Source organism: Vidua chalybeata, chromosome 7, assembly GCF_026979565.1.
Source record: "Vidua chalybeata isolate OUT-0048 chromosome 7, bVidCha1 merged haplotype, whole genome shotgun sequence".
NCBI lineage: Eukaryota > Metazoa > Chordata > Aves > Passeriformes > Viduidae > Vidua > Vidua chalybeata.
In genome coordinates, this window is record NC_071536.1 from 33,888,637 (window position 1) to 35,042,069 (window position 1,153,433).

At 38.7% G+C, this 1,153,433-nt stretch overlaps 3 protein-coding genes and 1 long non-coding RNA gene across 7 annotated transcripts in view; 3 read left to right on the forward strand and 1 right to left on the reverse strand.

Moving 5' to 3' along the window:
• Positions 1–121,614: 121,614 nt before the first annotated feature.
• On the reverse strand, positions 121,615–754,439 carry LRP1B (LDL receptor related protein 1B). Its single transcript, XM_053947419.1, has 91 exons — positions 754,261–754,439; positions 592,317–592,442; positions 492,067–492,204; positions 417,673–417,792; positions 415,942–416,070; positions 409,077–409,334; positions 388,674–388,836; positions 352,596–352,818; positions 349,567–349,738; positions 347,354–347,497; positions 345,328–345,564; positions 340,766–340,946; positions 337,815–338,034; positions 336,067–336,256; positions 331,086–331,208; positions 328,904–329,044; positions 325,545–325,670; positions 323,682–323,798; positions 320,274–320,354; positions 318,861–319,028; positions 316,976–317,158; positions 311,221–311,421; positions 309,489–309,734; positions 303,338–303,535; positions 302,461–302,665; positions 300,012–300,176; positions 299,235–299,479; positions 292,932–293,063; positions 291,531–291,758; positions 288,667–288,841; positions 288,277–288,371; positions 284,480–284,629; positions 277,335–277,475; positions 276,485–276,610; positions 275,239–275,370; positions 271,279–271,413; positions 270,343–270,472; positions 267,854–267,980; positions 267,548–267,699; positions 267,136–267,260; positions 263,695–264,066; positions 252,811–253,000; positions 250,711–250,915; positions 245,336–245,528; positions 244,052–244,177; positions 241,932–242,060; positions 240,471–240,590; positions 238,844–238,957; positions 238,505–238,654; positions 235,903–236,025; positions 234,046–234,165; positions 231,235–231,363; positions 230,250–230,372; positions 229,270–229,410; positions 228,002–228,189; positions 226,387–226,570; positions 225,101–225,186; positions 221,493–221,615; positions 217,608–217,789; positions 215,094–215,293; positions 203,050–203,238; positions 202,191–202,339; positions 198,353–198,446; positions 197,141–197,257; positions 196,851–196,970; positions 194,409–194,528; positions 188,875–188,991; positions 183,717–183,823; positions 182,931–183,060; positions 181,831–181,937; positions 181,366–181,498; positions 178,006–178,128; positions 177,427–177,549; positions 177,041–177,178; positions 176,385–176,519; positions 175,578–175,697; positions 174,176–174,417; positions 168,289–168,512; positions 167,976–168,082; positions 166,172–166,288; positions 164,333–164,506; positions 163,697–163,822; positions 156,272–156,436; positions 147,660–147,821; positions 143,461–143,635; positions 142,730–142,834; positions 131,343–131,419; positions 129,218–129,308; positions 126,775–126,919; positions 125,658–125,756; positions 121,615–123,301 (listed from the first exon to the last, which is right to left on the reverse strand). The coding sequence occupies exons 1-91, from the start codon at positions 754,340–754,342 to the stop codon at positions 123,161–123,163; spliced, it is 13,800 nt and encodes a 4,599-aa protein (XP_053803394.1). The 5' UTR covers positions 754,343–754,439; the 3' UTR covers positions 121,615–123,160.
• Positions 754,440–754,716: 277 nt separating this feature from the next.
• Positions 754,717–780,185, forward strand: LOC128790846 (uncharacterized). Of its 2 annotated transcripts, XR_008431888.1 has the most exons (5): positions 754,717–755,023; positions 766,708–766,796; positions 767,718–767,907; positions 772,052–772,226; positions 780,110–780,185. It is a non-coding gene; the product is annotated as an uncharacterized LOC128790846 (long non-coding RNA). The 2 variants fall into 2 exon arrangements; XR_008431889.1 differs by lacking the exon at positions 766,708–766,796.
• Positions 780,186–976,922: 196,737 nt separating this feature from the next.
• Positions 976,923–1,038,111, forward strand: KYNU (kynureninase). Of its 3 annotated transcripts, none has more exons than XM_053948318.1 (14): positions 976,923–976,940; positions 984,645–984,834; positions 989,787–989,907; positions 996,566–996,648; positions 1,002,293–1,002,354; positions 1,003,696–1,003,767; positions 1,005,270–1,005,344; positions 1,006,671–1,006,817; positions 1,013,437–1,013,535; positions 1,014,324–1,014,397; positions 1,031,080–1,031,132; positions 1,032,620–1,032,705; positions 1,036,339–1,036,569; positions 1,037,786–1,038,111. In XM_053948318.1, exons 2-14 carry the CDS (start codon positions 984,666–984,668, stop codon positions 1,037,936–1,037,938), a joined length of 1,425 nt encoding a protein of 474 aa, XP_053804293.1. In that variant the 5' UTR covers positions 976,923–976,940; positions 984,645–984,665; the 3' UTR covers positions 1,037,939–1,038,111. The 3 variants fall into 3 exon arrangements, with proteins under 3 accessions (XP_053804293.1, XP_053804291.1, XP_053804292.1); XM_053948316.1 differs by lacking the exon at positions 976,923–976,940 and adding an exon at positions 980,218–980,301; XM_053948317.1 differs by lacking the exon at positions 976,923–976,940 and adding an exon at positions 980,272–980,290.
• A 13,926-nt stretch (positions 1,038,112–1,052,037) lies between these two features.
• Positions 1,052,038–1,153,433, forward strand: part of ARHGAP15 (Rho GTPase activating protein 15) — a 320,977-nt gene continuing 219,581 nt past the window's right edge. The window contains exons 1-6 of the mRNA XM_053948319.1: positions 1,052,038–1,052,077; positions 1,068,679–1,068,858; positions 1,098,758–1,098,832; positions 1,101,983–1,102,044; positions 1,103,299–1,103,386; positions 1,109,827–1,109,916. Coding sequence (XP_053804294.1) covers positions 1,052,054–1,052,077; positions 1,068,679–1,068,858; positions 1,098,758–1,098,832; positions 1,101,983–1,102,044; positions 1,103,299–1,103,386; positions 1,109,827–1,109,916 — 519 coding nt within the window. The 5' untranslated portion in view covers positions 1,052,038–1,052,053. The remainder of the gene's footprint in view (positions 1,052,078–1,068,678; positions 1,068,859–1,098,757; positions 1,098,833–1,101,982; positions 1,102,045–1,103,298; positions 1,103,387–1,109,826; positions 1,109,917–1,153,433) is intronic.

Consider the following 1,153,433-nt stretch of genomic DNA (forward strand, 5'->3'; position numbering starts at 1 on the left):
GCTGCAGGAGATGGGCTGGCTCTGCTGGGAGGATGGAGCAGCCCGGGGGACCAGCAGAGGGGGAGGAAGGCTGGAGGAAGAGTATTAAGAGCAACAACCTTTGCCTTTTTCTTCAGACGCAGGACTGAGTGTCAGGATGGAACTGAATGATAACACAATTATAAAAATGCAAATACATTTTGCCAAATGGCCAAAGATGTGGCTATTTGACACTTTGCTCCAAGTGCGAAATGCTCAGGCTCCAGAGTCAATGTAGGAGGTTTGAGTGGCCCACAGAAGACCTGGGTTACAGAGGAATGTTGAGAGATGAATCCCATCCCTCACATATTTTTTTAAATCCTATCCCTCACATATTTTCCCATCTCACATATTTTCTGAAGGTCAGGTAGAAGCATCCTTCCCCTTGGGTACCTCCAGGAAGGAAAGGCGAGGGGTGTTTCATGTTCTGCTTCTCAAAATGTGTGGCTAGCAGTTTCCTTTTACACTCGAGCCAGCAGGGAGCTGTACAATCCTTTATTTCCTTCTGCTTCCTATGAGGAATACCCTTAACATGAGGCTGTCCCCTGGGGTGGCTTTCTAGGCAGAGAAGAGATTTGTTATTCACAGGTGACATAGAGAGCATGACCCTGCCTGAACACACACTTTCCTAGTAGGACAGTGTCCTTCAGAGGGAAAAGATGTCTTCACTATAAAGGTGGTTTTTTTTTTTTGTTTTTTTTTTTTTTTTTGTTTTTTTTTTTTTGTTTTGCAAGTCTGAATTTACTTGATAAAACCCTCCTCTGTCCATTTTTGTTTGCTTTTTTTTTTTTCATCTGACTGAAAATACCTGCCAAGTGCAGTGACAAGAAATAAACTCTCTGTGCCCCCAGGGCAGTCCCCTCTCTGTTGGTATGGGCTGGCTGTGTCCTGTGATTCTTCCAGTCCTTTCTGCAGCCCCTGAGCAAGAGGAAAGTTTGGCACAATGGGTTTTGATTGAGTCCCAGCACCCCTCCCACCAAAGGATTTTCCTGACAAGGATGAGAAGAAGATCAGTTTTGGGATTCTCTCTCCCTATTTTTTTTTAGTCTCCTTTGTCCATATATTTTAGAGAGATGCCAAAAATCTTAGGATCACCAAAGTGCAGTACTCAAACCTCTTATTAGCCCAAAAAACTTCTCCTTTTCTCTTACTGTAGGACTGCACAGATGACATGGAATGGGAAGAAATTCATCTCAGCTTATGTCCACTTTGGGGAAATACACAGAGGGCATACAGTGATTAGATCTTGTGTTTTCTTCTGTTTTGTGTTCTTGTGTATGGAAGAGAGCATTGCTGGTTGTTCAGAAAACAATGCAAGCACTGTGTGTAATTTAGAGGACCAAGCTCTGCATTTAAGTGAGAACTAGTTGTGATTTTTAGGGTAATAATTCATTACTCATAAGCATATCCTGCTTTTCAGAGCTCTGGGATTGTAGAGAATGATTTCTACCTTAGATCATTTGGTGTGTTTATCTTTCAGCTCCTAATTCCTTTGGGAGAGGACGAACTCTTTTAGAGAATCACTCCTCATTAGCCAGTGAAGGAAAATACAGGACTTCAAACTCTAAAGCAGAGACAAAATGAAGGAACCTCACGATCATCTCCAGTTTTTTTCAGGGTAGCAAGAGCATGGGTGCCTGGGCTCTGAGACAGCATAAGTGCACCTATTATAGGCAATAAATCAGGTCCTTGTAACTGCAGTGCCCCATGGCATGGATCAAGGCAGGGTGTGCCCCCTGACCTGAGCTGGAGCCCTCCCAGCTCTGGCAGAGCAGGGGCAGGAGTCTCTGCTTCTTTCTCCTCACCGTTTTGCTGCTCTGCCCAGCTGAACTTTAGCTGGGCACAGGGTGCCCTTATTGAATCTGCAGAGTGTCCCCTCAGTGCCCTTCTTAGATGGCACCACTGCCAGGTGCCAGGGCACAACCAGGACTGATGTGTGAATTATTCATATCAGCTCCTTATTTAATGGAAAACCCCAAATTGTTGCAGAGATGTCAAAATAAATCACATTGCAATATGCCTCTGCTCCAGAGTGCCCCAAGACATGTCTGAGAATGGTTGTTGTTGCTCAGCTGCTCAAACCCAAAAATGATTATTCTAAGTGAAGAGATTGGCAATTACCAAATATTTGTAAAGAGGACACTCATGTATAAGCTATGTATATTGGAACTGGCTGGTGATTTCCCATCAGAATCCATTTTCAGAAAAGCACATGATTTCCACTAAATCTGTATGAAAGAGAAATCTTTCATTTTTTAGAAATCTTTTTCTTTTTCTTCCTCCTAGATCAGCTCAGTATTTATTTCACTTTTGTGAACTGCTCTGGCTGTCTGAATTCCTTCTACCAGGGACTGCTTCAGCCTCTGCAAACATCATTTATTGTGCAACTTAAGTGAAATGGTTACATGATTAAATAACCAAACAAACTACATTTTGATCCTTCTTCTGCAAAATTAATATTAATGACTATGGAAGTGTTATTGAAACACTTTGCCTCTCCTCCCTAAGTCTTGCCTTATTTTGTCTCAATAGTGAAAAAAAGAGTAAGAGAAATGGCTTCTCACAGCCTTCATGCAGTTATCATTGCTCAGGAAATTTTCTGACTGAATTTTCCCACTGAGTGAACTTTCCATATAGGAATGGATTTCCTTTGAAAAGGCAGCAGAAAGACATTCCACAGGAGGTTTTCATCAGTATTTGCAGTGGAAAGGCATGAAGTGGAAAGGTGTTGCCCATCCCTTGAACCATTTCATTCATCCTTTTCTTTTTTGAAGAAATCAAAACTCTCAAGGGCAATCCCCTCCTAGGTGTTCCAGCCAGGGGTAATAATGAGAGTGAGAGCAGAACCACCAGCTTGGACTGAAAACAGACTAGAACCAGCCCTGGGACTGGCTGTCCACATATCTGTCATCTCTTCTCTCATCATCCTTTCCCACCCTGGCTGCTACAATTTGATGTTTTAGGAGAGGCTGTGTAAGCAGATGTTGTGTTCAGAGAGAGCTCAGTTCCTGCTCCTGGCCTGGGCAGGGCTCCTCTGGGGCAGGCCTGGAGGTTGCTGCCACTTCTTCCGCACAGATGTTGCCTCTTCCAAGCTTTCAAACAGGCCAGGGATGCCAGGAGTAAATAAAAAACCATCAGAGCTGTACCAAAAATATTATATAAATGGTTTGAGATGTAAAATATGGTAAAGCTATTGGGTGAATGAAAGCAAGTGGCAGAGAAATGTGAGTATTGCAGTGGAGATCACTCCCCTAATTTGATTCAATTGCCTTTCCACATTCATTCAAGACAGAAAAATGCTGCAAATATAATTTCTTTTCAGAGCTGATGGGTTAATATAAGTATTAATGGGAGTATTCATCACCATCAGATTAACTCTAAAGCCCTAGGAGACAGGCATCCCAGCAGATTTAGGAGCACAGTCAGGCTCCTCCATAGGATGCTCACCATAATTTATTTTTTCAGGATCCCTGAGAAATCCCCCGGAGAATCCTCAACTGCATCACTGTAAAGGAAACCAAGGCATCAAAGTGTGTTCTTAAAACTCCTCCTCTTCTTCCAGTCTGTGTCATACAAATAGGAAATGAGGTTTAACAATTTTGTTAAAACATTTGCAATTACAAATAAGAATTTTATGTCAAGCTCCCAGTGACATATGTTTCACTCTACAGCCTTATCACGGAGTAGATTGCTTTGGAAAAGACAGAGATTTATTCTGAAACATTTTTCTTTCATCTCTTTATAGTTCTTTTGATGATTTTAAATGTTTGTGCTATTGGTACTTACATACAGTAAATGATAAATGATATATTATAACAACAACTCCACGAAGCTGCATTGCTTTTTAAACTGAATTTAGTGAATTTACTGCCTTGAAAGGTAACAGATTGATAGCACTAGTGAATTAAATCCTCTCTTTATCCCCAGAACAAGAATAATATGGGCATTGCAAATATTTTCCAGGCCTATAAATCAGCCATGGCACCTCAACTCTCATCCACAGGGACCTGCTGCTCCCTGCTTTTATTTTGCTTTTTTCCTAAAGCTTCTTTAGGGATTTTACAGAATACATCGATTTTGAGAAGAAAAGGGTGGTGGAATACCTCATAAGCCTCTGGTTTATGTATGAAACAAAAATCATTAAATTATAAATGATTAGAATTGTTAGGAATACGTGGTTTGGTGGTTAGTGCTGCCTTGGAAGGTGGAACAGGAGCTGCTGAAATAAACACCTCACCCAGCCATGGGTGAGAGACTCTCCTCCACCTCTCACAGACACTGTTTTCAAAATCTCCACTCTTTTACTGCTGATACTGTCATAAACCTCCAAGTGGCCACCTTGGAAACACCAGAAACCATAGAAATGTTGGAAATACAGTGCTGTATTCTCTCAGATATATTTACTTCATTGCTCTCAGTGAAGTTAATCTGATTTATACACATCACCCCACAGGAAAAGCAAGTTTCCAACAGAGCTCAGAAAGACCTCATGGGAGCTAAGGGTCAATTTCCAGCCAGCCCAATAATTTATTTTCCACAAGGCTTCCTCTGTTCAGTATTCTCCACCACACATTTTGCAAAATCTAGATTTTCATCTTTTGAGACAGGTAAAAATCAATTCATTACCGAATTTTTCTGAAGAAAATTGTGTGCAGGGAAAAAGCAGGTGTTAAATAAAAACTGAGGCACTCCAAACACATTATTGCAGCTCTTATAAATAACAGTTGTCTCTTAAATTCATCTCTTGTAAAGAGATCTCATCTAATTCACCTGCCTTTGAAAACCCAGTAATATAAAACTAATGGAATAATATTTATTGTTATAGACCAGTAGCATTTTAGAGGCAATGATGGGGCTAGAATAGGTTTTATTTGATGTGGGTTTTTTTCACCAAGGTAAGTATTCATTTCAAATATCACATAAATTGGAATCATAACTCTGTGTTACAAACCTGTGTGGCTTTTTGGGCAGTAGATAATGGGCTGCTCTTAAATAATTGCCTTCCTGTCTCCCACTGCACACAGACCTCCCTCGGGCTAGTTTTTCAATGATTCCTTTCTTTCTGCCCAACTTTTTTTTGTTGTTGTCCATTTTGACATTTTTATGACCTCATTTTGGATTAGCTGTTTCAGCCACCTTTTTAAGGGACATTTCACCTTCAGTGCGATGGCCCTTAGCTTCTAATATTCATAAAATTCAAATCTTGCCTTCAGCCAGTTATTCCTGTTGTTTCCTTCTCCAGCTGCTTTTCTGTCGTTTCAGTTTGATTGGCAACATGAGATTTGCTATGAACCACCCAAAAATTCTGCAGTTGCTGCTTCTGAAGGTCCATGAAAACAATGCAAGTGCAGCAGAGATAATTTCTCTGTTTTCAGCTTCAGTTTTTATTTATTTGTGGCTCAAACCAGCACAATCAGGGACATGAAATTAGTGGTGTATCAGAGCAAATCTTATGAAAGCATTCTGGTGTTTATTTATATAAACCCAAGAAAAAACATTTTTACTTTATTAGGGGCTTTAATAACATTTACCTGTTTGGATTTTACAGTCTGAGTGTCATGTGATGGGTTTTACACATCTGAGTGCTTGTTAATTGAATACTCCAATTCAGCCTCTAATTCTGCCTTTTAATGGTTGAAAGGCCATTAAAGCAGTGATTTCTCTAATAGCTGTGTAGGAAAGGTGATTTTTTTTGGTTTCATCCCAACCCACTCTCTCCTTCACCGTTGGCTGAGTGCTCTGAAGGGGCTGACCCGACCCTTTTGGTTCAAGCTTGGTGGCAGAGCAGCTCAAAGCTCATTTTTAGAATTATCTCACAATGCAAATAAGACAGACCTGCTCTGTGTGTGTTTTCCACAATAAAACCCTCCGATCAGCGTTTCCTGTTAGCACATATTAATTTTATTTATATAATATATATTATAATAGATATTATTATATATAATATATAAAATATATAATATAGCGTATATTATATATAATATATTTATTACACAATAAATATCATATATTATCTATAATATGTTATATATTATCTATTATATGTATTATATATTATATATTATATATCATGTATCATATATGTTATATATGATATGATATATGATATATGATATATGATATGTTATATATGATATATGATATATGATATATGATATATGATATATTATATATTATATATTATATATTATATATTATATATTATATATTATATATATTTTTTTAAAATTTCATTAGCCTAAAACAATGGTCTGCAGAACTCCTTTCAAAAATTCAGCCAAACCCTTTTTTCCAGCTAGAGAACATGGATGAAACTAAATAAGTCCTCAGAAAATTGCACAGGAGGAAGGAAAGTTTGCTTTTTTTTATTTCCCCAGCACACCCAGAGCTTCATAAAATTCTAGTCCAAGCTGAAGCACACTGGGTTACAGGACACTTCTCTGCAGCTATAAAAAAAGGAGCAGATGTTTGCACCTGCCAGATTTGCTTCTGACTCCCATGCTGTGAACGTGTAATCACTGCAGGTAATGGCATCTTGCTAAGAGCTAACTTAATAAGTTGCATTTAGGGACATGGAGCTTATGATTCATTCTGTTACTGCATTTTGTTACACACTTAGTAGGATTGACTCAATACCAATGGCTAAATTATGACTAAATACCATTGGCTAACTTATCAAGGTATCTGATTTTATAACTCCATCTTAATGTGCTTTGCTCTGTTTTGGGGCTTGCTAATGTATTGCAAATTGTCAATTCTTTAAAATATTCTAGAAAATGTCAACTCACATCGTTGCTTGGCCTAAAGTCAAATGTAACAAATGCTTTGTTAAATAATTGGTGTAAGACTAGAGAACAAAGTCATCCATCATCGAGTCACAGGTTTTGTTTTGTTTCCAGTAAGTTCTTTCAGTGCAATTTCCTTTGGTAATAAATCTTAGATCTGTGATATTTAATAGCATTACACAACACTGAATTTTCTCTGTGTGTTTAACACTGAATTTTCTCTGTGTGTAGGCTAAACACCAATATGAAAACCAAGAGCTTACACAGACCTTTCACAGCATTTTTGAGTGTATAGTGGACATAAAATATTTAAGATATGAGCCAACTACTGCTCAGCTGAAGAGGAAACTTCTGTTATTCCCCCAGTGCTCATTATCAAGTTTGCTGAACTTTCCTCAGGAGCAGCTGGTGCTGGGCAATGCCTGATGAAATGAACAGTCTGGCTTGTCACATCACAAATGCTTCCTCGAGTTTGGAGTGGGTCACAGAGCAGAAATTGGCTGTTTCGTGGAGCAGGAACTGTTGCATCAGCCACATTTTCAGCTTTTGGACAAAGCCCACCTCAGTGCCCCTGAGTGAGGATGCCCCTGGCCCTGCAGGGCTTGGCACTGGAGATGAGGATGTGGGGAATGAGGCACTTCAGTGGTGCAAAGGAATCTCAACAGCCAGTTTTTGGAAATGCATGCTTCCTTTTCTAGTGTGAATCAGTAAATCTGATAATCTAATTCCCATTATATAATTCCCATTCTCTGTTGTTGTGTTTTGGTTTTGATTTATTTAAATTGTTTGGAAGGCAAATCAATTAGTAAAAGATTTAGTTGCACAAGCTCACAGAGAGATGAGGGTCTAAGTGGTTCGTTAAATCAAAGAATAAATGGAAATATTTTTGATAAGTTCTGGCTTTCTCTGTGTTTTAGGATCTGAGTCAAAATGGTACCAAAACACAATACAATTTGGTCCATTTTTTTGGCTGAAATTACTGAGAATTTCAATGATTCTGTAAGATTTTCAGGTGAATTCTGAAGACCCTTTTATCACCAGTTTCTCTGAGACTGTCTTACCAAAACTGACTCCAGGTTTAGCTGGAAAAAAACTTGCAATTTTTCCCCCTAAAATAGCAGTATGTCATTTTCTGTTGGCCAAGATTGCACTACCTGCTCTACCAGGAGTTGCTAAAGCAGAGATTAAACTCCAGGGAAACACCTGACCACCAGACCCATGGATCTGGACTCTACAGGCAGCTTCCAGATTCTCATGAGGTTTATTGTTATTTTTTTGTAAGGTGAAGACAAGATATAGGTGGTATTTTAACATTGGCACAAGGGCAGTGGATGAAAGCATTGGCATCTCCAAAAGACTTCCTGGAATTTCTGGAATACCTGCAGCATTTCAGCAGTGCCTACAAATTGCTAATGTCATTTGGTGACAGACTGCAAATGATTTAAAATGGCTAAATATGATGCTTGTAGATGGGCTTGTTGAAAGCTTTGATCGCAGAGAGAAAGGGATTCTTTTAAAAACCCACTGCTAACAGTAGGTAAAAAGTTAATGAGAAACATGTAAATAATTAATTCTTCCTCTAGAGCCAGAAAAGATTTGTTGTTGCTGTTAATGGACTCACAATATATGTTGTATTGTCTTTTCTGAAGTAAGCACCGAGTTACTTGATCTCCATACAAAAGAAAATAATTTATTGCACCAATAGTTTTAATACTGTTTTCCCAGAAAACAGTGTTTTCCTGGGTTAACTACAGCAGCATGCCTTGATGATAACACATGGCTCAGCTAAAGTGACACTTCAAAAATAAACAGGATGCTTTAAATCAAGAGAAACTGGAGAAGGAAAATATGGGAAAAAATTCTGGCACTTGATATTTGCAAAAAAGCAATTGCAAAGCACACAGAACTGTCTCAGATGACCCAGCTGTAATACTGCAGTTAAATATATTTCCTTCCTCCACTTGATGTTCTCTGAAGCAGTTGCTCCAGGAGAAGCAGTAAAGTCAGGACTTTATTTACAAATATAATAAGCAGAGTCTGAAGGTCATAGCCTGAAGGTCATTCAGGTCAAAAATACTCACAGGATTGTTCAGATGTGGTCATTCCACAGCTGAAGTGAAAATATCCTCTCCCCACTTTATTTGGTAAGCATTTTGGCAACATTACAATAATCTCTCCCATAATTTGACATTGTGATATTAAGTAATGTGACTGCTCTTAGCTGGCTTAAAGAAAATAATTCCTTGATAATTGCGATGAACTTTTAATTTTAATTCAACCTTTCTGACCACATTCTCTGCATTGTTTTAGAAACTGGGCTGGAGCAGGTGCAGCTCATGTAGTGATACCTTGTCATGAACCAGAGGATAACTGGGGGATAGGTACTGGGTGTAAAAAAAACGCATAAAAAATTGTCAGCCAGGTCCCTTCTGGAAAAGATAGTCAGCTCATGGTACAGCCTCATCCATGTGTGACAGACACCCTGGTATTTAATCATTATAAATGCACAGGACCTACTGCTGCTCCTGCTCCTGATGGAAAAGCTGCACCTTGGCTATCTGATTCTATTACTTTTCATTTATAAGTAAATGTAAGTGAATAAATATAGTGGAAGGATTTATTTTTATTTTTTTATGTTTATTTTATTTTTATTTTTATTTTTATTTGTATTTTTTTTTCATTTCTGTAGCACCCAGCAGGAGTTTCAGGATATTGAATTACTTCATCCTGTTTTTCTTTTTCCCCATGGGCATCTGAAATAGCTGGAGGTGTCACAGCTTTTATAACTTTGTGAAAATCAACGGGCTGATGGAGTGGGGGTAGGTCTTGTGTAACTCCAGCAACTCTTCCTCTGCAGAAATGGGAAATCTCCCTGACTTTTCACACGAGGGCTGTCACTCATCCTCACTGAGGGACCCCAGCAGATTGGCACATGCTTGAGCCTTTTTTCCTGGTTCCTGTGAAAGCTTTTCTCCACGGATCCAACTGTTAGCAAGTCTTTGGTCATTTGGTAGGTGGGGAAAAGCTTCACACAATCCCAGGCACGTCATCCCTGTTGGTGCCTTAGGCTACAGAAGATGATGAGCCTTGCCCACGTTAGCTGAGCTGGCAGCCTCGTGGCTTCTCGGCTCTTGGCTGCTGAATGCCACCTCAGTGTCACAGGGGCCCTACGTCCTCCCTGGAAAATACTTATGTCAGAAATGAGGCTACAGAAAGTCTGACACACCCAGCAGCAAGTGATCCTGCTGCACTGATAATTCCTGCAAGAATCATTCCTGGGTCTTGGTGACGTGCTGTTCCCCACATCTGGCCGTGGCAAGCATCTCACCCTGTCAGTGGACGTTGCTATTTCTGGGTTTCTGCTTCCCAGGCTGGATGTGAGCAGCTGCATGTGACCTAGCAACAGATCTGGGAGAGCAAATGATATCAGTCCTGACGGGAATTAAAATCATGTATCTTTTACAGGGCACAGCTGCTCTAGGGGTGCTGCTCCCCACACAGAAATGCTGTGAAAAACGTTCCCCAACTCCCTCCTCATGTCAGGCAAGGCAGACATGTTTTGTTACGTATCTGTTTAGCTAAGCCTTACACAGCAAGCAGCCTGGGAAAGCATCAGTCGGTATCAGTAATAGAAATAATTAAGAATTACGTGATGAGGGCTTGCCAGGCATGTTCTAGTGTGTACCAGAGGAGCTGTCACACACACTCATCTCCCAAGGAGCTCTCCACTCCCTGAATTACCCAGCTGCCCAGCAGATGGTGGTATTATTTCAACTACTCTGCTCTGAGCTCCCTGGGAAGCAGCCAGGCTGTACGGAACAGCATCGGAAAAGTCAGTTCAGGATTTCACAGCTCTCACTATTGCATTTACAGGTTATTTCCTGCAGCATCCTGATATTCCTTCTTGTAGAAATAAATGTTACTGATATATATCAGCTGCCTGGTAGCCAAAGGGGACTTACAAGAAGGTTGAAGAGGGAATTTTTTCGAGGGCAGAGAGTGACAGGACAAGGGGGAATGGCTTCAGACTGACAGAGGGCAGGGTTAGATTGGATATTAGGAAGAAATTCTTCCCTGTGAGGAGGTGAGGCCCTGGCACAGGTTGCTCAGAAAAGCTGTGGCTGCCCCATCCCTGGAAGTGTTCAAGGCCAGGTTGGATGAGCAACCTGGTCTAGAGGAAAGTGTCCCTGCCCATGGCAGAGGGATTGGAACAAGGTTCTCTGATCTATTAAGCTAACTATTCTTACAGTTGTCTTGCATAAAATGCTGGCGACATGAGGGAGATCCCCTTCTCACTATCAGGAAGAAATAATTCTTTGAAAGAGCTCTTTTCCAGAAATTTCAATCGGCTACAAGCAGCTTTTGAGCCATGGCCTTGTGGTGTCATTACCTCTTGGGAGTTCCAGCCTTTTCCACAGCTTATGTGGGATAACCCAATTACTCATCATCTTTACCAGCAATAAGCTGTTTCTTTCTTTTTCAGCTCTTGTAACATTTTATTCTGCTCTGTTTTCCCCCCTCCTAAGCAGACACTTTATTAGATTTGCTGACTCTCTCCCATCCCCTTTTTGCAGTCTGTGTTTTGTCCTTTTCCCTCTGAGCTGCTGGCACATCTACAGACATCAGCTCCTCTCCTGGCTGTTTGGCTGCCATGGAGCAAGACTCCCCAAGGGAGAAGCAATCACAGATCTGATGGTGTTTGTGCCTTTGGGTGGGAGCTAGAGAGGGCAAATAGCATTTTTAGGGTGAAACCTCTCTCTACTCTCTTTAAGTTGTACTTAATCTTTTGCTTACTTTATTATAAGCCATTGAAGCCTGACATGGTCAGTCACCAGCTGGGAATGATCACCCAAAGGCAGCTGGAAAAATCTGTTTGCTGAATAATACTCAATAATTGATAATATTGATAATATTCAATAAGTTGTGACCTGACACAATATCTGGAGGCTTTCCAGAGGAGTGAGGAATGACATGTTTCAGTGCAGACTTCATGAGCTGCTGCACATATTTATTTAGCTGCTGTAGATCTTCATGAATACTTTATATGAACCCAAAGTCTGGAACATGATGCAGGTAATTTTCCTGATGCCAGAAATTTGTCATACCTATTTAGGTCTTGTGACTCTATATATTAGAGTGCTAAGAAAACAATAACCAATTATGAATATTGAATATTATGTAAAAAATATTTAGGACCAAACTTTTTTTTTTTTTTTTTTTTTTAATATTGTTCACCTGCAGCTCTATCACTTAACCTGCAGCCAGGTTGCACAGAGCTAGCAAAATATTCCAGCCTCTGGAATTCTGGCCCTGGTGGGAACTCTGAGAAAAATCAGAACTTTGTGGCACCCACAGTGCAAATACAGCTGAAATTTGAGGGTGGGACCCAAAATTCTGTTTCAAGTGTGTTTCCTCAAACAGCACAGGCCACGCCTGACCAAGGTTGGTATTGCAGAGCTGTAGCCTGGGTTGTAGTTATCCCACCCACTCAGCCATGCACAGTAAGGTACCAAAATGTGGGAGACGTGAGAAGGAGACTGCTCATGAGAACTACAGAGTATAATTTTTGTAATATGAGGCAATTTATATGTAAAATGTCTGCAATCTGAAAAAAGTGCCTTAAATGCAATATTCAAAATTCAGCAATAAAAATCCTGTATCTGACAATGATAAAACATTGTATTAAAAACATGTCACTCAGAGAGGAGGTGTTCTTTGTGGGGGAAACAAGGTTTGTAATGTGGAGTTAAAATAGCGGTGACAGGAGCAGGATCAGTCATGCACAGCTGATCCCTGTCCCCCAGCAGGGCCAGGATGGGAGCTTGGAGGTGCAGAAATACTTCACACTTCATAATTTTGCTGTGGGCACCAGGACTCTCCACTGGGGCTGCTGCCAGGACTGTGGGTTTGTAGAATCGGACCCTACAGTAATAGGAACTAGTTGCTGGTCAAGCGATAAATTCTTCTATATTGGCTCAAATAGGAATAGTCTAGCAATTTCTTTCTTTGTGTTCCAGGCCCCAAAGCACTTAATTTTCAAACAGTTAAAAATAATTAATAAACTAATCAAGTCTTACCTAACCATCCTGATTATGAATATTATGAGTATTGCCTTTGAATCTTACATTCCCCTGGTCTTTTCACTGCACTTGATCTCTACACAGATGATCCGAAGAAGATTTCCTTGTAACCCAAAGATAAATAAATTAAGGAGATCTCTCAAAGTAGAAAATAGAAGCTGTTCTCTTACTTACAAAAGAAGCAGCCAAAAAAATTCACTAAAGAGAGTGGAATAATGCATACCCTACATCCTTGAAATGAACTTTAGACAGCTGCAGAGGAACTGGGACATTTCAGTTGTACAGTACCAAGAACGGGGTCACAAGCTAGCTTTCATGGGAATTAGATCTTTATCTATCTTGTCTGTGCTTGATTAGAGCAGTGGGATGAAATGCAAGAAGTTTTCCAGTATGTTCTCTTCTCTCTCTCTCTCTTTTTTTTTTTTTTTTTCCCAGTTTAATCTATTTCCAAAGTAGTAAGATGGAAGATTTAGATGCTGAAAAGCAGCAATGGCATCAAGCAGCCTCAGTCACAGAAGACATAAACATGTAATACAGTGTGCAATTTAACTGGATTATCAGAAAATATTACCCAAGATTTTCTTCTACTAAATGTTCACCCATCCTTTGTCAAGTATTTCTAATTACCAGGATTTTAATGGTAATGTTTAACAGCCCCAGAACTCCAGGGTCTTTTAATATCTGCCACAACTGAGTTTTCAATTAACATAATTCTGTCCTTAATTTCCATCATCATAATTATCCTTCATTACAGCAACATTCTTAAAACGGACTCATCAAAGCAAAATCTTTCCTTGTTTAATTTGACTTGCAACTCAGACTGGGATTCAACCTCAAATTGTCATTTCACCCTATAGTTTCAATAAGTGGAAAAAAACACCAACCCACTTTGGTTTTCCCCATGCAGCAGTTGTTTCAGTGTCGGGGACGCACCATGATTTTTGTCAAAACTAAGAGGCAAGGGTTGAATGTTTATACAATTCTTGTAATAATAGCAGGAACAGTGCAAGATAGAACTGTGTGATATTTGCAACAGTCACTCACATCACAGCATGGCTGACCTTCAGAAAACCCAGCACGTAACAAAAGAGTATTTGTAGTAGATAAGAGCCATCTCTCTGATAATTCACCTATCTTAGAGGAGCAATCCATTTGATATGCTATTAATTACTTTAAAAAATGCTGGGCTACCAGTAAGCTACAGCTCTTAATTTATTTAAATTTCTCATATGCAATTCATTTCCAAAGTGCCTCAATGTTTGCATTTGGAAAATGTGATCAGCCTACAAAGGAATTTCGATGTTCTCAGTGTCAGATCTTGCAGCCTGCACCAGCTGTGGGTGACCTCAGTGTGATGGCAAAGCAGGATGGAGTCTGTCTGCCTCCAGAAGTGGCTTTCAAGCCCACTGAAGCAGGTCACTGGAACCAGTGGTGCACTGCTGCATGGAGTCATTCCCAGCCTCACCCTGAGCTCATTGAAGTCAATTTTATTGCTGATTTTGTGGGAACAGACTCCAGCTCTCCATCCCTTTGTCAGTGTGCTTTCAAAATCCCTTCTGCAGTGCTTCATCCAAGAAGTCAATTTCACAAATTCAGATCAGGAGGACTGCAAAACAAATGTAGCTGTGACAAGCAGGTCATGATAAAGGGTTGGGTGCTGCTTATTACTTTGAGTACTTTTGTGGTATTTCCTCTCTTAAGCCTGTGTAGCAGCCTCAGCTTAAAAGGTTTCTAAATTAAAACTAAAATCTAAGAAATACTACATCATAGAAAAATAACTGGCAATCTCACTTTATTTGATGGAGAAAAATAGCTGGCAATCTCATTATCCTCTTCTGCCATTGCCCTGTGGGATGCTGTGTGGTGCAAGGAGATTGTGGGTGTAAGCCAGCCCTGGTACCCAGCTGAGCCTGGGAGTGGCTCTAGAATTTTGGACCCTTCTTCCCTTTCATTCAAGCAAACTGGAAAATTAGAGGCAACACAGACCCAGAGTAAAAAATGGACATTGCTTATAGCAGTGTTTTCTAGAAAGGTGAATTGCAAAGCATAATTTTGGAACAGCAGCTTTGTTCAGGACTGTAATAATGTGTGTGCTACATGCAAGCAGCAATTCTATATATACAGAGTGCAATATAAATTTATGAGATTTATAGATGCCTGTCTTTGCTTTTTCGGCTGTGTGCTATGCACTAAAGAGATCTTCTTGCAGCTGCCTAAAATCTATAGATAATAAAAGTGTAGTCCATACTCAATTGCTAATTAATCTAGATCTTCTCTTTACATTTTATTAATTTTAATGTGGCTGATTAGCAGGCAAAAGACATGATTTATATAAAGGCTGCACTTAGCTCATTGCAAGAGGCTTAAGCTCTCAGCCGTAACACGAGAAGGAAGGAGCCTGGAAACATTTTCTTTTTCTCTCTTCTGTATCCTTGGTCTCTGCAATCCAGTGCTGAGAGCACAGTCTGGCCAGGAGGACACTGAATCATTCCTTTTCTTGGATATACCTGATCTTGGTGATCATCCTGCACATTCCTGTTATTTATATCCTGCTCCATCCAGGCTGGAGTAGATGACCTCCAGATGTTCCTCCAACAGACATTTCTGGGTTCCCTTGGTCCTGCTGCTCCGGGGTACAAAATCAGCCTGGATGGCATCATCTGTGAGCAGGGGACACTGCAGGGCCTGAGGTGCCTTACTGAACTGTTTAGGAGGTTATCTTGGGAACCTTGAAATCCTCAAGAGTTCATTTTGATTCATGTCTTCCTGGGAACTCTCCTGGGGGTGCAAATCTGGATCTGGGTCTTACTTTTACACCCCCTAAGTGCCTTTGATCCCAAATCTGCAACTGATGTAAATGGGAGATGGTAGAAGATGCTTATTTAAAAAACACAACCCTTTCCCCCCCAAAAAAAAAAAACCCAAACAAACAAAACTCAAAAAAAACCCCACAAAACAAAGAAAAAAAGGACACCATAAAATATATTTTCCAGCTAAGATGATAGTTGACTTCTTAACAAAATTTTCTGTTTCACATAACAGTTCCTGAGCTGCCGACAATTCCAGAGTAGCAACCTGAGAGCGGTTTTGTTCTTCCTTTCTGATAAAACTCCTCCTGTTGTCAGCAGTAGGATAATACTAGCACTGAAATCTACCTGTGTTGGATCAACATGGTTTGATTTATAGTCTGTATGTAGCTACTTAATTCATAGCTATATAAATAAATATTTTTAAAAATCGAGTACAGCAAATAAATATGTCAGAGTGGGAATAACTAAGATATTTTATGAAAATATCAATAATGCCATGAGTATGTGTGTGACACCAAAGAAATAAGCAATTACAAGGCATGGCTTGAATACTACTACTGTAGTAGGAAAGCAGTTTGAAGCAAGGATGAGGATTTTTATTTCCTGATGGGATTTTGAGAGCCAGCCCCCCGTACAAGCTGGTCATCCTTAACTTAATGCTGTTAAGAACTGTCAAGATTAAAGCAAATTTGTGCACATGAAAGGGTAAGTAAATGCATGTGCTTGATCTTACCTGTTTGTTTTCATGCAGTCCCAGTGTAACTGCTCTTTACATCCATAAATTTAATCAACATCATGACTGATAAACTCCTCCTGTTGTGGCCCATTAAAAATCTTTAGAAATTATTGGCTGGCTAAAATAATGAAAGGATGAAATAGCGTTTGTTTCTAGCTGGTCTTTGGACTGGCTTTGTGCTGCAACACTTGCAATGTACAGGAATGTATAATTTAAAATTATCTACTATGTTTTAAAAATATTCACTGAAAATACTTTTACTCACACAATATTGCCTATTCCTCTTCAATTTGGGTTTCTAGTGAAAACAAGTTGAATTTCTGGGGTGATCAAGAGAGGCAGCAGAAAGCATTGTCCCAAGCTCAAGTAAATTCATAAACAAGTTTTATGTCCTGGATGAATTCTAGCCCTTGCTAAGCACTGCAACACACTGCTCTGGGTATGGCCCATCTGCCACTTCAGCACATCCTACCCAAACTCTTCTGTAAGGTGGAAGCAAAAAAAAAAAAAGAAAAAATAAAGTCATTCCTTGCTTAACCTCTACTTGAAGGAGAATCTGTGTCTCCTAGAATGTTGGGCCCTGGGTGGGGAAAGTATCCGAGCTCACTCCGAGTCAGCTGTGCTGGGAGCTGGCTGCACTGCAGGAGTCCTTCACAGCTGGAATTCCCATTTCATCTGCTGGGACTGAATTCACTGCACTTCATCCAAGCAGCAATCCAAGCCCCCAGAAGAGGCAGGCAGGCAAATTCTACCAGAAAATCAAAATTTGGCTGCGTGTGGAGTGTTGACTCTGGCTTGAGTTACCTTTATGAACACAAGTGCATATTTCAAACGCTGCAAGCACATATGGTAATGGCTGGCAATTAGGCATCCCCTGACAAGGATATTTGTCTTCAAAGTCAACAAATACAGTATGACCACCCTTTGTCTAGGTAAAGAACAAAAAAATTACAGTTCCTTATTTAAAATTATTTACTTTATCATTCATAAAAGTCTAATCGCACCATCATTTAATAAAATTTTATTGAAAGAACCAGCAAGGTCTCAGCAAGAAATTTTATCTGTCCTTTGATTGCAATAACTTACAGGCTAAGCAGAAAACCACTAAAGAAAATGGAAAACATTCATCCTGTTCACTTTTCTATTAGCACAGGATTGTTTTGCCTTTTGTTTCACCAGTGTCTTGTCTAGTCTGGTCTCCAGTGTTCCTATGAGACTTCTGAAATAAGTTAGCAATAAAAAAGATAGTGCTGTTAAAATTTTCTCTTTGATATGTATTGGCATTTGTCAGACATTTCACTCTGATTAAGAAAAAGTGGCTAAATGTAAACCTTAACCAATCTTTTTTTTGCAGGGCTATTTTTTATTAAATGCAATGAAAACAAAGATTTTTTTTTTTAAGTCATACTAAAATTAGGATTTGGTTATGATCATGATTGATAAAATTTAACAAGTTGCATTTACAACCTCTGAGTTAATGTCCTGTCTAATGAATCATATTTTTGTGTCCTTTTTATTACATTTCTGTCATTGATAAGAAGAAGCTGCCCTATAATGCTTGTGTTATATCTGTTATTCATAGGTGTGTTTTCAGATAAAGCTGTAATAAAGAAATATTTTCAATGGAGCTTTCTTTAACAAAATATTAAATGCATTTTTGCAAATTAAATCAAATATGAAGGAAAACATGATAAAGGCAAATATGTCAACCAACACAGGCTATGCAGTCCTGCCCTTGACTGACTGAGTGAAAGCTTTTCTGCTTTGGTAAATATTAAGAGTAGAATATGAAAAACACTAATTAATGTGCACAGCCCCTATTGACTCTCAGAAAGACATGACTTTTCAAGGTCACTTATCCATTTTCAATTATTCCATCTTTAGGCTTTCACAGAAGACTCACATCACCATGGTGTTCAAGAAAAAATGGTGTGTCATGTATTAGGAGCTAGTCTAACATGTGAAAAATCTAAATCCATTTTACTTAACTATTTAAAACCTTCCATGAGAGAAGCCTTGCCTGGAGTTTGGACAGGGGATCCAAAAATTCCTAGGATGGTGGGGAGGAAAAAGTGTAGTAATTTCCTCTGCTAATGAATGCAGAACAGCCAATCTTCCTCTGACTCCAAAACGCTTTTACCTGGGCTCAAAGTGAGCTGTCATCGGAAAAAAAAATCATAAATAAATTATGATTTATATATATACAGCAAATAACAAATGCAATGCTTTAACAGCAAGAGCAGACTGAATCACTGCTTGTAGAGGAGAAGAGCTGTTGTTACGACCAACGTCAGATTAAAAATGAGTGTTCCAGAATGGATTCCTTATTGGATGTAAAAACCACTACCTGTCCTTCCCTGAGGAACTGGAGGTTGGTTGTTTCTTTTTAAGGGAAAAAAACAAAAGACTATAAAGGCAATAAAGAGGAATCATACAATCTGCCAGCAAGGCAAACAGAGAAATCTGGATATGTACATCCCATTTTGCCTTGTTTGCTGACAACTGATACTGAGAAATAGCAGTAGCCCATACCTCTGTCCTCCCACTGCTCATCCTAATCTTACCTAAAAAATAAAAAATAAATAAATATGGAGTGTAGTTATAAGAATACAGAGATTCCTGTCCTGAAGTAGTGGGGAGCCAGCAATGAAGGGAAACAGTGAGATAGAAGTAGGATTTCATGAACAAGGAATATTTATATTATAATTAGCCCAAGAAGAAAAATGGGTTATGTGAGGAGCAGGAGGCATATTTTGTCCTGTGATCCCAAAATTTCAATTCACCTCTGTGATGGAGGCTTACAAAATCCTGAGGTGGAAACGTGTTAAAACAAACTGTTCCATTTCCAGCTCTGCCACCAGCACCACACAGGGTGAGCCACCCACTTCTCCTCTGTCTCAGCTTCCAGCTCTGAAAAACAGGTTAATAACACCTATCTCACAGAGAAGTCGTGAGCTTGCATTTTTCAGCCAGATTGGAGACAGCCAGAAAACATGCTGAGGTAATTGACTGGTAGTTGCAAAGCACTTTGAATGTAAATATCCAGTAGCCTGACTTTATTCAGGATTTCTTATCTTTAATTTCCCATTTACAAACATGTGGCACGCTTTTTAGCTGCAAAAAGCATTTTTTAAGGGAGCTTACAAGCGGTAGCATATCAGAAGATCTGAACAGGGTGGATTTGTTGTGCTTCTTTCAGGTTAACTGTTTGCAGATTTTACCAGTTTCAAAAGTGCAAGAAAACAAAGCTAAAGGTCTGTTTAGCTTTAAAAGCATTTGGAAGATTAATAGCATGATGGTTTTATTCCCATCATCTTGGTGATTTTTCTTCTTTCCATTTCTGTCTTAATCTTGTGCTTTTATCCTTTTTAGGTTTTTTTTTACCTGGTGTTTGATTTCTTCCCAGGCACCTCCAGAAAGGGCGAAAGGTGGGATCCAGAAAATCTGCTGGCACCATCTGCAACTCCTGCCACATGGAAATGCTCCCAGGGAACATCTGTTCTTCCTCATGGATTTGCAGAGGTGGGTTCCTCCTCTTCTTCCTCCTTTTCCTGTAATCAAATGCTGATCCATGTGCTGTTTCTCCTGGATAGGCATCACACAGCCGTGATTATATATTATTATTATTATTATTATTATTATTATTATAGTTATACAAGACCAAAACTTGTGGATCAAAACCATTTCCTTACTAGAGGCTGCTGTGTTTTTTGAAGGATGAAACAGTCCCTTTGGATGATCTAGCACAAACTTTTAGGGGTTTAATTAAGAGACCAGGAAGGCTTTAATTGGTTCACACATGTAAGGAAAGACCAATCAGCTGTAATAATATTCACTGAATACACACTCAATACACACTGAAGTGTACTGAGTCCTCATCAAAACTCCCATTTTCCACTGTGTTTCCAAACTCCCAAAATCTGAAGTTCTGCCAACTGGCAGCACAAGTATTCAGCCCTAGATTTCAAATTGTGATGTTGCTTTTGCTAAATAGGAGTGCTTTTGAGACAATTGTGTTCCTGCTCCAATAATCTCTGTAGCTGCTTGTTTCCATCAAACCCTTCCTCTGTGCTGGAGTGATTGCAGTTTCTTCCAGTTCAGGAGCACTGTTAGAGGCAGACTGGTCACAACTAGCTCTGGCATGCCTGAAATTCTGACTCCTGCTTCTGCATGTCACTTTTCATCTTATTTGGGCTTTAAGATGAGGGATCATTGTGCAGTGTTGTTCCAGAAGGCTTCAAAGTCATTGATCAAGAAATATGAATCCATCACTGTGTGTAATTGGGTGTGAACTGTCTTCATCCCACAACTGGCACTTTGGCAGCATCAGAAGGGATGCACTTTTACTGAAATAGTCATCATAGCAGGATCCTGTGTCTTGCTCATGCAGCTTTTACTAACTGAGAATGCAGAAGATAATTTGACATTGCTGCTCAAAGCAGCTGGGGGCAAACCTTGAGCCTGCTGCACAGGCTCTCATGGGCAAGTCTCCTCTGGCATTAAAATAAATGAATTTATGGTCCTAGAGTTGGGTAGCCAAGTTCTCCCCAAATCAAAATCACTGCACAGCAGTATCCAGAGCTGTCAACAGGAGAGTTTTCGAAGGGGGTCTCAGTGAATCTGTTGTCAGTCCCATCACAGTGTGTGAATAAATATTGGAGCTGGACAACTGCTGGGAGGGAGAGAGGCTGCTCTGACAGGAACATTAGGTAGGAATTTGAAGTGGCTTCTTAAACAGGAAATGATCCTGGTTTTCTGAGAAGTCCAGATACACTCTTTTTTTCTGCTGTACAAATTTTAATCCATTGTTTGACCCTCTTAGACACCCACTAGAAGCTGAGATGCTTGTCTCACACTTAACTCCCTCTTATGAGCTCTGTTCTGCTGGGCTGTCTGCAGAGAATGAGGGTAACCAGTGTGTAAACCCATTCCCACTCTTTATTCCCTTTTTTATCCCTCTTTGCCTGTGAGAGTTGAGGAGGGATTGTATTTCTGAACTGTGCAGAGATCATCACACTTTTAGGTAGGGCTACCAAAAAAATTAAAGAGAGTAAAAATGGAACAGAGATTGTTTTCAAAACACCTCATCATACTCCACTGGCTCCCATCGGTCAACAAGGACGTGCATGAGGAAATCCTGCACACAGACAACATCAGAAACAGGAACATACTTTTGCTTTCTAACCCAAGAGCTCTTATCAGTATTTGATGTTACTTTCACTTGGACTGTGTCTTTTTAAATGTACTTTACAATCTTTTGTAATGTGAATTCAGTCAAATAAGTGTAGAGACTGCTTCTTTCTCTGTAATTCTCGTTATTGCTTTGGACAAAGTATTTCCAAAAAAGCTCTGGAAGTGCATGGCAGGCTTCACAGAATAGAGGCTTGCAATGGATTTGCTGACAGGCTCTTAGTTGGTGCAGCACTAGCCACCAGAGCTATGATAAAGAGCTTTATCTAGGATTAAAGCTTCTGGAATTACTCATTAATTGGATTAATGAACTGTAATTCATCATGCATGTCAATCCTACTCTGCTCTAACTTCTTCTTTCACCCTCCTTGTAACATTCATCCAAAGGAAGACCTCTGTTCTGGGAAAGTTCAAGAACAATGTTAAGACTTCAATGATTCATTTTAAATCCCTAATGTGTATTTCTTCCTGGAGTACCTCTATAACTTTTAGTTATGTCATACTTAGAGCATTTCTTTAAAACCCCTCATTTCAGAGCTTAGGTCTGTTTGAGAAGTTTCTTTTAAGCTTTCAAGGCTGAAGAAGCATCTTCACTGTTGTTTTTTAGTTTTTTTCTTTTAAGAAATTAAATTACTTTAAGTGCTTACCTTAGATTTGTGTGTGTGTATGTGTTGTAATGCATTCTATTAAAATATTTACTCAAGTAGAGCCAGAAAGAAACACAGGATGAAACTTCCAGTTGATTGTGGTTAAAAAATCTTTGGAAAATATACTCTACCTTTTTTTCCCTCACATTTTTTTCCTATGTGCTGATAAATGATCTAAAATTTTAGCATGTGTTTTTTGGCTTTTTGTCTCAGATAAGCTGTTTCATTTGCACTCTCAGAGGACACTTCATTGAATATACAGAATATATATTGCTCTACACTCTGAAACAGTAACATTAGCCCTGCTCAGCTGTCAAAAGCTGAAAAACAGATTCTGCAGACATCACTCCTCCAGAGCTGTTAATATATTGCCTCAGAGTCTGCTTACAGAAGAATATGTGCATGGCAGGAAGTCAGAATTTGACACGAAAATGTTTCTGAAGTTTGGAAGTTACCTAATCACACATCTTCCCGTTTGCTCTGTGAGTGTCGAAGCCCCTTGGCCTGAACCTCAGAAGGGTAAGGAGCTCTCAGCTTTCACATCTTGCTGTGGAGAAAGGGATGTTTCATCTGCATATCCCAGCCACTCTCAGTTTTCAGCAGCCAGCTCCTGAGGGATAGGAGCTATCTAATCCCATTTATTTGCAGAGGGGAAGTCAAACATGGTCACAGGAGAGGTTTAATGTACATGTGCTTTCTGTACAGAGCATTTGCAGTAAAACGGCAGCACTTGCCCTGCCCAGCAGAAGCCAGAACAGACTGAGGAGTGGAGTAAAAAGAGATTCTGCTCTCTCATGTCAAGGAGATCTTTCTCTGCTCCTGTGCTGGGGGAAGGATGCTTTGATGGGAACCTGCACCTCAGTGAGGTGGAAAGCAAAGCCCCTGTGCAGGAGGAGAGTGTTGCTATTGGACACAAATTGAGTACACAGAAGCTTGGTGAGTTCAAGAGAGAAAAAGCTAATTTTATTTCTGACTTCATAATATATAGAATTCCAAAAGTGGCAGTGGATTGGAGGATAAAATTGCCACCTCTCCAACCACACTGGTCAAACCAACAGTCCATCAATTCTCTCCTCCCACAAAGAAGAATGCAAACCAATCATTATTTACATGAACAGTGCGTGAGAACTCCAGTAGAAATATGTAAACATTGTCAGAAGGCTAAAGAAGTTTTATGAGAACTTTAAAACTTTCAAAAGAACTATAAAAGAAAACACTTAAACATCAGGGTACCAGGAGAGCAGAGATGAAGCAGCGCTGGCGAGAGCTCCCCAGCTCCACCTCGGAATGTGACTCGCTCCTTCAGAGCAGGGCCAGGACCCCCAGAGAGGCCAGCCTTGGCACACAGAGCAGAAATCAGTCAGGCTGATTGCACCCAAAAATTACCATATTCCCTGGCACCAAAGCAAGGACCTAGCCCAGCCAAGGAAGAAGAGTGGGGGAAGTGATATCCGAGTGACATTTTCCCATGTGCCCTCCTCTTAGTCTGGGGGAACTGAGCTAATGAAATACCAACAGTGTTTCTGTGAGTGAACGCATTACTTAACATTATAGGAGAAATATCTTTTATGAGGAAAGGTAATATCCCTTATTAAACCAACTAATATAATTAGAAACCAGAGAGACTTTCAAGCCAGAGTTGCTTTGTTAGTCTGACAAGAAGAACAGAATTCAGCTTAATGTAGGCCAGACACAAGAGCTCATAATTCAAGCTAATTGTGTTAATCACTTTGTGGTGGAGAAGGGAGCTGGCACATCAGTGCAGGGAGGGCTGATATCAGGGGAAAAGGGACCATGACTTAGTTTGGGAGTAATATGAAGGTGCTCAGTGTTGCAGAGTGGGTAAGAGGAAGATTGTAATGTACTGTGAAATCAGAGCTTTTATGGATTTTTATTAACCAGTCACCTTCTAAGATTTAGTTCCTGGCTTGACTTTTGAAGGTATTTTTCTGGTATTTTCCTTTCCTGAGGATCAAATCTGAGAAATTAAAGATGGAGCACGTGCTTGGAGGAAATGCTCTTCCACTGGCAGAACAGAATTAAGATTCATATGGCATCTCTGCTTTCTAACAGGACCGTTCACTGTCTTTTTAACCCCAGAAATTTCCCTTGTTTTGTACACAGACTCAGGGTGGGATTTACATCACTGAAATTTAGCGATTTTGTATAGGAGAGACATCACCCAATCAGTTATGGGAAAAAACACTCCTCCAGAGAAAAATTCACGTCACCCACCTTCAGGAGAGGTTGCTACTGGATTAGCATAATGCATTTGACAGAAAACCCTGGTAATTCAATAGCTGTCATGTCACCAACAGCATCCTACAAAGGGTAATGACTGATGGACCCCCCCAGGGATGGAAACCTTCGAGGTTATCCATCCTAAGCTGCTCCTGATGTTTCAGATGTATTTTTAAGATGGGTTGGATCAGCCTTTCAAAGTGGTGAAACAGAGAGCACCAAGGTAAGAAGCTTTAACCATCTGCCTTCCCAATGCAGCCACCCCAAGTTTAATTATTTCACTGTTTGAAAATAGAGCTTACCAAAATATTGTTGATCCCGGGAATTCACAGAGGCTGCACAAGACAGAAGCAGTTTTCTTCAAAGAGATGAGCTTGTTATTTGAATCTGGCCCTTGCTGCTAATAGTAGGATATGGAAGATTAAATCTAAAGATAAGTAGGCGTGGAAGATGTTTGCAATAAAAATTATGTACTTTAAAAAAAAACTTAGAATAATTAAAATGAATTGGGTTGAGAGGCCAGTTGATTCTTCTGCTTTCAGGACACCTGGAAAACTTAGCACTGCTCTGAGTCTTCTCAGCATGGGTTGAAGACAGGAATTAACTCAGCCAGTGGGATCTCTTAAATATAAAAGATTTCTCCATTAGTTTTAAGTAGGGAGATTTTTTTCTTCACTGCAGATGCACACTGGGATGGTGACAGGTGACACTCCTGTGTCATGGACAATGAAGGTGAAAGAGAGAGCCCAGGGCTCTCTCCTGCCATGGGAAAACCAGCCTCCTGCCATGAAGGTTTCCTGAAGTCGGGAATTCCTCCACCCATGCCAGCAGTGACCTTGTTTGTGTCCATGGAGCTGCTGTCTCGAGGCTTCAGTCGCTCAAGGCAAAACCTTCTCCCTCAACCTCAAATCTGGAGCAATTTGCACAAAGTTTAACAGACATTGTTCAGGCCCTGGAACACAACAACAAACAAGCACTGTGTAGAGATGGCACTGCACAGATTAACAATCCAGAGGAACATGATGCTGAATGGAAATTGCATTTCTGGCTTTAATTTCCTTAGGTGAGTAACAGGGCTGTAAACTCCATGTCTTGAACCACAATGCTGGCACATCTCCATCCCACCTGGAAGCGTCCCCTCCACTGAAACCCTCATACAGTGTCAGTGACACCCTGTCTATATTGAAATAATCTCTACAGATTGTCTTTTTCTTGATTCAGAGCAGACTATGAGGTTGTTTTACACAATGTACTCTGAAGGGAGGTTGTAGACAGGTGGGGGTCGGTCTCTTCCACGGGGCAGCAGCTGACAGAACAAGGGGACACAGTCTCAAGCTACGTCAGGGAAGGTACAGGTTGGATATTAGGCAAAAACTTTTCACTGAAAGAATAATAGAGTACTGCAATTGTCTTCCCAGGGAGGTGGAAGAATCACCATCTCTGGATGTGTTTAAAAAAAGACTGGACATGGCACTTGGTGCTATAGTCTAGTTGAGGTGTCAGGGCACAGGATGGACTTCGTGATCTTAGAGGTCTCTTCCAACCTCATGATTCTGTGATTCTGTATCTTGTGATCAATCCCCGTGGTTTTGCTCTCCAAAGCATTGATCTCACCCTGCTCCTGGATCACTCACTACTCACTCTACTCTACGTGCTTCACAGAGCCATGATTCCCATTGCCAGGCACTGCTCCAAGCAAATGATAACTCTTGTATTTTAGGATGTAGATTGAGGCAAAAGGCTGTTTTTCTGAAAAAACCCACATCTTCCACCATTATGGAGCTTTTCTTCAACAAAGCTGACACCGCTTCAAACCGAACATTTTTAGATAGCTGTCACAAAAAACATCAGACTCTTCTGTTGAGTGTAACAGTCGATGCCTGAACCCCAGGAAACATTGCTCAAATTATCATTTCAAATGTCAGCACTGGCTATAATGAAAACTGAATTTCTAACCACTCCAAAACCACACTTAAAAAGAGATTTTTCTGGAGCTTTCATAATTCTGTGGTGTACAAGAGAAAAAAAAATGTTATATGCATATAAATTAATTTCCAGAAGCACAGATTATGTTGCATTATTATTTTATTAACACTTAATGACTGGGTCACCTTACCAGGAAGATGACACTTTCTGCAGAACTACAAAGAATACGTAAGCCTAGCAAATAGAATCTAATACAGCACAAAATAAATTATGATATGTAGTTTTACCAAAACATGAATGCCACAATATTAAAGAAAAAGTTTATTACAGATAATTGCTTGCTCTGTTTATGCTGTTTCTGTAGAACTTGGATAAGCAATTTAAGTTACAGAGATTTATAACTATTTCCCTGAAGATGTATGAAATAAAAAAAATTGCAAGCCTTTTTAATCCACCTATAAATCATTTTATACATTTAATTTCTTCTGTATACATTTCATGGGTTCATATATAAAATACAACTGAAAACTGCTACATGCTTTCAGATGAACCAGGTTTTCCACTTCTTTTCACCTCTTTATCATTACTTTATGTGTTCACTTCAAGTAGAATATATCAAAATTCCCACCAGTTACTTAATATTAAATATTTAACGGACGTACAATTCCACATTTAAAAATATTTTTGTGTGGATGTCAGTGGTGAGTATTGCATATGTTTCTCCTCAATAAGACTCGGGATGCGTTGAATAATTTGGAAACCTGAGTACTGAGGAGGGAGCCCCAGACTTGGCAAGGCTGGCTGCAAGGCAAGTGCCAAACACTGGAGAAGGCTCTGGGGAGACCAGAGAGACCCTTCCAGTGCCTCGAAGGGCTCCAGGAGAGCTGGAGAGGGACTTTCAACAAGGACATGGAGTGACAGGAGAAGGGGGAATAGCCTTAGGCTGCAGGAGGGCAGGGTTGGATGGGATGTTAGGAAGAATTCATCCCTGTGAGGATGGTGAGGGCAGCACAGGCTGCCCACAGAAGCTGTGCCTGCTCCATCTCTAAAAGCATTCAGTGCCAGTTTGAACAGGGCAGTCTGAGGTGTCCCTGCCCATGGCAGCGTGGATAATTATAACTGCATAATTATGGTCCCTTCCAACACAAAGCATTCTGTGATTCCATGATCCAAGGGGAAACCCCAGCTGGACCCAACACTCTTGAATGAAGCCAAAATCTTCTACGTTGTCCCACCTCTGATTCCTGCCCCCAAGGCAAGCCCTGGGGAGATGGGCTCACCACCCAAAGACTCTCTCTCCTTTTCCAATCCATTTCCCCTCTTCACAAGGTGCAGCAAAATCCCTCATTTGCTATCAAGAATCAATGCATTTAACAGAAAAAAGTGGCAGCACCAAGGCTCTGACTCCTCCCTGCCCTTGGTAGCTCAATCTGAGATGTATCCTCCCGTTTCCTTGTTTAAAATTTTAGAAACTGAATTTTAAAAATGGTTTTGGAGAAGAATCCTCCAAACTTTGCATTTAGGTATCTGGGACATATATTTTGATGATATGCAACTACTATCTACTATGATATGCAACTATAATGTGCTGCTACACATATTTTAAACACAACAGAGCTTCAGTTATAGATTATTTACTGTTTTTTTAAATGGTAGTTGAGAAGTTCAAAGCCATTTTATTACTACTGAGAAATTTATCTGTGGGGACATTAGAATAAAAAGTACTTATTTCTTCGTGACTGAAATTGCACTATTGTGGGGTATCAGTTTGCATTTTAAAGCTGTAAATTCATGAAATTGCATTATGTTTATAGTTGTCATCAAAATATGAAAAGGAACATTAATCTTTTCAAATTTAATTTTCCCTGGATTTTAATTTCATTGCTTATTATCAGAGGGATTTATAGATTTTTTTCTTCTTAATATCTCTGACTTAACAAAATTTATGTTTGAAAAAAATATATAGGCCACAGTACTAAAGAGATTTTTCTAGATAATTATTTTTCCATTTCTTTTCATAGGCAAATATTTTATTGAGCAGATGGGACTCTGGTACTCCAGTATCAGAGAACATATGTAAAATATAATATCCCTGGCTGCCTTGTTCACACTGGTATGAGAGAAGCCTATTTTGTCCTGCAGTTTTGAAGCCTTGACTGAGATGCAAGATGAGAAATGTGTGTAGCATGGTAGATGTACATTTATTTGTCTCATAGCTAAAGGTGAGGCAGCTGAAGTAAGAAGATGCTACAACAAAATGAACTAGATCTCAAAGTGCTTTTGTTTAAGAGTTTAGGCTTGTTCTGTTTCTTAAGAAAATGAACAGAATAGACTGAGAAATGGTGAAAAATTACCTGCACTGCTTGTTTCCTGCTCTGTGTCACTGGAGGATCCCCCGTGAGATTCACTGCCCATTTAGGGTGAATTTCTCATGGTGGAAATGTCCACCAAAATCCAAATTCAGGAAGAAATCTCTCTTTTACCTCTAAGTCAGGCACTTTTCATCACTGCCTATCCTACTCTTTTGTTGCTTGAATTTTTATGGGCTGTATTTTATCTCTGCCAAGAGAACAGCAGCTCCTGAACTACGAAACATTTTCACACAGGGCAGCTTAGCCCTTCGTGTATTTCCTGGTGGATTTTGCTTCTTTCCATTTCGTTGTACAAAAGCAGGCAGCAGACCCAGTTTCCCATAGGAATGGTTTGCTGTGTTTACTAACCTTGAGAGAGGGAAACAGTTAATTTGGATGTGCTCATTTAGATGATCTTTTTACCAGTCCTTGTGGGAAGACAGAGAATTACTTGCAGATATTAAAATCTCAAAAATGCGACTGAGGTGCTACCTTAATAGAAGTCAGACCTTATAAATATTCCATGTGCCTGGGATTGTATATTACATTTCTGCAATTTTCTTTCTGCTATTATCTATTTTTATTATGAGCTTTATTCCATCAGCAACTCTGATAACTTCAGTAAAAAGTTTATTTAGAAAAACAAATCCAGAAAGGTTTTCATTGTAGACTGCTAGGGAATTTTTGGACTGCCAGTCATTCTTCTTTCCAGTTGGGATTTATTGCCTGTTTGTCACTTACAGTCTACAGATTATCAATAAACAAAGACTTGTTTTTTTTATTACAGCTTATGCATGTCAAGGATGATTTTTTATTCACCTGCATCATCAGACAAGTTAATTTCTGAATATCCAACACCTCTAGTTTGTCAGCTCATGGCATTACATGACACCCCTGCTGCCATCCTTGAGGGGTTTTTATATGAAGTATAAATTAGTGTCACACTCATGGATCTGTGCCTGAAGGTGCAAATGTGAACAAACTGTGAAGGATGGGTTGGTTCTCACAAATTCCTTAGGATTAACATGGTTTGGAGTCCAACTTAAAATGAATAAAAATGTGGTTGATGTCAGAGTTTCAAGAGTTCTTTTTCCTTGATCAGTCTGCTAGACTCTGCTCCAGGGAGGGAAGCTAAATAGAGAAATAATTTACCTCTTGTAAAAGCTGATCCAGGACCTTTCTGCTTACCTGCCTGCGTGGGTTAGAGCAGTCACGCAGCAAGGAGGAGGCATTTGCACAGGGCCACATCCTCCATTTGGGTTCAGAGACACTAAATAAATAATACATCCCTTCCTAATGTCTCAGCAGGATGATCTTTCACCCTCTGGCTCTGGTCTCCGGGAAGCCATTGTAGTTCCAGTTACAGTCATGCACTTCTAATTTTTGAAAAGGTTAACACAGTTTTATCTTTAATAGCTGCTTGATCATTGCAGAAGCTAACAAGTCATGTTGGAAACATTAGTCAGGGAGACAGGGGAATATATCTGGATGTCTCACACAATTATAAGGAGGGTTATTCTCCTGCTGTTATCACTGCACTACCATGGCTGGTATTGAAATGACATATTTATTAGGGAAGAGTACATGGGGTTCAAGAAGCTTTGGGTGCTTGCCAGCAGTGGAGTGTTTGCCTCTCCTCTCCTCCATCTGGTCATCTGCTTCTCCAAACCGTCTTGTGAAAATAGTCAGGCTATTGCTGCTCCTCTTATGTTCTAGGATTTCACGCTGGCATTTTCACTGAAGGGCATCACCATGTTCTCTGCCACAGTAATTTGATTAAATGGCAGAGTGCTGTGTTAGGAAGAGAGAGTCAAATAAAACAGCTTATTTTTTTTTTTAATGTTCTTAATTAAGCATATGCAACTTTGTGTAAATTGTCTTTGAAAAATGAATTATAATACAAATTTATTGTTCATTTAAAAAATCTTGTGATTTTCCCTACATCTTCTCTCTGACCAGATCCAGCCAAGCTCTCTGTTTGCCAGGAATTAGAAAATCCCTGAATCTCTCCAGCTTTGGTACTCCATCATGGGAGAGATTAATATCAGGAACTGGAGTGCCATGAAAACTGGAGTCATGGGACAGGTCAAGGAGCATAAGCAAAATCAGTGGCTTCTCCTGTGGTTTCAGCCACAAATCCACTCTTTCCAACAATTCAGACTAAGAAATGTTATCATTCTTCCTGTGATTTAAGTAACTACTGTGCTCTGGGAAAAAGGTAGGTGGATGCAAATTTGTTTAAGTTTCTTTTTCATTAGAAAATAAAAACTGTATTGACTTGGGGATCAGCACACAGATATAATGTCATTTGGCAGTCATCCATGATTGTGGCTTATTTCTAGTGATGTATTTCTGTGTTTGCTTTAGTTCATAAAATACTTTGCAAAGATGGACTACAAACAAAACTGTATTTATTTTAATTGAAAAATATATTATTATACTTTTTTGTATATAACATGTGAATACATAAATAATAATATATCTCTATATTACTAAATACATAATAATATCTATGTATTATTAAATATGTAATAATAATATATCTATAATAATATATTTATATATAATGATTATCTATATGTATCTGTATCAATATCTACATTTGTAGAGAGAAACAGATGTGGACATTGATATCATTATAGATATAAATATCCATATGGAAATTCCCAAAACCATTTTGTGTTTAAGGAATGAGTAGTCTAAGTCAAATATAACTAGCAACATCTGCAGCTGTTAACAAGGTTGCGCAGGTAAGTTTTAATAAAGAAGTAACAAAAATTGTAAAATTCATTGGTTTAGAGAAAGCACACATTGCAAGTAGGGGATGAAGAAATGCTCAGTTCAAGAAGATTGACATTTATCCAAAATAAGTGCACTTTAGCTGAATATAGGTTAATATCACAGCACCTTTCGTAACAATTTTCACTAAAAGCAGTATTTTAGTGGCAATATTTGCTGCTGATTTCACACTGACCCACTATCAGATTGCATTTAGGCTGTTTTAAAATTTAAAGTTGTGGCTGCCCCATCGCTGGGAGTGTCCAAGGCCAGGTTGGATGGGGTTTGGAGCAACCTGGGACAGTGGAAGGTGTCCCTGCCCATGGCAGGGAAGTCGGAAGGAGATGAGCTTTAAGTTCACTTCCACCCCAAACCATTCTATGATTCCATGTTTTCAGTGGCTCAGTGTTACTGCTTGAAGGCTAATTATTTGCTGTGATTGCCTAAAAATTCCGTATTGCCTTTAAGTGGGGAAAAGAAAAACTAATGAAGTTGTACAATTAGAGTAATCATAGCTAATAATTAAATAAGGCTGGAAATTGCACCTACGGAGCTGTTCTGCTTTTTTTTTTTTTTAATGTCCTAATTTTAATGACTTTGCTGAGTCTTAAGAGCAGAGGCTTAAGAGAAATTGAATGTTCCCCATCTAGAGCTGGTGACCAGAGATCGTGCAACATCCCAAAATAATTAAAATTCTAGCTGAAAGCCCAGCCCACATTCATTGTAATGTAATAACATTTTGATGCAGTTACTGCAATAACATTTTGATTTTTACATGTATCATGTGAAAGTATTTTGGAATTAGAAAAAGCAAAAGGGGCAGAAATATTCTTTTGGCTTGCACAGTTTCAGGAGAGGTCTCTGACTTGTGGATGTGCAAACCCTGACATCCTTTCTTGTGGCCACCTTCTGGTGAGCAGGGAGTGTATTGGGACATCTAGAGCAGTGAAGAGGGAAGAAATATCTTAACTAAAGCTTGTTACATCACCACCACAAGCTGGGAGGAAAATGCTTTGGCTGATAACTGGAGGCAAGTCTGTAATGATTGTGGGCAGCAGAGCACCAGTTTGGCCACACCAAATTCCAGAGAAAAGAAGATAGAATGGATTTTCTTATCATTTTGAGCTAAAGAATTATTTTTATGAGTTTTTTTTTTTTGTTTTCCTAGCTAGAGCATTCTCTCAATTTTCTTTATTTAGACTGTTTGCACACACATATTTTCTAGTGTTGGAATTCTCTGCTGCTTAATGTAAACACTGGGCAACATCTCAGTTATTTTATCAGGAGTGTTGCACTAAACATGAATGTGTCAACACATGAATAAACCTAGAAAAATTCAAAATAATTGGACAAGTAGCTTCTACTGCAGCCTTCAGTTGACTAAACTAATAGCAAATGAGAATGCCATGATGGACATATTGAGACATGCAGTGCAGAAAACACATGAAATGCTAAATGAATAATGGAAACCCTGACATCAAATTACAACAGTGAAGCAAAACCTGACTCCAGGAGAAGGAAAATGGAACTGAAACTCCTGCTAAAATTGTGACAAGCTTTGACTATAATCCACCATCTAAATCCATGTGTCTGTCCCCTGAGTTTAACCTCAGTGTCACAAAAAAAAAAACCAAAAAAAAACAAAAAAAACCCCCAAAACCACCAAGAACCACCAAAAACCAAACCAAACCAAAACAAAACAAAACAAAAAAAAAACAAAAACAAAAACAAAAACACCAAAAAAAAAACCAACCAAAAAAACCCTAACAAACCACCCAGCCTGCAAAATACAGAACTGGTGTAAATTAAATAAGTGTCTGCTTCTGCTTTTCCCCACAGGAAAAGATGCTGCTGGTACCAAAGCTCTGGAGTCACCTGGAACTTCTACCAAAGAACGAAACCTGTGTGGAGCAGCTCACAGTCTGGGAAGAGCATCTCAAAAACTCTCTGAGCCTTGCAAAACTGTCATTTAAAGGCTCCTTCAACCTGGGAAGTTAAAAAAAAAAAAAAAAAATCTGAAAAAAACCCAAACCAACTAAACAGAAGATGGGAACAAACTTCCAACAGATGTAGCTGTCATTTAAAATTAATGCAAAAAGCTGTGGTACAAATCCTTATGATGTGTGCAATCACCCTTGTTTCTAGCAAAGCAAAAGCAGCAATGTCTCCCAAAATATATCCATTAAAAAGAAAGAAACAAAATGCACCAACAGTAATTAAATCAAGGCAGTGAGTAGAAGAGCTCCACAATCTGTCCACACATGCATCCTATAGGCACCTCAAAGCCCCGTGCTCAAGGACCAATAATCCCTCCAAGAAGTGATTTACTTTCCTTGCCACAAAACATGCTGAAACACGAAGCCACGAATTCTCCTGCTGAAAAGAGGAAAACATTCCTGTCCTAAAAGTGGGAGGAACAGGGAAGAGAAGTGGTTAACAAAACCCACAGCATTGTGCCTTGAGCGTGGGCAGGGGAGCGCTGCTGGAGGCCTTGGCTTGGGGTCAAGTGCCGATGAAAGAAGCAGGGAAGATGGTTGTTTTAGGAAAAAAGACCCATTTCAAATAAGACAGCCATCATATCTAACACAAATTAGTGGTGCTTCCAAAAAAAAAAAAAAAACAAACAAAAAAACCCCTGCTAACCTGGAAATAAAGAAATCGTCCCAAACTCATCTGTGCCGTGTCCAAACAGCACTCGTGTCCCCTCAGCCAGAGGTGTGGATGGGAGAAGACACCTCATGTCTCCAGAGCCTTTTTCAGCTTCTGGGATCAGAGAGGATTGGGGGAATAGGTGATTGCATACTCAAAGTGGGAATAATTGCTTTCAGGTGAAAGAAGTTTACAGTCATAGCCAAAATCCACTTTTACTCAAGTAGCAGCAAGCTGTCTACGTATATGAAAAAAGAAAAAAAGGCATAGTGGAAATATGTCTAAATTCCAGTGTATTTTACTTAACTAATAAAGAAAAAAAAATTTGGTCACGTTTTTATTTCTGAAATTATGCCTTTCCCATTCTACATAGATGTCTTTAAACCATCCTTCTGTGTTGTTTCACCTAATACCTTAACACTTGCATACAAGGAAGCATCATTTTCAGATTACTGCTTCTGCCACACACATTAGAATTACTTCCCAAGGGAATGAACTCCTAATTTTTAACAGCCAATACAATTATTTGCATTTTAAATATCATCTTGATTAATCACTGACAAGCTGCTCGGTACGAGACACCAGTCAAATGAATATATTTTAAAAGTACTATATAATCAAGCCATTTAACCAAGCATTTTATATGTCTCAGGACAAAACAAACCTCTGTCAATAAAATTACAAGGCATATCACAATCTACAACAGATGCTTTATTGAATTCTTTAAATATATTACTCCATTAGCTTCAGTTCATGTCAGTGTGGCACGTCAGGTGAAAGCTTCTTAAATGAACACCAGATAAAGGATGAACCTGTTGCAGCAATAGATTTACTGTTATGGATTTAAGAGGCCTCTGCTGTATTCCCATTACTTTATTACCATTTAGCACATTCTAATTAAAAATAAAAAGACTTCTTCCCTTCGCCTCCTTCCCTTGTGCATTGAGAAGTGATTTAATTCTACGGAGAAAGAGCAAACGACAGATCAAAAGAAAATGTTAGACTATAAATTACCTGCTTCTCTGGACATATGGACTATTCATTAAGTATGAGGTTGAATGTTAGTTAAATTGCTTGGCTGTCAGATATGCTAATTCAACCGAGCCATTTTCTACATCGTGTACGACATTCCCTCGCTGTGATTTAGGGAATTGCTTCTCAACTGGAAGCTCTGGTTCCCAGAGACTCTCCAGCCACATCTTTGCTGGTGTGACAAGGACTGGCACTGCCCATGAGGCCAGGCAGGTGTCTGCTCCACCACTACCCCCCAAAACCTGATATTCGCTTAATTAACCTGAGAAGGTAGGCAATCTCAGTGGATGAATGGCTAGGGAAAAAAAAGTGCAAGGAATAGAAATGACAGCAGTGCAGATTTGTCCTTCTCTGGGAAAAGCTCGAGTTTCCTTTATGGAAATGAAATGCTGGGCTCCCTGTATTTCAAAGTGTCCACATCTCTAACGACAGCCTGTGAACAGCAGGGCAAGGCAGGCAAATTGCACTCACAACAGAAATGGAGTTGCAGAAAAAAGCTACGCTGTTGACAGCCTAGAAGTATGGTAATGGGAGAGTGGGTAGCTCATGCCTTTTGCTGCACTTGGAGGGGGTTGTGTAAAGGACCTACATTAGCACTACATTTTATTATTCAATTAAAACCTCCCACAGACTTTTTTTTATTTATGCAAATTTTTGAGAGTGGAAAAATTGTTGTTATTATGAATGAAAATCCTGAATCCTCATTGTTGGATTTTTATTTTAAATGCTGATGGCTCTTAACATTCATAAAAATAGTAATAAGAAAATTTGCACTGGATAGATCCTGGCAAAACCCTGCCAGAACCAGCTTAGCCTTAGCAGAGCTGAGTGAATGCAATTTAGCATTCTCCAGCAGCCCTTTGCTCTTCCCAGGCTTCCTTTCATCAGAGACTTGCCAAAGTATTTTGAACTGCTTGGTTATTTCTGACTTAGATAAACACCCTGTAGGAAATTACATTAATACTAGTTCACACTGGGAAACCCTTATGACCCTGTTTCATTATTACCACTCCTATCATCATTCACATCATGAATAAAGATGTGGGGCATTGCTCCTGGAAATACATTCTATTGCTAAAAGGCTGCATTTTTTAAGTTACCTTTGCCTTGCTGGAAGGGAAGAGGTGGTGTCAAGACAGGTTGTCTGGAAGAGCTTCACATTTGCCCAAGTGAGCTGATACACTGAACCTCCAAAAAGCAAGGCTGAGAAACATTAGATACTTCTTTAGACTAGGGATTTGTTTTCTTTAGGATCATTTAAAGTTTACCTAGTCTCAGGTTAAAACTTTTCCCAGCTGTTGGATAGGCACAGATTAAGAAAGCTGAAGTTTAACCACAGGCTGGCACTGCACTTCAAAATGGTTTTTGCTGGATGAGTTTCCAACTCGAAGAGCACATGGTTAAAATTTATTAGGGACATTTTCCTACACAGTAAATTTACCAAAAGGAAATTCAGTTCTGTGAGATGACTGTGTATGTCAAACTATTTGAATCATTTGGGCTATAATGAAGAACATGTTATCCAGCTTTAACTGGATATTCACGCCAGGGAGAAGATTGCACCTACTTAGAAGGAATTTGGTTATAGTAATCAGTCATTTCTCTGAAAAAGCACTGCTGATTAATCCTGTTGTGGCAGGAGTTACCAGGCAATTTTGTTAACAACAGCCTTAAAGTTGTTTTATTTGGAGAGAAGGCAAATCAGATTTTTTCTCTAGGAAAGCATAGTATTGTTCTCTGTTCTCCTAAAGAGTGGCCCTTTGAGAGAAGTTGTCAGATAGTGGAGAACTTGTTTTTGCATTTCATTATCTATCTTTCAAGGAAATTTCTAGGACAGAGCAGCTTTCTGGGAACTGAACTGTGCTTCATGGACTGAAGTTTTCAGAAGACTGGGTTGTGGTTTCCCTGAATATGCCCTTTTCCTCTGGTGTGGATATGCACAAAGTAAGTTAAACTCAGACTGTAGTTAAACTGTAAGTTAAACCAGACTCTGCTTCAGTGGTTTCTTCCCCCTGAGCTATTCTCTAAGGGCAATGCTAAACATTTAAATGTACATAACTTTTTAGAATAACATTGAAAGTCTGGCCAATTGGAGAGAGTATAAATCTGAATTAAAATGCCCACTTTTGAGGATTTTTTGTTACTGACAGTGATTGCAATAGCTTTGCAATTATACCCCAAAAATGCAATTGTGCATGAGTGTTGGTAGGGTTTTATTTGCACATAATTAATATTTTGTCTCATTGGCAGTGGGTACAAAAGGTTTGCAGTGGTTGGAAAGATGGAGTGCTCAGAGCTGCTAAACTTAAAATTCAAGCTACATTTCCATAAACATAAAATATGAGGGTGAGAAGTGATTTAAATTTATGAATGGGGAATAAAATTCTCCTGCTCTAAAACTCTCTTACTATTTGCTAATGGTAGAATGGTAGATAATGATGGAATGGTTTGTGAATTTACTTTGTGACTAAACTACAGACTGAAGAAGTTCTGAGCTTTCAGAACATCGGAGTTAGATGACACACAGTACTATGTAATTGTCAAATATCGCACGATATCCATAAAGAAAAACTCATTAAACAGCAGTGAAATTGCAGATGATTTGAAAGGTATCTGAATGTTTCTAAATTTAGCTCAATTAAAATAATAGACCAGTGTGAAAAATAGTGCTTAAGAAGTCTGAGGGGAGAAAAAATGATTCTAGTGATCTAGTAGTATGTGCTCTGTATAAACAAAGCTCTAAAGATTCAGAAACAAGATGCTGTAATTGAAGTCCATTAAAATCAACAGAGGAATAAAAAGCAGAGGGAAACAGCACAGGAAGGAAACACATGCCAAGGGAGTTTCAGAGTACTGATTGTACCAAGGGAGGTTCAAAATATCGAGTGCTCACCTGGAATTTCCACTGAATTAACAAAAGCAATTGATGATCAAGGACTGAGGAAGCCTTGGGAGTCTCTCTGCTGGTAAATTTTGGCATGAAGCTTTAAGGACATTATTCTGCTGACCTCGCTCAGCCTGTGATTCCACCCCTGTCCCTCTGTTTTTCCTTTTTACAAGGTGTGGACTATAAAAAAATCATAATGCTGAATCACACCCTTTCTGCAGTGCAACATTCTCTGATCTGCTGCATTTGCTTCATCTGAAAGGGCAAAGAAAAGTATTTATGTCTGTCCTTGGGCTTGCCACGAATTACCCTGTCAGCACCCAGTATCTCTAAAAATATATCTGTCATGCAGAGAATTTTTCTTCCCACCCTGTCCTCTTCTTCCTCATGGCCATAAGGATCCTGAGGAGCCTCACCAGTTGTAGGAACTATGCACCAACAGTGACAACTTTCATGTTCTGACTTCATGAGCCCAGCTTCAGCAGCAAAAGATTTTACTTCTATTTGTGTTTTCCATCTGCTTTTTCATCTTCAACTGTCATTTTCATGACTTTCTTCCTATCTATGAAGACTGTCATTTTTCCCATTCAGGGAAATACAATTTTAAAGAATGTGATTGTCATTTTTCCCGTTCAGGGAAATACAGTTTTAAAAAATTGTGATTTTAAGTTTTGATGCTTTAGAAGAACATAAACTAGCATGAGATTTATAAGATATAATTGAATGAGATTTTGTTGGTTTACTTAGAGGAAATTTCCCCTTATTTTCCTGACTCTTCTCTCTATTAAAATAACACAAAAGCAAGGAAAAATCTACAGCATCCTCATACAGTCACTATTTGAATTTACTGTGCTTGGGTACCCAGCAGACCCATTAGTGAGTATCATTACATACAAAGAGTGCTTATTTCAGGAAGAGTATCATATTTGATTATAAACTGTGGAACACATATAATTTTAATATGCTGTATTGGCCAGATTAATTGGTCCTTGCTCTTACATTGTAAGTGGTCTCATTTATTTCAGTATAGCACAAAATTAAGTAAAGGAACAAATAAAAGCGACAATGGGTCAATTTAATAGTCAGGAGGTTGCACAGCCTGCACCACTTTTCTGCTTCCACTCCAGACAGGCTGTTGTGATAATTTTAACTCTGCCTGGTTAATGATGATGTGAAATGCTGGCCAAATATTGTACACCTTGCTCATGCCAGCAATCCCACTGAACCCCGGTGTTTATAGCAGTTTCTGTACTCCATCACCTGGATGCCATGAAATGAAGTAGGATAGTCCATTAATTTCTTTTAGTGCAGGACTGGCAAACTGAAGACTGCACCAATTGATGTGCTGAACAGGAGGCTGGGAGGTTGGAAATGTACCTGATGCTGCATCTTTGCACACAGCTCAAGTAAAAATAATCATTAATCAATAAACAGCAAAATGTATTTTTCAGAGGAATTTTTTTTCCAATGAGAAATCAGCTGCTGAAATGGCTGCCATAGGAAAGTTTTCCCATTTCAAGTGAGGTATTTGTGTAAACTGGCTGATAAACAAAAAAAACAAGATTATTTTGCAGCCACCCCTAAAAGAAATTTTAGGCCTATCAAGCAAAGAGATGATGTGTTCTGTGCCTATGAGTGCATCTTGCCTCAGAATTCCCTTTGCCTTCATTTGGTGGGCTAATTAATTCCCATTTATGTTTAAGTAAATGATTCTTCACAGCATTCACTGACTTAGTCCTTATTGGATAAACATAAACAAAATTTATGGATAACTCTAAGCCCAAGTCCTTGAACTGCTGAGAGGACTGCCTTGAGAATTCAGCCTTCAATTCCCAACTTCTTAGAAAGTCCACAGTAAGTAATGATGCTCAGTATATCAGCCTGATACTGCCTCTGCACATTAGCATTGCTTGGATGGTGTCCATAACTCTTGAAATGCTGAAGCCCACAGTAAAAACAAGTACCATCATGGGGCTGTTCTCCCTCAATAAAAATGTTTCTTTGCACGCAGACCTACAAGCCTGTATGAAAGCAACGTGTCTAACTAACTAGCCACTTGCTCGATGGATTTTGGGGAGCAGAAGGGAGTTGAAAGGCACAAGTTGCAGTGGGCTAAGCTGCTTGTCTGGCTTTATTTCCTCTGCCATCTTAAAGATGCTCAAAGGTGGATAAATTGATGTGGGAACTTGTATATTATTTTCTCAGCCTGGAGAAGTGAAGGTTCTGAGGAGAACACATTGAGGCTTTTCAGTACTTTGAGAGGGCTTATAAAAAAGGACAAGGACTTTTTATGTGGGCAGATGGGGCCAGGACAAGAGGGAATGATTTTAATCCAAAAGAGGAGAGATTTAGATTAGGTACTAGGAAGAAATTCGTGGCTATGAGGGTGGTGAGGCACAGGGTGCCCACAGAAGCTGGGGATGCTCCATTCCTGGAAGTGTCCAAGGCCAGGTTGGACGGGGCTTGGAGCAACCTGGTCTGGTGGAAGGTGTCCCTGCCCATGGCAAGGGTTGGAACTGGATGAGCTTTAGGGTTCCATTCCAACCCAAAACATTCCCCAATTCTCTGCCTGTGGAACAAAGCAATCTGGCATTTCATAAATATCAACAGGAGTGAAGTAACGTCCCTGTATGTAGTTCCTTTTAGATCTTCAGGAAGAGGCATAAAAAATAATATTTATAAAATAAAAATAATAATTTTAATTTTATCAAATAATTAGTGAATGATTTTATTAACAATTTTGCATTGGTGGTCTCTACTAATCCCATATTGCCATTGGTTAAATTTGGGCAAGAAAAGTGAGTGTGGATCTGACCCATGGACACTCTGCCAGCATAAGAAACAAAAGCAGGCAGGTATTTAAAAGAAAAAAGCAGACAAACAAAACTACATTTTCACTTAGAAAAGGAATTTTAAAGACAAAATGGGAAACAGGCACTGTAGAAGCAGATAGGCAGCATATTTAGAGAATATCCAGACTGCAAAGGCAGTAAAATTAAAATAAAAATGGAGCAACTCAATGAAAAGAACAAAAGATTCCAAGAGCACTGGAGTACATGTTTTACATAATGAAGAATTCAAAGGAAAAGAAGAAAAATAATGAATTTTAAATACTCTTTTCAGTAGTACCTACCTCTAAGTCTCTAATCAAAACCAGAAGCCTTTGCACAGAGCACAGCAATTATAGTAATCAAATACAGTGCAAGTTTATTTCTTTGGACTTTTTCTTGTTTCTTCTTTTTCCTTTTATTCTTTCTTTATTTCTCAGTTATTTCTTTTTCTCTCTTCCTTGCTTTCTTCTCCCTCACATGTGTACTCTATCCCCTTTTCATAATTTTTCAGTGCTTTTTCTTATTTTCATTAAGTTATTTCTAGAAAACCTTAAGATGACATAGTGAAAATGTGTGAAAGCCACTCCTGTTGATTTCTGTAATACAAAATTTCTAAAAGTGTGTTTGAGCTATGACTGTGAATAATTATATTTAGGTCTCAAGAATGTAACATGACCCCAGTGGAACAATATTGCTTGTTACCTGTTGAACTGTATTTTGTGAACACAAGGATGTCCCCCAGGGGGATTAGAAACCAAAGCCCTTTGGCATCAGAGTTCTGCCAACAAGATGAAATAGGAAATTAGGCAGGTGAAAATCAGTTATCTGTAGCTGGGTTTCCTTTGCTGAGACTGCAGACTCCAAAACAGAATTTACATTGGTATCACCCTCAACACCAATGGCATCAGACAGGAAATGTCTGATATTATAAACTAGCCCTTACTCAGCCCCTTCCCAGCAATGATCACACCAATCATTTCAACATCAAATACACAGTATGTAACCCTACAGCAAAAGTCTGAGTAGCTTTAAATCATTTTTATTTAGAGTGGTTTAGCTTGTTGCTCTCTCTCTCTCTCTCTGTCATTTATATAGCTCTCTCTTTTTTTTTTTTTTTTTAAGTCTTACATGATTTAGCATCAGAAACAGTTGGGAATGAAATTGTCTACATTAGAAAAAAAATTATAAAACAAATAAGGCAAGTAAAGCAGAAATCATTAGTTCACTTTATCTCTGAATCTTACCAAAACCATAAGAAAAAAGTACTTCAGAATCTCCATCTCTGCCCAATTTGGTTAAGCAAAACACAAGAAAACTGTGGCTAGAAGCAGAAAAGCTGCTGTTGAATAATTTGTAGTGTAAAGAAACACATGCACATCTCGCCTTTCTCACTTTTCCAACTGATGCCAAGCTTTGTGAAAGAACACATCTTGCCAGACACGGCTGAATGTCATCCCACCCCCAGGATTTTCTACAGAAGACAACCTAGAATGCTGCAACATTCATACATAAAATAGTTTTTGTTTTCTGCCATTATTAGGGCAGAGGAATGTTTTGATATACACAGACTAGTTCCTCACATCATCACTGATCTCGTAAACATAATAAATATCAATAAGGCAGTATGAAGCCTCCAAAATTACTGATGCCCATTGACAAAAATTTCCATTTCAAGAAAACCTTAAAGACATTTTAAGAGGCTGATACACAGAGCTTTTAAAAGGCACTGCTGAAGACTGATTGTCCTTTTATCATGTCTGCAGCTTCTAAGTCTTCCAAGCTGTTCATTTTCAGGGAGATTTACATTAGAAAATTAAAGGGTTTAGATTAAGCATGAAGATTTTTAGATTACAAATAATAAATCATACCTGAGTTCCTGAATAAACCAAATTATTGAGATTTTTCAGGCTCACCTACAAGACTATTTCTTCTATCACTAGTTCTTGCACTTCTGATCATTCCAGTTTTAACTGGAAAGAAAATAAATCCATTCCTTCAAAACAAAATTATTGTATAGCTAGTAAAAAACAGAATTTATTATTTGTTTTTCAGCAAGATACTTGATATGGTACATTTTAACTAGAAAAGAATAGCTCTGTCTTTCCTCCACTAGGGAAAGACTTAGGAAAAAAGTTAAATTATGTTGCTTTAGTATTTCCTTGGGAGACCTCCTCTTTTCCACTTCTTTTATTTCTGAAGTTCCCAAAAGAGATTGACTTATGACATAAAAGAGGAAGAAAATAGAAGCCATTTTCTTTCAGCTTCTGTGGACTACACTGTAAGCAGGAGTTGCCTCTTTTTCACCCAAGAATCATTTTCACTCAGTTATCAATACTGACAATTTTACCTGTTTAGGAAAAACATGATTGGTTTTGACAGGTCCTAGTGAAGGATGCACCCAATTGTGTGCAGCTCTCAGGCTCCCTGCTCTGATTCCTGTCCCAGAACATTAAATCTCTGTTTTCCAGCAGCTCAGGTGCCGTCCTCTTCTCTTGAGGAGATCAATTTCCTCACAGCCAGTAAATGAACGAATGAAGACGCTGCTGTTCCAAAAATCATTGCTGGGCACTGGTGGTTCACACTAACAAGAGGAGAGAAGCCAGTGAGTGATTCCTGCAGTTAACCTTCACACACACACACAGATGGGCCTGAGCAAGAGAAAATGCCACGGAGAGCAGAGCTGCAGAGGCTGATCAGAAAGACAAACGTTCCTGATGGAAAGTGATCTTTCACCATCAGCTCCTTGGTTCAAACCCTTTCAAAAGTTGTGAGATTAAGCAAGGTTAAAGGATTGAAGTTACTGAGAGCCCAAGGCTCCAAGAGTTTCCTTGTCCTCTCTGTGTACTTAAGTGGAAAATACGAATACACAGCAATACCTGCTAAAAATTTTAGTGAGATTTGAATGCCCTTTGAAAACTACAGAAAAATAGTTAAAACATTTCATGTATGCTCCTGCTTCTAATGGGAAACATGGCCACATTGTCCCAGAAATTAAAGGAGTTAAAAGTTGAGTGGGAAGATGAACACTGCTCATAATAACAACAAAATGTGGAAAGTGGTGGTAATGATAAATAAAAATAGATTTGTGATATCGATGCATGTTTCTGAAGCTAATTACCAAAAGTGAATAGATAGCTAAATGTAATGAAATAAAATAAAAATTGGTGATAGGAACATAATACATTATTATTTAAATTTCCCACAATAATATATACTGAAAGGTCACTCCCCAGAACATCAGTTGCACCTGACACTTCACACTCATCAAAATTTTTAACCCCCATTTGCACTTCAGCTGGAGAAGAGATGATTAACAGAGGTTTTCTATCAAAAATACTAGCCTAAGAAATATCAGCACCTTCCAGATATACCACTGAGCATACAGATGAAAAGCACCTGCACAAGTACCCTCTTAAAATGTTTTCCTTGCAGGAAATGCTAGAAAATTTAAATATGGACCCTTTCTCTTCCATTCTGTCAAAGTTTACATTATCTGAAATTTTCAAAATACCTTTACTTGTGGAGCAGGTAACAATATTGTCTTTTCAAGAGACTGGAATTGCTACATTTTTCTGTGACTGACTTTTAGTGAAATTATTACTGGATCACCTTTATTATCTCAGAGAAATTTTCAGTCTGTCCTTGACTCACATAACCTGGATAATGTGTGTGAACTGCCTCAGTGTGGGCAGTGCAGGTCATGGCAGAAGTAGGGAGTAAGGTCCCTGATTATAGTTAAATATCTGCATCTACATGACTGGCAAACAGGGATTGTACTGACCCCTATTTTGGTGCTTTTGGAAATTCTGCCTTTCATGGCATTTTTTATTGTTGCCACTTAACTGTTTGGGACAGGAATAAGAAAAATAAATTTCCCATGTCAGATGTTAGTAAATTGATTCATTCACTTCTGAAAGTCATGCAGTTGGTAGAAAATTAAGCTGATATAAGAACCTGCACATAACAATACTTCTTTAGCTCTTTTCCTAAAGTGTAATAATATGCACTCCCCACACGCAACAATCAATGTCACAATTCACCACATTGAAAAATATTTAATTTAGAATTCTTTTTGGCTTGGTCTTTTTTTTTTTTTTTTTTTTTTTTTTCCACTAGCATGAAGTTTTAATGTTGAATCCTGAGTTTTGATGCATGGCTTATTGGATAGATGACAAAACCCAGCATGGCAATTAGCACAGACAAGTGTGAGGGAGCAGAATCAAGTTTTTTTGGCAGCACAATGCGTGCTATGCCCTAATGGGTCCATTTTCTCCTTTGCTTGCAGAAACAACTGCACCATTTCCTCACGCTGAGTCTCAGTTAGAATTCAGGAGTAAATGGGGAGAAGTTGTTGACAAGCTTTTTCCAGCACAGAAAGTTAACTTAATTTGCTAGGAGATTGTTTTTTTTGTGCAAAACCACCGTGATATCTGACATGAGGAGCTTTCTTCTGAGACCTAAATTGTTTTCACCAATTCTTACACCACCATTTGCTTCACTCTCCTTAATGGTTCAGTTATCAAATGAGATGGAGGAAAATACTCTCATATCCCTTTAAAATTCCAGGAATAATTAACCTCTAAAATAAACTTTTGTTCTACTTTTGGAGGAATCATTAAGCAATAATGGAAACAATAGACTTTTTAATTAAACTTCACTGGAGAGGCAATTCTGGTATTTGCTGAGCTTGTCAGATGCTTTGATAGCATTTCCCAGTTTTGCTGGCATTTTGCTGCTTTTTCTCCCTGACCCTCCCTGAACTCTAGCTTTATTTAGGGAATCTTGATGTTGACAGAGATGTTCCCAGCAAACTGAGTTTTCATCTTGCTTGCAGACACTTTCTGGCTGGCAGTGTCACCTTGTGCACTCCCAGTGTGTGGTGCAGGCTGCCTTTCTGAGCTCACAGTGCCAGGTCAGCTTTCAGAGGAGGACAATCCATCCTTCAGACTTGGTCATTGGCTCTCTGCTCGTATTTTCTCATGAACCACCTGAAGTCCTGACTTCTCCAGGTGCAAGCCAGATTTCTGAAGGTGTTTCCACTCTGTTTAAAAGAGATTGTCCCTTGACATTTGAACTCTGCTACTGACCAACCCAATCTCTGTTGAGGACCTGCAGATGCTTCGAGGAAATTAACCTGTGAAGGTTCTTCTGGAGAAAGGGCAAGGAGAAGAAGCACCAATATGAGCAACTCTAGATTTTATCTCCTTTTGAATAGTCTGTACCAGAGCAGAGAAAAAACACAGAGTAAGAAGTGGGTGAAAGAGGCAGAGCAGTAAATTAAGATGTCAGAAGCAGAGGAGCATGATGAGTTTGGGATGTCTGTGTTAGACAAGAGTCATGCTTGAAATGTGTGACAGAAAGTTGCCAGACAAGGACACACACAGAAGAGTGGTCAGAGATGTTAGTAAATATGAGATGGGTCATATTTAGATCTATATTTAGATTTATTTTCATCTATATTTAGATGTTAGCGAGGGTGGTTAGACATTAATAGGTTTTCAAATCTCAGAGTAAAATGGGTATTGGGAGCTGCAATGAGAGCAGCTCATCCATACTCCCCAGGGGGAAAATAAAGAGAACTCAGCTTCCACAGCTCCTCTGGGTGCACCAGAAGGGAAATCTGCTGCCAAACCCTGTCATGTTCCAACCATCTGCAAACACAAAATGATGAAGGCACCAACACAAGTCTCTGTTAGTAGCACAGCTCTCCTAAAATGGGTTTTTTGAAATCTTGGGCAGACAAGTCCAGAGGTAAAGGCAGGAAGAAAGGAGACAGCTCAGACACAGTGCAACAATTAGACCTTCTCACCCAGTCAGGTAGCAGAATGTAAGGAAAAACCTTATAAGCTCCTTGTGGGGAAGTGGAAACCTGGGTTAGACAGGTATATTAAGGTGCTATAAAAAAGGATCTCAGGAAAGTACCAAAAATTGTGCTAGGAGATTATTGTGAAAAGGGAGTTATAAGTAATCAATAATTGTCTGGATGTGAAGAAAGCCTTGGCTGTGAAAAATCATCCAAAGGAAAAAACTATTTACTGTCTTATAAAAACTAGTAGTATTATAAAAACTAGTCCTTTAAGATCAATGTCTATTTTAGATCTCATAACTGCTATCTGCAGTTATCCAAAAATTACAGTTACAATTTGTCCATTGCAGCTATGGTAAAAATTAAAAATAAACTTTTTCTGTCCTCTTCCACTCCCTGTTTTAAAGAATGGCATTCAGTTTTCATATAAAAAATGCAAAATATATAAATAATATGTTTGATTTTTTAAAATTTCACTAAAGAGAAAATAATTTGTTACTTGAAAATTACAGTTTTCAAAGACCAGGAGCTTAATTTCTGACCAGGTGATTTTAATGGGAATGACATTGGATTACTGCCAGGCATTTAATGAAAAATACCCCCTTAAGTGTCTTCATTATAATTATGAAAACAGTGCAGTTCAGCTAAATCTAAAAAACTTACCCCTAAGTAATCGTGCCACGACTTTTCATTACGGTGCATTAGTTTAAAGCACACATTGAACCCAGGCCAAATCAATACTTGATTTAAAGAGGAAGAATGGAAAGTTTTGTAAAAGTCTGGAGGTGACAGCATCTGTACATCTCTTTTTCCCAATAAAAAATGCATTGCAATAACATTTTCTATCCGAGAAAACATTTGGTTGGCAGGTTCTAAACACACAAAACACAAACTTGACGCAGATGCTTTATATAAAGTCTGGAAATCCAGCTGAGACCCACAGCTGCAGGAGGGACATTTGAATAACAGAATAAATAGGGGGCCATTTTCTGACTGACCAGCTCATTTCTCAACTCCTGTAATTTGAGAAGTGCCGAGTTTTCCCTTCCAAATCCTCCATCATCCAGAGCACACCTAGCAGAGTCTGATCTAATCCTTCCAGGAGTTAATTTCCTTTGTGTTCAGCAAAATGTTCAAGACTCCCTATTTAATCTTTTGTCTGTTACGTGAGCTTTTAGAATGGGTTCAGAGGGTACAGCAGTTTTTACATTATGTGTTTTTACTGTTTATTCTGATCTATGTGAAATCTCAGTCAAATAATTTACTTATTTTTAAAATCCTATTTTTATGTCTATTCCAGTAACATTAGCAAATATTGTGTTAGTGCATAGCTAAAATATTAGCATTAAATACATGTTAAATACCTGGATGATTTCTAGTCTGAACGACACCTTCAGCTGTTGCTGTTTAACAGTCATCAATCCCTAGGAATTGGAGCAGAGTTCGATTTTTCTTCCTAATTTCTCCCTTACACATTTTCAGCTTTCAGACTCTGTGGCCTTTTGGGGGAATATTCTCCTTTCTGGATATGTGTGTTACAGTGCTGTGGCCATGGAAACTGGAGTCCCAAACAAGAAAGAAAAGCAGAACAGGAGTTTTTGCCTCCTCCAAGACCCAACACTGAGTCCCAAATCATCTTCTGCACTTCCCTTCTCTTCCAGATAATTGTTTGCTTCCAACTATTTCTTTTTCTCTTGAACTGGTTTAGTTTTCATCTTAGTTTTCAACTATTTTTAAAGGTATAAAGATTGATTACATTCTCTCCCTTTCTTTTTAGCTGCCATTTGTCACTGTTGTGAAAAACATCAGCATGAAGGCTACTTCTATTAAATGGGAAACACTATAATTCCCATGCAATTTGTCCTTGTATAAGGAACAAAAAAAAAAAAAAAAGGAAAAAAAAGAGAAGAAATAGCATTTCCTCCATGGCTAGATTTGATTTCCCCACATAAATCCACACCTTCACACATCCCACCCACACATCATTTCATACACGCTGCCGAGTTAGTGAAATGCCACAGACTGCAAGGAAATATCTTAGAAACAATTGCATTTATCTTGTGAATGGCACCCTCTGATTAGCTTCCTTATAATCAATCACACTGATATCTGATTCACAAAAGCCCAATTATGCCTCTGTAAGAGCAATTAGATGGAGACCTTAAAAGAACAGATTAAAAGGTTTGAATACTTGGAGAGAGTAATTTAAAAATATTTAAAGGAAATTACTTTTTAATTTTATGTATTCATCTATTTGTAAGTTAATGAAATTAATGAGGCAAGAAATGAAATGGAAATTCCACAACTTTGCATTTCTACAGTTAGTTTGTTTGCCCCGAGCAAGCACAGAAAACCATATTTACTACCATTCTGAAGCTAAAAATAATAAATAGTGTATAATTGCAAGAGTAATTCTATTACATATTTTGCCCCTTTTATCTCATAAAATCTACAAATATCCTAAATATCTCCATGAAGAAGTCTCTGTTGGCCAGCATGAGGCTGAAAAAATTCTACTGTAAATGTATATAAAGTGACCCTGGAAAAATCACGTATTTCTATTAAGATTGGTCTTTTCCCTTCTGCAAACAATATCTGCTCAGCTTTCCATGTCAACCTAACTTTGAAATGAATAATTTGTGGAACTGAAAGCTGTGGCCTAAGAACTGTGAAAAAAAGCAGTTTTCAGAAGATATGTGTGTACTTGAAATGTTTTCTTCCTGCATCAGATGGGGAGACATTTGCTCGTTCCCTTCACTTTAGCTTGGAAAAATCAACACAATCAAAATAAATATAAGAAATGGGCTGAAACTCAACCTGCAGCTCCTTTGCAATCACTGAACACCCATAAGTTTTGATCAAGCACCCAAGCTAAGGAAGAATTCCAATGATTGATTAGCTCAGGTACTCTAACGAGCTAGCTGGGCGGCATCTCCTCCTGCTGACATCTTCTATAGTTCACTCTTGGTGGGCTGCCATCCTGATTTCTTTTGCTTGTAAAAAAAAAATCATAATTCACTATCCCAATGCAAGGATGCACTAATATACACAAGGAATTAGGTTTTAGGGTCTTTGGTTGGGTTGTGTGGTTTATGGGTGGTTTTGCTGTAGGCAGGATCACACCTCTGGATTAGGATGGGCCATGGGAGGAGATGGGAGGCTCCTAACAGACAGTGACTGACATTTTCTTGTTGTTTAGGCCCAAAAATCTATCATCAGTGGTTGCAGACACAGAGCAAGAGAATAAAAACTGACAGTGTTGAAATGAGGCAGGAACCACTGCTCTTGAAAATTCTCCTCAGAAATGTTAGGAAGGTCATGAAATAAAGCCTTGCTCAGGGAGGTACTGATACTTGATAAAGTTCTGAACCTCAGGATCTGACATTATTGCTCATGAAATTGGTGGGAGCCACTTGGTTGAATGCTAAGCTCCTTTTGAGACTATCCTTAGAAGGATTAAAAAGGAGAACAAGCAGAGCATGAAAATCTGAATGATTACACCCAAAGTAAAAGGCAGTCAGTGCAAATATTCAAAGAAAATGACATCAGTAGCCTTTAGGTCTTGTGAGGAACAAAATGATAACTTTTGAGAAAAGTAAGAAAATGTACATCATCAAATCAGATGTCCCAAGCTAATATAACACCAACAGAACATATTTGACTTTTACTAGAAGCCATGAAGCACTTAATTAAGAAGATCAAGTTGGCAAGAAGCCTTTTTATTAGTTATATCTAATTGTAAGCAATTGCTGTAGTATTAAACCAGTAATATAGCAAAAGTGTCATTTATTATTATGAGATTCTGTGTAGTTTAAAGCTCTGTTTAATAATACCAACAACAGTGATAATAACATTAATGTACAAAGCCTTAGCAGGAAGCTTATGAGGTCATTGTCCCTCTTGTCCTGCTCAGAAGGAATGCTTCTGGCAGTTTTGGGTCTCTAATCAGACTTGCAGGATTGAAACAAATAGAAAATCTCTAAGCTTCAATATTTGGGTCTCAGCCCATCAAATGTGAATGCTTTCAGACTTGTCTATATCTCTTGCTCTTGATCCCTCATCTTGGAGACCAGGATGCAGCATGGCACCATCCCTAGCATCCGAGCAGGGGAACATTCTTTACATTGCTATCTTTTTTAAAGAGGATGGTTTAAACCAGGTGGTGGTTTGTTGTTGTTGTTGTTGTTGTTGTTGTTGTTGTTGTTGTTTTTTTGTTTTGGTTTTTTTTTTGGTTTTTTTTTTGTTTTTTTTTTTTAAAGATAGAATAACTCCTCTAAAATGAACGGCTGGACACACAGCACTACAAAAGCAGCAGACATTTGGCTTTAGATGCTCATTAGTTGTTCTTTGGCTAGGGTAACAAAGGCATCAATCTGGATTTGATAGGAAAATCCTGTAGGTATTTATTCTCCAAACTTTCCCCACTACCTTTACACATAGACCCTGACCCTACACTCCTTCCTGTACCCCATTTGTCTCCTGCCAAGAAGGAATCCAAAATCTCACCTGACCTAGGAGTTCCCTTCTTCTCTCACTCATGCCCCACTGCAATGTTGACCACAATGGTGATTATCTTTCAGGTCTGGTGGTGGTCCATGTGCCTGAATGGTCATCAAACTTTAACAACTTCCCATCATTTCTGGCCAAAATTATGCTACTGGAAAACTGCACAGAACTCAGATATATCAAAGCATCAAATTAAGGAACAATTTTAGACTTCCATCCAAAATTCATAAATTCAGCACAAACAGATTCCTGGAGCCGTCCCTGTTAAGTCAACTGTGAATATCTGTGGGTAAGTGTAATTGCTTATGTAAGTAAAATAAACAAATAAAGTAGCAGATGACATCACATATTTAGCAACAAAAATAAATCTTCAAAGTAGAAATAGGATTCAGTACATGTTTGTGGAAAGACAGAATCTTGCCTAAGATTTTAAAAAACATTTAAGTACATTAACAATGCCCAGCAGTGCAGTAGTTCCTCCCCCTGTTTAGCAGCCTACTGGACATACTGAAAATCTCAGGCCTTGCTATGCAAAAACTTGACTTGGAGCGGGTTTGGATCAAATGGAGTCAGCTGCATGAAAAAATTCTACTGAAAGAAACCTCTTATTGTATATTTGATTTTAGAGTTGAAGGACAAACTCTTTTAGAATTTAAATCTAGCCAAATTTTTACTTTATTTATGATCTTTATATTGTTTTTGCAGTGAGAGATTTTGACTTCAGAGCCTGTAAACAAACAAGATATCTTGATATTCTCACCTACACAAATTGTTATATGTAAAGACACGCTACCTCCTTTGATGCTTTCTCATTGAAATTGGCATCATTGATATATTGACATCTATGTGATCTTAGGTGCATCAGTGCATCCTTAGGTATTTATTATTTTTGTATTTCTCATTGCTATATTGTGTTTTTCTTGGCAGCAGCTTTCTCACCTCTGCTGACGCCATTGTCTGATACAATTAATCAGCAGGAAGTGCTGGTCTCTATCTACAGTCACTGACTCATAAATATCATAAACACTCCTTCATTGCATCCTGAAAACATAAAAATAATGATATCAAAGTGTATTTCTATGAGTCATGCAGCTAGTTCTATGGAACCAAAACGACATCTTTTTTTTCATGGAAAAAAAAAAAAAAAAAAGGATCTTTTTAGCAGAGTTTGATTTCCAGAGAAAGAATTCACCATATCTCTGTAATTCTGCTTATTCTTCATTTGCTTCATGGATGATTATATTCAGATTATGGATATTGTAATGACTGAATCTTTATTTCAATGACAGTTTGAGAATGGACTATCTGAATTTACTCAACAGAAAATAAATCCACAGTAAATAACAAAGTGTCTTTGTCTTACAAAGCAAACTAAATAATGAATTCAAACTTTCTTTCTTGAGAAGAAGTATGGAATGTTTTCAAAATGTTAATATACAAAATTGGATGCTGAATTTTTTTCCCTACATTTCAGGCTGATCTGCAAGAGATCTGCTGATCTCTTTCCATAGCAGGAAAGAGAAATAATAAAGTTTTCAGAAATACTTACAGTAAACCTAAGTAGTTTTTTTTTTACTTTGAAAATAATAATTAATAATGATATAAACCCATGTCAGTTCCTGCTTTTGTGTTTTTCTATATATTGGCAATTTTTGCAGTGTGATCTTAGCTCCACTGAAGTCCATAGTACAAAATAAAATCCCTCAGTGGGTAAACACAAGCACACTGTGAAAAAAAGTGGTACTCTGAAGACCTTGAAAACACAACACACATTTTCTTTCCTCCTGCTTTATCATTTTTACCTCTGTGAGCCCTCAGAAACCTTCAGGTTATTTTTCATGGAAATTATGAGCACCTTTCTCTCTCTTGTCTTTTAATCATCCACCAATGCAGAGGACAACTCTTCTCTTATTTGCAAAGCAGAGCTTTAGAGCTATTATTTCTCCCCCACAAAAGAGCATAATATAGGCAGCTGCAGATAACTGGTTTTGTGATCTTCACATTTTGCTCCAAAATACTGCAATCTTTAAAATAAATGCTGGAGCTGGAAAAGTCCTACATTCACAATCCTCTCAATAAGGCTAAGATTTCTTTAGTGGTCCCTGCCAATAAGACATGACATTTATTTGGGCCAGGATTCATATGTGTTGACAAGGGAATGAACAAAGTCCTAACCCACTTTACACAGGCCATGAAATATTCCCATCAAAGGGCTGCACTGCTAAACTAAGACTGATTTTAAGAGGTGAAGAATGCTGTATAAGCATGATTCCTTGGAGCAATTATAACCTTCAAAAGGCAACCGTGTAACAGGATTTAATCTAGAATAAGAAATAAAAGACCTACATTCTTGGGTCACATATGAGATAAAGCTCAAATTCTGCATTTTTAATTTTTCTCCCAAGAAATTATTTGAAGAACATCCACTTTATTCAACTGCCAGACCTAAAGCTTTCCAAGCTAATACACTGCTTCCTTTGATCCCACTTTGGCACAGGCACAATCTGCCTCATTGTAATCTGAATCCTCTCTTTTGTTTTCTGTTTAACATCAGACACTTTAAGAGAAGAATAAAAGTCCCTGTTCCATACAGGTCTCAAAAACCTCTTTGCATCATTTGGCTTTATCTCTGAAACTGGCAGGTCTCACAAGTGTAAAACTCCAGCTACGATTTCCCAGTGATTTCTGGAAGTTTCCCTGTCCTTTAAAATACCCTCTGTCCTTACTTTCTGGAAAACGAAATATATAGAAGTATTAAACACTTCCAGCTCTCCATCACATCAAGATGGTTCAGTTGAGGTTGTTGTTATGAACTCAGGCCCTCAGAATATTCACCCTGACACCCAAGAAGTCAAGCTTTGAATCTCAGCTTGCTATAGTTGACTACAGCTGGGATTTGTGGCTCAACTTATCTGTATCAAGGACTCATTACTGCCTTTCTGAGACAAGCTGGGCTTTGCAAAATCACCAGCATTGTCACATTTTCAAAAATGTTCATAGATTTGCTCCATAGAGTCATTAAATGTTGCCCAGGCTCTTGACCCACCGGTGACAGAGCAGAGTCGAGTTCTGCTCACGGAGCAATGTCACAGTGCCCAGCAAGGGCTGTTTCCAGAAAAGAAATCCCACTGCAAACAAGTCCATCCCTGCAAGTGACCACTTCAGATGGTGCAAGTTTTGTGATTATGAATCCTTGGGGCTGTCCCTCTGTTGCTACAGCAGAATCACAGAATAACAGAACAGTTTGGGTTGCAAAGGACCTTAAAAGTGATCTGGGTCCACCCCCAGCCATGGGCAGGTTGCTCAATGTGTCATCACATCTTTCACTGCATCTTGTCAGAAAAATCTGTGTATTGTTCCTCACTAAGGAGCAATACTCCTTTTAATTACTCTTTTAGGTATGATGGGCTCAGGTTTTCCTGACTACTTTGAAAGAAAACTCTACAGTTTTTAATTTGTTTTTGTTTACATTTCACTGACACAATTTCAAGGAATTTGGACATGTCTCTATTATGGAGAAATCCTTGTGTTGGAATTTTGGTTATTGAGAATTTTGGATTTTTTGTGTTGACAGGTATTGATTTTTAAGAGAATATTATATTTGATTTGAGGTTGTAGAGAGGTCTTTAAAATTGAATAATACATCTAAGATTATAGGTGTATAGTTTAAACAGAAGTGTGTAATATTATGTAGTAGAAAACCTAGAGTTTAAATTTTTAGAATATAGTAACATATATAAAGTAAAATAAAAGTTTTAAGGTAGAAAATAATCTCTTTTTTTAATTAATTTTTTAAAATTAATTTTAATTTTTTTTTTTGCATGACTGAGAATTTAACAATTTGCAATCCTCGCATGGCTGAGAATTTAACAATGTGACTGTGCAAACCAAACATTTTCTGAGTGCAAAAGCTCTGCACATTCTTGCCTCGCTTGCTCAGAGGAATATAAATGAGTGGGTCAGATGGGAATCTTTATTCTTTCGTTTTTAAATATCTACTAATGAAGCAATTGTCAGAAGGCTGAGTCATAATGTAAATGTGTTTCTGACCAAAGGTCTGGCTGCTCCAGCACACTTCAGAGTATCCGGAGGAGTACATCTAATCTGCATCCACTCTAGTTATTCATCAGACTCCTGCAATTATCTCAAGAGTGCTGGAAGGAAACAAGCAGACACAGGGAAATTCTTGGAGTAAATTTTGATCTAACTGAACTGAAGCTGCTACTTCTACTACAAGAAAGATTCTTTACAAAAGCCCAAAACAATTACAGCAAAATATGTTAGAGTTCATCCTGGCATCAGAAAGGTGGCTAACAAGTGTTTGGAATAATTTCTCCTGGAAGGAACATTTAGAGGTCACCTAGTCCTACCCCCTGCAATGAGAAGGGACATCTTCAATCAGATCAGGCTGTTCAGAGCCCTGTCTTCTAAAAGAATGCATAAATGCATCCTTTTTGATGCACAGGGGAGGGAAAAGAGCCACCAAAGGAGAGGGAAAAATAAAGAAAGAAGGAACAATGGCATTAATACAAAGAAGAACCAGCACATTTAGTTCAAATCCTTCAATATGATGTAAACTAACAGAAACCAAACTGCAAGTTATATTTGAAATTAATATCAAGTAAAATCATAATATATGGTGAGAGGATTTGGCATTGCTCACGTGAGAATAATGACACTGATCCTTCCCCTTGAGAGTATGGATCATTCATAATTATTACTCCAATTTAAAGGCTTCTGAACACTTTTCAAGCACCTTCCCTAGATGGTGGATATAAGAAGGTCAGACATTTTATAAGTATACATGAAAAGAAGGGACAGCTAGCAAACAGAAGGAGCAGAGAGCGAGAAAGAGATGTTAAACTGGTAAAAAGAGACTGGGATATTTGGTAGCTTCTCCTGCAAATTCTGGAATGGTTTGCAGAGGTAAAGACCTTCCCTGAGAGAGTTCTTTCAGAGCAAAGAAAAGCAAAGTTCTTTCCTATAGGTCTACACATCCTCACATCTTCCTTCCACTATTTCAAAAGATATTACCAAAATATGTAAACACAGGATTTATTTCCTTAATGTCAATTGTTGTCAAAGACCATGATCTGTTTTGACAGCCAGGGTACATTTCTATGCAGCCTCTCAGCTGGAAAGGAGCTGAAGCAGAAGGAAGGATTTTTCTGGACCAGCCTGCTAGGACACGAGATTTTGGCTGTACAAACAGGCTCTGACTCTCAAGTAGGTATGTGCATGTGCTTGCACAGTGTTTCAAATATTTTTAACTTTGGATTGCCACCAACTAGTAAACTTTCTGTGTGCCTGTGCACATTAATTCTTTTATTCACTCTAAACTTCCTCACCTTCAGGGAAGAAATGTCTTGAGATTATGTTAGGAAAAGAAACACACTTGGCCCTAGGTCTAGGTCAAACATTGACTTGAAGAAACAATAATTGTGTCCGTAAATTATTTCTGGCACAATATCTGTCACCTGTTTCAAAAGAGTTGAAGGCAAACATGCCCATTCCTCAGCTTAAACAAATCTGGCCTCCATGCTGCTGAGCTGGCAAGAGATGCTTATATTCCTTTTCTGCTTTTTTTTTTTTTAATCAAGTTTTAAAAGGTCCTTGTTGCCAGGCTTCTAAACAAGCCATTTCAAGCCAACTTCTGGTTTCTTCTTTGTTTTCTCAGGGGGAATTTGAGGGCTTCACTCTGAGGGAGTCAGACAGTCATTTTCCTGTGCTCGTGTCTCCCCTTCTGCTGAAGAGTCAGTGTCTGGGAAAGACTTAAAATTTGGGGAGTTGGTAGGGACTAGCAGTCAAAATACTCAATGAAAATATTTGTGTAAACTCAAGGAAATTAAAATCCTAGCTAATGTTAACATTATTGTAGAGGAGAATAACAATAGTGAATAGATGTAGCCACACACCTGCTCTGAGAGCTCATTTTGAATTGATTGTTCAGGTCTCACCAGGTGCAGCAACTTTTTCTGTTGATGCTTGTGCTAGTTTGAAGCTCAAGCGCAATGTTATTATTAGTTGCTTCTCAGTTGGTTTCTCAATTTACCCGTTTCTGAAGGATTTTAGGCCAATCTTGTTATTTTTCATACTAAATGAGGAAAACCAGATGGACAAGATGGATCACAGACAGCCTTGAAATTATGCTTGTTCTCCAAGGAAGGGATGAAATCCTGCAGTTATATCATTTATGAGTGGCTGTTTACTTTTACTGCCTCATAACCAGACCTTGGGATCCATTAATGACTAGAAATCACACACCCTGTAGCAACCATTTATGCAAACTTTAGTGAGCAAAAAGAAGAGTCATCCGTATCTTTCACGTTATGCTATAGGAGAATAATAATATCAAATAACCCAGAATATGCTGCAATGTAAAAGTATCAGCTGCAGGTCTGCATACAAAAAAGAAGACACATAAAACTTTATAGTTGATGTCTTTTTAATATTCTAAATTAATACATAAGTGTAAAAAACTACTTTGCCTGTGTCCTGTTAGCCAAGGAGGGCAGAGGTCTAATGTTTCATCTCATAAATTTATTTTAAGAAATAAGAAAACTTGCCTTTGAGAGGTATGTCAATGCAAAAATAATTATTGCATGCAAGCCCCTCAGCATAAAATGAAATTAGACAAGAAATAAAGGAAATGAAACAATACTATTTGAATGATTAAATCAATTTTGGCTGGGGTCATGTTGCATTAAGGGAAGACATTATACAGGCAGGACTATATTTTCCCTTCCTGTCAAGAGGACTGCAGTTCATCTGACTCCTGCACCTCAGCAGTACACGTGCCACACAGGAATGTTATCTCCCAATGCCATTTTAGTAGGAAACAAAAGCTGTTCCTCTTCAGTGCAAACCTTGTCACTGTGACCCAGGTATTGTTGAGTTTGGGTTGTTTGAAGAGGTTTTACAAGTAGTGACCTCAGCAAATTCAATTATCAAGGGCAATCATATCTCCCCCTCTCAATGTTTGAGCAGAAAAAAGTCTGATTTTGTAAACAAGTTCTCCTCTGAGATCCTTTATCCCTTCCTGTAGCAATTCTGGTCTGGATTCACCATATCTGAAGAGAGATAACAGTCAAGGTGTGCAGCAACTCACTTCAGAGTCGTATTCATTAAGACATATAAATACTTAATTATCTTCACTGGAAAGAGCCTGCAATTACAGCCCCTCAGAGAAGTTTGTAAGCAGCATGTAGCTGAATATGATATCTTATATTTTCTCAGGTGTCAAACTGTTGACTTCATCACCAGCTTCTCTACCTGAAGTAATAATTTTCCATCTTGCAACATATCAGATGTGCTGAAGCTCAACCCCCAAAATATTCACTTTTCATTTTCTTTTTTTTTTCCTCCTGAAACAAATTATGTCTAAAAAATCATGATGATATAGAGATAGTAAATTTATAGAGCATTTTGTTTTATTGCCTCGTCTGCATTCTTTTCATTCTGAGTGCAGATAGAGGTGAGCCCACTGTACAGCAGTGGTTTCACATCTTGCCTCAAACCTTTCTTTTCCTCCTTCTAGGAGTTGTAGAGGCTACATCAAAATATCTAGGCAGTGTTTGGGTGAAGTTTTGTATCGATAGATGATTTAAGAGGCTAAAGACTCTTAAGTTATTATTTTGGTTGGCATCAAACAATTGGGCCAAGGAAAGGCCTGCGCTTTGGACCATGCATCCGCAATTTGTTGAACTGATTGCTGTCAGGTGGTACCCAGGGAAGGAGTTCAGAAGGATTCAAATGAATGATGAGCCATGGGTGTGGATGGACAGGAGGCTGACTGAACATCAAATAAGGACACAATGAAGGGCTGTGAGGCTTTTGCTTCAGGCCATAACAAGAGCTGCAGTGCTTAGGAGGAAAACACTGCTGGGACTGGGTCTTTCCATCACCACCAGGATTATTGGATTTTCTTATTCTTATCAAACAGTGCCTAAAGAGCAAAGAATGCTGCAGTGGCTGGACCATAGGACAGTTGTGATATTCCAAGGAACAAACTCAGAAAATCAGCACTCATCAGTTTAAACATCTTAATCTATTCTATCATTTATTCTGCCTATGCTGTTTGTAAACGCCATTAAAGTGAATTAACAAACTATAATACTGAAGGCAGACAAGAAATCTAATTATCTTTTGTCTCAGAGCACCATATGCTTCTTTTAACTTCAAATAATAGGCTGAAAAACATTAGTATTTTAAATGAATCGTTGATGAAGTTGAACAAGAGAGAGGGAAAAAAAAAAGCTAACCAATCCCTTCCAGTTATATTGTTTTTTGCTACATGGGTTTACCTTTTTCATATGCTTGTTTTGCAGCATACCAAAGGGCAAATGAAAACAGGTGACAGGGTTAGTCACTTTTATGTCAGACATCATTTTGCTCCCAGCTGTGGCCCTGAGGAAGGTTTTGTTCATTGGTTTTTTTATTATTACTGTATTTTTGGCGTGCTCATCTAGCTGCAAAAGCACCAGATGTCTCCATTGACTTTTTGAATAAACAAGCAAACTAGAAAATTATAATAATTTTAAATCCCTTCATATGTTGCATGCATAAAGGAGAGCCTTGTTCTTTGGGATTTATTTTTTACTCCGAAATGTTACACCGCAAAAAATAAAAAGCAAACAACGCCCCAACCCACCAAAACAAAACAACCCCCTGGAGCAATACCTTCTCGTGGCTGATGGTAAGTGTGGATCCACTGGCCTGGAGAGCACTTTCTCAAAAGAAGTGAAAGGCAGGCATTGCCTCTCCATCCTGCTGGGTGTCTGTGTGCACCGAGGACAGCGAGGCTGTGTGGGTGCAGAACCGCCCCAAGCCATGACCTTCATCCAGGAATATTGGCTGTGTCCAATGAGGTGTCCATTTCTCCAGGGACATCTGTAAGGAGGAGAAACCTGTATGGAAAGATAGTTAAAAATATTTCTATTAAAAATATTTCTATTGCGTAGTGATGGCTTTTTCTTTTCCCCCTTCCTTGTTCACAGGTTTTATGTAAGAGTTTCTGAGGTAACTGGTTTATCTGTTCGGCTCTTTCTATCAGCAGCAGCTATCAGATTTTTTTTTTTAATGCATTATTAGTCTTCTATAGAATAATCCACAAATAAACTTAGGGGATAAAAAATGGCTGTTTACAATACTGATGACAGAAAGAAAAAATCTATTTTAGATACTTGGCAAGACTCCTTTTTGCTTTGTCTCCAGGCAGGAAGAGGACAGGAACTATTTGGTGTGTCTGTGCTGGTAATGAAGACATACACATGGACTACCACCAGCTCTGCTTCATGAAGCCACTCTGTGCTCTTCTGGTGATTAATAAAAGACTTTATGGTTGAGATTTAAGGAAGAGAAAGGTTTTCATACATTTGCTCTGGTTTTCTTTTAAAGGATTACTCACATTCTTTCCAAAAGAAGCTGGCAATACTTTTTCTCAGAAAGGAAATTAATTATAACAGCAACTTCTGGTTTCATTAAATATATTAGTACTTTAATATTTCATATTTGGTTAAGATCTGAAAAGAGAAATAAAAGCTGTTAAATCTTTAGCACATCACTTCAATTTCCTCAGAAAGTCTGAGGAAGCAATTCCATCTTTTCTATTCATTACATAAAGGAAAAGAGGATTATTTAAATGTATTCAGAAACCTTAACTATGCAATATCCTGGTGGAATTTGCATGTAATGATGATTTTAGACTAAATTCTTCTTTTGGATAAAGTCACAGTAGTATTTTTTTATTTCAGGACTGGTTCAAGTCAAATCAGATCTTGACCACATTGAGCTCTGGCAGGTTTTTGGGCAATGCCTCTTTCCCTGGTCAAAGAACTGCTCATATGGGTCAATCCTGCTCTGAGTGGAGTCTCAGGGGCCATCAGTCACCAGCAATATCCTCTGATTCTGAGTGCAAAGTGAAAGGATATGGAATTTAGATAAAGAATTGGTTAACCAAAGAATTTTACTCAAAGCAGTAATACACAAATAAAAATATGTTTAACTAACCGTAAGAATTCCCTTTTCCAGTTTCACCTGCAGGAGAGGTACAACTGGCTAATAAAAGTTCCAGACTGGAAAGAAATATTTTCCTCTCTAAGCATTTCATTTGGATCCTGACGGTTCTTTCACAATTCTTTGGGTTTTCATCTCTCCACTTCAAATATATTATTCCAGGTAATAACTACAATATTTACCGTTTTTATCTCCTCTCAGTGGTGTATTGAATACACAAAAAAGTACTTTTTGAAGGTCTAAAATGTTTCTTGCAGAGCATCTGAGGGACACTGCAGCCCCTGTCAGCTGGAAGTGGGTGCTCAAGACCTTTTTACCCTTTTATCAATGAGACTTTTGCATACTCATTTTAAAATTAGACCATCCATACCAGTCTTATTTGTGTTTCTTTATAAAGCGTCTCTGCTGCCTCCTCTGAGCAGTGATTCTTTTGCAGCTGGCCTTGCTTTTTTGGGCTGCATGTTCTATTTTCCTGGAATGAATCTCATATCACTTCTGAAATGTGGAACACTGTCAAAGGGAGGGATATTGACTGCATCCTCACATAAAACTGCTGAGAAAGACACAGAAAATGGATCTCACCCCTGGCTGAGGAGGACTTAGCCCCATCCCAAGACTACTAGACTAAACTCAGCCTACTAATAAAAAATGCCAAACCACCTCCCTTTTAGGAGCTCTACTCCACATTTAGCCAGGGATGCTGTTGTTACATGAGCCTACATCAGCTGTCCAAATGCAGGCAGGTGATGCCCCTCTTCATTCAGTCCTTTCAGGTGACATGCACCTGGATGTGGACAGGTCTAGGAAGCCTCAGGTGAGAAACCTGTGCTGCAGTGGGGACAGCATGCAAAGGACTTTCCTCTTTAATATCTTACACTTACTTATTTTAAATGGATGTGTCTTAAATTGTGCAGTTAAAGACCTTAATCATTGAGGGTGTCTCCTCACTGTACAGTTTTGTATCCCAGATACTTAAGAGATGGGCTAGAATGCAAAGAACTGAAATCCACGTTTTGAAAAAATTAGGGCTTGTTTTTTTTTTTTTTTTCTTTCAGTTGGATTACATTATTGTGGTAGATCTCTTCTAAGTTAAAATAATCTATTCTGTCCCTTTTATTGAGTTCAGTCTTAAGCAACAATTGCACTAGCAGCCCCTCATCCTGTCTTTGCCTATCTTTGGGTAACAGCCTCTTCACTGCTGAGTGATGCTCTGATCAACAGGGAAAAAACAGAGAAATGGACAATTTCCCCTAAGCCATCATAAATATTTCCTGCCAGGACCCCTGTGATAAGATGGAACTGCTGATTTCATATTGCAGCTGCATCCCAGAATGGCAAAAAGGAATTGCATGGTGTTGATGCTTAGGGAGTCTATAAAGTCCTAGTGAGATCTCTGTCCCCACATGCCCACGCCAAGGAATGGATATGATAAAGCTTGGACCTCATCCAAACCCTGCTTTCTGTCTCCAGCTTTCTGTTTGCAGCAGCCGAGCCTTTCAAATTCATGCTGGAATAATGTGACCTCGGGAGATCTTTATTTAAACAAATAGAATCAGGTTGTATAGCTATGTGGTTAATGACAGCTCCTGAAACACATTCAGCAGCAATTTGATGTTATTATTACAGCTAAGTAGTTTCCATAAGGTCTCAGTTAAATATTTCTCCACTAACTCACCAAGACAAAGAGTTGACCTCAGCTTTCTTTCGGAGTCCATCAATACAGCTCCTTGCGAAGCAGAGGGGCTGTTTAAAACAAAAATAAATCCAAGAACTTCCACCTCCTCCTGTTCCATATTAACTAAACACACTGAGCCGGCAGGGCTGCCCATCCCCTGATGGCCCATAAGAGCTGTTTTCGTTCTATTTTTAAGGGTAAAATTCTCTATAAAGGTGGGCTGCCTGCTGGACCCATGATGGATTTAAGATGTTGGTATTCAGATTAGGGCAGAAGCAGCTAAAAAGGAAGGAAAATATGTTCTAGTCTTGCTGTTGTGTTCAATGAAAGTCTAATCACATCAGGCATTTTTTTTTTTAAATTAGCATTATTTGTGTTTAGCCTTCATTAGCGCAGTTTAAATTCAACAGTTGGTTACAGTAAACCCTACAGAAACAGGGACATGCTTCAGCTTCTTTGCAAAGGGGCCTGGGGACTGCATATTTATAGAGATGCATGGAAAAGATTACAAATAAAAAAACACAGATGCTTTTGTTTGAATTCAATTCATATTAGTAATGTGAAGCTATCAACATGAAGGAAAAAGATTCTGTTAATAAAAGAGCATCTCTGCACTTGTCAGCATGACAGGAATGTTCTGTAGATGGGTGTTTTCTTTAGAATATGCACATTGTAAAGCTTACCCAGCCTGACATTGCCCCAGAGTCTGGGTTCACATTCAGGGGCAGATATAGATTGGTTTGGGCAGAAAGGAACCTTAAAGTTCATCTTTGCAAGTCTCTGCCATGGTCAGGGACAATTTCCACTATCCCAGGTTGCTCCAAGCCCTGTCCAACCTGGCCTTGAACACTTCCAGGGACTCAGGGGCAGCCACAGCTGCTCTGGGCACCCTGTGCCAGGGCCTCACCTCCTCACAGGGAAGGAATAGAAACACAGACTTTCATTTCCCTCAAAGCACAGCTACATGAGACCTGCATGAATTTTTGAGGTGTGAATACACATTTTTTGCTGCTTGGCCTCTCTGGTCTTGGAAAGCTCTCCTGGACCCAGGGAATGTTGTGGGCTGCCCGGCAGATCTGGTGCCCCAGAGGTGCCCAGCACTTCTCTCAGAAGGGTTACCTGAGAAAGAGCTACCTGAGCTTTGTCTACTGCCTGGAAAAGTTCTCATGCCCACCTGTGAAGTTGCCCTGTTATCCCAGATGTCCTTGTCCATGCCTTCTACTTGCCCTCTATACTTTTAAGCCTGAATTAATGTAAAATGACATCCTCCAAAACGTCAAGGCCCATTTCCTTCAACCTTCCCTTCATGAGCATTAACTCCTGAAGAGTTACATACAGTTTCCTGACTGGCACCTGACTCTCTTCCAATTCCAGCTGAATTAACAGCATGAGCTGCTCTTCCCTCTGTTCAAGGTTGTAGCTTAGCACCAAGCCCTTGATGTCTGGGGACTAAAAAGGTCATGGGATGTTGGAACTCTTGATGGTTCACCAGCAATGGGGCACCTCTGGAGGCAGTCCTGGCTGCTGGAGGCCCAAGGACAGCGCCAAAATCTGCCACAGCCCCGAGGGGTTCTGCCCACCCATCAGCAAGCAGAGGTGATGGCACTGCAGGAGGAGTGAACCCAGCTCTGGAGAAGCAGGACACCTCTGTGAGAGTCTCCACTTGTTCTCCGTGATTTAAAAAAGTAACTACAGGAAAATAAACAAGATTTTGCTTACAAATATGACTGAAACACCTCTGTGGAGGCTTTTACAGCAACCAAGGGAGCACGCTGTGAGTTTGTAATCAGGCCACGCTGTACTGTCAGAGACTGAGTCCTTTCAGCAGCCGTGGCAATGACGTGCATGTGTTGAAAAGTGAAAAAACAACTTTATGTTTTTCCCCGTGGGGGAAAACACTGAAAGCCTTTTTTCCTTTTTAATATACTAAGAGGTGTAAAAGATTTCATGCTATCTTCAGATGTCAGCGTTAGATTAGGATGTAATGACAGGGGACATAAGGTATTGCTGGACAGTAAAATGCCTCTGGCCACAAGCAAGCCTGTCCTCGTTAATTTTATCTCAACCTCATCTCTCTGATTTGTCACTGGCTCTGAATTCTTCAATCCCTTCTCTCCATAAAAATGTCTAGCTGTCTCTTAAATTCATTTATGTCATTGCCTTTTATGACCTTTCTTGATAACTTACTCTTTGTATTTTCTATCCTGAGTAAAAAGCTCTGCCTGAGTGAATTCTCTCATTGGTCTTAATTTCCTAATTTTTAGGGTTTGCTGTCTGTCCAAGTTATTAAATTCTGCACCAATAAGAGCATTATATTTATGGATATTTCGTTTTTTCACTAGTTAAAAAGCTTGGGAAGTGTTGTTCTTTTTTTTTTTTTTTTAATAGAAGTTCATTTACTGAAATACCCATGGGCAGCTTTTTTCATGTTTTTTGCCAGATGTAAGTTTGGAAAGAGTTTTAAAACTATACATATCTATACTGTACCTGGAGCAGGGACTTAAGCAGGGTTGGGTTTGACTCAAATTGCTGGTTTTGGCAAGTTCCTTCCCAACCTACTCTTCTCTTCCCCTATTCTATGGTTTGTGTGTTTTAAACCATCATCCACTACTCTGTCAACTATGAATGCAGCTTCTGCAAAAATGTTCCTCTTGACTGTCTTGATAATTTCTGCAGTACTTGGAGTATTAAAAAGCTTTGTGAAACAGTAATAAAAATACAATGTTCACAAGTATCTCTATTCATATGCATCTCTATTCTTTACACCTCAGCTTGGGCTATCTATGAAAGTCTCTCATATGCATTTTCTACTTCCAGACTTTGTGCTCCAGACCAGCTCAAAAGGCTTTATTATTAAAACTTTACCCATTTCATTTCTGTGCAGATTTCATTGTCCGTCATGGCCAATATATCTTCCCTTAATTTTCACAAAGTCCAGCCAGGTAGGTCATGACCAGGTTCTTCTATAATCTTTTTATATATTTAGACACTGTAATGAGATCATCATCCAGTGTGCTTTTTCATTCAGGCTAAATATGCTACACTTCCTGAGTCCCTTTCTCATCCACGGCATAAATTTAACTCCTTACCTTTACCACACTGCTGTAAAAACTGACTGAAGTGTCAAAGCTCTGGGAGGCTTTTCAATTTTTTGAGTTGGTACATGATTTTAAAATTTTATGGGTCCAGCTCCTTCCTTCCTTCCTTCCTTCCTTCCTTCCTTCCTTCCTTCCTTCCTTCCTTCCTTCCTTCCTTCCTTCCTTCCTTCCTTCCTTCCTTCCTTCCTTCCTTCCTTCCTTCCTTCCTTCCTTCCTTCCTTCCTTCCTTCCTTCCTTCCTTCCTTCCTTCCTTCCTTCCTTCCTTCCTTCCTTCCTTCCTTCCTTCCTTCCTTCCTTCCTTCCTTCCTTCCTTCCTTCCTTCCTTCCTTCCTTCCTTCCTTCCTTCCTTCCTTCCTTCCTTCCTTCCTTCCTTCCTTCCTTCCTTCCTTCCTTCCTTCCTTCCTTCCTTCCTTCCTTCCTTCCTTCCTTCCTTCCTTCCTTCCTTCCTTCCTTCCTTCCTTCCTTCCTTCCTTCCTTCCTTCCTTCCTTCCTTCCTTCCTTCCTTCCTTCCTTCCTTCCTTCCTTCCTTCCTTCCTTCCTTCCTTCCTTCCTTCCTTCCTTCCTTCCTCCCTCCCTCCCTCCCTCCCTCCCTCCCTCCCTCCCTCCCTCCCTCCCTTCCGTCCTCCCTTCTTTCTCCTTCTCCTTCCTTCCACAGAAAGAACTGCCTCCATGACACTGCTGAGTGTTGCAGAAGCTGCCATTTGGGAGCACTAGTCAAAAAAAAAAAAAAAAAAAAAAAATCCCCCCAAACCAAAAGCTGACTGCTGTTTCCCAAATGCTGGCTGTTCCGTGGTTTTTTCTTACCAGCATGCAGCCCTGGCTTGAAAAGAAGGATAAAGGCACAAGACTTTCTTGTTCCTGTATTATAAACCACACTGGTAACAGAGTTGGGTAGAGAATTGAGTAAATTCTCAGCAAAACAACTCAAGTTCTGCTCAGGAATGTGCATAATGCTCTCTTATAAAGGGAATTTTTTCTTCTGGACTTATTAATGAGAAGAAACTGAAATGCTGAACGCATGGATTGTTCTGCAGCACTAAATAATTACAGCAAGTTCTTCTAGTTCTGTCCGTGGGCTAGCAATGAAATGACTCTTTCCTTCCTCACAGTGTTCAGCAATATTAATTCCTGTGTCCCTGAGTTATTTGGCAAGAGTGAGCTGAAAATTCAGAGGAAACGCTGCATTTATTTTTTAGTACTGTCTTCAGTCTCATGGGGCCAGCATGGTTTGTACCAAGGAAAGACAATCATTTGTTCTGCTTACAAGGAAGGAAAAAAGTAATTGGGGGGTGATATTTACCATTGTTGTATAAATAAGACCATTTTGATGTTGAATTTGGAGCTAGATGTGATTGGAATTGTCAGACAGGTAAAAGAGTGCTGGTGGTGATACTCAGCAGCCAGGACAGGGAGCATCAGGGACAAAGGAAGTCCCACAAGTGCAGGAAGAATGGTGGGCTGATGCCTGTGTTGCTATCCCTTCCTGCATGACTGGCTCATAGACATGCACTGTGCATCACTTTAAAATATTTGTTTCCAGCTGCAATTCTGTGCATGCTGCTTTGCTTGGAGGCTGCATATCCTGCTCGGGTGTTTCCAAAAAGATGGGAATTTTTCTCAGCAGAAAAGGACCATGTAACAGATAAAGCACCACAAGCAAATATTTTTTAAAAAAAAATATTATCAGACTAGGACTAGATTAAAATTATAATTATCAAGAAAAAGAAATGCCATGATAGGCTTGATTTGCTCGAGTCTGATAATTTGAGCACAGAGCTACACTTCCTCCAAAGCATGCCTGAGATCTATTCCTGAAACTGGATCCAAGTGGTATTCATTAACAGCTCCACCATGCATATTTATTTGCTCTGCACATGATAATGTGTGAACAACAAAAGGGATAATGTCATTATGGAGGCACAAGTAGCAGCTCTGTACTTGTGAGCAGGTTTATGTTCTCATCCTCTCATTTTCTGCTCCAAAGATCTGTCTGCACGATGTCTTTGGTTAAAAGAGCACACAAAAAAAAAAAAAAAAAAAAAAAAAAAAAAAAAAAAAAAAAGCTCCAGGAAATTTAAATCCAGATTAAACACATTTCTATGCTGATTATTAAAACATCATTTAAGGATCATCTTATGCTGGGCTTTTCACACAGATCTCCCACACCGATGGAAATTGCCAGGGCAGGGATGGACTTACAGCCTCTCTTTGCCTCAGGAGCAAAAACAAGAGATGCAGTTTAGGCAGCCCACCCTGGAGATGGCAGCACTGGCCAGGTTTCCCAAGATTATGAGTGTTCTGTCCTCTCATGCTTTACTTGAGCAAAGCTTTGCCACAAACCCTGGTGCCAGGATTTATATCAGTAAGTGTGGAAAGCCCACAGGGCTCCACTGAGCTGCCTTTTGCAGCACTGTTCTGCTCATGAGCTCCATAGTTTCAGTAGCTCAAAACTGCATGAAGAAAGATGTGTTTGTTGAAGGAAATAAAAGTCACACCCAGGAAAAGAAGATCTAAAATAACCCTGAAAATATGAAGAGACAGAAAAATGTTAATATCTTAGCCCAGGATGGCTCTGAAACCGATTTTGAAGCAAACAAACAGCCAAAGAAAGTTATGGGGGAGTTTTAGAAAGGTATTTCTGTGACAAAGCAGGCTGCTGCTGTATTTGTTGCACATGAGAAGGATGCAGGAGCCTCGTGCATGTCCAGGCTCCTTTGGTCACAGCAGGACTTGTTCTGTCCTGCCTCGAGCAGAGCGACTGCTGTCACCCAGCCTCGAGTGCCAGCTGCACAAACAAACAAATGGGCTGGTACCCACCACACTCGGGAATTCCTTTGATGAATTGCCATCAGTGGAGAATAATTTATCATAGCTGAACCATTTTTGGTAGAAAACACTGTGTGAGCAATGAAATATGTCAGGAAGTACTTTTTAGCTGGAGGTTCTGTTCAGGATGAAAAATGCCTTCCTTGAAGGAAGCAGCACACTGATACCCAGGAGAGGAAACAGGGATGTACAAGGAAAGGTCCTTTATCCCTTTATCCAAACAATGGAATCCTAAAGCCTCTTTTCTGCACAACCTCATGGTGAAGGATGCTCTTGGAAGATAGAGAAATGGCAGCATGAGGACATGAGTGTGCATCCTACACTTCCAAACAGAAGATGTCATCTCTGCCCAGGAAAATTATTCAAATCTCAATACTTCCTAGGAAGGGAAATCTCTTCTCATGAGGGAAAAGTGTCCCTCTTAGGAAGGATGTGCTTGTTCTGAACAACAGCCAGCCAGCACTGCATTTCCACCTTTCACCACAAGTTCTCAGGAGCCATTGATTCTAATCACTTGTCTCTTGTGTCATATACATTTGTAGACTTTCCTCACTCTGAAATTAGTTTGTGGTGTCCTAGAAAACCTAGGCACCAGGAAAAAAAATACTTGCTTTTTGTTGGGGCTTTTTTTTTTTTTGAGATTTAGGAAGTATTACCATCTACCCTAGTGGTATAATACACAAAGCACCTATTGGAACAAATGGACAGTTTTCATTTTTGTCTCCTCTCTCTAGTAAATAACAGCTTATTTGAAAGAAGCAGGAATTAGCTGAAACTAAATGAAACAACTATCCATGATAAAGGTTTGTGACAACCAGGCAGGAAATAGTTTTCTGGTTTCACCCAAATTTTTTCAGTCTGGGACATTTGTGGCTGCCTGGAATGGGTGAGGGCCAAGATCTCACTCTCCATTACAAAGAGGACGTGAGGCTGGTGGTGTTCTCATGTTTCCACCAAAACTTTTATTTTTCTCAGGTTTCATTTCAGTTTTGATTTTCTTATGGTTACACTGCAGTAAGGGAGAGCAAAGTACCAAAACAGAACTCATTTCCAGCCTTCAGAAAGCATATAAGTGGGTTTAGAAAGGGTTGGGATGAAATTCTTCAATAACATGCAACTCTTCTCTCTGAAGAGTTTCACATCAATATCTTTGTGGAAACAAACATTTTCCTGATTTCAACAGGCCAGTGCTTCTCCTCAAAACACCTTTCAAGGCTCTCACCTAATTCAGAATGTTACACAGACACAACTTCAGAAATTCTATGACTTTCTTTAGGCTTTTTGAACTTTCCTTAAAACAAAGGCATGAGTTTCTGTTCCATTTTCTGCGACAGAAAGACCTACGGAAAATCATAATTGTTTAACATTCAGTGTAGTTTTGCAGCAAAGGATAAAACACAAACCTTTATTCTCAGGTTCTCCAAACCCCTCCACTTTACAGCTGGGGTCCAGAAGAGAGCACCTGACATTTCCTCAGTGTCCTCACCTGGCACTGCTGATGGGCACAGGCAAAAAGCTCCATGCAATTGGAATCATGCTTTGAAATCCATGACCCTTTTTGGGAAGCTGAACATATATTGTTCAAGCTCCACCAGCAGAAGGAGTGCAACCAGCTGCATCCTCATTTCCCTCCCAGTGCACTCCTAAGAATCCCAGTGGGTAACAGAAATTTTGCTTTATTACAGCCCTTCTCTGTATGGATTAATGCACTCACTGCAGCCTTCTAGCACTCCACTGCTCAAGTAATAGACTGTAATATCCCTGACATTCAGGAGGAAAAAAACAGAATACAATTAAAAACAGAATACATAATATTCACTGAAATAAAACAGATTTCCAATCAATTAAAACAGACTCTCCTTCCAATAGCACCAGACAAATAATACATTTACAAAACTAATCGGTTCTACACAAGCCGAGCTAATGAGTGTCATTTGGGTCACATCCTCAAATTGCAAATAAATGTTATCATTTATCAACCTAACACATTACTCAATAAATCTTCTGCACCACTGTTCATATTTATCAGCTGTGTCATTTAATATTCCTTTCTGGTTTAGAAAACTATTTCCTCTGGTTCCTGACCCTTTGTAATGAAAAACTCCTGAAAACAGACAGTAGCTAATTCAAGAATCATATAATTTGGAGCTAATCAGTGTTGTGGCTGGTGTTGAAATGCTCTAATATTAATTTCTCAATGGACCTCCTCCCAGGTTGGAAATACTATGAGCTGTTGAGATTAAATATTCATTTAAGGAAGGCCAGACTGTAGTCAATGCCATAAGAGGTTTTACAGCATATAAAAGCATGACAATTATTTTCTGCTTTTTTCATTTATGCAAGTGCAATTTGGACACTCCCAGTCTGAGGCATAAACCCTCTCCATCTCAGCTACCCAATGCACAACACACCACCTCATGTGCAGATTGGTGATTCTGGTGATTTCAGCATCCCCCAGTCCCTGCTGGGATGGAAATGAGAGAGGGAGAAGCTTCCAAACACTGCTGGCCAACATCCCTCCTTCCCCCCTGACAGCCATGGGGCAAACAGGTCTTGATACCCGGGGGGTCCTTTCCTTTGTCCCAGACTGCTTCCCCAGCAGTGGCATCCTGGCAGGGCTCACTGCAGGCTCACACAGAGAGGCCCCTTTGCCCAACACATCCATTCCAGAACTGAATTACTCAGATTCATCTTCTTCACTGCAAGCACATAAAGCACAGGCACACAGCCACTGGGACACCTCTGAGAGGGGCATCCTGTGAGTGCCCTTCTCCAGGAGCATGCTTGTGTGTCTCCAGAGCATGTTCTGAGTGACTGCTAAACACTAAAGGAGTCCTGAGCTGCAGTGTCCTCTTTGTACAGCTGTACAGTGTCCTCTTTACAGCCCACAGCACAGCTGGACACAATCCATGGCTCCACATTTCACCAGAAGGGCCCTCAGTGCTCAGGGTAGCAAATTATCTGTTTGATGAACATGGCTGAGCTGGGCATGCTGGTGGTCATCTGGCTCAGGTTGTTGTGTGGATCTAACTCCCCATTTTCAGTTCTCTTTTCCCTAGCTCCTTCTGTTTCCTGCTATTTCCCCCATCTCCTGCCCCACTGCTGCTCGAAGTGCCCTTGCATTGACTCCAGCCCCCCTTTAGCACCATCATCACTCCTATCCCATCATCTTAATGGCTCCTAATGCTCTCATCAGCTTCCTTACTTTTACTTTCAGCTCACATCCCACCCATTTCCATTTCCCAATGGACTACAGTCCATTTCCTATCACCTCCTTTGGTCCCTCTCCTTCATTTCCCTCCTTTTCATCCTCCTCTGTGCCTACCTTTCATCATTTGATTCAGATAGGTTTTGTGATCCCCTGCCTGCCTCTGGCACCTGCAGAGCTGAAAGCAAGGATGAGGCAGCATTTTGTTGTCAGCTCGAGCCTGGTTGTGACAGAAGCCCCCAGATGCAAAGAGATTTGACTGCTCCAGCAGCTGGAGGCCCAAAAAAAGTCACAGAATTGGAAGGGACCTTAAAGATCATCGAGTTCCAAACCCCTGCCATGGGCAGGGACACCTTCCACTAGAAATATGGGCAGGCTGTCACCCCTCAGTAGGAGCAGTGCAAGTATGGACCTTGCATGCCTCATGCAAAGCTCTGCAACAGCTCTCTGCAAAGCTGGGGACACACACAGAGGTTTGCAAAAATTTCCCCTTGAGGGAAGTTTTGACTGCAAAGTCAGCAAAAAGCACCTCTGGTACAGGAGGATCTGCTGACAAATAACAAGCTCTCATAGCAGGAGGTTAAATCAGAGTAATGTGGTTAAAATCATGTAGCCAGAAGCAAACATAAGTGTGAGTAGTTATAAACAACTGAAAATGAGAGGTTGATTGTGAGAACTGTTAGACAACTTTGGCTTAAACATAGAATTCTCACTATAGATATGGCTGCCATATTGTTTATAAACAGACTTAGATCTGCTGAAATGTCCCATCACAAGGAATTCTGCATCCATCAAAAACTGGCCACTTTGAAGTTCTACCTTATCTGGATTTCACTGAGAATGTATAGAAACAAGCAAATCTGCAATTCTGGATTTCCATATAAACAGAACTCAGATAAACATCCCAACACCTCGAGTGTTCCTTTCAGCTGTAGTTTTGATCTTACTGCTTTCAGTGAGAGCCCTGGAAACTTAACAGCACTGGAATATCCAAACTGGTTTCTGCTGTGCAGATCTGAGGGGGGGAATTTACACTTGAATGTTACATTTATTTTAATGTTTATTTATGTAATTTAATAAACACATCAGTACTGTAGATGGAATTTAGCAATGTGTAAATACCTCAAAAATAGTATGCATAACATTTATGGTACAGCGTAGTCATAACACATCAACCACTATTAAAAACACATTTACTTGAATTTTAGGGTTGCACTTCACACTGCTAAATGTCTTAGATAAGTTTATCCAGCCATTTCTAATGTAACATGCAACATTAAAATACTGGCATTTGCAGTGCCTGTTGACCACTTTAACCAATTTAATAAACCATGAATAATAAGGTACATGCACAGAAGTGTCAAATAAGTATCAGGTGAATCTTCATTTTTAAAATATTCATCTCCCCAACTAAAATAAACGCCTTTTCTTTGAGTGACAATGTGCTGAACTCCTGTGAGTTAAAGAGTCTCTGTGCTTTCAGTAAATATTTTCCTTTGTGAGCTCAGTCTGTGTGCATTGTGTGTGGGGGGGTGCTTCAGATGAGTATTTTCTGGCAGTATTTACATTTCTGTAATCACATCACCTGTAGTGACAATGAACAGTTGTTAAGCATCTTGTAGAGCTTTGTCTTGCTCAGAACTACTTCTTCCTCTTGTGCATAAAGAGAGTGCTGGTTCCATAACTGAGAATGTTTGCATTTAGAGCAAACTTCACATTTGTAATCTGGAAATGTCTCGACTGAGTCATGTTACTTCAGGCAGCTTTTAGGTAGCCTCACATGAGGTGGACATGCAGCCTGTTCCATGAGAGCATCTGTTTTCAGAGACACAGCAGGGAGACCTGAGAGCATCCACAAACCACATTCTGCTCTCTGTGCACATTGCTGCACAGAAGTAGCAAGTGGATTTTCACAGGGATGTGAACTTAATGCAAAGTCCTTGCCTCTTTATTCTGTGAAGATACATTCCATGCCTTTATTCCTTCGCTAAACAGTCCTTCATCTAACTACAACTTTGTGGCACATAAGCATTACACCCATGCACAAACTCCTGCCTCTGTGCTTTCCCTTTTTCATTCTCCCATTCAGCAGTGTGCAAAGCCCCAGCCTTTCTCTGCATTTATCATTCCTCTCCCTGCTGCAGCTCCTGCAGAACCTGGCTTGCGTGCTGAGGAACAGTCAGAAAAAAACACCACCCAACCATTTAACAAGACTTTGAGCTCCAGTCATCTGGATTTACTCTGTGGATCTTGCAGCTGGTATTGATCTCAAAGAATAATTCTGAAATAGTAAGTTCTCGGAAAGTAAATAGAAACAGCCACCAGGGTTTTTTTTACCCATGCTCCCAAGTATTGAATGCTCCATTATGAAAGCCATTCTGGTTATAATTCTTCCCTTATCCCAACTTCTTTCTGCTGCTTGCTATTTTCAGTAAAACCTAATAAATAGTTTCTCTAGGGTTTTGTTTTCAAGGATGCAGAATAATGGTTGTAACTTGCCTCAGGTGCCTGTTCACCATGGTTACCACATCGAGGTTGAGAGAGCTGTGGAACTTTGGACAGTGGGGATGTGGGCTGAGGGAGTGAGCCCCTGGCAGGACAGGGAAGCAGCCTAGAGACTCCTAAGGTGGCAGAATAAATTACAGATTAATTGCCACTGTCTAAACAGTGACAATCATAATTTGTTTTTCAACAAGAGATGACATCAGAAGTCTTAAAAAAAAACCCCACATCATTTTAAAGCCGGCAAATTAACACAGGTGTGTAATATATCTCATCCTATGGTTATTTATAATTGCAAAACTTTCTTGACCTTCCCCTGAGATGTCAAAATTTTTACTCTGAGCTCTGTCATTTCTTAGTTTTGCCCTTCTTCAACAGTATGCCTAGACTTTTAAAAGGTTTGTCCACAGCACTAAGCAGCAATCAAAGGATGAAGAATTTTAGACTTTGATTGCGTGTAAAGTAGAGAGACAACAATGCATCAATATGGTGCTGCTCTGAGCAATGGCTGAAGCCTGTTCTCTCACCAGCTTTATGGCTGTAGGAGTGACTCATAAGAAGGTATTTTATTTAGTTATTATATCACAGAGCAGGTTGTGCTCTGTATAGTCTGCTGACTGAGTCTTTAAGATTAGTAATTATTCTCCAAAGATGAGATTCAGAAAAGCATCACCTAATCAGTGTGCTGGCTTTATTGCACACGTTAGTTGACATTAGCAGTCTGTTTTACTCCAGGCTCTGCAGCATTTTGGACATCTTTTTGCTACTACTTCAATAAAGTTTTGGTAGAGAGCTCAGGGTGTTAAGCACATGTTCAACATTAACAATAATGGCAGTCATGCACATTTTGCTATCAGGACTTCATTTACTAATTACCTCCAAGGCTTTATATTCTAAACCAAATACATTAAGCGTAGCATTTGCCAGAACGCACTTGAGTTTCTTTCATTCATACTTCTGTTCCAGGCTCCAGACAGACCAAATATTCTGATTGTGTCACTCTTTAATGCTAAATTGGGTACAAATGTACTTGAGTAATTAATCACACTCAGTGTTTATTGTGCATCTTTCTTATTATTATGCAAGTAGATTTCTCACAGCTTGTAGCTCATTATCAGAGTGCATGAAAACAGCTGATTACCTTTCTTCTCATATAATTACATTAACAGCAAGGCCAACTTCCTTTTTTTCCATGTATCTTTGACCATGTGAAGTATTTGGGAAAGAATCATTGGGAGAAAAGAGCAATATTTCACAGGTTTCAACTACCACCAACAAACAGAAATAGCAGAAATACCCAGAATTCCCATCCCCATAGGAAAAACAAACAAACAAACAAAAAAATAAAACAAAACAAAACAACCCCCCCCCCAAAAAAAAAAAAAAAACACACACACAAAAACACAGGAGTGAAAAAAAAAGACTGAAGAATAAGTCTAGATTTAGGTAGATTTGGCTGAAGAAACATGTTTTTCATGGATCTGTGGTTTCATTGTTAAATGATTAAAAAAATTAAAAATTACCATGACCCAAGTTTTACCCTCTGCGTCACTGGAGCTGAGATTTTTTTACCTTAAGCAGGTATTGCTTTACTCTGTGTCTACAGTCCCAATAAAAAGATCTTTTGGGACCCTTCTTTGGAAATGGGTGCTCATTTTCCAGCCATCCCACTGCTCCCTCTGTTGTTTTGGCATTCCCACCTTGGGGACCTGCCCAGACCTCTCTGCATTCCCCTTGGCCACCTGCCTGTGTGTTCTGAATGAGATGTGGACATTCAGATCTGGAGCAGCTAAAAGAGAGGTGGATCCCATTTGGATTTAAGTTCAGCCTTTTAATGATGGCTAGCATCTAAACAGCTTCACCTAAACTTATGCTGCTGACGGATATTTTTAAAACAAAGTAAAAGTGTTATTTGATTAACGTAATTTTTATTTCTTCTTGAATGGATATGCATTTTTTTCATTAAATTACAAGAAAGTGCACAATGAAATTTTAGCTTTCAGTTTTCAGTTCCCATAGTAGATCTTTTGTTTTGTATTGAATCTGCATTGCATTATTATTCGTAATTGCCCCATTTTGTCTGATAAATTACAGGGAAATGAAGAAGAGTGACTTAAATTCTACAAGGGAAATAGGAAAGATTAACACCATATTGAGTCACCTTAGTGTTTTTTTAAAGGTGATTATTAGAGGAGAATTCATCACCTAAGCTTCCCCTTAATATCTCAAACCTCAGCCCATCTCTGATGTAGAAAAATACCACTCTTGCAAAAAGTCATGGTAAACATAAACCAGAGAAACCTTTGTTCAAGGTGCTCTAATTGGCCCCATCCATTGAAAACAAACACAGAGCTGCTGTGTCCCAGAACAGGGGATAAAATCAGCCTCGTTCTCCCCGTGCAGCTTTGGCAGAGTTGAACAAACAGGTGAGCAGATAGATTTTCCTCACTCAGCTCTTCCAAGGGGAAGGGCTGCCAGTCAAGGACCCATTTCCAGGAGATGGATGAAGGATGGTAAGGGCTGCTTGCAGCCAGGGCTTCTTGTGCTTGTAAGGAGACTCCTCACTCCAGTTCTGCCCCACAGTGCAATTACAAATCCTCATTTTGTACCATGTACCTTCTTTTGTTTGAAGAACAGAATGCTTGAGCAGTTACTGTGCTTATTTGCATATGGGCATTTTACAGCACATATCATCAACCCTGTTCCCTTATGTAATTACACCAGTCCAGCTTTTTCCTGGGGCTTTCTTCTCCTTCTCATTATGCCTTCACCAGCACTAAAATTCTCTGTGCCTGCCTCTAAATGATCTTCTGGACCCAATCAGAGTTCAGAGCTTTAATCAAACTGAATTTAGACTCTGCATCCTTTCTCTTTAGTTTGGCTACATTTTAAAAACTGTAGAGACAAATAGCAGTACTTCTGTTATGCTTTGGAATTATTTAATTTCTATTATGTTTTGGAATCACTTCTGGGATCAAATTATCTTTTACATCTGGATGAAGCTGTTGACTTCACTGGGATTGCATGTGCAGATATGAAAACAGAGTACAATGAGACCAATGGATGCTTAATAAATTAATACTTTCAGAAAATTAGCTCTCTTCTCTGATGGGATAAAGAGTGGCACAAAATAAACCATAAACAAGTACTTACAACACAGAGTCCTCAATTATTTTCCTAACATTTATTTTTATTGTCTGTAAATTTACCAGGAGGGTAATTCCCTCTGGTAGCCCTTATGAAATTTCATAAACCTGTTATTTTCTTATTAATGACTTTCCTCTAGAATTTAAGGGGAAAAAAGGGAGGAAAGGTAGGTCATGCACTGTACTGCTCTGGTGCCATATACATATTTAAATACTTACTGCTTACACATGTGGATCCCACTCCAACAGCAAGTAGGGAAGAGAAATTTTCAATCAGGTTCTACAGTTCCAGGGTTTCTCTCATCACTGCTTTTAGACTTTTATGCTAGAGGGACAAAAAACGATCTTCACTGTTAATTTCACATATTAAGTGGAGTAGCCTTTGAAATTTCTGGATGGTTCCTGTACATATTTCCTGTGAATATGTACCACATTTTCACTGCTAAAATATTGGAACTTTTTCAGGTGGCAAATTGTCCATGAGATTTATTCTTGCAAACAAGTGCATTATAAGTTCCTTCTTTCATTTATTTTCAAAAATTGCTATATGAAAAAAGAGAGAACTCTACCCTTAGATAATTATTCAAGTAAGCTGGTTTCATCTTGTTTCAAAAGCAATCCAATAATTATGGTGCAACAGGAGATGTAACCTAGCATAAATAAAAGGGAGTTTAATTACTCCTATGATTATATGAAATGAAGGCAAAATCACAGGTCTCTGATGGGCAAAAGCTGTATCTCATCTTGTCATTTGTGGAAATTCAGGATGTTTCTACTTATGCTGTTTGGGGTCACTGTTTTAGTTTTCAGTCTTCCCCCCACCCCCCCACCCCCCTTTGCCTCCACCCATTTTTTTTCCTATTTTACCAAGACCCCAAATTTAATTTCTTCAGAAGGCCAGGTCAGAGCAGCTCATCCTCTATGAGTGTTTGAGTTCATATGCTGTGGGGCACTTTGAAAACATGAAATTAAATACTGTTATTCTCTCCTGATATTCCCTGGGACTCAACACGCTCTGACAAATATGTTCTCAGACCCAAATTATCCTATTTGGATTAGCAGAGCTTGCTGCATCCCAGAAGGAATGGAGGCAGCACAGACCTGTCCTCCCCTTCTTCCTGTGTAAGAAATAAACCCTGAACCAAACATCCTCAGAATCACCACCCTTGTGAAAGAACAGCATATGGACAGCCACAATTTAGAATCTCTCTGGAATTCCACTGGAATACTTAGCAGCGTTTCTTTTGTTGTTGTTGTTGCTGCTGTTGATTTATGGAACAAAGCAAGATTAAAAAGTATTGTCTCACTGGAGAAACTGAAAATTGTAATGAGTTTTGTGGTCATCAGTGATCATATTAGCTTTCCTTAAAATAGGAGATATCCAAATTCTCATCTAATTACAGTTTCACAATGAAGTAGGGGAGAGAAAGGTCACAGCATTATAGCCAGCATATTTTGTTTTCCTCTGGAAAGAGTACAAGAATAGTTTCAATGGAAGCAGTTTGTGATTATGCTTGATAATTTGTAATTAACTCTCCAGGGTGCTGGTGAGGCCTAATTAATTACTTATTGGAAAGCATTTGGAGATCTTTGGATCAATGCTGTTATAATAATGCCAAGAATTGTTGTTGTTGTTATCATTAGGTATTTTCCATCCTCAAATGCAGTTAGGTGGAAAATGTACCTTTATTACTTTATGATGTCTTACAGGCAGGACTAATCTGCAGAGAAGCAGTATTTAAAAGCTGAGAATCATTTTCTCTGCAGTGTGAAACTAGAGATGTTTATTCTAAACCTGTGAGCATAATTTATGAGTAAGGCAAACACATAAATTGCGTTCAGGAGTTTCACAGTAATAACACACTTTATATTCTCCATCTGCAGATAAGCAGGTGCATCTATTTGTAGGATTTGTCTTAAGTTATGAAACTGTCTTCAGTGCTGTGAAACTAGCATATCATGAATGCCTGTGTGTGTTTAGCATCCAGCATTCATTCTCAGGCCTGTCAACAGGAACATGCCACCTCTGCAATTAACCCAATTTAATATAGAAATGGAGGGTTATGAAGAGATGAGGATCTCTGTCCAAGCCAGGATGATACCTTGCTGCAAAACATCAGGAAACCAGTCCATACAATATTTGTTTTTCATAGAACCTGGGTTTGCAGAGTGGGGCAGACTCACGTGTAAAATAGATGACAGATGCTGGCTTTTCTCCCAAAAGTCAGAGAAGAGAAGGACAGCTTCAAAAAACAGGACCTTGCAGGAGGCTTGAACTGGAGCAAGGAACTGACTTCTGCAGTCTCTGCTGTTCAGATGAGCTGTGGAGGAGGGAGGTGAGCAATAGAACAAAAGCTGTGTGCAAGGACTCAGGAGCCTTCCAGCGTCTCCAGACAGAACTCCAAAAATGTTCAGTCATGGTATAGAAACTGAGGAATCTGTAGAGAATTTTCTCAGAATTGTAGATATTTCCCCCCCCCCCCCATCTTATGTTTTATGGTAGGTAAATCTAAAGCAAACGGTTAAATTATGCTCTGTGACTCCTAATCACAGCTGCAGGTTTATCTTCAGTATCAAAACCCCTTGGAAATACCTGCAGTGAAAAAGTATCTAATTGTGTTACACTGAAGAGTCCAAGACATAGGAAATATTCCTGAGGTCTCCTCACTGTGCAGAGCTAGCAACCTGGGAGTCTAAAGCAGGATGCTTTGCTATACACTGCTCAAACAAAGAAAGGCTGAAGTCTGAAGATAGTGAGTGTCTTTCAAGTACAGATCAACCCTGGAGGAACCCTGCCAGTGCTGGAAAAATGTGGGTAAAAAGAGACACAAATATGCATATCATCTATGGAACTCATAATAATTACCCAGAGAAATATGGTTTACTTGTAGTAAGTATTCATGTTTCTTTCAGAAGAAGAAAGATCTCAAAATATATTGCTTTCAATATTTTGTCCCTTGCAGTAATGCATTCATGAATAAATCTCTAGATAACCATATACCACTCCTTTTTTTTTTTTTAATTTATTTTTTATGGTGTTGAATGTGTAGTTCCCTCAAGCATTAGCTGTCTCTAACAAGCAGGTTGTGGTGGCTCTCTGTTTACCTTGTCAACAGTACTCATTTCTGTTATCACTCTTCTGGAAGAACAAAGTTTCTAGATATGCCTCAAAGGTGAACATAATTACGCTGTTTACATTGTTATTCCTACAGGGATCATAAAACAGTACTTAGAATGATGTTTACAGTCATCAGCGAGGCAGAAATCACTCTGTACATTCTAGAAAGGCAGCAAACAATGTCCCATCACCAGCTAATTACAAATGGGACTGTGCTGTGCAAAGATCCCCTGCCTCACACGTGATCTAGGTGTGGGTACATCAGTAGCCTGAAGCATTCAGCAATTAATCTGTCCATCAAAACAAAATTTCTCTGAGGTGTTTTCATTGGGACCCTGCAGACAGCATGACTTGCCAGTTTCTAACCTGATACTCAAGGCAAAAAAAAAAAAAAAAAAAACAACAAAAAAAAACCAAAAAAACAACAAACCAATTATAATGATGTAAGCTTTAATGTACCAAAACCTCCACATCCTTCCTCTGTACCAAACTTTCCTGGTTTTCTGCTAGGCTCAGCAGCAAAGTAAAGTGAAGCCCACAGAATAATTTCCTTTAACTTCGGCGTGGTTTGGGTCAGAAGTTTGCAGAGGGGCTCATGAAAAACAGCAACGAAGTGGAAATTCTGCTGCAGGGGTGTTCACACCAAGGGAGCACAGCTGCTCCTCCTGCCTGTGAGCTGCCTGTGAGATCACAGACACAGCAACACTTTTTAAAGTTACTTCTCTAAAATATACAATAAATACTGATTTAAGACAGCTTAGCAATGATCATTCATGCTTTGCTTGAGACCAAAACTTCGATTTTCGCACAAAACCAGGTGTTTTCCTTATTTCCTGATTGCTAATCACCAAGCAAGCCTGTTCCATTGAACTGTGATGTTATTTGATATTCACAATCTTCCTGTTGTAATATGAAGTTTATCCTGGCTGACACTTTCCTTCCCTCGTTTGGTGGCTTGGTAGTCAAACATCATCGTTGCTGTTTGTGGAGGAAGAGCACGGGGGAGGCATCAGCTCCACTGCACATCCATGGCAATGTCAGCCACAGAAGCTCAAATTAATCAGCCAACATCATCAAATATCTATCATAAAAACCCAAAAGCTATCACTTTGGAGAGAAGAAAAATAATAAAAGAAGTACAGCATATGAAATGCAGCGAGGATGCAGCAAAACCAATTTTTGTGGGAATCCTTGGACCTTGTCGACACAGCTCTGTTGTTTATGGAGGCAATTATGCCAGTGTAAACACACTGCTGAGAGAAAAGTGCAGCTTTTGAAGTTAAACAGATGGAGGTTAAACCTTTGCCCTGGACAGGATAAGGTTTGGGACAGTCATGCTGTGCTGTTGGTCACCTCTGGGCTGCACTGGAAATTCAGCATTGTCCTGGGGTGCCAGTAAAAGCACACCAGGGCACCCTTGCTACACCTGGAGAACATAAACCACACAATCATGGGATGGGTTGGGCTGGAAGGGACCTTTCAAAGGCCATCCAGCCCAGCCCCCTGCCATGTGCAGGGATGTCTTCTGTGAGGCTGGCTTGCTCCCATACAGGCAGTCCTTGAATCCAGTAATGCTCTGGAAATTGCTGTCCAGAGACCAAAAAGGGTTTTGAGAGGTTTTCAGTAATTTGTCTTTTTTTTTTTTTTTTTTTTTTTTTTTCTCTTTTGATTCTGTGTAAGAGTGAGAGCTGGTGAAGTCTGAAGCTGAGCACATAACCATGGATGACAGCAAGGTCAGGGTTTCCACCAAGCTGTGAAGCTTGTTCTTAGCACAGCACTTCCAGCTGCAAAACACAGGCCAAACTCAGGGTTATTGCTGTCACATATATTTAAGAGGTGACAGTCATGAAAGGAAGGGCAGAGAGTCCACCAGAGGTACAGTTCGTACATTAGCAATTTCACAACCCATCTGTTAAATTCTTATCTCTTTAGATTTATTGCCAGCTTGACAAAATAAAGCTTTAAGAAGACAGAGGCATCTTCTAATCACTCAGAAAGCTGAAACAAAACATTTCCATATCATGGTTTGCTGTATCTTTTTTGTCATTTTTACAGCATGTTTCAGTCTCAGTTACTCATGGAGTGTTTAAACTATTTTAAGTGAAACTGGAGACAGCATTGTCTGCTTTTCTCTTGCAGAATTTCAAATTGAAGAACTTATAAGGTCTCAAAAAATTCAGAGTTCAATCTGGTCTCCTAATACAAGAAAGAGGAAGTTTTGGTGTTCTTTGGTCTTTCCAGAATACTATTAGTACTCTCCTCTGCAAATGGGGAGAAATTTAGAAACCTGCACCACTTCTAAAGCGTTGACAAAATTTCTGACATTTCTGGTTGACATGTATGTTTTTCTTAATTATTTTATATTTTATCATAGACCAAACCCTCCAAGTTCAACAGCCATTCATATATAAGGACTCTCATTGATTGTGATTAAATCCTTTCTGCATCTCAGTAATGATGGGTAAGTGCTCCAATTAATTATAGAATTAACCATTCTCAATACCATTATAGAAATACTTTTTAAAACTATCTACATTAACATGATTTAGCAGTTAAGATCAACATAATGAAAAAAAATTTAAAATTATACAAAATTGAGAGGATCTGCTCACAAACTCTCAGGCACATGAACAAAACACAACTGGAAGCTGAGGTGGTACAGATAGAAGGCTTCACCATGATGCTTTCACAACTCGTCTCCCTCTCTGAACAGCCATTCTGTTTAGAAAAAATGTTTTTTTTATGGCCCCAACCATATCTTCAAATTAAATTTGCTATTTCCATTGCTGGTTTAAATTCTGACTATTTTACTTTCTCAAGTAACACCCTGAATTTGTTTACTACAATAATCTTTTAATCTGTATGTGGATAAATTCATGCACAATTTCTTGGGTGGACCAGGAGGATGAGAATATATTTTAGTAATAACAATCAAGCCTGTCTCATTTCCTTGGGATTAATGATTAGCTGAGAGAGCTGATGGCCTCAAGTAGGAGACATTATTTTATCAGAGGTAATTATTTTGTTTTGTTTTTAATTAGGCAACAATTAGAAAAAAACCTGACTATGTAAGAGGAATGAAACCATTACAGGAGGAAAAAAATACAATCTCTCAGACAAGGGAAAAGGTCTCTTTAAAGTGTTTGATAACCTTTGGTAAGATAAGCAGGTTAATACTGCAACAAACCAGTATTTTCTCTGGGTTTCATCTGTTCTCTCAAGTGTTTGTGTTTCTCTGCTCCCAGTGGGGTTTTTTGTTGATGTTTTGAAAAATGAAGCATGTAGATTTTGAGAAATATTCATATATCTATTGTGCATGCTTGGAAAATGTTTTACAACATAATCTTTTATGATGAGTGGCTCTGTCTCACTTCAAGTCTGTCAGCTAAAATGCATCGCAAATGGGTGAGGAAAAGGAAAACTGGAAAATGTCAAAGACCTTTAAAATGTAAAAAACCCTGGGGAGATAAAAACCTAAACCCAACCAAGCCAAAGCACAAAAGAAGAGTCAGAGGTTTACAGACCAGTCAATTTAACCTCTCTTACCAAGAATAAAAAATTAGAACAAATAATTAAATTAAGTCTTTGCAAGTACCCAGAAGACATTAGGGAAATGGGTAACAACCAACACAAGTTCATCAATAACTGTGACATGATTGTGACAAATTTCTTCTCTGTCAGTTGTGTCAACGATTTTCCTGTATCACAGTAAAAGACTTGTGCTACTTTCATGTGCTTTTCTTACACTAACACAACTTAAATGAGCTTGTTAGGACAGAGAGTGAAAAACTGCCAGCAAACACACACTGAGAGGGAAGGCAGGAGGAGATGGAGTGTCAGAAGGTCAGACCTGAGACAGCTGCAGCATCCTCAGGTTCCTGTAAGGACAGGTTTTATCAGTGACCAGGGAAGGTCAGAGCACAGAGTTATAAAATTTACACCTAACCTGAAGCAGAAGGGAACTGCAAACACATTGGAATATGAAAACAATATGGAATATGAAACACATGATCTTGAGTGGTGGAGTTGATCCGTAAAGAAAAATAAAGGAGGTAAATATCAGCAGGAACTAATTTTGTGCTTAAATGGGAACAATTGTCTGCACAACTACAGAATGGTGGAAAGCACCCAGTTATTCTTTTGTAAATCAAAGAAGTAGTGGAGATCAACCAAAAGTGTCTGAGAAGTGCAGGAGTTTACACAATGTGCAGTTCACATGGGCACCCACATGCAGCTGCCATCCCTGATTTTGGGGAAAGAAGAGGCATGGTACTGTATGACAAGGTGATACAGGAATAAAGACAAGGGCAAAAATACTTGAGATCAGATGGATTCTGAAGACAAGTTTTTCTAACTATGCCTGACCACATTGCTCTTGGGTTCCTTGGCAGTTTTTTGCACTTCTCAAGAAATGTTGTCAAGAAAAGGGAAGAGAAGAAGCCTTCTTGGTGTGTCTGACAAGCAGGATCACACATCCTGAATAAGAAAAACTTGAACCCACTAGAAAAACTGGTGTGCAAAGTTCAGATCAATTTGACCTTCATTTTCCAAACAATTTATAAATTAGCTTCATCTTGCAGTTTTTCACTCTCCTTAAATGTGTTATTTATAACTCTAAGCGTTGTAGCTAAGGAGAACCAGTGCCCATGACAATGCTGTTTTCAGTTCAAGCACACTCTTGATGACTTTGTCTTTGTTAACTTATTTGTCTTTGCTTTGTGAAATTATCTGCCATTTGCTCATCATGTTCTGCAAATCCTCTGCAGTAATAACTACATGCAGCAGCCCTTCTGTCTAGTCAGCCGAGATTTGACAGCCTCTGTTTGTTAAGCGAATCACTTCACCGAGACTTTGGAACGCACTTTTCATCTCCCTCCATTCTCATTATCCAGCTAAGGTCCTTATAACATATGGTCCTATTTTCCTAATTGCGTCCTCCGTTCCACGTCAAACCAAGCTAATCTTTCAAACCGTCAGGCTAATCAGTACAAAATGCATGGCCACTGCTTGCACACATGCTGGTAACAAGAGGGGAACAGGACCTACACAAATCAGGAAATGCCACCGAGTCCCAGCTGCCTTGTTTATTCCTCCCTCATTTTCTAAGATTATCTGAAATGCATCTTCTTTCGCATTTACATTTTCCGAGTGATTTTCTCATCAGAGAACCATTAGCACTGGTGGCTGGTGTCCTACCCAGCCAGACCTCCACCATAAAGTACAGCTTTCACTAGTGGTTCCCCTGAGACAGATCTTCAGGTGAAGGAATAATGCTGTATAAAACGTTCCTATTATCCGCAAGAAAAGACAACATATTATTTAACCACCTTTAAGGCAGCAAAAAATGTAGTTTGTGTGGCAATTACCACTCAGTTGCAGGTTTCTTATTTGGTAAAAAATAAAAGGTAACATGTAGCTTGTAATCTACTTATAGTAACTTTGACATAATCTCAGCAAGCCTGATCATTCCTCTAAAGCAGGCTGGCTGGGCAGCTAATGCAGAGAGGGGCTGGAGAGATGCTGGTTTGTGCATTTAAGCACACAGCTATAGACTAAAAGAAACAAAGGCAAAGAAAAACTCCTTCCTTGCAGTTTAAATATATTTTTGGTATCTGGGCCAGCTGATACATCATAGACAATTCCATCAAAGTTGTATGAATTCAGTAGACCTGACCTAACTCCTAGTGCATCTTCTGATGCACTGAATTGTCTTTACTCTTGAATAAAGACTGAATTGTCTTTACTCGTGAATAAATGCCACAGAAACATGAAATCTGAGACAGTCCTGAATTAGGATTTTCATTCCTCAACATTCCTCATCATCCTACATGACACATTTGTGCCCTGGGCCCCTCACATATGTGTAGGGCTGAGCCTTTAACCACACACACAGACAAAACCCACCTATTTTCTGTGCTTGGTCTGCAAACACTTGTGCCTGTGGGGAGCATTTCTCACAGTGTTGTTCCACAATAGCACAGGAAAAACTAGGAGCATCTTCTCAGTGAGCAGCATAAGAGGTGTAAGCCCGCCTTAAATTAAAATGTGGGTGCCAAGGGACAATTGGTTTATATGATCAGAATATGGACTATCTTTAAGTATAAGCAAATGTTTTAAATATGATTACTACAAATCCTCATAAGCCTACCTTGAAAATTAGTTCCTGCAAGAGCAATTTAGGTGTCCCCATTCCTGCATCATGGACAATCCTGTCACTTGCTCCTGGTTACACAGATCCTGGTTTACCTGACCTTGCAACATCCAGGTCTGCTCCTAATCCATGATAATGAGCAGTGAATGAAGGAAAAGTCTGAAGTTTCTCATACAAAGGGAAAAAATACAGAATTCAAGGGTCCTGCTCTCGTTTCATTCACTCCTCATGTGTCTCGGATTTATCTGAAGCAGGAATTGTGGAACTGTCTCCTGTAAAAGACACCTAAGTACTGCTCCATGGAAATGCATGTATTCACACTGGGGCCCTATTTAGTGCCTTGGTTTGATCTCCAGTCTAAAGATACCTCTGAAGTAACATCAAAGCATGATTTTAGAACAGTTTTCCTTACATGTATTACACGGAGTTGACTTTATACAATTCAACTGATACAACTCAGACTAGAAACCAAGTAGGGAGGTATTAAATGTGAGACATATGGCAGTGCTAGGAGAGGCACACAGGAGAGGAAAAGGCTGCTGGATCTACGTAGATGTAGACACAGCCTCTGAGTAGGGAGAGATTAAATGGGCTGGTGTGCAATCTGTTTGGGAAAGAGATGGCTCAGGTGGGATGTCGCAGAGGAAAGTTATGAGCAACACAGAAAAAGTTAATAGGGAGTAATTATCCAACACAGAAGGGTTTGGGACAGTGCACTAAATTAATTTGTGTAATTTAAGAAGAGGCAAAGGGCAGCTTTTTTTTCAAGCATTCACGATTAAATTGTGGAACTGGTAATTATAGGGTGTTACAATCATAAAGAGGTTCAAAGGCAATTAAACTAATAGAGGGAAGAAACACACTTCTGGGGCCAATCTACAACGATGTGGATGCTGTGTGGGTGAGAGCAGAGGAGCCAGGCTGCAGGTGTGCTCTCCTTCCTCAGGCATTTGCTGACAGCCACTGCCAGAGATGAAACCCTGAAGGGGATGACTCCACAGCCTAGTCCATCACAGCCAGCTTTCTGGTTTATATTCTGAGTTTTCCCTGTACACAGAGGCCTCTCAGCAGGCAGTTCCAACCCTGGCTACTCCAGAGCCTCTGGTAGGAGAGGGCAGTCACATCCCACAGCAAAAATACCCCAGTGCTGGGCAGGCAGCAATGCCTGGCAGTAATTAACACAGGTCACATAAATATAAAATCATATGCTTCTAAACACATTACTAAAGTTCACCCAATGTCCAAAAGAAAACAAAATGTAATTAAGTAAATTATGTGCTTCTCTGTATTTTTGAGGCTTTCTTAAGAAGGGAGTTGGGGGGGGGGGGGGGGAAGGATGCTTAGGAACTTGAATTTTCAGTTCCAGATAATTAAGTTCTGCATTTGAGGCTTATTAAAATATATTGCCCAAGAGACCAGACAGAATGTGAGATGGCTGGGTACAAAACTTTCAGAGATAAAGAGAGCAAAGCTGCGAGGTCTAAATGACCTTTTATTATTCCTGAATACCTTATGATGTTGGGAAATGAAGACTGTGAAACAGATGGAGCTGTTAACGAGTTTAGGCAACAACAAGAAAGCTGCTGCAGCTCAGAAAGGCTGTAGCAAAAAAGCTTGAATTTCATATTAAAAACTGTGGGTCAGTTAAGATCAGTCAAACGTAGAAGGGGAAAAGATAGCAAAGACTCATAACTTGTTTTATTTTTAAAAGCCAGAAGATATAATGGCTTCTCTCCAAATGAGATGCCACTTTGGCTCAGCCAGATGATGCCCCAGCTGCCCCTGGTGGGCAGGATAGGCTGGGGATATCTCAGGGACCTGAAGCTGGTCTATACCAGAGCTACTGCTGTAGTTTATGCCTAAATAAGTGAATTGAATGATTCAGCAGAAATCAATCAGCAGAAAACTATGGATATTGCACCTGCAGACAATTGTTGCTTGAGAAAGCCAGAAGCACAGAGTTTTGTTTAAAACCTAAGGGCCTAGTAAGAGTTGAGATGAGGTCGTTTAGGGTCCTAGGACAGCCTGTGTCAATGCTTCTTGCACGTGTCTGAGCTGCTGAACGTGGTCTGTCTCACCAATCTGCACCTGACAGAAAGGTTAGATAAGCTTTCTGTTACATTTCGTACCCACCACACACAATATAGAAATGTTAATAATTTATTACCATTTGTCATTAATATTGCAAAGTCAAGCATTCATAAGCTGGGTTGTCTGGGCAACCTCCTTTTTTGCTCTCTTGTGCACTGTATTGATGAGTTCTGTAATTACAGCAGGACTTGCCATTATTTCTGCAGGACCCTCGACTCATTTGGTGCACGGATCAGCCACGGCTCCTCTAATGAGCACAGCTCGTCAATATTTTATTTCAGCCCCGCTGTTAATTGTGTGGCTGCATCACATTTACCAGCCCTGTTTAAACACGGTGCTGAGGACTGACCTGCCAGGCTCCCCACTGACTTCCAAATCACATTCATTATTCCCCTGCTTTTGTGCAGAGCAGCTGTTTGATCCCCACACTGACACCACAAGGACAGGGCAGGAACCTGCTCATTTCATTGTGGGAAACTGAAGTACTGAGAGATGAAGGTCAAAACTGTTTGCTAGTTTTGAATGTCCAGCCTGGGGCCTCTGGGAGGTGAAATTTTGAGTGTGCTCAGCATTATGTGACATGAGGTACGTGCAGTGCACCCCTCCTATTGCCATTAGCTGCATCTACAAGCACTCAAAATTTCTACACATCACACAGTCAAAAACAATGCCAAAATGAACTTGAAAACTCTGCAAGACTTGTCACATTAGGTTGAATTAAACAGTCTTTCTTTTTTTTCAAATTATGGTGTGTTTCTATCTTGTAGATATTTTACATTATTGGTGTGTTTCTATCTTGTAGATATTTTACATTATTTGGACTTTCCTCCTCTTGCTCCCACACAATCCCAAGCATTGATGTCCTGATGCTGCTTTTGTGGAATAGCAAACATTTCAATGGTTTGAACAGAGCCAGGCTTGGCCTGAAATGAACAATATCTAATGCTCTGTTCAATTTGGTCAATAATGTCTCCTCACAATACTGGAAACAAGGATGGACTGACCCATGCAGTGACCCGTGTCCTCCTCTCATTCCCCTGCCTTCCACCACACAGCTGAACAAATTAATACAACTTCAAGGCAACCAAGTTCAGAAAGAACAGTAAGTGGTGTGTTCTCTTCCAAACCCCCAAATAATCTACATTTGTTTTGGAGCACTACCATGAATCACTTTAATCTTTCCTTTCTTGAGATATTTTTTGATTTCTTTCTATGAATTCCATCCTTCCCCAGCTGAACATGTCTATTCTGGGTGCATTTGAAAACTCCTCAGATGAGGGTTTTTGTCATTTGCTTTTTGGTGAGTAATTGTGCTCATTTCCAGCCAGAAGGCAGTTAACCTTTTGAGACAGTCAATTGCCCTCTCTGTGTACCTACTGCTGCTCTTACGGGTGGTGGAAGGCTAAAACTTAATAACCTAGAAAAGATGAAGCATTAACTTCGCTCTGACAAAAAAACTCATTCTAAGTTTTAAGGCCAGAAATTTTCAAGAGAACCTGAAAGATTTGGTTCTCAGAGAACTGTTGTAGAGTTGGAAACCTGACTAACTTAGTACTAAATCACAGTCTGTATGACTCAGGCAGTATCTGTGACACTTTCTTGTATTTGATTGTGATAACTATGTGAGTTTGAAGGCTATTACTGAAAGATAATGTAAAATATAAGGAGTGCGCAGATGTATATATCCTTTTTATCAATTAGAAAATCTTGCTTTGCTTCAGAAAAAGAACCATATGCACTTAAATTAAATGATGGCAATCTTTAACAAACACACCAGGAGACTGTGATTACCCATGAGAACTTTAAACTGTGCATATCTTTGTAAAAATCCCATTTTAAAAGTGCCATATGCACTACATATGCAAAACAAATATTGCAACACGACACTCTTAGAATACTACATGTGCTAGCAGCCAAGTTATAGAAGATTGGGAAAACCCAGCAATAAATCTTTAACACTTTTTAAGTGAAATTCTACCCCACTTTTTGGAAGGGTTCACAGTTATGCAGGCAAGCCCCAGGTGGCCTTTAAAGATGAGGACAAGGGGGAAGGTTCTTTATCTGTGCCCTTGAAGGTGGGCTTTAAGCACCTACAATTCCTCCTTGTTCCTCCCTCTTTACCTTGGGGGGCCACCAGAACTGGGACAACTGGGACAGAAGGAGGCTGGGGGAGGTCAGAAGGTGATTAGACCCATCCAGCATTAGTGATAAAGTGAGGGAAAAGAGAGGGCAATAAAACCAGAAAGAGACAAAATCCTGGCTTGGGGAGCTACCCTCTGTCAGTCTGGGGGTCCCGAGACAGCATGGGCATAGTCAGAAATCCTGGGAGGCAGATTTGAGGGGGAGGAGGTGGGAGAAGATGATGTTGAGGAGACACACAGGTAGAGCTCCTCATCTGAAAGTCAAAGACAGAGAAATAACTAGTTGTGGCTTCGGGGACTGCTCTTTTTTGTTTTGCTTTTACTTTTACTTGATAGATGAAGAGGAAACAGGGAATTTCCATTGGGTTTGGATTTAAAATGGATCTGTAAAATCATTCTTCACTTGACAGACTTGGTCTCCTCAGTGGGAAACTTTCAGAAGATGGCTAAAAAAAAAAAAAAAAAACAACCAAAAAAAAACAACAAACCACCAAAACAACCCAAGCCAAAACCTGCTTAATATCCCCATGAGTATAAAATCCAAATAGATCTGTGTGAGAGATGCTCCTACCCCTGGCAGAGTAGGCTAATGATGATGTTGCTGTCTCAGAGAAGAGCAGATGTAAAGTTGTAGAGTGAAGGGAGTCTCTGATTCACACACTTCATTATTTCCCATATTTGCATCATGAAAAATCAGGCTCTATTTATGTCATGCAAAGCAGGTGTTGTTTCACAGCTCCTCATTACCCTGGTCTTATCTCAGTGTCTTCTCACCCCCAACTTTGCCACCAGGTGCTTTTCCTGCTCCAGCAGCAGGTCAGCAAACCCCAAACTGGCACATCCACAGCTCTTTCCTTATCCCTATTTGTAGGAAAACGTCTAATTTCTAGAAGCCTTTGTGTGGGCTTGAATAACTTAAATACAAATTAATTCTTTTTTGAAACATTCTAAATTCTTAATTCCTCAAATGCTAAGAACATTTGCTACTGAGAAATGTTTTATAGAAAAAGTTTCTTACTGCTAATACATCTGTCTGCTTAAAGGTGAAAAATCACATACATTTCTTAACAGACCCCAAATGATATGTTCTTCTGAGGTGCCTATTTTCAGGTATTTTGTATTTTTCTGCAATCAAAATCACAAAACTTTTTAAAATGATAACACAGAAAATTATATTTTTCTGTCTTTTTCATTTTCCATCAAATGACTACAAAGTCAAAATTCTTTAGGCAGTCATTATCTGGCAATTTTTAAGCAATTTCCTTGCCAAAACTAAAAAAGAAATATCCCTACAAAGATACTTAAAAAGAGACAATACCTGCTTTGGTGATCACTCCATGCAAAGCCTTTGTGAGAACTGAATTTAATCAGACATGCTTGGAGCTGGAAGTCTGCCTTTGTTGAAATAAGAATGAACTGACCTGAAACAGCATTTTGGCTCCTTTTCAACCCCTCAGAAACTTAAAGGTATAGCTCAAGGAATGTCCTGCATGAAAGAATAAAATGGAAACTTTTACAATGCTCACTAATTTCTGCCCATACAAAGGAGACGCAGCCATCGAGCTCAGGAAAAATTCTAATTCAACCTGCACATGTGGTGGCATATTAACTAGGGATGACCTGATCCTGCTGGCATGGCAATTCCATGGAAACGAAAAAAGTTAAAGGAATGAGGATTTTTAGCAGCCAGTGCCTGGCACAGGTGATGTGTCATGCTGTGTGCTACGTGGTGGTGCCAGGTGAGCACAAACACTTCTTCCAGGAACTCTTGTTTTCATTATTTTCATTGATCTGACAAGATTTAACTGAAAGTTCAGCTTTGACCAGTTCTAAACCAGATTATTTAAAATGGTTTAGCACATCAAGCATAGTTCCTGAATTTTTGCATGAAGTTCTTCTGCACCTTGATAAGCAAATCCAGTTTTCCTTGTGGCATCAGGATAAGATGATCTAGCACACAAGACATTTTGGCCTTATGTCCCTAAGGACACATCCCTGGTCCAGGGCAGATCCACCACTGGCCTGCTCTGCTTTTACAGCCTGGGCATGGAATTCTTCTTGATGAATCCATGTTCCAGGTGGAAAATTTAGTTGCTGTTTGGTACATCATCTGTCTTCGCAAACCAGTAAAAACACATGTATTATTTATTTATAAACACTTTCTGCTCTCTTAGATACTAAGCCAGGCTATGGCTTTCTATACTGCTCTTTTATTAAGAATGTTGTCACATTTTTTGTTGGCACCTGTTGGGTTTTTCCACCTATTTCTCCTGACCCAATGCCTGGAAATTCAAAAGACATGAAATATCCTGGTTTCTCCTAAAAAGCTTCAAGTATTTCTCCAAATTCCCAGCAAATCAGGCAAAAATTATTAAACACTTTTCACAAATCATAAACTATTCCAGAAAAGCTCCCTTCCTTAATACATCCATGATTTAAGAGAAGCAATTATCACTGCAAAGGCTTATTTTAGGGCTGCAGCTGTAACAGACTGAGAGCACTGTGATTTCATTAATAATCAATAAAAGAGGCAATAGAAGCCTTCCCTTTAAGCATCCTTTTCATCGTGAAGGAATCTTCTCGTTTGAAGCAAAAATGCAATGCAGATGGATGATGACAACATCACTGGAAATATCTTAAGGCATTTACATATTTTTCTGACTCCAAAACCCATTAGAGAAGTCAGGCACATTTTGCACTCACTTTTGAGCACTGTGAACACCAGGAATTTAATAACAAGAAACGTTCCAAGTCAGTGCTAGTGTAGTGTTAAATGCAACCTGTATTTCTCATCGTTTTTTCCCTAAGTGACAATCTTGACAAGTCTAGACAGGCTTTTTCTCCCACATGTTCACTAAATTCCTCCCATTTTGCCACTGAAAATTTCCAGCAGCCTCCACAGTACAGCAGTGCAGCCAAAACCAAACATAAAATGTTGTTACAAACCCTCGGTGGGGAGTGGTGGTTTTTTTTTTTTCTGCAGAACTAATATTCGTGACTTGAAAATCTTGGTTTTATGCATCCAAGTTAAAAAATCATAGTCCCTGATGGTATCAGGGAATGGTTTGCAGATGAATAGATGCTTACCTTTTCCTGCTGATGTTATGACAGTAGCATTGTAAGAACTGGAATATAAGAGAGATGAGGTTTTCAGGAAAGGAGGAAATACCTTTTATTAAAACATAGCTGGAAGAGTGATGAAAACATAGCTGGAAGAGTGATGAATCTCTGTCTGTGGTAAAAGTTTTGTATCTGAAAGTATCTATTGGGGTTTGGTGGTTTTCCCCCTCTACTGAGAGCAATTTTCTTCCTACAACCACTTATAACTCATTTACACCACCTCTGCCAGGGAATCCTCCAACCCTCACAATCTTTGACATTGCCAAAGACAGTAAAAATATTACTCTAAAGAGACACTCAGAGCTTCTTCATGGCCTTTGGGCTGAAAATTGTCCAAAAAACACGGGGAGAAAAACAGGACTGCAGTTCTGTGTCCTAGCTTACCTACCTCTGTAAGTGGGAGACACATAAAGAGGAATAGACAGAGAATCACAGAATATTCTGTGTTGGAAGAGACCCACGAGGATCCTTTGAGTCCAACTGCTGGCCCTGAACAGGGTAATCCTGAGAGCCACACACGTGCCATCAGCCCAGAGGATGGAGGAGGACGATGCCCTGTGCAGTCTCTGTGTCCATGTGCAGACCCAGCTGAGCTGAATGCAGCCAGGGCTTTGCACAGAGGAACCTCCAGCACCTCCTGGAGCCTCCCACCAGCCTTGTCCCCAGCAGACAGCGGGGAGCAGGGCTGGCATGGGACCAGCCATCCTGGCTCAGCTCCTGCAGAAACAGGCAGGGCAAGGAGGAGGGAACAGCACTCCAACCAACACAGCCTTCCCTAACAGGGAGGTCAGTGGGGAAAAAGACTAAGGGATCACTTTGGCTGTCAGAAGTGCCATCTTTTAATGAAAATGGCAAGCACAAAGTCACTTATTTTTCGTGTATTACATGGCAACACTTGTCTCGCAGTCAAGTATCGCAGGCATGCTTTCAGCAGGGCTTTTAATGAGGTGCTTGATCCTTATGTAAAATCAGCACCAGAGCCCTTATCCAGCAGGAACTAACAAGGAGCTATAAATGGCCCAATTACCAGCCTGAAATGTCATTCACACATTCGTTATCTCCCACACCAACAAGGAAAAATAACACGGAGACACAGTAGCTGAGGGCAAATTGAAATTGCTGTTGATTGAACTAGAACTTGTGAAGCTCTTCATGCAATTCAAAGCTTTAAAATTTAATGTGAACTATATTTAGTTTCAAACATTAGCTGGGTTCATTGATATTTTGTTTTAGCCTTGCCAAAAGTCACAATATCCTTATTAATAACATTAGCAGCTTTGAGTGTTGCCTACGTGACGACGTACTGAGCTCTCAAGAGAAGTTCCTTAGAGAAGTTACTTTGGGAGCAGCAGCCCTCAGCACAGAGGATTTCTGGGACATGTAGTCTTTGTGGTCAAATGCTCTTCCTTCAAGCCACTTTTGTGGACTTCACACATCACTTTTGTGTGAGGCTTGATACCTGAAGAAGGGATTTTGCATGTTTGATTTTTTAAACTGAATTTTTCATCTTAATCATTCTGTTGCTAAATCATACGGTGGTTAACTTTGCAGATGTTAATCCCATATTATGTAGGCCTTTAAGTTGGCAGTACTGTAATAGTAGAGCAACTAAATAATAAAATTATAGAATGGTTTGGATTGGGAGGGACCTTAAAGCTCATCTCCTTCTGACTGCCTGCCATGGACAGGGACACCTTCCACTAGACCAGGTTGCTCTGAGCTCCATCCAACCTGGTCTTGAACACTTCAAGGGATGGAGCATCCACCACTTCTGTGGGTGAACAGCACCAGAGCTTCACCACCCTCACAGTAAATAATAGTAAATAAAAATTTCCCTGAAAGAAAAAGAGAGCTGCTGATAACATCATTGTTTTTAATACTATACTATAATTTTAACAATATGAGCAGCTCTGTCAGGCAGTGGGAGTGACTTGGCCATAGCACAGCAACCCTCAGCTCCTCCCATCTTCCCCTGTTTCACAGGCACATCATCTAATCCAAGAAAAGCTCTGAAATAAAGGTTTTCCACTTCAAGTTAGCACAGGCAGCTCCCAGCAAGCAGACATCATCTAAATCCCTCACTGCTTTCTACAAAAATAAAGTTGTTTTTCCTCCTTCCTTTCATGTGAGCTGCGTTGTTGCTGTGGGACACCCGGATCCATGCCCTTGGGGGATGCTGTGATCCCCTATAAAGCACTTTGGATGAAACAAAGCTGAATGTCTCATTCTGAGGTGCTCAGGGAAGATACAGGGCATGTTTAGATCCCAGCACTGTCACGTTTCAAAAGCCTGTTTAAGAGAAAGGAAGAGTTTTGCATTCCTCCTCTTGGAGCTGTCAGTAAATTCACTAATTGGGGCTGTGAAATTGCTCATTTCTGGTGTTACCTGGAAGGCAAACAAAGGATGGGGATCAGGAGCTGGAGTGGAGGGTGCAGGTTTGAGACCCACTCAGTTCTAGACACACCTTACACAGGTGCATATCACACGTTTGCAATATATTTCTGTTGATTCCCAGCCAAGAATTTTCAAGCAGATTTAAATAAATGGGGTTAAATTTGCTTGCAGGAGCACGCCTATATTGCACTTTAAATAAAAACAAATTATGGTAATGTGTGTTGCTGAATGCAGAGAGCTCTAAGCACTAAAAAGAATAAACATGTCTTATCTTCTAGCCTTTGTAACTGATAATACTTCAGGCTTTTAATAGCGAAATAGCATTTTTTTTGTACCTTTGGCATGGCATATTCATCCATTAGATTTCACTGAAGTTCAGTGAAGTGGAAATAGTTTAATTTTCAGTAATTTTGGTTAATCTCAATTTACCATGTGTTTTACAGAAAATGCTGAGCACATCATGTTAGGGACTGATTTGAGTCACAAAAAAAGTGCGTTTTTTCCGATTTGATTTTTTTTAAAGATATTAGAAAAAAATTAAAAAGTCTGATTTTCAACACAACGATATACATCATGAGTATTTTTCATGAGAATATTGCTATAAACCATCAACATCTTAACACAATAAAAAAGGTCCCTTTTTAATGCAATTTCTTCAATTAATATTTAAAACACAAGGTGTTACTTACTTCTATTGAGTAGGTCTTTCCTTCCTCTCTTACATTTTTACTTCTGTTTTGTTCCTTTATGTGGTCTTTTGGAGACTTTTCAGGTGATTAGGGGGCGGTGTTGGGTTTGCCTTTTTTCTTCCCCTTACAACTATTAGGATGGAAGTGCAAGATAAATTACTTTTTCTACCCATCATTTTTCTCCTGGAGTATCCTTTGCATCAGCATTTCCCGCCAGCTAAACTCATGCTTCACCAGCTTTTTAAGCACAAGGAACAATCTCTGTGTTGCCATTTCGGAGCAGAGTCAGCCCAGCCTGCAGGAGAGGATGCTCCCTGTGCTCCCCACCCTGCACACACCACTCCCTTGGGAATATGTACTATTGTTTTAAATTTATTTTTATTTATATGGGAACATACAGCTTTTTTCTGCTGTTGAATGAGGGAAGATTTGGCCTTTGGGCCAAATGTCACTTGCAGTGCCCATTGGGACAGTGGTGTGTGTGGTGGATTTGCTGCAATACCCACTATATTATGGAAATTTTCCTTAGCAATACAGTGGTCAGTGGTCCCAGAAAATAACCTAATAAACCACAGATAGACACAGAAAAAGCCATTGGGGTGGGCAAAGCAACTTCACTTTATTACTTTTTAAAGATCACCTGGGTGAAGGTGCCTGGCTTTGGTTTGGGAGGGCTAGACACTGTGATCAAGGCAGATCCTCCTCTCAACCTCTCCTCTGATTGGCTTTTTTTTGTTTGCTTGTTCTTTGGTGGTTTTTGTGTATTTTGTTTGTTTGTTTGGTTTGGTCTTTTCTGTGTTTTTTTTTTTTTTGGATTTTTTTTTTTTTTTGTTGGTTGTGGTTGTTTTTGCTTTTTTAATATCATAGAATCATAGAATGGTTTGAGTTGGGCAGGACCTTAAAGATCCTCCTGTTCCACCCCCTGCCATGTGACACCTTCCAGTGGACCAGGTTGCTCCAGGTCCCATCCACCGTGGCTGTGGACACTGCCAGGGATGATGCTTCCACAAGGATTGTCACAAGTTTTGCCTCTACATTGTGAAAGCTTACACAGAATTTTAGTTATAAGCAAACAAGCAGGAGAGTTTAAAGTACATCCCTGCTTGAGTCAAACAAGAACTTAATCCCTGAGCAGCAGCAGTTCCTACACTACAGCCTGACTTGTAGATTAAATTTGCCACAGGACAAGAATTTTCAAAGGGAGTAGATAATCCTATGGACAGCCAAGGTATCCAGAGACATAATTAGCAGCTCCTGAAGAAGCTGGAAGGAAGTTCAAACATTTATATTTCAGATATTAGTGGGCTGCATTGCATTTTGTATCTTTGCATCCTGAATTTAGGGGAAGAGCTTACTTTTTATTCCTTTTCAGGCATCTCACCACTGACAGAGACAGATTGCTGAAATGTGTGGTCTTTAGGTCTCATTCAGTTCCTAATCACTGGATCCTGAGGTGCAGTCAGGCAGCATTTTTCTCTGCAATCACATTACAATTTGTAGGTGAAGTCAGTAATGCTTTCTAAACTTGTTTAATATTTCTAGTGCAGCTGTCAGCCGGCTTATGAAATGTTTACCTGTACTGTGGTTTTCATGTTCCTCTTGCTGAGTTTCTTCTTTGGAAATTAAAGCTGTCCATGATCTTGTGCAGAGATATTGCCATTGCTGCTGACCAGAAGGAGCACAGAGTTTCCTGAGGCCACTTTATAATTGCATTTTGGAATACAAATGAGTTTACCCTCTGAAGAAGATATTTCATTTGAATTCTTCCCAACTTAATTTCTTTTATAAAACTCCGTCATCCCAGTGTTTCTGCAGTCTACCCACAAATTAAACAATATTTTGTGACTGTGCAAATTAGCTCCTGTGTGGGATTCTGACATGTGATTTTGCCCCTGGTTTATAGCCTGCTCTCTGTGAGGCTGAAGGGCAGATGAAGCAAAGTGGGCACAACCAAAAGCCTGTGTGACATGCATCACTCTGCAGTGATACTGAAATTGCAAATCCAGATGCCCTGACTTGCACAGCTGTGCGTCAAATCAAAATAAAATAGGAGATAAATTGCAAGTGAATGCTCTCACAGACCACCCAGAGGCTCTGTGATGGAGCAGCGCTGAAATAACTCTGTCAGGTGGTGGCAATTGCTATTAGAGCTGCCCCACAGTGAGGATTTGGGTCAAAAGTCCCCTGAAATGTCAGAATGTTCTCCATTTCAGATTACTATTTTCTGATTTCAAAAGCTGTGCACACTAAACCCCTCAGAAGTTTGGAAGGGAGACTTCTATAACTCGATAAATGTCTTGCCAGAAAAAATGTTGCCACAAATAAGTGGTGATTCTGTCCTTCTTGTATTCATTCTTTTTCTCTAGCTTTTGTGGCATTTCCCACCTCTTAACTACTAAAACACACACTTTTGCACTAGGCAAGAGCTGCTGAAATCCTTTGGTCTGTCCCCCTGCACTGTGGTGTCCCAACCAACCCCAACTGGCCACCATAAATATCTAAAGAGGGATTTGCTACTTTGTGCTTACATTACCTGTGTCAGTCCTTCAGCAGAGTTTTAATGCTTTGAACCATTCCTCTACCCATTTTTGCATCCTTTAAGAATTTCTAATCATGGTTTTTCTGCCAGTCTAGACATTGATAGCTCATTTTATCTTTCCACACAGTGCGTGCTTTGCCGACCTGCGAACCATTTTTAGAGCTTTTCGCTAAACTCCTTCCAAATTAGTCAACATCTCCCTGCTAATGATGCATTCAGAGTTAACATAAAGGTGAAAAAGCATCACTAAATGAGCTCCTTTCTATGTTAGCAGTGCTTAAATGAAAGCAAGTTCAAGTGAAAAAGCTTATTTTTAATGGTAGTGGTGTCTGAGCGAAGTCTGCTGGATGTGGAGCACCAGGCAGATGAATGGCTGAGTGAATCTGAACAGGCCAAATTGCTAATGTGAGAATGCCAATAAACAGAACCATTTGGATGAATATTTGATGGATTCAGGAGAACTTCATAAAGATTTAAATTTTATCATAAAGGTATTGGAAATTAGAGAATGACTGAAACACGTTCCCTTCCTGCTGCTTAAAGGGAGTTTTGGTGGTTTTTTCCATCCAAAAATATTAAATTTTTTAAGAGAAGGAATAGTGAGCATGGAGTCTCTATAGCTGTAGACATGTCAGTCTTCAGGGACAGCCTGGAATATTGATTCAGTCTGCAGCAGGAGGGAGAGTTGGGGCAGGGGGCTTGATGTAGAGAAGGAAACTTTCCAGAGTATCAGTAGGGAAAGCACTGAGCTGGGATGAACCACAACCACATGCTGCTCCTCTGCATTCACAGGCCACATTACAGCTTCTTTGGTGTTACAAGTGAGTAGTAGAATGGACTTGTGTGGAATTACTCAGCTGATGCAAACTTGGTTGTACAGAAAGATGCCTTTTAAAGTTAAAATTGAATATTGTTCTGTACATGCCTTGAGTGTAGCACAGAGCAGAAATAGAAGAAATTAAGTCTTAAAAACATCCGCTCATGAAATATCTTTTCAACAGAAAAGAGAACGCTAAAAGTGGGAAAACATTAAATGCCAGCAGCTAGATCCACAAATGGTAAAGCAAATACTTAATATTTTGCACCTTAATTACATGAGTAAAGCCATGACAAAGAGTCTCTGGCAGGGCTAAGAAAAATACAAGTAAAGCAACTTAGATTCAACATCAAATCATGAGAAAACTTCTGATGCTTCCCACAATTAAGTTAGGTTAAGCTCAAAACATTTATGGAAATTCATAAGAAAATATAACTCTTAGTGAAAAGGAAAAAGATTCTTGTAAATTTTTAATATGAACTATGCAGACAATTACATTAATAAGATTTAATTATACCATGAAATATTTAGTGTTTCTCTCTATGCTAAATATTATTTTGAACACAGTTCTAGAAAGATTAGAAAGCTTAAGAGATACCAAGAAAGAAAACAAGAACAAGTGTTTAAAACAAATTAATTTTGAAAATGCATTAACTGTAAAGACCATTGTTTCAGTCTTTGCTTAAAACAAGGGAGCATTTTGGTCAGCTATTGCATATTAATCTCTTTATAAATACAGATATAAGAAATACTTTGTGTGCTATGTTTAATTAAGAGAAGAAACAGCTCAAGTCTTATAGGTCACATTTAACAAAATCTACAATTAACACCCAAATTTTGGCAGAAATGCACAACTATTTATTAGTGTCTACATTTACTTTTTACTATGGCAGAACTAACCAGTCATATATTTACTATCAACCACAACGTGACTGGCTAATTAACCAACTTGTGAAATACTGTTTCCTAAACTGTCTGCTGTTGCTGTCTTCATTCTATGGCTCTTTGGTCTAACACCACTTCATAATTAAGGGAAGCCAAGTTTCCTGCAGGAAGTGCACTGGATTCTGTCCATCCTCAGCCCTGGTTCTGCTTCAGTGTAGGCTGCATCCCTACTGACCCACAGGATGGGCTCCCATTCCCACCCAAATGCTTGCCCTGATGCCCACACACCTGGTGCTGGTGCTGGTAGTTCAAATTGTGATTTAAACTTATTGCCAAAAGCAACAGAATACCCCATGACAGCTGTAACTGGATATACAAGTTGTTATTCCTCAAAATGCACATTTCTAATGCCACAGTCTCCCCTATAGTACCTCAAGCACTGTACCACTCATCTGTGCCTCAGACCCACTGATTTCACTGAGGTTCATAAGGAATTAGGTGCCAGAACATCATCAAGTGAGGTTTTTCACCCTAAACATGAAAAAAATGCTTTATGCATCTAATAAGACTAATATTCAATAAGCAGAAAGGGATTCCAAGGGTTTACCTGACTTCCAGGTGAGCATAGGGCAGGCAGAGCATCCAGGGCAGTGTGCTGGAAACCTGGGCAGCCCAGAAAAACATGCAGGATAAGTCTCCTCCTGAATGAGAATGAGTGCTGTGGAGTTGGCCCTGAAAATATAAGCATCATTTTTTTGTAAATGTGATGTTTGTTTTTACATTTCATAGAGCCAGAGAGTCACAGAATGGTTTGGGTTAGAAGGGACCATAAAGATCCCTTTAACTAGTTAAGGGATCTTAACCTTTAGTTAAGGTTAAGGGATCTTAAACTAATCTCAACCACCCTTAAGCTAGTTCCAACCCCCATGCCATGGGCAAGGACACTTGAATGCAGTTAATTCATGTACTGACTCAAATCTATACACATTTTTTAATAAGGATACAATATATGACATATATTTACATATAGATGCAGAGCTGTCTATATGTACACACACACACAATCTGTATGGAAGAAAAGGCTGCAGCCTCTGCTCTGTCCTCCCCTCCCATCCCTGCCAGAAGTACAGATTAGCCTTATTTCTGCAGGGCATGGCAACAGTTTGAGGAAGAAAGAGGCAAGGAGCCTGTGCTGCTGCTGGCATGGAGCGTGTCCCTGTGAGGACAATCCCTGCTTCCCACAGCCAGGGCACTGACCATCCCTGCTTCCCACAGCCAGGGCACTGACCATCCCTGCTTCCCACAGCCAGGGCACTGCTTTAAGGGATGGGTCTGGAGCCTGTTCCCTCACCAATATCACTTGACATGTGGAACAGGGAAGTGGCACTCTGTATATCCAGCCCCAGCAACTCCTAATGTTTTATTTAATAATTTGGCACAGGAGGAGATGCTATGATTAATTTTGAATACAAAATGCTCACACTGCTTCAATATGGTGAGGTCTTTAAAGGATCTGCTCGCAGCAGACACCAGTTGTGATTTCCCACCCTACCTGGTCTCACATCAGCTGGGGCACCACAACTTCTAGAGGAGTCCTTGGTGGGTGGTGTCTCTGCCCATGGCAGGGGGTTAGAACTGCTTGTTCCATCCAACCCAAACCACTCCATACTCTATGATGTCATTCTATTCTGTTTTACATGTTTTCTGTGCCCTTCTCCACCACTTTCCCCTTTTTTAAACTTTTAATTCTCTCACTTTTGTCTCCTTTCTCTTTTGCCTAAAACACCTCGTTAGCTTTAACACACTATTTCAGTCTGCCTCCTCTGCCAGGGAGCAGCTTGGATTTGTTTGTTTTCCATTTTATTTGGAAGCCCATAAAGGAGGGAGAGGAGCAAGTGGCCCCAGGTGCACGGGGGCAGCCACCTGCCCCTTGTGCCACACGGTGTAGGGGCATGAAAAGCAAAGTTACAGGTGGGGAGCACGTAGCTCAAGGAGAGAGGCTGCAGGCAAGAGGAGGAGCCAACAGCCTGGGCTCAGAGGAGGTGAGAAAATGAACCTGCCCAGAGATGAGAGAGAGGAGGGCACAGTTTGCTGCAGCTCTGAAAGAGAATTAACCAAAGCAAATCCTGCAAGTCAGCACAGACCTGCAAGTGTGGCAGGGGAGACAGGAGGAGATGCACAGAAAACTCCTTTTTGCTGTTGTTCTGTCGCTGCTCAGCTCATTCCTTTGAAGGTTTGTTTGTTTTAGATGGCAAATATTAGGCAAAAGTGAAGTGAAAAAATATTTTTGTAGGCGTTTCTTCTTTTTTTTTTTTTTTTCTTTAAATTTAAAACACTGCTCCTTCTTGAGATCTCAAAGCCAAGAGGAGGAAAGTGCAGACTATTTCTGACTGGTTTGGGGTCCCATCACATCTGCCCTGGGAGACATAGACAGGAATGGACAGGGCTGGCTCCCTGCATAGCACTCCAGGCAGGAGAAGACATTAAATTTTGTAAGATCAGAAAATAATTTTAGATTTGTATTTGGTGGGTTTTTGTTGGGGTTTTTTTATGCCTATAAGGGTTAGGGATATCAATCCCTCAAACTTTCATGTGTTTAGGCACCTGCTGGGGCACTGTGTCACACCTTGTCTCTAGTGAAGATAGGATTTAGCTATAAACCAATCCTATTTCCACTTCCCCAAGCAGAAAACTGGCCATAATGGACCTCACCTTTTCTTTTTATGTGTAGGACAATCATCCATGCAGCTCTCCTCACTGGCATGCAGGAAGGTTGCCCACTCTGGACCAGCAGTCTGTGGGTAGAAAAAGAGGCCACTTGCTGTCACCTCAGCATCAGGCTTTGCAACAAATATCACCATGTTTGGCACCCCCAGGAACTGAATTTTCTCACCTCAGACACACTGCCATGCACATGGGCAGGAGGAAGGAGGGAGAAGAAGCCTCTGCAGTAGGCTAATCGTGGAGACCACTAGGTTAAAATTTATGCTTTCAGAATATATTGATTTCAAAATAAGTATCAATTTACCTTGCCACCCTACAAGCTTTTTCTAGGACACTAATTCATGAGCTTTACACACACACACACACAAAATAGTTGAGAAGGCAGAGATAAGACATGCTGGTTGAATTTAAAATTATTTCTGTCATTAAAAAACCCCAAAAAAACCTTTTTGGGGACAGATTCTCAGATAAATCTACGCAGCTCCTCTGAAGTGAACTGAGCCATGACGTTTTGTACTCCAGCTACAGAGTTTGTCCTTATCAGATTGATCCTGATGGACACAAAGTCAGCCATCAAATCCCTTGTATTTTCAGCAGGGAAGGATTGGTTCCGTTGTATAAACATCGTGGAGTTGCTGAAAAGATGAAGGAAGAAAAAGGCATCATAAAGTTCCTGGTTTCCTAAGCAGATGGGAGAAAGAAGGCAAATTATAGTGTAAAGCATCATTTCACCAAGAGAAGGGTCCATGCTGGAAGAGCTCTCAGCAGAGAGGATTTTGCTTTGCCATGTGTGGTCTCTGAGAAACAAAAGGAAGGGTGTGACTGAAATGAAGACAGGCAGAATGCAATATTTCCCTTTGATGTGTAAACAGATTTAATGCAACAAAAATCAATGAGGAAACTCTCCAAAGGAGAGTGTTTTAATGTGTTATCATATTTCACATAGATTTCATAAAAATTCAATTTCAATTATAGCACAGTTTACAAACAGAGGAAAGCGCTGTGCCTCCCTGGAAAACATATGGCCATCAAAACTTCAAACAAAATACTGCCAAAGTCACTCATAAAAAATAAATAGCCATAAGCCAGTGTGTTATTGTCCTTTTAATGTCTGCTGAATGCCCATAACTCTTCCTGTGCCCGCCTCGGCTGTCAGCTCCCTGACACTCCAGTCTCCCATCCTCACACCTCCCCTTGAGGAGCTCTCAGAGCAGGAGCTGCATTGTGAGCAGGGCTGGATGGTTCTGGGTGTTATCTGACATCTCCAGCTGGCTGCAGAAGGCTGCTGCAGGAAAAGCATCCAATAAAGAACCACAAAGAGCCCCAGCGTGGCGGTGGAGCAGCAGCAGGGAGAGGCTGAGCCCAGCCACGGGCCAGGGCTGCTGTGGCTGCTGCAGGAAGAGAAATGGGCTCTGTCCCAGGCAGCAGCAGAGATTTCCTGAGAGCTCTTGACTCCAGCCACCAGCTCCTGCCTTCCCAAATTAAAACCCCATTTGGTTTACCCAAGCTGGACAACAAGACTCAGTGTGGGGCTCATTTCTGGCTTTGCTGCAGGTGTCAGGAGGAGCCGGGCTCTGGTGCTGTGTGTACAAGTGGGGACCTACTTTTGCACTTTTATCAAGGGATTGGGATAGGAATGAGAGGAAATGTCCAGGCTGGAAGGCAGAGGTGGCTGTGAAACCCCATGCCCTCGGCAGATGTGCAGCTTTGACCTCAGCACAGCCTACACCCCAATGCCCATTGCTGGGATACATTTGTGTGAAAAAAACCCTTTTCCTGCCACTGGGATACAGCTAAAGCTTTCTGGAAAAGCAGTAATGCTTTTTCCCCACCTTTAACTGCTAGCAGGTTCACCATATCTCTCTCTGCACTTTCCAGCTGATGGAGAGATATGCTGTTTCCATTAACAACCAAACTGTTTCCCTTTTTCCCCAATATTTTGTCCTTTAAGAACTTCCTGCTGTTGGATGGAGACCAGCATGTGCAAGTGAAGGGATGCCTGGCTGGGGCAGGCATCCCTCTACAATGTTCTGCCCCTTTGCAGTACCCACAGAGGGGGAAAGGGAAGGCAGGGAGGGGGGATCTTCTCTTGAGGCAGGGCCAGGGGACAGCAGGGCAAAGGCAGCACTCAGGGAAGAGCAAATCTGCAGGGCAGCACTCCCCAGCCCCCTCACATCCCAATTTAATTTGGAAATACAGGAGGGACCTACTAGTTCTAAGAGTTTTGCTCAGGCTGGAGGGAGGTGAATCAGGAGCAAGAGCCAGGAATGAACAGAAGAAATGAAAACCAGAAATACATGGAAGAAGGAGGACATTATTGATGGCAATAGTGAAGTGTAAGTGTGGGGGAAGAAAGCATGATGTATGCTGGCAAGGGAGGGTGAGCTCACAAACCTGATGTATTTTATCTGAGGGAGAGAGAGGACAGGGCTCAGAGCTGACACTTTTCTCAGGGCACACCTGTCCAGCACAGACTGGGGGCTGTGGGTCTGGCTGCACCTCCACGAGCTCTTACAGATGGTACCTGCAAATTTGCTCAGGACAGACACCCTACATAAATATAAAGAATAAGAAAAATAATTTCTCCTTTCTTAATAGTAGCCTGCACCTAGGGTAGAGATTTTTTGTTTTTCCAGAAAGGCTATAAAATGTATCATCCCTACCCTCCCCCTGGCATTAAAGTCTTGCCTCAAAATATACCCAATCTTGACTTTAGGACGTGTGGCCCTTGGAGTAAGGCCAAATATCCACACATCTGCCATTAGGATTTTACAGGAAACCATTTAGTGGCAGGGTTTTCCCACAAGCAGTTCATCTCCTCACTAAATGAGCCATTTTGACAGCTTCTGGACCATCTTTCTCTGTGAGCTCTTTGGGGCAGTTTGGTTTTAAGGCTCCTGAGCACAACTCCTGCTGACAACTTGGTGGATTTGGTCACTTCTAGAACAATGAAGACAAAAAGGAAAGACTGATTTTTTCTTTTTGTTTGTTTGTTTTTCCTATTACAAACGATAGTATCTAAGTTCACAGTGGGTAGCACAGTAATATGAAAATAGATCACTCTCCAAAGGCCTGAGAAAATAGCAACAATTAAATGTTAAATATAAATGCATGACGCCTTCAAGGTAGTTCGAGCCAGCTTCATCAGTAAATAGCATTATAGAGAAAGATGAATCTCACAGCATCCCCCAAAAGAACTAAAAATGATGGGAAAACTTCAGGCACAGTCACAACAGCAATAGCATCAGGGTGCATAGGAATGCACATTTCTGCACACTAAATATTCTCCTTACAACTTTCCTTCTGGGTCTCTCCTGCGGGGGTAAATTTATTCCAATAATGTCCAATCCTCTGTTTAGAGATCTGTAATGGCAAGGCAGCCCAAAGCACAAATTCACAGAGACAAAAGCCCTGGAGAGCATTCACAGGTATGTGCCTCACCAAGGAGCACAAAAGCCCAGGATCTGCAGCAGTTTTGGGTCAGACATAAAGTATTTTTTTTAGTTTGTTGTTTCTTGTTTTTTGTTGGGTTTTTATTTTAGTTTTGTTGTGGGTTTGTTGTTGTTGTTGTTATTATTGTTTTGATTTGGTTTTTTGGGTTTTTTTTTGTTTTGTTTTGTTTTGTTTTGTTTTGTGTTTTCCTTTTATTTCCTCCTACCCTGTTAGCTGGGTGCCCTTCCTGAGGGTGGGCAGTGTGCTGGGGTGGGATGCTCAGGTGGGAGAGGGATGCTCATGTGGGAAGACAATACATATTTGGCAGTGATCTATAAAAAAGCCTCGGGCTGGTACCTAAATTCTCTTAAATATTTAACTAATAGCCATGAAGAGAAAAGTGGCCACCTTGTTTAACCTATGAAGAGCTGGGCAGTGTGAGCTGGCAAATAATAGTGTCTAAAAATGCCAAGAGGAAGGGGAAAATAAAGAAACACAAACACAGGAGTATTGGAGACATAAAAGCACCTCTGTCACTGGATAAGTTGGTAGCTTTGCTCTGCATGGGAGGTGGGACTGGAGCCTTCCAGGGATCGTGCTGTGGGTTTGAAGGGTGATGGTGTTTAGAGACCAAGCACTACCTGTCCCCAGGACAAGACTGGAGGGGAGGGGAGCAGCTCAGACATGTCACCTCCAGATTTCTAGCTGCTTCTAGAAGTTAAAGCAAAAGAGAAATATATCCCCTTCCCTTCCAAAAACTCTCCAAGGATCCACAACTGTAAAATTAGAAAGCTCTAACCTAATATTTATAAAGAAGGATATAAAAGAGGACTAAAAAAATATTGCACTGGTGGGTAAGCAGTTGGTTAAATCAGGCAGGAAAGCCAGGAAAATGCCATCCCATGTGATGAAGTGCAGCCAGGAGGACACAGCAGTGGGAGGGAGAAGTGTGGAGCTCTGTGAGGGAACACAGGCTGCTTGCCTGGGGTGCTGCAGCAGCCTGCAGGCTTGGGCAGTGCATCCATGCCTTGGGCACAGCATCCATGCCTTGGGCATGAGCAAAGGGAAGAGAGAAAGGAGTGAAGGACGTGGTTATGGATCTTCAGGCAGGGCAAAGAGGAAAAAATGGCAAGACCAAAAGAGTTTTGGAGAAATTTGCAACCTCTCAGGTGCGCTCAGGGCTGACACTGCACTGCTGCTGTGGGAATCACTGCTGGAACTCCCCAGCATGAGGTGACTTTCAGAGAGCTGCAGTAACCCCAGGAGAAGGTTGGGCCGGTGAAGATCAGCCTCGGGAGTGCCCTTCAGGAGAAGAGCAAATAAATTTGGGCCACAGCCTCCCCACTCTGCCCAAAGAGCTGGGAGAAGTCGCAGCATAGGAAAGTTGTGCTGGACTTTAATGGGGCTGCCTGCGGGCAAATGTGAAATGAATAAGAGACAGCTGATGGAAACTAATCACTGCCTAAAAGAGTTCAGTACAGATGTGTTCAAGGCACAGTTATGAAAGACAGGATTGAACATCTCCTCCAATAAAAGCTGCGTCAAATGACAGCCCAGGCCGACACAGTTAATTAAAGCACAGTGTTGAGACACTCGTGTATGGGAAGCAATAAACAGCTTTTGCAGTTGATTAAACAGTGAAGACTGGGGGTTTTAAATTGGCACAGGAGATATTTGCTGTAAGCACACCTCAGAGTCACAGGTATTAATGCTCCAAAAAGGATGGTTTGCTCAGTTTACCTTCCCCAGAGCAGGAGCAGCAAGTGCATGGACACAGGCAGATGAATTTCCTTCTCAGCAAAGGTGGCTTTGGTCATGAGGGAGGTTGGGGAGAGGCTGCTGTGTGGAGCAGAGACGAGCTGAGCCTCCAAAAGTGGGTAAAACGCTTGATAACAGACAGTAACTTTGTTGCAGTTTATCTTTTCCAGTTCACGAATGCCCCTGTTGGTTTTTAGACACACAAAAGCCCTTCCAGAGCTGAAAATTGCTCTCACTGTGAGAGCACCTGGCTCCTGCAGCTTGCAGCCATCCCCGGCAGCAGCAGCCTGACGTGCCTGTGACACTCAGGATACACACACAGCGGCCAAGTGCCTCACCCCAACTTATCTTTATAGACAAAGGAAGAACAATAGCAAAGCCAGAGGCACATTATATGAGTTTCACAATGCCCTGCCATCAAACACAGCCTCCTGCAGCCTTTACTGCTGAGCAAAGAGTTTCACAGAACAATTTACCAGAGCCACAGAGAGCCAAAGCTGGGAGTGAGTGAATATTTTGCTTTCCACGTCACTGGTTCATTAAGCACAATTAACCCTGCACTTGAGTGTGCCACCAGCTGTGCCTTCCCACTGCTCTGTCCTCTGCTATGCCACACCCACCAGTAGCCCAGAATTTTGGACATGGAGAGTCCCACACTTGCAGAATATTTGCGTGAATAGGGCAAACAGAGCCCAGAAGAAAAAGGGTAAGGTGGTGAGGCAAAATATTTGTTGTGAAATTCACTTTTCTGTTAAGTGGCAGCACCATGTTTCCCAGCTGTATTTACATGATAAACATTGTAGGGATTTCAATCAGAGGAATTCTACTTGAAATATCAGCTGAGGACTGTAAATAATGTAATTAATATAATATTGTAGTGCAATGTAATTCAATGCAAGGTGCATACAGCTGTCAGTTGACAGCAAAGAAAGAGAAGATGCTGGATACAGGGGCTAATTGACAGTGCTAATTATTTCTCATGAACGGATAACATATATAAAAAATTATAACTTGTATAGGATCCTGAATGCTGAAGGAAGATAAAGCCATCAGGTTATGCCAGGAGGAGAGAAGGGATGGGATGGATTCCAAGGAAGGGACACAGATCAGTGACCCTGTGCTGCTTTCAGCCCAAATTCTCCAGGCTTGGAAGCCAAGCAGGGCTCCCTGTCCATTCTGTACTGAACTTTAAAGTGCAGGGAAAAGCAGGAGCTCAAAATGAATTTCAGTAGTGAAGCTGCTCTTTACTTTTCATAGCAATGGATTTTTTAAAAGGTATGTCAAAGAGAATTGAATTTGGGTCCATGAATACAGCAGTAAGTGATGTAACTCAAGTTAATTACATTGTCTCTGTCTCCCAAGAACTGGATTTCTCCTTCTTCCAGCAGATAGACTCTGTATATTGTGGGCTTGGTTAAAATCTAAGTGTTCACTTTAGATCAAGGTGTTTTCCTAGTGAGATATACTGAATATATTTTGAATTTATAAAATACTCTTATGAGAAAGAACTATTGAGAATGAAGATGGGAAAGTAGGGAACATATAAAACAGTTTGTAAATATTTTCTGTGAAATTCTGGTGTATGTGTAGGAGTTCCCCTGTCCAAGCCCAGCCTGTGCTCCAGGGGTGGGACATTGACACCTCTTTCCCTTTGGCCAATACTTTCCTAGCAAAAAAAAAAAGCTCCATTAATGCATGAAAGAGCCCATGGGACCAGGAAATGGCCAAACTGTTACTGGCAGGGTTAAATCATGGAATGTCCTGAGGTGAACATTGGGAAAACAAGGTTTTCTCCAGGCTATGTGGAGAAGATGGTGCTGCTCTGACAGAGTGATGGTTCTTATTTCTTTTTGGCCTTTGGCATGTGACTATCATTTCACACCCTGATGCCCACCAGCAGTGTCCAAACAATGCTCATTGCAGTGACATTATTGTTATTGTTGTTGAAAAATGAAAGTAAACAAGGGGCTTGGACGTATCCACAGGGCAACAGGGTTTTACAAGCACTTTAAAATACACAATTTTTCAAATTTTTCACTTGAGTACTCTCAGTAGCAATACTGTGTGTTCTTACAAGGGTTTCAGCCTGCAGATTTATGCTCTAGTGTGAACTACATTGCTACCTTCAGCTGTTAACCTGGTACAGGAAAAAAATAAACTCATATGCCCAGACTGCACAGTGAACCTAAAAAAAATTCTTGTCATTAAGAAGCAGGTTTGCTACACAGAATTTTGAACAGCCTTTAATTTCCACTGTACATTCACACACACACGCTGGACGAACTGCAAGCTCTCACAGGAAACATCCAGAGAAGGGATTTTAAATTCTAGAGTATAAATAAACTGATTTAATCAGCTTAAAGCATGTTGATAAAATAGTTAAGTAGATTAGATTAAAATTCCACAGTTTCAATGCTTCATGAGTGAAGCTGTTTAGTCCCTATGAGAGTGGCACTTTTTTGCCATCATCTAAGGAAAGCAATGGACACTGAATACATGTCACATCACAAGAAATGCTCTGTTCCTGGCAAACTTGGAATTCAGAGCACTCTTAAAGAGCAGGTTATGCAAATATCCATTTCCTAGTAGAAATTTAATTATGTGATACCATGCTATGAAAATCAGAAATTCTCTTCCTGCCCATGTACCTGGACTTTAGAAGACATCCATGTGTTTCTGCAGCACAATAGTCTCAAATATTCTAAAATTCCTAAAAGTTCCTAAAACGCCCTAAAAATCAGTATCACCACATCTCACACTGACACAAAAAATACTTACAAAAGTGATTTTGACATTCTAATAGGAAGCTAACCAGCATCATGAGCAGAATCAAGTAAAGCAGATCCATCTCTGTGGTGGTTGCTGCCAAGTTCCCCACAGCTTAGCAAGCAGAGCAGGCACAGACAACGCTTAAAAGCCATCAAAACTGAAATTACAGGGGGAAAAAAATGTCTGATAATGGAGCACTTTGCTTTGCAAGGCTGCTCTAGCTTAGGTCAGGCAGAGTTTTCAATGGAAACAAAAAAATCTCTATGCAGTGACAGCAAAGAAAACTGAAGCAGGAGATGCCCTTATTATCATAAATGTCCATTTCCCTCTGTATCCTTTAGAATATAACTTTTCATGAACCTCACTACTGTGTAAGGTTGCCATGAGCCCTGAGGGAAGCGAGCCAGTCCAGCCAAGCTGGCTGAGGTGTCCATCCTCTGGAGGTCCTGAGTCTGCTGCCCAGAGCAGGTCAGCACAGAGTGGAGCTGAGAGAGAATTCAAGAGCCATCAGGAGGAGAAATGGCAAAATTTCAATTCCTCGGGGCCAGCGAGCCTGGTGGCAAGGGTGAGGAGTGAGAGGAGGGAGCTGGAGTGCAAGTTAAGGGTTGCTGAAACCAGCTGAGAGAAAAGGGGTGTGATCATTGCAATTGCACAGAGCAGAGCCAGTGCCTTAAACAACTACAGCCTTTGCTGAGAAGCATTTTACTGCTCTTTATGAATGAAATGTGGGATCAGGGCCTTCCTAGGATTGTTCTCTGGTGCTCACTTCTCTTGCCTTCTTTTCTGTTTTGTGAAAACCTCCCTTTAGCAGCTAATAATGCTGAAGGGGTAGGTAAGAGGAAACCAAAACAACAAAAAATCCCACCTCCTTAGAGCACCTGGCAACATGACAAGACACCAGGTATTGGAAATATCATCCTGGGGAAAGTCTCTTCTTCATTCTACCAGCATAGACCTTCCTCCAACCCAAAAAAACCTCAGAGGTTTCTCCAGCAGAAATGATTCAGAATATAGGCCCAGATCTTGCTCTTATAGGCATAATGAAATCAGCTGCATTGGCTACACTATCGTAGAATCATAGAACATCCAGGGTTCAAAGTAACCCACAGGCATTGAGTCCAACTTCTTAGATACATTAAATACTATCTGTGTGACTCTCTGACGCCCAGAATTTTGCAGAGGCATGGATGCAGCCTTGTTTGTTTGGAGTTTTTCTCTGCTGAAATATGAAGATATCTGCTCACAGTGCCAATTCAGTTTGGGAGTTAGCTCCTTAGAGATCGTGCCTGGCATCAGCAAGGGATCAATGCATGTCTTCACTTACAGAGCAAGATTTACAAGCAATGAAGTGGCAGTTCAGAGCTCTGTGGCCACTTGGACTGCAGTAAGGAGGAGACAGAGAGCAAAGAGTCTCCATGAGTCCCTTCCCCCTCAGATATCACACAGAGATCATGGGGTGCAGCAAAAGAGGACAACCAGACCCCTGTGGCCTTTGTGCTGCCCCACAGCCTGGCTGGAGGTGACATTCCAGCAGGTGACATTCCATGCTCGTGGGGTGTAGAGCGGGTCCCACCACAACAGGGTCATCTCTGCTTCATTTTAACTCCTCACTTTCTTAAGGGCTGTAAAAAGTAGGGTAGTTTGTCCATGATGGATGGGACAAGCATCTTTAAACTTCACCGGTGGAAACTGAGACATATGCATCAATTAAAAAAAAATATTAAAAAGTAAGGACAGCAAGTGCTGAAATTGGCTGTTTAAGGATATTGCTGTCACTTTGAAATTGGCTGTTTAGGGACACTGCTGTCACTCTTCAGAAATTCTGGAGAAATGCCTATGGAGGCTGCCTGAGCCATAGCTGATGCTGTTAAGGAAATGTGGAGAGGGCAAGAAGAACCCCAAGGTACTGTCAAGCCCTGTGATTCTGTTTTTTTTTATTCTTAATTAAGTAGTTCCCTCCCTCGGTGCTGTCCACAGGGTTTCTGTCATCTGTAATGAGTATGATTCTGTTTTTCTGTCATTCAGCTCTTCCAAAACACCACAAGTTTTTAAACTGCAATTCAAACTCTGAAATTGCAGGAAGTATAAATTAAAGGAACAGCTCTGTACAAAGAATTCAATTTCATATTATCTGTACCCATGGAAATCCAGTTAATTTCCCTGACTTTTTTCAACCTGCCAGGGAGTAGGAATTAAAAACACCTATGAAAACATTAAAGAAGTAGAATTGCATTTGAGTACTTTGGAATAGGAATAAGGAAGGGTTGAAAACAATTTAAGAAATAAGAGGCTTCCAGTAACTGAGTCCTACAGACTTCGGGTACACATAGTATCTATATTGTAACTCTGAAAACAAGAATTAAAAGGATCCTCTTGGATATATAAGGTGTTTTACTAGCTAGACTAATTTTCCATAACTTCCTGTGAGGAGTTATTATCCTGAACTTTGACATCCCTCAAAGTCCCCTCAGCCAGCTAAGGGAAAATTTAATTCTTCATAATATACACATTTAAAATAGACCACATAGCTTCAAATGAACACTCCTCACCAAAAACCACAAGTCTCTATTTCTCCTCTTTTTTTTTTTTTTAATTTTAGGTAACTTACATCTAGCTTTCCATGCACCTCTTGGAATCTTCATCATTTTGCTCCACACCTCTGGAGACAGTTCCCTCTCCCAGCACTGGTTCATGGAGCCAGGCAGATTTTGTGAGCTCCCCAAAGGCTCGTCCCAGATCTAATCTTGCTCTCTTGCCATTACAAGACAGTGTAGGTGTTTTTTTTTTTAATTAAGAAGGGCCTCATTTCCCTTCCTCTGAGACACAACTGTTGCTTTGTTAGGTCAAGGAACATCTCCTCTCCTGATGGACTAATGAAGTGCTCCTTGTCCCAGGGAAGGTAACGCTTCTGTCCCCTCCCTCCAGAGAGTCACCAAGCTTGTCTCAGGGTGAAGTGTCCTTTTCAATGAACTTTCATATTTTACATCAAGCTGTACAAATAAACACACTTGACCCAGCAGTGCAGTGGAGTTTCAATGTTCCCAGGTTATTGCCTGCTCCTGGCTGACATGGAAGCTATTAACCACCCTGGGATGACTGACCTCAGCATTTTTCTCTTTGGCGGACGGTAGCAGTTGTTCTGATATTAATGATGTCAATGAAAATAGGATGTGATGCAGTAATATGTGACAGGATCCAGGTTGTCATACTGTATTTATGGGATATGGCTATTTAAACAGACAATATGATTGCTGCTTTTCAATTTTCATTATGGTAATTGATTTGCTGTTTCATTTACTGCTAATGTGCTTGTTAACCTAAATTATTTTATTCCTTCATTAAAATGTTAATTTAACAAAGCATATTTCTGAAAGTCTACTTTTAAGAGATATGTGAGAAGAAAATTCCTTTAAGGTATTTTCAAATATTGAAATGTTAGCTACATTTTAAAACACTTACAGCAGTAGACACAAGTTGTAATGGATGTATGAACTTTTTACTGCAAAAAAGAGGTTTGCCCTGCTGATTATAGACCCTTAAAAGTAATTTAATATGATTTCTTTCAATTTTGATATTCCTTAAAGAAGGACACTGTTATCAAGTCAGATGTGCCTAATTAGGACTTTATCAGTGACAAGAAATGCTGTTCAATCCTTTAAGACTTATTAATTTTATATCAAAACGCATGAGAGCTGTCATGTAGTTTGCCAGATATTCTTAAATCTGGGTAGATAATATTTGGTTTGGGATTATGGACAACTGAAACTGTCCAGCATGACTCAGTCTGGGAAATAACCAGCTAAGAATTTTGTTGGGCTGAAGAAGTGGGGCCGAACCCAGTGGTGGTGCTGGTGGTGCTTCACCCCATGAGTCCTTCAGTGGGACACAAGGATGTGCAATCCCTATTTCCCTCCCAGTCCTTCCATGCCTGACATTCCTTTCCAGCTGCTGCCACGGCACTCGGGGATTACTCTCAGCTCTGTGTCCCCGTGCCCTTGCATATTTAATCATAATTGGAAGTCAAGTGACTTTTACGAGACATGAATGTTAATTACCTTTCAAATTGCTGGAGAGGGTACTTTGTCTGGAGTTCCTCTGATTGTGGTAATTAATTAGTTGTGTGAGGTCAGCCTCCTGCCTTGCACAGTTCATTGAACAGCGTCTTTTCAAATATTTATAAAGATGTTTTAGTACCTATCACTGAAAGCTGCATTAATGTTTTAATTTAAGCAGGAAAAAAGCACAACTTAATCCTGTCAGACACAACTGTGGTAATATATCTACATAGTAGCATTCTCAAATTAGGCATTATATTTTATTTTATTCATGTTCATTAAGAATAGGGGAGAAATATATCTGATTCTCCATTGTAGGAAACAAACTAGAAAAAAATGAACTAGAGCTAAAACTGTAGAAAAATTTACATTAAATTACTTTTCAAGGCAATGAACTACTAGGATTTCAGGAATTTCAAGATGATTAAAATAGCTGAATATATGCAGAAAATCATCACAAATCTTCCTCTAAAGCTTAACATTTTCTGAAATGTGTCAGATGAGACACATCAGGGCAGAGCAAGGTCTGAACCCAATCACGCACACAAATCCCAAAGAAGGTCTCTCTCTCTTTATGACAGACCAATTTTCCAACTGCCTGTTGAGCTACAGAGCCCTACAGGTTAGATAGGTTCTGTTTGTACCACCATAGCTCACCACAGCCAGTGGAAAGGGCACCAAAAGTCCATGGGATCTCCAGCCTGGGGGAGCAGGGGCTGCACACCAGCCTTGGGGAGCTCACACACTGCTTTTATTGCACAGTGACTCTGGTTCTGCTGTACAAAGAGCCCTGGTACACTCTTACTACATAAAAGAAGTTTCAATGACTGCCGGGCTCTAACTGGAATATTGGAACTCCTGAAGTAAGGACAGACATTGCTAGTCCAACAGGTCTGATCACTGGAGAATGCACTGGACACCTTTATCCACTTCTACTCCCCAGTGCACTCCTCCTGCTCTGAAAAGCAGCAGCAAAGACCTTTTGAAGTTGAATGCTTACAATTATACAGAAAAATGCAGGATATGCACATATTCCATTTGTGTGTCAGGTAGGAGAAAAGAGATGTCCAGAATTACAGACTTACCTGGAGCAGAGCAACCTTAACCTTACACATAAACTAGACCACTCATCCCATCTTGTTTTATTCTTCCTGAAGGACATCTCTCCTGATGTATTACTATAAGACATGGCAGACCACCTCCCAGTATGTGAGAATATTACTTGAACATTTCTTCCTTTTCTCTTTAAAAAGAAAAACTTTAGCTGCTATATTTACATTTCAGTCATCACTTCCTGATTTACCAAGTAGTTAATCTCATATTTCACCAAGGGTGCAGAATTTCTGTTGGGCAGCTCTGGGGACAGCTGGCCACTCTCTGAATGTGAAGAAAAGGCAGTGTGTGATGTCCACAGCACAGCATGAGGGCTGAGCTGGAAGGCAGAAAGCTCCTCCCGAGCTCCTTGCTGCAGTTTTGCTATCAGGTGTCACTGCTCTCATACCCAGCAACCTCGTGCTCTTCAGAGCTTCATTCCTGCTTTTCTATCAGACCAGGGCTCCACTTTGGGATACTCCAAAGCTCAGAGTCCTCAATGGAATTAAAACTTTGCCCTGACATTGGCTGCTGCTCTTTGGATGGAGCAAGTCCACCGTGGCTCCTGCCCTGGTTTAGGTGTTGGTTTGCCACAGAGCTCGGTGAGCTGCTCACACACACAGGGCACCAGATTTAAACACCATCAGGTGGAAACCCATTCCCCGAGGCTCAAATGCAATCCCCTTGAGCTGTTCAGGAGCTTCGACACTCACCTGTTGAGCAGGTCGTCTCTTCAGCAAGCACTCTCATGAATCTGCACACACTTACCTTATTCTCTTTATCACTATTGAATCATCAAACACCAACTCATGTGACAGAATGCTGCCTGTGCATTATAAACAGTGAGAAACTATTGGACTACATAGCTTGTTTCCTGAAATCTTCTGAAGTGCCAACTCTTGTAACATTCAAAATTGTTTCTTTAAGAAATATTTTAAGAAAAATGAGTGGCCAGTTTCTATAATCTTTTTTTTTTTCCCTCTCCAGCATGAACAGATACTTTAAAAGAGCTTTAGCAGTAATCCTAAATTAATATTTCACTTGAGCTTCCCTGGTAGTTTCAGCTCTTCCCTTCTATTCAACTGTGAAAATTATTTTTTACTCAAAGTAACTATAGATAAGTACTGATACTATACTATTCACTATATACATTTTGTATTTGTACACATCATGGTATTTTAAAGTTATTTTTTACCAAGAAATGGATCATTAGTAGGCTTAGTAGCAGTAGTGGAGGTCAGCAGTGTCATCATCTTCATTCCATGGAAAATTCATTGAACATCCTTTGAGGCCAGCAGACAATTCCCTCTATACAAGTTCAGCTTTGAACATCACTGTCAGAGGTCATGAGAGGCACAACACGTACCAAGTGACGTGCAGCTGGCCCAGGGAAGCAAAAAGATCCTTATGCCTTTTTCTTCCTCTTTGTCACCTTAAAATATGGGCACTGAATGAGAAACCCTTGCCTCCATGAGACCTGTATTTCACATGTGGAGATGGTAAGCACAGTAAATTAGTGACCTAGGATGATAATTATCCTTCCCTCCATCAGCCATCCTTCTGTCCAGCTAAGACTTGAAAAATTCCAAATGCCTCAGTACCTTTGCAGAGATGCCCAGGGCTGGACAGACAAGATTCATTGTTGGTCTGCTTGTTCCACATGAAAAATGTCTTCACTTTTAAGTCTGACAACCTTGAGGACCTTTTATCATCACTGACATTGCTTCCCTCTATCATCTTCTCATCCTCCAAAAAGGGGATGCATTGATTCTATTCTGATACATAACTTTGGTTATACATAACTGGTTCTATTGTGATGATAACTTTGACACATTTCCTGAAATTTTTACACAAAATTTAGTTAATATATGTGACTACACTGATTCTGACAAAAATAAAACAATTGCTGCTACATTAGGAGTTTCTCAGCAATCTCACTGCCAGGTAATAGACTGAAGTAGGAATTTTAAAGGCATTCCATTACAGAGCTTTCCTTCTGCAAACATCAAACACCATGACTGTCTTAGAAATGAGAAAGAAACAATTAGACTATGCACAGCAAAATAAATAATCTCAAAATAAATATTCTCAAATCTGCTTCCTAGTGTGTTCATTAACAGGACTGCACTGATGTTGCCAATCTCAATTATGTGGAGTGACTAATCAGAGTACCAGGATTATCACCCACCTCAATTTGTCATTTAGAATTTTGTCATCATTCAGAGTTTATGTAAACTCTTGTATAGACCAACAGGCCAATTACAAAGCAGAGACTCCACTGCACTATTATGTAAATAAACTAGAATAACTTCTGTGAGGAAATAAAAAATCAATTAGACAGAACTATAACATTTTCAACACATCCCTCTTTTTTTTTTCATGTTTTGCATAGAGATTCTCCATTCAGCAAAGAATTTTAGAACCTAGTTTGTGATGGAGCACATCACCTGTCCCCCTTTAAATTTAGACTTATTTCTGTTGTCTATTGAATGAAAACGTGGGTATTCCTTAGCCTAAGAGCACAAAGTCAATGAACAGTTCCATTTCTGTAAATAATTTTAACTCTTGCTATTTGTGGAACCCACAGAGAGCTTCCCATTGCCAAGCAAAATCATTAGTACTGTGGGAGAAAAAAATTATCCCGATGAATTCTGTGGAATAGTACAGAACTGGCATTTCACCTGAATGCCCACTGAATGCTTTCACAGGAAAACAACCAGGAAAAGCCTTGCAACTACGCTCTGAAGAGACAGATGCATCTATCTGTGATGTAGCCAAATTTTTTTTTTTTTTCACTTCTAAGCTTGTGTCAGCTTACAACAGGCATGATTCTGTGCTCTAAATAACAGCAAAAAGGCTGCGGGAATGTAAAAAGTTAAACATTTTTCTTGTCCCTTGTAAAATTGTATAGAATTTCCTGCCCAAAACCATTTTACTGAACTTATGAGGATGCACATATAAGTAATTGATCAGATCCTCAATTTTTCACCCTTCAGCTCCTTGTGTGTTCTGCCCACCTACAAAACCTGGGAATTCTGGGGCTGTGGAAGGATTGTGGAAAGAGCTGCTGTGGAGAACCTTGGTAAAGTGAAACAACAAACAAACAAAAACCATTGTGGATTGTTACAACTATGTGCAATTTAAAGATTATTAAGTATGGCAGTGGTAGAGCTCAGTATCTCCATCAAAATTCTGCCTACATATTTATGACCTCATTCTGATCTAATATCGAATATTTAATAGTTCCACTAACATCAACTGTGTATTCAGAAGGAAATAAATTACTATTTATAAAATAATTAACTCTCAAGCAGGTATAAAGTAAATAACATATCTCAGTGAAGGGAAACTGAGACATCACAATAAGTAAAATTCCTCAGGCCTGTGTAAGAATTCATGGTTTAAAACTCATGTTACTTTTATACCCACCAGATAAAATTTAGATCTACCCGAGTTTTAAAGATAAGAGATTCTTTGCCAGAAAATTAATGGTAAAGTTTCTGAATGTCCAACTATTTACGCCTTGTAACGACTGTAATTGTGGGGAAAAAAAAAATTAAAAGAGGCCCTAATCCATCTCTGATGATGTCAGCAGAACAAAGGCAGAACCTGTGGAATCGTAGCTGTGTGGTATGAAACTATTTAATACAGTATTTTTATAGAAAAAATAATAGCTTTAAAATTCTATTGACATTAATATACAGCTATACACCTAAGTCATCCGAACACGTGCAGAGCTGCAAAAACATTCAAATAGAATTTGTATAAAAAGCAAAAATTTTCATTAAGAAAATGGATTTAGCCATTTGTACAAAGTAATGTTCTTTTGCTTCAATTTGCTCTTTCTTTAGCTTTCATTTTATAAGTTAAATTTAAAAATTAGTCAACACACTGAATTAAGTATGTAGATTTTCATTTAAATAAATCAGTCAACAATTTTTTTATAAAGTATTTAACACTTCATTGTAGAAACATAGGCAAAATGACTATTATAACCAAAATGAAAAATACTGTTCAATTTAAAAAAATGTACTTAAACAAGAACCTGAAAAAGTTTATGATATGCATAACATTGTTCAAGCAAAATTGCACTAGTATTACATAAATCAAGAGTTTTATAAAGGCCCCAATATGGCAAAGTTTAGAAATAGGTAGTATGCATGCACAATAGTACAACAAAAATCTCTTATAAAACAGCAGTTATTTTTGTAATGCTTGTACAAAGGGAATAAAGAGCAACCACAAACATATTTAATCTGTTAGGTTAATATATTATGATAGCTAAAAGTCAGTCATGTCTAGCAGAGGAAGGAAGAGTCCTCCACAGTATATGTGTGAATACGTCTTTTGTGCCTTTAAAGTTATGTATAAAATATTTTGATTCAGTTCAAACCTGAAAGCAATTGTATTCTTTATTTCCATAAAAATTAAAAAAAAGGTGAGTTGGATTTTGCCTCTTAGCAACAACAGAAAACAGGCCAGGTCAGAGAAGTGCTGGAAACCGATAATGATGCTTTTCACTTTTGATACTCGGACTTTGATATTGAACCCAGACTACTGAAACTTGGGCTTTGCTAAGGTTTCACTAATATGCAGCTTGGCTCCTTTTACCTCCACAATTCCACAGTTTATCTTAATTTAAAGAAACTGCTGTGTTTTGAATCCTTTAATACCACTAAATGGGTGTGAGGGGTTTAATTTATGATTGTCAAAACCGAATGCTGTGATCATCTGAGTGTGCTTAAGGTTTGGGGTCCGGCTTTTTCCCTACTGCTGGGTGTGAGTTGAGGAGTTATTAATCCATAAGAACTGCGTGTGATTAAGTGAATAAACATGTAAAGCATGTGTAGGCAATGCCCTCTTGTGCTCTAGGGTGGCTACTGTCCTACAGGACTGTTGGAGTTTGTATGCTTTGTCCCACAGCAAGTAAGGTTTCAGCTTCCAAGATATATCATTGCTATGTTCTATAAGGTTTTAATAAATACAAAGCTTGTTTACATGGTATATATGTTTAGTATATCATGTACAGTCACTGAATTTCTGAAACATAATCATTGTGTTCATGCAGATCATTAGATGTTTCACTTCTATAGTCTTGTTTACTTCTTGGCAACCTAAAGCTAATTTAAAAGCAAGTTATGTTTGTTTGTGAAAAGTTATCTAGCTTCATCAGGATCTGAAGAGAAGTTCTAATGGGCACAAAGAAGAGAGTAGACCATTCAATCATTCTTTCACCATTTAAAATAAACAAAATTACACACTGTACTACAGCTTCCAGACTACATAATGAAAAAGTGCAGATACCATCTTCATCGATTAAGTAGAACCAAAAAAGTTCATAGAAAATAGATTGCTCATTTTCACGCTACAAACGAATAAGTTGTTTGCCATTTTAACAAATTTAAAGGTGTGTTATTTCAGCAGCATTGTTGTAAATTGTACCGTAGTGCAGTTTCTTTTTCATAAAAATACCTTACAAATGGTCAGTCAAAAGTCATCAGCAAAAGAAAAACCCAGAAAACAATCAACCAAACAAAAAACAGAGGTAATGCTGATGCCAAAACAATTATAATACTGTTGGTACATAGAAAAGTAATCCTTATATTTTATACATTTATACAGAGTATAAAAGGTAACAGCAGATTATGCCACAGTCTCCCTTATCCCAATATCTATTTTCTTTGGAAGAAGTTCTCTTCTTTCATCAACACTTGCTAAGGAGTTTCGACAGTTTTGTCCATCCACGTATAACTTTGCATATACTGGATTGGCGTAATTTGTTGGCTGCAGAGAAATTAAACAAACATTAGACCAGTCAGATTGAAACAAAATTAGCATTTATGGAAATGGAAATGGCTTGTTAAAGCAAGAACAAGTACACATAAAATACAACAGGACATATTTAATAGATACCTGGACATCTGCAAACCTGATGATGAGTTAATTATTTAGTCGAAAATTAAATTCATGATGAGACATGCTATTAAAGCAACCAATGACATGACATGCAGCATATTATGATATTAAAACCACAAAAACATTGACAAATATGAAATTAAAAACCTTGAAAAAATGTCTCTGAGGTTGACTTGTCCACCTTATTACACTGGAAGATTTCAGAATAGGTATGAAGGAGTTTATAGGGAAGGTGCACTGTGAGACCATGTGACAAGTTTAACAGTAGAAAACTGCAGCCAACAGTTTCCATATATTACCTGTTCTAAGACATCAGCATCCCATCAATAGCTGACCATGTTTTCGAATTCTGTGGCCCAAATACACAACATGATTTGACCAAAAAATTCAAGACTTTTGTCATGTAAATTAAACTTTAATAATAAACCAGCATAACTGCTAATATATCATAGTAGTTACAAATTGAGAAGTCATTTCTCAGCAATTTTGGTGGTTTGGATTGTAATAAAAAACATCTGTTGAAATGAGTGGCACTTCAGCATAGGACGAGTCCATTTTTAATGCTGCAAAGCCCTTCATTGTGTGAGAAATCCCCTGAGTCTCCACTACTTCCTTCATACTTTGTGCCTTTATTGTCTCTGGAACTTTGCTATCCAATAAGTGTTCAGCTTTTACCCACGAAAACAGGAAAGGCACCTTGTGTCAAAATCCTCCTCTTTTCATAACTAATTTATCAGCACTGCTTTGCTTCCACAGATACGGAGTGGAACACCAACAAGCTCTAAAAAAGGAAAATAATTTGCTTGGTGTAATATGAAGTGGCTAAACTTTGAATTGGCCAAACCAGAAATGAGTAGGTTTTCCTGACTTGAAAATATCCTGAGTACACCCTGGGAAACAAGAAATGAAAAAATGACTTTAAGTCTTAGTTCTTCCTTTCCTTGTTGCTCAACTCTGTTTCTGAGCCCAGGATTCAGATATTCCTCAGGCTGGATAGCTACAGCAGCTGCTCAGTTAGTGATTAAAAAGCTGCCCATTCCATCTATTACAGATGAAAAAGTGATTGCCTCGTGGTCCAGACTTTCCTGGAATGGAGGCAGAACAAGGTGAGCCACATTTATTTATTAAAAAAAAAAAAATTAAAAAAGGTACTTTAAGTTCTACCTGTCTGTCCCCATAGATCTTTACTTTTGTGGTCATGATTATAATCAGAAATTTAGTTTTATTTCAATTGTTAGGACTTTTTTACTTCATTGACTCCTATTATTAAGGATGATAACCACAACAGAACAGAGATCCTTTGCATCTTTGCAGTGCCTTATTGAGTTATTAAAATTATGCAAAATAGTAGGGTCTGCCTCATGATCCCTCTTTCAGTGGTACTGATGGCACAAGGCAGTACAGTGAGGTGCAGAAAGAAGCTGGAGTGACCAGAATTTAAGAGAAAAAGTTAAAGATGGGTGAATATTCTGGCTTTCATCATCCATGGTTCTGTGCTCTATCAGAAAAACCACACCCCATAAAAATTATTACATTTCCAAATACAACATGTTACAATCATGCAAGAACATGAATGGCACAAAAGATGGATATATATTGAGGCACATGAATATTAATGTTGTATTGATGTCTTTTTTGTATCTTAAATCTTTGTGTTTGCAAACCTCATACTAAGTTGTAGTAAAAAAGCCAGTGTTTTAGAAGGAGCTCTTTTATGATACAAATCCATTAAAATCTGAACAATTGTAACGTGCTTTGCAAATATTGAGGGAAATTGTTAATTTTAATGTGCATCAAATTCCTCTAAAATAAAAGCACTTGTTTCCATTATTTGGGACCATCTTTCAGTTTGATAAACTTCATTAAATGCCTGTAATTACATACAGATTTCAAATATATCAGGATACATGGCTGTGAAGACCATGCTAAACTTGTATAATGTTATGGCAAAGCATCACATCGCTTACTGGTTTTATTCCTTTCCAAAGACATTTGCAGTTTTAGATCATGTTATGATGATGGTACAGATGAAATTTTGTATGCAGAGGGGGACCCTTTATTTCAAATAGAAAATTTATTTTTTACTGTCATTCTTCATTCCATTAAAAGAAGAAAAACAAAATTAAAAACAAACAGAAAATGCCTCTACTCAAAAATGACAGACAAACTTTCTTTAGAAAGGGGCTGTGGTGGAATGGAATGGACTTGGATCATCATTTCTCACCCCTGTTGATAGTGGTCCTTTCAAGTCAGAGTTTAGGTAGATTGATGGAGCTGTGTGGGGAAGCTTGAATGCAGTGGACCCTCCCCCTATGTATCTGGCCTGTATAAACAGAAAATTTCAGTTTCTGGGCTAATAGAGCATTTTCCATGTGTACTTATCAACACTGTTAAATAAACAGTGCACCAACTAAAAGCATTATTTTAGAGTGATCTACATTTATTAAAGCCTCCTTCCAGGCAATCCTCAGCACGAAAAATTCTTACATTCAATACGAGAATAAAATCCAGCATTTTCCGACCATTTTCCACTAAAGGATTAGGGCCAGACTTCACAATAAGCATTGGCTCAGCCACTCTGCCTCCAGTGAGTAACTCCATTTCCAGCTTACCTCCTGCACTGAGCACACTGCCTGCGTGATGCAGTGATGACATTCCTAGAGCTATCAGTAATCCCGTTATTGCTTTGTCAGAAATGCCACAGAGTGATGGCTGCCCTTTGGTGTGTGTCTGATTACGGAGCTCCGGGAGAGATATCACGGCATTACCCCGCTCATCCCGTGTCACATCACTCAGGCACTTCAATCACTGGAGTGGTGCTGCAGGACTGACAGCATCTCTTACAAGGAAATGATAATACTTACTAGCTTTGTGCAAACATTTAATCTATCTGCCCCGTCAGGAATCCCAGTTCCTCGTGCCTTGGCAAGTTTTCACGCGTGAACTAAGTTAGTCTCGTATGTATGCATGCACTCTTTCATGCTTCAGACAGGGCTGGGCAATAATGTGTTTCCAATTCTAAATATTTGCCACTAGGTTGTGGTTTGCCAGCTCACAGACATGTCTGCCTTGACAAAAAAAAACCCAATCATTTTGTAGTTAATTTCTAACTCTATTTTGATAAAATACAGGCACCAGGAAAAATCACCATCAGACAGCATCAGACTACAAAACAGCTGTTAATATATATATGACATTTATTCTAATGAAATCTAACTTAGTTTTATATTCATTAACTAAATCTAAATGTCATTGTTCTACATTTCTATTCGTTACATTTAAAGACAAAACCTTTGCAAGACATAAAATGGCTTTGCCACTAGAAAGAGAAAAGAAATTACCTTTTCTGCATTTAGAGTAAAATCTGAGGCTAAAAGACCACCTTCACTGTGGTCATGGCCCACCTCATACATGTTATATGATGGATTGCCAATTTCTACATTGATTCCTCCATTAATCATGGGCTGTCTTCTGATAGTTTTTGTCCTGCAATGCATAAACATACAAAAAAAAAAAAAAAAGATAGTGAACTTTCAAGTAAGCTGTTGGGTATTTTGTTTCTCTTTAATCTCTAACATCAACAGGGTGAAAAAGCATTTCCTGCAGAGACAATCAGAGAAAATCCTTCCATTTTCCAAGCAAAGTAGCAATCTGAGTCTACGTATAGATCTCACAGAAGCTGGAAGCAGAATGTTGCTGTTTTTCTCAGTTTAGCTATAGTGGTATGGATCCATACAAAGTGCTAACTTGCTGGATACAACCCTGACTTCCTCCAGTTATTTCCAGATTTCCCTCACTTCCAAGGAAAGCCTTGCAAAGTCATTGCAGATTCCCCGCAGGAATGAAGACAGAGAGAACATGAGTCACGTCCCCTTGCTCATTCATTTCACTTCTATTTCCAACCAGCTGCCCAAAGTCAGCTGTAAGCTGAGGACAAGCAAATGGTTCCATCACGATGCATTAAAAATGTATGAACTTCTCATCATTCCAGTTTGTATTCCCTGCCAGTGGTGATTGGAACGCTGAAGTTCAACTTGAATTTTCTTTCAAGCTTTAAATAAAAGACAGAGCCATATTTTTAACCTTGAATTAGGTATCAATAAAGATAAGTGATTGAGTTGAATTGTTTCTGTTGCTGAATTCATTTCTTTAAGCTAAGGAGGTGATTTCAGCCCGAGCAATTGAAATAACCTCAAGAGGGTAATTTTTTCCCAGTGCAATATGTTCTCTAGAATTACAAGGGAATAATAGGGAGGTCACAGTCAGGATGATAACAGTCGAGTCCTCTTGTTGGCTGAGTAAGATGCAGTCAGTGTCTGAAATCCAATATACTAAATGATCCGTATTTTTCAGAAATGTCATTGAAAGAAATATTTCCTAAAATAGGCACTTAACAGTAGCATGCAAGTGTTGAACAGCTACACCTAGTTTAACACTTGACAATCTTCTCTGAAGAGATAAAATAACTCTAAAATACATTTTAAAATATAATTTTAAGAAGAAAGCCCTTTATTGAGGCTAGTTTTTATTTCTCCACTGAACATCTATTATTTAACAAGTGATTCTCAGTAACCTAAATAATTTACAGAGCAGCAACTGGTTTCAGTATTTGGCTATCACTAAACTTGGCATTTTAGGTGCAGCAGCACATAATGACATCCATGGAGTCTGGCAGGGTCAGCATTACTAACAGTATGGTCAGGAAATGTATTTATCTTATTGGCTTTACAAAAAAAGGTTTTAAAAATTGATGCTCACTAGTTTACACCAGAGTTTGCAGGGGAGAGAGATGCTGCATGTGATGCCAGATCACAGTAACTCAAAAGATTCTTTTAGCCTGGAGCACTGAAATAGCCTTGTAAATGTCCGCGTTTGCAGAAACAGCAGATTCATCACTTATTTCTAAAGGACTTAACAAAGAGACATTATCTTGGTTTCAGATGTGGGGTAACAAGCCCCAGGAGAAAGGAAGCCAGCTGGTCAAGGCCAGCAAGCAGGACAGCTACAGGCCTGAAGTGAATGGCTTGCTCTCTGATTCCCACTCTGCCTTCCCTAGTGGGCCATGTCCTTTTTACCAGGAATCTTCCCTTGCTAAATCTGCATCACCTTCAACATGATGCTCTTTGAACATGTGAAGGGTAGCAGCTCTCTCAGGTGTCTCGTACAGCAGAAACACTCCTGCCTCCCCTGGCCACCAAACGTGGCCTTGGAAGAAATGCCCAAAGTCAAAAAGCCAAACTTGAGCTCATTATCAGCTCTAAGGCAGCTAAATTCAAGAGAACAAAATATTCCCTGCTCAGTGCTGGATTTTTTCTTCCTGTACAAGATACTAAAGGACCACAGTAATGAGGAAAAGGTTTGGAACTCTACAGTAAATATTCTGAGTATTGTTTACATCTTCAATATAACTTGAAGATGTAAACAATACTCAAAATTTGAGTATGTGGTTTCAATGAAACACATTCATTCTCTTAAGTTCTCTAAGTCTCTGGATAAAGTTATTGTATTGTACAATAACTTTAGACTTATACAGGATTGAATAAAGTGGGTAAGAACTACAATTTTTTATCTACTGCATGAGGAACTTAAATATCAATAACAGATGTGGTTGTTCCAGCAAGAACCAAAATGTAACTGATTTGCTGCCTCCAGAAACAAGTCTTGGGTAATTTGCTGCATTTTTGTCCCTCACATAAAGTGATTTTTTTTGTATATTGGGAAGATGCAAATACTTGAGAGATTTTTTCATATTTTCACTTCATAAATCAATATCAAATTACTTACCTTCGTTTTCTTTTGCAAAGAAATAGTCCAATTACAAGAGTAGTGATCAAAGTCACCAGTAGAACAAGAGGAACAATGATTGCTATGCTTCCTAAAACAGAAGGAAATATCATTGAATAATCATGGCTTCACAGCTGTAAAACAGTTAAATTAATTAAAAGAGAATAATTTCCCACACCAACAATGCAATTTCACGTGGTGTGCTTCACTCATCAATTTGAGATTTTAATGCTGATCAATAAAAAAACCCAACTTCATTACAGTTAATAGTGTACACACAAGTACTTTTATGAACAAATCAGGAGTTTCCTCTTTTTGGATACCAATATAATTTGAATTAATTCCCTGCCCTCATTTGCAGCAAAAGTCCATGAAAGCCTGGAATTGCTGAACAATTTGGACTGGAGCGGCACAGCCAGGATCTTCAACAGTTTAGGTCATGTAATTATTAATTTAAAATATCCAGTAGGCTTAGCTCTGGTTGAAGAATTAATTAGTATTTATAGGTATCTATTATCTTTATTTGTGGGAAAATAAAAAGCAGCATCTTCATTTCTAGATGGTTGGTGCATTCCTGCATTTTGCTGCATTTTACTGCATTGTAGTCGAGAGCCAACAATTTTGCTTTGTTGATATAGGCAATCACAAAAACTACAATAATGTTTAATGCAGCAGAAAAACAGTGCACAGATCAGACAGCAATGCTAAAGGAAAGGAGGGAACAGGGAAGAACAAAATGGGCTTCACATTATTTTGGCAGATAATTTCACTGAAATGAGACCATCTGCAAAAATAAGGTCAGTAACTGTACCCTCATTTCTGAGCCTTACTTTAAGTGTCTGTTTCTAAAGTAATGCATGCAACAAGTAATTTTATGTTATAAATACAGGACTTATGAAAGCAGGAATCCAGGATAAAGCCAGTGTGGAGAGGCATGTATTTTCTTTAACACCACAATCCGTAACTGGTGGAAACCAAAAATATTGCTGGTTGTTTCACTGACAACATTTATTGATTTATTAAAAAAATAAGCTGCTGGCAGTGTCTGCTCTACATTAAGCACAGTCTAAATAAAGAATTGAAAACTGCTTTGAATTCTGCCTGAAGGCTTTCTGCTTGAAAGCCAAGTCAGGTTGTCAGAGACACGAAATGAAGTACTGAATAAAAACTTGAAGCATCCTGAGTTCACTTCAGTTTATGAGGATTCAGCATGTAAAGGATATTACAACAAGGCTCTTTTAAGAAAATATTTGATAAATGACTGTGTTAAGTTCTAGTTAGGTGACAAAAAAAAAAAAAAAAAAAAAAAAAAAAAGGTTAATTTTGTCTTGGCATGTAAACACTCAAAAAAAAAAAAAGCCCTGAAAAACATCCCACCAGGTGTGAGTTACCATTTGGTGGCCACGGTGCAGCCTGGGGTCTAAGAGAAGCCCCTTCCCCAAACTGCAGCTGTTATTCCCTCACAATGAAACAGTGACCCAAGTTCTGCCTGGGAAGGTTTCATCTGAGCACCAAGCTGACCTGAATAGCAGGCAGCTCCTTGTGCTGCTCCACTTGGGCTAAGTGTGAGCAGGGCAGGTACAGCAGGGCACCAGCAGCACACTCAGCACTCTGCAGGACAGTTTCAGCTGCCAATACTGCAGCAATGCCATCCTTTTATGCACTCAGACGTGTTCAAAAACATTCAGCAGGAGCTATTCTTACTTTCAGGGTGATTTTCACACTAGGCAAAACTCACCCCTCTGCAGATGGCCAACACCAAAGTTATGCACTACTTCCAGCTCTATTTTTGATGCTTTCAGTAGGATTTAAATGGTCAGAGGTCTCTCACTAGTTCCCTGCACAGGGCTGATATGGCCAAGTGCTTGTCACTGGATATTCTTTTCTTAGAAAAAGTGCAGCTAGCCCTTGGAGCAGGGAGTGCAAGGCCCAAGAACTGCCTCGTGCAACACCAAATGGCAATCTAAAGTCTAGAAATATCTACATTTTGGGTTTTTTTAAAAGAAAAAGATACCAGTAATGAGCATTTTCCATGACAGAAACTCCCATTTTAAGATATCACAAGGCTTAGATATCTAAAGTGAGCCAAATTTGACGAGTGACAGCAGTGATTGGAAGTACTTACTGGTACTGATGTTGTCAGACTTGCTGCTTTTGGGAGCTGGCCTCTCACACTGTGTGCCTGACCAGTTGGCTGAACATCTGAAAGGATCCAATTACGATGGGAAAGTTAATAAATGTCAGCTATTAACACAGCAACCCATGAAAGAGACCACCAGCATCTTCTCAAGAGCTACATGAACAACAGCAGTGCATCTAAAAAACCAACAAGAATCCTCATGGAAAGGAGTCAGCAGGACCCTGCCACAGCACTGACAACATTCAGAGTAAGGATTTAGTTTCAACCTGCACCTTTGTGTGTTTGATTCCTGTTATTATCACTGAAACCTCAATTCTAGAGTTCTTTTCTAATTTCTCAAATAATAAAACAAGTTTAATCAAAAGTATATTAGGATTTTAACTTTTGAGGCCTTGAACTTCATAACCAGATATTTATTTGCAGAAATACAGCCACATGTGTGTGTGTGTGTATAAGCAGGCATGACAGTCAAAGAATAAAGAGTTGTCCTAAAGGGACAGGAGCATCTCCTGGCCTCAGAAAGCCCTAAATACTATTTATATTCAGAATATGTGTTCCAGGAGCCAGGTGCCTGGATTCTTCTCTTCTGCTGTATTTCAGCTATTCTGCTATAATTTCCTTGTGTGAATATCAATATGCAAATAGTTCTTCAGCTGGGATTCAGAACACTCTCCAAGCATACAAGGAAACACAAGGAGTCCATGGAAGCAGACTCAGCAAATCCATCAAAAGCAGAAACAAATACTTGAATGAAATTCATTTGCTTATTCAACCTGCTGTAAATATGATTAAGTTTACTACAGACCCTCAAACTCTCCTTGTGGAAACGGCAGGAAGTAGTCACTTTTCATCTGTCTCTGCTGCATATTGTGCAATGAATCATGTTTTTTCTAAGTCTTTTTGAATTATTTATGAATTTCAGCATCAGTTATCTTTAGGGAGGTGCAATAGAGCATTACCCTCATACAGTTCCAAGAATTACTGCTATCTGATGCCTTCCTAAGGATTTAATAAATTGCAAAGTTTAGAGCTGGTTATGCTTAACAACTGGTCTTGTTCTATAATAAAAGAAGTTTTGGAAAGACACCAAATATTCTAGACAAAAACAATGCCATTCTCAGAGAGGAGCCCCAGGCAGTTTTGCTGGTGATACTTTGGGCTCTCTTTTGTCTTTGCAGAACACTGCAGAAGACTGGCTCGTTTCTCTCCTTGATCCTAAGCCTATTCCAGTACAACCTGACATTCAGATAAATCTCTTTACTGGGTTTCATTTTAAGCTAGAACTTCTTTTGGGAAGTTAATTTAATTTTTGGTAGGATACACTATGAAAGTGCTTAAGCTCTACAGAGGGTCTTTAGAAGCATTATTGATTTTTTAAAATAAATTGATTATTATTGCTAGTTGATTCATATATTGTCACACACTAGCTAAATTGCATTATAATTTAGAAGTACTTCATGTTCATTGAAATAAGTTTTTTTATTTAAATAAATATGGCAAATACACAGTTAGGTTTCCCCACTGCAAAGAACCCCCAATTCCTAATTACACACATGCTACACAATGTTATATTTTATAACTGAACCCAACTGACTTTTCCACCTGCTTACCATCACTTCAGCACACTGCAAGTCACAGGGAACGCAACTTTAATCTTTCAAAAGATGCATCTGTTCCTTTTTCTTTCCAGATCTCTTTTTTAGCAATTATGTAAGATAAAAATAAGCTTGCACTGACAGCTTACCTTGCTAAGATACTGTTCAAGGAATTTGCTTTTTAAAAATATCAATTTTCAACATACAGCTGCAAAATAAGTGTCTCCATTCTTGTAGAGAAGCACTATATATCTTTATACTTAGAATATTCTACTCAGCTCTGAGCTGTTGGCACATGACAAACATGAACCAGTCTTTCTATTTCTTACTGATATTCTGCATCATTCCTGCTCAGGATTCAGCTCATGTAATTAAAACTTGTGATGACAGGCAATTTGCATTTAATACTATACTACTGAAGGGGGAAAAATAATTTAGTGTTAGACAAATCTAACTTTGTAACTAAATTCTTATATTAAATGTTTCAAATGCTTTCACTGTATATAAAATCATTATGATAAATCTGTCATAAAAACACTTCAGAGAAGATAAGGCAGTGAAACTAGCAAAAGGATCACCATGAAGCATTCAAGTACAAGCTCATGAGAAACTTGTATAATGTACAATTACATTCTTCAAAACCTTTTAGCAGACATGATATTAAAACAGCTGGTGAAGAAAAAAATCCCACAGCTAGACATGCAGTAAACAGAGGAAAATATAAGGCAAACATATTAAAAATTCTTTACCTATCTTGTCAATCTAATTGCAAAAATCAGCAATATTGAAACACCTGAGGCATTTGCTAGAAGTCTCATAAAAACATTGTCAGTTGCCACTACGTTTTAATTTTTTTTTCCAAATGCTTGCTTTCTCTAACAAACTTTAAAGAGACTGAAGCTGGAAGGATGACAATCATTTCCTTCTGCACTTGGAGGTGAAATGAGTGCCCTTTGATGGTCCAGCAAGGTACTAAAGGCTTGTCTTGGGCAGACAGAGAAGGAAAAGGAATAAAGCCCAGGGGAAAGGGATGTTTCCTGCAGGGGAATTTGACACAGAAAATTAGCCATGAGCAGGCACATGGATAATGATGGGGCTGGGACATGGACAGCTGTTCATGCAGGAACATGGGAAATGAGCAGATCTTAGCCAGTTTTAATTGTCTGCAGAGAGAAATTGCTCTTAATAACAGCATTTTCTGGTGTCAGGACATTTAATTTCAGACTGTTCAGTTCCCAGCATGGGAACTGACTCCTGGTTGAGTTTGATGTGCAGTGGTTTGTCCTTTTCCAAGCTCTTTGGTACCAGGAGCTGTTGTCCTGTGCCATTTTCAGGGGCTGTATGGTCAGACAGGACATTTGCAGTACAAGCAAACAAAAAGTTATTAACGAAGCAGAACCACATAAAGCCACTTTGTTTCATCAAAGATGTTCACATCATCACAAACTCAGGAGAAAGAACAGTGGAAATGCCTGATTTGAGTCACTCCCAGACAAATACAGATGGAAACAGGTGGGGAAGCTGACAGTGAAGGACAGGCTGGAGTCAGTTGTGTGGGGCAAGGTGCTGCAGAGAACATCTCAGGTGCAAATCTCCAGCTCCCAGCAGAACCAGAGAAAGATCAAAGAGCAGCAGTACCACAGGGGATGCCCAGCTGAAAACTGAGAGTGAGTGTAATAAATAAAGGTTGCACACGTTCTGCTGCCAAGGTCATTAATAAAACTGCTACAGCTCTCTCTGTAACAATTCAGTTCCACATTTATAAAGAGATGAGAGCTTGGGAAGTGCCTCCTCAGGTACTGAATGCCTGTGCCATTGCAATTGTCTATTTTGAGGAAATAGCAATGGAAAGAGATGTTTTAAAAAACTTTCAGTTGAGGTTATGAAGGTGCAGCACTTGGAGTGAGGAATGTTTAGAAAGAAGATATTTACATTTCCAATCATGCTGTTGTTACAGAGTCCATTCATGACAAAATGTCTCTCTCCTTTATTTCTGTATAACCCTTACAGGTCAGTCTGATCAAACTTTCTAAACTCCATTATTCAGGTACTTGACCATTTGACTATGAAATAACTGAATAAATAGGAAAAAAAAAGTAAAAAAAGAGCTAATTTGGTGGCAATATGCAATTAAAAAAATAATTATCGTTTTTTCTCCCTCTTTGTGCCACAGGCATTGTCATAAAAATATAATACAGAAGGCATAAAATGCAGTTAAAAGTGCTTTTGTTTTCCAACTCAATATACCAGTGCAGATCCAAAAATGACAACATTGAAAGATTAGTCTAGACATGTAACAGAAACTGTGAAACAGTCCTTACAAAACAAAGGTGGAAGGGAAACTGAAAATGTTTCTTAGCTATAAATGATATTTCTTCATTATACAAAGTAATTTTTTTAACTTTGCTTTTCCTTTTGGTCATTATATAGCAATATATACTAAAACATCCTAATGAAAGTATCTAGCTTTGCTGTTTTAAGAGCACTTAACATTAAAATTTCACTGGAACTTGTCTTATCATTAATATTAAAACTATTTTTAAGACAAGAGAACATCTGGATTACAGTTATTTACTATCTACATTAAATTACATTGAAAGATAAAAATCAAAATTCCCTTTTTACCCAAAACTCTGTAGGATGCCAGAGGATGACAAAAGCCTTGCACTAAACCAATTAATTAAACTATTCCTTATAACAAATTTAGGAATACTTCTGCAGATATGTATTGTTCATACAGGGAGCTGATATAATAGAGTTAAACCCACTGATAAACTCTCTAAAGTTTCTAAACTCACTTTCATAACAAAGACCAAAATCCCAACCCAGGGATGATCAATAATTCCACATTCTGCAGCTTGCCCTCTATTGTAGGGTTTAATTATTTTCAAGTAATAACTTTTCCATGATCATTTTATACATGAATAAACTTGGAGCTGAGTAGTTTTGCCTAATGAGCATCCCTCAACATCATAAAAGGAAAATAATGTAGAAGCTAAGGGATACAAAATTTATACTGGTTACCTGAAAATGAAATACAAATTACCTTGCAGTCCAATACATTCAGAACAGGACAATTACATCATTCAAAAGCAGGTAAAACAACAAAAAAATTCTTTTCAGGAATGCAAAAAAAAAACCCCAAGTCAAAATATACTTGGAAAAAAAAAAGTGATTTGAAAAATGAATTTTAATTTGGGCATGAGATTACTATGTACAATTCATTATTCACAGCTGCATGACGTTCACTGTAAGGAACAACTTCCATGTGCAACTCAGCCTCATTCATCCCAAGGTAAGAAAAAGAAGGAACTGAGAGTCATTAACCACCGTGCAATTAACAATATGTTTACAGTACAGAGGCTATACAAGTACTAAAAATAATAACAGAAAAATATATAAAAGCATGTCCAGGTGACTACTACTGTAGCTGAAATTACACTGAGCAATAAAACAAAAGGAAAAGAGGTTGAAATGGTAAAACTATAAAGAAAAGATGAGAAAAGACTGGGTAAGTAGGTAGATAAAAACCCAAACATGTTTTTCCCAAGCAGTGATATACAGCAGCAAATATTATACAAGTTTTATCTGAACAATTTTAAACTCATGGACAAAGGTTATCTGCATTACAGCCTAGTCAGTAAATGCCCCATGAAAAAGATACATATTCCTCTTTTCCAAGATCTTAAAATTTCCTCCTCTGACAGCCACTCTTCAAACACCTGTTTTCATTTGGTTCTTGAACTACTACTAGTTTGTGGTACAAAGTGGGTAAAATATCTTTTATCATACAAAGGTATAACCTGTGGATTATATTCAATTTCAAGATATTTATAACAAAGATATTTTTAGTTGAAAAAGAAACCTCTCAAAGGACTGGCAGAATGCTGTGACATTCCTGTTGTAATTGCAATTGGGGAGCTCATTAAATATACCCTAGGAAATCATATGGAAAGCATTTATTGCAGGATACTTGATAAAATTTCCAGGTTTGTGCTGCTTCACAGGGTCACCAGGGCCTTCTCTTAGGCTTTTCAATCCTGTGACTGTTCTATATCACAGAGGCTTTTTCTACTCAGCCTCCAGAAAATGCCAGTCAGGGTCTGCAGGCTATGCTCCCTTATTTGTCCACACCTGGACCATGGATGTACCTGAACATTTTTTTTTGAGCAGAGGTTTGGTTTAGTGATGAGTTTATTTATTATAAACCTGCGTGTAAATGTAGCACTTGTACAGCTGCATGTGCACTTAAATAAAAACTGTTCATATTTGAAGATTTTTCAACAGGAAAGGAATGTCAGGAGGAAGGTACAACATCACAGGCACATGAGCTGTAGGAGAGCTCCTCCATAAAGAGGAATGCACTCTTTTATTCCTGAATTCTGGGACCTAAACACACACAGACACATCTGCACACACAGTGCTCACCCCCACGCTCTCCCCTCACACACTCTCTCTCCAGCCTCCTGGATACAAAGCTGGCAAGAACAACTTGGCAACACTGGGACAGGTTTCCCAGAAAAGCTGTGCATGCCCCATCCCTGGAAGGTCCAGGCCAGGCTGGGTGGGGCTCTGAACAGCCTGCTCCAGTGGAAGGTGTCCCTGCCCATGGCAGGGGGGCTGGAACAAGAGGAGCTTTAAGGCCCCTTCCAACCAAAAGCATCCTAGGATTCTGTAAGAACAGCTCTCCTGCTTGTTTCACTCCTGCAGGAGCTACTTTTCCTAATTTATGCAAGTCTGAAATTCCAGGTTCAAACTTTGTCATCAGTTTTAAGTAATTCCACAACTTGTTCTCTCCCCAGTTGTTCACGGTACTTAACCTGTTACTTGACTAAAATTCTCCATTAAGAAATGAAGTTATTTATTCTTTCTCCATCCTTCACTTTTCAGTTTCCTCTGTTACCAAATTCAGGCTTTCTCCAAGCTCCTGCATGGTTTGTGCCTTCTCATTAACTCTCCAGGATGAGTTGTTCTTCACTACAGAGGAACTGATGTTTGTTCTAATACTGAAATACAACACACACTAGAATCCCTCTGAACACTTAGCACATCCAGTCACAGGCAACTAATGTAATGCTGCACTTTGTCTTCTGCTTTTTATATTTCTAGAATGCCTTAGGGGTTGTGTAAGGGAGTTATGATTTGATCACATTTATTTTCAGATAATAATAATAGAACACATCCATGTGCAGGTACAAATACCAATAGTAATAAAAAAAAAAAAGATGGAGTTCTGGCAACATATAGTTATGATGAAGGTATAAAAGAAACAAAGCTGAGAGAGAGCAATATTCTGTGCTAAAGATTCTGTAATGAAAGCTCTGCCCATTCAACAACCAGTGCCACTCTTGAGTTCTTGAAAATTTCAATTCTTTCCAGTTCTCTTCACTGGTATCATACAAGGTGTAATCTCTCTCTAAACCTTGCTTCTCTTGCAGGAATGTATATACAGGTGGGTAGTTAGTGAGAAGGAAACAGAGACATAAATGAAGATATTTATTTAAAGACAGACTGATAGAACAGATGGAATGAACAGTTTGTGAAATACACAGAAAAAACATTTCTTGATTATTTCCCATATGAATCTGATCTCCTGATCATTCTTTTTTTCAACTGATTTGTAAATTTACTGGTGCAATTCAGGCATATCTCACCTGCTTCTTCTGTTATGCACATCACACACAGACCCCACCCATTAGTGAGCAGTACTAAAGAGGTCCTTGAAAACACAGTATGGGAATGACAGTAACTTATCCTACTTTAAGACACCCTAAGTGGAACACTTTTCAGAAAAGGTCATTACCCCAAATTTTAACATTCTGAAATTCTCTCACAACCTTTGTAACTGAGCAAGAACAATAATGTGTGTGTGGGGGGGGGGGGGAATAATAATCATCACATACCAAAAATAATGTGAAGAAATAATATTCTAGATTGCATACAAGTCCAAAGAGAAATCACAGCATATTCTGCATATTTAAAACCCTGACAAGAGCTTTCACTGAAACTGACAATAGCCTTCATAAAACATTCTTTTTTTTTGGTGGCTTATATGAAGTCTCAGTAAGGCCTTAATTCATTCCTAAAATGGTTGGGTGAAAACCACAACTCCTCCTTCCAGAGTGCAACTGATATTTAGGTCATTTAGTGCATTCAACATTAAAAAGACACCTTGAGACAGGAAGATAAAATAAAAATGTGTGCTAGCAGTACAGGCTGTTGAAAGGAGAGTCTGTTCTTACAGGCTTAGAGTTGCTCTATAATTATGGCTTTGGGATTGCCCTTTGGAACAGCTAAACCTTATTCTCTATTGTCTTTACTGAATGATAATAAGGGCATGATTAAGTGTAAAGTTTGCATTCTCAACTGATGCTGACTGTGAGAGAGAGCAGAGCTCCTGCTGAATGACAATAAACCCAGGCATCTCCTATTTCTTCTAAAAATCACCCACTTCCCAGTTAGAGACTGGTTTAGAAAAACATTAACCTGTGGACAAATGGCTCCTAGAGCATTTGAGAGAAAAAGCAGGAAAGGTACATCCAATATGTGACTTTATAGGCAGCAGTATGTTGTTCTTAGGGCTGCATGGTTCTGAAAGCACAGGCATGATACATGGAGATACAAAAAGTTCCAAGCACCCCTGTCCCACAAACTGCTGACCACTCCATACTCTTCCAAGTCCAAGAAGTGGTAGTTAGGACATTCATCTTGTTTCCAACTGATTTATGGTACCTCAAGCCAGAGAGTTTCATTGCATGAGAACATTGACAAAGCAACTGAGATCACGTTTAAAAAAAAAAAATTAGATTATTCACCTTAAGCAGTCACTGTCTTTGGTACCCACCAGACACCCACATTACATCCCCACAGCATTCTGTGTTTTCACAAGCCATTCACTGAGAGAAGTTTAAATCTATGTGAATTTCACATTTTCTCCCAAGTCTAGGTCTTTGGTTCATGATTTCATTACTGATTTTTGCATCACAACCACTGAGTGAAGCTGTGTTCATCTGACAGGTGTTTTGAATCTCTCTGTTCATCTGCCTTACAGGATTTTCAAAGACTAAGGTTGTTTTTTTTTCCTGATGAAGCTTAAAATTTTCTCTTTAAGAATTAGACCTAAAATCCTTCAGAGAAGTAGAGAATACAAATGTAATTTTCTTTTTTAACCAAAGAAGTCAATGTTATGATGTAGCTCACATACTTTTGTTTAACAGTTTCTGTTTTACAGCATTATTTCTATAAAATTAACAACAACACTTATAAATACAAATTTCATTCCTGAATTAGCACCTAAATAGCAGTTCTGTTCCTTTCCCTGTTCAGATAAGAAATAGGAAGTCAGACTACAGAACATGTGCAATATCACTGTTCACTAAACTTTATGCAATGTAGGATTAACTTGGTAAAATATCTCAAAACACGAGCAATAGAGGCCGAGAGGCATTTTCATTTTTTTTCCAATTTACTTAGTAAAAATAAAGCCTTTTATTTCTTCCTCTGATGATACACACACTCCAAATGTATTTATAAATATACTCATCAGTGCAACTCTCAAAGGGTAAGTGTGTATTATAGAAATGATCCCCCAGATTAAGTATATATTGTGAAATGTATGTGAATGTGCATGACTTGAACCAATGAACTGTGGCCTGGAATGATGTCACAGAATGTTCAGCATTAAGTGGAAGGTTAAACCTACTTGCATCTCGGTTCATTAAACGTGGTTAAAGTGCAAATTCCCTCATTCTGACAGTAGTAATCACAAGGGTTCACTTTCTGGTCACAGCGCTGACTTTTAAACCCCACAGAGCATCTGCAGAATTTCAGTAAAATAGACCTACATAAATATTCTGCCTCGTGCTGGAAAGATTTTAAACGCATTATATACAACCACGGCAAGACACACACACATACACGGGCACACACCCACAGAAGACAAAAATCAATATTTTCTTTTCATGGAAGGTCCATCTGACAACACTGAAAAGTCTGCTCGTGACTGATGATCAAATAGTTTTTAAAACAATGGGCCTATACTGCCTGAGGGATCTCACAGTATTGTCAGATGTACATTTCTATTGATTGATCCAGATTGCAATGGCCTTAAAAATGTTCATTACCATTTTCGTAGCATTGTTAGTGGTGTTGGTGTATGCTGCAGCATTCATGTATTGTAAATCCACACACAAATTAAAGCACAAAACCTTTTTTTTTTTTTCCTTGAGATGCTATGGTGCTCCATGTGAATTGAAAAAGAATATGAGAGTTTTATAAGAAAAAAATTAATGAAAAGTCACAAGCTTCCAAAATAGCCATTCTAGGTGTTTAAGCAAATGAATCACCAGGCTTAGTCAGCATATTTGGGCCTTACATATCATAGCTACAATACTCTCCTTTTGTCAGGATTTATCAGTCTCTGGTTCTCAACTAAAAACATTTAAGGAGGCATAAATAACAGGCAAAATGGTAAAAACAGGAAAAAATAATAATGAAAGAGAAAAATAAGCACCAAAAATATTTCCAAATGAATAAGGGCTACCATGCAAAACTAAATTACATTGTCTTCAGCCCCAAACCTGCAAACATACGTTGACAATTTTTCAGTGGTAGTGCCACTACAATTGTGTGTCCTTTTCCTCTTGCAGAAGTGCTTCATCTCTCACAGGGAGGAACCCTTGGCACATCTCCTCCACTGGTCAGACTAACAAAATCTAGGCATTTATGAAACTCCTTTGAGAGACTGAATAGAACTCTTTCAAGATCACCTGCATCAACAAAATTAAGGAATGGCTGTATCTTAATTCACAAAGTTGCGGTGCCAAATCCCTTTGGGAAACAATTTGCTTATATCACCCAGGAAATGAGACACTTATGTCCAATTCTGTCTTCCAACACGTCTCCCTTCCAGCCTGGAGGATGCTCTGAGCTCCAGGTGGTTTGGAGAACTGGAAGATTATTGTGAAATTAATATTTTAAGGAAACAAATAAAAAAAATGTAAAAAAAATGAAAAGAGTGTGACTACGTAGCTCAGAATAACTGAGAGCAGGAAAGAAATTAATTTCTTGCTACAGTGATTACTTCAGTGTTTTATATTGAGCAGCTGAAAAAGAAGATACACCATAGCTCTCAAGAAAGGAGTAGAATGTAGGCTTTTCTGCTTGCAACAGTACTTCTCTTCTATGCTACAAAATCAGAATTTCTTTGGCATTTTATGTCTGAGCTTAAGAAAAGCACCCTGAATTACTCTCAACCATGGCACAGGAGAGAGATCACAATCTCACCCCAGAACAGCCACAATACTCCGGGCAGTGGGAAGGTTAGGGCAGAAATGTGAAATACATGAGCATATCTCCATAGGGGAATAACACTGACATGACTTTACCTATTCTCCAGCCATCAGGAGGAGGGTTTTGCCTCCAAATCTGACCATCTCTGTAGGAAAAAAGACTTAATCCACCTCTGAGAAGCAGGACAGGCAATCTCGAGTTTCCATTCCAGATAAAAATGCCTGAATAGACCTAAAATTACTATAAGTTTCCAAAGATATATCTTTGTATCTATATGCATTCACAATAGAGCCCTTAGTTCTAAATTTCAACACACATTTTGCAAAAAGGTATGCAACGTATGAGGTTACACAAATAGCTAGAAAACAAATACTGTAAGCTGAAACTGCAACCAGCACATTATTCATCCTAGAGAGACCAAAAATGCAGACACATGCACAATAATTTCAATATTTGTCGTCACACAGACATTTTAATGATACTCACAGACAGACAGGTATATTTGTCTCTGGGTCCAGCTGACAGGTGCCACCATTGTAGCAGTAGCCATCACACAGCTGACAGGTAGAGGCAATCTTTCCATTAGTGCAACTGCCATGGTTTAAAAAAAGAAAAAAAAGCAAAGTGTTTCAGTAAATCTGAGCATTTCACTGTAAAATCAGTATTTTAATATATTATTATAAGATCTACTGATTGAAAGAATTCTAGGTTTCTGGTTTGAAAAGTTAGCACAGACAATGAAATTATTGCACAGTATATATTTAATCTTTCTTTTAATGAAAATAAACTATTATAATACAAAACAATCACTCAGCAACAGAGCAGCACATGTTACCTATGCGTCCAACAGTATTTAGTATGTCTCTATACTCTATCGCTGTCACAGATAATGCAGAATTTTGAACAGTGAAAAACAATCAAGAAATTTCAATGGTATAGAAGAACTCCATTGTTAACTTGATTAATTTCAACGTTTCCAAGTGAAAACCCTTCAGTTTCCTGCTATATTGTGCTTCCTCCAGTGAGGAGTGCTCCACAAGTTGGTGTTGAAAGCCAGGAGCCAGCTGGTTTTGCACGGGCAGGAGCCACACAGAGGAACTGACGTGACGTGACCGCTCCAGGGACAAGCTGTGGCGCGAGAGATGTAAAGCACAACGCAGCAGAGCTGCTGCGAAATGTAGGGCTTGGAACGAGACCTCTCCCCCAGACACACTCACTTGCACACCACGTCGCTGCTGTCCTTGTTTGTGATGCAGTGTCCCCCGTGGCAGCGGCTGCACTTGTCCACCTCGCACTTGGGGCCCTCGAACCGCGCGGGGCAGACGCATTCCACGCGGCCGTCGTCGGAAATCGTGCACGACTCGGAGTTCACGCAGTAGTGGTGGCAAACATCTGAAACAACACCAGGCCCAATTACTAAAAGGCATTAAGGAGGATTATAGAAATAAATAATGCATTGCTTTCATGTTTTAAAGGATACTGTAACAAAAACAAAATGGAAACTGAAGGCGGTGACTCACTGGCATCCACAGGAATCAAGAATACCCCATAAACAGATATATAATATATTAACAATGTAATCTTAGGAAGTGAAATGGAAGTATAAACTCATAAGAGGGTTTTTTTTTTCCCTTTCTAATTGTCTAACCATTTATGGCATCATTCCACATAATATAAAGACTCCTGATGAGAAAAGCAGAGCAATCTTAATGTATTTAATGGGACGTTGGCTGAATAAAAATCTTCTGATACATTCACATTACCATTAACAGCATTATGCTAAACTGAAATTGAAACAATATTTTGAAATAATTAAGTTTTATTTTCATTTATCCACATATTAAAATTTCATGGAGTTCTAATAATAATGTATAAAGACATAATCCATAAGTTCTACCAAGTACCACATACATGCATAAGCTTCACAGACTGTGCAAGACCCTATTATAATATTTAACTTTTTAAATGCCAGTAGGACTGAGATTTCAAGTACTGAAATCTTTAACTCTTCAGAACCACCAGTAAGTGTCTCGGTTTTCATCCCTTTTAAAAAATCAAATTGCCTAACTGAAGAAGCTTCCAAACGGCTACAAAATACTGGTAATCTTAACATTTGGGTTAATTTTTATTTATGTAGTAGTGACAAGTTTATTTTGTGGTTTGTTTTCATCTTTAAAGTCATCATTTAAGCTCCTTAATGGGCAGGGACACCTTCCACTATCCCAGGTTGCTCCAAGCCTCATCCTGGCCTTGAACACTTCCAGGGATGGGGCAGCCACAACTTCTCTGGGCAGCACTTATGGGGGTATCTCAAAGTCAGAAACACATTTAGCTAATGCTGCTCTCTGTGCTGCTTTTCCTCCTCTCCAAGGAGTGAGAACTGCTGGAAGAGTTTTGCTGAGGGGCAGAGCATGGCTGTTGGAGGAGTTATTTCTGTTTGAATATTCATTTTATGTCTGCACTGTCTGTGCAGGCTGTAGGCTCAGCTGCTTAAGGAATCAGCAACCAAGCAGCTTAAAAGATGCTAAATGAAGTTGTTCGTTGTTTCTTGTTCCCCAGTTCCAGGTATGGAATGGCATTTTGCAGCAGGGGGGCTGTTTTTGGAACAAAAACTACTGCAGTTTGAAAGCTAATACTGGAAGTGATTTTATGTAAGAACAGTGCAAGGGGCATATGTTTGCATGGACATTACAATAAAAAAAAACCCCACAAATATGTAGGAATAGGAAGGTCACATGTCAAAACAATTATTAGTTTTCAGGCTTGATTGCAGTCACAAGCACCTAGAGTCATCTGCAGTATCTAAAATGTTTATGCTACATTTGGGCTGAAATGACACAAAATTATTTCTTTTTCCTCCTAAAAAAGGGATTTCAGTTTCAAAGTCACAGCTTGTGGGATCACCATATCCACTTTGAATGATTGTAACTGCATGAAAATATTTCTTATTTTTTAGGTAGTTTGGGCCTTAAATGATACAAGAAATGAACTTTAGCTACTCTGTGTGTCTTTTTTCTGGAATTTAAAACAGGGAGCTACATTCAAATACATCAGATTTATGTGTATTTAATAACATGCACAGTGTTAGTAGAATTCTATGTAAATTCAGTCACTTAAATTTATTTCAGCCATGCCAGTGCCTTGACACGGAACACTCATTTAGGTTATTAGCCTTTATGTGAACTAATCACAGGAGAAACTCTGCATTGGGTAATTGGAGACAATAAGTGTGGGGGAAATGAGGTCTTTGCAAGCTGGTAATACTGCAAGCAAATGTCTTCTCCCTGCCATAAAACCCTACTAATAATATTTTAAGCTTGGAAGCAGGAGTAAAATACCTACACACATTCATGTGCCATCCTTTGCATATGAACTACCTTCAATCACAGCAAAGACAGACTGAAAAAGATATCTGGGAGGCAACCAATCTTTGCAATAATGCCATTTAATGTATTCCAACTGGCATACAAAGTGAGGGTAATTAATAAAGCAAAAGATCATGCACATGTGTGAATAAAGCAAAAAAATTACAGATATGGCTTTATATACACATTATTAACTGCAGATTGGTATAATATAACAAAACTTATTGGCCAGCAAAAAATACTCTAAAAGATTGCAAGATTTTCTTTTTCCCCCAAAAGACTTAAGTTTTAGATCAGCAAAATCTTAATTTTATTTTGTATTTCATAATGTCTTCGAGTCTCTGTGTTGTGGCAATTTCCCAGACAATCCAAATCTGATAATAAGCACTGTTTAAAAAGTACCCCTAAATTCCCAAATTTACATTTAAATTAATTCTCTTAAATAAATAAAAAAAAGAGGATGTTTGCAGAAGCATTCAACTAGAAACAATTTGTTTGGTTTTGGGTAAGCCTCAAGTAAATATTTTTCCTTAATCTGTGTGTCTGTCTGTGCATGATTTATGTGCTATACTATTTTCAAATACCCAATTGTGTTTGCAGATACTTATTTGTGGATTCATGCAGTTTGTTTAATACCAAGGGGGAGAGAATCACAATTACTGCTGGTTTTCCATTCAAAGGTTTCAATTTATTTCATAGTCTCCCAACTGGAAATATATTCAGTTTACTTCAGTACAAATCCTATTTAAGATACAAACTATCCCTTTCCTTGTCTGACAGACCTTTCTCTACAACTAAATACCTTTTTATATTGTAGATAATTCTAAACCAGACCTTTATAACAGCTAATTTCCCATCCCTTTTTTTGTCTTAAATCAAGCCTTCTTCAGCAAATTCACTGAAGGTATATAAGAGATGATGGCTTTCACATTTAATGTTCCATGACAAGCACTACGACAGTCTAACAAGGCTATGACAGTCCTTGCCTTTGGAATGTTACAATCAAAGAAAAGCAGGAGATGATTAAAAAACATCATTCAGATCTCATTAAAATAATTTGTTCTAACTTAAGGAAGGTTGCTTGTTAGTCATCATTTTTGAAAAGACATGGGGAAGACAAACTGCCATTTGTAACTGAGTGACCAAAAGAAGAAATTCAAGATTATGTTCAAATGTCTTGAGTTACTGAAAAGAGATAATGGTGAAAAAAACCCCAAAAGCATAGCAAGAAAATAAATATAAATGAAATAAGAGCAAAATGCCTATTGGTTGATAATCTACTTTTCTTACTCCTCTGTTAAATAAATGAAAAATTAGAGGATGTTGTAGAAAGTGAGAAGAGCCTTTCTAAGGGCATGGAAACCTTCAGAAAACAATCTCAATGAGAAGAGACTGATGGTCAGTGGAATGAAAAAAACGTGAGAAAATCAGATACAAAAGACAGAAGCTAAGTCCTGAGAATTAAACAAGAGTAACATTCAGAAATCCTTTACAATTCCAACACCACGATGGGGCAGAAACCATACTGAGGGTGATCATTGAGCAAGTGAGGGAATATAGCATTGTGAAACTCAAAGCTATCCTCAAAGTGCTGCTTGCTGAGGGAAGAAATCGAAAACAAAGGTAAAAGAGCAGTTTAAAAGACTTTTTTGTCTGCAAAGATTAGGGACACCAGAAGGTTCTTTAACCAAGTATGTCAATTCATTACCAGCATAACAAAACACATGACAAGTTGTAGTAGAAGATTTTTACACAATTATCTCACGGCTACTGACAAAGTCATCTGTCTTGTACTGCTCCACTCTATGGCTTATTCATGAAAATAACAATAAATCATTCTTAAGAAAGCTCTTTCTTCAGCCATGTAGAAGGGGAGAAATATGCTCAAAGATCACCTGAATACACCAGATGACATTGCCTCAGCAGCACAAATAATCTGGGGCTAAATTTAACTACGCCATAAAAAAAAAATACCCACGTGGGCTTTAAACTTCCATTGCGTGGAGCTTTTCCTACAAACCCAGATGGAATAATTTGTGGAGATTACTTACAGTACTGGCACCTGTCTCCTGTGTACTCGGGCAGGCAGGCACAGAAGGGCTGGTTGCCAGCAGTGACACTGCAGGTGCCCCCGTTCTGGCAGAAGCGCTCGCACACGGTCTGGTTGCAGCGCGGCCCCGTAAAACCCAGAGTGCAGCTGCAGGTCGGCCGGCCTGTCCAAAACAGAGAAAGCTATTTTATGATAAAAATAAATACAAAGTAATCAGCACTTCACACAGATTTATTGTAAGAGTAGGAAGTTTCAATGTTCTAGCCCAACTGTGTTTCCCTGGATGCTGAGGGAGTGTGCCTTTGCAAACATTTCTTGAATGCAGAACTTTTGAAAAACAAAAGAGTCTCTGGGAGATATGGGCACTCAAAAACTGCATCTCTGCATTTTTACACTTGTGCATGTGCAGTCATTGACTCTTTTATGAGAAAAAAGTCATTATTTAAAATGTGCAATCATTTCAAAGGTGGACCTAAGCAGGAATTTAAGATATGACTGAACTCTTCAAGTCATCCTGCCATGCTGGGTTCCTCCTGTTGCAAAGGATAACTGTGTGATCACCATTGCTGTCTCTTCAGGGTGCACTACATTATTCTGAAATCTACAAACCTTGATATATAATCACATGTAAAACAAATATTTACTAATGCACTAATAGCTACACTTTACAGAACAGTTTTTAATAAACCACAATTATCTGTGCCTGTTTTGTTGTGCCACCCCTCTCAGATAACGAAGACTGTTACACAAAAATTGCTGTCTGGCATCAGACCAAAGATACCTGTAACATCAATATTCAATGTCTGAAAAGCAGTTAACACTTGGGGATGAACATTTGCACACAATGAACTCCTAGTCTACAACTTCTTTTCAAAGGATTTAAAAATAGTCTTTAAAACCCAATGCATTTTTCTCCTATGATCATTCTCTGTTGTAGTTTTCCCATTTTTTTTCCTTATCTAAATCTCATGTCTAAAGGATTTATAGCTTTGTTACTATTCCACTGTTTTATTAAACCCTTCCACTTTCCTGTCTTATTTTCTTAAGGCTTATCTTCTTTAAAACAAACTTCTAGATCCCATTAATGTTTTTCCATCTCCTGACTTTGCTTTTTTATCTCCTTTATAATCGTCAGGTAAATGACCTGATGTGTCCAACCAGCCATCTCCCTTCTCACTTCCTAATAAACCATTCTCATTCTTGATTATCTCTTGCAATACATTATTTTTTCCCCCACCCTCCTCTTTGCTTTCATTCAGCTTCAAGGATTTTCCTAAATTTGTGGAGAACAAAGTTTAACAGTTTTATTTTTCCTGGCTTCCCAGGAAGGAAAGAGATGAAGATTAAGCAGGACCTGAGGACCCTTCTGAAATAAAAGGGCAGACAGGATGGGTTGGAATAAGATGAGCATTAAGGTTCCCTCCAACCCAAAACATTTCATGGTTTGGTGTTTATCAAGTTAACTGTGTCATGTACTGCATGTGTGATGCAGAATCACTGGACTGGAATTACAGGCATAAACAGGAGAAATAACCTCTCAGGTTTTACCACTGACCACCCAATGTATCCACACTTGCTTTCCCACTTGCCTCCTGATGTTCACCACAGCTGCATCTGAAACTCTGAGGTGTGCAACCCTGCTTACCTTGCTGGTCTTTCTTCTCCACTTAGCTGGCTGTGTTATTGAGTAATTAAGATTAAACTGTGTATTCCACAAACCCCACAATCTGGTTTTTCTTCTGGTCTGCCTTTGTTTTAATCCTGTGCAATCATTTAGTATCAAATTCTTTGGAGAATTTTTCAATGCAAGCGAACCGCCCTCATTTTGTCTTCTCTCTCTGACTCATGCAGAATGATTTATTCAATCATTTTCCTTCACTTCTTACCCTTCTAACACGACACACTTTATGTAATTCTTTTCTGTATTTTCTATTTTAAGCTATGCTAATTTAAAGTGTTTTGCAAATCATCCTAAGGGCCATGAGATCAGTTAGTCTCTTTCTCTAATGAGTACAGCAGGAACAAAACCATTGACCTAAAAATAGCTCCAACTCCTTTAATATGCATCAGCCTGGTTATTCATATCTGTCCCCTGTGATCTAAACATTAAATCAAAGATGTTGAACTCAGATGTTAGCACAGATTCCACTTGTTTTTCCCCATGTATACAGTTGTATTTAAATTTCTGCCCCCAAGACAGGAGGTTTCACATAATCCTTCATTTGAAGCAGTGTTTCAGTAAAAAAAACCCATAAAATAGTGATAGAACATAGATCTGGAGGTCTGAAATCAGTTTTCATTATAAATAGTCCTCTATCTGTTAAAAGGATGAGACAATGATATTTTTCTAGTTTGTAGAAAAGATTATTCTATTCTTTACTAAAGTAGACTTATAAATATGCCAAACTGCTGACAGCTAAATGAAAATTTAATACAGTATAGCCTAAAACCCATTTTTGTCACTCAATTTAACATGACTTTCAGTAATGCTAACAGTCCATTGCCTATTTATACACTGAGTGTTGACACCAGAAATAATACTAATAATGACATTTTCATTTGCCTTATTCCCATAAATTATTTCTGATACAAAAAAAAAAAAAAAAAAAATTGTTCCAGGGACAGTTTAACAAAACTGCAGCATTAAACAATGCCAAACAATTGCATAAGGTTTTGTATCATAGAATCAGAACATAGATTTATGTTTGCAAAGGAAACAGTCATGTAACCAAGATGCCACATAACCCAGATGGCAGAAACTGCAGGATGAGCTCATGCACAGAGAGCTCCAGCACCTTCTCTGGTCATGAAATCTCAGGATTAGAACTCCACAGACACAGAATTAAAACTCTCTCTGAATTCTTGACCCTCACCACCACAGAAAGATTCACAACACATTAGCATGTAGAAAAATATTCACATGGGAAGTGGTTCATGGAATAAATGCAGAACAGAATTTAGTAGAATAAAGGAGAATATATTCTGGTGACTCTAAGACAAGTTATTTTCGGCAGTAGGATATGAAAAAACAGATTAAATTCTTGACATAGAAATGAAATGTAGTTTCGCCCTTTCTCACAAAAAATAAATCATTCAAAAAGAAAAAAAAAAAGCAGGGATTAAAATCTTTCAATGTTCAATTAGGTTTGGATACAGAGGATGTAGTTACTCCTGGTTTGTCAACTTAATTTGGTATATAATAACTATTGTCTATATAATAACTTTTCAAATAAACTTCAAAAATTGCCAATAAATATCTTGGTTTACTTTCTCTGTAATATGTGGGTGACTTCTTTTGGGAATTCATTCATTATCTTAAGCTTATATTTATATATATTTTTCAAGGACTAGAATTCTAAGGAGATAAATTTTCACACATGATATTGCCTAAGCAACAGAGAAACACTGCATTTTCAATAACCAAATAAAGTTAAAAAAAAATTTAAAAATAATTAAAACCTAGGTCAATAGCATTATTTTTGTAAGCTTTCTGCAAGTTTTGAAAATGAGATCATCCAGACGAATGTCTTCACCAAAACCTACATTATTTATTTCTTCCAGTCACTGGTAAATTCACTATTAGCAATGTGTGTTTTGAAGTCATTATGTATGAATATGCACAATTAATTTCAATATTTAAGTTGCTGTCACTATTAAAGAAAAAGAGGTGATTCTACATTGAGCTTTCTGTAAGCAATATTTTGTCCTTTGGAGTTGTTATCAGCAGTCTGTGGGAATCACAATAATTCATTTCTGTGTGGTTGGTGAACCATAATTAGCTTTACTGAAACAATAGGAGTGGAGAGAAGCTGCATTATTGAAGATAATTAGTAGGTGAGCTGATTGGGATCTATCCCAACAGATAGAGAGTCTCTCTGTGTTATTGGAAAGGAGAAAAGAACAATTTCTAAATATCTCTGAGTAGTTTCAGGGACTGCTCTTTCCAAAGCTGGTGGTGGTGGTTCTGCTGGGACCTGGGATCAGCTCCAGGGAAACACCACCCTCGTGCTGCCCACAGTGCCTGTCCCGCTGACAGCACCAGGGAAACTCCTGGGACTGATGTGGCATCAGCAAAACAGGCTCTTCACTGCCAGTGTTTTCAGTAGGCACCAAATCACCTTGTTTTGCTCATAAAATAGAATACAAAATAACATCTGCTTCATACACAATGATTCTTTCAGATTATTTCATATATTTCCATTTAGAGGAAAGACAATTTTTTTTTCACTCATTTTGATACAAACATCACAATTCTGTATGATTAGACACACCTTTTGTATAGTACAAAGTGATTTCTCTGATTCTGTGAATGAGTTAAAATAATGTGTTTGAGACAATCAGCAAACTATTGCTGCAATATTTTTGCTTTAAATTACATGGAGAAACAAAGTGTGCTTTTATGGTAACAGTGACTTTTTTCACCGAAATTCCCATTAATTTGGCTTACTGGAAAGTGTTCATTATTACACCCAAACTTTTAATTACATGTCTCAGATGTGTACTTTTAATTAACTGATGACATTTTCTTTGTTCAATTATTGTAGTTCAATACAACTGTCGTAAACTTATAAATTTTAATTAAAGCTGCTCCAATCTCTGGCTATATAACATTCACACAGGAATTTGCCAAAAGGCTTAGCAGTAAGTAAGCCAACAGTGAATAATCCCTGAATTGCCAGTGGGATTTGTTTAACAAATTAACATTTGTGTGCAGATAATGAGGTTCTACAACTTAACACATCCAGCAAAGATTTAGCACAATCATGTTTTAAAAAATTAGCAATACTCTGCAATTTACTTAATTAGTTATCACATTACTATTCTGTATTAGGTGGGGAAAGAGAAGAGGACTTACACATCCACTAGAACACACACATTCACCAGAAGATTATTTTGTATGCTGCATCATTTTATTTGGATCAGAATATGATCAGTTCATTCCCAGGAAATCTCCTCATTTTTTTTTGAGCCAGAAATGATCAGTAAGGAAATTCCCTGACTCCTGAGGAAGCTTCCAGCTGCGGGGACACTTTGGAAGCATCATCTCATGAGGCTGAAATTGCTGGCAGCCCCTAAGCTCTCCAGAGGCCACGTGTACAAAATGACACTTGTGAGATTGACTGCATCAAAGCTGTTAGAATAACATGTCAGAATTGACAAGGGCAATTCAAGCCTCCAAGGAAGAGAGGGTCAAGCAAGCTGAAATGATCACAGGTCATTTGTATCTTGCAGATGGGTTTAGATTGGCACTGGCACATGTATGGCTTCTGCAACTTCCAGAGGAAAACTTGTCATCATTTTGAACAAAAATACACTTTAAGAAAAGGCAAGGTTGGGAAAACATGTAGAACTTGATTGCATGAGTTTAGCAGGTCAGTTTGATGAGTCAGATGTATAATGGATCAGAAGGATGACTGCTGCTTGTTGAGGAGGTGTTTGTGAGCACAGACAGCAACAGCACAGTAGATCAAAGTCAAACGATATGAGCTGACTTAATTTTAAAATAGTAATCTTACACTTCACAGAGATTGAGGGAGTTTACCAAAACCAGTTTGCAATATTCCTATTGAAACATGGGGATTTAAAGGATGTATCACTTGTAGGCCTGGTTTAGTGGGGCACCTGGCAGAGCTGGGTTAAGCTGGACTCAACCTCAGAGGTCTTTTCCAGTCTTAAAGATTCTATGATTCTATTGCTGTCAGACAGACCAACCTGATAGGACAAGCTACAGATCTAGACAAAATATAATGCTGAAGTTCTAAAACCATTAAGGAGAAACTGAGCAGTTCCTGGTAATAAAAAAAGTTTTCATTCCTATGTGTAGAAATGTACAAGAATAAAATAATGACAAACTAACGACTCCCACGTGAGCCTGGCACAGCAGATCAGCTCTGGCTGGGAGGCTGAGACGAGGAGAAGGCTGGTCTGGATTTTACACCCTCAGTCCAACTGCAAAGGGCTTGTCCATTCCCTGCAGCTAAAAGTGCCCTGCCCTATTCAAGGGCTGTGTATCCGACTGGAAAGATGAAATGGTTGCTGCAAAAATACTGGAGGAATTAAGCTATCTTGGTTTAATTGCATTTTTCAATGCTTTTGGGGAGTCCAGTGTAACTTCTCTCTGTAAAACATGGAACACACTTAGCACATCATGGGCTGGATTAAGCTGTGATAAGGGGCATCTCAATGGCATGCTAGTTTGTTTCAGTAACACACGATTTATGGACTGATAGAGATAAGAAATGCAGCCTGATAAGAAATAGAGATTTCCTCTTAATAGAATATTTACCAGGTCCAGGGGCTAGGCATGCAAGGAAGATGAGATGCACATCAACTTGAACATTTTTTTCTGGAATATTGGATGGAGTCACTGTGATTTAGAAAGATACAAGGTCTTTCTTCCACATTTCCAGCACATGAAAGTTATGGTGTGGGCTTCAAGGCATGGCTACCCTCATGAATTGGAAATGGCAGGTAGGACATCTGGTTAACTTGAAATATGGCTATTAAAAATTTGATGAAACTAAATGGAGCCAGCACAGCAGAAGAATAGTCCTATCAGTGGGTGTGCAGAGGTACAGCCATCAGACCCAACTCTGTGCTGGTGTCAGCTCTTAAAGGCTACAATGTGTGCTACAATAAACTCCAGCTGCTGTTAAAGATTCAGATTCCCCCAAATGAGGCAGCTGAACAATGAAATGTGGACTGTGGTGACACCCATGCTGGCTCTCCTGATGCATTTTAGTACAGATATGTCATTCCATTTGGGACCAAGCATCAGGCTGATTCCTGCCCTCCTTAAGCTGATTCCTTCATCCCCAGGCTGATTCCTGCCTCCTCTGACTGATTTCTGCCCTCCCCAGGCTGATTCCTGCCCTCCCCAGGCCCATGCTAAGAATTCAACGAGGTGTATTGTAGACCCTGCTCATATCTTGCCTAAACCCACTGGTGGCAAAACCACTAATTGTTTTAGCAAGGCTGGGAGATTTCAGAGGCTGGATTTAGCAGGAAAATGAAAATTAAAAATATCCATGCAGTAGCATAGCTGTGTGAGCACAGCAAGTGTGATCTGCCTGGGAAAGGGAAAACAAACTGCTGGAGGTGAGTGAGCCCTGTGGCTACTGCCAAAAAAAAAGGATTAAATAAATCCCTGGGGTCTCTGCAGGACTCACAACAGAGCTGAGTTCCAGGAGCCAAGTTATTAATTTTATTAAGCCTTTTAACCCCACAAAAGAATCAATTAGATGCCAGACATGTAAAAATGTGGGAATAAACATCCTCTCTTCAGATGATGAGGAAGCTCTGCACACCATTTAAACCATCACTTCCACTCACTTCCATGTCCTTACTTAGCATTTATTGATCTCAACACATTGATAAAAATCTCTGCTTATCACTTGTGCCAGTAGTTCCATCAGCTGTTAGGAGCAGTTTAAAGTCTAATTAATCAACTTCCAGTACAAGTAATTCTCATTTTCTGATATTTAGTCATTATTATGAACAACATTATTAACCCTCAACGACTCAGAACTGAAAGAATAAATTACTAGACTTGCATTCCCTGGGAATTTTGCCACCACACCTCAGTCAATGGGAGGAGGCTCCAGAGAAGCCAGCAAGTGGGGCTAAATTAGCAAATTACATAGGCTAATGTTAATTAGTAAGGAGCATCATGGAAATCTTTACAATCTAAGCCCTCTCTGCCATGGAAACTCAGATACAGAATTCTGCATTACAAGGAGGAAACTCTGATGAGCAGTCACAAACTTCTCAATGTCAGGTGCCTGGACTTTTTTCAGAGGGTGGTGGCCACTTCATCACACAGGAGAAAATGATTCACAGCATCTTAAGCGGATGAAAGTTTCTGAGAAGGAGGTAGCAAACTCTTCTCCAGCTCTTGTATTTTGAATCAAATATTTAAATATTCATTGAAGCAGAAAATAGAGTTCTACTTCTCCTTTCTCACAGAATTGCTACATTTTAGAGTACTTCTTTTTACACTTTTCCTCTCTAGCCCAAACATTACACAAGATACAAAAGCTTATGTGTTAGGAACAAAGATCAATTGTCAAATGCCTGCTTTTTAACAGGATAAACCCCCTGAACCCAGGAGATGCAATTTCAAGTTCCTTCAGGAAAATGAAGGAGATGAGTTCTCATCAACAAAGTCTTCCTGAGAATTAGGTGAGTAAAATTCCTATTTGGTGAACTCCAGTAAGACAAAGGTAAAGGATTGAGGTCAGGTATTTAAGCAAATATCTCTGTGTATGCACATATAAATTTAGGGGGTGAATTGATATAAATTGAGAGAAGAAGAAATCTGAACTTGCTGAAGATGTAGCTTGACTGGACATTTTGCTTTACAATTCCACTGCTACACCACAACACATGAGTCTTCACACTGAATATTTACTTATATTCTTTCTCCTTTTTCTGGTATACAGTTTAATTGTGCTGAAACTCCCAGATAAGTGTGTGTAATATGCTGATATTATTTTGCATATTGTTTAAGTACAGACAAAGCAAATAAAGAGAAAAAGAAAAAAAATTAAACGAACAAATTCAAGCATTTAATGCAGGTATAACAGCAAGATAGAACTGTTCAGAAATACTTACCAAGGAGAGAGGCCCCACAGGTTCCCCCATTCTGGCAGTAGTTGTAGCAGTGATTGGTTTCACACCTTTCACCAGAGTAGCTTGGCCAGCAGTGGCATCGGGCATCCCCCTTCTCATTTATAATGCACTTCCCTCCGTTCTCACAGGTTAATTTACAGCTGTCATCTGCAGCAAGAGCACACACAGCTTCAACAACCCCAGCCCCATGAAATGGCAAAACAGAACCTTGCCTCAAACACAGCCACGGATCTCTGTCAGCGAGGGGCAGAATATCACTCTTCACAATGGAGAAAGAAACTATGCCTGCTGTTTGCACAGTGACAGAAAAATCCCCACAACTGGGGACCATAAACCCTGGAAAGGCTCCCAGGAGCTGTAGAGCTGGTGGGAGCTCTTGCATGTCACAGGGAAGTTGGCCTCCCTAGGATCTAAGTGAGTAATGATAGTATGAATTCTTGTTTGAAATTATAATTCCAAGTTTGAGAATTGGGAAATTGAATGCTGGCTTCATCTAGGAGACCTCGGAAAACTTCTCAGTCATTTTCTTGTGACTTCAGCCCTTTTTAATTAGCCTTTTTTTGGATTTCTCTTCCACACTCTCTGCTAACTAACAGCCTTCTTAACTAAGCCCCGTCCAAAATATTTAAAAGGAAATTATTTAGCCTTTAAATCCTCTTCCAAAATTGGTATTTGCATACAAACCTGTTTCTCATAAGTCACATTTTCTGCTAATTTATTTTTTTTCTGTTCAGACTGTAAAATCCCTGAGAAGGGAAGCTGCCTGCTGCTCTGCAATCACATTTCTTATGGCAGTGCCACCCTCTTAGTGATGCAGTATAAGGGGACACAAACTCTGATCAGGCCAGACTCAATCCTCATGTAAAGCTCTTGTGTAATTAGAGTTGTGCCTCTCTTCAAAACACTGTGAACAGTAAACCTCTATTAATTTCAATGAACAAGGTACAAAATCACTCAATGATAACAACAGCAAATTAATTCTAGATGAGTACACATATAATGCTCAAACACACAAACAACTGTAATCCTAGAGAAGCAGAAAAGCACCTTTCCAGCCCAAATCATACTTTCAGCAACGGGACTTCATTTGTCACGTAGCAAAACAATTCTGTGAAGCCAGACTGCTTCCTAACTAATCCAGGAATTTAGCCAACATGGCTTTAAACAAAAGAGATGCCACAAGAACTTTTCAATAATGCATCCACCAGCTGCAGGAGTGTTGCTGAATTCATCTGCTTTAGTCAAACAATTCATGAAAAAGAGTCCAAGTTCCTATTTATCCCTTTGTGGTTGAGGTCTAACACTGGCACGGCACAGGCACAGCACCTCCTTTGAGGTTTAATGAAACACATTGTGTTGCAAGTGCAGAGCTTAGCAGTGTTGGATGTTCTCTACCTGGCCAGTTCTCTCCAGAAAGAACTCTGTAAAACCCAGGAACACAACTGTGCTTGTGCAGAGCCCTTTCTTTGATGCTGCCAAGTCTCTCTCTCTCCTGCCTGTGCGCACCCCTCCTCAGCAGGGTCTAAGACTCCTTTCACAGCCAGTGCTGAGATGGTGCAGACACAAAACCTGGGATCAAACCTATTTAAACAAAACTTCTGGAAACTGTCATCTTTCAGATAGTTGTAACCTTCTAAAATTAAGCTGCAACTAAATTTCCCATGATGGACTGACCAGCGCCTCATTATTTCCCGAGTTTTACAATAAAAATATGAAATCCTGTTTTCACTTGATTTTTTGGTATCCATCCTGTATAAATACAATTGCTGTAAGAAAGCTACTTTGTATTTGGGAGTTTGAGGATGCTTCAGTGTTTTATTAATTTGGGTGGTTCATTAAATCCTTTGATGTTCCATGAACCGTTCTTTGGTTACTCATTATAGAAGTTGTTTGAATGGATAATGTAGCATATCTTATTGGAGAGAAGGCCTATTTTTGTTTTGCTTAGCTTATCTGTTTTACTTATCATTACTCATGAGTTTATGGAGTAGAACTTGGCAAAAACAGAATAAATAACAGTGAAGTACAGACAACTGCTCATTTTTATGAACCTTTCTGATAGTGCATTAAAAGCATGTTCTATTTCTTTTTTTGAGCAATTCCACAAAATTAAGATATAAAATTTGGGGGGAAAAATGGAAATTATTACTGATTTTGTTCTCTATGAAACATTTTGAATTCAAGACTTTCAGTACAACTCTAATATGAAAAGAAAAAATCTAATACAGCAATTTTGGACTTTCAATAAGCTGAGAAAGAAGATTGAAAGATGCAATGGAAAAGGCAGTTTTAAAATAGTGTATTAGACTTGAAAAATATATGGGGTGTAATGCTGCTGCTTTGGTGTCTGGAGGTAAATACAAGAAACAAATTACACGGATTCACATCAGCTGAGCACAAAAGGGGATGACATGCCTGCCTTTGTGTGGGAGACACGAGCAGAACAGTTCCATAGGAGAAGACAGGAAGAAAAGGAATACAGGAGAAAAATACAGAAGAATTAGTAGAAAAAGTTGAATACAGTTAATTGGAATTACTGAATAAATACCTCAGAAAGAAGAAGTGGGAAGAGGTCTAGCAAGTGCCCACCCTTGGAACAAACTTGTTAAAAAGACAAAATCAGAAAAGTTTCTAACTCCAGTTTCAATGCTGCTCTGAGCTTACTAAACTCAGACTTAAAGACCTCTCAGCTGCTCCTTTCACTTCTGAAATGACAGAGGTATATAATTTCAATTGTTATCCTACCTCTAGTCTAGCTACTGAATCTCTCTAACATGAAAGAAAGAAAGGATTACAGATCACGTAATTTTATATATTCTCCCCTAATCTGGATATTTAGTCTTCTGCTGCCTTGTTTTGCTATTTCAATCTTAACATGTTTAATACAGAATCAAAGAATTTTGATTTGCCATTTCTCTTATGATTTTCTTCCCAGTAAAACTGACAGAAACATTAGTAGACTTTGTCTTATCAGCTTCATCTTTGACTCTTCCCTTTTACTGGAAGCAAAAGGAAAATCTTACAAAGAATAAACACTGATAAAACAGCAAACCAAAGCTTTGTGAACTCTACTGGTATTTTTTTCTTTCACTTGTTCAATTTTTTTGACATTCCATTCCTCTCCCCTATTTAGACAAGACACACCTTTTATTGACATTTCTATAACAACCCTATTCTTTCTTGAGAAAAATACATCTTTTTGCTATTTTCTCCTTTTTGAAGTATTCCCCATTTTCTGGACAAAACAAGTTAAATGGGGAGATGATGTTACAGAGCACAAGGCTCGGGACCTATGTCCTTTGGGACAAGAACAGTTTTCCCCACAGTGGGAAATACTCATCCCATGGGGCAGAAAGTTATTTGCTCTTGGCTCTCCCTTGGACAAAGATGTAGCTCATCCTTTACTGAGCAGAATGCACCTCATAAAGACAGAGAGCAGAGTTTTAATGTTGAGGTAAGGTTCTATAAATCTTCCTTCAGATGAGCGTCGTACTACACCTGCCAATTCGCCATATGCCGAAAAGTATCAGAACAAGTTGTTCTCCCCAAATTTTGTCTGAAGGCTGCAAGACAGATGCTCCTCTTTGTTTTTCCTTCACATTTTTTTTTCCTCTTAAGACATCTGTTTTCTTTACAATTTTAAAAGGAAAAGAATGGCTAAGAAAACAATGCAGAGTGAGAAAATCTAGCTGGCACCCATTTTCTTCTGAACTAGGAAACAATAACCCCTTTGTAAATACAGAAGAAATGCTGTAAACAGAAGATTTCTTTTCAAACCAGGAGCAGATTTCTTTGCAACCACTGTTTTTTGGTGGTTTTTGGTGGTTTTTTTTTTTTTTTTTTTTTTTTTTTTTTTTTTTAATCTAAGAAGTTTGGAAAACAGAAGAACCCCCAGGAAGATATCATGGACCAAACTGCAGTAGCTCCTCCTCCCTAAGGCAGACTTTGGGGTTGAAAAAGAAGGCACACAGGGATGAACCTCTCCAACCCCAGCCAAAGCACCTCCTCTGCCTGCAATCTCTGTATGCACTGGGCAAGTCCCCACAGAGACGTGCTGAGGGAAGCAACATGATAAATTAAATGTTTCATCTCTCTTCAGAAGCAACACCAGTTCTGAGTCTTTGGAATTTTTTCCTCAGGCTTTCCATTCAACCAAAAGAACAGAAATGCTCCCCTCTTAAGAGGAAAGTGATGAATGTGAGGCTCCAGAACAGGGAACTCTTGGAAGTTTTTATTACTCTTGCTCCTTCAGCTGTGGGACTCAACATCTTCCTCCAGTGCAAGTCTCTCTGTTTTCATCCTCTGGGTACATTTTTAGCTTCATTGTGCTACAGACAATTAGATACAAGAAACCCAATATATGCAAATCCAGGGGTCTCTCTTAGGAAAATGAGGTGGTACGCTGCTCTTTCCTCTGCTCTAACTAAAGGGTACTTTCTAAACTGAAAAAGTCCTGCCTGTTTCAGTCAATAAATAAACCCCAAAAGAACTCTGGTTTGTCAGTCACTCACAATGATCCAGGGAGAAATGGATCATTGTGGAGATGGAAGCTTATCTCAAAAACACTGGAACTTGTACTCACTTGGTTATAAAAAAACCTTCCCAGTGATGCAACACACCCATATGTTGCAATGACTCCAGCTTGAAAACTCCAAATCAAACCCAGAAGTTGTTTCTCCTCAGTTGCTTGAGGTGTCTGAGGCAATCTGGATTCAGTCCTACAGAAAGCCACTGAGGATTCAACATTTAAAATTCCTCATGTATGGCCGATGAGAAAAAAAAAAAACAAAACAATGGACCAAGCCAGGAGTAGCAGTATGCAGAATTTTAGGACTTAGCTAATTTTCTTCTGATTAAAAAAAAAAAAAAAAAAGGAAGAAACTGAACAATCTAAAGAACAAAAATCTGAGCCAGTTTTTGGGATGTAGCACAAGGAACAGAACAAGACTGAGATTACCTTGCAGTCACCAACCATTATGGTAGACAGACTAAGAGACATTGAATTGAAATGGAGAAGGCTGTCCCATTTTGGCTCTGCCAAGTCATGGAAATCTATCAGTAGTTTCCTTACTGCATTTAAAAAGACTTAAAAACCACTCAAAGACATTTAAAATATTATGAATAGTCAAGATCCTACTATTTTCTATTGTAACCTGAATTATATATTATTCAAAAAGTACAGTTCAACCCTACAAGTTCTTGATATCCACAATTGCTAGTAATTTCTAAGAGTAAAAGACTTCCTACATGACCTAAAATAGCTGTGTGCAAGCACAATAAAACCAGAACACCTCAAAAACCAGAAGGCCACCAAAATCAACAAGAATATTTTGACTGACTTTGAATCAGGACCTGATTGCACAATAACAGAAAAAAAAAAAAGTCTGTATAAGCTCCCTTTGGATTGTCAGGTCACCCTTAAACAGTACACAGTCAATTGAGGCAGGATTTTCTGTTTGGGTTTATTGACGTCCTTAACTGTGCCAAAAATGCTCTGAAGAGCTTTAAACAAGCTGAATGTGTGGGGTCTGGAATATTCACATACATTTTCTAGATCTTCATCAGAAAGGGAAAACTGCAGCTCCTAGTTTTTATTCCATATTTTATAACCTCCTAAAGGAAAAGAACCTGATTTATAAATTGATTTTTCGTTGGTTTGCAGGCTATTGGTGACCTAAGAATGGCAAGTGACTGTCAGTCAGCAGTTAATTATACATCTGTATCAGTTCAACATGCTGATCTTGGGGTCAACACTGATATTTTCAGAAATCTCTGCTGGTCCTTGGAAGATGAAGTGGAGTTTCAGCAAGAGACAAACATTTGACATCCACTTCCACTTAAAAAAAAAATCAAAATAGTGCAGAAAAATAGAGTATGCTGTAATACAGAAGTGTCAATTCATAATTTGTAATCTGTGATATTACAAAACTTGATGTCTACTATTACAAAAATAAAATAGATGAAAAAAAGTAAGAAAAAGCCTACATTAGGCATTACTTTAAACATAATTGTAAACAAAAAACTAAGGAAACACTTATTCAGCAGCCCTTTAAAAAGTCATAACAGATATTGCAGCCATGGGAAGGTACTGAAAATTATCAATATATTAAAAATGCTTCTCTAGGCATTTTCTGTCTACCCATAAAAATTTATAACAAGTCATTTAAAAACCTCTTCAGTTCTCTCTTTAATAAAAACACACATTCCTGAAAACATTACCACAGCATAATCCTTTGCCCACAAGTGAAAATGGAGCATTACTGAAATTATGAGTTCAAACTGGTACAAGTCAGCAGTGAAAACAAATTTATTTTATTTGTCCATTCTTCAGCACCTAAGAAGTAACTATAAGTAATTTGAAATAATTTTTGGCAGTGCTGTAACAGCAGAAATTCTTGACACGTGTCCACTTGAGATGGACAAAGAGCTGACCCTTGGGCAGGGAGGGTGTTTAGACTGATTTGTGTCCAGAGTTGGACAGTTTTATTCATACCACATCATGAACCTCTAAAACACAGTCTTGTTAATTCAATATTTAAAGCCTAGGCAGTATAGATCAATGAGATTTTCTTCAGAGAATTATGACATTTCAGGTAAATTAATTTAATGGCTAAATTGAGCACTTTAAGCACAGAGGATCTCACCAAAATATCCATCACTTGCACTTCTGAGCCTGGAATTAAACTTCAGAAAAACATCCTAATACACATAATACACACAAGAAATGCTATTCTGTGATTTCTGGAACATTTACAAATTCAAGCTGGCTAAGAAATCATTCAAGTAGTGTGACCAAGCTAGGTTTGGACTAAATTAAAGACATTTTAAAGTGCTTAATAATCTTCTATGGAAAAGATTCCCTCCCCATTCCTAAAACACAGCAAGAACTTAAAGGCTCTTTTCTCATGAATTCTGGTTTCCAGTGTCTCAGTATTAGTCATTACAGAGGTTCCCAGAATATATAACTTTAGATAAAAATGCTGCAGGGTTTTTTTCTTTCTTTGACTGTTACTTCAAAGTCATTATTATTTGCTATGTTGCTCTTGCTGCCTTTTCACCATTGCTGCAGTGTTTTTTTTTCTCCTGAATGACTCACATTTAATTTGGGATCCAAAACACCTCAGTGCTTTTCAAACTTCTCTTGGCCAGTATTTATACCCACTCACTTTTAAGTATCATCTTATATCACTTAAGCTGAAAGCTCATTTTTCATTTTGATGAATATTAGCAGGGGAGATATTTTTTTGAATCAGGGGTTTTGTTTCTCCACCTTTCAGTTTCAGCTAATTAATGTGTGTATTGAACAACATCACAAAACTCTGCACTCACAGCCAGCCTGGCTTTTTGCAATGACCAAAACTGACCAGCTGTTTATTTTCTGGTTTTCCTGCAGTGTTCAGTACCTACCTAGGAGGCTCTGATCAATGCATGTTCCATTCATCAACGCCTTTCCTTCTGGACAAGCACATGTTGCACCAGAAGGGTTGAGTAAACAAATGAATTCACACGTCAGGTCCAAGCAGGGGTTAGGCACTGTTTAAAAAGACAACATATTAGAAATATTGATTTTTAAAATTATTTAATAAATTCAGAGGTATGTTCTAAAGCTAAGAAAAGATAAATAATCAGATACAAAAATTCTGATACACTTCCACTTCCCAGGACATCAACAGCCTCAAGTCTGTGAACCCACTCCCCCAAAAAGCAATGCAAGACCCACAGAAGGACAGAATTAATTCCATTACCAAGAAATGTATTGGTAACATGGAGTAAGAAATTTCACCTGCTTCTGGATAGAGGGATTGTTATTCATCTCTCCTCTAATTTTTTTATATCTCAGTTACTGTGCAGGTACCAAGGGCATTTCTGTACAAATTTGTCCAGCATCCTTTCAAATGGGTGCAAACGCATCAAAATGATATAAAGAAATATGACTAAATCTATTTTCAGTGTGTACAATCAGGCTCTGGTTTATGTTTACACAACTTGGTTACTTTTTTTCCCCCCTGAGGTGATAAATTTAAAGTAATTATGCTTACTCACAGTCCGTTTGTTTGTAGCGGTGAAAAATCAAGGCACTTTTTGCTTTATCAACATCCACACTGAGATATTCCACAAGGCTCTTGCCAAATTTGTGCACTCTAAATGCACCATTTTTAGGGCCTGCTCCATATATGTAATCCTCAAAAATGTCAATTCTATGTGGATGCAGTAAACCTTGAGTAAAAATGGATAGCGAATACAAATATATATTCATATTCAAATAAACAACTATTTAAAATAAAAACGTCAGTTCATTACTGTGATTAACACCTAAGGACATTATCTTTCAGACAGCTTGTTTGGTCCTCACAAAAATTACCTTTAAAAAAGCAATCTTCCTCAAAGGAACTCTTCCCATTTTGCAGGCAACTTAAATGTCAAGATTTTTATCAGTTTTCCACAAAATTGAGCCTCAGAAACTGGCTGATCATTGAAAAAAAATAAAGGAACTCCATAGTAACAGCTCACTAATTAGAACAGACTTGTTCTACTTGCTGTACCTGAAGTACAACACTTTAACTAGATGTATGTGACAAAGAAGAAAGAGGTCATTTTGCTTCACATCAAAGAAATTATTCTGACAAAACATTTCTTCAGCTCCTTCCTAACATATTTGAAATGCTAGGTTTTCTCCTACACTTGGTTTAATTCATAATTTTAGTAAATTAATGCAAAAGAAATTGTTAACTCTACCAACTCCTCACTTTTTAAGAGCTCTGTGGGCCTATTAGGCCATCAGTTGGATTTCCTGTTTTATTTCCATTGTATTTACTTAATTTCATCAATCAGCCTTTATTTCTTCCTATTGTTCTTTCATGCTCTCAGTGTTTGGTACTCAGTATTTAATTTTCAAAAAAATATGTATGAATTCTTATTAATACCTTAAGGTTTATTTAATTCAATGGGTTGAAGGTTTTAGTCTCATTGCAAAGCAATTTCTAAACTCCCCCAATTTTCCTTTGGTAAGAGGAGGTTGTGGTCAGACCCCTACCCTCAAAGTGATCTCTCTTCAGATGATTATATTCATGGATATTGATACAAATTGTGGAATAAAATGCTTTTAAACCAAAATAAAAGTATTTCAAACTTGTCCTGCCCAATTAGGATTATGGGAGATTCCTCCTAGTATATTCCAGAATATCCTGGGGAATTCTGGGTTAAAACACTCAGGAGCACCAGGTATAACAACAGCCTGACAATTCTCCAGAACTAGCTGCCCACTAAGCAATCCTCTCAAAAAGGCTGCTTTCAAATCTTTTTTTTAATGTGTCCCTTTTATTTTCTACTCAAATTTCATAAATTTCTTACTTAACAAATTGTTAAAAAGCCATTGTGCAATTGAAAACAGTTTGCTTCACCAGAATCTCCTTTTTTATCAAAAGGAACTTTCTTCATTCACATTCTGCTAGCAGAATTCTGTGATTAGTCCCTGACCTGAAAGCCAAGCCCATTATTCTCCCAGAACTGATTCAGATCAACTGTTCTACAACCCCTGAAACTCCAATTCAATGCAGGCAGCTCTAATATAAGTCCAAATGAGATCAAGCCTAAATATTAATCACAATGTTACTCAATAGTACCTAAACTTGGAGAACTGCACACAGATCTTTGAATCTTTGTTCCCCTAAGGTAGTTTTATTAGATTATCTTAAAGCTGAAATTTTCTTTATCTTATCTAAAACACTTGCTTAGATAAGGTTTGAAGCATTGTCTAACAAAAGCACAAAATATTACTCAATAAGCACTGCTTTTTGCTTACATAGTTCCTCTGAATAGTGAAACTTCAGTCAAATAAAATAAAATAAAATAGGAATCATGTTATACCAAGGCTCTCCATACCTTGTTTTGTGCTCACAGACACAACTGAGTCGGACCCATCAAACAGAACACTGCCAATAACAGACAACTCAAAATCAGCCCAGAACAAGCGCTGGCTGAACTGATCAACTACGAGACCTACAAAGGAGATAAAGTTCAAATAGGAACATAAAACCTGAAAAAAATTAATATTTGTCTATAATTCTACATGTTTATGTCATTCATATTCTTATGTATACAAAATATTGCAGCAATGAAAAGATTTGACTGGAAAACAAAGCAAATAAAATATTACATCTCTCACTTAAACCTTCCCCTTGGGGCAACCATGGTTTTTTACTTTCTTTACCTTACTCTGGCCAAGGTCAGCACCTTTTCTAGCCCATTCTTCTCAGGGATAGAAATACCAGGTGGGAATTAAATATAGACTCAAATCCTCTAACCTGTTCTCCCAACCAAAATCTAATATGCCAATTGCACCAGTGTGATCCCATGTTAAAAACAAGGTATTCAGAATTCATGGAGTCTTTGCACCCTGCTTCCATACATATTTAATTCTGTTCTCATTTTTATCACCAATACTTCCCATGCAGTCTTGCAGAATTAAAAATCAGATTATTTTAACTACATTACTTCTGCAAAACTTAAACAGCAATATTGGCAGATATATAGCTATATATATATATTTATCTGTATATGAAAAGAAAACAAAAGAGAATAAAAGATCAATGACATTATAAATTGTTAAATCAAGTAGTCCATGCTTCATAGAGGAAGATTAAATGGTTAATATGCCATTTTAGGTCATGTTAAAAACTTCAGCCTGAAGAAAATATTGAAACCATAAAATAATTTAATTCTGAGCTTTTGAAGTTGCAGTGCATCTTTAATAAGAATGGGAAAAGGTATTTTTTCTTCCTATTTATGTAAGTAGGTAAGTCAGAAAAAAATGCATCAAAAGAAATTATACATAACAGTGAAAACACTCCTCTCAAGGTCATAAATTAATCAGCTACAGATAGATGAGAGGAAGTGGAGAAATTCTGACTCACAGACCAGTGAAATATATTTACATTTAAAACTCCATTAAAAAAAAACCAAAAAAACCCCAAAAACTCTTGTAAAGAAACACTGGTATTCAGGGATATGGCTAAAGAGAATAATTTCTGGCAAAAGGCAATCACCATGTGTCAGTTCTGTGTGATCCATGGGACCTGTAAGGGGAATGCTTTAGAAGCAGTCCCCACTCTCCAGATTTAATTTATTCTTTGCATTTTAATGAGAAGATTTAAATACAAATTAATACATAACTAGTATTCTCAAAGTATCTTTCATGGTATCAGAGATAAAAGAAGTACTTCTATTTGTTTTATACATATAACACTCCTGTGATAGTAATTTCTGTGTGAATCCTATGAAGTCAGGCCCAAATGCTCAAATTCTCACTCCCTCTTATTTGAAATAGGAAAGCCATATGTGGTAATAAATTTAAAAACATTGTAAACAAAATTAGTAAAGTCTCATTTGGGAGGAAATATTAAAGGCTTGAACTCTTTCTCCCTCTATATGGGCCTGTGTTAAATATCTGACAAAAACTTTAAAAACTCCATGAACATCTATTTCCTACCATGTAGTAAAGGAAGAAAACATAGAAGGATGTTACTAAATTATTTCCAGTCAGTAAATATAAGAAAATGCCCATTCCTTGGGTGTTTTTTTCAGGTTTTTTTGGTTGTTGTTGCTTTGTTTTGGTTTTTTTAACTGAGAGACTGAAATCCTCCTGATTTAGTGAGTACCAGATATTTGGGAAAAATAAGGTGTTTACCTGTAGGTCTTTGCAGGTTCTTTTGAACCAGTATCCTTCTCAGAGTACCATCCATAGATGATTCCTCTATGTGAGACCGATCCCCAATAACTGTCCAGTACATCATCCTGAAAGTGTTAAACACAAAAATTAACCTAAATGCTGGCACAGAGCCTCAAAACACTTCACTGATGCTCAATTGTTGAGAGCCTTTCAGCATTCCTGCAGAGTGGAGGTCTTGGTTTACATTTAGGTAAGCTGAGAAAGAAATTAAGTAAACAACTTGAAATTTTATTTGAATTACCAAATCAGAGAGGTGTTGAAGGATACATACCCCTTTTTAGGATTTACAGCAATTGCATATGGCTCTCCTGCAATGCTGGTGAGGAGCCTGGTGCAGTTGGGTCCCTTCAGCTGTCCCACATTGATGGAGTACCTGAGGCTGGTCCAGTGAGTCGTGTAGTAGCTGAACCAATGCATTCGGGAATGATCAGTCCAGTAAATATTCCCAGCCACCCAGTCCACAGCAATGCCCCTGGGCCTTTTGAACTCTGGACACTAAAAGGAACAGATGTTGCAGTCAGATTTGTGGAAATGGCCTTCCACAGCAGCTGCACAGCCACAGATTCCTGTCATTTTTTCAGAAACACTGCACTGGAAAGATTTAAACTGCACCTGCAGGAGTTCAGCTCTGAGGGATCTGCTGATCCTCTATTCCACGCAGAGGAACAAGTCAATGCTTCAAATCTGTTCTCTCAAGTTTAAGGCTACCCACATTAGGGAAAAGTCACTTTGACATCCACTACTTGAACTATTGATACTGAAGGAAATAAGTGTTTTGGACTGTAAATTGAAAGTGAAGGAAAAGGAAGATTTAAGAATATGCAGCTATTTTATTCCATGGTGTTCCATGCCAAAGCCCTCAGTGAAAACAGCATGAGCCCATCCTGAGGAGAGGGTAGAGAAAATCTGCATTAGAAAACTGCATAAAATTCCCTCTGTATTCATGAATATTCATCTTCACACATAAAAGATGCTTGACTGATTATAACATTAAATTTATCAACTGCAGGATCGCTATCATTTTTTTTTTTTCATCATGATTAAGGCTTAGCTCTGAAAGATGTTCCTAAGGACAGGAGTTCATATTGCAAATAGGAGAACTATATGAACAACTCTAAAGTTTACTGGAATTCCTGCAGAAATGAGGATTACCCAACTCTTTCTAACATGAATGCAGTGTATCATAAAAACCTCAAGACCAGCATAAGCTATAAATACACATACAGTTGTTTGCCTATTTACTTATAACTATATCAAATTAAATTATGAAAAAAACCCAGATATTCTTTAAAAAATGAAGGAATGAAATACTACCAAGACACATAACTGAAAACCAGGAAAGAAAATCCTAAAATAACTTATTTTCCTTAAGTGCCAGAGTTCCCTAATACCACAAGAATTTTTTAGACTATTTTCATCATAAAATAAAGGTCATTTCATTCTCTAGGTGAAATAATAGGACCACAAAGGTGAATTTAGAGAGTTCGTTGCTCATAAACTTTTAATTCTGCAAAAAGTTCATAGAAGGTATGCTTTATAGATATGTAGAACCTTGATTTTCTATTTAGAGGAATAGTAAAGCAGCAAAATCAATCACTGCATTTACAAAACAGTATTTCTTTAAAAACAGGGTCACAGTTTATTTTTAAAGTGAAATAAAATATTGTACCATAATTCTTTGGTATGAGATGATGACAGTGGTGGCATATGCTTCCACAAATAACAGAATTATTTTTTTAAGTGTAGCATTTGCATACAACAAACTTTTTTCTTCTTTACTATCCAAGCAACATTCACAGAAAGGACCAGATACCAAAAAAAGAGGTATTTCCAGGTAAGACTAATTGTCTTTTTAGTCCAAAATCCTTTTAGTTCTGGGCAATATTCAGGCACCTGACTCAAGAAACTTCTCATACCTGGAGATCTGTTTGGATACTACAAGGATGAATGGTTTACAATGCTGGAACAAAATATTCTTTTAAAAGGAAAGCATCTGCCATGGCCAGAAAAAAGCCTCTCAATTTTTTTTTTTTTTTTTTTTTTTACTGTTCAAACCCACAGTTTACGATAAGACTCTTTTTTGAGAGCCTGGAAAGACCCAGATGGGAGTTGCCAAGCAGACTGAGAGATGTTTCCCAAAAAAGGTGGTTCTAGAAGCAGATGAGACATCCTACAAAAACTGGAGAATGAGGATGGGGTTGTTGAGGAATACTGACCCTGTCTCCTCAACCAGACAGGAAAAGTAAAGCTCCAGTAATGCTGGGGGAATATTAAAGATCAAATGAAGAAGGAGATGAACAGAAGAAATGTCAAGGAGCCATGTGGTGTAAGAGATTTTAAAAAAAGAGGAAAAAACCCACTAGCTGATGCTGTGGCTGTGCAATTTCCAGTTGTGTTCATTAAGTTGCAGCTACATCATATTTGTGAGGTCTTCAGCATCTTCTCACACTGTCTAGCAAAATTGCTAACTGGAAATGAGCTCTTACCTAATAGCTTATTTGGATTATGTTAATTTTGATGAATAATTCTGCATACAAAATAAGGATGAAAATACAGGAAGAAAATCACATTAATGTTTTCTGCAGTGATTTTAGCCCACTTTGATGCTAATTATAATGTGCTACAACTTATTAGAAAAACTGGGGTTTGAAAGCTAATTGCCTTTCACAGTTTGGAAGTCTCTGCACAGCTACAGACCATGGCAGATCAATGACTTTTGATTGGAACTGCTGTCTTTTGTAAATTCTGTTTTCAAGGTAAAGAATTAATAACAAAAAACAAACCCAACAAATGAACAAACACAAAAAAAAAAAAGAAGCTGAAGTAACAACTTGGATCTGGAAACCTTTATCATATAATGGCAGATTACTGATGTTTAGCCCCTACAGCTGAGTTTGACTGAAGAAAATATGTTGCACATGCAATAGGAATGCATGCCTTTGCAATGTTTAACAGGAAGAATAAATCTAATTTGTATTATAAGCACATATGAAGCAGTATTTTATCTTATTTATTTTGCAGATATTTTGGGTATGGAATTGCTGTGGAACAAAGTAAAGGAATATTTTATTTTGCCTAAAATATCTTCATTAAAAATAATACATTATCTAATGTCATATTACTAGAACAGTAAAAAGAAATTAAAAACAACAAAATGTTTAGATTTTTGCCCACTGAAACACAACATTTTTGTTGATAGATGAGCATCCCAGTGGGTGCAGTAATTCACCAAACTACCACTTGTATTACATAAAGTAGGATCACTTATAAACCCAAACCAGCTGATTCCAGAAAGAGTCTTCTAAGTATATAAACTTCATCCAGACAGAGCTGTAGCTCTAAATAAACTCCTGCTGTTCAGAGAAAATGGGCTGGAAGCAGTTTGCATTCACAGGGGTGCACTGGGCCCAGGGGCAAGGGTTGGGAAACAGAGTGGACTCATCCCGAGGGTGGTTAAGGGTTCTTGTGAAGCTCTCAGAACTCTGGGGCTGGAGCAGGCTGCCCATAAACTGACTGGATACACTACAAAACCTGTGCTTTTCTTCCTGTTAGATGGTATCATCATTTTCATGTTTTTGTCCTCTTCCATAAAATAAAGCACTTGAGCTGAAGTGTGGGGTGGCTCCGTGTTCATTGTTCACCTCAGATAACTTCTGCAGCTCTCTCCAAGGATTAGGCAGCAAAAAGCTGCTCCAGTTATCACCAACTCACTCTGACTGCCTGCACTCGGCTGGGATGAAATCCTCTTCTGCATCTGTCAATAAACTCTGAAGAGCTGATATTTACTATTTCCTTTAATGCTTGAATTTGTACCAGTCTTAAACCCCTTTTCACAGAAAATCAGGAGAGCTACTTAAAGCTATTCTCTGAGGAAGGCTCTTGATATGCTAATTCTGTGGAGCAATTTCAGTTGAGATGGATTTTTGCATTAATGTAATTACCTGAAAATGCAGGTGACTTTGTTCAAGTTTACTGTCCTGATTTACATATCAAAGTCTAGATATAAAAGTTATAATTTAACCTTTGAAAATTTATCCATTAAAAAAAAAAAGAAAACTTGGGTTAAAATTAAGGAATTCTCAAGCTTTTTAAAGCCAAATTTCAGTGACAATATTAAAGCAACACTATAAAACCAATTAACCTATTGATCAGCTGCAAATAAGGCAACAATATTAGAATATTAATGAGATAACACTGGGAAAATAACTGAATAGTTAAGCACAATGAGAAGCAAATATTTCACAAATATAAACGAGAAGTGTCCAAGATCTATTCAAAGACAGTGTGCGCATTTTCCACATTCAGATTTGTAATCTGAATTCTTATGTTGGATCAAACATTGTCACAAGGACCTACGTGCACTGAAGAGACAGGGGAACATGGGGTATAAAGAAAAACATCATTTTTTCAATATCTTTGAATCAAAAAGGAAGTGACTAAAAGATCTTCTCAGATAACAGTGAAAAGGGATACAAAAAGTGAAAACTATTTCAGTATATTAGGGAAATACTAATTCTAACAATATTTTTTCTCTATTAGTTTAAACAGGGAGACAGTGACAAATGAGCTGTGAAAATTTCAGTCCCTGGACTATGAAGATGTCTGAAGGAAGCTTATGCTCCATTTCATGGATCTCTAAGAAAGTGTTAGATCTTTTAGAGAGGCTGCAGGTCAGCAAGCTGCTCTTGCTGCAGAATGCACCTGCAGATTGCCCCCAAAAAGAAAAAAAAAAAAAAAAAAAAATAACACCACCACCTTCTCAACACTAACTTTACAAGGTTTCACACTTTCATTATTTTCTAATGAATAACTCGATACAGAGATCTGCTAATCAGGAGTTTTCAAACAGAAATGTACACCACATTTAAATGAGAAAAACTCCATGGCAGAATTACTCCACATCTTCAATACAGGTATCCTTCTGCAAAATTCAAATGATAGCGCTGACCTGTTAGGGTTCCTAGGCATTATTTTGTACTTCAGATCTACATTCCATACACGTTCTCTGAACGAAATCTAGACACTTCTGCTGGGCAGGTGGGAGTGTTGGTTTGAAACCACTCTTATAAAGATGCAACAACAGATTCCAGATATCTTCAGGGCCCATTGGTGCCTACATCAGGAGGCTTTTTGCCCTGCTGGTGTCAAAGGTCAGGAATGTCATTCCTTTGGAGAGGAAATATCCTTGGGTGGAATGTACTCAGAAGTGGTTTCAGAAGTGCATGAATTATAGATGAAAGATTGGGCTACTGTTGCTACTCCTGTTTATTCTGGGTGCATAAAAGCAGGCATGTGATGGGAGGTCATCACTGTTACCTCTCCTAAGTTTAAGGAAACGTGAAACAGCCAGAGAGGTGTTTTTTCTAACTGGCCAAAAAAAAAAATTAAAAACTCTATTCTGCTATCAAATTCAATGAAGATTAAAAAAACCCAAATCTAAATTTACAGCATTATAGAAACAGCAATGCAAAGACCACATTGCTATCTTCAGTTCAGCAATATCACTTCCTAGAGAATTTTGTAGAAACATTTTAGGCAAAATGAGTAACAACCTGCATTTATTTTATTTTCAAGTAAAGACCACTTAAAATTACCCAAGCTTATGAAAATATACATTTCTGTTGCAAAGCCTAAACCTACATTTATGCTTATCCAAAATAAGATACTATGAAGTTCAACAAAAACAGGAGTAAATACCAATTGTTCTAACGTTTAAATGTATGTCATAACGTTGCCAATATTATTGTCTATATGATCTCTGTAGAAATTAAATTAAATTGTGTTTAATATTCATTTTCTGTCTTCCAAAGATTTGAAATTCATGGCTTTCTTCTTCTATATATTATATTCTTCCCTTTTCCCTGTTGAAATAAAAAATCTCACTGGTATACAGCCTTCTCAATGTACTAATATAGTGATTACTTCTCTGCAGGAAAGTTTTTCAAATCCTACAATTTCGTTGTCTTGGAGACTTTACCAAATCTGTCAGAGTCTTGAACAGAAAAGCTTTAGTAGCCATATATATCACTGAAATAAAATCATTCTCAGATAGACATTTTAATTTACTGAATCAGCCCATGCTATTATAGAAGAGTCAGAATAGAAAAAATAAATTGTATTAAATTTGTGTGATTTAATCTTTGATTTTGATCACTTACTATCAAGCCACTGTTACTCTGCCTTCTCTCTCTGTCGTGAAGTTTTCTGTAGAAAATCCCTCCTGGATTAAATTGAGTGCTCCAAACAATCATATCCCCTTGAAAATATGCATCCATTCCAGTTATCCTTGAATTGTGTTCAATATGTGATATTTGCTGATGAGCATCACTGTAGTTGAATGGATATGCAAAACCCAGGATGTCAGTGTCATTAGCAACATAGAGAACTTGATCTTCAGAGCCTAGGGATTATTATAATGAAACAAAAATAAGGTAAATGTCAACTAATGCAAAATCAGTGTGTTTTACTCAAGTAGCTTTTCGGCGCTCAGCTGATATAATTTCTGAGGTTAAAATTATTTTCTGGTTGTTGAAGACTGTAGAAGCACCTACACTCTGGGAAATAAATGCAACTCTTGATATTCTGATATCAACATATCAACTTCAGTGCTCACCAAGTACACAGTGAGACACCCAGGACTACATTTTAAGGTGTATGTAATATTAAAATTTGAATATTTTAAAGCAGTATACAAAAATACACGATATTATGCATTCAGCCCATATGAATCCCATATGAATCCCATATCCCATATATGCATGCTGTCTTAGAGGGTCCTAAATGTATACATTAAAGGAACAGAGAACTGTCAATAAACATGGTTTTAAATTGCTCAGTGGGAAATTAGGAGTGGAATGATTTTATCTTTAGTGAAGGCTGTTGACTGCAACAGAACCTGTGTCTTACATCTCCTCATTTCAGATAGCCAGATACCATCTTGATCCAGATGTTGTAAAGTATATTATTCATAAGAAAATGTTCTCTAATATCAATTAATTGTGTTTTGAGAAAGCGAAAATCTGCTTGATAATTTAGAATGTATTTGGATTATTTTTATTTCCCCATTCATATTGCAATTATCCATAGAGAATCAATTTAAAATGTCTGTCCAACACACTTCCTCCTTATGAGTATGAAATATCAAACATCATTTGTTCCCTTCCTCCTGATAAATGCAAGAACAAAGAGGAGGTTGGTTAAAGCAAATATCAGGGAGGAAAGAAGGAAGCATGAACTGTATTACAATGGAAATTAAGCTGGTGGACAATTCAGATTTAGGATAATGATTCCCAGATTTTTAAATTATAAGCCCCCAGAATTATGTCTGTGTTCCTATAATAACAAACCATTATCTTCAATTAGTAATCCTATTTGTTCCCATGTCATAATCTGATTTCTTTAGTAACAGGCAGTGATGCCAAACCCTGAGAGAGTCCATGTTATGTGTGAAATACTAATGACTCATTAATATGATCTTCCCATGGCAAATTTGCTTCAAAAAATATGGACAAGCTATATAACAAATGACAGCACTGTCTCTTTTGATTTTTACAGCCTTACCCTTTGCTATGCAACTGTTGTTCCTCTCCTTGTAATTTTTCTCACACGCACATCTGTAAGAGCCCTTTAAATTATGGCAGTGTTGGGAGCAGGTACCAAATACCATACATTCATTGATATCTATGGAGAAAAAATTGTAATTTATATACCTGTAGTTCAGTACACTACTATTTAACATGCTCATACAGCCATGGAACAAAGCAGATGAGCAAAGATGAACAAACAAACTCAAATATTTTCCTGCTCACCAGTGTGGCACCATACATATTAAGACTACATTTTTTAAGGAAATTCACTTTCTATCTGTTTACCTTGATTTCAGTTTTGTATTATGCATCTTCATTCTTTTAAGCATCTCAAAATATTCTCATATGCCAACCTCAATACCAATGTTAAATAATCTACTAGACATTAAAAAAATCCATTTAGCCCTTAAATTATTTAATAGCCTGACTTGAACCTCTTGACATTCTAACAACTTATGTTAAATCAGTTGTTCTTAACAACTAATGCTAAATCTTTGATAACCTCTCCAGGTAAAATGTATGAATCTACATTTTGTAAATACTTTCTGGTGGCTTTTTTGTTTTTGTTGTGTTGTTTTTTTTTTTTTTTTTTTTTTGTTTTGTTTTTTGTTTTTGTTTTTGTTTTTTCCTTTTCTTTTCTTAATCCCATAGCTATCAAACAGCTTTTACTCTGTGGAAAAAGAAAAACTCCAAACATGATACGTATCTTCTTCTCCAGCACAGAAAATTGACTACAGAATTTTAATACTTCACAACAAGGGAAGATGGAAAATATCTGTACCTTCACATTGTCTGTTCCTCCTGTTTCTCTGAAATCCAGGTTTACACTGACACAATAGGGATGATTTTGTTTGATTACAGAATGCATCATCTCCACAAGGATTCACATTATCTTCACATGTATATTCAGCGATGCCTAAACATAAACAAAATGTCTTAAAAAATCCCTGATTTCAACACTTTGTTCAAAGTGTTAAAAATTACATCTAATTTAACAACAACAACTATCAAATTCATCTTTCTGTTTAAAGAGCATCAGGTAAATTTTTAACAAATAAATGACATTATAGTGTTTATCTACAGCTGCATGATTTAATGTATTATATTTTATGCAATGACTGTATTTAGCTGAGATACATTTCCCATCAAGAATTTAATACTTAATTTTTTCTTGTTGCAAATATGAAACAATACAATCAACTTGTACTTAAATTTTGTAAAGAACTCGTAACTACACCAAAAAAGCTCTACAAATTGAATTGCTACCAAATTTGCCTTGCTCCTGTGCTACAGGATTTCATCCAATTTTAACTAAAAAAAGGAACTACGTTAAACTGAGTTCTGTATTGTTTAATAGGTCTTGCACAGATGAATGTCTTGGCTAATTGTTTATTTTCTGCTACAATCAAGAGAACAGATCTTGCCAGCCCAACTCACTTATTTTGCAGTCTTGCTCATCTGAGCCATCTCCACAGTCATCAAACCAGTCACACTGCAGCTCCATGGGAATGCACTTCTTGTCATTGCAAGCAAACTCATCTTTTTTACACGGTCTGGCTTTATACGTGATTTTGTCTACATAATTACAGGTCGATAAGAGAAAAAATAAATCAGTATTTAGGATTCTCAGGTTATTTTAGACACATACAAATGGGAATCACCGCCAAGCATTAGGCAACTGGAAATTAAATTCTTTTGGTTTCAAATTCTGATCTGCTAACCTGCAGTTCAGCTTTACTGAAGGACAAGCAGATCTGGGTAACAAAGTTTGCCTTCAAGGTGTTTTCTCTGCTCAGAATGCCTAGAAAGGCAATATCACCTACCACAGTGATCTTCATCTGAGTTATCTCCGCAGTCATCGACCTCGTTGCAAATCTGCTCAGGCCGCAGACAAACCCTGTTGTTTCTACATCTGTAGGGCCTTGTTGGAGGGCAGGGAAACTTTACTGCACAGCAAAGAGAAGAAGCAGCTGTTACCCAGCTGTTAGTCCTTTTTTATGACACCTCAAAGCCAGATGTGTGTTGGCATTCTAAGTACTTCGCTTAGAGGTTTTGTGTGATAAGGGTGATTTATACCTTTTTTTTTTGAGAACTAGTAAATATGGCAGAAAAATAGCAAAAGAAAGATGAAGTATAATGATGCTCAATATTACATCATACAAGTAACTTTTTGCTCCCTCTGTGGGTTTCCTACAGAAAAGTTTCATTTCTCAAAAACAGAAAATATCAAATATCTGAAATTACATGAAAAGCAATAACAAAAGAAAATTATATCCCCATATTTCAAGCTTATCTTCTAAAAGCAAAACAAAATTTAAGTCACATGTGCCTTTATATATCTGTGTCTTAAATGCTATTCTTGCTTTATTATACAAAAAACTCTGAAAAATATAATGCCATACCACACATTTCAGCAACTTCATCAGAGTTATCTCCACAGTCGTCCTCACCATCACAAACCCAAAAATGTAGTTTGCAGAGGGAATTGTTGCACAAAAATTCATCAGCTCTACATATATTTCCCCCTGGGAAGATGAAAAGAAAACAGAAAAAAAAAGGCAGGAAAACAAAAAGATGAAAGAATGTCAGTTTTTGATGAAACCACTACAACCACTTATCACACACTATTTGCAGAGAGTAACAGAGGTAACATAAGTAAATTTACAGATCCCAAAGGAACAGGCTGGAGAGGCAAAGGAATACTCATTCAAAAATCTCTTCCTTGACCAAACAGTCCCTGTCCCTGACTGCCGGCTGGGAATTACCAAACCAGTGACCAGCTGGGCATGTTCCATTTGCATTTAGCCAGGAGATGTTCAAACTCCCTGTCTGCAACTTCTCTTGGTGCTGCAGCCTCTCAGCAAAGGCCTGGCTGGTACATCAGGAATTTGGGCCATCAGAGAATGAGATAAACAGAAATAGGGCCAAATATGTGAAAAGCCACTTCACTCCTGGTTTATTTCACACCAATGTCTGATCCTTCACCTATTCCTACTCCACTCTCTGAGTCACACGTTGGAGACAAAGTGATTGCAGCCCATCAGCCATGAGGCAGCACCTTCTTCTTCTCCGGAGGAGCAACAGGCGTGGCCAGCTTTGTAAAACCCCCACCACCTCCAAATGCTGTATCTAGGAAAGGTCCAGCCGTGTGGGCACAGAACAGATAAAATTAAAGTGACCTCTGCCAGATCTTCCTTTCTGTAACTTCTGAAATGCCTCATTGGGATAGTTATTGAACACAGAAAGCAGCAAGAATAAAATCTTCCATGTGTTCTGACTCATCTAACAAAAGGGAACCTAGGGTAAAGGAAAATGGTGTAGGGCAGAGTGCTCTCAGGCTTTAAAAATTAGTTCAAGGTGGATTCAGTTCTAATGTATGTTGTGATAAGAAAGAATTTGTTTCCCAATTGTGACTAAATTTTATCACTACCAATCAACAAATTTATGGAAAGTTCTTGCAATTAATTTCCTATAAAACACATTTTTTTGGTAAATGGATTTTCAGTTTCCTGAGAGGAGTGGATTATAAAATAAATAAAGCTGTGTACCTGCAGAGAAGGAAACAATGAAATTTTATATGATAATGCCAAAACTCTTACTGTGGCTTACCTCAATGCATTACACCCACTCTAAGAGCTAGATCAGGCTTCAGTGGCTTTTTACTCACTCATTCAATGCCCTGTTCACACCTCATTAAAATCAACAGAAGGCTTTCTCTTGCTATAAAGGTTCAGAATGGCTGAACTTTTTCCCCCCAAAAAACTAATTTCCATGAAATGCCCATTGCATAAAAGGATATTCGAACTCTCACTCTGCTACCAGGTATTATTCATTCCCATGGCAAATATAACTTATGAACATTAACAGAAATATCCTGTATAATTATCCAAGGAAAATATATAAAATTCAAGTACTCTTCATGATGAAAGGCATGAATCCAAATAATAGTGTGTGCAATCATAATATAACCATCATTCTAGTTGTTTAATAAGATTGAAGAGAGTTATTTTTGTAAACATGCACAGTGGGCCACAGATAAATATTATGGATATTATTTTAGAATGCTGTAGAATAAAACTCCATTTGTGTTTGTTGTATTTCCAAAGATGGAAAAATTAGTTATCTGTGAGATAAACTGGAATTTCTTTCATGTGATTGCTCTGCCTGTCATAATTCCTTTATAAAATAGATTTCTGCAACAGAATCATAATTGTGACATAAATACAAAGTATGATAGCAATAACCAACTAGGAATAGGCTTCTTATTGTATTGTAAGCAATTTGCAGTTCACAGAAGCTCCATTACGCTACCCAAAGAATAACATGGACATCAGATAAAATAAGTGTGTTACTATCTACTTCCACTTCATTGGGTTTTAAAGAGATATAGTTGAGATATTTTAAAAGCACTTTTAAAATGGACTAGATGGCTGTTATTTATTTATTTATTTGACTTTGTTATCTGTCTTCTTGCACCTAAACACCTCTGGAATATTCTGCACATTCTCTGGATTTCCTGGTCTCTCTTTCAAACCTAACCATCCACACACAATGTCTTTTTTCCCCCCCTTTAGTCTTAAGTACTGTGTAAAAAACTTAAAACAAGGAAAGGACAATTTATTATGTTTGCTTTGTATCTGATTATTATCACATATAACTGTACTCCATTATGCTTTGAATTTATGCACAGAACATGTGACTGTAGGTGGCTAACCCACAGAACTATCCACTTTAAAGAAAAAGAAAGAAGAAAATCCAGGAAAAAAACCCAAAAGGATGACAAAATGCCAATTAAAATGATTCTTTAGGAAAAAAGTCCTTAAATTTGATTAAGAGGCTGGTGAGGAATGTGAGGCTCAAGGGCAGCCTGTGCTGCAGTGGCCATGGAATGGGGGAGTTCAAAACCCTTCAGGCTGCAAGGAGGGTGCAGAGCAAGATCCCTACACTGCTGGGCTCCAGGACAGCACAGCTGGGCTTCTCCAGGATGTGCTTGGGAAAGCCCTGGAGGGAAGAGGGGCCCAGGAGAGCCTGGCTGGTATCCAAGCATCACCTCTTCCAAGCCCAGGAGTGATGTGTCTCAACAAAGAGTAAGTCAGAGTGTGCCAGAGGACTCTGTGGATGAACAAGCTGCTCATCCAAAAGAGATGAGCATCTACATCATCTACAAAAAAGAAGGTAAAGCACTGGCACAGGTTGCTCAGAGAAGCTCTAGATGCCCATCCCTGGAAGTGTCCAAGGCCAGGTTGGATGGGGCTTGGATCAGCCTGGGACAGTGGAAGGCGTCCCTGCCCATGGCAGAGGGCTGGAACTGGATGAATTTTAAGGTCTCTTCCAATCCAAAGTGTTCTGTAATTTTCTGAAATTAAACAGAAACCTGGGTTCTTAAGATGACTTATTTAGCAAATGTTCATTATATTGCACAGCTGTGTGATTTATTGTGCATGGCTTTGTAATTTACTGTGTCCTATAAAAGCTTAAATTAACCAGATTTACTGCTGATTTCCTTGATGAAAAAGAATGTGCTTCCAGTAACAACATGACCTTTTCATCACTGGGGAGGGAAAGAGAAAGGAAGAACAAGTCATAAACAACCTAAGTTTTGCTTATTCCTATAGATCACTTGTTAAGCTGCTGTACTGTCTTCATCAGAAGAGGTTGCATAACTTTCCTTTCTCCACTCATAATGGCCAGGGTACCACTAACTTGCAATATGTGTGTTCATAAAAAAGCCCAATGAACATTTTTGGAGAAGTGTCTCTTGCCTTGGTCACAGTTTTCTTCATCACTGCCATCCACACAGTCATGGATCCCATCACAAAGCCATCGCACAGGGATACAGTATGCCTTGTTTCTGCACCGAAACTGATCTTCTTTACATTCTGTTACACAATCCATCTGTGGGAACACAGACATCAGCTATGGATTAATGACTGAGAGCAGCAACAACTTGTCCACACTGCCAGGATGGAGCAGACCCTGATGGAAACCGCCCCAGAACCACGCTTGGGGGTTGACTTTGAGAAAACACATTTCTGCACTTGTCAAGTGCACAGGCTGTCAAAACCTGTCCACAGAGCACAGAAACATACAATCATGGGGCTAAATTATCTCACAGCACTCAGAGGATGCAGGAAAACCCTATTTGCCCTTTCAATTATTTTGAGACCTAAAAAATTTATTTAAAAAATCAGGAAAAAGAAATAAATCACCAGAAATGTGTCAGGTACCTCATCAGAGCCATCAGCACAGTCCAACTCCCCGTTGCATTTCAAGGATGCTGAAATGCAGCCTCCACTTGCACACACGTACTCACTTGAAGAGCAGGTTGGAGATGCTGGTTACAAACACATATTTTGGCATTAAGAAAAATATAATTCATGAATAAATTGATTTTTAATTTGAAGTTTCCTTCTGGTTAATTGCAAGCCAACTTGTGTCTAAGCACTTTCCTAAACTACAATAAAATATTTGACAAATCTGAATTGTGGCATCCCAAATAAATTGTATAAGTATAGTGAAAAGGTATTTGTGTTTTTCATTTAGAAATTTAGTTTTATTATTTCCTTATGCTTGGTAACAAAGGCAACTACACAAATGCATATCTTCATAGAATGAGTATATTCAAAAAATTGCATTCCTTAAAATGGGCTTAGAGTTTAGCTAAATGTAGCTAATTTATAATTGAATAAACTAAATTTTTAGGAAACCATCTCATTGGAAAGTATACCTTATTACAATCAAAAACATAAATATTAAGCAGGATATTTTAATATAAAGGTGGATATTTTTTGTTGCACTGTAAATCAGGAGAGTTTTGTCATAGGCTTTTATCACTGACACCTAGCTTACAAAAAAAATTAGGAAAGTTCCTGATAAAATAAACAACTGTATTTTCCAAGAAAGCAAACATAAAATAAAATAAAAATAACAATAATTTAGTAGACAAAAATCTTTGCATAAAGACTATTAAACTTTGAATGAAGACCACAAAGCAAAACATCTCAGGACACACCAAGATTTACTGACATTTTCAGAGCAGAATTTTATATGTTGAGTATTTATTAACAAATTGCAATTCAAAAAAATTGAATTAAATACCTATGCCCCAACAAGCTTCACACTGCAGAGTTGTACATACGTGGGATTTTCAAAACACCAGTAAGAATACACAATGACGCAAAGTCAAAAGGTGAAGTATTTCAGGTTTTTTTGCACTCTCTCGCTGCTACTAGTGCTCAAGAAATCATGATTTGATGATTTATATTCTTCCTTCACTCTGATTCATTCCTGGCTTCATTTTATAATTCAGAATTATTTAAAACAATACCTGGTTCACAATTTTTCTCATCATCCCCAAGTTTGCAGTCCTCGTGGCCGTCACATTTCCATTTTGCCGAGATGCACTGGCCATTGGAGCACTGGAACTGATCCCTAGAACAGCCTGTTTCACAATACCTCTGGTACCAGAAACAACCAATAAACAAGATCAAGAATTTAATATAAACATTGGTAAATATGCAGCTGGTGACAGAAGCTACAGCCAATAATCCCACATGTTATGAAATATGTAGTAATTAAAGTCTTGTGAAAAGAAACATATTTGTGGAGATGATTCAAAATGGTGGCACACACCCTCTAAATAGCTGGGAAACACCTGAGGTCCAGCATTGACAGGAAAAGACAAGGGAAAAAAGGGGAAAAAAACCCCAGAAAACCAGCAAAGTATTATTCAGTGAGCTTCTGATGCACAGCAAACAGTCTTCATTGTTATTTCAAAAAAAATCTCTCAAACCAAGCCAATGCTGTGTGTAAAGAGAATGGTTTCTCAAGCAGGACACAAAGTCTTTATGTGATGGGAAGAGTTTCAGATCACTACTGAGACAAGAAAATGTAGAATACTCTTCAACTTTACTTGATTTATTTATATGTTCTCTTTTTAGAATAATTACATCAGGAGGTTTGGTTTTAATTTAGTAATTATATTTGCATACAGGGATTTATGTGTGGAGTTACTACTGTTGCTTTTCAGAAAATTTCTATGCAGGAATCCATTCTCCAACAATTTAAAGCTACTAATTCTCTAAAGAAATGTTTTATTCTGGAAGATCCCTACCTCATCTGAGCCATCTGCACAGTCATAGTCGCCATCACACCAGAATCTTGCGGAAACACAGTCTCCATTTGCACAAGGAAAATCTTTCAAAGTGCACGTTTGAGGCTCTGAAGAAAGAAAAGAAACAACCCTAGGTTTATTATAATTTCCTTTAAATATTTTACAAATAAACCCTCCCAATCAATCAATGAATAAATATGAAAAACTCAATTAGCTTGCAAATGATAAGAGGTGGTTTTCTGTGGGATTTTATTCCACATCTTTTAACTAAATTTCACTTACGTATAGTAAGACAGTAATGAAAATACTTTCATTACTATCATACATTTGGATTCTACCAAATTTTTTTGCAAAATAACATGACATTGAGTGTACATATTTTATTAATTTCCACACATGTAGGTCATTAGAGGGTTTGTGAGATATGCACCAGAGAGCAGAAATACATTTTGCATGTCAATATCCAGTGAAATTAGAACTAAGCAGATTTCTGACTTTCCATCACTCACTAGCACATCATTTATCACATATCTTTCAGAGTGTGTGTGCCAAGAGTCAGCTTCCCCCGTGCTCAGCATTCAGGGGAATGGTAAATGTAACACAAAATTTGGTGTTTCAAATAAAATAAAATTTTTCACTACTGCTGACACAGAAACATTGGCAAGGGGGACCTCTGGGGGAGAGTCCCACAGGAGAACATCATGTGCTTTCCTCCTGAGAATGAGGACCACTCCAAATGACATTTTTTGGATTCTGGAGCATTATACTAAACAAAGGTAGAAGGTATTGGGGATTTAGGAGAAGTTAAACAAGTCTCTATATGCAATTTAGATCTGCCAGTCAGAGGGCTTGGGGAAAAAAAGGACTTAAAAAGCAAAACAGGATTATTTGCGGGATTATTTCCACCACAGGAAACAAGGCATTGTGTAAATGATGTAAAATCAAGAATAAGGATTAATTAGTAAAATCTTTTCAGCAGAGAGACGGGAAACAACAAATGACAGTGACTGAATGAAAGGAAGAAGGATAAAAAAAAGAGAAGAGACAGAGCAGACAGCAGGAATGGGCATCAGGAATGGATAGCAATAAACTGAGAAATGCTGAAGGGTCCTTTAGTGAGTTATGGAAGGTGCAAGCCTGAATGCTTTTGAAAATGTACCGCAGTGATAAAGAAAAGCAAACACAATAGTAGAGGACTCAAACTGAGAAAAATTTGGTAAATACCAGCATGAGAATACACCACACACAAGTTACATGGATGAAAATAACTTGACTTCATGTTTTTTTTTTTTTGTTGTTGTTTTTTTTTTGTTTGTGTTTTTTTTGTTTGTTTTGTTTTTGGTTTTGGTTTTGGTTTTTTTTTTTTTTTGTTTTGTTTTGTTTTGTTTTGTTTTGGTTGGTTGGTATTTTCCCCCCAGGATTTATAAAAATCAAAAACTGTTCCAGGAAAGGAAGAGTTTTAATCAACTTTTCCACTGCCTTTTTCCACTCTTTACTTCATAAAAAGATTCAAAATAACACTGTTTGAAATTTTTTAAGAGACATTTCACTTTTTGGGTAGGAACAAGTTTTGAAGTTGTAGGAAAGTAATTTTAAAAGCTCATCTACAGCAATTGCATCAATTCTCCAGAAATGTTATATTTCAACAAATTAAAGGCTGGCATTGATGTGGACATAGATTATATGCACACTACCTCAAATTTTCTTTCAAAGTGTAAGCTTTAGTAAATCCCTGACATTTAATGCTTTTTGTTTTCATCAATCCAAGAAAGAGAATTTCATTATATGATAAAATATATACAGGAAATAATTTGTGGGAAAAGTAATTCGCAAGCAAACAAAACATTTGACATATTTCTATATTGATTGGAAAAATACAAGCAAATACTTTTGCTATACTGCTAATAAATTATTTATAAGCAGAGATTTGATACTGGAAAAAATGTACACAAAGAGCTAAGTACTCAAATCTCCATTTGCAAGAAATATTTCTTCTGCTGCTGGGTTCCAGCTCTGTGATTTACATATGAACACAGAAAAGTACTTTTCCATCAGTGCTCAGATTGTTAGAAAGGACTGAGTATTAATACAAAACAATATTAAAGGAATAAGCTTTAATGGACTTCTGTATAACCCACGAAGGACAACATTCCTTAGCTTCTGCTTTACCAAAACACTGAAACACCTTCCCAAGAAAAGCATTTGGGATATAAACTTATCCCAGGACAAAATTAACTCATTTGTTTTCTTGGCAACTTGTAGAAGCAACAAAAGAGCATTAGGAAGAACTTGTAGCAGCACAAATATTTTTACACTGATTGAATTCATGTCTTGCCACAACATTATTGTGTTAGCTTTGCTTCAATGGTTACAGTACCTTACATTTTCTTTAATCACATTAAAAAAAAAAAAAAATACTGGTGCCTCCTTTTTAGGTTAGATAGAATAAGATTCATTCCTATTGAATTTTCCTTTTTTGGAGTTTCCTGATAGAGGAAACTTCATTTTTGTGGTAATTTGTTTTTAAAAATCCAAATAAATGCTGAAAGCAAATTCTCCCTCCACATAGATATTACCTCAGAAGAATTTTAAAAATGTATCCTACATTTCTTATTGTGGACCCATTACGTACCAATATCCAAGCCAATAAGTCTTATTTCAAACCGTCCAAATATAGTTAAAAAACCAATAGACTGTAAGAAAAATAATGACAAAAGCTCTTATAAAGAGCTATGAAAAAATGCCTGACCTCCAATTGCTCAATAATCTGGTGAATTAAAAATAAATATTACAATTAGTTTACCTTTATCAGTGAGTTACGCATCGGATTTCTTACCTCTGAAAAAGAATCATAATCACTGTTCAGAACTAAAGTGCATTTGTTAACAAGGAATTTTGATCAAATACTACCTGCTCATTACATGTTAAAAAAAAAAAAACCTGAATGGGTGTGAAAAATTATTAGTGCTATATTATTGTGCCCATTGACACTTTGTTATGATATGATCAGATGAGTAAAGTTCTTGCATGTGAAGAAACTCTAGAGAAAAGTGTAAATGCTTGAGCTGAATTTCTATAATTCAGTGAATTCATTCCTCATTCCTGAGAAACAACTCATTTTCTGATATAGTTCCCTGACAGCCTTTTGTATATTATATTCATGGATGTCATGAACAATTTATCTCACTGTGCAATGTAACTTATTTTGTCAAATGCTTTTAAAGTTCTAATTTCATATGTATTTGTTTCATTGCACTTTATTCTGTAAGTGGCTTGATGGTCTATAAAAATTTTATACAACTATTTCAAAGAGCTGAACAGTATTAAGTAGTGTCCCAGTGCTTCCAAGATTTTGGATTTTAAAACTATGCAAGCCTGCTGTGTTTAATTTAAACAGTAGAATCCAAAGCTAGAATTTAAGTATGCATTTGAAAGCAAAAGTAAACTTTAAAAAACCCTAACACCTTTTTTACCTGGGTACTGTCAACTCACTAATTCCATCCATTACAATTAATTACAATTTTTTTTTTATCTTCAAGTCTAGAGAACAACCAAGAATTGAATGTATAACTTAGCTATTAATATGGACACAAAGTTGGCTAACAGCATCATTTTTTTTTTCTTAGAACCTTCAGATTATTTCTCTATTTGAATTTTCTCTATTTGAATTTTCTCTATATTCTCTATTTGAATTTTTTGATAGCACTTTGTAGTATGATGATCTGAACTTTAAGGAAGAGAATTATTACTGCTGGGTCATACACATGGCTAATTCCAAATATGATACTCAGATACTCAACACTTATTTTGCCAACGGCAACAACATGTTGTGAAAGTTTTTGTTTTTTCCTTTTTTTTTCCCAAATTTTCAAACTGCCCAGTCCTGTAGATTAACACCATCACAGCAAAACTATCACTCTCTATTTGATTTCTACATGAGAATAAAAACATAAAATGATTTCTTGCTACTTGTAGTACAGAAAACTGACACTAATAATCAATCCCCAAGTAAAATGTCCCACAAAGCTAAGAAAGCTTTTGTGTGCCAACCCCCCTGGGGCACAACAACAAAAGGCTCTGCGTGATTACTGAGCCACATTTTCCTTTTTTTTTTTTTGTAACACTTGCATATGAAAACCACAGCACTACTGCTTGCAGTAATAAAACTCACAATATTTTCAAGTGCAGGGAGTAATTACCAGGCAGACAAATCCACTTTAACCTCCCAAGCTGAATGAGACACTCTGTACCTAGGGACACCACATCCTGGACTGCAGAAAGGGGCAGCAGCATTCACTCAGCATTAGAATGCTGAATTTATTAATCTTTCTAGATCATCACCTTGAAGATACTAAATACACTCTCATGGTATACAATCAGGAATGAGTATTCATGATTATGTGCAAGAAAAAGATATTAACTTTGTGCATTTCTGAGTAAAAAGGAAAAAAAAACCCACAGCAATTGTCAAGAGAAGGGGCTTCAGAACTATATAGGGAATGTCCCTCTTGAAATATTTTATAAAGACAGTAATTATTAGATAAAAGCACTACAAATTTTTCATTTCTTCCTGAGACCCAGATGGAAATTAACTCCCTGAAAGTGGTATTACAGAGATTTATTAGGCCTTCAGGTTCCTCATGGGTAGGAGAGAACTGGTTAACTGAATTACTTTGAATAACCACATCTATTTCTCAATGCAATTAAATACTAAAGAAATTGACTTCTCAATATGAAACAAGGCAAATCATCTCAAGAATACAATGAATATAATGAGCAGGTAATGTTTGATCAAAATTCCTTGTTAACAAATGCTTATCACTTCACTTTTGAACAGTATTTATGATTATTTTTTAAATATAATAAATTTGAAATGTAACTAACTGATAAAGATAAACGAATTGTAAACCAATATTTATTTTTAATTCACCAGATTATTGAGCAGTTGGAGGTCAGGCATTTTTTCATAGCTGATACAGCTCTTTATAAGAATAAACAAAATTTGAGAATTACAGGAAGGGACATTTTCAATTGCGGTTAGCAGAGCAGAGGGTGTTGAATGAAAATTCACGTGTGTTTTATAAAAATCCCAAGGTTTTCTCTTGCACGTTGCCAACCTGACTCTGTTCTAACATGGACCAAGGGAAAAGTTACTTACTACAGTTTTCTTCATCAGAATTATCTCCACAATCATTCTGGCTGTCACATCTCCAGTGATCTGGAATGCAGTTGTTGTTTTTGCACTGGAACTCATGAGGTCCACAAGTTTTTTTATCTGTAATTAGGGTAAGTAATATTTACAGCATTGCAAACAAAGAGTCAAAATGAGAAAGACTCCCACTAAATGCATTATAAAGTTACTGGATCCATAAAATAATGAGCAACCATAATACTTGAAGTTTTACTTTCAGGAATAATTTATCTCTCATAACATTCTTTAAACTTCTATTTATACTTTTACACCTTAATCTGAAATTTGATGAAATTAAAATATGCAGTGCATAAACTATCATATAAAGTTAAAAAAATATGAAATTCAGAAGGGGTCACAAAAGAGGGTATTAGTACACTGAATCTCAAGAACTGAATTCACTTTTCCTTGAATTTATCTGTAGGACTGCCCTAAAAAAGATCAGGTCACTATAAACCACTAAAATATTGATTTGAAAAATGTACAAAATATGTATTTCTCAAAAGTTACTTTGACATATAATAATTTAGGACAGGAAATTTTGCACTTTGATTTAAATTTTTACCTACTGATGGATTGGATGTTACTCATATAAGGTAAAACATTACAAGGCCTATAGTGCTGAACTGAGGGAAATTTCCTTCAGGTTCTGTATTTTCAATGAACTTTTCTATTTACAGAGGAGCATTGGAAGCCTCTTAGAGATACATGAACACCCTGAACTCCTCCAGCAGGTAGGAGCTGCCTTTGTGTTTTCTGTGAGCAACTCTTGAATAATTTGTTCAGCTTCTAAGGACTGAGATGAAATGAAGTAAATTAAAAAGTTATCAGTGACATTTTCACTGGGGGAGGGGAAAAAAAAAAAAAAGCTTGCTTTGTAAAAGCCTCAATGACATATTTAAAATTACATGTCACTGTGATATTGCACTAGAAAATGTTTAAATTTCTGTTAGGAAAAGTCAAAACATGTCAGAGCAGCTTCACTCTGCTCTCATGGCAACCCCAGGGCTGCTAATGACTGACAAACAGCAGCTCCAATCAACTGATTCCTCTGCTGCTGAACCACAAATTAGAGGTGTTAATTTGATGCTAGGGGCCAAATGTTGCATTTTGTCTGTTGTTTTAGATGTGGCTCTGGAACCAGATTGATAAAACTACATTTGAGTACCAAGATTGGTGTTGCAGCTCAGTTGTGTGCACTCAAAAATCTGATCATTGCAATTCTGTCTTTTGGCAGAGAACAAGGAAAAAACACAATATCACAATTGCAAGAAGTTTTCTCCCAAAGTATGTTTTTCCCTATGATATTTTTTAATATTACAGTCTATGATACTTGCATCATAATATTTCAAATACTTGCACTGGCAAACAATTAAAAAGAATTAATATTACAAAATGTAAAAATATTCCTCCCAAACATATTACACTCTTGTATTTTCATTCCGTAGCTCAGCAAAGGATAAAGTTTCAAACCTGAAATCCATCCTATGTTTATTAAAACACTTCCAGTAAAGTCTGCAATCTTCCACTAGAGTATTTGCCCACAAAATTAATTGTAGCACTAATGACAGATAACATCACAGCAACATATAAATATTGTTTATCCCTCCACATTCAGTAGAAATACCAAGATCTAATCAGTAATACAGAGAGCCAGAGATGACACCCATTCATTTCACTTACCTGAATATGAAATATATCTTTTCTTACTCTTCATAAATAATTATTTAGTTCTGAAGCATACTAAATCCATTTTGTAGCATTTCCTTTCCTATACATTTGAAGAAAATCTAGATTTTTTAATTTATCCAACCTTAACCTCTGATTGCTACTTGAATGTTAATCTTTCTCTGCATACTTTACTCCTAGCAAACATAAAGGAATACAGTTTTTTAAAACGAAATATTTTGCATGTTTGTAAGGCTCTCCTTTCTTCACAAATCTGAAAACTTTATTTTTCCTCAGGGTTGAATGATCTCGTGTAGCAGCTTACGGCTGACAATGTCTTACAAACCAGATTTGCTTGTCTTGTATTTCTTTCTTCACATAAATGAGAACTGAGGGAAACACTGGATACCAGTGATAGGATATAACAAAGAAGAAAATTTGGGAAAGTTTTGTAACAATTATCTGATCTTTGAGAATGATGGATTCATTCACCTCAAAGGAAACAGTGCCAGACCTTCTTTATTGGGAATTGTGGAACCATGAAAAGCACACAGAGGCCCACACACATTTTGTCATCTCTGCCTCCACACTAAATTGCTTTCTCATTTTTCTTAAAATGAGACCCCCTTGAAGTGTGAAAGTTCAGATAGGAATGGTGCAAAGGCAAAGGAGCAAGCACTGATAACTCCATTTTCATATTGCTCTCTTCAAATTGTTATTAAGAGATTCACTGACCTGCTGTAACTGGCACAGCCCTTCCTTAGAAATTTGTGTGATCAGAGGGAGCTGCGGATGCTGCTGAACTGAACTAGGATTTTATTTTAGAAATATTTCTAAATGAGCATGAGGAAACCAGGATGGAGGCTTAAATGGAGAAATAAAACCAAAACAATGCAAAAAAGCCCATCTGTACCCTAAACACATTTTGATTCAAATATCAATCCCTGTGAATGAAACCACTAATTGTATGCATTGCTCTTCTTTGGGGATTTCAAATCCATACATTTTCACGTGTGTGCATTTGTGTGTGTGTGTGTGTCTGGGTGGGATAAAATCCAAAACTAAAAGGAATTTGCTTTTGATCCAGGATCAGCTGGCTGTCCTAGAGCTTGGCAGGCTGTCACCCATGCTGGGTACAGGAAATTATAAACCTGTTGAAGGAACTTTAAGATTATGAAATTCATCCTTCAAGTGCCTCAAAGAAAATATTCTTTATCATCAGGAAAAAAGCCTACTTTTTTACTTTCACAGCTAAAAAACAAAAATCAATATTTTAAAAAGTGAGAAGGAAGAAAGCAGTCATGCCAATGTTGACACATCAGGAAAATAAAGACCTGAAACACACAAAACCTTTAAAGACTATTATAAAATCACTTTCCAAGACCACATACAGCTTTCTTCAGATTCTAACTCAAACTAGAACATTTTAATGTAAAGTATCAAAGTTGTGAGCAAGGACTAGCATCATCTAATGGCTTTCTTTAATTGCCTGGACCGTTAGCACCAATGAACTCTATCTCTTGTTCTCCAAGAAACACCAGACACTCCTAAAGAAACCCACATTTCCTGATTCTACCTCGACTGTCTGAGTTGGAAAGAAACCACAGAAGAATAAATACATTTACACTGCTTCTAGAAATGTACTCAGTGTGACATCTCCAATAACACACAGCAGCAGAAGTTGACTAAGCAAAGTACATATGGCCATGAAGAACTCAAGCAAAAAGAGATTCTTTTACACAAGTTTTGAATTGCAGACATTTTAGAAATGAACTCCAAACAATAACAAATTAGTGTTACATCAACATATGTAGATCCTTTTTATACTCATTCATATACTTCATAGAATTTAATTCTATCAAACTTTGTACATAAAAATAACAATCTTTAACTTGAAAAAGAAAATGCAGAGGACCAAACTGTGTTGAAACTACTGCCATTGTAAGGTCATTTAACCATATTTCAAATGCTAAAAATATGGAAAACTTCAAAATATGATTAAACACACCCTGTTCTTGTCAAGGCTTAGCTGTTCCATGTGTACTCAACCGTGTTTGGCACAGAGATTGTGACTATGGATAAATTATTCTGTCTCCTCCAACACAAAAAACAAGAGCAGTGTATGCAGCCAGGAGATTAAAAATAAAGATGTGGGTGTTTTATCAGGGAAGTGTGTGGTTAAGCTGTGGGACACCTCGCTGCAGCATGTTGTGAAAACTTTACAAAGGCAAAAAGAGACTGAAATCTATGATGAATTATTGTTCACAGAGACCTATTTGACTGACAATATCTCTGATTCTCCAGTTGTTAGAGGATGGAAGGGTATCCCAGGGAAGTCTCAGTGTGGGCCAGGTTTGCTCACATTTTCCTGCCTAGAGAAAGGACAAAAGTCAAGCTGAGTCTCAGATATGAACCAACACCTCCAGCTGGATATGTTGTGATTTGAAGGACTTTTTGAGCTTGGGACTGCACACATTGCTTCTCTATATTTTTTAACCATTTGAGTAATTTTTATTCTATCTCTTGTAAAATAATGGCTCAGAGTGAAGTACTTATTCTAAACACATTTTTTCCAATTTGCTGTCAGTGTTATTTCTTTTTCTCTTTTTTAAAAAAATAAATTGTGACTTGAGCGTATTACTAGAGGAAATATTTTACGACCATTTGTGCCACATCAGTTGGGTGTGAACAGGTTGGCCAAAATGTGAATCCATGGTTTGGAAGTTTGGAATGCTGTCCCAGTTGGAAAGCCACAGCATGTTGGACATCCAGGTGATGTGGAATGGTGGAGGAGAAAGTAGCTGTGACGTAGATCAGAAAGTGAGCAGTGCAGGGCTGCTTCAATAACAGCCCAGGAGTGGAGATGGAGCTTCATCTCCTTTGCATTCACTGTTTCTTCAAGATAAATGATTCCTTGGACTGTAAACTTCTCACCACTCGACAGGAGTAATTATTTTCCCCATCCTGGCAATTCAAACGATGGTCTTGGATTTTCAGTGCTGAGAAAGTTCATTTTCCCAGGCATATTTGCCACCTTCAGCATATGCTCATGTGTCAATTATTTGAAACACATCCATGGAAAAGCAGCTCAGTGCTTTGTCCTTGACTGTAGCCTGTAGTTTTGTTACTCTGTTGTCCCAGAGATAAACCTGTCCAGACACAGGTGTTTCATCAAACCATTCACTGATGTGTGGATGAATGATGTTGAGAGCTTTAAATGTTCCATATTTGTCTTGTTCTCCTCCACCTCAGACCATTTTTCTGTGTTTTCCTTTATAGACCAGTCTTGGAACTTTCACAAGTGTTTCTGCACATGGTTAGTGTGTGTCTTGCATTGACATCCATACTCATAACTCCCTGGAGCTCACAGAGAGAAGTTGGCCATGTCAATTTAAAAACGGCTCTGAACCTTTCTATACCATCAGTCTTAACTACCAGGATTTGCAAATTGTTGTATTTTCACTATTTATGAACTTCAGCAGCAATTAAGTGCAGACTGAACTATAACTATATTTAAAAATGGATAACTATATTTAAAAATAAAGACTATCACCTTATCCTATGACAGCCACTACATTCTGTGCCACTTCCATGACTCTAAATGCCAAATGAGAGCCTCATTTGCAGCTCCTGCCAATAAAGAAGTTGCACAATAGGAATTTATCAACTACTCATACAAAGATTGCCGTTCAGTAAGAACTGGATGAGCCAGAGAGGTTCCAGATAGGTATTATCAAACACTGAAAGAGGATATAAAAAGTGGGAAGATGATTTCCTTTTGCTAAAAAAATGTCAAGCCACAGCAATAGATACAGGACCATTGGCATACTCACCACAATTTGCTTCATCTGACCCATCTGCACAGTCTGGGTCTTCATCACACACCCACAGCTTGGAAATGCAGTGTTTGGTTGTTTTACACTGGAAGTGGTCTGGAGAACAACTGTTTTCAGCTTTAAATAAAAAAATTCCAGATCAAAATTAGAAATATCTGCTAATATTTAAAATATGGGTATTAAAGAAAAAAATATTAAGGATTCAAGTATCAGAAACTGGGTATCTCTAGCATAATTTATATAATATCTGTAAGAAAAAAAACATTCAGGTTTATACTGTTTATAGTTTTGTCATTTTCGTATATATTATTTTATAGAAACATTAAGGTAAAAGAAATATAATGAGACAATATGAATATCACAATGAATATATTGTGATAGTCTTTTAACAGCAAATAGACTTACCATGGATAGAATCAAACCACTTTAGCAAAAATCAGTCAAGCTTTTTACCTTACCTTTCTAAAATGCCAATTATAAATTCTGAGAGTCAGTTTATAAGACTAAGGCAGCTCTGGATGCTTTGATCAAAAACAGAATTACAATTATGCATGATTTTTGTGAAAGTCTGTGTTCTGTTAATTTGGGCAAATGTTAAGAAAAGTTTGACAAATATTTCACTTAATCAGTTTAGAACAACAATTTTTGAATGAATCTTGCAGCAAGAAAAAGATGCAAAGATGCAGCTGAGCTTTCAGCCTATTCTTTAAGTATGGTCTAAGTTAGAGTTTAACTGCATTAACCTTAGAACAGTCATTTAAAAACAAAACAGAACCTCAGTGCACACGTGATTCTAGATGTTCTTTAGAGATGAGTATATGTACCCCAAATAATTTTAAACTGAACTGACCATAGGAGAAAACCAGGAAATGTTTGATAAGGTTTTCCCACATGAATGTACGTCCCACCTTTGACTAAGGAATTCTGTAGTGCCTTTAAAAACTTTCCTGCTCCTGTTGTTTCCACCCTGATATTACCATTCTTGTCTCAGGTTTGGCAAGATGAAAAATTTTAGGTTTGCTAAAAGTTGTTGTATTATTGCTTTCAGTGTCACATTTCCATAGACTTGGGTATGTTCCTAACTGTACCACAACAAATAATTCTGATCCTCAGCTAGGACACATCGCCAGGGATTTCAGAGTGCTTTACAAGAAACACCAGCACAGTGACCTTCACTGTACATTTGGAAAGCCTTCAGTATGAAATGTGACTTTGAAAAAATCACCTGGTAAGCAAAACAGAACAGTGGCAGACCTAAAAAAAAAAAAAAAAAAAAAAGGATTTTATGGATGCCAGACTGGTGACATTAGAGTGAGAGAATCTCACCTGTTACCTGTCTTGTGCCAGGAGCCCAAGTCAATATGAACTCACAGTCCCTGAGCTGTAGACTCTGCTGCTCTGATTTAACTTCTGCCAGCTACACCTCAAGGTTTTTGGGAGCCTTCCATGTACCATGTGCAGTTCTTTCCAGGGGAAAAAGTAATCTCCCTTATCTTTCACAAGAGCTTTCCTGATCCCTCTTAATCAGTTTTTAAAGAAACCCAACATGCAAACCAACACAAAATGCTTTCTGCAAAACTTGTATTTACATCTCTCACGAGCAGTTTGGAAGGCAGCCATCAAACATGACCATCCACAAAGCCTTTCTATCCTTAGCCTCCCCTTGCAGAAGGATTTGTTCTTCACAGAAATGCAACACATGCAAACCTTGAGAAAGCTGATCCAGAGCAAGCAGCTCAGATCAGCAGCAGATCTGAGCAGTGAAATCAGTAAAACACAGAGCTACATTTCAAGGCAGCCCCATGATCTTTGTTCCAAAATGATCAGACACAAACTTATTCAACAGATTTCCATTATAAATTAAAAATATTTTCTCCACTTATATCTAAGAAATGTAAAGTGAAAATAAATGTGTGAAAAGTAAATTGCACTAAAAGCTGAGCTGCACTAAATGGAAATCCAGTTACATAGATAAATGAATGAAATACCCAAAGAAAGGGGAACAGAAAAGGTAAAAATAATCAATGAAACTACAAGAATGTAAAGGAGCTTGTATCCACAGCTTTTCCAACAAAAGATTCTGAAAAACATCTTTTTCCATTGAAACATACTGCTGCAAGGCATAGCAGATGAAAGCTCAGGAATATGAGTCATTTGTGAGTTGGTTCAGAGTCAAATACGTGTTTCAACCTCAGTCAAAAACCCAATTAAATGCCTGAAATTGTTTATACCCCTCTCTTCTTTGCAATGACTTGAAATTTGGAGTTAATAAATTACATTTTAGTTTGCTCTTTTGTATATGAAGCATTGCACACCAGTCCTGTGAATTAACTGTTTGCACGTTCTCAAATTGTTTTATATAGAGGACATTGACAGTGTTTTACTCCAGTTCCCTGTTTAAAACCAGCTACAGAGGAAAATTCTCTAAGCATAACTTACGACAGTCTCTTTCATCTTCTTCATCACCACAGTCATCCTGGCCATTGCATCTCAGGTTTATTGGGATGCACTTCTGGTTCTTTGTGCACTTGAATTGCCCCGACAGACACACGTGTGTGTCTGTAAATTAAAAGAAAATTAAAAGAGCAAGTTAAAATGATTAAAAGTTGAAAAGATTCAAAACTTCAAAGGTAGATGAAGAAAAATGCTGTTTGTTGACAGTGTGTGAAACATGACATTTAAAGCAGTTTGGCCTGTTTCTGAAGCCTGCAGTGCATACAAGCACCTACCACAGTTCAGTTCATCAGAATTGTCCCCACAGTCGTTCTCTCCATCACAGATAAAGGCTGGAAGAGCACAAAGCCCAGTTCCACACTGGAAACGTCCTGGCTGACATCTGAATTCAGCTGGGAAAAGACAAAACCGCTTATGAATACACCAGAGCAATGGTTAAAGTCTCACTCTTGCTGTTCTTACCCCATGGACTAATCCAATACACCTATAAACTTGTATTTCCTTTATAATCTCAATCTCAGTATATATTTGTAATTAAAGGGTACACATATGATTGCAAGACTAATTTCAAAGTCTGATATCTTTAATTTGTATGGCTCTAGTTACAGCGCTAATGACACAGAGTGAAAATCCCCTGCAGGTTGAAGCTTACCAAAGGCTCAACAGAGACCTGCAATTTCAGATCAATACACTTGAGTTCAAGTCTGCTTTTAAGAAACTCCCTATCCCACTGTAATTTTATTTCCCAAGGAAGGAATAGTTCCTTCTCCAGCCACTGTCATTAGAAATAATGAGCAATTACATACCTCTATAGTAATATTATATATAAGTATAGAATAGCTTAAAATAAAAACCTATGTGGAATGATTGCAGATGGTAAAATTTGCTTCAGAGGCCTCTGTAGCAGGAGAAGAGAACTAATTATAAAATGGTTAAAATAGGGGTGAGGGATTTAAATTAAAAAAAAATCAAATTAACTGTTAATTAACCAGAAAATTGTGGAACACACCGATCATTTTTTTCAAATATAAGCTTAAGGAAGGGAAGCAAGGATCACAGGGAGAACATTTTTGTTGCTCAGAAAACAGCAGTGAAGAATAATGTGTATCTAAATGTCTACAATTGCAACAAAACACAAGGAAATGAGATTAGAATCCCACATTTTTACTACACTGAAAAAAAAAAAAAAAAACCAAATAAACCTGTCAGAAGTTTGTATCCATGCAAAGAATTCCACAACCTCAAAGCAACAGCTTCAAAATTAAAATCTTTAGTGAAAATGTAACCGAGACGAAGAAAAGGTTTGAAAGATGAAAAATATGCATGATTTTCCAAACACCTTAATAGACTCAGAGACCAAGGAGCATAAAGTTGTGCTGCAAACAGAAATGTCCACAAAAATCCTCTTCCTAAACTTATTTATGAAGTGTTCTATTTGGTTTGGGCCCTGCTGACAGAGGCAGAGCCCAGAGCTGGCGCGCACTCACGGCACTCGGCGGGCTCATCGGAGCCGTCCCCGCAGTCATCCACCGTGTCACACTTCCACCAGAACGGGATGCACTTGTCGGTTTTGCAGCGGAACTGAAAAGAGGAGAGGCCAGCAGGAATAAAAGATTTCATATTGACATTTTTCATTCATTTATTTATTTCTTTATAATCAGGAATAGTGCAGTTTATGAACATCAGCTCCACCGTGAGACAGGGGCTGGCTTCAAAATTTAACTCAAGGTAGAAACCAATTTTGGATTGAGCTGGAGTCTGCTGTTTAAACTTGTTTAGTCTGTTAACTTCTTGTGCTCGCAAAAGAGAAACAAAGAGCTTCTCTGCAAGGAAAACAAAGGTGATTCAAAGCTACTTAGAAAAGAATACAAGCGTCCAAGCTGAAGAGAGATTGAGAGGGGCTCCATCGACCTTGGGGCTAAAGCAGACAGAAAAACTGAATCTGGGTTACAAGCACCACATTACAGCTGCGTGACTGAAGAACTGTGCAGGCTCATAAAAATTGATAAGACAGTTTAATGTCTTTTATGCATGTCTTTTATGCATATGCAACAGGTTAGAGGGATAAAATAAACTCAGGAATTTTCGGAGATACACGTGTCCTTTAAAGGAAGCTATCCCACATGCGCCCAACGCTAAAATAAATAATACCGACTTTACAATTTCTACAAGTTGTGGAGTAGTTTTTTCAGCAAATCAGCTGCTTGAGGCATTGACGTATGAATAATTTTCTGGCTGTTAATTTTACAAAACTTGTGTTTTAAATTTTGGGGCTTTTTTATTTAGATATATTTGGCACTGGGTTTGCCAAAGTGATAAAAATCACTGTAGTTTCAATGACTGTGTTATGCTGGCGTACAATGCCCCAACACAAACTGCTCATTACATTTTGCTGCATTCTGTGATTTCAATCTTGAAGGTCTTATTCAAAGCAAACACTTCAATTCTCACTTTTTGCAGACTGTTGAAACAGACAACATCATTTTTCCAGATAAACACAAACACTCACAGTTGAAAAGACCCTTAATGTGTGGTGTTGTGTACAGTGTTGCTTACATTGTTTGAATTAAATGAAAAAATCAAATGTAAAGCCTTCCAGACTTTCAAAAGGATAAAACATCTGTAGAAAAAAATGAAAAATCTTCTGTAGGAAGGCTGTGCATTACCTCTCTACTCAGGTGAGCAGAGTACTTTGTTCTGACTGAAAGGGGAATGCAAACAAAAACGGTACAAACTGATGTCATTTTCTAGGGCTAAACGTAAAAACTGAGTACATTATGAGGATCATTTCAGGGACAAAAATCTGGGTAGATTATCAGTCAGCTTTTAAGAAATGTTGGTTTTCCTACCTTGTGTCTCTTTGAACACAGAAAGGAAGGAAACCAGAAGATTTAGAAAGGCAAGATATTTCATTTTCTGTCTCTGGGCAGCTTATTTTCACATTTTAAAAATCAATGATTATTCAATAAAACTGTATTTAAATGATATATGATATATTTGGTGCCTTAGCTCAGTTTCTTTTTTTTCTGCCAAGAAAAATTAGGATTTCAATGGCATTTATGATATAGAACCTATAGTTGGAGCTACATCATTCCCGTAGCACCTTGAGGGACCTGCTGTGTAACAGGCTGGGCTGAGGGGCAGCTGTTACTGCCCCACACAGATCTGCAGCTCAGAGGGGTCAGCAGGAGGCAAACAGAAACTCAGACAATTGCCATCCTTTGTCCTCTTCACTTGCTCTGCTCACCACAAGGGAGTTCAGGCTGCCAAAACGGCATCAGAAAGTTATTTCCAAGAAATAAGCACAAACTCTGAGATGTTGTTATGAAAATACTTGCATTCCTTTCCAAACTGAGGAGACAAAACCCTGCAAAATCAGGGATCAGGGTCATGTGGGTCTTAAATGGATGGATTTTTGGTGTTCAAGAGTCTAATGGGATTTGTATTAAAAAACTTCTCATGCCAGATGGGCCATCACAGGATGGTCTGGAGAGGCAAGGTCAGTTTATGGACCATCCAACTCCTTCCCATCAGAAACAGCCAAAGGTGGCTGTGCTGTCAAAAATGATGACATTGTAGGAGCAACTCTGATCTGACAGCATCATCTGAAAGTCTTAAGGAGAGACAAAATTTTGCCACTGATATCTGCATCTGATGCCATCAGACTGATGAGTTATCAAAGAGTAATCAGATTGCAAACCTGGAAAAAAATTATGAATAACCAATGCCAAGCTCTAACTTCCTGTCTGAAGCTGCCTCTTTCACATAATTCTGCTCTCCACTGTGGATTCCACAAGTGATAAAATATTGCTCCTCAAGTGTCCAAGATGTGATGCTATTTCTTCAATTCATACTACCACTGAATTAATTAGCCTGGAATGGAGCCATTCAGTCAACTGTTAGTATATAAATTCACTGTGGTATAAGCTTCTAGTGTCACTAGAAATTTTAAGTGTCTATTTTTTTTAAAGCTAAATTTGAGGAACTAAATATGGGGCAAAATTGTTAAGAAATTCCCAATTTTAGAAGTGATTTACATCTTAAGAAAACAGAGAAAGTCAAGTCTCTTAAATAAGATTATTATTTGAGTGAAACTGTACCTCTTTTATTAAGATGGACACTGTTCCCTAAAAATTAGGAGTAAAACGATTTTCCTTAATGCTGGAAATCATTATCATGCATCATGATATAGAACATTGTAAGAAGTCATTAGCATACCTCTATTAAAAAGGAACTATTAGAAAATCAGACTACTAAAAATATTTTAAAAGCCATATGTACTATAACAATCAACCATTTAATTGTCTGGTTAGAACAATCCAAAGGCTTTTATCAAAGTGGTTCTCTTATATGAAATCAGTATGTTCTACTTATTTACCTTACATTTTAAGAAAAAAAAAGTAATTAATGTTTCTTTTAAGTAATAGGGAATATAGTTTAGTGTTTTAATTGATGAATTTTTTTTCCATTTTACATATTTATTTTTAACACAAGTCTATCATTTTCCAATCTTTCTAACTAGACTGAGCTTGTCTTTTTTTAATGCAAAATTCATTCATGCATCCCAAATCACTGTTACACACACTCTGTATTTGATATTTCAGACAAATGTTTTTTCAAGGCTATTTTTACAAGTTTAGCAGCTGTATTTGTTCTGGTGACTGGCAGGAACACCAACATTTGAAAGTGAACAAGTCCTGTATTCTCTGGAGAAAAAGCCATTTGCAAGTGTTTCTCTCTAACAGCCTTGGAGACAAAACGCTCTGTGGAATCTCGTCCAACTGGGATTCCTGCTTCATCTAATTTATCATTTAGACGCATTTGCAGAGGGCTTTGGCCACAAACCATGGCAGGCAGGGCACTGAGGGGAGGGGACACCTGACCAGGCCATGATGGGAATTAGTAGTATGCTAATAGAACCATCCTATGTTTGGTCAAGTTTCCAGTTCTCCTTCTCCCTTGGTTCAGGACTTTTTTCTTATAAGGTCGTGTTCTGAGCTCACCCTCCTGACTGGACCTTGTCCCCCAATACCTGGCTGCGTTTGCCCTGCCTAAGGGGTTTTTGGAATCTAACTCTGTTCCCTGCACCCCATTTGTTATTTTCCTTATTAAACTTTTTATTTTCCAGGCTAGATCCATCGCTCCCGTTCCTCTTCAGCTCTTCCCGGCTTAGCCAGGCAGGGAGATCACTGTGAGCTCTCAAGCTCACAACGCTCCAAGTGCCCCTCTGAGTGTTGAGCTCCTTTTGATGCTCCCCCATGCTGGGTGAAGCCAGCATTCCCTGTTGCACAGCAGGGGCAGGGCAGTCAATCCCCAGGCAGGTACCTGGCTGGCGGTGCAGTTGGACAGGCACGTCCTGTTGTCCGCGGCCAGGTAGAAGTTGGTGGGGCAGGCACACGAGTGCAACTTGTCAGGGGCCAGCAGGCACAGGTGGCTGCAGCCGCCGTTGTTCAGCGTGCACACGTGTCTGGACACTGTGGACAGAAGAGGGGAGGTAGATCAGAGCCTCTTATCTTAGCACGCTTTGGGGTATCTGCTTTACGGAGGAAGAAAATTGTGTGCCATGTTCTGTCTTTGCAGTGCAATGTCTCGGATCAAAAACACAGAGGCAAACTCTTCCTGCTGCCTTTAAGCTATTCTCTGTTGTATGCAAAAATGAATTATTACCATGGTTGTAAGTTCAATACTGAAAGAATGAGAGGAATAAAAAATCTCTTTTTTTTTTATAATGTGATAAAAATTAGCTTATCTATGTCAATTGCCAAATAGCATTCAGTTATAGTGATATCAGCAGATAAGACAGAATCATACCACTCATATTCTCTGACATTCCCTCAGTCTAGCAGTATTCTTCTGCAATATTAACACTTTTCAAAGAACTGGGTTAAAAGTTTTCATAATACACTGTTCCCCACTTAAAAACTGGTAACTTGTACTGTAATGCAACTTAACAGTTCTTTACTTTCAGTCAGTATTTCGGTTAATTTTTAAGCACATAAATTATATCTCTACTGAGCAAGTTTTGTTAGATGATCATGTGAAAAATGATCATGTGAAAACTTCCACAATCTGAAGCAGAACAGAAACAATCATTGCAGATAAACGAGCATGCAGTACTTCAGCACATGGCTACTCAGTCAAATACCTCCATGTGCTGCTTGGAAAGCAGAGACAGGATAATTACCATCAGGCTGCCTGTAAGAATGATACACCTGGATGTCTGTGATGGTGTGCCACGAGTTAATCAGGGAGAGCCTGTCCGAGCCAGAGGTTTTGTGGGCACGGCTGAGGGATTTGGTTTTCCCGTCTGTCCAGTAGATGTAGTCTTCAAACAATGTCAGTGCAATCACCCCTGGGATGTCTTGATTAGGGACTGGAAGGAGAGATGCTCAGATTAATGTTCACTCTTGGGAAAGTGCCAGTTAAAATATTCCCCACTGCACAGGCTGGCAGAACAATTGCTATGGAATGTCCTGAGGATAATTATGGTGGCAACACACCAGCACCAGAGGGTCCTTTATTACCAGTTACAATGAAGGTGGATGGAGGACAAGCTCTACCTGCTTAGAATTTGTTGGTCCAGTCAGTGTTAAGGAAATGAAACTATTTCAGTTCAAAAAACAACCTCCAGATTTTAAACTAAAGGCACGTCAAACTTTAAAATTGTAAGCAACAAACATAACTTTCTCCACTCTTTGCATAAGCAATATAAATTGGCTCTTTTATTGGAATAAAAATTATTAGAAAACATTCAGAACATAACATATACATCTCCTGATGCTCTCTGTTTAATACTCTTTCTTACAATTAAGAGCATTTTATTTCATCAAAATATAATGACAAGAAAGACAGAAAAAAAAATGGTATTTAAAAAAAACATTGCAGTAAGAGGGAATATTGATAATTTCTAGCATCACCAACCACACAATATAAAAAAATAAGTCCATAGCTACAGTATCACAAAGTTATGAGCCAACATTATTTGGAAAAGGATGGAAGGACAAAAGGGAGAAAAAGTTTTGGAGCATTCTTTATCCTTCAATATACTCCTTAACCTGAAGTATTTGTTCTTGGTAAACAGTAACTGAATGCCACCTTTCTTTTTTCCTCCTTTAAACATCAATAGTAGTAATCATAGATGTCACAGGAGAATATCTGACCACAATAATTATTTGTAAATGATAATCTTTTGTTGCTGAATCACCTAATTACTGTTAGAGGTGAAAAGGCACAGCACAGCAGCTGACTGTCACGTTTAACCAGCACATCTTTAACACCTTTACCCTGTTTTCTGCATCTTTTTACCTGAAAACTGTTGACATAGAGTAGGCAAATCTCAAATTCCCGTTGGAACATTTTATAGCTCATTGAGATCTGATGACTGGTACTGAGTATATGGAACAACAACTTAGAAAATTCAATTTTCTATCCAGTAGTCCTCCCTCTACTGAACTCCAGTGCAGGGCATGTTGCCCTCTGGTCAAGGAGACCTTGCTGCTTAGGCCTGAAATTATTTTCCCTTCTTATATGTCTCCATGAACCACATCAATCACACTGAAATGAGAATATGATATTTTTGAAAGCGCTTCAGAGCATTTCCGAGAAATCAGTCAAAGTCCAAAGAAATCTTGGCAATTTTAATCTTAATCCTCTTTACAGAGGCAACTTTGCCACAGTTCCATACAGGGTACAGTACAAGAAGAGCTCTTATAACTTCTGTGATTTGTAGACTCCCACTGTGTAACGTTTCCAATGAGAAATACAAGCCAGGCTGACAGGACAAGCAGGATGGGACATCAGAAGCTGCTGCCCTGAATGAGGCCCCAAAACTTTCCATAACTCTAATTATTTTATTTTTGCTTCAGTTCTGAGACAGTATTGGTTCATATAAATTATGACCCTTGCTTCTACTTTTAGCACCAAATTAAAGATGTCAAAAGTCCCACTCCAGTCTCTCTAAAGACAAAAAATGTCCTATTTTATCTGTCAGTTTTCTCTTTTTCTGATCAAAGTTAAGATTAACATCAGAATAAGAGGGCATATAAAATCATTTGCATACATGAAGAGATTTACATAGAAAAATTATTTTGATTTCATCATCTTTATTATTCCCCACCAATGAAAAATACACCTAATAGTCATCCTTATTTTGGATATCCAGGACTCAAACCCCATAGCCTAAGCATAGCTATATGAATAAATGCTTATTCTTTTGTTTTGTGGATGTTTGTGGATGGCCAGACACTTTATCCTGCCTTCATTGGATTAGACATACATCAAAATCCAGATGAAACTTTATATTCATGAGCTAAAGAAGATTCAGGAGATTTCCATACACTGCCTGAACTGGCCCATCACACTGCATTAACAGGAAGCCAAGTGAAGTGTGTGGCACAAAATATTAAATGCTACAGTTAGAACACTGCACAGAAGAAAATTGTTCATTGACTCAAGTACAATTTTCTTTTATTTAAAATAAAAATAAATTCTGCAAGTACCAGGTTTAAAAGCTTAACTCTTTCAAACGTCTTAAAAATAAACACACCTTATCAGGAACAATGCATCAAATATTAGAGTCTCTTCTTTTTATGTTCTTTAAAAGAAGAAAGACAAAATATATTTGTTTCTAAAAACTGGGTTTCCTATTATTACCATTTATAGGTATAAAGTTGGAACTGTCAATGGCATAACACTCACAGATTCAGGTTGCAATTTGTCCTGTCCCTATTTTTATTTCTGAGCAACTCTGTAATTTTAATGGGCTTCTGCATTAACTTTTCATTAGGTCACAATCAACACAAACTTGCACCATTAAAAGCTGTAAGAGCTAAATGTATTCTGTTGTGAAACATAGGGAAAGTTATTAAAAAATCAATTAAGAAAAGCAATGAATAGTACACATATATGCAAATGAAAATCCATTTGAAGTAAAACAGAATATAGCTACAGAATGACTGGAAAATATTTCTTAGAAAAATTCTACACTGACCATAAAAAGATAAAATGCTTATAAAAGAAGAAATAATAATTACATAACAGAAAAACTTATAATATTTCTTTTAAGCTGCCCATAAAACTCATTATACTTTCTTGTAGAAAATAAACCTGTAAAGCCTGAGAGAGTTTTCTGAAAACAGGCATTGAGTGGCTACCAATTCTGATTTACTTTACTGTTTAAGGAATAGTTCTATTGGAAGGAATAGTTCTATTCTGTTAAGGAGTAGTTGTATTCATAGCTGAATACAATTTTTTTTTTTTTTTTGCCTTTTACTATGTTATAAGCATGGAAACATCAGAACTGTTGACATGTAAGAGGTTCTAGAATTTATAGTTCCCACCAACCAAACAAAAATGAACAGAAAACTGAGGTCATTTTATCATCTGATTATCTGATGGAGCAGTAAAATGCTCCATAATGCTCTTTATTCTTTGCCTTTGAGGATATTAGTGTTTCACACTTTCCAAAACTTCAGGCAGTGAATACTGATTTTTCTAGAAATGTATGGAGTAGTAGAAACACCCACATCCTTTTTTCACTCTTTCCTGCAACTCCAAAAAAGCCTTAGCTGATTGATCTCATCATAAGTGGCATACAGCACTAATACTATATGTCTAATACTAATTATTAACCCTATTTAATACTAATTATTAACACTACAGCAAGCTCTGTGGTGTGAATCAGTTTTAAACAGGAGAGGAAGACTCATTGCTCCTCTTTGGCAAGCACTCAAAACCAGATTATTTTGTATGAATTTAAAGTAAAGACAGGTTAGTGACAACAAAGCACCTCTGTTTCCTCTGCATCAGCTATTTGAAAACATTTTATCATATTGCAAACCCATTAGTAAGAAAGGAATATATTCTGTTAAAGCTAAAAAGTTTACTTTTGTGATTCCTTTCTCCACCACAACCTCCTCCTCTCAGAGCTGGGAAAGTTCCTTGCAATTCCTCCTCTTCTTACGAACCTGCTGCCAACTCTGATTCTCTGCTGGTGTTTCATTTTACCCATAAATCATGGATTTTCTGACACTGAATGCTAATCCCAAACAGTGCTTGACCAACCAGGTAGATGAGAAAAGGGACGAGAAAGAGGAGGCAGAAAGGAGAAGGAATGCACAGGCCTTTCAGAAAGCTGCAGAAAATAGGAAGAAAAAACTCAGGCGGGTAATAAAGGGAAAAACGAGGAGGCTTGTAACAGATCAGAAGTGGTGGGAAATAAAAATTATTAGATACTTGAAGACAAAAATGACAATATATAACATAAGGAAGAGAAAGTGCTGCATGAACTTATGAGAAGAGCCACAGGAGTTTATGTGACTTATGTGATTATGTTGACACATGAGAACCATGACAGACTTAAAATATATGTGTCTCTCTCTCCCCTACTTACAAATTTTGTATGAATTTTGATCCAAGAATATAAATTCATAGGCTGTAAGTCATATTTGTGATACAAATGTTTACTTTTCTCTGAGAAGTGAACTCTGCATCCCTTATATTTTCTGAGCACATTTACTTAAGCATAAAAAAATGGTCATTTATTTCAGGAATGAAAATCATTCCATCTAGGATTCCTGAGCTACAAAACCTGAAGGCATACAGAAGTGAAGCCCAGCTCCCTTGGCTCTTATTGAAACACAAGTTTTTCCAAAAGTCAAAACAAATACAATAACTCAAATAATAATAAAATAGGTCTCATTGGCAGGTGGTAAAATCGATGTACCAAGAAAAAGTGTCCTTTAAAGGACAAATGTTGACCCCTTCTAAGAGAAAAACAAAAGCAAAATTATCAGTGCCCTATCATGTCCAGAAGATGGTTGATCACTTCCAAGACAGAAAGGGATGTGTCCCTTCCCTTTCCAAAAACAAGGGACTGCAACCTTGCCCCGCCCTTGTGCAAAATCTACAGAAACAGAAGAGGTGAAAAATCCCTGTTAGGCTCCTGTTAGAATGCCAGTTCTGGGAAGCAATTGCTAAAAGCAATTAATTGTTGTTAAGCAACAATTTAAATTACTTTCTAGCTCCCTGTGGCATTACAGCAGTTTGTTTTAGAATTTTGGCATCCAAACACAGAAAATTTACATGGGTGACCAAACCTGAAAAAACAGGCTACGCTATTTTGAATTCCACTCCCTGAAAAACAAGTTCAGAAACTTGATTTTCTGAACTGCAATAAAAGAGAAATAAAAAGCCTACTGACATCTCGATCTAAATGGAAGCAGTGGTAATCTCCTAGGAAGGGTTACAAACCCTCCAAAGACAAATTGCATCAAGGAAGAACAACACTTAATAAGAAAATAGCAATTAAACCTACAAAACCAAATAAACTTGGAGATTGCTGATCTCTTCTGCAGCAATTCCTGGCCCCCACTGTCCTCTTGCCACGTGAACTCCCTTGTAGCTGTTTCTGTCTCATTTTACATTCAACTTGGAGCCTCTCTGAGACACAGTCAATACTTTTTTATTTCCTATACTACTTATTCCTGATGCTTGCTTCCTTTGATAAAGAATTTGAACTGCTTAGTCCATAAAATTAATAATGAATAATGACAATAAGATGATATCTATTAAGCTTGTGACAAAGTGAGTAGTTCTGACAGATATAATTAAATTTAAGTATATTACATCACATTATATATTGCATTAAAATACTGTATTTTAAAGATATTTTATAATCATTATTACATTTATGAAATTTACACTTGGTTTAGAAACCTAAACCTGTCAAACTCAATGAACAGAAAAAAGAAATATTAATGTAATATATAGATTAACTCTATATAAAAACTATATATATATAATATATATATAGTTTTTTATATATATAGTTATACATATATATAGTTTTAGGATGTTATTACTCATATCTTTAATAACATGTGCATGCATAAATATTTCTTTCTTCAAAATTAATATATTACCTCAAACATCCAGATTGGGTTAAGGATGGAAGATAAAAGTTCAGTGGTGGGATATTTTGCCAGTAAAAAAATGTAACTGAAGCAATGAAAACTGAGAATATTTCAGTACAACAAACTCACACAAAACTTGTTATACATCCCCAAACTGCTATCACTAAAGAAGCAGGAAATTTAGCCTTAAATCTAAACATCTTAAAGTACTAATGTGTTTGAGATATTAAAGTTCATGATTAGATATAACAATACCATGAGTATAGATGCATAAATTTTTCAAAACCTGCCTACAAAACCAATTGATAAAAACGAGGAATGAAATATTTTATTGTCCCACTTTAAAATGTTTTATTACCTTTTCTAATTCACTGTGAGCAGTTGTTTATATGCCAGTTACCCCACAGCAGTACAAAGCAGTAATAAATGACTCTCAAATATACACAAGTCACTATTTGAGTAGAACAACTGTGTGTGCTAGTGAATTTTAAAGGTTTTAAAATTATTTTTAACATTTACAGAGACCCATTGCTTCCCAGCCCCTCACCTTAGACTCCTGTCTTGCTGCTGGTTTTCATATCCATTCCCAGTGACCCCCAAGTTATTCCTTCTTTTATCTTTCCCTCTCCTGCCACCATCCAACTGTGAAGACATAAACCACTGAGCCACTTTGGTTTATCTCATTTGTCTTCTACTGAAACCATGGGAGCTGATCAACACTGCAACTCCCTTCATCAAAATCCTCCCCTTTTCCATTGTGTTGATTGGAACAGGGAGAAAACAGAAAATCTGTGGTTTATGTTCTTTGTCCTGATTACCCTCTGACAGGAACAGCTGCATGGGAAGTAATGCCCATCCCTTAAAATTTGTGATAGCACAAGTCCAGCTCATGGAGAAGTTTCAAGTATAGTGAACTATTTTCAGAAGTTTATAGTCTTAATTTGGGCGTATTTCACAAAGCCAGCAGAATATACAGAAACCAAACTGCTGGCAACCTTTGATGCCTCGGGTTTTAGCTTTTATATTTTTCAGGTTCTGTGCAACTGTAGAGTGTGGGTCTGGGCTTCATATTAGAGGACAATAAGCTCTCTTCACAGAGTAGGGAGACAAAACAATTCCTTCTCTAGCTGGGATCCAAGGACAAATGATCTAAATCTCAGACCCAAGAGCACAAACAACATGAAGAGAGAAAAACAAGAAGGATGAGACTTCATAACCTAAAGCTGTACGTGGAGAATTAACTCCAATATGCAAATGGACCAAAATATATAAAAATGAGAGACCCTGTGACAGGTTGTGCATTTTGTGACCATTTTGGTTCATCTTGGGTGCAGCCCTGGCTGGGCTCTTGTGCTGCCCAAAGTGCATCCATTGAGGCCTTCTAATAAATCCCTGCTTTATTCTTTAGCTCTGTCCAGTCTCTGTTCTGGGTCAGCCTTCACAAGGCATCACCCTCATAAACTGGTCTTCATAAATTGAAGACTGGGCAACCTTAGAGTAAAGTAACTGCCTTTAATACAGGTGAATCTGAACAGTTTCTCCTGGATATTATCCTTTAAAAGAGAAGGAACCCAATAACATAAAAGAATCAGATTTGGAAAGACATATGGATTGGAGAATTTTATAGGAACAATTATGAAAAGTGAATCCAGAAGTCAGTAACGGAGAGGAAGCAATTATCAGTTTGTGCCATCATATGTGGCTACAATTAATAATTCTATAGACTCTTCAAAGTTGGGAAAATGCTGCCAAATCAGAGCTACTTCTCATCTGCTCTGAGAAACAAACCCTCTTTCAGATGTCTCTAATTTTTGAGCTATGAGAACTTCCAGTATAAATCTAGAAGGAAATGGTTACTGTAATCTTTTAGATCACTTCTACATTAGGAGAATTTTTTAAACAATTGGACATATTCTCTTTTAAAACTCTGGTGGCAGAGTTCAGAATTAGACACAAATACTCATTTTCTACCTGCAAACTCCTTACAATGAGCAACTGTTGAAATCACAGGCACAAAAAATGAAAGTGGTTGTAATGTCCAACCCCCTTGTGCTCGTTACTTCAAAACTTGCATTCTCTCCAAGTCTGAGAATTGCAAACATTCAGGCAGAAGCTGTCTCAAGAACAGGGTTTTTTTTTCAAATTGAGTTACTCCAGGAAAGTTATTCTCTGTTGATTATATTACACTTAAAGAAGTAATTTAATAATAATAATTTATTTGAAGTGCAACATTTTCCCATCGCTAATTTCCATGCCTCTGTCAGATGAAGGAATAAAGTGCTCAACTTTTTGTTTTTACTGTATAAACCAACAGCTTGACACAGTTTAAGACCTAATCTCAGAGAAGTTTCTGTACTTCCTAAATTGGACTGTCAGATTTCCCTTTTATAGTTCCATTATATTGAAATGCTCATCTTCAAAGAGAAATGGGGGAATGCAGGCAGCTCTGGGATTTAGGAGCCCTGAAGGTTGGAAAACCTGCATGGAGAACCAGATACCCAGGGAACTGTGAAGCCTGCATCTCTTCTGGGTGGTGGGAACAGAGAGCAGTTAAGTCTGACAAATTCTTAAATTTTTTATTTATTTTTTTTTAAAGCTCACATATGTAAACCAGCTTAGTGCTTAGCCAGATTAGTGCTTCAATACTTGCTTAATCATTTACAGTGTATAACATTTGTGAATGCTGCAGTGCTCAATTGGCTAAGCTCTAAAGACAGTTTATATAACCAAGCATTAAACTTCAAACAGCTCAGCAAGGTCATTGCTGCCCCAGTGCCAAGAAGAGCTCCCAAGCACTCTAAGATTTCTGGCCTAGTTAGCATGTTTTCAAAATTCTTACTAGGAGTCTCTTGGCAATTATAAAAGACAATTTCTCTACTGAAATGCAGAGGAACTTTACAAGAGAAAAGCAGCAGATGTTCTGCTCAAAAAGGTTTAAGGTTCAGAAGAAACAACCCAATTTAAAAACCCCATACTTGTTGAAAAAATGTTAACACCAAGATCTAAATACACGTAAACTCCTATTGCATGTAATGAACACTTCCTGGTTTAGCAGACAGCATGTCAATAATTAGCCTAAGATTGATGTGTTTATCCTAAATTGTCTGATGTGGAGCACAGAACACTACACACTGTCTCATACCATCCCTTAATGATGTGAAATCCACTAATTCTCATAAGTTACTTATTTGCCGGGTCTTTTGAAATCTCTGTGCCATTTTCTGATACATTTTGTAATAGACAACTTAAAATCCAAAAATCACAGTCTCAGGAAAAAACCTCAGAGCAAGCCAGCCTTATCCTCAGAGGTCACAGAAACAGGTGAGAAAATGATTAGTTTGCCATTAGGAGCACTTCATTGCATCACTGACAGCATTCCTGTTCAGACTTTTCCCTCTCCTCCATGAAAATGTATGTTGTGGTCGCTGTATCTGTACCTTTATCCTTCTCCATTCGAAAACACAAAGGATAAGAGCAAACTCAACCATCTCCCCCTTAGTTAGCTTTGACAATAAAAAATGTCCAAAATGACAAAGGAAAACAGACCATGAAATCCATGCGAAAAACATGCCTTCAAGGAACACAATTATCACAAGAGAGAAAACCTAATCTTTCTCATTTAAGTGCTTATCAGTGTGGATTACAGATATCAGAAGGCCAAGGGGGATCACAGTTCTAAACACTGAACTTGAGCACTGAGTTTCCCCTATTAAAATAATTATTTTACAATGGTTAAATTTCATCGTCCAGAATATTTCTAGTCTTGTGCTGAATCACAAAGAAATTATTTTTTTTTTGTTGGTTGTTCCAGGAGACAGCTGGGAGAAAGGGAAAAGACTCTGATTAAAGGCAAATTGATCATTATCTGTGAACTCTGCAAAACTGTCAAAGCTCCCCTTGGAGCACCCACGGGGCTGTTTCATCTGTTTCAGACACCAAGAATTCTATCCCTGTTTTGTTAAACCCACAGAAACTTTTCTACAACTTCATTTTGATTTGTTAATGATGTTTTGAGTGAAACTTCTGACAGCAGAAAGCGACAAGAGGCGTTAGGTGTGGGCAGGCAGGAGAGGATCCAGACAAGGGCCACAAAGATGATCCAAGGCTTGGGAACCTGCCATGAGAGCATAGGCTGAGAGAATTGGCTTTGTTCACTCTTTAGAAGAGAAACCTCATCAACAGATTCCAGTCTTTAAAGAGGCTGCAAAGAAATGGAGACTCCCTTTTTACATGGAAAAGGTGAGGGGTGATGGGAACAGATTACTCTTGGGAAGATTCCAACTGGAGATAAGAGGAACAATTTTCACAATGAGAATATTGGAATATGTTCCCAAGGAAATAATGGATTGGATACTTCTAAGATGCAGCTGGACATGGCTGTGGGTCATCCAGACCATGCTTTTCCCAGAAAAGACTGGACTAAGTGATCCATGAGGTTGGACTAGGTGATCCGTGAGGTCCTTTCCAACCTCATCCTTTACGATGATTGACTAAGGAAAAAATCTGCTTTCACATCATTTAAATACCTCAGGATCTTTCTCCCAAAGCTCAATTCTGATGGCTTGAATATTTATACACCATCTGGACTTCAAAGAGACGTCCTCAAAAGCAGCACGATACCAGCTTTACACAAAGTCACTATTGCTTTTGGAGCTTGCCTCAGATACTTCACTGGTACCAAATCTGGATAAATTTGCTGTGACATTGTGACAAATTTCCTTCTTCTCCAGGATCAGGCATCCTCAGAAGAAGACATTAGCTCTGCAGATACAAAGAAGTTGAAACTGATTTTATCCAATTGTGCAGGAACCCCACAGGTTGGAGACCAAGACAATGGACACTGAAGATGGTCTGGCTGGAATTTTGCAGCTATCTCCCGAGTTTAGTGACAGAAGGACATTTCTGGGGAAAGAAAAATTCTGAAACTCTCAGGCTGAAAGGGAAGATTGCGAAAAGTTTGACCGCTGCAGTCAGTTTAGGGCTAAGAGAGACACACTGGCTACTATTTACTTCTTTCCTTTGAAAGATCCAGAAAGAAGAGTAAGAGGATAATTTTATGAGAACAAAAAGCAGGATAGCAGCACAGAGAATGACATCAAGAGGAGGAGGGAGCTTTGCTTCCTCTGTCAGAAGAGCAGACTGTCAGCGGGAATCCAGCTCAGGGCTATGTCTGAGCAAGGGCTGCTTAGGTGAGCAGGTTACAATTGACTGGTGTTCATCCCAAAAAAACATGGACATTATGCTGAGATTAATGGGAATGTTTACAGCTTTCGTAGCTACTGCTAGAATCTCTCCAATCTACCATCTCAGACAACTGCCATTGAATTATTCATGATGTATTTATAACCTACAATTCATGAATATAAGGGCTAGAAAACTTGGTTTTGCTTTCCTTTTTTTTTTTTTTTTTTTTTTTTTTTATTTCATAGTGAAGCTTTGATCTGAAAATAAAGTAGTTACTTCATCAATTGTGGTTTGGAGAAGACGAGAGGCACCCAGTACAGGATAAAAGCCTAAAAGAGCCCAAATCCATGAAGTTTTACCAGCAGTACAGCAGTGCTGAGGTTGGGTAAATCTTGAGGAAGGAGTTCAGGTAACAATTTCATCTCAAATAAAACCCCCCAAAAAACTCTGTAGACTAATACTATTTCATATATTTGAATTAAAATGAAAGATCTTTAATTATACAATTTGGAATATGAGAACAATTCATCATAGTGTAGAATTATTTTTTTTTTAATACTTTACAGATAAATGACACAAGCTTTTTAATTATCTGTCAGGTGAGAAGCAAAACACAGGATAAAGATTAGTTCATTACATAAGTATTTCAAAAGTTATTCTTTCACCCATCTACCAGGAAAGCCCCAAATTACATTTGAAATACTGGTCTCATGCTGAGCAGACTAATAGCTTTTCCAGGCTTTCTGAAGTGGGAGAAAAGGCTGATTTTATCCCCCTGTTCTGACACATGGCACAGAGGATCTCTCCCTTCTACTTTTACTCACTCTGTAACTTAATCAAGAACGTGTCTATATATGCCAGAGTATAAAATTGAAAGGCTGCCTCAGACTACTGCGTGTGTTCCTAGAGCTTCTTTTTCTATTTGACATTTTTCCCACAAACACATAGTACTGCACATTTAAAAGCTATTCATATCCATAACAGAGAACAAAAACGAAAAGCAGATTTTAAAATATTGATAAAAGGAAAAAAAAAATCTCAAAAAAGGTTGGAAAAAGGTTTTAAAGGACAGTTTTTACATAACATGGAAAGGATCAAAAAGAAAAAAAACACAACTGAAGTGTTGACCAACCTTTATGTCTGTGAGATCCATCCATGTCAGAAAACTCAATGTGATTCTCATCAGCCCAGTAGAGTCTGTGGTTGACGTAGTCTATGGTGAGAGCCATAGGTCTGGATATTTGTGTTTCTATAACCACAGCTTGCCTGGATCCATCCATCCCAACACGGCCAATGTGAGGGGACTCACAGCAATCGATCCAGTACAGGTATCTGTGAAACAAAACACAGCAGCTGAGTAACAATGATGCCTCGGGTTTTAGCTTTTCTATTTTTCAGGTTTTGTGTTACTGTAGTGTCTGGGTCTGGGCATAAGGGGATGGTGAGCTCTCTTCACAGAGCAGGGAGACAAAACAATTCCTTCTCTAGCTGGGATCCAAGGACAAATGATCCAAATCTCAGGCCCAAGATCATAAACAATGTGGACTGAAGAGAAAAAACCAAGAAGGATGCGACTTCATAAACTAAACTTCATAAACTAAACTTCATAAACTAAACTTCATAAACTAAAGCTATAACTGGACAATTAACTCCAAATGGACCAAAACATATAAACTCATGGCCGGTCGTCCACTTTGTGACCATTTTGGGTTCACCTTGGGTGTAGCCCTGGCTGGGTTCTTGTGCTGCCCAAAGTAGATCTATTGAAACCTCCTAAGAAATCCCTACTTTATTCTCTAGTTCCATCTAGTCTCTGTTCTAGGTCAGCCTTCACAAGGCATCAGCAGCAATAATTGACCAGAGAAGCTGTGGCTGCCCCATCCCTGGAAGTGTCCAAGACCAGGTTTGATGGGGCTTTGAGCAACCTGGGATAGTGAATGGCATCCCTGCTCATCTTGGGGGTTTGAAACTGGATGATCTTTAGGTCTCTTCTAAACCAAACCATTCTGTGATTCAATGCTTAATTTATTTAGCTGATCTCAAGAATAAATCAGTAATTACTCTACAAATTTCCACCTTCCAGATAAATCTTTTCATTTTTCTGGACCTGTCTGTAAATAGGTATGGTGAAAGTAAAGGGTTTGAATACGAATCTTCATGCTAAGTGTGATTTTATTAAATTGATTATGGACTAGCAAAATGTGAATTTAAATGGCTTAGTCTTGATACCTTAGAATTTGAAGCACCACCAAAACTGGGCTTTGTGAATCTCATATCCTATGTAAATGGCATCATTAATAAATTTATCAGAAATATGGCATTGCATCTACTTCTTTTTTTTTGACACATATTTCAAAACCTTTTTTGCTGTTATGCAACCACATAATTCAAATTTACTTGCTTCAAGAAGTACTAGCTCCAAAACATTAAAACAGTTTCTCGCACAGAGGGTTTAAAGATGGGTGAAACACTGAGAGAGGCTGTCGGAAAGCTGAGCAGCAATTTTCCCCTCACCATGCTATTTAACCACAATTCAGAGCATGTTTGCCATAAAGAAAGAAAAATCCCATTATTTAGTACATGGATGCATGTGGCTGCTGTTGTGTGCCATTACTCAGAACCTCAGGACAGATCTTTCCAGCTGGGAAGTTGATTCTGCTCTACAGGCTTTGGACAGGCCCTCCAAAACCCAGATGCAGCTCATATTCTTAATAACCACCTGGAACAGAGTTTGTGTGCAGGAGGAAATGGTGGCCCTAAGAGCAGTTACAGGTATGCTACAACACCCAGGTGCAATATGCTGGCACCCAGCCTGCTCCACAGAGAGAGGAAACTGCTCCACAGAGAGAGGAAACTTTCTCCACTCTCCAACAGAAAATGTTTTCTTTGGAAACAAACTGCATGGCAGCAGCAGGTTAATCCACTAAGCATTTCTCATTTGTGAGGAAAAAAAAAACCAAACCCAAGATACAAGTAACACCGTTTCAAATTATATCTGAATTTAAGGTTTTATTTCCAGTAAAATTCTGCATTAAAATAAATGAAGAAAAGCTTATATTTAGCGATAAAAAATTGTAAAAAACAGCCTTGGAAAGCTGTCTATACACATAAAAAAAGCCCCCCAGTAAGTTATTATGCCTATTCATTTATATATCTAAGCCTTCCTGAAAGACTGGCACTCTCTGTTCTAACTTTGTAGAGTGATTTTTGCATACTCAGGGATGCCCAGGCAACCACAGAAATATTCCATCTCTTGGAAACATTAAACAAAGGTCTGTATCCTCCCTTCCCAATTTTACAGGGAAGAAAGGGTACAGTTAAAAGAAAATTAAATTCTAGTTCTAAGAAATAGTAGAAAATAGCTTTTATCTTGAAAAAACTAGTAAAGTATATATATATATATATATATATATATATATATATATATATATATTAAAGTATATATATATTTATGCAAGGAAAAACACTGTGTTTCTTTGTTCAGGTAGAGTCCAGATCAACACAACTTTCTCCTGTCACGAATATTAGATAAAAAAAAAAAAAAACAAAAACAACAAAGTATTATTTCCTATTTTTTGAATAAAAATTATTTTAATATCACATCAGGATTAAGTAGGAAGAACTGAAAATTGAAGCTGCTTCTTACCCAGCTTGAGGATCTAAGGACAGATCTCTGGGAAACTTCACTCTCTTGCTCACAAGGACGGTTGGGTACAAGCCATTGAGTTTAGACACCTCAATAATTCTCTTTTCAGTATCAGACCAATAGAGATTCTTCCCAATCCAATCGACAGCCAGAGCATTGGGAACAGCTGTATTGTGAACTACCTGGAAAAGCAAAAATTATATTATTTATCTAAATAACTGGCGAAAGGAACAATAATCCGAGAGCTACTGGTGCCAGGATACTGAGAGACTGGATATTTCATACAGTGACATAAAGCATGTAAAAATTGGGTATTATTCACTGCTAAACACTGACACTTCTCAGGCAATGACACTTAGGTAGCTACAACAATGTGACACTTTCCTCCTAGTGAGGGAGAATGGAGCATGCTATGATATTGTAAAGAGGAAATTACCAACTTCTCTGCATTATGCATGAATTTTAAAAACTTTTGATCTTTCATTTTTCATCTTAAGTATCCAGTTTTCTCTTAATGTAAAAAGAAAAAAAAAATCAAACAAAACCAAACTTTTCTCCCTTTCACTATTCTATTTTTTGTTCCACAGAACAGAGTGGAGATGTGGCTGCTCTCCCCACAGCGTGCCCTTGAGCACATCTGCTTCTCATCTGCCCATTTCTCTCAGCAGTCCCCATCAGTGTCTCCTTCATTTTAATGTCACAGTAGTGCCATATGTCATCGTGACAGAGAGACCATGAGAGCACTCAGAGTTACTGGCTGGACAGGAAATACTGGGCTCTTATTTCCAACATTCATGTGGCAGAAGAATGAGGAACTTCCCAAGAATTAGTTAAATTTCAAAAGGATGACATTGTTAAGAGATAAAAGCAGTTTAGTCACCTACTGGAAAGCCTACAGACTACTGACAGGGATATGTTATTCCCAGGGGTTTTGATGACTTGGATAATTCTGGAACTTGAACAAATTCCTCTAGATATATGTGATTGCAAATCTCATCATGACAGCATGAGTCAGTCTGGCTTGTCTGGGAGTACTTCATGTCAAGTGTTCAGTAATATTTGAATATTCACAATCATTTGAGTCCAATTTCTCCTAGGCTTGAAAATTCTATTCCTGAGAAGATCTATGCTGACCTGATATCTACTCCTGATTAAATTCTGATTAGGTCTGTGCAGCTAGAACTTCAGGAAAAAAAAAAAACCCACAAATCAGAAAACAATACTTGAAAATTTATGAGATTTCTTAAGCACTGATAATGGGTTTATACTGATAATGGGTTTATTATTGTGGTGAACATTCTAATTTACTGTTATCTTCATCACCAACAGCATGTGCACCAGAGTATAAACTTCATGTATAAACCTGTATTATGTATAACTGAATGTGCTAGTTTTAAATTTATTTACCATCTGAAGACATGGAAAAGCCTTCAAGATAAAAAGGGATATGGTGAGATGCTTTAAATCAATTTTACAGTTATGAATATGTAAAAGCACCTTCTCAGGTTGTTACATAATTTATCACCTTATAAATTCTTTTTAAAAAGTTAAATTCCAGGATACATCGCCTTTTTAACGGGAATAAGAGGTTTTATTTTCTAAAGCCTCCACACTACCAGCTTCACCAGTTTATAAATGTGCAATTGCAGCACCTGCTGCACTGGCACAAGGGACATTTAATGCAGAAATAGATAACTCTGAAAATTTAGGTAGTGGTTTAGCTGTCTAAAGACTACACTAGAGCATCAACCAAACGAATGAGTCTCTCTTTCTGATGGCTTTTCCTTGGGAGAGTCACTTCAACCTGTCCCAGTCACTGAGATCACCAGTGTGGCACTTCATGTGCATGGTCCAGCTTTTGACTTCATTTCCCACTAACATTTGGGAACCTAAACTCTCCATAAAACACTGTGTTAACAGCTGAACACAGCCATGTGAAAAAGCTGTCATTTCAATTCTGTAAGTATCTCCTCCATGAGCAGAGGCAGAAGAAAAATGAGATGCCATCAGGCTTCCCAGAGCTGGTGTGCTGAAGAAATGCCATCTCCTGCAAGGGGAATCCGAGGCAATACATCAAATAGCATCACTTACACTGAGAGCAGATCTATTTATAGCAAAGAATAACACAACAAGTGGGAAGATATTAAAATGAGAGATTCATCAGGGGAAAAACCATAAAAACTCTCCCTTGTGACAAAACAACCCCATTAAAATATGTATACAGGTTTGCTAGATAACAAATAATAACCCCAGCATTTAAATAAGTAAATAAATAATTATAATAATTTCATTTGAAATAATTTTTAATTATGTCAGCTATTAAGTATATCCTATGGCAAGCTAATAAAAAAGTCAGAGTCACAAAAATTTGGCTGACAGCCTATTAGAGAGTTCTAGTATATAATTCTTGCTAATTTTTTTCACCTCTTTTTTTTAGCTTTCAGAGGCCAAATCTGGGCCAACTTTTTCAGAGAAAAACAGATTTTTGCATGAAAATTAAATGGATTTATTTTTATGATTATTGCTTTGAATACAGCATCGTATATGAGCAAAATTTTAATTGACATGATACTTGTGCAAATTGCAAATTGATGGAAAAATGAAATATCCTCATCCTAAACAAAATGTCCAGATCCTAATTTTCTTCTATGTGGTTGTTCAATTTTTGATGTATTTTCTTAAAAAATGAAATTATTAATGAATCAGTAGAAAGCAATTTTTTTTATAATCTTCTACCTGGTTATTAGAACACTTTTAACTGGGAAAAATTCCTTGTTCTTGAAATAGTGAAGATTAGAAATAAAGAGTCTGAGTAATCCCCAGCCCTTATATAATACTGAATCATCCAGAAGGGACAGAAGCTGAGGAGGATGCTTTGGAAACTGTTTAAAGACAATAAATATGATTCAAGTATTTAATGGATTTTGAACCCCACACTTGCCAGCCTTCTATTTTTTTCCCCACACAGGTAAAACTTCTGAATGCATGCTGGGTTTTACTTTTACCCCAATGCAATCAGATTGCCAGAAGCTGCTCATCCACTTGCTTTTTTTTGTTTTCTTTTCAAGAACAACTATTTTGGTGTGAAGGATGCAAACAAGGTTCACTGAAGCCAGTGAGTTTCAAACCCTAACTCACATAAGGAGCAAAGCTGATGTGCTCTGATGATGTGTCAGTCCATGCACCAAGCTGAGAAGGAAAAACACAAATCTTTTCTCTCTGCATGATTACTGGTGTGCAGAGAGGGAACAAAATTCATAGGATAGGTTCCTGCTCATTTAAGTCCCTGTTTCAGAAGGCCAGACATAATAGAATAAACAAATAATTCCTTACTGCTTATCACCAGTTCTGGGAAAATGTTCACAAAAGTCAACAAATGTGTTTAATAGTGGATTTGTGAACCTAATCCACTACAGAGACAGAACAGACAGACTGTGCAGAAATGGGAGTGCACTTTTACTGTTCACAGCAAGGACATTAAGTTATTTTAATTATCAGTGTAGTGGAGGTGAAACAAAAACAAACTGAAGATCACAGGAAATGTGATACAGGAAGAAATAATGCACCAGTGTATTTATACAGCTTACACCTAATTATAGCTCTTTTTTTTTTCTTTGGCATCCTGGAAGCCACATGGAACTGCCAATTCAGTAAACTGTCAGATAAGTCCTAAGGAATTTAGCTCCTAAATACAGTTCTCCTTGCCCCTATCTTTACTTCAAATAAGATACCAATGCAATTAAATTTTACTAGGACTTGCTAGCTCATGCTGCGTTTGTATTCATACACCAAAGCTTCACAATCTGGGTTAAATGTATGAAGGAGCATTTCCCAAAGCACTCAAAAAATTTAATTCTAGTAGTGACATTATTAATCCTCAATTACCTTGATGTCACTTCCATTTAAAGACATTCTGTTTATGCGACTGCCATTTGGTCTGCTGGAATCAATCCAATAAATGAACTCTTCTCTGTAGTCAAAGTCTATTGCAATCACATTGTTCAGCCCCTAAAAACAGGAAAAAACCTCAATTTATTCAAATGTTTGAACACAAAGTGCTGGATAGCATTCAGAATGCAAAACATATTTAATATTCCTAATGATTTATTTTACTGTCTGCACATTTGTGAAGCACTTCCCTCTCTTTTCCATACATTACTTGTAAACAAAGACAAAGACTGTAACAGAAATAAATTTGGTGACAAATTGAGTCATTTCAAAAAATGCAGATGAGACTTGAAACTAAGTGAGGCTCCTGTGTTTTTATATACTCTTATATAAATGAAGTTTAGCAGTGAATACTTCTAACTTTTGCTCAGTTTCACTCTTGATTACTACCTTTGGCCTTCCTTTGGCAAACTAGATGTGAGAATCAGAAACAGTATAATGTTTATGACATTTAAATAGTGAAAAAAAAATCCTTAGTAATATAAATAAATCAGGAATTCAAAATGGTGGTGGTGCAAAAAGGCATTATTGTTAATTCCTGAATGAGGAGGTTTTGATTTTTTTAGATGCTATATTATATAGGTACACTACATATATGTATTTATAGATGTGTGTGTGTGGATACACACAGACACAGAGGTGGTAGATACAAAAAGTGTGAAAGCTGGAGATCCAGCAGGCACCTGGGAATCTCCTGTGGCTCCAATTACAGAGCCAACACATTTTGAGAGAGAGTGGTGATTATATCTGAGGTAATCCAACACACTGGGAGGAGCAATCATACAATAATGGCCTTTCATCCCAAATGGCAGATAAGGAAGAAGGAGGTTGCATTCAGATGATGCCTCTTATTTCCTTATCTGCCCCATAACCTGCTGAATGTTCTGATATGTAGTGAAATCACAATTATTCTTAATATGCCAGTTGTTATCAATGAAATACGGAGCAGCAGTGAAAGGAACGGATGTGGTCTGTATTCCCTCTATAAATTCAAGGTCAGTTAATCAATTCCCTTATCAGCCCAATAGCATCCTGCTCTCAGGTAGATCAGCAGCCTCCCTGTTTAGTGTAACATTGCTGGGAAGGGCTGAACCACCCAGCTCCAAAGTAAACAACTAAGCACAACAACATTTAATCGTACGGAAACTGATACACGGCTTATCCGCCATCTACTGCCATGTAATTACTGTAAATCTACCTTTTGATCAAAATGTACAGGAAAAGAGTAGTTAGGCTGCACAAATCATCATGAAAAAAAGCCTGAAACGATCTAGGAAGACCACTCGTATTTTTCAAAAATATCATATACGTGCAGACACTTTTCACAAAACCAGCTGCCGCTCTGTCAGTCATAACTGGGCTGCAAAACACTGATCCTGTCTCTTTTCCCTTTTCCTCCTGTTAGTATAATTGCATCTACAGAGAAACCCCCACCAAAAATTCTTAACCAAGGAGACAACAGGTCAACAGACACAAAATATTATTTAATACAACTTCATAACATTCTATAAATCAAAGTCAGCAATTTGTAAAAAAAAAAAAAAAAAATGGCCTTATTGCTATATATTCCACAGCACTGTAAAAGTTTCCTAAGGATCAAAACTAATACAGAGAACTGACTGCCTGCACATCTTTGGTTTCAAGTGTTTTATTTTGGGTCAGTATAATTTCAATTTTTGCCAGAACATCAATTGCAGGTAAAGAATTCTATATGTCTGTAACAGAGTTTTCTGTCCAGACATAATTTCCTCTTTATCATATACATATCTCATTTAAGTCCTCCTAGCATTTTGTCATTTCACAAGAAATTTGCTTTTTAGAAAGAATAGGGAAGATTTCAAATGCCAACAGTAGCCTTAGTCTCTCATCATAAACCTGTGGATTTGTTTCTGTTACACACAGCACACAATATATCCTTGGCTGTGATTTGTGTTCCCTTGGTGCCCCACTTAAATACATGGAGATAAACATCACAAATAATGAGGAGGAAGATTATCTACTCTGCCTATTGAAACCCTGAGGATTTTGATGACTAGGAGTAAAGGAAATGGAAAGCAAAGACGATACATGACGCACAATTCAAACAGTTGTACTGTTTATGTGTATTTGGAAAAAAAAAAAAAAGAAAGAAAAAGAAAATAGAGGAAAAAGCTGGCACATAACTCAGAGAAGACTGAAGGAGCTCCTAATTTCAGCTCCTTTATTTGGAGTTTATATGAACAACTATTAGAATGGTAATCACAGACCAAATACACAGAGAGAAGGGTGGGTTTGCTCCTCTGCCAGAGCCACTCTGGTGTTTGCCATCACCTGGTAGATGTGCAGGAAAGAGCCAAATCCATCATGGCACTACAAGGACACAGGGATGTCCTTATGAGGGACACAGCCCCCCTGCTCTGCTGGTAAAGATCCCTCTTTGGCTTTCACATCAAATGCTGGCTTTGCAGGAGCAAACACCAGTGGGTTCAACAGCAGAGGTGTTTATCAGCCCAGTGAATGAATGGAACATGGAAAACATTTATTTTGTTCAATGGCTGGAGCTGCTTGGTCTCTAATGTCCATTGAATTCAGGACCATCTGTCAGCACCAACCACGAAGAAAATGTCCTGTGGCTCCCCTCTTTTCACAGGCATCTATGAACAGGTACACCAGCAAAAGAGGAGAGAGGCAGTGAGATGCAAATGAGAGGGAATCAGAAGGATTTCAGGAGAACAGACAGACTTTCACAATGTCTAAGCTTAAATAAAGGCAATGTTTCATTCAAGATGGTTAATTTCATAATTACTGTTGTGAAGACCTGAGCACCTCTCTTGTGACATTCAGGTGCACAGCATAGTCACACAAGAAGTTACAAATAGCCTAATGATATTGATGGGGAGTAGATAATTTCCTAGTCTTACTACAACTGATCCATTAGTATTCAAGGAAATCGATATTTTTATTAAAACATATTTTGGAAATCTAATCTGTGGCAAATAACTACACTTAGGTGAAGCACAGAAGGACAGCAGACTGCTAAAAATGGCAGCTCTGTATTTACTGGGTGACGTTCTATTTTTGCAGTTTTTCACTTTTTCTTTTCTCTGTTATTTTAGAGTAATTACTTTAAAAATTAGCTTTACACAAAGATAAGAGTTCACATTTTGTAATACCATAAATATTGGGACTGCCTGTCTGAAAATAGATTTAGATCATGACAGTAAGTGGCTCAAATAATACATGGCCAAATAAGTGGGAATTTTTGTTTGGTTTTTTTTTTTTAACTGAAATAGACAAATTGCACAAAACATATTGTGATGGAAGAGGATCACAAATAACATAATTTTAGTACATCAGAATGACTGACAAAACAACTGCCTGAGCTTTAATCATGTCAAATCCAGAAAAAAATAGTCAATTAGAGGTATTGTAATAACTCTGAAGGTAGTGCAGTTGTTCTGTGGTGCACACAATGCCAATTATAGGATGATGTTTCTGTCAGTTGCAAACTTTAGAAAAAAATAAAAGTATTGAGTTAAACTTAGAGCATGGTACTATGGTTATACCTGTTTCAACAAAGTGTAGTTGGATCCATCAGTGCTAATTTTTCTTATTTCATGATGATCAGCCAGAATTAAGAAAGGTTCCTCATCTAAACCCCGGGAGAAAGAATATATTAGACTAGCTTTTACGTTAATTTATGGAAAATCAGGAATACAATGCTGAAATACAGATGGCTTGAAAAATAAATGTTACATGCTCTGATCCATGTTATGGATGAAAGAAATATTTAAAACATTCAAATGCTCCAAGAAAGATCAATGATGCAGTATAAAAATGAACAAAGCAATCAATTAGTATATCTTTCAATGCAATTTAACTCTTTTGCCTTTGCAATATGGGAACCACACTGTATTTTATCCTAATTTAATGTAGAGATTAAATGGGAAATATATTTCATTCCATATGTTTTAATTTCAGCATTTCCTTTCAATTTAACACTGACTACTAATTATGGTTGCAAACCAAGCATGTTTTTGAGGTTTCATTAGTCTGAATGATACTTTGAGAAAGAAACAGCTACTCATAAAAACCTTGATTTTTTTGTAAGTTTGGACTGAAGCCAGATTTGACTTTGTGTAACCCTGGCTTTCTAGCTTATAAAAAATATTTACTTTCAGATACTCCGTCATGACATCACTGAAACATCTCTGACTGACACTGACATATATAATTCTAAAAATATTTTTTAAGGCTGTGTTTATTTTAGCTCTATTGAGAGACACCTCGACTAAAATTAAAAAAAAAAAAAAAGATCACCAGTGATAATTAAAAATGTATTAAAGGCTTTCTATCTACTGCTCTTGCACTCTAGAATGTAATGTGTTGTCCAGCCTATTCTGCTCCTGTACTGAACACATTTGCATGTTATAACAAAGTTTGTATTTTCTATTATTTTTTCCTGCTCCTCCTTTTCAATGAGGAAGTTTGATGTATATTCTAATATTCTAAAGGTGATGAAATCTTATTCTAACTGTGCTATTATCATCTGACTCAGAAGCAGAACTAAATGATGTATTTTAACTTTTCTAATAAAGTTAATTATTCACACTTTCATAAACCACTGTATCTATTTATTACAAATGAGCTGAGGAAAATACAGACTAAAAATATAACTTATTATTGCATTCAGACACAGTCACATTGCTATTTTATATTGAAAAAGTAGCAGATTCAAAGTAACTCTGTTTTTATCTTGCATATAAAGGCAACACAGACCTTGGGGCTAATTTTTTTTTCCACAAATTATTTGAATACAGCTGTGGATTATAAAAGCATTAAACAGTAATACCTGAAAGGGATTTGCAGCCATTTGGGTTATCAGGCTGTGTTTCATACCCTTCTGCACACAAGCATTTGTAGGTTCCATAAGTATTGATGCATTGCTGGCTACAGGGAAATCCAGATGAACATTCATCAATATCTACACACGTTTTGCCATCATCCTTCAGGAGGAATCCAGGCCAGCATTTGCACTAGGAAAGAAAACCAAATACATTCATTTTTAATTCTGTTTATCACCTGTGTGTACTTGCTTCTGAATATGTTAGCATCATAAACTTTTTATGCATCTCATTTTTTTTCAAGTAACATCTTAATTACTTTGCTGCTTGTATGGTTTACAGGAGGCATATCTAATTTTCTTTTCAAATATCCCTGATGTGATCCTACGCACCATTTCAAAAAAATCCAAACAAAACCCTGTAGAATGAGTAATTATTCTTTCTACTTTAACTGCAAAAAAAGTAAAGCACACCTTTTCAAAATTATAGAAAGGATTTTTTCTTGAAAATAATGATGAATGGACCTTTGGATGCCTTCATTTTCAATTATAGATCTGTTTTTTGGTGAGGATAGACAGTTTTTAACTATTTTCCCTGGAATCATTAATACCACCTAGCAATCTATGTAACCAACACAGGAATGTGAATGAGAACTCTTGAGGCCGATTAGGAGCTGGACGTGGACAATTCTTGTGGATCCCTTCTAACTCAGAATATTCTCTGATCCTGGCAAGTTTATCCCATGCAATGGGAAAGGTGCACAATACAACTGGGCAGAGGGGTTTTGAAAAAGAGGCATACATTTTATCTACTGAAGACTTCCTGTCATGTTCCCTCCTATATTCTCTATTTCTCTCTGCAGAGATCCAGGGCGTGCTTTCTCCACCACTTCAACAAGGTTTTTGCTGAACTCAACAGCTCTTGAGTCTCTGTCTCAACCCTCACACTTCCAGAGAGTTGAATACCTGCAGATCTAAGCCAAGCTGCACAGATTTTATTTAGTTCTCAGTGGGACAATATTCAGCTGAAAAGATGAAACTTTGGGAGTGCAGTTAGGGTTACTTCAGAGTTAAAACCCTGAAAAAAGTCTTTTTTCTATTTTTAGCTGCTATTTACAGGCTGCTGCAGGCCGTTCCTCTCTACTTGTCAAGGCCAAAGAGCAGATTCAAAAACCATCCTCACATGCAGACAATGAACAGTTTTATTCTGCTACTAAGGTGATATTACTTTATTTAAATATTTCTGTAAGAGTCTCTGTCTTGGGGAAAGAAAAAAAAAAAAAACAAAAAACTGGAGAAAACCACTATTTCTGCTGTTTGTTCCGATGTATTGTAAAATTTTTACTCATTGATTTTCAGTGCTCTGTATATACCAGTATGATTTGTGGTATTTAAAGCATTGAATGGTCTTTTCCATAGCTTTAAAAATATGTACATTTTTAAAATACAATTGGCAATTGTTTGCTTACAGGAAATGAAAATTTGAATGTTCTTATTTTGGCACTCAAGCTACTTCACTACAAAGAGATACCGCACAGTGGGGCTTTTTTATAATCATGCAATAGTTAAACACTTAAGAGCTAAAAACTCAAATTATATTAAACCATATTTTGCAATTATTCACCTTGTATCCAACAGGAAGGTCCTGACAATCTTGGGAACAGCCACTGACTTTCTTACTGAGGCACTCATTAATGTGGCAGCTTTTCTCATCAGACCCATCACTGCAATCTTCTTTGTTATCACAAACCTCACTTTGAGGAATGCACTTGCCATTTTTGCACATAAAAAAAGAGCTGTTACATGACTGCTCTGGAAAACAAAAAAGAACACACAACTTGGTGTCACCTCTTAGTATTTGGAATTAGTTTTCTCATGGATCAGATGCTGTGTGCATGCAAAAGGAAAAAATTGTGTAACAATTGAATGTTTATTATTTATTGATAGCTTTATAAAAACTTCTCACTTTTCAGTGTCTTTGAAGATTATTCCTCTACTGGAAAAATGAGTGAAGGCATCAACTTATTACTCCCTCCTACATATTTATTTTCCATTTATATAATGGAGAACCCTCTACATAATTGCTGCACAAAATACAGTTCTTGTTTCCAAAAGTTAAAAAAAAAAACCCATGAGTTCCACCCTCTATGGATGCTGAGGGGTTTAGGAACACAACTGGCCGAATTCCAATGTCTAATTCCTTTTCTAATGACCTACATTCAGCTCCTTCAAATAACAACTGGAACATTTAAATAAATATAAGGCAGGTGTGCTGCCTCACCTCACAGGAGATGAGTGTTTTCCATCAAAATTGGAATAAAGAACCAGGCTACAGTGCAATGAAATGCTAAGATCTAGACAGAAGAATTGGTCTTTCAGAAAGCCACAGAATAGAACAACAAATGTAGACCAGGACTAATTTCCCTCTCAAAAACCAGTCAGACCTCATCAAACTTATTAATGTAAGCAGAAATATCAATAAAATCAATAGCATTCCGTCAATAATTTACTAAAAAAATTAAGCAGTGTTTATTATTTATAGTGGGAGTAACTTTACATCTCTTTTTATATGAACTCCTTCTGTGTGATGAATATCTGAAACATAGTAACCGTTATAAGAGCAAACTTTGGAAATTACAATATTAATATTATCTTCTTTTAGTATCAACAGGAGTTATGCATTAAGGAAGTGTCTGCTATTTTATTCCATAGGAACTGGTGGCTTGGACTTTGTGAAGTTTAGGATGCTCAGAACACTTTCTCCTTGCAAGACATGAGCAAAATCACCATGAAGGCACTGGAAATTTAAGCTATGAGGTTTTTGCTGACTTAGAACTCTAAACCATCGCTCTCAAAAAAAGAAAGGTCACTCATGTTCAAAAAATTACAAACCTGAACTTTTGCACTTGGGGTTGATAGGTGCTTCATCAGAGTGGTCTGGGCAGTCAAAGTCCCCATCGCATTGCCACTGGGAATTCAGCAGGCAGCGCCCATCAGCACAGGTGAACTCCCCAGGACGACAGCGACGATACCCTAAAAAAACAGCAACCACTCACCTCATGTTTGCTCTCACAGCTTCAATAGAAAATTCTACATTATTGAAGCAACACAAAGAAAATTATTTTTTGCTCCGTTTTGGAGATGCAGAGTGTTGTGCTCATACACCAGCAAAAAGAGAAATCAAAATAAAGGAATCAGTAATATACAGATATTTTCTAGCTATTTGCTGTTATGTTTCTCATTTCTGGAGCAAACTTCAGAGTAAATAACCAATATAGATTGTAACAGCACAAAACCAGGCATGATAATCACCAAATTGTCATGTTGAAGGGGATATTTGCTCTGTATTTTCCATAAATATTATTTATATAGATTAATGTTTCTGAGTATGGCCCAGATACATTGAACAGACACTCAGAACATATAAGAAACCCTAAATTCATGTGAATGGTGAAAATTAAATATTCACATATGGTTATAGTTGATATAATTTAAATGCACTGATAATCATGACAGATGTGTTTGACTCTTTGATAGAAAAAAAAACATATATGGAGACAAAGACAAAAATACATATAATAAAGATAAACTTATTAAACAAGAAATTTTAGGACATACTTTTAAAATTCTCCCAAATATTATTAGCAATCAACTGTAAGACTCTACGGAAAATAATTTGTCACTCTAGTCCCAGATCCAAGTTAATTCCAAGCTGTATTAATTAATGCATAATTTAAAAGTAAGAATTAAAACAATTTTTAGAAAAGAAGAGCTTTCTTTTTCAATAATGCCTTAGAGAGGCAGACCCTGAAGAATACCTTACAGTTAGCAATGTGAAATTGTTTTATTTACTCTATTTTTGTTATACTTGCCACATTCCAGGGATTCATCTGATCCATCTCCACAGTCGTCATCGTGGTCACAAACAAACTGTTTGGGAATGCAGACTTTGTTATGGCACATGAAAGCATTCTCATCACAAGTGTTATTGGGAGCTAAAGAAAATGCAGCACATAAAAAAAAAAAAAGAAAGAAATTGTGAACAATCAGATAAACAGCCGATTTTCTTACACAAAGATGAAATGAGAAGTGAATTTCAGGGAATTCAATGGAAATAACCATAACTTCTTAGTCAGATAAGAAGCATCACACAATTCAATACCAGAAAAAAGCTACTCATCACAAAGAAAGCTACAGAAGTAAAGATAGCTAAAATCTTCTGTAATCCAAGAAAGAAAAGCTTCAGAAGTCGATGCTGTCTATGACTAAACTAAGGTCTGGCTCTGAAGAAAAGAATATTTGGGAAGAAGAGATGTCCTTAAATTGGTCTGCTCAAATGCTCTTTGAAGTCCACATTCAAAACACTCACAATATATAGAATATACTTATGTACAGTTTTTATATATTAATAAAAAAAAACCCTCCAATGAAACTATTACTGAACTCCTGACACTGTTCATGGAAATGTGTCTCAGGTAGTCTGGAAGTAACATCTTATAGGGCAAGAGATGTCAGGATCTGAACAATTAGCCAGAATAAACTGAAGACAGAACTTGCATCTCCCTTCTTGATGCACAACCTCCTTGACATGAGCAGCAGCATTTTCTTCAGGAAGAGCAATAAAACGTCAGAGTCACTGAAGTGCTGATTTTCACCAGTAAACACTGCAAAAAGCCTGTGTCGTGCCACACATCCTGATCTCCAGCTGGGCTGCCTCGGTGTGTGAGCCTGAGTAAAGCTGTGCAGGATCCTCTCCACGTGCTCACACGTGGGTCAGCACTCTTCACCAGCAAAGTGGACATGAAAATAACATGAAATAGCATGAGAATAATATTTTTTTTTGACATGCAAACCTACCACAGCCCGCTGTGGAGAGCTCATCACTTCCGTTGGGACAGTCGCGCTCCCCGTCACAGAGCCAGTGCTGGGGCACGCAGGCGTGGGAGCCCAAGCAGCTGAAGGTGTCTGCAGCACACGTCACTGAGCCTGGGGAGACAAAGCAAGGGAGCCCTCAGCACTGAACCATCCCAAATCCCCAGCTGGAATACCCTAGCCCATGTTTGTATGGTGACTGGTGATGATTAAAGGGATTTATTTTAACATCTCAGCAATTATTTCATTCTGCACATTATGATAAATCTACTGGCCAGGATCATTTTACAGTCAATTTTTCACAGAATTCACAGAATCACCGGGTTGGAAGAGACCTTCAAGATCATTGAGTCCAATCCAGCCCCAGCACCTCAACTAAACCCTGGCACCCAGTGCCACATCCAGTCTGTTTTAAACACAGCCAGGGATGGTGACTCCACCACCTCCCCGGGCAGCCATTCCAGAACTTTATCACTCTTTCCATAAAAAAACTTTTTCCTAATATCCAGCCTGTATTTCCCTTGGTGCAGCTTGAGACTGTGTCCTCTGGTTCTGTCAGTGCTGCCTGGGGAAAGAGCCCAACCCCACCTGAGCACAGCCACCTTTCAGGGAGTTCTAGAGTGATAAGGTCACTCTGAGTCTCCTTTTCTCCAGGCTAAACACCCCCATCTTTTGACCATCTGCTGTTTCTTCCATTCTTTTCATTCATTCAGTCTCTTAAATTTCTCATGCTTCATGGAAACTATCCAGCAGAATAACTTTTCCAACCAGTTTTGGTCAGTAACTTTGGCTGCATGTTTGGACTGACTGGACACAGGAACTGATCAAACCACGTGATCCCTGCATCACCAAACTCTGTGCCAGGAATCCAAAGGCACTCCAAACTTTTTTCCCACAGAGAAGAAAACAATGTGCACCAAGTACAACAGTAGTGGGAGTAAAAAATATCTGACAGCGCTGATCCAACTAACTCCACATATTATTTACCCAATTTTTTTTTTTGCTATTTTTTAGATAATATTATACCCTAGGGTTAAACTTCCTCAATTTGGAAGTAAATTTTTGTGCAATCCATCACTTTATGTATTCTCTTAGATAAGTTAAAAATTATTCACTAAAAAGGAGACAGTGCATTTTATACTAGTTTTAATTAGAATTTAATAAAATATTAATTTAAAAAATATTTTCTATCTTACTTATGCAAAAGAGGCAACTTCTGCTTAAACTCATTTGCCATTTTTTGATATTTCTGGAATTGAACTTCATGTTAAAAAAATACTGATTTTTCTAAGACTGAAAAATCTGAAGTCATTTTGATCTCTTTTCTCCTTTCAATTGAGATCTGACTACTGTTCCTAAGAAGAAATACAGCCTTAACTCTCCCTTCATCATACCCAGTGCAGATTTTTCCCTCTTTGAGAGAAGTTAAGTGTCCTAAATAATTAATATTTTGTCATATTTGAACAGTATAAGTTCTTCCTCCACCCCTTTCATTTGCTGGTATTTCTACATCTTTGATTAAGCAACTACTTCAACAAACCAGATTTTTTCTCTGTCTAACACTTCCAGTTATCAACAATATTTTTACTGTGATTACACACTGGCAATATGGAATAAATATTGTTTGTTGAATGGACTTTAAGTAAAAGGATTTTTGAAAAGGAACATATCTTTAAATGGTAAAAGCTGAAATTTTAAAAAGAAACTTAAAATACAGAGAACAACGGAACCGATGTATAAGTATCACCAAATTGCGACAGCATGATTTGACACAATGTGATTTTCTTTGGAAAAGAATTTAATAACACATTTCCAGTCCATTGAGCCCTAGAATAAACACAAAATTTTCAATTCCTTATGTACCTTGAAGAGTTTGGGAATTTGAGAGGAGTATCATCCAGTATATGCTTATGGCATAGAAAACTTTAGAGGGAATAAAAGAAAGAGCTAGGAAAAAAACATAAAAAAAAAAAAAAAAAAAAAAAAAACAACCTAAAACAAAAATACAATAACTTTAGGGTCTTTGAGCACCTGGCACTCAAATGTAAAACTCAAATGGGCTTTTATATCAAGGATAGGAAGTGGAGAACAGGCTGGCTGCCCTTTTACCCAGCTGGTTTGCCATTCATAACTTTACTGATAGTGATGCCTTAAGTTTCAGCTTTCATATTTTTCAGATTCTGTACTGCCTTAGTGTGTGACTCTGAACTTCATATAAAGTGTTAGTAAGTTCTCTTCACAGCTTAGTTAGACAAAATTATCCTTTTCCAGCCTGAGAACCAAGGACAGCATTGCAGCTTCAGGCCCCAAAAGTGTAAACACCAGCAAATTGAGGAGAGCAAACTGGGAGGATGGGACTGCATAACCTGCAGCTGTAATTGGACAATTGACCTCAATGTGCAAATGGACCAAATCTTATAAAAGTGTGACAACTCGTGACTGGTCATTCATTTTTGTGACCATTTTGGGTCCATCTTGGGCAGAGCCATGGCTGGGCTCTTGCACTGCCCAAGGTGTATCCTTTGAAGGCCTTTTAATAAATACCTACTTCATTCTTTTAACTCTGTCCAACCTCTGCTCCAGGTCAGCCTCTTTAGGCATCAAGAGAATTACATAAATCATACAGTTCCCATAAAAATTAACCTATCTGCTGGTTGGAGGGGGCTGAGGGAGGAGATCCCTCACAACCTTTGGAGACTCTGCTCTTGTTCCCTTCCCAGCCTCTGCTTTGGAACATGTGATCACCCTCATTAAGCATGATCTGACCCAACCCAGAACTGAAAAGATCCAACTCACCACAGATGGCATCGCTCTCATCTAAACCATCTCCGCAGTCGTCCTCACCGTCGCAGGTCCACTGCTTGGAGATGCACTTGTTTGCAGAGCAAGCAAACTGATTCCAGGAGCAGGACGAATCTGGGGATGACACCAGGCCCTGCATTTGTTAGGTTCACAACATCACTGCATTCCGTGCTGTTTCAAGCACAGTTTAAGGCTTTTTGCACTGCTCCTTTCTCTCCTCCCACTTGCCATGTATTAAAACACTCCAACTCTGTGCAATCCCAGTCTTGTTATTCATCATATTATCAGTTTGTCAAGGGTTTGCATTCACCAACACATTTTCAAAAATAAACAGTGACACATTCCAAAAGACATTCCAATATTTTCAAATATTTTGTAAGTGGGATGAGGATAAACACTTTTAAAAAACTGAAGCCTAGTTTGCTTATTTAACAGATGCTACAAGTACAGTGAACTGCTTTATTTGAGTAGTAGGACAGCGAGGTCACAGTTCAAATTTTCCAACCCAGCCTTCCTCCTATATTCTAGACATTAATATGATATTTTCTAAGGATGGAGTTCTTTTTTCTCACAAGAAAAAATTCTGTGTGTTTGCTTTATGCCATTTACACCTTTCTATACATTGAAAATAATAGCGTCTACATTTCAAAATCAGACTGCAAATTTGTCCTAAATCAACTCTATTCTTTCCTGAAAAATTCAGGTCTTGTATTTTTCCCAGGGTTCTTTCTTTAAGAATAAATCTTATTTTGTTGCAACTGATTTTGATGACAACAAATTTTAATATTAACATTAAAAAGAATTTTAGGTAAGAAATCTGAATTTAAAGGAGAGCATTGTAACAGGTATCTCAAAATGGGCAAGAGCAATTAATAGGGGAAGAAGCATTGACTTAAGCCCCTTCCCTTTTGCCCACAAAAATCAGCTAATTCAGTTTGCAGTATTGTACACAAGTGTATAACACCTGGAAATATAAACACCAAGTTAAGCTTGAGAAATGTGGCCAACAGAAAAGATTCTGATTGCTACAGTGCACAGCACTTCCTAATTTCAAAGTTATGAGATTAAAATATACAATGTAAACTGCAAATTAAATATGGAAGCATGTCAGTGGGAACTGGGTCATGAAGAGAGTAATTTAAAATGTTCAGTCATGGTAAGTAAAGAAAAAAAAAACACAAAAAAACCTGAAAAAAAAACCAAAATTCAGGTTTTATTTAAAAAGGGAATAGAAAAATTTGACACTGCTTTCTGGTACAATTTCAATACAAAAATAATCCATTCAGGTAATTCATGCAAATTGAAAAGACCAGCTCTCACTAGGAGTAAAACCAACCTGCTTTGTGTATCAATTAGTTAAAATTTAAGAATCTGAAAAGATCTGAGACACAACAGACCCTTAACCCACTACACAGTTCATGCTGTATTTTATTTACATCACTTTTGTCCTTACTTTAAACAATTATATCTGTATAGTCTCTGATGTAAAGCAATGCCTTCTTTGAGGTTTGGGTATTTCCTGCTGGGGTCCAGATACTGATTCAAATTCAGCATATCTGTAAAACTCTTCTAATTAGAAGTTGTGAAGAATTAGTGGAATTGTTAAATATTAAAGTAATAGAAAACCCTATATAAAAATATATCCTTAAGAGAAAAAAGAAAATTAAAGGGCTTTCATTCTGGCATGAAATAGAATTTAAGGTATTGGTAGTATGAAATATTACAGTTGAATCTTAAAACGCAGCATTAAAGACATTTTTATAGAATCTCTGAGATATGAATGCAGACTTCTTTGTTTCCAAAGTGCATTAGTGACTAGAGAAATAAATACAAATAAGACAAAATGCTCACCACAGTGCAATTCATCTACTCCGTCCTCACAGTCTTTCTGCCCATCACAAAGCCAGGTGGTCAGAATACATCTTCCACTAGGACAACCAAAATAATTTTCTTCACATGTGGGTTTGTTTTGAACTGTGATAAAATAAAGAATGTAATGTAAAATGGTCTCTACTAGTATGATTAGGAGCCTAATACATTTCTGCTAAATTTCTGAATACTGATGGACAAAGTGTTTATGTCTAAAAATGGAAAAAAAATAATTTGTGATCATAAAAAAAAAAGTGATAGATAAGTAGTTTAGTGAGCTGAAATACTTATTTTTTATATTTTTAGAGAAGAATCAGAGCACAGCTTCAAACTAAATCGAAAAGCCTAGAGAGGAAAGTAGTTCAGTTTACAGGTTTTGAGGTCAGGCAGGTCAGCATTCTTGTTGTTTTACACCAGCTGAAGAAATTGCCCTTCTGAACTTTCTGCTGTCATTTACAAGATAATCTAATTGTGACAGTATTTTTGTCACTGGGAGAAGCCACAGATCTCATGCATGCACTGACTAACAGGAGCTACACCAGTGATGCTGGAGCCAGAGGTTTAGATTTGGTCAGAAATTAAAAAGTTCTCCCCTGTCTTTTTAATTTTGTTGAGATAGAAAGTAATTTAAAATTTGACTTTTATGAATGATTAAGAACCCAGGTGTGAGGAAAGAAAACATGCCACATGTAGAGTTCCATGATGCAAGCAGAAATATTAGTCTAATAACAGCTTATTTTCAAAATCTTAAGCAAGGTCCTGGGAAAACCCAGGATGGAATTCCAAGCACTGGAGACCACTGAAACTCTCTGCCATGATTTTCATTATTCTCTCAGTGCACTGGATTTTTTTTCAGCCTCATCTCTTTTGAAAGGAAAGGTAAAGTAAACATTTATGGCTTCTACAGCTGTATGAATGAAAAAAAACCAAAATAACTAAAGAAAGAAGTGGAACATCTGTGATGACTTGGTAGATATTAAGGATTCCCTAAGCATAGCTACCTTCCATGAATATTTTGCTGTAATTTTCTGTAAGAACAGTGACACTGAACCAAACTGCTAATGGGAATTGCAATATTCATAACAGAAACAACACTCAAAAACTTAATGTGCCAGAGCTGGTCAGTTTTGAATGAAATGGCAAAGGAAATCACATGTAGGCTGAGTGGGAATGGTATTGCTTCCAAGTAAAGGGAGGAATGATCCAGGCAATTAGTCACACATTAAAATGATGGAACATTTTGGCACGCATTTGGAATTCAGAGAGAAGTAATACAAATAAATGGACAATGGAATAAAATGCACATTAGTGTACTTATGCAACATTAGTTTACAGAAGCTGTAGCACACTGCTCTCAACATTTTCCGTGGTATGGAAAAAAAACCCTTTCTTTGTCTAAAAATACAGCAAAAATTAAGCTATTTTGACCTTAAAGAAAATAAATTCTACATAATTAAGAGAAAATCTAGAGAATGTAGAGAATAGAATGGAAACTCTAAGTTAATATGCATCTATTTTATAGGATGGAAGTTCTTAATGACAGGTTGGCTGTCAGTACTGCTGAAGTCTCAGATTCCTCTGGATCCTGGTAATATTTTTGTCAATAAATTTGGCACAATAAATATGAGAATTCTAACAGAGCCTTTTGCTGACACAATAGGATTATCACATAGAAAAGATAACATTAAATGGAAAGAATAAGATTATGTCCACTACTATGCAAAAGTTTGATGGCATCGAATAACGTAAATTAGCAGTTTTAATTTTACAAATGAATAAAATTTATTATGTAGTTAATATTTACTTTTATTTAACACTAATTCTTAGAGGAAGGAGAGTTACTGGTCAACAGGAGGTTCATTTCCCTCTAGAATTAATTAATTATAAAAAGAAATAGAAATTTAAAAAGTTTTCATGTTGTACTTAGTATTATCAAACTCAAATGAGGGGTTCTGGATAAAAATGGAGCAAACACAGAAATGCCCTCCTTCATTAGTTAAGAATTTAATTTATGACTAATTCATTGGTTACATTAAATAGAACCCCAGTCCTGTGTCTGGGGCTCAAGTTGTCATGATCCCTTTCTCCTGGCTGCTATCACAAAAGCAATAACCCTGGATTCTACCCTTGCAGCCTATTCCAACAAATAAAAGAGAAAGTAAAACAAGTCAGCATGAAAAGAAATACCACCCACTAAAGCAGTAGCTAATAAAAGTTCCTGAGTGGTTATGTTGATGCTTGATGAGCTTGACATTTTAATGACTCATGTTTTACTCAAATAAAAATGATAAATGGCAGGCCTAACCTGGAGGAAACAGAAAGCTAGACATTACAGTTTGCTTCAGAAAAAAAAAGTCAGTATTCATTGTAATAATTTGCATAATCCCAGGAAACACAAAATAAAGGTGAATAAACTGCATTCAACATTGTAATAATCTCCATGGTAAATAAATCAGTATTGACCAAATAAACATTTTGCAACACCATGAGAAACTCTCCCTCCCCATACAGGACATTTTATCTTTGTTTAAGAGGTAAATTAATGTTTTGAGTTTGGTTTTTTAAATTTTTTTTTTACAGTTACCTGGGCATTTTAATTCATCTGTATAATCTCCGCAGTCATTAGACCCATCACAAATCCATTCTGGCAGTATACAGAGGGAAGTTGAATTACAGCTGATAAATCCTGAAGATTTTATCCCAAGTTTATAGAAGTAAGCACAGTTTGTATTATCTGGAAAGAGACAGAAAATTACCACACACCTAACAGAGCCTGAGAGCCTCAACATTTAATTTTCACGTTGGTCTCGAGGAGCCCATGCAGGTGTTGGAATCCCAAGCAGCAACACCCAGGAATGAACTGCTCCATAACAAGGGATAATCAGGGAGCAGCTGCTGGGAGGCAGCACAAACACAAACTCACTGCAGTTCTTTTCATCCGAGGCATCTGCACAGTCAATGATCTGGTTGCACTGCGCCGATTTCCCGACGCAAACCCCATCTGCGCAGCGGAATTCTGCCGGGGCGCACGCCGAGTCTGCAACATATGGTTATAAAGGATGTAAATTTGTGTGCTAAACACACTCTTCAGATGCACATCAGACACATGATGATGCTTAAGCCTTCTGCCTTTCAGAATGAGGCATTCAGAACACACTGTACCTTCCAGCAGACATATGATTTGGAGTTCATTACACCTTCTAAGTTGCTAATTTTTTTAATTTATTTTTTTCAGCCTAAGAGTGTCTCTAGGTAATTCAATTCATTTTGGGATTATCAATTGTCCTGGTTTTGCACAATTGCAGATTTCCCTTGGTGGCAGCCATTTGTGAAAAAATTGTGAGTGACAAGAGAACTGTTTTTTTTTTTCTTGTGGAGAAGTCTCCAGAATGTTAATAAGAGGGACTTCTTTCCCTAAGTGAACTGAAGAAAGACTTTTCTAGAAGTGGTAAACTTACTGAAATTTTAGGTTTTGTTTCTTTACATTGCCAGTGGGAAAGAAAAAGTTGTGGGGGGAGGAGAATTGCTCTAAAGGTTTTGTTCTGATTCTTATTACTCTTTTAGTTACCGTTAGTAAATTTTTCTTTATAACCTTTTAAAGTTTTGAGCCTGCTTTGCCTTTCTCCTAATCCTACCTCACAGCAGGAAGTGAATGCATTGGTGATTGGCCAGCACTGAACCCACCACACTCATTGGAAATCTCAAAATTGGCAAAATCTCAAATTAGGGAACCAAAACCACTACATGAAATTGGTGTTTCCTCCTGGTTTCGAACTGAAACTGCCACATCATCATTTGAGGGAGGAAGAAGCATTTTCAGGATCATCTGTGAATCTCTCTCTCTCAGATTTATTTCTTGTAAGACCAGTTTGGAGTTCTTGCCTATATGTTTTTCCCTCCACTTATATTTAGATAAATGATTAAAAATAATTTGGTGCCTTCAAAAAATGCTTGTTACTACAGCTATTCAGCTTTTAGTTATAAATCTCGTGGAATAATATCCCTGCCAACCTTTCTGAATTGTAACTAAGGATTTGTGTGGTCTGCTTGCTGGTCTATATGCATTGGCTGTTGCACAGATATAAATATTCATGTTAAAAGATATAAATCAAAAAACAATTCTGATATGAAGAGGAGAACAATTCTTGGAAGCTTTGCAAAGGCCACGGACACTGCCATGCATCTGAGAAGCAGAGAAATAGAGCATTTGCTGCTTCAGAGAAGAAGCACATGCAGAGAAATCACCATCTTTCAATCTGTCTGCAGTACAGTTACTCTCTCATTACTTCACAGAAGATACAGCACCTGTATTTTATATTTTATACATATAAAACATAAAATATTATATGCATAATGCACATGTATATGTTATATTTTATAGCCAAAACCACTCTCCTTCTAGAAGACTGTAGGTGCAAACCAAAATCAGCCTTTGCATCAATCCCATCATATGACTAAATCACACATTATTTTCCAGCTACTCCTATTTGCATAATGAGTATTTACAAAGCAATATTCCAAAATCGCCTTGGAAATAAAATGCCATTTACCTTTGCAGTCAAATTCATCAGAGTTGTCACCACAGTCATTGGCACCATCACAGACTTTGTCACTGGGAACACAGCGGCGATTGGAGCACGGCTTGAAGCCCTTCCGACAGCCTCTGTTTTCTGGGAAGTTAAATACAAGCTCATGATTGGATTGACACCTCACGAAAACAGCCTTACCCTCAATCCAAACAAATGTTCCAGAACAATATTTTAATTGATGATGCATTCCAAGCTACAAGAAAAAAAACTTCAGAAATTGTTCATCTATTCTGCAGCATAACTTGGACTGATAAAGGGATAAAGAGCAATAAATAAAAGCATGATGAGAAAGAATGACCAAAAAAAAGAAAAAAAGAAAAAGGGTGGCCTAATTCCCAGCTTTCATTACCTTGGTAAAAATGCCCATGTACCTAAAATGCACTTGTTTTGACACGCTTGTTTGGGGAGACTGTTTGCATGTGGCATCACAAAGAATGAAGTATACCAAATTTGGCCTAAACCAAAACAGGAATAAATGGAGAAAAAAACAATAACAAATATTAGCAGAGAGGTTTCTGGATTTATGAGCACCAATACCAACAGCGTTCTGCTCAAGAACATTATTGAAGACTGTATGAATTTTACATATAATGATATGTTTGAAAATTCAGGACTGATTTACTGAAGCCCTAATTATTGCAGAAGTCACAATAATAATGTTCACTGCATTAGTTAATCAAAATAATGAGTCCAGGACTCTGTTCTTTATCAGATTCAGAAAGCAACACCCTGTATATGACCTAGTGCATGAAAGGACTCCAGTTCTTTCAGGTTTTTTCTCCAATGTGTAGAAAAATATTTGGTACAGTTGATTTAAATGAGGCAAGGTGTTCACTGCCACACTGTGACCTTCATAAATTATGTGGCAAATACATGGAAAGACAAATTGTTGGTTCTCAGAATCACAGAAGCATGGAATGGGTTTGAAGGTACCTTAAAAATCATCTCCTTCCACCCCACTCCACACCTTTTACTATCCCAGGCTGCTCCAAGCCCTGTCCAATTTGGCTTTGGACACTTCTGGGGATGGGGCAGCCACAGCTGCTCTGGGTAACAAATGTTGTATTTATCAATCTATAAATTTAATAACTAGCACTTATATATTTTACATTACTGTACAATAAGGAATATTCCATCTTTAAAAAAGCAGTTAGCCATGTTTTTCTTTATTTTTGTTCTAGACAGAAACATGAGAACATTTGAGATGCTTTTTATTAAATATGTCAGTTGATACATGAAGTTTGGAAGAAAAAAATATTTTCAGGTAATTTTTTCCATGTCATGTCAAGGTTTTCTTAATGTGTGTTGGCATTTTCTTCCTGGCCATCTTGGCCGAGCAGTTGGTGTGAATAAGAGGAAGCAATCTAAGCATGTATAACACCAAAATGACAACAGGAAGGTGAAAGATCTGGAAATACTCACCACAGTAGAAAAGTTTCTCATCAGACTTGTCCTTACAGTGAGCAATGCCATCGCAGGTCAGCTGATAATCAATGCATTCACCGTTCCCACATTCAAACTCTGAATAGATGTTGCAAGTAGAATTTTTACCTAAAAATAAACCACATTAACATGTAATTTTTAAAAGCTTTTATAAGTACTGAAAATGAGAAAATATGCTGGCTGCATTTCAATTTTGACCTACATGAATTTTGAATTTACGGTTTTGAGTACAAAACAGTAAAACACACCATGGCATCAGAACTTAAAAGCTTCTACAAAGAGAACCTGTAAAAGAAAATACATTGACAAATATCCATGAAGGAACATGTAGTGGAACTATTCACAAGCACTCATTCTGATAAGAACTTTGGAACTACTTTGCTCAGCTTCCTTCTACTGACCCATGCCTTCCCAACCCCCAGCTTGAGTGATACAGCCTAAACCCCAAGGCACAAAAGCTGCTGCTTCCATTTTACTTTTTTTCTTTTATTCACAGAAACCCTCCCCTTCTCATCTAGTGGATGTTTTATGTATTATTTTAGAAGACAACCAGGTGCATGTTTAAAATTTTTCCTCTTTTACTTAAAAAACAAAAACATTTCACAAATTAGACACAACAATTTGGTCATGAACTTCAGGATAAGTCATACATCTGCTTCATGAGCATGGTTCTAAGAAAAATATCAATGTGAAAAGAAACAAGGAGCATTTAGGACAACTCAAGAAGAAGAAAATGGGGAAATTATATCCAATTGTTATGCTTCTTTCTTGTTTCCATTATAATCACTTCAGCACAAATTCAGGAAGAACCAATGTCTGCTATATGCAATAGCCAAGCCAATATAAATTGAAAATATTTCTTGATTTGATTGAAACATGAAGAAAAAGTGCTGAAAACAGATTCTGAACAAGGTGAGATCTGGTCTTGAATATGATTTATTTAGTCCTTTACATTTGAAGTATTTTTATCTATTTTCCCTCCATTCTCTAGCATTGTATTGAGAATAATTATCAATTACATTTGTAGTTCATCTAGTTCAGCATCTTAGACTGCAATCTTTAGAAAAAATGAAAATAATAAAAGTATATATAGTATAACCTGCCCTCAGTTTGAGTCTAACTGGACACCCTTGTAGAGATTGCTTCAAACTCCATCTTGCAGAAACAAAGAATTTTAAATGCCTTTCAAATGGTTTCTTTGATGGCATGTAAGTAGTCAGAGTAGTCATTACCCATATCATCATCACTCCCTCTTAGAATTTCACTGAAGCTTTGTCTCAAGACTCTTGACTGGCAGTAAGTTATACAGTCTAATTACACTGTGAAAGGACAGTTAATTCCTTTTCTCAGCTGGAATTGCTAACTTTCAATTTTATTGAGTATCACTTGCAATTCTGTTATGAAGAAAGGAACTTTTGATCTCAAAGCTAAACTCTAGTCTGTCTTGTCTCCATCCTTTATGTGCTACTCTACCCCATCATTTAATGTCTTTTTTTTTTTCCTGATAGCTGAGATCAACATTTCCTACAAACACTCTACAGAATAATTTAGAAGATTAAATCTTATTTCATGTCCTAGATGACAATTTAAACATGATTTTATGTAAGAGCAATTTTAAAAGTTGTGATGTATTTGGAAAATAGAAATGCCATATAATTATAAAATAAATTGTTAGGCATGTGAATTAATCTGCTGAACCTCTCTCACTTCCACTGCCAATCACAGGTTTGACAACACAGAGATAGGTGAGAAAGTGCTTTAATTAAGGTTCAACTTCAGTAGCTTATCCCACATAACTCTGGGGAAGGATACACACAGACATTTCTATATCAGCAGTAATTGTGATAAATACGTAAAAATCCTATTAATAAGAAACAGTATCCCACTACCATAATAGGAGTTTAAGGAGAGTATGAACACTTTTTAACCCCCCAAAGGACTTACAAGACAAAAGAGTTAAAAGCCTGGTTTGTGCTGAATTGCCAGATCAATTTTTACAGTATACCGAAGAAATTAAATTAATGGCTTGGGCCAACTGTCCTATGAAAGCCAAGTGCCTCACAGCACAGAAAAGCATTGTGTCAGCCATCATTACTTACTCACACATCTGTTATCATCTATCAGGACTCTGTCCCCTCTGCACGAGCAGTTCACTCGTCCATCAGGCGTCAGAAGGCACAAATCATGGCAGCCTCCATTCATTTGTGCACAGGGAGATAACTCACCTGGAAGACAAACAACAAGAGATGAACTCTTATTTTATTAAATTTGCTTCAATGGCCAATGTCTTTGAGAGAGCAGAAGTCACCATATCTCAAATTCATGGGCAATTGATTCAGGTTTTATCAGTCAGATGAAAATGTCAACATCCCTCAGATGCTGGCATGCTAAAGATAAACAAACACCTGAAAAATAATAATTTTAAAAACCTGCAACTTTCAAAACTGCAGAAATTTGACAGGAAAGTATTTAGCTGCTATCCACTGAGCTCTGCGCCCATAGCAGAACATTCTGAATAATGCTTATTTACTTGGTGCCCTGGGTTGTAAGATATGTGTGTATTCTATTTGACATCTGTCAGAGGTGGGGCAGTTATCTCCTGTTAGCTGGGCAGTTTTCTTTATCACTTCCACAAACCAATCCTCCCTCCAGGAGATCTCTTCTGTTCACGGGCCAGTGAGTGTCCCTGCATGAGGTGATAAAGTTCCATCATCCCATTGAGAGATGCTCTGCCCAGGGGGAGGAGCCAAACATTCCTACCTGGGTACAATCTGAGACTTTAAACAACAGAGACAGCCTTTTTCCACTGCATTCCCAGAGGAGCAGCTTTCTTTCACTGGATTCCCAGAGGAAGATCAGGCCCATCTCCACCACCACTGGACCTTCAGAGGAAAACTTTACCCTTCTCCAGGATCCCTGCTCCAACAGAGCCACAGCTGGCACTGCAGGAGAGCTGAGCCACCATTTCAATTGGACTGCTACCAACACCCTGACCCAAAGGGTGTCAGGTCATGTTTTGAATCTGTCAGTGTTTTTTTTTTTTTTTTTTTTTTTTTTTTTGTTTGTACTATTGCATTTGTATTTAAATTTTCCTATTAAAGAACTGTTATCCTATTCCCATATCTTTTCCTGAGAGCCCCTTAATTTCAAAATTATAGTAATTTGGAGGGAGGGGGTTTACATTTTCCATTTCAAGGAAGGCTCCTGCCTTCCTTAGCAGACACCTGTCTTTTCAAACAAAGACACATGGGAAAAGTTTATACCCCATCTTTTCTTAATGAAAGAATTTATGAAACACCATATAAACTTTTAACTCAGCTAAAACTAAGTAAAATCCCTGAAATGAATGATGTTGGCATTAAGAAAACTGCTTTGTAGCTTACAGCTGTTGGTGTCGTTGGCAACAGCGATGATTCCCATGGGCTGGTGCGGGATGTCAGAGCGCAGAACTTTGGTGTCTCCCCCCGTGTATTTGCTGGAACGCAGGATGGCTCTCCTCACTCCATCTGACCAGAAGATGTACTCGTCATACACAGCCAGGCTGAGGAAAGTGCCTGGGCCAGACTTGACAATGACCTAAAATGCAAAAGTGAAGAAAAGGAACAGGAGAGGAAGTGCTGTCACTGAATGAGAAGATTTTAAAGTGCAAACTGTGACTCCCATCACGTTAGGCAAAACACTTAATACTTTTATACCTTCAGCACCTGGGGAAATGAGATAACAGCACTTAAAATATGTTAAAAGGATGCCACAGGCATCCAAATTTCAGAAAACCAGGCATCTGTTCCTTAATTAAAAAAACCACAGTTTATCTAAATGTGCCTGTAAAAATACCTACTCAACACTTTACCTGCTTAATAGCTCCAAAAGAAGAGAGAGGAGGTTCTTTCAGCATGGCTGAAAGTCTAAAGATTCAGTCTTAGGAACCAAAGTTTTTCAGTCTTTAGGCAATGAAGTGCTTTAGAACTGAGAAACTTGACCCTAGACAATAAATGTTTCATGTTTCCCAAGTCAGAAAAAAAATCTCACCACAGTAATAACTAATTTAAAACCTAGAAGGAAAAATGAATTGAAGGTCACTATATAATAAAATAAAATTAAAAAAAAATCTAGAAATACAATGAATTTGATCCTAATCCAAACCACGCCTCCTGTAAAATATTTGTATATGTTCTTTCTTTCCATATATCAGAATTAAAAAATTCACATGAACAGTTTCCCTTCTGAAGAATCTGATGAATTTATACCAGAGTTTTAGTTGAAAGTTTAATTTCGGCTGAACAGAATTACTGGAAGGGGGTTAACATTTCTCCATTAGATAATGGACATAAAAAATACTCTTACTATTTTTATTGAATTGTTCTAGGTTTCTACGTGAAAAAATAGTAAGCTATGTATAAAGTGGGAACAGTTCTCACCCAGGTTATGAAAAAAAACAAAAAACAACACCCTAGTGTCTATGTGCTACTTATCATAGGGAAATTGGGATAAAACTAGAAAAATAATATCCCTCAACATATCTACTTAGATCACCATGGTTTTCCATCTGCTTTGTGTGCTTTATCCCCTTTCCCAGAGGGAGTTTATAACAACAATGAGATTTCATGGAAATCTCCATGAATCAGCAATCCTTTGTGCTTGCAAGGGGATGCTGTGTGACAGCTCTTTAAAAAAGGCTGGAATGAGAACGGAGTAGTAATAGTCAATCCCATATTTAATTATTAAAAAAATCATTGTGGGTGTGTAGGAAGTCTTTCTCTCCATATAACAAACGCACCTACTATACAGGACATCCAAATTTCATTTTGTGAAACAAAAGCTCCCAGTTTTGATATTGCAGCTATGCCTTGGAGACTAAGAAGGTGCCCCAGTTCTGCAGGATTCAATACCAAGGGATGCTCCAAGTTTCTTCCCACCTGTGCCATTTCAGGGTATCTCAACAACCTGCTAACCTAAATAATTCTTGTCCTGTGCACAGCAGCATTCCTGTCCATGTTTAAATTCACTGATACAGACAGAATGTCAAAATTGCTTACATTAATCAGATAATTATAACAAATTCTACTTCACTATGCACATCATGTATTGTTGCATATTTTAAAGAGAGTTGGACAGTAAATCATTTTACCCAGGAAAGATTTTTTTCCCCATGATAAGTATCCCAAAAAAACAACTTTTCTCTACCCAACATTTTTCCAGAATGAAAAGTATTAAAAGATAAACGGGAATAAATTAATGGGGAAAGATTTCTTCTCTAACTGTGCAAATTTCCAGTAAGACACTTTTTATAATACACTCTTAAAAGCTTGCAATATTTATATTCAGACATTTCAGGGGGGGAAAAAATAAAAATCATTAATGTTTCTAAAAGATCTTTATGAAATCTGGCCATGCAGATTTTGCAGCCCCATATTCTTCTCTGTGATAGTGTGATACTGTCCCAGTTGGAACAATTCTATTGTTAAAACCAGGACTAAAGCGCTGCCCTGCTCAGGTTTTTGTGCTGCGGAGCACTGTCCTAATTTATCTCAGATTCTAACAATGGAATGTAAATTCACCACAGAGCTGATCATTGCTGTTCGGCCTTGGGAGAGCTGAGGTCCAAATACAGTGTCACAAAACCAAATGGTTTTTTTCACTATTGCTCATTGTATTTCATTTCCTGGGGTCACTGTATTATGTCACAGCCCTATACAAGGACACTGGTTTTATTCAAGCAACCAAAATAAAGACTTCATATTTCTATCAGCTTTTGGCCACCTTTACAACCCTTTGAAATTCTAACTTATATAATAACACTGACAGTTGTGACAATTTTTTATTTCTATTTTTTAATTTCTATTTTTTTAAAGCTAAATTTATACTAAAACTTGCAACAACCCAAGTACAATTTTAAAACTTTAAGGAATCATGAAAAGACATCCCTACCATCCCTTCCATCTGCAAGAGTGGAAGTCAGACACATCCAAGAGCACATCCCATGTTTTAATAGTAAATGATATCAAAGCTCAGTTACAGAAGATATTTCAAGCCCTAAATAACAGATGAAAATTTTTCTCTGGTTTCTCTGGTTTTTCATAAATGCACAGCCAAACCTAAAGCTTGCACTTCTGCTGTGGACTGAAGCTATCTAATAAAATGTAATTGAATAAAACAGAAGTTGAACACCAACTGTGGAACTTCTTGAATTGCGTTAATACAGAAATTCAATAGAATAAAAACAAACACCCTAGAAACTGGAAGTTACAATTACTGGCAGGTTGCATTTACATGAAGGTTACAATTACCAGAAACACCTCTAAACTCATATTTATTTTAACAATCACGCCTATAGGTCTTCAAAATTATAACTGAGAGTACAAAAATTCCACTTGGATATTAAAAAAATAACTGTTTACAGGAAGTTATTGATGTTTCTAGTTTTTCACATGTAAAATATCACAAAATACTTAACACTGAAGAAGAAAAGGAAAAAGAAATCAAAGTAGCTCATGATTTATTAGAAAAATAAGTCCAAAACTTGAAATCAGCTTTATTTGCTGTTGGCTCTGTTTCTTTGTTCAAAAAAAAAAAAAAAAAAAGTTGTAATTAAAGCACTAAGCAGCTAAAACCAGGTGTGGCCATAATATAAAATCCAAGTAAAGGCAGGAGAAAAAATGGAAGAAAATGGGAAAGATTAATGGAAAAAAAAAAAAAGAAAAAAAAAAAAAACCCCACACTTCTATTCTTAAACTAAAAGATCTGACAGAATAGAACAAAAAATGTTAAAAATCCAACCCCATAAAAACTTTATATTTTCTAAGCAATAAGGAACAACAGTAACAAAAAATCTTCCAAACTTGAAAGAGTATTCTTGAAACCAAATACTGGTATTAAAATATCAGCTCAACAAAAAAATCAATAAACCCTTACAATCCACTTTAAAGAGTCAGTTCAATATTGCTAAATGATTTTCTCCTAATTCATTGTACTAGATTATTGTGGTGAGCAGAATGAAGAAAGAAGCTGCTATCTGGAAGGAAATTCATTACATTACCATTAGCCTTTCATGTTCTGCTACCCAATTTCTACCCTTGTTAACCTAACTGGAACCAGAGAGCAATGAAGCAGAGATACTGGGGATAGGGAAATTTGATTTTTGATGGGTGGTTCAGGACTGAACACCCCGAAGAATCTGAGAGAAGAGTGGACCAATCATAACCTGCATTGATGTCAGAGAAATCCAAGATCTCATCCAGACGGACAGCACATGGGCAAAGTAAAACAGCTGCTCTGGAAATATTTTTCACTAGGTTAATAATAGAGTTAACAGGCTGGATTCTGGCATTGCTTGTGCCAGTAAAAATGCATCTACAGCATGATCAGCCACTCTGCTGAAGTGCTGCTAGAGGCCAAGCAGCCTGCTGGGCTTTTCCTTCTGCCGTAACAATCCTCATCTAAGTAATGCAGGAAGAGTGAGAACCCAGATCAGTGCTTGTGACAACAGAATCAACTGATTATCCCACAACAGGTATTGGTGTAACACACAGAGCTCCCAAAAACCCTTCAGAAGAGAGTGCTGGACTCAGATTACTGTGTACATGAGGTTTTTTTTTTACTGCAATGGAGAAGAAGAGGTAAATTGTCAGAAAGCCAAACCAAGAGGCAAGGCATTCAGAAAAATTTGAAGTTTCAATGTTGAAAAATCACTGAGAAAACTCAATGATCATTTTCTTCTTGCTGCTGCAAAATGAAAGTCAAAGACCTGATCAATAAAGTAGTATTTCAGTAATGGTTTCTGTAACTAAGTGGCATCATGTCCTACTTCATGTCTGTGATGCCTATTGTGTGCCTTATGCAAAGATAAACTATTTAATCACAATCTACTAATTACTTTGTATTTCTGTTTTGTGTTAACAAGTATATAGTCAGAGAGTGAAAACTTCAGATTCCATTTGGTTTCTGATACAGTTACTGCATCTGAAAGCATTAGTGAGCTGTGGTCAATGTTTATAGAAGGAAAACAAAAGGAAAAAGGAAAAGCACATGCCTGTCCATGCTGACTGTATTTCAGTTCTGCTCTTACAAGCTTGGCTCTCTTATTTCATTATGAAAAAAAATATTTGCCTAAAAATAGTGTGTGGAACTTCTGGATAGGATTCCAAAAAGCCATATAATTTTCATTTAAGATGAAAAAATATTTCAAAGCTCATATATTGCATATGAAGCAGTTTTAAAAAGTTAATAGTTATCAAAGGGGGATGATGCACACTCTCTTGTAAAGCTGGGAATTGAATACAAGCCAGAACATGCCCTTCATTCATTATATCCTGAACTTTGGGAGGTACAAAATCCCTGAAATGAAGATTTCATGAAATATGAGAAATGTAGGGCTAAAGATGTAACAAATCCACAAGCACAGATCAACTGCCTTCAGCACATTCCTAGTAAACGATCTGTTTGAGCTGAACCTAAAAGAGTGTTCAAGGACCAAAGTATATAACGATGAAAGACTAATGGAGAGCAGTTCAATATCTGAAAATGTATAGTTAGAAAATATTAGAAATAAGATTTGAGTAACACTTAAACATTACACAAAAGAAATTCGGAGCAAATTGAGCATTATTTGTGTTTCAATAGAGTTAAAAGTCTAATATACAACTAACACTAGGAGAAAATTAGGCAATTATTAATCTTTCTGTAAAAATTTCACTTTGAAGATGTCAATGAATGTAAACAAACCTACAATGAGTATGCACAGGATTTTTGTTTTACTTACATATCTTTGTGATCCATCGTATTCACACCTCTCAATTTTTCCCAAGCTGCCATCTGAAAAGTAAAGTTTCTCTGCCCTGTGATCAATGGTGAGTCCATTTGGTGTCAGGATATCAGTGCTAATGATAACTTGGGCATTTTTGCCTGAGAGGGTGGATCTCATGATGCTCGGGAGCTGCTCATTCCAGTTAGTCCAAAACATTAAGCTGTATTAAAATCAAAATAACAAACAAAACCATAAGATACATTTTATAATTTAATTCTCTATGAAATGAGCAACAGAAAAAAAAAATCCAAATGCCTTCATAAACAACTCTGAATGACATCTATAAATAATTGTGATAATCAATAGTAAATAAGAAAATGCAACAGCCTATAAATAAATTATATATATAAATTATAGCAGTTTTGTAGTTCATTAATTTGTATAGGAGTACAATTTTCTTCTCTTACAGATCTGTTCAATCCTGATCTTGTCTCTATACTAATTTACCATTAGAGAGAGATACAAGCTGTGTAATGATATAAACTTAATTCAGCTAATGTGTGTATTAGTAATATTTAACAGTGAAATTAATCTGCAGCTTCTCCCATGTTAGAGCTGTAATAGAGACCCAAGGACTGATGTGCAGAGAGCTGATAATGGGAAGAAAAGGACCTTAATGTGCTCTACAGGAGGCTCAGTCAGCCCCTTGTTGCTGTTAACAATGACAGAAAATGTTATGGACCAGGCTGCTGATGGAATTCTAATCCATGGACTGACAGAACCTGCCCCTCCTCTCACTGCAATCTCCATCAGAGCTTTGGGGTTTATTGGTGGTACCTTGGTAATTGCATTTTACAGTGCAGCATAAACTCTTGATTGCATTAACGGGATATGAAATCACACATGGAAATATGCTCCAGTATTCATGCAGCTTTGTACACTCAGCTAACACAACTTAAAAATAGAATTTAATATGGCAGAAATGTTCCCCAACTTCCCCAAAAGACAGAGACAGTTACAAGAAGTAGAAAAAAGCAGGCTGTCTTTCTCCTAGAATTAATGGAGAAAATTTAAAGTACCTCAAATGTGTAAGACACTGAAGTAAAAATAAAAATCCTGTCACTAATACAGTACTTTTGAGAGTGGCAGGAAGGAACTAAATTAGACTTTGCATGATTTTGTCCATTGTTACATACAACACTGATTTCTGTGATAAACACATGGGCCTCTATGCTGCACACAAGAAACTCAGACTTCTTTTTGTAAGTGCTTAAATTAATTTTGGATTTTTTTTTTTTTAACTTAAGCAGTAAGAGTGATGATGCCTTGTGAAGGCTGACCTTGGCCTGACCTCAGCCTAGAAGGCTGAGCTAAAAAATAAACTAGGGATTTATTAGGAGGCCTCAAAGGATCCACTTTGGACAGCACAAGAGCCCAGCCAGGGCTACACCCAAGATGAACCAAAATGGTCACAAAATGGGCAACCAGTGACGGGGTCTCACACTTTTACAAGTTTTGGCCCATTTGTATATTGGAATTAATTGTCCAGTTCCAGCTTTAGCCCATGAAGTCCCATCCTTCTTGTTTTTCTCTCTTCAGTCTACGTTGTTTATGCTACTAGGCCTGAGATTTGGATCATTTGTCCTTGGTCCCCAGCTGGAGAAGGAATTGTTTTGTCTCCCTGCTCTGTGAAGAGAGCTCACCATCCCTTAAAACAAAGCTCAGAACTACACACTAAAGCAGCACAGAATCTGAAAAACATAAAAGCTAAAACCTGAGGCATCTGTGACACATCTGAGGAAATGACCACTCAATAATTTGTGTTTAGCTCACTCTTAAGAAAAGCAGCTTGAACTTTTTTTTTACATTCCATGAAAATGCAATGATTATTTGATCTGAAGCATAAGAACATATAAAATATTGAATCTTACTTCTGCAACTTCTTTATAAGAGCAAGACAACAAAAGATACCAACAATAAAACATGTTAACATTTGCCTCCTAAACGGAGAAATCTAATCAACCTTTGTAGGGTTCAGCAACATTGGCTGACTGAAAGAAATGTTGCTTGACACCAGGCAAGAATTAGGATTTGCAGGAGAGATGTAAGACCTACTTTTGGCACTCATCCAGGGCCAGCACGTGGGGATGGTCGTCCTCAGCCATGGTGATGACGGCCTCGCGGTTGAACGCCCCGCGGCGCCGCTGGTCCACGCTGTGCCTGGTGATGGAGGACGTGGTGGAGCTGGTCCAGTACAGAGTGTCCCAAGCTCTGTGATAAGCCAGGCCCTCCACCGACCCGACATCTGCAAGATACGGTGACAGAGCAAATCAAACTCCTGCTAACGGGCTTGTTTTGTTCTTCCTCAGAGCTTATCCTGAAGACTCACAGGGTTCAGTTATTTCAGCTGATTGTTATTTTTATCATTTCTTCTGTTTATTTTTATTGTAATCAAAATCTTATAATTATCATGAATTTAAATGAAAACAACATAGAGGGCAAGACCACTGTTAATAACACTTTACTATATTTATCAATTCTAACAATCATTAAACTGGTATTACCACTACAGAATCCCCAGATAACACTTCAGAAATAACAGACATTCATTCAAGACAATAATTATTTAGTCTCATCTTCAAATATCATTTAAACCAGGTCTTGGCATTTTTTCAATAGTTACTTGTATTATTTAGTGCCATCTCTCAATGTATTACAGCACTGACATGCTGTACTAATAGGGATCAAAGTACCCTGTTGTTAACAACAGTATTGGCTTTTGCTAAACACCTGAAAATTACTGGAAAAATACCAACTCTGAAGGCCTCAGCATCAATATGTAATTTTAATAAGCCATGATACCACACTCATTCATTCAACACAAAAAACTGTAAGCTAGGAAAAAAAATGTCCTGAAAAGATAAATTGTATTTAATCCCAATATATAAAAGTGACATACTGTGAGAAATAGGAATAATTATTTCCTTCCACTATTTGTGAATTACTACAGAAATATGTATGTTGATAACGTCACTTGTTATTTTGCCAGAAACAAATATTTTTAGACCAGAAGGTTCATGCAGCTTATTAATGAGCTGCAGAAGGCAAAAATCTAGAAATATCATTAGGATTATATTATGTTGGCTATTACAATTTAGCTGGCTGAAAGATGTAATTTTTACTGTGCAGTTCATATATACAGAACAAAAAGTCCCAACAAGAGGTTGATCACTTTAAAGGGTAAATACTGAATCTAAATTTCAAGGCAAATAAATCAAAACTATGAGGCCAATAATGATGTATCGGTTTTCTGTATTTTTGTTGTTAAAGCATTTGGCCATCTTCTGATGTCACATTTTGTGACATATCTGTGTAGAAGTAACAATGACTTGTATTCAAGAAGAAACAACAGAAAAATGAATGAGATGACACTCTTTAAAGGGAGGTGAATATGTGTAAAAAATTGTTTCCCCACTTATGAAACAGTATTTATGAAACAGTATTTATGAAACAAACCCCACCTTCAGTTCATCTACAAGTAACTCAAAATATTGAAATATAGTGAAGGTTTTAGAAATCATTCTACTGAAATTCAAAGATAATAAGTTCTTTCAAATATCGTAATAGAGATTTCCCTTAAAATTATATGCTGAATCCAAATTCAAAACTACATACAATTCCCTAAACTAAAACAAATGTTCTTAGATATATGATTTAACTATTAGGTTTCTCTGTGCAGAATCACAACTTGGTCTCAATGGTCCTTGTGGGTCCCTTCCGACTCGGATATTCTGTGATTCTATTAAAAAATGACAGAGGTATTGACATTTTCTGACCAATTCTACACTGCATTTGTAATGAACAAACCATCAAACAAAGCTATTTATTGCTCTTTGTTTGTAAGATGACCGAAAAATAAAAAATCATTTTCCTGGTGTAACCCCTTGAATTTCTATCAATTTTAGCTTTCTTTCCTGTCTGAGTCTGTCAAGAAATTTGAGAGCAAACTGGTTACAGAACACAGTCCAAAACTTTTCTGTAGCAGACAAAAAGTAATTATGTTGTTCCTGTCACAGCGAGATGTGATCAACTAAAACACAACTACAGAGATGAAAGTGCTCTTCAATACCAGATTTCTTGTTTTATGAGTAATTTCTGTACTAAAGAAGAAAAACTCAATTTTCCCACGGGTATCAGAAAGCCAAGTTCCCCCTTCTTACAACATGTCTAAGGCCTGTGAATAGTGACAGAAGGTGATTTCATTGCAAGTTACTGTTTATAATATGGTAATTTCTAAATCTTTAGACAATAACTACATGGAAGGTAATAGCATGTATGGAGACAAGCAAATATTTAGCACACATGAAAAATGTGTTAATAAATTATCTAAAATATGCAGTTTTGCAGAAAAACCTTTGTCATACAAATTGTTACATACATAATTGAAAAAGAAAAACTCAGAGTAAAAAAGTATGCTCTTACAAAAAAAGAAAAAATAATCAGAGGAATTCAATTGCTACAAGACAAGAAACAAAATAATTAAAAAGAAAACTAACTTCTTCAAACACACACCAAGTTCATTTTCTTAACTCCACCAAGAGCATTAATTCTGAAGGATTTACACCAGGCACACACTTTTATTTGCTAATAAACTTTTAGTTTTATCGTGTTCTGTACTTATGGAATTGACAACTCAACCAATATAGAAGTGACTCATTTAATAGCTTTAGAAATCTATAAATAAGGTGGTTTTAAAGTCAAGGGCAGAAGATTTAGAGAGTGATACAACTTTTAGATAAATTCTTACAATGGATAACACAAGTAACTTTGTTCTTGCTACCATGTGGTGTGTGCTGGATATGCCAGCAGTGCATTTTTTTGCCAATTTATATGTTTCTAGATTAAATGTGTTTGTTTATTGGGTTTTTGTTTGTTTTTGTTTCGGGTTTTGTTTGTTTGTTTAGCTGTCAACGACTCCCCAAATTCCTGTAAATCATTTTATCAGTGATAAACAGTTACCAAGGACAGATTTATCCTAGAAATGGTCCTTTAGGCTTTAGGCTGCTCCTTAAAACATTTCAGCAACTTTATATTTCTAAGGACAGGACACTGGAGAAGATTCTTAAGCAGTGTTATATCAGTACCGATTTGCATGGATATTATTTTATATTTACTGATTTCATACTCCTTTAAAGAATATTCTAGAGCACTTTTTTCCTTAAATTTAATTTATCATTATATACTCAGCTACTAGAAAATACATCAGAAATATGTACTCATTGTCTCTGATGCTACAGTTGGGGGATTTAGTCCCAAGGTTGAAAATTAGCATTTGTTTACCCTAAGCTTCATATTTCTGCAGCATCATGTAATATTCTGAATTGGTAAAGCATAAAGAAACTGGAAATGAAAAGAATCCCATTTGTTTCACTGACATATTGAATTAAAACACTGATGGCATTAGATGCCTATAGCACTGATTAAATTTATTCTAGCCGTGAAGCAACAGTTTATGATTTTCGCATGAATAGCATACTTAAATGAAAAGAACATTAATACAATATGATATTAATATACAAATACTCACATTATTCACCTGCCACTGACATTCCGAATTAAGTCAGTAATGGGGTGTATAACTGATTAAATATCTACACATGAGAATGCAACAGCCTATGATTTACAAAGGCAATGCCAGAGTGATCACATCATTACGTTGCCAAATGCCATCTATCACTTTTACTGAAGTTAACGAAGATAGATTGCATCCCACAGATGAGATGCAGCCTATAAATATTGCCATGCTGATCTTCATCTGACTTTCTCGGGGAACAGACAAGTAACAAATCAATAACTGAAGAACTCAGAATATGCTCCCGTATTAATACAACCAGAAAATAAAAATACAAAAGGGCAAAGTTTAAATTATCCAATAATAGTTGAGTTTGGTTATATATATATATATATATATATGTATATATACACACACACTAGTTCTCCATTTCCTAGATTTTTATCTCTTATCTTCTGTTTTGAAACCATCTAGAAAATGTACAGTCAAAACTTTTCCAGTTGCACCACTTCAATTACCTTGTTCCTTTAATTTCCTATTTCGACCAACTCCTTTTATTTAACAATGATGCCAAGCAAGAACAACTGTCAACACCATCAATTTTTTTAACACTGAAAAGCCATCAAAGTAATAAAAATGAGCATAAACAGCACTTTGCTATCAGAACATTGGCCACGGCTTTAACGATCAGTATTCATTCTCTGACTCAGTTTTGCAATTTCCTTTTCAGGATTCAGCCTGTGGATTGTTCCAGCAGGCTGGTCGCAGGAGGGGGCCGTGGTTTCTGTCACTCTGTTTGTGTAGGATTATGGTGACAGGTAACAGGTGGTCACTGTTTGATCTGGGGTGAAAGAAAAGCCTTGGGAGCAACAAGGCACCTGAAGGAAAGTGTTTATTTTCACATCTCTCACTGACTGCACAATCAGACCTTCACATAATTCTCACCCTCACTTTGCTCCTCGAGTACCAGAAAGCCTTTTGCTAAACAATAGTTCTAAAACAGAACTAAGTTTATTATAACTGCAATAACCAATTATGACATTCTTCTATTTAGCCTGAGAATATAATTTAGTTTCATAGTATATGTAAAGTTTGCTAAAATTATACCAAAAATGAGCAAATATCTGTACCATTTTTCTCTGTCCTTAAAAAATAAACCCATGCTATAGGCTATCCCATGTAAAAGATTTTTAAATGCAATAAGACAAATCGAACAAAGGCTTTGGGTTCTTCAAGGTAACAAGTAGCTCAAGTCCAAGACACCACAAACATCTCCATGGATGTGACCTTACTACTCCTTCACACTGCCTGAGACAATATTGGAAAGAATGAACATTTGTTGGGAATGGTATAAAGAAACATAAGACCATTCTAAAAGCAGAAAAATCCCTCACTCTTTTTGTTGTTTCTTGTTTGTTTGTTTGTGGAAAGTGTAATACTGAAATCTCATATCTAGCAAAACATTTGGTGTCTGCCAAAACAAATCAACAGATTTTTATGACTAAATCTATAGCTATCTCCAATTATTTTTTTCCAGACAATGGATATAGCCCTTCCACAAATGTTCCCTGATTATTTACCGAGGAAAACCACAAGAGAGATGTAAACCTGCAATACTCTGTGCTCTGTTATCTGAGATATAGCTTACTCCTTTACTAAATTTAGGGATTATCATAGGGTCAGCAGGAATAATGTAGCAAAGGACTAATGATACATCAAAAACTTAAGAAAATAGAGGGAACTCAACAATTTAGGAAGCCAATAGTATTTTATATAACTGGAACCCTCCCAAGATGTTTCAACAAATTATTACTAGTTAGCAAGTGCTATGATATCACAACTTCAATGTAGTTAAACATATCCATATAAAAGAAGGTTTAAAAGAAGAAAGAGATCTGGAATGGAAAGCTAACACAAAGATGGAAGTGTTTTACTAGATTATTAAAAATCTCAACAATTTTCATAGAAGAAATGTTTTCCTACTTACAGGAGCTTACATTCTAAAAAGACCCCAAAACTCTTCACCCTTACCACCTTCAGAACAATATCACAACTATCCTAATAAGCTTTCTAATAAATATGTATAATCACACACTTTTATTGTTGCTGTTGAAAAAGAGCTATTTGAGGCTTTAATGACAGAATAGCCTAGTAAAGCCTCATGATCTAATAATATTTGCTAGATCACATTACCCTTTAGAAAAAAAAAACCAATAAAATTAAAGGGATGTTCCTCTGTAGCTTTTTCCTGACAATTCACCAAAGTTTTACATGTTATGCAACTAAATCACATCTGCTGATAGAAAAAAATAGCAAATGTGTACATCAATATAAATTTAAGGGCAATGCTTAAAGTTGAATTAGTCACAAACATTGTTAATTCTTCATGAACAATCTCAAGTGCAATAGGCAGGAACTGTTTAAATGCAATAGGCATTACTTTCCTCAGTAATGAGAAATGCTCAGGACATACCAAACTAAAAGATCAGTGTGAGTCAGCTCCCACCATTAATATATTTCAGAGTTTCATACCAGGAACACCTAAACTAAGCATGAAAAGTGGAGGAATACACATTTCTAAAATAAAATTCAAAAATATTTAATATAAAATTAGTAAACTTTATCTACCTATAACAACAACCATGGATTTTACCCAATGGTCTTAGTCTAGTGGGAGATATCCCTGCCCTGGCAGGGTCTTGGAAGAGGATGATCTTAAAGGTCCCTTCCAGCTTGTCTGATTCTCTAATATGCAGCAACATACAAAAAAAAATATATTGACAAACCAGACGCATTTTTTTCTCTAACAATGTTTGCATTGTATTAATAAATGTTATTTTTTACTATTTAAATATCCTAGATTTAACAACAGCCTCTCACTTTCCCTCCTTTAAAAAGTGAAAAATCGCTGGACCTTGAGTCCAACACACACAGTTACCATTAATCCCATTCATTTATGAAATGAAAAACAGGAATATTCAAGTATTTATTTTTAACAGATTAAAAAGTTCTTTCCTGGAGAAGAAAGCTCAAAACTAAAGGGATCTCATACAATGTACAAAATGTAATGCTCTGTAAGAGAAATGGGAACATAAATGCCTTTTTGACAGTTAAATTGGACCCATTTAGTTGGGAAGAATAGCAGCACACATTGGAACATCTTTAAAAGATTCAGACTGTAAAAAGGCTTAAAATAAATCACAGGACCTGACACTTTACGTTAGCAGTGAAAAGATTTTTGCGTTCCTTGGGCATGAGCGCCTCAGGTTCAAAACAGGAGAGTTTTTTTCACAAAACATTTCCTTTTTGTGCTGTGAAAGACACTACACTGGCAAAATGTCTCAGTGCCATTGTTTACACAGGCAGGAGAAAAAACAGCTCACTGAGTGTATGTCATCTTAATACTTTTCCCTCTTTCTCATTTGATTTTTTTGCTTTTCCTTGCCTCCACCTTTTTTTCTGTAATTTTAACTTGTTTGTTGGTCTTCTGTCTACTGTTGTACCCCTGTATAAACCTACTGGAACACTGCACTGCTTTTCTGAAGGTATACTGAGGCAGGCTTTGGTTAGTGAATATATTACTTCAAACTTCTCCTTGTGATAAATAAATAAATTTAAAAAAAACACTAATAGACTAGAAACTGAAACATTAACTTCTAAAAAGGCTTCTTTGTATAAACATAAGCTTTGAAATAACATAGATCAGCCAAAAGAAAATTATTTGTGGGAAACCAGAGGCAAGAACAAGGTTCTTGCTTTTAAAAAGTGGGAATAAGAAAGGTTAACCTGATAAAGTTACTCAGGAAAAAAAAAAAAAAAAAAAAGAAAAACAAAAAAGAAAAACAAAGATAAAGCCACTGCTGATTGACCCAATGAGGTTAGAAATATGAAAGAATCTCCTCAAAAAAAACCCTACATTGCACCAATAATGCAATTGTTAGGGCATGGCACTGTGCACATCCTGGACTGGTTTATTGTTGTTGTTGTCATTGTTTCTTCCTGCTGAAGACGGGACCCCACCAGGTACAGGAATCTTTGTGAGTTTTGAATCTGTTTTTAGTGAACCGGAACAAGTTAGATAAAGTTGTTTATACGCTGTAAATCTACGTTCCCTGAGCCAAAAACCTGTTAGTTAATGGGTTGTTTATGAGTTGCAAATCTGTTCAGTGAGGTGAAAATTTGTCAGATAATGGCTTGTTTATGAATTCTAAATCAATATTCAGTGAGTCGGAACTCTGTTAGATAATAGCTTGTGTATGGGTTGTAAATCTGTTTTCAGTGAACTGGAAACATGTTAGATAATGGGTTGTTTCTGGGTAGTAAATCTGTTCTCAGTGAGCTAAAAACATGTTAGATAATGGGTTGCTCGTGAGTTGTAAATCTGTTTTTAGTGAACTGGAAACCTGTTTTACAAAGATCTCTACGAGTCTTAAGCGTTTTTAGAGTGCAGAAAAGTTCACGGATCTATTAGATTTGAGTGGCAGCTCTGATTTCAGGGAGGGAGAAATCCATCTGAAATCTCATCCTTTATGAGCAGATTTACATTCAGGGAATGCAAAATCTGGGACAACAGTGTCTTGGATATATCATACCCTATTTTCTCTATTAAAGTCAATTACTGACTAAAGGTTTGCACTATTTGTAGTCTTCAACTTAATGAAGCAGAAAAAGAGTGCAGAAGTGATATAACCACACTAGGTATTTCCAATGGGGTTTTGAATCTCTTTCTAATAAAGGAAGACTTCCTACAGATGCATTCCAGTAAATTCAGAGGAAAAAATAGCAAAATTACTGTCAAATATGTTATTTTTCAATCCTGAAATGAAAAAAATATTACTAAAATCTCTCAGCAGGATTCCATTTAATAATTTCTAGATCAGAGATTCTTAACGTGGAAATACGACAATTTTAGAATTTTTCATCTTCCAGTGAATGGAATTACTGGTGTCAACCAATCCTACCACTGCTCTTCTCCTTATAGGTGGAGGTTGAACAAATATCTCCACTATATCAAGCAGCTTCATGAACTGTCTGCTGTTTACAGTGAGAGAAAAATCACGCGCAGACTGTGGGATAGAAGGCTACAAAAATACCAGCTGAAAAAGAATGACTCAGACTGAAGAGGTTTAAAACACATGAAAGAGAGCAATAAACATATTCATGTATGTTATATCCCTTCTCACTTAGAAAGAAGCATTTCTACAGAAGTATTTCTACAAAAATGCCATAGTTCACGTGTACATCCCAAGCATGTACAGTGAAGGCTTTTACAAGGATACAAAATTTCATCTGACATTCAATTATTCAGAGAGCTGACTCTGCTAATGAAAAATGAAATCTGGCATATTAAGCTACAAGTAGAAACACTTCCTAACAATTTCTTAAAACTATAATTCCCAGCTGTACTTTATGGAATGTCTTTAGCTCTTGTAGAGCAACCTATTATGAAGTAATGAGGAATACTTTATTGTTCTTTTAAAAACCAATTTCTATCTGCATTAGTGCTTCACCAGTATTTATTTCTCCTCTTTGTCTGTTCTAAATGTTGAAAATTCCAGCGACTTTTCATATAATACATTTAATCTCTTCTTATAAAACAAGAGTTTAAATTGTGCTTCCATGTCATCACTGCACATTTCTGTCTCTCACGCAGCTAGGCTCAACTCTGAACCCCTTGGTGCTTTTCTGGGAGTAATGGGAACATCCTGACAACATTGCTTAGTTTATCTTTAACATATCACAATACAGATGTCATAAATTCCTCTAAGATATCCACACATAGGAAATAAATGGAAAAAAAACCTAAACACCTTGAATCATATATCATCACAGAATGGTTTGTGTTGGAAGAGACCTTAAAAGATCATCTGCTTCTGCCCCCTGCCAAGGGCAGAGGCACCTTCCAGTATCCCAGGCTGCTCCAAGCCCCCTCCAGCCTGGCCTTGGACGCTTCCAGGGATGGGGCAGCCACAGCTTCTCTGACCACCATGTGCCAGGGGTTACTACTCTCATAATAAAGAATTTCTTCCTTGTATCTCATCTAAATCTGCCCTCTTTCAATTTAAAAACATTTAAAATGCTTTTCCATGCATTAGTGCCAACTGTCTTCATAACCACAAATGACTCCACAGAACTTCAGTGCAGAGGTAGAACATACGACAACTATCCAATGTCACTTGTGGAATAATATTTTGTCAGTTTGCAGCTGTTTAACTTTTTATTTTCTAAAATATATTCCCATTAACATGCAACAGCAAAAGGTGATGCATCAAACAAACATCCATTTTTCCTCATCACTCTTTGGTCCTGTTATTGAATTGACCCAAGAAAATAGCTAAATTTAGGCAACATAGCATAAATAGAAATTCATATGAGATTTATCCACATCTTAAGGAACAAATCTACATAGCACACAGGACATTTTGGAAAACAATTACTGAAATTGCAGCCTTCAAAAAAAGACAGTACTGAAAAAAAGACAAGAGAACAAACAAATAAATTATCTTCATCTGTTAAGTGACTACAAATGAATGTGGTTTGTTGCATATCTTAGAAAAAACTAAGTAGAACAGAAATGAAAAAGAGCAGAAGTGTTTACAATTAACACTTTTGTTATGTATATTTATGATATTTAGCATTAAGGATGTATTCCTTATGTATTCATATTCAGATTTTCCTCAAATTCAGATTTTCCCATGACAAACCTGGTACCTTCCTACATACACCTCATATTACAGTTGTGTCAGACTTGGCTAATAAACATTTTGTTGCCAGATATTGAGATTTTATTGAGACCTCAGATGTAAAATATGGTTTGTCTAATCCTGAAGACTTTGGTGAAGATGCTGGCAGAAATTTCTTGATGATAGTGCTGAGCTTCAAGTCTCAAAGGCTAGAAAGGCTAGATTGGAATTTGCCTCTGATTATCAATGAGCACAAATCCCCTTCTTGGGCTGCACTTCAAGAAGGGTGAATCAACTGAACACGCTGACCAAGGTCTTAATATTTTATACTGGGAAATGGCTACAACAGAGACTTCACCCTCGCTAACTAGAAAAAGAAACAACCAAATAGTGTAATTTCCAAGCAATGCACAGTGAGGTTTTGTTTCAACAGTAAAGCTCCTAAAATCACAGTAATATAAATTAAGCATTGCCACCATCACTTCTGTTTTCTAGTAAAATGCTTCACATCTCATAAGCCCATTTTAAAACAAATTATTTTGAAGTGGTTAATGTTTAAATATATTTTACAGGGATAAAATATAAGAATTAATTATGGTAAAATTTCATTGACTTTTTTACTCTATAAAGCCAAGTGATCACCAACTTTTCACTCAATAAAGTTTATTGAAATAAAACAGGCATATTGGGAAATATGTTTTTTTTTGTTTTGTTTTGTTGTTTTTGTTTTTGTTTTTTACTTACTTTCAATTAGCACTTTTCTGCCTGCCCAGTTGTCTTTAATAACTTGGATGTTTCCATAGTGGGCATCACTGAAGAATATGCGATTGGTGCCCCTTCCCTTCAGGCTGTAGTCGAAGGCCAGCGCTATCACATTTTTGAAGTACTCTGGGTTTTCGTAGGGCCTCACTGGAGAATTCAGGTTGGTTTCATCTGAAAGGTGGATGCTTTTTAATATTGTCCTTCCTGAGTAGAGCAGGTAACCCTCGTGCCTGAGGCAGCTGATCCCATCCTCTGCCAGGTACCCGTGAGCGCAGGCACAAGTTCTCCGTGCGTTGCCGCGGTAAAGGCAGAGCTGGTGGCACCCGCCGTTGTTCTTGGCACAGACGTTGGTACCTGGGAAAAAGCATAATACATCCTATCTGTTATAAATAAAAATATACTTAGTTAACTTAAATAGAAATGAATTTTTATGTGTTCTGGGAACTCTCCTCTTAAAAAATTATTTGGGCTATGTTCACGAGGAAAACAAAAGGCCAAAAGAGTAAATAATGCAATTTTAACCACACCAAAACATAATTTTAAAGAATACAATTAATGAGCAAATACAATTATGAGGAAATACTGTTAATGTCCTTTTCAATTCACAACAGCACATATTTTATGAATGGAAAAAGATGGATTATTCCTCCAAAACCAGCTGAAAACTTAGAAAATGTTTCAAGTCCTTTGAGCTTTAATTTTTTTTAAAACACCTGTTACTGGCAAAAAGTCAAATTTAGCTACCACCAGAATACAGTACTGCTTTAAGGTATTTTCTAAATATGCATGTATTGACTGGTAAAAAACTGCGTGAATCCAGTTCCCTGTTTTTTAATGAAGATTTTTCCCAGCATTTTGTTCTAATTTAATTCAAAACCTGACTTCAAAAACTTACTCCCTGACAATTGCACACCATTAAGGAATCACTGTCAAATTAGTAAGCACACTTGTTGCAAGTATTATTTAAAATAACAATAATCATCAATAATTGGGAACTATTTGTCTTTCTTTTTTATTTTGGACTATCTATGAACTATTATTATAGTTAGTTGAGATAATTCAGTTTCTGTTTCTGACAGCCCTTTCCACCTAACTATTCAGCTTTTTTAGTATAGTAATTCTCCCATTTCTGAAAATTTTCTGCATAATGAAGGTGAATAAAACATTTTAATAGAATGTTTTGAGGTTCAAAACTGCAATTGTTGGGAAGATGTAGTATCTGAAAGTACTGTTGATTGAATTCTTTAACTGATACATTTCAAGCTGAAAATCCTTTTAAGAAAAAATCATGGCAAATGAGAGATAACATGTTCTTTTTAAAGTGGAAATATTTAATTTTGTTCTCCTAGGAAAAATTCCATGAGCTAGTCCTCTGGAGTTATGTAAAACATGTGGAGATTCAGCAATACACATTTTTACATTCCGTTTTCTTAAAAGGTACTTTAAAAATTTTATTAGGCTAGAAAAGTTAATATCTGTTTGGAAGGATGAGAGGTTGAGAAGAAAAAATGAAAATATATGAAACAGATCCTCAAGCTTCTGAAATCTCTTGGAAAACTTCAATGCTTCCATGGTTTGTCAGCTGTAAGCATCTTTAAAAATGGCCAATTCTGAAGCCAGGGTAGTCAGGGCATGTCCTTGCACACCTGTAAAATTGCACTGAAGGGTGGGAATCTTTGCAAGTCCCACTGCAGGACGGATTCATCAGAAAGGGTAAAACAGGTGTTTGAAAAAAAAGCATCAATCACAATCAGCACAGCTCGTCAGGGTGTTTGGGTTTTTTTGTTTGGTTGATTTTTTTTGTTTGAGGGTTGTTTTAATAGCAAAATTCAGGAAACTAATTACGTTGGGTTTTTTAAACACTTAACTACTTCTAGTCCAATGAACTTAAAAATATATATATATATATATATAATAGTGTGAGAGAGAAAAACATTCCAAAAACATTTTTCACCTGTTTTTTCCCTTTTGTCCTTCTGGCTCACTGACATCCCCTCCCAATGACATTAACCATTTGTACCCTAGTAAAATTTGAAAAATGTATTAAAAAATCATTCAGGTATGTTTTTAAAACTAACATCAGTAGATTTTTAGCCTCAGTAACCATTTCTCCTGTTCCTTATGTGATCAAGTCTATAAATCCATCAATCAAAATTACACATAAAGAAGCATTGTTTTATCCCACTGTTCTATTTTCCTCATTCTATAATATAAAGGCCTTCCAAGCCAGCAGACATTAACAATTTCTAGCCTAGTTAAAAGAAATGGATTTTGGTGTGCATTTATTTTTATCCACAAAATATGATGCTCTGAAATTGCATGCAGAAATTATTAGTAAGATTATTATGCATATATGTTTGCAAATTATTTTTTCTCAAAAATAATTAATTTTTTAAAGAGTTTTATTAATTCATAAATATGTTTCCTTTCAAAACGTAGATTTATTTAACATGTCATATTTAAGGCAGTTATTTGGAGAGATTGATGTAGAAGAAACATAATCCTTGGATATATAATGCTGCGATTAAAGAAAATTTTGAGTTCTACCAACATTAGAAATATATTTGTATTAAAAACTTTATATATAATCATCTTAACATTATTTTTTTTTCTCTCTTTTTGAGTAAATTTCTAGAAAATTTTGTCTGGATTACCTGGTAGCAGTTTTTTTCTGAGGAAATCATCATCATTTTCGGTAGATAACTAACCAATTTTCCTCAGTAAAGCAAGTTTTTCAAGGTCTTGTCAAAACCAGAATTTTAGAAGTAAAAAGACAGTTAAATAGCAAGATTATTCTTAGTCAGGTAGTGGAGAATAAAGTTTAACTAACAGTACCATAAATCACAGCGAGTTTATAATAACTTTTGTCTCTTGAGTTTGCTAAACTAATTGAATATAAAGGAAATCTGAGTATTTACAAGGTCTCTTTCTACAGAAGGAACCAAAAAAAATAAAAAAAGAAAAAGCAAGACTCAAACCCAAGTAATGTCAGCAAAAAAATATTGAGACACAGAGGATGGGAATTTCTAATATGAAAAAATTCTAGTTTGCTTTCCAATAGAAATCTGAAACTCCTGAAATTACTGCTCTGTAAAGCACAGGTCAAGGTCTCTCAATCCTAAGAGTTCAAAGTTTCTCAATGCTAAGACTCTCTTTTAAGAAAAACAAAACAAAAACCATCAAACCTGGAGTGATAGGAAGTGTTTTGGTTTTAGGTTTTCTCCTTGAAACACTGAAGAATTTTAGTAGGATTTGTACTATATGTTTTCTTTAGTACATTAACTTTAGTTTAAAAAAAAAGTACTTCAAGAGTAAAAAGTGGTGATAAAATAATTGATTACTTATTTTTTGGTATGCTTTAATATACAGAAAAAGTAGCAGGTGATATTAAAACAATCAATAGCATCCTTAAGAACAGCCAACCTTTCTCTCGTGCTCTATTAAAGACTTTCACTTCCTTCAGGTTTATTCCAAGGCCAGTCCTCATGGTCACAGCATCCGTGGCCTCATTCTTGTGGCCTCTTCTAATAGAGCCATTTGCATGTGCTCTGCCAAAAAAGTTGAAGATGTCTCATCAACAATCCTCAACTAATTCACACCAAACAAATGACTGAAGAGCAGTGGAGAGTTCACTTAACAGGGGATGGAGAAGCCTGTTCTTATCTACGGCACTGAGGCACTTTTCATCTTTCAGAACTCCCTCTCCTTGGAAACTGCGCGGGATTCCGCGATCCCGCCTGCGACCTTGCTAAGGAACGGCTAATCCTACAAAGGTGAGGCACCTGGCACCGAAACAACGTTTTGAGATTTAAAATACTTATGAAAAATAAATTACCTGTCAGACCAGTAGATGTAAGCTCCGAACACAGCAACTGAAAACATATCCACATTGCTCCCTGACAGCACAATCTCCCGACTCCCTCCACTCTCAAGGTCAATTCTTTCTATCTTGTCGGTACGAGCATCACACCAATACAATTTATTTTCCTAAAGATTAATTTCAAAGGAAACGTCAACAGGCTTGTCCAAGCATTTAATTAAGAGTTATTAAGATTACATCAAGGTGGAACACCAGTTGGCTTTAATGAAACATAACAAATACTGCATGTTTTAAGGTATGCTGGAAGACAGAGGAACCAACCTCATAATCGATGGAAATCCCATTAGGCCATGCAATCCCCAGGCTCACAAGGACGACCTTCTCAGAGCCATCCAAGTGTGCTCTGCCTATGCAAGGGCTCTGTCCCCACTCTGTCCAAAATAAATACCTAGAAGGTTGTAGAAATCACCAATTAAAATTGCAAACAAAATGCACTATTACCATTAAATGGATACCAAGAAAAAATATGGCGCTCGTGTCTCTAAATAATCTTAAGAAGTTAAACATATCATAATACTTGTTAATTGGACACTTTGTTAAGATATTGTTTACAAATGATATACATGAAGAAATTCTTAAAACTGTATTCCATGAGTCCATATGCAATTCTATTCCTTAAAGAATTCAGCTTTTTGCTTGGGGAAAAAAAAAAAAAAAAAGTTAAAAAAATAAATTCTAGAACAGAGGCTCTTGCATCTAATCGCTAACAAATGCTGGGATAATACAAGGAATACCTAATTTAAAAATGGTTTAGATATGAAGTAGTGAGAAACACTGCAAGAAATGGTAGAGAAATGGGACTTTATTTGAGAAGAAAATATCTTTCAAATTCTGCCAAATGCTTCATGGGAAAAATCTGAATCTTATCTAATCTCATGTTTCTGTATATTCACTGCCACAGTTGCATCATCAATTTGGGACAAGATGCTTTGTCAAACTTCTACCTTGATAAACTTCTCAGGCTGTTGCTTCAGGTATAACAAAATGAGGCCAAAAAATCTACACAGAGCACTTCCTTTATGAACAGTAACCTTAAAGACTACAAAATCTTCTGGGCACTACTGAACAGTTCTCCCCTGTGTCTGGTGACATCTTTACACCAGTCTGTGGTTAAGCAGCTGTATTTGACTAGATGACTACAGAAATGTCAAATAATGAGGGATAATAATGTGATAAGGGTGAAAAAAATATGAATCCTATAATTTCCTCATCAGGTTCAGCTTCTGAAGCAACCCACTTTGGCTCTCATTGTAGAGCTTCCTGGCTTCAGGAAAAATGAATCTGTTCTCATAGCTCTTGATATAAGAAATAATACCATTTATACCAATGATAAAATACATGCAGATTAGGAAACAGAACTGCAAACATGAGTTAAATTAAAAATGGAATGCCAAAATAGGCAGTATTAATCAGCTGAATTTTAACAATCACTACATAAGTTTAATGCAATTTTATCCCGATCATTAACAGCACCTCTAAACAGAACTGAAATTGCTTTCAAGCATCTGGTCAGAGGTCAGAGAGTTATTTGAGACTTTCTTCCTTAATATAGGATATGAACTAAATGTTGACCAAAGGAAAGCAGACATTATATACTCAAACATTCCTTAAACCAGCCCATAATTAGCAGATTAAATGAATCTAAAATCCTCCAAAGAAAATCATAAACAGCTGCCAAAAATATTATATGAATAAATATACCTGATGGGAGACAAAGACAACCTTTTGTAGGGCTACATGTTCCTCACTTTTTCCTCAGTGACAATAAATAATGTCACCAACCAGCTGAATGCTGCCTGCTTCCCATCTTGGCATAACTGGCAGATTCAACGAGCTCTAATAACTGCTATTTTCTTCTCTATTCTTACAGCTGTCAACTCCAGCTTCCAGACAAATGCAGAATGCGAAGTCAGGGCAAGGGGAGGGAAGAACACCTTTGAAAGTTTTACCTCAGAAAGGGGAAGAGATTTAACAATAATGCAAAGGGCAAAAAGACCTTAATCTTTGCACAGAAAAGCAGCCCTGTACTTCCCTAGCAAAACGCTGTGCTTCTCCTGCAGTAACTGAGCAGAGACATCTCAAGTTATCACAATATAATAAAACAAATTAGGATTTCCTTCCTTTGTAGAAAATACACTGTTCTACCAGACATGTAAAACAGTAGTCTGTGCTCCTCTAATTCTCCTTAAGTATCCTGAACAACCCCCATGCCATGGGCAGGGACACCTTCCCCAGGCCAGGTTACTCAGAGCCTCGTCCAGCCTGGCCTGGAACAACTCCAGGGAAGGGGATTCTACAAGGAGTTCTGGAGGTGGAAGGGGATGGATGGTACAATCCCTATTTCTGTCAATGCTGCAGGGTAGTCCTTGCCCTCAAAAATCATCTGGGTGAACACAGATGTCGCTCTTGCCAGCTGTTACTCTCCAATCAACAACCTTAATCTCACGTGACTTTCAGCTACCCTGGTCACTCTCCCTGGTTGTTGCACAGGGATGTTACACGATCCTGGAGTTTCTAACTACCAAGGATTACACTGCTCTGTGATTTCATCATGAAGTCCCTCATCAGCTGATGTGGCTTCCTTGGATTTGCTGGGCATTTCAGATCGAGGCATGCTTCCAAGCAACGCCTAAACTTCAGGTGAAATGGTTTCCTTAGAAAACAAAAACGGTTTTGCAGAGAACTTACAGAACGTTATGAATACAGAGAGCAGGGCAAAAGCTCTGTGTACATTAGGAATAACATGTTACCCTTTCTCTGGGTGTACCGCGATAGAGCGTGGCTGGTCCAGCCCCTGGGAGATCACCACGTAGCGGAACGAGCCGTTCAGCCGCGCCACCTCGATCAGGTTGAAGCCATGGTCTGTCCAGTATATGTTACCTGGAAAAAATACCCTGAAGTCACTGCAGGAAGGAGAGGCTACTTGAAAAGTGTTTCAGTCAGAACCAGAAACTAACTGCTATATTTTCATTTGCATAGGTGTTATATTTGTCATTTATAGTCCTAGGCAGCCTTTTTATAGCATAAACCGGTATTGAAACTGTTCATCTACGAAGTACCATCCTATATATATATATATTACTGTATTATATTGTATTGTATTATATGTAATTTCCAGACATTTACAATACTAGAAATTAGAGCTGAAAGGAATCAAAGTTATTTAACCTTGGACTGAAGAGGCAAGCCTGTACTCTAAGAAATGATGACAGGTGTTTCAGTAAGGTAGAAAAATCAGAGAAAGGCTTCATAAAATCAAGCCTGCTCTCCTGGAGTCAGTGGCTGGCCTTGTGAAAGCTAGCATTTTGCAAGTTCCCATGTGAAAGAAATTCTGTTGTGAGCAATTTGTTAGTATAACAATCTATTCCTGGGTAAAAAACAGCTTGCACCTGTACAAACTGTTTTTGCACCCCTAGATAGAAAAATGGAAACTATCTTTCACAAACAATTTCCCTGCAGGCATACACTGAGAGTTTGAGTGACCACTCAATACAGAATAACGACTTGTTACTAACCAATAAAACTGGCAAGAAAACTACTAACCAATTGGAGTCCCACACGAGGTCTGTAAAACTGTATAGAAAGGAGTTATGTGAATAAAGAGGCCTTTTTCTACCATGAAGAAAATGGAGTCCCGTGTGATTTATTCCCCATGCAGACCCATCCTGGAGCAGGCTCTGACCCACCTGCTATCCAGTCCACTGCAATGCCTTCAACTCGCCCCAGACCATTTGTGACAATGTCTTCTTTCCAGGTTTGGTCTCGCTTAGCTCTGCTGATCTTGTTGAAACCCATGTCTGTCCAATAGATTGTATCATTTCCTATAAAACACGTGCCAATGACTCTCAGGTTAATTCACTTCAGTCCGAGTTTCTCCATTAGCAACTGTAAATATTGCCACTTAATGCTTTAACATGTATTAAGCATCAAAATTATCAGCTTTAATTCTTCATTCCTTTGCCTTTTCTTCAATTTTGTTTAAAATAATTCTATCAGAATTCTAGGTTGTTTAGCACATATAGCACAATAGGGCTATGACAGGAAGCTACTGCCTCTGTTAAAAATCACAATAAATTATGTTTTCCCTAATGGAATAAATGCCTCAAAAACATACTATTTTGTTTGTCACCATTCCAAAACATTTAGGAGTCTGAAAAGCTACAGTGTAAAACTGCTTATACAGTCTTTTCCTTCAGTAATCAGCCACATTGAATTTTAACAGTGAAAGGAAAAAAATAACTAGGGAAATAAAAAATGACATTTGAGAGTGATATGCTGACAAAAGAATAAAAAAATATTCCATCCACAAGTCAGTTTTTATTTTAAATATCCTGACAAGCTTCCACTATTAGTCTTTTTGTTTGGTGTTTCAAGACATCTCAGCTGTCTTTCCAGCCTTTCTGCTGCAGTGATTGTCCATAAAGTGGAAAAAAGGGACAACTTGACCATTTAAACTCAAAAAAACAGATGGAGAACTTGATGTGGCCCAAGCACAGACACAAACTTCCCTCTGTGGCACAAAATAACCTCAAGAGGTGGGGCGAACAAAGTGAGAACGTCCCTTGAGCAGAATTGTCTCTATTTTCACTGATAGGGTTCTGTAAATAAGCTGCAACCAACATCCTGCTTGCAAAGTAATGAGCTGATGACCTCCTGAGTGAGATGTTTTGCAGAGAGATATTAAATAATGTTTCTTCCTTCATTATTTTTTTCATACTTTGTACATCTGTTTTTAATTCCATAATATTGTGTGTATTTATAGAATCTATATTTCCATATACAGCATAAAAATGTTACCTATATAAATAGATATAAATATTTCATACCTACATATATATACATGTATCTATATATATATGTATGTGTGTGTGAATATTTGTATAGATTGATAGATTTATTTATAAAATAAGGTAATTATTTGTGACCAAACAATATTGGTATGCTCAAGAATCTTACCCCACCACCAATTAAACAAATGACAATTCTGACTTCAAGTACTGACTTCAAAACAAATATGAGAGCCATGCATTTTGCTACTTATTTGCTAATTAGAATTTAGTTAGAGTATCAAAACACAGGGAGAAAAAAGGTGTATGCATCTTCTAGAGTGCTCATCTCCGCAAAAATTGTCATTAGACTTTTAATTGTGGTATGCTATTCTACTAGCATATGTAAATACATTTTATATATTTTGCATACCTAAGTTACTGAGATAACAACAAAATCTGGGAATCCTTCTCAATTAAGAGTGAAATGAAAGCACCACTCACTAAATGGAAAACAAAAAAACCAATATGAAATCTGAAACTACCTCCACTTGCTTTCTGAGTCATATTTGATATATGTAGGGTTTAGAAATGAATTTATACAATTGAATGTAAGGTACCAAAATGAGAAAACCAGATGTTTTTGAAGCTGAAATGTAGTTGAAACCTTTTTATAACACTATATCCCCTTGTGATAGAGTGCACACCATTTACATTTATCTTTGCAATGCATTTGTCACTGCCAATTCTAGTCATGTTCCCTGAGCTGTGACTTCATCAAGCCAAGTTGGAGAATCTCACTTAATTTCATCCAGCCTCAAATTTCATTTTTCCAAAAAGTCAAAAATCTCATTCTTCCAAAATATTAATTTGATACTTATTAGCTAAATCCGCATAAACTTCTCTAAAGCTAGCATATCTTACGACTATGATAAAAAAATTCTCAAACCAAAAAACATGAGATACAAAATAGCCAATAAAACCAATAAAAGTCAATAAAATATTGTTACTTTAAATTGAAAAGGCCAAATTTTAGTCTTCAGTGTTAGATGTAAGAATTTTGTAAAGTTTTCCATAATTTAAATTAAAAAAAAAATCTCTAGAAAACCTGATTGCATTGCCTTAGTAGTCTCTGTGATGAATATGTGTGGTCACTTCTCTCTTTTTCTGTCTTTTTATTTTTCTCTCTTTTTCTTTCTTGTCACCAAATGACACAAGCAAAAACGACGCACCACAGCCTTGGTCACGATGAAGAGACTAATTTATTTTTTCTGACTCCAATCTTTTATAGTTCTCAAAAGATGCCAGTGGATTGGAGGGTGAACGTGCCACCTCTCCAACGACACTGGACAAACTACCTGTACATCAAATTTCTCCGCCTCTATGAAAGAATGCAAAACAATAGGTTATTTACAGAAAGTTGTGTGAGAAAGTTCTCTACAAGAATGTAAACTCAGAAGGCTTTAGAAAACTCTTGATAACTAGGGCGACACTTTCTCTCTTTTTCTCTCTTTCTCTTTAATCTGTTCTTTCCAGGAACAGATTAAATCACTGTTACAGAGTCTTTCCCATCTCAGCTGTGTGCTCAAAGGCACTGGCTTTTTATGTCTCTGGAGACTATAACTGAACTATATCCATGATGTGAGAAATGCTCTGAACATCAGCTGCTACTGGTTTGAAAGCAAAATATGCAATTATGAGGGTGCTGTAAAATGTTGAGAGAGCCTGAAATTTTGCTAGGCAGAGATGCAAGAGCATCACTGAAGAAGGAGGTCAAAAAAAGTGAGGATCTAATGAATTTAACTTCCAACCTGATAAAAAATGTTTAGTGATATTTGTGTGATGAAGTAGTCCAACAAAGTCAACATAAATAGGTCTGATTTCAATACCAAGGCTATTAACATACAATTTAAAAATTAGGATCTCTCAATGCTGAATTCCCAGGCAGAATTTATGTCAAAATAAAAAACAGCAGAGTATGACAAAATAATTGTATGTTGCAAGAAGGTAATGTCTGTATTTATATAACATAGGTAACTTAAGATTTTATTTCTAGACTGACAGTTTGTAAACTTGATGGGTAACAAAATGAGTCTCGAAGGAAGGCTGATGGGTTCAAAATACAGAGACAGGATATTTTTCAGGTCACTACTTGGTCACAGATTATTTATTTTCCAAAAACTAATCAAAACTTGGTAACGTGTTTGAAGCTATCCAACCACCACTGGGCGAGGTATCCAATCAGTTTTAGAATCTGGTCTGCAATTTTTTCCCAGCTTTTTTCACATGTGTGCAAAGCTGAAACCTCCTAATTTCATAGGAAGTTTGTGAGGCTGTGTAAATTAAAAGCTATTTTTGTATATACAGTGGAATGGTATGTAGTGCACTCCAGGTGGAAATGCCTGCTCTTCAGGCAGTCAGAGCTTCTTCCAGAAGGAAGAGACACATCCAGACTTGGCTTGAGCCCTGCAGGAACGTGGCTGAGCTGGGCTGGACAGGGAGAAAACCATCCCACTCTGCTGTCAAAGCCACCTCTAGGTACAGCACCATCCAGGACTACGAAAATTCCATGGAAAAAATGTCATAGCAGGAACAAGCCTTTTTACACTTTCTCTAAAACCACCAGTTTCCTACTCAAGTTCTCAGCAATGACTCCACCAAAAGAGAGCAGCTGCTGCTGCCAGAACAATTGGCATGTGCACAATATTTCCTATGCACTGTAAATATTAAAGGTAGAGCTTAACTCTCTAACATGATGCATTTCCAATTCATTTAAACACAGCTGTAACTTAGAAGGTTTGAGAACAAGGGGTTATTTCATTTATGAGAAGAATTTTCAATTTTAACCATACGTACAACAAATTATAACATCATATTTACCTGCATGGAAGTCTATGCCCACAGCAAATGAAGCCCCAGATATAGGCATTAAAGCATCCATTTTATCATTTGGATCAAGAGGAATTCCTCTAATTCCCTCATGAACAGAGTACATGAGAAATGATTCAATACCTAAGGGAAAGATAAGGCAGTCAATGAGAGCAAAGTGGAAACTTTCCAAATAACCAAGATGAGAGGAGCTAACATACATCAGACATCATTTTCCACAAGTTTTCCAGAGTGACAACTTTAGCTCTTTGAAAAGATATCCGTAAGTCATTACAGTGCATTTCTAACTAAATTACAAATGTGGTCCTATCAAGAGAAGGGAATCACAGTCCATGTCAAACACCACCTTATAATCAGATAATTAGCAGAAATTAAAATTAAAATTTAAGAAAAAAATTGGTTCGAATTATGAGAAATTTAAGAATATTTTCAGTGCACACCTGTGATTTCTGAACATATTCAGCAAGAGACAATTTTAAAGAACTTGTGGAAAACATGAAAGTAAATTGTCTTTTGAGGTACAAGTTTCATCTTACTTCAGTTATGCACATTTCCTTTGCAGAGAGAGAGAATTACATAGTTTTAGTGATGTATTTTAAGTGTCTACTTTTCTGTTAGATTAATCAAATTCCAAATGCACCTATTTCTGTTAAGTAGGAATAAATTATACTGTGTAGTCTTCTTCTTACACAATAATTCTCATTAATTACTTAGTCCTAATTAATAGTTATAAATAACATTGAATTTATAAAACTATAAGACACCTTGACCATAAGGTTGTTTTTCATTATTCAGGCAAAGAGTAAGACTTTGGCTGTGAGCTATGTTCTGACTTCTGCCAACTTAAAAAAGAAAAAAAAATAAGGAAAAAAATAGATTTTATTTTATATAAAGAGCAGGATGAGATACCCAACCATTCAGATACTTGTAACCTGCAACTTAAAGATAAGTTATATGATCTTGAATATGAATGATGTTTCATTTGGTCTGCTTTTCTGTCCACATTAAAAAAAAAAAAAATAATCAGTTACCACAGAGATGTATTTATTCAAATAATTTAATGAAATGCTAAATTTAATTATGTCCTAAACACAACAGACATTTCTCTGTTACTGCTTCAATCAAGCGTATTAAGTATAGTTATTGAACTAAAAATGACTAAAGTAAGTTTATTTACTTATTGCAATGTTCCCCTGGAACTCAAGCTGGTTAAAATAAATGCTGAAAGCCATTTTACCTTTGCAGGCCATGCGGTTTTTTTGGAGGTTGTAGCCTACAGTGCACACACAAGTTCTCGTGGTTTCTGATGTTGGCAAACAAAGCTGGGAGCATCCCCCATTGTTTAACTGACAGGAATTGCTGCCTATGGCATGATAGGAGAAGAGACAAGAGAAACCAAAACTTGAGCAATGCAACCCTGGTTAAAAACTAAGTGTTGTCAATATATTAGTATTATTTCCTTTTTTTTTTTTCAGATAACCTATTCGAAAAATTGAGATATGCATAAAATATTTCATCAATTCATAGACCTTTCCATGCTTCACTCATGCATATTCATGTGGAATTTCAACCCCACATTTCCCCTCAGAATATAAATAATTCTGTTTTCTGAAAAATCGGCCAATTTTAAAGTAAAAGCATATGAAAAACCTGAACATTCTATGTTGTGTTAATGATGAAATCTCACTGACATTAGCGTATCCTAATCTAGACCATGAACAAATCATAGGTTATATCCTATTCATTCATCAAATATTATATTAGCCTTGTTATGAACAAGCCATTTTTAGTATATTTAAGACATAGTCCAAAGTGATCTCACAAATCCATGCTCCTAACTGCCTAATCATTACAATATTTAAGTAATAGATGAAGATATTTTAATAAGTTTTATAATAGACATTATACACAGTAAACTAAACACATCTCAGAAATTTGAAGCTTCATGAAGAAAAATTTAAATTCACTAAGATAGTCAAGGAATTAACTGATTACAAGTTATTATTTTCTTCACATTGGGAGAACCACATGAGAAAAGATACTGTGCACTCTAAAATTTGGTTAAACATCCTTCAAATGTGATTTACCTTGCTGTGCTGCTTTATCATACACTTTCATATGAACAACACCTGCAGTTTTGTTTCGCAGGACAGTTGGGTTTCTTCCATCTTTTTTATTACAGGTGCCAATCTGAGCCAAGTTCTGGTCTGCCCACCAAAGCTTTTTATCTGTAAAATTTAGTTTCAGAAATTAGGAGGATCACTATCAAACTGTATGTGGATGAGACCTAAGGTGGGAAAAAGCTTTTGAGGTTAATTCTGAGGTCAGTTTTAAGGGAAATAGCCTAAAGAGGTTATAGAGAAAATCTGAAGGAATTGTGTTATTAAGATTCTGCAGACATGAAAGCAGTTTTCACCAGTTTTACTTTTGCTGAGACAACTGCTGATTTAAGGCTACCTGCATAGAAAAATGCCTCATTTTTCATATATATGTGAAAACTCTAGTGTTACCCTAGGGAAGAAATTCATTTTCACAAGCAAACAAAATTGCTTGAAATATTAAACTAAGTCTTTTATTAAAAAAAGTTACAATCCATTACTAAGAAAGCCTGAAAAAATTGAAAAGCAGGCACTGCCTCCCAAAGTTTCAGAATTACACTTTTAACAGCTTTGATTTCAAGCTCAAACTTCAGTGAACTAATGGCTGAAGACTCTATCCAATCTTCTGATTATCCCTGTCATGAGTCCTCACTCCTTGAGCCCACACAGATGAATGATGAGATGGGCTCAGGGTTCTTCATCTCAGCCAGAAAAGATAATTACTGTAGAGGAACCAAAATAAACCCTTCAACTGAAAACCTTTAAACTTCAGGAACACTGCATTCCCAACAAATGTTTATCAACTTCAATTTGAGTTAATTCTCTTTTCAGTTAAAAGAATTTTTGCCTATCCTGCAGTTTTAATATTTAAGTAACAAATTTATAGAGCCACACAGTTGAGTGATTTGTGATAGAAAGTGCAGATCTAAAAAATAATTTCCACTGTGGTAACTGTAAAAAATTACAGCACAAAATAAAATATCCAGGAAAAACCCAAAACACACTCTCCACAAGTATATGATAAGACCAGAATCTGTGGAATGAAAAATATTTTAAATATCAAGATTTGGAGACACAAATGGAACTCTCTATTTAAATTTGGATAAGATTTAAAGAAATCCTATAATTTTATGCATTGACTAGTCAGTCTAAAATTGACTGATTCAAAACATCATTATGCAATAATGATCAATTAACAGCAGCTTGCATCTAAAGACACTTTTATCAGGAAATCCTTAGAACAAGAAGTGCCTGTGCTCAATTTTGATTATGTCAATTATAAAAAAAAGGCACATGAAAGCTAAAAATGGGAAGGTGACTGTGTGCTATAATCCATATATGAAATATTGGGAATTGGAGTTGGTTTTTTTCCTTAGATAATGACCCACAATCCTAAAGGTTAGGTGAATTTTTTCAATGAAATATTTGTATGTGAGGAAGAGTTTTTATTCTTCACATCCTCTATGTGACCACAAATCAGAAAAGGCCATTAAATAATTTTGGTTAATTTAATTAGATTAACCAAATTAAATGATTCTGTGTGATACACAGGTGTTCTGTGCATAGTAACATGAACTTACTGTTTTACATATCCAAACCCATTTACAAATAAATGAGTTGTTTTGTAAGACCGGGGTACAGGAAGAAAGCAAATTACATATGGTTTTGGTGTTTTCATCCTTTAGTTCAAGTAATCAAATGGTTTAACAATTTCTTTAATATTTTGTGCAAAATCTCAACTTTGGCTCCGATTTCAACAACCTCCCAAACCTGTCTTTGGCTTACCTGCCTGTCTCCTTAGGAAAACTCCAAATAACCAACTTGTTTTACCAAGACATGAACACATGGCACGTACTTAACCAAGAAGTTTAATTACCAGTGATAATCTACACCACAAATATTTTCATTTCTCCCTTTTGGTAATAAGTCCAGAGCCAAACCCACTTTTACACGAGCAGCTGAATGTTCCACCAGGTACCTCTTTTGTTTTCTGAGCTACTCAACGAGACCACATCTGCTTCCATGCACAGTTTAGAGTGTCTAAACAATTTCCATCAGTGGTGTCAGACACCTGAGATCCTGGAGTTGTTCTCTGGTGACAAAAGTAACACTTCATAAACTCATTACTAATCCTAATGTACTCGATTGTGACTGTAGAGGTTGAGGAGTTTCCTACATCCCCTACACCAATATAAAGGACAAATCACAACAATTCACAAGTGAAGTATCACAATACTCTTCAAAATGATTCTTTTACCTTCTGCTTTTGTTCTTGATAACGTGAAACCTGGATAAACCTTTCAATAAAAGTGTAACTTACAAAATCTAACTGAACTAGTATTTATTCTTCTCTCACGTGGAATGGCACACTATGATTTTTGGAAGGAGACAAATATATAGTTAGGAGGATTTAAATGAGGAAGGTCATACAAATCCTGACCTAGTATAGTTAAAAATAAAGGTAAAAACACAATAAAATCAAAAAACCCACTAATCTAAAAATCAAAATGCCTGAACAAAACAACACACAAATTCTGAAGTACAGACACATTGAGGTCAAACCTCTTATGACTACCTGGCCAAAAACTTGCCAGTTATGCCCTAAAACCTAAGAAATAAATGTTTCAATTCTTCAGAAACTGCTAGGTGACCAACAAACACCACTGCAGTTACAAAAAAAAAAAAAAAACAACAAAAAACAAAAAACAACAACAACAAAAAAAAAAAAAAACCAAAAAAAACCAAAACAAAAAAAACCAACAAAAACAATTACACATCTATTTTTGACCATAATTCTAAATTAAATTTGGACTATTTGTCTCTGCATTACTGATATTCTGTCAGTAGATAACTCATCTATGATGTCTAGTATTCAGGGTTAATTATTTCTATATTAATTTCAAAATATAGTAGATGATTTTACAAAAAAAAAAACACTTCAGCGTAAAGACAACTTGCTTTCACACACTAGGGAAGAAAAAATGCTGTTTTGGACATTTAAACATCAAACTGAAGTGATTTATTTGCTTGATTATGCTAACAAGAATGTTGCTTGATCGCTAATTACAATCTTGTAGCTGAAACAGGGTTATAATATAAATTAAAATTGTTGTACTTTTCCATTCTGTTAGGTAATTAGCATTAAGCTCTGCAACATATTGGGAAACAGCAACTTCAAATGCCAAAAATTGCTACCCTAGGTCTGTGGACAGTCCTTTGGAGACTTCAAGTAGTAAAGTAGTACTCTGAATGCAAATTTTGATGGGCCATTAGTTTTCATTAATGGTGGTTTGAGTATTTATGGAAGACAACTATGTACTGCACTTAGAACCGGGCAAATTGCCTAGATATATTTCATGTATTAATGCTAACGTAATGAATGGTGTTATGGCAATTAGGAGACTGATGACTTGGAAAATTAAGGTGTATGTGTTTGAAGTCCCCTGATCTGAGCAACCCCTTTCACTTTGCAAACAGATCCAGCAAAGTCACAGCATCTGAGCTACTAAGAAAGCATTCTGGTGTTTTTTCTAGTTTTGAAACTTTATTTAGGATGAAACAAAAATCAAATAACCAGTATATCATCTAATGCCTGATGAAAGTAAACAGGAGCATGAATATATTTTGGTAATATTAGCCTACATTTTCTGTCTAAATGAAATACTATAATTGTTACTTTCTGTTTTGATGGCTTGATAATACAACTTGATGGCTATATTTATATACAGTTTTTGTTCAAAAGACATTCTTCTAATATCTGCATGCCCATTGAAAAGCTATTATGTATATTTGATTTTGTTGTATTGCTGATTGAATTTTTTTTATTATGAACTTGAACAGAAATAGCACTTACACATAAAATCATTCACTATGTGGAGTTAGTCTATTTTATACTAAAAAAGACCAAATGCACAACAAATTATATCCTCATTATACAATCTACATTATATTCCTATTTTGTAGAGACATGAGCTGAATTTTGTGGTTTTGTGTAAATTGTATTTCTGTGAGGACCTGATACAAAATCCAACCAAATGCCTCCACCAAAACTGCTGACAGAAGCCTTCAGCATGCCTTTCTTCTCAGCTACAGACTCACAGCAACTAATCAATACTTTTCTGGTCTCTCATTCAGAGTCATTTGTCATTCAAGAAACAACACACCAGTTTGGAAACACGTCAGATATTGCTGCAAGCTCCTCTGCAACTCAGATCATGTGAAATAATGACTCCGCTCACCAATCCAGAAATACAGCTCTCACATCAAAGGAAAATTTCTAACAGTTTCAATACCAGTCAAGGAACCATTTTTACTAAGTAAGCTGAAAGGCAGGAAATGAGACTTTATGCAGAATTCCAAATATATCTTTATAATTTGATCCCACTCAAAACACTGGCTACCAGGAAAATGGCTAAAATCAGACATTGAATGGTAAATTAAACCTTTAGACAAATATAGAAAGTATTTTATTATTGTTGAAAAGAATTTTGCTGTACTGTATAAGACATTCAGAGTTTCTTTCACATGGAACATGCTAAATATCAGAACAGAGGACCTATTTGATATCAACTTATAAATTGCGCCAGCAGCAGATGTTGAAAATTATGTAGGGCACAGGGTGCTGTGAATCAGATAAAGTTCTAAATGACCAAGAAAACCAGCAGAGGTCTTTGAAGGAAATAAAATGTCAAGTTTACATAGTAACAGAAGAAAATTTCTATGACCAAATGCAAGACAACAACCAGTGGGAGGTACTAGATAAATCATTCATGGGGTTTTGACTGATAGATTAATTAAACATGGCTGATGTTGCACACACTGACATCTTGCGGAGTGAATATGGATTTGAAGAAAAAGTGGTAAGAGTAGGAAAGCATGTAGGACTTCATAGATTTACAGCATTTTTTTTTGTAATACAGAATGGCAACAGCAATTTTTTTTTTGTATGCTTAAAGGCATGGAAAAAAAAATAGCCATTTTGTACATATCAAATGGAATATTATTTTCATCCCATCTATATCATGCTCAAAAAGATTTAGCAAAAACAGGCACCAAAAGACTAGGAATTTTGCTCAGCATATTGAAAAAGAAAGATGACTGACACTGCTGAGTAGAAAACCAATAAATGAAAGACACAAAATTCAGAAAGATGTGAATTATATATTGTTCCCATTCCCCTCAAGGATAAACCTAACAGTTACCTTGGCACCAACTTGTTTGCTAACATTATTTTTTATGTCATATCATTGCCTTCTATAAGCTTCCACTAAAGAATGCAATAGTAGGAAAATGTTAAACAGAGCCTGGAAAGGACTAAACAACAGCAAACATCTGAAACAGAACTGGTAACTTCCAAATGGTTTCCAACAGCTAAACTGCAATGCTAAAATAGAGGAATTGAAAGCAATAAAAACAATGTGGAGATTGAGGGGTCATGCTAAAGGAGCAGCCTCACTGCTGGTGAAGCTCTGAACCACTCCATAAATTGTATTACAAAGCAAACCAAATACTGACTTCACTAGCTGTGTCTATTGAGTTCAAATCATAGAACACAACCATGGAGTGCCTAACTGCTTCTCTTTTCCAATACTGAAACTAACAGAATCAAAGATCAAGAAACTCAGGCTATCAGAACAGCACAGAGATTACTGAGGCAAACTAAAGAAGTCTTGGTTGGGCCAAGCCTCTCCCAGTTATTGACTTTTTTATAGCTCTGAAAAATCTTCTGGAGCGTGAAATGTAAGGTACAGCAAAAGCCACTGGGAGCTGTCAGATCTGTGAGTTTTCTGTGCAAAATTCTGTCCAGACATGGGATGGAAGGCATTAGCTCTTGACACAGGCTGTGGGATTCTCTTTGGGTGCCTCTGAGGTCACACTTTCTCACAAGGAGATAGATGGCTTGGGAAGATGCTTCCCAAACGGCTAAAGACATTTTCAAAATCAACAGCTTGAAGAGACATCACTGGTGTAGTAAATTTATTAGAAATTCAGGAATTTTTCTGAAGATCCTTTCTCCTCCAGTACACTTAGCCTTGGCAGGGAATGGGTGCAGGGCAACCAGGGCTGTCTCAGACCACATTACCCATGCCCTCAATCCACTGAGGTGCCCTCCACTGTTTCCTTGTTTCAGCTCCTCAGTCCAGTAAAGGTCCCAGTGATCAACAAGTGACCAGATCTGTGAGCTGGTGACACAACTGGACAAAGGGAGTTTCAAAATACCAAACTCCATCTCCTTTTTCTGCTCAGTGGAAACATAAACCAACAATATGACAAGATCATATAGTAAAAATATACCAACAAAGAAAGTTAGCTGTGCAAAACACGGCTTTTAGCTGGGAAGACACTAAATGCAAAAGACAGAATAATGCAAAAGAAAGTTGAAGATTACAGAACTCTCCACCACTGAGCAGAAATTAAATTCTACAAAACAGTTAAGGGTTTGGGCACAGGTATCATCTCTCTCTTCAGTCACTGATGAATTCAAATGGTACAAAAAAGATATCTCAGTATATTCACAGAGGAGAAATACTTCATCCTTGCTTTATTATGTTTACTGTGTTTTTAGATACAAGCTGTCAAGAAAATTTAGGAATAGGAGCAAAAATGATGCAGTAAACATTGCAATTACTGTGATTCACCTGCTAAAACCTCTGATTAAACTTGTAGACAAGCAGATCATCGGGGTAGTACATTTTCGTACACTATCACATTAAATCTTTCATTGGAACAAATTAGTCATTCTTCTTTACTTATATATTATTAGTTATGACCACTTATCAATTAGAATTCTATTATCTTGCTTCATATGGCATTGGATTTTCTGTTCTGACCCACTTTACATGCACAAAAGCCTCCTTGTAAGAAGCTGATGCACATCCACTCACTCTTCAGGAAAATAAAAGCCATTTATATTACCACAGTATGTTCCCCAATATGCAAGTCCACATTTAAAAATATCCTTGTAGTAGAGAGTGCAAACATGAACATAAAGAACTTTTCATAGACAACAGTCTGGCTTGTGAATGCACTGTATGTATTATTTACATAAAACCAACAATAACTTCCCTAAGCTTTTTATATTTCATTATTAATTAGCTTTGAATGACTAAAATAAATATTATCACTGGACTTACCCATAATGGTTAAAGCTGTGGCTTTTGTTAACTCTTCTTTCATTGATTCAATTATTTCAAGATTACCACCATCCAAATTGCATCTACTTATGGTTCCATTTCCTGAACTGATCCAGTAAAGCTTGTTCTCCCCATAATCTATTGATAAACCTGTAATTAATGCATTACACTTTAAATGTGGCTTTAATGGATGATATACATTTATTGTTAAGCTGTTTTCATTATGGAAGTGCACTTAAGAAATATATATATACACACACAATTATGTTATCTAGTCACTCATATACTTACACTAAAAAAAAAAAAAAAGAAAACCAAACTTAGTCATTTCCAACAAAAAAAAAAAAAAAAAACAAAACAAAAAAAAAAAAAACCAAAAAAAACAAAAAAAAAAAACAAAAAAAAAAAAAAAAAAACAAAACAAAAAAAAAAACCAAAAAAAAAAACAGGCTTTTGGAAAGATTAGTGCCTTTTATTTCTTTAAGCAGTTACCAAAATCAATGACTGACTGATGAAAGAGCATTATCTGGCAATGAAGAATTACTTGAATAAGCTGAGGTCCTAAGCAAGGTTATTAACAACTTGTAAATGCAAACCAGAAGCCATCATTTATATTTTAAAATTATGAATACACAGAGGCTTGGTAAACAAGGTACTTTTTGTGATTCAGAACTATAAAAAGTCTGTTCTCTCCCTGCTTATGATGATAAAATACCAAAATCTAATCCAAACTCCTGATAAATTTATAGTATTACTTTTCATTTTGATTCATAGTGAACTGACCTCATAATCAGTTCTTTGGAGCTTGAAGCAAGAAAACTGTCAACATAAAGATACTTGCAAAATAAGCTACTAAATGAATAAAGTAAAGAGTTTTCTTAAAGTAAGGGTAAAGAACTAGGAGATAATGCATTTCAGACTTCTGTAATCCTTTAAAAATGTTCAAGAAGTGGTAGCAGGAGATTTTCCACAGTAAAATATTCTTGGCATGGTAACAATACCCGCCATAACAATTTGTTTCGGTGCTCCAGCTTTCCCAGAACTCACACTAAGTACCCAGCAGCAAGTTGCCAAAAAATAGTGTATTTCACTGCATGGGTCAAGCTCTGGACACTGCACTGTAGTCTTTTTCAGCCTGTGGAAAGTTGTTTTGGAAACCCCGACAGGAGAGCGCAGTGCCATGAGCTGTAGCCCTTACAGCAGCCATCGTGTCACTATTTCTTCATGCACATTGGCCATGGCAGGCCAAAAGGTGTCTGCTTTCTGAGCTTCTAAAAAACACCTTCCCAGTCCCTCTGCAGGGCCTGATATTTCCTTCCACCTCTCTGCAAGGGTTTCACCCAGGAGGAAACATCACACGCTGGGGAGAGGATCTGGAGCAGGGCCTTCAGGAGGGACTCATCTCACAGTGCCACATCCTCATGTTTGTACAGCCAGCTTCCCTCCAAGCAGAGAGCACCAGGGATCCTGGAGACAGGCACAGCACAGGGACTTCCCAGCACAGGGAACTTCCCTGGGAATATCAGTGTGGGAATACACCAGCAGGAAGGGTTCCCTGCTCTGAGATGTGCAGCTTTTGGGACCTGCCACAGCTCCTACCCACAGATTGCACCTGGATGGGATCTGTTTGTGAGGCACTGCCAGTGCCAGCTGAGCAGCAATTACAGTCCTGTCCTGTCTGGTTTTATACTTCAGATACCCAGCTGGTGCTTCTTCACACAGGCATTCCAACTACACAGCAGCAACTGACATTAAAAACATTCCTGTCTCCTTCTACACAAGTCTAGCACGTTGTTCTCCCCCCAATACTTTCCATCTATTACCAACATTTGCAAAACCATGCTATTTCTAATGTAGGCAGAGCATATTTAATTAGATTTTTTTCAGGAATTGTCCTGCTTTACTAATGAAAACAAGTGGTTTATTGGCCATAAGCATCACAGACATTCATGATGAATTCAAGAGTAGGTGACTGGCTTAAACCTTATGAGATGCTAAAGTGAATCTGAGCATGAGGACTGGACAATATTGCTCTCAGGGAATTCAAATGAGCAAATGATTTGCCCAGCAAAGTACAAAATTAACCATGAATTCTGAATTCCTAAGATTGTTGGCACTCCAGTGGCCAGTTCTTTTATCAACAAATACGTATGTTAGCACTGGAGACTTTTAGAACTGCAGAATGGAGCAGCAAACCATAACTAGTTTGTACTAGTTAAGATGAAAATAAATTACACCATCTGTTTTCCTAAAAGTATCAGTTCCCAAAATTTCCAAAATAAAAATACTCTTGATAATAATAGAAAATACTGTAAATGAAAAATTGTCTCCTTGTTTTGATGGAACTCAAATAGGAAAAATAAATCCATCAGCTTAATTCAGGTCATAGATTGGAAAATTCCCTTATTTTTCAAATTCTGAAATTTTGCATCAAGAAAATTAAACATCCTATCAATTATCGGGATATCCAACTCTAATAAAACAGATATTTGCCTTTTTCAGCAATCTACCTGAGAACTCCCCAAACACTCAAAATTAACACTGCATGAACTAGAGCTTCACTTATAGAAGAAGTCAGTTTTCTCAGTGCACAAATGAAATATTAAATTAAGGTTTTACAACTGCTACTTTCTAAATCTTTAGAAGGGTTTTGTTGTTCTTAGCATCGGACTGTCTTATATTAATGGTAAAAAAAAAAACATTTAAACCATTGAAACTGGCATTTTGCATATATTTTAATTCAGTTTGATATTGGAAACCCTAAGCATTGCAATTTAGGACCTTGAGATCTCTGATCACAAAATATTCAGAGCAAAGTTTTGCACACAGCTGTCCTTAATATTGTTCTAATGGTCTTAAAAGTCCTTGTTCTTCACATTAAAATTAGTGGGTTTGCCACTCTTTTCTCTCTAGATAAAAAGGTAAAAAAGATAATTGTCTCTTCAAATGGATAGACAAATAATCTTATCAACAGTAAAACAGTTATCAAGTAATTTCCACAAAATTCATTGAATTTAGGGTGTAAAATGCATGTCATATTGCTCTTATGTCAATTTTATTGAATTCTTTAAATCACTTTCACTTCACTTGCTTGTATTCTGTTGTAAAAAAATAAATGTTTTAAAATCACTTTATTGGTGGTCCATTAACAAGGCAGCAACAATTGACATAACCACTTTAACTCTCTAAGGAATTAAATTATCTACCAAAAAAACTTGAGTAAAACTAAAAAAAAATACACATAGAAAGAGCTTTTTTCTTTTTTTTTCTTTTTTTTTAATGCCATAATTTATCATCAACTATGTGAATCCCCAAATGCTAAAACTGAGGCTAAGTCATAATATGAAATGCATGCTTCAACTGTGGCTTTTTTCTCTGTGTGAAAAAGTGAGGGCAGTTTATATTTTGATTATGCAGCTGAGATTCTGGTGAGGAAGGATCCACATTTGCACTCAAAGCATCCTCTCACATGTATCCATGACTTATTAAAACCCTGACCTCCACATTTTTGTAACCGTGATACAAAGATGCAGAAATAGGGATGGGTTCTCCTTCAGTCTACTGTAGTCCTAGAAGTCAAAAATACTCCACTAAATCTACAGTGGATTTCAGTTAGAATGGGCCAAAAATAGCTTAAATTGTGAAACACAACAGTAACATGAATGTTGTTCATTTCTTTATGCCTGTTCTTATCACTGCAGATGAAAAACCTCATTGTACATTTAAATAGGAATTCAAGATACTGTCCATAATGAATCATTGTCAGTTAAAAAAGAAACAGGAAAAAAGCTATTTACCAACAGGATCTTTTTGATTCTGAAAGAGTATTTTGCTGTTGCTGCCATCCATGTTTGCCATGTTGATTGTGTTGCCATCCGTCCAGTACAGCTTCCTGAAGAAGAGAATTTACATATTTACAATATTGCTTTGTGCACGCAGTGTTTCTAATGAGTCAGCAGTGAAAACATTCATCAGTTTAGGAGACAAAGTGCACAACTATTAGCTACATGATTTAATCAGCACCTTTCTAAAGGAAGCATTCAGTCAAGATATTTTCAGTAAAATCTTCAAAATTCATGCTTTTAGGTTTGAAAGAAAGCAGAATGGCCAAACTTAAAATATAAATGAAGAGCCACCTTCTGATGAGCTTTACTGCAGTTTATTTATCACAGCCATGGATACCTTACCCTTTTACTGGGTGAACTGCAAGACACTGGGGTTTGTCGATTCCGTGGATGATTGAGGTTTTCAAGGAACCATCCAAATGTGCCACGTTAATTTGTGTTTCATCAAATTCTGAACTAATCCAATACAAATTACGGGATATCCAATCCACTGCAAGACCTCTGATACTCTGAATATCTGCAAAAAGAGAAAGTAGGTTGTTTGATTTTCTTTGCGGATTGTTTTCAGTGTTAGGGATAAAAAAAAAATATTCTACAGTTTGTTAACAATACTGTTCAATATTCTATTCAGATAGATATATTAACAAGTTGCCAAGAATCAAAAATTTTAATTTTCCGTCCTGGGCCTGATATACTAACCATAAGAACACAAAAATCACACTGAATATTCACAGCATGAAACCTATTGTCCCAAAAAATTAATCAAAGATGCTGAACTTCTGCATTGTATTTTTCTACTTCAGAAAGCATTTGTTGCTCAGTGGCATTCTGAAACAATGCTATGCTAAAATGTAAAAGCCTCCTTCCTTCTTCAGGCTTTAAGTTACTCCCCTGCCTTTTTCGATACAGCAAAACATCTCTCCGCCAATGGGAAGCAGAAAATGCATTCTATATTTTGCTTTCCTACTGTTCACAGCTTTTACTTTTCATATTAAGTTGTTTTTTATAAGATACACAAGACTTTTCTCACTTTTACCCTTCTGATTCTCTTCTCCATGAAGGAGCAGCTGTGGGGGCTGAGGGTCACAGCACCAGAATTACCTGAGGCAGCAAAACAGGAGCATGATATGAGTGATTTGGTAACTTGGTGGTCTTCCTTAGCAAGGTATTTAAAGAAATGTCAATCTGTGTTAAAATCTGCCTGAAATACTGGGTGTAAAGTCACTGCTCCATCTCTAGGTCCCAGCACACCCCTCTGCCCTGAGTTAATACTTGTTGGCATCTTTGTGGAGAAGGAAGCAGGCCAAGGGTGATTCAATGATTCATTATAGTTCATCATTTATACACATCTCCTGTCAACTCAACATGGTAATTTGCCCTGACAGGATTATTGCCCTTGACAAACTGACATGGATGTGGCTGAGGACTGGTTTGCAGGTCCATAAGGCTGAGCAGAGATTGGGCATTAGGAAGATTGCCAGCCTCACAGAATGCAGTGAAGGACACCAAACACACAGTCCTTGACCCATTTTAAATTGCTCCCCTGCCCTTCTGAGTTTTTGTTTGTTTGTTTGTTTGTTTGTTTTTTTCGCTTGTAGGATCTAGAAAATAATAATTTTATACTCTTAAAAAGATTAAAGTATGACTCGGCATCTTTGTACACTGGCATAAGACTTCACCCAATGAGAATCCCACCAGGGCATTCTTACAAAGTTTCTTATGTTCTTATAAGAAGTATAAAAATATAACTGTAAGCAAATGAGATAGTTTACACATAAGAAATAGTCTTTACAATGTTTTGATGTGCCAAAACATTGTAATTTTCTCAAACTTATTATACAAAAGTTACCCCTGGAAAAAAAATCAAATCAAATCAAAACAAACCACAGAAAACTCTACCACAGAAGCTACCATAATAAAAGGAATATGAAATAATAGTATATTTCTTTTGGTTTCATTAAGTTCCTTGACAAGTTTGGTGTTTTTTCTATAAGAAACAACGTTTTTATTCTACTACTTTTTGAAAAAAAAAAAAACAAGCAACAAGACTCTCTGTTGGGCACCTAAATTCCTGATATAAAGATCTCTAGGAAGCATTCTAAATCTTGTTCTCATTACTGGGACTGAAAAACAGATCTGATTGTTAATAAAGTTGTCTCTGAAACAGCAGGGGAAAATAAAAAGTAGCCATACAACAATAAATGAATTCACAGTCTACAAAATGGGGAAATTGCCATATTTGTCCAAACATTTCCCCAAATGTGCTAACACAGGAGTAATTTCTTCTAAAGTCACACAAGGGGCAGAGCTTGAACTATTTATTTTCTAAAGTCCCCAGATATTCAAGTATACGGTTCATTTGTTCTCCAAGTCAGAAAAGGTCTGATCTTACAAAACTGAGCTATTTTCTCTTCTTCCCCACCAAACATTCCTTAACTCTTGGGGAACCAGATTTAGCAAAATTTGCTTTCACATAGTCAGTTTTTCCTATTTTCAAGCAGGTGGGTACATTACAAAGTAGAAGAGCAAGTGCTGCCAAGAGAGGAACTGACAGTGGTTGGAAACAAAAAACAAATGTTACCAAGGACAAAAAATGGTTTTCACTTCAGTACCAGGGCTACTTGAATTTGCTGTTGAAGCAAACAGATATAGACTTTTTATTCATTAAGTTTCTGTACTTATGTACATATTCTGTACAGAAAAAGAAAAAAAAAAAAAAATATTACACCAGTATCACCAAAATTACCAGGCGGCCATGGTGTGGTTTCACCGATGGTCCCAAAGCTGAGATTTACATGGACTGGAAAGAGAAAATAACCCTGACAGAGCCAATTTCATTGCTAGGTCAACATAGGTAGCCAAAGGACAGAGGTAATTCCTCAGTACAAAGCTGTGTCAGGATACTGTGCTCCTTCTGCTTTTCATCTTTATTCTTTCTACTTTCAAGACATTAATTTGCTTTTTTACTACACATTTCAATCTTGTTCAAAATCAATGCAAAATTACATCTCAATTTGTTTACATAAAATTGAATTATCAATCAATAAAGTGAACCAGTATCCTAAAGAAAATTCTACTTGCTTATTGTTTAGATCAATTATCCAATACCAGGGCAAGGTACACATATCAAGAACCTGCATGATCCTATTTTAGCATGCCCGTTGTCCTAGAAGGAATTATTTTTACTTCAATGCTGTGCTGTTTACCTCTTGAAATAATGGTTTCTAAGCCAGTTCCGTTGATGAAGGCACGTTTGATGGTCTGTGTTTTCACATCAGTCCAGTACAAACGCTCCTCAACAGCATCAAAATCTATGACTGTCACATCATCAATGTCAGGAACAGTGAAGGCTGTGATGAAGTTGAAATATGGGTTCTCTATATCCACCCCTCTTATTTCTGAACGCCTTGCATAAAGAAGAAACTTCTTTCTTTCTGTTAGAAAAAGGGAAAATGTCATTCTTCATCCTCTTCACAACATCTCTAACAGAAATCAAAAGTTATTCATTTGATAGCACTTTACAAATGTGTAGATGACATTTATATATGTGATTAAACATCTCCAGAAAACCTCCAGCCTAGTGACACTTGAGAAATAATATTACAGAGCATAAAAATCACAGAAAAAAATATAAGAATTCTGTATATTGGACATTGTTACCACAGCTCTAAATCAATATGGTCTTATAAGCATGAAGGAAAAAAATGTTGAAAATGTTATTTTAAACATTTCACCCTCTTTAGTCCACTCAAACAAATCCCGTTTCACCTGCCCATTGTAACAGATATTAACATTTGGTATCTCAGAGTATCAGATTCTCTGTAAAAGGGAAGTGTTGCAAACAGCAAAGGTGTGTGTGAAAAGCAAAGAGTTGGAACAAAAAGGGCAAATTGGTTATTCTAATTTAAACCCTTACTAGGGAAAAAGGATGATAAATTAAAGGCAATGCAGAGCTCTCTTTTTAATCTCAAAACTGAATAAATGGAGCAAGCACCTGCAAATGAACAGTAAAAGTAACTTTTACTGCAATATCCCTGACATGCCAAAATATTATTTTCTTTTCCATTTCTTGAATGTTATTAATCAACAGTAAAAAGGATAATTTAGTACAAGGTTTTATAGATAATACACACAATTATTTGACATTTCAAGGGCTTTTAGAGCTTAAAAGTGTGTATTGCATTTTTTTAAATAAAACTCCCCTGCAAGAATGCACTTCTAATATTTACTCTTTGTTTTTTAATCCTTGAAAATGAAACTAAGACAACTGTAGAGCAGGTAGGGATTTAAGCTATTAAGCATCTTTTTGTTATTCAGCTTACCTGACTCAGAATGTTGGGATGATTTCAATATAAAGCTTTCTGTTTTGCAGAGATAAATTTTATGAACACATCACACACACCCCAGCAGCACAAAGGAACAGCTGTGGCAGCAAATATCAAAGCACCACAGACCTCAACTATTAGAATAAGTCATCGATTCTCAAAAAGCAGCTTCTCCTTTAAAACACACCATTAAAAAGCACTGTAGAGATTTTATTTTTAACATTTATCTGTCCGTTGATTCTAAAATCAATGCAATTGCCAGGCTGTGGGAGGAAAACTTACCATAACATGTTTTTTTGTCTGAAGACAGTTTCATCAGGTGTGGACAGGCACAGGCAGCACTTCTGTTGTGATTGATCAGACACATGTGAGAGCAGGGACCCCTGCCCTCGTTAGCAGCACACGGGTTGGGAGCTAAAACAGAACCATTGAAACACACAACATGTAAAAACACTCGTTTGATCAAGGCTTGTCAAACAGCTGGCAGAAGGTAAAAATTGTGTCTGAAGACAAACCCAGTCTAAGTGATTAGCTCAGCTTGTTCTTTAATAATTTTTATAGGCTAATATTCAACTCTAGTGCAAGAAAAATATATATATACATATATACATATATTTAATATTTAATTTTTGTTTTGTTAATACAGCCACAGTTTATAATTGTAACTTTAAGAAGCCACTGGATATAATTTTCCCAGGGAAATATTAATTTTGCCGCCTTTTCATAAGATTTAAATCTTACATGCCTAATCAAGACACATGGGATTAAAAAAATGTCAATATGATGTGGACCTGAAAAACAGATTTAATTGTGTGAAAGCAATTGTCAAAGCCTAGATTATGAGGTGAACTATGGTAAATTCAATTTTCTTCTCAATTTAATTTCATTACTAGAATATTAGTTGGAAATCGAACACAGAAAGAGAATCTGAAAGGGAAAAAAAAAAAAAAAACCCAAAACCCAAAAAAACCACAGCAAAGTATTTCTGCTTTTCTCAAAGAAAAATTCTCCTAAGTGTTTTCAGAAGTTACGTCCTATAGCTCACTGACAGAATAAGATGTGCTAAAACTGCTTTAAGGAGCAGGAAGAAAGCTGACCAGAGAGGACCCCCTTAGTCTTACAAAACCTGGAAATGGTTCTTATCTTCATTCCTTGTGATAAACCCCAAATCTCCAGAGCACTGTTGAAGAGACATTTCAAGCATAAACAGAAAGTAGTATTGACTCTTCCTTTTTTAAGAAAAAAACCCTTTGAAAATTAACACTGATGAAAAGGGAAGTGGGATTGACTGACTCAAACTTATAATTAACAAAACCAATTAGTGTAGAATATATTTCTCTAACGTTGTGCTAGGCTGCAGTACAAATAATTAGATAACCACAGCAATCTAATGTATTAATTTCCGTAAAAAATAAAGTTAGCTCAAACTCAAGCACTAAAATTTGAAGACAGTTTTGCTTCATTGATCCTTGTTCTTTCCACCAGTACATGCTTCCTTAAATTTATCCAGGAGTTCCTGAATCCTTTAACTACTTACCTGTACTGTGGGAAGAAAGAAGCTTTCAAAATCTTGAAAAAACAGGATAATTACAATTGTAGCCATCAGTCTATTAAAACAAAACAAAAACCCAAAAAAAACAACCCAGGCTTTTAATATTTTCTATAAAATCATCCCATTTGCCCCTTTTAAGCACTGGCAGCCACTCAAGCCTTTCCCAGGAACTAAAAAAGACAAATGTTTATTTAACATCACTTTTCTTGTGTCAATAGAACACAGAGAAAATCTGGGGTGACCTCTTGTAATAAGTTCACAATTTCATGTGGAAGACAAAAAAAAAGTCAAGTTGAAGAAAAAACACTGAAGTTAACAAGGCTCAGGGAGCCTTTCCAATTATTAATAAACTATTAGTAAAGAGAATCATATATCCCTATGAAGTATATATCAGGAACAAAGCACAACTTAGAGTTTTGAAAATGTTGTGAAGGAGATCATAGAATCATTTATGTTGTAAGGGATATCAGGAGACCAGCTAGAGATTCAACCTCCTGCAATTTTTTGGCATTTTTTTCCACAGGTGCTGCAAGACTGTAAAAATCTGGTCCTGTGTTTTGCAGAGAAGCATTTCCTTTCATTTATTTGCTAATACAAAGCAGTAATTTCTGTGGAATTTCAACCTCTCTGACAAGGATTTACTTTGGGCCTAAGAATAATTAATCCCTGTATTGTCTTTCCAGGCAAATAATGCTTTATGGAATGGAATATATGGAATTTAAAAAGAGGAACAGACAGAAGAAAAAAATAGAAGGCATGTTGGTTAATGATTATTTTAAAGAGAGTGTTGTGGTTCAAGTGTGCTCCAAGCATCCACCAAGAAGTCAGTGCAATTTGTGTCCTGTTCACATCACAGCTCCCTCCATATTGCACAGAAGACAGAATTGGTGGGAAAAGAAATGTTATAAAGCAGATGTGTTTCTTTCCACATGAATGCACCACTCTAGGAGCAAAGCACCATGATCTAAATATTACTTCTAGCAGCACATATTTATATATTCCTTTCATATTCATACTGTTTTCACGGAATAACAGCTAAGCCTGCTCTTTATTTCCTAATAAAAACTAATTCTCCTGAGGGCACATTGTTATTGCTCCGACTCTCAAAAATTTGGCTTTTTTTATTTTCTTGTGCTCATTCTAACATTTCTCTTTCTATTGTGAATAACCTCATAAGCATTTGTTACTCACCATTTCTGTGCCATTTATGATTTCACAGACTGCCACCATACAGAAGCCTGTCTATAAATGGTATTTCCAGCAGCATCAGCCAACCTGTCCCCAGAGCAAAACCTGTCCCATACTCTTGATCAGCCTGTCAGGCTTTCTTGATGTGCTGTATATGATCTGTATACAGTATTCCAGCTGTGGGAGTGATATGGATTTATACAGCATCACAGTTCACTACCTGTGCTGCTTTATTCCTTTCCTAATCATTTCCACCAATCTATTTTCCCTTTGATCACAGCAAGCCACAGATCTGGCGTTTTCCCTGACTGGCCAGCCTTTTTCATTATTTGATTGATTTCCAGTGCTGATTGCTTGTCAATCTGTTTGTCTCACAGCGCTGTGCCCAGGTGTACACATGTCAGTGTTGTCACATTGCTTCTTGACTGCTCTCTAAAACTTCATTAAAAAAAAATGCTTATTTTTCTTGACCAGTAACCCTTAAAAACAACCCTCTCAGACATTCCATCACCAGCTGACAAACGAAAACTTACTCTGACAACCTCTCAATATGCATTTCCTATGGCCAGCTTATCCCCTCATTAACTTCACGCTGAGCTTGTCCCTTCGTGGCACCAGATTTTAGCGAGACAAAGTTTGATCTTACACTTTAACAGTGCACAAAATGTTTGAATTCTGCCTAAACCTTCAAATATCTGCACTACAGTCACATCAAAAGGTGCTTTCAAATTTCTGACAATCGATTCCCACTCATATTTAAAACCAGTTACAGATCAAATCCTCTGCTCACTGTCGATACTTCCAATAGAATTGCTTTTCCTAAGGCCAAAGTACTCAGCCAAGTTAAATCTTTATACTGCCTGATTATATCTGGTGATTTTAACACCAGTCTTTTAAATTTACAGATTAGGACTGATCAGATGTGCAAGTTCTAAAGTAAATATTTATTTCCTCTAATCACTCTGTTTCAGTTTTTAATCATTCATTTCAAAAATTACTAAGTTCATATTCACCACAAAACTAAATAAGGAGGAATACTCTTAGAACAAAGCACAATTCTTGAAAAAGCTCAGAAAAACATATGTTATTATATATATATATAAAATATATATACTATAAGTAAATAAAAGTAAATATATTTTGGTATATCTATTTTGCATTATTTATAATACATATACAAAACTTTCTGCTAATGTTGAAGTAAAAAGAACATATACAAGGTTGAGATAAGTTCTCAAAGTAATTTTTTTTTTTAGTTCTTCTCATCTTAAGCTACATTTCTGTAAGAGTTTATTATTTTAAACAGCTTGCAATCTGGGCCCCAATAGAATATTGTAACAAAACAGTGCCATGAAGTTAAATGTTCTTCATTTTATTAATTACAAAAGAGCCCAGTGGTACCAATATACTATGTTTATTATTGCACTGTTTGTCCTGATTTCAAAATAAAAAAATTAATCTACAGAAAGAAAAATAATATCATAGCCATGTTTGGTTTTTAATTTTAATTCAAATTAATACCTTGGAAAAATGAAAAAAAAAAAAAAGGGAAGTGTGAGAAATTCACAGCTTTGTGTTTTCAAGATGTGATCCTTCCAATGCTCCATATTAACCCCTCTTATCACCATCCTCAATAGTGCAGTGCTGCAACTTCTTGTGACTAAATAGACCTTGTTGTCTGCAGCAGGTGGATTTTTAAAAGACAATGATTGTTGAAAAAAAATTTAAAATCTTCCTAAAAACCCTGTTTGCCATCTTTACAGCACTCTGGACACACAGCTTTGATTCTGGGAAGACAAGTGGGGCTCAAGCTCACATTCCTGAGAATATTCTGCATTAGGGGAGAAGCTTCCCCAATCCCCTGTGGTTTGCTGACAGCTGAACTTATCATCCATACAAATATCTCACTTTAACTTCGCTACCTTAAATTAGCATCTGCCCTAGACTGACTCAAATAAAATGGCTTTAGGCTAGGAGAGTTTATTTAGCTCTGCTCTACTTCATTCAATCAAAACAATTTCCCTGATATATGTATTAAAAGCTAATAAACTTTCACCCACGTAGATGACCCAGATGGAGATGAAAATGCAAAGTGTTCATCCTGCAGTGCTCTACTCATACTGACAATTTGCAGTGTAAATCTACTCCTAATTTTATTTTAGGATTCTAACCTGCATACTGTCTTGTTCAGGTATTGCAAAATAGCTACAAATTCAAAGGAAAATTTTACAAGTAACCAGGCAGTATCATCATTTCTTTAGCTCAAGTAAAAAGGTACTGCAGGTTTGAAGAAATAAATTGCTCCTGCTGGAAGACAGTAATTTAGAGCAAACCCAGAATGCCAAACGTAAATCAGAATCCAGTGCTTTCTACATCATAAAATAAAAGCTGCAATTACACAACTTGATCCTTGAACTTCTTGATTTTGGAAAAAAACAACGGAAGAGTTTTCTGCAGCTTTTATTTGCCTGGGGGCTGAGATATCTGTGACTGTGGAATACTGCCTGATGTCTCCCTGGGCTACAGAATCCCTCTGAAGATGCTGTCTGGCCCCAGTCCAAACAGAAAGGAGTTGTTCTTTTTCTGAGAGCAAGAAAAGGCAAATACCAACTTTACTGCTGCTCTAGAAACATCAAATATGGAACACAGTTCCTCAAATTCCAAAGTTATGAGCCATTAAAAGAAAAATTGCCAAATTAAAGAAGTTAAAAGAAAATTGCCAAAAATCCCCAAACAAACAAAAGCACCCAAAAACCTGAAACAAAAGGAAAAAAAAAAAAAAAACAAGAAAAAAAACTTATTTGAAAGGTGGGGTGCAGTAAATATTCATCTCTGCACGCTATTTTCTGCCTGAGCACACATATTATCTTCAGCAGAAGTCAGACAGCTTTTAAGTACTCTGCCCCAAAAAGCAAATTCTGAAGAAAAAGGGGAAAAAGTGCCTTATTTCAGAAAGTGATGAAATCCAAGAGACTTGACATCCACTGAAAACCTGTAACATATCTTCAATATACATTAATTATTATTTTAAAATAAAAGCATCAGAAAAATGAATCCTGACAATTTATGTCACATATTGAGAGGTCACAGTTGCCACCACTCTTGGACACACTTCCCAGCAATGAGTGGTATTCATTGCTTTTCCTTTATTCCATGTGAGAACATTCCTCAAATCTTTTGCCTTCTAGTGTGCAGTAGAATTTTCCTTGCTGGTACTCATTTACATTAGAGCTTTAACCACAGTGTTCTAATGCAGAACTGGGCTCCAATACATTTACACAGCCATCCAAAATTGTCAGCATGTGAAGTTTTGAAGTGAATATTGCTCACAACCTACTAACATACAAGTCTAAATTCCTTACTGAGCACTACAAACCCTGGATGAGGAGAAAAACAAAATACCATTTCTCAGTATTAAAAAGAAAGAACCACAACAAGTATTAATGAGATAAATTCTAAAATAGTATTGTATTAACATCAACTTCTTGCCAGGAAAGGTGAGATTTATCCAGAGAACATGGAAGATTCTGTAACTAATTGGTGGTCATCATCCAGTGGTATTTTTCACTTTCCAATATTTATCTATAAAATACTGGCTGTCTTTTGTTATATCTCACAGCAAAAATCCACACTGTTTTTTTTTCAGCATTGCTATTTTGTAACCTATACAAATATATATATATATATTTGTACCCAATAAAAACTTCTGCCACATGGGTTGTGTACTTGTGACTTCATCTAGTGCTGAACACAACAGTTCAAGACAAAATAATACACAGACATTTATATATAAAAAGAATACTTATTATCCCTCCTCAGTAATAAATTATTCTATAAATATTCACCTTGTGGCTGACGACTTGGATGATAAATCTGGAGATCAAATGGCTGAGCACTTGTTTTTTGTATTACACTGACATTTTGGCCAGTCCATTTATTGGCTTTGGCGAGGGTATTGGTCCTCCAATCTGTCCAATAAACTTCACTCCCATACAAAGAAACAGCAAAAGGGTGAGAAAGGTATTCGTGACCCCGAATAATCTCTATCATGCTGGTTCCATCATACAGTGCAGAATAAATGGCATCCGATCTACAAGACAACCCCAAATTTAAGATTATGTAAAAATAAAATAAAAATCACACAACCATTATGACATTGGGCAAAATGTGTAAAAAACTTACTTTGTAAGAGTGGTAAGACCAAAGAATTTTTGCAGTGCAATCATTAACTTTATCGATTATTAAATTCATATTATTAATTAACTTAGACATATGAAATACTTGCTTGTATAATGCTTTAATTTACCTCAATGCTGTGAGAAATACAACAACAAATTCAGTTTCCTTTCAGATGAACTTTAAAAAACAATGAACTAACTTGGGCCTTGCATGGATGAGTGTCAGGAAGGACACAAGGAAAGGCACAGGGAGCCAGGACTATGGGTGATGCCACAGCTGGCAGGGCAATTAAATCAATGTCCATATTGTACACGTGCCTGCCCAGGGCTCTTCATGTCCATAATTAATGTCCATAACTACATTCCACTTAGACTGCAGCTCACATTTCTGCATGGAGGAATGAGGATTTCCCAGTGACAATAAGGATGCTGTGAGCACTTTACCTGGCATCTGTCCACACTATTCTTTTTTCAAAGTGATCCACAGTGAGGCCGTTGGGCCAGGCTCCAGTGTCCATGTCCTTGTAGATGATTTTCCTCTCTGCTCCACTCATGGAAGCAGACTCGATGCGAGGGAAATTTGCATCCCAGTCTGTCCAAAACAGAATTCTGGTGAGAGGAAAAGGAAAAGAAAGGGGGATAGAAGAAAATATTAAAGCATGAAGAAAAAATCTGAAATGGTTTATGAGACAACAGTTGGAAAAAAGGTTCAATCATTTACATACTTTAAATGAAAGGATTAAACATAGATCAATTTTTGTCTCTATATAAATTCCTTAGGGTAATGTGGAGGCAATATTTCATTATTAGTTAGAGCCATCATGAAAATAAAGAACTTTTTTAAAAAAAAAAAAAAAAGGTTTAGTAGCATTCCCTTTTCCATGTCCATTTATACAGTGGCAGCTTGCCTTGTCTTCCCTCTATAATTAGAAACCCAGCTCATTAACAGAAATTATAATGAGAGCCTTTGAAAGCAACCCAAGGATAAGAAGGATGGGGAGGGGAAGAAAGGTGATTTGAGGTAGCAGGGATCAAGGAACAGGCTAAACAAGAGATTTTCAGCTACTCTTAAGAGTGTTCTAATGAAGACCTGTGGATTTTGGTATGTCACTAATGAATTTTATACAGATTAAACAAAGAAAGCTTCAAAGATGGGTTTTATTGTTGTCTCTCTCAGTTTTGTACCATCTCTAATGTTTTTCTAATAAAGAGAACTTTCATTTTTATAACCAAAGAAGTGTCTTGTTAAATAACAGAAGCAGCATCACCAAGAAGACAGAAATAAACTCTTAACTGTTCTTAGATTACTGCATCTTCAACAACACACAGACTTATCAAAGGAAAATCATACTTTTGATAGGAAAACTTGTGGTTAGTTGTAAAAAGTTAATTGCAAAGAGCCAGACTGCAACAACACTTCTGACAAGTATTTCCCACTAAAAGACCTTCAACCTTAGCAGCCAGGGAGGTTCCCAGGGGACGTGTTTATCTGCAGATGTTTATTTTGCACACATCTGTATGAGTGTGGACTGAGAACACCTGCTCAGCCCCACTGCAGGCTGGAGTGCAGCTCTGCCTCCACTAGGACACAGGATTTGTGCACTCCTAACACAACCCTTTTCCTTGAATCACCAGTGTTTATTCATATTTATTTGTGAAAGGATTGAGGATTTATTCCTGTCTATGTTTAAAGATTTTTTTTCTTTCCTGACTTCTAACATAATGTAGCACCAATTGCTTCTAGCTCTTCAAAAGGCAGATTAAGCCTTCAGTTTCAAGAAGAGTGGTGATTTGATTTTTTTCCCATCCCAACCATTTAATTTGAGCAACTTCTCTGCCAATTTTTCTGCCAACAGGATGCCTCTTTTAAAAGATTTTTATAGATAAGCAATCCACTCTGTAAATAAGCTTTCTAACAGCTCAGTTGAGTGGGCAAAAGCCTTAATCACTAAGGCATGTACATCCTGAGTCACACTTTAGATCCCAGAATTTGGGACCTTTATCAATCTTTGTTTTTTCATTCACAGCTTTGCTTCCGAGAGAAATTTTCAGTGAAGACACATAACATACTGCAGCAAATTCCTATACAAAATTAAGTATCATGACTTTGAAAACAGGTCAGTTGTGTTCTATTTGGCCACATTTAATTTGTGGTTGGTGGCTTGTCACTTTTGTTGTGTTTTTCTGAATGTTTTTGTTTGTTTCAGATTTTGTCCCCTCTCTGAAAGAGCAATAATTTTGAAAAGAGGATGGAGCTATTGAATATACATAATATTCTTGTTTACAGCATACCCCTAATGAATAGGTAGAAAAAATACTGACAGGAACTGGCAAGCATTATCTCCACTTTAGAGATGAAAACCAAACACAAAAGGCGGCATTTACCTCACTCAGCCATTAGACTTCCAGTAACAGCTATACTGTATTTTTATAGTCCCACCAAAAAAAACCCGAAACAAACCCCCCCCCCCAAAAAAAAAACAACAACAACAAAAAATCCCCAAACAAATACAAAAAGTCAAAACAAAAAAACCCAAAACTGGTCTCTAAGTGAGAAGAATCACCTAAATCACACAGAAATGTTAGACCAAACATTCCAGTTATCATCCACATTGAAAAAAAAAGAAATGAAACAACAACGTGGCAAGGTAAGTAATTTGCCAACAAAAAGATCCCTGTGTCCTCTGACCTACAGTTTTTTAATTCTTTTCACTTAGAAAAAGCACACTAATAATGGACACTTTATCATTCCAAATAGACTTTCAAGAACTATCAAAGAGAAGTTAAAAGCTATAACTCACAACAAATAAGGAAATGAAACAAATATCACATTTAAACATTTTTAAAATACTTTGCAACAAGGAAAAATAGTGCTTTTGTAATTTATAATTACCCATATCTGGGATCCAAAGCAATAGCCCTTGGGTGCTCCATAGCTCCAGCTATTAACGTTGTCCTCAAAGTGCCATCGAGTTTTGCTACTTCAATTTGGTCCAAATTGCTGTCTATCCAGTAAATGTTTCCTGCTATCCAATCCACAGTCAGACCTTCAGGAGTGGCCAGGCCATGCTGCACCACAACCTCAATGGCACTAACACCTTGCAGAAAAAAGAAAAAAAATAAGAAACCAGAAAATAAAAGAGAGCAAAAGAGATTCTTAAAGAGCTGATGTAGAGACTGGCAGAATGAACATGGACATACAAGTTCATCAGATGTTCTTAAAGTGAATTCTGGTGTATATGGGGTTTGCCTTTTAGATGAAAGCACTGGAACATACACTTCAACAAAGAACATTTTGTAGCATCTCTTTTGCATATATCATGAGATTATATTGAGTTATAGACCATCATTATGTCACCAGAGCAAAGAAAAAGTCTTTCTGAATGCTATAAAATTTTGAAGCAGAATCTTTCACCTAGTGACAGGAGCTAATTTATCAGACATCCAATAAATTCTTACAATTTTTTAATAAGGTGAAGATAAACTGAAAAAAAAAATCAATATTGCATTCATTGAACCAGGGAGAAACACCAGTTCTTTGCATTTGCCATTTTCTTCCCCTTAGAGCAAACTGCAAAAGGAAACTTTGATAACAAAAGTCTTTTATCTGCCCGGAAATGAGGAACAACCTTGATATAGCCCTTGTGAAAGGCAGGATGCCATCATAAAATCTGTTTCTGTGAATGGCAGCTCAGTTACGACTGACCAGGTCTCACACCCTGTAGCTGCAGGTGTTCTAACTGTTAAAGAAATAAAGATTCAAGCCATACCTCCAGTATCAGAGAGCTTGCCTCTGTAAATTTTGTCCTCCACCACATCTGTCCAGTACAGTAAACTCTGACTGAAATGAAAATCCAGGGCTATTGTGTTTCTTAAACCAGGAACTAAGAGGCTGTAGTCACGCTTGTGAAGATCAATTTTTCTGATCTCGTGTCGAATAGAAAAAATTATGAAAGCCTCAAATGGATCTGGAAGACGAAGATTAAACATTTCAAAGCCATAATAAAAAAGATATTGCTACAAATTGATATAAATGACAAGTGGAAGGTGAACAACAGAATACTTTATCAGGAGAAAGAGATGATTAAAACAATTCATCTTTTGATAAGGAGTCTTTCAATTATTTTTTCAGTCCAACAGACTTCTTAATTCTCCCTTCTAGCATTATCTTTGATCCCAACTAGAGATATTAGACATTAAATTTGGGAATATCAGACTCAACTGTTGAACTGTATTTTGTAGCTCTAGCATTATGAGCCCAGAATTAGAGCTTTAAAAAGTCACATTATCAAATTTAAAATCTGCTTCTCAAAAGGTTCAGAAAAATGAAACCATTAAAATAGACATTGTTTCAAAAGCCAATCAGCTGAAACCGTGTACTAATACATAAAGTACCTTTTGAATATACAGTGTACCTTGTGTTTTCAATTGAAGTGCACAAAAAACCCTCATGCCAAACTAACAAGGAAGAAAATGAACATTTGATGTCATGTCATCACAACTCCAGCTGCCAATGACTTTCTCCTTCCTTTGTTAATGAATTAATGCTACATGATTTGTGCCAGTGAGTTGATATCAAAGTGCATAAAAATATCTGTAAACATGATAAGCATTGGCCAACCATACTATGAAACTGATCTTTTTATTATTATTCTTACATAGATTGGGAAAGCTTTTTCAAGCAAGTAGCTGTGTTAATAAAACAAACAAGGAAGACTAAAATTGATTCTATAAACTGTTGAATCAACTCAGTATATCCACTTTGATATTTTTTCACAGCAAGCCTTTTCTGTGGGGAAGCAGTTCCCCTCACAAGGTTCTGAGTTCCTTCTCCTCGAGTGAAACACAGATTATACTGGGACATTTGCTTTCAGTACAATTAAACTTATTTATGTAAAAGATTATTGGCAATTTATGGCAATAGGCAATATTTCTGCTTCTCAAGGCTCCTGAGAGTCTCTGAAAATACCCAGTTTATCTCTTCTCATTCACTTCATCACTTCCTCCAGCTCCCTCTTCTCCTGATGCCCATTGCACACACACATTAAATTATCTGTGATGATTTAGGTTAAACAAGCACCTCAGCAGAGCTGTGTTTCTGCTCTTGAAGCACTTGTCCACAGCCTGCTTTGAACTTTCCAAATGACCCTCCTATCTGTTAAAGCAATGAATGACTTTCTGCAAAGCAAATTTTTTCAAAGCTCTGCAGTGGTTAAATAATTTAGTGCAGAACAGGATCACTGACATTAGGAGCTGTTTCACAAGCACCAGTTATCTGAACTTGAGACACACTTTAATGGCACTTTCCAAATTCTGATAAATCGGCATCTGTTATGCAGGAATTTACTGATCTATGGGTTTTTTTGGCAGTTCCAACGCATGGGAACACAAGTCATAATCCTCACTAGCAGCTTTTTTTTTTTTTTTTTTTTGTATTTCTTAGTAATTAACACCACAATGGGAGAAAAAGAAACCTAATAGATCTGTGCTATGTTAGATTTTTTTTTAATTCAAAGTAGAAGAGGTACTGTTTAAGATAAATAACCTACAGTGCAAATTATGTTTATGGAAAGGATTAAAGTTCAATGGGATCTTGACAGGAATTACAATTGAAATAAACACAACAAAACCCTAAGCTTGGCTGACAACAGCCTGCAAAACTGTATCCTCCTCTGAGCACAGCTCTTGAAGAGTGTGAATCAGTACAGAAACACAGGAGGAAATGAGCAGGTGTTCCAAGAGGTCTAGAAATCATGGCCTGCGAGGGAAGAATGAACAATCTGGAACTGCTTAGTCTAAAAAAAATGGAATAAGAAGAAGCACATAAAATTCCTTTAAGTCATAAAAGGCTTATGAATTGAAAACAGGAAAAATCCTGTTTTCTGTATAAATAACAAGTAGGGCAAGGATTAAAGGCTTAAACTGGACCAGGAAGACTCAAAGACCAGAAAAAACAAAAGTCTTCAGGCGAGTGAGTCAACAAAACGTTTCACCCCTGGGAAACTTGGAGTGTAGCACTGAAGGTGTCCTGAAGGTCTTGGAAAGCAGATAAACAGCCACAGCATTAGCTGGGCTTTGATCTTCCTTCCAGCCTGATCATTCAATGGCTCTATAAAACCAGCTACATTACAGGGAATTGGGACTTTCAGGCTCAATCAAATAAATTTTAAAAAAGTATGCTTCTATCACCTGATAACCCCAAAATTTTATGTTATATTCCTGATTAATCTTCTAGAAATTGAGAGCAAAAACTTTTTATTATGCAAATTGATTAAAAGAATTTCTGTAAATCAATACAATGGTTATTGTATTGATTCTTGTATTGATTATTGTATTGATTTACATTCTTTAAAACTTTCAGGAAAACTAACTGTTATCAATTTGTTGAGAAAAATCATACATTTCTGCACTCCATGATTTCATAAATGCCTCAATTATTTTTATCACAAAGGTTAGGATATAAAACATATGAGGCAAACAAAGTATAAGCTACATGAAAAACTGTAAAAAAAAAAAAAAAAGTCTCTGGTAGAATAAAACTGCCCACACAGTGCCATCAAAAAAAAACTCTATTAAGAATAATGCCTCACATTTTTCAGTGGGTTAAATTTAAAATTCTTTCTTAGAAAAATTTCTGATTGTACCTAATTGTTTGATTGAAGCTCACTGTAACAATAACAGCTCAGCAAACAATCTACACTGTGCTTTTATGAAAATTACCTCAAAGAAAAACACTAACTTGATAAAGATTCTGAAAAGAAACCTTAATTAAAAGCTTGACTAAGCTCAGAGAGGATTGGACTATTCCCCTCTCCATTTTAATTTTGTTATAGTTTCCAGATACCTTTAAATACTAAGTTTCAAACCAGCCAAGACAGATCAAACAGACAGACACTTCATCCTCTATTTAAAAAGAAATAAATAAATGTATATATGTATATATAATAAATATTATTATTGCATTATTATTACATATAATATTATATAATATATGTATAATAAATATATATATGTATATTATATATATACATATATATATACACACACACACACACACATATATATATATATATATAAAGTGATATAACAGTTTCCACTGCTTAGGAAAGGCTGACAATCAATTTCAAACTAAGTGTTTCTGAGCTCATCTAACATTTATTACACCAAAGTCTGAAAGATTGAATATAAACATGAAATTTAAATATTTTTTAAGAACAGTTGTTTTTTTTTCCTGAATGCTTATTATCATTTAAAAGAGCAAGTGCAATATATCAGCACAACTTACTTTGAAATGTGTTTTAAGAGAAACCAGGAACACGAGTATGAAAACATATAATTTGTATTGACTTTCCATCTGAATAATGGAACTCTGTAACACACTCTTAGTTCAATCAATACAAATTTAAATCTAAAGGAAACATTTAAAGTTTGGGAAGTCAGTAATGTCACAATGCCAGAACAGCAACAAGCAAACGAGATGAAAACAAGAGACATGGAAAATACAGAAACTCTGGAGGAGAAAAAAGACAACATTTAAAACCCTCAAGAAATAACAGCATAAGCAGAACTAAGAAACTAAGATACAACAGAGGAAACTAAGTAAAGCTTGGAAAAAGAAACTGGGAAGAGAAGAACTGCTCAATTCAAGCATTTTAGTTTTAGATACTTATTAATCTGTAACTCATTATATTTCACTGGCAATTCATTAGATTTCTCTGACAAACACACTTTTTAATACCGAAATGCAATCAGGAAAAAAAGTTAGAATCACCTAATTCCTGCATTCTCAGCACTCATATTCCCCTTCTAATGGGCTCACAAATAAACCATTTTTACCATATTCTGAAAATGTGTTGCATACTAACTTTACATGTTATTGCTGTGTGCTTGTGAAATTTTTCTAATACATAGGAAAATGCTATTTCAGATAGAGGAAAAAAAAGGGTAAAGGGCAATGTTCTCATTTTCTTCTAAGTAATTTATTTTTTCTTCTGGAAAACAGATTACAAGTTACTATTCTAATAAAATACACACGTGGTTCAAGGCAGCTTAAATCACTATGGCTATTCTAAGAATTACTTCATAACAACTGAAATTGTTGAAATGGTAGTTTGGCATTTGGGGGACAGCTTGCCTTCATAAGGTCACTTTGAACTTTATTTGTAATAGTGTAATATAAAAGTTTTTTCTTCATTCTAAGTTCATTCAAGATCTCCTGCTCAGAGACTTAGATGATGGGGACATTTTGAGTTTCACAGATCCACAAAAGAAACTAAAATTATTCTCACTTTCCTAAAATGCCCTTCACACAGTCAGCAACTGAAGTGTCACAGGATCTGTCCTCCAGAGAACTTCCCATGCCTTTTGAATTAAATAAACTGAAAAGAGCCAAGATGATTTGTGCCTCTAAAAGCACATGCCATATTTAATATGGAATAGTTTTGTCACAGCTTTGATGGCATTAGGGTAGCATCATTACAGCTTGTAAAGAAAAGGATCATTTTTCTTTATATCAGCTGACATCACAGGTCTCAGATCATATATTTAGTATTACATTCTTTGGAAAAATCTGGAGAAATCAATTTGTAACTTCAGATTCTCACCAACACCAGTAAACATTAAGCAGAAATATCCCATGGGCTTAAGAAACCCAAGAAGCTGTAGTCTCACTTTTCTTATTTTATACCACAAGTGAGTATACTTCACTTTTTTCCCCATTTAGTTTCCAAATTTTAGTCATTTCTACCTGATTTAGTTTAAAGTTTGTTTCAAGTTTTCCTCATATGAGCTACTAACACTGTCTTAATTTCCTTTAATCCTCTCCTTTCTCTAACCAAATAAGAATGAACTTTTTTTCAGTTACTGGAATTGTCCACAATATAGCAAATCAGATTGATCAAAAATCATTGGGAACCAGACCAAAACACTGACAGAATGCAAGAACTTTAACAGCAATCACTGCAGAGTAAGAGTAAATAAAGCCTATACTAATCATATTTACTGAACTGCTAAATATCCAAGTAAGCAAAAGAGAATGTGGAAGATATTTCTGTTCAGAGTTGCTAAAACTCTATGAAAGAATAGAGAAAATATAGAATAAAATTATCAAAGAATCCTGAATCAAAGTAAACCGAATTATTAACATCTAGAAAGCAAACTCAAGACTATTTTTAAGTCCCTACCAGGGAGGTAAAGTTGTGATAACAGTTTATATTGCACATGCATGTTTCTGTTTTACACACAACACTGCACCTGAAAAACACACTCCTAACATAGTTTCCAAATGATGCCTCAGTACTTATTGAGAGTGACCAATGAGGGGAATACATTCCCCTCTCCTGTTTTGGCTCATGTTGGTTTTCACCTCGATTAATGAGCTAAGCAGGCTCTTAACTGCTGTCAAAAAACAAGTGCCAGAATGTCTAAGGGGAAAAAACATCTTAAATATTGAATACTAACAAGCAGCATATTCAAAATTAACCTTCTGAACCCTCAACCAATACTGATCAATACCATGATTGATCCATTTCTTAAAAATACATAGTAAATTCCCCATATAGAATGCAAAATTGTGTTGATACATATATGCCCATGCATATTAACTGTACATGAAAAACTGTATACAACTTCAACCAGTTTCAGAATTATATCATATTAATATTCCTAGAAACATCTGGTATTAGCATTCTTAGATTAGCAACAGCCTAATATTTCAATATCCCTTTGTACATCAAGAATAGGGACAGTTTTAATCCTTAATTTAATCCTTAGATTGCAATCAACCCCACATTTGGACAATCCCAGCCTGTATTTCATATATTAAAAAAAAAAAAAAAAAAAAAAGTGAAAGAAGCTCTCAGTAAATTGCTATCACAGCTATTAACATCCTGAATATTGAATATGCACCGAATTTCAACTTACCAGTACTCACACAACTCTCTCCATCCTTACTGAGCTTCCAGCCTTCATAACATGAGCACTTGACAGTATTTTTATGCTGTTCACAAACTTGGCTACACTTGAGGTGCTTGGTGCAGTAATCCATAATCTCACAAGTTTTGTTGTCTGTAGTAAGATTGAATCCTGCAGGGCAGGAGCACACAATTCTTCCTCCAGGAACCACAGAACACTGATGGCTACATCCACCATTGTTAAGTGAACATTCGTCTGAAATAACATGGAAAAACAATAATTAATGGCTGCAAAAGCTGTCAGGTTGTATATAGCAAAGTCAACTAAAACACCTACAAAAGCCTCCAAGGTGGGTAAGCAAAAATTTATATTGCTAAAACAAATTTCTATACTTGTTTATGAAGTTATCTGATGTGCAACCATTCATCTGGTAGCTTTACTGAACATTTCAAGGTTTTAGCCTAGCTCCATGTTCAAGTGGTGATCCCCAGGAGTCAGCGTTGGGATTGACACTGTTGAACACCTTTATCAGTGACATGGACAGTGGGATTGAGGGCACCCTCAGCAAGTTTCTGATCAGACAGAGCTGTGTGAGTGATTCAGCAGGGAAAAGATGCCATCCAGAAGGACCTTGCCAGGCTTGAAAGGTGGGGCCTGTGCCCCCTGAATGTTGATGTTCAACAAGGCCAAATACCAGGACCTGCACTGAGTCAGGGCTATCACAAGCACAAATACAGGCTGGGAAAATAATGGATTGAGAGCAGCCCTGAGGGGGAGGAAGTGGAGGTGTTAGTGGACAAGAAGCACAACATGACCTGGAAATGTGAGCCTGCAGCCCAGAAAGCCAAATGTGTCTTGGACTGCATCAAATAAAGCTGTACCTCAAAAGAAGCAGATTCTTCCCCTCTGTTCTTGTGAGAGGACTGAATCCCACCTGAAGGACTGAATCCAGCTCTGGGGCCCCCAACATGGGGAGGATGGGGACATTTTGGAACAAGCACAGGGAAAGCCATGAAAATGCTCTGAGGGCTGGAGCAGCTCTGCTCTGTAAACAGGCTGAGAGCTGGGAGTGTTCAGCCTGGAGAAGAGAAGGCTCCAGGGAGACCTTAGAGTCCTTTCCAGGGTTTAAAGGGACTCCAAGAGAGCTGGAGAGGGACTTTGGACAAGGGCCTGCAGTGACAGGACAAGGAGGAGTGGTTTCAAACTGACAGAGGACAAGTTAGATTTGTCATTGGGAAGAAATTTTTGACTTTGAGAGTGCTGAGGCTCTGGCACAGGGTGCCCAGAGAAGCTGTGGCTGCCCCATCCCTGGAAGTGTCCAAGGCCAGGTTGAAAGGGGCTTGGAGTAAGCTGGTCTAACAGAAGTATCCCTGCCTGAGCAGGAGGTTGGAACAAGATGACATTTAAGGTGCCTTCCAAGCCAAACCATTCTATGGTGTGAACTCAAGCTTCTGTAGTTGGAGAGAACTGCAAATGAGCTGAAGTCCTTTCCTACACATCGATGGCCTTTAAATTGTTTACCTCCAGCAATGTTTTAATGGGCTTGAAAACAAAAGACTTGTCTCCTTTGCCTTATTTGAAGAAAGCTAAAACTTCAAGCATAAACTCAGTATGACAAACTAAACTAAAATTCTCACAGAGGCTCCAGTGCTAAAATTTCAGTATGAGAACCTTTTTCCCAATAGGAGGCATCACAACAGACAGCATCATGAGCAATCAGAAAAAGGTGTCTAAAAAGTACCACAAAGATCGCCTTCATCAGATCCATCAGGACAATCTCTTCTCCCATTGCAGAGCTTCTCAGGCTGTAGGCAGATGGAGGTATCATTAGCACAAGGGTATTTTGGTGGTCCACACAAATAGCCCTCGCAATTATCCTCATCAGACTGATCCTCACAATCAATATCGCCATCACATAGCCACGCTTTGCTAATGCATCTCCCTTGGGGAAAAGAGACAATAAACACAGGAAATCAGACTGGAAGCAAACTTTAGGAGGGAAAAAAAAAAAAAAACCTTCAAAACAATGTACAGATTTCTCTTTTTTCATTATTATTCTTTTCTATTAATACTTTTTTCCACTTTGATGAGCAGAAAGAAACCAACTTGCACTTACACTCTGAAGCATCGTTCACAGCACTTTTGACAATCTAATTTTCCAAACAACACCAGCCCTACTTATTTGTGTGCTGCACAAAAGTGCATACAAGCAGAACAGAACCTCAATATCTGTTAAATACACCAAATGATACTAAAATTTTCTAATTATTTTTAATTTTTGCTTTTCTTCATCTCTCTTATCTTCTACTGCAACAGCCCTCTATGGAAGCAATGTTTCAATGTATGACTTTTAATTAGCATGGGTTTGCAAAGCAAAATCTTTCTAGAAATAGACACAACCCATTCCCCAGTGATGTCAGATAAATGATCAGCTTTTAGGCAACATAACTACAGCAGACAAAATTTCTTAAATTACTTCAGTTTTGTCAAATCAGTGTTCAGATTATGTCTCGAAAGGGAGAAAAGGAATTTGTGATGACCATCAATGTTAGAGAGGCAAGATAACCTCTTGATTAGAAAAAGGGTTTTAATCTTTAAAATCATGGAGGTATTAAATTAGAATCAACAAAAGGAGGGATTTAAATGAAAAGAGACAAGACTGTGAATGCTGACAGTTACAGGTGTGTGTGTGTGCTCCTGTCCCAATCTATTCTTCTACTCGCTACCTACAGCCAGGAGGGTTTAGCTGTAAATTTTGATAACACCAAGCCTGAACAGAAATGTTATGTACTTTAGTTTCCAACTAATAGACAGAGAACAGATAGAACCACAGGTAATGAAGCTGATCTAGAAATATTTTCTTTTCCCCCCCATGAATTAATTATGTAGAGAAAAATTCAATTGGAATGGGAAGGAAGATCCTGGGAATGTTTAATTCCATTAACAGCAATTCTGGTGGATGCCCAGGCACTGACTGGCAAAGCCTGAGACTTCTAAGTTCAAACCTACTCAGCATGAACTGACACAACTTTCTGCCCACTCTTCCCAGCTTATACAATGTCAGATTTCAGTTTTCTTAAAAGAACACATTTGTTGAAGATTGGTTTAATGCACTTGGTTTGACATTTTAGTCTTTCATGCAAAAAAAAAAAAAAGCTCATGTCCTCATAGAAAGTCAAGGGGATAAAAGACAGTGAAACAAGAAGAATGAAAAAAACCCCCGTGATTCTGCAGCACTCATGAGGAAAATGACAGACTGTTTTCACTTTTGGTGAAGAAAAGCAAGAAGTGAAACTTCAGGATCATACTACACTGAATGTGAGGTTTAAACAAGAGAACATCATTTTGCCAGTGCAAAATCAGCTTGAAAACAAACAGGGAGGGGTGGCAATTAGAATGAAAAGCTTGCACCATTTTCTTTAGTGGCCAAAGTCCCAAATATGAAAAGACAGAACTGCACAGACACGAGGAAACAAAATTGTATGCATGATACGTATGCAGCTTATCATTGCATGCAGTCACAAGTGTTTCAAAAAAGTGTCCCTATTCTTTATTATCCTGAATGATCATTGATTTTATATATTACTATAACACAGCAGTAGAATGCAAGCTAATGGAAAATACCAACATGAACCAAACCAACCATAACCCAAAGTAAATTGAAGTTGCTTCCAGTAGTGCTCCTAATCTGTTATTTTAATCTTTAATGCATTCAAATATTTACAGAGAAAATCAGTTTCCCTGCCTTTCTTGTGCCTTAGTGAAGATATGTTTTATAATGAAAGACTCATCTTTCATTATGATAGATATGGCATGTTCTTAAGTAGAATATACTTTCGAGGAATTAATCTTTGCCAAGATTCTTAAGAGATGGACTTAATGAAATATTATGACTGTCTTGAAATCATTACTTAAAATTCACTGAAATATTTTTCCTTTATTGCCCCTTAGTGAAACTCACACTTCTGGTTTCCAGAAACGTCTTTAGTGAAATTCCACCATAAATTAATTGCCTCAATAGCTGTATCTGCCCTTTTCCAAAGCTCTTTTGTGTAACACAATCAAACAGAAGGCCTGAGCAGCAGCTATGTGGGAAAGCCTGATCCAAATGCTTCTCCAATGTTTTTTATTTCCTACAAATATTATCAACAGAATTAACTACTTATACATCCCTTCAGTGTTCCTCAGGATACTGAACCCAGGAGGTTTTTTGTCTGAATATATCTTCAACCATAGGAAAACTACTTTGGTGAAGCATTAATTGCTCTGTTTCCTCTTACAGCTAATTCTTAATACCTAAAGCTGTAATGTAACACCTTCCTAAACTACAGCATGGACTCAATCTTGATCCCATCAACATTACAGAATGTTCCAACCTGACACATTTTACAAAATGTTGTGATGGTTAGTGATCTCATTTGTCCTGTAGAATACCTATGGGACTTAGACTGAATCACACTGCTTCAAAAATGTGGTCATTTCTCAATTTAAAGATTTTAGTACAAAACAGATGTTTATAAATGACTCCTGGATGAGATAGAAGGAAAAAAAAAAAGCCAAAAAACCCAGGCCTAAGGAAGAACAAGAGAGGTGATACCACAGAAAACAATGTGGCCATGAACTAAGAATAAAAATGCTACCAATTTCCTCATCATGTTTCTAGAAAACCTTTCCTTCCCAGTCTTCCTCAGCACCAGGTTCTTTGGTCACAAATCTAATCTGGACTCTGACAATCCCCATCCAGACAGCACCAGTGCTGCTTTTGTTATATTCTTCCAGCATCACTGTGATCTGCACCCACTGATTTGATTTCCTCTCTGTACATTCCTTATTTTCCATTCCAAACCAATACTGCTTCTTTCCTCAAAATCTTTTTCCTCTCTAATATATTATTACATGTAAGAGAGAAAAAAAAAAAATAAGGAAAGTATAAAAAAAATAGTCCACAGAGTAGCATCCAAAATGGTAGGATACCATCAACTGCTACTTGAAAAATAAAAAAGAACAGTATGATGAATAAGTGTTACAACTCAGATGTACTGCTTACTAAACTGAAGCATTCAAGGCTCTTTTGCATTTTTCTTCACAGAAGTACTTTATTATGATCACTAGAGTAATTAGATGACATTTTAAGTGAGATTGCACAGATTCTGCTCTTGGTGCAGCACTACTAGCTGAAAAGTAGCGAGATGGAATAAAAAGCATAGATTTATGTAGTACATAAAATTGAGCTGAAGTACATGCCTGTAATAATTTTTGGAGGACAGAATCAGAGTTTAAAATAGAAAGTTGGACCTTTGTACAATTTAAATTAATCTAGTCTACTTTAAAAGAAGCCTAATCTAATTTAAAACCAGAAGATAATTGGCTAGCAGCAGCCCAAGAGTAGTCAATCCCAGTCAGGTAATGACTGCTTCTCACATCCTACTGCTACACAACCTCCAGTATATTTTCCATCACACATCACTACAAAAAAACATGGGATGATTTTAAAAAAAAAATTAGAAAAACAATTCTGAAATCTGGTAGCTCAAGTACCCTGCAGCATTTTGGCTGACTTTGGACACAGCAGCTCAAGGACTGCCCAGGCTGGACAGTTCCAGCAAGACCAACCAAAATAATAGAGATGTAAAAACATAAAACAGAAATGGAAGATATGCAAGGAGAGAAGAAAAGTATTTGTTTTTTCAACAAATAACGCTTTTAGGGACCCATAAGCCATTCAATATCTAAAGGGAGTCAAATGACTTGTTAGGAATTTAATGTTAACTACTAAAGGCAAAAGACAAAAAGCCATCTATGTAAGTTTTAGAATACAGAATACACTCTGCATAGGTCCTTAACTGAATATTGGAAAAGGAGCTGGGTATGATGGGTTCTTGAGATCACCATCCCTGTAAGCAGAAAATTCCCTTTTGGCTGAATGCTGGCAAATCCTGGTTTTGTAGCTTGGCACTCATGCCTGTGGCATTGTGACACATCGACCAAAGCCACAAAAGCCACAGTAAGGAAAGACCCTGCAGCTACTATTTACAGACATAAAATGAAAAGAAATAAGCAAAAAATGGGCAGTACCATCTCACTATTACTCTTCTCACCAGCTGCCCCTTCCCTCCTGAAGAACTGGCTGTTTCAGCTCCCTCCACACACACAGAGCCATCACATTCTGTATCAGATGTCACCACCCAGCAGTCTCTGAGGGGACAATTAGCCAGTGCCTCCTCACCAGAACAGCTGCCATAAATGCACAAGCCAGACAGCATTATTTCTTTAGAATCATGCACAGAGAAAATTACACTTCTTCTGAAACATTCCAGTAACTATTTCTCATAAATTCATATTACTCCTTTGTCCAAACCACATGGAACAAATGGAAAAGTAGCTAAACAAAAATTTGCTTTTGCTGTTTTCTGCTACAGTGCATTACTACATGCCTCCTCCAGAACAGCAGTTTTGCCCCTTCAGGAGGAAGGAATATTGCAAAAGAGAAGATGATGACTGTCATAACTGATTTTTCCAGTAGTGTTTCCACACAACAAAAAAGCATGATTGCATTTTCCTTCAAATCAAAGCTGCATACCCTTGAATTTAGCAAATTTTTGATGAAAATTTTTAGTTTTGCTTTGTTTCTATGTGACTGCCAGAGAAGTCTCCTTTGACCCTGTAAACTGAGACAGTGCCCTCCTTTAACCTGACTACAAACCAAGAGAAGTATGTAGGATTGTGGGCTTTGAAATGGGGTTCTAGTTCTCTGTTGAAAAAAAAACCTCATTCAGACAATTATGCTGAATTTAACTCCTTGCTATTTCCTGTTATTATGGCAGCTGTAGTTGGGAAATCTTAGCTTGCTGTGAAAGTTGTTTTAACCCTAATATCACACAAAGTTTTCATAGAAATCACAAAAATATTAATACTGTGCTAATATATATTAACTTCTTCTTTAACTGGACTTTCCCTTTTAAAAAGTTCAATCTAAACATTATTGTTTATATCATTGCATATCCTCATGCAATGATTGCCACATTCTTATCCCATCATTTAGTGTAATATACTTAGAGAAAAAAAAAAAAATAAACACAATCAAAGAATGCATTTTTCTTCCAATACTGCACTTCAAATTTCCAGTGCTGTAGTTCTAATTCTTCACAGTATTCAAGGTACTTTATACCATTTAATTCAACTTATTTCTAGGGCCAGAAAAGGGAAATAAAAGAAAATACCTGAACTTTGGAGTACTATTAAATGCTTTATTTAAGTATTTGGTGTGATGTACTATCATAGAGAGTGGTTTCAGCTTTAAGTAATCTCAAAACTCATCCATTTCATATTGTAAATCAGAAAACAGGATGTGTAAATCAATATTATTTTCCTGGTAGGAATACAATGGGTAACCCCACCTCATTAGTATTAAGCATAATTTAAAGAGTAGATATGTGATGAAACAACACAAACTCACACAGACACACACAGAGTAAGTGAGAGGAAGATGCATTTACCTGTACTCCTGCAGGAGAACTTTGTTTTCTCATCACACACCCGCAGAGTTCCATTGCAGCCTTTCTCATCACTGCCATCCTCACAGTCCTTCTCTCCATCGCAGCGCCACAGCTCCGGAACGCAGCTCCCGTCAGGACTGCACTGAAATTCCCTCCCACTGCACCTTCCAGGAGAGGGAGTTTCTTAGAAAAATAAGAATTACATTGAAGAATTTGCTTGTGTGAAATTTTTTCCATTCCAAGTCTACACTGGCTTAGAATCCTCTTCCTAACCCAGCTCAAAATCAGAGTTCCCAAGCATAACACTCAAAATGCCCTGTTCCATGCTATAACTCATCACTCCAACACAAGCTTCAGACAAACTCTTTCTTATCCTCCTCACTTCCTTCACTCCCCCGCCTGCACATGCACAATACTGATTTTTATTTCCTTTTTTCACATCTGTTAGACAGGAAGGAGTTTGGAGGTATAAGGAGGAGGAACAAGGCCAGTGAAATTTCCCTGGTGTTGCATAAACCCTGTGCTTAATCCTCAAGCTGCTTTCCCTCATCCTTCCTCATTCTCCTTTTTTACCCAACAAGGTCCAGCTCCTAATGCACAGAACCTGAAAGGTCCCACCTGTGCTCTAGCAAGGCCCCCACATCTGCCTGGTTTGTGCTGCCACAGCACTGCAGGAGCAGCTGGAGCTGTTCCCAACTCCACAGCAAAGGGGCTTCACTCAGTGCAGCCCTGGAATCAGTGCTGACTGCTTCAAACAATAATTACTGGGAGATTTTAATTATTCATCACATACATAATTCTCTAAGCATTTTCTAGCTTATGGCCATTTCAATTTTATTCTTGCTTTTCTTTTCTCAAGCTATTACAACTGTATTTCTGTTATTTAATAAAGTACTAACAACAATAACATGAACTTTAAAGTAATGGCATACTTATACTTTCCTGCTTGTACCAAGAAGCATTATTTGAATCAATTCCTATAGCTACTTATAAATATACATTTTATTTTATTTAACATTACTTTGTTGGGTTTTTTTCTTACATAATCAGCATTCTTGTATTCTATTGTAAAAGGTTAGAGCAAGACTTTAAATTTAAAATGGAAATGACAGGGGTAAAAGTGGATTGTTCAGTTCCAGACTGATCATTTTGATAGAGATAGATAAAAATTACTTTTGTGAATATATAAAATTAATATGGCATTCTGATAATTCGTGTATTTGTATGAGGTATCCAACTAGATTTAAAATATAAAGTTATGAAAAGGGACGAATAACATTGTGTACAATTACTTTGTTGCAGAAAAAACATTAGGAAGAAAATATGAAAGATATTCCGTCATTCTGATCTGATTATTCTTTATCCTTTGCCATGAGCATCCTTCCTTTCTCTCCCCAGTCAAATAAATACAACGTATGGCATTTAAATAGGACTGTAGTTTGTTAAAATGCTTTTATGTTTAAAAACCCCACAAACTCAAAGACTTGCATCACACAAAAATGGGAGTATTACTGTTCCACTGCATGAAAAAACCAGAAAATATCAATAATAACTTAAAGAATGGTTCTTACTGTCTCTTAACCTAGACAGCACGCATCTCTGCAATAAGACAAACACCACATCTAGTATAATTCACTGAAGTAAAACTGTAAAACTTTTCTCTCTGTAATACCTCTCTGTTCTGTTTTTAAATGCATTCCTCTTCATGATACACTTCTGTATTATCACATTGCACTTGACATATTTCCCATTCCAGCCTTTACCAAGGTTAAAAGCATCTCCTCTTTGTGCATTGGCTGAAGGTCAGGTATTTAAAACAAATTATTCTCTGTGTTTATAAATATTAAAAACTTGGAAGAAAAAATAAAATAAAATAAAATCTAACCTTCCCTGCTGCAGTTTGTTTTGGTTTCATCACTGAAATCTCCACAGTCATTGTCACCATCACATGCCCAGTGCCCTGGGATACATCTGCCATTCTGACACCTGAACTGATCAGCAGAACACGAGTGAACACAGCCCAGCTCGTCACTGCCGTCACCACAGTCATCATCTGCAAACAACATTTTAAAATATTTTAAAATATAAAATTTCTGAACAAAATATGTAAGGAGGGAAAATCACTTTGAAAAAGGCAAGAGAAAAAAAAAATCCATTAAATAAAGTAGTATGATTTCTGCGCACAGGTATCAAATTATTTCGAATGCACGTAGTAACTTAAATCTTATTTACCAACAGCCCTCAACTCAGTAATTTTGGATAGTCTAACACCTTACTCAGTTATTCAATCAGAGACAGCAGCAAGCATAAAAAGCCTGTAGATTTTCTTAATTTCTTTAGCTGTGTGTGACTACACAGGCTTTCAAACACAGTTGGTTTACTTTATTCTCTGTGATAACCTAAGACAGTTAATCACAGACACAAACAGCTTCATATAAACCAAAATGAAAACCTAATAAATTTCAATATTATTAAACTTTGTTTCCATGTGTTTACAAGAGTGCAAAGTGGAAAAAGCACATAAATAATCATGGACTGCAGTGTCTCATTACTCTAATGTTGTAGTCATTACAGCAGTCTTAAGGCAATTCCCGTAAATTGATCGTGCTCATCAAGGGAGGAAGGAGATAAATATGTTAGGTACACTCTAAAGGGTCTCCATGCACAGAAATTCATCAGCACACTGTGACAATTTTGGGAATTTGTCCACTTACAGCTAAAAATTCCAGGCAGACAAATAAAATTATAGAAACACCAAATGCTTTGGACCAACCCAATGTTATTAGGACTGGAGCAACATCACTCCCACACCACAAGCTCTGAGAGGAGATTCATTTTAACATTTAAATATGTATTCTTCCAGCCAATAGAACTAAACACATTGTAAAGTTTTGCTGGCCTTCACTCCTCAGGGATGCTATTTATTTAAATGAACTTGTCCATAAAAAACAAAAAATCAGATATATTGGTCACCAAAATCATGTTGTTTTCTAAGAACAGAAAATACTTTCATAAGCAATAGCTTTGCTTTCCTTTTTTTTTTTTTTTTTTAGTAATGAATCATCATGCTTCATTCTACATAATATAATATTTGTACCTATTACGGTACCCAATGCCTCATTCCTTATCTGAACCTTCAGTGTTGCTGATTTCTAGGCCATATCAGTAATTCTGAAATACTTTATTTATTCTCTGGCCACTTACAAGTCAATATGAGTCTCAGAAAAAAAGAACATCAAAGCAATATTTATGTGATATCCCTCATATTCACTTCAGATACAGAGGACTTGATACTTGCCTGAATCACAGAGCCATTTGCTGCTAATGCATCTTCCATTTCTGCAGATAAACTGAGTTAGTGGCTCACATGTTGGGAATTCTGTGAAAGTGTTCAAAAAGAAATAAAAACTATTTAACATAACATCCTCTTCAGCAGCATTCTGTCACCTTCCTATATGCATAGAATACACAAGTGTGTGTAGCAATCATTTGCACCTTCCAGGTATTTAATCTGGAGTGGAGAAAAAGGTGAGACACCAAAAAGAAAAGATAAAATGGCTTCAAGCTGTAAATACTGTCCAAACCCTACTTTTCATCAACATGAAATTCATTCTTCTGTGATAAATGGTCTGGTCCTATAATCCCATCAGACCAAGGCTGCTTTTCCCACTATGACAATATTTAAGACTAACCATAGCTTGATGACTGATACAAACTCTATTTTCTATGTGCTTATTTACAGAGAGGATCTCCAATTGCAACAACACTGCCAGGAAGAGACAGGAAATGGAGCTCTATAAAATGGGAAGGTTAAGTACCAAGCTAAAGAACAGCCAAGAAATAAAGTTACTCTACACTGGCATAATAAAATACAAAATTAAAATGTCAGCCTTCACAAGCAATTCCTCCCAGCATTCCAGTAAAGCAGTAGAAATCTGAGAAATTATTACTCACAAAGAATTATCTGTATTGATCACACATATTTGTTTCTATAATTATCTAATATGCTTCTGAATAGAGTAACTAAATATAGTTTGAATTTTTTCAGACTTTTCTTCTAAATCCAATGACATAGGTAGACGTGTGTATTTATTATTAAATTGCTAAACACTCTGGGAAATACTGAAGAGTTTTCTAAATTTTTAAAACATGCCACATAAATATAAGACTTTCTTAGCATGAGTACTGAAACAACTTTGTTTTTTCTGAACCTCACAATGTTTTGGCTCAAAAAGAGTTGCACTCTGATGAAGCACTAAACCAAACCTGCTGAATCTAATAACAGATTTAAAATAAAATAATTTTTTTATTTAAAAATTACACAGAGAACACCAAGAACTTAATTGAACAGAGGTGACTATCCTGCTTCAAAAGTGAAACGGGTAAGAAAAAAAAGCTACCATTGAAGATAGTGCTTAGCCACAATATATGCCCCATGTGCTTCAAGCAAAGCTGGAAGCAACTTTTAATTTTGCTTTTTCAAGCAATTTTTCCACAAATTTAGCTCATTCATTAAATGTAATTTTCCTCTTTTCCATACATGAATGCCTCCATGACTTAATTTTCTTTATGTTCACGTGTACAAAGGGACAGAAACTGATTAAAATGAATTATGATTACCCTCACTACCACCAGCAGCAGCCAGCTCACGACCCCCCAGCCCAGCACAGCCTTTCCAAGAATGTTTTGTAGCATCTGCAGAGTTTTCCCCAGCCTTCATTAGCCACAGCTCCTGCTCACATCCCAGAGGACACCCAGCACTTCCCCTCATTGTCCCCATGGTCCTTTCCTACTTCACAGAACGAGATGCACATCCTGCAGCTCACCCACACCCAGCCCTGTCCTGAGTGCCCTGGAGACACAGAAATGAGGAAAGGTGACTCGAGCTCCCCGTGAGGTCTCTCCACAGTGTAGACACCTGTCCCCACTTGAAAGGCAAGATGTGTTCCATTTGCCATCTGTATGGCAGTTATCTTCTGTTAACTGGGCAATTTTTCCTTATCTCTTCCACAACCAATTTTCCCTCCAGGGAGACATCTGCTGATAATGGACTATTGAATGTCACTGCATGACTGATAAGAACTAGAACATTCCATTGTGAGATGCTCCACCCAGAGGGAGGAGCCAAGCATTCTTATTTATATAATCTGGGTTTTGGGGACACCAGACTCAGCGTTTTCTGCTGGATTTCCAGGAGGATTGCTGCCATTCCAATTTGGACTGCTACCAATACCCTGACCAAAAAGGGTGTCAGGTTGTATTCTGTCTCTGTCAGTGGTTTTTCTTTTCTATTATTGCATGTATTTTGTTTTCTTTTTCACTTTTCCTAATAAAATGTATTTCTGACTTGGAGTCTCTCACTGGTTTTGTTTTCAAACCAGAACACCAATCTCATTTCTCTCTTGTGTCCTTATGAATACAAGAATTTTAAACAGTTTAATAGAAGGAAATATGTCCCACTAAACAGAACACATAAGTAAATGCCATTAGCATGCCCATTAGTGATCAAATTATGGGGCAGGATGAAAAATGAAATATTTGACCATATTTGCACAGCCAGTGTTTGAGGATAATGAAACAACATGCTAAAACATGAAACAAGTTTGGCTACACAGAAAAACAGCCAGTGACATAAATCCTGGTTAAAAGATCTGAAGAAATATCCCAGGTCAGCTGAGAGGATACGGAACAAAGCTCACAGGAAGGGTTTCCAAAGGTGCCAGTAACATCTGTGTGTGGCTGATGTGCCTGCGAACATGAGGTAGAGGCAGAGAAACTTCTAGCACTGAGAGTCAATGCTGTGCCATTAAACTGAGAGTTAGAACTTTAGAGAATGAAAAATACAAATCTCCTGGTCACTCATCCTACCTCTGTATACAACTGAACTTACTTGATCTGAAGCAAGGCCATTAGAAGTCTACCTTACTAATATTATTATTTTTTTATTCATGTGAAGACTTTGTTTTTTTGCCTCATCCCTGCAAGTGCTCAATGCCAGTTTGGATGGAGCTCTGGCCTGGTGGGAAGTGTCCCTGCCCATGGCAAGGGGTTGGTAAAAAAAAATTATCTTTAAGGTTCTTTCCAACCCCAACCACCCTGTGATTCTACATCATGTTCTGTGATTCTGCATCTGCAGACAGCTCATTGACCCTTGTGCTCTCAGACTCACAGCAGTTACCAGTGCCCTGCAAAACAAGTGACTATTAAAATCCTTAATTGTTTGGAAGCAGCTGATTAGAGAGAGCACACCCCTCTCTGCAGTATCTCAGCAAAGCAGCAGTCAGCACAGCTGCTGATACTCTCATGATAGAACCAAGAATTTTTTTTTTTTTTCTGAAAAATACAAGATCAAATATACTTCTGTTGAGGCTTAAAACAAGCTGATTTTATTGACATCTAGAATATGCTGAGGAGGCCCATGTGGAGAGGTATGTGGCAGAGATAAAGAGCAATTTTTGAGGGTGACAGCATTTGATAATGGGCTGTAAATTAAAAAAGTCTTGATTGATCTGCATATTTGGTATTGTAGTTAAAAACTCATTAAATAGAAAATGCTGCATTTGCTTTGGGTTTATTTATCAACCAAACAAATTCTATTTGCCATTTCAGAAACTGTATTATCATTTCATTTGACAAGAGATCCCTACATGTTTTACGTGTTACAGAAGAATTTTTCCTTTCCCCCCCAAAACAAAATTCCACTTACCACAGGATGTCATTTCATCAGTTCCATCTCCACAGTCATCCTCCCTGTCACACAGCCACGACGTTGGAATACACCGTCCATTCCCACAAGAAAACTGATTAACCTGACAAGTTCTTGCTGTCAAGACAAAACACTCCAAAAATACAAGGGAAATGGACTAGATCCATTAGACCTCTTGGTGGGTGTCTGATTTTAGAAGCTGCAGGGCTGGAGGGCACCTCCTGGCCTGCTGCACCTTTCCCCTCCTCTGACTAAACATCATTCACCTCCTTTGATTTCAGAGAAAACTGAGGTCATCTGCAGGGCTGTGTTCTACCTCCGCTCTGTGGAATTCTTAGTGGTTTCTTCCTCATAAAATAACATGAAATTCTAGATATAATTGTGCAAAACCAGGTGGTAAGAAGAGAATTGATATGCACTAATGCTTGAAATAAACAAAGATCAGGTCATAAAAATGCCCACAATTTGGGATATTAACAACCTGTACTCCACACCATGAACAATGATCTTGTGAATTTTGTATTTACAAAGGAAAATGGGAATTAGCCTGTGTGTGATGGGCCTGGTCTCACTGTTCTTAGAATCCTTTGCAAACACTTGACTGCAATCATCCATTAAAGGAATCAATGCATGTCTTTCTCCTAAAGAAATAAGGATCACTAAAAGAATTTGTGCTATGTAATATGTAACTACAGAAATTACTTTGAAAGCTGATGAATTGTAAAATGTCACTAAAAAGCTAACATAGAAAACTGTCATTATGTATAATTTTATTTAAAATTTGAACCCATAACAATGCCAGAGATAGCAACATAGATTTTGATTCCAAATTTAAGCTTTTAGAGTTCATCTCCATGTTATTCTACACCTTAAAAAAAATGGCTGATATGTCAAAAACCCTAGTGGCTGAAACAATATTTCTTAATTTGTTATTTTCAACTACCATTTTCCTTTTTATTCAGAGACGTAGCTCAAAACACAAAAGAGGAATCTAAGTTTAAAATATTTCAAAGTAATTTTTTTAACATTAACTGTGTTTGCCACTGCAGGAACAAATGGAAAAACAAGAATACAAAATTCGATCCATTGCCAACTGACAGAGGATTTAAAAAATGGTCCTCAAATTAGACTCTCACCCTACAAGCAAACAGCTGGATATTAAAGAATATCAAGGCAGTAAGGCAACAGGGAATAGTTTAATACACAATGTGTGTGGTCTTGCACTGCACTTCAGTTCAAAACACTCATCAGCTTATTGATGGCTGGCATGTTGCATATTTGAGATTTAATGCTTGTTTAGAGTACTCTGACAGCAAGCACTAAACATCACTTCCACACAAGCAAAGGACAGATTTGGGAATTCCATGATTTACTACAGTGGAATCAGTAAACAATGCTCATCTTGCTATTTCCTTAAAAACCCACTCACCAGTTAATAATTCAGAAATGAAAAAAAAGTTCAAGGCATCAAGTGGAAACTGAATAACTAATTATGTATAAACTAAATCAGCATAAAATAAAATTTACTGGTGACGTGGCACCCATCACAGCACGTTAATAAAAAATGTTCTAACTGCCAAAAAAGATTTGTACCTCAGAGTTTGTACCTGAGCATTGCTTTGGCAGTCGACCCATATGGAGAGATTAAGAGCTGAATAACATTGGAAAGCACAGCCAAGCACATGGATTAAGTAAAATATAATTTGCATTCCAGCCTTGGTGGCATCAAAATCTGAATTCATTTAAAACATCAATAATCAGATTATAAGCACCAGCTTGATTCAGTTCAGTTCAAATCAGTCCTGAACTGTTCATGGAACTGAAGTTAGAGAACCTGTTTGCACAACCAAGTAAAATTTTTACCTGCACAAGTTTTATTTGATTCGTCTTCGTTATTACCACAATCATTAGCTCCATCACAAAGCCACCTCTTGGGAATGCAACGATTATTTTGGCACTTAAACTGATCATCAGGACAGCTGTGATTGACTGTGGAGAAAAAAACAGAGGTTTTTTTTTTCCCTAAGAAGATAACCTGAGAAAAACAGCTGTGAAATCTGTGAAAAAACCCATTAAATGCTGTTCCCTAGTGATGCAGTTAGTGTGGTTATCCTGTACGTATAGCTACCATGACATAAAGATTGTTCAGCAAACCAGTCAATTACAAACACTGCAGCACTTCAGTCATAAATTAAATAGTATCTAGTAAAGATGCCAATATGGGGATCCTCTTCTATTAGGTGATAGAAGATAGCAGCAGTTTATAGAGCTGTTTCCTTAAAGAAACATGTTCTTAATCACATTTGGGCAGTGTGATGAGGTTTGCAAACTAAAGTGCATATAAACAAAGGAAAACACCAAAGAGAACAGCTGCAAGCTGCTAAGTGCAGATCCAAAATATGATACCACAGTGAGCAGGGATTTGGGCAGGTCATAAAATGCTTCTAAAATGAGGCACATTACTGTCAATGGCCACATATAGATCTGCTGTTTACTCACCATGAAATTGTAGGTGTCAAAAAGTGAAATATGCAACACGGTGTAAAACTAACAAAAAAAAATCTGGTATTCAGGAGTGAGCAAGGTATCTCTCAAACATGTTTTTGCTGGCTACCAATTCTCATGGAAAGAATGAAGCTGAATGCACAGGATTTATGTAAATACTATTGGCCTGCTCTTACAACTGTAGTAAGTGTTTATGTTCTGCCTTCTTTCATGCTATTAACATCTATTATTAGCAGGTCTTGCTCATCTCAATCTAGACAAGAACAGTAAACTGCACATGGTTCCAAACGCTGCTTAAAAATAATCTCCAGCTATTTTTCACCTACTCAGCCATTCGCAGGCTCTTTTTTAAAGTTTAACATACATCTGGAAACAAAGGGTATCTAAAATGAAAAGATGTCTTGCAGGCTTATCCTTGACATTTCAGTAGCTTTTATCTTTGACCTTTCTGCCTATTCTTGCAATTGAGGATGACACAAAGCGAGGATGATATCAAAAACACATGAACCCTGGTTTGTGTGCAGGGTGCAGAAGCACAGGAAGCAGAGATTAATTAATAATCTGAGCAGAAAGGTGTCCCAAATCTCGTACTTCCAAAGTCTGCAATGTGACTGGAGAACAAAACTGGGAGCATCCAAGTAATAAAATCACAAGTTGAAGATTTTGTTTTTTTAATTTGACTTTAATACCTGACATAGATACTGCTTTAAATGGTCGTTAAGCTTTTGCTCATATATATTTAGTAATGTGTATTCTACTGATAATTGCAAATATTTCAAACTCATAAAGAACTATTGGAGTTACTATGGCAACTGCTGAGAAGAGATCAATGTTATCACACTGGCATGTAAACTATAGATCACATTCAGATTTAAGACCAGGTTATTATTACATTTATATTTGTATAAATCCTCAGAGAATTACAAGCTTTGATCAATGAACTGGTCTTTCTTACACTAATTTAAAAGACAATCAAGTCAAATCTGCTGAAAGATTTTCCTTCTCACTGTCTTTATTAGCTGAGCTCCTTATTTTAAGTGCAGGAAATGCTGGTTTCAAAACAAAATGAGAGTAAGCACTACAAGTCAGGACAAGAAAAATATTTTTAAAAAGATTACTGAAATCAGCAATGACTACCACATGGAGCAACCAAAATACATAAATGCTGTAAAAAAACCCACAATGAAACAAAACACATCCAAAAGTAGCAATTTAACAGCCACATGGCAAAAGGTCTAGGCATTACAGAGGATCACAAGATCCTTTGTATCAGCAGACTCAGGCCCATGTGAAGCAGGCAAGATTTACCCAAGGATGAATAAACAATCACCCTTCACAAACACATTCTTTCAGCCTAAGCAGCTTCACAAAAGCCTCAGCAGAAATACACACATCCAGTTTTGGACATCCAACCCCTAGAATCACTTCAGAAAAGAGCAATGAAATCCAAAAAACCTGCCATAATCAAAAAAAAAAAAAAAAAAAAAAAAAAAAAAAAACAAAAACAAACAAAAAACTAACAAAAACCCAGGACAGTTTAGAGTTGTTTGGTCTCAAAAAGATAAGAAAGAGAGACTATGAAAAGAGTTTTCAGACACATAGAACAATACTGCACAGCAGAAGAGTGTTCATGTCTACAACTGCTTGGGAGAAACATTGTACTTTCATTTCAGTAAAGGAGATTTGGTTTAGAGAAATGATCTAAGGACAGAAATAGAAAGCATTGCGACAAACAGAGTAAGGAAGAGAATTCTCAGTGCTGCGACACTAATTTTAAAGTAGGCAACTTAAGAACCTTCCAGAAATGACAGGGACATAATTGGTACATTTTCTATTATTTTTCATTTCAACAGTGGAACTCCTCTACAGCTAAAAAATATATATCTCTTGTAAAAGGGTAATTTTGAAGACAACGTACATTAATTTAATACTCCAAGTTGTGTAGGGATTTGTGTTTTGGTTTTGTTGCTGGTTTGGTTTTCTTGGGGAGTTTTGGGGAGTAGGTAGTTTATTCACTTTGTTGGTTTGATTACTTGTGGGGTTTTTTGGTTTTGTTTGATTTTTTTTTCCTTTTTTCCAGAGGATTTTTGGGTGTTTTTTTAAGAAATGCATTATACAAGCTCAGAAATTTTCATGGTTGGAAGGGACCTGCTAAAATCGCCTGGTGTAATCCCCTACTTGAGCAGGGCCAGATAGAACAGGTTTTTCAGGATCATGTCCATAGAAGTTTCAAGCATTTCCACAGACAGAAACAACACAACCAGTTTGTGCAATGTATTCCAGTGTCTGACAGTAAAAAAGTGTTATCTTTCAGATGTTTAGATAAAATTAATGCTTTTCAGTTTGTGCCCATTACCTTTTGTCCTGCTAGTGACACTACCAAGAAGAGCCTGGCTCCCTTTTTCCATTCTCTCCCATCGGCTTTTATTCTGTGACCCGTGTTAGAAATAGTGGAAAACAAAGCAAAAACCACCAATATTTAAAGAATCAGGAATGACAATGCCAACCCCAAAAGAGGACTGCTCTGGCACTGTGCTACGCAACGAGTGCACCAGCGAGATTTGAAAGGGCTGTCATTACTGCACGTAGGAAAAGAAGGAAATGAAAAATTTGCAGGAACGGCTGCAGGGTGATTGCTTGAGTTTAGCTGCATGGTTTAGTTTGCAATCCTTGAAGTCAAGCATGGATTGTGGGATAAAAGGAGAGTGCCTACGTACAGCAGATCTCCGAGTGCTCGTCGCTGCCGTCCAGGCAGTCGTCGTCGCCGTCACAGCGCCAGCGCTCCTGGATGCAGCGCTTGTTGCTGCACTGGAACTGCTCTGCCTTGCACAGCTGGGGCAGCACCTCTCCCTCTTTAACTGGGGAAAACAACCAACAAGAACATCTCTTTATCTGCTTGACACACCCAGAATGCAATACTGCCCATACATACATACACATCACAGAGTTCACAGAATTCACAGAATCACTGGTTTGGAAGAGACCTTCAAGATCATTGAGTCCAACCCAGCCCCAACACCTCAACTAAACCCTGGCACCCAGTGCCACATCCAGGCTTTTTTAAACACAGCCAGGGATGGTGACTCCACCACCTCCCCGGGCAGCCATTCCAGAACTTTATCACCCTTTCTGTGAAAAACTTTTTCCTAATATCCAAACCTGTATTTCCCTTGGTGCAGCTTGAGACTGTGTGCTCTGGTTCTGTCAGTGCTGCCTGGGGAAAGAGACCGACCCCACCTGAGCACAGCCACCTTTCAGGGAGTTCTAGAGAGTGGTAAGGTCACCCCTGAGTCTCCTTTTCTGCAGGCTAAACACCCCCAGCTCCCTCAGTGGTTCCTCACAGGGCTTGTGTTCCAAGCCCTTACCAGCCTTGTTGCCTCCTCTGGACACGCTGGAGCATCTCAACATCCTTCCCAAACTGAGGAAAATATCAATTCTTGTTCTCACACTTCAAAATGTCCTTACATAAACTCAGCGCATCTGAGGTAATTCCACCTGAAGCCTGTAGTGGCACACATATCTGAGTGTATGGTTGAAGGAATGAACTTTTAATAAATGTAAAAACTCTGAACAGAATAGCACTCAAACTGGTTTTTGAATTGGTGTTTCGATTACAGTGTAAAATACCAGTTTAAATATTGCAATACCTCATCAACAGCAAGCAGGAAATATTCTGACAGACATTGGCCAAATTCTGGAGCACATTTAGAGATAGGAAATGATTACTGAAAAGCTGATTCTTGTATCCAAGCAACAACTCAAACACCTGCATTATGCACTGGTACAGACTCGGCAGAGAAGAAAGGATAAAAATCTGCTGGGGTAGAGTTAAGTAGCAAGCTAGAAGCTTATTAATAAATCCAGGCAGATGTTCTCCTCAATATCAGGTTCAGAATGCTTCATGTGTAAATGCCATACATGAGTCCAGGACCCTCTGAGGAATACCAGAGTCCTTGGAAAGAGCCAGGCAGTGGTGTGTGTTGGGAAAAAAAAAAAACAGGAAACCTTCCCCATTCCAATCTCAAAGTCTCTAACCTCTCTTCCTAATGCCTACATTCCATCTTACCAATGAGGAGTTCCCGTTCCAGTTACTTCTGCTAAAAGGAAAATATAGCCTTTTTTAAAAACAAAAATGATGGCTCTGCCTGGTCACTGTAGGCTCCATAGTGTTCATCATGTTATGAAATAATCCTTATGCTTTACTTATCTCTACTGAGCTTATTCCTGGAGACTTACGTAAAATGTTACAATTAATTCAAAGAAATACATCAATGAGACTTAAAAAAAAACAGGGAAAATTTTTAGAAAGTTACAAACAACAAGTCTAAACATTTTAAAAAAGAGATATCTGTAGTACCTGGCAAGTTTGAACTTTAATTGAAATGCCCACCTTATATTAGAACAACTTTCATCATTGTTTCAATGAAGATATATAAAGAAAAGATGAAAGACAGCAATATTTGCACAGTCTGTGTCAGAACCTATCATACATAAATACATCTGCTTGATGTGTTTTATGAACAGCTTCGTCATGAACATTTCAATGTCAGATTTCCTCTTAAGATACTTAGTGGAATAATCTGAAAACTGTTCATATATATTTAATACAGTAATTTTATGGATCCATTTTTAATGATTTCAGTGAACTATTTAAGTACTTTATCATATCAGATATGCTGAAATATTTTCCAATGCATTTTATCCTAAATAGTGTACTTAATATTCTGTTTTCTTTGGAAAAGCTTTTTTATTCTGTAAACTGTAAACTAGAATATTTATCCAAGTAATATTTGTTTGTCTTATAGACCCTCTAGGAGGCCACACTTTCTGGTTTTATTTTCAGGTCTGACTTGATCCCTTAACAGCAGCATCAATTCAGACATTCTGTAAGAATCTTACTCAAGCAGGTTGTACTGTTTTCCTCCAAAAGCTGATTATCAGCACAGGCACAAACTCTGCCTCCAGGAATGGCCAAACAAAGAGTGCTGCAGCCTCCATTATTAACACGACAGGCATTATCACCTGGGAAAAGAAATAAAAAGCAACTTTAACAGCCACGCTAGGACTAAATAATGGGGATTTTAGTTGCCTTTTTTTTTTTTTTTTTTCTTTGGGAACATAAACAGATGAAGAATTTTTTTGCAATTACTTTCCTCTTGTGTTAGGAGCACATTACTCTCATATTTTGGTTATTGTAGGTTATGATATTTAAACATAATTAGTTACAGGTTGCAATACTCTATAATAATAATAATAATAAAATAGTAATACCACAAAAAGCTGCACCATCAGCTCACAGCATTTTATCTGCCTGTTTTATGAAGGGAACAAATACTGCAAAATATTTGGCACAGCTACATGCACGCAGAGGCTTCAAGGAATCAAACAGCAGATAAAGGAATGTTCTGAAGTTAATAGACATCTGTACACATTAAAACAATGTGGCTACAAATGCATATTAGGAAAAAAAGAGAGAGAAAACAAAAGTATAAAGAGATTCATGGCAGATAGACTACAGGCAAATATTCCACTACTCTTTTCTAAGCACATCTGCCATTGCTGTGCTTTGCTTTTCCGTGTTATTGTTCCTTCCCCAAGCTGTTCCCATGAAAACACTGACAGCTGTCAGGTGTTTTACCATCCACCAAGGGCTGCTGCATCCTCACCACCTCATTCCTGAGGCAACCAGGCTTCAGTCACTGAGAGTCCACAAATTTCTGTCCCAGTTTCTGTTTGTGTCACTTTGGTCATGCCCTGATTGCTCAGATCTGCACTGCTAGGGACAACCAGCTTCCCATGAGCAAAGCTCTGCTGATTTCAGCTGCTGGTGAGAAGTGATTATGATCAAGCAAGATACAAAACTTCATGTCTGCCTGACCCTTTAAATTAAAGCTACAGTTTTTACATCTTCCTGTTCTAGTAAAAAGCAGCTCCTCCTTTTAAAGGTGTAGAAAATGTTTATCAGCTTCCCTCTCCTCAAAGCTCCTCACTTCACTTTTCATAGAATATATAATATTCATTTCTCACAGAGCTATGAACATGGATATTAAACTGTCCCATCAGAGCCAGTCCTGCAGGTGCAGGGAAATCTCAAAATTATCAAATGAACATCAGACAATAAACAAATAATTTAAGATTTTGGAAATTTTTATATTTTAAGATGTACCTTAATATGTCTTATAATTTTGAGCAGTGCTTAATAACCTTTTTTTATACTTTTTCTGATCCACCATACACAATATTTCTTACAAGAAAATGTGTCAACAGTCCATTAAAGTCCCACTGAACTTTTAAATAAAATTGTGCAAAATGATTAATAGAGAATGATGTGAAAGGCCATTGTGGTACTTGTGCTTTCACTGGACAGGGTGTGAGTGAGATGACAAGAACACAGCTGTATAACCAGGGAAAATGGGAATTCTCTGAGAAGTCTGAGGGCTTGATCACAATTTTAGAAAGAGCTTAGACTGGACACTTAATACACATTATTAGGCCCTGACTTCAAGTCTGAGACTTTTACCTAAACCGCTAAAAAAATCAACTGTTACATCTATGCTCACCAAAACTGAAATATTATGAACAAAACATTAAAAATGTAAGAAATGTATTTGAGTCTAAATTTTGGAAAACCTCAGGTAAAGCAAAGCTTCAGAAAAAGTAGCCTTGAAAATTTCTCCATCTTTACAGGGCCATCATTGTAAAAATCAAAGGATGTCAGTAACACAAAGATTTAAAAAGGTTTCAGAAGCTGCCAAAATAAACAAACCAAAATACAATCTTCAAAAGTGACTCCAAAATTACATGGCACAAGTCAAAACATTTGCAGTGATTTAATTAAAAAGAAACTCACATACATGAGTTTGTCAGCTCACTAAAAGAGAATAAACTTACAGAATAAAGGACTATTTCAGCCAAATATAGAAAACACATGATGATTCTGAAGCCCAATGAAAGCTGAAAATAAATACTATCAAAAATTAAATCACTAGATCAAAGTCAAATGGTCCATCTTGAAGATGAAAAGTTCCTACTTAACCTCATAATTGGGATGACAAACTCTTGCACAGTGGGTTATGTGCTAAGCAAAGTGATAAAAGAGGGGATGATGACAAGGAAACTAGAAGTACCAAGAGTTAAAGCAAAAAGATCCAAGATAAAAAGGTTTATAAAGTGCAGTCTTCAACCTGAAGGTGCAATGAGACCTTCAGTCCCATCAGTCTTGCTGAAGAGACTCCTAGGCTTAAATGTCTCCCAAAACACAGTTCAAGTAGGTTAAGCCTCTTCATTGAACAAGGTAGAACCTGTAAAGCTATCAAGTATCTGGGGAATTAAATTTCCTTGACTACAGTTCCTAACAGCTATTTTATATGGTTATTCTTAAAGTAGTCCCAAGCTTTTAAAATACTTTCAAAGCTATTATCATAGTATTCATATTTTGACAGCTTTTAAAACAGTTGCTGCCCTGTTGATTGCATGTGAATAAATTAGGCCAATTCCATTTTAATTAGCTAAAAAATTAGTCCAGAACTAAACCATCAATGTAATTGCATTTCAGTCATTGTTCTCAGAAAAAAAAAAAAAAAAATTGAAACCATGCACATTTGTTTAATCTTTTCATCTAAGAGATACACTGAAGTATTTATTGCATTTGCAGCTTCTTATGAACCTAACCTCAAGTACTGTTAAATTGGGTAAGCCCACTCTTAGGATCATTCTCCACACATGAGGAACAGCAGCCTGGTGCACGAGCTCTTCTTTGCAATCTGGGGAGTTAAAACATTAGCTGATTTCAAAAGAGGCTACTTTAACTGCTGTAAATGCACTTTGTCCAGAATTATTTACATGGAAGTAGCAATCCAGCCTTTCAATGCAGTGGAAATACCTGCAGGGTCATATTCTGAGTGTAATCCAACTCCTATGATTAATATGCTTCACCTTCCCATATTTTATTATGCACAGAGACCCAAAGACTCAGCCTAAGAAAGTAAGGTGAGTTCTAAGCTCTGAAAGCAAGGGAAAAAATAAAAATAAAATTAAAAAAAAAATATTCCTCCTCTAGGGGATAATGCCTCATGAGAGAGAGAGACAATGAAAAACACCTCTCCTTGAGGAGATCCCAAAAGCTTCATGTCCCCACACAAAGCACAAAGCAAAGCAGGATTGGAACAGTATCCTGGAAAAGCCCTCCTGATAAAAATGCCAGTCTGAACTGAGCAATGCCCAAATGAAATGACATTTTCTGCTTGTGTGACAAGACCAGCTTGTGTGACAGCTTCTGCTTGTGTGACAATACCAGCAGCATCAAAGCAGTCACCTCAAAAGATCACAGCCAAAAGTTTCTGAGGGATGTGTGTGTAATCTTTAATACACAACTCATCTATAAAGTGGTTTCCTGTGGTTTTCTCTGTACAACTATTCAGCCTTGAGCTCTTTTACAAGGAAAACATGCACACACACACAAATAGTTTCTTTAAAAGAAATTTTTATGTTCCTTTGGGAGCAATGGCAAGATCAACCTCACTGAGCATGACAAAAAAGGAAGTTCCTAAAGGCTGCAGTTAGCTTACAAAATCCCAATTACAATTTCAAACAAAGAATATATTAACAAGCCAAATGCCCTCCCTTAAGAATTTAGCTCATTCAGCAAAACTGTCTAAGAGGCAATACTTTCTCTCTCTGGTGTCAGCTTATTTGGAAGCTAACAGCAACTGCATTAAATGTCGCTTTTTTCTGAAAAATAAAGGAATTTTCTGAGTACCAAATAAAGCAGCAGTCATATTGAAAGCAAACACTGCATCTTCTATTATCAGGCACAGCATTCTGAAATTTGGCCACCTTGAGGGTAGATTTGGGCCCAGATTTTGCCTTAAAAACACCAACCAAACAAAACCCACACTAAATACAAGAAAAACCCCAAACAAACTACACTTTTATATGTCTTTGAATGTCAGAGAGTCCCTGAAAAGCAGCTGTGAAAAGAGGATCACTGTTACAGCAACCCTGACTTAGCACAGTGCTACACAGACTAGCTTGGTTTAGGGAAAGGAAATTTAGATGCTACAGTATCAGAAAAGAGAAAATTTAACCAGTAAAAAAATCATCTTTTAAACAGTATTTTATCTATATTAATTCCTGATGCTCATTTTTATGTTTGGTGGCAGACTAAACAAACAATCTGGTAATTAGAAATATGTTTTAACTAAAGCAAGAAAATAAATAATCAACAACTCATAGGAACGCTGGATGTAGGAAATGGAATGCAAAGTTTTCTTCAGTAAAGCACATTTTTATCTTTATCTGTAGAGTAGCAATTTTATTTTCTAAATTCCATCCATGTAAACTTATGGCTTTTATCTCATTTCTCTACTGATACAAGTAGCAACAACTATGGATTTTTCCACTACTCACAAACTACTTTTATCCTGTGCACCATACAGTGTTGATTGGAGACCAAGATGGGGGAGCAAATTAAAAACAAACAAACAAACAAAAATACAGGCAGGATCTATGATCTCATTTAAGAAAAGGCAAATGTAATCATATATTTTATGTCTACGAGCCAATGCAGATATGTTTCCCTCTCTAATTGATACTTGCACAGCATCTCTTGGTCACACAAGGAAAAAGGGAAATAAAGGCAGTGTGAATGCACAGAAGGAATTCAGACAGGAATAATGCTGTGATTCACTTTTTAGTATTTATAAGAGAATCAATTTCTACTTAAACGGACTGAAAAACGGTTCCTCCAGAGAGGAACTTTCTCGTGCCACAACCCACATTTGTTTTTCTATTTTTGTTCATCCAGTCACCTCAAAATGCTTGGAGATTCTAAGGGAAAACGTCCTTTTATAACTGACCTCTGGAGAAACTGTATAAGTACCTTGCTGTTTGCGTGGATCATAAATCTGGAGCCCAAACAAAGGTGGCCTCTCACTTCTCAACAGTGTCACATTCCTTGTTACCAAATCCAACTGGAAAATTGACCCGTTCATGTAATCTGTCCAGTATATATAATTTCCATGATGTGACAGTCCAAAAGGATGATTCAAATCTTTTCCATTGTAGACTACCTGTAATTAATTAGTGGTAGGTCAGCATCAGCAAGGTTAAAAGAACCTTTAATTTTTCAGAGAAAGTAAAACAGGAAATAGGAAAATTGAGATCATTACTGTCCCAAATATAACAACCTATTGCAATGAAATGAAATGAAGAGTGCAAAGCCCTTCTGTGCAGCAGAACCAATATCTAACTTGAAAAAAAAAAACCCTTCATATAAATTCACTTTAAGTGGCCCCCATCAGAGAACACAGGAAGTGTTGCAGTCTCTAACCCTGGGAAGATTTGAAAGATGTAAAAGTGGGGTTTAGGGTCGTGTTTAGTGGTGAACTTGGCAGTGCTGGGTTAAGGGCTGGACTTGAAGATCTTAAGGACTTTTCCAACATAAACAATTCTATGATCCTGTGATTTTATCCCAGCAGATTCAGTTTGGAGTCATTGATCTCCTTCTTCTGGCTGGGATCCTTGCTTGAACCAAGAGGTTTTTTTCCTACCTTGCCTCTAGAGAGAAGGAAGCAGCTCCTCACATGCCCTACCTTGTCTATTTCTAGACACAAACCCAAGAGAACAGGGAGATAAAGACAACTAAAATATTCTTTTGAGGGGAGTGACAAACATCATCCCCTTTTGCCCTTTAAATTTTCTCTTTGGACTTGGAATTCTTATAGTCAAAGCTCCTCACCTCTAAACTGCTTTTGATCCAAATTAATCTATCAGTCAATAATTGGACAGCTATTAGTGGAATTAAGGACCTCCCTATCCCCCAAAATCTTTACTGTAATAAAGAATTATAGATGTGACTGATCCAGTTAAATTTTGACCAAAATAACCTATGAATAAATACAAATGGTTAAGCATCAAAAACATGTATCTTATAGTTACTTTCAGCTACATAAATTCAAGTAGTGATGCATTTTTTGTACATCTCAGGATTAAAGAATACTCACTTTCCAAAAAAAAAAAAAGACATGTGCTTCTTATTATTCTTATTATTCACCAGTCACTAATTTTATGAAGCAGATGGTAAAACTTCCCCAAATTATCAGACTCCATTTTGAGCCTTAACCTTTCTCAAAGTCTCTTATTCTGTGCTTGCTGCCTCTACAAACCCACCCAGAATGTCTGCACAGGCTTGTATCCAGCTAGTACAGGCATTAGGAACAGCTAAAGCAATCTCTCTCCATCTTTAACAGTATTTGCTGCGTGCTGCCCCTCTGAATATTACCACAAATGCTCAAAAGAGGCAGAGATTCAGAAAAACCCATCCAGTGAAGTTGAAGGAAAAGCCTGCCTTTGGCAAAGCCAGAAAAGCTGGCTATCAAAATAGAACTCATTGCCACGTGAGAAAAAATAGATTAAAAAAAAAAAGAAAATCAGGTTTGGTGACACTTAGGACAGAGGAGTACCCTAAGCTGTGTTCCAGTCTCTGCCACCATCGTTCCAGCGGAGGTGACGTGGGACACGCCGCGGGTTCCGCAGACTTTAAAATCCTTGGGAAGCATTTTTAATGTAACACAACAAAATCCAGAGACAGAACACGCCTGTGGCAAACCAGCAGCATTTCTCTTTTACCTTTCTGTCAGTCCCATTCAAATAGATCCTTTCAATGTGATCATAATAGGCATCACACCAGTACAGCACGTTGGCACGGTAGTCCAGAGTTAAACCATTTGGCCAGAGCATCTTTGATGTGACAAAAACCTGCCGGCTGTAGCCATCCATCCAGGCCTTCTCAATCCTCCCCACGCTGGCATCTATTTCATCTTCCTCCCAGTCTGTCCAATACATCCATCTAGGGAATTACAAAAATGAGCATTCACATCCCATTTTAATCAGGTGAATTGTACCTCAGGCTTTCAGCAGCAGCTCGTCCAAGCCAGAGCAATTCTGACTTTTTCATGTTTCTTTCCATTGCTGTTTCTGCAACTCAGTTTACTGTCCCTGACCACTGGATGCTGCTGAAGTGACACTTATGTTATTTTGCTCATATTGTGATAAATTACATGAATACCAGAGAACCAACAGACAAGAAAAGTGAAAGAATTAAGACCTTATTTATTCCCACCGGAATTATAGGGTTTCTTTTTTTTTTTTTTTTTTTTTAAATCTCCTTTTTATTACACCTAATCCTATCAAAGAAGTTGCAACACAATAATTATTTGCACTCTGGTTTTAGAGCTAAAGGATAACCTTGTTCTGTGAACTTCATGAAAGCAGCTAAATCACTCAGAAAACTGTAAGGTGCACTTTGTCCATCACAAAAATGTTTAGAAACAGTTGCTGTGAAAATCAGTTAAAAAAAAGCCAGTAGGCAATTTGAACATAGTTTTATGGCTTATAGTGCAGCAATATAGAGAAAAAAAAATAAAATTAAAATAAATTAACAAAGTCTGAAAGAAAGGCACCAATATTACTTTGGAAAAGTTAAAAAAATCTATTAACTCCTTTAAAATTATTGGCTCAGAGGAATTCTGAGGCCATCCTCTACTGGAAACTACAGAATAAACCTTTCCTTATTGAATTTTTCTGAATATCATATTCTATTCCAGAATATGCCTTTGAAAACAGTGATTTCAACCATTTAAAATACACAACTTGAACTTGTACAAAACCAGATAGCAAATATGCTAAGAAACACTACTTTTCTTTCTTCTTTTTTTTTCTAATCTGTTTTTCCCTAAGGAAATGAGTTATTGGGAAGAAATACTTAGAAGCCTGTAAGCACTCTGTGAATCATCTCAGATTGTATCACATACAGTCACATCAGTTCATAAATGAAAACATTTGCCAGACAGCAGATGTTTACTTTTAGTCAACCTAGGACTTCAATTAATAAGCATTAAAGAGAAAAAAAAAAATCATGCCAATCTTAAATCCTATTTGTTCATCATGATTTAATTGCTATTAATGTACCTCACCTTTTCTTTCACTAGATTTATGTTTCTGAAATAACTTCTGTGATCCTAACCCATTAACCACTTAATTGGCATATACTTTGAAGAGTAAAGTCCTGGAATTTAAATACTGAATTTAAAAAGGAATGATACACTGAAGTGAAAAATTATTTTATTATCACACCTGTCTGTGTAAATTATATCAAAATTACTGGTCAAAAATTTTATTCAAATGCATTTTTATGTATAAGCATAATTTGATATTTATGAGAAACTGGAAAAAAAAAGAAAAATTGCATTACACAATTTGCAGATATGCACATGCAGCTTTTTTGTTTATTTTTCATTTCTCTCAAATCACCCACTAGAAGGTTGTTTTCGGTTCTTTTAGTATTTTTGTAAATATGTGCAAAGAACATCAGTTTATTTTTGATCCCCAAGCCTTACAAACTCCATTGCATGTTAGACTCTAACAGCACTAGGTTTAATCACAGAATTATAACCCTGCACATGCCCTGAGGCTCAGGTCAATATAGCACTTATTTTATTGGGACACAAAATATGTTTTACAAATATTTACATGACTTCTCAACAGCAATTACTGGGCTTTTCCCCATTAACTTTTTGTCTGTCTTTATTCCATTTATCCTGTCATTAGCTAAAACCTGCTTACAGTGACAGGCATTTATGTCAATGTGCTTTAACTCTATCTCAAAATGCAGTTAATGCTCCAACACCGCTTAAATCAAGACTAAAATTTTGGAAACACAATTAAAAAGCCATAATAAATGCTATTCCTCAGGAAGAGCTTCCATGAGAAGTATAATCATGAAGGACACGCTATTTTATTAGAGAAGTGTTTTCTATAATGGCCCTTTTCAGGCAATACATCTTCATACACTGCTTCCTGTGCCGTGCATTTACTGAGCTGGAAAATTTAACAAAGTAATTGCAGGTGTGGTTATGGCTCCTGGTCTCATTTTATACCCTCACTATCTGACCTTAATGAATTTCCACAGCCACTTCCACCCCTCAAAGGACAGACTCAAAAGGGAAAACCTGAGAGTGTAAATATTTTCTGTAACAGGAAAACAGCAATCAATCCAGACACATGGAATGATGTACCTACCTACATCATTCTGCAGTGATTTTTTAAGTAAATGGCCATTATACCATAGTAATATAATGTTGTTTTCTTTATTATGCACCCTACTAAAATTAATTTAAGCTAATAAGTAATGGAAAGTACCTGTCTCAGTTTTGTAAACCAATGTGCACAAGGATATGGTCATAATTGGCTCCAGAAATTGAGATTACAGAGAGAGAAACACAGGAGAGCATCTTAAAATTCACTTGATATTAAAAATTCATACAGGACTTACACCTTCAATTTGTTTGAGAAAAAGGTGAGTCACATTCAGATTAACAGGACAGACATGCAACAGTGACAGGCATACAAATTATTCTGAAGGCTTCAGGGCAAGCATGCTGGGCAGGAATTAGAGATATTACAGGCTCCTGAAGGATTACAGATCACTACATGACTCTACAAACCTCATCCTGAGCAAACTGAATCCTGTATTTATGCCACAAAGACAACCATTACAGAAAAATCAGTTTGCTTCATACCCATTGACAGGATCGACAACAATTCCTCTGGGGTGGGACATGTCTCCCTCCAACAAGGTTTTCCTACTCTGAGCAGCTTTTTCCAGTCTGGCAACAGCAATGGTTTTCCTGTGGCCATCATTGGTCCAATAGAGATTATTTCCAATCCAGTCCACTGCTATGCCTTCCACATTATCAAGGTCTGTTGAGAGAGAGAGAACAGTAAAAGAGATTATATACTAATTATGTTCTATATGTACCTATGTTCACTGCTCTGTGATACCCATGCCATATTTTTAAGATTGCTATTTTCTCTTATCTACTGACGGTCCAAAGCAAATTGCAGATATTTGGTATCAACCAAAGTATCAACTAAGCCTTGCTCACTTAAGAAACTTAACTGAAATTTTGTAAATCAATCACAGGTGTAGAGGTGACAATATATCCTGTGAGACAAAATATGAGAAAGTTATTAAAAAAAATGGCATGAGCTGAGGAGTCTTGCAAAATGTGTTTTAACATTTTTATCTGTATTTCTGATACACCTGAACACCACTGCACTTTTGGGAACCTATTTTTCCTTGTGGTTTGAGAAGCTGGAGGGAAGCAAAGGTGTCAGAATGAGTTCTCTGGGACATGAAACAACAGAATGATGACATTTCTAACCCAGCAACCACCTGGTCTGACAAGAATCACCCAAAGCACAGAAGAACTGTGGCTCAGGCAGTGTCTGAGAGCAGTGCCAGCAGCTCAGCCACGTTCCCCAGGCTGATGGACACTGCCAGTTTTATTTTCATCTCTCAGTGCCTTTGCTATATTGTTTTGAAAAGACAATGTCAGAGGCAGCTGAAAGTTCCTGAAAGAGGAGAGTGGTCTTTGGTCTTGGAGTGGTCGAGGAGGTTGAGAAAAGTGCTAAGAATGGAAGGGAAAAGAAGAGAGAATTTAACCAAGGACCTGGAGCCCAAGGCCCAGGGAAAATAAAAAAACACAAAACTGCTGAACAGAATAGGCAACACAGAGAAACCTGAGCTGTGCAAGAAATGTCCTGCAGAGCTCTGAGGGGCCTCAGCAGATTTTGCTCGTCAAGAAACCACTGGCATGGGTAAAATCAAGCTTGAGGACAAGGAGTGATTTGTTCAAAACCCATTTTATTTTATCCTGTCTGACATAGGCAATTTGAGCTAAACACAGTTTTTATACTGATAAGCTCAGATTTTTATATTAATAATATCATATTTTTAAGAAAAATAATTTGCTGATTTTTTTTTTCTCTTTTGGGAGTCAAACCAGTCCAAATATGGGCTTGTATCAGCAGCAAAACTGTTAGATTAGAATGCTGGACACCTTGCTGGACACCTCCTAAAATTTACAAGACTTTTGCTCCACATCTATTCAGCTTCATATAATACTGTCTCTGAGCTACCTTGCCTTCTGCAGGAATTTTGGGGCAAATGTGATTCTAAACTAAATACAATCTAAGTCCAAAAAACCCCTCATGGTAACTAGATACTAAATACATCAGAAAGTTGGGGTTTTTTTAAGAAGAACTCTACAGCACGACCCCATAGAGATAACTTTAATTGGTTTTGTGGAGTTATAATTAAAAATTCACTTTTATTTCACTAAAAGACTTAAATACATTAATTACTCTTCAAATGGCTTTCACATCAAGTAGTAAACAGGAAGAAAACAATGGTCATTCTTTCTTGTCTTGATTTGACTACAGCAAAGCCCTTTCAGCATAAAAGGGATGAAGCAATAAAATACCCTTGTGATCATTCTCTACTTGCTAATTGAAAAGTTAACAGTTATAATTCTAGAATTTCCACCACAATTTGACTACTAACACAAATATGAGAGCTCCAAATATATTGAATGTAGATGGGAGGTTTTCAGAAACAGTTCTAGAGGCAGCAGTTTGCCACACTGCTTTTCAGTATGAAACAGAGAACAGGCATAACATGTAATTGGGTACAGAATGGCCAAGTTCACCAATGTCATGTGTAATAAATGGTGCCTCAAATGCTAGGTTAACATAAAACCTGGTGGGAAAATAATTCTGCTATATACCAACCATCTAAACAGCTTCCAAAGAGCTTTACAGACTTACTGTGGCCTTGTTTAAGCAACACGTTGACCATCTTGAATAATATTTACAAGTAAATGTTGTAAGAATTTTAGGGCCACAGCAACCCCCCAAAAAACATTAGAGGTAGAAAGACAAGTAAAAAACGCCTGAGCTTGTGTTCATGTTGCATTCACTGAGCAGTACTTAGATCCATTTAAAAATGTCAGTGGTTTTTAAAAACACAGACATTAAAATTGTCTGTAGTTTTTTTCCCAATTTTTAATGTAAAAGGCTGATTTTAAATGCAACTTTGAAAGGTTAATTATAATTCTTGTTACTGGTGGAAGTACAGTTCTACTGCAGCTGTGCCACCAGCTCTAAGCCAGGCTGTGGTGGGGGCTGTCAAATTGTTATCAATACTACCCAGCAGTTTGCTTCCTAAAGTGAAGAAACAGAAATCACAGCTGAAACTATATGGGAAATCAAACTCCAGCAGGGTGAGGTGCTCAGTGATCTCAATTCCCAGTCAACAGCTGTAGGATCAGGCTCTCATGTAGGCAAACTGTAATTATCTGAGCTGCAATGCTGCCTGAACAAGTGTATACATTCTCAAAAACCCTGATAGTCACCAAAAAAAGGCAAGTTGTAATCTGAGAAGTGGCACCTACCACAGCTAGAAGCCCTTAGCAACACGCTGTTCAGAGCAAATATTAAACCACCTCCTGACACACCTGATTTTCTGTAGTAGCCTTCCACCAAGGAATGATTTAATCTGTCCCTGCTGAGTTTGTGAGAGTTAACAAGAATAAGAGCTGAGGTGTTATGGCTGGAGGCCATATTAATTTTTTAAATCATGAAAAATACATTAACAAGTGTTCTTTAAATATACTTTAAAGTTATGAAACTACACCAAGTTAGAACTAACAATGTAAGCTCCTGGGGGAAAAGGAAGGGGAGAATGACAGTGACATATTTTTTGTCTTTGCAAATAGTAGAATCACCAATAATAAATCATCAGATAATCCACAGCTCTTTCAATATTGCATTAATATTTCTGCTATGTTGTACTTATAAAGAGTAAACACTGCACTTAAACATTGTTTACAGGAATATCACCAATTTTCTGGTTTGGCATACAAAGTTTATTCATGTTTGAGATGATCAATCCCAACCTGTCTGACCCCGACCTGTGTGACACCTTTCAGCCAGGATGCTCCTTGCTGCTCCTTTATAATGTTTTAATTTACATATTTCCTGCTCCTTCCTCTACTCCACATTTGAACTACTGAGTTGTCAAATGAAATGCACAGTTAGGAAAGGAAAGTCAGCAATGGAAGATGTGAGATGTACATTATCCATTCCCGTGCTGGAAGTGAAATGAGGAATTACCAGACTGACAGCTGAGTATTTGTTATTTTCTGAGACAAATGCCCTTTATTAACCATTCCCCAGAGCAGGGTAAAAAGCCTGTCACTATTCCTTGCAACTGCTGCTGAAAGGATCTTTGTGCAGACTCTGAGGAGAGACCTTACACTAAAAGAGCATCATATCACTGCACAGAGGAGGTGGCTCCTCAGAAGTGTGGATTAAAACATGCCTTATGAATGGCAGGGAGTGAACATCCCTCTGCTGAAACAATGGAATTTTAGAGACTTTCACTGTCCTGAGCTTTCATTCACAAGTAAAGATATTAAGCTCTCTGAAGGCTAAGATGAGTATTTATGCTTCTTCTTGGATTGAGGACCAGAAAAAATAATTACTGTAGAACGAATTTCAGCTGAGGCAGTTGCTACCTCCTGCTGAAGCAGTATTTCAGAGCAGGGTCCATAAAGGAAAACAAAATATTGATTGAGAAACTGGAAGTTTTTTTTCACCACAACAGCATTTGGTGTGATGAGATATGATTCTAGACCAGAGAGATTCAGTGCAGTGGGAGATGTGGAAACTAAAGACTTGCTGGCATTTTCTCTTATTGCTATAATAAATGTTACAAGCATCTTAATTAAGGTTCTAATAAATGTTTAGGTCTAACTGTTGCTTCCACATTCACAATGGAAAATGCATCAGGAAAGACAATGTTTTTTTCCTAATGAGTTTTCAAGCACTACAGACAGTCTCATTCTGCCAAACTACTTGAATAAGCTCCAGAATCCACAGTGTGATGCAGGCTGGAGCAAAAGAGTCTTAGAAAGTCTGCAAGGATTTGGGATGGCTCAACAAATATCCTGGAAGGAAAAAGTGGAGAAATAGGAATTACTCACCAGTGGTGAGCTTAAATGGACAAAGTAAGAATTCACAACAGAGTGACTCAACCAAACTTTACATTTCTGACCTCAGGGAAAAAAAAAAAATAAAACCAGGAAGCTGTAAAAAAGTATCTCCAATTCTGTTCAAGGTCAAATTTGTGTCCGTTTTCTATGGGAGATCCAAAAAACCTTTAAATTATCTGCAAATGTCAGTTCAACTTCTTGGTAGTGAGCATCTCTGAATGTCACCACCACTGAGCATCACCCACCGTCTTTGAGGATTGTTTCTCGCTCTGTGCCATCAATTTTCTGTCGTCCAATCAGGAAACTGGTGGTATCAGCAAAGTAAATGTAATTGCTTTCAGCGTGGAAGTCCAGAGCACGTGGATTGACCAGGTTCTCTATGGGGATCATGTACTCATCAGATATTTTGGTATTCAGGTCCATTCCCCGGATTATTCCCGGCCGTCCCTTCCCGTAAAAAAGAAACAATTCATTCTTTGGTCCTGCAAAAGAAAGATTACAAACATAAACAATTGATGCTGCTTAATCTTCTTCACAATGCATAATGCCCCTGTTTAATTAACTGGCATAATTAGTGGGGAGCAGGAGCCTTAATTGATACCAAAAATTAAACTTCTATATATTCTGAAGGTATCTAGATAAAAAAAACAAAAAAAAGCCCAAGAAAAAATAGCTAATTACATTACCTTATTCAAAATACAAGTTACTTCAGTGAGCTGCTTACATCTAATTATTTTTTTGTGCAAAAGTTCACACTGAAAAAGCAGTTGTCGATCACAGAATAACTTTGCATCTGCTGTGAAGTGGACATACATAGCTCTGTAGACATTTAATTTTACAATTCATTAGGATCTGTCAAGGTAATATAGACCATGATTTAAGTAATCTCAAAATCTAACAGCACCATGAATGCCAGCATATACAAAATGCTTTTTTTCAGCCTAAAGTTTCTCAGAATCAAACAACAAAAAAGATAAATTTCTTTAAGATTGAAAGGAATAAAACAAATCAACGTACTCTGTTCTTTCCAGCTGAGGTAGAAAACACAGATATAAAAAGTTCATATTTCTAAGATTTCTACAATTTAAATAATTAAGGTGATTACAAACAACTGAAGCTCAGCAAAGTGATTTCCTTTCCTTAAAGATACTTATCCTTAGAGCCTTAATGCTACCAATATACTTCTTGGAATTCTCTGTGTATTTTTCCTGCTGGCTCTCAGGGTATTTTGATGGAATTGTCAGTGAAAACTGCATCAGGTTTGACTGAGGTCAAATGAATCCACCTCCCAGCATCCATCAGAGCATCTAACTGCATGTCTTTTACCTGAACTAAATCAACACCGTTTGACTGAAAAACCAGGCAAAAACCAGGCATTCCCCAAAAGTCCTGCTGACTCTAGGTGACCTACAGATTGTGTACATGTAACATTAGGTATAACCACAGCTGCACAAATCATATTTGTTTTCACAAAGTATTCTGAGAAAAACCTTGCCTTGCTCACATGAATGTTCTGCTGTTGTGCTCCAAGTTGATTGTATGGGTGGAAATTGCACCAGCACCTGTGTGCTGTGGAAATCCCTGGCATAGAAATAAAGAGTGAGGCTGATTCATGTAAAACTTGTGATAATTCTAGTGTTCTTTGAGCATCCCAGGTTTAACCTGTCACTCCTGTGAACTAAGTCAAATCAAATAACTTCAAGGGAATGAAAGGAGTATGTGAAAAAAAGCATGAGGTACACATTAAAAGTGTGTAATATTATATAGTGGAAAACTTAGAGTTTAAGGTTTTAGAATATAGTAATAAAGGCAGATAGAAGTTTTAGGAAAGAAGTTAGGGTTTTTTTTTTGCCTTTTTAATGAGTTTAAGTAGTATTGTAATTAATAAATTGTAATTAAATTATAATAAAAATTACAATTAATAATTTTAATTAAATAAAAAGTCTCTATTATATGTTATAAATAATTATTTATTAGGTTAAAAGTAAAAACAATTTAAGTATTATTTTTAATTAAATAGTTTATAAAAAAACTTTATTAAAAAATAAAACTCTATTTTTAGTTTGTTAAAGTATTGTAAAATTCACAGTTTGTGAGACTATAATATAGATAAGATTTAATAAACATTTGAATTCAAACAAAAACTACTGTCTCCCACATTTAATTTTAAACAAACTTTACCCCAAAGCAGCCCATGTGATTTGCTAGAGAACACCCAGAACCATCCCCTGGATTATTCCTGGCTGGCAGACTGTGATGTCAAGCACATACTTTTGCATGACCTGCCATCACTCCCCAGGATGAAGCCAGTCCTGCAGCGACAGGTCCTTGCTTTGTGGCTGCTGCTGAGCAGGCAGATGTGGGAGCATCCCCCCGGCATTCCAGACGGGTCCGGCTCACACGCGTGGCTTCTGACTGCGGCCAGGGGAAAACAGCTCAGATCATTGAAAGCAAGACAATTACATCAGCGTGGAGAGAGGTCAGACAGAGGGAAAACATAAAGAAAGGGGATTTGTGTCACAAGGAATCTTTCCCCACAATATAACTGCTAAGGATGGTGTTTTTTAAAGATGATCTCCAAGCCAGGCCAATAATGCCCAGGGCTATGGAGCCGTGCCCGTGGCTGTGTGCAATCACCCCTTTGTGAACGAGCTCCTGCTCAGCATTTTTTGGGCAGTGCTTCCCTGGGGGAGCTGACACTTCTCCCCTTTTCCATTTGTTGCTTTGGTTCATGTGTTGGTTGGGGTTTTCTGAGGACAGAGTGCATCCCATGCCCATGCAGTCTGGCATTCCTTCTACTCCATTAGACAGCACCTTTCTGGGCAGACACATATGCTGAAACTAAGGAACAGAACAAGCCTTGTAGAATTCTTCCATATTTATAGAATCACACAATGGTTTGGGTGGGAAGGGGCCTTAGAGCCCATTTTATTCCAAACCCCTGCCATTGGCAGGGATGCCTCCCACTAAACCAGGATGTTCCAAGCCCCATCCAACCTTGCCTTGAACACTTCCCGGGATGGGGTGCAGATTTGTACAGTTGGGATATAAATCCAGCTGAAGAAGTCAAATAATTCCTTATCCTTGATTGCATATTTACAAATACATGGTTCTATATTAGCAGCCTAATTTTATTTTTTTTTTTTAACTGTTTAAGGCAGTATGCTGAGGAAACAAAATCTACCAGGCTATCTTACACTTTCTAAACTGGCTTAAACCAGAAAAGAAGAGTATTCTAGTTCAAAAAATGTTTTGTTCTTCCTACTTTACCTCAAGGTTTTCAGGTTTGTTTCTTTTAAAATAAAGCAATCAAGTGGTTTAGGGTCGATAAGGTTAAAGGTAATACAGAAACTCCACCAAGCTGAGACAGCTGTTGCAGAGAATCTTGACAAGGAACAAACATGTCCATTCAAAACTAAAGGAGTAGTGGAGTAATCACAGGATGTAATAAAAGATTACACTGTGCTCATGTCTCTCCTCTACTCAACCTCTCCGACTCCCTCAGGAGTACGAGAGGCATGATAATAGCAGAGAAAGAGTCTTTACAGCCTCCTTCAGACATTGACATCTGCAAATCAATGTCCTCAGCTCCAGGGTGAAAATTAGTTCACCCACTCTACATCAATTTAGAGTTTGTTCCCACTTTAGAAACTTCTTCAGAAGCAGCCATTCTGTTTAGAAACATCGACATTGAGAATTGATGTGTTGGCTTTTCTGTCTAAGCAGTCATGGCAATGATTTATTGTTATCAGTCATGCCAAAAACATTCTCATAAAGCATCATGGTAAATATTTTGGATCTTGCTATCTTTGCACTAAGCTCCCAGAACTGCCACTGATGTTCTGCATACAGAAGGGATGGGAACAGATTACAGTCATACAGGACTACAGACCTCAGAAATTGATGTTTTACCAAAAAATTCTGAGATAAAAAAGAGTTCAGTCATTCTAGATGAAAATGAAGATTTCTTTCACAGATGGCAAAGCTGATATTCACACAAAGCAAGGACACCCTGTCAGTATTTCTCTCTCTCACCAGGGCTGTGCTGGCAGCTCAGCTGCCCACACCTCTGTGCCTTTTTGGCAGCCCCAAAGACAGGAGCTCACCTGAGATGTGGGCTCTGTCTGAAAAGCAGGCCCAGAGATACCAGGAATCTCTGAGGTCTGAGACCCAAAGCATGTGGACAACACTGCACATCCAACAATCCTGAAGGTGTTAAGTTCTCAGAATGCTGAGTGTCAGAATGTGCAGAGCAGGGCTCTTGGGCAGTTCTCCAAACGGAATTCTCTGGAAAGGGTTGAGCTGGAGCTTAGAGACGTGGGAAAAGTGGAACAGCCACACAAAACTCAAGGAACAGAATGCTGCATCGCAAGTACAAATTTTAATTCCATCTTCAGATACTTTTTTCTGGTAGGACCTTTTGAACTGCACAACCACTTACTATCTAGTTTTGTGCTTTCTAGAGAGAGGAAATTTGATCTTACCTGCTGCTTGAGTTCTCTTCTGGTACACACGGATCTCTTTGGCATTGTCCAGCCTAGCAAGAGCCTGAACATCAGTACCATTGTATCTGTGTATTCGTAAAATGCTGAGGTTGTCTGAATTAATTGTATATAAATAGTTTTCAAACACTGCCAAACCACTAAGATGCCTAATCTGGAAAAGAAATAAATGGTATCATCATTTTAGCTCAATATTTTAGGCATATCTATGAGTTGTGAACATCAAACACTACTGTGGATTGTATGTGATAAACTGCACAAAAGGCTTTCTGAGTACTTGTAAATAATAATCACAAAATACACTAAAAATATAGTTCATATTCCTGTAGTCTGAAATTCATAATTAGAAAAGCTTTATACAAGAAAGGTAGAAAATTCAAATTATTTAGCAATCTAAATTCCTTTACTCTACAAATTACCCAGTTTCTCTGTTTTTTAAATTAAAATCTTCTACATTCTTGAAGTGCAACAGCTACATTAGTATTAACTAATGATCATTAACTAACAGTAACTAAGATAAATTAACTATTATTAACTAATTTATTATTAACTAATAAATACAGAAAACTAAGAAGTTTAAAACACAGTTCATAGGTGCAATTGATCCACTTTTTACAATTATTTTATTATCAAATCAGGGCAAATGGTGCAAGATATACCTGCTGAATATTTCCTTGAGAAAATATTTAATGAGAAATAAACAAATTCTCTCAGCTCTGCTGTGTTCCTTTTGTGTTGGTGTCTCTGAATATGGTGGTGGCCACTTGGTAGTGCTTGTTTATCAAAAAGTGAATTCTAAAATTGTGATAATCTCTGATGTGTCTCTGTACATTGATTAAAAATTACCTAATAGCTGGTAGTTAGACAATCACAGCTCAAACACAAAGTGTCAATAATTTAGAGGCTGTACTTGATTTATAGATTTAGAAAATATAAAAAATCTCACTGGTAATGTTGAAAACTGAACAAATTAAAGAATTTTTTTTTTGGCAGACATTCAGATATTCACAGGCTGAATATCTTATTACTTTAATCATTCAAATGCTCACCAAGAAGTATTTACTTATCTCATTCACTCCCAAATTCAGACATGCGTCAACCCAAACAAAAAAACCCTGTTGTGCATCAAGCATTTCAGTCATTCTGGAAATTATACCACAGTTGGCCAAGTCTTGCCATTGTATTTTGTCCTCACCCAGAAAAAAGAATAATAATTGACATCATTGCAAGCATTTGATTAAGACCCAATAGAAATTCAATGCAATTATAGTAAGATGGAAAAGAAAACAGCCTTGAAAATAAAGACACATCTGCAGCAAACTGCAGATTCTCCGCTGAATTACAATCCTTTTTTTTCTACTTCCATTTCCACTCAGTTTAAATCTTTATCATTTAAGTCCCATGAGAGACTTTCTTTATTAAAACTATTAAAGGTATGTGGCTCATTTTGCAATGCTTTTTATAATGATCTAATTATTTGGTTTTTTTTTTGTTTTTTTTTGGTTTTTTTTTTTTTTTAATTTGTTAGGTTTTCTACATCTCATGAAGCTTTCCAGCAATCCTGTGCATGACTGAAAACATTACTGGGTTTTCCTTTTAAAGTCACCCAGGCTGTCAATCACAGAATCTAGTTTTGTTTGGAAAGCACATATTTGACATGTTTGTACTTACACAATAAACTTTAGTCCCTAAATTTTTTTTGGGAACAGTTTTGTGGTCTGCTGTTTCCTTGGACTAATGAGGAGTAATTTGAAGAAAGTCATTCTAGGTCATGGCATATGCAGCACAAGACATACTGAAACTACCAATTCTTCATTTGAGTGGAAAGACAATCAGTGCCAATTGTGACAACAGTGAGAGGTCAAAATTTTTAATACCCTTCACCCATTTCAAAAACCAGAGGTCTCATTTCATAGCTAGTTAGGAGAAGAATCCCTCTGAACTTGATAAAGTATCCTCTTTTTCATCTACATTTCAGAAAGAAGAGGAAGAACAAGCATCTCTCCTATGATACAGGCACAGCTCAGTTAGGAGCCTGTAAAGGTATTTGTTAATGGCTTCTGAAAATGATTTTAGCTTTTTAAATATCTACTCCAAAATGGTACTTAAAAAAAAAACAAAAACAAAAAAACCCAAAGTTTTCAAGACCTCTTGTTCCAGAACTGGTTAAAGACAGGGGATAGGTTGGCAAAAATGGGAAGGTTTTTGCCAAACCACTGCTTAGACTGCTTTTAGTCACGTTTTCTGCCTATTTTTAGTCAACAGTCTAACAAGCTGCATCTTGCTAAGCACTGATTACTTGGAAGCAACGAATGACAGAAGAACAGGTAAAATGTTTATTCTGCTTGCACATTTTTACATCCCCTGTTTAACCTCAGGCAGAAATATATATACAAACTTGGTGCCCACCCCTGGCAGTTCAGGTATTGACCAGAACAGTTTGGTCTTTGCTGATTTTCCCTGGATTTACATAAGACTCACAATGCCAGACAACTCTTCCACTCTCCAGGCTAATGGACTGATGCTCCTCACAGTTTTAGAGTTTGTATTTATGACTCTGAACATTGGGATCAGCTGTGAAAAGCATCATTGCCACCAACAACAATAAGATTTAAGGGCATCCACAATAGTCGGAATGGGTGAACAGCTTTTGCTATTCTATTTCACATTATTGTGCATGTTAGTCTCCCCTTCCTGAGTGGGTAAGGACATCTTGTCATTAATGATTTATCTCCCTGCACCTTTCCACCTCAGATTTTCCCTCCTGAAGTCATTAACAACGCTGACTTACGGGGTGCATTGTTACTGAGACGCTGCATGGAAATATTCATAGGTTGCAAAATTGCTAAATTGCAGATAAACCAAAGCATGCAGATGGATCTTTTAAATTCTAACACATGAGAACTAAAAAGGTAAAAAAAAAAAAAGATGAAATTCCTGTAGCTGCTAGCACTATGTGCATTCATTTATTGATATCATTACTTTTTACTGATTTGCAAATAAATACCTACTTGTCTGCCTTTAGTTATTGTTTGCCTCCTTCTCCCCTGATAGTCAACAACTTCCACACTCTCCAGATATATGTCAAGCCAGTACACGTATTTATTGATGAGGTCTAGTGCCAGAGCAGTTGGCTGTTCAATTTTTGAGTCTACTATCCACGTCCTGTTCGTTCCATCCATGTCACATCTCTCCACCTTGGCAGCATTCCCGTAGTCTGTAAAGAAAAGCTTGCTGTTGAAAGAAAATAAGATGTTGTAAGTTTTAAAGGGCGTGAGCAGAGTGCAAAGCTCGTCCTGGCTCTGGAAAGAGGAAGTTTTCATTCTTTGTAATTTCAATTTCCTATATACCCCATATTGATAAGCACATAATTATTTTTTAAAATTCACCGTATCTTCTAACAGATTAACAATTACACAGGATTATCTTTCAAATGTAAAGCATAGAAGTTCTAAATGCATTTCCTTACAAAACAGATGCACCATGTAACACTCTAAAATGACAATCGTAAATTCATTTTTAAGCATTATTTGTAGAAAATTGTAGAATAGTTACAGGTAACTGTGACCAAAGCACAAAGCACTCAGGTTGTCAGGAGAACAGCTATTGCACACCAGCTATAACAAATACAGGGATCCCCACTGCCAGGTGTTGTTCTAACATCTATTTCTGAAGGAGTTGCTTTAGTCTGTAGTACATTTGTCTCCACCCTTGGAAAGGTGTTCAGGCTTCAAAATGCTTCCACAAATCCAGTGAGTCATTCCATTCAGGAATAATGGGAAACTATCAAAGACTGACAACTGCTGCTAAAGCTCCCTAACCCAATGCTTGATCAGCATCCACTGGGTTCAGCAAATCAATTTTGATTAACCTGACAATATTTTAACAGGATTACCTATTTGTGAGAACAAATTACACTTGCAGGCTGAAGACCACCTTGCCATGACTTTAACATGCTGTAAAGAATAATCTGATTCCAGGCTGAATGTTACTAAAACCACTTTGAGAACCAGGATTTCATTATCCAAATGAAGTGAATTATCTCCTATTTATTACCACTTATGGGAATAACTTTGGATCAATAGCATATAAAACTTCAGATATTTTATGTGACAGACAGAACAGTAATTTATAGTAGTAATTTATAGTAATTTATAACCTCTCATAAGAATCCAGTTTTAGGCTATTTGCTGAACAGCAGAATGAAACCCATATCCTTTATTTTCAGTCTTCAAATAAATAAGAATATATTTTAGAGGTAAAGTGTTTCAAGTGCAAAAATTAAAATTAAACTTAAAAAAAACCAACAACAACACAACAACTTTTTAAAAAAGTAAAGGCATTAGAATAATCTATAGTCTATGTGCAGGAGCTGTCAAATGCCAAAATGAATTGATCTCAGAATCATAAAATAGGGCTGGAGGAGGATTTGAAAGGTCATGTAGTCCATCACCAGGCCATAAGGCAGAATAAACTTTACCTATAACATTCCTGAGGGATAACTCCATTCCTGACAGGGATTTCTATTTATCAAAATAATTCTGAATTCCTGTCCTGTCCTTCATTGTCATTCTTTATCCCAGCTGTATTCTAAGAATATATTTAAAAACACAAACTTAACATTCAGGTCTATATAAATCAAAATGTCCATGGCACAGAATATTTGCAAAGCAAAAATCATGCCTTAAAAGCAAAAGTAATTTGGAATGAAAACAGAAAGAAAGAAAAAGTGTTTCTATAGCAGTATATACACTTATTTATGTATGTATTCATATAATCAGAAATAACAAGGCCAACACCTATATATATTGAAAATAAGTTGTTAAGATGTTACATGTACTCCAGACTACAATCTGTACTTCTGGGGATTTGATTTATGTTATTTATTGGAACTTTGTGCCTCAAGATTCAATAATTCAAATAAAGCTCATTTTGGAATCATAGAACCAACTGGGTTTGCTGTGATCAGGCACTCACATATAAATAAATATATAAACACACACATGCATGTAAATACACATCCAGACACAACACAGCAGTTACAAACACCTGAAGTCTGACTTCACACTGGCTCTACTACATGGTGTTTAGTTTTAATAATAATTTAACATTTCTACAGATTAAAATAAAAGTTAAAAAATAACTATTAGCCTTTTACAACGAGATTATCTTTTCAGATCAGAGAAGAAATAAAATGTCTGTATGTCAATAACAAATAGATCCAGTAAGGAATATCTAAGAATTAAGAATATTTAAGAATTTAAGAGGTTGCTCCAGCTTTGTGGAATAGGGAGTCATTTCTTTTTTTCCTCAATATCTGTCTTATAATAACATCACTGGTGTGAGTTATCACGACTTCATGTGCAAATGACACTCTTTTTACTCTAAAATTCATTATTCTCCTTGAGACTGACAACAATGAAACTTTATAATTAAAGGAAGAGGCAAAAGACAGAACAAGAAAGTGGCTCCCTAAGTGCTGTTGCATGATCTAAGTGCTCTGAAAATTAAATTAAGAAAATTAAATGTTTTATTGTGTAATCTTGAAATGCAATTCTGTATTTAAAGACTAATGCAGATTTTTAGAGCGAGGTTTAAACCAGAACTGCATTTCTAACACAGGAAGTTGACCCCAAATTACACTGTATTGCCTTTGCCTTGGAAGCTCTAAAGGATGCACTGTGCAGCATTTATTTCAGCTCAAGGCTAATTTTTGTGTTCACAAATGGTGCTGGGTTTGCCTCTCCATTTTCAGCAGAGGGCAATGAAATCTTTTGTCCATTCCCAGAGCAACTCTGGGAGGAAAACTGACCGAGGGCATGTCCCTGCAGAGCCCAGCTCAGGGCTGGGGCTGCCAGAGAGAGCTGAGTCCATTGCAGCCTTCATTTCCTGACACTGCCAACGAGGCTAATTGATTGCTAATTGAGGCTGCTGCAACAGTAAACATGTTGGCACTAAACTGAATTTTATTAAGTTTATCTTAATAAAAGGTTATCTTTTGAAGGCTTATCTTTCATGTGTGGAAATTCTGAATTCTACCTCAAGTTAAACAACAACAAAAAGGGGAATCTTCTTCATCAAGTCCTGGTGCTTTGCAGGCATTTAAACCCAATAGTGTTCAGTTGTTTTGACTCTTCCAAGATTATTTCACTGTGGTCCCAGCAGTTAAGAATCTACATCTAATAACTAATGGTGATATCTTCCAGGCTGAATTACACAGACTGATTTCTGCAGCAGCTTATTTGGCTTAAACAGCTATTTTCACCTGTCCTCCTCTCCAGAGCTATTTCTAGATGGAAATCAAATTCTTTCCCTCTGCCTAGCAGCTAGAGATAAGCAAGGCAAGGCAGACTTCCCCCTCCCATAAGACAGGCTCTTTCTGTTGCCCTCTTGTGCAGTTATTCCAATTTTAGGTCAGTGATTGAACAAGCATGACCAGCGCTGGGTTTGCTGCTCCAGAGTTCACTGGGGTCTGCACAACAGCCCAGCAACCTCCCTGCACCAGCTGGGGATTCAGCCACCCCTGGATGACATTTGCTATTTTCACAGCTCTATTACACTGCTGATATAAACTCATCCTCTCCCTCTATTACATGCACCCTCCTCGGTCTAACAACTGAGTCTTAAAAAGTTATGGCTGGAACTTATCCAGAGAGTTTGGTTCCAGCTAGGAATAAATACACAGGCACTATTCTGTCCGTATCTGAGCAGTGACCAGCCTTTTAAAATAATCCTCCCTGACAAACCCACTGACTAAAAATAGCAATAAATGTTGCCAAATAGAACTAATTCCAGATGAAAAGAATGATACCATGAGACAAAAGTGACAGCGAACTTCCCAGTCCCTGCTCTCACACCAGTGGTCACAGATTCATCTTTCCTTCATTATCAAGCCTCAAAAATGTGAAAGGAGGGCCTCAAAAGGGCTGTTTTTCTTTCCTTACAGAGACATCTGTAGGATAGTTACTGCCTTAACTCAGCTGCCAAACCCCTTATCACCACTGGTTTTGTCCAGAACCTTCTCTCTCCTCACTTCCTTTTGTTTTCCAAGCTTTCAGTCACCTCGTTCATAATCCACCTATTTAATTAGCTGAGAAAGAATTGTTTTCCCTGAAAAGCTACATTTGGGCACTTGCATAACTGAAAACTGCTAATTTCTAATGCACCTAGGATGCCAAACACTGTACAGCACAAACAGAGTTTAGGGGACAAAAATACACAATTCTGGAGCTGCTTGACAAAAGCCAATGAAATATAGAAAGAAAGTTAGTAAAGTATATCTAGAAAAAGAGGATGCTTTCTTAGGCAAAGTTACTGCTATGGACAAGACCTAACTAGAATAAAGTAAAATAATTCCTAGCACTCCTCAACAGGAGCTATGAGTAGAAAGGACAGGGTTTAATTTTCAGGAGGGTCATTTTCAAAACAGGAGGCAACTAAAGATGTTCAGTTTATCTTAGCAAAATGAGCAAGTCACAAAAGGTTAGAGACTTTTTACCAATTTGGGAGCAGGATTGTGCTGTGGGAAAGAAGTTTGAATTGGAATTAAGAGAAATGCTGTGCAATTTAATTGGTTTGAAGCATAATGAGAGCAGCATTGGCATTGAGTGGCACCAACCAGATTTACTGTAGGACAAATAAAATAACTAAAATTGTGGGGACTGTGGTGAACAAGGAACCTTCAGAGGAGGTGATCAAAACAGCTAATTAAAAGGACTGTGTGAAAACACCCCTGGGGCTCTGCTACAGCCTGTGCTATGAGGTGCTCCACTGACTGGATTCTCAGAAGGGGCTGCCACACAGTCCTGTATCTGATTTCTTTTACATTTTTAAAAAATTGAATGTGATTTGATTTAGTTTACATCACATTTAATTAATAATAAGCTTTATAGCATGGTCCAGGAACATTTTTTAACTGATGATGTTTAGGTTGGTTTCTGGGTTCAGCAGTTTGCTTTTTTATCCACATCTAAAGCAAAAGAAATTGGCCACCCTCAGACTTGGCCCATTTTTGGTAATAAATGATCCATGGCCCTCAGTGTCCCAGACAGATTTTAGGAACTTGAGCACTGTTTGCTAGAACACACACACACACACACACACACACATTGAAAGCAATTCTCAGGTTTGGGGCAAAGAGAAATTTTCTGCCAGAGGAGGAACTGAAATACCACTGGATTTGGGTATTCCTTCCTCTTCCTACTTTTTTCCAGCACAGTGCAGCATCCATCACCTGGAGGATCATTTCCCACACTACTTTGGGGGGTTAGAAACTCTTTGGCTCTCCAGCAAAGCGGTGTTTATTTTTTTTTTTTTTTTTTTTTTTTTTTTTTTTTTTTTTTTTGTAACTTATATGGGAAGGAAATATCAAGTGAATGTTTCTGTGCTGCATGGGAGCGAAATTCTATTAAAGTTCCTCTGTGATTTCTGCAGTGTAAAGGAGGACATATGTTCCAAATGTTCCTGGCATTTTGGAAATCTAGCTCTGAGTGCCTGTGAGTAACATAATAATGGTTTCTTCTCCTGGAGAGCTGCAGATTTAGTGCCAGGCAGGAAGCAGCACAGGGTCGAGCTGCAGATAAAAGTAAAACCCAGTCAGACAACTCATTTTCACCACGCAGAGCCCAGCTCCACTCACTGCTTGCTGCACAACAACAGGCAAAAATCAGCAAAACTCAGCCCCCAGGGGGGACATTTGTAATGAAATACACTTCTCTTTACAGGGAAGTCGCCAATTCAAACAAAAATTTTCTTATTTGAAGACACAGGGGTGGTAGCCTGAGCAGCAAATGGGGAAAGTAGCTGAGAATTTGGGGATGGATTAAAAACAGATCCAATCTGGTCCACTGCTAAAGAAGATGCAAGTTGTCATATTTGTTTGTTTGTTTGTTTGCATTTAAACTGTCCATCAACCATCTATAAAAACGTGGCTGTTAGAAAGCTAAATTGGTTTGCCATCAACAGGTCCCCCCAGCCCCCCATTTCCTTACAGACACAGAAATGTGAATTTTCAGGTGTCATAAAGTGAATGAAGTTTGCCAATTTAGGATGGTTGTTTATTATATCGTTATGACTGTACACCACAATTGTTTTAGCAATCCTGCATGTTATTCTTCAAGTTTGATCCCTTCCACTCCAGAGGGTATAAAAGCCTTTACTTCATTTGTCTTAGGGATGTCAATCAAATATACATAAAATTCATAATAATCCTTAAAAGTGTTTGCCCCTCCTTTTTCCACCCAAATATACTTTTTCTGCAGGGTGAGAGTGCAGATGCCTGTCCTGTGCACTCATCTACCACCTCTGGGTGCTGCAGGGATGATGCAGGACAGAAATATGTACACCTGAGTTTCTCTCTAATGATGTTTTGTCACAGTTGCAATTTTTTTCACACAAGCTCTGCACCATCCTATGCAGAGGAATATGTAAAATAAGTAAACATGCAATAAATCCATATCAATCCTACCATATTCTATTTCTTGCTCCATTTATGAGTAGTTGTGGCTGTACACGCTCAAAAAAGCACATCTGGGCTGTAACAGCAATAAATCAAACACACAGAGAAATGGAAGTTCAGCTCCTAGGTTTTGCTTGTGGATAAAATTGCACAGAAAGTTTGTCCTACACTCTCATCACAAGGGTTATCTGTTTGGTTTTTTTTTTTTCATATGAAGACTACAGCAATGGGATGTACTCTTGGAAAGGTGCATCCCTTAGAATATATCACATTTATGCTTGCTTAAACCTGCTTTCTGTCTACGTACAATTCAATGTCTTTTCATTAAAATCATCGAATTACCTTGAGTAATTTTGTGCACAAAGTAATTTTCTGAATACAAAGCATGTTCTGTGAATTTTCAAAATTTATTCCCAATATAAAATTTTAGTAAGTAAATCAAATATTGCCTTTACAGCCACATTTTTTTTCCATAACTACATGTGAAGTTTTAATAACTGTCAGTTTGAAATGAAAGCATTGCAGATGTATTCCTGGATTCATTAAGGGCCCTGAACATCAGTATTTATTTGTCAGATTATTGCCCTTTATCTGAAAATGTAAGGATTGAGACTTAAATCAGATGCAGAAAGTTGGAATTAAGAGTCCTTTCAGACTAAATGTTTTTCCCCATGTGTAACTACAAGCTCATCAATTAGAATATAAATGAAGAAATATTGATTATTCACATTTTATCACAAACCAGCTGTGCCAAATCAATGTGCTGATCCACTGAAAAAAATCATTTTATAAACAAAGTGCCATATTACATGGCTTTATATCAACATTTAAGTAGACTTCAAATGTGACATCTAAATAATTCCATGAAGTCTCCATCATATTTTTAAAAAGTAGATATAAAACCTCCCTAAAGTAAAGAAAATATTTAGCAGACTTTATATAGTTATAAAATATATGTTAACATTCAAACCACACAGTGATGCTAGAGATACTGAAATCTGGAACATGATGATGAATAGTTCTTGGATTATCCTGACTATTTATTTTTGAGGGTAAGATGGTTCATTTCCACTCCTTTACCAGGTGTACAAGATGCAGGGAAATAATTTTGCCATAGAAAATTAAAATTCTCTTTCCTCATTGGCAACTCAGGCTCTGATATAGTTGTTATATCCTTGAAACTCAACTTCAGATAGGTATTTTTAATGTGCAATTTTTGATTATTCTGCTTTGAATGATTTCTGGAACATCAAAATGGTGCCACGTGACCTTTTATACTCCTTACATGCACTCTTTTATGTACAGAGCAGAATACACACATTCATACACTGATTTTCAAAGATTTCCTTACTATTGTACCAAAGCTCTTTCACAGAAGAAATAAATGCAGCACTTTTCCTGAAGGTATTTAATTTTCACAAGATATTATTATGTGCAGTCAGACTCTATTGCTTCTTCCACTTAATAAATAACCTTTTCCCTTAGTTGAAAAGTGACAATATTAAAAATTACTTTGAAAATAGGATTTTTTAGGGATGGAGGGGGGAGGAAGAGGGAAAGTTTTCATTAATTGCTCCATGATTGTAGGGCAATAAAGGTAGAAATTAAGAAGATCCCTGAAATTGTGTTTGACTTGCAACCTGAGGAGCTTCAGGCTAAAGCAGTGTGGCGTTTGGAGGCTTTAACTTTTGTCCTAGAGCTAAGCTCAGGCTCAGGCAAATCAGGACAGCACCAGCAGCAAGTCCTTGTTTAAAAATGACTGTCTAGACACAGGAGGCCATCATTTCCCAAACACAGCTCACTTCTCCAGGGCCTTTTCCTTCCCAGAATTTGAGACATGGCCTTTTCAACCCAGCCTGAGAAATGATGGTTGCATGGAGCATTTGGCACTATGAAATGTGGAAAACGTGCCCACTCTGTTTGTCAGGGATTTAAAATCATGTTTTCCACACCACTAGCATCAATCACAACACAGGATGCTTTGTCTTCAACTATGCAATTTCTGTCAACCAACTTTTTCCCACTTAGTGACAAGCAATGAAAAAGGAAACATTTTTGCAATATTAATTTCTTTTAAATGTATTATTAATGAGAAAAAATAAATTAAAACAGTTCTTCCACCATGGTATTTGATGACCTATACCAGATTAAATGTCAGTAATAGCTGGCATTTGAGAACCTGTCTCATCCATCTTATGCAGAAAATGCTACAATAATCATCATTATGTAGGATTACAGTAAATTAATCAAAAGTCCACAGTTTGCCAGCTTTAGGAATCTCAGGGCTCCTTCCTAGGCAGACCTGCAGAAAGGCCAGGATTACATTGAGACTTTAGATCCCAAAGGCTTCAGACCCTGAAAACTGATGATTTTAAGTTGTGATGAGTTAGCAGTCAACAGAAGGGATGGGGATTCTTTTTTTTTTTTTTTTCTTTCCAGCAAATTCAAGGAAGGCTGTATCAGTGCCTGTTAAATGCAATGGTGTTTCAAACTCTGAAAATCCCAGCACTGCACACAGCTGGAAGCTGGCAGGTTTGCTGTGGGAGCTGCTGCTGGATGCTGGGTTATTCTTTCCTTCTCATCTAAGGTGTGTTTTGTTTTTTGGTTTTTTTTTTTTTGTTTTTTTTGTTTTTGTTTGTTTGTTTTTTTTGTTGTTTGTTTTTTTTTTTTTTCTTTGGTTTTGTTTTTTTTTTTTTTTTTTTTTTTTGTTTTGTTTTGTTTTGTTTTGTTTTGTTTTGTTTTAATTTTGTTTCTTTGTTGTTTTTGTTTGCTTGTTTTCTGTTTTTCTCTGCAAGCTGTGGGAAGCAACAGTGCTGGTACATCCCTCAGTGCCCCTGCTCTCAAAGCTCTCAGGTTAAATTGAAGTCATTAAATATCATCAATGTCATCAAAGCTGAAGATGATTGTGGATAAAGAAACAGGTAAAGCTGTAAAAAAACTATTCTGACAAAAAAAAAAATCTGAAATTTATATTTCAAATACATTATACAAATTCTAATTTGTATAAAAAATTACTTCATATTAAGTTTATGCAAGTTAATGATCTTACATTATGCTGAAGAGGAGCAAAATCACTTAATATTTGATCTCCACAAGCAAACACTCCTAACACAATAAATCCTTCAGGTGGTTTAAAATGTGCCAGTGGTTATTTATCACAGTGTAGAACAGAAAATGGACAGCCCGTGCTTGGCAGCAGTGGACAGAACTGATCTGTATCCTGGCTTTCCTTTGGGGTGATGCAGTAAACTTTGCAGAATTATTATGAATTAAATTATTCCAATTCAATTGATGCTTCCAGTGGTGAACAGCAATGAGAAATACTCAGGACTCACCAAGTAAAAAAAGTATCTAGCCAAATTATAACTGCACAAAATGAAATAAACCCAAGATTCTCATCCAGAACTTCAATGCTCCTGTTTAGGAATCTCTGTTCTTTAATGTTTGTGGGGTTTTTTTTGCAACGCAATAAGTTCTTAAGTGAATATTAGAATTTACATCTTGAATTTCTGATGTTTCAAATATTTTTCAATATTTGAAATATTTCAAATATTTTCTGCTGAAGAGGTTGGTTTGGATGCTGCTGCTCCACACCAGGCTCAGTGATAGCAAATCTCTGTGCAGGACTCAGACCTACAAATCTTCCCACTACAAATCCCTACATGGAGCATTATTTATTGTCAGCAACAAGTGAATTTCCTGATTCCATGTCTCATCCTGGCATTTGACAGTAAGTAAAAATAGGCAGCTTTGCTTCCTCAGTAACTACTGAGTAAATGAGTCATTTTCTCCCCAAAATTGTACTTGTAAATTAAAATTATTAAAACAAACAAACAAACAAACAAACAAACCCAAAAAAACCAAACAGAAGTCTTGTCTAAACCAAAGATCATAGGCAACAAATTAGCAAGCTAGTAGAAAAAAAACAAAGCAGGATTTTTACAGAACCATAATATTTGAAATTAAGTTGGAATTATTGTATTTGCATTATTTTATCTCTTCTGAGATCACACACTCCTTAAATCTTCATGATATCTTTTCTTAAGGCACTACAAAAGAGAACTCAATTTCAGTTCAGTGTCAACAAAATTGGTTTTATTCCACCACGGAGAAGGCTCTTGTGCTTTTGCTGTTGTTAATCTATTCTTGATCTGATAACCTTTAATTTACAGCAGCAAGGCCTAGTGGGAAGGCAGAATTATTTATGATACCACTAGTAATTAGTGCCTAATTACTAAAACTAATGTGATGCTGCTAGGAAGCTGTGCATATATTCAGGATTTAAAGTCAACGAGTGCTGATTTGTAACACAAATATATAAACAGCATAAATATTTCCATTTTGACTTCCAAAGGTTCCCCAACTGAAGCCCATCAATGATCTGCCACATTCTGCTTTGGCAAAAAAAGTTACACAAATAATTGTCAAAAGGAATTCCTGCTTTCAGCTCTGGCTAGGAAACATTTTTACAGACTTTTCCTGAAAGACTTACTGAGTGCCAAGAAGAATACAAAGACAAAAAAGATTCAATATGTGGTGCTATGTAATGATATGGACATAGTGACTGGAGTGTTACAGTAAATTGCTGGAGGTTCTGTATTTTGATGCTCAAAGTGATAAATATGCATATATTTATTTATTTCAGTCATTGGTTTGAAATTTCCCTTTTCATCAGAGCGGATCATTCTAATAATCCTTATTTACTGACCTATCTGCTGCTGCTTTCCACATGAAGTTGTGTCATTTGAAGAGCAGTGAAAACCTGTGCTAGCATGACAAAATACTTTATAGAAAAGCCATATGTGTAATACACTCGCTGTGCTTGTTACAGAGTTGTGAACATAAGTAATGAATTAAATAAGAGGCTGCAAGAAACAACGTGGGAATTGTGGGATTAAAGAGGCTGTCAGCTGATCCAGAGGCACAGCATCCACTTCTGCTCCAAACACACACACATATATATATATATATATATATATTTAAGCAGTTGGCAAAATGTGGTAGCAAAAAGTTATGCTTTGTTTACAAAAATGATGAAGGGATTAGCTGAAACCAAACAAACAAAGATAGAAATAAAATAAATTCCCTGCCTCCTCCCAGAGAATCTGCAAAACCATGGGGAAAACTGATCAAGATACTCAACAACAAAATAAATATTATTTCAGGGGATTATTGGGTTATCTAGCTATCTATTCATATCAATCAGACATTTTCTGCTAGGAGATTTTGACTCCTCCTTGTTCTCTGGGGATAAAAGCATGGAACGATATCATGTTCAGCATGGAAAGAATTCCAGAAAGTCACAAATCATAAATGATTTACAGAACAGAAAAATAAAGGACACTTTAGCACTTCACCTCCTGCCCTGCTCCACTCTGCCCTGGGCTGTCCATGATTCTGAGGAATGGGACACACAGGATCACCCCACCCCACATTTTCCTCTGCAACGTGCAACAAACCCATTCCTGGATTTCCTTATTCAGGGAAGGAATTTCACAAGCAATTTTGAAGCCAGCAAACAAATCTACTTCCTGATTACTCTTCTGCAACACCAGAAATGTAGAGATGTATTAGCAGCCCTGGCTCCAAGCAGAATGAGGAGAAAAAGGAGGGGATTTGTTCACCCCAGTGATGGCTGTACACACCATCTCTGTAATGTTTCAAACACCAACCCATCCCACACAGAATTAGTTAGGAAGACAATTTCTGAAAATTACTAAAATGGAAAAAAAATGAAGAAAGAATTGAAGGAAAAATAAAATAAAAATACTTTTCTGGTCTAGGACTAAATTAATGTGCAAAGCAGTTAGGCTATGCCAGCATGAACTGATAACCACACTACCTCACCGATTTTATTTTCAATTCTAAGACAATTTCAGAACTCAAAGAAATAAGTTATGGCTGATGTCATTAATACTAGATGAAAAATGGAATTCTAACATATTTATGATTCATGCCACTCAGTCTCACAGGCTTTTGGTCACATCAGTAAATCACTTTTTCCTTGCTCAAAGCAGCACTGCTCCCCAAGTCTCCAGGCCACCAGGCACACAGTGATGAGTACAGATGCATTTTAGAGCTGCTGAACTTATTTGTTTTATTAATTAACTAATTATCTCATTTTAGGAGAAGAAGAAACAATATCAACCCCAATACAAATGCTGAGTACCTGATATCTCATGTACTGAGTGACAGCAGGAAAGGAGGTGAAGCTGCACAAGGAAGGCAGCTGCACGTGCAGCCCAAGAGGCATTGATGGAAATACTTTTATTAAAACAGCTGATACAGTCTGAGGAGAAGATTCCCTCTGCAGCAGACAGCCTGAAAGCAGATCATGGTGTGCCTACCTGTCAGGAAGGCTTTACTTCTTTATTTTAAGACAAAACTGATATACACTGACATGAGTGAGAGTGGATCAGCAAACAGCCTGGTGGGATTTGGGGGAGAGCAGGGCACTGCCTATTTGCTTGCTTGATTACAGGATAAAAGCAATAATCTACGGGCACCACTAATGAAACATATTTTTTACATTATTTTTGTCTGATGCCAGAAATATAATTAATACCTACTTTGCATATTACCTGCAATAGAAGTGAATTTACTCTAATCAGCCTGAGGTGAAGGGAGCACAGATTAACTTGGGGCTTTCTTCCCCTCCCTTTGCTTCAACATAATTGTCCTCCTCTGACACATCCCCAGTGAATCATCTCACAACCTCCAGCACTTTATAATCACTCACATTCCTCACTGCCCTCTGGGAAGAGGCAGCAGATAGCTTGGGCTGGGACACACAGCCACCAGCTGCTGCAGAGCAGTCATTTCCTTTCTTACCTCATTAAAAGATCTGCTCCTGGTCTTTTCACATTTGATTCCAAAAGAGGGAAGACTGAAGAGCAGCAAGGATACTACTTTATATTCCTTAAGAGCTGTTCCTGTGTTCAGCAAGCAGTAATTGCTTGATTCAACCTGCTCTTGATGGTACCTGGCAAGGGAGGTGCTTACTTGTCAAAGCATAATGGGGAGACAGCAGCGGTGACAATCAGCACAGCAGATCAGATGGTGCCCAAATCCCTGTGAAACCTACACCAATGAAAAGGGTAAACCCCTGGGATTCAGTTCTTTTTGGAAATCTTAATTGCTTCCCAAGTCACTGAGATCCAGTCCCCATCCCTGTTAAGTCAGACAAGGTCTCACCACACAAGTGATGAACCCCAAGAACAGAAGCACCACTCAATTATAATTCAAAACTCCATCCTTTCTGCTATTATTTGGTTCTTTTTTTTTTTTTTTTCTTTTTTTTTTATTTTCTTCTTCTTAATTAAACTAGTAATTGAGGCTGTGCTATGAGCTGAACTCAATTAAATAAGTCAGGGTATGTTCAACACATGCTCCCAAAACTCTGCCACTCAATGCCCAGGCTGGAACATCTAATCTACAGCATCAGACAGCTGTAAAGAGGAAATAAATTGCCATCTGAGCATCGTGCTATTGAACATGTCTAGGAAAAGGCAGCACTCTCCTCAGTATCTAAATAACAGCTGAAAATCTAAGGACAATTCCAAAGGTGAGGAAAAATTCAATCAAAAAGAAGTATTTACTGGAGAGAGCGGGGCATTTCTTTGGTTTATTGGTTAATTACTCTGCATTAGGGATTTTGCTTTAATATTTTATCAAGCACAGTGATTTCAGCAGCTCATGAAGTTTTCTGGTGGGTGTACCAGAGTCCACCAGATACCCCAAGGGCTGGGAAAAATCTGTTGCTGACTTGATGAGTTCTTCAAATCTCCATGTACTTCTGCATCAGAGAACCTGGCCCAACATTTCTGAAACTTTTCTGTTACTATTTAAAAGAGAAGAGAGAACAAAGTCAATAAAACCAGGTATGAGCGAGACAAAAAAATTCTCTTCTCTAATGAAAATTATTTATTTACACAATGAAAAAGAGCTTCAAAAAGATAATATTTGGTGGCTAAACACCTGTCTGCTGTGTTGGAGCAGTGGAGATACTTGAATTTGAAAGCACCAGACATTACATGAGGATCTCCCGTGGCCGTGGTTTTCCCAAAATGTTTCCTTTTTCATGGCAACTGTGAAAGTTCGCAGGTTCACCTCAAAATAGAACAGAAAATCTTTTGCAGGACAGAAAAAGATCTTCCTATCACCTCAACTTCTGAACATTAAGAGATAACGATTATTCAGATTTCTTTGTAAACAAAGGAAAAGAAAATCCCAATCAATTTTGATGCTAGAAATCCCAGAAATCAGGTTATTCCTTGCAGAAAATGCTCTCTTCATACTTAGGAGTAGCCCAAACTGAAGGAAGCAGCTTAGAAGGGCAGTAGCTGCTGTGTTTATTTTGTGTCTTCCTAATCTGTTGAGGATATCCAGCTGTCCTTGTATCCAGAAACAGATAAGCTGCTTCAAATCAATGCTCAGAATGTTTTAAACTGCACACTGCCATCATATATTTGTGAAAACACCAGCTACTTATAGAAATAAATAATTGGACATGAAGCTCTTTTGTTGTCATAACAGATCACTGGACATCATGAGATGCTCATTAATCTTTGTTTCAGTTTGAATGGGAAATATTCTGTCTGAAGCACAGAAATGGAAGCCATAAGAGCAGAATACACATGTGCTGTTTTTCAAATGCATTCTCTAATGCCACATAACAAAGTCAGTGATCCAAGAGAGCTAAGAAATTCACAAGGTAAAAAGACTGAAAAGGATGATATTATTAAGCCTCTTTTCAGGTTTTCCTAATAGGAATCCCGTCACTAATCAGTCATTCGTAACAAATACTCATTAATTGTCATCCTTCTCAAAGCACTCAGCAACAGGACGGTATTTTAGAGGTGGGGAGGTTGAAATGTAGAGCAGTGAGCTCACAAAACTGACAGGTATAAAAACAGGAAGAAAAAACAGTGGGTTTTTTTTAGCTCTTACACCTGTGCCTTCCCCAGCTGTTTACAGCTGGGTCTTTACTGAGCACCGAGCAGGCAGCGTGCCCGGAGCTTAAACACACCACAGGAGACAGAGATGTATTGGCATCTCCTTGTTTGCCAGGTACAGCAAATATTTGCTTTCATTTCACAAGCCCTGCACTGACATCAAATAATTTATAACTCTATTGAGTATAAACCTCAAAATAAGCTCATTTGGCTCATGCAGAATTAAGCTGATGTGCTGCAGAAGATGAGGAGGACTTAGAAACACAAAGTGCTCAGTTCTGCCTTCTGCTAAACACATGTCTAGAAAACTTGATAAAAACTGAGTTGTGGTGAGGTTTTATGAAAGCCTCCTCTACATTTCTGGTCAATGTTTTAGGCCACAGGCAATAGCACAGAGCCACAGTGGCAGCTGCTGTATTTAAGGCAAGATGCTTGATTTTACCAAATCATTGATGCAGTTTCTTTGGTTTCACCTTTTCCCAGACACATTTCTGTACAAAGGATTCTCTCCAAGGGACTTAGACTTGACAACTGAACAGCCTTGTGCTCAGAAGTCCTTGTTTTAATTTTTGGTGAGATCCTGTTGGTTTTTGCATGCAGGAGGCAACGTTCAGTTTTCAAGAATGTGCACTTGCTATGAGAGAAAGATGTACGGGCTCTGTGGGTTCTCCCACAAAACACTGTTCCATCACTGCTTACAGTAAATATTCCAATCAAAATGTTAACATCCCAGTTTAAATACTAATAATAGGTGCAGCACAGTTTCCCAAGAGTGTTGAACAATTGTACAATAAAGTTAAAAACTGAGATTGTTCCACTTACACAAGGCTTCTTCTTAAAATATTGAAATTTCTTTATATTCTTTCTTCATGTCTGTGACCAGAATAAAAGAAGACCCATTCTGAATTCCCACCTTTTCTTCAAGTTTCTTTATCCATCTATTTTTCACACTACTACTTAGCTCTTTAACTAGATATTTATCCTCAGCTCCCTGTTTCAGAGCACTGCCCCTTGACTGGAAGCCACGAAGGCTGAGCAGTCTCAGATGTCCCCATCTGGGAAATAAAAGTTTTAATTCATCCATCTTGTTTTTGAGATCTTAGATTTTGGCAATAAAGAGTAATTGCATATTCTTGAAAAGAGCTCGTGGTGCACGTAGATAAATACACTGTATTTTAAGCACACAATGAATTTTAAAATGCATATAATGACTTGAAATATTTCTTCATTGCTGTCACAAAGCTGTTTAAATTTTTTTTTTCTTTAATCTTTCATGACTGTAGCTATAAATCCAATGATGGGAAATAAGCATTTTCATTTGATTAAGCATTTTGAAGCAGCATTGAGTTTGGGGAACACTCTCTTGAAGCACAAAATGAGAAATAAAATGACACCATGAAAGGTAAATGTCACCAATCTTTTGATTAGAAATACAATTAGGGAAGACTTAAAACTAATTCTGTGAATGATTTTTTTTTCCTTTTTTTTTTCTTTAAACTGTACCACATGTGCAAATATGCAACACAGACAAGTTCACCTGCAGAGGCCAGGCCATGGGCAGCCAGTGACCTCTGACAGGTGCCCTGCAAAACACTCCTGGTACCAACAGAGCTGTGGCATGACCTTGGCTTTATTTATTATGAGGGGGAATGGTGTTAGAAACTGAAAATAGGATTTAAAAATCACATAAATCAGAACTGGAACAACCTTCTAAGCCATGTCTAAACTCAGCAGCAACACAGGAAGGAAATTTTCACGGGTTTTTTAAAGGTTTTTTTGCTTGTTTGTTTGTTTTTGTTGTTGTTTTTTGTTTTCATTTGTGAATGAAATAATTTCAGTTGGCTAAGTTTTCATGAGACATTCTACTTAGGAAAATAATATATAGCCACAGACAAGATAAAATATGGATCTGCAGGAAATCAGAATGGTCAGTCAGATTCACTTCTCAGATAAAACTTCAGCATCTTTCCTTATTTACCCAATTTTATAGCAGAATTCCTGTCAAAGTACCTTCCACATGCACCAAGTTCTTCAGAGAACCTGAAATTTAAAGAACAGTTTGCCTGATAATCGGTTTAGGGAAAGGGGGGAAGCAGAAAATCCAGGCCATGGACATCCCCCAAAGCCTGAGGGTGAGCTCAGCATCCCCAGTGTGAGCCTGTTCAGCACTTGAGTGGCTTGGACCTGATGGTCCTGGGTTTAAATGATCATCTTTACTTTCACAGAGAGGTAAAAAAATATGGAAACCACCAGGCCAAGCTCAGCACTGCACAGAAAACACCACTAGGGCTGGACTTTAGCCAGCACCACCCTGGCTAAAGAGGCTGCTGAGCACCCTGAGAGCCAATTCACCTTCCCTTCTCTTCCAGAATTCACAGGGAATGGCACTTCCCTGCGTGCAGCTTCCCTGAAAATACCTGCTCCAGGATGGTGCTGGTTCCAGGAGTCAGGTGTATTGGTGTAAAAAGGGCTGGAGCAGCTCTCATCTTACTCATTTTGGTTGCAAACAAGCAGTGACTGAGAAGAGTTAAGTACAATTTCTTTCCTCCCCATCCCTCCCAGCCCAAATTGAAACATCTTTCCCCAGAGGTTTGGCACTGACAGTGACAGTCATTACTCCTAATACTGAAAAACAGTATCATCTCCAAAACCTGTAAGATCTCTGCTTAGAAAAGATAGATTCTGCAATCTTCATCTCAGGGTTTTCTTACCATTTGCAGAAATCCATACTACACTGCAGTGGCAAAAGCTTCCTATCAACACCTGTGGATTTCAATCTGCAAATTAGGAGCTCTATTTCTCTGCAGTATCACAACAGCAAAATAAAGCACCAGCAGGACACCAGATGTGAAATGGTAGAGTTTGTCTCGTCAAGGAAAAATTGGGTCCCATCCAAGAGTAAGGGAAAATCAAAGCTTCTACAATTTGTGTAATTCCGCTCTATGTGAACTGGCCCATTCATGGCTCCTATTTTCTCTTTACCTAAACAAAAGCAGGTTGCTTAAATTAAAATGTAATTCAGTCATAGACAGTTAACAAATGCAGATTTGTGTCACAGCACTAGCTAGAGCAGTTATTTTCCCACCACAAAAATATATTCTTTTCATTTTCCTTTGGCTGTTCGGATAGGTGCACATTTAGGAACATATAATCTGTCTGTGTGACTGTATGTAGGAAGACATTGAGTAAAAATGTCATTTAAATAGGATCAGAGCTGCTTTTGAGCTGCTTGGAAGACAGAAAATGTTACCTAGGATTATTTAATACATGCACATTTTGTAACTGCACATAATTACTTACCTGACAGAAAGACAGAGCCTACAACTTCATAAACATAGGAAAGCTGCTGTCATAGCTCTTCTATCTCCACTATTTCTCCTTCAGCAGATAGAAAATGGCTAAATTATCTTTCTCATCCATGGCAAACCTAATATGAGCTCTCAAACCCACCACATGCTGAGGAGAAAATACAGCTCAGGTGCCCCTGGTTATTATTAGCTGTCATATTTTTTATTCTAAGAGGTCTGTAAGACTTCATTATCTGATTTTACAGTGGTACTTTGCTGATAACGAGTAAAACCAAGTAAAGAAGCACAAAGAAATGGAATTGTGCACTCGGGGAGGTGCAGAGTGGCCATCCTGGCGAGGCTTCTCCAGAGCAGACAGCCGAGGTTCAAACTGCGGCCAACTCACCTTAACACCTGTAAATCAAAACCAAACCTGTGCCCTGGGAACCATCCACAGATTGCAGGAATTTATAGCAATGTGCAGGATCACAGCTTTTCTTTTTTCTAATGCCTCTGCCTGTCTGCAACAACCTAATGATGTTCTTCATGGCTGAGGCTTTCTTAGCTTTGTTCCTCCTTTCCTTTTTCTCTTCTTATTTTTTCCCAAATAAGTTTGTCCACTCTTGGCATACTTTTGCCCCCTCTCACCCAATTTGCTCCTTTTGCTCTTTGAATTGTATCTGCTTGTCTGACCTCAGATTATTTTTACTGCCCTTTCAACAACCTGGCATTTCATATTGTCTTTTCCATGTCTGTCCATACTCATTTTAAGCAGTAAAGTGTACTTTCCCTTCTACAGCTTTCCAATGTGATTCAAAATTGAAGAGAGAAGCAATAGCCTCAAGACATTCAAACCCATCTATTTAAACTTGATCACAGAGAAGGCTCTGTAACTGTGAAGTTCACATCTTTTTTTATGGTCTCTTTTCCCCTGGAACACCTATGCAGAGAAATATCATGGTAGAATAAAAAAACTCATCATTAAGCCCCAGCGTGTGTGAATATGGAGGCAAGCCAAAACATAAATAGATATTTGGCTTTTGGCAAGATAGTATTTGGCATTTAATACATCAAACAGTAATCTGCATTGTATTTATTCAGCTGAGCATTTAAGGTGCATTTGAATGTGAGAGTGATAAATAGGAAGGAGTTACACAAACAGCAATCAAACCGTGTGCTATTATAGGCCTCGGAATTACTAAAATGAAAATACAAAGAGAACAGTGTGGGGGTGTTTCTGTAAAGGGTGCTTTAGCTAATACCTCTAAGGGTTTATTTGTAGGTGCAATTCTTTTTCTCCCAGTGGAAAACTGCACCTCTGAGGCAGCTCTCCCAAAATCTCACCTATGTGTGGTACAATAGTCTATGTATGAGACTACTCTTCCCATTCAGCTTTTACAAACGCTCAAATGCAATCCAAAAATTTCCAAAGCTGGCTGGTAACAAGCCAGTTCAACCATCAGATCAGGCACTGACTCAGGCAAAATTTGTTGTGATTGTAGTTCATTTTTATTTTTGGAGTGTTCTACTGCCATTTATCTGCGGCCCTGCCCCAGTAACTGGATTGCAGCTTTGTGTCCCTCCCTGTGGCTCCAGGTGTATTAATTGCCAGATATTTCCATGTTGTTTGTCATGTGTTTATCTCATTACCATCAGGGGACAGATGCTGAACAGCGGCTGAGGTGGACAATCTTTTGTATTGTAAGCAAATTGAATTCTGCCTGGAATTTCAATCCTTATCTTTCTGCAATATAAAATTTGCCATTTATTATATTAGAGGATTGTTTACAAATACAAGTTTGTGCTACTTGGAACAATAAAATCCAGGAACTTTTTTTTCTACAACTTTCTCAATCAGTTGCAGGGGCTGAAAGCAGAATTTTTTTGAGATCTTTTGGCTTTCTCTAGCTTATTATGCATTGCAGTCAATCCCACAAACACTTTTCCATACATTTACTTGAATGAAAATGCCCAAACTTGTAAATTCAGCCCTGTCCACAAGACACTTCCACGGTCTCCACGGCAATGTTTGCCCCACAAGGCAACTGCCCTGGTGGCACTGGCTTCAATACAGCTGTGGTACTTTAGGCTGTGACTTCTTACACCTTCCTGCAGCCCTGTTACCTGGTGAGTGTGTTAGGGCTAAGTAATACATCTTAAACCAAACACCACAACATGTACCCACTCCATAGGAGCAGAGTTTACACAGAAATGAAGAAAAGCATATTTGAGAGCAGCACATTGTGAGAGATGATTGGAGCTTGCCTGTGAGTGCCTGCAGGAAGGACGTGATCCCTTTGCTGTTGTTATTTTTAATTGTATTCTTGCTATCCAGGAATGCAAGCAAAACTCTGCATTAAAATATTAACATTTCATCTGCAGCATCACCTGCTGCCTTCATCTGTTAATGCTGATGTCTTCAAGGTGATATAGCTCATTGGTCTTTGGGCAATAAAATACCCCAAAACATTCAGCATTAATGAAGGCCAAAGCACCATCTGGCAGAGCCCATAAAGTGCCATGGGGCACAGGAGGCACCCAGGGCCCTGCCTGGGGAGATCTGCACTGGCAGCAGGCACAGAGCACTCACTGCTCAGAAGTCCTTGTTTTAAGTTTTGGTGAGATCTTGTTGCATACAGGAGGCAAAATTCAGTTTTCAAGAATGTGCGCTTCCTATGAGAGCAAAATGCACAGGCTCTGTGGGTTCTCCCACAAAACACTGTCCCATCACTGCTTACAGTAAATATTCCAATCAAAATACTTCTATTACAGTTTAAATACTAATAATAGATGGAGCACAGTTTCTTAAGAATGTTGAACACTTGAACCATAAAGCTAAAGACTGAGATTGTCCCACTTGCACAAAGCTTCTTTTTTTAAATATTGAAATTTCTTTATATTCTTTCTTTATATCTGTGACCAGAATAAAAGAAGACTCATTCTACTGTTTTTTTTTTTTTTTTTGTCCCCTAAATTCCCACCTTTTCTTTAAGTCTCTTTATCCATCTATTTTTCACACTACTACTTAGCTCTTTAACTAGATATTTATCCTCAGCGCCCTGTTTCAGAGCACTGCCCCTTGACTGGAAGCCACGAAGGCTGAGCAGTCTCAGACGTCCCCATCTGGGAAATAAAAGGTTTAATTCATGCCCTGTAACTGGTCCATGATGTTAATTACAATTACATGTTCACTGCAGAACTTTATGGCTTGTATGGACAGATGAATAGAGACTTGATTAACAAGCTATGGACTAAATGGATGCATTTCTGAGACTGATGGTTCTCAAAACTAATAATGGGGTTTAGTAAAGTAATATTTCCTGTTATTAACTGGCAAGAGGGAAGGAGATCCTACACAGCCATACCTAAGGAGTACATGAGATTAAAGACATAAATATCATTATCCAGCTCTGTGGTTTGTGTGTGGGTATTTACAGAAATAAATTTCCTGTCAGAAAGCTTTTGCATTTGATCTCTCAGCATCTACTTCTTCTACAACAGTAGCAGAAGTCCTGTATGTGGGGTCTTTTTTTGTTTTTTTTTTCTTCCCTTCTTTACAGAAGGATCAAAAACCAGCTTACACATTATTGTGCTGAGAGGCAACTCCTGCCAAATTCACCCTCCTCTAAGTTGTGCAACATTGAGGTGATGACAGACAGGAGTTCACACTCCCACACTCTGGCAGCTGTGTCCCTCTCTACCTTCCAGGGTCACTTTAAAAAATGGAAGTAGAAACACAGCATAAATAATTTTCTGAAGTTCTGCTGGGCATCAGAAAACTATCTTTTAGAATAATGAACAATGTGCCCCAGAATAAAGAACACATCTTGCTTTGAACAGCACCTAAAAGTAAGGGATGGCAAAGGAATGTGGGGAAGGGAATTAGACATCCCACTGTCCCAGCTGAAATAGGGTGCACTTGAGTAAGATGTATAGGAAAAGCTGCTACCAGAAGCTGAACCATCCCAACAGCCTCCCCTGTGCAAAATCCCCCTTTTATAATCCCTCTTTATAATGATTAGTGACTCATCTGCACAGATACAAGACAGGGAGAACCTGGGTCCACAAGAGATCTAAAAGGTGAGGCAGTGACAGCTGGAAGGGCACAGAAAGAACAGAAGCAGAAAAACATGTAGCAGGAAGAGGAAAATCCAAATCATTAAATCACTTTTGCCAAGGTAATACCTGACCAGAATCTAGACCCACATCAGTTTTGTCACAGTGCCAAAGAAAAATCTCCAGAACAATATCAAGTATTACACTGTTTACAACAGGAAATAAACAAACTTCCCTACTTCCATCAGTTTTCCAGGAAAATGGAGACCAAACAGAGAGTATATAGAGTGCAGCAACTAAAAAAGTTCAAAGTTTAGATGAAGAAGGTGTTAATGGTGGAGAATATATTAAAAAAAATAAGTTGCAAGAAGTGAGTTTTCTTAGTCTAGATTAAAAGAAGTATCTGCTAGTTGTCCTGAAGTAGCTAAAAAGTCACTGCAAGAAGAGGCAAATAAACTGTTCTGCATGCCAGCTCACAGGATAATTAGAGACAATAATCTTAAATTGACAGAGGCAAAGATGTATAGTTCATGCAATCTCCTCTCTGAATATTGTGGATTATGAAATTTAAACAAAACCTGTTTGTAGAATGTCACAGGCTCATTTATTCTGCCTTCAAAGAATGTGATAAAATAAGCAACCTCTCAACCTCTTCCTCTAATCTCTACTCCTTTTCCATACAAACTGGACAAGGCAGAGCAGGTGTGGATCTATGTAACTTATCTCCAGGCTGTGAGATAAGTATGAACAAGACAAAAATAAAAATGCACATAAAAATGTTACAAGTACAAACCCAAGCATTACAATTCCTGTGTTCCCTTAAATTTTCCCGTGATATGAGCAATCAGAATTCTCTGATTACATCCATGCTGGTTATTATTTCGAAACACCCTCCTCATGCTCTGAGGAGTGACTGCTGCTTCCTTACATAAGTGCTGTCTCACACCCTTCCACAGAGATGCATTTTGTTCAGCTCCTGCTCAGAATGCAAAGCTGCTCATTCCCAAACAGGCATTTACCAGTGTTCACACCTCTGTCTCTGACTGCTTCCCAGACATTAATGAATTCTTCTTCACAAAATCCTCCCAAGCTTAAATGAAGTGAACCTTCCGCAGAATTTAAACCACAATTTCAAGCCTACCTGGTAATTATGACTGCTCAGCTCAAGCTTGATGCTGCAGAGCCTGATTCTGCCTGTGACACTGAGACATTATATTTCCAAAACCTCATTCCAAATCACAGGCAGTTCAACACAGCCAAAACTTCTGCCTGAGGACACAGGTGGCTCATCAAATATTATTTATATATATATGTGTAATTATATTAAAAATACATAATCAGAAGTGTCTTGTAGAATATCAGACAAAAATAATTCACCAGCAAAAGACAGTAATCCTCTCCGAAAGTCATGGAAATCATACACAGACACAATCTGTATTGTGTAAGCAGCCTCACTTCAGCTGTCTCAGCTGTTCCCTGAATTGGGTAAGACCTGTGGGCATTCAAACCTTTCAAAGTAAAGCTGCCAGCATATTGAAAGTTTAAGCACGCGTGCAAATTCCAATATTAAGATTTCACTTTTGAAAATGTTAGAATAGACATCGAGTTTTCTGAAGTGACAGCTGCATACAACAAAGTATTGTGATCTATGAAAGTATTACTGCTTTCAGAAAACTCTACGTGACAACTAACCCAACAGTAATTTAACAAAGAGATTCATACATAAAAACAAACAAACAAATAAATCCTTGAACTTGCAGAAGATGCAATGTTTTCACATCAGTAAACCATGTCAGACACTCAGGAATCCAAACAAGAGCTTGGCTTGGTGTAGTCAACCGAGTTCTGTTCCAATTTAAATATTTTGGTTAGAGGTCTGATTTTCTGTTGAAGGGAGTGTAATCCCTGTTGGGAATGCAGTTTGCTTTTTCTCCTCTCCTTCTGCTCAGCCCCAGGAGCTGTGCCAGCGGAAAGTACAGTGCATTTCTGTTCTGCTGGAGGAGAACAGCCAAGAGGTGGTGCTGTGCAATCCCTGGGTCTGGTGAAGCCTGACAGCAAAACCATGTATTTGTAAAACTTACAAAGCTCCCAGACTGCAAGCAGGGGTTTCTCAGCATGTAAAAAAGGCAGTGAGGTTCAAATACCCTAGTATTAATTGGGTATTTTATTTAATATCTGTTGAATAAAGATCCCTGAGTATTTTGGTTTGGGGTTTGTCGATTTGCTGTCAAACCCTAATGAATAAAAACGATCTAAACAAAACTGAAGCAGAGTCAATGAGATTATTTTTTAACTCAATGGCCTTTTCCTAGATTTCCCTGTGCTAAAGGTTTGCCTCCTCAGTGAGCTAATTACCCATTGATTCAAAGTAAACAAGTTTTCAAGTGCCAGCCTGGACACTGCCCAAACTCCTAAATTCTGCTCCTTGGAAACACCAAGACTGAGGCCAACTGCAAATTTGGACCAAGTTTTTTGTGTGCACATTAACATGTTTGTGAAAATGAACCAGCTAACTCAAGCTAACTGGTAATGAGCAAACTTCAAAAGGTTTAGAAGTTTCTAGCACAGAGCATATTAATTTCAGAACCAAGAGAGAGCCAGTGCTCCCACACTTTGAGGACTTTTGCTGGAGTTTTCAGGATTGTGAAGCAGAAATTGATTCTCCTTCCACTTGTAGGTTGACACAGTGGTGTTGAAATAGATAACTTTGGACAGCTTATTTAACAGCTCTGTGGCTGATCAAACCCAGCAAGGAAATTGTGTCAGCACCTCCAAAGAAAAGCTGCTCCTCACCCCCAGTGTCCCACAACCTTCTACTCAAGGCAGGAATTTGCCTTCTCAACCACCACGTGAGAAAGCTGCTCCTGCTGCTTTAGGAATACAAAACTAAACAATTAAACTTACAATTTAACCACTCAAATCAAGGCAATTCCTAAAAAGCAAGTCATGTGTTCCAGGATAAAGTTTTGGTATCAAAATCACTTTAAAAACCCAATTTTCAGTTTCATTTGCATCAAATCCCTGAAAAGAAAAAAAAAAACAAAACTTCCTAGAATTTATGTTTTGACCCATTTTCCTTACAATCCCTCAAATTCCTTCAAGTGGAGAGACAAAACAAAGGGTTACTTTGGTAATGATTCAGCCATACTTTTGAAATAGCAGCACTGAAACATTAGTAAATAGAATTATTGACTTTTATTCTTCTAGCACACCATTCTTTGACATTATAAGCTTACAGACCTGCACACACATACATCCTGATGTGAAATCCAAGGCTGAACCTTGAATCCCTTTCAGCCAGATAGTCCCAAGTGTCCCTAATGACAGAGACTCCAACTTCTACAGCAGTTAAATGCTAAGGTTGCCTCAGACTTGAATTTTTTCTTCTATTTACCTGTATCTGCTAATTAAAATTATTTTTTCCTGTATTCCTTCCTATAATTCCTCAAAAATAATTAAAATTTACCTTGCTATTCTACCAGTCTTTTATAGGAATAGTATGGATTTTCTCTTCTAGAATAAGTCACCACAGTTCCTGCAAGTTTTACACAGGGTATGAGGTTTTTACACTTTTTATTTCCTATTAATATGTCCAGATTTCCTCCAGCTTTTCTCTATCTTTCACCAAAAGGGGTCATGTTGCAGCTGAGCTCCAGCAAGGCATGTTCACACTACTGAGCACAGCAACGAGGCCACTGACATGCAAGAAAACTCAGGAAAAAAAAAATAAAACTGGAAAATCAATATATATTTAAAAAATAGCCGTCCATGTAATCAGCCCTGAGAAAACAGCAGTTCCATCAGGATGATGTCATCATACTGCTGATGAATTAACTGAATTGACTGAACTCATCATTTTTGTTACTCTGGGTGGTTCTGGTTAATCCTGAGCAAGAGTAATGGACTCAATGATCCTTTTGGGTCCCTTCCAACTCAGAATATTCTATGATTTAGTGGTTTTATGCTTCAAACATGGCATCTACACAGACAGTTATTTATCTTGTGGCAAGAAGGAAAAGAATGGCATGGCAAGAGCTTATTAGAAAATTCATGGTTTGCACAATTTTGCACTACTGCAATACCAAGACTCAGTTAAAAACCACAAGAAATATGTGAGCTGTGCTAGGAAAACAGATTTGGAAAACTTTATAACACAATAATACACTATCTGTGTTAAGCATGAGCTTTTTGTTCCTGTTTTCATTTTAGAGGAAAAAAAAATCTCTATCAATACCTATCCATATACACATGGATATTTTTTAATCTAGAATAAAACAAGTACATCTACAAAAAAAAAAAAGAGGTCCTGAGCACCTGCATTTTCAGTTCTGCTCTTCCACTCATGCAGTGTTCTAGTTCATATCAGAACCTGTCTTCAAAATAAATGACCTTACAGAAGCTGGTTAGATAATAAGACAATCGGGTAATAAAATTAAAAAAAAAAAATAAAAGGAGACTTCAAATGGACATGAACATAATGTCCATGCATTATGGAGCCTTAAACTCCCATTTATATTCTCATTCAGAAACAGAGTGGCCTCAATTCTCTCCAGCTTAATTGCTTTCAACTTGAAGAAAATCACTGATAGGGTGGCTTAAATCACGTAGCTTTTTCCTGGACATCTGAGTTATCAAAAAAAAAAAACCAAAAAAAAAAAACCAAAAACAAAACCTTCAAGACTTCTGTTCCAAGGAGAATAACATGTCCATTTCTGGGTCTCCTTGCCAAAAAAAATTAATTTTAAAAAAAATCGAATTCACAGATCTGTGGTAATTTCAGTGAAAGAAGAGCATTTTGAGCAGAAGCTTCACTGGTGAAGGGCTGAGGGTGCGAGGACAGGCAGCAGAGTAAGGACTCCAGTCCCCCAGGGAGGTGTGAAGCTCGGTGGGAGGAGGTGCTGGATCAGCTGGGGATGCCCCCAGGCTCAGTTTCATTTGTGCTGCTCATGTGCTCAGCCTGGTTTGCTGAGCCACTTCTGATCTTTGGGGCCGGAGAGCAGCGGGCAGAGCTGGTTTGGGTCATGAAGGTGCTGTGGTTTGACAGCTCAGCTCCCCAGGAGCACCTGAGCCCCTGAGAGAAGCACCACGCTGCCTTCGAGCTCCTCTGCACCGAACTCGGGAGAAGTGAAGAAAAGTTTTGCTGATTTACAAGCTATTTTTTCATTTTTTTAAATTTTTCTTTTTACAAGCCACAGCTGTCTTGTAATTCCACAAATGTTTTTGTATTCCCACTGATTTTTTTTTTTTTTTTTTCATACTTGCTGACACTACTCAAATGTTGTTCCTCTTAGTAGCAATAGATGAGAACCATTACTGGGCACATGCTGCATAAGAAAAACAGCTCACTTTAGTTCATGCTTCACCAGTATTACTCTAGTTAGCTTTTTATTCTCCAGGCAGTATTGTTATAATACCAAGTCTCAGAACATCACTTCTGAACTATTCTAATAACATTGCCAATGTTCACTGCCAGCTCTTTCACAAAGGATTATTATCAAAAAATACATCCTTTGTCACTGCTATCAGTATTTTTTTTTTTTTTTTTTTGTCTGAATGCAACTCAGTCTGGGCACCAAATACAGCCCACCTTCAGGGTACATACAGAAGACTGGATATTAATTATACTCATCCATCTTTATTTTCAGCAATGTTTGATTAATGAAAAAGTATGCACAATAGCAAACACACATCATTACTTGAGAGCATGCATGTACCAAATCTGTTCAGAGCTATTCTACTTTTATTGTTTTGGTTATATTTGTCACTTCAGTCCAGACCAATTACCTGACATTGTTCATGAGTTCCTTTTTAATGCAGTTAGGTCACATTCTTGGTATTTTAATTCCTTTAGATTTTTCAGTGACTCTGAGTCCTTTTCCACTGAATTAGCTGACTTTTTTAATACAACCTCGTATCTTTGCATGTTCAAAAATCAAATTTTATTTATTTATTTTATAATTTGCTGTTAAAAACAACCATAAGTTCTCCTATCTTCTGTTTGCACACGAATGCAGAATCATTGTATCACCCTATTTTGGGAAGGAGAGCAGATGTGACAATACCCCTTGCTTCTTTTTCTTACCAAGAGCAGCAGCCACAAGGCTTCCCAGTGAGCAGACCTGTGCTGCTGCACTGGAATTGAAGTTTCAAGGGAGAAAAGATCCAGGGGGAAATGCAAAGGTGAAAGAGTTTTCTGTCTCAGTCCCACTTTAGTTACAACAGTTAAAATTAAAAGATGGAATAGCACAGAACTGGAACTAGTTTTGTAAAACCTGAGATCAGACAAAAAAAAAAATTCATAATTTTCTAGCAAGCATTTGAGCTAAAGGAATAAAAAAAAGTAGAAATAATTTTAAAAAGGTGTATTTTGGGTTTTTTGGCCTGATTAGGTATCTTTGCTTCTCTCATCTTATTTTGGCTCCTCTATTATGCCATCTCCAACTGTTCACAGCCTGAAAGAGGTTGTGGAGGAGGAGGATGAGCAACAAAATATGAATTCTTAATGAAAACTTTCATATTATGATTAGTTACTACAACGTTTTTAATGTTTTTTCCTTTGAGGGTTTTTTTTTCCTTGTTTTTTTTTTTTTTTTTTTTGTTTTTTTTTTTTTTATTATTATTTTTTAAAGACTCCTTTTCAGGCCATTTTTAAAGTTTTTTTGAAGTGAGTGGGTCTTATATGTATCTTACAGTTCTTTGAAAATCTTTGTGACAAGAAAAGGAACTGAGCTCTTTTAATAATGTCATGTTATTAAACCAGTAATGATTTGGCTGTTTAAAAATGAGCTTTAATGATTATAACTCTCCTCTTTGATCAGCAGAAAATGGTGACTAATCTGATAGGGGAAAAAAAAAAAACAAACCACAAAGTTTTAAGACTCAGAGTCTCTCCTAAGCCTAGTGGCTGCTCTAAAAGCTCAAAGGCAAGAGAGTAAAAAGAGAATAAAACAGGCAGCAGACAATAAGTGCAGATGTTTTATTTTTACCCTGAAATACTCCCCTCTCTAAATAACAATGAAGGAAATCAAGAAAAAAAAATGTATACTTTGACCTTCCCTCCTTTTGAATTTCTACTCTGTCTCCACTGCAAGAATTTTCAGCTCCTCACTGATACCTCCAGGCAAATATGAGCTGAATGAAAACTCTGTTCATTGTGCCTAATACAAACTGCATTTGTGGGTTTTTTTTTTTTTTTTTTTTTTTTTTTTTTTTTTTTTTTTTTTTTAAGACATAGGTGCAGAAAGAGAAGAAAAACAAAATTGCTGTCAATAAATTTGTTTCAGAAAAGTCTCTCTCCATCCCTCACCAGCTGATTTGCTCTTTGCTGGCTGTTGTGGATTTACTGATGCAGGATTTCAGGGCTGGCTTTGGGTTCTGTCCCATGAAACATTCCATCAGAGACCTCACCCATCGTCTGTCCAAAATCCCACCATGTAGGACAGCTCTAACTGCCTTACTTGTCTACCCATGATGTCAAACAGGTTGAGTTGTCAGCCCAAAACTCTTTCTTTTTACACCTTCAATCCCTTTGACTCATTAAGGGCTGTTTTCCATCCTCTGGGATGGCTTTTCCATACCCCAGGCACCATCTCCTAAGCATTTTCTCTAATAAGGAAAACTTTTCATTCAGTGACGTGTAAAACTTCCCATTCCCTTTGATTTTTAGTGAAAAGTGCTCGGTGCACCTTGAATTGCATTGTGATCTGGCCAAGACAGCTCAAAAAAGAACATTTGCAACAGCATCTAAACACCCTGATCACAACAGGGCTCACATGACCAACCCCCAGTTTCCTCCTCTTACCTCTACCAGATTTCAGAGGTAGAATAAATTCAAAACTAAAACAACAAAACAAACAAACAAAAAGGCAGATTTAACTATTTCTTATGATTCTTCTTCCAGATCCCTCAAATATGATATTTTAAAGCTGCTGTTCAACTCTGTTCTTACACAGAAGGCTGATTTCAAAATATCTTCTTATCCCCTTGCTTCCTCCTGTCTTCTGAAATTTTAGACTGAGGCAAATTTCCCTACTCTGTCTCAGAAAATGACACTATGTATTTTTAATTACCATTATTATTTTCATACTGTGGCTTTGATTTGAGCCACAGAAGAAATCTTCAGAATCAGAGAGGAAGTTCACAGAATAATATTTTTATATTTTTTCCTCAGAAAAAGCTTCTGAGATGATGAAGCAGACAACTTCAGCTGTTAATTCTTCACTTGTTTCTCTTGTTCCCCTTTATTTGTTAATCCCAGAGGTATCAACTAATTGCTATGACAGACTTAAAATGCAACAGAGTTTTTTTTTTTTTTTGCTGTTGTGCATTTTGTTTTTTTTCCTGACTCACTAACATTACCAAGAAATGGTACATAACACCATAACACATTAATAGCTGTTGTTCTTCAATTATCATAATACAATCTCTTTTTTTGAATGCATTCACAAACGTTGTGTGGAAGAAATAAGCAGAGTCTGTGGGTTTTTTTTTTTTTTTTTTTTTGTATTTCTACACCATAGCAGAAAGAAAAGCCAATTAAAAGATTTATTCAAATATTTACATGACACACACTGTTGCAGTATTAAAATGTGAGCTTGCTCCTTTTACAAATCTCTTTAGAAGTCTTTTCTCCCTTTTGTTCCTAGTACAACTTTTAAATGGCAGTCACAATTTTCAATGACTCCAGCTCACTTGTTCATCCTCTCAGGTTCTTCTCTTCCCCCTCCTCCTCTTCTCCCCCTCAATCCACCACTGGCTGCATCATAGGAAGAGTGGACAGGTCAAGGTGAGACCCCACCTGAGGAGCTGCCTCCAGCCCTGGGATCCTCAACACAGGAAGGACACGGAGATGCTGGAGCAGCTCCTGGGGAGGCCACGAAGACGCTCCCAGGACTGGAGCCCCTCTGCTCTGGAGCCAGGCTGGGAGAGCTGGGGGTGTTCAGTGTGGAAGTGGGAAGGCTCTGGGAGACCTCAGAGCCCCTTCCAGAGCCTAAAGGGGCTCCAGGAGAGCTGGAGAGGGACTGGGGACAAGGGATGGAGGGACAGGACAAGGGAGAATGGCTTCAAACAGAAGGAAGGAAGGGTCAGATGGGATACGGGGAAGAGATTTGTTCCTGTGAGGAGGTGAGGCCCTGGCACAGGGTGCCCAGAGCAGCTGTGGCTGCCCCATCCTGGAAGTGTTCAAGGCCAGGTTGGACGGGGCTTGGACCAACCTGGGATAGCAAAGGTGTCCCTGCCATGGCAGGGGGTGGAACTGGCTGAGTTTAAGGTCTTTTCAACCCAAACTGTTCTGGAATTCTGTGATGATTCTATGGAGGCTCATGTAGGAGGTGTCTAAACCATTTCCTTACTCCCATTACTGCTCCACACTCTGTTCCACACGTCCTTCCACGCTCCAGCCTTGCTCTGCACATCCTTTCTGCAATGTCACCCCATGTAACCTCTAATCACACAGCTCCTTATGTTTGAACAGTTTTGTCAGTGGATGCTACATCAATACCCTCCACATTTCAAACCTCCTCCTTAAAGTTCATCTTTTTCCCATAAGCCTGGGAAATAAAGTAGAAAGTTATGGCTGGCATCCCAAAAGGCATCACAGCCATTGGTACAAGCTGCACAATTCTGGAACCAGGAGTAGCCCCAAGGTTCCAACCCCATCTGCTCTTCCTGTCCTTTCCCATTTTCTGGCATTCCCAAAGAAATCAGAAAATGGGTATGAGGAGGCATTAAGACACCCTGGTATTTCTATTATTCCATATATATCAGATGTCTGAGCAGTATGACCAGGACTGAAGTGTTGGGAGGGAACTGCAGCACATCCCCCTGCTCCAAAGCATTTTTGCTCTGTAAAATGGTGCAGTACATTCTGCATGGCCATTGTGGTGCAGTGGAAGGCAACGATTTACCTTGAACACTGGAGGCAACTAAGTAGACATATTTACATAAATATAATCAATAAATATGAATATATACACAGTTAGCATTCCACAATATTAATTCCTAATGTTTCTGAATGCATTCAAATATCACATAGCTTGAACAACAGTCATTTTATGCTTCTTAATAAATACAAAGAGATGCAGAGCCATAAACAGAATGAAATACTCTGTGTAGAGCCTTTCAGCTGGTTGTGGCAGAGCTGGGAGAGAACCTAAATCTGATCTATCCTCTTGTGAGTTTTAAATGTGTTACCTTCCCCATCATCAATGTCTGGTGATCAAAGTCTCATGAATATGCCAATGGAACACTGGCTGGGATACTTTGAAAAACCATTCCCCATGAGTGCAGCAGACCTGAACTGAGGATCTCAGCTAAACCCATTCTAACCCAGCTTGTATTTGTTTCATGTTGACAGTCAGCAGCACCATCATCAATTTTACACCAATTTCATGGACCAGCAAAAGTAATTGCTTCTGTTCCTTGACCACTGAAGAAAAGAAGTCCCGTATTAAAATTTATCAAAGCTATCAACTGCAGACATATGGAGCCAAACATCTTAGTTCAAAGGCATTTGATAGATAATATATTATTGTAAAACAATTTATTCTCCCTCTCTGTTGCCAATTGCCACTATATTTCCTCCTCTCCTTGTCCCAGCTTTTCCTTCAATCCATGTTTCACTGCTGTGTCTGGGCTCTGAAGTGCTCCCAGTGATCAGCAGGACACATTCCCTGTCCCTGGAAATGCTTTCCTCAACACGGGTCTGATACTTACACCGTGCTACTCTTAATTGATAATTAGTTAATGAAAGGGATGAGTACCAGCACTGCAAAACACCTAACTGGGTAAGTTACCAGCTCACTGGGGCAAGCAGGTATTTTTCTGGTGGTTGTGCATTAGATCTAGTCTGGAATAACCAAAACATCAAACACAGTTCAGATTGATAAAGTACTGAAATCCTACCAAAGTAACGTGCTTGGAAGAGAAACATAACAAACATGGCTCTTCAAGAGCTGTATGAATAGCAGAATTGTTTTTCTCTCCATTTCAAATTCAGTTTTATGAGAATAAGCTTCTATGAAAAGTTCTTTCACTCCCTGTGTGATGTGAGAGCAGCTTAGTAGCTCAAGTTCCATTGCAAGCTCATAGGAGAATATATCAAACCATCACCACTAAACATCTAACACAACTTGCAGGCACAGAGATGTAAAACTAACCACACTCAGAAAAGATATTCTTGAGTGCAGTGAAGGGAACCATTTGGAATGAGAAAATTTTCCACCATGACTTGGTTGTTTTATGGATAAAAGCAGAATTTCTGGTTCATGACATAGCTAAACTCCTAACACACGGATGTGAACGTGCAAGAATAACAGGGCTTGACCCTGTGCTACTACAGGAAGTTTATCACAGACATAAAGGCTTGGGGTCACACTCTGGATTTCCCAGCATTGGAAATGGTCCCCTCTGTGTGAGCAGCAGCTCATTCAGAGTTCAACTTGCACTATAGGTTTTAAGATGGATGCTTTTGTGATTTTTTAAATAAAATAAAACCACTGAGTTATCAAGACAGCAGTACCACCCTAAAACTCTGGCACCAAAATATTTCACAACTACGATCAGCATGAAAGGGTTAAAAGAAGAAAAGAAGGACAGACAACAAAAGACAAAAGAAAGGATCAAGAGGGTTTTTTTGTTTTTTTTTTTTAATAGCCAGAATGCTTTTTCATTATCAGTTTGCATTCTGGACCAAAACCCAGTCAAAAACTAACATAACTAATACATACATTGGGGTTTAGCAGTTAAAATGTATGTTAGGTATCCAATTAACAGGACAACATACATCAAATAATTAATAAAAACTAAAAAAAAAACCAAAAAAACAAAAAAAAAAAACCAAAAAAAACCCAGTAATGAAATAACTGTTGAACTGCATAACATGCACTCTGATAAAATTTCCCACACAGTGTTTTCACCACAAAATAGATGGAGATTGCTTAATAAGAATCAAGTGTAAAATATCATGGTCACCTGTGGCCTTTCCTACAGGCCAGCACTTCCCTCTCCCCACACCAGCCACTGTTCACCTTGCACATGGCACTGAAGAGCTGAAGAGCTGGCTCTGAGCAGGAATGGTTTGTAGCCAGCAGATAACAACTGAGGTCTCTCATTTTTCTGTCCCTCCTCACAAAACCAAAGGCTTGGGCACCATTCCTACATCCCTGACAGATAAGATTAGCTAATGGCAAGCTTTGGATTCATCCAGTAAATCCAGCAAAGAATATACAAGTAAAGGCATAGAAAAAAGGCTGCTGTCAGCAAATTTGAAAGCTTCAAGTTCTTTCAGATCAGAACTTGCAGAAAATCAATTTCTACATGAATTTTTATTTTTCTTTTAAAACAACTCTGCAGTCAGATCGAGTCAAGCTTACCATCTGCTGCAGAGAGAAGTACAGCTATGCTCAAGATCACATTATCAAACTTCTTTGTAAATTTTACATGCAAGCTGTTCCTGTCAGAATTGAAGTCATTGTGATAATGCTTCTTAATATTCATTCAGGCTTTAAATAAAGACTGACAAAAGTCCACATATGGATGACAAGCTGTTCCACTGTAAATATTTTTGTATTTGTTAAGAAGGGGCTTATGGCAGTTTAGGACATATTCCATCAGGGATTTTGGTCTGAACTACTTATCGACTGATAAAACCAAGATAAAATCCTTGTTCAAAACCCTTACCAAAATTTAGTTATAAATTAATTTGCTCCTATTCCTACTCCTATTTAGTTATGCTTTTACATCATTATTGCTTAAAAGCTTTTCCCATCCAGTAGATGTTATAAAATGGAAGACATTTAACTACTCTGTATTTTAAGCAAGGCTTAATTCCCAATTGGCACTGAAGGTAGCTATCTATGGAACAGAAAATGGTAATTTTACCATTAGAGCTGACCCTCTAAAGCACAGTAAAAATTCTTCCACTTTTTTTTTGTGTAAATAAACTTGGTAAACTCATTTCCAATATTCCTGTAAATGAAGGGATACAGTATAAAAATCCTTCAAAAATTCCTTTCCCACATTCTTTACTAAGAAACACAACTTCCAGAAAAGCAAACACAGAAGCAAATGTTGTGACAAGTAGGGATCAAATTGCTTTCTCAGTTTTGATTCCATTTTGAGAAGTCACAAGGCACACGCTGCAATAATTATTGCAATTAACACAGTTAACAATTTGCTCCAAGTTCATTACACGTTATTGCTTTAGTATGGCAACGATGCAAGTAACTCAATGCAGCAAAGGAAAACCAGTTTTTAAAACATCTGCATGACACAGATACATGATGTGCAGTCACAGACTCCTGTGAAATAAATCCTAGTGCAAAGAAAGAACCTTACCCTGATGTTGGATCAACAGCTATGGCCCTGGGGTTGCTCAGGTCCAGCTCGATGAGGGTCACACACACTGACCCATTCTGGCTGCAGACAAAGATCCTGTCACTGACGTGATCCACAAAGTAAAAATTCCCCGTGATCCAGTCCATTGCTATTTGCTGCACATCTGCCAAAAAAAAAAAAAAAAAAAAAAAAAGGAAAAAAGAAAGAAAAAGGAGCTCAGGAGTGCAGTTTTAATCCAAGTAAGCAATTGCTGGCTGCTCTGTCAGCAGATGCTTCACCCACTTAAAGAGCTCCAGCTCCTTTGCATTTATTATAGGGTTTCTAATAAGGAATCCAATTCTCAATACACAAATAGGGGTTGGGGAGAATTTTTTTCCTTTTTAGGTACAGACATCTGATTACAACCACAGTGGTTTGAAAGATACACATTTGTTTTGAGCTCTGTTAAATATTTTTAAGTCTGTCATTGTGATTTTTTTATGGTCTCCTCAGAAGCAGCACCACTGAACGATGGTGCACCTGTGGAGCAGCTGAAACACTGGTGGTACCAGGCTGCTGGGGGAAGGCAGCTCTGAAGCCATTCAGATTCTGGATTTAATGTTCTAGAATGTCTGCCAGACCCTGGGATGGGACATTGGTAAAAGTTAAAGGAGTTAGTTGGTTATTTTTAAAGGGGGCTAAAAGTAGACCAGAAATACTTAACAGAAATTAAAAAAATGTGATTTGCATGTCTAAAACCACCTTATCTATGCATTCATTTTAATTTAAAAACCTTTTTTCTTGTAGTTCTGGGGTATCTGGATGCTGCCAGATTTCTGATAGTTGCCACAATAAGTAGCATTGAAGTAAATTTTCTGTGATAATATAGGGACATTCACTAACAACCAAGTTTTCCTTCTCAGGACATTGTGTCAGCTTCACAGTGCCCTAACACAGCTGCTCACTCCGTTCTTTTCCTTGTGGGATCCTGGAACCACACTCTGTAAATGCCTTATAAATCCTCCATTTTTCTTAAAAATCAGCTGACCTGCTCATACACCATCTTACTGTCACAGTAAGCAAAAGTAGAGAGAAGTGCAAAGAACATAACTTTATCAATTTTATTTAACTAAGATTTCTTTTCTTCCTCTTCTTATTGACAGTATTGTATTGATACCACTCTGTAGGACAGAATTAGTTAATCTTTAATAAAGAATACTGCAATTAATAGAAACATATATCCTGTTAAATGTTTTCAATTATCAATCTCAATGATTTTTGATTTAAAAAGCTTAAATATGTTTATTATATTACAGTGCTTACAAAATAGTGCTAACGTAAGCTGAGATTGTGTCATGATGAGAGAACTCAGATGTGATAAAATAGCATTACTTAGAGAAGCTGTTGTTTTTTTGGTTTGTTTTTTTTTTTTTTTTAACTTCTAGTTTTTTGTATGCGTATAATCCTTCACACGGGGGATTTTTAGGTTTGCTTTCCACAATCCAAAAAATAATCCTGCCTCCATCACATCCACACTGCACTGGAGAGTAGTAAGTAAACTTGATTGAACAAAAATTGTATTCATTGAGTTTTTGATGATAACTCAGGGCTTATGAGCCTCTTACTTAAAACAGACATGGAAGCTCATTTATTGTCCTTCAAAGTGCAGGAAACTTAAATAAGATTTACTCAGTGAAATACCAGGAACACCAACTGTATCCCACCTCAGCCACCCCATTACACAGTTCACTGCTGTCTTCTGTCTCTCCCATTCCTGCCCTTCCACTACTCATTTCCCTTTGAATTAAAAGTGAATATTGTGCCTGATAGGTCCTATTACCAAGATCTGCTGAGCCAGAATAAAGAAATGCTCCATTTAGCCCAATATCCAAACTCCAGAGGAGGCCAATGTCACATGCACTGTGAGATATGTGAGCATTGATATATTTCAGACAATAGGAAGAAAACACTTTTTTTTTTTCTCCTCCCTTTTCCCAAGCAAAATATAGGACATGCTTTTAAAAATGCCAGAAGAAAACTCTGTGCCTCTGGAAATCAGTAACGGTTAAAGCATTTTCAATGTGCCTGCTTACCATTTTCTGAAGTTAGATTCATGGAATGAAAAATTTATGGTTTACTGATTCAGGAAAACTTTTGAAAATTGCAGATAAGCTTCTGTGTAACAGAAGCATTTCAGAAAATATTGTTTAAATGGGACAAAAGGTACAAAAGGGATCCAATTTCAAACATGTAGAAATAAAACTAGTAATTAAATTCCTGCAATGAGAGCTCTAGAAGATTGCTGTACATTGGGACCTGGATGAAAAGGAACAAGGTTAAGTAGCAACCTGTTGGAGGAGGGTTTTTTTTCTCCTATTGTGTGAAAAACGTACCTATTTTGAGATGAAAGTGATATATATGTGAAAGGCACATCACACACAGGTTATTGCATTTGTTAACATAACAGTACTTAATGTTATAAAACATTTGCTCTATTCTTTCCTTAGGTTTTTGGTAACATATCACAAGAAATTGCACCAAAGAGCTTATTTTTTTTTTTTTTTTATGGAAACCAAGAATAATTCATTCAAGGTCATAGTAGGGATGACCATTTGCATTAGGTAGTTAAAACTGAGCTCAGCATTCCAGGAAAAGCGAGACATCCAGAAGCAATACCACACCATAAACTTTGTGTCAAACAGCATTAGTAGCTGTTAACACTTATTTATCCAAGTTCCCTGCCCAGCAGGATTTGGGAAGGGCATGGAGCTCCCAGCAGCACAGGCTATTGGAGAGGTTTAGGCTCATTCCAACTGCATTCCTTGTACAGCTGCTCTTCCCAGAGCATGCCATGCTTCATGACTTTTATCACAGTTTCCAGAACAAGCTACACATTAATTCACAGTAATTTTCTTCAGAAGAACAGAGTGCCAGAGAGATATCCTGAATCAAGGGTTTAAAGAAACTGGAAGAGTTAAAAGTTTAGCTAGATTTACTTAGGGGCTGGAGGGGAAGAAACAATTAAGAGTATAGGAAGAAGAAATAATAAGGGATAGTTAAATATTAGCAGACAGAATAGTTAAGGCTAAGCTATAAATCATGTATCTGTCTTTACTGTGTTTAAAGAAGCAGGATGCTGATCTCATTGTGAAAAAGAAGAGGGCCATGGCTGCACTTGGGCCCTGAAACTTGACCTATAGCTAAGGGGTCCAAAGCCTGCCAACAAGGCAAAATTAAAGGGTCACTTTGACATCAGAAGAGCACCAACCCATTTCAGAACCCACTGACCCATTTCAAACCCACTGACCCATTTGAAGTGAAAGACTGCACAAGCATGAAGGAACTTTGGACTAATTTAAATACATTTCACTATGAAACAAGGGTAGGTGGGGTTAGGTGATGAATATGTATTAGGGGTTTTGGGAATTATATTAATATGTAAGACTTTTTTAGATAAATAGAGAGCCAGAGCCTGTGATTCTTTGCACACACCTTTGGAAATTATTCCACTTGTGCCTGGTGCTGTAATAAACACACCACTTTTCAGCTTTAAGTAGTTGAAGAGTCATCTGTCCATGCTTCAGTCCTGCTATGCAAAGAACACTTCCCTCCAAACCAGCCCATCACTGTCCTTGGCAATTCATGTGGGTGCTGAGCACATTTGGCATTTGTGTGTTGGAGGCACCATTGATCTGCTCTGGGATTTGTCTCTGTTCTGTGTCCCCTGTGTTGGACACATCCACCTTCTCCCAACAGAACTTTGTAAGGAATTGCCAAGGTCCACTCCCCCACCAAATTAAATTCGACATGAGAAATCCCCTCAGTTGGCAGATTATGGGTTTTCATCTCCATGGTTTGGTAGCAGCTCTGCATGAAGCTGCTGTGAATGGCTCCCCAGCTCCCCATGAGTTGCATGCACTGTAAACCACTGATGTAAGGCTCTGCTTGAACTGGGGACTTTTAAAATATAGATAAAAATGTTGTACTCAAGAAGTTATTGAATTCATTTCATGCCTATTTCTGGATTTATATATAAGCCCCACTATGTGCAGATGTTTGGTCCACTGGCATCTTTAAAGTAATTAATCTTTTTTTCTTTCATTTGCGCAGTTTCAGAAGCCTCTAAAAAGAAATGTTTCCCCTTGAAAACACACATATTTATTCTGAGCAATCCTCTCTATCGTTCTGAGGGCTTTTCCTATATTAATAGAAGTTTCCTTGGAGCATTTTTGCCAAATGTGATCATCTTTCCTTTATTACTTTCTAAAAACTAGGATTTCCTCTTAAGGGCTTCATAAAGAATAGTTAAGACAGCATATAGGTTAAATTCTGCTCTACTTAATGACATTATGTAGACTGGGCACAGCAAAAGTGTGTCTGGAAGTGAACTTTTCCTATGTCTTTTAAACACACAGACATTATTAGACCTTTAGATAATAATAATTTCATATAAGGGTGGTTAAATCTTCAAAGGGTCCAGGAAATACATGTCTTATAGCCAAACCATAGTTTATGGAAATCAGAGAAAAATAAAATGGCTCTCTTCTTTCACTTTGATTTTCCAACATTTATCTTGTATGAATTATTACATTTATTTCCATTTCAAATCAAGACTAGCACAAGACTTCAGATCTTCAGCAGAAGAGAGGGAAAAGCAGTGACATATTCTTGTATTTCTGTTACAAGAAAGGATTCTACCTAATACTATCTATTAAAATCAGTATTATATTAACAGATTTCATTATTCCCAGATGTAGAAACAAAAATTAGCAAGTTTTTTTCCTGTTAAAAGCTTCAGTATAAACATTCCTTGTTTTTAATGTATGAACTGATTGGAACAAACTACTCAGTGGAATTCTTGAGTTGTTGGACTGTTTTTGAGAAATTTTTGAGTGAAACTTTTCTCCATATATTTCTTGTCTATGATGAAAGAGATTGACCATTTCTCACTATTTTAAGGGAAAGAACTTAGCTTCTACTGCCTTATATAGCCAATTTTTCCTTAGTCTGGACATTACTGCAATGAAAACTTCCTCATATATGCAGATATAAATCAGTATTGAATTCATATTTAGATTTTCCCCATATTAATATATATTTTAAAAATATGTATTTGAAAGTGCTTAAAAAAATCTTTGTTTTTCACACGGAAATGCTGGGTTGTTTTTAGGTTTTTGTGGATTTTGTTTGCTTTGTTTTTTCCTTTATTTTGTTGTTGTTGTTTTTTTGGGTTTTTTTGCTTTTGTAAAAATTGATCTTAAAGGAAGAATTATTTTGATTATTTTAAATTACCAATTTTTCTTCTACAACCTCTATATCTCCTTTCTGAATGCAATGTCCAAACTGGCATGGCCAGATTTAGTTTAATTTATTATCTAGTTAGAAAGAAAAAAAGAGATAAAATTATGTATTTATCAGGAAACAAACAAACTTTATTGCAAAGATAAGCAGAAAGTCACTTGGGAATAGTTTTTGCCTCCACTGAGTAAAAAGACAATTTTGGAACAAGACAAGGAGCACCAAGTCTTTTTTTTTTTTTTTTTTCCCTCCAAAACCCAGTGATGGTGAGAGCAGGCAAGAAGTGTTAAAACACATAAATGACAAGCTATGAAACCCTGCAGCAGCACTGCCTTTGCTGTGCCACTCTTTCACTCTTTTGACATTAATGTTCCTAATTAGCAGCCCAGACAGCCTTGTACTGACACAGTGCCTTGGCAAAGTGCAGCTGGAATGGATTTTCTCTGTGCCTCTTCTACTACCAAAACTTTGCCATAATTCTGTCTGTAATGCCACTTAAAAATATGAGTTTTATTAAAGATGTCACCATTTAATAAGTCAGACACACTGTTGTCTCAACTTTTAACAGCCATGTCCAGAGTGGTTATTACATAAGTTGAAAAATGAAAAATCAAGTGAAGAATATCCATCCCTCTTTTTCAAATTACTCATCCTCAAATATCTGATTCCTCTGAATTAAATCAGCCTTCAGAGATACTCTTTATTAGAAGCACAATGCAGAACCTAAAATACCCTAAATTTAAATAAGCACTTTAAAGCATCTAGGCTTCAAGTTCCTCAAAAGAAGAGAAAGCTTTTCCTTTTCTTTGTGGAGTAAAAGTATTTCAATTTCAATCAGTTTGGTTACTGACAAAAATATCGTTGGCTTTCTTTCAACCCTGGAGCATAATATACTGCACTAAAAACCTAGAAATGTGAACACTGAGACAATAGCAGTTTCTCCAAGCTAAAGAATTTTCAAAAATACAAGAATAATCTAAATATTATGAATACTTAATGAAAGCATCCTGATGGCTCAGAAAGACACAAAGTCTCTCAGAGACGTGGTCAATTCAGGCACTCTGAGATTCAGGCATTCAGCTTCCCAGCAGGTACAGAAAAGAAAAAAAATCTGGCATTTGGTGAGGAGCTGGAACAGGTCGTGGCTGCCCCATCCCTGGAAGTGTCCAAGGCCAGGCTGGACGGGGCTTGGAACAACCTGGGACAGTGGAAGGTGGCCCTGCCCTTGGCAGGGGAGTGAGATGATCTTAGAGATCTCTTTCATCCCAAAGCATTCTGTGACTCCGTGATTCTACATTGGCTGAGGTGGAATATTGAGCAGGTACTGAGAGAGAAGCGTGAAAGTGTGGCTTTAATAAACTTCCTTCTTCTCCTTCTTCTACCAATATTAACAACAATGACAACAAGAATCACCAGCAATATCCTCCTCTAACAAATTCCTTTACACAGCACTCGGTGGAAATGTGATCATGCCCCAGATATGTTTGTGCCATTCCCAGGAATTTTACAGCAAGTTAGCAAAATCTGGTCCTAAATTCTTAAGCATTCTTAAGGATCTTTCTTCTCTTACTTTTGTTATAGAATGATTCTATCAGGAAATGCATTGAGCTTCTGAAACAAGTCAGATTAATGAAATTTCTGTTATTGGACCCTGCATCACAGAGCTGGCTGCGATGCCAACGGGTTAAAGGAGCAAGGAGAAAGTGTGAAACAATTAAATAAGGGCCTTGTGAGTGGCCCTATCTTTTAATCCTGACTGTTAAGATTTTTACGGAGGGTGAATTTTCTGACATCAATCTCATGTCAGAAATAAGTAAGAATAGCTGAAAACCATAACATTCCTACTTTCTGCATTGCTGAGTCTCAAACACATTGCCCAGTGATTGCAAACCTGTAATGGGGTCCCAGTGGCCCATGTACATGCTGAACAATAAAGACAGATTTATAGAGGCACATAGCTATAACAGTCTTATTTTTTTTCTTTTTAGCTGCACATTCAACAGCTTCTTATAAATCTAGTGAGACTGTAAATCAAACCCAGTTATTTACTTCAAAGCAGTTAAGTCACCCACTGTTAAAATTAAAGCATAATTCAGCTGCAACAGGCATCCCATCAAACACGTGGCCTCGGAGAGCTGCTGTGGGGACACGGCGTGGCTGCTCCAGGCTGTGACATTCCCTTCCTTCAACCACCTCCCACCTCCCTAGGACTGCCCCCTGCTTGGGTTATGAACCCCATAAACCTTCATCACACAACCATAAAGCCACTTAAAACGTTTTTCCACAGACAGGCTAAGCAGCAGGTGATTACAATGCAAAGAGATGCCAATAAATGTGTGGAGTTACTTCTACAATGCGAAGTATTTAAGGGAAATGACTTCCAGAGAAAGTTTGAACAGTTTAATAGTAGAGGTAAGCAACAGTGCCTTAAGAAATGCTTTTGGGGGAATAATTGAGAAGTGAATTATGGCTGACAACTCTTAAAAAATGGGTTAGGCAACTCAGGAAAGGAAACTCACTCTGTACTTTTTTTTTGTAGAAGGCAATATTTGTCTGAGAACACTCATTCACAGGATCCAGGTATGCTGCAGGTTCTTGCAGGCCATAATTTTGTAGGCTATGTTAATCTGGAGCCCACTCTAGTTGCTCTTAGCAATAAATGGTCTAGACAATATGAAATGCAGGACATGCCATGACCCACTGGTGTAAATCAATCCCAAAGGACATTATTATACTCAGATTTAATCAGAAGGTAATACTGACCACAGATTTAATTGACCATTTACTGTCCATATTTAATTTTGTTAAACAGATGCATTCACATTAGGCACAAAAGTCTTTGTCTTTCTCTCAAACATATTAGGGCAAAAGGAGAATAACAGTTGCAACAAAGAAACAAACAAAACACATCATCAAAAAAAAAACCAAACAAAAAACAACCAACCAAAAAAAAATCCCAACAACTTTAGTGCTAGAATAAATAGAACTTGCTTTTAATATAATTAAAGTCTGCATACGGAGCCCATTTTAAATCCAGCTTGAGAATTGCAACTTAGACAATCTAAAAATATTCTTAATATTAAAAAATATGACCTGCATGGTTAGCAAACATACACCTCGTTATTTTGGAAACAAAACCCTATCATGTACTTTACTAGATAAAAAGCCTTTATTTTTAGGGTTGCCAAGGAAAGAAAAAAAAAAAAAAGTTTCTTATATTAAGGACATTGATCTCTTATTGATCTCTTTTCTTAATCTTTTCCTCTCCCTCTAGCAGAGGGATCATCACACCATGCCATCAGCAGACTGGCACTCCTGAACCCACTGAAACCACTGCTCAGCACCTACAAAAATCATCTGAGAAAAACAAACAAATAAAACCCTTCCTGCCTACCAATGCTGCAACAGACAATAATAAATGCATCCCATGTAAACATTACCTCATCCTCCCTTTCTCCCTCTCTGTCCTTTTCTTTTTTTCACCCATTTATTACATATTTGAAATATCAAAATAGTAATCTTTGAGAAGAAGATTCATTATATGTGACTTGACCAACAAAACAGACAATTGCCCAGACTTAAAATATTGACATTGTTACTGCACTTAATAATAAAAATTCCTTGTTAACTCATTTCCAGTAATGCAAGAAATAAAAATAAAACATGGCTTCAGACTTATACATAAATTATTTTTCTATCCATTTTCAACCAGACATCAAGACACTGCTTTTTTCTTGTTGTTTATTTATTTCTCTCATCACCCCAATAGTGCTGCTATTGGGCTACCTGAGCATTATCCTAAGCCAGAATGGCACCATAGATCCCATTTAATGTCTCATAAATCACTCACACAGCCAGTGCTTCCAGAAATATGACTCCAACTCAATGTGCTTATATGTCAGAACCTGACCTTTGCTTTCAGAAGACTTCCAGCCCTTCCCTTCCCTTGCCCACCCTAGGAAGATGTGAGCCCATAATCCCACCTCTTCACAACCCCTCAAGTCCCAGGTACCTTGTGCCAACCACTCCCACCTTGTCTACCCCCTGTGGATATTCTCAGCTCAGTCAGAGAGAAAGAGAAAGGTTTTCTAACCAGGCAAGAGCCTGGGAACCAGTTGGGAAAGAATGTAAATAATTCTCTAATCTATCTTGTTATTCACATTGTTTATAGATATGTCCTGCCACTGTGCATCATGCACTGCACACCAATGGTGTGACATGTTTTTACTCTAAGACCACTGAAATTAGTTTGCACGATGTTCTCTATATATAGAGCGGTGCATTTGAAATAAATTGGAGTTCATTCTCTTTGCCTTCTAACGTGGAGTCTTCGTTCCCATCCTGCTCAACGGCGACATCCCCCCAGCATTTCAGGTTTTAAACTTCACAGTGTCTGTTATTCATAGAATTCACAGAATCACTGGGTTGGAAGAGACCTTCAAGATCATCGAGTCCAACCCAGCCCCAGCACCTCAACTAAACCCTGGCACCCAGTGCCACATCCAGGCTTTGTTTAAACACAGCCAGGGATGGTGACTCCACCACCTCCCTGGGCAGCCATTCCAGAACTTTATCACCCTTTCTGTGAAAAACTTTTTCCTAATATCCAACCTGTATTTCCCTTGACATATTCTACATGTAGAGGGGAAAAGACAAAGCACAGCATATTGCTTTTCTTCTTAAATCACTGCTCTTTTCATGTAAACAATAAAAACAAATTGTCCCAAACCCTGCAGAGAAGTGCAGAGGAGAGACACGAATCTGCACTGCACCCTCCTCCAGGTCCTCTTGTCTTCCTCCTAGCAATAATTTTTACCCATGAAATTTTTTCCTACCCTGATGTGAGCTCAGTTCTGGGCTGAGGGATCCCAAAAGCAGCAGAGGCTGTGCTGTGACACTGAGTGGAGCAGGGGCACAGCCCCAGGTGCTCCCCTCCAGCCTGCAGCAGCTCTGCTCTGCAGAATGTGGATCACAGAGCATTCACAGGCTGTTGTAAAATACATTTTCTATTACTTCATCTTACTTTTCTCAGTGGATTTGTTTCTGAAGGTAATGCAGGGGTTATGACTGTTTAAAACAAATCTGAATTCTGCAACCAGTTGTACAGACTCAGTGACAAAACAAGATCATCTCTGAAGAGCCTTAAAAGGAAAATATATATTTTCAGTATATGCACAACTAGAAGGGAAAAGGCACTAAGAGAAAAGGCACTAATATTTTTATAACACATTGTACTTATCTCCTTATATATCAATAGAAAAAAAACTGTCCCTGATTAAAAAATATGATAATGCATTTAAGTAAAAGAGCAATAAACAACATTCAAGCCAAGTCCAAAATTGCCAAAGAGTGAGGGTGCTCTGAACTGTCAGTTGTGGCACAGTCCCCACAAACTCCTCAATCAGCTCATTATTTTTGCTTACACAGTGTGACAGAAGTGTTATGGAATTACACATACACAGAGAACCCAAACTTTGTCCCCAGCTCAGAACTGTCACAGTGAATGCCTGGCCCAGCACATTGAGTGGCAGCTGCTGATAACAGTCAGGGAATCAATTTTATGCAAGCAAACTGGCCCTTTGCAGATCCTGTCCTTATCATTTCATTGCTTACAATGGTTTCAACACTTGCTTTTTTTCTTCCAGAACAAAGAAAATCAGATTTTGCCTTTAGCAAAAGTAATCTACTTCAGATAGAACATGTGTTGCATGTAATTTGCCAGTTTTAGAAATGTGCTTCACTCAACTATTAAAAATGTGCAAGTAAAAACAAGATTTTATTTAACTGAACTCAACCGACAAATTGTGAAAAGGACAAACTTTGTTGTTACATTTTATTTATTTCCATGATGCTGACACAATCCATAATGTTTTCAGCATTTCAAGTTCAACTCCAAAGCTGAAGTCACAAGAAAGTTCTAAATCAAATTTGCTTCATTCCAATTAGAAATCCACAATTTTATGTATTGAGAACAAAAACAATATTTCCATGATCTGGAGATATTACTTGTTGAGCCAGTCATTGCTTCTGCCAGTCAAAGAAGTTAAAGACTGAATAAAGCAATCCTATATTAAATCCCCACAATCAGATGATGGTTTTAATTTGTCATGTCCATCACAATCTAAATAATAACCACAACATTGCAAAATATGCAATTCATCTTTTTGTTAGGGCTCCTGATAAAGTGATAAGGAAAGAACATGTCCTTTATTTATTCTGACACACACACTTTTTGGGTTGTCTCTGCCAAAAACTCCAGTCCAGCACAGAAATACCCAGGCTGCTCTGAGTACAGAAAGCAGATTAGGCAAGAGCTCAAGGTGCTGTAGCAGCTGGTTTTAATTTCATCACATATGTAGCTTCTATTTCAGATTTCCTTCCATTAATGCAGTTCTTCATTGTTATTCCTTTCTGAAAAGTATGCTCTCTATTTACCCTTTTCCCTTCAGCAGAACAAAGCATCAGATCAAAACCTGAGTTTCAAAACAGCAATTTCCAGAGGCCATGAGTTTGATCAGGAGTGGCATACTTGTGATTTTAGTCTATGAATCTTTTCGTTGCATAAGATGTACAAACAGATTTTTCCTCTTTCATTTCTCTTTTCCTGCTGTTTCCCCAGGATTTACAGCAGGTGGAATGTGTGGTTCAGCTGTGCCATTCCCTGTGGGTCACTTCCCTGCAGACTCAGATCTCTGTGTAGCACAGAGAATTCCTAACCCTGCTCTGGCTCATTGCTAACAAAATGCTGTTCCCTCATGGCTTTAGCTACTGATAAATCTCTCCCTGGGATGGACTTTGGTCTGCAATTGCTCAAGTGCTTCCTTTTTATATCTAAACATGGTTCCAGTTATGATGCTGGATGTAAACAAACCATATTTTGGAGTTTATAGTTTTTATGTCCCCTTTGCTCCTATAAAGGCAAAAGTACTTTCAAAGAAGACACAGACTTTTTAAAGTTTCCTTTAATGTTGGTCAGGAAAAATCTTTAGGAGCCAGAAGAACTCATTTAATGACACAATCCAAAGTGCATTATAAAAAAAAAAAAAAAAAAAAAAGCCCAAAACCAAGAATCCTTGACTTCTTCACTTGACTTTAGTAGAGTGTTTTAGGACTTTAATGAAGTCTGAATTAAATATTTGCATAAATAAATAAATATATATCTGTGTGGCAAATTTGCTGTCAATTAGTCTAAATGAAGCAAACTTGGTTAGCAATGTATGTGAGTTGCATTTACAAAGATATTTTACCACTCAAGAAGACAACCACTGGCTAAATCATAAGAGATGTGAAATTTATAGACACAGTAGAAAAGCACCAGTAGAAAGCTAAAAAATTATGCATATGTAATTAGCATATTGAAGTATACTGAAATATTAATAATTTATTTTATTGCCACTAAGAAAGTTTCCAAGAGTGCATTTGAAACCTCAAGTCCATAAACAACTTTACTGAAATGGGCAGCTTACAAGTGTTTTTCTCTTATTTATCTCCTATATCTCTCCTCATTGGAAGAAAGGCAGAAGACAAGCTCCTGTGAACACTGAGGAAATGTGCAATAATTCCAAGAACAGTTCCAGTGGCTACTGAGTAAAGAACAAAATTAAGCCAACATGGTGTATGTGGATGTTAAAGTTTTATGAAAAAAATGTGAGTCTAATGCCATAAAACATGCAGTAGTTAATGCCACATTTCAGGAAAAATAAACTACTTGGTTTTTCTATTAAAACAAGTAATTTATTTAAACAAAAAATATGGTTTTTGTTTAACCAATACTTCACTACTGTCGTATATGAAGATATAAGTGCTTTTGTAAAATATTCACTACAAAACTGTGATTCACATTAGCAGAAACCTAGTTATCTACACACTACATCTCTATAGTCCCCACAATTATTTTATTCCACCTTAAAGACCCTGTTAACAAAATCAAAATGCTACTGTTTTACAAGAAGCATAATAATTCAATTTGATAGAGATGAAGAGTCCCTCAGAATTCTGACTGATAAATTTATGTGGTTGCTGCTACTTTGACAAAAAGTCCTTTTTTTTCTTTACAAAGCCCTTCTGCTGCTGTGGGAGTTTGCTTGCTTGCTCTTGTATTTCCTCCCTGGTGCAAGAGCTTTTCTACCCAGAATGGGTTGGGATGTAAGGAAGACATAAAATGATCCAGTCATGTCCCACTTTAGGATAACAACAAATCTGGAATTAAGAAGAAAGTCCAAAAATGGTGAGGTAAGAAATTGATAAAACAGGGAAAAGGGAATATGACAATTCAACACTGATAATTTTTGTCTCTTTGCAGAGAAAGCATTCAGGAGACTGATCCAGGCAGAGCCTTGGAGTTTAGGGAAGGGGAAAAAAATACAAAACAAAACAAAAGCAATCAAAAATTTGCACTGAGAAATGCCATTGAGATAAGGCTTTTTATTTCCTGTGCTCAGTCTGAGATGTAATGCCCAGGATATAACTACTGAAGAATAAATAAAGAACAGATATCATGTCAGCTTTGCTAGGAACAGAAGAAAGACACAGGGTTTTGACCAATGTCAACGCAAGATCAATTGTGGAAGGTGGATGAGTAACAAAGCTTGAAAAATAGTAACATCACATCTCTGAACAACTGAAAAAATCCATTTGTGGCAATTAACAGTCAGTTAATAAGTAGCTCTGGTGTCAAAAAGGATTAAGTGCAGATCACCTAGCTTTGGAGGGAAATGCCACCAAGTCAGGCTCTCTGCCATGGGAGCTTGTGCCTCAAAGTGACACAACACAATGTTATGGTGACATTACTCAAACCAGTAGAACAATTCCCAAGCCAGATGGAGAAGTCTGTACCCAAAAAATGCAGCAAAAGTAGATAGATCCTTCACAACTAATATTTAAAACCCCCTAAGAGAAGAAAGGCCCTCTTAGGGTTTCAGCTATACAGGTTATATCTTCACTTCTGTGCAAACACCATTGAGAATTGAGGTATAGACCCGATTATATGAATATTATTCATTTAAAAATTATATATAATAAATATGCAGTACACAGCACAAAGGATGATACCCAAGTGATTGTGCTTGCTGGAGCAGAAAGGTTGAATGAAGAGATATGGCCTATCCTTATCCTTCCACTTACACTGATAACCATCAAAAGGCTGTGCAGAACCAATAATCAGCAAAGACAAGGAGCTAAAGAGAGGAGCACTGGTCAAAGGAAGTTTCTGTACAGGCCTGATTCTCTAAAGGAGTCTTGGCATTACAGGGGACAGAAAAACTTGCTGAAAAAGAACAATTATCAGATAGCACCATTTCCTGCACTAAATAAAAGTCTGTACTGTGCTAGGAAAGCACCTTATTGAGGCTGTATCAAATCCTGGATCAGAAGTTCTGTCAGTTCAGGGACATCAGAATGAGGAATAAAACAGCTGCACAGAAAGCATTTCCCATATCATGGAGCATGAAGAAAAAAAAAATGGGCTTAAAATATCTGAAAGCACATGGAAATTAAAACAAAATGTAAACAGGGAAACACAAAAATCTCAACAGACGCTGAGGAAAACATGAGGAAGACTCGGGAAAGATGTAGCCTGACATATAGGACAGAGAGGGACCACGTATGGCCCAAGTGGATCAATCCTGATTCTCTGTGGAACATCACCAAGTTCCAGAGCAACAGCCTGTGCTGGAACCTGTGTGAGACAACATCCACGAGCCTCCTGGAAGATGACATGAATAACGAGGTGATGAGGTCCAATAAAAAATGAGATTTCCAGAACAGCAAAGAGAATGGTCTGTTTTGAAGAATTGCAGGACCTCAGGAGACTGACTGGCTGGACAGTGAAAGGAGATGGGAAATTATAGCTGAATAAACAGTTAATGAGAAAATTATCCTAGTTTTGTATATTTACTCATGGTTCTGTCTAGAGCACTTAAGAATGAGATGTTGACACTATTAAAAAAAAAATAATAATAATAAAAAAAAAACCTAAAGCCAAAAGCCAAGAAATCCCACCTTTGGACAAAGCAAGAAAGTCCATTATCCCAAAACCAGCATTTGACCAGTCTTCTCAGAAATGCAAGGACAGCAATGCAAGATCAGCCAGAGCTTGAGAAGTCCACACACAGGAAAATTATTCTGTGATACTCCCTTAGGACACTCTTCTCACCTCCCATTTGGGCCCCCATGACTCATTTAGGTGCTCTGAACACTACTAAGGAACCATGTGAGGTATAAATTACTTTTGAGATGAAACCTTCTCCTTCCTGTGCATCTTCAAGGCACATGGGCTGTCTATCACAGGAGGAAAAGCAAACCCACATTCTACAACTGTGTGACAGCTCTTAGTGCCTGTCTGGAGGCAAGTTTGGGGCAGACTATGTAGGAATAAACACTTTCCCCCAGATCTTCTCAGTTTTGCTCCTGCAGAGTAAGCCAAACTTTGCTCTGATTTTCCATGAATATTCATGGCAATTCACAGGAATTGCTGTCAGGAACATCATCTCCAGTGCTTGGTGTTTCCTTCAGTGACTGAGCCTCAGCAGTGCCAAGGGAAATTACTGCAGCTACTCTGAACACAGCAGTGTTTATGGATAATCACTGCTGAGAAGTGATGTAGGTCAGGAGGTGGAGGAGCCATTAGGGGGACCAAAATCAGGGAAGGAAACAGTAATGTACCCACACAGACACTCCTGGATCGTGATCAAATTCCCTGGGCTCGCTGCCTGATGTTCTTCACTGCCCTCACATCCAGAAAGTGGGAAATCCAAAAAGCCAGCCTGGATTGTGCCCAGCAGGTCAAGCAGAAGGTTCTGGGTCCCACAAACAGAGACTCCAGGCCCTCCATAACCACCCCCTGCTCCCAACCTTGGCAGGTAAAAACAATTACTACAGAGGAAACAAGTTGTTTCTTTTAATCCAGAGCAGTCCTGTCCAAACACAGCTGCCAAGAGAAAAGCCTGTGCCCCTTCCCAGGTGAGGTGTGATCAGCTGTGGGCACAAAGCACAGGTGGCAAAGCTGAACACAGGCACTGCAGCATTGCTTGTGGTGTGCTGAGATAACAGAGTGCCAAGAAAACCTGAATCAAACGTCAGCCAAGCAGAAATGATCATGCATCATCCCAGAAGAGATTTTGTTATATTCTGTAGAAGAATAGCAGCTAAAACCCAGGTGGTGCTGCCTGATGCTGGTTTGTAGAGCATGAAAGGTGCTTGGTGCTTGTAATGATGAAGACACAAAATGCCTCCTAAAATGAGGAAGAAGGAGATTCTTGTATCCAGAGGATGCTGCTCTGGCCACCTCTCAGCTCCCACACACAAAAGCATTCATGAAAGATTGCACATCATGGCTTTGAAAGGGCAGAAAATTGGGAGATTTTCCACATTCATGCCGTTAGAAAGAACTTTTGTTAGTTTGGGCCTAGAGATATCAGTTTAAATAAATGATTGTCCCTGGAAGTCTCACTGTACTCACTGAAGTGGGCTGTGAGGTGTCAAGGAGCATGCCTGTTACTATGGACAGAGGTTGCACAAGCCTCCCTTACAGGAGAATCACCTCTGAAAGCCCATGGGCTTAAAATATCGGAAAGCACATGGAAATTAAAACAAAATGTTTTGGCTCCAGAACTGTCTGCATAAATCTTTCCCAGGAGGAAAATTTCCAGCTTCTCTTCCAAAAATTTCTTGGTCTTAAAAAGACAAAGATGAAACAACATGACAATGCCTGGCCTTGTCTGAGACCAAAGTGCTTGTGCTGATACTGCTGTGCCTGCAGAAAGCTGTCCTCATGTGAGGGGATAAAACTACCAAACAAGCCCTGAAATAATAAATATTAAGAGTGAAATTAGCCTAACTACTAAGCACGAGGTGGTATCTCTGGAGCTGCACCCTGTTCTCTAGAGCAAAAACACCCAAGGGCAGGATCAGCCTCTGCTCAGCCTTTCTCCCTCTGCAGACTGAGACACTGACCAAGCTCCCCAGTGCTTCAAAGGATCTGATCCCATCCATCTGGGACTCGTCCTCTCCAAAGTGAAGTCACATTGGACTCTTCAGAGAATGAATGGTAGAAACTAAAGAACTATAATTTCCTTTCTTTTGTGAATCCAAAGCTTATGTTCAGTACCTGGAGCTGGTGCTGTGTGACCCATCATGAAAACTAAGTCATTTTCATAGTCTCTGCTTTCCTAGATGGAGACTTTCATCTTTAAAGATGATCTATATTCTTTGTTCCTACCTACAAGACTTACTTGCCTTCACTGAAGAAAACACTTTAAATAAATGTACTTCAAGCAGTCCAAATCACTTTGTATAACTCACTTTCTAGCACATTTTGTGTCAAATGCAGATTTATTTTTCCACTAACAAAATGATTAGAAGATTGGAATAAAAAAGACAAATTCCACAAACACTGCTAAGAAAACCTTTAATGTTTGTTTGTTTTATTTTTTCCCCTAGTACTTTTAGAAATAACCAATTTCACACAAACACAAAAGAAAGCTTCCTATGAAGAACAGAATGTACAATTTTTTTGCGAATCACCCCATGGCCCTGACCATTTATTTGGCTTGAGCTGGCAGAGAATGCAATTACACTGGAAAACATTTTCCTTGACAGAGTTACAAAATTAATTTGCCTCATCAGGTGTAGTGCTGTATGATGAAGAGAAACAGCAGAAATGACCTGACAGGTAACAGAAGGTGGAGCGAAGAAAAAGGAGAATTTAAAATTAAAACTCAATTTTGCAGCAGCTACAAGATTATCTGGCAAATATAGCAGGTAGAGCAACATGAGATTCCTGCCATGTCCTGGCAGGAATAACTCCAGGGTGTCTAGAAGATCCTAATTAGGTGGACAAAAGCAGGTTTCATGCTGCTTCTCCCTCTGAGGAGACATGCCCAGACCATGGGGATTGATGCAGCTCCACTGAGCAACACAACAGAAGTGTCTGTGGATGTGTGTGCTTGGGAAAAACACTCCCACAGCTACATCTGTGAGAGTGTGTCAGTCAGAGCTCCCAGAAAAGTTCTTTTATTGGAGTCCCTAAGCACTATTTCCCAAATCAAAATCAAAAAGTCAAAGCGAGTCTCTACAGTCACTTCATGTCCAAGGGAATTATTAGTCTTCATCTAATTAAGACTGAATGATTACCATGAAGTTAGGGTAGAATATTAGAGACCACAGGCCGGTGTGTGCTGGCATTATGAAAAATGAGCAGCTCATAAATTGCAGCACTGTATTAATTTTAAACCCATGCCAGGGCCTTGATTTTGCAAACAGATGCAGTGATGCATCTGGATCAGAAATTCTCTGCACATGCAGGGAACAGAGGGACAGGAACACAGGGGAAGGGGTGGAAGGCTCAGGTCCACTCTGATGGTGCAAACATCATGACAGAACACACACACAGAGTTCAAAACAAAGCACATTTCACCCAGGACTGTGGTTAATTCGATTTTTCTTGCTAAAAGGAAAACAAAATATCAATGGCTAAGTGAATTGAAAATGCACAATTAAATACTACCGCCATGATCTTTAGAGTACTTTGATATCTAAAGTATAAAAAAGTCCTCTAAAATACACTTAAAACCTCTCCTAAAAAAATGCAACTGAATAGAAGAAACAAGAAGAAGGAAAAAAAAAAACCCCTACAAATAAATATATTTATGCCTAGGATAAGAGTGTTCACTAAAAGTAGAATACTAACAATGAGTGGTGAATAAAAAGATCCCCAAAATCCGAACCCTATTTTTGGAGTGATTTTTTAAAATTCAATTTACTATTCTAGTACATGTAAAAGTTAAAAAAAAAACCCTTACCCTGCATCAATGAGCATACCTAAAACCAGCTATCTGTATAGTCTAAAGCACAATCTCAATGAAGAATTTATTACTTTTGCACCTCTAAGAGTTGCAATCAAATTTGTGGTTTAAATATTCCTGAAGTCATGGTCAGAGGGTTTGAAATCCTTTCAGAGATATTCTTTGATGCACATCTCACCTTAAAAGGATTTTCCCAAAGCTTAGATCAAATTTTAGACCATCTCTGTGAAAGAGGAAGAAAATATCTTTTTTTTTTTTTTTTTTTCCATTCCCTGCATGACATTTTGCAGTCTGTTCACATGTTAATGCTGATGCCTTGAGAGGCTCCCTGGAACAGAGGCTGGACAGAGTTAAAGGAATAAAATAGGGATTTATTAAAAGCCCTTCAAGGATACACCTTGGGCAGTGCAAGAGCCTGGCCAGGGCTACACCCAAGATGGACTCTGAGTCACGAGTTTTCACTCTTTTATAAGTTTTGACATATTGGGGTCAATTGTCCAATTACAGCTGCAGGTTATGAAGTCCCATCCTCCCGGCTTGCTCTCCTCAATCTGATGGTGTTTACACTTTTTGGACATTTTTTGCAATGCTGTCCTTGGTTCTCAGGCTGGAAAAGGATTGTTTTGTCTGACTAAGCTGTGAAGAGAACTTACTAACACTTTATATGAAGTTCAGAGTCATCTACTAATGCAGTACAGAATCTGGGTAATAGGAAAGCTGAAACTTTCAGCATCAGTGTGTGTGTGGATGAACACCTTCCTCATAAGTTAACTGTCCCACAAATTGAAAAGCTGACTGAGGAATAATGCTGTAATGCAAAGGCTAATTCAGTGTGATGACTTCAGGGATTTTAAAATTTATTTTCTTAATTTTAAAAAACAGAGGCAGCATTTTATTTCAAGTAAGTCAGGAAATATTTTGGTATTTTTAAGAACTAACATACCTATGATAGTTGGTGTGATAAATATGGTTCCATTTCATTGTTAGCATTGTCCCAGCAGCAAAGAATGAGCTTTATGTAGCACTATTTTGCCAGAGAAAAAGAAGCCTTTTACATTTCTTCTTCCATTGCACTGTTGGCTTCGTAACTCCCACACATTATAGTTAGTCTATAAAACCACACATCTTAAAAACCTTTGCATAGATACGAACACTGCAGCACAGGCTGAATATATGAGAGAAAAGCCATAAAATCGCTTCAGTGTGAGCTGCAATATTTAAAGCCTTGAGACTCTTTTCAGCTGCAAGCCCAAAAACACTTCTGCAGGCCCTCTTTTGTCAGGACAGACACAACTGTTGTGCCAAAACACTGCCAAATACTCACTGTGAAGGTTCTGGGCGATGCTCACTGTCCACTCCTCTGGTAAGGTCCCAGCTTTGGAGATCCTGGAGCACTTGAGCTGGCTGGAGAGCTCTCGGGACTCAACCCAGCACAGGGTGTCCTCTCTGTAGCTGTAGTCCAGGGTCACCACTGCAGATCCCTTCACAGGGCTCCAGGCAGACATTCTGCTGCCATTAAGGTATAAAACCTCAATCATTTCAGGGCTTGCAATCAGAAGAAGAGGAGGTCTATCAGCAGGCTCTGGAAAACAAAGTGAGGAGAGTTTAAAGGAATAATAGGCTGTATATTTCATATTTATCTTTTTGGTTTTAATGTAGTTTTTAATGTTCTTACCTGCTTGTTTTAAGATATGTAATAAATTGGTTTTGGTTTTATTTTCATAACTATCATATATTCCCAATTATTAGTCTATTTTATCCTGCTGTTCCAACGGTTCACATCATTAAAGAAAATTAATTACCCCAGCCCCACAGCCTCTGTTTAATTCCAAGTATCATTATTGCAACATTTTTCACACCTAAATCATAAAATGAAATACAACTTATGCAAATTATCTTATCCAGATTAGTGGCATTTCAAAAAAGAATTAGGGCCAGGAAAACCTGCAGAACTCATGAGGACACATGAAATTGTAAGATGCTTTTCATATAAGAGTCTATAAAATAGGACAAAATCTGAGGAGTGGGTGCTGCTCAAAGAAGTTATAACCAACCTGACAATAAATCCAGTGCAATGAAACCTTAAAGGATAGAAACCCTGCAGCTTCAGGCACACGTGAAAAAAAAATTGTGTTGCCACATCAGGAGCTCTCACCCCAATGTGATTTGCTTGTTTTCAAAGGAATACATCAATGTTTGAACACTGCTTTGACATGCAGCACTTTCTATCAATATTCCAACTAATGGAGTTCTCAAATTTTCACTAAGCAGTTCCAGATGTCTAAATGGTGAAAAAAATTGCATAAATAAAAGGATTTGACAAATGGTACTTCATCAGCTGGTCTGATTAACAGAAAAGAATATTTCAGTGAGTACAGTGTTCAGTGGTCTCACTCAAAGCCACAGCAATAGGTGTTCTGTTCTTTGGTAATATCTGCTTTATTTAAACATCTTGATGCTCTCTTTTTTTAAATTTATTTTTTTATGCAAAAAAAAAAAAAATTCTATAAAGCTTCAGTGTGTATTCTTTTGATTTTGGATTTCATTTACTCCTTGTTTATTCTTTCTTATTCCATAATGTATATTCTGTCTTGTTACACATTTTGTCCCTCCCCAGTAAATCCCACATGAACATTTGTAAATCCACACTTCTGCAGTGTTACTTTTGGAACTTACTGCCTGTCCTCATCATCCCCACATTCACTTCCACCCATCCATCAGTCAGATCCAAGCATTATTTCCTCTTTGAATTTCAGAAGACATCCAAGAACTGCAGGGATTGAATTTCTTTGCAAAGCAATCCCTTGTGGTGTAAACCACGAGTGAAGCTCTCGAGTCTTGTTTGTTTTTTCCTTTCCAAAAGATGAGGTGGTGGGGGGTTCTCAGTAAGTAATTTTTGTTTGAAATATGCCAGGTAGGTCCCTTTGCAGTCAGTGCCTGTAAATCTCTCTTTCCCCCTGTTCTTAGCAACTTTTGCTACCCTTGAGGAAAGGCAGATTTAGGAACTTCTGTCCCTATCACCCACTCACCCCAGACTGGTACAAAAGGAGAGTTTCCATCTGCATCCCGCTGAGTCTGGGGATTTATTTTTACATCCAACAGCTCTGTGCTCAGCTTCTCTCTCCCCACAAAATAACACCATTGCCTACTTCTGGATTCAATCACTCTTTCCTCAGCTACCAGCAGTGTGGTAAGACCTTTATTATGATTTTTGCTCTTATTCTGTGTGTTAAGCCGGATATTTCCACAGTCTGCAATATCTAAAGCCTCAAAGAGAAGGCAGCTCACAGGAGCTGTTTGCGGTTTCAAAGCCACCAGGTGGTTTAGGGCTGTGAGACAGAACCAGATCTTTTCTTTGAACCGACCTCTTGAAAACTGTAACGAGGATTTAATACCTCACTAAACTCCAGAGAAAGGCTGTATTTTGGTATTAGGCTCGAAGACATAAAGGAATTCTTAAAAGGAATTCGCTTCAAACCTCTTGAGCAGCTGCTGTAATCAAACCTGGCTGCAGACAAAGGTGTTGTAAGGACCTGTGGCATTGCCAAGAAGTTCTGCTCAACAGGCACCATTACACATTAAAAATACAGCAACTAGATTACTGGGCTTGGAATTGTATTTTTAAAGCATAAATACATGAAATAATTCAATGGATTAAAGCAGTTAATCATGGTTTTGCACAGCAGGGTAGATTATCTTTTTTCAGTGTTACTCAGATAAAGGCTGATTTCATAATTTGAAAAGTATAATATATTGATAATAAAACTCTACAAAATATCAAAATTTCATATGAAAATGTATAAATCAACTTACTGTATAGCATAATGCAGATGAAAAACAGGAGATACTAAAAAAATCATGTCCTCACTCTCACAAAAACTTCTTGTCCGTTCCTGGAGAACAGATTCTACACAGTTTAAAAGTTTTAGAGGACAGATTAGAGTGAGTTCCAGTGAACTGACAGCAGCTTTTCAAACAAATGGACTTCACACATGTTATTTTTTTCACAAGTTTTTCTTTTTTTTTTTTTTTTTTTTTCATTTTACAGGAAAGATAAGAAGTGAATAGCTCTTTAATCCAGGGAAGTTTTATGATTCATCATTCTTGACTAAAATGAAAGCATCCTCCTTTGAATTATGTTTAAGATAGAGTAGTGGAAAAGATGAAAGACTTGCATTTCCCTCCTACCTGATCTTGTCTAAAATACAGATCAATAAGTGATGCCACAACAAACCAGAAATGAAGGTGTTTTGCACTGCCAACAGACTTCTCATCTGAAAAAAAACCTCAGAAATGCCAGCATTTTCTATTTTTTCCACCATAATGATATGAAAGGCATAAACTCCAGAATTCAGTGTTTAAAAACAGCTTCAACCCCCTTTTCCTGGGGTATACATTGTAAATCTAAGGACTTTGCTGTCACCAATATATATTTTGTATAAAAACCTGAAAAAAACCTGAGAAGTTCAATTTTTTTTACATTATTTTTGATGCTTAACCATAATGTACCTCACAAATGTTTTATTTCCAAAGTCTGAAAACTTCATTTGGTGAGATTTTATAAGAAAATTGTGTTCTCAAAACAGTTAAACAGGGCTGATTTTTTTTTTTCCTAAAAGCTAGAATTAATTTTTTTCTTTAGTCATTATCAGTTCATCCCACTTTATCTACACGACAAATGTTTCTTACCACACAGCATTTCTGTCTAGATTGGCTTTGGACATATAAAACATATCAGGAATGTTTGTAAAACAGATGAATTTCTTTTCCTCATCCAGATATTCCCAATTCTGTAATTTTCTTTCCTTAAATAGTCTTCTCATCACATGAAGGCTTTACAATTTAGGCATAAAAACTTGGTAAACAAGTAAGTTCTTAAATTCAGTAAACCACAAAAAGTGTGTTTTGTTTCATTTTTAATTCAGAAGAAACCATTAACTGCCTCTTTATTCATAAAAGAAAATATGCTAAAAAAGTCTGGAAAAAGCCCACAGTGAGCCCCCAGCTGTTTTGTTACCTATTTTAACATCCTTCCCAAAGGGAATGTGCAGCTAAAAGCTTTCAGCTCCAGAGTTATTTAACTGTGCTGAGGAAGAAAATGCAGAATTTAATGAGGGCAAGACCTCACCACCTTCCCAGCTGAGTGCTTGGCTGCCTGAAGGGCAGCAAAGAGCAGATTTTGGGGAGTTCTCTGCTCATTGTGCCACCCCACACGTGCAGAGATGGTTGAGAGGGGACAGGCTCCGAGGCCACCCAGCAGCTGATGGACCTGTGGGGTCACCACGCTGTCCCCAGCCCTGGGCAGGGTTCCTGCAGGTACCAACAAGTGTCACCTGCTCAGCACCTCCTGCACCTCCCTGCTCCTTGTGGGGAAAACAGCAAAGGTAAGAAGATTTCTAGAAAGCTGTGGAAGTAGGTCTCAGAAACAGAAAGAGTAAAAAAACTCATAGCTAGCTGTAGTTGGAAAGTCTGAAAGTAGCAAACTTACAGTAGCACAGCAAGCAAGGACATGAAGCAATAGTTTGAGTTTCAGGCTTGGCTGGGATAGACCTCAAGACTACAGAAAAATATGCTTAGCAAGAGAGTAGAAGGTTTAAACCTTAATAATGGAGTATTGTGTGTTGTTAATAGAAGGCATAAAAGAAAGTATTGTGTGGAGCAGGTGCATATCTACTTTTAGGGACTGGCTAGAACAATGATCAGTAAGCTTTAGCAACATGCTATTGGCTAGAAAGTTTTTAAAATGCTCTGTAACAAAGAAATCTTTGTCTGCTGCTGGCCGTACGAGAGCTGCTCCCATCTTTCAATTGTCTCAACCACGTAATGAGGCTGAAGCCACAATAAAGCTCAAGGGATGTACCCCAAACCGTTTGTGCAAACCTCCAATGCACCCCTCAGCGTTCAGAAACCTCCCAGCTCATTCCCAGAGCCAGCTGGGGTGTTTGGTGTTCTGGGCTGTTGTAGGAATATAAAAAGGTAAAAGACTTTAGAAAGGAAAAGGCCTCAGGAAGTAGACATAAAGCTAAGAAAGGCTGGGAAATTTTAAAATCTTCTCATGGGAAGGTAGGAAGTTAAGAATCAAATGAATACATTTATATTTATCATGAGGAACAAAAAAGAACAAAAACTTATTGATAGTTCAAGATGTGAAAAGTCCTAGATATATGCTTTGCAAAGACAGAAAAGGTTTCCATCTTAAATAATGAATTATTGTGTATTGTTTGAGGTTCATAGAAGTCCTTTTGTTAATGTTAAACCCACGTGGGTCCTTTTCTAATTAGAGTATAATGACTTTACACCTTTTCTTTTACACTATTAGTTCAAAGAATATGTAGAAAAAGGCTTTGCATGGGCTGCCATCTAGTCTCTGATCTAGATTTGCATAGATGTTGTTATTTCCCTGTGTCTCTTGCTTTTTGCTTGCATGATAGAGACAGATAATAAATCCTAAGTCTACAACCAGTCAGGGTCCTGTCCCGTTTGTGAGACACGGACCCATCCAACAGAGGTTGTGTCATGCCCAGGATCTCAGCATGGGTGGAAATTCATATTCAGAGCAGATTGGCTGTTATTAATGTTGAAAGCTCCACAGAAAACCCAGCCTACACCTCTAGTGCTGCTTCTTATCTCTCACAGCTTTTACACACAGGGCTGAATGTTCCTCAGCTCCTCTTCTGCATCTGTTTGACAACTACTTTTGCCAAATGTAGGCAAAGCACAGAGGTTGCACAGAGGTTTTCCATCCTTATTTGCTTTAGGTTCTTTAAGGACAAAAACTAATAGGTTTTCTAAGTGCTGGGTTTTCTTTTATCCTTAGACACCTGCTTTTTTTTTTTTTTTTTTTTTTTTTTTTTTTTTTTTTTTTTTTTTCTTGGATTCTGTTCTTTTGATCCAAAGCTACCTTTAAAAAAAAAGTAAAAAAAAAAAAACAAAGAAATGGGGAACACTAATTTCTTTGCAGCACCATGACCCTGGTTTTGCATTGTCCTACAGGGATTTCTTTGATTAATGAGCAGTGATTCTATTCTGAGGAATACTAAAAATGTGAAAACGTCTGTCAAATAAACATGATAAAGTAGCAGAAAATACAGAGAAGTTCCTTATTAATGGGATTTGTTTCATCTTGACACCAACAGCTAACTACAACACTCAGTTTTCTGTGTCTAAAAAGGGAAACTAAAAGGGCCATCTCAAGCCCAGTACTGGCACCATGAGGATTTCCTGATCTAGAATTGCATTATTGATTTTCATGTAGTGGAGAAAGAAGAATAAGAAACTATTTTTTTCTTTGCATGGGCTTTCTTATCTCGCAAGACTTCAAGGTCTTTTTTTTTTTTAAATATCCGTGTATGGATCAAGAAAAAACAGTATAAGCAGGCAAACACTCTAACTCTTAGTGGTGATCAAGGAAGGACACATTTAGTAATGTTCTTTAGGTGAGGAAGCCTCAAAACCATCGCTACACCTTTCTATTTTCTGATGGCAAAATAGTTGCAAAAAGGAAGCCTTAAAAATATATACAATAAACATGACTTCATACTCAGCTGCCAATGCTTCAGTATTGTGGATGTTGAAGAATTCCTTAAGGAACTTTTTTTGTGTTTTAATATAAAAGCATCGTTAATTCATTATGCTGAATAAGAAAACACTGTGTACTATATTGCCTCATTAAGCACAATTGACTAATTTCCTCAAATACCCAATCCACTATAAGTAATGAAAACATGCACTAAGCAACAAAAAGCCTCATGTGGATATGTATACCAGGAAATTCACCTCTTGGGATGAGGCAAGGACAAAGCAATCTCATGTCTTTTTTCATCCTAAGGGTACAATTACCTCATGATCATTTCCCCTGTCTCCATTGTCTTCCCAGAGTAAACAGCCTTTTTTTGTTTGTGTGAGGAAAATCTTTGATTTATTTATGAACAGGGAAACTGGGAACTCTTCTAATCTTGGCTGATTTTTTTTTTCTTTAATTAATAATATCCAGATAATAACTTTTGATATTTCCCTTGGAGTATTGTCTTAATAAGTGAAAAGTTTTTTCCTAAGCTTGCTGTGCAGCTCTTTGTAGTGGAGTGAAGGAAAGTTCATCTCACCTGTGTTCATCTCTGTCTTTTCGCATGAATCCTCCAGGAGCGAACCACAAAATATTTTCAGGAAGGTAAAAAGATGTTAAAACTTACTATTTTTGGCCTTGCAGGACTTGTTATCAGGCTGAAGCACATAACCCTCCACACAGCTGCAAGTGTAGGATCCATCTGTATTTACACACATCTGGCTACAGCTTCCATACGTGTCACATTCATTCACATCTAAAGGGACATTAACAAGATCTAGTTTAGGGATTAGGAAAAAAAAAAAAGGAAATTCAATAAAACTTAGAATTCCAAGAGAGATGTTTAAGTCATGAATCATTTTGGTTGGAGGCTTGATATTTTCCCCTTCTCAAGCCATGAATTTATCAGGGATGTTGGCTGTTGAAATCACTCAAGTAGCCAGGAAGAAGGGTAGGAGTTTTAAAGCTCAATAGCTCTTAATTTTGAAAGATAAAACCTTCATTATTTCAAGTAGTCTCCAATGCCTACATCATGTTAGGGAGACATTCGGGTCCTTGTTAGCAATAGAGATCACTAGTTATCAGCATTGATGAATGGAGCAACATTTCAGGAGAGGAAGTAATTGATTACTCTTCTCGACCTATTTATGCTGGCAATGTCTTACAGTTCCTTAAATGAGCTGTCACCACTTCTCCATTAAACCACCATCCAACATCAAAAACCATACACTCCTCTAATAAATATAAAGAACATTTTTCTCAGCTAGGGTGTATAAGGATAATACCATAAAATCAGGATATGCTATTTAACAGTGGCTGAGGGTTTAGGTAATAAATTGACATTCAAAAAAACCCGCTGTTTAAATTATTTCCTGAGATATATTTTTAATCACAAAACATGACAATCATAGAGAGAAAGAATTTATAATAAATTATATTTATGAAGAATCTGGTTCAGTACTTTTAGTTGGAGAGAGGAGTGATTGGTAGTAGAGAACATCCATAGGGCCATAGAACTCCAAGATAATTATTAATAGAGAAAAAATAAAGCAAGAACCAAACACCTGGATAGAGAATGAAGAAGTCATATATTTCAAAAATAGAAGAGAACAGTCTACAATTTGTCTACGGTTTCAGTCTACAATTAATTACTCCAAAATAATGTTCCCAGCTAAGTAGTAGGACCTTGAGAGGGCTCATTTATCAAATTCTAATCTAGGTGTGACTTTATGGCCGTGAGGTGAAACAGTGCAAGTTTTAGAGGCTCTCCTGATGGGGGGGTGTGGAGAGGGAGCAGCTCACACAGCTGAGCTGCAGCTCCACAACTGCTCCAGTCCAGCTGAGCTGTGGGAAACTGTAAAGGTAAGATGATGCTTCAAGCAAACATTGTTTGAAGCAGGTAGACCTGTACTTTTAGTGATTGGCTAGAAAGTTTTTAATATACTCTGTAACAAAAGAAATCTTTGGCTGCTGGCAGTACGTGAGCTGTTACCATCTTCCAATTGTCTCAGTCACTTAACGAGGCCAATACTACAATAAAGCTCAAAGAACATATCCCAACAGTCCCGTCCTATTTGTGAAAAACCCCAACACACTGATCCTTCAGTAGCTTCAGGGGAGCTGCTGCTGGGGCACAGGAGCATTAGAGAGTCAGGAGGGAGGTCCTGACTCTCATTTTAGGGGCACTCTTTCCCATTCCCTGCCCCAAAAGCCCATGCTTGCCCCTGACCAATGCCTTTGAAGAAGGATGAGGAAGCGACAGCGCTGTGCTGGTTGTCCATCAGCTCCCTGCCCCTGAGAGCCAACAGGAACCATGGAGACACCTAGGTCATGATGTTACACTGAATTTCCTGTTTACCTGTGCAGCTTCTCCCATCACTGCTTGTTTCGTATCCATCCCCGCAGTAGCAGCGGGTGCCGTTCCTGGTGATGGCACATCTGTGCTGGCAATTCATCTGCTGGCACTTGGGGAGCAACTCTGGGAATGGTAACAGAGTAAGATGTTACTAAATATTTGTGTTATTCCTAAATCTCAAACTTCAGAAACATTGAAATATATCTAAGTGCATGTCTCAGGAAGGAAACACCACCACCATTTTCATTAGCTGGAAATATATCACACACACACACCCTGTAAAGAGCTTGTTATGAAAACTGTATGTCAGCAAGAAACATTAGAAATCAACATTTTAAACATTAGAAATCAACATTTTCTTTTTATCAAGAGTTGCTCACAAGTTTATTGCTGAGGTGTACTCTTGCTCTGCCTAAACATCGGTTTTTTGCATGTTAGCCATAACTATTGTTGGGAAAAAAAAACAAACCAAAACAAAAACAACCCTGAAATGGTAACAATTATAAAAAACTGAGATTATGAGATATGTTTCAACACCTATGTCTTCATTATTCCTCATATCAATTGATTTTCTAACTTTTAAAAGCTTGTTTTGGTTTAATGATGCACGCAAAACCTTCACACCAAACAATGGGGATACATTCTACCTCAATAATTTAACGTCGGACATGTAATGCTGGATAAACCCATGGAGATTATATATGTCATTACTACAGAAATCCTTCATAGAATCTGCTTAAATACACACCATCAGCAAAAGGCATGATGCAAACAGACTGTAGAAATCTTGTAACAATACAGACTGCAATGTTTTCCAGCCTGAAGCAGCACAAAACCAAACAAAAACTGCTCCAACCCTTCCCAGCCTCAAGCTGTGTGCAAAGTTTCAATAATTTTGCTGATCAAAAAAACCTCACTATTTTAATGAATAACACTTTTTTCCCTCCAGGAAAATGAAAACAAAGATTGAGAAACCCAGCTTAAGGAGGTGCTCTGAGGGCATTTTTCAAAACTATGCAGATGAGTCAGAAAATAACCTGCAAATGGACAGTGAAATTTCTGCTACAGGGCTGGCTTTAAGTAACTGGGTATGACCTAAGGAAAAAGAGGAATCTGTATCCTAATATGTGAACAGTTTTAATCCATCTGATCATTATTCATCGAGTTCTACTTGGGAGTAGAATGAATATGAAGAAGAGTCTCTATCAGCATCTGAGCCCTGGAGCTTCCATTCTGGAGCAACTGCCGCTGTCAAAATAAAGCTGAAATTTTGGGAGAAAAGTGGATGTGGCTGGCACACAAAGTTACTACTTATTCTAATGCAGCTATTCTAAAAAGAAAGTGGTTTCACACAATTTTCTCAGGGCATTCCCTAGAACTCTGTGGCACACCATCTACAGACTGCTCCATAAACCACACAATGTCTAAATCTGCCCATTTTCCCAGTGGTTTCTGGTATATTACTCTGCCTTCTGGGCCCCTGTGATAGATAATATATTTTTTGGCTGTAGCTGGCTTTGTTGGTTTCCTGTCCCTAGTCCAGTCCTTAAATCTGCTACACCTTTCCAAGAACAAGTCCCACATAGGTAAACTGGAGAACTCCCCTAAAATGGTTCTGCACACTGAGATGGGGAGCTGTTGATTTAATATGTCTATCTGAACAAAATCAACACATACACCTCATTTTCTAAGCAAATATGGATCAGCCATCCTTTACTACCTATAATTTTCTTCCTCCAATATTTGTCTGATGCTGCACAGCCAGGAGCTCCTACTGGATGAGAACTGTTTGACTCACAAACAGGTCTTGGTTTGTTTGCACTCTTTCCTTAATGGATGCAGACAGGCAGCAGCTTGAACCAGAACAGAGCTGCACACAGCCAGGAAAGCTGGAGAGCAGTGACAGTAAATTGGGAAGTGAGGTCCATTTGGGGAAAATTAAAAGCAAAACCAAAAACCCCTGGCTCCCCCCCCAAAAAAAAAAAAACCCAAGCAACAACAACAAAAGTCTAGCTGCTCTTTTTTTTCAGAAAAGTTGTATTTCATTAATTTTAGGTTATTGCTATATCATGTGAGTGGCTTTTAACAGAAAAATGGTTGCATTTTCCTTACAAAACCATTAAAGAATCACTGTTAGCTGCCATCTGTTTCTGACTTCAGACTGACATTTTCCCCTCCTTCTCTAAATTATACATCAGATCATTTCAAATACATTTTAGTTTTTTATTGTGACAGACACTTTTTGGCCCCAGAAATTTTTGCTCTGTTGCTGATCTGCTAACCCTGCCAGGGGAACCCACAAGTGAAAAAGCAAAGAAATACAGTAATAATTGAGGGAAAGAATAGATAGAATATAACAAAAGTAGGTCTCTTTTATTTGAAAGGGACCTACAATGAACATTTAGTCACACTGCCTGAGCCCTTCAGGACTGACCAAGAGTTAGGGCATGTTATTAATGCTTCTACCTGATGCCTTTAATAAATAAAACATTAAACACTAAAATAGCAAATGTATTTTCTACTTTACTAGCTGGTTTGCAATAGCTGTAATACTGATCCTGAAAACCTTTGGAAGAAAACAGCGTTTGACTGCCTCTGGCAATGTTTGAAATATTGAAGGACAAGCTATGGAAGACAGTGTATACATTTAAGGCTTGGTTAGATTTGTAACAGGTTTCTTGGGAAGTGAGGAGGCAAAGAAAAATCATGAAGCAGAACACTGATATTTTTAATGCTCCAGATAGGACATTTAAAGAGATAAAAGCCAGGGACTGTCATTTCTTGTCTTTTCTAAAATTCTGCACCCACTTTGATCTCCCTTTCTCAGCGAGAACTGGTTTACAAAGTACACGGGCAGTGAAGAATGAGCATCACTGAGCTTTCCACTTTCATCACAGCTACAGAAACTTCTGCATTTGTCAAAGCCTGGTATTTCTGCTGCAAGATTTAAAGGAAGGAGCTGCACTGAAGGAAACAACGGGAGAGAGCTTTACAGCTCTCTGGCAGAGCCACAGTTCAAGACAAGGGGCTGCAGAGCAAGCCGTGAGATTTGCAGAAACATGGGGTAGCAGAGGCAGCTGTGAGTGTCTTTAGGATGATCTACTTTCCCCAAACCCAGGGAGCAGTGACAATTCATCCAACTCTGATTTAGGTCATTTTGTTCAGTGTTTTCTTTCTTCCATGGGAGACATGAAGGGCAGCATTTTTTACTTCCCTACATCTCCATGAACTCTCTGAAGTTGTGATCCATGTATGCCACAAAAGCCACCCTGCTTTCTCAAAGATACCCATGCCAATCTCATGCTTCCTGACTTTCATGCTGCTCTAACTCCCAGGCATCTGGTCCCACAGGAGAGCATCAATCAGGCAAAGATGCTGCTGATCTCATCTCCCCTAAAGTGATACACCTTTGACAATGACTCAGAGGAGCTATAAGCTTCCCGGACAAACTGCTCCCACAGGAATTCACCATAATAAAATCCTGCCTTCATTTGTTCCTTCTGTGTTCAATGAAACACATTGCTTAACACAGTTCATTCAAGATGAATGCTATAAGGAACTAACTTCTTCTGAATGGCTTTTTAATGAAAGGTTTAAGCAATTGATCTGACTATCCTTTTTGTCAGTTCCTCCTGAGCTGACATGAGGTTCACAAAGGGTTCACATCAGGTTCTCATGCTCAGATGTTTCGGCTGTTTCTACAAAGGCGAAAAGAAGCTCAGCTTGTAGTTTCTTAATACTGAATTTATTTATTCGGGGACTATGGGGATTGTAAAAAAAAAAAAAAAAAAATCACAGATTTACTGATGTACCTGTTTGTTACAGCACATGCCACAGCTGAGATGGCCACAACACACAGAACATCACCATACAATTTCAGAAGTCTTCAACCCATCAGACCATTTCAGAAAGCTTCAAGCAGCTGCCTTTTCAGTTCTTTAGCCCTTATGGTTAATGCATTGCACCTGTGTGCCCTCTGTCCCCTTTGGTGATTGCTCAGTGCACCTCATCTCAGTGCCTTCAATGCTGCTTACCTGCTTCTCACAGCTGTACCCATTGGGGATGAGGCTGGGCCACAGCCCCGCTCCCAATTACCACAAAGTCTGCACCAACAGCCGTTAGCTTTGTCTTTCCTGGCAGGGGAAACAACCAAGGCCAGGTTGGATGGGGTCCTGAGCAGCCTCATCAGGTGGAAGGTGTCCCAGGACTTGGCAGGGTGGTGTGGGATGGAATGAGAGGTCTGTAAGGTCTCTTCCAACCCAAACCTTTCTGTGATTCTGTATGACCATATGAAAGCAGACTTGAGGCACACACAGAGAAAAATGTATTTAGCTGCCATTATTCCTGAACCTCCTGCATGACAATAAAGCATTTTGGCTGCAATGGGTTCCCAATTATGTTTCCTATGTACTTCTGTAATATATAAATCCTGTCCTGCTTTTTTTTGTAATGACAATATATACTGGGGAGTACTGACAACATTTAAGTACTCTGTGAATTAAAATTAACTGATCATGTAATGTTGATAAACATCACAAAATACAGAGCTGGTGCAAATAAAAGAAACTGGCTGAAGTTTACATGTTGAAAGTGCCAGACAATACACCAGGGGCATAAAAGCAGAGCTTCTGTTGTCAGTTCAGGACTTGCCAATTTGAAACAACAAAGGATCCTTGTCACATAGTTCATCAGAGAGTGACCAGGAGCTACCAGTGCAATGCTGCCTGGGAAAAGGGGAAATGCATCACTGAGAGCACTGGGAGAAGTGTTTCCCAGAGAGAAGTGTTGATGTCAAGGCCCAGGACGCTCCTGAGTGCTTCCCTTCCAGGAGGCAGCTGCTGGCAGCTGTGCACACCCCGATGGGCACGAGGAGAATAAACTCAGCTTTAAGCAGAATCACAGCCTGTGGGATTAGCAGGGGAATGGAGAGCTGCAATCTGATGGGGAGACTGTAAATTTTCATCTTGATTGGTGCCAGGGGATGAAAATGAAGAGGAATTAGGACTGCTGTCTATGAATATATCAGAGGATCAACAGCAGGGAAAGAGACAATTTAAACTAAAGGGCTATTGGCAGAAGTACAAATGAGTATAAATTGCCCATTAATAAATTCTGGCTGAAAATGAGAAGGTTCTTAGCTATTACCATAATCAGGCTCTGGAACTCCTCTTTGAGCGGGAAGAGCAGGGACAGAAAATAAGTGCTTGCTTTTGACATGGATCATGATAGACCACGGAAAACCAGCATATGGAAAGGGCCCTGAAACACCAGAAACCATTTATGTGACCCAGGAGGCTCCTTCACTGTGTTCCTCAAGCAACCTGCTAAAACACAAGTTTTCATTATGCAGCTAGGATTTTTTTTTCTTTTTGTCTTGTGTCTGAAATATACCCAAAGGAAAACTTACAGGAGTTTGGTACTCAACTATTTTTCTAATTGAACTCTGTGCATTCTTTTTCTTTTTTTTTTCCCCTCTTAAATATTCAAGTTCTTTTCAGTACCTTTGTGTTTCATAAATTTACTTGATCTTATCTCTGTTTTATTCAGTTTTTGTGATTCAATATTCATACTCTGATGTCTAGACTATTCTTATCACACATATGCCATAAGCCTTATTTTTCTTTTCTAGCTAATGTTTTGAGTTTTTGAACAACAACCCTTTCACAAATTAGTCTTTGTTGTAATCTACTGTAAGTTTTTTGGTTTTTTGTTATTGTTGATACTAGAAAGACAATATAAAGCTCCATGGATTGCTTCTCTGGCAGAAAAGGGTGGCTTGATTGATAGAATTCAACTGCTAGACTGAAACAACACAGCATGTTTTTATCTTATATTTGTTGGTCATGTTATTAGTTTTTAATATCTTACCATAAAAGAAAAAACACAACTGTAATGAACTTTGTCAGACACCTCATCCCATAACTCTGTTGTGGTAGATGTACCACAGAAAAAGAGACATGGAAATCAGAGATCATGACCTTACAGCCCTGCTGTGGGTGCTGCTGTCAAATTCAGCAGAAAAGCACAATGAGTCAAATTTTAAAATGTTGGGGTTTATTAGCTCCTAGGAAAAAAAAAATCCATTCAGAAAAATAAATTGGGATATATTAAAGACTCAGCCATTTGCAGTTGAAGTCTGTAGCCAGCCCAGCTGCCCTGCCCCAGGATCCATCAGGCAGTGCAGGATTTCTGTGCAATTCACAGACAGGGTAATCAGACCCCAGAATGACAAGTTAAAACTCTGCATCCTGAGCTCTGACAGCAAGCCAAAGCAAATTCTAAGTCCTGGGTATAACTGCAAGCCTTTTCCTTCACACTGCTGGGATGTCTAAGTTAGGACTGCTGATAGGTATTTCCATGTGCTCAAACTCCTGAGGGCAGAATCTCTTCCTAGGGCTGAAGTGTTACAATAATATTTTTAAGACAGAGGGAGAGAAATGATGCTTGAGGATGGTGCTTTGTCCTGGGTACCAGGCTGCTCCTAAATTTTCCACAAAATATTTACTGGATAAAATGTATTAACAGATTCCTGTATTTTCACCCTTTTTCATTACTATAATCATCAGGCAACTGAGCCTTTTCCAGCAGTATTAATTCAACCTGAAAACACTTGATGCAGCAACTGGTGCATCCTGTGGAGGAAAGGATGATGGGCTGTGATGTCTGAACACCCCTGAGGCACAGGAAACACCTGGGCACTCGTGGTTGCCCCCTCCTAACAACTGCTGTGTGGACAATGCTGTCATGTAAAGGCTCAGCACCTCATTTTGTCATGTTAGTTATAATTTATTTGTAAAAATGGCCTTAATACACTGTGTCAGAGCTCAGCCCCATCAGCAGGAGAACCTTGGCCTGCAGCAACAAGTGATGCAGGAAGTTTTACTTGGAAAAGGGCAGCTCAAGGCAAGCATGGTGCATTGTGCTTCACAATTTCACCTGATGTATCTCAACCCTCTGTTGTCTCTTTCCCCACATCACTGTCTATGTGTTGGCAATCAGTCGCTGAACAACTTAATTTGTTATTTTAAATAGACATTACAGTGTGTTTGTCTCTTTTATGATTACAGGAAAATTACATATCTTGTTTAATCTGCTTGTCAGTCTGCACACAACCAGAAGTGTCTCACTGTGATTATTGTTCAGTGAAAATGGGCATGTCTTGCTGAGTAAGTTCAGGCTGCTTCTGAGTAACAAGATATTACTTAGAAAAGACAGATTTTTTTTTTTTTCCTTTTTTTCCCCACTGTCATTTCCAACATATCAGAGAGAAGAAGGAATGTTGTGGGAAAAAAAAATATATATATTAAATAATATATTTCGATAACACTCAGCAGTTCTTTTCAGAGTATAACTATCTTAAAAATATTACTGAACAGTATCTCCCTACACAGTTCATGGATAAATTTATTTTTCAAGGATGTACTATTGAAATTTCTGCCTGCCTAAATCTTGACCTACAATATTTAGCTCAGCTTCAAAACAATTTGTTTTATGTAGTGCTCTTCAACCATAGCATCACACAACACTTTAAAAGATGAGATCAGCAGGTAGGAGGCATGTAGAGAAATATTGGCTTCACCCATGGAAATGGCTCATTATCCTGACCTTTTGCTGTTTTAGTTATACCTTGGCTGCCATACACAAGCATAAGCTAAAGCAAAGTTCACATGGGAAAAAAACAAACTGGGTAAATGATTTCACTGCTGAAGAAAGTAATTTATCAGTTTCTTAGCCTGGATACAAAATATAAATTTAAAAGAATAACTGTGAGAAGAATACACATTTATTTAAGTTTATATAAACCATTTACAGTTTTAGGCATATTCAATGCCAGTCAATTTACCAATTTTCATGGTATTGAGTACATGTTCTTTGAGGTACAGATAATAATCTTTATGGGTGAGATATGAAGCCTGACAATACTGCACGTGTTAAAAGGCCAAAGGTGAGAGCAGGGAGTGATGAAGTCAGTGAATGGCAGAATGGACAAACTACAGAGATGTTCAGAAGTCAGCAGGAGCAGATCACCTGGGCTTTTTAGTCTGGACTTAGTTGTATGAAATGCATTTCCAGAATTAGCTCACAATTTCTCAGCCTTGTAAGTAAATTGCAGTTCAGTGCCTGAGGAATGCTTGGACACCAGAGCAGCAATTTGCTGGCAGGAGCAGAGCAAGCTCTGCTGGGAAAAATGCTCAGGAATGATTTGTGGCAGTAAAGGATGTTAGGAAGCCTCTCAGGAGGAGCTCTGGAAATCTAGGTAATGTTGAGGAGACTGTCCCTGATTGTCTCTCCTGGGTTGTCCCCTCACCTAGGCACACAGTTCCACCCAGCTCATCTGGTCACTGGATGACAAGGACTTCTAAGTGGAGAAAGTGTGGTTTCCTGTGGTTTTATACATGTTTTCCAGCTTTATTTATGGGAAGCCAGCTCGCAGTACAGCATCATCAATGCTCAGTGTCTCTCAAAACAGTCTCTCACAGAGGACTGAACCATCTCACTCCCTCATGAGCATCAGCTCACCCAAAACCAGCGGTGTGTTTTCATTCGTGCATTTCTGGCCATGGCCCAGCCCAATGGCCCACAAGGATCAGCTGAAAATCTCTAAAGTGCCCTAAGTGAATACACCCCAGCACAGCCATGCCACGTTCCCTTCATGTGCCACACCAAGATGTCTCGGTCCTCTTCTAGAGCAACAATTTTTAGAGAGAAATAACAAGTTTAGACTCTCTTTGTTGTGTTGCCTCATCTAGTGCTACAGATATAATGGTGCAACAGAGCTGGGAAGGGTGTGGAACTTTTAAAACATTGCAGAGAGGCCAAAAAATTATTAATTTTCTTTTACTGATACTTGAGGGGGAAGGAGGTGAAGAAAAAGGGAAAAAAAAAGCTGGCAACTTTATTTACTTTGCTTGGTTCATTGTTATGTTGAAAAACATAATTAAATCATTCTGAAATCACAAAAGACACCTATAATAGCTTTTCCCAACGCCCAATTTCATGCTTCTTCATGGAAGTAGTACCTCAGAAATTGCTTCTCTTCATGAACACAACTACACTTGACAGATAAAATCCTCAAAAAATTGCCAAGCAGAAACCTCAGGCTCATGAGGCAGAGCCTTTCTGGAAACTCAGCCAAGGACTTGGAATCAATTACAAAAATAGCAGCAGGTTCCAGAGAACCAAACATGAGATTCAGTAAGTGAACATTGTTTATGTGCAAACAAAACCCAGTGAAGGATAACAGAAAGGACTTTAAGTTAGAAGAAAAACTAAAAACTGGTAGCAAGGAAAAATTATGCTAGAGAAAAAAAATTCTTATTCAGTTGTTGCCTGGTTTTATTCCAAGGAGACAGACATTTGTACTCCTGGACTCTGGCAGGGGCTACAAAAAGTGATGCACTCCCTCACAAGCAGATGTTCAGTCAGTTAAAGAGGGTGAATATTTAAATTTTTCCCTGCAGCAAGCAGGCTGGGATTCAAGTTGACTTTTGGAACATGTTTGTCCCATTGGAAGTGAACAATTCAAGACAAATTCTACTTTAAGTTGTATATTGCTGCTGGTGCCTGGAGCCACTCACAACTGCCAGTTCTCAAGGCACTGCTGGCAGTGTTGTCCCAAGCATTTTCACCCATGGGTGTCACCATCTCACAGAAGTGTGTCACTGTGCACAAATGCAGGTGTCCAGAGAGCCAGGAAATGGGAACCATCAAATCCCAACGCCTAGGAAATCACTGTGACTCAAACCTGCTGTCCCAGTGTTTGGGAGAGCACACACAATTCCCTCTTAGGTGATTTGATGTCATCTCACCTGACATGCAGCTGGGATTGCTCAGCAACAACTTTTTTGGAAGCACCAAACGTAGAGCACAAGCTGAAACACGATCAGCAGCACCACTGCAAACTATGGCAACATTTGCTGCCATTTGCCCATGACCCATCTCCTCTTGTTGCATTTCTTATATTTTAGCCAGCTGATGAGCCCTGAGCCTTGGCAATGTGTCACTGATTCAGTGGCACTGAGTTTGAAGGCAACAGAGGGCCAAGAACTGCTTTTCATTCATTTATTCATTCAGCTGCAAGTCAGACACCTACCCAGGGCATCCTTATTGCCCATGCATGTTATTGCCATAGCCACACATAATATATGCAGGAAACCTTAATTTCACTGAATATTTTGCATGGGATGACATCATTCTGTATTTTTTTCATTGTAAGTTCTCCAGCTGTTGTTTCAGGATTTTTTTTTTTTTTTTTTTTTTTTTTTTTTTTTTTTTTTTTTTTTTTGCAAAGCGTTTCAAGTCTCTAGAGCCCAAAATAAAACCCTTCCCTTTTTCCATCCTATAAATCAAAGAACTGGTGAACAGAAAACTCCACTGATTAATCATTTCAGCCACCTGTAGCTTTTATGATCAAGTACAGTTATATTTTTATGTAGCTGCATGTACCTTGCATGTAAAGGAATAGAAAAATGCAGTTTTTTCACAGGAGACATCATTAACACATTTTATTAGTAGCCATAACGTAAATAAAGGTAATCCCTGTAACCTGCCCCTTGCTTCATTCTCCGGGCCACAAGCAGAAAAGGCTGAGGAAAAAAGTTAATAAAACATGATGGTTCTCACTGCCAATGTCAGCATTCCAGAGCCTGAGATTATGGGAGGCACAGCCGCAAAGGATAACAATGAAAATGAGAGACTCAGGTGATGTGCTTTGGAGGCTGAAGGGCACCACAATGATCAGCCCTATTCCCAGCTCTGAGAATAACTATGGAATTGCCAAGGTATTTACACTGCTTCATGTGTTACTTCAACAGTCAGCTACTACATTCTGGCATGTAAAAAATTAACCTGGCTCTTCCCTGGCTTCGCAAGGGAGAAAAAAGAAAAGGAGAGGGAACAAATAAACACATGTTTCTATTTTTTTCTTTTTCACAGAACCTTTTTCTAAATCTTCTGATTATTTCAGAGAACAGTCCAACTGTGCCAAGGGCTTGGCTTAAGTCAATGAATGCAGTTTGGGTGTGGATCACTGCTTCTCTCAAATGTTATGTTGAGATATTCTCTCCATAAAGTAAAGAAAACTGCTAGCATAATGTAGCTTCTCACAATTTCTTCAACTAGAAACTCAGGAGATGGAAGTAACTCCAGTTGCTCTTGGCTCATTCCAGGTTTGGCAGAGAACTTCATTATTTCCTCCTTAAAGAACTATAAAGCTCCTCCCATGTAGGGTTCAGTAGGCAAAGCACCTACATCCAAATTACAAAGTCAATTAACAAATTCATCACCTTAGGTTTGATTTGTAGCTATTTTTTACATCTCAGATTGATTTTTTGAAAGATTAGAACTACTTGGAAATAAATTTTTTCAGTGTAACGGTGTACCATTAAGACTACTCCAACACTGTTATCTCTGTATTTTATGTTAGTAAAATCTAGATTTACAGTTAACAGTTCTAAATAACTATTTGTAATAATTTTTTCATACAAAAATATTGTCAAATACCTTTGATTATGTATATATCTTCATTATATTCTATTTATTAAATATTGAATAAATATTTGTCATATATTGTTAAAGGTATTTTTAAGTGACCTAAGTTAGAGGGCTCTCCTAACTTTTAACATCAGAAGATAAAGACCTTACTGCTTGGATAAATGAAGAAGAGATTAATTTACTCCTCTGTAAAAGCTTTTTACAGGAAACTGCTTTCAGCATGCTGTAAACTTTGTGTGCCATTTGAAGAACTTTCAAAAAGAGTTTTACCCTCATCAACCATGGGTTTGAAATTGGACAAAATGCCTCATTTTTATTTTCTCTGTGTAGTCTTGACCAGATCAAAGAACAAGAAGCAAAGGTTCCTCCTGAACCATGGCTGTGTGTTGGTGAGTTCCTGGTTATGCAGTCAGAGAATTCCAGAGCAGCTTTTATCACTGAATGACACAAAACTTTCCCTGGAAGAGCCCCCTGAATGCAGGAAGCCTTTTCCAGACGTGGAACATCTTTAGTCAGGATTAGATGTTCTCTTTTGCTTGACTTGCAAAGAGACTTTTTCTCCACTGAGAGAAGTACTCTCAGCATTTCTAGAAAAATCCATCACACTGGGAGTTGGAACAGCCATTACAAGAAATGCAGAGTTAAAAAATCACCCTTTTTCCCCCTGAAAAGTGATACTAAAACAAAATCAGGGTGCAAACATCTTGTCTCTGTCTAATATTTTGTATTATTGCTACTGGACTTGTGCCTGGAAGATGGTACTGCTTACATGGTTTTGATAGCTACATCCTCATGTGTGAAGACACACAACACATTTATGAAATATCACTGAAACAAATTTAGGGCTTAATTTTCTTCTTGTTATTCCAGTAAAAGCTTAAGCATACCCAAATTTAAAGATGAATTTGGAATAGCTGAGAGAACACAAAAAGAAAAGGAAAAAAAAAAAAAAAAAAAGGAGGATATAATTTATTTATTTACTGACTTTTAATAAAAGCCATTAAAAACCTCAATATCAGAATGATTTGTAAAGCAAAAAATCTGAATAGATGATTACTGTGAAATTAAAGGACCAGTTAAAGAGGAAATGAGTTAAAATGGTTATAGCATAATTAAATTCTTCATGAAGAAAACAGAAATTGTAATTTAAATTGGGAGAGAATTTGTAGAAACAGCAACATTTAAATGTGTGCACTTCACCTTCACTTTTTCTAACAACCAACATATAATAACTGTACTCAAATTTAGAAAAAAAAAATCTTGCTTTATTCTGCAAAGTCTATTAGTATTTATTTTTTAATTTATTTTTTTTTGCCCTGCTTGGGCATGTCTTTTTGATATCTCCCACGTTTTTAATTTTCCTCCATGCTCCTCATTGTCCCTCCCTCCACCACACTACCAAACATTCTCCATTCTGAACACATTCAATTATTCTCCAAAAAGCAGCATTTTCTAATTCTCCCAGACTTCTTCACTGCTCTCAGTCCAGCATACAGAATAAAGGACACCAGAAACAAAAAGCTTTTTCTTTCAACTGCCTCTAAAAGACAGGGCGTGTCCAACTAAAAGAAAAGTACACAATACTTGCATAACTGTGAAAAACAAGTCTACTACCACATTTAAAAGAGGAGAGGTTTCAGAAGGCAAAACAGCTATTTTGCAGCATTTTTCCTCTCTTGTTTCTTTTGATGAGGTTGTAGGGAAAGTGAGATTAGAAAATCCACTATTAAAACCTCCTCACTGTCACCTGAGTACACCTGTACAGTTAATCAAAACTAGTTAATATGCATTAAATCTGATGTATTTTTTTGTCTCATGCTTTAATGACTACTGTGAGTGAACTGCAGCCACACCTGCTGCTGGCCTCCCTGTGGCAGCTGTGGGACCACATCCCCTCTGGCCAGGTTACCACCAGACAGTTCCATCCTTCCATCTATGTGAAGCTTTGCAAATGCCACAGTTTTCATTAATTTAATCCGATTTTTTTTTTCTGTGTGTTTGTGCCAGTGGCATTTCAGCGATGAGGAGACAGCAATTCTCATTTCCTGCCACAGCTTTTTCACAGTCCTTCCACACATCTCTCCCCAGACTCAGAAGGAGAAGGACAAATCCAGCAGTCTTCAGTGGTTAAATGTCAGCTCACAAGCAGCTGTGGTGATTTATTTAGTGTAGTGCTAGTAGTTGTTGTACATGCATTTCTTTTAATATGAGACAGAAAATTGGTTCTGTGGTTGGGAAGAAAAAGTAACTGGTTTGCTCCTCCAGTTTTGGTGTTAACTTGCTTTTTCATCCCTGTCATGTTTCCCTTTCCTAAACTGATCCATTTTCAGAAGCATACAATGGGAACCACCTGGTAAGAGACCCTCATTTGCAGAGAATACAGGAGATCACAGGAGGAATCTGCATTAGGCACAAATCCACAGAGGGTTGTTTTCTTCTTTCTACAATTACCTCATTGTGGCACAGCACAGCTTTTATAGTTTTAATAGTACAACTTAAAGTAATACTTAAAATATCTGGAGAAAATCCTCCACCTCTGTCCCACAAAGCCACCCCCCTAAGGACCTGTTCCAAAGTGGTGCCATTATTTGCCCTCCTTTGTACCCCAGAGGGTAACTCCAGATCTGTGCTGCAACCCACGGTGTGGCTGTGCCCTGTGGAAGCAGCAGTTCCAACTTCAATGAGATGAATTTTGAGTTCACATAAATCCAGCCACACATATTTAACACACAGCTCCAGAACTCCTTCCCAAGCCTCAGTGTCTCATGCAAAGCCAGCCTGATGTAGCCTGCAACCTCCAAGGAATCCTAAGGCAGAGCACAACCCAGAAAAGTCTGTATCCTCACAGTCACATCCAGTTGCAAGTGATGTCCTTTAAGTGGCTGATGAATGGACATTATTATAAAGATGTCTACAAGACAAGTCTATTGGAGAATCCTGGATAAAATAAAGACTTCAAATACCATTAAAGTTAATGAATTAGGTCAAGGCAGGTAATTTATCACCTGTCTGAATTGGAATCCAATCTGTGGCATCCTTTAAAAAAAGACACATTCAAATGAGGTGGTGTTCCCAGGGAAGTTCATAGTGAAGATAATCATAATTTAAATGAGAAAATGCCTACATAGTTTTTTGCAAAGCCTGACAAAGGATTCTGTGCAAAAGCAGCATGGTAAGCAAAAGCAAATTTCCACAAATTAATTTGACCTTGATGAAAGGCACATATTTTTATCAATCAGACTTAACAAATATTGACTTTAGGCATTAACTGAAGACATACATAAACATTCAGTTTGTTGAAACAGTTGTCAAGTTCATTTTCCTTCTGAAATCACAGTTTGCTGCTGAAGATCAAACTGAACTTAACCTCTTGAGAAAACCTGCGGTGCCTCATAAAGCAAGAGTCATACGGATTGGTCTTCTCTGTCTATCAGCTGCTAAAAAAAGATGTGTCACCCAGGCAGACTGAAACCTGGAGCCAGAGTGCTGATGAGGATACACACAGATATGCCACTTGGTATAACTAGAGCCACACTGGGCCTGTGCCACGGCCAGTCCTCGTTCAGCAGCACCAGCTGGAGGCTGTGAGTTCACTTCTGCTTGTGAGTCCCCTTCACCATGGAGGTTTCACTTCCATGGGAGGGGCAGCAGAGCAGCTTGCTTCAAGGAGCATGATTTATGGGGCACCAAGCAGAGGACTTGCCTAAGAAAAGACTAGCACACAGTCACTGCTTAATTTTGCAAAAATCTGAAAGATGAAAAAAGCATTTTAACGGTACTGTGTATTCTCTGCTCTTCTTGGAGGAGGGAGGGGAGGAGAGCAGCTCGTGTACAATGGTGCTGTCTTCTTTCAAGTCGCTCTAACAGAATCTGAATGAAAAATCAACCCTCATCTTTGGAGAAACAAGATTCCCAAGACACCTCCAGAGCCCAGGCAGTCACTGAGCAGGTACAAGGTCTGTCCTGCCAGGCAGGGCACGAGCTCCAGGCTGAGGCTGGGAGTCCCTGCAGGAAACACTCCCTGCTCCAGAGCACCAACAGCTCCTCCCTCCTCTGAGCCCAAAACCTCTGAACTGTCAGGTTTCCTGGGAGAAGGCAAGAGCAGGAACCACAGCAGCAGCCAAGCATTTGCAAACATCCTGTAAGGTGAGCTCGAGACTGGACTTGAGTACAAAAAGGCTTTTTCTGCGCCACAGCATTCAGGCATCTACTTTGTGTCACATCCAACCTTCACCAACGAAACACCTTGAGGCATTTCATGGCTACGTTGACATTTCAATTATGCTGCATTTAAACAGATTTTGTTGTGCTGAGTCTTATGTCTTGCTAAAATATTTCCCCTTCTCAATATAGAGTTATAGAGTTATTTACTAAGGTAAATTCTGACAGGGAACATACCAAGGAAGCAGCAAAGCAGAAAGTCATAGTATTTGCCTCCCCTTTTTAAAAATTCTCTCTGTCTCTCCATTTTTCATCTGCTCCATGACTGGAGGCTGTGCACAGGGAGCACTGCAAAGACAGAAGCAGAGCTCCGTAAGGAATCTTCAGAACGGATTTCGCACGAGGAATAGCAAAATAAAGTTTATTTTCTCCTAGAACTGGCTGTAAAATGAGCTGGAGATCAGCCTACCTGCTGGAGTGGCCAAAAAGGGTCCAGGCCAACATAAGAAATCTGTGAACAGCCTGGGAATGAAAGGCTGTAAGTAACTCAGGGAGCCACTCAGCCAACCAAGTACGCCAATACTTTTCCCTCAAATACTCCTGAAGCTTATAGGAAGCAATAGAAGCAAAGAACTGACAGATAAAAATTGCCTCCATAATTTAGCAGCCTGTCTGTAATGACTGACTTCTCCACGAGCCCTGGAAATGTCAAAGCCTCTGCTGGCAGAGTTTGGAGAGCTCCCTTAAACGCTCATGCACAGCGAGCCCTCCGGAGCCTGCGGCTTCCTGAACCACGGAACAGCCTCACACTCTTTGAAGGAAGAAGAAAAACTAAGAGGCAGTTAAGTTTTATCACTGTCTACTCTTCCACCTATTCCTGGCTCAGGAAAAGTGACAGTTGGCTAATTCCAGACTAGCTAGGTACAAATGTTTTTTTTTTTTTTTTTCCCCAGCACAGGCTGTGACTCTCTGCTGCCTTTGCTGTTCTGCAAGTGATAAATGGTACAGAGCCTGAATATTTCCCCACATGTATATTTAAGATTTGTACTAACTGTTGTTTATCCAGAGAAAGTAATGGCTTTGAATCCTGATGAAAATTATAGCAGATTCAGGCCAAGTTTTTACTGAAACTGGTTTTATGAGAAAGAATAAAACAAGTGCGCAGAGCTCTTCAGCGAGTTATACTGCTCACTTTTTTTCATGTGCCCAGAAATATTTGAGGCAGTGTGAAGGTGATCTCTGGAGGATATATCCAATACCCACTGTTCCCCTTACAATCCCATGCTGAAACATCATTGCCAAAAATAGCCTCCTAAAGGTGACACTTCTATAAAAGATGTCACAAGTTACAGCAAGAGGCTCAGGAGTATATAAGTTATCTTTACAGTGCTACTGCACATGCATTTCATGCATTTTCCGTTTCTTATTTGATTTCCCTTCTCCTGTTTTACAGGAAGTTTTTAGGTTTGGAGCTTATTTCCAATACATGCAGTTATGCATGGGGTTTGCTTGAAAAACCTCATTATTATATGAATGTGAATACATCTGCAGAGCAGTGGGTTTGAGCCAAAAAAGGAATCTGGAAGCCAAAGAGCAAATGACCACTTTGTACATTTACAAGGCAAAGAAAAAAAAAAAAAAAAAAAGAATCCAAAACCAAAAAATGCAAACAAACATAACCAAAACCAAAAAAAAACCCATAATTTAATAAAGGAAGCAAAAATAAAACCATTCCCCACACAGCTTCAAAAGAAACAAGTAATGAACAGGTACTTGTGGAAAGATTTTCATCTGTGTGTTCACTTTTTAAAACTGTGTATTCACTTTTTAAAAGCATCGACATCATCACATGATTTATTTATTGTAATATTTCCCCAAAACTCACTTTTTTCTACAGTGACCACTTATTTTTGCATTGGCTTGTCCTTCTTAGCATGGCTGAGGCTCTAGACCTGATTCAGATTTTGAGGAATAATATCTGTCTACCAGTAAAATCCAATGGAATATTTACATAGAAAATGCTTATTATTATTCAGGCGACATAAAGGTTGTTGTGGGACCTAGAAGTGCTGCTAATTTTAGGTCATATTTCCAACTGCAGCGAGCAGCTTCTTTTATTTTATATTTTATTCCACTTTCACTTGCTCTACTTGTCACTGCAGTAGGTGATTCAGGTACAGGATGCAGATGAGCTGCAGGATATTAGCTGCTGGTATAAGAAATATTTCTACAGTTTTACTACAATGCTTCAGACTCATTTCGCATGCACAACCATTACAATAAAATATGAGGGGAAAAACAACCCTGAATGGTTAAATTAATAAAGAAGGAATTGTGTAAATGAGGTAGTGTGAGCATATCCCACCTCCTACCCTTTTTGCAGGGAGAGAAATACAATTTTTTGATAGCTTTTAGTACAACTAAAAGGAAAACTAACATTTTTTTAAGCTGGAAAAATTAGTCAAGAAATAGAAATTTTAACTTTCCTTCAAACACAATTTGCTCCATTATTCAAATAAAACTATGATCCTACTAGAAGTCCCCCTCAATCAAAATTGTTGTGTTTTTTTTTTTTTTTTTTGAGATAGAAAACATTTATTAAAAACAAAGAAAGGGACAACATCAAATGATGTAAGTTTGTTATATCAAATGATGTAACTACACTGATGTAAGTTTAGGGCGGTTAATAGAGGCTACCTTTGGGGAAAAAAACCCAAATTCACAACCTAAGGATGTGAATCCTACAAGTAGGATTCATACACATCCTCTTGATCCTGATAAATGAAATTAAAGATGATCAAGTGTTTTATTTTCTGGCATGGCTGGTTTGCAAACAAGATGTGCAGATTGTTCTGAGGGGATGCAGGCAGTGCAGTGACAAAGGGAAAACGTCCCACTGATTGTGCAAGTGGATATATCTTTGTACTCTGCTGGAATGCTACGGTATTGAAACCATGTCTGAGGTCAGACTGCCACAGTTCATGTGCTTTACAACCTGGGGCTGGATGTGATCACTTATCCCCTGTCCCAAAATGAACACAAGAGAGCTCTACCACTTTCCCTTCATCAGGATCCTGGAAGGACACGTAAGGTTTGGGCTCCCACAATGTTTTACTGAAAAGGCACAAATTCCTACAGTTCTCTCCTCTTGGCAGAGCAATTCTTGTCTTCAAATAGCACAGCAAGTCTCGTGACTGCTACACAGGCATGGACATAGAGGCTAAAGAATTACATGTTCTTTACTACTCCCTCTACTACTCCAAATACACCTACACTACATTGCTACTACCAGCTGTGACTGCACTGTTGTGATCCACCCAGTTGTAAGGAAGGAGAACTTGGCTGACCTCTGGGATTTACCCTAAAATATTTAAACAAATTGCTAATTTTCATAGTAATTTTAGCTCCTAGGAGTAAGGAAAAAAATGAAAAGGAAAGTAAATTTCCTTGCAAGAATCAGCTAAAGTATCAAGCAGAGATGTGCTAAAATTCACACTTCACCTTTTAAAAGCAAACCCAGGTCTTTATTCCAATACAAATGAGAAAAAAACTGGGATTATACTTGGATGAAAGGACTGGTAACAAGACTCCCAATTAAAATCATACCAGCAAAATCCAGCAATGCATCAACCAGTAAGAAATCCAATTGTTCTGCAGCCCCTGGCTGCCTACCAGGCTCAGCTGTAAGAAAAATACAACTACATCCAAAACTATTTCCAAAAATTCGTATGGAGAACTTCTAAGGGACCCATATTACTTTCCCTAACTTTTTACAATGTATCATGTTCTCTGAAGTGCCTTTATTAGTGCATTCAGGGTTTTAATAAATTGAGAGACTATCCAAGATCAGAGATCTACTTCCTTTCAAGCAGCACCTCCAAAAACCCTTCCAACATTCATAAGTTCAAACCGAATGCTGACTATCACAGTGTGCTCTTCCTGACCTGAATATTTCAAATTCGGTTTTCTAATGAAAATCTCCCATCAAACACTTTTTTTTTTTTTTATTGACAATGGTGCTCTCCTTGGAACAAAGAGAACGACACCTTGAGAATAAGAAATGTGTATCTGCAACCCCTCCATATTTTACCGGTGACAAAAGTTCTCTGACTTCATGCTTCCTCCATACAAAAAAAACCTACAGGGAAAGCTGTGCCATTAAAATCATAGGAGAATCAAGAGTGCACTAAGAGCCCATTATTGCTGCTAATGAGGCTGATACCGCTGCGTCGAGTTGTTCTTTGGCGGCTGCTGCTCCACAATTGAGGCAGCCTGATGGACTCAGAGCCGATTGTCAAACACCCAGAAGGCAGCACAGGGAGGTCACAGGTCTGTGTAGCATCAGACACGTGGGGAAAGCCAGGAGAAGGAAGATTGTTTGGAAAATGAGGAATATGCAAATGCCTTGTCTTTGTCGTAGCAGTCTGACAGAGGAAAGCTCTGCTATTAAACCCCAGGATGGCTCCTGTGCTCCACCCAGGTCTCTGCAGCCTATTCCAACCTCCCTCAGCCACTGCAGTGGAGCAGGAGGATGACTTAAAGGAGCTTTCAATGTGCCACCACTTCCCATGAAGATGCTGAGCTATGGCACACCCACACCCACCCAACCTGTGCAGCTCCCAGCTCGGCGTAAAACCGCGCGGTTTAAAACACCACAATCATAACTCCACATTTTCAGATGGCACCATTTGTTACAGGGTGGGTGTCTGCTGCCTGTTTTATCTTCTGCAGATGGAAAATCTATGGTCGCTCTTGAAAACGTTTCAGAGAAATTCAAGGAACTCGCTACCAACTTCCAGGGTGCGGCAGCTCCCATCAATTCCTGCGTGGGGACACAAGGACAGCGGTGCTCGGTGAGGGGAAGCGGGGCTCTCACAAGCAGCAGGTGACTGACTGCGCTCACAAACAGCACACACAAAGCAAATTAACCAGCAGAGGCATAGCCACGTGGGGAAGGCTACACTGAGCTCAGTTTTCTTGTTTGCACTGGAAGGGTGAGACAGGACAAGTATGGCTGTGTCAGGCAGGTCAATTGTTGATGTCTCAGGGTTCAGATACTCGAGGTCACCCCGAGATCGTAAAAAGTCTTTGCTTCCTAGCCCGACGCAGCCAAACAAGGAGTCTGGAATGCTTTGGATCGCGTTCTCAAGGTTGTTTATTTTTTCTTATCTATAACATTCTTTCTCTGACCTCTGGCTAGCAATGGCATTCTGCTCTGCCCTCTCAGGAGGTGTTTACCTTTTATATCAAAAGTTACGTACAGTCTGTTTACAATAACATGCCAATATCTGTCATTTATGTTGGACAGTGTGTCTCTACCTTAAACCAATAGAAAAGTGTCACCATCACACCAAGACATGGAGGACAAGAAGAAGGAGAAGAAGGCTAGGACACACCCAAATTCCTCCATCTTGTACCCCTGAATCACATTCTAAAAATCCCAAAATTCTAATTTTCACCCTATGTCAATTCACCTATTACACTACTCAAACCCTTTTGGCTTGTAATTCCTCATACAAAGTTGGCAGTTTTTTTCCATGAGCTAAAATCAAAGCCACAGGTGTTTTTAACTTCATGCCAAGGTCTCCAAGCCCCCTGCCAGGGTCTGGAGACAGCCAGGGCAGCCAGAGGGATGTCCTGGACTCCAACAGTCAATGAATTAATAAAATGGATTATTGGATCTTACATACTACAAAAAATACTGCTATTTATACCCAAAGCATGACTCAAAACTGGAAAAAAAGAAACCATAAATGTCTAAGTCCATATTAAAGATACTGATGCCTCCCATGATTCCACAAATCACTTCATCTCCGCTTTTATTTTCCACAATTAATGGACATATAGACATTGATAAGCAAGTATTTAATAGCAGCAATTACAATTTAATTCCATATTTAAATGAATTACCTTCAGATTAAATTATTTAATTTCATTCTTTGGAGACAGCAAATATAAAAGGTTGATGTTGATAACAATCTGCGGAAAAGCAACTGAAAACTGGAAAAAAAAAAACCTAGTAGAACAGCAAAAATCCCAAGTTAAGAGACCTGGTAAGGTGACAATTACAGCTGAAAAATAAAAAAGCTAATGTATTTCCATGATCTCCTATCTCTTGCAAGAATTACTGTATCCCTCGATACAATCTCTTTTTTTTCTTCCTTTAATAAAATGCCATTCAAAAGCCCTTCAAGAAGAACAGCTGGCAGCAGCTGCAATATTCTTTAGATTTTTAAAAAGAGATGAGATGCCCTGATTGAAAAATGCTGGTCAGTAACAATAGCTTTGTCCCATCTTTCTTTTTTTTTTTTTTTTTCCCTAAAGGAGAAAAGTGCTCCCTGACTGAGAAGAGTGGGCACAAAGTGTGTTCTCCTAATCACTCGGAGGTAACAGGTCCCAGCTGAGCTCTACCAGGCAACAAGCTTTCTATTTTCTTTCAAAGAAAGGGAGGTAGACCTCATTTAGAGAATTTAGAAGTTGGATGATTTTTTAATTCCCTCTTTTGAATAGAAATGGCTGCAAAATAGGCTGACTAATGCTGCAGTGGCTCTTCAGAGCCATACTGGGTTTACTGTGCAAAAAAGAAGAACTTGGTACCTCTTCTGCAGGAAACAAATGTGTGGACACCAGGGGCTCTTCTCAAATTGGTCAGTACTCCTAATTCTACAGTCAGTATTAATAAACCTGAATTTTGATTTGTTTAAAGTTGTTTCTAATGAATCATCACAGTTGTTTTTTGGTTTGTTTTTTTTTTTTTTTTTCAGAACAGATGAGAGATATAGTTCTATCCCTGTTTCAAATACTCTAATCTGTAAGGAAAAAAAAAAAAGCCAATGGATAATTTGGGCTGGTTTCCCTTGACCCTGACAAGGAATGGCACAGAACACAGAGCCTGGGGTTAATTTGGATTTCATAATTTAATGACTGGGCCTGTCAATCAGAGAGGAAATGTGTTAATAAAATCAACTCAAGTGCTAGGGGGATTAGGACTCCTTTCTCTGTGTGGGACTGTGGTGGCCAAAGGTTATCGTGGAGAATATTAAAAGCAAGAGATGCTGATAAACCAGCTTAGCATGTTCAGCAGCTGCTGCACAAACACAATAATCATTTCCACACTGAGCACAGAATCAATACAGAGAATTGCTTCCAAATACCTCCCAGTTTGTTCTCAATGTCACCAGGGAAGGTCTGTCAGAAATGCCAGAGTCACCATCCAGCACCTCTCCCACTCACTGCCCTCACTGACACCGTTTTCCATCTCTGACAACTCTGTTTGACATCCTGCTCTTCTTCAGCTGCACTTCTGCATCTGCCCTGGTCCATCCTCTCCATCCCACAGTTTGAACACAAGGGAGACCAGCAGAATTATTTAGTTCTCAGGCTTCTCCATCACAAAAAACAGAGACACAAATTTTGTCCAGAAGACTTTCAAAATAACTTAGTCAACCATCTTCTCTCACACACACACCTCCCTTAAAATTGTTAAAGAAAATTTGTGGCCAGTTTTTACTCCTCTCTCCAGCTGTGCAATTTTTTTTTTTTTTTTTTTTCTTTCAAAAGTTTTCTTTCCAGTAAATAATTTGATTGTTTTCTTAACTTTTTTAAGCTTCGGTACTTTGCACTTACTAACAAAACTTCTGAGTCTGCTTGTGATTTTGTCTGATAAGAACTCTTACAGCCCTCATTCCAAGCTGCTGCTGGTTTTTCTTCCCTGGTATTTCAGGAATACCAAATGCCAAGTCTGAGTCTCTTATTTTTGAGTCTCATTGACTACCATATCTTGTTATCTCTTAAAAAATTTATTTTATGTATTTTTATGCACTTTTTCAAATGAATACACTGCACTTAACAATTCTACAATTCTCAGTGTTCTGTGCATCCCAAAGCAAAGCATCAAGAGCCAACAAGTCAAGCAAATAAGAACAGCAATTACAGAATTAATCTACTTTTACTTTTGATTTGAAGTAAACTAAAGCAAAATTAATGTGGTAAAGAATTCCAACTGAGTGTTGGATGAGCAAATTCTACTTAAGTAAGTTAAAGAAATAAGAAAATGAGACATTAAAACAGAATGAGTAATTGAGTGGAAAACCACTGGATATGCACAAAAAGAAAATAAATGGAGAGGGTTCAAGTACCTGGGCAGGGATAATGTGCTTATATCTAGCACTTTGGTAGCAGAACTATTATAATCCATATTTCATCCTTAAGGAAAAAATAACACTAAAACCCTCACCCTTTCCATGCTATGCTACAATATTTAATTGTTAACTCTAAACTGTTTGCAACAACTTATTCCTTAAGATCAGGGGTAAAACAAACAAACAAAAAACAAAAAAAAAAAAAAAAAAAAAAAAAAAAAAAAAAAAAAAAAAAAAAAAAAAAAAAAAAAAAAAAAAAAAAACAAAAAAAAAAAAAACCCAAATCTATTATATCAGCTGGCATTATATAACATTTCTTTTTAAAAAATAATTATAAACCTCTTGTAAAAATCTTTAAGAATATTGAATAAGTATCTTAATATAACCATATTTTTAAACTTTTTCTAGATTTTTGCTCTACTACATCTGAATCATGCTGCAAACAATGCATGTGAAGTAAAGAACATCAGGAAAATATTAATTCCAGAAATCCAATGTGAAGAACAAGAGCAGCTGCAGAAATAATCTAAGTTCTGATGTTTAAGTTTCAATATCCTTTTAAAAGATGGAGAATATATTCACTTGCTTGAACATCATTTATTGAACTCTAAGATCACATTGTAAGAGCTACAAAGGATAGTAATTATTGTTGAAGATACAATAGTGGTCCTAAAATAGGAATAGAGATAGGGAGAGAGAGAGACTGCTCAGTCTGGGTAGATCTAGCACACAATGTGAGTTCTAGTGTGAAAACTCCTGTTTGGTGACTCCTCAACCAATCCTATGCAAACCAACTGTTAAAGCAACGTTTATTGTTGGCATAAATCTGCTTTTCCACACCTCTGTATGACTGAGTTTCTAAATTAGAGGCATAAGAAGTACAATTTCTCAGCCAGCAGCTTCCTTTGTTAGGAAGTGTGCAGGCTCCTGAACTTTCACTGATTTTGAGAGCTCTGCATGGCACAGGCTCACAAGTCAAGTCAGACTGCCTGGATTTTCAAAACAGCTATAATTTCAATATTATTTTAGGAGATCAAGATTTATATTTGAGCATGGTTTTGATTTTTTTTTCCCTCCCAGAACACCCTGTCCTTCATGGCTGGAATGGAAAAATGACATGGACCATCTAGCTGGAATATTCTTATAACCCTAAAAGATAAAGGGCTGGACAAGCCTATGGAAAGAGGCTGAGATAGAGGTGGGTTAGGACTGGAAAGAAAGGAGATTTAGAGGATAAAAAGGACAATTTTAATAGTCAGAAAAAAATGCAGCAGACAGAGGAGGCAGTTTATATACATACATGCAATCAGAGCCCTATGGTGTGCTGATACCAGCCCACGCCTCCTGATAACTTGGGCACATCATCAAGAATCCTCCCAGGAACCTCCATTCCTGGGATTTTGAAGTCTGGGACGGTGGCAGTGCTCTGTGTGACAGCTGTGATCCTCTGGGAGGGTCAACAAAGGTGCTGAGCTCACCTGGAAAGCCACAGGAGCTGCATCAAGCAAATTCCACCACACCCACATTCCTGCAGAATGGCTCTTTCTGTACCTCCCTGAGGATTGTCACTCCTGGTAAGAACTTTTACAGCCCTCATTCCAAGCTGCTGTTGTTTTGGTTTTTTTTTCCCCTGGTATTTCAGGAATACCAAATGCCAAGTCTTTTCCTGCCCCTAACAATATGTTTTTCTGCACATTTCTTTGTTTCTTCATTTGGCTTATGGTGCAACTGGCTCTAGCCTAGACTCAAGCCCTGTTTTTCTAACAACTTCTTTAGTTTTGATTTGTTTTACTGAAGAGTAAGATTTCCCTAAATATGAACATCCACATTTCACACAACATGAATTCTTGGAACAAGAATTGGATTCCTGGAATAAAAATACCTGTCCTACCCATGAAGACGAGATGAGATGGGTGCTGAGAGCCAGCTTTTACCAGGAAAAGCTGCTGCCTCTACAAGTTCCTCTTTGTCATGGGATTCCAACCCAAGAAGCCTAAATCACTAAATACTATTTTAAATTATTTTTAGTTAATATTTTATTTTGATAGCTTTATTGCAAATCTTTGTGTTTAATTGGTATCAAAGCTTAAAAAACTACACAGAAATATTCTTTAAAACACTAATAAATACTTCCAAAGGTTGGACTCGATAGTCTTATAGGTCTTCTCCAACCTTAGTGGTTTTACTATTCTATACCACATCACATTAGAATTGTTTTTACTATATATTTTGCTTATTTTTTCCTTGTAGTAAAATATTTTCCCAGCTGGTGTCACTAAAATAATTGTCATCTACTAAGGCAAGTGTCCTTTGTTCTGAGATGGTATTTTTGGGTTTAGTTTCAATATTTATGTTGGCCACAAGTTGAGATCCTAGCAATAAAAGCTCAGGTACTGTGGTGATTTGTGCAGGAGACTCACCAGCACAAAGTATATTTTCCCATAAAATAATATTATAACTTATTATCTACATTTCTGTAAATTTTAGTTTTTCTTTGGGCAAGGAACACTTTGAAAAAATTAATTCTGTGGAGTAAATATTTTTAAATGTGTAATATGCACTACCCTGTGGCTACTCAACATAGATATAAGCTTATTATACATTTTTTTTTTTTTTTTTGCCAGTAACTCAGGGCAGAAATCCTTTTTACTGTAATTTATCCATTTTCTTGTTGATGCATGAATAACTCAATTTCTCTTATGCTGACAATATAGTAGAGATGCACCTCTATTAAAAAAAGCAGCAGGTATTTTTTCTTGACTGTATTGAATGTAGGTAGGGGGCTGGTTTTACATATAATCAGAATCCTCTTTTACAGACTTGCATTTTATAACAGACTCCCTTTTGAAGTTGGTACTCTCTGATGAGGCATATTGGATCTACCAAAAATTGAAGTATGAAGTGTTAATTAACAGAAGTGATGCTAATGAAATATAAATATTCTAGCAGCGTAACGATAATGAAAATGACTTTCAGATAATTCTTGGATCATTCTTGCCAGTACCACATTAAATTGTGCTATACTTTAAAATTGCCCTTTTGCTTGCCTAGATGTCTGATAGCAGCTTAATTAGTGTCTTACACCCAGTGAAAAAAACATAATTTATTATCCTTTTCTTACTTCTAATTTGTGAAATGTTACTTGCATTAAAAGTTCCTTTCTAGTTTGGTGTTTGCAGCCTGGAAACTGAGAAGTTTGTCCCAAGCTCCAAATGGTTGGGACTGAAGATGAATGAGGAAAACAGGAAGAAGCACAACCAGAAGAAAAACTATCAGGAAAGGACACAAAGAGCAGATTTTTCCTCTTCTTTTTTCCATTCACACAAAAACCCGTTCTGACATTTAAAAAAAAATCATTGCAACAAAGCAAAGGGTTCTTGTTACTTCTGAGGTGTGAGCCTGTCTAAATTTGGGACAAATGAGCAAGTTGAAGGCATTTCAATTTCATTTCAAAAGGACTAAAGACACTCTTTAAAAAGGTCTTCTATTATTTGAAAAAAAATCCCTACTTTGCTAAAAAACATAAAAAATTATAAATAATTTTGGTTTTCACTGGGTACATAAGAAGCAGTGAAAAGTAAAGCCACTTCAGCAAGTTCACTTTTCCATCTGCTAGAATTTATGCCAGTATTTTACAATTTAAGGGAATTTTAAAATATACCATTAATGGCTATTTCATTTTCACATGGAAATGGTGGAAGACTCATCAAACTTACACTCCTGGGAGCAATCCTGAACTAAAACAGGGATGACCAGAAGATACAACATAGATATTTCAACTCTAATTTCTTAGAATAATTAATAAATACATCTATGAGTCGCTCACAGTAATTGTTAAGAGTTCTTTATAAATTAGCTCAGCAGCACCATGGCAATAATAAGCCAGTAAAAGAATTCTCTATCTTTAGATGAAAACCCAGAAATTAAGTTTTATGCTTAATAATAATTAGTGGGGAACTAAAGGATCTCACCCTGCTTGGTCAAAAATGGTCACTATCACTTTGAGTGAATAAATATATATTTACCTCTGTACTGGTCTCAGTAGATTACAAAATGAAGAAAAAAAAAAACAAAACAAAAACAAAAACAAAACAGAATATGTGATAATTTTCAGTTTTTAATTGAATATTCATTTTGCATTTTGTCCAACCCTTTGGCAGATATACTAAATCAAAATTCCTTCTGGAGTTCTACTGAGTGTGCTTAATTGATAACACCAGCTAATTAAATTTACAACTTCTATGCATATTAATTCTTCATTTTTATTTTGGCACTCTGAAATTCCATCAAGCTCCTGTTAATAAAGGATACAAACATGGCTATGTAGCTGTTTCTGTTGCTTAGTGTACATGTAGAGTTTCAAAGCACAGAATTTAGAGCCTTTAATAAAATGGACACCTTTGAACTCACTTGGAATATAAAAAACAACCTCAAAAAGCCAGACTTTTCTGAACCTGTAGTGATCAAAGCTGTAGTTTACTTAGGAAAGATAATTATTCAAATATCTTTTAGATCAAGATACATATTATCAAGTAGCAAAAGCCTCAGGGATATGTTTTCATGTACAATATCCACCTTAGAGTTTCCTTGCCCTACACAGTTCACAGAACATATATAATGGGTGCTGTCTAGATTGACCCAACTAAACTCACTCAAAACATTTTGTGACTTTGATTTTAAATCTTTGTATATCATGATTCAGAAAAACTTCCCAATCGGTGGATTTGTCCTTAGAATGGATTCACAGGTGGTTGAATTATTTTTTCCTTATTGATCTGAGGCTTCTTGTGCACAGAAGAATTCAATGAAGGCCACATCTGTATCGCTATAATTGTCACAATCACTCTCATTTTGCAGCCACAGCTCTGATTGCACAAGTTTCTGTTGGATAAAAATAAACCTTTTTTTTTTTTTCCTTCTTTCAAAAGCTCATGCCTATTTGATATCAGCATCATCTCACACCATCTTAAAGGAAAGGAACGTAACAAAGACCAGAAAGGACAAGGAACTCTTGGGTTCAAAGCAGCACCAGGACTCCCTCCCACTGGTGCTGTGCATTTGGCCACCCACCAGTATTCCAAATCTGGGATTATATTACTCACAGAAGAAACAGATATCTGACAGTAGCTGAGAAAGAAAAAAAAAAAAAAAAAAAAAAATCTAGGGTGAGTGGGAGATTCAATTTTCCTTGGAATATTTTCCTCTTTGATTTATTTTCCTATTTCAAAAGACATTTTCTGGGCATGAAAAAAAAAGTAGTATAACTACTACAGCATCCCAAAGCAAAGAGATGTTTTCAAAACTGATTTAGACCATTTAATTCAACGAACTACTTTATCTGAAGTCAGAGAAAAGTGGCTTTGACAACCAATAATAAAACTTGGATCTTTCAGTATGTTGTGCTAATAAGACTTGAACTTGATGGATGAATTTTGCTGACCTCACCGTAAACCTTTTACATTATGGGGATGTCATAAACAGCACTCAGCAAATGAGCTCATTGGAGAGAGGAATGAATGTGGATAGATTGGCTCCTATTGGCACATCATTGCTTTGTTAGATTTCACTTTTATTTTTGAAATCCTGATGCACTTCAGGTCACTGATAATAACCAGCAGTCGTTCCCAAAGGATTTCTCACAGTGTAACCCCAGTGAACTCATGCTGCTGTCTATTATCCACTCCAGATGTGTGCCACTAAATAAGCTGAGATTTATAGCCTTTGGGAGTAGTTAGTAAGTAGAAAGTAAAAACAAATAAACTGTATTGTTTTCTGTAAGATAAATTATATCTAATTGAAGGAAGACTTTCATTACGGCCAAGATTCTCAAAGAATATGGCAAAACATAAAACTGTTTGTCAAAAAAGCCATTTCCTTTCTTGGAAAGGATGAGGCCCAGCTCGTGTCAGCTCCTGAGTTAGGCAGCAGTACTACGTTGTAGTTCAAATCCTGCTGAGAGCTGCCAAAATTCACTCCTTCACCAGGGAAACCAAGTGACGACAAGGGAAAAGGACAAGGAAGAGCAGGAGGATGAGGAGGATTTTCCTCTTTCTCAGAGTGAGCTGCTGCCAGCTCCTCTAGGATTTCCAATAATCCTCCGTGAGCTGAGGGATGACACCAGAGCAGAGCTTGACCTCACTCCCCCAACTCCATCTGTGAGATGGTGCAGTCCCAAGCCTTAAACACAAAGCCTGATGAAGGCTGTGGATTCTGCAGCTGTGAGGAAGCGTAGGACATTTAGTGTGGATCTCTCCTGTGCCTGGCCTGGTTGGAATTATTGATTGAATTACTAATAGACAACAAACAGCACGGCCATGGTGTGGCCATGGAGGAAAAAGTTGTGGTTATGGAGATCATGGAGGAAAAACCATAAAATTTCTCAAAATGGATGAAAGAAGTTCATAAAATTAGGTGGAAAAATTAAATCCAGATGCAACACTGGGAGATGCTTATCTTCCCAAAACAAAGGGCACACACTCCTTGTCTCCCCACCAGCTCTTTTTCTAATATTTTCCCCAAACAATGACTCCTGGCTGCTGGCAGAGATTGGATCCTTGGCCAGCTGGACCTTTGCAGAGAAGTTATTTTGGGGTCAGAATTAAAAGGAAAAGTTTCTCCCATTGCCTTCTAATCCCCCTTACATTTACCTTTCTCGGTTACAGTACATAAAGCTATTGAATTAGCCAATAAAGGCCAAGTATTAAAGCTATTATTTCTGCTCTTCTGAAGTTACACTTGAGAATAGAAGGCTTGGAAGAAGTTCTCCTTGATCCTTAGGGGGAGAAAAGGCTTATTTATAAAAAGGAACAGATGTAGCTAGATGAAAAGAAGCCAACCATACCACTTAAAAAAAAAAAAAAAAAGAAAAGAAAAAGGGAGAGTAATCCTTCACTCAGCAAAAAAAATGGATACTTGCAATATGTGAAGATGCTATTAAAATGCTTCTTTTTATAGTATTCTATTATGCTTCTGAAATTTTCAACTTAAAAAATTATTTTGCTCATAAGTAAACTGAATTTTTTTTTTGGAAAAAAAAAATCCTAAAATCACTTGGACATGCTTTTTTTAGAGAATCATGAATGTAGAATACTTCCTCTAGTTTTATTGATAAATGCATCTTTTCTTCTTCTATTATAAATCTTATATTCATTAAATGAGCTTCAAATGTCTCAGTTTATATTCAAATTTGTTTATTCTGCACCTGATAATTTGCACTAGTAGGCCAAGATAGTGAATGGAATTCCCTGCTGTGCCCTTACAATGTATGCCTGAGAAGAATTTAGGCTAAATTCAAATGGTGAGGAAGACAACAGAGTGGCACATGGGTGACAAATGGTTGTCCCTCCTGCTCTCTGGGCACGTTTACAGCCTGATTTGGAACCACATTTCTTTTTGCACAAGGCTGTACAAGTACCATGGCATGGCAGCATGTTTCCTAACAAGAGCCTTGTGGCTTATAAACCTTAACATATGAGGTTATTTTAATTCTTTCATCTAAAAGCAATTCTCCCAGGTGGCTTCTAAAGACCCAGATAACTTATATTTGTGTGACAGAGAAGCGGAGAGGAAGAACAATATTTTATTGACGATTTGAAAAAGTCATCAGAAAGCTGCAATTTGTATTCTAACGAACGTGAACTGTGTTGTTGCCATCCCTTAAAATAACTTACCAACCAGCCAAAATTATCCTAACTCTGGTCTCTTAAATTCTACCACACATCCATAGTAAGTGGAGCTCAATGGGCCTCATCTAACACTATTTTTGCTAACAATTTAGTGAGCAGCATGGAATTAATTCACAGCAGTACCACCACAGACTGTGCTGGAGGAAATTCATGGTGCTAAGGATTAAAACCCAATGACAATAATTACTACAGGTATGGGGTTAGATTTTGCAAACTGCTTTTTGTGTTTATCTCCTTACAGGAATAATTAGGCTTGTTCTTGGAAAGACTGAATAAAAGCCAAAAAGGACATAAGCATAAATACATAAATAGCTGTGGGTTGGCATTAGGAGGAACAGAACAGCTATGTCACTTGAATTTTAATAAACAAAGCATGTTGTGTAGAAAAAATAGAAGAAATTTGAATGGCAGGACCAAAGGGTTGAGAAAAAAAACCTCTTCCATTGCTTGTTCCAGGATGCTCAGCTGCAGCAAATGTTACCTATGCTGCATTCAATTAAAGTAAAAATCCATTTCCCTACATTCAACACTAAAATGTCTTTCAGAAGTTGAGAGTTGATTTTTGGTGGGTTTTTTTTTTTTTTTGTTTGTTTGTTTGTTTTCTTTTTTTTTTTTTTTTTTTTTTTCTTTTTTTTTTTTTTTTTTTTGGTAATAAAACAGAAGAACATTTAGGACACTCGACTAGGACAGTAATGTCACTGTAAGTATCCAATAATAATCCTCTTCAAAAATAAACAACCAAAACCTTGGTTGAAGCCATAACCCTTCTGAGCCTTTTTAATCAGATGGCTCCATAGGGTATTATTAACACAAGCTTTACATGTTTTTGTGCAACAGATATGCAGAATTTCAAGTTTTTCTACTGTATATTTACAATTTAGAATTGATCTGGGTGTTGGAGGTTATTTTCCTCTCATCATACAACAATACAGTATCAACAGCTACACCCAAGGGAATAATTCCTTCAGCAGGAAAGCCCAGACTCATCCATTTTCTGTAAGAGCTGAATGGGAATGACTACTCAAAGTAATAAGTTTTAAAATGTTTTCTGAGATAAAGCAGCAGTACTCCAGCACTTTTGTTTTTTTTTCATTGTGATTCTGTTAGGAAACAGGTAGGCAACAACACATCAGTATGTAATTCCATTTACACACAGATCTGAATGTAGACTTGAGACTCCTTTGTGCAACTCAGGGCTCTGGAATTGTCACATTGGGTGTATCTCACTAAAGCCTTGTATTGCAGATTGCAAATGCAGAGCAGTTGTTGAGTTCCTATCCCTGGGGAAAGTGCAGGCACTGCAGATTTGGAGTGCTCTGTCTGCAGGTGAGAGAACAGCCAGAAGCTCTGTGCATCAGCTTTTCTCCTGGCCAAGGAAAAAAGTGACCTTGTTCCTGTCCTTCTTAGCAGGTCTGAAAGACACGCAGGAAACTGCATGAGCAGCAGGCAGCAGCAGAGGAGAGGAAGGGGATATCTCACCCCTTGGGGCTGCAACACAAATAAGACTGTAAATAAATGCGTGTCTACCTTTCACTACGCTTTTTTTACTCGTATTTTTTCATATTCACCTTCTCTCTCCTGCCTTTGCTCCCAGGCAGGCTGTTCCTGTCTATCACCCTGCCATGGGACCAGGTGGCACTGACACGTAGGAGAAAGCAGCAGCAGCAGCAGTGCTGATAAAGGAAGCAGGAGCCACAGGGATAATTTTGTGTGGTGCTGGAAGGAGGAGCAGCAGAACAACTGGCACCCAGCTCCTCTGTGCCCATCAGCAGGTGCAGCAAGAATCCATAGAACCAAACCCTGGAAATGCAAGGGCTGGCTTCAAAATAATCTGTCAATGGGCAGAAAGGCTGGGCAGACTTCAGCCTGCTTCTCTGCTCCGGTTGTGCTGCTCAGCTCACGTGGGACTGAGCTGGTGCATGCTCAAACACACACTGAAGTGCCCAGAGGGGTACTGTGAGGTTATGTTTTATATCTTGCACTGATCTCTGCTGGGTGTAAAGTCAGCCTTGCCTGCATCCACATGTTCAGGTCAAGCTCCTGTCCCTGAGTCCTGCAGAGGTGCTGCTGTCCTCTCTAATAACACAGCTCCCAGAGCAAATGCTGTGTGTGTCTCGTGAGCTCCAAAATCATGAGGCATTTAGAAAAATATGCAAGGGAAATGCTGGGATTTGACATGATAATCTTTCCATGGCAAAGCCACTGGACATTCATTTCTGTTCATGTATAATTCAGAGTGGGAATTCAACCTGAAAGGATCACATTGTGTGTGCAGTTAGGCACTCACAGTAATGAAGAATTTAGGAATAATGTTAAAAATGAGAAGAGTATTGCTCTTCAGAACACAGCTACACTTTTCAAGTGTGTTTTTCCACTTGAGCAGACAGTTTACAGCTCTTGAAGCTGTTGGACTATTTCAACTAAGCAAAAGGCTGACTTTTAAAGATATTATATTTTGACAAGATTTGTGCAAATCAAGAGCTTGGCATGTGAGAAACTTATTTCCTGCTTCCATTACCAGGGAAACTGTGAAAAACCTCTCTCCCTGGTTTGTCCCAGTGACTTTGGCAATCACCTCACACACTCTGCTGTGCCAATGAACCCCAGGGCAGTATTTTTGGGATACCTCACACAGGGCTGCCCACTGGGGTGAAGGGTGGGGGACAAGGGAGGGCTTGGGGGGCACTGCAGGGAGGCAGGGAGGGAGGGAGACTGTGGAGGGAAGGATGGCAGCAGACTCAGGAATATCTGAGTTAGCTTAGGAAGGGGAAAGGGACACTCATGGCTTTACAGCAACCTGGCTTTCCTGGAGGAAGGATGAAGATGCAAGACACTATTCAGTTTTTTTAATGTATTTTATGATTATGAAAGAACTCTTTTTTTTTTTTTCTTGGTGATTAAGGATCTTTTCACTTTATGATTCACTATTTCCTTGGTCTTTGCACTGTTTCCAGTAGTTGAATCTTTCTTTTCCCCCTTTCCAGAAGTCTGCTGCATTCTTGCCTTTGAAAACAGCAGCATCTCTTCTTACTGATTCCTGCCTTTAATCCCTCTAATCCTCCTACAGTGCCTTGATTCACATTTTATATTCCTCTCTCTGGTTTTCAGAGTTCTAGCCCCACATTCTCCTTCAATTCCTGTTCCTGGTGTTTTCCTATCTTGTGCAAAGACCAGACCCATAATTTCCCTGCCTCTTCCACTGTGTCTTATTCTCATTTCTGTCCTCTGCTCTGCAGCATGAAAGGCACAGAGCCCCTGCTCTCTTTGTGTAAAAGCAGTTTGCAGGCACCTCCAGGACTTTCCCTGCCATCAAACTTCCTGAACGGCCTGCAGCCGATTTTCAGCTGATTTTACAAACGGCTTGAGCTGTTAAAGTGAACACAATTCCCCTCAGCCTGAATGGCTTAGAATCAGATATTTCTCCTCTATACCAAAAGGCAAATGTGTATTTGATGTCTCTGACGGCTGCCTTTGTTCAGGGATCTATATGTCTGCTGCTAGACTGTTGTGGCATGATAAAAAACCTAAGAAGCATAAAAACATTACCTGGATTTCAGCTGACAGCACATATATCTCAGTATTAACCGTGAGCACATAAAGAATATCAGCTTGTTTTATGAACAGGCTCTGCTGCAATTGTAGTAATAGAGCTGGTGCTATTAAGGAGTGACAGTTTGTTGTGTTTGCATTACAACTGTCAGGTTCCAGCCTTGTACAGACCTCACTCGGCTGCCTCTGCAAGGATGAGCATGAGAAGCAGAGCAGAAAGATTAACTGCAAATCAAACTGGAGGAGCTACACAGGTGAGGCAAAGTTTGTAGGAGGGTAATGGCTCTGTGCTTCTCAGGAAGAGACAAGCTGTGAAGGGGAAAGTGTTGTTTCCCAGCCCCAGATGACATCAGGAATGTCAGAGATTTAGCACACAAGCTATTAAATTGCACATACTCCAGAGGGATGTGAGGAAGCTCAATTAATACTTGCAAAATGTTTGAAAATGAAATGCTAAGAATTAACCTTGCTATCATAAAAATCACTGACAATTATGGTAAAATCCTGTTTCTCAGCTGTTGATAATTTCTCCCATAGATTCTCTTTCAGAAAAGAGCTATAATCATATCTTGCTTGTGATAGTCTATTATTCAGCTACCAGCTCCCTTTTAAGAAAATCTTCTTACAAATGGTTCTGGTTTTCCCTATTTAAAGTTGTTAATTCTTATCCCTCTCTTATGTTGTATTGCACAAATCCAAACCCCAGTTAAAAGAAAAAAGTAATTGTGTTGACAGATTATTATCAGAATTTTTCAAGGAAAAAAAAAAAAAATCCTTAGAAATGACTACAAAGTACAAATATTGTTTACAATTAAAATGCAAATACTAGGCCTTTAAGCTGAAACTCAGAACATTAATTCTGTACAACAGAAGCTGGTCAAAACAATATTACATTTTGTTTATCACTTGACATAAACAGACAAGAAGGAATCTGGTAGTCAAGTCCTTCTCTCTCAGATGTATGAAGCTTTCTGCTGAGATCTGACACCCATCAGGACGCCCCAGGAAAACTCATTGTACTGCTAGGAATGATTTATGGTGCACTGTGAACATTGGTGTTTCGTGTGGTGAGGTCTTGTTAGAATGCTGATGTATTAAAAAAAAAAAGTATCATCACCTCTTAAACTCTGTGATAATGTATTAAACCTGTCTTGGTGGCCATCCAGCCTCAGCACTGCCAGCTGTAAAAACCAGCAGCTTTCCTCTCCGAGGAGCTTTTCAAAACACATCCCTTCCCTCAGAGCTGACAGTTTCTGATCAATCCTGAGCATCCAAAACCACATGAAGGAAAGACTTTTTATACTTCCATCACCAAACATAATAATCCCTCTGTCATTTAAACCAGCGTGCTTATTGTTAGTTCAATTCTTGTTTAAACATTTCTTCTTTTACTATTGCCAGTATTCTGGGTCCTTAAGCAATGAAGAATAACCAGTTCAGGTGTTGTGACTCTGCAGTGGTTTTTGGCTTGATAATTAATGTATTAATTAACTCACAGAGCCTTAAATGTGGGGCATGTAATTATGGCAGCTGAAACTACACAATGTAGCATTTTGACCAGCTTGTATTTCCATGATGGTTTTAACCATAAAGTAAGAAGATGAAACAGAGTAACATATTATAACAAAACATTCCAAATACTGATTGTGGTGCCCAACCAAATTTCCCCCTCCCAATTACCCACATCTCTGATATTTCATAAACAACTACAAACCAACATAAATCTCCCTCTGATGCATACAGGAAAATTACAGATTTCAGCCTCACTGCATAGCAGATATCAGAATGCAGATCAGCAGAAACTTGCTGAACTGAAGCAAGAAATGAGTTTTATTCCAAAGAGATGTTATATAGATGTTGAATGTAGGTCTGAATCTCTATCTAGCTGATGTACAGGCTTGCATCCAGCCATGGAAAGTGTCTGAAAAAGCTTACAGCAAAGAGAGAAATAGGAAAGCAGCCCAGGTTCTGCTCACTTTCATTAGTATGACAATCAAGGAATGGGATAAGAAGCTTTTTTGTTTTGTTTGAATTTAGCAATCAGACTGCTCCATGTTTGAGTGTATATTTAGCAAAATTACACACAGACTTGGTCATCAAGTAGCTGAGAGAGATCCTCTCATGCATCCAACGAGGCACAGAGGTTTCCACCCCAAGGAGGTCACGACAGGATCTGTGTGCACTGCAGGGAAAAACTGCTGCAGGGACAGACACCATGATCACCTGTGCCTGCAGGGCCAGCTGATCAAAGGAATGCCTAATTGATGGGGAAGGCTTTTGGCTAATTATGATTGGGTTGCTCAGATCTTACACATTTTTAGTTGGAGTAAACTTCTGCCTTGACAGAGGGACAGTAGCCTGGTGTCTCTGGAAGCTCAAAGGGTTGAATTTCTAATGGGGGTTACAGGAGTGAGGAAATAATGTTCCCATCTGCAGCATTAAGCATCCCAGATCTGATACAGAGCAGGGTCAAGAACATTTTTTATATGAATGAACTATTATTGGATGAACTATTGAGCAGTATTTTAAAAAACCCCATAATTTGATGAAAATGAGTTTGACTCTACTATTAAGGTAGCTGATGAAAATGCCTTAGTGCCAAAGTAAAGGAGGGAATAAAGATATCAAAATGGGATTGGTTGGAAGAAAGAAGAAAGAGGTTACAGGCAGTGGATTTTGCAGTCACAGTCATAGCTGAATATTTTTACTACTACTTTAACAAGCAGTATCTTACATACTGACTATTAAAACTGCTCTGTCATTAGAAAAAAAAAATCAGAGTAAGGTAGTTTTACATAAATAAAAAAGAAGTCCTGAGTAAGAGGGATCTTCTATTGGTTTTTTACTAGATTGTTAAAAATGGAACAAAATGGAGTGATTTTTTTTCTTCACTGGTTGGTAGAATGAAGTTCTCTTGAACACTGAGGAAAAAAAGTGAACCTTCCACTGGCTTTACCAGATGAGAAAGAGCTATGTGGTAACCATTTCCCTTTCTTGTTTAAGATCACCTCATCCAGGCAGCTTCAGTCTATCAGAGCTCCTTTGAAAGGCCTTGGCAGTACACTCACAAAATTCACCAAAGTCCCCTTTGCCCTTCCAGTTGCTTTCAGTGGCTCCTGTTGCGCAGGATTTGACCACTGACATGAAATTCGTGGGGAAGTTATCACACATTGCTCCCTAAGAACATCTGAAGCCCCAATTCCCAGCACTTTTGATGCTACAGTAACAGGGCAGTAACAGACAACAGTAGGAAAAGATGCTATGAAGCAGGAAGTTACATTGGGATTTCAATCCATTGTATTCACATTTTAATTGATCATTTTAACAAATGCTCAGATAGAACTGATTTTCCTAGCCAAGGGTATAGTCAGCCAAATTACACAAAGCTGAAGGAACTGTTGTCATTTTTAGTTCAACAAACATGTAACAAAAAGACCCTGTTCTAGGAGAAGCTATAGAAGGGAACGTGATCATTTGCTCTCTATTCTTACCTCCTGTAAAAAACTATTTGTATTAAAGAATAAAACTTAATGACAAGTGCTCCACACATCCAAATCCAATTATTTTATTCTCTGATGACTGGGTTTTTTTATGTATTTGTTAAAAGAAATGTGTGAGGTGAACTGTGATCTTTCTCAGATGCAGCAGGTTTGATTGCCGTGTTTCTACAAGGTGTAGCCAATACAGCATTAATTTAAGGCCACAGCAAATTAAATAATCTCATTATTGTCAGTCAACTTGGACTTGACACTAATTATAGCAGAGCTTTCATAGTAAGAAATGTCTTCTGATACATTTATCAAGAACAAAATAACAAATACTGTAATAAGAGAGTAACTTTAGGTCAAATTATATTAATTTACGTTCATCTAAATCAAGATTAATTCTTTGGATTTCTACCATAATAATGAAACAAAAAATGCTCTCCTGTTTTATATTTTGATGTTGTGCTTCCTGAATGAAGCTGTAAATGTCGAAGCCTTTTATGTGCCAGTTACATTTTTAAATACAATAGCAACCATTCCCACCTCAAAATAACCTGACCAAAAACGTTTCCACAAAACAATAGGGAAATCAAAGTCCTCATTGTTTGTTGTCAATGCTTCAAAATGCCTTTTGAGACTGGAATTTTTAAGCACAGCTTTTAGATGTGTAACAAAAATAACTTCTGCAATTGTTTGCAGCACTCAGATTTTTAGCTGAGCGTGCTCACAACAATCTGGCGTGGCTCAACCCCCGGCCAGAGCCCTCCTCATCAGATGTTCACCAGGTGTGCTGAGATCCAGCATTTGGGGCAGATGCCTTCCAGAGTGAACAATCTGATTCTTGACAGTGGCACAAGAGGTCTTTTAATTTCCTACATCTCCCAAGGCAAACATCAAAACCCCCGAAGTGACGTTCAAACGCACCCTAGAAATGTGGTGCCTGGGGGCAGTTCTCTAGACTAGAGAACTGAGCTAGCCTGTGCTGTTTGCACTACAATCTAAACAACCATGTTACAAACACAGAGACTTTGTTATTATTGCCATCAGTATGTTCAGGTTTGCTGAACACAGCTGTAGTGGGGGTAAAGGAGATCTGCTCTTCCTGTTGGCTCTACTTTGGGTGCAGCTCATGGGGCAGAAGGCCACTAGCCCCTGCTCCAAAACAAGGACTTTTTAAAAGCTGACTCCGCCCAGCTCTGAGGAGCCCTTCCAGCAGTGCAGAGGACAGCTGAATGTCTCTCTTCTAAGGTATTCTGAGGGCATGGCCAGCCCTCCCTCCTCACCTGTCTGTGGGATTAAACTGAAAAAGCACAACCCAAACACTGCACATTCCAGCAGTGCCTTTTTGGAAATATATATCTTAATCCCCATTTGAAATGAATATGTGGTTATTGTACAAACTGGAAATTGGAAAGAATTTCTGGAGATTTCTGAATTACTGTGGCTGTAATGGCCATTGAATTGAGCTGTAAAAGCTGAAGACAAGGAAAGCAATGAAAGAACATAAAGGAACCACACAGGTAACACTCCCCTATTGACTGCCACTTGTGAGGCATAGCTCAAAATATGAAAGACATGAGTTCACTAAAGTTAGGTTTTCAAAATTCTTTAAAACAGCACTAATTTGTTTCAATGAAAATTATACTAATGCAATAGGAAAGTAAATTTATCTGAGGCACTTCAAACCCTAGTTGTTGGTTGGGTTGGGTGTTTTTCCTATAGCACAGCACACAGATATCTGGTACTAGCTCAAAGCACAGGGACCTGAGAAGAAGGATGCCCCAAAATAAACTGAATTCTTATGCATGACTTTGGACTTGAGCTCCCATCTCATGTACCATTTGATTTTTCTGTAGAAGTGCACCTTTGCATGCCCTGTTACAGAGAATATTTCATCTAGTTTTATTTGAGTTTTCTTTCTTGGTGATACTTTGGAAAACTGGAAAGCCTCATATCAGTGGTACTTGGTCTATTTAGAGAGCAGACATTAATTCAGACAGTAAGTGTCTAATCTGCATTTTATTAAAACAGAAAAAGAGAAGAAAACCTCCACCAATTCAGTTCCTCCTTCTGCTCCCAACATTTCTATCCTCTCCTGCTGCCCTTCCAGACCTTTCCCAGCACCACTGGAATTAGTCCATCTGCATGCACACCTTTGACAGACATAATCAGAGGCTTTCCTCATTTGATTCTTAGAAACTCCACAGGAAAAAATGTAAATCCTCACCAAATCTCATTAGGGACCAACCAATTACACTCACTTGAACTCCCAAGAAGAGATGGATAAATAATTAAAAATTTACTAGATGATTTAAGATCTAATTTTTACTCATAAAAAGATTGCAGAGGGTTTTTTTTTTTTTTTTTTTTTTTTTTTTTGTCTTTGGAAACACCCTGTGAACTATTTCTGTAAATAATTCTTTGTGTGCAGTTTCTAGTTGTGTTTGAGTTTCTCTAGGGGATTTGTTACTCAGCACTCACAGGCTGAGATAATTGTCTGAAACCACAGATCCCATATTATGTTTCTATCATGTTTTTGCATAGCTGCAGTAACTATAAAACTATAATTATTTCCTGATGTGAATATTAAATTAGTGCATCTGAAGCAATTCTTCACTATTATTTTAAGAACTGAGTTTCTATAAGCATTCTTGTAGCTAAAACTCAAGATGGTCTGGTGAGCACCCCCATGTTCATCTGAACTACTGGAATTATGTGTGTGAGAGGGGTTTGCAATCTTTCTGCAATGTCATTGGAGAGCAAGATATGAAACAGATCCATCACTGAATTCACTGAGGGTTCCGTCTATTCTGGTGCTCTTCCAGCCTCAGGGGCAAGAGAGTCACACACCAGGCTCAGAGCTGGAGTCTGAATGAAAGAAGGAAGGGGAAAATCTCAATAGGCAAGAAGCCAGAGCTGGGATAGGTAGGGAAGAACAAGGAGCTGTGTTAAGGACAGGAAAAGATATGGAACTGACAAGGAATGAAAGCCAGCATCCCCTGATAACAATGTATGGAATATTTAATGGTTTAGTTCCAGACCTAAACAGCTCTCTCTATCAATAAAACATGCCCCTCTCTGTTGCAGACATTATTCTTCCTGCTTTTATATTTTTCACAAGTCTTTAGTCTGTCCAGAAACCATGGAAAACAAAAAGGAAATAAAGATATGGTTATTCAGGCATCTATAGGTTAGAAGGAATGAATATACATAAATTCAGAGCTCTCAAATTGTACAGCATGAACTGTCAATGAATGGCTTTAACCCATACTTAATTAACTCTACCTTTAATTATTAAATCAGTACAACTATAACAGTATGAAAAAATAGGTGCCCGGAAATCATCCTTTTTTCCAAACTGTGTAATTACAAATTCCACAATATTGGACTCATCCTAATACTACTAAAAAAATAGATTTATCTACTAACAGAACATGGTTTGAATATTTCTAGATAACTGAAATTGTGCAAAACTATTCACTCATCAAAAGAATTAGGAAGATTTTCACGTACATGGCTCCTGCTAAAGAAATGTGGAGGTGGAGTTTTTTCTTTCATGGGGAAAAATACCAAGAAATAAAAAGACGTTCTAACAGATCAAAGAAAAAAACAGTGAAATCCTTCTGGAGAATAAACAATAAGAAAGGAAAGCTGAGCAAATTTTTTGTTTGTTTCTTCTAAGACAAGAATTTATTTTTCCCTTATAGCTAAAATTAGAAGGGGGGGAAATAATCTGTTGTAAATATACATCAAGAATGAAACTCATTCAAAAAAAATATCTCTTCTTTTGAATCTTTCTCTCTAATTTCCTTGAAGAATTCCTTGTCTGCAGTCTGCTTCTAGTGGAGTTAAATGTCGAATAATCTAAAAGTGAACTGCTTTGGTTCTAAGATTTCTCTGCTCGGGTCCTTGAGTGCACAGTAGGTCTTAGAATTAGCTGTGAATTCATTAGAAATGCTGGTAAAAGCTGGAAAGTTCCTTTGTGGAACCAGGTAGCTGAAAATAATTTGAGATTTCCTTAAAACTCTGATAGCTGCTACTGTTCAGCTTGATAGGGCATGGATAGTAAGGAAAAAAAAAATCAGCCTCATAGGGCATGGACAGGACATTTGGGAACAGGAGTTTCACTGAGCATTATTTTGGGATTGTTTTGCTATTATTGAGAAAGAAGTAGAAAGAAAAACAAACTTACAGCATAATTTTTTAAAATTCCTACTGGAAAAAAAATTCTAAAGATCCTGGATCCAATTAACAACTTCAAAAAAAAAAAAAGGTGGAATGTCAATGTTGCAATGGAATTCAGTTTCCAAGGGAAGTAGCATGGAACTGGTCCTCCTGATGATCCATGATGGGACAAACAGTGCAGGTACTTTCATAGCTCGCAGATGTCTCAGAAAAAAATGAAAAATATGATTTAAAACAAAGGCTGGACACATAAAAATGAATTAAAGCTGTGTCTGAAAGGTTTCTAGAAAACAGCAGAGGGATGTCTTGCTTTTGGAGATGAAACATCTGTTAAAGTAACAACCAGACTGTCTAGACAGATTATGAAGTCCATTTGTCTCGCAATGGTAAGACAAATCAGGACAAAGTGACTAGTAATGCAATTACTACTGACAAAAATATTTTTCATTGTAAAAAGGTAGGGAAGGTAAAGGATACTCTTAATGGAAAAGAACTGCAGCAAGGACTTCAGCACCTGGGAGAGGGCTGAAAACACTGCAGAGAGACTATTTGGTAATATATGGAATATTGACAGAAAAAAATACAGCCCAACTCTAGTTCCAGCAACCAAAAGTGCCAAGAACTTAAAACTTCTCTCAGTTATGTTACTCATTAATCCCAGTTTAAAGCCTGGTCTTTTTACAAGGTTTCATTCCAGTTATTTGCCAGGGACAGGTAAGGCACAGTTGAAAGCTAAAGGAAGATATAAAGAAGAAACTCTATCCAGGCTGATAGAGGACCTTGGGAAAGTTGCCTCCTTGGCATAACAGATTAATTACTACTGGCACAAACCAGAAATGACCCGGTTTATAGCTCCTGTGAAATTTGTCATGGAACTTGCAGTGATAACCAGGAGAGGCAGAATCTAGCAGGGCAGGGAAAGAGCTTTTCCCAATAGTCCCCAATACATCCTGATGTCTAAGATGTCCAGAGGATAGAGGGTTCTCATCTGCTCCATGACATTCCTGAACAAATATCATCAGCTTGTAAAATAAGAAAAACAAAAAGTAGTGAAAAAACGGAGGAAAGTGGCTGGGGGAGATGTATGTAGTCCCATATTGGCACAGTCACAAAATCTATCAGGGCTGTGTCCTCTTCCTGAAAATTGCCAGGAGCAGATGCTTAGCAAAATATACTACCAACAAGACATGTTCAGAGTCATCTTTCCTCTGGTTTATCTTCCCAGTAGCTGACAGCCAGAGGCCAGTGAACATCTCCAAGTGATGGCTGTGCCAGGGGTACTAGCTACTGATCAACAGTACTACCAGGAATGTGACTAATCTTTTTTATTTTTTTTTTTCCTTTTTTTTTTTTTTCTTTAATTGTAGGAATAATTTAGCCATATCCTGAGTTAAAAAAAAAAAAAAAAAAATGAAGGGAATAGCCACAAAACCCCACGCACCATAACTATTAACAAATCCAGTTACACTGCAGATCCAGCACCAAATACAAAGCAAACATGAGCTGAAAGTGGCTTTCGTGTCGTGAGAACAAGAGGCAGCACAACTTGGAGGCAGGCAGCAGTTTGTAAGTGCTGTTTACCTCTGCACCTCTGTTTTCTTTGCTTACTGCAAAGTAATAATAATGTTAGTAATGCAATTATGTACAGGAATGGTAGATATTTGCTGAAATGTAATAGTTATCAGATCTGGCACGCTGGGACAGCCCAGGGGAGTATTAGCTGCTAAAGTTCCTGTGGATCTGGAGGAGAAATGTTGTACCTACCTATCACTGCCTGCTGAACATTTTAACTAGCAGAAAATGGTACAGAAGGAAACACTGGAGCAAGCCTGAAGGAGAAGCCTTTGAGATGGAAGAGAGTGCATGAAGGTGGAATTTCTCTAAAAATGAGCAAGTCTGCATTTCCAGTCTGGGACAGCCTTTGTACTCCACAACAATCAAAACTTAACTGGTCCTAGCCAAACAATGAAACTGGAAAAAAACACAGAAATATTTCTGTGAGACTCTGCTTAAGTGTCTAGTAAAGACAGAACAAATCTCTCAGGCTGATTGCTCATTTAACAAATGTGTGAGTGAGCCTTGGGTTTTAGAAGTTTTCACCCCAAACTAGAATCTCCCAAACTTCCCTCAATATACACTCCAAGAAAGCAGGCAATGCATGTTGATCTTAGTAATTTATGTGTCTGATATTTCTGACCTATAATTACTGATGTACAAAGGTGTCTAATCTTTATTTGGTACCCAAGTGATTAATTTCTATTTATGCCACTCAGTATCAATGCTGCCTGTATTTCTAACTTGCATAATTTCTTACACTTGCTTTATTCCCTGATCAACAATTTAAATAACCTTTGTGGGTTATCCAGTAACTTGTTTATATCAGCATTCCCACAGTTCGATCCACTTAGGTCAGGCAGGAAAAACTTCTAATTAATTACGTTCCTCAGGCATCTAAGTTGCTTTGCTTGAATTTCTGCAAAGTTGAAAACCTCAATAGGGTCAACAGCCTTTTAAAGGATTCTTAAGTCATGAACATCCTGGATGCAACAGCAAGTTCAACCATTTATTCCTCCCCACATTAAAGGACAGTATTGGCAGCTGGAAGTGGATCTGAAGGAGAGGGAGAGATTCTTGCAGAAAGAGACAAGGCCTTGTAATTTAAAGTCATGGCTTTTGAACCTGGCCACACTTAGCAGGCTAATGGTGGTGACAGTGCATGACCTGCCTCATCACTTTGTTTGTTATATTAGCCCATAGATTACTTTTCTATTGCATGCTAAAACCTTTGGAATGTCTGAAAGATGTGTGAATAATTTAGCAAAACCCTGAGCTACACTGTGAGCTGAAGCTGTGAGTGAGAATTCCCTCTCCATAAATGAAAACACAGCTGCTGTGGAACTGTCTGTGGCCAGACACCAGCTGCACAGGGGTGACTCTACTCTTAAAAACAACAACAAAGTTGTTAATTTATTGCTCTCTTGGTTCAGATAAAATATTCACTATATGCACTGAAAAAAAACCTGTATTTTAAAGTTTGCAAACTTTTGGCATTATGACAAAATCTGCCATGGAAATATATAAAGCTACTTTCAAAATCAGAACTCCCAGTGGAGCAAAGCACAACAAGAGTGCAAAATTTGGAAACTCCACAGTTAAGACAGATTCTCTAGATGTTTTTAAGTGAATGGTGAAGTCAACGGAATTATTTTAGCTGAGATCTGATTATTTTCTCCTAAATCTCATCAAATTTGAAGACCTGTTGTAAATTTACACTGGGAAGCAATGCTGCTAGTGGCACAACAAGCAAATTAGTTACTTTAACTATTTTCATGATTTATTCAGCAAGGTGATGAATTCCCAGCCTTTTTTCCCAAAAAGACCTTATTTGATATTTTTAAGAAATACACAGCAATGGCTGAGTGCACTGAAATTCCCAGCACTGCTAGAAGTGTGAGCAGTAAAAACCTGCCAAATCCAAACATGGTGAAAAGGTCAATTAAGAAAGGCTGGAATCTTAAAATAAAACAGGCAAAGGTGTTGTGTATTTGAAATGCAAATAAAAGGAGAAATTAAAAAAAAAAAAAATAGTGCAGATGAAAATTTCTTACTGGTAAACACAGATTTTTATTTTTTTTTCTCTTGGAGGACACAGTGGACCCTGCTAGAATTGAAAGCCAGTGAGCACTTGCAATGCATGTATAATTCAGCAGGTAAAGTGCTAACTGTTGAAAGCATTAAAATCTGATGGGTATGTTCCACTGGAATAAAGGGAATAAAATTCTTACCCTCATACACATCCACTCACAGAGTTTAACTGCATTTCCCCTAGAATATGTTTTTAATACAGAAAAACTCTCAAGAGAGCTCTGGTGACTAAATACTGCTTTGTAAAGAAGATCACATTTCATTTATATTGTGCACTCCTGAAAAATTATGGGCTCCTCATACACAACATAAAGGTCAAGTCATTAGCCTGGAAAATTTCTGCATTCAGAGGTGGAGAGAGGAGCTGTCTGAGGCCTCTTATTCTCTGCTCAAAGGTCTGGCTTGGTATTTCATCAGATACCTCAGAAATCTTCAGGATGGCAATACATTCTCTTCAGCTTCATCACACAGTGCTCTCTAGAATACAATATATTTGATTCTCATTTTGTCTGCCCTGAGATGTTTCAGGTTGAGCACAGTTTCTATTCCAGCATTATGAGCATGCCTTTCTGTATTGCTTCTATTGACAGATTATCTACATACAGTGATTTTAATGTCAAGGTGAATTATGTGCAGGGTCATTGATGGCTTGCACCCTTTTCTCCCCTTAAAAAACCATAACATTTTGACCTACCAACAAACTTTCCACTCTTATTTTCACTGAATTGCCTGAACAATATTAAAAAAAAAAAAAAAAAAAAAAAACCAAAAAAAAAACAAAAAAACACCCAAAAAACCAAAAAACAAAAAACAAAAAAACAAAAAAACAAACAAACAAACAAAAAAGCAAATAAACAAACAAACCCCAAAACAATAACGAAAAAAACACCACGAAACCAAAACCAAAACCAATTCTGGATGAACTGGTTCTGTCAGTTCTTTAAAATATTACATCACTATCACTATCTGAGGAGATTTATGTGTCACAGCAGATGGATGGGGACATATATCAACTGTGAGATCTATGATGCATGTGTGCCATGTATTGTGACAAAAAAAAAAATATGGGACAATAAAATATTAACAGGTGTGGTCACTGCACCTTGGTATTCAATTTTTTAGGTTAATTACTTCACAGAAATGACATGCATATATTTAAATAAAAAGGAAAAAGCCCTGACTTACTAGAGTTGTCTTCGGCTCTCTGTGCACAATAAACTGCGCATTCCTGGCCATTTTTACTAATTCTTAAAAAAATCCCACTTTGTATTTCCTGCAGTCATCCATAGGGATAAATAAATAGCTCATAGGAAAAAAAAATATCTCTGATATCTCTTCCTCCCTAGCTCATGCTTTGACAGAGTTTTTATTTTTATTTAGTTTATTTAGCACTGATAACTCAGCTCCTGCACTTTCATTTCCAGTCAAAACCTGAGCTGGGGTTGGTCCTCAGCCTGGGTTGATTCTAAAACTGAAGCTGAAACACTTCACCAGTAGCCTAAAAGCAGGAAGAAGCCAACACTCTTGGATCAAGGGGACATTTTTCGAGCAATCCTCTCAGGTTTTGGACTCTTTGTCTCAGTGTTTTAAATATCTGTGGTTGTTTTGTTTCTAGAGGAGTGTGGGGAAGAACAAAGAAGCCAACAAATCACTCAGGCTCACCAATTTGATGCTGCAGAATGCAGATATTTACATGATGACTTTGTACCCTTGCTGTAGTTCCATTCCTGTTTTATTTTCAGAATTAATTTGTACTGCATCTTGATTACATCTCTGTGTACTCCCTGAATCTTACTGTGTAATTTGGAACATTGAAGTTTCCTTTGAACTGGCTTCCCCCAACTGCTCAATGTCATTAGCAAACTTTATGATGTTGCTGCATTGTTCTCCTTGGAATTAAAATGCAGAAAAAAACCCTACATTGTCTGAAGGCACCCTTTTAGTCACTGACTTGCTTTAGAAAACCCATCTGTCATCAATATCTTTATCCACTGAAGTCCCTCCTGGTTCTACCCTTGATGCATTCACCAATTAGTGTTTTGCAATGCACTTTATCAAAGCTTTCCAAGACCATGTTTTGTGGTTGTTATTGTTTAAGTTCTTTTTCCATTTACATAAATGTTACTGCCTGAAAAAGACACTTCATGATGACCAGCTCACAGACCTCTTTAATATGTGCTGATTTCTAAGTTGTTAACAAGAGTCCTGTGTAATCCCCTCAGTAATTAATACAGCTACACACTCAGCAGAGGTGGGTTCCTGCTTGAATGAGTAAAAAGGAAGAATGTGGAATTGCTGAATTACAGTCCCAGTGTTCCAGGTTGGGATAACAACATTATAATGAGAAAATATGAAACAATCATCAAGTTCTGCACTAATTTAGTAAATAACAGAGTTATTGCAGGAAATAGAGAAAAAAAGAAAGAGAGTAAGACATAAATCAATCTACAAACTACTGCTGAGTACCGTGCTGGATTCATGTCTAGGAGCTTCCCTAATATCAGAACATTGGGACAACCAGTGGGAGCTGCTGGGGTGAGACTGGACATCCCACAGAGACATCCCACAGACTCTGAGCTGGTCCTAAACTACATCCCCTGAGCATGCTGAGCTCACACATCTGTGTGCAAATCACTCCATCCTCACCCTGGGAGCAGAGGAAGGCACACAGGGAGCTCCCTGCCCTTCTCACTCTCCTTCACAGCCCTGCAGAGAATCCGTAGGTAACTCTGTGCACGGGACATTGCTGCTCCTCCCTGGCTTAAGTTGAGCTGACTGATTCCCCAGGTTTGCTTTTGTGTTTGAATACAACTTACTGCACAACATAAAGCAGTCTATCACCATTAAAAATCACTGACCAGGCAGCCTAGCACATTTCAGATTTGTCATTCTCTCATTAAAAAGAATGCTTGATGAACATGAAGAATTTTATTACAATAGATTTTTTTTCTCTTTTTTTTTGGTATGTTTTTAATAAGTTAGCAAACACTGTGTTTCATCTTCTGGAATGTTTCAACAGCTGAGACTCAAAATGTCAAGCTTGTATGTATAATGGAAATGCTTACACACATTTATTGTTGCCTTGTTAGCCGAGCCAATATGATAAAAGCAACTTCACATGTCCTGTGATTTTGACCTGATTGTTTGTGTCAGCGAGCCTTGTAAGAGCAAGGGGGAGCACAGCGTGCTCTCCTGGTCTCTAAATGGCAACATGAATTGTGGTCATTAGAGCATTCATGACCTGTGTGCAAAACAAGGCATCAGTGTTAGCACAGGCTGCAGGATCCTGCGGGACACAGATAATTGCTCCTCCTGCTATGGATCAAACTGCAGCAGCGCCTTGGGGGCTTCAAAGCTGGGGGATCTCTTCACTCTGAGCTTCAGGACTCATACATGTTAGAGTCTATTTACCTTCTAGAAATGTAATTCATTGCTAATCCAAGGGAAAAATAAGCATAATAACAACAACTGAAAAAAACAAAGCAAAAAAATATTAAAAAAAAAAGAAGAGGAATTATAGCAGTTAAGAAAAGGCCTAGACCTGACCTCTCTTAAAAGGAAACACATCTCAAATTATGTATCTTTCTCCTGAACAATATGCCTTATTTATTCATGAATACTCATCTGCATGTGAAACCTATAAACCTGTATATACATTTAAATGAAGCAACTGTTACTGCATAACATTATTTCCATCACCAAATCCCCTGAGCAAACTGAAAACAAAGGAATAATAAAAATGTTGGGTCAGCCAAAAATGTGTATTCTCAGGTATTGATTTATTTATTTTTGGCAGAACCACCTTTTCTCCAGCTATTTTCTAGTTCAGAATTAATAAGGCATTTGGCCAGTGGTGGATCTGGGTTGGTTGCTGAGAGTGGCCCTGTGTGATGTCCAGGGAAGACCAAGATGAGGCTATGTGAATGACATTTCCCCTTAGCAGCCTCTCACACTCTAAATATATTCATGTCAGAGATTCTTCTGTATTTGCTGTATGTCCCATAACCTTCTGAGAATTCTTTTCCCATTCTTCATACCCAGTTTGTCCTTGCACCCATTAAAACGCCCATTTACAACATTATTTGGAGAGGAATTTTAAAGGCTCCTTATCCAATGTGTCAAAGAAATACTTGCAGTGATTGGTCCCCTGGCACCTATCAGCTTTCACTGATGCCCTGTAAATCCTGTCATTGAAAAGACACACAGCAACAGTCCCTATCCCTCTCACTCATGCTTTTACAGATCCCTGAAATATTCCAACATGGACAATCATTTCTGAGGATGAGGAGTCTTAGCTTGCTCCACTAATCCTAAAAACATGTAACTCCATCATCCTTGTTCAATAAAACTTGCTGCCCTACACTCATTTCTCCCCAGTTTTGCAAAGTGGGAGAAGCAATCTTTCATTCCCCAACTCCTTTGATTGGTATCCACTTTGAGGAAGATGAAAACAGAGATCCCACTTGTCTGACTTGGAATTGCATCTCACCAGGACAAGTCCTGGCTAGGATTTTCTACTTTACTAGTCAAATACATGTCTTACCCAAAAGATAAAAAGATAATTTCTCTAGAACTCGGTACTTATCCTCCAGAGATACAAACCTAGGCTCCAGTTTGTCACTGAAGGATATCTCATATTAAAGTAATTTAGGATAAATAGTACCAATGGAGATTGAGAGCTGCCTACGCAAAATACTTCCCAGAATGATGGTCTAGTCAGCTGTGTTAAGAAATTCAGGGAAAAGTTCATGCTGACTCAAGCAGAGGGAGTTTGAAAGAGTGTCTAATGGTTTCTGATGAAATTATTTTAACCCTTAAGTTAAAGAAGGGGGTCTTCTCCCAAAATTCTGTGCATCTCAGGACACCATGTTCTGAAAATGTGATTAAAATTCACCATCACTTTCAAATTACTAAGTAAAACCCGAAATTTTAGTTAAAAACCACCAAAACCACTCATTGAGTCCTAGTCTGTTACCAATCTCTGCTTTCCAGGAAAAATATACTATTTTTTTTTTTTTTTTTTAATTCAGATCAACACAGCAGACACATCCCTACAATGTTTTAGAGCTTTACAAACCCCAGGCACACGCAGCATTTCTCTCCACGCACAGGAACACGGTGTTCTCATCTCACTGCTACCCAGCGCAGATGCCAACAAACACTGCCACAATCTCTGATCAACACATCTCACCTGGTGCTCAGAAAAAAGAATGGCTTGCCAAAGTTGGGTTTGGAATAAGGTGTGACAAATGGAGGAGTGATCAGGATATGCAATCATTACTGAGGGATGAGTTAATTGACATAAGAAAATGAAGAAATGTCATCACCAGAAGAGATGGCATAAAATGGCTTTGCATGGACACAAATGTCCCCTGTTGCTTGGGTCTGGTTTTCCATTTTTCTCTTTTCCCCTAACTGGGTTAACAGCCCACAAGTGCCTCTTTATGGGGCAGAAGACACGTGTAGAAGTTTTAAGCTGTTTGTGGGTTTCCTGTTTCTGCTCATTTCCCTGTATCTATTCCATGTGGGTGCAAATGGATGCTGCGTGTCCCAGAGCTCAGGGGATGTTCCATGTTTGTCCAAAGGTACTCCCACCACCCCTGTAGTCAGTGAAGAGCTTCCCTGTGTGACACCTAGAAGATGACTTAGGAAAAATATCTAAACTGCATGAACTACTTCATTTTCTTCCTTCTCGTTCTGCAGGGAGGAGTATTTTTGCACTGATTTTGTAGCCATGAAGAAAAAAAAAAATAAAAAAACATTCAACAACATTTTATTTTGCTGCTCTTCCAAAAACATTTTGAAAATGTTAATTTGAATGTAAATTTATTTTTTAAATAAATTTTAAAATTTTAAAAAAATTAGTTCTAACAGCTTGTTTTACTGCAAGTACTTTCCAGAGATCAATAATGAGATCCACACAACTCATTCTTAGAAAGTCTCTGTCCTGCAATGTTTCAAATGTCAATGCACAAAACATGGAAGGATTAAGAATAGACATTGTGTCTATCATATCACTGGGGGGAGGTTAAGACTTTTATTATAAATAAGTGTACAAGTTGTACTATAAGCAATATTATTAAAAACCTATTTGGATAAGAAAAGAAGGGAAAATGTCATGGTTCAGGTCCATCTCTGTAAATGGGGTCCTCACCAGGGATTTAAGGGATTTGCCTTTAGCTGATGCATGTTCATAGGAATCTTTCCAAAAGGTACTATTAACTGTGCCAGTTCTGTAATCACACCTGCCTTCCTACAGGTAGATGTTTAACCCTAAAACATCACATGGCTATTATTCCTATGTGTTGTTACTATTATTAAGTCAAAAATAAGACTGCATGAATCAGTTATGTCAGTTCTGGAAGCTGCAGAGTGAAGGAAGACAAACAGAAATACCAAATGTCTGAGGCTGTCCCTAAGCAGAGTTTTGGAACACGCAGGTGTTTGTGCAGAGCCTCACAAGCAGGATGCTCCAAGGGACACCGCTGTCGTTATGGCAGAGGTCACCAGATGGCACTGTTAAACATGCCAAGATTCAACCGATAAAGATTCATTCCAATTTTTTTTTTTTTTTTTTTTTTTTTTTTTTTTTTTTTTTTTTTTTTTTTTTAAGATGAGCAATGTTTTAGCCTTAAAGAAAATGCTATTGTGTTGCTTTAGGGACACTGAAGGTAAATCTCTGACAATCAATTAATAAGTTTTCTGTTCATCTTGATTTGTCTATTTAGAGTCAATACCAGAGAAAGAGTGATCTGCAAGCTCTGGCTTAACTTCTGTGATGAGAGGCAACTCCATATGGGATGCTTCTGGCCTCTTTGTTTCCAAGACCAACACAAGCAGTGTAAAATATACTAATTACACGAACAGCACCAAGATCTAGATATGCAGAACCTTTTTTTTTTTTTTTTTCTTTTTTCTCCTCCATTTGGAAACAATCCACAAAGTTTTGATATCTGATAACATGTGTCAAGAAGGGGAAAACTACAATTCTCCATGGAAAGGGGAGATGGGGAGACCTCTATTCCTTAACAAAGATTTCCTTCCATTTTTGTTCATATGTACAAATCCAAAACACTTTTTCTGGAGTGTCCATGGAGTCTTTTGTAAAAAGAGGAGAAAATACTGTGACAGAAACTTCTTGGCAATGCTTTATATTAATTGATACTTCATCCAGCAGGGAAAACCATACTGATAATCCTAAATATTACTCTGTCCTCTTGGGAAATTCACAATCTTCCCAACAATGAAGACCACAGGAATTCCACCAACTTGTTAGCCTGAAATCTTTATTTTGTAGCAAGGGGAGATATATTGATCAGCACTCTTGCACAGGATACATCGATCATACCTGTCTACTTAGATCTAATAGCAGTGGGGAGGAGTGGGAATGTGTACAAACTTGCACATGAAATGATAAACAGCACAGTCGTGTCTGACACAAATTTTATCACCTGACTGGATGCTGAGGAGATTTATGGAGACAAGTTGTCTAACTGGCTGAAACGACACATAAAATCTCACTAGCTGATCACTTAGGCAGGGAAAGCTCTGAGGAATTTTGGCCCATGCTTTTATATTCAGTGAATTCTCTTGTCACTTAACACGTTCATATAAATAATATTGCATTTTTAAAATTTCAACCTCAGGAGTGTAAAACTGTCAGCCTGTATAAATTGCTGTAATAATATATGACAGCACAGTTTGGGCAAGTCAGCAAAACTGGGGTTAGAATTAACCCAGTGATTAATTTCATTGGCACCAATTGAAGAGAAAGTCAGCAAATACACTACTTTTACAGTGCCATAGTCACAAGGGAGAGGAAGGACCTTTAGGTGCTTTGAAATTTCAGTTCATTTCCCTGTGAAATAGCAGCCTTCATGAAAAAACACTAAAACTCTTTTTAGTTTAAAACTAAAAATCCAAATAAAAAGATTGTCTGATGCTCTTTCAGCTGTGGCTTGAAACTGTAGTCTGGCTATCATCTCTGTCCACCCAGTGCCGGTACCACTGAGAAGGATCCATTAAGCTTTTGGGTGTTTTAGAGTGTCACTATGTTTTTTGTTTTTTTTTTTTTTTTTTTTTTTTTTTTTTGCTGAGAGGAAAAACTGAGAGTCTCAAAGCCAAAACATAAAGCAAAAAACTTTTTGAAATCTCAGAAAGCATCCTTAGAATTTTAAAATGACCTTGTGCACTGTTGATGTCTCTAGACTATCCAATTAGTAAATAAATAGCATTATCTTAATAACTTTTGCATTGTGGAACCTGATTTCTCTTCTTTATTTTAAATGCAGACATGCTTTAGGGAAAAAAAGTGTATTTCCTTCTTCATAAACTTATATTTGCTTCAACAAGTAGTTCCACCTTCATTTCAAATTCTGTCACGAGTCTCAAGAAAAGTGGCAAATACAATCAACTGAATATTACAGTAATAAATACAGACCACATAATAAACCTCCAACTATGATCATCTCACTAAAATCCACTGATTTACACAAATTTTCCAAGAATTTTATTTAAAATCTGATCAAATTTTAAAATAATTGAGATTATTACAGATTTCATTTTTGTCCCATGGAGTTTTCCTCTGCATAATTTTTTTTTTAATCAATGCACAGCTAAACTATAAAGCCTAAGGAAAGGAAAGAAGACAGAATGTTATTTTAATCTATTAATTCAAAGGAAATGTTTTTATTATTTTTCTTTGCATCCTAATTAAGTTAAATGACATTAAAATAACTGAAATGCACAAATTTTTGACAAGGGAATACTTGGCAAAAGTGTATCATCTGTTAAAGCTGGGGAAATTAACTAAATTTAGTTTATATACTTATAATTGCCATTAAGGGGGAAAAAATCACACAAAAACCATACATACAAAACAAAAAATAAAGCCAAGAAAACCCAAAAACCCCCTAAGCTAAAACCTGAGAAGCTCAAACAGAATATTTTTATGTAGGATAATTATTTTTTGCTTACCGTCCTATGTAATATTTTTTTATTGCAGACCAACAGGAATGGAGATCAAATTTAAGTGAAGATTACGCTAGGTGTCTCAGCCTTTCATCCACAACCAAAGTTCACAAGCCCATTCTGATTTTAAATAGGAAATCTATGTTAAATACATATTTACCACCTTCCTTACATTAACTTACTGCTATTACTGGCTCTTGTCAGCTTCCATTAGAAATTTATTTTCACAGACAGAATTCCTGTGGGATTCTTGTAATACTAAGTGGTGCTGGGCAGTGCTGTGGAAAAAATCTAAAACCTCCCCTTAAAACTAGCTCTGTGTATAGGATTTACTTCTGAACATGCACAAATTCCTGGCTCAAGCAAGTCACTTCTGAAGAGGACAAGAAACAGATCAAAGGGATGGTCAGGAGACAGACTGGCATTTCCTTGTGATCTAAATAGGCAAATCTGCTTTGCAATCGACTGGAAAACATAAACCACGATGTTCTACAAAGCATTTTTCCTGGTGCAGAAATGTATTATTCACCAAGGTTTGGCAGTATGGCCAAGAAACTCCAAATGAGAATGACTGGACAGTTGGCACCCAGTAGGCACTGCCTGGAAGTGTGAAAGCAAAACCTGGATCATGTCCAGCTCAAGGCTAGAGGTCATGGACTGGAGAAACCTCCTCTTTTTATTAAACAAACTCCGCATAGACACTTTGGTCATAGTAGAGTTCTCTGTTCAAGAACACGGGCATGTTCCATGGAGTGCTCTTGATAGTGCACTTCAATCCTGGGCCCTTGCTCCCAGGAGTTTCCCTTAGCATGAGTAGCAGATTGCAAGTTTTTCCATGTAGAAGGAAAACTGAAACAGGTTTGCTTTCCCTTCTAGAGTTCCAGCTTTGTAGTAAAACCTGTCAGAACTTGGAAGAGAAAAGGCCCTGCAGCTTGGCCTTAAACAAAGCACATCTGATATGATGAGCAAGTGTCAGGGTGGGCACAAGGAAAAAGGAACATCATTAAAATGGATTCTAATTCTGTGCAGTATGGAATATCAGAGCAGCACATTCTCCACTTGTTCTCCCCTTTGTGCTGCAGGGGTCACCGCCAAGGTCACCCCTCCTGCTCAGGACAGACGGTGGCTTCCTGCTGGCTCCACTGCTCCACAGCCAACAGCACGACTGTGTTGGTCATTCAGGGGCAAAGAGTGTGAAATATGGAATTGTAAACTTCTTTTTATGGAAGCAAACAGTCAGGAAGATTGAAAAAAATCAACATGGAGATTCTCAGTTGGTTAACTGCTCTTCTTACAGCACATAAGTGTCTCTGGGAGACTCAAATGCTTTTCTGGGTTGTCATGTCACCTTAAAATTTGGTGACTTAAGCATCCCAAAATAATCAATCCCAAATCAAAATCAAAATCCAAAATCCCAATCCAAAATCAAAACAATCCCAAAATTCCAGCCGGAAATATTGAAGCAGCTACTGAATGTCTTTAGATATTCAGCACAATTTAGACTCCATGAAATATAGATTTTTCAGTACACCTTGTCCATGGCAATAATGCGCTGAAGTTTACAACAATACATTTAATAATTTGTGAGCACTGCTGAAAAAAAAAAGGAATAAAAATGTCAGGAAATCTGAATGTGGAGTGGATGGTGACTGTTTTCAATGCCTTGGCTGCTCTCTGCTACCTTTGTTACACAGCTCAACACAGTTCAAGATCAAGTCTGTTTCCACCTTTAGGTTGGGGCAGTTGGACTCTAGAAGGGTGCAGTTTCTTTAGGCAAGTATGTGAATTGTTATCACAAACTACAAATCCCTCTTTTGTGGATTACTGTTATTATTCTCCCCTAAATCCATACCAAGGAGTAGGTGGAGAATGCAGAAGGGACAAAAGCACAGACAGTGCAGTAATGAATAAAAAATTTATTTAAAAACTGTGTAAAAATGGCCTACTTTCATTTATTGTCTTCCTAATATGCACAGTTTGGCTTCTCTCCTATTTATGCACTTTTGCTGATATAAACTTCTTTCCATTGAAACTGTACACACCTTTGTTGTACTGCTTCTAATGTGCAATTTATTTTGGCTATAATAATCCTCAGCATTAGGCTAAGTCAGAAAACAAATAAAACCAACATAATGAAAGTAATTTCTTTTCTATTTGATTTCCATGCATACGATTTAAATGTGTTTTGGGAAAGTGCACGAGGACTGAAGAGACTGTTCAGAAACTATGGAAGGGAAGGTGCAGCAACCTGAGAGTCCTCTGTGCTGAGCCTTCCTCCCTCCTATGTGTGCCAAAGGCTGCCAGGAGGAGAACAGCAGCTCCTGTACCACACAAATCTTATGGCTGGGCACAGGAGCAATGCATCAGCCTCCTAAACATCAAAAGTTATGAGCAGCACATTAGGATTTCACAACTGTTTCCTAAAGCCACTTCATACTACAGCTCCTTGGTGTGGGAGGTTATGCTTTTTTATTCCTCAATTTTGCTTCAAAGTGCCAAGCAGTTGTATTAACACATAAGAAAAATATTCAGGTCAGTGCTGAACAGTAATAATCTTCCATGCAAAAGGATCATAAAGTAATTGTGAGTTATCTGAGAGTCATCCTCAAACTGAAATGCATCCATGTCCGGGATGGAAGGAAGGGAATTTGTTACAGCAGCCCTGGTTCTAGTAGTAGCAGGTCAGGATAAAGTAAATTAGGGCAGTTAATAACAGTTCAGGCTGTGCAGGCCTCACAGACTCTATAGCCAAGATAATGAAAGCAGCACACTGGGACTTTGGGAAAAAACACCACAGGAACCAAGTGCTTCCCTAACCTGAGCCTTGGAGCTCTGGTTCTGTTTTGGACACCTTTGGAGCCCCTGTGAGAGAGGCAGAGCAGGGCCAGGCCCAGCTCCTGGTTACTCCAAGGCCTGTGGCATGGCCATCCCTCTCCATTCCCCCTCTCCCTCCTGGCATCTCACCTTTAGCATCTCTCCCTTTAGCCCAGTGCCATTGAGGAACTTTTTGGTGCCCTTTCAACAACCAAGGCCATTGATGCCAGGTACCAAACTGCCCTCCATGCTGCACAGAGCACCCTGCACACAGCTTTTAGGAACCAAATTGTGTAACATGCACTGAAGCAGACTCAAGCTGCCACTGTATGAATAACTGAAGTGTTCCTAAACTACTTTTGGATTTGCTTGGGCACATCAGCATTCCTACTTCTGCAATTCCATGAATGAAATAAAGCAAAAACAAGCCCTGGAAAGAAGATAAAAGAGCTGTTAGAAGCAAACATTCCTCTTTCACTGTGCTGTTAATTTTCTCTTTAACAGATCACATTCCCAATGCCCCCTGAGCCAGGAGAGGGTCTCCGTGGTGGTGTATTTTGCAGAGCACTCAGCACAGCACACATAAAACCCTACCTATGTAGGACACAGCTGCTTGAAATTTCCATGCAGCCGCCAGATTTGTTTTTGTTTGGGAGGATCTCCCCGCAGTTGATGCACAGATGGAGAAGGCAGTTAACTAACAGTGATAATAATCATCCTCCATGGCAGGCCTGGAGCTGGATCCAGATCTGTAGTGAGCTTTGAAGGCATGGAGTCAATGCCCTGGCCATTAGTGAGGGCACAGCGTAGGAGAGGCACAACCCTCTGTTCCTTTGGGGATGGAGGCTCTCTTTAAGCCACTAAGCCCAGACAGAGCTGTCAGGCAGAACTATTTATTAACAGGTTATTATCCTGCTGCAGTGCAGGACACACACCAAAGAGAAGCCACTGTTTGAAACCACTATTAACCTTGGTGAACAGGTGAGTTCTCTAATCATAAAAATGTGTTATCTTGGAGGCATCAGGGCAGGGAAGGACAGTCTCTCTCATCTCCTCATCTCTCCTGTGATTCCAGTAGGAATGATACAAAATCCCTCATAGGTGAAAGGTTTTGATATTTCTTTTTTTTTTTGTTTTTTTTTTACTACACAGTCCCATTATCCCAAAGAAAAATTTTTAACACAAGTGTTGCATCCATTACCTTATTAATTGTCATTATTGTAATGTTAGTTGTGGGTAGAAGGACTGAATAGTTTAGGTACACATGATAATACATGAATGCTCAGGACATTTAATTTGCAGCTGAAGTGGAAGACCTCTGAGGCAGACTTTACAGTATGTCTGGATTCACAGAAGTGTAAAATATGAATAGTGGGTGAAAACTATATCAATGCACCAGAGTAACCATGAACTATTCAGAATATTGGAATCCAAACACTTTGAAGTGCATTAAATTCCTGCTTTCAAAATGTTACATCAGCTTTTCACTACGTAGTGGAAACTAGGGCATAAAAAGTTCTCCCTTACCCTATGAATAACTGTTCTATAGTATTAGTTTTGAAGTGCTCTAAAAAAAATGTTATCTTAAATTTTCAATCTGTAGCACCAAATGAGGAGAGGAAAGGTGTAGCAGACATTTTGCAGTTAAACAGAAGCCAATTCATTTTGCTGGGAGTAACTTCTGAGGCAATATTAGAAATATAAAAATATGCATATATACAACATATCTGGCTTAGCAGTTTTAAAACAATCCAGACTTCAACAGTCCCCAAACTGCAGTTTGGGTGAATTTATGATGGAGGAGATGCCTAGCTCACTGTGCTCCTTGCCTACCCAGACACCCTCCAGGTTGGATTGTCTCACTGTTTGGTCTTTTGCCAGCAGTTACAGTGCAACCACAGCAGAAAATCAGCTGAACCTAACTGGGATTTATGCTCCATGCAGCTCCACTGGAAAACAAAAGTTTTAATTCTGTCCAAATGGCATCAACCACCCTTACACTGCAATTGCACGAGCAGAGGACAAAGAAGGTCAGAGAGTAATGAAATTATAACTCAGTGACAAAATAACAAGCAACAAATGAATGCATTGGCAAATCAAGCCCAACGACAGAACATTAGTCAAACAACAACAAAATGATTAATAGATTTAAGTATTCCTGGTGATGATTAAAATACCTGAATCCTGTACTTATGGACTTGATCATTCCCTGGCTGTGAGGAACAAAAGCCACATGGTAATTGCCACCTTCTTAAAGCCACTGGTGCAGATTTAATGTGCTCAGACTGAAGTCCTTTGGCTTTAAAGCCATGAGGAATGATTGCAACCTTTCCTGGCACCTATCAATAAAAAATGGGTTTGCAGCGATATTAAAAGATGAAAATCACTTTATTTTACTTACTGACATCTCCTTTTTGAAGTTAAGTTTATGATTAAAACGAGAGCAGCGGCTTTTTGTCACCGCTGAAAGACGGATGGCTTAAAAGCACATATCACCACTGCAAAGAGGCTCCAGATCTTCATCAATATAAATCCACAAAGCATTTGACTGTGCCAGGGAAACATATTCTCAAATTTTCATTCCACCAAGAGATTATGGGGACTTAAAAGGCAAATAGCCATTGATTCTTACTACACAAACTGCTAAAGCAAGAAGAAAAAGCAAACATTTAAACCATTCTTTTAAATCTCTTCCTTTGCTTCTGCTTCTTCGCACTGAAGTGCTGAGCACTGTTGAAATTTTTGTGCAGTCTGTGCTATGTTTTCCCCCTTGAACTTTCTTTCATTTTGCAGATCAATCAAAACTCTTAGAAACGGTTTTGTTTTTCACTGAGGCACAGGAGGCAGCATTTTCCCTACTCTTGGTAGTGTATTTTGTCACTGAAGGGGCTGTTGAGTGTTCTGAGCAGCCAGGGTGTTTGTGTTCCACCCTAAGGTCTCTCACAGGCTCATTGATCCCAGCTCCATGGAACAACCACAGGTTTTCCCTTGTGCACACACTTCAGTGTGTGATAATTGTCTCTGGGGTGATTAGCCATAATTATTTTTATTGTAAGGTAATCGTTATTACCTCAGTACCCAGGAGTTCAAACTGCACAACCAGATCCCCTCTATCAAGTGAGGTATTCCTCTGTCACAGGAAACCTCCAATCCTTCAGCAGCCAGCTATACAGGTAATTAGGAAGGGAAATTAGGAAATTACAGCCAATACCATGGCCAGTACAAGAGGCAACTCCATCATGTGCCGAGGACTCTATTTCACTTTAGACCTTTCCATGTTTCCAGAACATCCCTGAGTTTAAAGGTATCAAGTATCCATAATTTTTAAAACAAACATAATTAAAAAAAAAAAAATTGACAAGAAATGTGAGTTAATATTATGAATTCTAAAAAAAATTCAAAAGCTTTATGCTGTAGGTTTTGGATTGATCATATTTTTTTTTTTTCTTGAAAACATCCATATTTAGATGACCCTCTGAGGAGACTAGAGAAGTTTTTGCACGATGTTCTGAAAGTAAATTACACTGCAGCTGGTGACACACATCTCTTTTTTTAAAAAGCATATATGGATTGAGGTAAAAACAGTTTTCATGCTGCTTTATAATGGCCTGGCTGTCTATTCCAGGCAACATTAGATGTGCTTTCAAAGCTTCTGACCAGCCCTACTCATCCACCAGCTCCAGGTTATTTTCTGCCTGCTGAAAATCTGTCCAGAGCATACAAGAGGAGAAAACATTCTGTATTTGAACTCTGCGATTTCAGAAAGCACAGTGCTCTCCTTCTCCCTTGGGCATTTTCCTGCCTGGATCAACAGGTCTCCTTCATCTCAGCACCACCTTCACCTCCTCCACATCCAGAAAGTTCTTGATCAACTGTTGTTTTCCCAATTTCATCAATTATCTGTGCTTTGCACAGAAGAGTGTCCATTATAATATCAGAGGGACAAGACAGCTCTCATCCAAATGCAGGGACTTTTCAAATTTTAAATTAAATTTTTAAAAAATGAAGTATTATTGTTCTTAATTTCCAGTAATTATTTTACATTTTTATCACGATCGATAAAATCTATTTTTTTCAAAATTCTAAACTCTAGTTTTATAATATATTGTCTGACCTTTCCTAAAGTAAACTCCTCTATATAGAGCATGGATTTAGTGCAGGTTTCTGCTCTTCTTAAAATACTTTGGCATGGGAACACAACAAAACCTATACTTATAATTAAATCAGACAGAGTCTGTGGTGTTTTGCTGAAGAGCTAATATCAAATTGTTTTTTAAATTCACCTTTGACTTTTTAATTTACAAATATTCTAGCCTTCTGTACACAACAAAATTAAAACCATCTAGATTAATTTGTATTAAAAACTCCACAACTCATTGTCTAAAGGCTATTAAGGAAAAAAAAAAAAAATAGTTGTCATGTTATATTTTTGCTACCACATTTTTCCCCCAAAAATGTCCTTTTTAACATCCAGATGCAAGTACAAGCAATGTTTAGCACTGTAATCAACATTTCCGAGCTACCTACTAGCAGAACTCACAGTGCTGAACATCAGCATTGTCAGCTCCTTCGAAGCCTCAGACATATTTTACATAGTCCAAACAAATTATGGTCTCCATTTATAATCCTTGCATGCAGGGAGGGGAGCTCCTGAGCAGAAATTCAGGCTAGAATGTGCTTTACAGCTGAAGATCACTGCACAGCAGGTTCTGTGCCCAGAATCAGCACGGGATGGCTGAGCTGAGCTCCCCTCTCCTTGAAGCAAATGCCAGGGGTGAGACAAGAAATAGCAAAAAAAAAAAAATCCAACCAAAACCAAAGGAACACCCAGTAATTTCTATTTGAATTAATGTTTTCAGATTTTACAGAGTCTCACTTACTCATCCAGACCCCATCAAATGAAGCAGGATATAAATTCTGGACAATGCAAAGATTTACTAAACTGCCACAGCTTTTCTGTGCTTCTATCTCCAGAAATGCCCTCAGCACAAGACAATAACGAATCTCTCTGAGAATTAGTCGCTAACAACAACTCTTTTTGAAGGCAGATAAACTATTCTGGAAGTCTAGAATCCCTAATCACACTCTTTGTCAAGCCCTAAATGCACAGCTGTGCCTTCATTAGGGGAAAAAGCCCTAAAAGTGTGAGCAGCACTTCTGCAGCTGAAGCCAGCAGCAAAGGCCTGCAGATGTACCCTTAACCACAGTTTCAGTATTTCACTCACAGTCCTTTTAGTTGGGGGATGATTCTAACACAGCAGCAATTCCTGTTGTTATTTACAGTCCATCTATGGAAAAGAGCTTCCCGGGTCCTTTGGTGAACACCAGGAGTAGTGCTGTAAGACCAGCAGAATGGTTTTCCATATGCCAGTACTGGAGGGATAAATCCTTTCAAAGCTCTCTGGTCCCTGTTTTGATGATGTACAGGGACGTTTTCAGAGCTGGGGTTCAGACCCAACCGATTCCTGTCCAGCTCTGTGTGCCTTTCCATCCTGCCCAGCTTCCCTCTCCAGCTGCCTGCTGGGAACTTGGTAGATTTGTGTACATCCTTAGGGATGTGTCATATGGAGTACATACATCCTTTAGATACAGCAAGGGCTCTTTCTGACTTTGTGGTGAGTCTTAGAAAACCTGAGGCATTCTCCAAATGGCTCTTCTCAGCTCTAGACACCTTTGGCATCAGAAAGAAAAAAAAAAAATCCTGGATTGGCAGAAAAAAAAAATATTACAAGTAATGAACGGACTTTTTAAGATGCATAAATAATGAGATTGCAAATTTCTGCATTTAACATGAAATTTATATCATAAAAACTTGACTGTTTCTTTGTTTTTTTTTTTCATTGGAATGATTCATGTCCTTGCTGCAGTTACCAGACAACATCAAGAAATTGGTGGACTTCAAAATAAAAAGTTTTCAAACAGCAGAAAGGCTGATTTTTATGGGGATCATGTGAGGGCATCTTTTTTGCCTTTCATCTGGTTCTCCTTTGGAGACCCAAACAGGACACGTGTGTAGGACCCAGTAACCTTTTCAGTCAGAGAGGGACCCTCCATGATCCCCATTTTCCTCCAGCTGAACTGTAACCCACACCATGTCACTAAAAGCCACACTGCTATTTAAAGCTGTTTTTTTTCCCCACCTCCATTAAGCTCAAGAGAGAGAAATTACAGTTTGAAGAGCAGAGTGTTTTATCCTTTAATAGCAGACATTGTGACCAACTTCACATTTGGTTTGGGTTTGTTTGGGTTATTTTTTCTCTTCACTAAAAATCAAAACATCCAGCTCCCATGGGAAGGGCAGGATGCATTCCCAGGTTGTCCTGAAGGGCTCACTTCACTTGTTTTTTGAACACAGGACATTCAAGTTTACCACAAAACAGAAGTATGGGCCTCAAACTGTGTCCTCTTAAATTTATAAGTAATTAATTGATAATTTTTTAACATAAATTGTGTCAGCTCATGTCAGGAAGCAGAACATTTGTGCCTCACAGATGAATTTTTAGTGTCCATGTATGTTAAATGTGAGTTCTCAGGATGTCTGAATAATTTTGTTTTAATGTAACTGTGCTCATTTTATGTAACATTTTGCAGAACAGACCTTGTTCCCATTCTTTTTTATCCTCCTGATGCCACTGTGTGCCATTAGTCTGCGAATGTAAAACTATTCTCATGTCTTTCCTGTAGAAACCTAAAAGTTACTTGCACATAAATATTTTGTGTAGTTCTGTTTCATTGTCTTTCAGTGGATTAAAAAAGCTCAACTTATTAAAAAACAACCAAATGTTCTTCTACTTCAGTATTGTGAACTTTCTTTTCCTTTTTTATTTGTAAGCTGGACTCATCTCTGCTAAAATTCCAGGAGATGCACATCATTAAGAGAGGGAAAAAGTCAATTAAACAAGTAGCAGGTCCTCCATCTGATGCATGGTTTTGAAAGAGGCTATGAAATATGCAAGACCATTAGAAAAAAGAAAAAAGTACCTTAGACAGCAACTAATTGTGCTGAATTGCCTGCTGCTAATTAAACAGGGCATTTGTTAAAAAGACCATATTTAGTTCTTAATGAGTGAGGATTTTGACCTTCTGTGTAGTTGGGCTAAAAAATATGTTTGGGGCTTGAACCACTATGAATGATTCTTTTATTGCAAACACAGACATTTTCTCCCTTACTGATCTTGCCCTGGGAATGTGACATCAGCTGTTGTGGAATCTCACTCACACGAGTGTGAAAACCAAGCTGAAAAGTCAGAAAAGTGTCACTGTGAGTGGGATGAACCTTTTGTTGGAATCATAATCTGGACTGCTGCTAATTTTTCCTCATTTTCAATCCTAGCGGCCAACACTTCCTTGGAGAAAGTGGGCACCAGTACTTTGTTCCAGTAATCCATCCCATGTACAAGATACCTTACCTTCCAAACTGCATTTCTGGTACTTTGCTGTGTGTTAATTGATTTTAAGAAGGACTAGATTGACAGAAAATATTTTAGAAAGATGCTAAATATAGTCTCAAAAAGTTTGATTCCATAGGATTTGTTTCACCAGGATATCCCACCCTTAGAAAGAGACACTTGGGGAGAAGCCAATGCAACTGCAGCAGCCTTTTTCAACAGCTGAGTGTCAGAAAATATTGAAATATTGTTGATTTCAAGAGAGTGGGTCTGGTCACATCTTGACCTTTAAATATGGCTTATTATTCCCCAGATGGAACAGTCACCTAGAGGTTTTTTTTGGTTTTTGCTTTTTTTTTTTTTTTTTTTTTTTTTTTTTTTTTTTTTTTTTTTTTTTTTTTTTTCTTCCACATGTAAATGCTTACAGAACCTGAATAAAAGGAAAAACAGAAAAAAGAAAGAAAACAAAACAAAACAAAACAAAACAAACAAACAAACAAAAAACATCCAGAAGCCTAAACCCAAGGAAATGCTGTCATTCATTCGAGTAGGACTCAGGTCTCATCATAACTAATTTTCTTTTTTTTTCCCTTCTTGTACACAATTCATATCCTGTCACTCATGCACAGCAACAATGCCTTCAACACCCTCATTTTCACAAGAGATAAAGTATTTTTAGGTAATGGAATCTCCTGGAAAACTCTTTATTTTCTTATCGGAGTCAATGCACTCAGAACGCATTCCTATTCTTTGATGGACATAGCTCCAGAGGATACTGATTTAAAGTATTCTGCTTGACAATCCCTTAAATAAAGTATTTTACTGAAACCTTTCTATTGACTGGGCTCTGTGTTCCCCCAGTTTTCTGTTTTCACTTGATTGCTTCCAGGTATTTTTTTCCCCTGTTGCCCACAATTTTTAACTTATTCCATTTCATCTCACAGTATTTTAATCTGTACATTTGTCATATAACTAAAATCATGAGCATTACTGCAGTGAGTTAAAGATTAAGTTACACTTTCATAGAATTTTGTGGAGAAAAGATGACTGGAGACTGAGAGGGTATAATGAATTCTGAAAATCAGTTTTTGTACGCTCTGTACATGTTCTTGCTTCTGAGTGGAAGAGCAAAAGTAATTTCTCAATGTGTCAAAGCAAACTTCACACCATTGAGTAGTATCAATCTCACTTAAAACTGCTGGTGACATCTTGACTTGTTTATCATAGTCTCGGCAATAATGGCAAATTTTAATTTTTAAACTATATTACACAGTCTGAGAATGACTTAGGCTTTTGGATTATACAGTTCCATGAGCTTAAAATTGAAAAACACAAGAAGTGGGGAACGGTAGGGAAGTAAAGCCCTTGTCTGGAAGAAAAAAATTACAGTTTCTCCTTATTTCAGCTCTGAATTGCAGTGTGTGAAAATGCAGAATCTGCTGTGCTCTGTGTACAGGTGGTCAGGCAGGTGGATGTTGTGCAGAGGCATCTGCATTCCAGGTAGGAATACTCCTACCCCAGCTCCCAGAATTTACTGCTTTGGTTAACGACACACAGCTAAGTGCTGAGATGGGAACAAGTGAGAGGCCAGACCTCACTCTGCAAATGCAAATGAACGCTCCTGCAGCTTCAAGTATTTGTACAATAAATGTTTAACTGTTTATGGCTCCTGGAAAAGAGCCCCAAGGAGCAAAAGTACCCCTTCACAGAACAGATGTAGTTTCCTTATTTGTTTATTCACCTTGGGAAGATCACGAGCTGGGAAGTCAAATCCCCCCAGGCAAGGAGTGGAAGAACTTGAAACCAAGTCTTATAATGTAGCTTGGCTGAGGGCTCCTGGGGCAGAAAACTGACAACTGCACTTCTGACAAATTATGTGATGCTAGCCCCAGAATTTGTTCTTTTCTTTCTTCTTCTCTGTCTCCAATTTGATACCATTCTGTAAATTTAGGCTGACATTATAAATTGCTCTAGGAGGACCAAAATCACGTTTTTCAGCACACATGCCTGTCACTTTTTTTTTTTTTTCTCACTTCAAACACCAGGTTGCCCAATTATTTTAACACTGTTGAATGAAGCAATGACTAGGCAAATAATGCCACTGGAAAAAGAGTACATGGAAATTTAATGACATGTTTTATTGATGGGCAGATGCCTCAGATGTGTTTTTGTTCAGCACATATAATTTTACTATTAGTTAATGTAAGAAATAGTAATTAAATTCTCATGCTAGAGGTCTAAATGCAATAGTTTATGTATATCCTGAGAAAAAAGAGGAAAAAATGCCCAAAAAGAAACTGAAAAAAAAAGCATTATCCCATCTAAATAAGATTTCAGGATGTCTAAGCTATCCCATCTCCTCAAATATAGGTGGTGATAGCTGAAGACAGACCCTGTGCTGTCGTTCTCCCTACGCCTCAAGGTTACCAGTGCTTCACAAGCATTTGGTGTCAGGTCCCAGTCTCTGCTGGGTGAAAAGCTGTCTCTGATGCCTGGATATTGAAAATACACTGAAGATTTACTCAGTGATGTGATCTAATGGCAGCCAGGCAGCAGCTACACAGCTACAATTCCTGCTCAAGGGCTGAGTTTAGGAGTGTCAGGGCTTTTTTGCCATGCAAATCGTTCTGGAACTCCTGATACAGAGATTATGTCCAGAGTATTTATCTTCATAAAAATCGTTTGAGATTTATTCATACAAAAAGCTTGTTGCATTTCTTACTCCTTAAGGAGTTTTCTTTGCTTATTTGTTTATTAACAGGGACAAATTAACAGGTAACTCTACACACTAATTAACAGAAAGGTAATAAAACATCTTGAGTACAACTGAAAAGGAGATGCTCGTGATATGAGTTTAAATATTTGTTTTCTCAAAAAAGGGCAGCCTCAAAACAGTAACAGCAGACAACAATAAATAGCATTTAACCTAAATCCCTGGCAAGTAGAATGAAGATTTCTCAGATCGTTCCCTCCCATCCTCTGAGTCACTGACTGTAGCTGCTTTCCTTGGGTTTCTGCAGCCCTGTCCATGAATGAGTTAACAACCACTAATTGTCCCTCTTAACCACGATAATCTCAGCTCAAATATGATAGATTAACATCTCTGCTACTCTTTGTGCATTTTATTGGGCAACAGGATCATAGGAAACCTGAAATATTTGAGTAATAATCTTTACTCCTCTTTTTCAGAATGTAGAACTCCATGGTTTAACCATCCAACACTGCATTTGCTATTGCAAGCAGGGTTTCTGTGCCCTGAAGAAAGCATGTGCATTTAAATGTGTGTGCTAAATAATCTGACCAAAATTTGTATTCAGGGAGGCCAGACCTGACCAACACTTGATTTCACCAGCAAGGAACAGTAGCCAACATTTTCTCTCAGGAAAATGGACACTGCAACTGAAATGGAAATCCTGGCTGGGAGCAGACAGGACATTGCTCCTGCAGTGGACGAGATCAGAACTCTCTACAAACCATGAACCAGTTAATGATCTGCTGTCACACATTATCATCATAAATGGCCAAACATTTAAGTCCTACACTTAATTTGCCACAGAGACAACGCTGATGCCTTCACAACAGCTTTCCTTTGTGAATTCTAGCCTAAAAACTCCTCAGCAGCAGCCCATCAAGGTAGGATGAAATCACATCACTCAAATGTCTTCCACTGCTCATTCCCCCACCAGCCTCCTCTAATTTGCTTTGCTGCAAAAGGATTTTCTGATGGAAAGTTATTAAATTACCAAGCCCATGACTTCTTTGTCTTGGCAGTAGAATAGACTAAATGACCTTGGCTAATTTGAATGAGCCACATCATGCTCTATTGAGGCAAAAATATAGGAAAGACAGTAATATACAAGAAATTGGATGTTTGGATGCTGAAATGAGAAGATATCATAATAATAAACTATGCAAATTGAGCTTTCAGCCAGACAAATAGAGTTCTTTACTAGCAACTCTGTTCCAAAGCAAAACCACACAGGGTTTTTTGGGTTTTTTTTGGTTTGTTTTTTTTTTTTTTTAATACCCCCACTTTTTTCTCTTTTCTACCTCGTAATCCAAATGGAAACCTTGATGCAGAATGCAGAGTGGTCACAGTGGGAAACATTCCAAATGTTACCCAATGGTTTCAGCAGCCCCACTGGTCCATCAGGAGCTCTGGGAGATTTCCTGGGGGGTCCAGGATTCAGTAACCTCATGTGAGGCTTTGTACATCACAGCCTTAAAGGATGATTTAAAACTTGTCAGAATAAATCAAATGAGTTCACAGGGAATTCTGATGCAGGTAAGCATTACTTCCAGAAAAACTCTCATGAGAAAATGGAGGGACATTTATAACTCCTGACTGTTTTAGGGGGGGTTTTGTTACCTTGTTACACAACTGCACTAGGGAAAAAAAAAAAAAAAAAAAAAGACTAGGATCTAAATGTAGGTCCATATCTTTCAGTTTTATAACTTTGCATCATTCTTGAAACGTCTGAATTTTCCTTAAAATTCTGAAATTTGTATTTTCCCTCTGGCAAACAATACTTAAAATTTCCCAGTGCTTCAGCTGTAGAAAGACCAGAACAAAATGATTGAGTAATAGCAGCATTTATCTTCCTCTTCTGATAACAATTCATTCAAAAAGCCTAAACAGAAAAACAATACTCTGATTATAGGCTGCTAAAACAGAACAACTTTTGGCCAAAACTTATCAATGAGTGTTCTGCAGTTTTTTAATACTAAATGATCCAGAGTTTGCCTTTGAATATTTTATTGATTAGAGACTTCAGAGATTATGATTCAGATCACAGTTAATAAAGATCTAAATAATCTGAAGACTTGGAAGGATTCTATTTGCACTGGTATTTTTTTGTAGTATTCTTTTAGCATTTTCTGGCTGGAAAACTAAAATATTAGCACAGATATTCCACGAGCTACTAAATAATAACTTAAGTTAGTTAATTAAAAAAGGAGATCTCCATACTCTGTACAAGTTTTCATTTCTTCCATCTCTAACTCAGCCCAAATCCCAATTTTGGCATGCCACTTTCAATTGTGTGCCATATACAGATATATAAAGCACTGATTTATAAAACTGTACATCTCCACAGCCTTATAAAATAACCCTCACCTTTACTAAGATTCATGGGATTGTGACTGGAATTCTCTAGAAATTATCTTAATAATTATATCTGATGCTTTACATTCTCAAGACCAGGTAACTCCAACTACCCTGTAACAGATATTTGCCTGAGTCATTCCTAAAACTTTCAGGAGGAAGGAAAAAACAAATAAGAAGAGGTATTTTAGCCTTCAAAGGACCTCAAAATCAGACTGGGACAAGCTGCAGCCACACGAGCCCAGCTTTAACTGACCAGAGCCACAGTCAGCCCCAGCCCCATACTGGGATGAGCCCTGTGAAGGAAAGACTTGGAACTAGAAAGTTCAGTTTGCAATAATTTGGCAGCTCCCTGGGGCAGGAGAGTTCTCAGCTCATTGCTCAGCTGAGCAGTAAAAGTGGCTGCAAATGCAGCTGAAATAAAGGCCTGGCTCTCCACAGAAGCCTGAAGAGGTGTGTCAAAGAAAGAAGCTTAATTGCCAAGAGCAGATCTGGAGCAGTCTTCAACTAGAACTACTCAAGCTTGGCTCTAGTTTTGGCACTGGTAAATTTTATCTGAGCCTTAACAACTCTCCCAGGAGCTGATGGGCTGAACTCCCCACTCAGGAGGGCTGGTTCATGATGGAATTATTGGAATTTTCAGAAAGCTGAACAGCCCAGGGATAAGCTTTATAGGAGGGGTTAATATATATTTTGATTTCTCCCTTATCCAACCTCTCTAAAGCATTCTTCAATTAGATAAAAAAAATGAAAAGGAATCCAAAATGACCAAATACAGATGTCTTATCACCATTATATGCTCTGAGGTTCAAATCCAGTGGATTATACACCCCTTTCTCCTCTGAAGGACATTGGAACACATAATGTGAAACAACCATGCATAATAAAACATTTTTTATTTCATATTTCCACAACCTCACCTGAATTTATGCATTACATTCGCCTGCAAAAATGCATATGTGCCTGAAATAAAAGATGATAATACAGGAATGTCATTGTATTTACTACTATTTCCTTGAAATTTCCCATACATTACCATTTCACACCGGAGCAATGACCATATTTCCCCTTGCCAGGGAAAGGTGCAGGCCTGAATACAACTCTAAAAGATCCTTAATAATGAATTAATGTGAGAATGTTAAATTTAGAGAAAGGAATTGGAATAATTTCACTTACTGGATGCTTATACTCCATTAGTTCTTAGAGATTTCACCCCTTTGGAGTTACCTGTGCCGTGAAATGGGCTTTGCCCTGGTGACACCCCCATATTTCAAACCATAAATGATTTTCCTGGTGCTTGGACTGTGACTTATTTACACAGCACTATCAGCGTCCCCAGCAAGAGATGATTTTAACCCAGCTCTGTGACCAGCTTGGCTCCTTGCAATTCAATATTGAAAATTGCTGTTGCCTTCCTCGATCACAAATTTCACATGACCACTGGGAATTACAGCACAATTGATAATGCCACTCTTGTGAGTAATAGAAAGGAAAAGCTAATGGGTTGGCTGGATTTCTGAAGTAACTTTGCAACTTTTGGTCAGATAAATGAGTTCAAAATATGATTGTGTGTTCAAGACTTAGAAAGTGTATATATATATATATATATATATATGTTTATCAGAAAAATGTTTGGGTTACTTTTGAGTCATTCCTCATTACATTCTGTATATATATATATATATATATATATATATATATATATATATATATATATACTATATATATATATATACTATATATACTATACTGTCTGTATATATATATATATATATATACACAGAGAGAGAGAGAGAGAGAATAATTACAACTATAAGGACCTCATACCAAATATTTGAAATATAGGAATGTAACATAATGACACTTTAGTTGCAGCTGTTTGTAACAAACTACAGGATCATAATGTAAAATTATGGCTTTCTATATTCTTTGGTTCTGTTGACAGAAATGTGCCCACTGATATTTTCAATTCTGCCCCTAATAAGCATGTAAAGATATGGAACTGCCACAAAAATCAATATTAATGAGTTGTTAACCATTTCCTAAACGAGGAGGCACTGTGACACTTCATTATGTAGTTGTTCTGTGTGGTCTAGCAGAAATATTTATTTAGAATGTTTTACCAAATTCTATGGTGATTTATTAAAGCAGACATTAATTTTTCCACTGGGAAGTTTTCATATTCATGTATGATAATAAAGAAAGGAGTGGGAATCAACATGAACCTTACAAAGTGTATTTGAGCATAAATTAAAAGGACGTGAATAGAGATTGGGTATTTTATGTGCTATCACATTCCAACATACAGGACAGATGTAGAATAGGAAAAGCAAACATATTTCATTGCCACTAACATGGGATTATACTTCTAGTCAATTTTCTTTTTTTTCTGATTTCACTAATCTTGTGATTTAAAGACTTAAAATACAATAAAAATATAAGACAGTTATAATAGAAAAATTATTCAGCACTGGAGATTTTTAATCTGTCTTTTAATCCTGCGTAATTTACAGAAAACCATGAAATATTGAGGAATGTAAATTTAAACAGAACTTAATGAATCAATACTTTTCTCTGAAAAACACTCACCTGCAACTTCAGGAAGTTTCAGTATAGGCCAAAAAGTGCTTTGGCCTGTTTAACTTCTGGGGTATTTTTTGGATGCTAGGCTCAATATGCTGACACAAATTTTGATTTTGTGTAATGCTCATTGAACAAGGACTATAAAACAGTTGAGTCTTCAAGAAAAGAAGTGATTCCTATCACTGTGAATAAGAATTTTCATATATTTTATGACAGTCTGTATCCTCACCTGGTTATATAAAAATAACTATTTGTAGTTTTGTGAAGTCAGCAGTATTGTACTGGCTTTTTTTTTTTTTTTCCTAATTTTAATTTATTTTTTCCATGTGGCTTATTTTTGGTGTGGGCTTAGATTTTACTCTGACAGCTCTGAAAATATGCCCACATGAAATTTTAAATTCTAATTTTACTTTCTGAACTCTACCATTAATTGTATCCTTCACTGTATATTGTCATTTTGCATTGCAGCAGAAGTCCCAGCACCTGTCTCTGAGCTTCTGGTTTAGAAGATGAGATCTGTTGAACATCATCAACAATCACTCATCTGGAAATATTCTTATTAAAAATAACTGATTCAAGGAATCCAAGATTTGGCCCTAAAGCTATCCCCAGTGCAGACCTCAAAAATTCATCTCAGTTGAGCTGAGATATTAAATACTTGACCTTCACCAATTTCTATTTAAGATTTCTCATTGTCAGAATTTGGTGACTACATTATTAAACAGTAGATTATTTGCATAAAACACTTCTGAAACAAAGCCCTCCATGTAAAATAATGCTCATAGAAAATTTAATATATTTTTCAGTGGTTTTCTTTGTCCTTTTTTATTTTTTTTAAAGCAGAAGTTATAAGGAAAAGAAAATTAATTGTGGCAAACATTGTTTGTGCTGCCCAACTTTTGCTCAGTAAAGTTTCCTCATCCTTCTTTTGATAGAAGAGTTTCCATCATAGCAACTAATGCAGGAAAAGTCTGAAAATCTCTGTGTGTTTTTTACTTGCATTTGGTTTTCACACAAAATATTTTTTTGAATTAACTTGAAACACGTTTCTATCAGTTCTCTTTTGGATGTTTTACATATATTCCCACACACATATATACCTATATGTATTCCCAAGGAGTAAATTCTGGTTCTCTTTGAACTCAAAGAAGAAAATGCAGTGGAAGAGTTGAGGGTAGAGCAATTTTCACTCACCCCTGCAATGAACTCCTTCGTCGTAGCCATCGGAGCAGTCGTAGACCCCGTTGCAGAGCTGGGACAAGTGGATGCATTTGTTGGTGCCAATGCAGCTGATGAAATTCGGGCTGCACTTGAAATCTGATTCCTCAGGACCTAAAGAACAGATGGGAAATTTCTTACATATTTCTTACATATGTTTTTACATCCACCACAAGGCAAAGAAAGTTCTGCACCTTGTTTCCTTTTTAAAGCTAAGGGTGACACTCTGTGTATTAGTTCATTTTGAAGAATTTGTTCATTTGGAAGATTTTAGGGCCTTGTTATCACACATAAATTCATCAAGAAATAATTAGTGTGATTACAAATCAATGGCTCAGAGGATTATTTCCTAAAATACATGTGTTTTGCAGTTGCTAAAATAAGCTTTGTAGACACTAAAAAGCATAATAAGATTTTCAATTGACCTGTGAATATCCTATCAAGAGTCATATCAAGAGTAACAGGTACCAGCATTTACTTCCACTGCTGTGCTATGCAGATAATTGTAGATATTTATGAAAATACATATAAATGTCACATCTTTGTGGCTGCATTAGATGAGAGAAACTGTTGCTCCAGCCCAGGAGACTGCCTCAGAAACTGCACAGTCCAGGATGGAAGGGGGAGGATAATGATGCTATGATTGCTCCCTTTGGGATACCACCCCAGCTGCAATCACTTCTCTCTGTCCCCTTCTCCCTGAAGTGTTTGGTTCAGGGAGTTTTGAGGGAGCTTAGGGACTCTTGAGAATCACTTTTGTTTATCTCTTAGAAATGGTTCTGACTGATAAATTTCCCCCCATAATTCCACACTGTAAAGACAGATTTTTAACACAGCAAAGAACATTTGGAGGTCTGAAGGGTTTGGCTCAGTTAGAGGTTGAACCATAATTTACACATTGTGTATCATTAGCTACTCACAGACCAAAGGGGTGAGAATTTTTTAGGAAAACAACTTGAACCTCATGGATTTCTTGTGTTGGAGCTTTGGGTCTGTGCTGAGCTCTGGCAGCTTGCAACAGTCCTTTAGGGAAATCTATCCTTGGATGCACAGTGCTCAAGTGCAAGATGCTTTCACCTCCCTCAAGGCACTAACTCCAGGAGGAAGGACAGAAATCACTGGCAGTAGCTGAAAGCTCTCTAATTAATAAGTTGGAAAATCTAATTTTTCTCAAGTCTTGTCTCTTGGAGTCAGCAGGACAAACCATTTGAGAGGAATCTACAACTTCTATAACAAATGTGCTGAGATGCCTCTCAGCACAGACCATTAAGTAAAAAATCTAATGTACAAAATTTGTCCCAATTAGAAAACCCCCAACAGCACAGGGCAGTGCTCTCCTTCCCCAAGCAAAGCAGGAGCTTCTAACAGGGCCCATCCCTTGTGCAGGAAAAAGGGATGCAGTGCTCTGCTCCCTCCTCTGACCTTCCAGCTCCACACCTGGTACCCCTGAGGGACACCAATGACATCCTTGAGGAATTCCTGATTACAGGGATTCCTGATTACAGCATGCTGGCTTTAGGGGTGGAAAGGCAGTGCTTGTGGGGATGAATGTACCCTGTCTCAAAGGATTTGTGTGCTCCCAGGATGAAACACAAACTATCCTCACCATGCTCCAGGTTGAATACATGCAATTCAAACATAGAGGGATTAAAATGTTTCACAAAGAAAATGTATTCCCTGCATTTTTCAGTAAAATACATGAAGAACTTAACAACAGAACATTGAAAGTTGATCAAAATTCATCCTAGATGTCAGGATTTGCTGACTATGGTAATGAGAAAGAGAGAACCAGACAGTTTAGGTTTTAGGCATTTTATTGTTCATTTTGTACCCTGGAGGCAGGACACTTCATGCCATGAAGCATCCCATGTACCTACAGTACCTACAAGCCCTGGCAGTGCCAAGCACTCCTCCAGGACTGGTTTGACTCTGCAGACCTTTGAAGGATGAGCATAAATAAAGCAGCCCAAAGCTCAGTGCCAGGTAGGTCATATAAAACCACAAGGTTTCACTTGATTCCCACCTCAGCTGCATCAGCACTTGAAGGCACTTGACACGTAAATAAAGCAAACTAATTCTCTGATTTGCCAGTAATAACTTGCTTATTCTTTGTGTTAGAGCATCTGTGATAGAATGTGAGGAGTGAAAAAGTATTTTCTTCTAATACAGAGAAAATTCTTTGGAAAAAAAAAAAATTAGATCTGTGAAGCATGTCAACCATGGTACCTGCTTATTACTATAAACTTGAGATCACTTGAAGGTTTTCATACTTTATCAAAGGGAAAATTTCAGATCTGTGACCAAAACTATAAAAACATATTTACATATATCCTACATTTAATGAGTGAAAGAAGGAATCTCTGATTAACATTTAAACCTTTAATAGACTAATCTGACACGTTCCTATCACATTTTTGATTTGATGCTACTTGCTTTTAAAATACAAGATTCCTCCACGACACAAACATTGCGCAATTCTATACATATTGTCTAACTCAAAATACTAATAGAAGAGCTTGCTAATAAAGATTTCTTTGACTGGGAACATGGGATGGGACACTGAAAAACACTCCAGGAAGTATTACTCAATTTGTTTTGGTTTTGAGAGAAACTTTGTGCACCACTTGTGAAAGGAGAAGATTGGAAGTGATTCCCTTATCCATGTGATAAATTCATTTGTACTTTGACTTGCTACAAGCATCATGCTTTGGAAGGCAACTTGACTTAAAAGTGAAGATGAGCTTCAGTCCTAAAAAGTCCTGTTTTATAGAAGTTTTGTGACTTATTTTGTCTGCAAAAAAACTCTAAATGGTAATAAGTCTCAACCATCAACACCAGTAGAATAGAACAGCAGGCCTCCCTGCCCACAATTTCTATGACCTCTATTGAAAAAACTAAAAAAAATTAAAAAGCCAAATCAAGCTGCATGTTGTGATGCCTTTGAAGCAACACTTGCTTCTCCCACTGAATCCTTCCCAGCTGCTGCACTTTCTGAAATGTCTAATGCAAATAAAGAAGAGTAGCTTTTTATCTTGTTTACACCTCTTCACTCTCCCTTTAACAGACAGCCACTTCTGGCAGTGTTATCAAGTGAACTTCGGGAAAAGGAATTTAAAAGTGTTCTTCTTCAAAATAATCTCGGTGTATTTTACATCAGTGCAAGAATGCTAAGAATATAAAAGACTGATGGTGTCTTTTCTTCCCTTCAAAAGACATAATAATTCCTAGGTTTGCCAGTTGGTGGAAAAATAGTCAAAACTACTGGCTGCAATTATGGTAATACAACATCTCGATGTTTCAAACATTCATCCTGGGACGCTGCTTGGAGGGCAAAGAGGATGCAAGCAGCTCAAGAGAGTCGGCTCAGGAAGCAGAATATCCAAGTGTTTCTGTGAGTAATTGTCTGGGAACAGATGGCTGAGGAATGGGGAAAGAGCTGAGCTGCAGAAGCTGAGCCAGTGCGATGGGGGAGCCCCCCAGGGCTGCAGGCAGGGCTGTCCCAGCCTCAGCGGAGGGTGTTTGGGCACTGGGTGCTTCCCTAGGGACAGGGGGTGATGGTCAGGTTTGGTGAGGGTGCCAAGGCCAGGCACATTCCATTCCAGGTGCACAGATTCTTGCTGCTTTCCCTGAATCTCCAGAAAACAACCTGTGCCCAGAGACAGGCTGGAAACGGGAGAGAGATTAATTTTGGGTCCAGATTTCATTGGCTATCAGATCACCTGGGAAAGCCATTTCTGATTTGGTCACTGGAGGAAAACTGGACAGAGTTTTGGCAATACCTGTGCAGGTCACAGGGAATCCAGCTCCAGCCCCTTCAGGGAAGGGGCCCTCAGGTCAGGAGGGTTGGGAAGAGGTCAGGGAGTCCTTGTGATGTCCTCCAAGAGGAGACAAGGGGAGGAGTCAATCACAAACTCTGGGTTCACACTAAAGAAGCATCACAAGAAAGTATTAAAGGCTTCTGTCAGAACCAGCAGAGACATTTCACCATGGACTCCTCATAGGGCATCTGTGAATTTGTGCTTAATGAAAACTCTGCCTGCCTCACCTCAGGCTCCTGCTCCACTACATTTCAAACTGGAAAATGCAACTAAGGCTCTACAAACTGGTTAGTTCCACTATTTTTATTACCATATATAGTACTGTTAATTAGCAAAAATTATGAATGAATTATGAAATTATTAATTATTATTAATTATTTCATTATGTACATTTCCTTCTTCTGAAGAAAAAAAATTATCTTAGAGAAACATTCTGTCTACTCTAACATAAATTTAGGTACAACTTCACGTACTAAATTTAGGGGGGTTGCAAAGTATGACAAAAGAATATTTGCAAATTTCCATCTGCACTTGGATGCACAACACAAATTCAAGGTTCACAGGAAGTTATTAGATTACAGTAAAACATACACATCCATTTATTGGAAATTCAATAAGTGATGCTTCTATTTGACAACTGTTACCAAAAAAAGCATCAAAGCTGCTACTTCTGTGTTTATTTTTTCACCTTTGTCTCTCTCAACTATGATTATACAAAGTGCTTTCTCCTTGAACAACTTAGGCAAGTAGTTGGAATTTTAAGCAAGAGACAAGGCAGCCAAATGTGGCACATCCTTTTACATCACTGCGTCCAATTTACCTCAAGACCAGCATTTTTTGAGCAGCTCTAATCCTGGGCTGTCCTCAGCCATGAGAACTAATTATACCAAACTGTGGGACATCTTCAAAATTCCTGTTGGTGTTGTACATCAGTGACTTGCACATCCTTCCTGCTCTCCTAAGTGTCTTGTTGGAGTGAATCTTCTCCACAGTGAGCAGTTATCCTGAACAAAACCTTATTCCATGGCCTTTGAATTAAATTCTATCTTAAAGAAGAAGAATCAACACCAATTTTGGGATCTCTCTGGATAAATATGGGTTTAAATGAAAGCACTATGGTAGATAAGAGTATGTGGCTTGTCAAACACAAATATAAAATTGTGAGGATTTTTTCTCTCTGTTAACTTTCTTGCAAAGCACTGCTGGTGAACCATTTCTACGGTGACTCAGAGTGTGGAATATGACATTTAAATTTGCAGATTTGATTTTAAAACTTTATTCTTTAAAATCACTCTTGGCAGCAAGAAACAACCTGCAACATGTGGCCCAAGTAACGTAAAATATCTGATACAATTTTAATTGTGAGTAGTCTTCTCACAGGTGGGGTTTTTGATTTATCTTCTGCCCAGTTCATTATCAAAAAACAGAAATTTCAAAAGTGGTCATCTTTTAGAAAACTTATAATCACAGCATCTTAAAGTCATGTCTCTGCCCTTGCCAAGACAAGACATATTGTTCCTTGATGAAGACATTGCTTTTATGGGAAAATTAGATGGTTTTGTATTGGGTTTTCTTTTCTTTTTTTTTTTTTTTTTTTTTTTAACTTAAATATTTGAACTCTCACAGAGGTTGAATACTAGGTATTAATTTCTGTATTTTTAAGTTCATCTAAGTGTAAACTAAGCACATAGGGTATCTAATGGTATGACAACTGCTTTATAAAGTCAGCTTTTACAGACTAGAGGCACATTTCTAATACCAAGACTTTGAAACACTGGGATAAATGTATGGAAATGATTTAAAATCCTCTGTGCCATCTTATATATATGCAAAGAAAGAATTTCATATTTAATAAGGATTTATGCTGCATAAGTAACCCCTTATCCATAGTTACTTTTATCCATATGCTTCATTCAACCATGCAGTCTGATAATTAATATAAATTTGAAGTCACCTTCAATCAAATCAGATATTCAGCTGCCCATGTAAGGAGAATAATAAACATTTACAATAGGATGTGGATAACTGAAAAAAAGAGCAAAGTAGAAGTATTGAGCTGTAACAGCACAAGAAGTGTAAACTCTGACCTCGCAGACACAGCATTTTATCTACAAAATAACACTTCAAAAAAACAATAAAATCAGTGGCAACCAGTGGCTTTGTGAGTTGGCAAGTGAGCAAATGCAGCTCCGGCACACAAAAGTCATGGCTTATGACCAAAGCTAAGAGAGGAGTTAAGACTGTAGAAACCAACACCAAAACAAACAGAAACAAAAGAGAAAATGAAGAACTTCAGAAATCAGAAGATGCCTTTGATCTGACCAGCAGTTATCTGTGCTGGCTCCACTTGTCACACGCCTGGTGACAAGTGTCTGCTCTTTACCTGGGGGATGTCAACAGCTTCTTCTGCTCTGCATAGGCAGCAGAAAAACAGCTAACCTGGTCAAATTCCCAAATTCCATCAGAACAGCTACCCCAGCCAAACATCCCAAATCCCATCAAAGCAGTTACCCCAGCCAAATATTCCCAAATTCCATCAGAACAGCTACCCCAGCCAGACATCCCAAATTCCATCAAAACAGCTACCCCAGCCAAACATTCCCAAATCCAACCAAGGACTTGCATTGACCATCTTAAGTCTCCTCTTGAATCCTGTGCTCAGTTTGTGCTCCTCATACACAGCAGACTTTGAGGGGCTGGAGCGTGTCCAGGGAAGGGAATGGAGCTGGGAAGGGTCTGGAGTACCAAGAGCAGCTGAGGGAGTTGGGAAATGGGCTCAGCCTGGAGAAAAGGAGACCCAGGGGGGATCCTGTGGCTCTGCACAACTCCCTGACAGGACAGGGCAGCCAGGTGGGCTCTGTCCCTTCTCCAAAGTAATAGGACAATAGGAAATGGAGTCAATTGGCACAAGGGGAGGTTTAGATTGGATATTGGGAAAAATTTCTTTCTCTAAAGGCACTGGGACAGGTTGCCCAGGGCAGTGGTGGGGTCACCATCCCTGGAGATATTTAAAAGACAATGTGGTCCTTGGAAACATGAGTTAGTGGTGAACACAGTGGTGCTGGACTCAATAATCTTAGCAGGCTTTTCAGACCTAAATTATTCTATGATATATAATTTGGTCAGTTAATAATAATAATAATAATAATAATAATAATAATAATAATAATAATAATTTTTAAAATCCACATGAAATTTCCCTTCCAAATGATGGTTCCCAATTCTGTGCATTACAGCAGACAAAACAGTTCAAGATGTTATCTGTCTGTAAAGCTTAACAAGGCTCACAGTGGCTCACAAAACTCCCATTCCTGGACTCCTGTGACACCCTCAGCACCAGAATTGTGCACAAATGAACTCGCAGGTGCAGCACACAGTGTATGGATATTGACTTTATGAGCATCACACTTTTAGAGTAATGCTCTACACTCCCCTTCTCCTCTGAGTGGGTTTGTACACACCAGACAAGCAAAAAGCAATACAGTCTAAATCTGTTACACAACAACTTTGATTTTTTAAATACTTCATTTCAAACCTGTTTGCACAGTGCCACGATAAGGGCTCTGTCAGCTCTGTTTGAGATGTCTTTTCAGCAAACACTTCCCCTCTGGCTCTGTTTCCTGCTCACTGCTTTCTGCGTGTCAGACACTTGCTCATCTTCACTGCACAGATGTAAATAATTAACAGGGCCACAGGACTCATCCTTTCTCCTGTAATGGAGCTGATGGCCACTGGAGACAGGGGGAACGCTGTGCTGAAGGTTGCACAAAAGCTGATGGAGAGGAAAAAAGAGGTGGAGGAAATCCTTCTGAAACAGCTCAGCACTGAATCATTATCCAAAAATCCCTCTGGGCAGTCTCAGGCTGGGGTGGGGCTGGAGGCAGAGCACAGCTCTTGAGGGGGTCAGGCCAAGAGCAGCCACCAGAACTGGAACCTGAATTAAGTGTGGTTTCCACCTAACATCACTGTTGCCACTAAAGCTATAAAAGCCGTGCAGGTATTCAGATTGATAATAGTAAAATCAACTCAATAACAGCAAAGTCCATCTCTATTCCTAAATGAAGTTGGATGTTTTGCATCCCTGAATTATCTCAAACTAGAAAATGCACCTAGCAAAGGGAGAAAAGCTCACCTCCTCAGCCAACCTCCATCTAATGCTACCATTCAACAAGAATGGGGTATTTCTTCACTGAACAGCTCTAAATGTAACCGTTTCTGGATTAAATACAGTGACAAAATGGTTTTTGTTTTGTCTTTTTTTTTTTTGTTTTTGAAACAACGTTCAGGGTGATCAGTGAAATCCATGGCCACAACTGAAACACCAAACCTTACCTCACTCCCACTGCTCTGCAGCCTGTCTGGTTACAGAAATAAACAAAGAACAAGTGATGGCAAAGAGAAGAGGAGAGGAAGCGAGACTAGTGTAGCCTGGGGAGTTCCAATATTCATTCCCTTGGTGTGAGGAGCTCAAAGTAATAAATTAATAAAGCTATAGTGTTCAAACACTGCAACACTGTACCAGAAAGAAAATTAAGATCAGGGGAGAGGGTAACACAAACACCTAACTTTACTTTATAGAGGAACTGACAAACACCTAAAGTACAAAATATGTTTGTGCTTGCATTTTTTTCTGATGTCAGTGAAAATTACACATTCAAAGAATTGATGAGGTTGGAATGTCTACTGTGATTGTCAGCAGGGTAGCACCTCTATGCAAAGCAACATTTTCATTCCTATGGAACACGTTAAAAAATGCAGTCTTTACTAAAGTCAAGATAAATATCCTAATTTTTGTCATTTTTCTTAAATCAAAGCCTTCTCTCTACTGCTTCATATGCACATATGACCTACTACCATGTTAATATGGTCCCTCACCTTTCCCATTCCCCCTTCTACAATAACCTGGAATTGTGAATATAGATATAAAAAACACGTCTTGCATAGTTTTTAGTCCTCTGATATGGCTTAAATATTCCTAAATTTCACCTTTCACCTTAGAATTTTCATTTCAAATTGCTGTAAATGAAAAGATGTAGACTTGCAATATTAGATAGTATGGAAGATAAAGCATTATCTCACACCAGCTATCAAAAAACCCCTCTGTGCAGTCAGGAAACACTAATCAAGATATTTATCTGTAGAGAAAACCGGTGGGGCTTTGAAGCAAGAATGAAGAACTGACAAGAGAACACATCTAGCATGATTTTTTCTTAAAAATCAAATCTCTGTCTAGTCTTACAAAGCTCAGTGTAGCAGTAGGTTTTTTTTATATTAAAAACAACAATAAAACAATTCTTGCCGTTACAATCTTCCATCACAATGGTCCAACATAACACAGTTATGCATCAATGTACTTTATATCTTGTTCAATGACCACAACTTCAGCTTGAGCAGTAAAACTTCCCAGAGATGAGAGAATTTGTGCTCTTTGTCACAGACCCTAAAAATTAAAAACCTAATCCAAACATTTACTAAGCTCTTGCATGTAGTATTTATCAGAATATAAAGAGAGGTCCTTGTATGTACCAACATCAGCAAAGTCATTGCTAGTTTATATTCCCTGGTTATTTTTAAGGAATGGCTTTACAAACATTTGCCAATGATAAGGAGAAAGAAAAAGAAAAAGCATGTTCTCAGGAAGCAAAAATAATTAATATTCTTTGTACTTGCAGGGATAAAAAAGCTTTGGTAATGGATTTTTTTGTGATTTACTACAACACACCACAGTAATAATTTATGATCAATGAAGTAAAAAATGAATATATTCTCATGTAGATGGTCACTCCTCATTAGTTATAAGGAACCTATTTTTAATTTGGAGATTTTGATTTAATTAGTGTCACACATCTCAAGGCTGCCTTGTGTCAACTGCTGTAATGACTCGATGTCTGTGTGTGGCACAGCAGTGGCTGCTGCTGGGGTCTCACTGAGAAAATGGCACGAGGTGAACTAAAGTGCTAATTACCTAAACAATTAAAGTACACAACACCAGCAAGATTGTAACATATCAGCTCTCATGTTATAGATGGTTACATAGCCAAAGTGTATAAATGTCACTTGGGAATGTTCTTGATAAAGCAGTGTAGATGTGCAATGGAACAGTTGGATGCAGCAGCCACCCAAAGCTCTGCAGCACCCCAAACAGACATTGCAAAAAGTCTATTTGACATTGTAACGTGTGTGTGACACATTTACACACATCATCCCTCTCTGTACAGACCTTTCCATCGAGTTCCAGCTCAGCTCTTCATCAGACACAGAAATTGCATCCAATAAAGATCCCCTTATAAGAAGATTTTGAGTGGATCATAGCAATACCAAGCTCTGATGGAAACCCAAGGCCTGCATCTTATGAGCAGTTATGCACTCCCACACAACCTCAGAAACGCCTATGGCCTGAGAAGGAATTTACCAAGCTCACTTTTCCATCAGCAGAACTGGAATTCAAACACACAAACAGTTCTCAAGCCCTAAATTGCACAAAATTTCCCATGGTTGGATGACATTCGTAACATAAGACATTTTTAAAAACAAGACAGGACTAGAACATGTGGTGATACTTTAACTCCTAACTTTAAATAGCAAAACACAAAGTTTTCATCTCATTTGCAATACTTTCAGATGTTTCAGCAGATGATGTTAGTATCAACATGCATGTTTTATTTACAATTTTGGGGTAAAAATTTACCATTGAAATGCTGTGTTCTATAATCACATGAAAAATTAACTTTGAGAGCCAACACTGCCTAAGTATTTGAGCTTAAAAAAAATCTGTATTACTTATTCATTTTAAAAATCATCTTATATGTTTAATTCAGCTTTAACACAGAAACTTAGAAATAGTTCTCATGCATTTTTAAACCAAGTTAGGCAGTTTCCAATCATAAACTTACTCATTTTTATTTTGTACACAGACATATAAATTTCATCCAATTAAAGTAAGTGTTTTACTTGTTTTTTCTTACATAGTCATGCACTGAAAAGATGAGAACCAATTTCAACTGCTCTAAGTACAAAATAAAACACTATAAAAGATTTTATCAGCTTTGTTGGAGTTTACAGTGTGTCAAAAAGATAAAAATGGCAGGGCTTTGTGTTGTGCAGACACTGAGGGTCCTGTTTGATTGAGTATTGGCCCATAACTATAAAATGACCTGGAATTTCTTTCATTTGGAAAAAAAAAATAACATATGTTGGTGTGTATATCACAGTAAAATTTCCATCTCTCACAACATCCATGTGTTTTCCCTTCCTTAGTGATGAAAATAAGAGAACAACACCTCAGATGGGCAAAAAAAGTAGAAAAGCTGGCAAAAGAATGCTGTATTGCTCACAGAAAATGTTGAATTAATAATTCTTAGAGACTTCTAAAAGGCTTTGTAGTGTTATAGGTACTACAACTCAGAGAGAAAAATAGCTTCACATGTTTACCAGCAAAAAATTAAACAGCCTTCCCTGCTCATTTTTGTGCTCTTAGAATAATTCTGAAGAGGCATTATTGAAGGTGATTCAGTCCTGGCCGCATCAGTTTCCCTACACAAAACCCAAAGTGCCTCCTGCTAACAGCAGACAAAGAGCCTGTGTCAGACACAGCTATGGTGTTTTTTAGCTCTTTCAAGGCAGATCTTCCCAAATTATTGAGCAAGTATTAATGAAATTCATGGGGAAACCTCCAGCTCATCCAGCTGCATTCCCTCTGAAACAGGATTCTGCTGAACTCAAGGCCAGGAGCAGGAGCACCTCTGGATGTGATCCTTACCCACCTGCCCAGCAGCTCCTGGAGCTTTCTGAAGGTGCAAATTGCAAAGAGCTGGACAGCTCAGGGTGTGTCTGAGCTTTAAAATGTCTTTTGCAGTTCAATTCTTGTGAAAAATGCATATTTGATGATTGGCTTTTCGCAGATATTAAACTGAATGTTATATGTATTATGTTATATTGATTAGAAGTGCTGTATTAATATTTTAATAGTATGGTAAATGTAGCTTTGTAGTTAAAATAGAAACTATGTATGTGTTTTTTTTTTTTTTTTTAATGAATGAGATACTCACTTTGAGAGAACAATCCCAAAACACCTAAATCTTCCAGAGAAGAAGAATTTATGGTTCTCTTATCAGAAGAAGCTAATTTCTTCAGGCCTTGCTCAGACTCAAAGACGCCGTGGGGATTAGAAGAAGGAGTTGACATATACCAGACAGAGTTTCTTATTTTAAATAGAATGTATGCATAACCATGAAGTATATATGAATATGCAACAATGCCTGGTTTTTAAGGGTTATTCCTTTGTTCATAAAACATGCTTGTTGTGGCTTAAGTGCCCGAGAGCATCCGGACGTCCGTAAGTCTTTGCTTTTTATTGTCTTGTAATTGTCCTCACTCTAAATTTTTATTACTCTAATTGTATTACTATTTTTATAACTATTTTATTATTATTAAACTTTTAAAATTTTAAAAACCAAATGATTGGTGTTTTTCACAATTCTGTATGATCATGTTTGAAAGAGAAATTGGTATTTCACCACTAACAGAACAGTCCAGAACACTGGAATTTCCAGGAAGCCATGCCTGGCTGGCAGCAGAATCTTCACCAAGTGAAGGGGACTGGGGCATTAAGTCTGAAGAAACAAGAGCAATTTCATGTGAAATACAGACAGAATGCATTGGGGCTAAAAGTGTTATTTGTCTGCTGAGTTCTGCTCACCAGACATTTCCCCCCTCATCACCAACAGCCCAGCTTCTCAGAGCTGAGCATGTAGATATTCACTGTTTGTTTGTTTGTTTACTGCTTGTAGATATTCACAGTTTATAGGATATTTCAAGCTTTCCATCATGTCCTAGAAGAGCTGAACACTTCAGAGGATTCAAGAGTAAAGGAAGTCCAGAAGTGCAGGGGCTTTGACAGAGACAAAGGGAAATTAATGAGAACAGCCAAAAAGCTGGAAGACAATAACCAAAACCATGTTCTACTTTCCATCTTTTACCATACCTGGCACCATCTTTTCTACAACTTATAATGCCAAAAAACTATTCTATGATCTCAATCTTCTGTCTCTCCTCTTCTCTCTTCAAAAAATAGTGCTGCTAAGCCATGAGATTCATCATTTCTGACTAAGGAAATCACTTCCATCATGGGGAGCTTCAGAGAGTGTTTACCAAGAAATCCAGCCTTTATTGGTACTCATCAAGATCTAGCAGAGATGTGTGTGTCACAGAACAAGCTTTAAATATTATACTCCAAGATGAGAAAACAACATCCTTTTGGTTTATTAAAAAAAATCTGTAAATGAATCCAAGACCTTATTAAAATCATATGTATAACTTAAATCACCATTAAAAACAAACAAAGAAAGAAACAAACAAGAATAAACAAAAAACAACAAAACTTGTTATGAAATTATGAAACAAAATCAAACCTCTTCCATATAAATCTATGAAATGGTAATTACAATGGTAATTATATTACTTAGTAAAATTACCAAACATAGACACAGAACAAACACAACATTTTTGTTCTACATACACTATTTTTAGAAAGCATTTTATGTACCTGAACTAGAAGTTTCTGGTAATAAACTAATTGTGAGGCAAAATTAGTGTGTTGAAGATAGAAATGAAAATATGCTTCTATTTTTAACAGGGATAAAACCATTTTATGGAAAGTATTTCCTCTCTTTCACAATAGGACTGGTGGTAGAAAGATTTCCAGATAATTGCAACAGAGTGTAGTGAGCTGGACTGATGATTGCTGTTAAGACTATTTCCTACAATATTGGGCTTTAACTGTCGAGACTCAAGATTTAAAACTATATTCAGGTGAAGAATTGCAATGTTTTCAAATATCAAAGCCAAGAAAGTGTCAAAATGGTTTATAAAGAAGATATATATTATTCTGGTTTTATATATAATAATCTAAACCTTAGAACATGCTACTTTGTCAAAATGAAAGTGGAGTTTCTGTCTAAAACTTTTTTTTTACTGTCTTGTGGTAACATGCGGTGACTCAACAGCTAAAGTTCAATATGGAAAAAAAAATTAGTCCTGGGTCTATATTTAGCAAATATTCTAAAGCTTTTATATAGATCTGTTAAAAAAAAAAAAAAAAAAACCACATATTTAGACAGAAAAAACATATAATTGTCCTTGTAATTGCATGATGGTTAAAAATAAATATAATCCTTTCTATTTTTGTTGAATATATAAGTGTTGAGTAGAGAGATAGTAACCTTCCCACTGATTTACCTGTAGCAAACAGACCTGGGCCATATTGGTCTGGAAATTTCTGGTATGAACTTGGTATTTTCAACTTCAACTTTGCAATGAATCTTCCTGTTCCAGCAAAGGGATGACATGAATGACATCAAACTGATTATTTTTCTATTTCATACATAAAAAAGCCCTACAAAAAAATTTAAGACATGGTTCCAAAATATTACCAGTGACTCAGTATTCAGTAATTCTTGCTGAGAATCAGCAGTGCCTAAAAAAAATGGACAGGCTCAGTGCAGCTGGGAATAAGTGCTGCAATTTAAGTATCTTTAGAGTAGGGACATTTATCGTTCACTTGAAATAGAAAGCAGAAATTTTTCAGGAAAGTGACAGTACATAACAGATATTGGTGGGGTATTGGTATTTTTTTTTTTTTTTTAAGTCTACAATGGTTGACTAAATAATGACAGAAATCCTATATTTGATAACTACAGAAGACACATGGGTGAGTCTGAGTGCTGCCAGAATCATTTCCACCCTTTACAGACAAGTTCTAGGAGAAGTAACTCATTTATGTGAATATAATTTCCAGAAATTCCTTTTGTGGTTAGTGAACCTATCTGCAGTGCTCTGGCATTTGGTGAAGCACAAGAGACACTTTTTTTCTGATGAGAGCAGCTCAGAAAGAAAAGACTGTAATATTCATATTTTACCTGAATACATTCCTAAGGACTTTTAGGGCACATATATTTAAAATATTCAGTTTAGAGCCTGCTACACTGACAATGTTGTCCTATTAATCTCCAGAGTTTGCCTTTGTGCTTTATACTTCTGGGCTAGAACCTAAAAAGGTAACAGAATTGTGTTCCTGTTCTTAGCACTGCTTAGTTTTCATCCATGCTCAACTCCTGTCAACCTCAGGCAGCTTCCACAAGAGCAGGATGTGATTTTAGTTATCATCCATTCACATTTCTAAACATTCAGCTTCTCACAAATAAATGTCTTTTATTTCTTTTCTAAGTAAAGCAGCCAATGGTGTCCATAGATATTTTGCTTAAAAAGAAATATTTTGCAAATATTTAATTTTCTGTCTGTTTATTACCTCTCAATTACCTCTCACACTTTCAGAAATTTCTGGGTGTAGATCCAGAGCTCATAAAGCACGTGGAGTGAAATCAGATGAAATTTGGACAACTAAATTCAGTGCGAAGACTGGAAAAGTCTCCTTAACTCAGTGAGTGAAATTCATTTTCAGTTCAAAGCACTGCTATGCAGAAGCACCTTGAAGAGTTGGAAAGGGAGATGTTTGCACAACACACAGGAGCATCGTGGAAGAGATGAGAATGCAGCTGCCACATACTAACTTCAAAATAATTAATTTTCCTTTTTCATTAATTCCAGCTGGGATCACCTGGGCTTTGAGGGCTGTATCTACATCAATGACGGCTCTTATTGCTCCAAGAGGAGACTCAATAGTGTTTGTTTTTTGCTGGGCAAAGACCTGAATTGCAGGTTAAGAAGGCTGGAGTGCAGTGTTTGTACTGTCCTTTTGTGTTTGCTGAAGATGGAGCAGTGCATTGCCACAGTCTCCTTTTCCAGACCTCTCCCATTGCTGCACAAACACCCTGCAGTGCTTCCCTCTGTGAAAATATCTCATCTTTAAGAACAAAGCCTGTAAGGATCCAGTGTTGTGCCCAAATATCCATTTTTACCTTGCTAATCTTGCTTAAAAAAAGTAATAATGTCAGGGCCTCTCTATAGTGAAACTTGCATTTGTCCTCTGACTAAAATCAGACACCAAAATCAATTGTGTTGGTTTTACTGTCATTAGTGATGGTGGAGTCACCCCTTCTGTCTGAGATTTTTCTGATGTCCTTCTAAGATCAGTAGCTGGGATAACATTTTATCCCCTTTTTGCTGGTTCAAAAATGATGTTTCATTCTAGTGCCATTGAAATTTGTTTCAATTTTAAAAGAATGTAGGAATTTTTCTTTATTTTTTCAACCTGATCTTTGACCCAGATGTCTCAATTATAAAGAGTTTAAGTAAATAATGGAGTTGGAGGGAAGTATTTTAAATACATCTTTCATTCATGCCCTTTCTCACAGATGCTTTTTTTTTTTCTTTTTTTTCCCATGCTAGAGATGATTAAAAAGGAGAAGTCTACACCATGAAGAATGGTCTCTGTCTAGGGACCTCTTAACTACAACAAATACATAAAAGGTGATGTTTCCCTTTCTCTCTGCTATTGTCCCTTGGATGCTCTTATGGAAAAAAATGTTTTATATATATATATATATATTCAATATGCTGTTTGGAGGACTTTCTCCCATATTTGTTATCTCTGCCTCCTGGTGGTCTTTGTTTTTTTGAGTTTTTATTTTGAAAAAAATCCACTTTTAAGAATTTCTTTAGTCCTGACTCATGTTCTGCTATTCACATGCCTTTGCCTGGCAGTCACAGGCTTTACCCTGGTGCATTTATTTTATACATTAAAAGGAAAGTATTGAAGCTGAGATCACAATATCAAAGAATTGGCCCTATTTTTCCTAGCAAATATATCGCCTGCTTTTCAGATCTGTTCCTTGGAATCTTATTCCTCAACTTTGCCTGTCTCAGGTTTGCTTCAAGGTAATACTCTCTTGTCAGAGGAACAATACTGAGTGACCCTCCCAGGCTAGGAGCCAGTATCCAAATCCATTTCAAGGCCTTTATTCTGCAGTTAAACAGAAATGCTTTTCCCACTTACTTTCATAACAATAGTTGTGAGGCCCCTTGCTCCAGGCAGGGGCTCATGTAAATATTAGTTTACAAAGTTTCTCCCCCTCACACTGCCTGCAGAACAGCTGCAGAATCCATCAGTCAGTACAGACATCAAGGAGAAAATAAAATGAAAAATGGTATTAGTACGAACATCTCTGAATAGACAAAGAAATACTGCAAGCATAACCCAGGATCAGAGACAGAGAAAAATCACAAAATGGTTTGGGTTGAAAGGGACCTTAAAGATTTAGTTCCAGCCCTCCTGCTGTGGGGAGGGATGCCACCAAGAGACAAGAAATTAGGCAACAGACACATGCAGCAAATGTGTGTGGGGGGGAAAGGCGGGGGGAAATATAAAAACAAAGCCAACCCTTCAAGATCTACATCTGCTATAACATTTTTGTGCACTTTTTTTTAATACCTACAAGCTTGCTGAAAGGCTTTGATTGATGAGTAGGAAAAAAGTTTCTTTTCTAGCTTAAATGAGTTGAAAAAAATAAGGTCTGACATATCTATATATTCAATGAATGTATTTGTATGTCCACAAATAGATAAATGGATCATTTATTCACTTCCATGAAGGCACCTTTATACGTTGGGAGATAAACAAGAGGGAGATTTGTAGAGCTCCATAGAAGTCCCAAAACCCTGTCAGCACTCACATTGTTTCCCTGTGTATTTACTGGTGTGCAGACACAACCAGCTGTTACCTGAAAGATTTTCAGTCAGAACTCTAAGTGAACTTCTTAAGTTCCCAGTTGAGCTTTTAGAGAAATTGCCATGGTTTCTGAGGAAAAAGAAAAAAAGTCCTAGACTTAAGTGCCTCAATGCAGAAACCCATTTTTAAGCTACTTGAAGTCTTGAGGCATTCTAAACCCATTTTTAAGCTACTTAAAGTCTTGAGGCATTCTGAGTTCCCAAAAATACATTGTTCTCAAGAAATCATTCAAAGTTTAAGATTTACATCTTCAAATTTAGTTCATCAGATTATTAGAATTCTGTACATCTACTGCCAGGATTTGAACTGGTTTAAAATGTGGATTTCAAGACAGGCACAGCTTTTTATTCATCACTGGGCCCCTATTTTGGGGGGTTATGTTACTTGCTGACTAATTGCTGTGCTGACCATCCTCCTCCCTGTTCCACACTTTGACTTTTACACAGTTTTGGGCAGTGTGCAGCGAGCTTTGCTTTCCGTGCCATGGGGATAATGAAATTCATGCTTGGCCTATTGTGCAGAGCTGCCAATTTTGCTCCTGCCTGGCTGTTTCATAGCATGACTTTTAATTCAGAGCAAATCTCTTCCTTTTCTGAACATGAACTGTGAATTATACAATTAGTGTCCTTTTATATCTGAAGAAAGAAATCTAAATGTTAACTAAATACAATTTTCCTCTTGATGTGTATTCACAATGGTGGCTCAGTCTTCTTAGTCCACCAACCACACACTATTAATAGCCCTTTTTTATTTTTCTTCAGACCTATTTCATCCCACTTCTAAAACTCTATTTACTGCTAAGATTTCATTTTTTTTTCTGAATACTTTCGCATCTTTGTTTTCACCAGCTTCAGTCAGTGCCTGTGCCACAGCAATTCCAGGGAGACTCTGCATTTTACCATCATTGCCTCATCTTCCAGAAAAGCAGATTTCCCAACAGAGCTCAGTAAAAGCAAAGGAGATTTTTGTAACAAAATGTAGGCACACTTTGGAATGCCTCCTTTTGTCATTTATAGGATTGTATGGATTTTTAAACTTATCCTCTTTTAGTGAGAATTTTTCTAGGTTTTCTGTTGCTAAAATGTATTAACTGTATATATATATAATATACATATATATTCATATAAATATATTCATTTGCTATAACATTTTTTATTTCCAAGTAGAAATTCAAAAGGAAGAAGAATTTGTTTTGTTTTGTTTTGTTTTGTGAACACTGTGCACAAAATGCTGTAATCTAATTGAGCTGTTTCATGTGGAGCTGAAGAAACACATGAACTTGAGTTATCCACATCTTTGATGAACAGTGACTGGGTTATTCCGTGCTTTCTGATTTCATAATTTGCTCAATAACATTCAATTAGAGCTAGTATTTCCCATGCACTGTAACTACTTAAAAATTCAGCAGCTCCTGTTCACCAAAGTCCATATATTCACACACACCAATGTAATTTTCTCTCTTGCACCAGTTCAGATTTCTGAGACCATACCCAAAGTGCCTTCTCTGCTCATTACTGCAGCTCTAGGACAACCTTGGTAAGATCAGTAACTAAAATAATTTTGTTTTGCTTTGTTTTTAATGGGCAAGCTGAGACTCCTTCAGCCTGCAACTTCAATTGTTCAGCAATTCAGACACCATCTGCTTGGTGCTGGACACATGCCACAGACAGATAAATACTCTTAGAAAGAGATGTGGTTGTTATTGCTTAATTCATCCTTTGGCTGTGCTTTATTTACACTGCAAGTCTTTCCTGCTTTATAACCATATTTACTGTCACTTGCAGGAAATCATCATCTTTTAATAAAGTTTGGGGGGTTTTGAGGTTGTTTTTTTTTTTTTTTTTTTAAGGTTTTTCTTTGTTTGGTGTTGTTTGTTTTTTTTAGTACAGCATCAAATGAACTTAAGAAAACAAATAATCAATTTTCATAAGGGCTTGGAACCTTTAACCTCCCATCACTTCTGATAAGAGCAGGTGCTGTTATCAGAACAAGAACAAGTGATGCTCCAAGACTTATTCCAGCCTTGACAGCCAACTCCAGCTCCCAGCCCCTCATGGACAACGTTACAACTCAATGAAATGAAAAGCAGTTTTCAATGGGGAAAATTGATTTTATGCCTGCATAAAAATTTGCCTGCCTTGGCAAAACTGCCTCTTGAAGAAAGGAGTATTGTTTTTTCTTCCAAGTTTGGAAAGTTACTTAAAACAAAAATAAGTTTTTCTGCTCTCTCAGCTGCTTGTTTGTTTGTTTTTCTTTTCTTTTTTTGGGTTTATTTGTTTTTTGGTTTTTTTTGAGTTGTTTTGGTTTGGGTTTTTTGGTTTTGGGTTTTTTTTTTTTTTTTTTTTTAATGGAAAGGTATTTCTTCCAATCACAGCCTGTTGGAAAGCCAAAGCACAGTCATGTGTGTGCACTCCCAGAGTTGGCAGTCAAATTCTCTTCAATTCCTGTTATCTCTTCTGACAGTTTCCCAGTAGAAAGCTGTAGCTGATCAAACCCCTCCTCCCTCCCCTGTGCAATTCTGCAGGCACTGTGCCTACTATTGTTTTTTTTTTTTTTTTTTTTTAAACAGGAAATTGTAAGGAGCAAAATCCAGCAGTGTGATGATGCTGGGAAGTCAGGGCAGCCTCAGACATCCCTCGAGCACGGCAAAGTTTGATCGTGTTCATCCTGGAAGGCAACAGTGCCCCACGTGTTCCAGACATGGATTTATCACTTCTGATTCGTGTAAGTGTCTTTAGTTCAGCCAAGCATGCCATCCTTCAAACCCACTTTTTTTTTTTTGGTGGTGAAGCTGTAATCACCAGTTCCACCCCTTAAATGAGAAATTTTTAAGCAAGGCTTCTTGTTTGAAGGCTGCATCGTCACAGCAAGCTTCAAAAATTCAAGTAGGAAATATGAATTTATTTAGAGTTACTGAGGCTGTGAAGGAATTGAATCCTTTACAAGCTGCTTTTCCAACTCCAAACTCACTTTTTCACCTAGATCTCCTTGTACCCTCTCAAAAGCGGTTTTAGTTGTTTTTTTTTCTCTCTTCACCTGAAGTGATTTACAGCTTATCTATGTTTAACAACTGGGAAGACTGCTTGAGTGACCTGACATCAGTTTCCATCCAGCAAGAGATGTCTCTGTCACTGTGACCTGGGGACAGCTGTTGACATGCACAGGGACTCCAATGATTGTCAGATCTGACTGGAACTGCTCCTTGGTGGAGCTTCAGTGACCTGCTGAGCACACACCAGCTCAGGAGAAAAAGTCCCTCAGCTCTGACATTTATTCCTTAGGCCAGCAAAACAATCAGGCTTTGACCTGTTTTGAGGCTTGATTTCAAGCTTAAGCAACCCTGAATAAAAACAGTAAAGAAAAAAAAAAAAAAAAAAAAAAAAAAAAAAAAAGAAAAACAGAGAGAACAGAAAAACTTATTTTTGTTTTAAGTAATTTTCCAAACTTGGAAGAAAAAACAATACTCCTTTCTCCATGAGGCAGTTTTGCCAAGGCAGGCAAATTTTTATGCAGGCATAAAATCAATTTCTCCCCATTGAAAACTGCTTTTGCCCTTCCCTCATCTAAACTCCACGTCTTCACCAACAAACAAATGATAAATAAAAGCAAACTAAAAAGGACAACAGAAAACCAAATGAACTCAATAGATAAAGTGCATCTGATCAAACTTCTTAATGAGTTAAAATTATTCCAGATTCTGACAGGACTATGAGATTTGATTCTTACTGAGTTCATTAACCCAATTTTATCAAAACCCATGTACATCTGACACAAAATGAGCAAGGCAAATGTTAATCCTTGCTAAATACGAAGTGTCAGGGCAGAGCAAGATGTCACAGTGGCCTTGAGGACATGGGATGAGTCCTGTCCCCACTGGTTAAACTGGTGGGAAGATCGGAGGAAGGCAGGTACAGGTGGGATATTTGGTTACTTGTGAAAGGAAGGGAGAGCACAGGGTGGATAAAGAAGCACACCCACCATTGATTTTTCTCTCTCTGCATTACTTAAGGCATGAGGAAAGCATGTGAAAACACCATTTTACACTGACAGGGGCTTCAAAAGGAGAAAAGGCAAATGTCAGCAAAAAGATACAATATAATGTATGTGGGATCATTTTAAGGAGACAGAAAGAACAGGAAGGCTGGAGAACAGTATTTACATCTAGAACAGAAAAAAGCTCTGAGAGCACTGGGTTTGATAAGTGTTTCAGTGGATATAAGAGCAACAGCTGCTTTTATGCTGCTGACCCTTTAATGAAAAGCTAGCAACTTTTAGTGAGAGAAATATTTTCTGTTGCTAAATCACTCAGCAAAAGCCACTCCTTGTGTGTTTGTAACTGATTTTTTTTTTTTTTTTCAATGCTTTTGTATAGACACACCTGATCTGGCTTCTTGGCAGAAAACAATCTTTAATCTGCACAAGCAATTTAATCAAATGATAAAAGTCACGAGCTGGGAGAAAAACAATAATAAAAATACCATCAGGTAGCCAAAAAAGCCAGAGTGAAGTAGCAAATAGAAGACACAGCAACAAAATACCTCTCTGATGGCCTGATTAATTATTCTAATTATTCAGAACTCTTTAAAAGGAGTTCAAAATGACAACTTCCCAGTTTGAAACAACATACACAACTCCTGGACAAACCATTCACATCCATGTGGAACACACAGACTAGAGCTGAACACCTAGAGAACCACAGCACATTTACCTTTAAATTAAATGCTGCTACTAAAGGTGCATAAATAAAGGTACAATTAACTTTATTTTAATTCTTATGGAAGAGAACCTTTCTACACTAACCTCACACATGAAATAAGGACAAATGGTTTAATATATTTATGATACTCACAGTCACCACTTGCTCCAATTAAAATGTTTACTGTACTATGCACCCTGTAATTCCCTCCAGAAATGCATATAATTATACAAATCATCCAGAAATATTAATGGAAAAAAGTGAAAGTTTGATTTTCATAAAATCTTCCAATGAGGTGCGGATGGAGATTTCAACATGAGTTTTATTCCAGACCCTGAATTCCAGGAGGATTTGTCAATATTGGTTGGTCTTTCTCATTTTTTCTGAATTATATATTTAGCTTCATTTAACATAACCAATGAGGCTTTAATTTGGGAAACATCAGATGAGGGTTCCCAAGGGTATGTTGATGGAGAGTATGTAAATTATTAAATTCAAGTAATCAAATATAGAGGAAAAGCAAAAATATGCCTGCTAGATCATGTATAATTAACTGCATACTAAGAGCACACAAAAGACAACTTTGGGTAATTTGTTTATTAGGCTCATAATTGAGTTTTCTCTTCTGTTTAGGGCTATTAATATTCTCTAACCTTTCTGTAAAACACCTGATGTTCTTTATTCCAGACTTTCGAGTGGGATGCTGATAGGCTAATCCAGCTCACATCCATACAATTGCATGGAGATTGTGTGGCTGTATTAGTTAATATTTGTTCTTTATTTATTTATAACAACATAAATCACAAGTAAGTTGACAGAAATCAAGGCAATTATAGGGCTATAAAATAGATGTAGGTAAAGATGACCTACACCATTAAAACTGGGGCTCATTAAGGCTGCTTTTCAAGTAGGAAAAGCTGATGGATGACTGGGGGACTATTTCCCAGGAGCAAAGTATCCCAGAAATACAGACCTTTTACCTGGCTGTAATGAGCATATTTAGTCATTACTCAAAATCAGATTAATCACCAATGCAATGCACTTGCCAGCACACACCTCTTACCAGCCATTTGACTATTTATGCATCCCATGGTGCTGCACAATTAGTTCCTGAATTCCAGTGACATTCCTGCCCTGATCTGATCTCTCCTCAATCAAACCACCTATGAATATCAGGTAACAGGGGTGTTCCTGCCATTCCCTTTGCACAATTTTGTGAATAAAAGCATGACATTCTTATTGTGCCAAAGTGGGAAAAAAAAGGCAAAAGGAGAAAATAAAACAAACAAACAAACAAACAAAAAATCATGGATTTTCTTGAACCAGCAAAAAACTTTTTGCAATATTTGCTTTGCTCTAATTGCTAATATGCCATGACATTTTTACTTAACTAAAGATCAAACCAAGGTTATTTGCAGTAATTAAAGCTACAGGCTCCAAGCACTGACTGGGTCAGAAAAAAAAAAAAAAAAAAAAAAGTATGCTGTTGGAAGAATTCCTTCAAACTTCCCTGGGCTCTTGGCTGCTCATTCTGTAGCTCCACAGGTGGAGAAAGCAGCCCAACATCCACCTGTGTCTGAGCCTGGAGCAAGATTCTGTCCACTATTATTCAGATTAACAAGAAGAGATGAAAAAATTTAAAAAAAGAAAAAAAAAAAAAAAAAAAACTAAAAAAAAACTCCAAAAAAACCTCCAAAAAAACCTCATCTTCCTTGCACCCCCACTGCCATTCCTTCCAAATTTTGTAAAACCTCTTCTACATAATAATCACAAAATAGCAGTAAATTAAGGAATTATGTACATTTGTACCAGTTCAACACAATCTCTCTCTATTTAAATGAATGCAGTAGGGAAGGATCCAAAATTGTCAGAATAGAATGAACCAGTTTTAAATAAACCTGCTAAACATACTTATATGGGAACTTCCAGGGGACTGGAAGATCTCTTTTATTTTCCTAGGAACTGCACCATAAACCATTTTTTCTTTTCATTTAGTAAAAATGTAACCTCATTTGTTTAATGAGACACTAAGTAAAAGTAGCAAGGTGATATTTTCTAATATTTTCAAGTGAACGCTGATTTTCAGTCTATACTCTCTCACACAATTTTACATACAGTTCATGTCACTCAAATCTAAGAAGGTTCTCTGTAGAGTATCCACAAAGTAATAGATAATTCAAATTTATATCCATGTACGCAGTGATACAAGATTCATCAAAGTCTTACTTGCTTATTTTTCTTAATTCAAGTTAGAGACACTAAGACAGGAAGCTCTTTCTGACACTGGTAGCTGTCAAAAAGCTTTCCTAAAAAAAGAACCTGGGAGACAGTGCTGCATTTAAATTTCCATCTGATTTCAAAACAAGATATTTTTTTCTGTCCTACTGGTAAATTACTTCAGAACACAATGGTGAGAAAGTGCCATTGTTTCAGCCTGATAAATGCTCTGCTCCCAGCTACTTTTTCCACTCCTGTACTTTGGCTGTAGTGTTTAGTTCCTCTTGCTTTTGCTAATATTCCTTCACCCTCAGTATTTCTCAGATTCTCCCGGTTTGGTCCTCTGCTCTTAGTTTTGATGTGGTTTTTGTTTAGTTTTGTTGTTGTTTGGCTTTTTTTTTTTTTTTTTGTTTGTTTTTTTTTTTTTCCCCCCTCATGTTATCTACTTTCTTCTTTAATATATGACCAAGCAGGTTTCCTCTCCATAGTCCTGTTGCTTCTTAGTTTTTTCCCTTTAGTTTCTACAACAAAATTTTTAATCCAAGTCCTGGCAGTAGCTTGACCACTCAGTTGGTATTGAGGAACATACTTTAAGATTATTACTGCCCAGTTACAAATTCCATATTAAATTTAGCCAAATTGTGCAAAGGGCTAAATGGAAAATTCTTCACAGGTAGGCCCTTGACTTATATGATAATCATTCACTCTATGATTATGTGTGAATAAACTCAAAAAGGATTCAAAAACTTTGTCTTGAAGAAACTCTATAAATTGCATCTGTCAGTATTCATCTCTCATTTTACAGCTTTTTTTTTCTCTCAAGCATCAATCAGAGTAACATTTGGTTTCCACCAGTGTTTGCAGAAAGAAAAAAAAAATCTTTGCATCCTTTCAGTATTTTCTAAAAAAATTATTTGTTCAACAACTTCAAGATGCTCTTTATCTTCCCTCCATTTGCAAAAGTTTGTGATTTCACAGGAATTAAAACTATTCACAGTTCATTACTCTGCCGACTAACAGCGTTAATTGGTCAAATAATTATTTGCTAAGAACGTTTCAGCCAATTATCTTGAAGTATGCTGCTCGGGGAGAGGGAGGGTGATTTGTCAAGAGGATGCAGCTGCCAAACACATTCTACATTATCAAAAAAAAATTCTGTGTCTGGATAGGTTGAGGAACACTTTTTTATAATACTTTTTTTGTTAAAAGGAATCTAAAGGAATTCCTATGCCAGGTCTTTCTTTTATCCACATTTCACAATGACTTTTAATCTTAGGAAAAAAAAAACAAAACCCTCCAAAAAGCTTCTTTGGGAGGTAGTCCTACTAGGGTAGAAGAGGTAAGAGAAAAGATCTGTTTAACCTTCGTGTCCTTACAGCTGTAATTGCACCACAGCTCCACTGTCCACGGGAGAACAGAGAAATTCTCAGCAGCTGGTTACAACCAGAATTAAATTTCTTTTGAATAGGACCCATCTCTAGTGGCAACACAACCTTATCTCTGCAGCTTTGTTTACTTCTCCCATTGATTTAGATCCAGAAGATAGGAGTTATTTCAGTGATAAACTTCTGAACAATGTCGGTGCAGTATTTATCCTCTTTTGTGCCATCTTTTCAAAAACTCATAAATCTTTTTTATTACGAGCACACCTTCAAAATGTTACTGATTTCCTGAGATGTGCCCCTCACTGAATGTGTCACATTTCATGAGGCAAGTAATATGAAAGTTTAGATTTAAAGAGAAAAAAAAAAATGCTCCATTTATCAACTTTGAAAATATTAAGATCTTGTAAAGAAATAATGGGGGGAAACCAATCAGAAGAGTATATACCAATTTCAATTTCAAAAGATAATTTGCCAATCATTTACTCTACTCTGAGCTTCTGTGGGGAAGTTCTCCTAAATAACAATAATTTGACTGGCAAATTGTAGAGCTGCAGAAGCTCATCTTTGGCATTCCCATTAAAAGGCTTTCAGCTACTCCTTAGCTCACTGAATGTAGTTTTATTTTGTTTACTTGTTTGGCTGTAATTGCATGCAATTTGTAGTTGTGCCTTCCCTCTAATTACACATGCCACTTTTCCTAGTGAAAAAATGATGCAGCAACGTGGCAGTCTAAAGATATATTGTGGTGAAAATTGACAGCTTTTCACTACCACATGTTTTTGATGTGTATAGGTGTCATGGAAAAGAATGAAGACCTAGCAGTGCACACAGATCAAAGCTGCTCAGTTTTGTAATGGAAATCTAAACATGCATTAAAATTCTTTTCATCTTAATGATCATAGTATAATAAATACTTTGCTAAATGAAAACCCTTTCATTGTTTCTTTATTTTTTTTTTTCAGATAACTGTGTAGACTCACAACACTATAATTAGCTGAGAGATATTTTGCAAACTTCTATAAGGTGCCCAGTGACCACGAGGGTTATATAGTGCAGCATTTCACATGTTGCATTTCATTAATTTCTAAAAATAGGGCTAAAATATCCAAGTCCTTCAGTCACCAAAAATGCTTTTGATAATCCTTTTATGCTTTTGATAATCCTTTCAGAAATAAATGGAAGAACACTTTGTTTATACAGAAATGGGGATGAGTTATGTAGCAAAATTGTACAGTAATAGAAACAGATGTTAATGCAGTTCACTGAAATGAAAACATAATCCAGATTTTAAGAATTCCAAACCTAAACAATTCAGAATTTGACCCTGAACTAAGATTACTGCAACTGTGGATAAGAAATGATGAGAAACTCGAGGAAATCCTCATTGTCCTTCCCCCAGGAGATGAAGACAACACCCTAAATGCCAGCTAATTAAAAGCATTTGGATTCCATTAGGATCAAGGTTTACAAATGACAAGTGAAGGAATAACACATCTCAAGCAAGTGCCCACACTGACAACATTTCAGTCCCTTAGATAAATAGCTGCAATTTTAACAACAGCACTCCTAACACTGCATAAAAAGGCATGTGCATGAAACCTGCTAACTACCAACAGTGTGTGTGTGCTGCAGCCTAAATGCTCTCCTCCAAATATCCAGTATCAAAATATCCTGTACACTGGATATTTGGAAAACATGGATTAAAATGCTGGTTCTGCTCACGAGTCACTGGCCACGTTCATGTGATGACAGCTAAATTACAGTTTATCTATCACGTCACAGTCACTCCTCTGTGTGTGTGTGGATATCTGGGTGCATGCAAAACACACTTCATTTCCCAAGGATAATGCACGTGGGTTGAGCTTTCACATTTTACTCTCAAAATTGATGAAATATTCATACCATTTTTGCTGCTCCTTTGACAAGCAGTAACTTCCTGAACTATTGCAATTTGTGTACGTGACCATGTTCTGACCAACCCACCCAACCAGACTTCCTACTGTCCTCATTTTGCAGATAAAACGCCTGGAACATGACACTACAATGGTGGCAGATAAACTTCTGATTCTTCATCTCAAATCTGCCCCTGCTGATTCCACACTTTCTCCAATTTACAGCCAGGCTTCAGTAGTCAGTCTTCCACACTTCGCCTTTTTTTAACAATTTTTTAATGATCTTTTTAGTACTGCAATAATTGTAATATATGTGTGTGTAGATCATTGTGGAAAGTAAAACTATTAAGAAATTTTACTAAAATAAAGCATGTTGGGTATTTGAGAAGCTTCACTGATGTGACTTTTATTGTTTTCCAATTTTATTCATATATTTTATCCCTCCCAACCCCAATTGTTATTCGGATCAGACTTCTGTAATGTTATGCACAACCTTTTACTGTCTCCATCAGTAGCTGGAAATGCTCAGAATGAGTAAATATAAAAATGCAGATGAATTTCTAGGTGGTGCAAATCCATCAGTCTCCAGCATTTCCATTGGCCAGTTATTTCTGTTGATTGGGTGGAGGGAAAGAATGAAAAAGCCAAGCCTTATTCAAATGCCTGCGAACATTCCCTGGAGAAACAATCTCAATTTATTTCTTCATCAGCATTTCAACTGACCTCATAGAACAAACCTATTTCTGATTCCTCTGTCATCGACTGAGAATGAGAACAGATGTGATGGACAATGAGCATTCCTGGGCAGGCAGGAGAGGAGAGCAGGAGTTTCCTGCTGGGCTCTATCCCACTTCCCATCCTGACCTTTCCAACACCTGTTTGTAAGCTGGGCACAGTTCCTACTCCAATACTCCTGCTCTTACTCAGGTAGTAATTTACTGATGAGCTGAAATGAAGTTCCCCCTAGTTTGGCACCCTAGTTTTTGGCACCAGGCTGTACCTGGTGGTAGAGGGCACCAGCCCTGGTGCTGTTACTGCCAGCTGAGAGGCTTTGATGCCACCCAGAGGTGGGGCTGTGATCAGGTACTCCACCCTCGTGCCCATGTATTACTTATGGCTGCTGTCCCTGCAAAGTTGAGTTTTGCACTAATGAAAAACATTTCTTCTGAGTACCTACTCATCTATGTTCTAAAAACTGACATTATAAGGGAAAAAAAAAACAAAACAAAACAAACAAACAAACAAAAAAAAAAAAAAAAAAAACAAAAAAAAAAAAAAACCAAAAAAAAAAAACAAAGAAAAAAAAAAAAAACACCAGAAAAAACCCTCATGCATGAAGCTACTGTTTAAATATATCCAAGTTTTTATCCCATTCTAGAATATAGTCTAGTGAATCTATAAACAAAAGTAAGTTTTCTCCATCAGATCATGGGTATTTGGCATCCTAACCTCAGCCACCTGTGGTGCCTTTCTCAAACCATTCATTTGCAATTGTGGATTTCCAGCTTTCAGAGTCTCTAACCAACATCACAGAATGGTTTGGGTTAGAAGGGACCTTAAAGACCATCCCATCCCACCCCCTGCCATGGGCAGGGACACCTTCCACCACCCCAGGTTGTCCCAGCCCAGTGCAACCTGGCCTTGGACACTTCCAAGGTCAGCCCCAACCTCACTGTGTCACCTGTGCCAGGTCCCCTGTCACACGCACAGTAAGGAATTTCCTCCCAATCTATCATCTGGAATATTTGAAATCTGGATAACGGAGACAAAATGTGTGTGTTGCTTCTATTCCACACCAACAAACCCACTGTGGGGTGGGGGTGAACATGTTCTACTGCTGCAGATGGCCACAATCTACTGATGATCCCCATTAAAAAATCAGTTTGCAACAACAACAGGGACAGTTTAGTCCCTGATTTTCCTCCAGGTGCAGACATGTGCAGCTATGACTGTGGGAGTACCAATGGAAAACAGGAGCTGCTAGTACTGTATGTATTTTTCATTTAAACTCAGTAATTCCTTAGAAGACTTATTATGTCAAAAAAAAAAAAAAAGTGTTAGTATCATTTATATCCTTCTGAGAAATATATTATCTTATATATCAAGAAAACTAATTAGAGCCAAGAACATTGTTTTCTGGTCCTTTCTGAATCGTACACAATCTTTTTATTGGCACAGTGAATTGTCCCTGGTTGAAAGTGATGATTCCTTCAGAGCCAAACACTTAAATCTTTATTTAATAGTGGAGCAAGCCCTGAAGAAACAATTTTCCCATGTGTCAAAGTAGTGTATTTTTTTGAAAATACAACCTTCTGCAGAAACAGATTTCAATTACACTTCTTTCATGCTTAAAATACTGTTACCTCATTGACTAATTTTCCATCTAGCATATAACTATGAAATGTATAATAATTTCAATATAAACCTAGCTGGCTATAACAAAAAAAAAAAAAAAAAAAACTGGAGAAATAAAACACTGCAAATCATTGCTTAATTGACTCACAAATGTCACTAGCTCCAACCATGTCACAGCAATGACAAGTTACTATGGAAACTAATGTATAAATTATGTTTTAGAATAATTAAAATGTGCATTACTTCAGCATTGCAGCATTTAATAGAGCCATGTAGAAACAAACCATCTTGCACAGAGGCATCCACCACCCCAGAACTGACTCCTGCACCTCATGGAAATGAGAAAGGATGCATTTCCCTGTTAATGAAATACTTGAGACTTGAGCTAGCTACACTTGCACTCTTTGAGAGGAGCCTTCATCTGTGCTTTGTATCTCCATCAGGCACCAAACTAAATGTAGAATTCACAAGCTGTGTACTCTATTTCTGCTTCTTCCCAGGGAGACAAGGGCAAAGCAGACTGGAAGGAAGAAGAGACAATCATGCTGGATGCTCTGAACATTAGTGATGGAAAACAATTCTGAAGTGGATGTAGGTGTAAATGCATCCTCCTGATCTGTGTCTTCACAGGCAGCAGCAAAGTAACTCATTGTTTTCCCTCACATGTTAACACTGTGATAAGCAAATGAGAAAAAAGAAAAGAAAAAAAAAAAAGAAAGGAAAACATTCCAGCAAATTATTTTCCCCAAAGATCAAATCTTTTGTTCTGCAGAGCATGTCAGTATATCTGAAGAGGGATCCATGAGAGGGGAGGAAGTTAATTGCCTTGTGAGTCCAATGCTCTGTTAATAGAAATTTCTTCTGAATAAATAATGTGGAAATGAGCATATTAAATAGCTCCACAAAACACACTGGCTCTACATAACACCATTCCAGACAGCTTTGTGTTGTGAGAGCTGCTGGGTTAGAACACATTTCAGTGACAGAGAATCATGATTTGACACTCATTTGCAATTGCTCATTGCTGGGAATTCATCTCAGAAAGCCAATATATCAATTTTTTTTTTTTTTTTTTTTTTTAACTGAAGCTAAATTTACTAAGAAAACATCAAATTTTGCTGCTCAAAAGACAATGCTACTTCACTGGTGCAAATGAGTTTGGAAAATTGGCTTCTAGACAGCAATGGGAAATGTTCCTTAAAGGAAAGCCTAGCAGGACTTTCTTCTTCCTGCTGTCTTGGGGTCTGCACAATGTCACATTTTAACTGTTAAATATTGAATTTTCTTAATTTTCTTTCCCCCCATATAAGTTGATTATGGAAAACTTCATTTAGAGATGGATTGAGAGTTTCTAAGTGAGTTAAAATTCTGTTTCACTATATTCTAAATTTAATCATGAAGGCTAAATTTATATAGAACAATTCTTCAGAGGCAAGTCATTATCATAATGTGAGCTCAGTAAAAACCCAGATTAAAAAAAATTGCTAAGGGAACCTCTTTTTTTTTCCTCTTTATGTAAACAAATAACCACAATCCAAACATCCTCCAAAGTAAAATCAATGCAATGCACTACAAAATTTAAAGTATTTCTCTCAATTTCTTTTCTTTTTGAGGACTAATGAACAACCTACATGTGACATCCCTTAGCAGTAGGAGCAGTATTACAGCAATTAGTGGGTTATTGGTATTTACATAAAACAGAAGTTGGTAGAGACAAAATGAGACTTCCAATCATAGAAAACATGTGGAAATTGCATCAAAAAAAGAACTAACAAACACATGATAAGACATTTAGTAAGATACATAGAAGAAGCTAAAAAAAGACATAGAATTAAAATAGAAATAAAGTGTCTCTCAAATTTACATAAGCCTATTAAGAAGGTGGGAAGCTTCTGGATAAGAATAATGAATATAAGTTATACCTATATGGCAACCCTTTTTACAAGTGTCCTTTACCTAAATATCTTAAAATAACTGTACCACCACGAGGTAAGAGAGCGGGTCATCCTGTGAATTAGAGAGTCTCTAAATGATTAAAAGCTTATGGCAGAATTTTTATTTCCCCCCCATGTAACAGATGTAGGTTATTTCAAGGATCAGGGCTCAGAGCTGTGCTATTCAACATTTAAGTAAATCATGTGGCAAGTTGGAAGGTTTGTACATAGGTTTGATGGAAAAGGCACAGACAACACAGACTGCTGATGAAATGGCAGATCCATCTAAATGGCAGCACAGAAGTAAAAATAACCCTACCTAGAGCAATAATAAACTCTAGATAAGACATTGCCACTCATACAAGACATCTAGTGTCGTGTCAGACAGTTCTCTAAAAGTGTCAGCTTAATACTCAGTAGCTCTCAAAAAGGCAAATAGAAAACTATTAAGAATATCTCAAAACCATCATCATGCCATTGTGGAAATTCATGATGCATGTCTGGAATTTTCCATGCAATCCCAGGCATCTCACCTCAAGAAAGCCTTAAGGCAGAACTATGAAAAAAAAGAAAATAAATAAATAAAAAAATAAAAATATATACTTTACAGAAGTTTCTAAATAGGAAAAAATATGCATGTAATGGAAAGGGGGAAAAACCTACAAGTAGAGCAAAATTTTGCAGATCAATAAAGAAACAGAAACAAAACCAGACAAAATAAAATACCAAATCGTATGAGGACATTACAAAAAATATTTTATGTGTTTCAAAGAAATAAAAGAAGATAAATTTAAACAGAATCTTGTAAAGCTACCATTTGAAATCATAGTTTTGCAACAGTGCTGAGGATTTGACTGAAGTCAGTGTGTTCAAAAACAGGTCAGGGCAAAGTCTGTCACTGCCAACCAGTTAAGATGGTGCAGATACAAACCCTGGCTCAGGAGGGTTTTTCCTTGGTCCTTAACTTATCAGTTAAAATCTGTCAAGTATCCCAAGGCTGGATAAGTCTCCCTGTCTTGGATGCTTTATGTTTCCTTACTGGCCACTTTCCAAAAGACTTTATTGAACTGGTTGGATTCTCCATCTTAGACATCTTTATGCTTCTGAATCCTTAAGCTTATTTATTGTTAATACACACCTGATCCAATTAAACTTTGATTTAGCTACTATTTTATTTATTATTGGATAGGAGTTATCCAGCTGAAATACCTCTTTATAACATTTTATTACAAACTTATTTCAAAGTATCACACATTTTTTCCTTTCCTTATTTTCCTTTTTTTTTTTTTTTTGTGGTTGCATTTTCACAGCTTTCCAAAAAAAGTAATTTAAACAGCCAGACAACATTTAAACCAGTGTGAACCTCCTCACATAGAACTATTAGCTAACCCAGAGCTGAAAATTGGTTGGAAATTTGCTGTACTGCAGAAATTGAAAGACAACTCCATGGCAAAGGTGAAGGACTGAAATAAAGAGACAGAAATTCTGTCTGAGTCATTGGACAGTAATATCTGAATTTTTTTCTCTAAAACAACAACTTACCCAGCAAATTGCTAAATTGCTGCCATTCAAGGCATGCAGGACTCAGAAAATACACTGGGAGTGCAGTTTAAAATATCTGCTCCTGCTCTGCCTCTGCTCCCCAGGCTTGGCTGTCCTCCTCCTCTGTGCCAGCGCTGGCACTTGTGGCATCCCAGACTGTACAGAAAGCTGGAGTGTGTCAAAATTATCCCATGATGGAAAAGCACAGGCTGCACAGATCAGCTCCCAACTCCCAGAGTTATCCTAATTGGTGGAGGAAAAGCACAGTCTGCAGACAGATCAGCTCACTCTGCTCATGGGTAGATTTTAAGTGATGGAAATGAAGGAAACAACAGAAACTGCTGCTGGAGGAGCCATATGCAAATAGTCTGATTCAATCTATTTTTATCATCATCGTCAACATTGTTATTCAGCATAAAACAAGAGCCAATACTTCCATAACATTTTATTTCCATTAGAAAGGTCCTTACTAAAGAGGAAAAAGCAGGAGTTGTCCTCATCTTTTCAGAGGACTATTCACTTCCCTCTACAAAGATCTTTTTCCAGAGAGATTTAAAATGCTTTCAGTCCCATGGATAAATAAAGACCTGCCAGCAGTACAAGGAGATTCTAATGGATTGCCATTAGCAACATGTCCAGCTACAGAAAAATAATTGAATTGGTCAATGAGCAGTTCTGCTTCCTGTGTGGTGGCATTAGGGAGGCACAGGAGAACTGGGAGAATGTGCTCTTGTTAAAAAACCATGTCAGGTTCTGTACTCCCAGCATTATTAGCAGACCAGATCTTGTAAAATCCCAGCTGTAAGGCAGTTGAATGTGGTGGAACGCTGGTATTCCCCATGGATGGCACCTCTGGAATGTTTCTGTGGGATGGGATGCACAGTTTGAGTTTGAGCTCTAGAGCCCCATCCTGAAATGGGAGAGATGGCTCTTACATCAGGACAAGCCATGGGACATCAGAGTGAACAACAACCTCTTAAATCCATTATTAATAGTTATTTTTAGACAGAAAACACCAACACAGGCAGGCAATTAAACCCTTGTAAGGCTGTGCCAATACTTTACCATAGCATTTTAGTATTTCAAAACCTATGGTTGGTCTAAATTGTGAAAAATTAAGTGGTTTTTGAATGGTTACCCAGAACTGGCAAGTTGAAATATAATTGTCAAAGTTATACTCACACTCCTTCCTTTCAACATGGATATCCAGGATGGTATTTGGGAGGAACATAAAGCCCATCACAGCCCCTGCCCTAGGTTCTGCTCTCCATGTTCAGAACATTCAAACACAGTCATTTTAGATGATTTCAGCACAGCTCTTACACAGTATAGTATTTTGGGAAGTCCTTCTTCCCCTTCCCCTCTTCACCCAAAACATCAAACTGACAGATCCCTGCAAAATATTTTGGCTGTACAAAGCCAACAAGCTCTACATGTAATATTTGCTGTTCACCAGCACCTTGTCATGTCAGAGAAACAGATGTTTCCCTGCTTCCCTTCTGACAAGTGTGTACAATGTGCAGCAAACCTCCATCTCCCCTCTTTGGCACCAAGCACACCGTCAGTCGTGAGCACAAAGTATTTAATCAACTCCAAACAAACCTCCCAGACACGAGCCAGGCTGAGAAATACCACGAGTGCCTCAAAAGAGGATGCACTTCTTTCAAAAATAATCATCTCTCATCCCATCATTTTTCAATAGCTTAGATTTGGGATTTCTCTGCCAGTTCATGAGGCTTCCAGATTTCCTTTCACATCTGCTCAGAGCTGGAAATCCTACATGTAATGAATTTTATTCAGCATCTCCAGAGGGAATTTATGTAATCATTTAATTAAGGCTTCCTTTTGTTCAACTGGCCAGCCTGGGTCAGGGGCTGCCGGGATCCCAGCCCCAGGCAGGATGAGTTTGAATTACACTGATGGTGAATTACACCAGATTTTTATATCACTTGAAGGAAAAATGTCAAAAAAAATTGAAAAATACTTTTGTTTTCAATGAAATATTTGTTCAATAACAGCTAGAGATGCAGTTCATTGAGCCTGTGGCTAATTTATGAGAAGGTCCTTCACATTTTTGATGTTCAAAAGAATCTCCTATTAAGGGAGAAGATTTGGAAAGCCAGAAATCTGCTTCCAATGGAAGATTTCAAGCATTCCTCATACTTCTAGCATAGCACAAATTAAAATTTTGCTTAGATTATATTCAACAGTTTTCCCCTTACCCCGAAAAGAGGTCAGGAACCAAAGGACAGAGTTCTGAAAAAACAAAATACACTATCACTATGTAAAGCATATGGGTATTTAGGAATATTGAACCAATAGTAGCTTCAGGTTTGCAAGATATTTTAGTCTGGGGTTTACTCATGTTCTTTTTTTATTACCCTGACTACCCTGAAGTTAGAGTAATGCACCCTAAACAATGAGGCAGTTAAAAATATCTATATAACAAGAGCATGGCTGCCTTGAGGATGAGGCTCTGCACACACCTGAGCACTGATTTACACCTCTTATTATTTAACCATATCAACAGTGAGGGAACTCAACTCACAAAGGTAGCAGCAGAGAAGAAAAGCAATTCTAGGTGTGCTGAAAATCTAGACTTAAGACTATTGTCTGGGATCCTTTCAGAGACTTATTTTAGTAAATTTAGCACTTAAGACAAAAATGAATTTGGCACAGAAATTCTAAGTCAACTCTATATTAAAATTAGCAGTAACTTTCCTAATGCCAGTTTCTCCAGTCCTCCGTACAAGATCATCTGCTTTTTCCCTTTACCAAAAAAGAACCAAAGAACCTCTCTTAATTCTACACCAAAACTGAGAATAAAACTCCACTTCATCTCCTTTCATACTCTCAGTGTAGTTTTACCAGATACTTACAGAAAGATTAAACAGAAAATTATGATTTTTTTTTTTTAACTGAAGCATTTAATCTCCTTTTTGATTTAACAAATGAATATGTGAAGACCACTTCCTCAAGAAATATCAACTGTAATGGCTTCTTTTCATTTGCATTATGAAATGCTGATAAAATTTCAGCCTTCTCTGTCCTATTTCATTATCTTTTCTCAGATTTTAACAACATATGCTTTGTCAGCACTCTTCATTTATAGCATATTGCTCTGTTCCCTACGACTGCTTTATCTTACTAAAAATAAAATTGGGAATTTGTCTTGCTTAACTTGGCTATGGGCTTGTTCTGTCTATCTTCCTTTCTTTCTCACCCTCCAAAAATCCACTTACTGTCATTCCTGTCTTGAGGCTTCTCAAATAATATCTATACCAGTAAGGTATATATTGCTCTTTCTTGACAGCTGATTCCTTAGTTAGATAAAGATTTCCCCAAGCTTACAAGCAGCACTAGAGCAGCCAAAATTTATTCACCTTTCTGTTTATGCATGGAATTTTACAACATGTCTTTAGCTAGAAATTCCCACTTCATTGCTACGAAGACAGAAAGAAGACAAGAGTTGCAAAACATTGCTACGAAGACAAGAGTTGCATATTTACCCATATTACTATGAGTGGAAATTTTGGCTGAAAGAAGTTTTGATTCCCTCACTGAGCAAAGCTCCAGGGTCCATAATTCTTGAAAGTTTTGGTGAACAGTGGCTCAACTGACCTCACAAATACAGCACTACCTCCAGACTGGTGATAATCCTTCAGGGTGAAATGGAGAGCTTCACTGCAGTCAAATTGTTCAGTCAGCTCTGTAATTAAGGCTTAAAAAGGTTTGGATTTTGTACTCTGAGGTGCCAAAATTGTTTAAACCAGAATTGAGAATACACGATTTGGTTATTGCTAACCTCCAGCACTGTGTTGTGTTGCTGCTGTTCCTGAGGTAGCTTGTGCTACAGATTTTTTTTTCCAAGGCTCATTAATAAAGTCAACATCTTTGTTTTATCAATCAACTTCTAATCTCATCCAAACCAATACCAAGGTAGCTTGATAGGATCTATTTTCCCTCAGCCAACGCTAATAGGCATTAATTACATTACATTCCTTACATTTTTATTAAGCAAGCCTTGCATTAACCACTGCATTATTTTGATCTGGATCAATACCAGGCTGGGTAACAGGCCAGCAATCACCATGACCAGCAGTGACTCTTTCTAAATATCAGCACAGCCTTATCCTTCTGCTGATATCTGTACCTTCTCAAGATGAATTATTTTAGAATATTTCTACAAAAGCAAGAAAAATGCAATTGCTGAAGTAACTTTAATTTGGTATTTTTTGGTATAAAACTATAAAATACATTTTCAAGAAGCTTTGGGCATCTAGATATAAAAAACTTTTAAGATCTTACATCCAACATCCAAAACAATGAGGTCTAAAACTGTTCAAGTTTATGGTCAAGACACATCAGGGCAAGATGACATTCAGCCCTTTCACCTGTGAGGCTCATCATGTTGATGAGCTCTGATTATTTCAGGAAAGAGACAAAAAAAAAAAAGGCACCCCTTTGCCTACTGCTGCCCCCTTGGCTGCCAGAATATTCCCCATGGGAGATCCTGCTCCATATCCTCCTCCAGCTGAGGAGACTTTAATCCCTGATTCACACCTCCCTGGAGGGTTCCCCACTGTTCTGCTGTCAGGTATTGGGCAGCTCCACCGGTTTCTGCCAGCACGTTTTCTATGGACTTTGGAGGCAGAAATTATTGATTAAAAACAGTATGTTGAAGGTATTGATTAAGAACATACAGGGGGAAACTTGCTCTTGAAATTTCTTAAACTAGGTTTGAAAAGCTGCATTTTGATAGATATATATATAAATACACAACCACACAAATATTTATATATTTAAAATGAAAGACCACACTGAAATAAAAATTGACATCCCTATAGAGCATGAAGAGTATTGGAAGTTCTGAAACAAATGAAATGTCATTTTATTTTCCTTCTACTTCTGGATATTGGATCATAGAATATGCACCCATTTGCTGTCTTAAAAAAAATGTACAGCATAGATTGAGTATAGTTTATTCATCCCAATAAAAGAATCAAAATTGTGAAGCAAAAATGAAATAATGTGGATGTTCAGATGAAAAGTTTTGACACTGTCAAAGACAAAATGAGGAGCTTATATAAACTGACTGAGGGGAAGACAGCAGTGATACAGCTGGGAGCTAATAAAAGATTTAGGTCTTGTAAAAGTTCATACTCTGGTCAAAAACACTGGACAGAAAATTGATGCAATTATATACATATTCCTTTTTGGTTTTTTCTTTCCCTGAGAAATAAACAGTCTTCTACAAACTATACAGTATTTTGAATCAATGCAATATTTAATTGGTTTTCCCCAAAACATTCAAATCAGTGACATAATTACAATAGTTCTTTTATCAATTTTTTTTTCCAAATATGGACTATTTTGCTTACGACATTCAACTCTACAGTGCCCAGTAGATTTCCTTTTTCTCTTTACAAAGCTTTTGAAGCAGCAATACTAGAAAACCAAAGTACACAGTACCCAGAGGAGCAGTTTCTGTTCACTGCCTTTCTACTTCCCCACTGAAAGTAACCATGTTCTTAGGCTAATCTATGCCTAAATGTTTTATTATTTCTTTTATTCATTGAAAAGAGCAGCAGAAGTGTATAATAACTCTAAACCACATCAAATAGTGTTCTGCCCTGGCACAAAGAACACAGCATCTTTGAAACTTGTTTCCCAACTCTGCCTCAGAACATCAGAAAGAAGCATGAGGTGATGTGGAAGTCTCCCTGGCATGTCTCCCAAAGTAAGAGAACTGCTCATTTTCTAAGAAATGCCCAGTGGTGTATCAAAAAGGAAAATTTTATATTGTTTCCAGTCCTTTTTATCCACACAATATAACAATGACAATGAGCTGTTTGCATTGAAGTGAATAAGTGGCACAGAAGTCATTCCAACACATGCGAATCCTCTTCTACATGACTCTGCTCAATGCAGTGGTAAAACCCTAAATGCTTTTCCCTTTCATTCACCACTTTAGCAAATACACATAAATAATGCACAACAAAAGATCACAACACAAGATTCTCCATGGAAACACTCTGTTTAATAGTTTGAGGTTTTTTCCTGTTAATTCTTAATGCATAATGAAATAGCTGGTGTTATAGGTGAGTAATATAATGGCTGACTCTCACAATTAAGGGGGGAATACTATTTGTATGTTAAGATGTATAATGATGTCATTGTAATGTGCCCTCCCCCTTGTAACAGCCTCATTAGTCAGGGCATTTGGAGTCAGGGCTTGTTACCAAGAGGTGCAGCATAACAAAACCTGACTCCAGTCAAGATGTAAGAAAGTGATCTCCACCAGTGGACGGCAGAGAAAGAGTTCACTGACAAAACTTTGGGAGGGGCTAAGGGTATCAAAGGCAGAGCGTCCATTTTGTAGATGAGCTAGTCACAGAGGCTCCCAGCTCTGCCATTTTCCTTGTTCAGTCCTTTGTTGTATTTTTTGTTGAGGTTTAATAAACCTTTTTAATATTTTTAAAGTGAAGGTCATTTCTCCACAGTTGGTTTCTCACACAGCACTTTGATCATCTAAGGAAAGTGGAAGTCACAATCTGTATTGAATCATGGAATGGTTTGGGTTGGAAAGGACTCTAAAGATCCTCTTATACCAATCCCTGCTATTGCCCAGGACCCTTTCCACTAAACCAATGATGTCAATCAGCTGCCTCATTTTGACACATATATTCCCACCATATTCTGAAGAATTCAAAATTTGGCTTTACAAAACCACTAAGAACATTCTTATTTTGAATATCCTGACCAGCCTAACTGGAACAGGCTGGGAGGAGGCAGAGATTTAAAGAACATCTCTGGAGGCTCTGCAGCTGGAGATCTGCAGAGGCAAACCTTGTCTTTGTGCCTGATACAAACACATCAACAGTGACAATATGCCATCTGGGCTTTCTGTTTTCTCAGTCTTTCCATTACAGCTTCTATTTCTTCAAAAATATTTCCATTTGCCTACTGTCAAATAAACTGCTGCTGAGCTACGGGAATTCCAGGTATTTGTAGCTACCCAAACTGATTCATTAGTTCTCAGAATAGTGTGGTAGACAGCTCTAAAAATCACATTTTCATCAGATGAAGGTTGCCTGAGCTTCAGGGGGTAGTTATATATCTGAAATAAAATGTATTCTAAGGCATAGTTCCAGAAACTACAATAGAGAATTAGTTGAAAATTGCTGAAAAGTACAAATTAAATGGCTCTTTTGGTAACACGATTCTAGAAATAAGATTGCATTATAGGAAACATGTCACAGCTTGACTTTGGGTGGTTTTGATAACTCAAGAAAAGAGTTTTTAGAAGATTACATTTCTTAAATATTGCTCTTCAAATGAAAAACACAATTTTTTTATTTATAGATATATATTTAAAACCCACATGAGCTTTGATACAAGTTCTGTATTTTGCAGAATTCAGAGCTGGAGGAGAGAGGGCAAAGTGGAGATAGAGAGTACCAGAAAAAAAAAATCATGTTAAATAATGATGCTTCAGTGGCAGAAAAACACAGAAAATTAATATGCCTTTTATCTGAATAAGCTCTGGAAAGAGGAAAAAGCTGTAATTTAAATTCCTTGCCTAATAATTTTGTATGATTATAACCAGAAACAAGAGTCAGATCAAGTTTTGGTTTTTTTTTGTTTTTTTTTTTTTTTTTTCCTTGATTCAGCCACCCTTTCTTTCCAAGAGGCAAAGTTTGGAGAGTCCCACTTGCAGGCTTGGTGGCAGCTCCATGCGCAGTGGAGCACTAAACAATCCAAAAGAAAAGTACATGCAAATTTTTGCCAGCAATTAGCGGGGTTTATGAGCTCACTCAGAATGTTATTCTGTGAATTGATGGAAAAAAACTGTTATTTCTTTCACGAGCAGTTGACATTTGTGAACAACAAGGCACCAGACCATCAGGTGGCTAATTTAAGCATTAACAGTCCTTGGCAGGAAAGACAGCCAGACTGCATGCAGGCATTTATGACAGCATTTCTAAATGTAGGTTTTGGTCTGTAATCCTATAAATGAACATTCTTTTGTGCAATATTTTGACAAATCAAGGGAAAAAATGCCAGGAAAAATCCAGCAGATAGCATGAGTCACACCTTTCCTAAGCCATTTCAGGCATCTGCTGCTATGGGACCATATGGGTAAAACAGAAGATGCAGGTACCTTTTCCAGTCACAAGTATTCTAAAGATAAACACATGGGTAGAAAAATGCTAAAAAAAAAAAAAAAAAAAAGAAAAAAAAAAAAAAGACTGATTTAATTGTTTGTTAATATGATGTACTATGCTTGCAACAGCTTTTCTTTTATCACTGTTACACTTAATTGTGATTCACTGTTGTTCTTGACACTCTGACATCCAAGTGCCAAACCAAAAGTAAAATATTTTTAACTTTTAAAGCTGCGTTTTTTTGGTTTTGAGGGTTTTGTTGTTGTGGGTTTTTTTAAATTTTTTATTTTTATTGGGAGTGGGTATGTTTCTGTGTCAACACTAACCTCAGCTTTCACCCATATTTTAAATTTTGATCATTCTTCTACACGTTTATTGTACTGTTAGAAAATGGACCAGCTGAACAGAGTAGGCTGGAATTGTATTTATTTCCCTATATCAGAAAATTGCTGAATGATGAATGTGCAAATAGTTTTGACACCAGGGGTTAATGGCTCATTACCTACATTTGCATAAGAAAGACTTAATCATGGTTTGTTCTTTTATTTTAGGGTAGAAGATGATTCCAAGAACTATCACCACCAAAAAAAAAAAACCAAAGTAATAAAAAACCCCACAGGCATTAAATGCTATAAATAGCATTTGCTTACCTCATGTGTTCCTATAAATGGGTTCCAAAGTGCTGGCAGACCTATGAACAAAGCCCTGGAGGCAGAACAGCCCCTGCTGGCACTGCATATGCCCAGCTGCACTTCAGAGAGAGGTGCCACAACCAAAACCCCACCTTTTAACACAGATACCTGAATCAAGGCACGAATCTTGTCAGGGTCATTTATCTTCCTCATACAGATCATAATTAACATGTGAGAGTGCATGAATTGATAAAAATTATGATTTTTGCACATTGTTCATAGTATGATTATCAGGTTAAGATTTATAAAACTACAGGTTACTTTTACTGTATTTTCCCATTTTTGGTACCAGAAAAATTTCAGGAGCAGACTGGTAGGTAATTTTCAAGCTGTTCTCAAGGTGTGAGTGAACTTGAACTACTTCCAAAACCATGAGAATTCACAAATTTGTGGAAAGTGCAATTTTCAGGCATCTAAAGAGCTCCAAAAACTAGAGAGCAAAATCTCAAATAATATGCCTTTTCTAATGAAAGATTACATATAATTTTTGTGTATACATATATAAATATATATGCATATATAAAATATGTATATAGACATATATACCATAGAATGATTGAGGTTGGAAAGGATCTTAAAAATCACCTAATTTCAACCTCACTGCCATAGACAGGGACACTTTCCACACCTCCATGTTGCTCAGAGCACCATAGATATACATATAGATAAAATTCAGTATATCAGAATTTCAGTTTCATTCAGCTGGGCTCAGCTGACTGCAGAAGGTGAATTGGACAGCAACATTTAAGGATTTTATCACAATTTTTCGAGGAATATCCAAGCCTTAGAATAATTTACCACTATGTTGTGGTGTTTACATGCATTTTTTGTTAAATAATTTTTGCTTTGTTTTAGATTTCAGCTCTTTAGTTTGTATCCATGCTTTTGGCCCTGCAGCACAGAGCCTGCAGGACTCTGTGCTGATTTGGATCCAGCAGGAATGTTAACACTGTCAAAGCTTTCACCTTCCTTCCCTCTTCTCTTCCTTCCATCCTGAAGATTTTTTAATACAGTATTTCCTCTCCAACCTCCTTATCAGCAAACCATATGCAGAGCTAATCATGCAAGCTGTGTTATCACCTCCGCTCCTCCAATGACAGTTCTAACAGAAATCAGCTTTAAATCAATTACAGCATCAATCAACCTCCCTGCACTCCAAATTCAACAGGACCTTGTCTTTGAAAATACCCACTCCAAAGGAGGGTCTGACAGTATGCACAGCTGACTCCCTTCTTTCTCTCAGTGGCAATGTCTTTTTATCATAATGATAAGCAATGACACTTGAAATAAAAGTGCTGGAAATCTGAATATCACAGCCTGAACAATGTTAGTGTCTCAGGACATTTAAAATGAAAAAAGCTCAAATCAAAGCCTAATGCTGCCCGTTTTATCTTCTGTGCTTCTTCCTGTCAGGTGAAATAAAAGCACAAATCCACAGAATACACAAGGATTATGAAATGCTCCTGCTTTCCTTGAACACCCCTTGCTGGCCTGCACTGAAGGTAATTGCTGTTGAGTCAGAAACTGCTGAAAAATAAGAGAAGCTGCAAAAAAAGATTTGTAGGCATAACACAGAGGTGACAGGGCCTGCCTCAGAATGTGCTCTATTGCAAGCCAGCATCTTCCCATTTGCCCTTCCAAATCTAGCTCGAAAAAAGGATGCATTTTCTATTACAAGTTTTTTTTTTTTTTCCAGATTGAGTACACAAATAACACTTCTCTACATTGAAATGTGCATTTATTATCTGTCTCTTAAGTTCGTATTTAACTAAAATTCTATTTCTGTATTTTTTTCATTGGTAAAATGTATATATCAACAAATAATTTTGACTGGCACCCCACTCAGTGTCCCACCATACCAGTGCTAGCACCAGTCTGCCTTCAATTACAATCCCAATACTGCTGACAATATTATTTGGCCTAATTATACTTCACATGACCATAGAAATATTTCAGTCAACCTTCACAAGCTGCTGTAATGATATTCTACTTTGAGATGTCCATGTGTATAGCCCAACACTAAATTTTAAGCAGATTTGAAGACAAATACAGTATTGAAACATATCCTAATGTGTATGGAGGACTATTTTAGGTTGCTTTGCTTAAAAGTGGTCCCAGGCACACATGAATATAAATGCAAGTGGGTTGGCTTTCTAAAAATCAAAATAAATCAAGAAAAATTATGCTTCTTCCTCTTTTTGTTTACTCCAGAGGAAGAAATCAAGATGCATTTTGAAAACTAAAGGATATTATAGCAAAATTGTTTTACTAGGTACAATTAGAAAATAATCTAATTTCCAATTGTCAGTGAGAAATATGTGCTCTGACTAAAACATTAATTACAGATAATTTAATTATTACTTAGTTTGGGGGATTTTTGTTAAATTTTTGTTTTTATTTAAGGCAGTCACAAACCTCACTCTCATAGTGGTTAGAAAATTTCTTTTTAGACATAAGCAAATAATAGTATGAACACATTATTCAGTGAGAACCTTTGACCAAATCCAATTCCCAGCCTGAACTGAAGGCTTTGTAAACGTTCTCCAACATTTCATTAGAACTATTTGCATCTCTTTGATCTTCTTGTTTCTCTATGGCCTGAGTTTTAAGTGTCAAAATAGAAAGAATATAATAAAATACAGTCAAGTCCAAAGTTGGAAGGGTCTACAGTGACCATCAAGTTCAACTGCCCAACCACTTAAGGGATGACCAGAAGTAAAACTCTATTTATTATCAAAGAAATAGTCCAAATCCCTCCTAAACATGGACAGGGATGCAGCAAATCCTCAGGCAATATTTCAGTGATGCTCCCAGAGAAAGAGGATCTTCCTTCTAAGGAATATCCAATTATATTAATTTTCTTCTGGGAATACAACAAAAGAGTGGTCAGTTTTCCTGTAACACCTTGTAAACAATTAATGTAAAATAAGAAAACTTTCTTATTAGAAACTTTCAATTAGTGTGAAATAAGAAAACTTTCTTACTAAAAAAATGCTATCTTTGGTATAAGAAATCAAACTTTGTCTCATGGAATAACTCTTTTTTTTCCCCTTTATATATTCCTCTACACAGACCACAAACTCCAGCAGTCATTTTTTGTTCATTTAACAATCTACAATATTTCTTTGAAAGATTTTCTCCCTTATTTTACCTCTGTGTATGTACACTGCCTCTGTAGGCACAAGCTCTGCTCAAGACAGAGGCAGAGGTGATCATCCTGTAGCAAGCAAAAATCCATGGATTTAACCAGAGATGCACTGGAAGATCTTACAAGGGGCATTATCCTCTTGAGAAAGGCTCCATTTCCTGGCCATTATCCCAGCAATCTTTCCCTAGTATTATATTTAGCTATGTATTCAGGGCAAATCAGCCAAGCCCAGATCTGTGCCTACACTTAAGGATGTGTCCCAGCTTTTCTGTGCTCAGCACAGGCCACTGACCCCATCCAGCAGAGCACTCAGACATCTCTGCAGAAACCTGAAAACACACACACACACACTGACAAACTGCAACGTGCATTGCCACCGGTTTTGCTTAAAAGCAAGTAAATTGCCTACAAAATACTTAAATCATTGCCATGCATGCAAAATACTCTTATTCTTGTTCAGTGTGATAAACCCCTCTGCCAGGAGTTAATAGTTTTGCTATATTCCAAGCTCTGCAGATAGGCAAGTGCACAGAAGAAAGTAAAGTATGAGTTACACTGTGCTGATAGCAAATGTTGCAATTTTCCTCAATTCCTACAGTCTGGTCCACAGTGCAATCCTCACTGGAATATGGTTAAACACTGAGCAGTTCAGTGTGCTTGTCACTCAGCCTCTTGGCTCTGCAAAAGCTGAAGAGAAATGGATAGGCCACTTGTGGGATTCACTCTGTGTGTGTGTGTTAGAGAGATAATTTGTCTGGACACAACAAAAGATGTGCTGCCCTACATCAAAGACACTGACACTGATGTGATGGTATCCTATAAGTCCTAACCCTCCCAATAAGTATCAAGCTTTAAGAGAAAATACACAAAAGAGAGAAAAACAGGCACAACAAGGCCAGGTTGGATGAGCAACCTGCTCTGCTGGGAGGTGTCCCTGCCATGGAAGAGGTGGAACTGCATGATCTGTAAGGTCCCTGCCAACCCAAACCATTCCATGATCTTAAGATCCAGCTCACAGTTTTGAATGACACAACACAAATATCAGAATGACAGCATTGACCTTTTAGAATCTGCTGAAAGACAAAGATCTTTAGGAAGTCTATAGGTTGAGGGGTTTTCACAGATTTTCCTAGGAAACTGATCAGAAATAGATTCTATACACATATAATAGATTGTGCTTTGCTCAAAGCTCCTACATTTGCAACTGTTACTATAATTCAATGGAAATTCACGAGATATTTTCTTCAATCCCAATAATATGGACTGTTTGTTTGAATTTTTTTTTTTCCTGAACTTGTTTCTTGGTAAATCAATAGATCTTAAAAATAAAAACGGTCTAAGGAATTTCCTTTGGAAGATTACATCAGTAAGTTACAAAAAAAAACCCCTAACTTCAAGCACAGAATTTCCTAAAAACTCTATTGGGAAGACAAAACTGCACTTAGTATGTGAGGTTATTGTATAAAAAGCCCTGGGGAATTCTGTATTTGCAGATCAGATAACATTTGAATGCTGCTTTAGGAAGGCTGGGTTTTGAGAGGCAGCTGTCGCCCAGAGGCTCTCTGATATTAACAGCAAATCACTTCTGATGGTGTGTTTTGAATCAGAAGCAAGAACATGGTTATGGCATTTTGATCTTATGTTAAATATTCATGTAATAGCCACGAGGGTGAATAGTAACTATTCTCCAATGAAATCACTCTTTGGATAGAGGTGTCAATATGAAAGAGCCAAAGATGAATCTTTTCTTTTGAATGCCACAGGAGAGCATGGACAGGATAGAGGAGTTCTTAAAACTCCCAACCCAGAGTCCCAGGTTAAACCTCGTTTGTGTTGCCCTGCCATGAACCAGAGCTATGGTCTCAGTGTTTCTGAGTATTAAAATGCTGCTTTTGTGTCCCATTTCTGTCTGTTTCAGTAACTACAGTGATCTAACACCATTGACTTTTAGAACCTTCTCGGGTTTTCTTTTTTTAATATTGAATTAACATGGTGTTAGGTAGAAGGCAGAGATTTAAGAAGCCATGACAAGTGATTCCATCATTGTTGGGGTTTTATTTCCTCCCCTTCATCTTGTTTTGTGTTATATTTAAACCAAATAAACCCAGCCTTTGCTAATCAACCAGTAGAACACAATGGCCTTCACCCTGTTTGTCTGATATGGCTTCTTGATGAGATAAAGGCTGCTAATAAGGAAATTATTGAACTACATTTGTTCTAATTTTGGATATTAGTATCTTAGATATGAAATTATTAGAAAACATAATGACCTGAATTGTAATTAAACCCAATATTGAAGGTGCTGTGCAATAATGAATGATTAATGATGACCCTGCTACCACTGGAGAGAAAGCAGACTGCAACCTAAAGCTCTTTATCTCCCTGTAGTGGGGACATTTCCTTTCCCTTGATGCCCTCATAGAGGTTTAGCCTTTCTGACATTGTGGTTTGAGTCTAAACCCCACACAAAGGCTAAAGAGAAGAGATGATCTATTGAGCTTGTTCTGGTATTCTCCTTCTACTGTTCATTCCCCCTGACAAGCATTTTGACCTTGACCAATGTCACTGCAAAACACCAACACACCTGGAGCTGAGGAGAGAGAAAAGGTGAATAACAATGGGCTGGGGTGTGGATTAACCTGAATCTGATCCTGAGGCTCCTGGCAGCCTGGCACCACAGAGCAGCAACAGAGATCAGGCACCACTGGGCAAACCACAGAGCAGGGCTGGGCATGCTCGGGGTGTGCAGGAGAACAGGGACATCACCAGGAGCAGTGATCTTCCAGCTGTCACCTGCTGACTTCTGAAGAGAACAACAACCAAAACCTCAGAAATACCTGAGCAAGACCAAAAGGAATCTTTAAATACCTTCTAAGGTGATTTTAAAGAGAATTAAATACGAGGCTCTGCTCCTGGAACAGTTCATACCCCAAAGCTAACTTACTTCTATTTCATGCCAAATAAAAGCTTTATGAATCACATAATAAAATGTTATGGCTGCTGGCACAATTAATTAGAGATGGAGGACAGCACAACTTTCACCTCAAACAGAAGTGTCATGTTAAAAAAAAAGGCAGTTAAAATACTGTGACCACGACCATTTCAAACTGATTCAGTACAAAAATTAAGAGATGCTAAGAAAATATTAATTTAAAGGAGATAAAAACAATGTATCACTGCAATGTTTGTAAACACCTGAAGATCATATTGAGAGGAGAGTGGATCAACACTTCAGATGACAAACCTCTAATTTCTCTACTTCTACTTACAGCTGCAAAAAAAAAGTGTCTCAGCATCTGTACATGGGCCAATAAAATCCATTTATACATTTGGGAAAAGAAACTTTCACTGATGTCCAACTTCCTACACGATTCTGAATCTTCTTTCTAACATTTCAGAAACAAAAATGAATTCAAGAATTATTCAGGATGGCTCAAAACCGATTACCCTACTGAAGAATGACAAGAGTGCTTATGGAATGGAAACCCCACTGTGGAATGGAAACCCCATTTTATTTGTGGCTGGGCTCATGGAGCACCATCTTTATGCAATGTAGTGCATGATGTCCATGCACTATATGTTGTGCTGACCCGCACTGCACAAAAGCCAGGAAACACATTAAAAATAGAGCAAAGCAACAGTTTTGAATCAATCAGAATAAATGTGACATTTTTAGAGGATATTTCTATATCAAGCATAGGTAACACCCTAAGTGTTTATTAACTTCACCTTTAGTTCCATTCACATTGACAAAGTTTCAGAGTTGACTGCTTAATCTGAACAGAAAACCTGCAGTCCTCGCTCTGAGTTCTACATCTCTGAAGTGGTATGGATGGTTCATTCAGAAGAAATATAAATATAACATTGCTCAGGTACAAAAGAAAATAAAAAGCTAACAGTGGTGAAAACATTCCTTCTGTTCACCAAACATGCTCAATCACTGCTCCCAGAAGAGACGTGGATCTGGAACCCAAGTTTTGGGATCAAGGATTACCCTCCCCACATCCCACTCCTTTTACACAAATGAGCAGTCACCCTTTGCAGTAAATCATTGTGTGACTGCACAGTGGCAGCTGAGATGTCACTTGTAACCTCTGATGCCTGATTATGTCACTTAACAGAAACACTATTTTAGAAGTGTTTATGCACACAGTGCAGTGCAGCAGAAATTGGGATCCACTTTTGACAGAAGCAGGCAATGGTGACACAAGGACTCATTAATAATCTGCCTGCATGTGTCAGCTCTAATTTTTAAAAATGTCTATTTGGAAGACCTAGAGATTATATATAAGTATTTTGATCATAGTTAATTATTAAACACATTGTTAGTTTCAGCCTTTTTAAGAGAGTTGTTCTTTACTTAAGAATCCAGGAAACTTTCTGCAGAACAAGTTGTTAGTAAATAAGACTTTTCTTAGTCTTTGGTTCTGTTTGGGCTTTTTTGTTATGATAGTTTGTATGGTTTGTTAGGCAGGAGTTCTGCTCGACTGGCTCGATGCAAATTGCAGCACTGCTCAGATCCAGAGTGCCACGCTTCCGTCTGCACCAAACCTGATTAACAACGAGCATCCACCAGGAGCTCTGCCTCTCACAAATGAGACTTAACTAGGTTGCCTTCTGTGATGTTTACCCACAGGGAATGAGGAAAAATTTGTATTCCTACTTAGAATTTCTTCCTCTTTGCATGTAGAGGAAGCAAGTTTCCCCTAGGTATACATCCTTCTATGTTTATGAACAGATGTAGGAAGGAAGCAGAGTTTATAGTATACTACTTTTAAATTGACTCATTTGTGATTTCATTAAAATGCAGAATAAATTTGATATCCCCAGGCAATATTTCCACTGATTTCTTTAGGTTAAGATTTCCTATTTCTCTAAAAACCAAAGGAGATTTTCTAAAGGCTTGCTGATTTTATATATCATTAAAAGTGCTGTTCAGAAAAGGAAAGGAGAAAAGAACAAATTTTATTCCTCAATATTCATCATTACTTCTTAAAACAGCATACATTTCATGAAACTTAGAAACTCAGTCAGAAAGTTAGAGAGCCTCCACTTGTGGAGCACCTGCGAAAAATCCACATAGAGTAAACGTATTTGCATATGTTACACTTTTGAATTCTCCTTTTCTGTCTTTCTACTAATGTATTTATTCTGGATTAGATTAACATGATTTTTAGGCACTAAAAAATGAAAGACAGCTGTTGGTATGAAGTTACAGAGAGCAAGAAACTACAATATTTTTGCCTTCATCTCAGGAGTCTGTATTCTCATACATTAATATTTCCTGAATTCTATGATCAATAAAAAAAAAAAAAAAAAAGGTTCTGTAGTTTAGCACTCAACATTCTATCTAACATTTATTCTTACAAACTACTTTGATGATGAAAAGTCAACTTTGGTGAGGGAAAAAAAATATTAATGCACTTTTGGTTAAATATTCATTGGGCCTAGGAAGTTTTTATCTTTAATGACATGTCTAAAAATGCCCTTAGTGACCCCATATGCCATCCTCAGACAGTTTTGAGGTTTGAAGATTTGGCACGCACCGTGCGCATCTGAAACGCCGAGATGAAAAACCATTTCAAAATTTTGTCATGGGAGATTTAGTCACAACCAATTATAGTGAGGTTCTACACAGGCAGTAAAAGACAACCCCAGACCTGTGCTGCAGGTGATCAAGGGATATAATTCTTTGAAAAATATCCATTTCTGCAGTTGCAAGCACAGTAATTAACTGAGGAAGTGACAGGCAGATACTTTTGATAGAGTAACCAAGTCTCGCAGCAGAGGGTTTAGAGTCCTTCAGCTGCCAGCTTGTATCCTGGTATCACCTTTTCTGGCTCACCTCCTCCTGACTGGAGTATTCCTTACACTACAAAGCACTGAACTGTTGGATACATGGATTTTAGTGGAAATTGTGCTGTCTTTTAAATTTGACAGCCTTATTAACAGCTGGACTTTTAGTTCAGTACCAGGAATCACTTAATAAATGTACAAATTGCAGCTTAGGCAGGAGACATTGTATATGGGTTATCTGAAATACTTCTCTGGTCAGTAAAGCCACACGGCAAACAAGACCAAACAGTGTTTATTCTACTCTGCTTATGGTGAAGATATAATAGAAATGTAGGGGGAAATAATTAAGAGAAAAGCACTTTTGTTTTTGCATAATGTTCCCACCTTACACATCCATCATTACAGCTATTATTCTGTGAACAAGGAATAGAATCTAATTTTGAAAGCTTAATTGAAGTTCTTTGGCTTTGTGACAGAACCAGTTCATTTCTGTTTGCTTCAAATAATCTCACTGCTCTTTCAGAAGTTCCTGGACTTGAACAACAGCAGCAACATAAGTGATGTGACAGATTCTAGTACTAAAATCCTCTCTGAAATGAGGAGATATTAACATGAATGCCACATTTCTTAGTGTCATATGCTACTATAACAAAAAAGTAGAATTATTTCCATTAAGCATTTTTGTTAGCATACACTGCTTATTTATAAAGCAGCTATTTGAAAATCCTGACCCTTGGGCTGCTGCAAACTATTCCGGGAGAGCAAGAGGAACAAAGACTGAGGGATGAGGAAGATCATGAAACTAGGTCAGGGTTCAGTCCCGAATTAACATGATCTGCTGGGAGTCTTGAACTTTTCTGAAAATTGGAATTCAGGGGAAAACATGCAGCATAACCTAAGTATCTGTGACTGGCCTGAATTAGATTGCAAAAGCTGTGGGGACAGCCAAGAACTTTTCTCTCCTGCATAATCCAGGCAATGAGTGATGTAAAAGAAGGCAGCATTTCCCAAGTGGCCACCAGAAGGTAAGTGTTGTAACCCAGGCTTTTATTATTTCTGTCTGAACTGCTTATCTTCTGAAAAGGCATTTCTCTCAGAAAGAGATGAACACTTCATTGCAAAGTTAGCTGGAGAGGCAAATGTGGGATCCACTGGGAACCCGAGGTTGGAAATGGAAGGCATTGTCACTAAGTAATAAGTCCTATTTACCACATATGGGGATTTTCTTTCATTTTGGTTTTGTGCTAAACAACTGTAAGTGAGGGAAAAAGCCAGGCTCCAAAAACCTTAATTTACAAACAGCCGTGTACTCTAGACGGGGTAGGGGGAAATAGATGTATTCCATTTGATTAGGTTAGAAATGCTCTGAGAACAATTTAAATTGAGTAGAAAACAACTATAGGGTACAGAGTGATGCAGGGAATATCACTCCTCTCATGTCAGCTTCCAGTTTCAGCTCAAATCCATATATTCCTTCCCATTAATAAGTGCATATCTTTACTACTTATCTACTTAACTGAATACATTTAGCTTTTCTGTAAATAGATGTTAGACCAGGTATTTCAAGAGTTTAGAAGACTAAAATTGGGCAAACACACATTCTGGAGCACATCTACAGATTTCAGTTTCTCTCTGACCTTGCAAACATTGAAATTCTTGTGAAAAAGCACCTTTTTATGTCTTGTGCATTGCTCACTTCCAGCTCACAAAGGACTAATTCAAGATTTGTTACTTTTGCAAGGTTTCAGCTCTGACTAGCAACACTGAAAGCATGTGAAGATTAAATCTACCTGCCTAATTGGCAGATTAATGCATATTAGTTTTGGTGAAGAATCCCATTCTGGCTGGAGACCAGACCTTCCCTGGGATGACACCTGAGACTGTGCTTTACATAAAGCAAGATTTAGAGGTGTGCAGCTGTGAAGGAATCTGTCCTGTGCTGGTGACAGAATGGGAAACAAAAATCAAAGAGAAAGAAAAATAACACTGCACTATTTTCATGGGTGTATGGAATATGCTCTGTGGAAAAAAGCAAAGGACCAGCAAAGAAAATAAGTGCTAAAATGTAGGAAAATACAGTAAGTGTGAATTTTTAGATGTTTATACCTTGGCAAAATAAGGATATGAGGAATATAGATACAGGTGTACATCATGGGCAGGAGTAAGAACAGAATATGTGTACTCTTAACAACATCTTTTAATATTTGAATGAAGAAGCTTTTAGGTCACTTAAGGAATGGAGGAATAAAGGAATTTGGGAAATGCTTCCTTTCTTCACGGAAACTTACAACACATCCCATGAAAGGCTGTACCATTTGTATGTAATAATCAGGCAAAGAATGTATTTTCTCTTAATCTCTCTCTCTCTGAAACACTGGACGTATTTCATAGACTGAAATACCCTGGTATTTAGCTTAGCTGATATAACTGACACTAAAGTTTCTGCAATACATGTAAAGCTCAGCAGAAGAGAAACAAGCCCTGAGAGCAGGGTTTGGTCTGGGAAGGCAGCAAACAATCTCCACAGGAATCCCTGCTGCGAGTCCTGCCAGGAACAGATACAAAGCAGAGCTTTTCCCATAACCCTCCAAAGATATTACGTTGGATTCTTGTCAACCATCAAATTCTGAAGCTGTCTGTGACTGAACTTAGCTGCCACCTGCCACATCTCACGTGGCAGAGAAGACATTGCTTCCAAGAGCACTCACAGGAGCTGTGACTTCTGACATCTCTAATGCTTACTTACAAGAGTAACAGGAAAATTGGTCTGTCTGAACAGTATTCAATTCAAAAAGCAATTTACATAGCAAAACAACACACAACAACAAAAAAAAAAACTTTTAAAACAGAAAGGGCACTTGCAAAGAAATTATTCCACAGAATTTCTCTTTTAATTATAACTATACACACAAAATACACACTGTAGGCATAGTAGCTGACAATTCTCAGTCGTTGTCATCCTTGACCCAATTTCAAAACATTAGATAAGATGTCAGGAAACCACTTTGAGAGATGGTGAACATTTGCACCTCAGGACTTCTATAATGCTATTTTCTTCAATATTTCATCTGCCTGTCTTATGCCTTCTTAGTTGGAATGGTCTTTATTAGCCCTCACATAACATGACTGAATGTCAAGAATACAAGCACTCTAAATGCTCAGGATATTTCTCTCTTGAAAATGGTAAGGATAATTGAATACTACTTGCCTGGGGAGATTAGACTTGCAATATGCTTTATATATCCTAGTTGATTGGGTAATATACTTAATGGAACATACCTGGGAAGATGAACTGCTTATCTGGCCATAGCATGTCTCCAGGAAAGATAAGACAATTGACTTTTTTTTTTCCCCCTGAACTGATAGTTCTTGATAATTCACCTGTTTGTTCATTTGCATATACCAAAGCTTTATGAAGCCTTTTACACCCACTCATCAAAAGGGAAATGTGGAGAGCAGTAGCAAGCAAGCAGCAGCTCTCTGACTCCCTGAGTTCCCTTCAGCAGGTCTCCATGGATGGAGCAGCAAATCAGACACCTGCACATGCCATGGTCTCTGAAAGGGCTGTGGCAGGAAAAGCTGCAGCCCAGTGAGGTCAGTCAGCCTTGAAAGGGGTCTGGCCTGAAATTGTAGCTCTTACACAACAATCAAGCATCTGGCATGAAGGTAAATCAGATCCTTTCTTCACCCCACAGCCTCTACTGCTTGTCAGCAATTGCCAGAAAGGCACCTCTGGCCAACAGGAAAGGTGCAGGTAAAAACAATTGAGATGCCCAGCAATTTCTTCTCCTGCAGGCTCTCCTTTGCCTGTCTCATCTCACATCAAAAGAGCACCAGGCATTAGCAGTTTGTTTTATGATCCTTTTTTTTTTCAGAAAAACTGTTGTGTTTGGTTTTTTTTGTTTGTTTGTTTTGGGTTTTTTTGGGTTTTTTTTTTTGTTTGTTTGTTTTTTGTTTTTTTTTTTTTTTTTTTTTTTTTTTTTTTGTTGTTTTTTTTTTTTTTTTTTTTTGTTTTTTTTTTAACTGAACAGAGATGAGATCTATTTTTCTGTGACAGGGTGCAGTCAGTCAGCCCTGACTTTGAGTCATTCGATCCCAGAGCTTTCCTGAAAAGAAGAAGTTGGAACAAACAGCAGAGAAGTGGAAATGGTACTTGGTAGGCCAGTCTCTGTTTTGAGAAGGAATTTTAGTCATAAGTAATCAGAGTGGGGGTCCAGCTTGGAATTCACACTTAATTCTGGTGGATTTCTGTGGAAGCTGATGGAGCTGCAGAGTAAAGGCTGTGCCCTGCTGGGCTCTGACAGCTCAGCAGGTGGGTGCCCACCAATAGCACAGTTTTCTCTCAGGCCATAAAGGCAGCACTTGTGGTGAACTGAGGTAGGAAACCAACTCAATAAACACCATTGCTATAGTCATTTGGCTGACTCATGGCCAAAATTAACAAAACAGTTATGTGAACAAAAAAGTCTACAAAACTTCAAAAATCCTGAGGGTGCTTTGGTGCATTTTGCTGTGCCACATGTAAATCCCAAACTACCTATGCCTCTAAGGGTCAGAATTCCAACCTCTCACTTTAAGTACTCCATAGAAAGATCTACTTTGGGAAAGCAAAAAGGATCCAGAGAAAGATGTTGACAAAGGGACAGAGAAAGAAAATGGCTTTTAGTAAATTCCTTTTTACTTCCATTACTAAAGCAAGGGAATGGACACCTTCTACTGCCAACAACTCTGCTAGCCAGTAGCTCACAATGAAATTACTTAATAGATTTAATAAGTGAATCATTTCCTATATTAAGTTACCAATAACTATAAATACAGTTATGACAGCTGAAGTTTCATTGTCTGGGAGAAGCAGGTCACCCTAGGGCCACGTTTTTTTACAGTAGCTGGTTCCTGATTTCAAAGTCAGTTTTAAGAGCTCAACTTTAAAAACTCATTGAGTCATCATTATCAGGGCAGGAACAACAAGTTCTTGGTTCATTGCATCACTTAAAATTACTGATGCTGCTCACAACTGTAAAGTAAACAAACCATATAAAAATCAAACAAATCCATATCAAAAAGAAGTGGTATAAGCTTACCTGCAGCTCTTTTTTTAGTCAGACTAGGTGTTACTGAAGGCTGAACACCTACTGTAGCAAAATCTTGGTGTAAATTGCCATAACCCCACAATAAATTCAACAGTGTTCCCTTTGAATTTAGTGAAAACAGTAAATTGGATTGTATTTATACTACATTAAAAGATTACCAGACTAAGAACATTCATAGACTCATAGAAGGGTTTGGGTTGGAATGGATTTAAAGATAATCTCATTTCAAACCCCTGCCATGGGCACCTTCCAATACACCTGGTTACTCAAAGACCCCTAAGTGATCAAGGGATCTCTTCCTGATACCTAAAAATCTCTCACTTTTACACATTTCAAAATATTTTCTTTTTATTTGTTGCAAGCTATCAAATGTTGTGAACAAAATAGTTGGGAAAAGCCTAGTACAAGATCTAAAATGTCTTCCTACTTTTAATACAGGTCAGTCTCCTAGAACAGGGTAGAGTTTATGAAAGGAAAAAACCTCTTTTCCTCTGTACCTTTTCTCACTCCCTGCTGTTGTTTTCCTTATCTTTGTGGCGGTTTTCCACATCAATTTTTATCAAAAGAATTGTTAAATTTTACTGTCTACATCTCAAAATGCCTTTCAATAAAATGAGCCTGCAGGTGCAGTGCCTTGAAGGGAGTAACTTTTCCAGCTGGGACAAAATGATACCATTTTACTGTCAATAAAGAACAAAACCAAAAAGAATGGTGTAGAGAAATAAAAACACACCTAAAGCCATACCTTAAATCAAATAATCGTGGCACTAAAGATGGGACAGTAAAAGAGAGCAAAAGCAGAATTTAAGGGAAGGAGAAATCCACCTACTTTGATATCCCTCATTCGGGCTGATATTGGAGGAATTATTCCAGATATTTTGAAAATGGGGAATTTGACTGGACTTTTGGAAGACTGCTCTTCAAAACATGAAATGTATTTCTATTTCTGTTCTTTAGTGTCTAGTTGCAATATGAAAAATGGAAGAACTGATTCACTAATTCACAAAAACATATTACTCAGAGTCCGACAGAAGGCAATAAGTAGCTCAACATTAATTGCATTTGTGAAAATGAAAATGCTTCAAAACCAATCAAAATTGATATACAGCCCTGATACTCCTAAACACTTAATGCCAGCATAAAATGATGACCACCACACCAATCCATTCTCAAACCTACAATTCAAATTTTGGATTTCACTACAACCTCTCCTCCACCCAAACATAAAACCTAACTGAAACATAAATCTTAAATTAACATCTATGTGGCATAATAAATAATAAAATAATTATAAAGTGGTTAAGAGTAGTTATGATCTGTGTGTTTGCTCGGAATGGTCAACTGCAGAAGCAATACAATTCAATGCCTGCCAATAAAACATTTTGAAGTACAATGAATGCTTTCAATCTTGATGTATATATTTCCCCAACACTAAACTGCATAACAGCTTTATACTTTCATTCCTTTGTTTTTCACAATAAATCTTTAAAAACGTCTAAAGAACAGAAGTTCAAGGTCCAGCTGCTCTCACAATCAACTTTATCTTTCAAAACAGTTGAAACAAATTAGATTAAATTGATTATCTTGAATTTTATTGTGATTGGGGAGCATGCTGTTTCCAAGCATTTGGATTAATTGCATCCCTTTGAGGCCTCCTAGGCCCTGCTGTAGTACAAGGAACCCATAAATACTAACTAAGTTTATTTTTATAAGGTGAAATATGTCAAGCTGGAGGGAAAAAAAAAATACATCTGGAAGGATGAAAGCAAAAGAAAAGTATAAATAACCAAATAGTTTCTGTTCCTTTGACTGTGAAGCATGTTAGCTGTCTGGCCTCATACCATTCAGCAACCACAGACAGAAACTTAGGCTTCTGTTCTGTTCTTTAAGAGAAGGATTAGCCAGAATTTGGAGCTGCAAGTCTTATTTAAGTCTAGATTCTCTGCTCCTGGTTAAAGACAGCAAGATCACATGGATTCATATGTCTTCACAGAGCTTTCAAGTAAATGAAACTAATTTGGTTAAGCTTACTTGATTAATAAAGTCCTCAAGCTTTAGAATGTTTCATTTTGATGGACAGGAAAGAAAACACACAAAGCTGTGTGAGAGAAGAAATGTGAGCATGTTTTTGCACTGGCAAGAAGCTTGGCATCACCAGAGTTTTGATAACCATGCTTAGGATGTCACCTTGTGTTTGCCTGTACGTGGATATCTTGCCCCTTCTGAATTCAATGGCATGCAATAGAAATAATACACTTTCCAAAGAGTTGCCATCAGTTAATTTTTCAATGGTTACACAGTAAAATCTAAAGATTTTTAAACACCCGAGCTCAATAAGAAAGTTTATTTAAAATTCCAGATGAAAGAGCAGAAGGTCAGATTCTGAAATCCCATATCAGGACATGGTACATGACAGCTCCCATATACTGATAGTGAATAAAAACATTACTTATCTTAATGACAATATTTTTAAATTGTGTTTGAAGTACTACTGTGACTCCCTACATGAAACTCAGAAATTGAAAAGGGAGTGAAGTTATATGCTAACATGTTGCATATTTCAAATCTTCCATCAGTTTAGCATGCACATTCATATATCGCTGACATTCATTTATAATTCATGAAACATTTTTCCACGTCATCAGATTCAAAACATGTTTCTGCTTTTGTTTTTCAAATGCTACAATGAGACACATGGAAGGATTTGAGAAACTGCAAATCACTGAACCAAATTTGTTACAATAACCAAATCCTACCTCCAAAATGTGTCTGACTGAGCAGATTAATTGTTCTTTTGCTACTCCCTTGGCAAGATAAACCACACAGAAATAGGCCAGGACTCCAGAAACTCTTATCACTTGTCAGCTTCATGCAGGGATCAAAGCTTCACAACCACACACAGATTTGAGAGAAGCGAGAAGGGGCTACCTGAACTTACAGCAGCTGCTACAGCAGTGCCCACAGGAGCAGCAGAATGATTTAGGTGCCTACACCTTCCTCCTTGAATGATGGAAATGGTTCAGTCTGCAGTGCTGAGGTGCTCTGGGAACACCTTCTCCTTCAGACTCACAGTCTAGCAGCAGGGCTGGAATCACCATGGGATTTAAATTCGCAGTCCTTTCTCACTTACAACCTGACTCAAAACCTGTTTTGGCACATGACAAACTTGAAGCACGTCTGCCTTCACTAAGTCACTTCCAAGGGACTCACCTGCATGGCATCAGCCACCATTTGCAGTAACAGAGAAGGGAAGGGGCAGGTGAAGACAAGGTATCTTCACATCATCCTTGGGAAAAGCTAAAACCAGAGAAGCTGATGTTTCGCCTTCTCAAGGAAACCTAGTGATTTTAGCTGTAGCAGTTACTAAGGTTGCTCTTTATCTTGTTTGTTAGTAAAGCACAAGAATGAGAACAAACAGAATAAGAATATTTACAGAAGTGTGCTCGTTAGAATAAAGTCACTGTTCCTTGCAAATTTTCATCCTTCTGTGTAATAATTATAGCTCAAACCCCAAGGTCAACCTGAGTAAACACATTACAACAAACACAACACTTTAAGGATCAGCACCAAATGTCTCCCAGTGAGCATCTCCAAGCCAAGTATGGACCAAAATGAGAAAATCCACAGTTACAGAAAGGAAGAAATGTAAAACAAAAACAAACTGTGCACTAAAAGTATAGAGAAAGATGTTTTCTTGTAAAGTATCTGTGTGACCTCTTATTACTCTAAGAGACACCTGCAGACAAACCTTGTCAATAGAGTCACACACTGCTGTTATTTTTGTTTTGAATTTTATACAGCAAATTACTCATGTAAGATGCAAACTGTTTTCTCAGTAATGTGATTTTAACCTGTCTTTTGAGGATTTTTTCCTTGATTAATGATAAATTACTGTGACTATTCAATGTCTTTCAGTAGGCTACTTCTACATATTAACAACAAGATAATGATGGGTAATTCATTTTACCAAAATTAAAAGCTTTCACATGAGCTACTTGCAGCTCAAAGATGATTTGCATTTATTCCAATAAGAGTGCAGCACACAGACATGTGCCAGTACATCTCTTATTGCCACTTTACTCCTGGAGTTTTGCATGAATTCTATTTCTTAATTCTGAAGTCCTTTTCTTCAACATCCAGACCAGAACAACTTCTTGAGCTTTTGAAATGAAGCCCAACATCATCAAAATCAACGCAGGCAATTTCTGTTCCAGTGAGGCAGGCTGCACCTGGCATTCAGCAAATACCCTGGGAAGGCCTGGCAGGGGGTGCAGTGGCTTTTTAATTGCTCCAACCTGTCCTGCTGCTTCGCACCTGAGCTGGCACCAGCAAAAGTGACTATTCAGCCTCCTGTAAGACCTTCTGTAGAAGGATGTACTCTGTAAGAAATCCCCACTCTGTGTTTCCCCCTCTCTTAAGCTTTTGTTCACAGTCACTGTTCGGTGTGAGGACCAAACCTCGCCATTAATTTGTGCACAGCACTTCCCCATTGATCCCAGGAGGATCAATAAAGCAGGGGCTGAGCCAGCAGAGCACAGGGAGCATCCACCCCCCTGGGAGGCAGCAGAGATTTCAGGGACCACAGAGCCACCCCTGCTTCCCACAGCGCTTGAATTGGCTTCCAGGAGTCTCCACCACCCTCAGTGTCTCTCTGCGGGAGAAATACGCTGCAGAAATCAGACATATAAATCATGTGCTGAATAAAAGCTGCTTTGAGGACAGGCTTGGCAGAAAATAATCCTTTAAGGCCCCCAGCTATTTTTTATTTTTACTGTGTCATTAAGACTCTCATATTCCTATCGTGGATTACTTAAAGAGAAATGCACACACACCTGCATATCCCAAAATCGGTGTCTCCTGCTTGTTTGGGTTTACTGTGGAGCACAAGTGCTCATCTGTTGACCCACTGTGGCTCAAGAGCAGACCTGGATTTTTCCAGTCTAACCAAAGCACTGGCTATGGCACAGCTACAGGATGTCTGCCCTGAAATTTTCCAGTTCAGCCAGAAAAGATATTCATTAGAAAAGTAAACACATCTGGGAAATACAGATGCACAGCAGTTCTATTCTACTCAGTTCTGCCAAACTAGAATGCAGAAAATAGAAAAATAACTAAAAAATAAAAATTCTAACATACTTCTCTGGTGTAATGTCAAATTGTGCTACAAAATTTTCAGGAAGAAAAACAGATAATAAAAACCAAAATCAAGAATCAGAAAAAGCTGAAGAGTATGAATTAAAATAGATTCAAACCCAAGAAATGGAAAAACTTTATGTATATGAAATAATTCTCTGCCACAAAATATAATTGAGACAGACTGTTCAGTAACATTGGCATCTATATGATGTTTTGCCATCTACATGAATCCCTAAAAGATTTCAAAGTTGTCATCACTAAGAGTTGCAAATTTGACAAAACAATATAAAAACCATCCACAATCAGAAATAACTGTACTCATTTGTGCATAATGGTAGAAGCGAAATTGCTCACACTTCATTACAATGTTCCCAAACTATCAATTAGAAAAGTACTAATTTCATCAATAAAAAGTTGTCAAGAGATGACACTTTCTTACAAGTCTCCGACTCATATTGATACCTCAGGTTTTAGCTTTCATATTTTTCAGATTCTGTTCTGCTTTAGTGTGTAGTATTGAACTTCATGTTAGGGGATGGTGAGCTCTCTTCACAGAGCAGGGAGACAAAACAATTCCTTCTCCAGCTGGGGACCAAGGACAAATGATCCAAATCTCAGGCTCAAGAGCACAAACAACGTGGGCTGAAGAGAGAAAAACAAGAAGGGTGGGACTTCATAGGCTAAAGCTATAACTGCACAAATAACTTCAATATGAAAATGGACCAGAACTTATAAAAGTGAGAGACCCCATGACTGGTCAGGCATTTTGGGACCATTTTGGTTCATCTTGGGTGCAGTCATGGCTGAGCTCTTGTGCTGCCCAAGGTGCATCCATTGAGGCCTTCTAATAAATCCCTGCTTTATTCTTTAACTTTCTATTCTCAGTTCTAGGTCAGCCTTCGCAAGGCATCAATATGGGCTGGATTCTGTGTCATTTACTGGCTTTTCCACACAATTTTTGTTTAATGAGTATTCTAGCTGTCTCCAGATGCAGCAATTATTTTTAATTCTCATAGAATTATTAAGGTTAGAAAAAACATTTAAGATTATCGAGTGCAACCGGTAACCCTGCACTGGCAAGGCCACCACTGAACCATGTCCCCAGGTGCCACACCTACATGGCTTTTAAATCCCTCCAGGGACAGGGAGTCTGCCACCTCCCTGGGCAGCTGTGCCAGGGGGCTTGACAGCCTGTGCAGTGAAGAAATTTTCTCTAATATCTAATCTAAACCTCCCTTGGTACAACCTAAGGCTGTTTCTTCTTTTGCCATTCCTTGTTACCAAGGAGAAGGGACAGACCCCACCTGGCTGCACCCTCCTGTCAGGGAGTTTTTGGGAGTGAGAAGGTCCCCCCTGAGCCTCCTTTTCTCCTGGCTGAGCCCCTTCAGGGGCTGGTTCTCCAGATCCTCCCCAAGCTCTGTTCCCTTCTCTGGACACACTCCAGCCCTTCAATATTTTCTTGTCCTGAGGAACCAAAAGTGACCCTGGGACTGAAGGTGTGGCCTCAGCAGTGCCCAGCACAGGTGGCAATCACTGTCCTGTTCCTGCTGAGCACAATATTCCCGACACAATCCCTGCTCCAGCCCGACAGCATGATGAGTCAATCCTGTACATTCATGCCATGACCACCTCTGGTTTTGAATCTTTCCGGTGCAAAACCAAGCTTGACCTTCCCAATCAATCCTAATTGATGCTGTTGATTCATTTGCAAAGAGAAGACACAAGGGAAGCCTAAACCTTGCTAAATAGACCATTTATGAGATAATATCCTGAGGAAATAAAAGGTGAAAACACATTGTTTGGGAGCATTAAAACACAATGTGACAAAATCCATTGTAAGGATATCACCTGGAACATCACTGCCCTGGAGGGGAGATTAACTTCTCTGTCTTCTCTCCAGCGAGCCTGAGCTTATTTGCTCTGTATTGAGCTCTTCCTCATCTGCTATTCAAAGCAACTTGGAGGCAAATCACTTATCACTAATTGCTATCTGTTCACCGTGCTACAAAAATGTACACATCAGTTTTTAGGGCACTTCTCCTGTATTTCATTTGTAATTTAAATTAACTCTCAAGTCAATATGAAACATCCCTCTTTAGCTCAGTGAAACGCTCTTAATTATTTTTGTAGTTATAGGAGCTATAAAATCAATGTCATTATAAAGACAAATACATTTCATGCAAGTCAGAAAATACTGTTACAGGCAAGTCCCCTTTTCAACATCTATTTTGTTTTCTTTGTAAGAAAAAAGCTCTTCTATTTAAAAGCACAGTTCTGTCCATTCATAAATCACAAGGTAGCTGAAAAGTTTTCTAAGTGAATTAACCAGACCTTGAAAAACTCCAGATTTAGGCAGTGGAAAAAATGATTTTTCAAGTGAAGGCCATGCTTTTATGCTAAAGCAGACTTTAACTGTACAAGTTTGACTAATACCCAAGCTGTTTATGAATCAAGAGAAGACTCATCCTCACAAAGCACTTTGGAGTCAAACTCATTGAGTAACTGTCAAAAAAAAAGCCCCACTGATACTTCTGAATATTTATCCCCTGTCACACTGATGGGCTGCAGAAAAATCACTATTAGTTGAGTTAATCTACTATGGTTTTATGAACCAAAGGAGAGATACATTCTATGCCATATTCTCCAAAACCAGTTGCTTCCACTTCTACACTACTGCACCAACAGTCCCAAGGAGCCAGGCTGCAATTTGATCGTTCATAACATCTGAAGAAATAAAATCAAGTGAAAGAGAACAACAGAGAGATTGTGTGAAGGCCATAGATGAGAAAAAAAAAAGTTAAAAGTAAGTAAAGGAAGAGAGGAAAACCATACCGCCATAGACTAAAAAAAAAGAAAAAAAAAAAAAAATTAAAACCTTCAATTTTTAAAACAGAAAAATGACAAAGAGTAAAGAGACTGAACCGTGGTGGAGGGAAAGAGTAGGGAAGAGCTTTGGGAGACAGGAGCTCTTGTTGCAGTCACCAATCTGGATCTGTCCTAGCCCCTCACACTGACCCATGCTTTCATTGAAGACAGTTTATCCATGAGGCTGAAAAGTTTCAGAGGAACAATTTTATATATTTATTTCTTGGCAAGAAGTGACTCAAAATTCAAAAGTTCCTAACTTCCCAACAAACTGGAGAGTGAAATAAGGAGCTGACATTTATTGGGATTTGCTTTCCCGTTTTTTGTAGCTTCATTGTGACATTATCTCCCTTGTTCTGTTACAATTTAAATGTAAATCTATCTGGTTTGTTTTATGGTAGTAACTCTCCAATTTAGTACTGTAATACAGAGAGTCCATTTAAAGCTCTAAGTGCTCCCAAAAGGTATCTGTCATACTGCCACGTTTTATTATTCTCAGACATCATTGAGAGCAGGAAGAGGGCCAATTCTCACACATTATGCTGCTTTACACCCAGTTTTTTTCCCCTGGTTCTGCAGGAAACTGCAGATCTATGCACTTTTGGATATGCTCTTGATTGTATTGATGCTTGTGAAAAAAAAAAAAAAAAATACATTTAGGATCATTAATACTGAAAAGTAAAGGATTTGTTTCAAACTACCTCCTTTTAAGACACCCAGGTTATTTTAAAGAATCTCTTTGAGCACCCCTTTTGTCTCACAAGAGTCTCCCCAAGAAAACACCCAAGTTCACCATTCTCCATAAAGCTGGTGCACAGGGGCAGCGCAGCCTGCCTGGAAAGGGTCAGGTAACCCCATCAGCCAGGAGCTATCATCACATGCAGCCTTTCATTAGTGATTCTAAAATCCCCTCGGCCATCAGGGTCAGCAGATAATGCATTCAATGACAGGAGGCACAGGGTGATTTTAGCATCTCCTTTGACTCAGGTCCAAGGCTGCTTTGGGTAGGGATGACTTCCCTGCTCCACACAGCATCACTGTGGTAGCTGGCTAATCAAAAACTACTGTAGCAATGACATGATCAGCAACGCCCTTGTGACAGAATCTGTAGGATGCAGCTTTCTGACTTAACCAAGTATCACATAAGTATTAATGTACAAATAGCAGAGCATTTATCCCACTTGGTACAAACACAATCTTGGGAATAAAAGACTCAAGGAGGAAATTTACACTTAACAGAATGCAGAGTTTGAAATTTTTCCCTATGACTGAAAATCCAACTGTAATTTCCTTCAGTCGATATTAGGCAATTGGGGGAAAAAATGTTTCTGTAGTCGATGCATGAAGCAAGTTCTCAAGAAAAGCTTTTGAGAAGATACTTCACAAATTGGTAGATAGTAGGAAATGCTGGGATGTTTATGCACCTCCTTGAAAAAGATATAAATTTAGAACAGGAGAACAACTCAGGAGGATATGCTCTTACGAGTTCCTTATACAGTATTTTAGTCCTAGATACAAGTTATAAACCCATAAAAGCCAAGTTTATTTCCTCATATAAAATGCCCATGGTCACATCATGCTCTAAATTGTGTGGGATGACCAAAACCTGCAGCACCACTATTGCAAATCAGATCAGTTTTCATGTTCTTTACCATCCAGAAGATGGCAGATCAACCGATATTTTTCTCCCACATAAACACTGTCAATGAGATTATTATTAAAATTATTTGGTATTCCAAATTCTATCCCTCTAACCCAGAGCTTTGTGGTTTCAGTAAATACTCACTAAAACATAAACAGGTTTTGCAGCCCCAAAGTCCATGTTTCATAAGCTGGGCTGAGTTTGCAGCTCACTTTTATTTAAGTTGGATTTAGGTGTTTCAGTGCTCATGCAACTCAAAGCAATTTCTTCTCATTTCTATGTGTCTGACCTCACTGAATTCCATTTTTTACCAAAACCTCAGAGGTAAGACACAAATGTCAATACAAATTAAACTCTGGCCAGTTTAAATCTCTTTAGTCTTTTATTTCTTTATAAAAGAAAACAATGTGCAAGAAAAGAAAGAAACAGAGAAGCAGGCTTCAATCTCCTGTGACTTCAGTTTGAAAATAACCATTTAACTAAAAATAAGTATTATCCTGAGTATAAACAGTCACATTACCTTCCACTAACTGCTAAATGTGAAAATTGTCATTAATAGTCGAATGTGCACAACTGAAATTTCCCTATCCTATGAAAATTCTACCTATGTCTTGTAAACAACCAGTCCTGCTTCTCATTTAATGTCTTTAAATTCACTGAGTCAGTAGAAGAGATTTGTAAAATGGAAATTTTACAATAAACATAGATTCAGATTCTTTAATTTTACTGACAATTACTTGTAAAAAGGACATAGATTTTCTGTGCAGCTAAGAGAGAAACTGATGGCATTTTCTGAAGTGCCTGTGTAGCACTTCAGCCTTCTCACTGTTTACTGAAATCAGAACTATTAGCTATAAACAAAACTCCTATCCTCATCTTTTTTTTACCACAATACTCTCTGTCTCCAACTCATAAATATATGATTTATATGTATTTAATGCACATTAGGACAGGCAGGTTTTGATATCACTTTTTCCAATTTTTGTTCAGCTTCCAAAAACCCCTAGCAGAACAACCAGACCATGACAGTGGGAAATCTGGGACCAGCATTATTCTCTTCTTCCATCCTCCCTCTCAGATCTGCTGTGCTGCCTCCCACCACCCTCTTGTTCCCACAACACAAACCAGACACATCCAGGCTCCTGTATTTATTTCTAAAGCTTTTTAACAGCTCCTTGCAGTAACTCTTCCCTTTTTTTCCCAAGGATTTAATCACACTACAGCAGACATTCAGCAAAGTGTCAGCTGCCGTGCTCCAAGTGAAGGATGTATTATAGGGTTTTTACCTTTATAAAGTTTAAAAAAGCTACATGCAAGTTTGCTGTCTGCCTTTTCCATCAGTGCTGATAAATAAACAGGGGCAAAGCAACAGCTTTCTGCTGTAGAGTTTACAGCTGGAACTCCCTAATGAATGAAAATTAAATGGCTGTGCTGGCAAAGGATGAGACCTTCACTTCTGATTCCCCTCAGCTTCAACTTTGAGCTGAAACCTCTTCAAACTCAGCCCAGCAGAGCACTGTCTGCTCCAAGGCTCAGAAATCCCCACTGCTGAAAGCTCCTAATCCTCCTGTGCTTCCCCTCTCCTCCCAGCACCTCTCCACATGGTGTTATATTCATAAATAGTTGAATTTAACAGTAACAACTGCTGCACATCCAGAATCCCACTTAGTTAAATGCCAGGGCTGCTCTTAGTTCCAGATGAAATCATATTTTCAATTTTTATTTCTTGGCATTGAGGGAAGAAGAAAGAAAGGAAAGGGATGAAAATATACTCTTAGCAGATTTTTCAAAAATGCATGAATAACATTCATTGCTCAGAAAACATCAAATTACATTCTACAGCAAACTGTTAGTAGGAGCTTGAAACAAATTCTGCTAATTGTACTTTTCAGAAAAAGCCCTGCGGTTGAGATAACTAATCAGCTGGGAATATTGTAATCTGGCAAAGAAAGCTGTCAATTGGGGGAGGAATTTTTAGCATTGCTTATGAGCCAGAATTAGGACAGCTACAAATGGTTCATAGTATTTGGAAATATTTGAGGAAAGTTTAAGTAGGTTAAAAAAAAAGGAAAGAAAGAAACTTAACGCTATGACCAGCAAAACAAGATGGTTGGGGAAAATAATATATATTTTTAGCATTGCACATATACATGTAAGCAGTGCAAACACACCCTGTACATATATTTAATGCCAAAATCCAGGTTTCTAATATTCCACTATTCTCATTTTCACTGGAGAAAGCCACACTACCCTCTTGTGCCTCAGTGTAAAATCAAGTAAAAGAGCGAGGAAAATAATAGTTTCTAAAACTTTGTAGTACACTTAGAGATTTCAGTGTCTAGAAATTCTCAGGAAACTAAAGAAAAAGTGACTGATTGACAGTTAAAAAAACAGCTCAAGAAATTGATGAGACATTACACTCAAATATTTTCAAAAAATCCCCACTGCTGTTTTCTTGTCTCTGGTCCCAGCTCCTATGTCCTGTCCCATGTTCCATTGAAAGAGGAATTCATAGGGTTTTTTTCTGCTGTGTTATAGAGCAAAAAAAAAAAAAAAAAACAACATGAAAATAATGTTTACCCTGATAATGAAAGCAAAAACAAACAAACACCAACAAAACTCACATCCCTGTTAAGGAAACTTCCCTGTCTGACTGCCCACATCACTGAAGGGGATAAAACCATTCTCACACAGAGATTGCACAGCAGAGACCCAACTGCTGAACTTTTGAGAGCAAAATGAAAACTACTGAAAAGTGTTATCAAAGCTTCAGTCACCTCTGTTTTCAAGAGAAAGTATGAGCACCAAAATAACCCTTGTGTGTTCTAATTTAGCATTTTTATATCTTGCATAGTTATGTGTTATTAGCATCTGTCATCAAAGATTGATAAACAAAAAATGTCCTTGGACTGCACTCAGTCCTTACTCTGAACAAAATACAGTCACAGCCCAAAGCATTCAAATGGATGGAAGCTGTACAGAAATGTGGTGTCTCTTGCTTGACTAGTGAATATAATTTTGGAGTAAAACTCCACAGCAAAGAGATAAAATACAGAGCTATTTTCAGAAAACTGGTATGTACAAGGCTTGTATTTTCTATCTATATCAAACTACAGACATTGCCTATCCTTACAAAATATGAGTATTCAAACTTAAAACAGTAAAATTAGTGAAGATGATGTTATATGACGGTGTCACTTCACTTAACTTCTAATAAAAAAGAAGAAAAAAAAAAAGGGAACTTTAGATATCCATGCATATTTAAGGAGTTCCTCAGACTTTTAGTTCTTCACTAAGGTAGATGAAGTATTTGTACTCAAGGCTAATAAGCTCATCAGGGGAATAACCACTAATGATTAAAAGTCAGAAAACAAAATTTGCAACCTTGAATGGCACTCAGGCTGAAGTGATCCGGCACATTTAGGAAAGATCACATCCCAATTAACTAGACTATTTAAGGCATTTATAGAAATGTGTAGTTCTGTTTCTCAAAAGTTAATAAACAGATTTCATGTGATTACCAACTGGAGTATTTGCCTGGGTATATGTTATATGATATATTTATTAAAAAAATAATTATTGTAGGATCTATACTAAAACTGAAATATTATTGAAGGAAATCCAGAGCTTCTAAATTAAAAGTAATAAAAAAATGGCTAACAGATGAGAGAGAAAGAAAAGTAATGGGTTGCATTAAGTAAACGATGTGTGTTTGTACAAGCATAAAGCAAAGGAGGAAATTTACTTCAATTGACTTTATTCCAATCTAAAAGCAGGAATGCAGATCTATAAGAAAAAAAAAAAAATTACTCAGATTGGAGCTAGGACAGCGCCAAGCAGCACTGATGTAACAGGGAGAACATTAGAGAAAGAGTATCAAGGTCATTCTCTAATTGAAGACTAATTGATCCCAGTCCACTGGAATCAATGGAGCCTTTCCCAATGAGTTCTGTGGCAGGCAAATGCCAAAGGAATCCCCCCCAGCCTCTGCCCAGGGCACACAGGGAGCCCAGGGCTGGCAGAGGGGGCTCCTGGCAGGGAGGGGTGCCAGGGCTGCAAACCCAGCCACACACCACTCCTTCATCATGGATCACACCAGGTGGCCTTTATGCTTGGTACTTTGACTTACTAAAGATCACAGAACTGTAAACTTTCAGCAAAATCCAAAAATGATATGGCATTCATGTTGGAGATTTAAATAAAGAATCTACAGAATATCCAAAGAAAAAAAAACCTGTCTGGCTACCATGAACAAAAAGACAATGAGGTGACACAGTAAAAGAGGAGTGATGCACACAGTGATTCACAAGTGACCCTGAATGAAAGATGGGCCATTACAAGCAGTGTCTTCTAAACGCAGTGTTTTTGTTCTGGATCTCCCATACCTTGGCATAATCACCAAAGACTTTGATTGGGACTGCTTATAAAAAAAATTAGTCACTTCGAGTCCTACTACCAGAACACCTTTTCTCCCTGTGTAATTGCATTTTAATCCATCTCCTGCTTCTCCAGCAATTTTCTCCAGCAATTCATTGCTTTGACTGTGACTCAAATGATATTTGAGTGACTCGAGTTGATTTGACTGTGACTCAAGCTCAGCTTTTTCTGAACACACTGAAATGAAGTCCCGTTGTGGGGATGAGTTTGTTGCTTTTGTTGCCTCTCTCAGTGAATCCCCTTTAATCTCTTACTCCACTCCTGGTGACAATTTGTGGTGCAGCTGGAGGTGCATTGAGCCATCACCACGGGACTGTCAGTCACTGCACTCCCCAAGAACACCTCCAGCTTACTGAAGGGAAATACATCAAGCACAGAATTTTGGCAATAATATTGCCCATGGGCAATACAATATTGCATATAATATATCTATAATATTATATATATATAATAATAATATAATAATACTGCCCACTGACAATAAAGTTGACACTGCACTGGACTAGAAATGTATTTGACATTGCATACAGTGACACTGGAAGCACTTTGGCCATTAAAGGAGGATCTATGTCCATTAATGCTCCATCCACAGATGGGGATTATCTTTATCATTGTGTCTTATCTCTTTCTGATATTCTGTCACAGCAAAAAAGTTTCAATAAAAGATCTTTCAGATCCAAAATCAGAACAGGTAAAAGTGCAATGTCAAAAGAAAAACCAAACAAAGAATTAAATCCCAGCACTGCACAACAGTCAGCCCAAGCTGAACCATTCCCATCTATACACTCTGCAGCCTTGTATTTCAAAGAATTTTATTCTTTTTTTCTGTCTCTGTTGAAAAATTACAATTATTTCTATTCCCATCTTCCACTTAGTACCCCTAATGGTGATACAGAGATAATTGAATCACCTCCAGAATGTATTCAGGTCTTACTATTAATTCAAGAATGTATATTCTGAGGTTTTTTTTGACAGAAACATCTCTGTTCCATCAGAATTAGCAGGTTTGGAGCTCAGTATGCACAAGATGCAAACTCCCACGTCCATGTTCCAGGTCGGCTCTATAGAGCAGAGCCCTCGGCACCTCAGGATTGCATGGAAAAAGTCCCCATGTTCTGAGGGAACAGAACTGGCTGAAAAACCAGTAAGAAACTTATGAAGGAGTTGGAAAACAATAAGAGCAAAATAACTAAACTCAGGGACAATTAAATGGAGAGATTTAGAGCAAACTCTTAAAATTAACATGCTTCTAAATAATTTCAAAATATCTGCTCTGGGCTGCTAAGAAGCAATCAAAAGAGGAGCTATTACAAACCGTGGGTGTAGTGTTTATACAGAGGCCACTGTTCACTCTCCAAGACAGAAATAATTTCTGGAGGGACCAGGGCATGCAAATGTATGAGCTCTGAGTCCAAAACCACAGCCAGATGTTGTAGACTTGTCATTAGAATCACATGAAGAGGCACTGTTTGCAAAACAGTTTCATCCCAGAATCTCTTGACTGATGCTTGAACAGCAGCCCAGTTTGCCAACTGGCACCAGGTTAGGGAGGCTGCTGAGCAAATTGTCATCTGTGTCACCTGCTGGTTCTCAGGGATGCAGCACTCTCCATTTCCCCTTCCCCACCCTCAGAGCACAGGGACAAATACAAGCTTGTTCTGGAAACAACAGAATAATTTTAAATTTCACCCCTTTCCACCCTTTCCCCTGTCTCCCCAGCAAAGCCCAAGTTCTGCATGCTTTACAGCACGAGGAAGGCAGTTCCTAACGTGCCCTGTACAGTTCTCTGTGTATGAAAGCAGCCTCAGCCTTCCTGCTGCTCCTCCCCAGCTTCCCCTGGTTTGCTTTGCCTTTTAGGACCTAAACTTTTAAAGCAGCATTAAAGCTCTCCCAGGCCTCTGTGGACAGCAGTCAAGAATAACCAGGGAGGGGAACCTGCTATGTTTTATCTCCACCCTGTTCTCCATCAGAAGATGAGCTTTTACGATTTTGTACACCAGATGGACTCTGGAAACTCCTTTCTGCAGGAGGCCATAACTTATTTTACACAACAATGTCTCTGTTCAAGTCCCAGAGGTGAAGGGAAATTATTGTGTGCCCTTTCTACTTTAGTGGGAACTTTAAAACTACTTGTACTTTGCTCTTCACAACCTTCAAGCAGGAGTAATAGATAAATAGGGCCAGTTTGTTTTGGAAAAGATATCATCTTGAATAAAAACTAGACTTTACTGATTTGGAACAAACGATAGGATAAGTCCCAGCCAGGATTTTCTTTTATTGAATCGTTGTCCTTTTTTAATTTTTTTACTAAATGACAGCTGTAAGTGATATCAGTATGGCAAAGCCACCAAGAGTATCATTATCCCACAGATAAAATATTCAAACTATGACTTTAAAAATGAAAGACATTAGTTGCACTGAAATAATAAGTTTTCTCTGAATCTAATATAATTCCCACTGAAATAGATTTCCTGAACTGAAAAATACGTAGTGGAACATTATTCCACTTGAAAAATTTCTGAAAGCAATTCTGTAAAAGGAATTCCTCCATAAACCACATTCCTGCTTCATTAACCCTCATATAGTTACAAAAAATTATAATGTAATTATTAACCTTAACAAAGATTAAAGCATGTCTGCAGAGACCCTACGGTATTAAGAAGTGTGGTGCAACTCTGAATAGTCTTTCATTTAGTAGGTCCAATTCCTTTTCAAAGATTTAATATCTGTGACACAGACACATTACAGGAAACAAATACACCAAAGGGATACACAAAAGGAAAAGCCAGGGGATGGAAATATTACACTTTGCAGTTTACAAAGTGAAATTTTCTTGTTTCTACATTACACTGAGAAAAGCTGTTTTATTCTGATGCACTGATTCTTTTCCCCTGAACACCCCACAAGCAAATTGGGTCACCCAGAACCATTGAAGGGGCACGATTTGGGCTTTCAGTCCTAGAAGGTGAAGGCACACACCACAGGGTGTGTCAGTAATTGCCTCAGCAGAGATGCTCTCTGGTCTGCAGCAGCACAGCAGCTCATCTGCCCAAAGACAGGCTTGGCTGGCCAAGATACTCTACAGAAACCGAATTTCAAACCTTCCTTCGGCCCATTCCCATCCCCTGACAGGGCAGCATGAAGGGGAAGGCAGGATCAAGAGATTCCTGAGTTAAATTTAAAAGGTTCTAAGTCTATCATAACCTAAAGGGGAGCAGTAGAAAGTGAACTGAACTGTTGAAGGAGGTGAAAAGCCATTTATGATTAATAAGCTTTTTATTTTTCATCTTTCCATAACTTTAATTAAAACACAAAAGGCAGATATGAAATACAGCCCTTTACTTTGTGGCACTAAGATGAAAGCATGCTGCTGCTTTTCATTCCCATCCCAGTGCCCCTACACCACACCTCTGCAATAAGTTTGTCTTTCAAAAACGGTCCTGGGCCACATCAGAAGGGTCTGAGTGTGCATCTCCTGTTCCTTCCATTCCACAGGCTGCCCTGTGCAGCATCCCTGAGCAAGGCACTCTCCTCCTGCTCGCTGGCACTGCTCCATGTCACAGATAATATTCACTGGGTCGGCATCAAAGGAGCATTTTGAGTCAAAACTCACACTGGAGACCCAGCCAGCCAGGACAGTCAGCTAATGATGACTGCCTCACTTGGAGTCCTGCTCCAGTGAGTGCCAAATACTTACTCTCCAGCTGCCACCAGTGTTTCCTGCTAACCCAATCCGTCACGCACCCTCCGCAGAGCTGAGCGCGATCCCTGCGAAAGCAGCTGGGGGAAGCTGTCAGTTTGAGTGGCAGCTGAGCTGCCTGCTGAAGATCTGAAGCCTGGACTTACACTTCTGGAGCGACAGGCATCTGTCTTAACTCTGTGGATGCAGCCTTTAATTGTTGTGGAGCCTGGCAGCTGGGGCAGACAGGAAAATGGCAGAGTCAATGTCCTGCTCCAGCGGGGCGTGGACGCGGAGCCGCACGCCAGGGACGGCGCGGGGAAGCACAGCGTGCCCAGCACGCAGCACTCGGGGCATTTCTCTGCCAGCTGGAGCTGCTAACCTGTACACAGCAGAGAAAGGGAGTCCTGGGCAAGCAGAGGGAGGATCATCTCAGCTGGAAGATCTCCACTTGTAATTCTGGAGGATCATCTCTGCTGGAAGCAGGGGAGTGGCTCCAGTTGTAATTCTGGAGGGTGACAAAGCAAACAGGGATTGTCTGGAGGGGATGCTCTCCCCACTGCTCCCCCCTTGTGTAACCAGAGTGATGAAAACCTTACTAACACAGCATAAGAGACGTGCTAAAAATGGGAAGGTGAAGTTCCAGAAGGCAAATCTGTAAAACCACTCAGGTCCTGTGACCCATTAGGGCCTAGGGTTGCAAGCTGAACTCTGATTTTCCCAATTCAGTCGGTTCCTTCTGGAGCCAGGACACTGGATTGGGAGACAAAGCCATTTTTGCAATAACTTTATTTTCAATTACATGCCCCCTTGCACTTTTTAGTATAAAAAGAAGGAGCACCTTGCTGATACATGACAATTCCTTTTGTGAACCTGAGGTTTTGGCATTGTACTTTGAACAGTGACACCTGGGAGATCTGCACAAAAAAAGTGCAGGAAAAACACAGTCCCTCGAGGGAGCTTAGACTACAAATTACTGATGTGCTAATAAGATTCTTTATGTACAAACAGGAATAAAGAAATGAAGAATATAGGCAATATCAGTAGGATACATAGAGACAAAATTAAATAACGCTGTGGGAGTAATCCTCTGTAAAAGACATACTTTGGGGCATTTTATTTCTCTCTGCTTAGTTAAATAAATGAATTGCCTAATAGAAAGTAAGAATTATAGTATTTTTTTTTTTAATTTAACTAATGCTTCATTTTTAAAATTGCTTAAAGAGTCTAATTTTTTCCAAAAGTACCTATGCAGTCAAATATGCTGGAGCTACAAAAATTCATCCTCATATATTATTTTAGAAAGTTCTCCATATATGATCTAAAATTTGAAAGCTAAAATACGGAAAAAAAAAAAAAAAAAGGGCAGAAAATGCTGCCTTTAATTCTACTGAAAAATGCTATATGCTTAGAATTACTCAGTGTACTTAAATCTAAAAAAAAATCCAAAGGCACATTTGTGCCCTTTTTAAATCTGCTTTCTCAGTTCTGTTTTGTTTATTTTAGTTAATCAAGCCTGCTCATAATTCATTTTGGCCTTCTGTTAAGAATATCTACTTCTCTAAGAACACAGGGACTCAGGGTACTGAACATATAAACCCATTTTTAGTTTTTGTGGTACAGGGCAGAAACCTGTTTCCAATCTTAAGCAGCACAAACCCTAAAAAACTTAGTTTTACTTCTGAGGAGTGTATTTCTCATGTAGAAATAATGATAAGAAAAAGTTCTATATTGATAACTAAGAGAAGTTTCAGACAAAAAAAAAAAAAAAAAAGGCATTTGGAACAAAAGAACAAAGGAAAATCACAGTCTGGGGTTAACACCAGATAGAAACCGATGCACAAGTTCAAGGGGGCAAGTTCACCAAAAACTCTAAAAACCTGAGATCCTGAGATGTTTCTTCTTGCTGTATCCAAAGTGTTCTCTCTCTCTACTTTTAAGTAACATCAATCATTTTCCTCCATTAAACATTAAAAAAGTATAAAAAATAAAAGACTGATTATGTTGTGGATTTTTAATCAGTATAAGTGATTTAAGTAATCCATTGGCATCAGAGAGGAAAAAAAAAAAACAATAATTTACAAGGCTTTTCTTGTGATATTTTTTTTTCTTTTCATTTCTTTCTGGAATCACACAAAGATTAAACCAGGAGTGCCTGGGAAGCTGATGATACATTTCAAACAACAGAGGAGTTTTAATTTCTGAACTGATGTTTCAGTCACTGGCTGTTACATAAAATCCAACGTGTCAACTGGAAGAGCAGAAAGAAGTCTCTCTTTTAAAAAAAGGTTTTCTTCTTTTTCCATATAATTTCAATTTTTTCCTCTTTGGAAGAGTGTAACAATGAGGGAGTATCTCTTATTTAATTGGAAGCTTAAAAAGAATGGATACATTTTATATGTTACATAAATCAGAGCAAGAGATTAGAGTTCCTCTCTGCAAGATTTTTTTCCAATTTCCAAGGGCTTGAAAAGATGAAGTTTTCTAATATATAAAGTTCTTAGAAATTATCTGACTTTGACAAAAGGTTTTTTTTTTTTTTTTTTTTTTTAATGCTGGGATATTCTAGAAGACAAATAACTTTTAATATTGTAAGAAATTCAGTATAATTCAGCACACTAACCCACAGGCATATGGTCTTTCATAGTATGCTACACTTTGCTGGTCTCAATGTACTTAGGACTCATGTCTGAGCATCTCCCTCCAATGTATTGGAAAAAAATATTTTTCCCCCTTTTTAAAATAAACCCACAAAAATAAAAATCCTACTAATTACATTTAAGTACCTGGTAATATTTTCCTAATTGTTTTCTATCTTCAGTCATTTGTACCCTCATACTATTGCTACGAATGAGTCATAATAACAGCATAAAAACAGTATTAAAAGTGATTTGCTTTACATAAAAGAGCTTCCATCCATGCAGACAGTTATTTGGTTATCCTGTGCGGAGCATTTCCTTAAAAAACATATTTTTGGTTCCTCGATCAAATACTGCAAATCCTGCTTATGCTTTTTCTGCCTAATAAAGGGCAATTATATTGGTGGAAGGAAGGCATCTTGGGCAGGAAACAGACTTAAAAGGCTTGCAAATATAACTTTTCTGAATTCATAGCCTTGATTTAATGCTGGACTGGAGATTTTTTCTTTCAACTCCATCCCACAGCCAGGTTCCTTTTTTCTCTTTTCTAGTCTCGGGAGATCCTCCCATTTCAGTATCCTGTTCCTTTTACACCTCCTTTTTATTTTTTTTTTTTTTTTGGGGGGTGTGGGAAATAAAAGAAAGGGGAAAAGAGCAGCTATGCAGTAGTGGGATTTCAACAGCTACTAAGTACATGAAAGCAAAGAAACAGCAAGCAGGCAAGGAGCCAGAAGTGAATGGTTTTAGGAGTTGCTAAAATGCTGCTCAGGATCAGGTGCTGTTGGTGTGGGTTGGAGGAACAGGAGTTTCCAGGAGGTCAGTGGGGACAGGGAGCCTGGAGCTGCCCCTTCCCTGTGGCATGCTCCAGGCTGCAGGGGCTCCCCTACAGCAAACCTTGACAGAAGCCCTGGAGCAGCTCAGGAGCCTCACACAACAGACACAATTGCTCATTTGCCTCCCTTGTCTGAGCTCAATATCCCTCTCCAGGAATGCTGAGAGATTTCCCTGTTCCAAGGCAGGGTCAGCAGCCTCTCTAACATAGCCTTGTTCTTGCACTGAAACTTTCCTCACTCCCTCTGCCTTTTCTTGGGATGGACAGGGACTTTATGCATTATTTATTGGAATGAAACAAGGACTCCCCAAGGCCTCTCCAAAAAGGACAGGAGATTAAGGGCGCAGGAGAGGAAAGCCAGAGGTGCTCAAAGTGCCTCTCAGAAAAACCAGCAGGATCTGTGTTTGTCTGCACAGTTGTTCAGAGGGATGAAATTCCTGATGCATTTTCCATTCTATTACATAGCTTTGGGATGCAATTTTCTGTGTAATTAAGAGATCCAAAAGCACGGCATCACTGGTTTCAACAGAATTTAGGTCAAAACCATTCTTGACCAAAATACCCATCACACCAACAAAAAATACTCTGCCCTCCTGTACTACAACATAGTGTAAACAATGAGTAGCTACAATTAACAGCAGAACATCTACACATGACTTAAAATTAATGTTTGGTTAACACGGCACTGGAGCTGTAGATGATGTATTATAAAGACTATTGTTACAAAAACTCTGTACCAATCAATTTAAAATAACCTTGTAAAGCTTAATTGCTATCTTACAGGAGTAATGAATTGAACAAATGTCAGATCCCAGTAAAAGTGCCTTTTATCATAAATCAGTATTCCACATACAATAATTATCCCATTAATGCTGAATGAAATGCTTATTGAGTTTGTTTAGCACGCACTGTAAGTGGATAAAGTGACCAGGAATACCTAATAATTTACTGACAGGCATATTCAAAAAAATATTACTTTGAAAGGCAAATTATAATTTTTAAAAATTACTATATGGAAGATAATTTAAATAGAAGCAAAAGTATAGTGTCCTAAATTCTCTTGAACATATTCTGACTTTAATAAATAAAAAATACACCAACAAACTCCAGCATCTTCCTAAAGCAAGAAGGCTCAATGTTTCATTCTGGCTTAGTTCTGTCTTATGAGATAAAAAATGGAGCAGTTGCCAATTTATCTAACTTAAAAAGTCCCAGACTTGCCAAGTATGCTGTGATAAATAGTTTTAACTACCTTCTGCTCATATTTTATTATAGGACATGACAAAGGGATTTGTAGATTAAGTCTTCAACTTTACTTGTGATACTTTGCAAGAGATAGATAAGAAGGGCACTTTAGAGGTTTAGCATGAAAAATATAGTTTAAGAGGTAAACAAACAGCAAAACTGTATTTTACATTGAAAATATCTGCAGGTTTAGAAAAGCCTTTAAAGAAAGCTCAGTGTTGTTGTAACCACTGAGCAATGCCCTAAATAACCACGATCTTGCTTTCTGAAATCCATCTGTATGGATTCTGGCTACCTGAGGAAGCCACGTGTCAGTACACGGCTGCCTCGGCCTGGGACTCTGAGGGAAGCAATCCTTTGCTATGATATGTGAGAGGAAATGTAGGCAAACACACAAATGTGCCAATAATCCAATTCAATGAGCTCTGCACAGCTGGAACGCTCCTAACACCCAAACACTGCCTCCCACTGCCACAAAGAAGGGACATCATCAAAGCTGCCATCTCCTCTTCCCTTTCCCTTCCCAAGCTCAAACCCTTCACACACTTTTCTTGTGTGGGTTTCAAAGTGAGAACTCCTTTTCACATTTTTCTCTCTAAAAATCACTGTGGCACAAGTCTTGCCTCTCATTGAACCAGTTTGCCTGCAGGCCACCACAAACCCTGCAGCAGCCTCTTCTGACAACTTCACACTGCTGTGACCAGTGAAAGAAACCCATGCATCTCTATTTGCTACCTTGGAAATTAAAGACTTTCTAGAAAGCCCAGGAAAGCTTACAAGTGTGCCTCCTGGTTCATTAGAAATTTATGTGCACCAGTGATAATCATTATCATTAAATCATTAGCATAAATCATTACCATTACATGGTCCTTGCCCTCATCCTCTAGAGCGCCTGAACTGATCCTGCATCCTGACAGAAAGCTTTTTGAACTCTTTTATTATATTTTGCACAACATATCAGGTAGAGCACTTCATGCTGGGAGACACTTTTTTGCCTGATATGGACCAAATGGTGCCCAAGTTATTAGGCAGCTTAATTTAACTTTTACCTATTACAAGCTGCAACTCTTCTCCCACCACCTCAAGCAGTGGTTCTTACCTGCCAGTTTTAACAACCCCATGTCCCAGAACGATGAGTCTGGAAGTACATGATGATTGCAAGACAGGAAGACTAAACAATAGTTTAATTATCATATTATTCTGTCATCCTCATGACAGAAGCCTGGCAGATGCTACAAAACCATCATCTAACAAACTACTGTTCCTGAATCAACCCACATTTGAAAAGCAGTGAATAACCCCTCAATGTATTTGTGTAAACGTGGAAGGAAATGTAGATAGGATAGAAACTTGCCAAATATGAAGTCACCACAGGCTCTACCTCTGCCTACTATTTCTGGCACTCAACATACTCTGCTCCCCTTGTATATGCTTAGATCATTTTGAAACCTGTTTTATTTTACAAGGTAAGTATCACTGTGATCTTATACATCATGAAATAAAAATAATTACTGGAAAAACATTGGGCTAGCGTTTTACTGATATAATTTATTACATTTCTAGGGAAAAAAAAATGAGAAAGCTGCCTTAGAGAGTAGAGTAGTCCTGCAACAGTAGAGGAGAAAGGTCTGTTTGTACAGGACCCTGTGCAGGGGATGGAAACAACCCCTCTGTCGCACCAGGACACATTTCCATTGCTGCTTTTCCCTGCCTTGGTTGTGGACTTCAGTGCTCTCTCAATAGTTACACTGCCAACTCAGGCTATGGGTACAGGCAATCAAATTTTTTCTCTCTTGAAACCCCCAAATATTGAATTTATTAAAACAATTAAGTGATTGTGACCTACTTGCAAAATAACTCATCACCAAGAGAGAGGGTCATTCTGAAAGATATTAATCTGCTGAATCAACTCAGAAACTCCTTGAACCTCAGTGGTAGCTCAGCTCCTGTGACTCCCTCATGCAGCAACATCTCTGTTTTCACACCGTGCTTTCTTCTTGGTGTTCTGTTAGAATTATGCCAACACACCAGACAAAGCACCTGCTTCTCTCTCCACACTCACACACTTCCTCTGAGGCACCACAAAAACCTTTTCCAGAATAAGGTACCACTACAAGAGACAATTTTTATACGTAGGTCTGGTTCTTTTGTGCCCACATGTGTGTACGTGTCAATCTTCACCTGAATTACCTTTAAGAAAAATTAAAATGCTCCATATCAGGCAAAAAGTGCCTCCCAACATGAAGCCTTTTAGCTACACCTTCCATGTGATATCTGTGACATCTACTGGCTAAACTCCACAGAGGTTCCATAGCTTTGCTTTTTATTTCATATGAGGTTCTTTTCATATAGGATCTTCTCCAATAGGTATTTATCGAATGCTGACAAGCTGATAAACTGATTATACCACTGCTCACCACAAAAGCTGATGATATTCCTTCTTCCACCTCATTGCTAAACAAAAAATAAAACAAAAAGGGGAACATCAACCTTTTTTCCTTCCAGAAACAACCTGGAAATAATAAAATATCAAACATTTTTCCCTTATAGATTTATTTTCTAGACAGAACAATATTCTTTATGTGCTACTTTACATTTTGAAATCAAACAAGTTATTTATGTTTCTTGCTTTCTACTCATGTTTCCACACACTTCACAGATAAAAAATCCCCAATAAATGTGGGACTAACACATTTCTTATCCTCCCACAATTTGTGGAACTTCTTAGAACATCCTTAACTTGTGAGAATCTGTGTAGAAAGTCTCTGGGAAGAGTGTGAAAGCGCTGGTTATGTTATGCCAAAGTTAATATTGCAATATACTGGTCACATTTACATGGCCACACCTAACCAACCTTCCTTCAGGCCCTTCCTGGCTGAGTGATTAAAGAATAACATTTGTAACTCCATGAGGTTTTTAATGGCATGACTGAAACTGAGCCTATCACAAGCTATGCTGTCCCTCAAAATGTGGGGTGAAAATTCTGTTGAAACAACAAAAATTTTCCAGGTGACTCACGTTAGAAAAACAAACTGTAGAACTCAAGAACCACAGAATTACATAGAATCAATAGGTTGGAGAAGGCCTCTGAAATCACTGTGTGTAACCTCTGACCAACATCAGACCACAGCACTGAGTGCCACATCCAGGCTTTCCTTAAACACCTCCCTGGGCAGCCCATTCCAATGTCTAAACACCCTTTCTGTGCTGAAATTCTTCCTAATGTCCAATCTAAACCTTCCCACTGCAGTCCACATAAATATGAAAAAATAGTCATCATTATCCTGTGCTACAGGTTATACAGAAAGAAAGGAAAAACACAGAAGAGAGTCAAGCTAATGCAAGACTAAAATGAAAAAGAGCACTGCTCATGAATGAATCAACCCTAAAAAATAATTTAAAAATATAAATACCCAAAAAAGTGTGAAATTTAAGGACCAGAATTCACGTGGATAGACAATGTTGATAAAAATGCTGGGGGTAATACAACATTGAATCCATGTGCAAAGCAAAGGCTGTGCACCCCAGGCATACCCCAAAGCTCTGCCCTTCACCTCCAAACAGCCTCCCTTTGAGAGGGGTCCAGGCAGCACTCTTGCAGAGCTGGAGGTTGCACCACGTTTCCACCGCTCAAAGCACTGGGCTGAGTGGTTGCCCTGACATGCAGGGGCACTCTGGCCACATCCACAAAAAGACAGCAGAGGCTGCCTCTGGAATGTGTCAAAAAAGCAACGGAGGAACCAGAATTGCATCACTTTGCAGCAGTTTGGATGGCATGGCAAAGCTCACAAAACCCCCTCCTGAGAGAACAAATCCTTCAGAAGTAACTGGTGATATTGCAGCACATAATGAATTGACTATTAGCCTTCAGCAAATGGGGTATTTATTATTTTTAAATCGTGCATTAGTGCTCAAGCAACAATGATATTTAAACTGCACATCAAACCACAAGAGCAGGAAAGTGGTGAGCTAAAACTGAGGACTCAGATTAGTGATCTTGTATGCCCTGAGGGAGCACGAGACCTAAACAGATGCACACATAAAGTAAATAAGATGCAATGATACTGGGAAAATGATGCCAACTGAGTCAGCAATATGAAAACCCTCCTGTGCAAAAATGTCCTGTGGACATCAGACTGCAGTCTGAAAAGACAGCTTGGGAACTGGAGAGATGTTATCAAAAGAGGGAGCAATGCTGAAGCAAGAGCTAAGAACACCTCCAGGAAAAGCACTGACTAGTTCTTTCACAGTACAATGTCTAGAAAGCAGCACATAAAGCTCCTTGCAGAGCGCTCAGAGTGAGCTGGCACACAGCAGAACGCTATACCATCATGTTATATTTGTCTTTGGAAGTTCTCCTCAGAGAGCAAGCCAAAACATCAACATATCACTATTAAAAATTCCTGTTATCCTCCTACAGCTTTTAGGTTGTGGATATTAACAAAGATGAAATGCTTATCTGTTCAAATAGAAAGGCAATTTTGACCTTAGTGCATTAGTGTAAAAACAAAATGTGCTGTTTTGATATTTACAAGATGCCAGAATTAGCTGCAGTTCATAATCAGCCTCATGGCATCCGTGCTAAAACAGCCTTCCAAAAGTCTCTCTGGAGGAGGAGAGAAGAGAAAAAAACCAAGAAAAAACAGTTACCAGTAGAGGATTTACAAACCAGACTTTAAAAAGACCAGACTGAGCACTTGAGCTCTGCAGATAAAGGATTCGTGAAGCCCAAACTAAGAGCAGGCTTTGCATTTATGTCAAACCTTTCCCAAGACCAGCTACAGGCCCGTGATTGCCAGAGCTGCTGGGGAGGGTGAATCCTGCTTCCCAGGGACTACTGGAGGTGCCACGAGGATTAGGGAGAAAAAGCTGGCTTGCACAAACCACGCTCATCCTGGTTTGTCTGTGCACCCTCCCAGTTCTCTGGGCAATTCGAGGCAGAGGATGTTTACCTGGAGATGTTTTGGCCAGTGCTGCTGCCAGTGAACCACCCTGAGCACACAGACATGAAGAAAAGACTGGTTTTAACTAATCTGAGTCCTCAACTACAATTAGCAGCAGCAACACGGTGAGCACTGCAGTGCCATCAGTGACTGGCTGTGCTGTGGGGGCTGCAGGAGGCTCTGACACCCAGCAGGGAAACCATTCACACCAGTGCCAAGCTTTTTATTAAACATCTCCCAACAATACACCTGGCACAGCTCTGAGACATTTCTAGTTTTTATTTTATTCACTCTTTATTTCAGCAGCAAAGATCCTGCGTGCCTTTAGAGGAATATTAATGAGCAGAAGACCCAACCCTGAACTCCGTGAAAGCTATTACTGCTTGCTCAGAGTCACTGGGCTGATGCCAGCTCAGTTGATTATATCTTTTTTGTTTGTTTCCCTGAAAACACGATGCTACAGTGAACCAGGGGATGTTAATGTATTTCCATGCCATGCTGCATTTGTTTTTATAGCCAGGACTCCTTAGTTAATATAGCTGATACTTTCTTTGAGGCTGAGACATCTTAATGAGCTCAGCACAACCATGCACGGAGGCCACACCAAAGATCACTGCCTCATGAGCAGTTTGCTGGGGAGGGCATGGATCACTTTCCAAATGCTACTGCTGGCTGCAGACTAACTAATGCAGCTCTAACAAGCTAAAAACATCGTGCTAAAACCAATTTGTCATTACAAATAAGTAACAATAAAGTGGGGATATGGGCAGTTTGTGTGCCGAGGCCATTGCACGGCGATGGGAATCACCTTTAGTACTTGGCCCAGAGGGTTTTGCATACACTCTTTTATTCTGGTAATTTCACTTGCTAAAAGACACCTTACTGTCAACCTGATGCATTATAAGGCAAAATCCCTTCAGCACCCCAGGTTCATTAAATGGTACCACTAATAAGGCTGTGCCTGAGAGGAGTCCTGCCCACCCCTGTGCACTGGAACACCAGCACCCTGGGCACAGCCTCTGATCTCAGCCTTTCAAAGATCACACAGTGCCATGCTAGAGGGATGCCAGGTGAGCCCTGCTCTGCTGACCTGCAGGGCTACAGGTGGACCACTCACATATCTTTGATCAAGACAGCAAGATGCTCTCCCTGAGGGTTGGGGCTCAGTCCCAGCCCAGCACTGTAGTGGAGCAGCACAAGATTTGCTGTCAGGTTTAACTGAACCCTGCACTCTGCAACTCCTGGAGTGTGGCTCCTTACATAGGTGGAATTGTTATAGGAACATACAAACACACATTAATGACAAGTTATTGTTCTGAGAAGAGAAAGAAATCTTTAAATTCAAGCACAACTGAAAGTGCAACCAATGAGGTGCTGCTCTGCACAGCCAAAAAACATAAACAGAGATTAAAACCAAAAGAGAGATCCCAACAGACACCATTAAATCCACCTTAAATCCAACACCTCCTGCCCTCAGTAACTTTTCACATTCATTTTCCAAGTGTTAGGAGTTTTTCAGATAAAAAAAAAAAAAAAAATTCAGTGAGGGTCATACAGGAAAGGGGTCAAAATCTGCTGATGTTCAAGACCAGCTTGGACAGGGCTTGGAGCAATCTGGTCTAGTGGAAAGTGTCCCTGCCCATGGCAGGAGGTTGGGATTATGTAACTTTTAAGGTCCCTTCCAACACAAACCATTCTATGCCCTTATGAAACATGGATTTCTTTTAAAAAAATGAAGTTTGAGGTAATTATAGATGCTGCATCACTGTCTTTTCCTCACAGTACATTCTTCAGGTGCAATTTTCTATGTCTCTTAGCTTTCTTCCCCACAATGGAAAAGAAACACTTCCCTTGACTGTGCATGAAGTTTTTCAGCTCTTTACTGTCATACAAAAATCAAACTGAAAAAAGTAAAATCTCCCCTAAAGAATCTTACAGTAATTTTTATACACTCAAAATTATAAGCCTGCTGGCAGCTAAAATGTAGCCACAAATGCAGCTGAGTCACAGAAAAACAGAATAAACACACCATGATTTATGGCTTTATGATTTACCCCAGAAAAAACACAGGGCTGTCTGGATGACTGCAATTTTCTCTTCCTTTCTCAACTTGGATTGCTCCCAATTAGAGCAAACTATTTTAAGCCCTTTGAAAATTAATTCTTAAAAAAAAAAAAAAAAATACAACACAAAAAAACCCCCACAACTGTAGGATGCAGACAGGACAAGATCAAGCTGTTTGACTGTAAGAAAAGGAGCAGAGAAGTGCTCAGTGATAGGGCAGTGACTCAGGAGTGCCAGGCTCTGTGAGCTGTCCCTGCCTGGCAGCAGCACTTCCTAATCCAGGCTCAGGTGTGAAGGCTGCTCCATTCACACTGACCTGTGTAGGCTGTGAGAAGACTTGAAAAGTAATCAGATCCTGTAGCTCCTCCATCTCCAGCTTTCCCCTGCCAGGCCAAGGGCTCTTGCTGAGCCATTTGTCCTGCACAGCCTCAGGAGGGTTTTCCAAGGGGCAGCAGCAGCAGATCCCTGCAGCAGCAGCTGTGCTCCCTGCTCCTGCCTGTGGCTGCATTATGGATGCTGGAGGTGTAACCACGGTGTGCTCTCATCTTTCTGGGTGCTGCTCCTGACAGCAGCGTGCCAAAAAAAACAGAGACCAGGCCTTAAAGGTCAAGGAATATAATATGCATCATTTCAACCTATCATCAGCTCAAAAAAAAGCACCAACCACCAAGCCTCTTTTTCTTTAAGCTTGGATTAGTTAAAGTTAACCTTCTTCTGGCTTATTAAGGAACATTTATCTATTTCACATTTCCAGTTCTTATAGGAAAATACAAAATGTTTGAAAAAAAAATAGTTTAAATCCATATACATGCTTGAACCAATTAGCACCACACTTCACAGAAACATTAAATTAGCCAAGTCCTTCTCCCAGCATCCCTTTCTGTAGCAGACTAAAGAACACTGCTGTGAAATGGCTTCTTTTACTGTTCTTGCTCATCTGAAGCATCACTGTGCTGGTAAAGAAGGAAAGGAACAGTCCAAAGGCAGCGCTGTGCTGCCCTGAGCACAGTCCACACCAGGACTGTGCTCTCTCCTTCACAAGCACAATGGAAATCAAAAATGGCCCCATCTTCCCCACAGCTCTGCAGCCTACCTTGCATATACATGAATTCATTCTCCCTCTAGCTAGCTCCCATTTTTCCTGCTTTGGTGACTCGACCCCAACAACTCAATCTGAAAACTGGAGGAGAAATTCCCTTTTATCTAAAAAAAAAACCCCAAAAAAGTACTGGTAGGATTTTTCCAATTTGGGGATATTCAGCAGTGTGGAAAGAGTACTACATAATACTTCCTGTCAACAACACCAGATGTGTTTCTAGTAGAAACAATTGGCTGGAAATTTATTTATTGACATTTTGGATGACTGAACATTGTTACCTTTTGATCTTAATCATCATTTGTACAATTTGCTATCTAACTGAAGGTCAAGGACCTTCCCTGACCCCTTTTTAGAAGTGTTTATTGATAGGCTGGAATCCTGAATATGATTATGGAATATGGATATGTGGAGTATGAAATTTCAGCTGAATTAATATGGCCCAGCTACAACTAAACTGTAGCAAAAGCTTCTGGTTCAGTAGCAAAAGCTTCTGGGTAAATATAAAACACAGAAAGGAAATAAGCACATAGCTAAATCTATACCAAATTATCAATTTATAACAACTTAAACCCTCAATGCATCAATTATTCCTGAAGAATATATTCCTAAACTCCTGCTCCAGACTCTATAAAATGCTTCCAGTGGATGCAGGGCTTTTCTCTGTCACACAGCCTTGGGCCAGTTCTGGACAGGTAATTCACAACAGCCTGTTCCTCTGGCCTGGGCACAGCAAGCACGGCTGAAAGGCCAGAGGAAATAACTTCAAGGACCAGCATTTAATGCACATGGGCAGAGGAGGAACTGTTCATCATTTAAATTGTTCCAAAGCCCATCCTGCTCCTTAGGCTTGACAGTGGCTTGCTCATATAGGGCGAATTTAAAGATCAGGGTTCTTGACATGGTAGATTAGGCTCTCCTTCCACACATTTTGCTTGCTGTGTAATTTGATCATTAACAATCTTTGTGCCACTTCCAGATAAGAATGTCTCTAATTTCTTTTAAAGGCAGCATTTTTTCTACTGAAATAAAAACCTTTTCAGGTAATTTTTTAAAGCACAAAAATTTTCTTGCTGCTAGTATTAGTAATATATTAATTATTTAACTGAAATAAGTGCATCTGTTAATGTGTTTAATTAAGCATACAAAGCTCCTTATTTGATGTTATTTGTATTTAAAATTTCCTGTTTTCCCTGAAGTATTTATTATCCGAGGCATGATTTTTCTAATCTTAGACATACTCTGGGACTGAAGTACTATTTTATATCAGCATTTCTCAGCTGCTTTTATCATGAATAAATATATTACAAACCATGTTAATGAGCTGTTTAGTATTCATATATTAGACTTTTCCTCATTTCATATGGAAATACTACTATAAAAATTCTAAGAATACTAGTTTTATGTGCACGATAATGATGAGATTCAAAGCAAATAAGGAGGAGAAAATCTGTGGTGGCAGTGAATATGAAATGGATTAGTGCATCGTCAATGTGCTTTACATTGGTATAAAATTATTAAGGATGTAATTAAGTAGGATCAATGGCACTGTTTGTTTTGGGGTAATGTTTTAGCTATTTTAGATGTGTCATCTTTAAGAATTTAATTTCACACTTTAATGATCCTTTTGTAATTTCCTCCTCCTGCCACGAAGTCACACAGTCAGGGTAGGCATGACATCCACTGCAGATTGAGGAGTGACTCTGCTGGAAGGCCAGGCCAAAGCCACCGTGAAGGAAGATGAGAACAAGGCAAATTAATAATTTTGTAAATACAAAGGTAGTTCAACTGACCTTATCAATCAGACATATTCAAATCCCTGGGATTGTTAGCAGGAAAGAGGTTTTACGGTTACTTGCAGAATCTGCAGCTTTGACCTGGCTGACCTCGGAGACATCTCCAGTACAGCCAAAAAGAAATGAGACTTGGTGTTAGAGGAACCTAATGAGTCAAACCACAGCCTTCAGTACACTTACATCTGCAAGCAGAAATTTAAAAAAAAATCCAAAAACCCAGCTTTGGGTAAAGAGGAAAGAGAAAAAGAAGATTATTGGCTGTCTTGGAGAGAGAACTTACTACTGGCTACTGAATAGAAACCCAACTGTGAAAATAAGGCTGCTACTAAACTTAATTGTCTCATTTCAAACTTGGAATTACAAATTAATGGAACAAAGCCTTTGTTGTTATGGAAAACACAGTGTCTGAACACGTTCCCTTATTAATTTTATATGCTGGACAAAGCAGATGCTGACACTGTGGCCCCAGCTCATGTCCTTCTGCATGTGACTTCCCAGGGACTGACAGCAGAGCCAAGGATGCCAGCAGCAGTTGGGACTGAAAAGGATTAGGAAGGTGGAGACAAATCCATTGAAAGGCAAAATGACAATAGCTGCTATTTTTTCTGCAAAAATACAGTCAGATTTCAGTAGATAATAATGTGGGTTTTACTTTGTTATTGAACCAATCAGGTGTTACACCATATAGCTGCTCTCTTCACAGCAGAGCAGTTATTTATATTATATTTAATATATTATAATATATTATATTTAATATATTATAATATATTTATATTATTTATATTATTCATTATTTGTACCTGGTTTTTGGTACCTGAGCCTCACTGGCATCAGATTACACAGCACACTTGTAAATGAATCTTGCAAAAAGAAGAGAACCACTTTGGACAACTTTAGTCTGAATAGTTTTTAAAAATCGCCTCAAAGATCAATAGCCTGGTGCAGAAGCAGAGCAAAAAAAAAAAACAACAAAAAAAAAAAAAAAAAAAAAAAAAAAAAAATTAGTTAGAAAATGCCATCCCAATATTCTCCACAACCTGAGCATAAGAGCAGCAAGAGACATTCCTTGTATCCCTGGCCTATTATGAATGCTAAACAAGTGAAGGAAGAAGAAAAACTTCAGAGGTAATTTTATTGTACTATGAAAAAATAGGTTTCTCCTCCCACTCCTAGATTTTGTTACAACAGTTAAATAATGAAAAATAAGTTTGCCACATCTTTACTCTGAAGTAACTCATGTTATTGCATATCTACCTACCATTAACAGCTATACCTGTGCCTTTAACAAGATTACAGATGGCAAAAATTAATTTAGAATTCTCTGTGAGGAAGTATAAACACAAACTTCGGTCCAGTCCTATAAATGGCTGCTCTCATGAGTAAAACTAACTTGAAATTACCTCACAGTGGGCATATTCCAAGTTTTAAATAGAGTTTAAGACCCATTTCTGAGGCCAGACCTCACAGTCCTCCAAAGTGGTTGCACATGCGTGCTGATGCATCTTTGAATAATGTGACATAAAGGTGTTTAGCAATACAGGCTTGAAAATGTTTCCTCTGGCACAGTTAAATTTCCACCAGAGCAAGTGCATGAGTAAGAGCTGCTAAAATATGGACTCCCTGGATTAGATCTGTACATTTGTAAATTAAGATAAGGACAGAAATACTTATTAAATCTCAATTTGTTTGAAATTATTTTTTATCTTTTCCTTTTCTGCTTTATTAAGTTCCACTCCTCTGTCATAGTTATGCACTACTCTTGGTGAGCAGAGGTTTTGGTCTTGCACTGTTTCTTCATCCATGGCAAAGTGCCCTCTTTGCTGACTGAAATTACTATGCACGTCATCAATACAAACGTATATAAACTCTTATTTAAATCACAGCCTTATTTTCAAAAATAGCAATTTTACTTTTCTTTCAGAAATTCATCTGCTTGCTAATGAGAGTTGTGTTCATTGGTAATTTTGAAGGAGAAGAAAAATGATTATTACCCTGACAATTTCAAGTGACAAATAAGAATTCCACCCAGCCTTCTATTTAAGTCCATGACATTTCTCCCAGTGTAGGATCTACAGGCCAGATGCATCATTATAATTATAAACATTTGTAATGAGCCTCAGTGCAAATGGGTGAAGTAGCATCACCTCAGATAAAAACCTTTCAACAAGCCATTTCATACCCAAGATTGCTGTAATTTCTAAATCCCTGTGTTATCAAAAATTACCTTTTGATGTCAGCAGAGCCAAGAAGGGCTTTGATGATGCTATATCCTTATGTTTTCTCCTAAATATGTTTCTACATTTTGTCAATGTCTATTGATTAGACATTGCTGTGATACAGCAATTTCTCCACTTCCCTTATGCCAGAGCTATTCCTGGCAGAGAAAGCCTAAATGGCAGCCTAAAAATCAACATCCTCGCAATCAGCTCTGGGATTTGGCTGAATTATCCTGCAAAAGGTGCATTCCTCATTTCCCAAAATATTCTCTTTTCCTGATGCTGACTCTTGAACAACAGCATCACAGGACAGCAAGGCACAAAGGACTGTTAGTGGGAAGATAAAAACTGAGCCAGAAAATGAATGAGTAGGTCTGGGTATCAGTGAAGTTGATGAGACCTATGAGAGGGGAAAGAGAACCTGTTGATGATGGTAAGAGAGGAAAAATAAAGGAACATGGAAAATGAAAAAATAGTTTTCATAGCAGTTTTAATAGTTTATCAGCAGAACTAAGAAAAAAAGCAAGAAAAGTGTGAAAGTAATGAATAAAGCAACAGCAAGCATTAGGGAGAAACAAAATACTGTGTGAATATGCAGTGCTACAGTGAAAGGGCTCAACTGATGTACAGAAGGCCTTGAGAGATGTGCAAGGACATAAATATGAAAGAGGAGAAAAGAGGGAAAAAAAAAAAAACCTGTTGTTAAATAGAACAGAAATTAAGTGGATTGTAAATAAATGTGCATAGCAATAGGGACCAAAATATCCTAAAGGGTTTCTAAAAGAAGCCCAAACAAACCCTCACACTGTAACCTCACATCTCTGCTCCCTCACTTGTCTAATGACCAGTTCCTGGCCCTTTTGGGGGCATTTTCTGCCCCGGGGTATCTCAGAGGTGCAGTTCTTTGATCCACAGGGCTCCTGGTAACTCCTCACTGGGGTCTCCTGTGTTGCCAGTGCAGGAGACACATCCCTCCTGTGCAAGCAGAGAGCACAGCCTCTGTACCTGACAGACAGCCCACACTCAAACCAAGCCTCACACTAAAACAAGTGTCTTACTTGTGGCCAAATGCTGTCAAGAAGGTCAATTCTCAGAAAGAAAAACTAAAGCCATTAAGCTCAGCTTAACAGCCAGCACAACCTCAGGAAAGACAAACCGTGCCATATCTTTCCATCTCTTCTCTCCCCATGGGCAATTTTTTTTAGGGTTTTTTTTTGGGGGGGAGTATAATTTATAGCTTAGGTATGAAAATAAAATTGTTTTGGGTTAAAAAACTTCAAAACAAAGACTTCCTCAAAGTATGAATTACTTTTATAGGTTTTTCAAAAGATTGATCTTTTAATTTTTTTCATCTTATGAGTATATATCACATTAGGTCTGCTTCTGTGTTGGAATTGCAATTTTAGCAAGCAATTAATCCATAAATGAGCTGTTTCAGAGTTCTAGGTATTGGGCATCACCCTTCAAAGGCTCTGTGCTGGCCCTGGATTACATCTCCATGTTTTCACAGACCTCAAAAGAAGCTCATTTTGCTGGCAGTCATTTAATTGAATTCCCCATGAATCACTTTGGAAAATTATGCTCAGGATAATCAGGCACAGGCAAAGAAGAGGAGGTAGTATTTCTAATAACCGTGTCACTGAGAGATGCAATGACCTTTACATCCTTCAACACTGAACTTCTTGTTGCTTACTTTATTCCAAAAGAAAATACACAGCCACGGAAATTACACTTATTTGATCCTGGACCTCTTGCTAGGGCTGCTGAGTTTCTGTGCAATAACAGGCCCATGATTCCTCCCCATGCAGTTCTCCTCTTTGACACAGACTAGAAAAGTTGCGGTTTTGACATCATCAACCCCCCAAATTAATAATTAAGGATTTTGAATATTTTGCACTATGTGCAAAGGCAAAATGAAATCTAATTTTAGGCATTACGCTGCATTTTGTGTACTCAGAGGGTGACAAACTCCAGCACTTTACTGAATAGAAGTGAAAATCTTGTATAAGATTACTTTGCACTGAAAACATTTAAAAAACAAAGGAACTCTTCTTTCTTAAACTTTTTGTGCACCACAGAAATCTTCTGCTATATATTTGCAAGGCAAAAATCATTCCTAGCACACGAGAAATGAGCTCACCTTACCAAAACCATTTCACTACAGTAAGAGTTAAAGTAACAGTTTATATTTGCAAGGTATAAATAACTGCCTAAATATCTGCATATGTAGCACACCAACTTCAGAATGACAATACAATTCAAAGTCTTCAACTATTTTTTTAAGGTAATTATATTTATCTGGAACAGGTTTGGATGTTTGGACTACGTAAAGGACAATGTTAAAAACTTTCAGACGGGAAATCAAAGTGAAATGAATACATAGAATAGAAAATAAAGTAGGAAGAAAAAGCAAAACCAAAGCACAAAATTTAACTAAGCATTTTTAGCCTTTAAAATGCTTTAAAGAAAATTAGCAGAAGCAAGTAATTCTATTCCCTGTCAAATCTCAGTGTATACCTGAGAGTAGCAGGACATTTTCAAAATTATTATTTAAGAAAAAAAGCTTTTTATTCAGAAAGCTGAAATTGTAGCCCCTTACTTAATGAAGCTGCTGGGGGCCAAGCTGCTGTTTAGAGCTCAGGCAGCAGTGCCTGACTCACCAGGAATGAGAATCTCTGCATTTCTGATTCAGGTTGCACAGACTCACACCTTGCTCTTCCAAGATCTTTATGTTCAGTTTGGTGTAAATTTTATTTCCCATGGTGTTACCTGACACTGTCTAATCCTACCAAGTATTTAAAGTCTCTTCCCCTGAAAAAAAGTGAATAAACTAATTTATGCAGAGAAGGCAAATGCTTGTATCCCACTGATGGGACAGCATGCTTATGCCTCAGAAGTAGCATTAGAGCCCACGGGGAAATTATAAAAAGGAATTGCCTCTAAACATTCTCTGGAGCCTCAACAACTCTGCCTATATGCTGGCTGTGGCAGGAAGTAAACGTAAAAGCATCAAAGTTATCCCCTGGCCCCAGGCAAGTGCTCCCCAGCAGCCAAAGATGGGAGCCCAGAGGGAAAAGGAGCAGAATCAGTGGAGAGAAAGGCAGGAACATCCTCCAAGAATGATCCCCCTTAGGATGACAACTGGGCATCATCAAGAGCAGCCCTAAACACCCCAGTGGAGCAGGCTGAGCTCCTCCAGACTGATGGCAGTGCAGGATTTGTCTCACTGGGGTGCTTCTCTGTAACCTTCCCAAAGGGCTTAGAGGGTACGAGCACCATGGACACCCATCCTTTCCAGACTGTTTGCTCTAATACCCCATTAATTATCAGAACATCAGCAATCCCATCACCCCAGCAAAACTACATTTCCTGGAAGAGCTGAGCTCTCTGGTTTTCCAAATGGTGGAGCAAGGTGAAAAAAAGAGGTCAAAAGCTGAAGCCCAGGTCACAGTCACCAAGATGTTTTCCAGCAGCCAACAGCAAACTACCTGGATGGGATGAACCAGCAGCCCTAATAGGCTATGTGCCAGTAAATAGGATGGCAAAAGTTCCAGCCAGAATAAAAATGCCTTTAGAGTCTTTTCTTTACCAGTGTTCACCAACCACAGAAGCTTTGCCAGGGTAAACTGCAAGAGCCTCAGTGTGAAATGTGTTTTGTTTCAGGTCTGCAAAAATTGTATCAGGAAAGTTAATACCCCTCCAAAACATTCATCTTGTTCTGTCAGAAACGCTTCTCACCAGTTAACATAAAAGCTGCCAATATTGTATTGCTGCATTAAGCATTTAACTTAATTTTATGTAAACCAGCAGCAGTTGGATAAAATTTGTTGACATTTGTCATTTTGCTGTGGTTCATTTCCTACAACAGCTTCAGAAGTTTTACACTACTGATAGGAAAAATCCTGATGCAGAGAAAAAAAGGGAGTACCTATTCATCATCTCAAATCAGACTAAATTAATATCTTCCAGTAACAACTTCAAATATCTTGCTGAAAAATAGGTGTAAAAAGGTATTTTATATAGCAGATTCCTTGTTTAACAGTAACTACACACAACAAAATTATAAAGAATGAAAACAAAAGACCACATTTTCCCTTCATGTCAAGCATTTTCTTCATTTACCATTAGCAGCTTCATGGCAGTGCACCTTCAATGTATGCACATTATTTATTGAGCTGGGATTTTCCAAAGCTACTAAAGAGTGATTTGGGATCCCAGCTTCTATTGAATTTCAATGAATCTACTCATAAAAGAATTAGGAGCTTTAGGAAATTTTATCTTTATTGTTTCATACCACAAGAGCAACATTGCATCCAATTATCTTATCCTTTGCTGGTAAAAGAACTACAACAGAGGTACCCAATTAACAATTTTTAAGCTTCTGAAACAAGTCTCCCATAATTAGCACCCAGAGAATGAAAGACACACTTTTAGCAACCAAAGTGAGACTCAAGCTTTTAAACAAGACACTTCTGGTTGCTGCATTTCTTTTGCTCCTCCAACTTCAGTTTAATCATGATTATAGACACTGACATTCCCTAAAATCCCAGAGGAAGATCATTATCAGAGATACTTTCAACATGTTACAATAAGGATACATCTACTCAAACTACCAGAGACAGGGACCATTCAAATTTGATGATTTATTAATGGCAACCAGAGTTGCTTCAATGCAAGGCCAGTCAGCCACAAATAAATTGTGTGGGTGGAAGGTATACAAACAGTATTTGGATAATATTTGGGAAACTTAAATACCAGAGCAACAGTGTCAGGATCACAAACAAAGGGCAGTTGAGGACAATAGGAGAGACAAGAGTCGCAGTCTGGCTGTGAGGAGCGAAATGTTTTCAGGATTTTGTTGCTGCTAAAATAAATGAGAATCAAGCACTTTTGGTCTTGGCAGTTCCTTTTAGAGTGTTGCTCTGTTAATGGGAGATCTGATATTGTAGGGTTTTATTCCCTCTGGGTTATTCATGGCATTCAAGCAGTATTTGGGTTCTAATGGGAAGCTGTGCTGCTGCAGGGCTCTGCTGCCTGTTCTGCCACAGATGGATACGAAAGGAGCTCAGGGGAACCTCGTTCCAGACCTCAAGTGTCTCTTCACAGGGCAGCTGTCAGGTAATGTTATAGCACCTTTCTCTTCTCCATGTCTGAGAGACAACAAACAGCCTTAGCTGGAGCTGTGGCACCCAGCATTACAATACCCAAACATAATCAGTGTGCACAGTTTCAAAAAGAAGCTGTAGAAAATAAACACCTTTTCTCCCTGCTCCTTTGTTTCACCTCGCCCTGGCAGAATACATTCTGACAGAGAGGCATTGTTGAGCTGAGATTTGAAAACAACATGCAAGCCAGATGAGTGCTGAAGCTGCAAACACACAGAAAAAGCCTTAAGTACTAAATGGAAGGAGTAATTTGCCAATGCACCTTTTAGATCTCAGCTCTGTTAGTAGGAGGCTGAGGAGAAAAGCAGGTAATAGCACATCACATCAAATATTTTTCTGGTTTCAGAAACCACAGTACTCCTTGGGCATGGCTTACTTAGGATGAATATGTTACTGAGAGGTACAATAGTGGAATACAAAACACACAGGTAAAAAAACATGTTATAAACTGGATCTTTAAGATACCAAAAAATTAGTGAAGTTCTCTACTTACAGCTGCTGAGATAGGCAAATGCTTACAGGTTAAGACCAACACTAATGGCAAGAATGGTAAAATAAGCCAAAAAATCCAATCAAAACACCAAAAATGAAATGAATAACCAAAAAGCCCTGAAAAACAGCACTAAAACCATCCCCAAGAAAATGAGTATGGCATTGATGTTTCTAAGTGGTAACTGCACACAGTTGTGAAGTCAGCTGATGATACAAATATACAAATAGTTGTCAATGTTATGTTTTTAAATTCTATGCTTTTCAACAATGGATTTGAGTTTTGTAATTGTCTCACCAAAATCACATGTCAGGTGAGTCTGCAGGCAGACATTTTAGTTTTCCTTTTAATGGAAATGCTCCTCTGAACATTTGCATCAACCTCCAGACTCACTATCTGTAAAAGCCAAACAGTCTGGCCAGATTCTGGTCTGTCTGATAAAGTTCTATTGATTTTGAGTGAGCTTTCTGATTTAGGCTACTGAAGAACCCAGCATCATCTGATTAGGTTGAGTAAATTGATTTTTGAATCCTGACTATTTGCAAAAAAAACATGAACAACCGAGAGACCACCCAAGAAAGCGTAAAAATTACTTGGTCAAGAATTTTATGAATACATTTTGGTTTTTTTCAAAAATCAATTTTCTCATGAACAACTCTGGAAGAGAAAAGCAACAGAATTTGTTCACTAAATTATTCATTATAAGTTACTGAGGTATCTTGGTACTGTAAAAACCAGCATCTTCAGAGAGCAGAAAGAACTACAGCTGCTAAGAAATGGAAGAGAACACAAGTGTAGCTGCTGTAGGGGTTCACTTATGATTTTACCAAGCTGTTTGTGAGGCCATTTAGAGGAAGGTGGGAAGTAGAAGGGGAACAGCCTGGTGCTAGAAGCTTTCTGCTGCCTGAGAAGAGGCAGGCAGAGCCACGACACCCCCAGCAAACCCCTGACAGCTCCAGGAAGTTGTGCCTGCACAGAGCCCTGCCCAAGACAGGGCCAACAGACACTGAATTCAACAATAACTAAGGATTTCCCCCTTTTCTGTCCCATCCCAGATCTCCTTACAAACACTAATAAAGGAACTAGATTGTAGGATTTCAGGCGTGTTCCTGAGGCAATTACTTGATACAGGCATATCATGTGTGTTTGTACAACAGTAACTTTCAGGTTCTGTTGTAACACTTGGTTAAAACACCACCAGGAGATTGCTCACAAAGATATTTAGTTCCTGAATGTTTTCTGTAAATGGATGCTTGAATGATGAGACTAATAAGACTTCTCATATTCTCACCATGGGAAAAACTGCAGCTTGAGAATTTCTCTCCTTTTCTACAGTTTGAAATTCCCACAGGAGAGAAGTTAAGAACTTCCACACACAGGAAAAGCTTTGATCAATGCTTGCACATTATTAGAACCCAGAAAACCCTATTACTAGGCACAATCCACAGAAAATCAATCCAAATCCATTTGTTTATGGCTATAGGAACAACTAGCAATATCTGTCAGGCTACAACAAATAATTCATCACATGCAAGTCAAAAAAGAGCTGGCAAATTCATCTAAAACAAACAGACACATGACTCTGTGCAAAAAAAACCTGAATGCTGTGTCCCTGGTATTAGCACTATGGATCAAATATAAGAATATTTTTAATGTAATTTTTAAGTTTCTACAGACACTGTGTGCAAAGTATCAGCACCAAAAAAATTCAGAAGCATTATATTCATTTTTAATGAGAAACAACTTACCTGATGAAGCCAAAGTAGGCACACAAATTTCAACAATTTAACAGAAAATTGTGCTGACCAATAAATACAGAACCATCCAGTGCAAAACGAAATTGTGAGCAATTATGTAAGAGAGTTTCACCCAATGCCCCAGCACTGTCACTTGGTTATCACTCAGTCCTGGGCTGAGTTACACTGAGAAGGTGAGAGAGGGCAGCAGACCTAAGGCAATTATTGTCTCACACACTCAGCTGTGGCCCAGGCACCTCATTACCCAGCAGCTCCTCAGCAAAGGCCCTGGAAGCTGGAAAAGAATAAGGATTCAAACAACTTCCTTCTCTATAACCAGAAAAGCCACAGTGCTGACTCCTGCCTTTGGCTTAGGACAGCCTAAGGAAAGCATCTGACATAAAACTGTTCACATTTGCAAAGGGAAAGGTTTCCAAGAGGACCATGCTGGTTGATGTTAGGAAAAGTGTAGACTCTCTTTCCCACTACCTCCCCATTTCTTCCAGCCATCAATAAACTCCAAATGCCATGTTTTTAATATGCCACAGCTTTAAATGAAATTGCTGAACACAGGTCTTACAAAACATGTGAGCATCCAGTGCTGCTGGGTTTGGGCATCCAGTGAGCTGCTGGGTTTGGAACTACATGGCGAATATCAGGAGGCAAGTTAAAAACTCTGTGTGTGACCATTTGTGTGCTCCTATCTCGATATTCATTAGTCAGAAAAACTTTTACCTGCACATATTAACACTGTGTTTGAAAAGACATCAGAGAAGGGGGCGGTCAGTCAGCAGCGCAGTAACAAAATCCCAGCTGTACCCAACGCTCCCCACTGCAGGATGTTGTTGCTGAGAATCCCAAAGTGTGTGGAGGGTGGTTAATCAGAGCACCCTCCCCACAGCCCCCGAGGCAATTTTCTGATCAGTAGCAGAGAAGGAGCTCTGGAGCAGGAAGGCTGCAATCAGCACTGCAGTGTTTGACCAGACAGAAATGGCTCCCAGACATCTTGAGCTTCTGTCCGTCATTTTAAAGATTAGACTCCTAAACACTGTCTGATGTTTGATATTTTCTTTTCTTTGAGCAGCAAACCCTATTTCCAGCCTTCCTGATTGTCAGTATTGCTTTGATACAAAATACATGGTTCTTCTCTTACATTAAGTGATTATCCTGGGGATAAAATCAGGAAATTCCCTCATTTTCCTCAGAACACAGGAAACAAGGGAACATTAAGATTTAATAACACCTCATCAGTAGTCTACAAGGCTGATAAGAAAAAAAAGTCTGTAAGGTTGTTACTCTGGTGTTCAAAAGCTCTTAGCCACATTAAAAACCCAAAAAAACCCAAAAAGGTCTTCACTATAATTAAATATGTTTTATTAAAGCTTTCCATCATCTTCATTTCTTTGTTTATTTCCCCCCTCACAGCTCTCACGCCGTCTTTCATTCTTCCCTTTGATGTGTGTATGCTTTTCATATTTGTATTGAAAATATTTTGCACTTTTCCACCCCAGCTCCCCATAAATGTATTTAAAGGAGCACATTTTCCTGTGCCTGACTTTGCCTGTCCCCTCTCAGCCCATCGACAGCTCGGGGAGAGCAGAGGGCACACATGCTCCAGTGACAGTGCCCATGACAGAGTGGCACAAGAACAAAACACCTTCCATCTTCTGTCTCTCACCTACACTAAGAATCTAACCTGCTCCCCTCAACAGGAAGAGAATTTATAAACCAAAATGGAACCTGCCCTTTCAGTTGTATAGTAAGTGTGACTGAAAACGTTTCAGTTCAAAGGGAGATAAAATAAAAGAGCAGCTCCTGCTTTACTTACACGTGTCTAAGGACTCATCAGAATCATCAGGACAGTCGGGCTCCCCGTCACACAGCCAGTGCCAGGACACACAAGTGATGCCATCGTGGCACAGGAACTCCCCTACGTCACACAAGGGATGCTCTTCTGGAAATGAGAATGGGTTACAGTGAAATGGTTACAGGTGAAGGGAAAAAAAACAGTGGCACAATGAAAATCAAAAGTGAAAATGAAATTATTCAAAAAACAAAAATCAAAGGAAATGATAGGAACAATATGAAGCAATAATTTAGTGGTATCTGATACCCTCACTTAGGGAAGCCTAACATCCAGCTGAGGGTTCAGTGGGAGCTGCCCATCACCCTTCCAATCTGAGAGGAACAACATCACCATGAACTACTTTTATGGAATAAAATTTTAGTAAATCTGTTTTTTTCTAAATATTTCAGCATGAAGGAAATTTGCTCACTAGATAGAAACCACCAAGATTTAATGGCATGTTACCAGCAGGGAGGTTCCTGACTCACTTCTCCTGCCACAGAAAATATTTTTATATTGTTTCAAGTTATCAAATTTTCAAGGATGTATTTTTGTAAGCAGTCAAAGTTCTACTTAATAAAACAAATCTATTTTCAACTATTTCCTTAGACACATTTTAAGGACCAAATCCTTCCTCCATTTTATATTAAAATTATTTTATAGTTCACATGACAAATTAGCAAACAAAGAATTTAAAGTCAACACTGGGGCACCTTGAAAACAATGGCTTTTAAAAGAGGGCAATTCTGGAAGTTTGGCACACCCACACTCTCTGCTGCATTCAACCACCACAGGCTGATGTCCTTGAGATCTAGAGTTAATTAACTCAAGACTATTCCATCATTATTCAATGTAAAACTATTCTAATATTAATTAAAGCTCACAAAACCTCTGTGCAATATATTATATTCATTTTATCAATATATAAATTACAGTAGTGTCTTCCACAAGGTTACACTGCAGATTGCTGGGAAAAGGTTTCCTCATTATTCTTAACACTGGCACAAGAGAGAAATAACTTCAGTGGAGTCAATACTGCCACAAAGACATAAAACCAAGTATAAAGGAGGAGACAAAACCCAATCCACTCATAGATCTCTCCATTGGTTTAGTTCATCCAAAAGCCATGGGAGGTATTATCACTAAAGAAAAAAAAACAAGAAGAATCCTTTATTAGAGTAATAATTTAATAACATCCTATGTGCAGGCCTCATTTCCGAGGTCAGGTTCTCAACTACTGACGCCATTCGATTTTACAAGCCAAATTTGCAACTACTGTGTAGATAGATTTCATATTTCTTAAGATAACTGTAGCACAACTTCTTTTAAGACTGCAAGAATGAAATATTTTGTTATAACTTAATTCCTTTCCCTCAACAGCAAAAATGAGCAACTGCATAATTAAGAGTCTAAGTTTACATGGAGTGGTTTTGCTTAAAGCTTTCAGGGAGATGATTAAAGGCCCTGCTTTGATAGCACATCTTGAAAAGCCATCCTGGAAGTCAGAAAGAGGGAGAGAGTTTGGCAAGTTTTAACATTTCAAAGATATAGAGTAGTGTGAGAAGCACACAGAAGAACTCTATAATATTTGGTTTTAAAGTATTCTTGAAAGCCATGATACATTTCTGCTTTTACTACAGGATGAACTGCAATTTTCTGTGTATTGCACAACTGCTTCTAACAGACCTGGAAATATTAAAACTAGCATTGCCAAACATGTCCACTTATTTATTCAGCCCTGGAATGTTTATTCCTTAAAGCAAAACATAGTTGCAAATTCTTTCATTATTAAGAGTAACAAATTTATTTATTTACTTAGAGAGGCTTCTGAACTGACAGCTAAATGAAAAATATTACTGAATAAATATAGAAATGTAAAGTTGTGAAAACACTTCTACAGTCAAGGTCACACAAGTGTCTGGTTCTACATGAACCTCCCCAAATAACTCCACGTACAGCACCTACAGAAGAAAAATCTTGTCTGAAACAAAACCTGGCAGGGTGATTATCCCTTCCTTAGTGCAACTGCTTCTTTCAAATCTGCAGATGGTCACACGTGTCTACACACAAAAATCTTGCATTTGCTCCTCTTTTGGGCAAAGATTATGAAAATAGCCTAAGTGACTGGATATAAAGAAGTTCTAACAAGCAATTTCACACTGAGCTCAGAGTTGAATGCTTGTACTTGAAAAAAGGCTTGTTTGCTACCTTTTTTTAAAAATGGAAAAAAATAAGCTATTTCCATACTATTAAATCCTTGCTTTCCATTTTATGCAACAATACAGAAATTATGGAGATCTAAGCTTTTTATATTCTCTACCTTGAGAAAAGCTTAGCAGAGTCAAAAAAACACTAAATTATAAAACACTTTGAAAAATAGATTTTGTCTAGAATAAAGCAGTTTAATATTACCTCAGGGTTTTATTGGCTCTGAAAGTGCTTTCTCAAATGTTTTTATTTTGCATAACCACAGAATTATTTTTGTTTTCAGCTGTTTTCTTCACAGAGTGAATTTGACCAGTTAATTACGAACACGCACTAATTAGCGGGCTTTAAAAAAATAAAACAAAAATCACAACAACCCTCTTGCTGAAATATAGTCATCTATGATGGCCCAGAAGTAAAACAGTTCTTTTCAGTGACATCTTTTTCTTTCTGTAATACGTGAGCTGTGCAGGAAAGCTCCCAGTGGATGGGAAAATTCACATTTTTAACATCCCAGTTCTCTGAGATACAGAGCAGATGGTGAGAAATCATCCCTCTATGGGTAAATGAAAGCCTTCCCTCCCTAAGGATACTACTCCTATGCTCCTATCCTATGCTGCAAACACCTGGCAGTGCCTCTTAGAAGGAAAGTTTAAAAAGAGAAATAGAAAACCTGGTGCCTTTGTTTAAAGTCAATGCTCCCACAGCCAAAAATGTGTTGATTTTTTTTTCTTTTTTAAAGATGAACATTTTTTAAAGAAGACAAAACTCAAAATCGTCATTAGGAAAGCAACTAGAATTATATTGTATGAAATTACATTGAACTCGGAAAACCAAAATTCCATTATGATGATAAAAAGAATAGAGAAAAAACAGAAACAAACCAATCAACCAACCAGCACACAAGGCTGATGGCTGCCTGGACCAGGAATGCTCCTGGATTAAAAAGGCATTTGCCTCTGTAAATTGGCATTCAGCTCCTAAAAAAGTAGGGATGAAGATCACTGCCTGTGGTCACTGTTTAGGGTCAAAGGGATCTGGATCCTTCCTATTTGAGGGAATGCAATAAAGAAAAGCAGGTCAACAGGGCTCTTGAAGAGACCTAATGGGAGATAGCATTTATGTAATTGAGTGCTCTCCAGCTCTGTCACGAGACTGGAAACTATTCACTGTGACTCTAATTAAGAACTGCCTTGGTGAAGGAAGCAGGTGTCCAGAGAAGCTGCTGAATCCCAGAATTGTGCTTCCCACTCCCAGCAGTCCCTTGCTTGGGCACTCCGTGGTTCTGCCAGGCTCCTGCTGTGGTCCTGGTGACCCCCAGGCAGCATTCATGGGAGTTGCTTGGTGCTCTGTCTTCCGAGCACTTCCAGCTCCATCTGCCAAGAGCACCTGAGAGAGCCCGGAGAAAACAAACCTCCCATATGGCAACGCTCTTCAAAGAGCAAAACTCAGCCTCATAAAGTCTTGATCCACTAGAGCAGGGAGCCTGCTCATTAGGCTTTCACTAAATATTCAGAAAAACCACATGTGCACACTAACCCAGAAAGCACATTCCTAGAGAAGCTTTTGAAGGATATGATACAAGCACGATGGGAATGAATGTTGAAGGATAAGAGATCATCACACAACATAATATTTAAAAGCTTCTATAGCAATAGCTTAAGATCAATGTGAAGTTAGAATGCCTCACTAATTGATTTCATTTCATTTTGCACTTTAAAAAATATTTTCACTGTGTTTCAAGTGAAACAAACAAACAACAAAAGCTGAAATTTCCAATTCCCTCTCCATTTTCAAGGAAGAGGGCACGAAAAGATGCACATAGACCAGGGGGATGTGTGTGAACATGCTTTTTTTTTCCATTTGAGAATGGTTAAATCAAGGAATGAACCATGAAATCCATGAATAAAAACTAAAAACAGTTAGACCTCAGCTGGTTTGTCCCTTAGCTGCATACCCAGAGAAAACTCATAGCAGAGAAAAGGAATTTCCTGCCAAAATATTTTTTTTTTCCCCAGAAGCAAAAGAACAGGAATAGTAAGAAAGAGCAGAAAGGCCAAAAGGAGTGGTCAGAAAACTGCAATCCAACTGTACATTTCCATTGGGATCCACTGGCATCACCTGTCTGCATAACCAGGAATTCTGGCAATGATAATAAACCCATCCTGCCATATTTCAGGGATGTTATGCAACCAAAAACTTGCACTTTTAAGTTCTTAATTAGTTTTGCTTTGATTTTAATTAAGTTATCTTCATTGCAAGAGTCTAAGAACTCAGAACTATTTCCCCCCCCTCTCAAAAGAATGTTTTCCATTTGGGATTTTCTTTGATCTCTCACTGAAACATGGGAGGGTTTCCATATTAATTTCAGCAAAATTTACTCCAAAGCTGAAAAGTGTATTCTGGTAGTTATTTATGACAGAATTCATCATATGCTAAAACCTAAATTACTGTAACTGAAAGGGAGATGTGAAGAAAAAGCATGCACAGCATTTCCTACTTATGATTTTCAGACTTTATATAATACTTTTCAAATCTTTCATACCTTTGGAGTTAAATCTACATTTTTAGAGCCAAGTAATGAGTAAAACATTTTCATTTTGACCACACTAAACTATAGACAAAATCCTTGAGATTTGTCTTGCAAAACAGTAAACAGTTTTACATTCAGGCTATAAAATTATTATTATGATACCATTTATTTCTGTCCTACCTGGTTCAGTGTACTGCTGTGTTCAAAGTAATGCAATTTTATTTACAGAACCCAAAAATGTCTCACGAGATCTACCAAACCCTGATGTGAGCTTCCACAATGCAAATGGGCTTAAAGAGCTGCTGGTATGTGCACATGTAGCATCCTAAACAGGAATAAGGATCTTTTATGTGTATTTATTCAGCTCTTGGCATAATAGTTATCACTTACTCAGCATTTACTAATCAGTTAATTGCTTTATCCATAAGCAGGGCACACTCACAGGTACCTATCAGTAAAAGCACCATATGTTCAGTTTAAGGCACATATGTTTAAATTCCATGTGTAAACTTTCCTCAGTCTGCACACCTCCCACCCAGCAAGGTCACAGGCATCTTGTTTGGAGTCTGTGGAGTGACATCAGACATCCCAGTTCTCAGTCCATAACAGTCATGCTCAAATTCCTTATTTATACCACACAGCTGCAAGAATTCCTCATATTTTTTTGACTTGCTCTGTGCTACTATAATTCATGGATCAGATTAAGCAAATACTGAGAGAGCTCAGTACTAACAGGAAGATGAGAAACATCCACTGATTGATGAAAATCCTGGAGTATTTTTGGAAATGGGCAGGTGATAAGTTTAGGGACTGTCTTGTTCCTTGTTCTTTTTGGCTCTTTCTTTGCCAAAAGCATATTTCCATTAAGGGGGAGGGGAGAGGGGGAGAACACCAAGTTCCCTCCTGGATTTGAACAAGAGAAGGTTATTCAAACTCAGCTTGGCACAATCTAGGGAGAGAGAATTTTAAGAAATACTCAGATAATGAGAAACACCCAAATATTCCTGAGCCAATTTTTATCTAATCAGCAAAGGGTCACAGAATAATACCTATCTCAGCAAACTACAAAATGACATGATAGTTATGTTCCTTAATGGCTTGGAAATACCACAGAATAGCCAGGTACCTTCTCTAACACAATAGAGACCCTAATAAAAACACATTACCTGCAATCCTGCCATTTGCCAATCCCTGCTCCCAGTAGCCCTACAAAGAAAGGAGGCCGAAGGCCAAACAAGCTCCCTCTGAACCATTTCTTCACAATTATCCTTTCCCTCCCTGAAAGCTGGAGGAAACATGCAAAGACATTCCCCAGGGTGAAGTGGTCCTTCTTTCCAAGCAGCCTGACGTGGATTAAATGTAAATGTCAGGGTGGAGAGTCAAAGTGACCATCACTTATCCCTCTGTGTGTGAAGAGTGACAAGCCCTGTACCAGAGTCAACAAGGTGCCCTTTCAGCTGCTGACAGCCAGTGCCAGGGTGAACATGAGCAAAAATGTTCTCACTTGTGGAAAGCCTTCAAAGGCTCCCACTGAAACAACCTTTCTTTCTTTCCCATGTCAAAGAACAAAATGACTTTCAAAAAAGAGTTTTATATGGAATGTGACAACCTCTGAGCCTCTCCACTACCTTAGCCTGTAGTGTCATAGTGTGCTCATAATATTATAGTTTCATTTCTTATTCGACAGGAAGAAATGGTTGCAACAGAACTTGAAAAAGTTAATAAATATACAGGAATAAAAATTAGTTTTTTATAAGGAATGGCAAGCATCTTGGAAAGACCCTTCACAGGAGCTCTTATATAAGGACACTTCCTGTACACTTGGAGAAGCAACACAAACTTTCACATGAAAAAGGAATTCTAGGAGCCATGACTTGAATAACACATTTCTTGTACACAGACATATTTCCTGCTCCATCAGGAAGGTCAGTAGAGAAAAGACTGAGGTTTTCAGCTGCTCCCAGGATCAAACCTCCAGAAGGTCTGACAGGCAAACTCCTGAAGAGCACAAGAAATGAGCAGACGGGTGGGGACTGAGGACAAGTCACCCGGCGCCGATTTCAAACCCAGCTCGCCGCAGTGCGCCACTCACTGTGCCTCCAAGCAGGACTTCAAATGAATCTTTTTCATCTCCTATCTCTGCTAGCTCTTGGAATTTAGATATTTCCAAACTACACTCACTGAGTTGTAAAGTTTCCAAATTCCATTATAATGTTTTCATGGCAAAACTGTTTCTTTTTCTTAAAGTAGGATGGAAATCCTAACTTGAGACAAATTATTTAAATAAATGCCACATAAAATATTTTCTCTTTTGAAAGCTGAAACATTCATTACATAGCTTATTACAATACCTTTGATAAGCCCTCTGCTGAGCAGATGTTCTATCATTGTGAATTTTCACATATGAACGTTTTTAGCAAATACTAAAAGATAATTAATTTAGATAAATTTCATCTATCAAAGGGTAATCAATGATGTCATTGTTTTAATTTGGTAGTGTTCTTACCATGTAAGACATAACAAAGCCATTTCACTTGAATATTTCAAACTCTAATAGAATGACATCTGTCCACACAAGGAAGGAAAAGCACATAAACTGTTGCGATATTTTAAGATACTGGGAACATTATGGGAATATTTAGAAAAAAAAAATAGGCTCTGCTTATCATCACTTTGAATAAAGGTAGTTTTTTGTTTTCTTTTAAAGTGCAGATAACATTATGAGGGAAAGATATAGATAGGTAAGATGTAGGTAACTCAGATGACTGCATAATTGGGAAAAAAAAATTATACTGAGAAAACAGAAAATAAGTTACCATAAAGGATTAAAAAATTAAAAACAGTATGGAAGGAACTACAAAGCATCTGGATTTAAGTGAACCATCTTCTTTATTTTCTCTTTTATTTCCCTGGAGGAGGATGTTGAGGCTATGTTAGCATGGGTGCTTGATTTGCTTGTCTGTTTTAGGACTCAAGCACAAATATTATTCCTTTTACCATATCCAAAAATCACATCTTGGATAGGATACCAAAAAGGTTAACCCTGAAATCATAGCATCTTCTACCAACTAAATGGTTTGTTCTATGAAGTTCCCCAGTCCAGCTCCCTCACAGGTTAACAATGCAGCTCTTGGATGCAGCAGTGGAATTTCTGCTCTGCCTGGCTCCTATTCCAGCAGATCCCACACCTGCCCAGGCAGGCTCCATCCCATTTACCCAGATCCTGCTCCAGCGCAGCAGCACGGGGCCACCCATCTTGCCTGCCCGCTCCTGTGTCCCTGCACTGCCATCACCGAGTGCTGCCTGCTCTGCTAAGCACCGCCGGTGTCCCCCACGCAGGGCTGATGGATGGCAGGGCTGCATTTATCCCGCAGCGATCAATGCAGCGGGCTGGGGGAGACGCAGGGAGGGGATTGCAACTTGCACGCAGTTTAACAGCACAAATGAAACACAGAATCTTGCAGAAGATGGCAAGGCTGGAGAAGTGAGAACCAAACTCTTGGAGAAAACCTTCTCGGAAGGTGATGCGTTCATTTTTGCAGCTAGAAAGGAAGGAAGCTGTGTCCTACCCTGCTCTCACAGCCAGGAGAGCCAAGCCTGCTGTCACTAAGCATTTCTCAGAGTGCTCCCACTTAAAATGACACAAAATAATGATGAACAGGTTTCAATAGCAGATGGAAGCCTATTACATAATTCAGTTTTAATGACCAGAGAAATCTTAAATATGACGGGTTTGTTTTGTGCAACAAGAGACTTATATTAAATGGAACAGCCAAATCTGCTTCCATAAGCAACTGCATATGTTTAATACACATTTGTTTTATATTAGGATAATTAATCTACAGGGAAATGGGGTTAAATACTAAGATAACTTTAAACTATACTCAGTTACTGAAAGGATGTGAGAATTAGAGGAAAACCACGCTAAAATTCCTTTCTAAATAGTGTCTATATTAAGAGCTAAAAGGAAAATCTCATTACTAGCGTTAACTATTTTATTCCAGGTGGATGTCACAAAATATTAAAAATATAGTAGCAATATGAGAAACTTGTAACTAAAATAATCTGTTTCTCATATAAATCTTTAAAAATTTACTCTAATCCTAAAAAGGTCTCCACATTTATTCTGGGCCTTACTGAAATCCCATCCATTATTTTAAATAACTACATTCAACAGTTCTAAGTTAAATTGTGAGAATTAAGTAAAAGGCACACCAAAGGGTCACTTAATATAGGTTTAATTGCAATATAACAGTTGGGAAAGCAGTTACAATTGTGATCTTCTGCAGTTCAGGACTGACTTTCTTGATAGTATGATCCAAGACTGATAATTTAATTTGGAAATGCATACATTGAATAATAATTTTCACACCACTAGAGAGCAATGTATTGTGATATTAGATGCTGCTGTCAGTAGGTCTTCAATGTGATTTTCTGAACAGGCAAACATATTCACAGGCAGCAAAATGCAATATTTAGCAAAAGATTTCTGCTAAAATATTTAAAATGGTATTTTGCAGGGAAGCTTGAATTTCACCCAAGAAGTCCATGTTACAAAGAAGGAGCAAAGTAAAGGACAGACGTGACATCAGCCTGGTGTCACTCAGCCACCTACAAACAAGTTATGAAACCCTCTCTGCTAGGAGCTGTGAGTGACCACAGGCAGGATTAATGACCCCTCCACCCACTGGCTCCTCAGAAACAAGGAGGAAATGGCCAAAGCCTCAACACTGAGGAGAGGAGTTGGAATGATAAAAGGATGAGAAGATTATTACAGGCTTCAAGTTTGGACTGGTAATAAAACCCTTCATTTTCAAAGGGAGCAAGAGTCACCTTTCTCTGTCAAGAACTTTACTGCAGGAACAAGGCCTTGTCCTAGGTTGCATTCTACAGTCACCACTGGTTCATCATGCAAGGCAAACCAAATACTATTGCTCAGAATTATTAAATGTTCCTAAATAAAGTAATAAAACACTTATTTATTGAATGCTTTAACACATAAACATTCTTTAAAAGCAATTATATATAAACATTTAATTTTTCAAAGGCAAATAAAATCCAATGAACCATCAGTTTAGATTATTATTCCTTTGATTTATTAAGGACATTCTATTATAACTCGTAAGTGTTGACTACTATTTAAAAAACATCCTGTAAAAAAACAGCTATGAAAACAGTTACAAGGGAAATAAATACAACTTTGGATACATTGTTATCAAGCAACTTGCTCAAAATAATTTTAAAAGTTTCTTGCCAAGAAACTTGTCCATGTTGGACACTTGACAAAAACTGAAAGACCCCCACATATCCTTATGGAGGAAACATTTAATTCAAAGGCAGCATTTCTGCGGGGAAGCTTTCCTCAGCTATTGCTTTCTCAAATCCCTGCCATCCCTGAGACTATTTGTGTCACACAGGATGATCAAGAGAAACAGGCAATTAGAAAATTAAAGACAGCATCAGGAACAGAATCGATAGGATGGTATGGAGGATTACACACACAGAGTAAATGTTTCAGTTGCATGAAAACCGAGGAAGCAATAATTTAATTTTTAATGTAACTGCTTTCTTCAATCTATCCAGGAGCCTGGGGACTGAAGGGTGGCCAAGAAAACTAACTATTAAGAAATTCCACCGCAGTCATAGAAATGAGGCTCATAACCCTGATATGCTGAACAAGGAGTTGGTGGACACCTGAACAAATATGACATATCCAGGTTTCACAGGGGAAGGTCTCACCACAAAACAGGCTGGAGGAAATCCATCACAAATACAGACTCAAGGTCCTCTTTGTCCCCTCTCTAGCCAAAAATCTTGAAGTTATTTTTGAGACTTTCCATATGTGAGGAAGAGATAATTACAATTTAAATGATGGCTGAGGAGGCAGGAGAGGCAATCAAGAACTTCATATTCAGAAAAAATTGGTCATCTTTAAATAAAAACCAAAAGGCATGGGACGGGTGGTAAACTCAGAATCAAACCTGAAGATGGAATAATTTTAGCAGGTCAAAAGATGATGGATGTTTAACCTTTGTTAGCAATAGCAGATCTGACTTCATCAGCAGGGGTGCTGAGGATTTTATTACCAGCTTTGCGAGCTGCTGAGATTATGAAGAGAAAATTAAGCCCTGGTTTCACCACACAAAAAAGTGAACAAAGACTCTCTCTTTGCATTGAGCTCCTTTGCCTCTAAATGTTGGTTCCAGCTCACCCTTAAGTGATTTCATGCATATCGAAGGTGAGCCAATGCTTTATACTGTAAAATAGGTAAAATCTTGACAACTGTCACTTCCACAGCAGTGCTGGTTATCCCCAGCTACATCCAGGTGATGCAAAAACTCAAACTATGTCTGCTGGGATTATTAAACACACACAGTGCTCTGTAGACTAAACCCTAATTAGGTACAATGTTGGTATTGTAAAAGCACAGTAATTATGGCCCTGCTTGTTCTACTAATTTCCTTAGCACTAAGAATGTAAATTCTCACAGCTAACATGAAAGTGGTAGTTTTCAGTTCAGAAGTCTCCTCTCTTCTGATGGGGAAAAAATGTTTCTATAAAGATAACAAAGCCAACAGACTCCACTGTACAAATATATATATATAAATTTAAAAACTCCATGGGACTTTGTATCAGGCCACAAATAAGGAGCTTTTATATCCCTGTGCAATATGGACCATTTAATAGAGTTAAGTGACATTCATCTTTATACCATCTCCTCCCCTGAGAACACAGTAACAGCAGCTGCCTACACAGAAAAAAACAATATTAGAAAGCATGTATTTTTAGCAACTTTAATTATATTCTAGCATATTTAATTATATTCTAGCAGCAGGAAAGAAAGAGATGCAGAAGCGTACAAGCAGGCAATTTTCCCCAGAAGACAGACACAGCTTCAGAGCTCTGCAGCAGAATGATTTCACTTGTGAGTGGGCTCAAGTCAGAGAATTACTGAGGGGACTGCTCTGTTAGTCCTGCACTGGTTATTCCTTAACAATTCCTGCAGAATGTATGCACACACACTCCAGAAAGAGATGGTCTGGCCTGATCTATGAGCACAGTAATAACAATACTTCTTAGGTGGTTTTTTTTAGTGGCATCCCATTTCTAAGTTTCCCCTACCTAGTGGTTTTTTAAGAGCAGTTCTCTGTACTTTAAGCCACAGGCAAAAAAAGCAGGTCTACCTCTCAAATCCACTGCTGTTAAGAAGCTGTGGACCTGAATGCCAGCCTAGATTGTGCAATATTGTTAATATTTTTAATAAGTATCTGAAGCAACTGATATTCTAGTCATGTAATGATCAAAAAACCCAACGGAGAACGAGAGAAATGGGGTTCTAAACTAACCCAGCTGATGAATTCAAGTAATTTCTTTCCACACACTAAAGCAGCAGCTTTTCTGGGCAGTAGGCTGAGGGAAGATACAGGACAAAACATTCAAATCACTACTGCTGCTGATTACATGTAATCAGACTTTCATCATACCTATTGCTTTTGCTGTGTGCAGGGCATGATGGATCATTTAGATTGCATTTGAGGTGCAAGTGAAGAAAAGAGCTTCATCCCATTCATAAAGAACACATTTTCCTGCTGCAAAGTCCATGCCTCTCTCTGAGCAGCACATATAACTGCAGGATTTGAAAGAAGCTCAGCTTAGGAAATATTTACATCACAAAGGTAAATGTTTAGTTTGGTGGTTTAGTGCCGTATTAATTTGGGGGAATAAAGCCTCATTTCTTGACTGTGAAAGGAGGCAGTTGTGGAGGTGCTGAAGAGCACCTGCATTGCTCAGCACTGTTGCCTCTGTGTCCAGCCCAACCTGAAGCAGCTCCATGTTTTTAGGATATCAGAGATTTAAAACCTGTAATAGAAAATTACTTCTGTAGCAAGCAACAGAGCATCCCATGCATGTTACATTTTCAGGGTGGATGTTATCACTGTAGATAAAATTATACCCACAACAGAGACTTTCTATTGTAGAAATAAATAACCAGTGAAAGAAATCCTTGCTCAAAATGCCATTGCTTTAAAGAACTGCATTTAAATGCATGAGTTTTACAACCACTATTAAAGTAAGTGTTAATAAAAACCACACACTTAGAGCATATGAATATACATTTTTGTGGGGGTGTCTATTACAGTTTCAAGAACCAGGACCAGAAGTAAATACTCCCCAGGTGGCTCAGCCCACTTGCAGCTGAGACAGGGGAAGGATCTGTGAAGATTCCTTCCCACTCTTATTTAAGCAAAACTGAAAAAATTTAAAGCCTGGCAATCAATATCCCAGACAGAGGCCTCCTGCACAATGGGTATAAACATTTTACAGTGCCATTAACACATCCCTGTGCACTTCAAAACTAAACCTTGATGCATACTTTAATAATCCGGGAGGATTATAATGCTGACTGCAAGTTCTTAGCAAATGAAGTTGTGCTCACTCAGGAATACTTTTTGTTTAAAACTCTGCCAGGAACACGTGCTCTGCAATATCCAATATGATCCCCTTTGCACAATACTGCTGGGGCCAGATGAACTACCAGCTCTTATATACCAACAAAAAAAAAAAATTAAATTATTACTCATTTTATGCTGACAAAATTATACACAACATCAACTGCTGAAGTTATTACTGGAAGACATGTAATAAATATTTTAAATACTTTATTTCTCCAAAATAATTGCAATAGCTCACATCATGATGTGGCAGTCAAAAAATATTAAACTTTGTTCCACTTCCTGTATTTACAGAACAAATACAAGCCTGAATTAGGGCTCAGGGAATGGAATATTTAGTTTGTACAATCTAAATATATCTCCCAGGGAAAAACAATTAATTATCTTTGTTATTGCCACTACTGCTGAGAACAGCTGCAATTTCTGGCTTGCCAAGTTCACGTCATCGAGGGTTATTCCTATTAATATCAATTAAGATCTAAACTGTTTGAGTCTCTACAATAATGATGCTCAAGTAGATTTAAAGTGCCGTCTCACAGAAAGCACACCTGTGGCAGGACTGTGACACCTATTCTTTTTCATCTAAAAAAAAAAAAAAAATTAAAAAATTAAAAATAAAAATATATCAAGAATTATAGCTATGACCCACTGAAATGTGTTTGAGCACTGGTAAGTGAGGCAGAAGAATTCATAAGATGGCCCCAGTAACCTGTGTACTTGCTTTCACTTAAAAAGCATGGTAAAAACTTAGTTCCTGGATTGAATCAGAAACACTCTTACACCTTCACTTGGGGACTGCCACTAAAGCAGCCCCTAAAGCCATGTCACACTGGTGATGTGTTTATGTGTTTAAAAAGAGATTGGATGAATTTAAAAAAAGCCTGGATGTGGCACTGGGTGCCAGCGTTTAGTTGAGGTGTTGGGGCTGGGTTGGACTCGATGATCTTGAAGGTCTCTTCCAACCTGGTGATTCTGTGATATTGAATGACTTCACTGCTGAGTGCCCCTGGAGACCACCACAGCTGGAGGAAACTCCTCTGTGGCCACCCCAGCCCTGCCCTGAGTCCGTCTATTTGTAGGATATTTAAATCTATTCCTCATTAAGCCATCGAGGGCTGATGAGCATAAACAACAATTCTCTCACTGCAACAAGTTTTGTTAAACTCAAACAAAACAAGTTCACATAGCAGAACACTGACATTGATTGAACCAAGTCTAACTAAACTGAGCTCTAGGAATTAATAAACAAATAATTTTTCGTCATTTACCTTTAACTGACTGATAAAAATACATTTTTTCCCCTCTTAGATCCATTTCTTGCAGTGGTGTTAAAGGAGGCGGAAAAATGACCAAAACAAACCAAAAAAAAACAACAACAAAAAAAAAAAAAAAAAACAACAAAAAAAAAAACACCCAAGAAAACCACAGCAATGGCTTTGAAGACATTTCTAAAGATTGCATTGTGAAACTAAGTTTATGGTAGCTTGGCAGGGTATTTTAGGTAAGATTTAGCAACAAACCAAGGCTGTTTGAAAGCTGCTTTGTGTATCTGCACAAATAAAAAATATTTTTTTTCCTGTCATTTACTTCTCAGTAATGAACACTATCATAAATATTGAGATAGTTTAAGCAAAAAAAAAAAAAAAAAAAAAAAAAAAAGTCTTCCAATCCTGGCAGATACAAATACCAGAAAAAAAAAAAAATCCAAGAGATTTTAAGGGCAAATTGACAAGAAAAATAAACCATATGCTTAATTTTGAAGAAAACCAGCATTCCAGGTAGAAGGCATGAATATTGAAAATGACCTTAGGTGATGAATGCAGCTGGATACACAGGGGAAAACTTTTTAAACTCACACCACCTGTTTAAAGATATTTCAATGATCCCTTGAGGTATTCATTAAAATGGCTGGATATTTGAAAGCATTTTGGAAATGTGCCTTTTGAGGAAATAGAAAGATGATATTGTAGTATTGTAAACAGGCATCAAAATTGTAAAACTTTTGATCAATGAAAATCAGAATAGAAACAGAATAAGATGCTCCAGTCAAACAGCATTTTCTTAACTGCTCTGCTAAATGGAGTGAGGAATGTTTTTATCATAATTACTAGAATTTGACAGAAAAGATGGTAAATCAAATCTAAGTATTCATGAATTTCCCAAGATCTCCAGCTGGGAACACTGATGTGTTTTAAGCCTGAAAGGGCAGAGTGAGGCCTCCTGAGGACACTCCAGGAGAGCTCTGTCTCAGAGCCCCAGCAGGATTCAAGGCTCTGCTGAGATCTTTGCACACCATTCCCATCACACCCATGGACCAAGGCACCAACAGGAAAACTACCTACCCTGTGCTCCACAAAACAAAACATCTTTCAACTGGCTTGGCTCACTTTTTCTCTTTCCATCTCCTGCTGTGCTGCTGGAGATCCACATCATAAGAGTGTTTTACCCCAGCCCACGTCTGGGGCAGCACGTTCTCTTTCTTTTGTTCTATCAGAAACATCCTACTGGGAATGATTTTAGCTAAAAAGGGACATGACACAGTGCAGTATAAAGAATTAGGAGGTACAGCTGGATCCATAATTTTCCTCTTTAGGTGGACATGTGAGCAGTTTAACCTCCCACAGAGATTAATCTGACAGGCCAAACAAACTCCACCTTCCATAGCAGAAAGATTTGTGGATTTGTGAGCACTAAGGGGGAATCATACGAGCTCTCACAATTTACAAAGATGAATGAGTTACAAATCCATGTTCCCAGAGCTCTTCTAAACACCACTGATTTTACCTATGAAAATAAGGCCTTTAAGGTTTTCATTGGACACTTGCATGAAAACCACTTTTTCATGGTTCCACTCCCTGACTGTGCCTGGCCTCAACAAGGTATTGTTTGGTCCTCATGCTTTTCTGTGCTGGCCCAAACATCACTGGACACCATCCCCCTTCTTATTTCTACCAAGTGACACTATTTGTCATTCAGGTGTGGTCCAGAGGAGACCACACAGGCGATTGGCAACTGGAGCACCTCTGCTAAACAGAAGGGCTTGAGAAAGTTGGAGTTGTTCAGGCTGGAAAAAGAGCTAAAGTAGAGATTTCTGACAAGGGCCTGGAGTGCCAGAACAAGGGGGAATGGCTTCACAGTGACAGACAGCAGGGTTAGAGGAGATATTGGGAAGAAATTCTTCCCTGTGAGGGCAGTGAGGTCCTGGCACAGGCTGCCCAGAGATGCTGTGAATACCCCATCCCTCAAAACTTTCAAGGCCATGTTGGAAAGGGCTCTGAGCAACCTGATGCAGTTGAAGAGGTCTCTGCCCTGCCCATGGCAGTGGGGTTGGACTAGATGTCCTTTAAAGGTCTCCTCCCCAACCTATTATGTTATTTCAGGATTTAAGAATGCCCCAGACAAACTGATGGGAAGAAAGATCTCTCCCTCATCTGAAAAGGGAAAAGGACAGCAGTAACAGGGCTGCTGTTAAGGAAGCAAAAACTAGATGAAATTATGTTAAGATAGACGAGGAGATGAAAATAGAGACAACTAAAAATTTTAAAAATACAGCACTAAAGCAAAACAAAAAGCAGATCAAGGAGTTATTACATGGTGTGAAAAAGCTTTCATACACTTAGAAACTGACCTCTGCACATCCAAATCCATAGAGGGACCAGGTGAGTCAAAGGGAGTTTGCATCAAGTAGAGAGAGAAAATAATGTTTGAAAGTGAAGCCTTATTCATCACTCAAACCCAAATGCAGGATTGTTCTGTTTAACTCAATGCTGCTTCTAATAAAGTGGGGGAGACTCACTTTATTGGCTTACAAGTTCATTTTTATTCTGATCAGATTCACTGATAGACACCATTGTGCTTCCTCATCTTGTCAAAGGAACACAGGACCAAGACATTCTCAAGGCTGACAGTTCAGTACATAACAGGACATTTATCACACCAAAGCAAACTTTTTCTTTTAAAAATGTGCCAATAGCATCCTGTGGCAGGGTTAAATCCCCTTCCAAGTTTTTCTAGGCATGGTCTGGTTGAATAACACCAACATAAAAGGGATCACTTCATGAAGAATTCTGATTTTTCTCCCCAGCCCTGAAGGTAACTGCCTTAAGTACTGCAAAAATTAAAATTCAACAAGACCAAATTTAACATAGATAATTACTTTACATAACTTAAAAGTGACAAATAGCAGAAGTCTGCAAAACTACAAAAACTAGAAGAAAATAATTTTATGAGTTACCTAGAAGTAATGAGCTCTTTGAAAACTTGTCTTTTCTTTTTCTTACCAAACCCAAGCTAACATTTCCCATCATCTCAATTTTCTGTTATTTTTTTCAAATAGCTCATGAGAAATCCTGTTGTCATTTTTCATAATTCCTGGCCAGATTGTTCCTGCTCTAAGCATGGAAATATATCATTAATCCAGGCAGGCTGTCTTCCCTGAGTTTCTTGGTGTGCTTCCCAGAGAAGGAATTCTATTCCTACTCCACCTCTATTTCTGCTTGCAGTTATGCTACACTGGAATCACACAACTGCATTTATAAACAAAACTCATCCATGCACCAGCATGAAACATAACTTCTTCCTTGAGTATTATCACACCCACATAAATAATTCAGAATTCCAGCCAGCTGAAATATCATCTGGGGAATAAAGATCACCAAGAGAAGAGATCAAGTGAAAGTTACTTATTTAGCAAAATGAAGAAGAGGTTGATGGGAAGATCATCAACCTCAAGAAGGTAGAAGAGACTCAAGAAAAAGGAATGTTTATACAGGTGTCCTTGTCCTTAATATCTAGACTGGCCATGATTTAATGTACAGAAAGTTATAAAATCTAAATTTTGAGACTTTTTCCCTAGTGACTAATAAAGGCAAATACTAATAATAAAATACAGTGGAGCTTAAAGAAAATTATGATTAAGCTATAAAGCTGTTGTGTACAATACATTCTCAACATTCCTCACCCATAAAGCTCAGACAGTATGACCAAAACTTTCCTAATGACCATGTTTATACTTTATTTTCATGTGTTTACTTAGACCCATGATCAAAAACATTTTTTCACTGCAATGCCAAGACCAGGAGCTGGCACCTGCCAACTTGCATTTAAAGACAGCAGCCAAAAAGGAAGTGTAATGGTACCCCTTGAAAAAATCTCTGTCCTCCGCTTAATTGCAATGACCCCAAGGTAATGAGCATTTCCTGGAACATACAAAGTATTCTTTTCTGATGAGGACAGAATATATTTGTTTCCCAAATTAAGTAGAGCCCTACAGATGTTGGCATTAAGTGTACTGATGGGAATCGTGATCATCTGTCAGGAAAATGTATAAATCCTCTGGGCTCTATAGCAAGTTGATGGCATTCCTGTGAAATATTAACTAGGCACAATGCAGACATTGACATTTAACTCCATTTCCACTGGATTTTTCTTCCAACTCATCATTGCTCTCTCCAGTTTCCTCAGGCTCTGTATTTTAGAGAAATGGCCATATGTTTAGATTGGTATTTGATTACATAATTGCAAAACTGCAGCGAGAGAGCAGCTCAAGCCCTGCAAAGGAGCTGCAAAGCTGCAGAAACATTCTGCAATGTGGTGAAAGTCACATTAACAGCTTCCAAATCTCAGCAATGAAATGGATATTTACACTGGCAGTTATAGCAGAAGCAGGAGACCAGGCAGCCCTTAACATAAACTAGGCTACATTTACAAAAGTACCAGAGGAAATGGTAAATCTGTCAAGGTTTTTGGGTTCTGTGAAAAAAGAGGGTTTGACCTTTCTGTAGATCCATCATCATTTACAAAACAGCACTATGGTAAGACAGAAAGTTTATGAATGTTTTATGAAGTTGTAGATGCTAGAAAACAGCTTCTTGCTCAAAAGAGAAAAGCTGGAGTTAGACTTTCTCCTCCAGAATTCTTTCATGAGCCTAAGGACTCTCCTTCAGGAAGAGGTTTCAGCAGAAGGGGTATGGCTTTCTAGATACAGGCAAGAATAATCACTTTATAAGAGATCTGGGTTTCTTTCCCCTATTAATTTACTAATTGAAAAATTTTCCAACCAGCAACTTCTGAAACAGCCAAAAGAGACTCAAGGGACAGCAGCACAGGATGGGCAGGGGGGATTTAACCACAGCTCCATCTATCTGTCCCAATGTCTCATTCCACCCTGTGCGGGTGGGGAGGCCCTGGCACAGCTTGCCCAGACCAGCTGTGGCTTCCCCATCCCTGGAGGTGTCCAAGGATGGAGCTTGGAGCAGCCTGGCCTAGTGGAATGTGTCCCTGCCCATGGCAGGGGGTGGAATTGGATGATCTCTCAGGTGCCTTCCAACACTGCCATCCCTTCATAGCTGGGGACCCTTGAGCATCTCCAAGCTGTGCTGGACATCAGCTCATGCACATTGGCCTCCCTCATGCAGGAGATCACTCCAGGCAGTGGACTTAAACTTTTGCTTGAATTGCTTTATTCTTTCTATATTTTTTACTTTCTATATTTAATAGACTTTGAGATTACAACTGAAACCAGAGTAAGTATTTAACTTGGTATGGTTGTAAAATATCTTTATACATTACACTAGGAAATGCCTGATTGTATTCCAATGCTACAGGAAGCCAAACTCCAAAATCTGACATAGGACAGAAGTTCTGTCTCATTCATTCTTCTAATCAGAATGTTAAAGTAAGTAAAACTCATCCAATTGAGCCAATTATCATTTCAACAGAAGCAGAGCTAAGATTTAAAAAGGGAAGTCTATTAAAAAAAAATACAATCAACAAAATCTTGTACTCTCTAGAAAAACATAATTGTTCTAACTTGTTATAGATGTACATTATTTCTTGGATACAAAAAGCAAAGCTTGATTACAGCAGTAGAGAAAGCTACCATGATTATCCTAATTAAAAATTTGCCAGGTTATTTATAGTATAATGCAAGGAAATGACATTCATTATCCTATAAACTATCCAACAAACCATTAAGCACTGTAATAAAATCAATTGGCAAAAAGAGGTGCAATTATATATATACTCATGTAAACTCCTTAGCAAACTAGAACCAAATCATCCTTTGGACTCAGCATTCCTTCTGCAAGCAGCGCAAAGAGATTTGGAAATACAAAAGGAGCACTTAATTAATATGTGAACAGTTTTTTAACTTCTCCTTTTGTAGCCAGCTGCAATTACACAATGGGTTTGCAGAGCACAGAGTTCAGAAGAAAAAGAAATTTCATAAAGCAGGTACAGCTTGTACATAAGTACAAGTCAAAAACTATTTTACCACCTTTTAAAATATGTTGATTTACTCTTAATTAACTGATGAAGCAGCATTCTGAAGTCTTTCTTTCACTACACACACAATTAACTCATAAGCAATCAGGGAAATTAGGGGAAAATTACAAACAGGGTTGTCATAAAGAGTTGATCATCCCCACCTGCAATGCACACCTGCCGGAATTTAACTTGCCTCGACAAACAACTGGTTTTTAAAACATCACTTTATTTTTTTTTTTTTTTAATATATATTTTAAGCCCAACATTGTCCACAACCTGGACTGCTTAAGCTATAGAAAATAACTGCCCTATAGGCCAACCTTTCTGATTTGTGGTAACAATAAGAATTCAATGAACATTTCCCAAAGGTAGAAGTAAACACACCATAATTTACCAACACCTCTCCAGAGCCAATCCTATTTAGGCCAATTTAGAAAGGCATTACACTACACTTGTGTCAGCTCTGCTGCCCCTATCAGTTTCTCAAGCTAGAAAACAGAAGTTCATCACCCTTATCTCTATCAGCATGTCCTACATCAGCCCGAACACCAGTCACAGAGAACTGCTACCTGCCAGGCTCTGCCTTCTTGTCAGCTGAGCTGCAGAGGAATCCCTCATCCATTCATTTGGAGTAAAGTGCAATAAAACAATTTTTTTTTTTTTTTTTTTTTTTTTTTAAGCTCGAAGGTTGGTTAAGCACCTGCAATAACACAACAAAGCTCTGTGGCTTGGCCAACATACATATATATATATTTCCTTTTTTTTTTTTTTTTTGGAGAAGCAATTAATATCCTTGAGGGAGTGTATTAGTGGAAGGGGAACTCTGTGCTTTGATCTCATTAGTGAGAATGAATCATGACTGGAATTCACCAGGGTGAATAAAATCAGGAGAATAAGCTCACATCCATCTCTCCTGCTGAGGAAAAACATGAAACTAACTAGAACTTCCTCACAATAGTGTAGATTATTCTGCAGAGTCGTCCTTCCACCTCTTAAAAGGACAAATAAAATAGGAGCTTTGCTATGTTGTTTTTTTTTTAAGTAGCTAATCTTTTCTTCCTTTGATCTAAGACATGTTTGACAATTCCCATGTATAGGAAATATTTGTACCACTTCTCACACATGCTTAGTCCTCTGAATAGGAATACCCCCAACCCCGAAGCACATATTTACTAAATTTACTTTGAAATTAGCATTACCTGCAGTGCAACTTCCATTTACAAAAGCCATTAGCTACACAAATAAACCCAACACCCTGCATTGAAGGTATCAATTGCCCACAAAGGCCAGCTCTCCCCACACCATGCACTGTACAAACCACTGGCATTTGCAGGCAGCAAGAGTCTCAACACAGGGCTATGCAGAAAGATTGCTGGAAATGTGGAGCTGGAGCTCATGGAAACAGCTGTTTTCTCCCTGGTAATGCACCAACTAAGTTTCACATCACTCCCTCTCTCAGGAGACATACGAGCGATGAAAAATCCAGTTTGTCCCTCTGCAGTAGGACTCTGGTTGAGAACAGGAACACCTGTTAGGGCTGAGAAACCTCTGCCAGCTGACAACCTGAACTGAAAAACACTCCAAGCACCAAACAGCAAATTTTGATTTTCTTTCTCTATCATTAATATTTCTTCCCTTACAATAGGCTTTTTTTTTTTTTTTTTAATTCTCAACATCAGTTGAGAGTGAACATGACTCTATTGGAAGGGAAAAAATGCCAAAATCTAAGAGCACCACATCTTCCCACTTATTTGTGATGCCCTTCAGGTTTATACCATAAGCAGTGATGCATATTCATGCTAGCAAAACAATAATTAGAGGGGGGAACCATTCAGCATAAGAAATTGAGGCATCAGATACAGAAGTAGGGCTACAATTAAATCCAGGAGAGAGCTTCAAAGCCCCTGACACCCCCTCAGTAATGTACCTGCTAGTCAGCTCCAACAGCAGCTCTCTCCTTCCTCCATGCCCTGGCAAGTGACTCAGGCACAGAGATTCAGTTAAAAATGTTTTCCTGACACAAAAGTTAAGGATTTTCCAGCAGGAATTGCTGATCAAATTCCTATATTTATGTACACACACACTTTTATGCTGCAGGCGAGGGCCAGTGACATAGAGCAGCTCACTTGGAAGGGACCACAGCCCTCATTTAGTCCATGTGCAGCACAGCCATGGTTAGCTGGCCTTAAATCCCCGCAGTGCACAGGACTCAGGGGAGCAGGATTTGGCCCTTCAGAGCCATCAGTGAAGTTTGTATTTCTTGTCGTGCATCTTCCCGCGTGTATTTCAGCTTCATGCCCTCTCGTGCACTGACAGCGCTATTAATCTCCTGGAGAAATACAAGGCAATTAAAATATTACCTTCTTCCTTAAGCCCTCTGGGACTCCTGAACAGTGCCATTTCAGAAAGGAGAGGAGAAAAGTTCAACCCTGCTTGTTTCTGCTCTCACCAGCTTCAAACTCACATGTTTAATATCCACAGTGAATATAAGCGAGTTTATCGGCTCTTCTGGTCTACACTTTACAGGGCAGATACAAAGCAATGTGGGAAAATAGCAAGGACACAGATGAAACCCCAACAAGCAATTAAATCTGTTTATGATCCCTCCTTTCTGAATTTACACAACCTGGGACTTGCAGATGCATCCAAGCAGTGCCCTGGCTGGAGGAGAGCCAGGTTTGCAGCACCCAGCACCCAGGGGTGCCACCAGCACAGAGCTGAGAGAAGAGGCTGAATTTGGGGCACAGAGCATTGAGAAGCCACGCTGCCTTAATTTTTAATAGGTTTTTTTGATAAGACAGGAATATTTAAGGAGTCATAAGCAAGGAGACAAGCCTCCCATCTACGGAACCTAAACCCATTTTTTGTTTAAGTAAAATCCTGGAGTGGCAGCAAGTATTTTCATTCTAAGAAATATTGATTCTGCTTATTTAGTATGACTGAGAGAAAAGATGAAGTGGAGGATGAAGAGGAAGAACGTGGTATGTGATGAATTTATTATGAGAACACATTGAAGTGAAAAATCTCACTTTCCTCTAAATTCAACTTTCACAGTCCTGTAGACCCCTGCTATTTTTGCCCCACACAAACTTCATGTCTGGTTTCTGGACAACGGATGGACCTGTTTGCAATTGCAGCTAATTGTTATAAGCCACCAAAAGGATCATATAATATTTTCTGAAAATAGACTCTGGAAAGGACTTTCATGAACTCTAAAAATAGGATTAAGCACACACTCCTCCTGTTTTCAAACCCAAGTCTGCCAGCTGTTTTTAATTACTTTGTGTTGGCCAAGTGCAAAGTCAGGCAAGAATGTGTTTTTTTCCCTTGAAGCAGCCCCTCTGGTAGGGTTATGCCTTTTCATATGTATTCTCTGTTGGCTGAATTGTATTTCCTTTTTGCTTTTTGGCTTTTTAGTTACTTTATTTATTTATTTATTTATTTAAATAGAAAATAAAGACTAACAGCTATTTTTTTTTCCTCAAAAGAAGGCAGTTCTTGTCAGACATCCTTATGAAGTGACCACGTTTTTCTGAGGTCTTGGTTTGGTAATGGGAACAGCTAGAGGCTGATGTTCTTCCAAAATGTACACCTCAAATTACCTGCTGCTGTCTCTAAGCCTTCTAAAGAGATAAAGAAAATGAAGACAGGGAAAATATTTGATCTTTCATGCTATCTCCTGGTAGAAATTCCTTCCTATCTTTTAAACACATTTAAGGCAAGTCCTGGAAGTAAAAGCATATAAGCAGTTGAAAATAATTGTATGATGCTGCAGAAGATCTGGCTTTGAAGAAAATTGGAGTACTTCAATGTATAAATAGTACATGTGCTGCATTTTGCCTGGTTTTAGTGTTCTGCAAAACCTGCATGCGTGTACTGAGGTTTAGTTAAAGTCACAGAAAAAGATGATTTTCTTGCATGGTTGATACACAGAGGGTTAAAGGCTGAACCAGTCAATGGCATTTTGACACTGACTTCAAAAGGGTTGGAATCTTCCCCTCAGTAAAATTACATTCAGAAGAGCCACAGAGTTGTTACTTTTATATAACTTCCATTGGATTAGCATAAAATAAGCAGAGATCTTTGCTCAAAATGACATTAACCTTTGCAAGCTTTCAGTGTCCTGTTTAAAAAAAAAAAATAAAAAAAAAGAAAAAGATATCTGGCCACTCAGACTGTTTGTTATGAGCTTTATGAAACCAAGGATGTGAGCAGGGCACACACACTCGCATTCAGTCAAGTGCAGCAGGTTCTGAGTCACACTGGCAGCCCTGCTCCTGCTGGAGCCAGCACAGGCTGCACTGCTCAGTCATTCCTGCTGCATCACGGGTGGCTCAGGAAGGCTCCAGGAAGAGGAGACTGAAACCCCCAGCAAATGGAGCAGGTCTTTGTTCAGGGACACCTGAAAAAGCCCAGCACTCATGCTCCAAAGTACCCGTGCTGGAGGAAGACTGGCCTAGGACCACAGCTGATGGAATGCTGCCTGTGTGGGCTTGAAATCCTGCTCCTTCCAGGTACTTCTAATGAATCCATTGGTGTCTACCTTCATCCTCACCACAGATTCAGACCAGATCCCTCTCCTTGAGGCTGGTATCAACATCCACTGGACAAATAATGAGAATTATCTCACTGTTTCCCTTTCAAACCATTTTGTTGGGAGCCTAATGAATAAAAGCAGGTACATCAAAGCATTTGATGGCCAACTTGTCAAATTCCCCAGCTAAAGCAGACAGTTCACTCAAGGTTCCAATCTCCCAGGAGAGCAAGCTATGGACTCCACACTCCCCCTCTGAAACCTTACCCCAAGTCAGCTGTGAACACCTCTTTCACCAGATGAGAGAGCTTTTGCACCAAGGAACCCATCCAATCTCTGTTTCTAGCAGGGCTCAGCCAGTTTTGCACTGAACAACAATAAAAACAACCCAACAGTCACCTTGAAACATCTAACTTCTTTTCCAATTACAACCCCTTCATCATCTCTCCAGGAGGATGCTCAAACCTCCCTGAAAAAAAAAAGTTAATGGAAAAGTTTAATAAACCTGTGAAATCTATCTTGATAAATCATCCAGAATTAATTGCCAACAAAAATCATCTTCTGTTCAAGATGGAAGAGAACAAAGCACCTGGGCATGGCATTATGGACTGCTTGCAATAAAAGATATTTGATTAATCCTTCCAGAAATTAAAATGAGTGAAACACTAGCCATAGTTGGTGGTAAATAGCTGAAGTAAAACTCAACAAATATAGCACACATGGCTTGGGGTTTTTGGTGAGATTTTGATTGTTCCATTTTCAAATCTTTCAATCACATCATGTCCTTCTAAAGAAAACCTAAGTTTAGGTTTTTTTCTTAAATTTATAATATCAGCTGGTTGTGAGACATCATCAAGCCCATGGTTCTATGGAGTTACTCTGTGCCCTACCCAGCCCTTTTCATACCTATCTTCTAGAAAAGTAGGAGAGGGAAAAAAAAAAAAAAAAAAAAAAAAGTTTTAGCAGTTTACCGATGTGACAGCTGTTGATAAAAAAATGGAGGTGAAGTGTTCTAGAATAACTGAACTACACTACAGAATGATGTTATCAGCTTGTTTGGAATTGCTAGTGGATACAGGCCAGATATCAAGATTTTAATTAGCAGCTAATTAGAGACAGCCTTGTCTTGGAGGTTCCCAGTAATCTCTAGATCACTCAGTGGTGGTTATCACATCCTTTACAATTGTTTAGAGCAAATTAGGGAATCCTTTGTCACATGTAATGTGCCACTTTGGTTTTTGTGAGCACACCAGTGGCATTAATGCCAACAGGTAAGTAAGGCGAGAAATGGCCTAGGGAAAAAAAAATTACTTGAAATTAAAATCTGTTGAAAAGGCTGTTGCATTCTTTATTTAAAAAAATAAATAATATATGTGCTTCCATTTTCTGAAAAGGGGGTTTTGAATGTTTGATAAGATTCCATTTTTCAAATAAATAAAGATATAATTATATTTGAGGGATGTTGCAACAGTGCACAAAACAGGAACTTTTTTACACATTTCAGATATTTCTGTGAAGGAATGCTCCTGTCACTATTTATATAAAAATTTAAACAGAAGCAATCAGTCAAGCTTCTTTAAAAGGAAAGAAGCACTTGATACAAAACTCACCCTCTCCCTTGGGCAGACACATTTTCCATTAGCCCTGGCCTACAAAGCTCAGCACTGAATAGCACAGGTAGGAAAAGAGAAGAACAATTTAGATTGTTCTGGGACTTGAGGGAACACTGCAACACCCTGAGACATAACCCTGGCATTTTAAATTGCACAGCAGCTCTGGGGCTGCCACTCAGCCTCCAGCTCGTGCTTCTCAATTCAGATTAAGAAGGGATCCACTGTGTGACGCTGATTACATGGACACGTTCTGCTGACATTGTCAGGAACACTCATTTTAATACAATGGAGGAAGTGGCTGAGGCAAGTTTAATTTTGACCTTGAAATAAGATATTATGCAACAGAGAGAATGCTGAGTCTAAGATATATAGACAAGTATGGGAAAACTTAAGCAGGTAAATCAAGATGTTCAGCTGTGGAAGTCAACATGATTTACCCTATCTAACCAAATTTGGGGTCAGGCTCCATCTATGTTCCAGATTCACTACATTATGCCATTTCAGCAGCCTCTTTGTCTCTTCTCCAAAATACAGGGTGATACGAACGAGAACTTTGCTGAACTTTGCACAGAACAAAAGAATATCCCAAACTGGAAGAGCTGCAGTCATTATCTAGGCATGTGGACACAGCACATGTGCCTGAAGAGAAGAAACACTCTATCTTTGCTTTCCAAAGTGGCTGCATCAAGCTTCAGGAAACACAATTGATAAAACCCAGACACACAAATCACTTTCAAATAACCAGTCAAACCATTTCTCTATCCATTTATATCCAAGAACCTCTATGATTCTCCCCTGCTCTCACCAGGGACAGGGTCTGGCTTGGCAAAAGCTCTTTGACATGGCAGAATAATGCATGCAGGTATTTTTCAATCCAATTTGCTCTAAGAGTTATGTACCCTGGATATGGTTTATTCCAACTGATAGAAAGACAGCATTGCTTATCACAAGGAGCTTAATCAATACACAAATAAACCTCTGAGCTGGTTCATGCCATGAAAACCCACTGTGCTTTCACAGCCAACTAAAAATAAACTATAAACCATTTCAGATGTTGCAAAATCTCATCAGCTCTGCCAGGGTCAACACCTGCTCCCATCCAGGTTTCCCCCGTGGCATCAGGATAGGTTTTCCTTTTTCCTTTTGCCCCTCCTGTGTCTCTCAGTCACTGCAGCACTGCTCTGCTTTTATTTCTTTAGAGCAATTAGCAGTCCCAGTTCAACCATACCTAATAATACAACATTTGGGCATTTCACTATTTTGTATTTAAACTTGCTTGAAGAGGCCTTCCATAAAAATAAACCAACTTCTTTCACCCTCTTAGTATTCTCTTCCACAGACTTTAGCAAGCAAACAGCAAATTTCTCTTACCAACAGACCTGAACAACACTTCACTGGTTCTGAACACGGAAAACAATCTTTGCTCTTCCCCCCCCCAGTTCAACCTGAGATGCAGTAGCAAGAATAATTTATAATATGGGCAGAAGGAGTGCATTAAATTCTGAGCAGAACAGCTCTCACCTGAGATCCCTGGAGCCCCCAAGGGCAGGAAAGCTGGAGACCAACCCCAGGGACAACATCTCCTGCCTCACCTTCCTTATCTTCACACAATTGGTTATTCTTTCAGTGTAATCACTGCCTCCAAGTTTCTGTAGTGTCTTTTCCCATTCCCCTTCCCTGCTCCTTACCAGCCTCACCCTGGGGAAGCATAAAAAGCAACGCTTTTTCCAGACTCAAAGCCCCCTTAATGAAGACCACTTTTCCATTTCACCCCCAAATTGTGTATTTTATCTATATAGAATTAACACTCACCTTGTTCATTCTGCACTGCTCCATATTTCTGATTATTCCTTCATCCCAGTTTAAATCCCAGAAGCTGCTTTCTCTTAGAGCACCATAAAGCTGCTGCTTTTCTTTGTCCACCCTTGCCTCCGAAATCTTTACTGGGTTCAGGTGTTTTCCACCAAGTCCAACAAGGAGGCAAATTATTAATCACAGCTGAATTCTTCTCTTTAATCACACCTGACCTGAACTTTAATGATCTTAAAAAAAATCTGAAATCATGCTGTATACTCTGTAGCTTGATGTATGGTCTTGGAAAAAAATGTATAATAGAACATAAATAAAATTTAAAATGTGTAACTATAGCTTGTTCTATTGCAATGGTGTGTTTCTAGATATGGGGATCTTAGGGGAAATCACTGCTCTTTGTAGTGTTCTGCTCAGAATAGGCAGTGTCCCCTCACTCCAGCAGCACAGCCAGGTCTTTGGGATTTCTGGAAGGAGAAGACATAAATAAACTCGTTTCTGGCGTGATCCCAGTAAGTTTTATAATGGTGTGAGGTCCCAGCACCTGCATGCTTTATAAAGCTGGGGAATGCTTACATCGCCTCAGAGCCTGGTACCTCTTTCAAAAATAACAAGGGCTTTCTGCAGAATGTAGATGTCTGGGTAACCTGTAGCCAAAAAAACAGCAGCTGCAGGGTGGTTGTTGGATCTCAGTTCTAGAGCAAGTACTTAAATACTTCATAAATCTCCCATTAGTGTCTGGGTCTCTCAGGGAGGATCCAGTGATGGAGTTTATAAAGTTATAATTGCTGCCATCAGACTATGCTTAGAAGGAAATGATAGATATGTGCAGGTTCACCTGCCAGGGGGGCTGTTAAAGAACAAAACAAACTGGACTGGAAATTAGATTAATATATGGTGTTAAAATACAACTGATTCAAATTTCACCCAGCTTTCCAGTAATATTACCTAATGCATTGCCATTCTTCTGTTGTTTTTCTTACCCCCCAAAAAAACCCTTTTAAGTAACGTGTCCAAGTCACACACCACCAGGATGGGGTTTAGTGGATCTGCACATTTGAAAAGCAGCAGGTTGCCAGAACCCTGCTTAATGGCTGGTTTTCCACCCTTGTTTTTGACATCACTTTTTATAACTGCCTATTGATATTTCCCACAAATTACTTTTACACCACAGCCTGTGGATTCATAAAGCCTAGGGATGGACAACTCAAATTAGCAGTTGGAAGCACTGTTTTTTTTTTCTTCTCGTATTTTTTCAGGGGTTTTTTTGCACATGTTAATTCTGTGCCATCTGCACTCATTCTGTGCATACACCCTGTCCAGTTTCCTTGAAATGTCTTTTCAGTGATTAAAGATGGATACTAAGTTAGCATTTATCTGAATACTTTAAAAATTTAATGTGTATCAAAAAGTTAAAATTTACAGATACAACTATTATAGTAGACTATGTGTTACTGCCCTAGTGAAAAAGGAGTATTATTTTTAAAACAATTTTATTTAAATATATTACAAAATAGTCCAGAGCAAATGAGACAAAATCACAAATTTGAGGGTCAATATGATCTTCTGATTCAATAGAAAACAAATACATCACAAACTATTGCTTTCCAGGGATCTTATTAATACAGTTTTGCTGTCTGAAAAGGAAACTTGCCAGTGGCTTACCCAGAAGACAAATTCTTTTTTCCAATATTGATTTTTTTTTTCCTTTTCTCCTGTCTTTTGTCATTGTTTTGGTGAACAACAATTAGGCTCATAATTTTTTTTTCATATATTTTGCATTTTTTTCTACAATAATAGCAAATATCATATACAAAGTAGAATATACTGATTAGATCTATGATTTGACATCATAATTTTGTATTCTATTTGCATATTAATGGTACTGATGGGAAGAACAAATTGCAAGCAGTTATTAGAACATGTAAGGAGAATTTTCTTGCATAAGCCGTTTTTATATCGTGTCACCATTATAAAAAAAAAAAAAAATGTGATGAATGTTCCCCCTGAAGCTGACAAGTTACAAGGGCTTGTACTAAGGGAATAATAACTCCAAGATTCATAAAAACGGTAATTACTTTATCAACCTTCTAGTCACATTGCAGACACACACACCGAATCACTCCAAAATAACACTGACAGAAGAATTAGACTTTATGTTGATATTACACTTCTTACCTGAGGTTTCCTTCTAAGGCCAATATTTCTTGATTACTAATTACCCTGAAACCAAGAAAATCAGGTTTATGTCACGTATCTTTAAACAGCCAGGTAAGACTGGATGGGACAGGAGAAGGAGGAGGAGATAACAGGAGGAAGGAAGTATTCAGATTCAAGGATGACACAGCCAAGGTGTAAATTACCATAGATTTCCTCTAGGCACAGCAAGGCTTAGCTTGACAGCTCCTTGTAAGACACCATCACCTTGGACAGCATCCCAGGAAGGGTAGCAGAGATAAAAGTACACCATAAACCCAATCAGCTTCAATGATGTTTAATTAATTAATTAATTAACGAGATCATGTACTCATGCCACTACCAAGGAACATCCACATCCCTCTTGGTTTCAAACATTACCATGTGAAAGAGATCCAAAAATGGGCCCAAAAATATCCTAACCCTACACCTTATTTCTCCTATGGAACTGCCCAAAATATCTACAGCTGTGCAGGTTCAGCAATGAGGAATAGCTCCATGGATCCAAGTCGATATTCTTGTGTCCAGAGGCACAACTTCCCCTAGCACAGCTGGATCCCCCAGAGCAGACAGCTGAGAGAAGAGCTGCTCTCTGCAATAATGACAAAATTGTGATCCCAGAGATCATTCCCGAGTGAGATGGGGATCCCTGTGCTCCATCACAAGCTGCTTTTGTCTGTAAAAGTGGCAGGGTCCTGCTGACCCTTTGCCTCCCAATTTAATCCTCGGCCCTGGAGCAGCACAGCCCCTCTGGCTCCATTTCCAGTTCTTAACTGTCCTTGGCAATCGATAGGGACAGGGAGCACTTCCCTGGGGCTGTGGATACTAAAGGATGGGGATGTGCTGCGCTGTGCAGCACTCAGGTCCTTCCCAAAGACCCAACAGTTACTCCTTTGCAGTGTTCAATGTCTGCGTCGGTATCCCTGTGAGATAAACAATATTACCATTGGGGTTTGGAGGTAGAAGCATTTAATGTACTTTTCAGAGATGAGTGGATAAGCAGCATTTGTTGTGTGTTCCAGTAAAAGGGTGCAACTGGACAAATAAATGCTCATTACTTCTTACTTAACTCATTAATCACTTCGTGCTCTTGGAGCAACCTGAAAGGATGAAAATATCATTGAGCTGGAAATTAAAGGGACAGTGTTCCCTCCATTTTTTTTAATTTAGTTTTTTTTTTTTTTTCCAAAATTTTAACACACAATTTGTCTCATTCAGCAAATCAGAGTTTAGAGGCTGGAAGATTCAAGGTGGTTCTCCCTTTAAAAGGTGTCAGTCAGTTCTCCATCAGGGAATCACTGGGCCACCAAACACATTCTGTTTTAGGAGGAGAGAGTGAGTGCCTCATGTCCATACAAATGCATGGGATTAGAAATGTGTAAAATTAGAAATGTAAATACTATTATGATTTTTTAAAGAATGCTTTCAGGCTGAGGCAGAACACCATCTTCAAAATAATGCTGCAGTTTTTCTCTTAGATATACACTGCTTGTTCTCTCTGTAAGAGCCTGAACTACTCATTTTTAAACTCCTAATCACATTATTTTAATTTCTAATGAGTCCTTATGTGTGGCTGGACATTTGAGCCCTTTAAGAAGAGTGCCTTGCAGATGGAAATCTCTTTACAGAGGGACTGCATCCTCCCAGTGAGCTCCCAGGCTCAGTGTAGCCTGAAAGGAGGCAATAGCTCAGCCTTTGTTCCAGCTGGGTCCTTGACCTCCTTGTTTACAGTGCTAATGGGGACAGCAGTTAGTCAGAGTCAAGATGGCATTTCTGAGATGTGAATAATCCCACAAGAAAACAGGCTGGAACAGTCGGCACATTCAGAGCTCGGCCTAACCCAGCCACTGGCTCCTTGTGATGTTCAGCCACCACCACTGCTCCGAGCAGGAACAGAGACAGTGACCTATAGGAAATATAATCTCTGTCCCATTACCAACTCCCTGAGACATTTTTCTCCTTCTAAAGCCCAAGACTGTCAATGCCTTTCTTCTCAAAAGACCCTTTTTCATGTCGCTTTTATCATCCTGACCTTGTCCTAATGGGAATTTCCATTCTGCCTTTTGGGACATGCAAACGATGTAAAATTTCACTCCTTTCTTGCTGCACAAAGCTCCAAAGAGTAAAACCCCAGCTTGGGATGTGGCCTGTCTCTCCCAGCCTGAGTGGCCAGCACAGAGTGTGTGCTTCTGGTCGTGTTTTATGGGCTGCCTGTTCCCACCACGGTGTCACAGCTGGCCCATCCCTGGAGCACCAGCTGTACTGCCAAGATCATGCAGTGTAAGAAGATTTGATATATTATATAGTTTTTATATACAAACTTCATTTACAGAACTTGTTCTTGCAGAAGAGTGAATTACCCTGTTTGACAATACCATCTTTACAAGTGGAGAAATGTGACATTCAAGACATCAAATACCCGTCTCGATGTTTTGCTTGGCAATCAAAGTCCCAGATACAATCCCTGAGAATTGAATACACCTCTTCAGCAATTCCCTGTAATGCTACTTGAGTGAGCATAAAACACTCCGTGTTGAACCACTGCGGCCTGGATTTCCTTAATTATATTGGAATAAGATGAAGATTTCCCCAAAGCACAGCTGTGACTCAAATTCACTCAGCTCTGCCCTGCTAATGGGGTCACACCCTGTGCAGACACCAGGTTCATAGGTATCATGGCTCAAGAGCTATGGCCTCAAGCCCAATGCACTCAGCAGAGTTGTAATTATAACACTTAAAGCTATTCCAAAGACTGAATCCACACATTAAGTGAAAACAACAAGTATAAAACTCTACATGGAGAGCATTGTTTGCACAAGCTCATGGTTTTAAGCGTCCCAGTTCAAAACCTTCAGCTCTTATCAGTTTACATCTGAAATTTTTATTAAAAAGCTGTGTTTGTATCTTGAGGCCAGTAAGACACAGGAAAAAAGAGAAGAGTGTCTGAGGAGATGATCAAGGCTGTGTTGATTTACATTTTTCATAACACATACCTTACTATTCTTTAGTATGGTTTGAGAAATGAAGGTTCTTGAGAAGAACTTAAGAGACCCTTCCAGGATCTAAAGGGGCTCTAAGTGAGCTGGAGAGGGGCTTTGGACAAGGGCCTGGAGGGACAGGACAAGGGGGAATGGCTTCACACTGACAGAGAGCAGGGGATTAGGTATTATGAAAAATTCTTCCCTGTGAGGAGGTGAGGCCCTGGCACAGGGTGCCCAGAGAAGCTGTGGCTGCCCCTGGATCCCTGGAAATGTCCACAGCCAGATTAGATGGGGCTTGGAGCAACCTGGGACAGTGGGAGGTGTCCCTGCCATGGCAGGGATGCAATGAGATGAGCTTCAAGGATCCTTCCAACACAAAGTACTCCATGGTTCTGGGATCCTTGGTAATTGGAGGACTTTAACCACCAGTGCTGGGGTGATACAGGAAGAATAATTTTAGAATAAAGAGTCCAACTGTTGAATAAAAAAGGGATTCTTTTTTATACTTTGATTTTTAAACTTTGATAAACAAGAAACAATCTTATCTAGAAACCTCAGAAACTACTTCTCTGTATGTTGGTGGAATCACAGCCCCATCTAACTCAATTCACAGCCTTAATAAGTTCTGTCATCTGTTCTTTCGAGTCTCACTCTAATGTGCAGAAGAGACTTATTTTAATTTATCTGTGTAGGAAATGCCAGAGTGTAACTTGTACAGTACATACAGCAATCGATTCCCTACAACAGTGCTAAGATTACACAAATAAGAGCTATCATTTCCTGAATTTCACAGATGAAGAAAGGAACATCATTCTGTCTACTGCACCTTTTAACTTGTGAGCTGTATAGAAAAATCATAAATAATTTCCATAGGGAAAAAAAGAGCCATTGCTTCACCCTCAATTTTCCTGTAACTTCAATGCATTCAATTTTTAAATTAGTCTGATATAAAGAAAGGGACATCAATGAAATGCTATTATCCCTCTGACTTTCTAAGTAGAGCTGCAGTCATGAAAGATTACTGGAAATGATGTGGTTAAAGCACTGCAGTACATGTAGAAAATGTAGCAAGTAAGGTCAAACTTGCAAGCAAATTCACAGATAAGAAAGAATTGCTTTGATGATTTTTAAAACATCATAGTCATACTATATTAGGTCATCCACACTAGCTTGAATCTTTTTAAAAGTCATAATAAATTGAAAAATCCAATTTCTTGGATGAAATATTTTTATTTTTAAGTCAAATTCAAGCTTGATTGAAATGTACTTGCAGGATTTGCGGAGTAAGCCAAGTCTGTAAAGCAATCAAGAAATTTTGATGTAGGTAGCTGGAATAGTGTCATCCGTGATCTCCAAGTTCCCAACACAAAGTTTCTCAGCAATGTATGAGGGAGGGGAGCTCCAGGGTTTAGTCTGGCAGCTATATTCTGTTCTGGTGGAACTAATGCATTTAGTTGCTGAAACTAAATAGGAAAGTTTTAAAGGTATATTTGAAAATGCATTAACAAATCCCCTAGAAGCCATTTCTGATCAGATGAAGTTGAAATAAAATAATATTACAAATTTTCAAGTAATTTTTGGTGTTTCACCTACTTCTCCTACCAATTAATAATATTATGTTTGCTGCTATGGAAACTCTCATTTAAGCAGAGAACTATGGTTACACCAGTAACTTGGACAGGTCTGATCAAACAAAATTCTTGCACCTATTTTTCTGAGCCAGGTCTTGGAGTGGATCTGCATCCAAAATCCCACAACTTGTTCTGTCTATGACACAGAGATAATACACACAAAGTAGTTTCTGCAGAATATACCTTGGGAGGCCTGTCAGTAGAGTGCATTGTGCATATAATTTCATACCACTATTTGTTTTAAATCCAGCTATCTGTAAACTAAATGGGCAATCCCACATTTTACCCTCTAATGTCTACTGGCTGCTCCTTGAGGATTTCTGGATGGCAGCATATAACCAGCATAGTCAGACTTTCTTTCCTGACAAATAAAAGTATTTTGTTCTCTGCTACCTTCTGCTTGAAATGTGATTATCAGGCCAGGGACTCATTGTTATTTTATTGTCTGACAGCTTCAGAATAGAATTGAGATATTACATATGTGTTGCCCTGAAAGCCTTTGTGAGATTTTGTCTTTGAGGGCGTGTGAAGCTGCATTTCCCCTGGATCTCTGGCCACAAAGGGCTCTGACCTGTCTCTGCAGCAGCCTCTGTGCCCTGTGCCTTGAACAGAGGCCGTGGCACAGCTTCCTGCAGCCCAGCCTGCAGGGTGCTCCCGGCCAGGCCTGCAGGAAAAAAAAAAAAACACCTGGCAGATTTAGGATCTCCCCCACAGAACTGGGGCAGGATGTTTAAATAGAGAGCGGAGAGCTGGGCTAGGAAGGACTTTAGACAGCAGGCTATTTCTGGGTGACATGAACTGGAAAGAGCTTTTGTTTCTCTAACAGTTGGTAGAGTCACAGCTCGCTGGCAGGCAAACCCCAGAGCAGGAGAGGAGATTCTGGACAGAGGCAAAGCTCACGCAGAATTCCTGTTTTCCACAATGTTGTAGAGAGAGGGGTAAAGGGAATCATCCTCCAAGGAGACCCCAGCTCGCTCACTCTTGCAGGTTTTCCATGTGCTGTAACTCTTAAATAATATTGTCCTATTTTCTGTATTATTTTAGGAAGGTGTAAAAAAGTTGGCTTCACTAACACACTCTGCAATGGCACTTCAGGAGGCAAAACCACCCAACTTCAAATGCAATTCACAAATACCAGTGTTGTTTTCCTTGGATGGGCTACCAAAGCATAAAACAGTATTAAAAAAAATCTTTCATGTCATCAAAGAAATCATCATACCATTAGGCATTTGCTGGGATAAAAATATCTATATATTGCTAGAGGGGATTTTTTCTGCTCTTTCTGTAAAAAAAAATTACTGCCAGAAGTTCAGAGAAATGAAAACTTAGTGGAGCTCGTGGCAGGTATGACATACAGGATCAACACAGGCTCTTCACTGCCTTTTACTCTTAAAACTATTTTAAATTGTCTTGGGTCTAAACTGATTTTTCTCAAACCGTGACTCCAGTTCTGCCACAGCTTTGAAAATGAGACAGTTGGCAAACAGTAGGGAAATACCTGCTGTGTCCAAGGCTTTCTGCAAGGCTGGGAGCCAACTCCACTGCTAGAAACCCACCTGGAAAAGGCTTCCTGAGGGATCGTGTTTGCCTTAGGGCAGGATCACTCCTGCACCGCGGCCATGGGAAAAAAAAAGTTTATTACGTCTCCTTACACCTTCCTGTGCCTAATTACTCCGAGGAGGGAGAGTCCTTTGGGAAGAGGCTGGGATGCTTCTCACATGCTCATCACTCCCCAAGGTACCCAGGGCAGGGAACTCACATGCCAAGGCCATCAGTATGTGGGCTTAGCTTTAAACTGCCTGTCACTGGCACAGGTAAGGGTACAAGTGCTGGCATCCCTTGACATTAAACTCTGTTTCATACTGATGCACATTGCTGTGGAAAGATTTCCTCAAGTTCTCTTTAAGGCAGAACATTACACTTTTCCCTTTAAATATCTTGATCCTAGATGCAACTCATGCCAACATTACTACTTTTTTTTTTAATCCACCTTCAGTTTCTCTTTTCTGTTATGCAACCACTCCCAACCCCTGTCCTCTTTTGCTCTTGGACACTTGCACCAAGAACAAATGAGGTCTGTACTGGTCTGAATTTGCTCAGGATCTTCAAAGGCAGATTTTCTTACTAAAAAGAGGCTCATTTGATTTGATGGCAAGGGATTGAAATGAAATGGTCTATAAGGTCATTCCCAACCCAAACCATTCTATAATAGCTAAAGAGCTAAAGAATCAAGAAGTATGAGATCAATTAATGTGGAAAAAGTTGATAATGTGACTTTTTTTTGTTGCTGTAAAACAGCAAAACAAAGTTAATATTGAACAGCCTTCTAAAAACATCAAAGTGAATAACTAAATGTGAGATTCCAGGGAGCATTTATGCTGCTAATAGATACTACACATAAGAAGGAAAAGGCCACTGAAGTAGGTGACTGATGTATGTAACACTGAAAAAAAACTTAGCAACAAGTAGAAAAGATAAATAATACTTAAAAAATAAATCAGATACCGGACCAGTCTTTTAAGTTTTGGCTTAAGGTTCAAAAACTTTACTCTCATATACATAATTAAATAAGAGTGAAACTATTTTTAAATACAAACTATAAAAGATATGACCTCAATACACTTTTATTATACAGGCAGTAAATAAATTAAATACCCTCTAAACATATTCCCCCATCAGTATTATGGGAAAGGCATAAGGATGATTTCTGATTTAGATGTTCTGTTTGTTTTTATTTCCAAGTAAGAACATGGAAACACGTGAGGAATGGAGCCTTGTTGGAAGAATAGGGCACCTTCAACAAATCCTCCCAGTTTAGGGGTGGCTTCTGACAAAAGTAACTTATTTTTTGTGTCTTTTGATTATTGGAATCTTCTATCATGATCCCACCTAGCACTGAGATACCTTGTGAAGGACTAGAAAGCTCCTACAATAAACAAGAGGCAATACTTTTAGATAGTATTTGCAAAAATTTGGCAAAATGAAAGCTTTAGTACCACCTGTAGTGAAAACCTCTATCCTGTGATGATATGATCTCTGTCTGTATAAAGAATGAAGCTATGATTCATCAGGGCAGTAAAAGACACTTCAGCTGTTGATTCCTCAAGCAAACTCTGTAAAAATGGTGGGGAGACATTTCAAGGAGAGGGACTCCATCTGAGAAAACTGCTCTGGTACTTTGTGGAACCAAACGTGTCTGACTTTGGCATGCAGGGCAGGTACGTTTGTTCTGGCAGCCTTTTAATTGAATCTCTTCTCTGGCAGAGAGGCAGTTCTTGTGTGCGACAGTAATGTAGATTTATGGAAAATAATAAGGTGATCAGCTGCCCTGCAGAGTTATTATTTTGTTTCATTAAAAAAAAAGAAGGCACTATGCCTAAACTGATGGGTTGATGAATGCAGTGACATGCGGCGCCTGTTTCATAGTTCAGTGCAGTTAATGGAAAAACTCCCATTGCCTTCACTTAGGAATCAACCAGCAAGTGTATAAACAAGGCACAACAAAAACTGAGAGAGAAAAAAACCCCTGAAGTTAGGTAAGTGTCAGAGCAGGGACTGCTTTATAAATATCCACTTTTTTAAAAGCATTCCTTTTGACTCCATTCTTTGTGTTCCCTGGGTTTCATATTTTGGCAGATTTATTTAAGGCAAGATTAATCACCAAAGCAGTGAATTTAAAATTAATATCCCAGAATACGAAAAGAATATAATTAGAACATTAATTTTAAATTTATCATCATGTTTATGCATAAATAATTATTAATTTTTTCACTCATCTACCTCCTCACAATTATCTCATCCTAATAATAACTCTGTCAGATCAATGGAAGTTCTTTCTTTGACTTTGCTGGGCACAGGAAAGAGCCCTTACAGAATTCTAACCAGAAATAAAACACCCTACATGATCCAGGGCATCCAAGTAAAGCTGCTTGGGTTTCAAATTTCAATCTACAAAACCACTCAACACTTGTATTTTGTCCTCTGCAAAAAAATCCCTGAGAAAACTCTTCAGTGCAGTGAATACTAACAAGAAATTGCCTAGGGCAGAAATTGCTTTCATGTACATACCCCCTTCTTTTCTGTTAAAATTACAACTAGACACAGCACTTTGTGTCCTTCCTCCTTTTGGTTATCAGACCAGAGACATTTTCAGAAAATAAAACCTTTTCAGTTTTTCAATTAATATTTCCAGATCTTCTTTTCAGGGACGCAAAATTATGCTGAAACAGCTGGAAGTACCAGAAGAATCCAGCTGGCCTCACAAGAAATGCAACTGCGGTTTTCACCACATACAATATCCGCTAAAAAATATCCTTTGTTTAACCACAAGGGAAATATCGTGGTCGCAGGCAGGTCAAGTTGAGAAGGATGCACTTTTCCACCAGGATACAGAAGACAAGATGCATCCCAGTGTGTAACTGTCATCATCCACAAAACCCCCTCAGCTGAACCCTTCTCCACCCAGAGCAAACATTTCCATCACTCCTTTCCAAATGCAGTGGTGTTTGAAGTGGTGATATCACATCCTTTTAACCAAGAAGTCCAAATCCTGCACTGTCCTTTGAACCTTTTCATGGGTCAGGAAGTTTCTAACTGAGGAAAGAGCAACCTTAGTGGTTCTCCATCTTTTACTTCAGCTCGCTTGCAAAGGTTTTTCTCTTCTTCACCTTAGAACACACACAGAGCACATTTACTCGTTGGAACTGATTAATCTTTGTGTACTTAGTTGAGGTAGATAAGACAAAGTAAAAAGAGTAAAGTAAATGAGGCAGAAGGGTAGTAGGAAGAGGAATGGTGCTCCTGATCCCACAGGCAGAGCTGTACCAATTTATCTCTTGACATTTTGTCCCATGTCTCATCCAATAGGCCAGAGAACACCAGGCCAGGGCACAACTGCAGCACTGTGAGACAGACTAGAATTGAAGAGCCATCATTTTCTGTTCACCCTTTCCCATCAATGCATAGCTTCTTCATGGAAAAACCCACTTAGGAACATCTAAAATTGCTCCCTGCTCCTTTTTAAGGGATTGCGCAGCTGAAACTTCTTCTCTGATGAAGAAAGTCAGGGATGAGCAGCTCCCCAGAGCACACTGTGATGTGAAATATTTTCCCCCTCTCCTTTGCCTGTGTAAAAGGCAGTAATTATTTGGGATTGACCTATGGCACATTAACTTATTCCTGTAACTTTCACACAGTCAAGCACCAGCAAAACTTGGAGGCTCACACTTGAATGCTTTGCTTGGTGCAGCAAGTCCTACGACACAATAAGGTTTCTCATATTCCTCGTGGCAGTGCTGCTTGTGGGAGAGAAATAATTTCTCTCCCTTTCCACTTGATTTTTGAGTCCAACCCTGCCAGTGATCAGCTCACCAAACTCCAAGTGACTCCAACGCGAGTTCACATCCAGCTTCCTGGAAAAGTGGGATTTATTAACGCTCTGCTGGAGCTCCCAGGCTGCTGCTGCTGCTGCTGCTGCCTTATTGATCAGATCCTGTGAAATTGCATGTCTACCCACGGAGATTATGGGTAGAATCAACTAAGGGCCATCAGGCTGACTGATATTTTTAACAAATTTCATGTTGCTAGTTATTTTCCTGGTGCTGCGTGTGGGGAAACAAAGGTGCTACCAACGTAGGAGGGAAATAGACTCTAAAAAGGGAGTATCAAATGAACTTACAAATTTAAGTGGCATTTACTCTAGGCAAGAAAAGATTTTATCTGTAACTTATCAACAGTGCTTTTCAAGGTATGAATTCCTACAGCAGATATTCCTGGGTTTGTTTTTTTTGGTTTTTTTTGGGGTGTTTGTTTGTTTGTGTTTTTTTTGGTTTTGTTTTTGGTTTTTTTTTGCTGAGTTTCAATCTTTCCAGCTAATCTAGCCCTATTTTTTTTTCTTTTTTCTTATTAAAAAATCCCAGTTGACCCATGTCCAGGGTCTACCTAAGTCTTCTGGGATTTAAAAACCACGTTTGCTTTCCCATTCAATACTCCCAGGCTCAAGACTTTGGGTGGACTTTAATCAACTGCACATTGCCCTTTGCTTGATCTCAACAATCAGCTCAGAAAATTTCTCATTATGGCTTTTGTAAGAAGAAATAATAGCCTGTCTTCTTGCAAGCAAACACAATTTGAATGAGCAAAATTAATGTCTGCCTCTCTTATTTTTGTCCTCTTACTGAAGTGATAGGTTATATATGAGGTGTAATTACAATAATGTCAAAGTCGCTGCAGAAAGAGTTAATCTGCAAGGAAAAATTCCCACCAGGAAAAATAAAATAATCTTTGGTATGCAGATGAACTGTTTACTTGGTAGCTCTTGCGTGATCAGAATGAAGCTAAGCTGAACTGCTGAAACAATAAAAGTAAATTGTTAGTGGGGCTTTGCAAACCTCAATTAAATAAATATTATGCAGTAAACAACATACTGGATTTTAGTTAAGATAAAACAACTGAAAAAGGAGTTACCAACCTGCTGTTAGGATCAAACAACTGAAAAAGGAGTTATCAACCTGTTGTATTATCTCACAGTAACCTTCAAACACTTCTTTCAGAAGACTTTTTCATCGTAAAGAGATTTAGGTTAAAAAAAAAAACTATTAAAAAAATCCACTCCCACTTTATTTTTATAAGCATCAAAAGTCATCTCATTACATATTTTCCCTCCTAAAAGTTTCTTTAAAACTTTAAATTAGATAAATATGGGTATTGATGGTGGTTTTCTGGTCCCAGCTTTTCAATTATTTTACAGAAAGCAAAGCATTTTGAAAATAATGTGATCAATTTGTTGCACTTACTCTAACAAAACGAAATCACCATCTAATTATCCAGTCAAACAAAAAACGAGTGCTAACTGGGGGGTAACTAATTTTAAATGGCAGGTTCCAGAATGGAAATCATGCCGCATTTTGCATTTTTTTCCTGGTAGGTATAATGCAGTGCAAGACAGTGTTTTCATTATTCATTTGCTTTTTTTTTTTTTTTTTTTTAATGCTGTGCACTCTGTAACAGAGATGAATTCCTTGCTGAGCTACCAGATCCCAGGATGCCTTTGGCAGTGGTAAAGCAGATTTCTGCAGAAACTGAAGCACAATCCACACTTTGACTCCTCACCAGTTTGTCCCTGTCTGAAACTGAGTTCCCACAGCAAACCATGAGTTTTTCATCCCAGAGTGCAGCATGGAGCACGTGTTAGTATGGCCTAAAGGGGAATAAAATGTCCTGTTACTTCTTCCAATACAAACTTCACCCCTGTCTCCAGCAGCCTGGAGAACATCACCTTCACAAACAAATATATTTATGTATGCAGACTGTTTAAGTGTCAATTACTGTCAATTAAGCTGTCTTCAAAATGTTAAAATTGCAGCCTTCTTATAAACATTGTTCCATTAATCAGCAGTGAAACAGCCCATTCTCAATGGAGACAAAATTATTAGTCTAAAAATGAAAAGTTGAGCTTTTAAAGAAATAGCAATGACATTTGTAGGGGTTGACATTTCTGCACAACATGGTGAGCTATTAATTTGCTAATTACACATGTAACACTATTTCAGTGCATACTCCAAGCAATAGTCTAAATTTAACCTGAAGATTAAAAATCTCACCCTAAAGGCTTGGATTTCTCCCTTTGTTTTACACTACAATCTCTGAAATAAATTAACAGGCTGCTTTTTTTGTGACTCTCTCAGGAGGGAAAGTGAGAAGCTCAAGGGTCAGACTGAAATTCCCTGTGGGAACAGTCACCACTGCCCTGCAGTCCCCTCTGTTCCTGCAGAATTGGTACATTTGATTAACCTTCCTGCTCTTGAGAGTTCCAGCAGTGTCCAGAACCACAGCTGGGCTTTGCCACCTCTCTCTCCTTTTTCCCCTGCTATTGGCACAGCTGCATTCACACCTGGAGTGTGGCAATGGCTCAGGGGCTCTCAGACCTCCTCCCTGGCAGGAGCTTGGGAAGGGATCACAGTGGAGGTGTCAATACCTTCTGCTGCTGCTTCTTTAGGTGATGATTCCCTTAATCAGCTCTTAATTCCACTTTATTAAAATGACAATGCCTTACAAAATGTCATTACCCCCGACCTTTGCTGCCAGGTAATTTTCATCCACTCAACATTGTGATAGGGAGTGTTCATGTAGAAAAAGCTTTTTCTTTTTTTTTTCCCCACAAGAAAATGGCACAGCAGGCCAAAGAATCAGTCAGATTTCCAGTGCCATCTCCAGCTGTTCCTCAGCCAAAACTCAGAGACCATCTGTGCCAAGCTGAGTAAAGTCTCACCTGATAACAACCCTCCTGGCTCTCCCTTCACTGCCAACATCTTATTTGCTCCCCTTACCCTCCCAGTCTCCTTGCTAGTTTTTTGCTCCTGCTTAGAGAAAGATAATTTCCTTAAACAGGGCTCTTGACCCTGTTTTGTTTTAGTGATCTCACCAGAGACTTTGGCCATTCACAAGACCTCAGCAGTTTTATTCTGTGTTACTCAAAGGACAACTGTTGAAGGTCATAATGAAAATTTTCCACCACCCTCACACACATATGGCCTTCACTTCCACATGACCAACAGCTTCCAGGTTCACAGAAGGAAGACTGACAGTTCTGTGATGTGGAACACACAGAAATCCAACCTAATTAATTTAAAAGAAAATCCATCCTTTAATGCTTCTGTTGGTTGATTTTTCTACCAGCAGAACACAAAGCTCAGATCTTAATCAAATTCACAAGTGACATTGGGCCGTTCCTTTCTTTCTTTGTCCCCACCTTCTCAATATCCAAACAAGGATAAAGTGTGTAAAAAAAATAACTGAGAAAGCATCAAGAGAAATCAGGGAACTTCAAGTTACCTGGCAGTATGGTACATGACACTCTCTGGAAATCAGCTCTTCGGAAGTTCCTGTTATACCTCTGTCCTAATTTCCCTGATGACAATAATCATTAGAAGAAGAAAAACATGCTTAGAGAATTTAGAATCCTTCAAGTATTCTTTTTTTTTTTTTTTTTTTAATTTCTGTCTCTCCTTTGAGGAATGCTGTTTCCTGTGTAAATTATTTTCTCCTTCAGCAGTCACCTCCCACAGCTCAGGGAGCCCCAGCCCAGCACTCAGACAGCCACAGGCTCCTCCAAGCTCCTGAGAACGGGAGCTCAGTGTCCCTGTGAGGACACACGATCTGAAATCAGTCACTCATCCACAAATGAGGGGTTCAAAGGCCTTATTTGACCAATCTCCTCAGCTACATTCCTTAAGGGAAAGCAGATCCAAGTGTATATAGATGTGTATATATGTTTATGTATGAGTGCATTCTCTGCTTACAGAATGTTCACCTGCAGAACTTTCCCAAGTTTTCATACTCATCCCCAGCCTTATCACCTCTATTTTCTCTCTGTAGATACATGTTTGGGTTCCATTAGAGAAAGGGATGAGTCTGACCAAAACCTCCTCTATCCAAGCTATATATTCAGCTGGTCTAGGACACCTACATTGCTGTAAATTCTCCTCTAAGAGAATTCTTTCATAATGTACCAGAAAACTGGGATGTAACCAAGCTGTGACCAGCTAGCTCATTTTTTTTCCCCCAGATTCCTTGTTGTAGCCAAGCACAAGCTCAACCAAAACCTTCCTGTCAAGAGTCCCAGAATGCTGAGATTAACAGGCTCTGCAGGCAGAATGCACAAACCTTGTTTATGAAGACAAAGAAGAAAGTAGATGAGTTTCACATCAAATGCATCTAAACAGCATGGTAAGGGGAAAAAAAGGTGTTTATAAACTCTAACCTTTGAAAAATTACTGTTTAAGACAAACACAGTGACCTCTCATGTGGAACAGGAAGCTTGGGTGACTATGGATATGGAGCAGGAAAGACAAGAGTGTGATTTTGGGAGAGGGCAGTACAAATTTTTAGGAAAACACTGGAAGTTCACAAAACTGCACTTAAAAGTTGACTTTTCTCCTCAGTCTCTCAGTAGGTGTTGCTGTGACACCTCATTGCTGTTAAGTGAACAAAGAAGCCCTGAATATATGGTTAAATCATACACCACAGCAAACATTAATTAATTGATATTTGAATAGCATATGGAGAGCTTAAGAGTTGTACAACTGGGACATGGGAAACATTCACTCAAATGTGACATCTCTGGTATTCCCAGTTCTCCCTGCAGCTCCCTGGTATGACAAGAGCTGTGATTTTGGTGAGACACAATGCCTGGTGTCCTCGTTCCTGTGGCTGGGGGGTTATAGTGGGGATGGTGGTGGCTTTGTTTTCCATGTCACTGCTAGAGGTACTTATGCTCTCTGTGCCCAATGAGAGGATCTAGGTGATCTTTTACTTTTGAAAGTCTCAAAGCATGTGTGTTTTTATTCAATTTTTCTGAAAGGTCAATATACTCCAGATCACTTATCAGTGATCCTTCCTTGCCTAGCCATCATTTGTACACTGTAGCATCAGTTTTCCTGGTTCAACAGTCAGCTCCTAATAAAAGAGGATGACATGTATTAGAAGCAAAGAAAAATAGCTGTAATAATAGCACTCCAATCCTACTTACTTGTCTCTTAACCTCTTTCTTTCAAAGGCTCCCCCGCTGCAGTGCTCAGAAGAAAGTTGCCATTGAATTATCCACCGGAAATCCATTGGCATCTATTGCTGCTCTGGTGCAGCAGAGTACAGGGCAACAATAACTGATAGCACTTCTCACATCCCTGCCCCTCCTCTGCCTCAAACTATGGCTCTAGAAATAAAACCCCGTGCAGACATCGAATATTTTTTAAATTAAGCTCACAGCTGCAGACAGAAATCAGCTCCATCTGACAGCTCAGCCCCTCAGGACCTCGGTGCTCACCCACTGCCCCCCTGCTCCTCACAGCATTGTTCTGGAGAAGCACTTCTACGACAATTCTCACTGATCATGAAAGACAAATAAACCAAATCCCAGAAGCAAAAGCAAAAAGCATCAATACAGTTTTCTCCAGCAGCCTACTGCTATTTATACAGGTGACTGTGAACATTCACACATCAAAAACAGTGGTATTTTGGCATCTCTTCCAGGAGCAATCATCTCCCTAATGGATAGCACAGTAAATACACTGTCCCCGATGAGGAGAAGATGCTTGAATCATTACAGCAGCAGTCTGTAATGAAAAGGATGCAGATTCAGTTCCCTGTCAGATTTCCTGATAGGAGATTTTTTTAGAAATCTCACAGGTACCTTTGGATTTCAGTACAAGGATCTAGGTGGCTTTTAATGACACAATTAAAATTTCTGTGCTTTTCCTAACTTCACAAAGGAATTATCAAGATTGATACATTAAAGAACAAGGGATTCATCAGGGAGCTGGCAGCACACAGCTTTGGTATCTAAAGTGGATAAAAATTCAAATTGGGTTAACAAACCCTCCAGCCTAAAACTCTACTGGTTCCACCAGTTATTGGTTCAAGGGGGCAGAGGAACAGCCACGATCTGCTCCCTTTTTAGGGCACAGTAGCCACGTAGCTGCTGAGTTACACCTCTGTCCCCCAGATGCCCTCTGAGAGGGGCCCAGAAAACTTCCTAGCAGACGATGATTTGGTCTGTCTGCATGGCAAAATCCCAGAGTGGTTTGGGGTGGAATAGACCTTAAACACCATCCAGTTCCATCTCCGGCCATGGGCAGGGACACCTTCCACTGTCCCAGGTTACTCCAAGCCCGTGCAGCGTGACCTTGGACACTGCCAGGGATAGGGCATCTTGCTTTTACTGTAAAAGTGGCACAAATATATTCATTCAATGTTTTTCATGGACTGGCAAGACAATTTCACACTTTTTTTTTTTTTTTTTTTTAAAGCACCTCTTGTGCTGATCTTGCAGGCCAGGCATTCACACTGCAATCTCTGCTATCTCATTTTTAAGATTAAGCAGTTAAATAGTCTTGGCCTGGATCTTCTTAATCACACTAATACCACTTTTACAGTGATCTGGGCTGAAAGGTTTAGTATGAAGGACAATCATCCTCCTTTATTAACAGCCAGTGCTGAGCCAGTGCATTTAACAGGAAAGTCACTGTGGGCTTCAGAAAGAATAAGATCAGAGTTAGACTCCTGTTGACATGGAAATACTCTGAAAAGTCTTCTAAGAAGTGTCCCAAGAACTGAAGCTCTCTGTATTCCTTATGCCCTAATGAAGTTGCTGCCACAAGTCTGAATTTGGAGCTTTTCTTCCTGTTGAATGTTAGTGTAAAGAATAAATAAGATCGATTAGAGTCATTTTGGCACTAAAAAAAGGCAGTGTACTCCATGTCCTTGCCAAGGCTCCCCTGTGTATCTGACAGGAATAGCTGCAAGGACTGGAGAAGCAGTAACTTTTGGAAAGGACTATATCTCCTACAGAAGCATCACATTAAGTAGACCATTTCCAATGAATCCCAAATGCTCGTGTTCATTAGCTTTTTGTGAAAGCAGAATACCATGTTAAATGGGCATTGCACAGCGTGACTTGTACTGGTGCCCTGAACGGAGAAAGAAGTCAAACAACATCCCTAGATTAAACATTTAAATGGAAAAAAAAAAAAATTATCCCCAGATTAAGCATTTAAAGGGAAAAAAATTATCTGAGCAGAAGAAACATTGCTCTGTAGAACTGCAGTCAAACAGAACTGGGAAGAATACAATTTCTTTACACCAGAGCATGAAGTACATGTATCTTAAAATCAGCTAATATCTACTTACTAGACCTTTAAACCAGAAGAAAATGTATTTTGCTATTTAGATAAGCAGCACAATATGAGTCTGGGGACTGTGTTCAGCATGGAATGAGATATTAAACATCAATTGAGTCAGTTATATTATTAAATCAAAATCCCAACATTTATGTATTATCACTTTTCTTTTGCTTTTTCTTTTTTTTTTTTTTTTTTAACCTGAGAGGCAGTGCTTTGAGAAACAGTTTTCTCCATGAGTAAGGGACTATGGGAGCTCTAAGGCTTTGCTCAGAAATGGGATCTGCTGGCAGTTCCCAGTTCTTGAGATGGATGTGGCAGGATGAGGCCTCCCCTATTCCCCTCCATGCATTCTCTGGTTTGCAGCTAAAGAAACTCTCACCATGTGGCCCTGAAGGACCTGCAGCTTGTACACCTGCTGGGAAACTTTGTTATGTGGCAAGTGTCAGGTATTTCTGCTTTTTACACAGACAAATCAATGTGTCAGACATCAAGGATTTCACAAACACCATGAACGAGTAAAGACATTGAGTTCACTAAATGGGATATGACAAATGCCATAGTTGACTGCAACAATTACCAGTTTTCTTCATATCTTTATAAAAGGTGACATCTATCTCATAGCTAGAAGAAATATTGTTTGCCATGTAGGTGAGCCAGATCAAAGTAGAGAGTGGATTTAAACTGGAATATTCCCTTGTTTTTACTACTGTATAAATTTTGCACGTGATGTGCATCAGGATGCTCTTGCCTACTGTGTGCTTATTGCCAGTTCTTTTGGTTCATTTATATGAAAGTAAAAAATGAACAAAAGTATTATCTAACTCACTGGGGAGTTATGAACTGTCACTGCTATTGATAACAACAGGAAATGAGATCTGTGCCTGTTCCCGTTGCTCAGCATCAACATGGTAAAATCATAAAACAACTGAAAATCCTATGTTTGGCTGTGTTTGCAATGCAAGGCGAGGGAGCAGCTTCAGCACTGTGACATCTCTGTGGCTCCAGTCACTCCAGCTGATTCGTAATGGAGCAGTCAATCACACCCCTGATGCAACTCCTGCTCCTTCCTCATTTTCAGCTCACCAAAGGACTTTGTCTAAGGCAGTCCTGCAATACATTTTTGCATGTCCTGCCTCCAGAAAAACACCTCAGTGTCTGCTGAGCTGGTGTCCAGATCAGAGTATCACTACACAGTAAGGAAGATGTAAGTCATCTACTTAATCAAATCCTGGCAGCCAGGATGCTGCACTGGATGGACCATGGCCAAGGACAAATGCTTCAGACAAAGGCAGACTTTGCAAAAGCAGATTAAGATCTGATTACAGATAAGAAGCCATGCTTTAAGTGTGGCAAATTTACCTAATTTTTTTTTTTTTTTTTTAATTCTTTTGAAGGGGTTATAAATCTTTCCTAGCAGAAGTCCAGCACTGAGATTCTCTGTGGAGGGGAGTGTTGGCTACCAGCATGGCCCATTGGCTTCTCCCATCTGGACACCTCAAGGTGCAGGATAGACCCTGCCCTCCCAGCAGCCACCAGCACCATAGATCTGGAGCACATCCTGCGCATTCCTGCTGTGATTCTCCAGGAAACTGTTGAAAACATCCTCTCAGCCCCTGGACAGTACTGCAGACCCATCATGAATTCCAGAGGGCACACACCAGGGACAGAGCAAGGAAAAACACAGGGAAAGGACAGTGAGAAAGAGAGGTGTGATTTTGAGAACAGAAGGAACCCAGCGCAGACAAAGGAAAAAATCCCTTTTGAATCATCAGGTGACACAACTGCCAACATGAATGACAAAAATCAGTGGCTGCTGCCCAGGACTAAACACTCCACACACCCAGTATATTGGCCAAAGTCCTCAAAACAGCCTTTAAAAGCAGTCATTCCAGGACCTTGATGCCCTCTTGTTCTTCAGAAGTAACTCCGTTACCTTGCCCTGGACTACTGAAAATACCTGACAACAAGCAATACAAGCTCAAGACAAAATCTAATGTTGGGTCCCTTTAGGTTATCCATGCTCTTGCAGCAAATTCTCTTGCCTCTAAAATGATCACAGAAAAGCATCTCCCCTTGGTTATGAGGGGCTGATCACCTAAACAAGATTGATGTCAGGCCATGGAGTCAGAGTGACGAAATTATCCAGTTCTGGAAGGAAATGCTATTGGACAATCTGTGGCAACCCAGGGCAAAAATCTAAAGATGAAGAGGTGCACAAACCTTCCCTAAAATGTTAGTCCTTTCCCTCATTATTTCCCCTTTTCTTAAGATCCTCCATCAAGCTGAAAGCCCACAGTGAGAACAGGATGCTTTGCTTGCAGGCAGAGCTACAACTGTTCCAATCAAGTTTATGTCTTGATCAGAGAAAAAAAAAATTACATTTTATCCCAAATCCTGCCAGAAGACTACAGCCTTCACCTTCCATTTGAGAAGGTTCTTTGTGGATCTCTCCAACTGTTCCAATGCCCATAGTCTTGATGTGTCCACGAGGATGATACAGGAATGGCACAAGTGTGGGTGTGTGAGGATGCTGCCATTCTGCTCCAGTGGCAGAATGGCATTCAGCTCTGCACGGCAGAAAGGGAAGCACTTTGCTACAAGTAACATTAAAAAAAACCCCAAGCTTGGAAAGCTGTGCTGCCAGACAGCTCTAGGAACACAGCTTTTACCCTTGTGTAAGTACAGATGAAGAGAGGAATCAAGAAACACCGTTGACATGGAACAAGCACTAGAGCCTGAAGATATTCTCAGCTGCTGCCTGGTTCTCAAGCACGCACAGGTACTGAGCTGGGCTGGTCCCAATTAGCAGGGTCCTCGCAGCAAAACTACTCGTGTCAGCTTGGACTAACTGCTGGAAACGTGTGAGGTGGACTAAATGCAGCAATTTCACCCTCTCCAAAACCATCCAGCACCTGCAAAGTTCTTTGTATTCACGTGAGTGAGGGGAAAGGCGCAGACGCAGCACGTGCTGGTGCTGCCCCGTGCCGGAGTTGCAGAACATCCTCTGCCACATCCCTGGCAGCCTTGGCCTCACAGAGGGTTTTGGGGCCTCACTGCTGTGTCCTCTGACAGCTCCAGCAGCACGAGGCTCTTGGAGGATGATATGCCGGTACTTAGCAGCTTCCCTGTTTGGCTGCTCAGCAGGGAAGAGAAGCATTGGTGTTGCTTCTATCTGTACTTCAGCCTTTTGAAATCAAATATTGCCTTTTTTCCTTTCAAATCCAAGTCCCCTCAGAGAGCCCTCAGTTTTCCATTTCCCATCAAAACCACAAGGCGCCCAGCAACTCATGCATAAAAATTGGTCACGAACTCATGCAGTGTTAGTGTAGTTACACTTGATGAATGAGGCAAGAGATTTCCAATTTGTAAAGTTATTATTCCATAAGCACAGTTTGCCAGGTAGCAACTGTAAAATTCAGAAATATTTATTCAGATAAGATCTGATATTGATCTTCATTGCATTTCCATTCTGGCAGGGATTTTTAAGGACCCTACCAGCTACCTTCTCCCAGTGATACCACCAAGGCTCCACCTATAATGAAACAAATCTCCACCATTTTAGCAGAAGCACGTGTGAATGTGAATTCCACAATAATCCTTGAAAAATGAATACAGTGTTATTAACACTATGCAGTGTTAATAAGGCAATTATCACACAAGTGGCACAGGTTTTTTTCTGTGATTTCCTAATTAACATGATTATCAACTGCTTGTTATTAAAGCAGTTTCCTATGCTTTGACTTACAGCATACTGTAAACAAATTTAAGATGCCATTTCCTGCTCTATTGTTTACATCACACTGTTCATTCACACTTGCATTTGTTTTTCCTATCTGTTAGTGCATTTCAGAGAAAACCCTACATTGTGATGGGGAAGAAAAGCAATAGTAGAAACAAAGCCACAAAAAGCAGACTGGTGGCTTATTTCCAAATAAAATATGTGCCATGGGAATTTTTTTCATAAATTTGTGAAACTACACATCAATAATCTGGAAAAACTATCTCCTTGTGCATCAGTATTTTATTGCCTTTTCTCCAACAGATGCCACTGACAGTTTACTAAATGGTGCACTGCTTAATAGATTTAGTGGAGGAAAAAGAACACTTATTTTCATACAAATTAAATCCTGCACGAACCTAACTGGAGCATTTAGGGGAAAAAGGCTTCGGTCCAGTAAAGCGGGGGAGAAGAGTGGGAGAGCAGAATTTCTACTCTTTCTGAGGTTAACATCAAGCAATTTCCAACACGGCACATTCTTCTGGTTTGCTGTTTCCTGTAAATGCCATCCCATGGCTAAATTTTTCCAGAACCAGCAATTTAAATATCCAGCTCTTTGAAATGACATCTCTGTGGTGGTGCAGCTGTCAGAGAGTGCTGAAACCCTCAGGTCCCATAAACATCCACTAATGAGATGAAACAAGATCTAAAGTGCTCAAATGTTGATAAGTACAGAATGTAGCTCACGATGTACTCTTCACAAATTAGTGAGGGGTTGCTATGACTCCTTAATGAAATGTTATTATGTTTTAAAACTGAAACCAGACATCTGGGGACGGGGGGAGGAAATGGGAGCGAGTGTTTGAACACCGTTGTCTAGGCTTCCTTTCATCAGCCAGCTGAATTTGCTTACTTGTCCTGAATGAGTGGATCCATTTCTTCAGCTGGTGCAGTGCCTTGCAATAAAGCCGAGCAGTGTGTGCCGAGTTCCGCTCCCTGGGAAGCAGAAATCACTGCTATGGGAGAGGAGGCTTCTGTAGGAAAGGCTATAGGAGCTGCTTTTCCTGGCTGTAAAAATCTCCTTCTCCCTGCAGCATCCAAAGGATTTGACAAATGCAAATGCCAATGTATGCAGCACGTTCTCAAAATGACCCGCCAGATCTTCAAAAAAATTAAGCACTAAAGTAGTGAGAATTGCTTGTTTCATGCTAGACTCAGATGGAAAAATGTTTATTTTAAAGTTCTTTATATGAGGCTATGACAATTTCTTTCTGTACTAACCTTGATATACATGCACAGAAAGACAGAGAGAGACAGAGGAATGCATGTATCTATATACACATACCTGAACATAAAGCATATATATATATATATATATACAACATTTAAATGACAGACAAGGACAGATCTGGCTCCAGCTACAGATTTCTGACCTCATGGTAAACACTGACTTTTTCAGCAGTGCCCAGCACTCACAGAGCTATTCGCCTCCTGAGTCACAGAGCAATCAGTGCATTACCAGCCACAATAAGAACTAAACGCTTCATTCCTGGTGCTGGGAGGTGATTCCAAAATCACACATGGAGAGCCATGGGTTAAGCTAGAGCTAGTAGACACCCAGGAACACACTTCCTCCAGCTAATCCTAAAAACATTTCTTTAAATGCATGCTTTAAAACTTTCTTTTGAGAGGATGAAGTGAGGGAGGACCATGCTGACAGAGATTAAACGAGCTGGCATTCACTCTCCAGCACTCCAGGACGCTCAGCCTGCTGCTGGCACTGCATATCAACACCGCACGTGGGCGGCCAGCGCAGCCCCCACGGGTGGCTCTGGCAACTGATCCCATCTTTCCTAACAAACAAGCACACAAATGTATATCCATTTTAAATCAGATTCAGCTTAAATCTAATCCATTGAACCTATTTAACTGTCCTGCCAGTCTTATTTACCTTACACGTGGCAGCACATCCAGGCTGAAGCCCCCTCGCCCCATGATGGGGCTGTGGCTTGAGATCCTGCATCACTATTGCATCCCCAGGGTCCCTATTTTCCAGACTAAGTGTACTTTGGATATTGGCAATTCTGGTAATAGTTCTTGTGGGGAATTTTTTTAAAAAGGAGACTAAAGCCATGCAAGTTCAGATGCCTGACAGCTACTCCTGGCCTTGGCAGACCTACAAATGGCACTGGGGCCTGTGCCACAGCCAACGGCATCAGCCCAACCTGCAGGGATGAGTTCACACACCTCCTTATCCATCACTCTGGCTGCTGGATCAATTGAACCCATACATCAGAGCAGAGACCCAACCCGCTTAGTACAGTCAGAGAGATATTTCTTACATTAATTACTGAATACAGAATCATAGAATCATTTAGGCTGGAAAAGCCATCTAAGATCGAGTCCAACCATTCCTCCAGCAGTGCCAAGCCCAGTGCTGGACCATGTCCCCAAGTGCCACATCTACACATCTTTTATAAACCTCCAGGGATGGTGACTGCCACTTCCCTGGGAACCTCATTCCAGTGCCTGAAAACATTTCAGAGAAGAAATTTGCCCTAATGTCCAACCTGAACCTCCTCAAGCACAACTTGAGGCAATTTCCTCATCCTAGTGCTTGCCTGGGAGAAGAAACTGACCTCACCTCACTACAATCTCCTTTTTGGGAGCTGTAGAGACTGATAAGGTCCCCTGGGCCTCCTTTTCTCCTGGCTGAGCCCCCTCAGCTCCCTCAGCTGCTGCTGGTGCTCCAGATCCTTCCCCAGCTCTGTTCCCTTCTCTGGATTCACTCCAGCCCTTCAATGGTTTTCTTGTAGTGAGCAGACAAAACTGACCCAGATTCAAAGTGTGGCCTCGCCACTGCCCAGTACAGGGGGCCAGTTGCTGCCCTGGTCCTGCTGGCCACACTATTGCTGATATAAGCCAGGAGCCATCAGCCCTTTTGGCCACAGCTGGCTCATGTTCAGCCCCTGCCAACAACAACTTCCCCTACATATACTTCAGCTGGACATTGAACAAGCAGATGAAATTCACTGAACCCTATGAACTTGAGCAGGACTTTGTCATTTGAATATAAATGTGGAATCATAAAACACCACTCAACCTACTCAACAGGACCCAGCTCTCAGTGCCTGGGCAGGAACCCACACCCCCAGCATCAACATTTGCACATCAGCATCACAGAGGCAGTTCATCTGATGAGGCTTGAACATAGACCTTCCTGAGGGAACAGCTCTGTGTGAGCACAAGCACTTCAGTATGTAGACGGAGGAATAAAATCTTGCCACTTAAAATTCATGGTAAAAATAATAGATTGGATTAAAATCAGCTTTACTCCTAGTTAATTATGTTATTTCCTTCCCCTAATTGCTATGTTCACATCATAAAGTGCTATGCACGCATTTTAAACATTTTAAAAGAAGGATAAAGAAAAATGAAGGAGAATTTATGTATGCACACATATATATGTATTTATACATAGCCTAATTACTTTCAAGCCATTCAAATACTGATTTCAACAATCTAGTACTGGAAATCCCAGGCTGGTACTACAGTTCTGTAATCAATACTCCCAGAGTAAATACTTTACATTTCCACAAGAAAAAAATAAAAATTAAAAGACTCAAAGTGATTTAGAGGGAATGATTCAGATGATACATTAAGTGATTTCTATTTATTACTACCTACTCTTTCTGGTTTTTAATACCAACATAGAGGTTTCAGAACAAGATTTCCAAACAATTTGGTCTTCTTCCGTTTGGCAAACACTGTGTCTAATGGCGCTTGAAATTAAACCACCTTTTTTTGGTAATTCCCTCTTTGCAAAATCCCAGCAGTGATGAGGGACTCTCCTGTTCACAGGCTGCAGCAGAGGATGCTCAAAAGAAAAGAGCATCTCTCACACAAACAGCTGAACTACTCTGTGAGGCTCCATTCCATGAATGAGATCAGTAGGAGCTAACACCTTAAAAATGGATAAAATGTACACTTGTATTTTGATTTTTGCTGCGAGTACAGAAGACTGTGATTTATGTCTTTGACCGCCTATGCTGGGATAAATGCAAGTGATAAACGGCCACTATAAATGACAAACAGTGGATGTTGTTACCACCTCACTGGGAATCTGACAATATCCCCTTGGAAATCCCTGTCTCACTAGATTAGGAGTGCATGCAACTTAATTAAAGACACTTCTTCAACTCTTATTGAACATTTCAGTGACTCAAATAAATGCACTCACAGGTCTGTTTAAGTTTGTCTTTTTCTTCTTAAGGCTACTTGATCTTTTCCTGCATTTCAGAATGCATTTGGACAATCTAATCTGCTTTAAGAGATGAGTGGTTATGAAAGCCGTGTTTTGAAATGTCTAGGAAACACCTGACAGCCACAACCTGGACTTTTCCTTATCTATTTGGGAAATTAAATATGAATTTAAGTTGGAAGTTTCTCATGCTGAGCCTTTAACACATTAGTCTTCATCCAGACTTTTAGTTTCCACCTTCAAAGTAACAGTCACGTCTCCATATCCGTACCAGCTACAGCTACTCAGGATATTTCAATTTGATTTATAGTCTGGCACTGGGAAAAGTATTTTGCTAATTTTTCCATTTGTTTACTCTTAGCCATCTGTTAATTCTTCATGAGTACTTCGTTCCACTGCTTCCTACACTGCAAATGTCTCCCCCTTTTTCCAGTGCACCCTGTGTGTCAGCGTTGAAAGGGGGCTGGGTTTTGCCAGAGCCACTCCTCATGGAACACAATCAGTGTCCTGAACTGATCTGCTGTGCTCTCTCGAACCACACAAATCTGCTGTAGGGTAGTGACAGATTGATATTGCCCAAGATTTATGCTCTATTTTCCAAATGATTCCTGGGAGATCATGACCTTGTTGTGGATTTTCTTTGAGGAAAAACTTAGAATTATTAAGTTCAGATGATATGTAAATATATGGCTCGATGCTCCTCTCAGCAGGTGATTGCCAGAGTATTCAATGACTGCTTTTTTTGGTACAAAAGACACCTTCAACTCTCTCCTTCCCTGAAAATCTCCTCGTAAATGTCTCTGATGGCAGATCGTTAAATGCTGAGCTGTGGCATTTCCCTGAAGATATAATTATAAAGCTGTGGGAGGAAAAGAGACAACTCTTTAGACCACACTCTTCATTCTTTTATGGCTGTGTAGTTCAGTGGCTAATGTGTATATTGAATTTAATTTAATCACTTCTGTTATTCTACCAGTTAGATAGCAGCCATTTCATCCAGACATATTATTAAATTATTTATATGGGACTTTCTACAAGCTCAACCTCATTAAGATGGAGTTAAAAGTTTATAAGCTCCAAAATAGCATGGCTGGCTGAGGTCATGGTGAGAGAGATGCAGTACAAGAACACTACATTTCCATGTTGGAATTCATAAGACTGTCTGTGAGCCAAATGCCTAAAATCCATCGCCACTGGAGATCCAGTACATGGAGACACAGGAATTTGCAGAGTAACACGATGGGCCAGCCACTCCCCAGGGCTCTACAGCTTCATCAATCAAGTCTCCCCTGGCATGGCAGATGAGACACACTGGCTGCATGTAGATGCTGATATTTAGGTCAGTCTCATATGGAATCCCACCCAGACAGCCTGGAGATGGAGCATCACTTAAGAAGTTTTGAAAAGTTTGTTAGTTTTGTTGTTTTGGGTTTTTTGCCTGGAAAAGAGTTACATTTTTCACAGAATTTTTCTGAACTTGTTTTTTCTCAGTATTTGCTTGAATAGTGTTTGATTCCTTGGAGGATAGTTTGGGTATTATTGTGTTCATTTTTGCTAAGGGCATCATGGCCTGGTTTTAGACACTCAAACAAAAATGCTAATCCATCCTACTCCCCAGTACCACACAATTAATGTAATGCCAGATTCCCAATTTACCTGTTCAGCCTTCCCACTTTCCCCACACAATCCTGCTATTGCCTACTTCCAATACCCCGTTCCCACAGACTGCACAGTACCTCAAACTCACAAAGCACCTCCCAGGCATCCCCTGCAAGGGACACTCAGCTGGTGGGATTCAGGAGGCAGAGCCTGTCCTCAACACTTCTGGCTGAGCTAAATGAAAGCCTCTCTCCTGAGCATTTGTGAATCCAAAGATACCTCTGATACAACATATGAGGCCACTCCTGCCCTTCTGCTCCTTGCTCTGCAGAGGTGGGACAGCAGCAGGATTAATGGCCAGGCCAAAGAAGCAGGGTGTGAACAGAATGGGCTGGAAGCTGGTGCAATCATATCTCTTCAACACTGACATCACTATATGCAACTACTTGAAGTTAAGATTTCTTCCAAAATTACCTCCTTTTACTATGCCTAACTAGAACTGCCTATGTTCAATTGACAGTGATTTCATAGCCCTCTCTTTGATTCAATTATAGGAGCCATTCAATAATTACCTGTCCCACAACCACATTCTTCCCATCACATGCTCTAACTAGACAATTCCATGTGCAAATATCCCTACAAGTCTGAACTTTGAATATGAAGTTTCCACCCACAGATCACGGGACTTGTTCAGCAATATTACGGAACAAACCTTTCCCCCTTCCCAAATGTTGCATTGCTGAAGTCAGTTAGGTTTCAGCAAGTTATCAAAACACGAACATAAATTAAATCACTGTGTTCTGGATTTCAAAGACTGAAACATTTCCTAGATGTTTAGCTGACTGGGCATGTGGGCAGTTTCCATGAGCTTTAGGTACTGTTTTTACAACAGCAAGCTGTAACTATCATCTTTCAAAAATCTGGCCATTTCCTGCAGCTTGCAGGGAAAAAGCTCAGAAGTTCTTGTTGCTTTTAAATTATACCAAAATATGTAATGCAATATACATAGTCATAAGAGATTATAAGAACAAGGGACATGTGAAAGAGAAAGATAGGGAAAGAATACGGCCTTATCTGCCACAAGTTGTTATTTGACTTAGCATGATTTAAAATTAATCTTGCTAAACAAGTGGAAAGACTTTGTAAACCCCATAAATCATTTTTACCGTGGTTTAAATCCATTTTTTAAAAAACAGATTAAAGTCGTGGACACAGGAACTCGTTACCACAAGTAACAGATTTGTGCACCACAGGCAATCTGCAGTAAAGTGGAATATGTCACATGAACTGAAATAACACTGTCTGTGGAGATGCTTGTTTTAATTTATCTGAATCACCTAAGCCTGTAGGAAATGGAGACCTCCTGTAAAAAACACCAAGACTGTGAGAGGCAAAGCAACAAATGTGTGAGGAAAGAGCATGGATTGTGTTTTGAATGATACACTACATGCATAGAGGTCTGGAGATAAACATTCGTGTTACACAAATTTATAGCACTGCTGAGGGCTTTCCATCACATCATAACACCAAAGAACAAAGCTGGAGTGTTTTCTTGCCAAAATGGGATTTTCTAGCACTTTGCTGATTGCTTGTTTTTATAGCACAATCGGTTTATTTGACTTGTTTCAGTCTTCCTGCATTGCAGCTTCTGAGCCTGACCTGCAGGAACAACAGCATTTGAAAACTTGGTTAAATATTGCCAAGTACATCAAAGATCACTGCAGTCAGCTGAAAAATGACTATTGACCTCAGTGATCCCTGGTGTATGTGCTCAGCATGCTCCTGTGTCTGGCATGGAAAGATGCTTCCATTCTGGAAGCTTGGAAAAAAAGAGGCAAGAAAATTGAGCTGCTCTCCATCCTAAAGACAACGTTGTCCCATTAAAGATAATCACATTTACCATTAGAAATGTACAAAAGCGATTAAAGTGAGGTTTTTACTTAAGGATCAAAAGGCTTCTGTAATTCTGTATTACCAAGACTGTGTTGAACTCACACTACCAATGGTCTTAAGAACTTAAATCAGTTCAGAAGAACTAAACAGCCTGCACAAGTGTCTTCAACTGCTGCATGCTTGCCATTCATTTCCTCTGCTATTTATACTCTTAATTTATAAATAATGTGGATTTACAAATTCTTTTAGCACAGGTGGCTAGTTTCTTCCTGCTTTCCAATTACACTACAAGTTGGGAAAATTAGAAACAATTTCCATGACAGTGCAGGGCAGTACCAGCATGTGCCACTGCAAGGTTTTCTAAGCAACCTCTCCCCCTCCTTTTGCCACAAAATGCATTAAAAAAAAAAAAAAAAGTCACTGGGAATCCTATCAGATCAGGTTCTATCATACAAAAATATTTGCAGATATTTTTTTCTAGTCTGATGCCCACTCTCCAGGGAGTTCAACTGGACTTCTTTGAAAAAAGCAGTGAATAAATATAGTTTTTTAAAAAAAAACAAGTGAAATGCTATGTTGCCCTGTTACTTTGAAAGTTTTAAAGTTCTTTTAAAAATTTTCTATGCCTTCTGATGTTTACATATTTCTACTGGAGTTCTCACGCACTGTTCACGTAAATAATGATTGTTTTGCAATCTTCTTTGTGGGAGGAGAGAATTGATGGACTGTTGGTTTGACCAGTGTGGTTGGAGAGGTGGCAATTTCATCCTCCAATCCACTGTCACTTTTAGAATTCAATATATTGTGAGGTCAAAAATAAAACTTCCTCTTTTCCTTCTTTTACATCTTGAGTGAGTGCGTGAGTTATTTCGTGTTGTAGTCCGACAATGCTATGGTTTGGCTCCCAGCCACAAAAGCAGGGACACTGAAAATTAAAAATTACATTCATGGCCTTTATTCACACTACCAGGTTCTTCCTTGATCTTACGCAGCAGCCTCGTTTTTCACTGACCTTTGTGGTGCTGTAAGAAGAAAGAAATGGTTTGACACAATAAATCATGATGTCACTTTTGCTGTAATTGTATAATACCTGACTAAATTTTTTTTTCTTTAATCAAGGTGAAATATAGGGCTACCCTCTCTTTAGTGGGCTCAAATCAACTCTAAATCCCAGTAACAATTAATTTTCTTGTCCTAATCAAATCCCCAGTTGATCTGGGCTTGTTCATGGCCAAATTCAGTTTAGTATGATAGTACTCAGAAAACTGCGTGTTGAGTACATTAGAAAACAAACTAAAACTTTGCATTGCTCAAGCCAAGCCTGTCAGGTTTACTTGCAGTTATTTTTAAGGAATCTCCTTATGCAGGGTTTTAGCCCTTAGGGCTAAATGAGCAACAATCTTGAAGTTTATTACTTTATTTCTGACTTACAACTCTATGGCAACTCCCAGGAGAATTCCATTCTTATGGGGTTAAATGAAGTTGGAAAGGTTTGGACTGGGACTAAATGTTCCATGTCCTTTAACATCTTTGTAAGTGTTTTATTCTATGAATATTTCATGTTGAAGAAAAGCCTTGTTTGTGTCTGCCAGATAAGAAAGGTTTCAAGGATCTGCCATCTAGCCAAGAAAATAAGAAAATCCATCAGAAATTCTTACTAGGGAGGAAATGGGAAAATGCAGCTTCAGGAACAAGAGTCAGACAAAATGTTTCATCCTCCCAAATTTACATCCTTACCCAGCAGAAAAATCTGCTGCTGCTGCTGCACATTAACAAAGCCTGAGATCAATACTAAGTGGGTAATTAAGAACCAAGTTATGTTTAAGGGACTTCTGCCGCTTGTTTGATAAGCTCAAAATTGTATCTCTGTGTTTAAATCTTGCATTTTTAGTCAGTTATGAAAAACGGAGCAGTAGGAGGTAAACTCCTCTCAGTTGACAGGGAATTGCTGTAGATACTGGGATCCAAGCCTTGGAAGAAAGGGCAAGAAGACAATCCCAAAAAACCTAAAACAACCAGGAGCAACTAAACAAGAGGAGCAGAGCTAACAACTGACTTGCACCACAGGCACAATGATGTTTTCAAAAAGTCACTCCAAGGAGTCAGATTATAACCCATTTTGCACAGATTACTCTTGCCTTTGCTTTCTCAAATTCATTGAAGTGGGTTGATTTATTCTCCAACCTGTGAACAGAGCAATGATCACATGAAATCCAAACTGGTTTGTTTGGGGAAGTAATTAACAGTGAAAAAATAGAGCTGCCAGACTGCCTTGATCCTAGGTTAGGAATTGTATTTTGATGCAAAATTCCTTCACACAGGACTGAAATCAGCTGTGTGCATGGGAAAGGCTGTTCATTACTGAACAGTGATTCCAGGTCTCATTAACTTGATCCTACTGTGATACTTAAATACTACTGCAGTATTCCTACATCCCCTTCCTAATAATCACAAAATAAATATATTTATACTTATTAGAAAGGAAATGTGAAGATTTATGGCACATTTATGAAAGCTATTTATATATTTGCAAAACCAACAACCCTTGTCATTTTTTTTAATTAATAATGTATGTCACGGCCTTGATATTTAGAGGTACAGGTTTTTCACAAGAAAATGTTAATTACATTCACCAGCCATGAGCAGAATATATAAGAAGCAATTTATAAATTAAACACAGTAATTTGGAGTTTCAGGAAATCAGAAGTAAACTGAAATTATATTTAGATTCAAGGAACAGAAATAGGTAGTGATTCACTATAGCACAGTAAAACATAATCAACAGATGGCAGAACAGTACTGGTCTAGGGGGTTTTTGTATTGTCTTTTTTTTTCTTAGTATACATTAATCTACATTAGTTTTATGAGACAATTGTCAGTGCTTAATAAGGGTTTGAGAACAAATTTGTGGTTTGGAAATGTGGCAATTAGAACACCTAAGAAATACGAAAGGGGTGAACCCATGCAACTGGTGATTGGAAAAATAAAGCTTTAATTTAGATCTGGAGGTAACAGTCCTAGAAAGCAGAGAGATTCAGAAAAGGGTAAGTTGTAATATGAGAATAACTTTTAAATTAAAACCACTGACACATGCACAGATAAAAAAAAACAGAGGACAAGCCTAATTACTGTTAGCTCACACTTGTCCCAAAACTGAAGAAAACCTGAGGTCATGAACCCAAAAAGCTGTTCCACAGCATTATGAATTAAGGGAAAACCAACTGTGGCACCTGAGAAACCACCAGCAGAGCTAAATCCCTTGTCTAAGAATTCACTGGGAAAAAAAACCACAAAAAAACCCAAAAAAACAAAAGCAAAACCAAAAACATCAACCAAAACCAAACCCAAGCACCAGCAATGAGAAAAAGGAAATAAACCCACCTACATACCTGTTTTGAACAAACTCAGTACCAGAGAAGGACCTGCAGGCAAATTGACCTTCTCAGTAGGAGCAAAGCAGGTTAATGATGAAAAACACTTTTTGTCTCCATCTATTGGTCAGAAGCCCATTTAGCTGCTGGTTGAGTATGTATTTTGCAGTACTATTCCAGAAAGGACATCTGTGAAGCAAATACCCCAATATCCCCATCTTTTCTATCTTGTGATGAGCCTTTTTGATGCCCAGGAACACATTCTCCATCTGCCTGATCAAAGCCTTTTTGTACAGAATGCAGGTGTCCAAGTTCATTATTTGCTTGTAAGGCTGCAATAATGCTGCAGCCTTTGACAAACCACCTTCCTCCCAGAGAAATAAAGTATGTGTTTTTGTGAAAAGAGAATATTACAGAAAGGACCAGAAACCGAGGAGGTAATTTGAGTTTTTAGCTAAGCACAGGAGTTAGAATAGCATATTGACATGATTTCTGGTGACCTCGAAACCAGAATGGTTTAAGGATTTTTTTTTTTTTTTTTTTTTTTAATCATAAACATAAATGTAAAGGTCTGAACAGAAAAGAATTAATGCTTTAGGAATTCTTCAGTCAGGGAAGTGCATTAGCACTTCAGGAGAGAAGGTGCAAAGGGAATAAGTAGCTATTTAAATGTGAGCAGCATCCCTTGATTTTTTTTTCCTTATTTTTTAACATTAGCTTCCACAATAAAACAACCTGTATAAAAGTTAATATTGGCATACTGTCCCTGCTCAGAAAGCATTCCTGCTGCATTACAGAAGGCAGCTGGGCGGCACAGTAAATGTGTCATTTGCTATTTAACATCTCTGTGACCTGGATTTAAATTCAGAGTCACACAAAATGAGACTTCAGTTCCCTCAGAGGACTATTAAGGCACACACAGAAAGACTTGTGAGGCATCCAAAGCCAGAGGGAACACGCTCCCTGTGCTCACCCCTGCGGACACACACCCTCAGAGCCCACGGGGGAAGAAGGAACTGGATAATTTTTATTAAAAGGATGCCTTCAGTTTGGAACAAGAGCACCCAACTACTGTGAATAAATCTTCTGTTTATTTAAAAGTTTACCCACAAGGCTTCAACCTCCCCGTGAGAAAAGGCATTTGATATGTCGCTTTATCCCAGAGCCTCACACAGAGCTTTGCAGGTCTAATTGTTTTCCTGTCCACAAAGAACAAAAAGGAGAGCTGTGAAAATTCAAAAATGTTATATTCACTCCCTTAAAGCATCATTACCCACCATCTACTGCATAATACTCCCAGCCTTGCTGCTGCATCTGTGCACAGAACAAGCTGTATGTCTTGCCTTTACAAGGCAGGGCAAGTGCTTATGGCTTGTCTTTAAATTAAGCTCAAAACTCACCTTCTTTATTAGTTTTACATTTGCCACCTCAAAACAATTAAAACTTCAGCTTCAGCATGAGTCAGTATTTTAGGCCTAGTTATAATTTTTTTGAGAACTGGCCCAGCAAGACCTGGAGACCAACACCCAGGTGAGGTGGCACGTGTGTATATCACACATCCCAGGTGATGTGAGCCCAGCACCTCTCACCCCACTGCTGTGCCCTCCATCCCTGACCCCACAGCAATTTGGACCCCTGCAATGATCCTGCTCTGCCCCTGCCTCCAGCTCCAGACTCCTGTCCTCTGCAACCAGCTACATGCAGCAGCCCTCCCAGCTGAAATAGACTCTTTTTTTTTTTTTTTTGGAAGGACTTAAACAGATTAATTCTTTGGTGCCCTGACTACTATGGTAGTATTGGCACAGAGAAGGAAGTACAAAGGTATCATCTATGTACAGACTTAGATTAAATCCGACCCCCTAGGCATGAACCCCAGTAACTCAGCTGTGAGAAGTGATACTTGTAAAAATTTCCAGGTAAATATTTTCCATAGAGTTTGATTTTTGCCCTTGTTTCCTTGAAACATTGAAACAAAAAAAAAATGTTGCAGAGAGCTGAAGTTTAACTGAAGCATCTCAAAGTGTCAATCTAAATCAAATCACTCAATATTAATGTACACCTGTCTGAACTTCAACATGGTCTTTTCACTTTCCCTAAAAAGCAAAATATTGTGAGACCTTTCTGAATAAAAAGATGAGGATGAACTGAGTCATAAGTAATGCTGAAGGGTTCCTGAGAAGGAGCAACCAAAACCAGCTATATCATTCTGCACACTTTAAATGGTCCTTTGCTATGCAGAAGACAGATTCAAAGGAGCGATTTAAGAAGGATTTGGATAACTGTCTGATGTGTGACAAGCCAAAATGAACTCTTCAAAGCTCCCTTGGCCCCCTGACGTTTGTGTCTTGCAAAGTACCAATGGCCCTGCCAGTCATCACTCCCCCTCGCTGCCACCCTGCCCCACTGCAGGGACAGGACATTGTCCATGTTTAGCATGAATCTCCTTCCCCAAAGCATCTTATTGTTATTTTTGTTATTATATTAAGGGCCTTTCATGGCTCACGCAGGTCCCAGAGCAATGTGAGGTCTAAGAGCACCAGACCAGGCTGTTCCCCAGCTGTCCTTGTTCCTCTCTTCAGGTATAAAGGTGTCACCTCCATCATCTGTCTCACTCCCACTCACCAAAACTATTTTCTTATTTTATTGTACTAACCATTTCAGAAGGACACCTGTCTTCAACCTTTGGCCATGCCAGGCATTTTCTCCTGGTAGCAGCAGGAGATCCCACACCCACAGACTTCAAGTGGACCCAGTGAAGGCTTCTGCATCTTACCAGAACTTGAGTCATACACACACAGTGTTAAACCTACTTTTTTTTTTCTTTCTTTTTAATTTATATTCTCAGTTTTATCTGTATTTTGTCACTGTCACCAAGAGTTACATGTGCTAAAACACCTATGAGCCCCAGGTTTCATCAAGGATCTCTTTTTGGCAGAATTTCCTTTATTTATCTTATTTCCCTGCAGAAAACTCTAATTGGGATGTTATCTGCTGGCTTTATTAAATTTCAACATGACTCTTCAGGGCTAGGGATAACTATAAATCGAATGCTTCAGAATAAATCAAAGCATAAAATTACATCGTCTCTGGCAAGAAAAAGATTTGATTATCTGAATTTCCGTACGAAGAAATTACAGAAGAACTTGCTTTGGAGTTTAAAGGCCTGACTTGTTCCCAATTGAAATGTAGCAAGCAAACAGGTTTGTCCCTCCATTCTTATCCTGACAGGAATCAGTTTGAGCTGATTTGTCCCCTCCCTGGTGACAGGGAGGGAATGCAGAGCGCTTGGCATTGCAGATGGAGCTATTCTGGTCTGCGCAGACCGGCGGGGATTTTATGTGTAGCAGGAATTGAATTGTGCATCTCTCCCAAATGATGGGAAAATCACTCCCCATGAAGGTGAGGCAGTGGAAGGAATCAAAGAACAGCACAAAGGACACTACAAATAAAGGTCAGTTTCTTGCTGTATTTTCTACAGTGAAAGACTCAACTTGGGAACATACTGGAAACAGGTAATTGCATTATCTGATGAGTATTTGTGGTCTATACAATCTTGTATCTCAAAACTGTCATCAAAGGTAAAAATGGGCAATATAAGGATTAGCTATAAAAGTCAGTAGTTAATGATTCACCATAATGCATGACTTAGCTGTAAGCTAGGAAAAAAATTCACAAAAATAGCTCAAGAAACTAATTTCTTATGCTTTTTCAGGCATACAGATGATTTAAACTCAGGCATTTCCATATTCTTCAGATCCCTGAGCAATGGCATTTGATGAGAAACCAATCTGTTTAGACATTCTCTTTTAGGGTGAATAACGACACTTTATGGCATCCTAGAAAAGATTGTGTAGTTCCATAATTGGTAATTTTGTACAGCTTGCATGAGGTCCCTTGTCATTTCACAAATTTCCCAAAGCAACTGCTGTGACTGGGGTGCTATAATTGATTACACAGAATTGCTGGGAGAGAGAAACAAGCACACAATCATTTACATTGATAGAAAATTGGTGGGGCTGAAGAGTCATTTATAGCAACCACAGCTGAACTCCTAATGGCAGAACAGGTGCCATGCTCACATTCTGGGCTCAGTGTCAGATTACAGAGCACCTAAGGAGGGATTCTGGATCACCCTGGGTTAATTCCAGCAGGACAGCCCAGCTTTCCAGTGAGAGAAAAGCCAGAGCTCATCATTTCAATGCCTGCATTTCTCTCCGTGAAGCTGAACCCTGAGTTGTGTCCTTGGCTCTCTACAGGTGATGCCAGCCTGAGATTTGCTACTGGTGTCTTCACTCTCCTGTTCCCTTAGCTCAGGATTACAGTCCTCAGTCATCAGAAAAAACTTCTGGGAACACAAGATCTGCTTTCAAATTCCTTTACACTTCTCTTTGTGAGCAAAGTTGAGTTTTAGCCATCGAGCGCCGCTTGTGTCAGATTTATCTCTAAGTGAGCAGAGTGCTTGTGATTTCATGGCTCAGCTGATGAGGCTCAAATGAACTCAAATGGTTTTCCATGTGCTACAGTGAGAGAGGTTCTGTCCTGCCCTTGCTTGATCACAGCAGCTCAGATCCTGTAAGGATTCTGCTTCCCACCTATAGCAAAGGGAAGACTGGATAGATGACGTAACAACAAACTCTCAGTCCTCCTCATGTATTTTGGTCCTACTTGTACATCCATTATTTTCCTGGGGTTTGTCCTGGTTTCTGAAATTTCACCACCTACTAACATTAGTGGTACAAGAATAAAAGATTTTCTATACAAATAAAAATGTTCACCTGAATCCATGTCTGACCCTCTGGGCAGAAACATTACTGTGTGTGCCCCAGACTCCTTCTCTTGCCATTGCTGAAAGCCTCATGTGCTAACTGAAGCAGCCATCAGAGAATTAATGAGCAGAATTAACGAAGAAAAATCTTAATGAAGAAAATCCATACACTTTTTTTTTTAAGCATAGAAAGTGGCTATGTAATTTTATTTATATATATTTATATATATATACATATATATACTTCATATTTATGTATGTGTGTGTAACTTTATAGTGGTGTCTTTCAGACTGATGTCAGCAGTAGATGTGCCAGTTCTTGAACTCAGACCCCAGTGTTTTTGTAAACACCGCAGAAAACAATCTGAAAGTGCTTGTAGTATCAAATTCCTACACTGAAACCTTTTATGTCACTTCAGAGCCTCCCATAAAGACATTAAGCACACTTATGAAAAACAACAGTCTTCCAGGAGCTACACTACAATGACTCTTTTCCAACACCAGCCATCAGAAAATCTCTTTCAGATGTTCGATGTGGTAAAATATGTAAATGACATACAGTTGCTAGGAGATAAAAAACTACATGAACTTGTGAAAACATTGCAATCTGCTGCCTTTGAATCTGCAAGGTCAGCTGTATTTTTCATGATGATAACTTGTTTATATTGTCTCCTTGCTAAAAATGAGCTTCTACACAGGTTACCTCTTTACATAATAGCAGCTGACCTACTGTACCTATAAATTGGTATTTATTACAAGGCTGGTTAACTTCCTCATAGAGTTTACAGCCTTTTAATTACATTCACCAGACTAATTAATAAATACACCGTACACTAGTCTTGAAACAAGCAAAGGGTTTATACTCAACACTTCTGTATCCATTTATTTATTTAAGCATTTCATTAAATGTTAGATATGTCTCTTTTTAATGAAAAACACTGGAAGAGGAGAATGAAAGTCTGGTTTATTGTCCAATTAACAAATCTAGTAGCTTACTCTGTCACTCAATGAATGATAATGCCTGGCTCATAAATCAGGAAGAAAACTACTTAGGCACAGACCTCGTAATCAATGCCACGTATTGGCTGCTCTCCACATAATCCAGCCCTAAATGTGCAGTATGATTTTATTCCAGTAACACATTAAGAGAATGTACAACCATTTTGAGTTTTGAAAATGGGCTAACGGTGTCGCGGAAAAAAGCATTTGTCCATTTTTTAAAATAAATGTGTCCCAGTGATGAATGTGTTCAGCAATTTTAGTGATGAAGCAGCAACATGAACTAACTGTGGCCTCACAGTGGAGGCTCTTTCATCACCATGTTTCAGATGGGATCTCCACCAACCAAAGTGTGCTGGCTGGGATTCAGTTGTCATACGGACCTTGATTGTTCTGTGTTTCCATGCATATTCTTGGGATTCGCATATTTCGGTATCTGCACAGGAAGACCCTGCTTTTCTGGGCAGCATCACTTGCTTTGAACAAACGAGTGCCAAAGCACTGTAGGTTGTTGGGGCAGTGGCCAGAGACTTTGTAATACCATTGTGCCAGAAAGCTCGGAATGAAACCAGCAGCTTTCCCACTTCCATCCCCACTAGTGACTCTGAGGCATTGTCCTCGTCCAAGGACTTGCCACTCTGCTGTGGAAAGATAGCAACATTTCACTGTTTGTACTTGTTATAAACCTCTCCTGATGTAAAGCTGCTGTCTTTTGAATGCTCAGAGGGTATTAAACAGGGTAAGTGCTAAAAGCATCTCTCAAGAAACATAACAAAGCCTTACTAAAAGACTTCACAAATGCATTGACAGAAAGCAAAGGGCAAGATCCATGGCTTCTGTCACTTCTTGGTTGACAACCCATTTTTGCTGATGCAGACACTGCAGGAAAGCCAAGGAACTGAAGACCCCAGCAAAAAGACATGTGGCACTGATGTGTCAAACATAAAAGCCTGGTGAATCCAACCATTTTATGTTGTTTTTGTTGGGTTGTTTTTATGGCTTTTTCCCCCCTAAGTGAGCTCACTTAGCTGTTAAGCAGCTTTGCCTGAGCTTTCACAGCTAGAGCTGTGGAGCAACAGTAACAGAATTATGAAAGATTCCCCTGGGATATTTGAAAGGGTGAGAAGGTTCCAGAGTAGTTGAAGAATAAATCCTAATTCCCATCCAAAAGAGAGAGAATGGGATAATCATGAAAATATTAGCAGAATAAGCATGTTGAGTAACAGCCAGAGGATCTTTTACCAAAGTCATCCTAAGCAGGATTGAGGAAACACTTAAATTAATAACATGTGGATTAGTACAGTTTTAGGATGGCGTTTACAGTTTTAGAAATGGCGTTTAAGCACCAAATCTTTCTGATCACACAAAATGGAGAAATAGAGCGATTCTGTGTGATGTTTTTCTTGCAGAAGTTTCTTCACTTAAAGAAATGATCAAGATGTGCAATAATGGAAAATCTCTGAAACAAGAGAAAACAGGTTTGGCTTTGCTCCACTGTATTGTCTACACATGTACTGAAGCAGATAATTTAGATTGTTTTAGAAATAGAATGGAATTATATATTTTTTTCCTGTTTTCTTCTCTTCCTGGAAGAAGTAACACCTTTCCTAAGGGAAATAGTTCATGTACTGCCATGATGATCTTGGCACTACCAGAACAGAACAACCAATGCAGGTTATTGTGAGAATTAATGGGAAATAGGACAGAGGAAAGAGATGGATTGGAAATATATCTGAAAAAAATACTGACAAAGAAAACAGATATTCTGTTAATATTAAAAAAAAAAAAAGATTATTTTTGAGATAATGTGAAATGGAGTCAGAGAAAATTCTCAACAGAAAAAGCCTCTAGCACTATTGAAGGACTAAGCCTTCCTTCTGCAACAGAGGAGCTGTCATGCAGACAGAAAAACTCACCCACAGTTCAGTGAAGTAGCAGAACTGTGTCTTATCAGAGGCCAAACACCTGTGGGATGAAATACAGGCTTTCTGCAGTGTTTTAACAGCTCCAACACTGTTGGAGTGTTGAAGAATGACCCTATGCCTGTGTCTGACTTTCTCAATCTCAGGCCCTATTCCAAGCTCTGATTCAAGGGCACCATCATGGATTGCACTGGAACAGCCCAACCAGTGCACGATTTCAGAGAACTAAAGAGTTCTTGGGAATGAGATGAGGCTCCATTTGCCTTCTCCAGCTCTCTTGGCCAATCTCCCGTCTCTTAACCTTGCTAAGGTATCATCTTGCTGGCTTTTAAAGTGCTCCCCAGTTGCCAGCTTTGATGGACATGGCTACAAAATGAAGGTGTGTCATTAGCTCTCTTCTTCAGACTATTTAATTATAGAAGTTTGTAAATATTATAACCCAAGGGTAGGTGGTTTATCCAGTCACTGGTCTTAGTCACCTGTAGTTTTCAGTCTTGTGACTGGATACCTGTGAGGGGAATATGCTGGGGCTGAACATGTTTGGAATTAGTCTGCTTGTTTTAATGGGACAGCCAAGAAAAACCAGAACTAGGCAGACCGGTAAAACTGGGAAAAAAAAAAAAAATCTGCCAAATCCATTTTAATGCTTCCCATCACAAATATTATGAGCAATCAAAACCTGTGGTCCTGCACAGGTAACCTCTGTGTCAAAGGCTTTCAGCAAATTCTAGTTGGAAGCATCTTCTCCAGTGTACCACCACAGGAATCCAATTCACAAATGTCATAGTGTGCAACATTTGTAACGGAACACTAAGGGCTGCAAATTAAACCTATAAACAAGAAAGGACTCCTTAGACTTTCTGGCCTTGTCTACCTCAGTGATTGCTAAACTGGCTGTAAAATTCATGACCTCGCCTGATTTCACAAAACCATCCTTGCCTCAGTCTGTAAAAGTCTGCAAAATATAAAGATATCATTTTTGTTTGCCCCCATTTTTTCCACTTAATAATTTAACTTCTGAGATTGAAATTGTCAGTATGTTTTGAACTACAAAGCCTTGCAAAGTTTTATGTAATTACTGTACTTTTGTAATCAGGTCATTCACACCAGTGAATGTTTTTTCCTTACTACACATACCTTCCAGAGCAGGTCTGTTTTTCCTTTTCCTATTTTTAAACAAAAGACAGATTTAATACTTTACCTAAACAGACTAATTAGTTGGTTAGATGCTTGTAGGCTGACTGCTGAAGAAATAAGTAGATTGCATTTCATTAATCAAAATCAGCTTTAAAACCCCATTACTCATAAAACATTTACATTTTACAAATCAGCTGACACATTCCCAAGCTATCCATTAGAGATTTGCTTGTGCTTATCTAGGATTCTACTTCTTCCCCAGATTGCTGTGTATCTAATGAGAACAATGTGTTCCAGTGACCTCCACAATGAAAAAAATGTTGTCCTTGTTTAGACACAAATTATTTCCCTCTACTTTACTTGGTGAACATGAAAGTGGTTAGCGTACTATTACACCATGCATAATTTAATGTTATATTTATTATTCTCCTGCTTATATGGACTTGGGGTTGAAAACTTCAATATTTATGTACTGAACTCTAAAACAACACAAGGAAAAAAAACCCATAGGACAGGCAAATGAAGTAAGAGAATGTCTTTGAGCAGTAGTTATGGACTAATATATATGGAACTTTGCAAACATGGGGAAAAAAGTTGTCAATGGACTTAAACAGAAGTTTTTTATTTATTAAACTGTAACAGTGAATATTTCCAAATAGCAAAGGTGGAAAAGGCACAACTTAAAAGGCAGAATAGTTCAAATGCAGTTAACAAAGTGCCAGCTGGATTTCCTCTTTGCTTACTAACAGCAGCGCAATGCTCTGCCTCAGACTTCCCAAGAGACATTTCCAAATTGCTCCATCTCTCTAAATCTCTGAAATGAGAATAATAACAATTCTTATCTCCTACTCTAAAACCCTGCCAAGATCTCTTGTCAAGTGTTTGTGCAAAGACTTCCACAGTGGCTGTGAGTTCAACTGAAGTCTCTGGGCAGTGTTGAAATTTAAATAAAATTATTACTGGTGACTATTACCAGTGATCACCATCTCGCAAAACTTAACCATCAGCTGCCATACGAATGGTAGTTCTGAACATGGCAATTGTAATTTTCCTTATTCCAGAAGTGATTTCCATCTATAATTCATGTGGCTATAAAATTTAAATGGCTCAGCCTCTCCTCCTCTGAGTTTGTGATTCACCTGATCGAACAGACACAGTGTGCCTGACAGTAAAGGGATGCTGTCTCACCCATATAATGGACTTCTTTCCTTCTTTCCTTCTTTCTTTCTTCTTTCCTTCTTTCCTTCTTTCCTTCTTTCCTTCTTTCCTTTCTTCCTTCCTTCCAGGGCACAGTTCTACAAGGATTTGATCCCAGTTCTGAGGAGCTCTGCCGCTGCTTTCAAAGGGTGAAGGAGGAAGCAGCGTGGGCTTCATCCACAATAGCAGAGGCCAGAATAAAAGCAGTTGAATGTTATATCCAACTGCTACCTGATATATGCAGTTTCTCCCTCAAAGCCAAGCAAACCCTGAATTCATTACAATATCATGAGCTTTAAATAAATTAACACCCAGCTTGTGTCAGGACTCTGTGTGTGCTGAGCAATTTGCATTCTGTGCTTCCGCAATGTTTCTTCTCCTTTGCAACTCTCCTGTTGGCAGAAATCAAATCAGGACACAACGGATTGCACCCAATTCTAATTCTTTACATTTTTTCCTTGAACTGTACTTAAAACTAATATGAAAATTGCAAATTGAAGTTTTAATAAAAGTTTATATTAGGGCAGAAATTAAATTAAGCAAGTGTGACAGAACACCTGTCAGACTGGACTGAACTTGGCCGTCCTGATGGCCTGGGTTAATGATCAGTGCCCCTCCCCAGGCAGGCTGGGTCATGCTCTGAGAATCACAAGGAGTTTGTGACTCTCCAGCAGCATGGACACCACAAAAATTCAGCTCAGGGATGAATGCTGAAGCATCAATGCCACTGCAGATGCTGGGACCATTCCTGTAGCACACCTTGGTGCAGCCTCAGTGTGAGATGTACATCTCCCTCTTCCCACCAGCAGTATTTCCTCACAAAGCAGCCCTGGAGTACTGCAGATGTGACTGACAGCTGAACACATCATGCTGCAGAATTTTTGTATTTATTATACTCAGGTTTTTCCCACTTTAAATGTTTTTTACTTGCTGCACTAACTTGGTGCTCTTTTGCAGAGAAGGAGGAAAGAAAGCATTAAGGGTTTTTACCTGCAGGTACTTTTATGTATCTCACATGTTGCACACGTGCACAAGCATCTTGATCCTGTCTGCCCTCTGTTTCTTACACAGAGAACTTGACAGTTCCTATTAACTTTTTCAACAATGTTACTAAAGAAAATTACTTCCTAATTATGAAGAAATAAAAATAACAGGGGTATAAAATAATGTTTAATCTTTCTGTTAATTTAGGACCTAGCCTGCATTTTTGTAATAAAATCTCAAAATATATAAAATCATTCTTTCTTAATTTTAAAACCAAATACAACTCTCCTTGCAGACAACCAAATGACCAAATTACAAAATTATGCAGGACATTTTCAGTGTTCCTCTGACAACTCATCTGGGACACCATGCCCAGGACTTTACTGATGAAAGAACCACAAAGAGATTGATCTCCAAAAGAAAGAGATGTTCCCAGTTATTCATAATTTTAGGGATAAAAACTGTACACATTTTCCTTGCATGTTAAAATAATAAAGGTATTGAGTGTTAGGAATTGTTTCACAGCCAGCCCTAATTTCTTATTGCATCACAATCCCTGTGTGCTGTGTTCTCCTCCTGCCCCTCCACCTTCCGCCTCTAAGTGGTAAATTCAGAAAGGAAGGTGCTTCTTTATGTCCTGTCCCCCTTCTTCAGCAGTTACAGCACCACAGAATAACCTGAGTTGGAAGGAAACCACAAGGCTTATGGAGTCCAACTCCTGAGCAGCCACAGAACAACCTCAAATTTTTGGTAAAATGCTGCCACTATCAACAAAGTTCTCCCATGGCACTAAAATGCCTCCTTGATCATTAAGTCTTGAGGTTTTGGAGAAACATTTTCTGATTTATCTTAGTTTGAATTTAATTGAATTCAGTTATTTATAAACTCTGTTACCTTCTACCCTACTTGCCCTACTGTACCACGGTCTGTTGATTAAAGATCCATCTATTGCTTAGCAAGGTCGTCTCATCCACGAGAGCTGTTTATGTATGGGATGCAAGCTCAGGGCATATTGATCCATAGGATGAAAAGAGATCATAGGGCAAAATGCCCTGACTATTTTTAGTTGGGTTAATTTTTTTCCCCGCTATCAGGTAAGAGGAGATGACTGCCTTAATGCATTGTGCTGGCTCCCTTGCTTTTCAAAGGAAAAGCCATATATGCCTGTATGTGCTGCAGCTTCTCTGTCACTTCCATTCCACTTCAGTTTGCATTAGTGACACTAAGAGAGGATCTGAGCACTGGCCATCAGGTCTGATTGCTGGCCCACACTCAGAAGCTCAGTCCAGCTCTGTGGTGAAACAGCACCAAGCATTTCTAGCCCCAGACACATTCAGTCCTGGACTCTCAGGGATAATTTGGCTCATGATGTTTAAATTGTATCAAAAAACTGTTTGCAGAAGCTACTCAACCATAGGGTGAATCCATCTAATAGAAAAAGAATATATATATTTAGGAAAAAAAAAGCTTCAGTTGTCCCATTTACCTTCTGTTTGCAAATAAAAAAATACTTCAATTTATTTGCTGAACAAATTTCCATAAAATATTAAAGGAACCACTGGCATCAATTTTTCTCCTATTGCATAAAATATTTTGCAACTTCATACAACTCCAGTTAGAAAGCTTTTATTGCATCTATTTCCATAAGATAAAATCAGAATCTGCTCTCTTTTACAAATCTGATTGCTTTTGCCTTCTGGTCTGCTTTATCTCTTTAATGTTTATTCCTTCAGTCAGCACTTTGCAGTGCTGATTGCTTCAGCTTTTTTTGCCCCATTAGACAAAACTTGTTCCCAAGTCTCAAGCTCTAAGCTGGGCTTGGCTCTAGTACAAGCTCTCACCTGCATCTACAGGGCTGTGCAGCCTCCTGCCCACAAGGAATCTACTTCTGAAATACCTCATCATATGTGGCATTTATTGCCACTTTTCTCTCTCATGTTTGGACATCCCTTCGTTTTGGCAGGCAACAGAGAGAGCAATTCCAGCCATGTTCAGAGCAGGAGTGCAAGGGCTCTGCACGTCCCATGTGCCAGGACAAAAGATGCAGGGTTTGGGATGGGGATTTAAGAAAAGGATTGTCAGACACAGAGTGACTGAATGCTTTGGATGAGGAATACCATCCATGGCATCATCTCCTGTTTCTCCAACTCTGGTTACCTGACTGCTTGGAGTTCAGGCTTTGCTCCCTCAAGGCCTCTCTTGCTTCTTATGAAGCTGCCAGCTGACATGGACCAAAAAGTAGCCTGAAAAAGCAATCCTTGGTAGCAGCTCTGCCATGAATCAGTCAGGAGGAAGAGACATTGAGAAACTTCCAGGTGGAGGAATGTAGAGAGATTGTCATGTCAACCCTGGGGCTGACTTGTTTCCAGGCTTTCAGGCATGTAATGCTGAAGAAGTTTGTTGCAGATATTGTTTTATGCTCTGCAGAAAATCCAGCAGAGGTTTAGATTTCCTTTGAGCACCTTGGTTTAGAGAAGCAGTAAATACTGCTTGATCCTGCACAAAGAAAGACATAAAAGAGAAATGACTTATCAACAATGCTGAATACCTCAGTATTTCGGTCTGGGAATGGGTGATATGGAGCTGAAGATGACATTGCCTTCCTACTAGAGGATGCTTACAAATGTTTACAAATGGGAAAAGGAAAACCCCACAACTTTTCCAAAACTTGAGCCTATCAAGAGGCCTGAGCATAGGAAATCACTGAAATTGTGTTCAGCACAATTTCACACATGAAATGTATGCATATTTTCTGGTCTGAAAGATGTGAAGCAGAATTCCTCTTCCTATTTGTCCTGAACTTTATCTATTGCAGCTATTTAGGGAAAGTCTTTCAAGGATGAAAGGTTAATTATCTTTTCTGCTATTAGCCCCAACGATATTACAAAAGTTCTTGAGATGTTAAGAATTAAACCATCTGTGCCTTTCAGGCTCATTGCAACCTCCTGCTCTCTCTGCTTGTGGGGGAAGGATTTGGGAACTTTGTAAAACTTGTAGGAAGAAGGATGGAGATGGATAAAGTGGCTGGTGCCCACTCAGCAGACACAGAGGGGACTGGTGGTAGTCAGTGGAAATCAAAGAGGTTCCAAAGCTGTGATAAGTACTCTAGGAAGGAGCTAAGACAAAAGTAAGGAATAAGAAACCTTCTGTTATGCTGCAAGTCTCTGAAACAACAAGGCAAGAGGCACTACAGTGGAGTTTGCTTTGGTTTGTGAGTATAAAAATACCTGACATTAAGCAGCTGAGCATCCACAAAGGGAAAGACAAAGAGCATTTCAAATGCTCTGCTAAGTTATGTACAGCAGAGCCTTCTGCATTCATTACAGACCACCTTTTGCCATGCATCTGCTTTACTTATTAGTATAATGAATCCTAATTTATTAAAAAACCTCCCACAGAACAATCCAAGTACATGGCTCCCTTTGCACTTGCAGTGTGAAAATCACGTAGCTCGTGTATATTCAGTATCAAAGCTCTCTCTGCTCTCTGAGAATGTATCTCAGAAATCATCCCTTGCATCCCACAGCCAGTGATCCTGATGCAGAGCACGGTCTCTGAAGGATGTTTTCATTTGTTTCCATTTTCCCCTTTGTGTGTGTCAGAGCTGCTGCTTCAGATGGAACACACCGAGTCGTGTTTGACTTTCTGTGAGCTCCACTTTGAAGCTCCCACTCATGCAACAGCCTTGGAGAGGGGAAGAAAATCACTTTGGCAAGATTATGCATAAGCAAATTGAAACAAATACAGGAACGTGGTGAATTGTACCCTGACAGCCCATGACCCTTTGCCAGAATCAAATGCATGTATATCCTGATGTTCAGAAAAGCTCCATTATCATTATTCTCTGTATTTCTGCCTTTCAGACCAATTTTGAGCCAGAAGGGATGAAATGATTGCATAAGTCTCGCTGCAGTGTTTTAGTGTGCAGCTGGATTAGGCTGCAGCACATTTGGGAGGCAGCTGAATTCAGTGCTAGAGGCAGAGAGGGCACCAGGACTTGTGTAGGAATTTGGGGTGAGCTGTGGAAATGCTCTGAGCTGCACTTTGCTGGTTCTCCTTAATGGGGAAGGTCCTCCTGTCACGGTGAATCTGGGTGAGGCTGCTGCCTGAGCAAAGGGCTGTCACCACTGGATGTGTTTATACACACACCATTTAGAAAAACACTCAGGGATCAGCATCTGAGCAATTCAGCCAAATTCCCTGTGCAAAAATCTGCAAAAATAGGAGCCTCTGATCTTTCTGATAATTGCAAAATGAAAAATAGATATGTTTTCTGCTGCAGATTGTGCCAGAACTTGCAATCTGTTCATAAGCAGTATAAAGTCATAGGATGGAAAGTTCTTCTCTTATTGTCTCTTCATTGCCCTCTTTCTGTCATAACATTTCTAAACCACTATGAATTTACTAAACTCTAAATTCTGGCTCCTCTATTACCAGCTATAAAGAGCTCAGCTTCATTATGCAACTGTAATTTCGTTTAATTTTTTGAGACTTCAACATGATTTTCTTCATGCAGAATAAGAAAAGTTATTGAAAATGACAACATTTTAGTTAGGTTGAATGAGCTTATCTCAATCACTCTGCTAGGATAATAATTTTTGTTACCTAATGTGAAAACCTACCTAGTTTCTGTTTAAATGCAAAAGGAAGGAACATTTACCCCGGTTTGCACATACAGATTTTAGGTAAAACAACAAAACATTCTAGCTATGCTCAGATCTTTTCAAAGTTTCATACATACAAATGTATGTATGAGTTTCTCTATGGAATAGTATAAGCAGAAATAACTTTACGTACATTTTCTAGAAACTTCTAAGAAAACCTGCAAGTGTTTTTGGAGAGAAAACAAATCTCCACTGTTTATAGAAAAGAACTATTGTAATCATCTTCTGTTATTTATGGGGACACTTACATTTCAGAAAAGCCTGGGGCCAACCCAGCTTGTTTTAGGGTGATGAGCTGGGTATGCAGGGCACAGTGACAAGGACAAAAGAGTGTCTCAATCCATGTTTTGGCCACTTCTGTAGGAGCCACAATTCAGGCTTGGTCTGCAGGATGCTTTTAAAGTCTTTTATGAATACTCCATGCCACAGGTAGCAACAGCTCCTCTGTCACAGCACAGGGTGTGGACTGGCCACAGAAATGACAGTGGTCTGTATTTTGATTGAAACCCTGCCTTGAATCTTGAGCCTGTGGCTACATCAGGATTGTTCATAAAAATAAAGATGAGCTGATTAACATGGACACCTCTCATTGCTGGTGGAGTGATGTTTGTGGGATAGAGCCTGCCACGACCAGTGCTGCACAAGCAGCCTGAGAGCCTCTACATCTTCCCAAAACCCTGGTGCAGTGTTATTAAACACTCTCCTTCCCCAGAGCAACCTGACAGCTGAGGATGTTTGTCAAAGAGGGATTGGCTTCAGCCAAACAAGTCACCTCTCAAATTGGAAAACTTTCCCTGAGCTCTGCTGGGGACACTGAAGTTCATCCCTCAACTGCTCACAGTGGTGGCCACCTCACCTCCCACTGCTGGAACCTAAAACACAGCGAGACATTTTGGTAACTATCCCACCCAGTTACAGGGAGCTGACACTTAAGGGAGAAGCAAGGCTTTAATGTGATATAGTGTAATTTTATTATCCATCACTAAAAGTCAGTAGAGGAAAATAGAATTTTGTTTCTTAAAACCACACTGGTCCCCAAGTCTTTTTATTAGAAGCTACAATTGCTTATTCATTATCATCCCCACATCACCAGGCTACAAGTAAATACCAGCTTTTTGGAACACACATATGTGCAATGTCCTCAAAATTCCCAGTGAATAAAGGGAAATGCTGAAAACATGTTTCATAAACAGAACATTCCCCAAAGCCTTAGTGGTTGTTGGTTTAGTTTTAACTTCCATTAGTAGCTCTTAAGAACTCCTGTGTCTTCATATGCAAAAACCCTGCAAACAAAATGTTAAAGTATTTTGAGCTGGGAAAAAGTCAGAAGACAAAAGAGTCACATTCTAAAGTGCCAGCCTTTCCCTTTCTCCATGCTCACTTTGCTCATAGGAGAACATGAGCTTCATGGTAAAAGGAAAGAGAAAAAAAGGCTAAAAGTAGGCCGAGATGTACAAAGCAAGATAAACCACTTCAGCCTAATGAAGCCAATTGAAAACTTGGAAACTGCAACTCTTACAAAAAGGAGTCAAATGAAGCCAAACTGTTGCTCTTAGACTCCCTGTGCTTGGCATGCCTTTCCCTGCTTCATCTCCCAGTGGTTTTTAATCTATCAGACCACATAAGCACTGCTTCCCTGTCTTTAATATATCTTTATTTTTTTTCTCATGAAAAAGACAGACAATATATTGTGAGTAAGTAAAGTCTAGAATTTTAACTCCATTCATCTGCTGGTTTTTGAACTAATGTATTTTGTGTGAATATCATCTATGACTACGCTGGCAAATTGAGACAAATGACTCCCAGAGCCAACGGCAGAAGGGCCAGAATATCGGATCTTCTTTTTCTGTATCTTGCAGCTCTTCAGAGTTCACCTGAAAAAGCAGTAAGTCCTAATTTAAGTGTATGCAACCCACGAGGTTATGTACAAGGCTGCTCCTCTGCAGACCTCCCAAACATAACTGGTTGGACACAAACACTTCCATGTCCTCTGCAGTTATTTTGACTGCCTTATAAAAAAACTGCTACATTGCAGGAATGCAAGTTTGGCCTCTCCAACCCATTATGCTTTGAGTGTGGCATAGTTGCCAGCAGTCAGCATTTGCAAGCAATTAATATAAAGTACTGCAAGGTTCAAGATCCCATTACTCTTCCTTCATTAGCCTTAAAATCTTGCCTTTGACAAGTCTGTGGCTGGCAAAATCTGACTTTTAAGAGCTTCTATAGCCCACAGTTTTACCTTCTAGCATGTTGACATCTCCAAGGTGCATATTGAAAAGACAATCAGTAACAAGGATGCATCAGTAACAAGGAGCATCCTAGGATGCTGAATGAGTAACTGAGTGAGCGTGGAGGGGCTCACAGTCTGCATGGCAAGACCTGACACATGTAATTAGGACAGTCCTGGAATACTGTGCTGGTAGGACACACAAACCTGACAGCTCAGACACATGGATGGCTCTGAAGAGAATAGATGAAAACTTTAAAGGTAAAAACTTAAATAAAGATGGCTCTACTATGATTTCCCCTATATATTTTATACATATATATATATATTCCTATATAGAGAGCACAGTTTCACCTATGTGAGTCCATCATTACTGACATAACAAAATGCCTTGGTAAGAAAAGCAGAGAAGCACAGAGAACAAACACATGTCCATTACTCATTTCTGTCCCAAGTAATGGCTAGAACAGATAAAAGTAGCAAAAGATGCCAACATTTCATGCCATGTTCACCCCAAGCTTGTAATTCTGGGAGTCTTATAATTGTTAGGTTCTTTTTAACCTCCTAGAACCAGTGTGTCAGGATTATTATTAATGAAAATTTGTTGAAATATGTCCTTTGGGGAGTACAAATGCTCCAAAAACTCCATTCCAATCAGCACATTTCTACTTTGAAGTACACGGTTATTTACAATAAGAATTTATAGGTCACCTTGCAAGTGGAAATATTAGATTTCATTAGTTTATTTTCATTAAATAATGAAGGTATAGGTTTCAACAGACAACACAAGTGGCACTGTTGCAATGGTTAGTCATTATTTCTGTGTCAATATTCATCACGTCTCATGTCTCAGAGAAAGGCACTGCAGACCCACAAGGAAAACAGCTAGTTTAGACTGCATTTATTTCCCAGTTGTTTACTTAAAGGAAGCTCTTTCCCAAAAGGAAAACATAACACTCAAAGATTTGCAAAGCAGAAGGATTCAAAATCTTTTTTTTTTTTTTGAGCCACCAAGTAAAAGGCACCAAGGCTGCAAAGGCTGGCTCTGTGCACGGGGATGCAGAATAGGGTATCAGGCAGAAAGAGTGAGGAGGAGTGAGCGAAATGCTGATTACTTGACTGACAACAGGGGTGACGCTGATGTGTGACCTTGAAATTATGTCCAGAGAGCTCAAACTGCTGAAAGAGCAGAGCCTCTGAATGCTACAGTGAGTCTCTGTGCTGCTTCAGAACAGAATTATTGACACATAAGAGCATTTTAACATGCAAAATTAGTCTCTCCTGTTCTTCCTCAAAGATTTGATAAAAATCTGTGCTACTGCTTGAAACTTACTTGCATCTATCCTGCTAATTTCTGACTCCACAGCTGATTCTGTCCTGTGTTTTTCTCTGCAATAATCTCTTGCCCATAAACATGGCTTTATTTACTTTCTTTAAATCATCCCAGCTATGACCTAGCAGTGTCTATCATTACCAAGTGACAAAGTTCATCCTAATTCTTCACTACCTTTCCCAAAGATGATGCTGAGGTGCTTTGCAAATTTTGCAAACAAGCGCCATTGGGTCGCTGGGATGCGGCGCCCATCATGAGCGACTTGGCAGCCTCCAAATTGGCACAGCAACACGGCACAACGCTGACAGCAACAACAACAAGTGCCTGAGCACATTCCTGATGGCTCTATGTAGGCAGAACAACAGGAGGAGTTATTTTTGGATTACCTCTGCAAACTTGTTTGTATTATTATTCTCTCCTTTGAGGCGCAGATAGATTATGATCAAAGACGGTTTTAGGCAATTTCTGCCTTTATCCAGGTTTCCATTTCATCACTTATAATAGAGATGTCCATTTGTCCACAGTTGAAGAGGGTTTTGTTGAATCACACTAAGGCTGATCAAACCTAGTCTGTAGAAGAGTATTACAGATAATAGATCACTGCCTCCTTCCCTATCCCTGAAGAACTTGATGTTTGAGATAAGAGATTCTCCTCATCTCATCTTAATAATACTTAGCACTTTACAAGCTCTGCTTCAAAGTGTTATACAGACATGAATTGTCACAAAGCCCCAGTGAGATAGCAAGGCATTATCTTCATGTAAAAGATTTTAAAAAAAAAAATATAACCCAGACCCAGAGAGCTTTAGTGACATCTCATGATGGACAGAAACTCCGGGTCAGAGCTGGAATTAGATTGTGGTGGTTCTTTGCTTTATCTTTAATCTCTAAATATAATTTTACCCCATCTGCCTCCTCTGGATATTAAGTATTTATAGAAGTATTGTCTCCTCCTCCCTCTATCCAGATTCTTCATTTTCAACATTACTAGCATAATAATTACACAAAAATTGAACTATTAGCACCAATTTCTATACAAATCTATAAACTCTGAAGCGTAGCCTCAGTGTCACATTGTCTAGAAGAGGAAAAGGGCATGATTTAATTGAATATGACTTTTCTTCTTTATCTAATTAATTTTGTAACAACCTCACTGCACTGGCAATAATTCTTCTCTCTAACAGGTGGATAAAGTGCCTATTCCTCTGATCCCACCCGTTTCGCTCTCCTCTTGCAGCAGTAACTTCGTATAGGATTGAGGCTGCCCAGCCAAAGCAGACAAGCCCTCCTTGGGGACTGGAAGTGATCAGAGGAGTTCCAGGCTCCCATTCCCACAGCTGGCTCTGTTGGCAGCATCTTGCATCTGGTGCCCCTGCCTTGGCCACCAAATTTATTGGCAATAGGGAAGAGAGCAACAGGATGATACAATTCCCCAGCCATCTGGCTCTGGTGCTGATTTTCGTAACCTTGTATATGCTAAATAGCATAATAAATTTTGAAATAAGATTTTGAGAAGGCTCAAGGGAGCCTTTATGATGACAGGATGAGTGTGTTCTAAACAAACATGACCAGCTATGTCTCACATATCTCCATGTACCTGCACCCTGTTATTTTAGCTGTAGGTTTACCAGCTAAGTAACTCCTTGTGTAAACTTTCGTTGTTGTTGCTGTTGTGTAACCCTGGTCTGTGCACTCAGAGCTGTGGCTGTAAAATAAACACATCAGTCTGGAAGCTGTAACCACATCATATACAGAGAGCATCCCATTTTCCTTCTCAGGGAGTCAGGAAACTTGAAAGTAATTTCTGCTTTCCCCATTGATCTGACCCTATTACTTCAGCAGATGAGAAAGCAAGTGAAATGAATTCTCCTGCACGGTGAGACTCATGTTTTGGGTCATGGAAAGTGGGGAGCTGTGTCCTGAATTCCTTCAACTTCATCAGTGGCAGAGCCTGCCATCCCTGGGGGTGTCACAGAGCCATGGTGCTCGTGGCCATGCATTGCCCAGATGCCAGGTGGCACCACCAGCTCAAATGTTGAGATCGTGGTAGGCAAGAAGCAGAGAGAGTTCAGAGAGGGAACAGCACACCAGCACAAAAGGAGAGGGTTCTGGTTTGTTTTTAACTCTGTCACTGACTTTGGCCTTGAAGAAATCAATCTTCAATCGACTCCTTTCCCCACCTCATACACTGGTGAGCAGCCTGGGCTGGAAACTCACATCTTACATTTGCCCACAACATTTTAGGTTGGTGCTTCTTAGCACATCTTTAATGCTGATAAACAACTGACTCTTCAGAGCATTGAACTGGAGAGAGAAGGACATGGAAGTGCTTCCAGTCCCTTCCAGGGACTATCAGAGTCCTATTCCTGTACCACACGACACAGACCCCTCTGAGAAACCAGCCAAACCAGATAGGTCTATTTCTGAGCAATTTCTTCAAGAGCAACTCAAGAGGGCAAAAAAAGAGCCTTCCATTCTTTTCACTACTGATTCAGTAGCTATTTTAATCTAAATAAACCCAAAGTCAGGGGCCAATCTCATTTAAAGTCACCCTTTATTTACGAAGTGCATTGATCATGCAAAGTCTTGCTCACTTTGTCCTGTGCAGAACTGCTGGTCTCTACTTTCCTAATGAAAATATTCTGTTCTTTCCACCACACCACCCAAAATTAATTCTCAACTGAATCATATTTGTAAATTTTCTCAAATTGTGTTTGAGTTAAGTTTGCAAACTGAATCTACTCAGGGGGGAGGAAAAAAACACATCTGCAAGCCCAGGATTGTTCCATATGAGTTTTTCCTTTTTTTTTGTTTGTTTTTGTGGGTTGATTTTTTTTTTTTTTTTTTTGTTTTCATTATCAAATTTAAAGCTACTGTTCAATGCTGCAGCACTTCACAATTAATTTCAATTAATTAACCTTTGAGAAAACCTGTAAGTTGCTACTATACACTCCTTTTTTCCTGGTCTCTTTTTCTTACAAGGCTGTTTTGGGGAGATGTTAGGCTAAGGAAGGATTAGGAAATCACAGATACTAAGCCTGAATACTAATTCATTGCATGTTTCACCTGAATTTCCCAGCTCTTTCTGAAAGCATTTTAACTCTCAGAAAGCACAATCGTGGAGAAAAATAAAAGAAGTAATTTATTTTCGTTTCTTTCTTTATCTTTCCATAACTAACACACCTTATGGGTTCACAGTATTTCTGTAACTGCTCTTTTCCAGTGAAAGAGCCTAATCAACAAATACAGACTTGATGGAAACCTGGCCAGGAGCAGAGATTTGAGGGAATTGGTGCCATTTACAGATAGCAGAGTCCAGGAGGAGAAATCCAACTCAACACAGAGCCCATGGGCCCTTCTGAAAGTGGGACATGATGACCTTTCCCCATATCCACTCTGCTGTGTGCTGGGCTGCCCTTCAGCAGCACTGCCTGCAGATCCTCAGAGCCTGTACTTTCCCAAAAATCTGCTGTCCTGATGACCTCCCCCAGAGCTCACCAGTGTGCACAGCCCTGGCACGGGGCTCTCACCACAGGCACACCCTCAGTGAGAACACAGCAAGTGTAGGCAGCAGAGTCTCTCACAGCACAGAGGAGAAGCGTGATCCATCCCATAATGGGTGTTCTCCTACAAACCCTAATCATGACTGGCATTAGCTGGCATCATTACTTACTGCTGCTGTCTGTGACATTCCTCCAGGGGAAAAAAGTTCCCTGTTCTTTACTCTAAAGGCTCAAACCTGCATGTGTGGTCCCTGTCAGTGGCCACACAAGTCAAAAGTGCATGGGATTTTCTATGGTACTGGAGGGAAGTTTACAGCATTCCAAAACTCCAGTATTCCCAAGATTCCTCTGCACTGGTCCATCAACAGTCTAAGCTCAGGAAACCAAGTCCATTGGAAGAGAGGACACTGGAAGACCATAATTTTTCTACATAAGATTGCAAGTGGGGACACTTTTCATTTGTCTTTCCAAAAGAGATCTTGGCTTGTGGCTGAACAAGGAGAACTTAAGAACTCCCAGGCATTTTGTTATGTAAATCAGACTTTGTGTTTTATGTGAAGACACAATTTGTAATGTAATTTATTAGCAGGTAATTTTTTTCCCTTAAAGTTGAGATTCTATTTCATAGAAGACCAGCTTTTCTCAAAGCCGTTCTGTGTATCTCAACTTCCACTACTGTTTTACCTCCCTAATATGAACAGAAGGAGATGAAAGCTCATTAACAAGCATAAAGAAATTACAAGAGACAATGCTCTCACCAGCCATTCCACCTAACCTTTTCAATTATGGTAGCCGGCAAAGGATGCTTCAAAACCCAGGGGAAAACAGTTGCTATGCACTCACAGGTGCACGAAGGGAAAGGAATCCTTTTGCCATGATTGCTGGCATGAGGATTATCCATCACCATGACTCTGCTTGTCCATGGCATCTCCATGGGGTTTGCCAAAGGTGCTGAAGGACAAGGACCCAAGGAATCTTCTGAACCATGTAGAAAACATGGTGTACATCTCAGCTGTGCTCCCTGGCTTGGAGACATCATTGCACAATGTAGAGCACCAGAAATAAACTAAATAAGAGAGAAGTTGCTAAAAGCCCACAGAGCTGTAGCACTGGAGACAGGAAGAATCACAGAATACTTTGGGCTGGAAGCAACCTTTAAGATCATCTAGTTCCAATCCATGTCCCATTGCAGGGACTCCTTCCACTATCCCAGGTTGTTTCAAGCCCCATCCAGCCTGACCATGAACACTTCCAGGGGTGGGGCAACCACAGCTTCTCTGGGTCACCCGTGCCAGGGCCTCACCACTCTCACAGGGAAGAATTTTTTTCCATCTAAGGGCAGATACACAGCATTTCTCTCTGTCAGTGAAGGGCACTGTCATTGACAGAGGTAGACAAAAAGTGACTTTAATTTTCATAACATCTGGCCTGACCGTGTCAATATATTTGCACTGCAGCAACAATTAAAAGCTCTGGTTTGGGATTAGGACTGGAGCAGGCTAAAAGTGCTGTACAAACAGCCATCCCAGGCAGATGATCCCCACAACAACCACTTCACAACCACAGCATAAGGTGAGGCACAGACAACAGATGGGTATAACAAAAGGTTAAAAGCTGCACACCATGACAGCGAAATGATGATGATCATTGCCACCAGTCAGCATCTAAAGCATGCAAATGCACATTTGTTATTCAGGATGCTGCAAATACCCTGCCCGAGGCAAGTAAGAGGAAAGAACATGAGTATGAATCTCTAATTTGGCCACAGGTCTAGAGAGCAGCCAAGGTAAAAGCTGAGAATTGCTTTAAGAAAAACTGAGTAAGACTTAAGTGCAATGATATATAACTAAAGACATAGCAGGTGGCAAAAGGGAGACAATGACAGTGCATGGGGAGTAAGAAAACCACTTAAAGATGAATAGTTGGTATTTCATGATCCTCTTTCCCTCTGCTGTCAATGTTTCTGGAACATTGGAACACCAGCTATCTGATGTCTTTTATCCAGGAGTTTTTCAATGGAAAATACACCATTCTTTCAATATTCAGGACAAAGTTACCACTAATAATAAAAAAGAAGGACTAACTGCTGTAATATATTGGTTGTCATTCTTTGAGACCCACATAGCGCCTGACCAAAAATCCATCTAATAGTGGTGTATTTTAGCCCAGAAGAGAGTACAGTGCCATATAATCAGTGTAACCATGCTTAGAACTCAGTCTGTCAATATGGGCTTTCAAAAAAGTATTTCCAGGGACTGCTTCCAGCCTGAAGGCTTTGGCACTTAAAGCACAGATGCTTTCTGTAGAATTTTTCCAATTGTAGTTCCACAAAGCAGCCTTCAGATGTATAAAGCACACAATCATCCACATGCATCTCTGGGGAGGTGATTCCAGGCACTGCAATTATGATTTGGAGGGGGGGAAAATCCATATCTTATGGGTGTTTTAATAAATTACATCATCTTTACCTGTAATAGCCATTCTCTTGTCGTGCACACATCAAAATGTCAGGGATACAAGAGAAAACAGAACCACCCATCAAGTGAATCATGTTGATTTCCATCTGCAGTATCTCACGTTCAGATATGTGTTTATAGGGAATTCTGTAACTGTCTTTGCTCAACCAACACCTACTGCCCTGCACGTCCCAAAACACCTTCTAATCTGCATTTATAGCAAATGAGATGGCATCAAATGTCTTCAAGTATCAAGCTTTCTGCATATTTTGGAAAAGGAGGTATTCCTCTAATGGTACCTCTTCACAAACCCTGGAAAAGAAGTGCAGTTTGATGAGAAGCAGGAAAACCATACTGGCATCTACAGGCATCCACAGCCTTCCCAGCAGCAAAACATTAAAAGCACGAGCCACATCCCAAAAGCAGAACTGCTTTGTTGATGGTATGGCAGAGGAAATATTATTTCCTGTCTTAAAAATCCACCAGCTCTTTTCAGGTGTGATTCCACCAAGGTGTGCTTTTCCCAGCTAGTTAAAAATTCACACTTCTTAAATGTCTGGTTTGGGGATTTTTGAGGCATGTAGTGTATGATTAACTTTATCAAAACACAAATCCACTGCTATAGAACACACCTTCACTTGTATCCTCTATTCAGCTAATGAATTTTGAATAAGGGTGGAATTTCCTAATCAAGAGTGGTTCGTGATAGCATGTCCTACAAACAAATTACAGTCAAGTGGCTGCTTTCAGACCATTTAAGACAAGAGCTAACGCGTGCTGAAAATTAGTGAGCATCCTTCCACTGACTCTGTGCATGGCAGAGAGGACAGGGGATGGCAGGGAAGTGGCCACTTGCCATAATGGTGGCATCCAAGTCAGGTAGAGGGAACCCTGGCTTCATGCTGAAAATGCCTCTGCTCGCAGCAGCTGACGGGTCAGGACAATCTCTTGTGGTCTCCCACTGGTACAGAACTGTATTGATATTAATTGGCATGTATTGGCTCAGTCTGAAGAGCTAAGGAGTAGGTTATTTCTGGAAAAGCAGCATTCAGCTTTTGAAAACACATATAATTTAAAGCACCTTTGCCATTTCTAAGGGTGTGAACACAAAGGAGAGCTTCACTTAGTGCCCATCTCTAAGAGAGGAAAAGAAGAAGAATCTCAGTAATTCTGTACCTGTACTCAGTCACCAACTATCACCGGCTTGTGGGTGACCTTGTGGTTGTCCACATCCACCTTCCAATGCTCCCAGGTGCCCCTTAGCCCAGCACACAGGGGCAGGTAGTCCATGAGACCTCCCTGCTACTGAGACCGGCCTGCCCCAGAGGAGGATCCAACTCCTTCTGTTGATCCCAGAGGTCACTCCCCTTTGAGCCCTCCTGTGAGCCAGAACGGAGCCCTGAGACGATGCACAGCCAGGGATTAAAGCACAGGGCTGGGAGTCTGAAGACACATTTATATAAAGACCTGCCTCGTGTCTGGGGGCAGTATCATGAATCTGGCACCCCTGCAATGCGCTCCTGCCAGAACTGATAAAATGTCCCGTATTCGCTGAGAGCCGCCCGTCGCGATAAGCTCGACTTTAGCACAAAGAGCACCGGGGTCCAGGTGAAGAGACCATGAGTTATCATCTCAGCTCTCCCACTGACTGCCTGTACTATTTCTCTGCTCTTCCTAATTCTTAATAACCAAGGTCCCTCACCCCTGCCAGGGCCCAGATAACTGTAATTTACCAAATGTGCAGCTGCGGTGACGGAGGGGTTGGGCAGGTCATGGCAGGCAGACCTGCAGCAGAGTCCTCACTGCTGCCAGACAGACTCGCCTCTTATCCATTTGCTCTTTCAGGAGCTGACAGAAAATGATAAGATCACTGAAGGGCGGCCGAGATGGCTGGCAGGTCACCTAATCACCACCAAATGAGGGCACAGAAGGAGATTCATCAGTGCCTTTTTTTGCATTGTACTTGACATCTGAGATTTTAATACTCATTCACAAATATTTATGCAATCTGGAACAAAATAAACGATGTTTTCTTGCACTGGGTGAAAATCCCAGAGGGCAGAAGCAGGACTACATTGAATGCTGTCTAATCACCCAATTAGTGAAAAACTGTATTTAAATTAATTTGACGAACCAGGTGAGGTGTCAAAAGGAGCATAAGATGCAAAATGAGCAACAAGGAGGTGAAACTCTAAGTTTATGGATCTTATCACAGGCTGAAGAACTTGTCCTGTCCACGGCTGATGAAATTAAGGAGGACAGCATAGGAGCTGTTTTTCTGTTTATAGCAACTCTGAGCCTGCTTAGGATGCCTTTAGACCAGTCACAATTCAACCTAAAAATTGCATCCCTACAATGAAGATGCCTCTTTCTGGAACAGAGGGCAATAAAGCTAATTTGAGAAATTGGGGTTTTGCCTGTTTGAATGCAAAGGCTTGAGTCTAAACCAAGCAGTTAGGCAGTAACAGGCACTGCTATCAAACAGATATTCAGGACTCCAAAAAGAAATTCATTTGTTTTTAAATTATCTTGCAAGTACTTTCTCTTATTTGCAAAATTTGGAAACAGATAATTCCTGAAGGTAAGTTTTAAGCAGAGCCTAGACTGCCACAGAAAGCATTAGCAAGATGCAACATGAACCATTCCACATACCTTGGTTTGTGAAAGCCAAGTCCTGGTAGGATGATTAAGGAGGAGGAAATTAAAAAGAGCTTGGTCTGTTTAGCTTAGCAAAATGAAGTCTGAGAGGGGATGCAATTATTCTTTATAGGTACATTTGGAAGTAAACAGCAGGGAAGGAGAAGAATTATTTAAGTTTGAAGGCTGATACTCGTACAAGACTGAGGGGCTATAAATTGTTCATGAATAAATTTAGACTGGAATTTAGAAGATTTCTGACAATTTGCAGACTTCCCAAAGAAGGTGATATAGGCAAACTGATTTGAAAGGAAGCTTGATACATTTCTGGAAAAAAAAAAAAATAAGATAGAGGAGAGAGGATCTTGGAGGCAGAAATTAAAGTTTTCAATAGAGGATTCAGGAATTTGATTTGTTGTGATTGTTCAGATTTGTCTAAAATAGACTTGAAAGCCTTGTGTGACCCTTTACATGGAAGTCCCTGAGAGTCTGATTTTCTTGACCACACAAGACAGCTGCTGTGAGTATCAAATGCTCAAGATCAAGAAATAGTTTTCAAGGTGAAATGCTGTTTCTGGCATGAAAGTGGCAGGTTAGTTTTGGAAGTCATGTTTCCTGGGATTTAGTAAGCCAACTTTCTATCTTTGCAAAGATATATTTTCCTCTACTGTGTAAGAATTTTTCCTGCTTTTAGTGATAAATAAAAGCAGACTGGACAGTTCTGTATTGGCCATTTGTGGAACAAATAAAGGTTTGGGTTGGTTTTTATGTTTACATGCACATTTTCCACAGATGTTAATTAATACATGGAGCCGAATAATAACAGCCAATGCTACATTTGCCAACAACAAATTTTCGGATCTAAGAGCTCATTTGCTCTGATCCTGTGCTTTGTTCCTCTCTAATTTTTGGATACAAATTATGTATGAAAACTAATTTTTCTTCTACAAAAATGTTTGCATGTAGGATGTTTTCTCTAAGTACTTCTAAGCAACTCCACGTTTTAAATTTACTGACAAGCCCTTTAACTACCTCCTGTAAAGGCTTTTGTGTGCCACTAAGGTTTTTCTGAAGACTGTCCACAACATAATATATTTTTTTATTACAAAATACAAAAATTGAATTAAAAAGGATGCATTTGGAAATTTGCTTTTTTTTTTTTTTTTTTTTTTTTTTTGCAAGCTCAGTACAGGTTTTGATCTCATGATTCACACATTTGTTCAAACATATGTTTTTTCCTCATCCCCTACAAACCCAGCATGTTTCACCACAACATCTTTAAATATTCTTGCATACCCTTGCACTAAACCTTTCTCTTCCAGCGCGTTTCAAAACGCACCATTGCCACAACAAGGACTTTAGTGCAATCCATCAATCTCACTACATTATGAACATCAGTAACGACAGAAAAACCTTCATAGAATTTTTCTTGCTTATTTGGAGAGGGGAATTGATGAATACCATGATATGTTTGAGCACAGTGTTCAGGAATTGATTAGGGCAGCCAGACGGAGGAGGCTGACTCAGGTACGCGATGCCCCCCACGAACCTCCGGAAGGGCTTGAGGACTCTTCCTCAGCTGGTGGAAATTCTGGCACCACAGCTGAAATTGATGGGTTACTCTAATTTATATGGCATGAGATTCCTCTGTAATTAAACCTGGATGGAGAAAAAACAACAAAAATAAGAGAAACTTAGGAAGAGGGAGAGTGACACTGACTTCGTGCCATTCTCTCCTCCTGCAGGAATGTGGGTCACATCAGACAGAAGAAGCCTCCTACGCGAGCGTGTGCTGGGTGTAACATCCATCCATCTTCCCAGGTTTGCACAGCCATCCTCTGGAAACCTTGTTCTTGTTTCCTCCCCTCTTTCATTCCTCCAGCTTATTTAAGGAGCACGGAGGCACATAATGATGGAGATAACTCTCCTGTACCCTGTGCGGCACATTCGACAAACGTCAATGTCAGCCCGTGTGTGCTCAAGGACTGCGGCTCAGAGACTGAAGAATGAGCCTCGTGGCAAGATCTAAATATAAAATTATAAAAACCTAAAAAGTGCTAGCACATTGATAGCAAAATCTGACTTTTTTACCTATGAATATATGGTAAGATTATAGTGAGTTTAAAAATGTAGGCATGCCTGCAAGTTTTATTTACAGATGACCAGTAAATACACAGACTTCTATTATTTTTAGCACTGCAGCTGAGAAATTCAGAATAGAGTAGAAGGAGGGGGGGAAAAAAAAGGTTGTGGTACTAACTTTTGTTTCAAATGAGGTATAAATGGATGTCAGTCTCTCATGTGGGACACAAAAGAAAATAAATCCAGCATAATTTACTACTCCACTGTAGAAAGAAAAGCAAACTAAATGCAGCAGTAACAACATTAAAACTGCAACATTTTCCTAGACCTTATCATTACAGAAAGCACATCCCTTTCAAGTGTCAGCCCTCCAGCACTGCAGGTCCTTCTATCACGTTGTTACTACTAACCTCTGATCCTCCTGGATTCAGCAGCACGATAAAGAGAGCTAATTAAGTAACAAGAGATCCATAGATTTTTTCCCTGCTATCAGGGACGTGACATCATACCATCACTGCACAAAACCATCACTAAATAAGCACAGGGAAGAGCCTCATCTCCCTGGCTCTGTGCACTTAGTGGAGAGCAGAGACCCCAAATTCCCTAGCAAGGACAATAGGAAGGTGGAAAATACGAGTGTTGTTCTACCTGCCTGAATAGGAACAGGCACACCAGGTTTTATTTTTTCATAAAATGTTATTTATTTTTAGTTTCATTAATATTAAATACCTAAAAAGATGAAAGGTAGTGGTTGAGACTAATTTACTTTAAAATATCCACTTAAATAGTTTTTCTCATTCTACATAATTATAAATTACTCTCACAGAGCCGTATTTGAAGCTTTTGCATGATTATTAAGCTTACAGAGAGCCCTGTGCATAGAATGACAGAATCACAGACTGGTGTGAGTTGGGAAGGACCTTAAAGATCATCTTGTTCCACCCCCCTGCCATGGGCAGAGACACCTTCCACTAGACCAGGGGGTTCCAAGCCCCATCCAGCCTGGCCTTGGACACTTCCAGGGATCCAGGGGCAGCCACAGGTTCTCTGGGCACCCTGTGCCAGGGCCTCACCACCCTCACAGGGAATAATTTTTTCCCAGTACCTGATCTAAACCTAATGTCTGTAATTTTAAATCCATTCAGTCTTGTCCTCTCACTCCTTGACCTGGTCCCCAAGTCCCTCTCCAGCTCTTCTGGAGCCCCTTTAAACACTGGAAGGGGCTCGGAGCTCTCCCTGGAGCCTTCCCTTCTCCAGGTGAGCACCCTCAGCTCTCCCAGCCTGGCTCCAGAACAGAGGGGCTCCAGCCCTTGGAGCATCTCCGTGGCCTCCTCTAGATTCCCTCCAGCACCTCCACGTCCTTATACTGATGGCCCCAAAGGTGGACTCAGCACTGCAGGTGGGGTCTCAGGAGAGGAGAACAGTTATCGTCCTAACAGAACTACTCAGCAGTAGGCAATCCATGCTCAGAATTCATATTTTCTCACTGGACACTAGCTCTCAGGAGACAGTCTTCTGAAAAACCCACCAGTTATCCAAATCCCAGCAATCCATCATTTATTCCAATACTACAAACTGCCTTCCCTCACTAAGATGTTGCTGTGACACACCACTAGAAACTGCATGCTTTTCAGTTGCCTATTAATATCGTATCACAGACAAAAAGGCATTAATCTAGAAATGGTTTCAAATGGGTAGGACTATAGAATCTGAACTAATGATTCATAAAATCATTTGCAGCTATTAGTCTACAAGGATAAGTGAAGCTACTGCTTTTATTTCAGTGCTTGGTGTAGTACCATCAATTTAAAATCTATCTCATCTGCTGTGATGGATTTATGTATGCAGTGGAACCCAGAGCAGCCTTGTCAGGATTTTAAAGTCTAGATTGCTATATACAATTACAGGTGTCACAATATGAAATAACAATTGGAGGCACCAAGAGGAAAACTCCAAAAATTCCCGTGCACGCCACACGGGAAGGCAGTTGTTTAATATTCCTGTATCACACTGTGGTTATTTCACTTGATGGAAGTGATGTATTTTTACATAATTTGATCTAAGGTTACGTCTCTCATGAAAATGATTTGCAGTCTTGAAATCCCCAGGGATAAGGAAAAGTAAGAGGGATATTTTTAATGGGCAGATGCCATTTTTGTGAACATTTCACCAGCTGTCAATACAAAATGTGTCAGCTGGACTCTATCTTGGAAAAACAGCAGAAAATACCTTAGCTGGCAGATATTTTAATTCTTTACCTTTTTCTTGAGTAGCAGAAAGGCAGAAATATGCAGTGCTAGGCATAACTAGCAGCGACCGCATTATGGAGGTGAAAACAGTCACTGAGCCGAAAGGAACGAGCAGCTTTAAGGACAAAACTCTTGGAGGACACACCGTGGTCTCTCTGGGTGGAGGTTGGGTCTCTGACACCTCACAGCATGTTGCTACCTCTCCCCTGTGTAGCAGTGACAGCAGCACTTCATTTCTATCTGCATAATAAATTAGATTAAATAGTTGGGGTGTAGGGAGACCTGTGAGCCCCAAGGGATTACCAACTTGATGAAGACCTCATTTTTAAGTCACTAAAAGACATACAATCATGGGAAATAATGAAGAAATCATAATTGTCTGGAGAGCAAATGGGGCTGACTGACAGGTTCAATCCATTTTCTGTAGGACAGACGTGTCAAACACAACACAACAATACAATATGCACAGTTATTTAGGGCAAGGACAACCTGTCCAGCAGAGCATTGAAGGGGCAGAGGGTGGCACAAATAATTTCAGCCTTTTCAAAATGATGTCCATCCAACACTTCTCTTACAAGAAGAACACTTGACCCCCTTTGTACATGTGCAAGGGGCCCTCACCAGGGTTTAGGTTTTTGGGGACTGTTTATTGACTGCCACTTCCTAGCGCTGAATATGCTGAAAAAAATAATCTCCAGTGAAGACAGAGAGAGTATGTCTGGCATTATGAAAGCAGCAAATGTGCTTTATGAGGACTTTAATTCAGCGATGTTTAAACTTAATTAAATTATTTGTATTGTGCAATTAATTATGCTAAACTGCCTAAGCCTTGAATGAATGTACTTTGCCTTTTAATCTAAATAAAACACATGCACAGAAAACCAGCAGCAGCAGAGAAGTCCACAGCTGCTGCCAAGACCTGCAGAATTTGAGACTCACATGACCTTTCAGGAGCACTGCTGAAAAAACAAACCAACCAGGGGAAAAAACTCAAACTGCTAAGAAAGGAGAAAGTGAATATGACATTTTGTCAGGATATAAAACACCTTGTTATGCAGTCACCAGGACAAGTTAAATGGGCTTTACCAAATCCTTCAATCTGCTCAGAAAGTTGTTTCCAGTGGCTGTTCAAGAAGTAGTAAAGAAAACAAAAGCTCATTTTGAGGTTCATCATCCTTTTCCCTTACAACTTGCCCAGTGAAGGAAACCCAGAAGGGCAGAGCCAGTGAGCTGCCTGCTTTAACCAGCTGGTTTGCTGGGAAGGAGCCACCAGTGATTCAGACTTCATCTGGATTATAACAAAGGACTCGGTGCTTACTTTGGGGAAAAGGAAAGATTTGAGAAGTCTCCTCTTTTTTGAGTAGGTGTAATGAATCAGTCTATGCAGGTCTGTATCCAATTTGAAATTACAGAAGAGCTTTATATACACGCAACCTCATTAGCCTTTTACAAGAGTAACTGTCATTTTTATTCTAATATTATGACTGTAATGCTGAGGCTGGTTAATGCTTTTGATATTTAATCACAGAGTACAAACCATAATTGTTCTCTTTCTAGTACGCCTCTGACCTCTGGCCTCCAATGATAAACTATGTGATTGCTTTTCAAAATACATAAATGTGTGTTGATGTTAACAGTTTTTAACATAGATTTTACATTTAAAAATATATTTGAAAATATTAAGAATTTAAATTAATCATTTTTGTAAAGACAAAAATATTCCAAGATTTTGAGCTATGTAGGAGGACATTCTTTCAATATTTTTAAGAATTCCGGCAAAAAAATAGAAGTACCATTTGCATATTGAACTGGCCATTTCTATATGGGCAGTTCGGTGATGATATTAAAATGCTCCCTGGTAGCTCGAAAAGAGAGGCCAATGTTAAGTTCCAGTAAAGTCTTTCATTTTCTTGGGCACATTTGGATCTTGCAACCAGTACCAAATCAATGTTTGTGCAAAAAGCCTCTCAACATCTCATTCACTTGATAGGTCCTTTGGGGCATAATATTGTTCCTTTTCTATAATGGACCATTGCCTTCAAACACTGTAGCATCTGTGGTACATGATTACCAACTTCCTGGGCCAAATTAATCCCTGGTGTAAATTCCTCGAATCTGATCAAATCATGCCAGGGTGAGTGTGACTCTTCGCCTACCCGCATTTCTTCTCAAAATTTAAGAGTGTAAATGGTGTAATCCTTCACCTAGTTGTTTGGGTCTTTTTGTCCTAAATAAATAAGCCAGGAAAATTTTAGAGGCCCGGAAAGGATCATTCAAGTAAAATCTAATTTATTATTATTATTATTAATTTAATTCCCTATTTTCTACATGGGAGCAGTCATAATTAATTTTCTCTATCTCAGAACATAAAACAGGAAAAATTGAGAAGTTTCAGACTAATTGGAGCTTGATAATTCTTTAACTCTTTTGGAAAGAAGCCTAATACTCCAACTGTGCTTTTAAGTGTGGATTCTTTGGGAAGTAAAACGAAATGCAGAAATCCAGATGGGAAAGAAGAGGAGATGCTTCGTGCATTCCTTAGGGAGTCTTAGACATCTCTTTAAAGAATACCTTGGGAAGAAGGCTGTATTTGGAACCAGACAATGATTTAGGTTGTAAGGAACTCAGGAGGTCCAACCCCCTGCCCCTCCCTGGGCTGACTTCCCGTTAGATCAGGTTGTAGAGCTTTGTCCCCATGTTCAATCCCATCCTGGGGTTAGAGAATGCAAATCTGCAGGGGGAATCCTAAACAGGGCTGTAATTGTCATTAATTGCAATGGCTGACTTATCAAGAGTAGTATTTTCCACAGCTGGAAAAGCAGCAGAAAACATTTTTGGGATTTATGGCAAAGCTTTGCCATGGCTGCAATGGGAACAAACCACGGTGAAGGGCAGGAGAAAGAAATACTGCCCAGGGCCGAGCACAGCCTTGAGCAGTTCACAACTGGAGAAAATATGAGAGGCTGAGGAAGGCAGCATTCATCCAGAGAAGGAAGGAAAAATGAGAGAAATAAAGCACAGTGGAGTGGAGAAATTTGTCAGAAATGGCAAAGAAAGATCACAGAGGAAGAAGAAAAACCTGGTTGTAATGGTGGAAAACAGATTCTCTGCCACACATTATCTGCTGACTGCAAGTGTCTCATCAGTCCTGATTTCTACCGATTTACAGTATCAAAGAAGAAAAGAGAAAGGGGAAAACCCAGAACAGATTCATATGATTAATCCAAATATATGTATGTGTAGAGCAGAATATACCAGTGATAGCACAGGCAATCATAAACCAACCCCACTCAAAGAGATCCAACTGGACCTTCTGAAGATTTTATTTCTATAATCCAGCAGATACCAAAAGGAGAATCAAAACCTTTGCATGTGAAGAGGGTGAAGGTGAGTAAATGGCAGGAAGGGACGTGGACAGAGATGAGCCAGGACTTTGCAGAGCAGGCATCGAGCTGCTGCCACTGGAGCACTGTGACTCTGAGAGATTTCTGTCTGGAGATAAATTCTCTCCATTGCCACAGGCACTGAGAAACTGTCCCTTCTCCTGCTACCAAATGAATATGAATGGAGTTACAAATGAGCAGCACTGATGAAAAAAATCAGACTGATAATCGATAAGACTCTTCTGTAGTGGGCACACAAGGAAGGCTTATAAAATTCACCCATACTGCAGTTTATTGCTCCATAAATTGACATAATGATTTTTTTCCAAATAAATACATACTAAACATTGTAAATGATGCAATATTTGAGAAATATATCTTTCCAGCAAGTATATCCCACCTTATTTCCAGCAGGTACAGTTTGTAGTCCCCATTACTGATGTAAGATTCAAGGGTCTTTTCAGGCTACTGTGATATTTTTAATTGTTATTAACATAAATAATGGCTTCTCACCATCACTGACAAGACACCAGCTCCTTGTTGTCCCATAAGAGTGCCTATATTATTCTATAAATTATTTAATGCTGTCAGATACTCTCATAGAGGACTAACAACTATTGCACTCTTGTAATGATGGATAAAAGTAAGCTATGATTGATTAGGAATTACAGAGTTATTGATTAAATCAGGCTACTGAAATCCCATGAATAATTTTCTTTTCATGGTATGCAAAAAATAATTTAACAGTCACCAAATCTTGTCTTTTTAATACCTGTAGCATAATTTAACTTTCATTGTTAGCAGGAATCTTGAAGAGCAGTTTATGACCTTGGCTTGCTATAGCTAGAAATAAAACCACTTAATAAATTCTTAGAATTTACATATTTTTTTCTAAAAATAGGCTATATGCTATATAATATGCAGATAATATATGCTGGAAAAGATTAACTAACTTAGGGAGAAGAAAAGGGGGAAAATGAGAAGAGACTTTCTTTTAAAAAAAAAATAAAATGGGAAAAATTAGCTTCTTAAAGATATAGGACATAGAACAGAGGTTCATAACTTCCTCATGGCTTTTTTTTAACTGATGCTTCCATTAATAAGTTATATGGAAAGGCACAAGGACGCAGAGGAGATGAGACAGAACTGCTCTGCTGAAAATTCAAACCTCTTCCAAACAGTAACACTTCCACTTGCACCAGAGGATGCTGCTGATTCTTCATTACTTTGAACTGATCATATGCCTTTCAATAACATTTTTTAAACATTATTTCCTTGGAAGCAAGTAAGAGTTAACAAAGTAATTTTAATAAAAACATTATGCATTTGCTTAAAATGCAAAACTTCTTCATGACAAGCTGTTCGTCATACTTTTGGCAAGGTTATCCATGATTGCCTTTTTATTTTTTGACTATTACAGAGGCTAATGGCATACTAAAAATCTCTTTCATGTACAAATTAATTGTGTCCTTTTGCAATTCATATTAGCCTGCCTTACTTTTCGTTCAGAGGCTTTTCAGAGGTTTATATGGAACCAATGGATGTTCTCCTTTGTTGTGCACACCACTTCAATTACCCACTTTCTACGGGTTGAAAGCAAAAAGACTGTAAATGCTGGATAGAGACCATTGTCAACATGCGGTAATTTGGCAGATTTTTTTTTTTTTTTTAGTTATGTTCAAAAATAATTTTAAAAAAAGTAAATTTAAACTCTCAGCTTTGGACATTGCCAGCAAATTGTTTTTATATTTAGCAACTACAAAGAAGCGTGTACTCCTTAATGATGGAAACAGGGTGTTAACAATTTGCAAAGGTCTGAATTTCACTCCTCCTGTTCCAGATAAAAATATATTATCCACTCTTCCCTCGCCATTAAATGAAGTTCAGCCTTCTCCTTTCTGTCAGTTCTTTGCACAAGTGAAAAGTTGTGGGGTGTTTTTTTTAACTTTTCCTTGTTGAAAACACTGTTGGGCACAGAGCTGAGTGCTGCCACTCCCCAGGCAGAGCCAGGGATCTGAGGGACACCCTGAGCCCCCATCACGCCACTGGGCCTTGGGAAACAGAGACATTTGCTATGAACTTAACAATTTCTGCAAGAGCTGATGGCATTTCAGCAAGCAGATAACAGAAGGGCTGCAGGAAACAGGACAAGGAATGACTTTGCCACCAGAAATGATTTTGAAATCTGAAATTTTAATGCTTTAAGTTGTCCTGTCTAAAACACCTGCAGGAACACAGACTCGGTGTCTTTGCAGGTTCACCTCTGTAATCAGAGTGAAATCACCCTTTATTTTATGTTGGTCACTGAGATACTGCATCTTGTAAACACTGCTAGAAAAGCTAACAAGAAAAAAAAGTCTATGCTTAAAAGGTATTTATTCTACTTGGATTCAAACCACAAATTCCTCAGGCAGATACTGACTATGCTGTAAGCAAGTAAAAAGAAAATAAAATGAAGTAAAGAAAATTAAAGTTTTGGGGTTTTGAGGATTTTTTTTTTCATTTCTTTTATTCCTAAACAATATCTTTTATGCTCTATAGGACATTACTACTTTTTCAGCAATTGGCTAATTTTTTTTCCTGTGTTTCATATTACTATTACCAAGCAGAGAATTATAGGTAGAGATGGAGAGAGTTTCCTTCCATGCAGCCACCACAGCTGCAAATTCATCAACAGATTTGGTGAACTCAATTCATTTGGGCAGAAGGAGGCATTGCATATCAGCCCTGGCAATTATGTGTCAGGGTATGAGATCCTGAGTAATAGATATGTGTGATCCAAGGACTGTTACATTAATATCAGCTTGCACTGGTTTGTCACATTTCCTATTCTCTGGAAAATAAGAACTTTTTAAAAAGTAATCAAAATCTATATATATATAACCTCAGCTTCTTGTTTTTATCTCCACAAAAAAAAAAAAAAAAAAAAAAAAAAAAAAGTAGGTTTTTGTACAAGAATGCTGACATTTTTCAGAAAGGAAGAAATAATTTTCTTTTTCCTTCCCTCTTAGCGTTTCATGCTTTGTATCATTTGATAATATACATGACTAGGTTTAATACTCAATCGTTTCCCAAATCCAATTTGACTACCTAACAGGGTTTAATTTACATGATGATACAATTTCTCACACCAGAAAGCATAGTAACCCTTCTTCTTGGGAGGTTAATGGTGATCTAGCTTAAAGCCCAAAAGATAATTACAAGGAATGTGCTTCAGGTGACAAAGTATTTTTGACAACCCCAGACTGTTGATAGCTTTTTAATTATACTTCTTCCCACCATAGGAAACAGTATGCTTTTTCCTAAATAGTTTGCAGGCATTTGGAGTTTATTTATTTATTTTTCAGCAAATTGCTATGCACTGTAATCAATATTTTAACTGACTGCTACCCCAGGCTCTGCTCTCTTTCTTTCTTCTATTTGGAGCAGAAATTAAACTTGGGGTTATTTTTTTTTTTTCCATAGAAAATGAAATACAAAAGAGCATCAAAAGAAGAATACAAACATTTATTGACTTGCTTCTTATCTTCTGCACCCATTTGATATTTTGTGACATTTAGAAATTGAAACTTCGCAGGATTTTTAGGTGCGAGCTTTGCTAACAGAGAAGGTCAGGCTCTTAAGCAACAAGGAAGTTTATTAAATATGACCAACTAAAAAGGAAAAATAAAGGCAAATCCCGTGGCTGTTTTTGCATTTCCTGAATATTTTTCTGCCCCTGCATTACTCTGTGGGTAATAAAGGGGTGGTTTGGTTGAGAGCAGAAAGTAATTGTTGTAAATAACTGTGATACACGGTAGCAGCAATAATGCGCAGGGGCACTTGTTTTCCATTCACTTTATATGCAAGCGTTGATTGTTTTTTATGCCACTGAAATTAGTTTCCCACTAGTATTTATGTGTCTTACAACAAATTGTTTGTCACTTTCCCTGATTAAATGTGCTCTTAATAACACCCAACTTTAAAAGTCTTTTCAGTTTGGAGCCCACAGTTCAATCATGATGTCTGTCCCTCCCAGCACCTCTCACTTGTACTTAAATAAACACCTCTATAACTTAAAGAGTATGGCAGAAAAGTAGAAAATGAGACCTGGGTGGAAGTGCTCCAAAAAAACAACACAGGTCTTGGAAGACAACCAAAAAAGCAGAAACACTGTAATTGCTGTAAAAATTAATTAAAAGTGTAACAGTACCTGTGCCCTCAAACATTCCCTGCATCTTATTAGTCCCCCTGCAGGTTCTTATTAACATGCACAGAGAAAACTTAAGTTCTCTGTTGGGGCAGATAGGAAATTATGGAAATCCAGCACAAAGTAAATCCTTGGATAACCAAGGATTTTCTTGCTTTTCATTTATGTTTTCCTTAGTTCCACCTCTTGTTCAGCTCAGACTCAGATCTATTTCCAGGCCTCACCTGGATGGAGCTCCAAGCAATCAGGTCTAGGGGAAAGTGTCCCTGCCCATGGCCAGGGCTTGGAAGGAGATGACCTTCCAACCCAAACCATTCCAGGATTCCACAATTCTATGAAATACAGAATTTTAAGGTAATGCCAGAAATTCTGGAAGCTGAAATAGTACAGCTCAATCTATTTTTGTCCTATTAATTGTCAGTCCATGTAATTAATCCCTGGGGTACCTGACATCAGCAGGGAGGCCCTTTAGGCTGGGGTTTGGGGCTTTCCAGGGAAATTGTGCAAGTTCCTGTGCCCTCACTCCTGTGCTGGAGCAGCTTTACAGTGCCCACTCTTGTTAGGAGCAATTACAGTGGTGCAGCTCTGCTAGCAAAGCCTCTAAACATCACTTTAACTTATCTCAATTCTTCTGTTCTACTTTTCTTTCCCTCCTAAATGTAGTTTATTTTGTCTCACTGACTGAAGTAAGTGTTCCTGAAAAAAAGAAGTTTAAATATTGAAAAAGCTCAACCTCCCCCCCCAAAAAACCCATTATCCATCTAGGCCACCTCTCCCTATGCTAGGATTGCACAGGATCAGCTTAAAGCAGCCACAGAGAGTATCTGCTTCTGCAGACAAAAAAAAAAAAAAAAAAAAAAATGGGAGAAAAACTTCAGCATACTACAAAATTTATGAAGAGTAATATTTGTTGATAAACAAATCTTTTAAGCTACTCTACCCTTACAAAAGCTAGACTGGATTGAACTCCCTTAACTAACTTCAAGGCATATTTTTGCTATGAATTTACCATATATTTATATTCTTGTCATAAATGACCTTTTATTTTTTTTTGTGTGATGTTTGCTCTTATTAAAGCCTAGTAACAGTGGAGGGCAGATACTAAAAGCATGTCATAGAGAATATCCAGAATTTATTTTTCTAAAAAAAAGAAGCTTTGTATACAGCATTGATCACACTTCAAAAGATGTGTTATTGTCTAGGGTGTGACTACAAGGGAGTGCATTATCACTGATGCTACATTTTAATCTGAAAATAATAAAAAACCTTTTGTAAACACACTGCAGCTACACTGAGTGACTGCAATGAGAGCCCCACTACTTTCTTCCTGTGAAACCCAGCTCTGTGCAGTGCTGGTGGAAATCAGAGTGGTCTTAGTCTGTCTGATTTATTTGAAGTTTCAAGGGCACACAGAAATAGCAAGTGGCAGATCTGCACTCTTTTCCCCAGTATGGACATATGTAGGTTAATAGATTGATAGAGCAATTGGGACTGAGACACGTTATGTAAGCTAAAAAAGTACTGAGTGCAGGTTTTTTTCAGGGCCACAACAAAAAGTTCAGTCCAGGGCTGATACTGGAGTTCACATTTCCCCTGACTGTAGATCAGAGCAGCACCTTTGAAGTAAGCAACACTTAAATTAGTCTCCACTAAACTGTAAGAAGTAGAGCAAATGAGATCCACTTTAGGCCAGGCCACTGAATCACCTTTATTTTTTTAATTCTCATGTAGTCCTTGGCTTCTCCAGTCCGGCTTCTTCTTTATCACTACTGAATCTTAAACAGACTAAATGTAATATGAGAATTGCAGGAGTTAGGAGTTTGGATTTGGTTTTGTTAATCTAAAAGCAGAAAGTCAGAAATATAAATATTTCTTAAAATCATTCCAGTTCTTGCTTTCATCTACCCCTCTAGATATCATTTTCTCTTCATATATCACATTGTCAAACACTTTCCTGTGGTCATCACAAGAATAACACTTGATTTACTTCCCTTCAAGAGTTGATTTTCTACACAGGTCAACATTTTCACATTTATTTTTTCTGTCACATTATCATCGTGCTTTCAAATAACTAAATGACAGTATACTCAATGTATCATCTTGCAGCAACAAAACTCCCTTCTAAACCAGACTGCAAATATGATGGCTTTGAATGTCACTTCTCCCGACACCAGGCAGCTGTGAAATCTGCACAGGATGTTTCTGCTCTCTCCAGACAGCTGTACAGTTACAGAGCCCCATAAATCAAAGCAATACACAGTGAATTGTATACAGACTAATACAGATTTCTAACCACTACAGGAATTTTAATATCAGGTATTTGTGTAGCTGCTTTGTCTTATTTACACAGAAAATAAAATTTGCATTATCTGAGCTGTGTGTTATATAAAAGATTCTTACTGTTCATCCATTTACTCAAGGTTCTGCTGCAAGCCCTACACTGAGCACCAGCACAGCACTCTCCTTTGAGACCCACTGCTCCTCTGATCCTTACTGACATAGAACTTTGCTTTCCAAAGATGCAGACAGGCAACAAGCTACAAAATAAAGTCCTTCTAGATATTCCTCCTTTAATTTGTGTAACAGGAGCTGTACCTGTTAATACAAACACTGCAAGACAGAGGTGCAGTCTTACTAAAAGAAGTTGTTTTATCTGTGACTAAATCATGAATGGCATCAGCAGCACAGGTTCCGTGCAGGAAAGCTGCAGGAACAGAACCCCTTGCACCCAACATGACTCATACAAAGCAGCTGGGCAAACTCCAGTGATGTCTGATTCCTATTTTCATCCCTGTTTCAAACACACCTGTTGATCCACGATCCTTATGCTTGCACAAATCCATGTTTCAATCAAATTGTGCCTTTTCTGTTTCTTTCTTTTTTTTCTTCTCTCTGCCATATGCATAATGATGGGTGACAGCTCAGAGGAGAATAGGCTGACATGTTCATCACTGTGAAGGATGGCCTCCTGTCACCTCAGCTGTGACAGAACAGTCACAGCCTGAAAGGGCCTAATGAACAAGGCTGGATTTTGTCCTTCCTCCGTGAAAAGTTGCAATAGTGCCTTTTTCCCCCTTCACGCAGCAACACAATGTCACAGTGAGCAATCCTGCTTGGATCTGCTTCAGCCAGACACTCAGTGTCTATTTTTACAAAACTGAAGAATTTAGAAAAACAAAAGCAGCACATTTCAGGCTGCCCCTCAGCAGAAGAGAAACGTACAGGATAGGTATGTCAAAAGGTAGTTTTAACCCACACCACCCAGAGGCCAGGAGAAAGGTGCAGTGCTTCCCCATTCAAAAGGCAAATGTAAACACCCACTTACTTTCAAGGATACCCTTCCTGGAGCTGTTAAAGCCTGGGAAAGGTCATTTGTCAGGACACGATCCAGCAGTACATCTTGTCCTTCTAACAAGAAGGATTTCTTTCCCCTCATAGCAGCAAGAGAGAAACGAGTACTGAGCTAAATTCCTTAAATTGGCAGTAACTAGGATGTTTATGGGTGTGCTAAGAATATGATCTGCACACTGCTAGCAGCTAGAAAAGATTTTTCAATTCATTTGGTAGTGCAGAAGGTCATCCCTTTGCAGATGGAGAGCATTTGGTGTGTCCTTATGCACACAGGACTGTAGCTGTGCATTTGTTTGCCTGTGAATGCATTCTGATTTATGTGGTTTGTATGTATTGTGTGTGCACGCTATCCAAAGCGGGGTTCATTGCCACTGTTAATAACTCATGATGTGCAGTTTCACGTATGAATCACTATTAAATTGTGACAGAGGGATGGTAGGAAAGAAAACCCTGTATTACCTGATAAAGCAGACAACTGACTCTCCCTTCAAATATAGGAACGTTCTGAAATGATTTTCTATGTGCAATTTCTTATACTTTTGCTTTTTCAATTAAGTAGCATTTCAGTCTCAAGGCTACAATGAGTCTAGATGCAAGTCTGACATGACCAATGAGTTTTCGTCTTCTTGATTAAAAAAAATTACAATTTACATATGCAGCATATTCAGGAAAATGTTACAAATATATAAGGTTCAGCCTGTTTTATTTACTTGCATGGTTGGGGAGGCACAGAATATTGTGGACTCAGCATAGTATAATTTATTCAAATCAGATATGAAGCACAGAACTAATACCCTATATAAAACAGGTACTTGAACTCTTTCTTTTTCCCAATCATGAACATGCCCTAAATCTGCAAAATGTGCATACACAAATATTCTAAAAAATATTAAGTGGTTCCAAATAATTTGTTTTAAATCAAGCCTCTCCTTGTAAACACAAAATAAACATAAAATAAATATACTTAGCAAGTATAATTTCCAATTAAGAACCAAAATTAATTTTAAAAAATATCAATTATCAGCATTGCCTCATAGGAGAAGCTTTCCAGAATTTCCCTCTGAAACAGTGTCCCAACATGGGATAAATCCACACAGCCCAACTAAGCAAGTATCATAAAAACAGCTTTTGGAGTATCTTTCAGCAGTAGCTTGAAATGAAATAGAATTAATAAAGCAGTTATTGGAGTTCTTAGCCTTACTAGTTTTTCTCATTTAAAGTAGTCCAGGGCATTCAGTGTGGAGAGTAAGTTCTTCACCACACAAACTGTACTATAAACACACACTGTGCTCTAAACCACAAACCTTTACCTGATAGCATAAAGATCTGACAATCCAGCCTTTCTCTCTTGCAGAAGTCTGCACCAAATGCAGGGAATTTCAGTAGGAACATGGGTAGGTGGATCACCATGAAATACTGCTTTAAGAGTGTGAAAAGGTGGCAACCAACTAAAAGGATAAAATAAAAGAGTCAAATTTTATATTGCAACAAATCACAGAAAATATGCCTATAAAGAAATTACTTGCAGATGTTGCTTTTAGGATGGGAATTAAAAAGCAGAGGGCACAAGGGCAATATACTGCTCAATGTGTGAATTACATATGTGTGATTTAGTAACTTGCTATTACATAATAAAATGTGTAATTAAAGAGTTAAATTGCTTCCAGACTTATACAATATAGTCTATGTAGCCCATATATCTACTGAGCTGAAAATGCCAGGGATTACACAATACAGAAAGGTGTTCATGTTGATTTATATGTGCACACAGTTCTATGTACAAGTGCTGTATGGAGGGGGCTGGGTGCTGCTACAGTTGTTGGTTCTTAAACTTGGAAGGGGCTGTTTTCAAACCTTTAGTGTGGCAATTACACAGGAGGTCTAGGAAAACTTCCAGACTGATCAGCAAGTCAGTAATTTTTGCTAGAAGACAAAATTATGATATTTAATCGCTCTGTTGTCTAAATGTGCAGAATTCTTCCCTTCCCTAAGCAGCTCCTGTCAGAGACAGGATGGGTGATGCTGAGGATTCCCAGGCTCCCAGTAGACAGCAGCTCTTCTGCTGGTCCACAAGGAAATCTGGGAGACACTGTCAGAAAGCAATTGCTTCTGTCTCAATTCCACCTCCATTTCCTTGCAATCAAATTATTGCTGTTAAATGGTTTCGTTCTGACAGTTCAGTCACCTTCTGCTAGCATAAAACACACAAAGTGATGAAATTCCCAGCTGCATTTTGTCGGGACTTGCAAATCTGGATGATTTGGAAGTCACCCTTTGGGATTACACTGCTGTTGGTTTAGTAGGATGATTAATTTAAAGTAAAGAATGTGTTTGAAAAAGGGTGTTTGGCATCAGGAATAACCACTGCTGGACATCAGTGGGAGAGCAGAGATTTTTGTTTTCTTTAAGAGTTAATACTGCATTAGGGGGAATACTTTGAATTCCATGAGACAGCTTTCTGAGGCTGAAACACTCTGAATTTATTGCAATATGGAATTTATCCATGGATATTAACATACTGATACATCAGTCAATTATTTTGGGGGTTCTTGGGGTCAACAAACTGACTGGAGTCCAGGAACCAGCTCAGATCCTAAGTCCTTTTTTTAAAGGAGAACATAACTTTTTTTCCGTCATGGTTTTTCTTTACCTTCCCTAATCCTTCTTGATGAATGGAATTATGTTTTTTCCCATTGCTTACAAAATACTGGTAAACAACCTATCTATATAAAAAAAGAGAGGAAGAACCTTTTAATGGGACATGTGGACTGTCAGAAGTTACTTGGCGTGAAAAATCATGCTGCAAATATGCTATGATTTAGTATAGAAAGCTCATACACAAAGAGAAGTCTGTAAATTAACTGCAAATTAGAACATTCCTATTATATCTGTGTACAATAGAAATTAAACTTATGACATTTCACCCTTATTTTGAACATGGTTCTAACAACTAATGAGGGCAATAGATGACCATAATCCGCAGTGTACTTAAAATTTTAGAAAATATTGACAACATTGGTTTTCATAAGATTACACCCCAAATTTTGATAATATTAAGTTGTATAAACATTTAGTATGCACCAGACTAAAGCTTTAAGATTTGAAAGTCACACGTTAGGCAACACCCAGAACTGGTGTTGTTACCCACACCTCTGCAGGTGTATGAGGTGGCAAGGCAGGTGAGACAGGGGCTTTTTAAACATCCAATTAAGAGCAAAAAATGTTGAATCCAAGAGCAGCTGTACTGGAAACAGTGGCACGAAAGCAGGAATAGCCATTCCTGCTATGGGTTTGGTAGGAGCAACATGAAACTGCCCTCTCTTCCCACACTGCAGACAAGGGCTTGCAAAGAACCTTTGGCACAGCGTTGCAAATTAAGCCTGTTAACAAGTATGTATCTGAGCTTTTGTGGCTAATTAAATGGGAAAAGATTTCCTGGGGAAGCAAAGAGCACAGAAATGCAAATGGAACAAACAGACAAAAAAAGCTAATACGCTGTTTCCACAAACATCAAAGAGTTTCCTAAATGACATTTTGTACACTATTGAGATTTTGTGCTGGTTATATCAGAGTTTTACTGCTGTTTTCTGCTCTGTTTTAGGTACAAATGTGAATCTAAGTTAGTACAGTAGTATGGTAGTACACACTACCAATAATGAAGAGCAGGAAGTCAACAGACCTAACTGTAGCCAACACAGCTCTGCCATTTATCAGATCCCTGATAAAACAAGTTCAAGTTTTTAACTAGTAGAAAAATCTTGGGCTTTTGTACAGAGCAAATTATTCCTTATTTGCTGTAAAGCTCATTCTTAGAAGAATTTTTTGCACCACTGGCACAACAATCCTGTTAATTTCAGATTTGAAGTCTTAATTTGGCAACTTCGGGTTTGTATCTGAAAGAAAAAAAAAATCTTAAAGTGTGAGTGCCCACCCCTGGAAGAGTCCAAGGCCAGGCTGAATGGGTCCCGGAGCAACCTGATCTGGAGGAAGGTGTCCCCACCCGTGGCAGTGGATCTTTAAGGCCCCTTCCAATACAAACCATTCTGTGAATCTATGAAAAGCTGATGACATCATGTCAGTGCTGCCTAGTCATTTTTTATGATTAAATATTAAATAATGGAATTTTAAAACTTCAGGTTCAAAGTTCTGTTTAAAAGACACTGTGAGCTTTGAGAATTTCTTTATCAGTTTGTGCCATATTTGATCTCCATCCTGTACACAGGGAATGGACTAAAGTATTTTGGCCTACAATGAATTCTGTGCACTACCACCCCTGAAGGCTAATAACCAGCTCTGACTGACAGTTCTTTAAATTAATGGCATTTTCACAACAGTAGTGAAGATGATCCAGCTTCAAAACAACATAAAAATTAACTGGCAGAAAGTTCAGGCTACTGTAGAAGCCCTCAGGTGCCCCATAATGGCCAATATGAGTGCCCTTGCTTCTGCTGGTGTTTGAGTTCCCTCACCTGTTATTCTACAGACCACTCTGCAGGGCTGTTTTGGCCAAGATCTCTCTCTTTAGGGCTTTCTTTCCATAGCATCTCTTATTTACAATTTAATAAAGCCTTTGTAACATTTGACAACCAGAGGCCAGAGGGAACTTTGCTGCTGACACCAAAAACTTCCACAGGAGCATCACCTTTGACACAAAAGTAGAGAAGAAAGAGCAGAGCGAGACCTTTCTCAGCGCAGCTGCCCACCTCCAGCCGAGATAAGACAACAGCCCCATTACTGCTGACAGTGTAGGGCCTGCAGCACAGGGAGAGCAGGAGTTTAACATCACCTCACTCTGCTGGGAGAGCCCAGCCTGCAGCGTTGGCACTCAGCATCCCCTCTTTGATCTACATGGGAATTCTGCACGGAAAACACCTCATCCCCAATGAACCCCAACACGAGCACCTCTCCAGTGCCCAATGGGATGGATCCCCCTCTGTAACCCAGGTTCCACCTATGCTTTGCAAGGAATGCTTCTGTTGGATAAGCACTGTTTGACATTCCTCTTTTCCCCCCAGCACATCGCAGCCGCCGCAGACGGTTCACGACTCCAAGCTGAGCCCCTGCTCGAGTCGTTTGCTAAAGCTGAAGCTGCTGGGGTCTGATCACAAACACTGCAAACTGGAGGAAACAGCAAACACCAGACAGTTCAGCCAGAAGTCAGGCCTTTCTTCCAGCCCTTAGGACAGACAGGGAAGAACAGCTTGTACTGACTTTTTTTAACTTTTTTTTTTTTTATCTAGTACATCACTTTTCCTAACTAATTCAGCCTTCAGAATTTTATAAGCAATTTAAGTTCTGCAAGGTCACTACTTCCTAAAGGGATTTTAATTTTTAAAATTTCTGGATGGTTATTCAGTTCAGACCTGTGAGTTCATAAACAGTATTTGAGCTACACGGTTTATGGTTGTATTTTAATTGTAGCAAGATGAAAAAAGGCCTGACTTCCTTTTTTTTCAGTAGCTTCAGGCAGAATATGTTTCCTTTCAGCTATACATTTTAGCCTTTCTAAAAGCATCTGAAAGGTAAGAGAGCTAATATAAGAAAGTTTTCCTCCCACAACTAAAGTAGCAAGTCCTTCTACCTGCTGTGAGATGTGTCATATTAGAGTTTACAGATATTTTGAAAATATAACATTGCTCTCTCTCTTTTCCCTGACACCAGCAGGCACCTGGATTTGTGGTTTAATTGCAAGTGCTTTCAGTTAATGTCAATGTGTAGGCGTGAGTGGGGATCAAGAGCTTTAGCACCAGGAGAAGTTCACAGACAATCCTTATTCCAATTACACTCCCTACCTTGCCCATCTTTGTAGCATTTCAAAGAAATGCTGACCAGGAGACAAGTGATCCAGGAATGCATTAAAACATGAATCTACATTCACTGCACTTTTTACTCATTTATTATTTTTGCTGAACATGTAATATCTAAATTAACTGGGAACACTTACAAAATTCTCCTTGGGTTCAATTTGCCCTAGTGGGAATGCCATTCCTCAGTTATTGCTCACCAGGGATGGCATCCAACCAGCTGAGGCACCCCAAAAAGATCCAACCACAGTGATTTATGGGCCTTAATGGTAAACAATCTTTTGCTTCTACTTTTCCTGTCCAACTGCACCCAAGTTCTTATACGTGACACCATTTGGTGTCCGCTGAGTGGAAATGTGTGATCCTTTTGCCAGCAGGCCTTGAAGGGCTATGTCCTATTTGGCATGGAGGCTGGTAACACAGAATTGGGTATTTGCATTGTGAAACACGCTCATTTATGAGAATAACCTCTCTCAACTCCACAAAGGATCTATGTTTTTTAACAGTACTTAAAATAGGCCTTCCCCCCAAATTATTTTCATTTACCCTAATTTGCCTTGATCTCATATTCAAAATGATCAATCCACTCTCATTCTCAACACTCACTCTAATCTCCCTCTCAAAAGCACATCAGAAATTCCACATTTTTTCACCTTTTTTCAGATATTTTCAAACCAATGATCTCCACAGCTTGAACAAGAATCAGTGATGTAACCTATTTAATTTATCTTCTTGAATTGTACAGTTCTTGAAAGTACTTCAATTTTTCCTGAAGAAATTCTCTGCTCGATAACTACAGCACTTTATTTTTTTTTTCTAATGGAGATTTAATACTCTTTATTTTTAACTGTATTTTATACATTTATTATTGCATATGTTAAAAATACATGCAGGGCAGGATCCTGTCAGCAGTTTTTGCAGTGAGTCACCAGCTTCACAGCTGCTGTTCTGAAATAATATATTTAATCTCCAGTTTTTCCAGCTGTGTCCAAACAGACCACTGCTCCTGTGTTGAAATCCCTTCAGTTTAATGGGTACTGTGCACGTTTTCCTGTCAGGAGCAGTCTGTAGAATTAAGTCTCAGTCTGGCTGCCTGTTGCATATGTCAGGCTCTCATGAAGCTGTAGAGGTGAAAATTGAGAGAAGGTGAAAAAATTACATTGCTGACACCCTGGGCACAGTTATAGCACATGAAAGTATGTGCAGAGTATTGAAAAAAATTAATTAATTCAATTTCAGGCCAATGATGTCTTCTGAAGTAGAGCACAGAATCCAAAATCATAAAACCACAGAATGGTTTGGTTTGGAAGGGACTTCAAAGACCACCACTGTCCTGTCATGGGAAGGGACACCTTCCACTAGACCAGGCTGCTCAGAGCTCCATCCCACCTGGCCTTGGATGCTTCCAGGAATGGGGCAGTCACAGCTTCTCTGGGAAACCTGTGCCAGGTCCTCACCACCCTCACAGTAGAAAACTTTGCCAAATATCTAATGTTATTCTACTGTCACTTTGAATCCATTCTCCCTTGCTCTGTCACTACGCCCTCTTGTCAAAAGTCCATTTTCTCCTCAACCAAGAGCAAGGGGCTGTCCTGATCCCCACTCCACCAAACTCCTTCCCTTGCTCTGCAGAGCAAGCTGCATGCACAGACTCTGTTTCCTTCCTGCAGAGGATGAAATACACCCCACAATAAAAGTCAATAAGGCTGTGCAGCACAAGGCCAGTCCCAGGGGGTTGTGATTGACGGAGGCAATCGGAGACGCTGATGGCAAAGGCTTACACAGTCCACTAGGAATATTTACTCTGCATTTCATATCTGCCACACAAGCCTTAAAACCTGTTTGCTGAATGTCACTGTTTCACTCCATCAACACCCAACACAATGATCAAACTCTCTCCAGTGGGGATCTGGTGCTTGCTCTGCCTTCCGTCCACTGAGCAGCACGGGTTAATAAACTGGGAAGTGTCTCATGACACCCTATCTATGAACAATAATAATCTCTTTGCCTTTCTCAATTTTGAGTTTCAAAATTGGGCATAATTATTTTAATAAATCAGTATTCACTTGGAGGAGTGATGCTTTCATCTAGGTTTAAACATTCCTTATTTCTCAGTTTCCTTCTAAGTCATCAGACTTCTTAAAAGCCATATAAAATAGACTGTTTCAATAGTTGAAATTTTAAAAACAGCATTCCCTTTTCATTTCTATGATTTTAAAAATTTAATATTTAGACTCTTAAGCTAAATAGAACTGTCAAAATATCTGCTGCTCTTTAGGAGGTTCTACGATACCAAGATTAAAAATAAAGGAATTTATAAGATTGGTTATTGCTGTTTTATTTACAGTTTCCCTTCTTATTTACAGTTTCCCTTCTTATTTACAGTGAGTGCTTATCTGGAATAAAAAATCAATTATTCTTGAATGTCTATTGAAAACAAGAATGATGTTGTCAAGAGGGCTGGGTTTTATTCACCCAGCCTTGGTGTCACTCCTTCACGTGTTGATTCAAAGTAATATTACTAACAGCACGTGTCTCCCTTGTGCTGTCAATGCCATTTGTTTTTAATTTGGGATTTGGTAGCTACAAGCACATGTTTGCTGCCAACAACCCCAGCTCCAAAGGGATCTTGGTATGTGCTGGTGCCCATTCTGTATCTGAGTGCCAGGAGAAATGTGTGGGCTTCACTGCCCATCAACAGCTTTTAGCTTTGTGCATTCTTGAACTAGACGACTTCCTGTTAATAAGCATCTGCAGGCAATATAATTGACTTTCCATGGGAAAAAACTTGATTTATCTCAGTGTGGCAAGCATATACAGACCACTATGTGAATCTGGGCCAATTTGAGCAAAAAATGCTGGAAGCTTCAAGAAACTCCTGAGAGGATGTAGAGCTGCTTCAAAGCAGGGCCAGAAAGGCCCAGCACACAGCTTGGAGGCACTGGGCTCTCCTGCTCTGAGGAGAGCAGGCCTGGGACCACCAGGGCCCAGAACCAGCTGAACCAGCTGAACCAGCAAATGAGAGAGATGAACCCAGCACCTCTCCTCCAGCCCCATGTACACAGAGCTATTCCAGCACACTTCTCCCTGGCATATACACATGTCCTAGAGAACATCCACCTCTTAACAAAAGGAGGAGACAAAAGAAAAACCAGTTGCACGTGCTCGTAACAGCACAGGTTAGAACGAAGCCTTTTGGAGCCACTAATTATTCAATTAAAGCAATGATGCTTTCCTTTCCATTAACATTATCTTCCCCATCAACAGCCAAGGCTAGTATTCCTTAATGTTGGCTGTAAGAGCAAGTTTAAAGGCACTGAAGTCTCAGTCCCCAGCTCCTCCCCTGCTCTGCTGCACTGACTTGGCAGGTTCCTGCACCTCAGGAACCCCCTGTGAACCGAGGCGCTTCGTGGATGCCAAAAGCTCACTGTGCCAGTACCGCTCCTGGGGAGAATCCTTGAAGAAAAAAGGTAAGGAAACCCCAGGAGCTGTGCTAATTGATTTTCCATATAAACAAATAAATCATTAAATAAGCATCTCAATGGCTTTACTCGCATGAAGTTAATAGCTAAATGCTCAAAAGGAATTACACTTAAGTCCTGGTTAACTCTTAAATCTATATATGCTGCTTCTGCTGAAAACTTTAACATACTAGTAAGGAATAACCACAGCAAATGAAAATATTTATTTCCTGTATTCATGTGAAACAAAAGCAAATGGAGCTATTTGTCCTAACAAAGCTACATATTTCAGAATAAGCAAAGCCAACTGTTCATATTTTAGCCTTGTTGGGGAAGGTATTTCAATAAAACACACTCTGCTTTTAAGTACACTATACATGAAAAAATGTATTAAATAAGCTAAATGTTGTCTACCAAAAAGGAGCTCAATGGCAGTCTGAACCAGGGCTGTCTAATGTCCATGAGATCTCTGGAGCGCAGAGATATTCTGCATTTACTCCCCTAGGCAAACTTCCAGCACTGGGGAGTCTTCACCAAAGCATTGGCTCGATCAACTCACTGCAAACACAGTCACACTAAAACGCTTTTCTTCCCAGCCCCTCCTTTCAGTCTTTTTCATCCTCATAATTTTCCAGACTCTCAATAACCATAATTCTAATTTTCTATTCTCTAAGCTTCCAAGACTCTTTTGGACAAACCACAGAATTCCAAGCTACAAACCCCTTTGCTGAACACAGTGTTTTCCTACTAAATGCTGTTCTTCTCCAGTTCTTTGGCTTGCCTCCAGTTACCAATCTACATTTGCAATGCCACCTATCTCTGTTTGCAGCAGCCCTCTCTATCCCCCAAGCAGTCCCTTCCTGCAGCTCCAGCTCCAGCTGTCATCACTTTGAGCCTCAGCATCCATGACCAGCTTTCCCACATCACTTCCCCAGTAGTATTTTCTTTTAACTCCAACATTTTGTTTCTGCCAAGATCTAAGTAATGACTCCCTGGAACAAGCAACAGTTTTGCTCTTTGTTGTAGGATATGGTAGCCAATGTTGTATGTAATTTTGGGAGTCAGTCTTGTAACTCTTACCAACAAGACAGGAGACAGAAGCACAGCAGCTCATATATATATGTATATATGTATATATGTATATATATATATATATGTATGTATATATTTAAAATACATATGTAAATTTAAGGAATAGCTACCACCCCCTGATATCTGTTAAGAGTTTCAAGCTCAGTCTGTGCAGCCACTGGGCAATTGTGATGCCAGGGGGCACGTACTGCTGATCTGAACTAAAACCTCGCAGCCCAAGTGACAGCCAGTCCTGTCCTCAAATACTGGAAAAATCACAACTTTTCCACTTAAGAAGCAATAAAGGAACAAACAGAAGCAAAAATGTGTGTACATTAATAATTCACATAAGTAACACTTGGCTGAGATCCCATATTTCATCACCACTGAATTTCCACCACTATTGTTCCTGCACTGTCACAATTTGTAAGACCAACATATTTCAAAATTGCAAAAGGCAGGCATAAAAAAATAAGGAGAAAAAGCAAAATGTTTCTTCATTCTAATATTAATAATGTTTCTAATAATTGTTTTCATTCTAAGTATCTTGAGATAGTAACTTTTATACAAAACTCATTAATTTTATGAATTTTAAATTAATGTGATAACTTCCAAATAGCTATCTTTACTAATTTCTACTGTATTACCAGTTCATTACTTTAACATATTTTTTCATTGACTGCAACAGCAACAGTCTAGGATTATAATTTTTTTTTTAAATACTGGGTATTGGATTTTGAAGAATTAAAACCAAATGGAGAATCCTGGGCATGGTGATGAGATTGTTGTTTGGGCACAGATATTCTGTTCCAACAGTAGGCAGTGGGAGGATTCTCTTCAATCCAAGCAAGTCATTATGGTGGAGTAAGACACAAAATGTCTGTCTTCAAAAATCAATGCAAATTCCTGCAACTCCAAAAAGAGGGGAATGTGAAAACTCCAACTGTCTGTAGCTTGGGTTTGGTGCTCAAACATAACTCTGAGACTTGGAGATGGCCTAAAATAATGACAGTAGTCCAAAGCCATAAGGAATGGATACAGAAGGTATTAAGAAATAAAATGCATCTGAGCCCTTAGAGGACTTCCCTCTGCTGTGAATTTTTTCCAGGACTGGCTTGGCAGAGAGCACCAACCATTCCCAGCCCAGAACAGCCCAGGATCCCAACAACCTGTGCTCAGTGCTGCTCACAGAGGAGACCCTCAAGGGCACCTGGATGTCGATCCCAGAAGACATCTGCTTATTGCAGGATTTCTCACAGGTTCACTGGCCTGCAGCGATTTTCACTGGACTCAATGCATTCTTTAAGAACACTTATTTAGGCAGAATGTGAATTTCTGGAACCTTCTGAGGTTCACCCACCATTGCTCTCAGCACTTTTCAAGGATGATGCTCTAAAGCAATCACTCTTAATTTGACAGGTAGGGTCTTTCTTGTATTTTCTAGTAAACACTGTGTTTTACAGGCCTTCATGTTCCTGGCAAAGAAGTGTGGCATAAACCTTGAATAGACCTTTCACTTTTTCAGCCTTTAGTGCAAAAATGGGGGAAATACATATTTTCTATGTGAAAACTTGTATTACAGCACCAGTACTAAAGCAAAAATGGTGATAATACATCAAGTTTAGTATGTCAACAATAAAATCCAAATTCTGTTCTCCTTTGAAATTCTGCAGTGCCTAATTGACTGGAATGGTAGAAGAGGAATCATGGAGAGAAGCATAAAAAATAGAGGTTTAAATTACAGTTCAATTTATTACAAATTCTGTTTTATTTAACAGTCTATAAACTCAGGCAAAAATTCTACAACTTTGGTTCTGTACATTTTTAAAATTAATTTATAGAAAGATTGTGTTACATAGAAATTCTAATGAATTATTTTTTGGTTGAACTCCTCCTCTGTTACCTATCAGATTTTCTGATCATTAGGTATTTCTCATGCATGTCGGACCTTTCATTTTTAATGCTCAGAATGATCAAGGAGCCTGATGTTTTGTCATTTATTTTAAATTAAGATGACCCTGAAAACTAGCTCAGTCAGTCATTTCTGTACAGCAGTCCCTTATCATTAAAGTAGCAACATTTTCCCAACCTCCATAATTAACCTTTTTGTACAAGCAAAAGCAATAGCAATCTATCCTTTGAAAGCCCTTCTGGGTCTATTTAGCACACTTCTCTCACAACTGAACAGAAATAAGGCAGCAAAGATGAAAAAAAAAAAAAAAAACAAACAAAAAAAGAACCCTGAACCACCCTGCTTAGAATAAAATTAGATACTTTGTTCTGTATCAGTCATAAAAATATCACAAATCAGAATTAAAACCTCATTTAACTTCTTTTTTTTTTCCCCCAGGTCACAAATGTCCTGCTTTATTTTTCATCTCTACACACTCATGGGTTCCTGGTAAAATGTGTATTACTCAATTGCTTTCAGCATAAGATTATTTCCCCCTTTATGCAATTGTTTGCTTCTACTCCCTATTCAAAAATCAATTTTTATTGATCCAGTCAGTGGCACATTGTTTCCCACTGAAAAGGAGAACTATGTCATGCTAATTCATACACAGAGGCAAGTTCCGTGGCTGTGTCTGCTCTTCTTTTCCAGAAAGAGTATCTTGAGTTTTTCTGTTTGAAACAGGGAGAGGAGCAGACAATAAACACAGGCTTACTCCATGAAACTGGATGCAACACTAAAGGAAAAATTACAGCAGGAGCACTTAGGCTTAGGTCCACAGGCCTTAAAGCAGAAGGCTGATTTACCCCAAGAGCTCGGGTCTCATGGAGAGAGGCAGGACAGATGCTGGCAGAGGTTGATGCATCCCTTCAGAGCTCTTGGTGCCTGGGATGGCCGAGGGGCTCCGATGGAAACTCAGAGATTGACCCTGGGCAGCCCAGAGCGCGTCCATGAGGCACGCCAGCCTCGTTCCACAGACTGCAATCTTGCTCGAATTACCAGGATAATTTTGAATTTTCCTCTTGGAAAACAAGCTACAAACACAGGAAATTATACCTGCAACCTGTATTTTAAAGTTAGTATTTGAAGATCTATCCATTTCTTATGGTTTGGTTGTGAGCCTCTGTTTCTGTTGCTGCAGGGAATGGAAATACCCAATGTATAAATTTGCCACAGTGGCAGAGATGAAACCTGTGTTTGCAGGAAGAAAAGGAATCAAGGTCTTGGCAGAAGGGTTTTTATTTGTTTGTTGTTTGCTGTTTTCATTTTTCTGGCAGCCACATGAATCAGTTGAAGAGTTTTGAACACCAGAATAAATCTCAGCAGAGATACAGTGAGCAAAAGCAGGTGAAGTGAACAAAGCTGAAATTTAATCACATTTCTATTATAATCAAATATGCATTCACAGTTGTGTACAACATATTATACAAACACAATGAGCTAAACTGTGATTTCAGCAGTGCAAATAGCAGAGAAAATGCATTGATCTCAGGAGAGTACTTGTGGCTTCTCACTGGTATAACCAAGAAGAATTCTGAACAGCAAATGCTAATTACATACAATATCATATGGCAAACACTGAAACTCAGCTCTGATCACCCTGCCAGGAGGCTCATTGGTCTGAAGCTTTGCTGCAGGAAGAAATATATATAACCCTCGATTTTCATCAGGCAGCAAGTCAAACTTTGAGTCCTGTTAAAATAAAAAACATCAATAAACATGTAACAAAATATCTGCATTCTAGTTTGCCTTCCCAATTCAGTTTGTGGATAAAGTATGATTTTGTAACATAAAGACTCACCAAAACCATGAAGAAAAATATCCTGCAAATTTATTTTTCCATCCTCAATTTTACATGATCTGCTGTTCTTTTAGCAGAAGCATGCCATTAAAAACAAAGCCCATGTAATTAAATTAGGAGCTGATTTATTTCTAAATTGTATTCCTCATTGTTAGAAAACCACCAACAAAACTCAGCCGACATATAGAGATAATACCCATAAGTAACAACAGCCATAAGGACACCCATTAAAAAAAAAGTCAGAATAAGTGGGCCAGTGGAGGCAGGCAATACATGCAGCTTTTGGGATTTTTCCTTTTCCTTTATCTGAGCTGTAATATGCATTTATTCCCAATTTATCAAGTGCTTAACAGGCAAAACCAGCCCAAAAGATTAAGACTGAACCAACCATCTTTATCTCCTCGGTCCCCAACTGGCATTTAACACACTTAGTAAAAGCAAGTGCCTTGTCTCATTTTCATCAGCTGCAATCACTGTGCCTTCACTGACACATGAACTACTTTACAGCCCAATCCCTCTAACCTTTAGTAAGAAGAAGGGATGCCCTGGCCTGTGGAGACTCCTGCTCAGTCCCATGGAAAGCCTCTCCCTGCCCCATGGGTGCACAGCTGGTACCCTGCTGAGCCCAGCAAACTTGGAAAAATGCTTTTTGAGCATGCTGGACTGAAGCTTTCAGGTTTAATTGAAATCTGAAAATCAATTCTAATATTCATATTTCCAGATGTTGTCCAAGACAAGTGTGGAGAACTATCCTGCAAACATTTTGATTCAGCATCTACTAACACTGATGAGCAGAATCTCAGTATCACCCCTAAAGTTGCTATGCAAAAGTGCCCCCTTCCCTAAAAGCATTTTAACATCTTCCCAATGAACTCTTCCTCAAAATCATTTCCTTTGAACCCAAGGTTACAAGTAAACCATAATACATGCAATAATTTGTTGCTCCTGACACCTTCCTGTTTTTCTTCATTTGAAAAATTGATCATCTAAATACCAAAGAAAGTTTGTATTAACGTAAATCTACTTTACTTAAGCACTGGCTTGGACAAGGAATTATTAAATCCTGACAAAAATAATATTTATGAGATACAGAAGAGCCTTTTGACATAGAGAAATCAATATTTTTTTCTCTTCAGAATTCTCGGAATCATCAAAAAGATAATATTTATAGAGAAAAAAATCCTAAGGCAATGACAAGCATGGTATTGTATATTTCTTAAGTCAGTGCAATAAAATAAACAAGAAAAGAAATTAACTCTAATGAAAGAGCCAATAATATGTCACAAGGATGTGTCATTTTATATGCTAGGGAAAAAAAGGAAGAGTTCACATGGCTCTGGAGGAGATGCTGGTACAGGCACACAGAGTCACACCCACACACTCAGCTTCAAAAACCACACTGTCATGGGGCACACAGAGCTGCCCTCATGGCATTCGTACCACCATGTTTTGGCACTCGACATCAGCACAGATCCCTACTTTGATGGTTAAGATATGTACAAAATAGCTGAAGATCTCTCTCATTGATAGCAAAACCTCCCATAAAACCCATCACCTCATGAACAGACATGTGCTGAGTCCCATCTTGCACCAGACCTGGGACAGCCACCAGCTGCTTCTGTGCCCCTCCACAGCTTGGAAAGATGGATGTCTCCAGGGCTTACTTGATTTTCTAGGATGTCTTACAAATAAAGCTGAACCCCAAGATTTGAGCACTTGCCCTTCCTTGTACTCCAAATGAACCCTTGCAATTTTTGAAAAACCCAGCCAAGCTCATCTTCCCATATTTTAGCTACCACAAGCTCTGAAACAGGAACAGTATCACTTTCCTCATACTTATTTTTAAAGGTTAATTAATGTTCATACAACATCCTTCAACGACTAAATTCCATTATTATAGATTTGCTCATAGATCAGTGCACAAGACAGCAGATTGGCATTCTTTGCTTCAAACTGATGCACTACAGGAGTCACAGAGTATTGATGGTCATGGCTGAGATGCTGCAGAAGATGATGTTGAGAACTGCACATATTACCTTGCTAAAGTAAAGCTGACCCTTGCCAGCTCTATTGATCCTCCATTAAATTCACCCCTTAAAAATCAGAGGTGAAAAAACCACCTAGTTTCCTCACTTCTAATTCATTTTGCTCTTATTTCCTTTTGCTAATATATAGTTTAATGATTTTAAAAGGTACCAGGTACCCAGATTATGGCCATTTTTCAAACTTATTGATTTACACTCAGGTGAAAATTTGTGTCCAACTTCTCTTTGGGAGATTTGGGCTTCTGCGAAATGCAGGACCACTCCCAAAATGGAAAGGGCAGAAGAGCAGCCCACTGCAAGCACTCCTCTACCAGGAAAGGAAACAGCCCTTTTGGGAAATGACAGTATTAGATCAGGCAGCCTGTGACATTTGTAGTGTTTGAACTTGAAGGAAAAGAAAATTAATTTCTCCTGTTTCTACATGCCAGAGTGACTGACGACACCTTGATTTTATTCCTAGATTTACCATTCACCTTATTTCTAACCAGGGATAAATAAGGAAAAAGAAACAAAAAGAAAAAAACTACCACATGTTTCTAGCACTTACAAAAGGACAAAATCAAATCATCCTTGAAGAGATATTAAAATTAGTTGCAAGGCTTAATTATTATTTAAAGAAAACCTCCTGGAGATCTTCCAGTGACAGGCAGTAAATAACAGAGAACATTATTATTTTTACAGTATTTGAGTGCATTCATCTGCCACTGCCTTTCCTTTTAGCCAAGAAAAGCTCAGAGGAGCTCAGCTGACCTAAGTGTTCTGAATTTTCCTCTTATGCTCTGTGGTTCTGTTCAGGTCCATTATGTAATTGAAATGCTAGTTTTCATTGTTCAAACAAAACTATACTTCTGAGATGCTGCTGATAGGAGATTATTTTAATTTCATTTTGTGGTAGTTTGAATTCTGGTCAATCTTTTGTGTCCTTTCTGTTTGGTGCCAGCTGCTTTGTACCTCAGCTGGCAGTGAGTTTTACATTCCAGGGTTATGGGAATGGACTGTAGGAAAAAGCTCATCATCCTTTTGTACTGCAAAGGGAACAGCATTGCAACTGAGACAAAAAGAGCACATTTTAAAGACAAGTATCAGTTGATAGCGTAGCAGAAGATCCAATTTTTTTTAGACATGAACAAACCAAGCCCCTGGGAGTGTGCAGTACTTTGCATAAGAGGGCAGTAAATAATTTGGCACTGATTTATTCTAACTTAATGTAATACTATTAATATAAAAATATTGCCACTGCATTCAACAAGATTGACAGAGTAACAGAAGTATACATGTTCTAAAAGCCATTCTAAAAAGATTTCATTTATAAAATTAAGAATAAAAGATAAGGAAACACTCCAAATAGATACTTTTTAACTCGATGTGGAGCTGGATGAAGAACAGCACCACAACATTGCACCTGTAAAGGGTGTCAGAGGAAAGAAGGGTTGTTGGGTTTTTTTAACTCTCTCTTTGAAAAAAATGGATTTTCATACCACACAGGCAAAGGTTTACAGTGATCCTATTGCTTGTAATTTCTAATATGCTCAAAGCAGAGTGTCACTAACTTCAAAAGCATCATTCTGGACATGACATTAAAAAAAAAAAAAAAACACATTAGGAACCTACCTAGGCACCGCCCCAGGGCAGCAGCAGAGTCCTCCTCACTCAGTTAATGGACCTTCCTAAGGGGTACAGTTGCTCTGTGCCCCTCTGGGCCTTTACAAACCTTCCCCCTGAGATCACTCGCTGTTGCTATGTTCTCAACTGTTTTCAAACTCCAGCCATCATTCTTTGAATCAAAAACCCGTATATACAGAAGAGGTCCATGGAGAGAACTGTCTGTGAAATCTTGACCTTCTGATTTCCTCTTTAAAGAAAGACTTGGATGATGGCAACAACTCCAAAATAAGCATTTGATTGATAGTATCATGAAAGCCAAGTTTATGTTCTTTAAAGGATTTGATGGAGCCACAAAACAATCCCCTTTGCCTCCTTTGAGAGAATTTCATACAATACCTTGAAGAAATTTTGGATTATCATAATTGTATGCAAAGAGGGGAAAAAAACCCAAAAACACAATTGGATGCATGGTTTTGAGTCTGTGATTAAATACAAGGATCTGGAGTTCGTAAAATGCTGCCTTTCATACATCACTGCTCTTTCTCTTTAGATGTCAATACTTTCAAACATTATTCACACAAAGCTTGACAGTGAAGCAAACACAGGTCAGGGTAAGAAGCAAAAGGGCATCTGTGGCCCTGGCAAATTCAAAGCTGTTTCATGTCATCTGAACGAGCCATGACCCCTTTCCCTGCCCACTGTCCCATGGGTGAGAGGACAATCAGCTTCCTTGGAAAGACCATTTTGATCAGTTTACCAAACTCATCCAGACACATCTGAGTTTAAAAAAATACTGTTTAGAAATCTTCTTTTCCCATCTAATTTGTTTTGCCTTAAGCCACTCTTGGTTTGGTAACCACACTGGCCTCTAAACTCCATAGGAGGGAGAACAGCATTAGAAAGTTGAGATGCTTTTATTATCAAGCATGCTGTAGATGAAGCAAATGCCTTAAAGAATAAAATCCCACCATTCCCCCACAGAGGATAAATCAGAGCTGTTTTATTTAGGCTAAAAGCAAAATACAGAGGTGAAAGGAGAAATTGTGCAACTGTTTTTTTCTGAGTTTGCTTTACTTTGCATTAGAAACTGTGCCTCTCCAGCATAGACTCTGGCTGGCAGGGTGGAGATCTGCACACTGCAGATACAGAAACCTCCCAGATGTTCAGAGGGTGCAGCCACTCTTGGCATCACCCAGCAACCCTTCTCAGATCCATCCCATGCTGAACAATATCTGAGATTTCACTGTGCAGGCACTTGAAAAAAGGCAGCTTTCTTGAAAGGCTGTCTAAAAATGGTGAGAAAAAATGTTTTTCTGTTCTCCCATGAAATGCATCCTTTCCATGGTGATTAACATAACGAGTCCTCTGCTCATGGGGAGCAGAGCTGGTCTGAGGGCACCAGCCTGTGATCATTTCTATTTCAGGAATCTGAAGAGGAATGCATACATGAAAACCTTTACTGAAGCTGCGAACTCTGAAGCTGTCAGGGAAAGAAGCACTCAGTTTGCATTAGTGTAACCCTGCAGCCTCCTTGAGCTACCCCTAATTTACACACGGGGAATTGGAGGAAGAAGCAGAATTCACTCTGGAAGTTTAAGAGTATATGAGATTTATTCTACCCCAGCACTAACACTCCACCCCACAAAACAGCACACGGCAAACTCTGCACCCTCTGCTCCTGCTTTATAGACTAAGTCAGAGTTTGCATGTCTATTCAGGGCCTGGGAATAACAGCTAAATCAGAACTTTAATTCAGATTAATCCCACACAACACAATGGCCCTAAAGCAATCTCATATGCTGGTCACAAAGAACTGACAGATGTTGTACCCAAATGTGACCCCCGCTGTTAAATATGATCATCACATTTCTATATGCAATTTTGTCATTCATATGCTAATAGGCAGATGTACACATGGTGTGTCTGTTTTGATGGTAAAACAACAAACATTCCCATTATGGGGAAAAAAAATCCTATATTCATACAAAGCGGCCTGCAGAAAAGTTGTAATTCTTCCTAGCACTGAGCCACTCAGTCTTCTTCAGGAATGTTTTTAAAGGACTGGCATAATGATAATGAAATAAGAAATAAAAATATTTCTCATTCATTACACAACAAGCCTGCAGATGTGGCAGCTTCTGATCTTCTTTCTAGTTACAACACATCACACAAATCTTCTTTCTTTAGCTGTTTTATTACAATTCTGAGTACAGTTGCCACACCACAGGATCCCATTTTCTCCCATTCCCCTCCAAATGCTGATGGCAAGGCTGTATTTTATAAACACTTCCCAATTATTTCCCTTGGGCTGGATGAGACACACACCAGTGAGCACTTAAAAGTTCAGTGTTTTCTCCAAGATCTGCAGCAAGTGCCTACATGAAAGCTCTCTCTGCAGGGCACAGGGTATTTGAAACATAGATTTCCTTGGCTCCCTGCAGGATCTCACAAATAGATCTGACCAAGGAGCTCAGCTCTCCACAAACTGACAAGGTTTGCATGTGCCTGTGAGGTCCCCCAGGTGCCCCAGCTCTGGTGGCAGGTCACAAAAGGAAGAAACCCTCAACCACCTAATTACAGCCCTGGAGCATTTGTGTGCCTAAAGGCTCTGAATTCCTGGAATATTTTAATAACATCATCATCCAGTGCAATGAATAGTAACATCATGTTATGCTTAAATAGTCATTTCAATCTGCATGACCCCATGTGCTCGCTTCACACCAGACAAGGAAAGCACAACCTACACAGGTATTTCTGCTGTGCCACACCAGGTAAAAGCAAATCTAGATCTGGAAAAACACTGCATATCTGAAAAAAAAAAAACAGATGACACCAGTCTCAATTTGTACCACTAATTTACATTCTGATTTTGCAAGGTGATTTGAGGAGCCAAAGTTAAGTATTTTAAGAAGTCATACTGTGAAAGTTAAATTGGTGAAATCCATTTCTTTGTTTCACAGCTCAAATACTCCAAGAGCAGCCACAGACACACCTCTGAGCTCAGTCTTCTTGATGCTCCATTCAGACATCTCTGATTAACTGAAGTAAGTGCTGAAACCCATATATCAATACACAAAAATGTCTGGGAATGTAAGAAAATGTTTACAAACACCCAGTCCTGTACTCCCACTGTTCTGAAATGTAACATACATCTTGCAAAAATAAGTGATCTGCAACAAAAGAAACCTTTTATTTTTTTTTTTTAATAAAACAAATCTTTGAAAAATACCACCAGATTGTAGTGTGTATCCTTATCTACAGAAAAATCATATACCAGATGAAAAAGGGTGTCTAAATGTGGACATCTCTGTTAGAGTGCCTGAGCTTGCTACAACAAAGAGATCAATGGTATCACTAAATCCCATTCTGGGACTCATTTTTTGGGCTTTCAAATTATCCTGAAGCAGTCAGTAGCCAGAGTTCAGAGCTCGCCTTTGATTCTTGCGGAAATAAGCAGTGATTGTACATTCAGAACAAGTACAGCATATGCACAAATTTATCTTCATTATCAGTCTCTTTTCAATGACTCCAACAGTTGAAACATGCCAGATTTTGGGCTTATTTATGATACTCATGAGAGTGCAGATATGCAACTAAATATTCACATCCGCATCACTGAGACATCGCTAACTGCATTTCTTCAATTGTAAAATGGGAATAATAATGCTTAAAAGTCCACATTGCTCATTTAATGAAACAATTAACCAGAGACAATTTATGTTCCAATTTAGATACTCCTTATAACTACAGAGGAAATAAGAGACATAAGTCATGGTACAGTATCTCTGAGGTGATTTAAGTGCCACTGGCATCTGCTGAGCCACAGTGCCACAACAGAGGGGCTCATGATGCCTAGAGAGGAATAAAGAGTTAAAGGAATTAAGTAGGGATTTATTAAAAGGCCTTCAAAGAATATACCTTGGGCAGTACAAGAGCCTGGCCATGGCTCTACCCCAGATGGACCCAACCTGGACACAAGATGGACAACCGGTCACGAGTTTTCACACTTTTATAAGTTTTGATCCATTTGCACATTGAGGTCAATTGTCCAATTACAGCTGCAGGTTATGCAGTCCCATCCTCCCAGTTTGCTCTCCTCAATTCGCTGGTGTTTACACTTTTGGGGCCTGAAGCTGCAATGCTGTCCTTGGTTCTCAGGCTGGAAAAGGATTATTTTGTCTAACTAAGCTGTGAAGAGAACTTACTAACACTTTATATGAAGTTCAGAGTCACACAGTAAAGCAGTACAGAATCTGAAAAATATGAAAGCTGAAACTTAAGGCATCACTCAGGTTGTGACTTTGAATATGAGAAGAAAAAAGGAAAAATAAAAAAGCAAGGCCACTTGAGTTAGCACAAAAGCTTTTTCATCTTTGTGAACACTTCAGTGTTAAAACAGCAGCAGCTAAAATTATTGACTGGTTGACCTTTATGCAGATTAGAAAGTTTCATGCAGACTCAACTCATTAGGCTACAAAGCTCAGCTGGAACAAGTTATTGGACACTGGAATGTTTCACATTAATCAAAAAGTTAACTGTAATAAATTATATTTCTAAAAGTCTTCAGGGAGTTACACACCTCTACAGAGCTGTGGCTGCCCCATCACTGGAAGTGTGGGGTTGGAAGGGTTTGGAGCCACCTGCCATAGTGGAAGGTGTTCCCATCCACAGCACGGCATCAGAACTAAAGCATCTTTAAGGTCCCTTCCAACCCAAACCATTCTATGGTTCTATGAAATGTGGCTTTTGTCTTGAGAGATGTTGGTTGGTTTTAATGTTTAGTTTGGCAATGAGAGGAGAATCAGCAGCAGAAGAGGCTGGAGAGCCCTCGAGGGTACCACACAAGGAGCATTAGAGAACCTTGACCCTCATGGCAACCTACAGAAACACAGCATGTACTGGATAAAGGTTACTGCTCAATGTCACCTCAGCTTTGGCTTCCAAAATCTCTGGGGCACACATTAGAGGGCATGTCCATGCACATTTTCTTTATCTCAACCATCAGCAAAGCACTTTGCCAAGGCTAACCTGGAACTCATCATCTAATAATTTCTGCTTCTGATTCTTTGTGACCCATTTACAGCTATGAATGTTAACACAGGAGTTTAGGGATATTTCAGGAGCCATTAGCACAACACCCTTGTTAGGATCCTCAAATACTAGATTTCAAAAATGTCTTTTTTCAATTGTAAGGTCAGAACAAACATGCAATCAAACTGCTAAATCTGTCATGCACAGGAGCTACACATCTGTGTTCCTATGGAAACAGCTTTGGTTATGCTTGGGGTTGACATTTACTAATTTTTTCTATTGTTTTACCAGTTTTCAAAACTTACCTGTTCACCCAAAATTTTCAACTTCAGAGGCTAATCTCAGTTCTGGGAACAATTTCATTGAAGCAGACAATAAAAAAAAGGTTTTTTAATTCATGAATATGGAATGCACAGTGGTTTGGTTGGCATTAGTGTTTGTTTAAATCTGAGAAGAAACAGAATGCCTAAAGTTGGCCATTTATAACATCTTGCCTGAGTCAGTCTTGTCCTCACACTTCTCATCTGCACCTTCAAAAAGGACGTTGTGCTACTTCAGCCATTAATTTACACAGCTTTTACTTCTCTTATTTTTATTTCAAGCTGACTGTTGAGCCAGGATTTTTCCCCCTGATGTACCAATTTTGTTTGATTTTCCTTGCTACATTTACAGAAAAGTCTGTAGACACGTTATGCTTCACAAAGCTTTTTCATTCGTGCAGGAATTCATATTAGTGTAGCTTGAGAAGACTGAACAAATAGCTAAATCCAGGAACTGACCCAAAGGTACTGTCAAAAACTTAAAAACTGAAATTCTTTATTCTTCTAGATGAACACACCAATTTAATGATAAGTGGCATTCTTCTGAATTTCCATACTGTCCAAAAGAAAATAAAAACTGTTTGTAGATTACAGGTCCAAATGAGGAAACAGTCATTTCAATGGGTGCAGTAAGGACATTACTCATTAAACAGCATAATTTTACACCATTACTTTTGATTATCGGAGAAGTACTTCTGATATTTGGGTTACAAAGAAGTATTCATTAAGTATTTTAATACTTTCCCAGTGACTACTATAGTAATAGATTAGATAAGCATGTCTAAACAAGGAAATAAACACCTTGAAACAGATGCATTATGTAATTAGACATTAGTTATGAGATAAATGACTTTCCAACTTTTTAACTTAAAATAAGAAGGAAGCAAGAAGTCAAAATAAGGTTGCTGTTATTCAAGACTATAAATACTATATACTACATGCAGACTATTCCAGAAGAACATAAAAATTTCTTAATCTCTACAGGCTTTCAGAGAAATTTATTAAAATTTGCCCCTCTCATTGGCATTCTTGCTCTGGAAGGAATTTACAGACAGATATAATTTACAGACATTTTCCCACATTCCTGTCCCATCCCAGAGAAGCTTATCCTTCTCAAAAACATTGTGGTCTTTAAGCAGCCCCTGCAACTAAGCAGAATTGTCACCTATCAGCTTATGGGTATCTTATTTGTTGACCCTGCCAAGCACCGTTTAGGAACTGTTTGCTTTTATTCCCCAATTTCTCTTTTTATTTCCCCCCACATTAACCCTCAAGTTAATTACTACCTCTGGTCCAACAAGAAAGTTGGAGGCACCCTTTAATTTTTGTTGTCTCAGTGCAGCAGGATAAACATTACTATAGAGACTTTAATACAGACCCAAGTACACCACGTACTCTGCATCACATTCGGAGCACTGACAAGTGAAATTCAAGGCTCCCTGTGCCTGAGGGTCAACACCACGTCTGACAAGCCCAGGTTGAAGTTACATTGCTGAAGCTGAACTTTTCCTGCCAGTCTTTTTATTCTTTTCCAGTTGTCTTTGTGTTGGCAAGGCTCAGTGGCTTTTTTAACAATTCCTGCAAGGATCAATGTCACCGAGCAAAGAAAAACCTGTCTTTCTCTACCTTATCAAGCCACTCATCATATCCACCTTAACCAGCTTTGCAACCCAAAGCTGGGTTGCTGTGAAAACCCACCTCTGAGGCTGACATTACGATGCCATCACTGTATTAGCAGCTACCCTGCGTGTCTTATAGCAATAACTGCGCTGGTTAGAAACACTTTTACGGGCAAAACAGCTTTTCTAAAGAAAAGCCTTTTGTATTCTGAAAATTCCCTTTGCAAATTTACATTGTGGCTCTTTCTTGAACTTTTGATATTTTGTGCTATGAGCAATAACGGCTTTCTCAGACACAATAGCTTTCACAAATCTTTTTCAAATAGACCATGATTTAGGCTAACTGTACATATGTGTATATCTGGCCTCAACTATGGGACTGTCTCTTCAAGGAACTCATTATTTTGGTGCAATTTTAGGCAAGTTTTAATAGCTTCTTTCACAGCTCTTGCATTTTGCAGTGGCTGACTGATGAACCTTTTATTTTTCAAATGCATAATAGGGGAGGTGATTCAAAGTCTTCAAAGACTATGATACTAATTGGATCCTCCTGTTTTCCCCCTCTAAGCTGGGACAGACCTTCAAAGGTCCTGGTCCAAACCCCTTGCTCAAAGCAGAATTAAATTCAGAATTAAATCTGTTCGCCCTGGAGCAAGACAGGTTTTCTGCTGGACATTGCTGGACAAGGATGGAAATATCACAGCTCCTCTGGGCACCAGTACTACCACTGAAGATTCTCTCATGGTGAAATCTTTCTTTTGGAATTTCCCTTGCTGCAAGCCATGACCACTTCCTAATGTCACCAAAACCAGAGAAAAATCTCCTCCCAAACACAGGTGGAAACACTATTCCTGAAACACTATTCCTCTCTATCCAGCTCCTCACTGCCCAGGGGCAGCATTCAAATCAGTGAACTTAATTTTTCATTTAAACATACACATTACATACTGGGGGATTGATTAACAGTTTTATTGTCTTTTGTTGGTGTTTTAGGGGGTTTGTCTGTTTGTTTTTTATAAGACCAGGCACAGGTTACCAACCACCATGGTGATAATGTGTTGCATCCTGGGTTTGGGTTCAGATTAGGGGTTCTGATCTATGTTAGCTAGCTGAGTTCTGTGTACCCCCATGCACCCCCTGTGTTTCCCCCGCCACGGTGGTCAGCTCTGGGTCTCTTGCTACTGGAGTTAGCCCACGCCACTCCTGTAACCACCCCCCTGTCCATTCCGGAGGGTTCAGTGTCTGTTACCCTGATCCCACAACCCCTTTCGCCCCAGAGCCCCGTGTCCGCCCCTGTCGCATTCCCGTTGGTCACCATGGTCCACGTCATCGCCATGGCATGTGTCCCCCATTGGGCAGGAGGGCTCCTGCCCTCCCTGTCCCACCCCCTATATCATCCCGTGCCTCCCCGGTCCCACCGCCATTTTTGTCCACGCGGAGTTGGGTGCGGTCTGCGGTTTCTCCATCGCAGCTCCCGTGGCCATTAAAGCCTTCCAGCCGCCACGCGGACGAATTTGGACAATTCCCTCTCTTCTTTATTTCGCCCCTCACCCTGGCTACGGCAAAGCGCAGCCAGCCCGCCCCGGTGCGCGGCAGCAGACGCGCCCGAGAATCACAACAAGCGCCGGCCCCGCTGAGAAGCAGAGGCGCCCAAGCCGGGCACTCAGGAGCTGACCAGGGCCAAGAAAAATAACGCATTGTCGCAATAATGCTTTGAGACAAACCATCTCCACTCTTCTGCTATCTTTGAGGCAGACTGGGAAAGCCCTCAGTTCAATTATCCTTTATCTTTTTAAATTAGCTTTTTACTAATTATTACACTGATGATTCAGAACTTTCAAGATAATTTCAGGAGTGTTGACAAGCAGTGGTAGAGTGACTGTTATTAGTGCCAATATAAAGTAAGAACAGACTCTGCAAGATTTCTAGGCCACAGTGCCAGCAGCTGGTTCCACAAGACAGCAGAATTTTGTCATCAAACACCAAAACATCATCTGACACTGCAGGTACCCTTTGAGATGGGACAACAGCCAGCCAGCCTAAGTCTACTGTCCTGGCAATAGTAAAAACCTGGACCAAGATTTTTAAAACCAGAACCCACCCAACCCCACCCCACAAACCCAAATAATGCACAACTTGTCTGACTTTGTAGGAAGTGAAGAGAACTTTGCAATATTGATCATTAATCTAATCACTTATTCTGGTACCTATGCATGAATTTATATGCTAAGCCTTAGAGTAGATTTCCAAAAATTCATGTTCCAGATCAAGTGATTCAGGTAACTTGTAGGAAAAGTCAGCTAGCTTGGGGTGTAAAGACAGAGAACTGTGATGTCTAGGGGGAGAAAAGAGAAGAGAAAAAGGTTGAAATGTAAACCTTCATGAGCTGTACTGTAGAACAGCAGAGGGGTAACTTTGTAAATAACATAAAATATAACAATGGCTCTGAAATCCATTTGACAGGAAAACAGAAGCATAAACAACATTAAAAATATGTATTGATATGCTCAAAGCAACATAACAACTTTCCAGAGTAACATACATATGGATATGTGTTTCCTTAGGATTTAAAAATAACTACTTGATAGATTGAGGGGAATAACAATCTGTCATAAAGAGATCTTTTAAACAAGGCACATATGCACTGTAATAATTTAATTGTACATCTCTGTATTTTAGAAACACATTTGACCTTCTGCACACTAAGAATTTATTGATTTTCAATAATTCTTAATGCTCAGCAGGATCCTTGATTCTCAGAGCAAGCCAACAGCAAGTGTTTGTAAATATGTCTCTTAAATTATAACTGCCTTAACAAAAGGTGTCTCAGCTCTTTTTTAGTGAATTTATCATTTGAAAATTTAGTAAAGTTACATGTGCATCTGTCAATGTTGTGCTCCATCCTTGTGGCTACATTTTAATGAAAATTGCAGCCAGGCAGCTACCCAATTTCTTCCCTAAGAATGGAGGCAGAGGGTGGAGTTGTATGCAAGAGAAGGGCTGGAATGTGTGGAGCTGGCAGTTGGCAGTGGCATCGCTGAGGGTGTCTCTGGGAAAGGATTAATCTCAGGTACAGGAACTGAGGGAACCAGCCAGGAACAATGCCCTCCTTGATTTGCTGCCTATCAGCAAAGAGGGCCTCATGAGCGAAGTGGTGATTGGTGGCCATCGTGGCCACAGCAATCATGAAAGAATCGAGTTTAAAACATGGTGACAGGAAGGAAAGTACAAACGAAACTTGGGCACGAGGAGAGCAGGTTTCAGGCTGCTCAGAGAGCGAGTAAAGGCCCCTAGGCAAACGCTTCTGCTGGGGTCCATCAGCATTGATTGCCCAACAGCACAGGCAATTCCAAAATGTCAGAAGACAAGCAGACAAGGCAGGATTTAAATCCTCCAGCTGGCTTGGCTGACCAGGGATGACCTTCTGGAGCTAAGGCAAAAAAAAAAAAAAAAAAAAAAAAGGTAGGGTAGAACCAGTGGAAGCAAGGTCAGGTGACATGGGAGGAATGAGATGCTGCTCAGCACCGTAGGGAGAAAATTTGTGTGGCCAGAGCTCAATTAGAGTTGAAGTTGGCCAGAACTGTGAGGAACAATGAGATTACTTAAATGCATTGACAGCAAAAGGCAGTGTAGAAATAACATTGACTGTGGGAATAGTACACTCCCAGTCAACCCTGAACTTGTGTGGGATCTGCTGCTCCAGCTGGATCCCTGTAAGTCTATGGGGCCTGATGGGATTCAGCTGAGAACACATAAAGAGCTGGCTGATCACCACAAGGCCTCTCCCAATGATTTTTGAACAGTCTTGGGAATGTGGAGAGGTCCCTGTTGAGCTGGCAAACGTTGTCTCCATTTTCAAGAAGGATGACCCTGGAAATTACAGGCCCTTCAGTCTCACTTCAGTGCCTGAAGTAAAGGGGCCCTGCAGAGAGGCTTGGACAAATCAGAGGGGCTGGTAAGAGCAGCTCTACAAAGATCAATAAAGACACCTCTAGTCCTGGGGGCATTTTTGGGCACCACAGACATAATGAAGAAATGAAGCCATTGGAGAGTGTCCAAAGGAGGGTTACAAAGATGGTCATGGCTCCAAGGCTGCCAGAGCTCAAGGAGTATTTGGACAATGCTCTCAGGCACGTGCTGTCATTCTTGGAGCTGTCCCATGATAGACAAAGACGAGCTGGGCTTTGATTATCCTTAGGGTCTCTTCCAACAAAGGATATTCTATGATTTTATTCTACGATTCTAAATTATTTACCTTATATCATTTTAGGATCAAGAAGTGGCTTAAACAGACAGGTTATTCAGAATGAAGCAGTGAGGGAGTCAATAAATTAAATAAAATCAGTGCCATGCAGGGGTTTCTTGAATTCTAATGAAATACTTCTCAGTCTTTGGGCTGGGCATCCCATTGCAATGTGCATGGCAAAGGAAAAATGACATCTCAAAAAGTTCTCCTCTTTGTCCTTGAAAGAAATGATGGGGCTACAGGGGATGCATATCAGCAGAATCAGCTCTTGCCTTCAAGTTCAAGGGTTTACAATGACTGGGAAGAGGTTTCTTAAAGATCAAGATGTCAAAATACTCCCCTTGCTTTTTTCTTATTTTGCTTGTACTGTTCCTTTGATTGCTTTTGTCAATCTATTGTTTGTCTTCCCCTTCCTTTGATTCACCTCCCATCATGAATCCCCTTGTATTTCAGTCTTCTAAAGAGAGTATTTTGCACCAGAGGGAACATCTCTTCAGCAAAATTTTGTTGGATTTAAAGCCTGCCTATTTTGATTTTTGAATAACACTCAGATCTTGCTTTACACATTCTCTTTGAACAGTTACATTGTTTTGTTCATTTTATTTCTTATTTTCATTTTAATCTCCAGGTATTTAAAGGTACCTAGGAGTTGTTTTCTGCAATCACACATTCAGAGTGGTGAGCAAACATGCCATGGTAAACATCACAGTCCATTTTCCCAATCAAAATGAAAGGAAATGTCAAGACTGGGTTGAAAGCCAAAGGACAGGTACATGCTTTAACATATAATTTCCCACAGCACAGGCTGCTGTCTCATCAGTAAACACATCCTGGTAGACACTTTTCCTTCATTAGTAAAAGATCACAATTTTCCACCAATTAAGAATATTGCCATGCACTTCTTTTCTAAACACTATTTATCTACTGGATGAAGCATGAACATTCTGGCACTGAAAAAATATAATTCTCAAAAAATTGCAACAACAATACTGATTTTTTTTCCTCTTTCTTGCCTTAACAGCAGCATAAATTATTCTTCAGCAAATAACACCAATTAGCAACAGTAAGATGTAAGTAAGATGTGCTTCTATAAAAGGACATTATCTCCCCTTGGCTAATATGACCTTTTTAAAACCAAGGTAAAACTTTTAATTAAAATCTGAGTTGCTCCTAGGACTTCTTAAAACTAGGAATTTTTAATTTAATTGAGGTAATTATGAAGTACCAAACATGCCAGATTGAAAAGTAGTTTATACATATCGCGTATTGATTCATATAGGCTACATAAATTTGTATAACAAGCAGAGTGATGTAAACATATTTTATTTAAAAAGTGAGACATTAAATCTATGTCCATTTGCTTTGCTGCATATTGGTTTATAAATAAAATATGTTGTTGCATGGCTGTTTTATTTGCTTTTATATAAACCAGGGGTTCATTTATGACAAATTGATTAATGCATATAATAAGTTGACTTGCAGTTGCAGAATATTAAATGTGGCAGAATTGCTTTTGGTTTTGTAAGTCATTAATTTTTTGATAGCCATACTAGTAGGATTTAAAACACATAAAAGTCTAGTTGCCTTTCTTTAACTGCAAGTAACAACCATTAGAGTTGATAGGACTTCTGTATGTAGCTAGAGTCTGAAAAAATATTCTTAGACTTTCATGAATTAAAGGGAGAATAAATAGAATTGGAATCTTATATGAGACTTTGGGGTAGTTTGACAGCCAAATGTGGAAAAAATATTCAAGTTCATAGGACAGATACACACGTTAGATAACATTTCCAGAACAGTTTGTTGTACATCTTATCCAGGTATTCCATCTTAGTATTAGGCACAAAGGTTGTGGCTGGCCTAATTAGGTGCATTTTAAGCACACTTTGAATATCATGTCATTCTCCTCAAGCTCAGGGCACAGACTGATCAGGAGGAAGGGTATTTGGCAGGAGGAAGAGAACAAGAGGAAGGCTTCTCCTCCCTCCCACATGTGCTCAAACAGCAGAGAGCACAGCAGTTTCCAGCCACCTCACAGGTACAGCTGATTACAGAAATATTTGCTTTATAAGCCATTTGCACCACAGCCTTCTTGCTCCATCTGTGGTAGAGCTGCTCACATCCAGTGTGGAAAAGAACAACAAAAAGAACACAAATAATGTTTTTAATTTATGAACCCAGGACCAGAGTGCCAGGCATGGGGCTCTGCCCAGCCACTGAGGCAATTTCAATGCTGGCAATGGAGCCGAGGTCCATCAGAGCTCCATCTGCTGACACGAACAGCAAGCTCAGCCAAAGCTCATCCAGAATTATCATATCCATAATTTCCACAGATCTTTCAATTCTGTCAAAACTCTGAGCTAGTGACAAATCACAAAGAAGGGAGTAAGACCAAGTTTTTCAATGGGAGATGACCAGAGCAGAATTAAAAGGAGGAAGGAAAATGGGGAAGAGGCACTCCAAAAAATAACCAAGTGAACATTTTCTCCTTGACAGCCTTGTCCATGGATTTCAACACGGGAAGAGAAAATCTTATTTTTATATGTGGTTTATATATATTTTTGTAAGAATATTACAATATTACACAGAATACAATATTACAAAGAAGATTTACAATAACATACATTAAAAATATGATGACCAGATACCATTCTTTCAAGTGTCAGAACATTTCACGTTAGAACTGATGGCAGGTTTGAAAATACAGCACCTGACCAATTAATGCCCATTTAATCTTTCCAAATGTTACATTTACTTTTAAATAAAAATGTATTTGCTGAAACACAAGAGCTCTACTGACTCTAGTGTACTCCTAACCAGAACAAATGTATCTACCCCGAAGCTCAAATATTTCAGCCAAAAAATCAATGCATTTTAACACAAGCCAATAAAATTACATCTGAGACAAACTATTCTTATTATAAACAATACATTTCCCCTGGAATGTATGTAACACTGCTGAAACCAACCTGGAGTCATTGAAACTGACTTAAAACTGGTCAAAAGGCTAAAGAGTGGGAAAACACACACACACACACAGAGGAAAAAAAATCTACTAGTGCTCCAAACCTTATTATGTTTCAGAAAACTTGGAATATTTCTATTGTCTGTATCATGACTCCAGCCTCATTCATCTTGAACCATTTAATGCACTGTCAACAACCCCATGTCCCTGCCCAAATTATATACATGACTGTATGATATACATGACTGTATACAGTCATTGCTACAATGACTGTAGCAATCTCATTTTAATCGGGCTACACACATCCTTAATAATACAGAAAGCAGGATGGTGCAGAGGGTGTGATACTACTACTTTTTTTCTTGCTTTTCTAATTTCTTTTTTTACTTACTTGTGGATTTTAGAAATTTAATTAAAAACAATCCTCCAGTTGTTACCTCTATTGCCTGGATGACATGGTGTGGGATTTCCTGTGATGGGGCAATGAAAACACTGAGCCCAGTGGGAAACAACACCACGACAAGCAGAGCAGGCAGATGATGTTGGTACTTCCCTCTCCCATCCAGCAGTGCTGACTAAAACCAGCCTGAAGCCTGTCTACACTGCTTGGCCACTTTGTGCCTGATTTGTATTTTAAACTATGCTGGAGAACACAAGGTGCCACTTTTGTATCATAGAAAACATAATATTTTTTTTTTTCTTTTTGGAGAGTTTTTTTAAAAACCTGACCTTTATATTTTTTGTGCTTTCTCCTCCATAAATGACCCAAGATATAAAAACTTGACTACTAACATCAGCTATAATATCAGATCTAGCTCTATAGTGCCTGATTAGATTATCTGGGTATGAACTAAAACTTCCTGAAACAATGTGTACTCCCTCTAGTGTTCACAAAAATCCACTCCAAATGGTGACTAAAATGCATGAAACCAGTTTTAAAATAAATGCAGATGAAAATTAATACATCTTGAGAATTAATGGTCACCGAATTAAATCTCACCCATTCACTTTTCAAACAGGAGCTGAAAATTGATAAAGAATTAAGGCTGAATATAGATCTCATGTGGAAAAGACACATACACTGGGGAGGAGAAGAGTGTTTCACTGTTAGGCCAAAAAAAAATATCTGCTAAATTTCTCTTTGGTCACAAATCAGTGCATTTACCCTGATACACCAATCAAGTAATTTGCCTCTGAGAAAACCACTAACACTATAAATTCACAATTAGATTAAATCAATTATTTAAATCAAAGTTTTCTGCTTGTTGGTTTAAATCAGAGTTAAATCACTTTGATTCATGTCAATTCACCTTATTGAACCCTTTAATCTTTCAGTCGATGACAAAGCTGCCATTGACTTGGAGTGGATGGTTCAGGAGGATTCCCTTAGGCTGCACAAACCAAACTCCTGCCTGCTCTGCCAGAATCACGTTCAGACAATTATCAGCCCCATCTGATAAATTAGTTTTATAGACTGACACAGACAATGTCAAGAATTACAGCACCTCGTGCTGTAACGCTCCAGTAACGTGCAGGCAGAATCTTTGCCCGCGTCAGCCCCTGCATGTTTTTGTTTTCACAAGCTCTGGTTCAAAGCTAACTTGTTTTTTTCTTGGCCTGGAAACCCGGATCCAGCTCCATGTACATCACTCTGGTTGAACCAGTGCAGAACTCTGTTTCCATCAGATCAGGCCCCATCTGTCCACTTATGGAATACTGGCAGGTCAGGGTCTAAAAGTTTCCTGCATTTGATTTGTTTATTTCTGTGTCATAATTAAAAATGCAGCGCTTTTAATAAAACGCTGAATAATGTTGTACTGCCTTCGCAGTGGAAGAAAAAGATCCTGCATCCGTTATTCACAACTCTCTCTGAACTTATGGCTGGATTTTGCCAACATATTAATTTTCACCATTTTTTTCCCAAGGAAAAAGAAAAGACCTTTGGAAGAGAATCAAAGTAGTGAGCATACAAAACAAGCACACATGCAAATCCAAATCTGAAAATGCTTTCGGCTAAAAAAAGGGCTGCAAATAAAAACAGAAAAGCAATTTAAACAATCAAATTAAATAATCCAATTAAAACAAACTAATTCATATATTCCCATGGGTGTCTTGATGAGCTCTAAATGGAGGCCCGAACTGAAATAGTACCATTAATTTAACAAAACAAAATTATTCTTGCACTCCCCTTCCCCAAAATGGCTGTTTTGCTAGAAATCCCATCTTTATCTATTCGAACTATTCAATTTTTAATAGCCTTTTCTGGGCATCCAAAGGGCTTTTGTGAGTGGTTACGTCTTTCTGGGAACTGCATGTAGTTCTGATTAACACTGATAAAATAAAATCAGAATCTACCACCCATAATGAGGCAATTATCTTGCAAGCTAAAAATAAAAATGAAAAACCCAATTAAATTACTTCATTCTCACTAATACTGACCAGTTATTTTTCCCAACACTTTTGTCTCAGAAAACATGCACAAGTCATCATGTATTTTGCACCCAGAAACATGCACTTATGCTGCTGTATATATATATATACACACACTATGTAATATAATATATATAAAATAATATTATAAATATATATATTATATCTATATATTATATAGATATATTTCATACTTTATTGTAGCAGCCTGAACTGCTGCTAGTAAAGTCCAGGGTAAAGAACTAGAAAGGGCCTTTGCATGCAGTTCAGGCTGCTACACTTTATGGATAGACATTTAAGAAAAATGGAGCTCTATTTCAATAAATATTGGGGTTTTTGCATTTTCTTTACCTCTTCTGGGTAGCATCAGTAACAACAGCATTACCATATGGCCAAGGTGGTTAAGAAATCAGTAGCTTATTGCCCATGATCACACCAAACTGAAGATGAATTATATAATTTGTCTTTATAGGCCACATTAGGATGACCACACTGGCATTGTCCCCATGGTTACACCTTGATTAATTCCTGAATTATGTGCAGAACTTCAGCATAAGCAGCTGCTGGGCAGGAACCCAATATAAACACGGTACCCTGCTTAACTGGGATATCCTACTGAATTATCATTTATTGTGCCACCAGGATGCTATTAATAGTGACACCTTCTATAAGTTGCATTTTTGAAAGTGAACTAGAAATCACCACAGTGGTAAAGCACTTAGAAGTTATTGCTATACCACTGAAGAAATACAAATATAGTTATTAGATGCATTTTTAAAGGAAGACTTTTTTTTTCCCTCCCCTTATGATTTACTACACTCACAGTTTTTATGTCTTAAGGTGTTGCCTGAGCAAAACAAAGGTTGTGCTTACTTGGCAAGGAAATTCTAAATTGCTGATGCCAAGCACAGCACATTAAAGACAAAGCTATTAGGATTTTAAAGAGTATAGTGGGAAATAAACAGCTAAAGACAAAGAGAACAGTGTGGGATGGAAGAGGTTCATCAATTAGTTCTGCAGGCAGGCTGGTCCAGGAGCAACTGAAAACAGCAAGGAAGGAATGGGGGTTTGTGAACACAGAGCTTTCCACCATAAAATCATGGGTCCTGTGATAGAAAGGGATCCTTTTCAGAGCTGCTTTAAAATATCTCTCTAGAAGATGTGAAAATAAGGCTCACACAAGACAAACCAAAACCACCTCAGAAACTTCCACTGCATGAAAATCATAAAAAGGGGCATGCAGAGGTAAAAGAAAACAAGAATACAAGGACAAAGTTCATCTGGTGGCTGTCCTCCTTGTCTTCCAGCAGGTTTTGCTCTGCATCTGTGCAGAATCAGATACATGGATTTGGGCCAAGGAAAATACAGTTATGACTTTTCTGCACAATCTTTATTGGAGGAGAGGGGTTGCTAAATGTCCACATAGAGCTTTTTCAAAATGTATTTCAGTAAAAAGGCTGAAGCTCCAGGGATGGTTATTCCAGGATAAATGCAGAAGCTTTACAGAGTGAAGCTGTTAATGTAGAATAAGGAAGGAAAAAGAAAATATTCTTAAGAAATTAAGGTTGTCTCCCACCTTTCATTCATCCTTTTTTTCCCTAAAACTATCTATCTCACCCTAATATTTTTTTTTGGTTCAAGACTTAAGGACTCCTCTGGCCACTTTACCCACTACAAGTTGAGTCAGACTTCCCAGTCTTCCCTGCTATCATGCTAAGAGAAAAAACCTGCCTTTTTTTTTTTTTTTTTTTTTTTTTAAACACCTACTCCAACAGTTTTCCAGTCTGTTTACCTTTAGACCCTCACTTCATCACCAGTTAAAAGAAAGATGACATTTGGAGTCTGGCAGTTCCTCACATTCACAGAGTGGGTGTCTTGATCTTATCTGAGGACAATTTTTTATTAATCTGCATACTCTCTTCCTCTAAGCATTGTTTTTCCTTTACCAGATAACCCCCAAATCAACATACACCCAATATACATCTCACACTCTTTTGATAACTGATCCTCCACTTAGGAAGGAATTCAATTTTGCAGGTTCAAGAAAAATCAGCTTGCAAAGGCAAATTAAGTGAAGAATGTATTATACTTGAGAATGCAATTGTTAAGCAACCCCCTCATTTATAGCATTATTCACTGAATAATGACTTTGGGAATATCTTGTGAAGATGAGTTTTAAGTGTGTATTAGCTGCCAATCCTGAACCTTTCCTCTCACCCCATTCCCTGACAGGCAAGAGCTGTCATAGCAGATTTGTCTTTAGTTTTTGTTAGTCCTGGCTTACCATGCAAGGGGAAGAGGAAGCAATTCTTAATCTGCTGTGTCTAGCTAAGAACAAAAGGAAATAATAGAAGTGAGGCACAAGCCAGCGAGCTCTAGAGCCCCAGTGCCCTGCCTGTGCTCAGCAGACCAGACATAAGGAGACTGGGGGAAGAAAATCCATTTCCAAGCAGATTGCAGGAATAAAGATGCCAGGTGGAGGGATGGCATGTTCTCACCGTGTTTGTTTGCAGGTTTGTAGCGAAGATGGTTTAAGGACTTGGCAAAGACGAGAGCTCCCCCAGGAGCCTGGCTTTGGGCTCACCTGGGCACAGGCTGCTTTGGAGAGGGCTCTGCCTGGCCAAGGGACAGCTCACAAACACCATCTCACCTTGAGGAGTGGTGGAGCTTGGAATGTTTTTAGCAAGGAACCAAAACAATCGCAATTTCCATGCAGGCAGACTGCCTCTCCTGGTGGTCAGGGCCAGGAGAGGCATCTCTTGCCTGCAAACAAGTTATAAATAGCAGTATTATCCACGCACTGATAGCAGATATTCCAACATGTCTCAGTCACTGCAAACCAAGGCAGAGTGATACACACCAATCCATAGCATTCCTAAAATAACCTCTTGTTTGTAGCTCTTGGACAAGGCACGGCTGTATCCTCCTGGTACAGCAGAAATGTCAAAGGCAGCCTCCTCTTTATCCATGTGGATGAACTTGCTAAGAGAAGCCGCGCTGCCGGAGCAAATCAGGTACAATTTCAAACAGAGATTAAGTGACTTTCACAAGCTGGAAAGAGCACTGGAATAAGGGGAATGAAAGGGAGGAAAGATTAAAAGAAAGGTGAAGAGGTGACCTCCTTTGATGAAAAAATGAACAGGTTAAAAAATATGAAGAAAGCACATCCGAAACCCAAAAGCTCAAGCCTTTTCAGTAGTATTCAGACAAACCCCAAATAGGAACAGATTGTTAAGAATTCTGGAATCAAGAGATGTGAAATACTATTTAGTGATAGTTAATATTCTAGACATATTTGGCAAAATGTTTTTCCTCGCAGACTTTAAAAAATACTCTTTTTTAAAACCTAACTATTAGTATACATTTTATATAAGCGAGACAGACGTATGAAAATTAGTTTCTAATTAAATAAAAATCAACAGATGGCACACTATAGGCAAGTCTTTATTTTCCTCATTAATTATATGGCTTTGCCTGAAAATTCTTGTGTGATTTAAAGAGTTTGCAATTTGGACACAACAGCTCTGAAAAAGTCACATGAAATATGCTTTAACTGATTTGTCCCTAATAATGTCATTAATGACAGATGAAAAAAATATATACAAGGCAAGAAATCTGAACAATTCATATTTCCTAATTTTTACAAGAATAACAATTTTTTTCAGTCTTGGAGATTGCAATTGCTTTCTGTCAACAAGGTATTTTAATTCACATACATAAACAAAAGCCTCCCTGGTTGCAGCTACATGTGCAACTTTGCACAGGGAATCACAGGATTATTTCTTGTTAGGTGTGAAATGCTGGAAATCTCTGTATGGAGTATCACAAATAAAAATATCAGTAAACTGAGCTGCACACAGACGGGATCTTAGTGAGGAAAAGCATGAGTGAGTCTTCCTCACCCCAGCCCTCCAAAGCAAGTTAACCTTAGTGCACTTTTCTTACATGACAAGTACAACTTCCATCTAGCTAATTTTACCTTCTCTAACCCTTGGCTGGAAAACAGGATAGGCTGGGCCTGACTTCTGGAATACAGGGCTCAGACACAGAGGGAGTTTTGTTCTGGGCTACACAGGACACGATTTCAGCAGTGTTTTCTATCCCAGGAACTGTCAGAGGCAACTTCAGCCACAGCAGCACTGGCAGAACCCATTCCAGGCAAAAAAATCCCATCAAAGAGTGCTTCAGACCCTGCTTTGGGAATTTTTAACTAGCACTAAATTAACTCCATGCCCCCCAGACTCTCCCACAGCCATTTCTGAGGGTAAACAATGAGTACAATAACTCAACAATATGTTTTTAGTTGGTTATCACACATGAAAGGTGAAGATGCTGAAACTCAGAGGAGCAGACTGACATGTAAATGCAGGGGTTTTGTCCTTGTGCAAATAAGGCACAGTTTACTGTAGGCTGATTTTTCTCTGTGTGATATCTGGATTAGCAATTAACATTTTAATTAAAGATGGATTAACAAATATTAAGAAAATTATGTCTGGAACTGTTCAATTTAAAATCTACCATATATACACAGATAAACATGTCATTAAGTGCAAGTCATTTTCTGGTCTGTGTAAGAATGATGTGATTTATGTCTTTGAGAGACAGCATAATAATTTGATATTATTATACATGGAGATAACTACTGAACAAATATAATACATGGGGATTTTTTTTTTTTTAGAAGCTATATAATTACCACTAAGTTTCAGATGTTCATTTAGTTGAAGTTCTGACTGCAGTTCAAGCTGTAGACTAGTTCAACTGAACTATGTTCAAACAGAGCATGGTGGTGAAGGAGGACACGTTGTTCTAAATGTAAATTGTATTTGCAACAACATATTGAGATTTCTGTACTCTTTGTTCCATTTGCGGATTTTTTGCCACGAGAATAAATCACAGCGTGCTTTCTGTTCTTGTAGCAATCTTTGCAGGGAGAAGCCAGAATCTGCTCCATGTGCTTTTCACTCTGCATCTGGTCTCCTTTTGTCGAGGCACCCTGGGTGCTGGGTTTGCTATTTCTGCTGTGTTTTTGTGCGGAGGTAAAACCTCCCAATCTCCATCTCACCTTCTTACCAGACAAGGCAACATTATGATCTGAGAATAAGTGGCACTAATGGCTAAGCAAGTCAAAGAGAGAACAGGAAAGAGAGCATAATGTGTGGAATATTTGGACCTATTTACTAGTCATTAAAATTACAGATAAATTGCACTTTCAGCATGGTCACAGAAAGGAACTGGAATAAGCACAATTATAGCAAACAGTATTATCAGAACCTGCAAAAAACTTAACTGTTCTCATCAGCACCTTTTAAACCAATCTGGATACAGCTGAATGATTTTGCATTTGTAAAAATTTACTATACTTGGATGAGTAGTAAATAGCATAATACATACAATGAAGCATTGATTTGTAAAGCCAGTCTTTTTACTCTTTAGTCCCAAGGTGTTTTAGTTTTCAATAAAACACTCAAAAGAAATGAATCCAGATCATTATAGTGCACAGTTTCTAAGGCAGTAGCAAACAAAAAAAAAAAAATCTTTTTAAGCCAAATAACTTCAAAATGGCAAAGCTTTCTGGTTATATAGTTGCTGAGCATCTCCCTGGGTTTAACTTCATTGACATGAGTAGTGACAAAGAAATTTATTTCCGACTGAGGTACTGAGGAAGCAGAGCACCCACTGGTGGGTAGAGACACACATCCAATGAGAAGCAACTGCAACAATTCACAGCTAAGCAAACAAAACTGAATACTTTTGGAAAGGGAAAAAGCCTTTTCATCCAGGCCAATATTTATGGCAATATTTATACAGGTCATGTCAGATCTGACTATGACTCCTTTCTATATGTCAAAGTCATACATCTAAAAACTCACATTCACAGACTGGAAGGAAGAGGAGACTCAACAATAAAGTCTCTTGTGTCTAAAAAGCAGCTAGGAAACACTGAGGCAGCAGAAATGCATTTTAGAACTGCTCACTAGAGTTTAAACATGACATTTTGTCATTTCATGGGCAAGCAACAACAGAGCAAAGCTCACAATACAGAGTGCTTACTCTGACACCATCCATCCTAAAGGCTGCTCCAACATCTTCATGGAATAACTTCGTCAAACTGTGGTTAGGACTTCTACTATTTTTGTTTGGTTTTTTTTTTTTTTTTTTTTCAAAAGTCTAGTGTCAGTCTGTCTGGACCACAGTGAGGTTCAAAGCCGTGATCTTGGAACCACCTTACCCACATTTATCTGTGTAAAAATTGGCACTCCAAAAGAGTAAAGCTTGTGTAGAAAGGTAGGGATGGGGTGAATTGGTTTCTGAGAGGAAAGACTTTTCTCACCTCTCCAGGCAGCCTCATGATTCCAGCAGACAGCAGTGGGAAAGCAAACACAACCTCAGAGTCTTTCTGAAAAATACAACTGCATGATTTAACATCTTTGAGGTACTGAGAGCCATTACACAGCCTGGCCACAGACCACAGCCAGCTCCTCTGCAGAGGCAAATTCCTGCAGCCACCTACAAGGCTGTATCCCAACAGGAATGGCTGTATTCCTACCAGGTGTCCAAGTATGTAATAAACAATTTCCATCTATTGTGAAGTCCTTTGATGTGAATTTCAGAAGTGCAGGCCCCTTACATTTCCACTGTAAACACTGTAGTGTTTGCACCTGTTCTTTCTGTTAATGTTTTGACTTGTCCTCAGAGCATCCTTTGAAATTGCCAAAGAACCAACACCTACTTGTTTCTTTAACTTGTCAAGTCATGCACTGCTATTAACATTGCAGGAATAAAAGCAGAAACACAAAACCTCAGCTGCATTATTAGGAGAAGAGAAATACAAAGTGCTGGTCATAAATTACACTGAAAGGGAAGTTCTAAAATGCCCTCGCAGAGGTTGCTGCAATGTTTTGAGGGGAAAGAGGGTATTTTGAAGTGGCACATGTGCTACCTGAAGCTGAGCTGTCATAGCAACAACCTCATTAAAGCACCCCTCTTGGGACTGCTAACCTGTGTTCCAACTATGGAAAGATGTCATTTATAATGTGACTTAATTCAGTTAAGAGTCAAAGTGTAGCAGACAGCAGAAAAGTGAAACTGCTAATTTAAGGAATTCATAAATGAACACGAATACCATGTAAAACAGCTGTGAAAAAATCTGGCTTTTGCCCTCATCATCTTCCATTCCCTGGAACCATCACACCACTATTTCTGTCTTTAAGCCTATGATTTGCAAGTTACTGGCAATTCCTCTTTCCTTGCCACCGTCCCTCCAACTAGGCCTCAGGATGTGACTCTTTTCTAATCTTGCCACCCCTACATAGAAGGCATTGCCAACTCAACTGCTCACTCTGATTGTCTCCAGCTCTCACAGCAAGCTCTTATCCCAGCAACTCACGCCCCACAAACAATCCCACAGCAGGATCTGCTTTGCTCCTCTACTGCACCACCCTCAAGGTGCTTCCTTCAGTATCCATCCTTCCGCCAGAATCCCCCAAAAATGACAATTCAAATGAACATTATGATCCTTATAAAGAAACATCTGCCAATATTCAAAGCTGCCTGGATATGATACTCATCACTTCTCTAATGGAGTGGCTGTGCAGCAGCCGAATAAATTCATGCATATTTGGATTTCACTTTTAAAGATCTATGATTTAATAACTAATTGACAGCAGTAATGCATCAGTACAATATGTTTTGGAAGAGCCTTTCAGTTTTTAGAGGAGTAGAGATAATTGCAGATGAAAAATGAAAGAAAATGGCACTGCTTAGTAAATGAGTCGTTAACCTTTCAACCCGAGAGCTCCCGCTGGAAGCCTGACCAGAGGGACTGCAAGAGCTGCAGCAGCTGCAAGAGAGAGAATAAAGTTAATTCAGCTTTGGATTTCTTTTTTGGTTTTTTTAAAGTGCTTACAAAACTTGGTGTCCATCTCCCCAAAACAGTTGCTTGGCACAGCATTTTGTGCATCACGAGGCAGGCTCAGCTATTTCCCCCTTTGGTAGATCTCACAGTGAAGGTGAGCTTTACATATCCTTGCCCATAATGTGCTGTCTGCAGCATTTTAAGCTAAAACACGAACCAGTCATTTGGTGTCAGTGCTTTGACCTTGAGTGATAAAATTCACAATTTTCCCTTTATGCTTGCAGGTCCCCAAACAGCAGGAACAATCTCCTCAAAGATCAGGGAGATGCAGCCTGCAGGGCAGCATTCCTCCCATGGAAAGCTGGGAGAGGAACAGTGACCAGTGACCAGTAAAGCACAAAAACTCCCAGTTTAAATTTCTGTGGATCCCAGAAAGTGTCTGAAGTCATGATCCATAGTGGTATCTCTCAGTCAACATTGCTTGGACAAATTGACTATATACATCAATCAGCTCTCCAAAAAATACATTTTTTAAAAACTTCATTAAATCTTGTTAGGCCTTAATCAATAAACTTGATTCAAATTTTGGTAGAAATTTGAAGTGTTTCAGCTCTGTATTTGGATCACAGCTTACAGTGCTATTGCTTAGAATAACAACACATTACAGAGACTAAGCAATAAAAGTATCTGGGACTTGCATAAAATAGGTTATTTACATCAGGCTCCAGGTATGAGTTCAGTTAAAAAGGAAGTACCGCTTATATTTGCACTGATTTCAGTTATCCTGCACAGCACACGTACCAAGAGATACACAAAATACAATTATTATCTTCTGGTTCACTGGTTTGTTACAAGAAGCCATCTCTGCTGTTCAAGGTATGGTTTTATCCAGTACACATGGATCTGTACTAGACTTTCAGTATTAATGTGTTTATTTGTTAACTGTTGGCAGAGTTGCACAAGAATACTTTTGCAGCCAGTTGCAACTTACAGATTTTACAATAAAAAGGGAGAAATATTGGCCAGATAGTTAATTAAATGGCACCGAAACAGTTTTTTCCCCTTTCACAAATTCCAGTTAGTATTCCAAACCTGTCTTAGGTGCCCCAATGACACAAAAACCAATAAATCTTCATTTATTGTCAGTAGATTTCTAACCTGGCTGTTTTAAACAGCATGATGAACACATTTTAGCAGAATATATTAGCTGTGCCAGTTTAATAAGAGGGAGATTGATGAAGCCTTTCCTTTCTTCCTGTGTACGAAGCACTCAGGGAAGAAAATCCTTTGGATTTTCCTTCTTCAGCAACACCGTTGCCTTTCCTGGGACACCATTTCTCCTCCTTGGACTATTACTAGCCAGTCTTCTCCAAAAGAAATTTCCAATGAAATTCAAGAGGGATCTCAAGTTTTATCAGCACCCACCTGATGGGAGAGTGGAAGGAAGAATGACCTCAGCCTCAAGGACTGTATCGCTGTGCCCAAGCTCTGCACAGGTTTCCCCTCCCTGTTGGGTTCAAAGCCAGCACACCCTGAATGTGGCCATCTGGGCCTGACAGGGAATGAAGTCTGAGGAGGGGGCACCCTCCCCTGGGGAGGAGCCAAGGTCCATCCCTGACCCCTCCCTCCAGGATTAGCATCAGCAGCACCACCAGCACAGAAGGCATGTCTCAGATCAGATTCTCTGGCAATTAAAGGGTTAAGGACAAAAGAGAGATTTTCTTCCCCATTAAATAACATTTAAGACTACCCAGAAAAATACAAATGTTTCCTTTTATTTTTTTTTTCTGAAGGACAACACCTGTCTCACACTTAAAATTGCTCCAAGAACTAATCCTGTTCTTGATGCCTGCATCATTCACATGAAGAACCAGAAGACCACAACATGAGCAACCCTTCTCCACCACCATCACAGGAGAAGTAGGAGCCCAACCCCACTCCTTCCAGAGGTGCTTTACCTAGTCCCAACTGCTCAGGTATTTTCCTTTCAAAGTGAACATAATTAACCAGTTTTTCCAAAACTTGCCCCAGCCCCTTGTGTAGAAAAGGCTGCAAAGGGAGGCAGGAGTTGTGACCTTGGCATGTGTAGGAGCCCCAGAGGTCCAGTAAGAAAGAGATGTTTTGAGAGGTGTTTCACCCCCAGGTATGGGAATGCATATTGTTATTGGCTAATGAAATTCATTCTCATACCTCCCACTTACTCCTTCGAAAGGATATCCTTTTGGATGTTTTGTGGTCCAACAGACTTTGACATCTAAGAACCTGTGAGTTTGCTTTTTTTTTCCTCTTGTAATTAGAACAAATGTTCAGGTTATTGAGAGAATTAAGAAAATCAATATTAATGAGCTTTTGGACTATGTTTTTAGACAGTTTCAGCCAACTGCAAAGTACTCTGGCTTACTTTGACAGGGTTTTGGGTTTGTCTGTTGCTTTTAAACACTAACAGACTTCTCATGGCAAAAAATAAAAAGGTAAGTCTGTGCAGCCAAGCTGACCAAATTGTAAAAACTCAGTTTATACCAGTCATTACACACTCCTGCCCCTAAAAAAAAAAGAGCTCTAAAGAACAGAGCACTCCACCAAATACAGTTTTGAGGTATGTACTTACATTAAATATAACCAATTGTTTTAAAGGGCAACCATTCCCACAGCACAAAGTTCACATAAATTTTCCCACAAGTCCCAAATGCAAACACTATCTGCAAAGTCCACACACTTTGTGTTTCACCAAAGCTTTGCAGAATACATTAAGCATAAGAGAAAACAGAGTTAGGTTTTACTCTTCACTTCATCTTTTCTGACAGAAAGATGTCAATAGAAAGGTGCTGACAGGAAAGCTGACTGCAGCCCATGCAGCTTTATTACTGAAGTGTGGGGGGATTACATGGTGTTATTAAAACATCACTGCACTACTGTTGACCTGTTTTTTTTCACTCCTTACAGTGTAGTGATTCCTATCAGGATGAGTTACTTTTAAACTTCACTTATTTATCAGTGGGGAGAAAATAAAAAAAGAAAAATAATTCTTGAAGTCTAGAATAAGGCAGGTGAATGTAAAATACCCCTGCACAGACTTGAGGTCCCACAGTGGGTTACCATTCATTTCTATAAAAATTAGATCTGGATCATCCATGAACTCTTCACTAATACACTCATTCCCAAAAGCAAGTGCTTCTAGAAGCCTCCTGTATTTTCAGGAAAGAAAGAAGAGATGTTGATTTCCCCATGGCTTATCAAAGACAATACTTGTACATACCAAATGTTGCTGCTTAACTCTTCATGTATTCAGCAACACAAGTTCTTTTTGGTTCAGAAGCACTGTGGAGATTAGGGTTAGGGTTTTTTGGTACTGGATGTGCCATTTTAGTTTTGCATCAAATAAAATAATGCTGTAATTTAACAAGTAACCCTCCTCCACTCACTTCCAGTTTGTTTCTTTCCCTGTGGCTGCAAACCCCAAATGAAAACACAGCATTTGACAGACACCTGTACCATCAACAGCTGTGACTCTCCAATGAGCTCAGCAGCACCTGGGCTCCTGAAGCCGTAAGGGAATTTCCCAGACATGAGATTTTGTAAATTTGATAGGGAAGAAAAAAAAGGAAAAAAGAGAGGGATATCCTACTCAAGATGAAACCAGGATTTGTGAGGTGAAATCAGATGCAAACCAGTGGGAGTCACAACTCTGCTGGCCCACGAGCAAAAAAACACATGGCCAGCTTATGCTTATGCTTTTTTGTGTCCCATGATACACAATCCAAGATTTCCACTCAGGTGGGGCAACTTTTCCACACAACAGAAAACAGGATACTGAATTAAATGGAACAAAGATTTTTTTTTTTTAATACTAGTGAGGGGAAATTACTTGTGCGCATGCATAACCAGACAGTGATAAGCAGTTCAAGATGACCACCCTCAGCAGACAAGTCTTCCGTCCCCAAAAAACAGCAGAAGAATCATCAGCTGGCTTCAGCACAAGCACTCTGCTGTGTTAATTTACTCCTAGTACCACACCAAGGACATGCTGTGCTATCTTTAGAAAAAACTGGCTACTGTGGGGCGAAGCAGACTGTTGATATATTACGCTCTGACATTTTTCATTAAGATATATAAACTTGTGGAAGACACACTCTTGAATTTGCATATTTGCATCATGCTTTTCATAGACACGTAAACAGCCTTTAATGCACTTCAATTTCTTTGAGCTGCTGGATTAGCAAAAGGGATGCAGTGGAAGGATACGAGTTGTGCCACACCTACCGCATCTCAGCACTCATTTTATGCAAATGCTTTTAGTTACGCTCCTAAGGCTCACAGCCACTTATGAAAATTTCCTGAATTTTCAAGTCTTTTGCTGGGAAGTCTTCAGAGCAGCAGTCAACAGCAGAATGACAATCATGGGCAATCACTGAGAGTTTAGTTATGTTACAACTTTTTGTGAGGCACTTCTGACTCAGTGTGATGCCGTTGTGGGAAGACAGGCCACCAATTAATGTAAATCAGCCTGGTTTCATCAAGGAGCATTTAACAATTCTAACTGACATAAAATCATATCATGGTTCATATACTCATTACTGAACACCACTAATTGGTGTGGGGAGTTATGCTGTTCTCAGAAAAAAATATGGAACTTATGAATTGTTCCGAGAATATTCCACAGCAAAGGTAGCAATAGCATTAGAAACACAAGCAGGCTTTATACACTTGAATGTGCTTCAAATAGGCTTTAAATACTCAGCTTCACAGTTTGTATCAGAGCCGTATTTCAGAATTTTGTCATCATCTGTTGACAACCATCTGCTTCAAACTTCTTACCGCCCTAAGAGTGGCCAAAATTGGATACTGACAGAGAGAATTTCTGCACAGAAAGCAAACGATTCACAGACAAAATAAGTGTCAAAGGCTGGAGACCTGGACACACAGGCCCAGAAATCTGAGGTAAATAAGAAAATTATAGAAATTTAGATCTGACACTCTCCTGCAATGCTACTGCAGATGCAGTTCGCAGGTCTCTGAAAATGCAGAAGTAGCAGATTAGCTGACACCAATTCTCCAGAGGAGTATAATCTACAGAATAAATAGGTAATATTGTGTACTGTCAACTCTGCTCAACTCACAGCCACTGGAAACCCAGAGAAAGAAATGTAACACAGCAAGTGCAAGCTGAAGAATTCATTCAGGTGGGTCTGTACACACACACTGACCTGAATAGCTTGCTCCAGTTTGAAGAAATGTGATAATGGGCCACTTGGGTCAGGGCATCAGACTCTATCTGCTGAAAAAAAAGCCCTGGTACTCCTGGCTTTGCTGCACTCAGCACAGCACCTCTCATGTCTCCCCCTCTACAGCCAAGGTTCTATATACATATGTATATATGTGCAATATATTCTCACAGCAGTGGTTTACAGCAGCCCTACAGCATCACCTGCTCAGGTGAGCCTCCAAAACATCTATTTGATCCAACACAGAACAGCTTTGTTTCCAAAGGCATACCAGCAACTCAACCCACAAGCTGTAGGCCTGGGACAGTGCTTAAATTTTCACACTTTTACAATCCAGACCTTCTTCATCTCCCTTGCACAGGGTTCAGTGTTGCAGCCTCAAGAGTTTTGCCTATGACTCCTTACTGTAAGATAACACTATGGAGAAACCATTTGCTGCTCACCATTCTTTCTGCTATCTAAATATAAAAATAAAACACTTGGCTTAGGACTTGGGCCCAAGAAGAACAAATTCCATTTTACAGCTTTCCTCCACTACTTGTACTCTTAAACTCCCACTGCCTGCAAACATCCCTCAGAAAAATCAACTTCAATAGTTTCACAAAATAAACCTATTTTAAACCAAGTGTTTCTGGTGAATTTGGAAGGCAGGCCAGTTTCCCTCCAGGAGATATATGACTATCAGCACTGGAGAACACACAGGCTTGACCTACCCCTCATTATACTTTACTAAATACTGCTGGAAAAACAGCTGCTTTAGGACAGGTTCCAAAAGAAGGTCAAGTGTGCTCATCCTTGGATAAATCTACAAAGATTCATAGGGAACTGATGTTCAGAGTGAGAAGGTGCCACCTTTATAATCCTTCCACATCTCCAAAGCCAATATACATTTTTTTATGAAGAAAAGGGTAGTGCATCATGTAGAAGACCAGCAGATCCTTCTGTATAGCAAAAAACTAGGTTTAACCGACCCAATGACTTGCAAGTAGCAGACCATACACATCTTAGCATATTGAGCTGTCTGGAATTTTCTCAGGTTTTCTGACCTCACAGGAAGGCAGTTTCCTTGCAAAACCAGATGTTTTTACATGAAAAAATATCAAATTATCTTTATTAAAATAACTTATAATTCCTTTTCTAGAGGATTATTACAAATTCTGAAATGGGAAGTAATCATGTGTTTGATGCACATAATATAAAATTAGATAAGAGAAATATAAACATAGGTTCAGTTTAAGAAACCCAACAAAATTGAACCAACTATTGGAATAGAAATATTTCAAGAAATAGGTATTTCTTGCATAAAAGTCATAGGGCAATACACACAGCATAATTTAATTAGAGGTCCTCTAATAAAGAATTTTCAGTGAAATTTTAATAAAAATATTTCAAAGTTCCTTTACACTTAGATGAAATCTGATTCTGGTACATCTAGGACAAAAGAAAGGATCCATTGACTTCAGTGGTCTTGATGAAGGTCTGAAATCTATTTGTTTACAAAACATGAAAAATGTTTTGCTCCAGAGAAGAAAAAGTCTCATTGGCAAATGACACGCTTTGATTTCCTAAGCACACAGCTTTACACAAATATCAATATACTTTGGGTAAATCAGTGTGTGTTTGCATATGCAAAAGAGCATCCAACCAGCAATGAACTTACTTTGCTCTCTCCTCTTTTATCTTCCCTGTATTTGCAAGCCAAAACAGGCAGGTGTTTTACGGAAACCTACCTATCATGTAGAAAATTGGTGTAATTTTTTGTGATCTTCTGGCATTAGTGTAACTTTTTCAAACTTGCATTTTTTGACTACACAACACTACAGCATTTCCCAAAAAAAAAAAATACAGACTAAGAGGGATGTATCAGAAATGTTGTTTTTTGGTACTTCCAGTGCCTTAGAGTTATTCAGAACTTTGCTTGAGGAAAAAATACTTTCCTGCATGTTAAGGGAGGTGGAGACCCAAGTGTTCTACACTATATCACAGCCTCTGAGAAGATTATAAACAGCAGCCTAAACTATTTGACAATATGAAAATTGTATTTTAAAAAGTATCATTGACAAGATATTTTTGTTAGTTTCCAGGCAGGTAAATTACAATCACAAAGCTTTATAAGAAAGCCACATGGGAATTTTTGTGGGAGCATGTCCATGTGTTCACAGAACAATCTCCTAGACAGAGCACCTCACATCAAAACACTGCATTTGCAGAGCAGTGCATCAGCATTTGTCTTGTTTGCACACGGCCCATCCCCAGCCCAAAATACCACTGCAAAAATCAAAACTGCATCTTTCCATTCTCTCTGTTCATTCAAGGAAAACCAAGAGTGACTCTTATGAACTGCTGTTAAAAACAGAGTTCTACAATAGTGAAAACTTTGAGGAATTATAGATATTATTTTGAAGGCTTAGATTGGTTTCTAGCACTTATTCTACTGCACTTGAAGTGTAAGTCATTCAAGAGTGCCATGTCCAAAATTACCAAGGGATGTCCTACAGACAACCAGGCAATAGATAGCCCAAAATACATGGGTATTTCCAAGAAAAGGAAATAGGTACATCCTTGTTTCTGAAGAGAAGCTGAGTTTCAGCTGTCTGGCTCCTCTGGAAGGCCTCATCACTCAGCAGGAAGCAGCAGGAGAGGTGTTTAGGAGCATCAGGCGGGTTGGGAAGAGCATTTCAGGATGCAACGTACCATATCTAGAACTCGTTATGCTGTAATCTGTTTTTCTGCCTCAGAGAACTAGGCTGTATTTCCAACTGCATGGAAATAAAAATCTCCAGGCGCACCTCACTTCCAGACTGGCATTACATCATCTCTAAAAAGCCCTATTACTTAGCAGCACACTCTGCATATTGCAGTGTTTTGTTATTAATACACCATTGCAATTTATAGCAAAATGGTCAATAAAAATGCGGTTTCTGAAGAAACAAACAGCCTTCTCTCCAGCATGCAGCCCTACCCTCAGACTGCCAGGGTTCATAACCACCACACACAGAGCCCAACCCCAATTCTGGATTTACATAGTGCTTGAGAAGCAATGACATATACAACAAAATATAATGGGCTCACATAACACTTCCCAGGTACAGAGAAAAATCTTACTCCTGCTATGTGGATCTTGCAAATTAAATCAGATTAATAACATGGTGAACATATTACTGGCAAAAGCATGTGTTTATCTCTAATGATCCTTCCCAGTTGCCATTAAATCTAATTAAAAGGCACTGAGTGAGTTTTATTAGAATTCCATTACTGAGGTCCAATCCTGCTCTCACACAGCCCAGTACCCATGGGAAAATGCCCTTCGCTCCTGCAGAGGCTCCTGAGCATCCTCACCAAAGGAATCCTGGCAGCAGGACCACAGCTGGGCTGGGCAGCTGATTCTACAGCAACGAGCCCTGGTTATTTCACTTTACCAACTGCTTAAAAATGAAGATTTTATCACTTTACAGCACTATGTTTTGGTACATCTTGGGAATTTGTCCCATTATGGTCAACAACTGGCTAGCTAGCTGGGATAAGTTTACAAATATTTTCATCTCTTCGACAGAGATAATTTAAGGGGGAAAAAATTCAACTTGTTCAATTAAAAAGCAAACTAGTGGGTTGGACAGAAGGTGCAAAGTCATTATTTGAGTAATTATATTTTTAAAGAAACCCAATTAGTTCCTAATTGCACTTAGAAATTTAAGACCTAGTTCTCCAATGTCTACACTTAGCCCAAACTGACATTAAATACAGATTCAATAGTCTGTATGACTCGCTTAGAAGTAGCCAAGTTCTGCTATTTTCATCTTCACTGTTCATCATTAAGAATGTTTTGAGGAAGTGCAATTAAAATGAGTTCTCTAAGCAAATTTTTTTTTAATTGCATTTGAAGAACAAGACTATTAAACGACAGATTAATGCATAAAAGCTAAGAAAAAAGCAACAGCATGCTGGGATTCCAAATATGCTACTGTAACAAAACCAATGTTCTATTATCTAAATTGCCAGCCTTTCTAGAGATAGCCATAATTATAAATTCACAAGTTACAATTTCGTAAGTCCTTAGAGCCACTGCAAAATGGAGAAACCAAATTTCTTCAGCTGCAAATAACCAGTAAAGGACCTGTAAGAAGGTGCTGGAGGAACACTCGCTTCCAACCTGCAGACTGAAGTCAATGTGAGTTTTGCCATGTTAAATGCAGAAAGACTGGGGTCCATATGAACCTCAAAGGTATGGCATATACTCAGATTTACATAGCAGCCATCATGCAGCTCTTCAAAGGAAGCACTGTGGCAAGTGAGAGCTTCTCTCCAAGCCTTTGGAGGACAGCTCCTTCAACCTGCCACAGCTCCAGCAGAACTGCTGTGATAAATTAGTAAAAGGCTTGCTGCAGAACAAGTTTACACATAGTCTTTTCACATCAAACACCTAGTTTTGAACTTTGAAATGCAGCTTAGCCTTTAAATAGTTAGTGTGTTTCTACCACTTTCTTTTTACTAAACTACAGCTCTCAGAAACAACTGAACTTAAAAGAACAACCCAGGTAAGAGAGAATGTGCAGGTCAGTTCACAGAAACCCACACACAGAGCTCAGGCTCCAGGAGTGTCAGGGGTTTGTGTGTGCACTCACACACTCAGCTGAGGGCAGACACACAGCACTGAGTGCCTCCAAAACCAGCCAGCCACCGAAACTGCGCTTGTGGACATCTCCCACCATTTCTGACTTTAATTAACCCTTATCACACATCATGCAAAGAACTGTCCCAAATTCCTTGATGTATTTTCACCCTCCTCTCTAATGATAGGCACGTTCTTAAGTAATGTTTTTTTTAGGGTAAATAAATAAACAGCAAAGTCACTATGACATTGGAAGCATCTCTTTTGCACATAAGATACTAATATTTATTATCTATGTTCAAAGCATAACTAAGTTAACTATTGGAACATCTACCTCTGTAGTACAGCACAGAAACAGCTTTTGTAGGTTTTTTCAAGAACACTTTCCAACAGATGGCCAAGCTGGAGCTCAGTCTGGTGAAGTACAGCAGTGCTGGTACACCCAGTTTCCAGCATTAAGCTGCTAATAATGACAAAGTTGTATTGTAAAGGCTCCCGGTGCAGAGTCACCTGCTGTGGCACCTTACCAGGGAATGAGGGCCATCAGCAATCGTACCAAGAAGACAAATTTATTTTGCCTGGTTTGTGTTTCTGCCACAGGGTAAGAAATCCAAACTCTCACCGGCCTAACCTTAAGCCTGAAAATTCCATTTCAAAGTAATTTGCTTCCAGATTTCACTTAAATACGGTCAAAAGGACACTGTGAGAACAATAAATTCCCTGTTAAGTGGGATAAAGACAGAAGTTTTAGAAGTGGTTTTGGGACTGCAGAAAGGAATAAAATTCATGGAGATTTCTCATTTCTCCAAAAAAACAGTTTTCAAATTAGAAAACAAAAAAAAATTAAAAAATAAGGTGTGATATACCATTACTCATGAACTTGAGTTTTAACTTATGTGACAACATTTTCGCATGCCATATAAAGTCTCCCTTTGCAGGAGCATCTCTTATCTGTAAGACTTTGCTGAGAAGCTGTTTCACCATGCCAGCGCCTGCCTGAGAGCTCCAAAACACTAAAACTACACATGAAAGAATGGGAGAAGTCAGTGGCTCAGTGCTGCTGACAGCAGTGACGTGCCACCAAAACCCAGCACAAACAAGCCTCAGCACAGACAGCAAGTCGATTAATAACGAGCAATGCAACTCATTAATACTGGTGTGGATACACATCTCACTGACAACACCGAGATTATCCAGTCAAGCTCCCATTATCCGGGGCATCTCTGCAATTTGGATCACCCCTAGGTAATCACTCCAATTAGTGCAGTGGATCCATGTCATGATCACAGCAGCAGACACAAAAATCAAGGATGACAAAAAAGGGTGGAGGAGCCCAGGCAGGGAGCAGGGTGAAGCTCCAAGGCTGTGGGAAGTAAACGCCCACCAGAACCACAGACACCGATGGGACCTGTGAAGTTCCCTTGAGCGTCTGTAGGGAGAGCAGGTAACAAATGTTGCCTTCTCAGCTTCTCAAACTGCTTGCAAGGTTTTTCTCAGGTTCCATAAATTCATTTGTTGCAGCTATACTATGAAGTAGTTGCAAGTGTCACAAGGAATCTGAGTCCATCCATTTCCCTGTGAAGATCTGACTGAAGCAGAAGGAAAGGAAATCATCTCTTTGTGGCTTCAGTGGCACAACCTCAGCTGCAGCAGGACTTGGCCCTTATCCTACCACACTCTCCTGGCTGGATTCCCTTCTGCTCACTTCCCTTTTTCATCTCATTTCTACCTCCCCTCCTCCATATCATTTTCTCTTCACAATGTTTTTATGTATATGAAGTTAGAGGAGCTGTAACCTGGCTGAGGACAGACCTGATAAGACGGAAAAGAATTTAATTGTATTTCAAGAGAAAAGGGCTTAGATAATTCAAACTTTGATGGGGCTCCCCCCCCACCTCTTTTTTTCCTACTGATGTTGCCCACTGATCTAAGAGAAAGTGTTACCTCTCCCTACAGCACCTCACTAGTATGTTATATTACCATGGCTACCACAACACTGCTATTAACACAACCCATGACATTTTCCCAATTCTCTTATTACCTATGGCCAGGCTCAGTGCATTCCAAATTTCAGTGCCTTTTACATACAGTAAGCTTAACATGCTCCAGTGACTCAGAATTTCCTCCTGTAAAGGAAAATCATCCTGGTATGGTCAATAATTTTTGTACTGTATCATAAAGTTTATCTGATGTGCAAATGTAATTCCCTTTCTGGATGCCTCATCCTGAATCTTTTTTAGGTTGAAACCACTTGACATTTTTTGTGAAACAAAATGCCTTTTAAGTCATAATTTGTGCAGTGCTCAGTTTTGATAAGACATGACATTATGATATGATGAGTTAGTTGATTCTAAGTAAATTTGATTTATCCCACTTTTGGGGCTGGTATGATTTACAAGGATGCTGCCTTTTAAGATAGGATTGATTTTAATATAAGGTGGCAGCACCTTTTTTTTTTTTTTTATTTTCAGGGCAAGGTAACTATAAAAATGTTAAAAAAAGGTAAAATTAAACAAAATTTAAACACCAGAAATTAATATTCATGCATAATTGGCACTTGTTTACCGCTATGAAGGAATACAGAGTGACAAATCAGTTTCCAAAACAATTCCACAAAATGTTTGGAAGTTTGATTTTTATTCAAAAAATCAGATGCAAGCTACAGTTGCTGAAATCTAATCTGACCATTCTGTGAATACCATGGAAAGTTCTTGAAATATTTTCCATCAAACAAGCACTACCACGACCACAAATCTTTGTGAACCAAAGCAAAAGCATATGTACCCTCCATAAAACTGAAAAGATTTCCTCTCTGGCTGTTCAAGTGCCTTTCTACGGAACACTATCCTCATTTCCTCGCAGTATCCCTGCACCTTGTGATGCAGTGTTTGAAACATGCAAGTTTGCGATGCTGCAGCAATACTTTCCTCGTTGATAGGTAGTTATTTCTCATTTTCGCAGCATGAATCACCTATGTAATTCTGATGGCTACGTGGGAAAGGGACAGGAGAGCTTTGGTAGTTCGACTGAAGCAGAAATCTGTATCCCAGACCGACTGTGCAGAGGTATCCGCACTCACCCGAACGAGTTGTAAGCAGTTAGTAAACAATTTAGTAGGTAATGTGTACGTGATGGAGAGGGTGTCTAACAGTGAGAATTCAAGGCTTTAGAGAGTTACATTTCTACTGAAATCTAACTAAACCCTCGCAGACTGCGAACACCGCCCAGGGCACCTCATTCATGAGATCACGCAGTTTGGGAGCGGAAGGGCTACGACAAGCCGACAGACAATTTTCTGGTGAGCGGGGTTTTCGACAGCAGTAAGAAAACCTGAGTCAGAGCAGCACACCGCCGTTCCCGCACCTGAGCCACACAGAAGGCGGACTTGGGCTATACTTAGAAAATATCCAATTCAAACATCTCGCAGGAAAATGAGAGCGCTCTGGTGACTGTGCAATAAGCGACACGAAACCCAGAGCCCCGCTACGGCGGGGGAACCGCAACCCTCTTGGATCAGGGACTTCTCTGAGCAGAACAGAGTTGGAAGTTCCGTGATCGCCCACCCCGCGGCTGCGGGACCCCGAGCCCCCGTGCCCAAATCCAAGTTCGGGCACTGAGCGAGCGGCACCTCGAGCAAATTGAAGAGGGAACTTTTGGAAGGTGGTGGGAAGCGGAGGGCGCTCGCCGTTCCTGCGGCACATCTCCGCCGGCCGCAGGGCTGGCTCGGGGAGCCGCGGCCGGGACCGAGGGGGGGTCGCCGGTAGCAGCGGCTCTTCCCCCTCCGTGGCAGATCGCACCCCGTGGTTCGTGCCCGGCGAGGCCATCGGGACCAGTGGGGACATCATCCCGCTCCTCGCCCCCGTGTATTCGCCGCCGCCAAGGTTCGCCCCCAAGCCAGCGCAGCGCGCCCGCAATCCAGGCGTGCGGGAGCGCGGTGATGGAGCGCGGTGATGGAGCGCAGTGAGGGGTGCGCTCCGCGACCGCGCCCGTCCGCGCAAGGGAGCAAAACTTCCCGAGCAGAAGCGACGGGAAGTTCCGCGGCTCCGCACCCCGCCACGGACGCGCCTTACCTCCGCGGGCTGCCGCTGCCAGCGCCTCGGCGACGGGCGGTAATCCCCAGAGCGTCGCCAGGGCCAGGAGGAGCGCGGACATCGCGGCGGGCGTGCGGGAGAAGAGGCAGGAGCCGAGCCTGTCGGCCGCGGGTGCGGAGCGGCAGAGCCTGCGCGGGAGGAGGCGCGGCGGCACCGCCGGCACTTTGCGGAGCGCGGAGCGCGGCTGGGCTCGCCGCACGCAGCGAGCGGGCAGCGCGGGGCGCCGGCGGCCGGCAGCGCCGCGCTCCGCCCCGCACCGCCCCGCGCACCGCCCCGCGCCGCCCCTCACGGCTCCGCGCGCCGCCCCGCGGGGCTCCGCGCGCCGCTCGCGCCGCCCGCTCCCCCACCGCACTCCCCACCCCCCCCCCCAGAGCCGCGCGCCGCCTCCCGCACGCGCGCGCCGGAGGCGCGAAGCCGCCTCAAGGGAGGCGCCCCTCAGCCCTCAGCCGCTGCGCCCTCCCGCCCTCGGTGGGTGCTCTCTGAAATTTGAGGGGTTGTTTCGCCTTTCTTTTTTTTTTTTTTCTTTTAATAATCCGCAAAGGCGAGTGAGGCTGAGGGAGGAGGAGTGAGTTAGCAAAAAGAAAAAGATATATATATATTTAAAAAAAAAAAAAAAATTGAAACCCCACAAGCCCGTTTGCCGTGTGAAGCTGCGGGGATGCTGAGGGATGGCGATGCTGAAGGAAGGGGATGCGCCCCGCCCCGGGCTGTGAGCGCGAAGTCGTTGTCCAAAGGTGCCCAGGTAAATTTGGGTTCGGTTAATGATGCCCCACGGAATCGCCGGATGGTTTGTGGTAAACACCAAAGCCCATCCAGTTCCAACCTTCCGCCATGGGCAGGGACACCTTCCAGCAGAACAGGTGGCTCCGAGCGTCGGCCAGCCTGTCCTTGGACAGGGTTTTGTTTTTACGTAATTCTCAGACAATGAAAGTAGGGAATCACGCTACTTTAACAGCACAATGCCATATCCAGTGACCGCTCAATCTTCTCTAAGTGTTCTTTTTTGTCTTGAGGTCTCAGTTCACAGTCGATACTGCCTGTTTAGACTTTATGTGACTTTAGGCAAGAGTATTACCTTGAACTGGCCCCATACCAAAACTACAGTTTATCACATCTTCACACATTTGTTTTCTTTTTTTAAAAAAACAGACCCTTTAATAGGTGAAAGGTGATAAAGCTTCTACATCATCCTCAGATATTAGTTTTCTCCAAAGACAGCCGGGTGCTAATATTGATGGCTGAGACCTTCACATTCCAAGGGTAAAGCCTCAGCTCTTTCACCTTCACGATTATATCCACAGCACAGAACCTAAATACCTTTTATATGAAGCACCATGGCCAGGAGGCTTCCAGGACCAGACAGACCAAGCAATGCTGAAGGACAGAAAAGTACATAACGTAGTATGTCAAATATATCATTATATCTGCTGAACTGGGGGAAGTTCAGTTGCCCAAGAACTGAAGAGCCCAGTCCGGGTCCCAGAGCCGTCTCTGAGGTCAAGGATTGTCAGGACTCACAGAGGGTTGCAGGTTTGCTTGTTGACAGCAAAGAATTTACAGCCAAAGGGGAAAATCCAGTTGGATCAAATTCTGCGTTCATCTACTGCCATTAAAGCCTGTGTAATTCACCTACAGTCAATTAGTATTTATACAGCCATAACTGAGCAGAATTATGGATCCCAGAGTAGAGAGCCTTTGCTAATACAGAAACAGGTCTGAATAAAGATGAAAAAATCTGGCAGTGTCCATGGTCTTGGAAGTCGGTTGCTTTTATAACCAAAATGAAGTCATGCTGAATGTCACACTGGAACATCATTCCACCGGGTTTATGGAAGAGATTGCTCTGTGTCCTGCCTCAAATCCCCCAAGCCACCTATACGGTTCTTAGGCATTAATTGTGGCTTTATTTGAGCAACCTATTGCATTTCAAATACAAAAATCTGTAGATGCTGGAGCAAAGTGAGAAAAATGTGTGAAGGAAAACAAGGGGGAATTCCAAGTTTTAAGGAACTCCGCATTAAATCAGTGACATTTCCCCCGTGCCAGGACTGTCACATGGTATAAAGACACACATATTCACAGCGAACACGCTGTCCCAGCATTCTCAAGATGTGGAACTGTCTTTGCAGATTAGTCTTCTTCTTGTCTTCTCGCAAAATTTTCTGCAAAACTTTCAAGGTCTGCAGGGTTGCAAGTGGTGATGCCTTTCCTCCAAACATTTTCTGTTAATTGGTGTGCTGCCCTTTCGTGCCTCCTCACAAAAGCACCTCGGCTAAAATCCTGCTTTTCAGCCATCTAATTTGCTCTTTTTAATTCTTATTCCATACTTATTTAACAACAGTCCTCTCTACTCTCCGTGAATAATTTCCTTTAATGATACAGTGCCATTTAGTGCCCATTTTAAACATTAGCATTTATGAGAGACTTTAAGGAACTGATTGATCTTGCTTTCAATACTGCTGATCACATATGCACATAAGCTTATTAAAATATTTAAATTATATTTATAATAAAAGTCAGTGGCCCCCTTGTTTACAGGACATAAAATGTCGATATGGAGTATGTGATGTGAATTATGACTTAAAACTCAATTACTGATAAGTAATTCTTTTTTAAATTACCTAAAAATGTAACTTGCTTCAAGATAACACCATGAGGTGAGAATTCTTATAGAAGTCTTATATTTAAAATACAGGCTGCTGAACAAATAAAAGTTGACCTTTGATAAATCATTCCCCTCAGCCTCATTTCCATTAAACATCAATTGCTATGAAGTGTTGAAGGATCCCATTCTCTGATGGAATGGGATGACATCAACAATACAGTAAAAATACATAGAAGTAACTCAACTCTCATCTCTCCTTTCCACATCCAAAAAAAGGCTGCACCAAGAAGTGCATGAAAGTTTTAATGTATAATTCTATGAATATAAAAAAAAGTTTGCTGAAATGTTTGCTGAAATGATCATAATCCAAGGCATATTTATACATGTATTATAATTTAGATGCTTCAAGCCATCACCTGCTGTATGACAGCCTTTTTAGCCTCAGACTTGAGGAAAAAAAAAAGGGAATGGCAATTTTAGCTGGAAGCAGTTTCTGCATTCCCAGCCTCCCTGTTGCTGTTTGAATGCACACAGCTGTGTTCAGATTTCTGTGTGGTGTCTGAATGTCGAGACACACAGGACCAGTGCAGGTACACAGCTCAGGAACCAGTCTGGCTTGTCAAATATTTATTGAAGTCTTCACTCAGTCCCGCTTGAAAAATCCAAATCAGAAGCACTGGGGAGTTACACAGAGAGCAGATACAGTGGAGAGATACAGAAAAGAATCCAGGGAATCTCTTTTCCTTGCTACAGCCAAAAAAAGGAAGTTAATTGCATAGGAGACTAGACTGAAATACTTGTCAGAAGTAAATTCAAAGTTAAAACTGCTGTTAGAGATCTGTTCGCACTTACGGTACTTTATAACTTCTTCCTCATAATCAGAGTTATTAACACTGACAAGTTAAATAAATTAATTCATCAAGCTATAGAATATTATGAAATCTCTTATTTAGATAAATTAAACAAAGTAGAACCAATCATTCATACTTGCTGGTATAATACAACACAGGAATATTAATTATCACCAGAAGGTAATTCTGGCATTAGTCGCTATGAGAACGCCTGGACTGCATCACTGAGACCTGGGTTGTGTTCCTGTTTATTGTGTACCAGCCACAGCCTTCGAGTGGTTGTGTGGGTAGGCAGGGATGGTGGCATCAGAGACTCCCCCAGTGCCCGGTGTGACAGGGGCAGTGGGGACAAAGGTTGCTGGCTGGTGTGCAGCCCTTTGCAGAGCATCACAGTGCCTGGCCTGGTTGCTAGGGGATGGTGCTGGCAGGCAGACCAAAGGCGGTCGGGTGCCCTGCCCCATCCCACCACACAGAGAAAAGTTGCCAGGCAGCAGCTGACACAGGAGCAGAAAGAAGGGAGAAAGTATTTGAGAGGATCGAGAAGAGAAGAAAGACCAAAGATTAAAAACAGAACAAAAAAACCCACCCTATCTGAATTCAGAGAGTTGCATTCCATGCTATCCCTGCTGGAGAAAACATCCCTGAAGGAATTTTTCATTACTGCAGTGCAACATTGGTTTCAATATTAAAGATTTTCTGAGCGTGCATCTCCAACAGCTGCAGGAAAAGTTCTCCATGTGTGAGCTGTAATGTGGATATTTGCATACCAAGTGTCATGGATGGAAATTGCTGCCTGGCATTCCAGATGATTTGGTGTGGCTTTAATGCATAAATTGGGAGGTATTAACAGCCACATAAAAACAGATCAGTGTGAAGACCCTGCCTCACTAGTGCAACAATAAATGAGACACAAAGCAAAACACAAAGTCCTAAACCTGGAAACCATGACCTCGATCTGCACTAAACTCCATCTACCAGCTATTGTAAAAAAATTCTGATTTTTTTTTTTTTCTTGCAAAACTCTTGAGAAGTGGTGCATTCCACACCAGGGGAAATGCAATGAACTGATGCAGCTCTGCTAAAGGGCAGCTCAACGCCAGCTTGTGGTACCCAGACATCTGCTCAGGACAAGTGACATTTTGCAGTTAACTGGACATGCTTTAGTGAAGGCATAAATGGGAAATCTTAATGCTGATTGCAAGGTTTGGTTCTCGTAAAAATAGCCTCATAAAAGTTATTAGAACAGAAAAGAACTCATCACCTTTCAAGTCTGTTTAAAGGGCAATTTTGAGGCACGCACACACAAAAAAAAAAAGTATTTCTTTCAAAAGAAAGTTCCAAATCAATCTATTACCCAATAAATTAAGATGTTTATATAAAGCAGGCCAAATTCCTTACCCACCATCCTGCTGTTCTCAGAGGTGCTGCACTCACATGCAGGGAGAAATGAAATTTATTTCCAATGAATGTAATAGAAACTCCTTGTCCAAAAAAAAAAGTGTTCATAGTCACTGCTTAGAAAAAGTATGAAAAGTTGAAAAAAAGAGAAAAATATCTGGTTCCATCTGTTCCAAACTCTCATGGTAAAATTTGTGACCAGACCATGTGGCATATTAGTCAGTTCAAAGTACTTCTTTTACCAGTTTATCCAAAAATAAATATAGTGCATAGCTCTGAATAACGCAATAAAATTACCTTTGTTTAATATAACGTGATTTTCTGAGACAGTGGATAACTAAAGTTCATCTCCCAAATACCCATGAACATGTGCTTCATCATGAATTTGCTCTACATTTTTTGTCCTGAAGGTCCAGTTACTGAAATTGTTGAGATTTGGACAACTAAGTGCCTCTCCAGTAGGACCAAGGGGTAGCAGAGACAACCAGTCTTACGATTAGTAATTTAGGATTAACTCCATAATTTATGGCATTCACACAACACCTATTCAAAAACCCACATGAAAATTGCCTAAGGAGAGAACTCGTCCTTTTTTTCTTTTTTTTTTTTTTTTTCTTTTTAAATGAGATCTCAATGCAACTTATTTATGAAATTTTCAATTTCATTGTGCAAGTATCGTGAAGTAAAGTGTACACCTTTATCTACCTCTTTTATTTTCCTAAATGTGGCATCAGGAATCTTTCTACTAGGATCTTTCTTAGTGATGGGAAATGATTAAAATAATAATAATGCATAATGCATAATGTCATTGACAGAAGTCATTATCCATTTCCACAATCTCCTGTTATGTTCCCATACCTTACTGCTCTCAAGGATCATATATTTGCCATTTGCCAGAAGCACAGAAGGAATATCTAAAAAAGAAGGGTTTTTTTTTTAAGACTTACACCTGGTGGTGCTGAAATTGGAGATACTTGTGTTGTAAATGGATGCTATTTGACAAATATCAATTGTGCATTCCCAGTTATGCAGCATAAGAAGAAAAGATGATATACCACAGAAATAGGGATGCCTCTTTTAACAAACCTGGGGAGCTCAGGGTTGTTTGGCATGCCCAGGAAACACATAAACCATTTCTCCTTATGCAATAAAATCAACTATAGTTAATGTATTTATTATTAAAAAATTACAGTTGCCACTTTCTGTTGTACATTGGCTCTTCATGCCAAAATGATCCCAGCTTGAATCAAAACAGTGATGATGCTTCACATTTGTATTTTAGGTGATTTTCCTAAGGGAAGAGCCCTCCCTTTCCACTCCAAACATACCTCCACAAAACTCAATTCAGCAGCCTTATAAACTCATAACATTTTCCCTTCTTGATAAATGTTAGGCACTTGCATTACTGAAGGAGCTTGTACGAACGCTTTCCTTCTGGCACAATATTTTTCTACAGAGAAGTGGAATTTTACTATTTGGATGAGGTTTAGCCCCGTGGTTGGTGGTGCATCAGCCCAGGCTCTGTCCCACCCCTACCGCAGTGGCATCAGCGCTGCCTGGCCAGGCATGAGAGCTTCTGTGTGTAACTGTTTGCTATCCAAACTTCCTTTAACTTTCCCTCTAGGAGAAATTAGTGCTATTTACCAGTCTGAGATGTTTGGAAAATTATCCTGCTGACAGCTATTATAGTGACTTTTTACTTTCTTCCTCCAAAATGTATCAGAATGAAAACTTATGAGTCTGCACCACAGCGTTTCAAAGGCTAAACAAGCCTCCCCCCCCCGACTACAAAGCAAATTATTGTGCGACGGCAGCCAGGTGCCAGAGCAGGGTTTTCATTCTGGTTTTGGGCTAAATCTGATTAATCATAAAACAGATCAAATAAAAGAACATCTGGTACAAGATTTTTGCCATCAGATAAAGGCTTTACGGTTGCAGTCCAAATGACTGCTGTGGCAAACAGCCATCACTACAACAGTAGGCAAAATTTTCCTTCATGGCACAAAAAAAAAAAATTTAAAAAAAAAAAAAATCAAAACAATTTGCATAAATTATTGTTTCACTCCATAAAGCTAAAAACAGAGCATGCAAATGTCATTAAAGTTTAAAACAATCCCAAAAACTCGATAGGCAAACAATAATTGTCTCTACTATTGAAACATCTTGTAAAAGGTACCTTGTCTGTAATTTAAAAATGCAGACAAGCTCCACAGTCTGCACGATGCTCTTATGCTTTTAGCATAATCAGGCTCTGAATGTCATTTAAATGCACCTTTTAACATAATTTTGTCTTTCATCGGGGAATAGTGAAGCTGCGACAAAAAAAAATGGTTTAGTTTATTTTCCTCACTTTTGTTCCTTTTATAAAAGGTAATGTGAAAATGTGCCCCAGGGTCTGCCCCATCCCGGTGCAGACGATCTGAGAAGTTTGGGAGGAGCGGGATCTGTTTGCAGTCCTTGAGTGCCCCCCATAGGCTACTGCTCAAATCATCACTTTGAACTAGGCTCAAACCCAAAAATCTTTCAATTTTGGGGGAAAAGGAGCGTAAAATCTTAAAATCGAAGTCGTCCCCCCCCGCAATAAAATTATAGATCACAAAGGAACATTACAGTGGTTTACATAACTGTAGATCCAGTCACTATTTACATTGTATTTTATTTTTTTGAATAATCTGTGTTTAGTTGGGTTAAGGCTTCAGATAATTCTAAACATAATTTATTTCAATGTGGCCATTCAAATTGAAAAAAATAATAGATATAGCATATTTCAAGAAGCATAATAGTTACTTTTCTAATTCAAATTTTTATGGGAATAAAACCTACAAAAGCATACTGTAACTTGAATTTATATAGTTCTCAAAATAATTGATATGAATTCATAAATTCTATTAGAAATTTTAAAAAATTACCAAGCTACTTATGATGAAGACTTAAAAAGTAGGACTTTTAAACTTCTCTCTTTTAAATATTCTCTTTTTTTATAATTGACACTAAAATATGTTGTCCTTTTATCTGTGGTTGATGTTAAAGTTTGTAGGTAAAGAAGCTTCACACATATGACTGTGGCAGGGTCAGATACCCTTGTCACATACCCACCCACCTTTGGAGCATCTCATGTCTGCACAAATGCACTTAAGGAGCATGAAGAAGGAAAGTGGTAGAAGAGGCAAAGGAAACTATTGAGAAAAAAAAATTAACTGGGATATAAAAAAAAAAAGTTTAGTGGGTGCAGTCATTGAATAATATGTTAGAAGGTGATTCAGAATGGAACATAAACTCTCTGAGGGGTTAATTCACCCAGGCTTATCTAGCTAATGCTGTTAGGGAATCACAGCATTTACTCTTATGTCTGCAGATGGAATAACAATGAAACACAGAAATTGCTACATGGAGGAGAGGGAGAGATGAAAATGAGAAACTACAGTGAACGATGGAGAGGGAAAATCCAAATTCAACTTCTAAACAAAGATCACATTCATCTTTATTTATCTCTTCTTTGTAACAGAAGCAGGTAGATCTGTTACCAGTGCAAGTGCACAAATCAGAATAACACGGCTCTGTACATTGAATTTAATCCCTGACCTAAAACTGCAGAGTAACTGCTCCCCTGGAATGACTTTAACTCTCCTGAGTGTGAAGTCCAGCTCATTTGCTGTTACCTTCTCTCGCAGCAGAGACTTTAGCTCACATGTAAGTGCCTGATGCAGTGGGACACTCAGCAGCCTGTTTCTCCTCCCAAGTTCTGCAGTGCACACTGAGTAGGTCTGGAAGAAGTTTCCTTAAAGAAGTTGCTAGACAGATCTTGACTGGTAACAGTTTTACAGTCACTGCTTGAGCTTTTAGAAGGATTCCTCTGAAAAATATGATTCTGATTCAAAATGCTGATTTGCTCCCTTTCCCCTCTCCCTGTCTCCTCTAAAGGATGGGTATCCCCCTCCTCTGGCTAGGACAAATTCTGAATCTTTTTTACTTGGAATGAGGATACAGGTAGTGCTGGTGGGGGGAAAGGAGAAGAGTAGAGAGACAGAAGACCTTTATGTTGAACCAACTCTGTGTTTTGGTGATCCTGGTTAAGATGGGAACTCACTTCAATAACTTGAGCAGCTCTTTCATGGCTGTGTGCTACCTGCCTATCTAAAGGGGGAGCAGAGCAAGCTGTGCACTCATGCAGAAATGAAAGGGCACTGGATGTTAGGTAATATCCAATGACAGTTACATGTGCAAAAATACTTCAAGGGCTTCAACATTTTTTTCAATACAGGCACAGCAGGAAAAGAAAGCAGATGATGTCAAAACACACATGGATGTCTGTGGGTGTGAAGGATCTGGCCTGAGGGACTAAGGCTTCACTTTCAGCTCTAATCATGAGGATATGAACATAAACCTCTTCTTCTCCAGTCCTTTACCCTTGATAGCAACATACAGTTCTCTGCACTTGTAGAAAAATGGGGCTCAGCTCCTCTTCTCCATGTGAGAGGGACACAGTTCAGCATCTGCCTGCTCCTTTTCAAAGGGCTTTCAAGGATTCTGTCATTTAAGTCTGAAAGGAAATTTGCAGCAGGATGAGAGAGGAAATTTCTTCATGGATAAATAGCTAGGTGATTAGAAACAAAGGGTAGTAGTAAATTATTATTATTTTCTCAGTGAAGAAAGTGGAAGTCACTTCAGGAGTCCCCAAGGATATTTCTGCAGCATCACATGCAAGCCAAGAAGACATCTCTTACATTTCTTACATTGGAGTTTATACTTTGTCCTAATACATGCAGAAGCCTTGTGTAAACCAGTAACCTGGTGCCCTTCCTCTGAAAGAGAATGCAGGGGATTGAAGAATGAGGAAATGATACAGGGAGCAACAGAAGACAGAAAGGGAAACCCAAGAAATGTGAAGAAGAGAAAGTCACTGGCAGCTGGGCCAGTTGGGAATTGTGGTCCTGAGGGAAACATTCTCCAGCTGATCTAAAAAAAAAAAAAAAAAGGAAAGCAGAGGCAGGAATGGGAATGAATTATCTGATGGAAAGAGGTGTTAAATACCATTGGTTCACAGGAGGATTATTGAATTAAAGGGTCCTGCAACTTTCAAAATCAGACCTTATTTACCTCTTTTCTGTCTTTTTCTTTGCAGCAGAATACACACCAAAGCTGGCACTTGCCAATACTTTCAGATGATGAAAATAAACTTAAACTAGCAGATTCCTCACATTAACTTGTTCTGAACACTATATTTAAGACGTACAAATGTCTGCAAAAAAACCCCAAAACAAACAAACAAAAAACCCAGACACAAGGGATGGTACTTATGTCTTCTCAAAGTAAACAAAAGTATCTCTGCAAACACATAAACTAAGAGGAAGAAAAAAAAAACATTTAACAATCTCTCATATTAAACACACTTTGATAGAAAGCTTAATTCCTTCTTTCTGAAAAAAAATCTACAAGGGTAATGCTGTAGCAGGACACGTGTCTGGGATTATTTGAAATGAAGGCAGGAAGATCTTGTGGTGTCCTATGGCAATCCATCTGGGGAAAATTTCAAAAATATCCAACACTTACTTTAATATAGTCTGTCCCAAAGGCGAAACTATTTGCTTTTCACAGAGATTTTTATGAGCTACATCTTAAAAGTAATCACTGGCAGAGATAATTTATTGTTAGCCAGGGAGGATATTGAAAGGCAGAAGAGCTATTAATCATCTATGCAGATATGGGTGAGATGCTGGCCCTATGGAAGTCAACAGTAAAATTCCCATTGACATCTGTGAAGCCGGGCTATTACTCTCCGTGCTGGAGGTTTAAGTGTTTGCTCTGTCTATTAGGTCAAGTTTCTCGTTCGCATAATTTTCTGATTTACACAGAGTTACGCCAGGGTCTGACTGAGGGAATAGCTCCAGTTTGCTGAAATGAATGTTTTTCTGCAGGAGGACTGCTTCAATATTTATAATAGGAATTGTTTCTGTGTTACAAGGTACAAGCCTGCTGTAAACATCCGGGTGTAGAGGTACAGTCAGTCGTTGTTCAGAGCTGTGAGGAGACTGTGGCTGAGATTGTGTTGAGTGAGACATTGTCACGCTCTCTTCCTGGCAAGTCCATTGGTGTTTAGTTTTGCTTTCACTGGGAGAAGTTCACAGTGGAGCTGTGAAGTACAACAAACCAACAGCAAGTCCAATAAACAATCTCGGAAATATCTACACTCAAAAAATGTTTTCATACAATTACCAGTGTCCTTCAGCATAATCCATGCCTTTCATGGAAAGTGGGAATATGAGCCCCAAGAGTTAAGTCTGCGTAAAAAAGGGGAAAAAAAAGCCAGAAAAAACACACAGCTTTAAGTAAGGCTCTTCCCTTTTCTGTTGGAGAGGGTGATATGTTTCATAGCAGATCACTTTGTGACATTTTGCCACTTAGATGTCATGATCAACACACTCTCACTCCTGCTCAATATTTAGATTCTTTGTGAAATGTGTTGCCGATGCTTCATAAAGCTCCATCTCCTCTTCAGCTATAAAGGATGTGATCAAGTTATTTCTACCTGCTTGTAGACAAAGTGCTCTGGAGGCATCATTTTTAGTCTCAGCTCATGGGAACAGAAGTGATTAAACAATTGCTGTTTAAAAATAGCATCACACATCACCAGCAGTCCATCGCAGAGTCAGCTGCAAACCAGCAGCAGCAGAGATGTTTGTTTTTACCCTCTTTTGGGCTGTCATGGCAGACAAAATATTCTCTTCCTCCAAATTGATTTGTTCTGAAAGCCCAAGTATATTTGTTTTCCTGAGCAAATCCTTATGATTAATAATAGTAGGTGAGAGTTATTCTGTGTGCTTTATTTTAATGAATAAAACCCAAATCACAGGAAGGTTTGTGCTCAAACAAGGCTGGAACAAAATTCAGTGGGAGATTTTTGCTTTTCATGTGTCTTTTCTTTGGTGTTCAGGATTCAAATCTGTAGCACCATACTCTAAATCCCTATATGGGAAAAGCAGGGTCAGGCCCTAGTGATGGATTAAATCTCACTATCCAGAATATTTGAAATTGCTGTTTTGTTCAGAAGCACAGGGCTCATAAAAGGAACGATAGCCTTATCTACATATTTGTTTTCATGTATATTCAAAACAGGCTGAAAAGCCTGGTCTCTCTTAATTAAATCATGAATAAATATGAGGTTTCCTCCCGTTAAAGCCCAGCCTGCTTCTTGAGCTCAGACTTTCCACACCAGGCAGGGTTGGATCGTGCAGGTTCAGCTGGCTGAACCCTGTTGTCAGCAGCTTGAGTGATACGTTCAGAGTGCACGATCTGGTCTGGCACATAGAGAATGAGATCTATTGAACACGATCCTGGTGCCCCAGAGCCTGAAATTCAGATTCAAAAGATGCACTGGCCTCCTTCCCGAGGCTGTGGGATGTCAGTCCTGGCATTCAGAACAATGATCCCACTTCCTGGGACCCACGTTCCTTATTTCCACCTCATAGATGAGCATATGCTCCTCTCTAAGGAGTCAGGCAGCACAAGGTGAAACCCCCAAGCTGGAGACTCATCTCAGCTTCCTAAAAATACAGCCCTACCTTTATTCTCTAGGGGAGCGAGCACATGGAGCAGCCAGGAAGCTGGGAGAGCAGATCTGGACCAGCAACCAAACTCAGCAGGAGCACACCCAGATCTCAGAGGTTTTGGCAGGCATTGTTCTCCCCACCCTTACGTCCCACTCATGAGCTGCCTTCTGTTCTTCTGTCATCCTGTGGCTGGCCACCCATCCATCTCCAGTTTGGGAGGGGAAGATATCCTGGGTGTGGAGCACATGCTGCTGTTCCCTGCACAGTGCAGAAGGAAGCCAGCAGCAGCAGAGGTGGGTGGTGGATGGCACAGGAAGGAGCGGGAGGATTGTCCAGGCCATGTGATCAGTGGCATCAGATGAAAGGCACCCAGAAAGGCATCAGATGCAAAAAGCATCTTAATTATGGCAATTCAAGACAGAAGTAAAATTGCCTTCCTAATTTTGGAGAGCGCTGATAGGAAACACCCACTCTGCTAAGGCTGGAGCACAGATGGAGCCAGACTGCCAGCGATAAGGTCATTCAAGGGGCAACGTGGAAAGGGCAATGCCTTTGGGGCAAGGTCCTGCTCTTTCACTGGATGTTGGTTTTCTGCTGAAACTGTCAGGCATTGCCTTTCATTGCCCCAGTTTACTAATTCCTTCAGGAGAAGAGCTAGTGAAAAGTATGCTTTTCTGGATCAAATATTTCCCATTTGTCCAAGCTTTTCCAAAGAGCAGCTGATTTCAGTGCCTGTGTGGCTCTGTGAAAAGGCTGTGACAGTTTGTTCCTCTGGCTTTTCCATGCAATGCACAAAAACCTTGCCCACTTCCCCAGATATCCATATCCCCAGAAGTACATCACAAGCCAATATTCATGTAGACTTCCAGAACACTGTAATATCCTTAGAGGCGAGGGAGATTCCCAAGGGAGATGACTAACCCTGATTTTTTAATCAAAAAGCAGAGGGTTGTAATGCAAACAGAGATTCAGATGCCATTTTCTCATCCCATTCCTCTGTGTGTTAACCCTCAGTAACACCTGATCTGCCCACAGACTGTGGAAAGAAGGGCTGGCTGTGTCCTGCTTGCACTGCCCTCAGCTATGGAAGACAATACTCGTTCCACTGGATGGCAGGGAGAGGATTCTGAGCCTGCAGGAGCCCACAACGGCCAGCACCTGAGCAAGGGACCTGGACAGACTGAAGAAGACATGATGGCAACCTGAAGAAAAAGACTGAATCAGGGTAGGAGCTGCCTTTTGAAGTGCATTGAACACACAATGCATGAGGACTAGTTATAATTCTGAAGCCAGACCATAAAAAGCCATGCTCTGCCACTTGCTATATCAATTTGGGGCACCCTAAAATGTGCTGGGGAATCAGTGTGCATATGGTGAAATGTGAGCATGCAACCATGCAAGTGCATTTTTGGTAGAAATGGAGTCAGGGAGTGGGGAACCAACTAAACATAATTTTATGCTACACTGAAATACTCAACACAGGAAAATTGAGGTCATAGTTTTTTGTGTGCATTTGTCAAGTCCAGGCCAGATTTAAGGCTCCAATTTTGAGTTATCTTTCTCCCTCACTGTTCCTATGTTAGAAATCTCACACAAATATTGTAACAAGTTGTGTAATGGCCTTATTTTTCTGTGGACAGAATCACTTTGATGCTTTGAACTCCATCTCCTACCCGCATCTTCTTATCAGGTGGATCTCCACCCTCTCAGATGCTTCTACATTAAGTTGCATCTCTTGGGCCAATTCAGGACACTCGCTGTCGGCAGCACAGTACACAAATTTCAAATTAGCTTTCAAAGTAATCAACAATTTATCATTTATTTATATGTCCTTTTTACATCTATCTTAACATTTAAGCATTAAGATAAAAAATAGTCTTTGAGTTGACTATTGCATTTCACTCTGCATAATTGGATGTATGAATCCTCTTTTGTTTGATATACAAAACTCTTGTGGTGGGGTGTAATTCAGCTAACATTTCTGCTTTTAGTACATCTTTTTTCCTGAATTTCACAAAAAAGAGTGGAAAGAAAGTAGATGTGTGTCACACAGAGCTTTTTACATTATGGAATTCATAACCCTCATAGGACAATAACATAAATGATGCATCATTGAGTTCTGCATTGTCTGAGACACATACCTGACACTGACAGAGAAGGAGCTTTTCTGAGTAATCCTTTCACACCATCAGCCTTGGAGGGGCTCTGCTGCCCTGGGCAAAACTCCACCCTCACGAGTCACCCGTACAAAGGAGTCCTGAATGTTTTGCAAGAGTCACTCTCAAGACTTTAGCGTTCAGCCTTTTTCTGTCACTCATGTAACATCTGCTTTTCAGAAGCAAGGCTGCTGCCGTAGCTATTTTTTTCTGAAAAAGGAAAAAACCTTTAGTTCTGTGCTTTGTTACTGGAGGGGGTTGTTTGTTTGTTTGTTTGTTTTAAACAAAACTCTTCCTGTTCACACCCCATTTCCCATTCTTGCTCCCATCCTGGCTCCTAAAGGCCCAGCAGAGGCTGGCAGAGCCCTTGCTACTATGGAAGGAAAAGGCAAAGACTTGCCACCTTGCAGAAATCAGTCCACCTGAAAATGTCAGGCCATCAAAACTGCTCCTTGTCAGCTGCAGCAGGAATCATGAGCTGCTCAGCTACACAACAGAGCAAAAGTGAAACAAGTAAGAGTGATTTGTTGTATGTCTTGGTGGCTGTTGCTTGACAATGGAGGAATTTTATTAAATTCAGAAACTTTGAAGTTAGAAGGTATCTGGAGAGAAAATAAAACCTTGACCCTTTTACAGGTTAAAAAAAAAGAAGGAAAAGGAGATCTTGGAGAACAATATCTAAAACAAACAGCTTGGAATACTGGGTATTAAGGACTTATTTGGTGATGGAGAGGAAAACTTACTAGATATGAGTTCCAGTAATAGCTTTCTATAGCAACCACAGAAATATGAGATCTGGACAAAAGGGGAGAGAGAGAGAGAGATTCCTTTTGCCTCTGCTGATGAAGACAACAATTTTTCCTTGAGCGTGTCTGGAGAAATATATAAAAAGCCTTTATTCACCACATGCTCAACACAGGAATATGAGAATACCTTATAATGTGATGTGTAGCTGCCTTGTTCTCTCCCAATATTCTTATCTATCCCATCTATTGATAGTAGTGAGAAAAAGATTATTTTCATTTTAAACTTTACTTCTTTGAACAAATATTTGCTTACTGAGTGGGATTAGCATTTTATTAAGAAGCCAGGGCACACCTGTACAATCATATACTAAAGGCCTTAGATGAGAAGATTAAAATGTTCACTAATTTCAAAATAGAATTTGCATGTTCTGGCCCTTAAATTGCAAAGCTATAGGCATAGCTATGGCAATTATATGCTTTTTACTTACCAAGCTAAACAATTAAGGATGCAAAAAAGTCAACCTAAAGAGAAAAAATTGATCTCAAAGCTTACCTGAATTACAGGAAAAGTGTTTCTGCTTCAAGTCTAAAGATATTTAAATTATAGCTGTGTTTTGAAATTTCTTTTATAGTCAGAAATAAACTGATTTATTTTTGGTTACTTACAGACAAAACCTACTTAATTTGGCACTAATGATTATTCGTTACCTTATGCTTCCTTTCAACCATATTTTAAATTGCAGTGAAATTATTATAAGTTATGAACATGAAGATGAAAAAAGGAAATCCTGAATCCCAAACCTGAGTCTGATGCTTGTTAAATGCTTTGCACTGGTTGTTTATTGCTCAGACACACACGATTTCTGTTGATCCTCTGCTGCTGTGGAAGGATCCTGTTTGGTTCTGCTGGCCTCTTCACCTTAGCATCTATATTTATACTTCCCTCTTACACCTTTAGCCCAATCCTTGCTCAAGCCTAGGAGAAAAAGAGTTTGCAGCCCTAAAAGGTTTGCTGCTACCTTACCCAGTCCTGTCTGGCACGACCTTGTGTAAATTCTTGTATTCCATATTTATGGCATGGTTCCCCTCTTCCTCAGGTCTTGAGGTGCCGCTAGGAATAGATGTGAATCCTGACAGTAAAAATGAACAACATGAAAGAACAAGACTTGCTCTCTTCCCCCCACTCCATCTGAGTCTCTGTTCTAGCCAGCAGCACCAAGGGCTTTTCTTTCCCGTTGTAAATGAACCTGTCTCGGCTGAAAGGCGGCATTATGTAAGATTTATATGTTGCAATTATGAAGTATTATTTTTAGATGTTTCTCTGGCGTTACAACATTTCAGCCAAAAACCGAAAGTTGCATAAAAGAGCACTTGAAGTGTAAACTTTGAAATGCAGTTTTAATAGTGCCCTAAGCTTGGCAGCAAGACAATATTGCACCAGTCCTGTACCAGGAAGAGCAATAAACTCCCTAAAGGCTCTGGGTGGGGAACATCAGTCAGGAAGCACCTAAATATTAATGCCAGTTTGCATTCAGGAATGCCAAGGACATCCCATTCATAATGGGATGGCTCAAGCCAAAGATTCAATCCTGAAAAATAGTCTTTAATCCACACTCCAGTATTGGGGGCATCAGGATATATGCCCAAACTGCCTTGGTAGGTTTATTTTGACCTGATGAACCAAGAATTACTAGGTCTAATACTGGGTTGTGGTCAATGTAAACATAATGAATCAGAAGTATATTGAGAAAAGCAAATTACTTGCAGAAAAATGGCAACTTTGTTGCCCTATATCACTTCTTCCCTAAAGGTTCCCCGTTCCTACAAAAAAAATATTGAGAAAGAGGAGGGGGGAAAAAAAAATCACTGTTAGTCCAAACTAGAACTCCTCAGACTTTTATCCAGTTTGTTTTGTGCTGCAGAATGTTCTCAGGTATCAGTGATGCCATTCGTGCAGAAGTAATAGACTTACCTTACAGTACCCATCACTTTGTGAGGAAAACATGCCTCTCAGACATTTCAAAATTATGTCTTTTTAATTTTTTTTTTTCCTGTAACGGTTGTGTCCTTCTGTTTTACGTCTGATAACGCTCTGTTAATCAGAGTTATCTCCATGTATCTGATAACTATTTATAGTATAAAGGGAGCAACACTTAGAGCTAGAGCTCCTTTCTACCAACCAAGAGCCCTAAATTTTTAAACACAGAAAATCCTGCTCCTCCCCACTTCTGGTCCTCTGGCAAGTAGAAATGGGAAAACTGGAAGGTGTGCCTCCAGCCTGGCACCCAGAGGCACAAGAATAGAGGAGTTCATGTCTCCTTAGAGTGCTTCATACTTCTGAGGCATTCAACTTTTAGTCCAAGTTCCTAATTCCTACATCTTTGTGTTCTGCTATTCCTGACCATATTTTAAATCTAGACTGAGGTGACTTGTGGCTGTTTGGTGAGATGTGTTTGCATTTCCACAGACCTGCTGCTGAGCCATCCTCCCTCACCATCTCAGGCAGACAGGCCTTGGCACCCTAGCAGCACTCAAGCACTCCCAGGTCTCGTGTGTTTGCATGTGAAACCAACTTCTCTGAAATTCATCCTGCTCCTACATAATGGCTGTTCTGCCTACTGCAGGATAAAATTAACTTCAAGGTGAGAGATTAAACTGTGTGCATCATCACAAAAAGAACTCACCCCAAAGTTGCCAGCAGAAATGTATTGCAAAAGATCATGCTGCAGGAAAATTGGTTCCATCCCATTTCTGATCCAATCTCATGTTGATTCATGTAGCTCAAATTCGTTTAAAGGAATGAGATAATATTGTGCCAGTGATATGCGGTCACGATTCAACTTACACCTCTGTCTTCTGTTCATTACAAGAACCTGAAAATATTTGCAAATTAATCATTAACATGGATTCAATTTTATTGATTTATATTAAATTTATGCAAAGTCTTGTTACTTACAGATTTTGTCCATTCATAGCCTCATGGTCCTTACAGATGTTGTTCATTCATAGCGACACTAAATTCATGTAAGTCTGAATTTCAGGGCGGGACAAAAACTAAAAGATATTATTGCTTAGAACAATGTTAAATTTAGAAGTAGGAAAAAGGAACCCATAATCATTGCAAATATTTTTAGTACTTTCCTGGACAGGATGAGTGTGTGGAAATAAAGAAAATAGGTTTGGTACTGGTGATTTTGAGAAGACACATCTTTAGTTTTATAGAGGTATAAGACTCTACTGAGCAGTATCAAATATAGCTCCCTACATAAAGTGTTGTTAGTTTGCCTTGTCAGTCTGCTGATGCTCCTGAGCTGCTGAGCTTGGCATGGAGGGGAGCTGTGGGTGTCTTGCTGGAGTAACAGAGCCATAAGTGAATATGCTCACAGTTTTAAAGTGATCATTTTTTATTCCCTTTCTCTTTAAAGCTCTCACTGGAAAGATTTTATGTTTCTTTGTACTTTTTCAAAGCTGACTATTAGGACAATAGGGGGTTTAAATCAGCTCCATCCTTCTCTTGCTGCCCTTTTCTCTCTAGTTCATCCTGTTTGTTAAGCAAAGATTTCAGGATATTTTCTTTACCTCTCTTTCTGTTTGTAATGATTTTAGAATAAACTCCAAATCAGAATAGTCTTACTAGATAAGTCAATAAATATCTAGTAAGCAATATCTAATTTAATCCACAATGCAATGGACCTTTAGATTTACATTAAATTTATTCATGATAACCAGTCATCTCCTGTAAAACTCACCAAGATTTGAAATGGAACACTGGGTTATTTTACTTATTTTTTCTTAAAAAGTTTTAGCAGTAGTAAAAATCCAAACCCAAGACAATAATTTGATTTGAGCCATTATGAACACACAGAGATGGTTTCCTTACTTTTGAATTTAAAAGACTTTCTATTTTTACCTCAAAATATAATTCACATAATTTAGGAGTTATTATAAAATCAGTGGTTAATAGATTTTTATTTTTCATTTATTTAGTGTGAAATAGAGGGCTGTGGGCTAAGCCCATTAATCCAAGATAGTTGCTATATGAAAACTACAAATATTCTGAAGTTTCCAAAACAAACAACCCCGAACTTAAAAATTAACTTAAAAACTCAGAAATCAGCCTGAGGGAAGCTCAAGGAAATGAATAAAAATATCCAGAAAGAATTAGAATCAACACTGGAGAGAGAGAGTAATTGGGTTGACTTCAGGTAGATGAATTCACACACTGAAAGTTGATGATCTTAGGAGTTGAGATTTGGGGTTTTTTAAAGACTTGTCTTCATCCTCATTCTTGCCCTTTCTAGAGGAATCCACAAATGTGTGTATTTCTACCTGCTTTTCCTCATTGCCACGATATCAACATATGCAGGTATGCACATATGTGTGTATACCTACTATACATTTCCAAATTTATATGGAAAGACCTTCTTTTAAATGAAATCCACCCCAAGCCAGCCAGGAAAATAATTACTGCCCGAGGTAGGCAGGCTGCAGTGCTCATCTGTGATACTGTCCTGGAAATTGTGTGACACAGGAGCTAAAACTTCCACTTCAAATGTGGTCCTAAGGCTTCCTTCTTCACCATCAAAAAGTAAGTTGTGCTATTCTGCCTTTTTAGTAGGGGAAAAACCTGTAATGGTGTAGTGTGGCTGAATTCTGAGCATTTAGCTCAAGATAACACAAAAATAATTTCACTTACTTCAATGAAATAATTTCACATCTAAACCGGAGTAACTGAAAATTTTCATTTGAACTCCAACTTCTTTCCTAACTGAATTGTTCAAGGAGATCCCATATTCTCACCCAGCATGATGCAGAGAAATCTTTTTTCCCCACTTTGAAAAAATAAAACCTTCCCTTGCTGTATTAACCACCTAGATATTCATATGGTCAGCACAAATTACAGGGATGACGCTGCCAAAAGGAGATGTTTCTGCAGTCAGCAATCTTTCCTCCTCAGATGTCAGTGGACATATCAAGAAAGTAAACAAAATTAGAAATTAGGCTGAGAAGAAAAACAGCTGCAAACACCTCCAGTTTGGTGCTTCCAGTACACTAAGAAGTCACTTTCCCATGAAACTTTCTGGGCTATTTGTGCAGTTTCTTCAGGATCAGAGAACCTGACACTTTATATATATGTATATATGTATATGTATTGATAGAAGCATATACAGATATGTACAGCTTATGGTCCTCAGGCAGCCAGTGCTCTGCAGAAAAACACACCAGCACAGCCTTAAAAAAGAAATGAGATCCCAATTTGGCCCAAGGAATGTGAGGAGTCAGATACAGAAGTGAGACTTGTATCTTGATTTTGTTAGTGCTGCACAGCTCTTCCAGAAAGAAATGAGGGGGGGGCACTCTGCAAGACATCTGGAAAGCTGAAAGGAGGCAGGGAAAAGGCAATGTTAAGAAAACTGAGCTGAAATTTATCCTTTGCTATTAAACAGGATGTTTCTTTCCCGGACTGGCTTATGGAGTCACAACTAATGGTTTGCACTCCTGGATTTCCTGGATGAAATAGATTCAGTGGAAGTCTCCATGTGTACTCCCATCCATTCTTATTACTGCTTTCCTCCAGGTTCTTCCATGCAGCAATATCCTGCCCGTGCAGGCTGACGCAGCTTGGCCTCTGCATTGCTCCAGGAGCTCTCAGAATGATTATGAGCCGGTATTTCCACCCCTAAGGTCTGGGAGAGTCAGGGTGCTTATCAGCTTAAATGATGCGACAATTGCAAAAGAACAAAAAAGAACCATCCAGTCTCCACCTTTGAACCAGAAATACCTCTTAAAAGCATTCTGGTTGCTGGTAAAAGTACAATATCTACTTTAATTTATTCTTGCAGATGTTTTGAATTGTGTAGTGGAATATTTAATAGTATCCCTGCCCATAATAGTAGAATGAAAGGCAAATAAAATACTTGACTATTTTTCTACTGCAATTTTTACTCCTGGAGAGGTTACAGTATCAGCAAATCATCTCAACGTTATGGTCTCACCTGCAATTATGCCTTCAATTTGGGTTATTTTGTAGAACATATAACACTAATAAAGGGATATACTGAGCACAAACATAAACTGTAAAAAAAAAGAAACCTTGAGATAATTTTGATTTTATATTACAGGCAGTAATAATGGTTTAACTTCTGCAGAAATGAAGAAAAATGAAGCAGTAAATAAATCCTAAGTGCTGTATATTACTTACCAGGAGGTAAACTCTGAGAGCGTATCAACTTTCTTAGTGTAAGAGAAATAAAACATTCAATAAAACTGAAAACTCTCTCCTTTCAAACATACAAGAAAATGTAAAATTATACATCTCCTCTCCCAACCTTCTTCTCCCACTATTGACCCCTGGAACTCGAGATTAGTGACTGTTGAGGCTCTAAAGAGAAGAGTAGGGTTTTTTTTTTGCATAGTAAGATCATCGCTGACAAATGTACAGTGAAAACTTCCTAAAATGCTCACGCTTCATGGAATTAGCCAGTCACATAGTGGAATAAGGAAAACACTCTCTTGCTGTCCCTACTGAGATGGTCTTGTGTCTTTCTTGTAAGTGCTTGAGAGAAGAAAACTATTGTGCTTTGATCATACCAAGGTCCATAAGTGACATTACCTCTCCCAAAAAATAAAAAAACTGATTTTGACTTTTTTTTGCTTCAAAAGTAGTTAGAAACATTGCAGAGAGTCCCTCAGCCCCTGTGAATGTGAATAATTTCATATTTCATAGAATTCAGGTCTTCTGGTCCAAAAAATCTTTTCTCCTAGGTTTTTCCTCTAGCCCTGTTTCTCACTGGAGTCATCATTGTTATCTTTGCAGATGGGAGGAAAACCATAAATGAAGAGGAAGTGATGTGTAGTTTTGAGTGAGTGAGGTCTGGACACTGCACTGATACAGGCTTTGGCTCCCACATGGATAGCTAGATCATTCACTGCTCTTCAAAATACATTGTGCTCTATTCCTTAATCCCATGTGAAATCATGCCCAGGTGAAATAGTTCTCCATCTACTTGCTGGTTTTGCTGTCAAACCTAATGTGTGCTGTGAGCATCCTATAAATAATTCCAAAAGGCAGGGCAGGGAGGAGGACTGTGCATGTTGTAGTTAAACAGAACTTGGGTCATTTAGAGGTTTCCCTGTTTTCCCGTGCTGTTGGTTGTAGTAGGTCCATGTGACGTGATACAGACACTGGGGTACACCAGGTCCTGTCAGCCTCAGAAATGTCATGTCAGTATTCATCCCACCTGAGTGGAGAATAATTTGCTGATGTTGTGCACTGAGCTGTTGGGTCTCTGGTGCCACAATGACCTTGGCATGGCGTTTTCCTGACGTAGAGGGAACAGGATCAATGGCAGCTTTGGGTTACAGGCTCCTCTCCATCCTCCTGCCACTTGTGCACAGCAGGGCAGATGCAGGAACGTCTTCAGGAACACATAAATCTCTCACAGTGAGTACCCAGGGGCAGTCCCCTTCCCTGGAGAGGGCTGCACGTAATTTATTTTCATTCACGCTCTTTTCCTTTCGTACTAGCAGATAAGTAATCTTCCTCTTCTCAAATACATCCTTAATTATAGCAGACAGAAGATTATTTACCACATTGAAATTTCTTTCAGATCCATTAGTTTGCTCAATGTACAGCTAACCATGGCATTATTTTCTTTTGACAGTGTTCTTGCAAAAGAGTTTTCTAATACACAACAGCAACGCATTGGTCTAACAATGCTCAAAACACAGCATCCACACTGGCTGTATTTTAAAGGGTTAGGGAGGCATAATAATAATATCCCTTGGATTTGCACAGTCTACCCCCTAGGACCATCAGAAGGCTTTATTAAGAGGAATTGATACAATAATCTTGGAAAGCACTTTTGAAATGGGAAGTATATTAACTTTATTAGCATATAACAGAACTATATAATAGATCAAGTCATTAACTGGAATATTGCTATAGACTGAAGAAAGAATGTGATTTAAAATTTTAAGAAATCTATTATTTTTACTTTTACTATTATTTTAATAGCTAAATGCCTGTTATAAAATGTGCCCTGAAATAATCCATCCAAAGTGGACACCTTCAGCACCATCAGCTGGTTACTTTCATGTATTTCCTTGCTCTTAATAATATCCTTGATGGTTACCAAAAGAAAAAAAAATTCCATTAACTTTCTTCATGTAAAAAAAATGCTTTTCACATCATTCCCCAAAGTGGGGGTTTCAAGTCAGAGACTGAGAGAGTTCACACCTCTCCATGTGAAGCAACAAAAGGTGGATAGAGTGGCCAAAGGCAGCTGCCCAGGCAGCGCTCAGAGGCAAATGGAGACCATTTCAAAGGGCTGGAGCAGAGCAGAGGAAGAGGAGGAGGAGTGGGAGAGGAGTGTCAGCACTTGGCCTTTGCTGGGCCATGTCATAAGGTGAATAAAGGATTGGGAATGCTCCTTAGGGTCTGTGCCACAGTGCCTACAGCCAGTCTCAGCCAAAACCTGGCAATCAGATTGCTGGGCTTTTTAATCCCATTTATATTTTCAAGACAACTTCTTTGCAGGGGATCTCTTTCCTCTCTACAACTACCTGGAAAAGAGTTTGTAGTGAGGGAGGGGGTCAGTCTCCTTTGCATTATCTAAAAGAAAAGGATGAGAGGAAAAGAGGAAATGGCCTTAAGATGTGCCAGGGGATGTCCAGATTAGATATTGCAAATAAATATTACAAATTAAAACTTCACTGAAAGAGTGTCTAGGCCAGTGGTGGAGTTGCTGTCTCTGGCAATGTTCCAGAGGTGTCTGGATGTGGCATTTAGGGATATGGTTTAGGGATATTTACGTTGGAGCTAGGCTGATTACGGGACAAGATGACCTTGAAAGCCTCTTCAAACCTTGATGATTCTGTGACTCTGTATGTGTTAAAAATTGAAAACTGATAAAAAATTTTAAAAATCCTGTTAAAAACTCAAAAAAATCCCTGAACGCAGCAATAAGACCCCCTCAGGTGATACTCTTTAAATTGACAAAAAGAAAGCTGAAACAACTTTTTCCACCCCCAGAACTTATTCTCCAAGCAGGGCTCTTTTCTGGTGCCCCCAGGCATCTTGCACAATTATTCCCTGGCCTTGGGAGATCATTCAGTTCTTTTTGCAAAACCCCTCAGGAGTGCTGAGCTGTTCCCTGAGGAGAAGCCATACAAGGAGTTTATCTGTTTCCCCTTCCAGCTGGGCTGTGGGAGCACCCCTCTGCATTTCTCAGAGCAATTCCCTCCATCCCATCTCCTTGCCATCAGCAGAGGTTTTGCTGCCTGGGAAAGGAGGATTATTCTCTCTGGGAAGTGCAGCCAGCATCCTCAGAGAGAGAGCACATCCCTGACAGCGTGTGATGATGTGCTGCAGTGCAAGGCTTTTCCTACTATCAGCACTGACTCTCTCTCATCACTACTTGGTTTGTTTTATTTTTTCCTTTCAAATGCTGGATTTGCTTCAATAAATTAGAATAATTTTTTTTTTTCTTAAACCTAACAGCAAGCATCTATTCTTCAACACCACTTTTGATCTTGCATGTAGAAGTAGTTCAGGTGATAGATTAGTTACTGGGGCAGTGAAATGAATGAAATCTCTGCTGTTTAGTCTCATGATAACAGGGATATGGCCAAAGGGGAAGTGGAGTCTGAATGGAAAAACAGAGCATCATGCAGTTACAGTAGCAATTGTGTTACATATTGATTTGGAATCCATTGTTTCTTTAGATCCCCACACGCATCGAATTCTCTTCCAGCTCTTACTCCAGGGTCTGGGATTTAATGAGCATCTCAGATGAATGCTTCATTCCTGCTTCTCACAAACACTATTTCAGACTTTGAAATCTCAGGGATATTCTTGCAGTGTCTTACCTTCAGCTAAGTCTTTCAAGCTGCTCTGTGTAGCCATCATGACTAGTGGCAGAACATTTGAAAACCACAGCCTGAGACTCTAGAAGATGAATTCAGAGTGAAGAACAGTTTGCCATGCAAATTCTAGAGCATGGCTAGGCTTTGCAGGATTCTATTCAATGGTTTTGTTTGCAGCTTCTTGCAGTTATTAGGGAGACTTTTGTGAGCTGTGTCTCAGGCCTGTGTATATTAGCTACCTGTATGAATGGCCAAACTCATGTTAGTAATAGATACCCTCATCATTTGCAGTGTTTTATAATTATTGACTCATTGGTTAAGTTAAATCTAAATCTAAACTTACTTTTTCTAACATCTTAATTGAAGAATTAAAAAAAAAAAGGAATATCTAATTGAAGCAACAGCTGCTTTTAAAGAATAATTTTCAGGAAAGGTTTTTAAAAAAATGCACTCATGTTATATCTGACTTTTGATTTTTCTTATTTTTCAAAATATAGCTTCCTTTTCAAACTTGTCTTTCTTTGATAAACCTAGAGCACTACTGTTAACAGACGTTCTGAATCAACATATCTGTCACAGATTTTTTTTTTTTTACATGAAGCAAATAAATTAAAGATCACAACGAGTATTGGAATAATAAAACACCTTTCTTTTGCAGGAGGGAATGACCTCGCTTGCCACTCTGCTTTGTAGGAGCGATGTGCCAGCAATGCTAATAAAGTGTTATCAATTCATGTGCTTTCTCAGTTAAATAATGGTGACTTTGAGAAGTGGCACATGTTAAACCGTGTGGTCCTGTGTGGGGCATGACACACAGACACACAGAACGTTGTGTGATGCAGAGTTTTGCCTGCTCCATGCAGGATTGGCCTGGCAGTGGGATGAAGGTGCTGCTGGGGTCGTGGCTCTGTGTGGATGATGCTGCAGCTTTCTCCAGGACACGCTTCCTGTGGCAGAAAAGGATTGAAATATTGTGTTATGATTCATGAAAAGAAAGCTCCTGCCCATCATCACTGAGGTAAAATAACATGTGGCTGTAAAACATGCATGAGCAAGAGTTCAACATGTGAACTCCTGGCAGGGGAGCAGGGGCAGGTTTCAGTGGGAGCTGGCAGATTTGGGCTCCCAGTTACCAGTCCACATTAGGTTGTCTTTGCTCCTGTTGCTACCAGTGACTGTTAAAATAGAGTTAACCTGGATGCATCTTCTTTGCTGAAATTCTAATTTAGCTTTTCTCTGTAAACACCCATTTAGTATCTGTATCTCGTTCCCACCTTTGTAAAGTAAAATAATAATATTCTCCTGCCTCATATGGTGTAATGAAGTTTACTACATTAAAGATAGTGAGGCACTAGTTGCTATAGTAATGTACTATTTAAATAACTAAGGGGAAAAAAGCCCCTCAGAAGTGTTTCAACAAATGCAGTTTATTGAGGGCTACTTGTTTTGCACAGAACATCTTTGGGATGGTGATCACACCACAGGGAAAGTCTCTGAGGCTATTCAGGACAAGAACTGATAAGGGCAGTGTGGTGTGTGGTGTTAATCAATGCTGATTGGAGAAGGCTTTCCCATCCTGCCGCATCCAGGATTAGCTGTCTGCTGGCCAAGGGGTGGCTGAGGTGGGGGAATGGTTCATCTGAGCCCCTCAGCCCAGGAGAGGCACCTCTGACAATCTCTTCACATGCTGACAGGGGTTTGTTTTAGAAAGGGCCAGCAGCAGGTCCAGTGCCTGTGAAGCTGCCAACTGTTTGATCATTTGTACAGACACAGAGCCTGGAGTGCAGTTCCCTTCCCTGCTGGAAGCAATTAAACTCTCTGCTGCTAGATTAAACTGTCTTTGGAAAATACCTCTGGTCCTGAGATCAGAAACTCACCAGCACTGCTTAAGGAACTGCACTAAGGGGTTGGGAATGTGGGCTTGCACCTTCCCTGGCAGAAGGTGAAATCAAATATATATTCTCCATTTCTTGGGCAAACGCTGTAAGAAATAGCGTATATAACACATGAGCACTGCCACCAATCATGCTCTCGAGGGCCAAGTTTTAAAAATAAAGTCACTTCATCTGTATTCTTCACATGTTTGCTGGCTGTGATCTCTGAACAGCTATTAGATCAAATTCCTCAAGAGATTTAAGGAAAAAAAAATTCTGATTTCTGAGTTCTGATCAGCTTGATGGGTGCAGGAGAGAAGCTGTGGGTAGCAGAGGACATGCCCAGGGTACCTCGCAGCTGGAAGGACATTTTGAGAAAAATCTTCAACTGAGATGATTCAATTTCACCTTAGTCATCCTTTAGGCACCTGTATAATTTTTAGATCTTGTCCACAATCACACTGAATAATTTCTTAAGTCAGGGAGAAAAAATTTATAAACCTAGCTCATTCTGTAAAGATGCCCCTAAGTTATGAATGTAAGGATACTGATTTTAATTCTATTTCTGATCATGATATAGAAAAGATCAATATAACAAAAAAAAAAAAAATCGGTATTGATGAACAGTTTAAACATTGCTTCTTTCTGATTTAGCTTCAAATAAGAGGGATTTTTTTATGTGTAGATTTATATAATTAGATGCTCTATTTTTTAGTAAAATTTTGTTTGGATTAAAATGTATGGACAGAAGTAGAGACTATGGGTATAAATGTATCTTGGTAATAGGTCAAATGCAAAATGTATAACTTACAAATCAAACCTTAAAGCAAGTGAATCTCTGTTGGAATCAATAGGAGCTGAGATGGTTGACTGAGCAGAAGGTGGGAAAAAGAATAATTTGTTGCCTCTCTGTAGCAAATATAAGTCAAGTCAGTCCACCATGACCTCAGTGTGAAGTAGAACTTATGCTTAAATGGTTTATTTTACATATTGACAATATTCCTCTGAACTTGACTCCAGATTGCAACAACTTCCACCAACAACTTTACTGGTGGAAAAAAAAATTACAGTATCCTCAGATGGGTTTTTTTTTAATTTTTTAGCAGAATGTTTGATTAAAAAATTCTGACTGTAACAAAGCAAATTGTTTTCTGGGAAAGGAACAGTTTTGAGAAAATTTTTGCCTAAAATGTTATACAAATTGGGAGTGAAAATTCTAAGTCCAGTAATATAAAGAGAAAACTACATCTATTTTTTTCTGATGCAAACTTCCTGAACACAACTTTCCTCAAATATATGAACATCCATCCTCACTGGGGTATAGAACCATAGGATCATTAAGACCACCAAGATTCCTTTTCCAAAATAGCATTTATACCAAGAGGATCCACAGTGATAAAGATTTTCCAAGTTTCTTGGTCCTCACCTGGAAACAGGATCATGCCATTGTTTAGAGTCAAGTACTTCTTCAGCCGCCTTTCCTCACCCTTACACATCTATTCCTACAAAAACTGTTTATTTACCTGTGAAAAGCAGCCCCATCCAGCAGAAGATCAGCAGAGGAATATGCAATAGGCTGGCAGGCACTGATGTCCAGAAGCCTGAAAACCCTAAACCAGACAGGGGAAGAGCCAAGCTTGGCTCGGTCACACCTTGTGTGAATGCCTCCAACAATGAGTTTTTATAATTTTGTTTTATGGCGAAAATTTCTGAAACCTCTTGGTTCTCCCTCACCCCATAATGGGACTTTTGTAATCTGAAAGTGTTTTATGGCATGAGAAAATTGCTTCCTGTCTTGGGCTGCTTTTCAAATTGGACCAAACTACCATTATTGAATAGTTTTCAGGCTGTCCATGCTGGTAAATGCAGTGACTCCATCAGAATGAAGCTTTCACGCCTTTAAAAAAAATTTTGGCAGAAATTGCCTGAATTAACTGAAGGGAATTTCAAGCCTCGTATACCCCTATATTCAGTGAATTGTAGGACTTTTTTTTTTTCAGTATTCTGCAGGTATTAATTAGTTAGGAAAAAAACATTAACACTTTCTTCACATTCTCAAATATCTGCTCATATAAATCAGTATCTGCTCATGCAAATCAGTATCAAAACCAAATCAACATATTGATCTCCTTTCAGCATTTCAAATAAACAGTTATCAAAACATATTTAGTTATTTTATGGTCCTTCATGTCAAAAAAGTGTTCTTCCTTTTTTAAGAGGAAAGCATTTGAAACATCATGAGGTAACATTAAGTTATTTGACTGAGACCACAGAAAGACATTTTCAAAGCCCAAATCATAAAGCAGCAGACCTTACTTAAATCACCTCCACAGAAGTTTAAGCTAAAGTGTTGTGCTTGTCATTGCAAAAAAGCCCCAACCTGTGTACAAAATCAGCTGCAGTCACTTGGCTAAAAAGTATAATCTGTTTTACTGCTCTAACTCAGCCTGGTTTGATTGTGTGTCCAGCACTGGTGGCTCTAATGCTTTTTGGCTGGGGAAGGAGGGGTCTGCAAAAAAACCTCTAGAGACTCTGTGTGCATGGAGGAGAGCTTTGAGAGAACAGGATTGTGCAAACAAAGTCATTGTGAATGAGTAATTTTCAGGACATTTTGAGCAACAGAATATTTAGAATATTTATTTGAGAAAACAGAAGATGGCTATCTGTAAATATCCTTGCAACATCCTTCTCTGCATGACATTTGGGGTAGCTGGAGCTGTCCTATGCTTGTCTTTGCAAGGTTGGGGCAGCCCATGAAACCCTGGTGCATGAAGACACCAGAATCCACTAAAACATTCCCAGATCTTGTTTTCCAGCATAAAACATTGTAACAAAGAGGATTAAAGTGCACAACTGCACAAGGAATTTGGACAAGTGGCCACACAAATAAAAGAGGAGTGTGGAGGGAGTCCTGCTCTCTCCCAGGTAAGCACTCAGGCTGGTGCACAGCCTGAGTTCAACAGGGTCACAAACTCTTAGAAATCCCACCAAGCTCCATTTTCCATGGAGCAAGGATGGAGGAGGGGAACATCAGGAGACAGGACTGCTTTTGCTTGTCCTGCTTTTACCAGAGGTAAAGTGACTCATTGCTGACACACTCACAGAAAATTAAGGTGTGTAATGTCGTATTTTTCCAAATTTCAGAAAGGTTTGAGAGCTAATTTTAGGTGAAATTGGAAGCTTTGAGTCAGTGCAATCACTATATATAGAACAAGATGGAAACTTTGTTAAAACTAGAATTATCATTGGCCTTTATGGATCCATGTGTCAAAGGCAGGAAGTTGCAGCTACTGGGTCTTGGGCTTGGTGGGCAGTGCTGTGAATGGGTGTTTGTCTGGCTATGAACTGAGAAAATTTAATTCTATATAATTCTTTTTCAAAATGCATACACATTGAGAATTTGTGATATTCATTATTATTATTGTTATTTTTATGCATGTCTGTTTTTGAAAGATGCTCAGGAAGATATGGGAAATATATATTTACTGTGATCCCTCAAACTTCTCACCTGCAAAGAGAGGGAGATGACACAAAGGACATTAGCCTAGGTACTTCTGTGACCAAATAGCAATTTTTTTTTCCCCTTCTGGAATATTGTGGGTCAATTTCATGCTGAATTTAAATATCTGCAGAATCATAGGTTTAATCTAGATAATGCATTTTGTAAGTTTTCCTGATTTAATTTCCTGGCATTATTTCTCCATTGTGCACTGTAAGCTTTGTTACATAGAGCCCCGAGATGATTGATAAAAATAATTTTATAATGAAATGTGAATTAACACTAATTCAATTTGGTGGGTTTTGGAGATGACAACTATTGATATATGGATTTCCTTGTTCCTCAGGAATAATAGTCAATAGCACTGAAATTGGGATTGATCAAATGGATTTTCTTACTTGTGTATGCAGCTCCTTTCATGACTCATAATTTTCCAAAATATTCATAACTTTTAGGGATAACACTTGTCACAATAACTAAGGATCAGTCCACATGTTGTGCAGAGAAGCTGTGGCTGCCCCATCCCTGGAAGTGTCCAAAGCCAGGTTGGGCAGGGCTTGGAGCATCTGGAAGGTGTCCCTGCCCATGGCAGGGGGTGGGACAGGATGAGCTTCAAGACTTTTCCAACCCAAACCATTCTGTAATTCTATAATTCCATAATTCTATATCATTGTGGTTATAGCTATAATCAGCAATTTAGCTCAGGACTTCTGGTTTCCAGTGAGTACTTGGAATCACCCAAGAAAATGCAAGATAAACATGTAACACCACCTTTTGGTAGCTGATTTTGTGAATAACTTTATCAGTTTTGGTATCATTAACACTGGAAAATAAGCATAATTCTCTGTGCACATAAAAGCAAAATTTGGAAAAGGGGGGGAAAAAAGAAATCAGGTCTAATCAACCAGTTGTCCCAATATATTGCATGGGGAATTCATACTTAAAAAGGGTTCAAAGCCATTTAAATAATGCATTTATCCATGAAGAAAAAGCAGAGTTAAATCCAGCTGTATCAGCTGCAACAGTAAATGATTAATAAAAGATCATCTATGCCATTTATGGTATCTTCAAACAGCGAGTACTAAAATGTGTTTCTGCGATGGCATAACAAGGTGTTTCAAACTCAGAATCCTATCCAATGTCCTCTAAAGTCAGATTTAAAATAACTCCTCTAGAATCTGACTTCCTTGAGTCACTGTGGTAAAAAGCAATATAAGAAAAATATATTAGCATTTAATGGTCTAGTTAAGAACAACAGCATGCAGCAAAGCACAAGAAATGTGATATTATCAAGGGAACTGAAATATTTCTAATAAGGAGACTATGCATCCACCATCTCCTGGGGGGGACAAGAAGGAGGAGGAAGAAGAGAAAATCCCACCTGGTTTACTTGATTTGCTTTCAGTGGAACCTAAATAACGTACAGCACAGTACACAGACAACAAAATCTTTACTTTTCAGAGCTCCATATGGTGAGAAACTGCAGGAAAGGAGAAGCTTTCCACCCCCACCAGTAATCCATGTGCACCAAGTTATTTACCTGAACCTTCATCCTCAGATAACTTTGGCAATTACTTGGAAGTTGTTAAAAACGTAAGCAAACCCCAAACTGATTGAATGATGCCACTAAAGGCATCTGTGAAGTGACTTATTGAGTCCAGGCAATGCCCCACATTTCATTTCCCTCTCCACATGACGTGGTGCTGTCGGTAGTGGTGCTGGCCTGGCTCAGGGCTCTTGGGCTGGGCATCCCTTCTGGCTTGCCCCTTTGGACTGATGGGAGTCAGAGCATGGCTCCTTAGCCCTATTTCTTCCTTTTTTCCCCAAAGAATGGGGCCAGAGATCTCCTGAAAAGGCTTCTGAAAAGGAGGCAGTTCTGTAAGGCTGGAAAAGAAGAAGAACATGGGACTTACATACACTTGTTATCTTTCAAGATACACTTTTTCATGCCTCTCCTCATCCAAATAATTTTCCATTTTTTGGATGATTTCCCAAAGTTGTCACGACAGAGGAAAAGCCTGAAGGGGATTTAAATGAGGAGATTTTTTTGTTGCCAGATCAATACAGGGTTGTCATTTAGTATGTAAAAGTGCAAGTATGAGACACTTGTGAGGGAACTGGGCAGGCAGAAAATAGTTGAGGGGATAGGTAACAAGAAAAGAAGAATTTAATTTTGTAACAGATGTCCCCATCTTTTTATTTGCATAGGGCTAAAACTTAAAATGTAAGAAATCTGACAAATTTATGGCCAAGAAAAAGGCTTTAGATAATTTTATCATTTTATTTTAAATGACAAGGAGAAAGGTGAAACTGGTCAGTCCAACACTTGTATTTTTTTTTGTTTTCTTTTCCTTTTTCTTTTTTTCTTTCCTTAATGTAAATTATAGCACTCCAGAATGGATATCCATGTCCAGTCCTGTATTGGTGCAATTCACTTGAGGTCTTGCTCCAATCTGGTTATCTCTGTTGCTGAGAGGAGGCTGTTATTACCCCATCTCAGGTGATCCTCTGTGCTCACTGCTGATGTTCACAGCCTGTGTGATGATGGAGAGGTGTTTACACCATATAATCACCAGTGGCCAGCCTTGCAGAAAAGGAAAAAGGCAAGATTTTCATAGCCAAAATTACTTTCTCTCTCCCTTTGAGATGGATCCCATCAAATCAATTTGGTGAGAGGTAAAAGAGCGTGGGTGGCCTTTCAGTGTCACTGAGCAAATTGTTGCTATTCTTTGTTGTAAAATGACAATGCCATTTCCAGAGCTCTCAGTCAAGGCAGCATCGTTCCCAGACACTGAATCCTAATTGTTAAATCCCTTTATTTTATTTTGAGCTAAGTTGATGACAGTGAATAGACAGGAGACAAAATATGGTAATTTCATTAGTAAAAAAATGCACATTAAAACTGTAACATTTCCACAAGTGGGGAAAAAAATATATCAGACATTTCTCAGACTACCATGATCTCATGATTTGGCTATAGGGAAGGACCATGTAGATCATCCTCCTCTCACTTCATAAAAGGAATGGGTCAGAGACCTGGTGTTGAGCATAGAACCCGGTTATAAACACAGCCCCCGAGATCCATGCACACACTTAGTGGCTGTTTCTGCATCAGCCTGCAGTGACAGCCAGGAGCAGATCCCATAGCAGCAAATTGACCTGAGCTGAGGGAGAGGAGCTGCTGGAGGGTGAGGCTGCAGCAGAGCTGCTCAATTCCCCATGCTGCTGGAGCCTTCCTGGCCTAGCAGTGAACCCAGAGTCCCAAGGGCGCTCCCTCATTTCGGGTCCCACTTGAACATGCGGCTGGAGACACTCTTGAGATCAATTTTTAGATTAGCTGAATACTTACTCACTGAAGCTGATTATGAGTGGAGGCTGATTATAGTAATTTTGACATCTCTGAACAAGTTTTAGATGCCTCTGATGAGTGCACATTCCTTCCTCCCCAAAATGGAGGCACTAGAAATCAGTGAGCACTCAGCAGTGCAAAAGATCTTCCCTTCTGTAGTTTGTTTTTAGACTTAGGCTTTAATGCACTCCTATGTCCCACAGATGTTGAAAGGATTAAACAAAAAACAAGGCCTGGACCAAAGTAACCATGAGAAACCTCTGATGTGACCCTATATCATATTATTCTTCTGTGGGTAAAAATCAAGCACAGCCACTGAGTCTTTAGAAGAATATTAATGGTTCAGAAGGCCTTCTCCTTCCTAAATATCTGCATTCTGTGTCTCCCAGAAAAAATTTCCTTCCTAAGTATTGACATTCTGTTACAGAAAACAAACTATTTGACAAAATACCCAAAAAACCCCACAAACAAACAAAAAACCTCAACAAAACATTTTTAAAGCCTTGATCCAGATACATCCCAATCCTGAATCTGCCAAAATAATAATGTGTCACTAGAAGACTAATTGACATTTCTTTTTTATAGATTTTTGTCCACTAGACATTGAGCAGGCAGATAAATCTTAATATCCTTTTACACTGTGCAAAAATATTCTGTCACCAAATAAATAATATATTCTTATCCCCAAAACATCATTAAAAGTTGTTCTACATTAAAAACTCGTCTGTCAGACTCACCTTACCCCTTACCTCCTCACAGGCACAGAACATTCTCCAAAGCCTTCCTGCCTGCAACCGGTTATGCAAGTTGGGGGAAAATATAAACAGTTTCTCAGCTTGAGAGAAAGGTGTGATTCCACTACTTAAATCAAGGGTTTACTAAATGAATTTAGAAAATTGCACAGAAGTTCAAGATTTAGAATCACTTTAAAATTTTGAACTGGTTCATTTTCTTCATGCTGGATTATTGAAGGAAGTTGAGGAGCAGCATGACAGGTTTTAGAAAGGAGAGAGATAACCTGTTTATTCATCCGCATCTCTCTAAGCCCAAGTATTGACTTCTGGTTTGCCATATTCCCTGAAAAGTTCTCTAGAGACTGAAAATATAACAATGGGCTACAAAATTTGTAATCTTATAGGACTGATTCTAATCTTCTTACCCCTGATTAATGAGAGGACGACATCATGACTCCTATGCACAAGAAATTCATGGTTTGTATTTCCCTTCTGCCCTGCCCCAAAAGGAAAGAAAAGTTGTATAGATAACAATACTCAGTAGATTTTGGAGACATATAATATATGCACCATGGAAATGAATGTCCAGAGATCCCAAATATATCCCCCTGTAAACTGCAGCAAACAAACAAGAGAGAGTTTCCACACACAGTTTGGAATGCAGTTTCATGCACAGATTTCTGTGCATGGTTCCTTTTATATGATTTCTGTCTAACTCTTGGAAATGATCCTTAAAGATTTCTATCATGTACTTTATTGCCCTTATATTCAGACCAGATATAATATTAGACATATCATATGTGGTGATTAAATTTACTCTTTTAATATGGTGGGTATGAGAAGTGAACATTAATTCAGGAATACAAAACTCACATTTTCTTCCTTTATGTTGCTCTGTTACTTTTGGGTAATTTCATTACATCTACAGAATTAATGAAAACAAGCTCTTTACTTTTCCTTTTTCCATAACATCTGTTCATATGAAATTGTGAACCACATTTTGCAGAAATGCTTGAAATATTTCAAATAGTTGATTTAGCTTCTTCCACCTAAATTAAATTTTTAGGATTTTATTTTTTTATGTTTTTTTTTTTACTATTCTTGTACAATGTTCTGCTCCAGAGATTATTACAGTTTATCTTACTTATCAATAGCTCACTGACATTTATTGAGCTGGAAATATTGTTTGCTCTTCACTGTCAATCAAAATCTTGACTCCTACGTCTAGCTATCCATTCTGCTTTATGCTTCTGATTGATACTGGGAAAAAATCATTACTGGATATGACTTAACACAGAAGTAACTGGTGGGTTTGGTGGTGTGTTGAAGAGACAGCACATGTAGCAGCTACTGTCAGAGATTAAAGAAGTATCCCAACAGCAAACAGGCTGTGTTACTTAAACTTATCTGCTTTCAATTAAAATGAAAATTTAATGCTGGGAGGGAGGCAAGGCAAAAAATATCTAGAAATAATTGGCCCAGTTCATTTACATCTGATTTTTATGGTGTCAGTGAGGCATCCTTTGGCTTCTTGGTTTGAAGAGCATCAGACTTTCTGGTTGTTAATATTTCAGATGTAAGAATAACAGAATAGATCAGGAATGGTTCAAAAGTGTTGTAAAGAGACAACAGTGGCAAAGCTAAGGGGGAAGGCATAGTTCTTCCCAAAGTTAGAGAAATTGAGTGGAAAGAGTAGCCTACACAATTAATATCCTAAAAGTTCTAATAGGATGTATCATATGAATGCTAGGCAACATCTCTTGTTCCTCAGAGAAGACAGATTTATCCATATGAAAATGCTTTAATGCTTTAAGGTGGCCAAGGAATGCACCAAATAAAACAATGTCAGAGTGTGAATGTGGAACAAACTTGCTGAAGTGAGAGCTCTGAGTGCCCACACCTCCAGGGAAGGAGGAACCATCATCTCAGCTCCTCATGCCTTGCTTGGGTATTCTGAACTCTCTCCCATTGCTGAAGGATTATCCTATGGACACTCAATAATCACCTGAGCTGAGCTCAGTGTATTTTCTCATTCCCATGAGCCCAGCATTGCTGAGTGACTTTTACACTGGCAGATGGTGATGGGACAACAAGGGGGAATGGTGTTAAACTAAAAGAGGAGAGATCAGGTTAGATATCAGGAGGAAGCTCTTGCCTGTGAGGGTGATGAGGCCCTGGCACAGATTTCCCAGAGCTGTGGCTGCCCCATCCCTGGAAGTGTCCAAGGCCAGGCTGGCTGGGGCTTGGATAGTGGAAGGTGTCCCTGCCCATGGAATGAGATGGTATTTAAAGTCCCTCCCAACCCAATCCATTCTATGATTCTATGATTTTGTATATACAAAGCAATTTATTTTCCTTTTAGGTGTTGTATGTACAGTGTGCTCAATTGGAATCCTCCGAACCCCTCCTTTAAGGCTCTTGGACACAGGGAATAGGAGCAGCCCTGAGCTGGCTGGCTGGGAGGATAAGCAGGAGTGGTGAAGTTAGAAAACAGATTAAGTTAACTAAACATGGCAGATCAAGACATATTTCTCTCTTCTATACCCACTCATCAAGAAAACTGTAGTGCTTTTTGTAATAAAGGCATCTATTCTGTTAGAGATGGTCAATTTAAAAACAAATTGTCAGTCTGGGAAGGGCTCCTTACCTATGAAAAACTGGGACCTTAATTTTTTCTTCAAATCAGACAGCTTTTTTATGCAGCTCAATTTCATTACCACTGAGATGACTTTCAGGGTCACTCTGAGAAAAAAAAAAACTAGCAATTATATTAAATAGGAGAAGAAAATAAAAAACCCTGACTGTTCTGTTTACTTGAATCCTGCCATTCTGTCATTCCAACATGAAAACTGTCCTTGAAGTCTAGTACAACTTACAAAGACAAACAGTGAAGGGAGTGTTTATAAATCAAATTGGTGTCATATGATCCCTAAGCCCTGATGTGTTTCTATAAAGTTAGAAGCAAACTATTTTAAGCACCAAAGGACTCTGTGGCATCTCTTCTTTTTGTTATTTTCATTGCCAGGGGCATGTTTCTACATAAAAAGAATATCTTTATCAATAAAGACATTTACCACGTGGTGAGGCACAGCCCAGCTGAACCCTAATAAATGACCTGCCTGTAAGTTGTGAGTGTAAAGCCTGAGTTGTTCTCTTGTCACACTTGGATCCTTCACTGAGAGGAAAATCCTCATCCTTACAGGCTTGCAAAACACAGATCTCAAAAACTCAGTGGCCAAACTCACTGTGTTATCCCAGGGAATGGGCTTGGACCACTGTTAGTATTATTCCTGTCTGAATGCAGAAAAAACCCTCAACAAACAACCAAAAATGGGTACTTTTCTTTATCCACAGTGATAAGGTGGTAGCAGAGGGTTCTTTTGAAAGGGAGAGACATTTATTCAGAGGTGAATATTTCTTCCAGTACTTCTGAAACCTAAGTTTCAGGTGGAAGAATTAATAATAATGACAATAAAAGAAAAAAAATAGTTTTGTGGTCTGCTCCATTTTCTGTCTCATTCACTTTTGTGCTCCTTTCATTCTTCCCCCTCCCCTCTCAACCTTTTTTTAGACATAAAAATATTATTTTTGAAGTTTTCATTTACAAAGAAGAACAGAAGCACTAAGAAGCCTAAGTCACTATTGCTTCTGAATCAAGATATGTCCTTAGATGTGGATTGAGAAAAAAGCCTTCCTATGGAAAAACAAAAAAAACCAAAAAACTAAAAAAAAACCCAAACAGGACAAACAACAGCTACAAAAATGGGGGCTGGAGGGGGGAAAGCCGTTTTCCATCAAAATTTTAAAAATTATAATATCCAGTTTCTTAGCAAGAGAAGTGAAGGCTAGACTTGCATTTTTTATGAAAAACAAATATTCTAAGTACAGCAGCCTATTATCTGCTTGGCATTGGTTTCATTGTCTATAAAATTATGTGACCTTGGCTATAAACCCCCTGTGAGCTGGACTGCATATAAAAATCTCCTTCCCTTAGAGACAATTTGTGTGCTGTTCTTGCAGAAGGTGCATTTGTACTTTCTGCTTCAGCATCACTCCAAGAACTCCTTTGCAATGACTTTCTCTTGTACCCTGAGTGCACTGGTAAAAATTCACATTTGTTTCAGAGGGACTTAGAATTAAAATTCCCCGGTATTCTTATTATTTTTTTAATTTTTTTTTTTAATTTTTACCTGCAGATTCACTCTCGTCTTTAGTATAAACAGTCTTTGCTGGTAACCTTTTGGTTACAAAGAATTCAGCATTCAGACCTATCAATCTTACACTGCAGAGCTGCCAAGTCTCGTAACAAAAGAGTATTTTGTTTGAAGGGCAAACCAAATTGACTTGTGTTTCCAATAACTGTAATGTCCGGCTTCTTATCAGTATTAATAAGAAAATGCAAATTGCATTCCTGTCAAAAAAAATGAAAATGCAAAAAAAAAAAAAAGAGTTGAAACGAGCAGTACAAGCAGTAAATTGCTTGCAATATGCTATTATATTCAGATTCTCATTTTCAGCTATACAGTAGCTTACTTAAGGTGAGCAAAAAGAGCAATCAATGCAAAAAAGGACCAAAATGTTCCAAGTCTTTTAAGTATGAGCAAACAGAAGAACATAATGGATAATTGTAGCAGAAATAATAGCACACAGCAATATGTAAATCATCAGCAGGTTAACCATTAATCTCTTTATTTGGATTTTTATTTTAACTAAAAACAAAATTCCTATTAAATATGTAGTAGTTTAGAAATTCTGAAGTACCCTTGGACAATGATCAACACTTAATTAATCAATTTTCTGTCTGCCTTGTAAAAACAACTTCTGCTTTATTGCTTTTTGGAAACAAAATTAAAATAAAGCCATATAAAAACTATTATACAGGAGAACTTGTGGCTTGCAAAATGTTCCCCTCTTTGACTAAATTGTATCATCTCTGTTTCTTGTTTGATTATCTCATGTTAGTCACAAAGCAATGGGTTTACTCATTTTTTTGCTTGTTCAAATATCTGGTAGATTAAAATACAGCTTTTTCTCTTATGAAATCTCAGTGCACCAGTATTGGATACAAGGGTCACACGTGGGACAAATGGAGCTGTCACCAATGTGTGACAGAACCTGGGGATGTGCAACCCAAGGATGGGGTAGAGGTTAGCTTTAAAAACTTCTAGAATAGATGAGGTCAAATAAAATGTTCATTTCATTAGCTGTTTACCTTCTTTTCAGGGTAATCTACAATTTAATTTGCATTAGGTACAATCATCCTGGTTTGCAGAGTAAGTGTGGAATGAAACATCACTGAAATATCCCTCTGATATCAGCATTACTTTGGTAAATATAAACTCATCAAAGGGATCTGTGTTAGACCTGCTCTCTGTTACCTGTGAAGAATAATATCTGGGTACATTAAATATCCTTAAACATGGAAATTATTAGGAAGTCCTGGTCTGAATGTGAGCACTGAAAATGGCTTTTGAAGGGGTTCTATCCTGTAGGAGATCCTCTCAGGAGGAGCTGCAGCCTTTCCTATGGGCAGATCCAGTGGCATTTGGGAATTAATAGATGAAAAAATTCCATCCCAGATCCAAGTCAGAAGCCATTAGAAAAACCTGTACCAGACTCACAGCACTCAGGAGCACACGTGCCTTCTGCAATTCCATCTCTTACCCAGGAGACTGAAGGAACATTTGCATGGGGAGACCTTGTGGCAATTTAATCTCAAAGTGGCCAAGGCAGAGAAGTTGGAAACCTCAGTCTTACTGTGTAGTAGTGAGATGCAGATGTGAAAAACCCTAAATTCATAGCACTGAGAACATCTGGTAATGTAAAGGCTCTTTAAGTCATGGATGAGAAAAACTCACTGAATTTGGTATTCAAGCTATGGTATCAACTATTCAAAATTCACTTCCACTACCTCTGATTTTTATGTTATCAATGGTGTGGCATCCCACAAATAGTTCTTGACTCACAGTGTCCAAATGACACTGGCCACCTGCTGCCAGCCTTTGCCATGAATAGCAGAACAGAATAAATGGCATTTTTGGTCAGACCACAGGTTTTGCTGATCTTCACACAGAAGCCATCCCATTTATTAAACCTCCAGTCATCTCCTCCAAACTTTTCCACTCTAAGATGCCTTTCCAGTATTTGTTCAGGGCGTTAGTGCTGTGGGTTTGTGAGGCGACATAGCACTGCATGACTTTGCTTTTTCACTTTCTGTGCCTTCCCTAACACATCCTGGAATTTTGCTGGCTTTCCTGCCTCTGAGTGAGTAGTGACTTCCCACACCACTTCTGCATCTATAGTTTCATTAGCTGTTTTATTGCTGTTACTCAGAGTTGTGAAGTCTGCTCCCTGCAGAAGGTGTTCACATTGCCCAGGTCTGCCTGACTGTGCTGCCACATTTAAATTCACAGAACTCATACTGTTTTCTATTACTTCCATTATTTGGATTTCATTTTTAAAAAGATTTCTTATTCTTTCTAATTATCTCCTGTATAGTGTTCTTTAACTAAACCCCATGGTTTTTTTTCTTGACCTTTTCTGAAGATGGTTTTGCTGAGGGTTTGCCTGAAGTCAAAGTTTTGGGCTTTTATTAAAAAAAATTTAAAAGTTGTCAGCTTACTGCAAATATTTCACTCTTTTATATTCTCCTTTTTGTTGTTTTTTAAAAGATTTTCTTCACTTTCTATTGTTTTCCCTATGTCATATATTTGAAAACTATTGTATAAAACTGAGAATTATTGAGAACTATTGAAAACTATTATATAAAATTTAATTATTCATTCAACATATTTGCCAGTACAGGTAGACATCCTATTACATGGTGGACTTCAGGACAATTGGGAGTTGCTGTTTCTTAACTATCTAATCAATTAAATTTTATTTTTGTGTTTGTTTTGTAGCAATGTTCATTACTTTTCTTTCTTTACTTCCCAGTTGATATATTTAATATCCTTTTTTGTATGTTTTTTTCTCAAGAAGGGCTGATCCTTCCATCTCAAATATCTGACATTTGTTTGATCTTATGAGGCCAAAAGGACTTTGTATGAATAGATTATAAGTGTTAATAACAAATCTGAATTTTCCTTAATTGAATGAAATATGTTGTCAAAATTACTACTCCTAAAATTAATCTCCTAGCTTGCTTGAATTATATTCTGCATAAAACTGGGGTCACTGTTTGTTTGTCTGCTTTTTTTTTTTTTTTTTTAAGACATTCATGAGGAATAAGCTTCTAGAAATTCACAGTGATGCAAGTTAAAAGCAAAAAAATTAGTTCTTGCCTTAATTCTGAGTAAGTGCAGGTAAAAACCACTGTCAGACTTTTATAAACATGTGAGCCCCAACACCTGTCCCATTCATGGTCTGGCCAATTTTATACATGTCTAATTTATCTAAGTTAGAGACCTCTAAAGTCCACTTTGATAGAGCCCAATGAAATGGAAATTAATTTCACCTCGGGAAATGAACCCAGATGGAAAACTTGGGAAATTGAAACCAAATGAGTATTAGTGTAGTTGAAAAGCTAAACTTGAATCAATTAATTTATCCCTCACTCAATTCTTATTCCTCAAAAAATAACAGAGTATAATTGATATCTAGACACTTTTGAAGTCAGTGGATTTAAGTGTGCTGAGGGTTTTATTTTATGTCTCTTTCAAAATAGCCTAATGTTAGATAAAGTGATTGAAAGAGTATCAGGTAGTTATAAATAGTTTAGCTACATTGGCTTTTTAATTCCCTATGTCCTGTGCCTTAAAGCTGATTTTAATGAGGAAGGTATTGTCACATTTCCTCATCTCTTGTATATTCATGACTCTAAAATGTTCAGATAATTCATTTCTCACTAATCAAAAAGCCCAGGAAAACATCAATAGAATTATTCAAATCTGTAAAATTTCAGAAGAATTTCCATGGCAAATGCCAAAATTAATGGCAGCACTTCACAAGCAGAAGTTAATCACAGTTCATTGTTTAGCTGCTCCCTGCGATGACAATGCTCATTACAAGTACATGTGTAGACAGAATCTGGAATTTTCATGGATCCCCTGCTCAGGTATTGCAGTGAGATGTTTGCAGTCCTTGCTGTTGATTTCTGTTTGCAGAGGAACCAATTCATGCATTAAATGCTAGAAACCATAGCTACAGTGGATCTCTGCACCCACTGAAATAATTTTTGAAGGCTAATTCCTGCAAAGCCAGGCATGGTGGAGTGTTAAGCATGACTCAGAAATGGACAAAACCTCTCAATTCTGTTTGAAAATTATTCCTTGGAGAACCAGAGGTAGAATTGGGAACTACATGGCCCATTGTGGCATTTTGCATTTGTGGACTTGTCAATATACAGAGTGCTTCGGGTGCTTGAACTTAGTTTCATGTCTGGCATTAAAAGGGAATTTATCTTAATCTTTAAAGGTAAAATTCTCTCTGCTGTGGCCCACACAAAATATTTGCATTCATTTGCATCACTTACCATGAGTGAGTAATAAACCCTGTGCTTCTCTCAACATTGCAAAAAAAAAAGTTCTCCTTAGAAAACCTAAAAGAATTCATTGCTCTCTGAACCCATGGATTATGCAAACCCCCTCACCCCATGATTATTAACTGTGCCCGCAACACATCCAGAGCCCAGTCCATTGGGACTATTTCTGTTCACAAATATTTGCTTGTTCACATGTCAGAAAGCCTCGTCTCTGCAGCCTGCGAGTAAATTGAATTTTAATTTCAGTTTTGATGTCTGGTCCCCTACTTCTTGTTTTAGAGGAATCACAGATTATACTGGTCAAAATATTTCCTGCATCCCATTAATTCCAGTGATGGGATCTCATGATATACACTGCAGTCACTGCTGCCAGAAAGAAAAGGTGAAAATATCAATTGTCCTACAAGAAGCTAATGCACAATCTGTGGCTTCATGTAAAATTTTCTAGCAGGACCTATATTCACAGGACATATAAATTTAGTCCAAGCTGGTGAATCAAACTCTGTGAAATTACTGCGCATCACATCTGAATAGTAATTATTTTATAAGTTTTTTCTTATTAAACTTGTGGATGTGCTACAACTGAGCATTGCTTTGAGCATTGGGGATCCTTGTGAAGAAGACCCATGGTCTTATAGGCAAACAGAGCTGATGCTATTTAAGAAAACCATAAATAATTCCAAGCAATCTCTCCATTCAGCTCATGTGCTGTGCAGTGCTAAAGGACATCTCACCTTTTTTAGTGTCCCTCCTGCTTCTGCCAAAATGCCCCTGTCAGCACAAACGGCAACGGGCAACCTGCCCTGACTATCCTGGTGACCAAGGGGAAGTGATTGATTACCCAGAGAGAGCTCAACATTCCACACTGGCTACAAATATCCTGTCCCTCCACGTTGACTGGTACAGGGGAGAGAAGGTGCTCTTGCCAGACGGGAGCACCTTAGAAAAAGAAAAAAAAAAAAAAAAAAAAAAGAAAGAAAACCAGAAGAAATAATACTCCTTGGTACTGTTAAATTTTTTATGCAGTTGTCTTCCAGAAGAAGTCTCAGATGTCCTCAAATATTAGTACTTGTAATGAAATGCCCAGATTAGCAATTGCATAAATCCTTCCCTCGGACGGAAGTTGCAGCCTGTGGGATTGCGGCCGATTAAAAAGATTGTTCCAGCCACAGTCACCTTTGCCTTAAGCTGCTGCCAGGTGCTATCAGCCAAGTTAGAAGTCAACACAGTGTGCAAAATATGATCCTCTGTGGGGCAAAATCTGGCTCATCTCACTCTCAGTGTCCCAGCGTGAATGAGGCACTGCGGGACAGGAGAATGAGGGCAGATTGCGGCAGGGAGGATAAAACTGCTCCGTGAAACCTTTTAATACATTTTAACCAAGAGACTTGGGGCTGTATCTTGTTCTCAATTTTGTATTGACCTTTATGGGGTTTTAAAAGAGAGCAGATTTTCCCTGTTCTTAATTTATGCCACTTACCAAAGATCCCTGGAGTCAAATCTGTACTAATTTACACAATGTGCAGATCCTCTAAAGGCAATGGGTTGCAATGTAAATTAGAGCATAAATCAGGTCCGAATTTGGCCCCTGATGAAGATCCAATGGAAAGATGTTGTCTTAAATGATTCAAAAGAAGCAGCTAAGCCTATTGATTTTTATTTAAATGAATCACACTTGGAATAGATCTCAAAACGTTATTAAGAACTGAAACAGAATGCTCTTTATTCTACAAGATGGAAATATTTAGCATATCTACTCTCTTGTGACCTAAAGGGAGAAGCTGTACTGACAGCAAGAACCAATTCCTAAACAGCCCCTGAAAATTAATATATTCCATGAATAACAGAATCAAAATTTGGTGCTAAATACCTAGCTAACTTGGAAATAGCTAAGCAAAGGGGGCATAAATAGCACCTGTATTTTCTTGTTTGTTTGTTTGCTTTTTTTTTAATGCTAGGATCTTCATTATTTACTACAATATTTCTTCCAAGGCCCTGGGTATCTTTGCTATCTCCACATATTAATAATATATCATTTTGGAACAAATTCAGGGCTAGTTTTCACAGGTGCAGTCACATTAATTTCACACCTCTGAATTTAGCTCTTTGCTGTGTATCTGGAGACCATTCATCAATATTCTCTGGAAACTGGCTTGCTCCCTTCTCAACAAATAACCATATCAGCCTCTGATATTTCCAGCCAGAACAAATTCCACTTGGTGGCTTTCATTTTTATGTGTATATTATTCTAAATATAGGAAATATTCTAGCAGATGGGAGGGAGAGTATATAGGAGCTTCTATGGCAAACTTTAAATAAATTGGTTTTGTGAGGAGACCTTCTCAGCTAGTTATTACATCAATAAATCAAGACGTATCGAATGTGGAAACATTAATCAGAATTTGATAACGTCTTCTGGAGTCATTCAGAACAGCTGACATAAAATAGCTGTAATTACATATTGTGGTATTGTATCATGTGTTTCATATTTCACAACATTTATTCTTAGGGAATGTCTCAGCAGTCTCCTATTAGTAGGAGAGCATTATCCTTTGACAAAGGCCTATTTTTCTATTCTATGGACATGAACTCTTAATTATCTTTTTTTTTTTTTTTTTGAACAACAATAAATTAAAGTAAATGAGGATTATGGAAATCTCTCTCACAAATACCCTGTGACTGTTACCTTAAATGCTCAGGGCTAGAGAATGAAATTCAGTGTGTATGAGCTCAAAGACGCTATTTACTACTTTAACATTTTACAAGTCATACATTAACATTTAGCAAGTCATAAAAAATTTACATCTTTAAGCGATTTGTACTTAATAGGTTAGTGATATGCATTTCATTCAGAATGCAGGGGAAAGAATCTATAAAACAAAGGCATTTTGCATTGTCTGCAAGTAGTTTATACTGCTGGTGGATCAAACCATCAAACCCACAGAAGGAGTCTGATGTGCTGCTCCTCTTTAGTTGAGAGATATTCTCTGCGAGGGTAACAACATGCCCATGGTAGCAGACTGGTACAAACTCTCTTAAAATTACTCAGCTTCTACTAATGTCGTTGCAATTTAAGGAAAAAGGCTTAAAATAATCCAGCAACCATTACAACAAAATTCAGGAAGTGGATTATTGTGATTCCACTGGGATAAATATTGCTGTATGATATCAGTGAATATTTGCCCTTTTTCTTTCCAGGAGGTTCCTGCAGTTATTTTTAGTTACACGTGAAGTGCTCTGATAGATCAGACGATAAGGAGACAAACTTTGTGTCAAGATCCCAATAACCAAACCCCGGCTTTGTGAATCAGTCACATCCATCCTTAACCAAGTTGGTGCCACTAGGTGGTACCCAAGAATGTGAACCATAGACAGTCACTTTTCCACGATTTCCCTACTTTTGCAAGGAAAGGAGCTTCCTCTGGGCTTCAGGAAAAGACTGTCACACTCTTGTCATCTTTCAGGGGAATGTCAGAGGCACAGAAGAATTGAGGCCAAATCCCTGCCAGATGTAATCCTATTCTCCCAGCTCCCAGGCAGCAGCACTGAGCCCTGCCACAGCCTTTCCCTTAAACACAAACTACTAAAACCTAATGAAGAGGTATTCAAGATGAGACTGCAAGCTGGAAATTCTCCATACAAAACCAAATTGTGAATTAATTTGTGTAAATTCTGAACTTCTCTCAAGTATATTCTGAATAGGAAAAACACAGAGATAGGTTTTCAAGATACATAGCTCCGATTAAATTATTTACTCTGCTCTATTCATGATTATATAAGCTAATTTGGACATGCTGCTGTTTCACTATTTGCATGTCTCTAGCACTGACAGCTGAAAAATGAGCATGATGACAGTACAGAGTAGGATGTTTAGACAGCAAAACACAGCAACAATATCTGGTGAAATGCTTCCTTCAAAATATCCCTATCAAATATTGTAGTTTCTTTTAAAGAATCCAGTTTAGACATAACCCCTACTTCTCTAAAGTTTCTCTCTTCTATGATATAACTATTAATTACTTATCCTTTAAATAAAACACATCTTAACTCATGGAAAGCCTGGAACTGGGCTCTGTAGGATAGTCTGGCTTTTCCTTTGAGAGATCTCCTGGGGAGCAGCTTGATGTTACAAAAGCTCTTCAGCATTTACCCTGTGGAGTTTCTGTCACGTTGCACTGCTGTGGAGGGATTTGCCAGCATTTGTGGCATGGGGGGCAGCAGGAAAAAGTGTAAAATTACTGTGAAATCAGGGAACATGTGCTCCAATCCTGCTGCTGTCTCAGGAGGGGCATTAAAAAATGTTCACGGAAGAAATATTAATATCTTTGTGTCACAGACTTTAAGAGATGTTTTGCCGTTTGCTTGGTGATATTATTGCTTTTGAAAACTAATTTTTTCAGTTAATCTTTGAAACAGAAATATTGGTTAGATCATTCCACATCTCCTCCAAAATGAGACCTTTTATAAAGCACTTGGATCAAATCTGATCTTGTCCCCTTGTTTTTTATATGAGTTGCTCTCTTCAATCTAGTTCATCTTTGGAGAGGAGAGGAGAGGAGAGGAAAAGGTTTTTATAAACACTGTATATTTTTTTCTGTATCTCTGCCACGTTCTAGATTAAAAAGTCTTCTGTGTCATGAGTAGACAAACTCAGAAGTGCTTCGAAGGTTTTGGATGCCATCAGTGCTGTTGATGCTTCTGCATCAACTTTGTCAAATGTATTGGGTCCCTCCTATGTCCTCTCCAATCTTCTCCATCTCTGATAGAACAGAATCACAGAATCACATAGTTTGGAAAGGACCTTTAAGATCATTGGGTCCAACCATTCCCCCAACACTGCCAAGGCCACCACAAAACATGTCCCCAAGTGCCACATCTACATGACTTTTAAATGCCTCCATAGATGGTGACTCTGACACTGCCCTGGGCAGCTGTGCCAGGGCTTGACAACCCTTTCAGTGAAGTTTTCTCAATATCCATTCTAAGTCTCCCCTGGTGCAACTTAAGGCCATTTCTTCTTGTCCTGTTGCTCGTGACTTGGGAGAAGAGATCGACCCCCACCTGGTGACACCCTTCTTCCAGAAAATTTTATGGAGCAAGAAGGTCCCCTCTGAGCCTCCTTTTCTCCAGGCTGAGCCCCCCTAGACCCTTCAGACTTGTGCTCCAGAGCCCAGCTCCATTTCCCTTCTTCGGCCATGCATGCAAAGGAGCACAAATTCCAGCCTTACCAAACGATTCCTTTTATTAGAGGGGTAGTAGTGTCATTTTAATGCTCCAAATGCTTGAAACAAATACTGTTCTAAAATGTTTCTAAATAACTTCTTTTTTCCCTCTACCTCTTAGAGAATAAGTAAACACTTGCATGTTTCGATCCTGATCTAGCCTTCCTGCTGCTGAATCTAGATATATATATTTAGATAAATATACATTTATTTATATATATGAATTAATAACTGCAATTTCCTTTAGGGTTAGAAAAACTTTTTGCTCAGCTGATCCTTTTGGGCATGGCCTGAAGCTCAGGCAAACCCAGTACACAAAAATCCTGCTACATCCCATCGAGAGCAGCACACGGTGCCATCTGCAGTGCTGCTGTTCTCCAGGTTGCTCTTTTCCCTGGGGTGCCATCCCCTGCCTCCTGAGTGCTTGGCAGAGTTCAGACCTGTCACTCTTTCATCCCTCACGGGCAATTCAGCACCTGCAACTCCCAGTTTAAAAGACCATGGGGACTTTGAGCAGCCCGCAGAGGAAGCAGTATCGCGGTTAATCAAAGCTCGTGAGGTTAAAGCTGCTTATTTGAAATGTGGGAGTAGTAGCTCTGGCTCTGGGTGCTAGCAACGTTTTTTATGTCTTTGTGCAAAATGGTGGAGAGGAAAAAGGGCATGGGAATATTCTATTTTGCTTATTTTTAGTAAGGGGTTTTAGGATATCCTGATTGTACAGTCTGAAAAGGTCTTATTTGGTGGGAAGTTCTGTAAAATTCAGGCCTGAGGAAATAGATGTAGCTATCTGCATATCTATTTCAATTTACTGTCTGTGGTGTTAGAGAGGGGGAAGAAACAGAATTATTTTCAATAAATTTTACACATAACTTGACAACCAATCAAGCGCATCAACATTAGCAATCAATTAGGAGCTCAATGCATGGTTCTGAGTAGCTGTAAATTACTGCACACTAATGGCTCTTAAGCAAACCTCCAGAACAGGTTCAGCTTTTTTTTTCACCAATAAAGCAGTGAACATCATAAAGCCACAACAGGGGAAAATGTTCAAATTAACTTAATCTATTTTAATTTTCAAATAAACAAATCTTATTTATAGAGCAAATAGCAGCAACAAAAGCAACACGATACTTTTCAAATCCCTCTGGACCATTTCGAATGCTTCTCATTCATATTATAGCACAGGAAATACTTTTCTCCATCCCTTTCTCTCTCTTTCATCTGGAAAGGCTGTCACTGCAGTTGTGCTGGGAGACTTCTGAGGATTTTTTGTTTGATTCTGTTTTCCCTTTGCACTAAAACTCTACCATATTTAAGGGATAACAAGTCTGTTGCTTTTCTATCCCCATAAACTTGTCTCATTCTCACTAAAGTAACTAGGAAAATATACCATAAAAATGGTATAAGACCTTTTATTTATTTACTGCCTTTCTGCAGCTCTATATGAGGCACATATGTTTTGGAGTCAAGCGTATTTCTGACAGCCTCCCTGAGATCATCAGGATGAGATCTGCTAAGTAAGAGGATGCAATTTTTAAGCTTTTTCTCTAAGCTTTATCATAATTAATGGTACATACTTCACTGAAATTTTCTTCAGAAATATTATGTCAAATGCTGACTTCATTGCACATATGTCACACACTGATATCATTATTATTACTCAAGTCTTACTGGAAAGAAGTTGGGGCCAAAGTATTTAATTTACTTAATTAATTGTTAACTGTTTGACCAAGTATGTCTTCCATAGAGAAGATGGGAGTACAATGAAGTGAGAAAAATTTCCCAGGGCTTTAGATCAGGCATTAAGTAAAGCAGTTATATCTTTTGGAAGAATGAGTGTCAGCTAATGCAGAACTTCTTTCCTTTATTCAGAAGATTCATTAATATTCTTGCTTATGATGGAATATGAGCAAAAGCCATTCACACAGACACTCAGCCTTCCTTTTCCTTGAATTTCCAGTATGCATAATTCACCTTTAAAACCAGGTCTTTTAGGAAAACTTCATGATATTGGTAAAAATTCTCCCGTCTTGTGCACTGTAATAGTGAAATCTGAATGAGTGTCCCTTGCACTGATCCTGAAGAGAAATATCAGGTGTCTGATAACACTGTTCTGCAGTTATTTACAGAGAAAGTAATTCTGCTTTCTCTTAGGATTAAATGTTTGCATTTATTCAGGCTGTTTTACTAACATATAATGAATTGTGATTGTGAATGGAGCTTTAGCACATTTACATGTTTATGTCAGTCTATTCCTTTCTCTTGTCTGCCTAAAAAGGCATTAATCCTCCTGTCTATTCCAGTCAATATTAGTTTGCTCATATATTCATTAGTTAACTTTAGGAGGTGGAAGAGAACACGAATCTTCACAGTTACAATGTATAATGACTAAAAATATAAAACTATAGAAAGGCAAAATCAGAGAATCATAGAATGGTTTGAGTTGCAAGGGACTTTAAAGATCACCCCATTCCAATCCCCTGCCATGGGCAGGGACACCTTCGAGTCTCCCAGGTTGCTCCAAGCCCTGGCCTTGAACACTTCCAGAATGAGGCATCCACAGCTTCCTTGGACAAACAGTTCCAATGTCTTATCACCCTCACAGTCAAGAATTTCTTCCCAATATCCCATCTAACCCTGCCCTTGCTCAAATTGAAGCCATTTCCCCTTGTCCTGTCACTTCATGCTTTTGTCCAAAGTCCTTCTACCGCTTCAGGCATTTGAAGGGGCTCTAAGACCTCCGCAGAGCCTTCTCTTCTCCAGGCTGAACAGCTGAACAACTCTCTCAGCCTGCCTCTGGAGCAGAGGGGGTCCAGCCCTCAGAGCATCTTTGTGGCCTCCTCTGTACTCATTCCAACAGCTCCATGTCCTTGCTGTGTAGGGGGCCCAGAGCTGGATGCAGGTGGGGTCTCACAAGCGCAAAACAGAGGGACAGAATCACCTCCCCTGCCCTGCTGGCATTCAGAACATCCTAGAAAGACAAAAAAAAAAAAATAACCAAAGGCTCCCTTTTCCTCTTTTTCTGAATACACATCCTACCTTCTTCTACAGTTTAGGAGCACAAAGATTCCAAAAATGCAACTGCTGAGACACATTGGTTTGCTTATTTAGAACCTGCAAAGCATCACATGGGGACAACAGGGCTTGATACAGGTAATTTACACAACATCTAAAATGCATTGGGAGCCAGTTCTGCTCCTCAAGGCAGCAACTTTGTGCTGTCTTGAGAAGCATGTGTGCCCTTTAGCACACATCAGTATGCAAAAATATGGAGATGAGCCATGGAGCGAGCTCATCTCTGGAGTTTCTCTTGGCTTCTCCAGTGGCTGCTTCTCCCTGTGATGCCTGGGAAGCCCAAGGCACTGGTGGTGTGAGGTGCTCCTCACTGCCTGCCAGTGTCCCCTCAGCATTTCTTACATCTTCTTTCCATTTATTCCCAGAGATAAAGCTGTGTGAAAGCTAACTTAGCCAAAATCTCCCATTTTGCAGTTAAAGGAGAGGAAGTTCACTTACATCATGCTGCTCTATTTAAGTTCTCTAATCTGAACTATAAGAGGAAATCAAATTAAAGACTGAGTCAGTCAGAATTATGCATTAAAATCACAAAAAAATGAAACATCCCAAATCTCTATATTACATTAAAAATACACTAAAAGAAAGTTAAGTTAGCAAAATCAAACCTTTAGAAGCATGGAAATACCATAAAAATCATTACTACCTTATGCCACTTCAAACTAAGCCTCCCTCTGCATATAAAATATAATACTGTCTTTAACAGCAGATTTGCATTTCTTTTTCCACAAAACTTCTCCCTCACTGCTTCACGGTATTAGTCTCCCTTTGCTTTATCTCATATGCCCTTAAATCTTCTTAGTTCTTCATTTACTCCTACTTTTCTCTCTTTATCTTTTCTGTGTCTCTGAAGCCACTGAAATCTCCTCTTCCAGTGCTGGTCAGTCCTTATAAGAATTAATCTTTGGTTAGAATTAGTAGATAGGGAGTTGTTGTTGAAGGGCAGAATTCAAAGCCTGTGGTGTCCCATGAGGGATTAGGCTGATGCTGTGGAAAGCTTGCTTTATAATTTATCCTTTATTTAAACTACAAAAGAGCATCACCTGGACAGGCAGTCACTTAGGTAAAAAAATCTATTTAGAGCTGGAGGAGTTACACTGCAGCCCAAGTTCCCCATGGGGGCATCAGTGCATGTCATTGGCCTGGGTAACTAGGGAGAAAAACAGTGAAAAAGATGATACTTAAAATACTCAAGGAGATATATTCTCTCTAATGCCTTTCAAGTATCCAACCTTAGGGATCACTTCTAACAACAGAAGGTAAAACATTTTTAAATAGACGTGCAGTTTTAAAATTGACAGTGTCCTTTTAACAACTTCAGCAGTTGGAGGGTTTTATGTAGGTGGGCGAATCTGATGCTAAATAGTTAAACCTGTTTTAGAGTAAGAACTTGTGACTTCCTAAATAAAATCTTGCCTGTAGAAGAAAGTAACAGCAATTGGGAACAAAGCATAGAAGAATGGGCCAGTTCTAATTTATGCAGGTCCGAGGAGGCTCATCTACATGCTTTATTTTTTATTTGTTTTTTTTAATGTGAATAATTTAGCCAAGTTTCTGATAACTGTCTCTGTTGGAACAAAAGGTTCCCACTACTGTTGCACAGCAAGTTCAGCCTCTCATGGGTCAAAGATGTTGGAATACATCTACTGAGCCCAGTCTGGGGGCTCCAGCACTGGGTATTGCACATTCTGCATTGACCAGTGTGTCCTGTGCTGCACCAGCACATCTGTGTGCACCCTGTAAAACCCCTGTGGGCTGTTTCTTGGCTTGCAAAAGCTGCTAGAGCTGCAAATGCAAATGTATTCACATTAATTAGAATAAATGACCACGTGGTTGCATCGTTAACTAAGTTCCCAAACTCCCAGGGAAGGAAGCTTCTGCACAGTCAAACACTGCAGGATTTGCATCTGAGGGAAGCTTTTTAGGTTTCTGTATATTTTACCAACAATTAAGGAACTGAGCTGGCACTTTCCTTGCACATTTGCAATTTAAATCTAAAATTTTGAGCCACCCCAACGTGTTTTAGTTCCCATCTTGGTGGTCGATTCACAGGGGTGAGAAGAGTGACCTTGTGTGTGGTGATGGTAGAATTTAGAACAAGAATTAGCTACATTGCCTCACAGAAATTTGGCTGGCAAGGATAATTTTTTGGGCAGCCTCTGCCACTGTACAGCATAAGGTGATATTTGATGTATCTCTGTGTGTAACCAAACAGAGAGGCGAGGGCAGCAAAGGAGGCAGGCCAGCAAAACCGGGTGAGGAAGCCATGGGGCTTGGATTCAACAACCCACAGTCATCTCCTCCAAAGGAGAGTGCAATTAAAACCTGGCTTGAATTTTTACATATCACCCTGCAGCAGATCAGCCAAGGAAGGCTGGTGACACAGACAGCAGCATTGGCAGAGACACGCTGCACCTTCTGGGTCAACAACAATCCCCTGCCTAAAATTTCAAAATATTTTCAGTAATCATCATAATCCAAAATTACAACAAGCAATTCCACTCCTCGTTTAGAAAAAGAGCCCGAATTTCTGCTCATCCTTGTTATGTGTGCTTGGGGAATTACCACTGGCCATTGGGAAAAGCCAAGAGAATAAACAGCCACTAAGTGCAGGCTGTTCCTACAACAGAAAAAATTATCATCCCCAGAAAGGGAATTGGAGAAATCTTCATAAATGGAAATTCTCTAAACCACACTTTCCTTGGGGCCGGTGCTGCAGGAGGCTTGATCTGCTATGCACAGGCTGACATGTGCACCCCTAGCAGGGATGTTCCTGTACACAGCATTAAGCTCTTTAAAATTATCTGTCCTTCAGACATTTAATATAGGAACTATATATTTATATCCAACTTTTTAATCTGCTTCACCTCTGTGAAAATACTGCATCCAGAGCTCTCATGTCCATACTGGTACTACAATTCACCTATTGCATAATTTCAAACCATGGATAAACACTTTTAACCAACCAGATGTGTAGAACTATGAACTTATTTGAAGGTGTGGCAAAAGTTATTAGTGGCAAAATGCTTACTAGTAGCATGTTGGAATATTGCAAATAAAGAGAACTTATTGAGTTGTCTGCTATGTAACATTTTGGTGAGATGTCACAGGAGGTATCTGTCTGACAAAGGGAATCTATCTGCTGCTGTTGGTTTAGTTTTGTCCCTGTTAGAATAATTTAATACCAATATCAGAATAGTGGTGATCCTTGTGGGTAGATATCAAAGTGATAATTCTCCCTCAAAGAAGGAAATCTTACAGCCCTAATCCTGCCTGCTGCCTCAGAGGGACAGGACCTGTGCTGCCCCATGGCCATGCACACATCCCACAGCCCAGGATGAACCTGCACAGAGCAGCTTGGCAGGAGCAGACTTAAAGTTTTTTTAAAACCAGAATTGCATGACAGCTAATAGAAAACTCAATTATAAGTCACATCACATTAAAAAAAAATATGATAAGAGGAGAAAACAACTCATGAGACAACTATTATCCAAAGATGTTTCCAATTACAAATCGCAGCACAGCTTGAGCACCTGGGCTATTCATCCCGAGAGCTGATTACAACATCATGATATGAGTGATACAATGACTAATACAGTATCAGGACCAGCATCTCCCACTCTATTTTTTCAGTATCATGTAAGTGGAAAGTGTTTAATTAGAAAGCTTTCAGTATTCATTTTCTATCTTAATAGGCTTTTCTGGTTGATAACAACCTTATTATGTGTTGGGAATAGATGCTTAGCCAACCCAAAAATATCTTTTTCCCCCTTCTTGTCTTTTAAGAAAAACAAGCAGATATCTTTCCTATCCATTGAAACACTGTTATTAGATTTGACTCATTTTAATAGAGCTGTGTCAGTTCAATTAGTGTAAGGGCAAAAAATGACAAATTATATTCTAGTTTTTGTGACTGTAATATCATGGATAAAACAGTGTAATTCCAGGCAATAGATGCAATTTTTCTGGTGCTTTATGGTAAGTCTGGGGAAGGGTGTGAAACAGCGAATCTGTCTCTAAAATTCTATCTTGTATACAGCAATGCTTGACCAAAGTATTAACATTTCCTCCAAATGAAGCTCTCTCATTGCTATTAAATAGATGTACTCATTTCATGCAGTTTCAGCAAAGTCACTGATCCCCTACCAGGTACTTCCTGACTAAGTTACAAGTGTTGCAGTAAATTACTGGAGGATTTTATGCCAAAATTCCTCTTTTTTGTTTGTTTGACATGAGACTTAAATTGCACCACATAGAAATTGAAGCTTCTGGTGCTCATCAAACATAAAGCTTTCCTTTTTGTACCAAAGAAACTTGTAGTGAAAGTGATGGGGCTTGCATCCTTTATGTTCCAAAAGCTTTCCTTTGGCTTTCTTAAAGCTACTGGGAAGAAAGACAATTTGCGTTAAAGGGATTCCTTGTCTTCTTAAGTGTTAATTAACATTTTCCTCAGAGTTTCCATTCAAGATATGGGCTTATTTTCAAAAGTGAAAACCTGGGGCTTGCTTTGGGTTGTTCTTGTAAGTAAAGACAGAGAAAAAATATTATCTCCCTTGCTTCAGAGGAAAATTTACATAGTACATTTTTTAGTACTTTAAGAGGGCTTTAGTATTTCAGAGGATTTTTACATAATACCTGAATCAATTTAGTTAGATTTTGGTTTATGTGGTTCTAGCAAGCTCTGAAATGTGTAACTTCAACTGGAAATCTAATCCCTGCCAAATACCATCACTGAACATTTAATGTGTAAAGTAGTTTCAGGTGCCCACACGTCAGCTGTGATCTCATGGTCACCACCTAGGAGTAACAACTTAAAACATGGGAACAGGTTTGACTTTCACCTCTCTTTCATCTGAGGAGAATTGCCCTCAAATTTTGCGCTGAAATGGCAAAAATGGGGGAAAAACCAAACAAATAAGAAGAAACAATTAAAAGAAGAATTAAAAACTTTTCATTTTGTCAAAGAAACATAAGGTGATAAAAGTGTCATGAACAGATAGGTGCAGGCCAACCTTTGATAGCTGGAAGAAGTGGAGCCAGGGAACAAGGGAGGGAGTTTGCTTCCTGACACCAGAAACAGATAAAAAATTCCTTTTTGATTATGAGATTGGTTTTTAGTTTATGACTGAGGTGTGCTACATTTTTTTGTTGGTTATAACCCCACAGTTTCAAACTCCGTGATTTTCTTCAAGCAGAGTCATGATTCTGACAGTTTTTCTAACTGGCAAGATAAATCATGCTCAGTTTCACTGGGATCTCAAATTGTCATAGTTTCTATATGTGGAATTTTGGTGGTGATTTTCTTAAACAAAAAAGTTATTATCCTTTTTCTTTTTTTTTTTTTTCTTTTTTTCTTTAGGGTCCTGGAGGAACATGCATATTGGAAGAGGGACTTTCATCTGCACTCCTGCATCATTTCCTCCTTCCTCATCCTCACCTTCAGCCTGTCCTCGCTCTTCAGTTCTGCTTGGCACTGTGAGTAACACCTGCAATTTTGTTATTCCTCTTTCAGCACTCTTAGTGCTTAAAACATTGAATTATCCTTATTGTCAGCTACCACTCCATGTTTTCAAGGGAAACTTTGTGTGCCAGATAAAGGACTATTTTGATTGCAGTTAAAATATTAAACCATAACTTTATGTTTGCATGGTGAAAAACTCCTTGACAAAATCTGAAAGCAGTGAAAGTGAGTGTAGTTGTTGTGTTTTTGTTAGCAGTTTAACTCATAGGAGTGTTTTGCTTATAAGAAATCAAGGACAGCGATGATGAAATATTCAATGCCTAATCTCCAGTAAAAATAGAATGCATAAGGATATTTCTCAGGGTTTTTTTTTTTTTTCCTGGAACTATTTTAATGTCCTGTTTTCATCATCGTTATATGGACAGTAAAAATAAAAATAATACCCCATGCTTTTTATGTTGCTGTTACCTTAGTGTGAAGAAAACTGGTCTTTGAATGTTTGATCCTTTATTTTCAGTGCAAACTGCCAGTAGGTCAAAGTCCTAATACTTTTCCTAAGAAGCATATACATATTTTTATATCCTCTGAAGCAGGCAGCAGTAGATGTAATAAACTGTGTGTTTTGGTGTTTGTTTATAATGCACACTGAAAGCAAGGGCTGAAACCATCTCAATTCTGCTGGTTTGCTTGTCAAGTGCATGTTCTTTGTGATAATATAACTAGATGGGTAAGGTTTCTTGAGCTCCAAGTTCACTTTGCACTAATATATAAAGATAAAATATTGTCATTAGTGTGCCACTGAAGAGTTTGCATTTCCTTACAACAGTCCTTGATAAATGAAGAGATCTCATGAAAACTCCATGTTGCTGGTTCTTGCCTGTTTATTGTAACTCTTGTCTCAGTTGATATTCCCCTTAAACAAACTTCCTTTAGGAGCTATGGTTGCTGATGGAAACTGAGTTTTTCAAGAGGGAAAAGAATGAGAAAGGAAAAGGAGAAAAAGAAATGCTAATTTTAAGTTTTGGTGAAGAAGATCTTGAGAAAATTGATCTGAAAGGTTTAACATCAGACGTCAGTTCTGAGAACTCACATTTTTAAGTCACTGTTTTCAGGCTAATGTAATGATCAGGCCTGGCTTAGCATTTTAACAGCTGCATCTTTCCTGACACCCATGGAATTATTCATAAGGCTGACGTCAGACTATGCCAAGGTAAGGAACATCAGTGGGATTAGGCCATTATGAGCCAATCTTATGCCTACTGGAAGCATAATTTTGCTATTAGTATGAAAGGTGTACAGACAGGCCTTCTGATTGCATGGAAAACATTCAGGTTTGTGTTTATAATTTGGTGTGTGTATGTTCTACTTTGTGTAAATCAGACCGTTTGGTAGTGTCTATCCCTGTGACTATGACATGTGCCTTTATAAATGAAATATAATATGTTGTTTTGAATGCATAATGGCAGTTTGCATACTGATCTATAAGTTTGAGATTTTTACAAGTCAACATTGACTTTCCTTGTGAATTCTTTTGAATATGTTAAAACACATAATTTTGTATAAGAATCCTACTTTTTTCTACTTAATTTTTTTTTCTTTCTTCTTGTTTTCTTTTGCATTGCTCCCAATTTTTTTCTCTTCTTTTTGCCTACCCTCTGCATGCAGGCTGTCTCTGAAGGCAAACACCCGACCCTGGAAGGTTTCAGAGGAGTACCATGACCCATATATAAGGCAGAGGTAGCATTATAATAGAGCAAAAACCCGTGATGCATTATTATTGTCTGCATGACCTCCCTCTGAAGCAAAGCACAGCCCCAACTTTGATATGATTATTCCTGAATGTGCCAAAGCAGTACTTTCTGAAATAGCCCTGGTGTCAAAGATGATGAATGGCCAATTCTGTAATGTCAGTCCCAGTGGTAACTCCAGCAGTGACACAGTCCTGGGCTGTCTGGAAACCTCGATGGGGAGAGGGACTGGGAGGGACTACGGGAATCGGCTCCTCCTGTCTGCATGGCACAGGGAGCTCCTCAGCCTCAGTCCTGCTCCAGTCCAAAGCTGGGGCATGTAACCCACGTGGAGCTGCTTTTACACCTGCCATCAGGTAACACATTTGTTTGTCAGACTCACCAGAAGGCAAAAGAAGTAATCAAAAAAAGTAGCTAGTATATATAAAAATAATAAGCTCCAAAATATAACCAGGTTTGAACAACGGCCAAAATTCAATTTCTGTTGCCTGCATCTCTTCATGGTGTTTTTAAAAGATGTCTATGGATATTTTAAATGAGGTTCATTTTTTTATGAATAAGTTTACATAAAGTTTAAAATCCTGCATGTCTGAGGGCGATGTTCAGTAGTTTGTCTGGGCTGTAAAGACAAAATTTCCTTATTCAGTGGTAGCTTGCTCTTCTGCCACCGAACATCTACTGCTGCAGGGCCCCATCTCCAGACTTGCTGCACTCCTGGAGCTAAATCCCACAAAATCACCTCTGTGCCATGGTGGGAATTTCTGACAGAGTGAATTAGTGCAGTGTAGCTCTTTGCCTGTCAAAATGCACCTACCTGCAGTGACTGTGCCGCTGCTCATCAAAGACAACTCCCTTAGGGTTTAAAAAATAAGGTATTCATCTCATGGTGATGACTCACCTTCATCTTTTAAATGTGTATGTTGTCATGAAATTTCTTTTTTTAATCTACTCTGAGCTCCTGTTTACAGTTTTCCATTCCAACAATGCCCCGTTTCCCTTTTACTTCACTTAAAAAAACTTTGTATTTCCAGAAAAACACATAGGATATGTGAAATGTATGGTGCCTAGCAGGCTTCCTTTTTAAAAAAAAACCTACTTTCTCAGTCTTGGCTTGGTATTTACTTTAAAAATTGTTCTTTCTTGTTCTTTAAAAAAAAAAAAAAACCAAGGCCAATCTTAAAAATAATTCATCTTTATATGCTGAACTCTTTCATCTTTAGATTTCATAGGAATTGCCACACAAAACATGCAATCAATTAAACATTAAATGCTTAATACAGATACATTTTTGGAAAGTTGTTTTTATTTCAGGAATTAAATCTTCCAAAACCTCAACTTAAAATATAAACAGAAAGGCATCATACTAAAGCTTTATTTGGAGTTTAAAAACTAAAACTCTTCTGTTCCTCAAATCTAAATGAAAAGTTATTTATTTTCTTTTGCTTACATGTGCTCTTTGCAAATCTCAGCCTGAAGAATGCCTGTTCCCTCTGCTGTTCTCCTCCCACTCTTACCAATACTTGAGGACCAGTTTTAAACTTGTACATTCTGACTGGGAGGTTTTATTTAAAGAGTGAAAGCCTTTCAAGGATTACTTTCTCCATAGCCAGTGGTAAATATCACATTTGAAGCCTGCCAGTCAGATATAAGTTTTAATATAATATTTCAATCTTAAGCCATCATTGTTTCAAAGAACAATGTAATTTATTAGAGTAACAAACCAGGCTATAATGGACTCAAATCAATATAATACAATTAAAGCACATAAAATATGCAGAGCACAGTGGCATTTTGGCTCTTCTAACTACTTTATTCTCATGCCCATATGCAATCCTGTCTCAAAGCATGGGCCCATGGGGACCATCTCATGGTCCCTTAATTTGAAAGGGATCCTGCAAGCAGAGCACAATATTTAATGTACATGCATCAGTGTCCATCTCAGTTTTCCTGGTGTTGAATATGATGTGCAGCCTCTACAAGAACTCAAAATGCTTAGGAGAGCCATTCTTGGTCATATAAACAGAAGAAGATATTGCTATATTGCTCTTTAGAATAATGGATTAAAAGCAGTTTGGTAGATGGGTGGGAGGAGAAAGACTAAAAACAAGACAAAAACCTTTGCAAGCAGTACAAAAGCAGTTTTAAGGGCTTAAAAGTAAGTCTAATTATTTAAAATAATGCATAACACTTCCCACTGTCAAAATCCTGCATAAAGCAAGCGGTTCATGCACAATAGTGAAATACAGAATACCTTATCTGATTTCCAAAGGCACTTGTGGCACCCCGTGCTTTTAGGCTCCAGTCTGGAAAGGTGCACAGGACCCACGTTTGCTAACAACACGCCAACACTGAGGATAAGCCCTTTTTTCTTTAATTCCCTCCTGATCATAAGACTTCTTTCATTTATGCATATTATTCCTGGAGTCTGATAACTTCACTGTGGGATTTTCCAGCATGAATAGCTTTAATTCTGTCAGTTTAGCTTTGTACATATGAGATGCTAAAACCATAGATACAGTATTCTTTTGTAAATCTACTTTAAAAATCTGACATATTTCAACTTTTGGTAATTCTTTAAAGTTTCTGGATGTAAAAGAGCCTTCCACTACTTAATTTTACCACAGATGTTTGTAATCGATGTAAGTACTTCACAAATATATTTCTTTTCCTTTGGATACAAAGCACATTTGAACATTTTAAAAGGAGAAGCTTCTTCCTGAGTTTCTTTTGGGAATCAAGATTGGCACATAAATTGTTCATGGCAGCTTCTAGTGGTAATCCAAAGGTTGGAGGGCAGTGTTATATTTAATGGCAACCACACAATGGAGGCATTATGGCCATTAAAAATGAAGGACCAGAGAGTACACGCTACCTGAATAACTCCTGCAGATTTGAAAAGAAAGAGCTGTTTTCTCAAGGTGAGTGTCTCAATCCAAGTATCATGTTCTCGTAAGTTTCTAAAGAAAAAGATAAACCTCTCTTGAACTGAGCCTTATCTTGAGCTGGCCTAAAGACTCACTCAACTGGTGCAGCACGGCTGAGTCACCATGACTGAACTTCCAGTCACTAATAGAATTTCCCAATGTCCCTAATGCCACAATAGAGCAGAAGACAAGGGCCCCAAAGCATTATACTTTTTTTTTTTTTTTTTGCTAAGTTTGAAATGTTTTTTTGAAAGTTGTACTCTTTTTGTAAAATAAGTGGTTCTCAGAACTGTTAGGAGTGGAAGGAAGGAACCTTGCTTGGGTTCTGTTCATATGTTTGGCATACTTGTAACAGAGCTTTCTTATTTAGTTTAGTGGAAACAGAACTTTCTCATTTCACCTTTTCCATTAATTTGAGGCAGTGTATGCGGTCTGGCTTTGGTTCAGAGCTGTCTGACAGGTTCAGACAGTGGAAAAACTAGGAAATATGCTGCTGATGAGAAATCTTTAAAACCAAATTAAAAATTGAAAAATCATGAACTGAAATGAATACCTATCATTTTCCTCGCTGCCTAATACATTAGTGCCTCACTGTGATAACCCAAACCTGGCAGTTCAGACACTCAAAACAGGTCTTTGCCTGAACCCCTGACCCTTTTCTCTCAGCAGGGGTGGGGATTTGGTGCTCAGCAGTTTGGAGTCTTTATCCAGCTCATGGTATTTCAATATTTGCTGCTCTTTTGGGTTTGCTGGAGGGCAGCTTTGAGAAGGATGGGTCTGCATTGCATAAAGCCCAGTACCACAATGCTTGGGCCAGAGAAGGGACTTCAGGAGATCAGATTAAGCTCAGATCTCATTAAGCTCAGACCTAACATCCAATGCATCAGTGACCTGACTGACACCTACATAAAGCCACACTGATGCATTGTTTTGACAGACTCAAAGCCACACACGTGTGGCCCAGCAGCAGAAGTGACTTGGTTCTGGATCTCCCCTGCTCTCCACACATTTTTGCAACCACAAAATGCTTCAGAACTTCTGCAGAGCCAAGAGCTTTTGCAGTGTTTAGGAATTTGTTTATTACTTGGGTTTTGTGTCACACATGTAGGCAAAGTTTGTTTTACCACAGGCTCATATATTTGTTCCCTTCCCATGATTGCTTTTGTGGGGTCTCTCATTACTCTGAGACCTTTGGCTGAAGTGGCTTTGCCTTGCCTGGAGCTAGCTAAGCCCTCCCTGATTCCTCCCCTTTGTTGCTGGCCTGAATGATGGAGTTTGTGCTTTACTCTAACTATATAAGATAAATTTCAATCCCTCAAATTATTTTTTTTTATCTGCTATGTTCAGTTTTGTGGTTTGTTTTATTTTAGTATGTGCTTAGGTCTTTTTTCAGCTTTCCTGAGGGAAGGAAGAAGAAACATAGGGGCCAGGGAAATAGAAATTATTTAGGGAGTTTCCAAACTTTTTGAGGGGTGCGACCTTTCTCTGAAGTTATCAATTTTTGTAAGGCTTATTTCTGTGGCACTGAGGGTAGAGGTCCATGATTTTTAATCTTCTCACATATTTAATTGCTTATTTGCATCTGTTTATCCTTGTATTACAGGGTAAATATATCCTGCCAAGTGCCTTTACATCTCTTCTCTGCCTTAATCCAAACTGCATCTGACACCCCCAGTGTGGGGAAAATCCCAGCCAATTATTCATGATCCCATTAACATTACTGGAATTGCTTGATTTCATATTGTACCTCATTTGGTAAGGAAAAAAAAAAAAAACAAGCAACCAAATGAAACCCATAAAATTATGTTTTACTTTAATAAGTTCACAATTAGAATGCCACTCTGCTTATGCTAGAATGTTAACATCTGATGGCTAAAATGTGAAAATGAACATTGTCCCTAGCTGGGGTCTGGTTTTCAGGTGTCTTTTAAAGTAGCAGAGGGTTTTCACACCCTTTATTTTGCTAAGAAAGGTTGATTTTCAGAGACAAAGTCTTGGTGAACCGTGTTGGCTTTTCTTTAAGCACTGGTAAGCACAGTTTGCTTCAGAGTGATGTGACAATTGTTCTCACTTCTCTTACTTTAATAAAATAATGAAAAAATATTATTAAGGAAACCTTATAAAATAGTTATTTCTATTTGTCTTCTTCTAGTTTGCAATATTGCTGAGCATTTCCTCTCTGAATGTGGAATTTCAAACCTCACTTCTCTTTCCCTAAAGGAAACGAAATGCTGTCAAGGCAGCAGCATTGAGGGCAATATCATGGTTTCCTGTTGTGCTGCACTCAGACTTCATTAAACAGGCTCTCCTAGGTTTAATTTGTAACTTTTGGACAGTACAGAAACCTGCCTGACCTGTCCCACTACTCATTATTAGATTTGGAGGTATGACATGCTCGAAAAGATATTTTCCTTCTTTCTTTCTCTTTTCCCTATACTGAAATGGCTTGCTGAAAGATGGGATCTGCTGGACTCAGGCCAAAAGCACTTTGAGGCCATATATTTATAATGGTTTTGTTATGAAGAATGGCATCTGGCTAATGGACCCGTGCAACTGCTAGAAAAATATTGATATACATGCAAATCACAGGTCATATACGAGGGAATAAAGCCGTGAAGAACCCTGCAGAGGTTAGTTTGTTGTGTTTAGGCATTTTCTTGCCATTTGTCTGTTTATTCTGTTTGTTATTTTAAAGTCTGTTTGGTAACAGAGCAGATATATACTGTATTTTTCTGAGATCTTTTCTGTTCCCTCTTTTGGTACAAGATAAACTTGCAGCTCTGTCATCCAATTCAAGCTTTCGTTGAAATGTTTTAAACCTTTTCACTGAATTCACATCTTCTGCCAAGGATGCTTCTGTGAAGTACATTTTTCACACCTTTTCCACCATGGCTCTTCGTAAAGATTGGGTCAGTTGTGTCAACTTGTAAACAGTCTTTTGGCTTATGATTCTTTTCTATTATTATTATAGATTAAAGTGGGTTTGGTAGCACAGCACTGTATTGTTGAAAGATAATTAGAATGTCCCAGTTTCAGGAGCACAGAAATTCTCATGTTAAGCTGGAGTGATGCTCAAAGTAGGATTTTGACAATAACCCATACCAGATGCTTCAGAGAAAAACTCTATACAGCACAACAATATAATAGCAAAATGGGAAGTTTCTCGTTATACTTATTGGCTGGCAGCTTGAATGCCTTCAAGCATAATACAGGAAATGTTTGAATTCTTATTCTACCAGCACTTGTTCTTATATATATTTGAAAACACGTATTAATCTTTATCTTGCTTTTGCATTACAGTATGCCAGCTTTTCCTGAGAGGTTCTTAGTGCTTTCCCCAAGTTAGAAACAATTCTGAAAAACTAAGTAGGCACAAATCTCCTTTGATTATTCAAAAGATTCCTCCTTCTCTGTGATTAGGAACTATTTGGCTTTTGGCTTCTTCACAGAGGGGCTATAGTAGATCCCACTAATGCTGTTTTATTCTTCTTTTTTTTTTTTTTTTTTTTTTTTTTTTTTTTTTTTTTTTTTTTTTGGAAAAATGTCCTATGACATAGGTTTGGTGTTGTTAGAGATGAAATTTTAATTCTATATTCTAAATTCCCAATGTGTGCCATGCATCTGTTTGCAAAATCACCTTGTTTATGTACATGAAAGTGCTGTTCATCATTAGTACATAACAAATGCCACATAACTCATTACACCTGCCAATAAAAATTGTAACCTGAAGGAACTAATTCAAAATCTCACTGCTTTATCTGCTTTATTAGGGCATGTACTCTGCCTGGGCACATAAGTAAAGCCCCAATAGTCTGATACAAATGTCCCCAAACACAGATCTTTTTCCTTCAACTGCATTTGTTCCATTTTCCTGATAGATTGCTTTCACTTCTTTCTAATTTTTTTTGTGAGTGGCACTCAATGGAAAACCAGAAGGACGATTTTTGGAAAATATTTCAGCAATTTGTTTTCTGTGCTTATGACTAGAACTTTTGCTGAAGAGTCAGACACACTGATAGATCTCATGTCAAGTATATATATTCCATAAAGTAATATGAAACAAAAATATGCAAAGGCTGACAAAAACCAATGCAATAAGTGCAATGTAGGAAAAAATTTGCTAGGTGTTTGGATGCATTGCTGGTAATTATTTTTTCTCAAATTGCAGTTGAACTGGATAGTAAGAAAAAATATAATCCTGGAAGCAGTGGGAAGAAATATGGCCATGTGATGTGTAATAAGAACATGCTGAAAGCAGAGAGAAAACTGGGGCTCCCCAGGAAAATCCAACAGGGGTGACATAAACCGGTTGTTTGAACATGTGTTGGCCTGGAGTAGGTGCAGAAGAGAAGAGTGTATTCAATGATGTGGCAATGGGACAATCTGAGTTGTGGGGTTTACTGACAGCAGCTGCAGCTCTCCACGTGAGAAAACAGTCACCCTGAGCTCACAAAGTGTGCACCCACCTCAGGGACTCATGGAGACACAGCAAGACCCAGAAACAGCAAATTTCCCTCACCCCAAGAGCCACTTGGAACACAACTGAAATAGAGGCTTCTACAAATTCTGTTAAAATCCAGTGGGAGGGAATCTGGAGAGGGAAAATAAGTCTACTGAAGGTATGCAAAGCAGATAGTTTTGTGGGTGGGCTGGTTGCCAATTCATCCACTCTCACTGGACACAGAGCAAACAAAAATGGCTATTTGTTATCAGTTTTAGTGCACAGACTGTCTGACCTATGCAGAACAAATATATTTGCTCTCTGTGACTTCTGACATATAGATTTTCTGGAGTAATGGAGCGCCTGGACAGGATTTTTCAGGATACCTCACTTCCTGACTGCTGAGGGGGTCCAGGAGCCCCTGAGAAAGTTCTGAGCTGGGAGGACTTCTACTCCCTTTTAGTTGCTAGTTAGTGTTGCCCTGACTGTGAGGAGAACAGAATATAGTACAGGAATCTCACTGGTTCCTGAAGAGATCTCCTATGAGGGACATCATCTGAAGGGCTGTGCTGAGAGTCCAGAAAACACAACAAAAGCATGAAAAGAGTCTTGTTCCTTCCTAGTCTCCAAATGGATTTGGTACATACACAATTGTATGCACACAAACTGAAAAAGGTCAGAGATATAAAGAGGAATTTGCAAGGATGAAGAAAACAATAATTTTAGCACAAGTGTCCCTGCTGTCACTTGGGAGGTCGGTGGCTTTAGAAAATTAATCTTCATTGAATTACACAGCTTTTGTCCCCAGCAGACCTTTGTGTCAAATGCAATCAACAAACATTCAAAAGGAATTTGTATCAGTCAACAAGAAGCTTGAAGAAGAGCACAGTTCTAGCAGAGAAAAGAGGTACAGGGGAATGAGAACATCGCTGCATTGCATGTGGAGTGCACAGCTCCTCTGTAAATAGCTATTGGAATACTAAAAATTGTCTACTTTTAGAAACATGGACTCAGTTCAAGTTGTTATTAAATGTGATGGTATGTGAATCTTCAGAGGGAATTACAGCATAATGTCTGAGTTTGGGTTTGAAATTCCATTCATATGGAGATATTCTTGCCTTCAAAACTCTATGAATCTGTCTAACTCATCTAAAATGTGACATCTTCTTGTTAATGTTCAGATTATGGAAGCATGCTAAAAAAAAGGAATGAGGATGGAAATGCTTTATTTTATTTCTATATATGGCTTTTGTGAGAAAACAAACTATAAATAACAAAAAAAAAATCCCTCAGCAGCGGTATAAATCTAGGTTTACTTTGAGACTTAGGCTAAAAATTCTTTGGTGGGTTTGAAAAGATAACTGGATGACTGCTAAATAGGAAGTACTGTGGTTATACAATTTCCAGCAACTTTCTGATTCATAATCCTTTCTTTTTGATTCTCTTTCTTTTTTTTCAAAGCTTTAAGAACTCAAGAAAATCTATTGGTAGTTTAATTTTGTAATTGTCATGTCCCCTGACTAATTAGGCATGCAATATAAATGAGTACAACACAAAAGTAAATGTGTGGGAGGCTGATGAGATCATAGTTCTACTGCAGTTTGTTTAATTCTCAGCGAGTCTGAAGTTTGTGGAGCTGTCAAATAATTCTTTTATCAGGTCAAGGAGAAAAAATAAATAGTTAGAATTCATACAGAAGAAACAGTATAAACAAAGTCTTATTGCTGAAACTTTATGTTTCTGTTATCCACTATTTACAATATCCAAGTGGCATTGCAGTTGGATGGTTATTTGGAAACTGGATGCTCATTTTCTAGAGGAGAAATGGATCTTGGCCACTGGATATGAGAACTTGCTCTGGTCTCCAGGCTGTCCCCAGAGAGGAAGGAAATAAAATCACTGCTATGGATGTTCAGCAGTAGCACATCCAGCCTCTCTGATATCCCTACAGAATAAGCACTGGTGGTCTGGGATAAGGGATGGAGTCCCTCAGCCTGAGCAAGATGGAAGGGAAGGAGAGAAAGAGAAGGAAACATTGGTGCCATGTTTCAGTGCTCAGGTGAAGTTCTACTCTGTCGTTTATTTGTGTGGCACTTGATGTAAGCCCCAAAAGTAATCTCAGCCAAATCAATGGAATGATTGTAGAGAAAGGTGTTACCAATGGGACTAATGATTGGCAGCATTTTGCCCTTAGAATTCAATTAAAGTTATTTACCAGATTGCTGTTTTCAGCATCTCTCTTATGAACTAATTTCAAGAAACAATAGCAATTACATATCTGTCAAGAAGTGTGATTTTCAGAGCAGTAAAGAGAGCAACAGTCCATGCACACTCTTTTGCACATCTGCAGGAATTGATTCAGTGATTAACGTGGGGAGGATGGGATCCCACCAACTGCCCTGCCATGACTTCTAGAGCTGTGTAATGCTCACCTGTACACTCAGGAATAATTAGCAAAATCTTGATGATTTGTCACCTACCTTGTAAAACTGCTTTTCCTTGCCTCAGCTGAATAACCCCTACCTTTGCACCAACGGCCTCTCCCAGCTAATTAAACTGGTTCCTTAGGAAGAATGTCCCAGCCGTTTGGTCACATCTGTTTGATACAACACACAAGCCTAAAATTCATTCCAGTAAGCCGTGATCATGGAATCTGGGAGAAATTTTTAAAAATGAATACGTGTTTAAAGAAGTGATTAAACACTGAAATTATTCAATGGAAATTCCATATGCCAAATGGTGAGATATAATAGATATCTGATCTGTTAAAAGGAAAAACCTTTTAAACTGATCGATCTTCTGCGCAACAATTTATGTCAGTGCCTTTTAAGATGATCCCGTCTTAAATGGGTGGCTGACAAAGAAATATGTCTGATACAACTGCTAAATGAATAGATTTGCAATGTACTAAGGCCATACATTTTAAGAGGTCTCTCATGCACTTTGAAATGAGGTTAAAAATCCTGGCAGCTCTTAAAAAGCAGATTCTTAAGTGGTGTATTTTTTGTGCCATAATATTTTGGCTCAATAACATAGCAGCATTACAGCAAACATGGGTTTTCTCAATCTTCTTCTCAAGACCTTGTTTTCCAATGAACTAGGCAAAAAATATTAGGTTGTATTTTCAGTCTGAAATAAAAAAAAAAAAAAAAAAAAAAAAAAAAAAAAAAAAATTAAAAGAGACATACTGTCTACAACTATTTTACAAAGCCTGGAAGCAGTACCTTGTTCCCATTCCTTCCTCCAGCCCATCATGGTCTTGTCCAAATTATCTGGCTGGCCTCCAGGACTGACTGATGAAGGTTTTGTTTGCATGATTTTCTATTTCATTCCATCATCTCTACATGTAAGGAAGTATTAAAAAATATCCAAGCTTACCACTTTTTTGTCCTTACGATAAAAAGGAGGTGGTATCATCACCAATTTAACAGGGGCATTTTAGTCAATACCACAGTGTAAAGTTTTGTCTCTAAAATGTATTACAGTGCTTCCTGCCATGCCTATGCTGTACTAGTTGTTATGCAGAGCAATGTAAGATGGGAAAACAACTACAATTTTTCATCCTAATGGTTGCAGACAGTGACTGGTAAAAGGTGGGGAGCCTTGTATTACTTACTCTTCCATATTCAAGTACGTATGCTACATTATATGTAGTAATAAACCAGGAAACATTTGTCCTGAAGAAGAGGGAAGAAAAGCATTTTGGGAATTCGATTCCTTGTCTGCTTCCAGAAATAAGCACTAAAGTATGACCCCTTGTTGGGAGAAATGTTGGGCTCACAGAGACAGGAATATTTACCTAGAGATGAATCCTATCGAGGGTCTATGCTTTTCTCCTATAAAACATGAGTCAAGTCATAGCTATAACTCAAAGTATATCTCTATACTTAATGAAAAACCACATGCTCCTCACCCAGTACATCTCCATCTGAGTCTGGGTGTACCATCTTTTTAAAATTAGAGAACAGTTGAGATTTAATGCTCACCAGTAAATTTCCACCCTGCTCTCTTTAGGAGAGTGCTCCCGATTTGCAGACGTCTTTATAAGCCTATAACTCTTTATTTTTAGTGTCACTATATTGCCTATGAGACCTCATCATAGGGGTGGGCAGCTATCTAAATAAGGTGAACATGCAGGACATAAAGATGATTTTCTAATCTCAAAGTAAGACAGGCAAGAATGTAGAAATAAATAAAAAAGAATGGTGAATACGAGAAAGCAATGAGGTAATATTGATTAACACGGTGTGTAGTATATCTCAGTGTGGCCACAGCCAATGAAAAACAGTCACTTCACAAAAAGAGAGGTTTGAGGGACATTCTGGAGGAGGAGTAGTTATTTTTTCTCATGTTTATGGGAAGCTCCTGCATAGAGGGAGTGATAGTATGGGAGAAAGCATCAAAGTGCCAACTTGAAAAATGAATCCTTTAAAAATGGAGTTCAGCGGTATGATCTGGTCAGAGATGGAGATACAACATGGCTTTGGAGGAGGAAACAAGAAGTTTATGTTTGACACAGGAGAGAAAGCAGGAGGAGTAAGATGAGAAAGAAAGGGGATTAAGAACAGTATTCTGCTCAAGACAGGCATGTACTCATAAAGCTAAAGAGAAGAGAGCTGCACAAGCTGAAATTCATGATGAAAAAAAGTCTGGGTTAATTTCTAGCTGTTTTGATATTTATAAAACCTATGCATACAAGACATGATGGGTGGAAAATATCTGCAAGATTTTATCAGAAGAGCTAGAAATTGATTAACTGATGGTGTCACCCACAGTGCTCCCAGACAAGAAATGTTCACTCAAATCTTCACTCGAGTGAAGAGTGAATTCAGGTTAGGTCATCTGAGGCCAGAAAGTGTTATAAGTTAATAGAAAATTAGAGATGGAACATAATGTGTGGGTAATGTGGTTAATGCCAAAGGAAATCATCAGCAGTCAAAAGGAGAAGAGCCTGTTGTTCCCCAGGCACAGCCTAATGAATGGAAGCTGCATTTGTCAGCTGTTGAGTGGGATAGCACATAAAGTGATGTTTAAAAGCCCAATTTTTGCTGTTTATCACATTGTTTGTTGTAAGATCTCTGCAGAGGTTACTCTCTGCCCAAGCTGGTCCCAGTGTCATGGGAAGAGGCACCAAGAGTCCGAGGGGCTGAACCTAAGGGACAGGGGCTCATTGCTGTCTCCTGACCAGCTGTGGTCCCCAGGAGTCTGGAGGTGACCTTGGCTCAGCATTGCTGCCCTCAGGCTTCATCCTTGGCACTGTCATGTCTTGGCCAAGAATAGCAATGCAGATGGTTTAATTTTAATCCATGGATAGGACAGATGATGCAGCACTTTGAAGTGCTAGGAACACCTTGCCAAGGTTATGAGGACTTACAGGCTGAGGGACAAGTGCAGAGATATTCCACATAGCATGGATCATGCATGAAATTCAGCTAACCTGATGGACACAGCTGGGAGTGTGAAGAGGACACTGCCAGGGGAAAATTAATAGAGAGGTTAAAGATAGCATCTTCATTACTAAATATATTGCCAACATGCTAGAGAGAGGCATTATATAAATTGACATAGAACATAGTGATGAAGTGTAGAGTGAAGTAAAGTTAAAAATAAAAACAATAAAATTTCTCACTTTGTATTTACAAAATTATATAGGAGGCCACCAATTTCTTCACTTTGAAGAACTCAGCCCATATTAGCCCACAAATGACATTGCCTTTTAGTGAGGTTCTGGGAGCAAGAGGAAGCAATACTAGTGGATTAACTTTGATATTTGTCTTAAAAGAAAAATTAGATATGTTGCAAACTCAGGAGTATCTGTTTTATCTGGAATAAAATGGCTTGGTTTGGAAGGGACTTAAAAGCCCAGTTCCAACCTCCAACTCCAAGTGGATAGGAGGGGCATCTGTGGACTAAAATGTTTGTCTTACACTTCATTTTTCAAACACTGCATTACATTAGGCAGATGAAATGTGGGAACAAAGCAGTGCCTAGATTATATTTTTTACCTTCCACATTTTTACAAAACCCAAGCTCTATTGTAGGTGTGTGTTTCCACTACGTACAGGTTTTTCCATCAATACAAGAATGCCTGATCCCATGTTTAACATATTATTACACAGGCTCACTATGCAAGCTAATAGCTGTATTCATGCCAATAAAAATTGATACAAAAGCCACATTTATTTCTATGTGAGTATTTCCACCCTGCCTTCACATGGAGATGTTACTTTGGTGCGTCACTGGACAAGGGAAGTTCTCTATCCCCAACACCACAACATTCCACCACTGGAACCCATCTTCTGCCACTACCTTTGGAAGCCATAATACAGAGATGTGGTCAAAAAATATGGGAAGTGGATGGTTCCCAGTATTTGGTTTGGAATTTTTAGCAGATGCCAGGCTCCTGAGTGTGGGCACATAAATGTGTGAGTAGGGGTGCTCAGGCATGAGCAGGCACTGGGATGCCACAGGAGGGAGGACAGGACATCCCCCATGTCTGTCCCCCCATTCTGCCATGGATCACATCTCAGAGCTGCTTCAGCAGGAGCTCTCAGGCTCTGTCTCTCCTCACAAGAATCAGGCTCAAAAGCCCACATATGAATATTTAAAAAAAAGGCATTAGCAAACCTGCCTGGCAAATGTAATAAGAATGTCTTTTTGAAGAAAATATGCTACCAAAATAATAGATAGCTACATTTTTCACTTCTTCCATTCTAAGTGCTCTTAGTGTTAATTTGTGAATTAAGGTTCCTAATGAAAATAATACTTTATGCAGTAAGGGTGATATTATGTTTTCTTAATCTATTTTACAGAAAATTTTGTTGTTCAGGCTGTTCTCATTTAAAAGCTAAGGCTTGTTTTGTATTTCACTGCTTGTCGCCAACTTGCTGACAAAACTAAAGGCTATGAATTTGTTAGACCCTACTTTATAATATATTCTGTTTATCATCCTTTCTTTTTCATTATGGTGGTGTTATTTTCACTGCTGTACTGAAGGTGCTGTCAAAATTTCCATTATAAATACTATTTTTGAGGGTTTGTGAGTCTAAGAGTTCTATATTAAAATCCTTTCTGGCTCAAATTTGGCATGCAAGTCTCAGCAATGAACTGTTTTCTTTACTTTCAGTTTAAATTGGCTTCGTCATCTTTTTAAAAGAAATTTGCATGTAAGTATCAGGAGCCACCCATAGAGTACAGTCTCATATATTTAAATAACAGCAAGATAAACATATATTTACAGAAAATGTTTCTGAATTTCAATAGGGATCGGTCTACAAGCACTAAACGATGTGAAAGAAAAAAGCCCTGATAAAACAGACCTATTCCATAAATACACATTGGCAATTTCATGACTCCTAGGTTACTGCAGCAGATTTATAAGGTAATGGGTAAAGATGCTGTGTTCAATGTTTGACAGAGATGCAAAACAAAAGTGTAGAAGTTGTAATGGAGGAATAGATATATCATCCCACCAGCACAAGGCAGGTGTTTGTGTTTAGTGGGATCCCATGGAGGGAATCAAGAACAATCTTTCAGTGACCTCTTATTTCATGAGACAGTCAAGATGCTTAGTAAGAGTTTCTCTACATATTAATTTATGGAACATAATTTGTCCTGTCACTCCTCTGCTTTCACTGACTTCTCAGGGATGATGCTTCTCCCTGCTGTAATACCTTGTTATAGGTTCTTTTTGTGGTTTAGTTTATCTAATCACCTCAAAATCTTATGGTTACTGCTTTTCCTCCTGTAAACTTAAAAAATCTTACAATGGCAGGAAAAGTAAGCAGTGCTTGAAAACGGTAGAAGAAATATCTTTCAATTAAAAAGGTGCAAACTATTAAAAAAAAGTGTGGGATATGCATCAGACATCAGTCAATAGCAGTTCTAGAAAAATGAAAAAACACAGATGTTTGTTACGCTTTCATTTCTGGCAGTGTGCAGTTTTCTTAAAACAAAAAAGAATTGAAAGGGGGTGATTTTTCCCCTGGTTTATTTTATGCCTTCCCTGCCCCACACTGAGGCTCAAACTGTGGCACTGGGGGCACTGCCCACAGAGAAAAGCTCTGCTTTCCTTCAGCCTTGGGTCCTAAACATGTCTAGAGAGGATCTGTTCAGAGCTGGGTTGTGCTAAAACCTTCTGAGAAAAGACTGCAGAAAAGATTCCTAAGCACGTTTGCAGCCTTTGTTTCAAAGCAGATCAACAGTTGCAATTCCAGGAATACTGGTTTGTGTGGCCTCGTGCCACTCACTGCCACATGAGTGTGGCACAGTGCTGGGTGGAGAGAGCACTGTGTGTTTCCTCTGAGGAGCACCCTGTGGAAGCTGTGCTCCCCTTTGCCTCCCAGAGACCTCCAGATACCTTCAGAAACCTCTTTCTGAAGCTTTGACAGTTTGAGGTTCTTGTTTTCTTTTTTATTTTCCTTTAATAATGATCACAACATCTGTAACTGTCTTTGGAGACCAAGAAATTTCCATGGCTCGGAGCATATGCAATATCTTGTCTGATTAATATCAGCAGATATCACTGTGTATGTGTGTGAATCCAATTTTTTTTTTTCTTAATATGGTTCATTAGAGAAAAAATCCCTAGTGATTAAAGTATGTAAGAGATATTATGTTAACAGAGGCAGAAAAGAATATCATGGCAATATCTGTGAGGGCTGACACTATTACCCATCCCTGGGGTTCACCCCCCTCGTGTTCCTGTAGCCCCAGAGATGCCCAGCAGGTAGAGGGGCACAGCCCTAAGGAATCCAGCAGCACCCAGTGGGGTGGCAGATGCTGTTTTTCACTTGTGTGCTCACTGAAACAGATCCAGAAATCATGGCAAGACACTGGGACTCCTTTTCAATATTCCCAGCTGAAATACCTTTAGGAGCTCCCAGGTCCTTCAGTCAAGTGATATTTCACTGGGTATGAAGAAGAGTAACTAAAATAATCTTTCAAGCATAAGAAGCGAAACAGCAAAGGTGCAAAATTGCCCATTTGCTGAATATTTATTTAGTGGAAAACAGTTCTATATAATGGCCCAGTATTGTAGAGATGCATTTTGCTTCATGTATATACACAAATGACTGTGCTTCAGGGAAATGAACAGGTGAAGCTTAATCTTTCCCCAGAACCATTTTGTGAAATGACTGATAGTGTAATTCATTTTTCCTTATATGTCCTAAAGTAAAAAAAAAAAAAAAAAGGTAGTCATATGCACAGTCAGCAAGGTATGCTGCTGTGGTACCCTTTTTATGGACTAGATAATAATAGAGCATTAGAGAGTCTTTCAAGTTCCTTCTCCTTTAAAAGCCTTTCTATATTAACATATTTTACCAAAAAAAGGGCAAATTCTTTCACTTTTAGGAACTACATTGTAGTATTGAGTTTTGCTGAAGAGCCTGGGAGTATAAATAGAATTGTAGTGTTGCCTTTTGAATAGCAATTTATTTAATCTTTGAAAGATATTGCAGCAGGAATATAAGTAAAGGAAAAAAGAAAAAGAGAGCAAATGTGCAAATCTAAGAGTTACATTGAGGTGGATAAGTGTGGAGCTGTAGTTATTTCTCAACAGAACATGGCAAGCTCGTGGGACTGACATTATGTCAATAGTGCATTTCTATGATTCATTTTTTCATTTTAAAGCAAGGAACGAAAGAAGTCAGATAAATACAACTGAGGCATCTCTAGGAATAAGATTCTGCTGATATGTGGACTTATACCTAAACATTTTCGTAACTTCACTCCTGTAATAGTTAAAACCCTTCTGATTTTCACCTCCATTTATTAATGAACATTTATTCTGTTTGTTTTCCTCTTGTGCTGTGATTAAATTCAGCAGCTCCTCCTCATTCCCAGTGTTAAGCTCCATGCTGTATTGAGGGAGAAGATCATGTCCCCTCTCAGCCTTCCAGCAGTGGTGAATTGCTCCATTCCCTCACCCATGGGCATGCTTTGAACAGGAGCACAATGAGCTTGTCCCTTCTTTCCAAACACTCACTGAAAAGTTGGCTTCCTGCCACTTGTCACTCAAGAAGCAAAGGCAAGAGCGTTTGAAATTGCACAAATGTCTCTATTATTGTTCAGCTTGTTTTGCCTATCCCTCTGGTGACCAGAGATGAACAGTAACTCCAGATAGAGCTGACAAAAAGCTGCAGTACAGAGGAAAAAATGGTCCAAAGGTAACATTCAGGTACACTTGGGCCAACCTTAGCAACCCCATGGACTATTATAGAAAAAGATTTTCACTATTTCCACTATTAATCATAGCAGAATGGTACCCAAAGACTAACCAGTTTTTTATTACCTATAGTTTCTTGTAGGAGGCCAAGATTTCCATTTGGATGTTCCTACAGGGAAATATCTGAGTGATGTCCAGCAGTTCTGGAGGACCCAGTGGAGGGGGCAGAGGGCATCATTTTCTCTCACTACAGAACAGACATCAATAACACTGTTCCCCTCTCCAGGTTTCTCTTTCCTCCATGGAGGTTGTACTGCTCATCTCCACAAAGGCACAGGGCAGTGGGTTCAGGGGCAGTGGGTTTAGATCCAGTGAGTTTAAAGTGGTGCAGTAAAGTCAGGACAAAACAAATAATCAATTTTGGATGAAAGACACAAATGTCTCCAAGAAACATAAACCCCAGGCTTCATTTACACAGTCCTCATTGCCATCAATTATATATGTAGCATATTTCATATTAATTGCAGCTGTGAAAACACTACACTTCTCTTTCTTTATGAATCACAGAATCATAGAATGGCCTGGGTTGGGAAGGGACCTTAAAGACCATCTAATTTCAACCCCCCTGTCATGGGCAGGGACGTCTTCCACTAGACCAAGTTGTTCAGAATCCCATCCAGCCTGACCTTGAAAACAAGGAAAAAAATTAATATAAAACTACTTATGCTCCCCACATAGCAAAAAGGTGCAAACTAAAATTGTTCTCCTGCATACAGATAACTGTGCATCTTTAGGTGAATCAAAAATCCAGGATCCACATCTTTCAGATGGAAGTTTGAAATTCAAATCTGAAAGGAACATTTCCTACATTCCACTGCCCTTGGCTCTTAGAGGCAACTTTGATAGCACCAAACCTGGATTCAAATCTTGAGTTCACATCCAGGCTTTTTGGCTTGAGACCATCTTTTAAAAGTAAAAATGAAGCAACCCCAAAATATACAACCTCTGTTTCTGCCACATGAGTTACAGCAGGAGAGAATCCTTCCCTAATGACCCTGACCTAGAATAAGTGTGAGCCTGCTTAAAACACTGCTTTCCCATTTAGGAAAATTTATGGCACCCTAAGTGCTGAACATTTGGTCACAGCACTTTCACTACAGGTTGGCCTAATGAGTCTGTAATCATCATCTTTTTGTTGAGGGTTTTCATCCCATCAGGGTTGGTCTGACATTCACCAAGGTGCTCACATTTTAAGGGGGAGGAACCACCAAAGTAAAGAGGTGCTGGAAGCAGCAATTTGGGAATGCTGGCAGGAGGGTGGGAGAAGGGATGCAGCTGGGGCTCAGCACAGCACTGGGATCCTCTGGAAGAGACAGGTGGGCTGGTGGGAAGAGCCTTTATGTCACTGCCACTCATTTTGCTCACACTGTCATGTGAAACTGGATCTAATATCTAATTTTGAAAAATACTGAAGTTGAGTGAAATATATATTCCATTTAAAGTGCATGTAGATATGCAACTGGGTAGGAAAAAGAATATTTAAACTGTGATGTTCAAAGATGGTGAGGGTGTCTCATTTGCTTTCTCACAGTCCTGACTCCTCTGAACTGCTGCAAATATATTCCAAATATTTGGAAAACAGCACAGAGTTGTTGAAAGTACATTTTGTAGAAAGGTGACCTCAAAAGTAAACCATTGCTACAGGCAAAATCATGTTACTGGGAACTCTTCTGAGATGGGCGTTGAATTCTTCCCTGCCTTAGTCTGGCTTTGCACCAAAGCATCTCTGTTTCTTACTGGGGTTGTGATTTCAACCAGAGCAGGACAGCAGAGACAGCATCCCTTGGTAAGAAGGATGTCTATAAAACAGGAAAGCTGTGTCCCTACCCTCCTGCACTGGGTGCCATTTCCAGTGGGGCACACAAAGCACAGACAGGGAAGGGAGCACTCCTGTCCTGCACAGGAAAAGCTGCAACGTGCTTGTTAAATAGGGAGAAAAGATGCCACTGACATCCTTTCTCCCACTAATATTTAAAGACAATTATCTTCAATATGAATTGCAATTCCTCTAGTCTGCAATGGCGGAGAATATTCCAGCATTAAAATGTTATTAGGAAAACATTCTCCATTGAGAAGAATACTGTAAGAGACAGGTTTTGTTTTTGATTATTTTTGGGTTTTTTTTTTGGTTTTTTTTTGAGTTTTGTTTAATCTAGGTTTAGTGTCTTCAAAACATTTTCTTATTAAATATCTTTTGCCCACATGCACCTTCATTACACAACAGTAATGCTCACTAAGATGTCATGATATCATTTTATTGCTGTAAAGTCAACACAAACTGAACTGCTTTTATGAAATTTGTTCAGCACAAGATCCTCAGAGAAAGTAAAGTAAATTTGTTAAATGTTTCATGTCACCAAATTTGATTCCTCTCCCTCCCCAAAAAACCCATTCCTGTCAAGAAAATATCACCCAGCTGTCAACAGATGTCATATTTCATGTTGGAAAGGAAGAATGCAACCTGCAAAAAAATTTATCCAAATTCACATCAGCTTGAAGGAAGTAGAAGAAAAAGAAAAAGAAATCTGTTTCAAATAATCTCTATAAAGTTTCAGGGAGGGTGGCCAGGTCCTGAATTCAGCATGCAGAGAGCACAGGGCACAGGGCATTGGCTCTCTGTGGGTCCTTGAGCTGAAGGAGCATGGTGTGAACATCCTCCCCCTTGGATAGCCCTGGGATTTTACTTAGCAGCACCCACAGGCTGCACAATGATTAGAATCACAGAATTATTTAGGCTGGTAAAGACCTCTAAGATCATCAAGTCCTGCCATGAACCCTGCCAAGCTCACCACTGAAATCTGTCCTCAAGTGCCACTGACAACTCTTTCAAAGTTTTAATTTTAGAGCATATTACTACAAAAAGCCCTTAAATAATCATCCAACACATTTGATATTTTAATGGATTCTTCTGAAGTCTGTATCAGAGTAAAACTCAAGATGTACAGGAGTATAGATTAGAAATTTGGAGGATAGACAGGAGCTTTAGGCTAGCAGCTTTAAACAAAATCAAGGCATCTGAGAAGTTGCTGAGGATCAGCTCCTGTGCAAACGTGTGAGGAGGAGCTGAGTGCTGAGCAAGCCACACTGAGAGAGAGGAGATGCCTCAGAGAGTGCCAAACCTATAACTGGGATGTACAACACCACTATGAGGGAGATGTTATTATTCCCATTTTTACAGATGGAGAAATATTTTAGGAGTGACTTTTTTCATTTGCTCACAACATTAATTTCAAGAAGAAGAAAAGCAGAATGAACTGCTGTTGCTGCCCTGCTAGAATGGAAAACAAAGAAATTCCTCTCTGAAAACAACTTGCAAGGGGAACACAGAACTTGCCCTTTCTGGGTCTCAGTTTCAGAGGTGACTTCCTCAATGGCAGCAATATATCCCAGGAGCCCCAGTGCTGAAGGTAAGGAAGGAAGTCAGTGTGTTAGGAATTTACAGCTTCTTCTTTCCATTTATGTTCTGTAATATCCTCCCCTGGTCTGGTCTGAGGCCCCAGTAGTTTACCTTTTGGGGTCACTTGTCATATGGTGTTGAATGATTTGAAAAAAAACCAAAAAACCAAAAAACAAACAAACAAAAACAACAACAACAAAAAACAAACAAACAAACAAACAAACAAACAAAAAACCACAAGAAAAAAAAAGTTAAAAATCCAGAGCCTATGTGAAGAATAATCCAGCAGGTATACCAGGCTGATGGAAGTTGAAAATTAGGTAAATCTGCTTTGTACAAGAATGTAAGGCTTGGTTTAGTTGTTAATAAACAACTGAGTTGATAGTTACAAGTTTGCAAGACCACCCCATCTAATAGGAATTTGACATTACCACAGTGGTGGCCAGAACAGACTTCAATGTTAACATGTGAACTCACATCATATAATGAGATTTGGGTCTAAAACCATTCCATCTAGACTTTCACAGTGGTCCATCCCATTTTGACGGATCTCTACCCACAAAAGCCTCACAGGCAGTCAACCACATCACCTACAGGCTGCCTCAGGGTTTCTGCAGAAAAATAAATCTAGTGCTTTTCTATGCCTTTTCTTGTTTTACTTATTTATCTATTCTTTTATTTTCGTCAAAAAAGCCTTCCTGATCCTACCAATCTTGCTGAGGAGAAACCTTTTCCCACAATTCTTCTTTTTATTTAACATCATACTAGAAAATTCAACATTTACCTCTGTCCATTATTCAGTTTTTTCTTTTTCAATATCCAATAGAAAGATGCTGTGACTATCAATATTTGTTAGTGTTTTCAATGTTTGATTTTTTCCCCCTTCAATACAATTATCTGTGTCAACTTCTTTCTGTTTCAAAACTTTGACTGCAGGATTGCCACGTTTACCACATTTGTGCCCTCAGAGTGAATAGAGCAAAATATTTCTGGATAGCCAGGGAGCTACTGGATGATCAATTGCTCTGTGTCCTTTTCCTCGAAGTCTAATTGCAGCCTACCAGCAAAATCCTCCTTCCTCATTGATTACCTCTCTTGCTTTATTTCTTACTGATTCGTTTCTCCCAGTCCCGGCTTTAATTAACAGGGCTTACTCTTCTTTTCCCAGACATTCAGAAACTCCTCGACCAGCTATGAGACAAGTACAACCTGTTCCTGGTCACATCAAGAGATCACAGCTCTGCTGATATAAATTCTTGCAACTGAACATTTTAGCTTTCTGTTACCCTTCTCTGTGTGTGTGTGTGTGTGTGTGTGTATTTTTAAAGCACTTCTAGAGAAAGCCCTTTATCTTTTCAAACCAATAACAGGTCAATGAAATTCTTTTACATTCTGCAGCTGCAATCTTCCTATCTCTCATGGAGTGGCAATCATTTGCTCTCATGATTGACTCTTTTTCTTCAGTTTGTTGGAAAAAATATGCTAACAGCTTTGCCCTTTTTCTTTTGTTTTGGCTCTTGGCACTGGCATGGTGGCAACTGATGTGCTCTGTCTGGGTGCATTTACTGACACAGGAGCTTGTTGGAGTGTAAATATGCTGCAAGGAGAATGATATTACCAGCTCTCATGGATAATATAAATGTTACTGAAGAAATAGCATGGGGAAAAAAAATAAATCTAATTAAAGACTTTTATCTGACAAGAGTTTTGATTGTACTCAGCTAAACCTGAAATCAAGTACTTGTGTTCGACACTGACTTAAATCTTCCTGAGTGCATGCATAAGCCTATTGACTTTGAGCCAGTATTTCTTTTCATATTGGTGTGTGAGTCTGGAAAAATCAAGGCTGGCTAAGTTGACTTCAAGGTTGGACAACTTGACTCTCTTATTTAGGCACCTTGAGGATGTCAAAGAAAAGTTGAAAGGTTTCTTGAAAGCAAAATATCCTTTCTTTTGGGTTTGTGGGAGAAGGTCATGGTGCTCTGTATCACACAAAGCCAAGAGAAGCAGATTTGGAGATAGATGATACCCTCAGAAGTTGTTTTTGCTGTATTTCTGAATAGAACTCAGCTTTTACTTTGTTGATTTAGAAGATCCTTCCTTAAATGCCTAAGAACTGCATTGGACTTGATGAAATTCACAGCTGTGCAGACAGCAAACATGACAGGTACTTGCCTTCTACTTAAGACGTACTTGAAATTACAGGAATAGAAATAAACCTTCTTACAGTGCTGGTAACAGCATTGCCTATCTTGATTGTCAGCTGCTACCAAACCCCCTTTGTCTTAGGCTTTTTGCCCCAGGGAATCTCCCAGGTTCACTATAACTTGTAGGAATTTATGCCAAATTATTCAGTTTTCCTGTTCATCCTCTCATTCTCCATTTACCCATCGGCCATAAACACCAGGACAGAAGTCTGGAACCAAGGCTAAGCACACTGGAAAACATCCCAGCAGCCTGAAGATAATCTGAAAGCAGATTTAGGCGCTCCATTCTACTTTGTCATAAAAGCAGTTCTGTTGGTGTGGCTACTAATATTTGGATAATAATTAGGTGCATTTTTTTCTAATATACTGGTACTGAAATTCTGTATCTTCATGAGCAACTTTACATTGCAGGGATGCCAAGCCTGTGAGAGAAAAGCCAAACAAGGTAAATAAGAAGGTTCAGGGAATGGTAGATCCTTCTTAAAATGAAACAAGGAATGGGAAGGACAGTTTAGCAGACTCAGAATATCCAGACTCCCAGGCTATCCAGAAATATTTTGCACTATTCACTCTGAGGCCACAAATGTGGTAAACGTGGCAATCCTGCAGTCAAAATTTTGAAACAGAAAGAAGTTGACACAGATAATTGTATTGAAGTGGGAAAAAAAATCAAACATTGAAAACACTAACATATATTGATAATCACAGCATCTTTCTATTGGACATTGAAAAAGAGAAAAAACTGAATAATGGACAGAGGTAAATGTTGAATTTTCTAGTATGATCTTAAATAACATGAGTAGTCATGACAAAGAGCTTGAGGAGTTTGCATTGTGTGCACGATGCACAGGCAGACAGCTGGGTGAGACTGATTTGTTTCCAAGCTCAAGCATAATTTCCCAGTGCAACCACATTGTGCAGACCATTGAGCAAAAACTGCAGAGCATCATTTCATCTCTAACTCTGCAAGCTCTTACTGGGCTAATTAACTGCACCAAAGGCAAACTCTTTGGACAGTTCTTACCCAGCAAATATGTCATTGTGTTCAGGTGCACTGCTCCTGGGGTTACTCATTTGACAATTTTTTTAGTTTTGTGTGAAAGACCTCCTGGGAGAGCAGCACCCACAATCGTCATCCCACAATCACCAGCTCACAGTTACCTTCCCATTAACTCCCAACAAGATCAAAACAATAGTCTCTAATATGTCCTTGTTGCTTAGGTAATGTCATCAAAGCAAAAAACAAATAAAAGATTCCTGTCTTTATTTCAGCCAAAAGTTTTCCAAAGGTGCCTTTGTTGGCTGGTCCTAACGTGTCACATCATCTACCTGCACTTTTTGTCCTCGGGCAACACTTTCAACCTTGATGTTTCAGAAACATGGGTCCATTATACCTTACTGTGCCACACTGAGAATGGTAGGAGCTTTGAGTTTTATCCCCTCACTGTACATTCAGATCTGAAACAACACCCAGTTGTCCCCTGTGTATAGTGTGAAAGGGCCCATTTCATGATGCAAAAAATGCTCACTAAGGAGCAAACCAGAAAAGCAAAGACTGAACTCATTCTCCCAGTGCAGCAGTGAGAGGAAGCCTGAGAAGCAAAAATGTCCTTGCTGATTTCAGAAAACAGCCTTCAGTTGATAAAGATCTTGCCAATATGGATCTTTCTTTTCAATTTGGAGAAGTCAAGTAGGCAAAATCCTTTCTTGTTGATAAACCTTTCTCTTTCTCTGCTTTGTGAGACAATGAGTACATACATTATCTATGATTTGACAGCTTTACAGGTGGAAGATTCTCAATATTGCTGTGTGCTGCCAATCTTTTTATGATCTGGCACCGTGGACTCCCAAATGTCGCCCATGACAACAGTCCCTACAGCTGATCTACCAACACCAAATTAACTGTGCAATATCAGCAATCAGAAGTGATGCACTTTAATTAAAGATCTGGTCATGATTGCTGGTTGGTGATTGGCCACGGGCTTCTCCAAGGTTTGGCCAGGTGTGTGGATTGTCCACAAAAACAACTGGGCAACCTTCTGCTGAGCTCTTCCCCTGCTCTGTGTGCTGCTGCCATTGGCACAGCTGCGCTTCCCCACACGCCGCCATCAGCTCTGCTTTGCCACTGCAATCCAAATATTTCCTTTCTGCAGGACAGGGAGCTGCTGTAAACCACAGGTTCCAGGTGCTGAGCACGGCGTGCACGAGGTGTTTGGCAGGGGAGGCTGATGAAGGGAAATTTTCAGTCAGTGAGCATAGCAATACACGGCTACTTCTGACTAAAGACATTTTAATTACAAAAGTTGGGATTATAGGCAGCCTGGCACTATCAGGCCATGGAAAAAACCTACAGCCAGCTTACAGGGCAACCAAAGTTCCCACAGTGCTGCACATCTGATACCAATTCTGTCTTCCCTTTCTTGTCACTATCTTCCCCCTGCTGAAGAAAAAGGAGGAAAAGAAGTGCAGCGTTTTTACAATTCTGCCTCTTTGTGCCTCCATGTATGGCAGGAAATGGATTCTAAAAAGCTGCCAATAAAACTGTAAAAATGACATTCAGAAGTACTTCTGAAAAATTCTGATTACACTTTACATCTGGTGAAAAGACATGAAGGCTTCACTGATATCAGAACAATCCATCAGCTTTCACTCTGCATAATTATTCCTCACCAAAATGGTGCTCAGGGAAGAGGCTGGAAAATGCCTTTAAGTTCTCATGACCTTCAGCTGTGGCAAGTGTTACTATCTGTGCTAATATTGCTAAAAACTATTTGTTTGAAATCTCAGTTACAATTAGATTAATTGCAAGAACTAATGAACTTAATTAAGGGAAAGAACATATATTTGTTTTTAAATGAGATTTTTAGATTGCACTTTCTCCTACTCTTCCCATGTGCTGTTTGCTAAAGATGAAGTCAGACACCACCAGTAAATTTTTAGTTTGCAGTTCTTGTAGCATTCACATCCATGTTCCACTTCACCATTATTTTTTAGGATGCACTGTCTGAGAGGGAAAATTAGATCTTTCCAGAAACTGCATATTCAAAATGAGATAATTGCTCACCTGGTTACCATCAGCTCATGTTCTGGACATCTCAGTGGCTGCTGAAGTGTGAGACCTGTGTCTTCCACATCTGCTCCAGGAAGAGAGGGAAACTGTAAAAACAAGGTAGTGATCCATGCTCCTTGGCAGAGGCTGGTTTGGGCCATGCACCAACTCCTTCTGCTTTTGCTGCCCACTGGAGTGGTGTGCATCAGCTCAAACCCAAGTGCAGGGTTATGAGGTGCAACTCAGCTCAGCACAGAGGCAAGAACAGTTCCCATCTCTGGGGTGGGAGCAGAGCCTGGTGGCATCTCAGTGCCACCTACTTAGACATGCTTGGCTATTGTACATTGAATGTGCTCATTGGAAATTTCAGGTCAGTCAGCTGAACTACAGGAGGGGTTTCTGGTTTTTAATAATATTCTTCAGTGTTTTCAGACCAGCATGGTCTTCATTTTGTGTTCTAAAAGTCTTGATTTCATCTCAGTGTGATCAGGAGACATTTAATGCATCATCCCACTGAGGGCCCCATCCCACTGTGTAGCTGCTCCTTTCCCCTGCTCTGACTGGGGAGCTTCTGCTGAGAAGGACAACTCCCTGCAGCTGTAATTTTGGAACCTACTTGCACATTAGAGAGAGGTGAGAAAGAAGTTTCCTTTCAGGGTAGTGTTTCCATGTTCCAGCTGCATTTGCTCACATACATTTTATACACACCCAGACACAGATAAGTTTTTATATACACTGAAGTGTAACTACAGCACTTGGCTCCCCTCACTGACCATCAACTGACCCTGAGCACAGTTACACCACTCCACAAATTAAAGATAGATCATTATATCATCTTTTCTCAAACAGATAAAGAGAAAACACCAAACCCTTAGCAAGTTAATCCTACACATTTCCTTATTTAAATATCTATCCTTAAAAGTATACTTAAAATCTTATTGAAGTGTTTATTTGATGTGAGGAAATTGTGCTCTGTGTAGAAGCTCCATCATTTCCCAGGCTCTGGCACTTCTCACAGTGTTCTCTGAACTCAGTCAGTGTGTCCATGCGCTGTTGGAAACACAAACTTGTACACTGAGAATCCATTTGAAAGGCCTTTAGAAGCACAACACATTGTATAAGAAAGCACATGTTCCACAAGCCAGAGATTTTTCTTCATTTTATAATTTCCACTTTATTTATTCCTATCTGGTTATTTTTGGCCAAGAATGTGTTGCCATTAAGTATGCAGAAGGAAAAAGGTATTTTGCCGCTATGTCAGGATTTTTTCCTTTCCAAGACATTTCAGATGTTTTGTAGGGATTTCCAGCATCAGATACAGTACAGATACAGTATCTGTTCACATTGTACATTGTCTTTTTTTTTTTTTTTTTTTTTTTTTTTTTTTTTTTTTTTTTTTTTACTGTGGGACTACAGACAGCTATTTACAAATGATACACCTACACATTATGCAATGTATAGAAGAGGGAAGGGAGCCATGCAATTTAGACCAAACTACAATGTTTTTGATGATTCTAAATCTGCACAGTTGCTGAAACTGTTGCTATGTTACATGAAGACATTTTGTGGCACCAGAAATTATTGAAGAGATTGAAGAGCTATGCTAGATGAAACACAGTGCATTGCAATTCTAGTACATCCTCTTATGGCTTTGCAAAATTTGAAAAGGTTACTACAGAAGTTTCCTTCAAAGTAGAGAGAAATCCCTTGCTTGGAACTTAATTGTGAGAAATGTAAGTGCCAGGATATTCTCTGAGTGTTATTTTTCAGTTGTTTGTTTGTGTTTGGTGGGTTTTTGTTAACCCTCAAATACTTTTCTTTCAAATGCTTCTCCTTAAGAGCCATGCTAGCACAATTTATTGTATATGTAAGAATGCTATTGAGAGTGATTTCCCTATAGATTTATCAGAGTGAGCTCCAGTGAGCCTGTCAAAAATCCATTGTATAATAGCTTTCATGTTTTCAATGAGACTGAAGCTTTCCTGGTATAAAAGATTATTTATTAAATAATTTTAGTAACAATTTGGATTAGGTTGTTATTTGTAACCCTCACTAAGAGTAGCACACAACACATGATTTGAGAACAGTTTAGAAATCATAATGAAAAATGGGAAAATCACAGTTTCTGCTTTGTCCTGTTTGGAGGTACCTGTTCTGGAAGTCATGTCACCTCACTGTGGTGGCTGCCTGGGCTTGGATAATATTCTGAATATTCTGAACATTTACCTTGGGCCTTCTGCCCTCATCCTGCTTTCTTGTCCTCATCCTCCTCCCTCTGCTCTCTCCTTCTTTCCCCTACCTCACCCTTCCTACCTAAGCACAGTCTCCTAAAGGTAAGAGTTTAAAAAAAGCAAGTAAGAGTTTACTTACTCCTAAAGGTAAGAGTTTAAAAAAAGCAGTGACAGTAACTAGCAGAAAGGGCTCAGCAATTAAAAGGAGAAGATCACAGGATCTGATTTAAAACTTCTATCACAGGATTAATAATTTGGTGCTATGCCAGTCACCAAATGCTCCAGGCACCAGACACTTTAGGTTTCTCCCCGTTTGCCTGTGAGATTTCTGCACTCCCCTGCAGCAAACTGGCCTCAGGTAAATACAGCAGGGCGTTAAAATGTTAAACCCAAGGAAACTCTGCTTTTGCCAAATTCCCAGGAGAAATCTGAAACCGTCTTACAGCATATTTCACTTTTCATATGAATTTCCAGTGATACTACGAAGGGATGAAATTTGAACAATGCAGATTGTCAAATAATTGGGACAAATCTACATGAAATGTTTTCATCTCCAGAGGATATCCATAGATTATATATCTTGATTTAGAAGGAACATGTGGGCATCCCAGAAGTACTGATGAAGGCCTGTGAGCCTCATACTGATGTCAGTAAGTTTTGGAGGTGCCCAGGAAACCAGAGGATTTACCCATGGGTTTGTGGCCTTAAGAGAATGGCATGGGACCAAACAGAAAAACTACTGTGGGTTCTTGTAAAGGGCTACAGAAGAGCTGGAGAGGGACTTTGGACATGGGCCTGGAGTGACAGGACAAGGGGGAATGGATTCACTCTGGAATTGGGCTGGGTTAGATTGGGTATTATGAAGAAATTCTTCCTTGTGAAGGAGGGGAGGCCCTGGCACAGGGTGGATAGTGGAAGGTGTCCCTGCCCATGGGAAGGAGTTTGGATTAGATGAGTGTTAATGCCACAGCCAAACCAGACCATTTCATGAATCTATGATTCAATGAAATAAGCAAGGACCTGAAAACCTTTTCTCCTCTATTGCCATCACCAATGATTGACCGTTTCCAAATACAGAGTAAGACAGTAAGCTTTTTTGTTTTGCTTTGGTTTTAGCTGCATAGGAACATAAATAATTCAATTCATTTTCCTGTGTTAGCATTAATAAAGACTTTTCCCCTCACAGAAAACAAATAGCTGCAATTCGCAGGCAACGGAGATGGGGTGAGAAGAAGAGTGATCTTGGTCTGTATAGATTCTTATATAACCACTCTGTGCAGAAAGTGCAAAACAGAAGTTGTATATCCTTTAAAAAATCCTTTGTGGGCCAGAAATTTTGGTTTTGATGTACTTTAGATTTACAGTGCTTCTTGTAAGTTTTGTTTGTTGTGTTGTATTTCTTAATGATCGACTTGCTGCAGTAAATAATTCAGGAAATCATCCTGTACTCTATTGTTCTTTGGGCATATGGATTTTTTTTTCCACTTCAAAGCTCCAGTTTCTACTGTATGTTGAAATTTCAAAGCTCTCTGAGGAACTGAATACAGGTTTTGTAATTATAACAATTTCTAGCCTAGTACCTGTACATCTGCTGTGCCCTTTGGGGAATAGAGCACAACAAAATGCATCAATTCCCTCTGGAGAAAATGTGACAGCATTTCTATTTCCTAGCTTTTCAGACCACCTAGGCTTATTATTTTTAGAACATTATGGATTGTTATTAAGCAATAGTGGATTGTTGTGGAAACACAGGCAGACAAGGTGCACAGCGTCGCCCTTCTGAAGGAAACCAGCCCCACGAGCACAGCTCCTCCTTCTGCAGCGCTGCAGCTGCGTTTCCCTGGTCTGTAACAGACACAGAGACAAGGACTTTACAGCCTCAGTCTTTTATAGAAAGATAGCTGGAGGTCTCCAGCAAAAAAAAAACCTGCTATTAACAGCTTTTGGTCACATAGAAACATCTTTCATGGGAAACAGCTTAAAGGTGTTCAAGTCTGATAAGTGTAAAAAATACTGCAAATTTCCTTTATTTTTTTTTTTTTCCTTTTTTTTTTTTTTTTTTTTTCTTTCCCTGAAATAAACCTTCCCCTGTGCAGGCACACATGCATAGGCAATATAAGCCATTATGAGCAATTGAACTTTGGGAAATGTTTTTTACCACACTGTTCTGTATCACTCTGTTGAATACATATTAATTCATGTAGAAGGAAAGGCTGAAATGATGCTCTGAGCTATCAAATAAATATTATGCTCTAAAATGAAAATATTATGTTTCTAGCAAACAACTTTATTGCCTTTTTTGAAAATATCACACAATGATGATGATCTAATTGATTTTTACCTGTAGAGCTCCTATTAAATAAAAAAAAAATTAGGACACCTTGGAAGATGTTAAATTGGTAGGGAAAATCCAGCTTTAGTAAAGTTAATGGCAAAAATCCCATTTCACCTTGGTGCTTTCTCAAATCACCTTTGAAAACTGGTTACCTTTCTGTCTCTGTTATCATTTTAATTATGCTGCTACTTTTTTTAATTATACCCACACACTGGGTTATGTCTCTTGTGCTGCTTCTGCAAATTCCCCCATTCAGGATTTGAAAGCTGGAGAGGAACACCTGATTCAAAAAGGATATCTGAGTGATACCTTCACTGATCCCACTCTGGTTCCTTGAGCATTTCATTGTGAGTGTGCAATGGGAGCATCAGGTTTTACTCCAATTTGTGCTGTGCTGCTGCTTGGGCAAGAGCAGGAAGAACATGGGAACAACACCAGCCCTTCTCCCCTGTTGTTCCTGGGCCTAACTGCTCTCTTTGACCCAAGACAGCCCAAGATAAGACCAGATCAAACTGGATATATTAGTAATACTGTGTGGGGGTAGAATTATGTTGTTTTTATCTCTTTTTTTTCAATTACATATTATTATTACAGACTAAATGAGTAGGTCTCTGAGGTGGTGAATTCTATACAGTTATGGGGGAGTGACCAGCAAAACAGGGATGACCAACCTCACCACTGACAGGAGCACACTCCAAATCTAAAAATACAAATCTAAATTTGGGGCAGAATATATGCAAAATATTATTTTTATTTCAAATTGACCCACAACATTGCAGATTTTTTTTTTTAAAGATGATTGTGTGATGTTTAATTTATATAAAAATGAGTGGACAGACCAAAGTTAGAAGGGCAAATGTCAATCTAATCCTTTCAATCATTACCAGGAGCTGTTGATCATTTTCACCACAGCACCAAAATCTTTACAGCTGCTTCTTCTCTCCAGGAGCTCCCCTGTGTTTCTTTGACCAAACAGTTGGAGTTTTTCTAGCCTGACTCACACTCAGAGCTCACCCACGTGGAGGAGGAAGAAGAGCAGCTGCAGTCACATCCAGCTGTGCCACCACTCTTTCAAGGTCCTGTTCCTCCCTTGCTGCCAAGGCCCCTGGTCCAACCCTCAGACTTGCTCTGTTCTTTAGGCACCATATTTTTTTTCCCAAAAAACAGGGAGTTGGCCTGAGCTGTTCCTGAGCAAGAGGCAGCTTGGATGGTGGATTGAATGACAGAGTCATAAAGAAACAAGGAGATAAGAATAACTACAAGCTAAGAGGTGTCAAGGACAGCTTTTTAAAGCTCTCCTCGGCTGTAGCTGGTATGACTGTAAACTTGTATGACCTAATTCACTCCAGTTTGGTTTAAATGACTGCTGAACAGTGGTTTAAACTGCTCTGCTCACCTTTGCTCTGAGCTGGACTCACATCCTTTACCCAGTCAATCACTGCACTGCAGCCAGCACTGTGAAGGGGTCAGGGCACATCCCAAACGCAGACAACTCTCAGAGCTGCCATTGATGCCTCCATGCAGAACATAAAAAGCAGCTGCATTGTCCACCTCCTGATAATACAGTCCAGAGTCCTCATTTTCAGAAGCTATAGCTTAGAAATTGTTTGCTAATACTGATGGTTTGACATGGTGATCTTAGAGGTGTTTCTCAACCTTAACGATTCTGATTCTCACCCACTGAGAAGCCCTGGGATTCCTGTGGTTGCCCACCCTGCCTGTGTGCTTGCCTGCTCCTGTGACCTTTTCTGGGGCTTAGGTTATTTCTTGAGCCGTGTGGATGTGCCCACAGTGGGCTCAGGTACTGCCTAGAATACAATAAAACCCTGTAGAAATGGTTGTATGGACATACCTTGGCTAAACTCTCCAAATGTTTGCAACATTTTTGGTTATTTTAATAATTTCCTGCAGGGAACAAGGATGGAAGGTGCTGAGTCCTCCTGCAATATACAACATAACTTTTAATGTTCAATGAAAGCTATTTGTAACAAATTTTTTCAAGCAGCACCTCTAAAAGAAAATAAATCAGTATTTTTTGTTTTTCCTAAGCAAGTGGGACTATGCTGGTAATTTTGCTGCAAAATTTGTGCTAAGACAGTAAAGAACTGGCTGCTGGTTTTATATACAATTAAAATAGGTCACATGGCTATACAAAGTACCATTTTTAATGCTTTCTCAAAAAAATCACACCAATTTCTAGGAGCTTTTGATTTATGACAATGCTTATTTGCTCTGTTGCAAACAGGGTCTATGTTGATGCATCCTGGTTTCTTCCCATGATCCCTGCTTGGCCACAGAAGTGACCATATGCACCCCATGGGATTGCAAACCAAGCATTCTCCCACTTAGACCTTGCCAGTCTGCTCCAAGGAGCAACAACTCTGGGCACCCTGGGAGTGAGGTCACCCACCTCCATGAGCCTGAAGGTCAAGGGTCTCTCCATGGCATGGTCTCTCAAGACAGAGAGAAGGAATTTTCCCTTTCCTTCATTGAGGGGAACTCCAGGAACAGGCACAGTTGGCATGGTATAGACAGCAATTGCTGCTTAGAACAAGTAGGGTAAAGAGATGCTGGATTTTAGCAGTGCTGCTGTATCAACTGGCTTGAAATGTGGAGAATGAAAGCGCTATCATGTTCCTTCTGTCCAAGGCTTCATAAAGAAACTCTCCTCTCTGCCTCAGAGGACACTGCACTTGAGCAATTGCTTTCTAATCTATGTTTTTCATATCATTCCTGTCACTTTGACATTTGGAATAAAACCCCAGGACAGTGTAAACAAACATTTTAGCTAAAAGAAGATGGCTAAATGGGATTGATAGTATCAAAAACTGGTCTTACAGTGATGCTCTTTATCTTTTCCCTTCCTTTGCCCCATAGCCCTTTATCTCTTGCCTACTTAGAGCACAGAACTTCTTAGTTCCTGCTATCTAAATTGCAGGTCTTTCAGCAGTTTGTTAAATGTGAGGAAACATGGATCTTTTGTGTGGTGCAGTAAAGCTCTCGTTTTGTTGGTTACTAAGTCAGCACTCTCAGGGCACTGTGATTTAGGGTTTTCTCATGGTGCTGCAACGTTTAAAGGCACAGCAACCACAGCACCGGAGTAAGAATGAAGAACATGGCTACAGAGAGCCAGTTGGGCAGAGGGAGGCTTGAGAATGTGCAGAATGTTTGTACACAAACTCAGAGAAGAAGTTTTTAACCTTATCACTCACTTTGAAATGTTTGTCACAGGTATGTGGTCCCTGACAACAAATAGAAAGGTGATGCTTTGGAAAAGTGCATCAGATCAAGAGTACAGCATTGACAAGTTAGTGATGAAAGCTTGTGTTCTTTTCAGAAATGAGAGATGCCTTAGACATCATTTGCCATGTTCTACTAATTGAAAGTATTTCAGAAATTGAATGCCTTCTAAAAATCAAAGTGGAAAATAATAGTGTTATCTCCTGTCTTAAGCATCCAGACAGCAAAATTTGTTTGGAAGGAGGAAGGGTGGAGATGGACCTTTAAATCAAGGTTAGAGAGGGGCCAGCAGAAATGGAATTTGATGTAGGACATCAGGGGTTAGATAGCAGCATGCCAGGCAGAAATGATTTGCAGATTAATTGCTGACACCATTTTAGGGTTTTGTTAATTTGTATTCCTCTTCCTGTTTTGTCAGTGGGCTCAAAATAAATAATTATAATTAACACAGGAACACTCTCCAGCTCTGAGGCCCTGGAAATCAAAAGGGCATGGACCTGCTGGAGTGAGTCCAGAGGGAGCCACGGAGATGTTCCGAGGGCGGGAGCCCTTCTGCTCTGGAGACAGGATGGAAGAGCTGGGGCTGTTCAGTGGAGAAGAGAAGGCTCCTGGGAGACCTTAGAGCCCTTTCCAGGGCCTAAAGAAGCTCCAGGAGAGCTGGAGAGGGACTGGGGACAAGAGCCTGGAGTGACAGGACAAGGGGCAAAGGCTTCAAACTGACAGAGAGCAGGGGATTAGGTGTTAAGAAGAAAGTGTTCCCTGTGAGGGTGGCGAGGGCCTGGCATGGGTTATTCAGAGAAGCTGTGGCTGTCCCTGGATCCCTGGAAGTGTCCAAGGCCAGGCTGGATGGGGTTCTGAGCAACCTGGGGTAGTGGAAGGTGTCCCATGGCAAGGGGTTAGAATTAGAGGATTTTTGTTGTCCCCTCCTACACAAACCATTCTCATCTGATGAAAACAACCTCAGGTACTTCACCAAGAAATAAATTAAACTTTCCATGCTATTTCTATGTAAATAGAGAAGAAAGAGCAAAGAATTCCTCCCCTGGATTGTGTTGGCAGCAAGCAGATGGCAATCACTCTCCCTTTCTGCAGAGGATGATGGAAGTTAATCTGCAGTTCAGAAGTTCTTGGATAGTTTTAAACTGATTATCTCATTCTGAATGCACACAATGCCCTGAGTACAAAGCACATCTCACCCAGACTGGCTTAGTGGCTGAGCACATACACTAATATTCAATCAGTGCTATGCTCCATTTTTTATTAATCATTTTCCCTGTGTATTTGCAAAATGGTACCCTTTGCAAAAAATAGAAAAGTCTATAATTCTCCTGTTGGGGTTTTTAATGAAAATGACTGCACGGTGTTTTTAACCAGTAATAGAAAAAAAAAAAAAAAAAAAAAAACAAAACCACCATGTTTTATGCTGAATTCCTTCTATTTCTTTGGATTTAAGAGTTTAAGAGAAAAAATATCACATCCAGGAAAAAGCAGGAAAACATCTCTGTTTTAATTCTACCTAAAACACAAAAAAAAGCACATGTGTCCAGTATAACAATCTCATTTAATTTTAGTTTGATCGTGGTAAATGTGATTCCAATTAATTTTACTTAGCAAGTGCAGATGGAGCCAAAATCATATTGATACATCTGAAGATAAAACTCAAATTTTATGTCAGGAGAAATAATAATGAAATTGCCTTGGCATGTTTCATAAAGTCGCAGTGAATAGTCTAGAGTACAAAAATAACTTCAGACTGCTCGGATTTAGATGATCAACAGATACATCTGATGACAGCAAAGAGAATTTAACATTGTTTTTCTTACACACCAGATTATGAAGATGAGCTCTTAATGAATAAATTCTCAGCATTTCCAATTCCTTTTCAAAGCCCAGTGGAATATATTAATTGAAATTTTTAACAGAAGTCAAGTAACTGAATTAGTTAAGCAATTATGTAGGTCCCATTAGTACTTGTGTATATATTTTAGGCTGTTGAATAACTTCACAAGTCTGACCCTAGGTCATTTCAAAAATTTGAACTTGGGCCAAGAATATGTGGAAATATCCATGTGCTTTTAAAAATCCACTTTGATCCTTTTGTGCATGTTTAGTCACTTGAATAAATTCATAGATTTGATCACCGGGTAATTTTACAAAATTTAGGGTTTTTTCTGTGTAGCAAATTATTTGTCTCAATCCCATTAACAATCAGAGTTACAAACCCATTCAATCACACCTGTGTTTAAGATTATTGGGCCCATTTCTTGAGATTACCATCAAAATTTGTTGTGCTTTTGTTTTTCCCCTGTTGTTCATTGGCTCTTTGCTGAACTTTGCTAATGCTTCTTCTCTAGTAATGAATTCTTATTTTTCATTGACTTCTTTGAGAAAATACTCCTTTGTGTTTGTTACCTTTTCTTCTGTTCCCTGCTCTTAAGATTTTTTTCTACATAAACAACCTGTATTGTTCAGAACCCATTGACCTGGAGATAAAAACCCCACACAAATGATTCTTCTGATCTCCCTTCTGGTTTTCAAGGACACACTTCTCCCTTCAGTCATAGAAGTTGTAAAGGTTTATTTTTTTCCCCCTTCTGTGGTTCCCACCTCTGCGATCCAGAACTTTACAGGCAGCAGCAGGGCTTAACTCTTCTCGTCTGTAAAGGACCTGCCAAGTCTCACTCACTTCAAATGAGAGATGTCCTCAATTTGATTTTTAAATTGCCTTAAAATTGAATCACTCCACTTTTGTGGCAGATGATTGTGTAGTGTGTTTCAATAAGACATCCAGAATAATGTTCCTAATACTCTGAAATTTCATATATTTCAGCTGTCACATTTTGAGTCACGTGTCAGGCTTCCCAGACTTGGAGCTCTTGCCAGTAATAAACCATCATCCTCTCATTTCTCCATCTTCCTCTGTTTGTTGTTGTTTGTGAAGAAGAGCTGTAGAAAAAACTATGCTGGCACTTTCTCCTTTCTGCTGCAGCATGGAGAATTCTTGCTATTCCATGCCTTATCCTTCATGGTTTAAGGTGCACTCAGAATTACACGGTAAAATCTGAAGTGAAAACCATGGACTTTTTGTTATCTCTCTTTAATATGGGAAAAATAATCAAAGAAAAATAAAAGGAAAAAAAAAACCACCTTGGAGCCTTGAAGTAGAAGTTTGCTATATTTTTTTTTCCTTTTTATGCAGCACTTCCTGTGTGATTATGTTGTTGTAATCTACAAAATTAATAATATTCTCACTGGAATCCCAACAATGCCATTGAATTTATGAGCTGGTGTGTTACTGTTAGTACAAACTCTGCTCTTCCCATGCTCTAGTGCATCCCCTGAAGATGGAGCTCCACGGTTTTGCCAAGACCTGAAAATGATTATGTGAGATTCAGAAATATTCAGACCTCATGTATTGATGCCCAAAAGTGTTGTCACAACGAGAGCCTTTCCAAATTCAGCTGACTCCCATCATTCACCAGGACACTAAAAAACCTAGGTGCAGCAATATACAGCTTTGCACTCAAGAGTTGATCTAAAAATAAAGGAAATTGATGACACAGAAGGCACAAGATCAGCAAATTGTTTAAGATATGTTGACTTTTTTTATGTCACACAATAATTATACTCAGCCAAATCAACCTTTGATGTTACCAGTCTTTTTTTTTTTTTTTTTTCTATTTTTCAAAGTTTAAACCATGAAAAATGTCCATAAGACTCCAGTTCAGAGGGCAATATTCAGGCAACAGATGCTTTCTTTTCCTTTCCCTTTATCCTAAGGAGAAGTAAAATTTAGGTAGGGAAAACAATCCAGTTTCTTTCAGCTTTCTGATAACAAAACCCATGATTGCAAGGAGCTGGGGAGAACAACCTTCTAATGCTTGTGACTGTATTAATGAAAATTTAGCTAATTAATCCAATGATCTCCAAACCTTCCCAGAATGGGAATGGCTGAATCCATTTCAGGTGGGAGCAGCAGTTGTTCAAGAGCTCACCCTCTCCTGGGTCACAGCTGCCCTTCCTCAATCAAAAGACCACAAGATTTCCCACAGCCAGAGGATTTTTCCTGTTGTTTCACACAGAGAAATATGGAGATGCCTGAGGTTTGTCTCAGAAACACTGGAAAATAACAAGGTGCTCATTTTTGTCTTAAAACTCACTACATGAAGACACAAGACAGCTGTGAGATTCCTAACTTTTTATTTTTAAATAATAAAATATTATTATTATAATTATTTTGAGATAGTTCGAATCAGGAGAGACTAAGAGTTCTAATTTGGGAGCAAAGCTGATAGCTCTGACTATCTCATGCTACCAGGATAAGCCATGCAATGCTAATTGCAGGACTAAAAAATATACATTATAAACCCAGAGAGACACTCTTCTCCCTTTTTCATATTTTTCTCCCCCAAGTAAACTAACTAAATTAAGTGTTGACTTCTGCCAAATATTGTTGTTGTGGGCAGCTAAAGAGTGACCTGCAGAGTTCCTGATGTTTATCCATGGGCTTAAGTTATTCCAGCCCTTGGATTGCATTAAAAAGCCCAAATGCCCAGTAGCTTCCTTAGGTAGTTATATGAATGAGATTATGAGATTAATGTTCATGCTGGTGATAACAGTTCTCACATAGCAACAGCAACAACAACAACAACAAGTTTATTATGACTAGGTGACATTGTGAAAAGCTTTTTTTTTTTTTTTTTTTTTTTTAGTTTTAAAAGTAGCTTTTCAATGAAAGTTTAAAAAAATCAGGTACAAGTGCATAACAACAACAAATATAGAGACATATGGATCTTGGATGAGTTTTGTTCATGTCTGAAAGATCATGAGGGATACAAAAGAGAATTGTGACATATGGAGGAAGCAGATTAATTAATTTGAAAGCAACCTTTGTACAAGGAACAGTTTCAGCTCAAGTAATTAAATGTAAAATGTTGTATGGCTGTCAAGGTTTGTGAAAGGAGAGGGAGTCAGGACTGTTATCAGGTTCTGGGAGAGCGCTGTAAAACCTTGTAATCTAATAAGGTAAGAAACGCTGATGTGCAATACTTAACAGCCCATTTTGCTTGCAGAACTATTCCACATAACCAAGAACAAACACATCACCCTGCCTGTAGCACAGGCACTGATTATTTACTGTTCCCTCTACCCTGCTCCGAGTTCAGCTTTGGGGAAACTTTCATCACTTTCTCTAGCACCAGAATGATTTTCACTGTTCATCTCTGACAGCACATTTAAAATCTTGTTTTCCACTGCTGATAGACTCAAACTGTGTGGTCTTTGCTGCCACATCTGTCACAGCTGGGGATGCAGTGGCCCAGCTAGGTCCTGTCAGACACTTTGCTGGACGCTGACAATGTTATAATCACCTCTATGCATATTCTGCAGTTTCATGACTTAATCATGGGACAGTAAATAACCCTAAAATGAAAAGCTATTATTTTAGATCTTCTTGACCATTATTTATTTTGAGGAAAATATCCTCAAGCTGTCTAGTGAGGAGATAGTCCAATAAAATATTAAGAACAATTTTGTCAATGTAAACTCTGAAATATTGAAAGGGTTATGGTGTCGGGTTATTTTTTACCTTTATAAATCTCAGATGCCAAGTAACCCTGGACTAGAGCAAAGAAAAATTGTTGTCTGAGTAGAATGGTAGCTGGGGCACAGCTTTCTCTGCATTAATAGTGCTTTAACTGAATCTCACTCCTCTCCAGCAAAGTGAGATTTGGATTTTTTTCCTAGGATTTCAGGGAAAAAAACTGCACCCCATTAAGCAAATAGTGATGGGTCTTCCTTGAACACATCTTGGAAAGAATTATTCAGCCTGTGAGGGAAGGTAAAGAGAGCAATTTGTAGCACCTACCATGCTCAGCAAAAGCAATGTTTAAGACAGAAAGTTTACAAGCCTCTTGGGTTTCGTTTGGCATGTAGTTGGGACTTCTTGAAACCAGTTAACCAATCCAAATGAAAAAAGAAAAATTCCAAAGTCCCAGTATCTGAATACATAAATTTTATTTCCTCTGAATTCCCTGCCAAAGTCACTTCAGTCACCAAACTCACACGCAAATTATATGCATGCATTCTTACAAGCAATTGCCTTTTCCTTTCAAATATTCCTGAAGAAAAAAGTAAACTTTAATTATGAAGAGATAACCAGAGGTGTTACCCTCAGAATTTAATTATTATTTGATTAAATTTCAAAAGCCACAACTCTGATAGGGGCAGAAAGAATAGCAAAATGGTAATTTTGAAATAAGAGATATGAATTAAGATACGTTAGAAAACATTTTTGCAAGTGTATGCTTGTGGGAAGGGGAATAAAATAAGTGAATGTTCTCACAGTCTTATACAATAATAACATTTGGGGTTAGAAGGTGTGTTAATTGATGCCATCTGGTGAAAGGACATGGAAACCCTGCTGCCCTTTACCTCTAAAATAACTTTGTGAGAGAAGTGGGACTGCTACTGTTGTAAGGTGGGCTGTGTTTTGTACTGCACAAAATTTGAGAGTAAAGATCAAATAAATATGGGTGAGATGTACCAACAATAAAAGATGGAGACCCAGCTTAGCAGCACAGAAGCAGCAGATGTATAAATCTACGTGGCTTCTACAAATTCCCTCTCAGGTCCCTGCAGTTGCAGCCACTGCTGACATATTTTGAGCAAGTGGAATCTTGGGCTGCTGGTTTTCCAAAGAAAGCAAAATTAAACATTCTTTCAAGTCTTCATATTCATGATGGATGGTCCTATACACTTCTTTAAACTGTCAAGCTGTTCCTCAGCACACAGAGCTGCCTGCTTGCAGTGTGAAGGATGGAGAGCTGAGAAGTGGAAACGGGGGAGCTGAAGGTTTTTATTTTGAGGGCAGCCCCCCAGGGAGGAAGAAAAGCAGAGGGTGAGCTGAGCTGGGTGAATTGCTGAGCTCTGGGTGCAGGATGGAGCAGCAGTGATCGCAGTTCTCACTATCTCCTCCCTCTCCCTGGCACAAGAACCAAAATCTGCCTCTTGGCCCATCTGCCCATCCCTCCTTCTGACATTTGCAAATACTCACCATGGGTTCCTCAGAAACCCCAGAAATTCAATATTTAACTTCCAAGACTTGATTTAAAGGTAATGACCTGGGAATGTGTGTTGGGAGCTCAGTCTTGAAAACCTTTACCCCAGCAATAATCCACACACACAGAATATTCGTTCTAAAATTGGGATTAATCACACACAAAGTCCTGCTTCTGAGTTGTAATTCGCAGGAAAACAAACTTCTTTTGTTAGATTTTATATTCTTAAGAGGAGCAGCCCCTCAACTAAGCACTTATCTTTGTTTCTCAGTTTTTTAGCACTTCTTTTTCACTTTGGAATCTGCATTCTGCTGTAGTGTTAGTTTTATTCCCAGACCATGAAGACACATCTAAGGGAAGCATCTAATCCTGAAGTCAATTCATAAATCAATCTAAACAACAATTTTATTAGTACTGAGGAGAGGACAAATACCTTTGTGTGTGTGTGTGTGCTGAGATACCTTTGTACTGTCCTTTAATTAAGGATTTAACAGCTTACAATTATCCTGCTGAATTTTCTTTGGATTAACTAGTTGGTTTACTACCCTTAGGAAAATACCAGCTTTTTCCTCCTTGTACACCTACTGGGAAGTTTCCTTGAATGCAAAGACAAACCTCCCATGGAGGCTCCACCTCTATTTTTCCAGAAGGATGCACAAGTGCTGCAGTCTTCTGGTACAATTTTAATTCCAATCACAGATGAGTTCTACTGATACTTTGTGTTTCAGTGGAAGCATGAAGCTTTTTTACTAATGACACTTTTTCTCTGTAGGCACTGTGCCTAAATTTTAAAGGAAAAGGCTTTTATTGGCTGAAATGTAGGAGGGAATGATGGAAGTGGTGCATTTCTTCTATTTTGTCTTATTTAAGTTTCACATTAAAAATCTGTAAGGGTCCCATTTTAATATCAAATTTCCTGGTCGTATCAGACAGGAGCTAAAACACATATTTACAGGCAGTTTCTGTAACAGTGGAAATTAATTGTAAATACAACTGTTCCATGTCCAGGAATATAAAAATAAAAGTCTCTACCTTGCTTTTCTCACTCTTTTCCTTTGAGATTTGCCTAGAAGCTTACAGAATATATCCTATAAATCGCTAAAATTGAACCTGACATCCTTTGAGAAATATTTTAACCAAGTTATCACTGTGAGTTTCAAATCCAGTTGCTAGAATTTTAAGAGATTACTTATTTCCCTCACTTCTGTCATGCCACAGAAGCTTCCCTAACCCAGTCACTTATGTCAGGAATGTATATACAGAGAAGTGACTTCATGCCAGAGACCTCTGTGTGCACTTACAAAGGGGAAAGTAAAAATCCTGATACTTCACACCATACAACAACACAAAGGAGTTTCTTCTGTGGCAAAGTGCTCGTGGTCTCCCTTCATCTGTTGCTGAGAAACCTTTCTGAGAATTAATCAGGGAAACATCACAAATGCTGCTAAATCATGCACCACACTGCAGATTGAGCTGCTCCAGAGAGATGAGAAAACTCCCTTTTCCTGTTAACCCAGCACAGGCTGGTGTGCACAGCATTTCCTCCAGTGAGTGCACTGCTGTACAAGTGCAAAACATTTACTCTGTGTCTCCAGCAAAGCTGACAGTCACATCTCACCAGGAACCATTGTACAACAAGGACAAACACAGGCACACCACACTCCGAGCATGGGAGGAGATGCTCAGCCACCTTCAGGGCATGCTGGAAGTTCAAGGTTGGACTGTGGATTTAATTTATTTTAAAGAGACTTGTGGAGATTCTAACAGAGGTTTGATGGGTCCTGTCCACCTTGGAGTGGGGATGGGAGGTGTTAAAGGTGGCCAAAGCAGAGGTTGAGCTGTCGTGGCAAGGAGTGATGCAGCAAACTGGAGAAAAACATTGCAAGCACCAGGAGGTTGCACCACTTCACCTGTATTGGCACAGATCTGGTTATTCCAGTTAAAATGTGCCTTTTAAGAGCATTGCAGTCCCTGTGTGGAAGGGCAAATAAGTAATTCCTGTATCAGACACTTTAAATCAGTCTGGCATGTTCCTGTAAAGGGATTGCGGAGAAAAAGCGTTCTGGTTAAAACACACACAGATTTCAACCAAATGCTTAAAACACTGCCAAGCCCATATTTAGAAGAGAGATGAGATTGGGGCTGGCATGCAAAAGAGGGAAAAGCTGGCTCTTTGTGCACAAACTGGGACCCGAGGGCTCAGGGAAGGATGCCGGGGAGCAGGAGGCTGCGAAATGCTGGAATGGAGGGTCAGAAACTCTGTTCTGCATTTCACAACATATGCTCCATAGCTGCTCAGCCTCAAATTGCAGAGATTAGATCTCAGATCCTGCCATCAAAAGCCAAAGTCTTACAAAAATAGCTTTTCTCGTGTGAATTCAACTCTTCCTTACATGAGGAATGCATCCATTGTGGGTTTGGACTTAAAGTTGGGTGTGTGTTCTGATGCAAGAGATGAATACTTTGACTCACTGTTCCAGTTTCAGGAATAATTATCTGGGATTTTTTTTGTTTGTTTGTTTGTTTTTTGTTTTATTCAGCAACTTTATTTTTTTTTCCCCTCAGTCTATGACTATTACAGGGACTGAAATTTGTCCCAAAATCTTTTGAGAGAAGACCTTGGAGAAAAGCCTAGGCTCAATGGCAAGAACAGACTATTTTGCTTTTAAAAGCTTTGTACGGAATTCTGGGGCATTTGTTATGCCAAGTGCCAAATAAAGAGCAGTTTTTAGACACAGAGAGGAAATTTCAGACCAGTGGTAACACAACTGAAAAAATCTCAACTTCTCCTTTAATCCGTGGCTGGCAACACCAACTTGATGCTGGCACATGGGACTGTGACTCTGCTCTGCTGTTGGTCTTGGTCAAGTTGCCATCAGACAGATGTCTCTCCTGCAAAGCCACCACAGTACCTGGCAACCTGGCTGGAGATTGTTTGCTGCTCTTCATAAAGCTGCTGTTGTTTTGCTAGTTGGAGATGCTGTTAAATACAAAGGGAGGAATTAATCTTAGTGAAGGAGCCAAAAAATGAATTGGTGTGGAAAGAGAATTACTTGCACTTCTCAGTAGGTGGTCTGTCCTCATCAGGACAGGGACACGTTCACAGAATGAACAAGCAGAGCCTGCTGCAGCAGCTCATACTCTCAATGTGCAGAAAGAATTGTTTTCTGGGGCTTGCAGCCTGCTCTCTGGAGTCACTAAGTACATTTTCAACCAAACAGAAAAAAAGCTTTCCCAGAACAATCTTCCTCCCAGCCCCCAAGTGCAGCACACCATATGTTAGCAGGTGCCTTCTGTCAGAACATTCTTTTGGGGGTGTTTGGTGAATGGAATGGAATGGGGAAGAATGGAATGGGGAAGAATAGAAAGAGTATTTTCAGTTGGAAGGAACCTTCAGTAATAAACTAATTCAGCTTCCTAACATTTATCCTGGCTTCGTGACACTCTGCAGGAGCTTCTCTGCATGGATAAAATCATGAGAGAACAAGGAAATGAAGTTCCCTTTCCCCTCCATGTGCTCCAGGAACCTTTCTTCTGTGGGCAGAGCAGAGGGGCTCTGGATCCTTAGTTTGCTTTATCCAGCAGGTCAGTGGGAAGAGGAGCAGGTAGGAGAAGCAGGTAGCTCTTCAGAGGATATCTGGAGCTACTGCCACCCCTCTCCTCACCTGTGCCCACCATGCAGCAGCTCGAGGAGGCTGCAGCAGACACCCAGCTCTCGCTTGCACACCTCACGCTCCACCACTCTGATCACAGCTTCTTGGCCCCTTGCCCGGAGCTGATAAAATCCACACCCTCAGGATCTCCTCTTTGTCCCACGTACAGCACAGCAGCAGTGTCCTGATGTCAACGGGAGCAGGAGCAGGTGTCCATGCTCTGGATTTGCAGAGCAGCGTGTCCAGCTTTATAAACGTCATTTTCAATGAATCCTTCTAGGTAAACATGTGGAGCTGCAGCGACAGCAGCTTGGCCTAACAGCTCATCATAGCAAAGGTCAGTAAGATTCAAAGATGATGGGAAATTACACTTGAAAATAAAAGAAAAATACCCCAGTAAAATATCTGCAGTTACACTGAGAGCATGGGAATATATGAGCATCATAAATCCCTGCATTTCAGGAGAGAAGTTATCTTGTTGCCCAGGGTCAGGGTGAGCAGTTGTTGTAGACACAGCCAAGAAGTGTTTGACAATATCAGACATCAATATTGGCCACTCTTGTTAGACAGATCTTTTGCTGGACTAATCTGATCTGCCAAGGTGAATCCCATATTCATAAAACACCTGAAATAATATTGGCTGTTCATGTGAAAAACCCTCAAAAGTAAAGCTATCTCCCCTGGGCTTCATCATGAAATCTCTTCATTTCCATTGGTTAAACCCTGAATCGCCATTAAGACAGAGTGCTAAAACTGGAAAAACAAACTGGAAAAAACCCTGGAAAAAATGGCTCTGGCCATATGTAGGCAAGGAAATCCCCTTTCTTCCATCAGGAAATCCAATCACTCTGGTCCACCAGCATCCAATCCCTCACCAGCACAGGCTCCATTTTCAGTGGTGGGCGTTGTGTGCCTTTCAGGAGGATTACCTTCTAGTTTCTGGTTGAATTTCTCAGTGTTTCTTTTTCTCTTGCATGCTGGTCTGGGCAAACAGATGTCTGGAACACCTTGGAGTGCCCATTCTCACGCCCCATCCTCCCTCTTTCCAGGCAGTAATTGTTGCAGCATCCAAAGAGATAAAAAGGCATTAAAGGTAATGACCCTTGTTCTGATTTCACATATGGCTGGGTCTTACCCAACAAAATCCTAATCCCTGTTTTACAGATAATTATGTATCAAAAGTGATAAATGTTCTGTGACAATATATTACCCCAAAAACAGTAAAAAACTGCTGTAGCTGGGAGTAGCCAGATGTGTGTTCTGAATGTGGTGCTGTGACAAACACACACCTAAGGCAATGTTTGCAGAGCTACTTCTCCTTTTGGGAAGTGGATAATAATTTTCTGTAAGTCTCAGCTGAAATTTTGAGGCAATTCTGTGTGTATTCAGCACTATTGCATTTCCATTGCTAAATCTTTGTAACAACACATTAGCCTTGGATATCTATTAAAAAGGATTTGTAATTGGTTTGATGAGAGATGCCCACAAAGATGGTGCAATGCTGCTTCAAAATTATTGATTAAATCAGTAAAAAGACATTAAAAATAAGCATGAATAGAGAGCTTATTAATGATATTGCCATGCCTCCTTCAGAACCATCTCCTGAAGTAACTTTTAAGCAATATAAAATGCATTAACACAATACTAATTTAAAAAAAAAGAAGAGAGCCCACTTTCAATTCAGAATTAAAGCTGATCAAAATTAACAGGTTGTGGGGGTCAGGAACCAAGAGATTCTAAATGTGAAAGCAGAGAAAAACAAGAAAAAAAAGGAAGTTATTTCATTATTTCAGCTTTTAAAGCCCTTTAACAAAGCAGAGTTCAATCTCAGAAATTATTATTGTTCCAGAAAAATAATTGACAACTATAACTTCAACATATTTAAAACAGTTTGAAACCAATTAGCTTCCCACCTAGACTTGAAGGAAGGCCAGTGCTACTTCTGTAACATAATGTAATCAAAATCACATTGAAGTATAACAGGAACTATCCTGATGCAAGTTGGTTTTTATTCACATTTAGGAACAAAATTAATTGGACAACTGTAGAGAAAGAATCACCATCCACCAAGTTCATAAGTGGAAAAATCCTTTGTACAGCAGTTCAAACTCAGCCACATAAAGCAACTTTGTAAAAGATTTAACTTATTATACCATGATGCACTGATATGGAAAGAGTGGCAAGTATCCAAAGCAACCATAAAGGCTGGATTAAAACACATTAAAAATTGCTAAGATTTTATATGCAATTCTGTGTGAGGGCACATGGCTGTTGGGCTCTGGGAAAAGTTTTGCTCTCAAATTCTTCGATTGTAATGTGCAATGGTTTCACCTCCACAACAGACACACCCTTACACCTTTATGCTTTGGTCTTCAGAGGATCTGTGCTTCTTGAAATAATTTCAGCTCTTATTCTTGGGGTTTGGCCAATTGATCTTCCCCATGCTTGGGCTTGCAAGATCCAAGGTGAGTATTGCCCCAGTGCATTGCATTCTGACAAGAGCAGGAGTGATGTTTTGCAGTCTAGTAGAAGGATGAGACCGTGGATATGGCAGACCATGGTCTACAGAAGATCCCCACTCAGAAGTCATCTGTCAGGGCATCTGCTACGTGGTTACAGCCCCTGTGGTCTCCTCATACAGAGCCTGGTCTGAACTCATGCAGCTGATTCAGGAGATTTTGATGGGTTAAATTTGTCTGAGGAGATGCCCTGCTCATCACTGTCATTGGATGCTGAGACATCCAGTCTTTGTCTTCCTTCAATGACACAAAATCCATGTTGTGCGCCCACATGGCTGAGAGGAGTGGAGACACCAGGTCCAATCCTGGTGAAGATCTGGCATTGACAGTGCTGATGTGTGCGTGGCAGGACCCAGAGTCCATCATCACTTGAGGGATTCCTCTGGCAGGTCCCAGAGCCCATCACTTGAGGGACTTATCTGACAGAAACCAGAGTCCCTCACCATTTGAGGGATGCATCTGGCCCTCTCCACCCAGTGTTAAACCCTTGGGACCATCTCATTCAAGAGGATTCTCCCAGGCCCTGCACAGGCTGCAGTATTTAACACTGATTTCTCTTCTGAAACATTTGCAACTCTTTTCCATGCAGTACAAGCTCGGCTCATTCCGCCTGTGCCTCCGCTGAGCTCAGACCACCTTTCCCTGCACAATGACAGATGTCTTGAGACCATTGATGGCAACGGGGCTGGGAGGGAACACCTGCTTCCCACAGTCCAGGGCCGTCTCCTACAAGCATTTCCTGTCTTCCCCACAGCCACAAAATTCAGAAAGTTACTTTTGTGAAAAATTAAATTTTTTTACCGAGTCAGTCCGTAGAAGAACAGCTCTTTGCATAGAGCTCTCGTTGCAGCTCCCAACACTTTTATGAACAGCACTATGTTTTACCCAAAAATAGTGGGGACATGGTGGTTTGGGAGTGCAGGTGCAGCCAGGCACATGTTTGCTGTCCACACCACAGCAGCTTTTATCAGTTCCCCCTGATTTTGTGCCAGTGGATATGAGGACATGAGGGTCCCCATTGTGCTGGGAAAGGTTACTCCTGGCTGGAGCTGGAGACTTGTGCCTTTACAGGCATTTGGGCAGGCAGGGAGGTGAAACAGAGCTAAATCTGCTCCAAAAACAATCCAGAAGAAAATAATATCTAGAAAAAGAGCAGCTGCAATGCTTCCTGGGTGGTGGGGATGCACAAGGATGCACAGGGATGCACAAGGGCTGCAAGGAGCAATTCTGGTCATGTCCCCTGCCCTGGGAGATATAGGACTGAGAAAGATTTTACCAACAGGAGTAAGGATAGTGGGGATGGACCTCACTATCCCAGGGAAGAGCTGCCTCTGCTACAGTCCATATTTAATTTAAATGCTGTTAGTAATGTGTATATTACATTTGTATAATATGTCATAGCTTGGTGCTATGAATAAATATGAAGACATAAACAAGGTCATTTATGGGAAGCCAACAGCAATATTACTGCTGGAGAAAGGAACACACAAAAATAGAAACCAGAACTTTTAGGTGGCTAGAGGATGTTGCTAATGAAGAAATAAAACACCTTTTCCAGTATTGTCAGTGATGCTTTAACTTCTGATATCTTAAATATATCTTCCCTTGAATAATATTTTCACTTCCTGAAAACAATCTATTATCCAGAAAACATTAAACACCAGCAAAAACAGGCGGCACTGGCTTTGATGCATTATCTACAGACTTACAAGAAGCATGGATACTCAAGATGTCATAAACAAAAAGATGAACCTTCAAAAGAGTAAAGATATTAAAACAAACAACAAAAAAAAAAGTGACATTGGATAGATAAAAATAAAAACACAAAGGAAACCAACCCAAATGAGACACGGAGCTTCCTGCTAGGAGTTGTGTGCCAGTTTGACAATTAATTGATTCAGACTGATTGGTGACTTGGCAGGTATTATCAACACAGTTTCCTGCAATCTGCCAGTCCAACCATCCAAAGGATGTTACTGGATTCTGCCCCACTCTGTTCTCTCTCCCATCTGCTGTGTTATGCAAGATGAGATACAGCAGTCCTAGAGAATTCAGAAAGCAGTGCAGAGGAGAGAAAAAGCATCTTCCTTGCACCTTACACTCAACATCACATTGCAGGATCAGGATACATTGAAAATGAAGACACAGTAAGGGAAATTCCTCTGGAAATCTTGAAAACTTAAGGAGCTTTTACTGCACAGAAATAGGAGAGCAACAGCTGCACTTTCTCAATTCAATAATCAGACAGTAATGTATCAGAATCCCTACAAATTAGTTGTGGCTTCTTATGGGGAACTGTGCTTTATATTTTATAAAGTACATTAATATACTGTTTTTCTTGAGGTGAATAAATATCCTCTGCACAGATTTTTAACTACAAGGTGCATGTGCAGGTCTCAAGATCTTTGTGGTTCTGAGAGGTCCCAAGGAACAGGTACCAATCTGTTCCAGGATACCCGGAGCATCCCACACTGTGTCAGGGCAGTGCAGAGGGAGACAGGACACTCCAGAAGTGACCTCAGCCCCTGATACGAGGGTTTCTGATGCTGCAGCCTCTCCTGGGAGATGGAGAGCACTTGAGGGTGCTACTAAGGACCAGAGACACCTTATCCAGGAAGATTTTCTATCAGCTTATACAGACTGATATGCTTAAACATTATTAATATTTACTTTGGAGAATTTCCTAAGAGTCTAGAAAAAAATATGGCCACCATCAGCTGCAGACTGATGTCCCAGTTGTACAGATAATGGAGTTGAAAAGGAAGAAAATAATTTGGCATTTGGTTTTGGCTAATGTTTTATTCAGCATAGATCAAAGATCAGTTTGGAGAATAATTCAACCTACTGATCTTTATTATTTCTTGCCTGTCCTTGTTGGCATTTATCTGGAAAGTATTTTCCATGGACAATGTATCTAAATCTTGTTTTTCACAGAGTGAAACACTGATGTCTAAAATTATCTGTGAAACAGCTGAAAATGCAGAATGGGAGAAGTTTTATTGGTAAAAGGGATGGGTGGGTGGGCAACACTTGTATGGCTGACAAGTGGAAGACAGCACAGAGATCTCAGATCACTTCCACTGAAGGGAAGACATGGCTCCTCCTAAAAGTCCTTCTCTTATCTACTCATTCCTTGGTTTCAATAGATATTTTAGCACCTTCAAGAAGTTCACTGAGGCAGAAAGGAAGCACTGAGGTGCCACTCTCAGCCCTGGGGCGAACCAGCCCCTCAGCTTCACAAGAGGTGCAACTATAGAGGCACAAATTTATTTAGCAGAACAGGCTTAAGATCTGGGCAACTCCTGTCATAATTAGTCAAGCAATTACCCTGTTGATGAGCAAGCTGAGATCCTTGCATGAGCAAGGATCAGGATCCCTGGAAGTGCTCAAGGCCAGGTTGGACAGGGCTTGGAGCAACCTGGGATAATGGAAGGCGTCCCCACCCATGGCAGGGGGCTGGAAGGTCTCTTCCAACCCAAACCATTCCACGATTTTATGATCACAGGCAAACTTTAGAGAGCCACTTCTTCCTACAAAGATTTTTAGCTTGCAATTCTGTCCTTCTGCCTCTTCCTCTTACCGTTTCACACATGTGTGATCCTCATTAGTATTCAGTTCTGGATTGTTTGCTGATTTTGCTAAATACATAATGAAGTGTAATGCTGCAGCAATCTTCCTGCTGAAAAAAATGGGATATGGAATTAAAACTTGCTGTTCTACATTGCACATCCTAATGGACAAAGTCAACATTTAAATGACTCCCTGCTTTATGTTATTTGTAGTTTTGGTACAATGTCCCTACAGACAAGTGATGAACATTTCAGCCTCTTCAGCCATGTAGGCCCACAGCTTGATTTAATACTTTAGTAAGTAAATGGGCAACTTTGGAGCTCATCCATTTATTCAAACAGCTTCTGTGCCAATAGCAAAGATGAAAGGCAAGTATTCCTTCTGTTACAAAACTTTTATACATGTGGGGTAAGGTTAAAGCTTCAGCCTAATTGAAAGTTGTCTATTTCCACTCTGGTCTGGGCATGAAGCTGTCTGGTGATGTTAATATGTTCTCAGTCAAATGTTTTATTTCCCAATGAAATTTAACATAAGACTTAAATGTCATTAAGCAACCATTTTAATTTTTTTTTTTATTTTCTTATCTGTGTGGTGTTCATTCATTCTGTCTGTAATTAGATGGAATTGCCAGTTTGCTTCATTGAGGAAGATTTTCTCAGAGAGACCAAATCCATCATCTTCTACTTCTTGAGCAGCTGAAAATCTACCAAGGCAGAGAAGTCATCATGCCAGAAATTAAATCAAGCAACACATTGCATAAAAAAAAAAAAAATCCAATGCCAATTCCAAAAAGCCAGGAGAATTGGTCCTGGAGAAGTAATTCACCCTTATCAAAGACAGGTGCTTTTTAACTTGCTTAACAAGATCAGAGATTGATGCAATAGGACATATGGAAAATTTAACTACATTTCCATTATTTTTCACATTTTGCAGCATTAGATAATTAATTTTAAAATGTTCTTTCCGAATGAGGGTCTGCTGCTTTACCACCCATGCTCAGTGCACTGAAATCAGTGCCTTTGCCTCATGCAGCTCCAAGTGACAAGAATTGCAGCACACAGTAGAGGCACATTTCTGCTGGAAAAATCTCTGTCATTGATAACAAAAATTACCTGAAGAATAGTTGTTCTCTTACAATTTTATGTAGTTGCTCCCTTACAATTTTATCTTGCTACCACCAGAAATTTGCCTTAAAATGGTCTGAATTTTGGGTGCTGCCTAAGGAACTCAAGAAAAAAAAATGACATGCACTCATATCTAATATAAATTCCAGTTCTTCAAAGATGTTTTTATCCCTAGCCTGTCACTCAACAGGAAACAAATAAAATTGTTATGAGTACATGAAATTGAACTTTCCTAAAAAATTTCAGAGGATAACTGAAAACAACATCCCAGCCAAACCTTCAGTTTTGTGACAAATCTTCAATGCTGCACATCTGAGTTTTGAAATCCTTTCAGAGACAAAGCTAGTGCAGTATAGTTAAATAAGGCATCCTAAAGTGAAGAGAAAAAAACCACCCAAAATCTGTGCTTTTATATCAGTAACAGATCCAAATGCCTCACACACCCCTCTTCTTCTCCCTTGTAGAGTGAAGCAAGCATGGATTTGAGCAGAAGTTTCCTTCTCCTTGATGACCAGACTCTCTGCTACAGCTTGTTTTATATCCCACCTTGTTACTTCTGTCTGACTCCTGACCTGCTGCATCCTGTGACCCCACAGCTGTGCAAGTGCTGCTCTCTGTGATGCTTTCTGAGGTGAAAAATGCACGTTTTCCCTGCTCACACAGAGCAGGCGAGCATGGTGCTTTTGCTTGGCTTTGCCAGTGAAGTTGGGACTTCTGCAGAGTTAAACTTTTTGAACTTTTGATTTAAACCCTTGGGAATATACTGCAGACTGGGGAGCCTGGAGGGAATGGGAATGCCTTTTTTCCAACCTGATTCAGCCTGGCATTTAATCTCCAGAGAGAACTGAGGCTTCCAAGACAGTTATATGTTTAGCATTTCCTAATAGCTAGTTGCTAGTAATGGTGCCACAATGTGAAAGTCTTCTAGATTACTCTTACAGCCTTTAGCTGTCTAAACTCTTAGTTTCTTAGTTTTGATTCTGAGTTTTAAATTCTGTTATCAGGCTAATTCTTGTTGGTTTCTTTCTTTTTTTTTTTTTTTTTTTTTTTTACTTAGGTAATATGGTATCTAATTTAGACCTGAATCTTTATTTGGAAACAGAGCCTGGTCTGATCTAATAAGAAGTCCACTCTAAAACTGAAATAATGCTTTTTCAGGAAGGTTAAACTATTGCCTAGTCCAGGCCAATCTTATTGACTGACTGATTACTCTTCCTACTTCTAAATATATACAAAACCAGGATTTTTGTTTATTTCTGGGTAAAATCAGCAGTCCGGTTCAGCTAACTTCCACTGGTGTTTGTAGGTTTTTTTTTTTTAAAGTATCTAGGTAAAAGCTGTTCCGATTTCAGGCTATCAGGCTTCTTGTAAACATAATATTCCCAGTTTGCACTTCTGGAACTCCGAGTCTAATATCTGCATTAAAAAGTAATCAGTTCCTTCCCCACAATCTCCATAGAGATAGTTGCAGAGATGTTATGTGGTGTAAGATGCTCTTCCCATCTCAAAGGATCAGATATTACTGACAGTAATATACTCTTAATTCCTTAACGATCACTTCATTTTTAGGAGCTTAAACAGTGATTTATGGCTTCAAATTACTGAGCAGAAAACATATCAAGCAATCAAAGCTGGAGTTGTTAATGAAGCAGCTGAATGCAGTAGTTTTAATGCAAGAGATTTCCAGAAATTGTTGTAGACATTTCAGCAAGATATCTGCCTCTGAATGTGTGACAGTGTGACTTTACAACTTTTCCCTTTCTTCCTTTGCACCAGGACTGGTTGCAGAAGTCAGATTCCATGATCTTAGAGGTATTTTCCAGCCTGAATGATTCTTTGCTCTCAGCTGAGCTGTAAGGTCCTTCCTGCTCATCATGGCCTCATTTTACCAGCCCTGGAAAAGTGAGTTTCATCCAGGATGAAAACACAAACCAGCCACCAGCACACAGACTGTGCAGGTTGATGGCACCTCTCGCTTTCTCAGGCTACCTCAGTCAGCATCAAGTATTCAAAATATATTGAGAGAAAGGACAAAAAGCATGAAAGAAGCTTTTGTAGGCTTGTGGTTGGGATGCTAAGGAGCAAGGGACCTTGGAGTGCAGTCCTTACCTCAAAGAGCAGCTATTTATGCTGGAGAGTTTCATGTAAACTGTGCAATCATCCCCCTGGAGCAGAGATTCATGTTCAAGCCTAACAGAGAACTCAGAGCTGTAACAGCCAACTGGAGGCCAGGCTTTCTGCTGGTGCAAGTGTTTGAAGTGATGGAGCAGCACCAGAAGTGAGAGGTGCTCTCTGCATTTTGGGGAGGAGCTGTGACCGCATCTCTCGGTAGGAAGATGGGTCATTCTAGCCTCAGTCTGTGATTTTAACAAAAATAATAATAATCTTCAAGGAATCCAGCTGAGGTCCCTGCAGATGAGTGTGTGACATTAATGACACCAAATGGAGAGCCCTGGCTGAAGGCAGCCCTGAGCAGCTCTGCCAGGGATGTGCTGTGTCTCCCTCTTGGCAGCTTTAGACTAAACACATCAATTTTAGGCTGCTCTGCTGTGCAGGTTGTTTCCAACCTAACAAAACACATTTTGTTTTAGAAAGGAGCAGACTGAAAGATATTGCAGCACCCATTAGGTGTCTGTGGGAATGAGGTGGTGAGCTAACAGAAGAGCTTATTGTTGCTGAAAAGGAGAGACCCTGATCTTCCCATCCTCTGCTCCTGGTTACATCCTCCATCTGTGTATTTTATACCAGCTTTGCTGCCCCGCAGACACTTCCACGAGGTAATTCTACAATTTTAATCCAATTTCACATGGTGGTAGAAAAAGCACCCAGCAAAAGAGTTGTTCCTGGAAGGTGATACAGAGCAAGCTCACAGAGAAGCTGAGGAGCAGAGCTGGCAGGAGGGATGAGGGATCACAGAGATGGGAAAGGCAGAGATCGGACCACCCACCTGGGAGCAGCAAAGCATCACGGCCATTAATCTGTGCACAGCCACAGCCCTTAGTTACTTTTAAAAATGACTCAGGATCCCATAAGCAGTGATTCAAAGCACTGAGCTAAAACTCTGCTGAGTAGGAGAGCAAAAAACCCAAAATCCCAGCACCACACTGGCAGTGACGAGCTCACTGCTGCATTGAGGCAGCCACAAAAGGGAGGGGAGTGATAAAGCCACTGCCAGGAGTCAAACAGCCACTGCAGCTCCTTTTGTTAGAGATCTGATTGGGTTTCACTGAGATGGTTTGGAAGGGATCAGCTCAGGTTAGGGCAGACTGGACTTGTCTTTCTGTATGAAAGCAGCACTTCAGAGCTTACAGGAGTGTGAGTATTAGCAAGGATTTTGTTAAGAAACTGAATTACAAAATCATAATCTTCTTTGGATGCCCAGGACACTACTTTTAAAAGGCCTTTTTTTTTTTCCTTACCTTTCAAAGTTTATTTTGTTTGATCAGTTGTTGTCCTGAAGCTGCCTGGTTTATCCCATATTGTGATGTTATACCCTACCTTGTAAACTAAAAGTTCTTTTTGTGGGAAGAGCAAAGCTTGAGCAACTACCACAAAATTAGAAAGCCTGTTCTTAACAGCTTTTAGTTAAGGATGATCCTATCCCATAGGAATCTCTCAAGACAAGCCATTAGCTCAGTTTTATCTAATTTCTTCTTTTAACAGTTAGGCACTCAGTGTACAATTCCTCTCATATCACTTTCTGACTCCTATTAAACATTTTCTAAAGTCTGTTGAAGTGAATAGGAAGATGAACACAAACACTTTCTGGATCAGGCCTTACAATGAGACAGTTGTGACTTTCCAAAATATTCCAAGGAGCTAAACCCTGGTTCTGCAGTTCATGAACTATCCTGTGGCTAAAGAAGAGTCAGGACAACTCCAAGTCCTTTCAGTCCTTTCAGTCCTTTCAGTCCTTTCAGTCCTTTTTTGGATTAACTGGAATGAGACTGAAAAATTTCACCTCACAAGTGGTGAAATATACTTCAAATATACTTCTGAGTATGACCCTGAGACAGGTGACTGCAAGCAACTTCAGTTTAGTGCAAATAGGAAAGGTAAATTCAGGTGGATTACAAACATTTTTTATTGCATTAATTTAAATGATACTCATTTTCATCCTCAATAATTGTAAAATTCCTATTTCCTTTGCATTTGAGCTCAGGTCCAGGTATTCATGAAGTGGCAAAGTACGAAATATTGACTTCTGTAAAATCAGCCATAGAAGTGGAATCTCCTAAATGTGAGTCACACCAATGTAATGGGGTGCAGGTACCATTACTTTTTTTTTTTTTTTTTCTGTTTCAAAGAGGATTCAAGATGCCACAGAGTCCTTCTCAGAAACTCTGCTTTCTCACTAGATTAATTCCTTCTTTTCTGGAAGTAGTGCTAAAAGGTAGATTAGAAGGAAACTGTTTGGAACTGAAATTAGGGATAATGCTGGATCCCATGGACGGCACTGAGGTGTTTCATTTGCTGATTGCAGGAATGTTAATAATGCTTCATTGTGCCCTGACAATTGCCAGGAGCAGAGATAACAAAACCTTATTTGTGAACTCCTTTTAATATAAAACCCATCTGAGTTAGCACCTCAACAGAAACACTGCTCTTAGAGATACCTTTGGCATATCAGCACACGCTGAAATCACAGAACCTGATAATATCTCTGCAGCATTTTTGGAGGGGAGGAGGGGATAAAAAGACTCTTAATGAACATATATGAAACCACACTCATACATCACCTACATAATATTTTAAATAGCTCCTTTGGAGTTTGATCCTCTACCACTAAAGTCAATGGAATTTTTTCCTGTTCATTTAGGTAGGATCAAATTCAAAGACTTAATGTCCCACTGTGTCACTCTGGGGAAAATCTCTCCTTATTATAGGAGAGTCTTGTAATTTGGTTTCCAGCTGTAGGAGATTACTTCTTTCCTTTTCCCTTTGTATGCACTTTATGACAGAAATAAAACACTGCACAATCACAGTGCAAAACAGAAGCCCCAAGGGCATCTTACAGACACTTGTGGCTCCTTAGGAAACCTTTAAAATCTCCAAAGCCACTGTGATTGCTTTGTGCTGCTTACTAAAGAACACTTTCCCACAACTGGTAAATAATGTGATATTTTGAAGGGTATTGGAAATGCTTATGGAAGGTCAGCTGCGTACACTCACCTGGAGTCACTTGTTATACTGCAGCTGAGATATAGTGGAAATATTACATCTTTAATAGCCTATGCTTCATGGAGGGATGACAAGTGCATGTGCTGTCCCACTGTCTGGCTCAAAAAGCCGTTTTTCATATGTGTTTTCCTTGGTTTACTTGTAATCTTTAGTAGAAGCCCATCTGGAGGAAAAATAGGAAATTTAAAAAAAAAAATCTACAAGCATTCAGAGCTATACAGAAAAGCTCAGAAAAAAAAAAACAGACAAACAAACAAAAAACAAACACCAACTAAAACAAAGCAGACTAAAATCCTGGAGGCTTTCTCCTCCCTTTTCTGGGGCAGCAGAGGGCTGGGTGGATGCTCTGAGCAGCCCTGGCAGCGCGGGGGCAGCGCGGCTTTCCAACCCGGGAGCTGGCAGCGCTGGCACAGGAGCTGCATCCAGCCAGGTAAATCATGCATAAAACTGGCATCTGCAGGAACAGATTGGCTAAATCCTACGGATACCACAGAGCCTGCACAGAGCCGCTGCGTCCCGACAGCAGCTCCTCCCTCCTCTTAGCGCTGGCACCAGGGCTGGCACTGCCGCCGTGCATTTTCCCTCCCCACCACACGGGTCATTATAAAAAAAGGACAAACCCAAAATTCTACAGACAAACCTGGCAGTCTCCACTCCCTCAGAAGCTTCTTGCTGCCCATGTTCATTCCTGATAACAGAATGCACTGTGTAGTACTCCAATTTTTCTTCTTATACACCAAGATTTTGCATGCAAAACTCATTTTCGGCATATTCTAGCTTTTAAAAATGGAATGTTTGTTGAACATTGTTCTAACAAGCAGTGTACATAAGGCATATGTATTTGACAGGAAAAATAATCTCATCTTTCCAATCAGAGACAGTTTGCATAGCTCGTGTTACATGACATCTCAGAAAAAAAGTATTCTGCTCTTTTACTGCATTCTGCTCTTTTACTGCATTCACTTTGGTGAGATGGAAGGCATGGATTGCGTATGATATTAGCAAGTCAAAATGGGCCCAAAATGAGGTATATGCATATGCTGAGGTTTGAAAGGTATATAAAAAGCAAGACTAGGGACATAGAGAAAGAAAAATAAGAGAGGGAAAAAAAAAAAAGGAAAAGAAATGATGCAAGGGATTAATTTCTCATTCAGAGAGTTCTGGGGATATTCCTCATTTTGTAGCATGAAAGTGAAGAACTGAGGGTTCAAGCTGCTTCCAGTAAGGGCACAATTCAAGTTCAGTCTCTAAACTTTGTACAAATTTTAATGGGAGCAGTAAAACATAAGCAAATGGAACTGTGAATATTGTGTCCCTGGATAACACCTGCAATAACTTGGGAGTTTCACTGAAGGGAGGAGAATAAAAAGGAGGATTAACTGATCATTCAGTGGGCAAGAAATACATCCTTGGAAGGAAATAGGTTATATTGATATTTAGGTCCAGCCTCTCTGGTGTTCACACTCAGCTTAACCACATAAACTCTTTCCCCTTCTGCCTCTGCTTTTTGTCAAACCTACACTATGCAGTCCTGCTCTGCAGAGCCAGGAGTCCAGAATGAGGGGGTTCCCAACCCCTGTGCAGAGCTTTGGGCTCCCTGTCACTGGTGGCAGTGACCAGGAGTGGGGACTCCCTGTGACTGTGACCTGCAGGATGCTCTCACAAGCAACTGGCTTTAAAATTGTCCTGGATGAGCAGGGAGCTGATGGCCCTGAGGAGCTTTGCTGTTAGAAGCTGCAATTCCTTGCAGCACTGAGGTTTCCCTCACTGTGTGGATGCTGGTTTGGAAACTGCACCAACTCAGATGTTGCACTGTCAAGCAGCAGGGACTGACACAGTCTGGATGAATTCCCTCAGTGTGTTGGATGGGCATCACAATGTGGCTGCTGGGATAAATCCAGCTCATCCAGATAATCCAGTTACTGCTCTCTGGAAAATAAGAACCTCTAATATGAGGTGCTGGAGTCTGCATACCTATCTGCATAGTCTACTGTGACACCAAAAAAGTCCAAGATACAAAATTCATGTCTTTCACCTGGATGGATTTATGTAGATTACATCACACAGTTGCATTCTTTTCCCATGAGTTTAATTCTTAGAGGAGATCTAAGATTTTATCCATTACTTGATGTTCATGATAGAAAATATTTAGGGCTTTTACCTGGTCTGCCTCATCTCTGCAGCCCATACTCAGTGTGTAGGCAGTGACAGCCTGACACAGACTCCATCCTGCTGTGGCACAGCATTTATTAATGTGATGGGCCTTTGGAGATGAGGGTGGGACAGGCTGCCCTGTAGGACATGTGGCAGGAATTACATCTCTGATGGCAGCAAAGCATTTTAAAATGAAGGAGATGAGGGGGAGGGATGATTGCAGCAAGCCTGGTGGTGAGGTAGGTGTGGGTGAGTGTCTGGAGTGGACTGAGGGTGGTTGGGCTCCCTCGGAAAGACTGCACATTTTTAGTCTTAACTGAAGAAAAGTGGCAGTGCAGCCCTCCTGGTGGGTTGTGCCCCGCTCCAAATTGTGATTGCCCAAGGACAATAGAGCCAAGTGTTCACCTTCCTCCTGCCCTTGCCTCCTGGGGGTTTAACAGGGGCACACTGGCTGCAAGTGCATCCTGGGTTACTTGGCTCTGCTGTGCCTTTATCCTCTGCTTTTTGCCAGAGGCGCTTTTAAGAAAGAGACACTTAGGAAAAAGCTGCACCAACTAAGTAGGTTTAAATCAAAAACTCCAAAGGACAAAATATTTCCTGAGGAAAGTGCTCAGTTTGCCAAGCAATAATGAATTCACCCAAGCAAACCTCTGCAGATACTGTCTCACTGGTGCTCTGTGTTGCCTCCCACTGATTCTGATGTTGCCAGTAAAGATGCTTTGAAAAAAAAGAAAAAAAAAAAAAGCTTTCAAAATGTATATACTTACATATTCTGTTTTGATTTTATTTAGGAGAGAAAATGGTTGTGGCTGCTTGTTTGTTATGAAACTTACTTTAGGTGGATTAACATAATAAGGGCAGTTTAAATGAATTGTTCCACAAAGAATAAGGTTAAAGAATTACTTCGTTGATCTGTGTATTTCACAGTTAATTCCCCCCAGAGGAGTGCCTATACCTCTCTTAACATTAGCAAAGCCTACAGCCACCTGCAGCCTGGCTGGCTGAGCTCGGCTCACAGGGATGAGGATAAACGTTGTGGAGGTAGGGATATGGAAAATACTTCATTATTCTCCAGCACTCAAAAGTACAGGTTGGCTGAGAAAAGCTAATTATTGCTTTCCCTGTGGTGCTGGAAGAATGCTTAAACCCTTTAAGAGCCCTTTGAAATTCCCAATTAATCCTTAAAAAAGGCATTTTTATCCTTTAAGGAGCTCCAAAATTATTTCTTAGTGTACAACAAGAACTTGCCAAGTGAAATGTGAATATATCTAGTTTTCTTTTTCTGCTGGCCCACCTGGTTGTAGGTCCCTCCCTTAGAAAGACCTGCTGCATCTTAGAGCATTTGGCTCCGGATTCTTTCCAAGATCTCTGCCTGCTTCTTGTCAGCTGTGACCCTCCAGCTGGAGCAGGGGAAATTAAAAATGGAGATTCTCCAGGACCAGTGTGACCTTCCTGGTCACACTGGCAGGTCCTTCTGCAGGTGTTGTTAGCTTGTCTGCATAAATTATTTGCATTAGTTTCTTTGTAAATGCAACGATGGTTAAATCACGAGATAGGGGAGACTGTTTCTTCAGAGATGATAATAATGCCTTCATCAAGTGAAGCTGCGAGGTATTAACTGCTTTTGAGGATTTGTTCCCTTCATGTAGACACCTGGCTCAGACAAAGGAGCCTGAGCAACACAGAAAATATGCAACAGCACAAGCATAATTACTGAGTGATGTTTTCCAAAGACACACTATAAAAAAAAAGAAAAAATATTGTAAGCTTCTCCTATTTTTCAGAAAGCTGCATTTTACTGTGGCTGTTACTGGCAGAACCAATGCCTCATTGCTTCTTAAAAAAAAAAAATCTGTTTAAAGTACAGAACTTTATGCTTTGGAGTTAAAAATGGTATTCGGAGAGGTTTGGTGTCTTTTTAGGTTAGTTGCCACTATTTTTTATGCTCTCCCTGGGATCTTATTCTTGCATTATTTTTTGTTGTTGTTTTAAATATAATGAGGGGTAACTCTGACTGCCAAACACTCTCTTGGCAGGTTTGCAGCCTTGTGTACTTTATTTATAGCTGCTGGTTCTGGGATGTGTGTGAGGGGATTCAGCTCCCAAGAAGCACAAGGGGGAACAGGGGCTGCTCCAGATCATACAGATTTCTGGGACAGAGCCAGAGTTACAAGCCGCTTTTTCCCGGTCCAACATGTTCATATTTTCCTTATCACTTGTCAGAGGAGTCAGAACTGAGGCTTTCTTTTCCTTTTTATAAAGGAGAAAACCTTGAATAAGACAAAGGTGCAATAATCTAATTCAAGAGTGAGGAGAACTTCCTTTATGCAATTCTGCCTCTATTATCACAATTCAGTCTTGGCCATTGACAGCTGAATTGCAACCCTGACACCTGATACACTGTTTATGAACAGGCAGAAACTCTTTCCTCCAGCATTTATGGCTTAGTACGGTGAAAATCTCGCCTAAATACACACATAAATACAGAATAATCTAAACAAATGGGAAAATAGGCTGGTTATACTGGGGAAGAGTGCATGTCATCTCCTGCAATGTGGGGATTGACTCTCCAGCTTTGATTAAGAGAAGTCACGTATCTCTCTTGTAGCATTGTTGCACTGTCTAGTTAAGACTAGAATTAAATTAATTAATTCCAGCTCTTCTGGCTCTTCAGTACCTTGCCAGATATGGGGCACCTTGAAGAAGATAACAGCAGGCACTGAAATTCTACCTTCACCCAGTTTTTAACCAAACTTAGGTTAGGGGAACCTAAGTTTCCTGAGGAGCAGCACCTTGAGTGTTTTTAAATTCACATTAGATTTTTTAATCTAATTTTTTCTTTTTCTTTTTTTTTTTGTTGACATGCTTAGAGCTGCTCCTCCTCCATCTGCCTGCTTTCTTTCCCCATGTCTGGGGCTCATGTGCTTTTGACCCCACTTGCCGTTTTTCTGAGGTCATAGCACAGCATTACTTCTTTTTATTATATTTATTGGAGGAACTGTGCATACAGAACAGTGTTAGAGATGCACAACACCAATTTGACACTAAAGCTAAGTATTTTTCCCAGGTGTGAACACTTTTGTTGTGAGAAGGAATCAGCTCCAGGCTTAAGCAGAACATCCGAGGCCTCCTCCCATGGCAGTGGGGAGCCTTGGTGGGTTTTGTGAACTACTTTCTCTCTTTAGGGTTCTTCTTTTAAAGCCTCTATTAAAAGGCTGTGCAGACTCTTTTTTTAGATAAAAGAATTCCAAACCCAAGGAATTTTGAGCAATGTGTTAATCTGGGATGTTTTTTTCAGGGATGCACAAAAGGGGAGGTGTTTTAATGAGTGAGGTTCCTGCTAATGTGATGACAGGATCAGTTGCTGATACAAGGTCAATTGTGCTGAGTGTTAAAATAGGAATTCAGTGCTGGTTTCAAAATATCATGTCAACTTGCAGGTTGCAAGAGGTGATTCTTTGATTCTTCCTCTCTTGGTTTTCAGTGGACTGACAATGAAAAACGTCTCTTTATTCATTCCCACCTTGCACAATGGTTTTGCCCATTTTTACCAGGATGTGGTTTCTTGGGGACCTGGGGTTAACCTCAGTCGGTGCATCCCCTGAAAGGGTCAGGAATTCACTGCCCTCCTGCTCCATCCCTTTTCCATTTTCTTCTCTTGTACCTGCTCTAGGCTGTCCTGGGTCACTGATACAAAGAGACATTACCTGGCTTTTGTGGGGTTGGTTTTTGACTTATTTATCTTGTCTGTCGTGCTGGCTGTGTAACAACCCAGGATCAGGAAAGCACTGAATGTGTCTGCTGGGGAGGATTGGGCAAACGTGCACATGAAATGGAATGGTCAGAAATTAGTTCTTTTCCATGTCTTTGAGCTTCTTCCTAGACTTAATTACTCTAATTATCCACATTGGTCTAAACTTCAAAGATTCATAAGCTACTCTTGCTGAAAAAAAATGCAACTCTGAGACAGAATTAAACTTCTTGATCTGTTTTGTTTCTTTCATTAGTGCATTTGGGGTAGTTCTCAGGCTTCCTGCCTTCTCTTAGATTGGCCTCTTTCTTAAAAAAAATCCATAAAGGATGAGTCTTCCTTGGGAACGTTTAATATGGACAACTCCTAATGTCATCCGAAAAGAGAATTTATTGCAGCTATTACTTTTAAAAGTGTAATAAAAAGACAAATACATTATATGTGGTTTACAGTTAGTCCTTATATTTTAAAAGCTGCAGTATAAAAGTGTTTTGAAACACTTTGAAAGCAATGTTTAGCAGGGATACTCTTTTGTCTCACAACATTTCACAGTAAATGTGAGTGAAGAGCTTTGTCCTGAACCCTTATTGTCAGCTCTAGTTTCTTCATGAGTTTTTAAATTTAAGGGACTTATTTTGAACCAGAAATTATTCAGTATTTGTTGAATTATTGCACATTTCTTGTGTGTAAATGAGAGGATGAGTGGCAAAATGTATGAGAGTTCCTACTGAGTATCACTAAAATCCCCTCCCCAAAGATTAGTTTCCTAAAAATAGCCACAAGAAGATGGGAGGTAGCTCTGAAGGGTCAAACAGTACAGCAGGAATGGCATTGCCAGTTTGACTAAAAAAATAAAATAAGGGTGAATTGGCAGAAGAGATACAGGGACAACATGTGAAACCACACAGGGAAATCCACTCTTTGACTTTATAATCAGCCTCTGACTAATCAAAGCATCAGCAAAGCTCATGCTGGTAGGCTGAGCTGCTGGGTAAGGGTTTATTTTCCTCTCTTTAGCATAACTTCAGGGGCAATAAGTCCTTGTACAAAAGTGTACAGCGCTGCAATTGGAAAAGCAAGCGTGGGCCTGACCTGGCGACACAGATGTTTATTTCCAATACTCTGCTTGTTCTTTGTGGAGAATGGTTTATTGATTATGTCAAGACAGGTTTGAAATGCCCCTGCAAGGCTACAATTGCATGCCACTGGTGTGCTCAGTGAACCAAGGCTGGATGTTTGACCAGTAACTTGGATAGGAGCATTAAGTGTTTGGTCTGGGAGCGTTTTGATAGTCGGACCAACTTTTTATGGTCTAGAAAATGCTGACTTGGAAAGAGTCTCTTCGCGTGCACCTCGGTTCTGTACTGTGACAGCTACAGAGCTGAAAGAGTAAAATTAATTAGAGCAGCCAGTGGATAAATGAACTTTTCTAGCAGAAACTTGTGTGTCTAGAAATATGCTGCTAGAACCCTAACTACTGAGAATTTTAGACTTTCTATTCTAGACTTTTCTGCTAACAAACACTAACCCCCAAAATAGCACTACATTTAACCTAAGACCATAAAAAAAACTTCCAAAACTAAATAATAAAACTAAGATTGAGTGTGTAATTTAAATAAAAGTATATGGTATTATATATTTCAATTTTAAAAATGATATTTTAATAAAATTATATTATTTAAATAAAAGTACTTTATATCATTATTACATAATAAAAACCTTAAAAATTAAAATTTTAAAATACAATAATATATAAGACAAAAATTTTAAAACAAAAACTAATCTTTCTTCACCTTCTTCATAAGTTTAAGTAATATTATATAATTAAATAAATCCACCTTTCAAATGATTAGTCATTAAGTTAAAAATAAAAATAATTTAAATATAATTTCTTAATTATATTTAATTATCCTTAAAACACCTTATTAAAAAATAGAACTCCATCTTTAATTTATTAAAGTAAAATACTGGAAATGCACCCACTCCCCTTGACTTGACAATGCAAATACTTCATGTTAGGGCTCTTTGGTGAAATGGCTTGTTTGAAATCTGAGCCACTGATTCTTCTGGCACTGATCACTTGAGTCTTTGGAAAAGGGCTCGATTTCCTACATAAATCCATCTGTACCACAAGGATAACTTGTGTACCTGCTTGAAGGCTGCACTGTTGCATGCCTCTATGGCATGAATATACAAATGCACAAGGGGTTTTTTGGTGTGTATAAAATACCCAAATAACACTCCAGGGTTTGCTCAAGGATTTTTTGTTGTTCTCCTCTGTAATTTTATTCAGGATGTGTTTATTACAGTTACTGGATTATGACCCATACATATATATGTTTATTTGGAATTCCATTTTGGTCTACTCCAGATCCCATTAGCATAAAAAGATCCCCAGAGCTTGCTAGTGTAGTTCATAGCATGTAAATTAGCAAACACTGCAATTCTCTCCAAACTCCTAATATTTTACCACCATGAACTTTATTACACATGCCAGCTCTTTCAGCATTTAAATTCTCTGATTTTGTTATGTCCAAGGCTAGGATTATGCACCATCCATTTTCCCCAAAGTAATTAATCAAGGCTCATTAACTATATAAATGGGTTTAAAGTTTATAAATTTCTAAACTATGATTTTCTGTTTACATGTCATAGTTTTCTGTGTCCATGGCTGATTGGAACCATTCAGCACTTAGGGTTGTGAATGGCTTTAACAGGTGAGGGAGCTTTTTCTGGCTTAATGGATTTCTGTTTTTCCACCCATTTAAATACAAAAAAGTGAACTCTCAAAGTGAAATCTATATTTTCAAATAGGTGAAGCTTTGAAGGATAACTTTCTGAATAAGTCCAAGAGTAGGAGAGCTGAGATTTGAATGAATCTCCAAGCAAATGGCAAATCTAGCTGAGGGTGATAGTCCCTCAACATGAAATTTGTGCCTTTGAAAGCAATCCTGAGGATGTGGATTAAACCTAGGCTCCTGCCTACTTTAGATTAAATAGGAGTCTAAAGTTTGGCTGCCCAATTCAGAAAAGGGGTTTTATGCTTACATTGGACAGAACATATTAAATGAGCCTGATTGCATTTCCCATGTGAATCCTTCTAGACTTTTGATTTTATCTGGACTTCGAATGGTGCCTTCCTTTAACCCAGCCTCATTAAGATAGGAATAAATGGATTTTGGAGTGTTCAGGTATTTTGATATTAAGAAAGAAAATATTTGAGGCTGTGGGATTTGTAAGGGATCCTCCTTGGTGTGAAGATACTTGAGGAGCTGGTACCACAGCTGGAAGTGTGGAGGAAGGGCTTTGCAGTGTCTTGGTGTGTTACATCTACACCCAACGGCATCAGGGGAGTGGGGAAGGTGTTTGAGCCTTAAGGGGTTTCAGAAAACATTCAATTCCTGAACTAATGCCAGGCAAACTTGCTACACAGCCACTCCTCCACATCTATACATAATTTATGTAATCTGCTTAAAAAAAGCATTTTGAGGAATTTGTCAGGGTTGACTGTAGAGCTTTGTTTTCAGTTACAACTTCCTCAGCTGCTGCAGGCATTTCTGCTCGCTGCAAAGCTTTTGGATGAAATGATTTTTATGTCTGTTCTGGCTCAGGTAGCACATCCAAGGTGCAACTCTGGGGCTGGGCTCATCATCTCCTGGGCTGCCTGAGACATGCTTATTCTGAAATCTCTCAGCATATTTAATTGCTGTAAAACGCAGTGCATGTTGGCTGGTGTGAGCTTGGTTTTCAGCATCTCATGGATAAGCGTAAGAATGAAGAATGCTTATAAGGAAGAATTCTTGTTATATTAGTAAAATATATTGTGGGATTGCCAGCAAAAGCATAGATAACTTGGGATTGAACCCTGAAAATGGCATCTTTCACTGTATAACTCTAACTTGTGGATGAGCCATGCGACTCTCGTCCTATTCTGACTGAAATTTGCTTTATTTCTCAGCGTTTTGTTGTTCAACACTCAAAACTGAGTTGCTGCAACGGTGAACAATATCTGTGTATTTTATATATTGCATTTCAGGCAAGAGGAGAGGAAAACAACACTGGGCAGACTATGAAGCAGGCAAATAGAACTGAAGAAATATGAAATAGCTTTGATAGCTGCTCGCCCAACAGATGTAAACCGTCATGCACTGAGGGCTGCTATCTGAACAATTGTATGATTTATGCATTGTGGAATGGTTTATGATTTAAAGTTTTCACAAGCCTATCTTAAAATCTTTTCAATCTTTCTGTCCCTTGGTATAACTTAACAAAAAAAAAAAAAAAAACTTCGTGACAGCATATGGTATCTTTTCACATATGCCCAGCTAAACAATCCAGCCCACAAAGAAAGAAATGCTAAGTGAACAATGTGAAAAATGGTTCTGGAGACTTGCAATGTGCTGGTATTAATTGGGTCAGCCCATTATGACTTGTAAATTCAAAGCAACCCACAAGTTTTGACTTCTTCGGAAACAAGAACTTGAACTGAAATAAATTATTCAGGATGCATCCCATGCTTATCTTTATGTACATAATTTTCCCTGTCCAAATAATTTAACAATTTAAAGGCCATGCTTGTATTGCTGTTTTTAGGACACCATCAGATTTTTTTTTCCCATTGGTGTAACAGTTAACCTGCTGTGCTTTTGATGAGTTTATCCCAATAATTTATATACATGTCCATAAAAATGGATTTAGCCATGCTTACTGCTGTGTGCTTCCCACTCAGGTAGCTGTCATAAAATTGGAGGCAGTTCAGTATTTTTGTGAACCTACCAAATATTACCATTATTATCAACTTGTCTACATCTTCTATAACCTTATAGCAAGAATTATTTAAGCACAGGACAACCCCCCCTCCAAAATCTAGTTACTCTTCCGAGATGCTTCATAGCAGGTGAATTATGATGAGTTTGGAAGGGGAATAGTGAAGTACTTTTAAAGATATTTCTAAAGTGTTACTCCCAAGAGTAAAATGTGATATAGAGGTGCTTGTTTGGAAAACCCAAGTGGTGGAAGCCAATGTTGTGGAGTGAGCAGGGTGGGTTAGCAAAATGTCTTTACAGCAGCACTGTGGCTGAGGTGAGTGGGGCAGGAATGCTCCATTTCCTTCATTCATTTTGGGCTGTGCTGTACCTGGGGCTCCAGAGATGGAAGCATGGCCTTAGGGCAAGAGGAAAAGTCACATCCCCAAAATATCCTGTGGGTTAGTTCTGCAGAACTTTAAGTTATTTATAACTGCTTGTCTATAGCTGGTGCCTAAGCACATTATGAGATGGAATTGCAGTGTATATTTGTCCCAAATTATTTTCAGGAAATGCTAGGCTGTCTTGCTTTATCATCCCAAATATCTTTTGAGAATAAAACTTTGTTTCAGTGTCCATCTAACATGGTGAGTAGTCTCTGCCTTGGTGTAAGTCACCTGTCATGCTGTTACTGAGCAGTTCCCATTTCTGCCAGGCATCCCTGCCGTCTGCAATGAGCAGGAAAATAATGGGTCATATTTTGTAAATCACTATTTTTATTCTTTAAAACTTATTTTAACCATTTGTCTGATATTTTTAGAGAGCAAACACTCCTGTCAGCAAAGTAAATCAAAGTGGTACCTTAATACTCTCCTTACTTTCTACAGAGAATGATATGAAGTCACTTTTTTGTGCATGATAGATTAGAAATCTAAATACCTGAATTCCCATCTATCTTTGGTGTTTACAATGATTGTACCATTATTAGTAGGTAATGACTTACACTGTGTGCACTCAGGATTTCTTAAAAAATGGAAAACCAATGCAAGTAAAAGATGTGCTAAAAATGAGGCATTTGGAATAGTTCTGGTGGCAGGGATAGCAGAAGGAACTGTGGCTATAGGCCAATTTTGCATGGAAAACAGCAGTTTTTAAAAGGACTTTTTAAATCAAAATGTGAATATATCATAGCAAGGGACAGAGTTGTTGGGGAAATTCAATACTGGTGTAATTTAATAGTTGAGAGGAACTTCAGAAAATATTCAGTTCTGGCTCTCAAAAGGAAGAAAGGATATTGGTCCTATCACTAAAATAACAAATCTTTCCCCACTTGTATTTTCTAAATACAATGTCACTACAGGAAATACATGGGTGTAGCAAAGGATCACTTTCCTTGTGGATGACTTGATATGGTGTCTAATTCGAGACGCTTTCAGCCAGTATTTAACATCTCGTTATCTAAGCCTACTGCAGAAGATCAAAGGAAACACTTAACAGCTAAATGAAATGCTTCCCAAACAACAGCAAAAATAAATCCAGCAGAAAATGAATGTAAGACATCTTTCTGCTTTAGAAAGGAATCAGGAATATATCAGTTTAATGAAATATCACAACAAGAGTGCTGAAAAGCACCCTCACTCAGAATCAATGTTGTCTGTCTGCAGCCCCCACCGACAGTTCTTCAGCTGCAAACATCTTCCAGAGTGGCTGAGGAGCTGATTAACAGCGCAGGTTTATAGAGACAAGCTCGTGTCAATTAAGCCCCAGGAGGGACCATCAATTAACGTCAGTCAGGCAAACCATTTACCACTTAAATTAACATAATGAAAAATGATGCTCAGTCATTCAAGGTTCAAGAAACTTTTGCCATCCAAAAAGACAGTCTTTTCCAATAAAAGCCTTGAGGCCATGAAGAATACTTTTTCTTGCAAAATAGTCATATGAAGAGTTGTCTCCTTTTTTTTTTTTCTGAACTATTGTTTTTATAATTTTTCATTTTTATGCCTTAAGAAACCTTGGCCAAGTTCTTTTTGTTGTATAACTTGGTTCTGCAAGGTATAATGAGGTGCTGGAAGTCCATGCGGTGACGGGATTAAAGCAAATAACCTGGCAAGATGAAAAAAGCAGCAATTAGACCAAGCCCCCAGCACTAGCATTTAACGAAAGTTCAGTGTTTCATAAACAAAAATTAAACGACCAGAAGCTCCAGTGCTTCTTAAATTTGTCATCCTTCCAGTTTCTGGCTTTTGCCAGTTGGCTGAAATAAGGAAGATCAGTTTTAAGCAGGAAGATACTTGAAAAGGAGTTAGCTGGACTTGTTGTGAAAGAACAGTCTAAGTGTTTCAACATTTTGTTTGAGATGTCCATGATGTATTTTTAATTTATGTACAGTATTGAGGGATGTGGCTGTCAAACTCATATCCTCCCCTACAAATCACATGCACCGGGGGATTGCTTTAAAAATCAGATGATCGTCAAACAGACAGTGAGGATGGATTTGTGTTTCCTTTCCACGCCGCAATCGGGCGAACCCTTGGCAGTGTTGTGTGAAATTAGTCCCAAGGTGACAGTGAAGAGAGGTGAGAAGTGCAGAAGGAACAAGGCCCTTTGAAAGTTGCTGGAAGTGGAAATTGTGCTTTTTAAAGTGTTAATTTCGGCTTTGCGCTGCCCTTGTTTGCTCCTGGAAGATCCTGTGCTGTCGGAGGGATTTACTCCCCTTGGGAAGCTCCTGCCCCTGGACCAGGAGGCTCCGCTCGGGTCTCCCCCGAGAGCCCCCCAGGAGGTTCTGGAGCTGCCCCAGCCCTGATGCAGTTAAGAATGCTTTTTTCTTAACTTAAAGTAACTAAAAAACCTTTAAAAAACCTTCATTCCATTTTCAGTCTCATAAAAAAGTGAAACAATACAGATATTATAATTCACATGACAATCAAAAACCAACTATTTCCTAATTACAATACACTATAAGCATTTCTTAACCTATCGACTTTTTACCACACCATACTATAAATACCTTAAAACCAGTCATCTAAAACTACTCCTCATAAATCCTACCACAATGCATCTTTCATAATTCTATTTCTCCAAAATATCTAATCTCATTTACAAAACCATCCTTTAAAACTATTTTCTAATTCTATTTCTCTCTCGACAACATCTATCCTTATTCCATAACATTTCTAAATCAACATTTCTTATCTCAAAATTCACATACAAATAAATACTGTATAAACCTTCTATGAAACCCTAAAAACTCTCTACAAATCAATTTCCTACAATGCAGGAGTGCATCCCCTGTCAGCCCTGCTGAGCACTTCTAGTGAGCATCCCTGGGCTGCCTAGCCTTTCTGCAATAGAGGAAACTTTACTTTTTTTTTTTTTTTTTCCCCAAAAGGCTTTTTTATTCCAAAGCTAACCTTGAAGGCATATATTATTTTATACTCACTGCTGAGTTTACATGGATTTTCTCTTTTTTTTGGGCAGATATTATGTTTTCTGTTTCTTGGGGGACACTTTATTTTTGGAATATCTATCATTTTATTGAATTGTGTTGCATTGAAGATGTTTACCTTATGTATATTGCATCCCATGCTGCAGCCTGTGGCTAAGGCACATATTAGTAAGCATATTGCCATTGATTTTTCTTTGTCCCCGTTTTTCCGTGTGCATAAGAAGTTGAAATATGTTTGGAATCTGTCCCTTACAGTGATCTGTTTGTGAACATGGATTGTGCTGTTAAGGCACAGAGAAAGTGATTTTTTTTTGTTTTTTTTTTTCTTTTTGGTTTTTTGGTTTTTTTTGGTTTTTTTTGTTTTTTTTTTTTTGTTTTTCCCCATGAGTTCAGTGAGATGCAGAGTCCCAGGAACTGGTAGGGGGTGAGGATTTGGTACAAGAGGAAATGTCTGAATCTGGGGAATGGGAGCTAGTTCAGAAATGCTCCCTATCTGTAGTGCTGTGACCTCTGCCCCTTCATTCATGGACCTGCAGAGTGGCCTGGGTTGGAAGGGACTTTAAAGAAAATCTTTTTCCAACCCCTCTGCCCTGGGTGGGGACACCTTCCACTAGATCAAGCTCCTCAGAGCTGACACCAGAGTGGAATCCAAATATTCCTAACTTTTAATTGATGTCCCATATAGACCTAAGGGGAGAGAGCATGTATGTCTGTGTGTATATATATATATATTTATCTAAGCAGCCAAAACCACTTCTGTCATGAAAGGAAAGCTCCTCACCAGGGGATGGTAATCAGATTTTTGCCTGTATGCAACTTTTGCACCCAAAATGCCCAACCCAAGTTTACCCTAAGGGTATAAGTGCCTTTAAAATAGCCCCTGTGCTTACAGAAGGCAGTGATGCCGAGCAGGGTTCCCTTGGGGGCAGATAAGGTGACTTCTTGTTCTGAACAGCCCAAAAGCCACCCAAACTAATCCCTCTCTCCTGCTCCTTAGTGCCTGCAGTCATGTCAGCACAGTATTGATGTAACACTCCTAAAAACGTGCACAAATTTAGATTTTTCTGCACAGCTGTTCCACTAGGAAGGTTATTAAGTATTACACAGCTATCATCAAAACATTTTTTTAATTAGCTTCTTCAGCGCTGTGTTTAATTACAAGCACTTAGCCACAGGGAATGTTTGTGCCTCCTAACCTCTAACTGAGGGAATACAGGAGCTCTAACAGGACACAGCAACCTACACGTGTCAAATGCCACCGAGGGCTTCGAGTTTTTCCCCACTGAGAGCTGTGTTGATGTTGAACATCACAGGGCAAGACCTGAAGGAACACCCTGAAGAACTTCCAGTGTGAGGTGCCCAAGCTCCTCACACAGTGGGTATTTGTCTCAGGAAATCCTAGGTGGTAGCAGGCTAAATTTGATAGTCTTACTTATTGCTTGGTGAAAATGATATTCGTGTTAAAGTTCAAAATGGAGGTGTCTTTAGGCACTCATTTGTCCCGGCGTTGTGGGGTGGATGATGAGTCTTAAACTTGAGTAGTACTTGAGAATAAACAGTTCTTTGACAGTCTCTTGAGGCTTCAGTGGAAAATCAGTATTAAAATCTGTGATGTGACTCTCTCTGCTCCAGTGTAGCTCTGAGATCCGTGAGTGAGAGAGGGAAATGTAGAAATTCCAATGCATAAGGCCTGTAACCCTTCCCCCCACCCCATGTGAGGGAAAATGTAAAAATGACTTCTTACCTTTTCTCCTTTTGCCAAGTGTTTCTCCCCTTGACTTTTGCAAGATTCCTGAAAACTTAAGAGCAGTGTTGGCCGTAATTTGAGTCTATTTTTAACAAGATATTATCTGTTTAATGATAAGAGGTAAATATGCTTTAAAAAAAAATCATAAAAACCTACACTGACTATTTCTCAGTTTGCAGCTCCCCTTTTTAACTGGTGGTTGTGGAGATCTGGGAAATATATGGCTTTTCTGAGAGGGCTCCTGGGCAAGAGCCAGGTAGAACACTGATTATGCACGAGCTTGAAATATATTGGCTGGGCGAGTAAAGTGAAGATTTTCTCATTTTGTTCGGGGTTTAAGATCTGCAGCATTGTGCTGGAGTCATTAGTCACAATTCAGTGAGCTCGGGTAAAAACCTGAATGTGGAAAGTGTTCACTCCAGGTTCTGCTCCCAGAGCCAGCATTCCTGGGGTTGCATGGCTTGCATGGGTGTGGCAGGAAAAGCACTTGGGCAGAGGAGATTTCTTATCCCCAGAGGGTGTTTCCCCCTGCTCTGACTGCTGTGAGGAAGGGGCTCTGAAGGTGCAGAAACAATCATCTCAGCAGTCCTTTGTGAAAAGATGTGGTGTCTTTTCATCTCAGAAGCACCAAATCTGGAAGTTGTGTTGTGGTGGGCAAGTTATCCTTGTTCCTCTAGACCCTGTTTCAGGTTTTTGTTTTGGTTGTTTTTGGCTTTTTTTAATACAAAGAGTAGAGTTCATGACAACTTAAATTTCAGACTCCCATTTCAAGGGGAAAAACAAACCAAACCCAAAACAAAACCCCCCAGAAAAACACCCTCAACTGATTTTTGGTCTTGGGAGGTGCTTGGAAAAGATATTTTACCAGCACTCCTTAAGTGCCTGGCTTGCACTTGATGCTAAATTCCCCCAGATGAAGGAGTTTGATTTGCTCTTCTTCCACACAAGTTTAACAACAATGAACACCATCTCAGGCACTTACCAAACCATTAACCAAGTCCATCACGCTCCTTTGGCCTGCATTTCAGCACCACTCAGACTTGTTGGTCCTCAGACATGTTGATACTTCTTTGAGTATGTTTATTCAGATGGAAATTGTCCCTAAATGTAAAAATTTCCTTTGTTGGCCATACCAGACCTTCTCAAAGCAAAATAGGGTCTCTGTTTGCTCTCCTTCAAGTGTGACGTCACTTGTACACAAATCAACTTATTTTGCTCATTTTCCTGCTGTGATCAGCGTGTGTGTCCAAATCTTGTCTCCTTTTTTCTTCTTTCTGTCTGAGTGAAGAGAATTCTAGAAACTTATTTCTTTTTAGCAGTGGGTGGTTGGCAGAATTCCTTTAGTTTACCTTTCCTTGTGTTCCCTAGTGAAAAATATATTTCTGCAGCATACTAGTGGTTACAGTTGCTTGTCTGTCTTCCACTGAGATAATTAATTTAATGACAATATTAAATATATTTATTGTGCCAAACCACTGTCAGACTGAGGTTGTATTTTGGATGACATCATTGGTTTCTGCTACCTGTATTAAAAAAACCAAAAACAAAACAAAAAAAAACCCTGAAACACCAACATGCTGAACTGGCTCTTGGGTGAGGTATTTTCCTCAACTCAGTTGCTTATTTCCTTCTGTCTTCCAGACTGTGAAAGTGCTTGTATATATTTTATATATGCATGTACCTCTTTATTATTTCATGGCCTCTTTAAACAAAAGCATTGAAATCTGCCCATCATGATCTTGACTGTCCTCTCTACCTTGGACAATACAAGTCTCTAGTAAATAACGTAAAGATGTGAAATATTTGTTACTGCCCTATGTGTTGTTTGCACGTTGGAATAGTTGTTGTAATCAGGTTTATTAAAAAAGGGCTTGTCAGATATTCAGTCCATTTTACAGATTATATCCAGCCACATTTGTTCTTATTTTTATTTCTCCTGTTTTTTGCTTTCTCTGTGCCTTCTCAATTAGTCTGCCTTGTCTCTAGGCTCCCCTAAAGCACCTTATGAATTACATGACGTTGAGTGGGCAACACAGGATCTGCTGTAGCATTACAGGTGGGCAAAGCAAATTCTGCGTAGGTATAGACTTTTCCTCTCCTTACATGGATTTTTTTTTTTGCATTTCACTGGTGGAAGTGGCCAGGTGAGCTATAAGGTGGATGAAAACTGAACTCCTTTTTTCATACATTAGGTGCAGTGGGTTTTGCACCTGACACCAGGCAGTCTCCTGTGCATCCCTGATCCTCCCCAAGCCCTCTAACATGTCTGTCAAAACAGTATTTCAATGAAGCTGGAACTACTTTTTTTTTTTTTTTTTTTAACATTGACCTTTTATTTGAAATCAGAACTTAGCATTTGCAATGGCTAATCATTTTCCTTGCCAAATAGCCATTTAATACCCATACTGTTTCAGTTCTGCACCAAACTTTTCTGTATAATCAATTTTCTATCAGAGGAAGCACCTGCTTGGCCCATTACCATGGACTGAGGGTTTAGAACAAAGTGCAGCCCTAAACCATCAGGAATATCTAAAAGTTGAACTGAGAGTTGACAGGAAAGCTGTGTCCTGTTCTCTTCTGATGTTATGCACAGACTCTGGAGGTTCATCAACCCAAGCAGAACAACAAACAGGCTGATTTTCAGTCTGCTGCTGTTACCGGGGACTGTTTCAGTAAGCTTTGTTCCTCCTTTGATTCCCTCAGGCTCCAGCAAGCTTCACTCTTTGCCACTGCCCCCTGAAAAAGCCATTTATGATGCTGTGAGGCAGCAAATACAATGTGAGCCTCGTGGGCTCTGACACACACAGCTGTGGGCAGATGTGGCTTAGCCTGCTCCAGAGGAGCCACAGGGCAGGGACCTCTCAGGGTGAGTGGTGCGGGGGAAGCAAGGATGTCTGAGGAGAAAGGGAAGGTGAATCAAGTACAGTGTTTAAAACACCTTGCTTTGCTTCTTTCTTCACCAAGCTCTCTTTCTTGTATGGTGTTTGTTCACCCTAGAGGTGTTGGAGTGGTGTTGAATTCTGATGAGGAAACTTGAAACCTCAGGACAGCTTTTCTCGGTTTGAAGATTTTTTTTTTTTTTTCCCCAGTGGAAAAGAACACCTGTCTACATTCAGCTTGCTCTGTCCTGTCACCTGTGACAGCACTTCTTCCTTTAGCAAGTGAGTACATTGGGCTAATTTAGGATGAAGTATTAAAACATCACCAAACCAGCACACCTGCATCCATTGGTGGCAAAAGACTCACCAGAAACATGTGCTCAGATGTGTGGGCAGCTTGTCCAATGCATCTGTTGTGCAACTGTGCTGTAAATTCTGTACTGTTGGGGCTTTTAAATTTTCCAAGAGGTGAAAATCAATTTTCAAGCAGGCAAGCAGGAGGTTGGACAACCCTCAGTGGCAGCAAGCAATGTACTGAGGGGTTGATTTGTGTACGGTGGAGAAAAAATGAAGGATCTCTGGGCACTCCTGTCCAGGCATCTTAGATGAATCTGAAGAATCTATTTTTCAAAAAGACAGTCATAGCCACAAGCCATCCTCATAGCAGCTGGGCCACAAAGAGCTCCCTGGGGTCATTTGATTGACACAAACCTCTCTGATTTCTGCGAGAGCTCCATCACCACTAGTGTGCATTATGCCATCATCTACCTGCAGGAAAACATGCTTTGTGCAATGGAACAATTGCACAAGTTGTCTGTCAGTGACAGTGAAGTGTTGAAAATTGAAGGAGTTGCTGTGTGTTGGGAATTTGAGATGTTACTTGTTACTCCAGATTGTAGTGGTACAATGGGAAGCTTCACTGATGGGGAATAGGAGATTGACTTGTGCATTTTGAAAATTCTTATGAAGTTATGTGTGTCCAGATGTCTTTAAGGCAAATTCATCTGGCAATATTCAAATCAGAAATTATTACTCTCTTCTTACCAGTACAGAAATCAGAAATAGGTACAGAGGCAAAACAACATGGACAGATCAGTCAGTGGGTGAGTAACATGGGTGGAAAAGAGCTGGAGTTTCTCTACACTTAATCCAGGAAATAATGTTTTCCTTAAGTAAAGCAAATTACAATTAATTATCATTTTGCTCCAATTTATGCTTGTTTTAGTCCATGCGAGGAAATGATGCAGGAGACCATTGATAGAATTTCATTCATTGCGTCCTTAAAGACAAATGAGGAGCTGGTTTTTTTTATGAGTTAATTTCTTACACATGTAAACTCGATGTAATTCTGTATCCTTATCAAATAATGGGTGTGTGTTCCCATCTCACCTGTGAGGGACAAATTGCCAATCCCACTGAGCGCCCACCCTTGTGCTTCAGCAGGAGTTTGGCATCACTGGACTGTAAAGGTTTGTTTGAAGAAACAAACCTGACCTTGGTCAGAGATCTGTAGTCTTGGAGGTGAGAAAGGTCACCAAAAAGTGTTTTCAAGAAGAAGCTTTTTATCTATGAAAAGTGAGAACTCCTGACTGCCTCTGGGGCAGGGGGATGAGGGGCATAATCAGCTGAATTTTGTGTTCCTGTTTTCCAAAGTATGTTTTGTTATGATTGTTATAAAAGAAAGAAGGAAAACACTTTGGAAATGATACCAAAAGAGCCTGGAAACCTGCTGAAGAACTCTGGTCCTTGAATATATGTCAGCATGACTTCTCTATAGAAAAATGAGTATAGCAGAGAGATTTTTTTTTTTTCCAGTCAAGTAAACTGATGCAGAAAGGGTTGATCTGGAAATGGATTTTAAATATTATTAGCACTTCCTAACTTTTACCACAGAAAGAATATCTGCACTATGATGGCAGCAGAGGTGAGCAGAGCACACTGTACTGCAGCACTGCTGGAGTGAGAGGAGAAGATGCATCTCTGCAAGAAATATAGATTTTCAAGTTTTACTTTTAGGTGTCAGACCTCTGTAGCTGCTCTTGGTTTGTAATTCAAGGCTGTGCTCAGGAGGGAAGTATATTCATCTCTTTCTTAATGGGTTTGCACAGCTCTCCTAAGTGTTGGTGGGAATTATAAATGGACTTTGCAGGAAAAATATGCCTTTTAATGCTGTATTGCAGTGTGAAGTCTCGGTGCACAGTGGGGTCTGTGCATGTGTGTCTGTGTATACAGTGCCAGGGGGACATGGCTTTGGAACACTTCATTACTTGGACAAAAAGGGATGCTGACCTGGCTTGATGCTCTGTGTCGGGGTTGCAATATTTGTGCAGGACTGGGGGAGAACTCTGCTCCTGTCTCACATCAGAAGTTTGGTCTCAGTTAAAGCTGAGCAACTCTGTAGTGACAGAATAGTTGGTGCAGGGGGTAACAGTGATGACAAAAATTGAGCATTTTAGATAATAACTTCATGATTTTTAAGCAGTGTCAGAGGTTCAATGAGTTTGTAGAAAATACATCTTGCTGAAGTGTAACCTCTCAACCTGCCAATCTCCTTAAGACAAGAGCATTCCTGCTAAACATCCGTGTTATTCGGGCAGACTTTGAAAGGCTAATCTTAATGCCACACAAAAAGAATTTTCAGAAAATACTTTCAGAGAAGGAAAGAACAACAAGCCCATTTCCCCCCTTGCTGATTTCTTTCCAAATATCATGTGCATGTACCCATACTGGCTTGCTGAGATATCTGCAGGGAGAAAAGTAATAGCCTTAATCATATCCATTCTTCTCATTCTTCTTTTCTTTTTTTTTTTTTTTTTTTTTTTTTTTTTTTGGCTGGTTTTGCTGCTGCTTCTCTCCTGGTCCTCAGGCTTAGAGTGAAAGAGCTTTGGTGAGGGAGAACTCCTTTCATACTGCTCATGTTCCTCTGTTTGAACCCAGTTTAGTTCAATATGGAAACCTCAGCAACTCTGGTTCAATGAATATGCAACTATCATATCAACAATTTAAATTTGCTGTATTGTCCTTAGTTTTATCTTCAGTTCTGCTGTCAAGGTATTCCTTGAATTAACATTCTTCTGGGGGTCAAGCCATATTATGTATAAAAATATCTGTGATCCCCTTGAAAGAGGGAAGAGGTGTAGAGAGTTTGTTTTTAAGTCTAGACAGGAAGGAAAAATGCATCAGGAACTGTAGTGATAGGACAAGGAGTAGTGGATACAAATTGTAAGAGGGGAAATTTAGGTTCAATACCAGGAAGAAATTCCTCCCTGTGAAGGTGATGAGGCCCTGGGACAGGGTGCCCAGAGAAGCTGTGGCTGCCCCTGGATCCCTGGGAGTGTCCAAGGTCAGGTTGGAACAACCTGGGATAGAGGAAGGTGTTCCTGCCATGGCAGAGGGTGGGACTTCCAACCCTTTATCCTTCTATTATCCTTCTATTATTATTATATCTATTACAATACCTAACACTGGGCCCTTTATGGTGCATCAGAGGGTTTTATTTCCTTTTACAAAAGGGCCAATCTCAGAGCTATTTTTCCTCTAGGAAAAGACAGTTGTAGAGTTTGTTTCCTGTGCTGTGTTCTGTTACTGTGACTCATTGGTCTTTTGTTACTTGTTGTGACTTTCAACCTTTTTTAAGGTTTTGAGGCAGCACCTTCAAGAGGTGTTTTGATTTCATGAGGGAATGTGTGTCCTTTACCTGTTTCTGCAGGGGTCTGTGAAGGAAACCTAACAAAAAGGGATAAAATATTTTCTGATTCCATAGTCTTGAGCAAGATGTGCTTTGAGTACCAAGAGCAATATTGCCCTATTAGATGAGCACCCCCTACCTGGTCTGCCTGGTCCTTATGCTTGGCTGATTCTCAAGAAAAATATTCCTGCATGTGTTGTGTTGTTCTGAGATGGTGGAGACTCTAAGCTTCTTGTATTTCCAAAGTTAGAAATAGGGTTTGATCAAACTGCATCAAAATGGCTGTTTCTTTGTTATGACTATTAATATTTTTATTTCCCCCCCCCCCGAATAAGTTATAAATACAACTGCATTGCTAGTGCTTAGCTTGGGAGTGAATTGGAGCTGATGACAAATGCAGCATTCCCAGCAATTTGTAGCTTGCTTTGTCCCCCCTGGTGTGGAGGAGGAGGAGGCAATGCAGTTGCTCAACCACAGTGACTGTAACTAATGAGGAAGCCAAAGCGCCTTATCTCAGCTGATAAATCCTCATCTCCTTATATCTGTCTCCAGCGCTGTCACTCAGTGCCTGGCTCTGCTGCAGGGTTCCTTTCAGAAGCAGGAGGTAACTTAGGCTTGCTGAGCACAGTGACTACATACAGCATTTCATGGAAGACAACCTTTCCAGAAATGTCTCCAACTTAAAATAACTGTTCCCAGTCCTCTAGCAAAATGCTACTCTATTATCTGTTTGCTGCTTTGGGACCACACAAACAGCTGTATTTGTCAAAACATGCATCTCTTGCTAAAGAACTGTTGTGGCTTAGCCCCAGCTGCCAGCTAAGCCCTGCACAGCCACTCGCTTTCCCCACAGTGGGATGGACAAAGAACTGGAGAAGTGAGAACCTTGTGGGTCGAGATAAAAGTTTAATAGGTAAAGCAAAAGCTGTTCATGCAAGCAAAGCAATTCAAGGAATTCCTCCCTCACTTCTCACGGGCAGGCAGGTGTTCAGCCATCCCCAGGAAAACAGGGCTCAGAATGGCCCCAGTTCTCTCTTTCCCCCCCGCCCCAGGTTGCATTCTGAGCATGATGCCAAACGTTCCAGGATGTTCCTTGGGTCCACTGGGGTTTGCTGTCCCAGCCGTGTCCCTTCTGGTGTCCTTCCAGCCCCCTTGCTGGTGGGGTGAGGAGCAGAACTGTGCCTGGCTGTGTGCAGTCCCTGCCCAGCAGTAGCAGCCGTGTCCCTGGGTCATGCACAGCTTCCAGCAGCTCCACACGGGAATCAATCCTGCCAAAGCCAGCACGAGAATGCAGAACAAAATCCAGGACAGGCCTTCCCTGTCCTGGAAAGTCCAGGACGGTCCCTGGCAGCATCTTTCCATTTTACAGACTGGTCAGAGGTAAAAGCTTTGAGTGCTGTTTTAAAACCAACTGTCTACATGCTTCACAAGAACTTCTCTTGGGCCTTCCTTTCTGAGTTTACTTATGAAAGTTATGAGAGTTGATTTTGCTATCAACAGCCTCACCAGACTGCATCTGCAGCTTCCCACATGCTCCTCAGTGTCAGCAATGCCTCTTTTTTGTGACAGGGTTAATCTGCTCTCCAGACATTCACACCCTAAATATTCACATTTTTATCTCCTCATTTTAAGCACAGTTCTAATACACTCCCAAATACAACAGCAAGGTTGTCTGATCTTTAAATCCTTGGACCTTCTTTGTGTCTTCTCTTTGCAGAGCTGGTGCTCTCTCTGCCCTTCCCCATTCCCAAAGGACTTCCCTGCCCTCTGAATTCTCAAAGATAATTGCTAATGGTCCTTAGATGGCTCAAGTTAATTCATTGAGTACTTTACAGTGCATTTCATTTGTCTTTGGAACTCAAATATGTCTAACTTAAATATTCTTCAACCTTTCCTTTTCATATTCCTGTCCTGTGCTTTTAGCTCCCAGTTAAAACTAATTGTTTTGGTATCTGGCTGTTATTACTCTAAGTGAAAACTGAAGAAAGGCAGCTTTTGGCTGCTTGAGTTTTCCTGCATTTGCCATTATTATAACTAAAATAAGGGAACTTGTTGGCTCTTTATCTTCTGTTATGAATGTTGCATTTCTGGAATTGTTTTCCTGCTTTCATTACATTAATAGCTGGTCATAACTTGCTTTGTGCATCTGTCTTTTCAATTCTATGCCTACATACTTGTACTATTCATTTACACTTGTCCTTAATTATATATCCACTTTCAGCACAACTCCACTTTAAATACCATTCCTTTCTGATTATCTGGGTTGTTAAAGAGGTCCTAGGTCTTTATTTCTTCCATTTTCCCTGCATTAGGATTATTTGATTCTGTGACCTAAATAAGCTGTCCTTTAACAACAGCTGTCCTGAATTTTAAAAGGATTTTTTGTTTTGTTTTAATTCCACATAATGTCTTAACAATTTCTCCACATTTGCTGACATTTCCTTTTAATGTAGATTTTCCTTTTTCGGTTCCTTTGGAATTATGAACAAAATTGTTCTGTGAATCTTTACATCTTCTGCCTTCAGGTTTTTTAGCTAACAATTTGTATTCTCATCCCTTCATTTTCCTGATTGTGAGCAAAAATAAAGCCAGAATTCCTAGGTATGCCAAATCAAACTGTGGCAGCTGAGATTTCTAATGGTGACCTTCAAAATCTGTTTTGAAGGGCAAGTTCATCTACAGCTTGGTCATACTTGCCCATTGATATATGCAAAGAATCATCATTTAAAATAATTAAATTGTATGAGAAACATGAGTGACGGGTGGGTCAGCACACAGAGTATGACAGGCTGTCCCATGGCACCTCCTCAGAGTGCTGCTCACCTTTGTGATTGCTCTGCACAGTGAGGAGATGTCTTTGTATTGCTTGTTTTAGGAGATACTCAGGCTGTTGGTTATATGTAATGATACACAATTTATCTGTGTACAATAAATGTACAGAGGACCATAAACGAGTCAAAGAGCAGGATGGGACAGGGGGGTGAACTCTCAGCCTTGGCTCTGACTCGGACAAGATTTCTTAATTCATTAAAATGAATTTCATTTCATTCATGAAAAAGGAACACAATGGAATAAAGCCTGTGCTGATGTGCATCACCTTGGGTGCTTCTCCTGATGTGAAGCCTCCTTGTCCTTCCCTGCCTTTTTTGTGTCTGTCCCCAGCCAGCTCCTCTGCACTGCAGCTGTTCCTGTCCCCTTCCTTCTCCACCTCACAGCCCTCACCAGCAGAGACAGAGCTATTTCAATAAGTGCAGCTGTGCCGCTAAATTGCAACTTTCCTATTTTTATTGGAAAACTAAATGGAGATATTTGTAATGATCCCAGGAGAAGGCTGGCCCAGCACAGCATAATCCAACTCAGAAACTCAGAGTGGCAATCTAATGGGGGCAGCAAATGAAGCAGGGCTGGGAATCCATGGTCAAAACAACAGCTCAAGTTTAAAACACATCTGGCTCCCTGCATCTGCATTTCACACAGCTATCAGTATTGGCTTGTTCTGTAAGCTTAGCTGGCTCTTCTTTATCTTTAAAATCCCTCCTGGAAGCTCCTTGCTGCAGCCCTGTTCTCCAATTAGCCTGCTGTTCTGTGTGTGATAACATCATTTTAGGAAAACTCGATGCTTGCCCAGGCAGGGTCTGGACCTGCCAGGGCCTCAGTTCTGCACTGTGGGCAGCTTGACAGAAACATTTCACCATGGGCCAGTCAGTCCTTCCTAATATCCCACCAAAACAGGGCTGCTCTGCCCCTGAGGGGCTGGGACAGACATGTGGACACAGCTGCACCCAGATATAGATGATCAGATGTCGCCCTGATTTTCAAGAGTTTTCTAAAGCCTTCTGAGTTTACATTCTTGTAGAGAACTTTCCCACACAACTTTCTGTAAACAACCTATTGTTTTGCATTCTTTCATAGAGGCGGAGAAATTTGATGTACAGGTAGTTTGTCCAGTGTCCTTGGAGAGGTGGCACGTTCACCCTCCAATCCACTGGCACCTTTTGAGAACTATAAAAGATTGGAGTCAGAGAAAATAAATTAGTCTCTTCATCGTGACCAAAGCTGTGGTGTGTTGTTTTTCCTTGTGTCATCTGGTGACAGTCAGACCCCTGTGGATCCAGGGCCTCATGGTCTGACCAGATAGATGGGGAAGGGTGAACATTGCAAAAAAAAAAGTTTTCATTTCTATAGGCTGGCATAGAAATAAGAAAAAAAGGATTTTTTTTTAATCCCCTAGAAGGTGAAAAAGCTTGTCCACTCACAAATTATATTAAACCACAGAGCTAACCATATATTCTCCTGTAGTCTGCATTTTTCTTACTTTTCATTCAGAATCTTCAATCCAATGTCTATTAATCAGTTTCCCAGCTGGGTTGCTGATAGGTAAATCTGTAGTTGTAATCTCTTGGTGTTCAAATTATCTTTCCTTCTTGCACCTTCGTGTCATCCAGCCACATCCCACAGTAGGCTGCTACCAGTAGGCTTGCATCTACAATCTGCATATTGAAAGATGAAATAGGAACACATTTAATGTTCCCTGTTAGATGTTTCATTAAGAAATGAACATGACAAGCTAAGAATTGAAATATGGCATCTGTGCTAAATACAGACAGAAACTGTTTTTGAAAATTTTTTGTGAACTGTGAGCCCTGTATCTTTCCCATTGCTGTCAAACAGACCTGAAAACAGTAATGTACCTGCAGGATTTTACTTAGGTGAGTGGGTTGGACTGATTGGAATTGACACTGCATTAATTTAGTGAGTCTGGAGCACCAAGTCAGAAATTCTTAGAAATAGAACGAATTTTACCTTACATTTGGGTTGCACTTTGGTAAACTGATGTAGGAGACATAACTTCTCTTACCACCTGTCTGAAAAAGTGTTAATTTTTATGGTTTGGTTTGTTGTGTTCTGGATTGGTTTGTTGGTTGGTTGGAATTGATTTGGGTTGTTTTTTTTCCCAAGCATAGTCAATGTTTTTAGAAGATAGGGCAATATACTTAGTATTCTTTGCATCTTTTGTAGGTTTTATTATACATGTGCACTGCAAAACTCCTTAAATTCTAAGCTTTTTATTTTCCCCCCTGTGGTCTCTTTGTAGGGAACATGTGGGAAAAGGGAAAATTGTGAAATCGTACTTGGATTTATCTGGAGGTGCCTGGGCCATACCAAACCAAGCTAATTGGATTCAACCTTCCAATTATCTGTTTTGGTCTGGTTTATATTAGAGATCAAGCTGGGTGTATTCACTATATCTGAGAAACACAACTATTGGTTTTGGTGTCTGCAGATGGAACTATGATACAGATTTTGGAGCATGATCACATAGAAAATCTTGCACATGCTGAAACTAAGCTTCCCAAGGAGACTTTCTAGCATAGGTGGCAATTGTCATTATAGGTGACAAATAGAACCACTTAAGCCTAGAAGTTGGTATTTTTAGCATATTTAAATTATTCAAATCTAGTTACTTCTAACTTTAACCTGCTACCATGGCAATAGTGCTATGTATTAATAGACTTAAGTGTGTGGCTGACTAATCAGCTCCAAAGTCTGTCTCCAGAGTGGAAGGGTTTTGTTCAGCTACCTCCTTGCACCTGATAGAGAGAAGACACCAAGGTCAGGTTAGCAAACCACATGGTCATTCCAGTCATCACACAAGTCTGTGTGGAATTTGTAGGGAACAACTTCCAAATGGAGATATCTTAACTTCTCTGCATACTTGAAAAAAAAACAAAAAAAAAACCCAAAAGAGATAAAAGTTCTTCCACTACGAACTTAAAGCAGTTATTCATGCTTTTCACCTAAATGGGAGCTGCTTTTACATGTTCATGAGTAAAGGGCACCTGATAGAAAATCAGACCTGTTTCTGAAAAAGTCTATTTTCAGTAGGCTTTATCTTTAAAAGTGTAATATTCTGATTAGTATACAGAAATATTGTCTTTAGATATTGCATGTTTAGCACCTGCTGTAAGATAAGGTTCTGCAGCTCATGTTTGTACTGATGGTAAAGAACTATCTGGATATTGAAACCAACTTATTGATTAAATCCCTGCCCATGGCAGGGGGATTGGAATTAGATGATCTTTTAAAGTCCCTTCCAACCCAACCCATCCAACAATTCCATGGAGAAAATTCCAACAGGTCTTGATGATTTTTTAATTTTTTTTTTCCCCAGATGAGAAAAATACTCTTCTGTTTTCTTCTTGTGCCTTTTCTCTTCCTATTTGTTTTATGGCCGTTATGGTCCTATAAAATTTAAACAGTCACTGAGACCATAACCTGTACTAAAGAAATTAATCCTATCCTTGACCTTGCTTGGTTTTAGAGCAGAAACCTGGAAATCCAAGTTGCAATTCTGCCTCTTTACTGCCAATTTACTCTCATGGATTTCTGAAATACTAGTTATTGCAAGCACTAATTATTTAGTGCGTATTTTCACTAAATGTTTGTCCTCTTGGCTGTCTCTATTTCCATTGTAATAATACCTGTAAGAATAATCCCCAGTGTAGACCCAATTAGTGTTAAATCCTGTCACCAACTTAAATAGATCTCATGCCCTTCTCTTCATCAGAAACATGCCATGCATTCAGGAGAACCATAATCAAGACCTCAATCTGTGAAAACCTGAGAATATAGCTGAAACTAACAATGTTTTTCTAAAAGGAGAAAGACCTCCTTATTTTCTTAAAAAAAAAAAATTCCACAAATGAAACCACAAGTCAGTTGAAGTCAAAAGATTAATAATAAACTCCTGAAAGACCTGACCCTCAAGTCTTAGGTCATTAGTTGAAAATTATTTATGCTGTACACTACTCTAACCTTTCTTTCCTCTTGTCAAGAATAACAGATCTAAAGGAGTGAACTGCAGTCCTTAAAAATCTTCCAGTGATTTACCTAGTCCTATCAAAGCTTCTTAGTCACAATACTCAAAATCATTTGTCAAGTAGGTGGAATTGGGAACTTTTCATTTCAGAATATGGGAATAAAAATTAATTGGTGCCAAACAAAAAGGCATCAGTTTAAAAGGTTTTTTTGAACTTCTCCAGAAGTAATCAATATTTATGTGACCTTTACCAAAACTAAGGCACTAAGCAATCTCTTTAGTTCAGGCTGTCCAGGGTATGTGAAATAGGGGTAATGTATATGAAGGAAAAAATTTTAGGGCTGTTTTCCAAGTGATATCCCTGGTCTTTTCCCTAGGGAGCTTTCAAAAAGCCTGCTTGACTTCTTACCTGCTCTGGGCCCTCAACCTGAGCCTGAGGCTCTCGCCCTATTTACTTTAATAGGTCTTTCATACCAGCACGGATAAAAGTTTATGAACCAAGGCATTAGCTGATATTTGTGGCTTCCCTGTGAATTGATTTCTTGCAGACCACAGCCAGATCTGGTTATGCTGGGAAATGTCAAGCCAGCTCTGATATTAAGACATTTCTCCTCTCTTGTTTGTTCCAGTGAATAGCTGCATGATTTTTTGACAGCTCCTGACTGCATATTCATACGTTCAAACAGTGAGCTCTGCATCTCAGATGGAAATCTGGAGGTGGTTATGTGAATGTTCCCCTCTGCCCAGCTGCAGGACGAGATGATCGAGGCCCTCATAAGCAAATCTGGAGGTGTTTAGGAATGAAAACACAGGTTCTGCTGCTTGACTGAAGGAGCCCTTGGAGTATGTGGTGGCAGCAGGCTGTGTGTCAGGAGACGCTCATGATGCTGAGTCACAGCCATAAGTGGCTGTGCTGGTTTTCCACCAGTCTGCGTTCACAGCCAGAGCTTCCCAAAGCTGCTCCAGGGCCGCACTGCTGGCACACGTTCCACGGCTTATGCAAAACAAATCCAGTCTCTCTAACATTTAACTTGGTTTTCAGATGAATATATTGATGTTTCTCTCCCACCTGCCTCTGAACTTTCTATAACATGTAGGTTTATTGATGATAACACTGTCCAGACTAAAACCTCTGTAATAATTTAGCAACACATGCATAAACTTCTCTGTGGGATTTCCATTCTGTATTTGGCATAGGAACCTTAACTCTGAACATCACCCCAACAAAGCAAGGGAACAACTTCTTTTATGTTTTCTTTTGCCTGAAGGAAAGGAAAGAACTCTGCCAAGTGAGTCAAGAATTCTGAAATTTATTGTATGAAAAATAATTTCAGGAATTCTTTAAGGCCTTTTATTGTATTATATCAGTAATATATTGTCTAAGTGGGCGAGAGCAGTAGCCTTTGATTAAAAATTGCAGAACCTTTGGACATGCACAGCCCAAAGAAATTGGCTGTTCTCTTTGCTGGCAAACACAGACCCGTGGCTTGTGTTCCTCACTGAGCATTTGCTGTTCTGCAAGGCTGTAGACCAATACACTGGCCTTTATTTTTGTCCTGTTTCTGTACAGATTTTTCTTTAACCTTCATCTTATGGCACTGATGCTGAATGCAGATGAGCCATTGCTTCGTTCCTCTCAATTATTTCTTTCAGATAATTAGCTGAAATCCCAAATAAGCGTTCTGGAATTTTTTGAAATGTTTTTGCAAGGGGTCTATCCCTGATTCACCTCCTGACCACAAGAAAGTATTAAGAAGCTGCATGCAGTTGATTCGGGATCTGTATCTTAGCTGCTTTTGACTGAAAAAAAAAAAAAAAAATTTAAAAAATCCACAACTAAGGTTTTAGATTCATATTATTCAGGCATCTGAAGCTTGGTGCAGTACAAAGGTTTGGTGTAATTATTACTTGTGAAGTGTTGGTAACAAGTATAGGAGCAGTAGCAAATTCTGCTGAGAGATGTTTGACTCCCTATACAAACCACAGGTGAAAAAACGTTGCTAATTAATGCCTGTGAAGTATTTACTTATAATTATATCTGTCTCCAAAGACTGCATTTTCATTGTGCTTTGCAGCGCTGGCTCTGACTCTAGAAAGGAAGGGAAAATGTGCTCTTTATGGCTAAAAGTGCTTTTCTAAAGTGGATATTTAGTGCTGCTCTTGACAGGAACTTATTCATCCAGAGAAAGTCAATAGGACAACTGCAACAGACCCAGCAGGTTCCTCACACTCAATACTAGTGGCAGGGAGGCTTAGTTGGGGAAAGCAAAAACACAGAGAAAGCTCTGTAATATTAGAGGCTGTTTGCTCTTTAGCTCTGAATTTTGCCTTTTGCCTCTTCAACACCCCCCTGTACAAAGCTGACTGTGGTAAAAAGCAAAAGCAAGGTGGGGAGAAGAGTAATGAGTGTAGAAAAAGGGCAAATGTGTCAAAATTACCATTACTGACAGCCACAATATATAGTTAAAGGGGCCTTTCCATTAGGGAATGGTGTGTACTGAATGAATTTCCTTTTCCCTGAAAAAAACCTACCAAATAAAAATTGAAATATTATTCAAATGCTGTTTTGTCCATTCCTGTAAAAGAAAGCACTCTAATGGTTTTTGACTTTGTTTCCTTGCTGTGCTTCCCCTGTGCCTCTTTCAGTTAACAGCCAGGCTTAGTTCTGCCTTCTGCTTCTGGGCATGCACGACGGTCGTGGCAAAAGCCAAATTTCCCCTTTTCTTATTTTTCCCCTGTGCTTGTGGTGATGGAACCATGCTCTGCACGTGCTGCTCACAGCTTTGAGAAGATAAAACACTAAACACGAGCACCCTTCCTGATGTTTTAAACATCAGAAGCCTGGAAGGAAGCAAAGGGTCAGAAATCAATTCTTCAGTCAAATGGCTCAAGGGGACTTGATTTCTCTGAAAGAGGTAAATAACTCTTCCTGTAGAGGGCTTCTTATGGTGGGAAGGGCTCTGCAGAGGAGAGTGCAGGGGTCTGAAACTTCATTCCTTAGGAGAAGTACCCAAACACTTTTTTTTTCCAGCCCATATATTCTGTTCCATGTCTTTCTTCTTCCGTCTTCTGCAAGAAGAGCCCAGAGCTGAATTTTTGCCTTTTTTCACAGCAGGTTAGAGCTTCTCCTCACTGTTGCAGCCATTGGGATTGGCTTGTTACCTGCTGTGCAGGGACTAATTAAATAATGGGCCTGTGCAGGGATGGTCACACTTTAAATACCACCAGTTCTGGTTGCAGGGATTTCTTATGTGCTTCAAGTGAGTTTGCACCCCAAGGTATGAGGGGGTAAATGGCTCAGTGGTGCCAGGGTTGCCCCTTGGAGCCAAGGAAAACATGGGGAGAGGGAAAGGGGAGGGAAGGAGGCAGCGGAGATGAGTGTGAGGATATCGGGAAGTGGTTTCCTTAGCAACAACAGCACTTTGGATGGTTTCAGACAAGAGTACAACAGGGTACAAAGTATCTGATTAAAATTTATTGCAAGGGATAGAAGCAGTGCGAGCCATAGGCAGATCCAGCGTGTGTGCTGGAGATGTGATTTGAATGATTGCTGCATTGTCTGGGCCATCTCTTCTGTGCTCAAGGAGAAGAAAAGAGTTTTGGGAAGTGGCAGGTGTGTGAAGGTGGCGTGACCAAGCTTTGAAGACACAAAAAAAAAAAAATCAAAATTAAATGCATGCCTTGGGTTGACACTTAGGGAAAACATAAAGATACCTTATATCTAAAAAAAAAAAAAAAAATTAAGAATGTCCTGCTATAGAAAATTACAAAAATTTTCTTTAGTAGCTATGAGACCTATATTTTTCATCATGAGATGGACCAACTGTTGGCAATGGCAGCTGCTAACTGTCCTACTGTGCTTCTATTTGTGAATTGAAGTTTCTGGGTCTCTTTTTTCATTTACCAAGGTGATAAATAAACATCCCAACCACACACTTTTAAGCCAAAAATAATCACTTCTCTTTATAATAATAGTAGGTCCAGTGGCAGAAATCCTGTTATTAATATTTAGATCTTGTTTTCCCCCAGGGTTGCTGTTTGGAAAGTTACCAGGTAGAAGTTAGAAGTCTTTAAATCAGCCTAAGATGTTAACTAGGTTATTTTTAGGGGTTTATGTATTTTTATACCTGACAGCTCTCTTTTTTTTTTTTTAATTGGAGCAAAATGCTCATTTCTGAATGTGAATACTTAAGCCATCATTTAGATGCCTGAGAGTCCATTTTAGACATTGAAAGTAAATGTCAATTTCTTAGTTATGCACTTTTCTCTGTGCTTAAGTTTCCTCATCTGTAAAATAACTGTATTTAAGTTTCTATCTCACACAGATGTTGCAAGATTTATTTCTAGAAGAAATGTAAAATGTTATGAGTTGCTTGTCTGGCTGTGTAAATATAAATTGCTAACTACAAGGAAGACTTCAAAATTTTGAGGTTTTATCTGAAGTCTTGAGTCTTCAATAGTGGTCTCAAAACCTGATGACAACACCCTTTCATGCAGTATTCCCATTAGATTTGCCTTTTGTGTGCGTGCAGTGGTGCATAGAAAGTGTCTGAAGTAAAATGCAACTCAAAGTCAAACATTTTTTTGGTTAATTTTTGGGTTTAGAGGTCTCAAATGTTTCAGCTCAGAGTGTACAAGACGGGTAGATAAAAGAACTCAGCTGACCTGTGAAGCAAAGGCTATAAAATAAAGGTCTTTGAGTATTCACTGGACCAAACTCTCAAGGAATTGTAGAAAAACTCATCAGGTTTTTTTAAGCTCTTAACATTCAGTGTGAAAGGAAGGTGGGTTTGTAATGCTGTCATTGTCCTGATGCCAAACCCTGTGTGCTTAGAGAAATATAAATTATTGGGAAGCTGCCATGACAGTGAAAGTCAACAGGTGTAAAGAGAGCCAACACACATTGGAATTTCCAAACAAAGGCAGCAAGGGGAAGGTTGCACAGCCTGGAATACTTGGACATGGCCGTAGGTGCAGCTCCTCATGCTGTCCCACTTCAGGCACTTCCTTGGAGTCATTATCCCTCTTTCCTTTGTGTTAGTGGAGAAACAGCCTCGGACAATGAGGACCCAGTACAGTGGATCAAAACCAACACCTTGTTGCACCAGTAAGTGCCTGAATCCAGGAGAAATACATCAGGCAGAAAAGTAAAATAGTAATGGAACGGCCAGGCTTGGATTGAACGTTTTCATTGTATATTGCTTGGATTAGAATAGTTTGGTTAAACAATAAATAAAAGTTCCTTACAGTTGCCACTTCCTCTTTTTAAGCATTCCAAGAACTTAGAAAGAAATTATTTCAATTTTCATTATTTAGGAAATAGCTGTGAGCATGCTCCAAAAAGAGTTCATTCTTGCCATTCCCTGAATCAGTATGATAAACATAAGTGAGCACAGTTCAGAATTAGCAGCGTGCCAGCAGCAGACTAAAGGGTCTCTGAGCTTCTCAGTCTTGCTAACAGCAATAGGATAACTAACAGCTGTAAATATTCCCCAAACTGAGGAAGTATCCTGTTCCTTCTGCTCCTCAAAGTAACTGGAACGGACTGGTCCTGTCTATGGCACTGTCAGCCTCTGCCATAACGTGAACTTTTGTCAGTGTCACTTTTCTCAGCAAGATGCCAACATCAGGTCCTTCCTTCCCCCTTGCACAGGAGTTGTGACCTGTCCCTCCTCTGTCCCCTGCTGTAGCTGCTCTCCCACCTGCCGAGCTCTGAGGGAAGAGGAGATGACTTTCATAAAGCTTTTAGTGCTGCTGCTCGTTGCGCTGTGCCACCACCTATGATAGATTGATACATCAGGATTAAGAAATAATTTATTATAATCTTCATCAATTTAAAGTCGCCATTTGATTTAATGGATTGCGGGTTTATCGGAAAAGCTTTTATCCACGGTCGTTGACTCGAGTTCCCTTGGCCTGGCTGCTGAAGGAGATGCACTCTGATAACTGGTTTGAGATCAGAAGTGGCACAGGTCAATTCTTGTTTGCATTTCTAACTAGGGAAAACAGCAGGCAGAGCTACTGTCTGACATGCCTGCCATTTATCTTCTGTTTTTTTTTTTTTTTTTTTTTAACTGATATGATATAGGATAAGATCTCTTGGGAATGTATTGGTGTTTGAAGAGCTGGAAGATGCATATTCAATCTGGATCTTTACCTCTGAGTTCCTAGATAATCTTGGGCAATTGAATTTTCTGTTAAGCTGTTTCCCTTGTATGCAGTGATAAAGAAAAATAAAAGAGAATTTTGAAATTATTTCCTTGTCAAGGGCAAGCTAATTTTTGAGGGCATGTCAGTAAAATCGACCTGGTATAGGACAGGTATCAGAAGATGCTTTGTCTATACATTTTACAGGTCATCTTAAATTACATCTCCTGTACTAAAGGTCTATTCTAAATAAGACAAGCGCTAAAATTCAATATAAGTGAAGCCTTAAAATTTAATAGCATTAAATTTTATGAAGTGGCATAAAGTATCTGAGATAAAATTAATGTTAAAATGCAAAATTAATGTTTTATGTTTTACTACCCTTTATATGTAAATGCCTTAATTTTGGATTGTCACATGAACCGAATATTAAAAAAAATATTAACAACAGAAGTTGGAAAATATTAGGATAAAGTTGATCTGTCTTGTGTGTCTATATATGTATAAAAAATGGTAGAATAAAATAAATTCCTCAGTATGAGTGTTGTATACATGCTACATTATGTGTCTTTTTGATTATAGGTCTAAAGATACTGGATAAAAAATTATGGATATTATTCAAAATACGCTTAAGGCTTTCCAATAGTTATTTAGGAAATTTGAGTGCTGAGTGAGAGTTGAGGTGTGTTATACCATCAAAACGTAATCTTAACTCCATAAGCTGAACACCTTAAAATTGTGGAAGTATTTTTGCTCCATAGGGAATATCACACAGTTTTAATCAATTATTTCTAGTGGCTTTTTTTTTATTTCTGGACTCAGTTACTTGGACTAGCAGCACTCTCCTTTCCAAAGGCGTACCATGGCCTTCCCTTTTCCTGCCTCTGCAGTCCAAGGAGAATAGATGAGAGAAACATGTTTTCCCTCCATCAAAGCAGGAGTAACCACACATCCTCCAGTTTGCACCGGGGGTCTGTGTTGCATATTTTATACCTCTCTCTACCCAAACTCAGCAGAGAAAAGCAGAAGTGTGGAACAGGCAGCGCTGCTCTAAACCGCGCCTGAATGCGGATGAGAAGGAAGATTTATCCTCGTCTGTGGCCGAGTTAGTGATGCCAAATTTAACAATGATTTCAGGGTGGGTGAGGCTGGTGCCTCCCTCAAGTACAAGTGGTGTTGGGTATTAAATGCATTCTTTGTCACTTCTGATTATTGCTGTTGTACATAAGAAGAAAATTTGGGTCGTTTTGTGGGTTTTTGGTGTGTAGCAGGCAGAGTCCTGTTTAAATTTGAGCAAGGTCCCTCATTCTTTAACAGGTTGAGTGAAAACATTCAACACAAATTGTTTTGTGTCATGGCAAAACTCAATTTAAACGTAAAACATGAGAACCCTGAGCATGTACCAGAGGTTCTCCCTGATGTTTCGGGACCAAGGGTATTCGGATGATTCACACAGGAATTGCTTTATATGAGCGGTATGGAAATGAAGTGGAGGAAAAGTGGCTCAGGAAAGGTGTGTTTTGGCAGGAGAGGAGGATGGTGAGGGTGAGAAGGCGTAGGTAGGAGGGAGTGAAGCCTGCCAAAATAGCAAAAGACAAAGTTTTTCAGTGGAGCAGAAGAAATGCCTCGTTAGCAGAGGGTGAGCAGAGCACTTGGCTGTGCAAACAGCGACTGGGGCTGGCAGCCGAAGGAGAAATCCCTGAGCCAGGGAGCTGGAGGATGACCTGCAGGAAAAGCCAAAGGACAGCTTGGGTGCCTGAACTCCTGCACAGTCAATGTGACTTGGAGGGACTGGTTATGCTGAAGCTCCTATTTGAATTTTTATCTTTGCTTTTATTAATGCAATACAATCTCTTCCCTCAAATCACATTTTTATATGTGTGTGTGCCTATGTATTAGCTATATGCATATAAATTGCCTACCAAATTAATTTCCAAAGGGGAAAAAAATGTATTTTCTCAATTTACTGGGAGGATTTATGATATTTAAATGAAAACTTGCAAAAATAAGTTTGAAATCAATGGATCTTCAGGCTCTCTCCCTTCTGAATAAAATAGAGGAGATCGTCCCTGTACAGCTCCTGGTTTGTGCAATACTGTAAAGTTACTGTTCAGTATGGAAATTCAACTTTCAGGGTGTCACTTACCACCATCAATAGCCCTAAATATTGAGTAGTTTATTTATAATTCCAGCATTAATCCTGATATTAAGGCAGCACTGTACTGTACATCAAAATCCTAAGGGATGGAAAGCAAAGAAATTTTTCATGGGACTAGGAAGCATTTGATATGACAAATACTTCATAAAATTAGAGAAGTCTTATCATTTAAAAGATGAATCACACTGAGTTGTAACTGCCCTGCTGTGCTTTGCATTCTGTCTGCTGATATCTGGTATTTCAAGTGTATATATCATCGACCTCCTTATCTGCACTTTACAATCATTTTTTTTTTCTTTTGGTGCTGTTACAGAATTTTTGCTGATTCCTCATCTTTAAATTTAGTTTTGGAAGTGTAGGGTGGTTAATTTAAAGTAGGCTTAAGGTAACATTTAAGCTCAAATTGCTGTTTAGGGATTTCTGGAGAGGGAGGAGGAAAACTTTATTTTATATACTGTCTCTCCCTCCAAGAATACCAGGGAAAACAGATCTCTGGTACAAGCCACACACGACAAGAAAAGATACTGTGTTTTTCTCAGTAATTTATCACCTTCTGTATGATGGAAAGCCTAGTTTTCCAACAGAAATATCAGGGAGGGAAAAAAATACCCTGAAACAAAGTCATATTTAGTACAGGTGAGGAATTCAGTGACTCAAACCCAAGCTTATTTCCTGCATTTCTGATGGACTTTGGTCTGCCAGTTACAGATTCGAATGGGGATGCTCAGGAACGACCCTGCTGTGTGACTGTTGCCTAGGTTGGGGTGGGTTTGAGGGGGGAGTTGTTATTCCATGACAAATCTGTTTAGATGTTTCATAACACATCTCAAATGAACACCATTTTATAGCTGTTTTCAACCAAGCAAAATGTGATATGTCATTGTGACTGTAACAGAGAACCATATTTTTAAACAGATGTCATTTTTTCTTATGATTTCTGTGTTCTATTATGAATCACTGCTGTTGGAGGGTAAAAAATAAATCTCATCTCTAAATGTACAAAACCTCATACCTGGAATACACAGAGTTCTGGAAATAGCAATAATAGGACACAGTAGTCCTCCTCCTGTATCCTTGAATGCCAAGAGTTCTTCAGAGAAGAAAAGCTGAGGCCTTAGAAGATATTGCTGGGTATTAAAGATATGAATTTTTATATCAAAACCAGCACATTATAATACCAACAAAGCCTTTCAGTATAAACAAACAGAATTGATAGCATTGGGTATCAAATGATCTATAAAGTACTTTATTTCGTGTAAGATGGTTGTGGAGGTTTAATATCCAGGAGAAAGTTGCTATAAAATGCCATAATGTTGCACATAAGAGAGCTGCTAATTAGAATTGTCAATCAGAGATTGATCACTGCCTCATAAACTGCATAAGATGCTGTGCATCCAAGCAATTGTGTTATCTTAAGGGGACAAGGAACTGCAGCATTCAGCTCGGAGCTGTCAGCAGGATTTCACGGAGTGAAGGTCTGTTCTATCCCTGCAGTCTGTTGAGCAGCCTTGCAGAGAACACCTAGAGCATCCTCAGCTTCACAGCTTGCTGGTAAAGGAATGCTCTGCTGTAATATAACAGATATTTGTGATGTCATTCTTTTTTAATATAGAAAAATATACTTGTAGTGTTATGTTCACTCGTCCATTTTTTTTTTTTTCATTTGTATTTCAACATGTACAGGGAGGATATTAATGGATAGATTATTCTCAAAAGTCAGACCCCCACTCAGGGCACTGCATCCAGCTGGGGGAACCCCAGCACAAGAAGGACTGGAGCTGCTGGAGGAGGTCCAGAGGAGGCTACAAAGACACCCAGAGGGCTGAAGCCCTCTGGCCTGTAGCCAGGCTGGGAGAGTTGGGGGTGTTCAGCCTGGAGAAGGCTCTGGGGAGACTTTAGAGCCCCTTCAAGTACCTAAGGGGGCTCCAAGAGAGCTGGAGAGGAACTTTGGAGATGGGCATGGAGTGACAGGGCAAGGGGCAGTGGATTCACACTGACAGAGGGCTGGGCTAGCTGGGATATTGGGAAGAGATTCTTTCCTGTGAGGGTGGTGGGGCCCCGGCACGGTTTCCCAGAGAAGCTGTGGCTGCCCCTGGCAGTGTCCAAAGCCATGCTGGACAGGGCTTGGAGCAACCTGGGTTAGTGGAAAGTGTCCCTGCCCATGGCAGGGCATGGAACAAGATGATCTTTATGGTCCTTTCTAACCCAACCCATTCTGTGATTTGATGAAAGCAGCCTCAGGTGCTTCACCAAGGGAAAAAAATAGAACTTTATGCCATTTTTATGAATACGAAGAAGAGAGGGAGAAGAATTCATTTTCTGGTATGGGAAATATATTGTAAAGAAAGATGATAGCTACTACTTTTACAATAAAGTAAAACAAATCTTATTGTTTATTAAGGGGAGTCTGATATGAAATAGTTCCTTCTGCATGAGTTCTTGGTATTTTCACTTTTATCTATGTAAATTGTGTCCTCAGAATAGAAAAGTGTCTCCTCAAACTTCAGGTATCCAAAAAGAAGTTGGTTACAGTTTGATGTGAGAGGTTTGGGATGGCAATGCCATGTAGCTACTGAGGGGCATGAAATTTCAAAATAACTGTGATCAAAATATTGATATTTCTCTGCATGATAATCTACTATCCACCAAAGCTATGTTTAGAGAGTCTGAAAGGAAGAAATTCTAGGAAATTAATTTTTTTTTACCACACCAGAAAACTCTGGTGTGGTAATTCAGTGTCAGCTCTGCTAAAGGGGCCAAAGCAGAGATCAGAGTTGAAGCTTGGTGGGAAATAATAAAATGACTGCCTTAAACTTTTGCAGGGTTAGGCAGCATTGGTGTATTCAAGACAAGGCAGGATCAGCCTGAGGTCTATGAATTGTCAATCAGAGATACTGATGCAAGTTGCCAGCGTTGGGATCTGAGGGTTGCAGGGTAATTTAGGTAGGAAAGGGGCCCCAGCAGGTCTTGGGTCAGACTTCCTGTTCCAGAAGGGCCAGCCCTGGGGTCTGACTCACTTGTCTGGGGCTTCATCCACTTGGATCCTGCAAACCTATGAGGTTGGAGGTGGGCAATCTTCTTCTCTCATTCACTGCTACCATGGGGGAAAAGGCTTTGTCTGAGTCACTCTTCCTTAGTTTTGAAAGATTAGAGTGATAAATGAAAAGATGGAGGTGATAGTGAGTCATTCATGGCCAAAAATAAAATTGCTCTAGGATATTGTCTTGAAGAAAGGCAGCAAAGCTTTTCCAGACCCCAGATTTACTTTATGACTGTTGTGACTAGCCATGGGAAACAATGCCTTGCACTTAAGGCTCATTTGTAGTGTTTTGCAAAGCAATTCTGAAACTGTAAGTGCTAGGAAGGTTAATTTAATACAGAGTTAACAAGAGACTCATCCTCCCTAATGCTAATCATTCAAAACATCTTTACTTCTTAACTGACTACTGTCAATTACCAGCTCTTAGAGATGCTGAATAGGTAATTTCTTGTATACCGATTCTTGTCAGTATTTTATAAAACAGCATCTCATTCAGAAAGCTTGAATTTGGAAAGAACAAAAAGCCCTGTTGGAACAGATGGTTTCTGTGACTGACGCCCTAATGCACAGTTTCAACTCTGTCTAGTCGCTTTAACAGGAAAGTGTTTTAAGGATTCACCAGTTGGCTTGTCAAATTAGCATCAGAGACTGGTTTGAATGTAGAATCATAAATCATTTGGTGACCTGAGGGTGGATGAAGTATTGGCTAAAAGGAAACTTAACTCAAAGAGCAGCCTTTCCTGTGCTCTGGTGCCACCTTTAAGTGGGAGGTTGGCCACTGTGAGCTGACCTCTCCTCTGCAGGGTCTGCATCTTTTTACCATGAAGTCATGGAGGTGCCTACTGAGCTTCCATGAAACAGCAGCAAAGAAAGGATATTTATGAGTCCTTAATGCCAGGCACTATCCAGCAACTGCCTTGATTTTGACTCCAGACCATCCTTAATGGAGGGCTGTTCAGAAAACCAAGTTTAACTGAACTGACAGTGGTGGGGTAACATCTCACAGACATGTTCATTAAATCAATCATCAGATCCTTTGTGTTGCCTCCACCACTTTGTTCTCAGGAAATTTGACTTCTGTGTAAGTGCTTGGCTTAGGTCAAATTCCATTTAAGTCTTTCTGTTGTGTGAAAAATCTTTAGCAGTCAAAGAGCAAGGGAAGATGCAGCAAAGGAAGGATGTGGCAAATCATCTTCTTCACTGATAAAAGTGCTTAGGAGTTTACTGAATACAATTCTGAATTGTGAATAGTGCCAGAAGATTTGTCTAAATAGAATAAGACCTGTAAGAAATCCTGCCTCTTAGGGGATGTGACTTTCCAATTCCTCCTTAATTTTGCAGATAATATTTTTATGCCAATAATACGTGCCTGAAATGAGAGAGAGAGCTGTAGAAACTGGAGAGAAAAATAAATGTAGAGGAGAAGAACAGGGAAAGAGTTAGGGGTAGAGTGAAAAAGAGAAAATGTAAATGTAAGCAAATAAAAAGGGAAGGGGAAAAGGGCAAAATAAAAAAAAAATATTTCAAGTGATGGGAGATAGAGGGATGAGTAGGAGGTGGCAGATTCAAAACAAACAAGCTATGAAGTGTGGGATAAGCTTTAAAACGCCTGCTACAGGATGTGGGGAAAATTTGTTCCCTCTCCATCGCTTTTTCACAGCCACTATTACTTCCATATGCCGTACATGCTCAGCTTAGGGGTCTTTAGCAGAGAGGAGAATATAAAAAGGCACAGAAAAGAGACTTTAGGTTCAAGTAGAAGCTGGACACATTGATTGAAGATTAATCCCCTGTGGGTGTCTTACTGCTTGGAAAGCACATCTGGTGGATCTTTGGGATGGGATGAGCAGGGCAGAGGCTTTGGCTTTTCCCTGCTGTTGGAGCTGGGATGTGGGATCTGGCACTGCTGCTCTGGGCCTCTGTGGCTGCTCCTGTGTCAGGAAAGAACCAGGCTGGCAGAAAAGCATGGCCAGTGCATGCTGCAAAAGAAACTTAGCCCTCAAAAAGCAGCATGCCAGCAGAGCCAGAAGATTTCCAAAGGGTTAATACCCATTTGCCTTTGCCCTTCTAATGGCACTGGGTTTCCCTGGCTTTCATCTCTCTCCAATCCTCCCAATGCAGAGGTTTCCTCTTGCTGCCTTCTTTGTGACACTGCTGAAAGCCATCATTCTCCCTAAGCACACTTTGTCCTGATGGCTCCCCAGGCAGGTATTATCCCTCACCACTCACTATTTAGACTTATGCTCTGCTCAAGTATAGTTTTTACTAATCTCTTTCACTCTGAGGAATTCCTAATATTTATCAAGAGCATATGCAAGGATTTCTTTGGGAAGATGAGTGTGAGTTACATCTCTGTTCAGATGGCTTTTGAACTGCACATTTGAGCTGTGTGAAATGGTCATTTGGAATGAGAGGAACTTGTAAAATTGCTGTTTGCCTGATGCCATAAGGCCGTGCTGGTGGGATTTACAGCACATCCTGGGCCTGTGCTGCACTTCTTCAGCAGAATGAGCCTGCATCATTCCCTTTCAAATGTTTGGCTGACCCCCTGCAGGGGTGTGAGGTGGGACAGGAAGAGTGGGTGCACACCCCAGGTTAGGGTGGAAAGGACTCAGTCTCTGTGAATCATGGTTTTGTTTTTTCCATGTTAGTAGACCAGTTCCCTTTTTATGCATCCTTTACTAAGGAAAACACTGCCTTCCAAGTTCTTTTCTCCCTCTTGTAGTCTTTCCCAGGTATGCAAGGTGTTGCCTTGCAAGTAATGGCCAAGCTTTCTTTTAGCCTAATTAATTTTTTTGGTTGGTGAGCTATTGAAAATTAATGAGCCCATTACATGTGAATTTTAAAAGTACTCCTGCAGTGCTTTGCAAAATGTCACCCCTGCTTAGACTGAGAAGAATTTTACAATGCTCCAAAAACACTGAAATGTATTCCAGATTTCCGTATCTAAAATACAATCAATATTGGGAGATTATATGTGCCTATAAAACAGAAATACTTTTATCTGCTTCTCAAAGATAATTTTATATAATTTAGTATATAAGGGATATAATGATAAACTGGGTGCTTAATTTCAAATCTGAAATGATAAAACCCCACACAGTTTTAAAGTGAATAATCTGTGTAAGTTGGCAGTTTGTAATCCTTTCTAGCCACTTCTATTAGCCAGCATTGCATCACAGTCACAGCTTATCACCCATTGCATAAGGGAATTAAGTCACTTTTACTGAGAGTATAGGGGACTATTTACCTCTGACAAAATTACAAGGTAATAAATACAAGTAATGTCAAAGTTTAACTACCCAAACCATTGTTAATTACCCATTTCCAGATGATTATTAGAAGAAAAAAGAAATAATAAAAAAAAAAAATTACTTTTTCCCTGCATGAAGAGCTTCTAAGAAACTTCATGCAAGAATAGTATAAGAGTGCCTCCAAGTGGCATCTATCTAAATTAGGAAAACAGTTCAAGCTAGCTTTAGGAATTAGTTCATAAAACCAAGCTAAACAAATCCTGCCTTTTTGGGGGTTTCTTTTGTGTTTTGTTTTGTTGTTCTTAGTCCATTTCATTCTTTAGGTGTTTATGTGTACTAATCAGTGAGGCTTGCTGTGTGTTATTAGGAAACCACAAGAGAGCAGTAATCTAAATCACTGTTCTTAGAGGCTTATCTTTATAGCCTACCTTTGCAGAGGTCGTCCTTAGATTAATTTTAATGGTTGAATTAAATTTATCAACACATCATGTCACAGCATTGGTGTTTCCTGGGAACTGCTGCTTTGAAGATTTTTTTTTCTTTTCTTCCTTTGGTTTTGTGGTGTTTCCTGCTAAAGGATCTCCAGCAGAGCCACATCCCCATGGGTTCTCTGCTGCATGCAGAGGTTCCATCACTGCCATGGGTGTCCTTGCAGGGAGAAAGGGGAGACTTTTTACTGTAGGACTGGAGGTAAATGGAGAGACTCAGAGAAAGGGAAGATGTGAAAAATCTGTGATCTGTGTACCCTCACACAGGACAGGGGCTTTCATGGGCACAGTCATGTGCTGGAAAACCCCAGGAAAAGAGAGAAGTGCATTGCCCTGTGCTCGTGGAGTTCTGGGCTTTGGAGAGACTAAAGGACTCTCTCTCTCTCTCTCTCTCTCTCTCTCTCTCTTTTTGGAAAGACTAATATGAGCCACACTTGGTTCTGAAGCTCATTAGAACGAGAAGAAGATCTTCAAAACCTACAAAAGAAAAGTACTTTTTGATCGCTGTGCAAGTGAGGTCTGGAAGTGGAGACAGACAACATCAGCCTGCTCAAAAAGGGTTAGAAACATCCATGGATAGGAAGTCCATAAAAATACACTGATGGAAGGGAACAGGCAGAGATGTCTGCAATAAAGTCCCTAATCCAGAAAATGTGGATGTTGGAGAAGCCTGTGAACCACAGGAAGTCATGGAGGCTCTCCCAGCTGGATTCGATGGATCAAAGGTCTCACCTAGTAGGGGATTTTTTGCCATTAAAAGAGATTGCACCCCACATGTTGAAGACAATTGATTACAGAATGGTTTCTTTTCTTTTTTTCCCCTCCATACTAGAAAATTTGTAACTGTAGTCCTGAAGTTTTAATCACCAAAAATGAAAATAACTCATATAAAAGAGACTTTATGTGGAAATTTAAGAATAACACCAAATTATACAAGGGAACAAACCCACAAGCTTTACAATCTTCATGTGTTTTTTTTTCCTACAGGTGTCTCAAGTTATTGTATCCTTTTTAAGGAGATAACTTGATATCTGGGAGAAAATCACTCTCTAAGAAACCTACAAATTTAAATTATCTTGTATGATTGACAGTTTTTAACACCCACAACTAAAATGGAGCTACTTGATGGCAGACTTCACAGTTTACAGATAGATTAAAAGGAAGCAGAAAATTTGTTCTTACTTCAAAGTGAGCCTGTGTAGCATATATCCAGCCTTCCTTTGAATAAGCAATCTGCTTTTGAGAGAGAAAACCCACTGATATACATTTAAGAAAAACAGAAAATAAAAATCAGTGTTGCAGTCATTAGTTTGTGGTTTTGTAGAGGCCTTTAGAAAGACAGTAGCATTTAGCAACACCTATTTTTGCAAGTCTGTCTACACATTAAAGAATGGGGACTTAGGTTTAGACATGCAATTAATAGCAATAATCCAGCCTAGGAAAACACAAGCTCAAATATCTAGTGCTTGTAACCTGCACTGATATTTCCCTTTGCTCCAAATGAATGTCTGTACTTTTTTTTTTCCTCACTGTATCCTGTGTCAATCCAAAGACTGTTGGCTTTTTTATTTTTGTTAGTTTGTTGGTTTGCTTTTGTTTTTTCTTTTTAAAGATAAATCATGTTTAGCTCACTTCAAGGTTTAGGCATGAAATATTTTCCATAGTGATTTGCAGCTTAGTAATCCTTGGAATGGCTTTGTGGGAGAAAAGAGCTTTGTCAGAGATCAGTCTGCAGGAAACAGAGATTTAACAGACTAGCTGAAATAGCGGGGAAGTTTGGGAAAGCATATCTGAACAACCCGTCTGAGAGGAAACAGGTAAAAGAGAAAAAGCACTGGCAGAATCCTCTCAGATCATAATATGAAGTTTATGCAGCTGGCACGTAATTATAGAGTGGTTTTGAGGTTGGAAGGGACCTTAAAGATCCTCTAGTTCCCATCCCCTTGCCATGGGCAGAGACACATTCCAGTTATTCTAGAATAACTCCAGACCTTGATCCATAAGGAAGAACAAAGGGAGTTAAACATGGGTAGGCAGAACTGAGCTGACAGGAGCTGAAGTGTGTTGGAAAGAATGTGTGCTATTTACCACTGTCATGGAGAGTACTGCCCCAAATTCCAAATATTTTTAAATTCTTTTCACTTAGTAGACTCCTATTTTTGCCCATTGATTCTCTTAGTTCTTTTAAGACCTAAAAGTAGTTTTCCTGTCTTTAGACTCCACTATTAGTTGGGGTTTTTTCCTGCTTTTCCTAATGAAGGGACTTTTAATTATTTTAATTCTTCCTGACCAGTGATCTGTCAACAAATATGAACAAATTATATCATCTTAGCAGCATGCAATGTGTTCTGCAGGAATGTCTAAGTGCATTCACTTTAAGGATGTGCTCAGTTTAGCAAGAAAAGGAAAGAGTAAGCTCCATACGTGGTGAGCTAAACCACATTTCAACATTCATCCATGGGAGCACAGCAGTGCATCAACAAAGAAGTGCTTAGAGGAGCACTCAGGTTTGTGCAGGCACAAGCAAAGATGCAGTGAAGTTGGGATGCAACAGCTGCATCTGAGGCTCGATGCAGTAGATATTTTGCAAGGACAATGCTATTTCTCTTGCAAGTTTTGAAGTAATTTCTCACTTCTTCCTTTTCAAGTCCCCTTCAACAAGAGTTTGTTGGTATCACCCCATGGTCACGATGCAGTGACAAGCCAGGGAATACACTGGAGCCAGGATGGTGACACAGCTGATGGCAGTGGCCATGGCAATGCTTTGACATTTTATTTAAAACCTTTGAGCACAATGAATCATGAGAGCTTTGGGCCAGACCCAGCACAGCTGATTTAAGGCGGTGGGATTTATGTCCCTGTCAGCACTTGTCTTGGTATGCCTGGAAGGACAAGAGCTTTCTCTCTCTGGATATGGAATCTCTTTGGATTATTGTCTATTTGAAATTACTGCAGAAGGAGAGAGAATCTGTTTCTCAGTGGTTAGAAAACAGGAAAGACAGGCCACCCATTTGAAGCTTTTGCCCTCCAACCTATCGTGGAAGAGGGAAGCATTTTTACCATCTCTCGAAGAACAAAAAGCAAAGAAATTTTTGTGATGGTTGCACTCCATCTCCAGCCCACTGAGATCACTCCTCTGGCTTTTAAATCTCTTTATTTTAAAAGTTTGTCTGCTAACTACCTATACCTCCATAATCTTACCAAAAAGCAACTGCTCAGAAATGCTTTAGGAGGGAATAATTCAGAATTAGGTAACTAGAGAACATCTAGAACTCAGAAGTATAGAATGAGTTTAATTTTTGTTTTGTAGACAAATTGATTTTAAGTCATAGTTTGGAGAAAGTGTTGCTTGTAGATTTTCTGCTAGAAAATTATGAAATAGCATTGCCAGCATGATTCAGCATTAGTCAGGAGTGGCATTATTGCCAAAAAAGTGACTCAGGCTCTACAATGTGTTAAAGTTACAGAGGAAATGGACCTGTAATTCTGAAATTCCACTTAGAAGTACAATAATTGACCAGCCATTGGATTCAGAGATACATTTTTTTTTTCCTCTGGGCAAATAGAAATGTAAAGATTAGTTAAAAGTATGAAGAAATAGTTAAAGGTAACCTTATTAAAAAATTGTGGTCCCTTAATATTTGGTGTTTTATGATGGTTTCATGGCCAGGATAAAGGCAAATCTCTAAGTGTAGGAAATAGCAACAGGAGATTGTCATTCTTCCAGATTTTCTTCAGTGATCTGTTCTCTCAGAGGAAGAATCCTCATTTCTTCTCCCAAAGAAAGCAGTGACTCAGGTCAGTCTCTCCCTGGATTATCCCTGTTCCTCCATGAAGGTCAGTGGAAGTTGCAGGTCTGAGCTTTTTCTCCTTGATTTCAAGTGAAGCTTGACTTCATCTTCCCTTGTCTGTTCAGCCCTTCTGTTTGTTCCACTCTCAGGAACCTCTCAGGGATGAGGGGTGGATATTTCCCCTGCCATGGCAGAAGGGCCCTGGCAAGATCAGATGTGGCTTTTGCAGAGTTTTGGAGGCAGCACTGAGAGCCAGACTGGTCTGTCACCTCCTCACTCTTTAACAGGAATTATTGATATTTTAAGGAGTATTCAAACCTCCTTCCCAGGTTTTGTCTTGTTTTTATCAGGTCTGTAGAAGATGAAAGATTCATAGTTTAGAATCACAATCATTGACATCAGAAAAGACCTCTAAAATCAGAGTCCAGTCATTAATCCAGCACTAAGTTCACGCTAAACCTTGTCCCCAAGTGCCACTTCTGTCTTTTGAACACTTCCAGGAAGGGTGATATCCCCTCTCCTCTGGGCAGCCTGTTCCTATTCCCCCTATTCAGAAGACATCTCTTCCCAAAGAGAAATCCACTCGAGCAGTTTGCTTAGGCAGTCCCACACATTCCATGCCTTCCTATATCATCTCTGCTCTACCAGTTTGTGACCATCTGCTCGTGCTGTTTGCATCTATATTTATTTGTGTGTGTTTTTGTTGGTGGATGCATCTCGCATAGGCACCTTTTCCTGAAGCAATGCCCCCCGAAAGGCAGCAGCAGGAGCCTCAGTTGTTGAGATAATTCTCACCCACCAGTGTGGAGGAAGAACTGGTCCTAGTCCGTTGCTATAGCAATTTTCAGAGGTGTGAATGTGGCTTAATAGTGTCATCCTGGAGACCTATAAATCTAAAGTAATGCCTGCCAAACTATTACATTCTGAAAATTCCATACTAAGGGAGTTAATAAAATTGATATGTGTGCAAATGGCATTTATAAGTTGCACATTGCCAATACTGTGCTCGGTCCCATTCCAATAAAAATCAGTTGCAAAACTCTCGTTGACTTTATGGTGTTCAAGATGAGGCCTAACATCCAGCTGTGATTAAGTATGCAGTCTTGACAATTCAATGAAGAAAAGATAAAAAGCAATATGCCTATGGAAAACAAAGCTCCTTTTCTGTTTATCAACATATGTGTTCAAAATCTTCTGTTGTTTAATAATACATCAATAATATCATAAAATGGAAAGGTAAAAAGCAAGTGTCAAACTGAAATCTTTGATGCATAAACCTGTGCAAGATGATGAAAACCAGAGCCCAATATAGCTGTCTAATAAAATCTGCTAGATGTATAAAATATGTGTACTTCTCTACTATATGACTTTATAATTAATGCTTAATCCTTTATTGTTATAATTAGCATGCTTAAATAATAGTCTTCAGCAAATTTGTAAAATATCCACTGACAACGCTTCTGCAGTTTTTATATATAAGTGTATTGAGACCAAAAGGGATTTAAAAACATGTTCAGCCTGTGTCAGTTTTAAGGCAAATGCAAATCACCTCAATTGTTTAGAAAACAATAATATTATGGGCTGTTGTTGTGGAAGAGGGACAAAACTGAGGGCTCAGTACATTAGACTGCCACATCTCTGCAGTCTGTTTATAAACAGAGAGCCCAACCAAGCAGATATAGGAGAATGAGTTGTTCTTCTTCTTTTCTTGTGTGTAGTTTTTAAGTAGAAGAGAACTCTGTTGTATTTTTTTTCATAGCTAAGGGAGGTTGCTCCTTGTTAGTTCCTTCAGAGTGACTGTTTTCCCTGTATGGCACTCAGAAATTTGCACTCTGTAACTGAGGTGCTCAAGGGGTGGTTTTCCCTCTTTATGAAGTTGCTGGTACTCACCGGTGTGCTCCCCCCAGTGCTGTGGAACAGCCCAGGCTGTGCTAAGGTGCTGCAGGTGGGTGGGGATGGGGATTAGCTGGAATTAATGAATATTTTCTGTAGTTTATGGGTAGAAAAAGTTATTTGTGTTCTTGCACAATGTGTTCAGTCATGTTTCCATGCAGTGAATATTGCTGTGCCACCAATCGAAGTTCTCAGATCATAGAACCATAGAATGGTTTGGCTTGGATGAAATCTTAAAAATTACCTAGTTCCAATTCCCTGCCATGGGCAGGAACAACTTCTACTAGTAGATGCAAGACTTGTGATTTTAATTTAAGATTCTAAGAAAAAACAGTTTTACCCCTTTCTGTAAAGCAGCCTACCCCACATTGCAACTTCATGTTAAACTACCAGACAACCAATATATTTATTATGTATCAAGGTCATTCTTATTGCAGCAATCAAAGACTTTAAACTAAAAAAAAAAAAAAAAAAAAAAAAAAAAAAAAAAAAAAAAAGAGAAACTAAAAGCCTGAAATATTCTGAACAGATACTTTTTAATTACATGAACTTGATCCTGTCTTTTAAAATTATCTGTCAATGCATCATGGTTGCTTTGCAGTGTTTGCTTTTCAGGGGATGGAAATTGAGGACATGGCTCTTGTTGCAGTGGAAAATGAATTCAGAAAAGAGCAGCAGGAGGCAAGGGGGAGAAATTCTGTGACCACCAGACCTTCAGCAGGGAGGTCCAGGGTCACCAGAGTGGGGGTGTCTGCAGCACAGAGGGAGGAACTTCATCTCAGGAAACCTTGAAAGAATTTGCCACAATTTCAGCAGGAATTGCCTGCCAGGTTGTGTGGTTTAGTTCGTGCTCTGCAGTTCATATAAATAACACCGATTTGCTTTCACTTAGTTTTCCCTTCTCATCCTCTTTCTTCCCATGTAAGTACAAACCTCAATCTTTTTTTCTCCAGAAAGGGTTGGAGCTCCTTTCCAGCAATTATTCAGATGTGAAGCAGTTCAGCATAGCAAAATTCAGCTATTAAAAATAACAGCACAGACAGGAAAAATATTACATGATGGATTGTGATCTCCTGTGTTTTAACATTAATCACAGTATTGATTTTAACAAGGATGACTTCTCAGCATAGTGACTGTAGCTGCTTTTTTCCCCCCTTATTTTACTGTGGCTGATTAGTTTCTGTCTGATGTCCAGTGTAGAACCATTCTCTGGAGAGAGCCCTTTCAGAAATACTTCTACTGTTTTCTTAGTAAAATAATTACTTGAAGAGATTAGACCTAATAACTGCAGTTGAGTCAGCTTGTGTTCTTATTGGATTATTATGTAAAATTAAAAGATAGCAAATTCAGGATATATTTATCTAAGAGGCCTGTTCCATTGCATACCCGTAAACTGTAGATTATTTCAGTTCAAATAATTTGGGAAAAAATGTTGCAGGAAAATATCAGGCTGTGACGTAGGTCACTTTTCTGCTCATTCATGATCCTCGTTAAGCCTTCCTTTTTTTTTTTTTTTTTTAAGAACTTTCTAGGAAATGTCACAGTCTGATTTACTATTGACTTCAGTGGTGCTGCTCAGAAATTAGATTGCTCAAAATCTTTATGTTTGAGCTGGAGCTGGATAATCAGATACTGCTATCTGCAGGTTTCATTGCAGCTTTACCTCTGGCCCCTGTTGTTTCTTCATTCCCTGCATATCACTGCTTTGGGACAATGAAGGAGTTTTGCTGCTCAGGAGATCTCTGGGGACAAATGTCACAAATCAAATGCCCAAAGCTGGGGGAGGGATGCAGGACATGGTCCTGGCATTGCCAGCTTAAGCTGAGTGCAAGCAATGATTTCTGTGCATGTGAGACTTGCTGCTGTGTATTAGGGTAAGTTTGTGCCAAAAACCTGTTAATCCCCCCAAAAAAGAGCAGGGAACTGACTGGGAACTGGGAGAGCTGAGGGTACACAGAGCCATGCTGGAGCTAGCAGTGGGTTCTGGGACAGCTCCCCCGTCTCTAAATGTTTGCATCTCTATATTTAGTGCAGAAGATGACTGTGAAAGTGATAGTTCTTCATACATGAACTACCAGAATTCCATGTCCTTCACCATAAGAACGACCACAACCCATTTCAGGGAGGTGTATTTTGCCATTATTAAGGCTGCCCATCTTTATTAGCTCTTCTGCTGCCTAATCACAATTCTCAATATTCCTTGAACTGGTACTTTAACCTCTGGAAAACTATTTTTCTTGATCTAATGTGCAATTCTCATTCCATCAGGGGTGACTGGGCTTGATTTTGTGACCTCTTGACTGCAGTAAAATCACAATAGTAATGCTTAATTACACACAGGGTTGAAAATGTATTTTTAAGATTTGCAAGGCTGTTACTTTCTCAATTTCAAATTTATCAGCCAATTAAAATAATTAAATATTCAGTATCTGTTTAACTTAACAGAGAGGTTGGGCCTACTTAACAGACTTTATTAAACTCATGGGTCAAAATTAATTTATTAAAACTACTCAAGGCAAGAGATAGTGCCCTGTAATACATCTATTTAATGCTGGTCTACAATGAAGCCACATACCAGATATCTAATTCAATGCTTACCAGCCTTTAGAACATTGTTTCAATCCATTTTACTGAGTAAATTTGACTGGGGAAAAATCAAATAACAAAGACAAATTAGTTGCATCTTCTGTTAATCATCGATTATAAATTAGACATGCTAGCTTAACTGAAATGTCTCCAAGGGTGTGAATATTAGAGTTAATTGTTTAATTTGGAAAGGAGCTGGGAAGTTTGTTTCCATTTGTACTGGTTGTAATCCTCTGAGATTAAGGTGTTTGGACTGTCTCTTTACTCAGTAAGTGGCACTGTCTTTCAAACACTCCCTGATTTCATGGGCTACTGTTGAGAGAGGAATGGGTACCTGGAGAGCCAAAGTGTTTTTTCACTCTCATGTTCACTCTCATTTCTTGGTGTATTCTCCATGATCACACTTCTTGCATAGAATTATTACAGAGAAAAAAAATGTTTAATTACTATTTAAAGATACTCCATTTTTTTCAGCCACCTTGAAAGTTCTGCACGGGAAAATTATGCTTTAATTTTGTGTTAATATATGCCTAACACCGTGGCAACCAGGTTCTTGGCTGATAGCCCTGGGTGGTACTGTGCTATAAATTTAAACACATACTTTGTATATAGATAATTTCTATATATAATTTTGGAATTTTTATAATTTATATATTTATATATTTATAATATAAATATTATAGTAATGATAATTGTTATAATAGTTTATGTTATTTAACTTTACATAAGATCATAGAATGTTTTGGGTTGGAAAGGACCCTAAAAATCATCCCATTCCACCCCCTGCCATAGTCAGGGACACCTTCCACTATCCCAGGTTGCTCCAAGCCCTGTCCAGCCTGGCCTTGGACAATTCCAGGGATCCGGGGGCAACCACAGCTTCTCTGGGCAACCTGTGCCTCGTCACCCTCAGAGCAAAGAATTTCTTCAGCTCTTTTATGTTTATATGTTTTTTATGCAATATAGAAAAAGTATATTTTATAATTATAATATTTTATAATTGTTACAACAATTTTAAACCCTTTTAGACATGGTTTCTTATAGCTCCTACATCAAAGACTTAGTCAGTCTTCCTCCAATCTTTTAATTAACAATGGAAGGCAACAGGGCTCTTGGAAACGTTCTGGATGCATGCGGAGCATTCATCCGGAAAATTTTAATGACAGGAGTGATAGTCAACTGTGGGAAAAAAAAATTGGAGGAGTCTTTAATGCAAAGAGATGGTGGTGACTTTGTTGACTCAAGAGCTCAGTCAGGGGAAGCAGAGAAAGGGCATCACCAATTCAGTGGCAAACTCATGGGACAGACCTTTTCCTTAGCACTTGAGATGAGAAAATTCTCTGAGGAATCTTATGAAGAGCATTTAGCTCTGTGAATCCCAAAGGAACGGTGCAAAAATAAAAAAAAAAATAATTGTGGAGCTCAGAAAGGAGAACGGGCAGCAGCGAGAGTCAGGAATATTATTTAAATGAACTTTACTCTTTGGTAAATAGCAAAGTTTTCCCCTTTTCCTCTGCTATTTCTGGCAGGGTTTAGATGACTGTAGGTTGATGTGACATCTGAGTGTGCCAGACTGCCAAGAGGCACCACTTCTAACTTTTGACAAGGCACATCTCTATAAATGTTATATATTTTCTAAACAGCTGTATAATTAGGACAAAAAAACATTTGGAGCACCATTTATTCTGCTGCATAGCTGGAGGCACATGCCACCCATTAAACTCTGGGAAGGGACTTTGTTCTTCTTGTGAAGAACAACAAACCAGCGGATTCCATGAAAGCCACAAATTTTGTCTGATTGACATCACGTTTAAGACTTTTTTCCAAATATTTTTCTGTTCTGGAAAATAGAGCTTCGGTTTTACAAGTGCATCTCAAACTCAGCCTGTAATTGGAAGATGCTGAAAGTAATGAAATGCATTTTTGATCAGCTGTACACATTTTTACAGTGCAAGGGGGAACACGACCTGGTGAGGGGTGGATGTGGCTGGAGCACAAGAGTTGGGGCCAGAAGCTGCAGGTGACAGCAGAATCAGCTACAATCAATTCTCTAAAAATGGCTGATATTGAGGCAGAAGGCATTTAAGTGCATTTAAGTGCTTAAACTCAGAATAAAGTGAGTACATGTTTAATGCCATGCACAGACAGCTTCCTGGGCTGGCGCCTAAACCTGAGCAGAAAAGAAATTAAACATTAAACAACGCTTCTAATGGCAAGAAATACTGTCCTGGTGAAATCAATATAAATATTGGAATAGTCATGGTCAATATTCACCAAGGCTGGACACTTTTAAGAGTTGTCTGGACAGAATGCTGGGCCATTTCTAGAACGTCTTTGCCAAGAAAGGTCGGACCAGATGATCCTTGAGGTCTCTTCCAACCTGGTATTCTATGATTTATTTTGGCTTTTCAAATTATTATAATGATCAGAATGAACAAGCAAGTTTAGAAGGTGTAACCTATCAGTGCTATGATAAATTGGAAGGGCTTCAGAATATCTGGTCAGCCTTTCTGATGATTTATGAATGTCAGAGGCCTAATAACTGAAAGAAATTGGTTGAGTCTTTCTATCTGATCATGTTTGCTGTGCTTTGTGGTTTAAAATAAACTGTGTATTTGTATCAGGATTACAAAACATTGAACTAAGCACAGAGATAAATCTGTGTTGATGTAATTTGCCTCCGTTTTTGGCCACTTTCCACGCAAGCTTTTCCAACTCAAAATCCCAGAAAGGCTTTCTACCACAGTACATACATGCTTGCTTTTGTATCACATTAATTTTTTCTTAATAGTGTACTTGAAATGTACATTTCAGTCTGACACTCTAATCACCTCTAACAGCAACAGAAATATACCTATAAAACAAGCATATATGATATCAAAAATAATAATGAAAATGAGAAATGACACTGCAGGTACCTGAATCTCCTCCAGTGTATAAAGTTGGTAAGCTGGGTTTTTTCCAAGCTGTGAATGATACAAAATAAACTGAGTGGAAGATTTTGCTGCATTTCTGATAGTGGATATCATGATTACATGACAATTAGTCAAGATTTAGTCAAAGGACTCAAAGGTTTGATACTGCTGTTTTCTTGCAAAAGATCTTTCTCATAACTTCTGCAGGAATATTTCACTGGCAGCCATGCACTCCATCCTAATATTTTTTTTCATATAAATATTTATATCATATTAAGCTATACCTGAATTATATTCAACCTACCACAGTGTACATTCTAGTGGAGTGCAAAATATGTGATTCAGTATTTAAATAAAATTATATCTTTATAAAACTTGAGAAGGTGGATTAAAAAAAAAAAAGGAAATGAAATTTACCACCAAAGAAGAGTTAGTTTGGGTCACTTTCACCTGTTGTAAAATTTGAGTGGTTAATAGTCCTCTGTCTAGACTGGAAAACGTCTCTAAAATAGTGCTGAACTCTGGAATGAAAATTACATAATTGCAGCTAGGAGATATTTTAGTCTTTGCAATATAGATGATGCAAAGTCAACATCAAAATGGGAGTTAAATCTTATGGCATTTTGTCTTTTCCCCTACTTCTTAAATGTTGAGGATTTTGCATAAAGTTTGCATTCATTTTTATATATTCCTCACAATCTGATATGCTCTGCCACTTTTCAGGAACTGAGATAATTTCTAGAGCCTCATGAAGATCGACCCCATATAATCATGTCACACCATAACAGGTCTCCATAAGATGTCTTATTTTCCCTTTTCTGCACAAAGTTGAAGCTGATCCCCTCCCTGCTCCGTAAATTAGACACAAAGCCTCCAGGAAATCAAACTGAGTAATCAAGCACTTAATAAAAAATGCATCATGGTACGTCAGCCTATGTTATCAACTTAGAAGAAAAAGCAGCATAAAATGCTCAGACAATAATGATTTTCATGCATATAAACATTAATGCTAACTTCAGCCTCATTGTACTTCTGAGATGTTTAAAGCCTTTTACCAGATTAAGCTTTCTTCAAACCTTTCTGACAAACTACTTTGTTAAAAAACCGCACGAGTTGGTAAATGATTATGAACAAACAGATTGTGAATATGGAGTGAAATTAGGTCATGTCAAAGATATCTGTTCCGTGCTCACTTGTAAATATTTACAAACCATTATATATGTCTGTGCATTATATATTCACACTTGTGATATTTGCAATATCACAACCTCACTGGTAGGTCCTGGTCACTGGTACAAGGTTTCCAGATTCTGGATTCCATATCTGGATATCTGGATTCCAGATATTCCTGCCCCCCACTTGCAATTATTTGTTTTAAAACAGAGAAAAGAGCAAGATGTAATCTCTCAAAAGATTTTTTTACCTTACTTTTCAGCAGAAGAGTCTTTCTATGTTTCTTCCAGAAAGGAAGACAAGAACAAAGCATTTAGAACTTAATGTGGTGATTTATGATAAAAACCCCCAAGAAAATAAACAAACAAACTAACTAAAAACAAGCATGCATCTCCCAACAAAAAAAACAAACCCCCAGAATTATTTAGCTTGCTTTGTCAGTGAAAGAGGGAATTTTAGTCATTGAAAAGTCATTGTTGCATTTAATCATATAAATTTCACAAATATGAAATGTGAATATCAGATTGGTACTTCTCTCTCTCTCATCTGTTTAAAATATTTCTCTTTAGTATCAGTTTATTTTCAGATTTTTACTTTAATTCCCATTATTTTGAATTATTTATGAAAGGACTGCAACCTTATCCAATATATGGCATATATTTATGTGTATAATTTAGATATACATTTATAGCAATAAATTTACAGAACTGAGTCATATGAGCAACAACAAATTTATCTTTATATTTGCAAAGTAAATACTGTGGATTTATAATATTTGCCTGCTCTGTAATAGTTTATTGAAGTACAAACAATTTGCTGATCTTGTCAGGAAATGGCTAAAAATGTTTTTAAGAAAAGACACCATGATGATGCTTTAGGACAGTGTGAGAAATCAGTATAAAATTAATACATTTCTGTATTCTGTACATGACTTTTACACCCAGCCCATCCCATGGTGGCCCTTAACCTTTGCTGATCTGTGGATAACAACTGTAACAAGGAAACGAGACATTTTAATTTGTCTTTTCATTTCCAATACTCAATGATGATGGCCAACCTTAAAAAAAAAAAAGACAAAAAAAAAAGACAAAAAACTTAGATATGACCCATGTGCTGGAAGGTCATTTTCCTCCTTAATACAAGGTTTAATTTCCCTAAGTTTAGTCAAGTCAATTTCTCAAGGGTATCCATGGAAGTTTAGTCCTAGTGAGGATCTAAATTGCAGTGGATATGCCCATGTATAATATTCAGTCTTGCATTAACTTTAATGCAGTGTTTTATAGTGCAGTTTTTTTACAGGGTATAGTTTAGTTAATATGATAAAACATTAAGTTAATGCTCTGCTCCTCAGAATTTATTTTATAACTGGTTTTTTTGTTAAAAAAAAAAAAAAAAAAGAAAAGATGTTACAAGGATGTGAAACTTGAAGCGCCTGGCTTGGCAACTACATTTAAGATGGCCAAATATCAATGGCTATCAAATGACTGGTGGTAAATGTTGCTTGGAAAATACTTGTTTTACAAGGAAAAAGAACTGTACAAGCATAAACTTTGCTTTCTAATGCATTGTTTGTTGTACCTGGCAGCACTTTGATGCCTGTCAAGCAGCCCCTTACAACAATAACACCCAAGACAATGTGAAGTGAACAGGTACACCATTAAAGCACTAATAAAGTTCCCCTCTCTTCATTAATGTACCTTGTAATAGACCAGTTAGAAGACAATTTGTTCTTTCTTTCATGCAGATAGTTCTATTAATGGAGCAGAGACTATGATGACAATTTAAAAGGTACACTAAAACACTCTGATGAATATATGGGCTGAGTGGTGCTCCTGTGGCTGGGATGAGAAGGAAAATAAAACATTCGTATTCTTGGTGTTGCAACTGCTATGAGTCAGTTCAGCCCTTGGTCCAGTTTGGTTTAGATATTTAGCAAAATAAATTTGCCAAATGAATTGCCAAAATAAATTTACCTAGTAAACTGCCAAAAAAATGTTTCCACTGTCACTGTACAGATACAAAAATTATTTGAGTATTAATGCAGACTCAAATATGTAGAGCACATTGGTCTTAATTCCATCCAGGTCAATAAATTTGCAGTGATGTGGAAGAGTGTGGGGTTTGAAAAATCATTTATTCCCCACACAGTTCACCATGTATTTCATCACATTTGTTCACCATGAATACATGGTTCACCATATATTTCTTATTCTCTGAGATATTTTAGCTATCCAAAGCTAGAGCCCAAGCAGGCTGTACAGGGAAGACAGATATTTAGACAGTGATTCAAAACACTTCCATGGGATTAAACCAAGTTAACCATGTAAGGGAGAGCCCATGGAAGTACAATAACTGACTGGAAATATCCCTGTGTCCAGCCCAGTAGGACATTGAAGCTTTCACTTACCTTTCAATATCATTTTGAAGTAGTCATTCCAAGTCTCTCCATTGTGAATTTCTTAGTTGTGAAAAGGAAGCTTATTGGGGGAGTTCTATTGGTGTTTTACTGATTAACATTTAGCCTAATCTGGAAAGGGATTTGTATGCATAATATAGAACTATTTGTACACTTAAAATTCAGCACTGGCTTTATTATCTAGCTCAATCAGGATTAAATAAGTCAAAGTCTAAGTTCTTATTGACTGTAGGTAAGTTTGGATCAGGACCTACACTATCATCACCTCTCAAACTTCTTGAAAGGTTTTAAGAATATCATTGAATAGAAATTAAATGAGAATAACTTTGTGCTGCTCTTGGTGTTTGTTAGAACTTTTGTGAGTCATCCGCTCATCAGGATTGGCCAAATCAGGACGGAACCCTGCAGAGATAAAGCTCTCAAACTGTGATAGAGTGTGCAGGCTGATACCACAGACCTGCAAAAAGAGTTGTGTAAAACCCTAAAGCACTTTCCTCTGGGATTTCCTTCCAGGAGATAAATAGAGAAGCACTGGTGGATGGATGAAGGAGCTGTTTCACCTGCTTATTCTCTGAACAGCCCTGATGTAACTCACTACCTCAGGAATTGCTTTGGAAATTTAACACTTACTGATCTCAAGCTAGCTGGAGAAATAAACTCGTCAACATTCCAGTATTTCCCATTTTATATCATTTTCCCTTTTGAAGAGTTTGGACGCTCTAGAAGAGTCTTCCATGAGTCCTTTGGGAAGCAAGTCCTCCTCTGAGAGCTGGGCTTTTCCTGTGCTTTTATGTTCAGAATTACAGTGGCACCTTCTCTCCCTCAGCCCTTGTTAGAACATAACACAACCTACTAAGTAATAGCAAACAAGCTTTTTACCTTTCTTATAATTATTAGCTTTTTTTTTTTTTCCCTAGAAAGAAAAGCCCTATGGAGGTTTAATCACTTTCTATTATATCTGATGGTTCTTAGAGTGATTTTTGTAGACTGCTATTACAGTTTCATAGTGTCCTATTGATTTTGTTTCTCTTAAGGGCTTTCCCACCAAAAGATTATATATAATACAAAGGACAATAAAAGAAATTGCTAAGCAGTAAGGATTATTCTTCTCCATGTTTACTGCTGTACCAACTATATGAAAACAACCCAGAAAAATAGGCTGAGGTAATGAACTTATGACCACCGGAATTTGTAGTATTTTCTGTGTAAATGCATGATGACCTCCAACTGCCTGGGATGGTAAAATCAATAACAAGAAATCCACCCACCGTTTATTACGCTGAAATTGTTATGCAGGTTATATATTAAGAGAAGGTTTCATCTGCGGTGTAGTGTATCATGTTACATAGCTAGACTTTTCTGAAAGCACCTATCATATCTGTGGGGATATTATATTACTCTGGCATAATAGCATTGCACTGGCAATCCAAATTCAGTATTTTTTTCTTCTTAGAGGCTATATTTATGGCCAAAGTAGCCACAATTTTCTTCACATAAAATATGAAGTGTAATCTAATCTTTCTCTTCCTGACAGAAGAGTATTGTAATTCTAATCTTTCTCTTCTTGACAGAAGGGGATCATAATTCTGTTCAGTCCTCAGCCGTTCTTTACAAAGATTAATGATGGAATTTTGGAAAAAAGACAATAATTTATTTTGAAAATAAAACTGAACAATGTTTTCTCAGTTATGAAAGTAATTGTACCATGGTAACAAATATGACTGCCACCCTTCCAACTTTTTACAGTGGCACAATTAATTCTTACTCAAGTAAAGAATCTCACTTGGTGTGGACTAGCATCAGTCTTGGATATAACAAAGATGATTTTGTGTTTCTTTTGCAACAGATTCTCGTTGGACAAGAAATCCTTGAAAACTCTTTGTTATTCATCAGTTCATGATTGATGACATTGATGAAATTTAGAATTTTGCAGTGTTAGATGAATTTATAGACTTGAGCATGGTACCAATGACACAAGAACAGAACTCACGCTGGCATCAGTGATGCCAAGAGAAAAGGAACCTGGAATCTCAAAACTGATGAACACCTCCAGTTTTAAATAAGAGCAATGAATGTCCTCCACAGATCTATCCAGCATGTTTAGCAAACATACAGTGATCAAAAAAACCCAAAAATAAGTCGATATTTTTGAAAATATTGTTCTTAGTATGAAAATATTCCTTTGGGTATCATATGAAAAAAAAAGAGTATTTTTTAAAATTGTTGATAGGGCTTTGCAACTTTCACCCAGCTAATAAATGGAATGTACAATACAATTAAATAACACATTGTAACGCTAGAGAAAGAAGAATAAGTTCTTTTAACTAGAAGAAAATGCTACATTTACCTATGGGCTACAAAATTTAAACCCTTGTGGTGGTTGCAAATTATGATGTACGCAAAATTTGCATTTTCAGTTCCTCAGTAAAGGAAGTAGGGATAATTTAGTTTCAGAGTTCAGTATCCAGGGAAAGAAAGAATAAAGCAGAATGGAGGAACAGCAAAATGACCTCGTTTACTGAGATAGAAATGTGCTGTTTACTCTTTGATGTAAGGTATCTCCTCCTCCTTTCAAACCAGGACATATTTCTTATTTCCAGGTTTATAAAACAAGAAAGTAAGAAGTGGGTAGGAAAACCCAGGTATTAAATAACAGGAAAAAATGGCAGTTTTCATAAAAAGAGTTGTTGATCAAAGAAGTTTCATTCCATTCAGAATATTTTCTCAGAAATATTGTGTGGCACTTGGAATTTTTGCTTTTGAGGGCCTCATTGTAGCCTCTGAATAAGGTATAATTTAGTTCAAGAATCAGAGGCATCAAGATGATATTACTATGGATTTATACCCATTTTCTTCTCTCTCTCTCCCATTTTTTCTTTTAATTGGGTAATTGAATACCTACTATAACCAAACTGGTATAAAAGGTCAGAGCATGAGTTAGTCTCCTCTTGGGACATTTTATTATGTGTCCTTGCAGCTTTTAAGGATATTTCCACTATGTTTAAAGAAATACATCACTAACTTGGGCATCAACCATTTATTTTTGTGGAGTCTGCCTCCTTGGTTTGTCCTCCACAACACATCAGGAAACCCAGGCTGTTGTTTGCCTACAAAGGAACTCTGATAAATAATGTTTGCTGAATTTGCTTGTTGCAAGCAGGAAATGCAAAATGAATAAAGTGTACAGAAAGGGAAACCTTTAGAAATGAAGATTAAAATATGGCCTAAGGTTAATGATGTATTATCCAATGTTTCTTTTCTTTCAGTAACTCATATCTTGGCTTGCATACACTGTAGTTATTGAAATTATAATAGAAGAAAATATTTCACTGGAGAAATTATTACCAATATTTAGATTTAGAGGGAATTCAAAGTATAACATCAATTTAAAACTCATTAAAATTATCTTACTACTTTATTTCTTTTACAAAAGGATTTGGGCTGGATTAATTATAGCACGACCAAATGCAGAGACACCAATGCAATGTTTTGCTGATATTGTCCTTTATAATTATATACGAAGTCTTGACTTCTGATACTCTGTATCCATCCTCTTCTGAAGTTTTTTCTTTGAATCATTGCTTTAGTTTGTGAACTCTGTAAGTAAGAATATACTCATTATTACTATGCTTCTTTCTAGCAAAGAATTCTCAGAAAGACAGCACGTTTTTATTTATTGATGTGATGTTCATTACAGGAGTCCTTCTTCCCATATAATGACCTGCCAGGCTTGATGAAATCTAGCCTATGGCCTGCATCCAAGACCTTCCTTATGGATTGGAGAATTCTGTGAGTATCAGAAGGACTTTGCAAACTCATTAATGGGTTTAATGGTATCACTTCTATCAGATGAAAGAGAAGGGAAAACGTGCAGACTGTGGTTTTGCTGCAAATGCTGGTGCTTTGGCATAAGGAATGTGAGTAGGAGTTGAGCTGGTGGCCAGCAGAGATTTCTGGAGAAGCTGGGATGGAGGAGAACTTGGGAAGTTGGTCAGGTTTGTCTCTCAGCTCTTCCCCCAGCAGCTCAGAGCTGAAGAGCCTAAAACTTGTAACATCAAAACCTCTTCACTTTGTTACCCCTCTTGTTATCCCAAAAAAGCATCCAAATCTTCAACCTAAGAAAAAGTCAGGTTAAAAATGTGGGAAAAAGTTGTGCTATACAGCTGCTTTCATGTAAAACCCAAGCAGCATAGATGAGTCACTGTGGAAGTCCTGTAATTTTCTGCCAAGTGATAAATTATTACCTTAGCCCGCACTGGAAATGGGGGAAAAGTTAGCTAAAAGTGTTTGAAAAAGCAAAACCTCCTACCTTTTTGCAGCATAATAATAGATATAGTTATCTCTGATGACTCATGTTATGGGAGGTCATGGTGGGAGCTGTGGAAGCATTTTGGCATTGAATTTAAAATGAAACAGCTGAAATTGTTCTAAACAAATATGGTTTTTTTTTCCCCTCCCATTTGGGAATATTCTCAGACTTTCTTTTAAAAGCAAGTATTTCACAAGAGATTCAAACTGCGTGAATAATAAAATGTCATTAACTTTATATTTGAAATCTGAATGGACAAAAAAATAAGGCTGTTATTATTCAGACTTAAGTTTAGAAAAACAGGCTTTAGGAAAGTGAAATAATCTACCACTGGAAGTGGTAATGTGTGGCTGGTTCAGAAACCCATGAAAAAAAATTGTAGTAACTTTAAATGTTCATGAAATATTTATTTGCTATAAAAATTAATATTGTTAGGTTATGACATTATGATCTCTCAGGGAAGGTTCTCTGTGCTGTCATTCAGAGTTTTTTTTTTTTAAATCTGTTTTTTGGCAAAATTTTACAATGATGGGGTTGATTAGTTCTGAAAGGATCCTCATCCAGTTTCAAAAAAAATCAGTGAAAAAATGAATATTTTCTTAATAGTTGAAGTCATCAACATTAAAGGTGATATTTAAAAAAAAAAGAAAGATGGGAAAGAAAAAAAAGAGAGAATAACTCCAATGAAGGAAAAATTAAGCCCTTGATCTTCACATTCCTGACTGACTGAAGAAAACCCAGTGTCAGATGCAGGCAGATCCCAACACTGAAACCCTGTTGAGGCTCTGCCTTTCCAAGCATAAATAAAGAGCATTGGACTGTGACACTGAAAAAGCTTAAATGTCTTTAAAGAAGGTATCAAAGTGTGTACTGCAGGCTTTAAATATTTTTTAATATTGTCAGGAACATTCAGTTCAGCAACAAAAAATTATAGACGCTCAAAAATATCTTGGTTTGTACATTTGTGCAAGTTTATTGGAAAAGCAATATATGTGCTGTCCTCTATCATTAGGAAAATTGATGATTACAAGGTAACTTCTATGGGATACAAAAAATTTGTGTAGAGAATGAGTTCAATTATTATTCAGCACATTGACCAAGCATCAAAAAAAAAAAAAAAAAAAAAAAAAAAAGAAAATGCCAAGCAACCCATATTGGACATCTGTCTCAAAAATGTTTAAATCAATAGGAAAGGCAAACTTTCTTTGACTTGTACTCACAGTCTAATTCCATTCCCAAATTTTCCACAGGCTAAGTAATTACAATTAACCAATGATTAATGCTTTCACTAATAGGAATTTTGTTGAGGAGCTGCATATACCGTACTTTCAAAAAACATGGGAAAAGGCAGGTTAAAAGGGTATTTCACAGGCAGACATACAGAGAAATCTATAGCAGAAAATGAGTTATTGTTTGATCATTTCTGAAATTTGTTTTGTATTTGATTTATGACTTTATAGTTTACACTTCTAGTTTATCAGTTTTTCGATGTTCATAGACGAAATTATTTCCTCATTTTCTGGGAGTAAAACCAGGCAATTCTATTCTGAGCTGATGGGTGAAGAAAATTGATTTTTCCTCAGCAGTACTTCTTGTATTTACTAATATTTCCCAAATATTGCTATGCAATTTTATTTCACTTTGTTCTTTACAGCTAGACTTTCTTGAAGTTTCTTTTTTTTTTTTTCTTGAAAGTGATCTGATGAAAAATTTGCTGCAACTTAATAATACAGTATTTCATTTAAAATGAGGCCAGAAATCTCCCACTTAATTCAGATAAAAGCTGAGCATAAAAATTTTAGAATTTTTTTTTCTTGGTCGTCCAATTTGTAATGTTCTCATAAAATCAGAAAAAGTAGTTCGAAACAGTGAACAGATATATGACAGTGCATTTGGCCTCATGAATATCTCTTGGGTTTAATTATTTTCCTTCTTTTTTGTTTGTACAGTTTAATCAGTCAAGACATTGTGACAAAATGCATCAATCCAGAACTGAGTATTTTTTCAATAGAAAAGCATTTCCATTACAAATCTTAATTGATTTTATTGCCTTTCTATAGGGTATTTCCTGTAGTAACTGGCTTTACTGTCTTTCAGATACAGAAAACATTTCTGGATGTCAAATAAATGCCCATTTGGTAGTTTACTGTGTCTGTCAGCCACTTTTCATTGCTCAGGAACTTGCCAGATATTTTTATGCATCTTAGAAATATTCACACTGGCAGGAAAACACATTGTCTGAAAAATCAACAGCTCTGCCATCCAAAATGGACAAGCAAGGGGTAGTTTCTTAGCCATTATCTCTGCCTTAGGCTTTGGAACTCAATATTTAATTATTTGAGGACTCAGCATGACAAAAATCCAGAAGGTGAGGGACTTGCTCATCTGGTGAATTAGGACCTGAGGTCTGTGGCCATGCTTTGTTTGGATGTGATGAACTCCAGAAGATTTTCCAGTAATGTCCAGCTCCACCTTGAAGGACTCTGGTCCTCCTGCCCTCTTCCCTGCCTGTTTTCCCTTGCAGCCTGGATTTTCCTCGCCAGACATGGGTCTTGCAAGTGACCAAGAGGATCCATCCCATATGCACAGACCCAAGGACATGTGGGGACAAAGCGGTGGAGGTGAGATATTCCAACACGGGTGGCTGAAGTCCACCTGCTGTAAATCCTGAGGGAATTTCCCTGTTTAACTCAGGGATTTTATAAAGCTCAGTCCAGTCTGTCATTTCTGGGACTCCTCAAGATAATACAGCATTCTGGAACTGGGAGTTCACTAGGCACTGATAATGGAGCTAAAAGGAAAAACACGTGGACTGAGTTCTGCTGTCTTTGTTTCAGGCAAAATTACTCCCTGCACATGATACGTTATACATTTATTCAGATATTTTTATATTTTATTTTATCAGCAGTTTCCAGTGGGGTGGGAAGTTTTCCCTATAGACAAACCAAACCTGCTGGGATTCTTATTACTTTGGAGCTTACTGCTACTTCTGAAACAGTTAAAATATTCTACCTTCTGCATTCAGTAATTGCTTAATATTTACAGTAATTTTTATTATTATTATTTTTTAATTCTGTGCATACTTTGAAAGTGCAATCAGTATTCTAATGAGTTTCCAGGTTGCTGATTCCTCTGCTGCAGAATATCTTGCTCTGGAGGACTTAAAAGGCATCTCTAATTTCCCTCACTGTCAAAGACCGAGTAGGTCCAACATTTTACTTTGAAATTATGTTCTTCTTATGAACTGCTTATTAGGCAATTAAATGTGCTGTTTAAGCTAGAACTAGCTAAAATTGAAATGAAATTATTTTAAAAGACTCAGTGGTAGCTCTTGTTGAAAGACAGTTACGACTGTGTGGCTGTCAGATAGGGTTTAGAGTAATGAGACACACAGGTAATCAGCATGAGCTGGCAGGAACAGTTTTTCCATGATTTCATTCCAAGGGGACCTGATTAGAAAAAATATTGCACTTATTACTTCTGAGCGAGCATTTTAAGTAGGCTTGGCTAGAAAGAGAATTACATATGGCATTACTATTTCAGGCATCTAAAAAGCTGTAAAGTGTGTGTAGAAAGAGGAAAATTGCTATTTCTGGGATTAGCGCTTTAGCAGGCCCTGCTAGCCAAATGTTTTTAGTACTTACAACTTAAAGGTGTTACTCTCCAGTTGTGGAAGAGTTTCCAGACGTGACAGGCTCCAAAATTTGTGAAACAAATGATATAAATTAAATAAGTGAATTAAGGATAAAGTTGTGATTTCCATCTTGACCGTACATGTTGGTGCTTTTTTGTGCATTCCAAAATCTTCAGGCTAGTTTTTGGTTATTACTTCTCATTATAAAAGGTCCCCTTCATTGAAGTGGACCTCAAAACACTCCACAACCTTCTTTGTGCATTGAACACCACTTCTCTGATGTGTTAGGGAATTTTTTGGTACCTTTGAGAAGACATAAACCGAGTTAACATAAAATTAAATAATAAGAACATCAAAACAGACATCTGACTCTGAATAACGTGAATAGTCTACACACAGTACAGCAGAATAGGGCAGATGAACTTATCTGCAATCTCTTCTTCCTCTCAGCACTTGGATTGCAGCAGAGCTCAGAGATCCTAAAAGAAATGACTAAATTATCTTAGAAGATTAATTTTTTTTGCATTTCAATAAACCCCAGTTTAGGCTCTTCACCCATTTTTAATTTCTGAAACCTGATGAAGTTTTTACAAGTAGCTACCAGATACTGCCTTATCACCGCAGTAGGTCCAGTTCATAGGCAGAGATAATTCTCACTGATATAGGTAAGAATAAAGTCTGATTGTTCCCTTTTGACTTCTCAAAGAAAAATGTCATGATGTAAAGAATCACAAGAGCTCCCACAGATTCTCTTGAAAGAGTCCATGACATGCTTGGAAAACATAATGCTGATCTACAAAGCCCTACACTTTTTAAAATCTGTCAATGGAACACAACAATGCTTTTAAAACTGAAATTGTAATTATAAACTAAATAATCAGCTCACAAAGGGGAAAAAATTGGCTGTTCAGCATTAGCTAGCTACCTGGAGTTATGGTAAGTAGTGCCATCATTCATTTTAAGACATAATGAGATGCCAGGTTTGAGGGCATAATGAGATGCTGAAGTTGAAGGATATTTATTTGATAGTCATCTCCTCTATGCTCCCCGATTAGTTTAAGCTGAATAAACCCAACAGCCCAGCATTAGTGACGAGCCAGCAGAGCTCCAGTTGCCTGGAGCATCATATGGGTAATGGATTATCAAATTCATCTCAAGAGGTAAATCTGTCGCCATTCCACATTTTGTCTGAAAAACTTGGTAGTGTCGTTGGTAACATAGAGCTAATCTTAATACAAAAAGAACCCAAAAGAGCCACAAAACCCCCTCCAAACTAAAACATAGGTCAGGCTTTGGAACAGGCTGCCCAGGGCACTGCTTGAGGGATCACCATCCCTGGAGGGATTTAGAAGAGGTGCATTATGAGGCACTTGGGGATGTGGGTTAGAGGTGGGCTTGGCAGCACTGAGTTAATGGGAACTTGATGATCCTAGAGGGCTTTTCCAATCTTAATGATTCTATAATTAAATTTGTAGAGCAGGGCACTGGGGAAAGAGGGTCTGGCCTCCCTGGCAGAATCACTGATGTGCACTGTGGGTTGTACAAAAGAAAATTTTCAGACCCAAACATCCTGACACACCAACGGAGCACAGTACCCTCTGCTTGTGTGAATGAACAAGGCTGAAATCACGCACAAGAAAACCCTTTGTGGCAGCTGGACACAGTCAGGATGCTGTGGAGATAAAAATCCCATAATTTGGGAACTGTGCGTCCAGAGAGGAGCAGATGGATAAACTACAAACTCTTCTTGAACAGGCAGCACCCTTTGGAGAGCAAGGAGGGCTGCTGACATCTAGTGTTTCCCACTCAAACACGTCTCCTGCTGGTGCTTTTCAGGAGCAGAAGTGCCTGTGTGTGGTGACAGCCCCTGGGCTGCTCGGGGAGCACAAGGAGCAGGGCTCCAAGACATCTGTTAAGTGAGGGGCTTGTGGAAGATGCTGGTGTGAAATTCCCTGTCCCTGCTACCTGGGATAGCTGTGTCTCCAATATCCTGATCCATGTGGACAGGACACTGGGACAAAGGGGTCTGCAGGGGGAGCTGCTTTTGAACATTTACTTTATTTCTTCCCCAGTCTTATTTTCTTGAACCAAGAAGCAATTTCTAAAATCAAGATCAAAAATTATTTAGAGGAAACATCAAGAAAAAGACAATAGAAAAATGGAGGGCCTCACTTCCTAAATCCAAAAACAATCACATTTTGCAGTGTTTGCTTTTCATACAAAGCAAAACAAATGAAAAAATGTGGGAAAGGAGGCTTTCACTGATATCGTAGATGCAGTCAGAGCACATAAATATTGCATGTACTCACTGTGATTGTCACTATGCTTCCTTTTAACCAAACATAATTCTTCTATAATAGTTTCATTGGAGAATATGTTTTGCCTCCCTACAAAAGTTCATTCTCTTTACTCTGTCTATTTACAGTTTGTGCACACTGTCTGATTACGTTAGGACTGTCATTCTGTGCTGTCATTATTATCTGGATTGTTTTGTTAGCTCTGTTGCTGTTAGACTCATTATTTTCAGCCTGCTAAATGTCCTGACCTAGATTTGATTGCCTACCAGGTGACTCATTATTTAAATTAACTGGTAGATCTACATCAGACATTACAATCTAATTCCTTGAATTAGATTGCCTGCTGATTCTTCCTCTCCAGATGATTGATAGTTTGAATGATTGCCATTTATGGGGAAAAAAAATATAACTAAGCTTTTGTGTATGAATCAGTATTTAACTATTCCTTTTCTTTTATACTTTAGCCTCAAATTTGTCCTTGAAGCCTGAAACAAAATCATAGAACAGTTTAGGCTGGAAAAGACCTCTAAGATCATTGAGACGTAGGGATGTGATTACAATGATTTTACAGTGGAAAATATTTTAATATTTTAATAGTTTGCCTGCAATAGCCTTTACTTAAATGTTCTAGAAAGATATCTTCTGGCTACTGTTGAGGATGTCTTTATTTATGTTGCAGATCCTTTGACATGCCAGCTGCAGGGAGACCTTTGTGCTAAATGCAGGAGGAGATAGTGACTTCCCTGAACAGCTCTCTCAACCTAAAGGTTACATTGAGAATGTCTTTTTTGCAGGGATGGATGAGTGCCTGCATGAGCTGTATCATTATTTTGTATGGGGCAACTAGTGCAAGTGCTACTCATCAATGAGAATAACTGGTTCACAATCTGTCTCTCAAAGATAAGACACGAAAAGGACACAGACCTCAGGAGTGACTCCCAATCTGTTACCTTATCCACAAGACCATTATGATGAGGATATCAGCTTTTTCTTCATGTGTTTGTCCAGAGAAGACAGTTTGCATGAGGAAATTAACTATTAAAAAAACTTTTTAAGCCTTACCCTGCACAAAATTAATTGTGAATTTTGTGCCTCTATAATTAATATTGTTTCCAGCTGATGGTGGGTTTTGACTCTGCAAGAAAGAGTTAAATTGCTGCAGTCATGCTGAGCTCTAAGCCTGTTAGTGTTTAGCAGGATGGGAGTTTCTTCTCTTGAGTTTTTGCCTTTCACAGTGGAAGGTGTGAGATTTTGTGGCTCTGCTAAAGGTTGCTCTACCTTTTCCTTTTCACCAGAGCATTTTTTCTCTGATTTTCAGTTTGACAGTTTAGACTGAGGTTAGAAGAGTTCATCTTGTTTACTGCTTCTCTGGATGGGAGTAGTGCATGTGTATATTCATGTACCAAAGATGTAAAAAGATGTGTTTTGGAGATGGTTTGCTCACCCTCTCACTGAGACAGCTCTATCTGTTCACTATCACAAGGCACTGAGAAAAGGAGTAATGGTATTTTTATTTTTTGATCCATCATTACCATGAAGCTAAGAGAAACCTCTCTGCACTGCCAGACTTCTGTAACTCCAAAGGAGGGCAGGGGGGAGTAGACAAGCACTCAGGCTCATTGCTGAATGCTCTCAGCTCAGTGAACATGCAATCACAGGCCTAATTGTAATCAAATAAGTAATCCAGGCCCCAATCCATAAACCACGTAAGGGTATAATTAACATTAAACAAGTACTGAGTCCTGTTAGGTTTAATAGAAGATAAGCATAGCCTAATGTTAAGCATACACTCACCTACCCAATCTCCATGTACTTCAGAGTTGCAGCCTTAAATCTCTCGTGTGGAAAGTGGGCTGCTTGAGTGTGCATTCCAGCAGATAGCAAAGCCTGGGGTGCATAAGAAGTGTAGGTGTTTAACATAGCTGTAGGCAGAAATATGAAAAATGAAGAAAAGCAGTGTGCTTAAGCCAGCCTAAATTCCCCTGGGGACTATGTATCAGTGCCTAAGGCACCCCATGGTTTATTCTGTCCTACATGAAGTGTGAGAGAGGCTTAATGCATTGTTTCTGCTTGTTGCAACAGGAGCAATCCTTGTGTGAAGGTCTGCTCTGTGGGACAACAAAGCATTCTATTCACAACACTGAGGGCTGGGGTGGCTAAAGCCCTTGGTGCCCAAGAGACACCCCAAGGCCAGATTAGATGAGGTTTGGAGCAACCTGGTCTAGTGCAAGGTGTCCCTGCCCACGGCAGGGGGTTGGAACTGGTTTTAAGATCCCTCCTAACCCAAACCATTCCATGACCCACAGAAGTAAATAAGCAAGTCATGCCCACAGGTGCCCAGACCACCTGATTCAAAAACATCTCAAGAACTCCAGCATTCAGCGAGGGACCAGAGATCCTGTGTCCTTCAACATTTCAATTGCTGGTTCTCAAAATTGCTTACTAATGAAAAATCAAGTGTCTTAAACCAGGTAGAAATTAAGGGGGAAAAAACAGGAAAAATAGAGTGTGAGAGAACAGCAAGTTACTATCAGTACAGTGAAGAATAGAGCAATATATGTTAACTCCTGATTGCAAAAGACATAAACTATCAAACTGTTCTGCACAGCCAGGGTAAGGACTGCAGAATTAAACATTAATGCTAAGCTGCTTAAGATGAATGCTGTGACTCCAGATTGTGTACATTAGAGAGGTTGACAGAGGACTAATTTCTAAAGGAGAAAATGTTTTAAAAATTAAGCACAGCCATCAATAAATCAGCCAAGCTTAAAATAAAAATAGGGGTTTGGATATATTCTGACATTTGAATATAATATAGCTGTAAGAATAAAGGTTTTAGAGAACCATGTTCTAAAGTAGTCAACTATTTCTTTCACTTAATATCTTTATGCTGCAGATAGTGTATAAAGAATTGTAACCAATGGTATAGTTCATGGATTTATATCAGACTTCATATGGTACTAATGCTACAGTAATAATTTCTCATGGAATATATATATACCAGTGCAGACATACAGAGTGCTTTACCAGCATTATTTAATGACAGGCACAATGGCCCTTTGAGGTACGTATTGTAGGGATGGAAAAGCTGAGGCACGGCAAGATAGTCCTTAAAGCTATTTTGTGAATAAGCAGAAGGGTAAGAATTAGAATTTAAGAGGACTTAGTTCCTCAAAATGATGGGATCGTCTCTGCACAATGCTTTTCAAAAGTGATTAAATTCTTAAAATGCTTTCATTCCACATGTGGGCTCTAGCCCACTCTGATGTCTCTGGCCTAAACTGTTTCTTTTCACTGCTCGGGGCTAGATCCTCAAAGAAGCTTTGTAATCTGGCCCTTTTTAACCAAGCACTTACATCAATAAGACTACACACGCACAAACTTTAAGTACCTGCACTAATGCCTCTGGGGATTAAAGCCATACAGTTCAGCACCTTAAAAGAGTGAGCTGCAAATTTAAATTTTAGTGTCATATGCTGCTTGAGACAATTAATTTTTAATAGAAAAGACTTTGGTTTTGGCACACTTCCTCCAGCACAAAAAATTAAGTTCTCACTGGTCCAATACTTTTGCTTATGGGCTCACTCAGTACCACCAAACTCGTTCTGTGTCGGGTTTGGGTAATGCACAGGTATTTTGGGACATCACTCAAACCAAAGATATCTGAGGCTGGGCTGAGCCACGTCCTTGGGGACTGGGGAAATTCCTGAGGGCTCCAGTTGTTGGCCAGTTAGACCCAGGTGATGCAATTGTTCACTCAAAGCCTCAAGGTGAATGTTTGAACAAAACAAGGTGAACAAAAGGAGAGGAAGGGTGGGATGAGGAGTTTTCAGGTAAAGCACAACTTCCCTTTATTTATGAGCCTGACTCTAGGCCACTCTTCACTGTAATAATAAAGTGTGTACATATATATATATATAAAAACAAAAAATGTCATTAACTTATCTGTTTTCACAAGTAAAATGTTTTTGTTGCTATTTTACACTTAGTCCACTAATGTATCCATTGAATATGTCTGTCAGCATTTCTTAAGCATCTCTCAACCTGGTACCTAAGCAAACATATGGGTTCTGGCAGGCAATGAGAGCTGCCTCGAAGGCACTCACTCCTGTGCCTTGAGTTTTAATTACAGCAAGCAGACATTATTTCTGATGTTTTGATTTAATTGTGGTTTTAATGATTAAATGTTGCATTTGGTTGTGATTTTTCTTCTGTTTTCCTTCTCTCTGAAAATTAAACAGCAGAGAAGTGTGCCTTTTCCTCTGACTTGCAATTTGAGCAATTAATTTCTTATTTCCTCTTTTGGTAAGATTTTTTTTTCACAGCTTGTACCTTGCATTTGAGAGGACTTTACTTAAAAATTGAATACTCTTAGGCTCCCACTGCAAGATGTCCCAAGAGTGACAGACCTGGCATACAAGATGACAGTAGCTGTCTTTAGCTCTCCATGGAGATAAAAAATGAAGAAAACACAGAGTCATTCTGCTCTTCAATCAGAGATGAAAAATGTGATTCAACAGTACATGAATTTGAGCACTTCAGGGATGATTTTATTCACTGGCTCATCTAGAGGATGATCAGCTGTGTTGGAATTTACAAGCCTCCTATTTAATATTCAGCAATCTTAATATTCAGTAAACTCTAGTCTAATTTAGGGTTATTAGCATGTCTGCTTAGATCCTGAGTTCAGTAGGCTCCTCCAGCACTCATGGAGCTGGTGTTTGCAGTGATCCTTACACTAATCACTAATATTTGATTAAAAAAAAAAAAAGAAATTTATCTTTTGATCAGGGATTTACGCTGTTGTGAGGAGCTGTGTTTCCATGTTAAATGCAAAGTGTTTGCCTTTGACCGATGAGCAACTTTTTTCCCTGTTCTGTGGTAAATTCTTTGTACTTGAAATGAGTTCCAAATCAAAGTAAGAAAACAAAATTCAGACGTTGAAGCAAAACAAAACAAGAATATTCAATTGGAGACTATCAAACTGTATTTCTGCTGCATTTCAGGATACATTGATAATATTATTCCAATGTATTCTATTTTATTCATATTTCAATATTGCACTGAATAACATGTTAGCTCTTTTATAAACCTCTCTGTGTGTCTGATGGGGTGCTCTGTGTCTTGCCTGTTGCAACCTGGAGGACAGTGATTAGCAGTCATGTTCTGAAGGTGGAAGCTGCTCTCCTGGGAGCTTTGCCTGGCACGCATGACCTGCCATATGGCCATGTGTCCAGATGATCACCGTGCTGCTCGTGGAATTCAGGATATCAGTTCCTCAGTACAAAGAGCTCTCCCACGTCTTTTGCAGTGCAGGAATGTCAGCAGACAAAGTGACCAGCAAGACTCCCACTTTTCCTGTCCATTACACACGTTTGCAGTGAGCTGTGGCCACATCTGCTTGTGGAGCACGGGCTCTGTTGAACGATTCTCTGGGATGTTCCCAGATGCAGGCCCTCATTAGGTTAGGCAGAGCCATAGCTGAGCATATCTCCAATTAACCTATAAATTAATGAAACTATTTCCAGGCTGCCACGCCCTACTTGTGCCTTGTAAATGACAGGAGAAGGTTTAGACACTCAGCTGCTCTCTGCGTCTTGACCTTCCATGAAGGGAAACCTCCACACACCCTTTGGAATGGAGTAAAAGAGTATGGAGTAAAAGAGAATGGAATAAAAAAACCATTCTGCAGGTTGAATGATAAGGAAAGCCAGGTCCTGGGCAAAGCAGCACTATCAGCTTAGTGACCTTTTGCTAGTTCTGGGCTTCCATGAGGCAATCCCAAAGCTCTCTGTGCTCCATAAAGGGGTGATCTGCTGGGACCATCCTGTGAAAGCAGCTCAGTGAGCTTTGTCCTAGGGCAGCTCCAAAATACAGGCTTTGCTACACTCGAGTGCTAAGGGCACCAGGAAACCAAGAGGTTGTCCCGTATTTTCTTGGCTGTATCTGGTCAATCCCTGCTATCTCAATCTGCTCAGGAGTGATGGTGCAGTGCCAGACATGAATCCAGTGAGATGTTGTCCCAGTGTGTCGCATTCTCTGTACAAGCCACAGCCATCGCCAAGCAGAAGCAGTTTCACAACATATGCAGAAACAGAAGGACTTAGGAGGAGGGCAAATAGGAATATTTCAATGAAATTTTCAGCATTTTCTCATGTTTTTCTTCTCAGGCCTAAATCTTTCTGTAGGATCCACACCTGGCAGTGTAATTAGCCAAAGTCTGCAGCAGTAGTCACTTAAGCTATGGGGTTTCTGAGGGCTGAATGTTTCTCAGCCTCCTCAATCCATTTTTGCAAATGTGCAAAAATGGGATTACTGAGAGGCTTTGTCTGGGTTGCTTTAGATGTAATTCCTGAAGAGTTTTTAGAGCTGCTAATCTAAGAGCTTGTCTCTGAAGGCTGATGACTCTTAAATCTATCTTGCAGATTTAAATACCTCACCCTTAATATCCAGCGCTGGGGTTAGAAATGCCACTTACCCTTTCCTTCCTCTCTCTGCTCTCTGAGAAGGATGATAAAATTACCAGGAGAGACAGATAAAGACGAGCAGAAGGGTTAGGAGGAAGGAGACAGGCATTTTTCCTTGCTCAGCTCAGCTTGCACTCTAACAGGTATTTACAGTCTCTGGCTCGTGGTGCTTGTACTCAACTGTGTCAATCTGCTTCTATCCACAGGCTGACTGTAGCTAGGAGCAAGATAATTTATCTTTCTTGCTCTTACCCTTGTCTGTGTCCCCACACATTAAGGATGTTTCTCAGGCAGCACAAATATGTGTGAAATCTCTTGATTGCCTTTGCCCCTTGTGAAAAAACATTGTGTGCTCTGTCCTTGACCAGTTATTGTTATGCCTTCAGAGCTGCCTGATGGATTCGCAGAGCACAAGCACAAATTCTGATGGACTGGAAAAAAAAAAGTATATAAATATATATATAAAAAAATCTATGCTCTGTAGTGGAAGGGCACAGCTCCTGGTGACACTGCCTGGCAGAGAGCTGCCAGTGCTCCGTGAGCTGGATTTTCATATTTATGGGCTGCTTTCTAAACAACTGGTTCCAGGTGTTTATGGACTCTGTGTGTTCCTCCTCTGTCTTTCTAAATTAGTGTTTGTGGGTGCTGCTGCTCTTTGCAAAGGTCACTGCTCCCAAAAGGACCAGCAGCATCACTGGCACCATTACCCTTGCACAAGGTGTTCCCAAATCTGCAAAGCATACTGGCTCACAGTCATTTCTTCCTTGTCAGCTGCAAGGATAAAAATCTGTGAATTTTTTTTTCTCTTCCTTTCAGTGTGCAGAACTTCTGTGAGCATTTTTCACAATAGCAAATTATTTTTTAGGAAAAGACTAAGATTAAGTAGAGGCTGGGGGAGAGACACAAATTATTTTCAAGTGGTCAAGTTCCTCATTCTCTGTTTAATTCCTGATACAAATGGAGCCTTCTACAGATATTTTTCAGGCTAAAGAGAATTTTTGGTGCTGATAGACCTCACACAAAGCTGAATAATGCAGATTGCAATTTTATATTGCACATCTCTCAAGTGATAAATATAACATCTTCCATTTTCAGTAACAGAAAAATATTTAGCTATTACAAATGAATAATCTGTAAACAAAACTATGACTGTAAACCACCTTTGGGAGACCAATATATAATTCTGGAATTGCCTCAAAATATTTGTGTTTAAGATTGGTGGGGTAGTTTGTGCCATGTAGTTTGTGCTTCTGGCCCACATGTATAACCTGTGGGATTGGCAGAAAAGTCAGGTTTCTGATGCATCAGAAAAACTAATCGAAAATCTGTGTGAATCTATGATTATTTTAGCTCTCAAAAGTAGTTATTTAAAACAAAATGGGTCAAGTACAACCAAAGCTAGGAGATAGAAAGCTTTTTTGTTTTTCCTGTCTCGATGTCAGTTGAATAATGTCATTTTATATCAGGGAAACATCCATCTATCAGTGACTGGAGATTCAAAATCCAAGGTTTGATTAAATTAACCATTTTTATTTTGGGAAAAATGTCTGTGAAGTATCACATAACACAGACATTAGCATGCTTTATGGCTCTGAAATCCTCACTGTCTTTTTCAAATGTATTGGAAAGAGTGTTATAGATTAAGTCCTAACACTGTCTTCAAGAAAATTGAGAGTTAATCTGTATTTTACAACTGTAATCAACAGATTTATAGGAATACAGGAGAAGTATTGGGGAGCAGCAAAGAAATACCTTTGCAGATCGACAAAATATACAGGAAAATAATATTGAGGCTGAATAAATTCACCTCCTGTTTCAAATGCTTAATACAAATATTAAACTTTTAATTAGGACAAAGTCTTGTAAGTTCTGTGCAGCCCCTTTGAACTTTTCAGACTTTTTTTGTCTGGCCAGGAGCCTTTTCAGGAGGCAGTTTTGGAGAGCAGCTGCTGACAAATGATGCTGCATGCATTCCCAGCAAATCTACTTTGCAAATGTACAGGCAGAATCCAAATTAAGGATGAAAACAGGGCATAATTAATGCCAAAGCAAAAGCAACAGGAATATTTGGAATGCCTTTTTTCAGTTAAGCTGGGAGATAATCAAATGTATGGCAGCTGAAGCTAAAGAAAAAGAGCTAGATGAGAAGATGTGTGTTTAGCAATGTAAAAGAGGTAACAGATATGGTGTAAGGTCAGAGAGAAACAGTCAAATGGCTCAGGTCAGCCCTGGGACCTCCTTATCAGGGAAGACAAGGCTCACAGCATGAAGGAAGTCTGTGAAATCTTCTGATTGTATCCATTGCTGTGACCCTACAAGCACAAACATGCCCTCCCCCAGACTGACTGTTTTGCTGTAAGTCAGTGAGAAGCTCATTTCAGTCCTGTGGTGCCTGGGATGCAGCACTGTGCTGCTTCCTCGCAGCTGGGTGCACCATTACTGCCTTCAGATGCCTTGGAGACTGGATCTGGAGGTTGCTCACAGGCCAGAAGATGATGCCAAGGCAGCAGAAGAGGGCCTGCAGCACTTGCTGGATTTGCAAAGAGCTGAAATGGGACCCACCTGTGTCTGCCAGAGGTGCCTGTTCCAAAAAAACCCTTTATTTAGGTTGTCATGAGAATTCTGTCATTTCCCTATGGGAGATTATTAAATTATATAAAACCCTTGACAAAACTCATTTATTGGTCTGGAGGATGTCAAAGCTCTTGAGCAAGCAGGAATATCTTGATGTAGGAGCAGTTTTCTTGTTCTTTGGACAGGAACAAAATTCAGTGACCCAAGGAACACTGAATTTGAATCCCAACACTCTATGAGTTATATATAAATATGCATACAACTTTCCTCATCATATATGGTAGAAGACGAAGGGGTACAGATGGTGAGACATTCCAGTACTTTGTTTTTCCCCAGACCAGACCTGAAGGAAGGGAGACTTTATTTACAAAACAACACCAAAGAGAGTGAGTCACAAATTTCCACCCAAGCTTTTAATTTTGGAAAAAGTTTGGCTATGCTGAAAATATTTTAGCTTCAGTTTGTGGTTTGTTTGTTTGCTTTCTTTTTCCCCCAATTTTTATTGTAACCTAAAGCTTTTTTTCCCCTGTTGTTCAGAAATGTTCTGCTTCCCCATCACCTTATCCGGGCTCTGTCAAAAGCCTGTTTTGGCTTCAGATGTATGTGCAGCTCCCATTGAACTCAATGGCACTTCTTAACCACAGGTATTCAATTATCTGTTGCTAATGGCCCATCCATTTTGAAAACACCTATTGCTTTCTCTAAGTATTCTCTTAACTCATCCTAATATTGACCAGATTCCTCTGGAAAAGGCATCTGCTGTGCGTGTGTCAGGACATCACTTACCAGTGTAGCCTTTTCCTCACTAGATGCTTTCTAAGTCTTATTTCAACAAAATTTTTCTCTGTTCTACAGTGGTAATTCTGTCTGTGCATGCAAAGTACAAAAATGTGCAAAACTTGAACTTCAATGAGAACCTTTAGAAAACAGTGTTAAAATTTAAAGTTTATCTCTGGGAGAAGCCAGGAAGGTTGTGGTGAACGCCAGCTTGTAACCAAAGTGCCATCAGATCTTAAATGGAACAGACAGGGTTTTAACATTTCACCCCAAAGGGTGCCAACACCTGTAGGACAGAGCCTTAAAGGATTTTCTGCTACAGAAAAATTAAAAACAGAGCAAATGCTCCTGGGTTTGCAGGTGAGTTGTCTTCTGTTCAGAGAGTTTAATCCTTTCATCTCAGTGGTGGTTTCTTTACCCAGCTAAAGAAAACCCGCTGGGTATGGGACAATCCCGGCTCTAGAAAGCAAGCCATGATTTTTGTCCCGAGTCTTGCCTCACCAGCAGCCCCTCCATGTGGTTACCTGCGGGCACAAAAGGTTGAGTAAATTGTGTATTCAGCCTCGGTGAGCGTGGCTGAAAGCTTCCTGACTCCCTGGCGGCAGCAGCTTAGCACGGACAGCGCAGACTTCTCCTCCTCCACCCAGCCTATGGAGAACTGAAGTCTCTCACATGTTCACCTTGACAGATCTGGGTTAGCAGCATCCCTGACAGCCCAGCTGTCTCGTGTCCCGATGTCTCTATTTGGACGCAGACAGCATATTTTAGGAGGGGCAGGAAGAAGAACAAGAGCAGCTAATTTGCCCTTCTGAAGGAGCTGTGGTTTGATGAAATCCTGCCAGCCGAGCGGTGCCACGCTTTCTGCTGTGCCGTGTCACTGTCAGGCAGGTTCTCACTCCTGATCCGTGGCTGACAGTCTGAGATGCAGAACAGGAGATGTCCCTTTTTCTCTGTTTACAAGCTTCATGTACTTGCTAATTACTTCAGAGGATAGTTAAATTTTATCTTGCAAACCATATTATGCCAGGTATTGTTTTTGCCTTTATTCCTGGTATATGTAGTGTGTTGTTTTCTTTGGCACATCACGAGGACAGTAGTCTTGGGTCTGGCTGTTATTTATTTATCAGTTCGGTGACTTCACTGTGCTAAGGCAAATACAAGGCATTGTCTCTGGCCATAGGGGACAACATTGCATTTGGATGCTTTTATTTACTGATTGATCCTTATTAATATAAATTTCTAGGTTTTAGTCAGGTCATTTTCACGTTCATTAAAAATGCATGTTTAAAAAAACCATGCAAAGAATTGCAGGTGGTACTTCAAATCATTCTGATTTATGTTTATTTTTGGAGATACAAGGCAGACAAAAGTTTTCATGGAATATTTGTTCATCTTGTGGACACCAAACAGGCTTGGACTTTAGGTGACAGTACCCCTGTGTGACACATGAAGCTCTCCTTCTGAGCAAGTACAACTTCCACTGTGAGCAATGAGCAGTGTTAATATAAATGAAATCTAATTTTGGCCTGCACAAGGTTTCCGTAGTCAGATTAACAAGGGCTGTGAAAATCTCCATCTTTGGCACTGCTGGCACAATCCCAGGGCATTACACTCAGCCAGATATAAAAGTCCTTTATCACACAGTAGCACTTCCCACACAGGAATAAGCTCTTTCAGAACATGTATGTGGCAGCTTCTGTTTGTTTGCACTTTTCCCACACTTGTTTTACTTCCCTTTGAGAAGGTGTGACAGAGCCACGTGAAACCTGCTGAGGAGAGGGGAGATGGGCTTGTGTCTGCAGGGATGGGCACTGGGAAGATTTAGGAACTGCTGAAGGTGAATTTTGGGTTGAAACCATGAGCACTAAGGACTGATATAGATGTATCCTTAGCTTAACCTCCATGGAAAAATTGCACATCCTTTTTAGATTTTTTTTTCCTCTCTAATTGCTGTAATAGATGGAAGTGAGTAAGTCTCCTTTGTTATTCCAGCATGAAGTGTATTTCACATAAATCATTGTGTCCCTGTGGCCCACTAAAGTCCCTATGCTAATTTGAATTAATCGCTCTGTTCTGGGCAGGTATCTCATGGCACAGTCTTTCATTATACCTATAATTTGTTTTGTTTTGTTGTTGTTTGGGGTTTTTTTTCCCTTTGAATAGATGGCAGATGCCAAACAGAAGCCATAGAGCACACAGGCATTTGTCTCAGAGCTCTGTTTATAAGTTGCCAACCAACCATCTCATGCAAGCAAGATGGTGCACAGGTGTTCGGGCTCAAACAAGGGGATGAATTTCTGTCTGCTATTCCAGCAGGATGCTCCAGCTCTGTACCCATTGGAGGAATGGCAATGGGTTGAAATAAAGATGTTATTTATATTTTTGACAGTGCTGATCTGAAGTAACTTATTGGGGAGACAAAATGGCTGAGCTCACAGGCATTGACTGGTTAGAAAGAATGATGGCACAAACTCTCCACTGGTGGTTGAAATTAGGTCTAAGAAGGTCTGTTTGCTTAAAAGACCTTTGCTGAGCTCATCTGTGTTTTGTAGCAGCAAAAGGCTGATCTAAGGCTTCACCTCACATAAAGCAGGGAGTTGCTCTTTTCATCTGAAAATGGGTTCCTGGCTGTGTTAGTAAGAAACTCTGTGCTTAGAGATCCCAAATGGGTATAATTAGGTGAGAAACTCAGCAGCCTTCGCTGATCTATGGGTTGGAAGGTAGAGAAGCCTGGTGGGAACACCAGCTCAGCTCTGCAAGGAGCTGCTGTAGGTCTTGTGATTGCACCCGTTCTCCGGAGTGAATCCACATGGAAATACAGCCTGGCTCTGCTTGCAAGGCAAACCTCTTTGTGCCCAGGTGGAGCAGGAGGATGGGCAGGTTCTGGCTGCCATCCAGAACTCTGCCAAGCATCTTCAAAACCCCAATGGCAGCAGCCACCACATTGAACGCCCTGACTCTTCAGAAGTATTCAATGTGTTAGGAAGCCAACAGACCTTTCCAGTCATATTGCAAAGCACTCTCCTTGAGATGAACTTGATGTCTGCTCTGAAAAGCCTTCTCAGCACAGTCGGGGCTATTTTGCTTTGTAAATTTACTGGTGTAATGCTGAGTAAATTTGAAGTAGTTCCCAGTGCATCTTTTCTACCTCTTTGTTCTCTTCTCCTAAGGAAAGGGGTCTCTCCTGTGAGGTGTTTTATTTGTAGAATGATGTAGCTGACAACTTGCAGGAGGGTTCAGGCCACTGTCCTGAGTGTGAGACCTGGAGAGGGGAAATGAGCAGGAGCAGCTGGGAAAACAGGAGGTAGACCCATATCTGTGAGGGAACAAGGCAACCACATGGCAAATGAGGGGATTTCATGGGTATATTTAAATTCATGCTCTGGAAAAGGAGGAAATCAGATGTCACGTACCTGGAAATGAGTGTCCACATGGATATTTTTGTACAGCATTTAAAGTTGGTGAATCACACAGTTAATGACTGCGTGGGATATTTCTGGTGTGGGCTTTGAAGGCCCGTGCTTCTCCAAAATTTTACAGGAACAAATAGTTATGGTGAATTAATGCCTGCTAATTATTGCATGGGAGGAAGCAGTCTGTCAGGGAAGCATCCAGACAAGGGGATTCTCATACATTTCCTCATGTCTCCTTGCAGAGGTGGAACTTCACTGGGAATAAGGACACTTCAGGTGCATCACTGAGGCAGAACGTGAGCTGCAGAAATCATGGCTGAATAAAGCTGGGTTTGAGGATTTGGCCCTGGACTTGTTGTGCTCTTCACTCTTCACACCATCACTCTTAAATCACATTATAAAAAACCATTAAGATGGTCTTTGGAGAACTGGATGAACTTTTATATCTGTGTTATCTAATCCTTGCTCAGAAAGGTCTGGCAGTTGTGATTAGGCAGACAACTTTTTAAAGACTTTCAGGTGACAAACTCCACGCTTTCTCCACCATGATCTCTTCACAAAGGTTTGTTAAATAGGCCACTGCACTTTCATAGCCTTTGTTGTTCTGACACTTCTGACTAATTCAGATTGAGTTTCAGTCTACTGGACTTAGTGATTTGCATTTCAAAGCCCCAGAAAGTGGGCTGCAGAGCCAGACACTTCTTGAGTTTGGGACTTTAAAAAAATACTCAAAAACTTTGGCAATTGTTAGCTGAAATGCTGACTCATCAGTTGTGTCACATTTTTTTTAACCTGCCTCAGTGGCTAATTAAGGATTTCCAAAGTGAGACACGGTGCAAAATGAAGAAGAGCAAGGAGAATTTGGCTGACAGGAGATTAGCAAAGAACAGAGTTGGATCTAAAGGGAACATTATCCTCTGTGCATCCCTGAATTGAGCTGCAGGGGTGTACCTGCTGGCTGGGACTGCTGAGGAGTGCACAGGATTTATAATAAACTGCCAGGTCTACTATATCTTTCATGAGCTGACTGAATGCTTTTTTGGTCTCAAGTGAAGACGGCACAGAGTTAATACTCTGCTAACCTGTATCCTGCCTTGGAGCTGCAGATAAGCCACCAACACTTGATGAAGGGCTACAAAAAACCCAGTTAAGCCTATGTTCCAGTAGCAACAAAGAAAAATGAGGGCAAAAGACTTTAGTCTGTTAATTTGTTTCTTTTTGCCTTTTTTTTTCTTTTTTTTTTTAATTTGCAAAACTGAGCACAGGCCCCCACTGAACATGGGTTCATTTAGGTCTCTGGTCCCACATCTGTCTCTTGGAATGTACTGGCTTTATAGGAATTCCCACAGCTGTAGGGAAACGAGTTGCCTCTGGATTTCTTAATGATTAAATAATAAAGACACTCTAATTTATGCATTTTATTATTTCAAATACCTTCGCTGATAAAGGAAATCAACCATATTTGAATCTGTAGCTATCTAAAAGTGTCTGGCTATTGGTTCTTAATTTATTCACATTATCATTGCTACAGTGGGATGGGGACTGTATTAGTCCAACTCTCAATCTTGGTGTCATTAGAGAATAAGGTTGAGCCTAGAATAAAAGGCTAAGAAATAGAATTACACAGATGTTCTTGTGTGTTCTGTTAAAACATTGACAAGGGTTTTTTTTCTGGGCATTTTCTGATAATTTGGAACATCCCCAGATTATTCCAATACTAATTTAACAATGAATATTTACAAATAAAAGCTATATTAATGGTTATGACAGCTGCTTTTCCAGATATTTAGAAGTTCCAGTGTGGAACTAATAAACCCCCATTTTTTCTAATTATCTTGTGTACTACAGGAATTAAACAATTTACAAATAAGTTTCAGAAAATCAAAGGACGTTTAATCTTTGCAATAGTAGAAAAAATTATGTCACTCAGAACAAAAGCTCTTTTCATGATCTTCAGAAAATGACATTACTTATTTTGGAAAAAAAAATATTTACCAAAATTCACATTATAAAACTTGACTATGAGTGGAAATTGTTCTTTCTAGATGAACTATACTTTTTTCTAATATCTTTTTGGTATGCAAATTAAAAATAACAAATGTCCCAAGAACATTTACTTTATATTAACCTAAACATTTTACCTTCATGTTTTTAATACATTTGTTTGGAGTTTTTTTGTTTTGTTTTGTTCTTTTTGTTTACTTTTCACTTTTTAAAATCCTTTGTTACAGTTTAAAGCTTAAAAAGGTATTAACTAGAAAGATGAAAATTAAAAAAAGTTAAAATACCCGTTTTTCTTTATTTCAAGCTTAAAACAACCGTTAAGTTATTAATAATAAAATTACTAATTCCAAAATGTTTGCATTTTTGATATCAGAAGACAATCTAAAATATTTTAAAATACCAATGACAGGTGAAGAAAAACTTGACACAGATTTATATATGAATTTTCCTAAACTATATTCAATATCTTCTTCCTTTTTTTTTGGTTTGTTTGTTTTAGGTTTTTGATATTTCTTTTGCCATCTCTCTGGTATCTCTAATGAGTGTGCAGACCCAGCACTCTGAGCAGGACAACTGGGAATGGATTGAGATATTCCAAGGGAGGAGACAGGCACAAAACTGCTGGGGGACTGTTTAAGATTTAATTAAAGCAGGAAACTTGAACCGGTGCTATAATTTTAAAGTGGTTTTTAGACTTCACTAACTCAGGAAGTTTAACTAAATCCTTGCAGAAAGCAAGATAATCCAGCAATCAGTAACAAGACCTCTCTTCTTGAACATGAAAACAACTGAGACAGTGACTTAGGTTAAAAAAAAAGTCACTATTCAAGTATAAAAGGTCTGTATACAAGGAAAAAAAAATATTTCTTTATGGCTCTGAACATCATATGTTTATTTACAATATGTCATTATTATTTCACAGTCTCATGTCCTTTATGATCTCACAGTCTCATGTACTAAGCAGGAGCAAGCTGAGGAGCAATCAAAGACATGCAGTGGTAAAATAATTCATCTTTAAGATTTGAGAGGTCTGGCTGGGAAGTTTATCCTGACTAAAAGAACAGTATTGCTACTAAACTCCCTGATTGTTTCTGGCTGCCAGTTCTGATCTCTGCCACTCCTGGAGGCTCCACCAGGAACCTCTGTGTCACCACATTACTGTTTGGCTCCCTCTCAGATAACAAAATATTTAAGGACTCTGGTTCTATTAGCATTGAAATGATTGTTTTTCCTCTCCTCCTTCTGGCTTGTTTCCTGAAACAATAACAGAGTGTATTTCCAGTTCCATTGACTTCCACTTCCCATGAATTACCTGGAGAAAGCAGTTTAATTATTTCTGTCTGCACATTTCTTGTCTAAATGATGCAAATTTTTACCCAGAGCCCCACCAGTTCAGGAAGTCCTTTCCGGGGCACACCAAGCACAGCTCACAACTGATTTTCCACAGCAACTTTTATTTGGTTGTTTAACTTCTGGAATTCTTAAAAAAAAAAGCCAACCTTTTTTCAAGTACAAATGTGTTATTAATATTAAAGGAAAAAACCATCCCTATTATGTTGACATAGGAAAGATGAGTATTATGAAGAAAGTATTCATGAATTTGCTTAATGGTCTTGCTGCTCCGGCTTTTGGATTAGGTTGTTCTCATGGTGGGATTAAGAGACATCCACAGAAATAAAGGGCAGGAGCACCTGATGAATATTAACAAAACCCAGACAGCTCCAGGTATAAGCAATGATTAACCTGCCTGCTTTACCTATGCCAAAACCCCAGAAAGCTCAGCTTACTGCTCCTGCCACCCAGGTGTCAAGGTTTATGCAGTATAAATTACCAATGAAATCGCAGTCAGACTGCATAAAATACAGCATCAAATGAAACAGAGTCAGAGTGCCTGCAGCACCATGTGAGGGATGGCAGGAATTATTTATGAGTTTCAATCATTAACCATGTTATTTTTTTAACTACAGGTTAAATAAAAATTTGGAGAGAAGAAACTTTGGTTTATCTGTAGATCGAGTTCTTTTAAAGGAACTTTTTCCTTCGTCAAATCTATGGAGCTGAAACAGGACCATTTTCTGAAGTTATCTGAAAATATCCCCAGTGCCACTGAGGATTTGGCTTGGAGTTTTTGCGGTATGTAGAGTGAAACCTTGGCTTGCCAAGGACTTTTGCTATGGAATTCAAGCCTTCTCCTCATACAGCCCTGCAAAGGGATAAGAGAGCTGGGGTTGCTCAGCCTTGAGAAGGTTCCAGGAAGATCTCCAGAGCCTAAAGACATTCCAAAAGAGCTGGAGAGGGACTTTGGCCAAGGGCCTGGAGGGACAGGACAAGGGGGAATGGTTTCCCACAGCCAGAGGGCAGGGTTAGATGGGATATTGGGAAGGAAGCATTCCCTGGGAGGGTGGAGAGGCCCTGGCACACGGTGCCCAGAGAAGCTGTGGCTGCTCCATCCCTGGAAGCATCCAAGGCCAGGGTGGACAGGGTTCTGAGCACCCTGGGATAGTGGAAGGTGTCCCTGCCCATGGCAGGGGCTGGGATGAGATGGGCTTTAAGATCCCCTCCAGCCCAAGCCATTCTGTGATGCTGTGATGTATGCCAAGAGACAATTAGAACAGCAGCCCGTCAGGCTGATCTGCACGGGGATGCTCTAAGGGAATGAGTAGAGAGGTGAATGAATGCAAAGAGCCTTTTCCCTCCTGGGGTGCTGAGCTGCCCCACCCCACCTGCAGAGCAGCTTCTCCAGCCACCTTCCCACCCCACCCTGCAGAAAGCGCTGCTTCAGCTGTGACTGTGCTCGGGGTGCCTCGCTGCAGTTTTGGGTAACGCACTCCTGCCCCAGCCCCTCTCTGCGCCTCATCCACGGGAACCATGGAAGAGTAGCCGCCCCTCCTGCACGGAAAGCCAGGAAAAGTTGCAGCTGCACTTAAAATTCATAACAGAGCTTGTTCTGTGCTGACCTCCCCGTGTAGACAAACCCTTTATGAGATCATCTGCAGTTTTGATGATAATGGCGGCTTTATTTTCTTCTATTAGGCCTTGGGGTGCAAGAGCTATTGTAAATCCTCTTGCACTTGTGCATGCTATTGCTCCTTATTTCCCTCCTAATTCACAATTCCTATCCCCTAGACCAAAATACTGATGTAAATAAGGTTTTTATTTTCATTTTTCAAACTTATAGCCCTGTAGAGTAAGAGACAAAAAAATCTATACATTTTCTTTTTTTTGGGAAAAGCTCTTTTTTTCGAGGAGGGGAGCTTTACATAAGAAAGGTCAAATGCTCCCTCTCACATTTGATTCATTTAATAGCAGGATGCTCTTTCTGGCCATCTGCTTATTGTTGAATTAATTGTCAATTAATTGTCTCTTAATTGAAGCATTTGTTTCCAATTTTCAATGATTAGCAGGGTATTAAACAAGAGAGGTCAACACAATTTAGGAGAATGTTTTAAATTTTGCATATAGAAGCTGGGAATTGTAGCTTGCATTAAACATCACTCTGGTATAATTTGTGTCATTAAAAGTGGCAATTTCAGCCAATTACCACAGCTGTTTGGAGTTTACTTGCTTGAACAATTCCTGATTCCAGGAGTTAAGAAATGCTGAACTCTCACTGTTCTTGCTGCTGCTACGTCTATTTAAAAATTGAAGTAATCATATAAAAATAATTCAGATTTTTTTTTAATAGAAAATGTAACTCTTTAATAATAAAAACACATAGATACCTGTTTATAAAGGCAGACACTAAGCCCTAATTAAGTGGGTTTTAAACTAAGCCAGGTGAAAAGTGAAAGGCTAATGGTGATGGAAGCAAGAGACAAGCCCTGACTGCACCAAGGATAGTGAAAAGATCCCAAATGCCTTAAGGTGATCTGTGGGGTCCAAAAGTCAGCACAGAGAGACAGCCTGGGTGCCATGGAGTGTAATTACAGTGGGCAGGTGATAAAACCCCACAGAATTCACACAATCACCAGGTTGGAAGAGACCTTCAAGATCATCGAGTCCAACCCAGCCCCAGCACCTCAACTAAACCCTGGCACCCAGTGCCACATCCAGGCTTTTTTTAAACATATCCAGGGATGGTGACTCCACCACCTCCCCAGGCGGTGACCATTCCAGAACTTTATCACTCTTTCCATAAAAAACTTTTTCCTAATATCCAACATGTATTTCCCTTGGTGCAGCTTGAGACTGTGTGCTCTGGTTCTGTCAGTGCTGCCTGGGGAAAGAGACCGACCCCACCTGAGCACAGCCACCTTTCAGGGAGTTCTAGAGTGATAAGGTCACCCCTGAGTCTCCTTTTCTCCAGGCTAAACACCCCCAGCTCCCTCAGTGGTTCCTCACAGGGCTTGTGTTCCAAGCCCTTACCAGCCTCGTTGCCTCCTCTGGACGTGCCCAGGTGTCTCAACATCCTTCCCAAGCTGAGGGCCCAGAACTGGACACGGCACTCGAGGTGTGCCCTCACCAGTGCTGAGCACAGGGCAGAATGACCTCCCTGCTCCTGCTGGCCACACCATTCCTGATCCAGGCCAGGAGCCTTTGGCCTTCTTGGTCCAGAGCAGCTGAGCCCTGAAGTGTGGGTGGGAGCCTCAGGGCTGGGCTCTGCAGCAGGCACCGAGCCCAGCCTCAGCCCTCAGGTGTGGAGCCCGGCTGTGACTGATGGATATTGCCCACAAAAAGGTCGATTAAGCCCATGGAAGCTCAGGGCTGCCGATAGCCATCAGTTGAAAGTTTCGCTTCTGTTTTACATTCCATTAAGTAATTTAAATGCTTAGATTGAATAAGGCCTTGGTCCCCTAATGCATCTGCTTTATTGAATGGAAATACAAGCTTAGGAAGATATGTTCTTTGAAAGACCCAAACTATTGTGTTTTATTCCCTAGAAAGTCAGATACTAAAGAAAAAAAAAATCATGCTTTAGTTTAATTAAATCTATAACTTTATTAATCAGAGATTCAGCAGGTTCTGGGGAGAATCTTTTCCTTCACAAGTGGGATTTGATATTGCACGTCTTTTTGTACTGAGAAATTTTAGATAATTTTTGGTAAATTTAGAGCTGGGAAAGCAGTTCTAATTCAATGTTGCTTTATTAACACTGCCTCCACCCCAGATTTCAGGATGCCTACCTGGAGGGATCTGTTTTCCCAGTATCAATGCTTAGACAGAGGCAATTGTGTATGTGCACTGATACAGCTGTTCTTTTCTTTTGACCACATTATCCCTACTCTCTAATCACAGAGAAAGATCTTGCAAGGGCCAAGCTAACAGAGTTTAGGAGATCAGAAATATCAGAGCCAAAGTAGATAACACTGATTACTCAAAGACTACAGCATGCTCTGTCTTATTTGATAGAGGAGAAATGAAATTTGATTTTGATGTTTGCACACACTCGAGCTGTACGAGGTTGGATGTACATCCATCTGTCACTGTGTGGGGAAAATTGACAAACTCTGCTCATGCCTAGCCCAGTCTTACTTGTCTCTTCTCGAAGTATAAAATGTTATATCCAGAATAATCAATATAAATGTATGGGATAAATAAGGCAGCCAGAAATGTAAAGTGGTGTTTCCACTGTGCCTCTTCTCAAAACCCTGCCAATTCCTGGGACAAGCTGGAAAAGGCAGCTCTGAGGCAGATGGTAGGACAACTGCAGTGGAAGAAAAGACCAGGTACTTGGAGGTGCCCAGGGTTTGGAATTTCGGCTTAAATCCCGAGGAAATGAGTCCAAAAGAATGGCAAAATGGGCATGCATTGTTTCTCCCCCTGGCCCCGCAGTTTGTCAGTGAATTGCCACTATTGTGTGTGGTTAGGATGAAGAGAAGGATGCTCAGGCAGCAGGAGGATGCTCAGGGAGAATCGAGGTCTGAGTCAGAGCCTGAATGGGATCACAACTCCTACTCACGGTAATTTGCTCACTGTATGCATTCAGGGAAGGACAAAGTGATAAAACCTGTTACAAACCCCCAAATTCCAGGCATGTCCTGTAAACCAGGGGCAGAGATAAATCTGTTCTTTACTCGTTTTAGTGTGAGCCACCGAGTTCAACAAATCTTTCCTGACTAAGCCCATGCTGAACAGCTGGGAACCTGTTCTCACTGGTCAGGCCTGCTGGCTGCAAATGATTTATTTGTGATTTACATAAGCATGAGTGGAAAATATGGCCTGATTGCTCTCACTGAGTACTGCTGAGGAGGTGAGTACAGTAAAGACAATTTAGTGGTTCTACACCAAGGTCTTTAAAAAAAGGAAAGTCATATTTTAATGACATCACAAATTCAGCAGGACTAAAGCAGTGAAGTAGAGGATATTGGTTCATTATTAAGCAAAATGTTTTGTGGAGGCCTCACCAAATGCTGTGCACAATAATCTTACAGAGAAAGAGGAACATTTAAAGGAAAATTTAAAAGGAATAGGACCATGCAGCTGAAAAATAAGCATTATTTAAACTGAAAACCACATTTTCTGTCTGGTTGAATAGTCATAAGAGTTTATGTTCATTTAGATATTTATTTATGTGATACAAAAATAATTTTATATAATATGCACCAAAGTTCAGGATAAGCCTTCCACAGAAGTTTAGTTAATTGAATTATCTAACAATGTAATTATCAACATTGCATATTTGTCTCTATCATTTCATAGCTTAGAATTACTTTTTTTGCTAATGGCTTCCAAGTAACATTTTGTTACATTTAAGAATTAGAGTGGAATAAATCTTTAACCCCAAAATTTGACATTCTTCCCAAAACACTGGGTTCACTCTCTGGATTAGTTCAGATGAGAAAGACACGCTTGGCTGACAGCATTTCACTGACTAATTACAAAAATTTATAGGTTCACCATGAAAAACATTTAAATAATTATTTTGCACCCCATGTACTAAAACCCAAGCTGTTGTTTACATCAAGTCATTGAAGGAAGCAAATAAGATGAACTTCAGCTCTTCTCCTTTTGTTGTTTTCTTTTCATTTTTACATCATCATCTGCTCTACTACCCTGAGAGGCTGTGGTGTCACTAGAAAAGGAAAGCTGTGTCACCAGGAAAGCTCCAAAGGACTATTCTCAGATGCTTTCATTAACTCTGAATTCTTGTAAACTCATCTCTGCCCAAATTACTCTTATATTTTTCTCAAACTGGTATCAGCAATTTTCATTTTATTAGTGGAGCTGTAGCCTGAAGACAGTTTCTAACAAAGGCAATTCCTGCAGGTACTCTAAATATTCTAAATGCTTTAAAATATCATTGTTTTCCTTTAAAACTTATCTAGCAAGGTTATTAATAAAGTCCTTATAGACTTTGATTAATGAATCTCCACTGCTCATTCCCTTATGTCAAGCAAATTTCTGGAGCCTAGCTCTTTCTCCTCACAATTTTGCAATACCTAATCTTTCAGAAAATCAATGCACATGGCTGTTAGTTTAATGTTGCTTCTTCCTGACATCCCTTCGAATTGGCAAACTGTTCAGCAAGACACAGAGACACGCGGGGCAATTCACTTTAAATGTTTAGGACCTCATTGCATTTCTTGGTAAACTGAACGCAAAAAAATATGTGAGTTTTGCCCTGGATGATATTAAATAGGTGTTTTGCTCCTGCTGTGAGTAAAACCCTTGCAGAAGAGAAAAACGTGGGATGCGCTGCCACAGTGTAAAAATTGTCTGGCTTGTGTAACAAAGGGCTTTATCTGTTTCAAAGCCATTGGGGAGAGAAATCGTTTTAAATCATTGTACAGTACAGTTCTAGCATATAAAATCAGAAAAGTGTCAGCTACAAACCACTGGATGTAACAGGTGACTTGCTCTTCAGACATCTGTCAGTAATATTGGGGCTGTGTTGTCATAAAGTTTGAGTGCCATAATAGTGGTGGCTTCCTGCTGACAAGTTTGAAATGTCCTTGAAATTTGCAAATCTTACCATTGGCAAATTCCTATTAAAAAAAATGTTAAACTGGGAAGCATTCTATAAGAACTCTCATTTTGAGAAAGAAATTGATATTCATCACAAATAAAAATTAGTTTTGGGATTGCTGAAAATAATCCTAGCTTCATTGCCCTGGGTATGTGCAAAAAAGTCAAATCCTGAATAATGTTAATATTTTCAAACACAGAATCAGTACAGACACTTTTCAAGGAGGGTCTTCCTGATTTGCAATCAGTCTTGAGCCTGATCAAAGCAGGACAAAGAAATAAAAAATAACCAAGGAGGATCATTAAAGTGAGATGAATAGCTATAAACATAGAGATTAAAAGATCCACTGGCTTCATTTAATGACAGAAAAAAATTAAAGTATTTTTGAGAGGTTTACATTGATTTTAGTACCACAGCTCCATAAATATTCATAAAGCATACATCAGATACAAAATTACCTTATTGGCTAAGCAGTATTTTAATTGGGAAGGTAAACACTTCAGAATTAAGAAATGCTAAGTGTGTAATTGTTTGTCTTTTTATTTTTGTCCTTTTCATCTCTGTTCTATAATAACTTACTGAGGTGTTGCTGTGGGGCAGCAGCAGTGGTCAGACAGTTTAAATTTCAAATCGGAGGCTTTTTCTTAATTCTGACAGCTCAGGTGGTGGTGATAAGGCTTCTTTAGAAGTGCTCTTAAGTTGATTTTTCAGCTTTCTGCTTTTGTGTTCCTCCTGTTCAGGATATGCTTGGTTTTGGGAAGGAGGTAGCAACAGGATGCTGAGAGCTACAGCTCCTCTGTGGATGCTCAGGTTCTGCTCTGGGAAGAAAACCAAATCAGGTGAAGTTGCCATGGTTTTTATCTTTTTTAACATGTTTTGTTGAAGAGTTGTACGCCCAGTAAAGCTGCTGTGAGCCAGCTGCTCTTCTCACTGTTTGAGTGAGATCCAGAGAATCAGATTCTTTTAGGTTGGAAAAGACCCTTAAGATCATTGAGCCCAACCATCCCCCAGCACTGCCAAGGCCACCACTGACCCAGGTCCCCAGGTGCCACATCCACATGGTTTTTAAATCCCTCCAGGGATGGCAACTCTACCACTGCCCTGGGCAGCTGTGCCAGAGTTTGGCAACTCTTTTGGTGAAGAAATTGTTCCTAAAATCCAACCTAAACATTCCTTGGCACAACCTGAGGTTTAGATGGATAAGCTTAGATGGATATGGGGATAATATTGGAGTTGTTGCACAATTCCTCACAAGAGCTCATCTTGGAAAGGGAACAGTGTTACTGCTGGCTTAAGAAAGGGAGCAGAAACATGTGGGACTTTACCCCACGGCTCTCTAACTTCTCCTGACTCTCTGATGCTGTCACTGTGACTTGTAGATGTGATTCAGCTGCAGGCTGTGTTGTATGTGCTGGCTAGGTACAAAGATAACATGCTCTACCTAACATGTACTGTACAGAATTTCAAATTTTTTTCAGAGAAAAAGGTGCTGTTGCAAGCCTCTAATTCCCAATGGACTCACTGGCGTTATGATTGGGATTTAACAAAAATTTCAAAAATACCTATTTCTGATATTTTATTTAGTTAATAAGAAATTTTATTGTAATTACCAATGCCACAGCAATAAAACCACTGCATTATAAAATAACTTACCATAAGAAAAAAAGGCCTATGAAATAAAGGCCCCATAATAGCACACCTCCTTCTCTCTGACCTGAGCTGGATCACTTTGATTACACAGAAGGCTCTGATGTAAATGCATGCTTATTGCGTTTCTTTAATCTCATTATAAAGTTAAAGAAAAAATTCTGAGAAATTCATTTGGATAGAGCCAAAGAAGACCAAACCTGAGAAATTCCTTTGTAGCCCTTGTGATTGATTTTAAATTATGCTAAAGGAAGCACCTCCATTCCCTTCATTCAGAAGTGAAGACCCATGTTTCCATCACAGACATACCTCAGCAGTGACTGAATTTTTAAATTCACAGCCAGAGAAGGTATCAGGGAGGAGAGGCTGATATTTTTAGTGAAATCCTTTTTATCTCTACTGAGCACCAGGCAAAGACATTTGCTGGAAGGATTCGGAGACTCTGAGAGGAGTGTGGTTATTAGAGCTGTTCAATAGCAGCTTTTGAAACTCCACAGAAAGTTTCCTCTGAGAAGAGTGTGAGTCTCTCATGCTCACCACCCAAAGTGGGGAGAAGTGAAGAATCCAATTAACAAAGAGACTCTTTTAAGGTCGTGTTAAAACTTCATTCTCTGGCATGGTCACAATAGACATCTGTGGATATACTACATTTGGAAACTTGCAGCAAAATATAGTCCTGTCAGCAGAGGGTTTTTAAATATGGAACGGGAAATATTCAAAACCTTGCAGCTTTATTTAATGAATTTTAAAGAATAAATCCAAAAATGCTTGAAAATATTTAAGGGTAAAATAAAGAATTTCTCGCTACAGTAAATAATGGGGTGTTTCCTCTGAGGCTGCCTGGCAGCTGGTGCAGTTGTTTTCTATTTCTTTGGTTCATGCTAAGCCAGTGAATTCCCTTGTGTCACTAAGATGAAGGGCCAGGAAATGTGACTGGGGGCTCCATCCAGCAATCTGTGTTATCCCTTGCCCAGCTGGCTGGAGCTTGGGAATGTTTTCTGCCTGTTTTGAGTGTGATTAAACCCAATTTCTCAGTGCCAGTCAATGTGCACTTAATTTCACACACAGAGAGCAATATAAAACACAGAAAACACTTCATGTACCAACAGAGGACCCACATGCAGATGTAACATTAAATATTTTGGATTTTTTAACCTTGTCTCCTAGCACTGCAGGTTTGGCAGACCATAGTTCTCAGAATGCGGTTGCTGAGATTCAACCCATTGCATTGGCCCTGTGAATGCAGAAGTCTGAGTTATTTGCTCTGAGTGTGGCTGTATGAGTCGCAGAGATGAGCTGGAGCTCATCTGAGGTTGTCCTCTGCATCATGGTTTTGCCTGATTTTTATGGATCAGTGGTCTAGTGGTGATATTATATAAAGAAGGACTGACCCGGTCCTGCAATTTCGTAAAGAAATGTAAATAAAAGTGGCTATGGACAAAAAGTGATATAAAAAGTGATTTGTCTTGCCAGTTAGTAAGGAAAAGACTAACACAAAGATAGTGTGATCTTCGATTTCACTGCCATTTGCAAGACTCACTTTTGGAAACACATGTTGGAGAAATGAGAGAATAAGTGTGTTTAAAAGGCACATCAGATGGTAGTAAATGCCACGCAGCATTTTGTCAAATCATTTGTGGTTTATTTTTCCTGTATTGCTTTCTCTCTCACTACACACTAAAAATTCTCAGATTTTTTTTTTTGGGTCAGGGAAAGCACAACAGCATTTCTGGGAATCTCAAAAGTTCTGTGCGCTCTGGGATTGTGTTATAAAGCAAAGTGTGATATAAGTGGCCCATAAACACCCCATTAAAATCAGTGAGAGCACTGTATCTCACTTTTCTCCCACCTGTTGGATGTTTTCTTTTGTGTCCCGATAACACCAGGGTAACCCATATAGCCCCTATGTTATACCTTTGCAATTAATGCATTTTGATCACTTAAATAACCTGAGCAGAATATGTTACTTCTGAGGAAAATTAAATAATATTTTTGCTGCATCTTAAAAAACACTCTCAGCATGTGTCTCTGTCTATTTTTTCTTCCTCTTCGAAAACAATCCCCCAAAGTACCACGTGAATAAGCTGGGTTGCAGATATATTACTGTTGTTCCTGCAGGGTAGGTGATTGCAATCTTTTAGAGTAAATTCCAAAAAAAATGAACTGCTCCAAAAAATTTGTTGTTTTACAATGAACACACTCAACATGTTCATCTTTTATATGGTTATTGTCTAGGAGAAATATCTGTGGTGGGTAATTAAGACACTCCTGTAAGGCACTAGAGCAATATGCTTTCTATTTCAAATTAGGACAACCAAGCAGTTTTATTCTTTAAGGCTGATCTAAAACTTAAAAAAAATGAATCTAAATTAAAAGTATTAAATGGTGAAGTTACATAAAGATGTATTTCATTAAGATCTTACTGGAAGGTAATTCTGTTTTTTTAACTCTTAGTGTATTTCTGAAGGTGTGGTATAAATCTGGGGAATTTCTACTGGCACTGAACAAGCCTTGCACATTTATTGCTTAATTGAAGATAATTGGCCTGGATGTAGAAGTGTACACCTGGCCATTCCAGGATCACGACATCTAAAGGTTAAGTATCACTTCCAGTAAAATCCTCTCAGGGAATTCAGAAGTTGCAAAGCAAAGTTTGGTAAGATATCCAATTTTCTTGCTGACTGCGATTTTTCTGGTTTTTTAATTTAAGGTTAATACAGCATTTGAATTTACTTATAACACATCTGCCCTGACCAAAAATTATTATTAAAGCACTTAATGTCACTTTAATAACTGCATTCATTTTGGGCTTTTTCTCTGAATGGTTTGTGAATTGTTGAAGCTATCTCAGTATAACGCAATTATTTGAAATAGAATAAGACAATAAAGATATTCTTCCATTAAACAGAAGTAATAAGAAAAACGTATAATGTTTCCATCAGCAAATTAATCAAAGCAAATTGTGAAGTAACTGTTATTCAAACCCACCATACTAAGAAATTCATAAATATTTATTTAGCATTGCCACCTCAAAACTATATACCATAACTTTATGGCAATACAGATATGATTTAATTTATTTTGTGTGCTGCTGCAATAAACATTGGGACTGAGTTAATTCTCAGCTGGCACTAGATTGAGCTTAATTCCTGTGCAGGTAAACTGTATAAAAAAATAACCATTGCATCTTCCAGCTGTAAGTCTGCCATGGGGACACATCGGATTTTCTACTTCATGTGCCACCTAGAAACAAAATATATTAACTTGTATCACAGTTCTATTAGAAAGCAAGATTTTTGGGTATTTATGGCTAAGCTGTAAAACTTGTTTCTGAGTGAAATGCAGAGATTTCCATCTTCTCTAACAAGTTTGTCTCTCCCATTTGCAGACAGAACCAATTTGTTGTATGATATTGTGTGGTTTTGCACTGCAGTTAATGGGTGCAAACACACCATGAAAGATTGCAGGGGTCCTTGTGTAATATGGGCATCTCTGTTACCTCAGGTGAGGGTAAATCAGCAATTTCTGCTTTGCAATTAGATTGAAAGGTCTGAGTTAGCACTGAATATGTCATCCCTTCACCCCTTTTCTATCTGTGCAAACATCCATGTTTCTCCCACATAAGCCAGCAGTCTGACTTTTGAGTGACCTTCTGGACAGCTAGATAATAAACTGAAAGCTAAGGTAGATTAAATAAATTTAAAAAAAGGTAGAAAATTAATTTTTAAACAATTTTCAAACAACTTGATAATTGGCATTGGCACAAGAGAGGTGCTGGAAGCATGTGGCCAACACAAGAGGAGACCTTAAACCTTCATAAAACTGTGCGTTCAATTTTATTTCTTTGCCATAACAAGGCCAAAAGTTTCATTTCAAGGGAAATGGGTAAGGATTTGCACTCTTTTCCCAGTGGCTTTTACTGTTTATCTTCAGTTTTCATCATGTTACAAGATGCCAGGGATCATTTACAGCCACGTGAATAATTAGAAAATGTTCCTATGCAGGTGTATGTGTTCTCTGCTGAACACGTTTGTCCTTCTTTAGTCAGGAGAAAGAGAGGATTAGGGAATGTCATTTTCACAACAGGCTGTTAATTGTTCCAGCATCTGATAGCAACCATTTAAAACTAAAACCCCCCTCTTTACTGAGTTGGTGTTAAAACATTCATATTTAAATATAAAATTCCATTTGTATGCACATATAGGTGGGCTGTTTCCATCATGGATATTTTCCCAGAATACAATTTCCTTACTTATTATCAAGATTTTAATTCAGAATTTATTATCCTATGGACCCCATGAGACAATTTCTTTGTGCATGGGGTCACTGCTGCTTCTTGATGGGAACTGCCCCTCTGCAGGGCAATATCTCCTGCAGGAGCAGGAACACCTGGGTTTGTGGCTGTGCTGAGTGCTGAGCAGCCACTCCACCCTCAGCACAGTCATGAGTGGTATCACTGCAGCTCTCAGTGGTTTCTGACTGATTTCATGAGTAGTAATTGCTGTGGCATTGAGGTTTTTTAGCTCAACTTTTTGTCTTTTTGTTTGTTTGTTTGTTTGTTTGTTTTCCCCCATAAAAATAACCTTCTGGAAGAGGCAGGGTATTACTCCAGCAGTGAAATCCCTAAGACTTACACTAGGAAGATATGAAAGAGTTTTTATTGGTGATATTTATAGATCTTTTGCACTAGAGGAACTGTAGAAAAAGCCTGTGGTGAGGCTGAGAGCTTGGCTGGCAGGACTGGCTCTTACCTGGCAGATGCTGCATCTTAGCTGTACTCTGAGAGGCTTGAAAATAGTAATATTTCTGTGTGATACAGAACAAAATTAGGTATTGATTAATAAGAGTTAGGGATAACCTGCAGGGATGTGTCTTTCCACTCACCCCTGAGACATCAAAATTATGGGGCTGTCTTTAGTAAAGCTGTAATAAACTCTGTTTTCAAGCTTTTGTAGTGGAGTGCAGAGGAATATCGGAGGATATTTTTGGGTTCAGCCTGATATACTGTAGACATACCTCAACAGGTATGCAGCTAATTTTCAAATAGCCAGACTGCTGGCTTTTTTGGTCTTCTTGGTCATTTTATTTTCAAAGGTTCAAAGGTAGGTTAATATGTATACCAGAGTGGGACAACTTGAAATCCTGACCAGAGCTTCAGTGCCTTTTATTAATGCAATCATTATCTTTTATTGTTTGTCAAAGCTCATACAGGTTGTGGGGAGATATTGGGATTCTTTAGGATCTGAACTTCCATAATGACAAAATGCACCCTGCTGCAAAATTTTGTCTTAAACTTAGTTCTGCAGCTGAATGTGACTTCATGACCTCTTTTTTTCAACACTTATATGGGAGAAGGATGGTGGAGAGCTCACAGACAGGTAGAGCTGGTGGAAACACACACATGGATGAACCCTTGGTGTTAAATTTTTGGAAACCCCTTCCTCCAAGGTCAAGTGAGACTTGCTTTCTGCCAGAAATGTGCAGCCTGTGCACATATGTCAGTAAACCATTTTTATGGGCTCTGTCTTTCAAAATCTCTGTCTGGTATAAACTTCAGCTCATGCCAGTAGGAAGCACATTTTGCCTTTGCTTCATTAACATAAGATTGTAGAATAACAATCATTCCTGAGGCAAAAACTAGTGGGGCAATGAAAGGGGCTTTTGTTTTTTCATGTTTTAGCAAAGAGTATCTTCCACTATCTCTTGTGCAAAAGATGTTGTGACTGCATAGAGAGCAGCATCTTCTGGAGCTGGATTGGAGGGACCTGACAGAGGGAGCTGGGAAAGGGGCTCAGCCTGGAGAAAAGGAGGCTCAGGGGGGACCTTCTGGCTCTGCACAACTCCCTGACAGGAGGGGACAGCCAAGGGGATTCAGGCTCTGCTCCCAAGGAACAGGGACAGGAGGAGAGGGAACGGCCTCGAGTTGCACCAGGGAAGATTTAGATTGGATTTTAGGGAATATTTCTTCCCTGAAAGGGCTATCGAACACTGGAACAGGCTGCTCAGGGCAGTGCCTGAGTCACCATCCCTGGAGGTGTTTAAAGTGTGTGTGGTTGTGGCACCTGGGGACATGGGTTAATGGTAGACTTGGCACTGCTGGGGGAACTGTTGGACTCAATAATCTTAAGGTCTTTTCAACCTAAATGATTCAATGATTATAAAAACCTAGTTTGAATGACTCTGAACATGCCTGGGGTCATCCTAACCTGGTCAACAAAGGATGGGGTCTTGAAAGGAGACAAGGTCATCCAGGAAAAGAAAGTCTGTATCCAAGTTCAAGATACAACTTACAAAGGGATAAAGACATAAAATAGCTTTATTGTGGCCTGAGTATGGGGTTGGCCAAGAGGAAAAAAGTGTCTGTGTAAGAAAATTATCTCATAAAGGGAACAGCTTGGGCCCCCAGCCTGGATCTACATCTGTGTCTGGCTGTCACTAAAGAAAAACTGCTGAGGCATCGTGCTGGGACACGCTTCCTGAGAAGATCCATGAGCAGGAATCAGGTGGGCACAGCCCCCTGGACAGCTGGTGCTGTGGTCACCAAGCATTTCTCTCCCTCCCGGGAGATGGATGGCGAGTGTGGCAGGCACAGGCTGCCCGCTCTGTCCCTCAGGAGCAGATGGCGTTTCCTCGGAGCCCTGGGACTGGAGAGTGCTCCGTGGGGATAGGAGATTTTAGGGGTATTTCAGCAGGGACCTGCCCTGCTCCAGCTCTTCTGGTGATGAGCAGCAGCTGTTCCTCCTGAGCCACACTGAACACCTGCCTGGACTGCAGAGCTCTCTTTGCTCTGCGTTAGTCCAAAATCCCTGTTTGCAGAAGGCCTTTCCTGCTCTCCAGCTGTATCTCCTCCCAGCTCTCATCTCAGCTGTCAGGACTTAAAAATGTCCCTGCTGATTTGATCGGTGGTGGCCACCAGGCCAGGGGAGGTGTCCTGGTTTAGGGTAAATTTGGGAGAGAACCTCCAAAGGGGCTCCTTTAGAAAGCAGATTCAAGCAGCCTCTCCCCTAACTGGTTTGAGAAAATATTTCCTTGGAGAAAAGTGGAAAAAGCCTGTTTATTAACATTCACCAGCATAAAAAAAAAAAAAATGAACAATATTAAATAATAAAACCTTTTGCTGCTGTAAAAGAGATGACAAAGTCAGAAGTCCCCTTGGTGGGCTGTAGCTCAGCTCACTCAGTCTCTTATCAGGAAATGCCGCGGCCCAGGCCCAGCCTGGTGGGCCACAGGTGCGAGCTGCCGGTGCTCTTCAGTCCAGAGCAGGTTTAAACAGTTCCAAGAAAAAGAAAAACCACAGTCCAGGGAACTTCTCTGCCTCAGCTAGCTAAAAACTAACTAAAAGCAAAGGAGAGCCCTGTCCTGCTGTCTGTCCATGCTGCAGACATCACAGGAATGTGGAGGAGCAAGTGCAGCTTCTGAAAACAAACTCTGCGCTTCTCCTCCCCCCACTTTGCTCTCAGAACCAATCTTAAAGTTTATCTTAAAAAAATTTCTGGGCTAAACAGATGAATGAGGATACACTGAGCATCATAAAGTCACCCCAGGACAGAAAGTAAACCTGACCCAGCCTCCAGCAGGTTTTGCAGCTCCCATTTGGAGCATTGCCCAGCATTTTCTGCCCACCAGCTGCTCTGAGCACCCTTCCTGTGCCTGTTGGTGATGCTGCCTCCCACTCGAGGTTTTGGATGTGCTCAATTGTTTGAGAATCTAAAACTCAGCCATCTACAAATTCAATCTAAATCTAGCATCAAGCCCTTGGATCCTGCCCCAGGTCACTACAGTGCATAGGATGCTCCCATCTTTCCCTTTATTACCATTTGTATTAAAATAATTTTTCCAGGTATCTGGACATCCAAATAGATTAATAGATGAACCCAACAGATTTAGCATATAAAAATCATCAGTTGTGCATCTTCAATGTAATATCCTGAGTTATGCAATTTCACTGTTATCTATTTTTTTAATATTTGGTATTTTAGGTTTAAAATAATGTTAAAATTGAATGTTCAAAACTTAGCAGCTTTCAAAAAGACCTTGCCTTTTCTTTCTTTTTTTTTTTTTTTCTTGTGCAGAAGAAAATACAAGGAACTGTGGCAAATAATTAAACACTCTAATTTGAGATTAATCTTTGATTAATGAAGAAGCTGCTTTCAAATGCTCTTCTCTGGCTCTAATAATTGATCTCTAATTGTTCCATCTAAAGGTTATATATTGCCTTTCCTCCTGCTTGTGTCCTCCTAATGCCTTATAACTTGAATCAAGCTATTAGCAATGTTCATTAATTCCTCTGGAAAATGCTGTGAACTTTCCAAACTGAAAAAAAAAAAAAATAGTTCTTTCTAAAACCAAGTTTAGTTTCATGCCAGTTTTGAGACTCTTGACAAAATCACACCAAATGATGTCACAAACATGATGTGTAATTTTTCAGTTCAAAATTATTTAAGAATTTACATCTAAACTATTTGAGGATGTTGGACAGAGAAGGTGTAGGAGGATAAACTAATTAAAAATAACAGAACAAATGCTTTTTGTTTTACTGCATGCAAAGAGGTGGTGGATTTGCAATAAGTGCCTTTATGCAAAAATTGGAAATCTATGGAGTTTAGGATCTGGTGAAGTGTTTGTGATGGTAGAAAAACTCTGGGTTGTTACAAAGGAATTTTACTTGTCTCTAACAAGTTGGGACAGCTAAACATTTATTTCATTGTTCCTCTGAGAGATGAGACTTTTCATAAACTTTTAATTAATTTCTGGAATAAACTGCATTTTAATCTTATTCTACTTTAGTTAGACAAACCCTTTTAACCTGTTGCTTAGCAGAGTTCCTTTTGTAAAGCCAAAGAAATATGACTAAACTTCTTTGTTGTTCCTACTAGAGATTGAATTATGTTCCCTAAATGTTTGTGTGTGTCTGGTGCTTGACCACAGCAGGACAGCACCAAAGGCTTGTGATTATCCAGCACATTTTCTTCATCTTTTGATATTAAAATATGCATAAAGTACTTGCATGAGCACAGGTTTTTACAAATCTGTCTAATTAATACAATTTGAAAATGTTGTTGCTTTCTTTGCTCCTGAAATTTTCAGTCTAATTTCACTGAAAAGTGAAATACTTATTCATGTGCTGCTTTCCCTAATTTTGGCTTAATTGTTTCCAGTCTGTACAGCCCGGCTGTCTGGAGATGTTTATTACCAAGTAAATGTATTCTGCAAGGAGAGAGCCTGGCTAAATTGCTGGAAAGAAAAATTCTACAGCCTGACCTTATCAAGGCAGGATCCAGAAGGTTCTTATTTTTCATTTTGACTGCAGACCGTTAGTGAGGCAAAAAACAATCCAAAGAAGTTAACTAAAGTCTATCAGAGCAGTCAGTGGTTCTAGGGGAAGGGAAAAAAGGGAAAAAAAGAAAAGTACTGTCAAACACTTATAATCCGTTCTGCAGGATAGCAGAAAATAGTATTGCATATCCTGGAATGATACAAAGATATTTTCTTCTGGCTTTGGAAAACACAAATCTCTTCCAGGCAAATGCACTTGGCATTTAGGGAATCTTTTAATATACTTTAAGTATATGATAACACAAAATGAGAGTGCAGCATCAAAGTGTTCAATAATCTATTTTGAGTGATCTTTAGCAACTCTCCTAAGCATTTATAGCTTGCTAGAGGGAAATGCATTTTTCAAAGATCATGAGCAGTCCCTATGGAGACCTGTAACCTTCCTCAGAGCAATTCACCACATCCTGATAGGTCTGATCACAGCACAAGGGAGACAGCCAGTGCAAAGGAAACACTCTGGGAATATTAATGGAGCCCTGTGCCTGCTGAGTCACCACCTGGAACCAGGAAGGGGGCAAACAAAGGGTTATTTGGGGATTATAAATATCAATATGGAGTTAAATGTTGGAGTTTCCTTTAAACCTTGGCCGGTTTGTGGTCTGATCTGCTGCCTAATCAGTTTATTAGTGAATCAAGCAAAGATACACTCTGTGCTCAGGGAGGGCTGGGAGGTTGGACTCTGGGGCTGGGGGAAGGAGGAGTGAGTGTGTGGATAGCAAAAACCTCCTTGGAGCAGCACAAGAACCTGTTTGTTCTTCTGGACAGAGTTTGGTACTGACGTGTTCCTGCGCAACCTGCTGGGTTTGTGAATAAAGCTCAAGGTTTCCTCCTCACCTCTGGCCCCTTGCAAGAGCCATGCTGTGCCCTGGTGGCCTGAAAGCTTGTTGCTTTTCTCATGTTATTTGGTATGAGAGTTCTGCAGGATTTTCAGCTTTGCCAATCTCCAGGATTTTCAGAATGCCGCTGTTTCTGTGTGTGCTGTTAGACCCGCTGGGAGAGAAAGCTGCAGAAGGGTTTCTTATCACAGATATGTGTGACTATATCCCCTTCCTAAGCCACTGCTGGCCTCCCTCAGGTGTCACACGCCATTTTTCTGCCTGTCACCATCCTTCATGTGCTGTTGGTTCCTCTGCTCATTCCAGGCCATCCAGAACAGTCACGCGCTATTTCAATTTAAACCAGCTTTGCAATTCCAGCTTTTGGAGGGTCCAGATCTACGTGATTAACCTGTACTGTGCTATGTGTGGCCTTTGGATTTTATTTTATTATTTTATTTTATTTTATTTTATTTTATTTTATTTTATTTTAGTATTTTATTTTAGTATTTTATTTTAGTATTTTATTTTTGTATTTCACTTTTCATACAGCCCACATATAGTACAAGCTCAGCTTGTTATTTTCTATCCTGCCTTTTCTTCCTTCCTGCCTCCCTGAGCCTTCTTCCAGGTGGCAACTGCTGCAAGAGCTTAAAAACAAGAGTGAAAAGTGTGAAGTGCATTTACTTTTATGGAGCTGCAAACAAGGGAAGGGGGAAGGAGAGGAAAGTCACCAGGGTCGTTTGTCTGCCCCAGCTCAGTTCATGTCCTCAGCTATTTGTCAGCCTGCAATGGTGTGAGGAGCATCATAGAAGATGTGCTACACACACATTTAGGACAAAAGGAAAGTTCTGGTGTTGTGGGAAGCCTCTCAGTGAGGTGGTGTTGTTATGCCATTGCATCTGGCTCCTAGCTGGTGTCTGATTTGTCTGATTTCCCCTTTCTCAGAAGCTCTGTGACCACAGGCAGGAAATGTGCCACAGGCAGATGGAGAAGTTGGTGGTTGTGTTGTTCTGTGAGATCTGGACACGCAGCTGCTCACCTGCAGGATAAGGAAACTGTGGCTAGGTAGAAAGAGGCTACACCTGATACAGAAACACCTATTAAAAGAACCTTGCAGAAAGAGCAGTTAGGAGGTTGATGGAAATCCATCCCCAAGGCACTCAGTTTGATTTTTAGGGTTTTATAACACATAGCAAGCAGCTGCCGTGAGAAAAGGGGGTCCCACGTCCCCCAGTTTTCTCCAGTCTCTCAAATGCCCCCTTGACCATCACACTACTGCTCCTTCAGGAAGGGACAGGCACGTCCCCCCTCCTGTCCCTTGATAAAAAACACTCAAAATGTCCTTGCTTGTCCTTGTCCTTATCCAGAGCAAACATTGAGACCAAATATTTGACCAGAGATGGGGGAAATCTCTTATTCTTTGCAAAACATTAAGATCAACAACAGTGAAAACCCATTCCTTATAGCAATAGGCTTTAAAAAAAAACCCAAAACAATGTATGTGTGCATCCAGCCTGGAAATGCAGGTGAGGGCACTGGAGCTACAGTCATCTTTTATTAGCAGCAGCTAACTTGGGGAGACACAAGGAAATTTCATCTATTCAAAATGTGTTCTCCTGCTGCTGCAGCTACCATGGAGTTATCAGAGCCATGGGGAGCTACTGCTCTTGCTTCTTTTATGTGGAAATCACTTGACTCTCATTCCCTTATTGTCCCTCTCTGGGTATTACTATTATCAGTGCAACAGTGCAATAGTTCTCCTTAAATGTTACTACAGAAAAGTAAATAATTTCTTATTCCTGTGATTTTTTTCTTTTTTTTTCATAGAGCCACTACTTTGAGAATAGATTTTAAAGGACAAATATTATGTTTAATGACTCAGAAAGAAATGAAAATCATTACTAATATAGAGCCTGAAGAAAAACAATACTAGGAGCAGGTCACATAACAGGAAAAAACTCATATCTGTTTAGATAAGATATGCCTAACAGTCTGACTGAAAAGAAAATAGGGAAAATCCATTCAGACAAGGAGGAAGGTTTCAGGAGCTCATTTTGGCTACTCCAAAGGCAATTAATTATTTAGCAGGAGCTACTAATGACTGCTTCATAAATAAATAAAAAAATAAACAGTGGATTATCATTATAGGGAGTGAAGTCTCTATAAAGTAAAGTTTAATGGACTGAGGGGTTTTTAGTCTTAATCAGAAGACTAAAAGTTAAAATCAGACAGCCAGAGCAATCCACTCCTGCAAAAAGGTCAAATATATATGTTCCCTTCAAATAACTTCAGAAGGAGAAAGCAACCCAGCTGGGACTGAGAGGGAGGGAGGAGAATCTGTTAAGTGAGGTGCAGGTAGGTGTAGGGCATCCTTAGCACACAGGTCACAAATGTGACCTGAAGTAACAGGAGTTTTTGGGCAGAGCAGGGCTGTTGATGGAGTGGAGAGAAAACAAAAGTGATAAGAAAGTTGTTATAGCAAGCTCAGCAGGGAGGAGACCAAAGGTTTTATGCTGTTGTTTACTGAGCGATTGCTGTGAAGCCTGAGGTGAAATGCATCGTGCCATCACAAGGTGCAGATGGCATGCTTTAAAAAATAGCTGTGGGGCTTGCCTTGTAAGTACAGACAATCCTGGTTTTTCTAGGCATCTGTGCCTGAGCAGAGCTCTGTGCTGCAGGTGCAGTGTGTGCTGCTTGCACAGTCACTGCTTTGCTGCTCCTTTCCTGACTGTAAGAACCACAGTTTTCCTGCCTGAGGGTCTTCCAGGCCGTCTCATTGTGGGTAAGACCTGTCTATTCCAGTTAGAGAGAATCCTCCTTTGTTTGCTGAATCATTTTATCCTCTTGACAGCAAGAAAGCTCAGGGCTAGCAGTGCCCAGGCAAGCTTTCATGACCTGATGGACCCAGTGTCCTGGCATCCCATCTGGCACAGGCTGAGTTTGCTTTAGGGTGCCCTTGGTTATTTGTTGTTGTCACATGCCTTCAGAAGAAGGCATATGTTTTGTTAAATTAATTTGTTACAACTTTTACTGGTGCTCCTGTGTAAGAGCACACACAGTTCCTTCTGGTCAAGGGACAAGGCTCCCTAGGCTGGGGCTTGAGTGGTCTCTGGTCAGTCTGGGAGGGGCAGTGAGGGATGGCAGATGGGCACAGCAAATAACTGGGGAGGAGGCTGAGATGGAGCACTCTCAGCACACCTGAGGACGTGGCTGGCAGTGGATGGCTCAGTGTGGTTATGAGGCAAGGAAGCTGCTGGTATGGGAAATGTGTTTTTCTGCTGGCCCCTCAATCCCTTCTCTGCCCCAAGTATCCCACACCACACAGCCCTTAGTTACAGAGACACAGAGCTCCTTTTATTCTTCTTTTTTAAACTGTCTGTCAGATGTTCCTGCCTTCCCATCATGCTCTTAACAGCTCCTTTGAGAGGGTGAGGGCTGAGCTGCCCTCGGCTGCATTCTCTGCCACACAGACCTGTGCCCACCAGGACTTTGCCCGTCTCGTGTGGCCTCACTCCCTTGTAGATTGGTCTTGCTATAACTTTCAGCAGCTCTTTCTCCCCTTCCTGTCCTCTGGCTGCTTCACAGCAACACAGGAAAAAAACCAAAAAACAAAAAAAAAACACACACACACAAAAAAAAAAAAAAGAGAAACACCAAGAATAAAACAAAAAACCCAGATCATTTTACTTGTTCTGCAGCTAAAAAAAAAAAAAAAATTATCCAGGCTATGTGTTTGCTGATGTTTGAGCCTTGAATTTAGGGGCAAAGGATTTTGTCTCTGTTTTCCTTTCATTCCAGTGGAAGGGTTGAGCAGACTAGTTGGGAAGAAGGGGTCAATATTCCAATTCTCATAAAAGTCTGCAAGCATATGGCCTTTGCCAGCACAGCTGCTTTCCTGCCACCATTGACAATCAAGGTTAAAATGCACGATGCTCATTCAAAGGGAAATGCAGTGGGAAAATTTTCACTCCACTATTTTGCAGTTTTATTTCCAAAGGCAAATTGAAAAGTTGCAGTGTATTTCAGCTTGGTTTGACCTAAATGGCCAACCAAACAAGAAATAAATACCCTTTTGGGCTGCGTTTGACTTTGGATTCCTTTTGCTTCAGTAGCTGAAGTGCCCCAATCTCCTGCTTCTTTCTCAGACCAGACTCCTGGCAGGATAAAGTTTCATTGTCCTGCTGGTGGAGTAAACAAGCTGAGTTAGTAGGAAGCCCCAGAAAAAGTCATTTGACAGTACAAAAGAGGGCAATGGTACTTCAGGAACTGATGGATAGAGGTCAGTTCTATTTGGGTCAATATTAAGTGTGCTGTGTGGTTGTTTTGTTGGGCTTTTTTCTAGCAAAGAAGATGAAATGTTACAGTTCAAGAGTGTCACATCTATTGGTGCTTACTGAAAATGGAAATCCAGATAATAAACAAGCATTACTGCAGGGGTCTGGGCACACAGAACTCCAGGATGGAGATATGTCTCTGAATTACATTGTTAGTCCACAACTCTGACTCTCCTGCCCCTATATCTCTCCTCACAGTTCTGTTATATATATATTTTTTTTTTTTTTTTTAACCCTCCTCTGAAGCTTCACAGAAGCTGATGGAAGCATTTTTTCTTGGTACATATTCCTGTGTTCTAGCTGTGTGTAGGAATGGGTGTCACTCAAGCTTGAATGGAGGGGATCGAGCAAACACATGGCTGGTTTGAGATAATGTTTATAGAGAGCAAAGAGAGAGATATCAACTCTGTTCGTTCCTAATTTCACCTTCAATTCTTCCTCTGTTTTTCACCCTGGCAAATTTGCATTCTGTGTAAATTCCCACCACTCCCTCTGCCATGTGATTGCAAACACTGCTGGCTTCTTGCTGTTCTGCTATCGATTGTCTCCTTCACGAAAGAGAAAGAGTTTGGTCTAAAACCACTTTCATTACAGCTGTGTTTATTTTCCCATGCCCATATGGAAGAGGGGTGCCTTCTTAATTTAATCAGAGCTTTAAATTTTGCCACGGCGACAAAAGAAAAGATAATAATAGGAGAAATAATTATATATACACCTGGTTTTTGGTTAACCCAGAGATCATGTGGCTGGTGGGGTCAGAGTCTGGGGAACCAGGCATGTGACTGCGGCTGTTTCTCCATGCAGCAATGAGTATTTGCTCAGGACTTCCATCACCCCCCCCAGGAACAGCTGCCGACCACAGGGTAACGTGGTTTCACTCTAGAGGAGAAAAGATGAGTTTTCTATGTAAAATTACTTTTAGCACCATAGTGCTTCTTGACATGAAGGTCAATAAGTGCCTAAATTACTCTAAGTAACTGAGTTTATTATAATTCCTCTCTGTCACATTCCCTTGCTGCAGCTGTGACACTGTGCTGTATAACTTATTTAATTATACAGTGGTGGTTGCTGCTGCATGTCTGTTGTTGGGGATGTTATGAATATTTAGATTTTTCTTTCTCTCCAGTTCCGTAATTTAAACAAATTCACTGAAGGGTATTTAACCTGAAGTAATCCAGGCTGCACTGCATGCTGCTTTGGGCTGTGCTGTTTTAGAAACTTCCTTCTGCACAATCATATTCAGGCAAAGCAATTTCTTTGGTGTAAAGATGGGAAGAGAACCAGCCCTTACACGCCGCGCGGTTCTGGAGTTCCTCTTTTGTTTGTTTTCTAAGCCAGCCTCAGTTACGGCGCTATTGGTGCTCTCAGTGGGTGTATTTTGACAGCCTGGACCTGTGCTGCAAACTTCCCCACTCACACTGTGCACACCCCCAGTTTTCCTCCCCAAAGGGTGCATTTGGACACCAGCCCCAGCATATCAAAGGTCTGTGGGCTGAGCTGTGTTAAGCAACCTGGAGAACAGCTATTGGAGGGCAGAAAGGGCAGGACAGGCGATCTCCATGATAAACCCTTTTCCCTTGAGGACACAGCGTAAAGTAGGGATTCATTGTGTGCCTGTCAGCACTGTGCTGGGTAGGAAGACTGTGAGTAACATCTTGGAATATTTAAAGAAAATGTTTTTAAGGGGAGGGTTAAGGGAACTTTACATCTTTTTTTTTTTTTTTTTTTTTTTTACAAAGACATCAAGACAGAGGGGAGATCCATAAAGATATAAGTGGATCTAAAACAGGACAAATTATCGTTCTTATAATTAAGCCTAATGGACCTTCCTGAGGAGGTTTGATAAGATGACTTGCTAATATTCACTTTTTTTTTTTATTTAGTCAGTAAATTATGCATAAAGGACAAAACTGAAATAATCACCCAGACATTCGCCTCACTTGTGCCTGACTGATTCTCATCCATTGTCTTTCAGAGCTTTAAAATGGGAAATAAGTAGTAGAGGCCAATGTTTGATAGGGGCTGATAAATTATGGAAAAATTACTATTTTTCTTAATATAAGTTGCATGTGATCTTTTTGAATATGAAAGATGCCTACAGTCATAGTTGAGTTTTTACATTGAATCAGGGTGCAGTACAAGCAAGTCCTGTGGAAGAGCAGAAGAACAAAGAAAGAAGAAAAAAGTAAAAATATACTGACTTCATGTCATCTGTTAAGTCAAAATTTGTAATAAATTTTCAAGGAAAGAAAGAAGAAAACCTGGTCTAGTGGAAGGTGTCTCTGCCCATGGCAGGGATTGGAACAAAGTGGCCTTTAAAATCCCTTCCAACCCAAACCATTCTGGGGTTATATAAAAACACCTGAACACCTTTTTTTAGAGTAGGTAGTGGAGACAAATTGTTTCTCTTAAAATATTCTAAGCTGTATGGGAAAAAATATTCTGGTAAGGAGCCATGTTTATCAAAGTGGGAATTGCATTTTCCACTGATGGGTCTGAATTTCAGTTTGAAGAGGTTACTGAATATTGTTTTCAGCTGCAAGGAGATAAAGTGTTCTGTTCTAATACAAATGTGTTTGCTCTACATGTAGAAAACCACAAATGACTCATGAATTATTGTAAAGGAGTTGCACAGGGCTCTATTCTGAAAATAAAGAAAATACAATAATGCTAGTCAGAGTTAAGGGAGGTGGGAAAAGCCAACCCCAAGGAATTCTGGGATTCCTCCCTAGGAAGCCAAATTCCCACTCAATGGGCAAAAGTACTTTCTTATGCTGTTCTCAGAATTGGATCTTTGGTTTTCATTCCCCAATAAGATTTTGATTGATTTTATTTTAGTAGTTTTATCTTAATAATGTTTGTATTAAATCAGATACCCTTAAGCACTTAATCTTTTTTAACTTCTAGATCTCTGTATTTAATATTATATTTGTTGTCAAAATCAATAAGAATCACAATAAATGTAAATCATTGATCAGATGCAGCAATGACAGGGAACCAAGAGCCTGATCCAGGAATTGCTGTCTGTAATAGAGACACAATAAATTGATTTCAGTGAGGTTTGGGTCAGGCCCCAACTGGAACCAAAACCCACCTGTGCAAGCCAGGTGGTCAGTGGATGACCTGGGAGATGGCTATGAATCCACTGCAATAACTGGGTTAAAAAATGTTAAAACTTGTTAAAAAATGGTGACTGCTGAGATAAATAATAGGAATTCCTAAATAATAGGGAGCTGTGCTGTGTTCAAGTGGTGTAGAGCAGGGAATCCACAGGCTGGATGAGAAGAATGGGGTTATAATACCAAATAGTCCTTCAAGAACCCTTATCATCCACTTCCTGATCTCAAATTTCAGTGCAATTACCTCAGTGGTCCCAGGAGATGAATGCTGGAGGCTCTCAAAAACCCCCTTTAGTCTGTTTTCAGAAGAGGACAGAGGTGATGGCAATACTTCCTAGGGACCATGGGGGTTGAGCATCACTGAACAAATATTCTTAACTCAAGATCCATCTGTTTAGAGAGCTGAAAAGGCTCCTTACCTCCAGGAGGAATGTCACCAGGGAGTAAAATTTAAAAAAATGAAAAATAAAAATCCAGGCATTTACTTGAGTGGGAAGGAGATTTTACAGAAAATACTGCACTGGCAATTGTTTTACCTAGAAGGAGACAGTCAGGGAGACATGGGTTTCAACCTCTCATATAAGAATTTTTTTTACATAATTTGCATTAACTACTCATTATTAAAAATAGAGGGCTCTATCTTTATTATGTATGTGCTGGACATACTTTGATAATGGCATCGGGACATCCATGCTGGGGTTGTAAATCAAATAAACAAGCTTTGGAAACAAAACCTAGTTCTGCTTTCCAAGTGCTGATCCAAGTATTGCTTGGAAACAAGCTCTCATTAATCCTGTAATTTGGAGAAGTGGAACTTAAGTTACTCTAATGAGGTGACTGTATTAGTGATGGCCGTGCTGTCTGTGACCATAACTTGCTTTTCTTGTTGGTTCACAACATCTGGAGGAAATAAAGATCCCTGAGCCATCCTCCCCAGGTCCTGTCCTGCAGAAAAGCACATCTGTGACTGACATACCAGCAGGGAACAGAGGTCTTGGATCAGCTGCTCAGCTGTGGAGGAACTGAGGAACAGTTCCCTGGGGCACAGGGAGCCTGGTCACACCGTCCTCAAGGCTTTCAATGGGGTGGCAGCTCTTTGGGAGTTGGGGCCACTTGAGCATCACACCCTGCTCCCAGTCTGGCTGTAGCCCTCTTCCTCCTAGAAACCTTGAAAAGCACTCTGAAAACCGAGATGCTGGAATATTTTTTTTTCCTCCCCCCCCCTCCCCCAACATTTTTGCCATTTTATTTTCCTTTTCACCAGTTAAATGATGATTAGGGTGAATGAGTGGGAATGATAAATTTGGTGACAATGAGGAGGTGTGAACAACCTGTGTGCAGACAGCATAAAAATAGGATTTCTCCAATAACTCCCAGGGGAGGGTGAATACTGGCTAAATGAAAACTGTTGTTTGAAGGAACTCTGCTGGCATTTCTTTTTTTTTTTTTTTTTTTAATTCTGCATGCTGGTGGGAGGGGAAAAATTGTTATTGTGTAAGATATCAGGTCTGGAGGGGAAAAAGATGATGTTCTCATCATAAAACCAAATGATAGCAGATTAAAGCAGGTAAGTAGCATTATGCTGGCCATTTGGCCAGAGTATAAACGGGTTTGGGTTAATTAGCACTAAGGAGGCTGTGCTGTTTGGGGAGTTTATATTTAAATACCAAGTGTTGTCCTTCCCATATGTGTTGACAAAGCTCTTCTCAATAGTCATCTGTTGTTCTATCCACAGCTTGTTTCTGATAGCTATATGTAGGATATTTTGGCTTTAAGGAATGAGAGCTTATGGAAGATATGTGCTTAAAGAGTTTTCTTTCTCAAACAGGGAGAAAAAGTGATATTCTCTAGTGGCTCTGCATTCCTTGTTATGTGCTAATCTATCCTATTTCAGCCTATCCCCTCCAGGGTTCCTTTGCACCAAGACTCTTGGGGATGTTAAAAGGCAGCGAATGTTGTGTGGTGTAACTACACATTTCCCTAAACTGGGGCAGCCAGCAAGCACCTCAGTGAGCCTCTTGGCTGCCTGCTGCCACAAAACACAGCAGGGAAGTCTTGCCCTAAGGTGCAGAGTATGTGCTGCAAACCTTCTCTGTCAATGGTAAAGCCAAGTGCACAAGTGCTGTCTGGAGTGCGGTGGTGTCTCTGAGCATTACAGCTACAGGACTGCTTTTATATCAAGATCAACGAGCTTGTAAATTTTGCAGTTAGTTTTGGGCGTTCTCTTAGAATTCATGGGCTGATTTCACTTGGGCTTCTCTCCCAGGAGAAACAGATCTAAACCAGCAGGATATTTGGTGTAGCTGAAAGGAAATATTAATTCAAGGCCCTGATCTTGAAAGCTCTGTTTGCCTGACACCTGCATCCTGCCTGTTCTGCTCTTGCACATGAGCACGGCCGTTTACAAACACCCCCTCCAATTTTTGAGGCAAAAAATGCTGAAAGGGGCTGAACATTGCACAGCCTGGAAACAACTTCAGTGTATCTGTGCACCTGCTATTCTTAGGAGCTCAGACTGCAGAAACAATAATGCTGCCTCTGGCTTTGACGTCTCCAGACTGTGAGTGACACTCCAGCATTTGGAGCTGCTGTCAGTCTGGTGGGAGAACTTAGAAGAGGCTGATAAAGTTTAAAAAGGGAAGAGCTTTGTATCTACAGAAGGGAAAGAAAAAAGCCTTTGGGGGTTACAGCAATATGTTGCCTTGGAAATATTTGATCAGGTTTACCATTCTATTCAGGCACTTCACTTTTTAAAAGCTTTAAATCAAGTAAGTTTTGGTCTTGAATGGTGCAGCTTTAGTGGCTGCTTATCAGCCACTCGTGACTATGCAAACTGCAGAAGCTAAACTGCCATTTCTGATTTTCAGGTGAAATTGAATGACCTGAAAATGGATCCATCTTCTCCTGTGCTCCCAGCAAGCATTTTGGAACAAACTGCTTTGCAGCTCAGATGCAGTCCCACGGACAAAAAACTCGCTTTACACTTAGATGAAAAAGATGAGTTAAAGCATCTCCGGGAATGTTTCTGTGTCCCCAAAGTCAAGGATCTGCCTCCAAGTGAGAGTTATAATTGCTGTTGAGGGAGGGGGAAAGGGCTGGGCTTCACATCTTCTGCATGTGTTTATCACAAGTCTTTGGAAATCATCGTCACTTATGAGATAATTGAGCAATTGTAGTCATATCTGAGCACAGAATGTCCCCGCTGTTGCTAAATCAATCCATCAGCTTATTCTAGCACCAAAAGCTCTGTGTTCTCGTTGCCATCCTGAATCAAATGTGAGGATACAGTGGTGCTTATGCTGTCAGTCAGCAGCTTTGAACAATGTAGTGACTGATTGAAAATTATAGGCAGGAGCTTTTCTGTCTAATGGCTCGAAACAGCAGCCTCGCTTGGGTAGTTCATAGCAGTTGCTTCCTTGGTGTGATTAAGCTTGGAATTATCTGTCTGGTTACAATTATTTTAGTTAATGAAAGAGGCAGTATATATATTATGTGAACATTTATGTCTTATTGCTGGTGGTGGAGCTATTTTCTCATTCATGCCAAGTGGAAGACTGTGCCTCAGAACAAATAATTGATCTGAGCAAATAATTCATAATGAAGCCTTTTATTTGAAGATATTTTCCACTTTCGTCATGAATTGCCTAAAATAGATAGCACCTGACTTCAGTGAAGCTATGTGAAATTGTTCTGGACATTTTTCTCCTTCTTTCCTGTTCCACAGGTTGCTTTGAGGAGGTCGTGGCATGTCTGGGTATGGGGAGGGCTTGGTGTGGAGGCAGGGGGTCTGGAAAAGGGGATAGGCTGAGAGGGAAGCATTTGCTCGAGGTTAGCACTCCCAGACCACCAAAACTAAAACCCAGCTCTAACTTTTTTTTGGTACCTTCAATAGCCACCATGTTTAGCCAAATTCATGCAGGGAAACCTGGTGGGAGCAGCCACTAATGTATTCATTTTTCAATGAATACAGACAGAATTTTCTGCAGATTTTCTTTTTCCGAAAAGACATTACTGATGGTAAATGAGAAATTACAGGTGCATTCACCAAAGTGTGTTCAGTAAGGGACTATGATAGAAAATGGTGTCAATAGTCTGAATTCCTGGACATCTTTTGAAACAGTCTGTCTTCAGTATCTTCCTGCTGAGCAATGATGAGTGTTGGGAATGCAGTCTGCTCCCACCCTTGGGACGCAGCGATGATAAATCTCAGTTCTCTATGTTCTGGTGGTATTGGCTTATCTTTCCCCACATTTAAATCCTTGAGTTGTGCTGTTTCTATTATTAAGAGCAGGACTGGACACTTTGCAAATATTTAAACTATGTGCTTCCTCCGTGCCCCTGTAATTTTTCTTTGTAATTTTTTTTTTTACCTTCGTTGCTTAAGAGAGTTTCCTAAACCCACTCTGTTTGGATATTTGACTATTCTGTACTCAAAGCTCCTTCAGCTGCCACCATGGTGCTGCAAGATGTGCCACTAAAGCTGGAAAGATGCTGGGACACAGTTCCCATGGCAGTGGTGCTGCTGGAATCCAGCCCAAGCAGGAGTAGCTGGATCTTTGCTGAATGTCAAATGTCTCTCCAGGATATCAAAAGGTCACTTTTCAGTGCAGTGTTGTAGCAGCTTCAGATTAAAGAATCTTCTGAGAAGTAGGTAGAGGTTTTGATACCCATGTGACAGTTTTGGTTTCTTCCCTTTCAAAATCCATTATTGTTTCGTTTTCAATTACCACAATATTTAGACCCAAACTCTGCTGCTGTGGGGTTTTCTCCCTGTAGTTACAATAATATTTAGTCCCAGAATTTGGATAGATATATTTTAGTGAAGATAAACAATGTACAAAGTAGTACCAGTTGAAAAGCACAGAGAACCCATTATTCTGGTGCTCCTAAATGGAGGGGTTTTTCCCTCCCCTTTTTTTCCTGTCCTTCTTTTCTGTGCTTCAGCTGTCATCAGGAACAGCTTCCCTGCTGAAGAACAGCAGGGGTGTAAATATATATATATTTACATTGTGTGACTATACCATAGAGACAGATCTGCCATGACATTTATCTGCGCCCAGGAGCGGATGCCAGATAACACATTCCTGAAGATAAATGTCATTCCAGATATTAGCCATCAAATATTCTTTATATATTTACATAAAGCATTACAATGAGGCTTTAAAATGAAACCTTACAAGAAGCAGATGAGAACATCCATAGGAGACAACAGTAAGATGACGTACAGGAAAATATTTAGGAAGTCATTAGAATAGTTTAATTTAGTTATCAAGTTATAAACTGTCAGGGCTGTTTATCTGCTGTATCAATCAAGAGGAAACCAGTAGCAGCCTAACTCCCTGCAAATCTGGGAGGTTTTATGTGCGAGCATGAGGGACAAGGCTCAGGTGAGCAAATGAGGAAAAGATGACAGCAGAAGATTTAGGGAAACGTTTGGATCCCGTTGCTCTTCTCCAAGCTAACAACAAAGTCCCTTTAATTTCTCTTAAAGGGAGGGAGGAGGCAGGAATGCCTGGATTGCAGCTGGGCACCAAATCCCCCATCTGATTAAGGCTATGGCTTGTGCTTTGTCACCTGCTAAAGGAGTAAGGTGTCATTTGGGAATAAAATTGGGTTTCATGGGAATAAAAATATGCCCCAGAGTGAAAGCGCTGAGCTGCATTTCCAGAAGAAATGGTTGAAAGTAGTGGTTAACCATAAAAATCTGGCTTTTTGGAGGGCTGCTGAGGGGGGTACAGGCAGTGTGAAAGAGATCTTTTATCCTTCAGCTAAGGACAGTGCTCAGATCAGTATAAGCAGATTTAGTCCTTCCTTTCTGGTTAATTAACCCATTACATTTTTCCCTTTTTTTTGGACTGAATATTTCTGACAGTAAACTTGCTTTTCCTTTTAGGTTTAAAAGGTATAGAAGGGCATCTTTAATGTAGATGAATGGGTATAATTAGTATGCAAAGCACTGCATGTGATTAGATTTGACCAGTTTGCAGAAATCTGAGTAGGTGTGTGAATATATAATATATTTAATTAATCTTAATGCAAAAGTATTTTTTGATCCAGGCTACTCTAAGAACACTTTTCAAAAATTATTTCCTTTTTTTTTCTTTGCCTTTATTTCCTCAATTGTGTTTATTTCCTGTTAGGATATTTCAATATTTATTTCAAATCAGCCACAGCTCCTCCAGAAATTAAAAGGGCCACTACTGTGAGAAATAAATGTAATTTGGGGAAAGACAAGTGCTAGGAGAAAAGAATATCACAGTGAATGTGGAGTTGTTGGAGCATGAAGAGGTGCTGATCAGGAGAAATTACAGAGATGGTGAAAGAAACGAGCAGCAATGGTCCAAAATGGATCTTTTAGTGATGTCAGAGAGGAGGAAGTAAAGAGCTTTTTGTCAAAAGGAAAAAAAAAGTTCATCCAGATTTAGAGTTGATAACACATCAAGAAAAGATTATCTGAAGGAACAGGTATAAAGATGTTAAAATAACTTTATCAAAAAGGCAATGCCCTATGTCTCCAACAGTGCAGAGTTGTTTTTATTTAGAAAGAACTGTGGTGTAAGAAAAGCTGGCTGATAATTCCTCACCTGTTTTACTGCTTGGTGAGTATTGGTGAGATGGAGCTCCAGATTCTTGAGCAAAGATCCTTCTCTCTAACCCCAGGGGGACAGTGTTATTGTGTTTCTTGGTAGGAAAAGAACTTTTAATAGAATCAATTTGGGGGCATGGATGATATTTATGCCTCTCTGTTTTCATTCATATTACAATGGAGATGAAAAACAGACAGAGTATCTGCAAAACAGATTAGGCTGAGATTAATCTCTGACTTATGCTTTTTAAAAGCCTCTAAAACTTTAATTAAGAAATTACCCAAGTTGTCTATACTCCTGAAAAATGTGTTTCTGGGGAAGTTCAACGAAATTGGTAATTGTTAGGGCAAAAGGTAGTAAGAAACCTTTTCCAGGCTGTTTTTCTACCAGCCTTACAAAATTTTCATAGAATGAATTGCAATCTTACGGTTCATTTTTAGCATGTATCTTAACATGCTCATTCATTTGATCCTTATTCTGAGGGATATCAATTATATTTATCAAAATTATATGTGATATTAGCTTTTAGGGGTATTGTAAGTATAGGTTTAGACAAATGCAAATCACTACTTCTAGAAGGTCGCTATCGCTTGTCCCTCCAAGAATCTCTAACATGAGAAGTAACAGAAGAAGGCTGTGTTTGGATTGATAGATGATGACACAGGGTAATTAGATTGTTCAGAGCCTCACTAGAGCTATTATTTATAAATTTCTACTGCCTTGCTTTTCTCCTAATCATTGAAAGGATTTGTCAACATAGATTTCCTCCTTCTCCTCAGATGATGACAGGAAGTGCAGCCCACAGTATTTGCTGACAAGACAAGAACTTTTGAGACTGCCTTCAAATACTCTCCTCAGCAATTACATGTTTTCTAAATAGAGATTTAATTGTGCAGAGACAACTTACATGAAAGACACAGATTTACCTAGTTCTAACTTTTATTAAATGCATGATCCCAGTAGCTTCATGACTCAGAGTAGGCATATTTTGGTGGTGGAAGAAAAGTGGATAGCCTGATAGGGAAAATACCTCCTGTTTACTCACTGTTGGTTACAGACCTGATAAAATTGGTGCCAGTGTCTGCTTCTCACACAGCCCCTGAGAACTGGGGATTTAGTGGTGCCTGAATTCTAATCAGCTCCAAAAGTTGTAGGAGGAAAAGGTGAATAGTTGCTTGCAAATTGTCTCCTTAGGTGCTCCTCAGGGTTACCTGAGTGATGTTCTGGGAGAGAGGTCAGGATGTGACACCTCTGTTTGCAAGTGGGGACCATGATGTCCCAGGGGATGGACAGAGCTCTGGGAGTGGCACGTGTGTTTGGGGGTGTGCACTCCTGCTGACCCTCCTGTGCTGTGTCCCACTCCTGCTGACCCTCCTGTGCTCAGTCCCATGTGCATTTTGTTTCTCTGGTTTCCCTCCACAGCTGACCTGACTCTGGTGAATGGAGAGGAGAGCTGTGTGTACTTTGCTGGGAATTCTCTTGGGCTCCAGCCAAGAAAAGTTAAAACTTACTTGGATGAAGAACTGGACAAGTGGGCTCGGACGTGAGTACCCTGCAGGGTGTGCCAGATGCTGGCCTGAGCTTCAGAGGAGCTCTTTATTTTGGGATCTGCCTTGGAACTGCTTGAGCAGCAGAAGAGTGCATTAAAAGTACTGCAGCCCAGGAGTAAAACATGTTCAGTGTTTCCCCAGCGCTGTTTATATCTCTTTTAAAGGCAGGAGCAGTAAAACAGGCAGATAGACCCTTTCAGCTGTGAGAGCCTGTGCTGTGTGTGGTGGCTCTGCTTAGCTCACCTGGAGGACCTGTGCAGTTTAACCCTCCCCACCCTGCAGTGTTTATAAAGTGTTCCTACAAAGCACTCAAGCCTATTTGGTTGCTGCTGCTTGCTGGTGAATGTGGTGGGGTTCCAGGCCCTGTGATTTTCTAATTAATGGTTTTAACTGTGTGATTCACCCCACAGGCCTTGCAATGAGCAGTTCCCCTTGAAACAGCACCGAATGCAGGTGATGCTGCAGCAAATGCTGGCAGGTTTTTGGCTCCTCTTAAACCAGGTCTCTGCCTGACAAGTTCATTTTATTTAGAAAGAAACATTCCTGTCTTCTCAGTATGATCTCAGCAAGGAGCTGAGTGTGAATTACAACAAGCTTTGCTAAATCAACCTGATGTAAAAGAGACAGGATAAAAGAAAGACACATTGCGGGAAAGGGACACTGTCATCATAACAAATGGGGAACTTTTTAATATACATGGGGGAAAGAAAAAGCTTTTTTTTTGCTCTTTATTTAGGTTTTTTTAATATTATGTTCTGTTCCATTAAGAGTCTGTGCTTTGAGATCCCCAGCACCTGCCTGAGCAGCTGGAGCAGGGATGAGTAAGGAAAATGATGAGTAAAAAACAGGGAACTGAAGGTGGGAAAAAAAAATAACATCCAGATGAGTGAGTGAGCTGGGCGAGAGATGAACTCTTTTATAGGGTGCGGGATACGAGTGGAACAGATGTGATTTCATGGTGAGAGAGCAGAGGAAATATGGAGAGGCAGAAGAGGAAAAATGAATTCTGCTAAGTGGGCAGCCTTGTTTCAGCAGGAATGGTTGAGATGGAGGCTTCTCAATGCAAATGTGAGAAATCTGTAGCTGCTGTTCCACTTGTAAATGTATGAATGCTGGGAGCTCATCAATATGGTTTATTGATTCCTCTTTTTCACCTGTATTTTTATAGGTGAGAAGGCTGAGAATGAGTGGGAATGAGTGGAACTTTGGGAAGAGCTCGTTCCTTCTGGCTATTCAGGCAGCACAGCAATGCAGTTCCTCCAGTCGTTTGAAAAAATTGCAACCCTGTCCATTCCTGTGCTGTTATCCCACTTTGTCAGGGAAACAGCTGAGCTCTTTCAAAAAGCAGAAGTCAGATAACATTCTTAGAGTGATGCACTGGGACTGCAAATGTATTTCAGATCCTTCAGTGTATCTTTTCACTGCCTTACTTCTATTCTTGTGTTTGTCTTTGCTGCAGTGAAAGATGAGTTTTTCCACAGTGACTGTAAAAACCTGGAAGAAAAAGGTAGGCAGTGTGTTCCTTCAGATCACAAGTGCCTTCAGGAACTGTATCTAGGGGGGAAATATGGCTGAGCAATGATTTCAAGCCACTTCAAGAGAGGGAGCAGAACTAGAAAGGCAAAGGCTGTTTGCCAAAAACACAGCTTAGCCTCAAAAGCCTTGCCCAGAATAAATCAGAAAGTTTAGAAACAAATTAAAACCAAAACAAAGTACCAACTAAGCAAAACCCCTCAAATTAAGATCAACAAAGAAACAGAATAAAATCCTGAATCTAAAGCAACTGAGACAGCCAGGGTACAATCAAGATTATTTTGAGGAGAACAGTGTATGCTTAGAGAAGGTGGTGAATGGAATGCAAAGAAATAGGTGGGTGAAGGCACAGAAATGAGTACTTTTATTCCAGTCACCAAGGACAGCTTAGCAAAACCCAGTCTAAGGTGGTAGCTGTTCCCAGCTGAAGGCTGTTCAGTGGCTGTTGTGTCAGCAGTGTGGGATGTAGTGGCTCTGGCTTAGATAAATAAGTATCAAGAATCTAGGAAATGGCATGCAAATTAGGTACATCCATCAAGTCAGCAATGGTATAGATTCTGGCTTTCTTATAAATTGGTTTATTGCATTTTCTGTTTGTTGTGTCTTGGGACCCCTCTCAAAGAGCTGTGAGTCTATTTAAATGGCTTTCACTGCCCACAGTTAAGGGCAAGAGAGAAAAGGAAGATTATCAGAGCTGACCAAGGGCAGGGGAGCCGTAGCTTTATCTCCAGGTAGTGATGGTAACTCATCAGGCAAATAGCAGGGAGAGAAAAGCATGGAAAAGCCTCTCTCATTGTGTTTCCTCTTAGTGCCTAGTTCCTCTCCCCACCTCCCCTTTAACTGGTGGGTTCCAGCTCTCATCCGACATCTGCCTCCCACATACCTTCTCTGGATTTGTATTCTTCCTCTCCATATCCCTTCCCACTGTTCCTTATGCTAATGTAGCAAGACTAAAAATCCAAGCCACTGGCTTTCTTAGCATGGATTTCAAAGCAGCCTCTGAGGCTTCATCCTTTAGTTATGATTTCAGCTAAATCCCAGATTTATTGAATAAGGGGTGAAAAGGGATGGAGAGTTGTTCCCTCATGTTTAGCCTAGAGTAGCCAGTAACCCAATGTTTTAAAAGTCCAAACTTCAAGGGACTTTTTTGGTTGGAAGAAAGCCAAGAGATGCTTTGCAGTGCCTTGTTTTCCCCTCTGCCCTGCCAGAACTCGTAAAGTAATTAAAATATTTTATAGAATCATTACTGTGTGTGAGCATACTCACTGCAGCAGGCAATGTCTCTCGTCTGAATAACTCATTAAAGTGGAACAATTAAAACAGAAGGGAGCCTGCTGTAGCCAGTTGTGCTCCTGTGAAGGGCTGGCAGGGTGACTGGGGAGTGGGGAACCTGCTGCACGCAAGTCTTGAGGACTGGAGTTGTTGAGCAAAATTAAGACTGAAAGGGAAAATAATTGTTCCCTGTGGATGTATCAATGTAGGACAAGGAAGGAACCACTAATATGAAAAGTATGCTGGCATAGTAAATATAAACAAGGAATTACTGAATTGAAGCTAGAAATAAAACATATATATATATATATATATATATATATACACACACCTCTAAGCATTGAAGTGGTCTGGCAAGAGGCTGACATGGACAAAGGATATTAACAACCTCCTAGTCTGAGGAAGGTTTATAATAGAACACTTGCAGTAGCAAAGACTATTTTCAGCAAGTCAGAAGGTATCTTAGGGTCTGTGTGCTGAACTGGTCCAGCAAGACAGAAGAATGCTGCAGACAGGAGTGCAGCTTGGCCAAGCCCTGTTGGACAGCCCCACCTCTCCTGCCATTCTCAGCACTCTGCCTTCCAGCAGGTTCTGTGGTAGAGCTGCAAATTCCTGTTTCAATGCCCTGGGATTTTTAGTTTTGTCTTTAATCTGCTGGTCCATACAGTTCTTTATCTTTTGATTTGCCTTCCCTTTTTTGGCTGTTTCTTTGCTGGAAACCTTGGTCCAACTTAAGAGTCTGTACTGGCTCATTAAATACCTTGCATCATTTTTGGCAAAGGAGCAAGAAGGAAATTTGCACTTGAACAAGATTTGGATGAGCACAGAAGATTCCTGAAGATGGCAATTAATTTAAATTCCTTTTCTCACCGCCTTTGAAACCTTGGGATCATCTCAGAAAATGTGTTTCCAGCTCCCCTAGCAAGCTTTAAATCAACCAGACCTCAGCGAATAAAACGTGGCATTGTGATCTCCTGCCAAATTGAAAATAAAATGGTAACCAACTAAAAATTAATTTGCACAATGAGAAACTCTCATAGAAGTTGAAGAAATATCTGTTTGTCTGATGCTCTGTGATTTGATGGGTGAAGTTTTATATTCATTAATTTGGATACCTCAATTTAAATCTCTTTTGCTACCTAGGGTGCAGTGGGGGGAAAAAAGGGATGTAGGCTCTCCATGTATGAGGGGAATGCCAGGAGCATTTGTGTCCTTAAAGATTATTACCCCCAGTGCCTACCAGAGCTGAGAGAGGGGTGGCATAATATAGAGAGATATAAATTCTCTGAGGCAGAGCATAGAATTTTACAACCTAAGTGTAATAGGATGTATTGTGCCATCAGCAAAGTCTACAGAGTTTCATGCGATTAAAATAAAAAAAAAAAAGGGTCCAAGAATATGCTTTTAACTACCATTTTAGAGGCAATAATTTTTGTCTCTTGGCATTTATATTGGCCATCAAGAGGGAGGCAAGCTGTAAGCTGTGCCATAATAATAATAATAAGAATAATAATAAATGCTGCCTCTCCCTTCTTTCAATATGGTTAAATGTCCATGTTTTCCTCTCAGAATAAAACATTTTCATGACCAAAATCTCACAACTGTTTTCATGATAACTTGGAAATTTATTCTGAAATTTTGATAGTCCTGTATGCTGATAGAGAGAACTTTCATTAGTAAATTCCCATTAGGATGACACTAATGGCTATAAAATCAGGGAAAGCTAATGAAAGAGAGTCCCATAGGTAGTTAGGACTTATTTTTCCCATCTTATTATATTTGCTATCCTCTTTCAGAAATACAGATTCCCTCAGGCTGGGAGCCACTGAAAATCTTTGGGGGTTTTATTTTAAGAGTCTGTATTATCCTAAAGTCCCTTGATCGCTGTATTACAGTTAAGAATAAGACAGGAAATTACCAATAAATGTCTTGCTGTTTGTGAAACATATACCCCTGTCTTCAGGGAATGCAGCTGCATTGTGGGCTAGGAGAAGGGAGGAAATTTTAGCGCTACTCCTGCCCCTCACAGCATTTTGTCCCCTCCCCACCCACTGCCTTTATTCCTCATCTATGAAATGCTCTTTAATGAGGGTTATTTCACACTGCCTGCTCTCTGCTGTCGAGGACTCATCAGAGAGCAATTGTAAAATGGAGGAAAGCAGTCAGCTGCTTTAGCAGGACCTCATCCAAACTGAGGAGCAGGGTCCCCCTAGTCTGTGTGGGATTGGACTTGTTGAGCATGAGGATGTTCTTTTTTCTGTAAGAGGTGTTCAGTTGCACTCCTTCAGTTGTTCACCTAATCTAGTCCAAAATTAAATGGGGTTTTGTAAGGATGAGAGGCTTGAAATGGTTAATACAGCTGTGCTTTTTTAAAAGCATCAGCTCCCTTATTTTTTATTACTGTAGTTCTTATTTGGACATATCCCTATGTGGCATGAATTAGACCCAAGTCAATCAAAAAGGGTCTGACTGTAAAATGCTCAGGTAATTTTTGCAAGAAACAGAATGAAACTCTACCCGAGAAGGAAAAGTGTGAGGTGGATAGGGAAAACCAATCTTTTAAATAGCCTTGAGGATGGGGTAGTGTCTCATGCATCCTCCTTTCTCATGTCTTAATCTGCCAGCTGTCCTCCTATGGTTTTGAGTGAATCTTGTGGGTCAGTTCTTCTTTAAAAGGTTTACTACTTTTTTTCCTTTTTTCTCACATCAGAGCTTTTAGGGCTTCTTCTGCTCTTTACCCAGCTTCCTACTGGCTTTGTCTTTATTTTGAAACAGCTTTATACTCAGCCTCATGCAGCCTGGTGTTTCCAACTCCACAAGTACCCCGTCGTGCTCAGCAAATATGAAAATCATCCAGTGTGAGATGGGAGCCCAGAGCAATGTTTTCCTGGATTAGCACCATTATTACTTTTCTCAATCTGCCTCCATTTGCATTTAAATCTGTACTCTACACCCTGCATGTTTAAGAAAATAGATATTTTTTATTTATATATGCATGGCAGATATATAAGAAAACTTAGAAGTTTTCTTCTCTGTCATAATTGAAGGAAAATTTAGTTCAGAGCACTTAATCCAGAACTGAATTTATACATCTGTCACTTCAGAGTAGCAACACACTTGAGCTTAAGGTGACCATGCAGACAGGAGCAGCTTGAAATAGAAAGGTTTAAAATACCCTTTGTCAACCCAAAAACCTTTATGCACACTGAGATCTAGAACAATTTTTCAGGGAGAAGAGAAGCAATAAAAATTAGCAAGCAGCTCTGTTGATGCAGGGAAGCACCTGCCCCTGCATGAAGTACCCTCTGGTTTATGTAGAAGAGTGAGCTCAGACAGGAGATGCAGGAGGATGGAAATTGTTTCTGACAAGAAATATTCCTGTCTGGGAGCAAGGCAGTGTTTAAGTCTCTCATCCTCTGCACCATCTAATGCCCAGCCAGAAATGCAGGTTGGGAAGTCTGTGGGGTGATCTCTGCTGTCTGTGCAGTGGCGTGAGCCTGGCTTAGCAGGTGCCATCCCACACTGGGATGCCCTGTCCCAGCTTTCCTGTCCCCAGAGTCTCCCAGAACCCATGTAGCCATTTCAAGGGGCTTGTGAGAAAGCTATCATCTTTAATTCTGAGGAATTTGTAGAGGAATTTTGTGGGCCAAAATAAATAATTTTCAAGCAACTGAAATCCTGTCTCAAACCAATAAATTGCCTTTGCTCTGAGGTTTAATGGTATAAGTGTTGTGCTCAGCTTAGGCAATTCTCATCCTCCAAATGTGGAGTCTCCAAATCAGAGACTCTTAGGACTGATCCAAGCAGAATGCCACACATTTTCATCATTTTTCCCTTCCTTTTCAGAGGTGTCCATGGCCATTTCAATGGCCAGCGCCCGTGGGCTTTGGCAGACGAGTGCATCCTGGACCTGATGGCTGAGCTGGTTGGTAGGTGTGACATGCAGGGGAACACCTTTTTCCAGAAATAAAAACAAATTTAGTTTCTTTAAGACTCAAAACCCTGAAACTTTGTAGGCAGAATTTAGTTCCTTTTATTCTTATGTTTGAAAGGTTTTCTTGTGCGTGGACTAATGTTTTATTTTAAGGCTGTACAAATGTTTTAGTGGATGAATGTGTGTGATAATGTATGACCATGTGCATATCATGAAACTAATTGCAGCAGAGGATTTCTTGGAGCATCATAAAACACCATAAAACACGTGAAGCCCTTTTAAAGGGTATTTGGTATTGCAGAGTCTCAGTCACTCTTCCAGAAGTAAAATTATTAACTTTCCCCTTTTGATAAATTATTTCTATCTAGAAATTTTCTGTTTTACCTCCACTTTTTCCTGCCACTAAATCCAGACTCATATTTAAGAGCTGCTTATGGCAATGAAGCAGATAATTGGGGCAGGACCTGCTATTGATGAGTTCCCATGACTCTGCTGTCCCCCTTGAGGGGCCTGCAGTGCTGCAGGACTTTGGCAGGAAGTGCTTCTGTTTATTCCAGAGATTGAGGAGCCCTGGAGACTCCTCCTGGTGAATTTGCCATGAAAGCAGTCAGCTGAGTGGGAACGAAAATCTCCTCTATCACTTCTTACTCCGTGTAGTTGCTGAAATAATCTTTCACTGGGATTTCCTTCAGAGCTGTCTCTGAAGGAGGAAGAGGAAATTATCTTGGCAAGGTCTTTTTCTCCCCAGCCCTCCCAGCTGTTGTCAAGGCTAGGTTAGTAGATTTTTGGGGAGATCTGGCCTGTATTTCAATAGGTGTTGAAGGCAATTCTCAATAGTGACTATCAGAACTGAATTATCAGGCATTCATTTGTGCCATCACTAAGGAAAAATACTACCCTTATGTTGACCTACTGTATTCTAGATATTGTATTGTAATTTCTCCTCCAACTGCAGACAAGTGTTCAATGAGAAAATTATAGTTTTTCTCCTTCAAGCAAAGCAAATGGGGTTGGAACAATTGGGAGCAGAGACATTAACGAATGTTTCATGACAAGTTTATTTATAAACTTATAAATAAAATCCCTCTCTGAATTCTTTATGAAGTTTCCAAATAGCTAAAATAGTGGATGTTATTATTGGAGCAGAACAAATGCAATAAATTATTGTCGTAGTTGGTTTATCCATGATGTAAACTCTGAGATAATATAATTATGAGTGTGGCTACACTGGGCATCACTGATCTATGTAGAAAAATCCCATCTGCAGAATGAAATAAAAATCTCAAAATGCAGATTAGGGATTCTGATTTTGTAAGTTGCTATTGTACCTGATGTTGCTCAGGAGGTTAAGAAGTTACTTCTCTTGCTTTCATTACATTCAAGGGCAAGCTCAGCACCCTCATCCATTAAGCATCATAGGACATAAAAATGTGGAAATATAAAGGAGTGGAGGGTGTGAAATGCTGAACACAGCTGATTTAGGGGTTTCTCCATTATGACCTATCTCCCTTGGCCAGTGGATATTCTTGTTCTGATAGGGTACAACTAGGAAGATGTGGAAAGGTGCCTTGAAATTTTCAGCTGTAAACCTTGAATTTATCTAAGCAGGCAGACAAGAACTTCTCTTATGTCATACTCCCAGGCACTCCAATCAAGGTAAGACCACTGATGTTCTTCACATAATCAGGAGAGAGAGAGCTAAGATTCCCCAAAGGACAGCCGGAAACTTCTGAGTTATCATCTTTCTCTGCATCACCTTCTGTGGCTGTTTGCTTTGTTTGCAGAATGTGGAGCCCCGAGGCAGGCTGAGCCCTGACCTCCTGCCACTGCCCCTGCCAGGGTCCCCCTGGCCTCAGCTGTAGGTTAAGAGTCACTGCAGAAAGCAGAGAACGAGGCTGGGACCCTTTTACCCTTAACCATCTGTCTTGTAGAGGCTGCCAACTAAGTCTCTATTTTAATATTAATTTAACTACAAGATGCATTGTAGGTGTAAGGAGATGGAAATGAAAGCTTCGCTTAAATTTCATCTAGTTGCTCATCCATCTCCTTACTTTCCTTTTATTTACCGAGCTCCATGTGCCACCAGTGCTTTTGCATCACCATGGCTTAACCACAATGAACTTATTGTCATTTTCTTCATGGTAAACAAATATTTCCAAAATTTTCAATTAAAAATTATGACTGAAGTCACCTAAACACTAACCTAATTTTTTTGGTTTTAAAATTATTTCTTGGGAAGTGCTTCCTGTTGTTTTTCTCAAAGATAAAAGGCATGGTTTGGATTCTGTTCTCCAGAATCTTTGGGGCTTTGTTTGATTAAATTGTAAAACATGTGTAGAGTTTTGTTTAGAAAAGACCCTCATGGTTTTTTTTTTTTTTTTTTTCAGGACACAGGTTAGTGATTCTTAGAATGCAAATGAATTAATATTTCCCAAATAATGGATGTATCACAGTCAATTCCAATTTTTAAAATTGTAGGCAATGGTGAAGAGGCTAAAAGGATAAACGGAGGGGGAGAAAAGCTATATTAAAGTGCTCTTTTCAATGTGGTATTCCACAGATTCATGAATTGATTTAGGCTGGAAGGGATCTTAAAGTTCCAACCCTCACAATTTATGCTTAAGTACCATTTTCCAACAAAAATTAATATTGATTATGTATGAGTATGTAGCTGAATGAATTCTGAATTTACTTTCTTATTGACTTTAATGTAAGAACAATAACAGAACCTTACTGGTTTTTTTTTAATTCAGTGTTGAACCTGCTTTGGCAGAGGAGGAAGAATTGTCATTTCTCACCCTAAGTAGTGGTAGCAACTAAACCTTATTCAGGAATGGACCAAGGACTGTAAAACACCTTTGTCTGCTTAATGGTTTATAGTGCACGAACACCTTGCTTATTAAAGGCAGTCACATTTTCTTGTTCAATGAAAGTTACAGTAGTAAATACGTTGTGAAATGAAGAGTCAAGGTCAGTGGAGGCCAAAGCTTTTTTCCTGTGCTCACACCAAGTGGCAGAAGGCAGTGAAGGCAATCTCTGCCTCTCCTACCAGACTTTATTAAAACATTACAACCTTGGCAGGATCACCTTCTGATGGAACAAGATTAACTGTGTGGCTGCTGCTCTACGATGGGCTCGGGCAGGTCTCTGTTGAGGGAAGACTGAACGCTGAGCAGATTTGGAGTGACTTTGAGTGATAAGGATTATTTGAAATAACCAAAATGTTTTTGAAACTGGGGCCCTTAGCCTTTTTTCAATCATTTTACAAAATGCTTTTTACTTACTCCAGCGAGGATCAGACTTCCCTGGCAGTCAGAGAGGAGAAGGATGGCAGTGTCTGCCTAACGCAATCATAATTGTCTTTGAAGTTGTACTTTGTAAACGCTGCTTCCTTTTATTAAAGAGGAGATTTATCATGCAGAACATACAGGTTTTAGCCTGTCCTGGAGATATGGTATAAAGTTAGGAAATAAGGAAGGCAAACATAATTTTGTCTCCCGTGTGCCGGGTCTTTGAATATTGTAATAGGTTAATTGGATCATGGAAAGGTTGTTTTCTGAAATGCAGTGCAGGTTATAAAGGATAACAGTTTTCCAATGACATGGATGAGGTTTGTTTTGTGGGCATGAAATTCAATAATGGAAGGCTTTTAATAAATATATAATTTACGGAAGACCAAGACTTACATGACAAATGTAGCGTCATATTTAATTTGGGATGCTAACGTGCAGCTAAAAGTGATCTACAGATTAACCATTTGTTTTATACAGAATAAGTACAGCAGGCAGAGGATTGCTGGTGCAGAATTTGCTGTGAAAACCACAGATTTCAGGGAAGGAGCAGAGGGACAAATAAGAACAATATCATTTCTTGATCCTGTCCCTTTTTTCAGCCTCAAGAGTTCCATAGAAATATTAAGACTGCAAATAATACTGTTTTGAGCTGCAATTGCTCTCTCTAGCTGTCTCCTGGATCTGCAATAGAACAACCCCAAGGTGACCTCTTCCAGCAGCATGGAGCCTTAAGATGCAATGCTATCAGAGGGAAGAAAAGAAAGCAAAGAAGAGGAATTTAAGTAAAGAAAAAATCTTATTTTTCCCTATGAAGAACTAGCCTTTCATATGTTTCTTTCCACAAACTTGATGATGTTCCTGGTGTCTGAAGGAGGAGGGAGCTTATTCATGACACCTCATTTTTGTTGTGGCTCATCCCCTGGACTGATCATTCCCAGTCACTGACACCTGTTTTCCAAATCCTTCTGTCTAAAACCTGGAGATTTCCAGCAACACATGGAAATGGCTTTGAACACCTCAATGAGAATGGTACTCAGCTTTTCCTGGGCTGGCAGAAGCTGAGTCCTGCTTGGGAGGAATGTATGACTTAATAATAATTATAGATTTCCATGTTCTCTGGCTATATTTGCCTGTATTGGGTTGAACCCATGGTTATATCTTTTTCCCTACACTGACAAATCAATCACTCTGTGAATTTAAACTGTTTAGGATATGGTGGCAGTGTAAGGCAGGGACAGGAGAAATTCAGGGTTCAGCTTTCCTTTTCTTGTGGCTCCCCTTACCCTTTTATATTCCAAAATAATCTTTTCCTTCCTCTGTATTGATTCCAAAAGTGGCTGTTGCCCTCCCTGCCTGCTTACACTTCTCTTCATCCCTCCCTCTCTGCAACCTCTCCACGTTTGGTGAATCTGTGGCTGAGTGAGGATCAGGACAAGGTGCATGAACACGTCTCCCATCTGAAGAAGACTCTCAAGATATTGATTTATCTCAAAAATGAATTTCTGCTTTTCAACAACAGACACCAAGCATTCCAGAAGGAAACAGGAACTGATTTTCTCCATATCTTGGTGCCGCCCTGCCCAACACACAATTCCCTGTCTTACCTAAAACCTTTCACCAGGGCTTGACAAATGCTGGAGAATTTGTTACTAAATACTTGCTAACAACAATTAGTTGTTACTAATTAGCTCTGCCTGTGATTAGCTGTAGTCCAAAGGCATCTGTTATTATCCTCCTTGGAGCAATGTGGGTATGGCTTCTTGTGAAGCTGCTACGTTATTAATAGTCTGTTTTATCCAATAGGTCAATTTTGCTTGTTTCATTTTTTTAATTAGGGATGAGATTTATCTTGACATTACAGTAACCACTTACAACAGATGATTATCTCAATATGTTTTCTCACTTGTGTTACATATGAACTTCTGACAAAAATAAGTCTTCAGGTCTTGTTTTACATATAGTCTTTGTGACTTCACTTGTCTGAGGTATTCAAACTAATAAATCCACTGGTGGTTTGCTGGGAAATGGAAAGATTTAGGTGTTTTTTTTTTTTTGGTTTTTTTTTTTGTTTTGTTTTGTTTTGTTTTTTGTTTTTTGTTTTCTGTGTCTGACCTGAAAAAAAAAAATATTTTCCTGCCAGTGCAGCATAGAGAGTCAGACAAGAAATCTTTTTATTTCACTCTGATGACACCTCAAACATTTGTTTCCTTTCCAGGCTTTGGAGAGACATTGACTGAATTCACGCTTTTGCTTTCTCACTACTGTTCTCTGCTCTCTGTTCTATTTCTCTGAAATTTTAAAGAAAACCTCCAACTATTTGTCAAACTTTTTATCTTTTTATTTCAGGGGCCAAAAGACAAGAAATAGCCTTAATGAATGGGCTCACTGTTAACTTGCACCTTCAGATGGTATGTCTTTATGATGAATATTTCATCTTGTGTTGACAAGTATTTTTCTCCTTTCTTTGTGTGTGTGTAAGCAAAGTGTTTTCTGAGGACCTCACAGAGACAGCACTGGGTGACAGATTAAGTTTTTAAGCCTTGGGAGTTGTATCTTGAATAATGTATGTGCAAGACCTGGCCTGACTCAATACTGAGCAGGAAAGCTGGACAGAGAAATATTTTCAAGGACTCTGTAGGGGAAGTTTCAGCTGTTCTCACTTGTGTTGTACGTCAGTTGCCAGAGGAAATCTTATTATTTAAGAAACGTTTACAAGTAACTTCTCAAATTTCAATTCCATGCCAAATTTCAAAGTTAAGGAAAAGGAGCTCAACTGTGAGCAAGACAAAGCTGTAATATCAGTCAAGCTTAAAATGCAGCTGCATACTAGAGATGACACTTAGAATTATGCTATTTTATATGTGCCTAAAATGTGCTAAAGCATTTTGACTTGCATGCCATAGTGACCATAAATGTGTTTTATTTATGCTCAGGTGTCCCTGTGGCTGCATAAAGCCTGTCTCCGCTTCTCCAATATTTCCAAAGATTTGGTTCCACTGAGTGTAGATGTGAAACTTTGCTTTGGGTGGTTCTCACAGCAAGGTTTATCACTTGGATCTGCTCTTCTGGACCTTTTAAAATTAAGGAACCTGGAGCAGGGCAGGGTGGGCTTGGTACAGCCAATTCATGTGGCTACTCTGCCCTGAATCAGGTGTGAATTTCTGGAGTACACAGACCATGCAAGGGTTGTGTAGGGCTTTGTAACCCAAGCTAACTTGAGCAGGAGGGCTTGTAAGTCTTCCTAGTCCTCCTGGCACAGTGGCCAGCCCAGCTTGCCAGGACCTGAGAAGAAAATACCACCCACCTGTAGGTGCTGGGATCAGATCTCTGGTCAGCCTTGTTTTGGAGTAAGGGATGATTCCACAGCTAAAGCTTAAGGGCAGGGGTGTAAATCTAATTCTTTGTCACTGCCTGCTACTCTTCAGCTGCTGCTTTTGATTGCTGGATGGAGCTGGGTGAAATCCCAGCTTGCCTAGCTGCAGTCAAAGCTTTGCCATTGATTCCTGCAAGTGCAAGTTTTCACTGCTGGGTTTTGGTGGCCTTTGTTATGGATACGTGAAGTACAATATTATAACGCTTTCCTACTTTGATAAATGTTATATGGACAAAGAAATATTTGTAATTTCTAGGGGATTCTCTGTAGGTCTGCATGAAATTAAAGCAGTCTTTATTAAGTAACATGTTGGGAGCATCTTTCTCATCTCTGCTTAGATAAATTTCAATATTTCTTTCTTTTTTTCCCTTAACAGCTATCGTTCTTTAAGCCTACTCCAAGACGCTATAAAATTCTTCTAGAAGCAAGAGCCTTTCCATCTGACCATGTAAGAAATTAATATTTCACCATATTTGTATTATTAATCATATTTTTCCAAAGAATATCAGTAGTATGATTTGAATATTTATTAGCTCATCTTGTCCAAGTAGCATTACAATAAAAAATCTGTCAGAAACTCTTGAGCTCAGCATACTTTACAGATTGTAGCTTTATTCCTTTTGTTCAAATAAGAAGTGTTGCATGAGGAAAAGAATGAATGGGTGCATTGATTTATTAGTAGTTTTAAAGACGTGGAGCAAACTGTTGGCCTAATCAACTGAAGTTGTAAATGTTTTACTAATTCTTGTTGCTGTTTTACTTTATGAAACCAAATCAATACAAACTCACGACATTAACACCTATATAGCCCCAGACAGAGATAGAAATGTTTGTTCTTAGCAGTTTAGATTACTATTTCAAACATAATTTGTCTGCTATAAAATAAGAGACAATAGCCTGTGCATCAGAGCTTCAAGCAAATTAATCTTTGGTTTTGTGGGGCACTGCTACTTTATCATCAGCACCGTAAACTCCTGGAAATTGATAACAAATTTGATCTCTAAGGTACAATGAAAGTGACTCGAGCTACTAGCAGGTTTATTTGTAATGGAGATGCTGGCACAGATGTATACACCTCAAATTGCTTTTATTCTAAGTAATGTTCAGATTAATCCCACATTTGTTCCACATGCACTTGTACATTTACACTTCATCCTCTTAAATTTCTATGGCACTTCAATAATAATCTCTGCAACTGCCATCGCTTCAGTTCCTGTCGTGAAATTTTAAACTCTTTTATACTGTTATTTGATGATTGTTATTTGATCTCCAGGACCATTATTTATCATTATAATAGGCAGATAGGATTTTTTAAATAGCTTGAGAGTTTAAAACCCTTATTTCCCTCCAGCTGTGCAGCAAATAGAAGAGGTGAGAATGTCACAGGGCAGGATGTCTGTGCTGGCCAAACCTCATTTTTATTGGCAGCAGGGCATGTGGGTACCCAGGGCTCCTGGAGAAGGGATGCTCAGTCCTTCTTGTCTGTTATCCCTACAGGCTTGGCTTTCTGGCCTCTGGTGAAGTGCATCCATCACCACAGAGCCATGGAATGGTTTAGGTTGGAAAGGACTTCAAGATTCCTGTTCCCACCCCCTACAAGTTCCCACCGCCTGCCATGGGCAGGGATGCCACCCACTGGATCAGGTTGCTCAGGGCCCATCTCCATCCTCATTCTGCTCCATGGATTTATTCTGTGGGATTCAGGCTTTGACTTCATCCTTGTAAAGGAATTAAATTAATTCTCACGTGAATTGAATTCAGATCTTTTTTAATCCAAAGGAAATCTGTGAATTTCTCTGTGGAGTTGGATTATGCTTTCAAGCATTACTTTTAGTGAAAGGCAAGGCACCTGAACACCTTTCTCAAGTTCTGATGTGTTTGTCCTTTTTTTCCTTGTAGTTGTTTATCATGTATTTGAATTAATGTTGTCTGCATGGAATTCTCTTCCAGTATGCTGTGGAGTCCCAGCTCCGACTGCATGGGCTGGATGTGGAGAAAAGCATGCTCCTGCTGCAGCCAAGGCAGGTGGGTGAGGAATCTGTCACTTCTGCTTGCTGCCACCAAGGGCAGAAACACGTTTCATGTGAATATTCTCAAATATTCTAGTGTAGAAGTTGTAATCTGTGCATTAAAATCTAGATAAAATGTATGAATCATAAACAGATGTCTTTCTGTGCATATTTTTGACGTTAGATGCCATTTTATAATTGCTGATTCAATAGTTAGCTTTCCCAGAAGAACAGCAAAAACAACAACAAAAAAAATCTATTATCTCTATTTTTCCTGTTTCCAAAAAAAACTGGCAGCATCCTGAGTCACCTGCAAAATATGATTTTGACTCACTGAGAGCTCCCAGTGTCCTTTGAATGTCCTGAGGTAAGAGATTGCCATAACACGAGCACCACTGTGTCTGCATCAGCACGGGCCGAGGGAAAGGTCTGCTCTCGGTAATATGCAATTCAGATTAATTTGAAATGCTGCCTCGCTTCACTTCTGCAGCATTAAGAACTTTGTCACCTCACTATAAACCGAGGGTGACCTTTTGCTTCTGAAATCTGAGTCATCTTGTGAGTAAAGAGCCCACTCCTGAACGCTTGATAGATTTGCAGAGATTGTTGAGATAATAACAGTCCCTTGCAATTCAACCATCTTGCCCAAGCTTTTTTCAGTAACAAGGCTAATTTAATTCTAGGTTTTCACTGCCTAATTGATCCCTAGGTGGTGGTATGTTTTACAAGATCCCTTGCTAGGAAGACAGGAGGAAGATGGGGCAGTAATTTTCGTGTAAAGAATCAAAAATGAGGTTGATTTTTTCTTTTTCTTGTGGTTGAAATTCTTCTATATTTAATGACCACAGGTTTGGGGATTTTTGTACTTTTGGTGGTATGAGACATTGTTTTTGAAATATGAATATGTCAGGTTTATAATAGCTTCCTGTGGGATATCAAGTTTATCAGAAAAGTAAAGAGTGAAGCTTATAGACAACTTTCAAATCTTGTGAGTGTCACAAATTTCAGATGCCACTTAAAAATCATTAGATATTCTGTCTGCACCAGGAATTTTTGACTGTAAATTAAAACTGTCAGAAATACTAAAGAGTACGAAGCATGTTAGAGTGTGAAGTGAATAGACATTTTATAACAGACACTTCCAAGATTCAGTTGCTAATGATTATTTTTTTGAGGGTACTTGCTCGTAGACTACCTCCTAGCACTATCTTTGTATATCCTTATCAAGACAAGGGTTTGCTTTTGATCTCCTTTCATTGTAAAATATAGATTATGAAATAAGGAATGGCAATGTCATTACTGCCAGAGTTGGTGTACAATGTGTCCTTTGATTTTGTTTTAGGGGGAGGAGACCTTGAGGACTGAAGATATCCTGGCTGTAATTGAGAAGGAAGGGGACTCTATTGCTGTCATTATGTTCAGTGGGGTGCAGTACTACACGGGACAGTTGTTTGACATCCCTAGAATAACAAGGGCTGGCCAAAAAAAGGTAGGACTGATCCAGATGTGTCCTTTTCATACTAATTTTAGATCAGTTTTCTCTGTGAAATCAGTTGTTCTGGGTTTTTTTTTTTTTTTTTTGGTTTTTTTTTTTTTTTTTTTGTGGAACAAAACACAGAAATGTGTAGGTCTCTGGTAAAATGTAAAAGCACTCTGTGCCCAGACCTTTGGGGACTGTGTTCTGCATGAAGAAATAGCCCTGTGGGAGCAACCTTTCAGGCAGATTAATGTTAAACTATTTGGAAAAGGTAATTTATGACTATTAACTTTGACATGGCTTTTCTTGAAGGGTAGAATACCAAGAGCCTCAGTGAAGGAGGAGAAGGAGGCAATCACAGTTCTAACCTGTCTTTGAAAGTTAGTGTAAGATTTCTGAGCTTTTTCTTCACTTTTCAACATGAGACTTTCATGATTTTCTTCCTTTGCTGTAGCTGTGCTATGGCAGATTTTGCCCACCCTTGAGCAGGGGGTGAGCTCCCTATGGAGCTCAGACTCCACTGATGAGTTTTCCAGAGACAGGCACAACGTGGAGCACATCAACATCACAAGATGAGTGTATTTTAGTGATGACTCAGCCTTCAGAGCTTGCAGGCAGTGTGTTCTGTGGACATAGCTGTAAAACTCTTTCATTTCAATTGCCTTAGGAATCCAGGAGAAAATAGTTTTTGATTAAGTTGTCTTATCAACAGGAGGTCACCAGACTTTCCATGCTGGCAGCCTTTTACTGGATGCACCTTATACGAGATTAAACCTTACCTGATACAAGATTAAACCACTGAAGGGTAAACTTATTTGGTATCACTGAATTTTTGGCAAACCAGCTAACTCTTTATATTTAATGGTTTAACTCCCTGGAGAGGTTCCTACCTCACAGCACACTATACATCTTCTGTAGCTGTAGGTCTGGCAGTGGAATTTTTCCTGGACGTCAGGGCGTAAGTTATGCTGATGGCAAGAGATGGTAAAGTCCCCCCTGGGAGAGCAGAGCAGGTGTGAGAGCTGGTGCAGGGCCCGTGGGATATAAAAAGGGAATGTTCTCTCAGAGCAGCACCTGGTGTTAAAACCCAGTGTTAAAAACAGCAAAAAACAAAACCAACTTCTGGCATTGATCTAGAAAAGCAGGGTGAAAAGAAATGTGGGGAGTCAGCTGCAGGGGAAGTGGGTTTGTGCAGGAGCTCCAAAAGCAACACCGTCATGGTGCTTTCCTGGAGTGTCTGCCAGCACTTTGCTGACCACAAAAAAAATCACAATTCCACTGTGCTGGAATGTTAGAAAGGGAAGACAGGTTATTAACAGGATGATGCCACCCACCGCTCTACTCTCTCTCTCTCTCCTGGTGGCAGCAGAGCTTTCGTTCAGCTGCCAACACCTACATGTCTTCAGTGCTGCTTCCCAGAAAGCCACTCTGTGATGTGCCTGAAAGGTGTCTGAGAAAGAGAGAGAAAAACCTGGGAAAAACCTATCTCTTTACCACCTCTCCAAAGATGCTCTCTGGACTGTAGGCTCTTGTAGATGTTGGTGAACTTAGTGAGAAGAAATGAGGATGTTTGACTTAATTTAGAAGGTTGAATGATTTCTTTATTATAACTATGTTAAAATACATTAATATATTATATAAAGGAAGATACTAAAACTACAAAACTTATTTGTTCTAACTATTATCTTTAACTAACTTACAACTTGTGACCTTCGCATGAGTCTAGACACAGGTGGATCTGATTGGCCATCAGGCCCAAACAATGCACCATGATCTAAGTGATTACTCTAGGTAAACAATTTTCTAAACACATTCTATAAGAGAAAAACAAGGAGCAGAAATAGAAATTGTTTTCTCTTTCATTTCTCTCTGTGCATCTTTATAAAAAATCCTGAGAGAGAGAGAAATGTGCTTACCACAGTGGGCTGCAGACTTGGATATGTGGAAGAGATGCAGTTTCACTCATAGCTCTAAACTGCCCCAAAGTAGTGTTCTGGGAGAGAGCTTATTACTCACAGCTTATTACATAGAGGGAAAATGGATTTGATGTTCATAAAATCTGAGGAGATAACCAGGACTTGGTGGAGAAAGATTAAAATATCTGCAAGGCAGTGCAAATAATAATAATAGTATTAACTCAGGAGTATGGGCTTCCACAGGGATGCACACAAAAACACCACACACTTTACCCAGAGACTGTATCATGTTCCTGAAGGAGAGCAATTTGTGACAGCAATTCAGCATTCCAGCAGGAACATGTAGATGTCAAAGGCCTGTTTCCATCTGAATGCCTGTTAGAAATGACATAATGTAGACATGAATCTCTTCTTCCACAAATTTTTCAAGAGAGAGAGAGAAAAAAAACACATCAAATTGAATTTCTAGTGGTTCAAGTGTGCAGGATTGAGATCCGGGTAGATTAATGAACTAAAATATCATTGGTATACTGAAAAAGCAAAATTAATTCAACCTGAAGAACTGTTTGAGTACCCTTAAGGCTTGAAAATCATGAGCCAGTCGTGTTTTTATTTCCCTCCTGTCAGATACACTCAGCTCAATGTCCTTACAGATTCTGCCCACAGGTTAAGTGATGTTTATATGTTTATACAAACCTTCTATGTAAGAAACTGTTACACCACATTTCAACTTCTGCTTATCACAAATATTTACATGAAATCATTGAATGATGAAGAGTTTCTGTTAGTAAGAAGCATTTCTTCTCCCTGCTTCTTATCTTGGACTCAGGGCTTCTGGTTATCAAAATGCCTGAAATGTGGGGTTTTCAAAAGAATTGTCTCCTCTCCTTTTTTCCCCAGGCCAAAACTGGAGTTAGGAGCTGCCGTTGGATTAGAGGAAAACAAAAACAACTGCTGAAGCAGAATCACTAGTGTCTATCTATCTGTACATGGCTTTAATTGGGCTTCCAGATCTCCTTCAAGAGCTTCTGGACCTGATGAATCCAGAACTGTCTTCTAGTCAACATATTGTCACAGATAGGCTGAAAGTTCTTTTAAAAGCAGATAAGGCTGAAAAGTCATGTTTATAGCAAAAATGCAAGGTTCTTCTTCCCAGGGATGAAGGGTGGTGAATGACCCTGCACTCCTGAACAGAAAATAGACTGGGGAGAGCTGACAAGCAAATGAGTCAGAAAGGGAAAATACAAGGTGAAAATGCCATTTGAGAAGAAGAGAGAGGGAAAAAAAATCACTTGTCAGCTAGCATGTCAGAGAGAAAAGTCCTCCACAGATGATCTTAATAATTCTTTTAATGTACTATTGAAATAAAGTCCCACAGTGTTGTGCCCTATCAGGGCTTGGCTAGAGATTTGAGCTGTGAGCTCTGGAGGCCTGGAAAATGTCCTAGGATTCTTGAGGTCAATCATTTATGAATTAAGTTACTGATTTCCTTTTACATTTTTTAAGCCAATTTCCTAAGTTCTCTGCGTACATTAAGATTCCTCCCAGAGTGAAAGCTCTGCACATAGACAGCTTCATTAAGTCATTAAATATTAAATGAACTAAATTAAGCTTGAAAAATTACCTCAGGCTATTTTTCCATCTAAGGTCTCTCAGATAAATCGAAATTACTACGTATTGTGCAAGAGACTCATCAGCAGGCTGAGGAGGATGTAACAGTTTTCCTTGTTTCATACTTTCAAGCTTGCTCTAGAGGATGGAGGAGGCTGAGTTGTTTTATTCCTCTACAAGTGAAGAAATAGCTGACTTTTAGGAGACTCTACCTTTCAAATACAATTTTCATTTCATAAGTTTTATTGTACTTTCCACTGACTCTGTACCGTTATGTAAAATATTTTAATCTCTTGAGTCCCAGTAGGAAGAGCTTTAAGATCCTTCATCTTCATTTCTTTCCTGTCTCTCTTTCTAAATGTCCCAGCTTTGCTGGCGTGAAGCTGTCATTTCTCTCCCTCTCTCCAAATGTCATTGTCCATGCTGAGTTGTTACCTGCTGGTTATCAGCAGCTACCCAGACACTTGGCAGAAATGACTTTTAGATGTTAGAATAAAACGGAAGAGGCAGGGGAGAGCACATGTCCTCTCCTTTGCCCGGAGCAGATGGAGAGCTCTGTTTCCCCCCAGTCTGGTGAAGCGCCGTTCCCACGCAGTCCTGGTTCTGCGTGGCTTGTGCAGGGAGAGCTGCTTCAGTTTGTTTTACTTTTTCCATGCAATCTGTGTGGCTAAACATTTGCTGTTTGTGTGACTCAAGTGCCAGACACCTCCCCGGGAAAGCAAACCAGCACAACCCATCTTGCAGATGACGACTCGAACAAACTGGTGCGAGTGGGCGTTTCTGAAACGATGCAGGAGCCCTGCCAGCGCTGAACCCGAATTTCCCATGCCTTGTTAAACAGTGCCCAGTAGGATCTGCCAACCAGCTTCAAAGTGGTGGGGAGCAGCTGAAGGAGTTCAGGAGGATGACCCACGGGTGTTTATGTGAATGGCCTTTCTTTTTGTGGGCTCTTTTTGTGGGTTCAAGCTGATCTGTTGCAGCCACTCTTGGTGCCCAAGAATGTTTGTCCATGTCAAGGTCACGCGTGTGGATGTGGTTATGGAACCTCATTATTGTGAGGGCATCCAACCTGCCACTGTCCCAAGGTGTCTCCTCCTACCTCCCACCTACTGTATTTTAATAATTTGATATTATGTGGTTGAACATAATTTTTTACAGAGTATATGGCGTACAGACAGGTAAAGGACAACTGATTTTGGCACATGATTTATAGAATTAAATTTCTTATGTGCTTTTTCTTTATGAGCAACTTCATTTTTTTTGTTTGTTTGTTTCAATTTTGTAAATGTACAGCCAGACACCCACACTCTGCAAGGCCCTCATCTGTTTTTCCTGGTTTCCACTGAAACCAGTGAATCTGTCATAGAATTGGTCCCAAAAGTTTGTGTGGGATGCACGTACCTGTTAAGGTTTAAATCCAGTCAACTGAAGTTTTGAAGTTAATGCCTTAAAACCCTACGAGAACCTCCTCATTCACTGGCAATTGGATTTAGTTTGTTGTAGCTGATTTCACTGATCCAAAGCCATTTTATCCCTGAATGAGAGCATTCCCAATGGAATTCAGCATGCCCCTGCCTCTCTGCATTAGCTTCACCATTTCAGTTGATTTCTCTTAACTCAGTTCTGCGTGTCCCTGTGAAATCAAGCCACCACGGCTATTTACTGGGACTTTAGTTCCAACATTTAGATCACGCAAATGCTATGGCAGTGAGTTTTCCTCCCATCGTTTTGGAGCAACTTTTCAAGCTGATAACATCACGAATGTCTCCATTAGAATTAACGTGTCACATCTTCTTAAAATGCTGCTCCGTACAAATTGTTATCTAGTTTATACAGAAGATTAAATATACCAAAGTACTGCTTAAATAATTTAGCTAAGGCTCCCTCCATGCAAGAAACAGCAGGAGATTCTTTAAAAAACTCTTTGTTTTATTATTGGACGTTGATTTTTCTGAAGCCTGTGCTCTCACTCTTATTCCTACCCTGCTGCTTGCAAGCAAGCTGTTTGTGTTTTAAAAGAAAAATGCAAAATAGCATTTAATTTGTAGTCCAGGCACAAAAAGCAGTTTTATTTCTCTGCTCTTAAATAAATAGCAAAGCTTAGAATAACTTTTTAGTTTAAAAATGCTGCCATCCAGTGGTTATTTCATGTGTAAACTCATACTTTTAGATCTAGAAATCTCTCAGTCCTTAGATATTGTGGTTTTCCCCCCCCCCACTTTTTCCCAGTCTCCTGTGCAAGTTGTGGTTATGGCAAATACAAGACTTTTCACAGAGAAATGACAGAATCCTTCTTTTTAATGACAAGCATAAAAGATCAAGGCATTGCATAAGCTGCTATCTGATCCATTTGGATTCCCAAAGAGCAAGGTCCTCCTCATTTAAATATCAGGGATGCCTTGGCCATGAATATTTATTGGAATGGGATTGTTCATGGGTAACTGGCATCATGATGACCATTACTGTTTTGTCTCTGCCTGGGGTTTATTGTGCCATACAGGAAGTGTTTGTGTTTATGCATTTGTTCTCAATACTCGTTTCAAGTGATTCCACTTCACTGCACAATCAAAACCTCAGAAATCTAAACCCTATCCAAGCATCCCTGAAGATAAATCACAGAAAAATTGCTGATTTCTACGTGTATCTGTGGTGTAGAAAACCTGTTTCTAGTAATCACTAACAACAGATGGGACTTGATAGATTAATCATAGAAGGGTTTAGGTTGGAAGGGACCTTAAGAATTGACTTGTTCCAACCCCCTGCCATGGGCAGGGACACCTTCCATGATCCCAGGTTGCTCCAAGCCCCATCCAACCTGGCCTTGAACACTTCCAGGAATGGGGCAGCCACAGCTTCTCTGAGTAACTTCTTCCAGTGTCTCACCAGCCTCACAGAAAAATATTTCTTCCTAACATCTAAGCTAAATCTCTCTTCTTTGAGTTTAAATCCATTCACATTTATCCTATCACTGTCTGCTTCTGTAAAAAGTCTCTAGGTAGCCTACATACCAAGAGCAAGTTAAGCTCTGAAGGAGTTCTTTTCAAAATAATATCACAGTGATGATTATCTTACTAAGTAGCCCAATAATCATCTCTTTCCTGCAGGGATGCCTTGTCGGATTTGACCTGGCTCATGCTGTTGGGAATGTAGAGCTTCATTTGCATGACTGGGGAGTAGATTTTGCCTGCTGGTGCTCCTACAAGGTAAAACAGATTCATTGTTGGAGACTGTTTTCCATAATGTCACTTATCTCATGGGTCAGCACACAGGTCAGTTGAATAAAAGCTGCACCTGAACAGTTGAGCAAGACTTGGCTGAATCTTTGAATTCAACGCAACAAAGAGATGGACACTGACTTCAATGGTGCCTTTGTTATGAGTGGTGCCAAAAAGTAACAGTGGCAATGACCTACAAGGTCTTGTGGATGTGAGATGGCTACTGGTGGTGGTTAAACATCTGCCCTGTGGACATGGGATCAGAGGTTCCTCTCTTATTTCTCACACCAAGAAGGTCTCACAGCTATAATATTTTATGATGTGGTCCCTAAATAAGAGAATATTCTTGTCTAAGCTTTAATAATTTCAGATCACAGAGCAAGGTTTAATAATTTCAGATCACAGAGTATCTTTAGTTCCTTTGACTCCTAGCGAGATTAAGACCTGCCAGACGCAGATTAATTGTTTCATGACTTTGCTATATACATTTTATGTACACATATATATATAGCAAATATATGTGGAACTGTTTCAGATGTACTTCAATTTTCTGGCCTCTTAGAGTTCAAATACCATACGTAAGCCAAGAGAGATACTTTTAAAACTAATCTGAAAAAATATATCTGCTTTTACCTCCATCAGCACCTTGTGATAAATGCTAATATCTCCATCTAGAAACCACTAGAAATGTTAAAATTGGTTTGTTTTATAGATCAGGGTGAGGGAACTTTACAGATAATGAGCACGACATGTACATGTTGATTTATTCTTTGCAGTATTTAAATTCTGGAGCAGGAGGCCTTGCTGGTGCCTACATTCATGAAAAGCATTCCAAGACTATTAAACCAGTGTAAGTATTTTTCTAATAATAAATTCCCAAATAAAAGGTGCTGTGAAGTTTAAATGGGAAAGAACCTTCCCTTTCAGAACTGAGATCTGAAAGTGAAATTGTGTCAATTCCTAGCCATAGAATATGGGCATGTGTATCTATGCATATATTTATAGAAACAGAGGAAAATTCCTGTTTCAATAAAAACTCATTGGGCTAATATTTGTTACTGATTTATTGCTTCAATGAAAAGGGTTGTAAACATTTTGACAATATGGTGTTCTGACTTTGTTACTTCAGATGGATTGCTTTACACTAACTTTAGTAAATTTTGAAATTGCTAATGCATGTCCTCACATCTAAAATGCATTTCCTCCTTTAAGTCTGGTATCAGTTCTTAACTAAATAGAACCATAAAAGAGAGTGTTGGTAATATTAAAAACAAGCATCCTAAATGAGGCTGCTTAATATAAAGAGAATATTTAACACCTTCCTTTAAATATGGATTTTAAATAATCATTGAAGTCTTTGGTTGGTGAACAAAACCAAAGGCAGTTTCAACTTTGTGCCTAATAGCTCTTTAGTAGTGGCATGTTTTCATTAAAATTATATCCACTGGAAGAGCTAGGAAGTATTACATGGAGATCTGCTCTGAAAGACTGTATAATCCATGGAAAGCTGAGCTATCAGCTGAGGTTAGCTGCATTAACAAAAATACCTGTTATTTAAGCCATTTTATGGCTATACTCTATCTGTGTATATTAAGAACAGTGGAATAAATATTTTTAATGCACTGACCAATGTAAACATTTCTGGTTGTAATGCTTGGAACTATTACTGGCACTTCCTTTTATTTTAGCTTGAAGAACGGAAACTAAATCAGGTTCCAGAGATAAATATTATTATAATAAGCAGCTTTGCTGTACTATGTGCTGGTTTCAGACTGTCTAGACTCCCAGGAGATAACAAAATAATGCTGATAAGTTCTTTTCAGTCACCCATAACAGAAAACTCATTAGGATGACAGATGACCTGTTGTGAGCTGATTCCAGCCTTATATGTGAACATGGGCAAAACATACTGGATATCTGGATATTTCTTCTGGAAAGGTTTTTTCCTGCTCCCCTGTTGCCAGGTACAGGCATTGCTCCCATGGCCACACCTGGTTGTGTGGTTCTGATGGATCCTAGTTGTGGGGAACTGGGAAAATGCTGAACAGTGGAAAAAATGTGAAAAATTACAGAATAGCTATAGGTGGAATGAATAAAATATCAAGGACCTTCAGGTTTTTTTCCTCCTTGATGACATTTTGGAATTTTTCTGAGGGTACTAGCTTGGTATTGTAGATAAGAGTTTAGATTAGCTTTTCCTGAATCAGCTCCTTCATACATAGTCATTAATTTGTGTACTGAATCTGGATATTGAATATCTTAAATGAAATTACCTATACGGAATAGGCTTTTCCAGCCTGGGGACAAATTAAGGATATAATTCCAAACTTCCTGCATCGACCCTCTGCATTATTTAATCACGATTATTTCATATTTCCCGAGATTTGATAATCACTCATCAAATTGTTTGTCGCTCCTATGGCCTGGTTGCAGTACTTTTCTTTCTTTCCTCCATCAACCAGCCATTTCAGGTCTCCAGATAAGGCACTGAGACAAAGGAGAATTTGTCTATGTCAAAGTATTCAATTGTATAGCTGATTTAAATGCAGAGCAATTTGCTGTATGTTGTACAATCAAATAGAGTGGAATTTAACTGCTCGGGAAGTTGCAGGCTCTGTGCTGTAGCTGCAGAGTCTCTGGCTGTCATCTGAATCAAGGATGACACCCAGTGGCCACACAACTTCAGTCAAGAGCAGAGGCACCAACCACTTGTTTCTTTGCACCTCAGCCCACACATAAGCAGGGAATTAAATTCCAATCCAGCTGAGACCCTTTTGTCGTTTGAGCTGTCTGAAATACTGTTCTAACTCACTGCCGGTTTTAGGTGAGTCACTTTTTACTCACTTATATAAATTTTTCTAATTTGTCTCATCCTTCATACTTCCTGCAAGTTATCGACTAGGTAATTATTTTAATATGGAAATAATCTCTTGTGTCTTAATGGGAAAATGTGTGTTCTGACTGTAATCCAGAGAGGCAGAACATTTGTCTTTTACTGTCTGAGGCTGGGGCAAAAAAGGACTTGTTGAAATCAAAACAGCTCGGTCCAAAATCTCATTTTTAAACCCCCCAAACCCAGCTAGTGCACATCACCAAAGGAATTTAGGTATTTTGTTTTAACTTCTCCTGATTTTGTGAGTATGCTTTGTCTTATGCCCAGTTTAAGAAACTGGGTTCCTCTCCAGCTGCTCCCTCCAACAACAAAACATTTATTTGCTGCTTTCTTTTAAAATGCAACTCGGGATAGAATTGTTAAAGCATTTAAAGTATTTAATAGCCTTACCATCACTACATGAGGCCATGCCAGAGCTGTTTCTGCTTTGGGGCTGCCTCGCTGCAAACTCCCACAACCCAAACCTGATGTAAATCAGTAGTACCTTGGCATGTCCCAGCAGAAAAAAAGGCAAACCAGTCCCACTCTTCTTCATGGAAGTGCAAGCTTCCCACAAGAGTTATAAAGTTGGCAATTCAGTATCTTGGGAAAGGATTTATGCCTGAGGGAAGGGCTTGATCTTTAGATCAGATGGAAGCTGAGGGTGATAGAATCTCTTGTGTCCTGCTGTTGTTTTGTGTCATTGCAAACACCATCCTGCAGTCCTGCAAACACCCTGCCTTAGCTTGGGATGGTTCTCTAATTCACTGCAGGGGCCATGGGTCTAAAAGTAACCTGTTGTAACCAGCCTAATTAACATCTGTACCCAAGTATGGGGGGTAGTCCTTTCTAGTCCCCGTCTTTCTCCTTAGAGCAGCAACACTGAATCAATCTGACATATATGGGTCTGATCTATCCCCATTCTCCCATGATCTCACCTCCTTTGAAGTCTCTCTTAATACTCAAATAGCTTTTTTAATACCTGCTCTATATATCACAATGCAATATATTCCTGGCTAATTGTGTGAGAGTGATTTCTTTATGGGAAGGTTTCAAATAAAAGAAAAAAGGACCTGGAGAGAGCAGAGCTATGAAATACTACTGAAACCATCGGGTCAATGCAGCCTGTGCCACCAGGTTTCCATGTAAGTGTTGCAGAGGGGAGGTTTCCAACACACAGAGAGCACTGAAGTGACCTACTAATACTGAAAGTTTGCTTGTCTAGCTGTTTGAGCTCCAGAAAAGTTCTCATTTTAATTTTTGAAACTTTTTGCTCCCTCCCTAATTCTCCATTTATAAAAAGGATAACTTGAATTACCAAGCGATTTAGCTGCAATGAAATGTGAATGTTTGTGAGCACCTGGGGGAGAAGATGCTTGAGTCAGGTGCTCCCAGCAAGGTGTTTGCAGCTGTAGATGGGCAATAGGTTCAGCTCTTCTGTCAGGGGGTGAAAGGGACAGGAGGAGGCAAATTTGCAGAGCCTGAGACAGTAAACTAAGTAAGGCACAATTTAAACAGATGAAAGGGAAATAAATGTATGTAAAGCAGTCGGGAAAATAATAGATAAACCTTTGCAGAGGATTAAATGAAAACTCTACAGTGCTTAAAATGAAGGGGTTTATCAAGACTTTAGCCCACACTAGCAGCAGGTAGTGTTTAAAAGTGAAAAGTTTCTGTGATGTGAAGAAATGCTGCATGTGCAGGAAGAAGTTGATGTCCAAAGAATGCGTTGCCTTTTACCACAGGATAAAAAAAAAAAAGTTTAAAAGAGCAAGAAGCAAAAAGGTAATGATTTCATATTAGCTTTGAGGAACAAAAGGCATCTTCTGCCAATTTCTTCACAGACAGAGGTGAGATATCAGCTCTTTTTCTTATACTACTTCCCCTTTTGGTATTTTGATGCCAATGAAAATATGAGAGCACAAATAGCTTCCTGCTACTTCTTTATAGAGACCTGCACAGTTTTTTTTTTTTTTGTGTGAACTCTAATCCTGGTGTCAGATAAACAGAAATATGTTACTTCAGCTTCTTATACTTTCCCCTTCCCATTTTTCCTAGGTGCTCTGGATCCCCATTCTGCTCCAGTGCAAACCTTCTCTCTCCAGTAATTGTTTTGCAAGAGGTTACTCTACATCTTCTAGGACTGGTAGCTCCCACTGAGTTTTTCTTTGCTCATTTTCTTGATTTATGGGGAGATATTACATTAGTCTTTTTTTGACTTAGAGTCATATAACCCCCAAAATAAAGAGCCCCTGTAAAATTGCTTAAAATAATGTAATTTTGGAGGAGTGTGATTTGGAAGCAAAGGACAGTCATAAAAGGATTTGGAAGGTTGTTTTATATCTACTGTACTGGAAAGAACTAAAGAATGCTTCTAGGAATCATGGGATTATAGAATGATTTTGATTGGGAGAGACCTTAAATCCCATCCAATTCCACCCCCTGCCATGGGCAGGGACACCTTCCACTGTCCCAGGCTGCTCCAAGCCCCATCCAACCTGGCCTTGGTCACTTCCAGGGATCTAGGGGCAGCCTCAGCTTCTCTGGGCACCCTGTGCCAGGGCCTCACCACCCTCACAGGGAAGGATTTTTTTACTCAAACTGAGTCTTCTACTCAGGCTTTACTCATATAATAGGCCAAGATGGTCCATTTCTCATTGACCACTTGAATTTGTCTCCTGTGAGTATCTCAGCACTACTGGAAGCTTTATCAGAACAGAGTACCTTGTCCTGGTCAAGGAGAGGATCTGGAGAAGCAGCACAGAGACTCGTAGGGAAGCTGTGCTGAGTGCAGCCAGGTGGGAAAGTCAGTGGTGACAGGTGGCAGTGAACGTGCTGCTGTTTCCAGAAGGGTTCTCCCTGCTCCTACTGGACTCAGATTGTGGGCTAATGTAAATAAACTACTCGTGCAGTGAACACGTGTCCCCCGAGTGCATGAAGTATCCTGTGCTAAGGTAGAAATGAACTGTTGCTTTGCCAAGGAGATGAGAGCAATTTAGCTCCTTGAGCTAATTTAGAAACCAAAAGTTAAAACCTCCCTTGGGAAGATACTGTTTAGGAATAAAGCTATCGGCTAATTAGGCTTAATTGCATTGTCTTGGGACAAGTGATTTATTAGGCCAATCTAGACCCATGATGGGCCTGCAGGGGTGTGTTCTCGGATTCACCAAATGCATGGCAAATAGCCAAGAGCATTTTTTAACTTTGGAGTGAGTCTCTGGGAGAAAAAACGAGAGAGGTTAATGTGCACTCACATCATCTATTCCCATTCTTTTTCTTCGGCTCCTTTTATGTGGCTCCCATGATTGTCTCCTTGTTCTCTGTCAAGCATTTTCTCTCTCTCTTCCTTCAAATCCTTCCTTGTAATTAAGCTGTATCTTCAAGCAATCTCACCTCTTTTCTCATTATAAATATCCTTCTTGTTCTCTCCTTCTTGAAGGTCTTCCTCCTTGTTTTGTCATCTTTGCCCTGGTTGGATTTTAAGGTGATTGTAAAGGTGCTGTGTGTGAACTCCGCATCACCTGTGGGGTGAGTGTGGAAAAAATGTGCTGCTCTCATTCCCTGAGTGTAGTCCCATGCATTTTTCCTCCTGGATCACGCTGAAGGGACATCACGTGGTGTGCCGTGCCGTGGTCCTGTCCCACTCCCAGCCTCGGGAATGAGAGGGAGGTGGCTCTGTTCCTTCCACATTTGCTTTCCCATCTGCAGCGCCTCGAGCTTTCTCATGGATGGTGTAAGACACAACTGCTCGAACACATGAAAGAAGCCAGCAGGCTTAGCCTGATGGAAAGGTGACTGTAGCCTGGGGGCGACTCTTGCATCCCGTTAACTAGCAAGGAAGGGATCCCGCGGCTCTCCTTGGAGTCTGGATGGTTGCTGTGATTTTCCCTTGCATTTCAAAGGCCGCGTGTTGTTTTCTGAGGCCTGCCTGCTCTTCGTGCCTCAGTTCTCCACTTCCAGGCAGGCAGTTTTGAAAGCACTTTGCTGTGTCTTGATTTTTCCCAATAAAACAAAACATCAAGCTTCCTTGCTGCTGAATTAATCTGCAGAAATGGAACACTCATACTGGTGTTACACACCTCTAAGAAAATGGAAAGAAAACCTTCTTTGCCTGCTTTTTTACTAAGTCACATAAAGAGGAGTTATTTATTTTCTTATCAATTCATCTGTGTGTTTCTGTAGCCACCTCACAGAACTTGTCTATATTAGGGAGGAAAGTTTATTTTTAATGGGAAAAAAACCTCTAGTAAATCTTCTGCTGTTTCCACTAAAATCTCACTTACCTCTGTGCAGAAATGTGCTGGAACTAATGCAATTTTGCATCTGGGATTTCCTACTAGATGTTGACTCACTTTCAGTGTTTGATCATTTTTCACTTTTTCTACTTCAGAAATTTTGGAACTTTCTATGAATCATTCCTCCTAAGATTCTCAGTTAAACCTGTAGTCTGCACATGCCCTTTAAAAATGAGATTTGCTCATGCTTTTGTATTGGTTCATTAGACCACAGTGGGAAATTGTGTCTAATTTCTTCTTATAAAATGTGCTTTGAGGTCGTGGTATGGCTTGAAATTGCTCTAAGCTGAAAGCACCAGCAAGAGCCTTTATGCTTTTGTGCCATTAATAGTCACCAGTTTTCTCTCCATCCTGGAGTACGTTCCTGTAATTCTCAGCTAGGTGTTCACATGGGGTTTTGTGCCTGGGATGTCTCCCAGAGCTGTTCATGTCCCTGACCTGGCTGAGCACCTGTCTGGTTTTAGCTGCAGCTCTGGGGTCACACATACAGCTCATGTTGTGATTCATGTCTCAGCCAGCACCTGACTCAAACCATAAGCATTTTCAAAGGTCATTGGAATGTCATTGCTCAGGTTGAGAAAATAATTCAGTCTTGTTACTTTTTGCTAAGCTGGCACTCCGGATTTGTGCACGGGGGGATTATGAAAGGGGTTTTTTTGGGTTTTTTTTTTTTTTTTGCTTGGTTTACTACTTGTGCCTATTTGTTTCCACACATTCATGGGGTTTCTAGTCCCCATACTTCCTCTTTCTCCTGGTTAAAACTTCTTTTCAACACTCAACCAAGATAAGGTCTCACCAGGTCAGAAACTTCTATATTTTTCTTTTGTCCCCCTTAATCAAATGTATTTTATCTTAAAGTCCAATAAAAGACATCCACAGCCTGCTATCTTTTATTTCTTACCCATCTCCACATGAATTTGAATCAGGAGCTTCCTAGAGGCCTTCATGACATATATTGTCTATTCTTGCCCACAAGCTGTAAGCCATCCTTCCTCTCACTTTCCATTTGTGAAATACTTACTTTCACACCTCTTTGTCGCTGCTGGTAAATTTTTACTGTCACAGTGACTACTCCTCATTTTTCACTGGGGTAATTTTCAGTGCTTGCTGGCAGCTGCCTCTTGCAGCCTTCCACTGTGTGGAAACTGCAGGGCAGTTCCAGTTCTAGAGAGCTCACTCAAGTGTCTGAAGAGGAGTTTCTAGTGAGATGCTGGGAGAAACACACAATCTTCCCTTTCCTTTTCCCTAATTTCTCAGTCAGCATGACATCAATTCATTGATCTAATCACACCAGTGCAACAGTTTTGGGAAAATGTTAGATTCTTTCTGTCCCATGCCATGAAAAACAGCTGCTCAACGTGAAGAATTATTTATTATTTTCTTTAGCTGTGCACAGATTATTGAGCAAAAATGGAATAGTTACCTACTGAAATCTAGTTTTTCAGCACCCCTCTGTTTTCAGTGACAGTTTTCTGAGATGACTTTCAAGCAACCCGCTGTGAGCAGGAAGATTTTGTCAGTGCGTGCTGAAGGTCAGAGTTGCAGGTACAGTTATTTTCTGACAGGACAATAAGTCCACATAAATGTCCTTATTTGATGCTTCTCACCTGTTTCTGCAGTGAGACGAGCCTGGAACTCCTGGAACCGGTGTAGGACCTCATGTCAAACATGACATACTTACATTGGACCTCATGTCAAATCTGTTTTAGACCCCATAAAACTCTTAAATTTATGTGCTACTGGAAATTTGGGCAACTGCAGCCTAATAAAGAAAGCCCCTTAAGTCACATTGTTCTTATTTTCTAGTGATGGATGAAATTTAATCTTTTTGAAGAGATACTCTTTAAAACAGCTCTGAAAGACGCACATTTCTGTTTTCCCTTAATTATTTCATGTCTTAGGCTTCAGCTTGAAGACTTCATCTGAGTTTTCCTCCTTCAGTATCACTCAGTAAATGTTTTGTAACACAACTGCTGGATTCTGTGGCAAATTTGCTGGCACTTGAAATGATCTCATCTAATGTGGATTGTTTCTTGTTTCAGGCAAAGAGCAGAGGTGATAACTTACATTTTAGCTAAAAAGGATTCTGGTATTATAAAGGTCTTGCATTAATATTGTGATTAGTCTATTCAAAAACAACAAAGACCCAAGGAAGTGCAACTTCCCAGATCTTAAAAATTTTATATTATATTTCAGTAAGATATATTTATTATTTAGAAATCTATCTAGATATCCTCCCCTGAAAGATTTATTCAAGGGATTGCAAAGACTGTATAGTTCAGTAAATGCATCATAGTAATCAAAACTACCCAAGTCTCCTTTAAGTCAGAATTCACGTTTAAAAGTCCCTCTAGGAGGGACTGCTGCTTTCATTTGTTTAATTTAATCTATTTGAAACAGTCTTCAAAAAAAATTATGGAATTCTTAAAGAATATAACATGCTCTTTTTTTTATCAGCATAAAATAATTGAGAGCTATTCAGTACTTTATAAAAATTACTGAGAACTTTATTAATATCTCTATGAGTAAATTGGCTCCCTGCTTGATTTTTAATTTCTGGTGTTAGGCAGAATATTCAATTTCCCCTTACTAAATGTGTGAACATACTGTTGGCTGTATTCCCCCTTTTCATATATCTGATATTTGGCCAGTGAAAGTGTTATATGAGCACTTTGTGATAATAGTTGTTCGTAAGCTGATTTAACAGTTTTTAATTCAACTTCATTAGCCTTAGGGGGTTTGTTTTTTGTGAAATCTTCTCCTGGGATTTAATTTAGGCTCCCATTTTGTCTGCTGTTGGATCGTACCTTTCTTTTGCCTAATCATGGCGAATGAAATTATTGTCCTTTACCGCAAGCGCCTCAGAGGTTTGGTGGAGAGCTCTGTGAGGCTCCAAAGGGCCCTGATTGGATTGGCAGCATTGCAGCTATTCCTCTTCCTCATGCCCTGGCCACAGCAACTTGTTTCCTGCTACAGAAGTGAGCTCAATCTCCTTTTGTTTTGACCTGGAGGGGTAATATGGATGGACATGTTGAAATTGGTGTATTCCCACTTGAATCGAGCCTAAAAGACTAACAAGGTAAAAATCAATTCAGGAAGAGCGTGTGCCCCCTCTGCCTCCAAGTAGCCACGAGCTGCAAATCACCTTGTACTCCACTGACCAAACAGCCCAGGTTTTTCACCCAAGAGCCTCTCTAATTGTGGCAACAGTTTTGTTAAATCACCCACCTCAAAGAGCAGCAAAGCTCAGGGAGCTGAGAGCTGCCCAGCTACTTTTGGAAAGAGGGTGATCACTCAAATCTAGAAGTTTCTTAATTCCATCCATTGCAGTTGCATAGTTAAGTGTCATTGTTTAAATTATGAGACTGTTTTTCTGGATTTGGGTCTTTGCTGTTAAAACTTGCTGCTAGGCAGAATGTGAGTTTAGCTATTTTTTAAACCAAGACAAGCCTCAAAATAGAGGAGAAAAATTGTCTCCCTTTAGATGGTACTGAAAATGCAAGCCTCTTAACAGAAGAAAAATGTCATGCTATTAGCCTCTAATACAATCACATTACTTTGGTCCTTTGACAAAGTAAAGCCTCATTGATATTAAATATGAAAAGTTACTACTTTCACAGTAGCAACTTTTCATAAGGAGTTTTGATTTTTTTCCACTGAGTTCTAAGAGACTGGCCCATTAATAATATATGGTGCCGCTCACAAGTCACATATGCTTAATAATTAGGAAACATTTGTAATGAGTTGAAAAGGGTAAGGAAAGCAGCAGAGTGTGAGCAAGTCCTAAACTACAGAAGTCTGAGGCTAATAATTACCTGGGCTTCAAAAGCTTTTCAAATCCTAACAACAGATCCTACTTAAAATTAACAGGCACTGCACAGAAGAGAATAATGAAACAAGTCCAAGCTTACCATTTGGGATAAAGGATAGCTAAAAAGATATAAGGGAAGAAAAAAAAAAGCTTTAAATATAGCTTCTGGCAATGTTGGCAAGGTTTTCTGAAGGAGACTGTGAGAGTTAGGCTGGAAGTATTGCTGAAGTCTAACAGGGGTAGCTGCTAGAAGTCCCTTAATCCCTTGTGCAAATCCTAGCCTTTATAGATATATACTGTGGGGATGCTCCATAACTCAGTATGGGAAGAATTTCACCTACACAAGGGGGTTAAAATCGTTGAATTCTTGATTTCAGTGATGAAACCAGCAGTTATTTTCCCGTTATTCTTTGTTTTGATTAAACAGACCCCTCATCATTTCAATCATTTGAAATGTCTTTTCTTCCTTTCAGTGAGCTGTCAGCAGGGAAGCTCTGGGTGAGAGCAGGACCCTGCTGGGGTGCTCAGTATGGAGAGGGTGGGGTGGAGTGGAATAACACTGTCCACCCCCTTGGGTTTGTTTTGTTTCAGCATAGCTGTAAAATACCATGTGGAATTAAGCAATACAAATATTGATTTTTAATTTTTTTTTATAACCTTATCAGAAATGCTGGATAAGTGATCTAGATCAAGAAAAATATTAGATTCTGAAATGAATAGAAACCTAAAACTGGCAACAACTTTGGAGGGTGAGGTGATAATTTGGGGAAAGGCTGACAGGAGGGGAAAAAACCAAATGACATCAGCTTTACCTCCAAATGCCCTTTTCTTATCTGCATATTAAAAAATCCTGTATAAGATGTTCCAAATAAATCTTTTTCTTCATCCTTACATGGTCCTCATTGTTAAACATGTGAGTATATTTTAACAAATATATTCTCATCCCTCACTGCAGAGTTAGAGCAGTCCTGAGCAGAATTCCCAGCGATGAGGGCTTGAGGCATGGAGAGACCAAATGACTCATCAGTGATCAGACAAGTCTGTGATAGCAAAGAAAATTGAAACTCCTTCTCAAACTCCAGCCAGTGAGCCAAAAATGTGCCACGTAAAGCAAGGAGCAGGTTTTTCTGTTTTCTTAGTTGATGTATGTGTGTGTCATTCTATTTATTCTGAGTTTTGGCATTGAATCCAAAGAAACACAATTATGCTCATGTGCTTGCAATAAAATTAATGCCATAGAAATTAAATTAAAACATATAAAAATGCAATTAGAAAGCTGCAATAAAATTAATGCAGAGGAGAATGCAAAGAGTTGAGGCCAGCTGTTGAGCCTGGGGACCAGGTCTGTGCTCAGAGGTTGTGCAGAGCTGTTTGTAGGTGTGGATGAGAGCAAGGTAGATTTGAGGGGGTGAGGGAACTGTTTCTGTGAGTTTGGTATCTGGGACTGACCTTTGACTGAGTGCAGCAGCATTAGGAGATGCTCCTGCTGAGGACCCAAGTCCTGGGTACCGTTTCTATCTGTATTGCATTTCATGGAGCCCAGGAAACTGAAGGAATGTACCTCAGAATACGGAATTAAACTTCCAGTTGAGCTGGAGATTCATATATAGATGTAAGGCATGTTTAGAAATGTTTTTGATTTCGAGGAGCTGATTGTACCATTTGTTGGTTTGGGGTGGGTTTTTTTTTTTTTTTTTTTTTTTTGTTTGGTTTGGTTTGGGTTTTTTTATCCTGGAATTTGAAATACGAAAGCTGGGCTTTGGATGTGGTACCAGCACATTCTCCTAGGCAGAAGGGTGATGGTCCAGGATGGTCAGATGTGGATTGTTCCTAGCTCCAGGTTGGCTCCAGCCTCCAGCCTTTCTATGTCCCTTTTGTAGTTTAATTTCTAAGACCTCATGGTTGTTTTTGTTACACATTTCCTGCTAAGAGAGTGATATTTAAGTCACAATTAACCTCTTTCCTCTAAACTTGTGTCACAGTGCCTGTTGCTTGCCCATCTTAGGTCTTCAGGGTGTTTTGAGACATGGATGTGCTCTTCACGTAGCCAGCTGTGCCATGGACATATAGGACTGCAAGAAACTGAACTTAATGATTATTTTTGTCCCTTTCATTCTTTTCCCTGCACAAGGCTGCCTTTGCAGACATGGCATAAGATCTGCCTGGCTCTGTGTAATGAACTTTGGGAGCAGTGACAAGTCTCATTAACTACTCAGAGCTGATTCTTTCTCATGGCTGGAACAGTAGCATGAAAAAAAAAATCAAACAAATCTTTGCCAACACCTGGATGCTTTTGCAAAATTAAAGCAATGTGTGAATGAAGAGCTTAGCTGCCACCCAGCAGTTACATCATCTCCTTTGTGGACACAGCCTGGCCCCAAACTGCCTGTTTATGATTTGGCTTGATCCATCCTTTCATAAAAATATCATGCTTTGCTGGTATACGCTCCTAATATAATCTAAATAATGACTATGAAATTTCCAGCTTGCTTTGTGACCTGATAAGGGAGAGGAAACAAACTGCTCCATGCCCAGGGAAGCTGGAAGATGTAAAATCATGTATTACAAATTTCACACTGTATTCCTGTAGCTTTTCAACTTGCCTTCCTCTGGATGTGAAATGATTATCTCACACAATATAATGACAGGATACTTCAACACATTGCCCTGGACTGTAAAAGCTGGGCCACATTAATGGCATTTCCCTGTTTTCTGTACCACTACTCAAGAGTTTCTGTCTCTTTTTCTTGCTGAGAAGGGAAATGAGACCCGTGTTGCTTCAGGCTGTAAATTATAAATGAGTAGCATGATCATCTGTAATGCTGAAGCAAAGGTCAGAGGAATTTTTTTTGTATTATTTCTGTGTTCTTTAACTGGATCTTCTTTGATGTTTACACTGCACATACATCATGATCATTATATCCTGCACTCCTGCATCATTAATACAACTACAAATGAGATGACTCAAGTTATGAACAACCAGTGCTTTCCTCTAATGCAGACAGATATGAAGGAGGAAAATGAGCTAAATAAAAATACTTATTGAAGGGATTGTTCCCTGGTGTAAATGTCCTCAAAGAGAGGTTGACTAAATAAGAGGATACTATTCCTTTCTGCAGTCATTTTCCAGCCCAGCAAACCTTTGTTAATTGATTTGTAAAACAAGAGAACATTTTGGAGTAAATAAAAAAGGAATTTGAAAACCTTTCAGCAATATTTAATTATATTCTTGTTTCATTAAACCGGGCTAATAATAGTTTGCTTTAAATTTTATGTGGCACATGTAAAAATTCTGTGCAAAGACTGGAAGTGGCAGAATTCCCTGGGAAAGTCTCAGTGTTATGAAACTGGGAGGACCTAGACAAGGCTGGATGGGTCCTTCAGCAGCCTGGTCCAGTGGAAGATGTCCCTGCCCATGGCAGGGGTTTGGAAAGGGATGTTTTTCAAGGTGCCTTCCAACCCAATGGCAATGGTTTTATTTGAGGCATAGAATGGAACAGTCTATTTAAAAGGTTATTTTCTAACAGAAATGATCTTGTAAGGACATATTCACCTTACAGAATAAGACACAGCTAATGTGTGGCACTAATTTATTCTCATTTTAGACATGATTTCTCAATGGATATCAAATATGCTTTTGCTCCAGAATGGAGAGATGTTCTCTGTGGAGGTGTTCCAGGAGCATCTCTGCTGACCAGCCTGGGGACGCTGCTGGGGCTACCTGGGACTGGCAGCAGGATGCTGCAACCAAAACCTATCCAACACTGAGATAACGAATTTGATTAGTGATGTGTTAAAACAAGGGCTCAGTTTGGATAAATTTGCATTTTTAATTTATAGTGGAACATTTGCTAAATTAGACCTTTATCTCCTTAGATACTGATTTTAACACACTTCCCACAATGGGTTTTATCTGCCATGGAAAGCATGTAACTTGACAGTCCCATTGCTAACATGTTTTAAGGTGTTTTTAATCACAAGCACATCATATATGGCTTTTCAGAGCCTTCCACTTTATGCATTTTGCCAAAAGTTATGGGAATTCAGAATCTATTTAGATCTTGGTGCCTTTGTTTTTGAGGCAGGAACAGTTGAAATGGCGACTGCAGTTCAAAATGCTCACTTTGCATGCAGAGTAACAACTCTTTAATAAGAAATTTTACTGCAGTAAGTTAATGTGCAGTTTTATTGCCTATTATTTTTAGTGAGCATTTATAAAGTGTTATGTTTGGGGTTTAACACCTTAGCTCTCTCCCATCACAACAGGTTGAAATTTGGCATAGCGGTGGCAACCTTCATTTCAAAATTTTCACAGAAAATTGTAAACAGCAAATCGCTATAATTTGTGAAGATTTTGTTAATTTCCACGCTTTGAAGCCTGTCAGCTTAAATGTCAAATAACATGACATCCATATGGACCATTAGATCAATGAGAGTGTAGGACCAGAGCTGCCTCAAAGTGCACATCCTGCAGTGACACTTCTGAAGTTCTAGAACAGCCAAAAGAGAAAAAAATAAAAAAAGAGGAAAAGCAAATTGTCAGATTATGGTAGGAAAGGGCAAGACAGCAAAAACTGTCTTTTAAAAAAAAGTCCTTCATTCTGTCATTTTGGAAAAGTTTTGAAATTTCACTTTCCAAGTTGCCTCCGTGGTGCTGCAGCTGAGATCTGGGTTGAAGCCAACTTCAGAATTAGTGAGCTTTGAGCATTTGAAGTGCAACCAGAGAGCTTTTCATCAGCCCTGATCTGGGTAATGGTCTGATTGATCTGTATTTTGTCTTTGCTTTCTGGGTGTGGTCCAAGTGGAACATAGTATTGTTTTCTCCTCACAGACTATTTGTCCAGATGTTTTATTTCCCATGGATTTCTTTTCTGCTTCAAAGCTTTGAAATTCATAGACTGTGTGTAGACATTGATATCAGCAGATTGTTGCAGGAACATGCAATATTCAGGGTTTTCAGTACAATGTTGTCTATATATTATAGAGTTCCTATAAAATAACTGAAATATCTTTTATGATTCGAAGCATCAGTAATGGAGTCACTTGGGCAGAAGCTGTGTTGTACTTTATTTGGGGTGTATTCATTTTGGCAATGTAATATCTCATTTAAAATGGATGTATATTGCACTATTAATTTTCATGGGTCTCAGAATAATAAAAACATCATGCAGCAATAAAGAAAAAAACATCCTTTTCTGTAGAGCCTCTGTTTAGATGCAACTCACAGAAGTAAACATAAAACCTGTGTTGTTATACAGAAATACGAACTACTTTATTTTACACTCTGCAGTATTCATATAACAAGTTTCTAACTCAAATGTGGTCTTTATTCTGCAGAGCTCAGCTCTTTTAGGCAAACTGCAAAATGCTCCTTTAGGGAGGGGCCATGGCTTTCTTTTTCCTGTTTGCTTCCAGGAAGGCTGATCTACTGTGACCTTTATATATAGACTTATTTATCGTTACAAGTTTTGCCAGGCTTCACCCCTAAAATTTTGCTATCTGGCATAGGGAAAATTGAGCAAAGCCTTGGCAGAAATGGTGTCCAATATGTCCAGTTGTGGAGAGAGCTGAGAAGTTCAGGAAGGAGTCTGTGATGGTGACTTCTTGATATTAATAAAAGCATTGATACAGGGGGATCTCAAGTAGGACTGGCATTACTGATCACTGATATCACTGTGTGCTGAGATAAGGAGTGGAGAACCGAAGGGAGGTGGGGAAAAAGTCCCTGATTTTGCAATATTGGTTTTATCTGCAGTGCCCTGGCAGTAGGTGATCCAGTACATCCAGCTGCTTTAGAAAATTGTTTGTAGCAATGCCCTCAAACATCCTTTCCATTAAATATGAGTTAATAATGTAGTGTCATTTTAATGACACCAAGCTCAGGCATATTATTTTTTAAATAATGGGTTTGGTTTTTTTTTTTTTTTCAGCAGACAATCTTAAAAAAAGGAATATAGCCTTAAACTGGTTTGGGTTTTATTTTAAAGAAAGTTTTTTGAATAATAAGTTTAGTTCAGGAAAATAAAAGAGTATGCAGAATTCACATTGGTCTTGCAGTAAGGACGAGACAATGCCCACACAGTCCTGTCTCCAAGGTTTTGTGTGCTTGTTGTTCACCAAAAAGTCCTTTTCTTAGTGAAACGAAGTCAGATTTTATAACTTCTTTTAGCTTTCAATATTCATTAAACTAAGTTTAAGAGCAAGGGAGAATGTTTTGAATTTAATGCCTTGGAACCAAACAGTGGAAATATTTCTGTACTATCTTTTGTTTTGTGAAGTGAATTCAGAGAAAATGGATATTGTTAAAATCAATAGTTAATTGAAAGATGTGATGTGTTTTATTATTTGCAGTAAAAGAGAAATTCTCAAATGGTAATATTATGTTTTTAGTGCTAACTCTTTATAGAATTTATTGCATTTTTATGTCATTGTTAGAAATAAAACATATTATTGGAAATTTATATATTGCTTAATCTTATACAATTCTTGATACTTAAAGCTAAACTAAAAGCTATTAAGATTTCTATTAATTTATTTTCTTTAAAAAATCTTAGGCTAGTCGGCTGGTGGGGCCATGACTTCAAAACACGATTCCTCATGGAAAACAGTAAGTACTTATACACTCTCAATTTTACCTTATTTGATTTATTTATATAGAACCAGCTTCACTTTTGTAGCAGTTTAAGGAGAAAGGACAGAACTTTGCTTTTCCTCATTTATATTAAAGGCATTAGGCTAAACTCATCCTAAATATGTGAAGCAGTGGAGTTAACAAAATAAATGTTGGAATAAATTTGTGTGTGGGCACAAAGGTTTGACTGGTTTGACTGCCTGCTCCTAGATATTTTGCTGAAATACCTTCAAAAAGGAGATATAGAATATGGATGAAACTTTCAAGGTATCTCAGTGAATTAAATTCATAAGTCTCTGAGGAGCGAGGATCTGCCATCAGTCACTGGGGTAATATCTTTCTTCAGGATTAGTTCTACTGGAATTAATGAGAAATTATACAAATTCAGGTAAGGCAACCTGACAAAAGTCATGAAATCCCACTAATGTTTCAGCATCTCCAAATTTCCTGCACTAGGGAGGGATGGGTTGTTAGACAAACCTGCTCTGAAATAATGTTTATTGTCCCAACACAAAATGAGAGCTCCTTTCCAAATCTGACAGCTAGACTGTTCAGCTCCAGCTTAAACTATGGCAGAGAGACTATCCTGAGGGATCAGGATGAGAAAGGAGCTTTTTGGTTTGATTGGTTGTTTTGTTTTTAATATATTTTTAATTTTCTGTGGCAGCGCCTGTTGATGTGGCTTTGGCTGGAGAGCACCTCTCTAATAGCCTCAGTCTGCTCTTTGTTTTCAGACCAAATGCAAGAGAGTGGCACTATGGAAAGCCAGCAGGAGACACAAATTGCCTTGAAATTTGCTAGAAGAAGAAAAACGTTGTTTATTCATTTCCATGAGCAGTTTACAGGGGAGAAGTTGGGCATTATAAAATTAGCCAGTCCGCTGTGTGTGAAAAGCGTTTCCTCTGCCGCGTCCTCTCGCTCTGGTGCTGGAGCGTGAAATATCAGCGGTGACACAGAACTTACAGCGAGGCTTTTGTAGATTTATTAAATAGATTTTGTGAGATTTCACAGCCCAAAGTCTAGGCAGCTCCTCTCCTTGGCCTGAAGCTACACTTAGCTGCATATGCAGCCTCCCATGTGTCTCATCAGCTCAATAAAGTGAAGGAACGTGATTCCTTGCTCCGCGTGAGTGTGCCTCTGCTGACTTGGAATTCCTCTGCCTCGTGCCAGCCTTAAAAGAGATTCAAGTGTAAAGGTGGTTTTAGCACACACCATTTAAACAAATTAATTGCAGTTCTCTGGTTCCCATGAAGCTGCTAATGAGGTCTTCTGCTGGATAAAATTGGGCTTCTCTCGAAGTTGAAAGTATTAGCCGGGAATAGATTACTATTTCCTTTTAATGACCGATTCCTACGGGCCGCATTAGGGAAATATTTTACTGCGTGAGGACAGACTTCAAGATAAGGTCCAATCCATTAAAATGAAGAAATCAAAAACACTAATATAAGTTATTCATTTTCCAGAATTACAACTAAGTGAAGGAATTAATGGATTCCGGTTATCAAATCCTCCAATTTTACTGGTCTGTGCTCTGCATGCCAGTTTAGAGGTGAGTAATTGCTTTACTTTGAGCCTGAATTTAAGAGTATAAAAATGTTTAATGAATGTTACGTGTATTATTGCTGTCTCCCTTAAAGAAAAGTGTGAAATATTTGAACATGGAAGGGGAGAAGTAATGAAAAGCAAACAAAATAACCCCACAGCCCTGAGAGACCAAGGCCTTTAATGAATATACTCTTCTCCCCATGTCTCTCACAAACTCTGCTGGAGAGGCCCGAGTTGGACCAAGAGTATTTGAGGTTTGCACCTCCAAACCTGAACTCTAGCAATGTGTTTGTCCCTGCTTTTAGGAGCTCAGTACAAACAGCACCTTTATCCCATAGAAATATTCATGGCTCAAAATCACAGAATAATTAAAGTTGGAAGAGATGTCTGAGATCACCAAGTCCAACAGTGCCTTGTCTCAGTACTACTCATGGGAAGGATTATGCTCAGCATCTTCCTGCAAAGGAATCATGTAAGTCTGAAAAATTGCATTCAGTGCTCCTGCTTCATATATTCCATCAGCAAAGCAGACTTATATCCTATATGAAAGAAAATTAGGTGTCCTGGCTGTCCTGGATCAACTGTTCCAGTGGCTCAGGGAATCTGTTCTGCCTTTGGTTGCAAGCAGAAGAGACACAAACTATCTGCAAATGTTTCCTAAAAGGGGAATCCATGAGTGTGGCATAGCTCCAAGCTGTCTTTTCTTTCATTAAACCATTTGTTTTCTGGTGGCCAAAGGAGCAGAACCCCATCTCTGAGCTATCTCTGTATGAATCACTGACACTGTGGCTGTGGGAAGGGCAGTCCTACAGAGTTAATTCCTCCTCTGAAGGTGTGATCCATGTGCTGAAAGCCTCTGATCCACTTTGGAGAGCACAGCCCATCCCTGTTTGAGGGCATGGAGCTGTTCCCCAAACACCTGTGTTTCATATCAAGATGTTCCAGCATTTCTCATAAGGATGGTTCACCCCTGAAATCAGGACTCTTGGTGCATGGAGTTACTCAGATTTACCTGCTATATGCAATATATTCTACTATAAAATTATCCTTAAGCTGGTTTTCAAGGCAGCCTTGGGTAGCAAGGTTCTGCCACCAGCATAAATGGCAGAAATTTATTTCTGGTTAGCATTCCATTAGTTCTAGTGGAATGGCTGAGCTGATGCTGGAACAAAGAGCTGTGTCCACATCCCTCTTCTGTATTTACTGAAAAAAAAACATCTTAAGCAAACAAAGTCAGAAAATTGCCAGTTGTGATCTCTCCATCTTACATGCAACACTGAAGGACTGCAAAGGGCACAGCCAATGCTTCTCGTTCTGCCTGACAATTTATTTTTTTAGTCCTTAAACATCCAATATATTGTTTTAAACTTTATGTGACCTTCGAGATAAGCTGAAAGCTGTTCTGCCATGACCCAGATTGTGAGTGCTCGGGTTTGTGTGGGCTGGTGTCATTTAGCCCACTGCAGGGAGCCTGGAACAATGAGGGCTGAGCAGTTTCCACTGCCTCCCCTTTCCCTGCCCACATTACCTTTTGGCACAGCCAGTATTTCCCAGTGCTAATTGCTCTAATACAGTGGGAAACAAAATAGTTTTCATGTCTGGCAAGAGATGGCTAGTGAAATTGCATGCCACCTTCACTGGGACACATTAAGCAGAAGGCAGTGTTTCCAATGGAAACAATGAAAACTGCAAGTGTTAATGGATGTTATTCCTCAATAATGCTTAAAGTGACTGTTATGGCACTAGCTGCTGCCTTTTATGGAAAAAAGGGGAGCGCTCTACAGACACATTTTAAAGACCTTTTTCAAAAAATTTCACCCAGGAGACCAAGTATTCCTTGCACAAAGCCTGTAGAAGCAGATTTTTTGCATGTAGCCTAAAGAGATCCATCCCTCATATTCCTGGAGGAGAAGGAGGCAGGTCTGTTTTCCCTCTAGTAATGCACTGAACAGTCCTGTGTCTGCTCTGCCTGCCTGGGTGGAGAGGGAAGCACCTCTAGATTTCTGCTGACTTGTGCAACTGCTGACTACTGGTGGCTCTGGTCCTGTCACATTTATTCCCTTGCAAAATCTGTCTTACAGCATCCACTTTCCATTTCACAAGCACAAATGCAGGGGTTCTTGGTTTTGTGCAGCATCTAGTGGCTGTGATAGCAACAGGAAGTGAGATTTGGGATGTTCTACAGAACAATGTTTTCCAGATGCTGCTGGAAACCAAACTTTGGTGTATTTTGAGTAGGATTTCTCAGGTACCTCTCTTTACGCTTTTCCAGGTTATGATATAGGTAATCTTAAAATTGTTACTTCTCTATTGTGGAACAGTGATTTCTTGAGAGTGAAGATCATGGATTTTCATCCAGGACACTGCCTTGTCTCTGATTTGCAGCTGCAGTCAGTGGAGAGAGAGCTGTCCACAAGCACTGATGTGCCAGGATGTGATTTGAAGTGGCTGTTGGGCACTTGCATGTCTGTATCCTTGTCATTTTCCCCTGCAGCTAATTCCACGGGAAGAAGGAAAGGGAGGTTTGAGGAAGGCAGGGGTAAATTGTTTCTGGGGTTGCATTTCCATCATTGCCTGTAATGGAGCCTTTCCAGAGCAAAAGCAGAAGCTGTCTCACCTTCTGCTCCCAAACTCCTCTAACACATTGATCTTGTTTGTGTGGCCTACCAGCACTGCCAATTCCAAGCAGTCATTTTTGCATGTCTCATGATATTTTGAGTGTCTGAAACTCACCAGTTCTTGTAGCTGTGCAAGAGTACAGAGCTATTGAAAAATAATTCAATGAATATTTTTTTTTTTTTCTTCATGTGGATTAGAGAGAGCGAGCCTGTACAGAACTTAAAGCTGTAAAGTCAATGTTAGTATACATTTTGTGCTTTCACAGACAAGAATTTCTACACCAGTCATGATGTTTCAGTCTTGGCCCTTGGATTTGGTTAGTAGAATCGTTTACTTTGGAAAAGACCTCAGAGATCATTGTGTCCAACCATTAAACCAGCACTGCCTGGCCCACCATCAAACCGTGTCCTCAAGTGCCACACCCACGTGGTTTTGAACACTTCAGAGACAGTGATTCCTGCCATGGACAGCCTGTTCCAGTGCTTGACCACCCTCTTAGTTAAGAAACTCTTCCTAATATGGAAACTAAGCCTCTCCTGGTGCCACTTGAGGCTGTTCCCTCTTTTCCCATCAACTGTTTCCTGGGAGAGGAGACCAAACCCCACCTGGTTACACCCTCCTTTCAAGGAGTTGTAGAGACTGAGAAGGCGTGTACTAAAGGTACATACAAGGGAAAACTTTCATGTGACTTCAGCACTGTTGCACCTACAGAGGATTTATGGATCCTCTTTAGACATGCAGAGGAATGATCTCCTAGCAAACTGGCTTTGTGTTCAAGTTATTTTTGCAGACGCAGATGTGTATGAAACTTTTAAACCATAGGCACAAATATCTGTCATTATCTAAAGCATAATGTTATCCTGTGTTTTCCAAAGCCCAATCCTGCCATGTTTATGTGAAATGTCTCTCTGCTGTTAATACTTGATTCCAGTGATAATGTATAGAGAAATCTTTCTTTATTTCCTTTTCATTTTCTACAGAAACACATTCTCATTCTAATGATTTCAAATCATCACAGGTTTTTAGTCAAACTACAATGAAAGCATTGAGGAGGAAATCTGTTCTACTCACTGGTTACCTGGAATACCTGATAAAGCATTACTACAGTGAGGATAAAACAAATCCAGAGAAGCCCTTTGTAAGAATAATCACACCGTCTCAGATTGAGGAGAGAGGATGCCAGCTCACTCTGTCGTTTTCCCTCCCAATAAAATCTGTGTTTAAAGAGCTGGAGAAGAGAGGAGTGGCTGTAAGTAAATCAAACTTCATCTTTTTTACAAGTAACAAACTATTAATTTGCTTTAATTCAAATGTAGTCTCATATAAGGCAAAAACCCACTAGGACTGATGATGATTTCTTTCAATTTCAATTTTTACTTGTGCAAGCAGTCAAATACATAAAGTTATTTTATGAAATATTTGTTATGCTCTGTATTGCCCTTTCACTGTTGACTTATTTCCTGTAGTTCTGGAGTCACTGCTGAGGTTAGAGTTGTATCATGGGTGCATGAGGATGGGAGGCACAGCTACAGATTTACATGACAAGGAACTCTGAACCTACATCAGTCCCCTTCTTGACCCATAAATGGCCAAAAGTTTTGTGGAGCACCGAGATGGAGCAATGGAAAAGCTGCTATTTCCATAGAGATGTGTTTTAGCACTCAGAAAAAGCAGCCACTGAGCAGCACTTCCTTGTAATGGCACAGTTACCATCAACCACTGCTCCAAAAGAATAAAAGGGAAATTTACATTACATTGGGTGATCTAGATGTGCTGGGAGGTGAGGCTGATAGCATAATGCCATATAAATGAGATATCAGTTTTATTTCTGCTGGTCACTTGTCTCCCCAAAGGGCACCTCTTTTAGGTTATGTATGCTGCTGCTTTGGTGCTGCCAGGGAATTCCAGGAACTCCTGCTTTTAACAGGGCACAGGGCCTCACACTGTTGGCTTGTCTTTGCAATGCAGTGATATTTTTCAAATATAAGAGATTATTATATTCAGGAAAATGTTCAAAATCACAGTGAAGGGAAGAAAAATACTGCAATGCCTGGGCCATTACTTGTACCTTTAGAACAAGACACTCACATACTGGAATGGGGGGATTTTGTGGTTTTTTTTTTTTTTTTTTGGTCACCTCTGTGCCTCTTCAACTCTGGGTTGCTGTAGGCATTAAAGTGAATTTTGGGGCTGCATAGTTAGTTTGAAGCCCTCAATGGCACTGCTAAAGTCCTGCCCATCCTGAGCTTTGTATCATATTTTTAGGCAAAACTACTCTTCTTACTAAATTTTTCTCAATCATGCTCCTCACTGTTGCTCCTTGAGGATCCCAAAGGTTTTACACGTGCTTCCTTGTCAGCCCAGTCATTCTTCCTTGAAGACAAGTTGTGGCATTTAAAAATACAGGCTGACAGATAGACAAGAAGTGACCTGAATTTACTGAATGTTCCCTCTCTGTTTTGCAGTGTGACATGAGAGAACCAAACGCTCTTCGCGTTGCTCCAGTTCCTCTCTACAATTCCTTCCTTGATGTGCACAGATTTATTGAAATCCTGGGATCTGCAATTACATCTTCAAAACAAACAGCAAATAATACTGTGCTATCTGGCTCTTATTGATGGTTCAGCTGTACCTTTTAATCTATTTCTGACTAAGATGCATTTATCCTGCTGAGTGATTCTTTGCTTCGAGTAGACCGAGCTATATCCCATGCAATTTGCAAAAAAATGACTGTGCTTGAATAGTTATTTACAACAGACATAGTTTTATTAAAGCTCATATTTCCACTCTGCTTTGACTTTGACTTCATGAATTAGTATGCTTTGTATATTTTAATGGGGCTCTTCTTAAACATTTTATGTAGTTTTATTACATTAGCCTTGAGAAGCATGGAAAAATTGCTATCAACTAGAACAGGGATGAAAAAAAAATCCCTTCTTTATTATAAAAATTATGCATAATAAAATGTGGAAAATAGACAAATCACCAACTGTTAAAAGACACAGTCCAATTTACATTTTTAATTTAGTAATTCTATTTAAAGTACAGGGTATTCTTGAAAAGTAAAAGTTGAACAATTGTTTCAAAACTCCTGACTGCTGCACACCAAGTTTTTCAAAGGCCCAGTATTTTGAAATTTTGGTTTAATGAATGATTTAATTGAAGAATGGATTTAAATTGCAGATACCTTCTTTGGTGTGATACAGTTGGCCAAAACAAAACATTTTATCTTTCTAGGTAGTCCTGTTGGAGAGGAGGAGCTGGAGAAAGCTGAGGAAGAGTTGAAGACCCGTGTAAGGCAGCGTGAAGGGCTGTACGAGCACTCCCTGCAGCTTTAGTGAGGCTTAGTTGGGATTAGGCAAAATGAACCCTGAGCTCTTTAAACAGCAGCAAAACATCTCATTGTTAGCTCACCGTGTGGCCCGAATTTTTACAGAGATTTGCACCAGACAGGCAAGAGCAACATAGAAAAACTGCTTCCATTTCAGCACTCTTTATCCAAAGTTGTTTTAAGGCATAAATAACACCTTGGCATAATTGGCAATTAAGCCCTAAAGTCTGTAGCTATTCACGCAGCGTTTTCCAAGAATCAGCTGAAACTTCCTCCCTGATGATGTTCAATGTGTCTCATTTTTGGTATGAAGCACTTAGAAAATTACATCCAGTAGTGCTTTGAATATGTGAAGGGAGCCTGTAATAAAGACAGGGACAAACTGATGTGGTAGGACAAGGGGGGGGATGGTTTTAAACTGGAGGAGGGTGGATTTAGGGTAGAGGTAGGAAAGCAGTTTTTTACAGTGAAGGGGCTGAAACTCTGGAACAGAGAGGTTGTGATGCATCCTTGGAAACACTCAAGGCCAGGTTGGATGGGGCTCTGAGCAGCTTGCTCAGAGAGTCCCTCTGGGGACCCTTTAAAAGGTCCATTCCAACCCAAACTACTCTGATTCTATGATATTTGCAAGAGTGAGGAAGGATTCTGGGAGGAGTGAGGTCTTCTCTAGTTTTGTTTACAGTTACTGTTGCTGGTTGAAACTTTCACACCCTTGGAGCACCTCCTGCACAAGGAAACCCAAGGACCTTCACAGCACCTACCTGTTCTCCAAAATTCCCCAAAGATGTGTAGTGTTAAAACCCTTGCTGCACTTTTTGCCTATTTTATTGGCTGTAATATGCAGGGAAAAGCTGAAAGAACTGCAAATACAGCATTTGTTGGTATTTTTAGCACTTGTGAAGAGAAAGAAGAGCTCCTTTAAGCAGAATATTGTTATAAAGAATAGCACAGGGGTCTTAATCAGTTGGAAAGCTCTGTCTCACTCAAGAGGTTTTGATTGCACTGACGTCATCTCTCCTCGGTTCAGCGGAGCTGGATCGTTGTGCTGCAGGCCAGGTATCTGTATTTGTGTGGGTTTATTTTCATCCTTGCACCTGCAGCTCAGCTACTTTAGCTGATCTTAGAGGAGGACCATTTTCCATAAAGTGACAGTTGATGCAAAAAACACTGAATATAAAAATGTGCAGGTCCACAACGTGTCAGTGCCTTTGCAGCACTTGTGTACAAATGCCAGCTCACTCTTCCGTCTTCCCATTAAAGTTAGGCAAGCTTAAATTCAGACATGGATGTAGATCATGTTATAAAATACCTTGTTGTGATACCAGCTCAAACCCCAGAGGAGTAAGAATTCCAAAATCTCTTTCTAAATAGCATCTAGACCTCAGGTTTGGACAAGTCTTGGCAGTCCTGGGGCAATAAACAGTGATTTTTGAGAAGTTTGAGATCTGCTTTTAATTCACAGACTGTGAAAATAATTTTTTATGTCTCTGTTTGAGGAAAGTGGACCATGTAGTAGGTAAGTACTGCATATATGCAGTTCAGGTTTCAAAGACTAACAGATTAATAATAAATGTTTGATAAGATTTTGTCTTTTAGTATCATTTCAGGCTAAAGCTACAAATATTGACTTTACAAATAAGTATTGGTGTTCCATTTGATGGATTTGATTAAATTCAGTACACTTATTTCAACTATTTTGAGTTATTATTATTATTATGCTCTTTTTTACCTGTGACTTGTGATAACAAAACTGAAAGCTCCTTGCATTTATAGGCATATATATATATAAATAAATTCAGAAAATTATTTCCAAAAAGTGAGGGAAACCTATATTGCACTTTACTCATTTTACTGAAATGAAATTGCAGCATAAGCACCAGTTTCACATGGTCTTTCCCTACCTGAAGTAAAAGTTTTGCAAAATGAATAATACTGGAAGTTAACATTAGGTGTCAGTATTTTACATATTATTTAGCAAAAGAATATCAAGGGAAAGAGCTTCTATGAAAAAAAAATATTGCAGTCTGCTATTTCAAATGCTTTAAGTTATCACAGTTAGAGTAATATCAGGAATAATTATGTGTGAAATAATTAATTGTATATACCCCGAATGCTTCTTGCTAGTTACATCTCTAATTTAAAATTCAATACTAAGTACCACGGCTTTCTAATTGTGATAACATTTCATTCTTGGATTGTCTGAAGAAATTACATTTTTCAAATTGAACTGCAGGACATGAGGATCTTTAGATGACAGAAAATTGATACCCAGGTAGAGTGAGAAAATGCCTACAAAATGAAAGCAAATGTGAGTATGCAGATCCCTGGTTGTGTGTGATCTTTTTCAGCACAACAACACTTAAAAATGTACAGAACTCTTAAAGCTCACTGCAACTGTTGAAAATATGAGGAAGAAGTACTATGGGATCCATCTCTACATTTTTAACCCTGTTCTGCCATGGGAACACCAAAGACAAGGCCAAGTCTCCCTTCACAAGCAGCAAAGGATGCCTTTGTCTTCCAAAAGAACAATATTCTCTGAGTGAAGGAAAAGGCATGACATAGTAATTTTTTCATCTGAACTTGTGGCATTACTGAGAATGGGAAGGATGTGCCTCATTTGAAGAGCTTAAACCCCATAAAGTCCTTGTGTGACAGTGACAGACCCCACCTTGATTTCATTTTACCAGGAAATTATTATACATTGGTAGATTAAGCAAGAAAGATGCAAGAAAGGATGGAAGATCCTGAAACAATATAATTAACTTTTTAACTTGTGTTAGATATTCCCAAACAGAACTGGGTACAGTGGGAATTCCCTGTGAAATTCCAGCCCCTGGGGTAGGGATGGGCTTTGTTGGGTTCAAAAAGGTGAGAAGAAACATTTTGGGCTAAATCCACAGAGGGGCTGACAGGATGTGTCGACATCAAAGCAGCCACATCAATATTTTATTTTAATACCTTTCCCTGAGTCACAGAATCACTGAGGTTTTAAAAGAACTCCAAGATCATTGAATCCAACCACTCAGCCAGCACTGCCATGGTCACTGTTGTAATGAAGCCATGGCTGAGGTAGGTGTGCTATTTCCTAAATAAAGTGTGTATAAAACACACTTCAGATGGAGCTGACCTACCCAGAGACTTCCCAGAACCTCCGCAGGTTCCCATCTGAACCTCTGGGCACTCAAGCTGGTGCAAATATATTTCTGAAAAGCTGCTCACTCTCTGAGACCAGCTGAGAGACAGTTTTGCATCGTAAGCTTAAACTTTTGTCAATATTTGTGAAATATATTTAGACAGCTTATTCAGAAATGAGTAAGTTATAGATCAGTAATTCATACTTTTTATATCCCGAGTTTTTATTTCCTAAACTTACTCTTCTAAGCATCGTTTTATGTTTCTAGTTAAATATAAGTGAGAATTGATTGGGGTATTTCTCAATGGAATTCTATCTTTATTTCATCATAATTGCTTCATATTTGAATAATGACAGATGAACTACTTCATTCAATTGCAGTTTTAAGGCTTTGAAGTCACAATAGCAGCAAAGGATTTAAATCCTGAAACCATTATTATGGCAGAGAAGACATCAGGGAAAAGGAAAACTTATGGTAGTGTAATTTTCTAGACAGAAAAATTCTTCTGTGGTTGCACTTTTTTTTCTTTTATTATTTTTTCTCTGGACATTTTATTAATGTTAAAAGAGCCCTGGAAGAAGAGATTGGAAATGCTGAATGAGAGTCCTGCTGTAAGTAAACTTCTGTAGTTATTTGGCTTTGGAGCTGGCTACAAACCTTTTAAAATTCTGGGCAGCTGCAATACTGTATTTCACCAATAAAGAGTTCATTAGATCTTTTTTCTCTCTGACATTTTACATCTAGTCCTGAGTACATGTTAATACTCCAAGGTATGAATTTCAAAGTTCCCTTTATCTTTGTGTACAGTTTTAAGCAATTAATCAAATGATAAAATACAGCTTTAAAATTAGAAACGAATTGTGAATTTAAAGTATATGTTCAAAAAGTTTCTACATTATAATTTTGGGGGGGTGGGGCCTCATCAACTGAACTTAATTCTGGTGTTCTTTTTTTTTTTTTTTTAAACCATACATTTTATTGAAGAAATTTGAAGCGATCCTCAAATTGTTAAAACATGACCAAGTGGTCTATCCAGGATAGTTCTTTCTCCTCAGAGGCTACATCAAAGTGGCATAGACATAGAAAAATCATTATTCAATATGTTCAAAATGATTCCCACGTGGGGGAAGATTTATACAGGCTTCTGAAATGAGCGTGGGGGCAAACAGCACCGAGACCCCTTCGTCTGAAATAAAAGTGAGTGGCAGTTGTATCATCCCTGTACAAGGTATGAATTTGAAGTGTGGTGGGGTGGGGATTGCCACATAATTTTGGCAGCAGGGTCCAAATCCAACCTCTTGAGTTCAACCTGCAACTTTTCTATTCCAAGGATCTTCCTGTTGCCTCAGTTTTGAAAGCCTGAGGTGGGGTGGCTGTTCCAAAGGTAACTGGGAGAGAACATCTCCAAAATTGCCTTTGATACCTGAGCACAAGGCATTAAGAACTGGGAGTTTCTAAATGTCATCAATGAATCTCAGCAGAAACACGCTTGTAATTATTTTGCCTGTGTTTTCTGTTTTATTCACTGAGGTGTGCCAAGCACACAACACCCTGTTTCTTCTTAGTGAGTGTGTTATTTTAATTTTCACCTGGGAGGTGAAAGGCAATATTCAGAAATATTCATTCTTCAGACAAGACGTGGAAGCAGTTTTAACATCGTAGCTGAAGGTTGGTGCAAAGTGCTCAGACGTTGTTTTCTGTGATATCCAGTTTAAACCATTGTGGCCAGGAGGCAACAGATGCTGCCAATTCTTCCCTTCCTCTGTGGAAAACACCTCACAACTGAGTAACTGGTGAATCTGTGGGCCTTCCTTTTTAAGGATGCTTCTGGACTTTTCTGTACTGCTCTTACTTAAAGAGAAAAAATGTGAGATCTCATTTAGAGGAATGAAAGAACATACTCACCTGCTTCTGAGTTCTCTTAATTGACCCTTATTTCCAAACTCATGTGAAAATCCCACTTATTATAGAATCATGGAATCATTTATGTTGGAAAAGACTTTGAGGTCACTGAGTGCAACCTTAGACCTGATGCTGCCAAGTCTGCCACTAAACTATTTCCCTGATTTTTCTTTAACGTCTAGTTTTAATACAGTACAGTGCCAGATTAATTTAATGAATTTATAAACCTCATTATAACACTTAAATTTTGTTTGATTTTGAAGGAACTTGGATTAGAAAAGATAAATTTCTTTTACATTAATACAACAGTGACAAGTACACTAAATTTTGAGAAGTTACTCTCAACTTTTCAAATGTAACTACTAAATGAAATATTCTGCATTGCTCTGTATCAGATATGGATGAAGGATAAAGCTACATGTCAGTTTTTGGAATATCCTAAATTCTGTGGACGATGATGTAGCATATGACTGCTTGATTTTCATTAGTATTCTTATTTTATTCAAACTTTCTCTCTTTAACCAGATATTAAAGCTGAAGTGATAAAAAAACCAGAAGAAGTATGAATCACCAAAGTTCTATGTTGAAGTCTGATCTTCTGACATTTTTCTGAATGAATATTGAAATGCTTCTCAACAAAAGATCTTGAAATTGTTCTATCAGTAACCAGACCCAGACCTGACTTGAAAAAAATTCTTTTTATATTTAGTTATGAGAAGCATGCTCTTAATTATAATGATGATCATTAAAAAAAATGTCTTGGAAGGCCACTATTTTCAATTCAAAGTCTCTTCAAAAGCATATGAAAAACCTGATGATATATATAACAGGTCCATCCCAAAAAATATTAGAAAAACATACCAAATTAATGTATATGATACACATGTACATGTATGTGTATGTATATGTATGCTCCTCTCCAGAGAATCATTGGTTCTGTCTTTATTTTTTTTTTTTTTACATTTATGGGAAGTGTAAGAAGTGGTTTAATTTGATGAAATCAAACATTTGGTGAAAACAAAGGCGTTAGCTCTGAAATAAGACATCAGCTTTGCTGGGCTATAGATCCTTTGAACTTGGATGACATTGTCTCTGAGGACAAGATGTTTGATGAATTTTAGACTTTAAAGCCTTTGGTAGGAAAAATTAGTCCAGAATCTGTTCTTGGATGGGGGCGGGGGGGGGGGGGGGCGGAAATCATTCTTCAAAAGATCAGGGAAAAACTGATGTCATTTCTATTTCCCTTAAGTACCTTTTCTTCAGATGCTTATATTGGAAAAGGCTCAACAGCCATGAATTTAGGGGCTTATGCTGCAAGTGATCAGGGCATTTATGTCCTCTCTGCACAGAATATTGAGGAGAAACAAAAAAAAAAAAACCCTCTTAGAATTTAAGGATAAAGGGCTCTGTGAGTAAGATGGCCTTACGAAACATCGCTGACTAATTTTAATCTATTAATTTAAAATAATGAACATAATGATTTGTGTAAAATTACTTTACCCCTGTTATATGCCAAATCTGTCAGGAACAGCTGCTTTGCATTCAATATATCATAATGGCATATACTGTGGAGTTATAATATTTAAATTTCTTTTCATTAAGGCCCTATTTTAGATTTGCAAGCTTATGCACAGGGGGAGAGGGGCTGGTGCCTCCGTTGACTGTCGCTGTTAAAGGTTATCAAAGAGAACTCTTGGCTCTGTGAAGAAATAAGTAATGAGTGCAAGTTGGTTTTGCAGACCCTGTTACAAGGGAAGAATAAACCAGGATTAAAAAGCCTCATGGAGAGTATTTTTCCCAACAGGCCTAATGCTTAATAGTTTTTTTGCTCAGAAGAATTAGGAGGGTCACAGTAGCTGGAGCTTGAAATAAAGGTGAATTGATAACACAGGTGGGGAGGTGGACTGAAGGGTTTGTAATTAATTAAGTTTTTATAAAAACCCAGATGCTGCAGCAGAGACTCCTTCGCTCACTCTTTCCTACATCCTAAATACTCCTAAAAATATTACCTAGCTCTAAATACCACTTTGGAACTGCTGATGATACACTTTGTCCTGTCTCAGGGCTTGCCTGGACTTATGGAAATAATGGGTCTGGATGAGCATTTCTCACAGCTCAGAAGGTCCAATTTTGGCTGAGAAGAAATTAGCATTGCAATAATTTTGCTATGCACACACCTCATGCAAGAGTAGAGATGCTGTAAAACATAGCTCCAGGCTCCTTCTGCTGTAGCCTGGAGGTGATTCTTCCACCAACCTACGGAGGTGACGGCAGCATTAGGGTGAGGCAGTGCTGGGTACCTGCTTTAGGAGAGTCTCTATCAATCTTGGCAAATTAACAAAATAAAAAGGGCCCCAAAAGAACAATATTACAGGCATGGGCCAGAGCATGGCCTTGAGAAACAAGGGAAAAGGAAGTCTCTGACTTGAGAGACCACAGACTATAGAATTAAAAGGAACTGAAAAACTGGAACAAGCTCAAGAGCTATAGAATGAGGGCTATCAGTTTTCTATTTTTGTGTGCTTGGAGCAAGCTGAAATTCATTGTATTTCCACGGACGTGTTGAAGTGCTCTGAGTAAGGACATTCATGTTTTCTGTAGGTGGCTGCTGTGACTAAATCTTCCAAGAAATGCAAACAGCCAAACATATCTAATGCTCAGCTTGGTGGCTACGAGTTGCACTAAAGATGACCTTCTTATTTTCTTTTTTTTTTTCTTTTTTCCTTCCTCAGATCTGGATACCCCCACTCACCAATAACCTGATTTCCTGACATCTCCCAGATCTTGTGAGAATACAGCAATTGCCTGCCAGGAGGGAGCTGAGGAAAAGGGCAAAGGCAAAAAAAAGAACCAAGCACACAAAATAGAAGTATCTGTGTATTACATGAGCAAATAAAATCACAGGAAGGGATTGAAACTGACATACAGAATTAATTAATTCAACTAACTGCTTCAAGTCTTTGATAAACTGATTTATTTGATGTTTCCCAGTCCATTCCAAGCAGCACAGTCTCCCCTGAAAGCTTCTGGACACAAGAGAGGACATTCATCTGTCTGCAGAGGAGTTTGACATCCTGCAACTGACTTTCCCTTGCATTTGTTGCTTTTTTTTTTTTTTTTTTTTTTTTTTTTTTTTTTTTTTTTTTCCTGGCACCAGTGCCTGGACAGTTCTGATGAACTCTGGGATGGCAGCATGGGAGGGAGCAGGGTGAGAGCAGAGCTGCCACTCGGATAAAGCCTCTGTTAGCAAGAGACAAGAAAAGACCTCAGCAATTCTTATTTCCACTGGATTTGATGGGGACACATTGTTTGTGTGAATAGCTTGTTTGGCTGCTCGCTTATGTTTATTTATTTATTTATTTATTTATTTATTGTGAATTGGGACTTCGGTACGGTAGAAATTAGACTTTTGAAAAAATTATTTTCCTCAAAGTCTGAAGCAGAAGGAGAAAATATCTCAGAACATCTTATCTTTCTTCTCTGTTCATCCTCAGCATGGGATTTTACAGGATTTGGGATTTTCTCCACTGGAAAGTATTCACCAAGTAGCTGAAACTCTTTTAACAGAGGTAGAAGCAACACTGGCTGAGCATCGTTTTTGTGCTAAGGACTGACATACTCCTTCCAGAATCTTCCTTCACCATGAAAACAATGACTGTTTTTGTAGCTCTGACTTGATCACGGGCTCATAGATCAAGATAATATCTCCCAGAGAGCACAGCTCTTTTCTTTCAAGGTTCCTTATTGTGTGATAAAGTGTGTAAAACCACCTTTTTTGGCAGTTTGGTATTGTAGTACTTTTAGCACTCCAGAAAATACATTTACACTGCATTTCAAGCTTGCATGTAACTAAATCCTGTCAAGGAAAGTCTTTACATAATGCATCAACATATGCTGGGGTTTTGTCTCTTTTTTTAGTACAGTATGGCTATACAATGGTTTGGAGTGGCTTTTCTAAGTTATTAAATATAGCCCTAGGCAAGGCTGGCTTTTAAAATAAATGGCAAGGTCTGTAAAAACACCTGGGAAAGAGAGAGAAAAAGAGTAGTTTGGATTTTTATAGAACTTTCTTACTTTCTTAGTAGTTTTCGTTAACTTTAGTGTCTTATTTTTTTTCTTTAACAGTGAAATATAGCAGTAACTAAGCTTGAAAAATAATGAGGTTAAACAAAAAATAAATGTTATTTTCTCAGTTATGAATATTCCTAAATCCAAACCTCATTTTAAGGCAAAATGAAGTTTATTAGGAGTAAATGTTCAGAGAGTTCTATCCTAAACTTCTCTGCTGCTCTCTGCAGTTTATCTGTTGTCAAAACTTCAGTGCCTCAGCTATTAAGTGATTTAACGCAAGATCATTTTTCTCCTAAAATGTGAATGTTCTGGGTTTTAGACCTCAAGTCACAGCACATATGTTCCTTCCATAGAGCCAGCATTAGAGTGCTGGAGAATCTCTAAAGATCTATTTCCTACCACCTGTGACCACTTTTTAAAACGTCTCTTGCACTTTGAAGACCGTGGTAAGTGAAATGGATTGTCAGGGGGGAAAAAGTCAGCTCAGAGCAAAAGGGTTTGGAAGATGGTACCAGGATGTTGACAATGCACGTTGTGGTTGAGAGGGCTGTGTGAACCCAGCCATTTCTATATATTTACATTGACATTTACATCCAGGCTCCTGCATGATGAGCATTTTATAGCCCAAGCAGGTGATACTAGAGGCTGCTCACTCAGGCTATGAGCTGTTGGAGCTGTTACATGGCCACAAGCACAGCCTTCTTGACACATCAGAATGTGCTTCCAGAAACATTTTTGCTGGGATTAAATATTCAAGGCCCTTGCAGCAAAAAAAAAAAAAAAAAAAAAAAAAAAAAAGAAATGGTTGCTGAATGGACATCAGCATTCTGAGTAAATGATTGCTATGAGCAAGAATATGAATTACTGGCCATGCAGGAAAAATGAATTGTTTCTCCTTTTGAAATGTTCTAAAATTATGAAAAATTACATCTCTCTGGTGAAAGATGTATGGAAAAAATCATTATTTTTTAACTGTCCAAGGCCAGGTTGAATGGGGCTTGGAGCAATCTTGTTTAGTGGAAGGTGCCCCTGCCTATGGCAAGAGGTTGGAACTGGGTGATCTGTAAGGGCCTTTCCAAACCAAACCATTCCATGATTCCATGATCATCACTGACTCTTCTAGTTTCCTAGGGTTTTTCCCAGTGAATTGAAAAGTTTTGGCGCTTTAGCCACTTTTATTAATAAAAAAATTATTTTCTTCTGCAACGAGGCAAATGATGCACAATTGTCCTTCCAGGCCTGTGCCTGTGTGCTGTCAGGTTTGTATTGTCTGTTACAGCTTGATTTAAGCACTGAATTAGTTTTGCTACTGGGTGTCTGCTGTACAAGCCAGACACCAGGCTGCCTGCCAGTCATCACAACAGGGAGTAAAGGCTGAACTAGGCAAAAACAACAGAAAAAGTCAAGTTTTCTTTCCCCCTTAGGAGACTGCTGGTCCAGAATAAATGTCGGAATAGCTGTTTATGCACCTGAGGAAGCTCATGGTACCTCTTGAATTTATCATAACAGAGTTGACAACATTTGCTGGGGATTCAGCACCTTCATTCAACAGTGATTTTTTTTTTTAAACAGCTTTTTTAGCTTTAATTCTCTGAGGTATGAGATGAGGCAATCTGGATGCTCACCAGCGTGGTGACACATCTCATAGGCAATGACGCCATCAGCCACTAAAACAGGGACAAGAAATCAGCGCCTCAGAAATGATGCTCCATCTTTAACTTGCACAGCAAACACAAGGGCCAACCTATTGCACAGCAATCTGCTCCAGGTAGTGCCTATGCAGCTTCTCTTTCCTGCTTAGTTTTACTTAGATTAAATGAGCGCTTAGATTTTGTTAAACTGGCTCTTTTTTTTTTTTTTTTTTTTTGCACATCTAAAGTATTTTCAGCCTTTCAGAGATCACACAGGAAGCCTGTGCTGCATAAGTTTGAGCTGTATGCAAAGCTGCCATCCTTTTATAGAATTTTGTCACTGCTGACATACTGTCAAATGGATGTGAAGGAGCTCAGACGCAGTCTGCAACTCGAGTGAAATGTTAGGTGTGCGGTGAAAGATGTTTTCATGAAAAATGTCATGTCCCCAGTCATCTAGGGTTTGCACCAGGTAACATAGGCAACTTCTGCTGCAGCATTTTACAGGTTTGATGGTGGCTTTTCACATTTTAGTGGTTCTGTTGTCCACACCACTAACAAATATTTTGTGACTTTAAAAATGCTTCCAGTGATTTTATTTGAGGAAAATCTTGAAATCCACACAGCTACAATAGATTTTTCACTTAAAATTTATTTCATATGGCAAAATCAGTTGGTATACACACTGCTTTTAAAAGAGTTAGCTGTTAATTACTGCTGCTGAAATGATTACTAGAAATGGTTAGTTTACAGAAAAATACTATATTGCTCTCTCCCCTCCTCAAACCTGGGAGAAACCCCTCGTCACTATTCATAGACATAATTCCCTTTTTAATTTCAAAAGTCTAACTTTAAGATACATCCCTGAAATGCAGGGCCCACAAAGAAATGCTAGTTTAGAACAGTGAAGAGCAGCTGTTGTGCTGTTCAGCTCCCTCTCCTGCTTGTCCCTGTGTGCTGCCTCTTGGCACACATTGGCAGCATTTGGAAACAAGCAGAGTCTTGGTGCTGGCTTTGTGTGGTCTTTGGCATAACTGGATCTTTGGCCATGAAATGGGTCTTGTAGAAGTTACTAAAAATGAATAATAATAATAAAAGGGTCACTGTGTAGCCTAAGAGCTCTGCCATCCCTTCAGCAGGGCTGTCCCCCTGTTTTATTACTGGACTTATCTTGAGTCCCTGAAGGTCTTGCTTCCCCACTGCTTTAGTAAGTGCATGATGGACTAAAGCTCCTCTCTACAGGAACTTTCTTGCATCTTTTTTCTTGCTCAATAGGAAATGAGCTGCCTGCAAATCACTCTTTTCTTTGCAGCCTTTTATAATATGTCACAATCCCTTTGTAGGCCTGTCCAAGCTCCGGTGCAGGCACAGACCCCACCCCTCATTTCCTATCTCCATTAGGATGGCTTTGTTCTCCCCATTATCTCGATTTCCCTCTATTACAGCCATGGGTTGTTCTGTGGGATCCTCCTTTAGGGGGACTTTGTTGCTGGACCTCTGTACAGATGGGACAGAGCTTCTTGAGGAGCTCCATCTGTCAACAGAGCTCATTTTACCTCACTGTTGGGACAAAACCCTAAACATCAGGACAGCCATGATTTCCTCATGTCATTTGGCAGGTGTTTGGTGTTTTTTTTTTTTTTTTTTTGTGGGAGACAACCGAAAAAGGACCCCTTTTTCTGCCAAAGCATTACCAGAGAGCTGTTCAGCCTGAGCAGCATCGTGATTGTGCTCACCACATCACCACAGCCCTGCCCTGCACGGGAATCCCCGCTGCTCCAGTTTGCAAGTTGACCTAGAAATACCAGGAAAATAGTATTGTTCCTTGCTGAAAGAAGAAAAAAAAAAGCCACGTGGCAGACACTGATGAAGGCATTTACAAGGAAGGGGCGTTTCCAGAGCCACACAGGCCCAGAGCTGTGCCTGAATGTGGTGGTTCTCTGGGTTCCCCCTGCCTGGGAGGGACCATGGGGTGTGGGATGCTGCGGGAAGTGACGCAGGGCAGCAGCTGTGTGTGCCCCTGCTTCTCCAAGGGCTGCTTCATGGAGAAGTCTTAAAGTAGAAAATCAAAGAAAGAGAAGTGTTTGCCTGTCTGACCTCTACCAGGCAATAGTACAAGTCACTAAGGGCTTTTTTTCTTTAGTAGCAAACTCTCTGATTGTCCAGGACGTGCTACTTTTTTAATCTAAATAACAGTACAGTAAGTGTCATGCTTAATAAAGCTATATTTCAAAATAGCAAAGCAGATTTGTTGCAAGCTATTTATTTCAGTACTCAAAGGGTTTCATTGAAGGTAAGAAAAGGGAAGTTGTCTTAAGGCTTAGAATCATAATTCCTTTCAGCATTTCCTTTTAAACCTCATCTTTACCTTTTGCAAAAGCCAACCTTCCCTGTTTGCTGCGATTTTCACAAAGAAGCTGCTTTTTTTTCTCTAATCCAGAAGAATTTTGCACTAACCTCTAGATATAAGTCGCTCATTGGTGAGATGGTTCACTTCTGCTCTTGCAGGAAGTGGTTTCATTTTACTTTTTCCCTGCTTTTTTTCTCTCTGTATGAGCTGTGGGACTAACTCAAGTGCTGTCTCTAGACACGTGACCTTGATCTTTTCCGTTCTTTTGAAATACTTAAAGCTGTTGCTCGTTGATGGCGGCTTGAGATGAGATGACAACGTCCCTGAGGCTGCAGGTAAGGAGCCTCCTCTGATCCATCTCGATGCAGTTTGGATAACCTGTTGCTGAGGATTTTTTAAATAATCATGGCTACAAGCATTTTGTAGGCATTCAAATCAGGTTGGTTTGTTGCACAATTACTTTATTTCTGTATGCCTTTGTGAATTTGAAAGCAATGAGAAAAGTGTAGAGGATACAGATGTGAAATGAGGTTTTAAATCAGTTCAGAGTTTAGCAAATCTGTTGCATTCTGTGCAAGTGGCAACTTCACCTGACCTTGTCTAGTACCCCAAACCACTAATCCCTTCTCATATCCCAGTTGGAACTAACTCCCCAAAAATGCAGGAAAGTTTGTGGCACTGGCTGGGAAATGAGATTAGATCACTTTTCCCAGTATTTGCCCTTCCTGAGTGCAGTTTAGCACTGGTGGATTAACTGGCTCCTGTGCTGGTGACCATGAGGGATGTGATTAGTAGCCATGGATACTGTAAAAGTCAGTGCTAAGGTAGGTATCAAGTTGTTTTGGTATTTCTAGAGCCTGAAGATGTTGATAGAGGGACTTCTTGCCCTACTCAATAGCAAGAAGTTTGATACCACTCTATTATTTGTCAGGTAAGAAAAGAACATGCGGCATAAAGGACATTTTACATAAAATATCCTGGGTTTCTCTTTGGGCAGTCAGTGCTGGAGCTGTTCAGTGGAGATGTCATGGCTGTGTGTTTCCTGTGTGGGCTGTTTAAACCCCGACTAATTCATCCTTCAGAGCTGGCCAGAAAAGGGTTGTATGTCCTGAGCCCCCACCTCAAATTTTCCCTCAGCAAAGACACTTTTGCATTGCTGTTGGTAGGCAAACAACTTTTTGGCCTGCACAGCTTTGCAAAGAAATAGTAATTCAGGGAGATGCTCAAATAACACAATAAAGCACTTTGATCATGGGCCACACAAAGGAGAGCCAGAATTAGCAAGGCTTGTTTTATGCTGAAGGTTTTTTATCCCAGTAACATGTAGCTTGCTACAAACTTTGTGACTTGTGCTCCTGTTTGCAACTGATTGCCTTCTCCAAATAGGCAACTTGGGTTTCTTTTGGAAATATGGGTCAGAGTTGAAAGATATCACACGTGGCTCAGAGCTCATTTTGGAATCGTGCATACTAATTGGAGACAGATTTTAGTGTAATGTTGTAAGATCACATTTCATATTTTCTGTACTTTTTGGAGAAAAAAAAAGCTGTCCTGCCTGCATACACAAATCAGCACAGACAGGGAAATTGTATAAAAAGAATATGTTCTCTTCCTGGACTGTGTTTGTCGTGATTTTTATGTTTCTGCTGCAGAGTCTTAGAGTAATTTAAAATGCATTTTCCAAAGAGCTGTGAGATTTGGTGAAGTAGTTTGAATTCTCAGAGTTTTATGTCTTTATTTTCTCCCTTTCTCTACAACTTACCTCTTTGTGTCAAAGCAAATTCATTTTAAAGCAGCATGTCTTGTTCAGTTTACCTCTCCATCCAATTACATCTGTGAGGTACATTTGTTCATTTTCTTTTCCAAACAGAGTGAACAGCAAAAGCACTCTGTATTTTAAAGCTGCTGCTAAACACTATTATTGAATTGCAAAAAAAAAAAAAACAAAAAAAAACCCAAAAAATATTGCTTTTTTTGACACCATTTGTTGTAGAAACTTCTTTTTGCTTTGACACAAAGATATCCTGGTTTGGAAGAGGTTCTCCATCTTCTTCCAACCAAGCTTGAGTGCATGACACTCTTGGTAGTCCCAGGGGGCTGTATCCTGGCCTTGGGTATTTTCCTCCCTACCTGGAATGAAACAGGAAACAGAAAATAAAGTGGTGACAGAGGCATGTTTGAATTTTCCTCCTGGTGTTTGGGTAGCAAAACCCCACAACCTCCAACGTGATGCTGGAGAATTCCAACAGCTCTGGTTTGGATTTCTCTGTCTGTTTCTGGTCCCATAAATTATTACTTCTTTGCAGCAATGAGCTTCAGGGCAGGGCTTAAGAAGCAGCATCCCATGCAGTGGGATGGATTTCCCTTTGTGGCCTCCAGTGCTGCAGTGAGAATGGCTTTGGCTGTGCTGCCCAAAGACTTCAGCTGGGTCTCTGCTGCTAGGCTTTGAGCCATGCTAACTGCTGTACTGGGGTGTGTTTTACTGATTCACATCCAGGAGAGTGGGCTATAGGCAGTCTTATGGATTTTTGGTCTCACTATGTGTAATTCTGATACTTGCTTATTTTTCTTGATTGTTTTTTTTTGTTAGATACCTCTGTGCTGTGTCAGATGTGAGTTGTTAACCATTTAATGAGCTGTTAACCATTTAATGAGCTGTTAAAGCCTGTGTGGGACTAAAAACCATCTCTTGTTGCTGAAGAAGTTTGTCAGTACTTAAGTGTGTTCCTAACTTTTAACCTGAAACTTTTAACCAGCAGTTGTACAGAACTCCTAATCCTCTATTGGTGCTGTTTGGGCTGATCTCTTTTAAAAACAAAATAAAGCATCACCTGAGCTCCAGCCAAAGTCTCTACATTCCATTTAGCTCCTAGGAGCTCCATATGAATGCATGAAACCTGTTTCTCAGTGCTACAAAGGCAGAAATTGGTGCTGATGGATACTGATATATGCAGATGGTTTTCCTGATTTCATTTTTTGGTAGTATAAATTTTGAAGAAAGCAGATTGGATACAATTTTGGCACAGATTTTCCATAATAATTCAAGTGCCATTCAGAGCACTGCAGCTCTGAATGCAGATTTCCCCACCTGGTTACACAACCTGCACAAAACTGTCCTTTTTTCCATTCTGTGGTGGCTTCCCACAGCTTTTGTCACCATCAAACTGGTGTCATGACCTCTGAGGGTCAGGGTAGGCTGAATGCCTTGCTGCCTTCAGCATTTGGAGACCTGGGCTAGGTGAGGAGATGTTGGCGTTACCTGCTCTGAAACCTTCTCTTAAGGTGGGTCTGCTTCAACCAGTGAACCTGAATTCCACCCTCACCAGCCCCGAAGGACAGAGATGGTTGTTTCCTTGCTGGGTGTTAGGATCGTGCTTTCATGCACTCAGCATGCCTCTGTCCGTCCTCCCTGCTTTGAGAATTACTATAAAAAGGTTGTTTTGGAGACTCACTACAAAACAAGCACTGCTAGCTCCCCATTTACGCTGGGACTTCCTCAATGCAGAGCTATTTTTTACTTAAAGAGTGAGTGTCACAGAGTCTTGCATCATCTTTGTCACAACTTGAAGCTCCCTGGGTTGCAAACTTCCAGGCTGGCTGAGACAGGAGCAAAAGGAAAGCACTTGGATTTTCATTAAGAAGGTTAGGAAATAATTTTCTGGGCACAGATGTTTAGATGTTACAAACTGACAAAGGGGCAAATATAGCCCATGCAAGAGCTGTCAGTGGAAGCAACCAGGCCATGCTGGAGAAGTCTTTCAGAGCATTATTGGTTCATATTTAAGTAATCTGGAAATGTTGACATCTGGCACATGTAAAATAAATCCTCTTTGCAGAAACTAGGAATCAAAATTCATATATGCTTAAAAATTTTGACTTTTTTATCTTAATTTTTCTATATTTTCACTCAGCTTATTTATGAGAAAGAAATGTTTTCAGAATTAAGTAAGAAAGGTAACAGAGATTTAAATAGATATTTATATTCTCCAAATTATCTGCTAAGCTACTGTGTGTGTTGCATTAACTCAGGGAGTGCTCAGTTATTTACTGGAGCATTTCTTCAATAAATTAACTGAGTTTGATGGTGCTATGGTTGGTGGTAGGTTGTTTAAGATCCATATAACTCTTCCTGCCATTGGAGATTGACAGATATGAAACCATTCACTTGCAGTTAAGCTGGGTAGTGTGGGTTTCTACTGTGGTTTTCATGAATATTTCTTCCAAACCTTGTGCCTGATACACTAAGCAGGCACAGTCCTTGAAGAGATGAAGTTAAAGGGACTTATGATTCCTTCTGCAAAACATCCATCAGTTTTCAGTACACCTGCAACCTGAGATGAGGAGGAAAGGGAAACAGAAGTGAACGTGGCTTAGAGCTGAAGAGATGTGTGTCAAATGTGTGCTTGTTCTTTGTTTTGGATTTCTTTTTCTGCCACACCCTGAGCAAAACCTCTGCTGTACTTGGTGCTGAATCAGATACCAGTTACTGAAAGTGCTCTTGGGCAGGACACAGCCCATGGCACCTGAACGTGTTTATTTGCTACTCAGGATGTTACAAATTCTCTTCCTTTCAGGGTGAGGAAGGAAATGACAGAGATATTTTGTGGTGGCAGTTGAAGCTCTGGAGTTCTGTCTCTGAGAGGGTTCTGTCACCTCCATGGCTGGTGGGTCTGTCACACATCACAGGACAACCACAGCAAACATCAACAGAAGCCTCCCTGGGCTCTCTCAAAAATGCATTTCTAGCAAATAGTTTTGCTATGAATTAATTAATTAATATTTTGCAGCTGGGAGGGTATCACATCAGCCTTTCCATCTCTCAGAGTTCTGGCACATGCTGCCATTTGTGTTTTGGGCTGAGTAGTGCTGAAGTTTGATCCAGAGAGACTAATGTTTCCATTATCAGCAATATATTGCATTCTTGGTTAATTTATTGGGAGAAAAAAAACACACCCAACAAAGTATAGTAACGAGTATGTGATGATTTTTAGATTTAGAATTAACCTATTTAGCATTAATCCATCCACCATTAATCCATCTGCTCTTGGAGTGCCAAAGAAAGCAGAAACAGCCCAAGTGAAAGCATGTCAGTTCCTCCTCCTTCATTAATCCTAAGCCCTGGAAAAGGCAAGGAGTGCCCTGAGATTTAGCAGACACTTAGAGGAAGTGATGTCTTCAACCCATTCTTGAATTTCCTTTGGACAGTCCAGCACTAGCTCCTGCTTGAGTAGGATGCAGTCACAGACACCTGAGACATTCAGAATTGCTGCACAGAGTTTGAATTCTGCACAGAGTTTGAATTCTGCACAGAGTTTGAATTGGAAAACTTCCTTTCTAGCTTTCATTTTCTTCTGAAGTTTGGGTCTTTTGTAAAACCTTTCTTAGAGTGGGGGTAGCTGAAAAGAAGGGATCTATTAAGATGTGGAGCAAAAATTGTATAGAATAAAAGAATGAAAGAAGTTAAATGAAGAAATTTCTTATCTGAGCAGCAAGATTCAGGTGTTTAGGGAACAATGTTGATGCAATTTAAGGACATTTTAACTCAGGTACACAGGACTGCAGAGGTTTGTTTGAGCTGAGTGCAGCTATTTCATCCAAAAAGGGATTTAAGGATGCTACCTCACAAACCCAGTGGAAAATGTATTAGTCATGAAGTATTTTTGCCCTGAACAGTGCTGGGGGCCGATGAATGGCTGTGACTGTCTCACTATGAGTGTTGGTGCTTGCAGGTGGCTCTGCTGTGTTCCTGGAGCCATTGGCATTGACTTTGGCTGTGTGTAGCACATCTGTGCTGGGACACAGGTGGTTGTGGCCTTCTGGCCAGCAGAAAATGTGTACAAGATTTCCTGGAATCATCCTGAGCCAACTTAGTGAGATAAACTTTTCTGGTCCCTCGCTAAAGAGTTTCATTTGCAGCAAAAAAAAAAAAAATTGAATATAATTAACAGAGCCCATACTCAAACTACTTGTGTCATCAAAGCAATCATGTCAGCAGAAATGGAAATAGATGATCTTTAAGGTCCTTTGTGGCCCAAACCATTACACAAGTCTATGAAATTAACTTTTCTGACAGCACAGCACCCTTGGTATTTCCCTGTGCAGACACCTCAGCTGCACGATGTGATATCAGATGTTATCACACAGAACAAGGGCCTTTGTCTTCTCTTGGCCACGTGGTGCCAGGGAGCAGCCTGGTGGGGCAGACACTCCTGCTGCAGAAGAAAGCAAACTGGGCGCCCCATGAAATGCAGAAGAGGGGCTTGCTCAAAGCAAACCACAAAGAATTTCCCCTCCTGGTTCCTGCTGCGACTCAAAAGTTTTCTCCCAGAACTGTAGGTGCCATCTCTGCTGCATTTCACAGCAGCGTCTCTTGGAAGTGCAGCACCAGGAGCTCTGCAGAGGAAAGTGGGGATGGAGTGTGGGAACGGATTAAAAGTGTCTGGAGGATTTTTTTCCTCCCTCAGATGGGAAGTGGGAGCAGTGAGAAGTAAGGGAACAGCTGTAGGATCACAGCACAAAAACTGCTGCAGATATAGATGATGGGAGATGGGGAGAGGGTGGGAGGGACTCTTTCATGTGCACAGCACAGGAAGTCAAACATCATCCGGGGAGTGGGAGGGAGGGCATCTCTCTGCCCGGGTAAAGGACAAGTCTCCTCTCTGTAGAACTACTGAGGCAGGCAGGGTCAGCAAAGGAAAAAAAAAAAAAGTGTTATTGTAAGTTTTAAATAAAAAGAGAAATAAGTTTTTCATAAATTCACTTTATTCTTTAATTCATTTTTAAAGTCTGAGAAGATTTAAAGCCCTTGGTATTCAATAATCTCAGTATCTCAGTTTGACAGATGTCTTCTGTGGGTTGATGGGTATATGGAACTGCAAAAAGGAGAAAGATATAGCAAATGTGCATTGAAACTGCTAAGCTGAGGAGCTTTCAGATACTCTAAGAGGTTAAAACTGCTGTTGCTGCTTCACCAAAGAACTCAAGAAGGCATTTTTTCTGGTGAAGGGGATGGTGCTGCTGCAGGAACTGAGGACTGGGGGGCAAAGTGAGGCATGACTTACAACTGCTCAGTAGTGCCCAACTGCTTTAGAGTGAGATAAAACTCGTGTGTAGTTTTACTCAGTGATGAACGTGAAATGTTTCCTCCCAATGAATCATCCAGTGGAGCCGTGGGGAGGGCACAAAGGGGCCGTCACACCCTACCCAAGCAGGCCTTGTGACAGTCCTCTCCCTGTCAAATTAAGCCCAAAATTTCTGGTGGCAAAGCTCTGAAATTTAGAACTTACAGGAAGTTTGTTTCTTTGGCTATTTGCAGCAAGATTTCAGGTGTTTAAAAAATATTTTTCTAATACATCACTTTGTCTTGTGGTACAAACTCTTCTACTTCTCCAGAGAGTTTGGGCTGTTCCAAAATTACCATCACCACATGTCTAGTTCAGGTAAGCATGGAAAGCTTGGATGAATATCCAAATCTCTGTGAGGAGAAGTTCTGCAAAATTGAGCTGGAAGTATTTCAAGCAGCCTTACTTTGAAATTTCTGTCACTTCTGCTTCTGCTTGTATCTGTAAATACTGCAAGAATAACCTTTCCCATAGTATCTCATCACTTCAGATCTGGCAACATTAAAAGTAACAACACTTTTCTGAACATTTAGGCTATAGGAACAGATTTCTTTCAAGCACCGGGGAAAATTTGTGATTCTTATGTGATCTTCCTAGAGAAAACATTGGATTTTTTTTTTTCTTTTAAATTCCGAATTAGACAGCTTTAAACTAAAAAGTTACCATGAAACAAGCATCAGGTGCAGGTGTGAAATGAGTTCAGACTGGTCAGTCTTGAGCTGTTTGCAAAGCCATGGCTCTCTGCTCTGTATTAACTGCAGTAAATAAAACTCAGCATAAAGGAAGGAGGTAGAAGGAAATTTTTTTCTCCTTATGAGTAGGACAGGTCAAGAGTAACCAAGCATTTTCCTCTAGCACTTATTAGGTCATATTTAGTGTTAAACCAATTAAATGCATGAATTATGAATTGTTACTAAATTTTATGCTGCTGTAAATTACTTAATGCCATTGGTCTAATGTCCAAACCATTCTACTCCTGCTGTTTGGGGCCATAGGAAGCATTAGAAGTGCTGTGCATGGGATGATACTCACAGATTGGTTTTTAATACTACATCTTTATAACCAATATTCTCCATCAGAAGGATTGCACTGTTCAGAAAATAGAGGCAGGTGTCATGGATCAGAAGCAATCCAGAAAGAAATGAAAGGTGCTGCCAGCAGGAAGACCTAGAAGTAGCTTTTTTTTTTTTTTTTTTCCTTTTCCCAGGCATGTTCTTTTACATATTCAACTGAATTTCTACTATGGACAACTGTTCCCAGAACATATGCAGGCCAAACTGTACACAAAGGATACTTTTAGCTTCAAGTTCCACTGGAAGCTGAGATATTGAATTGACATGGGAATGGTGAAAATAGACTCCATTATGCTATCCCATATGATATATTGGGACAGAAGAACTTTTGAAACAACTGCTACCTTTTTTGAGATTTTCCCGTGTAACATAATTAGGAAACTGAGGGATGCAAGAGGAGGCATGACCATACGAAGTCACTTGATGACTTTCTTTCACCCAAACAACATGTGGTTTTGTTGTTTTCAATAATACCCCAGTGACATTTCCAAGCAAGTTTTGTTTGTGCAGGGAAGACCTGCAAAGAGCAGGTCACGGAGCATTACAGGATTAGAGTTGTTGGATCTGGAGTCATAAAATGTGGATGTGAAGAGTTTATCATTGTATCCACAAAACTTTGGAATTGCAACTCTCCCATTCTCCTCTCTTTCTAATTCTCAGAACATTTCCAGCCAGATAGGAAAGCATTTCCAGAGGGAGAAGGTCTCTGCCCTATAGAGACCAAGCAGATTTTCCCTGTTTTCCTTTGTCATCTGAACTGCTCTTTTTAAGGGTTTAAGAACCCTTGCATAGAAGGGTTAGAATGCATCTGTATAGAAGGGAAAAGACTATGGGCTTATCATCTTCTAAGAAATTCCAGAATAACACAAAGGAGGACTTTAGGCCCCTTTTAAATCCTCATTGATGACCATTGCCAGTCCAGAAGAGGCACATAAATTTTCTCTCTTCATGTTTCACTCCATCCAGTCCTGGAGAAAAATCAAGCAAAAATTTGTAAAGATTAATAATATTTCCATTGAATATATTTAGATAAGATACTTTGCTGCCACTTGCTAGAAAGTGAGACTTGATATAAGCCTTTTGTTATTATATTTTATCCTTTTATTTTTTTTTTAATTTTGTAGTGTGCTGTTACTTGTTGAAAAAATAGAAGAAGGCTAAAGTCAATCTTCACATCAATAAGCCACTCGTAGTTTTAGCCCATCTGTCAATAGACAGGAAATCACTGTACAAGTCTGTAAGGTATTGTGGGGTGCAGACTGTATTTATGTGGGTCTGTGACTTGCTGTAAGTAGAGAATAACATATCCCTAATATGTGTGGAAAACCCTCAGAAATGAGAAATGAAGTACCACACTCCAATACTTTAATTCTTAGGAACTGAGTCATCAAAAAAACCAAACTTTAAGTATGTTCTCAGACCCAAAATTAAACAAAACCATTGCTTCTGTACAATGGGGCAAGTCTGTGCCCTCCCCTCTTGTGACAAAGTGCATTTCCTTGCCTGATCCATAATGCAATGAATGCTTTGTCTCTCCTCCTCAGGGGTGCTTAATGTTGCTATTCCTCAGCTGTAATTCCATCAGCCTCAGTTGGTTCACTGGGAACTCAAAAACACAATCAGGCTGGTAAGACCTGCCTGGAACCACCTTTTCTGTATTGCACAAGCCAGAAAGAAATGATGTTATATCAAAACATGTTTTGTTCCTACTGGATATTAGGTCAGTACATGAGATTTCTGTTGTGAGAATTTTGTAGTTGCTAACCAAGACTTGTAAAATATAGGCCTTTCTTAATATAAGAGAATAAATCAGAGAGGTTGAAATTGTCATCATACCAAGGATCAGGTTAAAATCTCACCGATAACAGGTTTTTCAGCCCAAAGCTTTGTTTAATGCTTTACTCTTGTATTGAGTTACTACTTAGAAAGTCTGCTAAGTGATAGGCCAAGAGGAAATGGCTTCAAGTTGTGTCAGGAGAGGTTTATATTGGGTTTTAGGGAAAATTCCTTCACTGAAAGGGTGGTCAAGCACTGGTACAGTCTGCCTAGGAAAATGGAATCACAGTGCCCAGAAGCATTCAAAAACATGGAGATGTGATGCTTCAGGACATGGTTTAGTGATGGACCTGTCAACGGATGATGTTAGAAGTATTTTCCAACCTCAATTACTCTCTGATTCTATGATTTGGGTCAAGCTGCGTTGAGAAATTTGCCTTTATGTGCTTCCTTCATAGAGACTGAATGATATACCTCAGAGCATAAAAAATTGTGAATAATGGTTCGGGCAGCTTATGCCACACACGGTGACAGAAAAATTCTGGACAGTGAGATATGGCTCCAAACAAAGCATAAAAGATAATTTGCTCTTCTCTTTGACCACAGCAGAGAGAGGGGTGACTGTACATATAAATTGGAGTGGGCCATTTCTGCTTTTATTTGCAGAAAGTCCACAAGTACTGGACTAGAAAAGAGAAACTACAAAGCCAGCTTTTAGAGGACCTCCATGACCCTTGCTCTGTGATTGTCTGTCTGAGACAGCAGCAAAACTCTAATATGGCTGCAAGAGGGTAAAAAATAAAAGAGGCTGTGATAATTAATGCTGATGAAGATGCTTTTTGTAGGACTTAGGGTGCATCAGCTTAGAGATGAAATTGCAGTTTTGGGCGATAAGGGAAACTGAGCTGCTGAGTTTAGGACATTTAACATTTTACAGCAGGCTGAACCAGGCACTAAATTCTGGTTTATTGTCTGTCTGATATAAACACACAAAAGTGGGGTAAGGATCCAGGCAATGGTGATGTTGTGTCATTCCTGATCTCCTGCTTTGATTAAAGGTAGGAGTGATGGTTGAAATTAATCCTGCTTCCTAAGTACCTGATATTTTTTTGGAAATGAAAAGGCATAGGAAGGTTATATTTGCTTTGTATTTTCAGTCCAATGGATTTCTGTGTTTTCCAGCACTCAGATGAACTGGCTTCAGGACACTCCTGGGCACCAGCCCAGGACACTGTATCCCTCGGCAGCCTTTCCTGTCTGTGTCCCTGCCCTGGGCACAGGGGTGTGGTGTGTCAGCTCTGAGAGCAGCACGGTGGGGATGGCTGAAATAAAATTGACACAGCAAAGTGCAGATAGGAATAATTAAAACCAAACAAACTATGGAGCAATTTATTGGCTATCCTCTCTCTTTACATGTAGTTTTTTTTTTCATTGGTGCACCTTTATTTTCCATCACTGTGTGTATTTAAGAACTTGCTGCCCTGAGCTGTGTGCCTCTGCACAGATATCAGTGCCAAAGGCAAAACCTAACAGCAGCACTATTTACATAGGTGTGTTGATTTTGGTGATAAACATTTTCACAGACACACTGACACATTCTTCTTATCAGGAGTTAAGGCTCCAACTCACCCCATGTCTGGCATTCTCTTGTTTTTTTTTTTTCAGTTGTTAACTGCAACTTCTGCTTCCATTTTTGTGGTTTTGCAGGCTCACAGGTCTGGTGTGATGGTGAACCTAGTGCTGATTTTTATCCTTCTGTGATATTGTTACATTAGGTTTCATCCATGCTCTTCAAGTACTGTGTGTTCTTGAGCAAAATACTTAAATTGGTCAATGCAACAAGATGCACTTCAATTTTGCAGTGTATGCACTTTGCTGGGTTGAGAACTTTCATGTTCATTATGCTTCTGACTTGACAGTGGTGCAAGTCATAAGGAGGAAACGTGGGAGAAATTAAAAGCTAATTTAGAAATACTGAAAAAATATATTATTTTAAAGTCATAATCCTGAATAACAAATTTGAGAAGTTCTATTAATTAGGCTTTTTTTTTTTTTTTTCCTTTTTTGAAGAAAAGAACATGTTACCGCTGTTTAATCATAGAAACCTAGAATGATGCATGTTGGAAGGGACTTTAAAGATCACCTTGTTCCAACCCTCTGCCATGGGCAGGGACACCTTCCACTACTCCAGGTTGCTCCAACCTCATCCAACCTGGCCTTGGGCACTTCCAGGGATGGGGCAGCCACCGTTTCTCTGGTACAAGATGCTGCTCAGTTATCATTTACATTCTGCCTTCTACTGTATGTAGCTGCAGGAAATGTGGGCACAGCTCAAGCCAAAATTTGGAAATACTGCTATCTTCTTGTTTCTTGAAGAATTAATTCTCTGCCTTGTAGGAAATCTACATACTGACTTTACCAGTACTGCAGCAAAACTCAGGAAATAAAGTTCTTGGCTAATACCAATCTGTTCACTCATTATAGTGTCACTTTTTGGACAAAGCAGAATGTATAAAATGGATTGAAATGCTGATAAATTCAGTATGAAACTCATTCTAGGTCCATGATGTGCTGTAGGAGGGCAGTACTTACAGACTGCCATTCTGAGACAGGAACCATAGTTCAGCTACAAGAGATGCAAGAATAGTAGGGATAAGAGCAATTCACTGTCTTTAATTTTTCAAAAAGCTAAAAAATGTATTTTTGCTTTTTTGCTAGAAACTGTAAACAGCAACAGAAGAGTTTGCTTTCATTTTGTTTGCTTTGTAATCTCCTTTCTCTTTTCAAAAGGACAGAAATAATTTTTCCCCATCAAACAAAAATAATTGACATATTTTCACTGTTATCAAACGCCATGATTCTATGAAAGCTCTACTTTCAAATGAAACATTACAGAAAATCTTCTGGTGAATAGTTTTGGCTGTTCCAGACACTTTGTGGGGAAGGAGGAGATCTGACCTTCACCATTGGGCTGGGTTCTCAGAAGTGGGAAGGCTTTGCTGTCTGTGGATTTGCGTCTGCCATAACCTTTCTGATTTTCACCTCTACAACCCTCATTATTTCCACACCATGTGTTTGAAAGTCAGCTGTACATTTAGAAATTGGGTTTTTAGACTCTTTAGGAACTGTCAAATGCCACTTGAATGTTTATCAGCCAGCTCTCCCCTGTAGCTGGTGCCTGAGCTCTGGCTTAACTCAATCTGCTGCACTACAAGGTTGCTATGATACTTGCTGGAGCAGACTTACATCCTTCTGGAGCATTCCAAACACATGGACCCGTCTGTGGGAAAAGTCACTGCAAGAGTTGACCCACTGAGGCTGCAATTTTTGTTAAAGGATGAGCCACTTCCTTCAAAGAAGGCTTTTGACCTCCTGAAGTATCTCTGAAAGTGACTGGTTGTGTAGGACTGAATTGGCTTTGCTGCTGCAGCCAAAAAGGTGATCTTGTTCCTTCAGCTCAGTGGTGTTTCTTGCCCCATAAATAAGTGATTCACACACTTTCCAGAAACTGAATTTCTTCTTCCTCATACCTACTGTAACCTCTTTTCCCCACTCTATGAATCAGTTTTTTTCTTCCTGCGTCATCCATCTGTTCTCATGTCAAGGATTTTTCTTGCCCCTGACTATTCCTCACCCTTTTCTAGCCTGCCCCTTCTGTTCCACAGTGCCCCAAAGCAGTTATTTCCAAGAGGAATTTTGAGTGTGTACCCTTGTTTCCCTTCTCTTATGTTAATGTCTCAAAGTTGTCCTGCCCCTTTACTCCAGGAGCACTCTAAACAACAAGGTGGAGAGGAGGGGAAATTCTGTCTTGGTTTAATGCCTTTCTCTAGCAAATCAACCATAGGAGGTTTCAAAACTGAAATTTATATCCAGACTGTTTGCCAAAAGGCAAATTAGATAATTATATAATGGACATGGAGTGCCACACAAGCAGTTGCACGGGGCTTGGCAGCTCTGCCTTCCAAAGGAAGCGAAACAAATTCCCCTGCAAAACCGGCCCAAACTTGGCCCTGATGCTTCTAATAACAATTTGGAAGCACCAACTCATAAATGCAGAAGATAGGATCCTTTTTATGTTTTCTGAAAATATTTTATCTGTTTCCTGATGGTCTTCCCCTCTGTTATTAAAAAAAAAAAAAAATTAGAACACAAATAAGCAAACAAACAATAGAGGCAGGGTAGAGTATGAGGATTACCAAATGCTCCTTGCAAATGCAAATGTCGTGCTGTTGCTTTTGTGGAGCTCATATTCAGGGTGCCATCTACTGGCATGTAGGGCTGGTAACGCTGTCAGGAGTCTGCATGGAGCTTGGACAGCACAGGATTCCTACCTGAAAATCCTAAGGGCACAACTTTAGTACCTTTCTTCCATATTATGCCAGACTTCCTTCATATTCTGCAGAATCTCACTGTGTTTTACACTAAGACAAATCTAATGGTGGAAATGCTCCGTTTTGGGTTTTGTTGTTGTTTTCTTTTATAGTAGTTCCTGTCATTTTAGTATCTTGGAAAGCCTCCTTGTAATACTCTGATGTATGCAAATTAGTTCAAATTTCAGGAAAACTAACCAAGGTTCAATGAGATTAGAACCAATAGTTTCAGAAGTCTTCGCAGCCCTGCCGTTTACTGACTCTGCTCCTGCTTGTGATCCAGGGCATGACTTCGTCACACTATTAAACTTTTTTTATGGCACGTCATGTACTGACAACACCAGACAGAGACTACCTAATTAAAACTCATAATGCTCCTGAGAAGGGATATGTCAGAGCTTTATAGGTGGGAGACTTCAGAAGAAAATCTGAGCAATGTGCTCCAGCCAAACATTGGATCCGTGACAGAGCCAGCGCTGCTCTCGTCTCTCGAGTCTGATCCGCTCTCCAGCCTGGAGCCTACTGAAAATCTGTTGAGAAGCAATTTTGATTTGATACCAACATGAAATAAAAAATGATTTGACTCTCCAAGTTTAGGAGGAGGGAAAAAATAATTTCCTGCTTGGAGCTGCTACAGTCCTTACTGCCAAAATGGCAAAGTACCCCTGTGACATGGATTTGGGTGCTAACTGCTCTGAAAGGTGGTGAGAAGTGTCTTGGGGAGGGAGAACACACAGTGCTGCCCACCAAAGATTCATGGAAAGAGTTTTCTCAAGTACAATACACCAGCTCTGCAGCAGTCATAGGCAGGCATGCTGCTAAGTAACATGAAACAGCTTTAATCTAATTTCTATAACCCGAGGTTCAACTTCTGTGGGGATCCTTGAGTAACTGAGTCAATGCAGGAAACAGCCAATGGGCACAAGCTTTGTTTTTGGTATGGATATTTTGGATTAAATTCAGTGTTTCTATCATGGCACATCATGTTGAGTGAGTAATGGGCTAATATTAAAGCACTTCCTTCTTTCTTTTGTTGAGTGTGCTATCACAAATGCATATAAATTCCCCTGAAGGTCCCAGCCCATGCCAGGGGATTTGGAAATTTAAGGTTGGATTTTTTTTTAAGTTGGATTTTTAAGGTCCCTTCCAATCCCCAAAATAGTCTATGGTTCTATAAAAAGCCTTCTGGACATGGGCCAACCACTTCTAGGTGTTCCTGCTTGAACAGGTTGGACCAGATGACTTACCAAGGTCTCTTCCACCCTCAGCCATTCTGACTGCATGACCTGTTGTTATCATCCTCTACATTTAGAGCAATTTCCTGTGAGGGATGGTTTTATCAGTGCTGAGAGTCTGAAGCTGTGGGAGCTGTGTCCTCCCACCTGTACAGGCTGTGCTCCTGCCCAGAGATGTGCAGCAGATCTTCCCATCTCCCCCTCCCACCTTTACACCTGGACAATGTGTTCTCTGCTCTATGACGTCTTCATAGTAATGGGCTTTCTTGAAATCAAGGAATTTAATCTTTCAGAGCCTTCAGAAGTTGTGGGGATGTTGCTAGAAATAGCCATGCTCTCCAACCCGTTTGGAAAACGCTGATTTTTCAACAGTTTAGACTATAACTGCACTTAAATGGATTTCCATTTCCCTGGCTCCATAGTTGGGAAACCAGCTATTTCAGCTTGTGTAGTATCTCTTCCTTACACATTTTCTCATGTGGTTACACAGCAATATAAAGAGCCAGTTTTCTTGTGACTCTCAGTAGATTACTGCACCCACGAGCTACATGTAGTAGTACGAGGGTGAGCAAGGGGGGAGGAAAACAGAGCAAGTGTTGTACATCACTGTCTTGGTGTTTTCTACAGGAAATATAAAGCAACTTTTGACTACCAGAAATGTTTCAGGACTCTGAATAGCTAGAAGGGAGGTAATTGAGTGTTTCTAACACCAAAATGGGAGGTTGAACAGCAGCACTGTGATCATTCTAGGTCCACCCCCCATCCAAGGGCTTGAGAGCTCAGCGATTTCTCAATTTCAGATTTTAAAAACAGACAGAGAAACAAAAATCTCATCCATGCTGCTGGTAGAATTGTGAAAATTAAGGGCTATTTTATCAGCTCCAGGTTTGGCTCTGGGACACTAGCAGGGTTTCAGCGTGGCCCTGAGATGCACTTGTAGCTGGCCCGTGAGGGACTGTGGAGGTAAGATATGTTAATTGGCTTCACAGCGTGTCCTTTCCCTTTGCAAGATTTAAAATGTGTCGTGTGAGCAGGGCCAAAGACAAAGTGGAGTGGCTGCCAGCTGGATGTGGCAGAGGCTTGCAGGGAGATTACACCATGGAGGAGAATGGCTTTTGAGATAAGGATAATCTTTTACATAAACTAACTCTTCCAAGGCAGTTTGGATGGGAGGGTGATAAGGACAATAATAAAACTGCAGGCTGACACAGCTGATAGTTATCCTGGTGTTCAAAGATGATCAAGATCTTGCCAGCAAGACAACTCAGCTTCTTCTCCTGACTGCAGTGACACAGACCTGGCATTGATACGTTTTTGTATGAGGAGTCCCTAGATTAATGCTCTTATTTCACATTCTTCAGGTCAACCCAGCAACCATGGAAAGGTCTTCAACTTCTGATACAGCCTCTGAAAAGCCTAATCCTTCCCACCATAGCACGGGGGCTGTTCAAATGAGGATCAAAAATTCCAACAGTCACCATGACAGGCTGAGCCAAAGCAAATCTATGATTCTCTCTGAGAATGTGAAAGTCGCCGAGCCCGTAAGTAAAACACTCCTAATATTTTCTGAGTCTTCAAATTTTTAAAAAAAAATCTATGGATTTATTTTATGCATTTTAAGACACTGGTTCCATTATCATCCATTGAAAGGAGGGATTTAAAGTCACTAATACATTTTTAGGAGTATCTCTAGGCATTGGAATAACAATTTTCCTTCATGAAATACAGATTTTGGCTTTGGTGGCCATGATCATAACAGCTACTCAGCATTTCAACTCACAGTTGTAACAGCTCTTAAGTAAGGCTTAAGTAAGTAGAGAATAGCACTTCCAGTTTCACATACATGAAGGGTTTCTCAAAAGGCAAACTTGAAAAGCAGACAGAAGAAGCTAAATGGAAATTTCAAACTCTGCAAATGATTTTGTAACAAAAAGTCTTGCTGTAAGACTGAATGAATTGTACAAAAATCAGACACTGAATATATGCTGTTATTTCAGTAGTTAACAGAGTCATTTTTTTATCCATTTGCATTTTTTTAAAATTAAATAGTTAGTGATGAACTCTATTGCCAGTTGCATCCCTGCCCCTGTACTCCTTGTGAGCTACTAAACAAACTGATTGGTATGAGTCTCCCCTGGTTAATTTTCTTCCATAATGGTGGCAACTTGCAGCTGAGGCCATATGATGTTACAAAATTATTTATGCAATGTTAACCACTTTTTTGGACTCCAGTTCCATTTTGTTCTCAGAGAATGCAAATGAGGGGGAAAACTCTGTTAGCTGGGGACAGAGTCCCAGATCTCAGCCACTTCTCACAACCATGCCAACCATTTTTTTTTTTTTTTTTTTTTTTGCTGTTGATGTAATGGATTCCTATGAAACATTCAGCTTTTTGACAAAGTTATTAAATGGAGGAAAGCCACAAGACCTCTGGTATTTCCTTTTTACTCAAAATTGAACCTCAAAATTTAGGCTTATTTAGAAATACGTTATTCTAGTGATTAATTTCTCTGGTGTAATTTAATTAATTTCTCCTTATATTTCTAGAGTGAAAAATCTGTTTAGATTTTAGCAGCTGATAAGATACTCATTTACCATTTATTTAAATTATATTCTTTACCTCAGACACACTGCATATGTTTTTCCCCTTTTATCTGACTTGCAGTGTTCTTCCACCAAAAACTTGGAACACTGCTTATAATAATTTACTGGGAATACTGTAATGCAATACCAGGAAGAACTGTACCTTTGAAAAAGTTTAAAAGTTAAGTATATTTAATGGTGCCTAACGTTTTATTGGCTGTGTTTAACAAAAGGCACTAGGCTGCAGTTGTTTTTGACAAGCATGAAAACATCACAGCATGAGACTGCAAAAGGAATTATGTAGAGAAATTACAAGTGATCCATCTCTCAATGAATTATCCACCTCAATAGCCTGCAGAACTCAGCTACCAATTAACACCTACTTTATTACATGTTGGGATGTACTTAATAACTTTCATGTGTTTATGCACTATTACCTTGACTGATGCCTCTTGTACAATTAGGCATAATTGGCATATCAATATGCAAAAGTTAAAAGGATTAACCCTCTTAAAACTAATGAGCATTTCTGTATCCAGCTGCTAAATGAGACAAAATTAGCATTTTTCACTTTTGGGCAGGATTTTATCATGCAGTTTCTCATTGTTGATATTACCTTGTTACATAACTTTAGTTTGGGGGATAGTATGCTGGACTGTTACAGAGCAAGGGCTCTAAAAAGTTAAATTAGACATAAATATTCACTGCCGTATCCCAACAACCACACCAGGTGCAATATATGTTCATTGGCTGGGAGCTGGAAAGTTGCTTTGTGTTACATTTGTTTAGCAGCTAATTACATAAAAGCGGAATTTTACCGAGTATATGTCATTTTACCAAGCAAACTTGGCTCCGACATAATAGATTGAAAGCTTGCCATGCTACTAATTTCCTTTCTGTTTCAATTCTTTTCATCTCTTTTTGCCATGCAGAATTTTCTGACTAGATATTGACAGGCTGAAAGTGTTTGGGCGTATTTACTTAAATAAGCCTCTTAAAGTTGTTTGCTAACGCCCAAAGTAAAAGCAAAATTCCTAAGGATCCAAATGCTTTCAACTGTGGGCTTTCAGTGCAGCGAGTTAAAGGAACAGTGAAATACCAATTGTGTGTATCAGCCCTGTGCTAACATATCTGGGCATGTGACTTGAGAAGGATTTGGGGGAAAGTAATGCAGGGGAGTATCTCCTATCCTTCCAAGTGTCTTGAAAAAGAAGGGTCCAGCTGACACACGCATATATGTATATATGTATATAAATTTCATAATATTGTTTTAAAAATCAAGGCGCTCCTCCCGTTGCACTTTTCCACACAGTCTTCACTTCTGCATTTAGAGGCATGCAGATCCTTGCTAAAAGACATATATTACCAGAATATTAATCAAAGCTAATTATTTTGTGCTTGAAGAGAAAAAGGATTTATCCTCATCTTTCTACTTGGAAATTTTCTGTTTTCATGGTCTGCCTCTGTTTAGATGATGGATATAATCCATGAGGCATCCATTGATTATGTTTATTTTCTGTTTTACGTTGACTGAGTATTTTTGCCCTAGTATTGGAGAGATTTTTCTTTTGAAAAAAACTAGAAGCAGCTTAATAAAGGATTCCATACCACCCTTTTGCTGTCCATGCTTGGTGTGTGCAATATACTCTGTTCTATTAATAAATGGGTCAAATATTTTTTACTCAACTTATGCAAAACGTACTGACTTCAGTGGATTAAGGCAATCAGCCTTTGGCACATTTTGAACAATCAATAGAAATATAGATTTCTAAAACGTATTTGGAAAGAGGAAATTCCCACTCTGGACAATAAAGGGCGTAAACCAGGCACAAAGGTAGAAAGATGAGTGGTGATTTATAGAGGACAAAAGTGCCTAATTTTCTCTGAGGGATTTGCTGTAGTCTGAAGCATGTGCTGTGGTGCTTGTAAACACACCTGGGGCTATACTTTTGAAGGTGAACAGATTATTTTCTGTAGGGTGACAGGGAAGGATGTGCCTCATACACCAGCAGGTCCATATGCACGTGTGCATTTTATAGTGGTGCAGATGCAAATGTGGGAGGCAGGAACTAAACAAGCAAGAGATTATTGGGGGTTTATGTTATTTATTTCAATGGAAATGCCTGAGCTTTGTGCAAAGGTTGAAATTGATATTAATGTAGAGTCTAAAGAGCACAAATCATGAAGCTGGACACTGGCTGTGGCAAGTGAAGGCTCTTTCTGTGCTTAATGGTAGTGTCTGAACCAGCAATGTAAATGAATATTTGCTATTTTCATCTGTTAAACCCCAGGGAAGTGCATTTTGCTTCATTCAGAAGAACTTCAAACAATGAAATGTCTTTTTTATTGGTGTCTATATTAAGAATTAGAACCTATTTAGACATTCCAAAATGTTAATGTATTAGAGCTTTCTCTGATTAGGTTAAACAAACTGGTAGGTTTATTTATCTCCCTAATACATTATCAGAGAAATGGGAAGCAATCTTCTTTTGTTTCTTACTTCTGTGATCATAGAACACTTGCCAAAGTTATGGCTAGCCAAAAAGACAGAAATAAATTTGCTAAAAATATAAACCTTCTGTTTAGCAGAGTTTTTGAGCCATATTTTGAAATTGCAGGGCTTGTACATGTTTACTTCAAATCAAGCTTATAGTCAAGTTTGAGGCTTTGTTTGTATAGATTGTCCTGAAGTAGATCCTGATATTTAATTAAAATGACACTAAATCACATTGAATTGATAAGACTTGGCATCTCAAACAAAGGTAATTGCCCGTATTGGTTTTGTACAAAAATAGAGCTGCTTGGAAAATGTGCAGCCAACACAGACTGTCAACTCCATTTATAGATCAATATGTGAAAACCATTGATCAGGCAGGCATGTGTAACAGTAACACTTTGCATTTATTTGTTGTTTTTATACCACGTTAAGGCTTACAGGATTATCGGCTTCCAAAATATTTTGACTTCCTCGTAAATATGTTATCTGTTTAATGTTAATTACAAGACAGTCTCCAGCCCTCTTTTAGAGTATTTTCAGTTTCATTGCTATGGGTAGTTTTAGCTCAAAAAGGGATTATTTCAATCTCTGCGAGATCATCAGAGCTTCTTTTATAGTGTAGTTTATTTAGGGAAAGTTTTTGAGGATAGCTCTTTTTTTTTTTTTCCCCCATTTACTTTTTTTCTTGGAGGAAAAAGCAAATCTTGACAAAATATTTCTAAAAGCAGAAAACCTCCTCCTGATGTAGTTTCGAAAAATATTCCCTTTACTGTGATCTAATAGTGACTGCCCAGGCTTTATTCTCTACAAATTTTGTCATCATACACTGGTCTGTTACAGATGCAGCCACATTTGTCCCTATAAAAGAAAAATGCTGTGCTCCCTTCAAGGTTTGCACAAATCATATAATAGCACTGGGACAGATACAGAAAAATATATGAGCTTCCCATGACAAGGGTGGGAATTGTTAATAAATGCAAGCTTACACCTTATTTGCTCCAAGTATTTCAGGGTAGGTATGAAAGCCGTGGGTCTACAAACACAGTCCAGTTTCACTTCTTGAAACATGAATATTGCTAAAAGAAAACAAATCTGTTTAGTAACGTTAGTCACTCTCCTTTCCAGGGCAGGAAAACAAGAAATGAAGTGTGTCATATGTCCCCTTACTGTATTCAAACTGGTTTTGTGCTTTGAAGATGTAGATCTGCTCTCTGCTGAGTGTGGTGCTCACAGCCTGTCTCCTCCAGCCCTTGGCTCCAGTTTTTCACCCATTTCAGTGCCTGTGTCCCTTGCTCCCCACCTGAGGAGCTGCTCTGGCTCTGGGGCAGAGGCCCCCAGCCTGCACAGATGGGCCCCTACACGCTCATGTATGTTCTCCATACCATAAAGTCCTTTGACTTAAAAGCTGAAAGGAGAATATTAATGCATGAGCCTATTTTAGGGCTCAGCTTACCTTCAATAAGTGATTTTTCTCAGGTTTGCCTCCCAACCTTTTTACAGGAGCAATATTTTGTGTGCAGGTGTGTTTTCAGATTCAAAACAAGCCTCTTGCTTTTGTGAATAATATTTTTTTTTTGTTTCTATTTTCTTAAATATGCCCTGTGAGAAGTTATTCTTTATTGCATATTTACATCATAGCACTTCAGCTGAAATAATCCTGGCTAAAAAGGAAGAAGTTAATTTTATTGTTCAACTCCCCATTTATTTCTCCTCCCCACAGTTTCGCTGTACAATTCCAGCTGGGTAGCTTGACAGGCAGCATCATAATGAGATCATAGAAAAAGGAAATAACCAGCACCTATTTCTTCTTGAAAGCAAGGATAAATTCATTTCAGCTCTATTAAGGGAGTGGTGAATGTAACTGGTTTGGCTTCCTTGTTAAGCCAAACCGAAGTTCAGACAAGATATTACAGGGGTCAGAATTGCTGATTTTGACTTTTACTCAGTGTGACAGAAGAGTAGAAAAAAGGTTCAAAAACCTCCATATTTTTTCCTTTTTTTTTTTTTTTTTGCAATCTTACATTATCTCACGCTGTGAAAATCTTTACTCTATTTACCAAGCACAAATTAGTCTTGCCAAAGGTTCTGAAAGTTTGCTACTTCAGCTTAGATCCTAAAACTTCAAAGAGAGCTGCAACTCCACAAATTAGTGTATGTGCTCTGCCATGGCTATTTTCACTTGAACTTAGCTAAATTCGTTTATAATTTAGTGCTGATTGAACGCTGCCATAAACGTACACAAGACACATTTTTTAAAGTTAGTCCTCTGATTACTAATTTGAATAAAAAACTCTAACCTTGTTAGCATCTGGACTTATTTTCATAATAACAACCCCTTCAGAACCTACAAAGTAATGAATAATTGACAACAAATGAAATGTTTTGATAGTTGTCGGCACAAAGCATGTTTAATGTTTTGTGTTGCTTCCTAGCTAATTATGTAGATGACACATTTGTCAGACCTTGACTGCCATTAGAAACGTGTTTCCAGAGGGGAGAAAAACAGGCTATTCATAGAGTAATTAACTAGAATGCTCAATGACCTGTGAGAGATTCAAATGGCTGCCAGTTCAGACATTGTTTTGTTACAGAAGCAGAGGGGTAATTAAAATTCCAAATTACAGTGCTATGATGAAGCATTTGTTTGTTGACAGTATACTCTTACTCTAGTTTGTTAATTCTTTTTTAAATTGCTTCTAATCCATTTTATAGCTTTAGGAGTTCCGTCTTTGAATTTACTGACAACTAATATTATGGCAAATTGTTCCTCGGCGGAGCTCCGCGGGCTTGGCAGTTCCATGGGAGCACAAGGTGGGTGGGATGGAATCGCTGCTCTCCCCCTAAACCGACGCACCATGTGCTGCCACCGAGACGCGGCTAACGCGGCGCATCTTGTGAAATGATATGTTCATAATTCTGCGTTAGGGAAGATGTCTGCTTAGGGGAGGAAATGGTTCAGATAAAGCAATAATAATCAGACAAATTGAGGGAAGGTATCCTAGAATGTTAGGGGAAGAGCTGTGATGGGGCTGGGGCCGGGGTGACTGTGGGTTAGGTGAAGCACTTTGGGAAGCCGAGGTCTGCTCGGTGACGGAGATTTGGAGGACAATCGTCTGCTTAAAGAAATCAAGCACAAAATATGAGGAATGGGGTGTTTCATAAGAGTCCACTGTATCTTTGCCAGCGCCTTTGCAGGCAGTAATGGACCTGACAGGGTAAGCTGTCTTTTCTCCTCCAAATGGGGACTCTTTGCAAGTCCAAAGTGTTAAAGTTCTCTAAACAATGAACTAAATGCAAGCCCGAGTGAAATATTTATTTACTTTGCCAAAAGTGAGACTCTGGTTTTGTTAAGGAGATGTGACAGAAGTAACATGGTGTTTGATGCAGGAGAGCTGACAGCGGCATGGAGTGAGCGCTGATTATCCCGAAGACACTGTCAGCCGGGATTGATTTCCACTTTCTCCGTTTATGTAACGGTTCCTGTAATACAGCTGACCCCAAATCACGTTACCTTGTCATTTCTCTGCATGGATCAAGAAGAGATGAGCTGAAAATAGCTAGGCACTGACCTTGAACTTGGCGGAGAAGTGAGAAGTGACAGCGGGGGATGCTCGGCGGGGGATGCTCTGCGGCCGCGGCAGCACCAGGGGGCAGAGCAGCACCAGGGATTGCAGCTGGAGCAGCTGATCCCACGGACCCACAACCCCGTGCCAAACGTCTTTCCACCCCCCTCCTTTTCCTTCCCCTTCCCCTTTTTTTTTTTTTTTTTTTTTTTTTCCCTCCTTTAAAAATTGGGGAGATGCTGGCTAGAGGAGCAGCTGGCTCTAAAACATCGGTGTTCCCATCATCTGCCGGTTGAAAATGGAATTATTTGAAAGGATGTTCAATATTAAAATACCCTCCTAACTGAATGTGCTGTTAGGAAGTTTTGCATCATCTTTATGAATCCCTCCCTCCGCCACGTTGTTTTCCTAACATCTAGTGAAAAAATGTAACATTTCCTTTATCATTAATACAGTTTTTTACAGTTTGGGTGGTTTATGAGAAGATTAATGCATTCCTCAAAGTCTACAAATCCCTTTGAGTTTCATAGAAAGCTTGGTGTAGATACATATAAAAATATTTTTAAGCTGATAGAACATCTAAAAAAGGGTAAAACATTAAAGAGTTTTTTTTTTTTTTTCTTTTCAGATGAGACACTTCTCTCTGTTGTAATGTATGTCTTGAGGGGGAAAAATGAAAACTTGGTTATGAAAATATGATTTAATTTACCATCTAAAACCCATGCTTGACTTCTTTTGTTCTATATTTTCTTTTAATCTCTTAACAGCCCTTTTAGTGTCTGAGGCTGGCAGGAGCTGTGGAGACATGAGATGGCAGCGCTGGTTCTTCTCAAGGATCTGGGGCTTTGGGGTGTCACTGCTCAGGGCAGGACCTTGTGAGAGCTTCGGCCAGGACCAGGAACCCTGAGCTCACCCTTCAAGATATTTGGCCAGAGTTCCCACTCTCAGTTGTTAACACTGGGACACTGATAGGAAAGTAGATAGAGAAACACTCCAAAAATATCTTCTAAGGTAGTGTTGGTGTTGGTAGTTCTTCACAGAACACAGGAAAGACAAGGTGTAAATGGGAGTTTCTGGATTAGTAATTATTGATTTTATTGTCATCTATAGAAGAGTAGTGGAGATTCATGCTAATACCAATTTTGGTCCACATCATATAAAATGTGATGTCTTGTTTAAGAGCAGAGTGCAGGCACAGACTGAGGCTCTCATTTCTCACAGCTGGGGACTGGGGCTGTGGAACCCACAAGAAATTAGAAGGTAAAAGGAATAAGAGACACCCCTCTTCATTCTTTCCATCAGAAATGTGTGAAAATGGTGAAATGGAAACTCTAAATGTTCCTCTCCTTCACCTTATCTTGCTCAAACCCAAAGAACCATTATGGAGTTCAGTCGGGAGTTTGTAGCTCAAAACTTGCTTGCTCCAAAACTCTGCAGAGTGTAGTCTTTGAGCTGTCCTGGTAAGGCAATGCAGCAGACTAAGAAAACTTGGACATGAGGTTAGAACCCTCCAAATTATTTTCTCTACCATAATATGTGATTCAAATTACAGTGATCCCAGTGCTTTTGTATTACCACCATTTCAGAGTCCATACCATTTATCCTTGTGTTTTTTACTAGCAGGAAAAAAAATATTTCCTAAAATCTCTGCTGATTCTGCTCCTCAGGCTTCTAATTTTTTGATTGTTTTATCCTGTAAGAAGTGACATCCAAATACACAGACATGTTAATGACACTGAAGTTACCATCATGATGCTAAACAGACCAACACACTATAAAGCTGCATCTTTTTGATTCAGGAGTGAGATAGCAACATGCCATGATGTTAGCAAGATAATTTTATACACATAATATTTCACTTGGCTTTCAAGATAGCCTTCAGTTGTATTTATGCATTGCAACCAAGTGGAGAAGGAGCTGGACTGGAATTTGTCATGTTTCCCTAGTCCCAGCCTGGATGTTTGCCTGCCAAAGGGATTTTTTAGGGGTTTTTTTTCTGTTTCTCTACCTGTAAAGTGGGACTGTGGAGAATGTATATTTCTTTTCCACACATTAAAGAGGCTGCCTCAAAGCTGGTTCGACTGTTATGTTTCAATCATGCTCTTTATGTAGATAATTCCATTCTCATCATATTAACTCTATTAATTAAAACAGAATTATTCCACAATTATGCTAGTGTAACTGAGAGGAGAACTTGGCCCCAGGTCCTGTACATTTTCCTTATCTATATTCTCTGTGCTTAACTGTTTCACTATTTTTCATCCAAAAAAAGCCTTATTTTGGCTTCATCATTAATCAGTTCTCTTCCCTTGATTCTGTACCCCTGTGCTTTCAGCAGTGTTAGGTTTCTCTGAGGGCCTTTGTGTTCTATGCTGTATATTTCAAAAAGTATGCTTAAAAAGTGTTGTTTAAAGGAGTCTCCCTGGAAATCTGTGTCAGTGCACACCGTGACAGGGAACATAAGCTGTGGAATTATATTCCTTTTACGCTATCTTTATTAAATACTGTGTTACAGCTGAATTGTGGCATCTAACACATTTCCTTTCAAAAATGCCATCAGATTTGAAATATGTAGGTACTGAAACTGAGATTATATCAAACTTCCCATAGCTAGTCTTGGGCACCTGACCTGCATAGCTTCCCACAGGGGAAAAGTAAGCTCCATTTCTTTAAATTTCCAATGAGAAGGGACATGTGTCTCCTTGCATTGAGCTACATGATATCACATCATGTGGCACCGAGTGACCCAATGCAACATGACAGGAGAGGTAAAGAACCAGGGTGGGTTTTTTTTTTTGCTTGCTTTATAACTGCAGTGAAATATTTGCAGTACCAATGAGATGAAATGGGGATCAAATTACTTTGTGCATGCCCTAAATACATTTGCTATTGCACTGTGTATGCACATGCTTAATAAATGTTGTTTAATGTGATGAGAAGGGGTTTTAAAATAGACAAGAGTGTCCTTGTTAGGCAATGTGCCTATTCTTAGAGAAATAGTTGACAGCAGAATTCTCCTGCCCTAAATCAGATCAAATTTCCTTTTAAGTCAACCTTTCTTTATTTCTTTTTTTTTTTCAGCATCTGATCCTGTCATGTTAACATGGTAATATTTTATTTTCTGTTTGATTTCCTGTTTGGTGTGATTCATAGCCTTAATGGAAATAGGTCTTTATCATCCATGATTTTCTAGTTAAGGGTGTGCCTGCATAGACAAACAGCTGGGTTGGAACCTCCCATTCAAAGGCCCCAGAACCCAACACCTTGAGAGGAAGAAGCTTCATTTCTCAATATACAGCCTAAAAAAAAAAAAAAAAAAAAAATTTTTTTTTTTACTTACCTGTCATAGACCAATGCAACTAAGTTATGTTTGTTATTTTAGGACAGTACTGAATATGCCTAAACTTTAGAAGCAGTTGCACCTTTCTTTTTGTGATTATTGACTCTCTGAGCTGCCACATGCTCTGCCAGTTGCAGTAAAAAGTGGCATTGAAGACTACAGCCAAAACTCAAGTAGAGTAAAAAATGTGCTTTCCTTTCTAATCTCTGAATCTTCCCCCAGTTTTGGAATCAAATTTGAAAGTCTGTGAAATCCCCATCCTATTTTCCCTTACTTCCCTCCCCTGCCCCAGAGCTCTGTAAGAAAGATTGTTCTCCTGGATATTTCATCCATGGCCAGGACTGGAAGTGCTGCAGCTGTGATGAGAGAATCTGTTCTCATGACATCTTTAGCCCCAAGGCAGGTAGAAAACCCAGACAAGCATCCAAACTTTTGTTTATTTATTTGGACCAAACCTGGATTTTGGACCAACTGAGCTTCCCATCAGTGATTCTATCATCCTTAAGAGCTCATTCTTCTTGATTGTGGTCCTGAAGTCAGACTCTAACTTTATAACCTCATTACACAAAACCCCCCAATGTTTAAAAATTAAAATGCCAGGTGCCAACTCTTTCCAGTAGTTGGCTACTTTAACTTTGAGCTTTCCATTTTTTATCAGCAAATGATAAACTGAAAATTCAGTGTTCCCAGTTTAGATCTTTCTCAAAATTAAAGTGTAAATCTTAAGTAGCCACCTGTAAGCACTAAAACCTGAAGACATTTGGACACAAGTTAAACAAATTGTTTAAAGAACTGCCAATTGGTTGCATCAGGTTTTAAGAATAACTTTGCAGGGAAGATCCAAAATTTGTGCTTTAACATTTTCACGCCTGATTTTCCGTTCTTGTTGTTTTCCCCTTTGGAGGTGGGGAGAGTTTTGTATTTTGTTTTTTAAATTTTATTTTAATCAAGAAATAGGAGAGCTGGGAAAAGAAATAACATGGTTGTAGATAAACTGTTGCAGAAGATTAAGGTTGACACCACCATGCAAATCTCAAAAAACCTGAAAAAGCCTGGGGCAACTGGGCCCATTGTGAAAAGCATGGAGCAAGTAGGGAGCAGAGGGATTTGGAGACAGGTGGGTGGGAAGAAATTGGGTGGGAAATGTAAATTTGCTGGGTGGAGCTGTGAATTGTGGTTGGAGGAAGGATTGTGCTCCCGGTCTTTAGTGCTGGTGCTTTGTTGGCAGTCAGGGAAAAAGCTCCTCATCAGTTTTGGTATTTAGCTGACTGCACATCCAGGTAGGTTTGTTTTTCTGTGTATGACGGTTTGCATAAAATCTTTAGCTGCACTGAATTTGGCTGACATTCCAGTTTTGTGGGTCATATTTGTGTTGGTATAAACAAGACAGACGTTCTAGTGCACTCTGAGCACATGAACCACTAGCTCCTAAAAAATGTCCATCCTTTTCCCAGAACCTTTTTTGGTTTATTTATTTCACTTTCTTCATGTAAATTCTTTCATGTTTTTATGACAGATGAGCCTGATTACATGAAAGTTTACCTTTCAAATACCTCCCGTTTATCACACAGTTTTCTTACCTAGAAAATCCCAACGCAGCCACTGCTAATGTTTGATAAGATTTGTACCTGGTAGATTCTAAATTACATTAATGCATAAAGCCTGCAATGCCAGGCTCCCTATTGTTACAGTTATTAAAGCTGTAACTGAAATGATATCTTTCATATTGATCTTCAGCTAGCAGCTCTTATCCAGAAGCTTTGTTTCACATTAAAGACACTAATGATTGTCTCCACAAAATGAGCAGCTTAATAGTTAAAGAAAGTTAAATGGAAAAAACCCAACTTTGATAGCCACCTTTGATAGCTCTTTGCTCCAACATCTCTCATGGCCACAAAGTGCAAGCCAAGCATTAATAGACCTTTTAATAAAATGACTTGAAAGGAATCAATGGTATTTTTCACAAAGTCTAATTTCCAGCAAGTTATTTAAATGTTTGTATTCCTTCTGGACAGATCATGTCCTTCTATAGTTGCCAGTTTTTCCTGGAATTTCTCAGGCTGTCTTCCTAGGGTTTTTAGTTTTTATTTTGAGGGGCCTGGTTTTGATTTGCTGCTTTATTGAAATGTTGTAAAAAAAATTGAGTAAATAGAAATCTTGTACTCTTCCAAGGCTGGCAAAATTTCCTGTAGACTTAAAGCCAACAGCCAAGTGTTTGTGGGGTGGAGGGTGAAGACCAGTTAGAAATGTGCCAAGAGCCTTTTTGAGTAGGCTCAGGTCCCTTGGTTCCTTCATGGCCTATGAGAATTCCATCTCTTTCCTCTCCTTCAGGTGAAAATGGTATCTCCTAGCAGCTGAAATTGTGATAAGTGGAACTGCAGAACAGGAGGCTCTGGCTTGGGCTGGAGTTTGTGGGTGAAGAGAATCGAGTCATAAACCCAGGGAATGGTTTGGGTTGGAAGGGACCATAAAGCTCATCCAGCTCCATCCCCTGCCATGGGCAGGGACACCTTCCACCAGACCAGGCTGCTCAGAGATCCATCCAACCTGGTCTTGGACATGTCCCGGAATGGGGCAGTCCCATATTATTGCACTTGCTCTTTTCCTTTTTTCTTTTTTCTTTTTTTTTCCTGGGATTTTTGTGTAGCTTTTCTGTTAGTTTTTAGTTCACTTGTTTGTTTTGGCTCTGGGTGAGGAGCAGCTGCTGGATCTTTTCTTGTTTTCAGCTAGAAAATTATTTTCCCCCATTTTTGGATGTGACAGACAGAGTGCAACCTAAGTGTTTTCCATGAGACCATGCAGTGTGAGCAGAGAAATACATGAGAAATTTTTATGTTCTCTAAGCTCATTTATTGTACTTGAGATATGACAGGTATCTATTTAAAGACTGATATTCAAGTGAAGGACATTTTTTTTTTGACCAGCAGCAAACACACAAGTTGTTCTATTTGTGTTGAATAACAGGTTGATATTTATTATTTTGCATAAAGAGAGACATGGTGTGCTTGACAAGGTAGAATGTAAGGGATCAAATTAATTTGTATTACTATAAAATGTAGTTCAGCTGAGATCACACCCTCTGTGTTCACTGGGGGATGGTGTTTCCCTGAGGAGCTCTAGTCAATCCACAGCAATGATTAAGTCAAATATCCCATATGTTAAAAGTTCATATATGAAGTCATGGGGGTGAAAAAAGAGAGGGAAAGGTAATAATATAAATTAAAAAAAAAACCAAAACAAAACAAAGAACAAAACAGCAGAAGAGTACACTATGAAGATTCCACATCTACAAAATATTCAAAGTATTTCCCTCTTCTCTCACTATCTCATGAGGAGTCAGCCCTTATTTCTGCTGCTTTTTTTCCCAGGCTCCACTGGAAGAGCCCAGATTAAACTAATGCAGTGACATGTTTTGGCCGCTTATTATTTATTACAATTTTAGTTCCAGGTTTCAAAAACAATTAGGGAAACTGCTTAATAGGAAAATGACTCTAATTACTTGTTAATTGAGGTTATCTGCTTCACATTATTCAAAACGTAAATTGTGTTGACACTTGTACCCAGATATGATTACTTAATAAACAGACTGAAAATGCATCATGAACGAATTCACCCCCCCACCCAAAAAAAGGGACATTTTATTTTTTGACTCTGGCTTGCTCATCTGAAAGATATTAAAAAGTATGTATACAGTTTGCAGTAAGCTCAGTTATAGCATGTTAGTACGAAAAATAAATTATATGTTTCAAACAGTGAAAAAATGAAGGACTGAAATTGACAAGTGAAAAGGTTTATTAAGCTTGCACATAATATATTCAGGTAAGGTTTGCACACATAAAAATGGAGTTACATGAAGTATGGTGTTACCTCTTGAATAAATAATTTAGCTGATAAATCAAGTACCTGGATCCAAATAAATATCAGTGTTAATATTTGACATACTAACATTTATGCTTGTGTTTGATTTTGGCAGCTGACAAAAAGAGGAGTGCTATCTTTTAAAAAATAGCTCTTTTGGGGATGAGAGATACAGGTTTCTAAACAATACTATATTTTCTAGAGCAAGATATTTCTACAATTTAAGAATATAACTGAAGCATCCCCTTTTTCCTTTGCCCTGAGACTTCTGTTTTTTTTCAGAAAAATACAATCTCTATTTTTTAGAAAGTCTTAGGCCATAAATTAGATTTCACAGTGGCCAAATGTCTAATGATATCCAAGATCTTGATTCCATACAATGGAATTTGCCATGTCCATGTGGGTAGGATCAACCATTTTTAAAGCACTGGGATTTGGGGCTTGTGTGGTTAATTTTGATTTTTTATGATGTGGCTTGCAAGCATCATAATTTGCCTGAAACCACAAATTTTTATTGCAGGAAAAAAAAAAAAGAGAAAAATTGAATGGCACCATTTTTGTTTTAAAGACACAGCTAGCGAACCTGTTGACAAGAGAAAATTTGTGTGTGCTTCACCTTGAAATTTTCCCTGTTTGAAATGAGAGAAAGACCTCTGTTCATGCAGAGGAGCCATGATTCCAGCCTCAGGGTCTGTTCCTGTGTGTCAGACTTGGGACTATTTATTGCTGAGGCATTTTTGGAAACATGAACCTCGGCAGACCACGGTGGTCAGGCAAGGAAAGAGGGACAGCACGAAAATGGTGGAGAGTGGAAATAAATTGGGTTTTTTTCAAATTTAAGGCCCTGACTGCACATTTACAAGATTATTTACTTTTTTAATATGCAAGCATGACTCTTCCACTTCAAAATTTTGGACTTGTATTTTCCTTAGCTAAAAACCTTTTTGAGGCATTTTCTGTAGAAATACCCTTACTCCCTTCTCCTTCATATTTTGCCAAGAAATGATGGGAAGTTGCAAAGCCCACAAGGATGGAAGTTTCAGAGCTGTGTTTGTGCCCATTAATTTTCTCTTCTATGATATTTTCCCATTTTCACTCTGTTTGACATTGAGCCTGAGCTTTGTTCCTGACTCGTAGCCTATGGCAGTGGAACGGGGAGATGAGACATCACGGAGATGTAGAGCACACATAAAAAGAGAAGATGTGTAAAAACTGAAATGACATGGCAGCTGAAGCAGCTTGTTGCTCAGCTTGGTTGCATGTTTGAGTGGAGGAAGCGAGGTAAATTGTGATATGTAAGAGAATAACACTCGACAGGGTGTATGGTTGTAAGGTATATGGATGCTCAATCATGTGGTGAGGCAGAAGGCTGAAGGACAAGCGCCTTCAGTATCCACAGTCTGTGGATATCCGTGTGACCTACAAAACAGGGGGTGTTAGGCTTGCAAAAATATCACTTGCAAAGCAGATCCAAACCATTTCAAGAAAATTCCATCCACACCGTTTGGCTACCTCCTAATCTTTCAATAATTATTAAAATGATGGCGTTTGGCGGGGGAGGGGGAAGAAAAATCACTGTCACACGTTTCTGTGTGCGTTCCCCCCATAAATGATGAATTCTCACAGTAGTCTATAGACAAACAACCATTTTCACTTCCCACTGGTTGTACTTATTAACCTATTAGAGATACATGTGCCTTTATGCTAATTTATCTGAACATTTGCAACCACCACTCTGTTTGTGCCTGAATGGCTTTGTGTAATGGATCTGATGATCTTCAGATCTGGAGTAGCATTTATTTAGGTCAGACTCCATTTACAGTATTTTGGATATTTGAGCTGGGAAGCAAATGGCCCTTTGTATACCGACAGTAGAACATTTTAAGATCAATTTTGATACTTTTAGAGCCACGTGGAAAATAGTTTGCAAATTTGTTTCTATGGCAATGTGTAATAAGTGATTGAAGGAATTATAATTTAGGCGGATTTATCTTCCTTTATGCTCCACTGTTACCACACACGTGCTTAAAACCTGCAAGGAGTTTAAAAAATCAGCGTGTCACAGTACACCAGCCTGCCTCTTCCTTCCTGATTTTATGTGCACCTGTATAAATTAGAGAAAATATCCCATTTTTGATTTGGTAACTTTCTTCACAGAAAAAGAGGTAATTGTATAAAACACAAAGTAAAATTAACTTCATTATTTTAGCACATGGAAGGTGTAGAGTCCAGATAATTTTGCTCTATCAGATATTATTATGTATTATGCATTCAGCAGTTTATAAATCTATAGTCACTGAATCTAGGCAGTGACAAACTAGGCTATATTGGCTAATAGATTGGTTTTTTTTTGTGATGGCACTTGTTACAGGCAAAGATGAGTCCTTTACACAGTGGAAAGCAGCCAAACGTTAAAATGTGTATAAAACCTTCCCTACAACCAACTTCACCCCAAGTATTGTACCTTGAGGGGAATCCTGCAAGCCCTGCAGTGCTGGACAAAAGGGAGGCATTCCCTGTGTCCTGAAGGCTTCCAAATTCTTTAAGTTCTGAACTCTGTGCACAGGAATCATTTCAATAAACTTGTTTTATCTCTATTTTTAAGAGCTTAATTCTGTGCTGTTACAGGCTCACTGCTAAGATGATGAGGCTTATAACAGCGATGCAGAAAAAATCAGAATAATGAATAAATGTTTGTGAGGTTTTGTGTTTGTGGTTTGTTTGGTGTTTTCCGAAAATCACTTTGCTTGATTATGAGAAAGTGATGATGAACTTTCTATCCTATTCAAGCCTGTTGAATGTTCATTTCAGAAGAAACTAGCAATATCTAGCAAAATTTTAGGAAACCTAAATAAATATCTTACTACAACCTTGCAGAGTTTTCTGAGGTGGTCCATGCCTGTTCATTTAAGTTGTAAATATTTAGTTGTCAAGGAAATTACAAAATTTAAAAAAGGGGCAATCATTATGCCAGTGTACAGAAAAGGAAAATGGCATGACTTGGAAAATTTCACAGTCAAATTATCCTGTAAGAGTATTGGGTCAATTAATGGAAAAGTGTTCCAGGGTTCAATTAAAAAATAGGAATATCATTGATGTCAATCATAATAAGTGAACAAATAACAAATTTTAAAAATGCAACCAAATGGATTATTTTTGATGTAAGTCTGGTTGGAAAAGGAGCCATATTTGTGCAGTGAAAGTTTTTAAGTCAGTCGACTTAATAGTACGTGACATTCTGATTAAATATTAGTTATGTGCTGTATCAGTGAAGCACACATTAAATGGATTAAGAACTGATTAATTTACACGTTTTGGAAAGTAGTCCCTGGGGAATCATCATCAACTGGGTGAATTTTTAGAGTTGTTCTCCAGGGACTAGTATTAAGCTTGACACTAATCACTCTTTTTATCCATGATATGGAAGTAAATAGAACAGTTCTAATAACATTTGAAAATAAAGCAAAGATTGATGGACTGGCAAATAGGTCTGGGTGAAGGCACTCGTGGAGAGTGATCCAGATAGCTTAATGGCTGAAAATCTTAATTTATCCAAATGTATGTTTATATGGGAAACAGGCTGTGCTGCACCCAGAATTAGGAACTGTGTTCTGGGATTTTGCTGTAAAACGTAGCTTTTGTGGGTGTTTTAGGGTCAAGAAGTTTGAGCTGACCATTGTGAGTGAAAATGAAGCATGGAGCAAATGCTCATAGCTGTTAGTGGCACTGATGAATAGAAAATCAGAACAGTGATTCTAAAATAATTAAGATTATGCAAGGAAGAGGGAAAACAAAAAAAAAGTGAGGTTAGGAAAATTGTCTTGACAATGAAGGACCTACAGACTTCAGCATGTTTAAATTATTGAATGAAGTTGAAAGGCAAATTATTTCTCTCTTTCCTACATTATGGGACAGCATTGGGCACCGGAGTTCTTTAATGTAGTGGGAAATGGGTATACAAGATGAAATGTCAGGAAGTTGGAACCCCCCCAAAATAAAATGAGAATTGCAGCACATTTTGCAAAAGACTAGTGGGAAACTACCAAGAGAATTGGTAAATTCATTGTGTTTTCATGCCTTCAACTAAGAAATGTGTCCCTTCCAGGGAGCTATCAGAGAGAAATATCCAGCATATGCTAAGTCCAGCATAGTTTGGATAAAATATTTATGTAAACATTTTCATAAGTGGTGCCATCTTGATTCCTCATCCATGTCATGGGGTGGAGAAGCAAAGCAATCTGGTGGCAGGTGCAGTTTGAAATCCTTTGTTGAGCTGAGGCTGAAAGAGGAAGAAACCAAGCACATAAATCAAAACCTTTTTCCTTACATTGTTTGTGACTTTGCTGAGAATGTGGTCTTTATGTATGTGCAACATGATATATGCACTGAAATATGCAGTTAAAGTCCTGTTTTTGTGTGCCACCAAAGCTTCTAACAATGTTTGGTTCATTTGTTTTCTTGAGTTGCTGGATGGTCGTTTGGGGTTTTTTTATGAATTATATAGATGTATAATTTTGGGGTTTTTAATAAGGTAAATTACTTCTCTGGGGTAAGTGCTGCCTTTATACACTGCCCACATCTTGGATAGCAGTGGATGATCTTTGTAATGCAGAGAGTATTTTTTTTTAATGTTTTGAAAAATAGGTGACTTTTTCCTATCAGGAAAATCAAATCAGGGGCAATTTTCAGTCTGTCTAGACGCTTCAGAAGTTTCAAACAAGATAATTCCATTTCTTCCTTTCTTTATCTGCTGTGTTAGCATTATGTGGTTTGCTGTCAGTGTGATGCCACAGGAGTAATACCAGGAGGTTCAGTGTGGATCAGGAATATTCCCTGTCCCCAGTGCTCTCTTCAGGACATGGCCCAACTTGTGGAGTAGATTTTTTGAAATGTTTCTATGTCTCTGAAGTACAAATAATGAAATAGCACTTAAGCAATATGAAGAATAGAGTTTTGCAATTGTAGTTCTTATTTTGCCAAGACACAAATAGATTGCACTTCTTCTCGTTTTTCTTATCTTTTTTTTTTTTTAATGTCTATGACAAAGAATCTCATCATGAATCCTAAAGTCTGATACAAATTTGAAGTACTGACTTTGGTATTTGAAAAACCCCCAACCAAGCCCTAACCTTTACATTATGATAGTTTTACTGTGTCAGCAGGTTGTGGTAAAAATGCTAGGATATTAATTTTGTGTGAAATAAAGGCAAATTGTAAGTGGAGAATCCCTGAGCTGGGTAGCAGCACTAGCAATCACTGCTGTCCTACCTGGTTTGCTGCAAGATTGTGATTAAATATAAAACTGAGAAATCTCCAAGGAAGAGGGGAGAAAAGTTAGGCTTTTAAATATTTTCATTCTTTTCCTAGCTGAATATTGTGATGTCAAATCTAATAGGAAGGAGTCATCGTGCTAATTGACCTTTGCAAAATTACCCATTTGCTTAAAAAGCTACTTGAAGTAGATCAGTTATTATCTTGATTACTCTTTCTTTCATGTTAATGTTTATAATGGCACCTGGGAAAATCTCTTTGAAAACTTTGCTTCATTCTTTCTTGTGCTGCAATCTGTAACTTGGCCCTCTGAACAATGCTAATAAGCAAAACTGACTTTTTTAAGAGATTGCAGGTCTTGATGGTATGAAAGACTAATATGAGCCAACAGCACTGGGGATAAAGTATTCACAAGCTTATTCGGGTTATTAGTGCAAAGGGAAGGGAGAGCAGGTGGCAAGTTAGATGGCCATCTAGATATTATAAACCTGACAGGTATCCAAGTGGTTCTGTATTACAGTCTCTAATTTTGGTCTCTGAACAGTTTTTAATAAGATTTAGCTATGGGGTTGTCAGCCGTGACCTGTGTTAGAAGATACTCCTTTCAATCACACAAAAAGGTTCTTTGTGAGAATTTCTGCACCGAGGAAGACAAAGGAATTTCCATTGTAAAAGCCAATGTTTCACCTCTGCTTTGCCTGGAATCAAGAGCCTAAAAGCTAGAAAAGAGGTGCTCTTAGTGGTTTCTTTTCCCTTCAGATTAAAGAAGTTGAACTAAGCTCAAGAGTCAGAGCAAACCACTTTTTATTCCCATTCTTTGATTTTTGTCACCGGATGTTCATAGCGGCTATTTTGGCTTGTGTTCTATATAAATCTAATTTCATTCTGGAGCCAGGACTTTTTCGGCACTGCTCCCGTGGAACTTGGACACAAGGATTTGACAATATGTCCAGACCCAAACAGATCAAGCAGCCACACATGAGTGACTCGGCGGAGCATGCTCAAAGACAAGACTGATGTCTCTGCACAGCAAACAATTCTCTGGGGCAGGGACAGCGCGCTCAAATCCAGTCACCCCAGAGTAAACACTAAGTTAGACACAGCTTAAATGTGCCTCCAAGCACAGCACACTGCTGACTCCACGAGAGCCCTGAGCCAGGCTGCCGATCCAGCCTTGTAGATTTATCTCTCTTTCCAGCCTGCTTGAAAATTGTTGGAGCATTGTTGGGGTGCACTCATTGAGGGGAAGGGGAAGAAAAAAGAGAAAGAAACACTTGCTGGCATAATTATATCAGTGTGTTTCATTGGTATTTGCAACTCAGTTTGTTAATTTTTCCATGTATGTTTGTAAGACTGATAGTTTGGTCACCACAGTGTTGGTAGGAAGGAGGATTCCTGAAAGACTATACTGGAAATACTCTCTGCTTTAGCACTCTGACTTCCCCTTCCCTCCTTCTTCTAAAAGCTTAGTTCATCTAATCAAGGAGCAGAGTCTCTCTGATTTTTCTAAAGACTCCCACACAATGTATGAAGAACAACTAAAGAATGGATGGCCTGTGGAAATACTTTGGGATTTTTAAGGTGCCTTATAGGTTCAAATAATTTCAATAAAAATGTAAATAAAATATATATTTTTGGAATAGTTAACAAAGTATTAATTTTTTAAGTAGCTTATTTCAAGCAATAAAATTATTGCTGTATGTTGATTTACTGTTAATTAAAGTAGGGAAGAAAATTATATTTTAATTTAAGTTGCTGCTTTGTCTTAATATAGCTGCAAAAAGGTTGATTTTTGGACTTGGGGGGAAAAAAAAGAAGAGAAACTTTTCTTATCTGCTAAATTATCTGAAATAATCTCTTGTTACTAAGTTCAGTTTTCTCAGTTAGTGTTTCAAAGGACAATAATGACACAAATTAAAATGAACCTTTGTTAAAATGACTTATTTCCTGGCTACCTTTTCTGGTGCCACGGCTTCCCATGGAATATTTTGTGCTGTGTGGTGTATGCAGAATGTGTGTTGAAGTTTAGACAGGTCTGGGTTTAGATCACACTGATTTTGGTACGATTTGGTTTTGATTTTTATACACTTTGAGTGCATAGCGAGAGGTGTGCAGTACCCAAAGTAGTTGTAGAGAAGTTGGGTATCAGAAGTGGGAATCAGGCTAAACCAGGCTGTGCTCTGGCCAGCGTGGCCACGGCTGTGCTGCTCTGATGCTTGAGCCACCTTGTTCCCACTTACCTTGGGTGTCCCTCCACTGCCATGGGCAATGGAGAGTATATTCTTACACAGGAATCCTTGCAAATTTTTTGTATCATTCCACTTTGCCTTTCCCCCCCCATGCACGTCCCCCCCCCCCCTTTCCATTCCTGGCACATATATGTCCACAGGTGTTATTAAGTGTAGGGTAGCATGTGGTGCCCATGCTTCAGTGCTATTGCAGAGGAAGGACTTCCTACAGGAAAAAAAATGATCACTTTCAGTATTTTGCAGGCTGCCCATCTAAGCCCATCATTGCCTGGCATCTACACACTAAGGGCAAGGATCCAGCGAACTTGTGAGTGGGCACCATGCCATCTGAACAGATGGGCATGGAAGTAGGCAGCCAGTAGACCATGTATGTGCATCAACTGTGGGTGTTGAGGGCAAGATTCCCAGTGGAGAATGTCCAAACAGCTGTCTGGCCTGAGCCAACATGCCTACGACCAAGCAAAAGTGCCATCCCTAAATCCTGCTGAGTTGGATTAACCTTCAAAAATAAAAATTGCTTCTGCAGTAGCATAAGGTGAGTTTTTGGCTTGTTTAAATCCGAGAGAAGGAATTAGGTAGGCAGGATAAAGCCATGTGCTAATGTGGGGTCCACTGGAGGGGACTGAGCATTTATCTAGGAATATTAATATTATTTTCTGTAAGGGTATTTATATGGCAAACAGCAATGGATGACTTGCAGGAGTGTGACATCAATGTTAATTATGCTTTTTTGTAAGACAGTCCTTTCAGGAGAGAGCTTTTGAGTGCATTTTGATTGTAGTGTATGTGCTGGATGTGATTTTGTAAAGGCAGTTCTTGTAGATGTTTTTGCACATTTACTTAGTAAGTTTTAATTATATTTTTTTTGCTTTCCTTTTACCCTGAGACTACAGTTCTGGGGTGCAATTTCAGGTCAGAGTTGCTGACACAGTTTGCTGTCACAGCTGAGTTCTCACATTTATTGTCTTTATTTTTCTAAGATCCAGAGGGGACATGAAAAGATAATCTATCATTACTCTATGTCTGTATTAACTTTGATTTTTACCTTTTGTAGCCATAACATCAAAGAGCAGTTTTGCAGACTTAGATGTCAGAGGCAAAGAACAGTGAAGCTCTGATAGTCATTGCATTTTTTTTCCTGCTGTTTTTCCTCCATATTTTCTCTACTATCGCTGCACTACTCATCTGTAATTTTACCAAATCACCTGCAATAATTTAGATAAATATATTAAGATATCACAGTGAACCAAAAGTAATGACTGTGTGATGAATAGAAAAATCAGAATAGGAAACTTATCAATACATTAGATTTCTTAATATACCTTTTTATGTATGGCTGGATGAATGCTGTCACAGTGTGTACCTTGCTGCATTTTGTTGCATATTACAGGCTGGAACAGAAAAGGCAAATAGAAATGTATCAGAAGTCCCACTTTTAATGTTCTTTCCTGGAATCGATGAGGATTGGATTTAATGCAATTAAAGCATATTGAAGCTTAGAGACCGGGTTCCAGTTTGATTTCCAGCTGGAAATCCTGCGGATTAGAGGCAGCACAGCTGTTGGTTCCTTTGTGATGGTTGGATCCCCAGGTACACGGATCCGAGTGACCCACAGTCAAATTTAGAGCAGCCCTAGGATTTCTTGAACACATATGGGTGGTAAGAACCTTTTGTAGCTGTCTCTTCTTCTACATAGGCTTTTGGCACTTCTCCTACTCCTGAAAATGCTAAAAATGAAGCCAACTACATCAGCTGGGACTCCCTCAAAGCAAGGATCAATTGGACAAATTTCAAAGGCCATTTGAGTGACTAGAGAGGAACAAAAGGGCTCCCACTCTAGGGAAAAATCTGCTCCTGGGAAACAGCAAGCCATTAATGGAGAAAAGAACCAGGGAAGGCTAATTCTTGGACTTAAAATATTAGCCCAAACTGGATACCCCAAATTTAGAACAACCCTCCAATAATTTGGGGAAAGAAGGCAACATAGTTTCAAACAAGCTCTGCTTTGTAATCATACTTCTGATTAATGATTCTCTGATCAGAGAGAATGAGCTCATCTTAACACTGAGCTGAAATTTAAACTAGGATCTGAGTAATTATTTTGCTCTTCTTTCATGAATGAAGATAAATGGAGATACTCCCCCAGCAGAGGCACCGTGGTGCTCGTCTACAGCAAGTCCTGAAGCCAGGGAGCAGCACGCCCACGTGGTTATATTGCCTTGATAAAAAATACCCACCTTCACAGGCTCGGATACAAAGGAGGACCCTCACACTGTGGGAAAGGTCTATAGGATTCTGATTTATAAGGGAGCAAGAGGTCAAGGGAAGCAAACCCATTATCATTATTTTCAGAGGCTCTGGAGAAGTGAGCTGAGTGTAGAGGGCAGTGTGCTCAAAGGGAGGCGTGCAGGGCGAAGGCAGCACAGTCCTGCTTGCTGCTTTTTCTCTTCCCCCTGCCGATTTCAGGCTGCAGATTCTGCTGAGAGTATGTCATATGTAACACAGGCCTGTGAGGACTGTGAAGTGGTTTTCTTATTAAATGATGCATGGAGAGATTATCTGGTCTGTAGCCAGCACACAAAAGCTCCATCCATGCAAGTTCCTATTCCTGAGCAAAGTGTTCGGTCACCTGCGTGGTAATGAGTTTTCAGGAGCCTGGGGATGGAGGGTGAGGAGCAGATCTGGGCTGGTGGGGGCAGGACTGAAACTGCATTTTGTGTCTCTTTCTCCTGCAAGCCTTGGAAAAAAGGCATGGAGACCTAATATCATATTATACTACCTTTTGTCTCATTGCATTTTTTTCCTGAAGAAACCTCTTAGAGACAAGGAAGGGGAAAAAAGAAAACATAAACCATGTGGTTCTTACATAATCCTCAGGAGGATGGTGTTAGGAGCAAGGCAGGAGTGCCAGTGGCTGTGGGCAGGGAGCCCACTGGGACATGGAGCTTTCCCCAGGGCTGGAAGGGGTCTTGTGCTGGGAGATGGCACAGCTCAAATGTGCTGGGAGCATCTGCAGCAGTGTGGGGGAGGAATGGGAGAGTTCACGCTGTTTCTTGACATCCTCCATCTCTTGATAATGGATAAAAATTCCTTATCTGCTGAAATGAAATTAATAGAATTGAATAGAGTCATAGAATAGTGTGTGGCTTGGAAGGTACCTTATATGCCATCCAGTGGCACCACCTGCCATGGGCTGGGACACCTTCCAGTATCCCAGGTTGCTCCAAGCCCTGTCCAACCTGGCCTTGGACACTTCCAGAGTTGGGGCAGCCACAGCTTCTGTGGGCATCCTGTGCCAGGGCCTCACCACCCTTGGGTAAGGGAAGGATTTCTTTCTGACCCATAATCTAACCCTGCCCTCTGTCACTTGGAAGGCCCTCACAATTTTCATGTCATGAAATGCCCTTGAAAACGACAAAGGGGCATCTCTGAGTGGGGAGGCCTGTGGGATTTTCTCAGTGCCTTTCACAGCTGACATGAAATCATATCATAACTCAGCTGTTTCCAAATAATTTCTGTAGATAACGATGGGCTTGCCATACTGCCCAAGATTGGATCTTGAAAACAAGTCACTTTTGAGCATGGCAGTGAGTGAAATGTTACAGGATTCTCCTTGCCATTGCATAGGTGTCTTTCAAGGGATGTGGCTATTAAGAAATGCTACAATAGATTTCTGTTAAGTTTCTTTATCTAAGCGATTATGAGCTGTCACTGCAGTTTGGGAGTGACTGGGAACGAAATGACCACAGACATCACTAAATCAGGTGTCACCCCTCCTTCTCTGTTGAGGGAATGGTTTCCACAAAAGTTTATGTGACTAGTTTGTACTTTTATTGCAAAACTCTCAAGCTGCCACCAGTAAGTTCGATCCTGTAAAGAATGGAGTGTTCTGGCCCTGATCCAGAAAAACACTTAAGGCCACTACAGAGTGCTTTGCTGGATTGGGTCCAGAACAGAGCATCAGGCAGCAGTAGGGCTCGACAGTAGGGGATTTCTCTCTTTTTTGGTTATTTATAAAGGAATCTCCACGTACATGGTTGCAGTGTCGGCAGGATGAAACAAAACAATAACTAGAGCCCTGGAAAGAAAGGTCAAACCATGAACAGCATGAAAGGATTTTGGTAGAAATCTATCAAGCCCTCCATGAGAACCTTCTCCTTGGCAGAGCAATACTGTGAATGATGGAGAAAACAGCAGGTAGACGCCAGTTTAGAGTTTCCCATCCAAAGCAGAGCTCTGTTGGACCAGGTGCTGCTTGTTTGAGAAAACTGTGTTTTTCCCAGGCTACTTGTAGGTGGTGTTTCTGGATAAATAGTCTGTGGTGAATAACTTACTTGACAATCTTGAAAGCCACCTAGAAAGGTCATACAATTATCTTAATTACTTAGGGATACAAGTAAATTCAGAATGACATTTCAGGAAATAATTAATTGTCTGTACTTTGCACTGGAGCAGCATTTTGAGTAATGCTGGTTGCTTTTGTTAGGTTTGGTTGAAATCAAAAAGAAGTCTGCTGCTTCTCGTTGACGAGATGAATTAGGTTAGAAATATGCCTGTAATGGGAAATAAAAAACAAATGGATCCTCCAAGTTTCTTTTTAAATCAATGCCACACTGTGTGAAGAGAGTAGTGCTGACTTAGCCATGATGAATCCCCACAGAAAGAGGGAGAATTTAAAGAACAAACGGGAACACAGAGAGAAATTAAATGAAACATCAGGTTCCTGTGTTTTACCTCCCTGTGCAAACAGCAGCTGTCAGATGGTTGTCCCTTCACACCGGGGTACCAGGCACACGGAATGGAGGCTTTGCCTTTGTGGGAAGGATGATGACGGATTAGTGCTTAGATGCTGAAATAACTCTGGTAGGAGATGGATCCCCTTTAGCTAAGGGAAGGGGGGGGGGGCAGCTCAGGCTGAATTTAACAAAACCAGACTTGCCCACAGAGTTGCAAGCGCTCGCAGAGTGGATTTTTAGTGCTGCAGGTGACATTGTTGCTGACTGAAGAATGTTCATCAAATCAGAAAACTGCTGATAAGCTGCCTTTCCCAAAAAGGGATCTCACGAACTTCTCCTGTAAATCTCTGCCTTTCATTGTACCCTGGGAGGTGAGGTAGAGGACTTGTGACAGATATTATTTAGGTTTTTCTTGAGTTTATTAGGCTAATCAAATGGAGCTATGGAGGGAAAAAAAGCCACCTCAACCTCTCTCCTTTTTGGCCTATCTATTAAAAACTGAATGAAAGAATGAAAATAACAGAGCCTACACCTCCCTCTGAATATTTTAGTACTTTATCAAAAATTGTGAGTAAATTGAAACATGGCCATCTTGGCTGCTGTCATCCAGGTTCTGCTGAGAACATTTTAACTTTCAACCATATTTATCTTAAGGGAAGTGATGTAACTAACCCATTCACTGATATTTGTAAAATATATTTAAAGACCAAATTTCTGTCAGCCCTGCTGGAATTTTATCAACTCAGTCTAAAAGAGTATATTTCCTCCGATGATACTGTTTCTTTTTTTCAAGTTGTTTAGATTAATTTTCTCTGAAGTTCTATTTCTAAACCAGAAGGCTGGTAGAAATCAGTAAGAACTTTATTGAAGTTCCATTAATTCCACTAGTGAGCCAAATATTTGGGGTTTTTTTCCAGAAAAGCTGGATCTTGGCTTACATAATTGTGGATTTTGGTTGTAGATCTCTAACTAGGTTCAGACTTTGCAGCTTCAGGACTTTGCATGAGATACTAGTGGGCTACCAAAAAGAAACACCTTTTTAGCAAAAGTATCAAATAATTGTGTAAGAGGTTTATTCTTTCCTTTGCCTTCATGCAGTTTTCCCTAACATTTCTTATTTGCATACACAAAGAGGTTTCTTAAAGGACATAGTACTATCCACACCTGGAATTTTATTTTCCTTAGTTGTTTCATATTTCCTGGAAATCCTGAATAGTGTCCTTTAATTACACTACCCCAACAATTTGCTAGGCCTACAAAAAGAGGACTTTCTACTCATTTCTTCATTCTGTTGTGGATGGATTTAGGGCTCCGGATAAATTCTTTTTTAGCAAGTATCAAACGTGAGCATTTCTTTTGCAAATACTCTGATCGCTGAACCAGAGAGCGGCCGAGAGCTCAGCTCGGTGCTCCACACTTCACAAAGTTGCACACAGGGCCCCCAACAGCCATGTGGGGCTCCTGGAGAGAGCAGCTGAATGTCAAAGCAGGCACTGTGGAGTGGTGGTGTGCCTTGTTATTTAATTTGGATGAGTGAAGAATATATTTGAGAAGCCATCGCCGGGCAATGCGTTCTGTCATATGTTAAGGAATAATTAGGATGTGGGGGATCTGGGTAAGAAAGAGTTCCTGTGATCTAGACCTGAATAGTTTAGCTATATGTCTTGGGCACTACAGAACCTTCAGAGTTGTCTAACAGTAAAGATAAAGAAAAAGATAAATGGAATTAATTTATTTTGAATTTATATACATGTCTCTGCCTGCATTAATATTAAGCTCCATCCAAAATCTAAATAGAAGGACTGTAATCTTAGAAGTTCTCTCAATAGCATCAGCAAATCATTCTTGTTTACCCTACATGCTAATAAAACAGGAACATGACACTCCTGAAAACAAGATTGCAAAATACAGAAAATGTGGTCTGACATTTTTTTTCTCCCCAAAGGAGGGACTGCCACTAACTAAAGTATTTCTTATGAAAGCTCGATTGCTTAAGATGCAGAATATTAAGAGAGAAAAACACTTTAGGACACAGCCATGTCACCAGCTGTTACTCACCCTTAATGAAATTGTTAAGTGATATTCTTCATAAATAGGTCAGAGAAACTTTTGAATTGTGAAGAATGTTTTATCTCTTTCTTTGAAATGTTTGTATTAAATTTAGAACTGGTAATTCATTAAGCTCATTAGCTCTGACTAGGAGAGTAGAGCAATATCTAGGATATAGATTTCAAGGCTTAAAAACCTTAGTGCTTACAAATAAACATGAAAGCAATGTGTGGAGAAAAAATATGGGATCATAATATGTTTAACTGTTTTTTGAGCGTGGCCCTCTGGATTAATTAAGAACATTTTCTATATTCAGACACTTGAATATAAACAGAATACATTATGACTTTTGGTTAACTCTCTTTTAATAGGGGAAAAGAGAATGCATTATGATGAATACAGTGGAAACTAGTTGAGACTATATTTTGTTGTTTGCTTTGTGACTTGAGCTAAAAGAGGAAATTATCACTGAATTTTACAGGATCTCAGCTCGTAATTATATATTTTTTGATTGATACTGAATTTAAACAATAAAAGTTTTATGTGTATATATTTGCACACACACTTGCACACACTTTTGAGTCATCTCGGTTTTTTTTGCAGATTTTCAAGGAAATAAAATGCCATTAAGCTCCGCCACATGCTTGATTTGTGAAGTAACTTTTATTTTGTTTTAATAGTTTCTGGTTTAAAGCAGTAATTTTTCAGAATTAAGTCACAGTTAATCAACTGTGTCTTCCTCAAAGAAAAGGGAGAATTGGAGGAAATGAAGGACTCAGTGTTCGAGAGCAATTGTAGAGTCAGAGTCCAGTATTGCTGTAACCTTTCAGAGATGGAGACTTTAGAAACAGCCTTTAAAGCAGTTTAAACTTGCTGGATCCTTGTGTGCTTGTGCCCAATTGTTTTCTGGTTTCTTCACTGACTTGCTTTTTGTGGCCTTGTGCTTATAGTCAGCAGCTTTCCTATTTCTCTGAAATGAGTTTAAGAGCACCTAAGCAATTAAACCAGTTTTGAGATTCCTAATGGGGAAAAAGTAAAACCACTGTAATTTAGGTTATTATTATCTGTTGATTAATTTTTAGATAAATTTGCCAATGTGACATCACACAGAAACACAATTATACCAGAGTTTTTTACCAGAGTATATCAACTGTACATTTTAAATACCCAGGGCCCAGAGAAACACCAGAAAGAAGCCCCAAACCTCCAACTTGCTGTGTGTGCCCTGTGGTCCATCTTTACCTGCATGTGTTTGAATCCTGTCTGAATGCAAATATTTCTTCTTCTTTTTCAGATAAATCGTCACAGAAGAAATCTTTCCCAACACAACTTGACTTTTGCAGACCTCATCAGTACCCAGGACCCCACGGTAAGAAACTGCTCTATAGAGCTGATAAATCACTCTGGTTATTTAAAGGGTTGATAACATAAATGTTGCACTTGCTTTACTAAAGAATGAATATATGAGGGTTTGGATGCCTCAAGATGTTAAGGGGTGTGATTAATCAATAAAAAGTATCATTTTAGAAGGTACAAAGTCATTTATATGGCTTGACTTTGCTGTTAATTCTGTTGTACTTGACTGAGGTTTCATCTATGTAAATATTCAGTACAAAGGAATGTGATGAAGTCTTTGTCCTCTCTTTGCCCTTATTACGGTGTTTTTAATATTAGTATTCATTTGTATAAGAAATATTATAATGCAATTAAAACCAGTAAATTCTTGATATTAGAAGGGGGAATGAGAAACATGTTTTTCTGCTAAAATAAAATGGATATGCAAATACAGATACATTAAAGAAAGTTTGGTATCAACAGTACTGTTACTTACACAAACTTTTAGGATTAGATACATTCACAAAGCTTGAATTCTGCTTAAGAAAATTATAAAACCTGTATGTGATACAATGATAATTACGTTTCCTTATAGTTTCTAACCATATTAGCTCATAACAATGACAGTCTTTTTTAATTCTTGTTTAGAAATTCAAATATTTACACTCTGTGCTCTCATCTGTACATTCTTCTAAAAACAATTTAAAAACAAGTCAACACAAACTCCACAAAATAATTCCATTTTCCTATTTCTATGCTAATTCTTCAGGGCATTTTGGGTCATTTTATCAACCTTCCACATGTTGAAAAGGTGCAGGAAGGGCAGCAGCTTAACAACAGATGATGATATTTATTGAGACAGAAACAGAATGTATCATTAGGATATATTTGGAATTCTTTTCAGTCCAATATCATCCATTTGCAGGAGTATTGCAAGATGATCCTGAGCTGTCCTAGAAGTGTTTTCTTGGAAGAAAAGTAGCACAGAAAAGGGGATATTAACAGATGTTAAACAAGGGGAATGCAGCACTCCGAACAAAAATTATAAAAATATTGGGGTCATCCTAGATATATTTTTATTTGACTTTGTGGTAGTTTTTCCATAATCCCATGCATGCCCTTTATATTAATTACAGAGAAAGCTGTGCACGTTATCAATTAGAGGAGGCCATGCTAATTTTAAGTACAGCACCTGTACTAATTCAATTAAAGCAATGTATGTGAAAGGAGTTTTCTTAGCACTGAGAGGGCTCATATTAACTGCAGCTCTTGTAGTTTTTTACTGTTCAGTTTTGAGCCATTTAATTTATAGCAAATGGTGGATTTGAGCTATGTAATTTGAGTCAGGATATTTTATATACCCAATATTTGTTAGTGGATTTGATATCCTCGCTGAAGACAATTATAAGGAAAATATGACTGAGCAGTAACATTTTCATCTGGAAGCACATCCACTTCTTAGCTTCCCAAAACTGACAACAAAGGTGATTCAGATCTGATGTTGAAAAATAATATTTTCCTTTAGACCTGGATTGGTTAAGATAGCAGTTTGGGAAAGTGGTTGGTAAAATTTGAAAACATGAGATTTGGGGTCCAATTCAGAGAAGCAATTAACAGTTTGAATCAAGAGCCAATGCTCCTCCCAGTTTCTGTTTCCAGATGGATAGAAATATTAAAAAGAATAACTTTTCTCATCCGATGTTTAGCATTTCTGGCCCTAGCTAACCACCAGAAGTTTTATTCCACAAAAAAGAAGGCTTAGAAGGGGAAGGAAAATATTGAAAACATAAAGTAAGGGGGGAAGAAAAATGGAGAAGTAGGTGGAGATGGGGATTAAACCTTATTTTAGCTCTGCTAGTTCACCCATCCATCACTAGATAAATAGTGACATAACTCTGCACAATAATCCCTGCCCAATTTCTCTCTGGGTTTTCTGTGGTAATGATATGCATGACAGGAATTTACATGAGATAAGTACAAATTACAGATGAAGCACATGCTGATCCTCCTGTACCCGTTTGAGAATGTCACTTAAATCACTGTCCATGGACCTACAGGCCCTTCCATAGGTACAAACTGATGTGTACACAGTATATATGTCACTACATGTTGTATATCAACCACAGCCAAAATCTGAGGAAATTGTGAAACATACCATGCTGTTAAAATAATGCTATTTTGTGCAGTCAAAATAACAGACATGTTTGATTTAAAAATCCTTATATGCCTGTTAAAGCATGTTTTATTGCTATTTAATGGCTTTGCAGACAGCAAAATTCTATTGACATTGTTATGAAATTGCCTTGTGATGCAATTTACTACAAAGACCATGTGGAGTTTCTAATATCCAAGTCGGGCACTGGCTCAGTAATGTTTGAAAGCAAAACCAGACTCCCTCTTAATCACAATTTTGTTTCTTTTTCCCATTACTGACACAGTTTAGACATCCTTAGTTGATGAGACCTGATGAGATGGAAGATCTTTGGGTTTGGGTGAAAAACAGCCATCTTGCTTTGTTCAGTTTTTAGCTTTTTAATGTAAATTTATATAGACAAGAATAACACCTATCCCAGCTGTATAATGGGATATTTCAGCTGATCAGAGAGCCAAGGGTCTGCCAGGGGGTCTGGCTCAAGGAGGGTGTTCAGAGAGGTGTAGAAGCACAAATTGAAATTAAAAAAAAAACCCAAAAGAGCAAGCCTAGGTCTTGCTTCTAATACACCAAAAATCAAGCACGGTTTTGGGACCCGACAATCAAGTGTCACATCTCCATACAGAGTCCTCAGTGTGCTGTGTCCCTCACAGCCAGTAATGAAGCTTAATATATAAACTGATATTTTAGCATTGCTTACCTGAAATGTATTTCAAATTCTCTTTTACTCATAGCTATAACTTTGCCTGCATTTACATAAATTTATTCTAAATAAATAGAATAAAATAAAGTAAAATAAAACTTCATTGGGTTTTTATTGTGCTTAATTTTGTGTAGAAGTTGACTTTAAGTGTTGTTTGAATATTGTTTGCAAATATTCAAAAGAATGGAACATATCAGAAAGAAGAGGTGATTAAACTGAGAATTAGTGGAAAGATGCTCCACACTAGAGAATCTTGATGCATGTGTTAAGAGGTTGTATTCAGCTGAATAAACAATGTGGTTATGACCATCTCTTTTTCTTTCTTGCAGGTAGTGGAGAAGGAAGGATATCTTCTAAAAGCAAAAATAGCAGATGGTGGCAAGAAATTAAGGTACAACATGAGAATGTGACACAGCCTAAAGGGGATCCAAGAGAGATGGAGAGGGACGTTGGACAAGGGCCTGGAATGACAGAAAAAGGGGGAATGGCTTCAAACTGATGTAGAGCAGGGTCAGATGGGATATTAGGAAGAAATTCTTGCCTGTAAAGGAGGTGAGGCCCTGGCACAGGTTGCCCAGAGAAGCTGTGGATGCCCCATTCTATCCCTAATTGGCACTGGATTTAAGATGTATTCCAAGATATATTACCATTGAATTCCTTGGTAATCCAAGGAATCCAGCCTATCCAACTCGTAGGAAAGTTTGTTTAAATCTGCACATAGCATGCTTGACCACTTACACCTTTGTGCACTTGCAAGACCTCTTTTAAATGGAAATTAAAAATAGAGAAAAATAATGAAGATCTGAAGTGGTGCTTACACTAGACAACTCATATTCACCAGGTGAAGCAGATCAATAGTGGGTTTATGAGCTTTCCTGTAAATATCAGATGTTATGACCCCTAAATTCAAAAGTTAAACTTGAGCTGTTGATCTAAAAATAGCTTTTGATCAGATCAGATTTATGATTATGTAGTGGTTTGAAACCTGTTATAGATAACATATGTAATAGCATTTTCCTCTGGGTTGAATATTATGTTTTTCTTTATCGGGGTCATTCTTTCACATATCCATGTGTATTTTTACTTCTCCCTAGCCCCAGCAGTTTATCAACTCTCTAGGGCTGTACTGTGAACTCCTGACATTCAATAGTTACTCAAACCTTGCTCAGATATTGTTCTTATCTTCCTTGCACTCGTGTAAACTTTTAATTTAGGGAAAGGAGACAGCTTTTGGGACCTTTCAAAATAGACCTGTTACTGAGCTCTGTGTAGTCAGATCAACATTTTTCCTTCTCAGTTTTATTTTAAGTATTAGGTACCAGAAGGGTACCAGCTATTTCAGAGTCCTCCATTTGTGAACTTTGAGCATGTGTGAATAATCCCACTGTCTTCATTTGACACCATGGGAAAAAAGAAACACAAATGGGCTTCAAAATGTGAATGAGGAGAAAGAAGCCCTTCAAGCTTTGATAGGTCATATTTTGGTTATAATTAGGGCGGTGCAGCTCCATCAGTGTTGATGGAAGATTGTTGACAATGTTGACTTTAGACCATTTTTGTTTCTGACATATATATATTAATATTTATTATGTTTTAATAATTAAAAACCAAGTCTACAAATGAAATATCTTTTACCTCCTTCAAGGAAAAATTGGTCCACCTCCTGGATTGTTCTCACTGCTCGGAAAATGGAATTCTACAAAGAATCCAAGCAGCCGGCACTGGCCAACCTGGTAGGCAATCAACCATCCAGTATCCTCAGTCTCCTGGCAACTATTATTTCAATATAAAAAGTTTGGTGTTTTACAGAAGACAAATTTAGACTGAGCTGGCAACTTCAAAGGTTTGAAAGCAGCTGAAGGAAAAATGCCTTGATAAACTCTTAATCAGATGTAGTGTATGTGAAGAAATAGGACACAGCATGTCCTTTATTAAGAGGTGCATTTTGAGAGTAATTGCAAAGTGAGACAAATAGTGAGTGACTACCCAGTAATGTGAAGGTAACACTTTAAATTAAGGTGCCACTTATAAATGCTTTATTCTTATTTATGAAAATGATCACTAAATGCAGCTACTTCCTCAAATAATGTATTATAAAGTATGTTATAAAATGCATTAGTAATAAATGCTGAACAGATGATGCGATGAGAATCTGTTGCAAAGGATATTGTGAGGCGTAAATTGTATTAAACCATGCATGTGCATCTTTAATACATGAATTTAAGTTGTTATCTACCATCCTATAAAGTGGTTTATACATTAATAAATAATAATAAATTATTTATAAGCGGCACCTTAATATAGGGTGTTACCAAAGCAGAAAACATTATAAGTTAGCAAAGTGATTTTTTATCGCAGTATAAATGTGACATCCACCATATCCCACTAACCTTCCTGAATATTTCTACGACTCCATCTAATGCAGCTAATGCGATTTCTGTAGCCTGTAGTTACTACAAAGTGAAATTTGCAGTACCTTTTTATTGTGCCCCAAGGAAAGGCCACCGATCTCCGTCTGGGGACAAGTGACAGCTCTGCTACGCGAGCGGTAGCGGCGCACGTCCCCTCAGTGCTGGGCACAGCCAAACCTCAGCGTGGGCAGCAAAAGGGAAATTTGGTGGCTCTGTGACACTGTGGGCAGTGAAGGGATGGGTTTGACAAAGCCCTGTTGTGAAAGGCTCTCAAGGCCTGATCGAACCTGCCAAATCTCATTGGCTTGATGGGTGGCCACAAAGGTGCTCTCTTTGGCAGGAGTCACAAACAATACGTTATTTTTCCTGTGGCAGGTGATGCAAACCATTCTTCTATAAAACCTAAATCTATCAATGCCACCTGTCATAACATCAGCCTTGAAGAGCACCTTTCCATGCCTTATATTTTTTGAGCTTTGTAGAAAAAGAACCCCAGAACTAAGAAAGGAAACAATACAAATAAATATAGGGTGAAATCTGGCACTTTCTGCTTGCATTTTTGCTAGTCCAGCTGGAAAATGCAACTTCTCTGCAGTCATGAAAACAGAAAAGCTTGAAATGTTTTTTCAGAATCACCTATTTTCTTTAAAGTTGACTTTTATATTATTAGGAAAAAGAAAAATGTCTAAGGTAACCTATTAGAACTATTATAATTTACTAAGTGTCTTACATGTCTGTCTGCTACCTCTTCCCTCTTTTTGGAAGTCTTTACCCAAATCTGAGGAGATAAATGAACTGGTGGAAATTTAACACACAGGAGGCTTGATTTTGCTCTGAGACTCCTCAACATGGTTAAAATCCCCATTAGCTCTTTAGGGATTTGGATACTAAACTAGACCTGCCTGGAGAATGGGGGTTTTGGCCCAGATCTCAAATGGTTTAACTAAAAAAGTGATGGTGGGTTATGAAACAGGACCTTCTGAGAGGTCAGTCCCTTTCCCTGAAGCCTCAGTCACCACCCGTGCTCATTTTATCAGTGAGAGAAAATCTTCTGCCTCCTGTGTTAGGAAGAACACAGACATATTGAACTTGTGTTTTTCTCATTCTGGGGACGAAAAAAAAAAGAGAAAAAAGAGGGGTTTTTTTGTTTGTTTTATTCCAAGCTAGATTTAAATGTTGGGGCTGTGAACTCAATGTTCACTAGGTGAGAAAAATCTGTTAAAGTTACATTTTCTGTCTGTTGCATAAAACTTAAATGCAACAGTAAATAAGCAAATTAGGTAAAGCTTGAAAACAACAAGAACTGTCAGTGTTTATAATCTTATAACTCAATTTCCTAAACTCAAATTTTGCATGTCAAAAAAAGCTAAACTGCCATGCTTATCTCATCTGATAAAGTAAACGCAGTGCTTATTTCCTTTGTGAACCACTTAACCAGATATAATTTTGGTACTGGAAAAGGACTAATACAAAAAAAGATTCATTAGAGGCCATTTGTTTGCTGATTTTATTTTTCCAGTTTTTTGTTTATTTTGGAAAAGGGGGAACTCAACCATTAATTAAATAATGTAAGAGAAGCTATGTTTATCCGTGATAGTATGAATTGTAACAAAGCATTTTTATTGTTAGGAAAATGATGCGACTTAACAAAAAGATTAAAGTTCCTTTGTATTTTAAAGATATTAATTCATTAATTATTAATTATTAAATACTGTACTTGGAGCAAAAATTTAGACTAAGGCAGCATCATTAAAAAAGAAATTTTTGTTAAACAAAACAAAGGCAAGCAGGAGAGAGGAATGAGAGCACCTCTAATACCTCTTGTCATGACAATGGGGCTAAATAGAATTTAGAGGTGAACTAAAACTCTATTTGTCTAAATCTTTAGTAATGTTTTAATCAAAGAATCTGGCAATATCTAAAAGGTTTTGCTGTTCCGGTGTATGACTGTAGGTGCAGGATTCACTGTGGCAACTTTGCTGTTGCTTTGCATGGAGAGGACTGGGATCCATTGTTTTGCTTTCTGGTGAAGTTGGTGACAAAATCTGGAATTATTGGAAGTAATAGAGCACAGCAATTAAAGCACACAGAGGAGAGATTCAGAAAATGAGATTGTTTACAAATACTACTGAAAATGCAAGTTTGCATCCCATGTAGCTAAATCATTAGCTTTTGCTGCTGCCTTGATCTTTTGTGCTCCTGGCTTTAATGCACTTTTTTTGTTGTCTTTTTTTTTTTTTTTCCTTTTTGTTTAACTATTCTTATGAATTTGACTGGCTCTTTATTTTAAATTAAGGACATTGTGATCTAAATGAATCACAGTTCCATTCTTCCTTACCAGCATTTAATTCTATCATCAGTTGGTCTTTCTGACCAAGAAAATGTAGTCAGTTTATTCCCTCAGATAGTTTATTCAACAGAGGTTGTTTTAACCTCAGGTTATTAGCCCATCTGCAGAGTAATTTAGTGAGTGAAAATGCTGCTGCAATCCATATTCATGTTTAGGAAGATTTCATCTTAGCAGACACTTGTATCAATTTACAGCATAACCCCCTGCAACAACATTGATATAACATAATTGCTCTGACTGCAGAGCACAAAGCAAGGACGTGGAGAGCTCAGGCTTCCCAGTCACCTCAACTTGCTCTCCCAGGGTCTCTGGGTGTTGCATAACCTGGGAAGCCAACTCTGTAGCAGGGAAATGTTTAGGCCAAAATGAATTTCCCTGAAGATTTCCAGGAGTTCTGATGGACTTCGGTGGGTGCTCCCCAGGTGTGCAGCTGAAGAGTGATGGGTGGTTTCAGGCTCAATGGATCTGAAAAGGGAGCTGGGGTTGTTTAGCCTGGAGAAAAGAAGACTCAAGGGTGACTTTATCACTCTCTAGAACTCCCTGAAAGGTGGCTGTGCTCAGGTGGGGTCGGTCTCTTTCCCCAGGCAGCACTGACAGAACCAGAGCACACAGTCTCAAGCTGCACCAAGTGAAATACAGGTTTGGATATTAGAAAAAAGTTTTTTATGGAAAGAGTGATAAAGTTCTGGAATGGCTGCCTGAGGAGGTGGTGGAGTCACCATCCCTGAATGTGTTTAAAAAAGCCTGGATGTGGCACTGGGTGCCAGGGTTTAGTTGAGGTGCTGGGGCTGGGTTGGACTCGATGATCTTGAAGGTCTCTTCCAACCCGATGATTCTGTGAATTATGTGAATGATTTAGCATGAAATTTTCATCAGAAGCTTCACATTTTATACCATACTCATGAGTTAATAGACACATTGTGGTCAGAACTGATAAATTCTCCAAAGGATAAGTTTCATAGAATCATAGAGTTTGGGTTGGAATGGACCTTAAATCATTTTGTTCCACTCCCCTGCTGTGGGGAGGGACACCTTCCACTGGACCCGGTTGCTCAATTCATATTTATTTCCCCCAGAGAAAGAGACTGACTCAAATAATTATTGCACATAGCAGAAGCCTGTTCATCTTTCCCACACCACAAGCCTGCATCCCATCCTTTCTGGAGAGGGACATGCACATGCTTGTACTTTTCTTCTGGTTGTTATAAAATCAGTGCTGTAAAAAAACCTCCAGAGTACTGCAAGAGCAGCAGAATTACATGGTGTGTTCACTGGGTGCACAGAAGGGTCCAGCTTCTTCTGTTGCATATATTTATGTACAATAATAGAAATTAGAGATACTACTGAGTTCACTATTCCATCTTCTTGCAACACCTCTCTAGGCTTGTCATTGCTTTTTCTCCCTTCAGTGTTCCATGGCAGTTTTTCTGAGGAAAGTATTCTGTAGCCCAGTAATGTTCACTATCAAAAAAACTGTTTCTGTTTCTTTGTCTACATGTTAATCTCTTCTTTTAATCTCATCATGTGTTTCCAAAATTTCTCAACTCTTTCTGCTGGTGGAATAAAGCTGCCCCTCTTTGTTAAAGTATTTTCCGACTCAAACTATCCATGTGGGTAATTTTTTTTCAAAGAAAGCAAGATTGCCCACTTTGAGAAGCCTGTCTTGTGTGTTCCTGATGGGTTGCAGAGCTGCCTGTGTGGTGCAGATCCGGGCATTGCATGGAGTCCTGGAGATGATCTAAGCCTCATAGCCCTATTTATAAAAGTATTGGAATACTGAGAACTCCTTCATTTCCTCTGCAATTTGAATATTTATTTGCATTAATATATCGGTGCTTGGGTTTTTTCCCAACTTCATAATTTTTGCCATGCAAATATTAGCTGACTAAATTTCCCAACATATTTTTTTTTTTTCAAAATCAAGTCTCAATGCTGCAGTTTTGATCTGCTATTAAAAAATTGGAAAGACTAAGCTCTTGTCAGAGGCCAGGCAGGAAATTTGAGGCAGAAGTGGGGAAAAAGAAATCCAAGTTCTTTTCTTCCAGTGGTTTAACCACAAGAACATCCTTCTGTTTTGAACAGTATATTTCTTCTATTAAAAATATTAATAATAATAAAAAAGGGAACAAAGGCACACAGGACTGTCAGTTTCAGTGGAGCTTAACCATCGTGGTTTTATGGTTTGGCAAATGGAGAACATAATTACTGTCCCAGTACTGAAAACTTCCAGACACTATGCCTGCAAATCACTTGACCAGGATCTCTTTGCTTCTTTTAACCTAAAGAGGTTCTTTTCCTCTCATCTCAAAGGCATCCTGAAGAACACACATATTTTAGCCTTTAATAATAACTTCAGAGAAATTCAGTGAGTAGTTTTTGGAGAGCTGAATCTGTGGCTGGTGCTGGACTGGCCACTCTTAACTCTATAAAGTCTGTTTTCTGTATCACTAATGACATTTTTAGGGTAACTATGGCTTAAGAGCAGCAGAGAAAACAGTTGCATCAAGCTGATTAATTAAATTATGTGGACATCACTCCATCCCCTACCCAAAAGGCAATTAGTGATGCTTTTTATTTTAACAGTAATATTTTTACTGTTGAGTAGGATGTGCAGCAACCCAATCTACAAAGCCTACTCTGAACTACACAGGCTTTGCCAGAACTGCTGCACAGGCAGTCCCTGGAGAAGGAGCTTCAATGGCAAATGGGGATTATTGTGCTTTACACCAACTCCCAGCAACGTAAATGATACAGGCAAACAAATCTGCTCTTTGAATTCCTTGCATCCATATGGAGGAGCAGGGAGGCAGAGCTGTGTCACTCCAGGATGCGTGGACTGACACTGAGAAGTATCAGCCCTTGTGCTGAGCTCTTTCTGGGTGTCACACATGCCCTCGAAGACTTTTCTTCTTTTTTTAGGAGCAAGAAATGATAATTTGTTTGGAGAAAGGAGATAGCTTGTCTTAGAGATACGATGTATGTTCTTGTCTAATTTCTGTCCTTTCCAGTTGCATCAGTTTAAATTTGCATTTGGAAAACCCACAAAATTTTTCCTTTAAACTCAATGACTCTTCAAGAGGTTTGGCAAAGTAAGCCTTGAAAATAGCTGGTCCTTGTGTCTGCATTTGTGTTTTGATCTACTATATGTTACACTAGACTGTTTTTTAAACCATTTAATTGTTTTTAAAATTATGTTCTAATATAGGAACTTAATTTCTGAACTAAGAACCCCAAGAGTGGTTATTTAACAATACCAGGGTATATAATGAGCTCTTTTCAGTAATATCAGCAGCTGTGCTACAACAACCTGTCACTTTAACTTGATCTATTCTTGTTTTATCTGATAACTGTCCCCATTTGTGAAAAGTCAGGCCATATTCATGTTGATTTTTTTTTTCCTTTTCCTTTCCAGAAGCCGGGATATAAACCTGAGTGTGTGGATTTGTGTGGTGCTCGCATTGAGTGGACCTCAGAGAAATCCAGCAGAAAGAATGTCTTTCAGGTAAGAGGCAAAGCATTCCACTGCTCATTTGAGTCTGAACTCTGTGAAGATGTCGGTTTTATTTCCTTGGTTTTAATAACTAAATCCTGATTTAATACAGCATTTTTCTTACCAGTAAAGGAGTGTAACACTTTATCCAGCATCGGTTTACTATTTTTCTAAGAGAAGGATTTCTGATGACTGAGTCTCCTAAACACTTGAGAACCTGTTGATTTATTGATTAATGCTCTATATTCAATTTGTTTTTAAAACTTAGTAGGTAATTGCTTTGGGTTCAGGCCTAGAATCTTGACCTAGAGGACTTCCATAAACACAACTTCTTCAAACTGCTTATACAAGCACAGCTCCAGCGCAGTGCGGTTTCTCTGTTTATTTTTATTGCTGCTCAGGGTCCTCAGACGGTGATGACCCAGGTTCACTTCTGCAAGGGGAGGGGAAGGATTTTAAAAGCTTGCCTCTGTCAGGGCCAGCAGAGAAGGACATGTATTTCTCACAGGACTATTCTTCATTGATGGAAAATAATATTATTTAATTCCTTCATCCAAATCCCATTGAATTGAAAGGGAGGATCAAGGCCCAAGAAGATGAAAGGAGGGGAAAAGTATTACTGCAAGGTTAACATTCCAGGATCTAGGGGCTAAAATAGTTTATTGCAACATCTTCAGGTTTTGGACATAATCCAGCTCCCATGAATATCAGTAGAAAGGATTTGTTGTCTTTTTCTGTTTCACTAAATGTTGCATCAAGCCACATCAAAATATTATTCTCTATGAGCCAAGTTGTTTCCCAGAGTTCTGACACTTAAAATGTTTAACAATACAAGCAATAAAGGGGGGAGAGACACAGAAGGGAACATGTCAGGGTCAAGATCCTGTTAGTTACCAGATAGTCCTTTGGCATCATGACCAATGAAACATGCTGGAGGACCCAACTGTGTCTGGGTCTGGGATGGAAGAAAAAAAAAAAAAAACAAAACAAAAAACCACTACACATTAAAAAAAACCAACCCTAAGGGCCTGTACATGGCTTCTTAAAAAGAAATCTCTTTGGGTCAACTGGGTGTTACAGAGGCTTTTTCAAGGTTTATTTTTCTAGACATCTTTCTAAAGCACATGCAATATTTAGAAATATTCCTCTTTTCCAAGACAACGAGACTTATGCTTCTATACCCCCCACATCTTTCAGGTTTTCTTGAGACTACACTTAGGGCTTTGTCATTTCCTAGGTATTTTTAGAATAAATATTTTCGTTTTTGCTGTCAATCTTCAGCTTTTTCACTTGGAATGTGATTAAGTATAACCTTAGCCTTCACTCCTGCAACCCCCTGAGCACATTGACAGGTCTTCTGAGCTTCTAGGGTTTATTTCTCATTTTGCAGTAAGCAAAATTCCTGTTTGGAAATGCGTTTCGGGGCGGTGATTCATTTGAGCTAATACATTTCCAAAGACAAACGAAGCTCTGTTATTGATTTACCCAACTGGTGGTAGGAAGGCTCTGCAATGCATTTTCTTCTCACTTCTGTTCGTGTGAGGTGTAACTGAATCAGAATAATGTGAGAAAGGAAACTCATGCACTACTGCTTGAACCCATTAAAATGTGTCTTCATCAAGCCAATAAGTGAGTGGGAGAGACATTAAGAAGTAAAAGCATGGGAGGAAGGACATATGTTAAGACACATTTTGAAAAGGGATGGAGCATTGTTTAGACAGAGAGCTACAAGAAGATTGTGCCAGATGGTAGGAGCGAAAGAGGAGAAGGCTTTGGCACCAGTAGTGGTGACATTTTGGGAAAGGAAGGGACTGAACAAGACTCGAGCAGATAGAGTGGGAAGGGGACTGGAGAGGGAGCGAAGATTTGTGAGATAGTCTGGAGGGAATCCAAGGCGAGTTCGAAAGCAGAGAGGTCAGTTTGTACCTGGAAACTGAATATTTCAGGAAACACTTCTGATCTACTTATTCCTCGTGGGTGGGACTAAAATTGATAGTGTGTGTCTACTTATTCATAGGTTTGTTCAAATGAAAACAACATGGGTGGCTTTCTTTAATGCTTTCATTTTTTTCCCAACCTAAATATAGATGCATTGCATTGCTATTTGATGAAATACATTAGCTGCTTAACTCTGAAATGATCAGAAATAAGTGTAATTATATCTTCAAAGCCCATCAAAACATAGTTGGCATTTTGTTTCGTTACTTTCTAGTAAAACCTTCTTTTCTCATTCAAACAGAGCAGTGGTTGCTTTGTGCTAATGTGTTGTATTAGGAGTAGGTACAGAATTTTGAGTTTGATTTAGCCAGGGTGCTCAATTTGAGTTCATGAATTATAGATTATAAATGGAAAATGAGTATTGAAATTTTGGGTTGAAGAAAAAGAAGGAAATCTTGGATTTAAAATATAAGCAGATGACAGTTAATGGATAGCAGCAAGAAGATGGAGCATAGGAGTATCATAAAGAAAAACTAATTGGAAACATGATCGATTCAGGGAGAAAAAAAAAAGAGGGAACTGCAAGTGAATGATATTCAGGCAGGAAGATTTGGGTTTCTGGTCTTGATCATGATGTTCTCAGCAGTGTTACTCCTCTCATTTTAATTGAGCTACTCCCTTTTTAACAGGATAAGTCTCATCTGTCTCACACTATCCAATTTGTGCATGCAATCTATTTCTCTTCTTGATGAACACATTATGTGTTTTCTTTTTTTTTTCCCCTCAACTTTTCCTTAATAGTAACTGAAAATATGCACATCTCATAGACTATAACCTCCTGATTTCCTTTCATTTATTTTATTGATGGTGTAGCTGGCACCAAGGAAAAGACCTGGTTAGGAACAGCTTCCCATGGTGTGGGGTAAGGTAGCAGCTTGCAGTGAGCACGGTGCTGTTTGCTCTTGCTGGCTGAGTGATGTGATGCACTAGGTCTTCATCGGAGGAGTGCTGAATAAAAGAAGATTTATGTTCAAATCACATGCTTTAAATATTTCTGCTAAGTGCTAGTTTGCTCTTTGGTGTTTAGCCTGAAATTTAAAGCACTGAGGATTAAAAGGATTACAACATAATCTTAAATAATCCTAAGTGTCATTTACAGAGAGATGGTTGTAATAACTAAATAAAACCATGTTAAGGGATGGCAGTGTTGTCAGTCAGCAAGTGGAACAGAAACAGCGCCTGTGTCACTTTGTTGTTCTCCTCCTGCCTTTTTTTGGCTTAGTTTGATATTGGGTAGGTGTGTTTTGATGTGAGTTATCAAAAAAGAAAATAACTTAATGGGCTGCTTTTCAGACAGTATTGATATGGCATTTGAAACACCACTAACTAGACTAATTTGCAGATTTTTCCCCCAATATTCCACATTTCCTACTTTTAGTAAACTTTTCAACTGGGTCTTATTCTTCCCCCTGTTTTACTCAACCTCTACTCTAAGTCAAACAGCCTTTTAATTTGAAATTCAGCCCAGACTCCATGGAAGATGTGCTCTTGACCTCTGGATTTTTAATTCTGGGGGTTCAAAGTCCTGTGGTTGTACACTATTTCCTTGAAGAGGTTTTGGGAGATTTCTCTCAGATAATTCAAAAAAGAAAAGGAAAAATAGGAGAGAGGTGAAAAATACAAAAGAGGTCAGGAGCAGCATATTTATGAATCGATGAAGCTGCTTTGTTCTCTTAATAGCACCATTCATTTAAATTACAGGCATTTTTGGGTTTCTTTAGTCATAATTTTACCCTGTTCACCGAGTTCATTTTTAGGAAGGTTTCATATGAGGAATTTCTGGAGTTCTATGGCTGGGCTCTTGCCACAGATGTGGTGTGATACCGTTTTTTGTTTCAATGCACTGCAGCTGTAAGGTTTGAAGTAACTCAATCCTACACAACTAAGAAGTGTAAGTGTATTTTACAAATAGAGAAAGCTGTATAAGACCTACAGTATTCGACCAGCGAGACAGCTGAAAGTACAACTGCACCTATGTGTTATATGAAAGAATTTATCTTGCAGCTGTTTCATATATAATAACATTTATGGTGCTGATCCTGGCTAACTCCCTTGTCCTTGAAGCTCTCCAGCTTTGTCCAAGCGAGTAATCTGAATGATAAGCTATTTTGTTCTACATACTATGGGATCAGGATAGTGTCTGGATGCCTCTCAGGAATGGTTTAAGTCACTGCTTTTTGCCATGGGAGGGATCATCTTTGTTTCCACAATCTCTCTAGAGGAAGCACTGAGAGCACGACGTGGAGAGGCTTGGGCTGGGATTGGTATTTGGGTTTCTTTTTGTGTTTTTGAACATAAATGCTGCACAGTGGAGGGAAATCTAAAAAAGCCGCCTTGCAGGGTTGTGGTGGTCCTTATCAGCAGCTGGAGCCTATCCCAGAGTTAGTCCCATTTCCTGAGCCTGAGAGGGCTCTTGCTTTCAGCTCTGAGTTGTGCAGGAACCTTTGCTGGCTTTGAATCTGTTTCAGGGACCTCTTGTAATCTTAAAACACCATTTTGTCCACTTCTGGACCTCACTGCTATGTCTGGGGTTTAATTTCTATCCTAGAGACCTGAATATGTTATTGCCTAATTAAAAGACTTGGCCACATCACATAGTCATTAGGTGGTATCAGAAAGAGGTTCTTTAAATAACAGATTAGTTTTTTTTTTAGAAAAACACAAAACCAAGAAATGGTCTTCATCTTCAAAAGAAGCATGGCCAGCAGTGTGAGAGAGGTAGCTCCCCCACTTTGAGCACCTCGAGTTCTAGGACAAAGGGAAATTGTTTCCCACTGCCAGAGGGAAGTTTAGGTGGGATACTGGGAAAGAATTCTTCCCTGTGAGGGTGGTGAGGCCCTGGCACGGGTTGCTCAGGGAAGCTGTGGCTGCCCCTGGATCCTTGGAAATGCCCCAGGCCAGGTTGGATGGGGCTTGGAGTGGAAGTCCCTGCCCATGGAATGAGTCGAGTTAAGGTCCCTTCCAATCCAAACCATTCTCTGATTTTACATTAGTACTCTTTTTATTGTTGTAAGTGGAAGATCTTGAACACAGCAATGTGGAACAGCCCCACAATTGTGGTTCTACTTCTAAGTGACTTGTTAATGACCTTACTGGCAAAGCTCCTGCCAAAATATTCAGTGAAACCTAATCAATGAATGTAGATAATCTTCTGACTTCTCAACATGTGTACTACTTTTTATTGTAACCTAAATCCAAAAAAACCCATGAATGTTTTTTTGTTTGTTTGTTTGTTTGTTTTTTATGTATTCAGTTGTCCTTTTCTTCATTTCTTTCATTTTGAACATCTTGTAAGTTTTAATGTATTTTTTGGTGATCAAAACAGAAAAGTAAGATTGACAGTACATAGTGAAAGAGGAAAACCAGCCTTGATTGTGAGGAAAGTTTTGCAGGAAATAGAAAATTGCACACAATATGCATTTTAAACTTTAAACAATTGAGAAGTTACTTTAGCTTCTAAAGACTTTAATATGACATTTTTAAGGTGATGAGGAGGAGAGCCCCTTAGCGATCCTTGGTAATTTTATTTTTTATTCTTTAATTTATTTTTTATGTGTGAAAAAGGCAGATTTTACTGTAACCACCTGTGTTGATAGTAGCTGCTCTTGGGACCCAAGGAGGTGTTGAGGTGTTGCTGGTTAGTAAAGAGGACAAGAGGCAGGAAAATCAGCTGAGAAAGGAAAAGATCTTTGTCTAATTGAGAATAAGTAAGAGCCTGGTAACTGGAGTACTCTGGAACCTACAGTTCTACCCTTGTTTCAGAAGTGTTGGGTGAGAAATAGTCAGGCTTCTCTCACCTGTGTCTCTCTCTTCAATCTGGTGTTACTCATGTTAGCCCAAAGAGAACATATGGAAAATGAACCAGAATTCAGATTTCTCAGTAATGGACACAGAAGTTCTTGATGTGATTCATGTTCTAAGGAATATCAGGTAATAAAGTCAATTTTGCCCCCAAAATAGTGACAGAAAGAGTGACACAAGCAAAGCTTTACACAAGGACAGTAACATACAAACTGTAAGGACTTTGACTTCATTTGCATAGGAAACCTTAACAAAAATGAAAAAAAAAAATAAACCTTTTCTATAACATATACAGAAATATTTCAGTATTTTGATATTTCAATACTCAAGCTATAATCAATTTGGAAATAGACAAGCAATCAACAGGAGGTCACTCGACTGTGCTTTTAACAAGTTTGGAAAACTGAATCTTCAACCTCTGTAATAGAATTTCAAGGAAATTATCTCTCAATTTAACCTCAGTAATGGGATTTAAAGGATTTCAAGGAACAGCAACTTTATTCATAAAAAGGACAAACCAAGCAGTTAAGTTAGAGGTGCCACAAAATTATAGTTAAATTGTTTCTTTCACTTGTGCTTTCTGAGTCTTTGGGGTAGCACAAACCCCTCAGTTATGTCAAAAAGGCCTTGTGTATTTTGTGGCTACAGAATCAGAACATTATTATTATTATTATTATTATTATTATTATTATTATTATTATTATTTAAAATCCTAATTACCACTTTTTTAATGATGTGAAAAATTGTTACTTTTCAGCAATAGTGAGGTCCACTCCTGATAAGCAATATTTTGTTATAGTTGGCTTCATGAAATAAGATTCAAAATTCTCAAAAAAACTTTGGTTGATTTGTAGCTAAATATGACCTTACCTAGGCAGGTATTTCTTTTTTCCCCATTACGGTCTTAAAAAAAATGCAGGAAAAAAAGAATCTCTTGAAAAGTGTAACTTCAGCAACTCATGGAGGTCTTGGAAAGGCTTGAAAGCCTGGCTGTGGCACTGCACATCACCCCTGTGTGGTACCCACTGCAGTCCACGGCCTCTCTAAATGCTGGAGAACTCCAAAATCCAATGGAAAAGCAAGCCTAAATTTTCCATAAAACCAGGCTGATTTTAAAAACTCACGATCTGTAGTCCCCCAGTCTATTATTATGTGTTTATAGAAGCCTGTCTGCTAAAAGTGATGGTTATAATAGCTCACTGTGCTTTTTAAGAGCCCATCTTTTGGCAAATCCAAGTGCTGATACGCGAGTGCCTGTGATAGGTACGAGTGTCTGTGTGTGCTCATACACATGTGCTTCTCAAGAAATTATCTGAATCACTTAGTCTGTGACAGCCACGCTTGCAGCTTTCACCAGTGCAGATGTTATTTGTCCGTCAGAAAAGAAAATATTTATTTCAAGCCACAGGCATTTTCTGTGCTGCAGGAATAAAACATAGCAGCAGTTAATGCTTAATGTGCGTGTGACATAATTTTGTCAGGGACAGAAGCACGGCTGAGCACAAGGACCTGGACAAATCTGTGAGAGCAGAGGAAGCACCTTGTGCCTTGGAAAAAGCCGAGCCCACATGAGAAAGCATCTCGGGCAGCGTGACAGAGGAGCAGCTTAATTTTCCCATTGTGTGTGGTTTTTTTTTTTTTTTTTTTTTTTTTTTTTTTTTTTTTTTTTTTTTTTTTTTTTTTTTGTTTTGTTTTTTTTTTTTTTTTTTTTTGTTTTGGCCGCATTCACAGAGGGTTGTGCAGTTGGGGAGGGGAGGAGGGGGCTCGCGCGATATTATTTTGTTTCGCAGCTGAAGGAGCGAGCGGCGCTTTGCAGCTCCCGCATGCGAAATGGGGCTGCAGCCTCTGCTGCATTATTCATAAACATATTGCTGCCATCTCGTGGGCAGCGCACGGGCGGGCAGGGATGTGAACAGGGATGCGGGCAGGGGATGCAGGCAGTGGAGGTGGGCAGGGACGTGAACAACAGTGAGGACAGGGAAGGCGGGCACTAGATGCAGGCAGGGACGTGAACAGCAATGCGGGCAAAGGATGTGAGCAGTGGATGCAGGCAGTGGATGCAGGCAGGGAAGGTGGGCAGGGATGTGAACAGCGATTCGGGCAGTGGATGCAGGCAGGGAAGGTGGGCAGGAATGCAGACAGGGAGCGTGGGCAGGAATGTGAACAGCAAATGAGGACAGGGAACGTGGGCAGTGGATGCGGGCAGGGATTTGGGCAGTGGAAGTGTGGGCAGGGATGCAGGCAGGGATTTGGGCAGTGGAAGTGGGCAGGGATGCAGGCAGGGATTTGGGCAGTGGAAGTGGCAGGGATGCAGGCAGGGATTTGGGCAGTGGAAGTGGCAGGGATGCAGGCAGGGATTTGGGCAGTGGAAGTGGGCAGGGATGCAGGCAGGGATTTGGGCAGTGGAAGTGGGCAGGGATGCAGGCAGGGATTTGGGCAGTGGAAGTGGCAGGGATGCAGGCAGGGATTTGGGCAGTGGAAGTGAGCAGGGATGTGAACAGCAATGAGGACAGGAAAGGCGAGCAGTAGATGAGGGCAGGGATGTGAACAGCAATGCGAGCAAGGATGTGGGCAGGGATGCAGGCAGGGAAGGTGGGCTGGAATGTGAACAGCAATGAGGGCAGGGAAGGTGGGCAGTAGATGTAGGCAGGGATGTGAACATCGATGCGGGCATGGAAGCGGGCAGGGATGTGGAAGTGGGCAGAGATGTGAACAGCAATGAGGACAGGGATGCAGGCAGTGGAGGCAGCCACAGCTGCCCAGTCTGTGCCCGGTGCCACCAAGGCTCTCCCTTCCCCCATGGACTCATCCTGCAGGGCACTCTGGTGACACTGAGTATTTTAAAAACATCTTTCAGCCAAAATCAGTGCCTGGGTGAGTAACTCAGACCAGCAGCTGCTCCAGAGGAAGGTGTCCCTGCCTAGGGCATGGGGGTTGGAACAGGTGACCTTTCCCTTCCAACTCAAATTATTCCATAATTAGCATTCATTTAACTGGTTTCTGAATCAACTAATTTTTATTTTTTTTAATAAATAAATCCCCATAGACCTGTGTTCTCTAAACTTTTCCTTAGGTAGTAAATTTATGTTTTAAAATAGTGATTCTCCTCTGATCAGCTGGTAGGGAAAAGGTAAATAGCTTCACAAGGACGAGGGGGTTCAAGATAAAGCATGTAATGAGAATTATGGCTAGTCAGTAGGGTGAACTTGATAAAGCACCTCTGACGTGAGTGTGGCCCTTGGTGCTGTGTTTTGTGCATTTATGACCCAGGGAAAATGGTATTTTCTGGCAATCAACAGCTGCAAGAAAAATGTAAGAAATGCAAAAGAACACTGGATTTCCTGCTTCTTTAGTATTTTAAGGTTTAGTGCTTCTCCTAATGGAAAATAGTTAAATTAATGTAAGAGCATGATGATTTTTCATTTTTTTTTAACTTAATGCAAGCTAATATGAACAAAAAAAGTGTCTTGATAGGTGCCCAAACATTCCCTTAATTTATCAAACTCTTGGGGTAAAAAAAAAATAAAAGAGAAAAACAAATCCTAAATGAACTCCTCAGAGATAATCAAATCTGACTTGTTTACATGTTTGGTGCTGGTATTTCTGTATTCAGCCACTACATTTTTTAAAATCTTGGCGAAGCCACTTGACTCAATTTTTTTGTATTTCTCTTTAACGACGGAGGCAGATATTTGGAACTGGCTGGGCATGGGGAGCCTTGGCTGTCCTCTCTCTGAATTTGTGTGCAGAGGGATGCCAGAGGAGAGGTTTGGGATTCACTTTTTTTTTTTTTTTTTTTTTTTTTTTTGTGTAGGAGTGACTTCTTTGCGGACAGGATGTTTTTTGGATGCTTGAAGGTGTTATATGGACAATGGGAGGCAATTTAAATGCAAGGGGGGAGCTGCGGGCAGTGACCTGCCCTCTCTTTTAGATACAACACCTCTGGTTTTCAGCTGAGCAGGAATTCCTAAACTGTGATTCATGGACCACTAATGGGATTGGGAGACTTTTTTGAAATGGTAATGCAAGACCAGTCGGCCTGAGAAGACATTTAAGGTGGTTCCCAGATGAAAGGAAAACCCACAAGAACGTTTTCCACCAGGGACCCTGACTTTTCTAACCTCCTCCTCAAGTTTATTGATTTTGAGGATGCGCCTGCAATTGATCCCAGTTAGAGACTATTTTTATATGGATTATGGGAGTTGTTAAAAATTTGAGATTGAGTTTAAGAGCTGGATTTCTTGAATTCTGGAGTGCTGAGGTTTTTTACTGTTTGGAGGTTTTATTGGGATTTTTTTGTTGGTTTTGTATTTTTAAAAAATTAATTTATTTTAATTTTTTTTTATTTTTACTTTCATAACCTCTGCTCTGATTTGGGGTAAAAAAAAATCCTAGGAATTTCAGCCACTACATCTGCAATTGCATCTGTAAAAGACAGTGATCCAAGAAGTTTAGCAAACATTTTCTTTGGCAAACAAAGTTGCAAGGAGGGGATGTGGTTTGTTTACCATTTCATTTAGAAATAGTCTATCAAACTTAAATTATCAGACAACTTTAACACTTAAAATCTACAGCACTTCAGTCACACCCACATTTTTTTTTTGTCCTCATAATAGTCTTGATTGCTACAAATACATTATTATTTGAAATTTTAATATGCTTACAACCTAGAATGTGTTAGCCTCCTACAAGTCAGAGTTTACAGGTAAATTGTCACAGATTGAACTTTAAACTATTTTTTCTGGAGGCAAATTGTGCATTTGTATATGTGAATATTTGCATGAGAGCACATTTTAATTTGGTAAAATGGGAGCCAATTACTGTGATTCTCTTAAGTAATAGACTAATTATTATTATTTTCTATTATTTGTACATAGTCATCACTAGGTGGAGGCATACTTTACATATTCTGTTGAACATGTCATCTATTATGGACTGAGATGAATTGCACTGATACTGCAGAGTTAAGTGAATGATCCCATTTTTACCCTGGACTGTTGAAATAACCTGTTACCACCCATGCCCAGCTCTCAAGCAGACTAAGCAAAATTGAGTTTCAACCATTGCTGCCACTGAAAAGCAATTAAAATTGGATAATTTTTAATTGCGTGCTGCCAGAAGTGCCTTGAATTAATTCAGAAAAATTGTTAATGTATGGTAAAGTTAAAAGGAGAAAACAAAGCAGGGGCCACGGAGCAAGAGGTTGAAAGGACAAGTATCTATTTCTTTCAGTACCTCATCCTGCAGTGCTTAAATCAATGTGCAGTGGATTGGCTGGTTTTTTTTTTGTTTTTTTTTTTTTATTTCTCATTTTAGTTGTGGAAGGAAAGTCCATTCCCGGTCCATCCTTATCTTCCTTATGGGGCTGCTTGTTACAGACTGGGCATGTTGGATTTTGGCTGAGGGTCACAGGTCTTCTTCTGTTGACGTTAATTTCACCCAAACTCTCCTGATTCACGCTGGGGGTAGAACATTCACATCTGTGCAGGTGTTAATAGCACCATGATGATGCTCCTTTCCTTCTTTCACCTTTATGAGCTCATAGGGCTGGCCCTGTGTGAGGTGGTCCTTGGCTGGCACAGCCCAAGCCCTCTCTGAGAGGCCACAAAAGGAGACTTTTGGGTGTGAATGTGGGAGTCTGAGATAAGAATTGTGTGTCTCCATACTTGGGATACTGTGTTATGACTCTGCATCTTTTAATATCCCCTGAATTTTACTGTTGGAGAAAGAAGAGTGATGGTGCATAGATTGTAAAGAAAAAATACACTTTATTCAGAAAATAATCATCACCATTTTTTTTTATATATAAAACACATTGTTTTCTATAAATGCTGAAAGAAGTGGGTTGAATACATTTTTACATCTTTGCCATTTCAATATATTTCAGGGAATGGAGTCAGGATTGTTGAGAGAGCTGTTCCTGAGCATTGCAGCTTCTCCTACACCCCCAGACTGTCACAGTGGCCATTGCTGTGACTCCCAACTTTGTCACCTGACTGGGGATGCTCGGCCCCTGATGGGCCTGAGCTCTTCCTTCCCCTGGGACTGAGTCAAACACTTCCACCCTGGGAATAGACCCTTCCATGAAATCTAACAGACAGAGGTTTAAAAATATTGTAATACACCTGAAATATGCCCCCCTTGTGTTTGGTTTGTTGTTTGTATTTTTTTTTTTTTTTTTTTTTTTCCCTGTATATTCTTTTTTTTTTTTAATGATTTGGAATCACACTTTTAATAATTATATTCACAATCTAAAATTAAATAAACATATAAACATTGTGTTTAGAGCTCGAGGAATTGCCAACCAGAACTCAGGAAAGTATGTCCACCAATTTATCAGCGTGTAGAAAATAATTATAGCAATATTTTGAAATGCATTGGTTGTAGTTTTGTTTTGATTTATAGAATGTAAATAATCAGTTTTGGTTCTTCTGTTTCAAATGACTTTTTTTGAAGTAAGGCTTTTGAGTAAGAGTCCCTCAAACCAAGCTGCTACTCCTGGGAAATTCTGTAGTGGTATGTTACTGGCATTTGAAAAATGCACACCTTCTGAGAAAAAACAGGAAAATTCTGTCAGACAGACTGATGGGAATTCCCAAGTTTGGAAATGCAAGTTCTGTTGGAAAACAATGGCAGCACAATTCAGCTAGGGCTGCAGTTGGAGTGAAAAGGAACATGTTTTCACCATTGCATACATTTTTCTTCTTTTTCTTCTTTTTTTTTTTTTTTTTTTTTTTTTTTTGTGTTTTGTTTTGTTTGGATTTTTTTTTGTTGTCATTGTGGAAACAAATATTCTACATGATCAGTTAAAAAGTGCAAAGTAAGGAAAGAGAGAGAGTAATGTGTGTTGGAACATAACATAGGCTTTACCCATGTAGAAAAGTGTGAAGAAATATGGTAAAATTGAATGTAAACAAAGAAATGGGGAGAATGAATGTGGGAGTGAAGAACTGTGTGCAGGCAGTAGGAAGAATGTAATCCAATAGTAGAGATCAAAGGAAAGGAAGCCAATTTTTTCAAATATTCCATAATAACTTCAGTGCAGCAAGGTAAAGGATCCGAACAAAGGGTCAAAACACCACAACCGGGGGAGAGGAGAAAACATTACACGCAGCGAGGAGCGCACGATTCATTGTCATTATTTTTGTTTAGGATCAATTATTCTCTCCATCTCCTGGCATTTCAGGACTCTTTTATAATTACCAGCACTGTTTTCTCTCCCTCTCCTGCACACACGCTCCGTCTCGCTCCCCCTTGCAGGCAACACTTCTCCTCTCGCGCAGATTTGAGGGGGTAGGAGGATCTCAGGGGTTCTTTGCAAGATGCTCGTTTCCCACTGCAGACTGTGGCATTGCCAGGACTCTTCAGGGGACTCTCTGCCAGCTATCCTTAAAAGCTTGCAGAGGAGTGGGAGAAGATTTGCATACTGCCCAAGCAGGGCCAGATTTGAACCCCCCTCTCTGCTGAGTAGTTTGTTACTGAGTAAATAATGACACCAAAATCGCTGCAGCTTCTGCACTGGACTAGGTGCTGTGCTGTGCCAAGCTCTTGGGGTCTGTCCCTTATTTCTTTTCTCTCCTCAGTCCTAAGATGGTCCTTTTTTATAATTCAAACAGAGATTTCTTTTCACCTGCATTCCCTCTGCTTCTAATTTTACCTTTCTCTGCTCTTATTTTCTTTTCCCTTTCCCTTTATTTGTATTTTAAGAATATATTTTAAGCCATTTTTTCTCCTGTTCTCAATGTGATGACAGTGTATCCTGATGGAAAGATAATAATGCCCAAGGAGGTTTTCTTTTATGAATTCTGCTGGTGTTACTTTCACATGCACAAATATATCATCTTGATTTCTAGCTCTGGGTCATTTCATTGCTCTTGTATGTCTTGCTACGAGATGTTTCCTGTAATTAAAAGATTAGGTTAAATAGATTATTTGTGCTGCCCTGTCTACATAAATGTTCTGTTTCTCTGCCTCAAGAAACTGGCTTTTGTGTTTTAAGGCAATGTTGTGTACATGGAGTCGCATCATGTCTCCTTTGTCTTTAAGCTGCTGATTTATTGGTAAGAGAAGCAATCAAACAAGACATTTACTGCCATAGCCTCGTAGGGTCAGTGAATTAACAGGTGCCAATAAGTTCTAAGGAAGTGTTTTAATCGTTTCTAAAGTATTTAATTAATGGACTTTCTTAGAGGCGTGGTGACAGAGCAGACATAAGGCTGATAAATATTTAATGCTTGTATCTAGGGAACTTTTTCTCCCTTTCATGTAATTTGAGGTGTTTACTAATGGAAAACAAAACCTAAATTGTTGTGTAGCATGCAATCAATGCTAAGCTGCTATTAGATTGTCCAGGGTTTGGATACCTATCAGGAATTAATCTCCTTGTGCTGTGATATTTTGCATTTAGAGCTGGTTTTGTTTAGAGGGGATTTTGGAACTGGGTTACATAGCTGGATACCTGTGCATTAGGTATCTATGTTAATACTTATGGGCTGTTTCAGGTAGCCTCTATGAGCAAAATTTATTGAATATTTAGTGTGTGCATGGCTATTTGCTTGGGATGTCACGGTTTCAGCAACTTACACTCATAGGGTGGTAGTAGAAAAGAGAATCCAGGTCTCAGTGTCCTTGTTGCTCTATGTGGTGTTCAAAAAACTTTATTTAAACCATGACACTGGAAATGCCATAATTATGCTTAAAAGTTTGAGAATATTTTTTACTTACTTACTTGGGTTTTTTTCACCTTAGAGGAACATTTTCCTACTTGTTACTTTCCTAAGTTTTCACTCCTTTTACTCTTAAAAAAAAATCATCTGTGTATAACCTACATTTGATGGTATATAATTCCTCTTGGTCTTTGTTCTATTCCTATGAAAATAAAAAAAAAGTTTTTTTCCTTAATATCCCTACCTTAAGGAAGAAAGTTTGAGGTACAGCAAGTGTGGCTCCATTAATTAAGGCCCCTTTCCTTGCTTTCCCTTGCTGGTCTGAGCTTTGTTAAGTCACGCTCTGCTGTTTGCTGTGGCAATGCAGAGCCTCTGGAAGGAATTGATTCTATCACTTGCTGCAGTTCAGCAGAGCTCTGATCTGCAATGCTCGAGCACACCAGGCTGTTCCAGACACCTTTTGCCATTGTTAGTGCAGTAGCAGACTGGTTGTTAGGTTGTAAGAGTTAATTTTGTCCTGTCAGGAGGGAGAAGTTGTGGTGTTGCAGGACTGGGGACGCGGCACTGACCAGCCAGTGCTCTCACTGGTGGCAGTGCCTGTGAGCAGCTCAGCTCTGCTGATCATTTCTAATTATAATGGCATGCTGCTGGAGTGATAAAAAAAGCATTTAGGTAGTTCCCAGGCCTCTTGACTACACAGAAAACGCAACTGAGAACATTGTGATTTAGTGACAGCATTGTTTTATGAATCCCTGAGCTATTAATGGGGAAAAGGTGGAAAGATGTGGTGCCTGTGGCATCTGAGGAGGGAAGAGGAAGCTTCCTTAGAAGTGGCTGATCCTGAGAGAGTCACAAAAACAGCTTTCTGGAGGTGTCTCTCATGTTGTCTAGAAGTTTGAACACACAAATCTATGGAAATGATGTGAGACAAGGAGCAAAATATTTATGATGAAAAAAATTTATTCATATCAGAATTCAGCTAATATATACTATATATTACTTACATGGTATAATATTTTCCATAGTGCCCTTTTTTCCTTCCCTCACTTTTTAAACCCTTATTTTACTTGCTTTTCCTCCGTGTCTTTACTAATAAAATTGCTCTTTGAAAGCCTTTTATTTATATGATGATCCTGTTTGTGAGGGCTAGGTTTGAAGTCATCCACATTTTCTTTCCAGCTCCGTAGCACATAGAGAAGGATTTGCTTATAATCAGTGAAGGCAAAATAATTGGAAATAGGAATAATAATAGGGCAATGGGGCAAAATAATTGGAAACAGGAATAATAAAGTAGCAATGGCCAATGTATTTGTCAGCTCGCCTGCAATGGTTTTGGTTTTCCACTTGACTCAGTGAATGTTGCATGGCACGTGGGGGAAAGCAGGCATCTCTGTGAGTCTGATGTATGCAAACCTGGAGGTGCAGTTACCACAAATGTTGATTAGATCTGCCGATGTAATTAAAAATACACATCTGCCTCTTTGAGAATGCAGCTCCGTTCTTGGGATTTTGGTTTTAGGCTTTCAGAGACAACTGTGCCAATCTGAGCAAGTCAAACAGTAACTTCGTTTGGACAAACTCTCACTCTGCTACTTTTTGTTCATAAATGCAGTTAACAAGTTCTTTTGTACTTCTTTGAGTGTTAATTGATGTAAACAAAGTCTGCATTTTATCTAATCCCACTGAAGCTTGTTAAAATTAGAGATGTGCCAAATTATTCCAAAGCAGGTTGTAAAGTAAGTGAACCATTAGATCCACTGGCTCACAAATGGCATAGACAATGTGTGCTGTTTGCTTCTTTTGCAGGGACTGTTTATGTCAGAACTTTCAAATCACAGGTTTTTTTGCATCTCTAACATTGTGTTTAGTTAATCTGTATGGCAGAAATATAGCACAAGCAGCAGGGCTGAGCATGCCTAAAGCTATTCCTAGAAAAGTCCATATATACACTCCTAATTGAGCATACCTAGCAATCAACTCTGCTAATTTCTATATCCAGCATTTTCTTTCTCACAGGCACGTTCATTTGTTAGCATTTTCCCTTTGCAGGACTGGGATTTGCAAAATTGGTTCTTGCCCAATGTGTTATTTCAGAGATGGTAATCCAGCACACAGGGCTCTGTGCTAACCTCAGCTAAGCCTCCAGGCTACAGGGTGAGCACTTAGGCATCGTGTCTATGGAAAAATGAGTGGGATTGATACAACTGCATGCAACTGATGGCCCTTCTGTCCTTTCCTGGTAACTAGGCTGTCCTCAAAATCTGGTTGTTCTGGGCTGCTGTGATTCTGCTCTTTTCCACACCTTCATCTGCTCCTTAGCCTTTTGGAAAATTGTTCTTTTCCATCTCCTGCCTTCTCCAAAGACTTAAAGGTCTCTGATACGCTGTGCTGGTACAGGACAATGCCCAGAGCTGTTGTGCCTGCACTATGAACAAAAAAAAATCTACACTCCTGCTCCAGTCCTCACCCCTTCCTGACTCAATACCATCTGGATTCTTTCAAGTCTTCTGATATTCAACCATGAAGACAAGTTCAACATCTCCTCTAAGTCTTTTAAAGCTGGAAACTTAGACTTTCCCTGCAGGGTCCTACTGATAGAGGTGATGGGTTTGTTCCATGTATAATATAAGATGCATGACTGGGGCCTTGTGTTAGTAGGAGTAATAAACCCTTATAAAATAGCAAAAAAGTACCTCTCTGCCCGGTTTTCAAGTTTTGCTTCAAGTTGTAAATGATCACCAGGGATCAGTATCCTTCAACTGCATGTTTTACAGCACCTCATGGCAATTATTCCTACCAGAAGTTTGATTCTTAACTGATAAATTGAGATATTGTGAAGCAGGAACACTTACTGCTGCCCTCAAGGTGAAGGAGAGCAAATCTATAGAGAAAGTGGTTAGTGCTGGGATTTTCCTTGACTTCGGGAACTGGTTAGAACAGCTGATGTACCCAATTAGGAACCAGATCCATAAACACCCTTACTGACCTGGTTGGCAGTGTTTTTATTTTTGCTTAATCACCAGCGCTTTTTTCCAAACCAAAATTTCTTGTGGACAATTCTTCTCTCAGGTAAAGCTGAGATAATCTGGTGAAGCATGTAAGAAAAGACAGATCTCAAAGATCAGTATATATAGATGTTAACTTTCACAATTCTCTGTTTTTTTCCTAGCTGCCAGCACCATAGCATCTAATCTTTCTAGCAAACAGGTGGCTCTTGCAGCATGCTTTACAATCAGTCAGACTTTGCCTTAGCCTAATTTGCTTAATCATATTAATTAATTACTTTTGTAAATGTCAGAAAAGTTCAGCAGACATTTTACTTTTTAAAACTATTTTTGAAGATCTTTCTAGTAAATATGTAACTTTGAAATATCTGCAGTCGTTTTACTGAAATTGCATAGTTACTCAGATTATTCATTACAAGTAAACTATTCAACATTTTTTTCTCAGTTTTTTCACTTAGCAAATTGACTTAGATTTCTATGAATTTATTTCCTATTTTATCTCAGTTTAATTAGGTGATGCCAATCAATTTCATTCTATGATCTGTTCTGCTAGTTAGTGTGGCATTTTTCCATTTAATATACCCTCTGATTGGAGAACAAAGTATTAATGGTAGGTAAGCACTATGGACTAGAAATTATTTGGGTTTTTCCCAAATGCCTTTTATTTATGTATACCAAGATTTGTTTGTGAAGAGTGACAGATTTTTGGTTTTTTTTTTTTTTTTTGAGTATTGGAGACTCCAGAAGTCAACTTTAAAGAAGGAAATTAAAAGAGTAACATGACTCCTAAAGGTGGAACTCAGAGAGTTGTAAGCTACCTGTCTTGACCAGGGCTATTTGTTAACCAAAATGGTGATACTGTAGTCTTCATTTAATTAATAATATAAATGACTGGTTGAGAACATTTAAGAACAATGCTTGATAGTTTTGTGCAGGTTTATTTTTTTTTCCTTTTTTTGGGCTGTATCTGTGGTGGCTGTTATGTGGTTATTTAGTAAGGCTCAGAACAGAGGTCAAGGCATAGGTGATGCTCTGAGTGACAGTTCTGAGAACCAAAATATTGAGACTTTATAGATCTCTGCAGTCACTGAATCATAGCAGACTTAGGTGAAATGAAGGAAAACAAATGCTCCTACCTCAAGAAGCCTTGGGGGAATCACTTGAAATAAAGCCTAATTGACTAACAAATCTACAAATGGTGCTTCTCCTTACATCTGACCATGTAGTGCACTTCCCGTAATTTCTTGTGCTAACACATTTTCTGGCTAATGGCCTCTGATGCGCGCAGTCGGGGTGTAGGAGATGTGCTCCAGATGTGCAGTGTAAGATCACTGTCCTGCAGCAAAAAGTCCTTCTGTTCCCATCTGTAACGGTATTTAACTTTGAACAGGGCAGTGATGGTTACAAAGAATTTGTAATTCCTCTTTTCCTTGGTGCCTATGAAAGCCAGAGACTTTTATGTTAATAATAAGCAAACATGAGAAGCTTGAAAAAAACCCCAATTTTCTGCCACGTGGTATCTTCAGGTTGGTCATCATCTCTTAACTCAAGGTCAAGCCAATAAAAGCATTTGGTTTGCTCCTGCACCATGGGTGCTTCCAGCTCAGAACCCATCTTAAATTGTAAAGCTTTGGGATTTCACTATTGTGCTGGTTTACTATTGATGCTGCTCAAGGTACTTATTTGGATAGGAGCTTCTAATTTCCCAGCTATGTATGGAGGTAGCAGACACTGCATAGAGCAAAAGGAAGCTGAACACGAGCACGAGGAGTTGTTTTAATTGTCTAGGAATTTGTCTCTCATTCTGAGATGGCTGTGTGTGGTATTTTTTTTTTTTTTTAATGAAACAAAATGAAGGTTGCACCACAACTTGGCCTTGTTGACTCTAAAGTGCACGAAATCTCACCAGCCCTTCAGTGAGCATGGGGTACATTTAAGCAGAAGAAGGCAGATTTTGTGTGGATCTGGACCAGTTGATGTTTTTTTGGCAGAAACAATAGAAAACATATTACACTGTGTTTTTATGTTTGTTTCCTCACACTGTGTGGTTTTGTCTGGTTTCTCTGCAAGCAAGGTTCAAGCTGGCGAGCCACACAGTTTCCTTTTGATTTCTTTGTTGTTCGTTTATTGGAATTTGAGATTGGAAGCAGATACAGTGGATGCAAACCCGAGCGAGCCAAAATGTTTTCAGTCTGCCTGTGCAGCCCTGCCTGAAAGCTCAAGTCATTGAATTTTATACAGCAACGATATTAAGCTAATTCTTCCAACTCTTCTGGAATGTATATTTCCATTAGGATGGATGTATTCACATAAACTAGTTATTTTAATATTCTTCTGAACTGGAATGCAATTATTCACTGAAATTAGCCTTTCAAAATATTGACTAAAGGGGTTATGACATTCTGATCCTTCATGAGGCTATGGTCAAAAATTCAAAGTTTGTCAAGATTCAAGATGCAGGCACATGAAATGGAGTATAAATGCAGGTTATGTATACTCCATCTGCAGCAATAATATTTTAAAAACTTAATCAGTATAATACTGCTTGACAGAATAGCACAAGATAAACTAATATTTTCAGTTCAATTGCATAAAGGCAGTTTAAAAATAGGCCTTACCATTTGATCATGCATTATTTTCCCTTTGAAAGAACATGTGGAAACAGTAAGAAATTATAATCCAACATAAAATATACAAATGTACAAATTTTATCCAAATGCTCCAGACAAGCCAATATGGCAACCAGTATAACATACTCTGCTTTTCACTAGCATGCCTTCAGCATCAGTTCTTAAGGGTTTTTTTAATGCTTAAATATATTTGATATATATTTAATCCACATAGGAGTCCAGACAAAGCACTGGGGCACCAATGCCTTCACATCTGAAGCTGTTCTTTAGCATCTGGCTCCCACCTGCCCACTTAACATAATTTCTCAACATCAAACACTGCTTTGCTCATCTCCAGACTTCAAAGCCTCAAAGGAAAGTCCTTGTGCTTCTCTAAGATCCTGCCATGGCCATCACTGGCACTGGTGGTGGCACTGGCACCATCATGGTGCAGGAGGGCGAGGGGGAGTGCTGAGACTCAACCCTTTCCCCCCATGTACACATAGTGGGAAGTTCAGGATATTTTTCCTGGTTTATTTCCTTTAAGAGGACCAAAGAGGCCCTTGTCATAGGTAAGAAGACCAGAGTGCTTGTTCTGGTGTCTGTCCCACTTTGTGTGCTTATCCCACCTCCTTGGCCAGGTCACTTGCTGTGAGCAGAGATACTGGGCCTTACCTTTTGTTGGAGTGTCCATCCTTCTGGCTTGAGACAGCTTTGCTGGTCTCCTCCCCTGGGTTTGTGAGTTGTGTTAAGGAGCTGTCTGGTTCAGTCAGGCTCATCCATCTCCAGGTTGTTGTGACATGGAGCTGCTCTCACTTGGATCTTCCTCTGCACATTCACCATGTGCAATGGAATGGCCCTTCCTCAGCTTCACAGGAGCTGGGGAACAGTCCTAGAAATGCACAGGTGGTCAGAGGATAAAGAGAAGTTTCTATGGCCATTCTCTCTGAGGCGTATTTGCTCACATCACAGCCCTCCTCGGCACAGAATTCCTGAGCTTGAGCTCTCAATGCTCTTTCCCAGGTGGCACAAAAGCCGCGTGATGGCGAGCACACCTGGCACACCTGCTGTGAGAATTGAGAATTAAAAACCTTCTGAATTAAAAATCTGGCTTTCAGAAACTAGACCCAGGCTGTGAATATATGCAGAATAAACAGGTCTCAGAGAACAGAAGCCGCAGGTAAATCATCTGGTTTGTGTTTTTTCTAGATATGTTGTGCTATGGAGGTGTTACTCTTCCTTATTTTTGTAGCTTTCCTTTAACTCATTGTGATTTAGAGACATTTAGATGCTGTTTTGTAATTAAAAATGTGTAATCCTCAAAAAATGTGGAAAGCAAAACTTTCCTAAAAATGTTTTACTTTCCATTCCTGCATAGATTAATGTGTCAGGCAAATGATAAATATCAACAGTGTTTTCAGAGCAAAAATACTTTAGATAAAGGGCAGAAACAAAGAAAATGCATGTCGGGTGCATTAGAATGGGAGTGAATTAAGAGTCTTTGGTAGCAGTTATTCTGCTAGTCCAAATAATGACTAATTACCACAGCAATCCTTATGTTCTGTGCCATACGGACCCCACCATTCCCACTCAAAAACACTAATGGCAAATATACATTGCAAACAGATGCCATGTGCACATATCATCTGAAAAGGCTTTTAGGAAAACAAGATTGCTGGTCTTTGGGTAGAAGCAGAGCAGTTGCGCTGCACGATGGCAGAGCACCAGTGATTCCCATCCCACTAGAGACTCCCCATCTGTGCCACCACTGCAGGAGGACTGGGGATGGAGTGAGAGAGATAAGCCTGGCCCAGGTTTGAACACAAATCAGCCTCTCCAGGTGCAGCTTTTCTGTGCCACGAGCACACCTGGGTCATGGAATATGACATCTGAGCAGACTGAGATGCTTCTCATTAGGTCCAAGCCTGTGTTGGTCCGCAGCTGGTGGGGAACAGCTTTGGAAACCAGGCTGCTGGATAATTTGGGGGTCTCTCTCTGAGGTGTTGTCTGGAGAAATGGTGTTTAAGGTCTTTCCAATGCCAGAAATTAATTTCCCTCTGCCTGTTTCAAGGTAACTTGTGCTCAGCTCAGTATGTTGCTGGCTGGACCATGGATGTCCCTGACACTCAGGGACATCCATGTCCCTCAGATCACCTTTGGGGAGCTCTGAATTAACAAATGAAAATCGCAGATTTGTAGTCCAGGAGTTGGTGCAGGTGCCCTTGGAATAGGGGAGAAGGAGGAGAGGGCTGTGAATTGCCACAACTGGTACCCTGGTACAACCCTGGGATGGGCAGGTGCTCTGTGGATCAAAACTCCTGCTGGGCTGCAGCTGCTCCTCTAATCCCATCCTTCTGTCATTCCTGCAGAGGCTCAGTGCAGAGCTTTGAGTCCTGTAATGAACCACTCTTGTGGGGGAGATAGGCCTGCAGATAATATATTTTGAAGTGCAAAGGACCATTATTTCCAGTAATTTGAAAATATGGAGTTAAATTTTGGAAAGCAAGGGGCATCCATACTTTTTAAAATTCTTTGTAGGAAAGAAAAGGAGAAAGGAAAGAAAGAGAAAGGAGGAAAGAAAAGGAGAAAAAGAATACTTTGGCCTACAAATGATTTCTCTGGCTTTTATCACTGCATTCTGGGTTTAACCATGATGAAACCTCACACGAAACGAATACAAATGTCTCTTTAGTCCTGATCCCAGAGATGAGGAGGCTTGGTCCACAGAGGCTTCATAAGAGCTGAGCCTACTGAGGACCTGCCAGCCTGCACATCTTGTCCCATGGCACAGCTCAGCCGTGCTCCTGGCAGCACTGAGGGGTGCCAGGATCCCGAGGTCCTGCGGGCACAGCTGCTGCCAGGAGAAGTCGAGGGGCACATTTGTGTTTGCTCGGTAGCCGTGGCCAGTGGCACAGCTCTGCCACTTGACACATCATAAGACAAACATGTCAGGAGAGAATTGATATGTTTGAAAATCAATCTGGGAGCAGCTTTCAGCGCTAGCAAAGTTTCTTTCTGATATTTCTGCCATTTTGCCACGTTGTGATTTTAGAAGGTTTGAGTTATTCTCTTTTATAGGCATCCAATTCTAAAAAAAGCCCTTAATAATATGAAACTGTGTATCTAGTAAATGCTGATTGGAATAACTTCGAATAATTTTCCAATTAATTCTTACTGCCTGCTAGTATGTTGATGCAACCACTGCAGTGTCATGTATAACCCTGAATCCCTGGCAATTCCTGAAGCATCATGAGATATTGATTAATGAAACATGGTTAAAAACTCATCAGCCTTGATGGAGTAAACATCTGAAGGAAAAGGTGTATTTTCCTTAAAATATGAAGTTTTCCAAGCACTGAAAGAGAAAGGCCTATTGTGACCTTGTAATTACATTAACTGATATCTTTAGGATATAAAAATATTTTAAAATCTGATCTCAGATTTCCTCCAGCTACCTGCCTATCTGTCCTGCGTATTAGTCCTACGTTTTTATTGCTTTATTGCTCTTCTGCTTGCCCCTTCAGAATCATGCTTATGTTACACATTCCTCTAGACAGTCTTTCACACTTCATAAGGCTCTGAACTATCATTAATTAGGAGGCATTTCCTCCTGAAAGTCCCCTACGTCTCTCTGATGGTGCATGAAGAGAGAGATATATCCTCACCAAATGAATAGTTTCTCCCTGTTGGTCATTATCCCTGTGGGACAGTGACATCTGTCCTGGTGTCACTGGCCATGGGCACATAGATTGAGCTTACAGAAAATGTTTGTCCAGAGGTACAGAGGTGTTCATTTTCTGTATGACTTTACATATGGAATATCTGTGCTCAGTCGAGCCCTGCCCATAATACTTACAGCTGCAATAATATCTCCAATTATTTTTTTCAGCAAATCCCATTATTGACATTTCAAGTTTAGCCTTTTTTTAATAAAAGGCACAACACTGAATATGACATGTTATTATTTTCAATGCATTCAGTGCTTAAGCTGCATTCTTTTTTCTTTTTTTTTTTTTTTTTTTTCTCCTGGCTTAACTTCTGTGTGAAAACAGTGCTGGATAATTTACATTATTAATACTTTTTTTAATGCTTCTCTGTATGAGGGAAAAGCACCTGGCCTCATCACTTTATGCATAGGCTAAAACCCAATGTGGAAAGCTCATAGTTCCTTTTGTAAAGCTCAAAGACATTAATCTATGTTATGTGTATTCGGATACTTGGGAATCTTTTCTATCTCTCCCCCAGGGCCTTACAGGTCATTTTCCATGTATATCTTAGTGGGACTGTTCAGCACCGTGTCCATTCCATCTACCTCCAACTTCACCTGAAGGGCAAAATCCTTAAGATCTTGACACAATACTGATAAATACATGGAATTATTAAAGTTGCCATCTCAGCAGAATAGGATTGCTGCCGCCTTTGTTCTCAGGGGAATACATATTTCACCCAGTAGCAAGACACCCAACTGCTGCAACAATCAAAACTCTCTGAAATGCCTTTAAGCTAATCATCTTTGAACATAAGCCTTTGTTGTTAAATCAGGGACCTTCTAGATGCAAGGCAGAGAAACCTTTTTTGTTTTTTCTCCACCTTGCACAAAACAGCTTTAAGCCTGTCACCGCTGACAGTAAGGTTCAGTGATCTGTCAACATTCACCCCTGATAAAGACAGTGAGAGAAATCCGTGGCTCTGGAGAGTTCAGTAGAGACCAAACAGTATGTTTGCAAAAGAGCATTTTTATATGTTTTCTTGTGACAGCACTAGTTTAACAGAAAATAGTTGGAGTGTGCCAAAAAAAAAAAAAAAAAAAAAAAAAGGGTAAAAGAGAAAGAAAAGAAAAAAATAGAAAAAAAGACAGAAGTAGTAAGTTAGGCTAGCATGACATGATGGATCTGGGCTATGACAAACAGAATTGGAAAAAAACTTCCCTAGGGACCAACTATAGCAGGTTTGCTGAATTGTATTTCTTGATTTCTTACTGTGCAACAGTGCTTTTTAGTGTTAGATTGACTAGGCTTCAGAATATTTTTAAAATTGTACAAATCAAAATCCATGTAGCTTAAAAATGAAAGATGTAAAAGGTTTAGGAGTTTGATGTATTGAAAGGCATTCTGTATTCCCTCATGTGAGTATTAAATGTACACTTTGTCTGTTTGATGAATTTTAAATCTTTGTGGATTGCAACAAGCACCACAGTAGTTTAGGGGGTATAAACCTTGTCTGAAGGAAAATGGAAAGGATGTGCAGTGGTGAGGCTTCAAACTAAGCTATTCTTCAGTTTTCCTGGTTTTCCTAGGTGCTGCAATCCAATTTATAGTGATCTAAGTAAGAGCATTTGCGGAAAAAAATTTTGAAATATTCTTCTTGGAACCAACTAACCCTGACTACATTAAATGCAGGGAGTTTTCATCTTGTTTTAATTTTAGTGCAATATGAAAAAAACAAGGAGATATTTATGATGAAAGGACAGGCTGAAGGGATCAGAATATTTTGGAATAATAAATGCCTTTATTCAAACCTACTGTCATGTCAAACAAGGGTCTTGCTTGGTGACAAGCAAAGTGAGGACAAAAGGCTTTAGGGGCTTGAAAAATGACATTAGATGACATTGATCTCAAAACCTCTGGTTTCTAGGTACATCAACAGAGAGCTGGCACAGCAGGCCAGCAACACAAGGCGTGTTTTACTGGGTCCTGTCATCCCTCTCAATTCAATTCTGCCTCCTGGTGATGGAAATCTCTCCATCCACCACGGCAGCATTTTCATAACACATTTACAAAGTACTCATGAAAAAACCAAACATTAAGACATGAAATGATAGTTATGAAATCTAAACAAAATATTGTATCTGTGCTTTAATTGGCATGGATTTGGATGTGTGTTTTGTATGTATTTCAACTACAAGGGAAAAGATGGGGCTGTTTGGGAGCGACAGCTGGATTCATAGGAGTAGAGGGTGAGGGTAAAGTAAGATCAGCCCAAGCCTTTCTGTGACTTTGTTCTTTTCAAATCAAAACAAATGGTTCCCATTTCCTTGCTCCTCTTCAAAAGTTACCTTTCCTTTCTGTTCCAATATTTAAATGTTTACCCCAGCTTGAGGTTCTGTTATTAAGTTTTGAATGCTTTGGGGATTTTGAAAAAGAGCTCATGACTGAAAAAGAGTTCTTTTTGAACTCATGACTGAGTTTTCTGACAAAAAAAAAAAATTGTGGTCACATGGGAATCTAATGGTAGGTCCAGGACTGAGCCTGGACAGATATCAAGAGGTGATGAATGCGTACCCGTCACTATGAATATTAACTGATTAGTCTTCAGAGCAATATTGGAAAGGTTTCACTACATTTGTTTCCAATTGGGGAAATCAAAGACATAAATAAAAAGTCAAGAATCAGGTAAAAAGGTAAAGTTACTGTTCCTAGATCCAAGCCATGCAGCCCCTGCAAGGCAATGGGGTTGCTGTCTGCAGCTGAAGGAGCTGCTTTAGTTCAACATCTAATAAGGCATGAAAAAAAATAGATAAATATACCAGCAACAATTTTTTTAGGGACATAAAAAGTTATGTCCTTTCCATGACCTTCCAGCCTGTATCATCAAAGGTCACCTGTGAGACTAGAAGCAAATTCTGGACTCTGTGAGGGGGATAGTGGTGCTGTTGCCAATTGCTTTGACTCGCATTATCAGCCATGGTACTGCCAATCACTCTGCTGATGCCTGTCAGGTTTCCACTGCTGCCAAGCAGAATGTAAAATTGACAGGGAATATTACAGTGCTCGTCAAAAACTGTGAGATACCTCTGCCTTGGGGAGAGCAGGCACCTGTGGTTACAGATAAGGATCAAGGCTTGGGAACACTTCGTTGCTCCCTTTACATTTTTTGAAACTTAATAATTTTAGAAGTGAAGTGCACAGTTCACCCATATTGAGATTCTGATTATGAAATTGATATTTCCACAGATTGAGCTAACATCCAATATGCTTTTCAATGCAAGCCTTAAGCAGAGATGTGAAATAAAATCAAAATGGGACTAAATTTTTGACAGTGGGAACAATACTTGTTAATTCTGTAGTCTAAAGTTTTGAGTGGCTGATCAGTATCTTTTTATAATATGTACTGTGGTCAGTTCCAAAAATCTGTCTACATGTTTCTTTTCTATTTGACATGGTTTCTCCAATTTCAAGAAGTTCTCTTCTACCTATTGTTGTATTCTTGGGTTTTACTGCACAAACCCAGGGTTTGCATTTGCACAGCCACCTAAAGTGTGGTTCATTAATCATCTGTAAAGTGTAGGGTTTCTCAAATGTAATATACACAAAAACTACAGCCAGCTGGACTCCTGGGTTTCCAACAAGACAATGACATGCCAGGAATGCTTTACTATTACAACCTGACACTAGGTTTTCTGCTGAACAGAGAAGACTCATGAATACATTCAAGAGAAGTCAATAGCTTGTGCAGCTATTGAGAATTATTTAATTAAATCTGGAAGCTTTTGAGGAAGCCATAAAAATGAGGTTAATATGTCAGACTAATAAATTCTATATAATTAAGCTCCCCAAATATAGAAATTTCAGCATATGATGCTAAACATATCACAGTAGGGTCATCAATTTATTTAATCTTAACATTGTTGCATTGTCTCCATGAACTTCCATTGGTGTCACAATAAGATTATTATGACAGCACCATTAAGCCCCATTCAAATGAATGGGGAATTAGTGTCATGATGGAAACAGCTGCAGCTAAGAGCTGCTGTCTATGATCAGCAGTTATTTTCAAAAAGTCAGATATTTTGCTATTACAATTATATTTTCTCTTTAAAGATATGTATAGCACAAGGAAGAAACCTGAGTATTCAAGGCACGGTGAAATCCAACACAGCAAAATGCAAACTGTGTGGCTATTTAATTTAATCCAAAAAATCTTCACTAGTCTCTCTCAATTTGTGTATTTTTTCCTGATGTGCGAAGTCTTGACTGAACAGATGTATTGCTAAATTTTGGAACTGTCAGTCGATAACTTGTATGTTGTCAAGAACCTCTGCTTAGTCCTTTGTCCACTTTCCTCTTCCCAGAGGATGGAGAGTAAAAGACTTTTTGTCAATCACAGCAGACACACAAGGGCAGGACTGGGATCATACCAGTGACAAGAAGAAGTGAATTTAATGACTTAGAAGACCGAGTACTCTGAGCTCTTGCTTTTATACTTGTCCACCTTATGCCACCTCAGACTCCATTTGCCTTTCCGTGTGCTGCTCTACCGTGTTGAGAGAACATTTGCACTAAAAGCTCCCATCTCCTAGCATTACATATCACAACTTTTCTTAAATTCTCATGGATTTGATAGCAACTTTAGGATTTGAAACTCTTTAAACAGGTTTTCTCTCACATATTAAACACTGAGATCTCTGCAAATTTGCAAATAAACCTATTTAGATTTGTGGCAATATGTTTCACTTATATTCTGCTGTTTAATAGAAAATGAAAATATTTTATTGATAAAGCCAAAAAGAAAGTTGAGAGCTCTTTATGCAAAGATGCATGTCTGAAGTGTATCTGTCCATATCTAAAAGATGATTCTCCATGCTTTCCAGGGCAGATTTAGTTAAGTCTGCATGTTTCAGGACCAAAGTAAAAGGTTTGAGATATTTAATATTTTTAAGCTCCAGGCTGGGGGTGTCACAGAGTGGCTGTTTGGAAATCCATGTTGGTTTATGTTTAATATATAACTAGCTATTTGAGTGACATCACAGTCTTATGGATTTTTAGTGCTGTTTAAGCAGAATAATTGTTTTTCTTCATCATGAAGACTTCAACTTTTAAATTAAGTACTTGGAAATACTTGGTACCTGTGTGCCAGTTCCCATTCTGTCCTGAAGATTTCAGAGATTACTTTGGTAATACACAGTTTCATGGTAAAACCTTTTTCCCCTCGTGCAAGGGGTTTGCCCTGTCAGTCATCACCTATGTAAATCCTTTCTCACACATCCAACTTGCTGCAGCTCTGCATCCTGCACTTCAAATAGTTCAGATTGCTGAAACTTGGGAGGTCAGTTCAATCATTCCTGCTGTGCTCCTAGGAGAAAACCAGTAACGTGAGACTTCCAGTCCTATCCCAGGGCCTTGGGGAACAACGGCTCCTCTGTGCCAATGGAAAGTGAGCACCTGTTGTAAACAAATTAAATGCTGTTTTGAAAAAAACACAAATATTAATACCTGCCAAAATTGTGCCAATCAAAGGGAACCAGTTGGTGGCAGAAAGTACAATAGAGGATATGTTCTGAGTAGGTATGCTGGGTATCTCTGGTGCAAGCATTCTTTGATGAAAAGGCAGCTTGTTCGGGACACCTAGATTGAATTTCTTGTAAGGCAGCTGCTTTGGAGGATATAAGATATTTCTCTCAGCCACCTGTTTCCTTTTATTGTGTTAGCATTTGAGTTTGTTAGGACAGGCCATGTGAGGAGATAAGGCAGAGTTGCTGTATTTTGTTTAGAAGGGCATACTTGTTCATGCTTTTAAATATTCGTGGAAGGAGTTCAGCAGGGCAGCCCTGTGCGAGTTGAATGTAAAAGCTTCTTTTGTTCCCAGTTTCAGTTATTTGTGGGTTTGTGTCCTTGCTTTGACATTGGAAAAGAGGTAAAATAACTGTATCTTTGCAAACAGTTGCACAACAGAAGGGGAGAGGGAGGGGGGGGAATCTACACTTTACAGTAGAGGAGTATCCACCAATGGTCTTCAGCCCAGCACTGCATCTTGCTCATGTGTTGTGTGGCACTTTATAACAAAACTGATTATTTATCTTCTTATATTTGATGGGTTTTGATAGATTCTGTGAGGATGGTGAGGTCCTGGCACAGGGTGCCCAGAGAAGCTGTGGCTACCCCTGGATCCCTGAAAGTGTCTGAGATCAGGTTGGATGGGGCTTGGAGCAACCTGGGATAGTGGAAGGTGTCCCTGCCATGGAAGGGGGTGGCACTGGATGATCTCTCAGTTTCCTTCCAATCTAAACCATTTTATGATTCTATGATAATTTTCCCCCCAGGCTGCCTTGGTGAATCCTCATTTCAGGTGTCTTGTAAGAGCAGAACAAGTGCTCAGTGTGAGGGCTGGGGTTGGGTCAGTGTGCCAGTGGTTGTGACAAAGGAGCTCAAAATGCTGCAGAAACACCCGTGTAGCTGCAAACAGAAATTCTTCTATTTCTGATAACTTAAGGAGTGTTTAACAATTGCCCCCAGAATGTTAGACAGAGAAGTAATTATATTTCCTTCTTTGTAGGAATATTAGGATACATTACTGAAGTGTTCTGAGGCAAGAGAATTGCTGAGAGTAAAATAACATTCAAACGCCAGTGAAAATAGTCCTGCCATGTACATCACAATTCAGTATACTGGGAGAAGATTAAATGTTAACTATTCATTTAAATGTTGTTCACATTAATTTTTCCAAAACAACAACAAAAAGACCCACCATGACAGTTGGGCATTTAAAAATATGAATGTTACAACATGATTGCAGTTACTTTTATAAGGGTACCTGATCCCTGCCAACTGACACAGTGATGTCTTCTGATTGAATTAATGCTCATTACCTTAAAAAAATATAATCTCCCCCAAATAAACAACTGGAACAGGGAATAATTTATTTTCTCAAATTATTTTTGATGCTTTAAAAATCCTGAAGCCCTTCCCTCCACTGCTTTTGATTCTTGATAAAATCATGCAAACACAGCCAGTTTGATGCTATTTTTTTGTTTACAGTATTGCTGTGTTGTTTTGGTTAACAGAATGAAAAACAGCACAGTTAGACTACAAGTAAAAATGTTTTATTCTTAGTTTGTTTCATCAATAAAAGCTGACATTTTTGCAAGAAAGATGTTATACTATTGGAATTAACTCTTAGTCAATTGTAAATAATTGTATTATATTGGTATGTTATCATGAAGATTAGAAATCATTTCCTACAGAATCATGTTCCTGCTTTCTCAGCACTGTTTCAATTGAAAGGAATTTGAATGAAGTGCATCTCATTACTAACATAAAGTAGATGGAGCTTGAATAATTTTTATATTTATTTTCCATAGATAGCTATTACATTTCTTATCCTATCCATCCAAATTTTATAAAATAAATTGTTTTAATCTGTTTTTTGGAGAGAAGCAATGAATTTGTTTTTGCAGAAGTAATACATCTGAATATATTGTAATATGCATAAAAATCTGTTAACACAGTTATTTATACAAAAAGTGTAGCTGCCTTACCTTTGATTTAATTTACATACTTTATTTGCCTTCTGACAAGTTCTTCCCTTGCCTTTTTTTATTTATGTGCCAAAAATATGTCTTTTCAGATAAGTCAACTAAAACTTTAATGTATTGTATATTTTAAAACTACATAAAATGTTTTATGCATTCCCTAGTTTTTTTTTCCCACAAGCATTTGTTAAAGGTGATGCTATATCAAGATTAGACATGTTTTACCACTGATAACAGTATAATGACATTGTATTTCTTAAATATTATGAGCAAATAGATGTGTTCTATTTTAAAGCCGAAGCTGACATTTAGGTTGAATTATCAGGCATTTAAAAAAAAAAAATAAAATAAAGAAGGAGGAAAAAAAAATCTTTATTACACAAAGGTCAAAACTTTGGCAGCCTTCCTTTTATTTTTTTTTTTCAATATAAGAATTCAGGCCCACACCCTGAGAAAGAATTTGATGCATTTACTTTAAGTATGTGAAAGATGTGAGCGACATAATTATTTTTCCATTCAAATGTGGAAAACAATAAAAGTTTCCCATATGTAGTTCATAGGCTGTAACTCACATCACTCAGCACTAAAGCAATAAGCAATAGAGTGTTGATACAAAGAGCTCCAACTCTGGAAATATCAGCTTAACCCTTGCTGGTCTTTCCCTGCACTTTGCTACTGTAAACATGGTTTGAATTTACATAAGCCACCATTCATATTCTTGCGAGTTCATAATATAAATAATGCAGAAAATCTCATTCACTTCCCTAAATTATGCTAGTCATTACAGATGATTCATGTAAGTATTAATCTCTTGGATGTGGCAGAAAACCAGGGAGGAGAAACTACCTATCATATCATTTGCAGTTAAGAACCTGCTGCGTATCTCTGAGCTTTGCTGGAAACGCTTTGCAGTAATTGGGTGTGCATCTTTCCACTCTCCTGTAATCCAAGTGGCAATACGGGTTTCTCTGTGATTTCCTCCTGCTAGAAAATGCAGTTTGTGGAAAGATGCTAGAGTAACAACACGCCTGGGGGCAGGGTGATGTCCTGCAAGCAAGTTTGAGGAAAGCAGCCACAAATCTCTTTCTTTGTTGCATCAGGATGTGTGATGAAGGGATAGACTGGGAAAACAAGTACTTAAATCATAGAGTCACAGAATCCTAGAATGTCTTGGGTTGGAAGGGACCTTAAAATCCATCCAGTTTCACCCTCTGCCATGGGAAGGGACACCTTCCACTAGATCCGGTTGCTCCAAGCCCCATCCAACCTGGCCTTGAACACTTCCGGGGCTGGGGCTGCCAAAAAGTCAGTATTTGTCTCCTAAGACAATTTTAGTGCAAATTGATTTATGTCCCTGAAGGCTAGCCCTAAAATTGCTGGCTGCCTCTTACGTTGGAAAATCTTGGTACAACAGAGACTCGTATGTGCTCAGAATTAGCTTTATAACTCATTTTTGGGGAGCAGTGGACCAAGAGAAAGGTCACTGACAGTTTCCTTTACATTTCCACAACTTTGGCTTTCTCCTTCATCCCCTTCAATGTGTGATCTTCCTCTGAGATTCTGCACCTTGTCACCTTCCTGAAAAAATAAAGGGCTAAGGGCAAATTATTGAATTTAAACAGTTGAATGTCATAAAAATTATGGGCTGGAGCCATAACCTTGATGTTTGTGAGTGAATTCTTGCAAGATGTTCTCCAGGACAGGGCAAGTAGTGACTGATAGAACAAAACAGTTGTTGAAACCAGGTTCAAAAGGGTGCAGGGAAAGAGGTAGGAGGAGCACCAAGGCACAGCAAGGAGCAAACACATAACTGAACATTTCTCAGCAAAGCTCAGAAAAGTAGAGAAAGACACTAGGAAATATATTGCAGTCATTAGTCATATATATTAGGAGTTGGACATTTATACCTGATGATCATTAATAGTTGATGGATATATATAATACATTGCTGGGCAATTATATTTAAAATGCTTTAAAATATTGCCTTTTTTTTCTTTTTTTTTTTTTTTTCGAGACAGTGGTGCCATGAAAACTTTGGTTTTGCTAGTAGAAAATGCCAACTATGGAGTCATTAAAAGCAGTCTTTAAAGGCACTTTTTGTGCAATAGGTTTGCAATTCTGACCATATTCCAGATTCTTCTTCAGCTCAGGAGTATGCCAGCTTCCAGGGAGAAGGGAAAGATGAACAAAGGTTGGGATTAGAATAAAAAGGTGGAAGCCATACTGCTTTAAATACTCCTGTGAAGAATCAGAAGTGTAAAATAGGAGTTTGGGGGTTGTTGGCATTCATTCTCACAAAAGACTTTCAGGTATGGCACGTTCATGGGTCTGTGTTGCTGCACAGAGAGGACAAAGCTTTACAGGTAGATACCAGCATTGTGCCTAGAAATTTGCATTTCAAAGATCTTGAGTATTTGAATACTCTCAAGGCAGAATAAAGACACTGATTGTAGTTTTTATTTAAGCCAATTCATAATATTTTTCTTGCAATTTCTCATGACACTGCATTCCGACTCAGTTTTGAAAGCCTTAAAATTATTTTTTTTTTGTGTGTGTGAGAGCTTTTAGCTTAATTTTATGGATTATATGGTATTCTTCACTATGAAGTTTTAAAAGATACAAAAGAAAAACCTTGCTCAAATGTAGAAGTTATTTTTGCAGTAACGTATGTCATGATTTTTAAACATTCAGGCCTTTAAACTTTTTTTTTTATAGTGTATGTTCTTGCCAATCCCAGCACAGTTCTACAAAGTAAAATATTTGGCAGTGAATTCATATTAACAGATGGAACAAGAAATTAACACGTTTTTGCTTCGCTAATTCACAGTTCTTTTAATACGCTAATTCTAAATCACCTGTTCTGACTTTGACAGGCTACAGACACCTGTTTGGGGTAATATTCCACAGCTAATTATTACATGAGAAACTCAGTTTCCAACAAAAGGGTTTCTGTGTGAAATTGTCATAGTTAGCAAATTAGTAATACCAACTTTATACAAAAATAGCTTGCAGTTTTTAATTTACATGTGCTTAACCTTGCCTGCAGAACTGGGAGCAGTGGGGTGCAGGGGGCAGCCTCTCCCCAGCACACCAGAGGGTTGGTGCCTCCATCCCTCACCCTCCAGAGCTGGAAAGTTCCTCATGTAATTCCTGGTCCTTGCAGCTGAGTCAGGGATACCAGATCATGAGAAGCATGGTGCTGCTCACCAAAAAACTAAAGAGGGCAAGAAGTTTCTCCCAAGGAGAAAACTTGGAGTAGTTTCCATTTTGCCAGTGTTGGTGTAGTTTTGAGTCAGAGTAAGGAAAGAAAAAAGTATTTTTTTTTATTTTTTAACTGATAGCCCTGCTGCAACATAAAGACATTATAGTGCTGCTACACTTTGAGTTTGTGCTGTTTACCTCTATAAATCTGATACAGCAGTTTAGAACTGAGCTTCAGTGTAGGATGTAATGTTTAAATATTGCCCCAAAAGCTGGCAGTGGATAATTTAATCCTATATCATTGAACGTGTGAGATTTTTTTGGGGTTTTTTTATGTATCTGTGCCTGTCAGAAAAAAATGCATGTTTTGTGGTTGCCTTTTTAGACGTTTATTACACTTCTGTCATAATGAGTCATCATGTTCATATGGGAAAGGGGGGAAGGGAGGGGAGAAGAAGTTATTCCCTGTCATTGCTCTTCTCCTCTGCTCTTTCACTCTTGACACAAAAGAGATGGTGCAGCTTCCAGCCTCTGTCCCAGTTGTGCACCAGTGTGGAGGCCAAGGAGAGTCTGCAGCACTAACAACTTTGTGATAGTGGTGGAAACCCCAAATCTGCCATGGGAATGAGGGGATAAGCAATGATGCTCAGTGCAATAGGATGAGAAAAAGTGTTCACTATGAGAGAAAAGTATAGACACAGTCGCGTCTTACCACAAACGACAACATCTTAAAAAGCACCACTGGTACTGCCATGATCGCTATACTTTTCTTTCTCTATACCCTGAATTCTTTAAACACAAAATTAATCTAAAGTCCTTTGCTTATCTTGCTTTGAACTTTCCTTAATTCATCTCCAACTGCTTTATCAGGAGTTTTTGGATGGTAACTATGCCTTATTGCTTGACTGTAAGGTACAAACTACTCGGTGAATCTCTTTCCTTTGTTCTCTCTGCTTTTGATTCTTCCTTTCTGCTGTCTTTTCCCCACCTTTACATCTACTTCTCCTTTTGTTTTTATAGTGTTGAACTGTCTTGTCAGATAATCTATTGCAAGCTGTGATACAAATCCCACAGCCTTAAAAATATCATTATTATGATAAGCCTAATGAAAAGAATATCGTTCAGAGGGAAAATTCAAAATTATCATTAGTCATCCTTGCTTAGTTGTGCTTCCTTCAGGGATCTGAGGCAGCAGGAGTTTCTAATGAAGCTGGACTCAAACATGTGGCTACTCCTTGCCATTCCTGAGCACCTGGATGCTTTGGAGGGACAGTGCATTTTGTTGCTGACCGGAGTTGTCTTTACTTTTCCTGTTCCCTGAGGAAAATGTGTAGAATCTATCAAATGTTTTTTTTCATGTTTGTGCCTACTCCTGCATGTCTTTCCCCAGGAAAATAAATATACATAGGTCAAGGAATGTTAAACAACCCTGGATAAAAAAAAAAGTACAGGTTTACCAGCTATCCCAATGAAATTATGCAAATACTTATAACAAAAGGAATGTAAGCATCTTATGACATCTCTGTCTGCTGAGTTAAATTAAGTTCATTTACCCTCACTGTGATCATTCTTATCCTTTGGGAAACTGATTAAAATAAAGCTGCCTGGTACCTGGTGTGAGCACAGACTCTGTGACCATGTAACTCCTCTGATTAGTGACAGCAGTTTGATATTCAAACAGTTTTACAGGAATAAGTCAGGAAAAACACCATATAGTGAATAAAAGCCCCTTTAGAGATCGGTATGGGAGTGTAACTATTCTTATAGATCAACCTGTTAAGTCTCAGACTCAGTGCTTAGTATTGTTTGTATGGCTTAAAAAAAATAAAGTAAAATTATCTATTTGCAATAATCTTTCACAGATTGTCAGAGAGACAAGGTAGAATATCTATCGTGCAATTTCCCTTCTGCTTTCTGTAGGACAAAAAATATCCTAATTATTGTATCCCTCTGTGAGCTAAGACACCCCACTAATTTTTAAGTGGACCACAGGTCCTTCCTATCACCAAAACTATACTGAGGGTCTGCAGAAGTTAAGGCTGACACTTGTACTGGGGGGGATCTTTTCAGTTTTTGATGGTATTTGAATGAGTAGCATTTCGTTGCTAATGTCTGTGTCCTTAAATGACTCTTACTTAGTGTATGACAGTAGTTTTCAGTTGTAGTTTCTGCATGCTGCTTTGTAAGACTTTGTTATTGCTTTAATCAGTTTCATTACACCTCGGTGTCTAGATCCTCTCCTTGTCAAAATATCATAGTCAGGCATTAACCATGGAATGATGATATGAATCTTAAGGCAGTAGGATCTGGCATTGATGCCGAGGGATTTCTGCTCTTCCACTTGTGCACTCACACGCTCCTGTCTTTTTCTTTTGGTTTTTTATGCCTGACCTAAGCAGAACTCCATCTAGTTAAAGCTCTGTAAGAGAATTTGCCTCTTTGGTTCGCAACGGATTTCTTAAGAATCCCAGTTAGCACATTTTGGTTTTGCTTATCTGACCCTGGAAAGCAATAGGATGTGAACCAGGGGGAAAAATGTCCCAATGAACAGCACCAGATGAGTGATGCCTTTGCCCACTGTGGCTGGGAAATCACTACCAAGTTGGTTGTTATAGACAGTGATTGATCCCTGCTCCTTCCACGGATGTGTGATAGATAAGGGAAATAGGCAAGTCTGGAAGAAGCTATTTTGTGCTCCTATTAACTGGAGGATTTTCAGCAGATGTCTTAATAGTTGGAAATCAGCAATAGTATATGGATTTATTTGTGTGCCATCTGAACCATTTGACTTGCCAGATGCATGTTGTTTAACAGCCTTTTGTACATCATTTTCAGAAGATAGTTCAGTAAGATTTTCTTTTATTGTGTGAAATAACCCATTTGTGGATAGCATTTCCTATTGTGAGGCTGTGTGTTGAAGAGACTAATCGGGTGCAGTCATTGCAGAGAAAAGAGGATATGCAAAACGCGAGCCTGTGCACCAAGAGGCACAATAGGAACTTGTGATGAAGTCATCCTTTATATCCTTTTTGAACATCACACATTTTTCTGCTTTTTGGATGTCTTTTGCTTGGCAGTGATCTTATGTTTAGGTACTTAGAAGCCACTTTACTGCCTCAGTATTTAGATTGTTTCAGTCATTCCTATCTTGTTACTGTCAACATTATCATACTCTAATATGGTTTAAATTATTTGCAGACGTTTCAGCCCTCTACCTAACATGAAGATAGTTTCAGCTTTCTGTTGTTCTTGTATGAAAGCGTATCTGAAAAGATAAATGAGAGCTCAGCTCTTACACTGACTTATATCATACAGCCTCTGCCAGTCGCTCTGTGATTCCATGAGCAAGAAGTACAATTGATTAATCACTAGGAGAAAGTTTGGTTTATTGTTTTTAACTTTGATTACCCCTCAGTGTATCAATGATACACATAAATATCCCTGGTAATTTGGCTGTGTATGTGTTTAAAATATAATATTTTGGTATTTACTGTGGCCAGTAATGGTGATTCACTCAAAATTATTCAGATTTCAGTGGCAATTCCTGTCGTGATGTGTTAGATTCTGGGAATGGGTGCTTGTGTAGCAGAGACAGTGAGTAGCAAGGAAAAGAGACGGAAAGTTGTCAGATTAGGCTAATGTTATAACTTAATAAAATTTAATTTGTTGATCAAGTAACATCAAATACTACAACAGGGCTATTTTTATGCGCAAAGGCATCAATCAGAATCCATGGAAAAGAATGGCCAAATAACGATGAAGAAGCTCATCCAGCTTTTTTGGAAAATCTGCTGTGGACAGAGATGTAAATGACACTAAAAAGAAAAAATCTTTAAGGGAGACAAGGTTATCAGGCTGAAGGTGCCTCATGACTCCACTTAGGGGAAAAAAGTCCTGTCTACCAGTGACAAAGGTCTCACTGGAATCTCGATGCAGGAATGTGTAGGATGTACACTCAGCAACTCCAGCCACCAGATGGTAGACTCTGCTTACTGGTTAAGTCAGCTCTAGTGTCTGGTCACCAGTTGGCAGAAACAACAGTAGACAAATTACATCACCTTAGAATCACAAAGCACAATATCACTCCTGTATTTTGATGCAAGTATAAACCTCCTTTCAAATTTCTGTTAAAACACACACACAAAAAAAAATGACCAGATTCCTGTCAATATTACACAGCATCTATAAATATTCTCAGATGGAGACCAAGAAGGAAAGTATATTTTTATTAGGCTGTTTATTATGTGAGTGGAATTAGCAAGAGACAGTTGGTGTAGAAAATTAATGAACTAGAGTTTCATGGCTGGAATTTACTCCAACCTGCCTTATGTTACCAGTAAAATTTGTTTGGGGAACCTCAACATACTCTTTAGGAGACATTTGTCCATTTTGCCAAACTATCACACAACTGAGCACATTCTAATGGCATTCTCTGTTATATTTTAAATTCTCCTTTCATTGTGCAGAAACAAAATACAGTGATAGAACACAAATGCTTGCATCTATAGAAAAGTATTTTTTGAAAAAGCCTATGAATCATTTGCATGTGTGGGAGATACATATATATGGCCTAGAGTCATACCAAATATTTTAAAAGAGCAAAAAGGACTAATTGGACAAAATCTCAATGATTTTGTGCCGAGTAAGGTATGAACTGTAAAAGACAGCGGAAAACACTGGGCTTTGCAAAGAGAATGAAAACCATCTGTCAGAAATACTTTCCACAGATTATATTCAGCCCAGCTATTAATTAAGTTGTTTTGCAACACTACTTTCAAGAGCAGAGCCTTCATTACCAGGAGCAAACCCAAGGTGCACATTGGGCCCTCCATGTCAAAGGTGGTTGTGTTCCATCTCCTAACAGTGAACAAAGGGGAAAGAAGGGTCATCCTCTGCGCATGGATGTACTTCCTCTATCTCAAAGTCAGAGCTGCAGCTGTGATGGATTTTAATTTGCAGCCTCAGAGGAAGAAAATGCTCATGTTGATACTCAGGTGTGTCCTGTCCCCCCACCCAGTGCCATTGGAAGGGGCGTGGTGTCCTCCAGAGCCACCTGAGGGAAGTGTGGCTGTGAACCACAGCCGCCTGCCCGGCTTTGCCAGTGGGTTTTCAGCTGAGTGTCTGACACACCAGTTGCCAAGAGACAGATCCAAGTTTCATTTAAATGAATGGGATTTTTTGGTTGCATTTGCTAGGCTTCAGTTCTGGCTTCATTTCTTTCAGTGCCACCAGCCTGAGTGCCATCCTCCCTTGGAATGCCCTGCAGAGAGCCTCTCCCCTGGGCTCCTGCTGGACCTTCGTAAGTGGAAGAGGGAGATTGAATAGATGGTACAAGATGAGGGACAATTTTGTGCTCTCTATTATTTTTCACAGTAATGGATGGATCAGCTCTCTGTTTTCCAAATGGAGCTGTAAAGGAGGGCTTGTCACGCCCATGGACATGACTTTGTGTCCCATGTAGCAATATGCTCCTCTCTGCCCTCAATATCCCTTGCTCTGGGGCAGATGATGTGGTGAGCAGCAACTTTTGTGCTGAACTACATAATGAAAGCTGTACAATTTCCCGTGAGAGAGAACTTTAATACCACTTAATTATTACAAAGGACTGACAGTCTTGGCAATTAACATGTTCAGTGGAAGGCAAGCATCCTTGCAATATAATTTCTGATTCTACTTAGTTCAGACCTTTCAGCATCCCACTGTACCTGATGCAGTCCTATGCTATTTTGTCTTCAAGTTCCTTGAACAAATGAGTTCTGTCCTAGGGCCAAAATCTGAAAGTACAAAGTTCAGATCTCTGGAGTAGGCCCCAGCTTGGAGGAATAAAGTACTAAGAGTCACCTAATCTTCTTTGGCATGAAAAATTCAATTGAATGCCTGATAAAAAATTGCCTGTTAGCACCTCTAGTACTTTCTTCTGAATTCAGACTCCTGCATAAAAGTCCATCCTTTAATAAGTTGATTTTTCTACTTCTTATTCTGACTATTTCAGGAAACATTACCCAGAGCTGTACAAAGTAAAATGACTGATTTGTACAAAGCTTATTGAAAATTCTCAGACCTCTTAAAAAATCTGTTTGGCGTTTAGTTTAGCTTTTTGTTGAATCCACATTTTTCATCTTTAAACCTATGAATCAGAAGGTCTAAAAAATTGCAACTATAATCAGCAGTGGTGGTGGTGAGTGTGCAGGGGGGGATGTTTTAGCACCATGGTGTTGTGAACCGTGCAGCTGAACTGTTGTGTAGGGAAAGAAGACTCGGAGTGTTATGTGGTCACTGCAGATTATTTCTCCCAAGACCAAGCAGGGAATTGCATGATACTGTGGAGAAATAAAGCCAGTTTTAAGTGCTCCAACAATTCATAGAATTGTTAAGGCTGGAAGAGACTTCTTAGATCACCCAGCCCAACCATGAACCTCACTCTGCCAGGTCCACCACAAAACTGTGTCTCTAATCACCACATCCACGCACTTCTTTAACACTTCCAGGGATGGTGATCCCACAGCTTCCCAGGGCAGCCTGTTCCAATTCTTGACCACCCTTTCAGTGAAGGAATTCAGTGAATTCCTTGCTGTCATGACTTGATCACCTCAAGTACCCAAACTCGCTCAGATATTTCTGGATTTGTGTGTCGGTACATGGAGGTCTATAAATAGGGTCAGAGCATGGGTGGTAAACTTGGGCACAATAGCAAAGTTCCCTCTTCTAGAAGACTCCTAGTTTCAGAGATTATGGAGAACTCAAAAATTCAGCATAAATCCTCTTCCTTTTAATCTCTTTGCGTGCATCTTTGCACTAATGAAGACCTACTGTTTCACACCACAAAACTTTAATGTTGATGAAAGCAACCAGGGACTTTAAATATGTATGGGTAACTTCGTTTTCACACAAAAACTTCAGATATGTGGGTTTTTTTGTTAGAATACCTGCATATATTACTGTACCCTGGAAGACTGTTAAAATCTTTGCTATGTGATCCACATCTAGGAAATTATTTATCTCAGTAAATTTGATGCAAGCAGAAATATTTACAATTTTAAAAATCACAGTGCCAAAAAAATGGGGGTGACTGGGATGACATATCAAACTGAGAAAAGATAAGAAAGAAATGTAAACAGTGATTGGTTCATCTGGGTTATTTTGTTCCATTTCCTCTTGTAATTCCAACTACATATACCTAAGATACATTTATAAATGAACATGCCTGCTTCTATTTATATTTTATTCTTCTTATATATCTATTATATCTCCTTTTAGAGTATGTACCAATATATTGTGTAAATAAGAGTTTTTGAAGCCATTTAGTGCTTCACCAAAGTAGCAGGGCATTAGGTTACCCTTCATTCATTTGAAAACAATCAGGAGAAAACACCACTTATTTTAAATAGTATTTGTCAGATTTTCTTCATCAAACCTGGTAAATACATATCTTTTGACATTTTGATGTATAATCATCAGTCTAGGGTAAACCTAAGTGACTGGGTTTTGGCCCATGAATAGCTTTCATTGCTGTGTGACATTAAAATGTTGTGTTAGGTTTTTTTAAATAAAAGATATAATGAATATTCAAAATTAGAGTTATTCTCCATTGTGCCCACAGTAGGTCAAGTGTCATAACACAAAGAGAATACTCACTATAAAATCTAAAGGTTTTATGAGTGTTTCTGCATTGATTTTTTTTTTGCTTGGGATACGCTTTAGAACTCTTGTCAATGAGAAATATAAATTGTCAATTTTCATTCGAATTGACAACTAGTTTAAAGGGAGATATTTTACTTAACAGATTCCTTGCATTCATAGGTATTCATAGGCATTCAGCCTTTGAACTTGCTCCCTACAATATCAGTATTTCCATCCCCTATCCTTATGTGCTGTGTGGTTTATTCCTCAATAAAACATTCAGCTCCACCACCTGAAGACATGCGTCTTTTGAATACATGACAATGCTACATGGGCCATCGTTAGGATTGCTGTTTATGAATTTTTGACATTCAAAATTTAGGATGATTTGCTAACATTTTTGTAGCAGCTTCTTCTTTAACTGAGATCAGGAGCTGCGTTTGGAGCATTGCCTTGCAGTCGTTCTGGAATCTGATAAGTATTTTAGTCACAGATTCCTGACTCAACCATTTGCCTGTGATCTGCTTAGACCTGTGGAAGTGCATCTGGGTTGGTTATGATTCACCTGCTCAGCAGCTTTTATTTTCAAACAAATACCTCAATATTCTAAGTCATTAGCAGAATTATGTACAGTGAAACTACATGGAAAGATGGATATAAATTAGTTTATTCAGTCTTTTTTTTTTCTGTAAGGGAAGGAAATATGAATTTAGCTGTGGCCATTCCACCCCTGGAAGTGTTCAAGGCCAGGCTGGATGGGGTTTGGAGCAACCTGGTCTAGTGGAAGGTGTCCCTGCCCATGGCAGGGGTGTTGGAACAAGTTGATCCTTTCCAACCCAAACTATTCTGGGATATAACATGATTCTCAGAATGGATGGAATGGAGGTAAGGGAAGGATTTTAGTTGCATCTGAGGGGGGAGGTGGGGTTAATTGTTTTAATAATTGTTTTTCATGTACACATGGAGTTAGACTCACTTTGTCTATTTTAAGTTTCTTTTCCCTCTGTTGCATCCTGGAGGGACTAAGAGGGAAGGTTTTATTTGGAGCTAAGTTTGAGAAGTCTTTCTGGGCAGAGGGAGGAGCAGTGCAGTGGTGTTCTCTGAGGGTGTGAAATAACTGGTGTCCTGCAGGTCAGTATGGGCCACACTTGCCCTAAGCAGGCAAGTCTGGCAGCTCTAAGGAGCAGCAGATTTACCCTGTGTGTGCAGAATTGTAACAGTGCACTTTTATGGTAGACCTTGTGCTCCTGGAATTGTAACAGTGCACATGTATGGTAGACCTTGTGCTCCTGGAAAAAAGGGTTTTTCTTGTCTGACCAGAATAACCTACACAGCCATGTTAGACTCAAAGGCTTCATCGTGACTCCAGGAACCTCAAACT

What these genes read in the sequence shown, in the direction of transcription:
- LRP1B (XM_053947419.1), bottom strand. Translation starts at nt 754,342, where the DNA reads ATGTCCGCGCTCCTCCTGGCCCTGGCGACGCTCTGGGGATTACCGCCC. An exon ending in GCTCTCCACAGCGGGCTGTG is followed by an intron (nt 230,373 to 231,234) that starts GTAGGTTTGCAT and finishes CATTTTCTTTAG; the next exon opens with CTCCCAATAACACTTGTGAT. An exon ending in CTCAGATGAAGATCACTGTG is followed by an intron (nt 177,179 to 177,426) that starts GTAGGTGATATT and finishes GTAATTATGTAG; the next exon opens with ACAAAATCACGTATAAAGCC.
- KYNU (XM_053948316.1), top strand. Translation starts at nt 980,218, where the DNA reads ATGATAAACCCTTTTCCCTTGAGGACACAGCGTAAAGTAGGGATTCAT. An exon ending in CCTGCTGGTGCTCCTACAAG is followed by an intron (nt 1,013,536 to 1,014,323) that starts GTAAAACAGATT and finishes TATTCTTTGCAG; the next exon opens with TATTTAAATTCTGGAGCAGG. An exon ending in TCCAAGACTATTAAACCAGT is followed by an intron (nt 1,014,398 to 1,031,079) that starts GTAAGTATTTTT and finishes AAAAAATCTTAG; the next exon opens with GCTAGTCGGCTGGTGGGGCC.